Source organism: Mesoplodon bidens (assembly GCF_964165515.1).
Source record: "Mesoplodon bidens genome assembly, chromosome: 6".
NCBI classification, from domain to species: Eukaryota; Metazoa; Chordata; class Mammalia; order Artiodactyla; family Ziphiidae; genus Mesoplodon; species Mesoplodon bidens.
This window is the reverse complement of record NC_138162.1, coordinates 11,116,835-12,164,347: the sequence shown is the minus strand read 5'-3', so window position 1 is coordinate 12,164,347 and position 1,047,513 is coordinate 11,116,835. Positions and strand designations below refer to the sequence as shown.

The 1,047,513-nt window shown below is 44.0% G+C and overlaps 5 protein-coding genes, 1 long non-coding RNA gene and 1 pseudogene across 20 annotated transcripts in view; 4 read left to right on the top strand and 3 right to left on the bottom strand.

Annotated features, from left to right (window-relative positions):
- The window catches only part of RABGAP1 (RAB GTPase activating protein 1), a 152,968-nt gene extending 118,858 nt beyond the window's left edge, over positions 1 to 34,110 (top strand). For all 4 annotated transcript variants that reach the window (XM_081236283.1, XM_081236284.1, XM_081236286.1 and 1 more), the window contains 11 exons: positions 2,006 to 2,131; positions 2,729 to 2,872; positions 5,031 to 5,072; positions 5,333 to 5,461; positions 17,032 to 17,124; positions 17,548 to 17,658; positions 26,814 to 26,918; positions 27,985 to 28,068; positions 28,731 to 28,802; positions 30,773 to 30,970; positions 32,349 to 34,110. In XM_081236283.1, the coding sequence (XP_081092409.1) occupies positions 2,006 to 2,131; positions 2,729 to 2,872; positions 5,031 to 5,072; positions 5,333 to 5,461; positions 17,032 to 17,124; positions 17,548 to 17,658; positions 26,814 to 26,918; positions 27,985 to 28,068; positions 28,731 to 28,802; positions 30,773 to 30,970; positions 32,349 to 32,471 (1,227 nt within the window). In that variant the 3' untranslated portion in view covers positions 32,472 to 34,110. The remainder of the gene's footprint in view (positions 1 to 2,005; positions 2,132 to 2,728; positions 2,873 to 5,030; positions 5,073 to 5,332; positions 5,462 to 17,031; positions 17,125 to 17,547; positions 17,659 to 26,813; positions 26,919 to 27,984; positions 28,069 to 28,730; positions 28,803 to 30,772; positions 30,971 to 32,348) is intronic.
- Positions 34,111 to 36,923: 2,813 nt separating this feature from the next.
- STRBP (spermatid perinuclear RNA binding protein) lies at positions 36,924 to 106,064 on the bottom strand. Of its 5 annotated transcripts, none has more exons than XM_081236297.1 (17): positions 105,972 to 106,064; positions 102,194 to 102,414; positions 97,343 to 97,508; positions 92,627 to 92,771; positions 84,907 to 84,998; positions 84,276 to 84,371; positions 83,030 to 83,141; positions 82,257 to 82,354; positions 81,947 to 82,058; positions 71,358 to 71,450; positions 70,768 to 70,967; positions 66,526 to 66,684; positions 63,130 to 63,264; positions 62,786 to 62,926; positions 59,629 to 59,752; positions 55,344 to 55,388; positions 36,924 to 37,562 (listed from the first exon to the last, which is right to left on the bottom strand). In XM_081236297.1, exons 1-17 carry the CDS (start codon positions 105,972 to 105,974, stop codon positions 37,327 to 37,329), a joined length of 2,178 nt encoding a protein of 725 aa, XP_081092423.1. In that variant the 5' UTR covers positions 105,975 to 106,064; the 3' UTR covers positions 36,924 to 37,326. The 5 variants fall into 5 exon arrangements, with proteins under 5 accessions (XP_081092423.1, XP_081092420.1, XP_081092422.1 ...); XM_081236294.1 differs by lacking the exon at positions 36,924 to 37,562 and adding an exon at positions 49,387 to 49,476; XM_081236293.1 differs by lacking the exon at positions 36,924 to 37,562 and adding an exon at positions 52,195 to 52,828.
- On the top strand, positions 40,202 to 52,041 carry LOC308618448. Its single transcript, XR_014016013.1, has 4 exons — positions 40,202 to 40,279; positions 40,863 to 49,525; positions 49,650 to 49,730; positions 51,015 to 52,041. It is a non-coding gene; the product is annotated as an uncharacterized lncRNA (long non-coding RNA).
- A 159,726-nt stretch (positions 106,065 to 265,790) lies between the features above and the next one.
- Positions 265,791 to 286,954, top strand: CRB2 (crumbs cell polarity complex component 2; the record flags this gene model as incomplete). The annotated part of the gene is made up of 13 exons (XM_081238366.1): positions 265,791 to 265,884; positions 272,285 to 272,608; positions 274,983 to 275,178; positions 275,307 to 275,446; positions 275,943 to 276,128; positions 276,303 to 276,416; positions 279,356 to 280,228; positions 280,318 to 280,826; positions 281,401 to 281,566; positions 282,351 to 283,134; positions 283,951 to 284,067; positions 284,706 to 284,823; positions 286,650 to 286,954. 13 exons carry the CDS (start codon positions 265,791 to 265,793, stop codon positions 286,872 to 286,874), a joined length of 3,846 nt encoding a protein of 1,281 aa, XP_081094492.1. The 3' UTR covers positions 286,875 to 286,954.
- A 2,305-nt stretch (positions 286,955 to 289,259) lies between these two features.
- On the bottom strand, positions 289,260 to 832,033 carry DENND1A (DENN domain containing 1A). 6 transcript variants are annotated; one of them, XM_081236287.1, is made up of 24 exons: positions 831,820 to 832,033; positions 786,439 to 786,509; positions 688,607 to 688,650; positions 665,036 to 665,085; positions 654,242 to 654,361; positions 572,387 to 572,456; positions 552,170 to 552,250; positions 548,213 to 548,266; positions 533,102 to 533,212; positions 513,763 to 513,863; positions 496,760 to 496,805; positions 470,860 to 470,961; positions 439,500 to 439,625; positions 357,629 to 357,733; positions 357,169 to 357,256; positions 355,205 to 355,245; positions 352,778 to 352,849; positions 351,505 to 351,561; positions 343,147 to 343,278; positions 316,974 to 317,030; positions 310,577 to 310,665; positions 296,419 to 296,547; positions 293,397 to 293,652; positions 289,260 to 292,312 (listed from the first exon to the last, which is right to left on the bottom strand). In XM_081236287.1, exons 1-24 carry the CDS (start codon positions 831,834 to 831,836, stop codon positions 291,122 to 291,124), a joined length of 3,210 nt encoding a protein of 1,069 aa, XP_081092413.1. In that variant the 5' UTR covers positions 831,837 to 832,033; the 3' UTR covers positions 289,260 to 291,121. The 6 variants fall into 6 exon arrangements, with proteins under 6 accessions (XP_081092413.1, XP_081092414.1, XP_081092415.1 ...); XM_081236288.1 differs by lacking the exon at positions 316,974 to 317,030; XM_081236289.1 differs by lacking the exon at positions 665,036 to 665,085.
- Positions 458,677 to 459,620, bottom strand: LOC308618447 (mitochondrial fission regulator 1-like; annotated as a pseudogene). Its single transcript has one exon. The product of its transcript is annotated as a mitochondrial fission regulator 1-like (transcript).
- A 64,342-nt stretch (positions 832,034 to 896,375) lies between the features above and the next one.
- Positions 896,376 to 915,644, top strand: LHX2 (LIM homeobox 2). Of its 2 annotated transcripts, none has more exons than XM_081238364.1 (5): positions 896,376 to 896,546; positions 898,086 to 898,288; positions 899,248 to 899,651; positions 905,266 to 905,471; positions 914,752 to 915,644. In XM_081238364.1, exons 1-5 carry the CDS (start codon positions 896,427 to 896,429, stop codon positions 915,037 to 915,039), a joined length of 1,221 nt encoding a protein of 406 aa, XP_081094490.1. In that variant the 5' UTR covers positions 896,376 to 896,426; the 3' UTR covers positions 915,040 to 915,644. The 2 variants fall into 2 exon arrangements, with proteins under 2 accessions (XP_081094490.1, XP_081094491.1); XM_081238365.1 differs by lacking the exon at positions 914,752 to 915,644 and adding an exon at positions 908,250 to 908,304.
- Positions 915,645 to 1,047,513: the final 131,869 nt, after the last annotated feature.

Here is a 1,047,513-nt window from a genome sequence, read left to right as displayed (position 1 = left end):
GATTCTTGATTTGGCTGATCATTTTCCCATGATTCAAGTTAAAATACTTGGCAAAAATACCACACAGGTGATGTTAGCAGAGAGTTTTTGAGTACCTGTTACGGGAAGCTAACCTTTAAGGTGAACCCTGAAAAATGAGAAGGGATATCCATTCTCTTTTGTACTTCCCTGTATCATTTAACTTTTTTTAACATTGTTATGAAAATAATAAAACTGTTTTGAAAACAGGAGAGTGGAGAATAGAGCAGTCCTGGCAAAGAGAACAGTACAGTGTATAGAAGCCCTGAAATGGGAAGACTTGGCATCTGGAAGGAACTGAAAGAAGGGCAGATTGACAGGAGCGTCAGGAGCCATGGGGACTAGGGGGAGGGAGCCGGAGAGTCAACAAGACTAGCTTGAAGGAGGGCTCTGGAGACCAGGCCACGCAGTCTAGATTTTGTTTCTCTAAGAAAAGGAAGCTTTTGAAGAGGTTTAAGCCATTTCGTGTAGGTTGTAATACAAGTAAAACAAAACCACTCTGCATCTTCTTACTGTGAGCCTAGCTTGTTGGTATTGGTAGGCATGCAAAAATGTGACAAAGCTATGACATTGATAAAGAAGTCAAGTTTTTTTCCCCCAGCTTTGTTTACATCATAATTGACGAAAATTGTGTGTGTGTATATATATATAAGGTGTATAATGTGATGATTTGATATACTATACATTGTGAAATGATTCTCACAAGCTAATTAACACATCCTCAAGAAGTCAAGTTTTAAGTTTTCTGTTGTTTTAATCAGACTTTATATCTCAGAGTCTCACAAGTCTGTGTGGTTCGTCTTTGTTCTCAACTTCCGTGCAAGGACATTTATCCCCATTTAAGTGTCACAACCCTTTTAAAATGAGTTTCCCGATGAAGTCCCCAGTGTCTTGGTTTGAACTCTATGCTGCTTGCCATCGTGTTAAAATAAGTGCTTGTTTCAGAGTAAGGGCAGGTGTGCTGCCTAACATCAGAAATGCCGCTCTGGGCAGACCAAGTCTCTCCCTCAGTGAGTGGAAGAGTGAAGTTGCCTTCCATGGTAAAGACCTCAAAGGTCTGGTCCTTTGCTCCAAATGCCCTTACCTTTCCAACAATAATTTTCTATCCTTTTCTCATTTATTACTTAGTCTGATTTGCTCTTCAGCTCTGCTTTATTCCCAGTTATTTCTTTGCTCAGCCCACCTCCATCATCTTGTTCGACAGAAGCCCACCCACCTTCTTGACATTTGGAAGGCTTGCTACATCACGTCATGCCTTAAATAATATTTCCAGTTCTCTTTTTCTATTTTGAAAACTAGACATTTTTCCCGGTTCTCAGGGAGATATTTTTCCATAAAGCTGTGGAAGATGTATAAGTGAGTAACATCTGTAAATAGAAGTGAAGTAAAGGAGGGTTTTGTACTATTTTAAGTATTACTGCAGGCGTTACTGTAATACTTTAAACATTCCTTCAAACCTTAGAATACATAAAGTTCTTCTGTAACTAACCATGTTTTTAGCAACAGTGAGGAAGAAGAACATTTTTACTAAAATGAAATAACAGTTAAGGAGGTAAAATGATTTAACAAAGGTCTTATGATTTGGGAAAGATGAAACATACACTTGAGTATAGGCCTGTTCCTACTCAGTTTAAATCCTGCCCTCCCTACGAAGCCTGTTCCTGGCTCCCTCAGGAAGACCCAGGCTTTCTTGTTCTTGTGTTCCCACTGGTCTTTCTAGCTAAGGCATTTTACGGCTCTTGTATACTGGTTGTATGAGAGGCTCCTCAAGAACAGGCACAGTGTCTGACATAGAGTAGGCATTGTTCAATATTTCTTGGTTGAATGAATGAATGTTATAAAACACAGCTGAGATCTGAGTTACTGCAGATCACTAAATTTCCTAGTATTCAGATAGGAGAGTTGAAGGATGAATTTAATATACTGAGGAAACTTCTGTATATGCTTTTGATCCCCCACCCCTTCCCTCTTTGCCTGTCTGTTACAGATGCCTGAGGAACAGGCATTCAGTGTTCTGGTCAAGATCATGTTTGACTATGGTCTCAGGGAACTTTTCAAGCAAAACTTTGAAGATTTACATTGCAAATTTTACCAGTTGGAGCGCCTCATGCAGGTAAGTAGAGAATCCAGCTTTGCATTTGCCAGTAGGAATGCAGGACTGGGAAGAGCGGGATTGATGAAATGGTGCCAAGGAGCAGGGGGCGATTTCTAGCCCTCCAGGGTTAAGGACAGGTTTTAGGTTTTTCATTTCTCTCTATGTAACAATGATGCCAAGATTAATAAGGTGTTAACCCGATGGGTGTGAGCCGGGTTTTCAATCTCATAAACACCCAAAAGATCAGATGACTGTAGGAGCCTTTAACACAGCAAACTCAGTCAAGAAATATTCACCAAGCTAACTGGTTAGGAATCTTATAACAAAAGTGAAACAAACCTTCCCAAACATTTCATAACTTGGAAAGAAAAACTGTCCTTCCAAATATTTGTCACCATTTGGGCATTCCTCTTCAGAGCTACTTTGTGGACTGGAAACGAGAGCCGAGTGCCAGTTTAATACCAGATGATAAGTGTTCTTCTCAGCACTTTGGCAGTTTTTAGAAAAACACAAATATGTGACTTTTTGGGCCTATTTCTGGCAGATTTATGACCCTCCTGAGAGAGAGTTAAACAGCTGCATATGTGCCCAAGACTAATTAGTTTGCTATTTCAGGAATACATTCCTGACTTGTACAACCACTTCCTGGATATAAGCCTTGAAGCACACATGTATGCCTCCCAGTGGTTTCTTACGCTCTTCACTGCAAAATTCCCTCTCTACATGGTCTTCCATATCATCGACCTGCTTTTATGTGAGGTACGTATCAGAGACCACAGCACTTTGGCTTTTGTTTGTAGTGTCCTTCCTGTATCAGCTCTGTTAAAACAGAATTTGTTCTTCTCAGTTGTTTTATTTCATTGCTGGAAAATCCAGGTTTACGTTACTCTTCCTTGGGCTGATGCTAATAATCATGTTTTGTCAAAGGTGCTCTCTGCTAAAAAAAAAAAAAAAACACATTTGTATTAGTTAGGTTTGGCTGCATTGAAGAAATCCAAAATAACAGTGACTAAATCAAGTAGAGGTTTATTTTTCTTTCCCATGTAAAAGAGATCAGAAGGTTGGCAGTAACCTACCTTCCTCAGAGTGCAACTCTGTTCCGTATGGCTGATTAAGCTCCAGCCACTGTCTCTATATTTAAGCTAGGAGGTTTAGGGGTTTGGGAAGGTTGCATCCCCTCTTTTAAAAGACATTTCCTGGAATTTCCACCTGCATTTCTTCTTAACCTCTTATTGGCCAGAAGTTAGGTACATGACCATACCTAGCTTCTAAGGGGAGTTGTTTTTTTTTATTTAAGCTGACTAGGAATTTGCTAAAACTTGGGGGTCTATTACTGATAGAAAATAGATATTATAGTAAATAACAATCTTTGCCTCAGCTTAGTTTTGGGTTTTAGGGTGTGTGTGTGCCTAAGAAGAAAAAACTAATTTCAAAAATAATATATGTTATAGAAACTATAGAAAGTATAAGCAAAAAGATTTTAAAATACTTCTAATCCCAGTCTAGAGGGAAACTACTTTTAACATTTTGGTGTATATTCTTTCTGCCTTTTCATATATGTGTATGTGTAATTTCTACATGGAACAGTTTTTTTCATATGGAATATTATGTAATAATGTATATTATGGTTTTATATGTATATAAAAATACATAAAAATACGATTATGCTTATATGCTATCTGGTAACCTCTTTTTATCTCATATACTTGACTATCTGTAGACAGACCACCTCCACATGTATACCATCCTTATTTTTAATTACCCCATATTCAAAACATATAAAAATCCATTAAGAAATTTGTATCTTCTAACTAGCTTGAAACATTATAAGAAACAGCATTTCAGATATACCATTATTCTTTTTTTTTCCAAAGAAGATGTTGGGGGTAGGAGTTTATTAATTAATTTATTTTATTTTTGCTGTGTTGGGTCTTCGTTTCTGTGCCAGGGCTTTCTCTAGTTGTGGCAAGCGGGGGCCACTCTTCATCGCGGTGCGCGGGCCTCTCACTATCGCGGCCTCTCCTGTTGCGGAGCACAGGCTCCAGACGCGCAGGCTCAGTCGTTGTGGCTCACGGGCCTAGTTGCTCCGTGGCATGTGGGATCCTCCCAGACCAGGGCACGAACCCGTGGCCCTTGCATTAGCAGGCAGATTCTCAACCACTGCGCCACCAGGGAAGCCCCATTATTCTTAATTAATCCCAAGTATCCCATTCTTTGGATATATCATAATTTATGTAACCAATTCCTAATTTCAAACCTTTGTCTAGTTTTTCACTATTATAAACAACCATTAGTTAAGTAGTTACTGTGGGCCTGGTGGCATGCTAAGTAACCTACATAAACTTTTCAACTAATTAGTTCAGAAAACCATTGGGAGACTATTTGTTATGGAACTTGAGGCCCAGAAACTTTAAAAGTTTAACACTGTCAGCAGATTTTAGGGCCTCCCCTGAGCTGTCCTTTGCCCCACTACTCCTAGAATGATTAGATTAAGAAAGGCAGATTAGAGGGAACCCTGAGCAGATTCAGTTCTGGGACATAGGGCTCATGGACAGAGTGATTGTTGTACTTGGAGTGAGCAGTGTAGAGTACAGGAAGAGCCACCAGGAGTTATTTCCTGAGAGATCACAATTTTATGACTCTAATGTTTTAGTTCGGAAGCATAGAATACTTTGAAAAGCATTCTTGAATTGCGAGAATAGCTCTAGAAAAGCTCTTCTCTCAAAAAAGTGGGAGACTGGGTCTACCTTAAGTGGCTTTTCAGTGGTTGCCCTGTAATTTTTTTCCCCAAGATATTTTCGGGATTCATTTCTTAAGTTTTTACAATTTGTCTAAAAATTGTGGGATATTCTGAAGACAAACAGCTTTTAATAATCCATATATAAACACTGAAAATGTTTTCTGTGTTTTCTTTTAGGGAATAAGTGTTATTTTTAATGTCGCCCTTGGATTATTAAAGGTACAGTGCACATTTATTTGTAAGCTGGGTTATCTGGTATTCCTTGTTCAGCACTTGCAATATCTTGGTCTTAATCTCATTCTGAACAGCCTCTCTGCTCTAGCATTGTCCTTGACAGTGGATATGTGCAAGTAGCTCTGCAAAGGCTACAAAGTATCTTCTGGGGATTATAAAGGTGCTGGGATTATAAAATCCTTCTTGGGCATCTTCATAGCAGAAAATTTTTTCTGTACATGGTTGTATTTTCTTCTTTCTTCAAGACTTCCAAAGATGACTTGCTATTGACAGACTTTGAAGGTGCGCTGAAGTTCTTCAGGGTTCAGCTTCCTAAGAGATATCGCTCAGAAGAAAATGCAAAAAAATTGATGGAATTAGCTTGCAACATGAAGGTAAAATCATTTTTGCGTTAATTTAGATTCCTTTGTTAACGTCTTACTCTTCCTGATCAAATTGTCAACATTTATAGTACATTAATAATAATGTTTTCTTTTGTATTGTATAATTTTCTAAATACTTTCATATATATTACAGCCTATGAATTAAATCTCAGGTTTCATGATTTCTACTGTGCTGTCCTTTAACTTTCAGTATTTGTTGTTATGGTCAGAAATTCCCTAAAATGAAAGTAATAATACATGAAGGAAACTTATTCACTATTTATCACTTCCAGTGAAGCATTTATGATTTGTATCATTTTTTAAGGTTAAAAAAAAAGAAGAATCTCCTTGTGTTCATGTTATAAAAGTTTTGTTTTTAAAGAAGAAAAAGTAATTGAGGGAGTTTAGTTTGGAATTTGAGAGGTGGAGGCAAATGGGAGACAGAATAAATAGCTGTATTGAGATGCTTCTAGGGTGCATAAAAGACTGACTGTCATATTTACTCAGTGTGTCTCCAGAGGGTAGAATTGTGATCAGTGTGTCAGGGGCAGATGTGGTAGGAGAGAAGCTTCACTATCTACTGAATGGGAATCAGATCTGAATTCAAAGTTATTTCACCTATTTAATGCACAATTTCCTCATCTGTAAAGTAATATTGGATTTCTGGTTCTGATTATATGTCAGACTGAGCTAACTCAGGCTACTCTTCTTTAAACATTTGGAGATGCTAAATAAAGTATGATCCAAGAAATGTTTAAATACCTGGATGAACTTGAAAGAAAAAAGAGAAATACCCAGGTGCCTTAAACAACGTGGCTCAATGTATTGTGTGGGATAATAAAAGAGCATTCCAAGGGAATATAGAACCATAGGTAGGTATTAGGATTTTACTACTCACGAAGACAAGACATGATTTGGGGCCTTCTGGAGGCCCCAAAATGAAACTGAAATCTCTGCATAAAGTTAGGACTTTGGAATGGCTACCCTGTTTGTAAAAGCAGGAATACAAAAACTACATATTAGTCTGAGAAATAATAGGAATCATGATATAAAGTGAATGGGGGATTTGGTGGGGGGGAAGGAAATAGAACTTCTAGAAATTAAAATAATCATTAAAGTTATCATTCAATGTAAAATGTTACATCCTTCACAAGTATTATGGATAACATTTAATGATATTTTACCATGTGCTAGGTACTGTGATTAAGTGTTTTTATGTGTGAGGATTAACTATAGTATATGTACAGTGCTTACCTTAGTGCCTGATAATTAGTAAGGGTTTAAGAAATAATGGCTACTACTATGATTATTTCCTCCCTGGTTTTTCAAGCAGATACAAACTCTTTTCAGTAACATTTACACCAGTGATGGGTTTGCGCACAGCACACAGCCAAATGAGCTCTGAGCTTCTTGGAGTTGCTCTTTCTATCCCAACCTGGTTTAGCATACAGGAGGATGCTGACTCTTACTTATGATTTCTTCCTCTCCAAAACCCGCTTCTTCCCCAGTGTCCCCATCTCCAGTTTGTGGGACCTCATTGCTCAGGCCTGAAAACTTGATACCATCCTCTTCTGTTCTTTCTTTCACACTTAACATCTTCATATTCCACATCCAAGCCCTATCATCAAAATATATCCTGAATCTGATCACTTCTCAACCCTTTCGTCACCAATGCCCGAGTCTAACCATCTCATCACTTCTCTCCTGGAATATTGCAGCCTATTCCTTGGTCCTTCTGTTTCCACAGTGGTTTCCTCCCAGACTCTTTTTTTTTTTTTTTTTTAAATGAAAGCTTATTTATTTATTTATTTGTTTGTTTTTGGCTGTGTTGGGTTTTGTTTCTGTGCCAGGGCTTTCTCTAGTTGTGGCGAGCGGGGACCACTCTTCATCGCGGTGTGTGGGCCTCTCACTGTCGTGGCCTTTCCTGTTGCGGAGCACAGGCTCCAGATGCGCAGGCTCAGTCGTTGTGGCTCACGGGCCTAGTTACTCCGCGGCATGTGGGATCTTCCCAGACCAGGGCTTGAACCCGTGTCCCCTGCATTGGCAGGCAGATTCTCAACCACTGAGCAACCAGGGAAGCCCCTCCCAGACTCTTTTTGATCTCATCTCTCCCTTGCTTAAAACTCTAATGGCTTCTTATCTGAGAATAAAACTCAGGTTCTTGCCTTGGCCTGCAAGGCCTGGCACCATCTCACCTCTGACAGTGTGATTTCAGCTACTACTACTTTTCCCCCTTAGACTTTCCCCTTCAGACACCCTGGCCTCCTTGCTGTTCTCAAACATACTGAGCATGTTCCCTCCTCAGGCCTTTGTACTGGCTGGTCTCTCTGCCTGTAACGTTGTTCTCCTTGATGTCCACATGGCTTCACCCTCACCTCATTCAGTCTTAGGCTCAATGATCATGTCATCAGAGAGGACTTCTCTGATTACAGTGTCTAAAGTAGCAGCTCCCCCCCCAACTCTTACACCCTGTCTCCTTTATCCTGTCATATTTTCTTCATGTCATTTATTGATACTTAACATTATTTTATATGTTTGATTATTATCTGCATGCCCCCTGTCCCCATGCTGGAATTAAGCCTGAGACAGAGGGGACTTTATCTCTTGTTTATTGCTGAATTCCCAGCACAAGAACAGGATCTGACATGTAAATATTGGTTGAATGAGTGAATAAATGAATATTCTGTTGAGCTTCTTCCAAGTGTTTTACAAAGAAGAGTTAACATGGATTTGGGCAAGGCTTAAAAATAGCTTCTAGCTGAAGGTTTACCTTTTGGGTTTTCATTAGCTTGAAACACTTTAATAATAAATGGATTCTTTATTTCCAAAGTCCAGATGGGAGGTGTCTAATGTCTTTTTCCTTGCCTGTGCTTCCAAAGAATTAAGGTAGACAAGGCCGCACAGCACACGTTATTATTTGCTTAGATACGTAATTCCTTTTGGTGTTGGAGAGCCCTGCATGGCTAGTGTACACTTTGGATGATTTCCCCTACTTGCACATGGTTTCAGGTGAGAAAAATAGTAATTTTTCTTGAAATTGACTCATCATGGAAAGCCTACAGATTCACCAGGACATGAGAGAGTGAGCTTTTTCTGCTAAAAGGTGGAATATGGTGTGTACAGTTTAGTTAGTGATGATTAGTTTCACTCTGGCAGCTATACTTAATACCAAAAAATATTAAAGGAGATATAGGCAATAGTTGAGCCAATTATTGGCAAAAGACTTCAGTCACAGTGATAATTTGTCAGCTCAAAAATAAGATAAATCATTGGCAAGCTCAGTTATGAGCCCTGCATTATGTAGACTGCATGATGGAGGAGGGCCTCAGTTAGCACAGAGAGTGCATAGGATCTTCTGGTTGTTTGGAGACCCTCTAGCCATGGAAAAGGGGATTCCTGCTAGGTGAATGCTCTGGAAACTAGCTTTTGAATTTCTTAGTGTAGAATTTAGAAAGGAACACTGGCCTTGTAACTCATTCAGTCCCATTCCGTTATTTTTTAATTTAAAAAAAAAGTGTTTTTGTTTTTTTTTGTGACTCAGTTTTCTGAGTTGTACTTCCTACTTAAGGTGGGAATAGGGAATGCTTTACCTCTCATGCCAGTCCAGGAAACAGATACCTATTCTTGTTGTTGCCTCTTGTTGTGTTTTAGCAGTTACGGTGTTGTAATTTCCAGTATTTGTACAGATTTTATAAGAATCTCATGGGCTTCCCTGGTGTCTCAGTGGTTGGGAGTCTGCCTGCCGATGCAGGGGACACGGGTTTGAGCCCTGGTCAGGGAGGATCCCACGTGCCGCGGAGCGGCTGGGCCCGTGAGCCACAACTATTGAGCCTGCGCGTCTGGAGCCTGTGCTCCGCAACGGGAAAGGCCACGATAGTGAGAGGCCCGCGCACCGTGATGAAGAGTGGCCCCTGCTTGCCACAACTAGAGAAAGCCCTCACACAGAAACGAAGACTCAACACAGCCAAAATAAAGAAATAAATTAATAAACTCCTACCCCCAACATCTTCTTAAAAAAAAAAAAAAAAAAAGAATCTCATTTGTTCCTCACAGTACCCTGTGAGGTGCAAAGGGCAAATCAAGTATGGAAACTGAGGCTTATAGAAGCCAAGTGACTTGCCCGGCTGATACTGACTGGGCAGTGACAAAAGCCCTGTTGGAACTCAGGCCTTCTGACTGCGTGCTCCCAAGGCGTTCCACCCCGTTGCATGGCCTCTTATTTCAGAAGGCGGCGGGAACCAAGTTCGGTGCGGCAGTATCTGCAATGGCCACAAGGTGGGTCTGTTGCCCAGAAAGGTCCACTGTCCTCTGGGTGCCTGCGTCTTCCTTTTCTCCATCAATCTCTCCCAGTATCTGTCTTTACTTGCCTCTCCTTTTTTTTCCTCTCTCTCTTTTCTGCCCTTTTACTTCTCTCCTTCTTCTCCTTAATTTATTATGGGACTGAATTTTTTTATTTCTTACAGAGTTTTAGACCCCTGCTCTTAATCTAAAATTTAACAACATACATCAAAACTCATTTAGCCGTCTATTGAATTTCTCTCCTTCCGTGGGTCAGTGACCTGAGATGGAAAAGTTGTTTCCACTTGTGATATAAGATCTAAAAGGAATTTCACTTTAAATAGATTGTTCAGGAGATCGGGAATGGTCCTAGGAGCTCCACAGCCCTTTCATACCCATAACTGTGCCATGCGCCATCTTTAGTGGGGGAAATGGGCAAAAAAAAATTAGGTCTTTTAAGTTTTTGACTCAAGAAATATGTGAGAGCAACTGTTTCTTTGTGTGTCTATACAGGAATTTTGAGAACAAGTCTGATACGTGAGGCTGGTTTAGAAGAATCAGGAACTATGCTAAAAGAGATGGCTCAGTGGGTTTCTTAGATCAAATCTAAAGACTTGACCCTTTGGCTGTAGAATCCTGCCTGATGTGAAATGGAATTTCTGAACCATGGCTTCATTGGAATTTGTTATGTCAAACATAAAGCGAATGTGCTAGGCTTCAAACTACCTGTAAGAAAAGATATTATTACAAAAACCAAATAGTAATATCTGTCAATTAATGTAATCCTAACCATTTGCTATTTGGAGAAACAGAAAACTCTTTGGCATTTGGGGATATTTGCCCTCAGGGCATGTTTTTATTCACGAGCTTAAAAGCAGCACTAGTTTGAACTTCATTTTCCGCTCAAATCATTTGTGTAGTTAGTGTGTGTTTGGGTTTTAACTTCTGTGTTTGTAGTGACTTCATCAGTCTTTTTTCTTGATATGTTCACGGAAGCTTGTATAGTGTCTACACATAGTGAATTAATCCTTAGAGTGACTGTATGAGGTCATTTTATGGATGTGTGTACTGAAGGTTAGAGAATTGAAGAAAACTCCCAAAGGGCATAAAGTTAGTAAGGGATGGAGTTGAGATTAGATCCCAGGAATTTCAGACTCTAAAGTCAATGCTTATCATCATTGTGCTTTACTGTACCTGAGGGATTGAATGAATGGGACAAGAGCTACTTCCATTGGTCCACTTTTGGTGATATTTGTCATATAATGATGGGTAACTCAGTCTCTGTGTCAGTGTTGAAACTTACCTTTTGTACACTGTAGTTGAGTTCCATTTTCCTTATAACTAGACCCGGCTAGTTTTACAAGATGTCTTTCCTTGTTCCTACCGTTCAGAATTGGATTTCATGAGGAAGCTTCTGAGTGGGTACTCTCGTCCTCTGCATTGAACCCTAAAGTTTGCTGGTTGTTGCAAGGGTAGCAGTGGTCACTACCTTCTTGTTTTATTTTAATAAGTTCCTCTCCCTTGGTCCTTATCTGCATTTGAGTCCTCTGCTAATAATTTGCTTCTTGCATTTTAGAAAAATACTCTGATGGTAGAACAAGGATGCCTAATTCTATTTAGTAATCTTTGAGGGAGTGTGAGCCTGAACTGTTTGAATAAATTAAATAAAAAGGCTGAGAAATCAGATAGAATGTTGATTTGTTTCAAGTGGCTGTAAGTGCAGGCCTTGGGCTCCCACAGACCTTGGCTCTCATGCTGGCTCCGCCTCTGCTTTGTGACCTAAGGTAGGTTAGCACAGCAGCGTTGTAGAGAGAGAAAGAAGACGATGCCTTTAAAGTAGTGGCTGCTCTTCTGATGATATTATCATCATCCTTCACACACCAGTGCTCTTTTGGCCCACCCTGTTTTGATATCCTCTGCCCAGGTATCTGCTTTCCTTAAGTCAGTTCAAGTCAACAAGCATTTGTAGATTGCCTTCTATGCCAAGAATGTACTGTGCTCAGTACTGGGCATGCTACAGAGATGGGTAAAAAACAAGAATCACCCCAGACTTGCATTCTTGTGCTGGCATTGCCACTGAACAGTCTGGGTCCTTTACTTTAGACAAGTCACTTTACCTATCTAGGTCTCAGTTCCCCAGTACAATGAGGGTGATGATCCCTGCTGTATGCATCTCAGAAAGTCGTTTTGATGATTAAAGAAAATAGTAGATGTAGAGGTAGCTTGTTATCTTGAAACTTTTATGTAAATCTCAGGTTCTTGTAATCACTAACTGAAAAAGAACCATGGACTTGTGTCAGATTTCTTTATTTAGCAACGAGGACTTTGGGGTCAGGATCTCCTTAATGTACCAGGCCTCTTCCTACCCACACACTCACCCACACAGCATAACTCCAACCCTGCCACGCAGAGCTACTAACATTCAACCTCCCACCTGCACTGGACTTTCTGTGAGTCCAGCCCAGCAGGGATTCTGACTTTTGCAGGAACTTTATTTATTTTTTATTTATTTTTAAAATTAATTTATTTATTTATTTTTGGCTGCATTGGGTCTTTGTTGCTGCGCGCGGGCTTTCTCTAGTTGCGGCGAGTGGGGGCTATTCTTTGTTGCGGTGTGCGGGCTTCTCACTGCGGTGGCTTCTCTTGTTGCGGAGCACAGGATCTAGGCACGCAGGCTTCAGTAGTTGTGGCTCGCGGGCTCAGTAGTTGTGGCTCGTGGGCTCTAGAGCACAGGCTCAGTAGTTGTGGCACACGGGCTTAGTTGCTCTGCGGCATGTGGGATCTTCCCGGACCAGGGATTGAACCCGTGTCCCCTGCATTGACAGGCGGATTCTTAACCACTGCTCCACCAGGGAAGCCCCTTGCAGGGACTTTAAACCAAACTTCAGAATCAGCTCCTAATATTTCCTATCAGCAGCCTGTTTCCTACTCTTCTGTGTTAAATGGACTTTGTTTAAATGGCTCATTGTTTGCAGCACATGTTCAGAGAAGGAAAGCAGATAATAATGTTACAGCCACCCTTTATTAAAAAGACTTCACTGTGTGCCAGCCAGGTACTCTTCTTAGCTCTTTATGTGTTTTACATCATGTGATCCTCATAACAGTAGTTCTCATAAGGACTGTTGGGATTTTCACAGATGAGGACCCTGAGGCTGAGATAAGGCAGCTTGCCCTCAGTCACACAGTAAGTCATCCGCAGAGCCAGGACTCAAGCCTTGGTCTGTCCAGGCTCTTACTGGCCGACGGTACTACCTTACTCCCACCAAGGTCAACAGCCACTCTCATTCTTTCTCCATCAGTGTGGGCCACGACATCCCTGCCTGTTCCAGGGCCTGATCAGGGGCCAGCTTTCCCAGGGCAAGTAGCCCATGTTTTAAGAGAGAACCTTATCCAATTCCTGTGACAGATTAATGACAAGTGAGTGACCAAAGGAAAGGTGTTTTATACTAATTGTTACTTCTACCAAAATATCAAACTGGCATGTTCCAAGTCTCCACCTTCTCTCTAATTCAGGGTTTCTTAACCTGGGACTATGGATGGGCCTCAGGGAGCCCATGAGCCCTCTGAAATGGTGTGTAGAATGTTTTATTGCTGGGGGTGGGGTGGGGGTTAGCTTCTGTGCTTTTTTTGTGGGAACCATGGCTCTCAGGGGACATTCAAAGTGGTACTGTCTCTAACAGTGTTAAGAACCTTGTACTAATTGCAACGAGGTATAAAATTGTTTTTACCTAAACTACAAACTCAGCCTTAACCCAGGAAATTATTAGAATTTTTTCCTCCTTGAAAGTATATTTAAACAGAACAGATTTCAAATTTAATCGTCTTTGAAGGCAAAAATACCTCTGTGTGTGAAGCCGTGATTTCCACAGCCTTCTGATAGGAGTCAGCCAACAGCGGGTGTGATTCAGAGATCTGAGGCTGATTCCATAGCTTCTCTTCTTCTTGAATTCAGTTAAAATTTTAGTGGTAGAAGTAAGAGACAGACAAAATGAACTGTGGGGACTGTGTCTCTTCATTAAGTATTTTCATGCTTACTGTGTGCCAGGCATTAGGAATTTCACAGTGCATAAAGAGTTCCTGCCCTTGTGGAGTTTGCACATCCTGACCTGTGTACATCTTCGTATCATTAATGCTTAGCAAAGAACACTGCACATAGTGGGGCTCAATTATTGGATAAATAAAGTCCCTGCTTGCATCCTTATTGGGTTAAAAGGAAGGCCTTTGACTTTGATTTGTTCAACAGCTGACTGTTGCGATTATGTTCCAAGCATGGAGTTGGGCGCTAGAGGTATGGTGGTAAGCAAAACAGACGTGGCCTGTTTCCTAGTGGGAAGACAGATAATCAAGTAAGCACATAAATAAATAATTGTGAACTTGGACAGGTGCCATGGAGGATTTGGCTTGACGCTATGAGAATATATAATGAAAGACCAAGCCTGATAGGGGGAAGAGGGTGTCAGGGAAGGGTTCACTAAAGAAGTGATGTGGAGGGACTTCCCTGGTGACGCAGTGGTTAAGAATCCGCCTGCCAATGCAGGAGATACAGGTTTGATTCCTGGTCGGGGAAGATCCCACATGCCGCGGAGCAACTAAGCCCATGAGCCACAACTACTGAGCCTGCGCTTTAGAGCCCGCGAGCCACAAGTACTGAAGCCCACATGCCACGACTACTGAAGCCTGCGCACCTAGAGCCCGTGGTCCACAACAAGAGAAGCCACCGCAATGAGAAGCCTGCGCACCACAATGAAGAGCAGCCGCCACTCACCGCAACTAGAGAAAGCCCGCCAGGAGCAAGCAACGAAGACCCAATGCAGCGCCCCCCCCAAAAAAAAGTGATGTGGAGCTCTGATCTGAAAGGTGAAGAGGAGTGATCCAGGCACAGGTTTGCACAGGCAGAGGGACCAGGCTTGGAGTGTACGTTCACTTTGGTTGCCATTTCCATTTAGAAGACAGGTTGATGCAAAGGAGCCGGGTGGGTGGTGGTGGTGTGGGTTCCCTTCTCATTAATTTAGCAAGCATTTCTGGGCGCTCTCTGTGCATGCGCAGGGGACAACAGTGAGTGACACAGTTCTGACCTGGAGAAGGCACTGATAAATGGGACAGGCGGGCTGAGAGGTGCTGGTCTTTCCTGGGTGCAGCCTCATAAGGACACTTGAATTGATGCTTTTGCTGCTGATACCTCTCGTTCCTCATTCAGGCATCAGTCTTTTTCACAGCGTCTCCGCCTCAGAGGCAACCTGAGCTAGTTGACTCTGGTATGCAGCCACATGCTCCGGAAGTCAGGATCAGCTATGAACCCATTATAAGCAGTGTTATATTTGTTTATTTTTTGTTTGTAATGGGGTTGGAGGGGGTGGGGTAAAGCATTCAAGGGAAAGAGGGAAGAAGAGAGAGACCGAGAAGTGAGGCGGAGAATTGGGAAGGCAAGTCTCAGCTGGGAAAGAAGTCAGAACTCTGGACCAGCAAGCTCTGCATAGAGAAGTGAGCAGAGCTTTGTCTCAGAGAAGCCCAGAGTATGAGAATTATTTTTAAACAGCGTTCACTTTGTTAGCATAATTATAAATGTAATTCATGCTCAGTGTAGAAAATGTGGAAGCATAGGAAACACATAAAGAAATGCCCATATCCTATCACAGAACTGTAAGAACCAAATGAGATGACGTGTGAAGGGCCTGGCATGTCTGGAGCACTTATTACACACTAACTGCTGTTACAGTGTGAGGGAGAATCAACTCTTTTGCTCTGAAAATGAGACATTTATAATAAAGGATAATGAAAGGTAGAAAAAATTATTTTGTAATTAGCCTTTTAAAATGTATGTTTATGAGAAAAATGTTAATTCTTCCTTACCCCAGCATGAGAATGATAAGTTGAAGAATCCTGAAGATTTGTGAGAATGTTTTGAAGGATTTGGTGTCAGTTCTCTTTTTTATAAAGCACGAGGGGAGCCTTGTATCCCTGCTCTCCCTTGTCATTTACACAGACTGACAGCGGAGAGTACTGGGAGGAAATGTTTGCTGCCCACAAGCCTCATTTAGTTTCTGTTCCTCTGCTATTGACCTGTTAGGATTGTTTATAAATTTACTGATCACACAGTTGTTCTGTTTAGGTGCTTTCTTTGTGAATCACTTACACGCACGATAAATATTCACCCCAGCATTGGCCTTAAACCACAGAAGATCTAGGTTTAGGGATGTCAGTTTCCAGCTTGTGGCCTCACCCCAGGTGTTCAGTGGGCATCTTTCTATAGACTGCAGCCAGGGCATAGTGCTGCACGGCTCCTAGCTGCCTCCCCTCGGGCAGCGGCCAAACTCCAGGAGTAAACTCTGATTGAGGCAGGCCTGTAAACAGCCCGACGGGGCCGGGTGTCCACAGAATCAGTTGGAGAGGAACACCAGGCAGCTCGAGTAAGACAGAAAGGGAAGAATGGAGCAGGGATTGGAGATGCTGACATCACCTGCCGAAAACTTGGGCCTGTCCCGTCCCCTTTCTACAGCTCAGTATTTTATTCTGTAAACTAAGGAAGTTGGACTAGACTAACTCTGTGATTCCTAGGAACTGGGGGCTAAAAGTCAGATTTGTGAGTCAGCAGTGTAGTAGTTTGTAGTGATTGGTAAGAAAAAGCTTGAGAGAAAGAGGACAGTAGTTTAATGGGATGGAAGAGCAGCTAAATAGACCGCTGAGCAGAACTGTGTGTTTAAGGGCAGAGAGAATTGTGCCTGTTTACAGGCAGCACAGAAGGTGCTAGTTGAAAGGAAAGTGGTAGATGGTAGGACAGTGAGGTAGCTAGAGCTTGAACTTTGGATGACGCCTCATGGCCTGCGCTCAGATCCTGAACCTGCCGGTCGCTAACTGAGTGACTTTGGTCAAGTCACGTAACTTCCTTATATCTCAGTCCACTTGCCTCTAAAATGAGAATACTAATGCCGTACCTTGTAGAGGTGTCATGAGGTCACAGAATGAAAGCACCTGCAGCAGTGCTGGTATGTGCTAAAGAAATGGCCCATGAGGAGGAGGAGGAAGATGGACAGTCAGACCTAGAACTCAGGTAGGAGGGGTTATCTGTTGGGTGCTCATTCTGACTACTGGTAAAAACTTTAGCAGCCAGTTATCCCCAGCAGACCCATGGACATGATGGTAGTCATTGAGTAAGAATTTTAGGTCCTGGGCTCATGTGCAGGAAACACCACTTTCATAGTAACTTGGGATGCTCAGGTCAGCAGAGGTCTTGGTCTTCAGGGCAAGCCCTGAGGCACCCACCCGTTTCTGATACTTTTTAATTTGTGCTGTGCTTTATCCTACAGATTAGTCAGAAGAAGTTAAAAAAATATGAAAAAGAATATCACACCATGAGGGAACAGCAGGCCCAGCAAGAAGACCCCATCGAGCGATTTGAGGTTTGTTTACGGCCTAGGTGATGTGAAGTGCTTTCAGCCTTTCATTTTACGTAATTGTGCCTGTAACTAGCTTTAGTGAGTTCTTTTTAAAATTTAGTTTCACTATTTCTAGGTTCCAGTTTCAGTTTGAGTTTGCAAATGAGAAAGCAAGATTTGTTTTGCTTCAGACTAGCAGCCTAGTTTGTTACAGTTCGGTGGGCTTTTGTCACAGTTAATAAGAAGTAGCTGCTTGACAGTCACTTGAATTTAAGTATTTCTCTGTGGAGATAGAAAGTAAGCAGTTGTTGACTGGCAGCACGCTAGGACCGGCCACATCTCCCGTGATTCCCGTAGGACTCAGCAATTAGTTCTGAGGGTTAACCTGAGAAGTTGTCATTTCCGTCAGATTTTTATGTCTGTAACTGGTTTCTTTTTACCCATCAGCGGGAGAATAGGCGTCTACAAGAAGCTAACATGAGGTTGGAACAGGAAAATGATGACTTAGCCCATGAGCTGGTGACCAGTAAGATTGCACTGCGAAAGGACCTGGATAACGTAAGTCTGACTTGTCTGAAGGGATGGTTATATTGAAACACTTCTCCCTTAACCAAGTGAAATCCTGGAATTTTAGCGTTTGTTGTTCTAGTTAGTGTTTCTCTCTTATGATCCAACTTGCTCTTGTCAGTACTGTTCCCTTCTCTCCTTCAGGGATCATCGATGATGTCATTAAGCCCTCTTTACCACATTCTTCTCTCATGATACACGCAAACCCTGAACGCCTTTCCAGACATTGATTGAAAGGCGTTTCTGGCTATTCTTATGTTATTGCAATTGGCAGTAGCATGTAATCACTCTAATTTCCTTAACTTACCCCTAAGACAAGAACAGATTTTGTCACTCTGCACATCATGTGCCTGTTGGATAAGCATTGCCAGTTGTAATAAAGCTCAGGGCCTCCGCAGCTTGCAGTTACATCAGGAATTTCTGTTGGCAGATATTCTGTTTTTCTTTGCTTCTCCTAATCTTAAAAGGTTTGAGATGATGGCATTCCTGGCAGGGTGTTTGTCCATTTACTATACTACAGGCTTCCCATAGTGCACTCTCTCATTCATGGTTTAGGTCAGAGGTTGGCGAACGTTTTCTGTAAAGGGACAGATAGTAAATATTTTAGGCTTTGTGGGCCACATGGTCTCTGTTGCAACTATGTAACTCTGCCATTGGTGCCTACACAATAAATAAACGAATGCGCATGGCTGTGTTCCAGTAAAACTTTATTTACGAGAATAGGTGGCAGGCTGGCTTTGGCACTTGGACAAAGTTTGGCAGCACCTGACTTACGTTTCCCTTCAGGCTCCTAAGATTACTTTTCTGCTTGTTGATTTTCCTGAGGCTCTAGAGATAGGCTTAGGCTATTGAGGGTTTACAGGGGACCTAACATAATATATTGAACCCCTTAGGATCTGTGAACTTCACAAGGTCCTTGACAGCCACCAAACATGTATGAAAATATTGTGTACTACTGTATTTCTCTGGCAGTCTTTGCTTCATTAGATTCACCAAGTGAGTCACATGGCAGATGAAGAAAAAGAGAGATGGCAGTATCTACTGGTTCTTATTACTCCTCTTTAGAAGTAGAATAATGGAGTAAAATTTTGAACAGATCTGGATTCTACCATCAGCTAGTCTACTTTCAAGCAGAGTGAAGTGTGGGGAGGTGGAATAATAGCTGTGTCCAAGAGTATAGTGAGAATTACATGAATTGGTGTGTATGAAAAGTGCAGGAATTAGGCACAGGCAGTGTTGTTTTGCTCTGTTTGTCTGATTGTCAGCTATAAATAGCTGCAGGTAACTGGGAAGACTCCTTTTTCCAGTTTTTCCAGGGAGAGTGTTGCAAAGCCATTAGCCCTCAGTAACCAGAACCTGGAGATCCCGCTGCTTTTTGGTTTACCACAGTCTCCTTAGTTTGGAGTTTCCTCCCTGTGGTGCAGGTTCCCAGCATACCCTCTGATCTTCTTTGTAGAAACACTATGAGAATCATTCCCTCACTGTTCAGGCATTTCTGCCAAGTGAGCGGAGGGAGGTGGGTGTACACTGAGCAGGGTAATTGCTGAAGCAAAAATCACAGTGTGCACCTGTGATGGCTCTTCTAGCAGCTGTAGGTCATGCAGAAAGGAAGTGAAAAAGAAAAGAAAATGGGTCCTGTACTAGAGCTTTGTATTCTACAATGAAATTATATTAAGAGGCAACTTAAGATAAAATTCCAGGCAGATTTTTAGTTTGAGCTGCTGCATTTGCCAGTCTGATGGGACCAGAAGTAACATTGATGCTCTACTAGTTTAGGGTGGAAAATACACTTCTTAGGTTCTTGAAGCCTGCCTTTAAAGAAGGTAAGCCTTTTTTTAAGTTGTCTTTGCCTGGCACAGTAGTCAAAAGAGCTAGGTTACATTCCTGATATCAGAAGTGAGAAATAGTAAAAATAAGATGAATTCCCATTTACTCCACGATGCTTGCTGTATGTGACAGGCACAGTGAGAAGCACTTTGTTAAACTCTAATATCTCTTATCCTTACCTCAGCCTTGTAACATGAGCCCCATTTATGGATAAGGATTTTTTAACAATAAAGAAACTTGAGACTCAAGAGAGAGGAAGGCACCCAGGAAGAAGCGGAGCCAGGAATGTAACCCAGGTGCATCTAATTGAAACACCCAGGCCTTTTCTGTAATGCCACACTGTCTCCAAAATGAGTATGGAACAAGAAGCTATGGTTTGAGGTCATAACTACATCAAAAATATACTGACACCTAACAACATTTCTTAAGCACTTGCAGAGTTCTAGACACTGCTCCACATGCTGTGTACTTACTGTCAAATCCTCCAAACAACCCTTGTGTAAAGGATACAGTTACAATCCCCATTTCACTGATGAGGCCAAAAGAGGTTAAATGTCTTACACAGTCACACTGTTAGTGGCAGAGCCCTTAGACTGCAATCCAGCTGGCCTGCCGCTCTTAACCTGGCTCAGAGGAGCAGGAACCCTGTTGCCACTAGGGCTCAGGAATAGCAAACTGGGGTCCCATCGTCCAGCCATCGACAGTGCTGAGAAAACAGACCTTTTCACACTAAACGTTGAGTCCCTTTCCAAGTTAGTGTTCTCTCATATCTTTTGAATCATCAGGGAAAATCAGTTAGGTTCTGAAGTGAGGGCTGTGGGGTCCTCTCAGCGTGCTTTGGCTTCAGGGACTTAGATTTCTGAAAGAACTTCATCATGCCCTTTCACTCTTCCCTTTCTGCATCCCAGAGAAAAGCTCTCATATGTGGCTTATAGGATTTCCAGAACCCTCTTTGTATTTCCAACTGATTTTATTATCACTTTTGTTATTCCTCACCTGTCATTTCTGTTACTTATTTCCAACTGATTTTATTATCACTTTTGTTATTCCTCACCTGTCATTTCTGTTACTTGTCACAGAGCAGCTATGGAGAGATCCCTGGTCAGCTACTGAGTCCCTAGGTGACTCAATCCAAGCTTTCTCCTCTGTGAAATGGGAGTAATGCCTGGACCTGACATTAAGGCATTGGTGCTAAAGGCTGAGAGGGAACCTATGGAAGGTACCTGGCACAGGGCTGATAGGACCCCACCTGAGTCCCCTCTGGCATGGTTGCTCTCTACATTGAGACAGTGTAATGAGAGTGATGGACACAGACACAGGAGCCCAACTGCTGGGATTTGAATTCTGGCTCCACTGCATCTAGTTCTCTGGACTTGAGCAGGTTGCTAAACTTTCCCCACTGAATTACTTTGGTCTCTTTATCAAAAAATCAATTGACCTGGGCTTCCCTGGTGGCACAGTGGTTGAGAGTCCGCCTGCCGATGCAGGGGACACGGGTTCGTGCCCCGGTCCGGGAAGATCCCACATGGGCCCGTGAGCCATGGCCGCTGAGCCTGCGCTTCCGGAGCCTGTGCTCTGCAACGGGAGAGGCCACAACAGTGAGAGGCCCGCGTACCGCAAAAAAAAAAAAAAAAGAAAAAAAATCAATTGACCTGTATGTATGGGTCTCCTCGATTCTGTATCTGCTCCATTGATGTATACGTCTATCGTTAATGCCAGTACCACACTGTCATAATTACTCAGGTCATGAGAGTCCTCCAATTTCGTTGTTCTTTTTAAAAAATAATTTGGCTATTGTAAGTAATTTGCATTTCTATATAAATACTAGAATCAGTTTGTCAACTTCTAGAACTAAAAGCCTTCTGGGATTTTGAGTGGGGTTGTATTGATTCTATAAATTAGCTTGGGGAGTATTAACATCTGAGCAGTGATTGAACCTTCCAATCCATGAATATGTTACAATTTTCATTTATTTAGGTCTTTTTCAATTTCAGCATTGTTTTCTTAGTTTTCAGTTTACAAGATTTGCACATATTTTAATCTGTTATTAAGGGTAATTTTTTCTTTCTTTTTTTAAAATTAATTTATTTAATTTATTTAGTTTTGGCTGTGTCGTTGGGTCTTCGTTGCTGTGTGTGGGCTTTCTTCTAGTTGTGGCGAGCGGGGGGTACTCTTCACTGCAGTGTGCAGGCTTCTCATTGTTGCGGATCACGGGCTCTAGGTGCATGTGCTTCAGTAGTTGTGGCACGCGGGCCCAGTAGTTGTGGCTCGCAGGCTCTAGAGCGCAGGCTCAGTAGTTGCGGCACACGGGCTTAGTTGCTCCGTGGCATGTGGGGATCTTCCCAGAACAGGGATCGAACCCATGTCCCTTGAATTGGCAGGTGGATTCTTAACCACTGTGCCACCAGGGAAGTCCCAAGGGTAATTTTTTCTTAATTGCATTTTCCAATTATTTATTGCTAGTCTCTAGAAATACAGTTGATTACATGACCTTGTATCCTGTGACCTTGCTAAATCACTTACTATTCTTGTAGCTTTTTTGTTTATTTTTTAGGATTTTCCACATACACAATCATATCATCTCTGAATAAAGACAGTTTTACTTCTTTTCAAGTCATTCTGTCTTTTTTCCCTTGCCTTCCTGCACTGACTGGGACCTTTGGAACAATATTGGATGGTGAGAGTGGACCTCATCACCTTGTTGCAGATGTTAGCTGTAGGTTTTCCATAGATCAGGTTGAGGAAGTTCTCCTTTCTTCCCGTTTGCTGAGAGTTGTCATGAATGGGTGTTGAATTTGATCAGATGCTCTTCCTGCATCTGTTGAGGTGATTATTTGCTATTTTTCCTAATTCTGTTAGTACAGTGAAGTGTAGACAAACTGATTTTTCAGTGTACACAAACATTGCATTCCTAGGAAACGTGGGGTTTCTTTTTTTTTTTAAAGATTTTTATTTGTATTAAAGATTTTTGTGTTGCTAAGGGATATTTGTCTGGAGTTTCTTTAATGTTTTTGTCTGGTTTTGGTATCAGGGGAATGCTAGCCTTCTAAAATGAACTGGGAATTGTTCCCTCCTGTTTTTTAAGGACTTTTTGTGGGATTGTTCCTTGATTAAATCTTTAATTTAATTCCCTAGTGAAACCACGTGGGCCTGGAGTTTTCTTAGCAAGAAAAAAAAAATTTTTTTTTTTTTTCTTGCTGCGTGGGTCTTCGTTGCTGTGCACAGGCTTTCTCTAGTTGTGGCGAGTGGGGGTTACTCTTCATTGCGGTGCACAGGCTTCTTATTACAGTGGCTTCTCTTGTTGCGGAGCACGGGCTCTAGGCACGGGCTTCAGTAGTTGTGGCGCACGGGCTTAGTTGCTCCGCAGCATATGGGATCTTCCCAGACCAGGGATTGAAGCTGTGTCCCCTGCATTGGCAGGTGGATTCTTAACCACTGCGCCACCAGGGAAATCCAGCAGGAAATTATTTAATTATGATTTCAGATACGGAGCTATTCAAATTTTCTAGCTCTTCATGTGTACATTTTTTTTTTTTTTTTTTTTTTTTTTTTTTTTTGCGGTACGCGGGCCTCTCACTGTTGTGGCCTCTCCCATTGCGGAGCACAGGCTCCGGATGTGCAGGCTCAGTGGCCATGGCTCACGGGCCTAGCCGCTCCGCGGCATGTGGGATCTTCCCGGACCGGGGCACGAACCTGTGTCCCCTGCATCGGCAGGCGGACTCTCAACCACTGCGCCACCAGGGAAGCCCCATGTGTACATTTTTATACTTTGTGCCTTTCAAGTGATTTATCCATTTCATCTTAGTTGTCAAATATATAGGCACAAAGTCGTTGATATTCCCTTATTCTTTTAATGTTTATAGGATGGATCTGTTGAAGTCTTCTCTCTTTCATTACTGATATGGGTAATTTGTGTCTTTTCCCTTTTTTCCTTAATCAGTCTACTAACTAGAAGTTTATCAATTGTGTTGATCTCTTTAAAACCAAGCTTTTGGTTTTGTTGATTGTTTTTTCTTTTTCTTTTATTGATTTCTGCTTTTTATTATCTCCTTCTACTTTTCTTTTGGTTTAACTTGCTCTTTTTCTAGCTACTTAAAGAAGAAGCTTAGTCATTGATTTGGACCTTTCGTCTTTTCTAAAATAAACATTTAAAGTTATACATCTCCCTGAAGCACTATTTCAGCTACATCTCACACATTCTGATGTGTCCTGTTTTTATTTTCATTCACTTCTTGCGATTGCTTCTTTGATCTCTGAGTTAATTAGTAGTGTGTTGTTTAATTTTTAACTATTAGGGATTTGTCCCCGAAATTTTTCTGTTGTTGATTTCTGATTTAATTCAGTTGTCATCAGGGTACATATTTTTTCGGATTTTAGTGCTTTTAAAACATACTTATGGGGCTTCCCTGGTGGCGCAAGTGGTTGAGAGTCCGCCTGCCGATGCAGGGGACACGGGTTCGTGCCCCAGTTTGGGAGGATCCCACATGCCGCGGAGCGGCTGCGCCCGTGAGCCATGGCCGCTGAGCCTGCGCGTCCGGAGCCTGTGCGCCGCAACGGGAGAGGCCACAACAGTGAGAAGCCCGCGTACCGCAAAAGAAAAAAAAAAAAAAAAAAAAAAAAAAAAAAAACATACTTATGCTTATTCTAGGGCCTTCCATATTGTCTGATGGGTGAATGTGCCACATGCTCTTGGAGAGTATGTGTCCTGTTGTTGTCGGTGGGGTGTCCTGTCATGTCATTTCTGTCAAGTTGATTGACTTTCACGGATTTACTGCCTTTCTCTTTATTTGTTCTATCACTTACTGAGAGAACAGTGAGGAAATCTGTAACTCTGTGCACTTATCTATTTCTCCTTTCAGTTATGTCAGTTTTTGTTTCCTGTAATTTGAATTTATGAATGCATTTCAGATTTACTGCCTTCTTAATGGAGTGACTCTTTTATTGTTATGAAATGTCCCTCTTTGTCCCTGGTTAATACTCTTTGTTCTGAGATCTACTTCGTCTGATGTTAATATAGCCATTCTGACTTTCATGGTATTTCATGGTATATCCTTTTCCATACTTTTACTTTTAACATATCTGTGTCTTTATATTTAACATGGGGTTTTGTAGCCAGCATATAGTTGGATCTTGCTTTTTGAAATTTAGTCTGATAATCTCCTTTTAATTGGAATGTTTAGACCAGTTACATTTAGTGTAATTATTTATATGGTATATTTAACTCTACCACCTTGCTGTTTGTTCTCCATTTGTTGTATTTGCTTTTTCTTTCTTTTTTCCCCTTTTCTGCCTTCTTTGGTTTAGTTGGGTATTTTCATGATTTCATTTTCTCTCCTTTACTGCCTTATTTGCAGTTCTGGAGGACTCGGATCTCCAGAGCTCGACCCCACAGGTTCCAGCCACCTCAGCATCTCTGACCCCCTACCTCTGCCTCCTGAACCCTTTGAGGCATATGCTCTGTTTGGAACCCCTCACCCTGCTCCTTGGTCCAGAAGTGCCTCTAGGCAGAAAGCCAGAATGGTAGTAGGACCTTGCTTGTTTCCTTTCTCCCAGGAACCACAATTCTGCATTTGTTTTTAGTGTCAGCAAACAGTAGTTTTATGAATTTCGTCCAGTGTTTTGTTTACAGTGGGAGTGTAAATCTGGTCCTGGTTAGTCCTTCATGACCAGAAGCGGAAGTCTGGATTTGTGTTTATCACCAGATGTTCTCTCCTTATATGCTTATGTAAGTAGAATGACTGTGCAGCAAGTGTGGTGCCATAAGAGGACCCTGGTTGGTCAGTCCAGTGGCCTGTGTGCACCTTCCTATTGACACAGCCTTGAGAGTCAGCTCTTGGAGTGATGGCACAAATGCTGGGCTTAATGTTGAGAGACCTGGTTTCGGATTCCAGCTCTGCTACACGCATTGTGCAAGCTTGGGGAAGTCACTTCCCCATCTAAATTTTTTCTAAACTGGGGAGTCAGGATGGGCAAGGAAGACTCTTGAGTTCATGACCTGGCTGTCCCGTACTTCTTAGAATCAGTCTTATCTACCATGGAAGTGATGGTGAGTAACTGAGAGAATATAAGTATGTGCTGCAGGTTCCAAAGTACTGTTCAGAAGGTGTGAGCTGGGTCCAGGGGAGAGAAGGGAGAAGCGACAGGATGTTCTGTTGATTAAAGTAGAACAGAACCTTTGACAGGACTTTCTTCTTCTTCTTTGTTATTTCCTCTTTTGTCTGATTCTTATTTCCATTTTGATTGCTACTGGGGTTTGAACTAGAGGTGATTATAAGCCACTCACCAGAAAGGACACGGCTTAACTCCAGGACCCCATTTAATTGCACGCATATGCAGTTTGCCAGTAACTATTGGCCTTTTGAGTTGCATATCGTGCCATTCTCAGTTCTCCATTTAAGGCCCCAGCCCCCTGGAACCTATGCCTCGCAAAGAAAGTACGTCAGAAGATGTGGTGTAGTAGAAAGCAGAGGGGCTCAGCTATACTACTTTAGCTAGGTGACATCAGAAATGCTCTTTAATTTCAGGGAAACCACCATCCATTGTCAAAGGAGGTTGGATATAAGGAGCTGGCAAAGACCCTCTATATCTAGCGCTCTGTAACTAGGAGCTTCCACCTCCTTTCCTTGACTGCCTTCTAACATGCGACAGTCTCTATTCTTCAGTGTTATCCTTGGACTCTCCAGTGTCAGGGACTGTATTTGTCAGGTTCAGGTGTATCATTTTCACTTGGACCCAAAGATCTGCCCCCCAGACCTTTGCATGCTTTAGAAAAAAAACTGGGGTGGAAGATGGCCATTTCAGATAATAAAAGGAGAGTGCTAGGGAAGGGGTGCCTTCCTTTGTCAGGTGACAGTGAGAGCAAAATGCAGAACTTATTTGATGAAGCAGAGCAAATACTGAGAGTTTGGAAGAAGAAAACCAGAATTTATTATTACTGTTAATGATAATGACACCTACCTTTTATTGAGCATTTACTATATGCTAGGCACCGTGCTGAGTCCATTCCATGCCTTGTCTCTCAGATGAAGATCAGAGAGGTTCTCAAGGACTTGTCCAAGTGGCATACAGGGAGCGATGGGAGTCAAGACCAGGCTGTCTGACAAAGGCGAGCTCCCACCTACTGCCCCGCCCTGCCTCTGGGCAGGAGACCGGGCCGGACACTTGTGCATGAGTGTAGTCTCAGCGTGACCTTGGGCATATCACATCCCCTCTCTGGATCACAGTTTCCTCATCATCTTAAAATTGGATTGTTTTGGGTAATTCAGATGCCTTTCAGTTCTCACTTCTTGTTCTGTAACAGCACCTCTTAAATGTTCCAGGCTGAGGAAAAGGCAGATGCACTGAATAAGGAGCTGCTTATGACCAAACAGAAATTGATTGATGCAGAGGAAGAGAAAAGACGGCTGGAAGAAGAGTCTGCTCAGGTAAGGGGAGCTTTGCCCCTCCCACATTCCTCTGTGTCTTGTAAATGCTTGAGACCTGGGAGTTCACTGGTGGCTTCCTGTTGGCACCGGAGAACCCAGAGACAGCTGGCTTCAGTTTCTCTCCAAAGCCCTTTTGTATTTACTGTGAAAAGCATAATGGTTCTTAATAATTAAAATGTAGGAGGAGACAGGGGGGCAAAGCCCATCCTTCACTGGGGCAGGAGAAACTCTTGTGTGTCAGCATCTGAGTGTGACAGGAGGGTTATTAGCATTTCTACAAAAGGAAAGCAGACATCACATAACGTCTGGCTCTTCCCCTACCTGTCCACCGACATCTCCCCCACAGAGCAAACTCTGGAAGGCTTGTCCTGAGCACAGCCCCTGGGCGCAGACTCACAGCCATAGGAAGAGCTTTGGGTGCTGCGTGCCCCAGAGCAGGCGGGCTCTCCTTCACCATCCACCCTCTCGTCTCAGTCAGGCTGTCTGAGGTGAGAGATGGCGGGGCGCCTCCCACATAATCCATGAGGCACTGAAGGAGTGGCAGTCCTCCCGTTAGCTCTTCCTCTGCATTTGCTTTGTGTTATTACCTCCTCAGCTCAGGATCCCAGGTTGGGCTGCACTGACAGGGAGGAACTTCGGCAAAAGCCCCAAGCTGAAAGTACAGAAGTTTTGACTGTTCTCTCCTAGCATCAGGAGTAGGGTTAATGGGCTTCCCTGGCGGCGCAGTGGTTGAGAGTCCGCCTGCCGATGTAGGGGACACAGGTTCGTGCCCCGGTCCGGGAAGATCCCACATGCCGCGGAGCGGCTGGGCCTGTGAGCCATGGCCGCTGAGCCTGCGTGTCCGGAGCCTGTGCTCCGCAACGGGAGAGGCCACAACAGTGAGAGGCCCGCGTACCACACACACAAAAAAGAGTAGGGTTAGTAGTGCTGAGAGTGAGGAGGAAGGGAGGGGAGTTACCTCCAGTAGGTCAGGCACTTTGGGGAAAGCCCAGCGCTAAGCACGGAGTGCCAGAGCTTCGCTTGTATTTCCCTTAACGTTCACTTTTGCTTTTCTTAATGTACGCAGTTAAAAGAAATGTGCCGTCGGGAACTCGACAAGGCAGAATCTGAGATTAAAAAAAACAGTTCTATCATCGGTGACTACAAGCAGGTGGGTCCGTGCACCGTGGAATTGGGCCATGTTCTCTGGAAGCCCTGCTTGCCTGCACAAGATGTCTTCTCCACACCTACACGCTTCCCTGCTCGGCGACTTGCACTGACGAGTCCCTTCGCTTCACTGGACAAGTTACCGCACTGCTTTTCAACTGTAAAATAAGGGAAATCATCGCTCACCCAGAGAACTGTTGTGAGGAGTCCATGAGATTATCTTTGTGGAGCACCTGGCATAGTTACCTCACATAAGCAGGCACTTAATACATGGAAGCCCCCGAGTTCTTGGGAGCACTTCAGACTCATGATGTAGAACCACCTCTCTCCCCAGCGGGTTGCATTTTGAGAACATAACTGAATTGGTCTTGTTTCTTTCTGTACTGGGATCTCGTGCTGGCTCCTGAGTCTGGCAGTGTCTGTAAACATTGGCCATCGAGCGTGGCGCTGATAGGTCCCTGCAGGTCCTAGGCCAGTGGATGCGGGGGTGGGAGAGCCAGAGGCACCTCTGCCCGCCTGTCATCTCACACCCCCTCCTGCTCAATGCTGTCCCAGTTCCGCTCATCATAGTCCAGCTTCCACTGTAGAGCTCATCCCGAGCCCAAGTTGTGCGAATTATGATATTGCTGAAGAGATTGTCATTTTATATTATGTTTGTTTCTTCAGATTTGTTCTCAGTTGAGTGAAAGATTAGAGAAGCAGCAGACTGCTAATAAAGTGGAAATTGAAAAAATTCGGGTAAGTCCTTCTTTATCAAAGCGATTTTATACCACCTAGTTCATTTTATGGCTATATTCACAAAAAATTTGGGGAGGGGGTATTCTTTTTTTTTTTTTTAATAAACTACCACTATTAATAACAATACTATCTTTTAAAATATATATATATTTATTTATTTATTTTATTTTGGGCTGCGTTGGGTCTTCGTTGCTGTGCGTGGGCTTTCTCTAGTTGCGGCGGGCGGGGGCTACTCTTTGTCGTGGTGCGCAGGCTTCTCGTTGCAGTCCCTTGCTGCCGAGCACAGGCTCCGGGCGCGTGGGCTTCAGTAGTACTGAGGCTGGCGTGCAGCCTCAGTAGTTGTGGCGCACGGGCTTAGTTGCTCCGCGGCATGTGGGATCTTCCCGGACCAGGGCTCGAACCCATGTCCCCTGCGTTGGCAGGCGGATTTTAAACCACTGCGCCACCAGGGAAGTCCCCAGGTATTCTGCTTTGATTGCAAAAATGAGGGAAGCTGATGAGTACCTGACAAGGTGGCTGTCAGGACCTGGTTCAACTACTGACAACTGATATTCTGCCTCTTTCCTCTAAGCAGGGGATACAGATAAGACCAGAAGAGCTCTGGCATTAGATCTCAAAATACAGGTGTCCCTCTTCCTTACAAATTTGTATAACGTCCTCCTCCGCACAAACTTCACTTGTAAAAAGACAAAACAAAACACAGGAGCCCCAGGACTTCAGGTGTTGTCTGTGATTACTGCAGCGCCCTGCTGAGGTGGAAGAGTCCTGCAGGTGACAGGCTGTGCTTGAGGGTGGGGTGCAGAGGCCCGGTCACTCCCCACATTGTTCTGTAGCAGGGGGACACTCCCCTTCTGAGCTCAATTCCTCTTGCTGTAATGGGCCAAGATACAATGAGAACCTGAGTTTTTAACGTTTGCTTGCCAATTTGAGGGTTTTTGTAACTTGGTGCTTGCTTTCTTTATTATTAGAATACTTGTCAGATTTTACTGAGATGAGTAATTTACTGAAAGATACTTTACTAACATGTTTACAACTCAGTGGACAGAAACGTGGGGGAGTCCACGGCCATGTCTGCACAAACCAGCATTTTATCTGGAGCAAGATGATACCTGGCCTCCATCTAAGTAACCAGCAGTACCTATTTTTTAAACAAAATTTGTTTTCTGATGCTAAAACTAATAATAATGTTCATTGCAGAAAATTTGGAAAATAAGAGTAAAGGAGGAAAAAAAACCCTTATAATCTTATTACCCACAGACAACATCATCATTAACACGTTCGAGTGTATTCTTTCAGTCTTTATTCTAACATACAGAATTTCATTCACTCTAAGGCATTTTTTTCACATTTACATCTGAAATTGGGACATATTTTATAACTAATGGCTTTTTGTGGTTTAATTGGCAGAATATTTTCTTAGAGGAAAACGAAATGACGTTTCTTTCTTACAGTCATTGCCATCTTATTTTCATGAAATGTGGTATATCCTTGTAACTATACTTTAACGACATTTTTGTGTCCTAGTTTACCCAGCGCTTAAACATTTTTACCATGTTACGAAAAATTCCTCAAAAACTTCTGAGGCTGTGTACTTCCTTGTATAAATATAGCACATCCTATTTAATTTTTCCCAGTAGCTGGATAGTTTATCTCCCTGCCCCTTTTTTGGGTCTCTAATTCTGCAGTGAAATTCCTTGTATGTAAATCTGTATCTAGTCACTGCTTTTTCATTTTTTAGCCAAGGTTCCTAGAAGTGAGATGACTGGGTCAAGACATAAGAATATTTGTGTTGCTTTTGGTGTATCACACCAGGTGACTTTTCCAGTAGGTCACCTGCCAGTTTACAGAGAGAACAGAGTTTTTCAGAAGCTGTAGTGCTCAGCGGAGAAGCCATCTCTTGGCTCCCCAGAAAGGAGATGCTCACACCTTCATGTCTTCTTTGTCTCTTCACATCTGACATTCAATTTCAGCAAAACGTGGATGACTGTGAGCGCTGCCGGGAATTTTTCAACAAAGAAGGGCGCATAAAGGGCATCAGCTCAGCTAAGGAAGTTTTGGATGAGGACACAGATGAGGAGAAGGAAACACTCAAGAACCAGCTGAGAGAGATGGAACTGGAACTGGCACAAACCAAGCTGCAGCTGGTGGAAGCCGAGTGTAAGATCCAGGTAACAGCTGCCTCTTCGCCCCCGGCCAGCCCTCTGACCCTGGTGCGGCGGGACCCAGACCTGCACGGGGGCAGGATTTCGCTGGTGTGGGCTAGAAACCCCAGAAATGATCTTTATGGTTTGGGGTTTTTTCCCCTTTTAAACTTCTACCATAATCCTCATGGGAAGAAGCCCATTACTTGCTATTTACTAGTGGATGTTTAATTAGCATTTAGCCTGTCCTAACGATTGGACTTTCTCATATGAGAATTATCCGTCAAACCTGGAATCTTTCTGGTGGAGCAGAGAATGCATGATTTGGAATCACAGCTGCACCACCAGACTCTTTGACCTTGGGTTAGTTAGTAACCTCCTTTCACTTCAGGTTCCTCATCTGCCAGTGGAGGTGATGAGGGGTCACTCTGATAGTTTGCTTTGAGGACTGAAAAAGATAATGCACAGGAGGGCTCAGCACGATATCTGAGGGCTTCACAGATACCGGCTTTTATGCCCCCGCTCCCGTCACTTACCCAGCTTTGTGACTTTGGACGTATTACCTAATGTATCTGGGCCTCCTTTCCTTATGGAGAAACTGGGGCTTGTTTTGTTCATCTTTATACTGCATGGCTAGTTCCCTCAGCCCCGATGCTGAGCACAAGGTAGGCACCAGGCACAGTTTGCAGAAGGAATCAAGTTCAGGACTAAAGCATAAGCCCTGGTCTCCGTATCACACACGGTACCTGGGCGTCTGCTTCGCCCAGGCCCGGTTCTCGCTGTTGGGGCTGCACAGCTAGCACGTGGCCTCCGTGACCGTCCAGGGCGGCGAGGAGAGGCCTCACCAAGGACAGTATCTGGGCTGTAGTCCGAGAGTGAAAAGAGGTTGCCGCTGGAGAAAAGACAGAACAGTGAGCCTTCCTGGTGGAGGGCATGGCCTGTCCAGCAGCACAGAGGGAGGAGAGGGCCTGCCTGGAAGGGCCTTCAGGAAGTAGGGGTGGAAGTGGGTGCTGAGCTGGAAGAGTCTCAGCCCAGATTGTGAAGCATCTCGGATGTCTTGCTAGGGGGTCTAGGCTTGAAAGGCTCTTGCCGGAAATTAATGATGCACTCTTAGGTAGAACATTTGGTCTGTCTCCTGGTATGCAGTGGGTGGACGGAGAGGGAGACACTCAGGTAGGAGGCCGTTTTAATAAATAGACGAGGCAAGAAATGAGGAGGTCTTAACTAGGAAGTCTCCCAGAGCTTTAGGCACTCCAGATCTTTCTATGCCAGTTTGAGAACTGGGGGAATTTCCAGAGGCCTCTCAAGAGGAAATAGACTGAATTCTTGGCTTGGCTCGGCTCTGGGGAGGCAGTGTCATTAGCACTGGAGACCAGCATCCTCACGTACGTCGTTCCTCTTCCAGGACCTGGAGCACCATTTAGGCCTCGCCCTCAACGAGGTTCAGGCGGCCAAGAAGACGTGGTTTAACCGAACACTGAGCTCCATAAAGACGGCAACCGGGGTTCAAGGGAAAGAGACTTGCTGAGAGCAGCTGCTGCCTCCAGACACCTTCAGAAAACATGACACCTTTTGTTGCCTTCTTTGGCCAGATGTGTGATTCTGTGACATGTCCCAGGACCAGAATGTACCTAAGTCAGATCCATAGAAGCATGTGGGTAGGTTGTTGGACCAGAGCTCATGAAGCAGGCAGCCCATGCGGTAAGGCCCTCCTCACTCCTGATACTAACAGGCCTGCCGGCTGGCCTGCCACCCTGGACGTTCCAGAAAGTCACTCCTCCGTGTGACCTCCGGGCCTCTTCCCGGTTAGGTCAGCTCCTCACCCAGCCCAGCGGCTGAGTGACATTATCAGAGTCTGGGGATCCTTCAGGCCTTTGGTTTTTTTCTAAACCTTTAATCTTTTTTTTAAAAATACACATATTATTATATATTGGGGGAGGTGGGGCAGGGGATCGGTAGCTCAAATAATTATCTGCTCCAGTGCCAGCAGAGGGTCCTCCAGGTAGACATGGAGAAGCACTTTGTTTTAAATAGGAGGGTTTCATGGTTGTAGGTGAAGCCACCTAGTTTTGTTAAACTAACTCTACGATGCACAGGTTTTTGGTTTGGCATTATTCACATGTTTCTGATCAATTCTATGCAACTCTCATAGTTCCTGTTGTTTTTAGTGTTAGCTGCCAAATGACTCCGCAGTGCTGGGGTGGGTGACTTGACCGACTGTCGAGACTGGATTGATCATAACGTGGACGAATCTTATTTTGCTTAATGTGTCGTGTGTGTGTGTATATATAAATATCTTTTCCCAATGCACCCAATTGACAGTGTTTAAATCCCAGACTAGGACTGATCTGCACAACTTAATTATGTGGTTATTTTGGGCACTTAATTTCACTCAAGGTTTGTCGGGTTCTGCTCTCCACCCTGCTGTCACGAGAGCTGTGAAGAGCCCTCACTTCAAGGTTCTAGTGTTTTTGCACAACAGCTTGTACAAGTGAGAAAGACTCTGAGGTGTGTGCGTGTGTGTATGTGTGTGTGTAAATGTGAGGATGTGCAGGACACACATGCCAAGAGGCCCCCGTCATGCTGGCCTGTGTCCCTGCCTGCCTGGGCCCTCCCCGGAGTGAGGCTGGGTGCAAACCTCGCTGTTCAGATGGGCTGCAAGTTCTTGCTTCAGAACTATGGAATAGAGGTTTTAGCACCTTTTTTTAAACAAAATAACTTTAGACTTTTAATTTATATAGTGATATGCTGACAGGCTGTCTCGCAGATGACTTTGTCGTCTTCTCTGCGTGCAGTGTGGAGGTCGCTGGTTACAAGAGGCACTGGTTTGTACATAAAGACACCTGGGTTGTTTTGTATCTCTTTTCCTGTTGGCTGTATTAACGCTTGCTGAGGTCATCTGTGATCAGGGAGGTAACAAGCGGCAACCCCTGACCCCCAAACCATCCCCTCCACCGCTTTCTGTGTCTTTCTTGTTCAGTTACCAAAACAGCTGTAAGCCCATCTAAAACTAGGTGCGTGGACATTGTGCTAGGGTAGTTTCAGTGTGTCAACTTTATGAATTGAAATATAAACCAGTAAAATTGTATTACTATTTCTTTTGTTGGCTTTATTTTAACGGCATATTCATTAAATATTTTGGTACAAACAGCATTGCTTTGTAACAACCAGTTTTATCCTGATGTGCTCTTGCCTCCCTCCCACGGGCAGTCAGAGGAGACCACCCTCTGGGCTGACAAATAGGTGTACGTGAGCATTGGGCAGCGCCTCCCCGTACATCCATTCAGACACTTAACGAGCAGCTAATGTGCTCCAGGCCCGTGGGGTGAGAGAAGACACAGGCTTTGTCGCCTGGGAGGCCTGTGCCTTCATCGTGAGCATTGCCTGTCTTGGAGAAATAAAGTGAGACATGACCTGTGTATTTCGGGGTTAGGGAAGTCTTACAGGAGGTAAGGGTATGGTAAGACCTTGAAAGACAAAAGCATCTCACCAGGCAGAGATGGGAGGGGGAATTGCAGGCCCAAAATGTGAATGTGCAGGGGAAATAGCTGAAGAGCAGAAAGGCAGTCCGAGTACCCGAGGTCCAGTTATGCTCTGCTGGAACTTTCAGGGGAAGTGGTGGCATGGCCAGCAGGTACCTCTTTCCGAAAGCTCCTTTCTGTTCCCTGCTGGTCTTCCCGCACCGCAGCACCGTAGGGACGAGGCTCCCAGACCCTCGGCCGTCCTTTACCACCTCGCCCCCTTCTCTGCAGCAGGAAGAAGAGCAGTTGATTCCCCAACCCGACGGGCCCCTCCTTGCTTGACCTGCCCTCCAGGACCCCCTACACCCAGCCTTTGGATGGAAGCGGGCTGAGATGCAGGCCATGAAGAAGGGAAGGTGGTGAGTGAGCCCCGCCCCGTCTTCCCTCCGCTGAACTGAGGCAGGGCAGGTGCCTGGCAAGGGGCCCGGCCGTGACAGACGCTCTGCAGAGGCCAGGACAGGGACTCCGGAGCACAGTTGGGATCCCTTTGCCGCTCACAGACGAGAAGGCATATTTCTGGGATCCACATTCCTGGCCAAAAAGGGCCAGAGTCCAGACGGGCCAGCCTGCTCCAGGCTTTTCCAGTCCCCAGGGTCCCAGTGTTCCGGAGTGTAGGGACTCTGCAGAAATCCTCATCCCAGCAGCTGTGCCCTGCCAGGAGAAAGGCGCCCACAGCCAGTCAGCCTTGGCACACGGGCCTCAAGTGACTCCGGGACATCCGGAGAGAACGAGCAAGCTTCGCCTCGGGTGAGGGCGGGACTGGACGAAGGCTCATGGGCTTGGTGACTGGGAATCTGCTGGTGCTCAGGAAGGCAGGAGAGCAGAGGTGGGTGGGGTGCAGCGGAGGGCCCAGACCCAAGTGGGTTGAGGCGGGGGAGGGGGGGAAGCAGAAGCAGGTGAGTGGAGATTTCAAGAAGCCTGCTCAGCCTGTCACGTATTTCTACGTGACAGGCTGAGTAGACCATCTAGCAGGCCCTGTTGAACCTGAGCGGATCTGCAGGGGCTGGTTATGATCTCTCAGGGGGAAGGAGGCAGCTCAGAATGAAAGGCAAGAGGCATCTGCCGCCCTGTCTGTTCTGAACCCCAAGTCCCAGGGGCAGGAGTGAGCCACGAGAGGAGTGAAGGAAAGAAAACTCCATGGGAGCTAAAACTTAGTCCAGAACACCACTCTCAGCTCCGAACTGACCCAGCAGTGGTGAAAACCAAGACATCTCTGCAGGGGGAGTAGGTAGGTGACAGGAGAGTCATTTGGCCTCTCAGAGCCTGTTTCTTCATCTGGCTGATGGGTGTTTAAAAGGCTGGCTGTAGTGCTTCACTTGCTCAGAGGGATGCCTGACTCTGACCCTGGGATGCAGATCTCCTCCTAAGCTTCATTTGGGGGCTGATGAGACAAGGGAGCTCAGAACGGCTGAGGTGCTCTCGCTCCCAAAACAAGAGGACCGAGCACTCCGCTTCCCTGCCCTTCCCCCACTTTTATAGGCGAAGAAATCGGGCCCACAGAGCGGTTCCTGGCCCAGACCACACGGCTAGGACGTTAATCCCCATCTCTAACTAACTTCCAGTGGCCAGCAGGGCAGCTGCTTTAAGATGACCACGTGGGCAGTAGGTAGGTGTAAACTCACAGCACTTCACTACAAGCAGCGTACCTGGACCAAAAACCGAGTTCAAGGCCAGGCCGTGACCTTGGACGCTCACATCACGTGGATAGGTCACTTCACCCTCCCAAGTTCTGTGTGTGCCGTGGCTTCGGTGCCCATCTCGGTCTCACACGGGTTGCTGAGCTACTGTTTAGCTCCTGACCCTTCCCCTGTGTTCTCCCCCCAGTTGTCGCAACACCCCTGTGAGTTAAGTGACGTTATCCCCAGATTTGAAAGTGAAGGTGAAAGGCCCGTGATGACGAGATCTGGGATGTCAATGCTTTGTACCAGGTACCACCACCTCCACCTTCTCTTCCGGGGCCCCAAAGCAAGGAAAACAACGCTCGTCCCTCCACACCCCGTTTTCAACTCATCTGGCTGTTCCCTGTGCCAGTCATGGGCCAGAGGGTGGGAGTGGGGCCCCTGGGAGGAAGCAGCAGCGGGCCGGCCTGGCCAGCTCTTCCTTCCATCAGTGCGCTGTGGTTGTAAAGCCCAGGGGACGGCGTGCAGGGTGAAGGCGGCCCTGAGTTACAACACACCCAGTGCCTTCGTCCATACCTGGAGGGCAGCGACAGACCGGCCTGGCTCCCTCCAAGACCCCCTGCCTGGGCCGCCTTTGTCCTTCTTCCTGGGGTGGGCAGAGACCTTACTGTATAGTCTTGGAGTTACTGGGGCAGGTCGACTGCAGGAACCTCACAGCGGGAGCAGCAGGAAGAGCTTTTGGCTTTGTTTTCAAATTGCTGCTGCCATTTAGAAGTCCTGCTCCCTCGGGCAAATCCCTTTATCTTTGAGCCTTAGTGTCCCGATGTGTAATACCTGCCAACTCTGGGGACAGGGGTCAGGATCAAGAGGGAGGCAGGTGTGTGAGGGGCACCCGGTGAATGCTGAGCTGAGCTGAGCTGAGGCGGCGGCACTCACACCACTCGCTGCACCGGGGGCCCAGGTCAAAGGTTCAGGTTGAGTAAACATTTGGCACCGTTAGCAGAGAGGCGGCGTTTCAAGGACCGCAAACAGCAATAGGAACGAGGCCTGGCCCTCTGCACGAAGGGAAGATCCTTCCACATGTGCTGAGCTGGAGAGTCAGGGCCAGGAAAGTGGTTGTGCACTTGACCCTTTCATCAGTCAAAGCCAGAGTCGGTCCGTCCTGCACAGAACAGTGCAGCCCATTGCTGTTGAAGACAGAAGCTTTTATTTTTATTCATCCAAATGGGGAAAATGCAACATGTCAGGGCATTACAGACAAGCTGCAGCAGCTAGACAAGAGGGTCAGTCTACGGCAGAGTCCAACACAGTCAGTGCGCAGGAGCCGCAGTGTGGGCGCTGCCTGTGGGAGTCGGGGTGCAGAGTCCCTTTGGGTGAAGGCCAGGCGTCTCTGGGCGAGGCACTGGTGACAGTCCACACGTGCAGGCTGCTGCTTCAACCACGCCGCAGGTTGAAAGTTGGGAGTCCTACGTGTAATCACTGCCCCAGAGAGGGAGGACGATCCACGGTGGTCGCATTCTCCAATGTTTTTTTTTAACATAATACACAACATGAAGTTATTGCCAGGGACTCTGCACTGTAATTATACTATGTACACTTACTTGTGTATTCAGAAAAAACACAGTAAATAGATACAGATAGGTATTTTAAATAGATTTCTTAAAAACTACCTTGGCCATCACCAGACCAGAGAGAGAGCAAGCTGTATATATAGCCAGGAGTCCGATGTCACGTGTGTAACTGGGCAGTAAACCGGGCAAGGTGTTCTACCCACAACTACACGCAGCCTTCTCCTTGCCTCCTGAATCCCCCATCCTGGAGCCAAGGAAGGGCTACGACTGAGCAGGGCCCCTTCCTCCTTTGTGAGGGAGGCCCCTCCTTGAACAGCTCAGGCCCTCAGGTCTAGACCGGCTGCCTCCTGTCTCCTTCCCAGACAGTGAGTTGTGCTCGGAATGGGTGAGAGTCTCAGAGGCCGCTCTCCGGGAGTCCTACGCGGCAGGGAGACCCGGGTGCCTGCGCTGTGGGGCTTAACAGGCAGAGCCGGGCCCCAGGCCAGCCCCTTCCCTGGCCCTCCTGCCTCACTGTCCCTGGAAGTGCCCTGGCCCTGATTAGGGCTCCCTCAGGAGACCTGCCTCTTCCTGAAGGTGTGACTGGGCCCCAGCCAGCCACTTAGACCCGAGGTTCAGCACCACAGGCCAGACGGTCCCTAGTCAGAGGCCTGAGTTGACAGATAGTTTGGGGAAAAGAGGATCCACACTGCTAAGAGCTGAAGTAAATGAAGTCTGCCCAAGGCAGGTGGCTCATGACTCATGAGAAGACATCAAGAGGGACAGAAGCAGAGGAGGAGTCCCACCTTGACCAAGCATCCCCTTGGCCGCCTCAAGCGCCTGGGAAAGGAAGTCCGTATGGAGGTTGGCGACAGCTCACAAGACGCGCAGAGCCGCCCTTGATTCCCGGGAGATGCGGAAAGTAAGGCCCCTGGTCAGGAGCCTTGAGGATGCCTGTTATCTGAGAAGCCACCACAGTAAGTGAACGAGGGGACAAGTGGTACTCAGTGTCCCCTCTGCAAAGTAGGGGTGCAGTGTGAACCCCACCTGACCGCACAGGGCTGGCCTGAGCAGGAGACACCGCCATGGTCAGGGAAAGGGACGCATCAAACACCAGCACTGCCGGCCTGGCAGGTGAGAGAAGAGGTATTTCAGGAACCTGACTAAACCCCACACCATGCCTCGTGTGGGCCATCATCACGACCTGGGCGTCAGGGCCGCAGCCGAGGGAGCCAGTGGGGGGAGAGTCAAGGAGGCTCACAGAGCGGCACGGACACGTCAAGGAAAGGAAAGGAAAGGAAAGGAAAGGAGCGCCAGCTTAACCGCAGCTTAAGCCCGAGGGCGTCTGTGAGGGGAGGAGGAGCTCCCGTGGGTGGAAGGCAGCGGGGAAGAGGCTGGAGGTGCAGCTTTCTTGATTGGGAACTACAAGTGGAGAAGACAGTCTTCTTAGCTATCTAAACTCCTATCCTTATCCATGGTTCATCTTGAACAAAAATTTTAAAAAGTCTTCCCAGAACAGCAGAAATACTTAGGTTAGAAGCAAAAAAAGAACTTTCAGACCATCATGTTTCCCCGAGCAGGAAAATGAGACAGATGGCATCTAGCTTATGGCTGTGGGCCAGGATGGGGCAGGGGCCAGGCTCCAGCTCCACGAGGGCCTAGGGTGCCCTAGACACAAGCCTCCCTGTGAGGCCAGAGCCGCAGCGCAGGCTGAGCTGCCCGATGAAAGACCACGGCTGGAGGCACATCCGGCTGGGCCAGGCTTGCCTCTGTCTTTGCCGTTCCAGGACCCCAGAAACACCTCTGGAAGACCCAGGCCGTGCCCCTTAGAGATGGGCAGTTAACGTGCTCGCTGCCATGCTGAGAGCACTGCCTCCCGGAGCCTGAGGAGCCCCAAGGCAGCAGCCCGCGTGCCCTGGAGCTGTGGCTTCTCTGCGACTCTTCCTTCCACAACCCTCACCCGACCTCGGCGATGACAAGCCGTGCCCTCACTCAGAGCAGGCAGCAGCAGTGCCCTCAGGCAGCACACCACCCACCTGCCTGAGGCCCTGCCCACGTCTTTCCAACGGCTCAGGGCAGCACCAAAGCCCTCACCTGCTGGCTCAGTCCCCAGAGGATCCACAGCCACACGAAACCGGTCCACGGTGCGGTGCTGCCAGAGCCGTGCGGGGAGGACCCGCCCTGGGGTCAGCGCCGCCAGCCACACCCCCGCCGCGGGGCCTCGGGCAAGCGCCTTCCCTCCTCTGAGCCGCGCGTGATCCTCACCCACTCCTACGGGCCCGTGCGGGTTTCAAGGAAACAGCATCTGCGCAGGCCTCTTCGTGGGCTCGTGAAGCCAGCGCCCCTCCAGGCTTCTGTCCACGTCAAGGGAGAACGCTGGCAGCTCGCGCCCCTGGAACCTCACCTCACGGTGCTCAGTCAACAGCAGTTCCCTTCACCTGCCTAGAAACATCTCTGAGGGAAGATACTGTGGAGAGTAGGAAGCACTATATAGAGTCTTTTCCTTGCCCCAACTACACAGAGCACCTCGGGGCCGGCGCCGTGTCCGATCTGCAGTCTCCCCCAGCCCGACGTCAGTCCTGGCCTAGAGCGTCAGGATGCACCTGAGCAGCACCTGCTCCGGCCTGTGCATCTTGCCTCGGTTTACAGGTACTAGCTCCGTAAGGCTTTCGTGCCATGTTAACTCCATTCTGAAGTGAGGGGAAGCCCATCCCTAGCATTTTTCACCCTCAAACACCAAGGCCCCGATCCAGAATTAGACATGAGACAGGGCGTTGCATTTGTGTTGCCATTTAAGCTATCTCTGGATAGTGAGGGAGAAGAAGCCCGAAGACGGCAGACCTTGTCAAGCTCTGCCATGTCAAAAACTGTGCCACTCACTGGCCCCCTGGAGCCGGCGGCCAGAAAAGCTACCCAACTCAGGGGGTCTCCTTCCCACTCGGGTACCAGTAACCAGACTCTGGGCAAAAGAGTCCACACTAAACTGAAAGAAAGACACTACTAGTAACCAACCACAAACGTGGTCTTCCCCAACCAGAGGATCTTTCCAAAGTGCATCTGTGATCACTTCACCTTCCTGAGCACAACCTCCCACTGGCTCCCCAGCACCCTTTATTCACAGGCTGGGCCCCAGCCGTCCTCCTCTCCGGAGCTGCCTCCTTCCCTCCTCAGGCTCTCCGGGTTCACCCCCGGCCTTCTCTCCCTGAGCCCCGTTCTGTATTTCACTCTGCAGCACCCGCTCCCCCAAAAGGGCCCACCTCTCACTCAAAATCTGAGGTCCTTCTGGGCAAGAGCTGCACACCTAACAGATGAGCAGGAAGCCTTCGTGGGAAGATAGATGGGCCCAGGCAGCAGACGGGAGGAAGCTTCCAGTCACGATTAAGCCAGAGGGTGAGTAACCGCCACAGTCCAAGGCAGGGATGGGCAAAGTGTGGCCCGCAGCCACGCCTGTCTGTCTACACTCTGCCTCTGGCTGCGTGGGTGCTGCTGAAACGGCAGAGCTGAGGAGCTGTGACAGAGCAAATGGGCCACAAGCCTGAAAGAGTTACTCCCTGGACCTTTCCAGCAAGTTGGTCAACACCAGGCCCGAGGCAGCGTTCCCATCGATTTCCACACTGTGAACAGGCAAAAAGGTGATTTTTCTGTGGCCCACTGGGCTAAACAAACAAGGCCACTCGTAGTTAGAGACACCTGGTCACCCCTAAGGCCGATGCAATCAGGGTCTCAGTGAACCCTAACCTTTCAGAGCTCTGACCTAAAGGCTCAAAACCACCACCGCCTTTCTAGCCCCGTCCCCAACAGAGGTATAGAAACACAGAAGTGCAGAAACCACCCCGACCCCTCCTCGGGTCTCCCTGCCCACCTGTGCAGAATGAGCCAGAGGTGGCAGGAGAGACACAAAACTGAGGCCCAAAGCAAATGCTCTAGTCATCTTACAATTGCGTCTTTTTCCCTTCCCTGTAGTACTCCGTGGAGCAAGTGTGTACCCTCCCCCGGCTCAAGACCCTGCTCTACAAATGCTGAGCTCTACAAATGCTGAATCCAATGAACTCCAGCCCTTGCCCAGGTAAAGAAGCCAAAACGTTACTTTTTTTAAAAGCAGAAGCCTCTGTACCAGCGAACATCCACTATCTGCCACTCCCTTTGACTGGCAAACTCAGCAGAGCAGAAACGCAGGGAAAGGGTAAGATTCTGACTGACCAGCCCATAAACCTCTCTGTCCTTTGCCAAAGGAGACGCTTCCCAGAGAGCACAAGAAGGGGGCTCAGAGCCCCTGCACCCACGAGAAAGTCAGGCCCACCGAATCCCCGCTTCCTGGCCCATGGAGATGGCCCTTGCTACACTGCAACGCCTCTCCCCACCACCACCCCCCTTTCCTGTCTTGGTCCCAGGCACCTACTGAACAGCGGCCCCCAGTTCCCTGGCTGCACGTGGGGTTCCTGTGGTTCCCTGGCCCCATAACCTCCTGCTGGGCCCAGGCAAGGAGCCTGGACTATGAAGAGATGCCATTCCTGCCTCTGACGCCCTCAGCCGGCCTCCTTCATCCTTCATCCGGGCATCTGCGACAGCCTCTGACTCCTTCCTTTGGTCCTTCCCCATCCAGCTGTCCAAACCGATCCTCCAGAATTCTCTCACCGTTCTGGAAGATGGTGAGCACTGCAGGGCACGGCACCCAAGGCCTTTCACGAAGTGGCCCCAAACTACACGTGCCGTCTGCTACTTCACCCTCCTAACCATCCCACTTCCCAGGTTCCCATTAACAAGCACCTCCATGCCGTCCTGAGAAGCCGTGCCCTTCTGCGCACACCAGGCGCCCCTCCTTGAGACCTCCCAGCCAGCTGGATGCCGGGCTCTGCGGAAGCTGTGGCCACATCTGCTGGAGCCCCTCTCACTCTCTAAGTCGCGCAGCTCTTAAGTCTCTTCACAGGCCTGGCTCCGCTCCTGGACTGAGTTCGAGCCCTTCTCCCAAGCACAGAAGATGGCTCTTGTTCGGTTCAAGGCCCCGCGCAGTCCCCTCCCCCTTCCTGGGCTCCTTCTTGGTCAGAGGTCTCACCTTCTAAGCTGAAAATCCTGACGTTTTCCTCCAGTGCTCCTCCCCCAGCACAGCCTGGTTAGTAGTAGGAGGTGACAGTGAATGTTTCCAATAAATCCATGTGCCCAGGAGGGGAGGAGCGGTCTTGACAGTGTCACCAACCACATCAGCATTCTGTGCAAACTGGCACCCCATGGAAGACCTTCCTCTGCAGTATCCAAACAGCTGGCTTCCTGCCTAAGCACTCCTGGTAACATGGGGCCCACTTCTCACCACACCTCATGAGAGGCACACTTTAGCTCAAACTGCCCAGCTGGCTTTACCGTAACTATCTTTCCCCTTCTGGAACCACATACGACAAGTAAATACAACCCTTTAAAACAGCTGATGGAAAGGTCCATGATCTCTCCAGGTCTGTCCTTCAGCAGCCTCAACCTATCCCATCTTGCGGTGCTTTCAGCTTTCCTGAGTTCCTCAGGTGCCACCTTCCAGGTGATGTGGAAGGAGTGATCCCCTCCAGGATGATGGCCGCCGTACCTCCCATAATGCAGCCTCCAAGGGCCTGAAGGACGTCAGAGCTGAGCATCTTCTGAGACTGTCTACATCGTGGAAGGGCCCAGTGAGACCCTGGCACCAGCGCTCTGGGAAGGCGACTGTGAGGGCGACCCCTTTGGTTGCAGCACACAAGGAAGGCCTAGCCAGAAACATGACAGCTGACAACCAAAACGTGGATGGAGCTCAGTGGAAAAGCACACTCCCAACAGCACATCCCTTCCCTCCATACAACGCCTGGGGATCTCTCCGATGGCAATTACTGGTTTGCACTTTATTACAGGGTTCAGTTACAGCACAAAAAGATGGTCTGTGGAAACAGACCCAACTGTGCAGCTGGCAAAGAAAACAACAACAAACAGGCCACCTGGCCCAAGGCTGGCCAGTCAGTACCCTTGCCCAGGAGCCAGGTTAGCCGTAGAAGAATGAGCCCGAAGTCTGGTTTCTTTTTTTCACGGGGGGAGGGGGGTCAGGGAGAGAGAGGTGGCTTTCTGCGTGTTTTGTCTCAAACCACACAGGACACATCCCAGAAGTCTGGAAGAAAGGTAAGTAGAACGAATGCCTCGTAAAGAGGAGAGGAAACTTGCCAAACAGTTTTAGAAAACAGGATAGGCGGCAGCCTAGACTGTCAACACCAACCACCAGTGGTGAGCGCAGCACCAGCAGGATGGGTGGGCTCAGCCACTAACTAGCTGTGTAATTTTGGGCAAGTCATCTTGTCTAAGCCTCTATTTCCTCATCTGTAAAAGGAGGAAATTTCTAGATCCCACAGTTGTGGTGGAGCTCAAATCTCATCCCTAAGAAAGGGCTTCTGTTAACTCTAAAAACAGGAGAAATGCCATTTCTTCTGTGTGATTAAAAACTCACTTACCAGGAGCCACAGTGTTTCACCACAAATAAGCTGGTGGTTTGCAGAGGCCTCTTGGCTTCAATTTTCTTGTCTGTGCAGTGGGAACAACCACCCCTGCGCTGCAGCTTCTCTGAGTGGGACCATCAGGGCAGGGAACACAGTCACGGCCCGGAGAGAGCTCTGCTGGCACGCTACACACGCAGCTGCCATTCCCTCCGCAAGCCGCGGCTCAAGAACTACAACCTGGGTTTACAAGAGGTTCCTTCTTCCTGTTCCGCTCCAGGATTATGGCAGGTGGCTCAGAAAAACGGCAACTGCCAAGGCTGGTGGTGAATTGGGGTTAGGGAAGAATATCTTTCCCTGAAGAGGATTCTGCATCCACCTCCACGCCCACCTAACCCTAAGCAGAGACCCAGCCAGCACTAATCTGCCGAGGAGCTGGTGAGGGGACCACAGCCTTCCGTGAGGCCGAGTCCAGGGGACACTCCTGGCAAGCAGAACAGGCCACTGCAATCTGCCCCTCACCCCCATCTCTGCTCAACACTTGCCCAGGACCACCTCTCTGCACTCACACCCCAACCCTGGACCACCCCTCTTCCTTTGACCCAATGAGCCCAGCCTCACCAGCTCTCCTTCAGAGTCTGGCTCAAATCTTTTAAGACATCCCCATCACCAATCTCAGGCCAGATAGCGTGTACTCAGAAAGCATTAGCTAAATGAAAACGCACACCTCCATTTCTCATTGATATTCAAACAGAAAAACAAGCTTCAAATGCAAAAGCTTCCTCTGTTTATACAGCCACACCTCAGCCCTCCAGTCTATCTTTCCAGTTTGTTAATCTTTTCCAACTGCTCTAAAAGAAAACAGCCCTATTTTAGGCCAGGATATCTGGTCTAAAATGATCTCAAGTCAAAGCCTAGATTCTAGCACAGGAGCCTGGGATTGGTTTGAGTCGGTGAGCTCGAAAGATCCTGTGCCAGTGAGGCCCCTGGCTTGTGTTCAGGCCCTTTTTGGGCTCCATTCGGCCTTGCCTCACTGCCCACACACCACCTTCCTGTCCCCCGATGTGCTTCCTCACCTTCTTTCCAGACTTTTAATCCATAGCATGGTACAGCAGAAAAAGGCTCTGGCACTGAACAGAGCTGGATTTCATTCTTGACTCTAGCACTTAACTCTGAGCCTGTTTTTTTCATCTGTAAAATAAGAATAATACCACCTTCAAGAAGGCTGAGAAATAAGAAAAATGTCCAAGTGCCTGGCACACACAAGGTACCAATTTTAGCATCTTTCTTCCCGCTCTCCTTTCTTCCATCCACTGCTGCCCACAGCCCAAAATGACCTAAACTGAGGGCCACTGTTAACTACCTGGGACATTCAGCTGACATGTGAATGCAGAGACTGTTCTTCCAAACCACACAAAAGGATCACGGTAGGAGAAACTGAAACAAAGCAGAGAGAGACTAGGCTCCCAGGCAGCGCAAAGAGAATGCCCTCACTGCAGCAGGCTAATCCCGTTACCTCCTGGGGGCCATAAGCAGCAAAAAGATGACTCAGGACCACATCTCCAGCTAGGATATGCTAATCTGACTCTTAAACTGCCTGGGCAGATGGTGGCAATCTCCACACTACCCACCAGCAGAGACAGCATAGTTTGCAGAAATAGCAAAGTTCTGCCAAGAAAGACCCTAAGACCCTCCTTAGAAGGACCAAGTAATTAAGGTGTTAACAACTGACCGATCAAGGCAAAACAAAAGAACCCCCGAGGCCTTCCCTCAGTGTTCGTTACTGAGGCAAGAATTCCACCCAGATGGCTACAGCTGAGGAATGGGGTCACTTCTGCCAGGACATCACTGACACAAATATCTCCTGGATTGAAGAAAAGCCTCTTGACTATAATGCAAATGACCTTATTTGCCTTTAAAAGTAACACTCAGTCCTGTCTACACAGTTTTTACAACCTTAGAGCATCACAGAACTCATCTGTGTTCCCCACTCAGCTCACCTCTACCAGCAGAGACGGATGCGACCGTACACTTTTCTCCAGAGGACACGTGGAGCCAGAGAGGGACAGGAGATGCTCACCCTTCATTCAGACCAACCATCTCCTCATTTTTCTTTCTGCTGAAAAGCAACTTCCCAACTGTGTCCAGATAGATAAATGGGTAGACGGACACAGAGAGAAGAATGGATAGACAGGTATGTTTTTTTCTACGATTAACAGGCAAGAGGGAGGCTTCGAGTGGTGTTAAGTACAGATTTTTTTTTCCCAAGGTGTTGCAGCAAACTGGAAGAGAGAAGCATCTGAGTCAACAGCCTTCTAAGCATGCCACCCGGTCTCCTCTTTCTTTTCTGTGGTTTATAGTAACTTGCTTTCTACCTGCCAAGTAAATGGTGAGCTCTGAACGTCACATTCTGGGGCTAGCTGTAATCAAACACACACTCTTTTCTTACTAATTAATGCACTGGCAGGAAACTTAGAATCAGCAGGTTGATAAGCTCAGCCCCTTTGAAGTTCCAAGCACACCTAAATCCCAAAGCAAGTATTACGAACCCCTGGCAACAGACTGCCCGATGATTAACTACCACACAGAAACAGCATCTTCATCTAGCACGGATCTGCAGCAGCCTCCCACACCAGGTCTCACCCAGTGTTTGCTTTGTATCTCCTGACTGACCCGAAGATGCTAGGAGTCCTCTCCCAAAGCCTGGAGTATCCCAAACCTGTCAACACTAAAGAACCCATGCCGCTCCCCCACAAGCAGGCCACGCACCTGCTTCTCCACTACCTGCCAGCACAGCCCAGCCTCCCACACGTATTTTGTCACCTGAGCCAACCATGGTAAGAACGGTCGGCATTTACTGAGCACTTACTCTGTACCAGGTACTAGTCAAAGCACTCTGTGTATTAACTCAGAATCTAATTCCTAGGCCCCACAGGAATTTGCTGGAGGGAGAGAAATATACTCTGGCCCAGAGTCCCACATGGTTTCTAGTCCCTATTTCTAGCTGTGCTATAAAGCTTACATAACCTAATTTGCATTATGCTGCTATTTTTAAAAAATCTCCAAAGATCACTGCTTCAAGCATCAATGGAAGCTGTTAGCTCTTACCTAAAATGATATTGTGGGAAAGGATATCTATTCTTACAACTAAGTCAACTTCAATTCTTGACTTAAAACAGACTTTCTGGAAGATGCTATTAGGAAAGGAAGGAACTTACATAAGAAGTCCTAGCTCTGTGCTCTGTAAGTAACTGCGAGAGAGAAACACGTCAATATTGAACTCACCTCAGTGGTAGACAGCTTCCTGGCTCTGCAGGTTAGTCATTTACCACCCATCGCCCTTCCTGGCCTCCTAGTAACACTGAGAAATCTCTGGTCAGTGGATGGCATGGCCTCAGATGGTTTCAGAGTACGAGTCTGAATACAACAGAACCTTTCTTGTTCTGGGTGACTTCAGAGGGACCACCCCCATCCCAGCACCACCAGGGAGGCACTGGCATACGCTGAATGGAGTTGCAGGAAGACCACTCAGAGCAGGTTGTTTTCAGCTTTAACTGCTCTCAATGTCCCTGATTTTTAGGGCTCTAGAGTACTAGAAATCTAACTGTTGGGGTTAGGGGGAAGGGGGCAGATCTCCTTAGTTCACTCCTCTAACTCACTACTGAAGATTTACCTCCACTGCAGTTATTAATGAAACCCAAGAAACAGGGAAATGATAATGAATGATTATAAGAGTAAAATTTCCCTCATTTGTCATCAAACAATGTGGTCAGTGTTTAACCACTTTTGTCCTTTGCTTCACTATAAAAACTGGTTTTCAAGGACTGGGCTCTTTGTTATTCATTTCATTCACTGCACTTATGTGGGTAGAGGTCCATGAACATAAACCAGAGTTGGTTTCAGGCTCTCAAAACTGCCAGGGAAATTTAAAGTGAGTGAATTTCCAAATGATGCCCATTTTCAGTGATGTCAGAGGGCCCATATTATTAAATAATTTATAAATAAACTAAGTAAATTATCTTCTGACACTGCCAATGCATTATTTGGCTCCCAACCTAGGATATTTACAATAGGCCCAATTCCACCAACAAGGAGACTCTCCGACTTAAAAGGTTTCCACTGGGCGGAGCCTGTTTCGCTAGTACCCGGAGAAGAACCTGTCCCGGTAAGGGGCACTCGGCTGTTTGATCAGGATTGGAATGTACTTGGTACTAGTCAACTAGACCTCACTCAACCTTTTATACATGCCAAAGCCACATTCAATGTACATACAGATTCTGTATGGGAAAAAAATTGTTCCAGCAACCTTCAAAGTTAGCAATAAAAAGAAAACTACTACTTAGAGACAAATATAAAACATAAACTTCATTTTAATCTATCTATCTATATATATATATCAAGTACAACTGTAGCACAGAACATCTAACACATATGAAATGCATTTATGGAATGAATACACGTAACGAAGAAGCAAATCCTTTTAAAAATATTTGGCCTAACCCTCGTATCTTTTAAATGAACTCCATGACGGTTGAATCAGGTGGGAAATAAATCATCTACCTAACCTGGAAAAGACAGATGAATTGCCTTACATCTATTTGGTCTCTGCACACCAGGTATCTACCATTCTGAGTCTTGCCATAATTGATTCTGCAAATACTTAGCTTAACTCAGTCAATTATATATTTTTCCATAGTTACCTTAATATTTTGGTTTTTTTCATTTTCTATTGCTTTTTTTTTTTTTATGGCTTCTTGCTGCTGTTGTATTAGGGCATACAACACAGATCAGAGATATTCATTTCTCAGAGAAGTCTCTCTCCTTGAGAAATTGGCACTTTGATCCTCAGCTTACGTAACAGCTACATATAAATGGGTCCTACCGGCACTGTTACCAATCTTGCTGCTTATGAAATTCCAGCACTTTGGCCAAAAGAGTGCCCTGACGTAAAAATCTTCTTAGGTGAACACTTCCCACCACCGAATTCTTTTAGTTAAACAGGTAAGTGTGTGTAATTCGCATATACGTTATAAGTTTCTATACACATACACACACTTAACTCAAAAGTGAAATGTCTCTCAAAGAGAAAGTAATTATAAGGGTATTAAAAACAAAATGCTGAAAATAACTTTCACATTTAGATCATAAAAAATTTTAAAGTAATGTGATGATATAAGACCTAAGAGATCAAATACATAATATATGATTGTCATATATGCATGTTGTGTTCATCGATTTTTAATTTTCTCTTTAATCAGAAAATAAAAGAGCTTACCTTTGTATACTGAGACCACAGCTTACAGTCACTATATCTCAGCCTATTTTATACAAGTGATATGGCTACGAAGGTCCAAGGAGAACGAGAATAAAGTGAGATAAACGTGCTGAAAACTGCTTAAAAGTATTAACCTGAAATACACAGAGGATCCAACACCAGTTTTAAAAATACATTAACGAGGTATTCCCAGCTCTTCAATTAATAATGGTGAATGACTGATTCATGATTTTCAAACATTCACCCAGATTTTAAAAAAGAAGAAAAGGCTAATACCAGCAAAACCTATCAGTGGTTTGTTCCCCAGGTTAACAATTTGAGAGAGACTACAAACGACTCCAGGAGCCCTGGCTTCCCCGCACCATGCACTGCATCTAGTCAGCATGAGGTATGTCGGGAATCTATTGGACCAATTACCTTGCACAAGAGATGGGGTGCTCCCACAGCCTCAAGAAACACGGCTGCAGGCCACCTCCCTGGCTGGGTGCCAGCCCCCATGCAAAGAATATGGCTTCAAGGAGGACCCCTATCTCTGAGCAATTATAATAGCGCTAACTGACGCAGTCAGGAATGCAACTATTCAGTTTATGTGCTAAAAAAGTTTAAAAACTGTCAGAAGATAGCACAGCTCATATACTAATTCTAAGTTCTACATTGGTCTGTAGACTCCCCGACAAGAGACTAGGCTAGGAGGGGCTAAGTATATCCAGATATTGCTAGGTTTCCAAAGGAAAAGTTTTCAAACAGACACCGTGGCTCTGAATAAAGTATTGCTCTTCTTTAAAATGCTCATTCACTGCTTTCCAAAAGGAGGTGTCAGAGTGCTGTGTCTGAAAGCTGGAAAGCCTCAGGGGGTCACATTGCTCTTAAGACTAAGACATAGAAATTGCCATTTCAAGCCAGACAACCTGATGGTTCTAGAAGTCAGAGAAGAAATCTTGAGGGCCCAAGTGAATAATAAATGGTGCGACGCTCAGAGGCTGGCAATAGGGGCTGTCAATGAAAAAACCACCTACAGTGGAGAAAAGAGCAGAGAAGCAAAACTTTTGTTAATTTCACAGAATTTGGTGAAGCCAAAAGCTTCATTTATATTTCTCTGCTCTTTCAGCTGTAAGTGGAATTTTCATTACAAAATGAAGGGGTGGGAAGGGTAAAGGGGGTGGGGGTAGGGGGAGGACACTTAATTCATTACAAGATTTAAACAGTTGAACTTGCATGGTTACCACTTCTAACAAAGGACTGACAGCTCAATTATTTTAAGTAAAGCAGAGAAATGTAAAAGTTTGCAGCAACTGGGCAGGTTTACAACATGGTTAGTAACTTCCAACAAACAACAACAAAAAAAAAAAAAAAAAAAAGACTTGGTAGAAACCATTTGAAATGACTGCCATCATGTTGGAAAACAGCACAGCTCCATTTTCACCATTATAGAGGGGTTGAGTTATGAAGCTGAGTCAGCTACTTCACAAGAATTTTCTAAAGAGAAATCTCCAAAGAGATTCCAACTTGGAATGCAAATTTGACAATCAATTTCAAATAACAATACAGCTGCAGCTGCCAATTAATAGTATTCCAAAAACAAAGAGGACTGTTTGTAAATATTTAATTAATAAAAAATGGACACTACCAGCCATGCTTTTTCTTCTCAGTGATGGCTCTGTTTCATCCATAGGTCAGCAAAACGAATCAATGAAACATGAAAACTCCCAGCTGAGATGGGCCCTCTTGTGTACGTCTAGCCACTAATGCACAGGATGAGAATGGTAAGTTCACAGCTACTTCCAGCAAGTGATGAGGTTTTATTAAAGTATCACCCACCAGTAATAAAGACAAAAGGTCAAGGAGCAGAAGTAACAAGCATGGTGTAAAAAGTTTATTTCTGATAAGTAACACTAACGTTTGTTTTAAACTATCTGTTTCATTCTCATTTAGCGGTCCCAAAGAAATCTGGTACATAAATTTGCCGTATTTTGTGAAGCCCATTCTCAGCGATGGGCACTGTTCAGCTCCAAAAAACAGAAATGAAGAAAGACGAGGAAAGCTAATTCATACTAAAAACGGACATTTTTAAGACACAGCAACTTGTAAATATCAACATGGGACCACACGGTTGCCTTCATGGGGGTGAGTACCTTAATGAAACCATTACCTTCTAGTAACATCATAGGGCTTCCAAACAAGGTGAGAATGCAAGTGGAAGACTTGGGTCTGCACCCTTTACAGAACAACACAATGTTACCGACTGATCATTTTTCACCAGCTTAATCAGGTGTCTTAAAAAATAAATGCTGACCCATGGCTGAAACCTGTCACTTTTCACAGCAGCACTCAACAAGAACTGGGACAATCGAAGAGCAAGTTTTTATGGGGACCCTGTTGCTGCTTTAGATTCTGATGTAATTGAAGAGGATAAGAGACCCTTCAAAGAATCCCAGAAAAATCGCTAATCTTCTCTCTGCATGAAAAAAGCCAGGGAGTGAACACAGTATCTTACAGAGTGAAGAAGGCCACAAGAACAAGAGAGGGTGATTGATCAATTAATTTATTATTTTTTAAAACTTGGAAATTCGGAAACTAAAATAATCACATTCCTCCTTCCCCATCTCTGGGTAGTGCCGTCATTTTAATAAGCAATGCTCAGATAACAGTAAACCTTTATCATGGGGATGCCCTTGTACAGCAGGAGTACAAAGGGCTTACAAAGTAAATAGACTGGCTCAAACTAACAATCACCTTTGCTTTGTTTTATCAGTTTGGTTACAAATGAATGGGTTTCTAGGGCTAAGTTATTATTAGTTTTCAATTCTTTATGATTTGATACCAAAACATATCAAAAATAATAAGCTAAAACAATATTCAAACCCATATTTTATTGGCTTTAATTACACACTTCAATATTTACAAAGTTAAAGTTTAAATGAAAAGTCTCTATTGTATTAAAAAAAAATAACTACAGCCCGAATTAATGTGCCCTGGGGCAAATACATATCAATCAGCTAAGCATCAGTGACTGCATCAGGAACCAGGCAGTACTCTGTGTTACAACAAAGCAGTTTGTGATCAGTGTTTGAGACTATACACCCTTCACGAATTTAATTTTACATAATCTGATACTCCTCTTAAAACTTAAACTTTGAACTGCTAGACTTATTTCCCTAGAACAGAAGGGCTGGTATAAGTTATTTTCCGGAAATGAGGTACCGTTTCACAGAACTAGTTTCTTTTTGTTTGTTTGTTTTCAAGTTTTAGAGAACTAAATTTGCGTTTGTTAAAATCAAAAAGTAGGAAAGATGTTCTTTACAAATAATTTTGATCAAGTATGTGTTCAAAGAAAGCAGGATAAAAAGGCTTTTTCTCTAACATTCTGTATGTACTGTATTGTTCAATAGGAATTAGCTTCTGTCATTTGCTAAAAGAATGAGTAGTGGGGAACAGGATATGTTGGGAATTTCATAACGGGTAACAGAACCATTCTCTTGGGTAAACCTACAGAGAAAAGAAACGGAGAGGACTCCAAATAAGTTTAATAATCCAATAAAAATTTCAGGTTAAAAAAAAAAAAGAATCTTACAGTAATTATCATTAACCTTTTCCAGATTAGTCAGTCAACATGTACCATTATGGAAGAGGCCCACAAACTTTGAAGTTACTCAATATTTTCCATTCAAAATCAAGATGGCTACATCATAGGAAGAAGGATATTCAAAAAGGGATTTCATCTGAGTGAACTGTCATGAATTATAAAGCTCAAAAGCAATGCTATTGATTAATATTCTGAAGTGACTCTCAATTTGGCACATTACATATTACAGGAGAAACAGGGACGGTCAAGATTCACAGCACAGCTTTCTGTGCAGGCCTCAGATCCCCAGAAAGACAGTTCCAACTGGAGTCATGACCAGGTGTTTATCTTAACGGCTACTCACAATATTGGCATGGCAAATCTGGAAAGATTAATTACTTTCTTAATTTTATAATTAATGAGTTCTTGTGGCCTCACAAACTTCTGCATACTCAAGCATGATTTGAAATCTGATCCTTATTTCTATTCTAATATTTAAGCTATGGAGAAATCACAAAGCAGCAACAGCAGGTATTCGAGAGCACCAGATGATCAGAGGGAAATTACCCCACATGCAACAGCTTTACAAAGGCCAAAAGACATATTTACCTTACAGCCAAAATAAAGCATCGTTTTAGTAGGTTGGCATCACAGTAACATTTAAAAACCAAATCTTTTATGTGAAAAATGGGGGCATTACATTTCACCAGCTTTGGAAGTCAGTTATATGGCGCATGGGAGCCTTCTGAAGAGGGGCTCAGAGGCCGCGGGGTGAGAGCATGTTAGAGGAGAGGGAAGAACAAGAGAGAAAAACTAAAAAGACAGGAAAAACGTGAATGTGCCTTAGAGCCTAGATATACAAGTGTTTTAAAGAAAAAAATTAAGCTCTAGCAAACCTGTACTGAAGAACATGGGACTTACTATGTCTAAAAGAAAGACACAGACTTCAGGACCTGCCCTAGGAGGCAGACGCTTTGGCTCTCACACAAGACATATTACAATGAGTCTAGTGAGTCAAAATGTATTTGGATAAACTGACCAGACCTAATTCACAGGAAGGATGAGGTGGTCAGGGTATCCAGAAGTTGGCTGAATGGTAAAAGCAAACTGCCAAATCAAAAGGAGCTAGAGAGCTTGAATTCAGAAGAAATTCTAAGTGATAGCATATTCTTGTCTGGGGAGGCCCTGGCCAAACCTGAATGTGTCAGTGGAGACATTCAGTTAAGGAAGAAACTCCAGACTCTGCTCTCAGCCTTAGAGGAAACTCACCCCAAACGTCTGAGCCTTCCAGCCTCTCCACATCTTTCCAGGATGTAAATTATCTATCTTAATGGGGAAAGCGGTCAAACTGTTCACTTTCTACTTATTTCTACAGCTAGGAAATCAGAGGAAGCTTCAGTTTAGCACTGTCCTAAAGACCCATAATTTTCATCCAAACAAAAATGGGAAAGCTGATGCATGAAGAGAAAAAGCATAATGAAAGGTCTGAGGCTCGTGTGGAGGACTAATGCCACAAGTAGCAACACAGTCAAGGTCCTTCTCTTCTGTGCGCACACACGCCCAGCCTGGGGTCGCACTGGTGCACACACATGTGTGCACCCGCCCACTCTTACACTCACATGCATTCTCTCACATGTGTGCACACACACTCGTGCTTTTTTCTCTCAACGACAAACATCCTATAGATGGCCAACTCTATACCACATAGCAGCCGACTTAGGAGAAACGCCTACGAGAGCATATCACTGACTCCAAACCTCCTGCCTCCATTGCCACATAAACCTCATTCAAAAGTTATCCAAAGGGCCACTGAGGTTCATTTCCGCATCTGCCTTTGTTTTTTACTTTTGGAGGGAGAGGAGCTATTCCTCTGATTTTCTCACTGTACTACACAGACCTCCTGCAGTAAGCACTTCAGTAACTGCTGCAGATACCCTCTCATCACTCTCTAGGACCTGTTCACTCCACCTCTACAGCAAAATTCATGAAAAAGGGTGACAGCTACGAATTTGAAGTGAGCACTTCCTATCTCTAACTCAAATCACCTACAGTTCACACAGTTTCAAACCAGAAACTTAAATGTAGCTCTATAACTGGCAGGCAGCCAAGCTAGAAACTGGGTATGGCCCTTCAGTAGCCTTTGAATGGAGTATAAGTTGGCTGTAAGAAGAACTACTTAAAATATTTAATTTCAATATGGTCAGAAACAGGCAATTAGAACAAGCAGTCCTTCAATCAGGCAAAGCAGAGAGAAGAGCAACTCCAACCAAACCAAGAACCACAAGGTTGTGGCATTTTCAACGGGAATTTAAGTTGGGTCATAGAATAAGTAGGTCTGAGATCCTCCAATTCATTTAAAGAAACCCTAGATACAAACTGTGCTTTGGATTGCTGTGCAGAGTGGCTTAAGAGGAGAAATCAGTAAGATGGTGTACATACCATAGGCAGGGGCAGCTGTGCTGTAACCATATGGTGTTCCATAGCCTGGTGCAAAGAAGGAGAAAGCACATCAGTCCAGGAAAAAGGGCAGTCAGCACTGGCCCGATTCACAAGAACCACCTGGCCCGGCACCTTGGGCACCAAGGGCTTCTTCCAGGTGCTAGCTGAACCAGAACCCTTCCCAGAATGGCGCGAGTCTACCGATTTCTCCATGCCTATGTAGAGTGGAAGCTTTTTACTATGGCCTACCAAGCTCTCCTGACCTACCAGAATATCCTGTTTCTTTCTCACTATACTTCTTACCACATTGTATTATAATTATCAACTCTTTGTCTGTGTTCCCCCCTAGAATGGCAGAGACTCAAATCTTATACATCTTTGCATCACTTGAACCTAGCAGAATGTCTGGCACATAGTAACCACTCACAAATTTAATTTGTTCAACAAAAGAATACTTAGAACCACTCAAGTTACCAATTTCTCACAGTTGGAAAATAGGAATTTCCAAGTCTTTTTTTCAGAAAGCAGTGACAGAGCAGGCTAAAGCCTCAACTGCCACTGAAGAGGGCGCACAGATCAGGCTGTGGGCTCGAGGGCAAGGTCCATGTCTTGTTGAAATCTGAATTCTGGGCCCCAGCACAGGGTCTCTCAGTAAATGTTGTTAGAATTGACATTAGCATCTGGTGCCTATGAAAAAGGCTCATATTATCAATAAAGTACAAAAAACACAAAAGTTTTTGAACCATTTAGTTCTGGCACTAGTTTCTTATATGTCCTTAGATATGTAACCTCTGAGTTGCCACTTTCATCTATAAAATGGGAAACCCTCCAAGCTACTTTATAGTTTATAGGGATTAGAAATACTATGTTAATAGAAACAACAATCTTTAATCTTTCAGTAAAATGACTTTAAAATATATAAGTACTAAATCACTTGGGTAAATCTCTAGGAAAAACTGGTTTCTAAAATAGAACAAGGACACAAAATCTACATGGGCCCTTCACATTGTACCCAAAAATCAAGCTTTTTTACTTTACAGCCCCTTTTTCTATAATCATCTCTGCTGCTAGAATGATTTTTTTTCTTCTTCTCTAGCTGACCAACTGCAACTCATCCTTTAGGTATCTATCACCTCCTCTGTAAAGTCCCCCAGGCTTGCTGTTCACTTTGCCCACCCCACGTCACAGCTTGCATGGTATTACATGGTACTTTCTCAAGTGTCTGTTCCTACCCCCATGTGACCCCGAGCATTCACAGGGGCAGACGCTAAGTGTTGATCATCTTTGAATGCTCAGATCTAAATCTCTTGTTTGAGATAAAACATTCAGATATATGTTGAATAAGTAAATTGCTTTGGGGGACTAACTGAAACATTTTCTTAGAGATAAAGTTTTTCACTTTTTAGTCTCTACTTAAGTCATATAAAACTGGGGGTTGTACAACTTAGTCTTTAGTGCTCACTAAGTCATATATTTCAAGAGGACACAAGGCAACTGAAATAAGCAGTAGGAAATATAGAGTAGGAAAAGTATCAGAAGCCAAAAAAAAAAAAAAAAAGATTAACGCTTAAAAAAGAAGGCTGTATATCAAAGCTATTCCAGGAAAAGGTAGCTGGTTGTCTAAGGCTACAGTTTCAAAGGTTTTTACTAAAACCTCCTTAAAGAGATGAAACTATAACAACTAAGCTGGCCACTAATGAGGCCACTGGGGTTCTAATCCTGACTTCACGTCTCACTAAGGTGACTCTGAATTGCACCTGCTATTTAACCTCTCTGAGCCTCAGTCTTCTGCAGAAACTGATGGCAGAGGAATGTAATTAAATAACATATGTAAAAATACTTACTACACTCCCTGCTGCACAAAATACACTCTGCAAATGGCATATAACCTATTCATAATCCAAACTGACCTAATCTGAATCTTCTCTAGCCTACAAAAGAACTTCCTTTTTAAAAGCTTCAGAAGACAGGCCTTTCACAGAGGTCAGTGCAATGATGTAAAAGAGATGCTACTACAGAGCAGAGAGGCAGACAGCAGGATTCCTCTCACAATCACTGCCACTAGCTGATGGCTGCTGACCCCTCGCACGTGAGGGAAACGTCCCACGACCCAGCAGCTGGACAAAACTGGACGAGCACGTCACCAAAGGCAAGAGAGTTCACCTCAATAACCTGCCTACTACTGTTTAATGAAAGCTGCTTCCTTTAAATAAGACATTAAATGAGGCGCAAAAAAAAAAATTAGATTTCCATAGAAATAGTGAGATGCACAGAAAAATGTCATTTTGGACACACAAAAAATATCAAACTGTAACCACCCTCTCACGCTGTCTTTCAGCGCTCTCTGTCTCCTTCAATGGTGCCACCATCCAATCTACTTCCTCCAGCATAAGATCCCGGGAGGGACCTGAAACCTCACTCTGTTTTGTTCTCCACATTCAATCCATCAATTCTGCTTCTGAAGCTCTTCCATCTGCTCACTTCTTGACCCCCATCTACTTCCCTACACCCCCTGGAGATCCCTCCACGGCCTCTAGTCTAGTCTCCGAGCTTACAAAAACCTTCTGTCTTGGCATGCCAACTTCTATCCCTACGAGCCATTCTTCACGCTACAGAGAGTGATCTTTACAAATGAAGTCTGAAAGTCTTATCTCCTTACTCCTCTTAGAACCCTTCACGACTTCCCCCATACTTAGGTGCAAAGACCAAAATCCAAACCACGGCCTCCAGGATGGGACTGAGCACCCACTTTAGCTCAAATTCCCCCCACCCCCTCCCCCTTCACCCACACACAGTGCTCTCCACACTACAGACATGTTGGCCTCCTCCTAATTCTTCAAATGAGCCAAGTTCCCTCCTGCCAGCACCACAGGGTGCTGACGTGCTATTCCCTCTGTGTGCGGTGTTCTTCCGTCCTAGTCTTCTCTGAGTTAACCCCTAGTCATTCGTCAAAGCTCAGTTCAAGTGTCACATCTTCAGGGAAACCTTCGAGTCCCCGAGAGACTAGACCAGGTTTCTCTGTCACATTCCCTCACAGCATCATGCCCCTCTCCTTCATCACAGCAACTCAGTCAGTCGTGAGTATTCCATTAGTATGTCTCACCTTTAGACCAAACACTGCAGGAGAACAAAATCCATGTCTGCTGTGTGTCAAAGCAGGCACACAATATTTGAATAAGAGTACACATTGTTTATATGACACATCTTTGAGCTATGCCCCTACTGGGATCAACTTCTAGAAGCTTAATTCCAAAGCCACATCATCCACAGAACTTCCAAAAAAGCCTATTCTAATTCTTTCTTAGGAAAAAAAACACAGAACCTAAGTGAACTTCTTAAGACTGTTATGCAAAAAAATAATGACGGGGTAAGACCCAATCTTTATGACAATTTCATCTTGATCAACAACTACTAGTGGTTTAGTTGTCAAGTTCAAAGTTCCATACTTGCAATATTACAGAGAATTTGATTTTAATGAGACAGAGGTACAGCTACTGCTAAGATGATACAAGGATCAGAACAGAAGGCAAGCAGAGGGCATCTTTTCCCATCTTCCTCAAGCCATGTGGTGAAATAGAAAGAATATAAACTTTGGAACTAGAAACACCTACATTCAGATCTTTGCTCTGCTGTTTACAAGATGTCTCACACTGAGCTAGTTGCCTTACCTCCCTAAAACTTAGTTTCCTCACCCGGAAAAATGGAAATAATTTCTACTTGAGGAAACACTGTGAAGATTAAAAACAATTAAGTGAAATCATTTATATGAAAGTATCTAGTGTATACTCATCTCTAGATAAGCAAGTTCCCCCTTTCCTCTTTTTGTACTTCTTTCGCCCCTGATGGTTCCCCAACATAGAGTTAAAGAAATGCTAACATCGCCAGGCTTCACCCCAATTAAGTAGCTCTTACCAGCCATTTTTCTCACCTGTGATACCCAATCTGTCGTCTATGTCCCCACCAAATACACTCTGCTCAGGTATCCAAACTCCCCAATCTGTGGAATATCTTTGAGCTTCCTCATTGTCAAAATATGTCCCCTCAACCAAGCGCAATACTCCTCATCTGTCAACCTCCCTCCAGAAAGCCTCTCGTCACTCAGCAGATTCCAGGAGAAAACCTGTAACATTCTGTAGATTCTCTTCTTTTGAAATTCGGTGCACACCCATCCTATACCCATATTATGTTTCCAGAAACCCTGTATAACCCTGGAAAATAAAGGAGAGGCTGTTCTTGGAACTCTGGCCCAGAAAAGGAGGCAGATGTCTCACAGGGTGCACTATACCTGGAGCTATGTAGCCAGGAGCAGCTGTGGCCCCAACAAAAGCTCCCCTTGTTAGAGTTCCTCTTCCTCTGCCCCGAACAGCCTGGACTGCTGCGGACACAGCTGTATTCACAACACCCTTTGCCTGTTAAAAATAACACATCTCATTACTGAGAGAAATAAGATCATCTCATCAACTTTGTAATGTACAACCTCTATGAGACACTTGAGCCTGTACATGAGATTAGTCGTCTATGACCTTGAACCTTCAGTTTATAATCTGTAAAATGAAAATGGGGGCTTCCCTGGTGGCGCAGTGGTTCAGAGTCCGCCTGCCGATGCAGGGGACACGGGTTCGTGCCCCGGTCTGGGAAGATCCCACATGCCGCGGAGCGGCTAGGCCTCTGAGCCATGGCCGCTGAGCCTGTGCGTCCGGAGCCTGTGCTCCACAACGGGAGAGGCCACAACAGTGAGAGGCCTGCATACCGCAAAAAAAAAAAAAAAAAAAAAAAAAAAAAAAATGAAAATGACATCTATCTTACAGAGTTGTTCTGGAGAAGATGCTGGCACAAAGAAGTATGCAAATAAATTCTTCCTTTCACTTGAGGGTTACCCAGAAAGACTTCGTTTTCTGCACACAAACTTCAGCGATCAAATTACATCCAAAGTCATTTTAGGCCTGACTAAAGCAATTACAGACACTTGATACCTAGGTTCAAAATTTACTGAATTCTCCCCCAGCAAACAAAAAAAATACCACAACAAACCACCTGGAGTTAGCTGTGAACCTGAGTGGGTTTAAAAAAAAAAGCAGAAAGAAAGAAATAAGACAGGAAGACCAAAGGTGTGGATGCCAGTTCTTGATATAAGTAACTGAGACCTCCGGAAGGGGGGGGGGGGGGGGGGGGGGGGGGGGGGGGTGTGTGTGTGTGTGTGTGTGTGTGTGTGTGTGTGTGTGTGTGTGTGTGTGTGTGTGTGTGTGTGTGTGTGTGTGTGTGTGTGTGTGTGTGTGTGTGTGTGTGTGTGTGTGTGTGTGTGTGTGTGTGTGTGTGTGTGTGTGTGTGTGTGTGTGTGTGTGTGTGTGTGTGTGTGTCTCTCTCTCTCTCTCTCTCTCTCTCTCTCTCTCTCTCTTCTTGCTCTAAAATGCTCTGGGACTCTGGTACAGTCACATAATCTCTATGGGAGTCTCCCCACTAATTGCAAAATGACAATTATGATACCCACTTTGTTTTCCTTACTTCAGAGTAGAAAGAGCAACTGAGAAAATAGATACAACACTCTGAACAGATAAGGACAAAGAGTAACGGTACATAGGGCTGCTAGAACATTCCTTTCCAAAACAGAAAATTTAAGAAATAAGAAAATATCTAGTTTTAAATTACATATTCTGTTTACTTTTTAATATAAAGATGCAATAAAAACTCGAGCTCAAAAAACTACTAATACTCCCTGCTACAACCAAGCTGCAGGGAAGGAGGTGCAGAGCCTCAAAAGCACTGTACCATCAAGTCAACAGCACCTCAGACAGTTTAAATCGTCAGTGCATATACACAGTTATCTCTCACTGAAAAATCCTAGGATAGCCTCTATAACTGGGTAGAAGACAGTTTCAAGGTTGAATGTATCGTGCACAGAGAACAGCCATTTTTTCCTTTTGGCTGAAAAAAATCCAACCAAAATAGACTGCTTCTTGGCTGTCAAGCACATTGAACACGTGAGTTTTATAGCTTTTAGTATGGAAAATTTCTAAAAATGAGTGAACTTCATGTGGGCATTTTTTTTTTTAAACCAGCTTAGTCAAATGTAGTAGAAGGTAGTAATCTGGCAGCAGCAGAGTGACTCCACACAAATCAAGCTCATGTCTCCTAGAACCAAACCTAACTACCTAATAAGTATCTGCACATAGCATAGGCTTTTTTAAACACTAAAATTAACTGACCCATATACAAGATGTAACGCATGAGAAAAACACACCAAAACAAACAAGGTAACAATTATCCTTCTACTAATTTAGAACATATTCTAGAAGATTTTAGAAAAAGAAAATTCACTTATCCTCTCTCTACGTGTACCACTAAAATTTAAACGCTTTATTTGTATTTCATCTCAGTAAAAGTTCGTTTTCTTTGTTTATATTTTGAATTCTAGAATATAAGCAGTGTTTATTATAGTAAATACAAGAAGTTTAAATTAACACAAAACAAATTTATAAGGTGGATATAATATACAATAGGAGCATGCCAATGGTCTTTGGAAGGAGAAGAACCAGGTTTCAAAGGGAACCCTTACCATCAATTAGCTATGTTACTACAAGCGGTATCTTAATGTGTTCAAGCCTCATTTCCTCATCTATAATATGAGAGCTATTCTAACCTCTTATAATGGACCTTGCATATGCATATTTAACACAGAATCTTAAATAATCTAAGCTTCCTTCTATTAGTCTAAACATGTTTACTTGACTTGTTCCTATCACATAATATATTCAGACATTATTATACCAGTATTCTCCACGAGGGAGAGAATGTGTCTTATAGTTAACGTATCTCCCTTTCCCTCATAATCGTGCACATGGTATATGTCTAGAAACTATTTTTGAATACGTAAATGAATGGATAGAAGAATCCGTTATTCAAAAGCGTGCAATTAGGAGGCCATCTTTTCTTACTGCAACCCTTGTTACAATCCTGGGCCTTTAGCAGCTCTGACATTTCCAACGTCGGTAATGAACAGAAGCAACAAAGGGTCAAGTTCTACTGTGACGCCCTCAAAGGAAAACCCAAAATAAATAATGCAAAAGGACAAAACTGGAAAGGGAATGGAAGAGCACCTGCAGACTCTGATGAGAGTAAAAAGCCCCAAATACTCTTGGCAGCTTCCCTAAACTAAACAAATGCTAGTATCTCATTAAAGTCCCAACCCTCCAAAACTCTACCTCTTCAAGAATGACCTAAATCCCCCAAATAATGCTCATAGTCTCTTTTTAATATATAATTTGCCTAAAAGACCACAGAACAGAGAACCACTAATCATATTTCTATTATTCATGATCAAACCCAAAGAAAAGGTTGCCAAATCCAAGAAGAAGTAACTTTAGAAAAACCTGAAGTGCAACAAAGACAGGAAAGGAAATTTAATTCTGGTAATATCTTTCAAAGGTTTAATGCTTAACTCATACCTGAGGGATAATCTTCTTTTTCTTATTATTTGCTGCATTGGGTCCAGAAAACAGCTTCTCCAGGGCAGCTAAAGCTGCACTTGCCTTTGCCACTTTCTTATTTGGACCTGCACCTCTGAATTTCTGTCCATCTACTTCTACCTAAAATCAAGAACAACACTCTGCAATTATCCCATGCAATTCCTCTACGTAGTTTTAATTTAAATGTATCACAACACAGAAAACACCAAAAGTCAAACAGTACCATGAGATTTGACTCAGTCTAAAGCTTTTTTATATATAAGCTGAGGATATCCTATGTCTTTGAGGGGAAAAATAAGGTTGGCTTGTATCTAGGTACACACCTCCATTACAAAGCGTTTGTCATGGCTTCCACCAGTCTCCGAGATGAGTTCATACTTAAGACCTCTTCTTTTTTCATTGAGCTCCATTACAGGATTTTTGCCACTTGCTGTGAGGATAGGGCCCTGAGTTCTTACCTAAAAGGAGGTTCAATCAAGTAAGATTTTAGAGTATTAGATTTCTTATTAATACAATTATACTACGTCTCCATTGACAAAGAGGCTCAAGAATTGTACTTTAAAGCATTCAGGGGCTAGGATGCATGATCACTTCTGTATACAAATGGCAAAATATCTTTAAAGGTACAGAAATTCTACGAGCAGTAAACATCAAAGTAAGTCATCTGGCCAGCCTGCCGTGGAAGCAGGCTGTCTCAACAGATCAGTAGTCAAGAGCAGTGTAGCCTTGCCATCATCACATGGCACTCCAGGGTCTGATCTGGGGTGTTCAAGATCTAAGAACAATACTCTAAATGACTGACAATGTAGGTAGAACAGCTGAGATTCACATGACACCTGAGCATTCATTGTTTTTCATCTTTAGGATTAGGAAGAAATAACTCTCAATTTGGGAGACGGAAACAAAATGTGCCTACACACCTCTCAGTCTCTCTAAAGAGATTTAACGGCACCTAGAGTAAAAACAGTAGGCTACAGACTATGAATTCTGAAATTTAAAAATAATAAAAGCAGTCATTCCCTGCCCTCAAGGAGCTAGAGTATAGAAGGAGGGATTGATCTAATCACTGTAAAACAATGTACATTATAGAGCCCATGTATATTATGGAAACACAGTACAAGGAATCATTTTCTAGGGCAAACAGGATAGTTTTCCTGGAAGTGACATGCAAACCTGACCTTAAAAGGTAAGTACCAGACCATGAGAAGGAGGAAAGGAAGGAGAAGGGCATTCTGGGCAGAAGAAACGGCCATGCAAAGGCCCAAGAGAAAGAAAGACCATTTGTTTGGGAAATGGCAAGAAGTTCCATTTGGCTGTGTTAAGCGAGTGAGGAGAGGAAAGCAGAACCAGATTAGAAACACTCTTGATGGAGCCAAATCATAAAGGACTTCAAATGTCATGCAAATGAGCTTCGACTTTACCATGGACAACGGGGAGCCACTGAAAGACTTAAATCTGGGTAAATTCACGATTAGACTAGAAAACTGCTCTGGGAGTGGTGGAAAGAACTGACATCAGGATAAGACTAGAGGTGAGGAAGGGAAGTAGTTCACGTAAGAGCGTGAAGGCTCAAACGAAGAGAGAGGCTATAGCACCAAACATAAAACGAGCCACAAAACACCACAGAACTATAACTTTCGAAAGGAAAGACCCAACGACTGAGCACTGTTTGAGGTTAGAGAGCATGTCTGTAATTCTACCCCAGTAATTGCTCAAGGAATGCTGAACAAAAATGAATTATTACATATAATAGGATTTTCATGTATGTAAACCTAATGGACAGCAAGATTCTCTTAAAATACTTTACGCTGATTTAATAAGTGGTTGATGCTATAAAAGTGAAACATTGGACAATTTTTAAAGACAATTTTAATAAACATTCCTGGGTCTTCTGCAATAAACCACTTCTTGAAGAGTTTTTAATAATCTACATCTTTTTAATTTCAAGGCAAATTTCTGGAGTCCATCTTTAAAAGGTAATGAGTAATTTCTGAAACTACTCTATGGTAATCACTCCCCGCTTTCCAAATCTGAAATCACTTTTATAAAAATTAGTGAAGATAAAAATATTTGCAGTTCTAATCATTACTATTTTAATGAAGAATAAGAGCTTTCTCCCCTCCCCATTACTAGATTATACAGAAGCAAAGCAGAGATGGATTCACAACCAGAACCTCCACAAATTCTCATAACTGCTATTAGTTTAGCCCACGCTGCTCTCTTAATTCCCTTTGAACTTAACAGTCTGTACCTCATAATTAATGCACTCTTTTTCTCTTACTATTTACAACACTGCCAGTAAACCATCTTGGCCTGCCTGTGACAACCACTTATGAATGACTGGTCCTCTCTAAAGCCAGGTGCCATGTCTTCTATCCTACACAACATCACATGAGGAGTCAGGCATGGCTTTCACAAGCCTCAGCCCCATCAGTCCCCACCATACAGGCCCACCTGGTACTTCTCAAACATTGACTTTCACAACTCCAGGTATTATACCTCCTATTCCTTGGCCCAGAACGCCTTCTTTCCACCTCTTCCCCACATAGCAAAATCCTACTCATCATCTCAAACCAAGCTCACAGTTTACTCCCTTTGATTTTACATGTGTGTACATTTCGTAATCACATCCTCCTTTGAGATTTTACATTATTATATTCATTTTGCAATCACGGTGCTTATCACATTACATTGTAATTATGAGCGTATCTTTTGCCCTTCTATCCTGAGAACATCTTAAGGCTCTGGACACAATTTCTGCAGCATCCAGCAGTAAGCAGGTACTAAAAGGGGAAAAAATAATAGTCCACTAAGTCCTTGATAGACACTCATTCTTACAAATGACACTTTTTAAAATTTAATGTAAGCTCCTGCGGTTACTTTAAAGCCAATTTTTCTAATGTAGGATGCAATAAGCAAGGGCCCCATGAATTCCCAAATAAGCCGTGTATACTCAGTACTTGGATTTTTGTCTCATTCTATTATCTGTGACAATACGTCATAGGTCAGGACTTGCTCAAGAGTCTGAGGAACATACTAAATCAGACGCCCTCTTTAGGGCTGGACCAACTCAATGATGACCCCACTGACCCCCACAGCTTAGCACAAATTTCGAATAATCCTAAATTTCCCCATTAGACTTTTTTTTTAAGTTTGCAAACATACATACATACACACATTCATTCACTCATTCATTCATTCATTCATTCGTTTATAGCACAGCAGCTTGTGGGATCTTAGTTCCCCGACCAGGGATGGAACCGGGGCCCCCTGCAGTGGAAGCATGGCGTCCTAACCACTGGACCGCCAGGGAAGTCCCTAGATCTTTTTGTTTTTCACTCTTCAGTTATTGTTGACATTCCTGATACATTATGATTGCGAAATGCTGGAAGCAACTCCCATGGCCAGCAAAGGAGAAATGCTAGCTAAATTAGGATACATCCATGTGTTGTACAGTATACAGTTATGTTTACAGATTTTTAGAGTTAAGTGAAAAAGCAAGATGTAAAACTATATGAAAATATGATTGCCTTCATAAAAAATACACATAGAAAAAAGGCTGGATATAAATAAAGCAAAATATTAATAATGGCTGCCTCTGGAATACATACACTTGTATATGCTTTTGATTGTCTCATTTATACTTCTCCATACCTCTCAAATTTTTGACAATGAACATACATTACTTTTTTTCCAAGGAAAAAAAAATAAAAGTATACCTCTAAGGTACTGGAGGTTTCAGTTGTAGAATTTCCAGTATTATTGCTTGAGTTTGAAGACACTGTTTCATTTTTGCCTTCATTATCTGACTTTTCATCGGAACTCATACATTCAATATCTGCATCAAAGCCCGTTGGGTATCCCATTGCCTGCAGTACCTGTACAAATTACATTAAGATTCAGTTTTATTCAAACACCAGACACCACAGAGAATAGATGAAATACTGAGAACAACAGTTTCAAACCCACAACATTTGAAACCATGAAACACCTTGCAGAAAGAGAAAGATAGTGCTAAATCTATAAATCCTTGGTTAAAAAAGTTTTACCCACCAGAGTGTCACCATGGAAAATGGGGGAAACCTCCTCCGAGTAATTAGATTTAAATAATGGAAAACAGAAATGCAAACCTGAGGCTACCCTGGGTTCATTTAATTTGGAGATGAGAGGTAGAGAAACAGAATAGCCAATTCAACCAGTGAGGTGAGGGGGAAAGTAAAATTGCACACTATGAAAAGTACACTAGGCTAGAAAGGAAAACACCTGATGGTCTAACTCTTTATTTCTCCTCTGGTCCTCAGTTTTCCAATTTGCAAAACAGGAAGACTGATTAATTGCCCCCGAATTTCTATGACTCAATCCAATAGGGGAAATTAGGACAGAAGGGAAATCAAGGAGTTTTCTTTACCTTGGAGCCAATATGCCTGTTAATTACAAAATTACATCTGAAGCTTTCTACTATCCATCCCTTTGGCTTTCCACTTAAACCATAATCGAGACTTGAAAGAAAAGATTCAGTCTCTAGGTTTATTCTCTACCACTAAGTGAACCAGGAACAAGTTTAGGTTTGTATCTCCATCCCTGCCTCTCAAGGCCTGGTTACATTATGGCTTCCCCCAATGTTCACTCTTCTTACATTTCTACTCATGCCTGGCATTTCTCATCTTTTTTAAAATACAGTTTTCAGAACTCTGTGTGTGTGTGTGTGTGTGTGTGTGTGTGTACACACCTTTTAATATCTCCTTCCAGGTTAAACTGCTTTTTAGATGTTTGCAGAAGAATATGTGCACTAGCATTTTTATAAGCCTCTATCAAACTGGTTGACATTGCATTGTCAGTTACTGACTTAAAGGTCTGTACCAGAACTAGCTTCCTAAACATCCCTATATTTGTTTTAGCTTTTGACTAATGTTTAAAGCTGCTGGAGTGTAAAAGCAACAGCATATTTCTTTATAATCCCAACTATACCCAATAGGTGTCTCAAAAAACTGTTACGGCTGCCACACAAATGAGAAGCCAAACAGCCTAGCCTTTATAAACAATGGCATTCTGTACAAAGGCTTCTGCCAATATAAATGAAATATTACTCTAAACAAAAAATGGGCAGAAGTAGACTTCTGTACCTAGAGAACTTGACATTAATTTACCCAATTCATATGGAAAACTTGGCATTCTGTTGAACGTTTCAAATCGTAAATAAATTCCTTATATTCATTGGGAGTAAGGCCAAGAATACTTCTGTAACATCATAAGTTCTAAGAGTATTCAGGTAGGACTTTGCACTAAATACACTAACATCGTTTGCTTATACCCTTGTCAATATTTATAAAGAAAACACCTTCTCCACTGCCTGAGTCCTGCAAATATGCTCTCCCTAAGAAATCGCATCTCAGAAGGAATAGTTATCAGTCTGGAGTTAACACCAGGCTAACACAGGCTGCAAGTCAAAAGCCAAGAGTCCCAAAGAAATTTGATTTGTTTACTCCAAAAAAAACTAAAGACACACAGTTTCCCAATTTAATACAGACAGTTAAAAGTCTAATGTGAATTATTTAACACCACTTCTCTCTGCCCTTTTCTCACATATCAGATTCATTTATTGTTTTTGTAGCAACATATTTCAGTACATTTACAAATATTTTACATAACTGATGGATAATCTCAAAGGATATTAGAAGTGTACTTGCAATACAGCACAACAAAAAATTTTCATATTATTTTTCTATGAAAACACATTCTAAGATTATTAACTAACACATGCTACAGAAGTAAAAAGAAAAAAGTATGGAGTTTTTGGACCTCTAGAACCAGTTTGTTTGGAATTAATATTAAGGCCATGATTCTTCCTGCAGCATGAAGAGGGGCCTATAAAATATGTCCCACCTCCTTTCATGCAAGATGCATCCACCTATTAAGGACCATAACCCTCTATTTACTTTACCATGTTGCACCATGCAATGTTTCTGCCCACCTTCACCATTTGACTGTTGGTAAAAAAGTATATTTTACTCTCTTCCACAAAGTTTGAACCCTGTTTTATCTCTGATTATAATTAACACTTGTTTCTGCAAGATTAGCAAAATGATGACAATTGATGAAGTTCTGTAATGGGCACATGGATGTGTACTGCATTGTTTTACTTCGTGTTTGAAGATTCTCATAATAAAAAGTTAAAAAAACATATATTAAGGCCAAAAAAACTGGTATACCAAAGAAAAGTGAGTTTCAAATGTCTGGCAAACAAATCAAACCTAATAAACACATCAGTTGAGCTGAAAAATCACAAAATGATTCTTGGAAACAAGGTGACTGGAAAATCCAGGGTAACCATGCCTGTTTTCTCCTGGACAGGGGTTGAGGCTGAGAAAGTTGATACCCTCAAAGACAAGGGGCCAAGAGTGAAAACATGCAGCACACCCTACCCCATGGCTCTCCACTCAGGAGAAGTCATACTCGTGGTTTCCGCACAGTAGAGAGCCGATGGCTCCGGAACCTCTGCAGAGGGGCTTTACCCCTTGTCCCCTTCAGCCGATCTTTTCCCCACAATGATTAAGATTCTTTTCATGGAATATGGCTGATTATGTCCTTAAAGGTGTCCTTTGTGAGGGACAGTCAGGAAAAAGGACTAGAGGAGGAAAGGGAAGACTGGCCACTAATCTTCATCATTTTAGGGTACATGCTGCTGGGCAGCCACACTCCTTCTGTTCTTATGTCATAGACAGTGAATTGATATTGATATTTCAAAAGCTTTCTGGGTCAGATGCTAGAGAACTTATATCCAAATTTGTGACTCATTCTCAGCATACTTTACAGCTAAGTTATTAAACTGTATTTTTAGCCTTATTCCTAAATTCACTTTTTCCCTCATTCTTAGTTTTCTTTTTCTGCCTCATTTTAAACTCATACTATTTCAACATACTTAAAAAGTACCCCTTTTGTAAACAACATAACATATTGTTCTATAACTTTACAGCTTAGTTATTATTTTTCTGCATTGTGCTTATTATTACTACCTGACAAATAATTGACCCATTTGTATATCCCGCTGTCTTTCTCCCCATTCTATCCTCACTAGAATGCAAGCTCCAGGAGGGCAAGGACTTTATTTTGATCACTGCTGTATCCTTAGCATCTAGGATAATGTTTGCATCTACATTAATAATACTTGCAAACTGGAATGACTATGAAAACAGACCAATTACATCTTATGTCATACTGTAACATAACAGAACTTTTCTTTAGTGAAAAGTGATCTTCCATCTACTTGATCTTTGACATTTTCGCATTTGTCTGCAAGAGGTCAAATGTAGTCATGGAGAGATTCTAATATTTAAGAATTTTCTATAAACCTATATGCATAATTGTCTGGTTCAGTCGTGGATCTTATTCTCTATGGAAATACTCTGAAATACAGAAAGGGCACCACATGCAAAAAGAACACATTAAATTTATTTATGACAGAAAAAATCTGCAAACAGCAAAATATCCAATGATGGGGAATGTTTAAACAAACAATAGTACATCTATATCATGTTAATCATACAGCCATTAAAAATTATTTATGAAGATTTTAATAACACAGAAAAACACTGATAACATGTGAAATGAAAAAAAAAAAAAAATCAGAGCATAAAACTACATATACACTGTGAACTCAACCGAAAAGAAAGAAACAGAAGAAGACTGGAAGTATATACTATATACAAATATTAATGAACTGCCTCAGAGATAAGCAACCAATAGTGTTTATTTTTTTTTACTTTTTTGTGTTTTGCAAATTTTATATGATCAACACATTTTATAACCAAAAAAAGAAGAGTTTTGTGATCCAGAGGTGACAAAAGACTGTATGTCATTGTCATTAAAATCTTGAAAAATTCTATAAATTTACTATAGATAAACAAGCACCTTATTTACAACATAAAATAACAAAGCACTGTTGAGTAAAAGAAATACTGTACCTTCACTGCTACGTGAAGTTTTGCTGTTTTCTTGGATGGTCCTGAGGCTTCATATGTTGTACCATCCACATCTACAGACATTGTGAAGACTGGGGCATGGACAGGGCCAGACTGAGATAAGAGCTTATACTGAAGCCCAGGCCTGATCTGATTTAGCCTCATTAGTGCATTCATAAGGTCTATTGCTTTGCTATCCAGAACTGTAAGAAAAGAGGAATAAGATCAGAAGTTAAACCATTTTGTTTTAATCTATGTTTCTGTAGGTTCCTAATGACCACTATAAATTCAGATTTTAAAAAAGAATTTCAAAACGCACATATAAATTAACTTCACTTCGTAAGTAATTCTAAAATTACTGCTTAAATAATTATGCTAACATCATTGTAAAAGTAATATGCATTACCACAGCTATACATTAATTTTAGTTTGTCAGTATGTTTTAAGCAAATGATGCTTGGAAACAAAAGTTATTCAATCAGTTTCTTAAAACTCCAATTCAAATCAATCAAATTCTTCACTTTTTAATTTTTATTTTCCTGAGACATAAATCTTTTCTAGTTGACATCTATAAGAATAAAGATTTTACACACTTTTCCTTAAGTTTCGTTTCATCTTCTTATTGGGATCTTTATCATCCCCTAATCCATCTTCAAATGGCCTCTTCAGAGCTGAAGACCCAGCACCTAAACAATTACAAGAGATTCATTATCAGTCAAAACAATGATTCTACTTACTCTACCAAATGTACCTAATATGTTCAGGAAGGAAAAATCTTAGGAATCACAAGGACCATAAGACCCTTTCACTGATAAATTAGATATTTATAATCTTGTAATAGCAAAAAGTTTTAAGTGAATCTTTATGAAACAATATTATCCCTTTTTATAAATATTTATTTTCCCATTTATTCACATATACACATACAAATATCTATGCATAATATTCACATCTGTATATGCATAAACAGAAAAAAGTCTGGAAAGATATGTATCAAAATGTTAAAGGTGGTTATCTGTGGCAGTAAGATTTATTTTCACTTATGCCTCTTCAAATATTTCTATAAGTTCACATTTATTATACTATTAATTTTTAAAGTCCACATGTTAAATCTTATGCTTAGGGAAATCTGATTATTTCTCATACTATGACATATTCTTCTGCCTGCCTGTTCAACTTTCTATTCAAGATTTTATTTACAATTCATCTTCCCCATGAAGTTTTCTTCAGTTTCCCTCTCATCTCAACTTTTTAGAAGAGTTTCTATGGTAATCAGAAATATAAAGTGTCATACGTAGTCTTCTGCCATTGCCTATTTCATATACAGAGACCTTGTGTTTCCTTAGTGTTCTATGAAGGTCAAAGATATTTTCTCCTTGTCTGTATCTTATAAACTAACATAAGACTCAGAAACAACATGAGTATGGAACAAAAACTAACTGAACTAATATTAATCAATTTCTTAAATAAAGCAGCTAGTTAATAATGCCGTCAAGACATAAGGCAGGAGCTCTGCTGTCCAAGATAAAAACAATCAGAGAAAAGCTCATCAACCTGTCCAAGTACTACTTTAAAGAACTCTGTGTTTTCAACGTAAAAGTTGGTTGTTGGGTTTTTCCTAAAGGAAAGTTATGCTCAAAAGATTCATGCCATAAGATTTCCAGATACTTCTTAGTGAAACCTTATAATAACACAGAGATTAACTACATATTCTCTGATCATCAAGATTTATTGTCCCTTGGGGTAAACACTGACTTCAGCATTTGCTTGAGTCAATACTTACCACTCAGGTCAATCAATCTTGATGTGCTCTCTTCAACAGAAGGCAATATCTGCTTATATCTGCTTAGTATTGTATTTCATTTGCATTACATAAAACTGTGAGTTTGCCAGTCTCCCAGAATGCAGTCTTTAAGAGATAAAGTTAAAAAGGAACAACATCTATTCAATCACTCTCCCACTCATTAAGTTACATTAAAAGCTGCTCCCTGATTGCCTGGAATTCACCAGCTGGCTTAGACGTATGGATCTATTCTCTAAATCCTCCAGCTACGTGAACAAAGCTGCATGGATTAAGCTTCATTCTACCATCCCTGCCCTTGGACAAGGGCTATAAAATCTGGAGCTAATCATAACAGTAATGGGGGGGAGTGGGGGGGATGGGCTTGTGTTACAAAAAGCAAGTTGTTTCCAACATCTACAGTATCTAGAAACAGGAAGTGACATTTCAGAGGCAACAATTTTTAAAAACAATATCGAAGGCTTACCATATGCCTGGCACTGTTCTTAATACCTTATATGAATTAATTTACTTAAGCCTCATAAGCACCCTATGAAGCCTGTACTTTCATCATCCTCATTACAATTTCATTCATGTATTCATCCAGCAACAAATATTAATAGTTTTTCTATGTTCAGGACAATTTTAGGTGCTGGACATCTAACAGAGAACAAAACAACGTCCCTGTTCTTAAAGAGTTTGCACCTGGTGGTGGAGACTAAGCCCAACACGTCATATGGTCCCGAGCACAATGGAGAAAAATAAGAGGCTTAAGGAGGAGGATGTGTTGCTATTTTTTTTACATGTGATGCCCGTCAGAAAGGTATCACTTATAGATAAGGTAGCTTTCTGATGAAGATCTAAAGAAAGTAAAAGAGTAAGTTATTCAGCTATTTGGGGAAAGAGCCCCAGGAAGAGAGAACATCAAGTACAAAGGTCTTAAGGCAGGAACATGCTAAGAAATAGCATAAGGCCTGAGTGGTGGGAGTGGCATGACGAGGACGGGACAGGAGCAGAAGAGGAGCAGCAGCAGGAGCTCTCAACCTTAGCTGCCACTAAGTCACCAGAGGAGCTTCTGCAAAATACACAAGCTCCACTTCTTGTAGGAGAAAGTAAGTCAACTGAAATAGATGAGAGCAACCAGAAAAGGTAGACCAAATGTCTGTTCCTGGGCAACAAAGAATTATAGTGTCAAGATCCGAGAGACAAAGGAAACCCTGCTCTGGGGGCCACATTTCCCCTGGGGGTATCTTCCACATCCAGAAGAAGCCACTAAGAACTGAACAGAGCACCTCAGGCACCCAGGTCTCAGGGGTCAAAAACTGGACTTTAAGGACCTCCAAAAGGGGAAGGCCTGGTGAATTCCCCACGCTGTGGGTTGGGCCTCTGCAATGCTGCATGCTAGAAGTAAATGAAGTAGAAATAGTCTGGATCTCACAAGGACTGAAGCCCACCTTCAAATCACCTTAATCCCTGATTGCATTAATATAATCCAGATTGCCAATTCCACTAGTCATCTCCCAGAAACAAATATAAATCCTCCCTGGAGCACTATATCATTACTCTCGGCTTTAATTCTCTCCAAATTTTTAAATTTAAGTCTCCATCACTCAAAACAAAAACAAAACACAGGTACATGAGAAGATACTGTGATCAAAAATCATGAGAAGCAGCAGAAAACAGAAACAGATCCCAAAGAGACCCAGATGATGAAGCATTCTTTCAGAAACAAACTTTATTAAAAAGAATGATTAGATGCTCAAAAAGAAAAAAAAAATCAAGAAGAATTTGTGGCAGAAAATCTGAAACTATAAAAGAGCCAAAATTGTAGAAATTAAAAACTGGCAGACCTGCAAGGGGAAACAGACGATCCACAGTAGAGGGGAATTGGCATACCTCTCTCAGTAATTAAGAGAACAAGTTAAAAAATGTGTGTGTGTGTGTGTGTGTATACAGGTATATAAGATTTGAACAACACAATGAACAAATGCAACCTGACATGTAAAGAATATTCTGGCTCTACCAACTACAGAATATACATACTTTTCAAAGTATGAATCATTTATAAAAACCGACCAAGTGCTGAGCCATAAACGAAGTTTCAAGAACTACCAAAGGAAAAAAAATCACACAAAGCGTGTTCTCAGATCACAGTAGAATAAATGAGCTCAAAAATAAGGAGATAACGGACTTCCCTGGTGGCGCAGTGGTTAAGAATCCGCCTGCCAATGCAGGGGACACGGGTTCGAGCCCTGGTCTGGGAAGATCCCACATGCCACAGAGCAACTAAGCCTGTGAGCCACAACTACTGAGCCTGCGCTCTAGAGCCCACAAGCCACAACTACTGAGCCTGCGTGCCACACTACTGAAGTCTGTGTGCCTAGAGCCCTTGCTCCGCAACGAGAAGCCACCACCATAAGAAGTCTGTGCACCGGGACAAAGAGTAGCCCCTGCTCACCACAACTAGAAAGCCTGCGTGCAGCAACAAAGACCCAACGCAGCCAAAAAAAAGAAATAATTAAAAAAATAAAATAAAATAAAGATAACTAAAAAATCCTCATTTGTCTGGAAATTAAGCAATGACATCGAAATGGCTTATATGTCAAAGAACTGATAAGAGGAAAATTAAAAAATAGTTTTAACTAACTGATAATGAAAATGCTAATGTAAAAAGAGTATAAAGCACATAAATCTGGGCATAAAGGAGAACTTAGTCTAAGTAGTATATATGATAACATAAGAGGCTTAGAAAAAATGCCAATAATGTATTCATCTATTTCAAAACATTTTAAAAAGAACAGCAAATTAAACCCAAAGAAGGTAGTGAGGAAAAACAAAGGATAAGAGCAGAAATCAATGAAATAAAATACAAGCATATACCAGGAGATGATCAACAAAGTCAAAAGTTGATTTCTTTTTAAAGATTAAAAAAACTGATAAACCTCTAGTGAGAGCGATCAGAAAAAAAGGAGGTACAAAACGTGTAAGAGAGGACATCAATACTGCAGACAATAAAAAGATAAAAGGATCTTATAAACTACTTTATTTTTAAATTTAGATTAAATGGACAAATTCTTAGAAAAACACAATTTACCAAAACTCTCATAAGAAGATGATAGTTCGATGCCTATTAAGGAAATTAGATCCATAATTTAAAATCTTCCCTTAAAGAAAACCTCATGCCCAAATGGCTTCACTGATAAATTCTTCCAAACATTTAAGGAAGAAATAACATCAATCTTACACACACTCTTCCAAGGAACAGAAAAAGAAGGATGGACACTTCCCAACTCGTAAGACCCTCATAACCTTAGAACCAAAACTTGATGAAACATTACAACAAAGGAAAACTGCTGGCCAATCTAACACACAAAAATCTACGTTTTTGTGAATTGCTCACAAAAACCTACACAGGATTGTTCACAGCACCTTTACTTGTAATAGCCCAAAACTGGAGACAAACAGAATGTCCTACAATAGGTGCATGGTTAAACCAAACTCTGACTCATTCATGCCACGGAATCCTACTTAACAGCAAAAAGGAACAAAACTATTGACACATGCCAACAACTTGGATGGGCCACGGGGCATTATGCTGAGTTGGGGGACGAGGATCTCAAAAGATCACATAATGATAACTTCACTGACATAAAATCCTTGAAATAACAAACTTATAGAGATGGAGAAAAGCTAGTGGTTTCCAAGGCTTGGGGAGACTGTGGGAAGAGGAATGGTACTATAAAGGGGCAGCATAAACGAGATCTTTGTGGGGATGAAATAGTTCTGTGTTGATTGCTATGGTGGTTACACAAACCTACACACGTGATAAAACGGCATAAAACCTATACGTACATTGTATAAATGTCAATTTCTTGGTTTCCATGTTCTCCTAGAGTTGCATAAGATGTAACCATTCGGAGAAACCAGGTGAAGGGTCCACGGGACCTCTCTGTACTATCTTTGCAACTTCCTATGCATCTGTCATTATAGATAAAATGTTAAGGGGAACGAAGAGAGACCGCTGCTTTGTTGAGAGCAGACAAGAGGGGCAAAAGGGAGACCAGAGAGGGAAGATGCTGCAGTAACAAGGGTAAGAGACGACAGCAGTGCAGGCCAGGATGCAGCAGGGAAGAAAGTGAACCAACAGCTGAATGCTGGACACGCCCTGAACATAAAACAGCCAGGGCGCGCCGACGGCTCGGATATGGGTGAGAGAAAGAGAAGATGCAAGGCTGAAGGTTTTTGGCCTGAGCACAGAGATGCATAGAGTTTCCAAAGACTGGGATGGTGATAACTATGGAAAGAACAGATGAGAAGTAGAGTAAGGACAGGACATCTTAAGTTTGACATGTCTGTTACACACCCGTGTGGAGACAGTGAGGAGGCGCTTGCATAGCTGGGGCTGAGGTCAAGGGCTGGGAGTCTAGAGTGAAGACGTACATTGGGGAATCTTCACTGAATAGAAGGTACTTCAAGACAAGCGACTAGATAAGATCTCCTAAAGAGTCTAAATGGGTGTAAATAAAGAGAAATGGTCTGAGGCCTGTACCCTGGGATACTAATATTCAGAAATCAGGAAGATGAGGAAAAACAAAGATAGCTGAGGAAAGGGCAGTGGGATAGCAGACCCAAGATAAAGTAATGACCTAGAAGTCAAAAAAAAAGTAGTATTTCACGCCAGAAAAAGTGTCTGACAGACTTCCCTGATGGCGCAGTCGTTAAGAATCCGCCTGCCAATGCAGGGGACACGGGTTCGAGCCCTGGTCCAGGAAGATCCCACATGCCGCGGAGCAACTAAGCACATGCACCACAACTACTGAGCCTGCACTCTAGGGCCCACGAGCCACAACTACTGAGCCCGCAAGCCACAACTACTGAGCACGCATGCCACAACTACTGAAGCTGGTGCGCCTAGAGCTCGTGCTCCACAAGAGAAGCCACCGCAGTGAGAAGCCCACACACCGCGACAAAGGGTAGCCCCTGTTCTCCACAACTAGAGAAAGCCTGTACACAGCAACGAAGACCCAACACAGCCAAAAATGAATACATAAATTTATTTTTTAAAAAAAGAAAGAAAAGTGTCTGACAGTACCAAATGTTGCTGAGGATACAGAACAACAGGAACTTTCATACACTGCTGGTGGGAACATAAATTGCTATATATACCACTTCCTAGGTCATATACTGGCCCACAGTAACTCCTGGATCTATACTCCAGGAGGCATGAGTAAGAAGGCTCCCAGCAACAATGTGGGTGGCTGCCACAAAATAAAAAGAATCCTAGTGTCCTTCAAAAGCACAATGGATAAGTTGTAGTATATTTATAATGGATACTATATAGGTATAAAAATGCACTATAGCTATATGCAATAACATGAATATATCCCAAACAATGCTGGACAGACAGATGTCAGTCACAAAAGGTTAAACTCAGTATGATTCCATTTCTAAAAAGTTCTATGCAATATCCAATTAAATTGTTTAAAAAAGCACACAAAGGTGGAAAAGCTTTAAAGAAAATCAAGGAAACGATTATCAAAAAATCAGGAATCGTAGTTCATGGGGCAGGGAGGTGATGTACAGGATAAATAAATGGCTTCTGAGAAGGTGACAATGTTCTGTTTCTTAACTAGGATGGTGATTATATGGAATTGTTAAATAATTACTTGTTTTTAAATTTATTTATTTATTTTTGGCTGTGTTGGGTCTTTGCTGCTGTGCGTGGGCTTTCTCCAGCTGTGGCGAGCAGGGGCTACTCTTCGTTGAGGTGCGTGGGCTTCTCATTGCGGTGGCTTCTCTTGTGGAGCACAGGCTCTAGGCGTGCAGGCTTCAGTAGCTGTGGCTCGCAGGCTGTAAAGCACAGGCTCAGCAGTTGTGGTGCACAGGCTTAGCTGCTCCGTGGCATGTGGGATCTTCCCGGACCAGGGGTCAAACCAATGTCCACTGCATTGGCAGGTGGATTCTTAACCACTGTGCCACCAGGGAAGCCCAAAATAATTACTTTTTAAATGATACATATTTTATACTTTTATATATATGTGCTATATCTGGTAACTAAATATACCAGAAATAAGTGTTCATCTGTGTCCAATGTTGCTGAAAAGCTGCCTAAGATGAGTACTGAAAGCTAACCACCGAACGTAATAACGTGAAGGTCACAGGAGACTTAGGTAGAGTGACAAGGAAGAAAGGCTGATTAGAATAAGTTTTTTTTTTTAAATTAATTTCTTTATTTTTGGCTGTGTTGGGTCTTCGTTGCCATGCACAGGCTTTCTCTAGTTGTGGTGAGGGGGCCGCTCTCCGTTGCGGTGCGTGGGCTTCTCACTGTGGTGGCTTCTCTTGTTGCGGAGCACGGGATCTAGAAGCGAGGGCTTCAGTAGTTGCGGCATGTGGGCTTAATAGTTGTGGTTCGTGGGCTCTAGAGCGCAGGCTCAGTAGTTGTGGCGCACAGGCTTAGTTGCTCCGTAGCATGTGGGATCTTCCCAGACCAGGGCTCAAACCCATGTCCCCTGCACTGGCAGGCGGATTCTTAACCACTGTGCCGCCAGGGAAGCCCCTAGAATAAGTTTTAAAGAAAGTGTGGAAAAGGAGAAAGAAACAATAGGCCACTCTTTCTGAAAGTACTGCTATAAAGGGGAGCAGAGAAATGGGAGGAAGCTGCAGAATCAAGGGGGAGTTAAGCTTTGTCTTTCAAATGGGAGGCATTATAGCAGGATTTTATGCTGATGAGAATGATCCAGTAGAAAAGCAGAAAAGGAGGAAATGATGCTGGTGAGAAAAGAAAGAACTGCTAGAATAATGTCCATTTGTAGACAAAAGGGAATGTGATCTAGTGGACAAGTAGAAAGGTTGGTCTTTATTCGGTCAAGGGACTTGGAAAGCAAAGCACATGAGTACTTCCAGCAAATCAGGTCATCAGACGAGAGGGAGGGCTGGGGAGGGAAGTGTGAAATGACAGAAGATTTGCAACAGTTGTCTAGGAAAACTGGGGAACCCTAGACTTTACAGGATGATTTCCAGCCAACACAAACAGTCTACCTAAGGTTAACGTCTGAAACTTAAAGGGAAGACAGTTAAGATGACTATGTATTTTCTTCTCCAACGATGTCCAACAACCTGGTGTAGGCACACAGTTGGATTTCAACCAGAGTTGCCAGGAAGAGAGGATCACCAAAGTGAAGGTATATGCTAGGGCGTGATCATTAATGACGGGCCACGTGAATATAAGCAGAGAAGGGACAGAAGTGAGAACACGAGGAAGGAGAGGGACTAGGAAAGGCTATAACAGAATCAATGGTGAGGGTCGAGAACTGGAGCAGGAGTACTGCTCCTGACAGTATGATGATGAGAGGCGGTTTACAAAGTGGGATTCTTGATAATGAATTAGGGAGAGGGCACGGGTACAGTTATTGAAGACAAGGTCTAGGATATGTCCACAGAATGGGCGCCTGAGGTAAGGCAGAAGACAAGGTATTTGTGGGAGAGGAAGTCAAGGAATTAAGAAGTCAAAATTCTGAAAAAAAAAATCATCTAAATGCATATTGAAATCACCAAGAATTCTAAGAATAAAGTTTAAAAGCAACTGTCAGGAGGCTAGGTGGTAAAAACATGAAAGTATGAGGAAGACTGCAGCAAGTGTCTGGAGGCAATGACCTCGGCTCCCTCATCTTATAGCTAAGGCACAGAATGGGTAGGTGACCTGCCCAAGTCATGCAGCTAGTAACTGACAGGGCTCAAATGGAAACACCAACTGTCTGGTTCTATTTTAAGCTATAAATTGACAGACCAGCAGTTCCCAAACTCTTGAGAAAGACTGCTGATGTTAAAACAAAAACAAAAACAAAAACAAAAAAAAACTAAGTCACGTTAACAATAGATATACTTTTACTATCTAGAGAAAGAAAAAATACAAAACCAAAAGAACTGCTATGAATTCAGTGACTGAAATAAAAATTTTCATTATTAATTATAAGAATCTACACATATATTTGAGATATATTTATTCAATCGTTTATTATATATTTATTCAGTCATTCAATCCAGAGACATGGCTATGTGAATCTCTTTCAAAAATTCTTTGCTGCTGTGTGAGCACCCTCTGGAAGAAAATAGCTTTCATTCCACAACATTTCTTGAGCATCGGTTTTGTGATAGTTATGTGGTGAGGTCTGCAGGATTCCTTACCCTTGAGGAGTTTACAGTGTAAGGCAGTGATTCTCAAACTTTTCAGTCTCAGGACCACTTTACCCTCTTAAAAAATTACTGAGCACCCAAAAAACGTTGTTTTGTGGGTAATATCTATCAATATTTAGCACATTAGAAGTTAAAACAAAAAAATTTTAATGCAATATACAAAAAATTTTATTAGCCATCAGAGTGACGATGCCATCACAGGTCATATACAGCTTCTAGACAACTGTACACTCATGAAAGACAGAGTGGAAAGGGTAAAAAAACAAAGCCTTAGGATTATTATAAAATAATTTTGATCTGGTGGACTCCATGAAAAGTCTTTAGACCCACTGGAATTCCAGTGTTTAAATAAATAGATTGGGCCATTGCACTATTTTTGTCATATAAAAATTATTAGAATAATATCATTTGTGGTAGGTGGGTTATCCCAGGTGAAAATATGGTGTTAAACATCCCACCTTCTAGTATAAATAGAGATGAACGAAGGAAGGGAGGGAGGGAGGAATGTTTTTTGTGGCATAATGAGAAGAGTAAGTGGATTTGCATTTGAGTATCTACTGTTTCCAGGCACTGAAATTGAGCATTTTAATCTGACAACAGCCAATAAAGTTGGAATAATATCAGTACATAAAGTGATGAACTAATCGCTCAAGAGCTAAAGCTAGTAAGCAGGGGGGCTATGACTGGAACCAGGTCACACTGACCCTAACGCCTGTACTCTTCCTGCTGAAACTCTAATCTGAGTTCACACAGACTAGTACAAATGGAAGACAGTCCTGAATTTTCCAATACACTTTTCTCCTCCTCTGTGTTTTTGTTTTCTCTTTCTTGGTTACATAACACTTCCAAGTATGACAAGATCATCAAACCGATGAGTGATCGTGACAACGTCTCCTCCTCGTTTGTGACTTTTCTCTTTGCCTCAGACCAGCGGTTCTCAAAGTGTTGTCCCTAAGTCTATGCAGTAATGGAATATGATCAACATAGCCAAATGAGTTCGTCACTAATAAGAATAAATGACAGCAAGCTGATGTCATTAATGGGATGGAAGAAAACCAATAAACGTTCTTATATGACTTGGGTTAAGAATTAAGTTCTTATATGACTTGGGTGAAAAATTAAGTTCTCTCAGCTCTAACAAGAGACGCATCCCATGGCCATCTCCATCACTGCACACATCCAACCCCAATAAAAAACTTGCACACTCACCTTCTTTATCAGTAACTGACCAGGAATATTTCTGAAAAGGCTTACTAGATGGAAGAGGGTCCATTTCCAGCACTTTATAAATCTGGCCAAAGGCTGATAGTCTGAGTGCATGCTAAAGAACAAAAGATTGTATTTATTCAAATTTCAAATGTTTCATTCATAAATCCCTTAGAACATCTAACTAAAAACACATTCATCAAATACTATTATTATGATGACAAAAGTCCCTAACAGCAGGCAAGAATAAAGTGTTTAAATAAATTACATGATATCCCTCTAACAGACCACAGTGATATGGCCCATCTCATACCTGTGCACTGTGGGTAATATCTTCTTTTTGTTGGATGGTCATATAGCTCAGGGCATCTGTTGGGTCCCTCTCACAAGGATCATGAAGACCAGGACCCCCTTTGGCAAAGGCAAAAGAAAAACTCAAGTATCATTCAGAACTGAGTTTAGAATTCAATAAACCAACACAAAATAGAAAGTAAAGAATGGAGAGAAAAAGAAAAAGAAAAAAAAAAAACTAAGGAACGAGGTTAAAAAATCTGCTCAATTTAAATGGAGTAAAAAGGACACTCATTTTCAGTATGTTAGCATATAAATGTCCTTATTTTACTAGAAGTCACTTGTATATCTAAGGTCAAAATTGGGTTTTAACTCTGAGAATTTAGAAATGGCATGATGAATCATCCCAAATCTTTAAAGGGATTACATATGGAAAATAAGACCAAATTTAATTTTTCCAAATTAATCACCAGACTGCAAACAGAATGAACTTCATACATTTTAACTCAACATAAACATTTTCAAATTCAAAGCTCTAGGTGAAGCAAATTCATAGTAGACACAATATCTTATTAGTACCTTTTATGTTAGTACATATGAAACATAAATTACAATTACTGAGAGAGGGTTTTATGGCACTTCTCCAACATTCAAGCATTCTAGTTGCTAAAAATCCAAGCAAAACAACTCCTACACATCATTTCCCTGGGCAGAGGACAAACTTAGCACATAATAGAAAACTAAACTAAAATAAATTTTTCTGATTCTTCTGCCTCCAGAGTTTGAAACCCTTACCAGGAAGTAGAATTCCAGATGCCAAACACTCCATTACTCGTCTCAAGGCCTCCCCAGCGCCCAAAGGTCTATTACAAGTACCTATAGACTTTTCACATATAAGCTCTAGTGGCTAGAAGATATTAAATTACAAATTAGTACATGCACCAAGTGTTAAAAGGATTCCAGTTAAATGTGAGCTGACATTTCTATCTACAATGGAGGCCAAAAAGGTTAAAGTCCATTTAACATTTAGGGCCCAATTAACTTTTCCCACTTGATTATCAACTTTTACCCCGGCCAGAGTGTTTAAATCAACCATTTTTGAGATAATATATTCAGAAGACATTTTGTCACCAAAACTTTATTTTTAGTTACCCTGAAAGGATTACTTAAGAAACTGCAGTCATCTAATTGACTTAACAAAGTTTTAACAAGCCTTCATATAGGTTAGTAATAGCCAATAAATAATCAGTATTCAAACCCAGCCCACCTATCTCCCACTTAACCTAGGAAGCACTCAAACCACAGTAAGACTTCATTTCAGACATCCTGCCCCAACTATTACAATTGGAATTAAAGAAGGACCAAATCTCCATATTTAATAAGCTAAAAACTCACGATGCCAATATCAAAGTAATAATTGCTAAATTAATTTTAAATGACCCTTTTATAGCTTTATTTGTTTTATAATGTTCTTTATTGGGTCTTAATTGGTTCAAGCATAATAATTTCCAAATTAAGTAAGTTTGGCAATACACATTATAAACTACAGTTAAGTGTACTATTCACCTGACTTCAGTTACTAATATGAACTTATTTTTAAGTGTCTATACTCAAAGAGAAAGAAAAAGAGGGTAAGGGAGCCTTATACTGGTATACCAGGTAATTTTTACTTTAAATGGAAGTAGCACTGAAAGAGAAATGTGCCAGTCAAGCAGGCTTTCCTGGGCAGTAGGTGAATAATACTCAACCATCAGTGAAGAGTAAAGTGTAGGAAGACACTCACTTTTAACAGGTCTAGAAACTTTTTGTCAGAAAAAATAGCTCAGTCTGTATAGTATGAATATGATCAAGTAGAAGAGACAAGTTATATTCATAAAAAATAATTCATATAAAAAGATCCATAATTTTTTTCCAGAACAAAAATAGATAATGCACATCTTAGCTAACTCAGAATATAGCCATTTTACAGTAACATAATTTCTACAGGATTTCCTCTAACTATAGCTTCAGAATTTGCTTTTAATCATATTTAAGTACTTACCCATCCTTTTAATGGTGCCCATGTGGGGACTCTGTTGCACAAATCACGCAGAATTCGGAGGACAATTACGCATGATTTTAATCCATTTGCCCTTGCCTAAAACAAACGAAACGGTTCCAATATCCCTGTTGAAATCCACCCTTCATTTTAAGGACACTGATCACGGACAGGTTCTTTAAAATGAATACTAATTAGTTAGTCATTCATAAGTTGTCAAGTAACAAAAAAATCAAGTTCTTAAGAGTAGTAAAATTATGGTTTAGAAAGGCAGGTTTCAAAGTAAAGGAAGCATATTATTAAAGTCACTTTTATAGCCTCATGGCAACCCCATTTCCAGGCAACTCTGTCTGAACTTTTAGCTTTTCTCACCCCATGTTTGGATTTTATAAGCTATCATTTGAAATTCAGAGTACTAAGCCAAAAAGGATTATGTGATAATTAAATATCACTAACTACAGGAGAAGCTATACTGGGCACTTTACCTAAATTAAAGCATTTGCTCCTACAATAACCCTAAGAGGCAGAGAGCACCCCCGTTTTACATATTACACAGAAACCATTAAGAGGCAGGTGTTCCCAATGAAACCTGCACAAGGCTACGGTAACAAGAAGATAATAACAAAGAGCCAACCTGAAACCATTTGGCATGTCGAAGAGACGCCAAGGCGTTCAGGCATTTCTGCCTGTCCAATAAGTCCGGAGGATCTTTCATCGCAACCTTTTCTAATGGGAAAATGGGATAAAGAGAGACAGATACAGTTTGACCAAGGGGTTCCTGTCAAATTACCAAACAATAAAAATAAAAAGAAGAGCAGCATTTGAGTGAACTAATAAGACTCCCAGAAGATTTCAGGTTTTGGCTTTGTTGCTTTCTTTTTAAATTATGTGCACTATGATTACTTAAGTAAATAGTCAACTGAGCCATTCTGCACCCAAGTACAACAGGAGCACAAAGGCATTCGTTCAGTAAACAAATCAATGACCACCGCTACATACAATCTGGGATCTTATTAAGCATGTATGTAACATCACAGGGCACAAAATAGGTACATAGCACTTTTTCCTTTGGCAGGGGACAAAGAGTGGAAATCTGGGACCACTAGCAATAACAATTTTTCACTACAGAAGGGATTTTAATCACTAATCAATTCTTAAGGAAAATTAGGGCTCTCTTAGGTCATCCATTTGAGATATACTAAGAATACACTGAGCATGGCAATTTTATTTTTTCACAACTGAATAAACTCATCCAACAAGATAACCATTAATAGAAACTTTACCCCACTGATGAGAACTCTGCCAGTTACCTTGGAGTTTTCTAATTATTTCTTTTCTAAACCAAAATTATTAAAACTACAAATATGAAAAACACTGAAATACACTTCAAGTTTTACATAGCTTTTTTTCAAAAAGCAGCAAAGAATACTATCTAAGTACAACTATTTGACTTGCCTTAACATTTCAAAGTTGGATTAGATGGCCCAGAGCAGCAAAATTAAGAACTCAAATGTGTGATTAGTGACAAATATCCATATTCGAGAAGATGTCACAAGATACTAAATCCACGTTTAGACAGCCAAATTTATTTCCTCTAAGCCACTAGGAAGTGGGTTTTTTAACTTTTGAAGACTTGGTGCATTACTTAAATGCATACAACATACAAATGTTTCTTGGAGAACAATTCTTTGACTAATCCAATTAAGTCATATTCACCATCCTCTTTTAAGAACTCTCTTAGCAAGTCCACCAACACTCCTTCCTGGTATAATCATGATAGTCACAAACTCAGCAGTATGTCTATGTGGGCTTTCCTTATTGGCTGCAACATGTAAAGGCTGAAGTGCTACACACTTATTTTTTGACCAGGCGAGCTCTACAGCAGATACTTGCATTGTTTCACATTAATCTCTGCCAACAAATTCAAAACACAGGGTCTCATTTCATCACCCCTTTTTACTCATAAAATGGAAAGCCTCAAAAAGAACTGTTAATATGTTTTTATTTATAAACATAAGCAAACATACTATGGGTACTTATTTCATAGGTGATCTAGTTCCTGGCCTTGCTTAATTATGTCTTGTTAATGACACAAAGCATACAACTCACTCATTTTCATGTTTATATGTGAAAATGTTTAACTGTGGTCAATACAAGCTTCTGTGTAAAGCTCACGTACAAGGTAGCACAAACTACTGTAAATGAACCATTAGAATCTCTTAAAAGTTAGACATGACAAAGGTTGACTGACTGCTAAATAATGTAATCCCAAGAAAAGGTATGGACCGTGCTTATTTTTTAGGACTTCAATATTTAAGTTAAACTAAGTTTTATTCTATCATTGTATCAAGTAGGAGTATTTGGAAGCCGAGGGTCAATGGAAGAGGGGAGTGAGTCAGAGGAAGTTTGGATAGGAAAAGACAAGGCAAAACAACTCTTTTTGAACTTTCTGATACTTTTGTCCAGTGAACAGAGCTTGTAATTAACATCTGCTCATCACCTCAGAGACATTTTTATTTAATGGCAAAAATATTTAGACAAATTCTTTCATTCCCAAAGTCAGATTATATCCATTAATTCTTACTAAAAAATAAAAATAAAAATACTGACATCTGCTTGCTACAGACAGTCAACATTTGGAGGCAGCAGATTCTACTAAAACGAGGTGAAAGGGACAGGCAGTGAACAGAAGACTTCCACCGGACTCCTTTTTATATCACCATCACAAGGGGCATGTTTCTTTTCTTCATGCTCTGACAGTCAAACGGTCAAAAGATCCAAAATGTTTCAATATTCATGAGGTGGGAAACAGCAGAGGAGACGTAATCATTTACCTCATTTTATCTTCTTCAAAGTTTCTTATTTTAAAACTATATAAATTTATATGGCACTGCAGTGCTACTTATAAGCCCTGCTTGCCTATTTCCTTTATATAATTCATTACATACAGTTTTTTATATTTTCAGTCATTAAAAAAAAATAACTTACTTAACGTGGCAATCACAGAATTGTTGCTGGAAAAACACTGCTGCTTCTCAAAGAAGAACCTCAAGTTTAACATTTCTGTGTGAACTTTACCATAGGTGTTTCAATTTTGCGGGGAAGCAAAGCTTTTCTGATAAAAAGGCATCTTGGAGTCTTTAACTTAGAAACAATGGAACTGTGAGCCATTTCATTTTTTCCTACAGTGACCAGTAAAACAGATAGGGGATGGCAACAAAAATGACAAAAGCAAAGAAAACAGTTTTTTAAAAACTTCACTGCTCAGTAACCTGGTATCAGGGCATGAAGGTACATAAAACATTCTAAACAATGGAAGCACTGAAAAGAAGTCTATCATGCCTAACTTCATTTATTTGCTTAGAGGTTAGATCAGTGACCAGAAACACACCGTATGGCAGGAAACGCTGGTTAGTTTCCCTCCATCCCTTACATGCAAGCTAACTCTGTCCGTTCACAAAAACACTAGCCTGGAGATGGGGTGGGGAAAAGCCAGAACATGACTGTGTTAAATAGGATTTATGTGCCTGGAACCTGGGCTCTTCAAAGGTAAAATAACCAAGCTGGGTTATCACGAAGGCCTCCTTAACATTTCAAAGTTGGAATGAAGCTGAATGAAGCTGAGCTACTGAGTTCACGCTGACAGCATTTCCAGGGTAGCCTGAAGATACCCAGGCAGTCCCTTCTCCCAATTCCTTGAGGCTTTGCGGAGAGCAGACATTATGCTTCAAGTCACTGCCCATGTGAAATCTCAGGCCACAACAATGTGAACAGGTAAATGTAGCACTAAGGTAAAACAGAGCACTGTTCTCCTAATTTATGGTGGAAACATCACTCACTAGATACCACTTTTCTTCAGTGCCTCAGTAGGCAGTGGGCCACTGGAAAGATAGTGGCTACAGGTTTGCACTGGATAATGTAGGTCTAGCAGCTGGGGAAGGCAGGAAAATAAAGCCTGCAGCATTGTTATAAATCCTAGTTGTGATCTCTGGACTGGTCTTCCACCTAGGAGGACTCATGCTAGCGAACTTCTGCCAAAAAAGCATCAGAAGTTCACACTGGCACCAATATGGAAAAGGGACTCTTGGGCAACTTCTCTGTGGATCCCTGAGAATCTACCTTCATACTGAGGGCTGCGGTTTATCTTAGCCTTAGCCACAAGTGCCTCTGTAGCTTCCCTATCCACCTGGTTTCAAATTGCACTGTAAATACAATAAGCAGCTGGATTTATCAGCCTCATAGCAAATATACTTCTGGTTTAAAATCACAAGCACCAAAAGAAGCTTAGACTGTGTGATGCTCAGAATAACTAAATCAGCTAAGATGCTCCTATGATCATCCTAGACAGTAACTGGACTTAAGAGTCAGAGGAGATGGGTAAAACGTGAGACTTTCTTCATTTATACAACAGGACAATTATCTACCTCATAGAACTGTTGTGAGGGTTCAAATAAATCATATATGAGAAAGTGCTTATAACACAGTAAGTTATAAAATACCTTAACAAAGCTAAATCTTCAATATATATTACTTGAATTCTGAGATGTCCACTGTTAATGCTTCTTGCATACCAGACAGTTCTATTTGATCAGATAATATGCTAGCTACAAAAATGCATGTAACAGATTTTCTTTCGATTGCCTACTAAGTATCAGGTACCACTCCAGGTGCTAGGGATAAAGGACAGAGGTAGGGAAAAAGATACCTGTCTCAATGAATCATAAACTTTATAGTAAGACAGCTCATTATTAGCACTGCAGCAAATACAGTATACTGATTCCAATACTACACTTCAATGGCTATTTACGAGTTTAACTGTGTTTACATTCACTTCTTCAGACCTATCATGTATACATTATTCTCACTGTGAACTCAAGGCACTTTGAGTAGATGAGTTTGTGCTGTGACATTTTTTAGTAAGCTGAGTAACTACTACTATTTACTAAGCAATCACTTTGTGCTGAGTATCATACAGGTTACATTACATAAATTCTCTCATGAAACAACTTTCTAAAGTATGCACTATCCACATTTTAAAATAAAGAAACCTGTCCAAGGTCACAGAGTAATAGTTAATGGAGTTAAGAATCAAACACTTGGCTGCCAGGCACCAAGGCCTGTGCTTTTCCCCCTTGCCTTCTTTAGCAGGAAGCATGTAGTTATGGGGAATGGTTATTCTACAGGGCCTTCAAGTAAAGGGTTAGAATATGGAAAAAAGACTGACGGCACCAGAGAACTCTGACCTGTGAAACAGTAAACCATACCAAAGAGATTCACTATGTACTCTGGCCACTGAAAATCTAAACAGTGATGTGAAACGAGCAGTTAGATCCACTTCTGCAGAGACAACCCTGAGGAGGTAAGTGTGATGCTCTTCACCTGCCCCAGTCCTCCAGTTCTGCCTGCTCTCAGACTTTTTTCCCCTTTTTTCATTTTACCCAAATATGTGGCAAGTGAAGAGAGGGAAGAGAAAGACATAAGGTATGTATTGTGAACAGCCTGTCTGTTTTGTTGGAGGGGAGAAATTGAAATTCTATAGGAAAATGTCTCCCCCAAAGTTACAATGCCTATTTTTTTTAACTCTGAGAAAGAAAATGAGTGCAGATTTTTTTAAAGAGATCTCTCTTAAACTTAGAAATTCCTGGAACCCAAATGAATCTTGTGCTTTCACCCCATGCAGCTGAAAAGAACTGCATCAAGGCGAGAGGAGCCATCTGGTGTGATCAAACAAATCCTACAGAATTGTATAGCCCAGGTCTCAAATGCTTAGTTATACTGGATCCTCAAAGTTGCCCAGGAATACAAAAAACTGCTAGTGCAGATCAAAAACCTCTGACAGGGACTTCCCCGGTGGCGCAGTGGTTAAGAATCCGCCTGCCAATGCAGGGGACATGGGTTCGATCCCTGGTCCAGGAAAATCCCACATGCTGGGGAGCTACTAAGCCCATGCCACAACTACTGAGCCTGCGCTCTAGAGCCCGCGAGCCACCACTACCGAATCCCGCACACCCTAGAGCCTGCGTGCTGCAACTACTGAGCCCATGTGCTGCAACTACTGAGCCCGCGTGCTGCAACTGCTGAAGCCCGTGCGCCTAGAGACTGTGCTCTGCAACAAGAGAAGCCACTGCAATGAGAAGCCCGCGCACCGCAATGAAGAGTAGCCCCCATTTGCCACAACTAAAGAAAGCCCACGCGCAGCAACAAAAACCCAACGCAGCCAAAAATAAATTAAAAATTAAAAAAAAACCAAAACTTTGACAAAGTCCAAATTAGACAAAATGAGCAAATTATAAGAGATAACAAGTGAGTCAACAGGGCAGTGAGGTTAGGGAAAACGGCAAAGCAAATCTTTCTGCCATTTAAAAGGAGAGGAAGTAACGTGTAAAACATTAGATCCAAGCTGATTCTTTCATCTTACCTGATACTACACAATTATGCTAACATCACCTGATGAGATTCATATTATAAAGAGGTCTTGGGATCCTTTAGTAACCCAACCCCCCTGAATAGAGACTATAACTCTCCTACTCTCCTACAAATTCCATTCTGTAATAACTAGTCTTCTAGTAAGGGTGCAATATTCTAAGAATCTGTTTTCAGGTTCTCTGAACATAAAGTTATAAAGGCAACAGACTAAGCTTAAGGGCATCACTGAAAACTGATAAAATCCCATGTAAGTGCACAAAGCCATGGGGAAAAAGAAGCCTGATATTCTCGATACTTTTAAAGTAATGGAAGGGATGTCTACTGCTACAAGCAAACATTATCTAGTCTTCGGCAATTTCAAATCTAGACAAATCTAGCCTTTGGCAACTTCAATCTTCTTTCATCTCTCTATACTCAAAGAATTTTTAATAATATCTATAATTATAACTATACTTAGAAATGGTTAGTTTTACACTAGAGGGTCAAGAGAACACAGCTTACCAGAATTAACAGAATTATCTTGATACTTCAGAAATCATTTTATAGTTCTACAGTTAATGGTGAACTGTAAAGCTGTTAAAGAAATTAAGCCATTTAAGATTGGTTCTTCAGAGGTGTTAGAGATACTATATGCAGCCAAAAAAAAAAGTACAGGCATAAACCTAATTATAGATTGGATGCATTTTAATTTTAAACTATGACTCATAAATGTGTCTAGTTTATATCCGTCGGGTATGGTATAGCTGATTTTAGTTACCCCAGAAGACTTTTTACAAAAGGAGTCTATCACTTTTACTTTAAGAAATCCTGAGTCACGTCTGCCAAAACTCGAAATTCTAACATCTCTGGTAAATGTGTCTTTTTCTTCCTTTATCATCAACTTGAAATAAATTAAGACACTGACCAATACTTCTTGCTGCACTGGTATTTCAGGTAGGGGAGTAAGCAATGGAACTTGCTGAATGTCTAGTGATGAAAAAACAGCAACAGGGAGTCATCCCCCCGCCGTTGGTCCAGTTAGGCCACATTGCCTCTAAATTGTCATGATAGGGAGGGGCCAGTTGGTCAAAGGTCTGACACACGGGAAATATCACATGGCAAGTTTCTAGGGACAGGACTGAGAGGCAGTAACAAGCTAATGTGAAAGGATAAAAATATCAAAAAAGAAACCCAGCTCCATCATTACTTCTCAAAACTGAAGGGATTTATCACTCTTTTATATGATGGCATTGCTATGCAGAAATTCTTTTTAACTTCAGAAGAAAGTTAGTTTAAAGCATGATTCCCACATATATAAAATTTTAAATGTTAACAGGATCACAAACCTCCTAGAAAAGAAATTTACTAAAGATTATTTATTTAAAAAAAAATCAGTCCCCCAACTTATATCTCTTACATTATAAAACATTTATACTTAGGCAATTAGACAAAGCATAATTCTTAAAAGGTTATATAGTTATTAGAAGTCAAGAGCGATGTGCAAATGAGTAACTTGACACAATAAGTGAGTAAATTTGAAAATAATACTGTTTTGAACCACATTTAACCCTAAAATCAGACCTAATAACCAAGCCACACAGAATAGGTTGGCTGATACCAATAGCACTGCAATACTAGACAAAGTAAAACAGAACACCAAAACAGTATAAAAATTAAAGTGGATTTAAGACCAACATGATAAGCACAGGTTTTTGAATTAACGTATCTTATATTTCCAATATAAACATTTTTGCAAAATACAGTGATTGTGCAAATAAAGTTGCTTAAAATACTATAAATGGCGTAAAACAAATGAAGACAGGTATTTCTTAAATCCATAAAACAGAATTAACATAGCATTCAAGAGAGTGCTTATGTGAACAAAACAAATATATATTTATATATATACATCTATCTATCTATATATATATATATATACACATGTGTACCTCCGTCCTTCTTCTCCAATTCGTCCCTAATTAGAGGGGAAGTAAGTATCACCTTCAAAGTTAGCGTGGGTTCTTTTGTATTCCGAATTATAATAGATGCCTCATCTACACATTGTTCCACTTGATATTTCTCTTCTGTGAGTTTCTGAAAGTCACAGAGATTTCAAAAATACCCAATTAATTAAAATTTCAAAAAATGAATGATTGCCCCTTAGTTTTTAAATGTTATTAACGATTAGTATTACTGTGCTAAAAGAGCAAATAGTCTTTAACTAGTTCTTTAGTGTAGAGGTAACATTTTTCTCTCCTCGCAACTTACCAGCAAATCCTCTTTCTCCATCCCTCAAATAGCAACCACAATGTCAATCATCTATACAATTATTAAACAACATTTAAAACCATTCTTTCTAATATTTGAAAGGTACCAAAAGCATCATTATATGAGAAAAGGTAAATTATTGTTCTTGAAATTATTACAGAGGACAATTATAGGATAATAAACCCCCAGTTGAGAGAGCATTCCCAGCAGTTTATTATTCTATAATTGTTCCTCTGTACCAGTCCGTGGCCTGTTAAGAACCAGGCCGTACAGCAGGAGGTAAGCGGCAGGCAAGCAAGGGAAGCTTCATCTGCTCCCCCCATCGCTCACATTACTGCCTAAACCATTCCCCTCCATGCACCCCTATGGAAAAACTGTCTTCCACAAAACAGGTCCTTGGTGCCAAAAAAGTTGGGGACCGCTGCTCTAAACCAGTAACTTTTTGATAGGACAGCGTAAACAGGAACTCCTACTTGCTAAGAACTTATAAGATTAGATAGGTTTTTATATAAGATTATGTAGATTTTTAAAGAAAATCAAGTAAGATTGAATGAAAAAGGATCTCTGCACAGTCACTCATCAGCAAAAAAGCTAATATAAACAAGTAACTAACTTCCTAACAACAGGTCTCAGAGATCATTCAAGTGAGATCTTCTTCAGGGCAAGTCATCTGACATCCACAGGGAAATGTACATTGCTTCTTTTAACATACAATTATACACATACAAAAAATAATCACCAGTTAGAATCATATATTAAGTTATATTTAACGTATCATTAAGGTTAATAGTTTAATAAGTTGTGCAGGGCCGTTCTTGGTGGTGAAATTTAGTATCTATTATCTGACATAAATGGCTGAATGGAAACACTCCTGGGTCTCTGCTCATCACTGAGCACTGAAGGAACTCAAAGCCATTTATATAAAAACAGCATTTACCATTAAACATCCCAAAAAAGACAGAAAATAGAAAATTCATTACCTTAATTTTGAACAGAGGAAACCAAGGAAGGGAAAAGCCACACAGTGGCTAGAAAAACCAAAACTAGAATATAGAGAAAAAGCAGAAAACTGCTCACATTCATTTTACCACTATAAGAGCATTAAAGATGTCTCAGAGAAAAAGCAAACTAAATTTTTCTATTTAGTTTGAAATTGAAACTAAATTTCAATGGTCCAGTGATTAAGAATCCACCTTCCAATGCAGGGGATGCAGGTTCGATCCCTGGTCGGGGAACTAAGATCCCACATACCGCGGGGCAACTAAGCCTGCACGCTCTAGAGCCTGCACGCCACAACTAGAGAGTCCGCACACCACAACTACTGAGCCCACGTGCCACAGCTAGAGAGCCCACGTGCTGCAACTACTGAGCCCATGCGCCACAACTAGAGAAGCCCACGTGACACAATGAAGAGTCCGCACACCACAACTAAGACCCGACACAGCCAGATAGATAGATAGATAAAATATTTTAAATGATAAAATTTTAAAAAATAAAAATAAAATAAAAAATAAATATTATAAATAATAAAATAAATAAAAAATATAAAATATATCATGTATATGTCTTTAAAAAAATTACACATGCAGATCACCATAAGACACATCCAAAGTAATAAACATATGGTATGAGTTTTGGGCTAGACTAATTCTAAGTGATTCTGGTTTTGGTCATCCTTCTCCCTTGCTCAAGGAAGTACTAAAATCACCCTAGAAAAGAGTATGTAGAGAAAAGGTATGGTACAGCCCCAATTAATTAAGGTACTTTGATAACTGAAAGTTTTGCTATAATAAGTGCTCAAGAAAAAGATTTTTAATTCACAAGAAAATAAGATCATATCATATCAGAGACTGGTTTTCCAAATAAACACCAAGAAAACAAGGGGGAGGTAGTGATTTTTAAAGGTAAAAATCACATTTAAAATGATTTTCTGAAATATTATTAGTAATAAAACTATGTCTGTCCTTATGTGTACATATGTGGGTGTACATATGTGTGTACATGTATACAATTTAATATAAAATGGGTGTACAATTACATCCCCATTTTATTTGGGTACCTTTACCCAAACACTTATGGTCATGGATCTAACCTATCACACAAAGCAGCCGGTTTCACTGCCGGATAACTCTATTGGCTATGTTAAATTCAAATATGTTTCTTTTTTTTTTTTTCCCAGCAGTTTTAAAAAAAAAAAATTTTTTTTAATACATCTTAATTGGAGTATAATTGCTTCACAATGCTGTATTAGTTTCTGTTGTTTCTTATAATGTCCACCACTGGTCTTAAGAGTTCAGGCCACTTTTACCTTTTCCAAGAAGCTCTTCAAAGATCTAAAGATATTTGTGTCTTTTTTCGGCTTCTCTAGGCTAAAAAGCCCTCCTCTCTTCAACTTTGAAACAGTTTACACAGCCCACACTCTCTCCTGGGTCCCTCCCTTGAACACCTGCTAACTCGACAAGAACATTTTAAAACTGTGGTGCCCAGAAATAAAGACCCTCACTCAGGAGAGAAAATGCAGAGTTCCCACAGTTGTGATCTACACAGAGAAAGTTCTATTAATGCAACTGAAGCTCCAATCTCCTCTATCTTCAATACTCAAGAAATATGACAGATCGTCAGGATAAGAACTTCAGTTTCTTAGTGCAATGGTTCTCAACCCTTTTTCCATCCTGACATACCTGAAAACATGACCACTCTCATAAACAGGACTCACTAAGGGGAACAGAAAAGGGGGTGAGATGGTTGGAAAAGCCTCTATGTCCAACCCTTTGATCACTGCTTTAGCACAGATCTAAGAGTAACAATGTTCACTACAATAAAAGCAGAAATAAAGATTAAATTTTAAAACAATATAAAAAATAATGGAAAAAAGATGAATTTTGTTAACATTCTGATAACAAAAAGTATAGTTATTCAGAAACCCGTTACTGAGCTTTCCATTTCTTAAAGCTTTATTGTACTCCATGTTGCTTACCACTCTCCCTCCCCAAATGATCACATAAGGATTTAAAATAATTTTTTAAAAGAAATGAATTTAACCCTTGAAAGAACAGAAACCTTTCTTCAATCAGAATTGAAAATGGAAAAGCCAAATGTTTGTTCAGTCACTTAGAAAACCTTAAGATCTAAAAATGATAAAATAAAACAGTGCTCCAGGGCTTCCCTGGTGGCGCAGTGGTTGAGAGTCTACCTGCCGATGCAGGGGACGCGGGTTCGTGCCCCGGTCCAGGAAGATCCCACGTGCCGCGGAGCGGCTAAGCCCGTGAGCCATGGCCGCTAAGCCTGTGCATCCGGAGCCTGTGCTCTGTAACGGGAGAGGCCACAACAGTGAGAGGCCTGCGTACCGCAAAAAACAAACAAACAAACAAAAAAAACCAAAACAGTGCTCCAGAAGTTAACACAGGAGAATGTGTCAACAAGTAACACAAATTTGAGTGTCAGGAACGGTAGATTAAAAAATCAGGAAGATGGTTTTGGAGATCAGTTGGTGAATATGAAAGAAAATGATCCAGTAACAAAGCTAATAAAAACAAATTTAGAATTCATATTACTTGGGGGGGGAAAAGTCTCTTTAGAAGAAATACAAATACAGGAAACCAACAACAAAAAAAGAGAGCATTCAACAACTCAACAGTTTGACCTTGTATACTGGTATCTATTTATGTGACATGGATGTAAGGACTAACTGACATGAAATCATCAAAAAGCTATAATCTAATTATACCACAGATAACACATCTGAAATTGAAAGGTGATCATTGTTTCCCAGTTAGTGATGCAAGTAGCCCTTGGAGCAGGCTGGCAGAGCAGGTCCTAAGGTGACCACAGCCCCAGACGAACCAGTTGACTTCAGCCCTGAGGAGCCCTCAGCCTCCAGTAGCATCCTCCAGGAAGCATGCCAACATTAAAATTTTCTAAATGCATCCCAATGTGAAAAAGGTTTGGAAACAAGGAATTAATAGCGACTTTCCATTAACAGAATGAGTGAGTGAAGTTAAATTAACAGTCTTCAATTTAAAAAATTATCATCTATGGAAGTCTCCAGTTGTCTAGGCTCTTTTTGATCTTTCAATTCTTTTCTGCGTTATACCAACCTTTCTAAGAGTTTTACAATGCTGAGAGACCTAGTCTGGAAAACATGAAGACTGTCAGCAAGACATATCTGAAAAATTTAAGACTGTACTTTAAGAGCCATTTGGTAAATATATCCTGAATACTAATCACCAGAAGTTTGCCTTAGATGTGATGGATGAGTCACTGACCCAGAGTAGCAGTATTCCTTTTGTCTGTACCTACCCTTTACTATTACCAATTTCTTATTAAATTTATCAAGGTCACTACCTATTTTTACCTTTTTACAAATTCTCCTAGAGGTACAATTAAACTGTACTCACCTGAATCTGAATAGGAAGATTATCTTTGACTGTATTTAACAGGGTCTCTGTGGGTTTGTCTTTGCACATTAAAACCAGCTCCAAGTCCATATCATCTTTAATCAGCAAGCCTTTTGCAACCAGGCCAATCCTCATTACACCACATAATGTCCGACCACCTTGATCCCTAAAAATAAAAGTCTGAATGATTACTTTCACAACCTATTTCCCAAGCTATAACTTCATCATCACTTGGCTTTCTGGCTATCCATATGAATTGATAAGAGAGAACATAAATCCAAATATCCAAAATTCCACGAAAGTACGTCTCAGATTTAAGGCTCATAAACTATCTACCACAAAGAACCAATAGGGAGAATATTTCAGACTATAGATCTTTCAATACTTTATTAAATCTATATCGCTTAGGAAAATCCAAATATACTGTATCTCCCCCTTAAGTATCTTTTCAATTTTTCTAATTTCCTTCTTCTGTCTTTTAATTAAGTAATTAAAGAACTGTGAGAAACATGAACACCGTGGTAACTAAGAAAGAGCATCAGGGTGGAAATTAAAAGACCTGAAGTCTACTCCTAATGGTGGCTGCTGGCTCAGTATATGTAACTGTAAAATGGCTATCCGCTAGATAAGCCTCAGCTCATCCCTTCCAGCTGTAGCGTTCTAGGAATCCATAAACGTTTCTGGGGAAAGCAGAATAATGTGATAAACGTAAGGAGCTGAGGAACCCAGAGATGATCTGCCAACACAGGCATTCCATACCCACTGGTATAGCTCAAAGGACAAACATTCAAAGAACATCAAGTCATGAATGGTGCGCAAGAATACTGTTAACATCTATCCTTGATTTCAATACCAAAAGTTTCTTAGTGGTTCATTTCCCTCAATCACAAGTGAAAATGTAACTAAACTGAGCGGTCATTCAACAAGCAAGGAACTGTTTGAGTTTGGAAAACATACTAAAGGAGCTCCAAACTCTCCTGCTCCTGAGGCTCACACTGCAGATTAAGTACAAAAGCTGTTTAAAACCTGCTTAAAAGGGAAGAGAAAGGCGACATCTGAGAATAAACTGAGTGCCACAGAGCTCATTAAACCTTACAAAGAGAGCCCTGCATTTGAAAGACAAGGAATGCGAATCTCAGAAAAAGTGATTAATTGCTCAAGTTCACAGAGAGAGTAAAATGGCAAAGCCCGAGATTCAAACTCAAGTTGGTCTGACCGTAACACTCAAGTTCTTTATATAATTACAGCTGCTTCCCAATTTCAGAAAAGAGAGAGGTCAAAATTAGAGAGGTCAAGCAAGGCAACCTGCAAGTGTGACTTCAGCAGAGTCCTGATTTGGTTAAATAGAAAAAAAGGTCACTCTAGCTGGAGGCAAAGAATCAGCAGCGTTGGGCCCAAGTCAGCAGAGTGGGGAATGAACTAGAGAAAGGAGAAGGGAGAGAGGTAAACTGTGGCAGTGGAAACAAGACAGCAAGTTATAAATAACCCAGCCACAGTTCAGTGCCTGACACTCCTTAGAGACTCAGTAAACGTTAAACCAGTGAAAAACTATAAGGGTGGTACAAGTGTAGAAAGAAAGAAAAAGCATTTTGAAGGAAGTGAACCAAGTATGGAATTATTTGATATTAAGAATAGAGTCTCATCTTTATTCTTTTTTCTTCTATATCCCTGTTCTTTCATCTTCTCATTCTCCCAAATCTAGTAACAGTTTTTAAATTCCCCCTCTGTAATCACCCTCGAACCCCTGCCTTCAAACTAGCTTCTTTTCAGGCTCTTACTACCTCTCACCTAGACCACCTCAATAACTTCCTCTCCACTGGCCTTAATAAAACTAACCCCTACCATCTATCTCAGCTACTGTATGTATACAGTATGTTGCAACCAGAACAGTCTTCCAAAAGCACCACATGGATGGAACCTTGCCTGTTATTTTCCTGGTATCCCACTGAACACTTAGACATGAGCATATTGGGAGGCAATTGAGGAGACAGCATGACCTCCTGCTTCGAATCCCAGCTCTGCCACTTACTGTGTGACATTGGACAAATTACAAATTATTTGACTCTTTTGAGCCTGCCTTCTCATTTGTAAAAAAGAAATAATACCTTCCTCAGAGTGGTACTGAGAATGTCATTTAATTAGTGTAAGTAATGAACTTAGCCCAGAGCCTGGCATATATCAATAGCTCAATATTCCTTAAACAGTCCCTATACTTTCACACACCTAGATCTTTGCTGAGATTTATTTCTTCTTCCACTTCCACTGCCTGACAAAACCCTACTCACCCTCTGGACCTACTGCAAACGCTACCTCCTTCATAAAGTTTTTTCTAATCCCCCGAACCAGCATATAGTCTCTCCCTGCTCTGTATTTTCACATTTTTGTCACGGATACGTGAAGTAAAGACGCTAAGAAAACTGGATCGGGAGTCTGACAGGCTTGAATGTGAATCCTGACTCCACCACACACACTCATTCACTGACCTTAAGCAAGTTAAAGTTTGTTAATGATTCTGAGTTCCTGTTTTTTCATAAGCAGTGGAAATCTCTTAAGTAAAATGGGGGTGGAGAAGGGGGATAACAATAATAGAGACTAGCAGGTTTGTTGTAAAATAACGGGAAAGTAATCTGGTACAGTAACTGGCACTCAATAAATGGTAGGTATTCTTAACTAGCCATTATTAGCTTGCTTATTAAATTCTATATCATAATTATGATATACTTGGTCTTACCATGTACAAGACAGCATGACTGAGCAGAGAAACTAAGTCCTAATTCAGTTCTGAATTTTAATAATGAATTTGAATATGACGTATTATAACGTAAGTGACCCAGATACAGGGAACTAATTAAAATTAAGCTAATATTCCTAAAATACAAATAGTGTGAACTTATTCAATTTATTTGACTTGTGAGTCAGCTTGTAAAGAGGTAAAATAACAGCACACAGGTAAAAGCTGCCTAACAGTCTCTGGCAATAGAAGGTGCTTAGTAAATATAAGCTAGCCTTCCCCATCTCTATGCCCTCTGTAGTGCTTAGCATACTTCAGGAGCATAACACGTATCTATGACCAGAACACACCTCTGTTCTTGGACGCCGTTCCTGCTTACGTTTTATATAAAATAAGGACACAATCGTTCTGCACTCCTTGAGTTCTACCACGTGGAAAGAACCATACACAAGTGCTCAACCCCGGAATGTTTCACAAACTGGAAACACTTTACAGAGACAATCAATAGCGTGCACAGAGCACTCCATTCAAAGATCCCAACAAAGCACAGAGTATGTTATCTTTAAAAACCTTGAAAACTCAGTGACCTGATCCAGTTAAGCAAAAGTCTACTGGAGCACTTTCCAAAGGTCTGCTCAGCCTTGACAGCAAACAGAAGATGTATTTAGAAGGCCTGAACTTCACTGAAAAATAAAACTCCACTTAGAAATAGTAAAAATAGCAAATTTTATGTTATATGTATTTTACCACAATTAAAAAAAAGTTTTTAAAAGGGTATAAACACATTCCAACGTGCAATTTAAATATGTAATGTGGTAACTCCCTGGCAGTCCAGTGGTTAGGACTCAGCATGTTCACTGCCATGGCCAGAGTTCAATCCCTGGTCCACGAACTAAGACCACGAAAATCATACAGCGTGGCCAATCAGTCAATCAATAAATAAGGAATGCATGACTATTTAACTTGCACAGGGACTGGGATTTAACTTGCACTGGGACTGGACTAGATTACTGGATGATACTACTAATTACCATGAACCCCCAAATTTGACAGTATCTTTTTTAAAGCCATCATATGCAAGAAAAAGTGAATTACTGCCAAGAAACTTCTAGCTGACAAGTCCCTGACCAGATACAATGTATATATTACCTGTAAAAAGCTAACAAAGTCAAGAAAATACATTCTTCAGCTAAACACTGATACTGATTTTCTTTCATCTGAAGATGGAAAGGTTACACTATCATTCAGTTAAAGATATCAATTTATTACTACTTTCCCACTATTATCTACTTATCACAGATTTAAAATTGAAAGCCTGAGAAAAAATTCTGTAACTTCTATCCTCAATTTACCAGTTGCAGCCAAAGTAATGTTCTTAATCCTATTAATACAATAGAGTCAAACGAGCTACATTTTTCGAAGTAAACCATACAATTATTCCAATCATAGTGACATTGCTCAAAACAATAACTCTAAGCTTAGCAAGGTAAAAAGTTTCCTAGTTATCATTCAGCTTCATCTCATTAATCTCCTACTGTTGTTGCAGCACTGGGAATACTGTGCTATAACTGTTGAAGGATCTGGCTCCCATTAGGCCTTCATTCATTCCACAAATACCCAATGAGCATTTACTATACGCAAGATACTGTACTGGATCCTGGAAATCAACAAGGCAGATACAGTCATAAAAACCTTTAGAGTATATTCTCCTGCACTCTCTCTTTCTACACCAGGATTTTTAAATACCTGACAAAAATGACATTCTGTGATTTTCCCAGAGACCAAAAACACTACTATTTATTTCTGAATTTAGGAGGCTGAACCAACAGATGAAAAAGATGACATAGCATAACCTCCAAAAAAGAGAAGTTTTTTTAAAAGGGCTTGGTGCTTGCTCCCTCAAAAGGCATCCTGAACAGGTCTATCTTCTTTTTCTGGTCTAATCATTATTCCTTTCTTGCTTTCCCTGCAAATTTAACTCAGAAAAATTCCACATTTACTTCCCTGTTTACAGTCATATAAATGGGAGAACCCAAAGAACACCAAATAGCAAATGTAACCCAGTGGGACGGAACCCTGGGCATTACAGGACAGCACTACAAATGTCAGGTCACACTCACTTGGAATAGGAGTCTACAGCCTCATCCTTCTTCACTTCTGTCTCACCCTCTGCTTTTGTGCCTTTATTTGTTTCATCCAGCCAATCCGAGACATGTTTAAGAGCACACTCAACAGTAGACACCATATTCTGAACAGCTTCAAGTTCCTCCGGAGATGGATAAATTGTTGAATGTTTCACCATAACATGGCGATCATCATTGGCAAAAGATCTAATAGATCTCTGTCAGAAAATGAAAGGAAACTATTACTTCAATAAAAGAAATGTTACCTGAAAAGGATGACTTACAAATATATTTAAGTCAAGTCATAGCATTAATTGTCAAACTGTTGTGAAACAGTTAACACTGAGACAATGAAAAACTGCTGAAGAAAGGAAGTAAAACCCCATCCTGCCAAACTCCACACCAGAAAATTAGAGATCTTTCATTCATATTTTGGAAGAGTTCACCCAAGTTACATTCAGTATTATGTATATGCCACATTTTAGCTCAATCTATGTGTTTTCAATACCATGACAAAAAAGGTCATCCATATCACACATCATCTGCAAGAAACAAGATACTTCCTGCTTCGACAGAGTATTTAGAAATGCATATGGGTGACTCATGATACCCAGTCACTCCTTTCCAAACTCCTAGACACTTCTGCATCTAGAAAAATTGAGATTTTGTAATATAGTAATAACACAAAATACAAAGTTATATGTGAACAAGATAGTAAAACTATGGACCACATTAGAATATTATTTATTATTTGGCGTTCAAACTTTGGTGGGAAGCTTTAATTTTTTAAATAGATTAGTAGGAGATATTCCAAATTCCAGAATGGGGAAAATAAATATTGCAAAATAATTAATTTTCCAAACTAATTTACAAATGTATTCACATTCTCAATCAAAATCCCCTCAAGATAGATTTACTTTAATACTCAACAAAAATAATTTTAAAGCTCATTTTGGGTGGGGGGAGGGAAGTCATAAGTGTATCAAGAACTATTCTACAAAGGTGGATGGGTGGTACTATTATGCTAAAATAAAATATCAAAAATGTTAAAAGCAATAATTAAAATGACATGCTGGCCCAAAAATCAGTGGAACAGATTACAGCCTAGAAACAGAATGAATTTCATGAAAATTTAATAGAGTAGATCCTTCACACTCATGAGTCACACATCCAAAAACCTTTGAATATTTCCAAATTTACAAATACCATAAAGACACTTGTACCAGTACAGGGCAAAATGAACAAGGAAAACTTAGTGAGTTTCCATAAAGCCAAAAGTATTTGACTTGAAGGGTGGCTACAGTGCCCTAACTTACATGAAATTATGTATGCTAGCAGACAGTAAATATTTTGTTTTAAAGTCTTTACTGCAAAATAATATATTTGCAATGCTTTATCAGTCTTGTCTCTTTTGTTTTTGTTTCAATGTCAATGTTTTAAAATCAGATTAATTTGGACACTAGTAAATTAATACTACAGTATCATTGTCACCTACAAAATGAAGCAAGCTATAACTAAAAAGGTAAGTAATCCTTTGAAACCCTCAATTATTACATAATAAAAGTTACTAAAATCAATCATGAAGCTTTCTTTTTTTCTCGATAAAAGCCATCTCTGTCTAGATTTCTTTCTTGCTCTCAAAGTCCATGACCAGTTTTCCAACTGGAGAAGTCTTCTGCTACAAAGAAAAAAACTTTTTAACCACTTCATGAGATTTACTTATATATCCCAAAGTAAGTTAACAAGAAAACAAAAGAGCCATGTAACAAATTGGAGATGCTAGGTTGTTCTAGGGATTATAACTTATTGATAGTTAACTTGCTCTTTAAAAAAAAAAATTCCACTAATATTTTAGTTCTGGATGGTGGGGGAAAAATGTTAACTTGAGATTTTCTCTGTCATTTAGTTTTATGATGAGTTACTAAGTTACTAAATTAAGTTACTCAGTCCTGCACACTGGCCACACCTTAGGAAAATTACATACTGCTACCTAACACAAACCTTTGGCCTTTCTCTCACAAAAAACATAAAACTGCCAATGTTAAATCCAAGAATCTACTGGATGTGATAGGACAAGCATCATGAAACAGTGATGAAAGAACTGAATGAATGGTATTACCACCCCCAAAAAATAAAGCTACCTTATTTACCCAAATAAACTCCATATTGATTTTAAGTATTAAAAAATTAATTGGAAGAACTATGCAGAAACAGAAAGTTTTCTTTCAAACCTGAGATCTAAGGCAAAGGAACAGGAGAAACTGGAAAACACCTACTGACCAATTAAACTACGTAAACACAAAACTTCTACACCAGACATCTAAAGCTACATTTAAAATGAATAAACTAGGAAAGGAATTTTCATCAACTATGACAAGCAATACATATAAAGCATTTCTTTAAGTTCTAAGAATATCAAGACTATAGTAGATAAATAAGCTGAAAAGGCAAATAATTCATATGGGAAGAAACACAAGTTACAGTGTCATTTTTCACATCTCACCATAAACGTAAATGACAGAGAAAATCCCAAGTTAACATTTTTCCCCACCATCCAGAACTAAAATATTAGTAGAATTCCTTCTTTAAAGAGTAAGTCAACTGGGCTTCCCTGGTGGCGCAGTGGTTGAGAATCTGCTTGCCAACGCAGAGGACATGGGTTTGAGCCCTGGTCTGGGAAGAGCCCACATGCCGAGGAGCAACTAGGCCTGTGAGCCACAAATACTGAGCCTGCGTGTCTGGAGCCTTGCTCCGCAACAAGAGAGGCCGCGACAGTGAGAAGCTCGCGCACCGCGATGAAGAGTGGCCCCTGCTCGCCGCAACTAGAAAGCCCTCACACAGAAACGAAGACCCAACACACCCAAAAATAAATAAATAAATTTATTTAAAAAAAAAAAAAAAAAAAGAGTAAGTCAACTAAGTTATAACCTCTAAAACAAATTTTTTAAAAATCAAATCTCATTTAAAGAAATACCATCAGACTTGCTAAACAACATATTTCAAACATACTGATGATTAGTATTTTTGTGCTTTTTCCCTCACTTACAACATCTTTTTTAAGCCTTTTCTCACTTATGGAAAAATTCACACAGCATCCTCCAGAACCAAAATACGAGGAGAAAAATATTCAGCACATTTTACCAATTAAAAAGTTAGGCACCAGATGTTATGACCTCATCTAACGTCTCAAATTCAATTTAAGTATTAACTTTCCACAAAAAGCAAGGTTTCCATGATATTCAGTTCAGTGCCCCCAATACACTCAACACCTGACCCTATTATTTTAAAATTAAAAGCATGTGAAAAAAGGTGTCTTTTTGAGTTAAATACTCACACATTTTATAAACTCCAAACCCTTCATACCATTACTTAAAGGACTGGTTCAGGATTTTTAATTTCCATGGGAAAAAAACTGAGTTTCAGGTAGCAAGCTAGAGAAAAATTACATAATTTCAAGTTCAAGGTCACCTTAGCCATTTGTATCAGTTTGCTAATGCCAGTTTTATTAGAAAATATTATTTATGAGCATTTCTTCCTTTGTATTTAATAATTTACGGCCTGCAGGCTCATGGGGCTCCATCTTGTGGTTTAAAGGGCTCGTAATAAATCTGAACTCACTTGCTTTGCTTAAATAGTAGAATGCCATCTTTAGCTGATACACTGGAGCAAAAAATTACCACCACTGTTTTTCACTTGCCCTCACTGTTAACAGTTCCAACTTTAAGCAACTGAAATCTCTGGTAACTAAATTAAGGAAACATAAATAATAACCTACCATGGTTTTCTACAGTATTTTAGCTTCTTCTTCCGATCCTTTTCCCTCTTTCTTGTCGTCTTCACTAGACACTGTTTTCTGTGACAGTACCTCCTCATAAGCCTGAGTCCCCTGACAGCTCAGAGTCAATATGGCAAAGGTGTTTGAAGACTTGTTCTCTAGAATACACCTGCAAGAGAAAAAGAAAAACAACGTTTCAAAAATGCTTATTTACAATTAGTTTCATATCAGAGTGCAGAACCCATAAACATGTTATTGACTAAAATGAAACAATCTTTATAGAGGAAAATTACTTCATTTTAAACAAAAACTAATACATCCTTTGAAGGCCTGGGCCCAAGAGCCTAAGATACTGCCAGAAAAATAAGCCTCCTGGTAGCCACAATGTGGCAGCTGGCTGACTTGCACTCAATGAGATGAATACGTTAACAGACACAGATTCATTAAAGAAGTACAACCTGAAAAAGTAATACTACTACTGGTGGCAAAAATGTTGCAATTAACCATGAGATTTTCAACAGAAATTGGCATTAGTCAGATCTATCTGAAAAGTAGATAAGACACCTGAAAATATAACACTGTTGACCGTAACCATGAAGCTTTTCCATTTGATACTGCCATCAGATTTACAGCAAATGTTGGAACCATGTTTCATCTTTAATCACTTTAGCCCTAAAATTCAGAATGCTTTTTTGGCTCTGCTCCCCTAACCCCTAAGAGACCCTACTTCCCTCTCAACCTATATGCACTGTTATGCCAGGCTCCTGAATATTCACTAAATCCTGATTTCATTACCCATGGATGACTCTCACCAGAATCCCACAGTATATTTCCACCCAGAGGCCTAAACACCATTCTATTACCCCTTTGTTTCACCTTTATAAGATTTTATTCCAGATAAGGTAAAAAATAAGCTTTTCTGAGCACTGAAGTCCTTATATAAGCCCAGTGGTAAAAAACAAAAAAACTAGAGAGAGACCATTAAAATAGAACATATGCCTTACATGGTTATCAGGAGTAACACACACCACAGATATGTAAACACCCACAAAGAAAGAGCTCCCTCTTCATCTCAGTATCTTTCCCTCAAATTTTCCCTTAAATAATGAAACACCCTTTTACTTTTATCTACAATAATTTCCTATCAGTTGCTCTCTTAAAGAAAAAAATCCTTTTTGGATTCTTGGGACCAGGAAAGTTAAAGGTGACATTTAACTCTCCCCAATACTACAAATGAAAAAACAGACCCACATTTATAGTCAAATAATACTCAGTTCTGACCTACATGCAACACTATTCATATCTTATAACCAACTTCCCTGACTCTGACTTACAAAATCCACCTGAAATAAGCTAGTGAAGATTGATTTTTTTAAAATTATGTAACAACTAATAGATAGAACTTACTTTGATTACTACACATATCAAATCAAGGTAAGGAGGGAACACATAATGCTGCAATTCATAGGGTCCTTTTATACAACAAAGTTAAGAAACAAACTAAAACATGATCCTATGGTAAGAGATATCTCAAAGATCCTCCTATTACTAAAATTATACCTTTTGTATAAAGATTGCACTATACGGGCTTCCCTGGTGGCGCAGTGGTTGAGAGTCCGCCTGCCGATGCAGGGGACACAGGTTCGCGCCCCGGTCTGGGAGGAGCCCACATGCCACGGAGCGGCTAGGCCCGTGAGCCATTGCCGCTAAGCCTGCACGTCCGGAGCCTGTGCTATGCAACAGGAGAGGCCACAACAGTGGGAGGCCCGCATACCGCAAAAAAAAAAAAAAAAAAAAAGATTGCACTATACAATTTAGAGTCTTTGGCACTTCCCATTCCCAACCCTACTCCATTCTAGAAGATTCAACCATTCAGTACTTAGCTGTGAATCCTGCAGCCAAAGATTGCTGCACTGATGAGAACTGAACTGAACTGCTCACAGGTGAGAACTGAAAACAAAGTCCACAAGCTGCTCACTATAAAAAGGTAAAACCAGTAAGTCAAACATATTAAGAAAGTTGACTGAAAGCAGAAAAAGAGGGAAGAATGTTAAGTAAAAGCTGATGTAGTGGAGAAACTGTGGATCACCAAGAGCACTTTTCAGTCATCAGTATGGAGAGTAACCACCCTACCTATACGTCAAGAAGCTCTGGGCTCATTCTTGCCACTTTTATTTTATTTATTTAAATTTTAAAAATTTTTTTGCAGGACGCAGGCCTCTCACCACCGTGGCCTCTCCCGCTGCGGAGCACAGGCTCCAGACACGCGGGCCCAGCGGCCATGGCTCACAGGCCCAGCCGCTCCGCGGCACATGGGATCCTCCTGGACTGGGGCACGAACCCACATCCCCTGCATCAGCAGGCAGACTCCCAACCACTGCGCCACCAGGGAAGCCTGCCGCTTTTATTCAACATAGTTTTGGAAGTCCTAGCCACAGCAATCAGTGAAGAAAAGGAAATAAAAGGAATCCAAACTGGAAAGGAAGTAAAATCATCACTGTTTGCAGATGAGATGATACTATACATGGAAAACCCTAAAGTTATCACCAGAAAACTACTAGAGCTCATCAGTGAATTTGGTAAAGTTGCAGGATACAAAATTAATACGGAAATCTGTTGCATTTCTATACACTAACAATGAAGTAACAAAAAGAGAAATTAAGGAAACAACCCCATTTACCATCGCATCAAAAAGAATAAAATACCTAGGAATAAATCTACCTAAGAAGGCAAAAGATCTGTACTCTGAGAACTACAAGACACTGATGACAGAAACTGAAGATGACACAAACAGAAAGATATACCATGTTCTTGGATTGGAAGAATCAACACTATTAAAATGGCCATACTACCCAAGGCAATCTACAGACTCAATACAATTCCTATCAAATTACCAATGGCATTTTCCACATAACTAGAACAAAAAATTTTTTAATTTGTATGGAAACACAAAAGACCCCGAATAGCCAAAACCATCTTGAGAAAGAACAGAGCTGGAGGAATCAAGCTCCCTGGCTTCAGACTGTGCTACAAAGCTACAGTAATCAAAACAGTATGGTACTGCCACAAAAACAGACACATAGATCAATGGAACAGGGTAGACGGCCCAGAAATAAACCCACGCACTTATGGTCAGTTAATGTATGACAAAGGAGGCAAGAATATCCAATGGAGAAAAGACAGTCTCTTCAGTAGGTGGTGCTGGGAAAACTGGACAGCTGCATGTAAAAGAATAAAATAAGAACATTCTCTAACACCATACACAAAAATAAACTCAAAATGGATTAAAGACCTGTATATAAGACTGGATACTATAAAACTCCTAGAGGAAAACATAGGCAGAACACTCTTTGACATAAATTGCAGCAATGTTTTTTTGGATCCGTCTTCTAAAGTAAAGGAAATAAAAGCAAAAATAAACAAATGGGACCTAGTTAAACTTAAAAGCTTTTGCATAGCAAAGGAGACCATCGACAAAACGAAAAGACAACCTACTGAATGGGAGAGAATATTTGCAAACCATATGATGGATAAGGGGTTAATAACCAACATATGTAAATGGCTCACACAACTCATTATCAAATAAACAAACAACCCAATTTAAAAGTGGCAGAAGAAATGAATAGACATTTTTCTAAAGAGGAAATGCAGATGGCCAACAGGTACATGGAAAGATGCTCAACATAGCTAATCATCAGTGAAATGCAAATCAAAACCACAATGAGATATCATCTCACACCTGTCAGAATGGCTATCATCACAAAGAACACAAATAACAAATGTTGGCGAGGACATGGAGAAAAGGGACCCCTCGAACACTGTTGGACGGAATGTAAACTGGTGCAGCCACTGTGGAAAACAGTGTAGAGGTTTCTCAAAAAACTAAAAATAGAACTACGTTATGACCCAGCAATTCCAGTCCTGGGAATACATCTAAAAAAAACCAAAAACACTAATTCAAAAAGATACACACCCAAATGTTCATAGCAGAATTATTTACAATTGCCAAGATATGGAAGCAACGTAAGTGTCCACCAACAGATGAATGGATAAAGAAGATGTGGTATACATGTATTGGGTTGGCCAAAAGGTTCGTCTGGTTTTTTCCCGTAAGACAGCTCTAGTAGCACTTAGTTGTCTTTAACTTCATTCAAAACAATTCTGTTAGATTGTATGTGACGGCTGTCATATCAGCGTGTATTTAAAAAAAGACTTAAGGGGACACAGGTTTGAGCCCTGGTCCCAGAGGATCCCACATGCCGCAGAGCAACTAAGCCCGTGCACCACAACTATTGAGACTACACTCTGAGAAGCTCACACACTGCAACGAAGAGTAGCCCCCGCTCTCCACAACTAGAGAAAGCCCACACGCAGCAATGAAGACCCAACGCAGCCAATAAATAAATAATTTTAAAAATTAAAAAATTAAAAACACTTGGAGTTTTAAATAAAGACTTATCAAAATGGGTGAATTTTTGTGTAGCCATTTTAATGCTGAAGATGGAAGAAAAAAGCAACATTTTCGGCATATTATGCTTTATTATTTCAAGAAAGGTAAAAACGCACTGAAACGCAAAAAAAAAAAGATTTGTGCACTGTACGGAGAAGGTGCTGTGACTGATCAAACGTGTCAGAGTGGTTTGCAAAGTTTCGTGCTGGAGATTTCCTGCTGGACGATGCTCCACGGTCAGGTAGACCAGTTGAAGTTGATAGCGATCAAATCGAAACAATACTTGAGAACAGTGAATGTTATACCACGTGGGAGATAGCGGACATACTCAGAGTACCCAAATCAAGCACTGAAAATCATTTGCACCAGCTTGGTTATGCTCATCACTTTGATGTTTGGGTTCCACATAGGTTAAGCGAAAAAAACCTTCTTGACCGTATTTCTGCAGCAATTCTCTACTTAAACATAATGAAAACGTTCCTTTTTTTTTTTTTTTTTTTTTTTTTTTTTGCGGTACGCGGGCCTCTCACTGTTGTGGCCTCTCCCATTGTGGAGCACAGGCTCCAGACGCGCAGGCTCAGCGGCCATGGCTCACGGGCCCAGCTGCTCCGCGGCATGTGGGATCTTCCCAGACCGGGGCACAAACCTGTGTCCCCTGCATCGGCAGGCGGACTCTCAATCACTGCGCCACCAGGGAAGCCAAACGTTCCGTTTTTAAAACAAATTGTGATGGGTGATGAAAAGTGGATACTGTGCAATAATGTGGAATGGAAGAGATCATGGGGCAAGCGAGATGAACCACCAACAACCACACCAAAGAAGGTGATGTGTATATGGTGGGACTGGAAGGGAGTCCTCTATTATGAGCTCCTCCTGGAAAACCAAATGATTAATTCCAACAAGTACTGCTCCCAATTAGACCAACTGAAAGCGGCACTTGACGAAAAGTGTCCAGAATTAGTCAACAGAAAATGCATAATCTTCCATCAGGATAACACAAGACTGCATGTTTCTTTCATGACCAGGCAAAAACTGTTACTGTTTGGCTGGGAAGTTCTGATTCACCCGCCATATCCATCAGACATTGAATCTTCGGATTTCCATTTATTTTGGTCATCACAAAATTCTCTTAATGGAAAAAATTTCAATTCCCTGGAAGATGGTAAAAGGCGTCTTTGCTCACAGTTCTTTGCTCAAAAATACAAAAAGTTTTGGGAAGATGGAATTATGAATTTGCCTGAAAAATGGCAGAAGGTAGTGGAACAAAATGGTGAATATGTTGTTCAATAAAGTTCTTGGTGAAAGTGAAAAATGTGTCTTTTATTTTTACTTAAAAATCGAAGGAACTTTTTGGCCAACCCAATACAATGGAATACTACTCAGCCATAAAAAAAGAACAAAATTTTGCCCTTCGTTGAAACATGGATGGACTTAGAGGGCATTATGCTAAGTAAAATAAGTCAGAATGAGAAAGACAAATACTGTATGATATCACTTATATGTGGAATCTAAAAAATACAACAAACTAGTGAACATAACACAAAAAGAAGCAGACTCACAGATACAGAGAATAAACTAGTGGTTACTGGTGGGGGGGGACAAAACAGTGGTGGGGGAGTAGGAGATACAAACTATTGGGTATAAAATACAAACTACTGGGTATAAGATAGGCCACAAGGATGTACTGTACAACATGGGGAATATAGCCAATATTTTGTAATAACTGTAAATGGAGTGTAGCCTTTTTAAATTGTATAAAAAATTTAAAATTAAAAAAATTTTTTTTAAAAAGCAGCTCTGGGAACTTCAGGGTATTATAGCATAGTGCAATAATTCATGATATCATCTCAGAATCATATTCTGTCGATGCTGTAAAAGGAACTTAGAAATCATCTGGTCCAATTCCACCCACCCCTCAGTTTAAAGTGAACTACAATCAGAGATATTAAAGAAGTCACACAACTAATCAGGGACAAAGCGTGGTCCAAAACCTAAGTCATAGCCCAATGACTTTTCCCTACTATATCTGACTGAAAAAAAAAAAAGCTATATTTGGTAGACTGTGAGCTGATAGAAACTGCAACACATTTTTAAAGAGTTTCTCTCTAAAAAAATGATTAACTTAGTGGATAAAATTCTGGCCTTGAAATTTAAAAAAAAGACTCAACTTCACCATTTAATAGCTCTGTGACCTTAGAAAGTTATGTGACTCAAAATCACTTAATTTCCTTGGGTCTCAGTTTCCTTAACCTATACAGTGAGAAAATATTCCACTACTAATTAACAGCTAACAGTTATGGGACTCACATTCTGTACCAGGCACTGTTCTAAGAGCTTTTGATATATTAATTCATTTAATCCTCACAACAATCTTTTTTTTTTAATTTATTTGGCTGCACAGGGTCCCAGTTGTGGCACACGGGATCTTCACTGCGGCATGCAGGTTGCGGTGCGTGGGCTCCAGAGCGCACAGGCTCGGTAGCTGTGGCGCACAGGCTTAGATGTCCTGTGGCATGTGGGATCTTAGTTCCCCAACGAGGGACTGAACCCGAGTTCCCTGCACTGGAAGGTAGATTCTTAACCACTGGACCACCAGGGAAGTCCCACAACAATCTTAATATCTCCACTTAACATATAAGTAAGCTAGAGCATAAAGAGACAATATAATCTAATGAAAATCACAAAGCAAAAGCTAAGATTCAAACCAAGACAAACCCTTTCCATAATATTTTTGCTCTAAAGCACTTACACTTATGTTAGTGGATAAACTTTAGCTCTTTCAAAAAATATGTCTAGGGCTTCCCTGGTGGTGCAGTGGTTGGGAGTCTGCCTGCCGATGCAGGGCACACGGGTTCGTGCCCGGGTCCGGGAGGATCCCGCATGCCACGGAGCGGCTGGGCCCATGGGCCATGGCCGCTGGGCCTGCGTGTCCGGACTCCACAATGGGAGAGGCCACAACAGGGAGAGGCCCACGTACCGCAAAAAAAAAAAAAAAAAAAAAAAAAAGTCTGTGAATTACAAAGGCCATATAGGACACAGGCTTTGGAGTCAGGTCTAGATTCAACTACCAACTTCGTTGCCACTTCACTTCTCTTAGCCAGAGCTTTCTCACCTGTGCAATGAGGTGAACAGTATTTACTTCAAACTAAATGAGACAGGTTATTAAAAATATTGAAGAGTATCTGGCATATAGTATATGCTCAGTATATGGCTTCAGAAGGGAAAAAACCTCAAGTATCAAATAAAATGTTTTGATTATATACAGATATACGTTCTCTGATATATATATCAGATATATATTTCTCTGAAAAACAGAGCTCCGAAAAACATTAGCTGTGTTCTACTTATTAAGTAAGAGTAGTTGTATGCAGAGGGTGGGGTGTGTATATATGGGCATGTGTGTGCCTGTGTATCACTTTTTTTATTAACTACTATTTTTTCAATTAATAGACATTGTTTTTTTAGAGCAGCCTTAGGTTTACAGAAAAATTGAGTGGGAAATAGAAAGACTCCCATATACCACTTCTCCCTAACACACACACACACACACAGTTTCCCCTATTATTAACATCTTGCATTAGTGTGGTACATTTGTTACAACTAATGAATCAATGTTAATACAATATTATTAACTAAAGACCACAGTTTACATCAGGGTTCATTCTTTGTGTTATACCTTCTCTGAGTCTTGACAAAAGGGTTATGACATGCACCCACCATTACAGAATCATCCAGAACAGTTTCACTGCCCTAAAAATCCCAGGCTCCACCTATCTGACCCTCCCTCTTCCAAATGTCACATAGTTGAAATCATACAGTATGTAGTCTTTTCACTAGGTAATATGCGCTTAAGATTCCTCCATGCCGGGACTTCCTTGGTGGAGCAGTGGTTAAGAATCTGCCTGCCAAAGGCAGGGGACACAGGTTCGAGCCCTGGTCCGGGAAGATCCCACATGCCGCAGGGCAACTAAGCTCGTGTGCCATAACTACTGAGCCTGTGATCTGAAGCCCGCACTCTAGAGCCCACGTGCCACAACTACTGAAACCCACGTGCCTAGAGCCCGTGCTCAGCAACAAGAGAAGCCACGGCAATGAGAAACCTGCGCACCGCAATGAGGAGTAGCCCCTGGCTCACCACAACCAGAGAAAGCCCGCGTGTGGCAACGAAGACCCAACGCAGCCATAAATTAAATAAATAAATAAATGTTTTTTAAAAAAGATTCCTCCATGTCATTTCTTTTTATCACTGAAAAATATTCCACTGTCTGGATATACCACAGTTTGTTTATCCATTCACCTACCAAGTTTTGGCAAATATGAATAAAGCTGCTGTAAACATTCGTGTGCAGGTTTTCAACCCATTTGGGTAAATACCAAGGAGTATGACCACAGGATCATATGATGAAACTGTGTTTAGTTTTGCAAGAAACTTCCAGACTGTCTCTCATCCAAAGTAGCTGTACCATGTTGCATTCCCACCAGGAAAGAATGAGAGTTCCTGCTGCTCCACATCCTCATCAGCATTTGGTGCTGTCAAAGTTTGGGTCTTCAGCCATTCTAATAGGTGTGTAATGGTATCTCACTATCACCTGAAATTGAAATTCCTTGATGACGTATGATGTTGAGCATCTTTTCATATGCGTATTTGCCATGTGTATATCTTCTTTAGTGAGGTGTCTGTTCAGGTCTTCTACCCTTTTTTTAATTGGGTTGTCTGTTTAATTTTATGACTTCTTTGTATATTTTGGATACCAGTCCTTTATGTGATATGTGTTTTGCGAAGATTTTCTCCCAGTCTGGTTCTTGTCTTCTCATCCTCTTAAGAGTGTCTTTCATAAAACAGAAGTTTTTAGTTTTAATGAATCCCAGCTTATCAAATTTTTCCTTCATGGATCATATTTTTGGTGGCGTTGTATGTCCTTTTTAACTGACCTTTGAAGGTGAAAGCTTTAGATGTCAGGCTACCCAGCCCACAAAGCTAAGTTTTTGTATGTATGAATACTAGGCCCTTTTCTTAGGAGCAAATCTCAAAACTGGAGAATGACGATGCTTTCTATATTCAAACTATAAAATTTAGTCAAATATTTAGGAATTTTTCTGAAATGAAATTAGGAGAAAATATTAAAAATTAAGGCAAAAAATATTTAAATATACTTACTTTCTTGAAAAATTCCAAATAATGTCTTGTAAACAGTGTGACATAGAATCCAAGAAATTATTTACTCTCAAAATAATATCTGAATAGAAAACTTTAAATTTTGCTAATACTAACATCTGCAACCTCTCCAGAAGGAGCTATGTGAAAATCAAATATCCAGGCTCTACTTCTCCATTACAAAAGAACAATCACATGTCCACTATATTAAAGATGGGCAAATAAAATTAGAAAAAGATACCTCACTGATACGCCAAGAGGATTACTTTAAGATAAAGAGATTTACCAGTAAATACATACTTACTAATTGCCTGTTCTGTAACTTGGTACTGTGCTTGATAGCACAGGGCATATGAAAATGAACCAATTAAGAAAAGAGCAAATACATGTAAATTCAATACTTCCTCCAAATCCCTTCAAATAAACTAAACTTTCCCTACGTGGTGGCATTCAGTTTCTGTACAATACTAATGTGAAAAGAATACTGAATTTCCGTACTTTCCTCGGAAAATTTCCTTTTATTTTCTATATTAAAACGGCACTAGGGGAATGCTAAACTGAAAAACCTATAAATTACATATACCTACTCCAAAAATCCAGCTCTTCATCCCTACCCCAAAACACCTATAATGATGGAAAAGCTCAATCCCACCACATCACTTGAAGCCTTGCAACACTGGGCTCAGGCCAAAAGGTCCCTGCTCAATTAACAGTTTAAACAAGGATGGCACAACGGCTGCAGCCCTAACATAAAATGCACTGTACAAGCCGGCTAGGTCAATCAGAATGCTTTCTGAACACTTACTGTCAGTGAGCAGGATGAAAAAGATGTTATCAAGTAACCAATCCAAGGAAGTGGTGACAGGAAACCACATCTCCTCACTGAAAGCACACACACTAGCCCTTCCCCATGCCTGATGGAACAATGACAGAAGTGAAAGAACTCTATCCACCAGTTAGACAACTCATTTGGTTAAAGAACCAAAATTCAGTGCATCTCAACAAGTCTTTATTGAGCACCTATAATAGGCCAACGACTGTTCTAGGCACTTAGGATGCATCAGTGAACAAAACAGACAAAAATCCCTGCCCTTGTGTTTAAGTCCAGAGTTGGGGAAACAACCAAAACACAGTAAATGTAAAAACAAGTAATTTAAACAGTATGTGAGAAGGTGTGAGGTGCTATAGAAAAGAAAGAGCAGGGGACAGCACAAGTACATGCAGGTACTATACAGAGGAGGGTGCGATTTTAAATAGATGGTCAGGCCTCATGGAGAAGGTGATGTCTGAGCAAACCTTGACGGGGTGAGGGAGTGAGCCATGCAGAGATCTCACGAACGAGCATTCCTGGCAGGGAACGAAGACTGTGCCTGGTCAGATAGAGGCACAGGAGGCCACTGTGGCTGGATGGCTGGAGTAGGCTGGGTGGGGAGAGAAGGGCAATGAGGACTGAGGGTGGGAGTGAGGAACCAGATCATACAGGGCAGAGGTTGGCAAGCTTTTTCTTTAAAGGACCAGATAAAAAGTACTTTAGGCTTTCGAGCCATAAGGTCTCTACTACTCAACTCTGCCTTTGTAGTGCAAATGTAGCCATAACACAGTGTGCAAACAAATGGGTGTGGCTGTATTCCAATACAACTTTATTTATGGGCACTGAAATTTCAACTTCATATAATGTTCATGTCACAAAGTATCAGTTTTTTTTTTTTAACCATTTAAAAATGTAAAAATCATTCTTAGCCCACAGGTCACACAAAAACAGGCAATGGATCCAAATGTGGTCCAGGGGCCACCGTTTGTCAATTCCTAATATAGGAGGTCCTTCTAGTCATCTTAAGGACTATGGCTTTTACTCAGAGTGAGACACGGAGCCCTTAGAGGGTTCTGAGCAGAGCACTGACAATATCTGACTCATGCTTTTAAAAGATCACTATGCTTGCTATGTTGAAATACATTGTAGAGAGGGCAAGGGTGGAAGGAAGGAGACCACTAAGAAAGTTTAGCAATCAGAGAATAGATATATTCTGAGGGGAAAGATGGCATGTCTTCCTAGTAGAATGGATGTGGAGGGGGAGCGAGGTGGAGGCATCAGGATTGACTTCAAGGTTTTTGGCCTGAGCAACTGAGTTAGGGAAGGTGCAGGGAGAGGCGGTTTGGGGATTAAGAACAGGAATTCAGGTTTGGACATGTTGAGCTTGAGATAATTATTAGATATACAAGTAGGCAACTATAGCATATGAACCTATAGTTTAGAAGAGAGATCTGGATTAGGTTATAAATTTGGTACTTTTCAGCATATAGGTAGTACGCAAAGCCACAAGATCACCAAGGAGTAGGTGTACTAATGAACGGGAAAAAGAGGCACAACTAGCCAGAGAAGTGCCTGAGAGATACTAGGAAAACGAAGACTGTGCTGTTCTGAGAGCCATGTAAAGAAAACGTAAATGAGGCAAGCCCTCTGAATTCAAAACAGGAAAAGAGATACAGCATGAGAATGGAAATCCTGAGTTTCAGTCCTTGTTTTACTACTAAAGATGTTTATAACTCAAAGATATGGAAGTCTTGTATACTACTGTGAATAGTTTTGCCATGTTTTACTATTTACAGGAATCTATCCTCTCCTATTCTATCCCCACTTCAGCCCATCTTTGGGGAAAATTTTACTGTGAGAACATCAAGCTCCCCTTCAAAACCTTCAATGATGGGGACTTCCCAGGTGGCACAGGGGTTAAGACTCCGTGCTCCCAATGCAGGGGGCCTGGGTTTGATCCCTGGTCAGGGAACTAGATCCCACATGAATGCCGCAACTAAGCCCGTCTGCCACAATTAAGGAGCCAGCGAGCCGCAACTAAGGAGCCCACCTGCCGCAACTAAGACCAGTGCAAATTAATTAATTAAATGAAATAAAATAATAAATAAAATTTTTGAAAAACTTTCATTGACTACTGAATAGCTAAAACAACTGGCATTCCACTCAAATACTGGGTGTCACCAAGGCCCTCCATAATACAACACAAACGCAATTCTGTCCCTGTCATTTCTCTCATCACCGTAGTTCCAGCCAAAAAGAGAATAATGAATCTTCCCCAGAATACCATACCACGTGCTACCGCTAAGCTCCAAGTTAAAGCCTTCCCTTACCTGGACTGCAACCTCTACTCCACTATGATTTGCCCTTGTTCTGTTCATCAAATGTCCATCTCAAATCTACCCTTCCAGGAAGCCTTACCTAACACTTGAGGTTAATATAATTTCTTTTTTCTTTGAGCCAACCAGTCCTTTTTCGACTTCCTTTACGACATTTCTATTACTCAGTTTTAGTTACTTTTATCACAAGCTCCTTAATGAAATTACTTATCTTTATCTCCACAGCACCTACTATCATGCACTGCACTCAGGAGAGGCTCAATAAAAATCTGAATTCAACCCTAGATTTCTCTTTCCTTAGAGAGTGCCATTAACTGTAGAATCCAAGAAGGCTCCATCTGAAATGTCACCATCTCTTCCATATATTTCCACAGCTGTCATCATCATAGTGACTTACAGGCAATTTCTGACTCTTCTTCCATAAGCACAATTTTCACTGTTTATTTGCCTTATTTCACCCATCTTGGATTAATCCCCCAAACTCCTTCAGGACTTTAGTACTTAGTTCATCTCTAATTCCTGGCATAATTCTTAGTAATTTCCAGAACCACATAGATAATCCTTCTAAAATTCTAAAATCCTTGTATTCTTTTCCTCCAATGTTCTCATCTCCTTTCCTACCCTAGGTACCCACTCCCCACCAGGGCCCATAACCTACTAACCCAACCACCTTTCAGAGTCCCTCCCCCTTTGCATGCCCTCACTTCTGTCCTTATCCAACTGAAATGACACAATCCATCATCTATTACTGACTTTCACCAGCAATTGCCTTTGTTACCCTACCCTGGCAAAACCCCAACCCTGATCATACCCAACACTCTTAACTATACTACCCCACCAGTAACCCTGGAATGTGGCAGGGGGTGAGGGGGAAATCACACAATAGTGCTAATTGGCTCTTTTTTTTTAAGGGTTTTTTTTCTTTTTTAATGTGGACCATTTTTAAAGTCCTTATTGAATTTGTTACAGAATTGCTTCTGTTTTATGTTTTGGTTTTTTGGCCGCGAGGCATGTGGGAGCTTAGCTCCCTGACAAGGGATCAAACCCACACCCTCTGCATTGGAAGGCGAAGTCTTAACCACTGGACCTCCAGGGAAGTCCCAGTTCTTTTTCTAAATTCATGATTTAACCTCAAAAGGCCCAATAATCAACAGTTTCCAAACAGGGGTGGTACTGCAACCCTGGGGGATTTAAAAACATGAGGTAAAAGTTTTCTGGTTGTCACAATGACTAGGTGGGTAATCCTGGCATTTGGTACCCTGGGATGCTAAACACCTGCAACGTCCAAGGAGCCCCATTGAAAAAAAACAAATATTCATTCACTTCCCACTTTCCTAATGATTATTTCACATCTTCTCTTGTCTCATCACATCTGTATTTTCTTCCCATATCCTCGCATTCAACTGGTCATCCTCCTGCTTCCTATTTCATGCAAAATATCAACGCTGCTGCATCTTTTCCCATATATTCTTCCTTCTTTCCTGTTTTACAAATGAACTGTCCCTATTCCTATCTAATAGAAATCTTTCCACTCAAATCCTCTAGATCCTATCCCCTCAAGAATATCACTCCAGTAATCACCCCCCTCGTCCCTCTTGAATAACTTCCCTTGACCTCTTGCGGCTGGATTCTCTGCCCCTCTTAAGGCATAATTCTTTGAGTTCACACTTTTGGTTTCCATTTCCTCTCCTCCCATTCTCTCTTAAATTCACCCCGATCAGCCTCTCACCCCAATGCTCCACTGAAACAGCTCTTGTCAAGTCCCATAGGACTTCCATGGAGTTTAATACTGTGAACAATTCTCAGCCCTCATTTTAGTCAACCTCTCAGCAACAGGTGACACAGCTGACTGCTCCCTGCTTAACCATTTTACTTCCCTTGGCTCCGATCCAGTACACTACCCTCTTTGTTCTCCCCCTATTTTATAAATTACTCTGCCGTCTCCCTTCTTTCTTATATCCACAACCTAAATGCTGGAGTGCCTCTGGACACACACCTCACTCTTTTTTTTTTTTTTTTTTTTTTTTTTTTGCGGTACACGGGCCTCTCACTATTGTGGCCTCTCCCCGTTGCGGAACACAGGCTCCGGACACGCAGGCTCAATGGCCATGGCTCACGGGCCCAGCCGCTCCGCGACATGTGGGATCTTCCCAGACCGGGGCACGAACCCGTGTCCCCTGCATCGGCAGGCGGACTCTCAACCACTGCGCCACCAGGGAAGCCCACACCTCACTCTTAATCTCTTTACTATCTTACACACACTCCCTTGGCAATATTATCCAGGCTTGATGCTTTAAATACACCGAGGACTCCCAAATTTATATCACCCTGAGTTTCAGACTCACATTCAAGTATACAATCAACATACCCACCTAGATGTCTAATAAACATCTTAAACTTAATATGTCCCAAACCAACTCGTGACCTTCTCCCTCAAAAAAACAAAACTAAAACGAGCTTTGCTACTCACTCCCAGTCTTCCCTCTCTCAAAAGAAGGCAAATACCCCCATCCTACAACAGCTCATGCCAAAAAACTGGGGGAGTCATCCTTGACACGTCTCTTCCTCTCACATCCACATCTGATCCATCACCAAATCCTTCACTTTTACCTTGTTCTCTTGCTTCCCCACCTCAGCAAGAGTAACCAGTGTTCCCTTTAAAATTTAAATTATGTCATGTCACAGCCAAGACATGAAAGCAACCTAAATGTCCACCAACAGACAAATAGATAAAGAAGATGTGGTACATATATACAATGGAAAATTACTCAGCCATAAAAAAGAATGAAATAATGCCATTTGCAGCAACATGGATGGACCTAGAGATTATCATACTAAGTGAAGTAAGTCAGACACAGAAAGAGAAATATCATATATATCACTTATATTGTGGAATCTAAAAAATGATACAAATGAACATATTTACAAAATAGAAACAGACTCACAGACATAGAAAAACTTATGGTTACCAAAGGGGAATGGTTGGGGGGGAGGGATAAATTAGGAGTTGAGATTAACATATACACACTACTATATATAAAATAGAAAATCAGGGACTTCCCTGGTGGCACAGTGGTTGAGACTCCACACTCCCAATGCAAGGGGCCCGGGTGCAATCCCTGGTCAGGGAACTAGATTCCACATGCATGCTGCAACTGAGAGTTCCCATGCCACAAGTGGGGAGCCAGCAAGCCACAACTAATGAGCCCATTGGCCGCAACTAAGACCTGGCACAACCAAATAAATAAATTTTAAAAATATTTAAAAAAAAAATTAGTCAACAAGGACCTACTGTATAGCACAGGGAACTCTACTCAATACTTTATAATAACCTATATGGGAAAAGAATCTGAAAAAGAATAGATATATATGTATTCATAAAACTAAATCACTTTGCTGTACACCTGAAACTAACACATTGTAAATCAACTACATCCCAATATAAAATTAAAATTTAAAAAAAAATTAGGTCATGTCATTCCTCTGCTCAGAACCCTCCAATGCTTCTGGTCTCTGAGTAAACACCTCATAATGGCCTATAAATCTCCAATAATCTGATTCCCATTAACTTCTTGGCCTCATCCCCCATCACTCCCCTCCCTCACTCACTGTGTTCCACCCACACTGGTATCTTGCTATTTCTCAAACAAGGCACACAATTCCCCACCCTTGGAACCTAGCTAGTTTACCCCTGACAACCACACAACTCCTCTTACTTCTTCAGGTGTCTGCTCAAATGTCACCTTATCATATAAGCCCATCCCTGATTACCCTATATAAAATAGCAGGCCCTCCTCCAGCACACCTCTGACCCTGTTCTCTCCATAGGATTTACTATTGCCATATGATATCTTTACTTTGCTTACTTTTTGTTTTGCAAACATAGAACAATACCTGGCACAAAGGAGAAACTCAAATGAATTTCTCAAAATATTTTCTCATATAGCATTACATTCAGTGCTTACAACAGCCCTGAAAAGTAGTAAAAAACAGAATGGTATAAATTTCTTTTTTTTAACTTTTTAAATGTGAAAGCACAAATATACAAAGATGTTAAATGATTTGTCTATGATCACACATTGGCAGAGCTATCCCTAGAACTCGGGTTGGGTCTCCAGCATCTTTACGATTCATATCACCGTGTCCACAAGCAAATCAAAGAGCAGGTATATATTTAATTTTGCACAGTGATCTTTAAAAGATCTAGTCCTTTAAATCACAATTAAACATGAAGTAGCACCTGAACTATAAGTGCCTCAGTACCTATTAATTGCCTTCTCACTAAATGGCTGTGATAGAGGTCATCAGAGTATCTTTAGAATTTACAGATCTGGTGACAATTCTGATCAAAAGAAAAAAGTGGTAATGAATGTGCCAAGAAACAGTATTCTCTGCCCTACTGTGCCCGCTGCAGCACACTTAACACTGAAGGGAAAACCAGCACCTTGGTAAACAAGGTTCAAACACTGTCTTTGGTTCCCAAAAGACTTGTTGTTGTTATTCTACAGGACAGAGCATCACAAAGAAACCATATCTGAAGATAGAAAGGACAAGATTATTTCTCTTAATTAGTTAGGTTTGCAAAATGACATCAGAACCTGCAATCTAGTAATAAACAAGGAGTAATGTTAAAAACTACCAACTTTAAAACAAAAAGAAGTCTTTTTGTTTTCACCTTAGCAAAATAAACAATAGGTCTTGAATGCCAAAAAAGTACACAGATTCACCAAGTATTACAGCAATACAGAAAATATTTCACATACAACAGTGCTAAAAATGAAGAACTATATTAATTCCTCAGTAATATAATAATTTAATTTCCAGCCTCTTGCCAGCACTCATTCTCCCTTTCTGGCATCCTCTGCCACAGTTGGAAACTGTGTATCTAGGTCAGAAAAGACAAGCAGCTTTTCAGAACAGCTCAGTATCTTTGGCACAAGTGTTGATATTATAATTCAACCCTTTCACAAACTCCATTTAAAATACAACCTGTTGTAAATCACAAGATTAGTACTGTACAAACAGTACAGTAGTCTGACATTTATGAAAAGCCACTGGAAAAAGTACTTAAATGCCAGATTTAGAAAACTGATGAAAAACATGAGACAGGCAACACAATGTAATTAGTGTAAGAGCAATGGATTTAGGGTCAGAAGATCTACCTTCTAATTCCAACTCTGCTACAGTGAGCTGGCCAATTTTAAATAAATTTCAACCTCTCTGAGCCTCAATTCTTTCATTTATAAAGTAAAAGGGTTAGACTACACCTAGATTATTTTATAGGTACCATCTGTTTAAACATGATTCTATGAAAAACCAGAAATCTAACAGTACACTTTATATGACACTGCTTAAATATATTCCTTAAAAGTATGTATTTTCACAATGTAATCATATTTTAAATAGTGTAGATAAAACAAGAAAACAGGTATTTGGGAAAATTTGAATGCTGAATATTTGATAACATGGAATTATTTCTGGAGGGTGATAATGGTATTGTGTGGTGACAATGGTATTGTGGGTTTCTTTTGGGGGGTTAGGAGATATATACTATATAAAGATTAGTATATACACTAAAGTATTTACAGATGAAATTAAATGAAAATCTGTGATCTCTAAAATAATGTAGTTGAGGGGATGAGGGAGAATGAAATAAGGCCTGCCATATGTTAATAATTACTGAAAATTGATGATGGAGGTTTTCTCTATGGTTCACAGGGGTTCTCTCTACTTGTACAGGTTTGAACATTTCCATAAGAAGGTTTTTAAACAGGAATAAATTTATCAAGAATCTAAACAACCGGGCTTCCCTGGTGGCGCAGTGGTTGAGAGTCCGCCTGCCAATGCAGGGGACATGGGTTCGTGCCCCGGTCCGGGAAGATCCCACATACCACGGAGCAGCTAGGCCCGTGAGCCATGGCCGCTGAGCCTGCACGTCTGGAGCCTGTGCTCTGCAATGGGAGAGGCCACAATAGTGAGAGGCCCGCGTACTGCAAAAAAAAAAAAAAGAATCTAAACAACCAACTCTCAATTTATATGCAGTAAAATGAGATTGTCATATGTCATATTTTCTTCAGGTACAACGTATCTGCTTTAGAGTACCCATGATGTAATTGTGCAAACCAATGCAGGTGAAATTATAAAAGGATAACACCATTTTGGGAAGCAATTCAGTAATAACTGATGGTCAAAGATGTGGATATACTACAAGCAACAATACTACTTCTGGTTACATTATCTAGAGAAACTCCAATATATAAACACAGTAAGACAGATAACACCAATATTCACTTTAGCACTGTTTATAATCACAAAATACTGTAAACCTAAATGTCCATCAACAAAAGAATGAAGATACAAATCATGTAGTAAATGAATTACAATGATACATTTTACCATGTCTAAATTCAAAACAAGGTTGAGTGGAAAAGCTAGTAGTTGCAGAATAATATGTACAAAATGATGGCTTGTATTTAAACTTGAAAATGCATAAAATATTACATATTATTTATAGATACAAACACACACACTTTGTTGGTATAAAAACATCTAACGTAATGACAAGCAAAACATTCAAGAGTAGTTATCACTGGGAAAAGAAGGGACAGAACAGGATCAGGGAGGGATACACAACACACAGTATGTATCTGAGATACTATTTCTTAGAAAAATAAAGTGAAGCAAATTTGGCAAAACATTAACATGTAAAAAAAGCTATGTGTGGTGAGCATCCAGTTTTTTGTTACATTCTGTTTTGCCTATATGCATAAAACAATTTGTAAGTTCAAAATATTTTTTAAATTTAAAATATTCAGAAACAAAAGGAACCTTGCTTGTTCCTCTTAAATAGGAAGCTACTTTAGCTCTGGTTCTAGCCTTTGGGGATTAGCAACTTTTTCAATGTAAACTAAATACTGACATTGGATAGAAGATCCTAGAAAGTTCCATCATCAAGAAAGATTACAGGGTTTTTCTTTTAAAGTGGAATGAGACATATTCTTACATAGAATTTGTCCAGGGGAGTAACCAAAGACTTTCAAAGTATCAGAGTGTAGGCTTAAGCCACTGTCACTGTTAGAAAGGTCCCAAAGCACTACAGAAGGCAATACTGCTCAGAAACATTCTAATTTTAAGTAAAAAGTCAAGTAATACTTTTGTTAGGGTATCTATGTAAAGTTCAAGATGCTTCCCAAGTTTCTCTAACCTGGGAGAACTCAACCTTCAAGTTCTGTCTCCCCTGCAGATTTTGCCTTATAGGCTTTGTTACAGGAAGATCTAGATTTGGTCATAGGCTTTGTTATGGGAAGGTCTAGAATAGGCTTTAACTCTAGGGCAGTAGTCAGAAAACTTTTTCTTAAAGAGCGAAATAGTAAATATTGTGGCCTTGCCGGCCCTAATGTCTCTGTGGCAAATACTGAACTTTGGCATTGCAGAGTGAAAGCAACCAGACAATATGTAAATGATGGGCGTGGGTATGTTTTAACAAACTTTACTGACATGGTTTGCCAATCCCTGCTTTATCTCATGTTCTTTCCAGTGTTTCATCAGTTGCCTGGGGTGTCCATCATGTCTCTCAAATCCGTCTGGGCCAGAGCTCCAATATCCCCCAGCTGTATGACCTCTAGTATCTCTGTTCCATTCCCAACCCTAAGGCACCCTTCTGGTCTTTCTCATTCATAGACGCCCAACCCTCTGCCAAGAATTCACAAGGGACCCACACACAATCATCTGAGCGCCCCTCCTACACATCTTCCTCTTCTCCAAGGTCCTGCCCTGAAGATGCTAGACATTTTAGCTGTCCCAAATTCTGAGCTTATAACAGTAAGGCCACAATGCTCTGCCTGGACTCCAGCTCAGGAAATTGTTTTCAGGTAGAAATCAGGGTCAATCATGGGGCTCATTCCATGAATTGCAAGATCACAGGCCTGTTGCCCAAAGGCTAAAAGAGCTGCCTCATATATTTTGTCCAGTTTTAGTTTTTTTATGGCAAGAAGGCTAAGTCCAGAACATTACTCCAACATAGCCAGAAGCGGAAGTTGTAGTCAATAAACATTCTAGTTTCTACTATATACCAAGTCCTCTGCTGGGGTATAACTAAATCTGCAGCCATGATGTAATCCAAAGGGCATGAGGGTGAAAACAGCCATTCATTCATTCATCCATTCCTCCATCCAATAAATACTTACTAAGCATCTTAATGTACCAGGAAAGTGCTGACTTTATGACTTTGAGCCTTAGTATTAGCCCAGCCCAAAGTAGGACTAAAACTTGCCCTGCCAAACACATAGGCTTTAGGTAAGGGTTAAAGTTGAGAAAATGTACATAAAAGCATTTGGTAAAGCACTACACCAATACAGATTATTTCTGTGATGGCAACAACTATACCCTTATTAATAAAGCACAAGAAGTTCTCCCAGCAGCAGAAACTGCATGTAAAAGGATAGCTGTGAAAGAATATGGTGGTATCTATTATGAGTGTGTGTATCCGGGTGTATGCTTGCGCAGACATTCCCTGGAGGTGAAGGGATTCCAGAATTCAAACCTGCTAGAAAACAGAGTGCATTTATAGAAGTGACAGGAGATATGAGTATCTGTCATACAATGCTTCTGATAAGCTGAACGAGGAGCAGAATAGCATTTAAGTGAAGCACTTTTTTGAAATTTAAAATCAGGGTATAGAAAAAATAATTTTTGAAAATGTTTTACTATAGAATGCTTTACCACAAATTTCTTTAGGTTAAGCTTTATTCCAACCATTTTCAAATTCAAGAATAGAAATAATTTCTAATATAAATAACACATTCATGTAACATCCTTTTAATATTTGTCTAAATGAATCACAAAGGTCATAATCATTTTCTCACCAACAGTCATGACACGAAAAAAAAAAAAAACTGAAATATATAATAAAGTCCAGAGAAAGGGTAAATCATTCAAGAAACACAGGCTGGTGAGAGTTTAGGGAAAAGTCACGCTGACTAGTAGACCTGTGATCCCTACACAGGTACCTGAGTTTAAAGCACAAACGTGAATCCAGCTTTTTAAAAATGACTTATTTTCTACTGGGAGTTGGGAATGAGCAATGACTAGTTATACATACACATGGATATATGCCAAAATGCTTCCCATTCTGCTTTCATTTTCCTAAACTATCTTCTTCCTTCACTGTTATTCTACCACCACAATCTCAGGACTTTAAATGTCAGCTTTAATGTTAACAGATATTGGCATATAAAATGAAAAAAAGAAAAGCAAACGATTCCTTAAAGACACAAAGGTGTTGACTATAAAATAAAATATAGTTTAGTATATTAAAACCTAGAACTTCTGTTCATCAAAAAAAACCCTAAAGGAAGTTGAAAGAACAAGTTACAGAGGACTCTAGGAGGGCTCACGCCAAGGAGTACTTCCCAGAACTTCTGTTGCCAGTGTCCTTGTCCTCGCGGTACATGACAGCCACCCCCCAGCTCTGCAGGAGACCCTCCAACACTACCAGCTGTGTGGCTGACAGGGTCTTGGTGCTCCGGCCGGCTGTCAGGCCTGAGACTCTGAGGTGGAAGAGCTGAGTTCAGGACACTGCACCACCAGAGACATCCCGGCCCCACATAATATCAATTGGCAAGAGCTCTCCCAGAGATCTCTGTCTCAACGCTAAGACCCAGCTCCACTCAACGACCAGCAAGCTCCAGGGCTGGACACCCTATGCCAAACAACTAGCAAGACAGGAACACAACGTCACCCATTAGCAGACAGGCTGCCTAAAACCGTAAGTTCACAGACACCCCAAAATACACTACCGGACACAGTCTTGGCCACCAGAAAGACAAGATTCAGCCTCATCCACCAGAACACAGGCACCAGTCCCCTCCACAACCCACTGAACCAACTTTACCCACTGGGGACAGACACCAAAAACACAGGAACTCTGAACCTGCAGCCTGCGAAAAGGAGACACCAAACACAGTAAGTTAAGCAAAATGAGAAGACAGAGAAATACGCAGCAGATGAAGGAGCAAAGTAAAAACCCACCAGACCAAACAAATGAAGAGGAAATAGGCAGTCTACCTGAAAAAGAATTCAGAGTAATGATAGCAAAGATGATCCAAAATCTTGGAAATAGAATGGGGAAAATACAAGAAACGTTTAACAAAGACCTAGAAGAACTAAACAGCAAACAAACATGATGAACAACACAATAAATGAAATTAAAAATTCTCTAGAAGGAATCAATAGCAGAATAACTGAGGCAGAAGAACGGATAAGTGACCTGAAAGATAAAATAGTGGAAATAGGGCTTCCCTGGTGGCGCAGTGATTGAGAGTCTGCCTGCGATGCAGGGGACACAAGTTTGTGCCCTGGTCCAGGAAGATCTCACATGCCCCGGAGCGGCTAGGCCCATGAGCCATGGCCACTGAGTCTGCGCGTCCGGAGCCTGTGCTCCGCAACGGGAGAGGCCACAACAGTGAGAGGCCCGCGTACCGTCAAAAAAAAAAAAAAAAAAAAAAAAGTGGAAATAACTACTGCAGAGCAGAATAAAGAAAACAGAATGAAAAGAATTGAGGACAGTCTCAGAGACCTCTGGGACAACATTAAACACACCAACATTCGAATTATAAGGGTCCCAGAAGATGAAGAGAAAAAGAAAGGGACTGAGAAAATATTTGAAGAGATTATAGTTGAAAACTTCCCAACATGGGAAAGGAAACAGTCAATCAAGTCCAGGAAGCACAGAGTCCCATACAGGATAAATCCAAGGAGAAACACACCAAGACACATATTAATCAAACTATCAAAAATTAAATACAAAGAAAAAATATTAAAAGCAGCAAGGGAAAAGCAACAAATAACATACAAGTGAATCTCCATAAGGTTAACAGCTGACCGACCTTTCAGCAGAAACTCTGCAAGCCAAAAGGGAATGGCAGAACATATTTACAGTGATGAAAGGGAAAAACCTACAACCAAGATGACTCTACCCAGGAAGGATCTCATTCAGATTCGACAGAGAAATTAAAATCCTCACAGATTTTAATTTTAAGCAAAAGGTAAGAGAATTCAGCATCACCAAACCAGCTTTACAACAAATGCTAAAGGAACTTCTCTAGGCAGGAAACACAAGAGAAGGAAAAGACTTACAATAACAAACGCAAAACAATTAAGATAATGGTAATAGAAACATACATATCAATAATTACCTTAAGTGTAAATGGACTAAATGCTCCAACCAAAAAGACACAGACTGGCTAAATGGATATAAAAACAAGACCCGTACATATGCTGTCTACAAGAGACCCACTTCAGACTTAGGGACACATACAGACTGAAAGTTAGGGGATGGAAAAAGATATTCCATGCAAATGGAAATCAAAAGAAAGCTGGAGTAACAATTCTCATATCAGACAAAACAGACTTTAAAATAAAGACTATTACAAGAGACAAAGAGGACACTACATAATGATCAAGGGATCAATCCAAGAAGAAGATATAACAATTGTAAATATTTATGCACCCAACATAGGAGCACCTCAATATATAAGGCAAATGCTAACAGACATAAAAGGGGAAATTGACAGTAACACATTAATAGTAGGGGACGTTAACAATTCACTTTCACCAATGGACAGATCATCCAAAATGAAAATAAATAAGAAAAAAACAAGCTTTAAATGACACATTAGACAAGATGGACTTAATTGATATTTATAGGACATTCCATCAAAAAACAACAGAATACACTTTCTTCTCAAGTGCTCATGGAACAGTCTCCAAGACAGATCATATCTTGGGTCACAAATCAAGCCTTGGTAAATTTAAGAAAACTGAAATCATGTCAGTTATCTTTTCTGACCACCATGCTATGAGACTAGATATCAATTACAGGAAAAAAACTGTAAAAAATACAAACACACGGAGGCTAAACAATACACTACTAAATAACCAAGAAATCACTGAGGAAATAAAAAAAATACCTAGAAACAAATGACAATGAAGACACAATGACCCAAAACCTACAGGATGCAGCAAAAGCAGTTCTAAGAGGGAAGTTTATAGACATACAATCCCACCTCAAGGAACAAAAAATAATCTCAAATAAACAACCTAGCCGTACACCTAAAGCAATTAGAGAAAGAACAAAAAAAACCCCAAAGTTAGCAGAAGGAAAGAAATCATAAAGATCAGATCAGAAATAAATGAAAAGAAATGAAGCAAACGATAGCAAAGATCAATAATACTAAAAGCTGGTTCTTTGAGAAGATAAACAAAATTGATAAACCATTAGCCAGACTCATCAAGAAAAAAAGGGAGAAGACTCAAATCAACAGAATTAGAAATGAAAAAGGAGAGGTAACAACTGACACTGCAGAAATACAAAAGATCATGAGAGATTACTACAAGCAACTATATGCCAATAAAATGGACAACCTGGAAGAAATGGACAAATTCTTAGAAAAACACAGCCTTTCGACACTGAACCAGGAAGAAATAGAAAGTATGAACCGACCAATCACAAGCACTGAAATTGAAACTGTGATTAAAAAATCTTCCAACAAACAAAAGCCCAGGACAAGATGGTTTCACAGGCGAATTCTATCAGACATTTAGAGAAGAGCTAACACCTATCCCTCTCAAACTCTTCCAAAATACAGCAGAGGGAGGAACACTCTCAAACTCATTCTACAAGGCCACCATCACGCTGATACCAAAGCCAGACAAAGATATCATAAAAAAAAGAAAACTACAGGCCAATATCACTGATGAACACAGATGCAAAAATCCTCAACAAAATACTAGCAAACAGAATCCAACAGCACATTAAAAGGATCATACGGGGCTTCCCTGGTGGCGCAGTGGTTGGGAGTCCGCCTGCCAATGCAGGGGACACAAGTTTGTGCCCCGGTCTGGGAAGATCTCACATGCCGCGGAGAGGTTGGGCCCGTGAGCCATGGCCGCTGAGCCTGCACATCCAGAGCCTGTGCTCCACAACGGGAGAGGCCACAACAGTGAGAGGCCCGCGTAATGCAAAAAAAAAAAAAAAGTATCATACATTATAATCAAGTGGGATTTATCCCAGGGATGCAAGGATTCTTCAATATACACAAATCAATGTGATATACCATATTACCAAATTGAAGGATAAAAACCATATGATAATCTCAATTAATGCAGAAAAAGCTTTTGACAAAATTCAACACCCATTTATGATAAAAACCCTCCAGAAAGTAGGCATAGAGGGAACTTACCTCAACATAATAAAGGCTATATAGGACAAACCCACAGCCAACATCGTTCCCAATGGTGAAAAACTGAAACCATTTCCACTAAGATCAGGACAAGACAAGGTTGCCCATTCTCACCGCTATTATTCAACATAGTTTTGGAAGTATTAGCCACAGCAATCAGAGAAGAAAAAGAAATCAAAGGAATCCAAGTTGGAAAAGTAGAAGTAAAACTGTCACTGTTTGCAGCTGACATGATACTATACATAGAGAATCCTAAAGATGCTACCAGAAAACTACTAGAGCTAGTAGTTTTAGTAGTACTTTTGAAATAAAAAGAATAAAATACCTAGGAATAAACCTACCTAAGGAGAAAAAAGACCTGTATGCAGAAAACTATAAGACAGTGATGAAAGAAATTAAAGATGATACAAACAGATGGAGAGATATACCATGTTCTTGGATTGGAAGAATGAACATTGTGAAAATGACTCTACTACCCAAAGCAATCTACAGATTCAATGCAATCCCTATCAAACTACCACTGGCATTTTTCACAGAACTAGAACAAAAAATTTCACAATTTGTATGGAAACACAAAAGACCCCGAATAGCCAAAGCAATCTTGAGAAAGAAAAACGGAGCTGGAGGAATCAGGCTCCCAGACTTCAGACTATACTACAAAGCTACAGTAATCAAGACAGTATGGTACTGGCACAAAAACAGAAATATAGATCAATGGAACAGCATAGAAAGCCCAGAGATAAACCCACACACATATGGTTACCTTATCTTTGATAAAGGAGGCAAGAATATACAATGGAGAAAAGAGAGCCTCTTCAATAAGTGGTGCTGGGAAAACTGGACAGCTACATGTAAAAGAATGAAATTAGAACAGTCCCTAACACCATACACAAAAATAAACTCAAAATGGATGAAAGACCTAAATGTAAGGCCAGACACTATAAAAGTCTCAGAGGAAAGCATACGCAGAACACTCTATGACATAAATCACAGCAAGAGCCTTTCTGACCCACCTCCTACAGAAATGGAAATAAAAATAAACAAATGGGACCTAATGAAACTTAAAAGCTTTTGCACAGCAAAAGAAACCATAAAGAAGATGAAAAGACAACCCTCAGAATGGGAGAAAATATTTGCAAACAAAGCAACTGACAAAGGACTAATCTCCAAAATATACAAGCAGTTCATGCAGCTCAATATCAAAAAAACAAATAACCCAATCCAAAAATGGGCAGAAGACCTAAATAGACATTTATCCAAAGAAGATACACAGATTGCCAACAAACACATGAAAGGATGCTCAACATCACGGTACATACATACAATGGAATATTACTCAGCCATAAAAAGGAACGAAATTGGGTCATTTGTAGAGACGTGGATGAATCTAGAGACTGTCATACAGAGTGAAGTAAGTCAGAAAGAGAAAAACAAATATCGTATATTAACGCATATATGTGGAATCTAGAAAAATGGTACAGATGAACTGGTTTGCAGGGCAGAAATTGAGACACAGCTGCAGGGAACAATTGTATGGATACCATACGATTGGGTGTGGGAAATCGTATGGGAAAGTGGTGGTAGTGGTGATGGTGGTGGTGGTGGAGGTGGTGGGATGAATTGGAAGATTGGGATTGACATATATACACTAATATGTATAAAATGGATAACTAATAAGAACCTGCTGTACAAAAAAATAAATAAAATTCAAAAAAAAGAAAGGATGCTCAACATCACTAATCGTTAGAGAAATGCAAATTAAAACTACAATGAGGTATCACCTCACACCAGTCAGAATGGCCATCATCAAAAAACCTACAAACAATAAATGGTGGAGAGGGTGTGGAGAAAAGGGAACCCTCCTGCACTGTTGATGGGAATGCAAATTGGTACAGCCACTATGGAGAACAGTATGGAGGTTCCTTAAAAAACTAAAAACAGAACTACCACACGACCCAGCAATCCCACTAGTGGGCATATACCTTGAGAAAACCATAATTCAAAGAGTCATGTACCACAATGTTCACTGCAGCAATATTTATAATAGCCAGGACATGGAAGCAACCTAAGTGTCCATCAACAGATGAATGGATAAAGAAGATGTGGCACATATATACAATGGAATATTACTCAGCCAGAAAAAGAATTGAAACAGTTATCTGTAGGGAAGTGGATGGACCTAGAGTCTGTCATACAGAGTGAAGTAAGTCAGAAAGAAAAAAACAAATACCATATACTAACACATATATATGGAATCTAAAAAAAAAAAGGTTCTGGAGAACCTAGGGGCAGGACAGGAATAAAGACGTGGACATAGAGAATGGACTTGAGAACATGGGGAGGGGGAAGGGTAAGCTGGGACAAAGTGAGAGAGTGGCACTGACATATACACAGTACCAAATGGAAAACACATAGCTAGTGGGAAGCAGCCGCATAGCATAGGGAGATCAGCTCAGTGCTTTGTAACCACCTAGAGGGGCGGGATAGGGAGGGTGGGAGGGAGACACGAGAGGGAGGGGATATGGGGATATATGTATACGAATAACTGATTCACTTTGTTATACAGCAGAAATTAACACAACATTGTAAAGCAAGTATACTCCAATAAAGACATTAAAAAAAAGTTACAATTGAAAAGACTTCTGGAAAACATACATACAACAAAAGTAGCAAAAATATACCAAGATGACTTAAAATCCAAATGAAAAGCACAGACAACACAGAAGAAGTGGGAAGGGATTTCCCTGGCAGTCCAGTGGCTAAGACTCCCAATGCAACAGGGGGCCCGGGTTCAATCTCTGGTCAGGGAACTAGATCCCACATACCGCAACTAACAGCCCGTGTGCTGCAACTAAAAGATCCCTCATGCTGCAACGAAGATCCCGTGTGCTGTAACTAAGACCTGGCGCAGCTAAATAAATAAATAAATAAATAAATAAATAAATGCTTTTTCTAAAAGGGGGGTGGACAGAAAAAAGTCATAAGCATTTCACGGGGTGGGGGGGAACACCACAAGACCAATAAAAATGAAAACCACTTTATACCCATTAAAGCTGCAAAAATTAAGAAGTCTGGCAATACCAATGGAAAGCGTATAGATCCACAGGGACTTTTATGATGGATGTTGGGAAAAAAATGTTTGGCATAATTTCCACAAATCGAATAATCCCATACTCTGTTACTCGGGGATTTTACTCCTAAGCATACATGAAGAGAAACTTACACACGTACAAGAGACAAGACATGTACATTAGCATGTTCATAGAAAAACTGTTCAAAACAGCAAAATCCTGGAAAACATGCAAAATGCCCATTCACAGCAGAATAAATGAATACACCACTATGGTATATTAATGCAATGGATTATTATTCAGCAAAGTGATGGAACTACAGTGACATGCAGCAATATGGATAAATCTTCGCAGTACAATATTAAGTGAAAATACTATGTCCCAAATGATTACATATAGAATGATATCTTTTTTGTAAAATTAAAACCAGAATAAAAAGATATACTAAGAATCCATAAAGATACAATAAAGGTATATACAAAACCGGAAAGCAAGGGAATGATGAATACAGAATTCCAGCTGTGAATTCTGTTGCGGGTAGGAACTGGGATAAGGACGGTTGGGGGAATCTATAAAGTAAGATGTAGGTTATTAAGGGCTAGCTTCTGTTCTGATGGTGGGTTCACAGGAGCTTATTAAATTTTTTAAAATAATATAAAAACAGACTATCCATGGGCAAATGAGAGCATATCATAAACAATGTTTATGTCTAGTCCATTATCCAATTCTGTGCACATTATCCAATTTTTTAAAAAGCTTCTTAGCCTATGTTAAATTTTTTACTAAACTAAGTTTTGATCTTCCTGATTGGGGTATAATTTTTTTATTTAAATCAAAACCACTCAGCTATAAACAGTTATTAAGCTATTTTCCTAATGTGGATAACAAAAAATATGAATTTCTGATATAGTATCCTAAGTTATGATGCCTATTATTATGTAAAAGTCACATACTATGCCTCAACTCATGGTATATTCAGTACAACAGTATTCATGAAACTGCAATGTAGTAAAGCGCTCTAAGCTTGCTACATACTGGAAAGGGAACCAAAACTTCCATGATCCACAGAAAACATCCTTACTTTTCACAGGATGACTTGTTTCTCACCAGCTCTTAAAATATAGATGCCAACTCAAAAGAGTCTTCTTACTCATAAGTGACACTTTCAAGTTAACCTCAGCAATTTTCCCCAACCTTCTGTACAGAAAAAGAACAAGTAAAATGCAAAATTTCTTCCTTAATGCAGATATTCTCAGTTATTAGAAAACTTAAAATTGGGGTTTTCATAACAACTAACTCAACCACTTAATAGACAAATGCATATGTATACATTTAATATTTCAAGAAAAAATTAAGAATATAAAAACAATTTGTTCTACTTAATTTCTACATTTCGTAATTTCCAGTTAATATGGTATTACAGAACTATATATTCGCCTACCTCTGACAGAGGTTCACAAGGAAGACAGTACATAAATAACTGATAAACACTCATGAAGAATGATCTTCATATGTAAAAAGCATCCCCTTGTGTGAATTTCCAGTGGGAAACAAACTTCAAACTTCTAAAATGATGTACTTTATTATTAGCTGAAAAGCTTTAAAGTGTTCAACCATCTGAGTAATATTAAGCTGAGAGAGAGACAGAAAGGGAAACAGAGAGACAGAGACAAACAAAAGGGAAAGACCAAGCAATGCAAGTAATAATGTGAAAAATGAATTCAATTATTTTGTGAAGTGTTATTATAAACCCGTCAAAACACTCCTAGGTCTCCTAGGTTTTTCCAAGATGGAGTCCTCACATCACTATCAAAGATATTACCCTTAAAAAAGCAGGATAAGAACATTAAAGGCAATACTGAAATAGGAATATTTCTTACCGGCATTATCACTAGGCAAATAAGACACCAATTAGTGAATAAACTTGCATCTTAATACACATTCCCCTACAACATTACACAAAGCAATTCTTTTTTTTTTTTAATTGAAGTAGAGTTGATTTACAATGTTGTGTTAGTTTCTGGTATACAGAAAAGTGATTCAGTTATACATACATATTTTTTTCATATTCTTTTCCATTATAGGTTATTACAAGATATTGAACACAGTCCCCTGTGCTATACAGTAGGACCTCGTTATTTATCTATTTTATATATAGTAGTTTGCACAAAGCAATTCTTATAAAGCATTACACAAAGTAAATTTAGCATGACAGACAATCCTGCGTGGTTCAAAGTTTCATCACTTGACAGACGGTAAAACAGACTCAAATAACTCTGACAAGATCGTGTAACCAGTAAATGTCAGTGATTAAATGCAAACTCAGGTCTGCTGAATGACTTCTATTCACAGAAAACTAAAGAAAAAGAAGCAGAGTGTAAGTCAGGAGACCAGGGCTATAATGTTGGAATGGCAACTAACAGCCATAAAGGTCTTTCCCCTGGCCCTGTGGATTCTGCTTCCTGAAAAATAATACCTCTTGCCCTATATGCCTGCCTCACAAGGCTACTGTGAGGATCAACTGACTAACAGTTGCAGAAGTACTCTGAAAAGTACAGTGTTATATAAACATGGGAGTTTACCCTTCCAATCAAACCAATGACGTTGAGTCCTGAACTCAAGAGACAGCAATACAGTACCATGAGCCTGTTGCCACAGTAATAATAGCAAGTGCTTGCTGTATGCCAAGCTCTTGGTTAAGCATCTTACATGCATCACTTCATTTAATCCTCAAAAACCCTCTGCCGCAGCACAGGGAGATCAGCTTGGTGCTTTGTGACCACTTAGAGGGGCGGGATAGGGAGGGTGGGAGGGAGACGCAAGAGGGAGGAGATATGGGGATGTATGTATATGTATAGCTGATTCACTGTGTTATACAGCAGAAACTAACACACCACTGTAAAGCAGTTATACTCCAATAAAGATGTTAAAAAAAAAAAAAAAAGAAAAACCCTCTGCAGGAGATGTGACTATATCAATTTTACAGAGGAAACAATAGTCCAAAGGAGTGAAACAACTTATCTGAGATCAAGCAGCTAGTCAGTGGCAAAGCCAGGATTCAAACCAGACCACCTGTCTACAGAACTGCAGCTCTTTGTGACTCACTATGCTATAAAGCATCTGCCAAAAAGGCCCACTGATCTCAAAAGCTACCTCTCCAGGAAGGCTTCCTTCATCCCAACCAAAGTGTAAAACTAAGTCTCCCTCATACGCATATATATATATTTGTATATATACACATTTATACATACACATACACACACATATATATGTATAAAAGAATAAGCATGTAACTCATCTGAGTCTTGGGTTTCTCATCCCTGAGGAACCATCTGCTTCAACGAGAACTGTTTTCAAACTAAATAAGAATGTCTTTAAAGTGCTTAACAGACATTAAGTTAACTGCCCAATACCATAGGGTGAGTGACAGAGCCAAGATAGGAATTCATGTTTATTTATGTTTAATAACCAATGTTACTAAGTCAGCTGACTGATTCCAAAGCCCAATGTTCTAAGTACTATCTACTAGCTCACCCAATCTCTGAGCCTCTCAGATCTTAAGGCTGAAGTTGGGCTACAGACCAGGATCATGCCAATCCCATTTGCTACTCAGTCAACAAATATTTACTGTAACCAAATTTTAAAAACTCAATACATACATTGCTGGTAATGTTCTAAAACTCCGTGAGAGAGAAGGCCGTCAGCTTCCAAGGGTGATCCTGGACTCTTGTCTTTCCAGAGCACAAAGTTAGGTCTACTCCCCATGCCCAATAATATGGAAAGAAAGAAAGGATCTCTGAAATCTGATTTCCCACTTTTCTGCTGGAAATTAGGTTCAAGCATGCTTACTCAATAACCTATTCTCAGAAATAAGATGCTGAACTCGTGGAATGAAATTTTCAAAATACCATCCTTAACTTCTTAAACCCTCTACCCTCACTAGGCACTCAGCTTAAACAGCACCTCTGGTAGGAAGCCTTCCCCAGTCTTGACCTCCACTTCTACTCCTTCTCAACCCTTTGCCAAGCTTGGGCTGATTACAGTACACTACATGACACCAGTTTTGCCTTACGTTTCACCACTTATCAGTTTTGTAACTACATGTTCCTTGAAGGCAGATATCGTGTTTTGTCCTCTGCTGTATTCCTAGTGCATATCACAGTGCCTGGACAATAAGCTCTCAAACATTTGTCAAATGAATAAATGACTAACGACCCAATTATGACTCTGTCTTGGTACTTCTAGTGGGCCATATGAACAGCTCCTCATCATTCTCCATAGCTGCAGCACAGCTAGACGCATTAACTTATAACAGACAACTTGCCATAGGGCTATCTCTCTACCAGGCTATAGGCTATAGGCAAGTATGTGCTAAGATCACAGCTACTGTGTACCCTTTGGTTGCTGAGAATCAAATTCAAGCTCTTAAGAGTGTGTTTCAACTGAAATGCTGACCACAATTCATCCTAAAGGTGCTTTCTTCCCAGATAATTCATTTAAGGAAACTGCTCATATAAATTGTAAACACTGCTGCTATATCATACACAATTACATGACCAATCCGGTAAAATGATCACCTTGGCAGTTAAGCCTCTATTTTTGACCCCTATGTTCCACAGACTGTACAAGACACTTTACACTAATCATCTACTTTAATATTTACATCAGCCCTACAAGGTAAAAAAAAAAAAAAAAGCATATGATCAGTCTCCATTTTAAGGTTGAGGAACTGAGACTCAGATGGTTAAGTAAATTGTCCAACAGCACCACAAGGCAAATCTATAGTTTGAACCCAAATCTGTTAAGTGCACCTAAATCTGTGGATCCCTACACTAAAGTTCCCTCAAGTAAAAGACACCTGCTTTATCTGCTTCATAAGGTATTGTCAACCAACTAAAACTTAAGCTAAGCAGTCTGGAAGAGATGATCATTCAATAACTTAACATGTAAGGACAGGCTTTCCATCCAGTATTATATACAGATACGAACTCAACCAAAAAGATAAAATGAACTTCAAGAATCAAAATTGTCATGATGAATAAGAGTTATACAATCCTAAATGATGCTGTCATGAGAAAATTTAAGTCACTGTTAGAAGGTGGCCTTTTTCAAAACCAGTTATTCAAAATGACGGAGCAGAAGGATAAAATGAACATCTGTTAACAGGGTGGTTAAAGGTTAGGGAAGCAGACCAGAAAGAAGAGAAGAAAAAAAAGTCTCTTATTCCAAAAATAACAGACCATATGCAAAGTTAGTCCCTTGCCAATTTATAAGAAACACAAAGAATACAGAAAATAGGGAAAATGTAAGAGTTTTTACAGGAATTCTCTTTTTATTTAAAAAAATACCAATTAAAAGAAAAAGGTTCAAATCATTATTAATTAGCACTAGTAACAGCACTTGTAAGCACCTGTAGAGCAATTTCTCTAGTGAAATCAATCCAATCAATGCATAGCTACATAATTTTTAATAAAGTCACTAAACTTAAGCCTCACTTAAAATTACAATTAGCTACTTGTTAGGTTATCGTCACTAAAAATATCTGATTTAATGAGTAACTATTCTAACCTTAAAAGAAATATGTAAGTGATGTCCATTCTTAAATTATTTCCCATTGTTCTTTATGACAATAATTGAAGACACTGGCATTTTAATATTGCAAATCCACACTGCTTCTCTGACACATGTTTGCTTTTCTTCTTAAAGATTAATGAGCCTTCACTTGAATGCATTTCTAGTCTGTCAGTCCTGATGCTTCAATGGCTTTACAATTTCCCTCGGAATAAAATTTTAACAGAGAAGGCAGTTTTTTTATTCTTTATACCTGTAGCGGAAGCTTAGTTAGCATCCTCAGGTTGCACACAATTTCCTGAAGAAACTAAGTTAAACAGACAATGTTTCTAAATTCAGCAACAGCACAATTCCTGCATCTTTGCTATGGCATCTTTATAGCTTCCTTCTATGATACGCTGTTTCATCAGAGATTTAACTAACACTACCTCCTTCCCTCTCCTCTGACGACAGATTCTTAACACAGAATGTCTTCTTCACTCTTATTTTTAATGATAAAATGAAGTAACTCAGGAGTGGATTAGGAATGATATATAATATGTAATCAAAAATGATACAATGGGAAAGAAAAAAAAAAGAGAAAAAAATGATACAATGGGGAAAAGACCTAAGTGAATTATATAGCTCATCTACATACATTAATACAACTTCAAAGGTTTTATGTTCCCTATACCTAGGTGCAGAGGTATAAAAATACCACTTGGTTAATAACATTTATCCTATACACATTCTACTGGTGACTAGAATTGCAATTAAGCCTGTGCCAGGAACTGGTTACTAACATGCATAATTTTATTTAATAATAACAATAATAAAATCACACCTAACATTTAAATTGTGTTTACTCTGTTCCAGATACTGTCCTAAGTACATTGCACATATTACTTTATTTAATCATCACAACAACTCTATGAGGTAAGTACTATTATTATTTCGAATTCACGGGAAACAGACTTTAAAAAGTTAACTTATTCACAAGTACAAGTGAGGAAGTAATAGAGTCATAACTGAAATTTAGGTTAGAATATGAAGTCAAGCCGAGCTCTTACCCTCTAAGTAATACTTTCCACTTTCATTGTATCACCCCACCCCAAACAACTCTTCAAAGACTCCCTGTGACTATGACTATGACTCCCTCATAGTTCTCCCCAGTGAGGCACCATTTACATAAAACCTTACCTCCAACAACATTTATGAACTTCAGCTAGAGCCGAATCAACCCTGCTGCTATTTCCCCAACCCATCTTTCAGCCTTCCATGCCTCTTTTCATGTGATTTACCCCTGGCTAAAACAGCCTCTACAATCTCCACCCTCAACAAAGTTCACCCTCTGCCCAGAGTTCAGACAAATCCACCCCCTTCACAGGACACTCTCTGACACACTTCTAGCCAATTGTGAAATTCCCTTTGCATAAACTCTTTCAGTAATTACTGCAGGATATCACCATTTTAGCTATTAATCATACACTATCTTATATTGCAACCTGAATGTTTTTGGCATGCTTTTCTCCAAACTATAAATTAAGGGTCAGAAATGTGTCTCAAAATCTGGTATCCACCTCGGTCCATAGCACAGTATTATATGCAATACGTATAACAGAAACTCAATAAATACCACTGAATAGATGAATATGTACTTTTATTTAGTGAGAGGCAGTAAAACAAAGTGGGAAAAGTACAGGTGTTTATGTCCAACAGACCTGGGTTTTAATCCACCGTTTGCTAGCTGTTTGATACTAGCAAGTTGTCCTGAGTTTCTAGTCTCATCTGTACAAACAAAAATAAAACCTTCATCTCACAGGGTTGTTATAAAACTTAAATGAGAGGAAAAAAAAAAAAAGACAGATCACCTTCAAAGGACAGACAGACTAACAGCTCTCAATATTTATAATGGAAACCAGAAAACCAGGGAATGGTATCTTCAATATGCTTAAAGAAAATAACTTCCAATACAGAATTCTATACCCAAGGAATGTATCCTTCAGGAATGAATGCAAATACAGGCACTTTCAGAAAAACAAACACTGACAGAGTTTGCTACCAGCAGACCTATACTAAAAGATACTCTAAAGGCTGTTCTTTAAAGCAGAAAGAAAATTGTCAGAGACACAAGATCAGAGATCCAGAGAGGAAAAGAGCAAAGAAAGTGATAAATATATATGGGTAAATCCAAATGAGTATTAACAGTTACTGACTTGTGGGGCTTTAATATACAGAATAAAGTATACAGCTATAACAGCATAAAAGTTGAGATGAGGGTAAAGAAAGTTAAAGTGTTCTAAGATGCATACATTGCCAGTATAAAGGGTAATGGTATTGGGCTTCGCTGGTGGAGCAGTGGTTGAGAGTCCGCCTGCCGATGCAGGGGACACGGGTTCGTGCCCCGGTCCAGGAAGATCCCATATGCCGCGGAGTGGCTAGGCCCGTGAGCCATGGCCGCTGAGCCTGCACATCCGGAGCCTGTGCTCCACAACGGGAGAGGCCACAACAGTGAGAGGCCCGTGTACCACAAAAAAAAAAAGGGTAATGGTATCAACTAACGATAGACTCTAATAAGTCAAAGACATATGACTGAATTTTCTAAGAAAACCAACAAAAGAACTGGAAAAGACGGTATAACTTCCAAAGTAACTGAGGGGAAAAAATGATTTATAAAAATATTCCAGGGGGATTCCCTGGTGGTGCAGTGGTTGAGAGTCTGCCTGCCGATGCAGGGGACACGGGTTTGTGCCCCGGTCCAGGAAGATCCCACATGCCACCGAGCGGGTGGGCCCGTGAGCCATGGCCGCTGAGCCTGCACGTCCGGAGCTTGTGCTCCGCAACGGGAGAGACCACAACAGTGAGAGGCCCGCGTACCGCCAAAAAAAAAAATATATATATATATATATATATATATATATATATTCCAGTCTCATCTTTGTTTTTGTTTTTCATGTCAGTATTTTTTTAGGAGTCCAAGCCAAGTGTCTTATCAAATACCCCACATTACAACTTCTCTGATTATTTCCTCATTTCTGGCAATAATACAACCAGAGGTGATGTTATGTAGTTCTACTGTACCAAGTGAGGGAGTACCTGATAGTGATCCTAAGTTTAATCACTTGGTTAAGGTGATGAATGCCAGCCATATTGTAAGGTTATTTTTCCCTTCTGTAAAGAGTTTCCCTTCTTAGCGCATGTAGTTATTTTCCCTTCCTATCCGAAGAAGACTTTCCTCCCCCACTTCCCCTTCCCCTCCCTTCTGTGGTATAAGCCCTCAGAGGGAAGAAGCTTCAAGCCACTTTATAAATGTTTTATTTTTGATTTCTGACACACACAAAAAAACAAAGGTGCTAGTGTAGAAGAACAACAAGGCAGAAGAGAAGGTGGGCAAGCCACTCTGGAGATAATTACAGTCAGTCAAAATTCCAAATGGATTTACACTGGCAGAAGCTGAATTTCCTCTCTGTCATAAGTTATACTCTACAACATACATTTTAAAAGTTCTGAAAGGACCTACTGTAGAGCACAGGGAACTATACTCAATATATTATAATAACCTATACTGGAAAAGAATCTAAAAAAGAATAGACAGATAGTTACGTGTAACTGAATCACTTGGCTGTACACCTGAAACTAACACAACACTGTACATCAACTATATTTCAATAAAAAAAAATTTTTTAAGATAAGAAAAAAAAGAACTCAATCTGAAAGTAAAAGAATTGTTTTAATTAAAAAATAAATAAAAGTTCTGAATCTTGGACTGCCACATAATATGCAGAGAATAAGAAAAAAAATCTACTCGTATTTTTATATTAGTTATAATCTTTATAAGATGTGAGCTCCATTTATAAAGAAACTAAGATCTAAGAGATAAAGCTAAATAAATAAACACCAACCCATGCCTTGTCTAATCTGTGTCCAATCACAGGTCCAAATCTTTTTTTGTAACTGTTTCCTAAAAGCTGGCCACACCTTTAAAGAAAAACACAATTCTTCATTCACAGAACAAAACAGCTTTCATTAATTCTCTCCCAGTTCAGGAACCAAAAAGGGCTATTTATTACCTACAGAATCCAATCAGATTCCACCTGACTTAATTCCACCCTATCCCACCACTGTTTCCAATATACCATCCCTTTCTAATTCCAGTCAGATCACTGAAGTCTCTCTCCCATCAAAAATGCCAGGATTATTCCAGCCTACAGACATATTCTTTTTTCACTTTTTTCATGAAACTTTCACTGAGCATTTCCTATGTATATCTTATATTCTGTACTTAATACTAAGAAGACAGAGATAAATGAAACATGGAATCTCACATCAAAGAGTTAGTAACATAATAGAGAGAAGCATAAGATTAGGTAGAATCAAACAAATATTACACTGGGGTAAAAAGTCTTACTGAAAGGACACGTCAAAAAGACAGATGTGACCAACTGAAACTCACATGTACTGCTAACAGGAGTGCAGAGTGGGAAAACTACTTTAGAAGACTTTCTGGCATTCTCTCCTAAAGCTGAACATACACAGAACCCATGACCCAGTAACTCCACTCCATGTTACACACCCACAGAAATGTGCATATATGTAAACCAAAAGACATGTGCAAGAATGTTCATATTCATAGCAGCACTTACATGTATTAGTCAAAAACTGGAAGTAACCCATATGTCCATCAACAGACTGTTACATTCATACAATGGGACAATGTGAAATCAACTCCTGCCACGCACAAGAACATGGATGTGGCTCACAAATACTGAAAGAAATCACACACACAAAACAGAACATACAGCTTTGATTATAGAAAGTTTGAAAACAGGCAAACTAGTCAAAGTTAGGATAGTGGTTACCTGACAGGGCAGGGGGTTGGGAGGGAGTGGGCAGTTTCCAGGAGGGGCAACATGAGAGATTTCTGAGGTGCTGGTAATGTTCTATTTCTTCTTCTGGATGTTAAAAGGATGAATTCACTTCATGATAATGCATCAAGCTGTATATGCTTACAATTTATGTACTTTGTTTTATTAAAGCTCAACTAAAAATTTACCTAAAAAAGACAGATGGGAAAGCAGCAGACAGGGAAGCAGACTAACATTTACAACCTACTAAGTAGGAAGCATCTAGTACTAGACACTGTACAGACATTATTTTATCTAATCACAACCACCTCTGGAGTCAGGTATTTGGGGTATATGTTTGTCATTACTTTTAGCAGTCCCACATCTGAACCCCCTTTCCATGTTTAGGGAGTCTCCCACCTCATGAGACAGAGCCCACCTCCAGAAGGTGATGCAAAAATAATGACTCAAAGAAGCTGGGTCCTCAGAGAATCCATTCTGCCAAGTGCTAGCAGCAGAGCAGCTTCCTCTGGCTTCTAGAGACCACAGTTCTACTTACAGCGTCCAGCATTCCCCGACAGTGTTGGCAGTTGAAACTCCAGTATCTGTGCCTAGGATAACACTGTGGGATACAGAACTTCTGAGCCTGTCTCTCCAGCCCTCCAAGGGATTCTATGAGCCACCTAAAAATATTCTATTCAGAAGTTTCCTTGCCAGAGTCAATTTCTGTTGTTTCCAACTACGAGTCCTAACTAATAGGCTCATTTGATAAAAGTGAAAAAAGATTCACCACTTTGAAAAAGTTTGGCAGTTTTCATAAAGTCACTTACCATACAGCCCAGCAATCCCACTCCCAGGTACTTACCCATGAGAAATGAAGATGTATGTCTGCAACTCCCCCCCACTGCAAAAAATATATGTATACTATATATATACAGGTTTAGCAGAGACATAGATATAGAGATGATAGATAGACAGACAGATAGATAGATAGATAGATGAAAGTGTTTAGAGCAACTTTACTAATAATGACTAAAAACTAGAAACTGAAAAATCTATCAACTGGTGAATGAATAAACAGATTGCACTATAACCATACACTGGAATACTACTCAGCAGTAAAAAGATATCAGTGCCTATCACTTATATGTGGAATCTAAAATGTGACACAAATGAACTATTCTATGAAACAGAAACAAACTGACAGAGTACAGACTCGTGGTTGCCAAAGTGGTTGGCGGGGGGCGGATAAATCGGGAGTTTGGGATTAGCAGATGGGCAAACTAGTATATATAGGATGGATAAACAACAAGGTCCTAACTGTATAGCACAGGGAACTATATTCAATATCCTGTAATAAACCATAATGGAAAAGAATATGAAAAAGAATATATATGTATAACTGAATCACTTTGGTATATATGGCAGAAATTAACACAACACTGTAAATCACTGTAAATAAAACTTTTAAAAAATCAACTCCTGAAACATGCCATAACATGTATGAACCTCAAAAGCATTAGGCTAAATGAAAGAGGACTGAATCAAAAGAAGTCATACTTGGGACTTCCCTGGTGGTCCAGTGGTTAAGACTGCACGCTTCCACTGCAGGGGAAAGAGGTTCGATCCCTGGTCGGGGAACTAGGATCCCACATGCCACGTGGCACAGCCAAAAAAAAAAAAGGAGTCATACTTAAATGACTCTGTGTATATGACATTCTGGAAAAAAACATAACTATAGGGACAGAAATTACATCTGGTTGTCAGGGGCATGAGATAAAGGAAGGGAACCGACTACAAAGGAACCCAAGGAACTTCTTGCAGTGATGGAAGTATTTCATATCTTGATTGTGGTGGTGGTTACATGACTGAAAAAAATCTGTCAAATTCATAGAATTGTATACCCAAAAAGGGTGAATTTTACTCTCTGTAAAGTATACCTCAATAAAAATGACTTAAAAAAAGACTCAAAGAGTGGCCACAAATCCTACTCAAGGTCATATACAGTAAGAAGCAGATTCAAACTCAGGTGCTAATTCAAATGCCCATGCCTTGAAAGATAAGGAGATTTTGCTAAAGACACAAAGAGGGGAGTGGGAAAAATTATATTCCAAGCTGTTCTTTTCTCCCCAAAACTTTGCTTTATCGAAAGTTTTCAAGGCCTGCCTCTGATACCACCTCCCTCATAAAGCTATCCATTGTTTGCTCATTCCACAAATATTTCTTGAATGGCTAGTATGTGCCATCCCCTGTTCTAAACACTTAAGACACATCAGTGAACAAAACAAAAATCCCTGCTCACATAGAGCTTCATCCTAGCAGAGGGGTTGGGAGAGAGAGCAACATATCATAACCATCATAAGTAAGTCAATATTACCGTCAAGTGCTATGCAAAAAAAAAAAAAAGGCAGAGTAAGAGGAACCCAGAGTATAGGAAAAGCAAGTTACAGAATTAAAAATTAGAGTAAGCTTAATTGACAAGATAAGTTTTGAGCAGATCTGAGAGAAGTGAAGAATATTTCAAGTGGAAGGAACAGCAAATGCAAAGGCCCTAAATCTAAAACATGCCTGGCCTGCTTGAAAAGTAGCAAGAAGGTGAACAGAGTGAACCAGGGAGAACAATAGTAGATGGGGCTGGACAAATAATGGGGTCAGATGAAACAGGGCCTTGTTTGGCTATTACTGAGTGAAATGGGCAGCCAAAGTAGTGTTTGGACAGAAAATGATTATGTTCTGACATATTCCTGAAGGATTCTTCCAGCTACTGTGTTGAGCTAGCCCGTTGGAGGCAAAGATACATATAGCAGTGTGTCTGATGAGGTATCTTTTTACAAAGATCCAGGTGAGAGATGATGATGGGACCAAGAAGATGGCAACAGTGGAGGTGGGGAGAAGTGTTCCAACTCTGCGTATACTTTGAAGGTAAGGCCGAAAGGACTTCCTAGCATGTGACTGAATGTGGCATGTGAGAAAGGAGGAGCAAAGTTAATGCCATGGTGTTTGGCCTGAATAACTGAAGGATGAAATTGTCTTCATCAAAGACAGGGAGACCTGTAGGTGGAGCATATTAGACAGAGCAGGGAAGGGGTTTGGCTTTAGACATGTTCCATTTAAGATGTTTATTAGACATCCTGGTGAGGCTGAGTAGGCAGTTGGATATTTGGCTCTGAAATACAAAAAAAGAGATTTCAGAGTTATCAACTTGGGAGCCAGTGTAGGACAGTATTAAAAGATGTATAAGTAGGGCTTCCCGGGTAGCACGGTGGTTGAGAGTCCGCCTGCCGATGCAGGGGACACAGGTTCGTGCCCCCGTCCGGGAAGATCCCACATGTCGCGGAGCGGCTGGGCCCGTGAGCCATGGCCGCTGAGCCTGCGCGTCCAGAGCCTGTGCTCCGCAACGGGGGAGGCCACAACAGTGAGAGGCCCGCGTACCGCAAAAAAGCAGGGACAAAGGGGGAAACAACAAAAGAAACTGAGGACTGGCCAATAAAATGGGGGGTAAGAGGGAGGGAAAAGAATGTGTGTGATATTCTGGAAGCCAAAAGTAAAAAAAATGTACCAAGGAGGAATGAGTAATCAACTGTGTCAAACGCTGTTTATAGGTCAAACACAATGATGACTGAGAACATACTCTGAATTTTGGTACTTTGATGTTCCCGATGACCTTGCCAAAGGCAGTTTCAGTCAAGAAGTAGGAGAAAGGCCTGATTGAATCAGCTGGCTTAAGTGAGAATGAAATGGAGAAACTGGAACCCTCATACATTGCTGGTGGGAATGTAAAATGCAGTCCTTTTGGAAAACAGTGTGATAGTTCCTCAAAATGTTAAACATAAGGTTACCATATAATCTAGCAATTAGGTATGCACCCAAGAGAACTGAAAACACATTCACACAAAAACCTGAATATGAAGCCAAAAAGTGGAAACAACCCAAATGTCCAAAAACTCATGGATAAACAAGACACGGTATTCATCCATACAATGGAATGTTATTAGGCCATAAAAAGGAATATAGTACTGATAGATGTTACAACATGGTAAACCTTGAAAACATGCTAAGTAAAAGAAGCCAGACACAAAAGGTCACATATTATATGATTCCCTTTATGTGAAATTTCCAGAATAGGCAGATCCATAGAGACATAGGCAGAGCCACAGACTGGGGAACAGAAGGAATAGTGAGTGACTGCTAAGCGCTGTAGGGCTTCTTATAGGATGATGGAAATGTTCTGTAATTAGACAGTGGTGACAGAGGCACAACTTCGTGAATATACTAAAAACCACTGAACTGTACACGTAAAGTGGTGAATTTTATGGTATGTGAATTATATCTCAACAAAAAAAATAGGAGAGAATGGGAGGAAAGAAATCAGAAACAGCTGAATAGAGACAACTTTCTAGAAGTTCTGCTACAAAGGAGGGCAAATATATGGGACAGTACCTGGCAATGAAAGTGGGGTCAAGAAAAAGTATTTTTTAAACTGGGAAAAATAACATGTTTATATGCTGATGAATGACCTAATGGAAAGCAAAATAGTGATGCAGGAAATTGGAGGGGGGCGGTGATTCTTGGAGCAATATCCTTGAGTAGTTGAGAGTGGATGGTATTTGGTACACAAGTAAAGGAATTACCTTTGATAGATGCACAGATAGTTTATCTATGTTAACAGGAGTGAGGGCAGAATGCATATGCACAGAGTGCTTGAGTTTTCTTAATGAAGCAGGAAGTTTCTTAGGAAGTAAAGTCATCAGATGAATGGGAGAGAAGGTGTTATGGGTGTAAAGAGAAAGGTGATAGTGTAAAAGAGCTGTCTAGAAGAGTGACAGAGTGAATGGACTACGTACATATGACTGCCTGGCAGCATTAAGGACCCCTTGAGGTTCAAGGGCATGAATTTTAAGATCAGTCAACACAGTTACGGGAGTGTGTGTGTGCACGCATGCATGTGCACACATGCTTTTTCCATCTATGTTCAGATGCACAAGTACAGGTACAGAGTAGGAGAGTCAGACTTCACCAGGATTACAAATTTTGCCAAATTTATGATAATATGATAAAGCAAGAAGGGCATGGGAATTGAGGGTATATGCAGAACAGTTTGTATGATGACTGGCTATGGAATTTACACTGGGTGAGGAAGGGAGTGAGAACATCAAGAAGATAAAACACAATGAAAAAAGTGGTAAGCTCATGGACCTGAGGTCCATGGTCTGAAGGAGGTCCATAGAAAACAAAATCACTAGAGGAGGAGAGTTCAAGGGACTAGAGGCCAGTGAGTCGGAAGGATCGTCTATGTGTAAGCCATACCTAAATGCTCAAACCCAAGAAATCATTCCAGTTTCTGAGTAGCAAATGGATTCTTACAACTATCAAATAATTTTGCACTCTGCTGCTCTTTATATGCCATCCAAAACTCAAACACTGGCATGCCTGGTGCAAGTCCCATGCATTTTTATCTATTTATCTATTTATTTAGTAACTTACATAAATTTCCTAATATACCCGTGGCATATTCCATGTGCTAATAAATACTTATTGATGGATACAGGACCCTGATGAGTTACAAAGCTATGCAGTGAGGGAATGAAAAGACAAACCAGTGAACAACTGTCCTTTCCATATCACATATATCAGAGACAGTTTCTCAGCATTTACAGCTGTCTGACTTTCAGACTACATCACACACACAACTCATTTACCAATCAATGTCCTTCATATTTACTATTCAAAGACACTGCAGCTGATGAGGCGATTTTCTGTGTTTGGCTGCAAAGACTATACATTATTAATAATTAAAATTAGAGAAGACATAGCCACTTCATCAAAGGAAATCTGTTTTAAAACTGTTTTAACTAAAACAGCTTGCATCTTCCACATATTTTTCTTCAAGAACACATGTGCGTCATTATTTTAACTAAAAGCATACCTTTTTTAACTTCAGGTAATAATGGCGGGAAAGCACAAGGCTTAAGAATTATGTCCCCCAAAATATAAACCTATATTGAATTCTAAAGCAATTACAAAATCCTCTCTGCTCAACTCTACCTCCCCATCACAAAACATAGGAAATAAGTAATTTCCCTGCAACCCAGTGGTTCTCATCTCTGTGCATTAGAATAAACAGCACAGGGAGCTTAGTAAGCTAGCTGTTGTGCCCTCATACCGCCATAAATCACCAAGGACTGATTTAATTGGGCTGGGGTGGGATCTAGGTTGTCAGTTTGTTTGTTTTTTTTTTAACTCTCCAGGAGATCCTAACTCACAGCCAGGCAGGCGAACTACAAACCTAATCTAATCGTTTCACTGGCAGCCCATACTTCTCTCCCATACTTCAAATTTCACATCCAACGGCCTTCTACACATCTCCATCTGGAAGGTCGCATGGACACCCCAAATGCAACTGTCCACTCCTAAAGTCAGCATCTTTTTCCCAAAGCATATTTTCTGTTTCTTTTTATTCTGTAACATTTTAGATTATGAAATATAACTTATGTACGGAAAAATGCATAAAACATATATGCACAATTTAACAGTCCTAAAAAATTACGCCTGTAATTATCCAGAAATGCACAACCAACAGCACCTCAGTATCCTGTATTTCTTATCTTAGCTGGTATCCCAATTCGCCCAGTCACCATCAGAAGACCAGGGGGCATCATCTTAAGATTTCTCCTTCTCCCCCTACATTCAATAAATCCCAAGTACTGAAGATTTTACTGCCTAAATATCTCCCCTCTTCTTTTTCACTGCCATTTTCTTAGTGCAGGCTCTCATGAGGATGAACGTGCCTCCAATTTAAGCCAATGAAATGATCGCTTAAGAAAATAAATCTGATCGTCATCTACTCCTCCTGGTTTCCCATCTTAGCAAGGTAAGATTCTCCTTTGAACTGGCCCTGATCTATCTAAATACCTAAATATCTATCTATCTATCTATCTATCTATCTATCTCCCTACCTACCTCTCTCTCTCCCCTGCCGCTAACAAACCTGTCCCACTTCAAAAAGTATACTACACATGTACTAATGAGCTTACAATTACCTAAACACACTATGCCATTTCCTATCTTTCTACTGCTGTTCTTCTGTAGCACATATCCTTCTTTCCCACTGCTGTACGTGAATTTATCTGTCAAAACCCAACTCAGCCACCAATTTCTTCAGGAAGCTGTCTCTGACCACCACTCCATCCCTAAATAGTGATTCATTCCCCCTCTATGCTATTTGTGTACGCTGTGCTTGTCTGTAGAATTATTTATCACACTTGTAGTTAGAAACATTTTTCAATGTCAGCCTCCTTACAATAGCCCCACGTTCGCTCTGGGAACAGTCTCTTCTATCCCCATTACTTAGCTCCTTACAGAAAGGTAGGCTTCCAATAGGAGATATGTACTTCAAAACTCTGCCCTCAAGCATAGGTGGACCAGATTGGGCCAATCAGATTCCCCCTCCCAGGAATTTGGAATTGAAATTAAAATAGAAAATTGGTGTCTCTGTGTGGCTGAGAACTGTGTTTTAAAAGAAAGGCTATGGAAGAAGCCATATTCTACCATAGGTACTAAAAAGAGAAGAGAGCAGGTCTCCAAAGAGAAAGGAACAGATGGGCAGAGTAAAGCAGAGGTAAGACGTGACAGTCCTATCGGCCTTCCAGTTCTTGGTTCCAGTTTTTCCTAGAAGCCCCTCTGATTCCTGCCCTTGAGTTTTGAAAGCAAGACCTATACATTGAGATCCTAGATTTCTATTACTTGCAACTAAAAGGTCCAAGAAATACTGAATTTACTTTCTTACACATACCTCTCCTATTAGCACCATGAAGGCAGAGGCTGTTTCTTCTATCTATCTGCCAGCCTAGCACAGGCCCTGGAAATGTCAGGTGCTCAATTAATAAATGTCATCCATGGCAGAGTTGTGCATTTTTACATATGTAAATTTTAACTTTTAAAAAAGTGTAACAAGTTTGAACTCCAGCTAGTTACATGTATGTTGAAGTGCTTAGGAATAAGCTGTTAAGAATGTCTGCAACTTATTTTGAAATACATCAAAAATAAGATGGATTGATAGACGGATAAACATGATAAAGCAAATAAAAGAAAATGTTAATTGCTGAGGTTGAGCTAACTGTAGAATATATAGGTGTTCACTGTACAATTCCTTCAACTTTTTTGCATGTTTAAGCTTTAATAACAAAATGCTTAGAGAAAAACATTTTTCAGCAATACATCTGCAATGACTTATACAGACAAAGTCTATACATATACTCACATTAACTGATTGTATTGCTCTCTGCCTTAAAATGAAATTTCAAAGGACTTTAATAGATACAATAGGTACCTAGGTGTTTTCCTTTCACTGATTAAGAGGTTTTAAAAGTGTTTTGTCCTTCCAGTTCACACGCTTGTTTTATGACAGCAGTGAGGCACAATTAAAATGTAAAACTAAATACTTCTTATTTCATGTGTCCTTTAAAACTAGTTTTAGAAAACACAATAAAGCTAGATGGGAAAATTCAAATCATGTTTTCTACTATCAAGACCATTCATCAAGACAAAAGAAAAAGAGCTAGCAGCTTTATACTGTAAACCTTCTCTTGACAAGACAGAAAAACACACTAGGAGAATAAGGAGATAAGAATCATAAAATCACAAACTGCTGGGCTTCCCTGGTGGCGCAGTGGTTGAGAGTCTGCCTGCCGATGCAGGGGACACGGGTTCGTGCCCCGGTCCGGGAAGATCCCATGTGTCGCGGAGCGGCTGGGCCCGTGAGCCATGGCCGCTGAGCCTGCGCGTCCGGGGCCTGTGCTCTGCAACGGGAGAGGCCACAACAGTGAGAGGCCCGCGTACCGCAAAAAAAAAAAAAAAAAAAAAAAAATCACAAACTGCTGAAAATGGTCAAAAAGACCAATACAAGATCCTTATTTCTCAAAGAGAAAACTAAGACCCAAAGAGGTGAAGTATCTTGCCTGAAGTCACCGAACAACTTTTTAGCAAGGCTCAAACTCAAACCCTGGACTCATGACTAAGAGCCAGTGCTCTTTCCATCCTCCTTTGTAGTCTTAGATCTTTTTTTTCGAAGAGTAATATTACAGGAAGTGCCTCATCTCAGCTTAAATATTTTGTATTTGTCCAACTGGCTTAATTTTTTTGTACTACACATTCAAATTATAAATACAAGTGAATACAAGAATCATATTATGACCAGGATTCAAATGACATACCGTGTCATTCACTGTAACTGAACTTCATTAAAATGGCCTGAAAGTGCTGTCCCACCATTTTAGGCCAATAAAGCGGCACTGACAGAATTTCAGCAGTCCATTTGCCTGCATTCCTTGTCTGCGGTAGAAGGTCAAAGTTTAACATGTACTTTCCCCAAAAGTGAACAACTCAAAGCACAGAAGTTGGAGGACAAGCCTTAATTCATCCTATTTTTTAATCTATCTTTTTATTCAGAGTGTATACACTAAAATAATGGGTTACAGATCTGGATAGCTATTTATTCTTGCAAAAGCATTCAAGGAATGCTAGTCTGTATTGTATAAAGACTGCAGTTAGGCTTCAGTGAATTATGATGCAATTACTATATTTCTATTCATATTTTGTCAGACAACTGAAAATCTAAGCAAAGACTGGATCCCTAAGGTACAACAACTTCAGCAAAATACACTTTATCCCGTAGAGCTACAGATCACCAGTCAGATGCAACCAGAATGGTGTTTCTTTGTCTGATCTCTGTCCCTTTCATAACAAAACTAAAGCTATAAGGAATGCTGAAAGGGTAGTTTGCTATATGTAAAATATATTTAAATCATGTTACTTCTATTTATTAAAATTCAGCTGTACTAAAGTCACCTCCTCTGAAATAATTCCAAGGGTTCCAAGAAAAATAACCAAAAATAAGTCAACCAGAATGAGCTTGCTGTCTGTTATATTAAAATGGGGATGTGTAGAAGTCTCCAGCTTACTCTCTGATTAATAATCCATCTGTACAAATACTTAACATTCTATCGTAGTCCACAGCTTCCAACCCCTAAATCAGATTCCCACAAGCGCTGCTGCTGAAATCACCTCACCAAAAACATCTCAACACTGATGAAAAACTCAAAATACTACAGAATGGCATCTTCCCTGTAGTGTGTCAGCAAGGAAAAAGGCCCTCACTGCTACAAAGCAGAAAATGTTCCCAATTTCTTGAGTAGCATGTACTAAAATGTTTTTTTACCACATACTAAGTACAGCAAAATTATCTGTGAAATTACATAGATAAGCACTGTGTTTCAAAAGGAATATATTTCTCCTACTGAGAGAAAATGTAACTGCCGCAATTATTTTATTTGTTTTTTATTTTCTTTTTTAGTTCCTTTGCTCATTTTACACATCATTTTATCTACCAGAAGCAAGGCTATAAAATGTAACTTCTAAAGAGAGTAAAACCTATGCTGCCTGGTATTTCATTAACTGGCATATCTAAAGTATGATGTCATTTATGAATGTAATGATGACAGTGAAGCAATGCAAGTTCTTGATGTACTTTCTGAATCTTCAAAATAAGACCAAATTGTACCAGTAATTTGTAGTATATTATACTGGACATCAGTAATATTATATTGGACACACTGTTAAGGAAAGATGTAAGAACAGTGATAGCAGTAAGCATAAAAAATGTTGTATAGCATTTTCTGCCCCCAAAATGGTGTGTTATACAAACTGCACTGACTTTGAAGCCACGAGATCTGGATTTAAGTCCCAGTTCTACAACTTCCTAGCTGGTTTCCTTCAATGTTAATCACCCGAGTCTCAGTTCTCTCATTTGCAATGGGAATACCACTATTTGCTTTATCTACTTACCTCACAGAGCTGGTCCAAGAAGCAAGAGTTGTAAGTGTGCAAGCTTACTTTGTAAACGTTAGCACCGGGCTGCTCTGGCATTCCTATAGAAATCTACAGCATTACAACTGTGGAGGAGACTGCTAACTATCCACCAAAATCCACTGTTTCTTCCAAAGTAAGAGAATTGTAGCTGGGAAATGTTCCCCACCTTCACATTCTGTAGCTGAAAATGAACTCCTCCCAAGAACATTTCAACACTGACGAAATACTCAAAATACTACAGAATGGCATCCTACCTCCTAGTCAGCAAGGAGAAAGGATGTGACCTTTCCCAATCCATCTGCAGCTAGATAAGGCAATGAGACTAAGCCCTCAGCAATCAAAGTGGGCAGAAATTACATTTGCAATGTCCACCTCACTTACTTAGAGAATGCTTCCAACAAAAACAACCTTGGAAGCCAGGCACTAAAGATGGTAGAATCCCCATCAGCCCTAATGTCTGAGGTCCCTAAATGCCTATATAAAGGAGAGCCACATGCTGAGGTGGACACCTGCTCTGGGCTATTATGCACCGTATTTTGGCATTTTAGCCAATGTATTTCAGGGCTCTAATTCAGCAGCTGGGGTTACTTAACTAATACAATAGCCAACCCCTCACACAAGGTGATGGGTGCCTAAAAAATCCCTAACAAGAACTTAACAAGCTTCCAATGCCTTCCCACAAAGTAACACATAAAAGATAAAATTCCCAATATGACAGTTTCCCAGATGGACATTATCTGAGAAGACTGTAAAGCACAGTGGATAAGAGAATTGGCCCTTAAATCGGACTGCCTAGGTTCAAATCCCTGCTCTACCACTTGCTAAGTGTATAACGCTGGGACAGGAAATTAACCTCTCTGTCTCACATGTAGAGTGGGAATAAAAACGGTACTCACCTCATTACGTGTGGTGATGTTTAACTGAAAAAAAAATTCCATGTTTCAAAGCTGCTTAGCAGAGTGCATGGCACAAGAACACTCAGTAAATGTCAGCTTTTATTATTAAAACTAAAAAATCATCATGACTCTGTACAATTTCACTGAGCTGATCACATATCAGTAAGGAAGGTTACTGGAATGCTATCAAAGATTCTCTATAGTCTAGTTAGTGGTGCAAAGTATTCTAGTAGATATGCAATTAAACCTAGATTCTCTGAAAGGCAAATTAAGAGCTCCTTGCTGACTAGGAGGTAGGATGCCATTCATTTCACTTCCAGAAAGCAAGAAAGACAGCTGCATTCAAGAAGCATGACCTGGGGTCTGGCAACTTGCAAACCATTACAGTGACCGAGAGAGAACAGTGCATTGTATTAAGACAACCCAATTTCAGGACAGGCTGTACAGGGACTCTAATGGCACTCACTGTCTTCCAAAAGAGAGTCATCCTAGCAGCCCACATATGCACATGAATTTATAAACAGTTGAGAAACAAATAATCCAAAGATGTGAAGGGAAATTACCAAGGAAACTTCAGAAATCTGCCCTGCCTTTGTAACAATAAATCTTACAGCATAAAATAGTTTTGTTTTTTATACACATACAAGCAAAAACTGGTAACAGACATTAAACCTAGGTATATCATAAAAGTAATTCCATATTTTTAAAAAGGACACTCTAGGGCTTCCCTGGTGGCGCAGTGGTTGAGAGTCCGCCTGCCGATGCAGGGGACACAGGTTCGTGCCCCGGTCTGGGAAGATCCCACATGCCGCGGAGCGGCTGGGCCCGTGAGCCATGGCCGCTGAGCCTGCGCGTCCGGAGCCTGTGCTCCGCAATGGGAGAGGCCACAACAGTGAGAGGCCCGCGTACCTCAAAAAAAAAAAAAAAAAAAAAAAAAAAAAAAAAGGACACTCTAAATTCTACACTATAATGCCATCTGGAGAGCAGGCACAAATTCAATTAACTGTGTAAGGAAAAAGGTAAATTCAATTAAAACATTACACAACTTTTAGAATGAGAATCTTTTAAATGTTACTAATGATTTCCTCAGCCGTGACAGTAACATTTATGCTTTGCTACCCCTAAATATAAATACATGAAATAAATAAAATAAAATAAAATAAAAGCCCTCTTAGTATATAGAATGCCTACCCTGCCCTCTCTGCCTATCCAAATCTTAATTTTTTTCCTCGGCCACATTTAGTGTCACTGCCACAATGAGGCCTAGGGAAGATGCTTATCCTGACCTCTTTATCTGTACCTGTAACCACAAATTTAGACTCCAGGGCATTTAATGCCTTGCATTCATATGAGTATGACTTAACACCAAGAGCAAAACTCCTGAATGGCAGGGATTGTCATCTTGTTTTGCCAAGCTATTCTTACAGCCTGAGCTGAGTAACAATAATGATTATCACCTACAATTTACTGAATGCCTCACACTGAGCTAGGCACTCTAAATAATTTTTAAATTTATTTATTTTTATTTATTTATTTTTGGCTGCGTTGGGTCTTCATTGCTGTGCACAGGCTTTCCCTAGTCGCAGCGAGCAGAGGCTACTCTTCGTTGTGGTGTGCGGGCTTCGCATTGCGGTGGCTTCTCCTGTTGCAGAGCATGGGCTCTAAGCACCGGGCTTCAGTAGTTGTGGCGCGTAGGCTCAGTAGTTTTGGCTCTCAGGCTCTAGAGTGCAGGCTCAGTAGTTGTGGCTCATGGGCTTAGCTGCTCTGTGGCATGTGGGATCTTCCAGGACCAAGGCTCAAACCCGTGTCCCCTGCACTGGCAGGCGGATTCCTAACCACTGCACCACCAGGGAAGCCCCCTAAATAATTTTAATTGAAAGTTATAAAATATTTGATAAATACAAATTACTAAATGACACATTTGAATTTAGGAAGCATGTTTTAATAAAAATAGCATCTGTGAGCCAGCCATCCAACAACAGAACTAATGCATTACTATTACAGTGGAAGTAACCTATACAGTCTTCATCTTCACAGCAGCCCTGAGGAGGCAGTTATGCCCCCAAGGGGGACACAGGCTCAAAGGGACTAAACCAAAGTCTCAAAGCTATTAAGTGATAGAGCCAACATTCAAACCAAGTCTTCTGTCTAAAAAGCCAATTTTCCTTCCACCGTATCTATTCTATTACCTGGATTTGCTCTCCTCCTCTGCCTACTGAAGTCCTGCTTACTCTTTAAGCCCCAACTCCTCTAAGAAATCCTCTCCAACTACCATAGCTTACACTTAATTACCTTTTTTCACTTCTCTTTTCATCAAAGTTCAATGAAAGCAAGGTCTATATTTTACATTTCCTTTGTTGTCGCCCCTAATTTCAGCACAACACTAGATCCAGAGCAGTTACTTAATTGTTTTATATATGTATATATAAAATTGTCAATATATGTGAATATATATACACACTGCATACATACATGATGCTTTCTTGATGAAACTGTTATACTGTTACATATAAAAATTCTAAGCATTGTCTGCCAATCTAGGGATACTGCATTTTCTTTAACGTTATCAAGTCTATGAATTCAAGGGAGCAAACTGAAGAGCCAGGCACCGGTGACTAAACCTTCTCAGTCTTTCCTGGCTCTGCTTCCACCTCTTCCAGACCTCATAATGTTCCAGCGCTCCAAGGCTCTGTCCTGGCCCCCTTGTCTTTCATCATACTTTCTTCTCAGTGGCCTATTCCAGTTTCATGACTCTAAATAATGTCTATATACAGATCAGTACACTATACCTATAATCCTGGCCTCTACATGAACTCTAGACTTCTCTAACCAATTGATGCCTGACAGCACTGAAAAACACTGAAATTCTTCCTCCAAAAACCTACTCCTCTCCCAAGTCTTAACCATCTCACTAAACAGTAATAACCATCCACGCAAGCTCTAAAAGGGAAAAATTCAGTCCTGACGTAGATTATCAATGTATCTTATAACTCAACTTCTAAAATATATCCTGAATCCTTTTTCTAGCATCATCTTTCACCTATACTGAAATAGCCTCCTTATCATCTTCCTGCTTTTATTCTGGCCCCAGTGTACAATCCTTTCTCCAAACAACTGAGTTATTGTCTAAAACATCACACCTGTTCGTTCCCCTATTCAAAATCTTCCAATGGCTTCTCATCATCCTTAGAATAAAAATCATACTTACTCCTCACCCAGGTTTATAAAGTCTCAGCTGATCTGGGCCCTGCCTACCTCACCAAACTCTCATCTGTATCTCACTCTCTCGCCCTTCCTCTCTCTTCTTCTTGGTTACTACACTTCAATTACTCCATCCTCCTTTTTGGTTCCTCCCACATACCGGTTGTGTCCCTGCACTGCACTAGCAGTCCCCTCTGACTGGAAGAGTCTTCCTTTTCTTTTTAAGGCTGACTGCTTCTTAACCTTCAGATCTAACCATAAACGGGATCTCTTCAGAGGCCTTCCCTGATCATCCAATCAACTAGCCACCCCATCACTCTCCTATCTTAATATCACCTGTATTTTAATTCTCTGCATAGCACTTAACTGATGTACTTCTTGATTATTTGTTTTCTATTTCCACACAGGAACACAAGGTCAACAAAAGTAAGGACCTTGCCTATCTTACTTACCACTGTATTGCAGAGCCTAAAACAGTGCCTGGCCCACAACAGATATTCATAAAGGTGTTGAGTGAATATATTTATGAGTAAATTAAAATTACTTCCATTTCCATCACTCTATTAATGGTGTTTTTTAGCACCCAAAGGGGGGGGCGCTTAAAAAGTTAATATTTTGCTAGTCATAAACAAATCTCTCCGCCCAATTGAAGTAGTGTGAGTACTTTTTCTACAGAACTCCTTCTCTCTAATCTCATTCCAATCTATTTAAAATGAATGGTGGGACCTCCCCGGTGGTACAGCAGTTAAGAATCTGCCTGCCAATGCAGGGAACACGGGTCCAAGCCCTGGTCAGGGAAGATCCCACATGCCGCGGAGCACCTAAGCCCTCGCGCCACAACTACTGAGCCTGCGCTCTAGAACCCGCAAGCCACAACTACTGAGCCCTCGCGCCACAACTACTGAAGCCCGTGCACCTAGAGCCCATGCTCTGCAACAAGAGAAGCCACTGCAATGAGAAGCCCGCGCACCACAACAAAGAGTAGCCCCCACTCACCACAACTAGAGGAAGCCCGCGTGCAATAACGAAGACCCAATGCAGCCATAAATAAATAAATAAATAAATAAATTTTAAAAATAAAAAAAACGGGGGCTTCCCTGGTGGCGCAGTGGTTGAGAGTCTGCCTGCTAATGCAGGGGACATGGGTTCGAGCCCTGGTCTGGGAGGATCCCACATGCCGCGGAGCAACTAGGCCCGTGAGCCACAACTACTGAGCCTGCGCGTCTGGAGCCTGTGCTCCACAACAAGAGAGGCCGCGATAGTGAGAGGCCCGCGCACCGCGATGAAGAGTGGCCCCCACTTGCCACAACTAGAGAAAGCCCTCGCACAGAAACAAAGACGCAACACAGCAAAAATAAATTAATTAATTAATAAAAACTCCTACCCCCAACATCTTCTTAAAAAAAATAATAATAATAAAATAAAAAAATTAAAAAAACGAAAGGTAAAGATGCACCATAGTAAAGCTGTCAATTTTCCCCAAACAGATCTGTAGATTTAATGAAATTCCTATCAAGATTTTTCTTAGACACAAACTTATTCTAAAATTTTATGGAAAAGCACAAGATCTAGAATTGCTAAAACAATTTTGAAAAAGAATAAAAGGTGAGGAGTCACTCCACCCAATTTAAAGATTTATTATATAGTTACAGTAATCAAGACTGCATGGGGAGGACTTCCCTGATGGCCCAGTGGTTAAGGATCCACCTTCCAACGCAAGGGACACGGTTTGATCCCTGGTCGGGGAACTAGGATCCCACATTCCGCGGGCAACTAAGCCCGCATGCAGCAACTACTGAGCACGCGAGCCACAACTACAGAGCCCACGTGCCGCAACTACTGAGCTACGCTCAGGAGCCCTTGTGCCACAACTACAGAGCCCACACACCACAACTAGAGAGAAGCCCACGTGCCGCAACAAAGAGCCCGCGCCCTGCGATGAAGGATCCTGCATGCCACAACTGCGCCAAAAGACCGGATGCAGCCAAAGAAATAAATATTAAAAAAAAAAAAAGACTGTATGGTATTGGCAGAAGAATACACATAGATCAATGGAACAGAATAAAGACCCAGTATTAGAACCGCACAAACATGTCCAACTGAGTTTTGAAAAAGGTGCAAAAGTAATTCAGTGGAGGAAGGATAGCCTTTTCAACAAATGATGCTGGAGGAATTGGACATTCATAGGCAAAAAAAAAAAAAAAAAAAAAAAAAGAACTTTGATCTATATCTCACATCTTATACAAAAAAACTAATTCAAATGGATCACAGACTTAAATGTAAAACTACAGAAAATCTTCAGGACATAGAGCTAGGTCTATAGTTCTCAGATTTGACACCAAAAGCAAGACTTATAAAAGGAAACCTGAACTGGACCTCATCAAAATTAAAAACCTTTGTTCTATGAAAGACCCGGTTAAGAAGATTTAAAAAAAAAAAAAAAAAAGCTAAAAACTGGGAGAAAATATTTGCAAACCATATATCCAACAAAAGACTTCTATCTAAAATATACAAAGAATGCTCAAAACTCAACAGTAAAAAAAACAAAAACAAGCAATCCAATTAGAAAATGAGTAAAAGATATTTCACTAGAAAGGACATATAGATGGCAAATAAGCACATAAAAAGATGTTCAATATCATTAGCCATCAGAGAAATACAAATTAAAGCCACAATGAGATATCACTACATATTGATCTGAATGGCTAAAATAAAAAATAATTCATTGTGAAATAGTGGGAATGCAAAATAGTACAGCCACTTTGGAAAACCATTTGGTAGTTTCTTACAAAGCTAAGTACAGTCTCATACAATCCAGGAATCTCGCTGCTAGATATTTACCCAAATGAGTTGAAAATTTATGTCCACACAAATACCTGGACACAAATGTTCATAGCAGCTTTATTCATAATTTTCAAAAACTGGAAATAAGATGTCTCTCAATAGGTGAATAAATAAACAAACTGTGATATATATACCCGGTGGAATATTATTCAGCAATTAAAAAGATGAGCTATCAAACCACCAAAAGACATGGAAGAACCTTAAATGCATACTGCTAAGTGAAAGAAGCCAATCTGGAAAGACTATATAAACATATAATTCCAATTACAGGCATCCCTTGGCATCCACTATGCTCAAGCCCATTGGGTTCCACATCTGTGGATTCAACCAACTGAAGACTGAAATTCCAAGGCTAATAACCCACAGATATATGATATTCTGGAAAAGGGAAAACTATAGAGACAGGAAAAAGATCAGTGGTTGCCAGGGGCTGGGGGTGGGGGAGGGATGAATAGGTAGAACACAGGAGATTTTTTTAGGACAGTGAAACTATTCTGTATGATATGGTGGATGTATATGTACTTGTGAAAACCCATAGAATGAACAACACAAAGAGTGAACCCTAATGTAAACTACGGACTTTAGTTAATAATGTACCAATATTGGTCCATCAATTTAACTACTGCAATGTATTAATAAAAGGGGGAACCAGTGAGGAAGGAAGATACATATGGGAACTCCATATTATCTGTTCAATTTTCTGTAAACCTACAGCTGCCCTAAATAATAAAGTCTGTTAAGTTTCCTTAAAAAACAGTAATAACGTCAAATGCTGGTAAAGGTGTAGAGAAACTGAGCCACTCATACATTTCCTGGTGGAAATATAATGCTACAGCCCCTCTGAGAAAGTACGGCAGTGTCTTACAAAACTATTATATTTACCACACAACAAAGCAATTGCACTCTTGGGCGTCAATCCCAGATAAATGAAAATGTATACACAAAAACCTGTATACAAATGTTCACATCAGCTTTATTGGTAACAGCCAAAAACTGGAAACAATCTAAATGTCCCCCAATTAAACAAACAGGGATATACCTACCTACCATGGAATACTACTCAGCTATAAAAATGAACAAACTATTGATACTATTGAAACAACCTGGATGGATTTCAATGGAATTATGCTAAGTAAAAAAAAAGCCAATCTGAAAAGATTACACAGTATATGATTCCACTTTTATAACATTCTTGAAATGACCAAATTATACTGATGGATTATTAATGAATTTATTATGTCTTACGACAGCAAGTGAATCTACAATTATCTCAAAAAAGAAGTTTTTTATGCTCCAAAGATAAAGATATACTCTCCAAAATCAAGTATTTCCCCTTGGGTGGGCTGACAAATTTCCCAGAGCAGTGGGTCTCAGCCTCAGGTGCACATAAGAATCACCTCTAAAAGTTCTGATGCTTAGGCAGTGTCCTAGACCAACTCAATTAGACTCCCTCAAGGTGAAACCCAGGCATCTGCATTTTTTTAAGCTCTCAGATAATTCCAATGTGCAGTTAAGATTGAGCATCAGTATCTGCCAGAATAAGAGGGTCTTTTCAAAAGCAACCCTTATTAGCATGCCAAGAATATTAACAAGTGTTAAGGGTCTGGCCATTAACCATTTGCTAAAATCTTAGCTACAAAAATCATTCCACTGATAAATGGAAACTTTAACCCAAATCTCACCCACCTTCCAAAAACAGAAGACTCAAAGAATTAGCCCTAGAAAGACAACAGTTCATTATGGTATATTTTTAAATAACGTCCTTCCTTGGTAATGGAGTTTGAGTCAGAAGTTGAATTCTAGGTTCACTTTCATCTGTGAAACTTCTACAGATGTAAAAATGGAACTATTAATCTGGCTTTCCAAAATCTTTCAAGCAAAAAAGGTTACCATATTCCATTTACGATTTAACCTAAAATCAATAGGAGGGATTTGAAACAATCTCATGACTTTCACAAATTTAACTACCTACACACAAACCATGAGAACAAGGCACAGAACACGAAGCACTTCAAATGAAGTGCTCTTTTCCACCTGCATGTGAAAAAGCAGCAGTGGCAGCGTCACACACAAAAAAAAGATTTAACACTAAATGTCATGCAGGAACACTAAACACACCCAAACAAACCCACATACCACAGAATTTAACACATCCGAGTAGCAGTGTCTAGGAAATGGAATAGCATGGATACTGCAAGGATTTGGCAGACTGATGTACAGAGATTCACATTTCCTTTGCCTTTAACTGCCTGTTACATTACCCAAATAGCTTTTGGTTTTAGGTTTGTTTGGAGGTTTGGGGGGGGGGGCGGGGCAGGGAATTCCACTGTATAAATTATTAATTTAAAACAGATTCTCAGCCCAGGTAAATTAAGTAAAAACACAAGAACCCTATACCATAACAGCATTCGACAGCTGTATGCTGCTTAAAACATTAAAGTGATAAGGTCATTTTTAAATATGTGTAATCTTTTTACAAGTTCAGAAGAACCACAAATTATGGAGCTACAAACCACCAGCTATTCAAAAGAAAATTGTAGCTTATAAAATATTGGCTGACTGCCAGTACAAATGAATTTTTTTCCCTCAAACCAGCTTTGTAAGCCACAATACTCTTTCAAGTGTGACTATAACCATATTATTCAATCAAAGAGTAATTATTAGACAGTAAAGGTAAGTTAATTCTTGGCCTAAAACAAGCTGTAAAAATCCACAAACAAACTGTTCACCAACACAGCAAAACGTCACCTTGAAAAATTTCAATTCATTACCATTTTACCATAATTTCATCACGCAACTAAGTAAAAATAATTTTTTAAGTTTGGAATCCAAATACCAATCAATACCTTTAAAGGTGGAGAATAACCATCATCCAACTACCATCCTCCCCCTTAAAATAGTTGTCCATTGAAAAATAGCAAAATTCCCACTACAATCCCAAAATATTTCCTTAAAAGTTACTGCCCAAATAGAAATGTAAAATTCACTTTGGAGACAGACGAGGGTTCAAATCTCAGCTACACAACGTCTTAGCTAGTAAGTACCTTGCTCAATTAACCATTCCAGGCCTCACTTTTTTCATTTATAAAACGGAAACACCACTACTCACCTCACAGTGAAACTGTTATAAAGACCTAAAGAAGCAACACATGTAAAGTGCTTAGCACAGTGCCTGAAAAAGTGACGAGCACTCCATAAATGGAGGCCAACATAGCTGAATTACTATATTCAAACGAAGGGTCTAGTCAGAACACTCACACTATTGAGAAGTCTGATGTCTTATCTAAGGGGTACATTAGAGATAACTCTGAATTGAAAAAGCTATAATAACAACAACAATAATAATAATAGCTGCCATATGAATGCCTTCTCATGCTAGGTATTTTATAAATTTTTAAAAAATCTTTGTTAACACCTAATAAGGGAAGAACCAAGCACAAGGTGTACACAAGGTACTTTAGGCAACATTAAAATATTCCTGGAAAGTCTTGAGTGGAGATATTTACTGTGTATACCCATACATACATACTTTTGCCCCGAAGAAAGGGATCTGAATATTTTTCATTCTATTCTGAGAATATATAAAATATATATACATTCTAATATGTGTCAATAACATATTACTCATATCTAGTGTTCTTGGCACATTTTACTTCATCTTGTTTTCTTATTTATCAAATAGTTATAACTTTTCAATAGGTGTTTGATAGATAACTAGTCCTACCCACATCACAGTGAATTAGTTATTTTTTAAAAAGACAAATAAGAAGCTATAAAAATACTGGAAAACATACAATCCTAACAAAATAGGGCAACAATGTGAGAATAAAAATATAAACTGCAATCTAATTTTGCAAGCCTAGATTAACTATTCTATATGAATTCTCCAGTCTAGCCTGACATTTTGACTATCTGAATAAGCACTACACTTTTCCCCCATAAAGACAATGGCCTCCTCTTTCCCTCACCTATTTTTAGATTTCTTTTCTTTTTGATGTGGACCATTTTTTAAGTCTTTATTAAACTTGTAGCAATATTATAATATTGCTTCTGTTTTTTGTGTCTTGGTTTTTTGGCCGTGAGTCATGTGGGATCCCAGCTCCCCAACCAGGGATGGAACCTGCAACCTCCTGCATTGGAAGGCAAAGTCTTAACCACTGGACTGTCAGGGAAGTCCCTCCCTCACCTCTTTAAAACTCATTCTACCCAACACTGTATGTCACACTTGTTACAGAAAACTCTGCATTAGTTATCTTGTCATGAAATTGTATGTCTAACCTCTCTAGTTAGACTATAAACTACTGAAGAGAAGGAATCCATTTTCATAATGCACACTTTAGTAGTACCTTAACACAAAGTCTTATCTATAAAAAGCACTTAAATATTCAATGACCAATTCACTGCATTTCAAAATTAGGCCACTTCTTATTTCAAGGAAAAAGATAGTTTCTGAGACTTATACAACAATCCATTCCATCTTAATTTCCACATTACCCATTATTAAGCAGCAGTCTGCAAATCTAGTCACTATCTTTAATTTACCAATTTGTCTAACTTTACAGTTCTCTAACTGTGATCCAGGGACCGCTGGAGGTCTTAAAGACCCTTTCAGGGGTCTACAAGGCCAAAAGTATTTTCACAGTAGTACTAAGGCATTACATGCCTTTTTAACTCTCATTCTCTCACAAATGTAGAGTTTTCCAGAGGCTACATAATGTACAGAGATATAACAAAATGAAATGCATCACATTTGGAAGCTCAACATAATTCAGTGAACCACCAACATTTTCCAAATGACCAATGTAACAATGTTACAAAACTATGTATGGATAAAGATCCATTCAAAATGCAGCAGATCGGGTACTTCCCTGGTGATCCAGTGGTTAAGAATCCATCTTGCAATGCAGGGGATGCAGGTTCGACCCCTGGTCGGGGAACTAAGATCCCACATGCTGCAGGGCAAATAAGCCCATGCGACACAACTAGAGAGAAGCCGTGCACTGCAATTAAGAGCCCACATGCCGCAACTAAGACCAGACGCAGCAGAAATATAAATAAATAAATTTTTTTAACAGATCAATATATTTTAATGTGACAAAATATGAAAAGCTCACTGATCTGGTTTCAAATTCTGTTAAGAAACTACCATTTGTCAAGTTTTTTTTTTTTTTTAATAAATTTATGTATTTATTTTATTTATTTTTGGCTGAGTTGGGTCTTCGTTGCGGTGCATGGGCTTCTCTTGTTGCGGAGCACGGGCTCTAGGCGTGTGGGCTTCAGTAGTTGTGTCTCATGGCCTTAGTTGCTCCGAGGCATGTGGGATCTTCCGGACCAGGGCTTGAACCCATGTCCCCTGCATTGGCAGGTGGATTCTTAACCACTGCGCCACTACGGAAGTCCGAAGAGGAACTGGTATAGTATTAAAGAAGAATATCCACAATTATCAGAAAAGGCTATTAAAATACACCTCCCTTGTTTCAAATTCAAATCTGTGTGAAGCCAAATTCAACCAGAACAACATACCACAACAGACTAAATGCAGAAGCAGCTATTAGAACCCAGCTGTCTTCTATTAAGCTATACATTAATGAGATTTGCAAAAATGTAAAAACAATGCCACTCTTCTTGCTGAATTATTTTGTGTTTTGGGAAAGAGTTGTTTTTCATTAAAAATATATCATTTGCAGGAAGTGGGGGAAATGGGTAGATGTTGGTCAAAGGGTACAAAGTTGTAGTTATGTAGGATGAATAAACCTAGTAATCTAATGTCAAGCCTGATGGCTATAGCTGATAATACTGTACTGGATACTAGAAATCTGCTAAGACAGTAGATTTCAGGTGGTCGCACCACCAAAAGAAAAAAAAGGTAACTATACCAAAGATGGATATGGTAATTAGCTCGACTACAATAATCATTTCAATAGGTATATGTTTATCAAAACATCATGTTGTGCACCTTAAATATACACAATTTTTATTTTAAACAAAGTCACCAATCAACATTTGTAGTATGAGAGAGAGAATTTATAACTGCACAGTAATAGTTCTGGAAGAATACATGCTAAACTCTTGACCACAGGGGTTGCAGTCGGTATATGACAAGAATTAAATAATTTCATTTTTTATTTTGATTCTTTATTACTTTAATTTGCATGTATTACTTTTGTAATTTGAAACAAAAATTTAAAACCTAAAATCTTAAAAAATATATTTACCCATATATAATTTAACATTTGTTATTACTTTTAAATGAATTAATATATACATTTTTAGCTGATATAATTTCTAATAATATAAACTTCAACAGATGTAACTCACATAAACAAGAAATCTTTGGGGTCCTCAATAATTTTTAAGTGTGTAAAGGAATCTTAAGTTTAGTAAGTTTGAGAACTGCTAGCCTAACTACATGTAGGTTGATTTTGGTGTTGCCTATACTATGCCCATTTTCCCTGGGAAATGAAGACATTTCCCAGGAAGGAACCACATCAACACTGTACGACTCGGAGCAGCTCTTGAGCGCAAAATGAATTTTGCTCTCATTTTGCAGTAAGCAGTCCTCTTACAATGAACTACTACTTAGATTTTCAGTGAAAGGATTTGGCAAAAACATCAACCATTCTCACTGATTCCCATTTCATAAAGAATAATCACTTAGCCATATGACCTGTTTTAAGTAATCAAGAAAATCAGTACAACATAGCATACAGTACTTATTGAGTCCATAGCCTATGCCGGGCACTGTGCTTTACTTACATTACTTCATAATCCTCACAACCCTGCAAACAAAGTATAACAGGGCAGGAAAGAGACTCGGACGCACTTGACAAAGGTCATACTGTTAATAAATGGTGGAACCGGGACTCAAAATCAGGACTGTGAGACTCAAAGTCCAGTGTTCTCCCCACTCTACCAGGTTAGCTCATAACACTAGACTGGAAATCAGACCTGTCGCCTCTCTGCGTCCTTGAGCAAGTCACAACTTCTCTCAGCCAGTTTTCTCATCTACAAGATAAAAGAGTAAGTCGAGCTGATCTCCAAAGTCCCCTCCATAACTAATATTCTTAGATTATAATTCATCACAACCTCAAGCCTACAGTTTAGAGTAAAAGGCCTTTTGTACGCTTTTCTGAACAGAACAAGAGAAGCAAAACAAGTAATGGGGAAGTAATGAGCAACATTAATAGACTAGGATATAGATTTTCATGCTTTAATACTAACAATCATCATAAAATATACTATAAACACTAAGCAGGCACTGTGTACCTCTTTCATTCCAAACAACCAGAGCTTCCTTCTCTGACATAAGCTTGGGCATTCAGCCAGCAGACATCTCTGAAGGTGGTAAGAACCTGTTAGCATGCAACACACGAACACCTCAGCGAAGGACTGCTATGAGGAGCAAATGCCTCATCGTTAGCTTGTATAGGGAGCACCATCTCTTCTGTGAGGTAAATCACACAATAATCAATGGAGATATTGGCCAAGCATTTCTGAGAAAAGGAGGGCAAGCTGCAGGAAGCTGTGAAAACTGACACATAGCACTTCAACATAAAAAAAAAAAAAAAACAAGAAATGTATTGACTGCAGAACAGTATACATTACGAGGTTTTACTGTATTTGCATTGCATTGATATTTGTCTAGGCTAGCAAAACTTAGACTTCTTTCTACAAAAACTACAATTTGAACACAGTTTAATGTGTGTCAGACACTGTGCTGAGCCCTTTAGAGACATCACCCTCTAATCCTACTCTGCAGAGTTGTGAGGTATTATATTCATTTTAAAAGGTGAGAGAAGGTCTTACAGCTAGTAAGTGGCAGAGAAAGGATTTCACATCTGACCAATCCCAAAGTCTGTACTCTTTATGACATGTTTTTGCTGGTTCCAAAGAGAAAAAAACTCATCCCTCGGTCAAAGGAGAAAAATGATGTGTAATATTTGAGCCAAGTTAAAATGGCATTTTAAAAAGTTTAAATAAAAAGTTTTTAAAAGCTTGAAATCCATTTATGTAAGTACCTACTGTTTAGATATTAGCAAAAGTCACAAGGTCACTGTCAAAAATCTATACTTCTTTGGACATCTATCAATACACTTAAACTCAGTACATCTGAGATGGCTGCTGTTGCTACAGCTTATATTCTTTTTATGCTCACATAACCTAAAAAAAAAATTTCATTTGTCCAAAGTAGCCAGGAAGCTATCTTTTACATCCTTTTTACCCGAAATCCAGCATATCGAAGCAAATTACTCCAGGGCCTATTACTCAGGAGAAGTCACGTCATTCAAAACACAGTAAAAAGTGACAAGGTGGGCTTCCCTGGTGGCGCAGTGGTTGAGAGTCCGCCTGCCGATGCAGGGGACACGGGTTCATGCCCCGGTCCGGGAGGATCCCACATGCCGCGGAGTGGCTGGGCCCATGAGCCATGGCCGCTGAGCCTGCGCGTCCGGAGCCTGTGCTCCGCAACGGGAGAGGCCACAACAGTGAGAGGCCCGCGTACCGCAAAAAAAAAAAAAAAAAAAAAAAAAAGTGACAAGGTTTATGAGGTGACTTGCCACCTCCAGGGGAATAACTGAAAATTGGCCTACTAAAGTTCTTTCAAACTTTAAAAAAGATACAATTAGGGTTTTTTTCAACAGGGGCAAAAGTGTAATTACAAAATCCTTCAACACACACAATTTGAGTTATTCTTCTTTGGAAGTGAATGACCACTTTTTTAAAGTATCTTAAAATGGAAAGTCAATCAAGTTCCAATACTGTTATGACTGATCACTAATTACTCAAGCAAATCAACTTATGATTTTAAAATCAAATAACAATTCACTAAAAATAAAAGAAAAAAAGAAATATAGAATTTCTAAGAACACATCTCGCTAGCTACAATGCAATTTCTTCTAATTGTTTATAATAATGTCCATTGAAGAGTTCCAAAGGTTCTTTCCCTTTTTTTTTTTTTTTTTTTGCGGTACGCGGGCCTCTCACTGTTGTGGCCTCCCCCATTGCAGAGCACAGGCTCCGGACGCGCAGGCTCAGCGGCCATGGCTCACGGGCCCAGCCGCTCCGCAGCATGTGGGATCTTCCTGGACTGGGTCACAAACCCGTGTCCCCTGCATCGGCAGGCGGACTCTCAACCACTGTGCCACCAGGGAAGCCCGGTTATTTCCTATTTTGCTTTGCCCCTATGGAATGGAATATGGATATCAACTAGTCAGGAGAAAGTGGTTATTACTGCAGACACTAACAAGACCAGCAAACTCAACTCCCCTTCCCTTATATGCTGTCCTGATAAAACAGTCTTGGTCCCCTAGGACCAGGGAAGATGATCCCTTCCATTTGCTGCTTTTTGCAAACTTTTGGAACCAAATAGACATGGATTGAAATCCCAAGTCCACAACTTAACAGTTAAGTGATTTCAGAGTTACTGAACAAAGCCTTAGTTTTCTTATCTGAAATAGAGAAACCTTTCTGAAAGGGTAGTGTGAAGATTAGAGATAATATGCATAATGCTTGTCTGCTATTAGTACTGTTAATCATTATGTGCCTGACACTTTCTTTGTAATGCTGCTGCTGTTTGTAAATATAATAACATCTACTACTAAATAACATTAAAGATGATTCTCTTTACTTCTCACTTGGCAAATCAGAGATGGGTGACCTCTAATACAAACCTGCTATTGTTGACCCGGTCATAGTAAAGATTTTTATTTTAATTGTTTAAAGATTTTTATTTTAATCACTTAAAAAATTTTCAAACTGCTTAATGGGTCAGGAGTTTCACTTTGGAGCGATGGAAATGTTTTGAACTAGGTAGGGTGGTGGTTGCTCAACACTGTGAATGTACTAAATGCCATCAAATTGTTCACTTTAAAATGATTAATCTAAAAATGTTAATTTTCAGAAGTAACAAGGAAAAAAATACCCTAATTGTTCCTACTGAACGTCATTAGGTGCCAGCAATGTGACAAGTTAAACTAAGTTTATTCAAAGTTTTCTGGTCTACATTTCTAATGCAGCACCCTGACATGGTGGAAGGAGCCCAAGCCTGGAGGTCAAGAAATCTACTTCTCATCCCAACTCTGCCACCAGTGAGGTGTGTGATTTTGGACAAGTGCCTTAGCCACTCTGGATGTATCTTGAGTTCTACATCTGTCAAAGAACAAAGCAAGACTAAGAGAATCTCACAGGTTCCTCACAAGATTAAGATGTTACACGTTATAGTCCTGGCAAACAAATTATGTGAAATAAAATTGCCTAGATTAAAAAAAAAATTACAATATATGCTACATCTGCAAAATTAACTACAACATATATAATACAAACTAAAAGCCACCACACCTCCATTGGACTGAAAAATGTAAGTTATCCTAAATAGGAAAACTTTCTCATTTCAGGGTAATTGGGTCCTGTTGACTCCTATTTACTGGAAAACAAGAACAATATCCATAAGGATATTGCCAAAATCATATTCACTGACATGATGATCTAAGCACAAAGGAAGAGAATTCAGAGATGACTAACGTGGTAAGCTCAAGGTCATTCTAAAGCAAGCTGGTGAACTGCAAGTTTTCAACAAACTCAATGATGTCTTTTTATTCAACTATTTAAAAATGCATTAAGGGGACTTCCCTGGTGACGCAGTGGTTAAGAATCCTCCTGCCAATGCAGGGGACACAAGTTCGAGCCCTGGTCCGGGAAGATCCCACATGCTGTGGAGCAACTAAGCCCGTGCACCACAACTACTGAGCCTGCGTTCTAGAGCCCTCGAGCCACAACTACTGAAGCCCATGTGTCTAGAGCCCGTGCTCCGCAACAAAGAGAAGCCACCACAATGAGAAGCCCGAGCACCACAACGAAGAGTAGCCCCCACTCACCGCAACTAGAGAAAGCCTGCGTGCAGCAACGAAGACCCAACACAGCCAAAAATAGATAAATTTATTTAAAAAATAAAAATAAAAATGCATTAAGTATAGAAATATAAACATCATGCATCATTAGATAGCCTATAAATAAAAATTGTATACATTAATCAACAGTATTTTGCAAATAATTCTTTTTTCCTATAAATAACCTTGGGGTTAAAAACTCCTCCTGCTACAAGGCTCTTGAAAAGGATATAAATCTAAAAGGACTTTATTCTGTTCTTGAATTTGCCTGGAATAGAAGCTAAATCCTCTGATATCTTCTGGTATTTTGTTAAGTGTAGGCTGTTAAAGAAATGTTTTGGCAACTAACACCTTAACTGCCATTAATTAGCATAGAGGGCTTGTCTTCTTCCAATACACCTCTAAGTCCTAAGGGAAAAAAGAGGGCTATGGCATGATCATGCAAACCTTTTAATTCAAAGTGATCTCAACAAAGTGATCGAGGTAACTAGTTCGGAACTCTCATTCTGTTGTTTTCAAAGGGGTAAGACAGACACTCCTTAGATATCCACAGCCAATGAATCAGCAGTAAAGGGACACTCAAAGGATAACATTTAGGTTGTATCAAGCTGCTGAAGTGCTTTACCACGTAAAGCAGCTTATCTAACAAACTTAGTGAAACAAGTGGAGCCACTTACAAATCAAAAGAAAAGTTTGGATGACTTATCAGAAGTTTCCCAAATCAATTATCTAGATTCAGACCTCAATAATAGATTCAGAATTGAATCTTACTTCTCTTTCTGCCATTCGTTGTATCAAAATGAAGGCATAAAGCCACAGATGCACATCCTTTACAAAAAGATTCCTGATTTTCTTTCTATCAGAACAATAATCACCTGGTGTCACCACCGCACTTGCAAACTCAATACCAAAACTAAACTAAACCTGTCCGTGATCCCACCTCTCCTGGCTTCTCGACTTCTCTTCAGGACACCCCAGGCGGCCCATCAACTAAGCCTGAAACCTTGTAGACTTGGAGCTCAGTCCTCACAACCAGTTACCAAGTTTCATCAGTTCCAAGGCATCCTTTTTATACCCACTTGCACTACCTTTATCACTTTTTTCCTCAAATTGTTACAATAGCATCTTAATCAGTATGTGTTCTGGCCTCTTTTCACATAAAGTTGTCAAATTCATAAAAGTAGCTCTAATGTCATCCCTCCACTCTTGCTCAATCAAAACCTTTCACTGAAGCCTCACTGTCGACAGAAAAAAGTCTGAATTCCTCATTCTTACATTCAAGGCCTCTATCAGTGACTCCAATATACCACTCCAAACTTACACTCTACCAATTCCCTTCATATTCCCTTATCTTTAATTAAGTGAACCACTTGTTCTTTTCCATAGAAATGTTGAGCATTCTTATTTTGCCTACACAGTTCCCTCTGTATGGAATTCTCTTCTACATTATCTCATAATCTAATCCCACTTTTTCCTGTGACTCAGCACAGGTACCACATACCACATCCTCTCTGAAGTCTCTCCCTTATTCCCCTTAGCAGAAATAATTCCTTGCTATTCTAAATTTCTGGACCAGTTTAAGTACTTACTTTAAAAAAAATCTTATAGATATCTCAAAATCATACCATCACCTCCCCTCATAGACCGTAAGCTCTTCAAGTTCAGGGTCTATGTTTCATTTTTATATCCCCCAATGCAACTAGCATAGTACATAACAAGTACTCAAAATTATAACAAATAAATAATAAAACCTATTAGCAGTCTGAAGAAAGGATATTCAGAAGAAGAATCAGAAATACATCATAAAGACATCAAGGTGCACGGTATTCCATAGGAAAAACCAAAATTCCAACTAAACACTACAACTATAATATCCTTTACCAAAGTAACAGACTACAACTAATAAAAGAATAGTTCACTGAACAAATACTCAAGTGCCTACTTAGTGCCAGGCACTATTCTAGATGCTTTAGAATCTACAGAACACAAAACTAACATTAATCCTTGCCTTTATGGAGCTTATACACTAGTGAAGGGGAAAAGGCAATAAACAAAATAAGCAAGAAAAATATACAATAAGTTAAATGGTTTAAGTGGTATGCAGAAAAAAAGGCTGGGAAAAGGAGGCTAGGGAGGGCCAGAAACGGATGAACTGCCATTTTAACAGAGTGGGAAGGGAAGGCCTCACTGGAAAGGGGAGATATGCACAAAGACCTGAAAAGGATGGAGCCACGCATATATCTGAGAAACAGCATTCTAGGCAGGGCAAACAGCAAATGCAAAGGACCTGAGACAGGAATATGCCTGGCACGTTAAAGGAACAAGAAGAAGGCCATTGTGGCCAGAATGGAGTAAGCAAAAGAAAAGTAAGAGGTCAGAGAGGAAAGAAGGGGGACTTCTGTGGCGGCACAATGGTTAAGAATCTGCCTGCCAATGCTGGGAACACAGGTTCAAGCCCTGGTCCGGGAAGATCCCACGTGCCGCAAAGCAACTAAGCCCGTGCACCACAACTACTGAACCTGTGCTCTAGAGCCCACGAGCCACAACTACTGAAGCCCGCGTGCCTAGAGTCCATGCTCCACAACAAGAGAAGCCACCACAATGAGAAGCCGTGGCTCACCGCAACTAGAGAAAGCCCACGCACAGCAACTAAGACCCAATGCAGCCATAAATAAATAAATAAACAAATAAAGAGGAAAGAAGGGATCTGATCACTTACAGCCTTGATAGGACTTGACCTTTTACTCTGAAAAAGATGGGGAAGCACTGAGGGTTCTGACCAGAAGAAGACAAAAACCTGACTTACCTTTTTAAAAGGATCATTCTTGCTACGGTATTGTAAGCAGACTATAAGGGGGCAAAAGCAAAAAGAGCTACTGCAGTAATTCAGAGGAGCTGATGTAGACTCAGCTCAGTAGAGGTGATGAAAAGTGGTCAGAGTCTGGATATATCCTGAAGAAAGGACTGGCAAGATTTCCTGGTGGGTCAGATGTGTGTGAGAGGAAGAAAGTCAAGGATGACTCCAAGTTTTGGCCTAAGCAACTGGAAAGACGGAGGAAACTGCTATTTACTAAGATGTGGAAGATGACAAGAGGGGCAGAGGAAATAGGGAGTCTGATTTAGGACAAGTTCAGTTTGAGATGCCAATGAAATATGTAAGTGGAGGTATCAAAATAGGCAGTAACCTGGAGTTTCAGATAAAAATTTTGGGAGTCATCAGCACATATATGGCATTTAAAGTCATGAGGTTGAATGAGATCACCAAGAGAATGAGAATAAAGAGCAGAGATCCCATGGGGCAGTCCAATATTAAGAGGTAGGAGTAATGAGGAAGAACCAACAAAGGAGACTGAGAAGAAGCCAAGGAGGTAGAAAGAACACCAGCAGAGTGTGGTGTCCTAGAAAGCAGAGCATAAAGTATTTCAAGGAAGGAGGCATCTACTGCGCCAAATGCTGCTAAAAGATCAAGTAAGAATTAAACTTGGTAGTTCTGACAACAGCAGTTTCAGTACGGTGATGGAGTTAAAGTCTCACTGCAGTAGGTTCAGGAGAGGACAGGAAAACTGTAGATGAGTAGAAACAACTTTTTCAAGAAGTTGAGAAATTGGGCTGTAGCTAGAAGAGACAGTGTGGTCAAGAAAAGGTCATTTCGGGCTTCCCTGGTGGCGCAGTGGTTGAGAGTCCGCCTGTCGATGCAGGGGACACGGGTTCGTGCCCCGGTCCGGGAAGATCCCACATGCCACGGAGCGGCTGGGCCCGTGAGCCACGGCCGCTGAGCCTGCGCGTCCGGAGCCTGTGCTCCGCAACGGGAGAGGCCACAGCAGTGAGAGGCCCGCGTACCGCAAAAAAAAAAAAAAAAAAAAAAAAAAAGAAAAGGTCATTTAAAAAAATAATAGATTAAATAATAGCATATATATGCTGACTGGAATGAGCCTGTAGACAGGAGAATAATGATGTTGCAGGAAAGAAGGAAGAACGGACATGATTTCAACTGCTAACAGAATTTCACCATAAGAGTCAAATAGCTCAATGATGAGAAATTTCACTAGGTTAGTGGGCAATAATTTCAGAGTACTGTTATTCTTTGGGATATTCAAGAAGGGAGGAGGGCAACCATTAATTCTAATTCACATGCTATAAGAGGCTCAGAAGAGAGGCTGGGCCATTTACTGAGAAACTTCATGTTAGGCATTTTATATGTTATTTCAATTAAGCTCAAAATAACTTCATGAGGTATTATCTTTATGTTACAGATAAGGAACCAGAAGCTCAGAGAGAGCTAGTAATTTGATTAACACACAAAGCTGGTGAGTGGTAGAGCTATGTTTCAAATTCAGCTCCTTCTAAGTATCAGATAAGGAATTATTGTCAATTTAGAGGGTTAAAACAGTTTTGTGGGGGTTTTTTTGAGGTTCTTATCTGTTAGAAATACACATTGAAGTATTTAATGGATGAAAGCGTATGATGTCTAAGATCTGCTGTAGGGGCTTCCCTGGTGGCGTAGTGGTTGGGAGTCCGCCTGCCGATGCAGGGGACGTGGGTTCGTGCCCCGGTCCGGGAAGATCCCACATGCCACGGAGCGGCTGGGCCCGTGAGCCATGGCCGCTGAGCCTGCGCGTCTGGAACCTGTGCTCCGAGACGGGAGAGGCCACAACAGTGAGAGGCCCGCGTACCGCAGGAAAAAAAAAAAAAAAAAGATCTGCTGTAAATACTCCAGCAAAAACAACAGCAAAAATTGTGAATGAGAGACAGATGAAACGAGGAACAAGATGCTGGTAATTGTTGAAGCTAGATGACGGGTACATGGACGTTCACCGTACTGTTCCCTTTTATGTACATCTGAAAATGCCATGATAAAAAAAAAAAAAAAATCCAGGTCCTCTGAGTCAAATTGCTCATTACTTCAAAGCCTGTCCTTAATTTCTACTCAAACCTCCTTTCAAAGAAAGTTATGTGCTTCACAGCTTACAATTTTCTTATCTTCTTTAATCCTCACTATAAATCTGTAAATTAGGGGTTTTATTCCAATTTTATACACGAGGAAAGAGATCTATGACTAGTAAACAGCAGGATCAGACCTCTGAGCCGAGTCTTTTTTTTTTTTTTTTTTTTTTGATATGCAGGCCTCTCACTGCCATGGCCTCTCCCGTTGCGGAGCACAGGCTCCGGACGCGCAGGCTCAGCGGCCATGGCTCACGGGCCCAGCCGCTCCGCGGCATGTGGGATCTTCCTGGACCGGGGCACGAACCCATGTCCCCTGCATCGGCAGGCGGACTCTCAACCACTGCGCCACCAGGGAAGCCCCCGAGGCAAGTCTTTTTGTGTCAAAAACATTCTTCTACTACCCAATACAGTAATCGATGTTGCACCAGGGTCACCTCTGGTCATACCTGTAAGGAGAGTCCACCCAAGTGCTAGCCCTTTCCCTCAGATTCACTGCTACTGCATAATCCTAGGACCCTGAGTTTCCTAAGAAAGACAAGCATTATTCCAGGTAGCCCTTAAAAAGCCTTGTACTCAGGTGCCTGACTAAAAGAGGCAGGAGGCAGGTTTCAAATTTCCCCAGCCATCAACCTTCCTTGCCAAATTTGGGGACTATCAGGAATTTGATATACAACTTCTGAAAGGGTGTTCTGAAAGCCTGCTTATCTCTGCTCTAGGGTCAACTCTTTGTGCCTCCATTTCTTCAAATGTAATACTCTGCTGTTCACCTACACAACTATCATAGGGACCAAAGTCCAGGTATGTGAACCCTGAGCTCTAAAAATAAATGACACTACTAAACAATACTGACCAATTTCAAAAGCCAATTTTGTGTAACTCCACAACATTTACCACAAAGCTGGCTTATCAGAAAGCATCACAGTTGATACTTATTTTTAAAATACCATCTTTTAAAAAGCCTCATCACTACTATTTTTGATATCTGTCCTCCCATGCTAAACTTGATGTTATAAGCGTATTTATAGCTTACCTCAAAAATAACCGAAAGGGACTTCCCTGGTGGTCCAGTGGTTAAGAATCCGCCTCCCACTGCAGGGGACGCGGGTTCGAGCCCTGGTTGGCGAACTAAGATGCCACATGCCATGGGGCAACTAAGCCCACGTGTGGCAACTACTAAGCCCGAGTGCTACAAACTACAGAGCCCACACGCCACTAGAGAAGCCCGCGCCACAAAGAAGAGCCCGTGTGCCACAATGAAAGATCCCACATGCCCCAACGAAGATCCTGCATGCTGCAACAAAGATCCCACGTGCCACAACTAAGGCCCAATGCAGCCAAATAAGTAAATAAATACATTTTTAAAAACAAAAGCAACCGAAAATATGTATACCAACGGCACCACATGTTCACTCTCTCCAGCTGGTAACCTACACTACCAAAATTTCAACACCTTTCCCCTCTAGTTCACTAACTTTGCTAACTAAAACTGAGCTGTCCAGAGTTAAGTCAAGAGCCACCCAGTATCCAACCGTTCCATTAGGTTAAAATGTAGGCTGCCTAAGCTCTATAAAAGCCTCATCACTGCATGATTAGATGCAATGTTTGAGGAGTTTCAGACTTACTTGGAATCATAAACATCATAAGAATGAACTGCCTTGGGACTTCCCTGGTGGCAGAGTGGTTAAGAATCCACCTGCCAATGCAGGAGACACGGGTTCGAGCCCTGGTCCGGGAAGATCCCACATGCCCCAGAGCAACCAAGCCCTCGCGCCACAACTACTGAGCCTGCGCTCTACAGCCTGAGAGCCACAACTACTGAGCCCGCATGCCACAACTACTGAAGTCCGTGCGCCTAGAGCCCGTGCTCCGCAACAATGAGAAGCCACTGCAAAGAGAAGCCTGCACACCGCAATGAAGAGTAGCTACCGCTCGCCACAACTAGAGAAAGCCCGCGCACAGCAACGAAGACCCAACCCAGCCAAAACTAACTAACTAAATAAATATTTTTTTAAAAAAAGAATGAACTGGGCTTCCCTGGTGGTGCAGTGGTTGAGAGTCCGCCTGCCGATGCAGGGGACACGGGTTCCTGCCCCGGTCTGGGAGGATCCCACATGCCGCGGAGCGGCTAGGCCCATGAGCCATGGCCGCTGAGCCTGTGCATCTGGAGCCTGTGCTCCGCAACGGGAGAGGCTACAACAGTGAGAGGCCCGCGTACCGCTAAAAAAAAAAAAAAAAAGAATGAACTGCCTTCATCTTACCTTTTAGAAACAAAACACTACCCAGCTGTCTTAAAATGTACTGATTTTCAGTTAGGCTGACTGAACACAGGTAACCAAAGTTACGGACTCCATTTTCACATTAAGGGTCAATCTATCTAGGGAAGGACTTGTTCTTTACTCAAAACAATATTATTGAGCGCTACTAAGAAATCTCAGGTCTGGCACAAAACATGCCTTTGAGTCTAAAGCCAGCACGTGTTTGCTGACATAAACTGACAAAACAGGTAAGCATCATAAAAAATAAATAAAAATCTAAATAGAGTCTTTAGGACAATTACTTTCTGCTTTAGGTCAATGGTATTAATATCGTTAAATTCAATTCATAAACAAAATGCTGATCTAACCAACTGGATATCATGAAAAGCCCTGGCACCTGGAAAACTGCAAAGGAAATTCTGCAGGTGCAGTAAGAAACTACACCTTATCCATGACCCAGAAATGCCTTAGAATTTGTCACACAACCTGCTGCAGAATTCTCACTTTTCAAATGGAAATGAACCATGAAGTCACACAACGCAAAGCTGTGATTTTATTATTGATATAATCAACTGCACCCTTCTGAGTTGTGCTAAAGTTAACTAAAGAAAGCAGATGTTCTACACAGTGTTAGTTACGTCAGAAGTTAAGAGAATTTGAATATCAAATAACTAAAATTTAGGACTGCTTCATTCACTCCACAACACACATATTGTTGAGACAGACACCATACTTCTCAAAAATGATACACTTAAAGGACCCTCAGGACAAGAAATAAAAGACATGAAGATGAGAGATCAGGTCATTTGGTCACCTCACTATTTAATGCAAGACCTAAAAGTTAAAGATTTGAAGATCTTTCAGGCTCAAACCATTTAAATATTCAGCTCACCATTGATCTGGTCTCATTACTTTATTTCTATCTGTTTTAACTGACGTATAAATTTAACTTACATCCCTCAATAAACAGTTTTCTAAAATTAAACTGAATTATGAAGCCTCTCATAATTACCTTTCAGAAAGTTTTTCTACAGCTGAACAAAATTTTAAAAACAACCAATCTTCCAATAAAAGGGTCTATGCAAAACAAATGAAAGCAGAAGAGCAGTAGGATGGGTAACGGTGCCCAAACATGTTATAAAAGAGAGTAAACTATTAAGAATAGATCAGCTAGCATAGAAAGACTATCAGGGCTGGGTATTACCAAGCTCAAGCAAAGTAATGCCTAATAAAGCAACTTACTATTTACATTTTTGCAATGTCAATCAGGACCAGATCTGGAGGCTTTTTACAACTAATAAACCAAACACAACATTAAATAAACATTTAAAAATCATTCCTGGGACTTCTCTGGTGGTGCAGTGGTTAAGAATCTGCCTACCAATGCAGGGGACATGGGTTCGAGCCCTGGTCCAGGAAGATCCCACATGCCGCGGAGCAACTAAGCCCATGCGCCACAACTACTGAGCCTGAGCTCCAGAGCTCACGAGCCACAACTAGTGAGCCCACGCGTCACAACTACTGAAGCCACTGCAATGAGAAGCCCGCGCACCACAACGAAGAGGAGCCCCCACTCGCCGCAACTAGAGAAAGCCCGCGCGCAGCAACGAAGACCCAATGCAGCCATAAATAAATAAATAAATTTTAAAAATAAATAAATAAAAATAAAATGAAAATCACTGCCCCTCAAAGAGCATAACCTGTCAATGGGCTTGGAAATGTGAAATGGATAGGTAATTATTTGCTAACTAAAACTTAAAAAAGGAAAAAGTATGCAATAAATCTGAAAAAGGAGGCTCAATGCCACTAGAAGGAATAGCCCCATTTTTCTGTTCAAGTCACTCAGAGTTCATCAATTTTCTGCAAAGAACATAGGGAAATTATATTTATTATTCCTGATTTAAAAATTGAATTCACTGAGTGAGAAAAGTACTCTGTCTCTGGAAATTCATGCTTAGAACTCAGAATGTCTCTCACAAGTTTCTGCTTGACTCAAGAATTCAAATCAGCACCAACACTCAGCTGCAGAAATGAGCCAGGAAAGATATATAGACAGTAAAGAATGAACAAACTTCAATTTGCAGATATCTTTGATATTCACAGAAGTTTCATCTCTATCCAAGTTTCTCATTACAAATTAACCCACCTAACGCCAAACTCTGAAGTACTAATTATTATTTGACCAGGCTAAAAGGAAAAAAAGAACCAAAGAAATAACATCTATTACCCCTATTTACATAGTCCTAATCTTCCTGAAAGGTTTAAACTTGTTTTATATAAACCATCTCAATTCTCATGGGAGATAAAGAGTCAGGTTTCTGGAGGAGAAACAAGCACAAAGGGATTAAGTATCTTGTCCAGCAAGTCACCAGTGAAAATAAAACCAGACCCAATTATTTAGCCTACAAAGTCTAAACAACCTGCTTTCCTTGGTTCGTAAACTTAGGATAATATTTTAAAGTGCCTACAAATTATCCCAAACCATAGAACTTCACGGAACAATACATATAATCAGAACACTATGCCAGAATTGAGTATTCTGAACAAGAAAGTACCGCTTGCCCCAAATCAATGAAATGAACCAACACAATGGACTTTAAAAATACGAGGAAACAATAGTTACATGGGAGAGAATTTTCAAAGGTCACTCTATTCATCTTATATCTTACTGCTCAAATTCTCTGCCAGGAAGCCAAAGGGGTCAAACATGATCCTTATAATTATATTCAACACATATATCAAATCTCAAAATACTGCTAAGAGTTTCAATCAAAGCCATTTATATTTTAAAAACTTTGCCCTCCAAAAATAAAATCTTATAGCAATGTCTTTAGAGCGTCACTTTGCTGCCTTCATGATACGCTTCAGTATACACTTCAAATTTCAATTTTAAAAATGATTAGCTTCCAGTTTATTTTTAAAATATTTAAATTTACAGATACAGATTACTTAAAATGTGGTGTTCTGCTCAGCCCTCATTATGTTTAGGCAAGATTCCCACTTCCACTCAAACTTATTATTTGAACTTACAATGGCTGCATTATTCAAACTTACAATTTAGATACTTCCCAAATGGACAAAAGAAGAAAACTAATCAACCCAGAAAGCTTCCCAAGGTACCTTGGGAAGAGGACCTTTTATTTGAGATCATACTAGGTACCACATTATACAATACATGAAGCCCACAAAGCAATAATTGAAGTTATCTCTGCAACATGCAATTATTTTTTTTGCAAAATCTGACAAGACTGAATTTTCAACTGTCAAAAGGGAAATCGTTTTCCAAGATTGTAGAAAACCCTGCTTACCGAGGCAGTCTCAAAGCAGTTTCCTTAATCCTTCCAAATCCCAAAGAATCTAACACAAGCCACAGAACACTGAATGAGACCTGCTGAAATGTCTGTGCTCAAACCCCTAAAGGTTATTTCATATGTCCACACAACCCACGAAGTCTTTCCTAAATAAAGCTAACACTGCACTCCCCAACTTAAATTAAAATACCAGAAAATCCAAAAGCCTCTAACTAAATTTTACATGAACTATTTGGGGATAAAAGCTGACAACAAAGGATCTGTTATCTGCACCTTGAAGAGCCATAAAGCTCCATTCCTGCCACTTTCAGAAGCTGAATGTACATTACCTCTGTCTGCCTCTAGTATGGGACTCAGATATTACATCACTCAAATGCCTGAAAACTGCCCTATTACCCAGAAAGCACCAGGGTATCTGAGACACTGCACCAAGGTATCCCTTCCTCCCTCTGATACATAGCCCTCAAACACGCTGGGCCCTGCTCTCTTGCAGTATCTTCACAAAGACATCTGCCCTTCACCTGCTGCAATTCTGTTTCTGTTCACTCTTGGTGTACTCCTCTTGACTCTGTATGGCTCTTCTATTTGCCCACTCATCTGACCAATGCGCTAGGACGATACTCCACCACACAACTCCTCCAAATTTGGGAGTGTGTACTCAGCTCTCCCTTATCCCTTCCCCATTCACTGGGTTCTGGAACTACAATCAGGCTTCACCATCTCTCTGATCCTAGAAGCATGAACTTTCATATATGGTAAAGGGCTTAATGTTCTCCATTTTCCAGTACCATCATTCCAGGATCCACACACACAACCCCACACACTCTCCAGTTCCTCTGAAGGTCAGAATTTAATCCCCTCCTCTTTAGTTTCTTTTTTTTCCAACTTCTACACTCCGCCCTTCTGTATACTTACAGTGACCTAAAACTGTGGCCCTTTTAATCTCTCAAGACCCCAAGTTTTCCAATCTCTCTCCACACTTCAGGACCCCGCTCCTTCCACACTCTTTTGAAGCAATCTGATTTCCTAATTCTCTCCAGCCTGAATACTCATTTCCTACTCTAAACCTGGGCCTCCTACTTCCCCACCACTGCCCCAATCCGATACACAACCTACCCCTTTCTAGTAACAGACATGTCCACACACATCCCCACCTTACCCTTTCCTTACCCCACTACAGGCACTACGCATTCTTCTACATCCTCTACCCAAAGATATCCTGTCTTCCCCCTTTCCTTCCCTTTGTTCCCTACCTACCCCCTTCCCTCTACCAGACAAAATCTAGCCCCCCAAACCCATGCTTCCCTCCCTGCACATATTGTATACTTGTCTTCAAACCTATCCCCTACTGCATCCCCTCTACTGATTTCCCTCCCACACACTCCAACCCCCTCTTTCCTTGTCCCCAACTTCCCTCCACACGTGCTGCCCCAGAAACATTTCCTTCCATCTGCTCCCCCCCTACCCCGCCTCACCTGCCACTCCAAGAACATTTCCCTCCCCCCACACCTCTGGCCCTCCACCTCACACACACTCCACTCCACCTGTCCCCTCCAAGGTCTCCCCAACTCCAAAGTCCCCTCTCTCGCTGCTCCCCCACCTTCATCCATACTTCCTTCAAGAACACCCTCCAGGGACTTCCCTGGTGGTACATGGAGTAAGACTCCACACTTGCAATGCAGGGGACAAGGGTCTGATTCCTGGTGGGGGAACTAAGATCCTATATGCCATGTGGCATGCCCCCCCCAAAAAAAAAGCACACCTTCCATTTCACCCACTTGTCCTGTTCTTCGCTAAATGCCCTGGCATCTCCTGCCCAGACATCTCCTCTCCATCCCCATCACCCTCTCCCATGTCCCCACTTCTCTGTCAAACCCCTCAAACTCAGACCCTGCTCCAAACGCCCTCCCCCTTCTGCCCTCTACTCATCTCCCCTGAGCACGGCTACCAGAGAGATACCTGCCTTCTGCCCTCACATGCTTTCCCCTGGCAGGGCCCATCTATCCAGCCTCAACACCCTCCTGCCTCCCTCCTGGCCAGACACTGCCCTCACACCTCTCACAGGTCTCTTGAAGCCTCTGGGCCTATCCTCCCGCACCTCCTGCCTGAACACCTCACCATCACTCCAGAGACACCCCCCCCCCGACACCCTCCTTCCCCGCCAACCCTTTCCACGCTCGCCCTGCCACACTGCCCCCGAGCCGGACACCTCCGCATTTCCCTTCACATTTGTCCGCGGTCTTCCTGATTATCTTGCCCCCAGTCCCTGCCCCTCGCACGCAGCCCCGGCCGGGACATCGCCTCTTCCATGACTCCCTTGAGTCCCCAGTCTTCTCCTTCCATTCCCATCACACTCGCCCATGCCCTCCCCAAGCCTCCCTCACACCCTCCCGAACCCCCACGGGCTGCCCCCCACTCGCCCGACCGCCCTCCAGCCCTTCCGCGCTCGCCCCGGCCCCCATGGGTCCCCAGAACCTGCCCGAAGGCCCTCAGCCTCCACTGGGCCGGATCCCTCACCCTTCCCTCTCCCCCAAATCTGCCCACACCCTCCGCCCGCCCCCGCGCAGGCTCTCCCCCAGCCCCTGCCCCCAACGTCCTCCAACACCTGCCCAGAACCCTTCGCCCTCTATCCCACCCAGAGCCCCCGGTGCCGGGTCCCTCCACACTGCCCACGCCCTCCCTTCGCTCGGGGCCGGGACGCTGTGCCCCCCGAAGGTGAGGAAGGCTGCCCGCTGCCCTTGCCCGAAGCGGCCGGGGTACCGCAACTGCGGCGGCGGCGGCCGCCACAATGCCGGAGCCACGGGGGCCGGGATTGCTCCCTGCTCTCCGCCCCGGCCGCCGCTGCCGCCACCGCCGCCGCTGCTAAGGACGCACAACAAACAATGCGGGGCCCGGGCCGGCACCGCCAACCGCCTCAACCGCCGCCTTAACCGCCGCCCGCCCGGGACGGCCAGCCGCGCAGGCGCCTGCCCCTCCGCCGCAGCCTACCCGCGCCGCCGCGCTCTGCCCGCGCCCGGTCCCCGCTCCCGCTCCGCCGCCGCCGCCACCTCGTCCGCCTGCGTCTCCGACTCCTCAGCCCAGCGGCGGCGGCTGCGGCGGTTGCTGCCCTGGTGGCGCTCACGGCTCCGGTCTCCGCTTCGGCGGCGGCGGCGGCAGCGAACACGTGACGCCTCCGAGCGCGCCCATTGGCCGGGCCGGGGGGCGGGCCCCGCGGCTGCTGGGAAACGGAAAGCCCGCCCCCTCGCTCGCAGCGCGCCCCCTCCACGCGCGCTCTGCCGCACCTGAGAGCGCCTGCCAGCGCCCGCCGCCGCCGTGCCGCGCCACCGCCTGCGCCAACTGCGCACCTGGGAGCGCGCAGGGAGCACACGCTGGTGGCGGCCGCCTGCACCTGCGAGCGGACGCTTACGTAAACTGCGTCCCCGCCTTCCTCCCAGCGCCAGGCCCCCCCTCTTGCTGCAGCACCTGAGCCCCGCTGCGCTAGCGGCGTAACTGCTGCGGAGCGGGGACGAGCTACGCAGGGAGGCGAGCGAAATGCACGGAAACTTCGTAACTTCCGAATCTGGGAGCGGCTCCCGGCCGCCGCCGGGGCGAGCCGGCCTTTCCCGCCCAGCGCCCCAGTGCTCGGTATCCGCCAACTCAAGCAGTTACGCAAACGGAGTAGGTGCCATAATGCCTCTCCAGGTGGAGGAGGGGGAGGCCAGTGAGCTTTGACTAGTTAAAAGGTTGGAACCCAGCTTCCACCCCTCCTACACCACCCAGCTGTGTGACCTTGACCAAATTACAGGACCACTCTCATCCTCAGTTTCCCGGTCCGGGAAGCTGGGACAATAATTCTGATTTAGGAGCTGTTGGAAGGATAGAAAAAAGACAATAGGTGCGAATTCTCCTAGCACGTTGCAGTTTAGTCAGCAACCTCCTCTCCTTCTCCCACTCTTCATGGACCTCCCTGGAAGTGAGTTGGGGCCAGGACCTCTCTGACCTCCTTAGAGTTAGGTCAGACTTTGGCTGAACCCCTGCCCAGCCTGTGCTGGGGAAGAAATGAAGGTTTGCTTTTCATTTTACGTTCACTAGCCCGGCACCTTCTTGGTACCCAGCATTCTGCCAGCGAGGTGGGCCCCTACTACTGAGTACCTCATGCATGACAGGTGCTGTACTGGGGGCTGGGATGCACAGGTGTGTCTCATTCATGTGTCCTTGCCCTAAAGGAATTCCCAGCCTAGGGTGGAAATGACCTGACCACACAGAGCCAAGGCTTGGACAGCTGGGGGTACGGGAGGGATCTCCCACGGCGGCTCCATCCAGGGCCTTTCCATCTTTCTAACATACTAGGCTCAAATATTTTAACAGCTTTGCCTCATTCACAGGATAAAGTGTAAACACCCTAACTCAACTTAAAAGGCTTTGATGGGCTTCCCTGGTGGCTCAGTGGTTAAGAATCTGCCTGCCAATGCGAGGGACACGGGTTAGAGCCCTGGTCCGGGAAGATCCCACATGATGCAGAGCAACAAAGCCCGTACGCCACAACTACTGAGCCCGCGCTCTAGAGTCCACACGCCACAGCTACTGAAGCCCACACACCTATAGCCTGTGCTCCACAACAAAAGAAGCCACCACAACGAGAAGCCTGCACACCGCAACTAGAGAAAGCCCACGCTCAGCAAAGAAGACCCAATGCAGCCATAAATAAATATATTAATGAATTAAATACATTTTTTTTAAAAGGCTTTGATGATCTGGCCTTAAATTTCAAGTTACACCCCCTTGCCTTTGCCCCCTCCTTCAGGCCAACTTGACCCTCCAGTTACACTGAACTTGAGAACTGTGGTTGACGTAATATGGCACTTCTGAGCCTCCTGAGTCAAGTGCTAGGCCCCAAATCCTTTTCTATACCCTCTCCCCACCTCCAACCACCATACCTTTCTTTATCCTCCTGAAAAACTCCTTGGTATTCTTACCAGTCAGCTCAGAATGTATTCTCTGCAGAACTCCTTGGCTGCCTTCAACACATTGCCTAAACTCCCTCTGCTTTGCACATAGCCCCATGAAACCATGAATTCTTATAACACTAGATTGTAGTTTTTTTGCTGTCTGTCACCTCCCTGGACTGTAAGCACCTTGAGGACAGCATCATCTCTCTACCTTCATGGGGTAGGAAGGACATGAGATGAGATCATTAAAGCTGGGCTTTGCAGGAAGGACATGAGTCTGTTGGGGGAGGAGAGACAAGCTGCACTAAAAAAGTCTGGGGTCAAGTGAGATAATAATATCTTATACCTAACAATATGCAAAAGGTTGTCCTAAGGATCCAATGAGAAATATATCTCAGGCACTAAGTATGGTGCTTGGCATTTGGTAAAATTTTAATTTCTTTTTAAATAGGAGGATTGGACAGCATTAAGCATTTAATGGTATCTCTTATTCCAATATTTTTTTAAATGTTTATTTATTTATTTATTTGGCCGTGCCTGGTCTTAGCTGTGGCAGGCAGGATCTTCGTTGCTGCGTGTGGGATCTTCGTTGCGACGTGCGAAGTCTTAGTTGTGGCATGTGGGAGCTAGTTCCCTGACCAGGGATCAAACCCGGGCCCCTGCATTGGGAGCGTGGAGTTTTAGCCACTGGACCACCAGGGAAGTCCCCTCCAATATCTTTTTTAGTTGAAGTATAGCTGATTTACAATATTGTGTTAGTTTCAGGTGTACAGCAAAGTGATTAATTCTTTTTTTTTTTTTCTTTCTTTTTTTTTTTTTTAATTAGTTTCTGCTTTATAACAAAGTGAATCAGTCATACATATACATCTATTAATTCTTTTTTGTTGTAATTTATTACAAGATATTAAATATAGTTCCCTGTGCTATACAGTAAATCCTTGTTGTTTATCTATTTTATATATGGTAGTGTGTATCTGTTAATCCTATACTCCCAATTTATCCCTCCCTTCTCCCCTCCTCTTTAGTAACCAAAAGTTTGTTTTCTGTGTTTGTGAGTCTGTTTCTGTTTTCTCTTATTCCAATATCTTTATTGGATTTAGAATTCCAAACATTCCTGACAAAAACAGGCAAATGAAACCACAGTAAAGAAAGTAAAATTTTTCAAGTATGTCTCTTCCTTCCTGTCCCCCCTCCACTCCCTTTACCCCTAATCCCACCTTCCAAGGCAGCTACTTTTAAGTTTTCCATGTCCTATAATGTACGTCCAGAGAAAGAAGAAGATTGCAGAAAATTATGTACTTATAATATGTATGTATACTTGTATTCTGCATAGAAAAAGGTTGGAAAGGATTAAACACCAGTTACTACTGTTATGCCTGGAAAGTAGAATTGGGCGTGGAGTTGGGGGACTAAATACTTCCGCACTGTTTTAATTTTTTAAGAGTACATATACATTATACATAAAGCACATTTTTTAAATTTTACTGAGGTATCTTTACGTATAAAATTCATGCATCTCAGGTATACAAACCAGGGATTTTTAGTAACTTTACCAAGTGGTGCAACGTCAGTATAAATCAGTTTCAAATCATTTTAGATTCCCCATAAACCCTTCATTCCCATTTACTGTTAATCCCCATTCCCACCCTTTGCCACAGGCAATGACTAGTCTACTCTGTTACTCTATTTTTACTTTTCTAGCTATACTAGATACATTTTTTTAATCAAATAGACGTTTTAGGAAAAAAAAATAAAAGTATCACCTCCTAAGCCCACCCAGTGATAGTAATCACTGTTAATATTTGTATCTGTTGTTCCAAGCTTTTCCTATGCATAAAAATATATAACTTTTATGAAGTGAGATTATAGTATACCTTCTGGGTTTTTTTTTCACTTTACAATATAAAGTAATTACACCTCTCTTTGTGTCACTGAATACTCTTTGGCATAATGTTGTACCTTAAGAACGATTTAATTAAACCAAACCTCTATGTTGGGTATTTGGGTCTTCTCCAGTATTTTCACTGTTATAAACAGGGGAAGGTAATAGATGTTGTAAAGTTCTAGAGCTCAGTGAGCTTTGATATCACACCTAAGTTCAAATATTAGCACTTCTTGTTTCAACCATTGGCTGCACAAATATATACTGGGAACCTACTATGTGCTAGTCCCTAGGGACACAAAAGCAAGCAAACAGCTACCCAGCCCTACCCTCATGGGGCTCAAGGCCAGTGGGAGAGAGACGTACTTTAATCAAATAATAACACTGAACGGCCCGCAGAGAGGGGAGCCCCCGGGCAACGGGGAGGGGAGGGGAGAAGCAGGGTCCTCTGAGGAGGCGTCTTTGGAGCATATCCTTAGCATGGCCCGGTGCTATTCTTCCAGAAGGCACCTAAGAAAGGGAGGTGGATTGGCTGCCCTGCCCGAGCGATGTGCAGCCCTTCACAGTTCCTGGTGCTTTCACACTCTTAGCTCATTGGACCCTCTCATCTCCCCACGGAAGAGAAGAAAACAGAGGACATGGAGGCCCAGAGAAGGAAGTGAATTGCCCCAAGTCACCAGGCCAGGAAATAAGGGCACAGCTGAAATTAGACTCTGGTCTGACTCCTAGCCCAGTGCTCTTGGTCCCAAAGGACACGAGCCTCTAGAGAGGGTGCTCACATTTGAAGGACCACGTTGAGACAGAGGCAGAAAACACACGGAGCCGCACTATCCAATACAATAGGCAGTAATTTAATATTCAATCTCTCTTCTGCATTAGATATATTTTAAGTGCTCCATAGCTACATGTGGCTAGTGGCTCCCATATTGAATGGTTCTGATATAAAACTTTTCCATCATTGTAGAAAGTCCTATCGGTCAGGGCTGACCTAGAGGAACAATAATAATATATTCGTAGTAATAGTAATATCTAACTTGTATATTATTTTCCAAAGCACTTGCCCTGGGAGGCACAGGTCAGTCTAGTCTCCCTCTTCTTCATTTCCCCACCATAGGCCAGTTCTATAGAAAGAAGCTGAAGACAGAAAGGTGGCTAGTCGTGCCCTAGGTGGGGGGGGTGGGACCTAGGGGATATGACATCCCTCAACTTTGTGCCATCATGTTTCTAAATCTACATGTAACTCCAGCCATTCTATCCTCCTTCCCTCCTTTTACAAAAACTGGCTCTTCTCAACCAAGGCCAGGTCCTTCCCCTGCATCTGGACGCCCTCCTTACCTACCCTCTAAGGAACTTCATGCCTTAATGTGCCCCTCTCTGCTGGGGTCAGCCTCTCCTTCTCTCCTGGATTCCTTCCATTATTATCTAAACAGTCTCTTCTATTCTTAAAAAAAAAGAAGGGGCTTCCCTGGTGGCGCAGTGGTTGAGAGTCCGCCTGCCGATGCAGGGGACACGGGTTCGTGCCCCGGTCTGGGAGGATCCCACATGCCGCGGAGCGGCTGGGCCCGTGAGCCATGGCCGCTGAGCCTGCGCGTCCGGAGCCTGTGCTCTGCAGGGGGAGAGGCCCCAACAGTGAGAGGCCCGCCTACCGCAAAAAAAAAAAAAAAAAAAAAAAAAAAAAAAGAAGAAGAAGAAAAGAAACTAGATCCCCAGGTGATCACATGCACCTTGTAGTTTGAGAACAACTGACCCACAATCAACAGCTTCAGGTGTCAATTGGAGGAGACTCGACTCTCACAGCAAAATTGCCGTTGCTGACACGGTTTTCTGAAATGGTGAATAACTCTTGGTAGAGTCTGAACACAACAAGGTGTAATCTTCATTCACTTTGCTTAGTATTTGCCTCCCTGGAATATTAAAATCATGCTAGAATATACTCTGTTTGAAAATGGGAGTTAGTTGTTAGGCTCAGATAACTGTACACAGGACTTTCACCTATGTAAATGTCCAGTGTGACATTCAAAAAATCATGATGCAGGGAATTCCCTGGCAGTCCAGTGGTTAGGACTCCGCGCATCCACTGCAGAGGGCACGGGTTCGATCCCTGGTCAGGGAACTAAGATCCCACATGCCGCAGTGCAGCCAAAAAAATTAATTAATTAATTAATTAATTACAAAAATTCATGATGTGTAATTGTCCATACATTGCAGGGCATCTAGCATTCTGAGCTTCCCCCAATAAATGCCATTATGCCTACCCAAACTCCACCACAAATGTCTAAAAGCTTCAAGTGAGAACTATGGCTCTAGACTCTCATTCAACAGCTTATTCAGGATCTCTGTTTGGATGTCTCACATGCTACTCAGCTGTCCATAAGTGATGGATCTTTCCCCTAAACCCCAAACTTATTGCCCCTACTGTTCCCCATTTCTGCTCTGTTGTTGAGGCTATGATAGCTATTGATATTGAATGACCAGTAGACTGAAGGTTTCACAGGGATAGAATGTTTCTTTGATTTGTTCTCTTTGTATGCCTTAGAATAGTGCCAGGCATAGAGTAGTCACTTAAATATTTGCTGAATGTGTGCCCAGCAAATTTTCCCAGTCCCCTTCCTCAGGTAACAAACCTCAAAGAAGACATGAAGATACCAGGGATTCCCGGTCAGAAAGTCCCCACGTCTTACAGAATGTCTTCTAATATCCCTGATACTTGTATCAGTGAAAGATGTAAAACGGCCCAGATCTACTGCTGAAACTTTCCCACCAAAGGAGGGAAAGACAGCTTCCCTGGAGGTTTGAGGATGAAGCCCAAATTCATCAGCTTCAAGCATAAAATTTCTTTGAAGTCTCACATTTTATCTTTTAAACTCATGCACATTTCACTTTTTATTCCCATGTTTGTTTTAACATGAAAATAACATTTTAAATTACTTCCCTTTAGGAGAAAAATTCAAAGCCCATTTTTCCAACACTTCAAAAAGAAATTCACACTCTAGGAAGATGTTCCTTATCTATCAGGTGGCTCTGAATATTCCCTGGCACATCACCATCTAGCCCTGATGGTAAGTATACTAACAGCCAACATTTATTAAGCACTTATTATATGCCAGCCAGTACATTAAGCACTTAACATGCATTATGTCTTTAATCCTTGCAACTATCCTATAAAGTAGGCACAATTTTCATCTTAATTTAAGGCTCCCGGAAGGTAAGTAACCTGCACTATGCCACAGAGCTGATGAAGACCTGGGATTCAGCTTGGTGTCCTCGATCACTGTGCTGTCCACCCCAGTTGGAAAAGCAAGTTTCTAGACTTTTAGAACAAGAATACTTTCAGACAGCAGGAAGGCCCTAAGAAATCACCCAACCCCTGTACTTTGCAAACCAGGGAAAGCACTGAGCTGTCTGGATCTCTGAATGGACACATTTTTAGGGTCCACAAGTTCTAAGAGAAGTTTCTAAGTGTGTGTCTTGGCTTCAAATATAATCTACAAATAATAATAATAAAAGCATATTCTGGATCACTGGGACAGCCATCCTGTAAATGATTCCTGATGCCCCAAATTTAGTGCTCATGTTGGTGCAAAGGTATTGCCTAAAATGATGAGTTTAACATTAAATGCAGATATCTTAGACTAGAGGTCAAATTTTCAAGCCAGCAAGAAATCGTTTCCCTTAAAACAGAGATTCTCAGCTATTTGTAATTCCCCCCCATCCCCCCCAACCCCTCCTTTAGAACATTTAGCAATGTCTAGAGACATTTTTTGGTTGTTATAACAACTGGCATCTAGTGGGTAGGATCCAAGAATGATGCTAAATATCCCACAATACACAGGATAGGCCCCGCCCCCTATAACAAAGGATAATCCAGCCCAAAATGTCATGGTGCCAAGGGTGAGAAACCAAGCTTTAAAAGGAGTTCTGGGACTTCCCTGGTGGCGCAGTGGTTAAGAATCCGCCTGCCAATTCAGGGCACACGGGTTCGAGTTCTGATCCTGGAAGATCCCACATGCCGCGGAGCAACTAAGCCCATGCGCCACGACTACCGAGCCTGTGCTCTAGAGCCCGTGAGCCACAACTACTGAGCCCACATGCCACAACTACTGAAGCCTGCACACCTAGAGCCCATGCTCCGCAACAAGAGAAGCCACGACGATGAGAAGCCCGCGCACCACAACGAAGAGTAGCCCCCACTCGCCACAACTAGAGAAAGCCTGCGCACCACAAGGAAGAGTAGCCCCCGCTCGCCACAACTAGAGAAAGCCCGCGTGCAGCAACGAAGACCCAACGCAGCCATAAATAAATAAATTTTAAAAAATAAAAAATAAATGGAGTTTTACAGGGGCGAAAGAGAACAGAGTAGAGGGGAAAGGATTGGAAGTGAGGCTTCTCTGAATGAGCCTTGTTAAATAGCTTTGACTTTGAAATGTCATAAATGATTCATGTAAATATTTAAATCATTAAGTGATATAAATTTTTAAATAATCCCTAATATGAAAAACAAGCCAAAACATGAACATAACTTTATATGAGGTTGCTAACATGCCCAGATAATGAAAAGAATTACCCCAATTGACCTTAAAACAAAGTACTTTCAACCATACGTCTTCAATGAGATATATTCTAAGGATAAAGGGAAAAAAACAATAACAAATCTTAAATTCCTCTCAATAATCTTATTATTAGTAATGATATTAGTGTTGCTATTTTAAAATATGTCTATCATGGAATAAAACATATTGGTAATTATTATCTCTCATGGCCCCGTAGGTTGACTGGGCTTAACTGAGTGGTTCTCACTTGGGGTCTCTCACGCAGTTGCAGTCAGAGGTCAGCTGGGGCTGGATTCATCTGAAAGTTCAACGGGGCTCAAAGTCCAAGATGGTGCACTCATGCTGTTGGCTAGGGAGCTCAAATGCAATGTTAACTGGACTACCTATATGTAGCCTCTTCATATGTCTTAAGCTTCTCACAGCAGTAGCTTTTAAAGCTAGTCCCAGGACTGGCCCAGTGTCACTTTCCCTGTGTTCAGTGGATCACAGTAGTCACAGGCCTGACCAGATTCAAGGGGGGGGGGGGGTGTGGAGGTATAGACTCCATGGTGGGGGAGGGTTATATGCATGTTCAAAGAGAGAAGAAACTGACGGCCATGACAGGCTACCAATACAGAGCTGTGTACAGTGACACTTCCAAAGCATGGGGAAATGGCCCTGCCCCTTGTTCCTTGCTCTGTTTAAACTTCTCTCAAATCCACCCTCTTCTCTCCATCTCTCCCCACCACTACCTCTCAGAGGGTGGTGGCCTCATCTCCCCTCATTCTGTTATTCAATAATTGTTGCAAACTCCCTGAGAGTTTTCCAGAAGACCAGATAGCCAAGATAAAATGAGCACCTTAGTAAGGTGAAACTACTCACTGGCTCACTGAAACATTTAGAGGAAAGGATTGCCAGGAGGTCCTCTGATGCTGCCGCCGCTGGCCACTATGTTCCTTTCCAAAGCTCACTTCTTAAAAGCAGGTCACAGAAATCGTCCTTGCTGAGTCCCAGTGAGTTTGGATTTCTTTAAAAATAGCTTGTTCTTCAAGCGCAAAAAATAACATCTGAGACGTTTGTTTAAGTGTGAAACACACCTTTGTCATGACTCAGTACAGGCTGAACTGAAGTTTATTAAACTTTCCAAAAAGAAAAATTTCCTCCTGCACCGAGAAAGCCTGAGAGACAACAGCTTGGGAGTGGGGAGGGGGGGGGGGAGCCGCAAGAAGAAAAGAGACAGACAGGTGGAGCAGCGAGAAAAGCAGTAAAAGGATCTTTCTCATCATGTGAAAGCGGCTTTCACGTGCAGTTCCTTCCACCTTGAACGACCTTCCTCCTCCAGCCGGCCTGATAATATTCTCAACCTCCTTGAAGCCTCATTTAAATTTCACCTCTCTGAAGCCTTCTCTGACCCCTCCAGGCAGAGTTACTCCCTCCCTCTTTGTTCTCAAAACACTTTGAACGTGTCTTTATTATTAGCACATTGTACTGAAGTTGTCATTTTACAGGTCTGTCTCCCTTACACTGGGATCGTCTCATCATCGGCAGGGACACTGGGTGAGTCATCCATGACCCCCTCTGCCTGGCGCCAGGCCTGGCACGGACGGGGTGTGAGGAGAGGTTGTTGATAAGAGATGGTCTTGCTGGGAGCCGCCTTCAGTCCTAAAGCCACTGCTTTCAATTCCTCGTTCCGCTTTCCAAATGCCTCCTGACTCTCCACACCCTCCTAATGCCAGATCTTTCAATCTACCTGCCTCTGAGCCCTTTCTGAGCTCTGCCCTCATTCTGGATACAAAGGAGCAACTGTCCTCGTGGCTACCTAAGGCCAGCTGCTGCCCATGACCACTGGATCACGTGCCCTTTGTTTCTGCAATTGACCCCCTTTCTCCTGCATCATTGATAACTTTCCCTTTCTGGTAAATTATTCCACCAACACACAAATACTCCACTTTTTCTCAGCTAAACACACACACACACACACACACACACACACACAGACGCCTTTCTCTGCAATTATCCTATTCCCTCCTCATTCCACTGCATTCTGTTCCACTTAATCTTATCAAGGTCATATGTGGCTTGGGACTTCCCTGGTGGTCCAGTGGTTAAGACCCCATGCTTCCCCTGCAGGGGACATGGGTTCAGTCCCTGGTCAGGGAGCTAAGATCCCACATGCTGCGCGGTGCAGCCAAAAAAAAAAAAAAGTTTAAAAAAAAAGGTCATCTGTGGCTTCCATGTTGTCAAATCCCAATGGTCAGTTTTTTCTCTGCCTCAGTTTACCTCCTATCTAATGCACCTATCCTATCTTGGCACTGTGACTCTGCCAGGCCTCAGCAGCATTCAACACCATTGTTCCTGCTCTTTTCTAGAAACATTTTCTTCCTGGGCTTCCAGGAGTCTACACGCCTTCCTTATCTTCCCACCTCACTGGCCACTCCTTCGCAATCTCATTGGGCTGCATCCTTCCCCTCAACCCTACTTCTAAATGTTGGAGTGCCCTAGGGCTCAGTCTTTAGATCTCCTCACTAGCAAACCTACTCCCTAAGTCATCCATCCAGTCTCAAGGTCTGACGTAGCCCTGGAGAACGCTCAGATTGCCATCTGCAACCCCAACTTGGACTCCAGACTTGGGGGCTAACTGCCTACTCAGTAACTTCTCTTGGACATCTAAAAGGCATCTCAAGCTTCAGACATCTAAAACCAAACATGTGGGAATTCCCTGGTGGGCCAGTGGTTAGGATTCTGCCCTTGCACTGTAGGGGCCCCGGGTTCGATCCCTGGTCAGGGAACTAAGATCCCGCAAGCCGTGCGGTGTGGCCAAGCAACAACAACAAAAATAATAAAATACAAATAAAGAAATGTTTAAAAAATTAAAATTAAAAAAATAAAGCCAAACTTGTGATTACCCTCAACTCATCTATTCTTTCCCCAGGGATCCCCACATCACACAGTAAAGTAAATGGCACCACAATTCACCCAGCTGCTCAAGCCAAAATCTTTGGACTGCTCTTTAATTTCTCATTCTCCCACACCCCATAACCAATAGTTCAGAAAATTCTGTTGGCTCCGTCTTCAAAATATACCTGCAAACTGATGTTTATTCACCACTTTCTCCACTACAACTGTTGTCCAAGCAATAACCTCTTAATTGGTCACCGTGATTTCAGTCTTTTCAACCCAGTAGCTAGAATCAGCCTCTGGGAACAAAGGATTATGCTCAGTCTTACATACAATTCCAATGGCTTCTCCCTTTACCAAAAGTCTTTATCATGTCCTACAGAGACCCACACCCTCTGACCCCTACCTGCCTCTCCCACCTCAGTCTTTCAATCTCTCCCTCACTCACTGTGTCCCAGCCACATGGGACTCCTTGCCATTTCTCAAACAGATGAAGAATGCTCCTGCCTCAGGGTCTTTGCACTTGCTGGTCTCCTCCCAACCTGTAAACATCTGCGTGGTTCTCTCCCTCACTTCATTCAGGTTTCTGCTCAGATTTGACTTACTTAAAGAGGCTTTCCTGGACTACCCCATCTAAAATAGTTCTCTCATCCTTTATCCTATTTTATATTTCTTCACAGCACTTTTCAGTTTCACATTGTACCAGAGTATTATTGTATGTCTCCCCTACCCCTAGATTGTAAGCTTCATAAGAGTAGTACTCTACCATCATCAGCTACAACTTTTTCCCTTAAGTGCCTAGAAAAGAGCCTGATATACAGGAGGTGATCAATAAATACTTATTGAATGAACGGCTACCTGACTGACTGAATGAATGTATTCACTTCTTTTTACTGCCCTGCCGTAGGCCAGGCTTCAGCATCTTCCATCTGTATGGTAGACTGTGAAATGTGGCTACAAATTCCTCTTGTCACACACACACCCCTTTGCAGTGTGACTTTGCCCTGCCTCCCATCAAGGGGTGGAGCCTCTTTCCCTAACCCCTTGAATCTGGGCTGGGCTTGTGAATTGCTTTGGCCAACGGAATCAAGCAGAAGTATTGTTGTATGACTGCCAAGGCTAGGCCTTAAGAGACTTTGCAGTTTCTATCTCCACTCTCTTAAAACACTGCCCTGAGAGCACCATGCTGAGAAGAAGTCAAGGATGAAAGACCATTTGGAGAGAGGTTCAGCTGCTCCAGCCAGCCTGGCTCCCAACCAACCCACCAATTGAATGCAGCTGCATGAGGGAGCATAGGTGAGACCTGTAGAAGAACAGCCCAGCCAATCAACGGAATCATAAGAAATAAGTCATTGCTTTAAGCCATTAGATTTGGGTGCTGTTTTGTTACACAGCAATAGATAACTGATACAATCTAGATAGTTACAGTGGCCTCTACTCTAGGTTTTCTTCCTCCAAACTTATCAACTCCAGTTCAGCCCCACAGGTCACTAGAGTGGTCATTCTAACTTGAACTCACACTGGATGAACAATTTTGTTAAGTCTTCAGTAACCCCCCATCTTACAGGGTAACAGTGAGCCTCTGTATTTTTGTTTTTTAATTTTAATTTAATTTTATTTAATTTATTTATTTTGGCTGTGTTGGGTCTTTGTTGCTGCACGCGGGCTTTCTCTAGTTGTGGCGAGTGTGGGCTACTCTTCATTGTGTTGCGCAGGCTTCTCACTGCAGTGGCTTCTCTTGTTGCAGAGCATGGGCTCTAGCCGTGCGGGCTGCAGTAGTTGTGGCACTTGGGCTCAGTAGTTGTGGCTCGTGGGCTCTAGAGCGCAGGCTCAGTAGTTGTGGCGCATGGGCTTCGTTGCTCCGCGGCATGTGGGATCTTCCCGGACCAGGGCTTGAACCCATGTCCCTTGCATTGGCAGGCGGATTCCTAACCACTGTACCACCAGGGAAGCCCCAAGCCTCTGTGCTGCAGTGTGTGAAACACTCTGTGATCCAGCCTCCACAGACCTCTTCAGCCTCATCTCCAAACACAATGGCAACCTCTGCTGGGAAGAGCAGTTCTCAGACTCTCTATGCCTCAGAATTACTCAGGGAGCTTCGAAAAATTCCAGGGCTCAGGCTCCTCCCCCAGAGACTCAGATTTAATTGGCCTGAAATGGGACCCAGGCAACAGTATTTTTTAAAAGCTCCCAGGGGGATACTAATGTGCAGTCAGAGTTGAGAACCATTGAGCTGGAGGATCTAAAAGTGTATTTTAAAACTGCTGATCTTGCCTTCAAGGAAATTCAGAAGCTTCAAGGAAAGATTAAATTATGCTCAGTGTCCTTTTAGCATTAAGTAAGCAATACTGTGTGCTAAGTTTTGGGAAATTGGTAATAGACTCTAATTATTTGAAACATTGAATTATCACTACTTCATTTCCTGCATTCTAAGACACACCCTTTTCATAGTTTAATATTTCAGGCTCCATCTTATCATTAATGTGTACATTTAATGTTACTTTATTTCACCAAAAAACCGTAATTAGACTAAAGGTGTGTCTTTTTTTTAAATAAATTTATTTATTTACTTTTCGCTGTGTTGGGTCTTTGTTGCTGCACGCGGGCTTTCTCTAGTTGTGGCGAGTGGGGACTACTCTTCGTTGTGGTGCGTGGGCTTCTCATCGTGGTGGCTTCTCTTGTTGCAGAGCACGGGCTCTAGGCTCGCAGGTTTCAGTAGTTGTGGCGCATGGGCTCAGTAGTTGTGATACATGGGCTCAGTAGTTGTGGCTCGTGGGCTCTAGAGCACAGGTTCAGTAGCTGTGGCGCACGGGTTTAGTTGCTCCGCGGCATGTGGGATCTTCCCGGACCAGGACTCGAACCCGTGTCCCCTGAATTGGCAGGAGGATTCTTAACCACTGCGCCACCAGGGAAGCCCCTAAAGGTATGTCTTATTGCCAGTGGTGATCCCAATCAAGGAAACATCTTTCCAGGACACAGTGCTGTGCATGTGCAAAGTGTTATAACTTCTTTGATCCCAGTTGATTTTCCCACCAACCTGGTGCGGCAGAGTTTTAAATTATGTTTTATATATAAATAACTGCTATGATTTTTTTGAGCATCTCCCTTGGGCCAGACACTGTTCTAAGTATTCTGCAAATATTACTATCTCATTTAAGCTCCACGGTGACCCAAAATGTGACCACCTTTTATGCGCAGGGAAACAGAAGGCTGAAGATGTTAATTAAGTTGTTTAGGGGTCACACAGCTGAAAGGCTTGGGGAATGTGGACCACAGCCCACAGGGGCTCTGAGCATGCCGTGGGGTTTTCAGGAGATGGTCCTCCCTGATTGTTTCTTAGAATAAAGGGCAAATGCCTTGACACAGCATTCAAGGCCTTTTATAATCCATCCCAAACTTATATTTCAATGGTAATGAAAAATCCAGAGCCCTTGGGTAGAGAACAATCATCAGCTGAGAAGAATCCCAGTAATTAAGAGCCCCTATGGGGCTCCCATGGTGGCGCAGTGGTTGAGAATCTGCCTGCCAAGATGCAGGGGACACAGGTTCGAGCCCTGGTCTGGGAAGATCCCACATGCCACGGAGCAACTAGTCCCATGAGCCAAAACTACTGAGCCTGCACGTCTAGAGCTTGTGCTCCACAACCAGAGAGGCCGCAACAGTGAGAGGCCTGCGCACCGTGATGAAGAGTGGCCCCCACTCTCCGCAACTAGAGAAAGCCCACGCACAGAAACAAAGACCCAACACAGCCAAAAATAAATAAATAAATAAATAAATAAAATTAAAAAAAAAAAAAGAGCCCCTATGTGCCAGAAACTTTGCACATATGATCTCTGATCCTCCTAACAACCTATAGGAGAGTATTCGCAGGGGGCCTGGGTTGGTTTTGCTGCTAAGCCCCCCTCCTCTTTCTTCTGCCTTCTCCTTTGGGTATCACCTCTGTCCCATAGCTTGTAGTCTTAGTGGGACTGTCAATCAAGATGCCCCACCCTCCCCTGGCCAAGGAGTAGGTGAGTGACCCAAGGTAGACCCATCACACTCTCTAGGGACCTGAGGCTTGAACAGAGCCAGGCACGGTCAGAAAAACTGGGTCAAGTTGAATCATCCCAGTGACAAGGCCCTGTCAATAACAATAATATTTGAGTGTTTAGAGTGCAAGGCACTAAGATAAGTGTTGTACAGACATTAATTCATTGAACCCTCACAAGGATCTTATAAAGGAGGCCCTGATACACTCCCTATCTTCCTTGTCTAGCAGCTGAACAAACCGAGGCAACAAAGAGAGGCTGCACAGCCTTTCTGGGCAGAGCTAGATTTGAACCCAGACAGCCTGACTCTCGGACCCCAGGCTTCACCAGTAACTCCATCGCTTCTCAGCTGTACTCTTCTTTAGATTCTCTCCCTTGGGCCTTTTCTTTCTTTTTTTTTTTTTTTTCCTCGGTGCGCGGGCCTCTCACTGTTGTGGCCTCTCCCGTTGTGGAGCACAGGCTCCGGACGCTCAGGCTCAGCAGCCATGGCTCACGGGCCCAGCCGCTCTGCGGCATGTGGGATCTTCCCGGACCGGGGCACGAACCCATGTCCCCTGCATTGGCAGGCGGACTCTCAACCACTGCACCACCAGGGGAGCCCGGGCCTTTTCTTTCTGAGCCTGGCTCTTTGTCCTTGCCTCAAAGTCACCCATACTGCAGCCTTCCAATAAATTCCCTTTTTACTCATGAGCCAGAATTGGTGTATATGACTAAGAAACCCTAACCAATTAAAGGAGTATTGCTTCTGCTTGTAGGTGAGGAGTCTGAAACCCTTAGGAGGTTAGGCAACTAAAAGCAACGCCTATTATTTAGTAATAACAACAATGGTCACAGTAGCTAGCATTTAAAAAAAATATTTACCATTTAATCAGTGCTTGCTACAAAGCAGGCTCTGTGCTAAATGATCTACATAAATTATCTCATTTAAACTTCACAACCCCCCTATGAGATCAAGCTGTTTTTTTTTTTTTTTTTTTTTTTTGTGGTACGCGGGCCTCTCACTGTTGTGGCCTCTCCCATTGCGGAGCACAGGCTCCGGACGCGCAGGCTCAGCGGCCATGGCTCACAGGCCCAGCCGCTCCCTGGCATGTGGGATCTTCCTGGACCGGGGCACGAACCCGTGTCTCCTGCATCGGCAGGCAGACTCTCAACCACTGCGCCACCAGGGAAGCCCAAGCTGGGTTTTTTAATTGAGATATAATTCACATGACACAAAACTCCTTCTTTTAAAGTGTATAATTCAGTGGTTTTTAGTATATTCACAAAGTGGTATACCTATCACCATGATCTCATTCCAGAACATTTTCGTCACCCAGAAAGGAAATCCCGTACCCATTAGCAGTCATTCTCCATTCTTCTCTCTGGCAACCACTAATCTACTTTCTGTCTCTAAGGATTTGCCTATTCTGGACATTTCATATCAGTGGAATCATATGATATGCGATCTCTTATGACTGGCTTCCTTCACTTAGCATAATGTCTTCAAGGTTCATACACACTGCAGCACATATTAATACTTCACTCCCTTTTATTGCTGAATAATAGTCCATTGTATGGATATACTGCATTTTGTTTATCTAGTCATCAGCTGATGAAGATTTGAGCTGTTTGCACTTTTTGGCAATTATGAATAACACTGCTGGGAAGATTCATGTACAAGTTTTTGTGTGGACATCTATTTTCATTTGTCTTGGGTAAACGCCTAGGAATGGAATTACTGGGTTATATGCTAACTCTACAGTTAAACTTTTGAGGAACTGTCCAGGGCTATTATTATCCTCACATTATAGATAAGAAAATGGTGCCCAGATTGGTTAGGGCACTCAGAGCTACAAGGCTTAAAAGTGGTGGCTGGGCTTTGAGTCTGGTCTGGCTGTCACAGGAACAGAAAGGAAAGAAGCCTTTGTTCTAAAAAAGATCACTAATAGTGTGGGATTTTTCAGAAAATTTGACACCTGAGGAATTTAATGCCGCTTCAACTCTCAGCAAAACACACTTTCGGGCTTCCCTGGTGGCGCAGTGGTTGAGGGTCTGCCTGCCGATGCAGGGGACACGGGTTCGTGCCCCGGTCCAGGAAGATCCCACATGCCGCGGAGCAGCTGGGCCCGTGAGCCATGGCCGCTGGGCCTGCGCGTCCGGAGCCTGTGCTCCACAACGGGAGAGGCCACAACAGTGAGAGGCCCGCATACCACAAAAAAAAAAAAAAAAAAAAAAAACACACTTTCATCATCATCATCATTACCGTGATTACTTTTAGCTACTATTTGTTGAGTACCTGCTATGTCACTGGTATTTTATACCTGCGAACGTTAAAACAGGGAAGCCTAGTGGGGGTTTTGGGGTCAGACAGCCCCCAGGTTTGTGTCCTGCCCTGCCACTTGGGCAAGCAATGTAACCCCTCTGAGCCTCAATATTCTCATCCGTAAAATGGGAACAATAATAGTAACTATCTTATAAAATGATTGTGAGATTGCATGAGAGTTAGCCCAATAAGAGATCAACAAATACTAGTTTTAACAAGAGCTTGTAAAAAGCTAAAGCCCATCTCTCACACACATTTTCCAGCTGAGAAAATGGAGAAATTTGATGTAGCCTATCCAGGGTCCTGAAGATAGCGGTGGAAAAGGTGATGCTTTTTCATCTTTGCTCTTTCTGTTACTGGTCCATCCCTTGCTCTCCCCACTCCATCCATTGACCACTCAGACACCTGGGATTTCTCCACTCTGCCCTCCTTATGAAAACTGAGTAAGTGCCAGCCTTTGGGGCCCCTACTGATTCCTGGCTTATGCTCCCTTTCCCTCCGCATCAGACTGTGTCTCCCAGGACATCTCCTCCCTCAGGAGCTCTGGATGCAGCTTTGACTTCTCAGTACCTGGCCGTTAGGCATGCTCCAGGGAGACAACTTGGTGGAGTAGAAAGAGTGTAGGCTTTGCAGTCTCGAGTTCAAATTGTAGCTCCAGCACATAGAGAAATGGCTTCATTCCCCTGATTCTCAGCTTCCTCAAACGTCAAGTGGGGAAAATGGTTATACTTTGCGGGATTGCTGCAGAGATTTGAGAATGTATGTCAAGCATCTGGTACAGGTGCCTGGTGCACCATAGGCACTCAATGAATGCTCATTACCCTTCTCTAGCCCTGTTCCTCTAATGGGGTGGCAAGGAGAGGCTAAGGCTGCTAGAAGACAAAGCTCAAAGATGGAGCCCGCAGGGCTGGGGAAACAGCTTGGCAGCTGAGTGAGAGCAAAGGAGGATTGGGGGTGGCAGAGATCAAAGGCTAAATTATGCAGATTATTCCTTTGTTTCTTGTAGTTTGCACTTGCCTCCGTGCCTCCTGGGGCGTAAGGAGAGGCAAACTCACACCATATGCACACAGATACACAAAACCACATATGTGCAAACATACACACAAACCCAGACACACATGGGATACACCCTACGACACCACACACAATAAAGCACATGGTCGTGGGTACCTTTGTTTGCTCACAAGTACGTGTGTACGTACTCCAAACACATACTCATCCACGTGCTCATGCAGTCATTCAGAAGCTCATGTTCCCATGAACACGGGTAAACCCACAACCATGTGGCTACATGCAAGCACATGTGCATGCACAGGCACACGCGTGTTCACAACCATAAGCCCACACGAGAATGCACACAAATGCTTGTCCATGTGTGCGTTCACTCTCTTTTCAAATTCCCAACTCTAAATAGAAGCATAAGCTGCAACATATGTGCTTCCCTGTCGTTAGGAGAGAGGAGGCTTTAGAAAGTCAGCTTTGCAAAATAATGTAGGGAAACTGGCAGGGGTTCCAAGCACTGCAGAGAGGGTTGAAGGGATGGGGGGTTGTCCAGCAGCTGGGTGAAAGAGGACAGAGGATGAGACGGGTCTCTTAGGGAGAGGAGATGACCCCTGAAGTCACCCACCATCAACCTGAATCCAAATTGACCAAAGGTTTATAACCAGGATCTCCCAGACTTATCGATCACCAGGGCTATTCACAGCCAAACAGGGCTCAATATGAACACTTAACATCTCCAATAGGTCAGGCACTGTTCTCAGCCCTGTACGTGGATTAACTCACTTAATTTTCAACAAAAATAATGCTTAACGTTAATATGATAGTTACTAATATTATTCTTCTCCTCAATTTTCACACTGGGGCAGACTACCTGCCCACCTGACCCCACAATGATGGGAAACCCAGATTCTGGCTTGACCTCCAACCTCTGAGTACCTCTCTGGACTTGCCATTTCCAGATCTCCTACTACGCCCCCTCCTCCCTCCTGGAGTCTCCGCTGCTCCACTGCCCTCTAAACACAGGCTGGACCTCCTTTGCCCTCATTCATTCATTCATCACCATGCAAAACATGAGCCATTTACTCCTATTCACGGTACAGACTAAAGAAGGTTAATGTGGTTTGGGGGATTGCACATGGGGACCGAGGGAGTGCAAGACCTGCCTTACTGGGGAAGTGACCTTTTTCTCCAGCTTTGTTGAAGTATAATAAATATGCAATAAACTACACATATGTTGAAGGTGTACAATTCGGTGTGTTTTGACATATATCGATGCCCATAAACCATCACCACACTCAAGATAATAAACATAACCATCATCGCCAAAAGTAGGAGATAAATTTTGTTTTTATATAAATTTATTTATTTATTTTTGGCTGTGTTGGGTCTTTGTTGCTGCGCGCCGGCTTTCTCTAGTTGCGGCGAGCGGGGGCTACCCTTCTTTGTGGTGCGTGGGCTTCTCATAGTGGTGGCTTCTCTTGTTGCAGAGCACGGGCTCTAGGCGCGAGGGCTTCAGTAGTTGTGGCACACGGGCTCAGTAGTTGTGACTCTCGGGCTCTAGAGCACAGGCTCAGTAGTTGTGGCACATGGGCTTAGTTGCTCCGAGGCATGTGGGATCTTCCCAGGCCAGGGCTCCAAACTGTGTCCCCTGCATGGGCAGGCGGATTGCCACCAGGGAAGCCTGAGATAACTTTTTTTGTTGTAGTTGTTGTTGTACGCGGGCCTCTCACTGCTGTGGCCTCTCCCATTGCGGAGCACAGGCTCCGGACGTGCAGGCTCAGCGGCCACGGCTCACGGGCCCAGCGGCTCCGCGGCATGTGGGATCTTCCCGGACCGGGGCACGAACCCATGTCCCCTGCATCGGCAGGCGGACTCTCAACCACTGCACCACCAGGGAAGCCCTCCTTTGCCTTTTTTTAATATAAAAAAATAATTTCATTGCTTTTTCTAATTATTAAAGCACTACATTCTGACTACAGAAAATTTAGAAAATAATAACTATAAAGAAGAAAATAAAGTCAGATACCCACGATTAACCATATTGTGGATTTTTTCCAGATAGAGAGGGTTAGAAACAGATCACATATTTAGAAAACCAAAATAGGATCATGCTCTATATAGCTTTATATACTGCTTTTAAATGTATTATAGAGCAGTCATTTTCCTATGCTATTAGGTATTGTTTTAAAAACATGATTTTAATATGTGCAAAAATGTAGTTATACCATAATTTACTTCATAATTGCCCTAATTGAGACATTTAAGTCCTTCCTATCTTTTGCTGTCATAAATAACAGAGTAATAAACATCTTTATCCTCAAGGTTTTTTTCATTTTTTTATTATTATCTTTAGCATAAATTCTTGGAGGCAAAATTTCTAGATAAAAAGGCACAGATCATTTTTTGGTTCTTTTTTAAAATTTTTTATGTTTGGCCGCACGGCACAGCTTGTGGGATTTTAGTTCCCTGACTAAGGATCAAACCCTTTGGCAGTGAGAGTGCAGAGTCCTAACCACTGGACCACCAGGGAATTCCCACAAATAATTTTTTTTAAGATTTCCCATAACTTAAACTCTGTTTCAACGAACACTGCCATTACCATATAAAAAAGTGCCTGTTTCTTGATACTCTTGCCAAACTGGGTATTGAAATACTAAGTGAAATAAGGCATCTCATTGTTACTTTCAGTTTTGTTCCTTTGATTACAAATGAGCCTGCGTCATGAACTGATGGTGTGTCTTATTTTTCCAGTCCAGCTGGCGGTGATGGGGGCTGGAGGAAGTGCGTTCTCTAAGCTTGGGGTCTCCTCCACCTTTTATCATAGAACTAGGCACAGATTTTTAAACGGTCTTTGTTGTTTAATTTGCATTTTTATATAATTTTAGTAACATTAATAGCTTTAGTTAAAAACATATGGGTCGGGGCTTCCCTGGTGGCGCAGTGGTTGAGAATCCTCTTGCCAACGCTGGAGACACGGGTTTGATCCCTGGTCCGGGAAGATCCCACATGCCGCGGAGCAACTAAGCCTTTGTACTACAACTACTGAGCCTGCGCTCTGGAGCCCATGAGCCTCAACTACTGAGCCCGTGTGCCGCAACTACTGAAGCCCGCGTGCCTAGAGCCCGTGCTCCACAACAAGAGAAGCCACAGCAATGAGAAGCCCGTGCACCACAACGAAGAGTAGGCACCCACGCACAGCAACAAAGACCCAACACAGGCAAAAATAAATAAATAAAATAAGTAAATTTATTTTAAAAAAAATTATGGGTCTTTTCTTTTCTTTTTTTTTTTTTTAATATTTATTTTGATTTATTTGGTTGTGTCGGGTCTTAGTTACAACACATGGGCTCCTTAGTTGCGGCATGCATGTGGGATCTAGTTCCCTGACCAGGGATCGAACCTGGGGCCCTGCATTGGGAGCGCAGAGTCTTATCCACTGCACCATCAGGGAAGTCCCTATGGGTCTTTTCTTCCCTAGTTTTGCCCTCTTGTGAGTCACTCTCCGAATATCATCAGAGTGATCTTTCTAAAACATAGGTCTGATGGTGTCACCTCTTTCTAAAACCTTCAATGGCTCACTATCCCCTACTGGATAAAGTGTAAGCTCCTCGACCTGACATTTGTGGCGCCTTATGGTTTTACCTCAACCTCCCTTTCTAGCCTCATCTCCTACGGACTTCCCCCAGACCTTACCTCCCCGACCCTACAGCTAATCTCTCAGCCACATGAGACTCCAACTTGCTGCTTCCCATTCAAGGCTCCCCTCAAAGGAGGGCCTTCACCCACACTGTTCTCCTTGCCCGGAATCCCTTCTCCCTTCCTCACCTGGCAAAGGCCTCCTGAGCCTTTGCGATCCAGCTGAACATCCACTTTCCTGATTCCCCAAAGAGAACGAGCTCTGGTCCCGTCCCCGTGCCCCCGTAATACAATGATCACGCCTTGTCATCATTCTTTGCATGAGTCCCCAGCTCCTCCACTGCACTCTGCATCCTTAGGGGCAGAAACTTAGTGCCTACATTTCCCTCCCCTGGCAGAGAGTAAGGGCTTCATCCATGTTTTCTGCTGAAGAACAGTGACTCTCTGATAATTTAATATTTGATTATAGAGCGCGCACTCTGACACAAAAGCTGTCATCAAAGATGTATAAATTAAAACACAAAACTTCTCATCAAGATGTCTCCCAGGAATGGCTGGGTCAGAGCAGTTGGCTAGCTGCTAAGGTGTTTAATAAAAACCCCAGTTAATTAACAAGAAAAAGAATCCTTTGTGGTTTGCTTCAAGGCAGAGGACAGCCAGAAGCTGGTGCTGGAGACAGATCCCAGCTTCACTTCAGGTTTCTTTCAGAACTTTTAGAGTTAAAAGAGCAATTTGACAGTATGACAATGTCTAACCACTTTGACCTCGCATCCCACTGCTAGGAACCCAAACTAGAGAGATACCAGCTCGTTGCGCAAGGACATGCATGTGAGGATGAGCTCTTACTGCGTTGTTAGGGGGAAAGATAAGCAAATCATGCCTTATCCAGCCATAGAATCCAAACAAATGTTTAAAAGAGGAAGGTAGATCTGTCTGTCATGAGATGGGAGTGAAATCTTATGTAGGATTCCATTTTGCAAAACAACAACAGTAAATTATATACATGGGTGTACACACACACATACAGAGTTTGTAAAGGTATTAGAGAAGATGTAGCAGGCTACACATCTAATCTCTGGGGAGAGAATTGTGGGGGAGGGAAAGAGTAGCTTCACTTTTTTACCATCCCAGCTGTGGGTGGTTTCCCTTTTTACAAGCATATATTAATTTTGTAGTTAAAGGGAAGATAAAGCCCTTTACAAAGCTGGCTTCCAAGTATCTTCACAATCTTGACTCACAGGGCTTCCTCATTCCAGGGATAATCGAGTTAGAATAATCACTAACAACTGTCAGTTATGTTTTCTTTTCAAGCGTATCCTACCTGCTGCTATGTGTTTTGATTGTCACAACAAACCCATGATAGACATCTTTATTATCACCATCATCTTACATCTCAGGAAACTTGGATTCATGAGTGTATTGAATTTATCAAATTCACAAAGAAAAAAAATTATACAATGCTAGTGGAAATGATAGAATAGGCTCCCTGTATTCTGCTAGCAGGAGTGTAAGTCAGTACAAGCTTTCCGGGGAGCAATTTGACAATATGTATTAAAATTCTTTAAAACCTACATCCCTGGGCTTCCCTGGTGGCGCAGTGGTTGAGAGTCCGCCTGCCAATGCAGGGGACACAGGTTCGTGCCCCTGTCCGGGAAGATCCTACATGCCGCAGAGCCGCTGGGCCCGTGAGCCATGGCCGCTGAGCCTGCGCATCTGGAGCCTGTGCTCCGCAACGGGAGAGGCCACAATAGTGAGAGGCCCGCGTAACGCAACAACAACAAAAAACAACAAGAAAAACAACCTACATCTCTTTATCCTAGCAATTCCTTTTCTAGAAATTTATCCTAAGGATATAATTAAGGACATGCACAGAGTTTCAGCCACAAGGATGTTCATTTAGAAGATGCTTATGATACTGAAAAATTAGAAACTACTTAAATATCCAAGAATAGAAAATTACTTGAATAAATTATGTTCCATTCATATGAGAGAATATTATAAGTTCATTAAATAGTGGTGAAGAAGAATATTTAATGACAGGGAACACAGTTCATGACGCATTTTTAAAAGTGGGTCACAAACAGTATGTATTACATGAGTCTATTTTTGCTTTAAAAAAAAAAGAAAAAAGGAACATACGTAATATACACACATAGAGAAAAGGTGGAAAAAAGCACACCAAAATGTTAGTACTAGTTACCTCTGGGAAGTGAGACTACTGAAGATTTTTTACTTGACTCCTTTTCTTAACTGTATTTTTATAACTCCCCCGTGCTAAATGTCCTACAGTGAAAGTGTATCATTTTGAATTGTATCACATTTTTTAAAGGAGATTAATCTCCTTGCTCTTCTCCCTGCAGCAACTTTTGTGGTCCTGCCTTTGTGCCTTCCTCCCTCCCAGATCCCTGCCCTCTCTACTCCTGGCAAACACTGCTCATTCTGCAAGGCCAGCTCCTCCAGGAAGCCTGCCATGATCTCTGCTGGCTTCTGGGCTCCCTAGCTCACACTCAGCTTTCTGTTCTTCTTGCATGAGACACAAGTGTCATGTGACACCGCCAAAGTACGCTGGGAAGTGGCTCATCAGCCCAGGAAGCTTAAGGCATCTCCAAAGCAAGCACTCAGTCCCCGGTCCTTTAAATAGATCTGGCTGCTTACACAGCAGGCATTTGGGTACCTTAAAGCCCAGCAGCCCTCAAAGTCCCTCCAAGGCTTTCATCGGCGGCTCTCCCACTCAACCAGCCTCACTCTGTTCTTCATGCGCAGCTCACTAATCTCTTGGTTCTGTCCCCAAACTCCCAGCACCCTGTGGGCTTGCCTTGCTCTGACCACTGGTCTGCCCATGCTTTGGAGTTCACCTTCCAGTTGCAGTGATGTCTGGGTAATAAGCAAGGCCACCTTCCTTCTGGTCCTCAAGCCCTTCACCAATCACTTGCACAAAGTCAGGGGTGGATAATGACCACAGCTTTCATGTACCAAATACCTACTATGTGCCAGGCACTCTGCCAGGTGCTTCACTGGCTAATCTCCTTTAATCTGCATAATAATAATAACTATAGCTGTCCTTCACTGAGTCCTTGCTCAACTCTTTACAGGCACCCCCATTCTCCCAAGCATGAGAGAGAGTCTCAGAGAGGTAGGGTGAGTTGCCCAAGGTCACAGAGCTAGTACGGAAGAGGCTGTGCCCCATCTCAAACCAATCCTTGTCTGAGCACCAAATTCATCCCCTTAACTGGTACCCTTTACTGCTCCTACAACTACCCTCTGAGATAGGAGTGAGAGATGAGCAAACTGAGTTTTGACAAGGTTAAGTTATGGTTCAAGGTCATTTCAGCAAAGCATCAGAGGGGCCTGGGAGTTTAGCCCAGGTCTGGTCTTGGTGAGGCACTGGATGAATAGGAAGCTCACAAAAGGGGAGAGTCTGGTGGGGGTGAGGAATGGGGCTAAGGTCCCCACCAGGAAGGCTGAGATCCACTGCTGGACTCCAATCTTGGCAAGAGAAGTAAAAGCTGGGAAGGGGGGCTTCCCAGGGCTCCCCTCCACCCCAGAAACACCACCTGCCTGTCTGGTGCAGCACAGCTATTCTTAGCTCATACCTGCCACTGTTCTCCTTGGCCTTGGGCTCAGGGATCTGCTGAGAGGGAGGGAGGTGGGGTGCTCAGGGCCTTCTGGCATCTGGGGGAGCTCAGATAAGCTAGGGCTGTCCCTGTTGACCTGCTAGAAAGTGAGCTGCCACGAGCAGAGGCCATGCCTCATACCACTTCTCACCCACTGGGGGCATAATAAAAAAATCCAGGTGATGGATCCTGGGTGCCAAGGGTGACATGGTAAATCTGGGCCCCAAGGTTCTTGGTTCAGCTCCTGGCTCTGTCACTAACTTTCCCTGGGGCTTTGAGCTTATGACTTTCCCCGCTGGTGCTATAATAGCTCCCCTTTGGGCTGTGGCATGATGGTGTGTGGGAAAGTGTTTTGAGATGCGGAGTCAAGAATAGCTGGTGCAGCCACTCTGGAAAACAGCCTGGCAGTTCCCCAAAAAGTTAAACATAGAGTTGCCACGTGACCCAGCAATCACACCCCTAGGTACACACCCAAAAGAAACAAAAACAGATATCCACACAAAAACTGGTACACAAACGTTCATAGCAGCATTACTCAGCCCCAAAGTGGAAATAACCCAAATGACCATCAGCTGATGAACGAATAAACAAAATATCCTTAAAATAGTAGAATATTATTCAGCCATAAAAAAGAATCAAGTACTGCCTACATGCTACAAAAATGGATGAAACTTGAAAATATTATCAGTGAAAGAAGTCAGGCACAAAAGGCCACATACATATATGATTCCATTTATATAAAATATCCAGAATAGGGACTTCCCAGGTGGCTCAGTGGTTGGGACTCCATGCTCCCAATGCAGGGGGCCAGGTTCGATCCCTGGTCAGGGAACTAGAGCCCACGTGCGTGCTGCAACTAAGAGCTCGCATGCCACAACTAAGGAGCCCGTGTGCCGCAACTAAGGGGCCCGCCTGCCACAACTAAGACCCAGTGCAACCAAATAAATAAATAAATAAATATTTAAAAGTATATATGTATCCAGAATAGGCAAGTCCGTAGAGACAGAAAGTAAACTAGTGGTTGCCTGGGGCAGGGGAAACTGGGGGGAGTGATTGCTAGTGGGTACAGGGTTTCTTTGGGATAATGAGAATGTTCTGGAAATAGTGGTGACGGGTGCACAACCTTGAGGATATACTAAAAACCACTGTACACTTTAAAAGGGAGAATTTTATGGTATGAGAATTAAAAAGAAGAGGAAGAAGACGTGGCACTGACTTGGTGCTTACTCCTCCCAGCTCTGTGCTAAGCCCTTCCCTGTATCTTACCTTAATCCTCCCAACAGCCCTCTAAGGGAAGGACTCTCATTATTCCTTTTTTGTAGATGAGGAAACTGAGGCAGAGGAAAGTTCAGTAACTTGCCCGAGGTTGCACAGATCCTTGCGGTGCAGGTGCAAGGTCAGTGTGGACCCTGCGGTACTTTGTACCTTTTCCTGTCCATCTCCCCCACAAGGCCATAGGCACCTGGGGAGGAGATGTCTCATTCTCGGACACCCAGCTCAAGGCCTGGTTCTTAGACGTTTATTGAATGGACAGAGAATTGTGCTATCTTTGCCCTCTCGGCTTGTTCACAGAGAAATTGACTTCTCACAAAAGCACAGCATCCGCTGCGAAATCTTAAGGCTGCCAGTTGCCACTTCGCACTCGCCCTGAGGTTGCTGAGCCGATAGGCAAGAACCACCTCAAATCTCAAATCGAGACAAAATGCATTTGTGGTTTTGAACGAAAGTCGTTAGAAGACAAAGTCTGTCTTCCAAGGCCAAGGTTGCTCCAATTCCGTTTACTTAAAGTAGAAAGAAGACAATCCCGCCCCAGTGAGTCTGAGCCGGCTTGCAGGAAGGAGCGTTTTTTTGCTGAGTATCCACCACGAACCGCAGGAGAGAGCGGGCGGGAGACAGTGGGAGCCAAAGCAAACATTCTGAAGTCAGAGATAATGGGAGAAGGTAGGAGGAATGGGAATAGGTTTGGAGGCCAAGCAGGAAACAGGTCTGAAAGGAAGGGTGGGAAAGCAGGAAGCTTTCCGAGCTTTTATGAAAAGATGGCCCTTCTGAGTCTGGGGGGAGATCCGTTTGGAGCCGGGCTGGCTGAGACAGCACTGAGCCCACCCTGCTCCAGCAGCCGCCTCCCAAGCTGCCCCCTCCTTGCCATCCTGCACTGGGTCCCAAGGGTTCCTCCTAACAGAGAGATTGCCCCATCCCCCCGCTGCTCAAAATCCTTCCGGGGCTCCCTATTGCCTATCATTTAGAGAACCATCCAGATGAAGCGTTCCAGGATTCTGTGTCCACACACCGGCCCCAGCCCTGCGTGTCCTTTCAGCTTTTCGTTGCCCCCTCTCTCTGTGGCACCACGCTGGGATCTAATGCACCCAACTGCATGCTCTTCCCTAAATGATCTCTACCTTTCCCAGCCTTTGTATTTTTTCTTCTTCACAGCTATGTCTTACCTCCTCAAAGAGCATCTCGAGGGACTCTTTTCTCCACTGCTTAACTCTCCCTCAGCGTCTAGTCTGGTGCTGGCCATACACCAAATCCTCAGTAATCGCCAGAAGAACTAATCAAGTTGCCAGAACGGTGGAGAGGGTTCTGGACAATCCACCTGTCTGGTCAGATCTTTCGTAGCTGGATGTCTTAGGCTGGGGTTCCCGGGAAGCAGCCTCTGAGAAAAGGACTGGGGTCCAAACAGTGCATTTTGGAGGTGAGCGTCAGTACAGCGTGCTTTCATAAGCAGGTCGCCTTCCCAGCACTGGGGCTCCGCCCCTCTGGGGACTTCTGGGAAGTGGGATGAAACACCAGTTAGAGTTGCTGCCATCGCAAGGGGCAAGGACTCTAGGGTATTTCCCTGCCATTGCCCTTTCGTCTTGGCTGAGGGCAGTTCTGGGGGGTTTACTCCTGGGCACCTGTGGCCTGCTGCTGGCCACACAGCTGCTCACTGCAGGACCCCACGGGCAGGTTCCAGATGAGTAGGAGGGGTGAGGGTGTGCAGCTTCATCTACACAGGCTTCACCCCCAAATGTGGGCCCCGTTCTCCTAGCCTCTGCATCTTTGCCTGTGCTGTTCCCATGCCTGGACCGCCCTCTTCCGGGCCTTTCCCACCAGCAGGTGACTTCCTACGCCCCTATATGGGCCAGCCACATGGTCTCTCTCCAGAGGCTTCTCCTGACCCACCCCGGAGGAGTCCGTGCCTCTCCCAGCGGCCCCATACCACCCACTCGCCTTATCACTTGTGCAAGAGTCCCCATTGTACCGACCCTGTGCTATCACTGTGTCCACTAGTGACCCCGGGGTTTTGTCTGCCTGCCCCTCTGGCCTGGGAGCCCCGTGAAGGCGGGGTCTCCATCTGGTTTATCTGTGTGCCTAGCACCCAGCAGAGTGAAGGTGTCCAGTGAATGAATAATTGAGTGAATAAGCAACGGTAATCTCAAATATTTGTTGCCTGCTTACTACGTGCCTGACTCTGATCTAAATTCTTTATGCGTGATGACATTTAATCTACACGGCCACCCACAAGGGAGGCGCTATCATTATCTGCAACATACAGAGGAGACATCCAAAGCAGAGAGGACCTCAGGAACGTGCCCAGGGCCTCACTGCTCTAAGTGGCTGAGCGGGGAATGATTGGGAGGACCTTCACTGGTCCCTCAGGAGTGCCACGCCCCCATAAACCAGGCAAAAATGGAGGCTCAGCTGGCCCAGGGCTCCTCCAAGCCACCTTGGGCTAGGAAGCCATCTGCTGGGAGGGTGGTGAGAAAGGAAAACAAAGGAGGCTGCAGAGAGGGACCTGGAGGCTGCCCTCCTGCGAGCCGGGAAACCTGCCCAGGTCTTAGGTAAGTGGAGCTGAGTGTGGGGTCCTGTGAGGAGCACCCTGGGTGGGTGTGAAGGGTGTCAGGTCACATGATTTCTGGAAGGGCAGTGGTGACAACAGACTATCCCAGCCAGACAGCTCCTTACAGGCTTCTAAGAAGCTTCTTATCCGTGATCCCATGTGCCTCTCATGGTCCCTTCCCCAACCCCAGTGATATGGGAAGAGACGGGTCTGCCCAGGGTCACAACAGAGCTGGGACTTCAAATTAGGTGTGTGTGACCCTGAGGGCAGTGCTCTTTCCACTGTGTCTCAGTCCTCAGTCAGGATGCAGAGCAACCTTGCTTTCCCTCAGGGCTGGGGAGAGAGAAGCGGGGTGGGGAGAGGGAGAGGGAGGGAGGGAGGGAGGGAGAGAGAGAGAGAGAGAGAGAGAGAGAGAGAGAGAGAGCGCGAGCCACCATTAAGTCAGGCTCTCAGTACGTACCAGAAAAACCTCATTCCATTCTCTTCACAGCCTTATGAGAAAAAGATCATTACCCCCTTTGAAAGTTGAGGAAACTGAGGCCCAGAGAGGTTAAGCAGCTTAGCCAAAGTCACACAGCATGGGAGCAGAGAGCTAGGAGGGGGGCCAATATGAAATGGCCCCAAAGCATAAAATCTAGCAGGTAGATAGGAGAACAGGACATTGGAGGGATTGTAAATTAAGTTTTGCCAAATTGGATTCGGCAACTGCACTGTTTACCTACAACCTATTAATCTATACGCACTTCATTCCAGAGGTCCCTCACACCACAGAACGGGAGACAGGCTGCCTGAGAGACCTGCAACTCAGACAATTCACCTTACAGCAGGCATGAAGCATACAGCCAAGGTCATGAGTAAGAGGAGGATACCCACTGCTCCTGTGGCCAGAGGCAGCTGAACAGGCTGGCTGCCTACATAGTGGTCCCTAAGCCCTGAGCCTTAAGAGGTACTAGGCTCTGTGCAGCAACCCCTGGGGGTTAGGGAGGGGCAGACGCATGAAGGCGTCTCAGAGGACAAGAAAGGACTTTGCTAGCCCCTGAAATCGCAACTGTTTCATGAAATTTTATTTGGCCTCTGGTGAAAGAACTAGCTGTGATCCAACAAGGGCAAAAATGCAGCTGCAGGGGCTTCCCTGGTGGCGCAGTGGTTGAGAGTCCGCCTGCCGATGCAGGGGACGTGGGTTCGTGCCCCGGTCCGGGAAGATCCCACATGCCGCGGAGCGGCTGGGCCCGTGGGCCGTGGCCGCTGGGCCTGCGCGTCCGGAGCCTGTGCTCCGCAGCGGGAGAGGCCTCAGCGGTGAGAGGCCCGCGTAATGTTAAAAAAAAAAAAAAAAAAAAAAGCAGCTGCAGGAAAAAAACTAGTCTCTTAAAATGCAAAGGCTTGAAGGTGCTTTCCAGAGATTGCACTGGGATAAATTCAGTGGTAAAAGAGACATCCGTTCGGAAAAGATGACCGTTTTGTGGGAATCGCAGGTTTAGGAAAGATGTTTTTCTCAGTAATAGGACAGTGAGCTTGCAGCAACTGTTCAAATTGGCTGTTAAGCAGAGCTGGAATTCTCCTTATTACATTAGAAAGGTTTGGAATTAATAGGGAATCCACCATGCAGGGTGGAATGCACTTAACAAATACCAAAGGCATTTAAAAATTGAAGACCAAAGGTTACAGTTGTATTTTATCTTTGGAGAGTTTCCCAAACATTCTCACTTGCATTAAATCACATGATCTGCAGAACCCTAACAGCACAGGAAAGCGTGGCCAGCATTACACGCATTCTTTAAACAAAACAAAACAAAAACAGCTTTTTTGAGATAAAATCCACATGCCATACAGTTCACCCATTTAAAGGGTACAGTTCATTAGTTTTTAGTATATTCACAGAGTTGTGCAATCACCACCGCTATCTAATTTCAGAACACTTTCAAAAATAAACCCTGTATCCATTAGCAGTCATTCAAAATTCCTTCTTTCTCTCAGCCCCTGGCAACCACTAATCTACTTTCTGTCTCTATGGACTTACCTATTCCAGACATTTCATATTAATGGAATCATATAATATGTGGTATTAACGGGCTGAATTGTGTCTCCTCCCCACAAAATTCATATGATGAAGTCCTAACCCTCAGTACCTCAGAATGTGACCCTGTTTGGAAATAGGGTTGTGTTGCAGATGTAATTAGTTAAAATGAGGTCTTTAGGGTGGACCGTAATCCAATGACCTGTGTCCTTATAAAAAGGGGAAATTTGGACACGGAGAACGCAGCGTGAAGATGAAGGCAGAGATTGAGGTGATGTTTCTACAAGCCCAGGAATACCGAAGATTGCCAGCAAACCACCAAAAGCTACAAGAGGCATGAACAGATTTCCTCAGAAGAAAGCAATGCTGCCGACACCTTCATCTTGGGCTTCTAGCCTCCAGAACTAGGAGACAATACATTTCTGTTAGTGAAGCCACCTAGTCCATGGTACTTTGTTATGGAAGCCCTGGCACTCTAATACACAGGGTCTTTAGTGGCTAGCTTCTTTCATGTAGCATCATGTTTTCAAGGTTCATCCATGTTGTAGCATGTATCAGTACTTTATTCCTTTGAAGACCAAATCATATTCTATTGTATGGATTTTATTGTATGGATATACACCACATTTTATTTATCCATTCATCCGTTGATGTAATTTGGGTCTTATTTGCTATTATGAAAAATGCTGCTATGAACATTCATGTACAAGTTTTAATGTGGACATATGTTTTCATTTGTCTTGGGTATAGACCTATATTTCTCTTTTCCAGCTGCGGAAACTGAGCCCCCATGAGACGACTTGCCCAAGGTTACCAGCTAGAGCATGGAAGAACTGTCCCTCCAACTTAGAACTGTTTGATTTCAAACTCAAAGGTCTTTCAACTCTATTAGGCTATACACACTCACATTCATGCAAACTCCTTCACACTTACACACGTCACACCCACACGACAGACAGTTCTTTGAGCCTGCTGTTTTGCCCAGGGTGCAGAAGTTCAACAAAAGCAATTGAACAGAAGTGGTGCGATACTGAGGGAGATACTGAGACTTCCAAAGGATAAATAAGTCAGGACATTGATTTGAATAGCACTGAGGGAAAGACCAAAAACATTTAAAGGGGTATAAAGAGGTTAGTGACGAGCAAATGGCTCGAATGTGGTCTCCCGTAGGGCGCACACAACTTCTATCGATTGCGACCAAATGCAATTTACCAGAAGAATAGTATGCAAGTCAAAGATGTTTATGTGAAGAGAGCCGCATTTGAAATCTGTACGGGGCTCTGCCCTCACCATCCAGTTACTCAGTGAGGGCGGGAACAGCTTACATAAGCAAACTGGCCTCCGATGGGGCGAGCGCAGGAAGATTTGATTTCACCGTTTCTGTGAGCGAGCAGGATCAGAAGCTATTCTGAGCGGCCTCAAAGGAAAAGCGCCAGAAATCATAAATAAAGAAGAAGTCAAGCGTGTCCAGTGGCCATATCAAATGTGACATTCCTCCAGAATGTTTGAATGTGGTATCTTTCAAGCCGCTGATTCTTTAAAAAAAAAAATAGAAAATACCTTATTTCCCAGTGACAATAGCATTCACTACAGTTAAAACCTAACAGAAGGCAAAGTGATTTGGAGCATAAAGAAAAAAGTAGCCTTTGGAGGAGTGCAGGCTTCAGCCTTTCATTTAACAAATATTTATTTCTGACATTCTCTCTGCCTGTCACTCTGTCCCCACTGTTCTCGAGTTCCTCACCCTGCTTCATTTTTTTCTTACTTTCTTATTGCTCCCTGAGCATACATTATACGTTTACCTGTGATGGTTAATTTTATGTGTCAGCTTGACTGGGCCACAGAGTGCCCAGACATTTGGTCAAACATTGTTCTCGGGGTGTCTGTAAGAGTGTTTTTGGATGAGATGAACATTTGAATCAATGAACTGAGTAAAGCAGGTTGTTCTCCCTAATGTGGGTGGCCCTCAGCCAGTCAATATAGAGCCAAGGAGAAGAAAAAGACCAAGGAAGTGGGAACTTTGCCTTCTTGATTGTTTGAGCTGGGACATTGCTTTTTTTCTGCCTTCAGCCTGGAACTTACACGATGGACTCTCCTGAATTTCAGGACTTTGGACTCAGACTGGAATTACATCATGGGCTTTCCTGGGTCCCCAGCTTGACAAATGCAGATTTGGGGAGTTCTAAGCCTCCATAAATTGCATGAGCCAATTCCTTATACTAAATCTCTTGATATAGATAGAGATATAAATACAGATGATAGAGATAGAGATAGAGGTATAGATATAGGTATATATCCCATTGGTTCTGTTTCTCTGGGGAAACCTACTATATTGCCCATCTCCCCTACTGGAGTGTAAGCTATCCCACCTCACTTCAGGTGATGGCTCCAGCCTCCTAATTCATCTCTCTGGTTCTCCTTTTGCCTCCTCCCCAATCCATTTTCCACCAATTGGGTGTGTCATTCTCCTGCTTAAAGACATCAGGGTTTCCTCTGGGGTAGAGAGTGAGAGCTGGCCAGGCTCCCTGTTCTGGAGACCCGACTTTAGGCAGCCACAGATGGAGACATCTGACCCGCTCTCTGACTTAAGTGATTTGACTTTTCTCCAGGTGGCCTAATGTCTCAGGGATGCTCATCCCCATGATTTCAGCGTCACTCCCTTGGGTGAGTGATCCCTTATCCATCTGGGAGCACCTGTCAGCCAAACTGGGCCTCTCTCCCTCTTTCCTCCTCACCTCCCTCCAAGAAGGTAGCATTCACATGGGTCCAGCTCAGGCTCATCAATAAGTCAGCCCTGTCCCCAAAACCTGGTAATGAAATGAGCTCAAACGTGTACTCAGCTCACTTGCTGGCACGCTGTTAAGTGCTCAAAGATGGGTAGCACTTATTTAATAACAGTTTTATTGAGAGTATAATTCACACACCACAAAATTCACCCCTTTAAAGTGTGCAATTCAGTGATACATTGAGTTGTGCAACAATTACCATTACCTGTTTTTCAGAACATTTTTTTTTTTTTTTTTTTTTGTGGTACGCGGGCCTCTCACTGCCGTGGCCTCTCCCATTGCGGAGCACAGGCTCCGGACGCGCAGGCCCAGCGGCCATGGCCCACGGGCCCAGCCGCCCCGCGGCATGTGGGATCCCCCCGGACCGGGGCACGAACCCCCGTCCCCTGCATCGGCAGGCGGACCCTCAACCACTGCACCACCAGGGAAGCCCCAGAACATTTTTTTCACCCCAAAAGAAACCCTGTAGGCATTAGCAGTCTCCTCTCCTTTTTGCCGTCTCTCCAGTCCCTGGTAACCACTAATCTGCTTTCTGTCTCTATGGATTTGCCTATTCTGGACATTTCATATTAAAAAAAATCATACAGGGCTTCCCTGGTGGCACAGTGGTTGAGAATCTGCCTGCCAACGCAGGGGACACGGGTTCGTGTCTGGGATGATCGCACATGCCGCGGAGCAACTAGGCCCGTGAGCCACAATTACTGAGCCTGCGCGTCTGGAGCCTGTGCTCCGCAACAAGAGAGTGTGAGAGGCCCGCACACCGCGATGAAGAGTGGCCCCCACTTGCCGCAACTGGAGAAAACCCTTGCACAGAAACGAAGACCCAACACAGCCATAAATCAATCAATCAATCAATCAATCAATCATACAACATGGGGTCTTCTGTGTCTGTGTTCTTTAATTTAGCAACATGTTTTCAAGGTTCATCCATGTTGTAGCATGTCTCAGTAATTCATTCCTTTCTATTGCCAATAATACTCTATTGTATTGGATATATACATATATTGTATTGGATATGGATATATCACATTCTGTTTCCATCCATTCCTCATTTGATGGACATTGGGTTGTTTCTGCTTTTGGCTATCATGAAAAATGCTTCTGTGAACACTCATGTACAAGTTTTTGTGTGGACAAATGTGTGGATGTGGGCATAAAATAGTAGTGGAATTGCTGGGTCATATGGTAACTGTATATTTTACTAACTGAGGAAATGCCAAACTGTTTTCAAAAGTGGTTTTAGTTGGGAATTCCCTGGCAGCCCAGTGGTTAGGACTCTGAGCTTTCATTGCCGAGGGCTCAGGTTCAATCCCTAGTCGGGAACTAAGATCCCACGAGCCACGTGGTGTGGCCAAAAAAAAAAGTGGTTGTAGTATTTTACATTCCCACCAGCAAGGTAGGAGGGTTCTAATTTCTCCACATCCTCATCAACACTTGTTATTGTCTGTCTTTTTTGTTTTAGCCATCCTAGTAGAGGTAGCACATAATATTCATAGTGGTGTCTGGGGTAAATGTTGGGTACTCAGGAGTCCACCCAGCCTCCCTGTCGCCCATTCTTCACCATATTGCCCCATCTCAGCCAACTCTGCTTCCACCTAGCATCCCTCATCCTTCTCCTGGCTCCATCCCTCACCTTCTTATGCACTGAGACACCCTTGTTTCTGTGCCCTTGGTGGTGGTCCCACTCCAAACTAGACAAACATCTAGAACCAAGTACGGCCAACTGCCTGAGGAATATGGCTGTTGTCTGAAGCCTCAGAGCCTTAGGAGCCAATGTTCTTGGCTACAGAGTCCAGCCCACATTAAGCCCAAGTACCCCATCCCTTTAGACACTGCAAGGGGAGGAGGAGTTAGCCCTGATTAAGGTCAGTTCAAGAAACAGTTAATGATGTATGGTGATAGTGGGAATACGGGTTAACATTTATTAGTTCAGTGCTCCCTGTGGGCCTGGCACGGTGCTCAGCACTGACACATATGCTCTTTATCAATCTTTACAACAATCTTATGGAGGAATATAGTGATCATTTCCATCTCACCAATGAGGAAATTCTGTTGAGAGGACAAATCACTTGCTCAAGGACACACACATGCAAACACGGTGATATAAACGCTGATCATCTGAGGCAGAATCGAAATGCTTACTTGGTATATCGTGCCTCCCTATGCTTCAGAGATGAATTAGGTGCCGTCCTGCTCTCCATTTCCAGGTACCAAAATCTGTATTAGTTTCCTATTGGTGCTGTAACAAATTAATGCAAACTTAGTTACACACAAACTTAAAACAGCACAAACTAATTATCTTATGGTTCTGGAGGTCAGAGTCTCCAGAGGGTCTTACAAGGCTAAACTGAAGAATGTGAGCTGGGCAGGGCTGCATTCTTTCTGGAGGCTCAGTGAGAGAATCCATTTTCTCATCTCCAGTCCCTGCAGGCTGCCTGTGTTCCTTTGCTCGTGGCCCATTCCTCCATCTTCAAAGCCAGAAATGGCTTCTTTCTGTCTTTGGTTTTCCAATAATTTTTCTAGGAGTCTTAAGACTCTGCAACCATATGGATTTTTTTTTAAATTTAGCTCCCCTGAGGACCAGAAAGGGCCAAAGCTACCAAAAGGGGATTTAGGTTCTCAACCCTTATTAAAAATGTGGAAGTGTCTTGACACATGCTACAACATGGGCGGACCTTGAAAACATCATGCTGAGTGAAAGGCCACATGATGTATGATTCCATTTATATGAAATCTCCAGAGTAGGCAAGTCTATAGAGACAGAAAGTAGATTCCTGACTGCCAAGGTTTGGAGGAGTTGAGGGGAAATGGTGAATGACTGCTAATAGGTACAGGGTTTCTTCATGGAGTGAGGAGAGTATTCTGAAATTAGTGCACAACTTTGAATATACCACTGGACTAGACACTTTAAAAGGATGAGTTTTATGGTACTGTAATAGGGAAGAACAAATCTGACTCCATATTGGATGTTTCTTTTATTTTAATCTTTGTATTCTATTGCTTTTGCTACAAGTTAATCACCAAAGGGATGTTGCCTATAAGCTTAAATTTTACATAATGGCCCATCTCTGGGAACCCTGCCACCCATGTAATGAGCATTAAGATAAAATACCTTTGTTTAGCTCATAGCAAACCCCCTTACCAGGCCCACATGTGAATGGCTGCAGGAAGGAAGAAATCAACATATCCCCTTTGGAGTCTGACTGGAACCAGGACTTTACCTCTTCCCCTTTTAGAAGCCTGAATTCTAACTCAGAGAAGATGATTCTTTGGGACACTGGTCCAGCATCTTCTCCGTCTGCCGGCTTTCCAAATAAAGTCGCTATTCCCTGCCCCAACAACTAGTCCCTAGATTTATTGGCCTGTTGTGCAACCAGCAGTATGAACTTGGACTCGGTAACAGTATGTGAATTATATCTCAATAAGGCTGTTACGTTTTAAAATATGATAAGTGTAAAAGGTGTTTTGAGACACAGAAGAAGTCAAGTCTGGGCTTTGGGAAAGGCTGTCCGGATGATGCTATGGTCATGGCTGAAAGATGAGTTAAATGTCAAATGAAGGAAGATGGAAAGGGTATTCCAGGCAGAGGGAACAGCGTGAATAAAGATATGGAGGTATGAACAAGCATGGCATCCCCAGAGTTCCCCTCCTGGGCCCAGTCTGCCTGGATCCAGGGCTTGATAGAAGATTGTTAGACAGATGAATGGACAGATGGATGAACGGACGGGTGGATGGATGGGTGAATAGTTAGATGGTGGATGAATGGATGGTGGGTGTATGGATGCAGTGGCAACATAGGCACACATAACCTAACTATCTTATCTTATCCAACACTTATCTCAGTCTTTATGGAGCACACCCTTGATGTTTGGGTCAGGAACTTAGGGAACGTCAAAGATGAAAGACACAGCATGCCCCCTGGGGAGTTTGCAGTCCTAAGTGCAGAGCAAAGGGTCAGTTGTGGAGCCACATTACTCTTGCTGCTAGGGTACTTTCCAAGGGAGGAACCAGTGGTTACATTTAGGGGACGGACAGAGAAGGAGGAACTGGAGGAGAAGGTGGAATCAGAGAGATAGGCAGGAACCACTCTGAGGTAGCCTCACCCCTTAGCTCTGCAGGGAAAAAGAAGCCATGAAATAGGACACCTTCAAGGTGGCATGCTGTCTGGGGAGGGCCCTGGCCTGGGACTTAGGAGACCTGGGTGTTTGTCCCTTTTCTGCATTTGAATCCCTGTGTAACTATGCGCTAGACACTAACCCTCTCTGGACTCTACTTCCTTGTCTGTATGATGAGCTTGAAAGTTTCCAAGGCCCTTCAGTGAAACTGAGTTGGTGGAGTCTTGAGACTCAGCAAAGCAGGGGCAGAAACATCATTTCAAATTCGTGCCAGGCAGTGCGGTACAGAGGAAAGAGGAAAAGAGCATAATCCCAGGACTCACACCGTCCTGGACTCTCATGCAGACACACCCCTTCCTAGACCCAATGTCTTGGGCAAGTGCCTTAACTTCCCAAGTCTAATTTCCCTCACTGCACAATAAGGTTATTAACACTTATCTCATAGAGTTGTGAGGATTTAGGTAAACTAAAAACTGTATGTAGGGCACTCAACCTATGTCAGTTTTTTTTTTTTTTTTTTTTTTTTTTTTTTTTGCGCGGTATGCGGGCCTCTCACTGCTGTGGCCTCTCCCGTTTTGGAGCACAGGCTCCGGACGTGCAAGCTCAGCGGCCATGGCTCACGGGCCCAGCTGCTCCACGGCATGTGGGATCTTCCCGGACCGGGGCACGAACCCGTGTCCCCTGCATTGGCAGGCAGACTCTCAACCACTGCGCCACCAGGGAAGCCCCTATGTCAGTTTTTGAAAATGTTAATTCCCCTCCCCTGATTTTGTTTCTCTCTGTTTAGTGCACATATTTTAGGTCTTAATCTGCACCATGTTCCCTTTTCCTCTGAGAAGCCCTAGCACCAGGGTTGAACCCCAGCAGCCATATGAATATTACATAACCCTGTTCCCTTGGTCATAGCTGATTGGACCAAGGTGGTCACCTGACCCAAACTGGGCCAATCAGATTGAATTTGGAATTGGGGCAAGAGACACCAGTCAGACTCTGCTGGGTGCTTGAGCCAGCAAGTGACACATCTGAAAGTCAAGTTTGCTTGAGGAAACGAAGGAAGGGAGGGAGAAAGGGAGAGAATGAGGGAGAATGGGAGGAAGGAAGAAAGGAAGGAATGGAAGATTCATTAATGCCTTGATTTAATTTGATCAGCTACTAACCCAGGCTTTGGGAACCTCTCCTGAGACTTATCCCTGAACTGTCCAGGCTGAAGGCCTGACTGATGTCGCCACATCACAGAGGGTCTTTCCTATGGTCTGCCCCTGACAGGGACCCTTTTGAGGAAGAGAGGGTTCAGGGGCAGACAAGAGGAAGGACCCTGCCGAAATGTGCTGACATTGGCCAGGAATGGCCTCCTCCTGCTAGGCCAGAGATTAACCGGGGGTGTGTGTGGCTGCCTTAAGGACTAGTGATGACTCAGGTGGTACCTGTTGAGGGTTCCTCATGAGGATGCCCAGGACAACAAGGAAGACCGGAATCGAAGCCTCCTGACTCCATTTTGTGCAGACGGGGCCAGGAACACCCTTGAGGGTCCAGTGCGGTTCTGGTGCCAGACCATGGGTTGCCGCCTGCCAAAGCTGGTCTGTTCTAGGGCCCCTGCGCTGGCTCCTCCTCTCAGCCATCCTGTTCCCTGCCACGCCCCACTAAAGTCTCTCTCCTACCTTCATGCCACCTCCTGGCTGCCACCACCACTTCTTACTCATTCCCGGCTTCTGCTCTCTGCTTTCTTTCTGTGTCTCTTGGCTTCCTGCCTTGCAAACACAGGGCTCTGCCCCTCTCCAGAGGCTCCCTCTCAAACCTCGAGAGAGAGGCGTGTTGGCTCATTTGGTCACTGTTATCCGTGCTGGGTACTGGGCTCCCAGGCCACTGGCTGCCTTTGTGTCAGGTACACACCTTAATCCAGTATGCAAGGGTGGGTCACCCAGGTAGCTTTATTCTAGAAGGGGCTGTGGGCCTGGCAGCTCCCAGAGCATGATACATCTTTCTCCAATATACATGGGGGAGGAGCAAATGAGAGTGTGGAGGTGAATGTGCATTGAAAAGTGTAATGGGGGCTTCCCTGTGGCACAGTGGTTGAGAGTCCGCCTGCCAATGCAGGGGACACGGGTTCGTGCCCCAGTCCGGGAAGATCCCACATGCCGCGGAGCGGCTGGGCCCGTGAGCCATGGCCGCTGAGCCTGCGCGTCCGGAGCCTGTGCTCCTCAACGGGAGAGGCCACAACAGTGAGAGGCCCGCGTACCGCAAAAAAAAAAAAAGCAAGAAAAGAAAAGTATAATGGGCCTGCTGGCACAATATATGTATTATTTACAGCATTAACAAGGCCATCATGTCGCTACTCAAGGAAGTTTTCCTTCCCTAGAACTTGTTGGCCAAGGGCAGTGGTTATCAGTGGCCCTGGTCTTTGATTTCCAAACCCCTCTCGAGGGAAGTTGCTGGGACACCCAGCCTCCCTCCACCTCCTCCCCTTAGTGCTGCTTCACCAAGAATCCTCCTTACCTGCTTCCCTGCCGCTGCTCTGGTTGCTCAGGGCTCTCCCGACAAGGCACGCAGATCCCCACGCTGCCCAAGTGCTCCCAGGTGCTTTCACTTTAGAGCTCTTGCCGCTGGGAACTCGGAACATTCCCATCAGCTGGGGAACCAGCTTCCTCTTCTTTTGAGCCCTGCCCACAGGGAGTTGGTCAGGGAGGCTATGGCTGTTCACAACCTTCTAGCTCACTCTAGCCCTTTGGAGAGAAGGCCTTGCTTGTCCTCTGTCAAGATCCCAAATTCCAGAGGAAGGACGATGACTGGTTCAGCTGGGGTCAGAGGTCCATACCTGCACAATCAGCTACAGCCAAGGGCTGTGTCATAACCATCTCCAAAGACAGGGAATGGGGAAGAGTGGAGGGGGTCATCCAGGGCCAGGCCTTCACACCAAGCCAAAGACAGGGAATGGGGAAGAGTGGAGGGGGCCATCCAGGGCCAAGCCTTCACGCCAAGGAACCCGGCACACGTCTCCATGCTGCCCTGTGCCACCAGGTCTCTGATCTCTCCTCGGCACTTGAGCCAGTGACCCAAGCTGGCATCAGTCACCTGGATTCTCTGCTTCCTCCTGGAGCGTCCTGCCCACCTCGGGCCTTGGAGACAGACTTTCTTCTCTCCCCTTTTCCGTTTGAGGGCTATTCTTTACACTCCAGGGCTGGACTCTCAGGCCCCAAAGTCCCTTCACGTGTTTTGGAATCCAAGGGGTGAGGGGCAGGAAGGGTGGCCAGTTGGCCCTGACATCCCAGGGTTCCCAGGCTGCTATGCGGCTTAGGCCCCCTTCTCCTACCTCCAGTATATTCTTTTTTCTTCTTTTTTGGTAATAGCTATCCTGAGATATAATTCACATACAATACAATTCACCTGTTTAAAGTATACAATTCAATGTTTTGTTGCATAATTTGTATTCAAAATTATGAAACCATCACTACAGTCAATTTGCAGCATCTTCCTCCAAATCCCCATTAGCATTCCCTTTATTCACCCCAATTCCTGCCCCCGCAGCTATAGACAATCCCTAATCTACATTCTGTCTCTCTTTTTTTTTTTTTTTTTCAATTTTTTTTTTGGCTGCATTGGGTCTTCATTGCAGTGTTCGGGCTTCTCTCTAGTTGCAGTGCTCGGGCTTCTCTCTAGTTGTGGCGTGAGGGTTTTCTCTCTCTAGTTGTGGTGCACGGGCTCCAGGGCACATGGGCTCTGTAGTTTGTGGCACAGGGCTCTCTAGTTGAGGTGCACAAGCTCAGTAGCTGTGTCACGCGGGCTTAGTTGCCCCGCAGCATGTGGGATCTTAGTTCCCCCACAGCATGTGGGATCTTAGTTCCCCGACCAGGGATTGAACCCACGTCCCCCGCATTGGAAGGTGGATTCTTTACCACTGGACCACCAGGGAAGTCCCTACATTCTGTCTCTATGTATTTGTCTATGCCTAATATTTCAGATAAATGTAATCATACAATATACGGTCTTTTGTGACTGGCTTCTTTCAATTAAGATTTTCAAGATTCATCCACATTGTAGCAGATATCAGTACTTGATTTCTTCTTATGGTGGAATAATATCCCATTGTATGGACAAACCGCATTTTATTTACCCATTCATCAGCTGGTAGACATTTGGGTTGTTTCTACTTTTTGGCAGTTATGAATAATGCTGCTGTGAAGATTCATGGACAAGTTTTTGTGTGGACACGTTTTCATTTCTCTTGGGTATATAGCTAGGAGTGGAATGACTGGGTCATACAGTAGCTCTACGTTCCACTTTTTGACGACCTGCCAGACTGTTTTCCAAAGCAGCTGTGTCATTTTGCATCCCCACCAGCAGTGTACGAGGGCTCCAAGTTCTCCACATCCTCACCAACATTTGCAATTATTTGTCTTCTTGATTGCAGCCTTGAGAAGTTCTTACTGTCCATCCTCGAAGGCCTCGTTCTGAGGCCACCTCTTCCACGATCCCCTCCTTACTCCCTGGCTTCTTGCCTTGGAACTCCCCCACCTCCTTATGATTCCATGTAATGGGGCCTTTATAAAACTCAAATGATGCCATGGAAGGGCCTCATGCTGGGGCCCCAGTCAGCACCAGTTCCCCTCTGGCGTGTGGTATGATTTGAACAGAGACTAGAGAAAAGCCCAAGCAAACCAGCTCTCCGGAAGCTGCTGTCACAGGGGAAAGCTTCCATTAGAGCTGTCCTCTGGGACAGGGGGCTGGGCCTGAGCTTATTCAGGGCTGGATTGGTTTGTAAAACAGAAATTCAGCACCATGTTAGAGACTTTTGGGGGGTGGGGGGCTGGTATTTGGCACTCATTCCCCATTGTTCCAAAAACAGCACTTTGATTTTTTTTTTAAAGAAAATCCGTTCTTCACCCTCTCTTAGTCTATTTGGTTTAGGTGGGCCTGGACCCATCCAGAGGTAATGGCCCCTGTTTGGCCAATCACAATGAATGGTTCAGGGTGGTCACATGACCCAGTCTGGGCCAGTGATAATCAGCCCTGGGACCTTTTCTGGATGAGCAAATGAGTCAGCAGAAACACTGGTCTGCAGAGGAAAAAAAAAGAAGGGGATATGCAGAGAAAAAGCAGAAATGGGAGATTGTGTGGCCTCAGGGAAAGAGATCCATAGAGAGACATGGAGTCAGAGGCAGCCTTTTCATTCCTGTGGTTTCTGGTTATGCTTTCTGCAGTGGATTCTATGACATTCCCTCCCTTTTTTATATAAATTTATTTATTTTATTTTATTTATTTTATTTTTGGCTGCGTTGGGTCTTTGTTGCTGCATGCGGGCTTTTCTCTGGTTGTGGCGAGCAGGGGCTACTCTTCATTATAGTGCGTGGGCTTCTCATTGCGGTGGCTTCTCTTGTTGGGAGCATGGGCTCTAGGCGCACGGGCTTCAGGAGTTGTGGCACATGGGCTCAGTAGTTGTGGCTCGCGGGCTCTAAAGCGCAGGCTCAGTAGTTGTGGCACACAGGCTTAGTTGCTCCGTGGCATGTGGGATCTTCCCGGACCAAGGCTCGAACCCGTGTCTCCTGCAATGGCAGGTGGATTCTTAACCACTGCGCCACCAGGGAAGCTCTCCCCGCCATTTTATAATACACCCTATTTTTAGTTGAATTTTTAAAAAATAAATTTATTTATTTATTTATTTTTGACTGTGTTGGGTCTTAGTTGCTGTGCGTGGGCTTTCTCTAGTTGCGGTGAGTGGGGGCTACGCTCTGTTGTGGTGCACAGGCTTCTCATTGTGGTGGCTTCTCTTGTTGCAGAGCACAGGCTCTAGGCACATGGGCTTCAGTAGTTGTGTCACGCATGCTCAGTAGTCGTGGCTCTCGGGCTCTAGAGCACAGGCTCAGTAGTTGTGGTGCACGGGCTTAGTTGCTCCGCGGCATGTGGGATCTTCCTGGACCAGGCCTCAAACCCGTGTCCCCTACATTGGCAGGCGGATTCTTAACCACTGCACCACCAGGGAAGCCCCTAGTTGCAATTCTTGATTAGTCAAGATTCATTCAATTTTACACGACAGAAGCTCAAATCAAATTAGTTTAAACAAGAAAAAGGGGATTTCCGGGCTCACATAATTGGAAAACTCAAGGGATAAATCCAGGTATGTTGAAATTTAGGACCTCAAATTCTCAAATGACACACCAAGAAGCTGTCTCTTTCTTTATGTTGGCTTCCTTGTTAGGTAGGTTTTCCAGTGAGGTAGACAAATGGCCCCAGCCACTCCAGGCTGTGTAGAGACCCCTGAAAGACGGCAGCTCTTTCCCAGTAGTTCAGTAAGGTTAGAGACAGATTCCCATTAGGCCCTGGATCTGCCACTGCTGTCACTGCTGTTTACTTTCAGCCTAATGGGGCTGGGGGAGGGGAGGAGGGGAGAAAGAGGAAGAAAGGGCGTAGCATTTGTTTAGTATGTCCAACGTGGGGGGTCACTGTTCAGCTCATTTACCTGTGATGGAGTCCATTCACGACCTCAGCTGACTGCCTAGAGGAGGGCCTATCCTGTTCGAAGAACGCTCCTTCCTGTGCCTGAGACTTCCTGGGCTTGAATAGGCAAAGATGGGCTGGGTTTGGGACAGGGCCTGAGAAGGTTGAATTGTTCTGCCTAGGAGAGTAGAAGAATTTGGAGGGGTAAATAATAATAATAATAATAATAATAATAATAATAATAATAGCAGCTGACATTACTAACGCTCTTCTAAGTGCCTCCCGTGGATTGCCTTATGAAATCCTCACCACTAAGCCTATTCAGCTTTTATTATCCTCACTAACAGATGAAACTGAGGTTCAAAGAGGTTAGGTAACTCCCATCTTATCACACAGCTGATAAGATGCAAAGCCAGGCTCACAGAGCCAGGCCATCTGGGAACAGAACTCTTGTGTTTAACTACTGGACTATTTTGACTCTCAAGGAAGAGAGATGTGAAAAGGAAGATGAAGAAAAGAGCCAGGACTATTGTACAACACAGGGAATATAGCCAATCTTTTCTAGTAACTATAAATGAAGTATAACCTTTACAAATTGTGAATCACGGGACTTCCCTGGTGGCGCGGTGGTTAAGAATCTGCCTGCCAATACAGGGGACACGGGTTCGAGCCCTGGTCCAGGAAGATCCCACATGCCGCGGAGCAACTAAGCCCGTGCGCCTAGAGCCCATGCTCCGCAACAAGAGAAGTCCCCTGCTCGCCGCAACTAGAGAAAGTCCACGGGCAGCAACGAAGACCAAAAAACTAGAATTAAAAAAAATAATAATAATAATAAATAAATAATTTAAATAAAAAAATTGTGAATCACTGTATTGTACACCTGTAACTTATATAATATTGTACACCAACTATACTTCGATTAAAAAAAAAAAAAACGACAAGAGACAGGATGAGACTGGGGAACTGGGTGAGGTAAAGGGGCCCTGAAGCAGCAAGGTCATGCAAATGACCTTCCAGAGAGAAAGGAGCCTGCAGCAGTGAGCTTGGGCCACGCTTACGCAACCACCTCTGCAGCAGGGATGGGAAAGCTTCTCAGGGGTAGGTTGACCAAAGAACTTTTAAGGACAGGATTGTCCAATGTCCGTTTGAAGTTGTTTTTATCGTAGCACTTGAAACCATCCCTCTGACTTCCCTAAATCTCCCTCTGCCGGCCTCACACACAAATACCTTCTGTGGTGGGTTTCTGGTGGAAACAGCGGGAGGCGACGGCCACATTCCACGTCTCAGTCAGAGCTGTGTGGAAACAAAACAGCAGACCTGGGTCAGAGGCCCAATCCAGACACTAAACGAATTTAGCAGAAGTCGCCACTCTGATGCAGAGGGGAGTGTAACAGAATGTAAATCATTCCAGAACGTTCCATTGGGGATATCTTTGCATTTCCACAGGGTATGGAATATAGATTTGAACTGATTTTTTTTTTTTTTTTTTTTTTTTTTTGGCTGCACTGCATGTGGGATCCTTAGTTCCCTGACCAGGGATGAAACCCATGTCCCCTACATTGGAAGTGCAGAGTCTTAACCACTGGACCACCAGGGAAGTCCCAGATTTGAACTGATATTTTTGAAATCATAAGGGATGGGAGGCTCCAGCTGACAAATGGGTTACATACAGATGGCAAACTGAGGCTTAGAGAGGCCCAAACCCTGAGAATATCAGCTCCCCCTTTGCATCCCTGAGCCTCCAGCCTTGGAGACTCCAGTTTACGTTTGGCATGGGGTGGGCCAATGCTGTATGTGAGAAAGGGACCAGGGAGATGATTGGAGTCCTTGGGTCTGTGTGTCTGACCCAGAGCATAAGCCCTCTTGTCGGAACTGACACAGAGAGCAACTCCTAAGAGGCAGCGGGCTGGCTTTGCTGCCTTAGGTGGGAAGGGTCCCAGGAACTGGCATGTGGCTATACCTGTAGATGGGCCTCAAATGGCTCCTGCTATAAGGAGAGGAGAGAGAGGGCCAGGGAGCCAGGCTGAACTTGGCCGGGGACTCAGGAAAGAGATTCAGACCTGCCTGGTAAACTCTGATGAGAAGACACTCTGGAACGCTGGGCCCCCCGGGGGAGGGCACCGCTGGCCGGGGCAGGGGCTGTCTCAGAGGCAGCCCTCAGCAGCAGCCAGAGCCCGAGGAGGGCGATGCAGGAAGCAGGGAGGTAAACTTGTCCTGCTGCCCACCTGGGCAGACTCAAGGCCATTAGGTTTCCCAGAGCAGCTGAGAGATGCATCTTGTCAGCTGCCAGAGGGGCCCGGAGGACGGCCAGGATCTGGCTGCTGCAGGGCTCTTAGGCGAATTCCTGCAGCTTTTCCTCCCTCTTCTAAATGTTATGTTGGCTTCTCCGAGGCTCCCTTCTCCTTGCTGCCTCTTCCCGTCCTCTGCTTTCCCTCCAAGGCCGCAGCATCCCCTCTACCTGATGACGCCCAGGTGTCCACCTCCTGAGATTCCCCGACCTCGTGTCCAGCCCCCTCCCCCGGACTGCCACACACCCCTCGCACCAGAGGCCCCGATCCACACTCCTCTCTGCAGCTCTAGGCGTTGGGAGCTTCAGCCCCTTCCTTTCCTTACCCCCCACCCCGCCAGGAGGGAGCTAGACCTCGGGGTCAGGTCCCCCGACGGAGCCACGTTTTTCAGCGGGTGGGCGCTGGGGGAATCCAATCCCATACTTGGCCATGTCCCCCACTTGGCTGAAGCGTTCCTCTTCCTGTGCCTTCGAATCTGTGCTCTCCCTCTGCTGCCTTCCCATCCCTGCTGCAGAGGTGGTTGGCTAAGCGTGGCCCAAGCTCGCTGCTGCAGGCTCCTTCCTCTCTGGAAGGTCATTTGCATGACCTTGTTGCTTCAGGCCTGTCCCAGTTCGGGCTTGGCCTTGGAGGGAGAGGCCTCCTTGGGCCTTAAACTGACCTGGGTGAGGGTGCTTGGCACTGGGTTGAGGGCAGAAGCCCAACCAATAACACAGGGACCCCGCGTTTCCTGTGATACAGCTGCCCCAGGCCGTGTGTGGACAGGTGAGCGGACGAGAGACAGGTGTCCTTCCTGGGTCCTTCTGTCTGATACATTCAGGAACGCCTCATTCCATCCTGATTTCTAACGGTCTTTCCCCTTCAAATCCGATGCCTTTTTTGTGCTCCCCTTGTAAATGGTTTATTAAGGACTTTTAGGTCATTGGGTCACAATTATGGCACAGTTTTATTTTTCTAATAATGGCTACCAGCTGGACTCTGTGAACCCCTCCACCATTGGGGAGTTATGCACCTTTGACAGTATTTGATCCAGTTTCTAACATTCAGACACTTTTGGTTATAAAAGCAAGCTCATTCTGGTTAAGATCGGGTCGTTTTAAAACTTTGGGCTCAGATTTTATTCTAAACTTGCTTCTTCCTCCACAAGGTAAGGTAAGCTGGTAGCTCTGGGGGCTTGAGGTGTGAGTGTGTGTGCATGTGAATGTGTGGTCTGTCACACACACACACCCTTCCTCTGGGCTCACCCCCAGGCTGGGGTTAGGGGAGAAGAAGGAGGGAAATGGCTGTCCCTCCAGTGGCACCTGGCCAGGCTGCGGTTCCCCTTTTGTAAGTCGTGTCTGTGGTGGGATTAGTTCAATGCCTGCAGGTCTGCTGGTAGTAGGTGGAGGTCCCCAGGGTCCCACTGACCAGGGACTCCATTCCCAGCCCCTCCCCCAGGCACTGGTGGTCCCTCCCCAGACAAACTACACCTTCCAGGGACCCCTCAGCCATACCCCTCCAGTACCAAGACTCCAGCCCCAAGCTGAGAAGGTTCCAGGGAGCCTGCCGCCTCCAGCCCCTTCAACCTCCACTCCTGTGCTCTGCTCAACCTCTCTGCCTCCCAGGAGCCAGAACCCAAAGGACTTCACCCTGGCATTGTGCCACCACATTCCCCTCTGGTGGCCCTGGGGCAGGTGGCAGTCCATGGCTAAGCAGACATCCAACCGGGGAAGGACGTGTCAATGTCCCCTCTCGCAGTCACCCCCAGACTTTACAGGCAGTACCCTTGGGCTCCCATTTCTCCACTTGGGGGAGGAGAACCACCACGGCACTTCCTCTCCCCTGCAGGGCCCTGAGTGGGGCAGGAGGGCATTTTGTGATTGTTCATTCCCTCAGAAGGAGAGGAGTTTCTCCAGGCTCTGAGGTCTCCACGGGAAAACCCACCAGATCTGTTGGGCCTCTCTCCCCCTGGAGGCTCAGAGTCTCAGGGTGATCTCCTATCAGGAACTCCTGCTGTGCTGTTATACCTGCCTGGCTGACAGCGTCTGCCCACGCTGGGCTGGGACCCCAGAGGCCCGGGAGTCATCCTAACCACCTTCCTTTTCTTTTTGCTGCCCCATGACAAACTCTCCTCAGCCTTCAGACCCACTTCTCTGCTCCCCATTCAATCGGGGCCCCACCCATTCTCACCTGGACAGGCCCCTCAAGGCTTCCCCTGCCCCAGTTCCTTCCATCAATGGCAGTGACCTTCCTAAAACTCTTTAAATGTTAGTCTAGTTATATGCATCCCCCTAACATCCTCTGATGGTTCCCTAATACCTAGAGAATATTCTAGGCCTCTCTCAATTTGAACTCCAGCCTCAGCTCCAGCTAAATCCACACTCGTACCCACTGCTTAGCCCCTGGTGGCTTCATCTAGTGCACAGCTTGACAACCGGTAGTGACCGGCCCCTGGATCTGTGTTGAGGGCTGGGAGGAGAGTGCTGTGATCAATTAGTGATGCCTGCCATGGGCCCAGGGTTGGCAGAGCTGCAGGGTTTCTGCCACCCTGTTCTAGTTGTTCCAAACTGTGCACCTTTTCCCACCTGCAGTCCACCCTGGACTCTCCGCAGCACATATACTGCGTTATTGCCACCATAAACTCGCCAGTTGTCCCCACCCTTGCACACGCCATTACCCCTGGCGAGACTCCCCTCTACCTGTCCTCCATCTGTCAAGTCGCCCCTCACCTTTCCGTCTTTCTGTTTAACTGGGGTGACCTTGCATCTTGGTTTGCCCAGGTCTATGCTGTGGCCCCATCATAATTATTAGCAGAATCCCTTTACTCTCATGCATGGCCCAGTCTGCACTAGGAATCAGGTATGCTCACCCGGACTCTAGCACATATGATGCTAAAGGTACCTGTGTCACTTGCCAGTGCCCAGAGAGGGGTCTTGGACTGGAGTGGAACTGAACTGGCAGGAAGGAAGAGAGAAAGCATGTGGCAGGGTGAGAGATGGAGAGAGCTGGTGTCGACTGGCATTGGAGTGGGGGCCCTGGGACCCCAGGGAACCAGTCAGTACCTGCTTCAGAGGAAGCCAGGTCTTCCCATCAGCCCCACAACTCAGGTCCTTGTGGGGATAGGCAGAGATAGAGACACCATGGTGGGAGACTACAAAAAACTGGCCGAGGGAAAGTAAGAGATCTAAAAATACAGCCAGCAGACAAAGAGGAAGTGGGTGCAGCCCGGGGCGGCTGAGGCACAGCTATTGTTCTGCACTGCCGGTTGCCCTGAGGGTGTCCTGGCGGGGGCACTGGTGCCCCAGGGTCTTCACTCTGGTAGTGCTCCCAGCTCGGAAGGTCTCTCCTTCCCTGGACTCTTTCCCTATCCAACTTCCCTTCTGGAAGTTCTCAGCTCCAAGGACACTTCTAGAAAGCCTTCTCTGACCCATCGCCCCTTCCCCCTACTTGGATAGATTGGTTCTGATCTCTCCTCCATGGCTCTGTCCTTAGATCATTACTTATGTGGTCGTCTGACTAACCTTGACCAAAGCCCCTCATACAACGTTGGTCAGACGGCTTGAAGTCAGGCACCTGGGCTCAAATTCCAGCTGTGTGGCCTTGGGCTGCATCGCTCTGTGCCTCATCTGTAAAATCTTTCCTCGCCTGTAAAATGGAGACAGTTCCAGCAGCCACCTTGCTGGGTGGTTATGACCGTAGTGTGCTTTGAAGCACATCGCAAGTCTAGAACCTTCCCGGACACATTGTAAGTCCCCTTATTATTAGCATTCAGTACTACTATCACTTGAGGGCAGGGCTGAATTGATATTCTTGCCTCACCCTGTAGCCCCTAGTAAAGTGCCTGGCTTGTTTATCAAACGAACGCATTATTTTTTTTGCGGTACGCGGGCCTCTCACTGTTGGGGCCCCTCCCGTTGCGGAGCACAGGCTCCGGACACGCAGGCTCAGCGGCCATGGCTCACGGGCCCAGCCGCTCCGCGGCATGTGGGATCTTCCCGGACCGGGGCACGAACCCTTGCCCCCTGCACCGGCAGGCGGACTCTCAACCACTGCGCCACCAGGGAAGCCCCGCATTTTTATTTATGTACCACCTGGTTCCATAAAAGACTTAAGGCCACACGATGGCGTATGTTATTGAGAGTTTTGCAAATTTTAAAACGAGCTTAAGATGTTACTTATTTCTCTTTGACAGCCCTGCTCTCTCCTCATGGATAGCCACCCCTCCCAGTCATAGTCTGCTATGGACTAGCAGGCACCCACTGGCACTGGGGCCTCCTTCCCTCCCAGAGTATCTGTTGCTGGTTACAAGAAAAGTCTGTGTCCCATGGAAGTGAACTGAAATGTGCCTCAGGTCACTTCCTGCCACTGGTCCCAGTTCTGTCCTTTAGGCCTTGGCCTGAGAATACCTGCAAGAGATTTGAGGACAGAGAAGCTTGCAAATCCTGGACAGAGGTGCGTGCTGGGGAGTGGAGCAAGGGCCTGGGGAGGTGCCCTGGGCTGGCTGGCCATCCCTGCCCAGGCCTCTGAGGGCAAGTGGGGGGTGTGAGGACAACAGAGCTGTGTTTTAGTTAAACTGTCGCTCTTTCTAGAGTCCCAGGGAGCCTGAATAATTGACAGTGTGGTCAGCAGCTGACCGCTACTTCCAAGCATGGTAGAAATCAATCAGGTCGACATTTACTGCCCCAGCCCCGGGAGGCCTGGGGGTCAGAGGTGAGAAACTGACCCGTCCTGAGTCCTAACCAGGCAGTGTGGATGCAGTCAGGCAGACCCGTCTGTGTGCTCAGTCCTGCCTTTCTGCCAACCTGTTTCCTTCTCTTCTGCGGGACCTCACCGGCAGGTAGAGCAGGAAAGTGCCCGTAATCAGAATGCAGATACAAACAGCGGGTGGGAGGGGGAGGGTGAAGAGTCTGGTCTGGGAGGGGTTTGAGTCTGAGATGCCTGCCACACATCTGGGCACAGAAGGTCCAGTCACTGGGTAATTGGGTCTGGAGCTGATGGGAGGTGGAACTTCAAGAGTCCCCACCTCTAAGTGGTTCCCAAAGCCACAGGAGTGGATGAGAGTGTCCAGGGTGAGTGTAGAGCAAGGCGACTGGGAGGCCACTGACATTTAAGGAACAGCGATGGACCCAGGGAGAGGAGACCCCAGGGGGACAGAGAAGGAGCTGCCGGGGGAGAAGCAGTGTCGGGCAAGGTCAGAATGTGGAAAGCTGCTCAGAGGTCAGGGAGGATCAGGACTGAAAGGGGACTGTCTTCCGGATCTAGGGGGCTTATGAGGTCCCCCTGTGAGGGTAGCTGTAGGAGAGTTGTTGGGGGGGGACCCGATTTTCCTGATAGAAACAGGGCCACAGGGGGAGCTTAAGGGTGCCCAGGCACTCACTAACATGGGTGATACCCGGATGCAGCTCTGGCATCATTAGGACCACTTAGGATTTAGACCTAGATCTGCCCCTACTTGTAGAAGTCTTAATTTTTTGTCTGATACTTAATCCTTTTCCAACCTAGTCCCTGTTGTCTTCTCTAGCTTCTTCCCCCAACAATCGTCATCCAGAAAACTCCTATTCACCCTTCAAATCCCACTTCAAATATCACCTCCCACCCCAGGCAGTTCCTGACATCTGCCCACGTAGAGTTAATCCCTCTCCCCTCTGTACCTTGGACATCCTTTCTTCTTTTCCATGTGTTCATTTGTTCATTCATTCATTGATAGGTGTTGACTGTACACCTACTATGTGTCAGGCTCTGTGAGGACCCTGGGGATTCAGGGGGAACAAGACAGATAGTGACATACTCCATTTCCAACTAGCCAAGGCAAAAAGGGGGCAACTCAAGGAGGCAATGAATAACCAGACTGCCAGGGGGGCAGGGTCACAGCTGGACCAGGGGCTAGGATGCTGCCAGCCCCCTCCCCTCCCCTTCTCTTCTCTTTTCTCTCTTTTTCTCCTCTCCTCTGTCTCTCTGTCTCTCTCTTCAGCTTCCCTTCCTACTCAAATTGGCTTCCCCTACTTTGTGGAAAACAGAACTGCTCTTAGCTCCCGAATCCCCACCAGGGAAGGTGTAACTATTTCCCCCAGTTCCGGTTTTAAAAAGCCAACTGCAGAGAAGGAGCTGGTTGGCCAGGTTTGGGTGAGGAGCCCACCCCACCTTAACCAATCAGCCAAAGCTAGAGAGTGAGGTCATGTGACAGTGTGGCAACTCCTGCTGGGCCCGCCAAGCTCTTTAGGGTGGGGAGAGCAGCTGGCCCCCCGAAAAAGTAGGGATCTTTTTCCAGTAGGAACCATGCAGGGAGGATGGGTTGGTCCTCAAACCAGTAGGGGTCTCATAAGGCAAAGGAGCCCCATGTTGTGGAGGAAGGAATCCTGGTACCAGCAGTTTGGGGTCAACAGTCCAGAGAGATCCTCACCTTCTTGGGGCCCTGGACCCCACTGGCAACAAGTGAAGACTGTAGGCCTCTTCTCAGAATAATGGTTTTAGATGCATAAAATAAAATACATGGGATTCCAAAGAACACCAATTATGCTGGTTCTGTCCACAGCCCTCTTGAGGACCTTAACTGCGGAAGGAATGTAAAAAGACATTAGAAATTTGCTCTGAAATCTCCTGGAGGGAAGAGATGGGAACCTTGGCCTTTCCCTTGAGGGTGGAAACTGTTAGACCTGTCTGGGGCCTGGGATGGCCCTGGAGGAAGCTGGCAGCAAAGGAGATCCTTGCAGGGAGTGGGTCGGTGACCAGATGCAGCGCTGAGGCTACAGCAGGCAGGGTTCTAGGCGGCTGTCAGTGGAGACTGACTCTGGTTAAAGGAGGTGTTTGGGAAAGTGTCAGGTGGTGTGTGCAACTGACGGGGGCGGGGCGGGGGTGGGGGACGGGACTGGACAAACAGGCTTGACGGGAACCCAGAGAGCGAAGGCCCAGCCAAGGTGCCATGCTGAAGGCCACGCCTGCCAGCTGGTCACCATAGCTCCTGCTGGCACCTGGAGACACTGCCATTCTGCTACAGTGGCCTTTAAAGTTCTGCTGGACTCTGGGCCTCTGTGTCACTCTAACGATTCAAAGTCCCGGGAGGGTGTGTCAGTTCACCACACTTTAGGCCATATTCTAGTTGTTGGGGGTGCAGAATACGTGCCCCGGTCAGCGTCTGTGGTGGTGGGGCGGTTCTTTCACCATCTTGGGACAAGGGTTGCTGACACCATTTGGAATGAGTTAGCAAGGACCCCGGGAGTCTTAGACTTATCACGGGGTGGGGTACCTCTAGAGAGAAGTCATGGGCTTCCAGTGATCAATAGATGGGGCTCAAGAAGATGAGCCCTTACTCGGAACCTCAAACTGCGGGTCGCCTGTGTCTCCATGTCAGCCATCTCTGCCCAGGCAGCTTGCAGCCCAGGGCCCGGCACCCAGACCCGGCCAGCTGTTCACCGTCTGTCTCCTCTTCCTCCCGGGCACACAGCTAGGCTATAATTCCCAACCTTCCTTGCAGTTAGGTATCGAATGTGACCTTGGGTCGGCTGATGGAACATGGACAGAAGTGGCCTGAGACACTTCCAGGCCCAACATAAAATTCTCCATAAAAATCCATAAAACCCTGCAAGCCTCCGAATTCTTCCCCCACCCAGCCAAAAGTAGGTGCTTCTGAGGCTCTAGGGGAGGGTGTAGCCACAAGAAGGAGGGAGCCTGGGTCCCTGAATCACCACGTGGAAGGCCCACCCACCCATCATCCACCACAATACCTGCCGTGTGAGCCAGAAAGACAACTCCACTGTGCCACAGAGACTGGGGGCCTAGCTATACCAGCAGCTGGGGGTCACTGATACACTCTGAAGATGGCTGCTGAACCAAGCTGCTCCATGATCCTGGACAAAGCACTGCCCTGTCCTGGGCCTCAGATTCCTTGGCTACCAACAAGGACCTACTGTATAGCGCAGGGAACTCTACTCAATATTCTATAATAACCTATATGGGAAAAGAATCTGAAAAAGAATGAATACATGTATATGTATAACTGAAGCACTATGCTGTACACCTGAAACTAACACAACATTGTAAATCAGCTATACTCCAATTAAAAAAAAAAGTCACACACACACACAAAAAGATTCCTTGACTATATGAGAGCCTGGACCAGGTAGCCTCTAGGGACCCTCCCTTCTGGGGCAAGGGAGAATTTTAGCTACACACTTGCACACGCACACACACACACACATACACACACTCCTTGCACTGGGGGCTGTGTCTATAAGGATAGGCCCTGGAATGGCTTCTCGATACTATTTCTCTAAAGCACCCAAACGAGGACAGCATTCCGGAACCTCATTTCTAACAGATATCAGTATAACAAAAACACATGCTGTAGACCCATAAAATGCGATGACCAACTCCACTGATAAAATGTGTTTGTTTATATGGACTTTTGTACCTTGCTGGATCATAAAAGGAATTACATTCTCATCAGATGGTGTCCATGCACAGACAGCACTGCAGGGAGAGAGGAAGTGGCAGCTTTTGTTCTTATAACCTCGTGATCCTGTGGGGACTAAATGGCCATCCTTGTTGGCTGTTTTCTCTGACTCCTCCAGGGCTGGTGGGAGGAGGGGTGTGGCAGGAAGGGAGGAAGAGCAGATGCTGTCGAAAATGATTTCTTCCCAGGCTCCAGCTACGGCCCTTCTCCCTTTTCTCACGGAGAGAGCGGTACCAGTGAGGCTGAGGTCTTGGGCTGGCACTTAGTCACAAAGGCCCTTGGATGGTAACGATGGCTCACACTTATCGGCCAGGCACTGCTCTCTGTGATTTGCATATACGAGGAACTCGTTTAAACCTCATGATATATTACTTTTGCGGGGGGGACATTTTACAGATAGGGAAACGGAGGCACAGAGAGGTTGAGAACTTGTCCAAGGTCACACAGCCAGTGAGTAAACAAGTTGATATTCTCACCTAGCCAGCTCTGGCTCCAGAGCTGCCTCTCTAGGTTGGAAGAAAGATTCTGATCCTTATCATAAAAGCCATCAGAAGCAGAGGAAAGGAGTAGTAAAGTGAACACAGATTCTCTGCTGGGTGCAATTTTGCCCCCAGGGGACCTTTGGCCATGTCTGAAGACATTTTTGGTTGTCACAAGTGGGGAGGATGGGCTGCTGACATCTAGAGGGGAGAGGCCAGGGCTGCTAAACATCCCACAATGCCCTGGACAGCCCCAGCCCCCAACAAAGAATTATCCAGCTCCAAATGTCAACAGCACCTAAGTTGAGAAACCCTGCTCTGAGGTCAGGCAGGCCTGAGACCCGTGCCACTTCCTAGCTGTGTGGCCCTGGGCAACTGGCTCACTCTCTCTGAGCCTCAATGTCTTTAGGAGAATGTTGGGTAGTGTATTTAATGAGACAAAGCCTGACACATAGGAAGTGCTCAATAAATGCCAACTCTCGTTGTCTCCACCTTATTCTTCCCTGCACCTCCGCATCCTCCCCCGTCCCAGGTCCTGTCACATTTCTTGACCAAGAAACAGAACCAGACCCTTCCCAGTGAGCCTGGGAGAGTTAGGAGCTTATATTCCCCTGCTTTTGCTCCTGGATGTGCCGACGTCTTCAGCTCCTCTAATTACTTATTTAAAGGCTATCGATTCCTTGGCTGCTGCTGGGAGGCCTCGCGGAATTGCCTGTCTCGCAAAGAGCAGGTGCACCCTGGCCTAGCGACTGGGGCTGTAGCCTGACATAACCAGGCAGGGGGTTATTTGTGCTGGGGATGCTCATGAAATATTCATGTACTGATTTAAATACCAAGGATGTCAAAGCTGGAAGGAGCCAGAGAGATCATACCAGCAAAGCTCGCCCTCATCCAGAAGGGGATGCAGCTGGGTGTGGTGAGAAGGGAGGCCAGCACATGAGCATTCAAGACAGATACCAAGGCCTCGGGCTCACTGTGTGACCTCGGGCAGGTCACTTGCCCTTTCTGGGCCTTTGATTCCTCAACCGTAATGAGAAAAAGGGGGTTGTGAGGCTGAAATGAAACGGATATAGAAGAATAAATATAGCACATAGTAGGCCTGCAAAATTTAACTGCATTTAAAGTCAGCAAGCCTCTGGGCTTCCCTGGCACAGTGGTTAAGAATCCACTTGCCAATTCAAGGGACACGGGTTCGAGCCCTGGTTCGGGAAGATCCCACGTGCCGCAGAGCAACGAAGCCTGTGCACCACAACTACTGAGCCTGCGCTCTAGAGCCCGAGAGCCACAACTACTAAGCCCACGTGCCACAACTACTGAAGCCCGCACGCCTAGAGCCCATGCTCCGCCACAAGAGAAGCCATTGCAATGAGAAGCCTGCGCACTGCAATGAAGAGTAGCCCCCGCTCGCCGCAACTAGAGAAAGCCCGTGCACAGCAACAAAGACCCAACGCAGCCAGAAATAAATAAATAAAATAAATAAATTTATAAAAATAAAATAAAATACAATAAGTAAAGTCAGCAAGCCTCTCTGAAGCTGAATTTCCTCCTCTAGAAATTTCCTAGGGTTGTTAAAGGTAAATGAGATGACAGATGTGGTCACCTTATACCAGGCCAGAGACAAAGGGAAGGCTGGTAAGTGTTAAGTGTGTTTAACTATCATGTATTAGCGCCCAGGTGCTGTGCTAAGCCCCAGGTGCTGTGCTAAGGGCTTAACAGGCACTAGCTCTCAGAATCTACCAATAGCTGTAGTGAAAGGTATTATTATCTGAGTCCCAGTGGCATGCTGGAAAATTGACTGGTGGGAGTGGGGCAGGGGAGTCCTGATTTGTAATGTTTGCCAATTTTCCTAATGTAAATACTCCCACCATGGCCGACTGCCAGCATGATGTCACTGAACAGAGTTACAATGAGATGTAGGCACCACTGGATCTCTATTTACAGATGAGGAAACTGAGGCTCAGAGAGGCTGAATGACTTGGCCCAGGTCACACATCATGACGGGCCAGAACCAGGACAGTCCCACACCCCCTTTCTCCCAGCCCAGTGCTCCTCCCATCAGGTACTCAGGCCAGCGTTGGGGCCACCTTGTCCTCCCCTTCCACCCCAAAGCTTGTTCAGGAAGCCAAGAGAACCACACTTCACGGAGCACCAGCTCCAAGCTGCGCCCTGTGCCAGGTAAGTAGAGAGGACATTCTCTTACTGATTGATGCCAACAGCCTGTGAGGCAGGAATTCTGATTGCCAATTAATGGAGGAGGGAAACAAGCTTAGATGGGTGAAGTGACTTGTCCAAGGCAACAGTGCTGGAACGAAGTAGAACTGGGAATTGGAACCCAGGCCTCCAATGACTCTAAAGCTCACGTAACTTCCTCTCCACCATCGGGCCAAACCCTCCCCCTGGACCCCAGCCCCCAGACTGCCTGACCCATGGAGGGATCCATGTGGAAACCCCATGGGCATTCATAGACCCATTTGTTTCCAGAACTCACCCTCTTGCTCTCAGTGGTGTAGATTTGGATCAACTAGGATTTTAAAGAAATCAATCAGGACCCCTGTTGGATCATTTGAATCAGAATCTCCCGGAAGAGGAACGAGAACCAAGTGGCCCTGGGGTTTAAAAGCTTTCCAGGGGATTCTGACGTGCAGCTGGTCCTGGGAACCACGGCCCTGTTCCTCTGTCACCCCCGGTGCCCCTCGGAAGAGGCAGTGGCTAACGGGGAAGCGTCAGACCCTAGAGAAGGACCTCAAGTGCCAAAACTCCCATGGCCTTCAAAGACGCCAAGGATGTGTCGGTGGAGGATTGTTCTGGGTCTTAAATGGACACACACCAGCTTCAGCCTCTTCCTGAATTAGTCCCCTTGTCATAGAACCGACCTCTGAGAGCTGCAGGCCTTGGACAAGCATACAGGGCAGCTTCCATCCTCCCCCTGACTCGGTAGCCCACCGCACTCATTTATTCATTTACTCAGCACATGTTCATAGGGTCAAACACTGGGTTGAGTGCTGGGGTACAACGGTGACCAAGGGGCACAGTACTGGCCCTCGAGGAATGTACAGACCAGTGCACGCAACCAGAGGAAGAAACCTGTATTCACAACTGCTAGGAATTTTCTGGCTTTGTTCAGAAAAATGAATTATACTGCAGGAGGCAGGAGGGCAGTGTTGATGTCTTGCTTCTGAAAAGGAAGGAGAGGAAGAGAAGAAGGTAGGGCAGGAGGGAGAGAGCCTGAGTTGGGCTCAGGGGCAGGGCCATCAGAGCCAGGCCGCTGATAGAACAGGGTTCTGACAGCATCTGTTCAACTCACCCACGTAGCTGCGGTGCAGACCCTCTCTGGTCTAGGAAATCTAGGGCAAAGGGTGCGTTGCTCCTGCATGGTTTGTGTGAGGGTCTCAGAGAGCTGAGTTGCACTTTGGAGTCAATACCACCCAGCCGAGGGACAAGAAGGAGAGGGGCTGGGAAAAAGAAGTTTCTCTGAAGAAAGTCCAGGGATGGAAGCCTTTAGCTGGATCCAGAGGGCCCAGGGCCCCAGCTGCCATCAGGGTGACAGGGGAAGGTGGGCTTTTTATCAAATAATTGCAAATGTGAGGAGGCCCGTGAAGGAGCAGTGTGTGGCGTTATGGAGTACAGAATAATCTGGGGAAGGGAGATCACAGTCACCACTGACTGAGCAGGTCTTGTGCTCTGGATCTTGTACATTGCATGCCATACACATCACGTCTTTGAATCCTCACCAACTTTTTATGAGGTAGCAACTATCATTATGCCTATTTTAGAGACGAGGAAATGGAGGCTCAGAGAGGTGACGTGACAGGCCGAAAGGCACACAGCTGGTACGTGGCAGGGTCAGGATTTGAATCCAGGTCTTTTTTGTTTGCTTGTTTGTTTGTTTTGGCTGCACCCTGTGGCTTGTGGCATCTTACTTCCCCGACTGGGGATTGAACCTGGGCCCTCAGCAGTGAAAGCGCAGGGTCCTAACCACTGGACCACCAGGGAATTCCCTGAATCCAGGTCTTCGTGATTTGAAAACCCATGCTCATCACCCCTACCCTGTTGAAGCTGCCTCACCTTCTATTCCTCTTTCATTGGAAGGCCCGCAGGCCTATGGACAAAAGAAGGGATAGGACTCGCATGCACACCAGGCCACCCGGTGACATACACACAAAGAGGGGTATCGGTCTGCGTTATGGCTGAGGAACTCTGGTTCAGAGAAGTGAGAGGACTTGCCCACGGTCACCCATGAGAAAGTGGCAGAGCTGGGATGGGAACCCAGGAACGTCACAGGCCAGGCCCCCACAGCTGTCGGAAGGTGGCAGCCCTCACCTGTCCTCAGCCCGTGAACCCCTGCCAGCGACGGGGCAGCAGGTACTCGGCCTGGGTGTCCGGAGCAGGCCCAAGTCTGGGCCTCAGAGCAAGGTCGTTGGGCAGCCCGGGAGCCTGCCACCTTCCCAGTCACCCCAGGGAAATCTTTACAGGGCATCAGGTTCATTGCCTTTGTGGTCGAAAAAAGAAAAAAGAGAAGGCAGGAACGCAAGGAAGATGGGACTGATTCCTGCCGAACTCCTCCTGTTTGGCTGAGTCAGCAATGCCGAGAGGCCTCCCTGGCCTCAGAACAGAATCGCAGGGACCTGCAGACAGGCTGGAGTTTCTCTGCATGGCCAGCAAGGGCAGGGGCGGGGACGGGGACGAGAACAAGGGGAAGCGGCTGCTGTTCTTTTCCTCTAGGTCTGGGTGCTCTCTCTACCCACTCCCACCCTGCGACTTGCCCACGCCTTTGAAAGGCCACTTGTTTCAGACTTCACAGCACTCAACAGTCTAGAAAGCCCTTACAAAGAGCTCCATGGCCTCTAAAGTGGTTTATGATTCTGAAGTGCTTTTTGGATTATAAAAAGCTAATCCACAGTAGCCTCCTTAATGTGGCAACATTTACAAAACACTTTGCAAGTCACAACGTGTTCTATAGTTTGCATCGTCCTTTGCAACCCAAAAATGCTTGCCTCTCCGGAGAGACCTTTATAGTTTGCAAACCCTGGTCACACCCATCGCCTCATCTGAACTGCAGAATTAGCACCATGGTGAAGGCTAATAATATCTACCCCTTGTACAGCACTTAGAGTGTGCCCGGCAGCCGTATAAAAGCTTTATGTCCGTGAACACACTTCGTGGGCACAACAACCGGTGAAGCTGGCATCCTTCTCTCCCTGTTTACAAATAAGGACTCTGGGGTACAGTGAGGTAAAGCGGCTTGCCCAAGGTCACAGGGCTGTTAAGTAGCAGAGCCTGGATTTGAGGCATTGATGATTCATGGGATGAAGGCAGGTTTTGTGTCCATATTTCAGATGAGGAAAACAAAGGCTCAGCTCTGCCCTGCTCACTGTGTCTTGGCACATCTCTTGGCTTCCCTTTTCCTTCTCTGCAGAATCAAAGGGTTAAGCCTGACCCGGTCTCTTCCCCGCTCTGAACAGATGTGAGGCACGGCAGTGACAGGGGCAGCTGGAGCAGGGCCAGGCCTGAGCACCCACCTTGGCCTTGCCCCCTGTGTGGCTGCCGTGTGGCAGGAGCCCAACCTTGGTTTCCCCCTCTAGGGCTCGGCTCTGCTCTGCACAGAAGGTCACCCGGAGGCCTGTCATGAGACCTCCTGTCACCCACGGGAGGAAGGAGGGAAGGGTGAGGGGGGTTGAGGGAGCAGGGAACTTCTCTGGGGGCCTGACTCAGGGAAGGGAGCTGCAGAGAGGAGAGTGGGCTCCCTTGGAGAAACTCTACTGAGAGCCTGGGGGGAAAAAATCATACAGTCCAATCCCCCAACCCATTGTACAGATGGGGAAACTGAGGCCCAAGAGGCAAGGGACTCATTTACGGTCATGCAGAGCACTGGACGCAGAGGTGGGACTAGAACTTATTTCTAGGCTCTTCCATGGCCCATGAGGGGAATTGGCTTTTGATCTAACAAGGCCTCAGACATTTATTCATTCATTCATTCAGCCAGTCAGTCAGCCAGTCATTCAACAAACATTCCCTTAGTCTCTAGTGCATGCCAGACCCTGGAAATAATAGCGGCGGGTACAATCATGGTCCCGACTCTCATGGAGTTTACAGTCTAGAGCTGAGCTCTCCAACCACAGTAGCCACACGTGGCTCTTCGGCACTTGAAATGCAGCCCGTCCAAAATGTAAGTGTAAAAGACACTGGATTTTGAAAATTCAGTAGAAAAAAAAAAGTTTAGAAAACAATATCAGTAATTATCTTGATTACATGTAAAAATGATATTTGGGATCTTTTGGGTGAAATAAAGCATTAAAATTAACTTCAGCTGCTTCTTTTTTCTAAGTGGCTACTAGAAAATTAAAATTAAAAATTACGTAAGTGGTCATATTATGTTCCTATTGGGCAGTGCTGGCCTATAGGGAAAGTCTGAAAAGGAACAAATAACCCCATTGGCAGCCTTACCTTCATGCTCACACTGGCCAGAGGTGCAAACAGGCTCAGACCACTCGTGGAAAGCTGACCCGGGACATGATGAAGGTCCGAGAGATGGGGCCAGCTTATCTCCAGTTCTTCCTCTCCTGGGGGCCTCAGGAGACCCTTTCACCTTTCTTCCTCCTCCTTTTTTTCCCTTCTCCTCCCAGAGCCTGAGGCCAGCTCCCCTTCAGTCCCATTTCACGTCACCACATCCAGGCTCTCCAGCAGCTGCAAGGCCATCAGAGAGGAGTACCTACATGGTAGGCACCTACTTCACCTCTCACAGGCCCTCCTGAGCAGCTGAGCCCTTGGGGGCAAACGCTCTGTGGCCACAGCGCCTGCGCCGGGGCCTGGCCCTGTCCTCACAGCTGCGGCCCATCACCTGTAATGACCCACCTGATTACAGTTGAACTTCAGGCCTTGCAGGGAAAGCACAGGAGGATCTGACCAGTGGAGGAGGCCAGGAGGAGGCAGCACTTGAGCTGAGGCCCCGGTGTAGGTAGATGGAATTTCAGGGAGCAGTAGGTGCCGAGGCTGAGAGTGCTGGGCCCTGAAGGGGTCCTGCGAGCAGGTCAGTGTGGCCTGACTGTGGCTCAGAAATCCGGGGCAGTGGCGGGAGGTGGGCTCTGGGAGTGGGCAGAGGCCAGACCACAGGGCCTTAAAGGCCTTAAATTTGGTCTTTATCTGGAGGGCTCTGGGGAGCCATGGAAGGTATGTAAGCAGGGGAGTTCCTGGAAGCCTGAAGCTTTCTCTGGCCCTGGGCAAGGATCAAGGGAGGCGGAGCCTGAAGCTGGCTCTCTCCTCTTCAGAAAGTTGGCCCTTTTGCAGGGCTTGTTGGAATCCCAGCTCCACTGCTTCCCAAGGTCCACTGCTGTGTGACCTTGGCCAGATGACGTACCTCTCTGCGCTTCAGTTTCCTTATCTGTGAATCGGGATGACAGTGGTGATTCTGAGACGGTTTTTGTGAAGACCCAGAGATGTGCCGCTCGTGAAGCACTTGGCACAAAGTAGGTCCACACATGGTTGTCCCCTTTCCCGTTCCCTTCCCTGAGTTCCCACCCCACCTGTCAAACTCCATGCCCCCGCTCCTCAGGCAGCAGGAAGCAGGATTGCAGGAACGTTTCCGCACCCGTCGGAGTATTTATAGCTGTGTTCTGTCAGCTTGTTGTTTTTCGGTTGCACATATATTTTTACATTCTCCTCCGTCACACATGGTTTCTCAACGTGGCTGAGAAACAGTGGGGGTGGATGGATACACAGGGTGGAGGTGTAGGAGGTGGAGACAGATGGCCTGGACAGCATCTGGGCACCTGAGGACCTAGCCTGGGTCATTTCTGTCCAGCTTAGAAACCATCAATGGCTCCCCAGCACCCTCTGCACAGAGTCAGCCCCTTCCCTGGGGCATGAGGAGGCCCCCGGGCCCCACGGCATTTCTCTCCCCTTGCCCTCTTTGCCCCACTCCTCTGAGCCGCTTGCTTCCCTGGAAGTGCACAATGCAGGAGAAGGTGCGCTGGACTTAGCTCTGCCATTCACCAGCTGTGCCACCTGGAGCAAGTGCCTTACCCTCTCTGAGCCAAGTTTCCTGTCCTGTGAAATGGGAGCAGTACTCCCAGCCTCATAGAGCTGCTGGGAGGGTTAGAGGCAAACGTGAATGAACAGTAGCTGTCATTGAATGGGCTCCAGTCTCGTGCCTCCAGGCCTTTGCACGGGCTGTTCCCCGCCCCCTCCCTGCCAGGAATTCTCTCCTCCTTCTGACCCCCATTTCCACTTGGAAAAGTCTTTGAGGGCTCACCTCTTCAGGGAGCCCTCCAGGGTTCCCGCAGGGCAACCCATCCTCTCTTGGAGAGGAACTCTGAGAGTTCTTTGCCTCAGTATTCTTTGTCCTCTAGAGCTAGTTTACACACTCCTTGCTTATAAAAATAGCCCGTCCCCTCCCAGTGCAAAGCCTTCCCGTGCCAGTCCTATCCTCGCACCATCCCTCTGGGAAGCAGGCACCATATCCCCATTCTGCAGATGAGGAAGTGGATTCAGGAGGGAAAGTGAGTCATCCAAGATCTCCTCCAATCAGGACTTCCAACTCACGGCCCGTGGTCATTGCCATGAGCAGTCTTGGGCATCTCCACCTGCCCTGTGCCAGGCAGATGCCCTCAGAATAAAGGTTGGCCTAAACAGCCCTTCCCCACGGGACTCGGGGCTCTTCTCCCAGTCCTGAAGCCCACCCAGGCCCACCTCTCCGGACTCTGAGCTTCCTTCCCCCAGCCCGGGACCCCACCTGCCAGGGCCCCAGCCCCACAGCTCTAGCTGACTGAAGTGGGGTGGGGCCGGGGGGGGCGGTAATGAGGGCACCGTTGCTGGGCAACAGCGTGGAAAGGCTTCAAGCCTCCCTGAGAGGAGGGGAAAGGGGCCTTTTCTTGGGAGCTGGAAGTGGAACAGCGGTGATGGCCTCCACTTCTGCTCCACTCTGCAAGACCAACCTCTCACCCTGGCTGCTCCATCCCTCCTTCAAAACCTCACATGCTTACTCACCTTCTCTCTCCTTTATTCCCTCATCCTGGCTCACGCTCATTTATTCATCAGTTAGTTCGTTAGGGCTTCCCTGGTGGCGCAGTGGTTGAGAGTCCGCCTGCCGATGCAGGGGACACGGGTTCGTGCCCCAGTCCGGGAGGATCCCACATGGCGCGGAGCAGTTGGGCCCGTGAGCCATGGCCGCTGAGCCTGCGCATCCGGAGCCCGTGCTCCACAACGGGAGAGGCCACAGCAGTGAGAGGCCCGCGTACCGCAAAAAAAAAAAAAAAATTAGTTCATTAATTTATGCATTTACTTGCTGCCTGGTGAATCACGGCTTCACCACTTCCCAGCTGTGTCTCAGTTTCCCTATCTGTGAAATGGGGGTAATAATAGTACCTACCTCAAAGGCTTGTGGTCACAGGGCACATGGTGAGCACTTTATGAGTGTCTGCTCTTAGGATGATTATTCATTCACAGTATTTTCTAAGCACCAATTCTGTTCCTCGTGTCATGTGGTGACAGAGGTAAAGAAGTTCTCTGTTTAGGGTGAAAGATGGACAAGACCACAGGTGGAGCCAGCATGGGCCTTGCCCACCCTGTGTCTGGATTTCTACCCTTTGTTTCCGGGCATGACAGGTGAGGGTTAAGAGCACGGGCTAATCCTTTACTTGCTAACTCTGTGCTCTTAGGTGACAGATTGCACCCCTCCTGACCTCAGTTTTTCTTTTTTTAATTTAATTTAATTTATTTAGTTATCTTTATTTTTTGGCTGTGAGGTGCGGCATGTGGGATCTTAGTTCCCCGACCAGGGATCAAACCTGCGCCCCCTGCATTGAAAGTGCAGAGTCCTAATCACTGGACCACCAGGGAATTCACCATGACCTCAGTTTTTCCATCTGTAAAAAGGGACCTAGCAGTAACCATCTTACTGGATCTAGTGAGGAGGAAATGAGATCAAGCGTGACCCTCCTTGGGCACACAGTAGTCAGCTTTCAACAACAGCAGCAGTTACTGTTACTGGTGTCCGGTGGGACCCGAGGCTCCCCAGGGTGCTATGAAATCCCCGAGGGCCGAGACCCAGTTTCCCACCCCCTTTCCTCTCCTTGCTCCACTGTCCCAGGTCTGCCTCCTGTTTCCCACCTCCATGCGGATGTTCATGCCGTTCCTTCCTCCTGAAATAACCTTTCTCCTGTCTCCTAAAGCTCTGATACAGTTCTTGGAGGCTTCAGGTCCCAGCTGGCATGGTTTGCAAAGCAAATCTGGGGGGGAGATTTTCAAAAGGCCCCCACCCACCATTCACCTCCTGACTTACTTTCTGCTGCAGCCAAGCCCCCAGGACTCTACCTGCTGGAGGAGCCAGGTGGGCTGGCTACAGCCTCACCAAGCCAGTTGGCTCAGCTGGGGCATTATTCACGCTTTTCTGGGAGCTTCTGTCCCCTGAGGCCAAGCCTACAGGGCCATCTCAGCAGGTTTCCTGCCTACCAGCTCCCTGCGGCCCAGGGAACACTCCTGGGAGAGACGGTCCCTGTTACACCCACTCACAGCATCCTGGGCTGCTTCTTCCCAGCACTTAGCACAATGGTGATGCATTTGTTTTTTGTGAGTGTTTGTTTAATATGTGGCTCCTTTGCCAGCCTGTACATGCCACAAAGGGTAGGCCCTGCCCACCCTGTCCCCGCACCCAGCCCAGACCTGGTACATAGAGGATGCTCACTGCACAGCTGTGGATGGATAGGGGGATGCATGGATAGAGAGATGGATAGATGCATGGACGGAGGCATGGATGGATGCATGGATGGGTGGATAGATGGATGGAAGAATCAGCAGTGTGGAGCAGATGGGGAAAGTGGCTGCCTTAGCCACTTAGTCCATCCAGGCAGCTATAAAAAAAATACCACAGATTGAGTGGCTTTAAACAGCAGAACTTCTTCTCGTAGTTCTGGAAGCTGAGAAGTCCAAGATTAAGGTGGTACCAGATTCAGTGTGTGGTAAGAGCCCACTTCCTGGTTCAGCCATCTTTTTGCTATAACCTCACAGGTGGAAGGAGCCAGGGATCTCTCTGGGGCTTCCTTTATAAGAGCACTAATCCCATTCTTGAGGGCTCCACTCTTAAGACCTCATCACCTCCCAAAAGCCCCACCTCTAAATACCCTCACGTTGGGGGCTAGGTGTCAGCATATGAATTTTGGAGGATCCAAACATTCACTCTGTTAGCTATGGCCTGCGTTCTTCCATATAGATGAACAGAGGATGGAAGACTGAGTATCAGGAATTCTCAAGGTGAATCCCAGCTCTGCAAACCTGGGCAAGCGGTGTCCCCTCCCTGGGCCTGTTTCCTCATCCGTGCCCTGCCTCTAACCATCGTGCCTACCTCGAGGAGACGGGTGTGGGAATCAGAGCAGGTGACTCCGAGGGCCCTGAGAGGAGCAGCGGCCTGCCTGAGGCTGGGCTGATGGCCGTTACACAGATGCACGGACTGCCCACCGCCCTGCTCCGCACTCCCCTGCTGCCCCGGGCAGGCTCGGGGATACGGGGCCTTTCTTTGGGAGACCAGTTTCTGCCTGAGCCTAGATCCCACAGAAGCACAGAATGGTCCAGGGTTTGAATGCTGGTTCTGCCACAGCTGAGGCTCCCTCACCTGTCAAATGGGTGACAAGAGAACCCCACGTGGTTGTCCTGAGGAGGCAGCAGCGTCGTGATGTAGGATCCCGTGGTGCCCAGGACACCCCCTGCTTGAGAAAGGGCAGCGATTGGGATGATTCTTATCGTTCCTGGTGCATATTTTTTTTTTCACTTTTTTTTTTTTTTTTTGCGGTATGCAGGCCTCTCACTGTTGTGGTCTCTCCCGCTGCGGAGCACAGGCTCCAGACATGCAGGCTCAGCGGCCATGGCTCACAGGCCCAGCCGCTCCACGGCATGTGGGATCCTCCCGGACCGGGGCACGAACCCGTGTCCCCTGCATCGGCAGGCGGACTCTCAACCACTGCGCCACCAGGGAAGCCCCCCTGGTGCATATTTGTGTTCCACGAAGAAGGTCCTGGTTAGTTGTTTCTGAAAATACCTCTCTGGGAAGTGAGATTCTGTGACTCCGCCGTCATGGCTGACGGGGTTGTCAGTCGGTCTCCTCTGGTGAGGTTTACTCCGGTCCTACCCTCGGTCTCAGCCAGACTCCAGTCCCTTCCTACCTCCCACTTACTGTCCCGTAGTTCTGTCTTAAGTGTCCTCTGATTTCCATGGGCTACTTGGGCTCAGCCTCCGTTCAGGCTCAGGGTTGAATCTGGAACCAGGATCAGGGCTCAGCCTAGCATCAGGGCTCAGCCTGGGACCAGGCCTATGGTTAAAGTCAGGGCTCAGCCTGCGACTGACAACAGGGTTCAGTCTGGGACCAGGATCAGAGCGTGGACCGGGGCAGGACCTAGGCTCAGCCTGTAAGCAGTACTGAGTATTGGTGACCTGGATTGGGTCTCATTCACTGCTGAGGTTGGGCTCTGTCTGTGACAAGTACCTTAGGCTGGGTTCCTGGAAAGCAACTCCGAGCTGGAGGGCTGTGTGCAGGTTTACTGGGGTGTTCCCACCTGGAAGGAAACAGGAAGGCAGGGCCGGGCAGAGAGAGAGAGGCTGACCCGCGATGAGGTTACGACAGAGGCCCCTGCAGGGGTCCCTGGAGCTGTGACAACCCTTCACAGTTGTCCCAGTCTCAACTGGGAGCTGGGCCTTTGTACCCTCACATCAGTCAGGCACTGGCCTCCAGCTGCCCCGGGCAGGGGGCGTAACCCCGTGAGCCATCAGCAGCTGGGGTGGGTAATCGTCCCTGAAGGGGACTCTGGAGCCCCCAGGATCCCCTACAACCCACCTCAGGGCTCTGGGTCAGACCAGGGTCTCAGTCGGATACTGAGAGTAGAAGAATGACACATGGAGACTGGACGTCCCCACAGGACAGGATCTCTTCTGTCCCCAGCCTCCAGCACAGGCCTCAGCTCACAAATGCAGGGAAAGTGTGAAGTGGGGCCAGCTGGTCAGCCTTCCCCAGAGGCTCAGAGAGGGTAGGCCACCTGCCTGAGGTCACACAGCTGCTTAGGGCAGAGCCAGCCTTGGAATCCAGGACTGCCTGAGTCCAGAGCTTCTGTTCTCTTGACAACACCAGGCTATGAGCTTATTAGAAAGCAAAGGCTGGGGATGGGAGGAGGAAAGACGCTCTGCCCAGTTCTTGGTGCAGTGCCCCGGCGTTCGCCAACTCTGGCGACCTCTGGCTGGCCCACCAGGACCCGTGCCCAGGGGAGGGAGCGGCATCTTGTGGGCGGGCGGCCCTTCTTGGCTAATGAGGCCCAGCCAGCGGTTTGCAGGCCTTACAATGTGAATAATTCATTTGCAACCAAGTCTGGGAATTAGAAACTGTTACTGGATGATTTATTTACCAGGGGCTGCTGCTGGGGAGAGGGGAGGAGGACTTTGAACTATAAGAGGAAAGTGCATGCCTTGTAGATAGATTTAGAGAGGCCTACAGACCTGGCTTCCAATTCCAGTTCTGCCTCCTACCAGCTGTGTGACCTTGAATAAGTGACTTGACCTCTCTGTGCCTCAGTTTCCTCAGTTGTAAAACAGGGATAATAGAGTTGTTAGAAGGATTAAATGAGGCAGAATTTGGAGAGTGCTTCAAATCATGTCTGGCTCATAGTAGGTGCTAGTAGGTGACCAAATAAAGGAAAGCTGATACATAATAATAGGAATTAACTTAATGACCACCTGTTTTGTGCCAGGCCTCATGCCAAAAACTTTACAGGCACTATCCCACAGCACTCATATAAAGTGGGCATTCTTATTACACCTATGTTACAGGTGAGAAAGTAGGAGCTCAGAGAGGTTAAGTAACCTGCTCAAGCTCACAGAGCTAGTCCTGGAAAAGCAGGGATTTGAACCCAGCCAGGCCTCTCTGACTCCAGGGCCCGGGCACTTATCCACATTCCCATATCATGGGCCTGGCACACAGCTGGTGTCTAATAAACATCCAACTCTTATTGTACTGAAACTTCCCCTTTCTCCCCACGTCCACTATTGAATTTGATTCTAATAACAAATCCAACAGGTGGTCAGGGAGATCGTGGTCCCCATTTCTCAGATGAGGAATCTGAGGCTCAGAGAGGGACGTGAATCGCTCAGTGTCCCACAGCCCCAGATGGAACCCAGGTCTCTCCGAGGCCTCACAGCCATCGCCACAATTGTAATGTAACAGCTCAGCTCTGGGTGTGCCTGCTCACCCCTGGACAGCACTCCTGGGTGCAGAGGCTACGTCTTGTTTTTGCCTGATTCAGAGAAGGTCCTCATTAAATATCAAATGGAGGAAGGAAGGAAGGAAGGGAGGGAGGGAGGGAGAGAGGGAGAGAGGGAAGGAATCCTAAACCCAGGTGGTAGATGAGCTCTCTCCTTCCACTGTTACATCGCCCTGCCCCGCCCCCATAGGACACACTGGAACACACCCGCTCACGCACTCCTTTGGGGTGAGGAGGGGGTGGGGGCGGAGCCGGGGCTGGGGGACAGAGCTGCCTGCGCACTTGCAATGAACCACCCTGGCTCTTCCGAAGGGCTTGGTCCTTGGGCTCCCACAGGGGGCAGCAGTTTGCCCATCTCAGTTTCCCAGGCCCTTGCCGAGGCAAGGTGTGGTCTCTGGACACTCCACGTCGACCCTGATATGAGCATGGGAATATGGCTGTTTAGCCCAGAGTGTCGGCCTGTGGCCATAGGACTGTGTGTGTTTGTGAACGAATGGGAGTCTGTGTGTCTGTTATGTGTGAGTGGTGTGTTTGTAGATGTGCGTTGAAGGATAGTTCTGAATCTTGTGTCTATCTGTAGCTATCTGCAGGGGGCGGTGTGTGTTCCATGTGGGTGTCCATACATATTTGAACTTTAGATTTGGAACGATCAGATGTACATGTGTGAGCACCTGTGTAGGATGTGAGCACGTTCCTGTATGTATTGGGGTGCTCTTGGGGGGCACTATGGGGACGTCTGCATACTTCTATCCAGGCAGGTGTAGGTCTATCTATGTGAGTCAATCTGTGAGCTTGTGGAATCTTGCAGCAGTCCAGGTATTTGCATATCTGAGTTTGTAGAGCATTTCCTGTGGGGTGTGTGTGTGTGTGTGTGTGTGTGTTTGTGTGTTTGGTGTGTGATGTGTGCAGACACACAGGAGTGTACAGAGAGAGCCCCAAGCTTGGGAGTCGGGAGTCTTTGTTCCAGGTCCAGCTCTGTTGTGTGACGTCATATAGACCCCGCCCCATCTAAGCCTCAGTGTCCCCTTGTGAAGCTTTGCTGTTCAGGAGGCCTCGGATTCCGGATCCCGGGCTCCTGGCTCAGTGGACGAGGCGGCTGGAAGTGAGCTCTGATGGCGCTGTGGGCAGGTTTGTTACAGGTTATTAAGTCCTGTCGGCATTACTTTGGGCTTGGATTGGCTCTTTCCATCAGATTCAAAAGTAAATGGATTTCCTGTTTCAGTGTCTCCATTTGTTACTCATTCTTTGTTTTCATAAAAGTTTAAAAGATTGCACTCTTTAGACTCAACTGGAGAGGCCGATCACTTTTCCAAGAATTGTAATTCTGCCGCTCCCTTGCCTGCAGCCGGAGCGGTCCTTCCACCCATCGCAAATGCCCAGCTGTCCTGGCGTTGCCACCGAGGCTCCCCCCCCCCCCCCCCGCTCCCTGGCGGCACCAGCCTCCCTAACGGTGCCCCATCCTCCCGGTCGCCTCTGGGCCACCCCTGCTCCCTGCACTTCTGCCACATTGCCTTCTGCCCCGCTCCTGGAAACTGCCAGCCTCCCCCTGCCTCCATGCCTCTACCCATGGACCCCCTCTGCCTGGAATGCTATCTCCCCCGCCTCTGGGTGTCCCAGGTGATGTGGGAGGTGGCTCACGGGACCCTTCTGCAACCCCAGGATTTTGTAGGAAGGGTGGGGGGTAGACAAGTGGCCTGTACTCTTCTAGTTCCCGAGCTGCTCTGACCTGGGGAGCTCTGGTCCATTCCCATCCCCTCACTGCTGTGGCAGTGGTGTGACCTTGGGTGGGTCGCTCCCCTACTCCCACGGGGAGAAGGAGATGGGGCACAGAGTGCGACGGGACGGGCTGTCAGTCCTTGCCTGCAATCCCCAACCTCTGTCCCCACCTGCCTCCCCTCGCAAGATGGCCCCCCACCCCTGCAAGCCAGTGGCTGGAGGACGAGGCGGGCCCGAGACTGTGAGCCACTGGGCTTGGGCCAGGCCCTGGCAGGAACCCCAGAGCCTACATCTGAGCCGTGGGGCGGGTCCACTCCCCCTCTGAGAAGCGGATGGAGGCTGGCGGCTGGTGGGAGAGGGGACTGGCCTATCCTGGAGCTCCCTCTAGTGTCTGCAGAGGGGCCTGCAGCCTGTCCTTCAGAGTGGAGAGGTCGGGGTTTGTCTGGATCCCTCTCCCCGAGGCATCCTGCACACTCCCGCCGTCTCCCTCTTTCTCAGCCCCAGAAGACACCATATTCTGTTTTTTTCTGCCACTCAAATGCCCACCCTCATCCCTGTCCTCTACTTTCCTCCTAATCCAGACCCCGTGACCTTTCCCTGGAATATTTCTACTCTTGCCCTCCTGCAGTGCATCTGCCACACTCCTCCCAGAGGACACTCTGCCACATGCAAACCTGATCACGTCACCCCCCTTCTTTAACCCCTTCTATGGCTCCCCAGTACCCCCGGCACAAAGCCCAGCCTCCTTGGTACCTGACAAGCTCTTCATGAGCTGTCCTCTGCTGCCCCACCAGCCTCACCTCTGATCACAGCCCCTCTACATCTGACCTCGGGCAATATTCACCCGTCTGCCGTCCTGAAGGTACAATGGCACAATGCCTTCTCCCACACCTGACCTTTGCCCACGCTGGGTCTCCAGCCAGATATGTCTTCTGCCTCCCCTCTACCTGGAAAACTCCTACCTCCTCTGGGAAGTTGCCCTCCGACAGCTGGCCTCTCTGTCCTTAGGGCTCTCACCAGGCTCTGAGCAACCGCCTCCCAGCCCTGTCTGTGCGTCTGCCTTTCTACTAGATGTGAGCTCCCCAAGGGCAAGGGCTCAATGGACCTTGCTTGTGTATTAATCACCTACTACGTGCCCTTGCTCAGAAGGGTACAGACACCTATACTGGCAACTAGAACAGGGCACGGTCAATCAGTCCTAGGGGCTTCGATCAAAGCCGTGGGGTCTGTGGGAGCACAGAAGAGGCCCTAACCAAGCCTGGGGGTAACCAAGGCTGCTCTGAGGAAGTGATGCCAGAACCGGGTCTTAAAGGATCAGCCAGATGTCAGCACAGCATTCAACCAGGGTGGGCTTTCCAGGGAGCAGACCCCAAGAGCAAAGACTAGTCAGCCGAAAACCAGCCAGGGAGTGTGTGTGTGTGTGTGCGCGTGTGTGTGTGCGTGTGCGTGTGTGTGCGTGTGTTCAGTTGGGGTTGGGGACATGGCACAGCTGGGTGTAGGGTGGTATGGGTGGTATGCTGGTGCTATGGGTCCGCATCTGTGGAGGTAAGCCGGCAGCTGCATGACGAGGATTTGGGCACCAGGTTCAGGAATTTGGACTTGGCCTGAGGGTAACTGGGAGTCGACAGTCTGGGATTTGGAAAAGTCCCTCTGGCAGTTGGTGTAGAACCCAGGAGCCTCCTGGGCGCTACTTGGGGAATTTGTGAGGGTGCATTCAGTTTTCATGATGACTGGGGGCCCCACTGGCATTTAGTGGGTGGGCCCTGGATGCTGGCTGCCCTGCAACGTACAGGACATTCCACACCACGGAGGAAGTTCCACGTGCCTTTTGACTTTTGAATGTCCTGCCAGACATTCACGTGAAGGGAAAACACTTGTGTCTGAGCCCAAACCCAGGTCTGGCTTGCAGAGAAGTAAGAGTACTTTTGCATCAATGCTCTGAGCTTTAACATACACTGAATTTGCCAGAAATACAACTTCCACGTAAATTGAAGGAAGATTGCTCTTTATTTTGTTCGGAACCTTACCCAGAGTTGCCACCATTTGGGAAAATTACCTACTTAATTTCAACAGTGCTTGTGGTATTTGAGTTGCCAATACCTCACTCTGCATAGATCTGCATTTGGGGCTGTTGCATTCAGGGGGGTTCTATGAATAGGTGCAAGCTTCTCGTTATTTTATCATGTCTTCTAATGTAGTCAATAAGAGTATTTACAACTTGAAAGATCTATCATCTTAAATCTAACCAACACTCATTCAGCTTGTAACATACGCCAGGCACCGTTCTAAATGCTTCATGAATAATTACTCATTTAATCCTGATAACAAAAAACCTTTTTGACTGGGGAGCTAACTGAGCACAGAGAAGTTAAGTAACTTACCTAAGGTCACACAGCTGGGAAGTGGAGAAGCCAGGATTTGAACCAGTGTCTGTGCACTTCACCGCTAGCCTACAATGGCTCGCTCTGATATTGCAGTCCGGGCATTGAGATCCTTTTCTGTTGGGGAATTGTATGCATATGCACGTCAGTTCATTTCAGGGTAATAAGGAGCGATACAAGATATTTGTTACCAAGGGGGAGTTGAAACAGGGTTAAGAACCACAGGTAGAGGGCCCGTGAGAGAGCTGGGTTGGTCAGGAAGTTCACCCGGGGAGGGTCGTTTGAGAAGGGCAGGGGGCTGGGAGCAGACCCAGACACACCCCGACATTCTGGGGGGAAAGGGAGCAAGGAACAGCCAGGCAGGTAGGAGGGAAGCCGGGGGAGAGGGCTCCCAGAAGGAGGGAATGGATGACAGTGGGGAAGGAAGGCTTTGGAGAGACCCGGTCAGGTCAGGGCTGAAGGTGGCCCCGCAGCTGGCCACAGAGAGAACAGCAGTACCTGAGCAGTGAGAGCTGAAGCAGCAGAGGGGCCTCCGCTGCAGCTGTAGTCAGCGGTGCACCCAGTGCGGGAAGAAAGCGCAGCGGGAGCCCTCCCTGCTCCTGCTACCTCCCTCTCCCGGGGAAGGGAGCCGTGAGGAAGGCCAGGGGAGCAGCCGGGCAGAGAGGGAAGAGGGTGGATCTGGCTGGGGAGCGGGGGACAGACAGAATAATCACACAGCCCCTGAGAAGGGAGATGCAGGACGCTGGTGGGGGCATCCAGGGCAGAGGTCACCTGGGAAGAGTCTGGAGGCTGCTCCTGAGTGGGAAGCAGCCCCGCGTCACCATCCCCTCCCCCACCACCCCCTCCCCCACCTGGGCCCTGCGGGGCAGCGGCCCACTCGTCACAGAACTCTGAGGTTGATACTGGTATTCCCCCAATTTACAGATGGGGAAGCTAAGGTTCAGAAAAGTAAAGACAGACCAACAACAGCTTGCCTGAGGGCACAGGGTCAGCTCAAGGGGCCGGTTGCCAGCGAACCACTGAACTTTACTGTCACGTCTCCAGAAGGCCGGCGGGCACCTGCCCCAGGACTGGGTGCCCTTGACCAGGGAGCAGGCAGCAAGTAATTCCTGAGTTGAACGGAGCACTGTTAGTCAACCTACCGTCAGAGGTTGGGGAGGGAAAAGGGGTGGCACTGGGCAGCCCCCAGTTCGAATCCCGCCCCTGCACTGATTACTTGTGGGACCCTGAGCAGCCAGTCTCACCTCCCCCAACCTCAGTTTCCTCATCTGTCAAATGGGGTCAACGCTGACCTTGCAGGGTCGTTGAGGAGGTAAGATGAGATTATGTTGGCTTCCTTTCCCCTTCCTCAGCCCCACCCCCAGGTCGGGAGGATGGGGGAAGTGGACTCTCCCGAGGGGCCATCTTCTCAGAGGGACTGGCCCACTCTTACTGTCTCTTCTCCAGATCCAGGCCGGGAAGTGCGTCAGGATGATCGGCCCTGTCTAACCTCCGTCCTGCCTGCCGCCCACCTGACTCCCGGGCCCCTCCTTCCCGCTCACTCGTTTCCTTCTTCGGGTGCAGTTTAGTTCCCGCATCCCTCCCTCAGCGTCCTCGTCGCTCGCCTGGGTGCCCCACAGACCTCGCAGGACACTCCCAGTTCTGGCCACAAGGTGGCGCGTGGCGGCTGCAGGATCCGGGCAGGGGGCAGGGGGCGGGGCTTGGAAGGAGAGCTCAGGCGCCCTTCTGACCTCGGAGCTCAGGGTAAAAACGTGGGTGTTTGTGTCTGTGTATCCAGAGACCCAGGGGCCTGTGGGAGCCTCGTGGTCCTCCTGTTCTCCGCTTGGGGCTGCCTGGATCTCTGAGAAGCAGAATAAAGAGAACTTGCACTGCTGCTTAAATTCATTATCACCCCCATGTTACAGATGAGGAAAGTGAGGCCCAGAAAAGGGATTCACGTGCTGGGGTCACTCCCTAGTCAGTGGTGGAGCTGGGCTCAAACCTGGATCTATTCAGCTGATGAGACTGTGCTTTTCCCAACAGAGTGGCGAGGGGCCGCCACGTGGAGGGGGACGGGCTCCTCATATATGTGAGAGGCAGGGAATTAAAGGTGATTTAGGAGTGTGGGGAGCTCCAGAAACCAAGGAGCAACTCCTACTACCCCAGAAGGACCAAGACTGGAGGGTGGAGATGGAGCAGGGATGTGGACAAGGGGTCCACCCAGGCCTTTGGTGTCCTCTCTGAGCACTTCCCCAGCATTGGAGAACCAGCACCGCTGCCTATGCCCTGTGTGACGCCCACTCTTCCCTTCCTGGAACTTCCACAGGCCACTGCCCATCCCTCGAGCTCAGCCTGGAGCTCCATCAATTTAACTCAGTTCTGTCTCTCCAGACTGTGCCCTCGAGGTGTCAGGGACACATCCAGAGCCCAGCATAGGGCCTGGCTGGCCTGAGTCCATGGCCTGAGTCACTGAATTGGGCCAAACAGGGGTGAGTTGGCAGGGGCCAGTTGCTCATTTCAGGAAGTCCTTTCAGCAAGGGGATTCTCCTTTCACTGGAGCTGAGGGCGGTGGAAGAACAGGCTGGTTTTTGATGTTGTAGTGCCTTTGAGATGACCTAGATTCCTGGGTCCAGGTCCCCGCGAGAACTCCTCCTCTCCACCCAAACAACATTCCCCTCTCCAGCCTGGAGCAAGCAAACATCAAGAGCAGCAGGAGACTGTAAGGTTGGACAACAAGAAGGACTTCCCAGCCCATGGAGAGGGAAAGCTTGCTGCTTAGTTAGAGCTGCCAGTTCTGTAGAATGGGCTGCCTTGGATTGTTATGAGGTTTTTGGAGTTGTAAACAGCAAAGGCGAAGATCTAGGCCAAAGGGGAGAAATAGAAAAGACTCAGTTTGGTGGCTGAAGGGATGGTGAGGGTCGGGGGAGCCGGGGGCCTCATCCTGAGGGCGGAGGTGAGAGGGGCTGTGTGTGGCAGTGTGGGGCCCATGGGAGTGAAGAGGTGGGGAGCGGCCAGGAGCTCGTGGTGGATTGAACGTGGGGAGTGGGGAGGGAGGCGTCAGCTGCAGGGGGTGCTGGAGGGGTGTGGGGGGGAGGCGGGATGCCTTCTCAGGTGGGCAGCCCTGGGAGGGAGCAGGCTGGGAGGAACAAGCTGAGTGGGAGGGGCTGGGGCTTCCAGCAGAGAGGAGGTGGGAGGGGAGCTTGGGCTGGGCTGGGGAGGGAGGCCTGGGCTAAGAGAAGATGGGGGTGGGCAGGGTGGGATCACGCAGGACTTGGGAGTAGCTGGTATCATCTGGTGAGAAGAACAGCCCCCAGAACGGAAATGTCTCTGAGGAGGCTGAGGCAGCTGGACCTGAGAGGTGGGAGGAAAACGGGGGGGACGTCTGGAGGGAGAGAAGGGTGGGCCCTTAGACAAGGTCAGACCCATGGGGGCCCCCGAGGCCTCATCTGGAGTCTGGAGCCCTGGGCTCGGGGAGCGGGCCGGGTCAGACCCCTCCTCTAGGCCCTACTCAAGGTGGACCCGCCTGCGAGGGCAGGGGAGGGGGAGGGGGAGGGGGAGGGGGAGGGGCAGGCGGGAGGGGCCGGGCCTCTGTCCACGGCATTAGTGCTGGTTGGAGGGAGACGGGGGTGTGGAGCCAGCCAGGCCGCCCGTTCCCACAGCCGCCGAGCAAAGCGCTGCCATGGCGCTGGCCCGGCCTGGGACCCGGGACCCCAGGCCCCCGGCCCCTCTCCTGCTGCTGCTGCTCGGGGGCTCTGCCCTCGCCCTCCCGGCCGGTGAGTTGGGGGCCGAGCCTTGGGGGACCCAGGGCTGGGTCTGTCCACAAAGCAGCACCCCAGGCCGTGGGGCGTCCGTGTGGGTGCCGGGCCCGACTGCAGGGTGCAGGGGGGGTGTGCAGCTGGGGGCCACTGGAGCTCGCGTGGTCACGGGGGACTTCGTGGGGGGATCGCCACCGGCCGGGGTCCGGGTAAGGGGTGGGCCGTGTGTCTTGGAGGGGTGTTGGGCTGGGCTGTTCTGGCCTGTGAGGCCCAAGTCTGGGGGCTCTCATGTGAGTTGTGCGCAGGTTATGGGCTGTGGGCGCGTCTAAGCTGTGAGGCGGGGCAGCTGTCCCGCGCGAGCCAGGGGTTGTGTCTGAGGCTCTGTGCGTGTGGTGGGCTATATCCCAGCGCGAGTTGCGGGGTGCAAGTTACTGAGTGGGTTGAACTGTATCCTTGCTCTCGACACGGGGACGTGGGGTGGGGGCAGCAGACCCCAGCCCAGTGGATCGGGGTGGAGAAGAGGGAAGGAGACCCAGGGCTTCTGCCTGCATCCCCTCCGTTTGGTGATCGCCCTGCTTGCACTGCGGGGCTGGGGGGGGGGGGTGCTCTGGCGTCCCTGGGGAGTGGCTGGGCATCTGGGAAAACATGTGTCCACCGCTGCCCCCTCCCCGCTCCCCCGAGTTCCCAGATCAAGCTGAAAGGGCTTCGTGAAGCCAGACCCCATTCACCAAGAGGTTTTTGCTTTTGTCCAAGTGGATTCACGTGTGCGCCGGCCTGGAATTCCTCCTGGGGGGTCTGGGGATGCTTTGTCTTGGTCACTATAGCTACAGGGCCAGGCCTGGGAAGTCCTGTGCAGGAGGGCGGCCTGGGCTCCGCTGCAGCGGGGGAGCCCCCACCTCCTCACAGTCCCAGGATGTGGGTCCAACCCTCTCAGGCCCCTCCCTGGGGCCTTCCTCAGCCTCTCGCAGGGCCCGGCTCACAAAACCTTCGTCTCCTCTCCTCTCCTCTCCACAGGGCCCTTGCGGAGGATGAGGCCCCTGTTTTGCAAGGGAGGAAACTGAGGTTCAGAGAAGGATGGGGGCTTACAAGCTGGGCCCCTGAGGCAAATTGAAGAGGAGCTGGGGGCCTGCTCTCTGCACAAGGGGCATGAAATCCTGGCCTGTTCCCCTACCGTACAGTGCACACACACAGGCACGTGCACGCACAGATCGCACAAATGCACCTGCACACACACACGTGCACTGCCCCCACACCAGCACAGTGGTGTGGCATGTACAAGGGCACACAGAGGCACGTGTAGACCCGCCACACATGCACTCGAGCACACACACCTACCTGTACGTGACACATGCACACAGGTGTGCACTCACACTCAGATGTACCTTCACATGAACCTTGTGGCAAAGTGAACACTAAGTAGATGGATGCTACCGAAGGGAGTGGACGCTGATATACACACTCACCCGCACGCAGCCCTGCTGGGATTCCCAGGACCAGCCTTTCCCCCTGCAATTTTGGCACAGGAGGCCCCCTCCCTGGGGATCGCCGAAAGCTGGGGTGCGGTGCTATGGGCATGAACATTTCTGGATGCCAGGACCCAAGGCCTGACTGCCAGGAGGAGAGGGGCCGGGGATGATGTCACTTGAAAAGTAATTTCCATTCCAGAGGGGATGGGGGTTCTGGATGCCCTAGGCCCCTGGCTCTGCTGCCCACCCCTGCCAGGCCCTGAGCGGGGCCCTCCCTCCTGGGCCTACTCTGCCACAAAGGCGAGCTGGTTGCTAGGAGAGCGCCAAGCATCTTGGAGCACAATGGGGCACATCGGGGCTCTCACATCCTTCCCGGCTGCCTGCACACCAGGGAGCCCAGCTGACAAAGGGGCAGCAAGTCCAGCCCCCAAGTCCGGCCCCTCTTCCAGCCAGAGCTGGGTGGGGGCTTGCAGGACCGAGGCAGGGAGCAGGGAGCCACACACAAATGCTCTAACGTCAGGATTTGTTGGATAGTCAGTGTTTGCCCCAAGTAAAGATCTGTTGGCAAGTGAATAAATAATACCATCAGCCTGTACGTGCTGCTGCAGGACTAACATGATTGAATTTAATTCTCACAACAGCCCTATGAAGTCGACTCTGATACCCCCAGCTTACAGAGGAGGAAAGCGAGGCCCAGAGAGGGTCAGTAACTTACCCAGAGTCACAGCTTGTGTGTGGCAGGGCCAGGATTTCACAGGCGCCTATGGGCCTAGTCTATGTAAAGTCACATCCCCTCTCTGTGCTTCTGTCTAAGGGGGGCAAACCAGCTCACTCTGAGGGCTGCTACAAGAATCCGATAAGAAAATGCAGCAGTTCTCCAACTTAGGTTTGGCATGGAATCCCGTTTCAAAGGAAATTTTAGAAAGGAGCCGGAAGCCACTAATAGTTAAAAGTGGCCTGCTGGGGTGGCAGGCCTGGGAACCCATCTGCCCGGTCTCACCCCCATTCCAGCAAGTGCCTCCATGGCCCCAGCCCTCTGAGACCATGGTCTGGAAACATTGGAATTTGCCAACGGCAGGCAAAGGGTAGGCAGTGGATCCGCGACAGCTATTGTGGGGATTACCAAAATTATGTCTTTTAACCTCAGGTGATAAACATTTCTGTAAAAGACTATTCCAAACTCTGCTGCCTTATTAGAGGCATTTAGCCCTTTCCCGACGGCTCTGTCTCCGCTGCGCTGCAGTGTTATTCAGTCCTACCCTTGGGGCCTCGTGCTATTAGATGGGCAGTTTTTTCCCTATGCCAGAAGCACATCTTATGGGATCTTGGGTGGCTTCTCAGATATATTCTCTTTTTTGCCTTGTCAAGATGAGAAGCTTTACAAAACCCACCCTCAGCAAACACTTCTCATCAGTCGTTGGCAGTTCTCATTAGGCCTGCTACAAGTGCAAATAAAGTAGGAGTAACTAGGCACGGAGTGAAGCCGGAAGCACCGTGCAATTGCTAGCAGCTGGATTCTGGATAGGCAGGGAAGACTGCCTGCTCTGCCCAGGCTGATATTGGAACCTTCACTCTCAGGCAAGCCTTCCGAGACTCTTTCAGTGCCTGGGGGAGGCTGGCCTAGAATGCTCTAAAATGACAATACATGGGCGGCATTTTAGAGTTTGCAAAGTGGGAATTTCACATGCATTGGGAGATGTGGACTTCATAGAAGTCTGGAAATGATCTGCTTCTTAGTTTTTTGAGGAATGATCCTGGGCAAGTTTATCAACCTGAGTTAGAGAAACAGTTTTCTTACTGGCACCCACCTTTTCCAGTTTGAATCAAACACAATAATGTAATAATAGATGCAAGATGTGTAGCACAGCTACACGTGCACTCACGAAATGGTTCCTGTTATTATAATCCTGTCCTTTCCATGAAGAAAATCCTCTTCCGGGAGGTGGGTTCGGGGCCTTCCCAGGGCAGGGCAGCAGGTCCAAGGGGAGGGGCGGGTGTCCGTTAATCCTTCCCCCCGCCAGGTCGTCCCAGGCAGCCTGAGAGGTCAGGAGGGATTTGTAAAGATAAGCATAGGCCCCTCGTCACCCTGGCAACAGGCCACGCCCCTCCAGCCAGGCTGGGAAGGCCCCCTTCTCCATCCCGCCATCCTCACTTCTCCTCCCCTCAGCCCTGGGCTAGCCAGGCCTCCTGGGCTCGCTCCCTGGAGGCAGAGAGCCCAAGGTCAGTGCTTGTTCCCAGGCCTCAACGTGCAAAGGAGTCCCCTCCCCAGGGAGCATGTTGCAATGCAGATTCTTGGGCCCCAGGCCCAAGTGTTCTGCATCTCTGGGTCTGGAGTGGGGCCCAGGAATCCGTATTCTTTATATAGGCCCTGGGGTGATTCTGGAACCCCCAGAGCGGAGGCTCTGGAGCAGTGAGACCTGGGTTTGGATTCCAGCCCCTCCTAGGGAACTGTGAATTCGCTTATCTCTGAGCCTCACTTTCCTCAACTGTAAAAAATGAATGATAGCACTATCCACCCCCTAAGGTAACGGTAAAGACACAGATTACACAAGAGAGATGGCTGTGCCTCACATGCAGGCTTCTGGCACCACTGCAGGCCTCCTAGGGCAGACAGCTCCTTCCCTCTCTGCCTGCAGGAACTCCTTCCTCCAGTGGGGCTGGGCTCGGCCTCCTGGGGCCCCGTCATACAGGGTCATGGGCCACCTGCTCCCACAGTGATGAAGCACCTTCCCCTGTCCCCACAGGTGCTGCCTCCTCAGCCTGCTCTGAATCAGGGGCAAAGCTCCAGACTGGGGTGGGGTCCCTTGGGTCACACAGATGAGGGGTGGCGCTTGCCGGGATTAAATGAAGGGCCTGTTGGCATAGGACCCAACAGCCAGGGCCCTTCAAGTGGGAGCTGTGACCACTGTGCTGCTCCTCCTGAGTGTGCTGGGTCCAGGGACCCTGACTGTAATGGCCAGAGCCCTCCCTGAAGGCTCGCTGGTGCCAGGGCTTCACTCACGTTCCCTCAGTGGCCCCTCACAACACTCACAAGGCGGGCACTGTTCACACCCCAGATACAAGCCGGGTCTGATGCCCAAAGCTGTGTCCTTTCCCAAGGAAGCCTGATCCACTCACCCCCATCAGAGCATCTCCCCGTCCCAATCAGACCATCTTCCCACCCCCATCAGACTATTTAGCCCTGGTGGACCAGGCTCTATACTGATCCGCCACCATGGCTCAGGGTGGGAAGAAGAAAGACAAGCTGCCCATAAGCCCCTCGGAGAGGCCCAGATGGCCCCTGCCCTCACTGATGAGACCAGGCTTGGGGGAGCGGAGCTGTGGGCAGAGAGGGTCTGTGGAGCCCAGAGCCCTAGAAGGTCATCTTGGCCTGACAGTGTTTCAGACCCCCTGTCCCCTTGCCACACACCTGGCCCTGGGTGGGTGCTTGCCCCTACCCACTCTTGGTGAGGATCTTGGAGAGCAAGCCCATGTTGAGCTGTACCAGGTGCTTTGGGAGCTGGGCTGTGGGGCTGACAGCTGGGTTCTCTCCCTGGGTCCATTGGTCAGTCGGTACCTCTGTCTCCCTGTCCCCCATCCTGCTTGGCCCTGGCTGGCAAGGGTGGGGGCTGGCTGGTGGACAGCCCTGCCTGGTGGAATGTGGATGACGCCTGAGAGGCTGTCGAGCCTTATCTGGGGGTCTTCGCTGGGTGGGGGAGGGGAGGCACAGGGCCCGAAGCTGTTCCGGGCCGGGGCCTGGTTAGTGTCTGGATGACAACCTGGGTGGGGGATGGGCGCCTCCTGGAGCCCCAGGTCTGTCCGAGGTGCCTCCTTCTCGCGGGCGGTTCCCGTTCCTCCATCACTTACTGAGTTCCTACCCCGAGTGGGCACTTGACTGCCGTCCCTGAGGCTCTCAATCCTTCCATATCCTACGAGGCACGTACTATTATCAACCCTCTTCAGATTGGGGAACGAAGGCTCAGTAGTAGAAATGACTTGCCCAAGGTCTCATAGCTTGTTGGCGGAGTGGGGATTTGAACCCAGGGCTGTTTGACTTCAAAGCTTCAAAAGTTCTTACACCAGCATGACACTGACAGGCTCTTAGCAAGGAAGGGTGGGAGGGGGGGCGGGCTACAGATCAGGAGATGACCCTCTAAGTGAGGGAGCTCTGCCTTGAGGAGATGTCGCAGTGGCTGGAGCCAGGAGTTCAGTCAGCTCATCTCAATACCTGCCCTGAACCCTGTGACCTCGGCCAGTCTGGCCACTCGCACTTGCTGATGGCGGTGGATACAGTGAGGGCCAGGGATCCTCTGAGAAGTTCCCAGGCCAGCAGATCCAGGAGGGGAGGAGGGGTGGAGGGGGGAGAGGGGCCTTTGAAGTCCTCCATCTCCAGTTTCACGCAGGGATGGAGTTACCAGACCCCCAGCAGGAGCAGTGGAGTGGGTGGGCAGTGGGAGGAGACACCCTCCCGGGAGGGAGCAGGCCGGGGATCCCCTCCCCAGGTGGGGCTGGAGCACACGGACAGACCCTGAGGGCTAAGCCAGCACTAACTTGCTGTGTGACCTCAGGCAAGAGCCCTCACTTTCACCCTGGAGCCTGGATCCGCTCTCTTGTAAAATGGACCTGACAGGGCCTGCTTCCGAGGGGCACTGCGGGCACTGACACCGTGGAGCGAAAAGCTCACAGGGTGAGTGGGCATCTGCTCACTAATCCTGCCTGGGGAGCCAGGCATCCCGGGTCCTATTTCCCTGCTATGGAGGCACCCCTGAAACCATTCCCAGTTCTGGGTGCAGATGCGTGCAGCCTGCTGGGACCTGGTGTGTAGACCCCCTGACGCTCCCTCCATCCTCCTGAGTACTGACGGAGCCCTGCTGCTCTCTGACTCTGGGATCTGGGGATGGGCCTGGGTGTGGGGAGGGGAGTGTCCTGGTAGCCGATGTCCACCCTGCCCAGCCAGTTTCCTCTCTCTACAGGAATGGCGCCTTCAGACCCCCCAGGTGCCTGTGCCTCAGACCCATGTGCTCCAGGGACCGAGTGCCAGGCTACAGAGAATGGTGGCTATACCTGTGGACCCCTGGAGCCCCGGGGCTGTGCCAGTCAGCCATGCCACCACGGCGCTCTGTGTGTGCCCCAGGCTCCAGACCCCAGTGGCTTCCGCTGCTACTGCGTGCCCGGATTCCAGGGCCCACGCTGTGAGCTGGACATCGATGAGTGTGCGTCCCGGCCCTGCCACCACGGGGCCACCTGCCACAACCTGGCCGATCGCTACGAGTGCCATTGCCCCCTCGGCTACGCAGGTAATGGCCCCAGCTGTTCCCGGAGGTGTGTGTAATGTCCACCCCATCAGCGACTCAGAGTTGTCAAATCACGAATTCAGCTTTGACCTTAGCAGAGAGACACCCCTCAGGCATCCTGGCAGCTCTAGGGTGTACCCTCTCTTGGTCATACTGCGGAATTAATGCTTCTCGGGCTAACCTGGCAGCTCTGGATGAGAGTGCGATGACTGAGCGCTGGCACGGTGCCTGGCACACTACAGACACTGGACAAATGTTATTTCAGTCCCTTGTAGGGCTCAGGCAGTGCTGGTAGCGGAGACACCCCTCAGGCATCTCTGGGACTAGAGTGCAGATATGCCTGGCTTGGCTTTAACCAGGACACATCTAGACAGTACTTGTAGCATCGACTCACTCCAGACCCGCCAGGCTGTAGCACAGACATCCTCTGGTGGCTCGTCTGATGGTTCTGGAGCACGACACCCGGGTATGGTTCAGGTTGTCATGTGGACCGTCTCCCCTGGGGGCGGGAGCCCCCAGAGTTCCTGCATAGAGACACTGGTGGTCTTGCTCAAACTGTAACGTAGACGTACCCCTAGGGATCTCTGCTGTCTTGAGGGGGACAGTTCCCTCCTCCAGAGTATGGCCCTGTCCCAGTCCCATCCACCCTCCAAGGCGAGAGCATCCTGGAGCAACTGCCTGGAAGTCAGGAAGGAGGGCGCAGCTAGGGACAGGTCTGGGAGCGAGGCTAGGTCTAGGGCAGCTGGGAGCCTGCAGTGTGGACACTCCAGGTTCTATTCAACCCTGAATTCAGATGACTCTCTCTGAGGGCAGAGGGCAGTTTGAGGTCACCTCAGAGTAAGAGGTACACTTGGGGGCTGGGCTCTGGGAGAGGGGGCATACAGTGGAGAGATGGATCTCAGCACACAGATGAAAATGAACTTTGGAAACGGGTTCCATGTACCTTTCTCATCATTTGAGAGTTCAGGTGTCTGGATAGATTAGTTGTGGATGCGTGAGTAGGTCATGTAAAGGCCTCTGTGTCTGCCAGTATCCACGGGTGTCTGGGATCCCTGAATGCGTTTGTGGGAAAGTCTGTGTGTGGGTGCCAGCAGGTGTGTGCGTGCCCAGATGTGCGGTGCTCAGACACTTTGGGTAATGCTTTCTGGGTGAGTTGTGGATGTGAGTGGGGGCAGCGTCCGCTGTGATTCATTTCCTCCTCCTTCCCTTCCCAGCCAGGCGGGGGAGGTTGGGATTCCAGGCAGCCTGGGCCTGGCTCCCCCTGGCACAGAGGGTGGGAGTGGGGCTGGGTCACAGGAAGGAGGGCCCCTGTTTTGTGCTCACTGAGCCAGGAAGGGGGGAAGGTTCCAGCTGGAGCCAGCTGGGTCCCCAGCCCCCCACGACCAATCCCACTTAGGGGGCAGAGGCAGGGCCACTGGAGCGTACAATGACAAACGGGCTCCACGATGAGCTCAGGCAGTACATTTCCAAACCCTGAGATCCTCCATCTCCCTTCATCTCCACAGCCCCTCCCCTGAGAGCCTCCCAACTGCCTTGGTTTTATCCAGGACTGAGAGGGTCCCCAAGACACAGGACTTTCAGTTGTAAAAGCAAGACAGTGCAGGGAAAGCCTGAAGGAGTTGGCTACCTTGGTCCAGCATCTCCCACCGGGTATGCCCCTCCTTGCTGGGGTCCCTCCTTACACCCTCCACGAAAAGCCAGCAGAGCGAAATGTAGAGAGGACTATGTATCAGCTGCTTAAAACTTTTAGGATAAGCTCGGATTGTGTTACTTGGCCCCCAAGGCCTGACACTCCCCACTCCTGCCCCACCTCCTTCACTCTCCCCTTTGCTCCCCGACCCTCCACGTGCCCCTGCCCTAGGGCATCATGCCCCTGCCCCAAGCAGGTCTTCACCAATAGTCTCTCTGAGAGACCTACAGTCTCTCTGGAATCCAACTGCTCACACAGCCCCCTATCCTAGTCTAGCGAATGCCCCCTCAATCCTTCAAGTCTCTTCTTCCAAGAAGCCTTCCCTGACTCTCAATTCCCCAGGCTAAGACCCTGCCTCTTGCTGTCACAGGATCTAGCACGTACCCACTGTTGAGCTTATCAAAAGTAAAAATCAGCCCTCATTTACGTAATATTGACCTAATCCCCGTCTCCTGGGCTAGACTGGTATGAGCTCAAGGGGGCAGGGATGTCTGTGTTGTTTCAACCCCACTGTTATTGCTGGCGCAAGAAACACCTGCTCTGGATGAATGGAACAGCGGATTCTCTCTTTGGATCCTGACGCTCCGCTTCTGGTCAGTCTGGAGCACGCTTCGGGTCAGCCTGGCTCGGCCTCATTCGCTCTCCCTCTGGGCGGCCATCTCTTTGTCTCTCTCGGTCCCTGTCCAGGCGTGACCTGCGAGGCGGAGGTGGACGAGTGTGCTTCGGCGCCCTGCCTGCACGGGGGCTCATGCCTGGATGGCTTGGGCTCCTACCGCTGCGTGTGCGCGCCGGGCTTCGGGGGTGCCAGCTGCCAGCTGGACCTGGACGAGTGCCAGAGCCAGCCGTGCGTGCACGGGGGCGTATGCCACGACCTGGTCAACGGGTGAGCGGGCGGCCGGGTGCCCTCAAGCGGTGAGGCTGCGCGGTGGGCGGCGGGGCGGGGGCCGCGATGGAGACGGGGAGCTGGAGGTTCGGGCGCGTGCTCAGCTCCGGTCGCGCGCCCCGCTGCAGGTTCCGGTGCGACTGCGCGGACACGGGCTACGAGGGCGCGCGCTGCGAGCAGGAGGTGCTGGAGTGCGCGTCGGCGCCCTGCGCGCACAACGCGTCCTGCCTCGAGGGCCTCGGGAGCTTCCGCTGCCTCTGCTGGCCAGGTGTGTGTGCGCGTGCGCGAGAGCGTGTGCGCGTGCGCGCTCGCACGCCTAGGGGGGCGGGGGCGCAGGCTGAGGAGGAGTGCCCTGGGACAACCTGGCGGTGCGCACACCACCTGAGTGGACTAAGCCCAGTGTGTGCCTGTGCCTGCAACTCCTCTGAGCCTCAGTTTCCTGATCTGCTAAACAGGGCTAATCACAGCACCTGCTCCTGGGCTGTTCCGAGGAGAGTAAAAAGGTGTAGCGCCCATCAGGCCTTGGTACAGGGCCCCGCACGTGCAGACTGCTCAGTAATGCTAGTAATCATAGTCACATGATGCTGATGCTGGTGAAGGCTGCACTGGTCATTCCTACCCCCTCAGTGTGTCCCTCCCTCCGAATATCCGTGATCATATTCTGAGCTGTTGTCCCCGCCTGGCCCTGGGCTGGCCTGGCAGCAGTGGAGGGGTGCTGCTTGGTGACCTCCTGTGACCTGACACCCACCTGTGTGTGTCCCCAGGCTACAGCGGCGAGCGGTGCGAGGTGGATGAGGATGAATGTGCAGTGGGCCCCTGTCAGCACGGGGGTCAGTGCCTGCAGCGCTCCGACCCAGCCCTCTATGGGGGCATCCAGGCCGCCTTCCCAGGTGCCTTCAGCTTCCGCCATGCCGCTGGCTTCCTGTGCCGCTGCCCTCCGGGCTTTGAGGGTGAGCCCCCTTCCAGGGAAGCAGGTCTGTAGTGTCCAGATGCGCGGGAGGGATGCCGAAGCTGGGTTCAAGCACCTCTCTCTGGCCTCAGTCTCCCTAGCTATAAAACGGGCCCTTTCCAGTTCCAGTCTGGCTCCGAGGGAGCTGTGGGAACCACAGCTGGGCTTCTTGCAGGGGACGACTGCGGTGTGGACGTGGACGAGTGTGCCTCACGGCCATGCCTCAGTGGAGGCCTCTGCCAGGACCTGCCCAATGGCTTCCAGTGCCACTGTTCAGATGGCTACACAGGTGCCTGGGGTGCGGTGGGCACTGGGGCAGGGCAAGGTCAGAGTCGGTGGACCTGGGGCGAGAAGGTTCCTTCTGGCTGATGTTTGGAGGCTGGATTGATGGGGTCAAGGACATTAGGGAGGAGGTGGGTGTGGTGGCCAGGTGACAGGTAAGAGGGCTGAGCTGGGACCTGGGCTTTGGAGGTGGGAGTGAGGGGAAAACACTCTGGAGTGGAGGTTGAGAAATATGTATGAGGGGCACGCTACAGGCCCTGAGGGTTTTTCCAGGTGTGAGTGGGAGGTGGCAGGGATGCCGGCCGAGTTTCTGCCCTGGGTGACATTGGGTAGAGGATGGTGAGTTCAGCCTTGTCCATACTGAGTCTGAGTGTCTGTGGAGCACCTACAGGGAGGAGCCTGGGTGGGGGCTGGTGATCTGGGGTCTGTGGCCCAGGAGAAGGGCCTGAGACTGGGGTCCTGCAGCTGGAGTCTCAGGCAGCCAAGGTTATCCAGGAGAAAGTGTGGAGTGTTGGGCAGAGAGAGCCCTAGACACCTGACATCAAAGGGCTGAGCAGAGGCCGAGGGGCCTGCAGGGAGGACAGGGCAGTTCGGCCAGGACAGAGGAGGTAAAAATGGTGGGTGTGTGTGTGAGGTGGGGGTGTGTGTGGTGGAGGTGGAGGGAGTGTGGTGGGGGGGTGGGGTGTGTGTGGTGTGGGGGGGTGTGGTGGAGGGAGGGGTGTGGTGGAGGGAGGGGTGTGGTGTGTGTGTGTGTGTGTGTGGTGGATTATGGGGGGAGTGTGGTGGACGGCGGGGGCTGCTACGGAAAGCTGCAGGCAGTGTCTGGAGAAGGATGAGCTTGACCTTTGGAGAGCTGGGGCGTGCTGGGCAGGATCTGGGCCTGCAGAAAGCCTCTCCCTGACTTGGGTACAGAGGATGCGGAGACACACAGACACCCTTCCCTGTGGATACCGATGAACCCGATGAACCTGAGGACCTCCTCACACAGCACGGAGTGTCCCTGCCCCCTCTGGAATGCCTGTGATGCTTCCCCCACACCCGCCCGCATTCCTGCTCCGACAAGCTGCCTCCTCTCCCTGGCACCGCTCCTGGGCACAGGCTCCCCTGCCTGGGGGAAGGAGGTGGTGATCACCACCGTCCCTTCCACTCTCGCCCCCCAAAGGTGCTGGGCGCTCAGCATCCCACTTCTGGGTGGCCAAGACCTCTGGGCACCCGGAAAACCCATCTCCTGCCCCCATGGGCTGAGGTTCCTTGAGTCCTTGCCCACTCCCAGGCACAGTGCCCCAGAAACAGTGGCCTCGTGGGTGCCTGGCACACACTGGGCCCACTGCAGCATGCCCTGCGCCTGAAGAGTATTCTCTGCATTGTTTTCCTCCTCACCAAAGCCCCACGAGGTAGGGTTCTAAATCCCCATCTTACAGATGAAGCCATAGAGGCTTTAGAGAGGGCGCGTCATCCCCCCAGGTTAGCGGGAGCCCAGCTCCTCCCCAGGCTGAGCTCAGCTGATGGGTGGCAGGGAGGTCAGACCTCTGAGGTCAAGGACCCGGAGGGGGAGCCCCGGCTGTGGGGCTGGTCCGCCCCCATCCTCCCCTGGGGTTGTGCTGGGCGTGGGGGAGGCCAGTGCCTGGCATTCCTGGGCCAGCTCTGAAGGAGGCGCTGGCCAGGCGGGGAGCTCTGCTCTCCAGCCTCGGTGCCTGCCCACCACTCTCAGCCTGTCTGTGGGGAAAGGCAATGGGGCTGCGGGCTCTGCGGACCTTCCTGTGGGTGTTGTGGCTCCTGGCAGGTATGCAGGGCTGGGGCCTTGGGCAGGGGGAGGTGGGACTGGCCGTCCCCAGAAGGAGGCGGTGGTGTTTGTAGGCTGACTGGGGCCAGGATTCAAATCCTGGCGGCTTCTCTGGGCTTGGGTTCCCCTGGCTGGGTTACGCGGGCAGGGCTGGCCTCAGTGGTCTTGTGGAGGCTCTGGCTGAGCAGGGGTCGGGCTGTAGCCTCTTGACCCACGCTGGGGCCAGAGCACCTGGCATGGGAGCCCCTGGAGGGGAGGGTGACCTCACAGCCAGTGCCAGGGCCCTAGGGTAGAGGGACAGGGGTGGGGGGTGTTAGAACCAGGGGCTACTCGAGTGCCACAGATGCATCCATCCATCCCCACTCCCTCCATTTCATCTCTCTGTCCACAAAGGCCATACCAAGTCCTTTGCTGGGTACCAATGACATATCCAGGCCCCTGGAGGAGATCTCAGCTGAGTAAACAGATATTTTCAATACTGGGTTCTGGGGAGCTGTGCCTGGGAGTGGGCAAGGAGTTGGGAGTCAGAGAAAGCCTCCTAGGGTACTGGCCATTTGAAGTTGGGCTTTGCTGGATGAGTCGGAGTTTGAAAGGCAGGGTTAGGGAGAACGAGGCATTCCAGAGAGAGCAATATGAGCAAAGCCCCCGAGGCAGGACTTCCCAGGAAATGTTTGGAGGAACAGGCAGCTCAGGGTTTGCAGGGAGCAGGGTTGAGATATGAACTCCTGGTAGGACCCAGGCCACGAGCAATCTCGAATGCCAGGGTGAGTGATTGGACCTTAAGTAGCAGAGGAACCTGACCAGGTGATGCTTTTAGAAAGAGATCTCTGGCTACTTGTAGAGATGGATGATGGAGGCTGGTGAACTAGAGGACACTAGACTATGGCCTAGAGAGCTGGTGAGGCAGGGGAGGCGAGGTGGGAGGAAAGGGGGCATTGGAGAGTATTTAGGGGATTGAATCGACTCACAAGATATGGTAAAGGAAGGAGTACCTTGGATTCCAGCCTCTGGGGACTCCAGGGGACCTTGAGAAACCCTTTGGAAATTGGGAATGGGTTTGGTTGATAGATGCTGAGGTCCCCATCCCAAGAGGCAGCTACGCTCTGGGTCAAGACTGTGGTTCTGGCCTTGGGTGCTGAGCCTTGCCCTGGTCTCTCCTGAAGGCCTGACATGTCAGGAAGATGTGGACGAATGCCTGTCGGAGCCCTGCCTCCATGGCGGGACCTGCGAAGACACTGTGGCGGGCTACGTCTGTTGGTGCCCAGAGGCCTGGGGTGGACGTGACTGTTCTGTGCAGCTCACTGGCTGCCAAGGCCACACTTGTCCACTGGCTGCCACCTGCATCCCCACCTTCCAGTCAGGGGTCCACAGTTATGCTTGCCGCTGCCCACCTGGTACCCAAGGACCTTTCTGTGGCCAGAATACCACCTTCTCCGTTGTGGCTGGGAACCCTGTGCGGGCTTCGGTGCCAGCTGGTGGCTCCCTGAGTCTGGCACTGAGGTTTCGTACTACGATACCTGCTGGTGCCTTGGCCACTCGCTCTGATACTCAGGGCAGCTTGGAGCTGGCACTGGTGGAGGCCACGCTTCAGGCCACATTCTGGAGCCACGGCAACAATGTGTGCATCCTGAGGCTGCTGGACCTGCCCCTAAATGACGGCCACTGGCACCGAGTGGAGGTGATGCTCCGCCTTGGGGTCCTGGAGATGCGGCTCTGGCACGAGGGCTGCCCTGCCCACCTCTGTGTGGCCTCCAGTCCTGTGGCCCCGCCTCCTACGGCTTCCCCGGCCCCGACGCCTGCTGGGTTCTGCTCCACGCAGCTGGGTGGCGTGGCCTTTACGGGCTGCCTCCAGGACGTGCATGTGGACGGGCACCTCCTGCTGCCTGAGGATCTCAGCGAGAACGTCGTCCTGGGCTGCGGGCGCCAGGAGCAGTGTCACCCTCCGCCTTGTGCCCACGCAGGGGTCTGCGTGGACCTGTGGACTCACTTCCGTTGTGACTGCCCCCGGCCCTATAGCGGTCCCACATGTGCTGATGGTGAGGAACGAGCCAGGTGGGCCCCAGGGCAGGGGCTGTGCCTGCCCCCAGCCCACAGGCCTCACGCCTGGCACCCTCTCCCCCTGCAGAGGTTCCTGCTGCCACCTTTGGCTTGGGGGGCACCCTGAGCTCTGCCTCCTTCCTGCTCGACCAGCCGCCAGGCCCCAACCTCACCATGTCCTTCCTCCTCCGCACGCGGGAACGTGCTGGCCTTCTGCTCCAACTTGCCAACGATTCAGTAGCTGGCCTGACAGTGTTCCTGCGCGAGGGCCAGATCCGGGCTGAGGTGCTGGGCAGTCCTGCCCTGGTGCTTCCCGGGCGCTGGGATGATGGGCTCCGCCACCTGGTGACCCTCAGCTTTGGGCCTGATCAGCTGCAGGGCTTGGGGCAGCAGGTGCACGTGGGCGGGAGGCTCCTCCCTGCGGACGCCCAGCCCTGGGGTGGGCCCTTCCGAGGCTGCATTCAGGACCTGCGACTCAACAGCCTCCACCTCCCCTTCTTTCCACCGCTGCTGGAGAACTCCAGCCTGCCCAGTATGCCGGGCAGCAGGCAGTCCTGGAACCTCACCATGGGCTGTGTCTCCGAGGACACGTGCAGTGTGAGTGCCACGGGGAAAGGGTGGGTCCTTTTTCCGGGGTCCACCCTGCTTCGCTGGGGGTTAGCATGTCCTTCTACTGGTCAGGTCGGCACCAGGAGGTGGAGTGCCCGCCCAAGGTCCCAGTGCTGGAGAGACACAGAGCAGGGTTCACTTTCATCTCCTCTCTGGCCAGCTGCTCTGGCCCTCTGGTAGTCCCTATACCTCTCCTCGCAGTCCTAATCTGAGACAGACACCCTGACCCAGGCAGAGGGCTGCCCAAGCCTTTCTGTGGGAGTTGCTTGGGGCACAGGGACACCCAGGTTCATGAACAAAGCACCAGCTCTAGGATTGGAATAGCCTGGGTGTGAACTCTGGCTCCTCTATTTACTGGCTAGGTGACTCAGCAAGTGGTTTCTCCTCTCTGAGCCTCAGTTTCCTCATCTGTAAATTGGGAACGCTAGTTACTTTTCTATTTGTTTGTGAGGAGGTAATGTATCTGTACTAGGTGCTCAATGAAGAAGCACTGCAAGGATGGTTATGGTGGGGAGATGCTAGCCCCAGGCCTGAGCCAGTCCCTGCCCTGATTCTCCTGCAGCCTCAGCCCTGTCTCAATGGTGGGACTTGCCTTGTCTCCTGGAATGACTTCCACTGCACCTGCCCTGCTAACTTCACTGGGCCCACATGTGCCCAGCAGCTGTGGTGTCCTGGCCAGCCCTGTCTCCCGCCTGCCACCTGTGAGGAGGTCCCTGATGGCTTTGTCTGTGAGTGCCTGCCCTGGAAAGCCCACATGCTGGGTGCTGGACACCCAAGCTGGGTTAGATCCCACCCCTGCTTTCAGGACTCGGAGAGACAGTGGACCAGGATGCCAACAGCCCCAGCCCAGTGTGGTTGGGCCACTGCATCCAGAAGGACAGGCTTTTTGGAGGAAGAGAGCACTTGCTAGGTTTTCAAGGGCAAATAAGACTCTGACCGGGCACAGGGAAGGACATTTCAGGAAGGGGGCAAAGCATGTGCAAAGGCATGAGGTTTATAAGAACTAAAACACAAGTAGAGGTATCAGCGTTGCTAGGGTCCTTGAATGCTAGGCCAGGCAGCTTGGGACTTCTTGCCAAGGGCAATGGGGAGCCATGGGAGGACCAGCAGAAGGCCATGGTCAGCAGTTTTAAAAGATGACTGTGTTATAATATTAAAATGATTGCAATGAAGAGTGAGCCACAGTGATGACACAGGGCCACTTCACTAAGGAGAGAAGGAGGCAGATTTTCCAAGGTGTTATTGTTGCCTGGTCTGTGACCTGGAGGGCAGGGTGGGCACAGTAGGGTAGGTCTCCCCAGCCCGGAGCTGGTTCTTTGTAGGTAGAGAGTTATGAGGTGGGTGGGGGGGACAGTTCCTGGGATTAGATGATAGGTGGGTGGGCGTGGCCCCGCCCCCAGACCGCGGGGGTGTGGGGAGCGGGGTCGACAGACTGGTCCCCGCATCACCCAAGTGTGCCTGGGCTGGGCTGGGTACCGATAGACCTTCCTCCGACGCGCTCTCTCCCTGCAGGTGTGGCTGAGGCCACGTTCCGCGAGGGACCCCCGGCGGAATTCAGCGGGCACAACGCGTCATCCGGGCGCGCGCTCAGCGGCCTCTCTCTGACCTTCCGCACGCGGGACCCCGAGGCCGGGCTGTTGCGCGCCGCGGACACCCCCGACACCGTCTGGCTGGCCGTGCGCAACGGCTCGCTGGCGGCCGGCGTGCGCAGTGGCCCCGGCCTGCCCGGCGCGGTGCTGCCAGCGCCCGGGCCGCGCGTGGCTGACGGCGCCTGGCACCGCGTGCGCCTGGCCATGGAACGCCCCGCGGCCTCCGCGTCGCGGTGGCTGATGTGGCTGGACGGCGCGGCGACGCCCGTGGCGCTGCGGGGCCTGGCCGGCGACCTGGACTTTCTGCGCGGCCCGGGCAGCGCGCGCGTCCTGCTGGCCGAGAACTTCACGGGCTGCCTGGGCCGCGTGGCGCTCGGCGGCCTCCCGCTGCCCCTTGCAGGCCCGCGGCCCGACGCGGCCCCCGGCTCCCGGGAACCCTTCTCGGCCTGGCCCGGCGCGCCGGTTCCGCGCCTCGGCTGCCTCGGTGCGCCCGTGTGTGTCCCCTCGCCCTGCCTGAACGGCGGCGTCTGCCGCGACCTCTTCGACGCCTTCGCCTGCGCCTGCGGCCTGGGCTGGGAGGGTCCGCGCTGCGAGGCCCGCGCCGACCCGTGTCGCTCAGCGCCCTGTGCCCGCGGCCGCTGCCACGCGCGCCCAGACGGCCGCTTCGAGTGCCGCTGCCCGCCTGGCTTCGCGGGCCCGCGCTGCCGGTGCGCACGGCCAGCCGGGGGCGGCCTGGGTCCGAGGGGTCCGGCGGTTACGGGGCAGGGGTGGGGCAGATTAGTCCGGAAGCCCGGGTGCGGATGCGCTGGTTCCGTGGGCCAGCCACGTCCCTTCTCTGAGCCACCGCGCTGTTATCTGTAACTTGGGAACAACAGCTCCCTAGAGTTGCCAGAAAAAATACGGGACACCCGGGTAAATTTGAATTTGAGCTAAACAACCATGTCGCCTGGGAGTCGGGGTGGGGGAACCCCGAGCTAGTGTCGGAAGAAAACCTAGAGGCTCTCCTGCCGAGCTGCCCACCACGGATGCCCTCCTTCGTCAGTCCCGTGGGACAGGGGCAGGCAGAGATGGTCCGAGTCTTGGCCGCTTCCCTTATTCAGTCTGGCTATGACTCCCCACTCCTTTTGGAGCCAAGCTTACGTAGTAGTATCTGGCAGAGGCCTGAATTCCCCTCTCTACGCAAAGAATGTCAGGCCCAAGCTCTGTGTCTAGGAGGCAGCTCTTGCCCCGGGAGACTACTTACATTTCATCAGCTCCTCGGAGGACTCAGCCTCGAAGGGTTCAGCCCGATGTTGTACACCTTGGTGGGGGTAGGGCTGGAGTCGCAGAGTGGCAGCCCTATGTCCCACCCCTTCCACCCTAGAAACGGCTTCCATGACTGACGGCAGGGTCTCCAGGAGGTGGCTCTGAATTCCTTGAATGACAATGCAGAGGCTCTGGTCACCTCAGTGACCCACGGGCGTGGGGGTGGGCCAGGTCCTAGGTGTCCTGTCCCTAGGCCAGCCTCTGTGCTTTCTCCTCAGGTTGCCTGTCCTGCCAGAGGAGTGCAGCCTGAATGTCACCTGCCTCAGTGGTGGCCCGTGTGAGGGTGGGCCCCAGGGTGCCAACTGCAGCTGCCAGGAGAGCTTTGCTGGCCAGAGGTGGGTCTGGGGTCCAGGGGCCTGGGAGGTGGGCTGGTGAGTGTGGAGAGTTGGGCAGGGCGGGCCTCTGGATCCCCTCCAGCCAGGGCAGGTGGAGTGGGGTACGGATCCTTCCTCACCTTCTCAGCCCTCACTGTCGTCACAGTGCCAGACAGTACACCTCTCTTGCTTGAATTCTTTCCCTCTGGGGCTTCCAAGACCATCCTGTGTTATGCAGACACCTGCTGGGAAGTAGTTGCCTGGTGGTGTTTCCTAGAGCTCTGTGCTCAGCCCACCTCCCACTCCTCCACCTGGGGAGACTGTAAAAATGCAGGTTCTTGGCCCACTCCAGACAGTCAGCACCCCTGGGCAGGTGTCTGTACACAGGCTCCCCCTGTGCTTCTGGTGGAGTGACAGTCATTCTGTCGTGAATGCTGGGGTGAAGGGGCGTGGTAGCTGATGGAGATCACATTCAGCTTCAGTCACCTGGCAGGGCCCAGCCAGGGAGGGGCAGCGCTGGGGACAGTGGATGAATGAGCATTGATGCCAGTGTGTGCAGGGGGTGGGGGAGGGGTTGAGGAAGTAAGGGAGCTGGGGGAACAAGAGGCAGCCTGGGAGGGAGCAGCTTTCTCAGCCCCACCCATGTCCCTGCCTCCCAGGTGTCAGATCCCCTGTGAAGCCAACCCCTGCTTGAATGGTGGCACCTGCCGGACAGCTGGTGGGGTGTATGAATGTATCTGCAGTGCCGGCTTCTCAGGCCAGTTCTGCGAAGTGGTGGTGAGTGATGCCCGAGGGGGTGGGTGCCCTGTTTTGGACTTTGGTGAGATGATGTCACGGGGGAGCGTATACAGCACCAGCACCTGTGGAGCTGTTCCTGGGCCAGGCCTGTCACTGGGTGGTGGGGAGCAGGGAAAGGAGACTCAGGCCGCTTCCACACACCTGCACAGGAGGGCCCCCAGCATCCCTCTGGGGGCTGCAGGGAAACAGCTGGGCTTTGCCAAGTCTGATCTGGGCCAGGATTCAGGGCCCACAGGATCTTGGAATTCTGGGATTTACGTTGGTGAATACGAGAGCCTGTAATCTCTGGTGGTTTCTGAGCCAGGATTCTAGAGTAGGAAGATGTGGGGAGCCTGGGATTCTGAGCCAGAGAAGGCTTGGGAAGGCTTGGCTGTCGTGAAGGCAGCCCCTGACCCCAGGGAAGCTCAGCTGAGGAGGGGTCCAAATAGATGGGGGCCAGCAGGAAGCTTGAGCTTGAACCTCCCTCTGGCCCCCTCCCCACTAAGGGGCAGAACAGACTCTGCAGGCCCAGCGGGAAGTGAGCCCAGAGTGGGAGCAGCAGCGAGGGACGAAGCCTGGGGAGGAGCCTTGATCTCCACAGGCTTCTGGCGGCCTGGGTCATAAACCCCAAATCTCTCTGCTTCTGGGGAATGTTTCCTTTCAAGTTGAACTTTACAGCCTCTGGCATCCCCCCCCCCGCCCCCCTCCTCCTAGGGAGGAAATGGCTTTACAGCTCCTCCTGAAGTGCCCAGGGCCAGAGCCTGGGGAGGGCCCATTCAGGGCTGGGATGAATTTTTCTCTACAGCCTTGGGCACCTTCTTCAGGGCTGGGGGCTGAGACTTGGGACCCAGGTCACAGTGGGCTGAGAAGTCTCATGGGACAGAGGGAGGGCCGGTGAATCTGAGGCCCTGGGCCTCTGCCCCCTGCAAGTCAGTGATTCTGGAGCTTCAGAACTCCAGGTCTGTCTGTAGAATCTTTGATGGGGGCAGCGGGCCCGCCCTGGTGGATTCTGAACTCGCCAGCAGCCAGGTCAGCCTGCTGCAGCTCATGCCCTGCACGGGCCCCCTGGCTGGAGAGCCTCTCCTGCTACTGCCTGAGATGCCTCCCACTTGGGGGTTGAGCATGGTCTCCACAGACACTTGAAAACCCAGACTGCCCTTTGGGTTCGGGAGGGATCAAGTCCCATCACTTGAGATTGGGTGTTTATTGAGAGAGGCAGGGTGGCAGGGCTGGGCACCGAGGCCCACCTTGGCCAGTTGAAGGAAGGACCTTCGGCTGGAATTCGAGACTGAAGAATGGTGGTGTGAGCTGGGCATGGGCGTGGCGTCGGGGGCGGACAGAGGGCAGTGCCAGTCCCGGCTTGACCCCCACTAGTCATGTGTCTGGGGGGATCTGGGCAGAGCCTCTGTTTTCTCCTCTAATATTTATCGAGTGCCTACTGAGCAGGCTCTGCTGTGCGCTTTGGGATACACGGGTAAACAAGAGAAGCCAAAGATTCCTGTCCTCACGGAAGAAGGGGGTGTCCTCGCTCGCACTTCCTCAGATCACTGTAGGGTTTACATGAAATCCCACACACGGTGCTGAGCTCCTAGTAGGCATTCAATAAATGTTTTCTCTCCTCCTAGCCAGAACCCCTTTGTTGTACAGGAATCCCCTTGCGGTGCCTCTAATAGGTAGCTCCCAGGCACTTGCTTGCATACCTCTGGGGCCAGGTCTCTCACTACCTCCCAGGGACGCCTCCGCCCAGCGATGCTTTTTCCTCTCCTCTGAAGGAACTGGGTCTCCCCGCCTCCATGGTCTTAGGCGTGTTATTGCATCTCTTCCAGAAGGGCCTATCGCTGCCGCTGCCGTTCCCGCTGCTGGAGGTGGCAGTGCCTGCGGCCTGCGCCTGCCTCCTCCTCCTCCTCTTGGGGCTCCTCTCAGGGATCCTGGCGGCCAGAAAGCGCCGCCAGTCAGAGGGCACCTACAGCCCGAGCCAGCAGGAGGTGGCCGGAGCCCGGCTGGAGATGGACAGCGTCCTCAAGGTGCCACCTGAGGAGAGACTCATCTAGGCCCACCTGGCTGTGGCTCCAGCACCTGTGAGGTCCTCAGCTTCTACCTGGAGACCGAAGGAGGCCACTTTCGGGAGCCTTCCGGGCCTCGGGGAGCTGCTGCAGGGCCCAGGATACCTGCTGGGGAAGTGTCCCCTTTGCTGGGAGCCCTTGCCCCGTCCTGGACTGAGGGGAAGGGGTGCGCTCAGGGAAGCAGAGAGAGGCCTGGCGAGGTTGTGGACATTCTCCATCCAACCGCCCCGTCTTACCTTGGCAGGCACACGGCTGTGCCGGGAGGAGCACCTGTGGGTGCACACGACGTGTTCAGGAGTGTGTGTGAGTGTGTGCGCGCGCATGTGTGTTTGTACCTGGGCCTGTTGATCTGCAGATACCAGTGTGAGTGTTACGGATGGGGCTCACGGGCATGTCCACGTCTTTGCTGTTTGTGCACGTGACTGTGTAGTGAGTGCAGCTGGGCAGTGGAGACCACCTTCTCAGCCCCGGGGCAGGGGCAGCCCAGGGCCACGAGTTCTCCTGGAGGCCAGGCCAGGGCTTGCCCAAGGACCAAAGCCCCAGCTCCAGCAGCTTCTCCCACCTCCGGAGGCTGCCCGGGCCCTGGAGGCAGCTGGAAGTCAGTGGGGTGGGGGGCATGAGCCAGAGGTTAATGTGTGAGCTCCTGGCTCCCCAGACAAATGCTCCCTGAGGCAGGTGTCTCTGCCCTCTGCGGCAGCCAGGCACCCGCTGGGATGCAGACTGAGGGGCAGACCTGCAGGAGCGGGGGTGGGGGGGGAGGTGTCTGGGCCACTGCAGCCTTCCTCCTGCAGGCCTGTCACTTACAGAGTGGGGAAAGCAGCCCTTGCCTACCTCACAGGGCTGCTGTGAGGATCGGCGGGGCAACGGTGGGGAAGGAGCTCTGGAATTCGTTAAAGTCCAGTCTGCTGTGAGGGCTGCCTGGGTCATCCCAAGGTGTCGGGAAGGGAGAGGGAGAGGGCGGGGAAGGGGCCTCCCTGAGGGGTAGCAAGGAGGCCAGAGGGCGATGACAGAGGAGCAACCCTCCCTGCCCACCTCGTGGTTCTCCAGGCCCTCCGGCATCAGCGCTCTCCTCTCCAGGCTGCCTGGCGGGTCCGCTCTTTCACCTGCAGACCAGTCACCTCTCTAATGGCCGCTGGGAGGATTCGAGGAGGGCCTCGCAGGAAGCCCTCGGGGTTGTTTGCTGAGGCAGGTGCTCGGCAAATGTTGGCACTGTCTCTGTGTCGGGGCTGGTCCTGCGGACAGACAGATGAAGGGAAGAACTGGCCGCTTTGCTTCCAGTCCCTTCCCTGGTGATGCCATCACACTGGGATCTCTGATCTCTGAGGGGCACTTGCCTGAGGGCCTGGCCTCTGAGCTTCAGAGTCCCTTGGTCCCTGACCTGGAGATGTGCCCTTTGGTCTTTGCCATTTCCCAGGCCAGCGCCCCCTGTGCTAAGGCCAGGAGACCCCTTTCCACTTCTCGACTGGAGGTGGACTTTACCCATCTCCCCTAGGGGTCTCAGTCAGCTTCCAGAGGCACAGGAGTCAAATGTGAGGTGGAGACATGTGGTGATGGAGGCAAGGGAAGGGGTGAGCGGGCTGAGACTGGGATGGGAAGGGCCCTGAACACTAGGTTACGGGGCTTGCTTGGTCCTTATCCTGTAGGAGGTGGGACCACCTTTTCCCCCAACGTTCTCCCTGACTCCTGGAAAAGTGGGGGAGAAAACATCTGGTAGCAACAACTTAGCCCCAGCTGGTGCCTTGGTTAGTTTATTAAGTCAGAGATTTGGCAAACCTGTGTTCTTGCAGACTCCTAAGACATTCCGGGTGGAACCCGTCTATAAAAGCTGGGCTGTTCTTTTTTGTCCTCTTGCTTCTCAGGGTTCTGGGTACCTGTCATTTTCAAGAGCAGCCCAGGGAGGGGGACACAGCCCAGGGAGCCGAATGAAGGGCAGATGGGGGGACGGGGTGTGTCTTAACACCCCTTCTGGGTGCTTGGTCCAGGTGTCCCCAGTACAGCCAACAGAGGTGCAGATTCCAGGCTCTTCCCTTGCTACTGAGAGGTCTGTGGGGGGTAAAGGTCCAGGTGTCCCCTTGAACTTCTTTCCTGGAGCCTGGGTGCCTTCAACATCATTGGTGACCTGCAGCCCTGCTCCGTGGACCCGGCAGGCCTGTGCACACCTGTGACCAGCCCAGCCCCTGGGTCCTGCCTGTAAGAAGAAGGGGCTAAGCTGGGCTCAGAGGCCCGAATGGGCACAGGCTTAGGAGTGGGCTAGGCGTCAAAGCCTTCCCTGACTGCCCCAAGCCCGGTCTCTACCTCTACAAACGGGGATGCTGAAGATGCCTGAGGCCCCGCCTCCCCACAGAGCTTCCTCAGTACACAGGGATACCAGCCTTCTCCCCAAGAAGATTTTATTGAACGCACACACACAATTCATCCTTGGATTTTCACATTCAATCCAGCAAGTGAAGACAGCAGTGCTCATGTGAACACGGAGCGCTTGCCATCAGGCCCCAGCACAGCCAGGGAGACCGGGGGTGGGCTCTGCTTCCCTGGGGCCACCTGGTACCTCTTGCCTTAGACTCTGCCCACTGGGTGGGCTGCCCTACACCTGATGGGGCTCAGGGGTCTGCCCAGGGTGGGTGGATCTGGAATCTCTACTGAAACACCTGAGTGTCCTAGAGGTGCCCACATGGCCCAGACATGACACGGCTCCCCCAGTTCCAGCAGCCAGAGGACACTGCCGAGATTTAGACAGAAGACTTGCCCGAGGGGCTATGACTGACTGAGGAAGGGGCTGCGTGCTGGGCCAGCAGCTCTTCACACCCCACGTCAGAGCAAACCTGAGGGGGTGGTCTCCTAGCCCCTCAGATGCCGACCAGGCTCCCTGGGGTTACGAGGTCTGCAGGAACTCCCCTGCCCCGCCAGACACCCCTGAGACTGTATGTCTGACCATTCACAAATAGGAAATGAGAAATCAGGTCAAAATGCTCACAATTTCCTGCATGTCTCAGATGGTTGTTTTCTTAAATGGTTGGGCCACATTTTAACTTGGTTTATTGAAACTAGTCAATTTCAAGATTCATCAAATCAATAAAGTAAAAAGGAAAAGAAAGATAAAAGAAACAATAACAAAACGTTTCAATTTAGCTTTGGGGATATTGGCCTTGGGGAAATAGGGAGGGGTGGCTCCAAGCCCTTCTCCTGCCTCCAGGCTGCAAGAAGTGCGTGAGGCCAGGCCCGCCCACTCCCCAGGGGCCTGGAGAGGGGCTCGGTGCCCTCCTGCCCCAAGCTGCCAGGCAGCTGGGACTCCTGCACCTCTGTGATGCTAAGCCTGGTCTTCCAGTGGGAATCTGGGTGTCTGCTCCTCAGCTCTGCCCCCTTAGACCCAATCAGCAAGAGGCCGAGTTCCGCCTGACGGTAACTCAAGACCAGGAGAACCTGTGGGGACCAGAGGGAGAGTGCTGGGCGGCAGCCTGACTCCTCCTGGTGCTCTCAGATTTACCTGTTGCCATTTTGTCGTCTACAGATCAGAGTTGCTGGTGCTCCCGGGCCCCACGCAGGGCTGTCTGGGGCTTGGTCTGGCTACCGGGAGGGATTGCAAGGATGCCTCAGACCCCAAATCCCTACCAAGCCAGGAAAATGGAAGTTTGGGGGTTGGGGTGAAGACTCGGGAAAGAACGAGTGTGCATATTGCTAGAGAGGGTTTGGAAAGGCCTGGCCGGGTGGCTCCTCCAGCCCGGGAGGGGGTTCCTTACTGCAAACTCCAAACCATGTGCGCCTCGTGCAGACGAGCTCATGCCGAGGGTACTGCCCACGCCTGCGCCCATCAGGGTGGGGTGTGCAGGGCTGGGCTGCAGTTGGGGCAGGAGAATAGGGCTCAGGAGGACACATCCTGAGGAGGCGTGGGGCTCCTGGTGGGCGGTTTCCAGAGGGAAGCTGGGTAGGATGGGGTCTGGCAATCATCGGCCCAGATGACCTCTCTAGTGCAAAACCCAACCAGGGGTGCAGGGGATGGGTGGTGGCAGGGCGGGACAGGTGCCCAGGAGCTGGGTTGATTCCCAGGCTGGAACTGGTGCCATTCCCCAGAGACGGGCAGTGGGGAGAGGAGGAGGGGCAGCAGAGAGGGCTCCCAACCCTTCCCACCAGTAGAACCTGAACAGAAACAGAGCAGCAGGGGAAGCAGGGCCGGCCAGCCGCAGAGCTGCCGCGGCGGGCAGCCGGGCCTCAGCTCGCCCCCAGCACTCAGCGCCCGCTCACTCGAAGGTCTCCCACTGCTTCCTGAGCTGCTCCACTGAGCCGGGGGCTGGGGCCGGGCTCACATCTTGCTTGGTTTTCCGTAACAAATCCTCAAAGGGGTCTCTGGCCTCTCGTGGAGCAGATGGCTGCAGTGCTGGCGCCAGGCCCTGGGGGGCCCTGGAAGGAAGGAGCGGGGCGTCCCCAGGCCTTAGCGCCAGCCCTTGCTTGGCCTCGGCAGCCCGGGCACTTGAGCGGGCCAGGGGCAATGTTCGGATCCTTGAAGGGGCGACTGCTGGGGGACCCAGGGGCTGCAGGGAGTGGGCACCCATGGGCATCTGGCCAAAGAGGTTGGGCATGGAGAGGGCAGACAGGTTGGGCTGAGACCTCTGTGGGGCACAGAAGCCAGAACCGGACAGCAGGAGGCTGGGGGCAAAAGCGGGCCCCAGGGAAGCAGGAGGGGCCCCAAAAGGCCCAGCTGGTGTGGAGACCAGGGGCATGGTAGGTAGTGTTGCTGGCACAGATGGGACAAAGGGGTTGAGTGATGGCTGTGGAAATGGGGTGGGGGTCCCCATGGGGGGGAAGCTAAACTGGGGAGTAAATGGGGTGGCTACATTTGGGGCTGTAGGACCTGGTGGAAGGGTACTGCCTGACCAGGCTGTGCTAAGTGGGTCCAGGAGGGCCAGCAGGGCATCACTGTCTGTGCCCGCAGCCCCTGGGGCCAGGCTGAGTGGCTGGAGCAGTTCGGTGGGGTCTTGGGGGGCAGCACTGGGGTGGAGCCCAGGGATCGCGGCTGAGCCCAGGGCAGCCCGCCTTTCCTGCTCCGCCTGCAGCCGCTCTGAGGAGAAGTCGCCGAGGGCAGTGCCGGCAGCCTGGAGCTTGGCCGGGCGGGCAGTGGGGGGCGGGGGCACGATGCCCAGCTCCGGGGTCTTCCTGCCCTGGGGCCGGGGGATGGTGATGCTGCCCAGAGTCGGGGTGGGCACCTCCTCCTTGTCGGTGGGGTTCAGGATGCCGTCCCAGTTCTGGGGCCTGCTGGGCAGGGCCGGGGATTTCCCAAGCAGGGCCGAGGGCTTCTTGGGGGAGGTGGCAGGAGGCTTGCTGGGGACGGCCATGTCATCCTGGCCCAGGCTCCAGAGCTTGTTGTGCGGGTGGGCGAGCTTCAAGACTCCTGGCATCCCACGGCTCCTCTCACTCCTGCCCAGGTCCAGCCTCTGTTAGAGGGAACGAGGGAGGCAATGACCACAGGCTGACCTGGGACAGACTGGCAGGCAGCACGTGCCCCTCCCCCTCCGCCCTCCTGTGTGCCAGGTGGACACTGGGACTGTGGTCCAGGGAGTGTAGCTGACTAGCCCCTGGGACCCAGAGCAGTTGGGGGCTCGGCCCAGGTCAGCGGCAGAAAGCAAGCCCAGGTCTGTCTGCACTCGAGGCCGGGATTCTCTCACTGGGTGGCACAAAGGGCCTCCAGAGAAAGCTGTCTTTTCAAACCAGTGCTGCCAAGTAGTTTTAGGAAAAGAACTCCACCTACTGACCCTCTACTGGGGTGGCCCATTTTACTTTTCAAAGCGTGCGGGCACTTTCAACCACCCATTAGCCCAAGAGGACAAGTGAGGCTCGGGGCCTGGGTGAAGGCACACTGGCTGGGAAGGAAATAGGAGGGCTGGGCTCAAGTCCCAGCTCTGCCACCTATAGGGCCCACGACCTGGGTGTCACATCCCTTTTCCTTGCCTGAGCTCCCTCGTGGGCAGCCTGGGAATAGCAATTCCCTTCAGAGGGGCAAGCGTGAATCATCAGATACATGGGAGCTTTGTGAATTCCACACTGTCGTGACCCGAGGACTGCAGAGTCAGCAGCCCCCAGTCGCAAGTGAGGAAACCGAGGCACAGAGAGGAGGTGTGCCTGACTGAAAGTCACAAGGAAGATCAGGGTCACACGCTAATATCCAGAGCCCAGGAACTTTGATTCACAGGCTCTCCAAGGAGCCTTGGTGGGGTTGGGATAATTAATCCCAGTTCCACCAGGGGTCATAGCCCTGCCCACCTCTGATGCATAAACAGAAGTGGTGGGGGGCAGATTCCATCAGGCTCCAGCATCTTCTCCAGTGATCCCTGTGTGTTGGGGGGGTCTGGCCATTGGCCGGCCGGGCAGGATTTGCAGTCAGAGTGACTCTGAGTGTTGGCTGAGGACCTCAGGAAAGTCGCTGTTTCTCCCTTGGTGTCTTTTACTGTCACATGGGGAAATCTACCTCATGTGCAGAAAGTGCCCCCAGCCGGCACCGCCCCCGCCCCCCCAGCGTACCTGATAGTCAAAGGTCCCTGGCTGCTCCCTCAGGTCTCTGGGGGGCCGAAGGTCCTCCAAGCTTTTGGCCTGGCCCAGCGGCTGCAGTGGGACCTCCATGTCGAGGCTGCTGAAGACATCCTCCAGGAGGTCGATGCTGGCAGCCCGGTCTGGCGGAGCTGGGGTGGGGGCCACGGGCTCCCGCGCTCGCTGCTCAGGGCTGTCTGCCTCGTCTCCCGCGCTGTCTGACTCCTTGAGTGTCCGATACGGCTGCGGCCTGGGAGGAGGCAGAGCGGGCTGGGTTCTCCTGCTCAGAGCCTCCCCGGGAGGAGCAAGCAGCCCTCACCCCGAGAACTGCCAGGCCTCAGGGAGCACACCCGGGAGCCTTGGGAGAGGAGAGCTGTCCTGGGTCCCTGAGAGTGTATAGGCGTCTGGGCAGCGGCACCCTGACAGACCTGGGCTGAACGTGGCTTCTGTTCGCTCAGGGACCTTGGGCAAGTTGCTTTGGCTCTAGCTTGCACTGGGGGGCCCACTTAGTTTTCTCCAAACCACAGGACCCACCGTAGAACTGGCTAGTGGGCTCACACGCCATTCACACAAGGCGTGAGGAACAGGACACGTCTGGAGAGGGAACAGGCAGGAAGACTCAATCCTGAGCCCACTGTCTGCACTCCCACCCCTGCAGCAGATCCTGGGAACAGCTCGTGGGAACTGAGCTGGGAGAACTCTCCCCAGGGAGCTGCCCAGTGCACCCCAGGATCCTCAGTGGGGAACCATCTGGGCCTCAGCCTGTGCAGACCTCGGTTCCAGCCCTGGTGCCCTCTCTTCCTGTGGGACCTTGGGCAAGTCACTTAACCTCTCTGAGCCTCAGATGCTCCCCCATTCCAGAGTGCACTCCCTTGCAGCTGGTGGTGGAGACTACATGAGCAAATACAGTGCCTGGTGCCCAGCAGGCATGCTGAGGCTGTTAACAGCATTCATGCACCAAAACCTTGCAGCCAACCCAGGTGCAGGTGACACAGGGTGCCTCTTGCTATCCTTTCTCACAAGCCTGAGCCCCGGGGTACCTGGAGAATGGTGCCCAGACCTCTAGTGGAGCCCGGGCCAGAGCAGTATCTCACCTCCTCCAACCATGAGGCTCTGGCTCCTGGGTCAGGCAGAAACTGCCCATGGCTCTGGTAAAGTGGGGGAAGGGTGCCACCTGCTGGTCCTGGAGCCCCACTTGCATGAACCTGGGCAGGGGACAGTCGGCAGAGGGAAGGGGCTCATCTAACAGCCCTGACTCTTGGCAAGGACTGCATCAGACTGTACTAACTCCCTGACGCAACACAGGCAGCCTATGAAGTAGGACTCACACCCCCCACTTTATAGATGAGGAAACTGAAGCTCAGAGAGGCTAAGTAATGGAACGTATGTCACACAGCACCTGGCAAGAGGTGGAAATGGAAGCCAAGTATGAGAGACTTCTAAAGTCCCTCACTTGTTCTGGCTAAGCCATCTGACCAAGCTCCTTTAACCAAGTTTGCACACAGTGAAGGAGATTAAGAAAAGCCAGTGTGCTTTGTAGTTAAGGAAGTAGAGTTCTTTAGAAGGAACCCATTTTGCTTTGAGTTAAGATGGCCACTTCCCTTTTAAGCACACACAAAAGCCTATGCTTTTCATAGATCATGGCTCAGGAAGTGAGCATTATTTTAAATAATTAAGGCATCAGTTAATTTAAAAAGAACGTGACCTGCTGGACTCCGTGGTGGGAGAGTCCTTGGACATTACCTGTGTGGGTGCCTTTACCTGCAAGGTGATTTTAAGTTGATACATGGATGAACATTTCTTATTCCAGTGATGCTATCTTTGCTTTAATTAATAATAGAAATAACATATATTAAGCCTATGATATCATGAATATTATTGCTTAGGACAAGGCTTCTCTTCTAGTTTTAAAGAATAAGATTCACTGTACAGACCAGGTGGCATTCCAAGCTTGGGCAACACTGGCTTAGGCCACTGCTCTAGGTGAGGACATCAGGAGGAGACTGACTTGCCTGTGGTCACAGGTGAGCTGGTGGCAGAAAGGGCCAGAACCCTCCTCCCCGGGGCGGGGGCAGTGACAGGAGCAGAGCTGCTGGGTTTATCAGGTGCCCTAAGGAACTCACAGGCCCAGCCGCGGGGGAGGGACTGGGAGCAGGGAGACGGTGAAGGGGGCTGGGAGGGCGAAGGTAGGGGAAGAGTCCGTCCTCTATAATCTGGCTGTAACGGTTTACTCCCCGAAGGGTTGCTGTGTGTGTTCAGCAGTGGGCGGTTCCCTTCCCCTAGAGGCTTCCGTTAAAAACACCATGCAAACAAATACACACAAAACCAAAGCTGTCCCTTTGCTCAATCCCAGCTCTGAAAAGCCTGTGCATGGAGAGGCAAGAATTGGCAAAGAAAGGGCAGCCACCAAAGCCCAATTCCAAGGGTGGCTGGATCGTGGTGAACCTTCTTTTTCTCTTTCTTTCTTTATTGCAATTTGTAATTAGAAGAAGGCTTAGGCTATAAATAATAAGGATAAAGATTATCTTAAAGTCAGGCAGGTCAGTAAAACCTTTGGATATGCCAGCATTAATATATACATTCCTCATTGGTAACGTTGTTTGAAAACTTAAAATCTGACGCTCCATCTCCATGGCTTTCCAAGATGTGCTGAGATCAAGGAAGACTCGGGCGGCAACAACCAGGCCAACTGTAGCTGAAACCGCAGCCACCAATTCCATTAACAGTCAAGGGCATTTTCCCCAAAGGAATGAGACCCATGCTCCTGTCTCACACCTCTAGAGCCCAGCCACTCTTGTCACCTCACCCCATGGTCACAGCCCCCATGGGGCTGGCAGAATGACGCCCTGAGAGGAGGCGCACAGAGGGGGTGTCCGTCCTGCAAGCTGGCACCGGAAGGCAGCAGCCCCAGACCCCCTCCCCACACACAAGCGCAAGCTGGCCACCCCCAGCCCTCCAACTGGCCCTGGAGAGTCACCAAGCCGAGCTCAGGGAAATGGAAGAAGGAAGGAGAGACCATTCAAAGGGAGCGGAGAAGAAAAAGCTTTCGGTGAAGCCAGAGCTCGGGCCCTCTTCCCGCTGGCATTCATCATCAGAGGAGTCTTCGGAGAGGAAGACAGCATAGTGTCGCAAGGGCTTTACGAGGCTGGGGCGGAGGAAGACAAGAGAGAAAACAGTTAGGAGGCACCTCGGGACTCCACGTGGCGGGGTGGGAAGGAGGCCTGAGGCTCAGCACCTGACCCTGGCCTCCCTCTGCCGGCCGGGGAGGAGGCTGCCTGGAGAAGGCCTGACGGGCCCCACAGTGAGGAAGCTGGTCCCAAACAGAAAAGAAACTGTGGGTTTGCCACCTGTGTCAAGAGCCTTAAACGCATCTATGACCTTGTGATTCCACTTCCATTTAGATAACCCCAATGTAGCAACAAATTATGCACAAAGATGTTCATTACTGCTATGTTTATAGAACATAAGACAGCCTAAATTTCCGCAGTAGGAATCTGGTGAGGTGAATTATGGTATGGTTGGCTGAAGAGTATCCTCCCATTAACTATAATGTTTATAAAGAAAAATCTAAAAGTCAGGATGCAGACTTGCAGTTATACTGCATTCTCTCTCATCTGCTTATGGAAAAATGCACAGAAAAAAGTCTGGAAAGGTATGTGTCTAAGTGTCAACAAAAGCTAGGGGACCCATGTCCCCTGCATTGGAGAAGCCACTGCAGTGAGAAGCCCATGCACCACAACGAAGAGTAGCCCCCGCTCGCCCCAACTAGGGAAAGCCCACGCGCAGCAACGAAGACCCAAAGCAGCCCCCCCCAAAAATAAATAACTAAATTTAAAAAGCTAGTGGATTATGGATTTTTTCCCCTCTGCCAAATTTTACTTTTGTGTCTTCTCCATTTTCTCCAATGTGCATATCTACTTCAATAATCAGGAAAAAATAAAAAATAAAAAAGCTAAAGAAGAAAGTGAGCCATGTGGAAGAGGACTCGCGAGAAGGCCCTTTTCTGATTAGCGGCCGCTCTCTGGAGTCTCCCTCAGATGCCTCTTCAGAGAGTCTTTTTCATCTGTGATGTGGAAATTAAATATTCATTGTTATAAAAAATACATCTCCCTTGTCAGCCACCTGTGAGCTCTACCTCTATAAACACAAACACATACACAGCCCAGAGAAACTCCACGCCGGCTTTTATGAATTATACACTGACCAGGGCCCGCGAGAGGTGTGTGCTCGGGAGAGGGGAGCTGGACCCCGCAGCCCTTGGTTCAAATCCCGGCTCCACGGCTGCTGCTCCGGCACGCGGCTGGGGAGCAGGCAGCCCATGCCTCTGCCCTGTACAGCGGGCTGGACGCACACCGAGGATTCCAGGGGCAATGGTGAACTTTGGGGAGGTGGGTGGGGTAGGAGACACAGGGGTACCTGATGGGGGGCTATCTCCTCTCCCCTCCACCCCCAGCCAGAGCAGTCTCCTTTCTTTGCCTTATATGACGCAATTCCTTTCCGGTTTCATTTCAGGAAGAGGAAACATGTCCAAAAAAGTGCATGGGAACCAGGGCTGGAGGGTAAGTGAGGGACAGCAACTATCCCTGGGGGGATTGGGAGAGTGGATTGTGATCGGCTGCTGCTATGATCCACCATCACCAGTCATAAGCCGGTTGTTACCCAAATATATGCTGCCCTTTTAAAAGTGGAACCAAAGCTGGTGCCCAGGGCTGTGAGTTCCCCAGTACTGTCACACCTGAACCCTTCATTTCCTCGCATTGTCCCTGGAAGTTAGCCAGGCAAAGACTTTTGTCCTCTTACTGAAGGGGAGGTTGAGGCTCAGAGAGGGGAAGCCACTTGCCCGGGGCTGCACAGGGAGGTCACAGCGCTCCTCTCCTCTCCCAGGCTGCCTTGCTGGGTGTCAGGGACAAGACGCATCTCAGCCTGTCCTGGACTGGTGGAAGCGTGGCCTAGGAGGCTCATTCTCCTCTGAACTCAGGAGAGACGGTGGGAAGGTCTGACCTGCAGAAATGTGCCCTGAGCAGCACAGGGGCTAGGCTGCTCAGTTCCTGCCTCGTCCACTGGGACATAAAACAAGGCCCAGCAGGAGGGCCACTTTCCACGTGGCCACTGGAATCCTGTTCTGAATCACAGCCCTGACCTCATCACTCTCCCGCTTCACACCTGCAAACCCGCTGCTCTGAACTGCGATTTCATGCGGTGGGCAAAATGTCAGCAATACTAATGTTTAGGTGTGTCTGGAATGACTTACTCGTCTGTTTAAAAGTTTGGGGGACCCGCTCTCACTCGCCAGCACTGGACTGTCCTCCCGAGCAGGGGGGCAGGCACCCTGCCTCAGGCTGCATTCTGGGGAGCTCATGGAACACACTGGGTGGGCGGGGTGAGGGACGCCAAGTCCAAGCTCCAAGCAGGGAAGACACCGTGCTTTGCGCCTGGCCCTGCCCACCGCTGCGTTCCTTCCCTGCCACCTCCTGCCACCTGCCCTTGCCTTTGCCTGGTGCACTGATTGCCCTTGGCCTGCAAGACTCAGCTCAAACCGCACTCTACAAAGCTTTCCTGGAGCTCCCAGCAGAGTTTTCTCCCTAGATAGAGCTGGCTTCTCCTTGGGCTGCGTGGTTTAGCGCTTCGTTAATACAGTTGAACCTCTTGCAATTCTATTTCTGAGTGGAGGTCCTCAAGGGCAGGGGCCCTGGCACGTTCTTCTTTCTCTCCCCACCCATGGCACAGCGTTAGTGCAGAGGAAAGTTTGCTAAGGGAATGAGCGGAAGCCAGCGTACTGGAGAGACTAGGCCCCGTACACACCCGCTTCACCCCTCTTCTGGATCCCCGCCAGGCACATGCCCCTTTTCTCAGCTCGTGGCTGCAGTATAAGAGGGTCCCCTCTCTGGTGTGGAGAAAAGGGAACCCTCCTACACTGTTGGTGGGAATGTAAATTGGTGCAGCCATTATGGAGAATGTTATGGAGGTTCCTTAAAAAACTAGAGTTGTCATGTGATCCTGCAATCCCACTCCTGGGCATATATCCAGAGAAAACTCTAATGTGAAAGGACACATGCACCCCAATGTTCATAGCAGCACTATTCACAATAGCCCAAGACATGGAAGCAACCTAAATGTCCATCGATAAATGAATGGATAAAGAAGATGTGATACATATATACAATGGAATATTACTCAGCTATACGAAGGAATGAAATAATGCCATTTGCAGCAACATGGATGCACCTAGAGATTATGGTTCTAAGTGAAGTAAATCAGAGAGAGAAAGACAAATATCACATGATATCACTTATACGTGGAACCTAAAATATGATACAAATGAACTTACTTACAAAACAGAAACAGACTCACAGACATAGAAAAACTTATGGTTACCAAAGGGGAAGGGGGGGTATAAATCAGGAGTTTGGGATCAGCAGATACAAACTACTACATATAAAACAGATAAACAACAAGGTCCTACTGTATAGCACAGGGAACTATATTTAATATCTTGTAATAAACCATAATGGAAAAGAACATGAAAAAGAAGATAGACCTGTAGCACGGGACCACGTTTGGGGGTGAGCGTGTTAGGTATATTGGGGCAGGTGAGAGTCTCAGAAAAATGCTTAAAATAATATCCACAAGTAGGCACTGTGCCACGGGCTTTACATAGGTTATTTCTACCTCTCCCCCCAGCAAGAAGCAGAAAGGCGTCGCTGTACAGATTTTACAGAGGATGAGACTGCCATTAGTCCATCCATCCACCTGTCCGTCTGTTCATCCATGCACCCAACCGAGAGGCACCTCCCGCATGCTTGTAGTGAGCAGACCCAGTCCTAGCTGAACACTTCATGAAGAGGAGAGGTGTGAAGAGGAGAGGTGTGACCAAGCCACCCAGCCAGGAAGTGATGAGCAGGGATTCCAGTCCAGGGCCCTCTCGTTCCTGTCCTCTGGGCTGGAGGTAGATGTGTATGAGGGGGACCCACACCTCTGCTTGGGTCAAACTGAAAGAGGCTTTGGGTGGCCCTCAAATCCATCTTGAACGCCTTTCCAACACCCATTCAAGCACAGCCCCCTCCTCTGGCTTTGACAAGTAAGCAGAGAGCACAGCTTGGCACGTTAGCTGAATGCCAGGAATGTCTGGATTCACACAAGAGCAAAGAGCCTTTGTGCTGGACTGGCCCTTGGCTTCATCAGCTCAGGCTGCTGCACCTCCCGTCACTTTCAAAATCCAGTGCCTCCCACACGTGAGATCACGGAGGGCGCTTGGGGGTGTGGTGGGGGGAGACAGGGAGCCTCACTTTACAGTTCACCATTTTCCTCTCCAGCCAGCTCTTCTGGCCTGGCCAGGCCAGGCTGGTCGGGCAGTCTTGACTTCAAGAAGAGGTCCAGGGTGTCTCCTGGATACACCATCTGTCTCTGAAGAGTGACGGAACACCCAGATGAGAACTCTGCCATGTGGTTTGATCAGAGTTTCTTCAGGTCCAGGCTTTGGACCACATGGATAAGGATGATGACACTTGCAGTATTTACAAGTGTTGGGCTAAACGCTGTCCGTACAGTTTCTGATTAATTACTCATCACATCCTCATTTTTCAGATAAAGCAGCCAAGGCTCAGAGAGGGGGAGTCACTTGCCCAGTGTCACACAGAAGTTAAGGGTAGAGCACGGAATCCAGATATGCCTAACTCTGGACCACTCTGCGATCCTGCCTCTTCAGTTCTGTGGACCTGAAACGGTGAAATAAGGGGTAGGGTGTTTCCCCTTCCGCTTTTGATAAAAGGTGAGATTTCAAAATAAACTTATTTAAATTCAGCTGCTCATGTTCTCCCATGAAACATACAGTCAGATATTTGTCAGAGATAAAGGATGAACCGTCGAATATGTCCAGGTTTAAATTTTTTATTACTTAAGGCAGAATATGAAGAAAAAAAAGCGCGTACCTCTTCCCTCATTAACCCAATTCAGCTACTACCCTGCAGTCTGCCACCCACCACTTGCCTGGATTTTATTATACACAAAGAGCTGTCTGTGAAAAGGCAGGTCGTGGCGAACTTGGCTACCCAGCAAGGACTGCCGGAGACTCAGCGAGAAAGAAAGCCCCGCTGTCCATCACGTTCAGACCCCATCACCTCCCGCGGCGGCTTCCGCCTCTGCCCACCTCATCTCGGCACGGAGTTCCCATGCAGATGACTCCCCGAACCCTTTCTAATGTTTGGTTTAACGTGTCGCCGGCTAGCGCGCGCGTGTGACAGTGGTGACAGGCGCGGCTGTTCCTTTTTAAATACCATGTCAGAGACACGGCGTCAGGAAGCGGGGACGTGCTCTGTGGCTCTCTGCCGTGCCGGGATCGCACAGGCTTATTTTTTAATGAGGAAGATCTGCATCTCGAGAGTTTTTTTCATGTGTCACATCGCGTGGACAAATCAGCAGCACGTCACGCTGGCCCAAAATGAAATGCTGACAAATGTAGATATTTCAAATTTAATTGACATTTAAATGTACTTGAGATAAAGAAGGGGAAAAAGTCAGCAAGGACTTGGTCTCCAGAGGTAACGAGGGGAGCTGGTGATCATTTTTTAAAGGATCATTTCACTCCTGCACAAAGGATCTTTACTTTTAAATGTCTTGGCCGCTCTGGCATTCCTTGATTACGAGGCTCCTGTGGGGCTGACAGGCAGGGACAGGCCCCTGGACGAGGCCTGTCTGTCCAGCCTTCCACCAGTCCCCACGTGCCAGCCAGACAACCTCAGGAAAGTCATTGTACCTCCCTGAACCTCAGTTTCTTAGCTGCAAAATGGGGATTATATAGCCCTCCAGTGTGTCTTACCACAAAAGTTGAATGAAAATATTCGTAAAGGGCTTTGCACAGTGCCCAGCGCATGTTCAGTTACTACCCAGATGCCACACTCACCTGCCAACAAATAAATTCTGGGCCTCTTCACCCTGAGCAGAGTCTCCCCTAGGTGTTCAAGGACAAATAGGGTGGCCCCTGCTTTCAAAGACGTTCCCGGTCAAAGTCACCGGTCCCCAGCTGGGCATGTCACAGCACATCAGAATGATCTGAGAGTGCCCCCCGCCTAGAGACGCCGCCATGCCTCACCTCCAGCACCATTACACAGGGCCGACACTCTAGAGCACACCTTAGCATGTGCACGGGTTAAAAACAGAGAAAAAGCCTCTGAAGCAAGTCAGAGGGGTCTCTGGGGGAAACAAGCTTGGTGCAGGACCCACGGGGGACGCTCCGGAACTTGCACTGGAGCTATTCCCTGTGTGGCCTGGGGCCAGGCTGGGACTGTTCCCAGGGAGGAAGGGCTGATGACAGATATGGGAAGCTGTTGGACATGGGATCTTTGTACTCAGCAGTATGTGAGTATCTACTTCAGAACAGTAATGAGAGACTCACTGCTGTAATGAGTCGTGACCACCAATGAGAAGGCGTCTTCCTGTCACATGGACTGGTCCAGAGGGGACGGGCGAGTATGAGGCCAGGTCCTGCCCACCCTGTTAGGGACTTGCTCGGCCACAGTGCAGTGGTGGGCGTGCCTGGCTCAGGGGCTGCTGGACAAGCCTCCATTTGGGAGGTGACATGAGGCTTTTAATCTGAGTCCAGTAGAGGCCGCACAATGGCCTGGAGGTGTCTCTGTGGAGGAGGGGGCACAGGGGCTTGAGGCTGGGGTGGGGTTTCAAGAGAAGAGGCAGGCAGGGTTGGCAGGCACCAGCTGGAGGAGGGCCTCCCCGCAGCGTGAGGGCTGAAGGCCATGTGCGAGGTCAGGGGGTGATGGGGGGCTCAGCTGCCCTGATCTCCATCTCTTGGATTGGTGGTGCCCTTTGTCTTTGCAACCTTTGTTCATCCATCCATTTGTTTAGCAACCCGTCTCTGTCCGTCTGTCTGTCTATCTTCCTTCCTTCCTTCCTTCCACAGAGATCACTAGTGCTAACTTCCCCTGTCCACACCCATGCCCAGCAGGCTGAGAAGCCTTTCCCAGGTGCTGGGTGGACACTCACGTAGGCGCAGAGCTCCGGCTTCACTTTCCCACCCTTCATGCCCTTTGCTGGAGGGAAGACAGGGAAGGGGACACCTTGGGGGCGCTTTCCCTACCTGGAAGAGCAATTGTGTAGATTGTGAGGAACAACTGCCCCTCGCCCCGAGGACAGTCTCTGCCTGCTGAGAGCCCAAGTCTTTTCTAGGGACCGTGGCAGCAGTTGGTGGGGGGCGGCTGGTGAGAAAGCAGTGGACATGGACGTGGGACCCAGCAGACCCTGGCATCTGTGCTGGACCCAGGGCAGGTCACGGCACCTGTCAGAGCCTTGGTTTCCCCGTGGCTGAATGGGCTAACAGTGCCTTCACTATGAAGACTTTTGGGGAGCAGGGGAGGTTCACCAAGATGACATATATCGAAGTACCGGGCCTGAAACAGGCACTTGGGAAATGGTGACGTGAAATCTGGAATGGGGAGGGTGCTTGTTGGGGTGGCGAAGCCTTTCGGAGGAGAAGGAGCTCAGTGACACCTTGAGGATGGGGCACCTCTTCTGAGGGCTTCCTAAAGGCTTGGCTTTTCAGTTGGAACTAACTCGCCCTACTGTGACAGCTCCTGGGAGAGTCCCTCCTTCCAAGCAGCGGGCAGAAGTGGTGGAGACGAGGGTGTCCTGGGTTTTCCTGGGCTGTCGCACATCCCCGGAGGCTCTGCGGCAGCTCCCGCTTTTCCAGTCTGAGCTCAGGCTCCATGCCTGGCCTCTGGCTTGGCTTTGTCTCTGGGGCCCAAACCCCACAGTTGGAGAGGGGAGGGGGCCCGAGTCAGGTCAGGAGCCTCTCACCTTGCTAACTGGGTCTGCGCCCTTCTGCTTGGTGTCCTGGCGGCTTGCCAGGGGGTAGTGCCCAGACAGCTGCCCCTACCCCCTGGGGCTCAGGGTCCAGCTGGCATCTTGGAGATTTGCTCCCGGGGCTGATCACAGTCTCTGGCTCTTAGAGGTCCAGGCTGGGCAGGTGCTGGTAGCTTCAGATTCACGTCCTGATCACACCTGGCTCATAGTAGGTGCTCTTTACATCCTTGCGGTTGTTAACTGATACCCTCCCCCGTCTCCAGGACGCTGGGCTGCAAGCTGCCCTCAGTGATTCCTTTGTTCACTCATTCAGTAAATATCCCTGAGCAGAGCTGGGCCAGGCTCTGGTCGGGGACTTGAAGAGTCAAAGCTGAAGGTCACACAACCCTGCCCTGCTCATAGGCTACCGGGGTGTGCAAGTGTGTGTGGGTGCGTGCGGGTGACGTACAACATGGCAGGTCACGGCTATACCAGAAGTCCCAGGCATGGTGACCTTGGGAGGAGGGAGCGTGCAGCTCGTGGGGGAGGTGTTGGGGGGAGTGTCAGATTGGTGAGGCCGCAGCACTCACTGCTGCTGAGGATGCTAGTGTGGCTCCTGGGGGCAGTTTCCCAAATTGTGTTCTTTGAGATGTTAACGGGCATTGCGTTAAAAAAGAAAAGGAAGGCAAAGAGACTTGCCCATGGTCTCAGACTGGCAGCTGATGGGCCAGGATGCTGCCCAGATCTGCGGATGCCCAGCCGGGCCTGTGCACCAGGCCCCCACCCTCAGGCAGCTCTGGGTCTGTGCAGGAGGGAGAGGGGTCCGGCTGTGACCCTCAGCCAGGGGGCTGTGCTGAACCCAGGTCTCGAGGAGGCTGGGGCTGGGGAAGTGGGGGTGGAGCAGCATGTCATCTCCTGCCAGCACATGTGTGCAACCAGCATGAAGAGGTACAACTGCAAAGTGTTCTGAGACCTGGTCTCTGGGCAGAGCTCCCACTAAATGCTTCTGGCAGCTTCTTCTGATCTTATTTTAATCTTCTGGGGCTTTGGGTGCTGGGGTCACGCAGTGCAATTCAGATGAGCAGATTCTCCAATTCCTGAGAAGTGTCGGCTGGCCGTTTGGTGCACACACAGCCTGCCCAGGCAGCGCAACCTGCGGAAGTTCTCCTTGGCCAGAAGGATTTCTAATGCCAGCCACACGTTCCTCTGGGTCTCCCAGAGCCAGATTCCCAGAGAGTCCACAGTTCTGATGGGAGTGTGAAGTGGTACAATTCTTTCAGAAAGTTATTTAGTAACACGGAGCAGAAATCTGCCTATAAGACTGGTTAAGGGTTGGGCTTTGGCGTTAGAGACGTTTGAAGCTCAGCTCTGCCACTAACTAGTTGTGTGGCCAAGGGCGGTGACCACCTCTCAGAGTGGCAGCTACTTCTGTAAAATAGAGCTAATGATACCTACCCCCGCCCCCAGAGTTCTTGTGAGGATTTAATGAAACAACATACGTAAAGTGCTCAGTTAATGGTAGTTGTTCTTACAATGATATAAAACAAGAAAAAGCTTGGAGAACAAGGACATTCACTTTGGCATTTTTCACATTTGTGAAAACCTGGAACAATCTACAAATCCCATAAGAGGAGCGTGGTCAGGCAGACCACACACATACACACAGTGAGATCTTCCGTGGTCACCACCAATGGGGCTTACAAGGACATGAGGCAAGTCTGTACCGTGGGATATTGCAAGGAAGCTCTGCAAAATATATCTAGAAAAAAGACTGGACAGGAATCTGCAGAAAGTCTAGTACGTAGTTGAGCTGAAGTAGTGGGATTCAGAATGAACTTGTCTCTTCTCCCTAACTTCTAGCCTGCCTATAAAGGCTATTAGGTTATTTTTAAAAACAAACAAACTTACTGGAAAAGAGCATATGGTTTTGCATGGATCTGGCCAGGGAGGTGAGAGGGCAGTGGCTTATGGGCCCCTGACGGCTGAATCTGGACCATTCTCACTTAGTACAATGGAACTCCAAATCACCAGCCTGCAGCCAGTCAAGACACGGGTGACTGGAGGGTGCTCTGTGTGCCACCTTTGGAGGACAAGGTGTGCACTGAAAGAGCTTGGGCTCTGCAGCTGGCTGGGACTGGGCACGTCTCAGATCCACACTGAGCACAAGCCCCGTCACCATTAGGACTTGGAAGACAGCCCTACCCTTCTGGGTTATTGCGACGATTAAAGAAGGTGGAGGCTGCTTGTGACTGTCTCCCTCCCAACTCTCACGGCCGTGAGAGAGTGGAAGAGAGAGGCACCTGGGGACCAGGAGGTCGCCCCCCTCCCCCTGCCTTTGGCCTCTGCCTGCTCGCCGTGTGTGGTTCTGAGGGTGGGCAGAGTACTTAGCACAGCACTGCCTTTTAGGGTTTGCTGTCGGCTCTTACAAAGTCTCACGTTCGATGGGAAACGGCCCCGTATCTGACAAGCCGAAGGGAAGATATGCTGGGGCCTGGCAGCCATGCACGCTCCCGCTGAAATAACCGAAGCCCACGTTTAACAGGTGGGGAGCTGTGACCTCACCGTGCCCGCTGCAGCCGCCTTCGTCCTCACCACTCAGAGTAGCACATAGTCATAATTAGGTTCTTAACAAAAAGCCTGGATGCTGAAGAAGAAAGGGCCAGGCCCTCCCCACTTTCCAGTCCTGAGACCTTGGGCAACTTATGGAAAGCCTCTCTCTGAGCCTCAGTTTCCCCACCTGTTAAATGGTAAAGCTACCACCTACCCTTCATGATCTTAAGCGATGTTCAGTAAATGTTACTTCTCTTTCCTTCCCCTGATAGGAACACACAGGCACCAGGGAACACCACCTCCTTGGCAGGAAGAGGACTGAACAGCTCTGGTTCCCAGCCCCAGGGAACCGTCCCCAGAGAGGAAGGTGGTGTGCGGGGCAAGTCATCTCAGGACACAAAGCTGTCTCTCTGGGCAAAGCCAGGAGAACAATGGACCCCCGTGGACAGCAGAGTGCAATGGAGAGAATGAAATTGAGCAGCATTTGGAGTCCTGGCCATGCCGCCTTCTAACTGGATGACCCTGGAACACTGGTCAATACATTTTCTGAGCCAGCGTTCCTGTTCTGTGGAAGGGACGCCTAAGAGGACCTAGAACACATGAGGTGCTCCACTGTACTAACTGTCAACTGGCTTCTGACCCACAGCCCGAGCTGTCTGATTCCTCCTAACCCCAATTCTTACCCTAGGGGATCCTTGGGGCATACCATCAGCCCTGTTCTGAATAATAATGTAAGTAGCTAATACTTCTTGAGGAGAAGTAGTCACTGAATATTAATTAGCTAATGTTAACAGAAAAACAGAGGGAATGTTTTCCCCAGAAGTCTTTGTAAATTGTTCTTCCAATTGCTATCACACGGTTTTGAGGGGCTAGGACACCTACCTTCCACTGGGGAAGAAAATTTGACATGGGAAAAATTTCTTTCTGGGAAAATGCAAGTCAAAAGAAGTCGGCACTGGGATTCCCTTTGGGGCCTCCTTTAAAAGTCCTAAGAAGCTCACACCTAGCGGGTTTTTGAAGATATTTGCTGAATCAATAGATGCAAGAATGGACGTGAGCTAGAAAGCAAAAAACGGACCTCAGTGGATGGAGTGGCCTTAGAGCTGCTGGCGACGCTACTGGGCCTCGACGAACTCCAGATGCTGAGCTGCTGCAGGAGGCCGTGGAGACTGTCTAATTCTTAATCAGCTCCGTTTTGCTGTCCACAAAGTTAATTACTTAATGTGCTTCTTTGGAAGTGAGACTTGGGGCAAGAAGTCGGGAGGACTGAATCCTTCCCTCAACTTCAAAGATCCTGTGTCTCTTTCTGCCGCCCAAAGCCTCTAAGTTTCCGATGCACTTTGATATTCCCAGTGGAGACAAAGATCTGTGATTCAAGAAAATCCAGGCCAGATTAAAGGGCCAGGCACCGAGTCCGTGTGCCCAACACTGAACCACCAGCAACAAAGGCCCATTAGGATGTGGCTCCTGCCCGCCAGCTTGTCTTCTTGTGTCTCCCGACACAATGCTGACAGATTGGTGGGGCTGGTTTCTTCCTCCCCAAAACAATATTTTATGAGGAGTCTGTTTTATTAAAATATTTTCCGCTGGATGCTTCCTGTGTTTCAAGAAGTTGGTCTTGCCAGCTGGAGCTGATGACAGTTGAGAAAAACACATCCAAGTGCTGTTGTGACATGGCATTTGGAAGTGGAGGAGCACAACGGGGGGTCGGGGGGGGGGGAGAAGGCAGCATGGGAAGAGACGCAGGAAAACACCCGGGTTGCACCAGAAATGTCACTGGCATTATGGGAGGACAGCTCTGCCGGCGCCCCCCGCCCCCCCATCACATTAAAAAAATGTGAACAGAAACTCTCGGAATGATGTTCTAAAACATACCTCCCTGTCTCCTGGTGGACCCGGGTCACTGTTACGTATGATCACAGAGAACCTGTCATTTGTTTTCTATCACTGCCAGTTTGCCAACCCACCAAACTAGCCACCGCTGCTCCCACTGGTTCATTTCAATCCCAAATGTTTCCCAAAAAGAAATCTAAAACAAGGTATACTGCAAAAAGACCCCCCCCCAAACAAAACCCCACACAAAAAGTGGTACTGACATAGTTTTGGTAACCTCCAAAATGATGGGGTTACCAGACACTGGCTCTTTGCATATACGGACGAAGCAATCCCCTATCACTGGGCTGGAAAAGCAACAGTGTAAATAAACGTGGTGATGAAGTCCGAGCTCTAATCGGGAACCCGGCCACAAAATGTGTAATGTTTTTCTGTAGAATGGGAAGTGTTGTTGGTCCAGGGTGTTTTTGGTGCAAAGCAAGGATATTCTGGATTTGCATTTCAATATCTACAGTACCATGGCCCTGTATCCCAGTACAGTGTCTAAAATGTTTAGTCCAGTTTTAAAGAGATGGCTCTAAAGAAAAGTGACTAATTTCATTCCCCTAAGGAGAAGTCTTTGGGGTCTGAGGCACTCTGAAGACGTGCAGCATTTTCTCCACAAGGGGGCAATCATAATCCATGGCAGGGAAAGAGTCCTCAAGATTCCCACCGTCCTATTGTGCACAGCAAAAGTTAAACCTACACCCAACTTCTGGAGTCCTACTTCCAAATTCTGCATCACCAAGCATCTCCCAAGACACACAGACACGCAGACACACACAGTTTTGAGGGCTGCCTAGGTAGGCTGGTTCTGTAACAACATGATAGTCTCAAGTGATACCATCCTATAAACCAGAGAATCCTGGAAGAGCTGAAGTGGACGGCAACCCGAGCTAGGCCACAGCCTGACATTTGGGAATTATTTCTTCCTTTTGGCTCCTTTTCTGGCTAGGACGTGCCGTCTCCCGTCTCCCTTAACTTCCTTCCCTGAGAACTTTTCTGAAAATAAGGCAGACACGAGGAGCATTCCCCTCTTCACCCAAGGGACCTCAGGGTCCCAGGGGCGATTTTTTTTTGGTTCCCCCAACAACCCCAGACCAAGATGGTTTCATGCACTTTTTCAAGGCATCACTGGAAGCCAGTGTGTAGCTGCTGAGCTCTCTGGGCAGAAACCACCGGCTGTGTGCCTTGGGGACGGAGGGAAGCACTGCATTCCTCTGACAGAAGCAGTGCTACCTTCTCCAGATGGCTCTGAAGTCGGGGCCGTGAGCAGCTTTAAGCCTCCCACATTCAGACAGCTCAACCTCTGGCCACTGCTTGTCCACCTGCCTCGTCACTCCCCTCATCTACCCAGTGTCTACCCAGCAAGTGATTCTAAGCCGGGTCCTATGCTTGGTACTGGGCATAAAACCCAGCACCTGTCCCATGGAGCTCTGGGCCCAAGGTGTGGTAAGAAAGCAAAATCGTAATAAAATAAATGCTAAGGCACAGGTGAGCAAAGGTACTGGTGGGGGAGGGGCAGTGGACGAGGATAGTCCTGTGTATAAATCTGAGCTCTGGAGACCTGGAGCAGCCCAGGCCTAGGAAGGTGGTGGCCCTCGTTAAATAGGTTGCCTCCTCGACCAGGTTCCTAACTCTCTTTTTCTGACCAGCTATCTTCAGCATAAGAAGAGGTCTAGAATCTTTATCCGAGCTTGTCTGAGTACCCCTTGGGCGTCACCACTAAAAACCCAGCCCGGGTGCCCAGCTCCCTGGCCTCTGGGGCCTCCTGCTGCTGTGACAACTGCCAGCAGAACTGACACTGAAGATCAAGCCGTGTTCCCCGACTGACCTCTTTGTGAAATACCCGCTCGGGGCTCCAGGGAAGCCTTTCAAAGGCCGGGACTGCCACATGGTCTCCACAAAGCGCTGGCCCCGCTGGGCTCCTGCACACACAGGGGAGGGGAGAACAGGGTACTCACTGTTCGGGGCTCGGGACGGACGTCCTCCGGCCTTCCACCGCGATGTTGCTCTTCGGCCTCTTAATGACGTGTGGCCGGGGAGGGCGCACCTAGAATGGGCAGAGGGGGAAATCCCCAAGAAGGGCTCAGTTGGAAAAGCCATACAGGAACATTCTCAAGATGCAGATAAGTGGCCCTAAAACAAACACTGAGGAATTTTCACAGCATAGGTTCAAAGGCTCTGCTTATCATGGAGACACAGCCGTTGAATTTGCAGCCGACCCGTGAACTGGAATTCTGTGGCCTACTCATAGGGGAAAGGCTCTTCTCAAGGGCTGGGTGTCCTCATCTGCAGGTCGGGGGTGGTACCACCTGCCTCCTCTCAGGGCTGCCGCGAGGGTTCAGTGAGGCACGGTCTGTGCAGGACCCGGAACAAAGAGGCTCTCGTTAATGACGGGTCCGTCTTGCCTTCTCCCGGAACCCGGAAACCAGTTTGGTAGAACAAAAAGGTTTCACTTAGACTTTGTTTTTGGGGTACATAGGCCTATTTTGTTCTTTTTACAACTGCATTACAGGAGGCCTATTTTCCTTTCTAAGTGGGAGTGGGAGAAGCAAACACTAACAGTTTTTGAGCGCCAATAAAAGTCCTCTTTCTGCTCCCCTGGGCACCCCTGTGCAGTCCTCCTGAGGAGGGCTCGGCCTGGAAGCCACACAGCCTGTGTGGGCACTGCACGCACCATGCGGACCTAGCTCAAGGGCTGGAGGTGGGCGTATTGACAGTGAAGTACACAGCTTCCTTGTCCACAACCAGGCTGCAGAGGCAAGGTAGTTCTTTTCTGACCTGAGGCCCCTGAAAGCCAAGATGAGGGATCATATAAAAAGACACCCCCTTCTCCCACCAGAGCCCGTGATGAGAGTTACGCTAAGAATTTCTAGGCGTCCTTAGGAGGATACTCATTTGGTCCAGTCAGCATTACCTGGCTTTAAATCCGGCACCATCATCTGAACAACACCAGAGAAGGACTGGAGAAAGCGAAGAAAGCCTATCTGTGAATTTTGTTGCCAGTAAGAATGAATGAGCAGCCCAGTGCGGGGGCCGCTTTCTCTCTGCAGATGAGGGACCACGGCAGGAAACGCCACGGACGCTGAGCTTAGCAGGCAAGACAGGGAAGAAGAGCACATACTCGCTCCAATCCCTGCAGCCCTCTTCCCCGAACCCAGCCTCCCACCAGCCCCCAGCCCAGCACTGGTGGGCGACACAACACAATGGCTTCGGAACACAGATCACAGAAGTTGGCTGTGTAAGAGATAAGTCTTTAATAGTCTCATCAAGCCCTCCCTCACGTCTCCACACGTCTGACCTAACCAGAGTTTTTCCTGCGGAACGGCCAGTCTGATCTCAGCCTGGTTTGGCAAATCAGAGACGTGGTAAGAGCCAAGTGCGTTCCACCAAACTTGCCGTCTGCTCTGGGATTACTGTGAAGATCCAATGAGGTGATGCGGGGAAAGGGCCGGCGCGGGGCCTGGCACACAGTGGGGGCTCAATAAACGCTCACCGTGTTTCTCTGTGACCTTATCAGTAACAAAAAGAAGACGGGGCTTCGGTGTCTCCAAATTAGAAGATGGATCTATGATGGCCTACCCTTGCCAAGCACCGTGCTCACTGCCTGGTTTACAGAGACCCCTCAGCAAGATTTTTAGAAATGGATGTTGCCGCCTGGAACCTACAAAGTGCATAATAATGCTGCTGTTATGATCACTGTTATTAGAGCAGTGCCTGCCACAAAGCAGACGTCCAGTCACCGGCTGCTGAATAAACGAATGGATCCGTCCCCCACTCGTGCGAACCCTGAACTGGTTTCCGGGCCTAGAGCCGGACTCCTCTTGCAGCTGGTAAACAGGATCACCTGGTTTGCACCTGACTTTGCACCACAAAGGCGGGGTGCAGTCAGGGCAGCGCTGCCCTGCCCCGGAGGTCCCCGGGGTGGGGCTTTGGGAAGGTCAGACATTAAGGCCCATTCGCCTGTCCTTGCCCACAGCTGCTCCTTGTACAATAGAGGCAGGTTAGGAATGTGAACTTGTGGCTGAAATGGGGGGATTAAGTTTGTGGCAACTTCAACTGAACTTGCAACGTGGTGAAACATGGGGAAAAAGAACAACAGAGCTAATTAGACGAGCTGAGCTGTCAGAGTGCCGCTGAATGGCTCAGCGCCAACAAACAAAAGGAATGGGTTGGCAATCAGCAGGATCGATGGAGAAGACTGCTTCATTAGGGATGATAAACCAGACAGAGCAGGGAGAGGGGGGCGGGAGGGGGAGGGCGGCAGCAAAGCCGGGGAGGGAGAAAGGCACGGCGGACCCAGAGACAGTCACCCGCGTGGCTGCAGACACACCCAGAGTCACACACACATCTGATTGGTGTGGACAAAGCAGACACAAAATAGCAGACACAAAATTATACTCATGGACAGACAACCACCCAGAGACACGCACAGGCCTCGAGATACCAACATACCCAGTTTCACAAATACACACTCACAGAGGCACACACAGGAGGAGAAGGCACATGCACAAATCTCTCTCTCTCTCTCTCTCTCACACACACACACACACACACACACACACGGCTGCAGACGTACAGCTAGAGCCATAACCAGGCACAGACACACACAGACAAAATGGTTTAATTAAGCCCGAATCACAAGACGATACAGACAACTGGCCTGTCATATTTCAGCGATCACATCCGTCTTTCCGGGGTGCTTAGGAAGGGCGGGGGCTGGGGATGAGGGAAGAAACCACATGCACACACAACTACAACCGGCCCCACCAGTGCTAGGATCCCAGCAGCGCTGGGGGAGAAAATGCTAAACAGGGATTTGGAGCTCTGTTCAAGGGGGACTTGAGGGGAAAGTTGGGAAACCAGCCAATTCCCCACTGGATTTAAAACCTGAGAAATCTAAGTCGGCAGGGTTAAATGTGTATTGAATACAAAAGCACCGAGTACATTTGATTTTAATGGTGAGCAAGAAATAATAAATACAGAGCTTATAAAGCGCTTCACATGCAGCCGACCACAGCCTGCCTCTCCCCTGCACGCCCCGGCCCACTCCCCTGAGCCCACCAGACACTGGCAAGGCTTTCTTCTGCTTTTTCCTTTTTCTTTTTAAAAAGAAAATCTAAATCCTCTGGTCACATCTGAACTCCAGCCACAGGTGCCAGGCTACAAGGCTCCTTCCAGAAAGGCTGAATGGCTAGCCCCCATGCTCCCACTACCCTGGGCCGATGGCCACACTTCTGCCCAGAATGTCTGCAGCTAAGTGACCCGGCAAAGGCTGGCTATGGGCCAGTGGCTCCTGACATGGGAGCTTGTCAGGCCATCTTCTTCGAGGCCCTTGAGGGGTTCCATAGCCCATGTGCCCCAGGTTCACCCCTAGTGTGCAGTGGTGCCCACTGGAAATGCTTGCGTGAATGCACTCGGAGTGAACAGACACTGGGGCGCTGGGGAACGCGAGGCCGAGAAAGCACAAAACTTCTACGGCTCCCAAATTAGTCCCATAGTGACCCTGCTTGGCAGAAGGTGTTTGGGTTGGCAGAACTGGGGTACGTGTACCCACCTCTTGCCAGGGACTGTGCTAGGTGCTACACATATATGACCTCATACCCCACCAGGTAGGTGTAGCAAGCCATTCTACAGATCATGAAACTAAGGCTCAGAGAAGGTATGCGTCTGGCCTAACATCACACAGTCAAGAAGTGTCCAAGCTGTGATTCAAACCAGGACAGGCCTCTTTGACTTCCAGGCCCAGGAGAATCAGTTCTGCTAGGTACCTGCCTCTTCAAAGTTTCATAACCCAAGGCGGGTGCAGCCCCGTGTGCCAGGCTGGTCACCTCCTGCACCAGGGCAGTGGCAGAGGCAGCTGCTGCTCAGGCTTTGCTCAGGGCAATATTTGCCTTCCCAAGTCCCCCGTCGCCAACGGATGTGGCTGAATTCCAGCCCCCTCGCCCCCCCAATCTATACGAGTCCCCACACTGGTGACACCACGTGGAGCCCACAGGAGCTGTCTCCAGTACCTGAGTTCTTCCAAGGGGAGCAATCCGGCCCCAGATCACACTTTCTAAGAGATTCCCTGCCTGTCTTGGATCCTAGGTCTCTCCAAGGACTTCTGAGAACTACCGTCTGGATGACTCTGGCTTGGGAGAGGCTGCCTGGTGAGGAGTGGGGAGAGGCGGGGCAGAGAGGCGGGCCTGGGCTCAAAGGCCAGCGTGGCCTCTTATCATCTCTGTGGTCTCGGCTGCCATTTGGAGAAACAGCATCTGCCTCCTCCAGGTTGTTGTAAGGACAAAGGGGCACAGTCTAGGCACCTAAAAGGTGCTCAGTAAATGTCAATTCCCTTCACCTCTGCATGCCTGTCAGGATCTAACACTGCCGTAGAGATTCCACAGGAAGCCCAGCCGGCTGCTGATGAATTTTTTCTCACCTGAAGGCTCTGCCCCAGTCCTTTGTACTCTGTGGAGATGGAGATGAAGGGTCCGGGGAGCTTGGTATGCTGAAAAGACCATGTGTTCTAGAGTCTGGTGACCCCTTTGTGTAGTTGAGGGACTTGCGTTAAGTTACTGGGCTTCGGTTGTCTCATCTCTAAAACAGGTGGAAGCAATGCCTACTTCATAGAGTTACTGTGAGGCTCAGCTGGGTTGATGTGGCCAAGAATGATTTGCCGACTATGAAAATCCTAGGTGAATGATGATTATTAAGAAACTGGGTCATTCCTTAAAAGCTGTTAAGATTTAGAAACCTGTTAAGAAGAGGAAGAACTGCTACTGTGTGCCAGGCACTGTGCTAGGTGCTTTACAAATGTCATCTATATCATGCTCACAAAACCCTCCATGAATGAGGGTGTATTACAGAGAGAGGAGAGGGGCTCAGAGAGCTTCAGGACCTGCCCAGAGTCACACAACTTTGGTCTCAAGCCTGGTTCTGTCTACTCTCCAAAGCCATGTTGCTAATGACTGTACTGAAATTCTCACTAAATCACACAAGCTTTGACCCAGAAGTTGGCTTCCTGTCCCCCAAAGCGCTTTCTTTTTGCTGTTTGTGACTTTCTTCCAATGACAACGAGCAGAAACATTCCAGCCCCTTGACAGCAGTGCTGATCACGGTTTGACTGGGGTACAGGATGGATCCATCACACGTGGTTGGAACTGCAGTGTCATGGCTGCCTCCACCCCAGCCCTCTAACTCCCGCATGCGGTAGGGAAGGGAAGGGAAACAGCGCCACAGAACTTTCCAATATCCGCGCAGAGAGCGGCCACCCAACCGATGCTGGGTACGTGTGCCTAGGATTCAAAACAGACGCAGTTCGAGAGCGCTCCTAACCACTTCCGGTTTGGTGCTGCCTGATTCGAATCAATTTTTGCTCAAATAAACTCTTAAATTAAAAAAAAAGAGGAAACAGATACAGTTCAGCCTAGTCAGCTGCACCCCTGGGCCGCCACACCTTTCGAGATGGATGTGGACACGGCAGTGGGGAGGGCGGGAGGGACTGGGACTCGGGTTCATGGGGAACTCTGAGGGCCGCTTTTGCTTGACTGCAAGAGTGGTGGCCGCTTTGAACAGGAAACAGAGAAACTCTTCTCTTGGTAAACAGCCCTCACTCAATGGTCCCGGCAAGTTTCCTTCCCACTTTAAGGGAACCTGCTAAAGTTATCAGGCCTCTCAGCATGACCAAAGTCTGAGCCCACAAGAAAAAGGACTTCACTGATGCTAACATGGGACCCACACCCCATATGTTCCCAAGGTATTTCTCTTGAGAAAGCACGGGTGGGTCTCTTTCCCTGGCCCACCCAATCCCAGGTGTTGGTGGGTTTATCACATCTCATCCTGCTTTTCTGCCCTTACTTGGAGCTTCGCTTGGGAGGGTGGAGCCCCACGTGAGGCCCAGGAGATGAGGCGACCTGGGCTCCATCTGAGCTGGTTCAATATTCCCTGGGCGTAGCCTCTACCCCCCAGGAAGGGATATCAAATGCATCTGCAAACCGAGATCTGGCGGAACAGACCCCTGCTGCCAGATTTCTGCTTCCTTTGTGAGGAAGAGGCAGCTGCAGCCTTTAAAGCTCATTGGCTAGCAACGCGGCTCAACCCAGGAGATGCGCTCGAACGATGCGCACACGGCAAACACACCACACAGCGACCCTGCTGCCTACAGCTCTGACCTGCGAGTCACCAAACTGATTCAGAAAAAGGAGAGAGAAGCCCAGAAAATGCAAGTCCAGGGACATGCCACACAGAGGGAAGCTGACTAACCCACTACATGGTTTTCTTTGGCAAGGCAGCTGAGTTCAGACCCCCGAGGTTTAGTCAGGCGGGGAGACGGCTCAGGCAGTGTTAGGCGGGAGGGCAGTACCACCGGCTACTCACGGGCCTCGAGCGCTGTATCTTGGGAGGCGGCGGGCGAGTGGGATGGAGTCTCTGCGGCTGCATTAAAGTGGAAACTTAAGGAATCAGTACACACGGAGATGGTTTGATGCATTTCCACACACGGCTCCAAGCATTCAGCCCCCCAAGCGGGAGCCCAAGGGCCGTCCTCGACGCCTCCTGCTGCCTCGGCCGGTCACCAGCTCCTGCACATCCCGTGTCCGAGGCCCTCCTCTCCACTTCGAGCCTGGATCACTGTAATCACCTCCCAACAGGGCCCCCCCACACCCGGATCTCCTCAGCCATTCTCCACACAGGCCAAGGGGGATCTTCTAAAATGCAATGTGACCCTGCCACACCCCAGCTTCGAGACCTCTGCTGTCCCCTCCTGTCCTGGGGCCACACACAGTTCAACAAGGCCCTGGGCTGGCATTCCAAATCCTCCAAGACCTGGGTTCTGCCGTGCCCCACCCAGACCCCTCCCAGACCCCTGTGCTCACCAGCAGACCCTCGAATGGCCTGAGGCTCTCAGGCCTGCTTCCTGCCTGCCCAGCAGGTGGAATGACCAACCCCATCCTGATCTGCCTGGCAAACCTTTACTTGTCTTTCAAGAATTCGCCCAGGTCAGATGCTGCCTTCAGTGCTCTGACTTATCGCTCACTACCACCATGTATCTTCCCCTCCCCGCCCCCCATTCTCCTTCAGATGTTCATTTCCTTAAGGGATTCATCCCTGTGCCTCGGGAAAAAATATCTGCTCAGTAAATGTCTGAGGAACAAATAAAATTTGCACAAAATGCTTGACTTTTGAACTCAGGACTTGAATAAAAATCAATAGAGCACAGACCTCTTAGCTCGCTCCTCAAACCCTTTATCTCGAAAGTCAAGCTTTGTTCTGTCAATGGCCTGCCCATCTAGATGCCCTGGACAGTGGGGCGGATGGGCAGACAGGGTAAGGAGAGTAAAGGTCCACACTAGACCAAGGTCACAGACGCTCGGTGAGCCCTGGGAGGCTTCCAGTTGGTTCCGCCATGAACATCACGGTTCACAGAGGTCCATATGTACGCCACAAAGTCCAGACCTGCACTGCCCACTACAGAAGCCAAGGGCCACACCTGGCGAGTCCAAATTAAGACGCGCTGTAAGTGTAAAATGCACGCTGGATTTCAGAGACTTAGTTTGAAAAGAGAATGCAACATATCTCAATAATTTTTAATATTGATTATATGTTGAAATGAAAATGTTTGGGATATTTCAGTTAAATATATTATTAAAATTAATCTCATCTGTTTCTTTTTACTTTTTAAATGCAGTTACTAAAAACTTTAGAATTCCATATGTGACTTGCATGTGTGGCTCCTGTTACGTTTCTCGTGGACAGCACTTCAGAGCGTCACTTGGTTGGAGTGGTCCTCCAGGTAGTAAACTTGCCTCAGAACTCATTCTCTACAACTGACTCCCGGAGAGACGGGCCATGTTTCAGGCGTCCCTGGATCCCTGGTGTCAGCACAGGGCCTGTCAGAGTGGCCTATGGAGAAAATTGGCCGACAGACTTGGTGGAGAATTGGGGTCCCTCATGGCACACTGAGAGCATATGTGGGTGGAAATAAAGTCTGGCTTCCCAGATCCTGTGCCGTTAGGAGTGTAGGCCAACCCGTGCTCGGTGACCCTTCTTCAGTTGGAGGCTATCTGCGGTTAGGATGCCACCCAATGAGATGAGCATGGCCACCCACAAGTGCATAGGCTGCTGCCCTTGTCCCAACCCCCCGACTCTCACACACAACCCCCACTTCCCCCATCACCCTCAGCTTCCCTTGTCCTCAGCCACTCTGCTTCTGGGTGACCTCCTTCTCTAGCCCCAGAGCCCTCATCACTAGTCACCTCTGACCTGCATTTCTGTCCCTGCTGGCGGGGGTGGCAGCGTTCAGGAGGTGACCTCTGGGGTCAGACAATCTCAGACTGAACCCCATCCCTCCACTCATCCTGTGGCCCAAGATTTAACCATCAAGCCTTACTTTCCTCATTTGTAAATGCAGGTAATGGCACTACCTACCCAAGGGGGCTGTTAGGAAGTTTCAATGAGAAGATGTTCACCAAGATCTTTAGCCTGTAGACGCCAGCAACTATCATCATTATCAGGTTTGCCTGCCTCCAGCCTCTCCCCTTCCCAGTCTATCTTCCATGCTTATTCCAGAGTGGACTTAAAAAAAAATACACGCCCAATTATGTCATTTCCTAGCCTAAAGCATCTCAGTGGAAGGCTGGCATCTCCCAAGGTGTCTTCTGAGAAACCATCCTGGGAGATGCATTGTATGAAAGAAGAAAAGGGGGTTCTTCAGCCAGACAAGTCTGGGAAGTGCTGTGTCTTGCTCCATTTGGGGATTCACAATGCTGGTTAGCACAACGAAGGCTGCCAACCCTTGCAATAAAACACCCTACCGTCAACAGGCAAAACACTATTAACTCCTTTTTTTTTTTTTTTTTTTGTAAAACTCCCGTTTCCCACATTTATTTGAATGTAGACTTACTTCCCCTGTAACACCTGTTAATATCCCCTGGAAAATGTTAACTGAAGTGCTCAAAGCCCTCCGGATTCTGGGCCCCACCCATAAGCCTCTGCAATCTCATCTCTGGTGCATCTCCCCCACCAACCCCGCCCCGCTCAGCCCCTTGCTCTCCCTGAAAGCTCAGGTGTGTTTTTTTTTTTTTTGGCCGTGTCTAAGTGCAAGGGCTTCAGTAGTTGCAGCACGCGAGCCCTAGAGCGTGCGGGCTTCAGTAGTTGTGGTGCGTGGGCTCAGTAGTTGTGGCTCGCGGGCTCTAGAGCACAGGTTCAGTAGTTGTGGCACATGGGCTTAGATGCTCCGCAGCATGTGGGATCCTCCCGGACCAGGGCTCGAACCTGTATCCCCTGCATTGGCAGGCTGATTCTTTTTTTTTTTTTTTTTTTTTAGCGATACGCGGGCCTCTCACTGTTGTGGCCTCTCCCGTTGCAGAGCACAGGCTCCGGACGCACAGGCTCAGCGGCCATGGCTCACGGGCCTAGCCGCTCCGCGGCATGTGGGATCCTCCCGAACCGGGGCCCGAACCCGCGTCCCCTGCATCCGCAGGCGGACTCTCAACCACTGCGTCACCAGGGAAGCCCTGCAGGCTGATTCTTAAACCGTTGCGCCACCAGGGAAGTCCCTCAGGTGTTCTTGAGGCACCTTGCATCTCCTTTTGTCTCACTCTTGGTGCCTCTGATTTGCCCTTCACTGTCTGGCTCAAGCACTGCCTCCCCCAGGAGGCCCTCCCTGCCCTTCCCTGAGGAGCATGGGTCAGGTGCTCAGCCCCCCATCTATTCACAGCACAAAGGGTGTCATTATCAGCTCACTCATCGCATTTCTCTGTTTATCTAGTACGGTACTGGCTAAATAGGTGCTCAGCAAAGATTTTTGGCTGAAGCTTCCTGGCACATGTAGAAACTCAACACATGTTAGTTCTCTAGATTCTGTGATTAATTTATTTTGCTTTGATTGTCATCAGGAAGTGCTAGTTCTTTTGCAACTGAATTTATAAACGGTGGGAGGAAAGCAGCCTCTTGACCAACCTAACCTAGAAGCTAGTAAACCAGGGGAATTTATAGACACCAAGAAATGGTAATGTGGTACAAATGTCCTGAGTGTGGCTGTGAGGACCCACTGCAAGGATGCCGGGTATATCACGGCAGCTCCCTCAGGGCAAGGCACACAGTGGATGCACTGCTAAGAAGCTTCTGCTGCTTGGAGGGGAGGAAGTAGTAGGGCTGTTGGGTCATGGTGGTTGCAGTTTCCCAAATATGCTGGGGGGCATGAGAGTGGGGGACACAGGTCGGGGAGAGCTGAGTACTCTGGGGACAGTTAGAACAGCCCATAAGGGTTGGGTGGTGGTGACTTGGGCGGGAGGAGGGGGTGAAGAGAGAAGCTAGGGGAGAATCAACTCAACATACCGTTTTCTAGAACGTGGCTCCAGTGCTGGGGAAGCTGAATCAGGGAGTAACTGAATGTGGGGCTGTAACAGGGTGAGGTGAGTTCCGACACGACTGCGGAGCTGGCCAGACACAGTGAAAGTCATTTCCGCGAGCCGGGGTCCCCACCCCCGACCGCACTCCCTGAGGGCCAGGGCCAGCGCGCGCTTGTCTGTCTCTTCTCACGACTCTGGTGCCAGGAGCTTATTCTTCCACGGACAAGGAGACAGACTGGAGGGGGAGAAAGTGACCTGCTCCCAGGCTGCCTGACTGCCAACCTAGGGCTCCTCCCACTGCTGGAGGAAGAGGAGGCAAAACCAGAGGAGGCTTGGAGCTGAGAATCAAGAGGTCTTGGCACTTTTGCAGAGAAATCATGTCACATGTGATCCTCAGTACCCTAGATACACTGACTGCTGATTCTTAAGCGAGTTCAAAAAGGCTGAGCCTTTGGCAATCTTTGGCTAAGAAGAGTCCTGTTCAACAATTCATCTGGCACTTCGTGAGCTGAGCTGTGGCAGGAGGGATGCCCCCATCTGGCACCTGCCTTCTTGAAGGTCACGTGTAGTCAGGAAGCAGATTCACTCTCCCATGCATAGTGATGGGAAAACTACCTGGGGCCAGGGCCTGGGGATTTAGGAGACTAAGACACAGTCTGTCCTTAAGGAGTGTATGGTCTAATGGAATTTGACCCACATCACAGAAAAATACCTTTCTTAGAGTACAAAGAGCATTTGGGCTAAAACCCCAAGAAACATACTTTGGTGGAAAGACTCACGCGCGTGTCTTGACTCTGTCATTTTCTAGTTTAGTTGAGTTCAATACCGGCTCTGCCATTTGGCAAGTTATTTAATCTAAGCCTCAGTTAACCCTTCTGTAAAATGGAAATAACTCCTGAGTCACAAGCACTGGTGTGAGGGTGCTACAAGAGTGCACTACAGCTGTGGGAGGCTCTGGTCTGGCAACCTGCTGATGAAACGAGACCATCCAATCCTCTGTCCTTCCCTTAAACCCACCCGTCTTCCCAGAAGAGTCCTGTGAATGTGAGGACCTTGGTTTTTCAAGGGAGTGTGCTGTGAGCAAGGCGCTGTTGAAAGGGACTGGATTTTACTAATCTCTTCTATTTACATGATGCGTTTTCCTTTCAAAGCATTTCTACTTCCCTTCTTTCCTTTGAGCCTCACCTTCCCTGGTGAGGCAAGTTAGAGGAGGGTTATTTCCCTGTAACAGAGGCAAGAAACAGGAGGCCCAGAGAGGTTAAGTGACTAGTATGAGGTCACAGAGCTAGAAGCAGGAACTAAAACAAGCAGGTATCCTTAGTCCACTGTGCTATCCTTGTCAACCAAAATTTCCAAAGTCATCTGGAATCCTTTCTGATTCGGTTTTTCCAACCCTTACCCCTTCTGAAGTTGCACTGTGTTGTTCAGAGATCTGTGCCTTAGAGAAAAGGCTGGTCAAAGAGTGACTGACGTCCTCCCCTTCCTTCCTTATTTGAGCATCTCTTTCCAGTGCTTTCCAAAGGAGATTCACGTGTTGATTCATTCAACAAACAATGCAGTATGCTTTGTACAGGCAAGGGGCACACCAGTGAATAAGACCCAGTCCTGCCCTCAAAGGGCTCCCACTCTGATGGTGGGGTTATAATACAGGGGGAAGGAGGTCTGTGGAGGTACCAAGGAGGGGCTCTTCTCCCCGATGGGGGTGGTACAGAATTTAGGTGCATGAGATGGGAACCCCAGTGATCCAACGAAACCAAGTGAGGGTGAATGTGAGGATGGTGCAGGCCAGGAGGAACGGCTGGTGGGTGGGGTCACATAATACAAGGCCTTGACCCTCAGCCTAAGAAGTGTGGATTTCCTCCTGAGCGCAGTGGGAGGGATTTAGGCAGGGAGGGACGTATCAGAGGCCTTGGTGTCAAAGACGGATATGGGAGGCAGATGGGTGGGCTCCTGAGGACAGACGCTCCCTTCCGGCCAAGGGGGCCTCTGCCCAGACCTCCACGCTGTCAACTCGCCAGCTGGCACGTGACTGCTGGGAGGTGTGAACATGAGAGGGTAAGCCCCAAGGTGTGACTGACATGGAAGTCCCAGAGAAGAGAGGAACTCTTTTGGCCTCTGACGGTCTCTGCCTGACCCTCGGCGTTTCTATCTGTCAGCCGTGTGGACCAGGTGAGTGTGCTCATCGGATATGAAACCCACATTTATGAGGACAGCGTCTGATTTGCAGTTAATTTGTTGATGCAGCAAAACACATTGTTTCCAAAAGGTCAGGAGGGGAAGCCGTGTTGGAATATCAACTTAATTACCTGGGTGGCATGAATGAACGGGCGCCCTACACGGGGCTGCAGGGTGGAAAATGCTTCACTGCCAGGCATGGACGTGGGGCAGAGAGTGAAGCGGGGGTGGAGGTGGGGGCAGCCTGTGAGGTGAGCAGAACCGAAGCTCTGGTGGCCCGCTGTGTTCTAACGCCTAACCAGTGCATCTGCTGTCCCGGGAATGCGGGTCATTATTCCATTTCACAGATGAGGGGAGGCAAAGACTTGCCCAGGGTCACACCAAGCAGTGGGTGACAGGCCTTCGGAAGAGGGTCGAAGAGCTCGTCTCAAGTTAACTGCGCACTGGGGCAGGAGTCCTGTGATGGATGTGGGAGGGGCCAGCTGTTTGGGAACCAGTGCACGGATTTCCTCAGTCCCCATGGAGGACACACCTTGGACTATCCCTTTAACATCCCTTTAAGGTCAGAATCAGCCTCCCCTTTTCACGGCTGGTAAAGCAGACTCAGGGAGGGCAAACAGGCGCTACCTAAGACCACACAGAAAGTGAAATGTCAAAGTCAGTGGGCGGACAGGCCAGACCCCAAGCAGGGACTGGTGGTGAGGGGAAGGGAGCAGGAGATCGGAGATGCCCGAGGCCACAGGGATCAAGCCGCTTCATTGAAGGCCGAGGTCTATGCATGCAAAGCTTGGGGTGGGGAGGCAACCTGCTTGAGGTGGCAGCCAGAGCCCCCGCCGTTACCCTTTCTGAGGGCCAGAGAAGGTGGGGCGTGCCCGATGGCAGCTGGAGGCATGAGAACGGTGGCCTCCAAGGTCAGCCTCAAAGGGGGTCTCAGGTCCTTTGGGTCTGAATGGTATTCTGAACTGTCCCTTTTCTGTCAGACTCCCGTCTAGCTCACCTGGAAGAGGCCCTGGCATCCCCAAAGGGGAGGCTGGGTAGATGCTGTGGGCTTCTCTGTGCCAGGGATGTGCCCCAACCAGATACGCTTCCAGGAATGGAGAGGGTAAAAGAGAAAATTCACAATTAAACCCTGTTACTGTTTAACGAGGGAAGAGTTCACCTGGTTAATTTTCCTGGCTAGTAGCCACATCAATGCTCTGACCTGTGCATGAAACGGCCCTGGTTGGGAGAGGAAGACAAAGCTTTCCGTGGCTTTACAAAGGGCCTCTGGGCTGAGAGCAAGGCCCCTCCACTCCTCGGGAAGGGAGAGCTGCTATTATGCAAGGTATGAAAATAAAAGAGGGCTTCTTTTGATAGGCCTCCAAAAAGGAGTGTATTGAAGCTATATTTGTGTGGAGTATCTCCTTTGAAATGCCCAACCGGCTCTCTCGGGCACAGCTCTCGTCTGTCCCCCAACTCCTGTCATTATCTTGAATCCTCTCGTCCACACTTGATAAAGCTGATCCTGCTTGTTGGGGAGGATCAAATGCTTGCCTTTGCTTCAGAGTGTCAGCAAGGATGCTGGAGGAGACTGAGCGCTGGTGTCCTATAGCACTCGCTCCGTGCCAACAGCACTGGGCAGGCCCTGGGCCCCCACAGGGGACCCTGGGGTCCTCGGGCCCTGCAGCATCCGCAGAGGTAACTCTCAGCTCCAGGCTATCATCTGGGAGGGATGCTCATGGAAACACACTGCACAGGATGGACTTCTGCATCAGAGCTGAGGAAGAAGTTTCCATCCTGCCCGTACACGATGACAAGGTGTGCTTCTTCATGGGAAAGGGAGGCTGGGAGGGGCCTCATCCCGGAGCACCCTCAATGGGCCAGGTGTTACCCAGTATATCTCAGTCAGTCCTAAAACTCTGGATAGAAGCCCTGCCATAGTCCCTCCGGCCCAAGTTCGCACAATACGTCAGGAAGCTGGTTGTCGGACTCCGGGGGGAGGTTCCCACATGCCTGCAACCCGCCGCCCTGAGGCACCCTCTGCAGGGGTGCTGGGGGCTGAAGGTGGCCTCGAAGAAAAGCGGTAGCACTTGCTGTCAGCTCTGTACGCCGTCGTCTCTGGAGAGGGGCTGCCGGGGACTCGGCCCCCTCAACAAGTCACCTTGCGAGGCCACTCTCCCTGCTGGGCCCAGGCACTCTTTGCGGCGAGTGATTGCTGAGCCAGGAGACGGTTCCTCCCGGTCCTGGGAGCAGTGCTTTCTTCCCCGATGTTGACAGGAGTAGTATTTTGTAGCGGTGCTGGTTAATTTGTAGTGGCATTTGTGGTTTGAAGCCTTGTCAAGATCCCTGATTACTTCCCGTGCAAGGAGCTCGGCTGATGGGGAAGTTCACATGCTGAACAAAAGCAGCGAGGCAGCTGTGAGGGAAGGCTGCGAGGGGGCTGGGTGACCCCAGGCCGCTTGGGGGACAGAGGCGGGGGAGGAAGGGGGGACAGCAGTGGGGCGGGGGAGGGGAGCCCTTTGTTTTTAGTCAGGTGCAGCTGCTCGGTCTGAATAGGTGGCATCCCATTGGCGGACCGAGGTCAGGCAGCAGATGCGGGCCGTGGCTGGGCAGGGGCAGGGAGCCTTGCTGACGCGTGCCATTCTCTGCCCAGACAGAAACAGGAGGCGGCGGGGGCTTCGCTGCTACCTACATGGGGGCAGCCATCTGGGATGCCATCAAGGGTGCCTGGGTGACATTCCCAGGAGGTGGGGGATGCCAGGAGGGGCTTCCAGATGTTGGGAGAGAGAATCCCCCTCTGACAGAGGCAGGGGGGCTGTTTTGAGGCACTTGCTATGTTCCAGGTTCTGTACTAGAAGCTCTACCTGTAAGGTCTCTAATGATCCCAACAACCCTGCAGAGAAGGTAAAATCCCCATTTGGCAGATGAAGAAACTGAGTCCGCATGGCTCAGTGACTTGCCCAGGCCTCACTGCTAACAGGTGGCCGAACCAGGCTCCAGACCCAGGTTAAGTCTGACCCCAAAGAAGCCCACACTCCTTCCATCAGACCCGATACACAAACGGCAGAAGGAAGATGCTGAATCTTATCCACTTGAGAATGAGGGTGCTCCCTCTCCCTGGGGAGTTCTGCCCCCCAATATCCTCTGAGTTTTTTGTCTTGCTAAGTCCATTCTGACCACACAGAAAGGTTTGTCTTTGCAGCCGCCTACATTTCACCAGGCCTGTGTCCTGACTTGGGGAGGGTTTGCTCAGTGCATTTAAGGGCTGGGGCCAGCTCAGCAAAACCGAGGCTAATTTATCATGTCTGGAATGGTGTCCACCCCAAGCAGTACTACCACTAGGAAATTAAAATAAAGATCTTCTCCCGATTTTGCAGTTGTACAGATAGGATCGCACAGCATCTTCCGGAAAAGGAGTCTGGTGATTACGACAGCTTCCACGCTGCTCTCCCTGCCACCAGCTCCCCCCGCCCCGGTCCACCCGCAGCTCGGGGAGCTGGTCGTGTCCTGCAGACAGTTCTCGGCAGGCCATTCGAGACGCAGTCCCTGGCCCACCCACCTCATATTCCACCCTACCACAAGCAGCCCATTTTTCCAGCCCTGCAAAGACGTGCCCTGCCACTCATGTGCCACAGCCCTTCGCAACGCACGTGCTCATCCTGGGTGCCCTTCCTGCACCTGCCTACCTGGTGGATTCAGCTCATCCCTCAAGCCTCTGTCCGTTCCCTGGAAGCTATCCCTCTCTTCCTGGCTGGATAGAGCCCGGCTTCTTTCTTTTGTCCCTCCCCTAAAGACGAGGGGTTCCTCGAGAGTGCCGTGGCATCTTGGTCACATCTGGATCCTGGGCTCTAGGCACAAGGCCTGCACGTGGTCAGTGCAAAGTAAATGCTCGCCCAAGACTGTGGGACTAGACTCAAGTGATCAGTTAAGGCCGTTGCCCAGCATTTGACTAATGTGGACCAACTAGTTGTCATTCTATCACTGAGTCGCACTGTCCACAAGGCTGGCAATGTTTCTGATCAGGAACGGCATGCTTCTGATCAGGAAAAACTCCCAACCTAGAGATATCCTGGTCTAACAGGTTGAGCCCAAGGCCATCCTGAAGAGCAAGAGACTTTTCGAGGAGAACGCAAAGGTGGGAAGCTTAGATGTGAAATATCCCAAAATTTCCCCAGTGTCTGTTAAAGACAGACAGTCAGGTTCGCCAGACAGAGGTTTGTTTTTTTTTTTTTTTTTCCTTCCCTCAGAATAAATGGATGGAGAACCTGTTTTTAAAATTCCTGGACCCTGGCATACATTTCTATCTGTGTCAAAGTCTAGCCCTCCACCGCCTCAGCAGAGTTTAAAATCCTAGCTAATAGGTTAACAACTGTTTTTCTTCAGCTTCAAATGAAGAATATCAGAAGGCTGGGGGGGAATGCAGCTCTCCAATTTGTACGGACTGCACACAGCTCCCTGCAACGTGTGTTTGACAGGACTGACATTCTGTACCGCTGTGAGATGGGAAAACGTGTGACATTTTTATTCATGGTGGCGTACGCCCTTGTAATGATCAGCTCTGGTCGATGTGCTTACCGCAGCAGCCCCAGAGCCCTCGGAGAACAAACAGGAACCCAAGGTGCCAGCAGTTCGACTGCCTTATTAAACACCGCCAGGATCCTAACGAAGACCAACTGCTGGAAAATCTCACTGTCAAATCCTCAAGGACATTGTCAGTGCACAGCTAACTGCATATATTTTTCATTTAAAATACTGAAATCCAGCATTGTGCCATTACAACCGAGGGGAGGGGCACCCGCTCCAGCGGCCATCCTGTCGGCTGCCTCTTCGGAGCTCCAGATGTCCAGTGGGGCTCAGGGCTGAAAAAGGGGTGGTGGAGATGGGAAACTGACTTTCTGAAAACCCAGCCCAACCTTCAGGGTGAAAGGCTGAAAGTTACAGGGCTCTGGTGAGAGTCACTTAAACTTGGAAAGTCGATCCACTGGCCCCCTCCTAAGTCTGAGAGAATCCGCATAATGAGAAAATCCGTTTCCCCCAGCCGGCTGGCCGTCTTCCTGTAGGTGCAACCCATCGCATCCTGCACCTTGGTGCTAATCAGCCTGCTGCTTGGCGGCTGACCTTAAGACATCTGCAGGAACACATGGCCGTGGTAGGTTTCACACCTTGGCAGCAAAGCTGTGGGTCAGGGTGCCCACCTGCAATCTCACCACTCGCCTCGATTCCAAGGCCTCAAGGTCAGTGTGCAGGAGGACCCCTCCCTTCGGGGGTCATTTTGAATCCACATGCACACTGATGGATGGAAGCCAATCACGTGGTAGACCCCGGAGCTTATCGTGGTTGTTAGGTGGGGTGGTTTGGTTATGGCTGCACACGCTAACGTACTGATGTATTTACCTTGTAAACATGTATTATTTATGCAGTGCCTCTATTTCCATACTCCAGCCCTGATGCACCAAGACATACTCTGCTATTTATTTATGGGGTCCTTGGCCTAACGGGCCTAACAAGATGCCCATGTGTGGTTCTTGCAGGTTTGTAACAAACTGTAAGTGGTTGGCTAAACAACTGGATGTTCTCCATCCATCACAGACAGAGGTTTGCATTTTAAGGGGCTGTCCGTAAAGCTGGTTTAGCATAATCCTTGGCAGAAATGCCCTGGGATGCTGAAAAGCTGGCAACCCAGCGAGAAGGAGCCCTAACCTTTCCTACCCTGGGATGGGGCATGGGGTAGAGTAAGCCATGGGTACCCTGGTTACAGGCCCCAGAGCAAGGCGGGAAAGGAAGGAGGATGGTAGACAGCCCCAGGGCAAAAGCAGGACAGTGAGGGTGGAGGTGCCCTGTTCCCCTCAGCTGCCCACCTTGTCCTTCTGCAGAGCCTTTCCACACTGACCCCGTATATCCCAACAGACACTCCTTTCATCATGGGCTGCGCCTCAAATCTCACTAGAGCATGCTGGTTAGAGGAAGAGAAATTCAGCCTGCGTCCAGCCCCGTGGCATTCCAAGGTGAACCTCAACAGCTCCCACGGAGGGCATCCAGCAGACCACGGCGTTCGGCCCCTTTGGTCCCCTGGACCTCTCTCCCCTTGTCCTCTCCTCCTCACATCCCACGAGCTCTCGTCTGAATGCTGGCAGCATTGTGAGTGGTCTCCTGGCCTCACCAGCTCCCACCCCTTCTAGCAGTGGCCCAGAGTGAATGTTCCCAGATGCCATTCTCTTGAATATGATCCCTCACTGGCTCCTGACACCCACAAGATATGATTCAAGCTCCCCCGGGGCCTGGCCCCTGCCTACCTCCGCAGTTTAGCTCCTGGCCCTCACCAGCTACCTCTACTAGCATTCCTCTTTCTGTATGGCTTGTTCACTGTGTCTCCCGGACAAAGAGTGCCATGAAGGCAGGACACACGTCTCATTCCTTCGCGACCCTGGGGACTTGGACAGGGCTTGGAGTTCGACGTGCCTCATAATATGTTGGATAAGTGAAGGAAGAATTAATGAAGGCATAAACAAGTAACTCAGAGTTCTGCCTGGCAAAAAACTCCAAGGCATCAGGATTTTTAATCACAAAGATAGGAGGGCAGCAGGGGAAGAATTCTTGGCTGGTCATCATGGTCTGGGCAATGGAAAGTGTTTGGTAGGTAGCTCTGGGGTGGAAGTGGCCCTCTGTCCCGCCCTGTCTCTGCGGAGAGAACTATCCCCTGGTCAGCACACCTCGAGAGCCACCATCTCTGCTGATGGCTTCACGCCACCTGGCCTCCCGAGGCGCCATCTTGCCAAGGCTCAATCTACTGCCCCTCTGGAAACACTCTCTATCAACCTCTCCAGAAAGTGCAAACAGGGATCCATCTAGAAGGCGTTAGGGAGGAGGGCATCCCAAGGAGGGCTGAGAGGTAGCTGTAACCACGGAACCATACGGCTGATGGGCAGTAACATCCCAGAAATTCAGTTTAAACCGCTGCCAGGCAATGTTAATCCCCCATCACATTTTGCATGTTAAGTGGGATATAATCAGCGATCCCTTGGGAGAAGCCCCTTTTATACATTCTCTTTTAGTACTTTTATTACATTCTAAAATTCTTTGCAGTTATAAACTAAATGTGATTCAATATTCTAGAAGACATGGAACTAAGCAGACTGACAATAAAACTAAGCTGGCAAAAACAATGACCTAAATTAGGGACACGGTCAGTGCCATCTCAGATCCAGTGTGCAGGAGGCTGGCAAGCAGCCTTTGCTGCCAGGGAGCTGCCGTCACCACCAAGCTGTCCCAGGTCAGGTGAGCTGGGCGGTATGATGGAAGAAGACAGGGTTTTGAACCTGAATCCATCCTACCAGCCAGGGGATTAGGGCTGGACCCTAGTGAAAAGTGGGGCACTCGTGGTCCCTCCTGCATCAGTCTGGGGAAGATAACGTGAGAAAATGCAAACACCTGCTGAGCATACTGCAGAGCGCCCAGCAGGCACTCAGAAGGGTAGCACCACTGTTGTTCTTACCCCTGTGTTAAGGAATCCAGGGCTCTGTTAGGTTTACTCTGGGGAGGAAAGCAAAGTCTCAAATCCAGGAAGTAGCCGTCAACCTTAGCCAGGAGTGGGGGAGAAGCAAAACAGTGACCTTGACCTCCCTAGCCACCCTAAGCCGCACTGCTGGAGTCTAAGCGTGCCCCAAACCACTGGCAGCCACAACCAGATACCCCAGGAACCAGAAGGAACTGAGGCAGAAGGCTCGATGAGAGGGGTACAGTGAGGGGAGGGCCTGGGGTCCAGCATCAGGTGGACCTGGTTTGGAAATCTTGCTCTGCCACTTACTGTGTGACCTTGGGCAAGTTGCTTAACTTCTCTGAGCATCAGCTTTCTCGGGATACTAATAACTGTATCAGTCTCACAGGGCTGTTGAGAAGATGCAGTGAGATGATACTTGTGGAGGGGTTTGCATGAGACTGAAAACTGACCCGACCCATCCGACCCTCCTCAGCCTGCCACTTCTCAGGTAGCCCTTGACACCCCTTCCCCCAGGCACGGCCAGGTTAATCATTCACCTCGTCCACAGCAGGGCTCAGGGATGGATGGGGGACAATGTGACAGGCAGCTCCGGGCACAGCGCTCCCGTGGCCACAGCGCTCCCGTGGCCACAGGGCGGGGACTCCCCACACCGGCAGCGACACTGAGTTGATTCTCCCGGAGGATCGTGCTTGTGGGACAGAATTTATTTTCAATATTTTATGTTTTATTTCCCCTTCCCTACTGGGATAAACTCTCCACCTTTGGCACATAGAATTCTAATCTGAGAAAATGCCTCCTCTGGTCTCGCTGAATCAGATTTCCTGCTCTTGTCCCGCTGGGCTCAATCTCTCCCTGGCAGGGAGCTGCATTCCGCACAGACCTTAAAAGAAATGCTGTTTTTAGGCTCTGGTCAGTCCTCTGGCAAAGAGACCCTGCTGTCACACTGCGGAACGGAGACAGGCTTGGGGGACGCAGGAGGCCTGTCACGCACACACGGCACCGCACGCAGGGGTCCTCAAGTGAACTCAGGCCTGCAGACCAACAGCCACCTCCCTTTTTTGATTTCTCCTGCTCTGAACGGACTGGTGGCTCGAGGGCATGGGGAGTGCACAGAGCTGCCCCCACCCCCCACGACCCACCGCCTTCCGTGTATTCACCGCTCACCACGCGGTCACTCCCCAGACTCACTGGGCAACCCATCTGCACCAGGCCCTGCAAGGGTGCTAAGGTCACGGAGATGAGGCTGACACTCTCCCCGTCTGGGGACAGTGTGTCAGGCGCGGGACGGTGCTCGCCCAGAGCAGGGACGGATGGCTCTGCTTGGAGGAGTCAGGGAGGGCCCGTGGGGCAAGAGGCGCTTGAGCGGGCCCTGAAAGGTTGATGGCATTTTGTCAGCTGGAGCCGAAGAGGAAGGCCATTCCTGGCACTGGAGACAGTAGGAGCCCATCCATCTCTGGGTTCCCCCAGCGCCCAGCACGAGGCCTGGCCTGGAGCAGACGCCCATGAAGAGCTGGTGAAGGAGTGAACACGGAATTGTGCTGGGCACTAGAGGAGAGGAAGGGACTCTGCCTGGGGTGGGGACACTTAGCAGAGTCTCACAGGGTGAGAAGGAACTGGCCAGATGTCAAGGATTGCACGTACCTCCAGCCCAGCAGGCCCAGCCGTGGGCAGGGGGCTGGGAGGGGGCCCTGGGGGCTGGGTAAATTCTGATCATCTAGCAAGTCTGTGCCCCGGGGAGAGAATCCTGGAGAGGGACCCACATTGTGGAGGGCTGACGGGCCCTCCTATCTCACTACCTGCTGATGTTTTCTGATGCCCCTTGTGCCTCACAGACCAGTGGAGGAGAGCGACGGGTGACCCCAGGAATATGAGGGACGTACGGGTGCGGTGGGGCTGACATCCAAGGGCAACTGGGGTGGGGCAAGTCTGGGGAAGGCCAAGGACAGACTAAGACATTGCAGCATGAAAAGCGGACACTGGAGCTGCCAGAGCAAAGGTGGTGCTGGAAACCACAGGGGTAGCCAAGCTCCCCACTGAGTGGAGAGTCAGAGGGGACAGGCCAGAGCTGGGGAAGAGCTCTGTCCAAGGGAAGGAGGACCAAAGACAGCTCCCTTGGTGCAAAGTCCAGTTCAGACCTCCTGCCCTGCTGGACTCGACACTTCATCCATCCACCAGCCTCCTGCCGGCCAGCCCAATTTCCATGCCTCGGTGTATTTTACTTGGACCTTTCTGGAGACTCTACCTTGGGCCAAAGGAGTGATTTAGAAGGCAAGGATTCTCTACTGCAACCAGCCAGAGAAAGCCATGGGGCAAGGGGCAGGGAATTCCACCTGAAGTCAGGTGCCACCCCATCCTAGAACAGGCTAGAACAGCAGCTCTGTTTGGTCTCTCAGGTTCAGAACCATCATCAGGTGTCTGAGACACGGCCTGGAGAGGCTGCTCCCATCTAAACGAGGACAATGAGCTCTCTGCCTAGTCCTTGAAGCTGACGGAGAGCAAGGGCAGTAATTAAACATTGCATCTACTCTGCAGTGATCTCCAGCAAGTCAGCAGTGATGAGGTGATGGGCACCTCCTGAGCATGCTGGTGGGGAATCAACCCAAGGACCAAACTGGTTGGAGTTTAAAACAAACGAAAAGGGACTCTGAGATGCTCTGTGGCATGGTCATACAGCACAGGTCTGTGCCTTTCAAAACCACCAGATGGATTCTGTGCACCAGGACTAAGCTGAACCACTCACTGTGACACCGTGGTCTCCCTGAAGGCAGGGGCCTTGCAATCGTCACCCTATTTTCACAGATGTGGCACAGAACAGGTATCCGTGATTATCTGCTGAATAAGTGACCTAGGTTCTTGGCTCTTTCTCCACCTCTGGGCCCTGGGTTGCAGCTGACTTGGCACACTCCACTCCCCAGAAGCTGTCACAGGCAACTGTGCCCATCTCTGTAAACTGCAAGCCCTGATTCGTACCTCCCTGCCATGCACTCACCTGTCCCCTCTCTATCTGGTGCCCTGGGTGACCTCTGACCTTGGCCCTCCACCATGTATACGCTTGATTTCAAGATCCCCACCACTCTGGGTGTGAACATTTCTCTGCCATCAGACAAGAGGACAAGGGCCTGGGACAATGTCTCCTGTTTGGCTTCTGTGCACATTTATCAATTTAATCTGTTTTCCCTTCTTTTGATAATAGCCCCCTGATTTCCTTTCCAGGAACCACCCCTCCTGTACTGCTTAGGTATGTGTTTCAGGTAGAGCCTTATTCGTGGCCAACAGAAAACCCTTGGCCACAGTGATGGGTTCTAAGACAGGCATATGATCAAAGTTGGTTCAATGAGTGAACCCACGCCTCGTGTGGCAGTCACTAGGAAGTGACACCCTCCTGCTGGTCTCGCCCCCCGGAAGGATACAGTCTGGAGCTGCTGCAGCCAGGGAAAGCCTCCCTGAGAATGGTACCAGCAGAGGAGGCCAAGCTGGGAGAATGCAGCAAAAAACTGGGTCTGATGGACGTGATTTAATGCCTGGATCAAGTCATACTTGAAGCTGGTATGAATGAACAATTTTTCTTTTTTTGTCTCTTGCAATCCAAAGTAACCTAACTGATGGAGATTCCCAGCATAAGCCCTGCCCCTGGTCTCTGGGGGCTGGGCTGGCCCCTGACACCCCCAATACTAACTCCTACACATGCCCAGTTTCTATCCTGCATTCTAATCCCTCACACATACGAAGAGAGCACCCAGCCTGCCTCTGGTGTCTAGTGATGGGTTTGGTGTGCAGAGTCTACGCTGGGTGCAGAATACTAACTTTCTTGTCTTGGTGCCAACCGAGGCCCAGAAATATTAAGGGAGGCCTGGGATCTGGAAGGAAACCAGGAACAAGGCCTTACCTGTGGTCCAGCATCCTGGGATCCTGGGCCACCTGCCAAGGCTGCTGCACTGGCCCCATCACTACAAACTCAGCAGGAAACTGCCATGTTCTTAGCACAGAGCTGGAGCGTGAACCTGAGGTTTAGCAATAGACAACATGGCTTTGAATCCTGACTGTTGCTTCTGAGCTGTAAACCTTGGCTAAGCCCCCAGTCTCTCTGAGCCTGTCTCCTCTGCAAGAGGAGATGATACCTGAGACCCAGTAGGCTGGTTAAAAGGACTCAGTGGACTAACTCGTGGGAACTGGAGTTGGAACACAGACCCCCTTTTCCAGGTCTCAGCATGGTGCCTGGCATGTGGTGAGCAATTCAGCCTCAGGGCCCCCCTCCCCTCCCTCACTGCCCTTCGACCATAAGACGTGCTCAAACTGCTATGAAAGTGCCCAAGACCTAGCAGGAGGGGGTGGACTATGGTCCTTGGCCCTTTGCAGTCCTCCTTAACTTGTGCTGAATGGAGGTCAGGTGGTGGAGCTTAGAAAGCAAATTGCTATTTTGAACCTGGATTTTCATTTGGCCGCTGACGTTTCTCAGCCCTTCCACGGCACATCAGGAGCCCCTGAGCTACCTGTGGCGTCCTAGCTAAGAAGGCAACAACACACGCTTAATCAGAAATCGCCTGGATTTTCAACCCAATCCTTATGAACTTCCAGAATCTGATTTCTCTTTTTTGACCGGCAAGTTTTTCCTCTTGAAATAGAACATGTCTGCTCTGTGGAGCAAAGCCTGGCCTTGTTAACCTGGCATCAGAAAGCTGTCTCTGGGCTACCTGGGCGATGAGAAAGTGAGGCCACATGGAAAGACAGGCCCAGCCAGCCACCCTCGCCAGAAGACCTGACAAACCCACGACCAGTTAGGGACCACAACGCTTTGGCAATGGCAGGGCATGAGTCAGAACAACTCTGCACAGCCACCAGCCTGCTCTGAAGGCAGAGCTGCCTGCTGGTCACCCTGTAGATGGCACGCGGGAGCTGGAGGGAACGGAGTGGGAGGCCACCCCAGTCGTGCTCGCTTTCTCACGCAAAAATCAGGATGAAAGAGTGGAAAAAGGGGCAATGGAAAAGGGGGAGATACGATTTTAAAACAATAGGGTTTGAAGGAGCATCGTGCAGAGAGCTCTGCCTTGTGGCCTGTGAAGGCACAGCTGATAAGTTAGGCCAAGAAAATGACTTTGGATAGCAGACCACGACACTCACCTGCTCACTCACGCCTGGTGCCCCAACCTGCCCCCGGCCCCTTCCCCTCATGTGTGTGAGTCAGACTTGGGCACCACCTCCCTGCCATACCCCCAGTGCCTCTCCCCCTGCCCCACGATGCCAGACCTCCTCGGTTTAGGTGTTGACTTTCCCACAAGAGCTGTAGACACGAGGGTCAGTTACACGTGTGCACGTGTAGGGGGGCTGCCACTGAGGGGTGTGTGTTCTGAGAGCCGCGGTATGATGGGCGCTGGGAAGACAGGCTGACTGGGAGGCCATGTCAGTGGGTGACTGACATCTGGCTCTGCTTTTGCTCCACTGGAGAAAGAGACTGATCTTTACCAAGCGCCCATGTGTAGCGCTGATCCAGACAGACAGTACCTCACTCAATCCTTATAAAGATCTATGACGTGAGTATTATTATCCCCACCCTAAAGCTGAGAAAACTGATTTCACTAAGGTTAAGTTACGTAGTGAAGATTACCAGCTTGTTAGTGCCAGAACTGAAATTTAAGTCCACAGCTGCCTGATGCTAAAATCTGCTTTACCCTCAACCACACTGCTTTCATCAGCTGATCAGCCTCTGCCTTTCAGCAGCTACATACTTGGGGGGATGGGGGCTGTATTTGCTTTCTCTCTCTGTGAATGGCTGTTACATATGTGCGTGCCTGTGCATGTGTGTAATTTTTTGGCCATACCATTTGAAAGCAAGTTTCAGACATCACCTAAATACTGCAGTGTGTACCCCTGAGGCATAAAGATAAGTCCCTAAAAACCATGACATCAACAATAGCTCTAACATATCACCTAACATCCCAGCCCATCTTCAGATCTTCTAACTTGCCCAAGAATATCTTGGAAGCTTTTAAAAAAAAAAATCCAAGTTCATACTGCATTTGGTTATACAGCTCAGTCTCTTTTACAGATAAAATCTTTGCTTTTTTGATAGAATTCAAGGGACACCGGGCTTTTCCTTCCCTTGCCTGCTCTCTCCCCAGCTTTCTTCCTTTCCAGGTTGACCCATCCTGGAAGTCTGGGGGTGTCCCATTGCTCGCCTCTCTCTCCTCCCCTTCGTTCTTGCGGCATTTAGGACTAGACCTTAGGAGCTCATAAAAACACAAAGTAGAATGAGACAGGATCTAAATTCCTATAATACAAATCTGTTTCTACTTGGAAACAGAACCCTTATTTATGGAAGGTGATTTGGAAGTAGTTTTTGACCACTAATGGAATATTCATTTTCCTTTTTCAAATGAATGGAATTACAAGCATAGCAATGGAAATAAAACCAAATAACCTGGACACACAAGTACTTAAACAATAATCAATCAATCATTAATCAATTTGAAAATCCACATCAATCATAAAACCCCAAGACATCTACTGACTGCCAGGTCAGTGCCAAGCCCTATGGTGGATGTTCCAGGCTCACATTCTCATGGGCCTAAAGGTATAATCACAAGGCTGCGTGAGATGCACTGCATGTGCCAAGTTCTGGGGCAGCACAAAGACAGGAGCAACCAAATCAGTTGGGAGGATTTACCAAAGGGACATGCTCTGAGGGCAGACAGGCAGATCACCCCGGGCCTCGTGGGCTCTGCCAAGGGTGAAGGTGGAATCTTCAGGGGAGACGGGGAGCAGGGAGGTGGCACGGCCACTTGTGTGTGAGGCTGTGTGGGGAATGCAGTGCGGGGGAGTCTGGAGGCCCGGAGGCCAGTTAGGAAGCTCTGGAGCGGTCCAGGGGAGCGATAATGCAGCCTGAACCAAAGCTGTCACAGAGGCACTGGAGAGGAGAGGGACTGGGCAGTGGCAGAGGGCAGAAGGGAGAGGTTCTGGGGGCTGGGGAGTGGACCTGGGCTTGTGGATGGACCTCGCTGTGGTGGGAGATGGGGGAGGAGGGTGAATGTGGCGCGAGTGCACATTCAGACTGCAGGCCTGTGGCGTGAGGTGTCTGGAAACATGCGAACATCTGTCCGAGGTGTTTGGGAGGCAACGGCTGAGTTGAAGGGAATCGTGTGTGACTTCCAGACTCATTGAGACAGAAGGGGTTTCTCAGGGCGCTCAGAGCTGAGGGTGCTGAGAAGGCATTCGCTGGCTGGGCAGCTTCTCCAAAGCAGCATGAGACTGGCACTAAGTGACCCAGCTCACGCTTATAAAGCCAGAACTCTCCGTATGCACAGATAAGCAGGCAACCGCATTCCAAGAGCTGCTTCTGGGGGTGTATCCAAACCACTCCGTCCCAGGTCTCTGGAAGCCTGGTGGCGCTTAGTTTGAGCTTTGGTTTAACTGGCTTTTCAACCTTTATGTTAAAGAGGTTTAGAGAGCTTTGCTCAACCGGGAGAATGGACACTTTTCAATGCACACTTTTTGGAATCTAGCAGATTGGAAGGCAGGCAATTACTTTGTTTGTAGGATCAACTGCGGGGCGGGGCGGGGGGGAACACAAGGAAGGCGGCCTTGGAGTGGGTTTGCCCTGTCCTCCCACCTCCTGAGAAGGCCCAGTCCCTGGCCGAGGCCCACAGCATATGGCAGCACGTGTGTGGGACTAGAATCCAGTGTCACTGGGTGCCACTGCCAGTCCAGTTCCTCAAGCCAGGGAGGGAGAGCTGCACTCAGCCGAGAGAAGCAGGGGTGCTGCTGCTGGGGGAGTATGAATTAGCTCCTAATTCAAGTAAAAGTCCTCTGGGCCTGTTTCCCCCGCCGTACAATGGATATGAGGCCTTCTTCCTTACCAGCTAATGTCGATTCGATTAAATGAGGACAGAAGTGAAAGCGCCTGGCCTGTCCACTTAGTAAATGCAGGGGGCAGAGCAGTGTCCATGGGGGTGCTGCCTCCTCTGATTTCTCGGACGGGGAAGGGTCAAGCCAAGATGTCTGGCTGAGGGGCGCCCAGACCCTGCTGGGGAGGGCAGGGCTTCCTCACTCCTTCCCCAGCCACAGAAAAGAATGTCCACTTCTCTGCCCAGGAGAGAAAAGCGTGGGGGAGCCCTTAGCTTCTCTCTGCGCCCTCTTGCTCTCGGCTGCCCAGGGGAGGAGGAGTGCTTCCCTCTGAGTTTGGGAGAAGGAACTGAGCATGCTCTGTGCTCCCGGTGCCCCCGCCCCCGCCCAGCGGTCGGTCCACAGGCTCCCTGGGTGCTGCCTGCAATTGTCCATGTCTCCTGTGGGGAGTAGCTCAGTCTTTTCAATTTGGAGGTGAGGTTTCAGCAAGCCCATTTGGCCTCAGGTCTAAAGCAGTATTCTCCTTTTAGCTTATTGGTAAAAAAGCTGGCATTTTTATCTCATTTGACTGTCTCCTGGGCCTTATTTCTCATTTGATTCTGAACTTGGGAGAATAAAAATAGTTATTTATAGGGGGCTTCCCTGGTGGGGCGGTGGTTAAGAATCCACCTGCCAATGCAGGGGACACGGGTTCGATCCCTGGTCCGGGAAGATCCCACATGCCACGGAGAAACTAAGCCCGTGTGCCACAACTACTGAGCCTGCGCTCTAGAGCCCGCGAGCGCCGCAGCTACTGAAGCCCGTGCACCTAGAGCCCGTGCTCCACAACAAGAGAAGCCACCACAATGGGAAGCCCAAACACATTAGCAACCAAGAGTAGCCCCACTCACCGCAACTAGAGAAAGCCCGCGTGCAGCAACGAAGACCCAACGCACCCAAAAATAAATAAAATTTAAAAAAACCAGAAACACTGCTAAAAAAAAATAACAAAGAAAAGCTATTTATAGCCTCCCTAAACCTAAACATTTTCCAAGGTAGGAATAGGTATTCTCAAGTCAGAGACTTTTTTTAAAAAAAATATTTTATTTATTTATTTGGCTGCACCAGGTCTTAGTTGCAGCATGCAGGATCTTTTAGTTGTAGCATGTGGGATCTTTAGTTGTGACACGTGGGATTTAGTTCTCTGACCAGGGATCAAACCCGGGCCCCCTGCACCGGGAGTGCAGAGTCTTAACCACTGGACCACCAGGGAAGTCCCTCAAGTCAAAGACTTTTGAACTCTTTAAAGAAATCAGACATGATAAGGATGTAGAGGCCAACTAAAAACCCCTTTATTTGCCCTTGTCTGGAACTATTGACATGGCTCATGATGAGCTCTGAGGGGCGTTACGTATGTCTGCTTTAGAAAACAAATGAAATGCTAGTGAGTTCAGTTTGTTGACAAAATATCTTTTAGTTACAGGGTTCAGCTTAGGTCTACAGACAGTGGTCCTGCAGGTGAAGAGGCTGCCCCCATGGGGCCCTCAGAGTGCCCTGAGCTAACCTCTCTCACTGTCCTCATCACTCTGAGTTGGGCTGTCCACTTGCTGTTCTGTCACCCTTATAACACCCCACAAGTACTTTTTTTTTTTTTTTTTTAAGCACATGGTAGGTCTCAATACATGGATGAATAGATGCAGAATTAAAGGGAGGAATGGTCATAGCCTTGAAAGAGGAAGCTCTGGTGCAGCAGAGGCAAGAGAGCACCTTGTCTCCCCCAGGGGGTCTGTAAAGGCCTCCCCCGGGCTCCCTGCCACCCTGCCAAACGTCTTCATGGAGTCCCCTGGCTGGCTCCATGGGCACTAGCTTTGCAAGGTGGAGGGATTAATGTAATAAAGATCTCAACAGTCTCTGCCCCCAGTGGAAAGCTAACTGTTCTTAAAGAATGAAATCCATAGAAACACAGACTCAAGGCACAGGTCTTGCTGGGGTTAGTGTGCACTGTCTGGCTAGCTTAAGTTATTTTTCCAGGACACATTAGTCTTACTAGACATTTCAAACAGAAGCTGATGTCTCTGCTTGGTGACGGACCTGAAATGGGTTCTGAAGTTGAACTGTCCTGGGTTTCTGTGCTGGCAATGTGGCCCTGGGAAGGTCCCTGAGCTCTGGCTCTGGGTCCATAAAATACAGCTAATGATCCCTTCCTCAAAGGACTATGGCAGAGATGACACATGTTTTCCAAGAGGAGAATATGTACTGTTGGGGCTACATGAGTAGTTTAGGTGATACATGGATGGACACTTAAAAAATTTTTTTTGGATACACCTTTGAAAAAAACTGGACCAGTACATCAAACTGTGGTTTTACCAACAATCATTGCATAAGATGAGGGTAAAGTTGGTATAAATGTCAGGTTGGAGTCTGTTTAAAGAAAAATAACAAGTAAAAAAAAATGGTACAGATGGAATACAGAGGAGAGTGTGGCAAAAAATTCTGAAATGGGACTCGAAGGACTTCTTTGAGAATACCTAGCCCCTAAAACTCATGTCTGCCGGTAGTAGGTGCTCTAGAAACGCTGCGCGTTCCGGTCAATGGCCCATCAAAGCAGGCGCCCAGGGAAGGACTGAAGGACAAGCTAGTACCAGGGCAAAGCTGGAAAGAGTTAAAAGAAAGAGGTCTGCGGTTTCTGTGGCCCATCCCCCCTGCAGCTAATCTGTCACCTAATGAAGAAGCGGCCGGCACAAGTGAGCTGGCTGGCAGTTCACTTACAGCAAACTGATTAAGAATGTTCAACCAACAGCAGACTGTAGACCTTTCCAGAGAAAATAAATAGAGTGTAGACTGTATGCAAATGTGTTTGTCACTTTGACAGCACGTCTCAATTAAGGCATCTCGCGGCTGTGGGTAGGCTCTGCGGCTGCAGCTGTAAGGGAGAGCCCGCTGCATGGCTGATACTTGGGGCTTGACCTTAATCCGCATGCATGCATTAAAAAAACCCTGCCTTCCTGTACACTTGCATAATGCTGGCAGCCACGTGAGGGAAGTGACAAACTGGGGAAAAAAAGCCACTTTCATCCTCTCCAGTTTACAGACCTGTGAAGGCACAGACAGCTCTTATTTCAACAGAGTTTGGGGTGGCTTTTTAAATTGTTTATCCCCCACCCGTACGCACACACGCTCTTATTCTGCATTTAGCTGGGAATGACATTAAAGCATCTCTACTTCTCGCTGAAACGGAAAGAAGGTCTTTCTCCATTTCAAATAGGGCCTCCTTTTTTGTGTTTCGAAAACGGAATGTTTAACACCATGAAATCCCTCCCCCCCGCCCCCTCTTTCTCTGTAATGGGCTCCAAACTCCAGAGAGGGGCTCTTTTCATGGGAAGGTTAGTGTGTGCAGGAATGAGGACAAAGGAAAGCAGGAAGCTGGCTCTGGAATGCCATGCTGGCGACGACCGAGGCTGTGCTTTCAGCAAACACAGCCAGGGAACTGGGGCGCAGATTTCTCCAGCAGGGCCTGAGCCCCAGGAGGAGGCAGCTCCTCAGGGGTGCAAACACTGACGCAATTTGAAGATAATCATTAATCAGGTGAGCACTGCCCTGTGGACGTTTCTTTCTTGTGCTACATTTCAATTTTTATAACATCCCTTTTAAGTGTAAAATCAGAAAAGGGGGATGGATGTCCCCAAGTTTAAGACGTATGAATGTATTATCCAAAAATATCGATTACAGAGGAAGATTCTTATGTTTCAACAAACTCATCCCTCACGATAATAACCCACAGCAACAATTTCATTAGTTCCCTTCATTTCTAAAGAGCTCAAAGCCTGGTACATAGCAGGCACTTGATAAATGTCTGCTAAAAGCAGGAACGTTTTAAATGCGTGCTTCTAGATCATTAAGGTGATAAAATAGCATCATATTTAAGATAAAACCATGAAGATTATTTTAATCATGCTTCATCTAATAAATGGTTCAAGAATCAGGTGATTTAAGAATGAATAACCTTGCAAATTCTTGTTACAGTCATAGCTTGCTAACAGAGCCATTTCTCACAAATAAAAGAATTATGACTTTTGCTAATCAAGAGAGTTAATTCAAGAGTAGAGGAGGGTATACAACCTTTTTCAACCAAAAATATAACCACTGATAGGAAATGGATAAGAAAATGTTCAGTTTCTATATGTTTTACTTAAGAGAAAAAAATCAAACAACTGGACAATTTTTAAACGCTCAGGTCGAAAACAGTTGGTTACAGAATCGGATCACGAGAATCGTAGCGTGAGTGTTTACTCTGAGAAGCACGACACCCAGAATTGATTTTCAGGAAGTACATTAATAAAGAACTCCTAATTGATTTTTTTTAAGACTTTGCTTGTTACCTTTTATTTGAAGGTGCAAAGAAGGGCCTGGGATGCTAAAGTGTTCTAATGAGATGCTTAGCTAACAGAGGCACCTTAAACGGAGTGCCTTGGAGTGGGAAGGCAGCAGCTGCATTTAATGACTTCATTCAACAGTTCAGCTGGTTTATGACCAGAGCCATGCTGTCTCCTCAGAATTTCTGAAAATTCACCTTTTTGAAACATGTTTGCACCAAGCGAACCTTTGAGACGTGCAAAACTCCATGGAGCTGTTTTGTTTTGCCAGAGAGAGCCGAAATGAAAAACTGTTACATGTGCTATGTCGTCTGCTGAAACATAACAAAAAGCCCAGATGGAAGGGCCAGGGTACATACCTGTCCAAAGTGGACTGTGATTGGCCTCCGGTCTTCTCGGAACTTGGGGTCCTTGGCCTCCACCAGTGGGGACGGCGCAGTCTTTGGCAGCTGCTCTTCTGTGGTGGGGACACCGCCATTCTCGGTGATGTCCTGCAGAGAGAAGCCCGGTCGGGAGTTGGTGTCAGGGTCATGACCGCTGCCACGAGCACAGGGGCTCCATCCAACCCCATCGCTAAGAGGCCTGCCAGGGAACTCCCTCTGGGACATTCTGAGCCTATCCCCCTGCTAAAGATGGAGGAAACGGAAGGCTAACTTGGCCCTTTGACTTTTAAGGAGTAGAGAAACCAAAATCATGCATATTAAATTACAAAGATAACATAATAATTCACAATAGTGTGTGGGGGGGAATGTTTCATCCTACTACCTTACATGGTTATTTTAATTTTTAAATATTCACTCTGTCCACATGCAGACATTTAAAAATTACTTGCAATCATAGCTTGTGCACAATTTTACATTCTGTTTTTTTCTACTATAAGCAAATTCATGGTGCTCCATAGTCATTAGAATGATAATTAATGGATGCATAATATTTCACTGAGCAGATACTCAATAATTTAATAAACCATTCTTACTACTATTGGGCATTTAGATTGTTCCTAATTTTTTTTTAAACTTTCTAAACATCAGTGATAAACACTGCAGTCTTTCTTCCTTTTGTATTATTTCTTTTACAGAAATCCCTAGGAATGAAACTGCTTGATCAAAAGATATAAACATTTTTAAGGCTTTTTATTCATTCTACCAAACTGCTTTCCAATTTACACCAACTACCAGCAATGGATGTGTTATCAGTTTCACCGTGCGTGTTAGCCTCATCGTTTTAAAAATGTATTGCTAATTTAAGAGGTGAAAAATTAGACCTTATTGTTGTTTTAATTTGCATTACTTTGATTATTTGTGAGTGTGGACATTTTCTCCACATTTGTTTACTGATGATGTTACTGTTTGTGAAAACGATGTGTTTCTGCTCCCTCTTTCTTAGCCCTAGTCTTTCTGGCAGAGAATGAAGAAAGAGACTGAAGTCTAAGTTAGGATTCTATGACCTGGAGAGTATTTAGGGAGCCAATGTCATTTTTTTTTTTAATCAGAAATTTACATTTAATTTGTGCTTGTGATGAATGAAGTCAAATTTTAAGGTAAAGAAAAATCCCAGTGTGCAAAAGGCAGGTAATGGCTCCTTTGCCTAACGCTGGCAGCTGACTATACCCATGGGTTCTTTGGGACATGGATGGTGCCGAGTTGTGCAATATGGATCATATGGTTTATTCATGAAAGTTGCTTAAATCTTCATTTAAGCAAGGCAGAGATTAAATGTACAAGTAAAAAACATTTAAATCATTGTTTTTTTCTAAGTAAAAATAACAGCTAGAATAAAATAATAAATACAGTTTCCAATTATTTTCATTGCAAAAACAAATACATATTTTTGTCAACAAAACACACACCCTTAGTACTCATTAAATTCTGCACATAAAAGACAACTACTCAGTCAAATAGAGAGAACGGTGACACATGGAGGAAAGTGATCCCTTACTAAATAATAATGCATTAAGGAAGAAACACATGTAACATCTTTGAGCCTTAGTCTCCTCATCTGTAAAATGGAGCTATGGCAGCTATGAGGAGTAAAGGAGATTAAGCAATATACGTGTCTTGAACATTTTTACTCAGTAGTGTCCTATATACAGGACTCAGTAATAATAACTGAGTACCTACTAATAAGGTATTCAATAAACTACAGGGAGTAAATCAACTACACTTTAATAATAAAAATAAATAAACAATAGGGACCCTCCCCCACCCCTCTTCTCTATATGCTCAACTCCACACACCCAGCTGAGTCTCTGCACTGCTTGGTAACAACACAGGGAAATGGTGACCTCTTGGTTTTGCGGGGAGGGCTTGCATCAAGTGGCCCCCGCGTCTTAGCCTGGCTGAGGCTCAGTGATGAGAGAAGTTGCCGCCAGCCAATTAGAAACAGCTTTCTTGGAAAGGGGCTGCCCTAAGGTGCTCAGGTCAAGTGGAACAAAGACAGGGAGGGGCTCCTTCTGTGTCAGAAAGTAACAAAGGGCAAAAGAGGCATTTTGGATCCAGTGGGGTTACCGAGAGGACAGACATAAGAGGTTGAGTAAAGCCAAACAGCAAAAAAAAAAAAAAAAAAAAAAAAAAAAAAAATTCACTTTAAGTTCAGGAAAAATATTGCATGTGTGTGTGATTGGTTGGGGGAAAAAATAAAGACATGAAGCAGTAGGGTAATCTAGAAAGAAAATATTGATAGTAATGAAAACTATAAGATGATAACTATTTTTAAAAATGTCTGTGGTAGTTTTGGGGAAAATGTCTTAGTTTAAGTTTTTAAGTTAAAATTTTAAGTAAAAATTTCTTAGGTTTTGTTTTTACCATTAACTAGCTGTCTGATCTTTCCAATTCACTCAACCTCTCTGCACCTATTTCTTTATTTTTGCAACGGACACCATCTGCTTGGCGAACTTCAAAGCTACTATGAGAATGGGTTAAATGAGATGAGATGTGAGGCAGCGTTGAAAAATGTCAGTCCTGCACAAATTGAACGTTAGAGCTTTATTCCCTGCAAAATGGAAAAAGCACCATCTAAAAGGAAGAGCTTCCTTGTGCTGAGTGTCTACTACTTGAAGTCACTTCTCCAGACCCTTGACCTTCACGATCACACTTAGTTTCCAGAAGAACCACAAGGTAAACAGGATTATCGCTCTTTTATAGGTGACGAAACAGGGCTCAGAGAGGGCAAGTTACCCAAGGCTACGCGGCTAGAAAGTGGAGGAGCCCAGAGCAATGTGATTTCTGGCATTTATACCATATCGACCCATGACAATAGCACAAGAGAAGGTATTGAGTTGAGAAGGTGCTCAACAAATCATCAGGTGTGACCTCGTCCTCAGAAACCCCTTTGTCACACTGATCCTAAGCTGCCGTGCTGTGTGCTATCTGCGCACTTATCTTACCCCTATAGACTGAATGCCTTGGGGTTTGGGTTCTCTGCCCCAGAGCCTGGAATATAGTGCATGCTTTCTGACGAATCTTCGTTGAATTGAACATTTGGAAGGCAAATGTGTCCAATATACACACGTGCTTGTGCATCAGTAAGCAGTGCTGCACGCTAATTTTCTTTAGTTACAAGAGCCAAAGGTGCCCAAGGCTTCTTACAAAGTCCTGTGGCTCGCCCCACCAGTCTGTTAACTTCTTCACTATTTCCTCCACCTGGGGAAGGACAGCTGCCTCCTCCCAGGGTCCTAGAGAGCAGGGCGGGAGGAGCCCTAGTCAGGAAAGAAATAGGGCCCGTTTACATCCTCTACTGTAGGTATCAGTAGAGACCTTACACACTGTAGGGATCCAAAACCACAACTCCTGGTGCTCACAATTAAAGAAATTGTGTTCTAAGAATTAACTAAGATGCCATCAGCAAAGAGTATGGGAGAACGGGCACTCTCACACCCTTCTGGTGGGAACACAAACTGCAATTCCTATCAAAACCCTAAAAGAGGTAAAGGGCCTTTGGCCCACTAATTCCACTTCCAGAAATCTATCTGGATGAAAAATTAAGAATTCCCGCATGGATTTACCTATGAGGACGTTTGCCTAGAAAAAATGGGAACTAAAGTGTCCAATAATGGGATTAATGAATGTATGTGTGTCCATCAGATAAAATTATATGTAGCCATTTAAAACAACAACATGTGAAGGAAACATTTAGTGGTCTGAGAAATGGTCAGGATACAGTTAGTGAAAATGCAGGTTATAAAATGAGGTTATTTTCTTTTTGCTTGCCTGATTTGTTGAATTTTCTCCAATAAACATGTTTTTCATTTGTAAATGTTCAAAATGTCATTAAAAAAACCGCCAAAATCATGAATCTGGTGGGAAGGGTAAATCCGTTCCTTCCTGAAGAGTCACACAGGAGGAAGACGCTAGACAGAGCTGCAGATCAGAGGCCACTGCAGGGCGGCCGATTTCTTCCCAGGAGCCTCCACAGCTCGGCTGAGCTGGGACACTATTAGTTCCCATCCCTCGGTAAAGCAAAGGAGTCAGAAAACAATCCGATTCGTATCACCTTCTCCAAGCTGGAATAAAAAATCATGACTGGGATCTAATTTCCACCTGTCTGTGGAGAAGGCAGGGCCACAGTCCCCAGGAGAAAGAAGCCTGGAGGCAGGAATTCAGAGAAGGAAGGGGGCTCTGTGTGGCCTTGGGTGGGAGCTGGGGTGAAGGAGCTGAGGATGTGACTTCATGAGGCAGAGGTTCCAGGAGAACATTCCTGGCCCAGGGGAGGTAGGGAGCAGGGTGCCTGGAAGACTACTCTGTGTGTGGAGGACCAAAAGGGAGAGGATCCCACGCCAGCCATGTTCTCAGGGTTTGTGTCCACAGGTATGTGGGCCGATTGGTTGCTCCAGGTGTGGGATGTGAGAGGACAGATGGGATGGTAACTCCCATTTGCCGAGTGGCTGCTATGTGTTGCTGTTTAAATCCATTACCTCTTCTAATCCTTACAACAATCCAGTAAAAATCTGTATTTCCCCTACTTTACAAATGAGAAAAACTAAGTTCAGAGAGGTCTAGTAACTTACTCAAAGTCACACAGTTAACATCCTACACAACCAGCACTGAACTCGGTTCAGCCATCTGCCTCAGAAGCCTAAACACCACTCCACATTGCTGGGGGGGGAGCTTTAAAGCCTCCTGTGGGTGTGAGGCCGAGGCCTCCCATCTCTGACTCAGCTTGCTGGTCTCCATGTTCGGATTTGTGCAGTGCCCTTCTTTTCCAGTCTACTTCACACCACAGCAAATGCAAATTGCAATATGAATATTGGTATCGAAATAGTATCCAGAGTTGGAATGTCTGTGATTGAGGTCATCGCAGCGGAGACAGGGAGCTGACAGCTGTGTGACACGGTGTGAAAACGTCTGTTCTACGAGAGGCTACCGGGATCTCCCTGCCCTGCACGTGCTTCCTCACTCTCTTCAATACACTAGGAAATCTTTAGCCAGAAACTCAAGCCTTCGCTAACCCAACTGTGAGTTTGCTCCTTTCGATCACACAGACTCTAAATCAACAAGCTGGATTAATCTTTAAAAGATCAAAGATTTAAAAAGGGCTGTGAGGGAATTGCCTGGTGGTCCAATGGTTAAGACTCAGGCGGCCCTTTCACTGCTGTGGCCTGGGTTCAATCCCTGGTCCGGCAGCTGAGATACCGCAAGCTGTGTGGTGCGGCCAAAAAAAAAAAGGGGGCTGTGAAATGGACACAGTTGATTCAGTCATTTTGACTTTGATACTGAAGAAAAAAGATAATTTTTTAGGGGTTCCCCAACAGGCAAAAGAATGACCACCTTATGTAAATATCTTAACGTTTCCTGTAGGTAAGAACGAATGTGTGTGCAGCCACCGCTTTTAAAACAGGGCATTCTGGTGCCAGCTGCGTACGGCGCTGCAATAGAATGCGATTTGTTGAGAGCCGCAAGCCCAGCCACACAGCATCCTCCTGCAGGCCAGCTCTGGCAGGGAGGTGCTCTGGACAAAAGAACTGCATTCTCCCTTTAGAAAACGACGGCTGGGTAGCATTCTTTGCCATTTCTTCTTCTTCCTAATTTTGAGCAAGTTAAACTTCAAAGAAGGCCAAGCTATAGAAGAACTTGACCACCTTGTTCCATTTATCCAGAGAAATGTGTTATCCCTCCTTCTTTTTTTTTGTTGTTGGGCCAAAGCAGAGCAGGTATGGAATAAAGCCACACTACAGTCTCTATTAACAATTATTTGCCAATGGTCACACGGATACCCTGAAAGCGCCTCTTTCAGATGCTTTGAAAGTCTGCAGCACAAATGAACGAGGGATGGAGAAGGGGCCCTGCTCAGTCATATTAGAGATGGACCCTCCACACACCATGGTGACCTCTCCACAGGTCAGCCCCACATTTTCTATTTGCAATTCAAACCCAAGGCGAGAGTGAAGAGGGCAAGGTTGGGTTCTTGATTATACCTGAGGGGTCACCATTGCTATGCAGAGTTAGAGGAGGCCAGGTGGCAACCCAGTACATTTGAAAATTGGGTCTTTGTTGGGAATTGCCTCAATGTCATAGCAGAAACCAAACTTGAGATGTCTGTGTTGGACGCATCTAGGGAGCCACACAGATATGTTGCCACGTAAAGGGGAAGGGGCAGAGAGGAACAAAAAAGCCAAGGAAATATTTTCTGCCGCACTGAGAGGTCAGACAAAGCCAAATCCTAAATTAGCTCAGGAAAGGGAGCTGCAGCACCGTGGAAGACCTGGTCCCATCTGTCCCAAACAATGCTAGAGTTTCAATTACAAAATAGTTCTTCCAAGAACAACTGCAAAATATCAAGTCTGAAGAAATCTGTAAAACCGAAGGGGGGGAAAAGTGAAAATTGAAAAGGGTGCACTAATAGATCTGTCAACAGCCCGATGGTGACAAGCCACATTTCTATGAAATGCCTTCACCATTTGTGTCACCTGAAATGTACTGACACTCTCTATAGAACATTATCTCCTGAAGCTATTCTTGAAAAGACTGGCAGGGGGAAGAGGAGAAGGGGAGAAAAGGCTCTCTGCCTCAGATACCATCAAGGAAAGGAGAGGGAGATGGCGTGAAGGAGAGGATCTAGATTGTTTAAGTGAACCTTTGAACAACATCAAAAACTGGAGCTTAACTGGTTATCTGCAGAAATGGTACGCATCATAAAAAGGGGATTTTCTTAAGGCCCGATGCTTACTCATACGAGGAGGGAGGCAATGGCCTGCAGAGAGCGGATCTGACCAAGGAGGCACATGTGTCCTCTGCTTGAGGAGGGACCCTTTCTTTGCTTACCTCAGGTAATATTCTAATACTAGCCCGATGCAGTTATTAAGGAGGGAAAACCTGCTGAGAGCTCCGCCCTCCCTGCCCCTCCATTTTATATCAGCAGTCCAATTCAGTTACATGTGACTGGGATAGGAGATAAAAAGGTATATTTAGGGACTTAAATAACATCCGAGTAAAGAATTCCACCTGCCAGCCTCTGGCAGGGTGCAACAGACCACAGTTAAGGTCTATGTGAATTTACATTAGCAAGATTTTAATTTCAGGACTTGAATCTCAGCTGCTAAAAATTCACCCTCAGCTGAAACTAAGCATTTGAATCTTAGTCAGAACAAATTATTTTGCAATTTAAGTTAAGGAATCAATTCCTTTGACCATTTCAAGTTAATGAGAGGTCCTTTCTGACTTCCTAAAACTGAAACTGCTTTCAATTTTTAAAAAACTGCCGAGATAGACGAAGGCCCTTAATAGCCTGGTGAATTTCGGGGGTGTGGGAATAATGAAATAAGTGATCTCAAACACCTTTTGGAAAACAAAACACTTGTTTCAGGAAGGCAGTATGAAATGCTACAGTGGTAAGAGCAAACACTGAGGTAGATGGATCTGGAATCGAATCTCAGCTCTGCCAGGCTCGAACAGCATGACCTTGGGCAAATTACTCCACCTTTGAACCGTGGTCCCCTTACACATGTAATGAGAACAATACCCCCTAGGGTTGTTCTATGGATTAAATGTGAAAGCTCCTGGCCTGGACCATCCTTAGAAAGTGCTTAACGAAGGTTGGCAATGCTATTAATGATGATGATATTCATAACAATATAAAGATGCCCTCTCTGTTCTATGAACCTCTCTGTACAAGTCCAGAGAACCAGGTAGGGGGACTCTTAGTCAGGATGTAGTTTGTATGATTTTATACCATTTTACTGATGGTCCGAGAAGACAGTCAGAGCCTCTCCCTGCCCCTCTGAGTCTCACACGTGAACTGTGAGCAGAGGCCGAAGTGTCCTCCTCAAACCCACCCTCTGTGCCCTGTTCTGTGTGGTGGCCACGTGCATGCCAGAACCATGGCAGTCATTTCCCTGGAGATGCTTCTTGGTTTTGGTTACAATCAGCCCCAGGGCAGAGGTCAGCTGTAGGAGGTGGTGGTGCCGGGATGGGGAGGCCGAGCCAATTTGTATGGACCCTGGTGAAGCTCAGGCCCGGTGGGGCGGGCAGGGGACAGACTGACAGTGGTAACTCTGAACTTGCTTGCCTTTGTGGGTTTAAGCCAGTCTTAATGTTATTTGAAGACAGTTTTTTGTCTGTGAATATTTATAACAGTGTGAAAACTCCCGGACAGCTGGTAATGCATTTTGAAGTGTGCTAACAACACTGTATCAAACAGCCTCTATTGATCACATCGTACTTTTTTGTGGCCACGCATTTCATACATGGTGCTTATACATTTTGAATAAGAACTTCAAGTACCTTTTGCTTCAAGCGGTTTTTCACCTCTTTTATTCCCATTTTTGCATGATCTTTTGCCTGCATGAAAAATTAATTTAAGTTAAGATTCCCTCTCTGTTTCCAGCAGGGACTATGCTTGATTTCAGTCCATCGTGAATCACCTTCTCTGATTACTAGAAAAAGGAAGGAAAAATGGGATCATCAAGTTGAAAACATAATGGCTATGAAAACAAATACAATGTTGAAAGGTTAAAAAAAAAAATCCCTTAAAGAGGCTACAGAGATTTTATTTTCTGCATTTTGATGGGACTGATTTTTTTTCCCCTCCGAAGCCCTTCTTCTGCTCTCTGTAATTATTTATCTCCGCAGCCTGGTGACAGCTACCAGTAAGAGGAGAGCAAAAGCTTCTTCAGCTGCAAGATTCACAATATCTATTACACTTCACCAGGGCAGGGCCTCAGGACCAATTTTCTGCCCAGGCTGAACAGACACATCGCTGGGTTTCTCTGATGCCATTTCTTAAATCTCATTTCGGCAGACACCCTGGCTTTTATTTTCTGTCATTCTAAGACCTGTGTGGTTCTCTTGGCAGCCACCCGCCCCATTAAAATAGCTACAACTTAAGCACAGAAAGGACTAACAAAATTAAAAATGGAAAAAAAACAAAACCACCCCAGTTAAGTGGCTCAGAGTCAAATTAGCAAGCAAGAGAAATCATGAGAAAAAATACTTGAGGCCCGTAAAAGATGGAGCATCGGGAACTGGTGTGTTCTCTTTTCACTCTGCTGTGGGCACGAGTTTCACAAACAATGCATTTCCTACAGGGCAGTGATGAGAGAGATGATGAAGAATTTGGGACAAAAATTCGGGGTGTGTCCCACCAGGAGCACTCTTCAGTAACCTGTAAAGGCGCTGCTTTATTCTAACATTATAACAAGGATACGTGTAGGAAAGGTCTGCCAGAACACCTGACAGACCACCACCTCTGGTTCTCAGGGATGCAGGCGTGGAGCAGCCTGAATTTTAGCCACCCTGTCTACATTTTAAAAGCCAAAACCAGTAGCCTCCCATTTCTCTATTGCAGCAACTGTATGTAGAAACATTTTAAATTAAAAATGTCACTGACCTGGTCATAAAACATCAACGCCAAATAATTCTAAGAGCATTGAGAGCTTTAGGAAATAACACAGTAGCCCCCGAATCATTTCTGCAACATAGGATCAGGTCTATTTAAGAGTTTCATCATGCTAAGGAACAGATTTGTTTGGATCCTGAGACCAAGACCAGTACTTACGAACTTATAGACAGTCTTCATGGCTGGGTTTGCTTTCGTTTTTACAGTATTCAGAATTGCTCCACTTCCTTTCTGTAATAAAAACGCCAGTTAGCAATTTGGACTGAAGATATAGTAGGCCAACACCAACAAAGACCTCTTCTCTTTAATCAAGTTAAGCCACATTTCATAAGTGTGTAACTTAATTAGAGAAACAGCCCTAGATGGTGACTGGTCCCGGGCAATTAAGTTATGGCCACGGCGGAATCCCTCTGGGGGGGTACGGGAGCGGGTGGGGAATGAGGATGGCGATAAACTAGCTGAGCGGGGAGACCCCAGGCTCAGTATTTTGCTTGGCACCTGTCTGCTGGCTGGGAGGAAAGCTCACCACAGGCTCTCTGAGGCAAGGGTTTCCTCAGAGTAATGTACAGCTTCTCAAGAAATTCCAGTTACCATGGACAACATTAAGGTAAGTTTAATAACAATGGACTCTAACTAACTAACACCGAGCCAGGGCAGGAAACTGGGGGCCCACTTAGGCAAGGTTATCTGGCTACTGTGGCTACCTTAAGCCATGAGCCCTTCTTTCCTCACCCTGGTTTTCTGTGTTGTTTTTTAAAAATCACTCTGGTAGGCTGCCTCCCTAACATGTACATCTTGACAAAGGGAAAGAATGAATAGCCATAGATGTTCATTGTTTATACTTTAGTATAAATCCAACATACCGATTCTCTGGCTCTGTTTTTTCAGGAGAGCAGGGGAGTAAAAGGAGGAGGGAAGGCTTTCCCAGTACACAGAGGAGGCAACGAATGTGTATGCAGCACACAGGCTCTAGACGTTTTGTGAGGGCTCACTGTGGGGACGTCCTGGCTTAGGCTCTGAGGGTACCGAGCCACCGGAGGACCGGTCTCTGCCTTCAAAGGCCTCCAGTCTGGGGGGTAAACAAGTGCAACCCAAGATGGTGAGAGCCGCACTGGCCGTGTGCACAAGGAGGGTGGGGGCAGCTCACTGTGTGGAAGGGCGGAGGAGGCTTTAGAGGATGAAATATCTGGTCCATGAAGGATGAGTAGGAGCTCGTGGTGGGGAGAGGAAGGATAAGAACATTCTAGGGACAGGAAACAGCACATAAAGAAGTGCAGAAGCTGCAAAGCCATGGTGTGTTCCGTGAGTAACAAGGGCCGTGCATCACGGGAGGACTGGCAGGTGGGGCTGAGAGCCAGGTAGGGTCAGCCCACGGAGGGCCAGCGCAAGGAGCCCACACTCCAGAAGATTTTTAACCAAATGCATCACATAATCAGATGTGTGGTAATTCCAACTGATCTGAATGGAGAGAGAGACCTGATCCAGTGCATATACAACAGAGCAAGATACGCTATGTAATTATTAGGATTAACTTTTAGCACGATTTTTGGTAACTGCCTGTATTAGAAAATTTGAGCTTTAATGAAAAACTTCAAAATTTGACCTGGAAAGCATTCTCTGTTGTAGGATAATAGGAAATTTTCACCCACTCATATATTCCACACTGCTTTCCAAAATTACTCAGTATCCTATTTCAATGGTCCTTTAGAGTATTAAAACTCCCTTTATCAATCAATCAACAAGTCCTTACTGCTTGTCTGTGATTTGCCAAGTGCCGTGTTTGGCCATACGAGAAGAACAAAAGCAGCCTTTCATTGAGGAATTGCTTACTCTCGGCCCACTGCAGCCACTTCCAAGGGACCTGCCTTGGCAGCAGTGCACTTGGCCCACAAGCAGGAGAGAACACTTGTCACACTCTGTCGGAGCTGCCCGTCTACGTGCCTGCCTCCCCAGGAAGGCCGGGAGCTCCCCCAGGGCTGGGCCTGCGTCCTGCTCTGCACTGTCTCCCCAGCACCCAGCGTGGCGCCCGGCACACAGAAGCCCTTTGGTACACACTCACTAATGAACCCACGTAAAGGAAAGGCAAGCATCTGAATTCTTCAGTGGCTTCTGAAGAGCCCTAAGCACCTGGCTTCCAACACAATAAAAAACTGTTCACAGCAACAGCGAGGGGATGAAAACTCTCAGGGATGCGTTTTCCATCCTCTCAGGAGCCTCTGCGGTGAAACATATTCAGAGCAGCAAGAGGGACGAATTTTTGGTTTTCCCATGAAGAGTTCCCAATTGGGCTGGCCCTAGAAGGAGACCCCGCAAAATGCTCTAAGATGGCAACATCCTTTCAGCACGCCTTGGCCTGCTTCCTGAGACAGGGAAGCTTCTCCTGGCTCTCATCATCCTCACCGAGGGATGGCTTTGGACAGTCTCATCCTTGGCCCGAGAACAGCCTGGCTTTACAAACAAAAGCATCTTCAGCTGGGAGAACAGAGTGCTCTGAGCCGAATGACAGCCTGGTCGGTGGCAGGGGAAGAGGAGGGCGGCCAGGAGGCTAAGGAGGGGCCCAGGTGGCTCTGCGGGGGTGACACTTACCCGGACTGTGGAGAGCCACTGGTGGTACAGTTTATCGCTCCCTGGGGAAGGAAGAAGCGGAGAAGCTGGTATTTAAAGAAGCCATGTGTATGCCCTCAGGAGTTCCTCAAGTTGCTTTCAGCATGCAGGACTTGGAAAGTTCAAAATCTGGAGAATCACGTGGAGGCTCCCATGCACCACTCCCTGAAGGAGCTGCTGCCGCAGGTTTTCTTTCTCAAAGTGAGATCTGATCCTATCAGTGCCCCGAGTACAAACCCAAATCCTCCTCCTTGCCTACTGGATAGAGGTCAGGCCCCTGAGCACCCCTGCCCTGTCCTGTCTTGGCACTACCCACCCTCTGCCTCTCCATCCTGTGCCACCATCCTGCACAACCTCAGGCTCCCTGGCCACACCTCCTCCAAGCCGTCCATGCCCTCGCAAATGCTGTTCCCCTTGCCTGGCCACCGTTCCCTGCTCTCTCTGCTGCGCAGGCTCAGGGACCAGCTCAGTCATTTCCTCTGTAAGTTTCTCTTACTCCTTCCTCTCAACAGCCCTCTAGAATAGGTAACACCCATTCAGAGGTCCGTGTTCTCTAAAGTTCTGTGAGCCACGCCAGGGCACGAACCACAGGGCAGTGTGTCCAGTGTAAGCACACTGCTGGACACATACTGGGCCCTTCTCATGCTTAAGCAGTGACAGGGAAAGAAAAAGGAGGTGCTGTGGGGAACTGATTCATTTTATCTGCTGGGATAAGTAGGTCTTATCAGCAGACAGCTTTTCTAGGAGTCCGAATGACTAGACTTAGTTTAGCAACACATAAAGCCTGTCTTCTCCCCAGAAGCCATATTCAACTGTTAGAACGCTACTCAAAACCCGCCTCCTTTGTGAAGCCCTCATGTTACAGAGTGAGCATCAATAGAGCCCTATTCTCCCTGCCCCAAAACCCATGTCTGCTCCTTCTCCTGCAGTGCCTTAGTCTGTATTTGTCTTTAGTTATGAGCTTTCTCCCATCAGTCTAAAAGTTCCCTGAGGGCAGAACTGGGCCCCCCATTCTTACTGTACAGGGCTGTGGACACAGCAGATGTCCAGGAAATGCTCATCAACGACTCACACACCCGTTTTATTGATTACTGTGCTCTCCATGCAGCACAGGCTGGTAGGGCCTGACAAAGGGGTCTGTAGGTGAGATCACACCTGGCTCTATGAGTTTGTGGACTGCCAGTTGGGTTATCAGCACAGTCGAGACCAGACACGCGCCCAGCAATAAGAGGGGGCTAGCAGCATGATTATTATTGTTTTGCATTTAGTTTTACTTTGCTGACAGAGACTGAGGCTTTGGGTCTTGGAAAGGCAGCCAGATTGGGATTCAGGAGGCAGGCTCAGCCACTAACATTTCTCTGGGCCTCAGATGCCTCCTTTGAAAAATGAGAGGATGATTCCTCTGGCTCTAAAGGCCTGCAGAGACAGGGCACCCGCGATGATCTTCACATTTTAAAGAAACATCTACTAAGCTGCGATCCCCTGCCAGGGTCTGTCCTGGGCGACTGCACAAACCTTTCCTTGGGGTCTCTGATTTAATCTCAACAGGACTCCTGTGAGGTAGGCACTGTTACACTCCGTGCACAGATAAGAACACTTCAGCTGAAAGAGGTGAAATGACTCGACCAAGTTCTCACTGCTGGGCAGTGAATCCTGGTCTCCTAATTCGATTCCTCATGTGCTTTCCACCGCATCGTGCAGGCCCCTACGCTACCTAGACTTCACCCACCCAGGTGAAGTAACTGACCCCAGGACAGAGGACTTCAGATGGGCCAATGTGCCTCTCATCAGAACGTGAAGAGGAATTCCAACACTTCAAGGCCAAGGTTGAAATCAGTCTCTCTAATCCCCAGTGAAGGAAAAAAGAAGTCATTGCCACTCCTAGCGAACACACCCCAATCCCACAGACAGCCCACAGCTCAGAAAGGAAAACGCAATGCCCTCACCAGCATACTCGCCCATGTTGATCTCCTCTTCAAAGACATCACTGAAGCCCTCACCGGAATTGAGAAGGTCTAATCTACCATCGATAAACTATACAAAGAAAGAACAAAAGCATAACAGCTAGTACAAAGGAACGGGGAAAGGACGTTCAGCTGGGCTCCTTAGGAGACGACCAAAGAACCAAGACAGGAAAGGGTCTTTGGAACTATGAGCTTAAAAAGGCGAGTTTCTGGAAAACTCGCTGCGTGTTTATGGTAACTTATAAAACCGCACGGCATATTTGCAGAGGTTCCGTCTGGTGGCTGAGCTCCCTTCTCACCCCATCTCCCTCCCCAGACTCTGGGCCCCTCTGGGCTGAGGCCTGAGTTCCACCCACGCCTGCAGCCTCAGCGCTTAGAGTGGAGGCAGCTGCAGAGACCCCACCAGGGACCCAGGTGCAGAACAGGCGAGGGTGCCGGGCACCTGCTTGAAGAGCTGCAGCTGTGTGGCGTTCTGCAGGAACTGCCTCATGGCTCCGGAGCGATAGTGGGACACGAAGGCTTCCTCGCAAAAGGTGATTGGCTCCTCCTGGGAGACAGAGATGAGACGGGGAGAGGAGGGTTAGAGGGATGGAGTGAGAGAGATCAGTGCTTGAACTCTGTTAGGTGGCGCTTCTATATCTGCTGATTTATCTAATCCTCACTTAGGCTGTTATGCTGGATGGCATTCTACTCTATGGGTGAGGAAGTTATTTCAGAGAGGAAAAGACATCTCCCAAGGTCACAGGGTAAGAGGCAGGGTGGGAACCAAAGGCAGGATTCCAAACCCCGCCCCGGCCCCTTCCATATTAGCCACAGGCATACCCCAACAGCAAGTTAGTGGGATGTGCCCTTCGGGGGGATGATTTCCAAACTCTTCTTTTCACTTTTAGGAGAGGAACTCTTTCTCTGGACAGCACCTTAGGCAGAAGGAGCCCTGCCGCATTCAACAGCCCAGCTCCTCTGGGAGGGCTGGGGGCAGGGATGGAGGCTGGCCTCTCCTTGCTGGGCGCTTCCCCCGCCCCCCCCCCACTTGCACCTTTGCAGTCCCTAAGGAAGGCACCAGCCGTGGAACACAGTGCGGAAACTATTTACAGAGTGAGCTTAACCAGTAGCGAGTTTTAATTTTAAAATAATTAATTATATTAAAACCCAGGGATGATCAAAAATAAGATTTATCATCCAGTCAACTTTGTGCTTATGCTGCTTGCTGAGGACTACATTTTATGAGTCAAGAAAAGACACCCTAAGCTTAAAAAACCACCCATCTTTGTAGTCAGCACCTCACTCCTTCTTTGAAGGTATTTGGAGTACTCATCTACACAGACAAGTCTTTAATTTCAACAGTGTATTCTCAATTCTGAAAGATCAGACTTTTACATGTTGAACTAAATTAAAGGTACCTCTCCCTTCACAGACTTGGTGGCAAACACAGATGTTTGAAGCTCTACTTTTATCCTGCTTTAATGAGTTAGGTGAGTGTTAAAGTTACTGTGTAGCAGCTGTAAATTCCAAGGGTCCCTCCTGCTTAAATCCAGCCAATATTAGCTCAGCAACTGGGCCGACCTACTGCTCAAGGGTTATAAGGATGACCCTAAAATACTAGGGTGAGGGGAATATTTATTTTTATACAGTTACACCTCACCTAATTTTACAAAGGATCTGAGGCAGCTTACATGAGCACCTAAAACAAAGGAAAAAATCAGCACTGGAGAATCCATAAAAATGTAAAATGTATTTATTTGGGAAAACAGTATCTGGATATGCAGATCCTATATGGTTTCTAAAATTCAGTTACAAAATTAGCTCTGAGCTTCCTGGCTGCCACCGAAGCAAGAAGGGAACACTGCAAATGTTATATTGTCTATGAGGAAAAAACCCACACACCAGTTCCTCAGGAAAAAGAGTTTTCATGACATTTATTACACTTTGGCATGGACTGATACCTTCCTTGCTGAACAGCGGAAAGATCAGCTGGTGAGAACCAACGGAAGCCCACCTGGAATTCCATTCCTGTGGCCTGGAAGTTTCGCTCTCACCCTTGGAACCACAGCAGGGCAATTAATTCTCTCTCCAGGAGGTCTCATCCACGAGCACAGGGTCACCCATACGCTGATCACCCCTAATAAGCACTGTCAGCTCAGGCGTCTCTTGTTCCAAACCCATACGTCCCAGTCCCCACCTGGATGGCCCACTAGAACCTCAAACTCAGAATGGCCAAAACTCCCAATTACTATCCCAGCTGGACTGCACTCTAAATCCCTTTTTCTTTCTGAAGTTGTCACTCTCCATAGCTACCCACAGCAGACCTATCAATTCCCTAGTCTTTCCCATTTTCCCACTGCAACGTCTCATCCGTCTGTCCCCTGCTCTCTATCCCTTGGCACGGGCCTGACTGCCATGGTGGACATTCAGCTTTATGTCCCTCTCTTGTTTCGTTCCTCCCCGTCCACTTCAATCCTTCTGGCCAGAGTGATTTCTAAAATGCAAATTGGATCAAGTCACTATCCTACTCAAGAACTTTGATTGTGGAGATGTTACATTTGTGTGATTATTTAATTCTTGCACTAGACTATAAGCTTCATGGGGGCAGGAACAGTCCCCGTTTGTCCAACAGCATGTGTCACACACGCGAGCTCCTGTGTGGGGGAGGAAAGAACAAGTCCTTGCTCCTTAGTCAGGCAAACAAACCTTTCCTAAGCTGAGAGAGTCCTTGCTTTTCCAGAGTCCTTTTGTGTCACTTTCCTATGCTCCCCCGTACACCTTATGCTTCAGAGGTATCTCCTAATCACAGGCCATGTCCTTTCCCACTTTCTTCCGTGCTTTTGCCAGTTCTACTCCTTCCACCTGAACTATCATGCTTTAAACACAGGCCTGTGTGCGTCAGTCACTTACCCCTGCTCAGTGCTCCCACAGTGCCTTGTACACCCTTGGGTGCTGGGTAATCTTCACTGGTGTCCCTGTGACCAGAAGCTTGAGAGGGCAGAGGCCCTGCTGGATGCATCACTATACTCCCTGGGGACAGTGCAGCCCCCAGCCCCCAGGTAGAAGCTCGAGGATGTTGGTTAAAGAACTGCAGAATGTGCTTGGCCTGGTTCCTGTCACAGGAGCCCTGCGATCTCCGTGTGGCTGAGACACTGCTCAGTCTGATGGTGGAGAGGTCTCAGAGTACGAGGCCAGGCTGAGTGACGCTTATGTCCAGGGAGTTTAGAGCTGCTCAGAGGAAATGCTCATTGGAGCTGTTAGCATTCATTCCTGGAGCTTTGGCCCAGTGTTGCCAGGAAGGAGAGATCTGCCGAGGGACCAATAAATTCAAGAGAGTTTGCAACCAAATTTGCATGGAAGAGTAGCCTGAGGCAGGCTTTAGCTGTAGGAGAGCAGAAAGAATCTCATCTTTGGGGAGACAAGAACATTTGGGGGCTTGTTGTCTACTTATTGGAGACGACATCCCCTGGTCAGACGTCTGTGCCATAAAAACGAACAGAAGGACATGGGCACGGATGGGAAAGACTCAGGGGAAACGGTGGCAGCGGGGGCTTTTTCCGCAGAGAGCTTAAAGAACAACATCAGCAGTGTCAGCTGGACATGGAAACAAGTACTGCCTACAGTGTCGTGCTGCTGGGGTGGGTGGCAAAATATGCACTGGAGTCAGCGAGGAAAAGGCTGGTCCTTGCAGGGCAGCAGGTGCGAACGTATGAGGAGAAGTCGGCACGTTGAGTGGAGTCTGGAAGGGTGAGTTAGGTGAGCCGTTCCCACCCATTCAGGGCAACTGTTCTACCCTAAGCCTGCACTGTCACTCAGAGTCATGTATAAAGGTCTGACCGGCAGCAGGCACAGGGGGCGCATTCCCCTGCACTACTCATCTTCTAAGGAAATGACGACAATCACGGTTCACCTGATCCTTACAGAACAGCAGGTAGGGTACCTTGCCTGAGGTCACATGACCCGCACATGGCAGAGGCGGGGTTTAATACAAGGTGGCCTCCAAAGCTCAGCCATCTCATGCATGGCCTGCTATAGACCTGGGTTTTCTCTGAGGCCTCAGTTTTGTTTGCTCTTGGACACCTGCTGGGGAGCACAAGCGTCCTCTTTCAAGTGGGAGCCCCTCATGTTCTCCTAGTGGACACTCAGAGCACCAGCCCCTCAGAGACAAACAACTCCCGGGAGGGAGTAGGCAAGCCATTGTGAAGGAGGTGCTCCTTCCGTCATGGAACCAACTGGACACCTAACCATTTGCACCCACTTGTCCACCTCCTCCTGCAGCTGAAATGGCTGCCCCCAGTCTGCTCTCTCCAGCGGAGGGGAGAAGGCAAGTGTCTCGTTAATTCCCTCCTTTACGAGAAGTGCCGATTTAGTTCTCCTGTTAGGCTGATTAAACCTTTTGTCTTCTTGGGCGACACTCTAGGTGCCAGGGTTACTGACTGATAGCGACGTTAATTCAGGCAAGTCGGGCCGTGAGCGTTCAAGCTCAGATCGCATTAGTAGAGTTTTCCATCTATGACCCGGAGGACAGTTAAACACAGCTGCTTATCCCTATCAAGGACTTTGTTATGGAAAGACAAGTTTTACTCTTCGTTTATCTTCTTGACACATGGAATCAATTGGAAATTCCATTATTAATGAGTCCATCTATGTTAACAGGTGAAGTTTTTAATACTTCCAGAAATAAATGGCTTTTATCCACAGCATTGTGGGTACTGGCATAAAAATAAAATCTCCCATCAGATTCTTTGGCATCTTTCCTTGTTCTGCTGATCCATACTCAAAGTATCAAATTCTTATTTTCCTTCACAAATTTAATTTTTATCAAAATTTTATGTGCACATTTACCTGGAAATTCTAAGGAAAAAAGGAGGTGTCCACTCTTTATGGACCTTGCTTAAATTTAAAAAAAATGATAATTTTGGAAGATTGATCCATCCAAACATTTTTAAAACACCTATTGTGTGCCAGGCTCTGAGCTAGGGGAATACAAAGATGAATAAAATACAGTTCCTACAAGTAATACCAATAGTCAAATGAGGGGTGGGGAGTAGATGAAGGTATGTATAGATGATACAAGAATGCCAGAATGGGGACCTCCCTGGTGGCGCAGTGGTTAAGCATCCACCTGCCAGTGCAGGGGACACGGGTTCGAGCCCTGGTCTGGGAGGATCCCACATGCCGCAGAGCAATTAAGCCCGTGCACCACAACTACTGAGCCAGCGCTCTAGAGCCTGTGAGCCACCACTACTGAGCCCACAAGCCACAACTACTGAGCCCATGTGCCACAGCTACTGAAGCAGGCGCACCTGGGGCCTCTGCTCCGCAACATTAGAAGCCACCACAATGAGAAGCCCGCGTACCGCAAGGAAGAGTAGTCCCCACTCGCTGCAACTAGAGGGAGCCCGTGTGCAGCAACGAAGACCCAACGCAGCCAAAAAAAAAGAATGGCAGAATGTTATGTTTATAGCAGCATTATTCACAAAAGCCAAATGATGGATTCAATCCAAATGTCTACAGATGAATGGATAAACAAAATATACATATAATGAAATACTATTCAGCCTTCAAAAGGAAGGAATTTATGGCACATGCTACAATATGAATGAAACTTGAAGGCATTACGCTAAGTGAAATAAGTCAGCAACAAAAGGGCAAATACTGTCTGATTCCACTTATCTCTAGAGCTGTCAACTTCATAGGGACCGAAAGTAGAATGGTGGTTGCCAGGGGCTGGCGGGAGAGACGGGGAGCTGTTGCTTAAAGGGTACAGACTTTCAGTTTTGCAAGATGAAAAAAGTTCTAGAGATGGATGGTGGTGATGGCTGCACAACAGTGCGAATGTACTTCACGCCACTGAGCTGTCCGCCTAAAAATGGTTAAAGTAGTAAAATTTATGTTATGTATATTTTAACATAATTGAAAATTTTTTAAATGATAGAATGTTTATAGTTGTAGCAGCTGGGCAGTGGATACACAGTTTATTTATTTTGTATATATTTGAATTTTCCGTAACAAAAATAAAAAAGAAAAGCCCCCGTTACCAAGGAATCTTGCCTACTTCAGGGAACAAATAAGTACAGTACAGCGTGACAACTGGCACACCAGAGGGCTGATTTTGTTTTTTTTTGGGTAAAGCCATCTTTAAAAAAAATTTAAAAAGAACTCTGATCCATTTGAGGTAACACAACATGGTGGGGAGAGAACAGGTCTGGGTCAGAAAGATCTGGACTTGAACCTGGACTCTGATGATACTGGCCACGTGGTCTCAAGTGACTTATCTTCCCTCATCTGCGACAATTACTCAAGGCTGGCCCATCTCTTAGGGTTGCTTAGAAGATTAAGACAGATGACAGCAAATAAATTTTGCACAAATAACCATTTCTTGAGGGCAGAGATTGAGTTTTACTGAGGCTGGTAACATAATTTAGGGGACCCAGTGCAAAATGAATATGCAGGAAAAAAGCACTGTTGAGTACTAAAACATGAAGCTTTCTTCTTTTTTTATGGTCTCTTTCTAGACCCTTTATGGTGTTTTTAAAGTTTGCTATTTAATGTCATTCCATGTAGAGAAAAAATAAGAATTTAAATTATTAGCGTAGCTTTTATTTTTCAGCTTTGTATCGTGCAATGCCAGTTCTGAATGCTAACATATGTGGAATCGTATTTTGTAAATCATATATGCATTTGTATTTTGTTCTTACCAGACAGTGGAAATGCTGTGCAAAATTAACTCAACTGTTTTAATTTCAGTTCTTGATATATGCACAATTTATTAACACTCTCTGTCTTCGTCTTACTGCTGAGAAAGGAAAAGGGACCATGGTTGCTCCACCTTTTCCTCTCCTTCCATGTCATCATTTTCACAAGAAGCGGTTGGCTAACACAAGGATGAGTCAGGAATCTGATAGGTTTCCGTGGTCATTGGTGCTTCCTAGAACACCACTGCCTTCTCTCAGTGTGAAGAAGTTCTGATGCAGAGTGAGGCCTCTGAGGGCCGTCAGTGCCCCGTGCCTCGGTCACAGACACTGACGCGCTTACTGTGCAAGTGAGCTCCACTCACGCTGGGTGGGCTGGAGCAGCTCTGTGAGAGTAGGAAGGCAAGGCTCCTAGGAGGGTGTCTGTGCAGATCTCCTCTGCTCCTGCACATGCTCCACTGTCCCATCGGACTTCATTCACAAAGCACAAGTTTGAAGGTAAATTTACTCAGAATTTCGAGACGGTGACAGCAGAGCATAAACCAGGCACGGGCCTTTCTGAGAGTGGGGCCCCAGGCGCACACCATACACCAGTGAGCCCCACCTGGTCTCACATTTCTCTTCTCCCCTCTCCCTTCAGAGGCCAATACCCTGTAGGAACTCTGGTTATTGACTCTGTTTGCCATCTGACTGGGCAACATAGAACAGCTTCAGGCAAGTTTGTGGGTTGACGGAGGTGGGGTTTCTAAACTCCTGAGCATGACACTCAAGGCTCTTTGTGACCTTCCCCAGCTGATGTTCTTTTGCTTACGACGCTGTCCACCTTTCTCCACATAACTCATTCCCTTCAAGCAATTCTGGACTGTCAATCACCCCCCAACCACTTTACACACTCTCACTCCTCTGGCTTCCTTCTTCACGTTACTTCCTGTGAGAACCTTACCTGATGCCCTCAGGTGAAGAGGGCCCCCCGTTCCTCCTCCAAGCCTCCACACCAACACCACCTGTGCCTGCCGGCCACTCCCAGCCCACTGCAGACTCCTGGAGGCTCTGATCTACTCCCCGTGGCTGGCATGCAACGGACAACAGCTGAGTCACTCCAGGAAGAGGCAGATGGGGGAGTGGGACACAGAGCTGGGTTCCAGTCCCAGCTCTGCCCCTGTGTGCAAATGGCTGCACCTCTCAGATCCCCATTCTCACCACCTGTCACATGGGGATAGCTGGGGGGTTAAACAGGGATGAATGTGACAGCGTATTTAGCAATGCTCAACCTTGGCCATGCATTAGAATCACCCGGGGCACTTTTTCAGTAGTTTCTAAAACTCCCCAGGTGACTCTAATGTAGCCAAGGTTGAGAACGACGGGTATAGGTGAAAATGACCAGCACAGCACCCAGACCAATCAACACTCATTTTTAAAAATTTAAGAATAAAGAAATATTATAAAGAAAGCCAGAGAATCTGGCCCCATTCATCACCAGCAGTCCCGACCCAATTGCATTTTGTTTATTTTTTTATACAGCAGGTTCTTATTAGTTATCCATTTTATACACATCAGTGTATACATGTCAATCCCAATCGCCCGATTCATCACACGCCCACCCCCACCCCCCCAGCCACTGTCCCCCCTTGGTGTCCATATGTTTGTTCTCTACATCTGTGTCTCTATTTCTGCCCTGCAAACCGGTTCATCTGTACCATTTTTCTAGGTTCCACATATATGCGTTAATATACGGTATTTGTTTTTCTCTTTCTGACTTACTTCACTCTGAATGATAGTCTCTAGATCCATCCACGTCTCTACAAATGACCCAATTTCGTTCTTTTTTATGGCTGAGTAATATTCCATTGTATATATGTACTACATCTTCTTTATACATTCGTCTGTCGGTGGGCATTTATGTTGCTTCCATGACCTGGTTATTGTAAATAGTGCTGCAATGAACACTGGGGTGCGTGGGTCTTTTTGAATTACGGTTTTCTCTGGGTATAGAGCAAGCCCAGTAATGGGATTGCTGTCATATGGTAATTCTATTTTTAGTTTTTTAAGGAACCTCCATACTGTTCTCCATAGTGGCTGTATCAATTTACATTCCCACCAACAGTGCAAGAGGGTTCCCTTTTCTCCACACCCTCTCCAGTATTTGTTGTTTGTGGATTTTCTGATGATGCCCATTCTAACTGGTGTGAGGTGATACCTCACTGTCGTTTTTTTTTTTGTGTGTGTGTGTGTGGTACGCGGGCCTCTCACTGTTGTGGTCTCTCCCGTTGCGGGGCACAGGCTCCGGACGCGCAGGCTCAGCGGCCATGGCTCACGGGCCCAGCCGCTCCGCGGCATGCGGGATCTTCCTGGACCGGGGCACGAACCCGTGTTCCCTGCATCGGCAGGCGGACTCTCAACCACTGCGCCACCAGGGAAGCCCCCCTCACTGTAGTTTTGATTTGCATTTCTCTAATAATTAGTGATGTTGAGCAGCTTTTCATGTGCTTCTTGGCCATCTGTATGTCTTCTTTGGAGAAATGTCTATTTAGGTCTTCTGCCCATTTTTTCATTGGGTTGTTTGTTTTTTTAGTATTGAGCTGCATGAGCTATTTATATATTTTGGAGATTAATCCTTTGTCCATTGATTCGTTTGCAAATATTTTCTCCCATTCTGAGGGTTGTCTTTTCGTCTCGTTTGTAGTTTCTTTTGCTTTGCAAAAGCTTTTAAGTTTCGTTAGGTCCCATTTGTTTATTTTTGTTCTTATTTCCATTACTCTAGGAGATGGGTCAAAAAAGATCCTGCTGTGATTTATGTCAAAGACTGTTCTACCTATGTTTTCCTCTAAGAGTTTTATAGTGTCCGGTCTTACATTTAGGTCTCGAATCCATTTGGAGTTTATTTTTGTGTATGGTGTTAGGGAGTGTTCTAATTTCATTCTTTTACATGTAGCTGTCCGGTTTTCCCAGCACCGCTTATTGAAGAGACTGTCTTTTCTCCATTGCATATGCTTGCCTCCTTTGTCATAGATTAGTTGACCATAGGTGTGTGGGTTTATCTCTGGGCTTTCTATCCTGTCCCACTGATCTATATTTCTGTTTTTGTGCCAGTACCATATTGTCTTGATTACTGTAGCTTTGTAGTATAGTCTGAAGTCAGGGAGTCTGATTCCTCCAGCTCCATTTTTTTCCCTCAGGACTGCTTTGGCTGTTCAGGGTCTTTTGTGCCTCCATACAAATTTTAAGATTTTGTTTTTGTAGGTCCTTTCCTTCTCTTGTGTTTCGCACTCAGAGAACTTCCTTTAGCATTTGTTGTAGAGCTGGTTTGGTGGTGCTGAATTCTCTGAGCTTTTGCTTGTCTGTAAAGCTTTTGATTTCTCCATCGAATCTGAATGAGATCCTTGCCGGGTAGAGTAATCTTGGTTGTAGGTTCTTCCCTTTCATCACTTTAAATATATCATGCCACTCCCTGCTGGCTTGTAGAGTTTCTGCTGAGAAATCAGCTGTTAACCTTATGGGAGTTCCCTTGTAGGTTATTTGTCATTTTTCCCTTGCTGCTTTCAATAATTTTTCTTTGTCTTTATTTTTTGTCAATTTGATTACTATGTGTCTCGGCGTGTTTCTCCCTGGGTTTATCCTGCCTGGGACTCTCTGCGCTTCCTGGACTTGGGTGGCTATTTCCTTTCCCATGTTAGGGAAGTTTTCGACTATAATCTCTTCAAATATTTTCTAAGGTCCTTCCTCTCTCTCTTCTTCTGGGACCCCTATAATGTGAATGTTGTTGCGTTTAATGTTGTCCCAGAGGTCTCTTAGCCTGTCTTCATTTCTTTTCATTCTTTTTTCTTTATTCTGTTCTGTGGCAGTGAATTCCACCATTCTGTCTTCCAGTTCACTTACCCGTTCTTCTGCCTCAGTTATTCTGCTATTGATTCCTTCTAGTGTAGTTTTCATTTCAGTTATTGTATTGTTCATCTCTCTGTTTGTTCTTTAATTCCTCTAGGCGTTTGTTCTTCAATTCTTCTAGGTCTTTGTTAAACACTTCTTGCATCTTCTCGATCTTTGCCTCCATTCTTTTTCCGAGGTCCTGGATCATCTTCACTATCATTATTCTGAATTCTTTTACTGGAAGGTTGCCTATCTCCACTTCATTCAGTTGTTTTTCTGGGGTTTTATCTTGTTCCTTCATCTGGTACATAGTTCTCTGTCTTTTCATCTTATCTATATTTCTGTGAATGTGGTTTTTGTTCCACAGGCTGCAGGATTGTAGTTCTTCTTGCTTCTGCTGTCTGCCCTCTCTGCATTTTGTTTAAATACCTCCAAATTCCTAATAAAATACCCAAGTCATTGGCCAAAGTGCAGCATAGCCAAAACCTTGCTCTGAAGTCTGAAGGGTGCTTCTGTAGCCTCCCCTGGGCAGCCAGTACCTCCCTACTGGCCCCTGCTTTGGGCCTCAGCACCACTCCCAGAGCTGGGCCTGAAGGGCTGCTCCTCATGGGGTCAGCTGTGGTGGGGGCCAAGGAACCTGGGTGAGCTCCCAGGCAATATGGAAAAGGCTTAGCGCCATATGCAGCCTAGAGAATGACAAATTCTTACTTACTGGAAGGCAGGGAAGGAGGGTGGGAGAGCTGGGACAGCAGGATTAGCAGGATCCAATCACTTCATGTTAGCCAGAAGCAGGCACGAGTTTAGGGAGAGGGAGCCGATGCCAGCTGAGCACTTGCTCTGGACCAATGTGTACCTTCCCCTCCCTGAACCCTCACCAGAGCTGGGGGCGTCCATAAATGACTCGCATTTTATAGATGAGGAAAGGACGCTCATGCAAGTGAAATGTTTTGCCCACGGTTCCAGAGCTGGCGGGTCTGAATGACTCCCAAGTGCAAGCACGCTCTTCCCCAGCTTCAGAAGCACGCTGTGCTACGTGCTCGAGGGCCGCCAGGGGTACTGGACGGTGGTCCCTGTATAGCCACGGTCATGGCTCTGGCTAGGTTGCGCTGAGCCACGTTTGGGGATGACAGGGCCAAGATGGCCTTCTGAACCACGGGTGTGGTAGTCCAGGTACCCTGGGGACAGCCTCTCAGCCAGGGCCTCTGTGACTGTAAGGAGCCCTAAACAAAGAATCAATGTGTCACTGTGAAGGCGGTTCACTGCTGGGATGCTTTAAGTCGGGAGAAGCGTGGGTGCCCGACGAGGGCTGCTCGGATGATTTGCAGGGGCAGGGCCGGCCGACCTGACAGCATTCGCCCATTCAGGCGGGCCAGCCGCCCGGTACTGGCCGAAGCCCCCCTACACACTTGCTACATTACAGTAAAGGCATTCAAATCATGGGCACGGCGGCCCACGCCCGGCTCCTCTGTGCCAGCAGCCGCCCCTTCCTTCTGCATTCGCCGAGACAAGCGGGGGCAAGCCAGGAAGTCATGATTAGCGCGGGATGGCAGACAAGTGGGGAGGCCCGCAGAAGCCAGCCGAGGGGACACAGTGAAGCGGGTTCTCGTGCATATACCCGTTGAAGATTTCCCTCCCCTAAGAATGCAGATGGGGGCGGCTCGACGGGGAGAGCAGGTGCGGCGATGAAATCAGAGGCCGCTCACTGAGCGCCACCTGCCCTGGGCGCTGTCGTGTGCATTATCTCGCTGACTCAAGGCAGCCTGTGAGGTAGGTATCGCCGCAACCTCCATTTTGCAGATATGCTACTGAGGCTCAGAAAGGAGAAGTCACCAGCCTTAGGCTGCAGAGCTGGTCACTGACAGAGCCAGACTTTGAAGCCAAGTCTGACCGGCCCCTGGGGCTCATGCGACACAATGTTATTTAAAAGAAATAACCACGAGATAGTATTTGACCTATCGGCCGCCCCCGGGGCTGTCCTAGCAATTCGGAGATGGAGAAGAAGGTGGCGATGAAGAGAGCGGGCTCTGGAGAGATGAGTGAGCTTGGGCTCCACTCCTTGCTTGCAGGGGCCATCCACCCTGGAGCCTCCGTTTTCTTACCAATATGCCAGAAATAATCCCTATCGTCATCCTCTGAGCATTCACGTCATTACGTTGGCAGGTCCAAGGAGCAGCGGCTGGGTCAGCGAGAACTGGTGACCACCCCTCACTGCAGCGGAGCGCCGTGTTCTCCCCAGCAGGACACCAAACCGGGACAGGCCGAGACCTCTGTGTCAAAAAACCTTCTGCTTGGCCACCAGAGCGTGCCTTGCTGTCACTGACAGCCAGATTCTGGGTTTTAACACAATGACCCGTGCACTCCAAATCCCAGGAAAGGATGTGCCAAACTGACAGAAGCAGAGAAGAGGATTTCGTTTCCTGAGAGTGAGAAGACAGTTCAAGAGCGTGTACAGGACAGCAGGTGGGTTTGAGAAACATAAGTCAATCTGAAGAGTGACCAGCAGGAGAACCAACGTTAGCTGTGGCAATGGGAACACGGGACTCACGGATCGAAAGCTTTTTAAAGGACATGGACATAAAACTGGAGGAACACAAATTAGTGTGTAGAGAGGAAAAATCCCAACCCCCTAGCTGAGTTAAGTGAGGGGAAAACAGACGGACCTCACGTAAGATACACAGTCTGCCAGTACTCGGCGACATGGCTCCGAGGGAGCTCATCCACAGCACTGTCCACACGCCGGGTTATCGGGCTCACTTACTGGGTCACTGATTTATGACCAGCCCTCTCCCGAATGTCACTTATTCAGGGCCAACCTCCAGTGTCTGGATGGGGTGTGCTGCCCAGGAGGCTTTGGCAGCAAGTTTTTAGTCATGAATAAATGGCAGCATTGTGAGGGGGAAAGGGCACAAAGAGAAGAGTTGAAACACTCGACTTGGCCTTGATTCCTTTTCCTTGTCTGGGCCTCAATTTCTTCGTCTGTAAGATGGGAAGGTGCTGAGCTAACACGTGCTGTTTCTGGACACCCAACTAGGCCTTTCTAAAAAGGGCCTTTCTCTATGAGGTCACCGACAGCCCCCCACAGAGAATGTGTGCACAGCCCACGGTGCAGAGTTGGGAACAGGGAATGAACTCGAGTGGGAATGACCGCTCTGCCACTTGCTACATCGAGAGCACGGGGGAAGGCCCTGAGCCCTCTGAGACAGTTTTCTTATTCCCAAAATGTAAGATATACTTCTTACCTCCCGGGGCTATGTGGGGATCAATAGGTGATTCGCGTACAACAGTTAGCTCAGGGCTTGACTCCTAGAGGGGCAAGAAAAACCTGGTGTTCTACCCCAAATAATGGTAGTTCTCTGCCCAGAGCATGCTTTCCGTGATTCACGTCAAGGCACGTGACATGCACTACCTGCCCAGGACACGTGTTGGGTCAGTGGAGTCAGGACCACGACGTGGAGCGAGGAGAAAAGGGATCACCCCCCCGAGCTGCCTTCTGCAGACGGCGCCCCTGCCTGGCTGAAGGCTGGATCTGCATAACAACCCTATTAAGAGAAGCTCTTTATCCCCATCTTACAGAGGGACATGACTTGCCCAAGACCACAGGGCTGCAAAGTGCCAGAGCTGTACTTGAAGCCCCTTCTGCCTGTCCCCAAAGCCCAGGCAGGCTCTTCCTACAACACCACAGGGTACTCTGAGCATGCTCAGTTGCCTGAACTTTTTTTTTCCCCTCTGGGTTTCTGGGGGAATTTGAGATACAGAAGATGATTTCTCACACAACAAAAATCCTTTCCCACATACTGCAGCCCCAGCCCAAGGAGTCTGGAGTCTCTAGATGGGGACTATGTACTTCCCAGGGATTCAAAAGAGGCTCATTGCAGCCCAGAGCTCCATGAATGGGGAAGCAAGTGAGCCTCTTTGAGCCCCGTTTCCTCATCTGTGAATTGGGGATATTACCTACTCTATATCAAGAGGTTTGAAATGGTGTATTTGTCCAGGTGCCAATTCTGAGGGGCACACAGCAGGTGCACAATGGCAGTTCAGGTCCTAACAGCACTTTTCAGATGCCCTTTGAGAGCTGGGTGTTTCGTCTTGTGTGGGACCTTCTACCTCTTTCCCTCAACAAACACCTTTGACGGGGTGCTGGGAGAGCACAGACAGGGTGCCTATGCTGGGGCTGGGCGGGCTCCAAGAAAAGCTACACAGGGTGTGGAGTGGGGCGCGGCGCTGATAGAAAAACCAAGCTCCAAGGAGGAGCAGGCACTAGCTAGATGGAAAAGCGGAGGAGGCCGTGAGCAGGGGAGCGGGGCCGAGACGAGGCGGTGCACGCTGAGGAGGTGAAGTCCCTGGGGCTCAAGGGGCACGTCACACAGATGGGGCGAGTGAGAGAGATGCTGACTCTCTCCTTCCTTATTTGGGGGCATCTTCCCTGAGAGCCAGAGATCTGAGGAGTGGTGAATGCTGGACCCCTAGAGTACACAACTGCCAAGAAAGGTGCAAAAAATAATTACCCAGCACATGCTGGTGGCTCGCCCCTGAGCAACCCACCCAGCCCTGAGCTGAGCTTCCCGTGTCCGAGGAGCAGACTCCATTCACAGGGATGAAGGCCTTCATTTTCTCAGAGCCTCATCTTCGAATCCACCCCCTACACGCCAGGCTGCGGAAGTCCCCCCCTCGCCCTTCAAGGGTTAACTGGGGGACAGCTGCCCTGGGACACTCCCCCTCGCCTTCCTTCTTCCTGCCTTGGTTGGGTTGGGTGCCCCTGCTCGGGGCTCCGCAGCTCCTGTGCTCACCTCTACTATAGCGCTTCCTGCCATTTTTGCACTCCTGGCTTCCCGGGCGTTCCCTCGCTAGATGTGGACTCCGCGTGGGTACAGGCAGAGTCTTACTGGGCTCTGCATCTCCAGTTCCTAGCACAGTGCCTGGGTCAGCTCAGGCACTGTGATGCTTGTTGAATGAATTATTCACTGCAGATAAGGCAACAGGAACATTTCTGAGAAAGACGCCAACGGGGTGGAGAGCAAGACAAACAGACTGAGGATGCGAGGATGAGGGTTAGCAGGAGGAAGGGAGGAGAGAACGTGGTGTGTATGCTGCTGGGAGGGGTAGCGGAGGGAGGCGGGAGGCCGGGAACACCATCTAATTAGACCACATGTGCAGAGCAGCATCTGGCTCAAAGCGCAGCAGTTTACACCGCTCCTGGAGTTGTCGTGGAGACAACCACATGACCAGCCTGGAGCTGAGACTCAGGGGCAGCGATCCAGATGCACTCCTAACATATTCTGACAGAGAGCAGATGGGCAGCTATTTGCAGGGCCAAAAAATGCCAACTCCGCTCCCCTCCAGACCTGTGTGCCCTCACTGATCATTTTCATCTTGTAAAGTCATTCTTATCTGCCCTGGAACCACCAGCTCCTCCCGTGTAGGAATCAGTGTGAAAGCTGCTATTTCTGTAGTTCTCCGACCATCACAACTTCCAGCCCGCTCCTGTGGGAGAGGAAATGTCGCCACCTTTAATGAAGGGGTCCTCTATGTTGGGCTCCACTGCCGCAAGGCTCCTCCCCCTTCCAATCTCTTTCTTAATGAAAAGTGTCTAAATTCCTCACTCTTTAGGCCCCACTAAACAGATCCTGGCTCGGGAGCAACGCTGAGCAAGTGTGGGGAGAACGGGCTTTGTGGCTGAGCTCCTGCTGGGCCGGTACTCACCTGGGGCAAGCACCGGGCCTCTCCAAGCTCTGTTTACTCCTCTGTAAAGTGGGCTTTGTAACACCTACTTTCACAGAGTTATTTCAAGGATTAAATTAAATAATCATGGAAGATCCCTGAAAATAATAAAATCTTATATAAAATTTTTACTAGGATAAAAGTTCTTTTTAAACTTCAAACATTTTAGGCAGAAAGCTTATTATCATCTGAGGAGTACAAAAATGACAAAATCTTAGGTTCTATATGACGCTTCATTACCCGTGTATATGGCAAATTTCTCATTTATGTCTTTGGCGAGGTGGGAAAGCATCTAGTGTTGGAGCATCAGGTTGGGTTTGAATTCTGGTTCTGACGCTTACTAGCAGTGTGGTCTTTAGGAGGCAACTGAGAATTCTCTAGAGGCTCGGTTTCTTTATCCATTAAATGGGAATAATCATTTTTACCGCCTATGAGCTAATTCCAGTTGGGACAATATATGTAGGCACATAGTAGGCACTCAATAAATGTTTCCCTTCTTCCTGATCATTTAACAGCATCAAGTAAGACTGAGGGTGAGAAAGAGTGTAGTGAAAAGCGTGGGTTCAGTTAGAGCAGGCTGGAGTCCCACCCCCTGGCTGTGTGGCCTTCGGGAAGCAGTCATCTTTCCTGAGCCTCAGTTTCCTCTTCTGGAGAAGGAGGAGAACAGGACATACCTGCCACGCTGTTGTGTGGTTTAAAGGGAACAATGAACCTAAAGCAGTTAGTATGGTAGTCATGATCCTCCTCACTCTTACTGGAGAAATTCTCAACCCTTTTGGGAAAAATGACACCTTTCATGTGGGTCTAGCCTGGGGCCCATATTGCCACGCTATCTCAAGAGAAATGAGTTTCCTTTTTGGTGGACGGGGCATGAAGTGAAGTGAGGACCCGGACTGGAGGTGTGGGCTGCTTCGGGCTCCCATCAGGACGGCGTCCCGGCCCTGCCGGCTGCCTGAGTGGCGTGTGGGGAGGGCTTGTCCAGGTGCGTGGAGGCTTATTTATAAAGCACCGCAGGGCTTCCTGCTGCCACACTTGCCTGCCATCGCAGGTGTGGGGAAGGCCCGGCTAAAAATATTGCTAACGTGGGTTTAATGTCGCCCAGCAGAGACTAATGATTGTTTTAAGTAAATATTAATTATAAGAGTCACCCAGATAGAGTGCTGGAGTGGCATGAATATTTCTGCATCTACATGTGCAGGTGAAGAGCCCGTGTGGGGAGATAACTTCTCACACACCTCCTCCAAGGAGTTATTTAATGATGGGAGGACTCTAAATATTTGGGCGATTCCTGGTTAAAAGATTTGGGAAATGTCTTAATATGTGAGATATAGAGATTTTCCTATTTGAGAGATGATCTTCTCTAGACCAAATAGCTGATTCAGTTCTACCGGACCCTTTACCATGAAAAATTGTCACAGTGGCGTGGGGAACCCAGATTTGGTTCAAGGCCCAGCACACTGGCCAGCTGATCTGGGGCAAGTATCTGCCCAAGAGCCTGGAGGTGGGGGTCACCAGTCTGAGATGGTGTTCTGGTTCTAGTGCTTTACTACCTGTGTCCCCTTGGGCATGCTCCTTCCCTCTCTGAGTCTCAGTTTCATCACCTGTATGGGAAACTAACATTTGTTGATCACTTTGATCAATGGTTCCTACATCCGGTATTGCAAGAAGACTCACCTAAGGAGGGTCTTTTTAATGCATATTCCTGGGCTGTGGCTCAGACCTTTACAAAGCTGCTCAGATGATTATAACGCATTTGGGAACCTGGGTGGGGGGAGTAGCAGTAACAAGAGTAGTAGACACTTACACTTGCTTGCCAGGTGCCAGGTACCTTGGTAAGCGTTTTACATGTATGCACACATTCGATCCTCATAACAACCCCATGAGGTAGATATTGCTGCTGTCCCTGTTTTACAGTGGGGAAATGGAGGCACAGAAATGTGAGTTAACTTTTCTAGGTTCGCACAGGCAGGATTTGACCCAGTGGTCTGGCTCGGGTCTGTGCTTGATTGACCCAGACTGTAGGCGCTAAGGGGACAGTAGCTCTGCTTCTCTTCATCACCACTCTGTCCTCAGGGCCCAGTCTCAACCTCCATTGTTACAGTTGGGTTATTAAGTCTTCCAAAGTCTTCTGGAGGTTGTCAAAGGGATGAGCATCCAGGGGATGGGCTGAAGTCTGTGCCAGGGGCACCATGGTGGCTGTGACTTCCAGCCATTTCCCTGCCTGAGACCAGTCCACAAAATAAGGACAGTCTGGTTCCCAGGAAAGGGCAGGCCCCTCCCAACATGTGGCTAGCAGGTGTCTTACCTTCGGGAATATCAAATCACCACGACTGTCCTTCCTTCCTGAACAATAATAATTATAATAATAATAATAGTAATAGCAGGAACCACTTACTGAGTGTCTGCTCTTCACAAACAGTATTTATTCTAGTTAGCGATTAACATGCTGAATTGTTTAGGGGAAATTGTACTGATATCCGCAACTTACTCTGAAAATGCCTCAAAAAACAGATGCAGTGATAGACGGACAGATATGTGATAAAGCAAGCATAGTAGAATGTTAATGGTACAACCTAGTTGGTAGGCATGTAGGTATTCACTGTAAAATTCTTTTGATTTTTCTGTATGCTTGAAACATTTTGCAACAAGATGTTGGGGGAAAAAACCCCACAGGGGGACATGAAATATTAGACTTCAGAGGGGCAAGGGTGGTGGCAGGCAGGATGTATTATTCCACAATCAACTAGTCTTGAGGGGACACCAAACATGACATTGCGTTATCCAATTTATTGCTGATCTAGTGACAGGGAAGTATTAAAAGTGAGTTATAAATGAAAAACAAACTATTTATTGCACATCTACTATGAGCCAGGCACTGGAAGAGTAATGATTAGACTGGTCGGTCTCTCTCCCCCGGGAGATCACCCCCCTCCCCGCCGCACACAGACGTGTACGTGATGGACACGTGAAGGCACCCATCATCCTCTTTTTACAGATCTGGAAATAAAGCTCTGAAAGGTCAAGTGACTTGCCCAAGACCATGTAACAAGTAGGTGGTGGGTGAGGATTCACATCTAGGCACGTCTAAGTGTAAAGGCTCGGTTCCTTCTGCCACCTTTCAAAAGGTCGCTAACATCATCGAATCTCATCTGCTCTTGATGAGAGGAGCTACACAGAAAACTGACATTCCAAGATCACTTACAAGTTTCATTCCAATTATTCTTTTCAACCCTGCCCCTCATCAGACTGGGTCCCAGATTACCAGCAACCAACTTTTAATTCTCTTCACTTGGGAATTCTTTCGGCTTTAAGGTGGCTTCCCAATCGTTACCTTATTTAGTGCTTATGTGACCCCGAAAGATGACTCTGGAATTCCATTTGACCTGCGACAGGCTGTCTGCTCAGCCCTCCCTCCCCTCTGTCCCAGGGTTAGTGGGGGTTGGTGAGTTTGGCAGAAGGAAAAGAGAAGCTGCCCAAAGAGAGCACGTGGATGACAGAGTTTTGACTGGACAGTTCCAGGCCCTTCACTGCCCACTGGCCTGTCTGCCCCTTCAGGACCCTAAAGGCCTTTTGCCAATAACCTCTTCACAGGGACCAAACGATTCTCCCTCTTGCTCTGGTGGTACACCGGGAGCCTCTCACTTCTTGCTTCCTTTAGAAGATAACTGCAGGGTTATGTGTGGTTCCAGCCAGGGAGACTGTTAAAAAAGACTATCCCAAGAACCCCTGGAAAGAGCTTTTATTTGGTAATGATGAATGGGGAAAGCAAGTGTCAGCTGAGTTCGCTTTACTAGCAATACATTCCCCATGTCAGGACAGATAGGGGGAAAAAAACAAAAAAAAAACAAAAAGAGAGCTGGTAATCTGAGGTACTAATGAACAAAGTTGTGTTAAGAGAAACACAAGATAACAGACTTTTTGCTGCAGGGCTTTACTTCCTAAACATCCCATCCTGCTGACCACCACCCGGAGGTGCACCACTAATGCACGACTCCCACCATCTGATCACATCACACCCGCTGAAAGTGCTGCCCTGCTCCGGCTGCCTCTGTGAGGGCTCCAAGGCTCCTCTCAATTGGGCATGTGCCCAAAGGCACCTCCAGCCACACCTCCTGATATTTCCCCCTGCAGGCCAGAAGTCTCAATCACTGCAAGCTGCCCGCAGCTCCCCTGCACCGGCCGTACTGCTTCGGACCTCCCCGCTCTTCTCTTTCCTCCCTTCTTCATCAGGCTAACTGCTACTCATCCTACAAGGCCAAACTCAGGTGTCATGGCCTGCAGGAGCGGCCCCTGTCCCCAGGGCTCCCCTCTCTGGAACTTCCATGGGCTCCCATGGCACCCCGAGCCGACCTCTATCACCTCATACAGTTCCCTGCTCACCCACCGGCCTCCCCCTTGGGGACGTGAGCTCCTTAGGGGTAGGCAGTGAACCGTCTTATTGGCCCACAGTTCCCTGAGAGAGCACACAGCCTGGCACACAAGTGGCACTGAATACTTGTGTGTTAAATGAATGAATAAATGAATGAACCGTCTACAATCCTACACGGGAGTGAGTCCCATGAAATGAAGCCGCTTTCCGAAAAGTAAAAGAATACCAAGATAGTTTGAAACAGACCCACACCATCCCAGAATTCTTCCTGGAGCAGACGGCTGCACAGCAAGGCTGCAATTATGGACACGCACACACACACACACGAGCACACATTGTTTAAAAAAATTCATAGAATGCACTTAACACTGACTTTTTTTTTCTTATTGGAAACCTGTTTACAATCTTGTCCACTGTCAGTCTTAAATGTCACTTTTCAGAAAGATGGCTGCTGCCAGGAGAAATTTATTTTCAAATTGAATCACAGCATGTTCATGCAGAGAAGCACCTCTTTTGAATCTCTAAATTGGAGGGAATTCAGGGAAGAGAACGGGAGGTGATTAGAATCTGCACAGGCTGATTCAGGAGGAAAAATTATGAGACTAAAATATGCACGGGTGAGCTAAACAGCAGCTATTAGTTGGTGGAAATGGTGAAGGCAGGACAGCAACTACCTAGAAACCTACCAGAACAGCGAGGATGCACAGGAAGAAGTGGAAATAGGGCTGAGGGAGTGGGAGAATGAAATGGTGGGGGAAGTCTAAGCTTCCTTCAGGAAGGAAGTGCACGTTTACTGATGCCCACCTGTGCCAGGTACTGTGCAAGGTGGCCTTGCTTGTTCAGCCTTTGCCCACTAGCTACATTATTCCTGTTGTAAAGGTGAAGATACTGAGCTTCTGAGAGATGAAGGAACCCAAATAAGGAAGTGGGGGTGTGTGTGTCAGGGTCTACCAGCCACTCTGCCACCAGCTAATGACTAAGACAAGTTTGCAGTAGGCATCACTGTCCCTGCTATTTGCCAGAGGAGGGTGATCAGGGAGGGCTTCCTGGAGGGGGAACACTTTAGCTGAAGCTGATTATGTTTCTTTGTTGCTGCTCAGAAGAGAGTTGTCAGCTTAGAAAGGTGAGCCGGACCTCAGCAAAGCCTCTTGAGCAGACCCCCACCCTGGGGTGTGTGAGGTACCTGTCCTCCACGGCAGATTCTGTGCCCCTGCTGAGCCAGCCAGCAGGTACTCTGCATCCTGGCTCTTGTACCTTTCAGCCAAGTGAACCTGGGCCAGTCTGAGCCCCGCTACCTCCCCAAGAAGATGGAGCTGATGCCGCCAGCCTCATGGGGATGCTGTGAGGATGAAAGCGCTAGCACGTGGTTGGAATCCACTGTGAACACTATTTTTCCTTTTTTTTTTTTGTGGTACGCGGGCCTCTCACTGTTGTGGCCTCTCCCGTTGCGGAGCACAGGCTCCGGATGCACAGGCTCATCGGCCATGTCTCACAGGCCCAGCCGCTCTGCGGCATGTGGGATCTTCCCGGACCGGGGCACAAACCCACGTCCCCTGCATCGGCAGGCGGACTCTCAACCACTGCGCCACCAGGGAAGCCCTATTTTTCCTTTTTAACACAAACATTATACACGTTTTCGATTGTTCCCTTGACCTGGCAATTGTGCACTCATCCATCAGGACCCAGCTCAGGAAACTATGCCTTTAAGAAGCCTGTCCCACACCACTGTAAAGCAATTATACTCCAATAAAGATGTTATTAAAAAAAAAAAAAAGAAGCCTGTCCCAAATTTGCACGGTGCCCCCTCCATTCTGAGAGTCCCGCAGAGGCCTTGAGTCAGGACTACGTTTTGTTCACCACTGAATCCCCAACCCCAAGGGCAGGGCCTGGCACATGGAAGGTGCTCCAGAGCTGCTGGTGAATGCCTGGCTGAGGGGCTCCTCAGCCCCTCCACCTGGCTGCTGATGACCCCCCAAGGCGGCCTCCAGGAACTCAGCAAGCAAAGCCTGGGCCTTGCAATGCTTGCTTCTGCGTGCAGACTCTCTATCTGGAAAGCTGAGGATTCCCAGCCCAGACCCGGGGCTCTGTGGGTTCCCCAGCTTTTAGTCGACCCTATGCTTGAAAACTGGTGTTTGTCAGGGTCTGTCCTGAGCTCCATCTGTCGTGAAGGAAGTGCCCTGTGTTGACCGATGTTCCACTCCGATGGCCTCTGAGGGAGGGTGTGCTCTGGCGTGGTTCAGGCTCCGCAGGGGGCTGGGCGGGGCATCCCGGCTCTGTCACTCACTATCCATGTGGCTGCAGGAACGTTTTTAAGCTAACCAAGCCTCAGTTTGTCATGTGTAAAACGGAAACAATGCAACCTGCCTCACAGCGTTGTCATGGGGAACAGACAGATTTTATGTCAAAGTACTTGACTCAGGGCCAGACATGTAATGGAGACTCCTGGCTGGTAGTTGTTATTAATGTCCTGTTCACTCCCAGTCTCCTAGGACTGCACAGTAAACGGGTCATCTCCTAGTAACTGTGCTCATCCAATATAAGCTATTAAATATTACTTTATTCATTTAAAAATTTGTCTAAATCTGGTCAGAGTGACTTGGTTATGTTGAGTTGGCAGCTCTGGTCTTTGGGAAGCCCGCGTGTCTATCCTAAAAGTTCCCTATTCAGAATCCAAGGAGCCCACGCCAGGAAACTCTTCATGTCCCCATTCATTTAGTAAACGTCTATCTAGCGGGCCACATGGTGAAGGGAGGGGGCTTGGTTTCTGGAGACAGATGGATCTGGGTTGGAACCCCACCTCGACTCCTTAGCACCTGGGCAGCTTAGAGCAAACCTCTCACGTGGAGGCAAAGGGCAGTGATGAGGACTTGACCCTCGGATCCCAGGGTCATCTGACTCATCAGAGCATGTGCAGACAGCGCCACCCAGGGATTCTTCCAGCCAGCCCTCTGATACTGTCCCTCTCCTGTCTTTAACTTTCAGTGATTGTCCCGCCTTCATGGTGACTGTCCCTCCATTCACCAACAACCTACTATGTACTGGGTGCTATCTAGGTCCCAGGGAGGGTGCAGTGTCAGGACGTCCGAAGTCCTCACCCTGCATCTGAGGGCCTCCCGCTCCGGCCCCTGCCTGTCCTTCCTGCCTCGCTGCCCCTCGTTCCCTACTCCGTGGCCCTACTAAGTGCCTTCGGGTCTGCGAATGCACACAGGGTGTGCTCTCACCACTGAGTCTCTGCCCAAGTTCTTTCCGTTTGGACGGTCCTTGCACACATCATCCACCTGCCTGACTGTGCCCCCTGCCCCCTCCGGGGCCCTCAGTGAACGGTATGGCACGAAAGGGAGACCCTGGGCAAGCGCGGGGAGTCCACTGGCCGTAGCGGCCGGCAGACCCGGCCCTGCTCAGCTCCATACCTTCTCACCGGGGGCGCCTGGGGCACGTGACATCACCACTCTGCCCCCAATCTCCTCTTCTGTAACACAGAGGTGGTAATGTCTGCCTCAAAGTTTCATTTCAAGGATTACAGGAGACCCGTGCTAGGGGTGTGGTAAATGGCAGCCATTGTAAGTGTCTCCGTAGTTTCTTGCCTGTCACTCTAAACTCTGAGCTTCCTGAGGGCAGGAGCCGTGCCTCTGCCATCTCGAGACACTCCCTGTGAGGGGCAGAGTCTGGCGCACTTGAAATGAGCAAGTGACAAGCCTTGGGGAAATGTGTCTCTTGAAATCAAAAGCCTCTCTGGTGTTGAAGGAGTTAAAATCTGCTCATGCTTATAAACAAGCCCCACTTCAGCTCAGCACTATCACTGGGTGTGAGTCACAAGGCTTAGCAGGTGTGGGCAATAATTAAAGGCTTCAGCAATCTACCTGGGCAAGGTATTTTTGCCTCTTATTCCAAAGAGGAAACCCTCTCTATGGAGAGCAGAGGGGCTCATTAATGAGACTAATTAGGTGTAAAGGGGGTAGAGGCTGGCATCAGCTGCAGCTTGAAGGAGCTAATCATTAAGCTCTGTAATCTCCTCCACTGAGCACAAGCAGATCAGGCTCAGGGGCTGTGAGCAGGCTCCCACACCTGAGTACCTGACCACGGCCTTTGGAGAGGCTGAAAGGCCTTACCTCTCCCCCTGCCATGCTCCACCAGGAGATCACACACACACGCACACACGCACACACGCACACACACACACCCTGCCCCCGTGGGGTCAGCTTCCAGGGAAAGGGGCCAGCTCATCCAAGAAGAGGCTTTTCTTTCAGTGTTCCCTCACCCCTGAGGAGCATGTGCTGGGAAGTTGTGCCTTGGGTTTTACAAGTTTTCCTGGATATAAGGAATGAATCCAAGAATCTCCTTCTTGGCCTCCACATATGGAAGATGAAACTCTCATGCCTAGAATTCCAGATTTTCTAGCCACCATTAATGTCTAGCTGGCACTGGGAGGACTTCCCTCTCTGTATCCTCCTCCTTGCTGGCCTGTGAGCTCAGTGACCTGGGGGCTGGGGGCTGGTTCCCGGGGATCTTCAGTGGCTGGCATCCCAAGGTGTCATGGATACACTGGATGCGTGGTGGGATGGACGGCAGGGAGGGCGGTGGGGAGAGAACAGATGGATGGACTGTGGCACTGCCACTTTTCTCAGCTCTGTGGCTTTGGTCAAGTCACAGCCCTGAGCCCTAATTCCCTCATCTGTGAAAGGAGCGTAAGAAGATCATGGGCACAAGAGCATTTTCAAAAGTATAAACCGCGTGTAAAAGTAGTTCACGTATAATTATTGTGTTTAAAATTTCGGTAAAAGAAGAGAGAGGCTGATCATCAGGGGAGTGGGAAAATAATTCCAATAAAGTCCCCACTCTGGGCTTGAGCTCGCCAAAGGGCAGGGCATCCCTGGGTAAGGCCGCAGGGGCACAGAGGCTTGCACCTGGAGAACTGGGCTCTTGGATGCTGGCGCCGAGGAGTGTCTGCACTGTTTACAGAGCTCTCACCGGCTTCAGCCCGGCTGCCAGCCTCCCAGGAGGCTCTCCATCTCAGTGACATGCCCTCAGAGACTCCTGGGAAGCAGGGAAGGAAGCAGCTTGGCCCCTTGTCTCCCCCATGAGACCCACTCCACACAGCCCCCCTTCAACCTTCTACACCTGCAGCCATGTCCAAAAGGAGCCCTCAAAGCCGGCGCCAACCAAGCCGCAAGTGTCCAGCCAACACGCCCAGAGGGTCAGTTTGCTGGTGACATCCTCCTTGCCCTTAGAGCCTCAGCTCTGCCATGAGCACCTTGGTGAAGTCTCCCTTGATATCCAACTCCATCCCTCCCCCCACCAATCTTCTGTAGTCCTTCCATCTTCTGGGCACCCTCCACCCCACCACTGACCACTTGTTCCCATGTTTTTCTCTCCCATTCCATCGTGAATGGGAAGTAAGAAAAATCCTTCTGGGGACTTCTCTGGTGGCGCAGTGGTTGAGAGTCCGCATGCCGATGCAGGGGACACGGGTTCGTGCCCCGGTCTGGGAAGATCCCACATGCCACGGAGCGGCTGGGCCTGTGAGCCACGGCCACTGAGCCTGCGCATCCGGAGCCTGCGCTCCGCAACGGGAGAGGCCACAACAGTGAGAGGCCCGTGTACCGCAAAAGAAAAAAAAAGAAAAAAAAAAAAAAAAGAAAACTCCTTCTTCCTAATGGAGCTGATCTTGCCAACCCCCAACCAGCCAAGGGGCAGGCATGTGACCTGTGTCTGGCCAACTGGAGGCCCCCATCCTCTGGTCAGTGATTGGCTCAGGGCGGCCCAGATGTAGCCAAGCTGGGCTAAGCAGTCTCCTCTGAGAGATGATGCACAGACATAAGGGGTGGAGACTCATTTCAAGCTCTAAGGACCACACAGGCCCTTATGCTTCTATTGCAAAGCAAGAGAACGTCTGAAACAAAAACTAACAGGCAAAGCCAAGCCAGGCCAAGCCAAGCCAAAGAGTGATCGATGAGAGATGAGATAACATCATCTGAGCTCCTGAATCCAGCCATGGCTGTAGCAAGGGAAGCCTTGGGGTTCTCAGCTACGTGAGCCAAGGAATGCTCCCTCCTGACGTTTTTGCCCAAGTTAAAGTTCTACCATCTACAACCAAGAGAGGCCAAGCCAGGGTTTAACCAAGTCTAGGGCCGTTTTAGTCAGCCTGCAGGGTTTTTCCCTCCCCAATATTATTGCTGCTACTGTCGTAACTCGAACAGACTCCATATTCATTTCTCCCCCTCTTGCCTTTTAGTTATGAGGCAAGATCACAGTTCTAGACCAGAGACGAGCAAAGACATGGCAGGACCCGAGGCTGCTCTCAGACCAATGCCTGCGGCCTCCAAATAGCTCTCCTGGTTGTAGCTGTCCTGTGGACATTTTCTGGCACCACATGCTCCTTATAAAAACCACTGTTTGTTTCTCAGAGTTTTTTTCCTGAGATCCCTTAGACTGTTTTCCACCACTTCCTCGGTCTGAACAACAAAAGTCACGAAAATATCAATACACACAATGTCCTGTAAAATCAAGAGCTTTAAAATAACTGGAATTAAAAAGGGGAGCAGGGGAGCCCAAAACCTGTCCCCAGTCCCTGAAAGGGGTGCTGGTATGTCTGCAGCTCTGGTGCTTTATGTACATATTATAATCCCCATTTCACAGGTGAAGAAACTGAGGCTCAGAGAGGGTGAAGTAAGTTGCTTCCCATCACACAGCTTGGCAAATGCCTACTTTTCCCCGTTTAAGGCCCAGCTCAAGTGTCGTCTCCCCTGTGCCCTGAAGCATTCTTCCTGGCGTCTCTAGCAGAGCTCCCACAGCCCTCCATCCAGCAGTTACCACGGGGTGTCCTCCTCATGGTTATAGGTGGGCCTCCACAGTAGGTGAGATCTCGAGGCAGAGACCTTTTCATTCATCTCCACACTCTCTCCATCAGCACAGGCCCTGGCCCTGGGCACGGCTGAAATAAATCTTTGCTGGAGTAAACGAATGGCTGAAGGAGTCGTGATTTGAACCCCGCCTGTTCAACTGTAAGCCAGACAGAGCTTTCCCTCCCCCAGCTGCCTCCGTGACTGCCTCTTGTTCTCCCCGGAGGGAGTCAGGCTGGGTAGGAGAAGTGGTTACAAGACCAGAGGGAGCATGGACAATGGTAATAAATATGTAAAACCCAGAATTCATTACATCCAGCTAATTCCAAATGCAAAAGACACCACATCCTCTGAGACAGACCCAAATGAAGGAGTCTGGTTTCTGGCCGGAGGAGTGGACCAGAATTGTTTGGTCCGACTTAAGAAATCATTCTCTTCTTGATGGGCGAGGTACCCACAAGGCTCTCCATCCTCCACTAATTTTGTGCCCAAGGGATCATGCCCCACCCCATCTCAGTTTCAGTTCTGTAAAAGATCCTCCTTTTGGTCCCTGAGAGGTCTCACCACCTTATGGCTGTGAACTAGAGACTCTCTGGTCAGGAATCTCAAAATCTGCAAAGTGGAGGATGTTAATTCTCTTAAAGAGACAGTGTTACAGCAAGATGTTAACATTACACAAGGTAAACTCTGTCCTCTGGGGGGAAAATGCTCCATAAACCAGAAATAAAGTGAATATCCCTCATGCAGTGCACTTGAAAACAGGCACCTTCGTGTGGTGCCTGCCTTCATCTGTCAGCCCAAAGAAAGGGAGAAAGGGCCTGGCGAGCCACCCAGGAAAGACAGCTAATGCTTACAATTCAGGCAGGCAGGAGGTCTGCAAACGCTCCCCTCTAGCCTCCCACACTCAAAACATTTCCTATAGTGAGGGCTTCAAAGGTAGAAAGGGGAAAAAAGATTTCCCCTCTGCCCTACGCCAGCCAAGAGAATATCTTTCTGTTCCCTCTGACACACACACACACACACACACACACACACGTGCACACACACAGCTACAGGAGAAAGCCAAAACTACACACCTTGCTAGAAAGGAGGGGATTGGGTTTGAGACCATAGATGAAAGTCATGCCACAAGCACGTGAGTGATCTAGAGTGAAAGGTTCAATTCCTATTTCTGAAACTTACTAGGACTAAAGGAGATTAAGAGAGAGTGTGGGAAGAGGCACTCCAGTGCACTGCTAGTACAGCAGTGGGCGTACACACCTACAGACCCTGGCGCTCACTCGATTGCACTGACTGGGTCTTCGTTACCAACTGTAGGGAAGACCACTCTTCGGTAACAACTAATGAGGAAAGTCTTGAGGGGCACCGGACAAGGCCCCATGCCTCCCCACCTAAGGCCCCAAACTTCTCCCCTATTGACTCTGCCTCAGCGGTATGGCTCCAAATAAAGGCCTCTGTCTGCCTGTGGTACTGAAGGTCCCAGGTAAATGCCGTATGCTCTCTTTTAAAAGACAAAAGTCATGTTCAGCCCCTATTAGTCGCTAACGCTTTAGTGAAAATTAGTTAATCCATTTGGTGTCTACAAGCAGGAGAATAAGTCATATCAGATTTTGTGTTTCTTTTCCTCATAGGTGGCGAGGTAGCTTGGGGGTAAGGCTGGGGGCAGAAGGGGAGGCGGCTACTTTAGGTACAATACAGGCTGCAGTTAGTGAGACATTTGGAGAAAATCAGTCTCCATGTGGGCAAAATGGAGAAACATGGGCTGAACAACCACAGCTAAATGGTGGGTTTGTAGCTGTTGTCAAAACTGTTGGCCAATGAGCTTTGTGTGTGGTAGAACTCTCTACTTTGTTCCGATGCCAACCAACATCATCAATAGCGACTTAGACAGAAGCATAGAGAACGCTGATCAAATCTGTAAAGGACATGGTGACAGCAAGGATTGAAAAAAATCCTCAGGAGACAGGAACAATGGGCTGAAACTAACAAGTTGAGATGTATTTGGGACAAATGTCATTTCCTACACTTAAGTTCAAAAAATCAACTCTACAAGTACTAGTCAAGGCTGACCCGTTTTAAAAGAAATTTGTATGGCAGGTGTAAAAGTGGCAGAATTTTATGTTCAATGCATGTTCAGCAATGGCCGACAGCGTGATATGGTTCAAAAAAAGAATAATGCAACCTGCTACATTCACAGAAGTAGAACATCTAGAGCTGCACTCAGGGCAATAGAGTCCAATAGAGACATAATGTCAGTCACATATGCAATTTAAAAACCTCTAATTTGGTTCTGGGGTAAATTTCTACCTCATCCTGCACAGACAAGAGAAATAAACAATTGAAAAAAAAAATTCTCTAGTAGCACATTTAAAGAGTAAAAAAAGAAACAGGGGAAATTAATTCTAATAATGTGTTATATTTTCCCCAATAAATAAAGTAATTATAATTTCAACATGTAACCAATATGGAAAATCGAGTTTTACATTCTGTTTTCTTACTAAGTCTTAGAAATCTGTTGTATATTTTGCCCTTACAGCCCATCTCCGTTCGGGCTAGTCACATTTCAAGTGTCCGAGGGCCGCCTGTAGCCAGTGGCTACTGTATGGGACATCACGTGTCTTGAGTAAGAGTGGGGACAGGCCCACCAAGTTCTCTTCTCATCAGACCGCATGTGGAATATCTGGTATTTTAGGCATTTAGGAGGGACAGTGACAAACTAGAGCCCTCCAGAGACCAGCTGAAAAACTGGATTGAGAAGGCTGAGTGCAAAAGGACTTCTAGGACTGGTAGGAAAATCACAACCAAGTGATACTAGTGTTATGTGGCTACAGAGCATAAAACTAGGACTAGAGGATGAAAACTGTGATAAGAAGATCTGGCTCTTTAAGAGTGAGTTTTTCTGACACCAGGAGTGTGTAAGCACAAGCCAGCTGACCTGCAGAGGAGGATGTACGTAGAAGTGGATGTCCTCTAAGGTCCCTGTCAACTCCGAGATCTAAGTGTGACCAGCAAGTAGAATGGCTGGCTGTCTAGCTGACAACCCAGAACGTACACTGCCAAAGCTGTTTTCTCCGGCGAGCAGTCTTCTTGGGGGGACAGATTTATCCTGGCTGACCCTCATGGGCTGCCCGCGTGGCTCTGGTTGTCAGATGAAGGCACTGGGCGGCCTGAATTCGCATGGTCCCTGCCATCAAGGAGCTTACGAGTGAGGGTGTGCAGTGAACATTCCTCGTTAATGTTGTCAACTTGCTGGCTCCCAGCTGACTATGGTGAACAGAAGTACCGCCAGAAGGGTCTCTGTGTGAGCACTCCATCTGCCATGTCATGGGAAAAGGACACCTCCAGTTCCCCGTGGACGCCAAGGCTAGAGAGGCCTCCAGCCCATGGAAGATCCTGGGAAGCCCAGAGCTCTGCTTTGGACGTCTCACTACCCACTGGTCGCCTCTACCTGCATGCACCGCAGACACCCCAACATCAACATGTCCCCAACTCAACGCTTCATCTCCTACCCACCCCCGCACCCTGTGCCTCTGTGAGCGCGGATTTGGCTGAGTTCTCTGCTGAGCCAGTCGGCTGTCTCTGACCTGGGTACTGGCTCTCACAACCTGGTGGGAGAGGCACACGTAACTCTAATATAAAGCAAACTGGCTGGAAGAGAGGGCTTCCTTTCCTTCCCCTGACGTTCACAGGGGAACGTCTGTCAGCCGTGTACTGGACACTGGGGGCCACCAAGGACTCTGATGGGGCTTCTGCCCTTGAGGCGACTGCAGCCTCCTGGGAGAGACGGGCACACAAATAAGGGCGATAGAGGGTTTAGGTGAGGGGACAGAGGCTTGCCTGGGCATAAAGAAGGCCTGAAAGAGGAAGGGATGGATCCCACCGGGGCTGTCGTGGAAAAGCGACACAGAGGAACAGAGGGTGGGATGCTCATGCTGAGCCTTGAACCTGGTCGGATGGAGTCTGGAGGGTGTTCCAGGCAAAGAGTGCACGAGCCCGAGCATGGAGCCGAGCAGCCCGGGGCCCAGGGCCCCAAGGAGCAAGTCCCTCCACAAGAGGATGTGCGGGAGAGAGGAGAATGTGAAGGGAAGTGAAAAGAGGCAATCACCAGCCAGATCGTGGAGGTCTTAGATGCCAGGCCAAGGAGTTGAGATGCTATCCTCTACAGACTGGGGGGCACAGGAGGGTTTTAAGATCAGATCTGTCAGGAGTAAGTGTACATTTTTTTAATGCAAGAATTTTTTTGCTCTGCCTTCATTTTAGTAAAAATGAAGCATTATGGAGCTGGCAAATCATCTCTGCATCCCAAAGACAGTGCGACATGTGATAATGACTGTGAAGCGAGGCTGAGCCTGTTAGCAAGAATGACCAGGGAGTGAGAGGCAGGGGTGGCGCATTACCCTCCGCCATAGTCTCTTTGTTTGAGCATCATTAGGAAAGGAGCCATTAGAAAAACACCAGCCAGGTAATAGGAGGGAAACAGGTCTTGGCAGGGCTGTGTTACCCATGGAGAAATTAGCAAATAAGATTCAGAGAAGGCAGGGGCTTCTGTGCTTGCCCACTGAGTTTCTTGGGGAATAACAGCACTGCCACCCGACGAACTCTTGATGAGACCAAAGACTTGCCCGGCGTTCTGCAGCAGGCTTCAGGTGGGCAGGAGCAGACTTCCCAGGCAGGGCCGCGATCCCCAGGGCCCTCTCAAGGGTTGGCCTTTCACCCCCGAACCACTCTCCCGGCCACCAGGTGATGCACCAGGGATGGTGTGATGACCCAGGAAGCTAACACTCCCCGATGTGGTGGCATCTGAGCCTGGAGGGAGGCAGGGCGGGCCTGTCATCCCCATTCCACCACTGTGGGCAGTAGGGAGGGAGGGACTCGGGTTAGTCATGCATCCGTTCCCTGTCACTTCGCTGAGCCCCAAGTTCCTCTTGTCGAAGCGATCCCTCAGAATACCAAGAGCGTAAAAAAGGGGAGGTGACTCATTGGTCAGAATGAAAACTGAGGGTTGGAGCTGCCAACCCTGTTTTCACGGCAAAGAGGGGTGACCCAGAGGGTGGTGCCATCACAGTGATAACTCTCTTCCCTTCCTAATTATCTTAGGTTTCAGATACTCCTTCACCCAAGATTTCATGGAGTGCCTGTGTGACAAGCCAGGAGCCAGAGAAGAGTCACAGCCTCTGCCCTATGCCGTACAGTCCAGTCTGGCGCTTCTAACAGGGGTATGCAGCCCTGAAGGAATTCAGCGGGGGCCAGGGGTCTGAGTTCTGGGGGTCAAAGTTGGGCATTCTGCCTTAGGGATGCACTGCCTTCTGAGAAGCACTGCTGGGTGATGAGGAACTGCTTAAGGGTTACAGGTGGGAGGAGGACAGGGTGTGGAGAGCAGCTTGTGGGGCGAGAGCGGACGCCGGGGGGCTGGAGGGGGACTGCTTGTACCACCATCACTTCATGAACAGCTTCTGGTTCTCTCTCCTGATAGCGGTTTGAAAGAGAAGCAGACATCTTGGTGGGGGGTGGGGGGTGGGGGGGCAGGTAGTTGGGATAATCTGTCTCTGGGACTCTAAAAGCGTCCTGCAAAGGTTGCTGGGGAAATCCCCTCCACTAAGGGTGCTATATCCCAGGAAAACGGGGATCTGGACGTGCAGCCAGGCGCTCTTCCCCTTTCTTGGTGGGACGGTAGAGCACATTTCTGAGTGGGCCAGGCCTGAGGGTCTCTTAGCTGACAGCTGCTTCAGTGCCAGGAATTTTCGTGTCACCTTGGACTGCTGGAAGCGGTTCCAAATATGAGATTAGATACCCTAAGCTTCCTACTTAGCCAATAATACCAACTTTTTACCGCTGCTCCAAAGGAAGCCAGAGCTGCATGGTGGAGGTGGGCCCTGCAGCCGGCCTCACCTGAGTGCGGCTCTTGGCTCTGACACCCCCCAGCAGCTGGGGGAGCCTGGGCAGATAACTGCACCCTCCTTAATCAAACCTGATCCACCCATGAGGCTGGCAAGTTGGTGGTATCTGTTTCATTGATGAGAAAACAGGCCAAGTGACTTTTGGGGGATATACACAGCTCTTAGGGGTAGATTTAAGGCTAGAATCCAAGACTCTTGATACTGAGTTCAAGATTTTTCCATAGCCTCTGGGGAGCCTTGGCAAAGGTGACTCTAGGTTGAAGAACACACCCTCAAGAGAGCAGCTAAGAATACTATTTCAGTTTGGTCCTTGGACAGGTCATCAAGCCAGATCCTCTCTATTAAGGACACACAGTCTGACAATCCCATTTCCTAGCCTCCGCATAGCTGCCCTCTCTCTAGAAGCTCCACCTCACCTCCTAACTTATTACCAAGCTTCTACTTAACTTTTTTTTTTTTTTTTTTTTTTTTTTTTTTCTTTTTGCGGTATGCGGGCCTCTCACTGTTGTGGCCTCTCCCGTTGCGGAGCACAGGCTCCGGACACGCAGGCCCAGCGGCCATGGCTCACGGGCCCAGCCGCTCCGCGGCATATGGGATCCTCCCAGACCGGGGCACGAACCCGTATCCCCTGCATCCGCAGGCGGACTCTCAACCACTGCGCCACCAGGGAGGCCCCTACTTAACTTTTAAGGCCCGCCTCATATGTTGCCTTCTCTTCAGACTTCCTTTTTTTTTTTTTTTTTGTACTTCTTCTATACAACCATCTACTCCAACCCACCACTGGCTCATTCATGTATTTTTTTAAAATGTCTGTTTCCCTCACCGGACTTGAGCTCAGGGACAAGGGGCTGCACCCTATTCATCTTTCTACTGCCAACAGCCAGCAGTGCTGACACACAGTAGGAGTCAACTGAATGCTTCTCGAATGGACGGTCTTAGTTAGGCCGGGGTTCAGGGAGCTGTAAATAGCCCTAGGAGGACACACTTTCATTAATACCCTGCAGCTCTTCCCTCCACGGGTAGACATTTGAATGGCCCACGTGGCTGAGTCACAACCCCACAAGACAAGGCCTCTTTTTCTCCTCAAAGGAATAATTTAATAAACTATGGGTGTTCCAAATGGTCACTTTCTCCACTTTATGAAAGACACCTTGAGGAGGGGTGTTGGGGAGGTGGCAAAGGGGAGGGGCAATATATCAGGTCTGTGTGGTCAAAGATCATGATTTCTACTTACCCTGAAAGAACGCCTGACCAATATTAAGCAAGCAGTGTCCCAACAGAAGGACGACAGGTTAGACTTTTGGATTCTTTCAAAGACAAGCAAAAGTCATGCTATCAGAGACCCCTCCAGTTCCCATCCATTTCTTTCCTTCTAACTTCCTCCTCTGAGCCATCTTGCTGGCCCATGACAAGTATGGAAAGTAACTCTCTGAGAGTTTTTAAGCACTATGTTTCTATTGTTTTAATGGCCCCACTAAGGGCACCATTGTTCCTCAGCGGTATACACGCTTCATTCTATAATTAGCTGTCAGAGAGGACCCAACAGCAGCCTAGTGTTGTCCCCTCAAATCATATTAATGAAATGCAATCCACTCAAATGTCCGGAATGCATATCTGTAATTGCATTAAGCAGAGAGACTGGGGACATCAGGATCAAACTTCAGTCTCTGAACAGACCGCTACGATCAAGCACATTAATCCAATATTTCTTCAGAATCTGACAGCCAATTAATATACCAGGCCTTCATACACCAGGCAAAGGATTGATGTCCCTGTCATGATTTTGTTTTTTAAAAAAATCATTAACATGACTGTTTGTACTCTGGTATGTCAAAGTAAACGCTGGGTGTGAGGTTGCTAATCAGAATCAATTGTTCAAAGGTGGAAAGAAAGAAACTTTAGAGAAGCACTGTCATCTCTCCCAAAAAAGGAAATTTAAAGAGCTGGAAGCCTCACTGCTTTCCCTGGTGTTTTAAACAAAAAAGTAGCTGAAGTTAAGTACTAGTCAGAGTCCAAAAAGCTCAGCTTCATCAAGTGATTTTGAACAGGACAAGTTTGGCATGGATTCGTTTTTACTTTTAACGCAAACAGGTCTTTATTTTAAGGATTTCACTAGTATTCACAGCTTAAATGCATAAGTACACAGTGCGAGATGGCCCAGTCCTGAGTTTTCCTGCTTCAGTCCCCACAACACACTTTGTTAATTACAAAGCTGCCTTACACACATTAGAACTTCTGCCGGACTGGGAAGGCAAAAATGAGAATAAATACCGCTCCAAATCTGCAGAATTGCACAAAGGTCCTATGAATCAGACCTACTTGGAAGAGTGTGCAGGTCACTGGTGCATTCAGGACTGTGATAAAATTTAATTAGAAGCTGCTATTAGGACACTGTTATTGATGTACTAGAGCACTCAGCGATAAAACTGCAGCCTGTGTACTGCCTGTGCCCTTGACGAGAACCGTCTTGGTGGGGCTGACGGCACCACGCGGAAATCAAACTCATTTTTGGGTTGAGGACCAGAACGTGCACCCCCCCCCAGCACTCGCCCGCCTCCTCTGGTACGTTCCAGACACACAGCAACCAGTGCTGCTCACCTCCATGCTGGGTCCCTCTACCAATTTTCTTTGAGTGACAACCTTCAACACTGAGCCCGGCATCCCTTTCTCGAGCCGCGGTTGGTAAGCTTTCTGTGGGGCTCCACGACCCCCACGCTTCCCGCTAGCACAGCACCTACCAACACTGTGTGGGAAGTGCCTGCTCCCAGGCTGACTTCCTTTACCTGAGCGTGCACAGCCACAGCGTAGAGGTGACCACCTAGTGTAGGGCCCGGCACGCAGCAGTGACTCAAGAAAAGCTTGCCGAATCCAACAGAGCCTGAGCATCTTTAAAGCTCTTCATGTAAACTGCCACGCTGCTTCCATACTCCTCTCAGCCACATAGGAGAGTGCCTTGTGGGAATTATTTCAGTTAAAAACTGGGTGTGCTGACTCTCTCTTCTACGGCTCACCTCACAAATACTGGCTGTTTCTAGTTTTATTTCCATAGACCCATCTCCCTTCCACCTAAAACAAACAAACACACACAACCCCCACCCCGCCGCCGCAATCTCCACCTCTCAAGTTAAGTCCCACCCAAACCTTGGGGAATGGGACATTGGTTTTATAAGCAACACCAAAAAAGTAGCAGTTGCCTCATCAACCCAGACCCCGCGCTGGGAGACGGAAAGGTGGTAATTACTATGCAAGGAGCCTTAAGAGTGGACGTGGTATGAAACAGGGTATGAAACAAGATGTGTGCAATTTTAGGGTTCATGTCAGAAAGACACTTTTAATAGAAGAATTTAAATGCTGACAACTAAGAGATGGTTTAAATATGCAGAGCCTTGGGTGAAATAACTGCTGGGAAGTTCTGATTATAAAGAAGAGTTCTGTACAACACAGGAGGGCGGGGAAGGAGAACACACCATTGACAGAGCGGCCACTAGGTGACTTTGCACAGGCTCACTTTACTCGCATCTCTCAGTCAGTCTCCACGACCATCCCTGTGAGGCAGGAATGACTGTCCCTGTTTTACTGAGGAGGCTCAAGGAAGGAAAATATCTTGTTTAAGATCACCAGTGTGTTAGTCAGGGGCAGAGCTGGGATTTCAATTCAGGTCTCCCTCGTTCTAGCCCATCCTTTCTCTCCATGCCAGGTCTTAGCAAAGGTCAACGATTTTTCTGTTGTGAAAAGAGTTTGAACCACCATAAAAGCAAAATTACTACTCAAAATATCCAGGAGCTTGGAAGAAGCAGCTACACAGTAAAGATGTGAGCAGAAGGTGTAACGAAGGGGGCCAGGGCTTTGAGGCCCAACAGGCTGGCGTTCAATTCCCAGCTCAGTCACTTACTAGATGCATGGTCTTGGGCAAATCACTTAGCTGTTTCCAGCACTTCGTTTCCTCACCTGAATTATGGGCATAAAACCACGTATCGTAAGGGGATCCCTACAATTTTATCCAACCACTTTCTGCTGCTTACAGGTTGATGGACGGTGGTAATTCATCCTTCAAGGCTCAGCTCTGTCACCTCCTCAGGAAAGTGCCTCAGGGCACTGCTTGCCCACAGTAAACACCTCACCTCTGACTCCTCTACTCATCTCTGAGCACCAGGCAAGCATGAGCTGGGTGCTCCCTTCTCTGCACCCTCAGAGCCCAGCACAGAGCAAGCATCCTCCCTTCACACCTGGGCAAACAAAAGCCCCACGCGTACATCAGCCACTCCGCCTACATGGGAGGGGAAAGTTTAATTAAAAAGCAGAAAGCCTGCAAATTTACTTATTTTTCCCCTTAGGTTTCATCATTTGTATGATTTTAAATGAAGCAGGTCACCTGGATACACCATGGTCTCTGAATGAATAAACATTTGTAGGTGCCACTCAGAGAAGACAGAGGCAGAAGGCCTCTGCAGGTTCCTACATCTCAGGATTCCAATCATGTCAGGTTGGCAGGCAGGGTGGGATCAGATTTTCTTAAAAGCAAATCAAGGCACCAAGAGCACCAAGAGTACCAGTTTCAAGCTCTCCATGAATTCTGCTGTTGCTCCTAAGTGGATCATCAACATTCAATCCAAGAGAGAAAAATAAGCTCAGACATGTTCCCCCTTCACAGTTTTGCAAACTCCTATTTATCCTTTAAAACCCACTGTAGACACACCTCCTGTGAAGCCTGCCCTAACCCCTCTTCTGGGTTCCCTGAACAGGCTTCAATAACCACACTTAACGTGCCGCGCTGAGAGTTCTCCACATGTCTCGCCCACGTGACAGTGAGGGCAAAGGCAGGGTTCTGCTCGTGTCCGAGTCTCCAGTTCTGAGCTCAGTGGCAGGACTAGGGTAGGGGCTTGATAACATGTGCTGAATTTAATGTAAAAAGTCTTCACTCAAATCTGGGTTTCTCATCTCCAGCATCAAGGTCAGGATCTAACCATTGGATTCAACTCAGCTCAGAGCCAGAGTACTGTTGCACCAAAAATAAAGCCCACCAACTTTCTCATATGTCTACAGAGAAATATTTCTGAGCAATTTCTTGAACAACCTCCTCAGAATTATTAAGGAGGAGTAGCGAGCAGGCTGACTGAAGTTCAGTACCTGGCTTTGCAACATCTAGTTGTGACCTTGGCTACTAAGCAAAGCCTTAGTTTGCTCATCCATTAAGCAGGGATAACAGCACTTGCCTTGTAGCACTGCTGGGGAGAGTAAATTAAATAATGTATGCAAAGTGATTTGCACAGTGCCTGGCAGTTGGTCAGTGCTCTTAAATGGAGGCTTTCTGGGGCAGGCAGTACAGCTCAGTGTTAAGATCATGGACTTGGGAGTCAATTGGATGGGTTGGAGGCCCAACAGCCACGTGACTTCGGGACAGTCAACCACCCTCCCTCTGCTTCTTTCTCCTTATTCATCAAAGTGGAACAACAGCAATACCTGTCAGATGGTTTCAAGGAATAGTCGGGGGGTGTATGTAAAAGTACCTGGCACAGTCCCTGGCACATAGTAGGCCCCCAACAACTGGCTTCAGGGGACCAGGGAAACCTTTAGCATCAGTCTTCAGCAGAAGTCTTCATCTTCTGCCTCCAACCTCCTAACCCTGAGCCCATCCTGTGTCAGTCACCAATTCTACCTGCAGGCTCTGGCAAGGCTGCCAGGCAGATGACTTTGACTATCACCATCTGGCCAGCCTCCTGCCTGTAGGACTCCCGGAAGGCCCACCACATCCGTGGAGAAGGTGTGGATTGTATCCAGAGGGGGCTCTCCTTGAAATGCACCTTGAACGCCTCCAGGTGTAACCAGGTGTCTAATCAGATACTGGTGATGCTCCCCTGCCATTCTCCCCCAGCTCCAGTCCCTCCTCCAGGCCAGAGTGATCTTTCTAAAATGCTGACCAGATCTTGTATTTCTACCAACTGCAGCTCTCCAGTGGGACTTCCCATCTCAAGCTCTATGTCCTAAAGTTAGCTCCACAGCATCAATAGGACTTCTGCCTCAGAAGGGTTTGATGGTTAAAAGTTTGAGAAATACTGGGTTAAACCCAATTCAGTATGGGTCATTGCTGAGCACACATAGAGTCTTTATTGTACACGGTGTACTTCAAAGAGGTGAATCAAGTCAACTGTATTCCCAGAGTCTGTTGGCCACAGAACCCTTTTTATTGCAAGAACACCCATTACCACCAGTTTGAAAAACACTGGGCATACTCCTTGGAATGGAACTGCTAAGAGCCTGAGACTTTCCACAAACCTTCCTTTCTAGTTTTATCCTCCGTCTGGCCCTTCCTCAGCCCACCGCCATGTTTCAATACTGCAGAACTCATTGCTTTGCTCCAATATGTTGCACCCTCCCTTCCCTCCTAGAAAGAGCACCCCTTCTCCATTTGGTAAAACTGCACTTGCCTTTCAAGGTCCAGCCCAAATATCCCCTCCTCTGTGACCCGTGCCCCTCCCCACAGAGTATGCTATAGGGATCCCTTTTAACAAAGGGATGACCTCTTTACTTGCTTTTCATACAACCCCCAGCCCCCCACCACAGGAGATAAGCTCCTGCAGGGCAGGGCCATGAATGATACAGCTTTGAACACCTGGCGCCAGGCCTACACAGGATAGGTGCTCAATTATGCTGAGTAAACACTTGCTATTCAGTCAGAAGGAGCCATTGCACGCAAAGTAACAGAATTTTTTTAATGTGGTTTAAATGCCTTAGGTTTTATAGACTTAGACTTTTTATTTCTCAGAACATAAATCCTTAGCATCTGACTATAAATTCTTAGTGGATTTAAAAGCATCATGTACTTTCTGCTCTACTGAATACAGAATCTGAGAAAGGCAGAGCCAAGGGGCCTTCAGAGATCTGCTGACTCTGCTCTGTCATTTCAAAGATGAAGAAACCGAAGCCCAGGGAAGGGAGGGGCTCTCCCAGGGGCAGCTCTCCTGATGCCCAGGCCAGCCCTCTTTCCCTGCAGCTCCATGGACTATACAGGCAATTCCTTGGGGGTATGGAGGTGACCAATCAGGGTCTCGCAATCCAACTGCCTCCTCATGCCTAGCTGAGCTGAAGAGAACTTCTCTGTAATGACACCAAAATGTGCTGCCTGGTAATTACAGACTCAACAGTCATGATAAGCTGTGGCACACATAGAAATGGCTACAAAAAAGCAGTGACAGGGGCTTCCCTGGTGGCGCAGTGGTTGAGAGTCCGCCTGCTGATGCAGGGGACACGGGTTCGTGCCCCGGTCCGGGAGGATCCCACATGCCGCGGAGCGGCTGGGCCCGTGAGCCACGGCCGCTGAGCCTGCGCGTCCGGAGCCTGTGCTCCGCAACGGGAGAGGCCACAACGGTGAGAGGCCCGCGCACCGCAAAAAAAACAAGCAGTGACAGCATGACACAAGAAAAGCCAACACCCACCCCCGACTCCACATCTCCAAAAAAGTTGGCTGGTGTTCACTCTTAATGTTAAATGATGGCAGTCACATATTTCTTCAATGTAACTCTGAAGGAACTTTGTGATAATTTGGCATCAATATCCAACTTATGTTACCTAACATATTTTAAGAGCTACAACTCCTTGCATGAGATATTCTATATGGACAGATGTATGGTGATTGGTAAATTACAATATGTACAAGTACAAATGCCTCTAAGGAAACAGAACTTTATGTAAATACGTGATATTTTATACAGAATCCATGCTACCTACATACACAGGTTGCTGTAATAGATGTGTAAACAGACATACGTTGGAGAAGATAATGTTTGTCTTCACCACAACTTGGGCTTATTTCTTTAAACAATGGATTGTGAAGTGGGAATTACAAGTACCCTCTACATCGTGAGGCATGTAAGCAACACAGCTTTGAAAGAGTTAACATGTCTCTACCAGAAGTCTTAACAAATTGAATCTTATTTAATTAGATAATGTATTTGGGGGGAAAAATGAAATAAACTTCTTTCATTAACTAAACCAAACTCCCTTAAAGGCAACAATATGTTCCTCTTTGTCAGGACAGAATGGAATGAAATCTTTATTTTAATTGGGGTCAGATGAGGAGCCATTTGGCTTCAGATGCTTTGTTTATCAGCCCTGAGCTTTATGGCTGAACCGGAATGTGAAATATTCCATTACACAACCGTTCCACTTAAAAGCCCACTTTCCCTACGATTTTTCATATGTTAAATGCTGTAAATATAGCCTAAGCTTGCTTTGAAATTTAGAAATAGAATACTTAAAGATTCCCCAGCAACATGATGATCCCAGATGGCCTTGGGTCAGAGGTGCTAGTTCTTCTATCTAGCAATGTGGCTTCCCTTAGACAAGGGCCCTGGGGTGGAGAAGAGTAGGCCAGGAAGCCATCACTGTGCCACTGCCCCTCAGCATGCATGAGTGTGTGCCCTTCAGGCACCTGAGCTGACAGGTTCCAGATTTATCAACAAGCGTTTATCAAACACGTACTATATGCCAGGCTCTGAGAGACAGCACAGCATGGTGATTAAGAGCAAGGACTTTGGAGCTAGACACTAACACTGTGTGACCTTGGGCAAGTCATTTAGGCTTTCCATGCTTCAGTTCTCTCATCTGTACAAAAGGAAAAAGAACAGTATTCACCTCACAGGGTTGTTGTGAGGATAAATGATAACATGTGTCAAGTGCTTTAAGAGTGCCTGACACAGAGTAAGTGCTATTATTATGATTACTGTTAATAAATATTTCCACATTTGCCCTCATAACAACTTACTGAGGTAAGGGTAAGCAAGGCCCTTTCACAAACGAGGAAACAGGCTCAGAGAGGGTAAGTTATTTGTCCAGGGTCACATAGCCACTTCAACCCAGGCTTGTCCTAAGTTCAAGGCTCTTTCCACAAAGAGATGTTGCTTTCAGGACAAAGAGCATAAACACACATTCGAACTTTAGAACCCAGAGGTGGCTCGAAATTTCTATATACTCTCTGAAAAGAAACACATAACATTTCTGCACGGGTAACTGGGAAGAGGAGAACAAATTTGTAACCACTACCATTTTTTCTTATAACTTGTGTCCCAAAGGGAATTCTAAATAGATCTTATTATCTACAAAAAGATGACCTACGTCATCTAATACAGTAAATGATCCAAATTTTAAAATTGGCATCTTTATTATAACTGAGGATAACATTAGTTATGATTAAGTATATTAACTCATTCATTATGTGTTTATGTTTAAGGTTCTAGGCTGAGAGCCATTCAAGCTGATTATGTGAGATTATGATTTCCCTCCCCCCAAATGGATTAAGGCAGGGAAATATTAATATAGAAACACTACTTCTTGTCTTAAAATAACTTAAAATAGTAGTGTTCAGAGAGTCAAAAGACAGTTTCCATTTCCCCTGTGAAGTTTCATTTGGCTTTACTCAGTTCCCCATAAAATGTATTCACTCAGAAAACAACTTGCTTTTCATCTTCTAACTTCTAGCATAGAAATCCAGCTAGAGTTTCAGGATTCTTTTTCAAGCACATTGGCAATGGGTTAATGATGACATTATCTGACAGCTCCCAAATAACACAGGCAGAGAGATGGAACTAATCAAGAAAATACTGCCTCAGCTAGACTTGGCAAGTCCAGAGCCAATGTTACACTCGACAAGGCTCCTAAAATGAAAGTAGCAAAGTTTGGCAAAAGGCACATTTTTTACTTTTATTTTCAGTGTCTGCACCTGATAGGAGCGAGTCAAATTCCAGTATGTCTTTGAAATTTGCATTCACACATGCTTACAGAAAATACAGCTATTTCGAATTAAATGCATCATTCATGGTTCATAAATTCTAAGACGACACCTATGAAGTTCTCTCTCTACGTTTTCCCATCTTCCGTGAAATGCTCTGTTCTGGAAAATGTAATAAAATAAGCTGTTTCTGCAACTTCACAGCAGGTAATTTAATTTGATGGCAAATCACTTTCCTTTACTATTTTCATATAATTGTGCCACAATCTTTGGACAAATGAAAAAGGTAAGTGGACATCCACATGTATGTAATTCATTAATTGCACATCTTCAGTGAGGGAAAATGTTTTTTTAAAAGTTATTGATTCTCTTAACCAGAGTTCAAAGCCAAGGTGCCACGAACATCTAAATAAATGTCAAGGAAGGGTCAAAGGTAACGAAGGTGGAACCAAGTGAAGTGTGAAGTGTTAAACTGTACCTTAAAAAGTATAAAAGAATAGAGAAAAAAGACTGAATTTCCAATTATCATAATGTTGTCTTATTGCTAGCACATTCTCAAACTTGAAGAAAACACTGAAACCAGAAGAATTCAGAGGAGGGTGCCCCCGGCTGCAACCGACTACAGTAGCAGTAGCAGCAGTGCAGCAGAATGAGGCCCGGCTTCAGCGCAGACCTGGGTCTGGTCCCTGCTTGGCTGCTTACTAGCTCTGAACACTGGGAAAGTCATCTCTTACGTCCAATCCCCAGTTTCTTCAATTGAGGAATGTGACCAATACTGGTACTTGCGCCTCCTCCCTGACAGTTGGCTGCATGTGTTAGGAGGGCTTTGTGAACCACAGAGCCCAAGCCAACACCAGTAATGGATGCTGCAGGGTGAGGCTGGGATGGGGACAGGAGAGGCAGAAGAGCTGCAGTGCAGCTGGGCTGGGGGGCTGGGGGCTGGCTGTGGTTTGGGGTCCTTGGCTCTCACAACAAAACCCAGCAGTTACTGGGGCCTTGTGACTCAAGGGTCTCTGCTTTGCTCGTATGTGGAAGCTGTGTGCGGTCAATCACACGGGAAACCAAAATCAGAGAGGAAAATGACAAAGGGAGAGAGAGAGAAGAATACAGAAGATCGAGGAGGTCAAAGTGTTCCTGGAAAATAAAAGCTCCAAACAAGAGCCAGCAGAATAGCAAAAAGGCAAACAGACGATCAAAAGCAAGAGAACAAAATGCAGGCCGGGAAGTCAGTGCCAAAGAATTGATTAGTCAAACATATGAATCTCTCACGCTGAAGCAGAAATATCACAGCCCTGGCTCCTCACTGTGGAGCCCTCTCGGCATAATGGGAGCTATGAAGAAACGGGGGAATAAAGCAACTTTCATTTTTCCTCTGTGAACGCAGAGGGCCCGGCCCCATGAGGACCTCGCCTTGTGCTGGCTTCGAGGGGGAGCGTGGCCCCTGGCCACGGGAGTGGGGTGCGAGTGAATGGGCCAGCACTCGGCTCACTTCACTTGAAAGCTCGGAGGCCTCTATAGACGCAGATCTCGGGCAAGAACAGCATCCTGGGACGTGGACTTATAGATTCAAATGAGGAAAGGTGAGTGTCCTTCTTAGCACCATGGGGACTAGAGTTCCTTCGCTTCTCTTTTCAGCGCTCCTTCCTTGCTGCACGGGCCCACTGGTTACTCCGGCAGCCGGCAATGACAGAGCGCTGCAGATCTCTACAAAGCAGAAGCCAGAAACTTAGCAGAAATGATGCAACTGGAAGACTCCCAAATGTGTGGGGTGGCCCCAGAAAGGGTGTATATAAGTTTGGTTGGCAACAATAAAGAACTGTAGGCAGCTTGGAACAGTGGAAGGAGCAGCAGATTTGGAGCCAGCAGGTGTTGGTTCTAATACTAGCTTTGCCATTAGTGGTTACGTGATCTTGGCCAAATTACCTCATCTCTCTGAGACTTGGTTTCCTAAACTGGAAAATGGGGATAATAAATGATACATACCTTAAGGGATGCTGTAAGGATTAAATTAAACGAGATGTGAAGATGCCTGGAAGTGTGTTTGCCTCACTGTTGTGCAATTTACGTAATCTGAAGAAGACATGCTGCCATATTTTAAAACATTTCTGGTATTCTGGAAACTAGAGAATGAGCTACATATAACTTGTGGCCCTTCTCTGAATGGGCTACAGGAACTTGGATCGTTCAAGTTTACATCCATTGAGATGTCACTCTGAGGCCTGTTTACCTTTGGCCCTTCTTCTCTGGTGACCTGTGAGGTGGCCTGGCCTGAACTCTGGGATGGAAAAGCTCAGGGCTCGCTTCTCTGTTGACTCTGATTCTCATTGCAGCCCAGGCCTCCTTGTTTACTCCACACCCAGAATGAGCCTGGCACAGGGGAAAAAGCTCAGGCTTTGGGGTCAGAGACTCAGGTGGGAAGCCCAAGTCTACCACTGACTCAGTGGTAAAGGTGTTTCTAAGTTGTCTATACACCTTGTATGCATGTGTTACTGGAAATTTCAAGAAGGAAATACATTTTTATTTTTAGGGTCAGTCCCAATGGGACAAGTGAGATTCAACAGGACTGATGCTAATGGAAGATTCTTTATACACCTCAGTGCTACACTGTAATTTTCTGTCAAGATCTCCACGTTTTTCCCTGCTTGTCAGGAAGCCAACTAAGGCCTAGGGTCTGAGGACATCAGAGCTGGAGGAGTCTCTGGACTACATCCAGTCCATCTCTTCCTTTTACTGTTGGAGAAACGGAGGCCCCAAAGGACTAGGCAATTTGCACCCAGGTTACACAAGGAACTGGAAGTACTGCTTTGGGTTGGTGTCACCCTGAGCTGGCTCTGAAGTCAACACATAGAGCATTGCCCTTGACCACTGGTAGGAAGGGACTAGCTGGCTGCTTCATGGACAGGATGGGTTCGTCAGTACAGCTGAGCTTGCTGCTGCCTGGAAGGCAAATGACTACAGAATAGTGTAGTTGATAACTGCCTGCACTACCCACTAGGGTGTCTGCTTGAGATGTATCTTAGATGAAAACTCAAAACCTTCCTCATCTCATTGCAGCCTTGCCCAACACCTATTCCCAAAGCCTCTATTCTCTAGGATGAAAAAGATAGGAAGGAATCAGCTGGGGACAAAGAGTATACATCACACTCAAGAAACTAAATGTCAACAATCATCTAAAAGATTCCCCGTCTGAAAAAAATATTTGTAAACTATATCATAAACAAAAGGCTTATTCAACCCAATATATAAAATGTTCCTAAAAAAATCAAGAAGAAAAAGAATAATTACCCAATAGAAAATAGACAGAGTCATATAGTTTATAGAACCCCCCCCCACAAATTACTCTTAAATGTAAGAAAAGATATTCAACCTCATTTGTATAATAGGGATGTATATAAAATTTCACTGAGATATCACTTCTTACCCACCAGATTGGAAATAATCCATAAGTTAGCAATATAGTCTACTGGTGAAGCTGTGGGATAACAGGATAGGAAGGGAAAAAAATTACAACCCCTATGGAGGGGAATTTGGCAATATCTAGCAAAATTACATACGCAATTACCATTTGACCCAACAATCTCACTTCTAGGACCTAATCCAAAGATATACTTAGAAAAATACAAAATGGTATATGTACAAGGTAATTCACTGTGACATCTAACAGCAACATCCAAAGAACATCAACATGGCACTGGCTGAAAAAAACTGTGACACATCCATTCTATGGAGCATTAGGTAGCTGTGAAAAAAGAATGATGACAATCCTTATACACTGTGATGATGGACTGATTTCCAGAAAAGATTAAGTGCAAAAGAGGTAAGATGCAGAACAATGTATGCAGCAGTTATTTTTTTTTAAGTAACAAATAGAGGTTATGGGGGAGGGAAGTATAAGGGTAGAAGGAATGGGGATGAAAGCCTGATTTCTCTGAATGAATCTTGTTATATATTCTAAATTATGTAAAGAGTTCATAAGATAAAAAAAAGTAAATTTTTAAAGAATTCCTAAGAATTGAAAAGATACTGAAACAAATGAACCTAACTATATATTACATTGGTGACATAACCACTTGGAGAAAAGAATTACTGCAACAGACCCTACAGACAATATTCTAACTGTATATCCTCAAGGGGCATTCTTTAATGACAATAAGAACCAAAAAAAAAATCATAATTTGAAAATTACTGGCAGCAATAAATTTGATGTTTTAGTTTTAGAACTATTATATAAATATTGATAAAACAAATAATTACATTGTATGAACATTTTTTAGGAACCAAGAATTTCAAGATAGAATAAACATGTAAGTGTAAAATTTAAAAAGTAAAAATTATGAAATTTTAAACTTGAAAAGAAAATCAGTATGAACTCATTATTCTTCCTTCTTTTAAAAATATGTATCTAGGGACTTCCCTGGCAGTCCAGTGGTTAAGACTTCGCCTTCTGGTGCAGGGGATGTGGGTTCGATCTCTGGTTGGGGAGCTAAGATCCTACATGCCTCACGGCCAGAAAACCAAAAGGAAAACAAACATAAAATATATAAATATATATATATATATATATATATATATATATATATATATATACATCTAGACTCTGTCCACTGAGAAGCTCTAGAAGTAATGACAGACCAGTAGCAATGACTACCCCCAGGATTCAGAAAATGGTCTCTAAATGCCACTCCCCACTAATAAGAACCAGGGCTCACTGAAGAAAGGACTGATGCCAGATCTGGGACAGGAAATTTACAAGATGAACCTGAGGCATCTTGTCATGCTGGAATATAGTCATGAGTTAACAATCAGAAAACCCACATTATGGGACATTCTATAAGACAAGTGGCCTGGAATCTTCAAAAATGTCAATGTCACTGAAGACCAAAACAAAACAAACAAAAAGCGAGGGGACCCTGCTAGATTCAAGGTCACTAAAGAGACAATAACAACCAAATACAGTGTGTCACCCTTGTTTTGAGCTCAGGTATATAAAAATAGAAAGAAAGTTATAAAAGATTTTGGTGCCAATTGGGAAAACTGAATATAGACTGTAAATTTGATAATATTTTTATATCAATGTCACATTTCTTGAGAGTAATAATGGCTGTGTAGTTATGGTAGAGAATGTACTGCTTCTGAGGAGACAGAGGCTGAAATATTTCGGAGTGAAGTATCATGACATCTGCAACTTACTTTCAAATGATTCAGCAAAAAAATAAACAAGTGAGGTGTGTATACATATTTAGAAAGGCAATGTAAATGTGTAAAACATTAAGTGTTGGTGAACTTAGGTGAAGGGTTAAATGGGTATTCCTTGTACTGTTCTTTCAGCTTTCCCACAGGATTGAATTTCTTTTAAATAAAAAAGTTGAGAGAAAAAGAAAATGTCAAATTCTTATTTTTTTTTACAGTGCTTACTAATATAACTTAAGTGTAAAATGAAATACAATACCTGAATTTGCCTTAAAATAGTTCAGCAAAAAAAGCGGGCAGAATAAAAGAGGAAATAAATGAAAAAAATAAGATAAAATGTTGATGGCTGTTGAAGCTGTGTGATGGATAGATGAGGGATCTGTACTCTGTACTTTTGGGTAAATTTGGAAATCTTTACATAAAGAGCTCAGGTAAATAAAAAATAAAAAACAAAAAACAATGAGAGCCCAGCAGATAAATGGGCAAAAAGCAGGTTTCATAGCAGAAAAATAAGTATCTGGCTCATACACATGAGAAGAAGTTCAATGTCACTAGTAATCAAAAGAAATGAAAATTAAAACAGAATTCAATTATTTTCACACATTAAATTAACAAAGATAAAAAATAAAGACTCCTAGTTGTAGCCCAGGGTAGAGTGTAGATAAGAATGGACAACAGTAAAACATTTATGAAAAGTAATTTGACAAGTATATCAAGAACATTAAAAATATGCATATCCTTTAATCTGGCATTGAAATTGCTGGGAATTTAGTTTAAGGAAAAACTCAAATGCCAATGAATCTCTCGATATAAAGTTGTTCACATCAAACCACCACCACCAACAAAGATTTAAATTTCCCTCCAGAGGGGCGCAGTTAAGTAAGCTGTGGCAAATCTAAGCAAAGGAATTACATAGCCATTTATGAAGACATTATCTCATGGCCTGAGGAAAATCGGTATGATGAGGATCACATGAAAAAAGAAGAAAAAAAATGTACTGACTATATGAGCTCAATTATGTAAAAAGGTGTAAAGACATTTGGAAAGAAATGCACCAAAATTTAACGCTGGTTGCCTTAGGGTGGTGGGAATGTGAGTGACATTTTTCCCTCACGTTTTTCTGTTTTTTCCAAATTTTCTACAATGAAAATACATTACATTGACAATCAGAAAAAACAATATACATTATTATTTTTTGGATGTTGTTTCAACCTGGCCCTTTGCCCTGGTGTAAATTTTTATGGTTGCTACTGTTATTACAACAAGAAGAGAAATATCGTGACTAGGTAGCCCTGAGTGGCATCTGGGATTCACCTTCGTGGGTTGGATTTTATCTAGCACAAAGGACCCTATAAGTAGGAACGTTCGAAGGCAATTAGCTGGTAACAATATTATAAATAGAAAAGGAGGCAAATAAATGTTTGCTGGATATCATTAATTTAGTTGTAAAATAGATTCAGTTACTCTGATAACCCCATATAAAGAAGGCACTCATTATAAAGACAGCCACGGGTTAAACAAGAAAATGTTAGATGCAGAGATGGTTCTGCTGTACACAACTAAGATATTCCCACGGGGACAGCAGTTCTCAAAAGATCACCCTCAAAAACAAAAGCTTCGTCTAGGAAAACAATCCCAGTGCCATGCTAATTCAGTTGGTCCTGCCTACTTCTCTCAGAATCCAGCTCTCTTCCTCCCCGCTCTGGCTCGGTCTGAATGCTATGACCCAGTGCAGGCTACTTTTTGGAACTTTCTTATTTATAAAGTGGGTATAATAATCTACTTTACAAAAAAAATTTATTGTATAGGAGTAGAGAGAAGACTGAACAGGAGGCATGGGGACGCACCTAGCACACTGCCTGGTAAGTAACACTGATCCCATCTCAAAAGAACTCATTCCCCTCCATTCCTACTGCCACCAGGCAAGTCCAAGTCACCCCCATCTCCTGCCTGGGCAATCAGAGTGACCTTCTAATTGCTCTCTGTGCTTCCGTTAAGGTCCCCCTCCCAGCAGCCAGCATGATTTAAAAAAATAATAATAAAAAAAGATTGATTGTGTCACACCTATCTTAAAAACCCTTCACTGGATTTCCACTGACTTTAAATAAAATCCAAACTCCTTTCCATGGCCTCCAAGACCTGTGTGATCTGGCCCTGCCTAAATCTCCAGCTTCAACTCAGGCCACATGCCTCCTCCACTGCTACACCCTGGGCTCCCTAGTTCCTTCTGGTTCGGTGCAGTGTTAACCCCTTCACTGTGCCTGGAACAGTTTCTTGCCCCCACTCAACCTGGTTGGCTGATTCTCACCCTTCACCTCTCAGGTGAAAGGTCAGCTCCAAGAAGACTTCCTCAACTACTCCATGTGAAGTAGAAGCACTGAAGTACAACTCAGAGGAAACATTTTAAATGATATAGATGTCCATCTCCTTGTTTACTGTGTCTGTTTCACTAGACTGTAAGCTTCTTGAGGACATCTATCTCTAGTCACTACTACTGGTTGCCTCATTCCCTCCTCTTCTAACACAAACCCAATTTGTTCATGCCCCCATCCTCCTCCATGAGGACAAGTGTTTCAGGCCCCATCCCAGAGGCAGGGGGTGGGTCCTCACATTTAAGTGAATCCCAGTGGTCTCAATTTCCTTATCAGTGATTAGGTTAGGGCATGGGCATATGACTCAATTCTGTTCAATGATGCATGAGAAGTCACCAGGAGAGCTTCTAGCAAAGGTTTTCTGAATCTTAAGAGATACCAGGAAGAGAAGGTCCTTTTGCTGCCTTTTGAGATTGTTGTGAGGGTGTAACACCTGCAAGTGACACAGTCATCTTGAGACCATGAGGGAAGCCATCTGGTGGCATGGCCAGTAGGCTGGAATCAGCAGCCTCAAGAATGAAAGAATGGGGTTCTTGATATCATCAGTGAATTGCTCAATTAGCCAGCCACAGAACTGCCTACCTCTGACCTTTCTGTGATCGATAATAAAGTTCTTATTATTTCAGCCAGATTTCTGTCACCAGCAGCTGAAAACTTCCTGGTACATTAATCTGTTCTCTCCTGCCCGCAATCCAGTGTAGTGTTTAGCACATAGTAGGCCCTCAATAAAACTTATTTGAATGAACGAATGAGAGTGTTTGTCGTAAAGTATTAAGAAAAAAAACTCACTTCTAGAGTAGGATTCATACCATTTCTATGAGAAAAGTGTTGTTTTTGTTTCTTCCCTCTCCCACTTTTTTTAAAATTAAACAAACTACATTAAAAGAAAAAAGAGACAAAGAAAAAATTTAAAATACAATTCTACCATCCTAATGTAGTATAGGATTGAGCCGTTATAGTAAAGGGTTCCTACCGTAAACACGGACTCCTTGCACCGAGGCAGCTCACAGAGATGCTGTTCCCCAGTTCCTTTAGGCACTAGTGCAGTGTGAGTTTAAATTTTTTTTACATTTCTCAGGAATAGAAAGATAAAATTTCCATTGGCTATTAAGCTTCCTGGAATATTCACAGGAAGTTTTTAATGTATATGGAACATCCATTTCCAAATAAGCAGCCTAGTGGTTAAGAGGCTTTGGAGTCAGACCTGGATTTGAATCCTGGCTCTGCCACCCCTAGTTGTGTGACCTTGTGTAAGTCACTTACCATCTCTGAGCTTCAACTTCCCCATCTATAAAATGGGAATAATACTTAATTCATAATTTGTTTGATTTTTGGTAAGATTAAGTGTGATACTCATATGGACCTTAGCCTGGAGTTTAATATATTGTTAATGCTCAAAATTAGTTATAGTTATGATGAAATTGTTCCTATGATAGTCCTTAAGTTTCATGATTCCTTAAAGAAGCACCTTTCATGTTGAAGGACACAGGTGCTGCCTAAATGCCATGTGCCACAAGTCAATTGAGATCTGGCTTTCCGGGGTTGCCAAAGGCTGGCCACCTTCCTGGGAGACAGTGTGGCCCATTGAAAAGAGCACAGGCCTTGGAATCAGTGAGAACTGGGCTCCAGTCCTAGCCATGCACTCAATGGCTATGACCTTAGGTCTGACATGAAATCTCCACTCTTCAGTTTCCTCATCTGTAACTGAGGTCCTACTATTCCCATCCCTACCTCCTGCCCAACGTCTTGGTGGACTGAGTGACAGAGCACATAGAAACTGCCCTGTACCTGGCACACAGGAGGGCCACAATACACACTAACTCCCTTCATGTCTTTCAGTATCAGCTCTTCCTAATCAAATTCAGGTTGAAACCAGAAGTTCTCACTACACAATGAACTGGGGCCCCCTGGCAGGAGGGCGCAGGACTGGTAAGTTGGCTTTAAGATGACTAAATTGCCCAACAATGGCACATACGTATAATAAACCTATCCCACAAATGTTTTGTTTGGTTTTAAGGCCCTGCTGTGCCTGCATCCCACTACCCCCTTGAACACAGGGGTCTCTACGGCTCACTCACACAGGGAAAATTGGCAGACTGCTCTCCCCCACCCAGAGCTGCTTCTTGTGCCCTCTACCCGAGGATGGCAATGTCACAGGAGCAAGGGAGATGCACAATGCCCAGAGATTTATGAAAATACGCATCTGAAAAAGGGAATGCTGTGCAGAGAGTGGTCGTGTGGGCAGGCCTGGTGCATGGGAACAATTAGAGCAGGTCTGCAACAACTCAGGGCTGTTCTATTCGACTGCTTAAAGAATTGCCATAGCAACAGCAGGCACACATAGTAAAGGAGCAGCAAGATGGAGCAAACACTTGAAAAAGACTCTCTTGTTAACCCTCCTCCCCTCCCCAAAATGAAGAAAGGGCCATCTTGTTTCTCTAAAATAGTCTTCCAATCAATGTCCATATTTCATGCCAAAGTGGGTGACTAGGTGCCCATCTTTCTTCTTCTTTTTTTTTTTTTTTTTTGTGTGTGTTAATAACAGCAGCTACCTTTTAATGATCTCCTACTATGTCCTGGGCCCTGGGCTGATGAAAACTTCACCTAATAATTCTAGCAACTGGCATTTACTGAGTGCACACTATATCTGCACTGGGGACGTGAGACATCCTGGACATTGTCCCCACCTGCAAGTGAGATGGAAATCTGTTTATGAGTTGGGGTGGCATCTGAGCCAAGTCTTGAATGAACACTCAGTGGACACTCTATGTGCTAGGGATATAGAGATGAATAAGAAACTCTCTTTTTCTTCAAAAAGCTCACTATCTAGTGTGGGGGAGAAATATGGAGGTAAAGCATTAATGTGAGGCCACATCTAATTGCTTACCTATGGAGTTAGGAGATCACATTCAGTAATTGACAAAACAAAACAGATTTCAGGAGGGGTGTGTGGGGAAGGTTGAACATTTAGGGAGAGCTGCCTCCTGACAGCTGATGGGCTAGGTCCCTTAGCTACGTTACACATGGATAATATCATAACCCCCTTACGTGACAGGCGGATCCCCAACTGCACGCCATGTGCTCTTCCTCACCCTGCTGATGAGATGCTCCTTACCCAACAAGAACCATGGGAAGTGGTAATTCCAACTTCATGTGTACAATAAGATGTGGAACCAGAGCTCAACTAGTTGCGACTTGCTTTTAGGGTCATACAGCTAGTAAGTTAGAGATTTGAACCCAAGCCATCCTGATTAAAAAACCTGTCCTGTTTACTTGGTATGCTGAATAGGTTCAGATTGACAGGTCACTAGTTGGAAAGTTCACAGCTAGTTCTTAGAATAGTAGAGGTTGGTACTGGAACCTAGACAAATGGAACAGTCTCTTCAGAGAGATTCTATGTAGAAAGGGGTTCTGTCCCCTGCTCTCAGGGCCGCCGTTAGGCACAATCTTGCCTGCTGGGCTCAATTCACCCTCACTGGTGAGTGGGAAGGTGACTAAAGCAAGGAGCATAGCAAGAATCCCAGCCTCATTTTTTGAGGCCTTCCCTGAAATATGTGCTAACCATCTAAATTCCACGGGAGAAGACACTATTTGAGAGTTTGCCTCAGTCACCTGTATACGTAGGTGGGTGGCAGACAAATGCCACAAGCCAGGGGGCAGAGAGAAGACTGCTTTAACCGGATCCTTCTGTTTCTGATCGATAACTCACTGAACAATAATCAGCTGGCATTATGACCCTTCTCCACAGGAGTCACAGAGGAAAAAATTTAAGAACATCCTCCAAACACAGGACAAAACAGGCAGACCATGGAAAGGCCACTTCCTCCTCACTAACGGGCAAATCCTCCAGCATTAGGTCAAAGAAAACCATACACCTTCCAGGTTGACCCAGTGAGCGCTCTCCATCATTCTCTAGTCAAACCTTCTCTCCTCTCTCCAGCTGCTGATCTGTCCCTCTTGTCCCCAACCACTGCCCAACACACACACACACACACACGCCTGCCTGAACATTGCAGAGAGAACATCGCAAAGAACGTTAAAACCATCAGATGGACCCCCTTCCCCTCCCCCTCTTCCTTCACCAGAATCCCCACCCTTCAGGCTTCCTTCCCCACTGATACTCAGGCAGAGGGCCTGTTCTCTGCTCCAAGGCCAATCTAACCACCCTGCTTTGCCAAATTCCTTCCTTTTCAGGGCCTTGGTTCTATCAAATACCCTTACCTCCCCTTTCTTTCTCATCAGCATTTCAATGTGCTCATGTTTCTTCCAATGTTAAAACAAACAAACACTCTCCTCCTTGTCCCCAATTTTCCCTCCTTCCTATAAAGCCATCTGGCTACCGTGATCCCCTCTCTCCACTTCCTACCAGCCAAACTGTCCAGAGGAGTTGTCTAATCTCACCCAAGATTCCCAAGACCTTCTTGTGGCTAAAACCCACAGGAGAGTCTCTGTCTTTATCTAATTAACTTCTCTTCAGTGGCTAGACACGTTTACTAAGCACTCTCATCTCTGGGCTTTGCTGTGTTAGCCCGGTTTTATTCTCATCTCTCTGGATGTGCCTTCTCTGGCTCCTTCACTGGCTCCCCTTTTTTTGCTAGCCTCTTACATACAGACGTTCTTTGTCTCATGCTTTCTTTATCTCTTATGCCATATACTTCCCCTGGTTAAATATTTACCACCCATATATTGACATTTCTCAAATCTCTATCTCCATCCCACCCCTCACTTCTCATCTCATGGACGTTTCTTGGATGGATGTCCACTGACAAGTCAAACTCAACATGTATAGAATTAAACTCATTTTCCTGCCCAAACTGGTTCTTCCTTCATCCGAGGGAACAGGAATAGCCCTACCCAGTCACCTGGCTCAGCCTTGCTTTTCTTCTCTCTTCTCTCCATTCACTCAATTACCCAGACCTGGGGATTCTACCTCATGTTTCTCAAGCCCATCCACTTCTCTCCACCCCTTCAGTCCCTTCCCCAGTCCAGGTCGCCATCATCTTTCCCCTGGGCTATGGTAACAGCCTCCTGGGTGGTCTCTGCCTTCAAGCTTGCCTTCCTATTCATTGGTTCTCTTCTCACACTACCACCACAGTTGCCTTTAAAAAATGCCTGCATAGGGCTTCCCTGGTGGTGCAGTGGTTGAGAGTCTGCCTGCCGATGCAGGGGACACGGGTTCATGCCCCGGTCCGGGAAGATCCCACATGCCGTGGAGCGGCTGGGCCCGTGAGCCATGGCCGCTGAGCCTGTGCATCCGGAGCCTGTGCTCCACAACATGAGAGGCCACAACAGTGAGAGGCCCATGTACCTCAAAAAAAAAAAAAAAAAAGCCTGCATATTCATGCAGCTTCCTTGCTTTAACAACTCTTCCATAGCTGCCCCAATGATATCAGAATTCATTTTAAGCTTCCTGACATGGCTTTTAAGGTCCTCCCTGATCTGGCCCAAACTTGCCTTTAAATTTCACTTCTCACCACGCCGCTCCCTGTGCCAATGTCTGTTACCCTCAGAGGATGCCTCCCTCTCTCCTTTCCCTGGCTAACTTTCACGTCTCAAGTCTCAGCTTGGATATCACTTCTCCTGGGGCACCTTCACTGAGCCTTAGCTCCTAGCTGGGTGCCTCTCCTAGGGTCCAACCTCATCCTCTGCTTCCCCTTTGGAGCACCCGTTAAACTGTATTATAATTGCCTATTTGCTTGTCATTCTTGCCACTCGTCTGCCTCATTCCCTGTTGCTAACCCAGTGCCCAGTGTGATTACTGAGACATAGGAGGGGCTATTTGTGGTTAAAACAATGAACGGATGAGTGAATAGAGAGCTCAAAGAAAGGTGCATTTGTTTTTAAAAAAAAAGTTCATGCTGTAAGAGTGGACGGGGCTTCCCTGGTGGCGCAGTGGTTAAGAATCTGCTCGCCAATGCAGGAGACATGGGTTCGAGCCCTGGTCCGGGAAGATCCCACATGCCGTGGAGCAACTAAGCTCATGCACCACAGCTACTGAGCCTGCACTCTAGAGCCCACGAGCCACAACTACTGAGCCTGCATGCCACAACTACTGAAGCCCACGTGCCTAGAGCCCGTGCTCCGCAACGAGAAGCCACCACAATGAGAAGCCCACGCACCTCAATGAAGAGTAGCCCCTGCTCGCCGCAACTAGAGAGAAAGGCCGTGTGCAGCAACGAAGACCCCATGCAGCCAAAAATAAATAAATAAAAATTAAAAAAAAAAAAAAAGAGTGGATGGTCATAGGATGGTAGGGGAAAATAACACCAGATTTCTGGTATGAATCAGTTTCTAACCTTGATTCTGCAAGTAACTTGCTTTGTGACCTGGATTGATCGTTTAATGCCTTGGAATCTCAGTTCCTCATCTGTAAAACTGATGTTACCACCTATCTCTCAGGTTGCTGTATTAAATGAGATGACATGTAAAAGCACCTGCCACCATGCAGGGTGCATAATGGCATCAGAAATTTTTTTTAAATTAAGTGAATAAGTCTAATTATTCAAAAAGAACATTTCGAGGTACATGACAATAGAGCTGGCTGGTAAGACACATGACCAGCACTCTATCTGCAATGATGAAAGAGAGCTAAAGGCAGGAGTCACGAACTCAATATCAAAGCTATTCTGTGCAAAGGAGAGGATTCCTCCAAAGACGTTAAATTAGAACTAAGTTTCCACACGTTGTTCTCATTACTTTCCTAGCAAGCTGCTGAGAACGTGAAGCCATTTTTCTTGGGCAGCTTCTCTAGTACACTGTTCTTGCAGAAAACCAATGTTGTTGATTTCCTCCAGGATTGGGGGTTGCTTGACAGAAACCAAGATGAAAAGAAATATTTGCCATATTCATTGCTGGAGCCTGATGGTGTGAAAAAACTCTCTACACAGGCTCCCAAGCTGGGAGCCTAGAAGTTACCCTAGATCACTCCCTTTCCAGCTAGCCCTACATTTTTTTTTAAGTCTTTATTGAATTTGTTACAATATTGCCACTTTTTTGTGTGTGTTTTGGTTATTTGGCCACGAGGCATGTGGGATTTTAGCTTCCCGAGCAGGGATCGAACCTGCATCCCCTGCATTGGAAGGCGAAGTCTTAACCACTGGACTGCCAGGGAAGTCCCCAGCCCTACATTTTTTCGACTGACTGATTCTATCTCTTAACTCTCTCTCAGATTTGTTCTCTTTGCTCCATTTCCACTGCTTTAGAGTTTTGAGTTCAGTTTTTCTTCCCAGAACTATTAACAGCCTTCTCACTAGCCTCTGCTTTGGTCTCATTTCCTTCCAACCAACTTTCTTGATGCCTTCAGAAATGCAAATGTTCCCTGCTTCAAATCTTTAAGTGGCTCCACTGACTGACTGCAGGAGGACACCAAACCTCAAGTGAAGCAGTTAAAGGATTCCACAAACCGGCCCCTGCCTCCTAGTGTTATCATTCAGAGACACACCCTATAACCCAGCCTATGCGCCATGGAGAACCCATGCGTTCCCATGGGTCATGTGGAACAAATGAGTCTTTTCTAAAGGGTTACTACTCTCGCTGTTCCATCTATTTAAAGTAATCTTTTGCTTTCTGGAAAACTCTTTCAAGACCCATTTCAAGTGAGTAATCTACTCCCCTGGGAAGCCACCCTTAACGTAGCCTGGCAGAGTTAATCACATCTTTTGTGCCATTCCCTTATCTAGAAATTTCCTTCATGTTACTGCATTACAACTGTTTTTCATGTTTGTTTCCTCATGGGCCTTTGAGTTCCCCTGTCAAATAACATGATTAATATAATATTTTTTAAATGAATGAATGAATGACAAAATAATGTATGTGTCACCCTCATCTTTGGCTGTAATGCCCAAGCTGGGTGGTGTGAGCTCCTACAAAATGTTACTGAGCTACTCGAGATAAACAGCAGATACAATATTACAAAGAAATTACAAGTGATGTGATTTGCACGCAAAAGAATCTGTGTGAGTTTGGATCCTTCCTTCCCCCACTATAGTGATACTCAACATCCAGCATTCTGTGGGTGCCTAACAAATGTTGAATAATAATAATAGACTTTTCTTATTTATAGAATAACATTGTAAACATTTCAGCACTTCCCTGTGGCTGAAAAATCCTAAGTTTAACAACAACTGCCCAATAAAACAAAACCAAAATTCTGCTACTGAGAAGAGATAAGTGGTACACAAACAAACCTTGGTGAACAGTCTGTTTAGACAGCCAAAAGAATGGGAAAGATGGAAAATTTTGTGCACCACGAAAGATAAAAAGGAACTAAAGTTTCCTTTCTCAGAAACAACATAGGATGAAAATGGAAAAGAGGCCAAATATAACTCTTGACACTTCTCAGGTCTTCTAGCATGTGGCATCCTGCACAGGCTGAGGCTGAAGTCATATTCATCCTCTCAGTTACATCCACCCACATGACAGGAATAATGCAGTGATCTGAAGCTATTTCACTGTTTTGGGGTTTTAACTTCTGGGATTAACTCATTAATTCACAAATGATTGAACCCAGGTCAGAAGTTAGATAGATCTGGGTTCAAATCCAGGCTCTTATCTCTTATTAGCTATTTTACCTAGGGTAAATTCCAATCTCAGTTTTTTAAAAAAATATCCATAAAATTAGGAGAATATTACCTATTCTGGAGATAATACTGAAGAGTTCAGTAGAACAAATCAGAGAGAGATCAAGAGTAAAAGAAGATGAAAGAGTAGTTGTTTAATAGATTGAAAAGTACCAACATATTTATATAGGAGTTTCCAGAATAAAAACCAAAACCAAACAAACAAAAGAAACCCTAGGTTTGGCAGAGAGGTAATATTTTAAAAGATAAGGGCTGAGAATGTCCCAGAATTGAAGAAAGATGAGCCCTCAGACTGAAAACTGTGAGTACCAAGGAACATGAATAAACCAATCCCTAGATACATGATAGTAAAATTGCAGAATATAAGGTGAAAGAAGTTTCCAGAGAGAAAAGATGGATTTTTATAAAAGAATGACATGTGATTGATCACAGACTTTTCACCAATAAAAACAGATGAGAAAAGACAAATTTTTCAAAAGAAGAACGAAAATTGTCAATGTACAGTTTCATATCCAGATAAACTATCCTTTAAGAGTCATAGCAAAATAAAGATACTTCAGACATACAAATGAAAGAGGTTTGTAGATCCTCACTGAACAAAATATTAAAGATACAATTCAGCAAGAAGAAAAGTGAACCCACAGGGAAACAATGGTAAACACAGATGTTGATAAATTGTAAAACTAGTCTGTTTTGCTGTTAGTGTTTTTTTTTAAAAAGTTAATATTCTAATAATGTTAAGATTTGTAGATACAGGTGCACAATGAGTAGTTAAAGTATATTAAAATCCTTATATTGTTTAGGAAGAGAAAAAAGATGCTAAATAATTTAGAATTGTTAATTTATGTAACTTCCATATATGTAGGTTTTTCAGTATTCTAGGCTAGACTCCCAAAAACATCTTCCTGGAAAAGCAAAATGTCTCCCTTTTCCATTTTGTAGATGTAGTCTTCCTATCATATTTTATAAACAGCTTGCCTTAAACTAAGCTCATGTTTCAAGCTACTCTGTAGAAGTTTTGTTTAGGATCTCTCTCCCCCTCTGCTTTGGTCTTTTTCCCAGCTGAGTCATTTCCCTTCCCTTTTAACTTCCTTCATTTTTCACATTTGAACTTCAATTAAAAAAATGGCTTCCCCAACCCCCTACTCTTTTTTTCTTTTTCAACTTTTTATTTTGACATAATTTCAGATTTATAGAAAAGTTGCAAGAATAGTATAAAGAACTCCTATTTACCCATCATCTAGATTCCCCAAATGTCAACATTTTACCACAATGGCTTTACGTTCTCTCTCTTCCCACACACATATTATTATATTACATGTATGTTTTATCTGTATAAAATGTTTTTCTGACCATTTGAGAATAAATTTAAGACATGATGTCCCTTTACCCCTACATACTTAAGTATAGTCAGTTCTGCTATAATGTGACATATATCTTCCTAAAACTCACCATGCTTGGGGCACAATGCTCAAAAACTTCATCAGTGATATGTTAGAAATAAGACAGAAACCTGATAAAAACAGTACACCATTTTATACATGTTCAGTGGGTAAGAAATATATAAATACTACAATAAATGTCATCTTTACCTTTAAAAAACCTGAAATTTGCTGTGGAAGTGGGCATCAGAAGGACTGCAGCATGTGGGCAGATTCTGAAGTGGTGGAAGAAGGATGAAGAACTGAAAGACCATTGTGGACAGAAAGTGTGTGGCTCGTCACACACATGGTGAACTGAGGGAGCTGTTAGAGGTGTGTGCATGTGTGCATTCTGTGTATTGCTACATGTCTTGGTTAATTTGAAATTTTGGTTAATTTGGGCACAGTTTTCTGCATTCACCTAGTATTTCTCATGGTTATCATGCATAATCAAACATAATTGAACACGTTATGCTCAAATTGTTCCCTAATATATCAATTGCATTCGAACAATCTTGTGTTGTTAAAACAGGCATTACAGGGCTTCCCTGGTGGTGCAGTGGTTAAGAACCCGCCTGCCAATGCAGGGGACACGTGTTCGAGCCCTGGTGTGGGAAGATCCCACATGCCACGGAGCAACTAAGCCCGTGCGCCACAACTATTGAGCCTGCGAGCCACAACTAGTAAAGCCTGCGCACCTAGAGCCCATGCTCTGCAACAAAAGAAGCCACCGCGACGAGGAGCCCACACACCACAACGAAGAGTAACCCCCACTCACCGCAACTAGAGAAAGCCCGTGCGCAGCAACGAAGACCCAGTGCAGCCAAAAATAAAATAAAAATAAAAAAATAAATTTATAAAAAAAACCCAGGCATTACAGCAAACTGTATTTCCTAAAATCAAGAACAGTGTCATATAACCACAGTATAATGATCAAAATCAGGAAATTAACAATGGTACAGTAAAAATCTAATCTACAGACTTTACTCGGAATTCACCAATTGTCTCAATAATGTCTTTTTACAGCAAAAGAAAATCCTGGCTCATATATTGCATGCAGTTGTCCTGTCTCTTAGTCTCCTTTCATCTAGAATAGTTCTTGGGTCTTTCTTTGTTGCAAGACATTAACATTTTTGAAGAGTACAGGCCAGCTATTTTGTAGAATGTTCCTCAATTCAGGTCAAACCCTCTACTCTTACTTCAATCTATCACTGTTAGCTGAAGCACTATTAACGTCTGAAATCTTCCTGAATGTAATTCAAGTGTGGAGGTAGGGTCTGCGTCTTTTATCATAGCTCCCTTTGAAAAATCAAGTAAAATCTGCATTGGGAAACCTAGACAATGGCAGTTACCTAACTGTCCTTAAAATAAAAATCCCTTCTTTTAAGAGAATTAAAAACTAAAAGACACACAGAAAGCCCATCTACCACAGAAGGTAACTGGCTTACCATACTCTGAAGTACAAAAGTACATGTCACTCATCCAACAGTCATTTTTAGAAGTCTGACATTCACACTAATATTTTAGGAAGGCTATTGTGACTGGAGGAGGAAGGTTGGGAACTAACATTTTTTTGAGCATCTACAACGTGGTAATTATACGCATTATGGTAATATGCATTTAATCCTCAGAACAGCTCTGTGAAATTGGTATTAATGTTCCAGTTTTACAGATAAGGAAACTGAGCCTAGATATGAACTCCTGCCTAAAGGCAGGAGGTATTGAGGTAAAATCCTACATAAAGGCATTGAGGTAACATCCTCCACAAAGTTATAAGAAAAATAGGGGAAAGATATGTCCACAAAAATATATCCTGAAAGATATGCCCACAAATAGATTAAAACTGCAAAAAATAGATTAAAATATTTGCGAATGAATCAATGGACAAAGGATTAATCTCCAAAATATATAAACAGCTCATGCAGCTCAATATTAAATAAACAAACAACCCAATCCAAAAATGGGCAGAATACCTAAACAGACATTTCTCCAAAGAAGACATACAGATGGCTAAGAAGCAGATGAAAACCTGCTCAACATCACTAATTATTAGAGAAATCCAAATCAAAACTACAATGAGGTATCACCTCACACCAGTTAGAACGGGCATCATCAGAAAATCTACAAACAACAAATGCTGGAGAGGGTGTGGAGAAAAGGGAACCCTCTTGCACTGTTGGTGGGAATGTAAATTGATACAGCCACTATGGAGAACAGTATGGAGGTTCCTTAAAAAACTAAAAATAGAATTACCATATGATCCAGCAATCCCACTACTGGGCATATACCAGAGAAAACCATAATTCAAAAAGACACATGCACCCCAGTGTTCATTGCAGCACTATTTACAATAGCCAGGTCATGGAGGCAACCTAAATGCCCATCGACAGACAAATGGTTAAAGAAGATGTGGTACAGATATACAATGGAATATTACTCAGCCATAAAAAGGAACGAAATTGGGTCATTTGTAGAGATGTGGATGGATCTAGAGACTGTCATACAGAGTGAAGTTAGTCAGAAAGAGAAAAACAAATATCGTATATTAACACATATATGTGGAACCTAGAAAAATGGTACAGATGAACCAGTTTGCAGGGCAGAAATTGAGACACAGATGTAGAGAACAAACATATGGACACCAAGGGGGGAAAGTGGCGGGGGGTGGTGGTGGTGGTGTGATGAATTGGGAGATTGGGATTGACATGTATACACTGATGTGTGTAAAGCTGATGACTAATAAGAACCTGCTGTATAAGAAAAAAATTTAAATAAAATTCAAAAGTTAAAAATAAAATAAAATAAAAATTGAGCTATAAAAAACCCCCCTGCAATCTACTATTTCAAAATGAGCTAAAGACGTTAAGAAGATTAGACAAAGTATGAAAGAACAACATATATACAAATTATAAAAACTTAGAAATGAGGGGATAGAACTCAGGAAAGAATTAGAAACAAAAGAAAAACTTTTCTGAAATGAAGACTAAACTAGAGGGAATACAAGAGCATATCAACTCAAAAGATGATGCTTTAAGAAAAACAAAAGAAAAAGAGAAAAACTTCAAAAATAAAAAATAAAGATGAATTCCATCTCAATAATAATATAAAGTTTAAAAAGCAATTGAGATAAAAAGATTTTAAAGAAAGTGAAAAATATTGAAGATAGGCAAAGACGATCAAATACACAAATAATTGGAGCCCCTGAAGAAGAAAAATAAAGCAAAAGAACGGAACCAATGCTAGAACCTATCATTAAAGAAAATTTTCTTGGTATTAAAAAAAAGACTTGAAATTGTATGTTTCATATATGTTGAAAGACCACATTATATACCTGAGATGACAGACCCAAAATGACCATCCAAGACAGTCTAATAAAATTACTGGACTTCAGAAGAGAAAAAAATACTTGGGCTCTAATATAAAAAAAGAACATGTGATTTATTAAAGAAAGAAAATTAAGATTACCATCAGACTTTGACAGCAACACTTTTTGCCAAAAGAAAATGTAGTAATACATTTAAGATATTCAAGGAAAGAAAGTATAAGCCAAGGATTTTATATCCAGCAAACTGGCTCATCTAGAAAGGGCACAGAAAAATTGTTATCAACCTTTAACTACAGAGGGAATATTGTTCTCATGAGCCTTCCTGAGGAATCTACTAGGGAGCCAGCTTCAGACAACCAGAAATGGCCAAAGAGTTATCACCATTAGAACTGGTTACAGTTACCTGAAGCCTGAGACTAAATGAGGGCTGAGAGGGAGAGAGTCTAGTGTGTAATGGCTGTGTGTCCTAGCAAAGTAAATACAGTTCAACTAACCAAAATCTGCTGGGAGAATAGGGAGAGAATATGGAAAACAAAGTTAAAAGATAATCTGTAATCATGCTGGTGGTAACATTCGCATTGTTTACTGAAGCTGCTGTATATGAAAATAAATGAGTAATTATGGGATATTGTAATTCTATTATCCCCTGTGCCCTTTAGAACCAGAATTCTCAGCACAGAAGAAAGGAAGTACAAATGTAATAGGGAAGAGGTTAAGCAAAAGGTCTGTAGTTTTAAATTTGGACTGGAGGTAACTACATATATACACATATGCACATGTATACATGTATATGTGTGTGTATCTCCCTCCTCTGTCCACTGAAAAGGCCTGGAAACAATGACCAACCCAGTAGCAGTGAGTACCCTAAGCACCCAGGTTTTGGTCTCAAGACATTACTTCTCACTAAAAGAAACCAGTGCTTCCTGAAGAACTGTCTGATTCTAGGTTTGGGGGCAGGAAAGGTACAAGATGGGCCTGGAGCATCTTGTAATTTCAGATAACAAGGGAGCTAGGGTCACGTTAAAAAAAAAAAAAAATACTCAGGGCCAACCTGAAGAAATTCTCACTGGCCAAAATGGTACAGTGTGAGTTTCAATAACAATAATAATCGCAATGAACCCAAACCCATAAAATATGTTTAAATCCACCAGGTTATAATAATACACATACAAAAGAATTGTCATGTTTTGAGGGTGTTAGGGAACTAATTCTTATACTAAAAACTGGTAAATATAGGAAAGAATCAAGCATTTATCTTGTCTTTGCTATATGAACTGTGACACTGGGTAAGAACACATAATAGTAAATGAAGGAAAGTGTCTCTTTATAAAAATATTCCAACCAATACATGAAAAATAAACAATAAACTGAGAACATCATCATTTTACAACTCCCAATGAATAAAGAGATATAGGTATTAAGCATCACTGGTTACTAAAAATCACCAAAAAAAAAAAAAAAATGCAACCAGACTTACTATGTCTCACATAGACGTACCAAATATCACTTGCAATCTCACCCAAAAGACTGAACCTTAGTCTACCCAATCTCAAAACCCAGTCGCCAATTAGCAGGAAATACAGAGGACAGAGGAACATGGTGAAGAGCACCATGATCACCAATCAGCATGAGAGGGTGGAGGAGGAACCTGTAAGTTAAAAGAGAATTTTAAAAGCCATATACTTTGTTAAAATGGACAAGGCTAAACTATAGCATCTAGGGATACACACTTGGGTAACAAAACTATTTTAAAAAAATTCTAAAGTCAGGATGGTGGTTACTTTTGGCAGGAGGAAAAGGATTTTGATTGAAGGGGTTTCCGGAGTGGGTGGTAAAACTCCACTTCTTGTCCTGGGTAGTGTTGGTCTTTAGTCGTTTATTTGATTAAGGCAGTTTTCTTCATCTGTTTTACAATTTGTTTTACAATAGAAAGATTTTTTAAAATGTATAATGATACCTATCTAGTGGGAAATATTGTAATGATTGAACGTCAACATTTCTTTGTTAATAGTGTCATCATGATGAGAATTCTTACTATCTTTTTCATTAAAATACACTATCTTGACTTTGAAAAAGAAACCTTCATATCAACTACACTGTTTTCTCATAGGATAGAATGTAGAGAAAGCTCAGCTATAAATTAAAGAGTTATTTTTGTCTACTTAAAAACTAATATTGTTGATAATGGAGGAAGCTCTGCATCAGTGGGGACAGGAGGTTATAAGGGAAATCTCTGTACCTTCCACTTAATTTTTCTGTGAACCTAAAACTGCTCTAAAATAAGAAGTTTTTTTTTTTTTAAAACCCACCTAATATTAAGTTCTTTCCACGTGCGAGGCCCCATGCTGTATTATCTCATTTAATCTTCATAACAATCCTATGAGACAGATTACATTTGTTCTCTCCCTTTTACAGATGAGGAAACTAAAGCACAAAGGGGTTAATAAACTTTCTCAGAATTACATCAATAGAAAAGTAGAACCCAGGTCTATATGAGTCCTGTGGGCAGGTTCCATATTTGATCCATCTCTTGGTGCCCAGCCTCTACTTTTGGAATTAAACTGACTTACTGAATACTAAAGATCAGGAAACAGATATTAAGGTTACATAAGCTACTACCTATAGCATCACTTCTTGGAAGTGGAGAGAAAAGAGGCATGGGCTCCTTTGAGCCCGGTAGTCACAGAGACCCTCTTCTAGGACAGACTGATCTCCCCAGCACGAGGGCTTGAGTCCAAGCTGGCAAGACGCTTTCTGCATCAAGATTAAATGTGTTTGGGAAACCAGAGAGATGAAAGAAACAGCTCCATGCTGCTGACAGCAGGGAGTGCAGCAAAAATGTTTTCTGTACCCTAGGAATGCAAAGTCACCACCCTGAGACATTGAATTATCAACTCCAGACTAAGAGGCGAGATGTTAGAGTTCTAAGAGGCGAGATGTTAGAGTTCACGTTTCTTCACTAGATGCTGGAAACCATCACCAAAGAGGATCAGAAGCAGCATGGGACCAGTGGAAAAAACGTGAGTTCTAGAGGCAGACAGCCAGGGCCCCCAATCCTGGCTCCATCTCCTACCAGCATCTACCTCACCTGGGAGCTCTCTTTATCCCTTTCCTTGGCTTTCTTTTTCTGAACAACACTTATCACCACCTGATACAGTATATATTGACTTTCACTTTTGTTTCCTGTCTGTGTCTGCCTAGAATATAAGAGATGTGAGGGCTGGGACTTTATTTTGTTCACTGCTTCATCTCCGAGCACCTAGAACAGTGTCTGGCATAGTAGGGTCTTGTCAAACGTTTGTTCAAAGTTGTTGGTTTAAATTATTTCAACTCTCTATGCTTTAAGTTCCCTATCAAACCGGGGATACATACCATGCACATTTAACCAAGAAAATATAAGTAAAGAGCAAGAAGTAGGGGTTCAGTAGATAGTGGGTATTCCCTCCCATATTTCTTTTGCCTAACATTCCAAAACGGAGGATAAAACTAATCAACTCAGGATAAAAGTTCCCTTCAAAGGAACAGATAATGACCTTTTAAGCTGGCAACTGACTTGCTCAGGACACCCTCAAACCCACAGACCATTTTTAATGCTGTGAAGATGAGAGTAAAAGTGCATCACAGTAGGAATATGGGCAGAGAAAAGTCTCAAGCAAATGGCTCATGAATAATGCCAATGAGCTGTGACTGAGGAGAGCAGGGTGAGTGGAGATCTGCCAGGTCACATCACTAACAGGGACCAGCAAACCAAACATAAATAATCTCCGGTTAAAGGCTTTCCAAAATTCCTGCCACACCTCCATGGAATGTGACTGCTGGGGAATTGGGCATTCACTGGATAAAAGGGAAGCTGCCTCCGTAGTCTGCTGTGGACGGTGGGGGGGATTAATAGAGAACAAGCGCTTTACATCCACCATCTCATTTAATTCTGAAAGTAATTTTAGGGGGGTGGCATTTTTATCCCCATAGAACAAATTAAAAACCTGTGGTTCAGCAGGGAAGGGCTTCCAGAGGTTTCACATCTCTTAAGTGGTGGCTTTCCTGGAGTCGCAACTTTCTTTAGCCTGCACTGAACTGATAACTACAATATATGCGGGGTACCTCGCCAACACTGGAATATTCCACGGCACACTTCAGAAGCTGCCCCCCACTCCAAAGCCCCTAGGAAGTGAATACATTAAGAAATTAGACAGCTACTAGATAATAGTTGCTAGCTAATAAAACATCAGCCAATTCACTGAAGTCTGGAGTAGGCAATCAACATATGTGGATTTCTAATACTCCTGTTAGTTCCAGGCTAAACCCCCAAAGTTTTAAATACCTTGTTCTTGTTTCATTATAAAATAGGAACCAGCCAGACATATGTCAAAGATGCCCTGTGAAGGTATCATTTACGTAGAGATTCTCCTTCCTATTTTACAATTCAGGAACGAAGCTTCATGAAAGTATAGTAACTTGCCTAGAGTCACACGGCTGGAAAGAGGCAGAGTCCAGGTTGGCACCAGGTCTAACTATAAATCAGGTTTTTTTTTTTTTTAACTTCACCATGTTGTTTATTATTTGCCGGGGGTGGGGGGTGTCACTAAATAGCCTTAATATCCAGGATCTGGGAGTGCTGGCTCTGAGCCCATCTGACCTCACACCCACTCTCCACTCTTCTCTATTCTGTACAGAGAGCAGGCTGAGTTCCCTGGGCTCCCGAGTCAGCTGGCTTCCTGACTCGTTTGGCACATGTGAGGTGCTGGTGGGAGATGAAGAGGAGGAGGAGAGGGAGAGGCTGAGTGTTTCTCCTCTCTACCCTGCTGGGGTGGGCTGTCCAGCAGTGGTTCACCTCCTCTCTGACCCAAGCGCCCACGACACAGACCCACAGGTCCCAGCTTTCATCAGGTGACCCTGGCCCTGGACACAGGCCACCGCCTCTGCTGTTGCTAATCTCTGGATTACCTCTCTGCTCCCTGTCAGCTGGATAACCATTTCCTTGTTTTCCCTCCTGTAAACATATGAAGGGGTTCCGGTTGTCCTGGTTAGATCCTGACTGATGCACGGATCAAGTAGCTGGACTGAGGGGACAGGGACCGGTGGCCTGTGGCCCTGCGCTGAGAAAGCTGAGTGATGGCTAGGCTCTATGTCGCAAGACCACCTGTTGGCCACAATCCTCTGTCTGACTAGACAAGAAATGCTTTGGAAAAGGAACATGCATTTTTTCCCTGAGGCTCATAGCAATGAGACTGGGGTGAAATGAACGCATTTGGTATCCTAATTCCATGGCCTATTAGCAAGAAAAATTCATCAACAATCTTTAGCTACAGCAGTGTTTCCCAAACTGTGGTGAGAAGTAGTAGATGCATGGAATGTTAATAGGTAGTCTGTGGGGAAAAGGGTTTTGAAAAATGCTGGGTTAAGCAAAGTTAACCTGATTTCTTTACAGCAGGGCTATAGTAATGTACATTGTAAATACCTTTAAAAAAAGTTATAGTATGCAATATGTGACGATCACAAATTTTATGTGATCAGAAAACATATCAATATCTTGTGGATCTAATGTTTCAAGGACCACTCTTCTAGAAATGCTGGTTTATGGTATTAATGCTAAACCCTTTGTGGCCTTCAAGGTCTTTCATGGGCTGGAGCTGACCCCTTCTTCACTTTGACCTCAGCCATGCTCCTTCCTGTCTATGCTCCAGACACACGACTGCTCACAATACCCAACCATGCCATGTAGTTTCAATGCCCCTTGCCTTTGCAAGGGCTACTTTCTGCCCCTGCTCCTGGGGAACTGCTATTCCTCCTGCAAGGCACCATCCCAGGTGCATCCTTCCCTGGGAAGCTTGCCTTCAGCATCCACGCGGAAGAGACTGGTTGTGCCTTTGGATGTCTACCACCTTGTACAACGTTCCACTATAGCAGTTACCACACTTAGCGCAACTCTCTGCTTACCTTCTGTCTCTGCCCCTCACGGCCCTTAAGAACAGAACCGAGTCTTACTTGTCAGTGTGAGCTAGCCAGTGCCCTGGGCAGGTGGTCTCCAGGTCAGGTTTGTGGGGGGAACAAGTACACCAAGATTTTAAATACTTGTAACCACTTCCTGCTAAGGTTTGCTTATAATTGACTTAAAATTCATGTTAAATCAAATAAAAGTTCCATTGTTAGGATGACCCATAAAAAATTAACCTTATATTAATGTAGCCTTTATTATGATGAAAATAATTGATTTTCTTAAAAATCCTAATATCAGTTGAAAAACTACCACCATCAGGGATATTTAGCACCTGGATTAACACTGCTACCAGAAAGCTCGCCACTAGGTGTCAGCCAAGGAAAAGAGGAGGAAGGGCTGTACCTAAAAGTGTTACTTTTTCATCCAATTATCGCCGTAAATATCAAATATTTAAACAACAAAATATTAGGCAACTAAAATTATCTATTAAAGCGATGTTTTTAAGAATATATCTAAAATTTTGCAATTTCCCCTTTGCAAAATTGTTTATAAATGGTTTTAGTTTACCTGTATTTTCAAGAAACATTTGCACAGATTAGAGACATTGACTCCTAAGAGGAGACCAGCTCAGTATTCTTCTGAAATGACCTCAAATTGTACATAACACAGACCATATGGTAATCATCATTGGGGTGAACGGTCGGAGGAAAGAGCATGGTTGCTAGAATCAGACAGATGGGAGGTCCGAATCTTGGTTCTGCCACTTCTTAAAAAAGTGACATAACCTTTCCTAGCCTTGGTTTCTCATCAGTAAAATGGGACCACACCACTTCCTCCATATGAGGACTGTAAAAATCAAATAAGGGAACATATATATATATAAAGAATGTAGCATAAAACAGATGCTTCATATTATTTTCTTTTTCTTAGTATTTCAAGTCTCAATGATTTATTTAACAAAACTGTATTTCAGCTCCCAAACTACTAAGGACACTGTAACTAGGGACTATTCTAATTTCATTCACTCCACAGAGAATTATCAAGCACCTTCTATGTACCAGGCTCTGTGCCAGGGATACATGAGTAATCACGACACTCCACTGTGGCTTCCATTCCTTTGTGAAAGGGTAGCATAAGGCTGAGTGTGACTGTCTATTTCTGAGACTATGCCCACACCTCATAGAAGATCAGTGTGGATGCATGTCTGAGGGGTTGTGTGGTGGGGGAAGGAAATCTACCATTTTATCCCCTAATCACCATCAATACCATAATGTCCCCCACAGAAAAAACCCACTATCGCTCCTCCTTACGTTACTGAACCCCTACTGCGTGCTGGGCGCATAAGAAGGAATAAGACAAAATCTTGTTCTCAAGAAGCTCACAGTCTAGCTATGTACGCGAAGTCATATAACACTGCTTCAGGCTCTAAATTGTCAAATGTTGTAACTGCTTGAAAATGGATCAGAAAGGTTTCTTTTTCAGAGTCTCACTGAAAAAGACACCCTAAAGCGAGATCATTTGACTTAAAACACTGGTAACAATAACCATTTCTCTTTGCCACTGCTTCCACAAAGATACAGTATTTAAAACTGTATCTGGTGCAGTGGTTAAGACTCCGCGCTCCCGATGCAGGGGGCCTGGGTTCGATCCCTGGTCAGGGAACTAGATCCCACATGCACGCCACAACTAAGAGTTCGCATGCCGCAACTAAGGAGCCCGCCTGCCGCAACTAAGACCTGGCGCAACCAACCAACCAACCAAATAAATAAATAAATAAATATAAAAACTATGTTAAAAAAAAATAAAATAAAACTGCCAGCATGGATTCAGCTTACTCCATTAATATACTCGCCTCGTGTATTTTCCTAACTAGAACTGAATATTTACTGCACGTGGTGATTTCACAGAGGATGATCCTCTCCAGATCCTAACTGCCTGGGGTTAGCTACCATGCAGATGCTGGCTGTGCCCTTGTTTTACATTTACATGTTCACGGTGTGGCGTTTGTGTCAGATTCTTCTTCTCATGCTCTAAGATGAAGCTGTGGATGGATGATTTTTTAAAACTAAGCATCTATATTGTGCAACACTGAAATATGACCACCAGTCTTTCTGATGCATAGTATGGGGAAAAAGGGTATCATTCATTCATCTGTTCATCCATTTATTCAACAAACATTTAATGAGCACTTACTAAATATTAGACTATGTAAAGGACACCAAGGAGTACCAAACATGGTCCCATCCTATAGGAACAAAGTAAGAAAGGAGCCAAGATTATTAAATGAGATCAAGTTAAAGCCTGGAATTCCTCCTGGATAGTCTAAGATACACTAGCTGTGTTTTATTTTTCAAGTATTTTAGAACATATGGGGATTTCATTTTGATCATATTCAGTGATGCTCTTTGAAATCATACAGTTAAGCTTGATCATTGTGTTTAAGCAGACTTCCTGCCAGTTCTCATCTTCTCTCACTTAAGGAGCGACTTCTTACTTGGGCAGTCTACTTCTAGAACAACAGCTCTCAGTTCAGTGAGCATTCACTGTGGGGCTCAAGGTTCCAGGACTCCCAAACTGTGTTCCCAAGCCACATCAGTGTCCCTGGGAAGTAGACAGTGGAGATTTCGTGCCAATATTGAACAACGGTCATCTCCCAATAGGCAAAAAATGTTTTGATGAAATAGGAAAAAAGATTCTCAATTATATTTTCTCTTATGCATTTCAGAAATTAATGCATTTCTGAATTTTAAAACCTTGGTACCACCCCTCCCATTTGCCTGTAAGTGCTGGTGAGTAGTAACATAAATAAATAAATACCAAATAAATGCTGAAGGAAATAATTAAATGGGATTTCTTACAAATCCTTTATGCATTATTTGAGATAAAAGCTGAACTTTCATAGTTACTTCAAAAGACAGGAATAAACGGGCCAGAATCTCGTGTTTCCACTGGTTCCAGGTAGCCTGACACCTGCTGAACAACTATGGCCACCACCACTGTTCTAGAATGTGGCAGTCTCATCTCCTCCCCTTCCTCCTTTACCTTCTTGTCACCCAGGAAAGGTCATCCTCATTTAGTTAAAATCTGCTATCAGCAAAAAGCTACATCATTGCTATTTTTCTCAACAGTCCTACAAGGTAGGCATTATTTCTATTTTACAGATGAGAAAATTGAGACTCAGGTCATCTTTTGGCAGATGACTGAGCCAGGATTAAAACTCAGGTGACTCCAAAGACCACACTCTTTCCATCACACTCAGGAGCCTTCTTAGCCACTCGGAGCCACAAAGCTACAGTGCTGGTCCCCGGAGCCCTCGTGTTGGGAGCCCATCCCCTTAACCCTGCTTCACTCCCAGGACATGATCTTGACTGGGGATGAACACTGAAATGAGAAAAAATGGTAACCAGTAATTCACCAGCCCCTTCTCTAGTCCACCACAGACTCCTGTGTCAAAGCATCTATTTAGCTGAGGCCTGTAGGTTTTGGCTATAATACCCTACCTACTTGCCTAAAACAAACTGGGAAATAAGAAAATCTTTCACCAACTTTTCCTACAGAACATTCATGGGTACCTATCCGTGCTTCACAAACATACCACTGTCCACTTAAAAACAGCACGGGCTCTGTGTGGAAACAATTTGGTGGTTCCTCAAAAAGGTAAACATAAAATTACTATATTACCCAGCAATTCCACTCCTAAGTATATACCCCAAAGAATGGAAAACAGGGATTCAGATACTTGTACAGGAATATTCATAGTGGCATTATTCTGAATAGCCAAAAGGTGAAAACAATCCAGTGTCCATTAACAGATGAATGCATACACAAAGTGTGGTATATACATAACATACGGTGGAATATTATTCAGCTGTAAAAGGGGATGAAGTTCTGACAGATGCTACAATGTGGATGAACCTTGAAAACATTATGCTAGCTGAAATAAGCCAGACACAGAAGGACAAATATATATAATTTCCTTTATATGAAATATCTAGAATAGGCAAATTCAGAGAGACAAAGTAGATTAGAGGTTACCAAGGGCTGGTGGAATGGGGGAATTGAGAGTTACTGCTTAATGATTCAAGGTTTCTGTTTGCGGTGATGAAAAATTTTGAAAATACATAGTGATTGGTGGTTGTACAACACTGTGAATGTAATTAATGTCACTGAATTGTAACTTAACAATGGTTAAAATGGCAAATTTTATGTTATTTATGTTTTACCACAGTTTAAAAAAGAAGAAAAGCAGGGGCTCTGGAGACAGACATGGATTTGACTCCCAGATTGACCACTGCCAAGCTGTGTGGAGAATCTCAGAGCCAGCCCAGGGGCGTGCACATCAGCCCCTTCCAGGCTTCATCTAATTTCTCCTTTCCCTTGGTCACTTCCTTATCTCATCTTGTTTTACTGTACATATTGCTTTAAGGTTCCTCAAGCTTTTTCTTTTTTAGCACAAGATAGAGGTACAGACAAATTAGTAACATCCTTTATATATGTCCTGGGTATACTCTGCTTGCCTCTGTGGAGGGCAGGGGGCGCACACCACGAAGCATTCTTAATTCTTTCCATTTTTAGCTGCTCCTAGGCTGAGTCAACAGATATCTGCTTCCTTACCATGTTGTGACAAGTTAGCACCCAAAGTCAGGCTCTTGCATGCAGACTTGTATTTCTTCTACTCAGAAGACATCGAAATAAAGCATATCAAAGCTTTATTCACAAAGATGTTTGGTGGAATATTAATGATAATCTCAAAAAACTGGGAACAATCTAAAGGTCCGACGTGGGAGAGTGTTTACAGAAATTAAGGTAGCTGTACTTGATAGACTATCCTGCAGCCATGTAAAAAAGCCTAGGATGTAATAATGTTAAATGGAGGAGAAAAACACTTTTAACTTAGATTTGAAAGCAACTTTGTAAACACTTGACATAGTGAAAAATAATAAGAATATACAAACTGTAGTTGAGGTAGTTGCATTAGTTCAGGGGCACTACAGTGATATTTTAATTTTTCTAGTTTGTACATATTTTTCTACTTCTGTTACACTAAAAACATATAAATACAGTTTGGGTTTTTTTTTTTAACCATGAGATCAATGGTGTTACTCAACCAGGAGAGGGATATATATAGTATTTTTCTGACCTGCTCCAACATAACCCTGTCCATTCATGCTTGCAAGCCAGGCTATCAATCTGCTTTTATCTTAACTTCTCTCCCTTCAAGGGTTTTGGGTGGATAAATATGACTCAGCAGAATCATGTGACAAATCAGGGGCTGTATGGTGGATGAGGCCAGTGTACCCACAGCTGAATCTAGAAGCCGGGCCTCTTGGGAAGGACTAAGCAAGCAGCACTGGAGGAGCTGGCTGCTGCCTTCACAGCCTCCTTCGCGGTACTGGTGCTGACTGCCAGTTTACTGTCCCCACCTCAGCCATTGCTCCCTGTGGGCAGGGCTGGGCTCCATTCATCCTGGGGAAGCCCAGCCAGCACACTGGCCCAGAGAGAGCCACACGAGCTTGTTGAGTAAACAACTCTCACAGTGCTCCATCTATACTGGCCTTTCCACAGCTACTGGCACAGAACAGAATGCATCTTAAAGCACCAATCCCCATCAGTTTTGCTCTTTGATCTAACATTTACCAGGGACCTGCAATGGGCCAGACATGGGAAAAGCACCTTCACACGCACTGCCTTAAGATGATTCCACGTAGCCATGAGCTATGAAATAAGAAACTATGGACAGAAAAAAGGATGCAATTAAAGCACACAATTCTATTTTTGAAAGTTCTTTAACACTGAGGGCACGGTGTCTTCCAAAGAGAGGGTGGTGGTTTAGTCTTATTCAGATTTCAAGATGATATAATTTTAAACAAAGGAGTGAGGTAAAGTAAGATTCTTTTTAAAATTCATTCGTTCTCCCTAGGAGGGAGAAAGGGGACTCGAGGCAAATTCAAGACCCACACTGCTATACACATCCTCCCAAAGTTTCAATCTTCTGCCCAGCAGAGAAAGGATGCTTGGCCTAGCAATTAAAATCACTTGTCTTTTATCCCCTTCCTGCCAAAAAGGACCCCAGCCCTAACTAGTTAATCCCTAACACACACTGCTACTCCCAGAGTTGCCTGGCAACTGCTAGGAGGCGTGTCAGAGAGCAAGAAAGGCCTAAATAAATGAGCTGGAGCCTGGGCTGTCGCTTGCCACGGATAAAGGGGGTTTTTCCAAATGGAGCTGCCTGGCTGCTTGTGGTTCTGTCATTTAAGTAGAGAAGAACAAGTTGGCTTGACCGGTATTGTTAAATACCTTGGGCTTTGCACCTGATATTCTCTGAGTGATTGAAAAATGGGTCACATGCCCTTGTGATTTGCCTACACTCTCCCCTCTGCCAGGCAGCACCAATCTCCAAAGCCTAAAGACAGGGCAGGAGCAATGTGTATGTACTGAACAGGGGTCAAGGGCCAAACCCGGCCCCACACACTTCTCTGTTCTTCCATTTCTTTCACCCATCCTTCCAACCACTGTTCCAAAATACATGCATTGATGCCTCTGCTATGCTATGACCCATGCCCGGTGCTGGAAATGCAGAGAAAGAGCTGTTAACGTGGAACACCAGGAAACCAGAACAAAGGCAGGCAGGAGGGTGGGGTGGAAGAAACCTGGGTTTTTGAGTCAGGCCGACCTGAGTCCGATTCCTGGCCTCTGCTACTTGCCAGGAAGTCAAGGCAACCTCAGCCCCTCTCCCCAATCTGTAATGCGGACAGCAAGGGGCAGTCACGGGGAATTACTGCGACCACAGATGCAAAGCAACTCAGGGGTGAAGCCTGTTGGAGGCCACAGAGCAGGTAGGAGACTCGGCTGTGGTTGGACACCCTGGTGTCTCACTTTCTGATTCTCAGGAGGAATAAGTCACTTGGCCCTGAAGAGAGACCCTACCGGGGAGCCCACAAAGGTCCTCTGGCTCTGGGACAGGCACATGGCACAAGGCACGGACAGAGAAGAGCAGCCTGGCACCTGGCACATGGCCGGGCCACAGTAAGGGGGCCACCTTCCTCTTCTCTTCCAGGCAGGGGAAAGAAAATAAAGCTTGAGACTCCCCAGCCAGCTGCGTTTTAAATTTTTTCCAGTAGGAGAGGAAAAAAAGGCCAAGGAGTTGAAAATCTCAAGCAAGCTCTGGGCCGCAGAGGAGCTGTGGCCCAGCTCTGCTTCTTGGGCTGGGGTTGGCCCCTCCTGAGGGGTCCTGCGGGAGCTGAGCAGAAAGGAGCACCATTGAGTCTGTGATGTTTCACGTTTTAAAAAAACCCAAACCCTGTGACTTTTCAGTGACCCAAGTCCCATGATGGCAGCTGCTGGCCCAGGTGGGAAAAGCCCCCAGGCTGCACTGTGCGGTGCGCCCCGTGGGCACCCTCTGTGCCCCGCACACTCCTCCGAGCCCACCCCTGCAGGCAGTCTTCGTCCTCAGCCATGGACTGTTCTACACTTGACCTGTCCCAGAGTCTCCCCTCAAGGCTACCAACCACTTCTGGCCACCAGCTTTCTCCTTTACTTTATGAATCGAAGGCCTTAAGTGTACTCGGGTCCTTTGACCCAGTAAAACCAAGTTGGGGATGCCGCCAAGGGAAATAATTCAGACCATGGAATGAAGGTTTATATAAAGATGGTCACTACAGTGTGGTTTAAGATGGTGAAAGGTTACTGACAATCAAAAGGACCAGTGCTGGGATATGTGGTGGGCCTCAGCACTGGTTTCAGATGGCAAGAACCTGATAAAAATATCTGTGAGCAGGGCCCAGACATCTGCCTTTTTAAGAGCCCCACAGGTGATTCTGACCCACAGCCAGAGTTGAGACCCACTGGGGTCACCTGATGGAAGATGCGCAGCCAATGTTTAAGAAGAGTTTTTATATGATATGAAAAAATGCTTACGATACACTAAAAGACAAAACTAAATAACAGGGAACTGGATTGCTTTGCCAGGAATATCTCAACTAACTAAAAGTAAAAAATTAAAACCCCAAACTGAAATGAAACAAAAACAACCCCAATCTTCCAACTTATCCCCCCTCCCCCTTGTATATAGAAGAGATAACTAATAAGGACCTACTGTATAGACAGGGAACTCTACACAATACTCTGTAATGGCCTATATGGGAAAAGAACCTAAAAAGAGTGGATATATGTATATGTATAACTGAGTCACTTTGCTGTACACCTGAAACTAACACAACATTATAAATCAACTATACACCAATAAAAAATTTTTTTAAAAAGATGAGGAAAACAGGCTCAAAAACAAACAGACAGGGCTTCCCTGGTGGCACAGTGTTTGAGAGTCCGCCTGCTGATGCAGGGGACACGGGTTCGTGCCCCGGTCTGGGAAGATCCCACGTGCCGCAGAGCGGCTGGGCCCGTGAGCCATGGCCACTGAGCCTGCGCGTCCGGAGCCTGTGCTCCGCAACGGGAGAGGCCACAACAGTAAGAGGACCATGTACCGCAAAAAAACAAACAAACAAACAAAAACAGACAAAACAAAACAAAAAACCCCCAAACCCTAGAACCTTGGTAGAAACACGTAAACATGTTATCTCAATTCCAGATGGTAGGATTATGGGTATTTTCTCGTTTCTAGGCCTGTTACTTTATTTTATTTTTTGAAAGATTTAATTTAATTTTATTTTTGGCTGTGTTGGGTCTTTGTTGCTGCGTGCAGGCTTTCTCTAGTTGTGGCGAGAGGAGGCTACTCTTCGTTGCGGTGCACGGGCTTCTCATTGTGGTGGCTTCTCTTGTAGTGGAGTGCAGGCTCTAGGTGCATGGGCTTCAGCAGTTGTGGCATGCGGGCTCAGTAGTTGTGGTTTGTGGGCTCTAGAGTGCAGGCTCAGTAGTTGTTAGCTGCTCTGTGGCATGTGGGATCTTCCCGGACCAGGGCTCGAACCGGTGTCCCCTGTATTGCAGGCGGATTCTTATCCACTGCACCATGAGGGAAGTCCCTAGTCCTGTTACTTTAAACTTTTTTTTTTTTAAACCAAGAGCAGGGTTCTTTTTGTTTTTTGTTTTTTTAAATAATCACAGAAACAACTAAAGACAAGTGGCCCCATGAAAGACACCCTATCCCCTCAGCACTGTGCTGCCTGTCACCCAAGCAGGCTCACCCAGTCACCGTTCCCCATGCACCACCCCCACCACGTGGCCTGACTCTAAAACCCATGACCCCTTCTTGAGCTCACATGCACTCTGCAGTCATTATTAATCTCACAAACAATCTGGCATTGGAAGTGTTATTCCATTTTTTAGATGAGGAAAATTGGCTATAATTAAATCTATGGTTTAAAAACCATCTAGATAACATGGTGAGGCTTGTCAGAAACTTTCAGGCCCTCTGGCTTCCCTCTTCGCCTTACAGAAAAAAGCCATTCTAGTACAGATAAATCAGACCAAAGCACGACAAGTCTCCTTATTTCATTGATTCTAAGACACAAATTTCTTCACATTTTAACATCTCTGAAATCTGGATGTCTTACAATTGACGGCATCCTTCAATTATAATTGGCAGCACCCTTTCTTAGTGATACATGCAACAGTGGTACAGCTTATGATGGAATGACAGCTAAAATTCAATGAAATGTACCATGTTTACAACCAAACTCATCAGCCTATCCTCAAAATGCTACTTTTTTTTTTTTTTTTTTTTTTTTTTTGCGGTATGTGGGCCTCTCACTGTTGTGGCCTCTCCCGTTGCGGAGCACAGGCTCCGGACGCGCAGGCTCAGCGGCCATGGCTTATGGGCCCAGCCGCTCTGCGGCATGTGGGATCTTCCCGGACCGGGGCACGAACCCGTGTCCCCTGCATCAGCAGGCGGACTCTCAACCACTGCGCCACCAGGGAAGCCCCAAAATGCTACTTTTAATGGCTATATAATATTCTATCATATGGATATACTTTAATTTACTTAACCAGTTGTTTATCATTATGGACACTTAGTCCATTCCATGTTTCTACCATTACAAATCTGCTACTGGGGACACCTTTACTTCAAGCTTTCCCTTTTTCTACTATGGGCATCATCATTCTCTTCCTGATCCAAATCTTGGGAGACATTTTGACATTTCTTGCCCCTCATCTCCCATATTTTTTCTATTTCTAGACTCATCTAGTCATTTCTTCTTCATGGTACCTTTTCCTGGTGTAACCACTGGAGGGCTTTCTTCTGAGTTCCCCAACCATCCCCTGGTCTCTGCTTCCAGTTTCCTTTTCAGTCCAGCACTGGATTACTGGTCAAACATGACTCCAGTCACATCTCATCTCTGCTCACACTCCTCGCCTACCATCCAAGGCTCTGTCAAACCTGGCTCCAACCTTTCCTGCAGCCCCATCTCCCCACCCAAACCCATGACTCCAGACAAAGGGGCCATGAAGGGTCCTGCCTCCAAGCCTTTGCTCACTCAGATAACCCCATGCCCACCACAGGAAGGGAAGCTGCTGTCTTTCTTTTTCCAAGTTTCAGCTTTCCTATGAGAGGTTCTATGGCTCACTGGCTCCTTATAACCACCTGGAAATGCAGAATGATAGGTATGCTTATTCTCATTTCACAGTGAAGAAGCTGAAGTTTAGAGAGATTAAGTGCCCAAGTACAGAGCCAGGTTTTAAACTCCAGGACTTCCATCCTTAAATCCGATGCCTTTGAGAGCCAAGTGCAAGTACAACCATAAACTTCTCTGCGGGAGCAACTTTTGCCCGGATCATATACCCAGCAATACCAGACTCAACAGCCTCTGGATTCTAGACGTATACATGACAACAACGATGTCACTGTAAGAGTGGAAATACTTCATGTCTATCAGTTCCCAGCAGCCTAAGGAAAGGACTGGGCCAGTTGTCCCATTCTCACTTTAAAGATGGGAAGAAGACAGAATTTTCCTTGAATTATACCAGCTCTCAAAACAGCACTGAACCTGACTGGTTTGGATGGGCCCAAGGTCAGGACAAAGAATCAGAGCCATCTGTCTTGGAGACAAGCAGGATGTGAGAAACTTGCTTTAAGCTGAAGGGCTTTTTAGGACCTAAGGGAAGTATTTCTTAGGAAGCAAAGAGAGTGCATCCCTTCTATTATGTGACCATGACATTGCCTGAAGCTGAGGCAGCCTAGCGAGTCAGGCCCAAGTGTCGGATGGAAGACAAGGAACAAGGTGGCATCAGGCTGCTGCTCCCTGAGCACCCACTGCCCCAGCCACTTCACAGAACATGCGCCTGGGTGAAGGGGAAACAAGGTGTTTGCTATCACTCTGTGCTTCACTTACACATGCAGTGGAGTCATAATAGTGAAAAAGTACTTAGCAAGGTATAACTGTGGCTTATGAGGAAGCACGTTCAAGATTCACTGTCAGAGTTTGCACATGAAATGCACTGCCTGATATCTAATCATCTTCTATCATTTAATCTAATAAAATGCTATGGGTTAAAACAAAAACAAACATCCTGACCTATAGGCAGTGCGACCTGGGCTGGTCCCTCACAGACACTCTGACTAGGCTGGGTGTGGCTGCCATCTCCGCCTGTTCAGGATGAAGGGAGCTCCGTGCTCCCTAGAGAAAAGGGCTGTCAGCAAGGTCCCCTCCAATGTCCTCTCCTATGCAGCGACCCAGGTCCCTGGGCCAATTTCTCCATTCTCCTTGGCCAAGAGGCTACGAGGAGGCGGATATCCGATGAAAGCTTCTCACTGAAGCTGGGAGAGCTGGTAGCTTCTTTGGTTTTAGGGATGACCTGGTGTCTTCATATCCGCACTGTAACTAATCACCTCACGGATGAGGCAACAGAGGCTCAGAAAGGTTGAAGGGCCATGGAGGCAGAAGACATTATTCCCCAGTCCTCAGTATACTTTGTAGTCAATACATCAAGACCACTCTGGGAACCTCTAAGAAGTGAGCCCCCTGGATGCCTTGCTTTCTCAAGTGTGAAGTAGAGGTCCCCGTGCCGGAAAATGGCGTTGAGGCACAGCGGGAAAACATGGGCACTGGGCCGACCTACCTGGCTCCTCCACTGGTCAGCAAGTTACTGCTTCTGTGAGCCTCGGTTTCCCCATGTGTCAAGTGGAGATGATCACTGCTACCTCACAGGCTTACTGGGACTCCTCAGTGAGAGCACGTGTGTGCAGTGCTGAGCACTGTGACCCGCAGAGGGAGCTACTGACCAGGGAGGGCAGGGGCCCTAACATTCACCGGAGCAGAGTGCTTCACACAGGGCAGCTCGGCTTCCTCGTGCTAAGAGGTAGCGCGAGGGGAGGACACTCCCCCAGCCCTCCAACACACACACACCCCACCCCCCCTCTTCTGGTGAATTCAACAACCAGATGAATAGCAGGTTTCCTGTGGCCCTGACCAAACATGGATTCGTAACATGTCAAGAAGCTACTCACCGGCTCTATTTTCAGAGCGTTTCGGTAGCTGCCGAAGAAAGCGGCCTGGGCCTTGAGGAAGGCTCTGGCCACACCATCGCCAGTTGTTGTGGAGACCTTCTTCAGCCGGTTCTTCAGTGAAGAGATCTGGTGACACAAAGGAGACAGAGGCTGAGGGCAGGGTCGGAGGAGGATGGCTGGCTACGCCCAACACACACAGAGCTCTAGAAAACCCCCGGGATGGGGATGGATTTGACACATCAACTGCTGGGAGAACAAACACACATTCAGTATTGGGGCAGGTTTTTGAAATTTAAATAAATCTTGCTCCTATTAGGGAGTATCTAATAAAAACAAAAACAAAACCACTTTCTAAGCAGTTTCAATGTGCCAGTTTAATTGCTTTCACATAAATTTTCTTACTTAATTCTTTCAACAGTCCTGTAGGAAAGGGATCGTGCTCCCTTCTTACAAGGGTGAAACAGTCTCAGAGAGGTTATATTACATGGCTAGTAACAAACCCAAGAAGTGACCAAGTTGTAATATTAATTGAAGTCTTATAATCTGAGCCCAAACTACACAAATTTTTTTAGTTCCAATTCCATTTCCTCTTCAGATTACTTACAAATATTAGAAATAAATGGCTTATTTATAACAGATTATAATATATATTATCATATACCTCATACTCTGAATATATATTTTTAAAATGTACTATAAATTATATATTTATTAAATATATATAAAGTATATATAATATGTATAATATATTATTATAAACCTCATGTTCTAAAGGAATAGTCATTATATAGACTTACAGAAACATACTTATATAGCTTATAGATACGCACCCAACAGATTAAAACAAAGTAGACAAGAAAGTCATGGCAAAGCAAAAAGGGAAACATGAGTTGTGAGATTCTTTGGATCCAAAGCAGTTGCACACATGAACACAAAATTTCCTGAAAGTGAGAATGAAAAGAGATTTTTTCCTATGAGTCCTCAATGTAGGAAAGCCTGTGTAACATGACGGTTGTTGCCCTCAACATCAGAGACAACATTAAGCTTCCTGGTCTGTTTCCAATATGCCATCCATCTCAGGAAGCCATATTGCACAACTTCTGGGCACACCACTCACACTATGTTCCATGTGAAAAGTGTCCCTGGAATTGTGCAACTTGGTAGCCTTGAGTCAATGGTGATACAATGGTGAGCAAAACCAGACAAGGGTCCTCCCCTCATTAAACTTATATTCTCGTGAAGAAAATACCAATACATATGACATTGCTACCATGACAAGCCTGTGATAGAGCTCACCAAGGAGGTCAAGGAAGGCTTCATGGAGAGAAACAGGCTTAGACTGAGATCTGAAGGATGAGCTGAAGTAGTTAACTTGCAAAGAGGGGAAGGAACAGTGTACCAAACACGGGGATCAGCATTTGCAAAGACACTGTAGTGAGGAGGAGTTCAGAGACTAGGGAGAACTGTGGCTTCAGTGGAGAGAATGGAGAATACGGCTTAAAATGAGGATAGAGGGAAAGGCAGGGGTCAAGAGCTGTGAATACATTCTGAAATTTTTTCCTTCATTTTGAGATAAAGGTAAAGCTAATGACTGTCTTTAAGCATGTAGGTGACATATGAACAGCACATTTCAGGAATCTGTATGGGGCTTAGATATAGGACTACCTAACGGCCTGACATTATTTAAGGATAAAATTTAGGGTAAAATTTAAAGATGAAATAGGAAATTAGATGCAGGTGGTCCATGAATCATCTACAAATTTTTAATATGAATGAGTAATGATCATTTTTCTGGGTATAGGCTGTATAGCTATCCTCAGGTTCCTAAAGGTGCCTGTGAACCTAAAAATATTAAGAACCTGGGATGGATTACATATACTCTTGAAATGCTCCATGGACATTATTTCTTATTACCAAGCTTCTGATAAGGGGTTTGTAATAGCTTATTAAGATATATTTTACATATCATAAAATTCATTCATTTAAAATCTATAATTCAGTAGTTTTAGTATAGTGACAGTGTTGTAGAACTATCACTATAATCTAATTCCAGAACACTTTCATCACCCCAAAAAGAAAACCCATCTTATTGGCAGGTACTTCTCACTCCCCACTAATCCTGCTCCCCTCCTCCCTCACCCCAGTCCTAGGTAACCACTGATCCACTTTCTGTCTCTATGAATTTGCCTATTCTGGACATTCCTTACAAATGGAATCATACAATAGGTGGTCTTTTTTTTCTGACTGGCTTCTTTCACTTAGCATACTGCTCATTAAAAACATGTTTCATCCACATTGTAGCACTTATTAGTACTTCCTTTTTTTCCACAGTTGAATAATACTTCATCGTATGGAAAGACCACATTTTATCTCTTCATCAGCTGATGGGCATCTTGGTTGTTTTTTTGGCTATTATTATTAACGCTGCTAAAAACATTCATGTATAAGCTTTTATGTGGAGACAGCAGAGATTTTGAGGCAAGAAACCGAATGGCAAAAATCCTCTGTTGCCAGATCTTTTAAAATAAAAATAATCTGTGTTTACTGAGCGTAGGGGAAGAAATCCTGTGCTGCTGCTCAAGGGGCGTGCCACATGCTTGGACAATCTAGTGAGTGAAGGTGGGATGATCTACTTCTCGGCTAAGTCAGAAGGGACGGGAACATGCGTTGAGGGGCAGCCACCCCATCTCCACTCAGAGGTGGGCCAAGGAAAACAATTTTCCTCCGGAAGCAGCTTGGAGTCTGTCATGACACCTGGGTGGAAATATTCGGTTTATCGTGACCACCCTCCCCCCTGCCACCGATTCTGGCACACATGCGCCCCAGCACCACAGTGGTGAGAGCCCACGAGAAGCAGCGCAGGCCACTCAGCGCCCCGGCAGTCTGTCATGGACCTCTAGCTTGAAATAGCAATGTGAAAAAGAAATATGCTTTATTAAAATGTTAAAAATATTGCCCACTTCCCACCCTCCAAATAATAAAAGTGCTGCCTTTCCCGGGGACGAGGGTGACATTTCCATCCTTTGAAACAGTACAAGCCGGTGTCTCTCTTTTGTCTCCTCAAAGCCCTTGGGCCACCTGTGCCGCAGATTATTCCTCACTTAACCTTCCCTGGCCTTTTGCCTTCGTTCGGGAGGTGTTTAATTACCTTGGACTCACAAGGCTGCACTTCAGGTGAGCCTCTCCTAATGGCCTCATTACCATTTTACACAAAGAAGTCATTGCTGATTGTAACTAAGCAAATAGGAGTGTGTGCCTTCCCGCCTGCCCCAGCTGCTCTGACATCAGCCAAGTGGTCCTGGGCTCTTGGTGCCCCTGTGACCACTCAGGCCAAGACTTCTGAAGACCTCTCCTCACCCTACAACAAGGAGAAGCTTTTCTCAGCACTTCAAACTTTGAAACTTCAAGTATATGCACAACTGATAACTGGTGATAGCATACTGTCCTTTAAATAAAAGTGAGGAAGGAAACTCTAAGGCTTAAATAACCCACAGTCATACATCTAAAACCCAACTTGCTCTGAGTGCTCCTGGGGGTGCTGGTCAAATCACTGACATCAGGGATCATCAGGCATAATTTGGGGGGACAGAAAAGCCAGCGAGGGTGGCTTCCTCCTTTATTGAGGTATCAGGAGGGAGACAGAAAACAAAGGGAAGAGAGTACAAAATTGAACTTGTCAGCATCTGAACTTCCCTCCTCCTCCTCTTTTCCCATCTTGGATACCGCAGCATCACCCAGCCAGTCTCCTAGGCTAGAGTCAGATGTTAGATTCCATTCTTCTCCTTCCCTTCCCACAACCATTCTCCACATCTTACCACCCTCCTGCCAATATATCCTGAATCTCTCAGTGCCCATGACCTTGGCCCTGTGCTGCTCAGCTCTACCCATCTTGTCTGGCCCAAATCAGTGGAGTAGTTTCCCAGATCAGATGGACTCTCTGTCTTTAGTTTTCCTTCAATGCCAACTACCCACAGCTGTCCCAGTATTCTTGGAAATATATGAATCTGATCTCTATCAAAATCCTTCAGTGCCCCCACCCTTGGCCATCACCACCTGCAGGAAAGCATCCTAACTCCTCCGAGTAGTCTGCGACGTTTTCCTCAGCTGGCCTCGCTTCCCTTGGCCCCCCTTAACGGGTATTTGACTGATCCTGAATTGCTATCTAGAAGCATATACAACCCTCCAGCCCAAACACATGCTGACAACTCAGATGGAGCTGTCCCTTGTCCCTTTCTGTCCTACTTGTGAACATCTATTTACCCTTTGAAAGACCATCCAAGTGTCCATGAGTAGAGGCCTATTAAGTAAATTATACCACATCCTTGAAATATTGCATAGCTGCTAAAAAAAAAAAAAAAAAAGTGGCAGTACTCTGTGAACTAACATGAAAAGATGTCCACAAACTACACCCAAATGGGGAGAAAGCACAAGTTACAGAGCAATATATATAACATGAATCATTTAAAAAAATATATATGTATAAAAATCATTTATATATATATATGTAGTAAGAATCTAAAATGCCACATATCAAACTTTAACCATGTAGGGATGCTTTCACTTTCTATTTTATGCACTTCTGATTGTTTTGATTATGCTTTATAAAAAAGTATGTTACTTTTATAATAAAGAATTTAAATGAGGTATTTTTCTTTAATAGTCAAATTAAACATTGCCTTGGGTTAAGGGAAAGAGGAAATCCAAATGTCCCCTCCTTTGTGAAGCCTTCCCTGACCACTAAGACAGGCTTAATGACGCCCTGCCTGGGCCCCCTTGGACTGCGAGCTGTCAGTGAATTGTAGTGTCTACTACCTTTCCTGCTAGACTGTGAGTTCCTAGAAGGGCCAGCAGTGGTCCAGCAGTACTTGGCCCAGTGTCATCATTCAGCACTTTTTGCTAAATAAAAGAACAGATGAGCGAGTGTTCTGACATCTTAAAAGGCATTTCCAATGGCTGAGCCTCCGTGCTCGGAGGAAGGTCTAGGATTACATTCAGTGAATGATCATTGGAAGAAATGGTCTCAGTTGGGAAGGACTGGGGGAGAAATTGATACTCTTCCATGTCCCTTTTGCAGAGGGTCATCACTAAGATGCAACCAAAATTGCAAGGAAAATGAAGCTCTGCTGGCTGAATGAATTAAAGTGGACAACGGGGCCAGTCTTACACAACACTGCACGTGCCACATGTCCAGTAACATATGCAGCGTTCTCCACCCTGTCCCGCACCCTCTTCCTGTTTGCCCTGGTCACTACAGGCTCTACCTCTGGGGTCTCTTGGCTTCACCTGCTCCTCTATCCCCGTGCACTCCTCAGGCAGTAGAGTGTAGAGCTTGAGTCACAAAAGCCAAGTCTAAGATTAGAAATCAGTCTTCCTTACTTTCTTAACCTTTCTGAGCTTCAGTTTCCTTTGCTGTAAAATGAGATATTTGTAACATACATACATTGTGAGGATTAAAATATAATGGATGTAAATGGAGAACAGACATAACAAACTGCCTGGCTTTGTGTTTTGTTTAATTAGTACCTGGACTACTGCACCAGTCTTTCAACTGGTGGCCCTTCTCCTATTTTCTTCCTGGTCTGATCCATCCTTCGCACTTTGAATTATCTTTCTAAAAGAAGAGGTTGAATCATATCACTTCCTTCTTCTAAAATTTTCAGTGACTCCATGGTGCTAACATATAAAGTCCAAGTTCCTTAGCACAATATTCAAGGCCTTCTATGGGTTTGGTTCCAGCTCTGTTTCCAACTTTATCTTCTACTCAATCTCAGAGGCCTCAAAACTATTCCTAAGCCTGGGATACTCTTTATCTCATTCTCTAACAAAACTCTTCTATTAAAAAATTTTTTAAAAACCGCTGACTTTCTGTGATGCCCTGTCAGAACAAATAGTTCTTTCTCTGGGCACATTAGTTCTGTTACTTTGGTTGATGCCTAATCTTTGCAGGCTCCATGTTGGAGATGTGCTGGGAACAGAGCTGCATATGATCAGGGCCCAGCTCCCGAGGGCTTGCAGTCAAGCTCCCCAAGACCAGCCACAAGTTAGCTTATTACTACTTCAGAAGGGGCTCTCCCATTGTATTCATCATCATATTTAGCTTTTTTTTGTATAACCAGCAGCTTACATATCTTCCTTCCCGCTATGATGAAGATAACCCTTGCAATTTATACCCCTCAACAAGTATAAGATTATTTCTTCATCACTTGGTTGCAATTTGTAGGGGGAGAGGAGAATAAGGATGGCACGCTATTCACCTAGTCACCTCTGAGACACTCCTATCCACCTCTTTCCATCAGTGCTGGCACCTTAAGATCTTTCAGCAGCTTCCCTGTTGCTCTGAGGATAAAGACAGTCCTAGCCTGGCCTACAAGGCTACAGCGTTTTTCAGATCCGAGGCTCCTGCACCCGCTCCATGGCTTTGGCCACACCAACTGGGTTCCAGTTGCCCTGGCCTCTCATACTCCAGGACCTTTGGATAGGCTAACTCCTCTGTTTGGAGTGCTCTCTCCATCACCCCCTTGCCTAGCATTCAGCACCGTGCAACAGGCCTTTCCACAGATAATCGGTCACCTGTGTTGTCCAGTGTGGTAGCTGCTATTGAGCACTTGAAATGTAGCTGCTTCGACTGAGGAACTGAATTTTATTTCATTTTAATCAATTAAAATTTTTTTTTTAGATGTTGGGGGTAGGAGTTTATTAATTTATTTTATTTATTTTTGCTGTGTTGGGTCTTCGTTTCTGTGCGAGGGCTTTCTCTAGCTGTGGCAAGCAGGGGCCACTCTTCATCGCGGTGCGCAGGCCTCTCACTATTGCGGCCTCTCTTGTTGCGGAGCACAGGCTCCAGACGCGCAGGCTCAGTAGTTGTGGCTCATGGGCCTAGTTGCTCTGCGGCATGTGGGATCTTCCCAGACCAGGGCTCCAACCTGTGTCCCCTGCATTGGCAGGAGGATTCTCACCCACTGCGCCACCAGGGAAGCCCAATCAATTTAAATTTAAATAGCCACATGTGGATAGTAGCTACCATACTGGACAACCCAAGGCCCTAGATCAACTACTATTCATCCTTTAGATCTCAGCTCAAATACCACTGCCTCGGTCTGACCCCCTCAGATTAGGCCAAGGTTCCCTTGTCATATACTCTCCCTGTACCTTTCCTTCACAGACAAACAGCAAAGTGATGATGTATTATATGACAGTCCATTAACGTCTGTCTCTTCCATTAGACTGAAGGTTCTAGGGAGGCAGGGACCATGGCCACCCTCAGTGCTGGCACAACACTGCAAATAGAGATATAGTTCTTCTCAAAATCTGACTCAAGTCATCCTGGGCAGGGGGTCCACTTGCATTAACTGCTCAGTGTCAGAACTGAAGTTAAAAGGTTTTTTTGGACAAATCAGACACCTGCAGCAGCTGGAAGGGGGGCAATAGGATTACTTTCTCTCCCCCTTTATAAAATAGCCCTTGAGGACTAAGGCAGATTGATTCTTCCTTTCGTGAATAAACTAGACATCAAGGCTTTGTTATAAGATCTCCTGGGGAACGTCTGGGTCTGGAGAGGGGAGGAGGAACTATTGCCTTGTTTGCCCATCCTCAGGGGCATGTGTATATTGGCTCCTCTGCTACCTTCACGTGGGCAATGAAATGGCATGGTGCATCTCTCTGTGCCTTAGTTAGTTCTTGCCTAAATTTGAAGCAAAAAGTCTTGATATGTAAAGGCAATCTCACCCCACTCTCTTTCCCAGTAATAGTTTCTGAGAAAACCAGGAATTCATCAGGAAAAAGGAACAGGAACTAGTATTTATCAAGCACTCTACTAGGTACCAATAGCCATGGTAGGTGTTTTCATGCCCAGCACTGTATTAAAATTTCAGAACAAGTGGGCCAGGCAGAGACAGTTATCCCCACTATACAGATGAGAAGAGTGAGCCTCAGCCCCATCTCACACAGATAGTACAGCAAGGGGCAGAGGCTAAAGTCAAGCACAAGTTGGTGTTACTCCAAAGTCTGCGCTATTCCATTAATTCTTACTGCTGCCAGGATTTCTTAGGCCAGCAAATTAGATTTGTCCACGATACTGGTTTATTTTTTTCCACAACTTAATATATCTCCATTATTGCCTCCTTTCATTCCTTGCTTTTCTGTTTCTTACTTGAAAACATGGTTGTACCTTGACCTCGGTTGGCTTTAATTGCTTCTTCTGCATCCGATTTTCCCCTCAAAGAGCCTGGTTCTCCATGGGGGAGTGGGGACTGTGCTAGTTAACGCGGAGCTCCAAGCTGGGGCCGGCTATGACCCCAGTGGCCCAGGTCTTTGCTCCCTCTGTCTCTCCTGACATCTCATGGGCCGAGTATTAAGTCGGAAAGTTAAGAGGTGAGCATTACAATTCTAAGCAGCTTTTTGTCAGACAAAAGGATCAATTTTCATTATGTGAGTGGCTACTTCATTACATGCTATAATGGCTTTGTTGAGCATCCTGAGAACTAACTATCAAGTCCTCAGGATGACATTCTTGGAGTAAAAAAGTACAATTTAAAAACAAAAAGGTCCATTTCTACTATCTGCCAAATAAAGCTCAGGAGGAGTCTTGCACTCACAGTGCACTCTAGACCCCTCCCTGCCTGGTTAATCCCAGTACCTCAGCATTGTAAATGGAAACACACAGGAGCAAAGATTTTTGCATTTTCGTAACTATTTGTAATACTCATCTTCTTCCAAACACATTTATTTTTTTGCCCGAAGTGAAATTGTCTTTGTTTTCCCTAAAAAACAATTTAGTTTTAACACACCACACACACACACACACAAATTAATGCAGCTGAACACTAAAGGTTACAAGATTTGAGCTCAAAGTAAATGTGTATTTATAATATTAGGTGGTCATTCAATAAAAAGGTTATTTCTATCCATATATGTTCATGCACGTATGCCTGTGTAGGTATGTATCCATAGAGTATTTTCAAAGAAGGGTTTTCTCCCCCATACTTCTGGCAGTTTAGGTTTAAAGGTCAGATTTAAACTATCATCATGTTTCACAATGCAATCTGTGCAGTGCCGGGTAATGAAATGGTTCAGTAAAGGTGCTCGTGGAAATTCTTTTAATTAGGTCTAAGGCTTTTCAGTTGTCAACATGAATAAACCAAGAACCAGTCTCTTGCAAACACAAGGCACAAAATACAAATGTAAGTTACCTTTGAAAAGAGAGACACACACTTGTAAAAGGAAAGTTATGATGCATGTTTTTTACAAGATATATACTTCAATTTTTTTAAAAAAAATACCAACATCTTTCAACAACAAAATGGACTGCAGATCAACAATAAAGCAGTTACTCTATTGCTAATGAACCAGGACACTAATGCTTCTTGCTTCTAATGAAAAGTATTTGGAGGAAGACTAAAGTTATTCATAACTAAAAATGTTTACCAAGGGACTGACTTTCCTCATGAACAAAAGCCACCTCTCCATTTAACTATAATTAATCCTACAGATCAGCAGTCTTTCACTCAGACACGCGAATGTCCCATAATGACTCCTGCAAATTGAATGGTATCGATGAAAAATGCACTAGAATGCACTTTCGCCTTTAGCATTATCTGAGGCCCCAAAGATGAGCATATCACAGTAGGAACATCATCAAGACTCCTGCTTTTCAAAGCTGTGTTGACAAACTAAACTATTTAGATTTGGAATTTTCAGCTGTCAGCTCAAAGCTGAATCTAGGGATTGAAATTCAGAAGATGAAATCTGCAAGAAAATGGTAGGTTGCTTTGGGAAGTTGGATTGTATTTGCATTGAGCTTGATGGAAAAAGCAAAACTAAATAAATGATTTCAATCACCACCAATAGTTCAGATTTAGATGGATACAAAGGTGTTCATAAAAGCCAATCAGCTGGCCTGAGACTTGACGTGGAATGGGACAACCCAAATGGAGCAATGGCTGCATGTAATGAACATGTATAATAAATCCATGCATCGATCAACCAATGAATGTATGTCTAGCAAACCCTGAGTTCAGATTCTGACTCAGCTGCTTGCTATTAGCTGGATGTCTTTAGGCATCTTATTTTCTTCTCTTCATTTAACAATAAAGGGGTAAAGTACCTCCCCTTCCCCTCAGGATTATTATGTAGATTGAATGTCAAGATTTTCAAAGCCTCTCACACAGTACCTGGCACACAGCAGGAGCCTAATAGATGCTGACTATTCTTCCACATTAACCCAACTCCAAAGCCAAAACTACCCAAGCCATTATTTTAGCATAAAAAAGAATAATGGGCTCACAATTAACATTTTCTGGGGCATCAATGACTGAAGTGTCACTCATTATGCTAAGCCTGGTGGGTTTATCTAGTGACCCAAACTTATGTGTATTTGGGAGTTAATGAAGTGCTTGGTGTTTACACAGATAAAAGCAGGATTCGTCTCAGCAACAATCCTGGGCTGAATGGATATAGATTTCCATGCTTAGGGATGTAGCCAGGCCGGATCCATGGTGGATCACATGGATACATCCACACAGAGTGAGATATCTCCCAAGGGGATCTGGGCATCTCCACCTCCTCAGGGGAGGAAAAAAAACAAAACAAAACAGGAAGGGGGGTGGTGGGAAGTGTGTATAATAGATGTGTTTCACAGTGTCCCTGCTGTGATGAACAACTTGATCCACTTACAGTTCCAAACACATGATGCATAAAAGAGCTGACAGAAATTCAATTCTTGCAAAGAAAAGCATCTGCTCTCTAGTGGGAACGGCCAAATATTAAGCAGTTTTAAGGCAGGGCAAAGACCTAGAGGAGCACACTTCATTATCTAGATAGCCAGAGTCAAAAATGCAGATCACAAATGAACGAAGAAGTAGCAGAGATTCCAAGCATTAATTACCCAGAGTAAAACGATTCAAGTTAAATCTTTGTTACGACAAATATTAAACCCAGCTGTGTTTATGTAGCAGTTGTGAAAAAGAAGGAAAAAAAGAAATCCGTGTATAATATCTGTGAGCTCTGCCAGTTAATTGAATTCGCTGGCAGCACTTCCCCTATCACGAGCCAAACATCCTCAAGGATAAAATGTAGCTTTTAAACAGACCTGGGGAAAACGAAATCAAGAAATTTCAACCAATAAAACACAACTCTTTACTGGTATAAAAGTAAAGTAAAATTCAGTAATGAAAGGAAGGAAGTCTCTTAAACATTTACTGCATTCCAGAGCTTGGAGTTGCAGTTTATTGCTGAGGTCTCTTCTGATGTCCCACAGTGCTTTTGCTCCAGCATCTTTAATGAAGTCCCCAAAACTCCCATAAAATACTCGATTGTTGACAAATCATACACACACACACTCAGGGCAAGGCCCACTGGATCACGATGCTCCTTTCCTTCCTACATGAAATTTAGAAGTCACGGAGTGGACACTGTCATGGAGAGTGGTCCAACACAGAAGAGGGACCTACAGACAATCCCCTAAAGCATGAGGGACGAATGACTGGGTAATGGTGATAGGTGATACTGATAAGAATTCTCTTCAGCAAACTGTCCCCTGACCCAAGTCCAATATCAGGTTTGGGGTGGGGAGAGCTTGGCTAGATTCTAGGAACCAGAGAAGCAACAAGAGGCTGGGTCCAACATTCCACCCTTAGTCTAGTCATTACCTGACCTAACTACCTTAGTTGATTCCCCACTGCCCAAAATATGAAGTCCAGGCTTGTTTTTATGACAGAAGACCATTTCCCATCTGGTCCTTCCCATCTACTTCTTTGGTCTCATCTTTTGTCCCTCCCAAACACACACCCTGTGCTCCAGCTGGACTAAACTATTATTCCCTGCCCAAACGCATTATACTTTTGTTCACACCTCCAGCCTCAATGCATTCCATTCCCACCTCCCAGTATGCTCATCTCTCCTTTTCCAGGAACAGTGACTGTTTCTTGTACATCTTCATGTTCCTATGGTCCAACACACTGAGCACACACCCAGAAAACTTAGGCTGGATAAATAATCTCCAATCCTGAACTGGCTACTGATCTGCCCTTTTGGGACACTCTGAATGGTTCCTGTGGATGGAAACAAAGCTGCTGGTATAAGTGGGTAGGAGAGCGGCAAGAGATGTGCCAGGAGAGGCAGGCAGAGACTAGATTATAAAAGGCCATATTATGGAGCTTGAATTTTACCCAGAGGAAAATGAGGAACCATTAAACGGTTTTAAGCTGAAGAGTGACATTCATGTTCCAGATTATGCCTTCATTTACAGCAATAGAGAATGGTCTGGGATTGGAGAAGTGGGGGCAGTACTGGCAGCCCAGCCTTCTGTTACCTCTTCTACTAACCAGCCAGTGACCTCACTGGGAAGAAGGTGCATGTCTTAATCATCTCTGCATCCATTATACCCAATACAAAGCCTGACACATAGTAGGTGCTCAGGGAATGCCTGTTTTGGTTTCTTTTGTCTTTTCTGGCTTTACTGAGGTCTAATTGACAAATAAAATTACACATATTTGAAGTGCACAAGGTGATGATTTGATAAATGTATATATTCTGAAATAATCATCACAATTAAGTTAATTAACATATCACTTCACATAGTTACTTTTTCTTTGTATGTGATAAGGACACTTAAGATCTACTCTCTTAGCAAATTTCAAGTACGCAATAGAGTATTACTAACTACAGTCACCATAATGTACATTAGATCCTTGGAACTTATTCATGTTATAGTTTGTAACCTTTGACCAACATTTCCCCATAGGAAATACCTGTTGAATGAATAAACACTCTATTAGAGAATACTAACAATACATGTTTTAACGTGGCAGAAGAATCAATTCCACAAGGGTACTAAGTCTACAAGGCCTATACACATAAAGAGTTACATAAGATACTCAAGACAATCAGAGCCCGCCCATCTCCCCACTTGGCATTTTTCTTCCTATTGGGATTTTAAGAATGGGTTTTTTGCAAGGTTTACTATTAGTTCAGACATTTCTCGGGCCAGACTACTAAGCCAGACAGCCTGTGATGTCTGCTCCCTTGCTTCTGGGATTAAATGCATTGTTGACTCACAAGGTAGGATGGCACACCAGCACCTAGGAGGCCCTGTAGCAGCATCTCTAGGGTCTGAGGTTTCCAGGCCTTTGGAAAAAACATGGAATAGAGAAGCTCCAGCCAACAAAGCTGTTAGCAATGGTCTAACAAAGCAAGGCCATCTCTGAGCAGACTGCTCTCTCTCCAACCAGCATTCTAAGCAGGGGTACTCCAGAGGAGAGGCAGCAAGCAGACTCCGGGCTTATTTGAATCTGGGCCCTCCCGAACCAGTTTTGCCTTTGGACTCCCACAGACAGTCAGCTACATGGTATAGCCCAATTTTAATGTGATTTGAACCAGTCCTGAGGTCACAGTTAAACAAGATGCTGTCATTCACTCAGTGAAAATTTACTGAGTACATGCTATATATTTAACTCGGGGGCAGATAAAAACATAAAGGAAGCGTTTTTAGTCCCTACCCTAGAGGGGTTGGAAGAGAGGACTCAAGAAGACAAAAATAATTCCGATATAACATGACGAGTGCTGTAACAGAAGGATGTGCCATGTGCTTTGAGAATACAAAGGATAGAGCAATCAACTACTGAGGGAGGGTCAAGGAAGACTTTACTCTAGAAAGACCAGAAAACTGATTGGAGTTAGAAGAGACTGAAGACAGGAATGTAGTTAGGAAGCCATTGTCCGTTTTCCAGTTTCACAGCACAGAAGAGAAGTACAGGGTCCAAATGACTGCTGGGCCTCACACAGGTGACTGGGATAGCTACACATGCATACAGTTTCCAACAACAAAAAAATTATATGAATTTTAAACAATTTTTCAAAAGTAAGTGCTAACTTTCATGTTATTGATAAAAGTGAAAACTGGTATAATCTTTTGGGGGAGGTGGTGGTATTTAAAAATATGTATCAAAAGCCTTAAATTTTTATTTATTTATTTATTATTATTTTTTTTTCGCAGTATGTGGGCCTCGCGCTGTCGTGGCCTCTCCCGTTGCGGAGCACAGGCTCTGGACGCGCAGGCTCAACGGCCATGGCTCACGGGCCCAGCCACTCCGCGACATGTGGGATCTTCCCAGACCGGGGCACGAACCCGTGTCCCCTGCATCGGCAGGCGGGCTCTCAACGACTGCGCCACCAGGGAAGCCCAGGCCTTAAATTTTTATATAAATTTTTATATGATTCAGAAATTCTACTTCTAGCAATTCATGGAATTCAAGTAAATGATACAGAGATTTAGTTACAAATATGTCCATCATACTGCTGCTTAAAAGAATGCAAAACTTGAGGGACTTCCCTGGTGGCTCAGTGGTTAAGAATCTACCTGCTAATGCAGGGGGACATGGGTTCGAGCCATCGAGAGATGTGAAAGAGCATGAGGCTTTGGGGAATGGGATCACTCTCCTAGTGGCTGGGAAACAGGGTATGAGTAGTGAAGTGATGCAAGATGAGGCTGAGAGGTTGCCTGGGGTCAGCGTCCAGCTTGTGAAGAAGCTTGGATGCAGCATAGAAGGACTGGAAACTACTCTGGCCTGGGCACTGTAGGTGCTCTGTAAACAGTATCTTTCTTCCCTTGCCTTCTCCTTCTCACACCAATGAAGACTGCTCAAGATGGTTTCTCTCTCTTCACATGGTTAGAAGCCTCTTGGATATCCCTCAAAAATCCCACCAAGGAAGAACAAGAAGTTTAAGTGATTTAAAACGCATCATTAAGTCATTTGTGATCTTTTTATCCAAAGAATATGGAGAAGAAAAAGAAACTACAGTCCTGAAGACATACAAACCATAAAGCCAAAAGCCAAGATTCAAGTGTTTCAGGAGAGAGGAGGAAAGATGATTTTTCCCTCATAAAACTAGTAATAATCATATCACAGAAAATTTAGAAAATGAGAGAAAAAAATGTTAACTCATAACTTTACTATCCTAATATACCACTGTTGATAATTTGGAAGTTCTTTTAAAAATCTTACTTCTGAGTATCTGGCTGCTTTTCTTAATTATAGTCATGGTAGATATATCATTCAATATTCTGCTTTTTCCACTGAATTGTATCCTTAGCATTTCCTGTGTTGCCCACATTCTTCACAACAGTCATTTTTAGTGACTGTTCGGTACACTCCACTGAGTGGAATAGGTCACCTTAAACACTCCCCTTAATTTTGGATATTAAGGTTGTTCCCAACTTCAGTTAACATAAACAATGCTATTTGGTTAGGTGGCTTTCTCCATTTAGAAGTATTTGCCAGAAAAAAACCCTTAAAAGTAGAATTATTGAGTCAAAAGGGAATATGTATTTTAATGTCCTATTACATATATCACCACATAAGAAAGCCTGATTTAGAAGAGCATTGATCAGGTTACAGAAAGCATGAAGTAAAAGAAAAGAGAGTGTAAGCAGATGGTAAATGTCTCCGCATACACGTGCATACACAAAGACCTGTGAGTTTCAGGCCAAAGAATATTAGAAAGGGCCCTGACTGAGCTCTGGGAAATCACTGATGAGGTGTGGTATGTTCACCTCGCTGGAAGCCTGGAAGCGTCTGAGCTCTCTTTTGCCAAGCTTTTAAAAAACTCTACAAATTTTACCCGTTGGCTAAACAGTGTATACTTAACACTCTTGAAGGAACAAGAGATGTTCTTTAAATTTTAAGAGAGAAACAGATGAAGAGTGCTTGGTTAAATGGCTGCGGAGGGAGGGACATTATGTTTCTGTTCAAAGCATCCACATGGGCTTGAGATAAACATCAGCAACGAAGACCCAATGCAGCCAAAAAATAATAAATAATAAATAAATTTATTTTAAAAAAATGAAGTCTGGGCTTCCCTGGTGGTACAGTGGTTGAGAGTCCGCCTGCCAATGCAGGGGACACAGGTTCGTGCCCCGGTCCGGGAGGATCCCATATGCCGCGGAACAGATAGGCCGTGAGCCATGGCCGCTGGGCCTACGCGTCCGGAGCCTGTGCTCCGCCATGGGAGAGGCCACAACAGTGAGAGGCCTGTGTACCGCAAAAAAAAAAAAAAAAAAATGAAGTCTGTAAACAGGTCTTTACACCAATAAAAGATGGACTATTCTTGCCATATTCCTTCCCCCGAATCCATAGCTAGGGAACAATACAATATTGTCAGTGAAAGCAATACATCTGCAAGTTTCATGGAACCCAGCAAAGTACAACAGTATTAACCTTGCCAACTCCCTCTTTTTTTTTTTAATGGTACAAAAAGCTAACTAAGATTACAAAATTTAAGACTAAATTGTCTAGGTAACTAGTAGAAAGCCAGAGCCACCCTGCTTCCAAAGTTATCCCTTAACCCATGTTCATAAATCATGTGAAAATCAGCAGAGCTGTTCTGAAAGCTAATCAATATTAGAACTTCCTTTTTAAAATTAATTTCCAAGTCTTCTTCCTTTTTAAAATTTACTTTATCAAGTCATAACTAATATATAATAGAATGCATATATTTAAAAAGTACAGTTCAATGAGTTTTGACAAATACATACATCTGTGTAACCATCACCACAATCAAGAAATAGAACATTTCCTTCACCTCAAAATGTTCCTTCCTGCCCTTTTCAATCAGTTCCTGCCTTCTCCATCCCAGGCCGAGGCAACCACTGGCCTGCTTTCACCCGCTATAGAGTAGTTTTCTCTCTTTTAGATTTTAAATACATGAAATCATATAGTACATTCTCATGTGTCTGGCTTTTTTTTGCTCAGTGTAATATATTCAAGATTCATCCATGTTGTTTTGTGTATCACAAGTATGTTACAATGAATAATGACTCATGTAGTAAAAAGTAGGGATAAAACATAGTGTTTGTCCATCTATCAGCTGATGGACATTAGGATTATTACCAGGTATTGTTTACTGTGAATAAAGCTGCTATAAACACTCATGTACAAACCTGTTTGGATATATATTTTCATTTCTCTTGGATAAATACCTAGGAGTGGGGTTATTGGGTTATATTGCTGGCGTACATTTAACTTCAGAGAAAACTGCCGAACTGTTTTCCAAAGTGGTTGTTCTGTTTTATGCTCCCAATACCAGTGATGAAAGTTTCAGATCAGTTGTTTCACATCCTTCCGAACACTTGCTATTGCCAGTCTTTAAAAAAATTTTTTTAGGGCTTCCCTGGTGGCGCAGTGGTTGGGAGTCCACCTGCCGATGCAGGGGACGCGGGTTCGTGCCCCGGTCCGGGAAGATCCCACATCCCGCGGAGCGGCTGGGCCCGTGAGCCATGGCCGCTGAGCCTGCGCGTCCGGAGCCTGTGCTCCGCAATGGGAGAGGCCACAACAGTGAGAGGCCCACATAGCGCAAAAAATAAAAATAAAAAAATAAAATTTTTAAGTCAGGTATGACTAACATACAGTAAAATTTACCACTTTTGGTGGCTAGTTTTATGAATTTTGAAAGATGCACATAGCTATGGAACCATCCCCACGATCAAGATACAGAACAGCTCCATCACCCCAACTCCCCTCGCACCCCTTGATAGTCAGCTGCTCCTCCCAGCCCTGCTCCGGACAACCGCTCATCCGAGTTCTCTCTCAACAGTTTTGCCTATTCCAAAACGTCAAATAAATGGATTATTTCACTTAGCATAATGTGAGATTCATCCATTTTGTTGGATAGATCAGTACTTAGTTTTTTTTTTTTTTGCAGTATGCGGGCCTCTCACTGCTGTGGCCTCTCCCGATGCGGAGCACAGGCTCCAGACGCGCAGGCTCAACGGCCATGGCTCACGGGCCCAGCCGCTCCGCGGGATGTGGGATCTTCCTGGACTGGGGCACGTGGGATCTTCCCGGACCGGGGCACAAACCTGTGTCCCCTGCATCGGCAGGCGGACTCTCAACCACTGTGCCACCAGGGAAGCCTAGTACTTAGTTTCTTTTGATTGCCAAGTAGTATTCCATTTTACAGGCATACCACTGTCCCTCACCAGTTGAAGGACATCTGAAATGTTTCCAGTTTTTGGCAATTATGAACAAAGCTGCTAAAAACATTCACGTACATGTGTCTGTGTGTACATAAGTTTTCATCTTCTTGGGTTCATACCTAAGACTGAAATTACTTGGTCACATAGTAAACATTTGTTTAAGATACTCATTTATAAGAAATGCACAGTCTTTTTATTTTAGCCATACCAGTGGGTATATAGCAGTACCTTCCTTGTGGTATCAATTTACACCCTCATGGAACATCTTTCCCTGTGCTTACTGGCCATTATTTTTCTTTTTTCTTTCCAAATCCTTCCTTTAATGTCAGGTAGTGTTTCAACCTAAACACACACAGGATACATACCATAGAGAAAATGGACCTGAGGGCATCCGAGTCATGGACGGTGTGGTAGGTAAAAACCTTGGGCCAATGCAAAGGAGCAGTCAAGGGCCTGGAAGAAGGATGGTACTCTGTTTCCCCTCTCCATTTCTCTTTCCTACTGGGCTTAAACTAAAGTTTGTGGAAGAGAAAGAGCTTTCAATTAGTGGAACCAATGAGGCCACAGGGCCTTGGAGGGTAGATTTGGTTGTACAGTATTACAAAATATATTTAAGAAAAAAAGAGCCCAGGCCTCCCAGCAGCCCAAGTGTCAGCTGGTCCAGTGGCCCGACCTCTACATGTAGGTGTTGGACAGGGAAGGGGGAGAGAGTGATTGCTGGGCACTGGTGTCAGTTCATGATGGAGCAGCATAAGATTTTCCCTGCTCTGTGAACGTGTACATAAACATAGCCCCCTGCCCTCAGCCCTGCTCTGCTGCAAGGAAGCCACTCAGAGTGACAGCTGGGCACAAAGTGTTCAGTAAGACCAGATATGGGGTCTAGTGCAGTGAAGTCAGTCATTCATTTAGGACCTATTTTCACACAGGGGCAAGGAAAAACCAGAAACATCTATCTCACCCTTTAAACTGGGACATTCCAACCTACACAGTTACCTGTAACGTGTCTCAGCTCAAAACAGGCCTTAGCTTCTGCTAAGGTTTGAAGTATGGAAAACATACAGTGCAGTTCTTCTCTTGGTCCAAGCTCTAGCTTTCGGCAAGACTGTTGCAGAAGATTTCTAATTGAGAGGCAGAAGCATCTGCGGTGAGGAAGGCAGCTACTGAAGGAATTCCAGGAGCCTGAGACTGAGTTTGCAGAGCTGAGTGCTATCAGTTTCCTTTTCTACTGGTATCTTCTTCCTTCAGAGCAAACTTCCTCCTTAGGACCTCAGAGGTAAGCATGGCAGGGTCTTCCTCCTTCAATAAACTCCAGTTCAGGTCTTGGCTCTGCTTCCCTCAGTGGATACCCATCATATCTGCAAAGCTGCTGGCCTTGGACAGAGATGCAGTCATCTTCTTCAGACGAGCTGCAGGTAGCTTTGTGTTCTGGTTTGCAACATTCGGCGCTGGCAGAACAAAGCAGGGGGACTGATGGAAGCTCAGGGACCTGTACCTTGGTCTCCTTGGTGATGTCACTAATGACAAAGGAAGTTGTAGAGTGGAATGAGGATCCAAAAGAAGGTAAGGGAGAAGAGACATTTGAACTTCCTGCATCAGCTGACACTATTTTAGCAATCTGGCTGCGCAGGTGGCTCAGCTCATCCTGCAGCTCTTTGGTGCAGCCAAGGGCTGGCAGGGCTGGCTTCTTCAAGGCCAGAAGCCTCTCCTCCGACCCACACAGTTTGGGCACTGAGGCATTGCGCTGAATGACGATCAGAGGGCTGGGCTTCCAGGTGTGCCTCAGGGGGCGTGTATCACTCCTGACCAGGGCATAAGTCTCCTCTACATCTGCAGCAATCCAGGCGATGTCAGCCAGAGTAGGGACTGGGGGTACATGCCTCAGACACAGGTCAGAGATGTTGGGCAGGGTCTCAAAGGATGCCCGGGGACATGGCTTCAGGGGCAGGTTGGTCCCGATTCTTCTCACTACACTTCGAGCAGCCCCACGCGGCTTGTTTTGCCAGATTGGGATGGTCACATTGGCCTCCATTCCTGACATTTCAACTGGCTTCTGCACTTGAAGGACAAGGCAGCCACAGGGCAGCTCTGGAGGCTTGGGATGGCAGGAGGTGTGAAGCCTTCATATCAGGCCATCTTAAGAAACACCAGACTTATCTTCCTCACGGCCCCTCCTACCACAGCCTTATTGGCCATTTGAATATCTTTTATTGTTGAGTGTCTCTTCAAGTCTTTTGCCTATTTTTTAATTGGGCTGCTGTCTTATTATTCAGTTTAAGGGTTCTTTATATATTCTGGGGAAAAAGTCCTTTTGCAGATATAAGTAGCAAGAATATTTTCTCTCAGTTTGTGGCTTGCCCCTTCATTTTTAAAATGGTGACTTTTTTTTTTGGCTGCATTGGGTATTCGTTGCTGTTCGCGAGCTTTCTCTAGTTGCAGTGAGTGGGGGCTACTCTCTGCTGCGGTGCGTGGGCTTCATTGCGGTGGCTTCTCTTCTGGCGGATCACAGGCTCTAGGCGCGCGAGCTTCAGTAGTTGTGGCACATGGGCTCAGTAGTTGTGGCTTGAGGGCTCTAGAGCGCAGGCTCAGTAGTTGTGGTGCGTGTGCTTAGTTGCTCCGTGGCATGTGGGATCTTCCCGGACCAGGGCTCGAACCCATGCCCCCTGCATTGGCAGGCAGATTCTTAACCACTGCGCCACCAGGGAAGTCCCTGTGTTTTATGTCTTAACTAAGAAAACTATGCTTACCTTAAGTTCATGAAGATTTTCTCCTATCTTTTCTTCTATTCATTTTATAGTTTTTGCCTCTAAGTTTAGGTCTATAATCCATTTTGGGCTAATATTTGCAGGAGGTAAAAGTCAACACTCATTTTTTTCCATATAGATATCCAGTTCTTCCAGTAGCATTTGTTGAAGAAAACTATCCTTTCTCAGTTGAATTACTTTGGCATGTTTGTTGAAGATCAATTAACGATTTATGTGTGGGCCTAATTCTGAACTATTTATTCTGTTCTATTGAACTCTATGTTTACCTACAATGTTGATCTACGTTTACTATAACTTTACTGGAAGTCTTAAAAGTAGGTAATACAAGTCCTACTACTTTGTTCTTTTTCAACATTGTTTTGGCTATTCTAGATCTTTCGCATATTCATGTGCATGTTAGAATCAGCTCAAGTTGTTTTTTTTTTTTAAGCCATCTGGAATTTGGGCTGGGATTATATTGAATCTATAGATCAATTTAGGAAAAATTAACATCTTAAAAATATTGAGTCTTCCAATCCAAAAAGTGGAGTATCTCTCCATTTGTTTAGGTCTTTTAAATTATTTTCTGAGAAATGTTTTATAGCTTTCAGTATACAAATCCTGTGCATATTTTGTTAAATGTATTCCTAAGTATTCTGTGTTTTGTATGCTATTTAAAATGGTACTTTAAAATTTTTCAATTGCTCATTACTAGTATATAGAAGTACATTCGGTTTTTATATACTAACCTTATCCTGTACCTTTACTAAATTTGTTTATGAGACCCCCTTTGGATTTTCCATATACATGATCATGTTGTCTGAATAAAGACAATTTTTCTTCCTTCTTTCTAACCCTTAGGGCTTTTATTTCTTTTCCTTGTCTTAGTGAGTGGTTAGAACCTCCAGTACAATGCTGAATAGAAATGGGAAGAGCAAACATCCTTTTTTCGTTCTCATTCTCAAGGGTAAAGCATTCAGTCTTTCACCACGAAGTACGGTGTTAGCTGTAAGTTCTTCCCAGATGCTCTTTATCACTATGAGGATACCTAGGTTTGCTAAGAGCTTTTATCAAGGACAGATGTTGAATTTTTCCTAAAATACTTTTTTGGCTTATGTTTTGATATAGTTTTCCTTTTGTAGTCTGTTGATACGGTAAATCACACTGATTTATTTTCAAATATTTAACCAATCTGTACACACTTGATCATGATGTATTATCCTTTTTATATATTGCTGGATTCAATTTGCTAATATTTTGTTAAAGGTTTTTACATCTATATTTGTTAGGTATATTGATCAAATTTTTTTTTTCTCGTAAATTCTTTGTTTGATTTTCATGTCAGGGTAATGCTGACCTCATAAAATACGGTGGAAGGTGTTCCTTTCCTCTCTATTTTCTGAAAAAGTTAGTGTAAGATGTATCCTAAAATATATGATAGAATTAATCAGTGAAGCTACCTGGGCCTGGAGTTTTCTTTGTGGGAAAGTTTTAAATACAAATTCAAATTTCTTTAGTAGAAACAGTACTATTTTTCAATTTTCTATTCCTTCTTCAGTCACTTTATATAATTTGTGTATTTCAAGGTATCTGTTCATTTCATCCAATTTGTCAAAATTACAGGCATCAAATTGTTCCTAATACTCCCTTAATTCCTTTTTTCTGCTTCTCTTTTTCAAAAAATATACATTTTGGAATATTCTTAGATTCACAGAAAAGTTGCAAAGATATTAGAGAGAGTGCCCAGATACTCCTCAATGCAGTTTCAGTTTCCCATATCTTACATTACCATGGTGCATTTGTCAAAACTAAGAAACTGACTTTGGTACATTATTATTAACTAAACTCCAAACTTTATTGTGATTTCACCAGTTTTTCCATTAATGCGTCTTTTCTATCCTAGAATCCAATCCAGAATTCCACACTGCATTTAGTTGTCATGTCTCCTTAGTCCCCTCTGGTCTGTGACAGTTCCCCAGTCTTTCCTATGTTTTTTATGACCTTGATAGATTTCTTTAAAAATTAAAAAAAAAAAAACTTTTTTTTTTTTTTGGCTGCACTGCGTGGCATGTGGTATCTTAGTTCCCCAACCAGGGATTGAATCTGTGCCCCCTGCAGTGGAAGCACGGAGTCTTAACCACTGGACTGCCAGGGAAGTCCCTGACCTTGATAGTTTTGAGAAGTACTGGTCAGGTATTTGATAGAACGTCCCTCAATTTGAGTTTATCTGAAGGTTCTGTCATGATTTTACTGGGTTTCTGGAAAGAATAACACAAAGGTGACATATCCTCCTCATCACATCATATCAAGTTTACAGTGATATTCACATGACATCACTTGGTTAAGGTAGTTTCTGCCATTTCTCCAGTAAAGTTACTCTTTTTCCCTTTATATACACTAGTTTTGGAAGTAAGTCACTAAGTCCAGCCCACACTGAAGCGGGGGTGGGGTGTGTGTGTGTGTGTGTGTGTGTGTGTGTGTGTGTGTGTGTGTGTGTGTGTGTGTGTGTGTGTGTGTGTGTGTGTGTGTGTGTGTGTGTGTGTGTGTGTGTGTGTGTGTGTGTGTGTGTGTGTGTGTGTTACAGACACAGAGATTAAGCTCCTTCTCCTAAACAGGACAATATCGACAGATATTAATTTGAATTCTTTTATAAGGAAGATTTGTCTCTTCTCCCCTACCAATTCTCTTCAATAGTGTTTGTATGGTATATCTTCTCTACCCTTTTACTTTTCATCTGACTCTTTAAAGTGGAATTCTTGTAGACAGCATATAATTGGGTCTTACTTTTAAAATATAATTTAATAATCTCCAATAAGTGGAGTATTTAGACCATGTACATTTAATGTAATAATCACTATAGTTGGGTAAATCTATCACCTCGCTAACTTTTCTATTTGTTCCATCTGTGTTTGGTTCCTTTATCCTTCCCACCTCCAAAATCTTTTGGATCTTCAGTATTGGTTTATTAGCTATATATCACTGTCTTATTTTTTTTCCTTAGCAGCTCTTCTAAGGTTTACAACATACATTCTTAAATTATTTATTTATTTATTTTTGGCTGTGTTGGGTCTTCACTGCTGTGCATGGGCTTTCTCTAGTTGTGTCGAGCGGGGGCTGTTCTTCGTTGCAGTGTGCAGGCTTCTCATTGTGGTGGCTTCTCTTGTTGCGGAGCACAGGCTCTAGGCATGCAGGCTCAGTAGTTGTGGCTCGTGGGCTCTAGAGCACAGGCTCAGTAGTTGTGGCACATGGGCTTAGTTGCTCCGTGGCATGTGGGATCTTCCCGGACCAGGGCTCGAACCTGTGTCCCCTGCATTGGCAGGCGGATTCTTAACCACTGTGACACGAGGGAAATCCTACAATACACATTTTTTTGGTTTTTTTTTTTTTTTGCGGTACACAGGCCTCTCACTGTTGTGGCCTCTCCCGTTGCGGAGCACAGGCTCCGGACGCACAGGCTCAGTGGCCATGGCTCACGGGCCCAGCTGCTCCGCAGCATGTGGAATCTTCCCAGACCGGGGCACGAACCCGTGTCCCCTGCATTGGCAGATGGACTCTCAACCACTGCACCACCAGGGAAGCCCTACAATACACATTTTTAACTTAATAGTCTACTTTCAAATAATATTATAACAGTTTACATGTAATTTAAGAACCTTAAAACAGTATACTTCCATTCTGCCCCTGTCCTTTGTCCTACTGTTGTCATACATTTTACTTCTACATATAGCACATAATACACTGATATTATTTACTTTAAATACTCAATTATCTTTTATAGAAATTAAAAATGAGAAAAGAAGTCTCTTACATTTACCCACATATTTACTACTCCTGGCACTCTTCACTCCCTTATTGTCCAAGTTTCTCTATGGTATTTTTCTGCCACGTGAAGAACCTCCTTTAACATTTCTTGCAGTGCAGGTCTGTTGACAATGACTTCTTTCACTTTTTATTTGTCTGAAGAAATTTTAATTTTGCCTTTATTTTTGAAGGATATTTTCACTGGATATAGATATCGAGGTTGAAGAAAATTTTCCTTCATTACTTTAAAAATGGCATTCCAGGGCTTCCCTGGTGGCGCAGTGGTTGAGAGTCCGCCTGCCGATGCAGGGGACGCGGGTTCGTGCCCCGGTCTGGGAAGATCCCACATGCCGCGGAGCGGCTGGGCCCGTGAGCCATGGCCGCTGAGCCTGCGCGTCCAGAGCCTGTGCTCCGCAATGGGAGAGGCCACAGCAGTGAGAGGCCCACGTACTGCAAAAAACCACCCCCCCAAAAAAAAACGAAAAAAAAATGTCATTCCATTATCTTCTGGTTCATGTTGTTTCTTACAAGAAGTCTTCCGTAATCACTTTTTTCTTTTACATAATGTGTCTTTCTTCTTTAGCTAATTTTAAACTTTTCTTTGTATCACTTGTTTTGAGTAATTATCATGATGCACCTTTGTGTGGTTTTGTTTGCGTCTATTATGCTTGAGGTTCATTGAGCTTCCTGGAACTCTGAGTTTATTGTTTTCATCAAAACTGAAAAAAAATTGGCTATAATCTCATTAAATATTTTTTCTGTCTCTCTCCTCCCTCCTCTCCTTCTAGGATTCTAATTACATGTATGTTAGTCCTCTTGATATTGTGCTATGGGTCCTCGAGGTTTTGTCAACCTTTTTCAGTCTCTTTCCTTTCTATGCTTCATAATAGATAGTTTTTATTGCTATGCCTTGAGTTGATCATTTGTGCTGTAGTGTCTAATATCCTTTTAATCCTATCAGTGAAATTGTCATTCCAGGTATTATATCTTTCACCTCTAGATATTCCCTTTCATTCATTCTTTTTATATCTTCCATTTCTCTCCTCATTTAGTTCAAGTCTCCCTTTAAATTCATGAGCATACTTATAACTTTTATAATGTCTATCTTAAGGTTCTCATCTGCTAATTCCATCATATCATCATTTTTGAGTTTGTTTCTGTTAACTAATTTTTCTCTTGGTTATGGGTTACATTTTTCCCGATTCTCAACATGTCTAGTATTTTTTTTAACATCTTTATTAGAGTATAATTGCTTTACAATGGTGTGTTAGTTTCTGTTTTATAACAAAGTGAATCAGTTATACATGTCATATGTCCCCATATCTCTTCCCTCTTGCATCTCCCTCCCTCCCACCCTCCCTATCCCACCCCTCTAGGTGGTCACAAAGCACCGAACTGATCTCCTGCTGCTATGCAGCTGCTTCCCACTAGCTATCTATTTTAAGTTTGGTAGTGTATATATGTCCATGCCACTCTCTTACTTTGTCACAGTTTACCCTTCCCCCTCCCCATATCCTCAGGTCCATTCTCCAGTAGGTCTGCATCTTTATTCCTGTCTTGCCCCTAGGCTTTTCTGACCTTTTTTTTTTTTTTTTTAGATTCCATATATATGTGTTAGCATACGGTATTTGATTTTCTCTTTCTGACTTACTTCACTCTGTATGACAGTCTCTAGGTCCATCCACCTCACTACAAATAACTCAGTTTCGTTCTTTTTTATGGCTGAGTAATATTCCATTGTATATATGTGCCATGTCTTCTTTATCCATTCATCTGTTGATGGACACTTAGGTTGCTTCCATGTCCTGGCTATTGTAAATAGAGCTGCAATGAACATTTTGGTACATGACTCTTTTTGAATTATGGTTTTCTCAGGGTATATGCCCAGTAGTGGGATTGCTGGGTCGTATGGTAGTTCTCTTTTTAGTTCTTTAAGGAACCTCCATACTGTTCTCCATAGTGGCTGTATCAATTTACATTCCCACCTGTCTAGTATTTTTTTTGAGAGGATGCTAGATATTGTGAATGTTACATTGTTGGGTGTCAGATTTTGTTGTCTTTTTTAAAAGAGGGTTGAAGTTTACTTTGACAGGTTAATTTTCCTGTATATCAGGTTGATCCTGATAAGGCTTAAAAAGAAATGGTTTTGTTTAAAAGTTTTTACTGAGGTTTAACATACATACATAAAAGTACACATATACTTTGTGTACAGCTTGATAAATTGCCATGTACTTGGCACTCAGATCAAAAGCCAGAACATTACCAGTATCACAGAAGCTCTGTCTTGTGTTCCTCAAGGCTTGATTTTAAGCTGTGTTAGGGCAGGGCTAAAATCATCTTTACTCTAGAGCTAATTTAGACTACTGCACCAAGGCATGGCCTCTGTGGGTCTCTAACGATTGCCTGAGTGACCAACAAGATCTTACCCTGGCTGGCTGGAGCTTGAATGGCTCCTACTCTTAGGAGCTCCCCTCTACACACGGGCACATCAGCCTACACAAGATTAGTGAAGAGGACTCAATTCAGATTTTTGCTGAGTAGCTCCCTCCTATCTGGTACTCTGACCCACAAATTTAAACCACCTCTCCCTCAAACTCAGATCTCTACCCCCTTGATTCAGCAAGATTGTGTGCTTTGCTGGGGAGTCCCCTCTAGCAACAGGGTCCAGAAAATGCCTCAAGGCAGAAAGCCAGAGGGATCATAGGCCTCATCTCAATTGCTTCCTTTCTCTCAGGGATTATATTCCTGCACTGCTTGTTGTCCAATACGTGAAAACAGCTGTTTTCATATTTGCCCAGATTTTTATTTGTAAATGGAGGGAGGAGAAATTCAGTTCCAATTATTCCATCATGGCTAGAAGCAGAACAAAGGCCTCTTTTAATAAAATTTCCAGCATGGATGCCATGTTTTGCAAGATTTCATCTACCAAAATAACCCAATCCATATGTCCCTTCCATCCTTCCATCTATCTATTCAGTGGCTGCTACATCCCTCGGAAACAAAGATGAATAAAACTTGATTCCTGCCCTCAAAGAACTCACAATTAAAAGAGAAAGCCAGAAATGTGTAATAAATTATACCGCTGGATGGTAAGTATAATTTTATAAGCAATATAAGGGTTTGTGAGGACAAAGAGAAAGGTATGGTCAAATCTACTTGGAGAGGTCAGGGAAGGTTTTTACAGACTTAGGTTTAGCCGAAGTTTTGAAAAATGAGTTTCATTTTTCATTAGTGATCGACAGATGGGGTAGGACATTTGGGACAAAAGAAACTGTATGCAAAGTATAAAGTTATGAAACAGCATGTAAGCTTGGGAGAACTACTAATGCCAAACACCTATAACATAGGGTTTGAAGCAAGGACAGGAAAGAGCTAAAGTTATGGGGAAAAAATGGGAGGATCCTATCATAAAGGAGGGCCCTGCATGCCATGCTAACCATCATTTGCATCCGTAATTCATCATCATTGACTACCACCTATAGAGCTCATAGGATAACTGCTTTATACATATTTATATTCATTACATTTAATTCTCACAACCACATCTTATAAGGAAACTAAGGCTCAGAGAGCTTACATAATTTTGCCCAAGATCACATGATTAGTAAGTGAAGAAGCCAGAATTTAAACAAAGGTCTGATTCCAAAGCCAACAAAAGGAACTTGCCTCTAATCTATAGGCACTGGGAAGTTATAGAAGGATGTTTTTGTCTTCAGAACTTGTTTTTTGTTTTTAAAATTATATTCATCGATGAAATGGTTTTCAGTAGGAAGAAATAAAGTTAAATTTATGTTTTGGAAAGGGCTCTCTAGTACATGAGGAAGAAGGGCTGGAGTCTGAAGAACCAGTTCAGAGGCTGCTAGAAACAGTACAGGAGAGAAATAAGAGCTTGGATTAGGTGGTGTTTAGGAGGGATGGAGACAAGGATTTGGGAAAGTTTAAGAAGTGGAATCTGTCAGATGCAGTAAACAAGTAGCTTTGGCAAAAGGGGAGATTGTGAGGTCAACTGTGGACATGCTGATACACTGAAAGGACCTGGTTCTGTACCACGAGCAGAGGATGCAAAGGTGTACCGGACAAGATTTCCCCTCTCAAGGACTTGACAGCTCATGTAGCCTCAATGAAGGCAGGCGCCTTTCAACACTAGATGGTGTGGACATCATCAGCGCCCTGTGCTTCAGCCCCAACAGATACTGGCTCTGCTGCCACAGGCCCAGCATCCAGATCTGGGACTTGAAGGGCAAGGTCACTGTAGATGAACTGAGGCAACAAGTTATCAGTACCAGCAGCAAGGCACGGCTGCCCCAGTGTGACTCTCTGGCTTCGTCTGCTGTTGGCCAGACTCTGTTTGCTGGCTACACGGACAATCTGGAATGAGTGTGGCAGGTAACCACAGACACCCACTAGAGATATATGGCAGAGCTTTAAAAATAAAAAACTGGTTTTCTGAGTTAAAAAAAATCAAATCTATGAATTCCACTGAAACACAATAAGTACTATATGGACCATATTCCCTCCTCACTACTATCTTGGAATCTTTGATGAGTCTAAAGCCCCATTCTGGAAACAACTGCTGTGGAACATTCTCAACCCTCCACAAACCAGCTTGCAAATGGGAGGTCCTTTCCATGTGGGCTGAGAACTGTTAGGACATGGAGGGAACCAACTGTCCTCTAACTCTGGCTGTAATTATTGACAATGATTTTATTAAGAACAAAGGCAGCACCATTTTTCAAACACTGACAAGTGAGCACGGTGTCAAGCACTGACGAACACCCCCATCTCAGTTACCTGCCACAACGATCGATCTAATGACAGGCCTAGCAGTCCTCTTTTGAGGATGGGAAACTGAAGCTCAGAGAGGGAAAAGACCTTGCTCAAGTTTCCTTGGTTCCCTGAGGCTCCCTCACTGATCAGCTGAAAGGCATCTTGGAATGTGCCATCTTCAGGAAGCCTTCATTACCCTCTCCCTGGGCTCCTCTGCGTCTGATTCCTATTTTCTTTGTGGCCCCTGTTATGCTATGCCCTGAGATATATGTGATTCACATGTCTGTTTCCCCCACTGGAATATGCTCTTTGAAGGAAAGGACTAGATCTGCTTCATCTTTGCTGTTCGATGCCCAGCCCTGGCTCAGAGCACTGCATACGGGACAGTCAGTCCATTCCGTGGTCTCTGAGCCATCAAGTCACTCATCTTGGGCTGCCTGGGGCCCCTGGCCATTCCTTGTACTTCAAATACCCCAGGCTCACTTGCCACATTTATTCAGCACTTGCAAGGTCCATATACCTAAGACACCCATGACTTACAGGGAGAACTTTTCCACTGAAAGGGAACCGGAATAGAAAGCTCAAATTCCTTGGACCAAAAAGAACTCAAATTGCAGCCCAGAGGCCCTGAGACGCAACCACGTACCCTGTCCTGACGTGATCAACAGCAAACCTCATAGGGTCCTGGCACTTGTATTCCTCCTACGCTGTCATCTCTCTCTGCCTCAGAGTGGGACCGTGTACACGGACTGGAGACAGCACGGGCTGGGTGTCATCCCGACTAGGCTCCAATCACAGCTCTGCCCCCGCCAGCCGTATGATCTGTGGCAAGACACGTGCTCCCTGAGGTTCTTTTCTCCCTCACCTCCTCCATGGGGCTAGGATGCCAGCTGAAGGAGACCCCAAATGCAGAAGGCACCTCGGGGGCGGCGGGGCTCGGGGGGGTCTGTGGAGTGACAGAGCTGGGTTCACTTCTTGGCTCCCCCTCTTTTTAGCTCTGTGGGTAAAGTGAGGATGAGAAAAATACCTTCCTCAGAGCTGTGTGAAGAGTAAATGGGAAGTCAGTGATGAGTGTTTAACGCATAGAAGTCAATGAATCGTAGCCACTGTTCAATTATGGCACAAAGGACCCCCCAAATCTCACAGTGAGTTAAGAGCAGAGGAGTCTGAAACCCTGCTGCAAACCATCCACCAACAAGCAGCAATCTCCCCAGACAGCTAACCCCCAGGTGCCACTGGGACTCCTGGCAGGAATGCAGCGGCAGTGGCCACCTGCCACCACGCAAGCCCAGCCCCGCATCAGCACACACGGCCAGGAACACCCACTCCTTCCAGCCTGTAAGCCAGTGTGACTTTACAGACTTTCTTGCAAGCAGAGTTTTGGAGGCCAAACCACAAACATCAGAACTGTACTTCCCAGGGAACCCCGACCCTCCTCATTCGTATAAACAATGGGGGAGGCTGGGTCTACTTCCAACAGCCACCCACAAGGCAGCTCTGAGTGGCAACATGAGACAGGTGTGTGGTCAGATGTCAGCGTGGCAAATGTGGCATCCAGTTGCTTTTCGCTAAATAGGCCCACCTTCCGTCTAGACCTGAGGTAACTAAGAAAGATTTAGGGCACGTGGAGCCACATTCAGAGCACTGGCAGCAGATACCCTGCTGCGTGGGAAACAGCTGCGTTTGACGATGGCACAGGAAAAACAGTGTAGGCCTGAAGTGCCCCAAATTGCTCACACTGAAGCCCTTCCACCCGCCTTCAGTGGGGTTACCCCGGGAGGCCGTCCTGCTCTCTGGACACAGCAATGGCAATGAGGATGGCAAGACCCCCAGGCTCCACAGAAAGAGGGGCCGCCTAGACCCTGGGGTCACTTCCGATGAGGGTTACGAGAGCAAAACAAGACTAAAAAAATGAACCACCTCCCAACTTCCTTCACCGAGACAAAGGTTCCAGAGGTAACAGAAACCAACCGCAGTTCTTAGGCTACAGGAAAACCACAGCTGTATCCAGCCCTTCTCCTCCCCAAAGGCACGTTCACTGCATGAGCTCCGGAGAGTCAGAACTCAAGAGCTCATTACCCACCACGTCATTTGGGAGGCTCTGGAGGTCATCAAAGGGGGTTTCCAGGGTGTTGGTGTCCACGTTCAGAATCACGACATCATCCAGGGCCATGTTTCTGACTTTCTGCAAGTAAGAAAAAAATCCAGAAGAGAAAATCATTGAAGCCCCACGAAGACACAGATACTTCTCTGGCTTTCTCTGGGAAAGGGGAGTAAGGAAGAAAAGTGACATCTGACCAAGGTATACTCCGTGGCAGGCTCAGTGCCGGGCAGTTCACATGTTTGAGGCCATTTAACTGTGACAAAAACTCTGTGAGCTTGTATGGTCATCCCCAAGTCCCAGGAGTGGAAAGGGTTTCAGAGACTAAGTTAACATGCCCTAGGTCACACAGCTAGGGGGAGAGATCTTTATACCCCAACATTATTTCTTTTCCTATATGTTCAAATTAAAAAAAAGAAGAAGAAGAAGAAGAAGAAGCTGAAGTCTAAACCTCTGGCTCCAGGAACTCTGATATACAGCTAGGGTCTTATGACAGCCCCACTCAATCCATCCCCTCTCATTTACCAAAGACTACTTGCCCATCTCCTTCGGATCTTGGCATTTCTGGGTATGGAATACGTTGTATGGCCTAGTGTTAACACATTAACATTTCTCTTTAACATTAAGTAGAAAGGTCACACTTTCAAATTGGTTCCATTTTCCATAGAAATCCAGCTAGTGAATCATGGCTCCGAGGCTCTGGCCATAACGCGTTATTCTACTGGTACAGTAGTAGGAAGGGTAAGGGAGACTTGTGCCTACTAGGTGTTCGTGTTTGGTCTCACCAAACATGAGAAAAGAAGAGCCCACCATCTGGGAGCAACTGTCCATCGTCTGTAGAAGTATAAGACTGTATGTAAGCTAGTTTTCAATCACACTGTTTACCCACTGCTAGAATCCATCTCTACTTTCCTCCTGCCTACCTAACACTTCCAATCTCATTCAATCCTCTTACCCCATCATATATCAAAGCTCATTTCTTTAGAGTCTAGAACTTTCATTTTGTCCTGATTAAGCAGAAAGACCCTATAATTTGTGGTCCAAACTGGGACAGCTGTGGATGTGAACGAGCATATTACACCAGGGCAGCAGCATAAGACGGGCTAAGTGGTCACCCTATGTAGAAGGGGTCAGTTTCATTATTAGCCACCCTCTGAGCTACTGGGTACGACTGTGCAGGGGTGCACTGCCTAAGCACGCCCAGCCAGCCAAAGTGAGGCTGAGATCTGCCAACCCATGTGCTTGCTGAGTGGCAACAGTTGAAGGCGGGGGTGGGTGCTGGTGGAGGGAGGGAATTAGGACACCTTTTCCTAATTCATCCAAGAGCACCGTATAGGTTAGCAATGGAGCTGGACGTCCCAATGGCTGCTTAAGCTTAAGTTTGCTAATGCCCTGGAAATGGACAACAATTAAAGTGTAGTAGATGCCTACTAGTGCTTGCTCTATGTTTCACTTACTAATTCTCATTTAATTCTTATCAAATCCTGCAAAGTGCACACTATTACCTTCATTTTAGGTAACTTGAGGAAAATGAGGTTCAGAGAGGTGAGGTGAGTGGCAGAGGTGACACAGCACCGGCCACCCACCTCCACAGCTCATATTCTTGCACTGCACCTCAACCTCTTCGTCATCAGACACCCCCAGTGAAACTGACCTCTGCCACCCTTGTCGCTCTGAGCCCTAGCACCCCTTTGCCTGCCTGCCTCCCCCCCCCCGCTGCTGGCTCCAGAAGCCCCCTCCCTCAGGGGCTCATCAGTTTGGTTCAGCACTGCATAATAACCAGCACCCAACAAAATGACTGGCACTTGGTAAGGGCTCATTAATATTGGTTGATGTTTGTTGTCTCAAATCCCAGCCTCTAGGACAGAATTTCATACCTAAGTAAACATTTTGAGATTCTTCCCAGCAGGAGGGTTGGAACCATGCTGGTCAGAAGCCTCCTAAGGTTGAAATAACACTTCCCAGAGGGCAGGATCCTGGAACCCTTCCGCTCAACAAGACCAGGAGCCTCAAATTTCTTCTGCTGTTGACTTTTCCAGCGGCTAGTCAGTCCACAAACCTATCAATCAATTCATACATTTACTAAATGCTTCCTGTGGGCTGAGAGCCGCAGGGGAGGGACAGGTTTGCCTACTTAGAAGTTTATTCTTTCCTCCAAATCCCAAAACTGATATTAACTGACTGCTTTATTCACAGGGTAAAATGCTATCAGCAAACAGCACTGATAACTAGTGTTTTACAAAGCACAATCCCATTTTACAGTTGAGAACATTAAGACTCATGATGAATTGTCCAGGGCTCCTTAGCTGCCTCACTTTGCAGTCCAACAGATTAAATACTTCGCAGTGTACGAGCAGGAAGTTACAAAACAGCCTCAACAAGAACCTTTTTCACTTACATCACACTTCAGAGCTCTCAAGTACTTTCACACAGATTCTTTCATTTTCAACAGTAGCTGGAGGTGAGTGATCACCATTTCAGAGATGAAAAACTGAGGCTCAGAGAGGTGAAGTGGCTTGCCCAAGGTTATGTGGCTACTAACTGGCCTCTTTATCTGTAAAATCGAGAAGATAACTGTGACTGCTCACCTCACCCCAGCCCTCTTCCCCGGGGCTGCGGTGCGAATTAGGGGTGGTGTGTGCACAGCACTGGGCACACAGTAGGCCTTACAGTCGCTATTATTATTGCTTTTATAATATACACGTCACCCACGGCCAGTCTGGAAACTGTAGCGGCAGTGGCCTAAGGGCAAAAATCCTCTGGCCCCTGTTGGTAACTGCTGGGCTCTCACTTCAAAGGCTGAGACTGGCACTGGACACGGAATCGGAGAAGGGACCACGAGGGGCTCTGGAACTCAGCCGGTGACTCCAGGCCTTGAGGACTGAGCTGAGGGTCGCTGCACCTCACAATCGCCAAGTTTGCCTCATCTGACCTCCAAAGAGCTCCAGAGAGCCCCAAACAGATGGGGGCAAGGGGCCCGGCCATTGGAGAGAAGCCTCGGGCTGAAAGGCCCAGAGACAGGGCTGTTGATTCTGGACCAGAATTGGGTGTTGTTTCTGCGTTCCCAGTGGGGGCCCAGTGACACAGACCAGCCCTTGTGGGCTCTCCACGGCTGGGCTGGAATGGGCTTTTGATTTCTTCCCACTCCTGGTTGGAGGACTTGCCGCTTAAGCTGTGTGGAGTGTTTACTTTTTGAACAATGGCAGCAGGCTGAAGAAGAGGAAAAAACCTGGCTCTTTCTTCTGACTTAGCAGGCCAGGGTCCCCTTAGTAACCAAAATGCCCGTGCACCAGGCTCCAGGAGGAGCTGGGTCGGCACAGTTTCCTCTCATAGGACAATGCTGCCCTCCTGGTGGTAAGGCCTCTTCCAAAGGGGCTGGCATGGACTCAAGGGCCTTCCTGAAGCTCATGTTCCCAAGGAAAGAATCGGAGGCCAGCTTGGCTGGATGGTGCCCTATCCCTGAAAGGCTCAAGGAAACAAGAGGAATGAAGAAAGGCAAAAAACAAAACAAAACCCCTCAAACTGGGGGATGGAGTGGGCGGTGCTGATGGAGAAGGAAACTGGGCCATTACTGGGTGACCGCATTTAACCCTGACCATGCTGTGAGGGAGGTATCACCAGCTCTGTGGTAAGGAGGAGGCTCAGAGAGGTCAAAGAAACTGGTCCAAATCACACAGCTAGGGAGCGGCAGAGTTGACGTTTGAACCCAGTCTGACTCTTCTGAAGATGTCCTCAAACCAGTTGCTCAGACTTCAGAACAAGTATCTATGTAGGGCATGCAGCTACACCAACACTCTGAGGGCTTGCTTTCTCTTATGCAAAATGACACGTCTTTTGTATCATAAAAATTACATATGTAAAAAAAAAATGGGAAAGACAAAAAAGTTCAAAGAAGAAAACTGTGGTTATCCTAATCCCTACCTGGAGATAATGTTTTGGTGTATTTCCTTCCACAACCCTCTGCCCCAATCCCTACTTTTTAAAACACAGTTGAAACAATTCGTAATGTTTCTTTCTGATTTTCTCATTTATTACAATATAAGCAATATTTCACTTCATTAAAAGCTTTGTAAAGATCATTGCTAATTGCTACAAAATGTTCCACTTCATAGAAACAAACCCAACCAAGCCCCTTTTGTTGGCTATTTCCAGTTTTTGAGAAATTATTATAAATAATATTGTTGTGAAATCTGTAGGCATAAAGCCTTGTGCTTTAGGATGGATTCCTAGAAGTGGAATTTCCTTTCCACTTCTTAAAGAATGTCCCTCTCAAATTCGACTTTGAGAGAGATATCTTTACTTCCAATTATTTTAAAGTCATTTTATCCACAGCTTGTGTTTCCTACTCTAAGTGAAGAAAAATCAGCAAAGACACGAGCAGATGTCAAAATAGTCCTCCAAAAACCCTACCCAATTAAAACACTTACTAGTACCGCAGCACACCGAGACAGCTCTCCGGTAGCTCGTCCCACCAACACATTCCCTCTCTTTTTAGTTACAACATATGCCAAAGCTCCTGCCAGCTGCAAACCCTCCCCCCACCAGACTCTATAGGCTTTTTCTCAGAATGAAAAAAAAAAAAAAAATGATACTGACATGCACACCAGCTTTCCAAATGGCATTTCTTACACAGAGAAACACACAAAAATGGCATCTTCCCATAAATATTATTAATCAAAAATGTCTTTCCCTTTATACTTTGTCACGGACAGACTTAGTCTGACCTCTGCCTTTCGGGACAAGAAAGGAAAAATCAGAATGGGAGGTGGTCAGGGCGGCTGAGTGGATACAGGCTCAACCTCATAAATCTCCAGGTTTTCATCTGTAAAATGGGGATCACGATAGTACCCACCTCATAGAGTTGTCATGAGGATTCGATAAGTGAATGTACGTAGAAGAGTGAGCAAGACTGCCAGGACACCCAGAAGAGGCGTTCAACCAACAGCGGCTCTCTTGCAGTCTGTCCCGTCTCCCTCAACGTTTCTTGGAACCTCAGTGGAGCCTGGCTAACCTTACCCCAAAGGGGCCGAGGGAGCAGAAAGTTTGCCTTTCCCCATGGTAGCCTATGGTTTACTCCCACAACCAGAAAAATACGTCGATCTAGAGTCATTAATACAGGCATTCGATTCCTTCCCTGGTCTGTGGGCTTCTTGGGGCCACCAAGACAGATCTCTGTATTCTCAGCTCCTACCTCAATATTTGGCCCACAGCAGGCAATTTCTGAATGAATGCATGAATGAACAAGAGGCAGTAGAGCCTACAGAGGAAGCCCACAGGATCCGGAAGCCAGTCTGTCTGAGTTCTCACTTAGCTCCGCCACTCACCAGCTGTGTAAACTTGGGCATTTCACTTCATCTCTCTGTGCCTCAGTTTTCTCCTCTGTATACAGTGCTTACACCTCATGTGTGTGATGAGGATTACATGGGTTAACACTTTTAAAGCATGTAGACTAGTGATTGGCATATGAGAAGCTCAAGATAAAATAAAATTTAAACAAAAATGAATGGGGCTTCCCTGGTAGCACAGTGGTTAAGAATCTGCCTGCCAATGCAGGGGACACGGGTTCGAGCCCTGGTCCGGGAAAATCCCACATGCTGCGGAGCACCTAAGCCCGTGCGCCACAGCTACTGAGCCTGCGCTCTAGAGCCCGCGAGCCACAACTACTGAAGCCCACTTGCCTAGAGGCTGTGCTCCGCAACAAGAGAAGCCATCGCAATGAGAAGCCCACGCACCACAACGAAGAGTAGCCCCCACTCGCTGCAACTAGAGAAAGCCCGTGCGCAGCAACGAAGACCCAACGCAGCCATAAATAAACTAAATAAATTTATTAAAAAAAACAAAACACTGCAACAAAATATTTTTTTAAAAAAAGAATGGTCTTTTGAGGGTGATGGAAATATTCTATATCATTATTGGTAGTGGTTTCATGAATGTATAAAACTCAGAATTCATTGAATCATACACTTTATTTTTTTTATTTTTATTTATTTATTTATTTATTTATTTTATATAAATTATTTATTTATTTATTTATTTATTTATGGCTGTGTTGGGTCTTCGTTTCTTTTTTTTTTTTTTTTTTTTTTAGGGGAAAGTTTTTTTTTTTACTTTTTATTTTATATTGGAGTATAGCCGATTAACAATGTTGTGATAGTTTCAGATGCACAGCAAAGGGACTCGGCTATACATATGCATGTACCCATTCTCCCCCAAACTCCCCTCCCATCCAGGCTGCCACATAACATTGAGCAGAGTCCCCTGTGCTATACAGTAGGTCCACTGGTTATCCATTTTTTTTTTAAGTTTATTTATTCATTTTTTTAATTAGTTTCTGCTTTATAACAAAGTGAATCAGTCATACATATACATCTGTTCCCACATCCCTTCCCTCATGCATCTCCCTCCCTCCCACCCTCCCCATCCCACCCCTCCAGGCGGTCACAAAGCACCGAGCTGATCTCCCTGTGCTCTGCGGCTGCTTCCCACTATCTATCTACCTGACGTTTGGTAGTGTATATATGTCCATGCCTCTCTTTCGCCTTGTCACAGCCCACCCTTCCCCCTCCCCATATCCTCAAGTCCATTCTCAAGTAGGTCTGCGTCTTCATTCCCGTTTTGCCCCTAGGTTCTTCATGACATTTTTTTTTTAAATTCCGTATATATGTGTTAGCATACGGTATTTGTCTTTCTCTTTCTGACTAACTTCACTCTGTATGACAGACTCTAGGTCTATCCACCTCATTACAAATAGCTCAGTTTCGTTTCTTTTTATGGCTGAGTAATATTCCATTGTATATATGTGCCACATCTTCTTTATCCATTCATCCGATGATGGACACTTAGGTTGTTTCCAGCTCCGGGCTATTGTGAATAGAGCTGCAATGAACATTTTGGTACATGTCTCTTTTTGAATTATGGTTTTCTCAGGGTATATGCCCAGTAGTGGGATTGCTGGGTCATATGGTAGTTCTATTTGTAGTTTTTTAAGGAACCTCCATACCGTTCTCCATAGTGGCTGTACCAATTCACATTCCCACCAGCAGTGCAAGAGTGTTCCCTTTTCTCCACACCCTCTCCAGCATTTATTGTTTCTAGATTTCTTTTTTTTTTTTTTAATTAGTTTCTGCTTTATAACAAAGTGAATCAGTCATACATATACATCTGTTCCCACATCCCTTCCCTCATGCATCTCCCTCCCTCCCACCCTCCCCATCCCACCCCTCCAGGCGGTCACAAAGCACCGAGCTGATCTCCCTGTGCTCTGCGGCTGCTTCCCACTATCTATCTACCTTACGTTTGGTAGTGTATATATGTCCATGCCTCTCTTTCGCTTTGTCACAGCTTACCCTTCCCCCTCCCCATATCCTCAAGTCCATTCTCAAGTAGGTCTGTGTCTTTATTCTCGTTTTGCCCCTAGGTTCTTCATGACATTTTTTTTTAAATTCCGTATATATGTGTTAGCATACGGTATTTGTCTTTCTCTTTCTGACTAACTTCACTCTGTATGACAGACTCTAGGTCTATCCACGAGAGCTTTCTCTAGTTGCGGCGAGCGGCGGCCACTCTTCATCGCGGTGTGCGGGCCTCTCACTGTCGCGGCCTCTCCTGTTGCGGAGCGCAGGCTCCAGATGCGCAGGCTCAGTAGTTGTGACACACGGGCTTAGTTGCTCCGCGGCATGTGGGATCTTCCCAGACCAGGGCTCGAACCCGTGTCCCCTGCATTGGCAGGCAGATTCTTAACCACTGCGCCACCAGGGAAGCCCGAATCATACACTTTAAATGGATGGTTTGCTGTGTATAAATTACAGCACAATGAGTTGATAAACATATTAGTGTTATGTCCAGAACACAGAATAAAGTCATAACAGACAGTGAAAAATAACAACGCATGAATGATGGTGACCAAATGCCACACGACAAGGTAATTCTGCCCTGAACCATCACCAATGTACATTCTGATTTGCAGCTGTGTTTGGCTCCCTGTCTCCTTCCTTTTTTGTCTAGACTAAGGTTTTTAAAACTTTTTTTTTTCTACTCATACCCTCCTAGGATAAATATAGAATCCAATGCCCATGATATACATCCCTACGTAAAAGTGGGGTCCACTTGAGGATCACTGTACCTTCGGTGTATCTTCTCGAGTCAAGAAGATTCTACTGAACCTTACTTTCTAAAGTTGGTTGTATGAAAACAATGGGTCCCCTCAACTCCTGCGCTAAAATATAAAGTATCAGCTGCACTTTTTCAAACCACACCAGTCCTCTGCACAGACGGGGCTCACCCTGCCTATCTAGGGAGGGGATTGGGCAGCTAGTGACAAAAGACAGGACTTAGAACCAGGTCATAAAATGAAGAGCAAGGACTTGCACTGGTGATGTAATCCAGGGGATCCAAAGAATGGTCAGGAGCATGTGCTGTCTCCCTGGCTGAGGAAGCCGGGGGCTGGAGGTGGAGGAAATAAGCTGGTCCTGGACCTTGAGGAGCAGGGGCCCAGATCCACCTCTGCTACCTCAGCTGAGAACGGGGGTCCTTATCTTGTATGGGAGTTGTTGGGGGGGTGTCAGTGAGGTGGCATGCATGGAGTAAATGAGCCAGCACACGGTGAATCTCTTCTGTTGTCCTTTCACCAGGACCATCGTCAGGGCAGAGCTATGTCTTATTTGTCTCTGCATCCCCAGTGCCCAGTACAGTGCCTGACACAGGGCAAATGCTCATTAATTGGAGAATGAATTAAATATTGTGGCCTCTCACTCTACTGGGAGGCAGGCCTGGCACAGATGTCAATGTGAGCCCAAATGGACAATGTAAGCCCAATGTAAGAGTCTGCACAAGGAAGTGTGATGGGAATAACAATAATAATGGCAATGACAATAATCACATAAAATTATCATGATTAACGTGTGTAGAATTAATTCACAGTTGACACAGAAAGTAAGATAGGCATTACCATGGTAGCTTAAGATGTGGGTTCTGGAATGAGACAGCCAGATTCAAGCCTTGCCTCTGGCACAGAGTATCCTTCAGTTAGTTCTTCACTTTTGAGCCTCAGTTTTCTCATCTATAAAATGGGGATAATACTACCTATTGTCCAGCTGTGTTTGGAGGTTTAAGCGGGATAATACATGTAAAGCACCTGACGGCAGTAAGTACAATGAATGGGAGGCTCTGAAAAGCGAGTTTCTATCCTTGCAATTTGAAAGTAGGATTAGAGTTCCAAGACTATACGAATTTGAACAACTGATTTTCAGACCAAAGACAAAGGCTAATGACTCCACTATTATGATTCTGTGCCATTAAAAACTACCACCAACCTACTGTTTTCTCCTGGTTATGTCTCAGGGACATGAGCACATTCTCTGGAGCCAGACTGCCCGAGTCCGAATCCCAACTCCGCCAGTTATAACTGTGTTACCTTCGGCAAACCCTTTAACCTCTTTGTGCCTCAGTTTCCGCATCTGTCCGATGAGATTAAAATAGTACTGACACCCAGGACAATGGTTACTCTTGGGTCAGAGGGAGAATGACTACTAGGAGGCACAGAGGGGCTTCTGGGGGCTGGTAACGTTTTGCTTCTTGATCTTGGTGGTGGTTACGTGGTATGCCTGCCTTGTAAGAACTCATCCTGCTCTATACTTCGGATGTGCGTACCCTTCCCATAAATCTCATACTTCAGTGAAATGTTTAGGAAAAGCAAATAATGTGGATTTCACTGGATTGTTATGGTGGTTAAATGAGTTAATATACGCATAGTACTTAGAATAGTGTCTGGCATATAATAAGCACTGGGTATTGACTATTATTATTATGAAAACAACATAACAATAATTCTGTGGATAAAAAGGATTCAATCTAGGGCTTCCCTTGTGGCGCAGTGGTTGAGAGTCCGCCTGTGGATGCAGGGGACACGGGTTCGTGCCCCGGTCCGGGAAGATCCCACATGTCACGGAGCGGCTGGGCCCGTGAGCCATGGCCGCTGAGCCTGCGCGTCCGGAGCCTGTGCTCCACAACGGGAGAGGCCACAACAGTGAGAGGCCCGCATAAAGCAAAAAAAAAAAAAAAAAAAGGATTCAATCTAGAATATATCTCACTATCAGAAATTTGTTTGCAAAGGTAGACACTTCCTGGACACCTATTGCTTCTCCAATCAGTCCTGTCCCCTTCTCCAGTTGAGGAGCAAAGCAGCAATATTATTGCGTACCTTCCGAGGGACATTTGCAGTCCTGAGTCAGCCTGCTTTGGGAGAGCAGCAGAACTGAGTAGGAGTCAGACTGGGCTTTGAGTTTTATCTTCTTTAATGCCTACTTACAGGACCCAGGGCAGGTTATTTAAACACAGTTGAACCTCCGTTTCTTCCTCTATAAAATGGGTTTATGACCACGTGCTACACAGGGTTGTGACAGGATTAAGTAAAAAGAAAAAAAATGGAAAACTTTATTTTATACCTACGTGGCCATGTTCCCATCTGCCCAGGGTACTGGTCTTGGCTACAGGCAGGCCCGTGCTCAGCCAGGGAGACAGCACATGCTCCTGACCATTCTTTGGATCCCCTGGATTACATCACCAGTGCAAATCCTTGCTCTTCATTTTATACAGGCAGGCCTTCTCCTTGCTGGAGTGACCCCTGAGGCCTGTAAGGAGTCTCCGCTCCTATGGCCACGCCAGCACCTCTGACACTAGCATCTAGACCACCAAGCAAAGGGCACGGGTCTACACCGACTTCCTGCAAAGACACTGCTTCAAGAGGATGCATCATCCTCTTAAATCAGAGCATTACGAAGCCCACAGAGTGCTTTGCTTTGGCTCAGAGAAAGTCCAGTGTTTGTTTCTCTCTGAAGAAGGCACACTAATATGGTTCCTGGCATTATAGTTTATGTCTCACTTAAGTATGACTTCTTGGCAGTTTTTTTTTTTTTTCAAGTTTTGAAAGGTAGGGAATATGGTTAAAACAAAACCAAAAATTACATCTTCATAGTTGGTCCATCTAAACTTTACCCTAAACGACTACTGCTGGCCTTCACGCAGTCACCTCTTAGGCTGCCTATACTCCTGGTTACGTGTGGGCTGAGGCACAGCTAACTTCCCAGGGGCCTGCACGGCCTGGAACTGTGTTACACGCTCCGCATCCATCACATGCCTGACGCCCACAGTAACAAAATGAGAGCTGCTAGCTGAAGTGCTCCTCCCGCGGCCCAGCCCTTACACGCCGTACCATTTAACGCAATCCTCACGACACCCTTGTGAAGAGACAAGGAAAGCAGGGGCAGAGAGGTGAAATAACTTGTCCAAAGTCCTATGGCTTAGCAGCAGTGGAGCTTTGCAGTTGAACCCAGATGGACACCAAAAACTCTGTGTTACCCAACGCACCTTACTAATTGCTCTGGCACGTTGTTTCCATCACAAACATACTGAGCAACTGTAATTTAATAGATGTTTGTCAGGGACATACCAAGTGGCTTGATGGTTGGTCCAGACTCCATTAAAATTCTCAAAGGAGAGGGTTTCCTATGGAATATTGTACCCATTGGATGGATGAAGTCACTGAGGCTAAAGAGATTAAACAGTTTGCCCATGGTCTCACATGTTTGTGAGAGAAAGGATTTGAATCTGGGTTCTCCATGCCAACGTTCTTTCTTTCCACTATACAGCCCACATCAAATGTACTCAAATGCATGCGCATGTATATGAGAACATAACAAAGAACAGCACGGGGAGCTGCTGGCCTCCTAGGAGGAAGGGAAAGAGAAATCAGAAGGAAAGTGGAAAGGACAAGAAGAGGAAAGGCAAATATGCAGGTAGTCTAAACTCTCTATTCCCTCCTGAAATCTCAGATACACACAGAGGGAAGAGTGACATTTTCCTTCCCCTCCTCTGGCCCCAAAGGTCACTGAGCTGCCAAGCAGTTGATAAACGTAGTGGCTTTTCTTTGGAGCCAGGAGTCACTGATTTGCTCCTTCCTGCTCTGCAAAATTAAAAATCTAAGCCTGACAGTTCAGAGGACCCCCGAAAACACTGCTGGAATTTCCCAGTGTGCTTTAAACAGAAACAGAAGCTTGGCAGGGGAGGGAAGTGGTGTAAGCACCTCACAGGTCAGGCCAAATCCACTCCTCACAAGGCAGTAAGCACTGACTCTCATTAACAAGTCCAGAGATTTTCAACCCAGGTCAGCAAAGGGGCTACTTCTTCAGTAGTGCTTTCCCTCCTTTCCTGACCATCCATCTACTGGACATTCATTCATTCACCCATTTAGTTAGTCACGTCAAACTGATGGATGACTAAAACATGATCTCTAAACTCAAGGGGCTCCCGGCCCACTTGTGTGTGGGAGTGTGGGTAGGGCGGGGTGGGGTAAATTATAATCAATAAGAAATTATAAATCAATAAATTATAATCAATAAGAAAAGGCATAGTCCTATGGAGTGGAAAAGATCTCAATCTGGTGGAACATCTCCATTCACACGGACCTTGCCCAGCTGCCTCCTCAGGATGGTCATGGCCCAGAGCTGCAGAGTCCCAAGGCTGGTGTCCTGGCTCACTCACTTACTAGCCAGGTAGCTTTAGGCAAGGCCCTTTGCCTCCTCTAGCATCGGTTTCCTTCTCTGTGAGACTGGGTCTTGATCCCCACCTTCAGGATTGTTGAGAAGATTAAAAGGAGTTACGGTAGGACATGTGCTTCATAAAGGGCCAGCCACAGGGCAGAAGCTCAGTCAGTGCCAGCCAGCCTCCCTCTGAGATTTTGGTTCTGCCAGCTCTGCCAGGTCTGGGGTTCACTCTACAAGTCCACCCAACACAGCACCACCATCCACTCTGGCCTCCACTCTGGCCCCCGAAATGGAGGGGTGAGCCCATGTACACGCCTGACACTGCTGGGGTTTTGTCCCAAATTGAAACACCCTTCCTACTGCTAGAGATTCAGTTTCCTCATGTGTAAAAAGAGGACAAGGAAGGTGTCAACACCTTTCACCACTGCTGCAAAACGCAAACGAGAGATGAGGTGGCAGAGTGCTTGGTAAGATGTGAAGATGGCCCAGACATGGGTCACCATGACGATCTCCATCCTGCAAAACCCTGCTCTTCTACGAAACCTTCCTGACTATTCCTGCTCCCACAGCAAGTGGCCTTCTTTGGTCCTAAGCAAGTACAGTGGGCAACACATACTTGGATCCTCAGTTAAAACCTGATTAGTGATGTTTCTAATTGTTTCATGTGTACCTGTCACCTTTCCCTTAGAGTAACTGGTTTAACCATACTATATTTACATATACGGCAATAACAGTCACCACTGTCATCTATAAAATATCGAGTTTGAAAACACTGTATTTTTAAATACCTGATTTCATTGGATCCTCATGGAATAGGCATTATTATTCTCATTTCACAGAAGAGAAAAATGAAGCTCTTGCTCCAGGTCCAGAGTAATAACAGAGCCAGGATTTGAGCTTTGGACTGCCAGTCCCCAAAGCCTGGGCCCCTTCTCTCTATGGAGCCCCGTCTACTTTCCTGGTTTAGCAAATACTGAGAACAGTGACCAGATCACATATTTCTTTTGTAACCTCAATACACAGACTTATCATAGGCTAGATATATAATAACAAAAAGACCCTAAAGGCAGGGTCTTATTATTATTATTATTATTTTTTTTTGTACACACTAAAATACTTCACACAACAAAATAATTGGGTTTGAATCCTGGTCCTGCTAATTATTAGCTGTGTGACTTTGGACAAGTTACTTAACCTTTCTGTGCCCAAATTTCATCATCTGTAACGCAAAGCCACCACTTCTATAGCACAGACTTGTGAAAATTAAATAATGAGTGTAGTGCATCCAGCAGTATTTCAAAAATAGTATCCATCCAATTTGAAATGACGAAACTTGAATTTAAGAGTTTCACTTGGGGTTTAAGGGGATGTTGATTCCCTAGTCCCAAAATGGTTGGAGTCACCCTCTCATAAAATAGGGCCTTCCTTCCTCCCCCACAACTGCCACTTGCCATCATTCTTTCATCACTAAGCACAGCAAACCTGGACTCCCATCTCCACCTGCCTTTTATTTGAAATGTCAATTTTTAAAGACTGGAGAGGTTGGAAACCCAATTTAACAAGCATGCTGAAACATTGTTTATTGCCCCCATAAATATGGCTTAGTGAGAATTACGGACTTAATCAGAGTGAACTTATCTCCCAGTGAAAAGGAACACTTTAAATTTCAGAAATGGCACCTTCACTGTGAAAATCTCTTAACTTTTCAAACAAACTACAGGGGGTCTTAAACATATGGGCAGTAAAGGGGCAGCCATTACTGTGATTTGTCTTGCCCGAGAGCCAAGGAGCCCTAAAGGTCCATAACAACTTTAAGATCTAGGAAAAATATTTGGAAAATCATATTCAGGAGACTTGTCTCTCAAAACACCCGAAAGGTCTGCTGAGTGGGAAGTAATATCTGTATAGTTGTTTGGGGCTGCCTAAAAGAAAGGACCCTGTGGTCATTAGAACAGGGCCTGTTTAATAAGCAGCAGCACTGGGAAAGCTCACCTCTCATCCTGTTTGTACGATTAAGCATTTAGCAATAGGCAGTATTTTGGGACCAGCTTTTCAGAAGAGAGGTGATACATAAATCCCAAAGGCTGCTAAACAGTTTGTGTGATTTTTTTTTTCTTTTTAAAAAACATGAGGATCGGTCCTAGGAACCCCAACTTCCTAATTTGAGGGAGGCTTCATTAAGGCTGCTCTGATCATTCCAGGAAAGGTTTTCATAAAGATGCCCCATTTTGCAGAGAATGTATCAGCCTGGCTGCCAGAGGCAGGAAAGGCAACAGATATAAAATTTTATTATTTCAATGCCCCAGTAGCAGCCAGGAGGACTTAATGAAATCGCCAAGATTTACAATCTGAAATAGCTATTGCACAGACAGATATGGTTAAGGAAGCTGTGCCTTCTGACCTTTCAACCCTTTGATCCTCACACAGCAGGTGGCCTGGAGCCCCCTCCTGGGCATCTTCCCTCTCTTCCGACACTGCTGAACCTTGATGTGCAATAAGCCTGACCCTACACAGGTGACTCTCACAGTGCTTATCACCAGCAGCTGCTGCTAATGGAATGGCCCAAATCACTTGGCCTCGAGATTCTAACTCGGAGATTGGGGGGAGAGGGATCTGCTGTGCAGTGTCCCAACGGTGCTGAAAGGATGCCCAATAGTTCAGCCCCAAGTCCAGTTGTTTGGAAATGCTTAACGATTTCATTACCAAAAACTGTCCTAGAAATGGAACTCTGGTCTCCTCCGATTTATACTTTGAGTTAGAAAAAAAATCACCTTTTAAAAATAAATCGCAAAGCTCAAAAAAAAAAAAAAAAAATCAACCCCGAAGTCCCAAATGCATCTCTCAGAACTTCCCTAAAACCATGTGCAGCAAATTTATACCAATGAAAATCAAAACAATTTTTGGAAACCTAAAATTGACTGTTTTCAGTTCCATGAAATTTCATTTAAAAAACCCCATATGCCAAAATGTCCAAATTCTCTTATTTTTAAAAATTGGGATGACTTCCAAAATCATAGCTATCTTTTTCTTCCTTTTTTTTTTCTTTTAAAGCTAAGGATGGGTAATGTGCATATGTACTTATCAAGCTTCATAATTTAACCCGTTCGGTCAGTACAAAATACTTTCAATAAAATGCTGAAGAGGCAGGATATAAATTTATTACCACTGCATCTTTTAAAACAATTGACTCCCAGGCACCAGGGTTTAACAGATATTCTGTTCGGTTAAGGACGTGTCCAGGAGTCTAGGCAGCCCCAGTCTGAAGCTTTTAGTTTTTGTCAGATATTTGGGTTTATGGAGGAAAGGATTTTAGGCAGGGCACATAAACCATTCTGTGGGATGTTGATAACGTCCAACTTAACCGCCACTGTTGATCATACTTAGGAAAAGCCCTGAGCCCATGCCTTTGTTTCTAAACAAAAATAGTACAGTGGCCCCATTCCTTACCTGCAATGGCCTGAGCCTAGGTCAAAAATGTCTGAGCCCAACGGGCAAAGAAAAACCCCACTTCCTTTGTAGCCTAAATGGCATATATTTTAAATATTCAACTTTAAATTCATTTTGAAATCAGCTGAGAATCAGACAGTATGTAGAGAGAGGTTTATAGGCTCCAATTTTAGTCACTTTTCTCTATGGATGTTTAAGTTTAGTACGGAGAGCAGTTTATGGAGAAATCAGTTTAGTAAAGGGAAAAAAAAGGAATAGTTACTATATCACAGTTTGACCACTTTGTATAAAATTATTATTAAGCTCTCTTCTTCAGAGATGCCTATTGGAAATACTTTATTAATAATAATAGCTACCATTGGGTGAGGGCCTACTAATGTGCATGGAACTTTAGCCATATTATTTCTAATTGTCATCACTTTGAGTCAGGTGACCCCATTTTGCAGATGGAGATGTTAAGGCATACACGCACAGATGCTCAGTGACTTGCCCAAGTTACAGAGGGACAAATAGTGGAGTTGGGATTCAAACTCAGGATCACTGCCTGCCTTCTCAGCCCTTGGTCCAGCCACATTTTCCCCAACAAAAGCAAAACAAACGAAACAAAACAACAATATGCAATAATTTGTGCAGAAACTGCCAGATTTCAGCTTGCTTACACATTGCCATGGCCCATTTAAAGGCCTTCCGAATCAATTATTTTAGGTCATAAAGAGGAAGTTTAATTTGGTTGACAAACACCCCTACTGTGGTGACCTCACATATCAACAACAAATGTCTCATGGTCACAAACCTGTACCATGAGTCTGCTGAGCATGGTGTTAAACAAAACCACATGTGCCCTGATTCCAAGTAGGATTTGACTAGGCCAAGGGCGCCGCTTTTCAATCATTATGCTGCTGGTCTCTGAGCGCCCACAATGGCCCCGCCCCTAATCACTTGCAAGTTTATGAAAAGAAGTCACCAGTCCCATGTGGCTGTATTCAGTTGAGAGTGCCTTTAAGCTAATGTTGATTTCGAAAAAGTCACTCAATAAAAACTACAAAAGGAGGCTGAAGAAAAGGGCAGAGCCAATTTTAGGTAGATGTCTCAGCTTATTTTAAAGAAAATTTACCAGTTCCACATACACACAATACTGATAATCACTTCCATTTACTTGGCGCCTACAACGTGTCAGGTACCAATTTTCTCATTTACTCCTCATTAAAAAACTCCTATGAAGTGGAGAATCTACCCAAGGAGTCTGAAGCTCAAAGAGACACCTTTACATCCCCATTTGAAAAACAGGAGCACCCGTCACAAAGGCGTGACAATTAAAAATTACACAGCTCAAGTGCCATGTGTATTGGTAGAAGCTCATTCAATGGTTGATATTATTAAATATTTCCAATAGGCATCTCTTCAGAGAATAACATAGTAGTAGTTTTGTACGGAGTGGTCGAACCGTGAGATTTAGTAACCGTACCTTGCCCCCTGCTATACTGATTTCTCCTTTAAACAAAGGAGCTTGTTTAAGGTCTCCCAGTAGTGGTGGAACTAGAATTTGAATCCAGGTCCCCACAACTCTAGAACTCAAGAGCTCTTCCACTGTGCTCCACAGCCTCCTGCATGCTGCTCCTGTGTTAATCTGACAGGAATTTGGTTAGTTTAAGCTTCTCTTAGTAACAATTTAGAAACTTTGCGTCCTCTTTGACGTCAGTTTTAACGTTGCTAAGTTGACTGGCTAAGCGATGATAGGAAAATTGGAAAACAAAAGCATCAATGATGGTTTCACATTTTCTACTGGGACTCTCCCTCATAAATTACTCAATTTTTCTAATCTATAACAGAGGGCTCTCTCATCTCACAAGAGAACGTTTCAGTCACGACAAATTAGACTGAAAATGTACTGACTGCAAGAGATACTTAAATCAGCCAGAAGTACTTGCTCCCTTTGATAACATAAATTACTACTAGGGCTTTAAGTTGTTTCATATTAACTAATTCCAACATTAGGATAAGTGGCATTTAAGAACCACACTCATTTTATTTATTTATTTTTTTTGTGGTACGCGGGCCTCTCACTGTTGTGGCCTCTCCCGTTGCGGAGCACAGGCTCCGGACGCACAGGCTCAGCGGCCATGGCTCACGGGCCCAGCCGCTCCACGGCATGTGGGATCCTCCCAGACCGGGGCACGAACCCATGTCCCCTGCATCGGCAGGCGGACTCTCAACCACTGCGCCACCAGGGAAGCCCCACACTCATTTTAAAAGCAGACGCCACATGAGGAGGAGAGAGCTTCCAGGGGAAATCCACCAGGCGAAATCCAGAACATTCTTCAGGCCCTAAGTTGAACAGAGCTCCTGAATTTTCACTCTGAGTGCACTGGATGTGACAGGCTCACGTGTGATGATATCGCTTGATAACAGCTAAGGAGATTCCAGCAAGACCAAGCTACAGTCCAATGACTTTTCTCGTTATATAATTAAGCAAGCGTCAGGGTTTCATTGATCTAAACTTTGCCTCTTGTGTTTACTACTCACTATGAAGAATAATGTTTGGTAGAGTTTTTTAAAAAGCTCTTCACATCCATTATATCAGTTAGTTCTCACAACTCTCTGAGATGGATAATATTACCTTAATTCCACTGATTAGAGAATGGAGCCTCGGAGAGGCTAAGTAACCCAGCCCCAGTCTCAAGTGTACTCAGAGCTTTCCTCTGGAGAAATAGGAGGCTGCCAGACGTGAGCCCTCCGTCCCCTCACCACAGTGCTCAGGGCACGGCCTGGAGGCCGCGCCGAGAAGGAAGAGCTCAAGCAAAGGCCCTGGGAACCTCTGCCGGGACTGCGGCAGGGTTGGCGTAACCCACACAGTCTGATCCAGGGGCTCTGGGGTCTGACAAACCCAGCACAGCGGAGGGACCGGATGCAAATTACTTTCTCTCTCTGAGCCTCAGCTTCCCCATTTGCAAATATGGATATCTCCTCCTTGGCAGAGAGATTCTTAGGATGTGCAAAAGTGAGAACAGGTACAGCACAGGGCACTGTGTCTGGCATGGAACAAGGACACAGAAGACGGCAGTTTCTTCCCAACCCTCTCCCTTTCTTGCTAAATCTCTTCCCATGAACCTATGACTGAAACTACCAGGTGGAATTTTTTTTTTTTTTTTTTTTTTTTCCGGTACACGGGCCTTTCACTGTTGTGGCCTCTCCCATTGCGGAGCACAGGCTCCGGACGCACAGGCTCAGCGGCCATGGCTCACGGGCCCAGCCGCTCCGCGGCATGTGGGATCTTCCCAGACCAGGGCACGAACCCGTGTCCCCTGCATCGGCAGGCGGACTCTCAACCACTGCGCCACCAGGGAAGCCCTACCAGGTGGAATTTTTCATGCAAATATCACCTTCTTACAAAAGCAGGACTTTGATTACTTATCACTAACAAAGAGATCTCACATGGAGTTTCTCAATTCTCGTGAGAACACATGCACAAGTCACCACCTATACCTGCATATAATTATGGCTGAGAGTTTTGCATCAATCACAGTATTAACAAGGGCAAACTACATCTTATACTGTCTACCTGTGGAGTCCTGTGAAGAAGCAAAATGGTAAACAAAAAACACTCTTCTACACTGACCGTGAAACTTAAAAAAAAAACATAAAAAAATGAACAAGGGATTAGAGACTTCCTATGCCAGAGAAAAATGAAAAGAAAAAACTAGTTAAAATGGCACCAGTTCAGTTGACAGCAATTCAGGTTCTTTGACAGGAAAAGGGGAAAAAAAAGTTATTTTTCTTTGTCTGTAAATAAGTCAGTGCTGTTATTTTATGTAAAAGCTCCACAGTTAAACCACTGCAGACACAGACAAATACGGCCTCTGGATCCCAGAGACGGAGAGGTGCTGCAGTGTGGACAGGGATGTGTCCCTGGAGTGGTGGCTCAGCGCTGCCCCAAGCGCTTGGTGCATCTGTAAAACCAGGCTTCCATGCGCTCCAGCTGAGCCTTCCTCCATAAAGGATGGTGAGGGAGAGAGGAAAGCTGTGAGCTGGGCCTGTCTCCTCATGCCCCCATCACATGTCTCTTGAAATTGCATTGGTGGGAGAGGTAGGTAGAGGCCTGTGAACTTGGTACCTGGGTCTCACTCCCCTGTTCCTACTGCCTGGAACTTAGCACTTAGTATATAACCTAAATTTATCCTCTCAAACTGCACTGTAAAAAGATTATCTAATTCATAAAAAGTACTTGGAAACAGAGAGGAAGCAAAAATCTAGTAAAAATGGTGCTTGAAACCTCAAAGTAAGTCATCACTACAAACACCTCTGCCACAGTTTGGTAGTTAGGTAGCAAGGAAACCATTCGGAAGCTTGGGTTTGGGACGCTAACACGTCTGAATTTTAGGTACATGGTTGTGGTGTGTAATTTTACTTAAGAATTACCTTGATCCTTACAAACAACAGTTTACTTTATTAACATGGTTAAGCTGTTTCCAAGCATTTTATATGGAAGGGCCGTGTTTCTAATGGCCCAGGAGGAGGAGGCCTGACCCTCCCCTATTTACACCCTTCAATGGCTCTCCATCGCCCTGTAAAGTTGAAACTCTTTAACACGGCTTACAAGGCCCTGGATGGCCTGGCCCTTGCCTGCCTGCCTCAGTGCTCCTCTCCCGCTTCAGCTCCACGCTCCTGCCAGACACTGAGCTGCTCATACTTCCTGGGAAACACCATGGTCTACACTCCAAGTCTTTGTAGATGCTGTTCCCTGTCCTCCTGGTGGAACTCAAATTTATCTGCTAGGTTTCCATTTAGGCATTCCTCTCCTCTGAGAAGCAGAGCCCACAAGGCTCAGTTCACTGTCTTCCCTATCAGAGCCTATAGCCTCTCAAATTCCCTGCAATTACTTTCTCCTTGTCTGCATATGTTCTAGACAGAACTCTGAAGGCACAGATTATATGTCACATTCACCTTTTTATATAGAACCCCTGGTTGATACAATGCCTGGTACACAGAAGGCTACCAAAACATGACTATAGAAGGGGATGTGTATTGTGTACCGACCACAGGCCAGACACTGGGATATGCTGGACATATACAGGACTCATTTATTTAATCTTTACCACAATCTTAAGAGATGGGGACTAACCACTCCTATAGATGAAGAAAGTAAGATGCAGAGACAAAGTACCACACCTGAAATTACTACTGCAAGGGAGTGGTCAAGCAGGGAACTGGAAGTGCATTTATCAAGTTCCTTAAAAATGCCACTCCCATCCCTGACACAGTGCCCCCAGCATTGTCAACCAGAAGAAAACAGCGCAGGCACAAGCCAATTCTAGTGAAATCCTTTCCCTAGGGAATGAAGATGATGATCCCTGGAACCCAAGAGTCCCTAAAACACAATTTCAAAGGCATCAACTTAACAATGTAAATGGCTTTAAGGCCACTGAGGAAATAAAAATGGCAATGGTTGCTGACCTCTGTTGAACTCTTTATGTGCCAGGCACTGGGCTGGGTACCTGATAAGCATTATCTCACTAGATCCCTCAATGATATTACAGGGGGGAGCTATGGCCATTGCCCTTATTTTACAGGTGAGAAAACAGAGGTGCAGAGGTCCATCACCTTGCCCAGGATCAAATAAGCAGGAAGTAGGGGAGCCAGGACCCGGAGCCCACATTCTAACCACCACACTTTACTGCCTCTGTATATAGGTGGAGCTTCATCTGCAGTCTAACCTGAGCCTCTGTCTGCACTGTGTCACTGCTATCGCCTTTCCTTCCTCCTTCCTGACCATTCCATCACCAGGAATGATACAAAACACCTTCTGCATGCATCCCTCATGTGGCTCTGAGATCTGTACACAAAGCATTATTTGTGAGGCTTAGAAAGGAAGGTCTTCATTTATCAAAAAGGAAAAGGAACCCAGCTACCAGAACTGACCTGGCACCTGCTACCAGACATGGCACAGAGGAGGAGCTGCAGAGCATCTCCTGAACTCAACTGAGGTGGAGGGAATGAAAGGAAACAGTCACTGTGTAATCTGGTCGCGTTTTGGTGTTTCCTAGCTGCCAGCTAACATGATCATTCTCTCCAAGAAGAAACTAGGTCTATGCCAAAGCCCTTGGCTATCCTGCTAACTTACCACCAGCCTCAAATTAGTGTTTGCTTAAATGAGAGAAAGGATATAAAAAGGCAGTGGAGGTATCAGAATGACGATCAGCTAGAAACTTGTCACTTTAGAAGGAAGGTGTACTCTTTTAGGTGACTAGGTTACCACTTAACAGATAGGACAGCCTGTAAGAGCTTGAGGGCTAGAATTAGATCTTCCCCCCAAATAACCTTCTTTCAAATGAGAACAGTAGGTTATAATTTATATTTCTTTTTGTGCAACAAATTTGAGTGTCATAAAAATGGTTAAAAAGTCTTCCTATGGTAGCTTTTTCTAAACTTTTATGAACATCTGCCACATTCATTTGAAGTTTAAAAAATTCTGGCACATATGCAAAGGCATAATAAGGTGCCTATAGCTTTCAAGAAAAAATAACAAGACAGTCAAAAATAAGCCTTTTGCTGAATTGCCAGTAAGAAAACTAGTGTGCGAGAGGAGATGGGCCTTCCCAATCTCCTTCCCTAAAGAGCTTTCCTTTGGCCCCAGGTATGAGCTCCACCCCCAAGCATTATAGCCCATGGTTCCTGGAAGAAATCTCAGGGAACCATCTCTCTCACTTGAAGGTATAATAGAACCAGATAAGCCCAATCAAAAAGCATGAGCGGAGGACTCCGAGTCTGAGCTGAAATCCATGGGAGGAGATCAGGAGACTGTATTTCATGACTTGGTAGTTCACAGCTGCCTCACACATGCAGGAAACGCTATTTTGTTTGGAAAGTGTCTTAGCTGGCTTCAAGAGTGGGACAACGACTATTTTTGTTTTTCTTTTAGTGCTGACCACATAGTAGTTCAGCATGGCAAACCCTCTCTAATTTAAATCAGCAGGGCTAAGATTTATCTTGGCCAGTGCTTCCCGAACCTTCTCATTTAAAACCCTTCAAAGGCCAAGGAGAGTGGACTTGCACCCATTCACCTAAGTGCAAAACTCTGTCTCAAGTTTTAGCTTCAAAATGTATGCCTGTTGTGCACGGCATGTTTTATGACAAAAAACCCTTGTTTTAAATTACTTACAATCACATAAAAAGTAAAAACATTTATTCCCTCCACCTTTAAGTAAAGTTATGGTGCTGGGTCCCCTGACAACAGCAATGCCCACTGGAGGGCTCTAAATGTGTCCCAAATTCCAGCTTTCCAAGCACTCACTCAATCCTTCTTTTCAGAACGCACCTGCTGGGCACCCTGCTAGGTGCTGAGGACACCACAGTGAATGCAGCACAGTCCTTGTCCCCAAAGAGCTCCTGCTCCTGGGGCTGATGGAGAGGACAGGGACGCAGACAGCTGTCATCCTGAGCAAGAGGTACAGCAAGCAAAGACAACGGCCAACGGGAGGACTTCCTCAAACAGCTGGGGAAGAGAAGGTTTGGCCATGCAGGAGCATGGGGGTGGGGGTGTTTTAGAGACCAGCCAGAGCACCGGCTAACAAGGGACAGTGAGAAGACAGAAGGCTTGACAGCAGCAGGGAGGCTGAGCAGAACTCGGGGGTAGGGCAGAGGAGGCTGGAAGGCAGGCTATTAAAGGCAGAGTGACCAGGTAGAAGGCAACCCCTAAACGTTGGAACCAGGGACTGAATTTCATACTCATCTTCATACCTCCATGACCTAGCAAAATGTCTGGAAAACAAGAGGCCTTGATCCTGCTTCTCGAGTGAACGAATAAGGCTTTGCAAAAATCTAAGAAAGCAAGGTAAAATGTCAACGAAGGCAGCGAGGAAGGAACAGGGCGAGAGACATGTCAGAGACTTGGTGACTATTTAGAGAGAAAGAAATGAGAAAGAGGACACTCAGCCATGCTCAGTGTGACCCACTTTGGTGCCTTTTCAGGCAGTGGTGCTGCTCACAGGGACCGGGAACAGCGGAAGGGGAGTGGAATCACTCGACGGGTGTGTGTGTACAGATAATAAGGGGTTTGGGGAAGACTGAGTTTGAGACATCGACAGTACATCTTGGTGACCTTCAACTGGCATTTGCAACTCTGGGCCTTAAGTTCAGAGAGAGGCATGCCAGTGTTAGAAACACAGTTGGGAGTCACTGACATTACCCTGGTGGCAAAAGCAAAAAGCCTTAAAAAAGATGGCCAGAGGGCATATAGAAAAGAAAAGCAAGCCAAGACAAGAAACCTGGACAATGCTCAAGGTAAAGGGCTGTGAAAAGGAGCCTGAAAAAACCCGTGCTGGAACAGCCTGGAAGGCAGAAGAGGCAGGAACGAGCTGTGGATGCCGACAGACCAAATGGTCTTTAGATTAGAGTTTCCAACTGTACAACAATTGACACGAAAGTTCTATTAGCAAGTACTCACTTTCAATTTTTCACACAGGAGCTTTGAATACACCCCCAAACTTGACAAACAAAGGTAAAACACAGAAGAAATCTCTTCAAGCTGATCTCAATACACCATCCAAGATAGTCCATAAACTGTGTACTGTATGTGCTCAGGGCTGGGTGATGACAAGGAGGAACTGTTAACAGAATGCAGGAGCCACATGGCCGTCCTGTCAAATTAGAAATTTGAGCAGATTTCTGTGGTCTATTTTGATCAAGATTCTCAATGTCAAACAAACAGGTTTTTCGATAACCAACTTGTTTCATTTTCGTAAGCACAATAGCACAGTGTGCAACAGTGAAGAAGCAGGTGGTCCTCGTCGACGTGAAATGAAGGCAACAGAAGAAGAGAAGTAGCACTTCCTTTAAGACATGCAAAGCATCATCACAGACGGACATGGCTTTAGCTTTTCCCTCTGAGAGCTTATCTCCTGTGCAAAACAGCCAAGCCCCCTACCTCCTGCCCCATTTTGCTCTAGTGCAAATTTCAGCTCTCTCCTGAGGAGGGAAAAGCTTAGGGTTCATGTCTACAAACCAGTGGCACTTACAAAAGCACAGAAAAGTCCCTTAAAAGAATTGCTATCTAACCGGTACAGCCATGCAGAAAGCAATCTGGCCTTAGATTCATAGCTTTGACCAAGCATTTCTACTTTAGGGGTTCTACGCTAAGGAAGTAAGTCAAGATGCAGATTAAGCCTTATGCATAAAGATGTTCACTGAAATGCTATTTATAATAATGAAAAATTATAAACAGCTTTAAGTGTCCAACAGTAATAGGAAAATGGCTAAGTTGTGGCATATCCAAACAGTGGAAGGACCGGTAGCAAATTAAAAATTATTACTGAGAGTAGACAAAAACATGTAGAAATCCCCATGCCATAATATTAAATGAAATAAAGACATAAAATTTTATACCATATCAGCGAAGTACATTTATACAAAATATATATTCACAGAATAAAGACGAGGATGAAGAAAAATAAAGTGCTAACAGTGGCTGAATCTGGAGTAATGGTATTGTGGATAATTTTAATTTTCCTATTTACACTTCTGTATATTTTCTATACCACATTTTCTACAGAGAAAAAATGTAATATCATATTGTTGCAGTGTTTTAGAATAAACATCATTTTGAAAAGTGAATCATTTCCCTTCCCTCGTTCAAACCCTTAAAGAACCCTTTCCTCCTGCCTCTTTGAACCTCACTCCCTCACCCATGAAAATTGACAATCTCCAAACAAAGTGGAAAAACACTGGGAACAAGAGACCAGTGGAAAGGGTCTAAGCTGAACGCTCAGCTCTGTGCATGAGGCGTTGCTCTGACACGCTCCCGTGTGTAGAGCTGTGAATCCAGAGACTGCGTCTTTTCCACTGCCACATAGCAAAACACAACCGCAAACAGAGATATCTGGGGAGGAGAGGAGCCCACTTACCTCCATTAAACTTAAATGGATTCCTATGAGGTAGGGCATGGGAGCGCTGTGAAGAGAAACAGAGACACACAGCTGCTTTAATGTCTGTTGCTTCTGACAGAAAATTACACATGGTTCACTATTTGGAGAAAAACTGTTTTAATAAACGTATGCACAGGTTACATTTCCTTTCACAACAAAAACCCTAATGTGACATTTTGTTCCCAAGCCTAGAAACTTCAGAAGAATTTCAAAATGCGGGCAGCCTTAAAAGCATGGGTGGCGGGAAGAGCACTGACCTTGGCGTTAGTCCCTAAATAGCAGCCATGCGATTGCATAGCCTCAGTTGCCTTATCTTTAAAATGGCACTTTGGAATCTAACTGGCAGCTTGCTATCAGAATGAGAAAATATACGTCGAGTGATTAGAACAGTTCCTGGTACAAATGGGAACCACTGTTGCCATGATTACAACAGAAAAAGCAGTTAACGATGTCAGATGGAGGGCATGACGTGCTTCAAAGAGGAATGATTTTTTATTTGCTGTTTCCTCCTGCCATCAAGAGATGTGATCTAACTGTCCATTCTGATTGGACAAAGTGCATCAAAGCCAGCAAGCATCTCCACCCCAATTGCACACATGCCATCTGATGACACTGTAATTCAAAAAGCCCCTTCCAACTGCTTCATTCCCAGAGCAATGGGTTCCCTTAGTTAGTGACCGAGCAGGAGGTGAGAACCCAACTCCAGGGGCTTTAAAACCTGGGCATCATGGATTGACTTCCTTTGGTTTCAGGGGCACACATATAAATTATCATTATGATGCTACTTACCAATGATAAATGGGCTAGCCATTATACAAGGAACTTGAAATTCACCTTTCCTAAGCCATAGAACCTCACAAGGTAGGTATTATAACCATTTTACAGAGGAGGAAATAGGCCCAGAGAGCTTAAATCACTTCTCTAATGCCATAAAACAAGCGGCAACCCTAGGATTTGACTCCAAACCTGCTTCCTCCGTGCCACATTGACTTTGTAATATTGGACCTAAAATCCCCAGGCCTGCCTCCCACCCAGTGTTTTTCCTGCAGGTAGGGAGGTCAAGGAGTAGAGAGGAAGCAAGACATTGACAATGTTTCCATCTGTCTCTCCAGCATCCTGAGAAAGGTACAAAAAGGTATTTTATGAGCCCGGTGGAAAGATACCTGGCTCAGTCTTGAGGTGCCCAGGTACCTTTCCTCCGGGGCAGCTGGTGCCGTGGAAGTGGACCTAGGAGGGTGGCTTTCTTGGGGACAGCGTAGGGAAACGAGGAGTGGTAAGAAATGAAAAAGGAGAGGTTTGCTTTCCACTGAATGCTGAGGAGTTTAGGCTTTATCCTGAAAGCAATGGATGGGCAACGAAGGTTTTTTAAACATCATATGTGCATTTTAAAATTGCTCAAACATTTAAAAATAAGAAAGAGCACAATTCCCTCATTACCATTCAACAAATAAAATTCTTCAAGCAAAAATCCTTCCCCAGAATATAAAATGTTCTCCTTACTACAGACCTCTGCAGTAATATATCTTGGGAGCCTGTAAAACAGTCTTGAATATTAGCAGCACAGTTTGGCAACTATTCTTCTAGAAGAGTTTTGTATGTGATAATAGTCAAAGAAAAAATTAGACACAAAACTGCAGTGAAAGTGGAGTTGTCTTTCCTTTCTTCTTCTTCTTCTCTCCTTTTTAAAAAAGGTATCTGCTGTGCACATTTAGCTTCCCTTCGCTTCTAGGGGCAAGGAAATGCCCTATGATATTTTTTCCCCTTAAACTGTAAACCATTAGTTTAGCTGCCAGCTACACAAATGCTCAAACTTCCCAGTGTGCCTGGCTCTGCTGTCCAAGCTTTCTCCAGTGTACGCTGAAATGAATGTGTTTCTAATTAAGTAGCTTCAGGAACACGACAGCTTCAATGTCAAAAATACAAAGTCTGAACCCTGGCAGGAAGTCTTAAGACTGCAAATGCCTCATCTAGTGGAACCTTGCCTAATGTAATGAAAGGAAGCAGGAAGAGTGCAAAATTCCAGAAAAATGGCCACTTATTAATGTGTCCAGAAGTACAGCCAAACACATAGAAGGGAGAAAACTCAAATCCATAATATTTAACCAAATCTTAAAAACTTTCCCAGCTCCTACCAGCACTGTCATGCAAGTGACAAATGACCCTGAGTTTTAATTAGAATTTCTGAACTGAAATTCCAACAAATGAATTAAGGTATAGAAAAGGACATTCAAACAACTGTGAGATAAAGGTAAAAATAAATACCTACAGCAAAAGCCTCTGTATAATTTAGGCTCTTATCTGAGACTATAGGCTCTTATCTAAAAAAAAAATTTCTAGTATTTTAAATATGTAGGTTTTAATGCCATGCCCTTTTGTCCTGCAATAAAAATCAATGAAAGAGAGTAAAAAGGAGTCTTAGAAGTGATGGCAGATGTAGAAAGGGACAAAGTGAGACTCACTCTTCAGGTACCATTAGGTAGGCTTTTTTTTTTTTTTTTTAAGCCCAATAATTTACCAAAGAGTAATTATGGCCTGTCATAGAAATGTAGTTTCTTAGCCAACTTAGGGCTGCAACAGCTCTGTATTTAGAAAATATTTAAAACACATTTATTCTGAAATCACAGCACACCATGTTTTGTATGAATGCAAATTTGGACAAATACCTTTTACTGTGTCATCATTTGCTTACAAAACCTCAAATGTGTCCCTTGAATCTACTGCATTTTTGCTCTGCAAATACACTTTTTACAAATTTTAAGTGGGGAGAGGGAGAGAGGAAAAAAAGAAACCCCAGAGACTCCTTAACATCTCAATGTAGCAAATATGTAACTGGGTAATTCTACCTGCATTCTGAAAACAATTTGTATTCTCAATAGACCTCAATAGTTTTGGCAGCTACTGAATCATTCTCTTTTGTTTGTTTTTTCTTGTTGTTGTAAAGAGAAATTTGGGGGGCGGGGAAACACTCACCCATGATCAAGTCATCTTATCACAACTACTTTTTTTTTTTTTTTTTTTTTTTTGCGGTACGCGGGCCTCTCACTGTTGTGGCCTCTCCCGTTGCGGAGCACAGGCTCCGGACGCGCAGGCTCAGCGGCCATGGCTCACGGGCCCAGCCGCTCCGCGGCACGTGGGATCTTCCCGGACCGGGGCACGAACCCGTGTCCCCTGCATCGGCAGGTGGACTCTCAACCACTGCGCCACCAGGGAAGCCCCACAACTACTTTTATTTTTGTATTATTCTCCTCCAATATTAACATTAATATTTAAAAATATCTTTGAAATTATAGAGTGCATATATTTTATTGTTTTCTCATTGGCTACATTAACATTTCCCATATTATACTGTAAACTTTGTGATTATTTTAAAGACTATGTAATATTCAACCAAGTATGGATGTCCCTTAATTTGCTGAACCCTATTGCTAGAGTTAGACATTAAGCCACTTCCAACTTTTCACTGTAAGTAACATCGTAATGAAAATGAACAACTTCATGTGCATGAATTCCCAAATATGGAATTACCAAGTCAAAGGGCAGGACTGTTTTTAATATCTTTTGTTATATCTTGGCAAAGTGTCTTTTAAAAGGGCAGTACCAGCCCCAGTGGAAATCTTTCAAGATTGTTGCAAGGATTAGAGAGAACCCATGAAGTGCCTAGCACAGGAGCAGCACACGGTAGGCTCAGTAAGCTATTATGTCCAAGTGGGTTCTCTTCACAGCCCTGGCATGGCTGGTATGACTGGACCCATTCTCTTAGTGCCCAAAGAATGGTTTCTTGTTCCTTCCCTGGTTCTGAAGGATACCTGGCAAAGTGTTGGTGAGGACAGTTGAGACTCAGTGATGATCGTGAGGTGTTTGACATGCATCACCTCTATACATGAGTTTCTGACCCCAAGCACACGCCCTTGTCACTTGTCTACTTACTGAGCTCAGGAGGGTTGTTTATCGCTTTCTTCAGAGGGTAACATTTAAACTTGATTTTATGTACCACCCAAAATGCAAAAACCACCAAGTAAACTATGACTCATTACTTGCTTATCACACAGAATGACAAATTTGTAAAACCACTCATCACGCTTTCTTAAAAAGAAAATATAGCAAAAAATTGGTTAAGCTAGTCCTAAAAAACGTCACATTTAGAACCTGACTCTTCTGAATCATTTTCTGATTCAGAGTCATCAATGCCCTTGTTTTTTCCAAGGTTTCTCATTAACAAAACATAATACTTTATCTAGATGCTATCTTCATTTGTTAGGTCCCAGAAAGAACTTGTTTATTGCTTATCAAGAAAGTATCAACGCAAATATCTGTTTCACCAATAAAAAATGAACACCATGCTTCTCTGCTCTGGTGCCTTTCAAACATTCACACTGACTTTACATTTCAGTGTTGAATCTGACTGCAATTTGGAAGACATTTTAAATGGCAATTAGACACAACATGTGCAGAACCAACAGTGCACATAATTAAATTAAAGGGGTGATAATATTAACAGCTACGACCAAGTTCATGCATAGGTGGGCCATCACAACCATGTCACAACTGCCCTATGGCTGACGGCGATTGTGGGATGCCACTGTACATCTCTGAGTAGCGGGATAGGGTGTACCTGCCCTAGGCCTTTGTTCTCTGGGAATTACGGCACTATCTGACTTCATCACTGTCATCTTGGAAGAGTGAAAGCTATTCTTTCTTCCTTCTCCCCTGAAAAGGAGAGGGGTTATATTGGTAGTGTCAAGGCAGTGACAATATAATGACCTTTACCTGAAAGGTATGTTTACTTTGAATCCTCTTAAGGGGAAAAGGAACTCATTATCAACTGAGCTACTAAAACCCAGGTGCTTTTGTGCATCACTTATACATAATTTTCAAGGCAACTCTGCAAGGTATCACTGCTAACCACATTTTCAGATTGGGAAACAGGCTTGGAAAGGTGAAGTAACTTGCCCCAGGGTCACAAAGCTAGAGTGAAGCTGTAATTCAAAGTCAGGGCTGTTGGACTGAAAGCCTATACTGTCCCACAGCACATACTCAGAACTTAAGCCAAAAGAAAAGGCGTGCTGGAAAACCAAGGGGGCTAGTCACCCAATCCTCTCACCAACTCCAGACCTGCAACGCAGAGCACTGCTCTTATAGGTAAGTCCTGCAGCATGAGCTCATTCCTAGCAATGGACAGGCATGAATATGGATACTGCAGACTTATTAATGCTCCTATGGTCCCCGTTCATTATTACTGCACTTTCTCAATTTGTTAATTCCTTTCCCCCAGATAACTAGAGCCCTTTTAATTATGTTCCCCTGAGGTGAGCGGCTACTAATTGGAAAAGAGTCAGGTGAAATAAAGGAACACTGGCTGCTCAAATATATAAAAGGCAGCTTCCCAAGACAAAGAGGGAGAGGAGAGGAGGGGAGGGGAGGTGAGATGAGATGTGGAGAGAGGTAGGAGGGCCCCCACTCCCGCCTCCCCAGGAGCAACACCTCTCTGACCTCAGTAAGGATACAGCGTAGAGCTACCCAGGGGTTTGGAAGGTCTACTCTTTTTCTTTTCCCATATTAAAGCACAGTGAGCATTACAGTGGACACATCACAACACGCATTTCGCCTCTCAGAGGCACTCCACCTTTTTAGCCAAATACCCAGATCTGCAAAGGGAGCCCACAAGTCTTTCCTCAGTTCCCTGTCTTTAAAGGAAAGGAAAACTCTTGGTCTTACTCATTTGAGCTTTTCTTCCTTCCTTCCTTCCTCCCTCCTCTCTCCCTCCCTCCCTCCCCTCCTTCTTTTTTGAAAAGAAACAAACGTGTAAACGCCGTTTGTCTTACAGTTTAAAATTCTGCTCTGAAATAACAAGCCTGGCATTGCTAGAGAGGTTAAAGGACAACAGAACGGGGGAAAGAAAGCGAACAAAGAGCATACAACACACCTTGCTGGAGGACACAGATAATCCTAGTCTTCATCTTCCTGAAAGTGACCAGACAGATGGGCCGCAGGCTAATGCGATGGCCAGTGTCGCACAGGGAGCCAGGCAGAGCCAGTGCTGTTCATGGTGCACTTGCCATAGCCAGCGCTAGGCTGAGGGCTTGACAGGCACTTTCTCACTGGACCCTCAGGACAACGGTATGAGGTTAGGTACCACCACCGCCCCCCATACAGATGAGGAAACAAGGGCTGGGAAGCTAAACAACTCACTGAGGTCACACAGCAGCCCTGAGACTAGAACCCAAGTCTGTCACACTGAGAGAGAGCAAGCTCACTGCTTCCCAGGAGCCCAGCACGTGCCCGGCTGTGGAAGAAAAGTGGAAGGAGGTTCGGAGGTTTTCTCTAACCTGCTCCCTGGGGGCCCACCAGCAGCTGTGGCAAGTCCCGGGCCCCTCCATGTTCTGTCCGAGACTCCGGCCAGCCCCTCACCACAGGAACCCCAACTTGCCTCTGAGCTGAGCCACGAGTGTCCCTGTGGGCCCCAGTCCCCGCCTCCTCTAAGTCCTACTGAACCTGTGCTGTCCGCCAAGCCCCACTTCTCAGATCACGCCGGGCTTGCTAACACCTCCCTATTCAGAGGCTTTTGTCTGGGTTGCCCATTTGGCATAAAGCACGCGCTAATTTGTATGGTTATTCCAGACTGTCAGTCACAGGAGAACCAAACTTTGTTTCTGATTCCCTAGAGTCCATGGTGGGGCTGTGTGCAGAGCAGGAGGAATAAAGAGGCGGGTATGTGCTGAGTGCTCACCAAATACCAAGGGCTGTGCGGGAGCCCTTATCTCATTTAATCCTCAAATATTCCAATTTATACCAACCATTTTATAGATTAAAAAAGGGATTCTCAGAAACTTGCCCATGGTCACAGTTAATGGTGATTCCAGCCCACATCCTCCTACTTCAAGAGTCTCATACTACTGTTGCTTTACATTAACTTTTTTTTAACCATTATGTTACATTTAAGAAAAAAAAATGGGTATTTGATAATTACAGCTGAAAGATAAAATAGCAAGTGGACATTTTGTAGCCAGAATAAAACTACATTTTCCAACTAGCTTAAATGAATTGACACCCTTTCTTGTTCTAAATAGAATTTACGGCAGTTTATAGAAATATGTTCAATACAGCAGCAAAAATAGGAAAAAAAAATAGGGGCAAAGGGAAAAAGCATAAGTCGGAGCGAGGTGAGCACTTCTATGTGTACTGTGAGGTGCTGCACACCTGCTGGGACGGCCGCAGGTTTGGCTCTGAGTCCTCCAGCTGCCAACCCAAAGAGGGAAACAGGATTGTAATGTGACTCACGGTGTCCATAGAGAAAAATAAACTAGGCTCTCAGGAGCTTCCATTTTAAAAAGGCAACCGGGGAGGGGAAAGAGAGAAAACTAACAACTTATGGTGCATTTACTATGTGCTCAGTGTTTTCCGTGGGCCGGCCAGTCAGTCAGTAAATATCACTACGTGTTGGGCACCACCTTGGCCTGAGGACAGAGGAGAGAAAACACAGTCCTGATCCCTATACCTATGTGGAGATTACCATTAAGAGCGGACAGCCAATAAGCATATTCTTGTACGTGTGTAGGCTGCCGCCAGGAGACTTACAAAGTGCTGTGGGGCAGACCTAAGATGACCTCATCTCATTCCCACAGCAATCTTGAAAGGCTGATCTCCGTAATTCACAGAGGAACCCATGGCTCCAAGAGGTTAAGTGACTTGACAAAGGTCACAGCTGGTGAGAGGCAGAAAATATGACTTGAAAGGTAGAAGGGGTGCGAATGCCATTAGTTAATCGAGGTTTTCTTAGGGGAAAAAGTATTTAACTTCTTGCCTGGTTTCCAACCGGCCCTCCCTGATTTATGAGCAATAGCGGAGGATGAGGATCCCTACGTGAGGACAGGGGCAACCCCAGATTAGGAGAGGCGGCACAGACTGCCTCATTTCCATCTGTGGTTTCGGCAGCCAGAGCATGGGGCTCACAGCAGTGGAGGAGCTGGGAGCGCGGTGCTGGTCACTGGAAATGGCCTGCTAATGTGAGACGTGTGTATCTGAGCTGATGGTGAAAGTGGGGAGGGGGGACGATGCCCTCCTGAGTGTGGCCCTGTGGCTTCCTGGGGTAACCTTGGGGGTTGGGAAAGCGCTCCAAGCCACCAAACCCAACCGAAACAAACACAAGAGTTATAAAGATAACGCCTGGACGAAAACCCAGAGGGGTCAACATCAAAGCCTAGAGTAGTCCGCCCTTTTATGCCTCCTCAGTCTACCGGAAGGAGACAGACTTGGAAAACATCAGGAAGGGCTCCATGGCTAAGACCACTGCAGCAGGAGAAGTTAATCACAGAGGAAAGGTCAGGAGACAGGGCTCTCTATCGCCCCAGAGAGTTCAGTGCGAACCGTTAACAGCCAGAGCCAGGTCACAAAAGGAAGTCTCAGGTTTGAGCCACCAGCAACCCATGAGACCCTCGTAGAAATCCAGGAAAGAATGATGTACAGAAGAAATAAGAAGAGAAAAAGAGGTTTATGGATAAATAAACCAAGAGAAAGTAACCCCCAAAAAGAGTGTAAACGTTGAAAACCCAAGTGGTAACAAGGGGGAAAAAATCTCTTCTTGTTTTTCCAGGACTAAGATACGTCACATGCCAAGGTGCATAGCGTCCAATTACCTTCGTAGCCTAGTCTCTCAGTCTTTCAAATATTCACAGGGAAGACAAACCCACATCTGTTGAGAGATGACTCTGAGCCTAGCACTACACTGGTGCTTCATGGATTCTCGTTGTGGGAGAGGTAGCGACACAACCGCAAATCCCTGCCACAAGGTAACCTCCTCCAGAGCTGAAGCTTCTCTGAGGATGACATTACATGGTCTGTGGCTCCTGCTCTACTGGTGACCATGAACATATGTAGAATGTCTTTGCTGCAGAGACCACTATACTATGTCTTAGAAATTCCACAGTTTTCTAAGTGTTGGATTCAAGACAGGCTCCAGGTCAGGGAGGAGTGAGGAATTACATACAGGATGTGTCACAAGAAATGGAAAACCAGGCCAAGGCTTGGTCATATAAGAACAGATAAGAACCAGCTATGTCCCATGGAGGCCAGGCAGAAACTGGGGCAAGGGAGGCAGGCTGCTGCCCCTTACCACATCAGGCAGCAGAAAGGGGACTGGGAAGGTGGGACTGGCAGGGTGGGTCCAGACACTCAGATGTAGATGCTGCAGCAAAGGATGTGAAGGACCATGGGGCAGTGGGCTGCAGTCAGGAGAGCTCCCTGAAGGGTGGGTGGGCGAGCCAACAACCAGCATCCCCTACTGCAGAAGGGTCACTCCCATGGTAAAGGGACACTATGTCTTCTCTAACCCTGCAAGCCTCAGCACCCTCACAGGAATGTCAATGCTGAGTCTGGATGAGCATTGTCACACACTGTACTCCTAGCATTTGTGCCAGCAGGGGCACCTTGGAGGGATCAGATTAAGGGTCTGATGCCAACCATCTACACAGACTACTCATTTTTATAGAACATTTGCTTTTTGCTATATATACTTCTGAAAGGTTAAAAAGTATTATTTTAACTAATAAGGGTGGATTACCTTACTAACGACAATAAAAATTAGGTATTAAAAACCTAATGGGGGCTTCCCTGGTGGCGCAGTGGTTGAGAGTCCGCCTGCCGATGCAGGGGACACGGGTTTGTGCCCCGGTCCGGGAAGATCCCACATGCCGCGGAGCGGCTAGGCCCGTGAGCCATGGCCGCTGAGCCTGTGCGTCCGGAGCCTGTGCTCCGCAACGGGAGAGGTCACAACAGTGAGAGGCCCGTGTACCACACACACAAAAAAAGAAAACCTAATGGATCTGGAATTAGATGGTGATGGCTGCACAACCTTGTGAATATACTAAAAACCACTGAATTGTACACTTTAAAAAGGAATTTTATGGTATATGAATTACATTTCAATTTTTAAAAATCAAATGGAGAACCTGAAAAGGCAGTTTTCCTATAGAACCTATATAGTATAGATACAGATTCCTACAGAATCCACAGCATAGATAATGCAAAGAGCCATCTCTTCTCTCCCCCATTTTTCCACCAGGGAGACAGTTTACTCAGAAATTGTCCAAAGCTTCCTCCAAAGGCTCTTGGCATTTTCAGTTTTAGGTGCTGCTGAAGGAAATGAAGGTGCACCTCAATATAGGGCTCAGTGACTGTCATCACCTAACAACTTCCTTTTAGGTGCCTACTTGATGCCAGGCTCTTTACGGAGAACTATATTTTTAGCTCTATTCTGTGGATGAGGAAAGAGAGACTGTGTGATTCACCCAAAGACATAAATTCAGTAGGACCAGAGCCAGGATTTAGACCCAGAGCTTTGACTTCCAAGCCTGAATTATTTTCTACTCCTTACCCTCTCTGCTGAAACCTCAAGGTCAAGTTCAGCCAAATCTTACTAAGGGATTTACCCAGGAATCTATAATTTCACTTTGTTCAACCAACACACATTGTGAACTTTCTAACCATCAGGCCCAGCACAGACCCAACTTCCTTCCTCCTTCTGTCTGAAATTGAAATCCTGGTCCTTATCCCCTCCTACCTTCTCAGATGAGTTCCTGTTGCAGTGGTTGTACCCCCAGAGCAATGGACCTATCATGGCCCCTTGATGCCTCTTAGCTAAAAAAAAAAAAAAACCTCCCAACTCTTGCCTGGACACCCGAGTTCTTTTGTAAAGCAGTGTTTCCTCAGATCCAGAACCATCTATAAGCTCCTATCTCCCTATGCCCAATGCCAGGGACATAAAAGGTACTCATAAATACTTGCTGCAAAATGGAAACGACACAGTTTTTACTTATGTGTTAGAATTCAATCTTGAACAAAACTTGCACAGCCCAGAGTTTGATAAACAGAAAAGAATTTCGGTCATACCTGTCTACCTAATCCACTTCCAACCTACCTGGGTCTTGTGAACTTGAATTGGATTGTTGGATCATTTATATATATACACATATACAAACACATACACGTTAATATATATTGACTACAAATACATACACACAGTAATAACAAAAATAGTACCTACTATTTATGGAACACCTGCTTTTTATCAGTAGCTATTACTATTCACATTCAACAGAAGAGAAAACAGGCTCAGAGGTGTTCAGCGAACTCAAAACTAGTAAATGGGGAAGCCAGAGCCAAAGCCGGGTTTTTCTGTTTCTACCACGCCACGCTTTGTTGATCTCTATCACTGCCACCAAGAATATCAACAATCCCACTTACTTTAGCATCAATCTATTCCCTGCCCAAACTTTCATGGCATCAGTGAAGACAGAGGTTAGAACGGACCCAGCTCTGATCACCCAGCTGTCACTTCACAGCTGTGTCTGGACTGACGCCCCATCACCCACAGGGACTACGCACCCTGTGAAAAGGCATATTAAGACTGTTTGCTAAAAATCCTAGATGGAATACACGATGCAGCCTGTGGGGGTTGATTCAGAACCCCACACACAGCACAGCTAAAGAGCCTAGAACTAGTACGTCTCACAGAGAATCTGTCTCACAGAGAATCTTCCACTCCGGGTGGAAGAATGGACTCCAGAGGCACCTACAAATGTCAGAAAATATGAGGTATTTTACAAAGTCAGATACAAAATCCAAACCTTAATTGTACACACTTGATTTAACTTTTCGGTTCAACCATGCCCTCAGAGAACATCAGGAGTTAGCTACTAACTTGGCTCTTGGCCTGGCTGCCTTCTTTTGGGGTAAAATATGAACTTGTTCTGATCTGCTTTGGAAATTTTATCACTTATTTGAAAATATGTTAACAGGTATCCAGGATAACCCAAACATACAATTCAATTCGGGAACTGATTTGTGGTCCTCATTTAGGACTACTTCTGAAGGAGTAGGGAGAAAAAGGTATTTGCATGGGAAATACCATATGGCTTCTACTGGGACCTTTCGTTAGCAACATTTAATTAGCATAGCATAGCATAGTGCCTGGTACATAGTAAGTGCTCTATAAATATTTGTTGAACGAATGAATATAATGAATGATAACATAAGTCCGCAATTATTAGCAAGTCATCAAAAAGCCTATGTAAAGGATTTTTTTCACAAAATCTTGGTGATAGGTACAACTTATTCCATAATTCTTTAAAGGATATTACTAAGGAACGCTTTAATATGAGATGGCCTTGGATTTCAAGTGCAGGCTCTACCATTTCTTAGTTGTGTCATGGCGGGTAAGTCACTAAACCCCTCTGAGCTTCAATTTTCTAACCTAGACAATGGAGCTAGTATTTACCTTACAGTTTGATTTTAAAGATTTGCAATAATGTTTATAAAGAGCTTGACTTGCATGCTGTACTCGATACATGATGATTATTACTATGAAAGGGAACGCTGATTTTCATCAGCAAGTTAATCCTTTTGTCCCAGAAATGGGAAAGCTCTTCCAACACTGGCCAAGGTCAGGGCTGCCATCAGCCAAGGTAGGGAACATTCTCATTTTCACTTTCAAAATCAAGAGAATGGCACAGATCTAAGTAGAAAGGAACCAGCAGCACATGTTTTTAAATATTCATAAGGGCTGGAAATGTCTTACTCCTTTCGTTTTCTCTGCCATCTGCTTTTGTTTCTTTTCTTTTCATTCTTATGCCACAGCTGCAAATGAAAACAACCATACAATAACCCAAGTTAAATAAAAAAAAAATCAAAATAAAAACAATCTGATGGGTAAAAAGAGAAGATGAATTATAAAGTTTTCCCTTGAGTTCACAAGGCAGCAGAAGCAAGAAGAACGTTTGATGTGAGTTAGACCTTCTGGAAACCAAAATCCATGCCCCATGTTTGTAATAACCATAATAAGAGCAACATCATTTATTAAACGGCCCCTATGTGCCACTTGATGATCAGTATCTCTAATTCCTAAAGCCACTCTTCAAAGTGGGTAAATCGAACCCATTTCACAGAAAACGAAATGGCAGATCAGAGAGGTAAAACAGACTTTTAATGGTTACACAGCTAATAAGAGATGAAACAGATTTGAACTTGGGTGTGTCTGGATACAAAGCCCAGGCACCTTCTTGACCACCTCTCCAAAAATGGGAAGGAACATGAAAAAAAATTAATTTGCGAAATATTTAGGGCAGACTACTTGTATTTAATGGATTTATTCAGATAGTTAAAATCTGTGATTATAGATCTAATTAAAGTTAACTTAAATACTTGGTTGTTGTATTTGTGAATGTGCAATTAGTCTTCCACATAATTGCAGGGTTTCAGCATCATACTTTCCATTTATTCACTGCATCCCAGAGCTTTGCTACACTGACTTCTGTTCTACCAAAGGCCACATTACAGCTCTCGGGGTCTCGGGGTCTCTGGGTCCAAGGACCATGACCTATGATACCAATAGTAGGGTCTAGGCTCAGCCCCATTTAGCATGTCTTTGTCCAAAAGTCAATGAACACCTCATCTTCAATTGCAATGTAAAAAGCTCTTACAACCTACACTGTTGTCCTGAAAACTCCTAGCAGCATGTACCTGAAGAAAAACTGGCAGCAGTGGTCTTCATGTGTTAATTACACTTGTGAAGTCTATTATGCATAGAAAGGGCACCTGCTGGCAGTGAAAATGACTAGAATCTGCCCTTCCTGTGCAGTGAGTAAATTGAGAGCTCATTTCTACAGGAGATAATAGTTTTCAGATTCCATTTCGTGTATCCCCTGCATGGGGACGTACTTAACATTTAAATCATCTGCAGAGGAACAAACCTCCTTCAAATCTACATGTTTCAGGCTCCTAGCACATTATTTAAAATGCTAGTTATCCCTGCTGGCTCTTACCACCAAAGATTAAACTCAACGGTGGTGAAAGTCACGGAGCACAATAGAATAAAGTTATTAGCATTGACACAAATTTCATGACATTTGTAGTTTTTGACCAGAGCAGTGGTAGTAGGCTGAAGGTGATCTAATCAAGCCTTGAATAGAGGATCTGTTTTTTCTCTTGGGGTCTTTTATTTCATCATTCCTACATCTTGCAGTTAATAAACAGATACCAATCTCCACAGGCCTGTAATCATCCTTAGGTCAGATGTCAAAAAGTCCTTTCATGAAAACAAGAGAACAGGAGAGAGACAGCTATCACACAAACAGAAACTTCCAATATGGAGCCTAATCACAAAACCCACTCAGGCTCCAAAAATTACCAGCCTTAACTCTGAGTTTCTGGAGTGAAAGTTTGGGGTGACAAGGGCTTCGCAGCCGTCCTTGCCAAGTGTCCCCTTCTCGGTTAGAGCTGTCAGCACCGTTGCTCTCGGTCAGGCTGGTGACAGTTCTTAAAAGGGTTAGCGTTTGAGAGGAAGTTGAAAAGAGGATCTTGGGTCAGCTTCCACGGGAAAGAGTGAAACAGCTAATAAATCCTCTAAGCAAACAAGAAAGGAGGGCTGCGACCTGAGATGGCAGCGGGAAAGAACAACTGGCCAGAATAAGCATTGATTTTTTTCTTAAATGAAACTTTTCAATTATAAAAAAAACTATACTTTTTCATTGTGTCGATAGAAATATTTGAAAGCATGGAAAATAAAGATCATGCGGAATTCTTCCCCTCCTCCCCAACACAAATCACTGTTAACATTTTGGTGTATTTCCTTTCAGATTTCTGCCTCTCTATATGTATGTATGTATGTATGTATGTATGTATATGTGTGTGTGTGTGTGTATCTAATTTTTGTGTTATATATACACATAATTTTCATTTGTTTTTGTAAAAATGGAATTATACATATATAACACCTATTTTAGGGTAAGTTATTAAGCCTCTAGGGGCCTTGGTTTACTGACCTATGAAATGGAGCTAATAATACCTGCCTTACAGGGTTGCTGGAAGAATTAAATGAGATCACAGATGTAAGGAGATGGTCCAACGAGTGGGGGCCAAAGGAGAGATTCAGCAGTGGCAACTATTGTTATCACTGATGTTACTGACAGAGCATTTTCTTCTCCATAGTTTTGGGGCTCTAAGCTGCTGGTTTTCAACTAGCTAACAATTTGGCAACTGAAACTTTCCAAATAATGGAAAGTGAAAGCTGTACCATTAGGGAGGCAGAGGGACTCCAGTGACTTTCTCAGCTCCACCAATCCCTGCACACAAAAGCCCCTGGGTGTTCCTACCTGAAGCATCGAGACACACAGGTGAGTCTCTTCCAGGGAGAACCCTAAGGTTTCCCTGTAGAGCACATGTCTGGGGTGAGGTGTGTGGGGGACCCTGAGGCACATGTCTGTAGGGAAGGGACCTCTGTCTGTGTGTGTGAGTATGGGGCCATGTATTGCGGGGGGTGGTGGTGCCTGTGAAGGGTGCTGTATGTCAGGGCTGGGGCACTGTGTCAGCAGATCCTCTGTGCTTAAGGGTGTCACTGTGTGAGTCTGTCTTAGGGGACATATGTCCCCTTTCCCACCTTTTCTTTCTATCTCCCTTCCACCTTCCCTGGGTGTGCTTGTTCTTTCTCTCCCCTTGCCTCTTTCCTCCTCTCTGGCGGCTGTGTCTGCCTCTGCCCAGCCCCCCAGTCTTTCATTCAAACAGCGAACTGGACAGAGAACACGGTCCTTTCCTTTGAGATACGTGACAGCAGAAAAAACCAATAGAGTTGGTTCAGAAGCTCAAAAGAAGCAACAAATCTATACAGAGAAATTGCCCTTTAATCTCATGAGAGGTCGGAGAAAGGCATGGATAAAGAGACCCACCTTGATAAGAAAGATACACACTAAAGAGAGAAATGAGCCAATTCACTTAGTGCTATGCACTAGAGAGGGCCGCTGATCTTCACTTCACGGCCCTGAGCTAAATCTTTGCTGAACCCATGGCTTCTTGGCATGAGGATGAGCCCAACACATAACGTGAGAAGGACTCTTGAATACCTTTAAATTCCCAGGATAATTTGGCTACCTGGGTGAACCTTTTCACTGAGAGGACTGCAAAACGGGCTGGAGATCCTGGCAAAAATTATGACTGACCTGGACTCAATCTCTCTGAACCAATGGTAAATGTCCTGAATCATCTGTTCTTAAGTAACAGGGCTGTGACCCCTCAAATGGGGCCCTTTCTCCTGAAGCTCTCAATTTCTGGCAGACAGTGCAGAGCCTTTTCTATACATGTGTATCACTCCCTTATCAACTTCTGCTGACTTGAGCTGTATGGAGATAATGTCTTTAATCATAATACACTGGAGAAAGAAATTATTTATAAGGACATTAGATCACACAGTCTTTTTTGTTAATCTATTGGAGACAGATAGTGATGAAGATGATGCTTCTGCAGAAACATTTACTGAGCATCTACTATGAGCCAGCTTTTCTACATGGTATCCTTTCATGTTATTTCATTTCATTTCATCTTTACATAATTATGTATAGAACAAATTTATTTTGCAGATGAGAAAACAAAGCTTTTAGCCAAGTGACTTGCCCAAGTGGTTAGCTGACTCTAAAGCAAGTCAGCCTCCCTCCCTCCCTCCTCCCCTCTCTTCCTTCCCTCCCTCCTTCCACTAAAACACATTTCACTGAATAGTGAAATTCCCCTCAAAAGACTTCAGAGAGTTTTGAAGGCTGGTCTGTGCTCTCAAACCACAGCTGAGGGCAAGTCTTACAAAACGTGCCACGGCACGGCTGAAACTTGAAGACCTTGGGGATCTCAATTGTTCCTGACACCAGTTTCCAACGTGTCTTAGGAAAAAAAAAAAAAAATCACACAACTCCTTGGTGCTTTGGTTTCCCTACACTGAGGAAAGCAGAAGGTATTATCTACCCACTTGAACTCTTAAGAATGCCATGACATATATGAAAAGCTGTTTGGAAACAAACAGGCCATGCAATCAGGTGATCTAAAATTCAGATCACTATGAAGTTAGTATTTTAAATTTAGAGTCACCAACTGCATTACAAGTTATAGACCTAACTTGCCTGGTCATTCTCTGGAGAAGGAAAAGCAGAGGACAGGGTAAGCAGTGGCCTTACCAGCAGTAGTCCAGCAGATGTGGAGGCAGGACGGGGATGTACACGTGCTGCCAGAACATGGGGTAGAGCATCGCAGCAGACCCATGGATGCAGGCAGTCAACTGCAACGGAAGCAAATTAGAAATTCAGAGCTAAACAATTAAAGTCAGGAGACACTGTCATTTGAGTTCAGCAATAAATCTAAATATATACTTATCAACATATTTAAAATGATAAGTTAACTCAATAACCCTAATTCAAATTTAATAAGAGCTTCCTTTTCCAAAAAACGTATTTTTTTTCGTGATTATGAACGTAATTCACAATGACGGTAGAAAAATCTAGAAAATGGAGAAAGGGATAAGAGGAAAGTCTTCACCATCTGAAAATAATTGAACATTTTGTGGTATTACATGCATATGGATTTTTCTAATAAAAATCAGGATTACTGTAAATACAGTGTTGATTTGCCCTTAAGTTAACATTATTTGCCAGCATTTTCCCCATATCTTTAAACATTCTTAGAAAACATCTTTTCATGCCACTCAATGAATTTCCCATACTATATTTAACCACTCTTCCATCATTAATTCATATAATCGGATCAGGTCAATACTTTTTATATATGGTTTCTAGATGCAGAATTTAAAGACGAAGGTTATAAATATTTTAAGGCACTTAATAGATATAATAAATGTATTAATATAATAAATAGATGAAGGATTGAGGCTCCTCCTACCCCCCCACCCCTGCACTGGAATGCTGGCCTCCCTGTACGTCACTGTACCTATCTTCATTTTATTTTTATTTCTCTGATCATGACTGAAGCTGAACATCTTGTTATACGTTCTAAACTATATTTCTTAAGTAAATGGTCTGTTCATATTCTTAGTCCACTTTTTCTAATGAGAATTAGCATTTTTTAATTGATTTAAAAGCAAATACTGGATATGCAAAGGATAGTAATCCTTTGCAATGTTTTTGAAAATAATCTATCCTTATTTAATTCTCTTTGAATTTTTGGGTAAAGAGAAGCCTTAAATAATTACATGGGCAAATATTTTCCTTCATGATGGTTTCCACTCTTTTATACTAAGAAAGTCCTCCAAATTTCTCCTCAGCATTTAACTCTTTAATCCAGCTGGAACTAATTTAGGTTTAAGGACTGAGGTGAGAATTTATTTTTTCCACTTAGTTAATCCATTGCTCCAGCACTGTTTACTGACTAATCCTTCCACTCCCTCTTCTTTTGACTTGTCCCTATGTCATATTTCTTTTTTTTCTTAAGAGCTAGACACATCATACAATCAGTATTTGATATAACAGAAAAATTAGGAAACAAAGATACAATGGAATAAAATTGCTACAAAATTCAACATAGTGAAAGAAGGAAAAAAACCGACACCTTTGGAGATAGGACTATAAAGTGACAAAAGTCAACAACAAATGTTTCTTTCTGCCTTTTTTCTTTAATGTTTCTTTGGTTTCTGGGAAGCCTGTTCCCCTGAGGACTTTGCTTCTTTTGGAAGCTGTTAACTGGCCTTTGCTGACAGAAGGACATTTACGTGGCAAGAGTGACGCGCCAAGGCCCAGTTAAAAGAATCCCAGAGGTTAGTGTAACATGAACAGCTTTAAATTGGATATTCTGCTGATGGTTCACAGTTGTGAGAGCTGTGTATTAAATCCAGGGCCTAATTTTCCCCCTCCTTTTCCCTCCAGACCCTGTTCTTTAAATCAGGTACATGCCATGAACAGAAGCTTAACCAACAAGCTCGCAAGAGCAGATCCCAGTGACTCTGCCAAGGCTTGTAGGTTTAATACATTTTTTCTCAACCCATTTCGGTAGGTTACAACATAACAGGGCTGTCTGTCATAGTATACATGACTAATCTCTTTGGGCTTAGAAGAGATAAAAAATCTTTGCTGGTATTGAGTGAATGGAAAATGAACCAACTTTACTCCAACTCTACCCTCAAGTCAGGCTGGAGGGTTACACTGGCCTTTGGCCCCAGCTCTTCCTCCCCATCCATTAACCAACTGCCAAAGTACTCTTACTAAAGTGCAGGTCCAGTCATGTAACATCCTGCTCGGAAATGTACTTGGGGGCACACCTGGAACAGGCATGTCTTCATGTCTTCACCAGTTCCCTGTCTACCTGTAGAGAAGCATCTCCAGCCACAATCTCTACTACTTCCTCCAAGTTTATCCTTGGAATAAATCATTTGCAGATTTAGGAGTAGTTATGTACTCCTTTTCCTCCCTTCTGTATTCCCACTGGCCCAGATCTGTGCCCCTAGCGAACTCCTCCTGCCCCGGGTCTCTGTGCACTACCTTCCTCTGCAAAGCCTTGCATGGCTCCACTGGGCGTGTGCCCCCATTATTAATGGGACTATGACTGTATATCTGTACTCTCACTGTAAAGTACAGAAAGACCCTGCCTCTCTTTTGCTCAGTGGCACAATGTATATATACATATGCATGTATGTGTATGTGCTAGATAATGCAATGTTTCTTGAATAAATAAAAAACAATTCACACTTGGAATATATTCACAATATGAAGATAGTTAGTGGCTTGGCTTTTCATAGTACTGGACCAACATTTTCATGAGTCTCACAGAGTAGGGTATACATATATATGACTCAAATTCCAAAACGATAATAGCAAGCTTAGACATACAAATACGCCACTTCTGGAAAATCAAGTCAATGGATTCATCCATCCATTTATTCAATAATATGCCTACTCTGTAACTCTACAACACAATAAATAAATAAATAAAAGCACTTAAAAATCTATATGGTGCCATACAAATGTAAGGTATCATCATCACATGTATTCACTGGTAATTCTCTTTGAAAAAGTCATTCAATAGAATGTTCCTGGTTGAGATAGAACTTGAATACCTGCCTCTTTTTAGCTTAAATTGGTTTGAGTCAAAATCCTATTTCAAGCGACACAGTGGCAGAGATCTTATCTTCAGACAATGTTCTTTTCATGTCTCTTTAGCCTCAAAAAAAAACCCTAGCAAGCTAAATGACAAGGTTTTAAAATTACTTATCCCTCATAAAAATCAAACTTTTAAGATGTCTGATCATCATTTCCATTGTGGGGTTTTCTGAGGGCCAAAGCTCTGCAATTGGAGTAAAATGCTTTTACCCATTTGATTAAGAAAACAAACAAGGAGTTGTTTGGCTCTTTTCCAAAATACTAAATGGCACAAACAGTGTGCATCATTTCTTAGAAATAGTGGCTAAGTGGACCACAGAAAAGTGTTATGACATATCTATGCTTAATCAGAAATAACATACATCCCATAAATTATCATTAGCCACTTACTTAAAAAAAAACAAAACTCTAAAACCAACCCATTAAGAAAAAAGAAGGGTCCTAAAGGCCTATGCTCATTCCTTACAGAATACAAAATTTAAAAGTAATGAAAGTATACAATTTGGATTGTAGTCAACAAAGGGGTATTGTGAATATTTAATTGAAGTGCAAGTTGAGGAAAATGATCCTATCAAAATCTCACTCAGTGGGAGAATAGAAAGATAGTATGTGTAAAATTTGCCCAAAGTCATTAGTCACAATGAATATTCATCAGAAGCCAATTATCAATCCCATTTAATGACACCCCAAAAGATTTTGCCCTGAAGCAGCTGAATAGTCTAAGACTCCAGACAAAACTAGACAAATTACACAGCCAACAGCCAGTCTAGCCAGGACACAAATTGTAAAGTAAACCACTGGTGGGTTTTTGGACTCACTTTTAGCAAATTCTGTCCTCAATTAAAGGTACATAAGGTCAATCTGATTCTGGAGCTTTCTATATGGCTCCATAGTTTCCTTTGAGGCAAAGGGAGAGAAAGGAGAAGGCAGTGGAGGTAGGACATGAATGGAGAGCCATCAATGATAGGGTTTGAAAAATCACAAAGACACTTTTTTTTTTTCAGTTTGAGGTATTACTTAGGGATAATGCCCAGACTGTCACAATCTTAGATACCAATTCAGCTGATTCCTAAGAGTAACTCTGCAATTAACATGGGGGAAAAAAAAAAAAAAAGGAATTTCAACAGTGCATGTGCCACGCACCATGCTGGGGGTTTAGGATCTTGCAAAGTACTATTTTAGAGTTGGGGTGTGTGTGTGTGTGTGTGTGTGTGTACACACATATACACTCAACACCACATTTCACAGATAAGGAAACAGTTTCAGAGGTGAAATAACTTGCCCAAGGCCACACAGCTAGTAAGTGACAGAACTGGGACTCGTATCCAGGTCTGTCAGACTATAATGGCCATCTCCACAATGCACAAGTTAACTATTGTGTTGAGTGCCTATGCTGTGCCAATACATTATGCTCAGGATTCTGAGCTAGGTGAAATACTGACCCCATTGGCATGGCCAAATTATGTAGAAAGTTATGTAGAATTTGCCTTGCTGTTAGATAACCAAATATCTAAAGCAAAATGGCAATTAACAGAAAATAATCATTTTGAAAACAAACACAGAGCTGATCACTTCCTGAGGATTAGTTACATTTAAGTAAGGTGGTATAGTATCTTTAATCCATAGGAAATTCTAGACATTGAGGTAACGAGTGTTAAAAGGTTTAGATTCCAATGTGGGCACACCTACTGGAAAGTCTGGCTTTCTGTCATGTCCCTTTTCACATACTTTCATGGAGTTTCCATTAAATCTCTTTTTGATCTGAGCAGATCACTTTCTCTCCTGGGTCTCAATATGGAAAACAAGAGGCTGGACTACATGATCCAGGTCCCCCCTTCCAGCTCTGACAATTTTGATCTAGAGCAATTGCCATCCTTTGACATATAGAATTCTCCTCCCCTGCCCCAGCTCCCTTCCTCAGCCATACTTGACTAAGCATAAGTACATCAGACTCAGTCTCAAAGTTGGTCTTGCTTTCTCATCTCTGCAGTCACAGGGGCGCACCTGAAATTCATGTGCTATCCAGGAACCACCACTGTTCAGCCACCCCATCTCCATCACCTGACTGTGCAGAGTACAGCCTTCCTCCATGCTTGATCCCTGACACTCTAAAGATCTCAGAGGTAGATAATCTCAGGAGACCAACGGCATGAGACTAAAGATGTGAGCTCCACAAGGACAGAGACCACATTTGATTCTCTCCTTATCTCTAACTATGCTTGACACAGAGCAGGTGCTGAGTAAATGTTTGGGGAATGCTAGAATGCCTCCAGCTTAACATCATGAGGAATGGTAGACAAGATTATCAGACATTTAACAAATTGCAATTGCTTAATAGATCACAACTAGAAGCTGTAAATTACGAAGAGGTATGAGATTCCAAGTTCCAAAAGTTGAAAGAGGGAAAAAAAAAAAAAAAAAAAAACCAGAGGTCAGAGTCACTATTCACATCCAAGAACTCAGAATGTTAAAAGATTAAACTGACACCTGCTTCATCACAGGGTTAGAGCCATTTGGATTTCTCCTCTGAACACAAACATCAGGAAACTGATAAAACAAAGAATATAGAAAGAGTACCACATTATTAACCTTAAAGACGGGTCACTTTTCAGTCTACCCATTACAACCAAAAATAATCCTATGTAGAACAATTGTAGAAAACCGTACGTGTCTTAGAGAAGTTGTTAGCTTTCTCAATTTGAGAACTAGATTCTTCTATTTAATCATAAACCACCCTTGTAGTCATAAGGAAATCAGACAAGCGATTCAAACAGTGTTTTAATTTTTATTTATTCGTACATGTAAAACCCACTATAAGATCAGCAAAGAGTTTTAAGTAAAACCTCAGGGACTCTGAAAGTTAATGTACTCAACCCTTCGAAGAGTATGAGAAAAACCTTTAATTATAAATGGTTCAAATTGTGTTTACTATAGTTAGTGAGGGGAGAGTTGGCTTTTTAAGAAACTATCAAAGATGCTTTAGCAGAAAGAGAAATTAGAAAGCCTCAGAAATCAAAGGCCTTCAGCTCTTGTAAACAGATGCCGGACATGTGAGTAGAAAGAAGGAATGTCCTGCTTTTTTTAGAAGTTGAAATGTAATGCTTCTGTATTTATTTTTTGTAGGGTGGGAAGGGCAATCTATCTTCAAGTAGTTTTTCATTCAGTTGGGTGGAACTCATCATACCTCTTGCTTCTCCACTATTCTCTGAGGAAAGGGAAGGAAAAAATTCCCACAAAAACCAACACAGCAACATGGAGTCAAGTCGAGTGCCCTACACTAAGAGGAAGGTCATCCAGGCAAGAAGGAAGCTTTTCCAGGCAATCACCTGCCTACTCAATCACTTCTCCTTCCGCCTTCTCTTCTTTTTTCTTAAAGCTACCTACTAACTAGAGTAATCAGAGTAAGTTATTAACAAGGGTAACAAGTTTCGTGCCAAGATCTGACACTTCAAAACATCAAAGCAAATAAAACTGCCAGAGAAAAGCTTTAGCTACCAAAGCAGAGGCAGATACTATGGTATAGTAAACTACAGTGTAAATAAGCCTATAGCACCATATGTGAGGAAACTGCAGACTTTTTTTTTAAGATGAAAAAGAAAAAGGTAAAATTACATTGGGATTGATAACAGTTCATTTAAATACATGGACAGCTACTTCTCCATTCTGTGCCTAGGACAGATACTCTAACTGACTGTGGAGTGAGGACATGGCCTGCGGATCCCTCTGAAAGTGCAACCATTGGCAGTGGATCCAAGTTGGCACTCAAGAAGAAATCTATTTTCATCCCCAAGTCTAGTATAAGTGGATATTTACATTTCTTTGAAAATATTTCTAAGATCATAATTTATGTTTAGCTAATTTATATATTGCTTTAATAAAGAATCTCATTTTTTAAAAGAAAGAAAGCATAACTGAACATAGAATCATGAGAACCTATCTATCAGGCATCCACACGTGAAAAAGAAACTAGGAAACCTTCAGGTGGTAGGAGTTACTAGATTTGAAGGCATAGGGAAAAAAAAAAAATTTCCCCTGCACAGTTTTGTCAGACAAATCCAACCTCAGAAAGTGACAGTAAATTCAGAAAGATTGAAGCTATAAACAGACACCACCATGACCACTTACTCAGCATTTACTATCTGCCAAGCACTGTTCTAAGTGATTTACATGTACTACTTAACTCACTCAATCTTCACAGCAACCCTATAAGGTAGGTAGCATTGTTGTTCCCATTTACAGATGAGGAAACTAAGATTCCTAGATATTAAGGACTTTGTGCAAGGTCACAGTAGTGGCAGAAGTAGGCTATAAACCTAGGGAGTCTAGCTCTGGAGTTCATGCTCTTAGCTCATAGGAAACTGCCTCAGTGCTATGATCTGTATTAATCCGACAATTACTGAGTATCCACTATGTGTACATGCCACGCCCTCAAGCAATTTAAAATAGAAAAAGATCAAAATGCAAACAATCAACTTCAACACAAACGCATTAGGAAAGAGGTGCTGTAACAGAGGTTCAAGTGTGCTAGCATATGAAGAAGGAATCGTTAATTCTGCCTGGGGCAAGAATCAGGCCTGCTTCCCAGAGAGGGAGGCAGGAGAGCAGAGCCTGGAAAGATGAAGACAGGAAGCGGTCAGTCTTCCTCCCTGGGAGGCTGGTCAGGTGGTAATGCTAGGTCAAGTGAACAAAGCAGCTTCTTAGGCCACTCCAGCTCTACGTAGTGATGACTGGAGACTTGAAGAAGAAATGACAATTTAGTCAATGACTATGTAACTAGTGAGAAGTGGGTGGATATGGAAAATCTCATACGAGTTGCCATGACTATTCTCTGTTGCTTGGATTCATTCACCATCCACTCTCACCAGTTGTACTAATTAAATCTTCAGAGCTCTTCCAGGATCTCTATTGCCTTCTTTGCTTCTGAAAGTCAAATCAGACCTTATTGCCCTGAAAAGGTAGGATTCAGAGTCAACATTTACTAAATGAGTAGTATGTGCCAGCAATGGGCTACCTGCTTTCATACCTATGACCACTGAATCCTTTCAACAACCCTGAGGGGGGTATTACTACTACCCTCTTTTTACAGAAGAGGACACAGAGTCTCAGAAGGATTAAGTAAATTGCCCAAGGCGACATGGCTAGGGAGGGTTAAGTTACACAGGTAGAAACTGAACAAAACCATCCTGACTTGAAGTCGGGTGCTCTCTCCTTCAGCCCTGCTGTCCTTTTTCTTGGGAAAAGACAGCAGAAGCAGGGCTGTCTGAATCATCTAGCTGGGAGAACACATAGATACCGAGATAGCAGAAGAGAAAAAAATGTGAACTTTCACAAGGTCTATACTAGCCCCTAACTACCTAGTCTAACCTCACATCACACGACACTTGCTCACCAGTGACCACACTTTCAGCTTGCAGAAGCCATAGGAAATTCTGAGTTCTTGTTCTCACTGACTCAGCACATAGTAGGTGCTCCAATTTCTTTAACGAAATCCACACAGATGCCTGCCAATGTTGAGTGCCATTTAGGGCTTTTGCAAGTATATTAAGATGTCAGTGACTTGAATATTACCTGTTAGTGTTTTTTAGTAGAGATTTGGTTCGTTAAGAGTCATATAAAAAAGCTATCAGTCTTATAATCTAAAGAACATACCATTTGTTTCACAAATTGACCACGCTACTAAAACAATAAACACGATACCCTGCCAATGTTCTCAGTGCAATGGCTAAAAAGAAACATCACCTCTCTAGATCTATTTATACACATGTATCTAAAATTACACTGGTGGACTACATCAGCACCCAACATTACTTTGAGACCTTAAATAGATTATACTTAGCTCTGTTCTGTTCTAGACCTGCCAATGTCAAAATCAGAGCTCTCTCAAAGAGAAATATGGAAACAAAGAATTTTTTAGTGCTAATCTGTACTCACAAATATTTTCTAAACAAACTTAATCAGCCTCTATTACATAGTCTCAAAATGAAAAGAACTCTAATGATGCAAAATAATCAAAGAATAAATACTGTCTTAGAGAACTGTCTATTCACTGGTTCTGAATCCACCTGTGTATCATCATTTGGGGAACCTTAAAAAAATAGACATCCCACGGTCGCATGTTAGATCTTTTGAGTCAGAATGTCTGGAGGTGGTGCCCAAGAACTTGAATTTTTAACAAATTCTCTGAGTGATTTCTAACACAACTAGTCCATGGATCAGAATTTGGGAATCACTAACAATCTGAATCCTCTGTCTAGTCCAAAACATGTGCTCAATGTGTTGAAGCAAGAGGCAGGAGAGGAAGGTATAGTAGGGAGACCATGGCTGGTTGATGTCACAACAATTTTTAAAGTATTGCAAATTAAACTGTTGTTACTCTATATATTACATAGTTTATATAGTCTCCATAACATCAAGGTTCTTCATTCTAGTTATAGTTCAACATGAACAAGAGAAAACGAACTCACACATAATTACATGGAGAACATAGTTCAAAAAGCAGTTAATTGTATTTACATTTAAAAACCAGAGAAAAACCACGTAAATAAAACATACCAATCTTTCCTCCGATTTCCTGCCAGTGGAAGTTCCTTTCATCTATTTCTAACAGTTTTTAATATTCTCTGAGCCACAATAAAATTTTATGTGATGGAGATTAGACAGGTTATGCTATTTGAAAGTTTGGCTGCAGAGTCTCTATTTCATGCCACTTCATTACATTTTGTTAAGGATTTCCCTCTTCACCAAAAGGGATTAGTTTTCTTCTCACTTCTTTGAATACTCTTCTTAGGTTGTTAGTGTGAACTAGGTTAATCTCTCTCTTTTTTAACATATAAAAGATGAACAGACAAAATGTTCGATTTATTTTATTTTTTAAATGGAACACTAAATTTAGTCTTAGAGTTCTCTGTTTGGTAAGTTTCCAGTTACAAGGTCTTGGCTTCCCTTGAGCACAGTTTGAAACAAAATAATGCAGTTTGTTCCTACGGCTGGAACATGCAGAGTGGAGTGCGCAGGCAAAGAGGCCCTGGCTCTAGTCCAGTATTTCAAACCTTCTTAAACTGCCACTCTCATCTAGGCTTCAAGGGCTGCAGATAAGCAAACAGGATTAGTTACTTCTAGCCCAGAAGAGCTAGGAAAGCTTTACACACATCATTTAGATACCCAACCCACTACACAGGCCGGGGTAGTCACGGCCAGGTGGAGTTCATCAGGAAAGAAGTAAAGATGAAGCTAAATCTGAAAAACTCCCTAGTCCACAAATCGGCCCTTCTTAGGTCACAAGGCCAGGTGGTGATAAGATAGTGGGTGCTGTCAGTGGAAGTGGATGGGACAGGATTGGAGCAAGGCTGGGAAGTTACCCATACCTTCACGCCAACACTGAAGTGTCTACCAAGGGTCAGATCTGAGGGTGCGGGGGGTGGGGTGGGTGGGGGAGAGACAGAAGTATCACCCCACTCTTCAGGCCACCAATGTCCAAGACCTGCCCAAAGCCCACATTCTCTGGGACTAACAGGAAGACACTGACAGGGAGAAGATATTAGGTTGTTTTTTTTTTCCTTCTCTACATGACGTACTATCAGAAAAGTAGTAATTCTTTTCACAGTTATGGGTACCACACAAATAATTAGGTGTGGAGGCTCAATTAACTAGGTAACAGTCTTGCCACTAAACTGTGCTTCCTTCCTAAGAACTTGTTTTAAAAAGCATCTGCTGAATAAAACAAATACACATTCCTTTGTAAAGTAAATATGCCTTTGTCATCATTTAACTGGATATTCTTAGTTTTCACAACTTCTTGCAGCACCCTTATGTCACAGAGGGAGCAACTAGGGCCAAGACACACAGGGGCTGAAAGGAACTGCAGTACACAAAACCTGCAGCCACAGTGAGTTGGGGGAGACATGCCCCAGGGACGCACCAAGGCTGGGCTCACAGCAGAGGAGCGGCACAGGTGGGGCTGGGAGAGTCTAACAACATGCAGACAGAGTGGACTGAATCTGAATGGTGCTCATGGAAATGGGGCTTTGGCCAATAGGGTCAGTATGCCAGTTAGAAATTCACATATTGGCCTTCTGCTTCCCTGGTGCCAGGCACATAGAAAATGCTCACTAAATCTGAAGTGAAAAGCTTAGGTGTGCATTCCAAGGCAATATCCAGACTGAAATTCTTTCTGTGATTTCAGATCCATGGTCAACAGAATCATACCAAAAATATTTCTCTGGGTACAAGTGTCAAAGGGAACTCCTGATAAACGAGCTACCAAGAGGGCAGTATGAGATAGTAAGAAGGGGGTTGGCTTGGAGCCAAGAGAAGGGGGTTTTAATCCCATCTCCGCTGCTCATCTTAGACAAGGCACTTCAACTTTCCAACTGCCAATATTCTCTCTCATCTGAAAAAGGAAAATAAAACCAACTAGTTCTTAGGGTTCCTGCAAGAACAAATGAGAAAAAAAAAAAAAAAGATTAGCACAGTAACTGGCACATAGTAGGTGGCTCAAAAAGGTTAACTTAAGAGAATTTTTAAAGGGTGTGGGGGATAATTGGGGACCTGCCATATAAAATATAGAGCAAATCTAAAGAAGGGTGTCCTACATGCTTAATCTACAGATGCTGTCAGTATGCCTTTGGTAGTCTTGGAGCTATTTACAGGCTACATAAGAAGCTTCCCTAAATACTACACAATCAGGATATACCTTTTACCCAAACCAGCCTTACCAGCTCCACCAGCCACATTATCCACCAGCTTTGACTCAGAGTATCTTTTTGGCTGTTTATGAGAACTTTCAGATTACCTCAAGTGTGACAAATATTCTTAACAATGTGTCTCTGGTTCTTGTGACAGTTCCCACACAAGGATTCTGATGTTCGTTTGAGAGGTGGCACATGACAAACATAACCTGGTCCCCACAGCAAGCACTTTGAAGGGGCTAAGAGTCATTTGTACGTGTAATTATTGGTTGTTTCTCCATTTCCTGAAGCCGAAGGCTCCCTTCCCCTGACACTGCATCATAATGACCCACCTGCATATCTGTCTCTTCTATGACTAGGACGTGACCTTGGGCAAGTTAACCCATCTCTCTGAGTGGATGGGCCAGTCTGTAAAATGGGATAATATTGCTCTTCTAGGACTTCTGTTGCAATTAGATGATATTATCGTTATAAAGGTCTTATTTTAGACCTACTTGCTATCCAGAAGAGTTATCAAAAAAGCAATATGAGTTAAACTCAGATATGAAAATCTGTAAGAAAAATAGGGCCTTTGTGTTAGAAGAAATCTCACTGAAGTATTTACATTAGTGAACAAGATGTAGTTAAGCCTTCCCTATTTATCATTTATAAAGGAAAACGATCAATATACATTAACTGCACAAAAAGAACAAAAACTTAACATTTTTCTTATACAGAATATGACAACATTATTGACCGAGAAAGCCTGAAATGAATATTACCTGACTCTGGACTAAATATGGCTGGGTTTGTCTCTATTGACGCACAGTCATTTTTATGGAAGACGGCACTCTGGGGTGTTCAACAGCTTTTATCTTTCAGATTCTTGACGGCTCTGAGAAGCATTAAGCCTACATCTTATCAAACAAAATTGAGAAAAATCTGGTTTGTCAAGGTATGACAGGCCACATCTGGATCTGTCAAGAGAGGGTCATCAGAAACTTCAGGCTAAAGTAGCCTTTGCATTCTCCTTCATCAAGAAGATAATAAAAGGCCACTATTAAGGAAGTAAAAGACAACAATTAGAAAACTTTTAAATTCTGAAATTGAAGGGGTCCAGAGGCTTGGACAAAACTGACGTCTGCTCAGCTACTTACCCCCAGAGAAAGTACACATAACTGATCAGGATGAGGCTGATCCCATGTGAGGTATAAGGAGACCCCTCCCCTTCCCTAAAGAGATTTCTACCATCAATTAGTAAAACTCAGAACTCAGTTAAGAATCAACTGTTTGTTAAAAAAAAATTTTTTTTGAGTAAAAGTAATGTGTTTATAGTCTGAAAAACAAAACAAAAACTGCTGAAGGCTTATACCACTGGCAAATAGCAGTCCATCTCATGATACTCCTTACCCTTAATTCAAAGTAATCCCATTCAACACAATATTTATCTCCTTATTTCTAAATAACTATTTCTTGATTTAAAATTTTAAACATTAGGGCTTCCCTGGTGGTACAGTGGTTAAGAATCTGCCTGCCAATGCAGGGGACATGGGTTCAGGCCCTGATCCGGGAATATCCCACATGCCGCGGAGCAACTAAGCCTGTGCGCCACAACTACTGAAGCCCGCGCGCCTAGAGCCCGTGCTCCACAACAAGAGAAGCCACGGCAATGAGAAGTCTGTGCACCACAACAAAGACAAGCCCCCGCTTGCTGCCACTTGACAAAGCTGCGGGCAGCAATTAAGACCCAATGCAGCCAAAAATAAATAAATTTATTAAAAAAATGTTTTTTAAACATTAACATTTGACTTACCATTACAGATGTTAATAATTTATCAAAAACATACACATACACCTTATGCCAGACTCTGTTCTAAGAGTTTTGCAAGTATTAATATCAACTCGTTTTATTTGACATGAGGTCACTGGTGACTGAACAAAAGCCGTTTCAGTGGAGGTGGGGGCTAAATCCTAACACAAGACAGAGGAGAGAATGAGAGGAGAGGAATTATAGACAGGAAACAGAAATAACTCTCTTGAGGAATTTTATTCTAAAAGGAAGAAAACAAATAGGATAAAAGGAATGTGGTTAAGGATGTTTTGTTTTGAAGTTTGGGAGACGCTATACCGTGTTAGCAAGTGCCTAAGAATGTACCAGTAGAGAAGAAAAAATAATGATGCAGGAGAGAGGAGCTCAGTGCTGGAGGAATTTCCGTAAGGTAACAGGAAGGACGCTGAAGTGTTACTTTCTCTATGAGGCACCCCTTGGCCATCTATCTAAACTGCAATCCTGCCACCTCACCAGTCCCTATCCACTCTCCTCCTCTGCTTTACTGTACTCCTTGTACTAGAACTAGCTACTGTATCATATATTTAATTCACCTCATTTATTGAAGATCTACCCTACTAGAATGTAAGCTTCATATGAGGACAGGGATTTTTGCCTATTTTGTTCACTGTTGTATCACCAGTACCTATGAAAGTGCCACAAAAAATATTTGTTGAATGAAGTCAGGTGGACAAGCGGAGGGGCTGGCCTAGAAAGGATGGACAGTTCATCCACAATAGAGAAGGTGAGTGGAGGACTAGTGACGACAGGAGGTTGACAGGTGTGGTAGGGGCTGGTGCCACTCTCTCCTGAGCGCTTGCATTAGATAAGGATAGAATTTCAGGTTAGAAATAATTTTCCCTTAGAAGTTTAGACACTGCTTCACTATCTTCTGGTTTCTACAATTGCCATTGCAAAATCTTGTGCAAGTTTGATTCTTAACCTTTGTACAAGAACTACTTTGTCTCTATCCCTGTATTGTAAAATTTCATGATAAAAGGGTTTGGTTGGGCTTCCCTGGTGGCTCAGCGGTTGACAGTCTGCCTGCCGATGCAAGGGACACGGGTTCGTGACCCGGTCCGGGAGGATTCCACATGCCGTGAAGTGGCTGGGCCCGTGAGCCATGGCCGCTGGGCCTGCGCATCCAGAGCCTGTGCTCCGCGACGGGAGAGGCCACAACAGTGAGAGGCCCGCGTACAGCAAAAAAAAAAAAAAAAAAAAAAAAAAGTATGTAGATCACATAAGTGACATTTAAAGGAGAAAAACTTAACACGCCGAAACTCAGCACCTAGTTCAGGGTTGGCCAACTACAGCCCGAAGGCTAAGTCTGGTGTGCCTCCTCTTTTTGTAAATAAAGCTTCTTGGAACACAGTCACACTCACTAGTTTACTGATTGTAAACTACAAGGTCAGAGTCCAATGGTTGCAATAATGACTGTATTTACTATTGGACCCTTTACAGAAAGGTTTGCTGATCCCTAACCTAGCTCAAGACAGAAAATAATACTTCTGATGTCCCACGTATGCCTCTTCCCAACCATACTCCTTTCACTCCCTTTGAGGAAACTACTACCTAAATTTTGTGTTAATCATTTCCCCCCTCCATATTTTGTATGTATCCCTAAATAATATACCATTTAGTTTTTCTTACTTGAATTTTATATTAATGAAATCATACTGTATATTCTTCTGTAGCTTGTTTCTTTTACTCAGAATTCTGTATTAGAGACCCCACCATGCTGATAGTGTAGTTCATCTTCACTGACACAGTATTCTACTGTATGACTATGCAACAATTTATGAGTTCTCTGTTGATGGTCATGTGGGCTCTTTCCAGGTTTAAAAAACAAAACCCAAAACAATGCTGCTATGAACATGCTTGCACATGTATCCCACTATACATGACCAAAAAGAGCGTGTAGGTATCTGTATGTACACACACACACATACACACAATTCCACCCAGGAGTGGAACTGCTGAGTGTTGGGCATATGCAAATAGTTCTGTGCCACATACTCTTCAGAGAGTAGTACATGAAATTCTCCAATACATCGGCAATATAACACTTGGCTTTATCAGACATCTAATTTTTGCAAACCTAGTGTTTTAATTACTGTAGTTTTAATTTGCTTTTCTGTGATTACTAATGTGGTTGAGCATCTTTCCATATATTTATTAGCCATTTATGTTTCTTCTGTGAAATGCCTATTTGTGCTTTTTGCCAATGTTTCTATTAATAGATTTGTCTTCTGCTTTTTTTTTTTTTTACTGTAGTAGTTCTTTATATATTTCAGATATTAATTCTCTGTCAGTTTTATATATAGCAAATACCTCATCTCAGCTTGTGCTTTGTCTTTCCATTCTCTGAATGGTATTTTTTTTTTTTTTAGATGTTGGGGGTAGGAGTTTGTTAATTAATTAATTAATTTTTGCTGTGTTGGGTCTTCGTTTCTGTGCGAGGGCTTTCTCTAGTTGTGGCAAGCAGGGGCCACTCTTCATCGTGGTGTGCGGGCCTCTCACTATCGCAGCCTCTCTTGTTGCGGAGCACAGGCTCCAGACGCGCAGGCTCAGTAGTTGTGGCTCACGGGCCTAGTTGCTCCGCGGCATATGGGATCCTCCCAGACCAGGGCTCGAACCCGTGTCCCCTGCATTAGCAGGCAGATTCTCAACCACTGTGCCACCAGGGAAGCCCCTGAATGGTATTTTTTAATGAACAAAATTCACAATTTTAATCTTTTCCTTTATACGGTGCATATTTTGGATTATTTAACTGAATCCATTTCTACTCCAAGATCACAGAGATTATTCTCCTATTTTGTCTTCAAAAGTTTTAAAATTTTGCCTTTGACATTTAAGTCCGTGATCCATTTGAAATTCAGTTTTGCAAGTTGTGTAAGATATAAATTACCTCCCTTTTCTTCCCCAAGTGGATGATCAATTATTGAAAAGTCCATCCGTTCCCCCAGATTTTACAATGCCACCTCTGTTGTATATGAAGAACCCACACACGGTCCTCTTTTGCAATCTCTATTCCGTTCCATCAGTCCATTTGTGTATCCCTATGCCGTTACTAGCATCTTAGTTACTAGAGGTCTATAAAAATCTTGATGTCTGGTAAAGCAAACTTTATCACCCATTCTTTTTCTTCAAGTATATCTTGGCTCTCCCTTTGGCTTTCCATATTAATTCTAGAATCAGGTTGCCAAGTACTATGTAAAATCCTATTGGGATTTTGAATGAAATTGTATGCAGTCTATAATATACATCATTTATACCTTTAATATAATGAGTCTTCCTATTCATGAACATGGTCATGCTTTTTCTCTACTGAAAATTCATATTGAGCATTTGAATTTTCCCTTTCAATATGTTAATGTGGTGAGCTATAGTAACAGGTTTTCTAGTATTATCAGCCTTACATTTCTGGAATAAAGTCAACTCAGTTATTATGAATTATATTTTTTATGTATTTGCTATTGTTTTGTTTAAGATTTCTACAGCTATGTTACTGAGTGAGACTGGCTGATAACTTTTCTTTCTTGTAGTGTCTCTTCGTGTAGTTGAATGTCAAAATTATACAAGTGTCACAAGAAAAGCTCAGGGGGTGTTCCTTCTTTTTTCTAGACTCTTAAGGAGTTTGTCTAAGATTGAAATTACCTGTTCCTTGAGATATTTGATAAAACATACCTGTAAAACCATCCGGGCTGAGTGTTTTGGAAAAAAAAATTTATATATTGATCCAATTTTTATAAATTAAATGACCTATTCAATTTTTATATTTCTTCTTAATTCAATTTTGGTGAATTATATTATTCTCTTCATTTCACCTTAGTTTTTGAATGTTGGCATAACATTGATAACAGCATTTTCTTAATATCTAAGATTTCTGCTGCAGCTGTTCTTTGTGCTTGTTGATTTACTCCTTTATTTCATTTTAGTTTTGGGAAGGAGCAGAAATAACTTTGTGTGTTTAATCCCCTACATTTATCTAAACAAAATCACACAGAAGATACATTCTTCCTTATCTATAATATGGAGAAATAACAGAACCTACTACAAACTGCTGTAGTGACAATTAAATGAGTTAATAGATGAAGGGGGCTTTAGCACAGTGCCTGGCACATATTAAAGGCTCAAAAACACCATGGGAATTCAATTCCACTGTTATGATGTCCTACTTTTGTTCTACTTAAGTTTAATTCTTCAAAGCAACAGTAACTGGTTATGGACTAGACCCTTTCAAATGTACTCTTAATCTATCCAGCCTCATAAACAGGCAATGATAAATCTGGTTGGCAATATTCTCATTCTGAACCTCAGTCTGGGTGTTCAGGCCCTGAGATTACGAACTACACTTACCAGTTTAAAACCAAATGCAAAACAAAGCAAGAGGTCTATTATGGGCTGTTTTTCCCTTGAGGGCAAGGGCCATGCTTTTATCACCTACTATGCATTCGTTGTAAGCCTAGCACCTAGCAGGCAATTAAAAAATTGTGCGTTCTTGACAAGCAAACAATACCGAAAAAATAAAATAATAAAATTACAATGAAAACCATAAAGAAAACTCTAATGGTCTCACTAAGTTTGCATTATTAGGTGCCTTGAATTCATAGGTAAACACATAGGTAAATCATAGGCCGATGATTCTATCCATAGGAACTTCAATAGGGAAATTCCCACCATAAGAAGGTCTTTCTACCCTCTCAAACAGTCAACTTCTCCTAGTCAATACCTTTATGTAAGTTTTACCTCAAAAAGAAAAAAAAATACTGTAAACAGATATTGAACTTTAGTTAATAACAAACATATGCAATTATTGGGGGGAAGCATAGTGATGTCTGTGATTTACTTTGAAATGCATCAAAAAATAAGATGGCTTGATGGATGGTATGAGGGATGGATAGATGGATAAAGATGTGCCAAAGCAAGCATAGAAATATGTTAATGGCAGAATCTAGATGGAATTACTTGGATGTTCACTGCAAACTGATTTCAATTTTCTGTGTTTGAGAATTTTCATAATAGATACTGGGAAAAATATAAACTCCTATACTTAGCAAGTTAAAAAAGCTAACATAAAAAGAATATGAAAAGTATTTATATTATATAGTAAAAGTTTTTACAATATAAAAAGAGCTCATCCCACTTTATTTTTTTTAAATCAAGAGCCCTATAAGATAAATGAGAAAAGATATTAACAAAATGCAAATGGGGGATAAAAAAACACATGGAAAATGTTCAGTTACCTCTAACCAAAGAAGTTAAAAATAAAGCAAACCTGTAATACCATTTTATGCCTATTTTATTAGGTAAATTAAAGCACATATTCACGAGCACATACATAATTCTGGCAAGGCTGCAGTGCAAATGGTACACTAATGCACAGCTGGCAGCATCCACTATAAAAAAGCATAGCCTGTTTGGGAAGCAATTTGGCATCCACAAGTCATAGCACTTATTCAGTCCTTTGACCCAGTGGTCCCAATGCTTAGAATACAAACTGTATCAGTCAAATGTAGCCAAAAGATGTTCACTGTAGTGTTACCTACTAAAGGATTAAACTACAAACTACCTAAATGGCCATGAAGAGAAAAACGATTTAGCAAGTGATGACACATCAGTATAATGGAATATGATACAGACATATAAAAAATGACAATAATGGAAGAGTGTGGAAATATGTAAAGTGTTCATAACACACGATCAAATGGGAAACTATTTATAATTGATTGTGAAACTACAAGAATAAATGAAATGTACATTGACACTGTGACGGAACATGAATAATTAATGAAAATGACATGTTACTACCTGAGGGGATTGTGGCTGATTTCTTTTTCTAAACTTTTCTTTAATCTTTCTGATACATCTTTCAATTAAAATAAAATTCAAAAGCCCGCCTCGACTGTCTACTCACAGTGCTGAGCTTGCTGCAGATGATGAGGATCCGGCGCTCGCAGAGCATGCTTGCGTACAGATGCAGCATGTTGTTTACATCCACAGCCACAAAATACTCTGTCAGATTTCTCTAGGAGAAAGAAGAAGGGAGGTTTGGGGATTACTTTGTTTGTTCTTATTACAAACGGTATCGTTAAGCACGAGAAACAGAAAATAATCAGAAAGTATACTCCCCTCATCCCCAGTCCTATGCTTTCTCCCTGGGAGACCAAATCTCACTCACATGTAAATCATGAAATGTAAAGTTGGAAGAAACCTTAGAGATGACGGAGTCTGAGCAATCACACCTCTGGGTGGTGATTACAGTTTGCAATGTGAAGTCACATGCAGCACTGTGCTTGCTCTTCATGTCAGCTCCGAAAGGTGAGCAGGACAAGAAGTCTGCAATCTTAAAAATGAGGAAACCAAGGCAAGAGAGAGATGCCGAGATCAAAAAACCCAATGAGCAGTGAAGATGAGATCGCAGCTCATATCCTCTGACCCTGGGTCCTAGAACTTTCCCAATGCACTGTGCCATACGTCTAAGCAAAAGAAAGTACCCAGGGACCAAAATGCTTCTGGCACAGAGCCTGTTTCTGTCCAACAGGCCCCACCTGCAAAGGCCAGGCATGCTCCTCTCCTGTCATCACTGCTGGGGTCCCCTCCTCCACAGTTTACACTCTCTAAAATGCCTCGGCTGGAAGTAAAGCAATTTCCGATATCTACAATTTCCAGGTATTTCACTCAAAAGGGGTAAAAAAACCATCGAAGACAAGCAGTAGCAAGTTGTGACAAAGCAGTGTTTTAGACTAGCTTTTGTGTGTAGCCTGGGCTTCGTTCCTTTTATTAGTACTGTAGATTGGTACTCTTCAGATTTCAGAAAGAATGTAATGTGTTTCATTTCTGCAACCTTTTCTATACCCATCTGACTTTAATAATACACATGAATATGCTAATTTCTTCAATGTTACAGGTTTTCAATGCCATACAATATAATCCTCTGAAAATGAAGGGGGTTGGTGAGGGAAGGAACGCTATTGCCAGGGGTTGCAGTTTATAATGATGAAAGATCCATAACCCATAAATTCAAGTAAACCAGGTGGATTTTATATGCAAAATAGCATAAAGTGCTTTTCGACAATATTATGGGTTGGGAATAAGAATGGGCACTTATGATTTATTATTGTTTGATTTGAGTACCAGGTTAACTATCGACCTTTATAAATGAAGCATGAGTGAATTAATAGGTCTGCATACTGACTACCTACCAAGTCCCAGGCACTGGACCAGGTACTCTTAAACATGTAATTTTAAGCAATCTTCACAAAAATCCAATGAGGTATTATTCTTTCCAACATATAGGTAAACTAAGTCTGGGAGAGATTCAGTAACTGGTACAGTCAGATTTTGGACACAGACGCAACACCATAGCCCTATACTTTCCCTTACATTACATTCTCCCTCTTAAATACTTTTAAATATCTACAATATATGAGGCTTTACATATATTATTTCACTCATCTTGAAGCCACTCCTTGAACAAACATTATCATCTCTATATACAGATAAGACAACAGAGGCACAGAGAAGTAACTTGACCAAGGTCATATAGTAAGCGGATAAGGCATTGTTCAGTCTTGGGTAGGTTTGTCTTTAAACCTGTGTTTTTTGTTTTCTTTTTTTTAACCACCACTAAAAATAGTAGATAAAACTTGTATTTGGAAAGAACATGCAGGATCAAAGTATGGCAAAAGAAAAAGTGTTTCTGTTAAAAATTGTTATTCCATTTATTGAGTAATCCTTGTGGGCCAGAAAATAGGTACTTTACCTGCGTTCTCTCTAATCTTCTCAACAACCCTGAGGAAGGCATTATCATCTCCATTTTATAGATGGGAAAACTGAGGCTCGGGAAGGTTAAACAGTCTTCCAAAGGTCACCCAGCTGGAAGGGGCCAAGTTTCAAAACCAGGTTTCCTGAACCCCAAACTCTTGCTCTAACCACCACACAAACTTGAAAAACAAAACTGAGCAAGCAAACAAGAAAGGCAGTATAAATTAGTCAACAAGTATACCTCTGGCCCAGTGGACTGAGGAGTGCTGAGCTAATGAAGTTAGGGTGGGGTTTGTTCTGAAGACAGTGACATGGCAGAGTTATTCTCGCAAACAAAAATACAAGGCCCTCAGCTGAGCATTTCAGTAAAATGCTTAACTGCTGATGAATTACATGAATTTTTCTTTTAGGAGAGGATGGAAGTAAAAAGAAAATAGAAATGAGGAGCTTAAAGAAGGCCAGAAAGCCCATTAGCACTTTTGACAGATCCAAAGATAACTCTGAAGCCACCAAAACGTGGCCTCAAGAGTCTGCCAAGAAGCTTCACGCTGGGTAGAAATATGTTACACAGCTTGCCGTCCAAATAGGGAGACACAGCGTCAGAGACAAATCCTGCGCCTTATTTTGGTGGGAGAAAAAAAAATCACAAGGATACTTTAGTGGATGGGGAAGGGAACATTTCTGAAATAAAAACACCACTTGGTTGAGGCATAACCCCCAGGCCAACCAGGTTCTGAAGGATTCAGGTGCTTGGTCCAAAAACTCTACACAGGTATGTTAAAAATATGTAACATTTAACCAAATTCTCTCTAAACTGTCATGTACTTTTTTTGGTATTTCTCATCCCATCTGTGCTGATTACCAAGATATTTGTGTCTAAACAGAAGCTGTCTTTCTTATCTGCTTCCTCCCTGCCTCTTTCCTTCTGGGACGCCACCCGCCTAGGCAGTGGGAGTGGGTGGGAATGGACTGGGAACCTCGATCAGCCATAGGAGCACCTGTGGGGCAGAACGGACCTTGGGAACACCTCGAGGGAGCCCTTGCCGCTCCCATCAAGCCTTATCTCAGAAGAAAACCCCTCAGAGAAAGGGGCCTCCTTCCCCCTAGCTTAAGAATCCGGTGGCTTAAGCTACAACCACCCTCAATTTCTCAGACCTGCCATGCTTTTCACACCCCCAGGCCTTTACTTCCTCTGTTTCCTCTGCCTAGAAGGCTCTTCTCTTCCTGAGGACACCCATTTACTTTTCATGACTCAGCTCAAATGTCACCTTCTCCTGAAAGTCTTCCTCAACTCATTTGTCAAGCTGCCCTTTGTGCTTCCATGACAATCTGTCTCTATCTTATAATCACTCAGTTACAAGCATGTTTTTGCCACCAGACTGAGATCCCTTTGGGTAAAATGATGTATCCCATCATCTTAGCAGTTTGATGAAAGAGAATCAATGAGTGGAGAAAGCAACTGACTGAAGACTACTGCTCATTAGCTCAGGCGTGAGCAGGGTGGTATAAGAGAAACACAAGGGCCTCAAAGGGGGACAACGTGGTATGTTAGGAAGAATGGACCACTTGACTTCAGAAAACCTGGGTCTGAGTTGGATGAAGTGATCAATTACTTAGTAATGATGAAGGGCCCACAGGAAAAGAACTGACATTGGAGACTCACAAAGTCAGGTAAGGTAGCTGGAGGAGGGGGAGCTTTTAAAGGTATCAGTGGCTACATTCATTTTTGTTTGTTTGTTTGTTTGTTTATTTATTTGGTTGTGTTGGGTCTTAGTTGCAGCAAGTGGGCTCCTTAGTTGCACCATTCAAATTCTCAGTTGTGGCATGCATATGGGATCTAGTTCCTGGACCAGGGACTGAACTCGGGCCCCCTGCATTGGGAGTGCGGAGTCTTAACCACTGCGCCACCAGGGAAGTCCCTACATTCATTTAAAATGTAAAGAAATAGGTGGTTTGTTCTTCAGGTAACTGGGGCAGGGGGGCAGGGAGAACTGTGCACAGAGGCAGGTGTACATTTCACAGCCAGGTCAATCATATTTCTCAGATAGGCAAGAACACAGTATAGGGAACGAGGAGTAAGAAGAGAAGGCTTCCATGGCAAGTTGTCCTAAGTTAAGACTGTAGCCAGAACACATTGTGAGCTTGTATTTATAAAAAACACAGGTACGCCACTTTCTCCCAGCACTTGGCTTCAGTGGAACTAAGTCTTCAATCTTCCATTTCTGTCTCCTATAATCAGCCAGTCAACAAACACCTGTTTGACTCCTACTAAGTGCTTAGTACCACCCTGGGAGCTAGGCGTGCAGAGATTAACTAAACATGATCCCCATTTTCTAGGAGCAACGTTAGACCCAGAAACCTCACATGCCAAGAACTGTGATCCAGGCTAGACATGCGCCAGGGCTGGCTGAGAAGGGAAGATTCAACTCTGCCAGATGGATATGGGGGGAAGGCTGGGGAGGACTTGACAGAGGAGAAGATACTTCTCTGGGCCTCCCAACAGGGGGTTCACTTAGGGCACAGGGGGAGAAGCGTGTTCCAGCCAGAGGCAAGGGGGAGAGAGCAGCTCTATGCAGGTCAGTGGAGTGAAGGGCGGGGTGCAGGGCAGGGAGCGTGCTGGGGTTCAGATCCTGTGGGAGCCTAGACTTAATAATAACAGGGAGGTAACCGGGAGCTGCTGAAGAATCGGGATGGTCCTATCTGTGTTGCAGAAAGATCTTCCTAGAGGTCCTGTAGAGGATGCACAAGAGAGGGCAAGCAGGAGGCAGGGCAAGCAGCTAACAGGCTACTGCCATTCAGGGAAAGAATGATTACAAGCTATTCAGATAAAAGCTTTGAATATGACTGTCACAGATCTCTGTAAAGTGGAATCACAGGACTTGACAGTGGATCAGACTTTGAAAGGGGGCAGGAAGGATCTGGGACAAGGCCCAGACTTCCAGGTTCCTGTGCTCCACATCTGTCCACTTGCCCAACCAGTTTTTTTTTAAAAAGGAGAGTCCAGTCTTTTAATGAAGGATCAATCCTCCTTCTAAAGAACCATCAATCCTGTCAAACGTGGTATTGCCGTCCACCTAGTCTTAGGCCCAGTGTCCTGGGTTATAATGCCATCATGGTTAAGCCTAAATAACCACCCCCTTTATTCCCTGACAATTACTCCTCCATGTGACTCACCTGCTAAAAAGGAAAACCTTGCTTAGACGGACTACTTCCCAGTGTCCATGCTCAAAAGGGCTCAGTTTTCTCAGTGCTAGTAAGTTTTTAGGCTTAAGGAAGAACATTCCTTTTCTATTCATGGAGTTTAAGTATATTTTCAGTTACATACAGTTATGTGCCTCTGAGCATCCTCCTATATGCCTAGTAATTATTATTTGGGCCCACTCTGTAGGGCTAGGTAGCAGGGACACAAAGCTGACCACTTCCCAGGCCGAACAGGGCTCAAGTCCGAGGAAGGTCTCTGGTTAACAGAGAAAGAGCAGCCCGGAAGTTGAGCTTCAGAAGAGGCACGTACAAGGCTCTCCAGGCCTTTCATTTCTACAAAGCAACAGCGTGGAAGAACACTTCCAGCTCTAACTCTCTGTGGCTCTAAATCCAGACAAAGAAGAAAGGAAGACACTTGGCAAAACCCCATTTCCCCCAGGAGAAGCCCCATAATGGCTGCTCCCTTCTAGTTGTCCCTGCTGGCTCCTGCGCTGATCCAGGTGGCTGGGGACTTCAGGCTCACTGCGATCCACGCCCCGGGTGAGGAAGCGGGTGGGGGTGGTGATGGGAGGTGGAATGGGCCTCGGATGGGAGGGGATACAGTGGGGCTCAGAGAAAAAGGGTCTTAGGTTCAGTACCTTAGGGAAATGAGATAATCCCCAAACTAAAGAACTGACTCTAAGCTGGGTACTCCTTGGAGCCTTCGAAACAGATGCTAGTCCGCCCCACGGTCTGTCATTTTATTAGTCTTTGTCACTCTCAGCTTTATACACAGTATAGATGATAAAGACTTACTGTACTGTGTCTGGAGGAGGTTTCTAAGGCAAGAGGCTGGTTTTGTCCATGGGCCTTATTTCCTGAAATAACTCTTGCTCAGATTATTTTACCATAATGTAAACCTTTAAAATCCTCAATTAATTTTTTTAAATAAGAATTTAGGTCATTTTAGTTGTGTAGGATTCTTAAAAAGGAATTATAAATTTGGATTCTAAAATAATCTGTTTGAGAGAGAATCCCACAAACTCACATAAGCGATCAAATCAGAGAAGTATCTTATAGGAAAGAAAGCAGAGTTTACCCGGAGGTCAACTTTTATCCCTCTGTATGAATGGAAAAACGATTAGAATAAACAATGACCTGACAACTCTTAACAGCAACAATGGATTCTCTATAATCTCAGTGCTTGAAAATAGGTCTTCTACTACCACTTTAACTTTGTTTATTTTTGAAAGTCACGATGAGTTCATAAATCTTTTCTATATCATGGTGCATCTTTTGACAAAGTGGAGTCTGGGCAATGTTATAAGTAACTGTCCATTCTAAATGTTTTCCTTGCATCATTAACCACTTGGTATGACACAGGCCAGATAATTAAGACAGGTTTGTTTAATATTCTAAAAGAAGGTCTATACGGTTATCCATTAATCAAAAGTAAACTCCAAACCCTGGCCACTAAAAAAATTCCTTATAGAGCCAGTTTACAATGTCATTATGAATACGTATCTGTTCATGATCTGTGACTTTTTTTAAAATGCAGGTCAACTGTTTACACTTATAAAGATTTATGCTCATTTAATTATTGCCTGTGTAAAATTCACTCCTACATGTGTTATCTTGATAGACAGAAAAAACCCTGAAGAGCAGTTACATAGTGATAGTTTTTCAGTGAAAAAGAAGAAAATATTTTTACACAGAAATTGTAGAAATAATGAGAATTAAGTTCAACAGGGATCTGAAAGTGGAAAGACTTAATTTTCTCCATTTGCTTTTCATTAACATCTGCAGACTCACTGGCCCAAAAGCCAAGTGAGAGGAACTGTTATTTTTCCTTCTCCTGAGAGTGACTGCACTGCTAATGCATTCATTCAATCATTCAGTCATTCCATAAATACATACTGAACATCTACTCTGTTCTAGGTACAGTGCTAATTACGGAGATGCAGTGATGAAAAACTCTGATCCCTGTCCTTATGGAAGGAGAACTGATAAAAACAGTCACACAATTAATTATATAATTTACACTTAGGATGAGTGATTTCTTAGGAAGGTACTGGGAGCCAAGGAGCAGAGGCCCAGGGCCCAGCAGCGTCTCGGTGATGGAATCAGACTGACCTGAGTGTGACTGCTCGTTTAGCATTTACTGGCTGGGTGGCTAGGGGTAAGTGACTTCACGTCTCTGGGCTCTATCTCCTCTTCAGAGCAGGGATAACAACCATACTGTAAGGCTGCTGTGAAGATTTCATGATATAACAAACAGTACCTGATCTGATCCACGGTGGGTGTTCAGTCAATACAACCTCCTTTCTCTCTCTCACATTAACCCTTCTCTGAAGCTGTCCAGAAGAATATAATTATCTGCTGACAGAATCAAGTTCCATATCCCAAAGTCCTTTTACCCTTTTCTTTGCTTATTCTCTTAGTTCAGAAGTCCCTAAGAGGAGATAATCAATAAATGTGTACACAACACCTCCCACATGACAGGCACTAGAGTCCTGGACTCTATTTCTTGTACCATTTCCAGTCAATGGTGGCTGCTAAGAGACATTTGTGGCCAAGCATACCCTCCATGAAAAGTGTTGCTCTTCACAACCAAAAAGGTCAGCAAAAACCAAGAAAAGATAAGCTCCAAGAAGTAATGCTCCCTAGCCCTTAACCTCAAGAGAGGTTAAGCCTAGAATTTTAGGAAAGCTGAAGGACAAAGGGAAAGAAAGGACCATCAAAAGCAGTATCTCTGTTGCACCAGGCATTGAACTTGGAACTTCACATGTAATAGTTCACTTGTTCCTCCCACTTTCCTTTATTAGATAAGGAGGCTTGAGAATATAAGTAAGTATCCCAAGGTCCCAGAGTGGTGGAGCCCAGTGTCTGGCTGTCTCCAAAACTCATGTTCTTTCCACTACAGCAGACTATATCATATTAACAACCCCTTCGTTATTGCTTGTTTCAATTTGCAATGCAGCAATTTAGTCATTTTAAATTAATCCTTGAAAAACTGCCAAGAGATTAAAATGCAAATTTCAACATGGCTAGAGCTCAATAGTGATTCTATGTCAAAAATCACACAAATTGGTCCTACAAAAGTTCAGATTCTCCTTAGAGGAAAAGCTTTCCTGCTTCATTTCATACTTGAAATATGAAAAATCATTTCTTTTCCTTTTTCCATTCCTCATGAATATCAAAAGTCAACTGTAGGGAAGCAGGGGGGTATAATGGAAACAAAATGTTTTGGTTCCTTACAAACCTGGGTCACTACACCCCATTTGGAAGCAGACCTTGTGCTATAACCTCAGGCCTGTGAGCCCTGGGTCCCCACATGTAAAATGAGGCTCACGTCTACCTCTCACAGAATAGCTGTAAGGATTTAAATGGAACCATGTATGTTAGGAGTCTGGCAGATTGTTTTTATTATTCTCACTTAGAAACAAACAAGGCCAGCCTTTTACTGGTCTGCAAAGGAAGGTTCAGGGGACAATGGGTCATACACAGGGAATTGGTTCATTAGTGGCAAAACCAGCAGAGGGAATGCAAATTTTTTTAAATGGCGGGGGCAGGGGAGGTAGTATACAGTGCAAACAGGAATTGGAGGTGGGGTTATGCAGAAGATAAATTTTTTTTTTTCCTACACTATTTCTAATCTCAGTAATTGTGGTTCTGAAAATTGAGAAACTGTCAGGACTTTCAGGTACCTTAAAGTTCTTGAGTAATTCTCAGTCCTTAAAATTAAAAAATAGAAAGATGAACTTAACCTAGGCAATAATTGTTATTATAACACTATTATAATAGCAAAACATTAGAGACAATCTAAATGTCTGTTAGTAGGTGAAACATAGTTAAAATATGTGGGGATTTCCAGTAAAATATGGTGGATTAAACACATGTATTTGCTTTTTCTCTCTCCTGATACCATGCAATCCTCACCACCCCCTGCCAGGAAAAGTCACGATGAAATAATTTTAAAAGATGTAAACCTCAAAGAATAGGAGAAAAGATAGTAATGGAAGAGAGATGTCAAATTTTTTGGAAGCCAGATGTTATTAAAGAAATGGTTCTCAACCTGGGTCATTCGCCCCAGTGGACTTCTGGCAATGTCTGAAGACATTTTTGGTTGACACAGCTGGTGGGGGGGGGCAGGTACCATCTTTCAGTGGGTAGAGAGAGCCCAGGGATGCTGTTAGAACACCCCACAACATACAAAACAATCCTGCACAACAAAGAATGATCTGGTTCAAGGTGTCAAGAGTGTCAACCAAAACTTCAGTTGAGAAACTAAAGAAGACTGACTTGGCAGCCCAGAAAAGGCTGGGCCCGGGGCACAGGGCAGCAAGCATCCAACCCAACTCACACCACAGAACTCCAAAAAAGTTCAGGAACTGGAGACACCGAGCACCTCTAAAGGCTAGGGGAAGGGTGCCAATAAAAATAAGAGTAATTCGATCCCAAATTTCTCCTCTCCCAGCTCACACAGCTAGTCAACTGGCCTTTTGGCACCCTCCTGAGGAAAAACTGTTTACTTTCTAGTAACCAGAAAGGTTTGGGAACACTAGGTACATACAGCTGAGGACAGGGGATAAAGAATTAAACAAAAAATGGGAGGGGAGCTTAAAGTATACATGTTAAATGTTCATATCCTATAACTTACCACCCCACTCAGCTTCCAGAACACGTGTTATAAAGCTTACAGTCACTGGCAAGAGAAAACTGACTAGTCCAAAAGAAAAGATTCTGATACTGACGTTTAAAATCCTCCCCTCCTCCCCAGTAGCTAGGCCTCTAAGCCATGATCTACAGTAAAGCCCGCCAGGTAACAAGCCCCATTCATGAACACAGAGCTTCCAATTAGCTTTTTAAGGCCTCATGCAGATAGGATTGGGCAGCTATTTGAGGAAAGGCCTCTACAATCAAGATACAGAACAAAACAAACAGAAGAGAGGACTGCTAAGGAAGAAAACAATGCAAAGAGAAGAAAAATTTTTTTAATTTATGAAATAACAGTGTCAAAGAAATAAGAAGAAATGTTACACCCATGAAACAAGATGCCATTAAAAAATGAATAATCTATTGTACAACACCAAAAAGCTCTTGGATATTAACAGTGATGGCAGAAGTAAAGAATTCAAAAGGGTGGAAAGATTAGTTGAAGAAAGTAGAAAGAAGACCAAAAGAGAGATGGAAAATAGAAAAGTTATGAAAATTAAAGGATCAACACTAGGAAGCTTAACATGCCACCACAGAGACCCCAGAGAAAGAAAAGAGAAAAAAATAAAGAAGAATTTTTTCAGAGAAATAATGTGAGAACATTTCCCAACTCTAAAGGACATGAATTTGCAGCCTGTATGGGTCCACCAAATGTCCAGCACAGTAGATGAAAATGGACCCATAGCAAGGCAAATCACTGTACAATTTCAAGATACTAGAGACAAATAAAGGATCCAAAAAAAACCCCACCCAAAATAAAAAACAAAAAAAGACCCCAGCAATCAGAATGGATCGAGACTTCTAAGCTTCAACGTGAAATCTAGAAGTCAATGGAGCTATGTCTTCAAAGCTCTGAAGGTAATTCCCAACCCTATCAAGAGTAGAATAAAGTCATTCGCAGTCATGCAAGGTCTAAGTGTTGCCTCCAACACTGTCAGGAAACTACTGGAAAATGTTTCACCAAAATAAAGGAATAAGATAAGCAGTAAGATGTGAAATCCAGGAACTCTTATTTGACAAATGTATAAGAAAGAAAACATATCATAATCTATCATATGATTCAGCTTGCTCATTGAAATGTAAACATTAACTTTTGATTTAAATTTTTTCCTGAAGACAGAGAAAGGATGAGGGAGGGGAAACGTGAGTGAGAAAAAGATACTTTATGTATATGTGTGTTTCTGGGGGAGAGGGGATCAGAGGTAATAAAAGACCTAAATTCATCTTCCATGAGAAAATCAATAACTGTTATCTGAAACAGAAAAATTAAGAACAGCAATATGAGCATGTCAGTTAAAAATATGGAGAGAAATACTACAGCTGCTAAAAACTTGAAGGTAGCTGCCTCTGGTGAATGGAAATAAAGGAAAATTTGGAAATTTCATCAACAATCATGTGATATTACATGTTTTTTTAAGTCATTAATATGTATTACTTTCATAAGAATAAAATACCATTAAATAAAAATATCAGGGCTTCCCTGGTGGCGCAGTGGTTAAGAGTCCGCCTGCCGATGTAGGGGACACAGGTTCGTGCCCCGGTCTGGGAGGATCCCACATGCCGTGGAGCAGCTGGGCCCGTGAGCCATGGCCGCTGAGCCTGCGCATCCGGAGCCTGTGCTCCGCAACGGGAGAGGCCGCAACAGTGAGAGGCCCGTGTACCAGAAAAAAAAAAAATCACTTAACATAGATGAAAGATATGAACAGTTTTGAGAGTACATTAAAAAAATGAGTTGCCAAACAGTATGAATAGTACAGTTTCATGTCTAAAAAATGTCTACAACACACAGGGATTCATACATTTAACATGTAAATTCATAGAGAAAGGTCTGAAATGACAGTCATCAAACTCTGGATGGAGAATGGGATTGGGGTGGGGGAGGGATGGTGGGGCTGGGATGGTGGTAATGTGGGACCTTTCACTTTTTTTAGTATGTACTTCTGAATTGTTTAATTTTTTTTTTACAACAAAGATATTTGTAAAGAATTTTTCATAACACAGGTTAATGTTCATAATACATTGTCATATAAAAAGCAAGTATAAAGGTATATAATTGATATGATCCTCCCCCATTGTGTTTTTTAAAATGTAGCTTCCAAGCTTTTAAAAAAAAAAATAAAAAGAACCCTTTTATCTCAAACAAGATATTACTGAATTCCCAATTTAAGTAGATAGAAATGAACCTGCTCTGAATAAAGCAGAAGCATCCATGCCCTGGTGGGTCAGCCATTTAGCTCCCTCAGTCCTTCCCATGTCCCAAAGAACCTCAGGCAGGGCCCCAGGAAGAACAATTTCAAAACTACTACTATCACAGAAATGAAGAAAAGAAAAACTCAGAACGTGACTTTCTCTAGGATTACAATGATTTTTTCTTTTGCTTCTTATAATACACATATATACATACCATTCCTATGACTTGGAACAGTTTAAACGGTAATAATATCTGTTCCTTACCATGCCTATATAACCACCTAAACCTGACACATTCATAGCAGCGAGGGGTGGAGAAGGTCAACAGAACTTCATTAATCTTTCCAAGTTATGATTCTATACTCATACTTCCTATTTCTTAGGGTGACTTTGATCAGTTACATTTTTCTAGAAAATTTTATATTATCACAATTTTCAAATTTATTGGATACGTCTAAGATTATTTTGTTGTTTTTAGAAATTTAGTTTTTAAAAAGTCTATTTTTCAGTTTTACTTTAACAATATTTTCTAACTAATTAAATTGTAACTTATTCTTCTAGTTTGGGTTTTTTTATTGCTATCCTTCTGGCTTCTTGAATTGCAAGTCAAGTTCATGATTTTCTATATTTATTATTTATAATGAAAGCATCCAAAGCTATGAATTTTCACAAGAGTAATTTTGGCCACATCTGTCAGGTTTTTGTTGTTCAGTGTTCTCACTAATTATTAGATAATTATTATTATCTAAATAATATCCAATTTCAATGTTTTATCTTCTTTGACCCAACCACTCCTTCAAGTAGATGAGTATTTTTTAAATCTTTATTCATCATTAATTTCTAGGTTTATTTCATTGTAATAAAAGACAGTGGCCTGTAAGAGTTTGAGTTTTCCTGTTTTGAATTCTTCAGTGCAATCTAGCACATAATCAAATTTTTTTTTTTTTTTTTTTTTTTTTTTTTGCGGTACGCTGGCCTCTCACTGCTGTGGCTTCTCCCATTGCGGAGCACAGGCTCCGGACACGCAGGCTCAGTGGCCATGGCTCACGGGCCCAGCGACTCCGTGGCATGTGGTATCTTCCCGGACTGGGGCACGAACCCGTGTCCCCTGCATCGGCAGGTAGACTCTCAACCACTGTGCCACCAGGGAAGCCCCATAATCAATTTTTATAAATGTTCCATGCCACAGCCCTGGATTCTGCTCTTTCTGCAGGACTTTTCCAGTTCTTTTTGGGTTCCTTCATTGTCTACACCTTATTGACTGCTCAATAACCATCTCCTTTACGTTGCAGAAATTCCTCAAATTTTCTAGCTCATGGTGGCTCCTTCTGCCATTACGTGGACATTTTTCTCCTTAATTTTATAGTTCTCTTATCATTTCAATGGAATTTTTTGAGAGATGAAAGGTAAAATTATGGGCTCAAAGTGTAGCACAATATATGAGAACTCAGTTTCTAGTATCAGAAAGATCAATGTTTGAATTCCAGTTCTACCATTTCTGTGCTGTAAGACCTTGAATATGTTACTTAAGTTTTCAGGACCTCTGTTTCCTTATATAAAATAATAATTAGGGTACTGACTACCTAAGCTTATTAAGAGAGGTAAATGAGAAAATACAGGTAAAGCACTGAATACCTTATTTGACAAGCTCAATGAACATTAGCTATTGTTGTTAAAATGGTAACTGTGGTCTGGATTTTTTTATTACTTAATGTCAAACAAAAAAAAGCGCAATATTTTCCACCAGAGCCTAATCACACAGATAGTAAACTTTGTGAATATCTTCGACAATCCCAGTTCATTAAGACTGTTACCTAATCACAACACTATAGCCTAACTTCATAACTTAAATGTGATTACCTGACTTATTCCAGTACTTTAAAAAAGTAATCAAGTACATACCCAAAAGAATCAAAAGGATTAAACACAAAGTTCAATCTGTACACCAAAGTTCAAAGCAGCATTATTCACAATAGCCTAAAGGTGGAAGCAACCCAAGCGTCCATCGACGGATAAGTGAAATGTAGTATGTTACGTATATATAATGAAATATTATTCAGCCTTAAAAAAAGAAGGAAATTCTGACACATGCTACAACATGGATGAACCACAAAGGCATTATGCTAAGTGAAATACACCAAACACAAAAGGAAAAATATTGTATGATTCTACTTAAATGAGGTGCCTAGAGTAATCAAATTTATAGAGACAGAAAGAATAGTGGTTGCCAGGTAATGGGAAGAGGAGGGAAATGCGTTGTTGTTTAAAAGGTTATTTAATGGCCACAGAGTTTCAGTTGGGAAAGATGAAAAAATGCTGGAGCTGGATGTTGGTGACAGTTGCACAACAGTGTGAATGTGTTTACCAATGAAATATATACTTAAGGACGGTTAAAACAGTAAATGTTACATTATGTACATTTTGCCACAATTTAAAAAGCAACCAAGTGCCTTAGTGGTGGTGATTCTATATTTAATTCTACATAGTACTATTTACAATCTGAGTAAAACATTTTGAAAATACGTCTTAAGCCTAGGCTAGATACATCATTTGGCTTGTTCAGAGGGCAAATATCACCCTCTGCTCCCTCAGACTCAAGTTCACTGCTAAGTCTTTAAGAGGTGGGGATGGGGGTCCTCACACTTCTACCCACAATTACTTTTACTTTCTTAAAAGTCAATATAGAAATGTAGTAGGAGCAAATTTTTACTTGAGTATATCTACCCTAATAAAGAAATCTTTATATGGCAAGTTCTTTACATAGAAGCATTTTATTTACAACAGCAAAAACTAAAAACCCCTAAGTTCACAACAGCGAGGAATATGCTAAATAAGCTACATGGCAAATTGAATATTATGCAGCTAACAAAAATGACTGTGAATGAAATGGCAAAATGCTTATGTAATAGGTGATTCTAACTATGTAAATAATACATTCTAAAAAGACTACAATGAGACATCAACATGTTAATAGGTGATTACCTTTGAGAAGTATGAATAATGATCTTTCCTTGTCTTTATATACTTTCTATATTTTTAAAATATTCTCTATTTGGTTTTACTTTCATAATGCATTATTTTTATAATGCGAAAATATATCCTTTTATTTTCTTTCAAAATTAGTAAAAAAACAAAGAGGAATAAAAATTTAATCCACCCCTGCCCAAGTACTCACATTCTCAGGGATGCTGGGAAGTTCTCTGGTGTCAGGCACAGTAAAATAAGAATGCTGGAAAAGAAAAACAAAAGCTATTTATTTCTGCAAAAGTATGCAACAAGCACATTATTCAGAAATCAGGTAAATGATCTGAAGATAATTCCTCACTCAGATGAAGAAACAGAGTTTCACTCATAGAGAGTAGTCTATGGAATATTTCCTTAGGATAATGTTGGATTGAAGCCAGATGCGTTAAATCATTGGTTTGGTAGATAGAGTTCTTTTCTATGAGAGAGGAACTTCTTTGAGATACAAAAGAACAGCTCAAAGAAGTTAAAGGCTAAATTCTTTTACGATGTTCGCAGGTTTCTGAACACATGAAAGCTGCAGACTTCATAATTTATTGTTCAGTGAGGCAAGTGGACACTAGGGACCAAATATCACTAGGTTCACTCAGGAATGGTCTTTACCAACCAAACCTGCCATATCATTTCAGCATCTGAGATTATATCCATCTACAAACTGCAGGCCAAATCTGCCCTAAAGGCCCAAGGGATGTTAAGGACAGCTCCAGTGGAAGGACTGCTGCCCTGAGACACTGCAGATGGCTAACAGTGGAGAAAGACTCTCCACTATGCATGCTCTGCAAATAAGCCTGCTGACTTCCAGTGCAAATTCCAGTGAAAGGAGCTGGAGACTCAGTGGAGTTGAAAACCTGACCTGTTCAGAGAACTTTCAAGGAGGCATCTCCATGTTTGTAACAAGCATGTGTCTCTGAGTTAAATGAAACAGGCTGAACTGATGACACCTCCTTCGTGCTACTAAAGACTCAGAGAACAATGGCAAGCAGGAATGGAAAGAGCCTGGTGCTGGCCAATTAAAGAAGGGATTGTGCAAAGGCCAGGAAAGGTCACATACAGAGAAAGTCAGCTTAGCCATGGCCAAAGTTCAAACCTAGACCCCCAAGTGACATTTCAGGAAGTTCTCCCCACTCCCCATTCTTGGATAATTGCAAAATAAGTAGGTTTCTGGAAAAATGAGTTGTACAGGCTTCCTGAAATGAAAGGCCTGGGGGACAACTGCAATAACGAAAATAGTAACAATAACAGTATAAGCTATTTGTCTAATATTCAGCAGATATTTATGAACACCTGCTGCATGGAAGGCTTTATACCAGGTACTTTATAAATGGTATCTCTAATTTCCATAGCAAAATTTAAGATAGATATTATCTCCATATTACAAATGGGTAAATTAAGGCTCAGAGAGGTAAAGTGACTTAAGGTCATACAGCTAGTAGGTGAGAGAACTAGGATTGAAACCAGGTCTGCATAACTAGAGCTATGCTCTTTCCACGATAACAGACTGTTATACCTGTGCTTTTTAATGAGCAAATTATAGCTAAAGTCATTTGAATTAAACCAATAAACTGAAAAGTAAAAAGAAAAAAAAATTAAAAGATAACTTAAAAAACACCCCCTGCAGTGCACTATTCCAAAATCTGTGGGTTTGTGCCAAAACATTATCTATGAAGTGTTACGACAGAGATTATGTAGCATATTAGTTATGGGAAACGAATTGGAAACTAGTTAATTAATTCAAGTCAACAATGAGGATTAAAATAATAAAAGCAAAACACAAGGTTAAATTTGATGCCATGAGATACCAAATTCTATACCAAATGGCTAGAAGGGAGTCCCAGGGAATGTTCAGTAATGGAAGTCCACATGGTGATGGAGTCCCAGAAAAAGGACTGGCACAGTGAGGGAGAAAGGACAGGGACCGCAGAGTCAGCCACTTAATAGTTATTGTGATCTTAGGCGACTTCACTTAATAGCTCAGAATCTCAATTTTTTAACCTGTGAATGGGAATTGTAATATCTACTTCAGAAGTGTTGTGAAGAATAAATGTTATATATATGAAGTGCCTAGCATTCCATAAATGGTATTTTAATAGAAAATTATTATTACTCTCTCAACTGTTAGTTTATATTCCTATTTTTCTCAATCACCTATAGAAGACACACAGAAACATTCTCTTGTGACTCAAGACAGAAAGTCCAAGACTGCCATTTTATCAATTTTTCAGGCTCTATAATACAGTTGAGACTAACCCTTCAGAAATGCAACATGGAGAGAGGAATTCCTTGTGAAGAGGAAAGAAGAAAATATCTGCCTTTACAAATGCAACAGATTGTAAATAGTGAGCCTACGCAATTCCAAAACCAACTACTCCCCAGGCTGTCCTTTGAGATTCTGTCTTGCTCCATCGCCCATGAAATGCTGGGACCAGAGGAGGTCAGAAACATTCCTAGAAACCACTGGCATGAAACAGCTGCAACCCCCCCCCCCCAACAGTTCTTCCTGCCCCTGCAATGGCTTGTCCTTGAAGCCTGGCAGCCACTCAAAGGAAGGAGAGACCCTTCCTCCCCAGTAGCTGGTGACCCACCCAGGCTACTCCCCAGCTACCTGTCAGATGTCATTACAGACTGAAACGGTGAGATCAAGCTGCTTAGGAAAAGGGACAGAGACAAAGGCAAAGTTGCTTCGCTATGCGGCAATGACTGGGGCAGGTTTAAAGCTCATTTCTTCATCTTTTCCAGACACTCTTCCTTACACAAATTTCTGGAAAAAGGTTTCTTTCCTTCCTATGCTCCATTAAAATGAGCAAAAACCTCTACCAGTTCCTTCTTTCCTCCCTTTTTTCAACACTCGTGGCCTAGTGGAAAGAACATAGGCTCGGAAGTCAGCTCTGGGTTTAAAAGCCCCGATCTCACTTATTAACCACACGACCTTGGATGGGCAAGAATCTTTTTCTCTCTAAGCCTCGTCTATGAAATGAGAATGCTAATATCTATTTGTAGAGTTGTTTTGAACATTAGAAATGCATACTTGGCATAAATTAGGAACTTAGTATATAACAGATCTATTATTAGTTATTGGCAGTAATATTGCTTTCAATGTGATCATCATGAAAAAAAAACCCTATATGTTCATTTTCTTTAAGAGGGAAAATACCAAGTTAATTACCACTGAATACCAACATTGTACCTGGTTCTACTGAAGTTGACAGACAAAACTTCTTAAACATTCAGACCCCACAACATGGGGGAAATAGCCCCTGGATAATCAATAGCTGGTCAAAGGGGATCCATCTGAGAATTCTGATGAAGGTGGTGACAAGGGTTTGACCTAGAGAATTGCAGTAACTGAAATATGGAAAAGAACTCCTTATCTGATGCCTTATCTGACAGATGAGGAAATTGAGACCCACGAAGTTAAAGGTTTTGATTAAGATCACTCAGGTCATCGGCAAAACTGTGACTTGGGGATTGAAATCTCCCAGTTTGTAATTCAGAGGCTTTTCCACCCTGGCACACTACAGACCACATAGCATGTACATAAAAGAGTTCAAGGCAACGATCTGGCCAGGAACTGTGCTAGACAGTCTCTATCCCTGTCCTTGAGGGCGTACAGTCCAGTGGCGGAGATAGGAAAACAGGTTGTTCCAACGTGTTTTGTGACTAAGAACTGCAAAGTGTACAAGCTGCTTGGGGCAAAAAAAGAAAACCTTAGCTAAGGGGGGTTACCCTGGTAAACAGGGGAAAGGCGGTGTTGAAGGTTCGGGGGTGGCAGGATGGGCTTCAGTGAAGGGGGGCAAAGCATGAGGCAGGGAGCCCCACAGGGGCTGAGGCGGCAGGGGTCAGCCATCCCATTCCAAGCCCAGCATCTGCCATTCAGGAGATGCTAGTGACGGGATGACAGCCAGGAAGAGAGGAGCCTGGGGGCATTTGGGATCCATTCCTCATGGAATCCCAGAGAAAGAAAGAAATACATCTCCCTGGCCTGTCTTGAGGTCTCAGAGTACTTGGAGGTGGGGAAGGTGTGGATGACAAGACAATCCCATGTGGCTCTTTCTTACTGTTAATAATGGAAAGGTTTCTCAGTGATTGCTAATATTCTGCCGCCACTTACCACGCTGAGATGAACAGATACTCCTGGGTCAGGGATAGGAAGTTTGTGCAGAGTTTCAAGAAGCTCATTCCACTGACTCTCCTGAAAGAAATAAAAGGCCTAAGTAACAAAGGCAGGGCTGAGCCCTTAGTCAGAGACCTGCAGGGAGGTCTGGGCACACAACAGAAATAGGTTTGATATTCAAGTAGGGTTGGACAAAAGACACTGCTTACGGCTCAATAAAAGAGCCAAACAGATCCGCCCACACCAAGTTTGACATTTTCTACTTAGTGAGACACCTACCATGACCGCCTTTTATGGATCATATACCATAAGCTCTCAGCAAATCTATCCTCTCAACTCCATAGCAACAACTTTTAAATGCAAACAACCTCAGCTTACAGGGCGGGGGTGGTAGGGAGAAATAACGATGACACTATAGATCTTGTCTTCATCATCATTACCCTCAATTAATTTTATTGAGTGTTCACTGGATACACAGCAGCCTCCAATTATGGAAAGTTAAAAATGAACTACTACAACAGCATGGAATACAGGATGGTGGCTGTGCATTTTAATTAGTGAAACTGAGCCACAAAATGAAATGCAAAGCAGTACAAATTCTTCGACTGAAAACAGGTTCACCTTTAAAATGCTCAAAAGAACAGTTTACGGAATTATCCAAAAGCTATTTCTCCCACCCTGTGGAATTCTCTGTGCTGATAAAACAGTAATAAGCTTACATTTGTACCCACTTGGTAGGTGTTTGAGCCTCACAACTACCTCACTTTACAGGTTGAAAACTAAGGCTCCAAAGGGTAAAGGAACTTGACTCAAATCATCCAGCTGGTAAGTTGCACAGCCAGGACCTAATCACAGGTTTTCTGGGTTCAAACCCAGAGCCCTCTCCACTGTTCCACAGCTGTCTTTGTTAGTGAATTTAAAGGAGAGGGAAAAGAGGTTGGGCCCAACGTAAAATCCTGTTTCAATCTGAATTCATAAGTTACTCAAATTTCTCAGGGGGTAGAAATGAACGTGTGCAGGTACACAAGTTTAATTTTGCTCTGAAACAATCTCAAATTTACAGAATAATCACACGACAGCACAAAAAAACTTTATTTCCATTTGAGAGTGAGTTACCAACATTATGCCCCAACATCCATAAATAAAAAGGACATTCTCCTACATAACAACAATTAATCATCAAAATCAGGAAATTAACACTGAAACAACATTACCATCTAATCCTCAGTTCCCACCAAGTGTTGCCAACTGTGCCAATAATGTCCTTGGATAGCAAAATTATCCAGTTCAGAATCACATGTTGCCTTCAAATGCTGTGACTCTCTAGCTTTCATCAGTCAGGAACAGTTCCTAAGTCTTTCCTAGATTTGTATGAACCTGAGAGTGAGACCAACCATTTTGTAAAATAACACTCACTTGTTTGATGTTTTCTATTGATTCAGATTTCAATTCATCCCATTTCTGATGATGTTCACTTTAATCATTCGATTAATTCATCTGAGGTCTCTATTGTGAGATCACTCATTTTCCCTAAAGTGAATCAGCTTTACATATACATATATCCTCTCTTCTTTGGATTTCCTGTCCATTTAGGTCACCACAGAGCGTTGAGTAGAGTTCCCTGTGCGTAGGTTCTCATTAGTTATCTATTTTATACACAGTTGTGTATATATGTCAATCCCAACCTCCCAACTCATCCCACCCTCCCTTCCCACCCTGGTATCCATATGTTTGTTCTCTACATCAGTGTATCTATATTTGCTTTACAAATAAGTTTATCTGTACCATTTTTCTAGATTCCACATATAAGTGATATTATATTTGTTTTTCTATTCTGACTTACTTCACTCTGTATGAGTCTCTAGGTCCAACCACGTCTCTGCAAATGGCACGATTTTGTCCCTTTTCATGGCTAATATTCCATTGTATAAATGTGCCACATATTCTTTATCCATTCCTCTGTTGATGAACATTTAGGTTGCTTCCATGTCCTGGCTATTGTAAATAGTGCTGCAATGAACACGGGGGTGCATGTATCTATTTTTAGTTTTTTTAAGGAACCTCCATACTGTTCTCCATAGTGGCTGTACCAATTTACATTCCCAACAACACTGTAGGAGAGTCCCCTTTTCTCCAAACCCTCTCCAGCATTTACTGTTTGTAGATTTTTTGATGCTGGCCATTCTGAATGGTGTGAGGTGATACCTCATTGTAGTATGTATGTATGTATGTACGTATTTATTTATTTATGGCTGTGTTGGGTCTTCGTTGCTGTGCGCAGGCTTTCTCTAGTTGTGGTGAGTGGGGGCTACTCTTCGTTGCAGTGTGCGGGCTTCTCATTGCAGTGGCTTCTCTTGTTGTGGAGCACGGGCTCTAGGCACACGGGCTTCAGCAGCTGTGGCTCCAAGGCTCTAGAGGGCAGGCTCAGTAGTTGTGGTGCACGGGCTTAGTTGCTCCATGGCATGTGGGATCTTCTCAGACCAAGGCTCGAACCCATGTCTCCTGCATTGGCACGTGGATTCTTAACCATTGCGCCACCAGGGAAGCCCCCTCATTGTAGTTTTGACTTGCATTTCTCTAATAATTAGTGATGTCAAGCATCTTTTCGTGTGTTTGTTGGCCATCTCAATATCTTCTTTGGAGAAATGTCTATTTAGTTAGGTCTTCTGCCCATTTTTTGATTAGGTTGTTTGTTTTTTTGATATTGAGCTGCATGAGCTGTTTGTAAATTTTGGAGATTAATCCCTGTCAGTTGATTCGTTGGCAAATATCTTCTCCTATTCTGAGGGTTGTCTTTTCGTCTTGTTCATAGTTTTGTTTGCTGTGCAAAAGCTTTTAAGTTTAATTAGGTCCCATTTGTTTATTTTTCTTTTTATTTTCATTACTCTAGGAGGTGGGTCAAGAAAGATCTTGCTGCGATTTATGTCAGTGTTCTGCCTACGTTTTCCTCTAAAAGTTTTATAGTTTCTGGCCTTACATTTAGGTCTTTAATCCATTTTGGGTTTATTTTTGTGTATGGAGTTAGGGAGCGTTCTAATTACATTCTTTTACATGTAGCTGTCCAGTTTTCCCAGCACCACTTATTGAAGAGGCTGTCTTTTCTCCATTGTTTATTATGGCCTCCTTTGTCATAGATTAGGTGACCGTAAGTATGTGAGTTTATCTCTGGACTTTCTATCCTGTTCCATTGATCTATACTTCTGTTTTTGTGCCAGTTCCACACTATCTTGATTACTGTAGCTTTGTAGTATAAAGTCGGGGAGGCTGATTCCTCCAGCTCCATTTTTCTTTCTCAAGATTGCTTTAGCTATTCGGGGTCTTTTGTGTTTCCATACAAATTGTAAAATTTTTTGTTCTAATTCTGTACAAAATGCCCTTGGTAATTTGATAGGGATTGTACTGAATCTGTAGATTGCTTTGGATAGTAGAGTCATTTTCACAATATTGATCCTTCCAATCCAAGAACATGGTATATCTCTCCATCTGTTGGTATCATCTTTCATTTCTTTCATCAGTGTCTTACAGTTTTCTGCATACAGGCCTTTTGTCTCCCTAGGTAGGTTTATTCCTAGATACTTTATTCTTTTTGTTGCAGTGGTAAATGGGAATGTTTCCTTAATTTCTCTTTCAGATTTTTCATCATTAGTGTATAGGAACGCAAGGGATTTCTGTGCATTAATTTTGTACCCTGCAACTTCACCAGATTCATTGATTAGCTCTAGTAGTTTTCTGGTGGCATCTTTAGGATTCTCTATGTATAGTATCATGTCATCTGTAAACTGTGACAGTTTTACTTCTTCTTTTCCAATTTGTAATCCTTTTATTTCTTTTTCTTTCCTGATTGCCGTGGCTAGGACTTCCAAAGCTATATTGAATAAGGGTGGCAACAGTGGACATCCTTGTCTTGTTCCTGATCAAAGAGGAAATGCTTTCAGTTTTTCACCACTGAGAATGATGTTTGCTGTGGGTTTGTCATATATGGCCTTTATTATGCTGAGGTAGGTTCCCTTTATGCCCACTTTCTGGATAGTTTTTATCATAAATGGGTGTTGAATTTTGGCAAAAGATTTTTCTGTATCTATTGAGATGATCATATGGTTTTTATTCTTCAGTTTGTTAATATGATGTATCACACTGATTGATTTGTGTACATTGAAGAATCCTTGCATCCCTTGGATAAATCCCACTTGATCATGGTGCATGATCCTTTTAATGTGTTATTAGATTCTGTTTGCTAGTATTGTGTTGAGGATTTTTGCCTCTATGTTCATCAGAAAATTATGGTCTGTGATTTTCTTTTTGTGTGTGTGATATCTTTGTTTGGTTTTGGTATCAGGGTGATGGTGGCCTCATAGAATGAGCTTGGGAGTGTTCCTCTCTCTGCAATTGTTTGAAAGAGTCTGAGAAAGAAAGGTGTCAGCTCTTCTCTAAATGTTTGATAGAATTCACCAGTGAAGCCATATGGTCCTGGACTTTTGTTTGCTGGAAGATTTTTTAATCACAGTTTCAATTTCATTACTTGTGATTCGTCTGTTCATATTTTCTATTTTGTCCTGGTTCAGTCTTGGAAAGTTGTACCTTTCTAAAAATTTGTCCATTTCTTCCAGGTTGTCCATTTCATTGGCGTAGAGTGGCTTGTAGTACTCTCTTATGATACTCTGTATTTCTGTGGTGTCAGTTCTAACTTCTCCTTTTTCACTTCTAATTTTATTGATTTGAGTCCTCTCCCTTTTTTGCTTGATGAGTCTGGCTAATGGTTTATCAATTTTGTTTATCTTCTCAAAGAACAGCTTTTAGTTTCATTGATCTTTGCTATTGTTTTCTTTGTTTCTATTTCATTTATTTCTGTTCTGATCTTTATGATTTCTTTCCTTCTACTACCTTTGGGTTTTGTTTGTTCCTCTTTCTCTAGTTGCTTTAGGTGTAAGGTTAGGTTGTTTGAGATGTTTCTTGTTTCTTGAGGTGGTATTGTATTGCTATAAACTTCCCTCTTAGAACTGCTTTTCCTGCATCCCATAGGTTTTGGGTCATCATGTTTTCACTGTCATTTGTTTCTTTATTTCCTCTTTGATTTCTTCAGTGATCCACTGGTTATTTAGTAGCATGTTGTTTAGCATCCATGTGTTTGTGTTTTTTACAGTTTTTCTTTTTCCTGTAACTGATTTCTAATCTCACAGTGTTGTGGTCAGAAAAGATGCTTGATACAATTTCAATTTTCTTAAATTTACTGAGGCTTGATTTGAGACCCAAGATGTAATCGATCCTGGAGAATGTCCCATGTGCACTTGAGAAGAATGTGTATTCTGTTGCTTTTGGATGGAATGTTCTATAAATATCAAGTAAGTCTATCTTAATTGGCCTACTGTGTCATTTAAGGCTTGTGTTTCCTTATTAATTTTCTGTCTGGATGATCTGTCCATTGGTGTAAGTGGGGTGTTAAAGTCCCCCACTATTACTGAGGTACTGTCGATTTCACCTTTTATGACTGTTAGCATTTGCCTTGTGTATTGAGGTGCTCCTATGTTGGGTGCATTAATATTTACAATTGTTATATCTTCTTCGATTGATCCCTTGATCACTGCGGAGTGTCCTTCCTCGTCTCTTGTAACAGTCCTTATTTTAAAGTCTATTTTGTCAGATATGAGTATTGCTACTCCAGCTTTCTTTTGATTTCCATTTGCATGGAATATCTTTTTCCATCCCCTCACTTTCAGTCTGTATGTGTCCCTAGGTCTGAAGTGGGTCTCTTGTAGACAACATATATATGCATCTTGTTTTTTTAATCCATTCAGCCAGTCTGTGTCTTTCAGTTGGAGCATTTAATCCATTTACATAATTATCAATATGTACGTTCCTGTTGCCATTTTCTTAATTGTTTTGGGTTTGCTTTTGTAGGTCTTTTTCTTCTCTTGTGTTTCCCGCCTAGAGAAGTTCCTTTAGCATTCGTTGTAAAGTCGTAGCTTTTGCTTGCCTGTAAAGCTTTTGATTTCTCTGTCGAATCTGAATGAGAACCTTGCTGGGTAGAGTCATCTTGGTTGTAGGTTTTTCCCTTTCATCACTTTAAATATATCCTGCCACTACCTTCTGGCCTGCAGAGTTTCTGCTGAAAAATCAGCCGATAACCTTATGGGGATTCCCTTGTACGTTATTTTTTGCTTTTCCCTTGTTGCTTTTAGTTTTACTTTGTATTTAATTTTTGTTAGTTTGAATAATATGTGTCTTGGCATGTTTCTTCTTGGGTTTATCCTGTTTGGGACTCTCCGTGCTTCCTGGATTTGGGTGACTATTTCCCTTCCCATGTTAGGGAAGTTTTCAACTATAATCTCTTCAAATATTTTCTCAGACCCTCTCTCTCTTCTTCTTCTGGGACACCTATAATTTGAATGTTCGTTTGTTTAATGTTGTCCCAGAGGTCTCTGAGACTGAACTCATTTCTTTTCATTATTTTTTCCTTTATTCTGCTCCGTGGCAGTTATTTCCACTATTCTATCTTCCAATTCACTTACCCGTTCTTCTGCCTCAGTTATTCTGCTACTGATTCCTTCTAGTCTTTCATTTCAGTTATTGTGCTGTTCATCACTGTTTGTTTTTTCTTTAGTTTTTCTAGGCCGTTGTTAAGTATTTCTTGTATGATCTCGATCTCTGCCTCCATTCTATTTCTGAGATCTTGGATCATCTTTACTATCATCACTCTGAATTATTTTTCAGGTAGATTGCCTATTTCCTCTTCATTTATTTGGTCCTGTGGGTTTTTACCTTGCTCCTTTGTCTGAAACATATTTCTCTGTCAACTCATTTTGTCTAACTTACTGTGTTTGTGGTCTGCTTTCTACAGGCTGCAGGGTCTTAGCTCCTCTTGTTTCTGGTGTCTGCCCTCTGGTGGGTGAGGTTGGTCCAGGGGCTTGTGTAGGCTTCCTTGAGGGAGGGACTGGTGCCTGAGCTCTGGTGGGTGGAGCTTAGTCTTGTCCCTCTGATGGGCAGGGCTGTGTCAGGGGGTATTTTTTTGGGTGTCTGTGAGCTTAGTACGACTTTAAGCAGGCTGTCTGCTGATGGGTGGGGCTGTGTTCCTGTCTTGGTGGTTGTTTGGTCTGAGGCATCCAGCACTGGAGTCTGCAGGCAGTTGTGAGATCTTAGATCTTGGTGGAGACCTCGTGAGAGATCATGCCAATTAATATTCCCCAGGGCCGGGAATTTTCTGGCAGTCCTGGACTTAGCACTCCCACCCTAGGGGCTCAGGCCTGACCCCTGGCAGGGAAACTAAGACCCTGCAAGTTGCATGGCGTGGCTAAAAAAAGAAAAAAAAAAGGAAAGAAAAAAAGGAAAAGAGGAGAAACAGACAAACAAAACCCGAGACAAATGATAAAAACAAAGCCAAACAAAAACAAGCAAAAAAAAGGCCAAAAAACCCCCGAAAAGAAAAAACAACCAAACAACTGAACCCCAAAATGAAAACAATAAAAACAAAACTGATAAAAACAGAAAACAAAGAACAAAAAAACCCCAAAAAACACAAAACAACAAAAAAGTAAAATAAAGATAGAAAAATAAAAAATATATTTTAAAACGTTTTTCTTAAAGAACACATAAAAATAAAAACAGGGAGAGACCTCCAAGATGGCAGAGGTTTAAGAGTGGAGATCACCTTCCTCCCCACAAATACAATAGAAATACATCTACACATGGAACAACTCCTATGGAACACCTACTGAACGCTGGCAGAACACCTCAGACTTCCCCAAAGGCAAGAAACTCTCCATGTACCTTGGTAGGGCAAAAGAAAAAGGAAAAAACAGAGACAGAAGAATAGAGACAGGACCTGCACCTCGGGGAGGGAGCTGTGAAGGAGGAAAAGTTTCCATACACTGGGAAGCCCCTTCACTGGCAGAGACGGGTGGTGGGCAGGGGGGAAGCTTCAGAGCCACAGGGGAGAGTGCAGCAATAGGTGTGCACAGGGCAAAGCGGAGAGATTCCTGCACAGAGGATTGGTGCTGACCAGCACTCATCAGCCTGACAGTCTTGTCTGTTCACCGGCCAGGGCGGGTTGGGGCTGGGAGCTGAGGCTCTGGCTTCAAAGATCAGATCCCAGGGAGAGGACTGGGGTTGGCTGCATGAACACAGCCTGAAGGGGGTTAGTGTGCCACAGCTAGCTCGGAGGGAGTCCGGGAAAAAGTCTGGAACTGCCTAAGAGGCAAGAGACCATTGTTTTGGGGTGTGCAAGGAGAGGGGATACGGAGCACTGCCTAAACGAGCTCCAGAGATGGGTGCGAGCCATGGCTATCAGCGCAGACACCAGAAACAGGCATGAAACGCTAAGGCTGGTGCTGCAGCCACCAAGAAGCCTGTGTGCAAGCACAGGTCTCTATCCACACCTCCCCTCCCGGGAGCCTGTGCTCGCTGCCACTGCCAGGGTCCCATGATCTGGGGACAACTTCCCCAGGAGAACACATGGCACGCCTCAGGCTGTTGCAACATCACATCGGCCTTTACCGCTGCACACTCACCCTGCATTCCATACCCCTCCCTCCCTCCGGCCTGAATGAGTGAGAGCCCCCTAATCAGCTGCTACTTTAACCCTCACCTGTCTGAGCAAAGAACAGATATGCCCTCAGGTGACCTACATGCAGAGGCGGGGCCAAATCCAAAGTTGAACCCCAGGAGCTATGTGAACGAAAAAGAGAAAGGGAAATTTCTCCCAGCAGCCTCAGGAGCAGCGGATTAAATCTCCACAATCAACTTGATGTACCCTGCATCTCTGGAATACCTGAATAGACAAAGAATCATCCCAAACTTGAGGTGGTGGATGTTGGGAGCAACTGTAGACTTGGGGTTTGCTTTCTGCATCTAATTTATTTCTGGTTATGTTTATCTTAGTTTAGTATTTAGAGTTTATTTTCATTGGTAGATTTGTTTATTGATTTTGTTGCTCTCTTCCTTTTTTTTATATATAGATTTTTTTTTCTCTTTTTGTAAGTGAGTATGTGTATGCTTCTTTGTGTGATTTTGTCTGTATAGCTTTGCTTTTAACATTTGTCCTAGGGTTTGTTTTTTTTTTAGTATAGTTTTTAGCCCTTGTTATCATTGGCGGATTTATTTTTTGATTTGGTTGCTCTCTTCTTTCTGTTTTCTCTTTTTTTTATTACTTTTTAATTTATTAACTTTTAATATTTTTTTAAATTTTAATAACTTTATTTTCTTTCTTTCTTTCTCCCTTTTCTTCGGAGCCATGTGGCTGACACGGTCTTGGTGCTCCAGCCGGGTGTCAGGCCTGTGCCTCTGAGCAGGGAGAGCCGAGTTCAGGACATTGGTCCACCAGAGACCTCCCGGCTCCACGTAATATCAAATGGCGAAAGCTCTCCCAGAGATCTCCATCTCAACATTAAGACCCAGCTCCACTCAAAAATCAGCAAGCTACAGTGCTGGACACCCTATGCCAAACAACTAGCAAGACAGAAACACAATCCCACCTATTAGCAGAGAGGCTGCCTAAAATCATAATAAGGTCACAGACACCCCCAGAACACAGCACCAGACACGGTCCTGCTCACCAGAAAGACAAGATCCAGCCTCATCCACCAGAACACAGGCACCAGTCCCCTCCACCAGGAAGCCTACACAACCCACTGAACCAACCTTAGCCACTGGGGGCAGACACCAAAAACAACAGGAACTATGAGCCTGCAGCCTGCTAAAAGGAGACCCCAAACACAGTAAGTTAAGCAAAATGAGAAGAGACAGAAACACATAGCAGATGAAGGAGCAAGGTAAAAACCAACCAGACCAAACAAATGAAGAGAAAACAGGCAATCTACCTGAAAAAGAATTTAGAGTAATGATAGTAAAAATGATCCAAAATCTTGGAAATAGAATGGAGAAAATACAAGAAACGTTTAACAAGGATCTAGAAGAACTAAAGAGTAAACAAACAATGATGAATAACATAATAAATGAAATTAAAAATTCTCTAGAAGGAATCAATAGCAGAATAACTGAGGCAGAAGAACAGATAAGTGACCTGGAAGATAAAATAGTGGAAATAAGTTCTGCAGAGCAGAATAAAGAAAAAACAATGAAAAGAATTGAGGACAATCTCAGAGACCTCTGGGACAATATTAAATGCACCAATATTCGACTTATAAGGGCCCAGAAGAAGAAGAGAAAAAGAAAGGGACTGAGAAAATATTTCAACAGATTATAGTTCAAAACTTCCCTAATATGGGAAAGGAAATAGTCAAGTCAAGGAAGCACAGAGTCCCATACAGGATAAATCCAAGGAGAAACAGACCAAGACAGATATTAATCGAACTATCAAAAATTAAATTCAAAGAAAAAATATTAAAAGCAGCAAGGGAAGAACAACAAATAACATACAAGGGAATCCCCATAAGGTTAAAAGCTGATCTTTCAGCAGAAACTCTGCAAGACAGAAGGGAGTAGCAGGACATAGTTAAAGTGATGAAAGGGGAAAACCTACAACCAATATGACTCTACCCAGCAAGGATCTCATTCAGATTCAATGGATAAATCAAAACCTTTACAGACAAGCAAAGGCTAAGAGAATTCAGCACCACCAAACCAGCTTTACATCAAATGCTAAAGGAACTTCTCTAGGCAGGAAACACAACAGAAGGAAAAGACCTACAATAACAAACGCAAAACAATTAAGAAAATGGTAACAGGAACATACATATCGAGAACTACCTTAAATGTAATGGATTAAATGCTCCAACCGAAAGACACAGACTGGCCAAATGGATCAAAAACAAGACCGGTATATATGCTGTCTAAAAGAGACCCACTTCAGACCTAGGGACACACACAGACTGAAAGTGAGGGGATGGAAAAAGATATTTCATGCAAATGGAAATCAAAAGAAAGCTGGAGTAGCAATTCTCATATCAGACAAAATAGCCTTTAAAATAAAAATTATCACAAGAGACAAAGAAGGACACTACATACTGATCAAGGGATCAATCCAAGAAGAAGATATAACAATTGTAAATATTTATGCACCCAACACAGGAGCACCTCAATACATAAGGCAAATGCTAACAGCCATAAAAGGGGAAATCGACAGTAACACATTCATAGTAGGGGACTTTAACACCCACTTTCACCAATGGACAGATCATCCAAAATGAAAATAAATAAGGAAACACAAGCTTTAAATGATGCATTAAACAAGATGGATTTAATCGATATTTATAGGACATTCCATCCAAAAGCAACAGAATACACTTTCTTCTCAAGTGCTCATGGAACAATCTCCAGGATAGATCATATCTTGGGTCACAAATCAAGCTTTGGTAAATTTAAGAAAATTGAAACCGTATCAAGTATCTTTTCCGACAATGCTATGAGAGTAGATATCAACTACAGGAAAAAAGAAATACTTAAAAATACAAACACATAGAGGCTAAACAATACACTACTAAATAACCAAGAGATCACTGAAGAAATCAAAGAGGAAATCAAAAAATACCTAGAAACAAATGACAGTGAAAACATGATGACCCAAAATCTATGGGATGCAGCAAAAGCAGTTCTAAGACGGAAGTTTATAGCAATATAATCCTACCTCAAGAAACAAGAAACATCTCAAATAAACAACCTAACCTTAAACCTAAAGCAATTAGAGAAAGAAGGAAAAAAACCCAAAGTTATCAGAAGAAAAGAGATCATAAAGATCAGATCAGGAATAAATGAAAAAGAAATGAAGGAAACAATAGCAAAGATCAATAAAACTAAAAGCTGGTTCTTTGAGAAGATAAACAAAATTGATAAACCATTAGCCAGACTCATCAAGAAAAAAAGGGAGAAGACTCAAATCAATAGAATTAGAAATGAAGAAGGAGAAGTAACAACTGACATTGCGGAAATGCAAAGGATCATGAGAGATTACTACAAGCAACTATATGCCAATAAAATGGACAACTTGGAGGAAATGGACAAATTCTTAGAAAAGCACAACCTTCTGAGACTGAACCAGGAAGAGATAGAAAATATAAACAGACCCATCACAAGCACTGAAATTGAAACAGTGATTAAAAATCTTCCAACGAACAAAAGCCCAGGACTGGATGGCTTCACAGGCGAATTCTATCAAACCTTTAGAGAAGAGCTAACACCCATCCTTCTCAAACTCTTCCAAAATATAGTAGAGGGAGGAACACTCCCAAACTCATTCTACGAGGCCACCACACCCTGATACCAAAACCAGGCAAAGATGTCACAAGGAAAGAAAACTACAGGCCAATATCACTGATGAACATAGATGCAAAAATCCTCAACAAAATACTAGCAAACAGAATCCAAGAGCACATTAAAAGGATCATATACCGTGATCAAGTGGGGTTTATCCCAGGAATGAAAGGATTCTTCAATATATGCAAATCAATCAATGTGATAAACCATATTAAAAAACTGAAGGAGAAAAACCATATGATCATCTCAATAGATGGAGAAAAAGCTTTCGACAAAATTTACGATAAAAACCCTCCAGAAGGTAGGCACAGAGGGAACTCACCTCAACATAATAAAGGCCATATATGACAAACCAACAGCCAACATCATTCTCAATGGTGAAAAACTGAAACCATTTCCTCAGAAACAAGACAAGGTTGTCGACTCTCACCACTATTATTCAACATAGTTTTGGAAGTTTTAGTCACAGCAATCAGAGAAGAAAAAGAAACAAAAGGAATCCAAATCGGAAAAGAACAAGTAAAGCTGTCACTGTTTGCAGATGACATGATACTATACATAGAGAATCCTAAAGATGCCACCAGAAAACTACTAGAGCTAATCAATGAATTTGGTAAAGTAACAGGATACAAAATTAATGCACAGAAATTTCTGGCATTCCTATACACTAATGATGAAAAATCTGAAAGAGAAATTAAGGAAACACTCCCATTTACCACTGCAACAAAAAGAATAAAATACCAGGAATAAACCTACCTAAGGAGACAAAAGACATGTATGCAGAAAACTGTAAAACACTGATGAAAAAAATTAAAGATAATACAAACAGATGGAAAGATATACAATGTTCTTGGATTGGAAGAATCAACATTGCAAAAATGACTATACTACCCAAAGCAATCTACAGATTCAATGCAATCCCTATCAAACTACCAATAGCATTTTTCACAGAACTAGAACAAAAAATTTCACAATTTGTATGGAAACACAAAAGACCCCGAATAGCCAAAGCAATCTTGAGAAAGAAAATCGGAGCTGGAGGAATCAGGCTCCTTGACTTCAGACTATACTACAAAGCTACAGTAATCAAGACAGTATGATACCGGCACAAAAACAGAAATATAGATTAATGGAACAGGATAGAAAGCCCAGAAATAAACCCATGCACGAATGGTCACCTTATTTTTGATAAAGGAGGCAAAAATATACAATGGAGAAAAGACAGCCTCTTCAATAAGTGGTGCTGGGAAAACTGGACAGCTACATGTAAAAGAATTAAATTAGAACACTCCCTAACACCATACACAAAGATAAACTCAAAATGGATTAAAGACATAAATGTAAAGCCAGACACTATAAAACTCTTGGAGGAAAACATAGGCAGAACACACTATGACATAAATCACAGCAATATCTTTTTTGACCCACCTCCTAGAGAAATGGAATAATAACAAAAATAAACAAATGGGACCTAATTAAACTTAAAAGCTTTTTGCACAGCACAGGAAACCATAAACAAGATGAAAAGACAGCCCTCAGAATGGGAGAAAATATTTGCAAATGAAGCAATTGACAAAGGATTAATCTCCAAATTTACAAGCAGCTCATGCAGCTCAATATCAAAAAAAACCAAACAACCCAATCCAAAAATGGGCAGAAGACCTAAATAGACATTTCTCCAAAGAAGATATACAGATTGCCAACAAACACATGAAAGGATGCTCAACATCACTAATCATTAGAGAAATGAAAATCAAAACTACAATGAGGTATCACCTCACACCAGTCAGAATGGCCATCATCAAAAAGTCTACAAACAATAAATGCTGGAGAGGGTGTGGAGAAAAGGGAACCCTCCTGCACTGTTGGTGGGAATGTACATTGACCCTGCCACTAGGGAGAACAGTATGGAGGTTCCTTAAAAAACTAAAAATAGGGCTTCCCTGGTGGCGCAGTGGTTGAGAGTCCGCCTGCCGATGCAGGGGACATGGGTTCATGCCCCAGTCTGGGGGGATCCCACATGCCGCGGAGTGGCTGGGCCCGTGAGCCATGGCCTCTGAGCCTGTGCGTCCGGAGCCTGTGCTCCACAACGGGAGAGGCCATAACAGTGAGTGCGAGGCCCGCGTACAGCAAAAAAAAAAAAACTAAAAATAGAACTACCATATGACCCATCAATCACACTACTGGGCATATACCTTGAGAAAACCATAATTCAAAAACAGTCATGTACCACAGTGTTCATTGCAGCTCTATTTACAATAGCCAGGACATGGAAGCAATCTAAGTGTCCATCGACAGATGAATGGATTTGGCACACATATACAATGGAATATTACTCAGCCATAAAAAGAAACAAAATTGAGTTATTTGTAGTGAGGTGGATGGACCTAGAGTCTGTCATACAGAGTGAAGTCAAAAAGAGAAAAACAAATACTGTATGCTAACACATATAAATAGAATCTAAAAAAAAAAAAAAAGGTTCTGACTAACCTAGGGGCAGGACAGGAATAAAGACGCAGACGTAGAGAATGGACTTGAGGACACGGGGAGGGGGAAGGGTAAGCTGGGACAAAGAGAGAGTGGCATGGACATATATACACTACCAAATGTAAAACAGATAGCTAGTGGGAAGCAGCCGCATAGCACAGGGAGATCAGCTAGGTGCTTTGTGACCACCTACAGGGGTGGGATAGGAAGGGTGGGAGGGAGACGCAAGAGGGAGGAGATATGGGGATATATGTATAAGTATAGCTGATATACTTTGTTATAAAGCAGAAACTAACACACCACTGTAAAGCACTTATACTCCAATAAAGATGTTAAAAAAAATAAAATAAAAATAAATAAAACAACAACAGAACAAAATGAAACCAAAAACACATATTTTCCTGGGGCCTCCGCAGTCAGTGTCTTTGCCCCCACAGTGAGCCACAGCACCCCCCGCCTCTCCAGGAGGCCCTCCAATACCTTTAGGCAGGTCTCTGGGCCCGCTGTGGGCACAGTGGGGGCAGCTCAGGCTCTGGCCTGGTCCAACTCCCGCGTGCACTTGCCCCCAAAGTCCACAGCTGCTAAAGCTAGACCAGTCTTAGTGGTGGGAGAACTCATTGTCCCTTCAGATATTCCACAGACGCAGGTTTTACCAAGCCAATCGCGGGGATTTAATCTGCAGCTTGTGCAGTTGCAGGGAGAGATTTCTGTTTCTCTGCCTTCATTGCACAGCCCCTTGGAGTCAGCTTTGGTTTTGGTCCCACCTGTGCCTCTGCATGTGGGACACCCTCAGGCATCTGGTCCTCGCCCAGGTGAGAGGGGGCGGAAGCAGCAGCTGACTGGGGCACACTTGCTTGGCTCAGGCCGCGGAGGGATAAGGCGGCCACAAGTGGGGTGCATGCGCTTCCTCCAATGGGATCCCCTTCTAGTGCCTGCAGGGGCGAGACTGGCAGGAAGTTGCAACAGACTGGGGCGTGCTCGCTCCGGTGGGAGTCCCTCCCAGCTCCTGCGGAGGCAGGGGCTGGTGTGTGGGGAGAGAGTCCGAAGATGGCGGCGCTGCGCACTGTGTGCCACTCAACAATGGCGCCTCGCTTCCAAGGCAAACCACTCTTCCTCCAGAAGTGTTTCTGGCCGCGGAGCCCCTCACTCCCATCCCCTCAGGTTGTCTCCACACAGCTGAGCTCCTCACTCCAGTCCCTTCCGCCTGTCTCCATGCAGCCAATAGCAGTTCTCACCCTGGGTCCGCTCTCCTAACCCCACGCTTTAGCACTCAGCACCTGCCTGCCTTTGCCGATTCCTGTCTCAGGCTGGGGCGCCCAGGGCTGATTCCCAAGGAGGCTTTGGTGGGGGCAGCGCTCAGGATCCCGGAGCCTGCGCAGGCAGAGGAGGCCTTGGCTTGAGGGAAGGGCAATCCTGCTCAGATGGGTGACCCTCCCAGTGCCCGTGGAGGCAGGGGCCGATGGGTGGGGAAGGGGGTTGCCCTGGCCGCCCTGCCCCCTGTGCACCACTCAACAATGGCGCCTTGCTTCTATGGTGGCCTGGGCTTCCGCAAACTTGCCCGGTTGTGGAGTTCCTTACTCCCGTCCCTTCAGGCTGTCTCTTCACAGACAACAGCTGTCCCCTCCGTGGGTCCACTCTCCAAACCCACTTTCCAGCACCCAGCACCCCTCCATACCAGGAGACACACGACTCAGGCTGGGGTGCGCAGGGCTGCAGCAGAGACCACGCACGCACATCTTACTCTCTCTCCTGCCTTCCACAGACCGGTTGCTGCATTCCCCTCCGATGCCCTGAAGCTCCCTCTCTGTCCCAGCTGATTTACCTGCCCTGAGGGGGTTTCTCTGAGTGCAGGAACCTCTCCTCACCTTCAGCTCCCCACCAGGGGTGCTGGTCCCTTTCTGTTTCTTCTTTTTTTCTTTCTTTCGTCCTACCCGGTTGCGTGGGGATTTTTCTGGTCCTTTTAGGTGTCCGAAGTCTTCCACTAGTGTTCAGCAGGTGCTCTGTGAGAACTGTTCCATTTGTAGATGTATCTTGATGTCCTTATGAGGAGAGGTGAATTCTACGTCCTCCTCTTCCGCTATCCTGATTCCTCCCCTCTCTCCATCATGTTTTGAGCACTACATTACTTCTGGCAGAAAAAGGTATTACAGACTCATACTTTTCCCTGCCTCAGCTCTGGAACTAGACATTTCTTCAGGGAGTCCTGGCTCCTTTTAGTAGGAAATGAATTTAGAAACCAAGATTTGGGCACTTTGGTGTGCTCATTCCTACCTGTGTATAGTTGACCCCAGACCCTTTCCATGGATAGAGACAGGGAATCTCTCTCTCTCTCTCTCTCTCTCTCACACACACACACACACACACAGACCTACAATACACAGTTACATCTCTGTTTTCTATATCACATATGTTGAAAGCCATGGGTTCATACCCATGGCTCTAATTCTAATCCAACATGGGAATCATTCTAGTTTCCTCCCTTTACAAATTTGTAACAATAAGCTAACAAAAGTGAAAAATCCTGCCCCTATTTTCTTAATATATTTACTTGCTTGTATGTAAGCAATCTTTTTTCACTGCCCCTACCTCCCTCTCCATCTAGATGCCCTCCTTGCCCTGCTCGAACATTGACATCCAATGCTAGGCCACCAATGTCTGCCCTCCCTCCCTCAGACCTCCCACCAATAAAAAATGCCCTCCTCACCCCAGGCTCCAACACCCTAGTGTTGGGCCACTGCTGCTGTCGTCCTTCCCACGTGGCTCCTCTAGATCCCACTGAAGTTCTGATATCTGGTGCCCAGATGATGCCAAGCCACTGTCACCACTGTTCCACATAAATAAATGCCTCACTCCTCAGCCTCCAACACCCTCAGCCAGGTTGCTCTCTGGCTTAGATGCCCTCCTCACCCTCTGCCATCCCTTCCATAGGGATGCCATCATTGCCCTATTCAGGGCCTGATAACCCTGTTGTGTCAGTGAATTAAATAGACACTCTCATAATGTAGCTTAGGCTCAGGCACTCCATGCTGAGCCATCATGGTCACTCCCCACGCCTCCAGCTGAAGCCTACCTACCCTGCCCAACTTTCCCAATGACTTCTGGACTTGGGGAAGGGATTCTGTTTTTTTAATGAAAGCTCTTTCCTCATGTTCTAGTCTGATAACCCACACCTTGCAAACAATTAAGCCAGTTGTAGGCAGACTACCTATCATCTGTGTCATAATTCCTTTAACCAGAAGAAATTTAATAAAAAGAGTCCTCTGTATAAGGGAAACAGACTTCACTAAAACACATCACTGATCTCAGTCCTTAACACTCCAAGAGGCAGGGTCCTTATCTGGGGCAACAGCGCAGAGGATGGATACACCAATTTTACAGGGTAATAATCCTATCTCCCCTATGCATAGTTTGTACCTACCCAATCTTTCCTGTATCCCAAGACATGTTTTCCAAAGTCTAGTACATTTTTTTTTAACTGACTGGAGCTTATGTATGGGAGAAAAAAAATGTGAGTTAACTTCCAATTCTAAGACTGTTAAGAGCTTACATGCTATATAATTTTATTTACTAAAGACCCCTTTCAATTTTGAATGAAAAACTGAATGTTTGACAAAAGTGAACTGTGAATCAGCAATCAACAGACAGACCCAAGGTGGCCTCTTAACTCATTCATCAAAGAGTACATCACTTCTTTTAGGACAGAATTCCCTGATATCTAAGTGTCCTTTCAGAGTGAGTGTAGTGATCTAGGGAGCCATTTCTATTAGTTATTCCTTCCATTTACTGTGGTCTCTGGAATACATTTGCCGGTAAGTAAATCTAACCTAAAGATTTATCCATTACTCACACAATTTCCACCTTTTCTCCAAAAACAGCATTTCCCAAAGTATGTTCCAGGAAACACTGGCATCTCAGAATGTTAATACTTGTCATGGAATTAAAAGCATATGGGGCCAAATAAGTTGGGAATATTTGGGTGATACAGATTTCTCCACTGTAGGACTTTTCAGAGCCTATATTACATGAATCTTAAGGAGACAAAGATGGGACACAGCTTTCCCTTTCCGTGACCCAGTATCACTCAACTATGGTAACCCTTTTTTTTTTTCTTTCGGTACGCGGGCCTCTCACTGTTATGGCCTCTCCCGTTGCGGAGCACAGGCTCCGGACGCGCAAGCTCAGCGGCCATGGCTCACGGGCCCAGCCGCTCCGCGGCATGTGGGATCTTCCCGGACCGGGGCACAAACCCGTGTCCCCTGCATCGGCAGGCAGACTCTCAACCACTGCACCACGAGGGAAGCCCCTGGTAACCCTTTTTGAATGGAGCATTTCTTAGAATTAATGTTCTGTAGAAAATATGATGAAAAAAATTCTCTAACATTTAATAATAATATATCTCTTTAATTAAAAATCTTAGGCCATTTACAAAAAAGGAAAATATAAGAAGTTAGATATATGGACAAATATTCAACTTACTAATAATCAAAGAAATGCAATTAAAACAATGAGAACTGTTCACTTGTCAAGAACACAATGAATTCAACAAATGATACTGGTGAGAGTATGGTGACCCAGGCACTCTTGTACATTGCCAGTAAAGGGTATCTACCTTCTAAGAAAACAGTACAATTCTTTTGGAAAGCAGTTTGGCAAATGTTTTTGAAATGTTTATGTCCACTAAACTTAAAATGGCCCATCTGAGATTCTCTTCTTAAGGAAACACTCCAAAATGAAGAAAATGTTTTATGCTCAAAGATGCTAATAGCTATACTTATAATAGTGAAAAAAAATCCCAAATAATGAAAATTTCCAGTAATAGGGAAATGTCTCAGTAAACCAAGGTACATGGTACATGATATGCAGCCATGAAAAAGATTTACAACGTTTTCATTAGCATGGGCGAAATGCTTCTATTATTACGGTACCTAAAAACTGTGGGCGTCAAAAGTCTAAATACAGATCCAGTTGCCCCTTGACGCCCATGGAGGATACTTCAACATACCATTTCTTCCAAAAGCACAGTGAGGTAGAGCTGAACTTTTAAAGTGATTTTCAGACCCTTAAAAAAATTACTGTAAAAGCACAAGAAAGCCCTACTGAAATGGGAACTGGGACAGCTGGTTAGGTCACTTGCCAGGTAAGTGTTTTACTCACAATACCCAGCAATTCAAATTTGTGCCTCAGCAAAATTATTATTTAATACATACGATGAACTTGTGGAGCTGCTTGGGAATGTAAGAGGGTGACTATTAACTCTGAATGCTAAGGGTCTATTATTATTTATTTAATTCAAAAAGTAAGGGAAGAAAACATCCCAAAATGCTAGCAATATTTGTTTGGTGGGGGGAGGGGACGGGGGAGGGACACATATTAGGAGTGATTTTTCTCTTCCTTCCTACTGCTTTCTGAATTTTCCAAACTTTCTGTAACGGGAATGCATTACTTTTTTAGTAACCGTTTTAGTGAAATACAAGGCAGCAAAGTTAAAGTTTACTTGTTAAAAAGAATAAAATAAAAGGCAAATACCTGTCCTTTTGTCGTGTAATCTGCCAAGATGTTAAGCAGCTTATAAAATACTTCGAACCAGGGGAGATAGCTGGGGGAAGAAGAGGAAACACATGGAATATTAGTACGCAGGTCAAAAACTTTAACCAGGAGCTAATTCAAGATGGTACATTTCGGTTTCTCTCTACATCGTGAAGAGCCTTCCTGTCATAGGCTGTGCTGGAAATGCAGACTGGTAAAATGTTAATTATTTCTGAGATTTTAAAAATTGCCTGTGTAAGGCAGAAGATTGAATGTCCATTATAAATTATTCCCATGCCTCAGAGCTAGAACAGGTTCACAGAGAAGAAATTCAAAGCAGACTCTGCAATCAGGAACCATCTCTGAATAGCCCCCCAGGCCCCACACCCACCCCTTCCAGGAAAGCTTCTGTTCAAGTTTCTCATGATTGGACACACACAGCCACACACACATACAGCACTTCCACTGCTGCCATGTGCAAGGTGTCTCAAAGGCCCCATGAGCCTGAAACCACTCATCAAACCTTCTATTACAATGCACCCTTCCCCGTACTTACTGCAGAAAGAGCTCTAACTCTGCACTCCACCCTGCCCTCCACCGGGTTCTGAACATCATGTCCCTTAACTCTGATGAGAGCCCGGTCCTGACCTTACTCCACCCTCTGTGTGGCTCATAGAATGGTCTTTCTAAAGTGCGAATCTAAGTGGCACATTGGATTAAATTCCTGCAGTGGTGCCCCATCACTACGGGACTTCTTAGGACGGTGTTCAAGGCTCCTCTGTCAGGTCCTTGACTGTGTCTCCGGCTGTCCTCGCCCTGCAGCCCACATACATACTCCTCTCATTGTAGCCACGCTCCGAGGAATGTCCAGGCATCCTCAAGCCTGCCAGAGCTTACACTGCATACACTTGGCACTTTTCTCCCTCTGACCCTCATGATCTAGTCTAGCTGATTTCTACTCATCCTCCTAACAGTTCCCCCACCACCCGCCTCTCATGCCCTAATTCCCTTTTTTCTGTGCTGCCCTGTCACGTGCAAACTCAGTCCACACACCATGTGGCACTCAATGGCGTGTCTGTCTTCCCGGCAGACTGAGCATGACGAAGAGGAAGGATCACATCTTTCTTTACTTTGTCTTCCCAGGACCAAGCATGGAGCCTAGCAGACCCTCAGGGCTCAGTGTTGATAGAACAAACAAAACCAAACAAAGACTAACAACGAAGGTGCATTGTTGCTATAGAATTATTGTTGAAACATACCCCTACTCCCAAGAAGTTTTTTCACTTAAAATTTAAATGAATTTGTTCTCCATAAGAAACTTTTCCAAAGCAATATCAAATACTCATGTGGGAAGAGCGTCATGCCAAGCGCTTGCCGTCCTGCTCACATCTGCCCTGCTGCGCTAACAGTGTCCGTTACTGACTGATAGAGTGGAGCACTGACTCCATCCTGCCAAGCAGAGGGAAATCAGCGCCCTGGACAGATTACCAGCTGTACCGCTGAGGGTAATAAATGAAGTGAGAGGCAATAGAGAGGACAGATAAAGCGCACAGTTCTCTGTCATTAACGTCTGTCTGAAGCCAGCATATGCTACTGTAAAATTTAAGTAGCTTATCACAATATACTGATAAGCAACTTAACTTTTCACTTCTATGACAGTATTATCACTTATGTTAATATGTTTCAATCAGCTCTGGCAGCTGCATATTGATTATTACAGAGCAAATGGCTGCTGCCACTTTACACAGCATTTGCTTTGGCAGAGTAATGTAAACATTCAAGAGGGATTAGGGAGGAGATAAGTTTCTCCCTTCCTACTCTGATAAATAAACCTCGGCTGAGCTAAAAGCCATTATAGAAGGAACAATAAATCCCCTCAGAAGAAAACTCCTGCCCAGATTAGAGGACTGGTAGCAAACAAATTCAACCAAGGATTACAAATATCTTTTTTTTTTCCCCTGAAAGAAAAAAATACCACTAGTTAAATCCAGCAGGAAGGGGTCGAGGGGAAGCAAGAAGAGAAAATATTTTCTTGTAAAGAAACCATGGCTTCAAGTAAATGAGGGAAAAGCTGAAGTTATTTTAGGAAGTCCTGATCAAGTGACTTAAGACAGGCTGGCTTTTCTGATAACTTAGGACTGTGTTATGTAGGAAGCAGTTTTGGCCACTAGGTTCAACTGACCAACATAGTTTGGGCCCAGAACCTCACACCTCCGCGTCCTCTCGGGCTGTGAGGATGCAGGAGGTTGACATGGTACGGCCACCCAGCCCGCAGCAGACTGTGCCCAGGTTCTCACACTCAGCCTCGACCTCACCAAATCGATTCTTTTTGGCTACGCTAAGCAGAACCCTCAGCCATGGGAGGTTTTGTAGTTACCCTGGAAATCAGCCATCTCTTTCTTCCTTCAGCCTGACTGGACACAACTGTTCCCCACATGTTGTCCCCTGTGCACTGACAGATGAATATCTAGTGATGGCAGTGTTAAGGTCTTGAAACCAAAACCCAGCTGTCTTCTTCAAAGGATCCCTCTTTTCCCCTGTTGGGAGGCCAGGGTTCACAGCTGAACTTTATCCAGTGGCGTTTCCTGTACTGCTTCATTAGTGCGGACACGACAGCTTCACGCTGCCTGCAAGGGTGCAGGTGAGGATATGGAGACCCTCCACTCCATTCTGTGCCTGTCTGTCAGCATGGAGTAAACACTACTTCCCAACCCAGAGACAGGAAACAAACACTCCATTACGCTGCTCCTCCCGGGACAGCTAAAGGAGTTCCAAACATCTCGGCGCCTGCTCAACTTGCTACCTTAATGCAACCGCTCGAGTTTGCAATGCAGAGCATCAACATGTGGTAGGCTCAGTCCAGGGGCCAAAAATCCCAACCACAAAGGGTCCCTGCAAGAAGGCCACGGTCCTACGTGGGAAAAAGACATATACAACAAGGACTAGTAGTTTAGGTGGGGGAGCTGGAATTCTTTCCCAAGTGTTTTGTTTAGCGTAGGCTTTTGGATCAAATTATTAAATTAAAAGGAGCATTATCATGACCCAATCAGCAGAGCCTTGATGGGAAAAAGCCAAAATGGGAAAAGTCTGCTTCCCAGGTGCCGGCCTTGATCCAAGATTCTCTTGCCAAATCATAGGTCAGGTAACTTTGTCCCAGGGTCTGTCCTTACTCCCTGACCTGAAAGTCAAATGAAGAGGCTTTTGTTTCGTGTGAGGCAATATAAATTCTTAAACTTGAGAAGAGCTCAGGCAGCACTCAAGTATTCCTACACACATGACCTCACTAATGTGGGCTATCACAAGCCTTTGTGTGAAGTGCAGGGGCAGGTCCCAGAGATTGCACATAGAGTCAAATGGCTCACAGTCAAAATCACCTGTAAAAATGCCCTTAAGATGACTCCAATGTACAGCAGACTTGGTTTGTATAGAAACAAAGCAGATGGCCCAAGTTTGGGGGACCTATTGAATGAAAACTGCCTCTGTTCAAATCTGTCAGCTTGGTGAGCTGCTTACCCTCCAGGTGAACTTAGGAACTGAGTCCAACAGAGGATAGATAGATGACTCACTTTTCTAATCTCACTCCACTGAACGGACTTTCAGTATAATCATTCCCATACATGTACGAGTGACCTGGAATAGTGTGTATATGATGGGATTCCACTCCAGTGTCTTAAGTACTAAAATAGAAAACCATTACAAATTTTAAAAAGCTCTCCCACTTCACTTGCTAATAGTTTAGTTCAAAGCCATTAAATGAGCCCAAGCAAGGTAGAGGGTGTGTGTGTGTGTGTGTGTGTGTGTGTGTGTGTGTGTGTGTGTGTGTGTGTGTGTGTGTGTGTGTGTGTGTGTGTGTGTGTGTGTGTGTGTGTGTGTGTGTGTGTGTGTGTGTGTGTGTGTGTGTGTGTGTGTGTGTGTGTGTGTGTGTGTGTGTGTGTGTGTGTGTGTGTGTGTGTGACAGAGAGAGACAGAGACAGAGAGAGACAGAGAGAGAGAGATGGGGTGCAATGGTGGCAGAAGTGGACCAAGTCGAGAAAGGTGACCACCTGGGAGAAGAGCAGTCGTGAGCAGGATGTCACAGCACAAGCATGGAGAGGATGATATCCCCCAGATGGAACAAACTGGCACAGAGTTTTGGAGCCCAAGCGGGGTGAGGAGGGTTCCCTGGTAAGGAAAAGTCAGGGCTCCAGGAGGATAAGGAGGGTGTCTACACAGGAGGTGGCCTGGCTTGCAGTGTCAGAACTCAAAAGGGGTAAGAAGGGTGTATAAGTAGGGGAAAGGCCTGGCACTGGGTAACGAAAGCATCTATGTCAGTAGAAAGAAGTTGACTAGAGTAGTATTAGAACCCAAGAGGATTAAAAAAGAGCATCTGGAAGGCAGTCCAGTGTGGGATGCCAGAGCCTAAGTGGACAGGAGGGCTTCCATGAAGGATGGCCAGGCAGAGTCCAAGCAGTTGAGAAGGATGTCCATGGCAGGAGGAGACAGCAGTGATTGCCTTGCCTACAATGTCAGAGTTCAAATGGGGTGAGGATAGCAGCCACAGAGGAGGGGGGCTACAAAAGAGGGAGACTGGTTACACACAGGGGAATAGATCAAGACTGATCAAGTAAGTAAATATATAATGAAAACCAAGCTCATTACTATTAGAGAAGAGAGTTACAAATATGAATAGGGAGAAAATAAGAATGAACCCTACCACACTGAACTGGAATTACATGTAACTATGTGAAATCATGGAGAGAGAGAAAAGAAATACAAATACAAATGTATGTATGTACATTATTACAGATATTACAGACACATATACAGGTACATATATTCTCTAGCTCTAGCCACTGAAGGGCCTGGCACAGACATCCCAATTATAATAAGCACACTTAATGCCCAAATCCTGGCTTCTAAGTACCATTCTCCACTAGAAGGAACCAGGGCTCCTGGAAGAAATGTCTGATTCCAGGGCCAGGGCTGGGAAATACCTTGTGCTAGAAAAAAGGCAGTGCTCAACATATGCTTAGGACATACCAATGGGACACAAAAGCTAGTATGGATGGGTTCCTACTGACCGTATCTGTGACAATTTGAGCATCAAAACAAATAAGGATAGAAAGAGATCATTTAATAATAACTAAAACAGGAAATCATGAGTCTATGCCGGAATAAATAAGCAAATTAAAAGTTTGGTAAGGATAGGATGAGGATATTCCTAGTATACTTCTTAATTACAAAGGGAAAAAGAATGGAGAATCCTAGGAGATATGTCCTCAATCAAGGAGTGGGACAAACTGAAATAGTGTACCACCTGGAAGAATGCAATGAAAAGAACGCAGAATACTATTATATTCCTGCCACAGAGTAGAACTTAATTCCTGAGGAAACATCAGATAAACCCAAACTGAAGAACCTTTTACAAATGAATAGCCTAAATGTCAAGTTCATAAAAGTCTAGGAAACACTGAGGAGTTATTTCAGAATAAGAAGACTAAAGAGACGTGACAACAAAATGCAACATGTGATTCTGAACTGTATCCTTTATATACACTCACACTTACACACACACACACAAATGGGAGGTCCAAGTATTACACGGCAGTACTGCATCAAAATTAATACTAATTTTCTGATTTTGATGATTGTAATATAGCTAGGTAAAAAGAAGCAATCTTTTTTAACACATACTAAAGTATTCGAGGGTTACTGGGTATTATTTTGGCAACGTCTCCCAAATGGGGCATTTGTATTATACTCACACTTTTCTGTATGTTTGTTATTGTTTCAAAATTAAAAATAAAATGGGGAGGAGAGAATCTAAAGAGTCTCTTCTTCCATAAAAACTACCATAAGTAGGAACTTCCCTGGTTAAGACTCTGCACTCCCAATGCAGGGGGCCTGGGCTCGATCCCTGGTCAGGGAACTAGATCCCACATGCCACAACAAAGATCCCGCATGCCGCAAAGAAGATCCCATGTGCCACAACTAAGGCCCAGCGCAGCCAAATAAATAAATAAACAGTAGACCAACTAGAGTATACAGAATAATGACATGAGTTGGGAAAATAAAATAAAAAATTTAAAACCATGGCTATAGGGTGGGGCATGCAATGGAGAGAAGAGCTGGTTGCAACTGTGAGTGGGAGTCAATACGCATCACAGAGAGAAGGTTGGGCTTCAGCTAAGTCTTGAAAGAGGTTGTTCTCTGCCTAAGGGAAGAAGGTTGGAATCGGTGGGGATAAAGAGCATTAGAGGCAGGGAAAACTCATGAGCAAGGGCTTGTAGGCACAAACCACTGGTGCAGTTGGAATAGCCAAAGAGTAGGGTGCGCAGGCTGCAGGAGGACAAAGATGAGGCAGGGGACAGAAGGGCCAGGCTCTGGAGGGGCTCTCATATGCCAAATGCACGGGCCTCCCTTTTATTCTGGAATCGGTGGGGAACCAAAGGGCCAGTTAAAGAGAAGTAACATTCTGAAGATGAGTATCTAGAGCCAGACAGAAAGTGATTATCTCCCCCTCACCATAGCCCAGTGGGTCATCTCAGCCTTACCAGAACCACTGTCCACTTTGCTACCCTAAAAAGAAAAACTTCGATAATATGATCTAGTTATGGGCTTCCCTGGTGGCGCAGTGGTTGAGAATCCGCCTGCCAATGCAGGGGACACAGGTTTGGTCCCTGGTCTGGAAAGATCCCACATGCCAAGGAGCAACTAAGCCCATGCGCCCCAACTACTGGGCCTGCACTCTAGAGCCCATGAGCCACAACTACGGAAGCCCTCATGCCACAACTACTGAAGCCCACGTGCCTAGAGCCTGTGCTCCACAACAAGAGAAGCCACCACAATGAGAAGTCCGCAAGGAAGAGTAGCCCCCACTTGCCACAACTAGAGAAAGCCCGTGCACAGCAATGAAGACCCAACAAAGCCAAAATATATATATATATATATATATATGATCTAGTTATACACATAATTTGAAAAAGATCAACAAAACGCTCTGGCTGAAGTATGAAAGAGAAATGAAAAAGTACTTTATAACAAAAAATTTAACATTTAAACACTCAGGCACCATTATATTAGAAGATATAATGAAATAGTACCTCCCTGAGGGCTTGCCGCAGATGTGCATCTACTCATGTTTGGAATGATGAGTTTAAAGCTAAGAAGAGTGACATGCAATACAGTCTTTCAATTTTTCTTTGTGATTTCCACTGCCTAAGAAGCTCTTAAAACTCCATTGCAGGTACTCTAAGAGAGGTATCCCTTCTTTTCTTACTTCCTGCCAGCAGATTTTGCCAAGATTCATTGGATGACAAAGCATCCCTTGGCTAAGGCTACTTGGCATATTACCAACCCCCAACCCCCAACCCCCAAATTTAAACAAGCAGAGCAGCATGGGACATCGGGAGAACACAGACTTGAGTCGAATAACCTTGTATGAATCTTAGTTCTGATACTTAGTAGCTGTGACACCTCAGGGAAGCAATCTCTCAAAGACTCAGTTTCCTCTTCTACAAAAAGATACACACCATCTAACTAATGTAACTGATGTATACAGAAACACCCAACCCCAGGCATAGAATACTCTTCCTGTCCCTCTCTGCCTAACATTCCTGGTGTCTGCTTCAGAGGTTCCTCCAGGATTCTGTATAGGAATTCATCAGGCCCCGCAGTCACCAGAGCAGACAGGAAATTACAACCTGTTATAAGAGGAAGATACTCACAAATGATATGACCGCTTAAACCAGTAAGTCCCCACTTAGCCCTTCCAGTTTGACTAGCATCTATACCTACTCCTCTGTCAGTGTCTCGTTGGTCAAATGTCTACAATAAAATGCAAATAAAGGACTTCCCTGGTGGTGCAGTGGTTAAGAATCCTCCTGCCAATGCAGGGGACACGGATTCGAGCCCTGGCCCAGGAAGATCCCACATGCCGTGAAGCAACTAAGCCCGTGAGCCCCAACTACTGAGACTGCGCTCTAAAGCCCACGAGCCACAACTACTGAGCCCATGTGCCACAACTACTGAAGCCCGTGTGCCTAGAGCCTGTGCTGCACAAGAAAAGCCACGAGAGTGAGAAGCCTGTGCACCGGAACAAAGACCCAACACAGCCAAAAATATAAATAAATAATAAATAAATAAATTTATTTTTAAAAATGCAAATAAAAGTTCAACCTTTGCAACGGATGCAGGATTTCATGAAACCCTTGTTAGAGATGCTGGACAACGGCTCAGAGCTAAGGAAAAGTGACTGATAAATGAAGACCTGGCAGCATTAGACCAGGTAACAAGAGACGAAGAGAAAAATCAAGAAAAACAAGGATGGTGGCACATCAAAAGAAAATGAATTCAATATCAAAGGGTTAAGAGAGGCCTTGGGGAAATTGCTGACGTCCTCAAAAACTTTGGAAAAATGACTCCTTTTATGATTATGCTATGAAAGTCAAACATGAAGTGTTATTATGTCTGAAAAATCATACCACCCCTGACAAAAAACCCACTTGACTCATTATTCTAAGAATTAATATGTTGTTGGAATAAAAGTTAGATTTTGTCAAAATGAATTTATTTTCAAAGTTTGTTTCATTTTTTCTAGATAAAAATTCTAAATAACCCCATTTTTACTATAAAATTTTGGTCCCACTTAAATAAATGCATTTTAGTCCCAGAATATGAGGCCCTCCTGGGCTTACCCTATATGAAGACTCACCTCAGTTCTTGACTAGTATCAACTCCATGAGAGCAAGGATCATGACTGTATATTGACTGTTTAATCTCTAATGTGTGCCTGGCACATATCAGACATCCACTAAGTCAGAACTTCCCTTGACAGATGTAACTCATCCCTATAGTTTCTACTAAGGCCATTACCACTAGAGCCACAGAGAAACAGTCAACCAACTCTTACTGGGAGGTGGGGTTCCAAATTTAGGAGGCAGCATTTTGGTTAGAAAAATGATCCAGAACCAAAAACAATTCCTATCAGTGGACTGCTGGAGTGACAAATAATTTAAAATAGAGTGAGCAAATAAATATTCAAAGCAGATCAAGAAGTACCCACAAACTTAAGATTTCTTGCTCCTTGTCCATCCCTTCAATGCAAGTAAACCCTGCTATCTACTTTTTTTGTTTCTACTTCAAGTACTATGGGAAGATGTAATATGGGAAAATGTCAAAAACCAGGCTGATTATTGTAGTTTGGCAACTTAATTTTTCAAGCACAGGTGAACCTCTAAAACTGCTCAAGAATCCTCTAATCCGTTAGTGTATCAGGCCCCATGTTCCCACAGAGTCTGCTCTAAACTTATTCTTTTTCTCCCATCTCTAATCCATTTCTCCTGCTCTTCAGAAGATTTTCTTCTCTCCAAACTTACTGAAGAGAAAAGCTCTAACATGAGCTTTCCTTTCTCCCACTCCTACACCTCTCATGCCCTCCCCTTTCCTTCCCAGTTGGAGATGGAAAGTGGGAAGACCCTAGTCTCCAACCACACTGCCTTCTGTAAGACTTATCTTCTCTCTCATTACACTCAGCCAACAAGCATTCCCATCTTTAAGCCCAACAAAAACCACCCTTGTGTGCTAGTCTACAGTTCTCAAACTACAGCCTTAGCACCAAGGTGCACACATTCCTCCCTATGAGAAAAACATACCACATCCTCCTGAGCTAACCACACTAAACCTCAATGAACATACTCTGGAATTTAAAATTGAGGTGACGTTTACAGTCCAAACATCACATTTCCAGATCATTCACTTTTCAAATGTTGCAGTCAATCATCCATGAAATCACATATTCCTCCATATTTATTAAGCCGCATCCAATATATGGCTGGCACTCTGCAAGGTGCATGGGGAATGAGACCCAGGACCCAGCATTTGGAGAGCTCACTGTCTCATGAAGGAAGCAGACATACTGACAAATACTGTCAGCAGCACTGGGTCAGTGCTATGACAGAGGTTCATAGAGGGAACAGAGGAGAGGTTCTGGAAAGTCTTCCCACAGGAAATGACACTTCGCTGATCAACTTTCCACAGACTGCAAAGTCAGGAGACCCACTGTTCTGTCACTAGCTGTGGCCTGAACTGTGTTTCTTCTCCCCAACATGTGAAATGGGGATATACTATCTATACTCACATGGCTGTTGTTAGGGGGAAACATATGCACCCACCATTGAGCCTGGAACAGAATAAACAATGGTTTTCCCTGATGAAATTGTATTCTTTTGCCATTAAGATTAAAAGTTGGAGGAACCTAAATAAGAAAAAACGAACAATCCCCTTTGGGAGATCAGAGCAAGTCTCACTCAATCTGAGCATTCTGCTTTGCTCACAGTTGCTAATCTCAAATTGTAAATTTATTATGGCATCTGGTTAAGCTCAAGAATCTCTGACTTGTGTCCATAATTAACATCCCATTGTGATACCTATTACATCTATGCAGGAAAATATGTTATATTCACTGAATGAGCAGAAATATTAATTTGCATTAGGAAAAAACCCAACAAGCTCCTGTAAAACATCTGTGCTTACATAAATCTACCCAAACATACACTTGGATTTGATTTTGGAAACAAGGCTCTTTTCTCTCTTGATGGGTATTCAATAATTGTTGCTTTTAGACAGCGGAAGTGTCGTCTTCTTTTCTATGACAGTATTACCATGATTGAGGGAGACTGCTCAGGAGGAAAGCAAGGAGGCACTTTTCTGTTATCACCGGTGAAGTGTTGGTAACAGAAGATCTGTGGAGTAATGACACCTGCACTGACAATTCAGTGTAATTCTCAGATATTTTCCATTGAGCCCAGAGAGGATGAGCACATAGGCCTTTCATCATTTTCCTGAGAGTTTATGATGCAGCCCACTCCTGTATTCACACACCTGCAAGTTTTTTTCCCTATTCAGAGCATCTTATTTTATGGTTTAAATTACTACTGTAATATAATGTAATGGGTTAGTGAGGGTCTAACCATGGCCCACCTTACAGAAGCTTTCACAGACTAAAAGAGAAACACATTGTCTCTACTGAAAATGAAAAACACAACAAAAGGAAGAAATGGCTACACAAGAAGTCCTGTCCTACTTTCAGTAGTAAACAACAAAATTAATTATCCTACTGAGACACCATTTGATATTATTCTCATTTCAGAGCTAGGAAGTGGAAGCTAATGGGGAAAAGCAGGAGATTTATCAAGCAACAGGTGCTTTGAACTATTATTCTTTACAACAACTCTATGAGATGAATTATCATTCCATTTTACAGATGAGAAAACTGAGTCTCAGAGAAGTGAAGTAACTTACCTAGGACAGCACAGTTACTAAAAGCACAGCTCAGACACAAAACTAGTCCAATGTGATTTCTATCCTACTCACTCCATACAACACAGTGTCAGTTGTACAACCTGATCAAGTACAATAGTCAGTCCTGAGATTAGGATTTTAAATCCTTACCTTGCAGTTCTTACTGTAATGCCCTGATAAAATGAAAGCTTGCCTCCAAAGGTCCCTCAGCTCGAAGCGTTCTGAGCAATCCAACTTTGGCTGCCTCCCAACAGTTCAGCATGTTTTCTTACTTTGCCAGCTCCAGGGACACTAGTCATGTGTCAGCTCTTTATTGCTTTAGGAATTAGCGTACATGTTATATTCGGAAACACAAATATAAATAGCTCAATTTAAAATGTTTTAATCAAGCATGGCAAAAGAGATATTTTAAGTTTCCAGTGCTGCGTGTCAAAACCCAATGCCTCTGCTACCTTAGAGGTGTATTTTTAAGAACTTATCTAAAAAAACAATGGCCTGTGTCATAGATTCTTAAACAGACTGTTGCCTTTTTTAAAATTTAAAGCATAAAGCTTTAAATGTATGCTTATGGTGACAATTAAGGAAATGCTAGATTAGACAGGGCATCAGTTTTCCACGAATAGCACTCATTTAAGTTCATTTCCACCCCAGATCTCTGCAGATCTCTGTTACGTCATTCAATCACAAATCTCTCTATAAAAGTGTCTGGCTGTCTCTTAAAACCATTTACGCTCTATGCTTCAATGCCTTTCCTTGGCAACTTTTTCCATATGCTTAACTTCTTTCAGGAAAGCAGTTCTGTCTCAATTCACAGGACAGCACACCAATCAACACAAGCAAGCAGGCAGGTAAAGAAAAGAAAAAGGAGAGACGGGCACATAGAGAGAAAGTAGAATATAAATGTAGCTGGTCCAATAAAAGTAATGTTTTAGAAGGCAGAGAGTTTTAGGCTAAAAGAAAACTAACCAACCACCTACCCCCAAGCAACCAGAGAGCTCTGAACTTGAATTTATAACCCAAACACCCTGTACCATATGCAACTTGAGACACACAACTGGTAGCACTACTGGGGATTTATGACTTATGACTTGTTCATATTTAATTTGTAACCAAACACTTCCCCTTCCTCTTTGCTACCTTAGAACTCTTGATTAACTCTTGTTTTCACAGGTCAGAGGTTAAATAAAGGAAGGGAAGCATTCTGGGGTGAGATTGCCCAGAGCACCACATCCAAGAGTGACCTGTGCAAGGAACGTTAAAATAAGTGATAAGACTAGAGATTGTTCAAGACAGCTGATGTTCAAAGACTCCTTTGGGTACAAAGCAGATCTTGCGACTAGAGAGCTGGCAAGAAAGGTGGACAGGAAACTGCTCTCAAGTTACCTTTCGTGACAGAGCAACTCTCTCACCAAGAGGTTTCTCCCAAAATGTTTTTGGAAATGAGACTGAGGTTTTAAGGGAAGGTAAAACAGGAATTCGTATAAGCCAAACAACCCTTCTCCTTGCTTCATTCTGCCACAGGCATCTGTCTTGCCCACCAGATTCTCCTACTCCAAAGAAAACCTCCACGGCTAGCACAAGGGAAGCAAATTTCTTGTACACACACAGAGGCACAGCTACCCTGCTGAACAGGGTATAATCTGTCCAACTGCAAGATCCACCTCATACCAAGTACCTTTACCACTCATCATGTACCAAACTGATTAAAAAAAATAATAGTAGAGACCACCATTTATTCTGGAATACCAAATGCCAGGAGCTTTACATGCATTTGCTGATTTACTCCTCATAGTAATTTATTAAGTAGGTACCATTACATCCCCAGATAACATATGACGAAACTGAAGCACAGAAAAAGTAAGTAACTTGCTCAGACTCACACAGCCACAGAGTAGATCAGGGTTGGATCCAGGTCTATGTGACTTGCTATACCAGTAGGTACTTTTCTGAAAAAAATCATCCTCAGGGAACAGTATCAGTGAAGTACGCACTAGACAGCACATACCCTTTACATGTGATCAGGTGTTTTCAAATTGTCAAAATGCGACAATGCTCATTTGTTTTATAGCTAGCTCTCGTTCGTTCGTTTGTTCATTCCTTCTTTCCTTCATTCATTCATTGCCTGATATAAGCCAGGCACTGGACAGAGAGTTGACTAAGGCATAACTTCCACTAAAGTAGGTCCCTGATTTAAATTTGTATGTGAAACCATTATGGCATTAGGAATGACCTGATAGAGGCAACAAAAACAAAACTTGGAAAATGTGGGAAGCAATGGCTGGGCCTCCATGCAAGGAGCTAAGCCATGCGTTTTCTCTGCACCATAATCACAGAACACAGCCAGAGCCTGGAGCAGTTTCCTCAGCTGGGCGCTTCAACAGGATGGAGGAACCCAATCCTGAGCAACCTGAGGAGGTGGGCGTCCACTACCGGGTGATCAGGTTTGAACCATAAAGCGCTGTTAGTCACTCTCTGTTGTTTCCCTGACAAAAAATCCTGCCCCTCGGCCACTCCTTATTTTTAAAACAATCTTTGTGCTTATGGCTGATGTTTTATTATAATCCAGGAGGAGTCCGTAATGCTAAAAAAGCCTAAAATTGGTGTTATTAACTCCCTTAAAGTATGGTAGGTTAGAGGAAGGTCAAGTGTTTGGTTAAACAAGTCATAAGTCATCAATCCGCGGTAGCACCACCAGTTGTGTGTCTCCCTCAAAAGAAACCCAAAAAACTAATCTTTAGAGAAAGGAAGCTTGGCCAGCAAAGCTGGCAGAAACAGGTTTCTCTGACATAAATTCTTAAACTCATATAATATGAAAGAGAGCAGGAAAATTATCTTTCAGTGAGTAACTATTAAAAGCAGAATATGGGGACTTCCCTGGTGGCGCAGTGGTTAAGAATCCGCCTGCCAGTACAGGGGACACGGGTTCGAGCCCTGGTCTGGGAAGATCCCACATGCCGCAGAGCAACTAAGCCCGTGAGCCACAACTACTGAGCCTGTGCTCTAGAGCCCGTGCTCTGCAACAAGAGAAGCCACTTCAATGAGAAGTCTGTGTACCACAACAAAGAGTAGCCCCCGCTCGCCACAACTAGAGAAAGCCCACGCACAGCAACAAAGACCCAACACAGCCAAAGATTAATTAATTAATTATTATTATTTTTTAAAGCAGAATATGAAGGTTAAAAAAAAATGCAGGAATTATTTTTACTTTATTTCCACCAGCATTAAATGCTGTAACAATTTTTTGGTACTATATTGTAAATGGAAGTTCTTTACCATGTGTATAATAGCGAAACATATGTACTCACATCTAAGTATGTACTAAGAGAATGGCTAAATAAATTATGATAAATCCAGGCAACAGAGAATTAGGGTTTAGAATATTTTTAGTAATACTATAGGAAAATGCCCATGAAATAATATAAAGTTGACTCAACTGTGCAGGTCCATTTATACATGAATTTTTTCCAACAAATACAGTACCTGTATTTTCATTTTACGGAGCTTTAACTAACTGAAGGGAAAAGTTTGCATTCAATTACTGATCATAGTATGTGGAATCAAAAGAACTAGGGTTTGAACCCTGCTTCTATCTAAACTGTTTCAGCTTCCTGCCCTTGGGTGAGTCTTTTATCATTTCCTCTGTTTTTGAGGCAGTATGTGGATCTTCAACTTGCAATGGCGGTTGCACCCCTAACCCCATGTTGTTCAAGGGTCAACTGTAGCTTGAAAAGAAGCAACGTTCGCAATTATGTATCACATGCAATCATACACACTCATAGAAAGATTAGAAGATGAAAAATTAATAGTGGTTATCTCTAGGTTGTGGGATTACAGATAATCTTTGTTTCCTTCTACATTCTTCTCTACATTTTCTAAGGCTTATGTATTGAGCATGCAGTGCCTTAAAAATTAGAAAAAGGTTGTGTTGCATTTTAAGTACTTTATCTTATTCATGGTTGCAAATACTTGGAATCAAGCTAAATGTACAATAATAGTTCAAAAATTTGGACTATCAAAATAATGGAATATTTTTTTAAACTTTCAGGTGTAAAATTCATTTTTTTTAAAGTTTGATATTATTAGAAAAAAATCACAAGCTTATAATTATAAGCATAAAATTTTATTTTTTACTGAAGTATAGTTAATATACAATATAAGTTCCAGGTGTACAATATAGTGATTCACAATTTTTTAAGGTTATGTTCCATTTATAGTTATTATAAAGTACTGGCTATATTCCCTGTGCTGTACAATATATCCTTGTAGTTTTGTATATAATAGTTTGTACCTCTTAATCCCCTACCCCTATACTGCCCCTCCCCCCTTGGAATATTATATATTCATTAAAATCAGACTACAGAAAAGTATTTCAACATAGAAAAATATTTACTATATATTTAGATATAAAAGCAGGCTCTATAATATATACAGATGATTTTTCATTTTGTGTGTTTTCCTTTATTTTCCAAACTTTCTACAATAAATATGTATTAATTTTATGCACTTTTAAGTTAAAAAAAAGCAACATGTGTGATCCTCCCTGCCTACCAACTTCCAAGTCATCTTGTTTGGTGGTAAGGAGGTGGATTGGTTAGGGAGAGCAGAATCGAAAGCCTATCCTCTTGTTTCCTTAAGTGTGCTTAATAACTGTGATGACTCAGTTCCCAAAGAGGTTCTCTAGCTGAAATGGAAGTTTGCACTCTTTAACAAACTGGTCACACCAGTCTCATGCTCCTTCCATTGCACCATGCTTAACATGGATCTCAGCTTCAGGGAGGGGTGGTTGGTTAATAAGGGTTTCAGTGACCTTCCTCACTGTGGGAGCAGTCAGCCTCCATAAACCCTGGTAGATCTCAGAAAAGAGACACACTCACTTGTGCAAGGCCACCCTAAGTTGAGAGGGGGAAGAAAAAAGGGTCAGAGTCTTTTTTATCCCTGTTAGATTTTGAGGCCAAATCCTCAAGGCTAGATGGTTCATATAAACATTTAGCAAGCATCAATACATGCCAGCCTGTGCTAGACAGCCAGGGTAAATACATGAGCGAAACACAGCACTGCCTGTCCTCAAGGAACCTAGGTCTCTCAGGGTAAGACAAACATGTAAACGGTTAATCTCAATGCAATGTGAGGCTGCTGTGATACAACAGGGCATTGACAGCTGCGAGAATACTGAGGAAAAGCATCTCAACCAGACTGGGGTATTAGCTAAATGAGGAAGAGAAGTTAGATGAAAGAAAAATGCACTTCCATCTGGAGGGGACAAAATATTCCAGAGGCATAGAGACAATGGACTACAAATGGCTTGGGGTGGTTGGTCTCCACTTAAAAGTAAGGGCAAGATGTTTCTCTGTGGGATTTTTTGGGGGGAGGTTCTGTTGGGGGTGCAGATGGGATTCCTGGCAGAAGAAGCTGAGACTAGAGAAATCCAAAAAGACCGGCTTGTGAGGAGTTTTATGTGCAAGACTAGGGAGTTTAGCTCTTTTCCTAAAAGCAAAGAAGAGTTTTAAGCAGAGGAGGGATTTGATCAGCTTTGTCTTTTTAGAAGCACACTTTAATGGCAGAGTGGGAGGTGAACTGAAAGGGGAAGTCTGGAAGCAGATAAACTCAAAGGTTTGAAGACCCAGGTAGCTGGCAAAGTCCTCTAGGAAGAAGGTTCTAACAGTGAAGGCTTATGTTAATGCTCTTTTAATCACTTAAAGAGACTACTGAATGCAATTAAAAAGAGGATTTGGCTCCAAGAGAAGAACTAAAAAATGAGTTCCTATTAGGCAAAGGCTGGCCTGAAGAGCGAGACTCCTGCAGAAGCAGTATCCACTGTGTGATATGGTAGGAGAGGAGGACAGCCCGGAGCAACAGGTGTGCTTCCCCAACCTATCAGAGGGCTCCCCCTGAGCTCTGACTTCATCTCTCCAAGCCCACTTTCCTCTGCCAAAGGGCAATACTTCCTATTTACCTAACAAGGCCATTGGTATGGAATGAATTAGGCAACTTAGTACAAATTTAATAATAACTTTCTAATACAAATAATACAGAGTGCCCATCAGAGTTCACAGACCATACCAGGCACTCACAAACAGATAGCTTCTGTTATGATTGTTAGGTAGGAGATGTCTACCTGCTCTCTCAGGAGAAGGAGTGGTTCTAAGCCATATTTTGGATTATTTTAAATGCCTTTAAAATGCTGAGCACCACAAGCATATGTATGTTCCTTACAATTACTTTTCACACTGTATTTGTCATAAAAGAGGGTACTAGGGTCAATAGAAATTTTATTAATATTTATCCACTTGAAATACTACTCAGCCATGAAAAAGAATGAAATTTTGCCACTTGCAGCAACATGGACGGACATGGAAGTCATTATGCTAAGTGAAATAAGTCAGACAGAGAAAGACAAATACTGTATGATATCACTTATATGTGGAATCTAAAAAAATACAATAAACTAGTGAATATAACAAAAAAGAAGTAGACTCACAGATATAGAGAACAAACTAGTGGTCACCACTGGGGAGAGGGAAGGGAGGACAATAACGGGAGAGGGGATTAAGAGGTACAAATTACTAGGTATAAAGTAAGCTACAAGGACATACTGTACAACATGGGGAATATAACTATAAATGGAGTATAACCTTTAAAATTGTGAATCACTATATTGCATACCTATAAATTATATAGTATTATACAGCAACTATACTTCACTAAAAAGAAATACACTATCCCTCCCCCCTAAAAAAGGAAAAAAATATTTATCCACTTGATACAAGATGATTTCATTTCAAAGACAGAATGAAAACAAAGGAAAAAAAGATAGGGATCATAAATGTGTCACCAGTATTTTTCCAATCATTCCTCAATGAATGACTCTTCTCAAGATAACACTGTAAATAGTTCCTTAGGCTTTCCTGACTGAAGGAATATTATGTATTGTTCTTGACTAATTAAATAAGACTTAAGCCTAGAAGATTTAGTATGCTATAATGATATAAAAGATAGCAACAGTAAAAAGAAAAAAGACAGCAACAGTAATAAGACTCTAAGAGCTGTTGTTAAACATATGGATGTTAACATTTTTACCTTTCACAAACGTTTGAACTTAACTTCTATTCTAAAATAGAGCAGCTTCAGTTAATTTAAAGATCAGTTCTCCACATTGAGCCATTCACGGAATGAAAATATCTGGTCCCTCAGCTATGTCAGGCAGTGACCAAGCAGTTCAAGGGCATTATCTCTACTCCCCATCTCTACTCCTTACCTGAGCTACATGACATGGGGATCTTCAGCTATAACTAATAGATGAAGAAATGGAGGCTCAAAGATGTACAGTGACTTGCTCAAGATCACCAAGCTAGTAAAGCAGCAGTCAGGATTTGAAGTAAGGTCTTCTGGTTCCAAAGCTCATGGTCCTTTTTCTTTTTCATAAACCAACTTCAAATTATAATTTATGTAGAATAAAGCCCACCCATTCTATGTGTACATTTAGAGGAGTTTTTTTTTTTTTTTTTTCCATACGCGGGCCTCTCACTGTTGTGGCCTCTCCCATTGCGGAGCACAGGCTCTGGACGCGCAGGCTCAGTGGCCATGGCTCACAGGCCCAGCCACTCCGCAGCATGTGGGGTCCTCCCGGACCGGGCCACGAACCCACGTCCCCTGCGTCGGCAGGCGGACTCTCAACCACTGCGCCACCAGGGAAGCCCTAGAGGAGTTTTGATAACCATATACATCTGTTTAACCACCACCACAATCAGTATATACAACATTTCCAGGACCCCAAAATGCTCCCTTGTACCCCCATCAATCCCCCTCACCCCCTGCAGGGTGTCTACCACACTATATTGAGATCACCTCTTTACCACCTGTTCTTCCCACCATTACCATTTTAAAATTTACTTCCTTTTAACATCAATTAAAATTCACTCGTTTGGTTGTATAGTTCTATGAATTTTGACAAACGCACACAGTTGTGTAACAGCCACAGACAATCAAGACACAGAACACTTCTATCCCACACCACCCAATCTGCTTATGCTGCCCTTTTGTAGTCAACACTTCCCCCACTCCCAGCACCTGATCTGTTTCCTATTCCTATAATTGTGCCTTTTTCAGAATGCCATACAAATGAAGTAATATAGTATGTAGCCAGTATCATGATCTATCATGGCTTCTGTCATGACTTTTAAGCCACACTGTATATTTTAGCCTTTTCCCCACTGCTGACCAATGAAGGACAAATTTTTATAGTGACATATTCCCATGGACATTCCGATATATCACAACACCAAGGCACTAGCTATTGCTCTGCCCCAAGTGAGGAAATGTTATAGGAATACCTTCAGTCCACCTAATGCATTAAAACAGTATGTTATTTACAAACTTCATTAGCTATGTTATTTAATACTAATAAATTACTTAAGACACAGCTCACATATGAATGAAAGAAACTAATCTGTCTACACTGGGGTTGTAGTACATCCTACCTCTGTAGCACCATGCTTTCTCCTACCTGTGAAACCATGCCCAGCCCGGAGGTCTGACCATAATACTATGGGTAGTGCCAAGGGTTTGCTCCATGACCAGAAAAAGCAGAACCCAAGCTCTCTGCCACCTGCCCAACCAGATGAGGCAAAGGGGGTGTGAGAGCAGCCAGTTGCTCTAAACTGTTCAACCTTCTCATTTTGTAGCAGAAAGAAGGGAAGTCCAGAGAGTGGAAGGGATTTATCCAGAGCCACCCATTTGCAGAGTCAAAAGGGTATCTCAACAAACCCAGAATGTTGTCCTCACTGAATGGATTAGCAATCCCTCAGTATTACTCTCTCCTTTCTTTTTCTGCTATACTTCCTACCAACTAGGGTGCAAAAGAATATGGCTTCTCTTGTGTGAGAGAATCTAGTGTAGTTGCTGTCTTCAATATCTGGAATTGTCCTGAAACATCAATATTTCAATCGGATTCCACAGAGAAGTCCCACAGTCTCTTACTAACCAGGATTTGAAATAATGTCTGTTTAGCTCCAAACCTGATGATCTTTCTGTCTACTGTATATTTTGATATCTGTTCTGATGCACATGTGGTTTTAGTATTCTATGGCTCATATGGACATCAAAAATGTATTGACTGTGAGGCCCTTTGCTGGGTCCTGGGGCTAACAGGTGAACCAGATGTAGTTTCTAGTTTTAAGGAGCTCAGTGTCTAGAGGGGAAATAAGACACATAAATCAACAAGGGTAATTACTGAGATAAGTGCTATGAGAGAAGTGTGCATAGGCACCGATTATCTGTCACACGACCTTGCGTGCGCGCGTGTACACACACACACACACACACACAGAGCAGATGACTGGCCCCATCATATGTGACAGAATTTCTTTAAATCCTAACAGGGCTTAATAATTCTAAAATCAAATAGAAATGGTCACATTAGAAGAACCTTTATTTTACAGAGAACAGTTGAACAAAGGCTACTGGAGCTCAGGATCCAATAGTGATCGCCAAACAGGGCCACTTGATTTTTATGAACAATTTTCTTCTTCCTTTTCCTGTTAATACAGAAAAACTGGCACCTTTGTCTGGGTTCAGAATGTAAAATCAGGAAATAAAACGGCAAGTCTTACAACTGTGAACTTCAATCAGCTCATTACAAACCAAAGGGACATATTTGAATGCATGTTGCTACATTCATTTACCTATTCTGCCAAGCCATTCAATTACACGATTTCAGATTTTGTATAAAAAATACAGCCGTGTTTCTTTCAAAAGCTGGTATTTAGAGAAAAGTGATTAGAACAGCATGCTATGATACGTTAATACAGTGGTTTCATTTAATGGACAATGGCAGTTTCTGAAATGCTCCCTGTACTTTAAATTATTACACTTAGAATTCGTGACTACAACGTGTCTCAACTTTTTTCTTACTGCTGTACAATACACTCCATTGCTGCTGTGAATGTAAAAAAACTCACATTATCAGAAGAGTTTTATTAGCATTTATAATCTTAACGAAAGTCATTTTTAAGGGTGGGGGGTGGGTATAGTGGGTTGTGAACACTGAGGAGGATAAAGCATCATAATTGAGAAAGAGTGAAAAAAGGGAGAAGAAAAGCTAAAGCAGGAGAAAAATCTTAAACCAAAATTTAACTTCTCCTTGGAGAGAGAGGGCACAAAAGAGATGGAGTTTATTCTAACCAGAAGCAGCTGTTGCTGTTCAAATTAGGAAGCATTCCTAATGAATCAGCAGTTCTTATAATAAATATACTCCCCTTTGAAATGTGAGGATTCGCTATGAGAATTTCTTTTGATATATTTTTTACACGAACTCATTAGACAGAGAAGAGGCAAGGATCGAGCATGTTCCTTTCCAAATTATGACGGAGATCTTATCCATATCATATCCTCCCAAGGTTAGTTAGGTGGGGCACAGGAAAACAAAACATAAGAAACACAAATTTAAAACGGTTTCTACTGACCAGCACACCGTTGTGACTCCAAACAAACCTTGTAAGATGCTATGTTAACAGCACGTCTTACAAAATACCTGCTACTACACTAACTTAACAGGTGCCCGTTAAGTTTAAAATGAAATCAGAGCTATACAGACAATGAAAGAGGCATGTCTTTTGCATTCATTAAAAGGAACCCCCAAATTCCATCATAGTGAAGAGCTCCTTGCAGAGTATATCCTGTTCCCCAGATATCCCTCTTGCCATTTTAAGAAGAGAAAAGGAAAAAAAGTGTGCATATTTATAAATATGTACACATACATATTTATTTCATCTCCACCTAGGTTCCATATTATTTTTTTTTCTTGCATTTAAAAACAGCCATTTTAACAGAGGTTTCTCCAAGCAAAACTCACTGTGTTCCTATCAATACAGACAGAAAATTTAAAGGGACATCTTCCCATTAGCAGAGGTGAGAGAAACTGGATGGACATTATTCTACCCACCAGTTTTCTCCAACTTTTAATCTATCAGTCTTCCTCCTCTTCTTCCATGGTGGGTTTCCAGGATTCTTGGAGCCTCAGTACTCAGTATAAAAACCAAGAGCCACGGGAGTTGTAAAGTGACACAAGGAATAACAGAGAGACTATTAAAGCTGCTTCGTCTTTCTCCCCGAACACCAATAGTACTTAAGCCTTAAACTTGGAAATGAAAATGAAAGGACATTCTAAACATAAACACCATCTTTAGGCTGCTTAAAAACAACCCTTTCGGGCTTCCCTGGTGGCACAGTGGTTGAGAGTCCGCCTGCCGATGCAGGGGACACGGGTTCATGACCCGGTCCGAGAAGATCCCACATGCCGCGGAGCGTCCGGAGCCTGTGCTTCGCAGCAGGAGAGGCCACAACAGTGAGAGGCCCGCGTACCACACACACACACACACACACACAAAACCAACCCTTTCACAAACTTAGACATGACCTCCTATCTCAGGTCACTTGTGCTCTCAACAACAGGTTAAGAGAACGCAACGGGTAGGTAGACCTGCAGAAAACAGAAGTTAAGGACCAAGATGATTTAACTCTATCATTACCAAGTCATACAGAAGAGGTGGAACTCAGTAATGCCTTAGAGGAAAGAAGACTTGAATCACATGAGTGGGAGTGGTAGATTACCCTGCATCTTCCACAGAATCAAAGCCCTAATAAGGATGAATCCAGGGAACAAACCGAGGTGTTTTGAGAAAAGATCCCTTTGCTAAAAGATCACTGTGTGTGTGCCCTACATTCTAAGTAATTAGAACAGGGGGGCTCAAAAAGGCTCAGATCACTTGATAAATGTTAAATATTTGAACCCAAGTCCCTCCAAAGCCACAAGACCTTGTTGCCTCCTTAGTGACTTCTAAATCACAGAGAAGAGTCTGTCCACTGGGCTACACTACCTCTTTAGAACATTTCACTTGGCCATAAACTTAGTGGCCTTCTCTGGGGTGGAGAAAACAAGGTAGAGAGGGAGGGGTTAAGTGACTTGACCAACATTACGTAATTCCATTTTAAAGTGGGACTAAATGTCCTCGGGGGCAGACTACTAAAAATTATTCCCCCTTTGTTTTCCAAAACGAGTAACCACCAAATAGTTAGTTCCAAATATTTAGTTAGATCCGTTCCCCTGCAGGTTTGTATTCCTACAGAAAGGCCTGTCCTGGCCTGGTGCTTATTTGGCCTCGGCCTTCATCAACCAAAAGGACAGCTCTGCAGTTTGTACACTGTTTCGCCCGGCGTGCTATGTTGGAAACCACACTGGCTTTGAAAATATTTCATTAGATGAGAATGGATAAAATATATGAAGGATTGGCAGGGGAAAAGAAGTTCAGATGCCTGAAATGCAGACAATGATTTTTACACAGTGATATCTACCTCAGAGCTGCTTATGGCAGCAAAAAAATTTAAAGAGCTTAAAAATTAGCAGTGTGTTTTTCTTAGGGACTGGAATAAAAGACACTTGATTATAAAACCAAGCTTCACACATTAGAGATATGCAAGTTACTTAAAAACCCTTGGTTTCCTTTTCTTTAAAATGGAACTAACTGCCTGAAAGAGTTGTCTTAAGGATTCAACAGTATAATTCATGTGACACGCTCAGCACAGTTTCCACAAGGAAAGTAATCAATAAATGGCAGCTACTATTACTATAATTATTAATTCCAACAGTAAAGATCATGAGATTAAGTATGGGCCTCCTTTGCGATTTAGTTTTATGTGGCCATTAAAATGTCCTTCAGAGAGAAAATTTTAATGTTACAAAAATATGTAAAAAGAATATCAAATAAAAACTGTATATGATCTCAAATATGTAAATTTTAGAATACGTGGAGGAAGGGGCAAGTTAGGAATAGAGGATTAAGAGGTACAAACTACTATGTATAAAATAACTAATAAACAAGGATGTATTGTACAACACAGGAATATAGCCAATATCTTATAATAACTTTAAATGAAGTATAATCTATAAAAATATTGAATCACTATGTTGTACAATCTAATATACTATAAATCAACTATACGTCAATTAAAATTTACTAGTAGCCACATAAAAGAAAGTGGAAAAAATGTTTATTGTGTGCATATGTATTATATGCATATTACATATATTATTAGTAAAAGACTAAAAGGAAATGCACCACAATTTCTACTTTTGGATGGTGGAATTAAAGATATTTTCTTCTTCTGTACTGAAAAACACATTCATTCAAAAGTCAGCTGCGTTTTTTTCCTGTGGATATCCAACTGTTCCATCAACATTTTCTCCTAATAGACAATCCTACCCCAACCCTTTCAATCATCCTGGCACCTTTATTAAAAAAAAAAAATCAATTGATTCTCTATTCTGTTCCATCGATCTATACATCTATCCTTGTGCCAATACCACAATGTCTACTATTGATTACTATAGCTTTACAATAAGACTTGAAATCAGGCAATATGGTTCTTCCAAACTTATTCTTTTTTTTAAACTTATTTTGGCTAAGTCCTTTGCCATACGAATTTCCATACAAATTTTAAAATCCAGCTTGTCAAATTCTATTTAAAAAGCCTAGTGGTATTGCACTGACCTGGTAGATCAATTTGGGGGAACTGACATCTATACCATTAACGGTCTTCCACAGAAACAGAATCAATAGGACATATATAAATAAAGAGATTTATTTTAAGGAATTGGTTCAAGCAAGTCAAAAATATGCTGGGCAAGTCGGCAAGCTGGAAACTGAGGCAGGATTTCTTTTTTTTTAATTTATTTATTTATTTATTTATTTTTGGCTGCATTGGGTCTTCACTGCTGCACATGGGCTTTCTCTAGTTGCAGCGAGTGGGGGCTACTCTTCACTGCAGTGCGTGGGCTTCTCACTGTGGTGGCTTCTCTTGTTGCGGAGCGCGGGCTCAGCAGTTGTGGCTCGCAGGCTCTAGAGCACAGGCTCAGTAGTTGTGGCGCACCGGCTTAGCAGCTCCACGGCATGTGGGATCTTCCCGGACTGGGGATCGAACCCATGTCCCCTGCATTGGCAAGCAGATTCTTAACCAATGTGCCACCAGGGAAGTCCCTCAGGCAGGATTTCTCTTACAATTGTGAGGCAGAATTCCTTCTTCTTTGGGAAACCTGTTTTTGGCTCTTAGGCTTTCAACTGATTGGTTGAAGCCCACCCACATTATGGAGGGTTTTCTCCTTTATTTAAAGTCAACTGATTATAAACGTTAATCACAGTGTCATCTATACTAGTATTAGACCAAACAAATGGGCACCACAGCCTAGCCAAATTAGGCATCACAACATCCTGACAACAGTGAGTCTTTGAATCCAGGAGCATGGTTTATCTCTTTACTTATTTAGATCTTCTTTTAACATATCTCAGCAATGTTTTTTTTTTTTTGTTTTGCGGTATGCGGGCCTCTCACTGTTGTGGCCTCTCCCGTTGCGGAGCACAGGCTCCGGACGCACAGGCCCAGCAGCCATGGCCCACGGGCCCAGCCGCTCCGTGGCATGTGGGATCCTCCCAGACCGGGGCACGAACCTGTGTCCCCTGCATCGGCAGGCAGACTCTCAACCACTGCGCCACCAGGGAAGCCCAGCAATGTTTTATACTTTTTGGTGTCCAGGTCAGGTCATGAAAATATTTTGTTCAGTTTACCCCTAAGTATTTACTATTTTGATGTTATTATAAAAGCACTGTTTTATTAATTATAATTTATACTTTTAATACCAATTTCCTTAACTCACATCAGATACAAAATTAATAGAAATGGATCAAAGACCTAAATATGAGATAAATCTATAAAGTGTCTAGAAGAAAATATAGGAGAAAATCTTTGTGCTCTTGTATTATGCAAAGATTTCACAGGACACAAAAAGCATGAACTATAAAAGAAAAAAAAATCAATAAACTGGACTTTGAAATTAAAACCTTATGATACGTGAAAGATGCTGTTAAGAAAATGAAAGGGCAAGCCACAGACTGGAGAAATATTTGCAAAGCACATATCTAATAAAAGACTTATAGCCAGAACATATTTAAAAAAACCTATCCTAGTTCAGTAATCATAAGGCAAAGAACCCAATCTTAAAAATGATCAATAGATTTAAACAGATGCTTTACCAAAGATGATATGCAATATCTTCTAGTAAATAAGCACATGAAAAGACTTTCAACATAATAAGTCATCAGGGAAATGCAAATTAAAGCCACAATGAGATACTGCCATAATTCAGTAGGATGACTACAATGAAAAAGACTGACAGTATCAACAGTTGGTGAGGAAGAGGAGTAACTGAAACTCTTGTATATTGTTGGAAAACAATTCTGCAGTTTCCTGTAAAGTTATCATACCATAAGACCCAGAAACATCATATGTCCATACAAAAACTTAAACATGAATGTTTCCATCAGTCTTATTCACAGCAAGCAAAACCTGGAAACAACACAAATGTCTATCAAGAAGTAAATAAACTGGGATATATCCATACAACAGAATACTACTCAGCAATAAAAAAGAACAAACTACTCATAAACGTAACATGGATGAACCACAAAATGTTATGCTGAGCAAAAGAAGCTAGACCTGAAAGAGAACATAATGTATGATTCCATTTATGTGAAATCCTAGGAAAGACTAAGCAAATCTATAGTGAAGGAAAACAGATACGTGGTTGCATAGAGTTGATGGGGGTGACTAAAAGGGGAACAAGGAATTTCTGAGGGAACAGAAATGTTGTATATCTTGACTATAGTCGTGGTTACATATCTGTATACATTTGTCAAACTCGCTAAAGTATGCACTTAAAACTGGTGAGAGAGAAAGAGCGTGTGTGTGTGTATGTGTGTGTGTGTGTATGTATGTGTTTACATTTCTTTAGATCTTTCATTTTGGCATATGGAGATATTTTGAAAAACCCTCCCAATCAATAAAATTGAAATCACAGATTATATATTTACACACACACACACACACACACACACACACACACACACACAAACTTTAAACACACTGCTAATCTGGCAAAAAGTAAAGGCTCCAGAGAGCAAAAAAAATGAAATGGAAACTCCAACTCAGAGAGGAAAATTAGCAACAAAATTGGCTTTTACCCTGAAGCTCTTTGCCAAACTATGGGCACTTTGAGCTCCCAACTAATACACATAGAAGGCAGAATTGAAAGGAGGTAAAGCCTAGAAACCTCCTAAGGACACTACAACCTAAAGCTTGTGGACTACATCTTTAGTGGAAGGATAAAAAAATTTGAATGCATTCTGCCAGTAGAGAATTTTTCATTCTTGATGCTCTCACAGGGTGGAAGGCAAACATCTCCACTGACAATGGAGTCTAACTAAACTAACTAAACTAACTAAAAGTATGCTCTCACATAGATCTGCAATCCAAATTTACCTATAAAGTCGCACAAAATGGCAAACAGATAATATATAGAGCACAGTAATCATTAGGACTCCTAGGTGACAGCCAGAAGAGAGGGACTAAAATTTAACCAAGGCCTCAAAAAAAAAAAAAAAAAAAACCTCCAAATATGCTTTATGAATAACTAAACTAATCAGGAACAGCATATAAAAAAGTGTTTAATGTGTTAAAAAACTAAAGAAAGAATGGAAATGAGTAGAAAACAGAAGACTATGAACAGCCACGTAGATTTATAAAAGAATGAAATGGAACTTCACAAAATGAAAAGATTAGATACAAGTAAAGGTAGAATTAGTGAACTGAAAAATAAACTCAGATACACTACCCATAAAATAATTTAAATAGACAAATAGAAGAAAAAAATAAGAAAAAAGATAAACAACATGAAAGAGAGTGAAAAAGTTGAATACATTCTAATCAGATTTCCAGAAGGATATAATAAAAAGAACAGAGAAGAGGCAATAGTTAAAGAAATAATGGCTGAGAACACTCCAGAATTGCTATTCCATAACTGCTGATCCAGAAATCCCAAGCAAGACAAAAGAAATCCATACCAGAGGCAAAGCACTGTGAAACTGCAGAACTCCAAATAAAAACAGCATGAGAGGGCTTCCCTGGTGGCACAGTGGTTGAGAGTCCACCTGCCGATGCAGGGGACGCGGGTTCGTGCCCGGGTCCAGGAGGATCCCACATGCCGTGGAGCGGCTGGGCCTGTGAGCCATGGCCGCTAAGCCTGCGCGTCCGGAGCCTGTGCTCCGCAACGGGAGAGGTCACAGCAGTGAGAGGCCCACATACCACCAAAAAAAAAAAAAAAACCAGCATGAGAGAATAAGTGATTTCATTTAAGAACAACAATTAGATATAACTCATTTGTGGCAAGTAAGTTAAACAAACAAGTAAAAGCAAATTAGAAACACCAATGGACTTCCTTAATCTAATAAAGAATAATATTTAAGACCCATCTTACTGGAAAAGTGTTAAAATACTTCATTTAAAATCAGGAACAATAAAAGGATATTCACTATCTGTTTCTCCTCAACAATGCCCTGGAGATACAGGGCACCACAACTGAACATGAAAATAAAATAAAGGGTAAAAAGAATAGAAAGGAAAAAAAAGACAAAACAGTCATTTATAAGTTACAAGATTTTCTATCAGAAAACCAAAAGAAACTATAATAAATTTACTAGAATTAATTAGGCAGCTGGGCAAAAAGATCAATATTCAAAAATCAACTGAATTTCTAAACAACAGAAGAAAAGAAGACGTCACTTATAAAAGCTATTTAAAAAAAGTTTTTAGGGGAAAAATGATAAAAAGGTATGCAGGATCATTATGGAAGATTTTTTTTTTTTTGGCATGCCACACAGCTTGCAGGATCTTAGTTCCCCAACCAGGGATGGAACCCAGGCCACAGCAGTGAAAGTGCAAAGTCCTAACCACTGGATTGCCAGGGTAGTCCCAAGAAACTTTTAAATGTTACTAAACAATATTAAAATAAGACCTGAAGAATCTTACATCATGTTCAAAAATTGGGTAGGAAGACTCAATTACAAACGATGTCAATTCACCTCAGGCTTATCTCTGTATTCAATGAAAAGTCCAATCAAAATATTACCATGATTTTTTATGAAACTTGATAATATCAGTCTAAAATTTACATGGAAGAGTAGAAGAACAAGAAAAGCAGGATATTTTTTGAGAAAAGTGAGGAAACTTTCCTGACAGGTATTAATTAAGACTATCATAATCAACACAGCAAGTTATTGGCACAAGGATAGACAAATTAGCTAATAGAACAGAATAAAAAGCCAGAAATAAGACCATGCATGTAGGAAAACTTGACCTATGACAGGGCACTACAAATCACTAGGGGAAAGATGGAATATTCAAGACATGTTACAGGGAAAATTGGATATCCAAATTGCGCACATGGTGGGGGGAAGAAAATGGATCCCAACTGTATAGTATCCAAAAAAAGCAACTCCAGGTGGATTAAAGATTTAAATGTGAAAGGAAGAAATGTCAAATTTTGGAAAAAAAATAACTCTGATAACAATACAGAACAAAGACATTATAAAAATACATATAACCTAATATCTCTCATGAACACAGACACAAAAATTCTAAATCAAATATTAGCCAACCAAGACAAGTAATATATAAAAAGAACAAAATATAATTATCAAGTGGATTGGTAGAACATTAAAAAATCAATGGTAAGTTACCATTTTAAAAGAATAAAGGAAAAAAGAGATGTTTATAGCAATAGATGCAGAATAAACAACAAAACTCAACATCCATTCATGACAAAAACCATCAGTAAACTAGGAATAGAAGGAAACCTCCTCAATTTAAGGGCATCTCTAAAATAATCTACAGCTCTTACTTTATGTAAAACACTGTTCCCCCCTAAGACTGAGAACAAGACAAAGATATTCTCTCTTACCACTTCTGTTTAACATTCCACATGGCACTGGAGGTCCTAGCCAGTGTAATAAAGATATAAAAATGGAAGACATAAAAATCCAACAGGAAGAAGTAAAACTGTCGCTATATGTAGATGACATGATTGTTTACTTTACCTAGAGAATCTATAAAAGAACTATAAGAACTGATACCTAAAATTAGCAAGGTCAAAGGATATAAGAATACAGGATACAGGCTCAATATACAAAAAGTCAATTGTGCATTATATACAGCAAGCAATTGACAAATACAATAAAATAAACAATTCTATTTGTAGCATTGTAAAAAAAAACATAAAATACATAGGAATAAGTGTAACAAAAGAAAAGCAAGCCCTTTAAACTGAAAAATAAAAACACTGCTGACAGAAATTAAGGACATAAATAAATGGAAACATATGCCATGTTCAAGGATTAAAAGATTCAATACTGTTATGTTTTCTCTCTAAATTGGGCTACAGATTCAACACAATTCCAATCAAAATCCCACCAGATGTTTTTATAGAAACTGGCAAGCTGATTCTATAACATACATGGAAATGCAAAGGATCTAAAATATCTAAAGCAATCTAGAAAAAGACCACAAAAGTTGGAGCATATTTACTACCAATCTTTTTTTTTTTTTTTTTTTTTTTGCGGTACGCAGGCCTCTCACTGTTGTGGCCTCTCCCGTTGCGGAGCACAGGCTCTGGGCGCGCAGGCTCAGCGGCCATGGCTCACAGGCCCAGCCGCTCCGTGGCATGTGGGATCTTCCCGGACCGGGGCACGAACCCGTGTCCCCTGCATTGGCAGGCGGACTCTCAACCACTGCGCCACCAGGGAAGCCCTACTACCAATCTTTAATACTCACTTTAAAGCTATAATAATAATCAAGACTCACAGAAAGATAGACAAGATGAAAAGGCAGAGGGCTATGTACCAGATGAAGGAACAAGATAAAACACCAGAAAAACAACTAAATGAAGTGGAGATAGGCAACCTTGCAGAAAAACTATTCAGAATAATGATAGTGAAGATGATCCAGGACCTCAGATAAAGAATGGAGGCTAAGATCGAGAAGATGCAAGAAATGTTTAACAAAGACTTAGAAGAATTAAAGAGTAAACAAACAGAGATGAACAATACAATAACAGAAATGAAAACTACACTAGAAGGAATCAATAGCAGAATAACTCAGGCAGAAGAATGGATAAGTGACCTGGAAGACAGAATGGTGGAATTCACTGCTGCAAGACAGAATAAAGAAAAAGGAATGAAAAGAAATGAAGACAGCCTAAGAGACCTCTGGGACAACATTAAATGCAACAACGTTCACATTATAGTGGTCCCAGAAGGAGAAGAGAGAGAGAAAGGACCAGAGAAAATATTTGAAGAGATTATACTTGAAAACTTACCTAACATGGGAAAGGAAATAGCCACCCAAGTCCAGGAAGCGAGAGTCCCTGGCAGGATAAACCCAAGGAGAAACACGCCGAGACACATAATAATCAAATTGGTAAAAATTAAAGACAAAGAAAAATTATTGAAAGCAGCAAGGAGAAAACGACAAATAACATACAAGGGAACTCCCATAAGGTTAACAGCTGATTTCTCAGCAGAAACTCTACAAGCCAGAAGGGAGTGGCATGATATATTTAAAGTGATGAAAGGGAAGAACCTACAACCAAGATTACTCTACCCAGCAAGGATCTCATTCAGATTCCATGGAGAAATCAAAAGCTTTACAGACAAGAAAAAGCTAAGAGAATTCAGCACCACCAAACCAGCTCTACAACAAATGCTAAAGAAACTTCTCTAAGTAGGAAACACAAGAGAAGTAAAGGATCTACAATAATAAACCCAAAACAATAAAGTGGTCATAGGAACATACATATCAATAATTACCTTAAACGTGAATGGATTAAATGCTCCAACCGAAAGACACAGGCTTGCTGAATGGATACAAAAACAAGACCCATATATATGCTCTCTACAAGAAACCCACTTCAGACCAAGGGACACGTACAGACTGAAAGTGAGGGGATGGAAAAAGGTACTCCATGCAAATGGAAATCAGAAGAAAGCTGGAGTAGCAATACTCATATCAGATAAAATAGACTTTAAAATAAAGAATGTTACAAGAGACAAGGAAGGACACTACATAGTGATCAAGGGATCAATCCAAGAAGAAGATATAACAATTATAAATATATATGCACTCAACATAGGAGCACCTCAATACATAAAGCAACTGCTAACAGCTATAAAAGAGGAAATCGACAGCAACACAGAAATAGTGGGGGACTTTAACACCTCACTTACACCAATGGACAGATCATCCAAAATGAAAATTTATAAGGAAACACAAGTTTTAAATGACACAATAGACCAGATAGATTTAATTGATATTTGGAGGACATTCCATCCAAAAACAGCAGATTACACTTTCTTCTCAAGTGCGCATGGAACATCCTCCAGGATAGAGCACATCTTGGGTCACAAATCAAGCCTCAGTAAATTTAAGAAAACTGAAATCATATCAAGCATCTTTTCTGACCACAACACTATGAGATTAGAAGTGAATTACAAGGAAAAAAACGTAAAAAACACAAACATATGGAAGCTAAACAATACGTTACTAAATAACCAAGAGATCACTGAAGAAATCAAAGAGGAAATCAAAAAATACCTAAAGACAAAAGACAATGAAAACAAGATGATACAAAACCTATGGGATGCAGCAAAAGCAGTTCTAAGAGGGAAGTTTATAGCTACATAAGTCTACCACAAGAAACAAGAAAAATCTCAAGTAAAGAAATTAACTTTACATCTAAAGGAACTAGAGAAAGAAGAACAAACAAAACCCGAAGTTAGCAGAAGGAAAGAAATCATAAAGATCAGAGCGGAAATAAATCAAATAGAAACAAAGAAAATAGCAAAGCTCAAAACTAAAAGCTGGTTCTTTGAGAAGATAAACAAAAGTGATAAACCATAAGCCAGACTCATCAAGAAAAAGAGAGAACTCAAATCAATAAAATTAAAAATGAAAAAGGAGAAGTTACAACAGACACCGCAGAAATACAAGGCATCCTAAGAGACTACTACAAGCAACTCTATGCCAATAAAATGGACAACCTGGAAGAAATGGACAAATTCTTAGAAAGGTATAACCTTCCAAGACTGAACCAGGAAGAAACAGAAAATATGAACACACCAATCACAAGTAATGAAATTGAAACTGTGATTAAAAATCTTCCAACAAACAAAACTCCAGGACCAGGTGGCTTCACAGGTGAATTCTATGAAACATTTAGAGAAGAGCTAACACCCATCCTTCTCAAACTCTTGCAAAAAACTGCAGAGGAAGGAACACTCCCAAACTCATTCTATGAGGCCACCATCACCCTGACACCAAAACCAGACAAAGATATTACATAAAAAGAAAATTACAGGCCAATATCACTGATGAATATAGATGCAAAAATCCTCAACAAAATACTAGCAAACAGAATCCAACAACACATTCAAAGGATCATACACCATGACCACGTGGGATTTATCCCACGGATGCAAGGATTCTTCAATAACGCAAATCAATCAATGTGATACCATATTAAAAAATTAAAGAATAAAAACCATATGATCATCTCAATAGATGCAGAAAAAGCTTTTGACAAAATTCAACACCCATTAATGATAAAAACTCTCCAGAAAGTGGGCATAGAGGGAAACTACCTCAACATAATAAAGGCCATATACGACAAACCCACAGCAAACATCATTCTCAGTGGTGAAAAACTGAAAGCATTTCCTCTAAGATCAGGAACAAGACTAGGATGTCCACTCTCACCACTATTATTCAACATAGTTTTGGAAGTCCTAGCCACAGCAATCAGAGAAGAAAAAGTAATAAAAGGAATAGAAATTGGAAAAGAAGAAGTAAAACTGTCACCATTTGTAGATGACATGATACTATACATAGAGAATCCTAAAGATGCCACCAGAAAACTACTAGAGCTAATCAATGAATTTGGTAAAGTTGCAGGATACAAAATTAATGCACAGAAATCTCTTGCATTGCTATATGCTAATGATGAAAAACCTGAAAGAGAAATTAAGGAAACACTCCCATTTATCACTGCAACAAAAAGAATAAAATACCTAGGAATAAACCTACCTAGGGAGACAGAAGACCTGTATGCAGAAAACTATAAGACACTGATGAAAGAAATGAAAGATGATATCAACAGATGGAGAGATATACCATTTTCTTGGATTGGAAGAATCAATGTTGTGAAAATGACTATACTACCCAAAGCAATCTACAGATTCAATGCAATCCCTATCAAATTACCAATGGCATTTTTTACAGAACTAGAACAAAAATTTTTTAATTTGTATGGAGACACAAAAGACCCCAAATAGCCAAAACAGTCTTGAGGGAAAAAAGCGGAGCTGGAGGAATCAGACTCCCTGACTTCAGACTATACTACAAAGCTAGAGTAATCAAGACAATATAGTACTGGCACAAAAACAGAAGTATAGATCAATGGAACAGGATAGAAAGCCCAGAGATAAACCCACGCACCAAGTCAACTAATCTATGACAAAGGAGGCAAGGATATACAATGGAGAAAAGACAGTATCTTCAATAAGTGGTGCTGGAAAAACCGGACAGCTACATGTAAAAGAATGAAATTAGAACACTCCCTAACACCATACACAAAAATAAACTCAAAATGGATTAGAGGCCTAAATTTAAGACTGGACACTATAAAACTCTTAGAGGAAAACATAGGAAGAACAGTCTTTGACATAAAGCACAGCAAGATCTTTTTTGACCCACCTCCTAGAGTAATGGAAATAAAAACAAAAATAAACAAATGGGACGTAATGAAACTTCAAAGCTTTTGCACATCAAAGGAAACCATAAACAAGATGGAAAGAAAACCCTCAGAACGGGAGAAAATATGTGCAAACGAATCAACAGACAAAGGACTAACCTCCAAAATATATAAATAGCTCATGCAGCTCAGTATTAAAAAACCAAACAACCCAATCCAAAAATGGCCAGAAGACCTAATCAGACATTTCTCCAAAGAAGACATACAGATGGCCAAGAAGCACATGAAAAACTGCTCAACATCACTAATTATTAGAGAAATGCAAATCAAAACTACAATGAGGTATCACCTCACACCAGTTAGAATGGGCATCATCAGAAAAGCTACGAACAACAAATGCTAGAGAGAGTGTGGAGAAAAGGGAACCCTCTTGCACTGTTGGTGGGAATGTAAATTGATACAGCCACTATGGAGAACAGTATGGAGGTTCCTTAAAAAACTAAAAATAGAATTACCATATGACCCAGCAATCCCACTACTGGGCATATACCCAGAGAAAACCATAATTCAAAAAGACACATGCACCCCGTTGTTCACTGCAGCACTATTTACAATAGCCAGGTCACGGAAGCAACCTAAATGCCCATCGACAGACAAATGGATAAAGAAGATGTGGTACATATATACAATGGAATATCACTCAGCCATAAGAAGGAACGAAATTGGGTCATTTTTACAGAAGTGGATGGATCTAGAGACCATCATATAGCGAAGTAAGTCAGAAAGAGAAGAACAAATATCGTATATTAACGCATATATGTGGAACCTAGAAAATGGTACAGATGAACTGGTTTGCAGGGCAGAAATAGGGACACAGATGTAGAGAACAAGCGTATGGACACCAAGCGGGGGAAAGCGGTGGGGGTGGGGTGGGGGGTGTATGATGAATTGGGTGATTGGGATTGACATGTATACACTAATATGTATAAAATGGATAACTAATAAGAACCTGCTGTATAATAAAATAAATAAAATTCAAAAAAAAGCTATAATAATCAAGACAGCATGGCATAAGGATAAATAAATATATCAGTGGCATAGAATAGATTCATACTTAACACAATCACTACAAAGGCACCGAAGTAATCCAATAGGGGAAAGAAAGTCTTCACAACGAATGGTGCTAAAATGACTGGATAACCACATGGGAAAAAAATGAACATTGACCCCATACCTTGCACCATGTACAAAAGTGAATTGCATATAGACCACAGACTTAAATGCAAAAGGTAAAATTATAAAGTTTCTAGATGAAAACATAAAAGAATGTATGTTCTAAATGAGAACATAAGAAAAAACATAGGAGTATGACTTGGGGGTAAGCAAAAGTTTCTTAGGACAGTGAAAGCATTAACCATAAAAGGAAAATATTGATAAATAAACTTCATCAACATAAAAAACTTCATTCCCCAAAAGGCAGTATTAAGAAAACAGGCAAGGAACTTCCCTGGTGGTCCAGTGGTTAAGAATCTACCTTCCAATGCAGAGGATGTGGGTTCGATCCCTGGTCAGGGAACTAAGATCCCACATGCCACAGGTCGACTAAACCTGTGCGCCGCTACTACTGAGCCTGTGCGCCACAACTAGAGAGCCCGCATACCATAACTACAGAGCCTGCACGCCACAACTAAAGAAAAGCCCACGTGCCACAACTAAGACCCAACACAGCCAACAAATAAATATAGATAGATAGTTATTTTTTTAATTGCTTTAAAGAAATAAAGAAAATAGGCAAGCTCTAGAATGGGAGAAAATATTTGCAAAACATATATCTGACAAAGGATCAGTATAATTAAAATATATAAAGAATTGCTACAACTCAAAAAAACAAATCAAAGGTTTAAACATTTTCTTCACGTGCCAATAAACACATTAAAAAATGCTCTTTAGGACTTCCCTGGTGGCGCAATGGTTAAGAATCTGCCTGCCCTCTCCCATTCAAGTACTAACCAGGCCTGACCCTGCTTAGCTTCCGAGCAGAAACTAACACACTATTGTAAAGCAATTATACTCCAATAAAGATGTTAAAAAAAATAAAAAGAATCCGCCTGCCAATACAGGGGACACAGGTTCGAGTCCTGGCCCAGGAAGATCCCACATGCGTGGAGCAGCTAAGTCCGTGCGCCACAACTACTGAGCCAGCATGCCACAACTGCTGAAGCCTGCGTGCCTAAAGCCTGTGCTCCGCAACAAGAGAAGCCACCACAATGAGAAGCCCGCGCTCTACAATGAAGAGTAGCCCCTGCTCGCCGCAACTAGAGAAAGCCCACGCACAGCAACGAAGACCCAACGCAGCCAAAAATGAAAATAAATAAATAAATAAATAAATTTTAAAAACTGCTCATTAGTTACCAGGGAAATGCAAATTAAAACCACAATAAGCTACACCCACCAGAATGGCTAAAAATAAACAGACTGACAACATGAAATATTGGTGAAGATGTAGAACAACTGGACCTCTCATACGTAGTTGGTGACAGTGCAAAATGGCACAATCATTTAGGGAAAAGATCTGGCAACTCCTTATAAAACTAAATATACAACTATCTTATGAGCCAGCATTTTTACTCCTGCATTTACCTAAGAGAATGAAAATATGTGGTCACAGAAAGATTTGTACAAGAATGTTCATAGCAGCTTTGTTCATGACAGCCAAAAACTGGAACTGCCCAGCTGCCCATCAAATAGGAGAAAGGGTAAACAGACTGTGATATAATCATACAATGGATGGATATTCATCAACAAAAAGCAAAGAACTATTAATAAACCAACAACCTGCATAAATCTCAAAAACATAACACTGAGTAAAAGAAGTCTTACACCAAAGAGTACATACGATTTCAGTTATATGAAGTTCTAGAACAGGGAAAACACCTACTGAATAAAAATCATAGAAGTAGCTTCCTTTAGGGGATAAGCATAGGGACTGACTGTGAAAGACCATATAGGAACTTTCTGGCGTGATGGTAATGTTCTATGTCTTGATAAGGGTTTGGATCACACAAGTGTATGTAACCGTCAACTCACCAAATATATAACTTTTCTCTAGGGAGGGAAAGAAAAAAGAATGGGAAACAAATACTGAATTCTAGTTAACAATATTCAAGTAGAAGTGTTTAGAGGTGAAGTGTACTAATGTCTGCAACTTACTTTTAAATGCATTAAAAAAAGATATATTGATGGACAGACATGTGATAGAGCAAGTATAATAAAACGTCAATTGTAAAATCTAGGTGATGGACATGAGTGTTAAACGCTGGAAGGAGGAAGACAAGGCTAAGTGAAGAGGTAAGTGGTAACAGGGAAATCAAATTTCCTAGGATAATGAGAGCAAATGAAAGGAAAAGAAAAAGAGAAAATAAAGATAGCGTTAAACAAATAAATCGGGGCAAGGGGATAGGGGCATTTTTATCAAGGGGTAATTTTAAACAGGTGGGTCAGAGAAGGCCTCACTAAGAAGGTGGCATTCTCAGTACCCAAAACTCAAGAAGAGAGAGCGAGTAATGTATCCGGAAGAGTATCCAAGCGGATGGAACAACACAGAGGTCAGTATGGCTGGAGCGGAATGGGTGAGATGAAGAATAATAGAAATGAAGTAAGGAGAGGTAAACAGGCAGCCAGATCGCCTAGGGCCTTGTAATGGGAAGACTTTTCCTTCAGAAGGAAACCACTGGAGGACGTGGGGCCAAGGAGTGGTCTAATTTGACAGCCTTTTCAAAGGCCCCCTCTAGACGCTGTGCCAAATACAGACATTATCATTCTTTCTCAACCGGGATTTTAAGAAAAGAATTACGCCTCAATGCACTGTGATAATCATTTCACAATACATACATATGTCAAATCATTATGTATGTCGTACACCTTAAACCAATACAGTGTCACAAGTCAATTATATCTCAATAAAACTGGGGGGGGTGTTAAGCTTAACGCCTTAAGTATTCCTTTGTAGGTAATGAACTAACTACTCTTCTATACATCAAGAATAATACAAGTTATGACCAGCCTTGGGAGAACTGAGAAAATAGTCATTTAAATCCTTTTCTGTGTTCTGGGATCAAAAGAGGAATGCTGTTTGAGAACAGTCGCATCTGGGAGGTTAAGACTGGAATCAGGGAAAATAGCTGTAGCAATCCAGCAAGAAACGGTGGTGACTTGGACTAGGGTGGTAGCAGTGGAGGTGACGAGAGTGATCAGGTCCTAGATATACTTGAATATAAGCTAAAGCTGACTCTGCCAATGGATTTGATACACAGCATATTGAAGAGAAGTCAAGGACAGCTCAAGGTTTTTGGCATGACTGAATGCAAAGATGGCACTGCCATTAACTGAGATGGTGAAGACTGAGAAAATCAGAAGCTCAACTTTGTTATGTAAAACTGCCTTTCGGACAGCCAAGAGCTGCTGCAGACAACTGGAGATCAAGGGAAAGCCCAGGTTTGAGGCTGTTATTTAGTTTGGGGAGTTGTCAGATGGTATTTATAGCCATGACACCACACTGTATGTAATCAAGCAAGTAAATATATTTTAAGAAAAGACGACAAGGACTGAGCCCTGGAGCACACCACTGTTAAAAGATTTGGCGGGGGCGGGGGGGTGGTTCCCTGGTGGCGCAGTGGTTGAGAATCTGCCTGCTAATGCAGGGGATGCGGGTTCAAGCCCTGGTCTGGGAGGATCCCACATGCCGCGGAGCAACTAGGCCCGTGAGCCACAACTACTGAGCCTGCGCGTCTGGAGCCTGTGCTCCGCAACAAGAGGCCGCGATAGTGAGAGGCCCGCGCACCGCGATGAAGAGTGGCCCCCGCTTGCCACAACTAGAGAAAGCCCTCACACAGAAATGAAGATGCAACACAGCAAAAATAAATAAATTAATTAATTAATAAAAACTCCTACCCCCAACATCTTCAAAAAAAAAAAAAAAGAGATTTGGGGACCTAGGGAAGAACCTGAAAAGGGGACAGAAAGAAAGGGCTGGGAGATAGTAGGAAAACAGGAAAGTAGAGTTCCCTGGAGATATGATGAAATGTATCAAAAATTGGTTCAACAGAGTGGTTTCCTACCTCCCCCTCTAAGATGGGAGAAATAGCCACATGCTTGAACAATGATGGGAAAGATACAGGAGAGAGGGGGTAAAATGACAATCCAGAATAGAAAGAGAAGAGTTAATTGAATCATATCTTGAGTAGGTAAGAGGGGATGGGATCTAGTATACAGATGCAGGGTTTTGTTCTTGCTGAGAATCTGGAAAGTACATCTGTGATACCAGGAGAGAAAGCAGAAAATATGGACAAACCTGCAGATGGGTCAGAAGCAGCTGTGGTAGCAGCAGCTCGCAGAATTTATCTTCTGATTGTTCGTAACAGCAGTGTTTATTCTAGTAAACATACACACATACACATATACACATACACGTGGAAATGACACGTGTCCATCAACAGGAGTACTTTTAATGCCATTGGTCACGTTCTCAAGTAAGGCAGTAGATTCTCAGGTGTTCATTTGATCATTCCTTATATATATGTTTTATTCTTTCTTGTGCATCAAATAATACATACAATAATTATTTATGTAGTTCTGTTCTGGATAGGGCACTGGAATTGAAGGGTAGTCAAAGGAGACTTGCATTATGTTTATATTATTTAAATATTTATGCATGATTTAAGTGATTTACAAAGAAAACGCTGATATATTGCTTGTATAACATTTCTGAACACCTAAGTTTTCTGGGTAGATGACATTATGGGTCATTTTCTTCAATTTTCTGGTATGCTGTACATTTGCATCAGAGCCTAAATATATTCATGGCTGGAAAAATAAAATTTCAATAACCATATATAAAATATTGTACGTATGTATATGAAAAAACCCTAAAAGAATAATATGCCATAATTGTTACACACAGTAGAGGGTTATGTGGTGGTGGTGGGGTTTCCCTTCTATTTTCTTTTGTACCTTCACTTTGGCAGGGGCAGTAGGATGAGCAATCAGCATGTACTGATTACATAATTGGGAATAAAATTTAAGGGGCTTCCCTGGTGGCGCAGTGGTTGAGAGTCCGCCTGCCGATGCAGGGGATACGGGTTCGTGCCCCGGTCCAGGAAAATCCCACATGCCGCGGAGCGGCTGGGCCCGTGAGCCATGGCCGCTGAGCCTGCGCGTCCAGAGCCTGTGCTCCGCAACGGGAGAGGCCACAACAGTGAGAGGCCCGCCTACCGCAAAAAAATAAAATAAAAAATAGAATAAAAAAATAAAAGAAAAAAAGAAAAACTCCTGGAGACTGCTGTTTTCCATCTCCTTTAGCATTCTCAGTACCCAAAACTGAATTTTGTTTTTAACTGGATTCTAATCTCTTAACAGATGATCACTCGATTTCCTCATGATGTCACTGGCTAGCACTCCACTTCCAGGTATTACCTACTAAATGGGTGACCCTGGGTTAAACACATGACTTGAATTTCATTTACAGCATTGGGATAACCACTCCTGCCTCAGGCCCTTTTGGTAGGTTGCCTTCTGTTCCTCTGGAATCGACCTTAAGCCACCTGGTTAGCATGTCAAGAGCTATCACTCCACAAACCAGCAGGTTTTAAATGGTCAGGTCTGTTCTGTCTAAAAGTGAAGATGCCAAGCATTTATGCAACCAGACCAGGGAGAAGGCCTAAATGGTGAAGACAAGTCTCCTGTTGGCTCAGTGGGCCCTCTATATCGGCCTCCTCAATTCCTGGGACTTCTCTTCCGCAGCCCTATCCCCGCCTCTGGCCCCTCTCTGAGCACTAGTGCCCCAGTTTCCAGGTGAGAAGGTATGCTTTTTGTTCTGGTGCCTTTGGGATGGGCTTCTTGTATTCATCAAGCATCAATTCTCATATAGGGATCAGTTCTGCTCTGAAGGCTTTGCTGCCTCATTCTCCCCAGACTAGATTACCCTCAGGTCTCTATGATTGGCCTGGCACTGATTCTGTTTTGCTAAACTTCTGAACTTGACCTCAGAAAGCCAGAGGCCTCTTATACCCCACCCTCCTCCCCCTACCTCCAGGCACTTTCCCATATCCCATTAAGTTTTCTGCAAAGGCCCGCCTTCCACTAGCATCAAAGCTTACTATGTTCTTGGTATATGACCTACTGCTCAACAATGGCTACTGTCCACCCACCAACTCTGCAGGAGCCAGCTCTGCCAGATATAATGTACCTACATTGTGGACTGTATTTCTGATAGTACCTACTGAAGTTTCCCCTGAAACTTGGCCATACTCATGAGAGTTAGAAAATGTATGGCAAATTTTCCACCTAGAATCTAAGGAACCTGAAACCAAGGTTTCCTCAAGCCAAATGATCTAAAATTCAATGGAATATGGGGAGAGAGGTATTTTAAAGGGAAAAATTAACATTTGTTCAGCAACTACTATGTGCCAGACATTTACCTATACAAGCTATTTAATCCTTGCCACAATTCAATGAATTAAGAATTACCACTATGGATAAAGAAGCCAACACTCAGAAAGGTTTAATAACTTTCTCAAACTTGCCAGCAACTGGCAGACAACGTTTTGAACTCAGGTCTTTCTGATTTCAAAGTCCAAATTCCTTACCTATATAAATAATTCCTTAGCTATATAAATAATATTCAGATTCATACATTTGTTTTTGCTAAAAAGCATTCATCTAAAATTATAAAAACGAAGAAAAGGTAATTACAGAACAATATAATGAAAGAGTTTGTTCTGTTTTGTTTCTTATACTGCTAAGCAGATTTCATAACAAGGCACCATGTATTAAGAGTTTTGAGGGCCTTTTGTTTGGTTACAGGTAACAAGCAATTGGGAAATCACTATCAGAGGTTGAAGGGCAAATTCTGAAGGCTGAGTTCAACAAAACTATCACTCTAGGCAACCCTTTCTGATCATTCACCAGGCAAGGAAAGATAACCCAAGTGCAGTTTTACTGTCATGTAAAGGTGATTTATCTGAAGAAAATTCAGCATCATAGAAATTTGGTTTGTGCTTTTAAAAAATTCTGATGACTTAAAAATGTTGCGAGGTTCGGTCCTCACACCCCCTAAAAATTATAACATAACTAAAAAATCTTGAAAGAGATCATTTGAATTTCTCTCTCCCATCTACCTTGGACGAGTAACAGGTATTTGAGAATGTTTATGCAAAAAGGAATAAACAAATATCCATCAATATTTATACATGAATTTAATAAAATTATGTCTTTCAACTCCACGGCTACTATGAAATACCACCAAAACGCAGAAATACCATTTGTACATCTGACAAAAACAGACAGCCAACACCCTGGCCTTTCAGGTATTTCAGTGACCCGTCATCTTTCTGACCACCTTCTTTACTGCACCTCAGCCATCTCTTCCTTTGGTCTCCCCTTGACCTTCCCATTGCCAAATTAAGACTTCCCAGTTCTAAACCTACTTTCCTATCCTTGGTGTTTGTTCACCTTACAACTCCTGCTATACTCATTCTTAACCCTCATCACTGATAGTCTCTTCATTCTCTCCCTTTATCAGACCCTATCTTCTTCACTCCTACCTTATCCAAGAGGTCCATCACATTAAGACCCTAAAGGTCCACGTCGTATGCATGGTAATGCCTTATCCCTGAATGAATCCAACTATCTACCTTCTCTGTACCTATCTACATTTAGGCTGATATGCACAGCTGGGAAAAAATTCCCCACCAATGTTATACCTCTAAAAATTCTACATGTATAAATTCTGCAGCATCAACTCAGCCTTCAACACCACCCAGCAATTCTTTCTTCACTAGTCAGCCTACACGACTATTTTAAATCTTCTCCGTTATCCACTCAAACATCTACTCTCCATATACTCTCCTCCTTACTCTCAGTATCTGATCTCACCATCTGCTTCATCAAGAAAATAGAAACTAACAGACAGGAGTTGCCTCAACTTTCCAACAATAGTCATTCATTCACTCATTATTTATTAAACACCACTGGATATCTGGGCTCTGGAACCAGATCACCTACATTCTTATTCCAGTTTTGTCCTTTGGATAAGTCACTTAACCTCTCTGTGCTTCCGTTTATTCATTTCTAAATTGGAGATAAGAATAGTACCAACTTCACAGGGTAGTTGTGAAAGTTAAATAAGAAGCATATTTAGACCTTTTAGAATGGTCCTGGCACAGAGTAAGCATGCCATAAATTTTAGCCATTACTACCACCATGATGACAACTACATGGGCCAGGCACCAGATGTATACAAATCTATACCCAACCTTTCCTCTTCCTCTTCTGTTACAACATAAGAAACGTCTGTGCCTCCTCTATCTAAGGCAAATACCTCCACTCTCTTTCTTTCAACTGGGTTTAGAATAGGATAAAAACCAAAATAAATACAGCCTAATGTGAGAAGACTTGAAAGGCAAAAGTAACTAGCCCAAGGTCATAAGGCTATTAAAATGTAGAGCTGGGATTAGAAATCAAGTTCAACTCTGTAACTACATCATTCTGCCTTCCATATTTCCTTCAGGTTTGACAGAAAGTTCTCCCTAAATACTTCAGCTCCTGCTACAGAAGTGAAGCTCAGATCTGACAAATGAGTATTTCCTCCAAAGTAAATATGGGCCTTTAAAGGCCTGAAACTACAAGTATGCATAAAACACTCTAAATTATGGAAGAGGGAGTACCGAACCTGAAGGTGGTCAGAGAAGGCTTCACACTCTACAGGATGCCAAGGGGAATACTGTGTGTGAACAGAAGTATGCAGAAAATCCCTGGCTGAGTGTTAACAAGGGGCAGGGAATGCCTTGATGGTGAGAAAAAGTTAGAGCTGCTACCAGCAGGAAATCTCCTGGACATGACAAAATCTGTTTAATAAAAAAGGAGAACATATTAAAACTATTTGGCATGTGGGCCCGAATCAAACGGTAGAGCATGAAAGTCTGGAGATCACCTGAGGACTAAAAGCAGCGTCCCTTCAAGTAGGGAGTTAGAGTTCCAACAGCTGTCAAGGAATCCCGATCCTTCAAATACTATTAAAGAGGTAATATAAAAGAACTTTAAGGAGTAACTGTGGAGGTGGCAGATAAGAGATTTCACTATGTTCAGAACACCTGGAATCACTTAAGAGACATCTGTTATCATCTGGGAATCAGAGATTAGAGCGCAGGACCACTGGTTTAGGTCAATTCAGAATAGCATTTCTATTTCTCCACAGAAACTGTTCATACGAGTAGGGCTATGGGACTTCGGGCTTTTCATCACAGCTTTACACAAATTCCTTATTATGGCATTTAAAACTACATAGTTCTCCCACAGATCAGGGTAAATACAATGAATAAATTTTAAAATTAAGACAAAGAGTGAGAATATAAAAAAAAGTAGACTATGTTAAACATCCTAATATGCCAGTAATTCTCATATATAGTATATTTAACTCTCACAGTGAGAGGATAATAATTATTTAGTTGATTAATTAATAGTGTTATTATCTCTGAACTGACATTCGGAAGTGAAACATCCTGCCCAGGGACATATAGTTCATAAAAGATGAGCTGAGATTTGGACCCTTGATCTATCTGACTTGCCACTATACCTTTCCATATGGGGGGGGGGGGAAGTCACAAAATGATGTCCCTTTATAAAGCTAGACCAATGGCTTACAGACAAAAGTCATCTAAAAACTGGAATTTACTTTTAAAATTACTTAAAAAGTAATGTGTTTAATTAGAAGCATTCTTGCCTAGCAGGCATGTTGGAATTGATCAAATAAAGGAAGGACAAAGTAGTGGCATTTTATGCTGGAAAATGTACAGCTGGCTGGATCAGCCTGGGTGGTGATGACCAGCACTCACCCTCAGCACTGTTTCATAAGAACACTCCCCAAAGTGATTCTGGTGGGCTGGGACTGGTGTTCTCTTCTGTATGATGCTTCAGTCACGGATACTAGCACCAGTGGTGGGGGAGGCTGAGAAAGTGTGCAAGTGGCTCCCTCCAGGCCACCTTGTTCACTGCCTTCGCGGGACAAAGACCCTCAGAGCCAGCACTATCATAAGAGAGCGCCATAAGTGCGCTGGTATGAAAAAAGCAGCACAATTTCACACACTTTTACATGCCTGTATATTACCATAACTATAAAACAATGGGGGAAATTGTGGAGAACAGATAAATTGAAATGGATTCCACTCTAGGCTCTCCCTTCTTAATTAGAGTTCACAGGTTGGTTGCCAGGAACAAACATTTCTCAGTAACAGATTTCACTGACTTCTTAAAAATTATTTTTCACTGACTTCCAATATATGTTTTGTTCACAGCTTAACTTTTCTGGATTAGCAAGAGAAATGAGAATACAACATTGTTGCAAAAAGTAACTCTTTGAGGCTTAGAGACCCTGGGTTGGCAGTATATCACTGGCATGAGGTTCTAAAATTCACTCATATAACACCTGCCTTGGTCAGATGATCCTATCAGAGACTGAGCTGCCTGAAGACAGAAAGCACAGCTCCTCCATTCTTCATTCACTCTTATACTAACTTCCTTCCTTCCCCTATAGAGACACATGAACAAAAGAAGTGTTCAACACATGCTTGGTTAGTGGGTGAGTGAGGAGAATTCTTTAGCAAACTACCTAGGGTTGGTTTTCAGAGGTTAAGCAGCATTTCTCTGGATTTAAACTCAGCTGATTCTAACCCAAGGTATCCAGATTCTAGGACCATCAACTTCAGGACTGGAGCTCAGGGAAATTAATGCTCCAACAACTGGATTTTTTTAAATTAATTTATTTTATTATTATCATTATTATTTATTTATTTTTGGCTGCGCTGGGTCTTCGTTGCTGCGTGCGGGCTTTCTCTAGTTGTGGTGAGTGGGGGCTACTCTTTGTTGCGGTGCGCGGGCTTCTCATTGTGGTGGCTTCTCTTGTTGCGGAGCACGGGCTCCGGAGCGCAGGCTCAGTAGTTGTGGCGCACGGGCTTAGCTGCTCCGCGGCATGTGGGATCTTCCGGACCAGGGCTCGAACCCGTGTCCCCTGCACTGGCACGCGGATTCTTAACCACTGCGCCACCAGGGAAGCCCGACCAACACTGGATTTTAAAGCCACAACAACTGTCCCTTAAGAGCATGCCTTGTGCTGCCCTGGACCACCCTAGGGAGAAGCCTCTTTCAGGATATATGTGATCTTGGTCACTGCCAAAAGCACAGCAGAGAAAAGCATATTTTCATGTATTCCCTTAACAAAGACACCGAAAGAAATTCTCGCGAGTGATGGAAAGGCACAGCGTAAGAACAAGGGAAATTACCTTTCCTGCAATCATTGTTTCTCAGTTAGCATCTTCACAGATCTCTACTCCTGGGTCAAATTAGATCTGATCAAGTAGAGAGTGGACCCAAGGACAACACTTACCTTCAAAGAGGAAAGAACACTTATGATGCCCATTTGTGTTTTAAAGGTTCCCATACGGTAACAGTATTAAGCTCTCATTTTCAGCATTAGACGAAAGAGTGTTCAAAGCCTTAAAAGGGAGAAGGGCGGAAGGAAGGGAGCCTGCCGAGGCATCACAGCTGTTTTGAAAGCTGGAAGACCGCTGTAGTCACAGTCCATCAGTTTCATGCCTGTGGTTTCCTTTCATTCTCAGAGTCAATTTAAATTACTAATAATCAGAAAACGTACATGACAAGACATCTATTAAAGACAACTACTAATAAAATCAAAACTAAATATAAAATCGGATCATGGTATGGCTGGCTCCTGGGTTATAATTTAAGCTTGCATGAAGTGCAAACTAAGTCAGTGGAGGCACTGCTCTGAAGAACAAAATTAATTGCCTTTGTGAGTTCTCCCAACTCACAAAACTCCTTCAGGGAAGTTACTGCTTTGTTACAAACAGTAGCCACTTAAAATCCCAGATGCTGTTAGTATCACATATATTCTTGGTGGGACAGAGGAATAAGGAATAAATTTTTGTTCTTGGGCTTCCCTGGTGGCGCAGTGGTTGAGAGTCTGCCTGCTAATGCAGGGGACACAGGTTCGAACCCTGGTCTGGGAAGATCCCACATGCCACGAAGCAACTGGGCCCGTGAGCCACAACTACTGAGCCTGCACGTCTGGAGCCTGTGCTCCGCAACAAGAGAGGCCGCGATGGTGAGAGGCCCACGCACCGCGATGAGGGGTGGCCCCCGCTTGCCACAACTGGAGAAAGCCCTTGCACAGAGGCGAAGACCCAATACAGCAAAAATAAATAAATTAATAAAGTGGTTTTTAAAAAAATAATAATAATAAATTTTTGTTCTCAATAAACTATGCCAACATTTTAAAGTGGGGACCACCTTACCATAATCACATGAACCATAAATACAAATACATAATCTGGTTCTTTGCCTTTTTTTGTTTTTTGGTTGTGTTGGGTCTTCATTGCAGTGGCTTCTCTTGCTGCAGAGCACAGGCTCTAGGTGTACGGGCTTCAGTAGTTGTGGCTCGTGGGCTCTAGAGCACAGGCTCAGTAGTTGTGGCGCATGGGCTTAGTTGCTCCGCAGCACATGGGATCTTCCCAGACCAGAGATCGAGCCCATGTCCCCTGCATTGGCAGGCGGATTCTTAACCACTTACCACCAGGGAAGCCCCCATAATCTAGTTTTTAAGTCTGATACAAATAACTCTGTCTTGGTGAGTGAATATGGTTACTTCCTATTTTACTTTTCCTTTTGCCTGCTAAGGTTACTATGTAAAACATACCAATAAAGAGTAAATATGCAGTTACATTACAGCCCAAGAAACTTGGCAGTGTTTGGTGGCAGTCTACATAAGATTTAACTGAGAGACCACCAGATGAGTCAGGTGACCCAGATACCACTCTCAGCTCTGATCAAACAACCTTGGACAAGTAACACCTTCTCTGGCCTCTTTGGGAAACTGAGGGACAAAGAGGCTCTGATACTAAGTGCGGCTGTAAATTTCACGAGAGTGGAGATTTTCTTGATTACCACTGTAGCCCCAATATTCATTTGTTGAAAAAACGAACAAAGTCCATACCATGGGCCAAATCCTGACTACAAGATGTATATAGTGTAACTCATTTAATCCCTGTAACAACACCATGAAGGGAAATGATTATCCCCATTTCATAGATAAAGAAATGAGTTTAAAAAGAAAGCCAACTGTGCAAGATCACACAGCCACTGAGTGGAGTGGGGATTTGTCTAACACCAAAACCTAACTTCCCATTTTTTTTCCACTAAGAGAAAGATAAGTACTTCTGTGAAATTGAATTATTTCGCCTATACCACACATGTCCCATATCATTTTAGCCCACTCAAGAAAACAGGATATGCGTCATTTTTAACTCCTAAACCCCATTTTAATTTTGGACTTTTACACTTTGCTTACATTTATGGAGTTGTGAGTAACCTAACGGACAGAGCATTGCAAGAGCCTTTCACACTCTCCCACAGGTTGCCCTTTGGCCACTTCATTTCCTCCAGCTTTTGCCAGAGTGCACAGTTTCTTTCCTACCATTCTAATCCACTGCTGAAATGCCAAACACTGTGCTGTTGGAATGGCCCTATCGCTCTAGCATGCACGGTCCAAATTTTTGCAAAGCAGCTACAAAAGCAAATTTGGAAACATACAACTCTTAACAACTCTCCCATCTGGTTTTCACACCGGCTCCTTCCTCCATAAGCCCGCAGAAGTCACAGGCAGCTCCTGTTTTCTGGGAAACTAGCTGTCTTTTCATCTTGCTGGGTGTCTGCTATGTCTGTCTGTCAGCAAATTGGGAGATGGCCTCCATCCTGACAGATACATTTTGCAAAGCCTTAAAAGCACATACACTAATGTGAAGAAAAAAAAGAAAATTTTTCTGTTTTTGGAATCTGGCTATTTGCTCTTTACAGCTTATGTGTCAAGGGAATGGGATTTCCCAGGTAGATGTACTAATGTAAAATGCATTAGTTTTAAGGTGGGGGCTCCCAATCCACCCAGGGCCAAAGGGTTAATACAAAATGACAGAATTTAATGACTGCTATTACGGTTGCCAGGCAACCAAGAGAAGGTGTGCCATAAAGGCCTAATTAATGAATGAGGTAGCAAGAGTTTCTGTTAACTTGGTAAGCAGTTCACAGTTCACCATTGGTTGGCTTTGCCCAGATGGTAATACTCTTAAGCTTTCTTAGCTCCACTGAGTAGCAGCAAAATAATGTGATTATAGTTGCAGCTCTGGCTAAAGTTTTGACATCCATTCCATACTCAGGGCAATTTCTCAAGTCAGTTGAAACAAGAGTCTCCTACAAAGATTCATATTGGGGATTATATGCTTGCATTTGATTCCTCATACATTCCAGGTCCAGAGGAACACTGGGATGATTATTTTCTGAGCACTCTTCTGCTGCAGTAACATTAAAAGTAATCAAAATTTGGGTCAAAATTGAATGCCACTGAAATTAGAAGCTTTGTTGGGAAAATGTTCTTTTCAGATGACAGTAACAAAGGACTGCAATGGGAGTGTCCACGACTGGCCAAGGGTCTGTACTAGTGCTTTACATTCCTTATCTCTACTTTCCACAGCCCTGTAAGGTAGGAATCGCCACTCTCACTTGATAAGCTAAGGCTCTGAGACACTGAGTACCTTGCTCAGTATCACACACACTGCCAGAATGTGGCTGAGCCAGGATTCAAACCCTGTCCTGACTCCCAAGCCCATTCTCTCCACAGCATGCTATGCTGCCCGTGCTACTGATGACATCATGATGACAACTGCCCTCCTGAGAGTACTCACTTGGTGTCAAACACAGAACTCGTACTTAACATCTATTATTTTATTTGATCTTCATCCTTATAGCAACGGAGATCCTGCTGGAATTATTCATCTCCATTTTAAAGAGAAGGAAAATGAAACTCAGGTATCCGCCCAAAGTCACAAATCTGGTAAATGGGGAAGCCAACACTTGAACTCAAGTCTGCGGGTTCAAAGCCACTCTCCTTTCACTGTGCCACACTACCTCAGCTCTTAATTAAGGGCTGGCTCTAACTTCCATCCTGAGAATGGACAGTATACTCAATTACTCTGTTCCCTCCATGCCATGATTATCAATTAAATATGTGAACGTTTCTTTAAAGAGTGTACCTCCTACACCAGAATGTAGCTCAAAACCACCGCCTATCAGACAGGGGAAGGTCCCTGAAAGCAGGTGTAATGGATTGGCAAGAGAGGAAAAAGGTTTCTCTCCCCGCAACCCACAGCTAAGTCTTGAAGGAAACAGAGGAAACAAGAGGGGATGGGTGAACAGAAGAGGGAGCAGTCTCCGATGGCCTGAGCTCCTAGAGGAAGTGCTCTTACTCTTTAAGGGAGGAAGGTCTGTGCATGCTGAGGGGCCAAGGTGGTGGTGGGAGGGGGTGGGGGGCAGGTGAACAAGGGTGAAAAGAGGAGGAAGAAAGGTTGAGACCAGTTACTCTCATTAATGGGCCTGCAACTTCAAATGCCATCAAAGTAGAGGACCAGCTCAGTCTAGCAAAAGATCAGAAGAATTGCCCCTCCAATCCTTTCAGTCACCAAAATACAGTCTTTTCACTTGGCCCACAACTAGCACAAACGTTCTCTTTTCTAACTATCAGGGCTATTTAAAATACATTCAAACCTTTTCGGACTAATCACGGCAGAGTTAATTTCACTTTTTTTTTTTTTTTTAAATGGTTTGGTCCGCGGTTATTTACAACTAACTCGGGTTTATCTACAGCAAGTTTTAAAATCCAAGACTGGCTTCCTGTTGCCACTCAGTATCCATGTGGATTGCCTCAGTCCTGCTGTTTGTGAGTGTACACTTGGGGAAGACAAACAATACTAGCTTAAGCAAGATGGAATCAGAAAACTAAATTAATCGCCTTTGCCCAAAAGAAACGGCATTCATTCATTCAACAAAACATCCCATGAACATTTAAAGGCAAATGCTAGGGATTTAAGTATAAAAAATAGGCCTTTTAGATTATAAGCCTTCAAGATTTAGATAATAAATGATAGTCCTTCCAACTGTATAACTAAGTGAGAACTATCTTCTGCCTTAGACTGCAAAGCTCACTCACTTGCTCACTTACTCTGTACCTCAACTCTTCCCCTCCCTCTCTGCCCTAATGCAGGCCCCCAGAGCTTCCCTTCTGTCCTATTAACTAACTCCTCTAAAATGGAGCCAAAAGAATTTCCAACACACACGTCTGATTTTGCCACTGCCCCAAGATTCTCCGGGTCACGCTTCACTGACGTCAGGTTCAAGTCCAAAAGCCGCACATGGCATGTGAGGTCCTTGTTCTCTGTTCCTCCCCCCACCCAGGGCCACTCTGCCGCAGGCACGCTGAGTGACTTGCTGCTCTGCAGTGTGCTACTGGAACCCCTGGTTCCGGTCCTCTGCTTGCTCTTTCTCATCTTTGTTCCTACCCCAATCCCCACCTACCTGGGTAACACTCTCACTTGCCCTTTTCATGTCATCTCACTTCCTGACTTCATCAAGTTAAGTACCCTTCCCTAGGGCTTGGTTGTTTTATACGTTTATGACACTCAAATTGTTAGCTTTACCATCTTCTCCTACAAGAACACCCCATCTTTGCGTTGCCTCGTCCATGGTAGAATGCAATAAATGTTTATTGAACTGATATTTATTGAATGAATGAAAGGGCTATAACTAACTACAGCATATATAACTATAACATACTATCAATTTTATACAGCAATAACAGACTACTCCAGTTTGACCTTTGCTTGCTGCCCAGATTGTTAAAAAAGAAAATTCCAAATTTTCCTTCCTTCCTTCATTCTTCTTCCTTCCTTGAACTGGTCCAACCTTTGCAGTCTTAGCAGTTGGTGCTCACTCTCATCTTTAAAGTCATTTGAGATCTTCCACTGAACCTGCATTTCTCATCCTTACCCCTGGAGTTGGAAATTGAGAGCCACAATATAAAACAAGCACCACTTCTCAGAAGAGAGGAAGGATCCCAGAGATCACACATGTGGAACATCTAATCAACTTCTAAAATCACACATACCTAAACTTTCCTAACGAGACATTAGTATGAACTTCATCCTTTAGAAGTACTGAAAAATAAACACTGCATTCTCAATGCCGGCTCCAGGCCAAATCTGTCCTCACCTTTGGCACTGAGAGTTCACCACCTGAAGTGAGGAGGAGGAAAGGGGAGGAGAAGAGAACAGGAGGAGAAGCAGAGGACCATAAAATTGCAAAAATATCCATTGAGCACACTTGAGAAGAAAAGCCTGGTTGATTTAAAATGAAAGCTAGGATGCAGACAGGAGGTGGCAGCATGGACTTGAGGTCTGAGCAGCAAAATGCCTGGCCAGGCCTCCCTAGCCTTTTTCTTCAAGGCTGTGCCACTGAAGCCAGAGCATAACCTCTCTGAGCACAGGTCTGTCCTCTAAAAAAGGGAGGAGCAACTCACTTTTCTTAGTCTAAAGGATGTTCTAAGAATAAAACGACAGAAGACTGTTAGCAATTCCTGTAAGAATCAAGCTGTAAAAATACAAATCAACTCCCAGTACTCTCACAGCTGATACAAAATTGTCAGAATCTGAACTTGCATTCTAATTTTGACTAATATTCTAAATTGATTTCTAATGACTCAAAAACATGAAATTGGCTTTATTGTATACCATTTCAATCTGGCTCAGAAGCCATTAACAAATCTATCTACAAGAAAATTCTTAGCAAAGAGAAATCCAAAAGCAACTCTTAGTCATTTTTGAGATCTCAGTTTCAATGAGTTCTAAGTCTATAGTGAAACATCCCTGTAATTGTAATACCATTCAGAGAGCAATGACACCAATTAAGTATGCCCCAAGCCTCAGTAATCGTTAAAGATTTTGATATGGCTAAAAATTTAGAAGTTGGATATAAAACTCTCTCATGACCCTCATTATATTTTTCTTCAAAAAGTTTCAATATTAGTAGCATAATTGTGAGTTAAATGCTAAAATTCAGTGACATTCAGAGACAGAATTTACAAAGCCTTTTAAGACACTTAAAAGCTGAGTGGCTCAGGTCTTTGATGTGACTGAATGCTTTGCAAACCAACTGGAGAAAAGTTTCCTTCTCTCCAGTATGCAAAGGCAGCTGCCCAAGACTACAGGTTCTAGAGTGTGATTTGGAAGCATTTTAGCATCACACTCCTCATAATTCAGACCCTGGTTTGTGTCTGTCTTTATAGGTCATGGTTGGCCAGATAGAAAATATTAAGGACAAGATATTGCAACAAAACCAGAGGCTGTGGTACACAGTTGCAAGCCCCCAGTTAACCACAAGCAGACCTGCAGGTGGGCTCTGCTCAGCTACAAGCAGAGCTCTGGCGCATCCTCTCTGCCCAGCAGCAGGAGGGCCCCAGGCCAGCTGAGAGCGGCCACTGTGCCAAACAGACTGTGCGAGTCTCACTGCTCGGATGCTTCCAGAGAAAGAGGGAGAATCGATGGGCTCCTTTGTAAACAACTTCTTGTGCTTTCAGGCTGTGACTGACTTCAAAGGTGGCATAACTTAATCCTGTCACAAATTATGCCATGGAAATCCTGAGGCAGTTTTCTTCCTGAGGAAATAAATACCTATGTGGTCGCTTATAAACTGGATTCTAACAGGTAAACAGCAAACAACAAAAGAAAAACAAGCACAACTTTTAGCAAGGAAGAAAAACTGCACAGCCAAGTATAATTTCTACTCACTATTTAAACCAATTTTAAGTAAAATCTTGCTGGATATTTTTATTAGAACTCAAATTTAAAAAGTTTGGGTCGCACTATGACATTTCTTTCTATGTCTGTCTCCATTAACAGGTCCCGACTCACAGCATTCACTCACCCTCAAATATTTGTTGAATAAAAAGTTTTAATTGCTAATAATGACTAAACTTTATTAAAGGCTTAGATTTCAACAGGCGTTCTTCTGAAGTCTTTATGTGTATTAAATTTCTGGAAAAAGTCATTTTACCAAGAAAAGCTCTCATTTAGAAATGATGTAAGACAGGTGTTAATATCATTATTCCCTCTACACAAAGGCCTAGGATAATTCAATAATAACTAGCCTGAGATTTAATCTAAGTCTGACTACGAATCCAGATTGTTCCACTGCTCCGTGCTGCCTCTCCACATCATTTGAACGAACTTTAGCCATTCCAAGCATGGCTATTTCCGAAATGCACTGGACCGTGAAGCCCTTGAGGACAGGGATAGGGCTTTATTCATAGCTGAATCCCCAGTACCCAGCATGAAAGGATGAAAAGAATGAATGAAGAGTAGTAGAAGGAAGAGCCTCAGGCTTTTACCAGTTGCCCACATGCAAGCACCCAGGATAGGTAGTGTTGACGCCAAGTGTCAAAGGAGAGAATACAGTACTGGGTGGTTTTGATAACTGGGGGTGGAAGGGAAATTAGTGCATTAAAAAAGAGGTCTTGAGTATGGATTTTTAACCTGGGCTCCAGAGACCACAGAAAGGGTTTTGTGAAAAACCTTAATGTCTATAAAACTTTATAAGGGCATCCAAAAAACAATTTTTTTTAAGACAGTTGCTGGAGCTTTCAGCAGATTTTCAAAGGATACCCATCACTCAAAAAAGTTAGCCCTGGGCTTCCCTGGTGGCTCAGTGGTTGAGAGTCTGCCTGCCGATGCAGGGGACACAGGTTCGTGCCCCGGTCCGGGAGGATCCCACATGCCGCGGAGCGGCTGGGCCCGTGAGCCATGGCCGCTGAGCCTGCGCACCCGGAGCCTGTGTTCCGCAATGGGAGAGGCCAAAACAGTGAGAGGTCCACATACCGCAAAAAAAAAAAAAAAAAAGTTAGCCCTGTGAGGTATTAAAAATGGAGAGGGGGCTTCCCTGGTGGTGCAGTGGTTGGGAATCTGCTTGCCAGCGCAGGGGACATGGGTTCGAGCCCTGGTCCGGGAAGTTCCCACATGCCGCGGAGCAACTAAGCCCGTGCACCACAACTACTGAGCCCACGTGCCACAACTGCTGAGGTCCCCGCACCTGGAGCCTGTGCTCCACAACAGGAGAGGCCACCGCAATGAGAGGCCCACACGCCGTGGCGAGGAGTGGCTCCTACTCAAAGGGAGAAAGCCCGTGCGCAGCAACAAAGAGGCAACTCAGCCAAAAATAAATTTATTTATTTATTTATTTTTTTTTTAAAAAATGGAAAGGACCTTTTGGAGACCAGAGTGGGTAAGACCAGGGACTCTGGTGGTCAAGGGCCTGTGTTCAAGACATGCCCTTTGAGCAGCCATTGAACCTTGGTCAGATCACTGTCACTCTGAAGCTCAGTGTTGTCATCTATAATTTATTGATACATAGTCGTCATAAGAATTAAATGGGATAATGGATGTTAAAAGTGCTAGGCATGATACCTTCTCTCTACCTGGCTGCACTCTGAGTATGTACAGTACACAACAACAACACATGAGCAGGAGATGGTACAGAGCCACAGAAGGGACTAGAATGAAGGTAACAGCTGCTTCTTCTTCCCTGAAACTGTTTAGTTGTCAAAGAGTAAAAACCCAGAAAATGTCCTCTTTTTCCAGAGTGTCTACTATAGAGCCTCTTTTTTTTTTTTTTTTTTTTTTTTTTTTTTTTGCGGTATGCAGGCCTCTCACTGTTGTGGCCTCTCCCGCTGTGGAGCATAGGCTCCAGATGCACAGGCTCAGTGGCCATGGCTCACGGGCCCAGCCGCTCCGTGGCATGTGGGATCCTCCCGGACCGGGGCACGAAACCGTATCCCCTGCATCGGCAGGCGGACTCTCAACCACTGTGCCACCAGGGAAGCCCAGAGCCTCATTTTTATCACACTAAAAGTTAATATCCGGGCCTCCCTGGTGGCGCAGTGGTTGAGAGTCCGCCTGCCGATGCAGGGGATACGGGTTCGTGCCCCGGTCTGGGAGGATCCCATATGCCGCGGAGCGGCTGGGCCCGTGAGCCATGGCCGCTGGACCTGCGCGTCCGGAGCCTGTGCTCCGCGGCGGGAGAGGCCACAACAGTGAGAGGCCCGCATACCGCAAAAAGAAAAAAAAAAAAAAAAAAAGTTAATATCCATACTTTAAACTAGATTTTCTGAAGTAAAAGAAGTTGAACTGTATTCTCATATGCAAAGCAAAACAAAAGAAATTCTGCAATGCCTGTGACAGCTGTTGAAAGAAGGAAACATGGATTCTGTCTCAAAATTAATCCACCTGTACAGAGAAGATCCTCTTTTTCAGATGCATATCCTTTGAAGCTGTCTTCTTTGACATCATAGTTACAAAATGGTGCAAGGGCTATGAGATCACAAGCAGATGAAGACTCAAAGAAGAAACATCAGGAAACAATTTTTGGGCTTCCCTGGTGGCACAGTGGTTGAGAATCTGCCTGCTAATGCAGGGGACACGGGTTCGAGCCCTGGTCTGGGAGGATCCCACATGCCGTGGAGCAACTGGGCCCGTGAGCCACAACTACTGAGCCTGCGCGTCTGGAGCCTGTGCTCCACAACAAGAGAGGCCGCGATAGTGAGAGGCCCTCGCACCGCAATGAAGAGTGGCCCCCGCTTGCCACAACTAGAGAAAGCCCTGGCACAGAAACAAAGACCCAACACAGCAAAAATAAATAAAATAAATTAATAAACTCCTACCCCCAACATCTTCTTTTAAAAAAAAAAAAGAAACAATCTTTTACTTCCTAAAGACCCTAAATGATGGGAAAATACCTTCACAAAACAAAGACTATAAATTAGTGTGAAAGTCATGAAAAATTAGTATTTAATTTTTTCACTGTATCATTTACATTAACAACAACAACAACAAACAGGAAGGAAACATTTAGGTATAAAGCTAACAATATATTGTGGGAGTTATACACTGAAAACTATAAAACACAAAAGAAAGAAATTAAAGAAGTCCTAAAGAGAAAGATGTACTGTTTCATGGATTGAAAGACCTGAAAATTTTGTTAAAATGTCAACTTTCCCCAAACTGATTTACATATTCAACCCAGTATTAATCCAAATCCCAGTAGGACTTTCTGTAGATATCAAAAGCCAAGGAGCTAAAAGAGCAAAATTTAAGTAGTAAGGCAGAGGAACTAAAATGGCAAACACAATTTTGAAAAGAACACAGCTGGAAGACTCACGCTGATTTCAAGAGTTACTACAAAGCTAAAGTAATCAAGACAGTCTGGTGTTGATAGACACTCAGACAGGACTGAGTTCAGAAACAGATCCCACAAATACAGTCAATTTTTGACAAAGGTGCAAAGGTAATTCAATGGAGAAAAGATGGACTTTTCAACAAATGTTGCTGGAACAACTAGACATCTATATGAAAAGAAGAAAAAAAAAACCCTCAACCTCATACCTTGAAAAAAATAACTCAAAATGGATTATAGACCTAAATGTAAAATATAAAACTATAAAACTTCCAAAAAAGAAAAATAGGAGAAAATCTTGTAGCCTTAAGTTAGGCAATAGTTCCTACATATGACATGTAAAGCATGATCCATAAAAGACTGATGTGTGAAGACTTAATCAAAATTAAAATCTTTGAATAGACAAGCCACAGACTCAGAGAAAACATATGCAAATCGCATATCTGACAAAAGGTTTGTTATCAAGAATACTTTAAAAACTCTTAAAACTCAACAGCCACTTTACCAAAGATGATACACAGATGGCAAATAAGAACATGAATAGATGCTTAAAATAAACCACTCATTAGGGAAATGCAAATTAAAACCACAATGGATCCCACTAACACCTAAGAGAATAGCCAAAATTTTAAAATAGCGATAATACCAAATAATAGTGAAAATGAGGAGCAACTGGAACTCTCATACGTTGCTGGTAGACATGCAAAATGATACCGCCACTCTGAGAACCAGTTTGGCAGTTTCTGGTAAAACTGAATATATACTCAGCATGTGATCTAGCAATCCCAAAAGAAACAAAAACTTGTGTTCACAGAAAAACCTTTATGCAAATGTTTACAACAACTTTATTCATCATCATAAAAACTGGAACAACCCAAACATCCTTTGTGAATAGATAAACTGTGTTAACAGTCATACAATGGAATACCTACTCAACAATAAAAAGAATGAGTCACTGATACACACAACATGGGTGAAACTTAATCTCATTTAGCTATGTGAAAGAGCCAGTCCCCAAAAGATACAGATCATATGATTATATTTTGTGGCATTTTATAAAAGACAAAACTCTAGGGATGGAGAACAGATCAGTCATTGTCCAGGGCTGGGAATAGGAGGAGGGTTTAACTACAAAGGGAATTTGCAAGGACTTAACGGAACTCTAGTTTGATTCCAGTAGTAGATACGTGACCCTGCATTTGTCAAAACTCATAAAACCGTATGTTACAAAAAGTGAATTTTCTATAAACTAAAAATGACAAAATAGGATTAAAAGTCATGGTATCTCTCTCTTTTTTTTTTTTTTTTTTTTGCGGTACGCTGGCCTCTCACTGTTGTGGCCTCTCCTGTTGCGGAGCACAGGCTCCGGATGCGCAGGCCCAGCGGCCATGGCTCACGGGCCCAGCCGCTCCGCGGCATGTGGGATCTTCCCGGACCGGGGCACGAACCCGTGTCCCCTGCATCGGCAGGCGGACTCTCAACCACTGCGCCACCAGGGAAGTCCCTCATGGTATCTCTTAATTTGGAAAAGGAATAGATTTAAAGTTTTCTAATACATACACTTATCTGATTGAATTTGTTTAGGAATGTAGGCTCTGGAATCAGAAGAATTCTGCCACTTTTTAGTTGTATCACTTTAGGCAAGCAACTTAATTTCTGCAAGCCTCAGTTTCTTCATCTGTACCATGGGGACCATAGTGCCCTCTCTCAAGGTTATTATGAGGATTTAATGAGAGCATGCATGGAAAGTACTCAGCAAATTGTAAGCATTTAATAAATATGAACTGTTATTTACTTTTATGCATATTTTAGCAAGTTTTTTTAAAATTATGGAAATAAATGATGTTACATTCACCCCCAAGCCAGAACTACTTTAAGATTATAATGTGGTAAGATTATATTGTGATACCTGAAACCAAGAGAAGTCGACTATTCAGAAGAAACTGTTCAATATACACAGATGATGAACCATGTACATAGTCATCTACTGTTCTGTGCTTTCTTTAGCAGGGCTCAAAATTACAACTTATTGTTTAATTATGTGTCTGCCTTTAGACCCTGGGCCATGTGAAGATGGTTAATGTGAGTGTATTGTATAATACTGCATCACCGGTGCCTACAGTGCAATCAATACCCGGCACCTACAGACACCCAATAAATGTCTCCGTAACCTAAGTCAGATAAGGCAGAAAGTATGTGATGGAAGCAGCACATACAAGTGGGAGGAATATGGATTTTAGAATCAGATGAGCTAACTTCAAATACTGACAATATAATATTAATAACTAATATTAACTTATAAGCTAGTAACTATTTGCCAAGGCTCCCTTTCCTCTTCTATAAAATAAAGATAGGGCCTCCCTGGTGGCGCAGTGGTTGAGAGTCCGCCTGCTGATGCAGGGGATACGGGCTCGTGCCCCGGTCTGGGAGGATCCCATATGCCGCGGAGCGGCTGGGCCCGTGAGCCATGGCCGCTGGGCCTGCGCATCCGGAGCCTGTGCTCCGCAACGGGAGAGGCCACAACAGTGAGAGGCCCGCATACCGCAAAAAAAAAGAAAAAAAAAAAAAAAGATAATGCTTCCCTTGCAGAACTGTTAAAGGCTGAATAAGATAATGTATGTGAATATACACAGCACTCAGTTCCCTAAACGTGATGGGCTTCTACTATGGCAAATCTCTGTCTCATTCTCTTATGTTAACACATCCCAAGAAAGGGAAGGGCTTGGGAACAAAGCTTGAGAAAGTTAAAAAAAAGGAAAAAAAAGCCCTATTAGGTTTCAAGTTGGTCACCAGGCAAAACTTGTATAGGGATCAATTCAATTCTTACAAAGAAGTGTCATGTGTTATTATTTGATACCCGTAACAATACTTTGAAGGACTTATGATTGTCCTCATTATACAGATGGAGGAAAAGAAGTCCAGAAAAGTTAGGATACACTCATGGAGATGTAGCTGGAAAAATAAGAGCTGGGACTTGAACCTTCTGAGTTTATATTCTGGGCTTTTTTTCCCCAGGAGAATCAAGGGACGAATCAAAGGACACATTCATCTAAGGGCTCAGTGACCTTCCCAATATTAAGCAGTTGATGAAAAGTAAAATACTCCAATCCTACTGTAACTGTTTCTAGAGGCTCTAAACCTGTTCATCCCGGGAGGACTGAGTAATTACCACTCACAGAGACCCCCTGCTGCTCACCAGGACCCTGCTGATGTGCAAACACTCTCTCACACAACAACACTTCGAGGTGGGTCCTTATATCTGAATTTCAGAGGTGAAAAAAAAACTTAGTTTCAAGAAGCGAGGTAACTTAACAGAGACCATAAGCTGGCAAGTGGGCAGCTGGCAAGCAAACCCAAACCTGTCTGATTCCAAAGCTCCTCTGTTTCCACTCTATCACAACACTCACTGCCAGAAGCTTTAAGATGCTGCAGACTTTTGAGAAGCTGGCTTCCTGGTCTCCTCTCATCACCCTCACTGCATACATAGCACTCAGTATTTACCCAAACTTCTATAAATGGTCCTTTCAGAATGGTAAGTGTTGAGGTATATTTCCCTTTAATAAGTTTTATTATTAACCAAGAATTCTTAATTCCCAAAACAACCTTTTGACCTTTTAGAAAAATCACTGAAGACAGTTAGAACACACTTTTTCTACAATTATACTCATAGCTGGACATGCAGTTCTGATGAGAAATAAAATTCCTTATAATAATTATACATACTAATAGAAATTTTGTCTTTACTGACACTAAAAGCACAAAGACAAAAATGAAAAGGACGTCTCAGTAAGTATTGGAGAACAGAGGATCTGAAAGAGCTGTACCGTGAGCTTGGAAGGGCTAACATTATCATTTACCATTTTAAACAGGGGGAAAACCCCAGCACCTTACCCAAAGGCACACAGTGCATGAGTTTCAGAGTGGGGTCCAGATCCAAGGTCTTTCCTCTCCTGATCCAGTGGTTATTCTCTTACTACGCCAGGGTTCCAGGCTAGGTCATTCTACAACGTTGCAAGGAAAAAGTGCCCTGCCCTCTTAGTTTCCCCAGGGAGAGCTATTAGGTGAAAGACTGTAATAGCATAGATCCACTGTCCCTACCTACTTTAAGAATGAAAGAGGTTTCATATTTAATGTTCCATCTAAAAGTGACAAAAATGCTAAGAATCAAAAGCAATTTAAAAAAATTTTAAAAACTTCCATGCATTGGCAAGACCATACTAAAACTTCTAGAATCCCTCTGATCATGCATCTCAAACTCATTCAGGGGAATAAGGAAAGAATCATCCAAGAAACATGAATTATAGCAATAAAGCCCTAATGAACTCACTGGAATTTAATAAGATGACTTGAATAAAAAAAAAAAGCCCACATAAAATTTGAGTCTCAAGGGACGTTGACAACTATCTAGTCCAACTCCCTCATTTTATAGATGTGGTTGATACAGGTCAGACACCTTGCCCAATGTCACCTGGCCTATCAGAAGTACATACAAAACTTGAACCCAAGTCCTAAAACTAATCTTTCCTATATACTACACTGCTGCCAATGAAGACTGTCTTAATTAACTACCAATGCTGTGATGCTATTGATCTTAAAGTTATAGAATGTCAATGTAATTTATTGGCATTTTTAAGACAGACAAAAATTTCATTAAAGCCAGTGAGGTGAGCTAAGGGAGTATAGTAGTTAATTCTGCCTGAGTTAGAATTATTATTATGCTAGGTTAGAATTACTGTTGGCATCAATATGGAAAACATTTCAAAATTTAAAAATTTAACCTTGAATTGAAATCAGTCACTATGTAATTGTGTAGTTTGAATTAAATTTACTAAGAAAACCTAGCTGTGTTTGGAAAAAACATAACAGAAGCAAAGATTTTTCATGTGTATCCCTTGATCTTTAAAATAGTATTATGATAACAGGATGTCCCAGGAAGAGATTTCAAACTCCATTTTCTTCAGGGGATTTAGCAGCCATAATAGCACTTCAAAGGGGGCAAAAGTGGATTGAGCAACTCCCATCCTTTGGAAATATTTTGAAAACATATAAAAACATATACACCTGAAATCCGAGTGACTAAATGGACTGCTATTTGCTAACTGTTACTGAAGTTTTGCCATTTACATTCTAAGCTATTATGTAACCAAAAAATACAAATATCCTGGGAAATTAACATTCTGAGAAAATTTTTTCCAAGACCATTTAAAAGAGCCCGCTAATTTAATGGTCTTAGCTGAGAAAACTTCCTAGAAGAACGAGAAACTAAAATAAGAGGAACAATATCCAGCATGTAAAGCGCTAAACATATTAACATTTATCAGGGGACTCGTAACCAGCATTTGTTAAAGAGGATTTTAAGATTAATAGCTAAAATGAAATTACATTTAAAGCATATTTAAACTAATCTACGTTAGTTTGTACACACACACACAGAATCTCAAAAACAGTCACTGAATAAAACTTATGATGCTAAACAACTGTTTGCTGATGCTCCTTTTACAAAGTAAAAACCTTAAGATAAATAATCATCACAAAGCTGCACACTGCTGACATCTGGGCCAGATTACATCAAACACTGCCTTCCGGTTCACCACAGCACAAGAGAATTAAAAAAAAAAAAAATTCCCAATTTAAACCTGTCCCTAGAGTCATAAAGAATGAAAAACTGCCAAGTCAACAGCTTCTGGGTTTGTGCGTGCGTGTGTACGTGTGTTGGGGGGGCGGGGGGGGTGTGATGTTTTTGTTTGCTTGCTTTTCAGTTTTTACTTCATGCATGTTCAATCCATCTATATACTTTTCTGTCCACCCCCCGCCCCTCCATTCATTGGCTTTGTAATGCTCTGAAAACTTGCACTCCAAATTATTAATGGAACAAACCTCATATCCTAAAGTGCCAAAAGAATTGGCTACTGGTACAGAAACAATTTGAAGGACACCAGCAACTTTTGTTAAGGCTATTGTTTTATAGTTAAATGCCATTCAGAGCAACTTGAACTAGACCCTTCTACTATCAAAGAGAGTAATTCACTGGGTTGCCTAGGATTTGGCTGGCAGGCCATCCTAATATTTATCTGAGGACAACTTTCACCTTTGGCTAGAAAATACTAACACAGAGCTTGAAAATGACCAAAGTAAGGAAAGTAAATACTATGGAAAAAACATAATCTGGATTTGCTGTGGCTATTACTCAAATGATGAAACCTGCAATATTTTGTTATAACACGTTCACATGTATGCTTGTGCACATATAAATATAAAAGAAGCTAAGAACATTTAGTATGTCTTTTAGCTAGAGTATAACACTCCAGCCTTCACCCTAATCTAGAAGTGCTTTCAAAAATAAAATCTGAAGGACATAACAAGTTTTCTGCCATATTCTCAAGAAATCTGTTGAATAACTCTGATTTCAGTGTTGCTTTTCATTAGCAAAAGGTAGGAAAAGAGAGATTTGTAGAATTTTCAGAGCTGACTTAAGTTTCAAATAATTACTTTATAGACCCTAGAGCAATTAGTGCAGTGAGGGACTAAGAAGGCCTAGCACAAAACACATGTAGGAGAGGAGGGAGAGAAAATAACAAGCAAACTTCGGGCTTCCTTCCTAAGTGTGAGGATTCTTTATTTTCTTATTAAAAATAAATTTTAAAGCATTTATCTATCCTAAGCCCTAAAACTGAGTTCCTATTTTGAATAAGGATAATCTTCAGATATAATAAAACCAAGAGAGAAAACCAGACTTTCAAGCATCTGGGAGTGACAAACTGAGAAAAGAAATGTGGTAAACCACGGGAAAATCTCACTCCAGCTTAGATAGGACCTGTAGCTGAAAGTTATCTCAGGTTTTCAGGTCCCACTCTTCTGAGATGATGAACTCATAGTATCTTTTAATGAGAGGCTCATATCTGCCTTTGATGTGTGAGAGACACTCCCAGCTGGAGGAGAGCACAAGAAAGATCTAAAATATTTGCTTCAGCTGCAAAGAGCTATTAATGAAAGTTTGGAAAATGAGGTAGCATTAGGGGGGAAATCTTTAGAAGAAAAGATGATGACATACTCTCATTTTATGAACTCTTAGGGGAAAATATTCCCTTAAAATAAAATCTGACAAATAATCTTCCCTCTTCTACACATTAGAGTTGTTCACCCTCCTCCACCTTGTTCAGAGCACATTCTTAAACCCCTGGAATGTAGGAGACAGAAAAAAGGGCTTCATATAATTTGCTATTCACACAAAACACCAAGGTTAAGACTCACATAATAAATAGAGAGGTTATAAAAACCAACGGATTCATCAGCTCAAATGGGGGAGAGCTTCAGAATTAATACTTGTACAACAACCTTTAAGTGTGTTTAAGAATGAGAGCACTTACAGTGAAATCCTGTGTGAAAGGGAACTCAACACAAGTTCAAAGAATTCTATGTAATTCTCTGTACTGTGCAACGTTCTAAAATTACTAGCAACTTCCTAACTGACAAAAAGCAAGGAAAAATAGAATCGGGCTTTCTTAATCATCTATTTATCTAAATATATTTTCTAACAATCTAATCTACTCTTAGTATAGAGCATAGGCACAGAAAACAACCATCATTTCAATAGGCTAGTAAAGATTTTCTATTGTATTTAGAGTTTGGGACACTTTCAAGCACTCTTAGCTGGTCTTCAGAGTAACAACATTCCCTGTATGAGCAGGGAAAGTCTTAGACTCAGCAAAGTATTTGAGACCTTTTCTTACGACTCCCTCTGATAGAGGGTAGGAGAGAAACAAATGATGAAAATAATATGTTCCTTTCTGAAAAACAATTCTGTGTTTCTTTTTTTTTTTTTTTGCAGTGCGCGGGCCTCTCACTGTTGTGGCCTCTCCCGTTGTGGAGCACAGGCTCCAGACGCGCAGGCTCAGCGGCCATGGCTCACGGGCCCAGCCGCTCCGCGGCATATGGGATCTTCCCGGACTGGGGCACGAACCCGTGTCCCCTGCATCGGCAGGCGGACTCTCAACCACTGCGCCACCAGGGAAGCCCCAATTCTGTGTTTCTAATGCCTGAATCAGGTGTTTCATAGAACATTTTTACCTATATGTTAACAACTTTACAAAGTAGATCTCATTATCTTTATTTTATAGGTGTGGGAAATGAGGATCAGAAAAAGTTAAGTGATTTGATTTGTCATGTGGCTAATTTGAATTTGAATCTAGTTCTGACTAAATCTAAAAGCTTTGTGTTAGAACTTTAGGTAATTAAAATATGAGGGCATCATCTACCTTCTGTGGGAGTAACAAATGCTCTAAGGTAAGGGTTTTTTTTTTTTTTTTTTTTTTTTTTTTCTTTTTGCGGTATGCGGGCCTCTCACTGTTGTGGCCTCTCCCGTTGCGGAGCACAGGCTCCGGACGCGCAGGCCCAGAGGCCATGGCTCACGGGCCCAGCCGCTCCGCGGCATATGGGATCCTCCCAGACCGGGGCACGAACCCGTATCCCCTGCAGCGGCAGGCGGACTCCCAACCACTGCGCCACCAGGGAGGCCCTAAGGTAAGGGTTTTGAGGAAGAGATATTATTTGTGTGTGTGTGTGAACGGGCAAATACTGAGACTGGGAAATAAGTTTCCTTTACCAATTTTATTAATTCAACAAATACTTATGGAGCACCTACAATAGATCAGGTTCTCTTATGCGTTCTCTTTTAATCACATCTAAATTCTTATAAAGTCTCTAGGAAATTATATAATTTCTCTTTGTAGAGTTTCCATATTCCTAGCCTATGTGCCATTGATTCTTAGGCCAATGGGACATTCCCTTTTCTCCTCACACATGCCTGATTGAAATCACACCAAACCTCAGCAGCTTTTAGAAGTGATAAGTTTGCTGGAGTATTTATGTTAAAAATAACAACTTCAACAGCATAACTGGAAATAAATATTATATTCCAACAACCAAAATTTAACAAGTAGTCAAGTAGACAGAGATATAGACTGCTATGATTGTATATCTCAGGATGACAATTGATAACCAAGATAGCTTTCCTAGCCACCATCAACATGTTACAGTATTAAAATAAATCAACTTTGTAAGCAGAATAACTGCTTTCTCTTTCTAGTCTGATTAACTTATTCATTTTTTCTAAACATTCTATTTGCCTCCCTGTCTTTAAATTCAGATAATGTAGTCTTTGGATTAAAGACAAAAACTAGAGAAAATATTAGTCTCTAGTCTCAATTACTATGCTGCTTTGCAGGGGCAGCAAATCATTTAAGGCCTTTTCTTATGACTCCTTTTGATAGAGAGCAAGGGAGAAGAAACTGCTTAACATCCTCATGCCTCAGTTTCCTCAACCAGTAAAATGAAGAGATATCCTGACTATCCCTTCAGCTTGATAGAAACTGAAATTTGTTAAGTAAAACTCCAGAGTGGATGCTGAGTACCATCCAAAAATGTGTTGTTCTATAGTTGAGCAACACAACACCGATGAAAAGATTAAAACAAGGGTTTTGAGGAAAGAAGGGAAAGGCCAGAATCATCGCCATCAAAAAGAAAGTGCAGGGCTTCTGTGGTGGCGCAGTGGTTGAGAGCCCGCCTGCCGATGCAGGGGACATGGGTTCGTGCCCCAGTCCGGGAAGATCCCACATGCCGCGGAGCGGCTGGGCCCGTGAGCCATGGTCGCTGAGCCTGTGCGCCCGGAGCCTGTGCTCCACAACGGGAGAGGCCACAAGGGTGAGAGGCCCGCGTACCGCAAAAAAAAAAAAAAGAAGAAGAAAAAGAAAGTGCAGTCATTTTCTCTTTTTCTTTATGCTGAGAGCGAATTGTGAATTGTCTACCCCAGCCAGAACACTAGGAAGATGTGTCCAATTCAGGCCACAGTGTTGCTTTTGGAGTGAAGGGGTATCGCAGTGCTCTGGAGTTCAGTTTCCTCTGCACATACACAAACACAAGTGCACAGCGCCCCAACGCTGTTTGTCCCCTCGGCTTCACAGCCCTGCCAGTTGGCAAACCCAAGCCAGGAAGTTGTCAATTCCAATTGCGTTTAAGGCCATGTAGTCTTATTAAAGAAGCCTTGCTGGTTAAGGGGCGTCCTCTGTTTCCAAAGCATGGGAAAAAAAAAAAAAAAAGGGCTCTGCTTAGATTGGAGCTGGCAACTTTCACTGACTAGAGTTTTCAAAGAGCTATGAATGAGTTTAACAAAGGAGGTCTGTGGCTAGTTTCTGGCTGAAGTCCATGTCAACAGTTTTTAAGGTCACAGGCCACACTAACTAACATTTATTCCCAGCAGACCCTGTTCTAAACACAAGCTGTAAGTAGTACAAATTTGGAATTTTTCTGTAATCCCTTGAGATATTCCTGATCCTTCCACATGTTTCTGCTCAATTAGAAACAATTCTCACTTTGCACCACAAGAGAGGCCGTTCTCAGCAATCTCAGTCCATCCTTAGGGTAGATGAACAAAAACCTGGCAAATCAAAGGGCTCAAGTGGGGAAGGGAAGGAATTCAGCTGGATCACACTGAAAAGTGCAGACAGCTCCCCAGGGGCTCAGTTTGTGAAAGCATAAAACGGGTTATGACAGAGATCCTGAGGCCATAAAAAGCAGGTTTGAGGCACGAATTGGGAATAGGTTCCTAGTCCTTTCACACAAATATGACAGAAATTTCTGAGAAAATTAAAAGGTCAACTAGATGAGTGTAAAACAGTGATAATCTATAGGATAGGTGCTAAATATCCCACTGTGAAATTAATACAATCATTTCTCAATTAAGATGAACTCTTACTCATTTTTAATGTTTCTAAAATCAAGATGCTTCTTGAAATCAATCTGGAAATTCAATACAGCCCCCTATTTCCCCCTGAAAATCTGTTTTTACCTCTACGGTACACTTTATAGCTGATAGCATTTTTAAATCTTGCAAGGCAACATGGGAATAATTACTTGGAATTGAGCACCAAAAATCTCATTTAATCTTCACGGCTACTGTGGGAAGTATTTTCTGTTTTATGGATGAGGAAACTGAAGCTCAGAAAGGTGAAGTGACTTTCTTCCATTCCTATGGCTAGTAAGTAGTAGAACCAAAATTTGAACACAGGTCTGATTCCAGAGCTCAAGTCCATTCTGCAAACTTAGGAGGAGAAAAACACATACTAGAGCATCAGTGGTCATTTTGGTAGTTAAAGTACTACCATTTGTGGCATTCTATACTGGGAATCATGTTCTATATGAAGGTAGTTATCATTTTTCTAAATTAAAAAACACATAAACTGTGGTGCAATAAATATTTGGATTGAACTTGACAGGATAAAACTGCAAGAACTACTTCATTAAAAAATACAAAAAAGAAAATTTAAAACACCCGTGATCCCATTACCTAACTAGTCTCATTGTTAATGCTTTGATATTCAACCACCAGGTTTTTTTTCTATAAATTTCTTACAAAATAGAGATATCATATATGAAAATTCACCTCTTGCTTTTTTTGCATAACACTATGTCCTAGATATTTTCCATGTCATTAATCACTGAAAACATAATTTTAATGGTATTAACCTAGCTATCCCCCTCCATTCATTGTTTCTAATTTTTCATTCTATGTGCTATAATAGACATCCTCATACATGTATCTATACATATATTAGAGTTTTCCTTAGGAGATTCCAAAAATGGGAATAATTTTTAAAGTTTTGAATATACATTGCCAATTGTTTTCCAGGAATGTTGCCTCATTTTCCACCCTGACCACAGTGTGTAAGTGCCCACCTCATGGTCATCAAGGATCATCTTCAAGTTGATGTGACCAGGCTCACATAGATTTGGTTATGTACATGCCCACACAAATCACATCTATGACAATGACATGTATATGTTACAACTGGTCTATCCTTCTTTTGATAACTCCTGCACTATGTAATGTTGTAAGGTACCAGTGACTACCTTACCAAGATTTTTTGCCTATATTATCTCTAGTCCTCACCCCAAAAAAAAGCAGATATGAGGAAATTAAGGCTCAAAAAGAGTAAATGGAGCACCTAAAAGCACACTTCTACATCAGCTGGACTAGGATTCAAGTTCTGCTCTGACTCCAGACCATGCTCTTTATACCATGCCACCTTACAGCTCATTTTACGTCAGAGATGATCAACTTGCCTCTTCCAACCCCAGCACTGTCTCTTTCTCTAACAATGCCTCTTCAGACAATGAGGCCAGACTAATCTTTAGGGAAATAAAGAGGGACAACACCTAGATCTCACAGACTTTGTGAAAGAAGAATAGCAAGCTGCATGTCTTTTTTAAAAAGCAAGATGGGGAAGCAGTGTAGGACTAGAAGGATGCTTATACACAGCTGGCAGAACCATAAAACGGCACAGCCACTTTAGAAAACAATGTGGCATTATCCAATAAAGTTGAAGATGTATGTACCCAAGACGTTTGGCTATTTAACTCCTAGGTTCATACACCAAAGAACGTAGTGCATTTGTGTACCAGGATATCTGTTCAAAAATGTTCATTAAAGCCATGAACTGAAAACAGCCCAAATGGCCACCTACAGTTGAATGTATGAACAAACTGTAGTATGGTCATACAATATGGAACACCTATATAGCAAAGAAAAGAAACAGCATAGATAAATCTCAAAAATTAAGCAAAAGAAGACTTAAAATAACAATTCCAAATTGTATAATTCAATTCATACAGGTTCCAAGCCAGACAAAACCATACCATATTATTCAGGGGTACATACATAGGAGAAAAAATTATTCTGGGTGCTGGAAATTTCTTAACTTAGTGATGACTTGAGTATTTGCTACGTAAGTGTGTACTTATGTGAGTATATATAATATATATGTATACTTATGTATACATACTTATGTGTGTACATATAGTTAAAATCAATGCACTTTCTTTTTGCAGGTTACAGTTCACAGTTTACAAAAGAAAGGCACAGGGTTGTAGTTAAACACTTACACAGCAGATATAACACACAAAGAACTTTATCAAGTGCTGTTTTATTAGGCATCACAACAAAATTCTCAGTTAGTACTATCCTCAGTTCACCATTGAAATAACTGAGACAAAGATGAATGATGGGGGGACTCCCCTAGTGGTGCAGTGGTTAAGAATCTGCCTGCCAATGAAGGGGATGCGGGTTCCATCCCTGGTCCAGGAAGATCCCACATGCTGTGGAACAACAAAGCCCATGTGCCACAACTACTAAGCCTGTGCTCTAGAGCCCGCCAGCCACAACTACTGAGCCCACGTGCCACAACTACTGAAGCCCGCGCACCTAGAGCCCGTGCTCCGCAACGAGAAGCCCGCGCACCACAACAAAGACTAGCCCCCGCTCATCCAAGCTAGAGAAACCCCGCGTGCAGCAACGAAGACCCAACGCAGACAATAAATAAAAATAGATAGATATTCCTTTAAAAAAAGAAAAAAGATGAATGATGGGTAAGTGGAAATATTTTATATTATTAATCCAATTTTTAAGAAGATTAAAAAAATCAAATATAGTACCAATGTTCATTCCAATTTAAGTACTAAATCTGAGGAGAGGACAAATTCAGGGAGTCCCATTGTATGAAAGTTAAACTATCTCTTCAAATAAAAAGACCTCGAATTATAATCTCCAGGGAATTTTAATAAAGAGAAAAAAGATAAAAACAAGTATTGTTTCCAGTAGTTAGGGAACAATGGCCACCTTTACTTAATGAGGATAATCAACATTTAGTATATTTCCACATACTAATAAAAAAGAAAAAGTACAAATTAAAAATTTCTTTAAGATGATAACGAAAATTACTATATATGTGTTTTTTTTTAAAACAGATGATGGTAAAAATCCTAGCTCAGCAGAAAACTGGACACTAGCAAATATAGTTTCTTTAGAGTCTTTTTGACTTGGGGTATTTTTTTGTGGCTTTTAGTTTTTTATCCCCCCAAAGACTTGTCATTTTCTTACGGGACTAGAATTTAAAAAATAAAAAATAATTTTTTAAAGGAAACCAGTCATTAGGAGCTCAGGCAAAAAAACTACAGGACACTGAGTTTCACTCAACTTCTTTTTCCACCACACGTTTAAATAAGTTTTAAAATGTCAAGTTTTTTTAGAGCCCAGCATTTTTGCTGCATTTTGGGCTCATTAATACACATAAAGAGCTAGTTAAAATACCAGACTGAATAAATGAACAATGGGACAATTAACCCCACATACAAAGCTCCACCCACCTTACTTCAAAGACATCTGAAATACAATGGATTAGAAACCATAAATAATGCCTCTCAGCATTAATTTTGTAATAAATATTGTTTTATATTATACATAAGAGATTAAAAATCTCCATAGTGGCAGTCTAACACTTGTGAATTGAGTTAGAGGACAACTGCCCTTAGTTTTGCTGAAGGTTACTGGTAGTTATATGTCCCATGAATGAGAAATAAACACCTATTCAATTTCCATTGCATACTACGGCACAGAACTTAATTTTACCTACAACGTTTAAAAATTCCCTAAGTTATTTCTACATAAAGTTTTAAGATGCACATACTTTCTTCTCATTCAGAATGTAATATATTAAAAATCAAAATTTATATTGCTATGTAACTTTAAAAGTATTCCCTTTATGCTACATTATTTTTTTTTTTTGCAATTTACAACACAACTCACACTAATAAAAAGGATTACTTTGAAGATATGTCAAAGTGAAAATAGGAAAAGGAAAAGTAAACTAAATACATTATTTGTCATTTGATTTAAATAAGACTTTTGATACTATTTCCATACTTTTATGTTCACTGTTTTCAGAAGTTAATAATTATTTTTCATTGTCAAGAATTGGGTAACAGCTCACACGTTAAGATAAGAAGTAGTTGAGCTTTTTTTTAAACAAAAATACCAAAGTAGTTAGCTGAATGACAAATTCACTGGAACAAATGCATTTTTTAAAAGAACGTAAGTCTTAGCAAGAAAATTTTTTTTTAGATAACTAAGAGCTTCCTCCCTTATAAATCAATCTCACAAAAATAAGTTATACAGTCAAAAAGATTCTCAGGAAAGAATATTTAATGATATGGAAAGATGCTGCTTACAATATGATAAATGAAAAAGCTAGGGAGAAAACTATACCTACAGCATGATCCCAATCCAAGGAAAGAAACACATCTAGTCATTATTAGAGTCATAAGATGATAGACTGCTTTTCTTACTTTTCTGAAATTTTCTAAAGTCCTCTAATGAGGAAGTATATCTTCATAATCTCAAAAAAATTACAGCTTAAAAATAAGTGACTCATAATTGATTGTAAGAATTGTGGGCTCTTCAAACTTCAGATGGCATAATGAGTTTTCTGTCTGAAATGATGTAAAGAGGTACACTATTATCTCAGTCTTCCGGGGCCTTTCCATGAGGGATAAATGTTAGGCCTCCTACTGCTTCTAAAACTGATCATTGGAAGGGCCAGAAAACCTAAATTCAGACTCTTCTTTGTATTCACAAATCTATCTTGCTCTTAAAATAAGAGTGCAGCTTAGATCCAAAGGGCAATTTTAGGTGTGAAGCATATTGAGTTATTTTCCTTTCTACCCCCTGCCCAGTGAAAAGCAAAGATAAGGCTCAAATAAATACATTCTGCTTATTGTTGCTGTTGTAGGAAAGTGGTTTGCTTGCAGGGAGGTCCAATAAAAATTGCTGACACTCAGACTCAACCAAAAAGCACCAACTGGCCTCTCCTATAGCATGTTTTCCCTGTCTCCCCAAAAGCGTCCCTCATATGGAATTCTTAAGACTCTCTCTCTCAGAAGGCAGGATCAGTTTTACTCATTTTCCATTCAAACATACCCTGCATCAGATTTACACAAAACTGTATCATTTTCTTTACTCTATAATAGGATGGTTGGATTGTTCACACAGACTGCAATGACGCTGGCCAAAAGCGGATGTGACTTTTTGATGCTAACTGGAGGTTACTGAGTCCTGAAAAACCTTAGTCACAGGTGGTCTTGGGCTTATTCTCCTGAGTTGGAAAAATCATTGCCATATCCTGGACAAGACTCTGGATTGGGGGTCAGAAGATTGCTATTAGCCAGCTAAAGAACTTGGAACAAAAAGTCTTTCCTCTTCAGGTCTCAATTTCATCATATATAAAATGAGGATGGGCTGTAGTACATTATTCTTAAGAGCTCTTTTTTTTTTTTTTTTTTTTTTTTGCGGTACGCGGGCCTCTCACTGTTGTGGCCTCCCCTGTTGCGGAGCACAGGCTCCGGACGCGCAGGCTCAGCGGCCATGGCTCACGGGCCTAGCCGCTCCGCGGCATGTGGGATCTTCCAGGACCGGGGCACGAACCCGTGTCCCCTGCATCGGCAGGCGGACTCTCAACCACTGCGCCACCAGGGAAGCCCCTTAAGAGCTCTTGAAACTCACCTCTGAGATCATTCTGCAAAGGCAAACAACTGATCATGGATCTTTTATCTAAATATATATGAAGAGAAACAAACTTTTGAAACCCGTAAAGATTGCTTGGTGGCAAGAAAATAAAATTTGAAGTTTTGAATCAGACACAAAAGAAAGGTATGGCAATAAGCCCAGAGCAGTTGAGAGTATGAGCTCTGGGTTGGATTTTAGGTTCCAAACCAAATTCCTTCACTTACTCTTTGTGAGATCTTGGTCAAGTCACTGTATCTCTTTCAGTCTCCAGCCCTTTATCTCTACAAGGGAGATAATTTCATAAGGTTGAAATAAGAATAAATGAGAATTATGCAAACCACCTGGCATATTAAATAAATGCTGATTCCTCCCTTCCCTTCCAAATCCTCTATAGTGAGCTCTCCTGACTTAACTCTATCCATCTACAAAACGGTATAACATTAGCCATCAGCAGCAGTTGCTAGAGGCAGCAAGATGAATAATCTATGGAGGGGAAACAACAAAAAAGTGTACTCCTGGAGTTCCTAGGGCGGTTTCACTTGCTGCCCTGCACTGAGCTTCGTGAGCATTAGGAAAAGGAAGCGCCCTGCCTTCAAAACAGAGTGAGAAGATACCATGTCTACTGTAATGCCCAACTCATTCAATCTCAAAATGAAAATTTTCTTTTAGCCAAAGTCTTGGATTTGCAAATACTCACAACTCACAGGCTGGTTTCCTTTGTAAAGGACCAGGAGCAGAAAAGAAGCTTTCTCCTATGGTGGGCGGCCCTGAGGCTGGCTGCTGGTGCAGAAGACACACCTGTCCTTCCAACTGTCCAGCTTCCCAGCCCTCAAACAGCAGGCTGCTAGGAGAGCAAGGACAATTTTATTTATCTTCCTTTGTCCCCTTTAAAGGTGATTTTCTTAAAACTGTACAGCTTGTTACTATTGTTGAGTTGTGACTCCCTAGAGGATTATACATTTCTAAGCATGAAAGCATCTGTGTGGCAGTAAAACATGCAACATTCCCAAACCACTTCATTTTTTTTAATTAAGAAAAAAAAAGTTACAGTCTCCCACAAAGTGATGTTCCGATGAGCACATCCCCCCCTCCCCTCAAGCCTTTCAAAGTACTCTGAGAAAGGGCCCTGGGCCTAGTAAACCAGAGCCTCTGCAAGCCCCATCCCATGGGTTCAGTTTCTGACAGAGCCATGTGCCAGGACCCACAATGAGTGGAATTATAATCTGCGCAGCAATCAGGCCTCCTCCCAGCTGATCATCCAGAAAACAACATTGTACCCATCATACTTTTAAGGGAAGGAATTAAAAAGAAACCAAACAGCCCCAGAGAGATGGAAACACTCGAAAACCAGAGGAAAGTCTTCTGTTAAACAGTATGAAAGATCCAGGTTTCCCAAATGGCATTTAAGGCGTTGGGAAGAAAGGCTGATTTCTCCCAGAGGGGCCCCCGCTTTGATGCCCAAACTGCCCTCAAACATCAGGCTGTGCATTTTTTGTATAGCAGGATACCCTCAGGCGAGACAACCATAAATAGCTTAAAACAAGAACAGGAGATTCCATCTGTTTCTGGAGTATTTCAGCAGCACCTGCTTTCAAGGTAAAAATCTGGGAGCTGTCCCCACAGCCTTCCTTCCCAACTCCCTTCCCCATCCCCCGTAGACTTATTTTAAACCAAAGCAGCTAAAACACAATCCAAAAGGGCTTCTGCCACTGCACCTGCCTAAGGAAAGAGTCCTTTGATTTTTCTCCTAAACTGTATGTGTTGGAACAGTTAGAGAGAGAAGCCAAAGTTCTCAAAGCCAGACTCTATTACTTCTAGCTTCTTGTTCTCTGTGAAAACTGAGCTTTCCTGTTTATAGTAGAAATGAGTACAATACAGATGAAAAAAGGATACGACAGTTATTCCTGCCATTAAGACAGAAAGTGTTCCAGAAGGAGGATGGTTCTCACTTAACACAATTAACGTTTAAACATAAGCCCACGTGCCGACTTGCATGGAAAGAAGGACAATAACTCCCCAATGAGGGCCAAGGGACATATTTCATTAAGGTATAATTAAAAAAGAAAAAAAAAACTAAAGTTGAGGCTTGAAAATTCCCATCTAAATCAGGTGTTACTCCCAAAGTGATGTGCAGCATCCCTCTAACAATAACCAGAAAACCCCAAGCCTGTGTAGATAGCAATTTCATGTACAAAAGCCACTTTACCCTTGGTGTAAAAACAATATTTCTAACGCCTGCCCCAGACCATCGCATGGCACACCATTTTCTATGGGATAAATTCCAAGTCTTGAGCATGTCCCACAAGGGCTTTCACAGCCTGGCCCCAAGACTTGTATGGCATCATCTCTTGCTATCACCCTCTCATCAGAATTCTCATCATTCTTTCATCTTGCTATACCTTTCATTTCTCTGGGCCTTTGTGTACCAGTTCTCACTGCCCAGAGAGCTTTTCTCCCCTTCTCCTCCAGGCGAGCCCCCATTGATTCTCTAACACCCAGTTAAACTGGAACCCATCAGCAACACTTTCTCTAATTCTCCAAGTCAGACATGGGCACTGCCTAATCTGTGACCCCAAAGAACCCTCTACGTACGTATTTTTTTAAATAGCACTTATCACATTATATTTTAATTACTTGTTTACAGAGTCCCTTCCCAAAGATTAAGTGGCTCCTAAGACAGTAAGGGTAGTAGAAGTGAAATGGGAAGTGGGTATCAAAATCAGAGGTGGCCTGGGAACAGTGCACCCAGAAATATATTCAATTTTATATTTGGTAAAGGACAAAAAGTATACATTGTTTTCAGTTTGTAATACCAAGTTCAGAAAATTCAGCTCACCAAAATCTTGGATGAATGTGACATCTGAAAGGTTCTCATATGGAGAACTGGGGCTAGATCTCTGTGTCTATTTTAAGGGACCCCGAGGTAAATAAAGGCCAAAGACCACGTGTTATTCATTGCTCATTCCTGATATACACTAGATACAAAGATACTAATTGAATAAAAACTTTAAATGTTAAACTAAAAAAATTTTAGATACCATCTTGATGAAACAAGTTATTTCTTCCCAAAATGTATAATAGGTTCTGAACAATCCTATTTGGGTATAAAGATAGTTACTCAAGCTTTCTCAAGAGCTGAAATAAAATCCCTATATATACAGGGGAAAATTGGAGAACACAAATATTTTTAAAGTTCCTTTATAAAGAGTAAAGAAATTTAATATTGTATGGCTTATCTTCCATAATCTACTCCCCCCAACCCCAAGCAATACAGTTATGGCTTTGAACTCTGGCGTTCCTTCTGTTCATCCAAAACCAGAAGTTGGCTATAGATAGCATATTTCATTACAGTTTTAGCCTTGATGGGGCATGTGTTATTTGGGCAATAGAAGCCACGAAAAAAATGATCTAGGTCACTTTGTCTTATGATATTTGAAAGATTTCAGAGGTAAATACTTATTATATCTTAGACTCAGATGGTGCTATATAAAAATGCTAAAATACTTTCTCAGATTCCTGGGTTTATAATGAAGAACAACTAACTCACCCGTAACTCCTGTTCTCCTAGCTGGTGCTTTTAATCTAGTATTAACTAGATTATTTAACTAGCAGCTAGTTAAACAATATAATGGTGACTCTCAAGGTAAATTAAAATGCTTTAATAGAGAGAACCAGTCAATTGTGGGAAGAAATAGTGCATTTGACTTTATATACCATGGTACTTTCATTAACAAGACTTATACTTCAGTACAACTACATCTCTGTCAAGGTTAGCTGGTGACAAGAGTTCAAACCAACTTTGAAAAAATGTTTAAAAATAAACTCAGAGATTCAATCTTTCATAAAACAAGTATTACTAAGTGTCTACTATGCGCAGACATTCTTAAATACACTTTGGGTGTATTTGTGAACAAAACAAACAAAGGTAAGAATTCCAAGCCTTCACAGAGCTTACATTCTAGGGGGGAGGAACAGACAATGCTCCTAACAATGAACCTAATAAGTTATATTGAATAAAGGATGTCTAAGAACCTTTCATTGTGAAATTAAGTTCAAATTTTGTAAATACTGATGACCTAGTCCTTTATGGACATAATGTCTGTCCACTGTGTCATTGAATCTCCACTGTGACACAAAGGTGCACCTCTTATGACTAACATGAATTGTTTGGTAATATGAACCAATCACTGGATTTCACATTTTCTCTTTGAACTACTGTCCACTGTGGCCTGTCCTCTCACTCAGAGCCCTCAGTATCCGTTTTCTGTTCTTCCAACCGAATGGAATGGATCTCCCTGTCTCTGAAAGCCATGCACACAATATCTTGGTCGAGCACTACACTAAGTGCTGGGGATACAGAGTTGTTTAAGACACAGTCTTTACCCCTAAAGAGTTAACTGTTCAATAAGAGAAAGACAAAGGAAGATCAAGGCTTATGAGTGTGTAACTGAAGTGTGCAAAGCATGCTGGGTACATCTAGAGGATGGGATGATTACCTCTGCCTGGAGAAGGCTACTCTGAGAAGTGCCCAAGCTGAGTCTGGGAGGATGGGTAAATGTGTGAAGGCAGAAACGTCCAGTCATTCATATGGGCCAGGAAGCATATGAGCTTGGGACAGCAGCCAGAGAGAAAGTGACCCTAAGAAGCTAAATCCTAGAACAGCGGAGGCTATGTCTGCACGGATGCCATCACTAGGAACTACATCCTTCACGGGAAAAAATGGAAAACGAAAGTAAAGGTGGCTTCCGAGCAGACTTGAGCTAGAGTACTAGGCACACTGAGAAGGGTGACTGGACCTCAAGACACAGGTTAACTAAAGGAAGGAGACCAAACAGCAAAAGAGGATGATACTTATAATGTAACCCAGACCCAAATCCCACCCATGTTCTCTTGGCAGACTTCTCCACTCTCCACTGGACATGTCACCAACCAGTCATCCAGGGTTAACAGAAGCCGTTCCACTCATATGCTAGTCTTGACCCAGCAATGTTTCCAAACCAAGCACAGGGAAAGTGCCATTTTGTGTGCCCTGTATATAAGCAAAAGCTGGATAAGATAAAGAGAGCCTTCCGCCCTCATGTTAAATACCCATGAAATGCATGTCTCAGTATTCGCAGAAGACTATTTTTAACTACAGCCACTATCCTCTGGCACTAGATTATCAATAGTAAGAAGACATTATGCCATGGGATCGTTCTATGTGTTATATATAGCATATTATAGCATGATCATCTGTGTCCCCAGCTCGTCTTGGGAACTCTTCAAGGACAGGGACTAGCTAATAGTAGGCATTCAATTAAGGGCTGACAAACAAATGAATGAATTAACCCACCAAATTTTTTTCCATAGTTCCAAGCTAGTATAACAGACAGAAAACACACAAATTGCTGTTATTTTTCATTCTAAATGATGACAGCAAGAGGCTATTCAACTAGCTTCTTGCAAACGTGAAGTCCATGGCCCTACATGTAGACAGACACACAGAGACAAACGCCAGAATCAGATGCGAGCAATCTTTAAATTTAAATTTTTAAATAAACAGCTTTCCACTCTCTGAAATTTGCTGAGAGAATGCAATAATGGCAATTCAAGAGTCCCCTTTCCCCCAACACACACATCCAAGCTTTGAAAGAAACATCATAACCCAAAACACCATGGGACAAAACCCTTCCTGCAAAACTTCAAGAACTTGGTTTAAACCCTCATCTCCTCTGAATGACTACATAAATATGCAGTGTCCTAGCCAAGGCTGAAATATAACATTAGACAAAAATGGAAGAGAAAATTTTCTTGAAAAAAACACTGTTAAATAAAAAAGTAAGTAATAATTTACATCAGAGTCTAATACCCTGGGCAGGCAATCCTTGGGCCTAGACTACTGAGGTGTGCTTGAGAATAGCAGCCTCACAAAGCAGCCGGGTTTGTGCCTCCTTCTTAAGCTCTTTCCAGCAGTTGTTCTCTAATGCCCAAATTAGATGCTATGCTTGATGAAGAAGAAAGTTGACTTCACTGATTAAAAATAATAATGATAGGGGCTTCCCTGGTGGCGCAGTGGTTGAGAGTCCGCCTGCCGATGCAGGGGACACGGGTTCGTGCCCCCGGTCCAGGAAGACCCCACATGCCGCGGAGCGGCTGGGCCCGTGAGCCACGGCCGCTGAGCCTGCGCGTCCCGAGCCTGTGCTGCTCCACAACGGGAGAGGCCACAGCGGTGAGAGGCCCGCGTACCGCACACACAAAAAATAAATAAAATAATAATAGTAATGATAATAAGATTTGTGTAGAGAAACGCAGAAGTAGCAGTCCTGACTGACAGTTATCAAGCTCAGGCACTTCGAAAGTCAGCCCTCAGCCCCTCATGGTGTGAGGGTGTGTGTGTTTGGGGAGCAGGGGGGTCTCTTCCTAGTGAGGAGGAGAAGAAAGTGCAGAGACTAGTACACCAGAGAACTACCCTTTCTGGAATTCATAGAGGGTCTGGCCTCTTATCCCCAGGCCCAAGCCTGGGGACCCGGGTTTTGTCAGGGGCGCCTCCCTGCTGTCCTGCGCGGAGCTGTTGCACACGAGCAGAGAGAGACAGGAGGCAGGCCCCTCTGACACCTACTTAACCGAGGCAGATGGGGAGGAGGGTGTGTGGGATGCCTTTACTTCCCCCCTCAGGAGGCTCCCAGCAGGAGCCCAGAGCCAGCAGCTCCAAAATCAGATTTCCACACATCCTCCCACCCCAGAACATGCCTTACGTCTCTGGCAGGAGGAAACGGAGCAGTAAGCAAGCATGATTCTAGTGTACGAAGGGGGTTTTAGAAGAGACCTAAAGAAGGCTTCTTACAGGATTCTGCACTTTTTTCAAACCTCCACAGAGGGAGCCAAGTTGGGAAACAGTTACTCACTCATTGACCCAAAGGGGGCAGGGGTGTTACTCTGAGAAGGACACAATCAGTGTCTGCAAGACGTCCTGAGCTACAGACACATACTTTATTAATAATCTTACATACACAAAATGTCCAAGGGAAAGCCTAACAGGCTAATTTCTGACAGCTCCAGATAACAGCAGGAGGATCTGAAGCCATGCTGCTTCTCCAGCTTCTACACACTCCCCAGAAGCAATGATCCCTTTTCCCACCCAAGGGATGTGATACAAATAAATAAATACAATTATCTGTAGAACTTAAAGTGCAAGGACAACATTGTGAAGTCCTTCGCCCCAAGTGCAGTGACTTTTGGGAAACAGATAGGAAAATAAAAAGAACAGCTGGAAAATTTAATTACAGAAGAACAACGCAAATGCTGACATTGTTTCACAGAACTAGCCAATAGCGAAAGCCATTTTCCTTACCTTAAGATACAGAAGCAACTCTTGGCTCCTGAAGATAAGCGGCAGAACCCGAATCTCTGTTTGCTGTCAATGTCAGTGAGCACAAACGTGAAGTTCTGGCCAACTTGGCTAACTGTGAGGCTGCCGCAAAGACAGAACAAAGGGGAAAATGAATGTGCAGTAAGTTTCCTGATAAAGTATCTAATCACAACAAGTCGTTGAACCTGTAACATTTCCTTTCTCAGTGGAATTCTTTGTAAATGAACTTAAAATTTACACACTTCAAGGGAACAGACTGTGAGCTAGTATTTAAAAACAGAAAAAAAGACAGCAAGCAGTGACCACGTCATCACAGCTACCAAACCTCCTACTTGCTGAGCTCAGGCAGGTGTCCCTGTTGATCACTGCATCCAGTTCTGAAAGGTGCATTCTATTAACCTCATTTTATAGATGAAGAAATAACCTAGAGTGGCACTGCCTAAGGTGCCAGCTGGTAAACTGCAAAAAGCTGAATTTTAAACCCAGACCCATCTGACGCCAAAGCCCTCTCTGCCAGCTCGCTGGTAATGATGCTCACTTGATCATTCCTCTAGTTCAGAAAATAACAGGGATTGCAACAGCAGGACTGAAGTACCAGCCACAAAGTTAGACACTTGATATTATACCATCTCACTGACTCTCCCAGCAACCCTGGAATTTAGAAGATGTTCCCATTTTACAGAAAAGGAAACTATAGAACTGAATAGGTAAATAACTGAATCAAGTTCACAGAGCTACTAAGGGGAGGACCTGGAATTCAAAAGAGGGCAAGGTTAGCTGTTATTTTCCTAAATTCCTGTATCTTTCATAATTTCCAAATTTATGAGGAATATATTTTATATCTTACAGGACAGGGTATGTTCTAAGAAATGGAAACAAGGTTTTAAAGAAAAACATTTAAGATAAAAGCTAAAAATTCCTGCATCAACACAAAAATCAGCAAACCACATATAAAATAGAAAACATCTGCTTCAAAAAATTAAAAAGCATATTACTAATCACATTAATTTAGAAACTCTTTTTTAAAGTTACAAAATGTTTTTAAAAATCCACTTTTTAAAATCAGTTTACCAGTTAGCTTAGATTCCTTTTTAAAAAGAAGTTAAATATTACAAATTCTAATACACAAATTTATGCTAACATAATATTTTAGAATGTGACATTGAATTATTCAAAGGAACTCATTAACTAATATTGTATCTTATACAGAACATATTTTACAAAATATACTCAAATTGATAAAATATTCAAATTGATGCTCTCACCTATAATCTGTTATAAATTGTCAGTAGAAATGAAAAATCATGGTTCACCAGGCCTTTTCCAAAGGCAGACTGATTGAGTTTTCTGATAGGATGTGAATTAAGTTTTCAAATATGGATAGCCTTTTTTTCTAAAACTCCCTTATACAGGCCACATAAGAAAATTAAAGAGACTTTCAAGGTATTCCAGGACAAAAGGTCAATGGACCCTACTGGTCATATTAAAGGAAACAATTCCAGCCCTCAAGGAGTGGTTAGAGAGTACAAGAAAATAATTCAGAAAGAAAAGAATGTTCCAACTCTCCTTTTTAAACTAGGAAGGTGAACAAAAACAAGGTAGCAATTTAAAAGCAATGTGGTAATAAAACAGGTGTAAGTAAGTAACGCTATCCCTCCACCTTACACAAGCCAGGAGAAGGAACACATTTCTATAAAAGTTATAGAGCTGTCTAGGGGACACCAAACTACCTTCTTATGGCTGTTATGTTTTATCTATAAAGCTTGGATACTGTGTTACTATGGTGATTTAATACTATGTTTTAAAGGGGGATTATATGATTAATTTTAACAAGGTTGAGAACTAAAGATGTGTGAGAAACAGGATTCTAGCTCACATAATTAAAGTGATTGGGGAAAAAAGTGGGCCTCATTGGGGGAGGGGGAAAACCTGTATTATTGAAATATTTAAACCAACAGGTCAGGGTGATTGTAAGTTACAAATAAGGTCATGCTTTTATGAAATACTATTATGTGATCATATAAAATATGACTGTTCATTATTTTAACTCAGGGTTTGATTTCACTTCTAGACTGTTTAAAAAGAAGCATCCTAGAAGGAAAGGGTATTGATAGGACTAGATGAAAAGAAAACACCCAGGATTTCTAGGAAAAGGACACAGAAGGAACACAACTTGGTTTGTGATTTGAATGTCATTAATTTCTCTATTATCTTTTCACTACCTTTAAAAAGGCTGAAAATTCTTTCAGCTACATTGTAGGCTCAAAGAAAGATTCATTACTCATTTACTTCGTTCAAATCCCAATTCAATCACTTGCTAACTGGGCCTTAATTTAGCAAGTTACTTAACCTCTAAGTAGCTCAGTTTCTTCTCCTGGAAACTACCACCCAACCCAAAGCATATTTGAGGAATAAGTGAGATAAGCATTTGGTATAAAGGCTAGACCACAGTAGGAACAATTAATAAAAGAGATACAAGCTGCTACCATCTGAATGAAAACTAAAATTCATGTTAAAATCATCCACTTGTTTAGAATCTTCCTGACTGACTCAGCTTTGTAATACTTGAAGTGGAGAAAGGAAGGCTGCCTTTCAGCAAGGGGGAGTCCTCTGGGTGACCAAGGGAGTTACTCATTCTTGCATTAAAGTGAAAAAGATTCTTTTTGGGTTGCCACAACTTAGAAGGGGACACATTGTTCTCAGTTGATTCACCTTTTAAATTCCTAGTAGGGTGAAGTACAAGTCATTAAGAGCCCCAGACCATTAAACTCTAAAATATTTTTTCCTTGGACACTCAAATTAACAGTCAAATTGAGTTCAGATTAACTCAAAGGAGTCTTCAAGGAATTTGTCGTTCCCTCTCTACTATTTCTCCATAAAAATGACTTTGGGGAAAGGGTTGGTTTCCTTAAAGGCTGCAGTTTTTGTGATTACCTCCAGGATCAGAATCCATGCACTTTTTTATAGGAATCAGAGATTTCATGATGATTAAAGGTAGCGGGAATCTTAGAAACCATCTCGTCCAATTCTCTTGTTTCACGGATGGGGAAACTGAGGCTCAGGGTGTTTTGCTGTGGTGGTGGTTTGGGTTTGCTTTTTTCAAAGTAACCAGGACCAAATTAAAAACCCAAGCCCAATTCTGGTTCAAAGTCCTTTCCATTCTGCCATGCTGCACCAAACACGATGAAAACCCTCCCAAGAAGTTGTCAACTCGGTTTAAGGAAATCAGGCATGTGAGGAATTCAAATAGCTCTCTCATCAAACAGACTAACTATACTTCCCACTAAGCAAGAGAAACCAAATTTGAGTATTTCCAGAATTAAGCCAGGAGACCAGGACCAAAATCACCCTCAGCTGTGCTTCCCATGCCTAGGTGAATACGGAAAACAGAGGAGAAAAGTAATGACCATTCCAACCACAGACTTTAAAATTCATGCTGCCTCTTAAATGCCTGTCAGCCACTCAAGACCCCTCCTACAGCATTTTGCCTAATATTCAAGCTATTTATAGGTTCAGTGTATAAATGGCATGAAGCAAGTGGATGGATAGTTTGATTCCAATCTTCCAGTGAGAAATCAGATTTTCTATATCAGCCTCACTTTTAAGTTTAGTTACCCATCTTACAAACTGAGCAACTATATTGGGCACCGTAACAAGTGCTGGATATACAACATCCATCCTGCTGTGGAGCTTCCTGTCTAGTTGGAGAAGCATAATAAACTCAAAGCATACAGCTTGTGTTAGTGTTATATGAAACGAAAGAAAGAACAAAGACAGAAGAAAATGGAAGAGAAGGAAAAGCCCTACTGAGACAATGTGGTCAGAGACAGCTTCTCAAAAATGATGACAATACTGACCTAAAGGATGGGATGGAGCAGCCACTCCACAAGCAGGCACTGGGTATTTCAGGCAGAGAAAGAGCTGCACAGAGATTCTTCAGCTGGAAAGAGCTGGGCATGTTCAAGGTACTAAAAGTTCACCAGTACAGTTAAGGCCCCAGAGACAAGGAGGAAGTGGCTTAAGAAGGTGCTAGATAAAGCAAGCACCAGATCATGCAGAGAGCCCCATAGACCATGGTAAAGAATTAGGATTGGCTGATTGATTGATTAATAATGGCAATGGAAAGGTACTGAATGATTTTAATCAAGAGAATAACAGTCTGGCCTACAGTCCTAAAATTTTTATCTGACTCTTGCGTGGAGAACAGTTTGGAAGAAGGCAAAAGTAGGAACAGAGAAAACAGTCAGGAGGCTAGAGCAATAGTCCAGGTGAGACTGGATGGTGGCTTAACTCTTGTAGTGAGAGTGAAAATGGATCAGGTGGATAGATCCAAGTTAGAGCCAGCAGATGGACTGAGATGGAGTAAAAAGGCAGCATATTACCATTTAATGGTAGGAAATTCTGACGTGTTTGGGAAGAGTTCCAAGAGTTTTATTTGGGACATGTTAAGTCTAAGAAACCTGTAAATAGAAATGTCCGGTACATAGCTGAACATACTACGTAGGAAATCAGGGGAAAAGTTTGGGCTGGAGCTATAAATTTGGAAATCATCTATACAAAGATGGTATTTAACACCATGGTAAAGGATAAGATCACTTAGGAAGAGAATTGAGAGAAACAGAAGAGGATCCAGGACTAAGTTACAGAAATACCAATTTAGAGGATGGGTAGAGAAGAGATCATCAAAGAAGAAAAGAAGAACCACCAGGCAGAACAAGCAGGAGGGAGTGGTCGACCAAATCCACAGGCATCAAGAAAAGAGAAAAAAATGTCGATTGAATTGAGCAACATGGAGGTTTTAGACAGTCTTGATAAGAAAAGCTCTAGTAGAGTGACAAGCTGAAGAGGGCTGAGCAATAAATTAAAATGTGTAGGGCTTCCCTGGTGGCGCAGTGGTTGAGAGTCCGCCTGCCAATGCAGGGGACACGGGTTCGTGCCCCGGTCCGGGAAGATCCCACATGCCGTGGAGCGGCTGGGCCCGTGAACCATGGCCGCTGAGCCTGCGCATCCGGGGCCTGTGCTCTACAATGGGAGAGGCCACAGCAGTGAGAGGCCCGCGTACCGAAAAACAAAACAAAAAAATGTGTAGGTAACTCTTCCAAGAAGTGGAGAATTAGGCAGTAATTGAATGGGAATGAAGAGTGAAAGATGGGTATTATTATTAGGATGGAGGAACACCAGAGCTTGTTGTTAAGCTGTTGGGAATGATTCAATAGAGGCAGAGACTTATAATGAAGGAGAAAGAAGATGAAACAGTAAGGTTTGGACTTTGGATTAGAATCCCAGATATGCCACTCACTATGGATGCGAGCACAGGCAAGTTACTGCACCTCTCTGAGCCTCATCTCTAAAATGGGAATAATACTTACCTTGCAAAGTGGTTTTGAGGATTAGAAATAATGTATACAAAGTAACTGGCATCTAATAGGTACACAATGAAAATAATTACTATTGTTATGAAATTATAAGATTTGAGAGAGGGAATAGAAATATTTTGCTGTTCTGCTTATGACAGCTTCCTAGCAATGACCTGTTGGGCCACCTACTGCAAGGCGTCCATAAGAGCTGCTTCTCCTTTCCTTCACTGTATATGAGGCATCAGGCAGGAATCAAGTTTTATCAAACTACCACATCTCCCAACCTTTAGCTACATGAGCCTCAAAGTTTCTTTCCATAAACACAACTTCCATCTGCCTAAGACTCCAGTTTTTCACATTCCCTGCTCAAAGATCCAAGTGGCAAAAATGGCATTGACCCAAAATGCCTGGGGACCAAGAGTAGGTCACACACCCTGCTCGAGAAACTCACTGGATAATTCTAAGAAGAGAGATCCCTCCACTCCCTCATCTACATGAGCCCGACAATGTAAAAATGAATCATAACTGGAGAATGAAAAAGTATCAAAACAAAACAAAGAATCAAAACTAGAAGGAACAGCAGAGATCTAGTTCAATTCCCTCATTTCATCCATGAAGAAACTAAGGTACTCATGGGAGAGGCCACTTGCCTCCCGGCACAGAGCAAGTCAACGGCAGAACCAAAACTGTAACCTAGGTCTCCTGGTTGATACCCCAGTGCTTTGTCCACTAAAGCCCAATTGCTTCATGGTTCTCAAATGCTACAGAAAATGACCATGGGGCACAGCTTAACCAAGAGCTTAAGCTAAATCAAGGGACTAAACCAAGGGTGGAAAACAAGGGATGCAAGTGGCCAAATGGATTCAGTTTTGAAAAGCACAGCAGGATGAATGCATAGAAGTGGAAGCGAGAGGAGAGATCTGGGCAGACATATACTAATGCACTAATCATGCGCCTTAGTTTCATTGTCTTTCAATTATCTGAATAAAAATGGGTTTCATTGTCTTCAGTTATCTGAATTTTCTACTTTTTTACAATAACTACATATTGCCTTTGAAATAAATGTTAAGAGTTTGCTTGGTGACTTTCTTTGTGGTGTGATGGATCTAACAACGGCAGTATGATATAGAACAAATATGATGGAACTGGAAGTCAGACAAACGTGGGTTCCCACAGCAGCTCCGCCACTTACCAATGGTGGGACCTTGGGCACATTAGCGAACCTATCTGAGCCTCTATTTCCTCATATGCGGCATTATGATAATGGCAACCTTGCAAATGTGTGAGATGTTAATGCAGGAAAAGAACACAACACAATGCGTGGCACATAACAGATACATAATAAAATGGTAAATAGCATTTGAACCACATTTGCATCTGTGATTACATCCTAAACCATTAAACTATGCCTCTGCCCTTGAAAAGATGTCATTTCACTTCATGCTCATGTCACTTGTGTGTACTAGTATAATTAGTAGGACAACTGAATCGTAGCTGGTCTTCTGGGTTCTGAAAGAAGATAAGCACAAACATGGAGAATAGCTTTTCCACCGTCCAGTGAGTCTCTTGAGTGCTTTGACTAGCTGAAGCAGGTTGCCAGCTATCAAGAGCAAGTAAGTAGCACCACAATATGAAATGGTATTCAAATCTTTTTTATCTTTTTGAAGAGCCTGCTTTCATCAATAATAGAAACTTTTTGAGAGTGATACAGGGATCTCAGCACTGTCATTTCACTGCTCCTTTCCACCAAGTGCTTCAAGTACAGGATAGGGTAGAAAAAACTCTGGCTTGGGAATAAGATTATCTGTCCCCCCGCCCCCCGGCTCTGTAATTACATAGCTGTGACATAAGGAAGTCATTTCACCTCTATGGATCTTACTTTCCCTTCTGTAAAATGGGATGCTTAAGCCAGATGAATTTCAGCTTTAAAATCCTGTGGTCTTATTCCCACACATTTTCAAGGCCTCCTGTAGTCAGAGCCCAAGCTCTTACGGCACACATTACCCTCTCAGCAGGAGGCTCCATCTGCTCTGCCAAACGATCTCTAGATCTCTAGGCTCATTTGCGGTTTCTCCTCTACCTTGCTCTTCAGCGCATGTGGGGTGTTGGGTTCTCCCTTCCACTTACCCCCTTCTTGCTGTCCTTGCAGTCTCAACACAAGCCTCACCCACTATATGATGTTTTCTCTGACCATCTCAGTCTTTCCCAACCTCATTATCTTTTTGGATAGATACTGTTTACTGTGTCTTCACAATACATTCTGGACTAGACTGAGAAACGCATGGACAGCAGAGCTCCAAGTCTGATACCATTTCCATACCACCCAACATAATGCTACACATTCTGAAACTTCCTTTGCTCTTTTGTAAAAGAGATACCACCGCCACCTATCTCCTAGAGTTGCTGGGAAGAATAAATGAGGTATTACTGTAAAAATGTCCAGCATGTTGACTAGAATCAATTAAGAACTGAAATACTAATTCCTTCTTTACCTCCCTCTATTTGGTGACTAGTTTTCCCACAAGGTGGTCTACTGAGAAATGTACTCATTTGGGAGATGGATGTCTAGACTGTGCTAGCCGCCTAAGCGGACCTTGGGCAAGTCACAATTTCTCTACAGCTTAGATTTCTTCCAATGATGATAACAGCACTTGTTCTCATCTTTTATGACAGAAGGATAAAATGAGATAACACATGAGAAAGCACTTTCTTCTGAAGAGCTACCAGCATTATTATTTTTCATAAGTCCTAGTTTCAGAAAGAAAAACCTTAAAACAACAGAAGAGACAGCAAGATGCCAATGTTAATGGGTGATTTGATGACGACTGTGAAAATCCCACTCTTGATATAGACTAGAAATGTCAGAAAGTTGTATTTACTGTTCCTTGAGGTAGAAAAGCACAGATACTGAAAAGATTAGGTAGCTTTCTTTTTTGAACGTAATCACCCGGGGCATTACTCATCTCCCATGCCGACATATTTTCTAAGTCAAACAATATCATAAATACCTCTGCGGGGCTTTGTGGGCCTCGGAATCTGGGCATATCCATTTGACAGTGCTAACTGTGAGCTAATAAAAAACAGTGACATTAGAACCTTTGTATTTTTTGTAAACAAACTTAATTATTATTATCTCTTCTGCAGTAAAGTATGCCACAGTTAGAAGTGGGGCAACAGAAGAGAAAAAATATAGTCCCCCAACTAAAGTGATTTTTTTGTATCAATAAAAGTTATCAATGCCTACAGAGTGCATAATACAATACAATGTAAGAAAGAACCATTGTATACAGTAAAGATTAAAATATATCCATAAAGAGACATTTCTGTCCCAAATTGTTTTGTGGAAAAAAAAATGAGGACCACGATTAGGGGAGGGTAATTTGGAGAGAAGCATTTTAGAAGAAAGATGTTTTTCTAACAAAATAAAGACATCAGCCGTTACTGGTGACAAAACAGATTTTAGCACTATAACTTAAGGACTCGGTTTTTCTTCCATTTCAGAATGTAATCACCCAGACAGGTAGGTAAGTAAAGATGTATGTGTGGCATGAGATAGGGGGGGAGAGAGAGAGAGAGAGAGAGAGAGAGAGAGAGAGAGAGAGAGAGAGAGAGAGAGAGAGTGTGTGTGTGTGTGTGTGTGTGTGTGTGTGTGTGTTGGGAGGGATTTAATCTCATTGCTTATTTCTTCTAATATTAGTTTAAGTCATGTAAAAACATATTCTTATTTTTCTTTGTTAAATACCTAGCCACATTTTAAAAACATTTCAGCTTTATTAATTTGTATAAATATGCCCTTGCCATAATTTGTAATACATGTTATAAGCAACTGGAGGAGATTTCATGCATCACTAATTCATACATATAAATGTGAAGTTTGCATTAAACGTCTCTAAACAAAACCCTACTTCCTTGCTATTTTTAGAAGGAATAGGATAAAGAAGAGACAAGAAGACTCTCATTACAAAGGCTGACCCTCTTAAAATTAAGGCTATTCTGTTTTGAGCATCAACCTGCTACTAAAACAGCCCTGGTACCAGGATTTTAAAAGGCCCGAGTCTGGAAATACTACAATGGTTGATTGGCTTTAAAAAATAACATGTTAGAACCACAGAAAACAGTGATTATAAGTGGCTGGCAACATTCCAAAGCTGCTTTTTAGTACTCCTTTGCTTTTTAGTATTCTTTTAAACTCCTTTGGCTACCAGTTCTCATCTCACACCATTTTTAGGTTTATGCCAAATAAACCAGGACACTGCTACTACAAAGTGTAGAAAAGATCCAAGCAGTATACTACCCACACGCACTCTAAATCACTAAACTCTTTCAGGCCTGCCTCGTCTGGGTATACTAAAATATATGATAGAACCTTCCTGAAGATGGGCACATTGCATAGCTTTCTTGGAACAGATTATGGCACTTATTATTTATAATGATATCTTCTAAAACCTCTGTCACTAAAAGTGGAACTTAACATTTATACAGTCTAATAGTTCAATTTTCCATGAAGAAAACATTACGAATAGGCAGCAATCAAGTGAAAAAAATAAATGATTGCAAAAACAATGCTTAAACTGTAATGAAAACTACAACAGACCCTCCTTGAAAATAAGATTAAGATGACTGTTTTGTCATTTTATTAGCATTATTAGTAAATTATAGTTTTATAAGTTAAAAAAGCTCTTCTAAAATTGTTTTTAAAAATAAGCCATTTAAAAATAAGCTATTGGCTTATTTAAAAATAAAAAAACAAAAAAAGACCCTCAGACTATTTTAATTATCTTCAAGTTCTGATATTCATACCACTTGAAGAAACAGTTAATCATAATGCAAATACTAAGGAAATGTTTAGATGATTTTTATTTTTTAGTCTAGAAATCTATGGAAAATGCTTATTTCCCCAGAGATACCATTCTTAGACACCTAAACAAAATGCAAGACACTATTTGGCAATGTGCTTTTTAAATAGCTGAACACCTTTAAACAAGTTGGACCTATGCTGATTTAAATTTTAAGTTGAAGTCTAAGAAAAACAAAGTCTATAGAATACTCATAAGGCCATGGAGTTATGTAATACTACTTGGTTAAGTCAAATACATTCCTATTTCAATAAAAATTAAATAGCACTGGATTAAATACCAACCATTCTTAATCATGGTTTGAGTCTGATAACCAAAATAAAAAATTTAATGTCATGCAAAATATATCTCACAAACTAACCAATGCAAAGCTCTAGGCTTTAAACTTTTTGATAGTGTCAATAAAATCCCCAGGAAAGGAGAATACTGTAACTCTCCTTGGAACATAGGTGTTTTAAATCATGGTTAAACAGACAGAATGTTAAGAATGGTATGGTTTTTATTTTCCATAGCAGGTTTATTGACACTTTTTTTTCTAGTAAAGTTTGAAAATCTGACACTACCTGTCCACATAGAAGGGGAAACAAAACTTGGTCAAAGTCTGTAGAACTTCCTGTGGAGAGAAAGAGAGATAATTTATACATCTAATGGGACCAATAAATCTAACATTAACCATGGCACACAATCTAGTAACTTTACCCTAAAGAAAGAGGAGACAGATGAAGAAATATGGGCTTTATCAATTACATGGGAGGAGCACCAGGCAGTCAATCATGAGAAATAATAAACATGATCAAACTTCATTAAAAATGAAAAATTAATCAAGAATCACACATGGGCAAGCAGCAGGAGCCGTGCAGGAAAGCTCTGAAGGGAGGGAGGCGGTGGGTTGCTGAGTGTTAACACCCCTCCAGGGACCATCTCCAGCCTGACCATATGGATCAGAGTGAATAACACCGAGCCACATGGGTTTGGCCTGGCAGGGCCGTTGTTGCTGGCACCGTTTTTGCCTGTTACCTAGGAACAGAGGGGGCCAGGATTAGACAACGCTTCCCAACATCAATAGGCCAAATCACAAGCAAAATAGAAAACCAACTGGAAGATAATTGTCCCTGAACATTGTCAACTACATTTTTTTAGAGTTTAAAACTTTATTTACTTACTTTATAAAGAAGTTGCCATTTCTGGCATGAATTTATTTTGTAATCAAACTATAACAATTTTAAGTGTGCAGTATTTTTAGTCATTATCATTAAACGTCATTATCAAAATGGAACACACTTACCTGCTTGTAATTTATAAAAATCCAAAGCAAACTACCAGTTTAAATGTTTTTTTACAAATACGTAGGTACATAAAACCAAGCACATTACTCAGGGGAAGTATACAAAAAGGGTACAAAAAAAAAACCCAGAGTGACATTTCAAAGACTTATTCATAAAAGAGAAACTTCTAACATTAAGAATACTATATGAGACACAACATACAGTGGTGTGTGACTTTTCCCAATAGATGCATTTCACGTACGCAGAATATATACAAACAGCAACACACAGACCCAAGTAATTAATCATTACTTCCTTCATAGAATTTTCTCTAACTTGACTTAAGTTTAACTGCAGACTTGGACAGACCACAGTTGGTGCTTATCATAAGTTCATAGACCAATGTTATAAATTTTAAAAAAGTATTCCTTTCATGCATTTGATTTGCTTTTTAACTATTTAAAATCCAACTTCAAGACAAAATGAAGAACACATTTTTCAGTCATTGAGAAGCTGGTTCAAATTAAAACAAACCTGCCCATTGCAAATCCTAATCCAAGTGATAAATTAAAGATCAGTTTACAAATGTAACACTTTTCTAACCAATAATAATGAATTATCAATGCTAACTGAATTGATGCTTCTCGCTTCATTTATTTTTAAAACCAGTTCTATCACTCAAGAAATAAACCACATCAATCTAATAACCCACTCAATGAAGCAGAAAGCACATTGACTTTCTCTGCCAGAGCATGTTCTGCCTACATAATTCAATTGAGCATATCCTATTTTTTTAATATCATTTTGGGCTGGGTGTATATCATAGCACTGTTAAGGCACGTCATGATACAGTAAAGGAACAGAAAAGTGAAAAAGGGTGGGTAAGAATACTTCAGCATATCCTGAGGCATTACTGATACATTAATTAATTTCATAATGTGGCATATTCATAAGACCATACACATACTGTTTTAAAACTCATAGTACAATAAATTGCAATAGGTAATGGGGAATCAGAAGAACAGTAGCAATTTTTCAATGCATAATGTTATTATCAGGCAAATATTGGCAAAGAGATCATACAACACATTCATTTTAATGTCTGCAGTTTTAATTATAAAATATATTATAACCCCCATAAACAAAACTCTTAGGATTTACACACAAAAAGAAATTCCTTACAAATTCCTTTCACGTCAAGTTTCAAATACCACAAAGCATTGCTTGACTTTAGTTTATGTACCAAGCATTCTTGAAAACTCAGTCCCCAGTGCTCACTCATTGCGAACACCAGCTACAAAGACATTTACCCTTTACCCTTCAAAAGTTACAGGTGCAGACGTACGCCTCTACTCTATGCTGGAGTTGAGCTGACAAAAGCCCTCAAGATTTTTGAAAGAAAGGACCCCCATGGCTACAGCAGAGTCAGAGAAATCTAATATGCCCAACTTATTACTCACTACAATACAGAAACTACTTACCACTTTCTAATGTCAAGAGTAATAAGCAACCATGAACTTGTCTGTCAGATAATATTAGAACAAATATCAAAATACTCAATGTAGGCTGAGTATAACCCACCTCCCAAGAGCTTTCCTTTTTACCCAAGAAAGCAGTGATAAGTCTAATTAAGCAATGGGGCAGGGGGAGGGGAGGAGGGAAGGGAATATAGGCAAATGTAGGCACATGTTTGTGCATTACAATATGTTTCTTCATGTTTGTGATATTACAAGAGTTTGATATTCCAATTTAAGTCAAACAGCACAGTAGTGTGCTGTCAGAGGAGAAAACAAAAACGAGCATTGCTCTGTGTTAGGCAAATTCACACATTATCTCAATCAGAACTGAAAAATCAAACTTCTCAGTTTGGGAAGGGGAGGACAGGAACAGGGAGGGGAAAACAAGTAATGTTTCCTGTAAATAAAAACTGCTGAAATAAACCTATTTTTCTTAATACTGATGTTTTCCCCATATATAAACAGGTAACTACCTTATCCGCTCTTTCCAAAGAAAAACACAATTACTTCAATATGAAAAGTACCACTCTCTGAGGGGACTTTAAAACCCTGATTTAAACATATTTTGAGCATCATGCTTATAGCAGAGTGCCCCACAGTCTTTCAATATTAATTTTACTGGGAAAACAGTCACTAGCCAGTTACCAACCCATTTTTCTCTCTTGAACCTGTGTCTTTGGCTAGGGAACTTTCTTTGTAGAAAGTAATTCTCCTGTTTTCTTCTCTCTCTCTCTCTCTCTCTCTCTCTCTCTCTTTCTCCCTCCCTCCCTTCCTCGCCTACACAAGCTCTTGCAGACAACCAGCCTCAGTACAACCTCAACTGCCACGTAAATCATAAATCGGATCTTGGAGATGCAATACAGCTGATGAAATGTAAATGACCTCGTTGCTAAGGCAGGGGGTGGGGAAGATTGTGCCAGCTCTCCAGATCAATTCCCAAGTTTATATTTTCACAAATCTTTTTATGTACAGTTTGATTTTTTAACATTTTAATGAGCAAAAAAAGGGCATCTATAGTAGCCAGTCACCACAGTTAAAGTGCAGGGCATGAACTAGATCCCAGGAGGGAACCAGTCCACCATGTCACCACTGGCTTTAGGACATTTGCCACCTGGTTCCATGTCCCCAGGTTCCAACTCTTTTCATAATCAAAACACTGCTGACATTATAAACCCCAGACGGGTTTTCTAAAATCCCTCCCAATCAATATATCCAACACATAACTTATTGGAGACAACACTGAGCTCATTGATTAAGGTGAGTTCAGTAGCAAAGTTTTCAAAATAAATGAGACAAGAATACAGCATTCAACCCCTTTGTGTCACCAGACAATTTATGAAATAGGCAATTTCCAAAAGGGCTTTTCTTCCCAACACAATATACAATACTTCATGTGGGAATAAGTAAGAGCAGAAGGGGCGGGGGGGAGCGTGGAGGGCAGGCAGTTGCACTAACCTTTCAGTTATGGGTATGTTAAGCAGCAGATCGCACAATGCAGTGGAAAAGCAACAATATCTACAAAGCTCTGCCCACAAGGAGATAGCAAATCTCAGAGTGTGAACCAAAATATGAAATCAACAACCCTAACACTGGATTCATTTGCAAGTGAAAATCAGAAATGAATTCAAGATTCATCTTGGTCTTCTTTGGGTTCATTTCACCCAGTTTGAATTCTCATACAGTCAGAAGGCCCATCAAGGGAACTTATTCCAATCTGGACAAAGTCGATTATGTTCTGATGAAACTGAGCTATTCCCTTAAAAACCTGGTAAAATTTTACATTTATAATATTATCTATAATAGAATCCTATCTGGAGGCAAAAGTTCGAAGACTAAATTTGATGTCGTTAACAAGGATTATTAATAATGAGAGGCTAAACCAATTCCCCCTGAATTTGGAGGGCGGGGTGGGAAGGTGTATGAGATCCTGCAACAGCCATCAGTTCAGATGTCAAATACTTTGTTTTCATTACTTCATTGAAGCCCATAAAAAAAATTAGTTGTATTTGGCAGATAAAAACAAATGACAGTCAAACACAGACATATGCACCCCACAAATAAATGCCATCTGAAAGACAAAAGTGCAGGCTGATTATAATGTCCACTGGGGTTACAGAATGTTGGGAGATGAGGCACGTTCTCAGTAGTCCAAAAGGAAAAAGAAAATGTGTGCAGGAAAACATTTAAATAGAGCAAAGAGACTGCTTGAATAAATTAATGTATTTTGAAATATGTAAAGCTACAATCACCCTCTTTGGAAATTGCTGGTATAGTGGTCGATAATTCACCTTTGTCCAAAAAGGAGTGAAGGAGGAAGAAGCAGGAAGACAGTAGGAGAGCACTTCCTGAGTCTCTCATATCTAATTTATTTGTTCATTTCAGAATGTAGAAGATGTGTGAGGAAAAGATCATTGGAGCCCAAATTCCTAAAATACTCTATTTCTATGCTTTAAAAAAATTTTTAATAGCATGAGGTAAATGCTGACCCTCTAAGTCCTGCAAGTGAGATCAGTGCAACTGACTTGAAAGAAGAGGCTTTGATTGATGATCTCAAAACTCAAGTTGAAAGTTGAAAACAGAACACACACAAAATCCAAACATACAAAAAAGCTAACAAAATTTCTACCTTAAGCCATTTCAAGTTAAAACCAGGGACTCCAAGTGAAAGCTAACAGAGGTTTTAATGCTTATGATTCAGAAGAGTAAAACAGAATGGTAAGAAGTTCTTAGAAGCTTAATTAGCACCAAGTTCAACAATGTTGACCAGAAATTTCCTAAATATGAAAACAGGAGATACAATTTTTCTCCTTCCCTATAAATGTCAAATTAAACCCAAGATCCATACTATAGTTACAACCAAACTTTTATTTTTTTCCAGTGAGAAAAGGCTTTGAATAAGGGATTTTACAGAAAGGCCTTTCAACATCCGAACATAAAAGCCAGGTCAAATTTCTAACAACGCTGCTCAAATGCTACAGAGTCTGCTTCTTTTCTTTGCTATACTTCAATATTTACTCTCAGTTCACTTTTTATAAACTTTAATTTTGAGTCATGCATATGTTATCATTATGCTAACTTGTGTAATATCTAATATGCATAGTCAATGTTGTAATTCAAAAATTAAATTACAATAAGATATAGAAATTCACCATTTTCTATACAATGTATCATGTAAACTTTATATCTAAATTATCAAGGACACTAAGTATATAGGTGGAATGCTTACAACAGCAGAAGAGCCACCTCTAGAACTACTTTTAAGTGTAAATCTTCATGACTTTTGAAGTCTAAAGTAAAAATACTGAATCTTATAAAAAAAAATTTTTAATTTAACACAATCACTTTATCCTTTTGTATCCTTCCCTTTCCTCAAAAATTACTTAAAGTTGTCCCCAAATTACGATATTATATAACATCCTATATTCTCGGATTTCATTTTATTAACTTTAAACCTTACAGCAAAAGATTTGAAAATGAGAGAGCTATATTTATAAGCTCAATGTTAAACACCAATAAACTCTGTGACACTCTTTCAAATACTTCTAAAATGAATAAATGATTTGGTTTGAATCTCTTGCAGTTAGCATTCAGTGGTATCGGTAATATAATTCCTTGCACTTAATAGTATTACTCTACAATATTTTGCTTTGTTCATTTCCTTAGACATTTGAAATCCTATTATCTGAACATTTATGTTATGAATTTATCTAAAAGAAAGAAAGGTTGGGGAAAATGCGGGGGCGGGGGGGGGAGGAATGGTTGGTGGGGGACACACAAGTCAGCACATACCAAAGGAATAGAGTCCCAACAGTGAAACTACAAACATGATTTCACTGAAGAAGCAACTTGCCCTCCGGAAGATACCATTAAAAAAAAAAAAAAAAAAAGAGGACTAATAGAAATACTATTTTATAAGCATATTAAAACCTGTCAGCTTTTAAATATTTTAAATGAACACAAAAATGTGCACAGATGGGCAACTGTTTTACTTACATTTGTCTAGAAAAAAATCTTTCATTATCAAGCTCAAAGTCCTTGAATTTTTTAAACTTAATTGTGCCTCTATTTCTTAGAATTCATACCCCAAGGCCAAAGCTTTCCTGCCACCAGTCCTTCAAATCTGACTTGGACATTACACGGGAGGAGGCTCCAAGCCTCCCTGAGGTCTCACTGCTTTTACAACACGCGAAAAAGCAGTCGATAATGGGCCCATGCTGAATTCACTGCTCTCCACGTCTCCTCTTGGGACACAAGCCTAGCAGATGTGATAAAAACTGTGTCAGAGAAGTGGCTCTAGTTTGTGCCTTAATGACAACTTAAACCTCTAAACCAATACAACCAAAGGACTAACAGAACTGGCTGTTACCTCTCTCTCCTGCCAATCTTCGAATATCTCTGAACTAAATTAGCACCTCTACCCACAACATCCCTTGCCACCCCACAAAATCCATTCTAATTTTAAAAAATAAATGAATTCAGCAAACACATCGGCAGCATGAGTATCTGTGCTCTGTGTATATGTATGTATGTATGTGTGTGTGTGTGTGTGTGTCCTATAATTAAGCCTTAACACATATTCTATGTAGTTTATATTTTCTCAAGGTATGATTGTACATTCAGATATCTTAAAGGACTGCCTGGTGTATTTCCTCTGATTACCATCCCAATAACCATATTAACACGTACAACCGGTAGCCTTACAGTTTCCCAAAAGCCCCTAAAGGTCTAACAGTTATTTTTAAATATGTTCAACCATAGGAAAGAAAAGTGATATTCTGAGTTACTGAAACATTCTAACTATTAAAATTTATACAGTGGATTTTTAAAACCATGGGTAGTTATACTTTAACTTGTAAGAACCCTTTGTCTAACCTAATGATATGGTACCAAAAAAATAGATTTAAATGTGTACTTCTGATAACATTTTCTAAATTCTATAATTCAGCCTTCAGATGATAGGGCTTTTTACCCAGTATCTTGAAAGCCTATTCAATCACAATTGCATACCCACTTAATCAGCAATCATTGTTCTGGGATGCAGGACTTTGTTGTCAAGACAAGCACCAAAACCTTAAAAAAAATTTTTTTCAGAACTGGCATAAGAAAAAAGTGATCTTTGTCAGACAAGGACAAATTTATGCAAATCTTTTATAAACATTCACAAACATTTATTTAGCTTTTGAAATGTTGGCCTCATTTGAGAGCATGAAAATGAGGGGGAAGTAGGAAAACGCAAAGGACAGCTTAGAAGCTGGCACGCTACATAAATATTCAGAAGGAAGATTATAGGATTCATGTTAGGCTGTCTTAGGCTTCTCCAAAGTCCACACAGAATAGCAAAGAACAAAACTAACGAGAAGTACAGCAGATGTTAGACAATGCATCAGCCTCTTTTCCTCTCTCACTTGGCTATACTTGGACGCTTTTATATTTTCTTTCAATATGGTTAGGTCATTCAAGGATTCTCCTATAGACTATGTATTGTGGCTACAGATCTATAAGCTGGAGGTCTGTCAGCCTTCCAAAAGTTTCCAATGAAAAGGCATTATGCAAATTCTACCTCTCTTACCCTCTTTCAGGGGGGAAAAAAGCCTCCAGTATGCAGTCATCGGAGTATTGGAAGCCCCAGCCTTCATTTCTGTATAGCTGTGTTTGCCTCAGGGCCACGCTGCTTGTTTTGACAGTGGATCCCCCTAGATAGTTGGGATTAGTCGAGCTTGTTTAGATAAACTTGAAATCAAGGCCTTCTCTAGGTAGACAGCTAGATGCAGCTACCCGAGTTTCCAGCTGCCTCCTCCTTTCATCCCCAAACAACTGGAGATTCACAGTAGCTATCACAGCCACAGGCTATGTCACATACAAAGGTACAAAATTAAAGGCTCCTAAAAGAAGCCTTTGTAAGTCTTAGTGCTAAAATAAGGAATCTGTACTGCTTGGTTTATACAAATTATTCTAGCACTACCAGTATGGAACTGAAATCATCAGTTAACAAGGCATATTAATCAAGATTCCCAGCTTCTTCAAATAGACAGGATGATAGTTTGATAATATACTTAACCTTCTGCTTCTTAGCTCTTGTACGAGAGTAATCACTTAAAATGTTAAAAAGGAAATAATAGGCTTTATTTATCCAGTGGCAGGGGATGTCAGACACTGTCAACAAACACTGTGAGCAGAATATGAAAATCAAAATGTAAATATCAAATCCGCTTTTGAGAGGGAATTATTTAGCAATTGATTAGATGGGGCCTCGGTTCACAGTCATTTCCAATTACAGAACTGTTTCATAATCAACTTTTATTTCCCACCACTTGCAAATTCTGATGCAACAATATCAGGAGGATTCAAGAACTGAGGAAATTTATACTCAGAACAGAACAGATCGACGACATCTCATTACAAAGACAGAAGGCAAGTGATATGAAACACTATTGATATAAAAAAGTATACAATTCAAATAGTCTTCTAAAATCTACTACTCAAAGATTTTACTCTTTTTTTGCAACTAGAAAATGTCTCTTCAGAGGGCCAGCAAAATACAAAGAAAATAATTCAGTTCCACATATATGTTTTATTTCACTTTACATATCTTGGTCCAACACGTCAATGCTAGTGTTTACCTGAGGCTGCCTGGGATAAACTTAACACAACCGAAATAGGTTTAAACATTTTCCAGAACTATTCTATGATAAACCATACAGTACAGAAGGCCTCTGACCATACTGTCAAGTCACATAAGGCAGTCTTCAATCAGTCAAGTTCATATATCACCGAAGAAAATGTGCTCTCATAATTTAACAGCTAAGTCACTATTTAAAAGAAAAGCCTTAAGACATGTAAGACATTCTAGAACTGCAGTCATCATTTGAGGTTTTCTTATGAAATTTTTGGTTTATTTCATATACAACTTACAAACTAAAGAAAGACTCAGCAAACTTTTTCTATAAAGGGTCAGGTAGTAAATATTTTAGGCTTTGTGGGCCACTTATGGCCTCTGTCACAGATTCTTCTGTTTTTTTTTTTTTTTTTTTTTTTCCAACTCTTCAAAAAAGATAAAAATCATCTTAGCTCAAAGGCCACAAAAAACCAGCCCCAACCTCTGATCTAGAGTGTCAAGGAGCTGGTCACACAGCATTACCCAAACAAACTCACGAACACCCAAAAACTCAAATTTAGAAATTCCTGAAAGGTAAAATGACAATGTCAATCCTGCTGGTTCTCTGGTGATCCAACAATTCACACACGATTATTGCTAAACGGCCAAATGTCTACTGCATACAAACATACTCTCTTTTGGAAAAATCACTTAAAATACAAAAAAAATACAAAGAATTAAAAAGAAAACATATTTCCACTACTCAGAATTCACAGCTGTTTTGTGGCATGGACTCTTCAGCGAAACAATTCCTTCTTATATTAACAGTTCACTACCACAGTTTAGGTCCAGGAGTTTTCTTGACAGATAAATCATGCTCTCTGGATTCTCAAGAGCTCTTCAATTTGAGAGTTATTTTGTTCATAATATTTTTAAAATTAATTTACTGAAGTATAGTTGATTTACAATGTTGTGTTAATTCCTGCTGTACAGCAAAGTGATTCCATTGTTTACAATATTTTAAAAAGCAATATTAAAAGAGAAGAAAGCTTTTTCTGGTGCTTTCCTCGCCACATTCAAACACGTTATATGTACACCCAACGTTCTGTTAGATGTAGAAGGGCCTCTTCCTGCCCCTCTCACTTCTCAATTTCTGCCCCCCCAACTCCTTTCCCTTATATGTGTTCCCAGGAATTTATCTTCCTTCTTCTCTCTCTGTATCCTCCTCCATTAACATAGTCTACTTATACTTTAATTTCAATTACCATCACTGTGTAAATGACTCAGATTCAAATCTTCATTTATAAACTACCTCTCCAGCTCCGGGCACCCATTCCAACTGCCTTTTGACAGTTTTGCCCCATGTCCCATAGGTACTTCAGGCACAACATGTCGAAAATCTAGATGTACCATCTAGGTCCTGGTAAGCTGCTGCCTGCTAATCCCTTTCACCCCATCAGAACAAGAAAGAATCTCACTACTAACACTTGCTGGGGGACAGATGATCCATTCATGTGACTTTGATTCAAATATTTGCTGTGGTTGTTGAATTTCAAAATAACTCTGAAGAAACCTTCCCAAGTGTCAATTAACAAGGAAGGAGACAAGGGAGCCCCAGAAATCAAGAATATTTCCAAGTCATCTTAGAAAAGAAAACTGATATATTTCCCTAGGCAAGATAATACATTTAGTACCAGGCAATGTGCTAAAGACCCTGTCTGCATGGAGTTTTTGATCTAGTTGAAAGACGGATGCTATGCAAAGGAATACGCTAATACATTGTTGGAACTGTGACAGAAGCTGTGAAAGAACAGAAGAAAGTGCTCTAAGACAAAATGACAGGGGCCTGAATTTAGATGGAAGGGTCAAGAAAGGCATCTCAGGACGCGACATTTTGAGCTGAGACTTGAGGAATGAGCAGGTGTTTACCAGCCAAAGATTGCAAGAGGGATAGGGAGAAAAAGCCCAAGAACAAGTAAATAACAGCATGAGCAAGGGCCACTGAACAACAGCCCTTGGCACATTCAAAGAACTAAAATAAGCCTGGCATGTTGGATCAGAGGAGGCGAGGGAGAGAGTGGCAGAAGATGGGGTTAGGTTGGCAGAGGCCAAATCACGCGCGGCCTTAGAGGGCATGTTAAGGAGTCTGGACTTGATTCTTGCGTACTGGAAGTCACTAGGAGGGTTTGAATCTTTTGCATCCCACCTGCATGTCATTTCCTAACCCCTCTGTCTACTCCCAAGTCTTCTAGAGTCCAGGGGGATTCAGAAGCTATTCTCACTGAGCTCCTGTCTCCTGAATACCCGTGCTACTCCTATTGCCGTCATTCCTATCATCAGACTGTCCATAGATCTCAAGACCCTCCGTTTCCACAGGAAGGGACAGACACACAACTGGATGCCTGTCAGGCCACTGAGATGGAAGAGGAGCCTCACACGGGAGCCTTAATAATAACCCTGGCAGCAGGGAGAGGGGTTGTGGTTGAAGACAGCAACATAGGAACAGTAATAGATTTGAATAGGACCAGCTTAAATCTCCCTTCAGAACCTAACAGTCTACATGTCTTCTTGTTTAATCTTCATAGGAAAGTGGTGAGACCACATGGACCAAAGGAGAATTGAGTTTGTCAAAGAATCAATATTTATTCTTGATGTAGAAAATGAAAGGAATAGAGAAAACTATTAAAGTCTGTATAAATGTAATATGAGTCATTCCTGTCAAGGGTTTACCATTTATGACTTAAAAGCTAAGAATTATGTATACAATTTAAGGTATCTAATTGATTTACCTAAGTTTCTTCTGTTTCAGCCTGTATTTTGTTTCCCAAATACCAATGGTCATCTGCTCTCTGGAGAGGGTTAAGTGACAAGTGGAAGGAGACTGACAAAGCAGCTAATAAGTGTCACATCCTGTGCTAGAAGCTTTACATATACTCAGTGATCCTACCAGTAATCTGATGTTGATATTATCACCCTCTTACACATGAACTGAGGCCTTGAAAGCCAAGTGAAATTACTTTCAGGTAGAATGGTGAAGTAGCTTGCCTAATTGGAAATAGATAGTGATGGAAAAGCTAAGATTCAAACCCAACTTCATTCTCCTAGGAGCTCAAGCTCTTCCCACCTTGCTTTCCAATTGCAGCAATGGAGTAAAAGATTTTTGTCGTTGTATCAAAAGGTCTTAGGTTAGGGTAACGTTATGCACCAGCTTGCCCAGAACATCCTGGTTACACTCATTATCTCTGTGTCATCATGGTGCACCCTTTTGCTCTCACAAGTATCCTGGATTGGATGGTACGGTCATTAGTCTTAGAGAGAGGGAAAACCATGGCTTGTCTGAAGGGTACTGAAAGAACAAATAGATGTTCCATCTGCCTTGTAATGGGAAACTGGGGAGTGGTGTTAGAAGAGTTAGTTTTTATCTGTTGACTCCAGGCTCTTTATCCACATTAAGGAGTTATCTACATTCTAGGGCTTAGTGCAATACCAGACATCAACAATTACATGGAAACGGCAAAATCTTCTCTTTGCTTCATTTTCCTCATGCTACACTAGAAAACATGTATTAAACTAGACTAATGCAGGTACTGTGTACACATCATGCCTAACTCTCCTACAAAATCCTCATTACTTCCTTGTTTTATAGATGAAAAAAAATGATGCTGAAAAAGTAAAGCCTTTGCCCAAAGTAACATTTCCAAAGCCAAATCTCATATAACATGGGGATACTTGCCTTCTACTTTTCTTTGGGCCAAATATACCCAAAAAAAAGGCACTTAAAATTTTTAGGGGGGATGATATTTGTTAAGAAATAAGTGAATAATGAAAAGTATTTTAGCTGCCATTAAATCTGTTTATAATAACAGATACATTTTTAAAATGCAAAAATATTTCTCAATTTACCAGGGGTTTAGATCTCTAGGAATGATAAGTATCTGGCAGGTTGGAAGAGTTCTCTAATAAAAATAATGTTCTTACAATTACTGCTGACACTTCTAAAACTAGATGTTACTAACAAGGCATCATGTTTGAAATATGTTCAAATATAAGAATCTTAAATTCCTCTCTGTTAGGCAAGGTGAGATTTAATAAATGTATGTTTTGGTTTGTCCTACTTTGTTCAAATTCTGAGCCCAAAGATCACAGTGTGAACACTATTTGGTTGTTTATTATTATATATCAAATATTTGGCCTATTAGCATCCATGTACAGTACCAGGTCCTACAGATGTGGACATGTAGCAGGCAAGAATTTCTGACTTTCTGCCTGGGAGAGAGAAAGGATACATAAACAAGTATGTGTAATAAAGGGTTTTAAGTTTTCTGAAAGCATGGTCAAGGAAAAATGGCAGGCACTGTCAGGTCTACCCAGGGGATATCAAAGACTCCTCAGAGCTGGTGACATTTGAGATGACTTTTTTTTTTTTTTGGTTTTTTTTTTTGGTTTTTTTGCAGTACGCGGGCCTCTCACTGTTGTGGCCTCTCCCGTTGCGGAGCACAGGATCCGGACCCGCAGGCTCAGTGGCCATGGCTCACGGGCCCAGCCACTCCGCGGCATGTGGGATCCTCCCAGACCGGGGCACGAACCCGTGTCCCCTGCATCGGCAGGTGGATTCTCAACCACTGCGCCACCAGAGAAGCCCTGAGGTGACTTTTGAGAGTTGGGTCAGCATTTACTAGACAAGCAGACTAGATATTTAAAATATTATATAAATATCGAATATTTAATAATACTTAGAATATTATAGAAATAAAACTATAAAATATTACATAAAAACATTCCAGGGATAAAAGCAATGTGAAACAATATTATATATTTCACAAGGTTGATATAAAAGTAAATGATTTTTGGTAAGCTCAATTTTATTTAAAAACAATCTTAATTATCCTTTCCATTTCTACCCACACACACATACACACACATACACGGACATATACATACATAGTTCAAAGTCTGGGCTTCATGTTATCTCACATTTGAAATCTGAAACTGACAGTTTCAGTCAGTTAGACAGTTAGACAGTTTGAAATTATGGTAGCTAGAGGAATCTTAACTCTACTGCATATAAGTATTTTTAAAATGAAAGTTAACACAATAATAAAAAGTACTACATGCAACCAAAAAGGCTAATTTACAAGGACAGTGGGACCCATTACTAAATTCTGAGGTTTTGAAAATGGAAAGTCTCAATACAGCTTTCACAACAGAAATAAAAGTAATTAGTTACTTAAAATCCCTTCATCACCATTTAAAGAGTTTCCATATTTTCCATACATTTTAGAACATAAATATTCAGAAACTGTTTCTGGTTATCTCTTCATCTTTACTTGACAAATTTCTCTTACCTTTGTGACTTCTCTAAATTTTGCTGTAGAACAGTGTGGGCTTAGAAAGAAAAGATTTTTCAGAATTCTTCCTAGGATCACTCTGAAATTCTAGAGGCAAATTTATCACACATAATCCTAATACCTGATAAAACAAAACCAGATTACCCTGCTACCTTGAATCTACCCCCTAAAAATAGTAGGCACTCTATAATAATTGGTTATTATTAAATGCCAGGTATTATTCCGAGCACTCTACACATTTAAAATCACTTAAACCTCAAAAGAATCCTGATATCTTTACTATGATTATCTCTAGTTTACAGGTGAGAAAATGACACCCCAAAGAGGTAAATCCCAGTAAATGACAGAGCTGGAATTCAAACCCAGTCTGGCTCCAAAAGCCATGCTCTGTACTATCCTTTCTGGAATCTGAACTCCTTAGCAAGTATGTCTGTGTATTACATACTTTATATTCACCATTATTCACTGGCCCCTAATTTATCCTAGCTGCTGAGAAGAGCCAGTAACACTGACTATAGTCATTCCTGTACTTGAAGAGTTCATAGTAAATAAACAATACAGTGTAAGGAGTCAATGCTCCAAGTGCTCTCCAAGTGCTGAGGATAGAGTGACTAATTTAGTCAGGGCAAGTTTCACAGAGGAATTGATATAAGCAGGGCATTTAATGCTGAAAAGAAGTATATTGGATGGGAGGGGGAACTGAGGAAGGCATTTTAACCATAAAAACTTCTTGGACTTGCTGGGTCATATGGTAGTTCTACTTTTAGTTTTTTAAGGAACCTCCACACTGGTCTCCATAGTGGTTGTATCAATTTACGTTCCCACCAAGAGTGCAGGATGGGCCCCTTTTCTCCACACCCTCTCCAGCATTTATTGTTTCTCGATTTTTTGATGATGGCCATTCTGACCAGTGTGAGGTGGTACCTCATTGTGCTTTTGATTTGCATTTCTCTAATGATTAGTGATGACTAACACAACATTGTAAAGCATTTATACTCCAATAAAGATGTGAAAAATAAATAAATAAATAAATAGTAGCAACACCAAAAACAAAAACAAAAACAAAAAAAAATCTTGGGCGAAAATATAGAGGTGGGAGAGAGCTAATCATGCTGGGAAATAGACATTCTATGTCTGGTTATGAAGGGAAGTGGTAGGAAAACCAGGCTGGAGGTTGGGGCAAGGACAGACTGTGATGGGCCTCAAATCCAAGTAAAGAAATTTGCAGTAGATCTTGAAGGCACCAGGGAACCATCAGGAGTTCTGACTTAAGAGAAATGGTGTGATTTGATTTAGGTTTCAGAAAGACATCTCTGGCCATCTTATAGAATGTAGTGATTACAAAGTCATTAGGTTGCAGGTCATTAGGAAAACTCCACAGGAGAGAAGCTGAGAGTGTGAATGCAGAGGGAAATAGCAGACTAGGACAGACTAGAGAGCAATTTAGGAGGGATAATGAACAGGGCTTGATGACTGCAGACTTGCAGGTCCATCCAAACAAGCAACAGGGACTGATTAAATGAGGTTAAAGTTAAGACTCAGACTAGAGCTCTCAAAAGCAGCCACAGTCCACTTAGTTATCATCACTGAGTAACTCACCAGAAATAAGACCATCCAGTAGTATTCAGAGATGTCTAAAATTTACCAGGGCTTTTTTGGAGCCAGAATAAAACCAGGAGAACACTTCTAATAAGAATGTATAAATAGGGATTGCCTACTTCCATTTCCTAGAGTCAGATTCAAGTAAGTAGTAGTACAACATAGCTGTATAGCCTGGCATGCCTTCAGAAAGAATAGCTCAAAAAGAATTTGTCTTTTTAAGGGGTTCCTTCTATATAACTGTAACAGCTGGGAAGTGACCAAATTGGGAAGAAATCTTCAACTCAAAAGCAGAGCCTTAAATCAGAAAATGTATCACTTTTTCAACTGAGTTTGGCTAAATGTTTAAGGTTTTGAAATACAGTTTTGTTAAGAAGCCAGTCCAGGGCCTCCCTGGTGGTGCAGTGGTTGAGAGTCCGCCTGCAGATGCAGGGGACACGGGTTCGTGCCCCGGTCCGGGAAGATCCCACATGCCACGGAGTGGCTGGGCCCGTGAGCCATGGCCGCTGGGCCTGCGCGTCCGGAGCCTGTGCTCCTCAACGGGAGAGGCCACAACAGTGAGAGGCCCGCGTACCGCGAAAAAAAAAAAGAAGAAGCAGCAGCAGCCAGTCCAATCCCATCCCATTCTTAAATTCACCCTTTTCTGGAAATGGGGGCGGGGGGGGAATGAAAGATATAGATGTGACAGAATAGCATCTATTATATACAAAGTGGTTAAAAGCGTTCATCCAAGGTGATAAATTTGACTTGTAACAGCACAGGGATAACTAAGAGGCAAGCTGTGATAGATTATGTTTTAGGATTATTTTTCCCTATCCATGAGCCTGTAATTTGAAAAACATTTAAACAAGCCAATCATCAAGAATGGGAGACTTTTAAACATATAAAAAGAAGTAGACATTTAATCTGGGATGCATTTATACATCTGCAATCTATCAATGAATCTCTTTGAATCTGTAATGTGGTCCGTCAAAATGGCTACATTTGGTGGCAATTGTGGATACGGACCCACTACTTGAAGAAAGCGGCTTCAGCAGGGTGCTTTGTTGCCATTACACGAAACAGTCACCTCCCAGGTTTTAGGGTCTGAAGAAATTAAGAGTTTCTATCTGTGGATGAGAACATTACATTTCTACCTACAATCCCAGACTGACAAGTTACTAAGAAATATGGAAACTGACCTTTTTGAGCAAGAGGTTTCAAAAAAATCCATGAATCAACAGTGACTTTTAGAAAAGCACACATCTAAAACAGACTTAAAAGATGATCTTCTTTAAAGGCAGCCCCAAGACTTGCCACTTGGGTTTCTCTGTACCACTCTTGCTAACTTACTAACTTCTATGGCTTCACAACAAAAAAAACAAGAAATTGCAGAACTGTGATTACATTATGGCATCACTCCCCAAAGGTCCTAGTTTTCAAAGAGATATCCCCAATTTCTGGCCTTGCCGTTGTTCTACAAGCTATTGAAACAACCTGAACATGTATTACCTTTGTAGCCTAGTAGACAGTAAGGTCTTTCAAGGGGGAGATGAAATCTACATCTTCCTTCATCTTTACCTGGTATGGTATCCAGCTCATACTCTGCAGAAACTACACTTATTAATCTCTCACGCAATTAATGCACAAAATCGTATCTAGTCTCCAACACAGTTTCTGCCACCAAAAACAGACATGAGGGGGGAAAAAACCCAGAAAGTTTAGCCACTTATAAGTTAGTCTTTTTTTTTTTTTTTTTTTTTTTGCGGTACGCGGGCCTCTCACTGTTGCGGCCTCTCCTGTTGCGGAGCACAGGCTCCGGACGTGAAGGCTCAGCGGCCATGGCTCACGGGCGCAGCCACTCCGTGGCATGTGGGATCTTCCCAGACCGGGGCAAGAACCCGTGTCCCCTGCATCGGCAGGCGGACTCTCAACCACTGCGCCACCAGGGAAGCCCTAAGTTAGTCTTTTTAGGGCTGGGTTGTGGAGCCATTTTAAATGGTGACCCATTTGAACCTTATATAAGTAAATCCTTTGGATAATACTCAAAGGAAATGACAAATTCTGTTCCATGTCATACGGTGTCATGAAAAGTTTCCAGGACCAACCTTGACTTCACCATTTAAAGTGGATCAAATCTGAACGGACTGCATGAGTAGGCTGGAAGCATGACAGCACCTACTTTGGAGAAGAATGGGGGAAAAAAGAGAGCTCAAAAGTTTCCAAGAGGAACAGGATACACCCAGGTCCAATTCCATTCTTTGTGAGCTGGGTGAACGCATGGCCCAAAAACCCACAAACCCAAATTTTCAATTCCAACTTGAAGATTCTATGGCTTAGACCAGTCACTATAGAAAGACTGGTGGAACCTTTGTGGAATCAATGTCACACTTTATACAGACCAGGTACACCGCTGCTTATGTTTCTCTGCCTAACAATAATGGGAAAATCACATTTTATCATTTGTTTTCCATTTTGTGTAAATATTGTACATGTATGTCATATTACACAATGTTGGTGCAATGAAGCTTCCTTTCACAGTAACAAAAAAATGTAGGAGCTGTGGATTATATCTATAATTTTCCTATTAGATAGTATTCTTTCAATGCATCAGGACATGAACAAGTTTTGAATAGAAATGTTTAGTCTCTGGATTATCAAGATTTTGAAGAAAGTAACTTGCAAGTTTCCATACACAGCTGCTCACTAAAAGAAGGAGGCAATCACCAACACGCAAGTAGGAAGCCTTGATTAAATATTATCTCCGCTGTCTTTCAAATCAGAATCTTTCAATCCACTTACATAGGTTACACTGTGAATAACTGAGTTTAAATGTTTTTTTAGAGCATACCTGAAGCATGAACAAATGAAAACTCCATATTTAAGCAATTACATGCAACTCAGAAATGCCGATTTCCATCACAATGAGCCTAAGTTAGGCAACATATTTTTGTTCCTTTTTAGTATATAGGTGATGCATGTTTTTCCACTTTGCTTAACTGCCTATAGTGAAATTTTAAAAATCACACGGACCATATATAACCATAAAAGAAAGGGTACCTTTTTATTTTTCCCAATGTACCATGTTTCTACATTGCTTATAGAGCTTATACAAGAAACACTGTTGGTTTCTATATAAAGATTTCCATAAAATTTTTATAGTTTCTATAAATGCATAAACACTGTTGGTTTCATTATAACCTCTGTTTCAGTGCCAGTGGAAAGAAAAATTACCTGCAGCTCTAAACAGTGATCTACATGTACAGGGACGGGTGGGTATGTTCAGACCTCTAGTTAAAGAGCTCTAAGACACTTGCTATAGTTCATCAAAATATAGATGAGCACAGTGGAGAAGCAACTTCTAGCACACTAAACTCTAATCGCCACTCTTAGAACAAACAGGCTATAAAAAGTGCAATTGTGAGAACAAATTATTAATTCTTAATGTTTTAGTACAAGAAGTAAATCATATTATAACTAATGCATTTTTAAATGGTAGGTGTAATGCCTATTGTACTTGACACATTACAAGGCTATTTATGGAAATCTCTGTGATATGTTATTATACCTTTATTCTAAATTATCCCATACTACGTGTTATAATTACTAAAGGCTCTTTTTTAATCTGAAAAATCATATGTTTTGAAGCCAAAGACGGGGTTTTGATGAGAGTGGTGACCATAATTTGCTAACACGTTAATTTATCCTTTTCTCCTTTAATTCAATTAATATTCATTAAAACTGCACTAATCACAATGAATAAAGTTTTACCATTTATTTCCATAATTATGAATGAATACAGTAAACATAATAGAATAATTATAAATCCATTTAATTAATTACAAGGCTGTTTCCAGCAGGGAAAGATATTCATGTTTTGTTTTCTTATTTTTAATGCTAGATTGACATGTTGGTATCTTTGAGAAAACATTTCTAGAAATGAAAGAAACACATTATTGTGATCCTGTTCTTCTTTAACAAAAATTTTCTATTAAACAGGCTTTATTAAGAGCCACATTATCTAAACTTGTAGTAAGAGAATGAAAAGAATCTGGTTTAAGCTGCCAAACTCAAAGTAACTTGAAAATTGTGTCTGTAATTTAGTACTCTTCACCTTAAAATAATGATTTAGACTAATTTGGATTACGCTTATGAGAGATACAATTTTTTAAATTTCACAAGTAAGCTGTTAGAGGTTTTTTTTTTTTTAATGCAGGATCCTTTCCAAGTCAGGATCCTACCAATATTAATGTTTTAGTATTTAAACTAGGTAAACATTAAACAAAAGCAGATGAATAAATAATATGAACTATGAAAAGGCCTTGCTTTTGCCTTTGTTGTTGTTTGTTTTTTTCTTTTATAAAACAGAGGCATTTGCATATCTTTCAGGAATTAACAAAGCCTGTACTTTCAGGTTTTAAGATAGCAGGCCTACCAGATTTTAAATGAAATATTGAGTGCTACAGTGATTTAATGGTTTTAAACCATAGATGTCATCGCAGTCTGAGGGTGTCACAGACAACTTAAGAAAGAAAAAAACAAATGGGGCACAGAGAAATCACTTTGTCAGTAATTACAATCAAGAGTCCGAAAATGTGGCTCAGGCTGCTCATTACTTCTTCCTTCTGTATCAAGACCCTTATTTACATTTCAGATTACATTTTTTATGAAACAGTAAGATCTATCAGAGCTGAGAGGACTGAAATAATGAGGGAAAAACATTTTAATAAAATGTGTTGGGTCTGCATTACTTCCGTGTCAAAAAGAAAGGCTACTTCTGTAGTGATGGATCATTTATTCTGCTTCTAAACGAGAAGCAAAAAGATGAAACTGATGAACTTTTACTGCCCATTTGTCTTTAGCAGACAATTAAGACAGAGAAGATCAAAATGGATTATCATACCACACAGACAACTGGCCCAACAGTAATACATCTCTGGGACCACAGATTTGTAACTCTCTTTTATCCCTCCCCTTTCTTCTTACTTCTTTTTCCACTCTAAAGGCAGTGCTAGCTTTGTGGCTCAAGGAGAGCCAAAAGGCTGGTCATCATTATTCAGTCACAGATGTCAATCTAACCTCCCTTTTTTCTCAGTTTCTAAAGCAGTGAGCCACAATAATTTGTGACAGATTCTTTTACTGTAAGGTACAAAGAACACACAGAATAAAACATCTAGCAGCAGCAAGCGTCTCTGATCAAGTGTGCTGGTACATGGGAAATACACTATATGTAAAAACAAGCACTAGTAGTTTAAGCGAATGGGGAGAAAAACTGGGGAGGCGGGGGGGTTGTGTGTGTGTGTGTAGTAATAAGTGCTATATTTTGTGGTGAATTATCTCAAATATTCCTTATGGATTGCATCATAAATATTTTAATACTAGAAATGTTGTCTAGATTAAGTACACATTCAGCATTTAAAGCTTGTATGTAATAGAAATATTTCTAAGAATTCCTTTATAATAGCACACCAAAGGGAAAGATAATTTGGCATAATCCAACAAATGCTAAAAAGAAAACACATAAGATCAGAATCCAAATTATAAAAAGGTAAGTAAGAAATATGCAGGTCTCATTTCCTTTACTAATAGATCAACTCTCAAATTTCTTGGCATTTTGAGGTAACTTCTCCAAACAAAGTAGAGCTTTCATTCATCCTTCATTCTTGAGTTATATGTGGTAAAGAAGGGAAACCGTGTGTCAAGTTGGAAGAGATGCTAAATAAGGCAGTGATGCGCATACCCTCATAAGTCTACATCCAGCCTATGAGCATCATCCTCCAAATTTCAAAACTAAGTCACTGATCCAGACAAAGAAAACAAATGCTTATCCTAAGAGCACTTTAAAATAGCTAAAAGTTATTTTTTAGATTCCTGCTATAATTGAATTCCAACTTCAGTATATAAAATACTTGTAAGATCATCCATTAACTAAAGTAAAGAGAACTAAGTTCACAACACAACAATACTTAATCAGTAAACTGGGCTCTATATGCAGTGACAAAATTGATGATAATCTATATTTCTATTTCTATCTCATATTTCATGTGTTTGTATGTGGAGTACCTATAAATATACATACTCTACCCAAACATAAACACATATATATACTCAAAGAACTAAACATGAAAAAATAAACACCAAATTGTCACAGTAGTTATCTCTGAGTAGTAAAATTTCGATGACTTGTATTTTCTTTCTTCTCATTCTTTCTTTTATTTCTGCTTTATTTTTATTTCCTAAATTGCTTTTTGCTCATGAACATATTACCATACAATTTTTTTAAAGTTACACCAAAAAAAAAAAAAAAAGATCATGGTGCTCACAAATTTTCAGATATAGCAAGAAACTATGTTTAAAGGAATAAACCCAGATGTTGACTATGTTATTTTAAGTTTTCTCCTATATAATTTTTTCTCATTGAGTAATTCAATTCAGATCATGGGACCACAAAGGTTATCTACCTAGACAACAACATTTTAAAAGAATGATTTTCTTAAGAGCTATGGCCTCAAGTCTATTCTAAGTAATACTTTAAGATCTTCCACCCTTTAAACATTGTCTAAAGAAAAAAACCATTAATAAAAAGGTCCTATAATCTTTGGATTGTGTAAATTAAATCCAAAGGGCTCAATCCCATACCAACTTAGGGTAAGATAAAAATCTAACTCTCCTGTTGGAAGATGAGGCAAGGGGTAGAGTGAGAAATTTACTACTTTTGTTAAATCTCATTTTGAAGTCTTGAGATCACACGCAAAGCAATCCATACCAGTTTTCTTGGGCTCTTGTATAGTAAAATCTCATGACAGAGCATCTCATTATCCTGATTATCCACTTATATTCCTAAAGATGTATCAGATGCCTTGCCCTGTATACAGCAAGCCATATTGCAAAGGTGTGACTACTACTGTACTGGATATTTATATTCCGTTGTACTTATCCTCATTCAAGGACATTCTTTTAATACACAAAATTAAATGAATGTACTTCAGAAAAATGTTTTGATTATGTACAATATCCCACATGTGAAAGGCTTTATAAATTGTTTTATTGTATAATCAAGAATGCTTTTATTTCAAAACTGCTTTAAAAAGCATACCAAATTGCATGTTTGAACTAAAAATGTAAGGTTCCCCAAAAAGCTACAAAACATTACTAATATTTCTCAAGATAGAAACTGGAATCCAGAAGGTATAACCTGGATCTAATTATAAAGAGTAGAGCGGCTTTGGAACTTCCGCAGTATTTTGTGAGTAAAATAGTTCCTTCCACTCCATTCATTCCATGCTTGCAAAATGCAGGAAATTCAAGATGGCAAGACCAATTGGCCAAACAACTTTCACTACCATCATTAGAACCACCCTCACCCTAAAGACCATTCCTGCATGTGTATCTTCTCCTTCAAGGACTACCATAACACAGTTTCATAATCTATTTCCAATTCCAGGAGATGTTATAAACTTCCATCCTTATCTTTTTGTTACGCTGGTTCTTGCCTGCTTAAATAGCATAAAAAAAAAAAAAAGTTCACAGGCAATCCAAAAAGGATTTGCTAATGAACTGCAGACTGTAGCAAAATAAAAAGTAAAATTTGTGATAGGTTTTCTTCCTTACTTTCTGTGCATTTTTCCCCTGAAGGTAACACCCCAAATCTAGCACCAATATTTTCGATCCTACTTCAATATGTTTTACTTTTTGTCTTGGGTTCCTAATTACTGTTTCTCTTCCGTTCTAAACATTCATTTATCTCTTTCAGTAAAAAGAACAGTAATAATATGTTGAACGACTCTGAAATAAATTTTGTCATGTAAAAAATTAATTACGCATTCCGAACCTGGTCACTGTAGTCCTCCGGGAATTGCCTCTGCACCTCAGGATCTGTAAATAATTGACAGATAATATTAATTGGCTTTGGATTAGTGAGCAAGCAGAGGATCACACATTAATATTTGATCAGAAGATGATAGCAGCCCTGGCAGGGGATCCAAGGGGGGCAGCTGAGGCTGCTATGTTGATGAGCACAAGGAAGGACTCGGCAAGGCACTCCCATTACCCTCCTCCAGAAATATAAAAAAGAAAAATTTTAAAGACCTGATACTACTGTTAACTTTAGACTATTACCTAATGCAAAAAATTTTGCCAGCTGCAAATTGCCCTCGATATATTTTTCCAGAGAAAGTCGATCTGAAACCTGCTTGACTTTTCTTATCAGAGGCCTCCTTTTCTTAGTTACAGATGTGGGCTTGATAAACCACCTTAAAGGCCAGTTTCAGATCTTGTGTGTGTTTGGGCAGGGTGGGGGGTGGGGTGGGGTGGGGGAGAGGGCAGGGTGGAGGGAAGGATCAGATAAGAATTCTTTCAAGGAACAAATGCAAAACTCCCTGCTTTTAAAAATAAAATATATCCTTCTCAAAATACTTATGGTCTCTTGAAAATAGATGTTTTCTTCAAAAGAAAACAATACACTTTTAGCTTGTCAGAGTTAACAAAATATCATGATATGAGATATTATGTTCTAACATAATTAGACTTGCTCAGAAACTATAATAATACATAGGTGAAGATATCTTTCATGGCCATCTGTTTAAAATGGAATTAGGAAAGGGGTCACTTGATTCTTCAATCATAATTGCAAGATAATCCAATGCCATCGTCTGTAAGTCAATACAGAAGTGTACTAATTAAAAGCTATTAGCACTCCATTTGCTATTGATTAGGAAAACATTCAATCTTTTCTAATAAGAGAGAGATCTGGTTCCTCAGAGACACATTAAGAAGAGTGATCAGAATAATATCTATTTGGGAAATCATGTATCAATGCAAAAGGCTGTGGAAAAGCACAATATTTGAAGGTCCCCAACCACAGTGATCACAATATATACTACTCAGCTTTCATATCTTTTAAAATACCAGTTTACTTCTCCATGAAAGTGAATCCATGTAAAAGTTAAAGCCCTCCATGCCACAAGATAAAAATGCAGTTAATTGTTGTGCAATTAAAGAATCAAAAAGGGAGAAAATAATGGGCCTATTCACAAACTACATTTAAGTCTTAGAAATACCAGTTTTCAAGTCATTGAAGTCAATGGATATTATTTTTCAAAACTCAAGACTAATAACAAAAGTAGGAATATTCAAAAGGTCACACCAAATGAAGAGCTTCCCAAAATGGGTGGTGCAGAAAAGTTGAAACTATCTGTAGCTTACTTCAGCTCTTGAAGTGTCTTCTGGTTGACTTTCTTTACCCTCATCTTCAAATACTAGGAAGAGACCAATGACACGTCTAGACTGGGACTAGTAGAATTCTGGTGTAATCCCCCCTGCAGTACCTTGCAGGGTTGCCCTGGTAAGTCAGAGGAAGTAGCTGTTGCTTCTCTCTGGCCTAAAGGGCTGAAACCACACAAAGACTTGGCCCTCTTGTGACAGGAGGCCAGAGGGCGCTAATGGTGTGGCATGAAAAGCACTAGGTCTAGGCGGGTGAAGTGGGGGCGGGCCAGCAGGATGCAAAGAGACAGCTACGAGCCCAGCAAACCCCTAAAAGTGTACTGTGGGGTTGGGGTAGAGGATCCAAAAAGAGGGCAGTGGCTGTGGTTCCTAACACATACGTAAATGACTTTGTCCAGCAAAATAACTGGTATTTTAGGATTTAAAATTTGGTACTGAGACCTGCCCCCACCCCCCACAAAAATGCAGCTCTAGGTCCCTGAGGGACACAGTAAAACAGAGGCTGGAAAAGCCGCAAAATAATCTAAGGCTTTTTTTTTTTTTCTTCCAGTTGTCATGTGGTTAACAATTACTCTTTACCCAGAAAACTTCACACAGAAATGACTCACATATAAATCTTTAATATCAGGTCCTCTTTCCTGCAATAGTTTGCTTCTTGGGAACCACAAAATACCAATGGAAATAAAGAGGGAATAAAACCAAAGACTATTTTTTATCACCATTTTCTGAGGGGATGAATATCAGAAACCAAAATTCGTGGTATATTCTCCCATTTAAAAAAATGTTTCTTGCTTATAAGTGGGAAAGGGAGGGTCTTTAAATCTCTTTAATGAACTAAACCAACTGTTAACAAGAAACTAATAAATAATTAACTTGTCATTTAAAAAATGTATTTTATTCATATATACAACATAGAATTGAAAAAAGAGTAGGAAAATCGGTGAAAAGAAAAATCAACTTGTTTTAATACACTGAGGGTAAAGATGACCATGGAACCCCAAGGTGGGGGTCATTCAAACCATATCATCCTAAACACTGCCTCAGTGGTAGGCAACATCAACTAAACACCTTCATCAACTAAATCCCTTCAACTGCCCTAAGACTACCCCTAGAGTGAGATTCCCAGATTGTAACAAAATCATGTTCCAAGATAATACATGGATTATTATTTACTATGATTCAAGCATAAAGCTTTTGATTCCCTTTCTTTAAGGCCCTGAGATTTACAAAAGCAAACTTCATGGGTCTTTAACACTCTCAAAAGCAACATCAAAAAAAAAAAAAAAGGCAATGCTTTTTAAAACCAAAGCCCAACCTATATAAAGTTCCACTCAATTAGCTCAAAGATCCAGTCTGATAGTTAACAAAACTATGAAAGCCATTTTGTAAAAATTAACACAAAAACTAAAAATAATTTGTATGAATTTTCTTAAAATGTCTATTTTGCACAGGAGGTTGAAATCATGTTTCACACTGAGTCGATCATAATGCCATAATGTCACCAAAATATCGACATTGGAAACATCTGAGTTAAAAAGGTCCAAATACAATCTGCTTTTCTCAAGCAACACAACACCCGCCTTACTAACAGTTTCAGCATGGCACATGTACAAAACCTAGCACCCTGCAGTTCAGCAAACCGCCTTTAAATTTTCTGTCTGGCAGCAATCCACTTTCGTGTCTGTATGTTTTTACAAGTACTCTATGTATTTCATTGCATCAGCTGCATTTCTTTGAGTTTTAAATGGTCTGGTAACATTTTATGAAATGTTCTATATCTTTATATGGAAAATAACATACACTGGAAAACTGCATCGATCTAATATTTATATATCTATTTCTTTACCCACTATCCAATACTATAATTGCTAATGCTCCAAAACTTCTTCTCACATTCATACCCTCACTGCCAAATACAGTGTCACCAAACAGCTAACTTTCAACACAAAAATCTGCAGATGAGAGTACTACCATGGAAAAAAGTAACATAACAATTTGTTTAGGCAATTGGCAGTAAGAATAGAGTTATCAGCATATGTCAAGCTTTCTCTCTAAGAACTGTCCCTCTGACAGAAAATTAAGAACATATAGTAATGCATTACCCTTCTTTCTCAGCAACTTTCTCCAGGTTCAAGTAATAGATTCTTACAAAATTAAAAATCAACTTCATCATCTCCCAGGAAAATACAATCTTTGTTGAAAAGTATTTAAAATATCTTGCTAGCAAGATGTACGGTATAGAAAAGTCCACACATGACTTAACCACATAAGGCTAAGAGAGACAGCTGGCTCTAGAACAAGGTTTCGCATTATGTCAATCTGACCAGCCAGTACCTTCTCCCAGCACCACAACCATGCAAGAGGCTGACCCCACACAGACACATGTGCACCACTTCCACTGGAGGTCACAAAAGCATTTCCATACTTAAAACAGACATTTCACAGTCCAGGACTCACAACAGCACAGTCTCATTCAGGCGCAGAACATGACCATGCTTAAAAGCCTGTGTCTTCACAACAAAAAAAACAAAAACAAAAAACAAACCAAAAAAAAACTGATCTCAGAACACACACCTTACTTTTTTTTTAAAATTAAAGAAAAGCTCATTTTCTTCAATCTCAATAGTCCATGTTTTCTAGTCTTTTACTATAACATACTTTTAAATCTTTAAGATATACCAGATTGCCACAGGATGTTTAATTAATAGAATAAGAGTTTGGGCAAGACTTGCTGGAAAGGCACTATAAATTATTTTACGCAGGATCTAAAAAACCTTGAGTTCTGCCTTAGGCTTAAAGTTTCTAGAAAACGTGGTAGACAGATCTTTTACAACAGAAATGCAAAATAATTCATAAAAGTACCGTGCTTATGTATGAGGACTCATTTGTAGATTGGTAACTAATAAGCGTACACACACACAAACACACACACCTTACCAAATTATTTTCCTGTTTTTCTCTGTCACACCAATGACTGACTCCATTTGAAGGGTCAAGGCATGACACTTTAACTGATTATTGAAAACTACACTGACTTCATTTTCTGTGAAAGCTGTCAAATGTTACAGTCTCACATAACTGGAGCTCTTTTAAGAAATATAAGGGAAACTGCAAATATAGCCATTAACATGGGAATCTACACTGCTTTCACTTTTAGCATGCTAGGTATCAAGGCAGAAAACATTACATTTAATGCCTACTAAATTTATCCAGTCATTATCTCTAGGATATTTCAGTCAGTAAGAGACAAAATACTGAACACACTTAAAGCTTACAATGATAAAAATCTGCCCCTTAAAAGTGAGACTTTAGGGCTTCCCTGGTGGCACAGTGGTTAAGAATCCGCCTGCCAATGCAGGGCACACGGGTTTGAGCCCTGGTTCGGGAAAATACCACATGCCGTGGAGCAACTAAGCCCGTGGGCCACAACTACTGAGCCTGCGCTCTAGAGCCCACAAGCCACAACTACTGAGCCCGCGTGCTGCAACTACTGAAGACCGTGCACCTAGAGCCCGTGCGCCGCAACAAAGAGAAGCCACCGCAATGAGAAGCCCACTGACCGCAATGAAGAGTAGCCCCTGCTCACCACAACTAGAGAAAGCCCGCACGCAGCAACAAAGACCCAATGCAGCCAAAAGTAAATAAATAAATGTATTAAAAAATAAAATAAAATGGTTATGATGATAAATGTTACGATAGTAAATTTGTAAAAAATAAAAAAACTTTTAAAAATAAAATTAGCTATAAACAACATAATCTCATTGTTCAATTTCATGGAGTTTAAGATACTATCTTCCTCTCTCCAAAAACCATAAATGTTAATCCCAGCTGTAATCAGATTTAATTTTCCAGATGAGAAGATGGGAATATGCTGCAAACGGGTAATAGTCCATTACACTGCTCTTTCCCTAATGACATTTTCAACTTTTATACACTAAAATGTAGACCCTCAGAAAATAGTCCGAGAAGTTGTACATTTTGAGGACAAACTCAGTCTTCCTCTCAAAACACTTAAAAATAAGCTTTCTTTTAATCTTCAAGAAGAAAAGTTAATTTTTTGTATAATGTAGAATTAAAGTTTCTTGACAGTATGATTGCAAACTGGACTACACTAAACTAATAAAGAGCTTCAAGGATACTACCTATTAAATGTTATAGCTATAAAAAGTCAGCTTCACTTACTTTATATTATAAAATACTTGAACCATTAATACAATTATTCTAGTAAATTATTTCATTTATGATAGTTAAAATTCACTTATTAAAAAATATTTTTGGAAAGAATGTTTCACATAGTAAAAAAAACCAAAACAAAAAACACGTTTTCCTTTTCCATGACAATAAAACAAAATGGTTGATGTTGTCTTTTTTTTAATTTTTTTAAATTGAAAATTACTCATTTCAAAAAAAATTACTGATTCCAAAATGCAGGTTTTATTCTGAAATTACAAAGGAGTATACTTCACTAATTTTTAAAAAATCATTTCAAAGTACTTTAAATGAAGTACTGCATGCACAAATGGAATTTCTTTAAAAATCTATTCTAGGTATAACCTTTTTGCTATAAAACATGAAGACTGTAAGACATAAAAACTTTGAGTCATCACCAATTTTAAACCATGTTTCTATTCTAGCCTTTTCCCTCAACATTGGCATTTAAAATACATTCAAATACTACTTCACAGCAATCAGCCTGACAAACACAGGAACAGTTCACCATCTACACCTATAATGAAAATCCAAACAGCATTATTCAGTAAAGGAGAGCACAACCCACCTCAGTATGGCAAGCAATGGAACCATTCATGTGCCAGATTCCTCCTCAAACTAACATATTCTGCCTTTCAGATACATCCTGCTCTGATGTGACTATTTATGAATAAACAGCGGACACTGACCTATTCTTTTCAGTTGTTGGAGTTATGAATATAGTACAGTTACCAGTTAAGTGAATCAATAGTAGTAAATGCATCAGCTGTTCTACAAATAATGAGTCCACTGACTTTATGCAGTAAAATCTAGGGAGTTTCATCTTTCTTTCTAGAGAATGCTGATAGCTTTTGACCAGTAAATGCCACTACTTACTGATAATTTGAAATATTTCTCATAACCAATTTCACCTACAGGAATATACATCTGATCGTTAACCAAACCTTTGCTGCATAAACCCAAAAATCAAACGTAAGTCAAATTCCAAAGGGAGATTTTAAATGGAAAAGAGAGGGTGTGCTGGAAGGGAAAAAAAATCAAAAGAACATGCTCACTTACACTTACCTTTCTCCCTACTGAATATACTAGTTTTCAACTTTCATTATTATTTAAGTATTTAGGGTTTCTTACATTGGTTCAAAGTTTGGAACACTAATCCGTAAAAATCTATCAAACTGATAAATACTGATGAAGGTTTTTAATGGTTATAATCTCAGGCTTCCATTTAATTTCTCTATGAGTTAAGATTAGTTTTACTCCACCTTTTTGAATAAGTACCGTAAGTATAAAATTTTTATTCCAATGTGAATAACTACTTCAGACTTAACCTGAATGACAGCTGTGCCCTTTATGTACTACAAAAGTGATATCACTGCATATGGTCTTCATTAATAGATATATCACATTGGTCAAATCTGGCGAAAAGAGATAATTAACCTACTCAAATACAACTACTGACTGAGTACCCACTATGTGCCCGGCACTATAATAGGCATTTTACATAAAATATCTGATTTTATCTTCATGACAAACCTATGATATTGGAACTATCACAATCAATTTTATCATAGTTAAAGAAAGCAATAGGTTATCACTAGTCCGAAGTTAGAAAGTTAGTATTTATACACAGCACAAATACTCTGATGTGACTGGCCTAGTTGATGAATAAGTCATAGTCTTTGCTCTCCGGGAGTTTACAATCTAACTCTAATAGAGAATACAAAGAATTAAACAAGCAATCATCATAGGGCCTGATAGGGATTAGCAGAGGGGCACTGAGCCTAGTCCTGGCCAAGACAGAAAAAGCTTCAGGGAAGAAGTGGCAGAGTGAGGTGTAGAGTCCAGGACGACACCAGGGTTCATGTCACACCACCACACGCCCCTTCTGAACAGCCTAGGGGACAGCGAATAAGTATTTTGTGAGTCCAGGGCCCATGTTTTACTTAGCTTTGTCTCCTACAAAATGTCTTGCCGATTATATATACCCAACAGATACGCTGGCATAATAGAATAAATAGAATAGAATAAAATAAATTCATTAAATACCCTGTCTCTCCAAATGGATGAAAGGCCAATTTCGAAACATCCAATTGAAAAGAAGCCTTTGAATGCTATAGGCTTCCTAAAGATACACTGGCTTATAGTAGGCGCACACTAAATATTAGTTGTTATTATATTATTAACCCCAGTGGAGAAATAAGCAAGCACTATAAATTAGATGGCTACAGATGTATAGGTGTGCCTCAAATTAGAAATACATGTGTTCCTGAAATAAACTTTTAAAAGCCCAATCAAATTTTCCCATGGCCTGCTATTAGTTACTTAGAAATGTTATAACTTTATCAGAAACCCATTTTCTCTCCATCATCAGTGGTTCAAAAATCCTTTAGATACAGTTTATTTGCCTCCTGGCATCTGTTTGCTAATGATGTGTAAACATCAAACGCACTAGGGACTCTCCCAGACTTACCGAAACCCTGAGGTGAATCTTTGTATAAATTGAAGGACCTTTCTGCCAATTCCTTTGCTTTCTAAACTTGCATTCTGGATTTCAGAAACAGAGTTTCATTAAAGATTTTTGCAGTAATAATTATAATGCTATCAGCTACCACTTACTGAAAGCCTAGATATACTAGTCATTACAAAAGGTAGTTTATCATCTTATTTAATCCTAACAACATCTCCACCAGGTAAGTAGATGTATCCTTATTTTATAAATAAGAAAAGTGAGGCTCACTAAGAACAAATTCAGAGTTAAGTAACAGAGCTGGGATTCAGCCTAGAATTATCAGACTCCTACGAATCCAACACTGGTTTTCCTTTTTGGCTTTATTTATTTATGTCCTCCTGTTGATCTGTCTTCTAGTCATTATTGTGACTCAACAATAAGAATACATCTGGACAAATAACTAAAACATGTTGTCATGAAACAGGCCTAACAGATTATGAATGAGAGCTTTCCAATTTCTCTATTTAAATTTCTTTGCCAAGTTCAGGATATCAATAAAATGACTCCAAAGTAACTAGCATTCAATTCAACTAGTAAATACAGTATTTCAAAGATAAATTCATATTAAAAAACTTAGAGTAATTTTGAAAGCTAGAGGTTAGTTACCCTTGTATCATCTATGAAAAAAGTCATTGGCTAAAGAGAATGAATAAGAACACAGAAAAATGTTTTCCTGTGTAAGAAAATGCATTTCTAAGTACCTCTAAACCACACTGAGAACTAAGGCCAAACTAGTACATACAGCACAGATAAAGCTGACACCCTAGCAAGGGAAACATACTATGCCCGTCAACCAGAAGACTCTTTTACCAAAATTCCACCTCTCTTCCCCGGAGAAACAAGCCATTGTTGTCTAGTTGTTACCTGTATCATTAGAGAAGCAATACCTACATCCTTTATCACTTTTGTGTGTGTGCATGGTAAAATATACATAACATAAAATTTGCCACTTTAACCATTAAGAGTATATTTCAGGGACTTCCCTGGTGGTGCAGTGGTTAAGAATCCGCCTGCCAATGCAGGGGAAACGGGTTCAATCCCTGGTCCGGGAAGATCCCACATGCCGCGGAGCAACTAAGCCCATGCGCCACATTTACTGAAGCCTGCACTCTAGAGCCCATGCACCGCAACGAAGAGTAGCCCCCGCTCGCTGAAACTAGAGAAAGACTGTGCTCAGCAACAAAGACCCAACACAGCCAAAAATAAACAAACAAATAAATAAAGAGAGTACACTTCAGTGGCATTAAGCATATTCACATTATTGTACAACCATCACCACCATCCATTTCCAAAACTTTTTCATCTTCCCCAGCTGAAACTCTGAACCCATTAAAAAACTCCCCACTGTTCCCTCCCTCTCCCCAGCCCCTGGTAACCACCATGCTTCTTTCTGCCTCTATGAATTTAACTACTTGAAGTACATCATGTTAGTGGAGTCATACAATATTTGTCCTTTTGTGACTGGCTTATTTCACTTGGCAGAATGTCTTCAAGGCTCATCCATGTTGTAGAATGTGTCAGAATTTCCTTTCTTTTTAAGGCTGAATAATATTCCATTGTATGTACATGTCACATCTTGTTTATCCATTCATCTATCTATGGGCACGAGTTTCTTCTATCTTCTTGCTATCGTGAATAATGTTGCTATGAACATGGGTATACAGATATTCGTTCGAATTCCTGCGTTCACTTCTTTTGGATATTTATCCAGATGTGGAAGTGCTGGATCAGATGGCAATTCTACATTTAATTCTTCTGAGGACCTATATCACTTCTGATATGTTCTAAGACCTTTATGTTATTAAAAAGCTAGAATCCTTAGCCTGGCCGTTAAGACCAATGCACCCCATTTCATCTCTATTTCTTAAAAATAAATCCCCAAATCCAGACTGCCTGATCAATTCACTTTCCCACAAAACTTGACATGCTTTGCTCATCTTTCTCCTCTTTTCACGTCTAAATCAGATGCTTCCAAAACATGCTATTAGGCATCAGGATTTATAAATGTGGCCCAATATATATTCTTATATGAATTAACATTCAATCACCCTAATACTTTAAAAAAATTAAAAAACAAGGAACCATGTCCTCTGTCAAAAGTGCAATGAATTTTACATGTAGCTGGTAAAGGATCAGCAAAGCTGGCACATTCACTTACACTGCTCCCCGACTCAAGAAGCTCCTTTACTTGCTTTCTAGCACTCATGCTCAGCTGGCAGCAAAATTCTCAACCTCTTCTAAGTTCCCTTCACATTATCACATTCTAACTGTGGCCAAAAGCTGGCTTCCTCTGCAGCCCTCTCAAGTGGTGAAACGTTTCCTCTCCACCCCTCCTCAGACTGGCCTGGAGGTGGGGCAGGTGGCCTCTGCTCCTTGCTGACACTTCCAGAACTTTCTCCCTCATTTTCCAAAACCCCAGATTTCAGCCTCAAGTCACCAGACTACACCCCACTCCCCACTCTGCCGTCATCTACTGATCCCAGGGTCACTCCTCATTCCTTGAATCTTATGGATCCTGGTGCACTGCCCCTCACTCTACCACTACTCCCACCACGATCCTACCGATTTTACTACATATTCACATAGATGATCTTTCTAAATCCTGGAACTCTTGATTCCTTGGCCTCCTCCCCACCACGGAACTTGCCCTCTACCCAATCTCAGCTACTCACTACCATGGTCATACCCAAACTCTACAGTTACCAATACCTGAAACCCCCTCAAGAATCACAATGTCAAGTACCTCAGTCTCCAACCATGACCTACCTCCTTTCCTTCTAGTTCATCCCCTATAGCATCCCAACTTCACTCTTCAGTCCCACAGAGACATTCACTCTATCAATCTCTTCTCTGCACGTCATCCACCTCGGGTCTACACTATCCTCCTCACCTAGCTTAAATTCTATTTTGTAACTGTTCCTTTACATACATCCTTGACTCCTTCGTGCCTCTCTTACTTTGTCGTCCTCCCTTGGCAAAACCACGATCCTCGTTAAATCCAGCTATCTACCTGCTCCCCTGTGCCTGACTGTGGTTGAAGAAAACCACACAACTGTGCTGACTAATCTAACTTTAAATCTGGATTACTCACTGTAAGTGAGCTTTAATGCAACTTAGTAATTATACCACATTTTCCTTAAGTCATTACTCTCTCACTCTCCTTAGTGACTATTCTTAGTGACCTTCTCCTCTCCCATCAAACCTCCAACTTTCCCCAACCTCAACTGCCACCATTTATCTTATTTGTCCCTTCACTGAGAAAACCGAGCAATCAGAAGAGAGCTCTCACAAGCTTCCTCCACCACTCTACCACTCATTATCTCTGACCCCACAGACTCTGCCTTCATCCCATTACCATGAAGAACTGTTCATGCCCCTTGCAAAGGCCCCTCCTCCACTTGTGAACTAGGATTCCACCTCCTCTCAGGAACTCAATCACTGCTCTACCAATTCTCTTGTTCTATTAATTTTACCTCTCTGCTAGATCTTTCCCATCAGCATGCAAACAAACTGTTATTTCTACAAATATTTTTTAAAAGGTCAAGCCCACCTCCCCACCACGGCTACCACCCCATTTCTCTCATTCTCTTTAAAGCTATATTCCTCAAGACAGTATCTATACTCACTGTCACCAATTCCTGTCCTCCTACTCTCGGGAACCCATGCCAACCAAGCTTTCAACTCACCACTTCTCTGAAACGACTCATATACCAATGACCTTCTTACTGTTGACATCAACTATTAATCCTCAGTCCTCATCTTACTTGAACTTTAGCACCATTGACACCTTTGATTGCTTCCCCCTCCTTGAACCATTTTCTTTTATTTATTTATCTGTTTGTTTGTTTGTTTGTTTATGGCTGCGTTGGGTCTTCGTTGCTGCGCGCAGCCTTTCTCTAGTTGTGGCGAGCGAGGGCTACTCTTCTTTGTGGTGCGCAGGCTTCTCATTGTGGTGGCTTCTCTTGTTGCAGAGCACGGGCTCTAGGCGTGCAGGCTTCAGTAGGTGTGGCACGTGGGCTCAGTAGTTGTGGCTCGCCGGCTCTAGAGCGCAGGCTCAGTAGTTGTGGTGCATGGGCTTAGTTGCTCCGCGGCATGCAGGATCTTCCGGACCAGGGCTCAAATCCGTGTCCCCTGCGTTGGCAGGCGGATTGAACCACTTTCTTCATGTGGCTTCCAGAGCATCCCACTTCCCTATCTCACTGCTGCTCCTTGGGCTTCTTGTTGACCTCTTCCTATTGAAGAGCCCCAGAGTTTAGTCCTTGGACTTCTTCACTTTTTCTTCTTGATGTCCTCCTTTGCTGGTCTCTTTCAGTTTCATCACTTCAAATACAAATATGCACTGTCAACTTTATATTTCTCCAGCTCAGACCCCTCCCAACTCCAGACTCATTTAACTGTCTACTCAACACCTCCACTCGGATGTCTAACAGACATCTCAAATTTAACATGTCCATAACTGAACTCCTGATCTTTCCCTCACATTCAGATCCAATCTGTCAGCCAATCCTGTCAACTAAATCTTCAAAATATATTCAAATTCTGACCATTTCTCTCTACCTCCTCCACTACCACTCTGGTTTAAGTCACCATCATTTCCCTCTTGGATTACCACAACAGTCTCCTGAAAGGTTTCCCTGCTTCTGCTTCTGATTCCTTATAAACAAAACAGCAGCCAAAGTAATTCTGTTAAACTTAAGCCAGGTCCTCTTATGTCTTCCCTTCACCAGCAATTCTCTGACCTCACTTCCTAATATTCTCCCCTCCTAATTCTGTTCCAGCCAGGCTGATCTATTTGTTGTCCTCAAACATGCAAGCCATGCTTCCACTTCATGACCTTTGCCCTCGCCATTCACTCTGTCAGAAAAACATCAAGGAATGAGGCATGTCCTATAAGTCTTCATTCACCAGTTACTTTCCCAGTGTGGTCTTCCCCAATCACCTTATTTAAAATTATAATTTTTCCCTACCCCCGCCACGCCATAGTCTCTTTTCCTGAGTTATTTTTCTCCTTAGCACATTTTACCACCCAACATACTATATACTTTCTTATCATGTTTTGCCTTACTGCTATGTATGATTTAAAATGGAAGGGATTTTTGCCTTTTTTGTTCACTACTCTATCCCCAGAACCTGGAATAGAGCCTAGCAAATAAATACTGAATGAATGAAAGAGGGAATGAAGGAAGGGAACAAAAATTCAACTACTCCTTCTGGCAAATAATTTGGTAATATATTTCCAAAGCATGTGTGTGTATATATATACCCATAATGTATTATTTACATCATATATGTTCTATATATTATATATATGTTATTATTACATTCTGTTACTGTTACTATTATTACTACTACTTTTACATTACTATTTTGACACCTCTTATAATCTCCCTCTATGGGCCCTCCAGTATTAGAGAGGTGTTGGGCTAAAAACTATTTCTTACAGGATCCTGCAACTAGGATGCCAGGTGTGAACCAGGTTCTGCCCATCAGATCCACCTGGTGAGACTTGAAATCAGCACAGGCAAGTGGAGAGCCAGGAGGTAACATGAAGAATCTACTTTTCTGATGCAGAACTAGCAGGAATGGCATGATGGCTCTGGAGGCACAACCCTGATGGAGACTTCCTGAGCCCAGAGGGCAAAGGTGGGAATATTCTGGGGCTGACATTTGGGATGACAGCTTCCAGATTCCCCCAGCTTCCTGACGTGGCAGAGGGAGTAGTTCTCTTGGTGTGTTACTTCTGTAGTGTTCCTCTGCAAGTTATTCCTGGAGATTCAGCCTAAAGCCTGTTCTTCCACCCTTTCCAATTATTCTGTAAGACAGAATTCTCTGTATTCAATCCTTTTTCTGATACAGTAGTTTCTCTTATCTTCAACTGGACTTTGACTGATGCACATCTCGTGCATACTTCTGTCCTGTATTTATCACACTGGACTGTAATCTTCCATTTACTACTGACCTTCCCTACCTAGCCCTAGCTTTCTTGACGGAACCACTTTTAACTATCTTTGAATCCTCTATACCTAGACCAATATCTGACTCACAGCACACAGTCATTTTTTTAGTAAGCTTTTAGACAATTGCAATAGCCATTATAACATGAGAAAGATTTGGCATGAATATTAAAGTGCTGGACTGGGAATCAGCAGGCCTAGATTCTGCCACTATGTGATCATTAATAAGTCTCTGAACCTGAATTCTCTCAAATACAAACTGAAACTTTTTACTAAACGATGTTTCTTGACTCTTAAATTCTATGATTCTATGATCTAAAATCCTTAGACAACTCATTGCTTTGGTAAGACATCCATGCCTTTAAGTAACCTTTAAAGCAGAGTGGCCCTGAGGAAAGCACTTCTTTCTGGTTTTCCCTGTGGCCAACCACCCTACAGAGTCAATAAGACTCTCACAAGGGACAGAAAACAGTTCTAAAGTCCTTTCAATGAAGCAAATTCTAAATTTAAGCAGCATGGCTACTTAAATATCATTCTACTTATGATTTTTAAATTAAGGATTTAGGAAATCTGAACACCAAAATACATATTCCCTGTTAAGAAGCAATTAACTCAATAATTATCCTAAACCAGACCTACACACTTGACATAACAATGAGAATTTTGAAGACTCCACACATCCTCTCTGCCTGGCTCCACAACTTTGCTTCCATGGTTTCACTTCATAAAGTGGAGGGGTTTCCTCTTTCTTGCCATTACTATGAAACTTGCATTCTGTAAAGGCCCAGCCTCCATTTCAAGAACCAATAAAACCTTGTAGGAGATAACAGGATTCTTGGTTTGGAGTAATTCTATGAGACCTCTCCTCCGCAATTTGCATTTCCACAGTAGTCTTATAAACACCATCACCTGTGTGCTTTCATGTTACAAGGCAGTTCTTCCTGGGTTGCATTCATCAAGGTTCCCCTAGCTTCTGGTCTCTACAATCACGCTAAGGGCATGACTCAGTGGAGCCAGGTGAGGAACCAGGGCTTGATAAGCCGGGCATACAGGATGTGTGTGTTGTTGGTTGTTGGAGGTTGGGGGTAGAAGGGCAGTTAAGTGGGCAGCAGAGACTGGTACACAAGGGGAAGGGGAGGGAAGAAAAACAATCCAAACCCCACGGTACCTAAAGCTAACCATTGTCAAAGTTTCAGTAACGTTTTCCAGCTCTTCTCCAAGCCCAAATAAACTAGGATTCTCAGAGAACTGGCCTGTGCTCAGGGTGCACTGAGACAAAGGTATAGCAGCAAAAGCTGTCATCTTATTGCCTCTCAAAGACTTGCTCACACAGATACCTTTGAATAAACAAACAACTCATCCCTGAGAATAGGAATGAGGCTTTGTCTGCGTTGGTTCTTCCCAGCTGCAGTCTGTGGGTTACTGACTTCACAGGATGCAGCAAACACAGATTGGAGAATGCTTTCCCAAGACACTGACCACACATTCTCCCTACACACCCTAGTAGGGACAAACCAGCCCTGCACCCCACTGTACCACCACAGCCCTGTCCTACGTCCAGGCAGTGTCTCACCCTGTGGAAGACAACCCGGGTACTGCTACCACAGTAGCTCAACGTACAAAACCAAGTTCAGCGACACTCCTTCCTGGGCCCCCTGGCACTTAAGTCTGCCTCGTAGAATTTTCAGGATTAAGGAAAATAATGGATGTGAAGCGCTTTGAACCATGACCGGCATCTAGTAGATGCCTAACACTCTTTTTCCTCCCAAGGCCACTCAATGTAGAAAGCATATAAAAACTATAAACAACTTCTGAGGTAACCAACTATACAGTTCCTCTGACTGTGACTTTCTGTTTATGTAGCACTGGAGTTTTTACCAAAGTCTTATTTCCAAGCTGTACTGGAAATCCTGACCTTTCCCAGTCAACCCTGCTGTATTGTTGGCTCCCATTCCTTTCCAAGTGAGATGTCTGATCTTCTACATTTGTCCTGTTATCCTGGTTACGCCCAACAGGAGCCCTTACTAATTCATGCTGGGCTCCTAGCCTGTCCTTGCCCTCAATTGCCCATCATTGGCCCTATCCAAGAAGGTCCAATCTTGAGAACCAGCAATGTGAGGTTGTCAAACTATCCTGACAACATTTCCCTTCCCAAGTGAAAAAAAGGGGTCCAGTGCACTAGTGGGTCATTCACTGCAAGATTATTTTTATGCACTCACTACTAGTGGCGTGTTAGGCATTAAGAGGGCATCAGAGACATGACCTTGTAGCCTCTCCTTCATAAAACACAACAAATACTCTCCTATAATGGCCCAGGTACAACGGAAATTAAAGTTTGGAAAGGAAGGGTGAGTAGGTGAATTGTAAGAAAGTAGTAAGAACTGCATCCGCTCTCCTTTCACATCAACATAATCTGGAGTTACCTAGGGAACCAACATTTCAATTGGAACTTGAATTCTTTCACCCTTCTTGCCTTAAGCCTTGACCAGACCCTGTTAAACAATCAACTGGGCCTCTCCTTCCCCTCACATCTTCCAAAATTGAAAGCATTTCCCAAAGAGATGGGACACCAAACCCCATACCTTACCACCCTGAAAGATGCCAGAAAAGGGTGGCAAAGAGATGCTGAAGTTTTATAATCTCTTAACTGCTGTCTTTTCCCCCCACCCCCTCAGCAGATTAGCAAAGGTTCAAAGTATGGGAAACATCTGGAAATTGAAAATCTGGGGAAATAATCACTCTCATATACTTGGTAATTAAGAGTGTGGTTGGATGGAAAGTAATTTAGTATAATTTTCACCAGCACAAATAGAATCAATTTTAAATGTCTATGCCTTTTAAACCACCAATTTTACTTCTAGAAAAGCATCCATGGAATTCAGGGAGATCACTGGCATATAGCCAAGAGAAGTAAGTGTACATGTTTACCAAAAGACATATACAAGAATATTCATGGTAGCTTTATTGCTAATGGTAAAACAAAACTGTCAATCAACAGAAGGATGGATAAATTGTGGTATATTCCTACAGTGGAATACTACATAGCAATCAGAAAGAATGCACTACATGCAACAACATGGATGAATTTTGATCAAAAGATACGAGATGATCCCATTTATATGAAATTCAAAACCAAGACTAATATAGAGTGATAACAATCAAAACAGTAGTTGCCTCTGGGGGCAGGAGGAGAAGGGAGGATACTGACTAGGAGGACACACAAAGGAACCTTCTAGGGTGCCACAACTGGTGTTTTCCCCAGCTTTACTGAGGTATAATTGACAAATAAAAATTGTATATATTTAAGGTACAATTTGATGTTTTGATATATATAAACACTGTGAAATAATCAATCAAGCTAAATAATCCATTAACTAACATAGTTACCTTTTTTGTGTTTGGTAAGAATACTTAAGATCTACCCTCTCAGCAAATTTCAACTAGGTATACAATTCAGTACTGTTAACTACAGTCACACTGCTGTACCATAACTGAACTTGATCTTGGTAAGGGTTACACAAGTATATACATACATCAAGCTGTACACTTAACTTTGTGGATTCACCTCTTTGTAAACTGCAATACCTTTTTAAAAATAATGAAGTGGTCAGAACATGTATAAGTGACATGAAAAGGTGTCCTTTTTAATAATTTTTAATTGAACCTCTGAAATACTCTTATATTGACTGTCACAGAGATTTAACAAATATTAACTTTTTTATAACTTGACTTTGGTATATTTCATATATCACATAATTCACCCATTTTAAGTATAAAATTCAATGATTATTAGTAAATTTACCAAATTGTACAACCATCATCATTAAGTCAGTTTTAGAACATTTTCATCAACCTAATGAAGTCTCTCATGTCCCTTTATTGTTAATCTATTTTCCTACTCCTGTTCCAAGCAACCATTAATCTATCTGCCCCTCTAGATGTGCTTTTTCTGGACATTCATCTAAATGGGATCATACAATGTGTGGTCTCTGCATCTTGCTTCTTTCCCTTAGCATAATGTTTTTCAAGTTCGTCCACGTCATGGCATATATCAGTAGTTTGTTCCTTTTTATAGTTGAATAGTTGCCCATTATATGAATATACCACATTTTGTCTATTAACTCACCAGTTGATGGACACAAGTATTAACTTTTGCAACATTCCTATTTACAAATATAGCTAAAGCACCACCTCCCACCCTCATCCCATTCTCCTCCTCCTCCCCTTCCCAGAAGTCACCATTGTCTTGAGGTTGGTATGCAGCCTTCCCCTTCACTCTTTTATACTTTTAATACATACGAATGTACCCATGACAAAATATAGAGTTGTTTTGTGTTTTTAACATTTCCATATCTGGTTTACTATATGTAATATTTTTCAACTTGCTTTTTTTACTCACAATTATATTTTTGAGGTTTGTTCGTTTTGTCTCAAAGTCGATTGGATTCATTCATTTTAACTGCTATAATATTCTCCAACTATGAATAAGTCATAATTTATCCATTCCCCCTACTGATGGCGATTTAAGTTTTCAATATTTTTCTACTACAAAAAAATGCTATAAACATTTGATTATGTCTCCTTGTGCACATGTGAGAATATCTCTACATTATCTATATACAAGTGACACTGCTGGTTCCTAGTATATGAAAACCCTCCACTTACTTTTACTAGGTATTGCCAAAGCATTTAAGAGTTTTTGTTCCCCAACATACTCACTGATACTTGGTATTATTCAACTTTTAAAATTTTCTGCCAGTCTCACATATGAAATAGTATCTCATGGTTTTGATTTGTATTTTTCCTTGATTTTTCGTGATGTATTCAGTCTGATCATTTTCTTTGTTTCATTTATAGTTACTTTTGCCATACCAAAATTTTATATTTTAGTCTAGTCAAGTCTTTTACATCATGATTTGTGCTTTTCCGTATCTTATTTAAGAAATCCTTTCCTATCCATACCTTTAAACATATCCTCACATTTTCTTTCAAAAGTTATGAACTTTTGCTTTTAAAATAGTTCTTTAATCCGGCTGCAATTTATTTTTATGAATGGTATGAGCAGGCAGGAAACTTGTTTCAAATGGACAGCCAAGTGTCTCTCAAATAGAACTGCCTGGTGACAGCCATTTTGCTCCTTAACTCCTAAGGGCAGCTGGCAAAGCCCTCCTCATCCAAAAAATGCTTAGAGAGTTTGATATGTCTTAATTCCTTTAAATATGATAAGTCATAGCTAGTGATATTTGGTAGGACAGAATATACCAGAATACATTGGGTCAATTTTTCTTAGACCCAAAGAAAGACCTGTTTCACCTTTATCCAACAAAAGCACAATGAATCCAAACAGATAACTGGACCACCTAGCAAGTGAAAATACTAAGCAACAGCAAAGTGGTCAGATACTTCTACCAGCTTTCTTTCATGAATCATGAAATACCAAGTTGTAAGAGCATTTCATGGGGACACAAATCCATACTTTTACCTAGCCCTCAAACTTCACAATCTCAAAGCTTCCCTCTCCTTTCCAAAACTTAGGTTTAGAAAAAGGCCACAAGGTAAATGCTTATTTCAATAATTACAATATTAAGAGAAAAGAAATGGCTCATTTAACATTGCTTCAATCATCTCTAAACTTCATCCATAGAGATACTTACATAAACAAAAATTATTTCACCAATATAAATCCTCATGTAACTACTTTGGAGATTTTTACATAATGTTACATTTACCACAATAATTTACATAATATAGCTAGTTTCAAGCAGCTAAATTTGAATACTTTGTTCTCCTGAAAAAGGGAAAGAACACCATCTTAGTCAATGATATGTTTCTGAATATGACGCTATACAGCATTCTTCAGGAGGTATGTAATACGAACATTGATAATTTACTAAATAAATTCACTGTGATCAATTCTTTTATAAAAATTCACAGGAACTGTTAATGAAAGCAAATGTTAATTCAATATTTTTACCCCTTCTTTCTCCTGCCATCTATTAAAACCTAGCTTATTGAGAATATAATTTTTAATGGCATTTCTTTGCAAATGCTAAACTGCAACTGCTGTATAATTACCTTTTAGGCTGCAAATTTTCATTCTACATACTTTATAGTATATTTTATATCCACTTAAAAATGTAAACGCAATGGTCAAGAAAACAAAAAAGGTACTCTTTGGTTTAAAAAATTCACTAAGCATAATAAATTCAATTAGACACAGTATGAGGTTCTCCTCAAAGCCATACAATAATAATACAAGCATTGTATTGTTCAAATATTCTCATTGTTATGCAGGTTGTCACATTTCACTTTTTTTTTTTTTTTTTTTTTTTTTTTGCAGTGCGTGGGCCTCTCACTGTTGTGACCTCTCCCGTTGCGGAGCACAGGCTCCGGACGCGCAGGCCCAGCGGCCATGGCTCACGGGCCCAGCCACTCCGCGGCATGTGGGATCCTCCCGGACCAGGGCATGAACCCGTGTCCCCTGCATCGGCAGGCGGACTCTCAACCACTGCACCACCAGGGAAGCCCACATTTCACTTTTAATAGGAACTGACTCAAAGAGACCTTGAACCAAAAGTATCCTAACCAAGTAGCAGTTCCCAAAGTGTCATGCTTAAAAAACATTACTCTCCAATTCACAAAATTCAAACAATCAAATCAGAGAACAACCACTTCTTTATTAATAGAACAATGCACACTAGTTTCCTGTGTCTAAGTGATGCTACCTAAAAAATATTTAAAGAAAAACTAAAGAGGCAATAATTGGAATAATATTAATACTAACAAAATATTTTTTTAACTGATCAGTTAGATCTCATTCACTGAATGATATTTTTGTGAGTCTCGCAATGATTCCAACTTTAGCTGAAAACAAATGAATTCCAATTTCTTAAAGGAATTCCTAATGCTGACAATCTTTTTCATTAAAAATATAAAACTGAAAATGATTCAATCTATAAAGGCCAAACCCCACTAGAAAAGAAGTGTTGTGGTTGGGTAGGAAATTAAATGTTATTAAAACTAAGACGATGGAAATGAAACAGTACTTTCACAACAAAGATATCACAAACAGCTTTATTCTTTAAAATTATTCATTCAAGATATAATTTGCTCTCCTGCAGGGTCAGATGCCAACGCAACCAATTTTATACAATCTAAGCACTGTCAACATATGCACCTTCTGTTTTTAAATCAGCAGGAACCATTGACCAGCATAAGCAGTATTCCTAACTAGATATTCAGCAAATGTATAAAGTCTGACACCCCCCTCAAATATACATTTGACCATATAACTACTTTAATAAATTCACATGACTACAGACAGTTGCAACACACTGAACAAGTCTAATCAAAAAAAGGATCAGAAAGTCACTTACTGCAAATAGCCATTGTACTGTAGATCAGGGATAACCTCTAATAACTCCCACCACCACAAAAGAGGGAAATGGTTTTAATTTATTAAAAGCATGTTTTCTAAGAGAATTCCTAAAGATACACAATGTTATGGCCTATCTAACTTCCAAACTGACTTTATTCTCCTTTATTACCTAACATCTAACATATGGGGAGGTTAAAACATATCTATAATTTAGTCTTTCGGGACAATCTAGCACTCTGCACAAAAAATAAATAAATAAATAAAACTGGTGTAATAATTCAAAAGGAAAACTTACAGCAATATATCCAGAGGATAAAGAGAATGGAAACAATTATTGAGGACCTATTTGGCAACAGGCCCCAAACTGACTTAACATTTTCTTTTTTAATCTTCACAACAATCCCATGAGATAGGCACTATCATTCTTAATTTACAGATGAAGAAACCAAATCTTAGAGGTTAACTGATTTCCCCAAGGTTATGCAGCTATTAAGTGACAGAGTCAAGATTTAATCTCAAATTTGTATGACTTCAAAGTCCAAACTTTCATCTGCACCAAGCTCTCCCCATTAAAAAAAAAAAAAAAAAAAAGGGAAGAAGAAGGTGAAATAGGCCTTATGGGCTAGGCTGAGAAGTTAAATGCTGTGGATGAAGTTCTTTCTAAGGAGATTTATAATTTCAAATAAGTATTTTACAAACTTATTCAACATGACCCTTTGTTAACTGGGAACGTTAATTTGGGAATCAAAAATCTATGACAAATATCTGTAAAATCTATAACAAATATCAGAAGACAATTTGGAGGAATATAAATAAACTACCTGTCTCTCTAAAACTACCCTTGGGGGCCACGGAGTGATTCATTTCAATAGTTCCTTGACTAGAGAATAACATCACGTTACTTTGAATTCACAAAGGACTGGACAGTTTTCAAAGAGTTTTCACAAGCTTTAGAATTCATAAAATCCTCAAGACAATCCAGTGAAAAAGTTAAAGGTGTAGAGTGGATACGTAAAAGAGGAAAATAAAGAGAGGTATTCTAAATGCAGACAGTAGTACTCATCAGTCCCACTAACTCTATCCCCACACCTTTTCAGAGGCAAAAACACAGCCACTGGGATGGAAGGAGCTGTTGATGGCTAACTGGTCTCTTGCCTGTGATCCTCCCTCAAGGCTGAGGGAGCAGGTCACTTCTGGCAGAACTCCATGGGCTACAGCAAGAGAAGACTGCCCTGTTCTAAAAATATCCAAACTCTCTATATAAACAACTCCAGGTGTTACTATCATCCTTTCAGAAATGACACGGTTGAGGTTTAGAGCTTAGATTATTAATGAGGTCACAAACTAAGTGGCAGAACCAGTCTTTGGCCTTCAAGATCAGAGATTATTACCATCTCTAGAACTGCTTTGAAAGATAACTCATCTTTATACCAAATTATAACAGGAAATGTAAAATTACAGAGATTTCACTGTAGGAGATTATAAATAATAAATAGCATGTTGGTCCACATGTTGGGAGGCTTGAGGAAGAACAGATCCTTTTATCTGAAGACATACACTTAAAAATGCTAATCATCCATATGTAAGGTGTAATTGTAATATAAGTTGATCAACTTTTTAATATACTGGAATTTTTACATCCAAATGACTATTACCCTCACAAAATAATAACAAGGCTACACACTTATTTCAATGCTAAATTATTTTGGGAGTAACTTTCCTCAGAGACTTTAGAATGTTCATTTAAGTCACTCATATCTTCGTAGATGGAATATAATGGATACAGTCGGAATATGATTAGGCATTATATAATAAAGGCCTTAAGAATGTGCCAACTCTTTGACTAGGTAATTCAACTTCTAGAAACATATTAAAAGGAAATGTTAATAAATGTACACGATGATGGTCATTATCATAATGTTTATAACAGCAAAACTAGACAACCTGTCTTACAAGGGATTGACTAAATAATGATATATTTATGTGATGAACTAAAATACATCCATCAAAAATCATATGGTAGAATAGAAGTTCTCAAAGTGTGGTCCCTGGGCCAGCAGAATCATCATCACTTAGGAACTTATTGGGACTTCCCAGGTGGTCAAGTGGTAAAGAATCCGCCTTACAGTGCAGGGGACACGGGTTCAATCCCTGGTCAGGGAACTAAGATCCGACATGCCGTGGGCAACTAAGCCCATGCGCCACAACTACTGGGCTCACGCGCCTCAACTAGAGAGCCTGCATGCAGCAAACTACAGAGCCCATGCACCCTGGAGCCTGCACACCACAACTAGAGAGAAGCCCACGCACTGCAGCAAAGAGCCTGCGACAGCGAAAGAACCTGCATGCCTCAACGAAGATCCCGCATGTTGCAACTAAGAGACCCGACGCAGCCAAAAATAAATTAAAAAAAAAAAAAAGAAAAAGAAACTTATTAAAAATACAAGTTCTCAGGCCTACACCAGACCTACTTAATCAAACTCCGGGCATGGGTTCCAGCAAGCTGTGCTTTCACAGTCTCTCCAGGTGATTATCATGCACACTAAAGTTTGAGAATTGTGGCAGAATAGTATTTAACAACTATCTACTGAGACCATTTCTCCATTCTAAATTTTGAAGAGCAGCATTATTATACACTCGATCCTTTGCCTCCTTTGCTTAAAGTTACACACCATTTAACCACATGCACACATACGTACACATACAGAGGTAGCCTTCACTATCCAAACTCTAACCATCTTAACAGTCAAATAAATGTCTGGATGAGTCTCTCGAAAATCCAAGTTCTTACTATTTGTCATCCAAAATTCAGGAACCAAATATTATAGATTCAGATAATGCAGTAGCCTTGCCATCCAAACTCAAGAAAAAAGAGATTCAGAGAACAAGAAATATTTGATATAAATTGGGGGGGTGGTGTACATGTATGTTAACATATCCCAGAATCTTACCAATGATTATACCAAGGAATTGAGATTAGAAGCTATTTTAGTTTTTTCCTTTTGCTTTTCTGAGTTTCATAAATAATCTTCAATGTAGGTATTCTAAATTAAAACTTAAAAGATTATCTTAAGGGGCTTCCCTGGTGGCGCAGTGGTTGAGAGTCAGCCTGCCGATGCAGGGGACACGGGTTCATGCCCCGGTCCAGGAAGATCCCACATGCCGTGGAGCGGCTGGGCCCGTGAGCCATGGCCACTGAGCCTGTGCGTCCGGAGCCTGTGCTCCGCAACGGGAGAGGCCACAACAGTGAGAGGCCCGCGTACCGCAAAAAAAAAAAAAAAGATTATCTTAAGAAATAAATTCATATCAACATGCAAACTAAATAATACATTATTTATAGACACCTACATACATGGTAAAATAATCATGAAAAGCAAGAAAATGTGAAAAAAAATGGGGGGGTTATCTGAGGGTGGGAATGAGGGACAATAGGAGGGCAGATTCAGGGAAGGAGCAAACAGAGGGCTTCAAGGCCTTAGCAATGTTCTATTTAAGCTAATGTGGTAGCTTGTCTCCAAAGATGTCACCAACAATTACTACCATCCCTTTGGCACATGCCACTCTTCCACCAAGTCATGGAGTCAGTTTGCCCTCTCCTTCAATTGGGCTGACTTCATGACTTGCTTTGAACAACAGAATGCAGTGGAAATTATACAGCCATTTTGGGGCCTAGGCCTTTAGAAGCTTGGCAGGTTCTGCTTTCATCCTTTTGGGATCTGGCTTCCATGTTATCTCAGGCTGGACTTCTGAATGAAGAGAGGCCACATGGACAGAGAAAGGCTCAGCCAGGACCCAGCTGCTCCAGCCACCCAGGTGAAGCATGAGACACATGAGTGAAGCCATCTTGGACATTTGAGCTCCTGGCTGAATGAGCAACTCCAGCTGATACCTTTTGGAGCAGCAGAACTGCCTAGGGGAGCCCAGCCAATTCACAGAAACATGAGAAATAATAAATCAGTGTTGTGTTAAGTAGCTAAATTTTGGGGTGATTTTTCTAGGTAGCAATAGATAGCCAAAAATAAAAAAAAAATGTTTACTGCTGTTTTCTATATCTTACAAGTAATAAATAATCTTTTGTAGGATTAAAGTTTTAATTCATAAGTTGTTTATATTCAGAGTGAATAATGTAATAGCATTTTATATTCAAAATATACAAAATTGATTTTCTTGGGGGATTTCAAAAAATAGCCAGAAGAAAAGCATTATCCCTGATTATCCATGTCAGTTTCCTTGTCATAAATAAGATTAGTCTGTACTTTTCTTTTTTATTATCTTTTTGTCCTAATATTTTTGTGTTTGGGTTACAACAATGTAGTAAGATGAAGAAGCATGCCATTGAAAAACATTTATAACAGTTTAAATAGCACAGGCATCTGTGCAAAGATGTGAATAGTGACTAGCCAAACCATCTGGAACTGGCAACTTTTTAGGAGTAGTGTTTTGACAACTTTATCAAATTCCTCCATGAATGTTGTTCCAGGTAAGTTTTTTACCTCTTCTTCTTCTTCTACTTTGGTAATATGTTTTTTCCTCTAAAATATTCATTTCATCTCAAATTCATTTAAAAAAACACAGTATTCTCATGTATAAACAGAAAATAGACTGCATATATATATAATAAAATAACAGGAATTATCTCTCTGAGTGTTGGAAAATTTTTATATTGCAATTTAAATTTATCTCCCAAATTTGCCAAAATAAATGTCACCGTTTTAAAATGAAAAAGAATGTAAAGAATAAACAAGAAACCATTGTATAGCTCCTGTCCTAAGAGTAGGACAGCATCTAGCTCCCCAGTCTGCAATGGCTGACAGAAATTCGTAATAAGAAAATGTGAAAACTGAACTCTGTAACTTGACCACAGTCTTTCCTTATGGTGGATTACAGGAAAAAATTTGTATTATTTGAGCATTTGACCCTAATACCTACCAAACAGATTAACTGTAAGGAAGGGGGCAATCTGTGCTTGCATGAGATTTTACAAGATCCCCAGAATATTCTGTTCCATCAAGTCTGTAAAAGTTCCAAACAGACCTCTTAATAGGACTGCTTTCTCATGCCTTTTAAAATTCTTTGTTGTCTCTAGCTTTGCGGGGTATGGAATCCAGTTCCTCAGCCCAACAACCTGCAGAGGACAAGCACACAAAATACCATCCCAGTGGACACAATAATGAAGCAGCAACCACAAGCTTCAGCCCTCCCTTAGCTTCCATTATCATAATTTATGCATCCTTGGAGACTGGAATATAAAACAATGATTAATGCTGAGAAAGTCAATAGCATCAAAGGTTGGAACTGACCATTGGCCTTAAGGAAGAAAATCATAATTCAGTTATACAAATGTTTATCAAACCTATATTTTAAAAGTCCATTGAAAAATGAAATCACTTACCAAGCTACCACAATCATAACTATTATCATCTTAATCCTTAAATGCTGCGGTTTCCTTTTATCAGGGTCTGTCTTTCTATAACCCTACATATAATCTGGATTTTTGTACATTTGTATATCACTTGATTTTACCAAACTATTTAATAACAGCCTATAAAGTCACTAGGGCAATAAAGTTTAATAAGAGCAGTAATTTGAGCTATTAGAGAATGTCATTATGACAGACATAATATGTTAACATCACCATTATATAGTTTGTATAAGACAGATGTCACCATAATAAATATTAACAATATTGGAGATATGTTTTCAATACACTGGAAAAGGCCATGGTACACAATATAGAGAAGTTAAGAATTACTTCAGAAAATACACAGGTTACAAATAGATAGATACAGGTTCCATATAAAGGGGGGAAATTAGTAATCCCAGAACTTTTGGTGATGATGGCATTGATGCCTAAGGAGGATTCTAGGGCCTTGAACAGTGTAACAAGTCAGCAAGACATAGGGAATAACATTTCTTTAAGAACTGGATATATCCTCATTTAGCTGCCCTAACTTAAACACAGTGTTGCCTATAGGCTACACTACACTGTGCTACAGCTACAACAGTAGCGTTCCAACTTTTTCCTTTTACCCGTTATCCATATTAAGAAATATGTTTTATCTCCAACTGGTACATACATAACATCCACAGACCACAAGTTCCAGGAAACACTACTTTTCCTTATTCTATGTTATTTTCTCTGATAATTGCTATTCTACTCCAGTTCATGTTTTAAAATTCACTTCCTGACCCACCAAGTTGATTTCATTACCCACTAGTGGGCCATAACCTATAGTTTGAAACCACTGGTGGGCCTTTCTTAATGCTCAGGGGAAAAAAGAAAGAAACTAATACCAGAAACCCATTATGTACCACGTAATACGCAATAAGATATCATTTGTGTCCTAATTTAATTTTCACACCAACCCTATTAGGCAGGTAATGTTCACTGATTTCAACAAATATTCATCCTTCCAACAAATATTTACTGAGTACTTACTGTGTGTCAGGTACTGTGCTAAACTCTGGAAATAACTGAGCAGTGAACAAAACATACAGTCTATGCCCTCAAAACACTAGAGTCCATGGAAGGAAGATACTAAATGGGAGGTAAATGTTACAAAGAAAAACCACAGCATGCTATGAGACCACGTAACAGACAGACCCAATTTACCCTGAGAGATTACAAAAGGCTTCCCGAAAGAATTATCACTTGAGTACAGACTTCAAGGATGCAAAGGAATTAGACAAAAGTAGGGAAAAGGAAAGTGGTAGAGGCAGAGGAAATAGCACTGACTAGAGGAAGACCTGAGTCAGGAAGGAATTTGGGTCAAAAGAAGAAATAAAGAAGGCCAATGTAATGATCACTGAGCGCAAGGGAAATAAAGCCAGGGAAGGAGTCTGGTGCCAAGCCACATGGGATCTCACGGGATACATTAAGGACTTTGGACTTTATTCATGTGTAAAAGGAAGGCACAGACAAGTTCTGAACAAGAAGGAGTGAGAGGTAGGGAAGGGGATCAGATATGGAGAATGAACTAGAATTAGGCAAAGTTGAACCTAAGTTTAGTTAGGTGGCCATAACAGTAGTCTGATCATACTGTTTCTCACTTTGACACAGGTCACGGCAATGGAGGTGAAGAGAAGTTAGCAGACTTGAGATAAGAGGTAGAATTGGAGAGATAAAAGTAAGTAAGTGAGTGAGTGAGTGAGTGAGTGAAGCAGAGAGACCAAGACAGAGAGACAGGGAGAGAATGACTCCCAGGTTTCTAGTACAAACAACTCTAAGATGGGCAAGCTATAGAATGAACAAAATTTGGGGGAAAGATCCTAAGTTCAGTATGAGATGCCTATAAGGAAAAATTCAAGAGGAGCCATTCAACAGACAGTGTGATATCACACACCTAAAATGTCAGAGACAGACTGGAATCCTGCCAGGGCTATTTAACACCAAAATCAAAATTCTTTCACTACATCCAAATAAAGATGAGAATTATGATTATGACAATGATGAATACGATACAGCATCAGCTAACAGTTATTGAACTTCTACTATGTTCTAGGTACTCACAACTACTCTATTGAAGCTGATGAGGCCTAGAAAGGTGAAGTACTTCACAGAAGTTGACAAAGGAGCAACACCAAGATTTAAACTCAGATCTAGAAAGACTCTAAAACTTATGTTCTTGAACTCTAAACCACAGTGCCTCTCAAATCCAGAATGGGGATACCAATATCTTTAACTCCCAATCACTTGCCAACAAGAGAATGAAAGTTCTTTGAAGGCAGAGCAGTGCTGATTCATCTTTGTAAACTTAACCACAATGCCTCATTAGTGGTTTGCTGAATACAATGTGAAGAAGTATGTACTCAATTTGCTGTTAAATCTTTTTTTTTTTTAGATTTGGAAAATCACCAAGAGGTTACATATTATTAACTTTTTTTCTAATGTGTACAATTTAAATTAAAAACACTTAGGTAACTTCAAAACTGAGAGTGTCACAAAGTAAGTGAAAGATGTCAAAATGGCAAAAATGCGCTTCCAGACAAGTTAGATATTCTATGCAATTTTTTCCTGACACCAGCACACCTTACAATCTATATCTAACATACTACTATAAGCTGTTATTTTGTTTTAAAAGTGAAGGTTTTAGCCATCTACTCTAGTATAAGATTAAATACTTAGAAAATAAAACAAAACTCTCCTTACCAAAATTTTACCATTTGGAGAAAAAGGTTAACTTCACTGTGTAGTCCCAAACAATGGAGTGAAATTTCAGTTCAAGAACACTGGTATTACTTACACAACTTATATAAATCTTATTTACAACTAGAATGAATAAAATTAGTTCAAAGTTAATTTCAAGGTATGTACTATAAGAAGGCCTTCTAAGAAAGAAAGCTTGGCTCCATTTACCCAATAAATATTGAGCATTTTTTTAATGTGCAGGAAGCATTTTTACCACATTCCATAGACTTTAATAAGCCACTGAGAGTAAGATGCACCACCAGTCTATTACTATCCAAACAAAAAAAAGTAGTGTGAATTAAATTACAGTATAATGGTTTCTTACCACGTAAAATTAACTTATTTCTTCAGAACAGATTTTTTTCATCTAACACTATTATACATACATAATAAGTAAAATATAACCACAATAAATCAATAAATTAGTGACAGTATTTCTAAAAGTTCTTCACATTCAGAGAGCAACTCTTCTGAATCACTTTTCAACTCAAAGTCCCCAATCCAGACTTTTTCTAACAGTATCATCCCCTGTGCTACCAGGAGCACTCGGTGATGCAGCTTTTCAAAAAACAAAACAAAAAAAAATTTTTTTTTAATGTTCCACTACTGCCTCCAAGATTTTTTTCCAAGCTGCTGACACCCATACCACAATGGATGCTGATCTCACTAGAGGATGTCCATAGACATTTTTCAGATGAAAATCTAGATTCATATTCCTTTCTCAAACGGTTCTGAAATGTCAGTAGTTGCAGGTGTCCAACCATATCACCAGGACTAAGGGCTAAGTTCTTCCATGCTTCAGCAATGACATCATGACAGCTGCCTGCCTTGCAGTGATTATAAGACCCCATCTATTGTAAGATGCATCATGATTTCAGACATTAAACTATGGAGAAAATGTGTTCCAGAAGTGATGAAATAAGGTAAATTGGCTCTAATTCTACAAGATGGCACAGTTATCACACAAAAATCTCACCTGGAAAGGAAGATGTGGCTGATGGTAATTTTGTACCCAATTTTTCACTGCTCCTCCCTGGAGGGATTATACATCCCTGCCTGTTGGCACATGACTTGCAGTGCCCTTCTCTGTGGAAGTAGTGGACAAAGAAATGCGAATGCAAGTGACCTGTGCCAATTTGAAGCCAAAGCTGTACAGGCCATTACAACTGCATTGTTTCTCTTTTTCTTTCACCATGGGAAAGGCATGTCTCAGTTGAACGTTGCTCCTTCAGTCTGGGTCCCTGACTGAGATACAAAGCTGACCCTGGAGCAGAACTACAACCAAAACATACTGTGGGAAAGTAATAAACTTGCTTTTCTCAGCTACTGAGATTTCTGGGGTCCTTTCTGTTAATGTGTTAAGGCAGCAGAACCTAGGGAAAGTTTATTAGAACAGAAGATTCCTGATATGAACTATGGACTCTAAAAACTTATTTTCAAGTGTCTGGGCCAGAAAGCCTCCTCTAGGCCACCGTGTTCTCCCCTGTGATCCTCCAGTCACCGTTGCAGCACACACTTCCCCTTCATCACCTTGCTTCCAGACTACTTGAATCAAACCACTCCTCACATTACATTCCTTGATTCTCTTGGCTAAGCTTCTCATTACTAGCTCTCCTCTTTTCATTTTCATCTTGCTCCTCAGGCTTGATTCAAGATACCATCTTCACTTGGATCCCCATCTAATCTATTTCTGTTCTCTGCCATGGCCTGCCATCCCATCTGTCATGTCCCAGAACCCACCAACTCTGGCACATATTCTGTGGACAACCATCTCACTCATTCATCAGACATGAGGCTCAAACACCAACTAGATTCTCTTAGTTGGAGGTCTATCAAGAAGTACTTTAAAAATTCCTCTTTCAAACTGAATATGATCCAAAGCAAAATGAAAATTTTAAAAAAAAGTGTAAAGTATGACTCTAGAAATAATAATTTAAACCTAACTTAAAGCTGGAAAATAACTTCTAAAATTCTAACAAACCCATAATTAATCATACATTATGGATTGAAAATTATACATACATAGATATTTAACAAGAAATCAAGGCTTGTAATGTATGGCAAATACTTGGAAAGTATTTTTCCATTGAAAAATAGCGAAATACAACTCAACTAATTGTGTAGGTGGATTCACATCCAATTATTCATGCATACAAAATTAATTATAGGTTTCTATGGTCTACATTACGTATATACACCCACATAATACTGATTCTATTTGGACTTGTTTCTCTATCACTTACATTTCCTGTGTACCTGCCATTTAATACCAAGGTGCTTGTCATCCTTAAGTCCAAAGTCTGAAAGAGAAGGTGGACTAGAACAGGATTATTTACTGCCTCAAGGGAAAGATTTTGTTGTGATCTTGGACAACTTCATTAGCCTATTCAAACATCTATTTCCTCATAAGGAAAATGGGGATAGTACCATCTTCCTCAAGGAATGAATGTTATCATTATGAAACATTATAACAAACTTAAACCAGTGCCTGAATAAAGGGCTCCTTTTAAAAAAGCTAGCTGAATTTCCACTCCAGTTAAGGAGAACTAGGATTTAATCTATGTTTCTATTCAGAAAAAATAGAACAGATGAATAAAATATAAAAAAGAACAACCGTTCAAAGGCATCAAAGAATTACCAAAAAAGTATCAAATTACACTGAGCCAAGATCCCAGAGATCCTTTAAAAAAAAAAAAATTATTCTACCTTTGAGGCCACATTTCTCCTAAAGATGTGGGCTGATTCCAGGAAAGGCAAGTAAGAGGCTAAAAGGTGATCAGAGTTTTCAAATCACCAACAGGTTAACAGGATGAAACTGGAATTCAAGGCCCGTAAAAGGGAGGTCATCTCAGGAAGCACCTCAGGCTTCGGGCATGAACCCCAAATAATTATACCCCATGATAAAACTGAAAAGGAAATAAATGAATCCTCAGAGACCGAAGCCCATCTTCAAATGATCTAAATCCCTGACTGGGAGATAAGAAGGATGAGGTGAAGGAACTGGAGATTGCTAGTGCTCCTAACCTAAATGGGAAGGACAGAGGAAGAGAGGAAGGAAGGGAGAGAGGAAGAGAGGAAGGAAGGGAGGTAGGAAGGGAGGAAGGAGGGAAGGAGGGAGGGAGGGAGGGAGGAAGGAAGGATTATGCAGAAAATTAGAGATGATAAAGAACTGAAATTTCAGAACTGGAAATATAATTAAGTAATAACTCAATGGACAGGTTTAACAGAAAACTCAAATTAGTTGAAAAGAAAAATCAGTAAAATGGTAGATAGGCCGAAGAAAATATTCAGATTAAGTCCAAAAAGACAATATAGAAAATATAAATATGGAATATAGAAAAGAAAGAATATGAAATATATGACCTACTGTGAATAGGTCTAACTTATATGTAATTGGATTCCCAGGGCAGCGGGGTGGGGGCAATAGGGTTACAGGCAATAGATAAATAATGGTAAGAATTGTGTGAAAATTAATGTGAAAAATCAAATCCTAGATTCAAGAAACACTCTAAACCTCAAGCAGGACAGATACAAATACAACACAGTACAACTGTTGAAAATGAAATATGAAGAGGAAAACCTTAAAACCAGCCAGAAAAAAAATTACCATCAAAGGAATAACAATAAGACTTATAACTGACTTTCCAGTAGAAGAAATGGAAGCCAGAAGATAATGAGATAATATTGTTAAGATTCTGGAAAAAATTAGCTGCCAAATTAGACTTTTAAACCCAATGAAAATATCAAAGATGAAAGTGATATTCTGGAAATTCCCTGGTGGCGCATTGCCTGCCAATGCAAGGGACACAGGTTCGAGCCCTGGCCCGGGAAGATCCCACATGCCGTGGAGCAACTAAGCCCATGCGCCACAACTACTGAGCCTGAGCTCTAGAGCCTACAAGCCACAACTACTGAGCCCACGTGCCACAACTACTGAAGCCTGTGTGCCTAGAGCCTGTGCTCTGCAACAAGAGAAGCCACGACAATGAGAAGCCCATGCACCGCAATGCAGAGTAGTCCCCGCTCACCACAACTAAAGAAAGCCCACGCACAGCAACGAAGACTCAACACGGCGAAAAATAAATAAATTAATTAATTAATTAATTTTAAAAAAAAAGAAAGTGATATCGTGGGAAGAAGGTTGGGGGACAGCGGCACAGTTTTTGAAACTCTGAATACTCATCTAGGGCCTCTTCCAGGATAAGGCCCTACACTGAAGGGAAACTTGGGGGTGAAATTAAAATTGAACAGAAAAACTAGAGAGAAAGCAAAGAGAAGTGAGAGAGAAGAACAGAGCCAGGAAAGATTAGGTAGAAAACCATTACATGCTTTTAACTACCAAATGCAAACACCAGAAGACAGAGCTTAGTGAAGTTATAAAAGCTCCATAACCACTCATCCTTCTACAAGTTCAGTAAAATTAACTTCACATATAACTAGAAGAAAGCCCGCGTGCGGCAACGAAGACCCAACACAGCCAAAAATAAATAAATAAAGTTTAAAAACAACATTAAATAAAAAGAAAATTGTACAAGACACAAAAGAACGATGTCAGAACTATAAAAGTGTACAAATGAGGTAATGAACTCAGGAAAGAATTAGAATTAAAAGAAAAAAATCATTTCAGATATGAAAATTAATTAGAGGAAACATGAAAACAAACTCAAACAACAGGTAACGCATGAAGAGAAACATAAGGTGGGGGGAGTCCAAAAGAAATGAGGAAATAGAAAGAATTCAAAATAAAGTAGCAAATGTTGAAGAGAGAGACAAAGAAAATCAAACAGATGCATAATAAAGGACCAAAAGAAAACAAAAGCAAGAGAAAAAATACCAAAAATATTTAATTCAAGAAAACTTCTTAAAATGTAAAATAAATAAATTAATTAAATATTTGAAATTACATATTGAATAAGCACAAGTACCTGAGAATATTGACCTAGAACATCTAACACCAAGACACAGTCTAGTAAAATTACTTGGCTTTAGGTAAAGACGGAATAATTACAAAGACAGGATTTACTTCCAGCCTGAACCAAAAAAAAAAACCAAAAACAAGCCAAAAAGAATGAAACAACAGTTTTCAAGACACTAGACATCAGGAAGTGAAGGACAGTGGTCCCTGAGAATGAGAGACAAACAAAGTAAGCCTACAGTTGTACCAGCTTGCTGCCTAAAGAAAGTTTCCAGACCAAGGCACTGGAAGTTTAAAGCCAGGAGAATCCCAGAAGACTCCTTCAGTTGAAAAGACACAGCTGAGGAAATCAAGGAAAATCAAGGTGGCTACAGTTAGCAGGGCAGAGTACCAAAGAGGAAAGAAATGCACAGAAAACTCTGGAAATCTTCAGAGGGTCCCCCTTGAGTATTCAGGACAGTGCTGATCTGCACATGCATGTGAGGAAATTATCCAAGGATGGGGAAAAATCACCCAAGAGGTTTAAAGGGAAGAATGCCCACACTTATACAAGGACATAAACAGTGACTGTTCCTCCCAGCTAGACTGGAAAAACACTCATAATCCACTGGACACTAGGAGGAGTACAAAGAAGGGTCTTACCTCAGTAATAGGGAATAATTAGTCCCAGATTAAATGTTGCTTTTGGCACTAACAAATCTTAAAAGCAAGACCCCAAAGTATCAAATTGTTTCCAAGTAAATTAACTATGTCTCAGAAAAAAGCTCAAGAATATTTATAGGAATACAAAAATATCCAGCACCCAACAAGGTAAAATTCACTATCTCTGGCATCCAACCAAAGGTTACCAGGCATACAAAGAAGCAGGAAAATACAAACTAATTCATTACCCTGAAAATTGGTAAACAAAGGGGAAGAAACCACCATTTACCTTGCCTTTAATTATGAACAGTAACACACTGACCAAATAGCAGACAAATAGTAACTCTTTGTACAAGTATTCCTACTAATAAATTAATGGATCTAGGCAGTGAACAACAACAGCTGTTAACATAAAGGGAGACAACTGGACATCCTGCGCCTCCACACGAAAAAAAACACACCACCACCTATGTCTTGACAAAGAGATCAAACATTATTCTAATCAAGCCTTTGGACCCAGGAGCCAATTTGCAGAAAATACAAAGAAGAGAGGAACATTTTAAAGTGCACCATGAGTATGCAATCAGCAAAATACAGACTATGGGAAACTAATCAGTCACATACCTGGTGTTCTTCAGCAGATAAATTTCAATAAAAACAACAGGGTGTAAGGTAAGCTTCTAGTTTAAAAGAAATTTAAAGGGACACATTAAAAAACTTTAAATGTATGAGGCTAAACTACACTGCCTAGGAAGGCACACCTGAGTGATAAAATTATAAAGAAACACAAGAAAGTAATTACTATAAAGTTAGGATAGTGGTTATATTAAGGGAGGAGAGAGTCAAGATTGGGATGGGCCACATGGAATATTATCTCAACCATTAAAAAGGAATATGGTGGTGATACATTCTATAATATTGATGAAACTTGAAAACATTATGCTAAGTAAAAGAAGCCAGACACAAAAAGCCATATCCTGTATGATTCCATTTATATGAAATGTTCAGAATAGGCAAATCCATAGAGACAAAAGTAGATTAATGGCTGCCAGGGGATGGGGAGAAAGGTGAATGGGGAGTGACTGCTAATGGGCATGAGGTTCCTTTTTAAGGGTGATAAAAACGTTCTAGAATTAGATAGTGGTGATGATTGCACAACCTTGTGAATACACTCCCCCCCACAAAAATTCACTGAATAGTACACTTTAAAATGGTGAATTTCATGGTATGTGAACTAAATCTCAATTTTTAAAATATGAGATGATGTAAACTTTAAGACAAAAATCATTACTAGATATGAAAATGGTCCTTTCATAACGATGAAAAGTTCAATTTTCAAGGAAGAAATAATTCTCAATTAGTATGCACCCCTAATAACACCACCTAAAATGTATAAAGCAAAAGTTGACAGAACTAGGAGGATAAATGAAAAAACAAAATATCATTTCATGATTATAGTTAATATACATTTCTCCTTCAACTAAAAGAACAAGACAACAAAAAAATTAGTAAGGGCATAGATGAATTGAAAAGATCTTGACATAGCTGACATAGATAAAACACTGCAACCACAACTGCACAATACATGTATTTTAAAGGACACATGGAACATTTACAAAAAATGACCAAATTCTGGGCCATAAACCAGGTCACAACAAATTTCACATGATTAAAATCATAAAGAACAGGGGATCAGTAACATTTTTCTTAAAGGGCCACATAGTTAATTATTTGAGGTTCATGGACTAAATGGCCTATGTCATAACTATTCATTCTGCTGTTGTAGCAAGAAAGCAGTCATAGATAATACATAAACAAATGAGTATGGCTGTATTCCAATAAAATGTCACTTATAAAAACAGATGTCTGACCCCCTGGGCCATAGTTTGCCAACCCCCAACAGACTATGTACTCTGACCAAATTGAAATCAAGCTAAAAAATAAATAATAATTAGAAAAATCTCTAGATGGTTGGAAATTGAACAGTACACTTCTAAACAACATGTGGGTTAAAGTCAAAATAAAAATTAGAAGATATACTGAATTTTAAAATTAAAATATTATTAAATCTTGTGTAATACAACCAAAATCATGATTATAGGGGAAAATGTAGCCTTTATTTTTTAAAAGATTTACCAGAAAGCAAGAAAGGCTGGAAATCAATGATGCAAGGCAGGATAGGCAAATTATAGCTTCAGAATCAAATCCAGCCCACCATCTGTTGTTGTAAATAAAGTTTTATTGGAACACAGCCTGTCCTTTGTTTACATATTGTCTATGGTTGTTTCCCTTTTACAGCAGCAGAGGTGAACAGTTGTAAGAGAATTGTAATAGAACCCATAAAGTCAAAAATTCTAATTAAAAGACATCATTTAGAATAGCAGAGAATACCAAATACCCAGGAACAGGTCTAATGGAAGATGAACAAGACTCCTATGCAGATAGCTGTAATAATTGAGAGAAATTACAAAAGACTTAAATGGAGAAATATGTCATGTTTATTACATATTCTCCATGTGAAAACTAAATATGTAAATAATCAACCTGCTCCAAATTTACCAATTCAATAAAATCCTAATCAAAATTCTAGCAGGGTGTTTTAAGGAAATTAACAAGCCAATTCAAAACTTATATGAAACTACAAAGACCAACAATAACCAAGAAAAATGTTTAACAATAACGGAATGGAAGAACTTACTCTACTAGATAATACAACTTATTTTAAAACTTCAGTATTCATTCAGTTGATATTCATACGAGCAAAGATGACTACATCAGGAAGAGACTCATCTATATATGGACTTTTGATTAATGAAAAGTAGGGGAGACAGGGCGGAGGGAAAGGTGGCATAGGCAGTAGAACAGCTGCCCTACACCTCATACCATACTCCCCTCCCCCCCACCAAAAAATCAATTCCAGGTGCATTACAGACTATATATGAAAGGTAAAATTGAATGTTAAAACTTCTAGTATAAATATAGAAGAAAATCTTTTAAATCTTGGAATAGGGAAAGAGTTTTAAAATAGGACACAAAAAGCACAAATCATGAAGAAAATATTAATAAATTGGACTACATGAAAAGTAAAAATTTCTACTCAGCAAAAGACTCCATCAAGAGTAGAAAGACAGCCCACTCTTTCCATTCTTATTCAACATAACATTGGAAGTCCTAGCCAGAGCAGTTAGGCAAGAAGAAATAAAAGGCAAATTGTAAAGGAAGAAGTAAAACTGTCCTATCTGCAGATGACATAATTTTATATATAGAAAACCCTGAAGACTCCACCAAAAATATTAGAATAACTGAATACAGTAAAGTTGCAGGGTACAAAATCAACAAACAAAAATCTATATTTGCATTTCTATATGCCAACAATGAGCTAGCAGAGAGAGAATTAAGAAAACAATTCCATTTATACTCATATCAAGAGAATAAAATACCCAGGAAATAAATTTAACCAAAGAGATGAAAGACCAATATACTGAAAACTGTAAGATATTATTGAAAGAAATTGAAGATGACACACACAACCAGAAATGTATTCCATGCTCATGGATTGAAAGGATTAACATTGTTAAAATGTCCATATTACCTAAAGCAACCTACAGATTCAATGCAATTCCTATCAAAATCCCAAGGACATTTTTCACAGAAATAGAACAAAAAATTCTAAAATTTAGATGAAAACACAGAAGACCTCAAACAGCCAAAGCAATCCTGAGAAAAAAGAACAAAGCTGGAGGTATCACACTCCCTGATTTCAAACTGTATTACAAAACCACAGTAATCAAAACAGCATGGTATTGGCAGAAAAACGGATACATAGATCAATGAGCAAAACTGAGAGCCCAGAAATAAACCCATACACATATGGACAATTAATTTACAAAAAAGGAGCAAAAAACATACAGTGAAGAAAGGATAATCTCTTCAATAAATGGTGTTGGGAAAACTGGACAGCCACATGCAAAAAAAATGAAACTAGACCACTATCTCACACTATACACAAAAATCAACTCAAAATAGATTAGACCCTTGAATGTAAGACCTGAAACTATAAAACCCCTAGAAGAAAACATAGACAATAGGCTCACTGATATCAGTTTTATCAATATATTTCTAGATATGTCTCCTCAGGCAAGGGAAACAAAAGCAAAAATAAACAAATGGGACTACATCAAACTAAAAAGCTTCTGTACAGCAAGGGAAACCATCAACAAAGTGAAAAGACAACATACCAAATGGGAGAAGATATTTGCAAATGATATATCTGATAAAGGGGTAATATACAAAATATATAAAGAACTCATACAACTCAAAAACAAAACAAAAACCCCAATTTAAAAAATGGGCAGAGAAACTGAATAGACATTTTCTCAAAGAAGACATACAGATGGCCAACAGGCACATGAAAAGATGTTCAACAGCACTAATTATTAGAAAAATGCAAATCACAACCACAATTGCCTCACACCTGCTACAATGCCTATTATCAGAAAGGCAAGAAATAACAAGTGTAGGCAAGGATATGGAGAAAAGAGAACCCTCATGCACTGTTGACAGGAATGTAAATTGATGCAGCCACCCATAGAAACTAGTATGGAGATTCCTCAAAAAATTAAGAATAAAAGTACCATACAATCCAGCAATTCCACTTCTGGGTATTTATCCAAAGAATACAAATATGCTAATTCAAAAAGATATATGCACCCCTATTTTCATTGCAGCATTATTTATAATAGCCAACATGTGGAAACAACCTACGTGTCCATCAATGGATGGATAAAAAAGATGTGGTAGATGTATACGACAGAAAACTATTCGGTCATAAAAAAAAAAAAAAGATGAAATCTTGCTGTTTTTGACAATATGGATGGACCTTGAGGGTATTAAGCTAAGTGAAATAAGTCAGGTGGAGAAAGACAAAAACCATATGATCTCTCTCATATGTAGAATATTAAAAACAAAGAAACAAAGTTAATGAACAAACCAAACCAAACAAAAACACGTAGATACAAAGAACAGAGGAGTGGTTACCAGAGGGGAAAGGTGTGGGGAGTATGAAATGGGTAAAGGGGATCAACTGTAGTGATGAATGGAAACCAAATTTTTGATGGTGAGCACACTGTAGGGTATAAAGAAGTAGAAATATAATGTTATACACATGAAACTTAATGTTATAAACCAATATTACCTCATTTTTTAAAAAAAGAGTGGAAAGATAAGCCAGAGAATAGGAGATAACTGTAACAAATACAACCATCAAAGGACTTATAATCAGAATATACAAAAAACTTCTAAAAGAAAAACAAGATAGCCAGATAACCAATAAATATATTAAAAGATGGACAACTTCATTACTAATCAGGGAAATGCAATTTAAACTATAATGAAATACACTATACAACCACCCAGAATGGCTAAAATTGAAAAGACTTTTGATATTAAGTGTTGGTGAAGATGTGGAGCAACAGAAACTCTCACACAGTTAGATGAGAAGCAAATTGGTTTAACCACTTTGGGAAAACTGCTTGGCATTTTATGCTAAAGTTAAATATGCACACACTCTATGACCTAGCAATTTCACTCCTAAGTATATCAAAAGAACAGAAATGTGAGTACGTAAGCACCGAATATATTCAAAATGATGACATATGGGGCTTCCCTGGTGGCACAGTGGTTAAGAATCCGCCTGCCAAGGCAGGGGACACGGGTTCCTGCCCTGGTCGGGGAAGATCCCACATGCCGCAGACCAACTAAGCCCCTGCACCACAACTACTGAAGCCTGCGCACCTAGAGCCTGTGCTCCTCAACAAGAAGCCACCGCAGTGAGAAGCCCGTGCACTGCAACAAAGAGCAGCCCCCGCTCGCCGCAAATAGAGAATGCCGGCGTGCAACAAGGAAGACTCAACACAGCCAAAAATAAATAATAAATAATAAATAAATTTTTAAAGAAAAAAAAGATGACATATGCTTCATTATTTGAAATAGCCAAAAACAAGGGGGAAGTGTTAATGTCTATAGACAATAGAATGGATCAATTATGGCATATTCATATAATGGAATACTGTATAACAAGGAAAGAAATGAGCAAACTATAGTACCACACAACAAGGATAATCTCATAAATGTAATGGTGAGCAAAAGAAGTCAAGTGAAGAAATTAATACACTCATGACTCTATTTATATGATTTCACTTATATATGTTCAAAAACAGGCAAAAATGATCAACGTTATTAGAAGTTAAGATAATGGTTCTCTTTAGGGAAAATGGAGGGGGCAATGATTGGAAGGACACATACGGATGGCTTGCAAGATGCTGGTAAATGTTCTCTTTCTTTACCTGGGTGGGAGTAACACGGATGGTTTAACTTTGTTATAATTAGTCAAGTTTTTAACTTATAACTTCATACTTTCCTGTCTGTGTGCTTAAATAAACTTCTTCTAAACATAAAAACAAAAATGATCAGCTGGAAAAAAATTAGAATGCAACATGTTTTGTCAGCCTATTTTCTTCTCTAAAATCCTTGAGGGTCGGGGAGGGAATGTTAAATTTCCTATAATGATCAAATGAGGACCCTATTAATTCTGAATCAACAGGATATAGTCTGAGCTTAAAAGGCATAATATTTGGATTTCAGAAATGGGTTAGCAGGAAGTCATCATCAGCTTCACCAGCAGTAAAGGTTCCTGCGTTTGCCTCCATGTTTGATTTAACTGGGGGGAAAAAACAGCCCATATATTTTTCCACACATAAGCTTTCCGGTGGGAAAATGAGAGAAATTCATCTTTAAACTTTAAAAAGATAATTTGTATTGATAACACACAACAGTGGGTCTCAAAACCACAGTTTAAGCAGAATACAGTTGCTTATTTCTTATTATTACTACTGTTAAAAGAATGTGTTTGATTCTTATATCCTTGACACAAATTAAGACATTTGAAATTCCTTTGCCAAAAGAAAAATAGATGGTTATCTACCTACTCCAAAATTTAGCAAGCACCAAAATAATTTATTCAACACATAAGGATCACAGCATAATCATAATAAAAAATAAATCAGTATCATTTACTGAGTTTTATTATGTGCTGGGCACTTGCTAAGCATTTAAGATACTTATTTTATCATAACAACACCACTATGAGAAAGATAGGATTACTTTTCCCATTTTATAGATGAGGAAATTGAGGCTTAGAAAAGTCAAAGAATTTGTACACAGTAAGTAGCAGAGGGGGCATTTAATCAGTTCTTTAGTTTGGTGTGAAAGATCAGTTTTCTATTTATATTTTCTATTTTGTATCATTCTTTTTATCTTGAAATTTTGAGCCTAAGTATTATGTAGGGCAGGGAACGTGCAAATATATGTACATACATACACACTCAAAAGGGTTTTAAAGACAAAAAAACTACTCACATCTGCAAGCCCGCTGTGTAGCACTGCGCCAGAACAGAGCTTAGGTTTGCTCCAAGAAACAAAATGGACTTCTCAATTATAGACGAACAAGCCAAAGCACTGCATATAGTAAGTCTACAAAGCATTAACTGGATTAATTAGCAAGGGATTTGAGGAGAAGCTTGGAGCTAGGAAACCAAAACACTAAATTGTTTAAATACTTTGGCAAAAGATCAAGGTTTCTAAGCAGCACTGGGTCTCCTTCCATCCTTTTCGTTCCGTGTTTTAACACATTTAACCTGTCTGAGGTACTTGTTCATTAAATACGAATGACATTGTCAAAATACCAAAAAGAAAAGTGAATTTAAAAAAATGCTGCAAGCTGTTGCCAATTCTGCCAACATGCAAGAGCCCAGGCAATATTAATTACAAATCAATCGCTTAGGACATAAACAGCCCTTATCACTAGTAAACTCTCCCTCTAAAATAACTTGCTTTAGAGAAAAAAACAAAGCAAATGTCTCTTCTATTATACTTGGTGACCTAATCAGGACAAAGAAACAAAATAAAACGGGAGAAAATGCACCAAAGAGCAAATGTGAAAAAGGAATCCTAGCTAGATGAACGCCTGGAATGCTACAAGAACAGCACTAACATTTAGAAATAACGAAGAGGAAGTGGTCAGGGTAGGGACATTTACTGAATGGGTTTCTGGTTTCCAGGAAGTAAGAATTTTTACAACGCAACTGATTTTCACAAACACATATGGCAGCAAAATGATAAAAGAAAGCTTTCAACGACACAATCATGGAGGGAAAAAAAAATTCTACTTTTATGAGGGCCAAGCACATACATCACAATTCCAACTCCACCACACACAAATACCCAATCAAAATAATAAACTCAAAATTCAAAGGGTCCTTCCACAAGTCTAGTTAAACTAGACTCTGCCCACAAACTATTAATTGCCCTCACTCTATCTTGGATATCTCTGAATTTTCCTCTTAATTTCCCTAAAGGGTTAGAGAAATCTAAGTACCTTTCTACAGCAAAAACTCAAAATTCCCTACTCCACAATGCACTTCATTTATTCCAATGGGGGGAAAAAATAAGTAGAAGGTAATCACTAACTTTCCATCAAAATACATTCTGATTTCCATAATCTACAGTAGGGTTTCTATGAATATAGGGTATAAAAGTGGGGAAGAGCTCCAGCTATGAAGCTTGGCAAAAGCAGTATGGTTGGGGGCAGTTTTCTTAGCCTCCATCAGTTAAATGATGAATATGCTCTACCTTGAAGCAGTATAAGGATTAAAGATACTATTTGTAAAGTATCCAAAAGTGTGTCTGACACAAAGTAGGTGTTTAACAGTTACTATTATTATTTCTTCTTGGCTCTAGGCATATGGTATGTAAAGTTTCAAGGATAATACAGATTCTTTGCTGAATCTGACATTTTATTGACAATTACATAAACAAGGCACTGGCAGATTATGGTAGGTCATGCTGGTCATGAACAAAATTTATCCCAGTATGTCCAAGGCACTGTGTTTCCAAAGAGTTCACAGCACTCTCACACCAATCGTGCACTTTTACAAAATAACTGTGAGGAAAGGCTAATAGGCAATGATACCCCTTGCATATCAATTCAATTCACATATGAATTAACAAGACTTGAGGAAATCAGAGAGTTAACAGTGCATCCAAGCTCATGTAAATTTCCTGACTATAGGTGTTTTATTCACTAAACTTGGCTGCCTGTAAGAGGAAAAAAAAAAACACAAATTAATTTTTTCAAATAAAATTATAATGAAGGAAAATATGGTTAAAAAAAGAATACAGTTTTCAAAAAAATGAGAGGATATATCATAACATTTCCAAAAGAAAAGTGGCCCAAGAGGTAGGTAGGTAGGTAAAATGTATTATACTTTGGGTTTAAGTTTTTTAATATTTCATATTATAGAATTCTTTCGAAGTGACAATATCATACACTATTTATTTCAAGTTTGAGGAAACACTAAAATACTATTGCATTATAACAATTTTCCATACAGGTATACAAAGCTTTTTTAAAAATAATATTTAATGCTGTCTTTAAAATAGTTGTTTATTCATGTTACAAAATTCACTACTTTTTCAAAAGAAGTTCATTTAACAGTGGCTAGTTTAAAAAAACACTAATACTATAAAATGTTTTGGGATATCTATTGCACAAAACAGGCTACAACTATATTTCTATTATCTTCTATAGTTCTCTTACTAAACATTTATTGAATACCTACAGTAAGTGAGGTGCTCTGAATACCTTATATCATTAAAGGTCTTATGACATTAAATTCTCAAAACAACCTTAGGAGGCAGATGGCAATAATTCTGTATTACTGATGAGAAAACTGAGATCCAGAAAGATTAAGTGCCTCACCCACATTAGTATACTGACCATTGAAGGGCCAGGATTTAAACTCTAAACCGAGCATAAAAACCCGTGCATCTTAGACTATGCAGGCTGCGTTCCCATATTCCTACCTTCTCTGTTATTAAAATAATCAAAGAGATACACCATCCCACTGCCTTCACAGACACCAGTGTCTCATCACTCAACAAAGATACTGCACAATTAGCCCCCTTTGCCTGCTCCCAAAAGGACTGAGCATCTTTCAACAAACCAGGTCAAGTTAAAGGAGAAGAAAACACAACTTTAAAACAGTCTTGTTGCATCAGCACAACCCAGTAGCAACCAGATTCTTCTATCCAGGGTTAAAAATATGGATACAAACATACAGACATATATAGCTTTTCTGAAAATTGAAAAACTAAACTATTTTAAAATTATCTTTCAACACTATATAATTTCTATCAGGAAAGGCTGCAAGCACAACTCAAGAGTCCTTGACTCTATCATTGCCAATCTCACCCCAAACCTCCCGGTCAGAATCTCTCTTCCTAAGGAGCTCCAAGAAAAGGCAAAAATAAAGAAAGTTGAAAATGTGCTCAAATGTAACGACCAAGAGAAACTGTTAGTCTACTTTGAATTCAGCTAATGTAAGTTGGAGGCATAAAACATACAAACCAATGCAACTTCTACATTATTCCGACACTCACACATTCCTCTTTCCAATTGCCTACGAGTGAATTTGCATTACAGAAACACATGTTGTAACAAAAAACCGTACTAGCTCCTTTATTCCTCATACCAAGCCTCTAGGATGGGCCCCATTAATAATCCCATTTTACATATTAAAAAATAAAAAGCTAACTCACCCTGCCTATCATCACACAGCTTATAAATGGTAGTAACTGAACTAGAACTCATGTTTTTAACTGAACCATACTAAAGCAAAACCTTGTTCCAACAGAGAAGTTCAGGACACACCTGAACCATTATCTTTAAACAGAGATATCGTAGACATAGGCATATTCTTTTGGAAGCAGCGCAGTATAGTGGGAAGAAGCAAGCCTAGAATCAAATCACCAATCTACTACCTACTAACTGTATTATCTTAGGGTAAGTTAATTTCTCTGTGCCTTGGTTTGGAACAAATATAAAAATAAAGACAATAATTCACATCTTATGGGCTCCAGGAAGAATAAATACACACATGTGTGCATATACATGTGTGTACACATATGTGTGTATATGTGTGGATGTATGTGTGTGTGTATATGTGTGTGTATATATATATCAAATAGAAGCTCAACAAATGCTGTCATATCCACGCTCTTATCTACTTCTTAAGTTGGCTCCATTTCAGTACTCAGAAGAAAAATGATGATGACCGTTAAAGAGCAAATGCAGAACCTACCAGCACTTTTAACCAGGTCATCAGAAAACTGAAATGTTGACAAGGAAGTAGCCATATCAAGAGTTATTAGTCACAATGGACCAAACCCAAACACTGCAAAAACTTCCTTAAACTGCATTAGATATTTCTGTCAATCATTCAATGTGGCACCTGGAAAGAAAACCCAACTAAGAAAATTTATTTTTCTTTCTAAACTCAGTTTACTTGCATAGTGGCAAGCAGGATCCAATTACAGCTATGGACTCTTGGGGAGTCCTACCTTAGAAATCTAATTCCAAAAGAAAATCACATCACCTGTCCTCAATGGTAAACCCCAAAACCTCCAACCATTTCCTCAGTTTCCAAACACTGCAGATGACTGAGGAAGTTCAAACACTTATTTACAGGGAAGTCCTCAGCACATTAAGTAGAAATTACCTTTACGTGTATATCATCTCCACAAAAGGCACACATGGGCAAGAGTCATGCCTTATCAATCCAGCCTTGTTTCACTCTCTGCTCACCTATGGCCCCCAGAAAAGGCAGTGTAGCATAACACACCTGGGTGACCACAGGTATCAACCCAGGCCTGGGCTGAGCCACATGCTCTATGCTGGGAACAGACACAGAAAATGTCTGTTAGCCATGGGAAGCCAAGCTTGAAAGATCATATAGTCTGAGGATGCCAATTTGAACCATTAACAAGATAAGTAGTGAACCAAGGAAGCCAGTAGCGAAAGAAAGGAGAATGAGCAAAGCCATGATGAAAGAGATGGAATCACCCCAGTGCACGACTTTCCAGTTCTAGTTTGTCCTCATGAAGCCCAGCTACATTTTGCTTCCTGTTCTTCCCTGTACAATAGACTCCTCTACTTCCATCCTGCCTTCTTGAGCTAGTTTTAGTGAAATTCCACTCCTTGCATTCAAAAAAGCCTTAACAAGGACATTAGCCCATTGCCTGGCACACAAAAAGGATTCAATTGAACATTTAAAAGCAGGAGTACAAACCTTATAAAATACCTGATGTTAGATGGGCAGTCCCATAATTACAGTTCCCTCAACACACAGGCCAGTTTCCCTTAATCCACTTACCAAATAATTGTTGAGGAAATAAACAGTATTTGACACAACATGACAATTTATTCTAATTTATCATCCAATATTAATTAAGCAGTCGAAGCTTACAATGAAAGCACAGCTCTGCCGTTCATATTGTTCTTTTAAATTAAATAATTTGGAATCCTGTGAAGAGTTCCACCTTACAGCATATTCCCTCATTCTTGTGCAAATACAATCTGTCTATCAACATATTAGCATTTCAATCACCTTTGCTTTTTTCATAACTGGGAGAAGCTGTCTTCATTTATTCCTGTTGAGCATATACCACCTATGAATTATTTCTAAAGCTAAGCAGTAAAATTCAATTTAAATCCAAGTAAATGAGAAACTGGAACTATTTTTGAAAATAAATGTAGGACACTGGTTCCATATACATGCTCCTGAGTATTATAAATATGCTTTTCAATGATTAATTTACCTTAAGCTGCAAGTAATTTCCTCTGAATTAAGTTGTTAGGATAGTCGGAAATGGAAAACCAACCCCACATTTCAAGAATTTTTTGTCTATCTTCTTAAGAATTCTGCATCAATTTATATTCCTGGAGTAAATACATCCACCATTCAAAAAAAATTTTTTTTCTAAGTCCCCTTTAAGCATCCCTTTATGGCACTGACCATAAATGGTGTAATTTGCCTTGAACATCATTAAAATGTAAAGTTAATGAGGATTCTGAAAACAGAAGGAATGTAACCTATTTTCAGGCAAAAGTTCTAACACAGCAATCAGAGGAAAAAGCTCTTTGATGTTTCTTTGTCTCTTCTCATTAATCTTTTTTGTCTCAGAAAAAAAAAAAGACGACTATTTAAACTAAAAAAAAATTATATATATACATACATACCAAAGTTTAAATACGATAATTATAACAGAACTCCAGTGAGGTCATTAGAATTTTTTTATGAGATAAACAAGAGTCAGTCATGTACACACGGGGATAACACCACCTAAATGGCAGAATTGTTATAAGGTTTAGAGATATTGTAAGTAAAGTGTATAGCACAGTAACTGACACATGGAAGGTACTCACTGATATTAATTCTCTCGCTTTTGTCCCTCCCTGGTCTCCAAAGGCTCAGTACAGTGCTGGCACAAAAATAGTGCTCAAAGAGTAGCCATTATTATTATCACACACGATGTATTCCTTTTTCTTGCTGAAAAATTCACTAAATTAACCCTAACCTTCTTTTCAAGATTTATGCAAGACTCAGCACCTCCTGTCTGTAGGCAGGTGGGGCATTATCCAAATAACCGGCATGGAGTAAACAGTCCCATGTGACATTTTATCATGTGAAGTGCCTGCACAGGTATAAATATTATATCCTCTCCAGTTTTATTGCCTCATTCTACAATTATACTACTAAAGAGCAAAATAGCATGCAGAATGTTAAGTGGCATTCTGCTGCTTGGAATTTTATCCCAAGGCTCCATTCAGAATAACAAATGTGGGAGCTATTTCATCTCTGCTCTATTGTGAAGAAAGTCATCACCTTTACTTGAATATATACGAGGATTTGGCTTTCTGCAACCCATCTTGTGCTAAGTGAAATCTTAAACCAAATATGATAATTACCAAGAAGGTGTTATTTAAGAAATATTATAGTGCTTTCCAGAGAGACTTTACCATATACTTTGTAACAGCTATACCAATTCCATAATCCCAGTAAACAAAACCTAATCAGCAATAAGTGGATCTATCAAAGATGACCCACCCTTAAATAACACTAGAATTTAGAATTTCTCTACATCTGAACAAAGAAATTGTAAATTCAATAAACTAATCAGTTTTCTAAATGTTAAGAGATCAAAACAATGTTTCCTTAGCACATTTCATTTTAAAAGCATTTCCATATAAATTGTCTCGTCACTGATTCATTCATTCCATAAGCATTTATTAAATCTTCTTAGTACTGAGCGCTGGTCATACAGTGGTAAAGAAAACAGCAGGGAATCCTACCCTCACAGAGTTTTAGCTCCAGTGGAGAAGCTCAAACAAACTAATAACCACACAAGTAACTTAATTACAAGCTGTGATAAATGCTACAAGAGGATACAGTATATGCAACAAGTTTACTTTGGTGATCTCAAAAGGGTTCCCTTAGGAAGTAATGTCTGAGGTAAGAGCCAAAGGAATGGGAGTTGCCTAGTTTAAACAAATAAAAGGTGCAAAAGTTTTAGGACAGCGATGCTTGAGATGGAAAGAACTAGTTTTTAAAGACATTTAGGTAAATCAATCAAATATCTGTGATACATTGAACAGGCTGAGTGGGAAGATATGTGACCAGCATAAACGCAGTAGGTTTCTAGCATGCAGAACTGGATTACAATTTTTATAAGTGTTGCTCACTGGAAGTAGACCAGATCTTCAACAGGGTTAGTGGGGAGATCATGAGTTAGGATTTAGACATTTTGAATTTCAGATGCCTCTGAGGCATCCAAATGGAATGGGAGCTCAAAGGAAGAATTTCGTACCTCATTCATTTATTCGACATGCAATTCCTAAGAAACAATTATGTATCAGGCCCCATGCTCCTCATGAAGGAAAAGGAGATGAACAAGATGCTGAGCTGCTCTTTGAAAGAAACAAACACAATAACAAAGAAGCAGAAGTGCACTGAAATTCAAAGGAAGGAGAAACAAAGTCTGCCTGGACAATCAGGGAAGATTACATGAAGAAAATTATCTTGAAAGATAAACAACAATCCCTCAAATGGAGAAAGGCAAAAGGCATTTTAGACAGAGGAAAAGCATCTGAAAATGATAATTAGTTTGCAGTGGCTGCAAGTACAAACTGTGAGTGAGTAGTAAAAGGAAAAAACATAAGAACCAAATTTGCACAAATAAAAGGATTATAAGTGAATCCTATGAACAAATGTATGAAAACAAATTAGATAATTTAGATGAAATGGACAAATTCCTAGAAAATCACAAACTACCAAAACTCAGGAAGAAACAGATTATCAGAATAGACCTATAACAAGACAATGAATTACTAATTTTAAAACGTCCACCAAACAAACAAATCAAAAGAGTCCAGACTCACATTACTTCACTGATGAATCCTACCATACATTTAAAGAATAATTAATGCAAATTCTTCACAAAGTCTTTCAAAAAATAGAATAGGAAGAAAAACTTTCCAACTCTTCTATGAGGACAGAATTAATGTTGATATCAGAACCAAACAAACACATCACAAGAAACGTACAGAAATGCAAAAATCAAACAACAAGGTATCAGCAAACCAAATCTAGCAACACATAAAAAAAGAATTAAGCCAGGGCTGAGCAGCTCCACCTCCACCCAGCAGAGGGCTAACCGACTCAGTGATACAGCAGGACTACCGCACCTGGAGGTACAGCAGCCACAGCCAAACTGCTGATTTAAAAAAAAAAAAAAAAAAAAAAGAATTATACACAGGGTGGGCAGAATAGGTGAAAGGGATTAAGAAGTACAAGCCTCCAGTTATAAAATAAATAAGCTGTGGGGATGTAATATACAGCATAAGGAATATGGTAAATAATATTGTAATAACTTTGTATGGGGACAAATTGTTACTAGACTGATCATGGTAATCATAAGTCAAATCACTATGTAGTGAAACTGAAACTAACATAATATTGTATGTCAACTATATTCTAGTTAAAGAAACAATGGGAAAAAAAAAAGACCCATACACCATGACCAACTGACATTTACCTCAAAAATGCAAGGTTGGTTAAACATCCAAAAATAGATGAATGTAATAAATCATATCAAGAGAATAAAGAAAATAACATGACCACCTCAACAGACACAGAAAACACATTTAACAAAACCCAACATCATTTCATGATAAAAAAGCATTCAACAAATTAGGAATAGAAGAGAACTTCATCAAACTGATGAAAGGCATCTACAAAAACCTACATCTAATACCATACTTAAGAGTGAAACACTAAACACTTCCCTTCAAGATAAGGAACAAGACAAGGATATTCACTCCTACAACTTCTATTCAAAATTGTATTGGAGGTGCTAGCCAGGACAATTAGGCAAGAAAAAGAAGTCATCCAGATTGGAATGAAAGAAGTAAAACTGTATTTGCATGTGACATGATCTTTACATAAAGAAAATCGTAAGACATCCATTAAAAAACTATTAGATCTAGTAAACTAGTTCAGCAAAGTTGCAGCAGGATAAAAAAATCACTATACAATAATATATTCTTATTTCTATTCACTACAAATAAACAATATGAAAATGAAATTAAGAAAGTTCCACTTAAAGTAACATCAAAAAGGATACATAGGAATAAATATAACAAGAGAATTGCAAAACTTGTACTCTGAAAACTATAAAATATTATAGGAAGAAAATAAGACCTAAATAAATTGAAATCACTCTATGTTCATGGATTGTAAGCCTTAATATTGTTAAGGTGTCAATGCTCCCCAAATGGATCTACAAATTCAACTCACTACCTATCAAAATCTCAGCTGGCTTACTTGCAGAAATTAATAAGCTGATCCTAAAACTCATATGGAAATGCAAGGGACCCAGAAGGGCCAAAACGATTTCAAAAAAAGAACAAAATTGGGAGACTCACACTTCTCAATTTCAAAATTTGCTACAAAGCTACAGTAATCAAGATAGTGCAACAAAAAAAAAAAAAAAAGAAAGAAAGAAAACAGCACAGTACTAGCAGAGGATAAGAACAGAATTAAGAGTCCAGAAATAGAGGGGATTGGTTCAAGATGGCGCAGAGTAGAAGGACGTGCACTCACTCTCTCTTGTGAGAGCACCAGAATCACAAATAACTGTTGAACAATCATCAACAGGAAGACACTGGAACTCACCAAAAAAGATACCCCACATCCAAAGACAAAGAAAAAGCCACAATGAAACAGTATGAAGGGCGCAATCACAATAAAATCAAATCCCATAACTGCTGGGTGGGTGACTCACAAACTGGAGAACACTTATACCACAGAAGTCCACCCACTGGAGTGAAGGTTCTGAGCCTGATGTCAGGCTTCCCAACCTGGGGGTCCAGCAATGGGACGAGGAATTCCTAGAGAATCAGACTTTGAAAGCTAGCGGGATTTGACTGCAGGACTTCAACAGGACTGGGGGAAACAGAGACTCCACTCTTGGAAGACACACACAAAGTAGTGTGTGCATCGGGACCCAGGGGAAGGAGCAGTGACCCCATAGGAGACTGGACCAGACCTACATGTTAGTGTTGGAGGGTCTCCTGAAGAGGCGGGGGATAGCTGTGGCTCATGTGAGGACAAGGACACTAGCAGCAGAAGTTCTAGGAGGTATTCCTTGGGGTGAGCCCTCCCAGAGTCAGCCATTAACCTCACCAAAGAGCCTGGTAGGCTCCAGTGTGGTGTCGCCTAAGGTCAAACAAGCAACAGGGAGGGAACCCAGCCCCACCCATCAGCAAACAAGTGGATTAAAGTTTTACTGAGCTCTGCCCACCAAAGCAACACCCAGCTCTACCCACCACCATTCCCTCCCATCAGGAAACTTGCACAAGCCTCTTAGATAGCCTCATCCACCAGAGGGCAGACAGCAGAAGAAAGAGGAACTACAATTTTGCAGACTGTGGAACAAAAACCGACATTTACAGAAAGACAAGATGAAAAGGCAGAGGGCTATCTACCAGATGAAGAAACAAGATAAAAACCCAGAAAAACAACTAAATGAAGTGGAGATAGGCAACCTTCCAGAAAAAGAATTCAGAATACTGATAATGAAAATGATACAGGACCTCAGAAAAAGAATGGAGGCAAAACTATGTAACAAGCACTGTTGTGAATGGTTTACATGTATTAGCTTATTTAATTCACACAGCACCTTCTGAGGTAAATACTGTTTTTATCTGCATTTTACACATGAGAAAATAAATAACTTGATTCAGGGCACACAGCCAGTAATTGGTTGTGCCCGAATTTAAACCCTGGTGGTCTGGTTTCATGCCTGTAAAATGCTTTTTAAAACTTTTGTTTTGGGCTTCCCTGGTGGCGCAGTGGTTGAGAGTCCGCCTGCTGATGCAGGGGACACAGGTTCGTGCCCCAGTCTGGGAAGATCCCACATGCCGTGGCGCGTCTAGGCCCGTGAGCCATGGCTGCTGAGCCTGCACGCCTGGAGCCTGTGCTCTGCAACGGGTGAGGCCACAACAGTGAGAATCCCGCATACAGCAAAAAAAAAAAAAAAAATTTGTTTTGAAATAATAACAGACTCTCAGAAAGTTGCAAAAATACTACAAGGAGTTCCATGTACCCATCACCCAGCTGTCTCCATTAGTAACATCTTATATAATGATAGTCACAGCCTGCACTTTTAACTGCTACACATCCTGTCTCTTGTGCAGCAGTCACATATACATTTATTCATTTTTCAATTGAAGGGATTGAGGCCTAGATAAACTAATTTCCTCGTTGATTATTCTGAGCATTCCATTTCTTACTCCATAATCCTGATACTGCACAGGAAATCACCGATCTTACTGAAATTGCTTAGGTAGGGGAGGATTTCTGCCAAGAACAGTTCATTCCATTCCATTGCCAATTTTGGCCATGTTGATTTCTAAGGGTAACCACATCTGCCTGTTTACTGTTATCTGCCCAACATGGATTTCCATTCTTGTTCCTTTGATATCTTGTATCAACTCTTTTGTCAGTCTTTCCATGACATATCTTTACCTACCTTTATCTATTATCTTCAGTGCTATTCGAATGTGAGCACTCTAAAGTAGAAAACAATTACTTCTAAAAGCCAAAAGTAGTGGCTTGGAAAGTTGTTTTGAAATGCAGTACCATCATCATCTTCTATATTTTTTAAGTTTATTGATGCTATGCAGTGAAAAAAAAGTGGTGAATAGTTTGTAAATAAATTAAATCAGTAAATTCATTTCCCAAAAAAAAAAAAAAAGAGGCAGAGATCGAGAAGATGCAAGAAATGTTTAACAAAGGCCTAAAAGAATTAAAGAACAAACACCTAGAAGAATTAAAGAACAAACAGAGATGAACAACAATACAATAACTGAAATGAAAAATATGCTAGAAGGAATCAACAGCACAATAACTGAGGCAGAAGAACAGATAAGTAGCCTGGAAGATAGAATGGTAGAATTCACTGCCACGGAACAGAATAAAGAAAAAAGGATGAAAAGAAATGAAGACAACCTAAGAGACCTCTGGGACAACATAAAACGCAACAACATTTGCATCACAGGGGTCACAGAAGGAGAAAACACAGAGAAAGGACCCGAGAAAATATCTGAAGAGATTACAGTCAAAAACTTCCCTAACATGGGAAAGGAAATAGCCACCCAAGTCCAGGAAGGGCAGAGACACCCAGGCAGCATAAACCCAAGGAGAAACACACAGAGACACACAGTAATCAAACTGACAAAAATTAAGACAAAGAAAAATTATTGAAAGCAACAAGGGGAAAAACGACAAATAACATACAAGGGAACTCCCATAAGGTTAACAGCTGATTTCTCAGAAGAAACTCTACAAGCCAGAAGGGAGATGGCATGATATATTTAAAGTGATGAAAGGGAAGAACCTACAACAAAGATTACTCTACCCGGCAAGGATCTCATTCAGATTCGATGGACAACTCAAAAGCTTTACAGACAAGCAAAGGCTAAGAGAATTAAGCACCACCAAACCAGCTCTACAACAAATGCTAAAGGAACTTCTCTAAGTGGGAAATACAGGAGAAGAAAAGGACCTACAAAAACAAACCCATAACAATTAACAAAACAGTAACAGGAACATACATATTGATAATTACCATAAACGTGAATGGATTAAATGCTCCAACCAAAAGACACAGGCTCGCTGAATGGATACAAAAACAAGACCCATATATATGCTGTCTACAAGGACCCACTTCAGACCTAGGGACACATACAGACTGAGTGTGAGGGGATGGAAAAAGATATTACATGCAAATGGAAACCAAAAGAAAGCTGGAGGAGCAATACTCTATCAGATAAAACAAACTTTAAAATAAAGAATGTTACAAGAGACAAGGAAGGACACTACATAATGATCAAGGGATCAATCCAAGAAGAAGATATAACAATTATAAATATCTATGCACCCAACATAGGAGCACCTCAATACATAAAGCAACTGCTAACAGCTATAAAAGAGGAAATCAACAGTAACGCCATAATAGTGGGGGATTTTAAGACCTTACTTACACCAATGGACAGATCACACAGACAGAAAATTAATAAGGAAACACAAGTTTTAAATGACACAACAGACCAGATAGATTTAACTGATATTTATAGGACATTCCATCCAAAAACAGCAGATTACACTTTCTTCTCAAGTGCATAGGGAACATTCTTCAGGACAGATCACATCTTGGGTCACAAATCAAGCCTCAGTAAATTTACGAAAACTGAAATCATATCAAGCATCATTTCTAACAACAACACTATGAGATTAGAAATGAATTACAGGGAAAAAAACATAAAAAACACAAACACAGGAGGGCTAAACAATACGTTACTAAATAACCAAGAGATCACTGAAGAAATCAAAGAGAAAATCAGAAAATACCTAGAGACAAATGACAAGGAAAACACAACAATCCAAAACCTATGGGATGCAGCAAAAGCAGTTCTAAGAGGGAGGTTTATAGCTATACAAATCTACCTCAAGAAACAAGAAAAATCTCACGGAAACAATCTAACCTTACATCTAAAGGAACTAGAGAAAGAAGAACAAACAAAACCCAAAGTTAGCAGCAGGAAAGAAATCATAAAGATCAGAGCAGAAATAAATGAAATAGAAACAAAGAATACAATAGCAAAGATGAATAAAACTAAAAGCTGGCTCTTTGAGAAGATAAACAAAATTGATAAACCATTAGCCAGACTCATCAAGAAAAAGAGAGGACTCAAATCAATAAAATTAAAAATGAAAAAGGAGAAGTTACAACTGACACCGCAGATATATGGTCCTAAGAGACTACTACAAGCAACTCTATGCCAATAAAATGGACAATCTGGAAGAAATGGACAAATTCTTACAAAGGTATAAACTTCCAAGACTGAACGAGGGAGAAATAGAATATATGAACACACCAATCACAAGTAATGAAATTGAAACTGTGATGAAAAATCTTCCAACAAACAAAAGTCCAGGACCAGATGGCTTCACAGGTGAACTCTATCAAACATTCAGAGAAGAGCTAACACCCATCCTTCTCAAACTCTTGCAAAAAATTGCAGAGGAAGAAACACTCCCAAACTCATTCTATGAGGCCACCATCTCCCTGATACCAAAACCAGACAAAGATACTACAAAAAAAGAAAATTACAGACCAATATCACTGGTGAACACAGATGCAAAAATCCTCAACAAAATACTAGCAAACAGAATCCAACAACACATTCAAAGGATCATACACCATGACCACGTGGGATTTATCCCAGGGATGCAAGGATTCTTCAATATATGCAAATCAATCAATGTGATACACCATATTAACAAATTGAAGACTAAAAACCATATGACCATCTCAATAGATGCAGAAAAAGCTTTTGACAAAATTCAACACCCGTTTATGACAAAAACTCTCCAGAAAGTGGGCACAGAGGGAACCTATCTCAACATAATAAAGACCATATACGACAAACCCACAGCAAACATCATTCTCAATGGTGAAAAACTGAAAACATTTCCTCTAAGATCAGGAACAAGACAAGGATGTCCACTCTCACCAGTATTATTCAACATAGTTATGAAAGTCCTAACCATGGCAATCAGAGAAGAAAAACAAATAAAAGGAATACAAACTGGAAAAGAAGTAAAACTGTCACTGCAGATGACATGATACTATACGTAGAGAATCCTAAAGATGCCACCAGAAGACTACTAGAGCTAATCAATGAATTTGGTGAAGTTTCAGGATACAAAATTAATGCACAGAAATCTCTTGCATTCCTCTACACTAATGATGAAAAATATGAAAGAGAAATTAAGGAAACAATCTCATTCACCGATGCAACAAAAAGAATAAAATACCTAGGAATAAACCTACCTAAGGAGGTAAAAGACATGTACTCAGAAAACTATAAGACACTGATGAAAGAAATGAAAGATGACACAAACAGATGGAGAGATATACCATGTGCTTAGACTGGAAGAATCAATATTGTGAAACTGACTATACTACCCAAAGCAATCTACAGATTCAGTGCAATCCCTATCAAAATACCAATGGCATTTTTTACAGAACTAGAACAAAAAAAATCTTAAAATTTATAGGGAGACACAAAAGACCACGAATAGCCAAAGCAATCTTGAGAAAGAAAAACGGAGCTGGAGAAATCAGGCCTGGTAACTTCAGACTATACTACAAAGCTACAGTAATCAAGACAGTATGGTACTTGTACAAAAAACAGAAAAATAGATCAATGGAACAGCATACAAAGATAAACCAATGCACCTATGGTCAACTAATCTATGACAAAGGAGGAAAGGATATACAGTGGAGAAAAGACAGTCTCTTCAATAAGTGGTGCTGGGAAAACTGGACAGCAACATATAAAAGAATGAAATTAGGGCTTCCCTGGTGGTGCAGTGGTTGAGAGTCCGATGCAGGGGACACAGGTTCATGCCCCGGTCCGGGAAGATCCCACATACCGCGGAGCAGCTAGGACCATGAGCCATGGCCGCTGGGCCTGTGCATCCGGAGCCTGTGCTCCGCAACGGGAGAGTCCACAACAGTGAGAGGCACGTATACCGCAAAAAAAAAAAAAGAATGAAATTAGAACACTCCCTAACACCATGCACAAAAATAAACTCCAAATGGATTCGAGACCTAAATGTAAGACCGGACACTATAAAACTCTTAGAGTAAAACAGAGGAAGAACACCCTTTGACATAAATCACAGAGAGATTTTTTTTGATCCACTTCCTAGAGTAATGGAAATAAAAGTAAAACTAAACAAGTGGGACCTAACGAAACTTAAAAGCTTTTGCAAAGCTAAGGAAACTACAAACAAGACAAACCCTCAGGATGGAAGACGATATTTGCAAATGAATCAATGGACAAAGGATTAATCTCCAAAATATATAAACAGCTCATGCAGCTCAATATTAAAAAACCAAGCAACCCAATCAAAAAATGGACAGAAGACCTAATAAACACTTCTCCAAAGAAGACATACGGCCAAGAAGCACATGAAAAGCTGCTCAACATCACTAATTATTAGAGAAATGCAAATCAAAACTACAATGAGGTATCACCTCACACCAGTTAGAATGGGTATCATCAGAAAATCTACAAACAACAAATGCTGGAGAGCGTGTAGAGAAAAGGGAACCCTCTTGCACTGTTGGTGGGAATGTAAATTGATACAGCCACTATGGAGAACAGGATGGAGATTCCTTAAAAAACTAAAAATAAAATTACCATATGACCCAGCAATCCCACTACTGGGCATATACCCAGAGAAAACCATAATTCAAAAAGATACATGCACCCCAATGTTCACTACAGCACTGTTTACAATAGCCAGGTCATGGAAGCAACCTAAATGCCCATCGACAGACAAATGGATAAAGATGACGTGGTACATATACACAATGGAATATTACTCAGCCATAAAAAGGAACGAAATTGGGTCATTTCTAGAGATGTGGATGGATCTAGGGACTATCATAGAGAGATAAGTAAGTCAGAAAGAGAAAAACAAATATCATATATTAACACATATATGTGGAACCTAGAAAAATGGTACACATGAACCGGTTTGCAGGGCAGAAATAGAGACACAGATGTAGAGCACAAGTGTATGCACAACAATGGGCAAAAGTGGTGGGGTGAGGGGGTGGTGGTGTGATGAACTGGGAGATTGGGATTGACATATATAGGGTAATATGTATAAAATGGATAGCTAATAAGAACCTGCTGCATAAAAAAATAAATTAAAAATTTTTTAAAAAGTAATCCAATTGCTCATCAGTAGTCAATGCATTAAATAAATGATGGCACACTCATACATGATAATCTGATGGAATCAACATGATAAAATAAATCTCTAATTGACCAAAAAAAAAAGAGTCAGAAATAAACATTTACAATTGTAACTGTCAATTGATTTTAAACAAAGGAGGCAAGACAATTCAATGGGGAAAGAATAGTCTTTTCAACAAATGGTGCTAGGAGAACTGGATATCTACATGCAAAAAAATGAAGTTAGACTCCTTCCTTATACCATGTACAAAAATCAACTCAAAATGGATCACAGAACCAAATATGTAAAATAAAACTCTTAAAATCTTAGAAGAAAACATGAGTAAATCTTCTTGCCCTTTGGATGGACAATGACTATTTTAGATACAACACCTAAGCACAAACAACAAAAATGAATAGGACTTTGAAATCAAAAACTTTTGTGCTTCAGAGGACACTACAAGAAAGGTAAAAGGTAACCTACAAAATGAAAGGAGGTATTTGAAAATCATATACCTGATTGGGGACTTGTATCCAAAATATACAAAGAACCCTTAGAACAACAACAACAAAAAGTAACCCAATACATAGGCAAAGGGTCTAAAGAACAAAGAACATAAGAACATATACAAATGCCCAAAAAGCACATGAAAAGATGCTTTTCATCATTAGTCAATAGACAACGCAGATAAAAACCACAATGAAATACCACTTCACATCCATTAGGATGACTATAATAAGATACACAGACAATAGCAAGTACTGACGAGGATGTGAAGAAACTGGAACTCTTGTACATTGCTGGTGGGAATGTACTTAGGAAAAACCCATTGTTCCTATGTCTCTCTCCTTTATTCTCACACTACTACTACACTCACAACACTACTGTCACAAAATGTGTGTGTTCTTCTCCCCATGCCAAGCAATTCTCTATGATATCATCTACAATTTAACTCAATTCTGACACTATCTCCCGGGAGATAGCATGAGAGCCCACAGGTTAAGGACTCAGCCCAACAAGACTGCCACCCACCTCTTTTGCCAGTCACAAGTAGTAGGTCCCCAGATTATCCACAACCTCTGTCCAACTTGGCTGCAAATTAGAGGTTCCCACGACCTCTTCCACTTGGATTCAGTTATTTGCCAGAACAGCTCACAGAACTCAGGGAAACACTTATGTTTACCAATTTATTATTTAATAAAGGATGTAATAAATGATACAGCTGAACAGCCAGATGTAGGTCTGGGAGGGACCCAAGCGCAGGAGCTTCTGTCCCCATGGAGTTCGGGTATGTCATGCTCCCAGTACACAGGTGTGCTCACCAACCTGGAAGTTCTTTGATCCCGTAGTAAGGGGACTTCTATGGAGGCTTCATCATGTAGGCATGATCAGTTATTAACTCCATTTCTAGTCCCTCTCCCCCCTCTGGTGAATAGCCTGAAAACTCTAAGCTTCTAATCCTACCTTGGTCTTTCTGATGGCCAGGAGCCACCCAGGAGCACACTTACAGTTGCCTCATTAGAACAAAAGATACTCCTGTCTCCCAGGAAATTCCAAGGAGCCCTGTGTCAAAAACTGGAGGCAGAGACATATATTTCTTTTTATTTCATAGAATGTAAAATGCTGCATCTGCTTTGGAAACAACTTGGCAGTTCCTCAAAAAAGCTAAAAACAGAATTACCATATGATCCAGAAATTCCACTTCTAGGTATATACCCAAAGAAATTGAAAGCAGAGACTCAGATACTTGGATGCCACTATTGACTGCAGCATTATTCAAAATAGCCAAAGGTAGAAAAACCCAAATGTCCATCAATGGATAAACACAGAGTATATACATACAATGGAATATTATTCAGTCACAAAAAGGTACAAAGTTCTGATACATACTGCAACACAGACAAACAATGAAAATACCATAAGTGAAATAGGCCAAACACAAAAGAATAAATATTGTATTATTCCACTAATATGAGGAAACTAGATTAGGCAAATTCATACAAACAGAACATATATCAGGCTCTTAGATAACCTCATCCACCAGAGGGAAGACAGCAGAAGCAAGAAGAACTACAGTTCTGCAGCCTGTGGAAGGAAAACCACATTCACAGAAAGATAATATGGTTATCTTTTCATCTTTTTAAAATTTAATAATTTTGTCTGAGATAATTTTGTTCACAGACAAAATGAAAGGGCAGATGACTTTGTACCGGATGAAGGAACAAGATAATACCCCAGAAAAACAACTGAATGAAGAGGAGATAGACAACATGCCAGAAAAAGAATTCAGAATAATGATAGTGAAGCTGATACAGGACCTTGGAAAAAGAATGGAGGCAAAGATCGAGAAGATGCAAGAAATGTTTAACAAAGACCTAGAAGAATTAAAGAACAAACACCTAGAAGAATTAAAGAACAAACAGAGATGAACAATACAATAACTGAAATGAAAAATACGCTAGAAAGAATCAATAGCACAATAACTGAGGCAGAAGAACAGGTAAGTAGCCTGGAAGATAGAATGGTGGAATTCACTGCCACAGAACAGAATAAAGAAAAAGGATGAAAAGAAATGAAGACAACCTAAGAGACCTCTGGGACAACATTAAACACAACAACATTCGCATCACAGGGGTCGCAGAAGGAGAAGACACAGAGAAAGGACCCGAGAAAATATCTGAAGAGATTACAGTCAAAAACTTCCCTAACATGGGAAAGGAAATAGCCACCCAAGTCCAGGAAGGGCAGAGACTCCCAGGCAGCATAAACCCAAGAAGAAACACACAGAGACACATAGCAATCAAACTGACAAAAATTAAAGACAAAGAAAAATTATTGAAAGCAACAAGGGGAAAAATGACAAATAACATACAAGGGAACTCCCATAAGGTTAACAGCTGATTTCTCAGAAGAAACTCTACAAGCCAGAAGGGAGTGGCATGATACATTTAAAGTGATGAAAGGGAAGAACCTACAACAAAGATTACTCTACCCGGCAAGAATCTCATACAGATTCGATGGAGAAATCAAAGGCTTTACAGACAAGCAAAGGTTAAGAGAATTCAGCACCACCAAACCAGCTCTACAACAAATGCTAAAGGAACTTCTCTAAGTGGGAAATACAGAAGAAAAGGACCTACAAAAACAAACCCATAACAATTAACAAAATGGTAACAGGAACATACATATTGATAATTACCATAAACGTGAATGGATTAAATGCTCCAACCAAAAGACACAGGCTCGCTGAATGGATACAAAAACAAGACCCATATATATGCTGTCTACAAGGACCCACTTCAGACCTAGGGACACATACAGACTGAGTGTGAGGGGATGGAAAAAGATATTACATGCAAATGGAAACCAAAAGAAAGCTGGAGGAGCAATACTCTATCAGATAAAACAAACTTTAAAATAAAGAATGTTACAAGAGACAAGGAAGGACACTACATAATGATCAAGGGATCAATCCAAGAAGAAGATATAACAATTATAAATAACTATGCACCCAACAAAGGAGAACCTCAATACATAAGGCAACTGCTAACAGCTATAAAAGAGGAAATCAACAGTAACACCATAATAGTGGGGGATTTTAAGACCTTACTTACACCAATGGACAGATCACACAGACAGAAAATTAATAAGGAAACACAAGTTTTAAATGACAGAACAGACCAGATAGATTTAACTGATATTTATAGGACATTCCATCCAAAAACAGCAGATTACACTTTCTTCTCAAGTGCGCACAGAACATTCTCCAGGATAGATCACATCTTCGGTCACAAATCAAGCCTCGGTAAATTTGAGAAAAATTAAATCATATTAAGCATCTTTTCTGACAACAGCAGTATGAGATTAGCAATTAATTACAGGGGAAAAAACGTAAAAAACACAAACACATGAGGGCTAAACAACATGTCACTAAATACCCAAGAGATCACTGAAGAAATCAAAGAGGAAATCAAAAAATACCTAGAGACAAATGACAAGGAAAACACAACAATCCAAAACCTATGGAATGCAGTAAAAGCAGTTCTAAGAGGGAAGTTTATAGCTATACAAGTCTACCTCAAGAAACAAGAAAAATCTCACGGAAACAATCTAACTTTACATCTAAAGGAACTAGAGAAAGAAGAACAAACAAAACCCAAAGTTAGCAGAAGGAAAGAAATCATAAAGATAGAGCAGAAATAAATGAAAGAGAAACAAAGAAAACAATAGCAAAGATCAATAAAACTAAAAGCTGGTTCTTTGAGAAGATAAGCAAAATTGATAAACCATTAGCCAGACTCATCAAGAAAAAGAGAGGACTCAAATCAATAAAATTAAAAATGAAAAAGAAGTTACAACAGACACCGAAGAAATATGGTCCTAAGAGACTACTACAAGCAACTCTATGCCAATAAAATGGACAACCTGGTAGAAATGGACAAATTCTTAGAAAAGTGTAACCTTCCCAAGACTGAACCAGGAAGAAATAAAAAGTATGAACACACCCATCACAAGTAATGAAATTGATACTGTGATTTAAAAATCTCCCAACAGGGCTTCCCTGGTGGCGCAGTGCTTGGGAGTCCACCTGCCAATGCAGGGGACACAGGTTTGTGCCCTGGTCCAGGAAGATCCCACATGCCGCAGAGTGGCTAGGTCCGTGAGCCATGGCCGCTGGGCCTGCACGACTGGAGCCTGTGCTCCACAACAGGGGAGGCCACAATAGTGAGAGGCCCGCGTACCGCAAAAAAAAAAAAAAAAAAATCTTCCAACAAACTAAAGTCCAGGACCAGATGGCTTCACAGGTGAACTCTATCAAACATTTAGAGAAGAGCTAACCCCCGTCCTTCTCAAACTCTTGCAAAAAATTGCAGAGGAAGAAACACTCCCAAACTCCTTCTATGAGGCCACCATCTCCCTGATACCAAAACCAGACAAAGATACTACAAAAAAAGAAAATTACAGACCAATATCACTGGTGAACACAGATGCAAAAATCCTCAACAAAATACTAGCAAACAGAATCCAACAACACATTCAAAGGATCATACACCATGACCACGTGGGATTTATCCCAGGGATGCAAGGATTCTTCAATATATGCAAATCAATCAATGTGATACACCATATTAACAAATTGAAGACTAAAAACCATATGACCATCTCAATAGATGCAGAAAAAGCTTTTGACAAAATTCAACACCCGTTTATGACAAAAACTCTCCAGAAAGTGGGCACAGAGGGAACCTATCTCAACATAATAAAGACCATATACGACAAACCCACAGCAAACATCATTCTCAATGGTGAAAAACTGAAAACATTTCCTCCTCTAAGATCAGGAACAAGACAAGGATGTCCACTCTCACCATTGTTATTCAGCATAGTTATGGAAGTCCTAGCCATGGCAATCAGAGAAGAAAAACAAATAAAAGGAATACAAATTGGAATAGAAGAAGTAAAACTGTTTGCAGATGACATGATACTACACATAGAGAATCCTAAAGATGCCACCAGAAAACTACTAGAGCTAATCAATGAGTTTGGTAAAGTTGCAGGATACAAAGTTAATGCACAGAAATCTCTTGCATTCCTCTACACTAATGATGAAAAATCTGAAAGAGAAATTAAGGAAACACTCCCATTTACCATTGCAACAAAAAGAATAAAGTATCTAGGAATAAACCTACCTAGGGAGACAAAAGACCTGTATGCACAAAACGGTAAGACACTGATGAATGAAATTAAAGATGATACCAACAGATGGAGAGATATACCATGTTCTTGGATTGGAAGAATCAATATTGTGAAAATGACTATACTACCCAATCTACAGATTCAATGCAATCCCTATCAAATTACCAATGGCATTTTTTACAGAACTAGAACAAAAAATCTTAAAATTTGTATGGAGACACAAAAGATCCCGAATAGCCAAAGCAGTCTTGAGGGAAAAAAAGAGCTGGAGGAATCAGACTCCCTGACTTCAGACTATACTACAAAGCTACAGTAATCAAGACAATATGGTACTGGCACAAAAACAGAAACAAAGATCAATGGAGCAAGATAGAAAGCCCAGAGATAAACCGACACACCTGTGGTCAACCAATCTATGACAAAGGAGGCAAGGATATACAATGGAGAAAAGAAAGTCTTTTCAATAAGTGGTGCTGGGAAAACTGGACAGCTACATGTAAAAGAATGAAATTAGAACACTCCCTAACACCATACACAAAAATAAACTCAAAATGGATTAGAGACCTAAATGTAAGACCAGACACTATAAAACTCTTAAAGTAAAACAGAGGAAGAACATTCTTTGACATAAATCACAGAGAGATTTTTTTTGATCCACCACCTAGAGTAAGGGAAATAAAAACAAAAATAAACAAATGGGGCCTAATGAAACTTCAAAGCTTTTGCAAAGCAAAGGAAACTGCAAGAAGACAAAAAGACAACCCTCAGAATTGGAGAAAATATTTGCAAATGAATCAACGGACAAAGGATTAATCTCCAAAATATATAAACAGCTCATGCAGATCAATACTATAAAAACAAACAACCCAATCAAAAAATGGGCAGAAGACCTAATAAACATTTCTCCAAAGAAGACATACTGCCAAGAAGCACATGAAAAGCTGCTCAACATCACTAACTATTAGAGAAATGCAAATCAAAACTACAATGAGGTATCACCTCACACCAGTTAGAATGGGCATCATCAGAAAATCTACAAACAACAAATGCTGGAGAGGGTGTGGAGAAAAGGGAACCCTCTTGCGCTGTTGGTGGGAATGTAAATTGATACAGCCACTATGGAGAACAGTATGGAGATTCCTTAAAAAACTAAAAATATATTTATCATATGATCCAGCAATCCCACTACTGGGCATATACCCTGAGAAAACCATAATTCAAAAAGACACATGCACCCCAATATTCATTGCAGTGCTATTTACAATAGCCAGGTCATGGAAGCAACCTAACTGACAGACAGATGGATAAAGAAGATGTGGTACATATATACAATAGAACATTACTCAGCCATAAAAAGAACAAAATTGGGTCATTTGTAGAGACGTGGATGGATCTAGAGACTGTCATACAGAGTGAAGTAAGTTCAGAAAGAGAAAAACAAATATCGTATATTAACACATATATGTGGAACCTAGAAAAATGGTACAGATGAACCAGTTTGCAGGGCAGAAATAGAGACACAGATGCAGAGAACAAACGTATGGACACCAAGGGGGTGGTGGTGGGACGAACTGGGAGATTGGGATTAACATATACACAGTAATATGTATAAAATAGATGACTAATAAGAACCTGCTGTATAAAAAATAAAAAACTAAAATTCAAAAATTCAAAAAAAAAAAAAGCAATGTATATCAGGTTACCAGGGGCTGGAGAGAAGGGAAATGGGGAGTTAGTGCTTAATGGTTACAGAGTTTCTGTTTCAGTGATGAAAAAGTTTGGGTAATAAATAGTGGTGATGGTTACTTAATAGTGTGAATGTAGTCAGTGCCACTGAATTGTAAGCTTAAAATGGTTAATATGGCAAATTTTATGAGATATATATCTCACAACTTAAATAAACTAATGTAATATACCAAGCACCATAAAACTGTACTCTTTAAATGGGAGAACTGTATGGTGTGTGAATTATATCTCAATAAAGCTGTAAAAAATTTATTTAAATTAAACACTAAATTGGTGTTTTAACAGAAATTTGACACAGCTATGGAGAAAACTAGTAAACTGGTAGAAAGATTTGAAGAATTTATTGAAATGCAGCAGACAGACAGATGGAAAATACAAAAAAATATGGTTAAAAATTGTGATGGACAAAGTGGGAAGGTCCAATCCACGTCTAGTCAAAGTTCCAGAAGAAGGAAGGAAATAATGGTGGGGAGAAACAATAACCAGAGATATAAAAAAGAGATCCCAATCTCAAAGAGTTAAATCCTAATCAGGGTATATAAGAAAAATCCACCAGTAGACATTTGTCATTGCTACACTGAAGAACAAGAGAGCCTATCTACATAAAAATAATAATTAGAATGGAAAGTGATTTTTCAACAGCAACATAGAAGCCAGAAGATAATTAAATGACATCTCCAATGTGCTTTAAAAAAGTACCAATCCAGGAAAAAATAGAAAACTTTCAGATAAACAAAAACAGACATTTGCCAGCAGCAAAGGACTATTCAAGAAAGAATGAAATTATCCCAGATGGAAAAAGTCTGAGATGCAAGAAGACATGAAAGACAAAGAAAGTAGAATATATGTGGGTCAATCTAAATAACTGGCTATATTAAAAAATAATAATAATGTCTTACAGATTTAAAGTAAAATACACAACAATAAAAGCATTTAAACTGGGAGAGGAGTAATTAAAGTTAAACTATATAAAGTATTATTCAGGAGGAGGGTAAAGATGCCAATTAACTTTGCTGCGTTACATAAGCATGCTAAAATTTCTCAGAGAGACTGTATATTTCTATCAGTTAATATCACAGACTCTGAAAGCACACTACCTCAGTAGTGTAGTAGTAAAGTAGTGCCTCTACTACTTAATAGTCATGTGGCCTTGGCAGTTAAATAATGTCTCCATCCCACAGTTTTCCCATCCGTAAAAGAGACAGAAATAGTATCTCCAGGACTTCCCTGGTGGCTTAGTGGTTAAGAATCTGCCTGCCAATGCAGGAGACATGGGTTAGATCTCTAGTCTGGGAAGATCCCACATGCCACGGAGCAACTAAGCCCGTGCGCCACAGCTACTGAAGTTCGCATGCTTAGAGCCCGTGCTCTGCAACAAGAGAAGCCACCGCAATGAGAAGCCCGCGCACCACAATGAAGAGTAGCCTCCACTCGCTGCAACTAGAGAAAGCGCAGCAACTAAAATCCAAGGCAGCCAAAACTTAATTCATTAATTTTAAAAAAACAGTATCTCCTAGGGTTTTTGTGAGGATTAAATGAGTTACAGGTAAAGCATATAGAACAACATCTGGTTACATAGTGAGTTCTATGTAGGTCACAGCCACCATGATTTTTAGTTTAAGTATTAAAAGCATAGAAAAAGCATCTAAATTCTAATTATAAGAGGAAAAAAATAGAATAAAAATGCTTGACTAATCCAAAGAGGGGAAGAAAACTTAAAAAGCATTCCCAGTGAAAGACACAGATATCAGACTGCATTTTCAAAGATCCAGTTATGTGCTGCTTACAAGAGACATACTTAATAACAAGACTGAAAAAGTAAGAAAATAAAACAATGGAAATGTATAATTTTGACACATGTATTAACCCATGAAACCATGACTACAGTCAGTCGCCCCCAAAAGTTTCCTCCTGCTCCTTTGAAATCTATCCCTCCCTCTCTACTCTCCACCACCCATCCCTAGGAAATCACTGATGGGCTTTCTGTCATAAACTATAGTTTTCACTTTCTAGGATTTTATATAAATGGAATCAGAAGTGCTTTCTGTCACAAACTATAGATTAGTTTTCACTTTCTAGGATTTTACATAAATGGAATCAGAGAGTATGTACTCTTTTGTAGTCTGGCTTCTTTCACTCAGCATAATCATGTTGAGATCCATCCAAGTTGCTCAACAATTTGTTCCTTTTTATTACTTACTAGGATTCTACTGTATGTACATAATGCAATTTGTTTATCCATTCCCGGCTTTCCCAACAACAAATGATGTAAAAATTAAGAAAGAGCTTCTGGGTAAAGATCAAACCCAGGGCACTCTTAGGATACCACTGTCTCAAGATGAAGCTGAGGGCATAATTTTAAAATTCTTTGTAAGACCTCCAGAAGATCCAGTGTGGTACTGTAGAGAATCATTCAGTCAAAAACAGGGCTTTTAGGAAGTTTAAGAGTATTATAGCTCATCAGTGGTCTAATTAGAAACCCAAAGTAGAAATGGGCTCATCTCATTTGTAGATATGAATATTATACAAAGGAGTAATTCCAACAGATTCACAGGAGAACCAAGGATTTTTAAAGAGAATTGTATTGGCAGAAAAACTGCCAGCTTGGACTAAAAGGAACAGAGAAAATACAAAATGGGAAAAACAATGCATTTGAATCACCAAACTCTACAGGCCTGAAGCAGGCTGAGAAAATTACTCAGTTGCTAGCACAGGTTCCCTTTTCTTGAAAAAGAAAAGATGACTCAAAACCCAAATGCCTAGAAGGTGGAACTAAGAGCCATGGATCATTGTTTTCAGGCAGGGAGAGTACGGAGTGAGCCTCCATCAAGGAACTTCCACCATGCGCCCAGCTGTATTTCAGAACTGCTATGGAGCACAGCCTCCTGTGTGCTCCTATGTACTTCCCACTGCCTCCTTTTATGAGATGGGTGTCTCCAGTAGTTGTCTTATGCCTGTCCCACCATTATATGTTGGGGAAGGAATAAAGGAGGAAGTGGGGGTGATGGGGACAAATAACTTCTCTCTTTAGTTCACGAATTAAGAGGACCTGTGCTTGAGAAGCTGTAGTTAAAGAACTATGTCTAAGGCACCTCGTTCTCATCTAGGCCTGATGTATAGTTCAGGAGACTGAGGGGTATAAGCTGATGCCGTAATGGGATTAAATTTTGGGGGTGCCTTGGGGGAGAGTGAGTGTACATTTACTTCCATAGCAACTGGGTACAAAATTGCTCGCTACTCCTCTACTGAGCTCCCACAGCACCTTGTGCCTATCTTTAATATATTTATCCCAAATATTTATAGTTGCTGGTTTACAATTTGTTTCCCTCGCCAAATTTAAGCTCCTTAAGAAACAAAGTGTTTATTTTATTTATATCCATAACATTGAATAATCCCTCAAATTACTTGTTTGTATGAATCAGTATATGAAGGAAGCCCAGGATGTCAGAGATTCAGGTCATGCAGATCCACACTGACAGAGGCAAGGCCACGTTTCCAGGGCACTTGTGAGACAGCCCTCAATGAAACAGTCAGGAACACTAAGCAGTTAAAAACAAGAATGATCACTTTATAGACCATAGCAGTGTATGGAATACTGAAAATTAGAACTGATTCTCAAGAACATCCTGAAAACATCACCCCTTTTTTTTTTTTTTTTTTTTTTGCGGTACGCGGGCCTCTCACTGCTGTGGCCTCTCCCGTTGCAGAGCACAGGCTCCAGACGCACAGACTCAGCGGCCATGGCTCATGGGCCCAGCCGCTCCACGGCATGTGGAATTTGCCCAGACCAGGGCACGAACCCGTGTCCCCTGCATCGGCAGGCGGACTCTCAACCACTGCGCCACCAGGGGAGCCCAAACATCACCCTTTAAACCTGTATTTTAGTAGCCCGACACAGCTCAAAAGCATTATCTGATCAGAGTACAACTGGTTAAAGAAAAAAAACCTTCCGAAGGTGATTTTTTTTTCATTTTTAATTTTACTGTAAATAATAAGTGATAGGTTATCAACAGGGAAGAGTAGAGTTGACTCCCCAGCTGTTGTGTAAAAGAGGAGGAGGAAGGGAAAAAAGGAGGGAAGGAGAGATTTCACTTAAAGCAACACTTTCATAAAAGGCTCCTGAATGGAAGACACTGAAATTATGAGCTCCAGCTAGTTTACTCTGCTAACACTCGGGTTTGAGGGAACAAATACTTCCATGCGGGTTTTCAGGAGATTTCTTTTTTGACACAATAAGGGCTCAATGACAGAGTAAAGAAACCATTCAGCACCACTCCAGGGCAGCACTTAGAGACATCTTTCTGTCTTGAGATGCCAGCTTCTCAGTAAGACTACTGCTCCTTTCACTGGCCTGGAAGATTTCTCAGAAGCAGCAGAACCTCTTTTAGATAATTACTGCAGTACACCTAAAAGAGCAACTTCTAAGATATCTTTCTGGGAAAATTAAGTATATACCTCCACCTTCAAAAAGTCACTTCTATTGTCTGAGCATGTAATTTGCAAGAAAAGGGAAACCTTGGGTGAAACAAATATTGGGCAGCAATAACTGAGTCAGATGAAAGTACTTACAAATCAGTTTTGAATTTGTTGCAGTACCTCATTTTAAGCCTGATCATTCTTAGTACTTTTCTTCTGGCAAATCAACCCTCCTGGTCTCTCTTAAACAAATGGCAAGTAGTGAACATTCATTCCAGCCCTCAGTTAACTCTTCTGCCCAGGAACCTAAGACTGTTGCTTGACCCCAATCACAGCTTTCCTAAAGAACTACTGAGACCCTTGAGGTTTAATACTTTGCCTCATATCAAAAAAATAAAATTCAAACTGACCCGGAAAGCAAACCAAAAACCAAATAAATTGAGTGATTTAATCAATTTAGGCAAATGGTTAACAATCCAAATGAAGTCTGTCTCTCCTCTTCTGTCTCTTGGTCAAGCATATCTTTATCAGTTACCTAGATAATATCAGACACTGCACAGCCTACTGCATACAGAGTGGTAATAAATGCAGTGGATGAGAAATAGAAGATAATGAACCAATGCTTGATACATACTAAATCTCTTTTCCACCCTGCTAGGAAAAACAACGGTAAGTCCCTGGAGATATTGTAGAAGTAAATGTAACTACAGGTAAAATCCCACTCTAAAAAACACAATTATAATGTCTAGTTCAGAGTAAATGGGGCCATTTCAAAAGCCTCACAAACAACTGATACTAACATTGCCTTGCTTATTTGGACAAAATAACTTCTACAGAATGAGAAATTCTCTAAAACAAATATTTTTAAATGTCTCTTCATTTAGGTAGCTACCTACTGAATAGGGTTACCCTTTGGAAAGAATTTAAGCAACTTCGTTCCTGACCGAAAGAATAAAAGACAGTTAGGATAAAATATGCAGGGTATCAAAAGGAAAGTCATCTAACCGAGTTTGAATGGGGTCAGGAAGAGGAAGAGGTTAAGGGTAGACAGAGAAAAGGGATGATTAAAGAAGGTCTTCTGGAAGAGGGGGTACCTGATCTGAGTCTTCAATGCAAGTAAACCAGCGGGAAAGGAGAAAGAAGATGGTACAGAAAAAGGAGGAAGCAGAAGAGATTTAAGTGATTCAGCTAGAGCACAAGGTCAATGACAGGTGGTGAGAGAAGAGGGAAGAGTGGGCACCAAGTCATGAAGGGCCTTGTATGATGCTAAGGATTTGAGTATTACCATATAGGTAATGGAAAGGCATTACAGAGTTTAAGCAAAATATGACCATGATTACATCTGTTTAACATACACATCTCACTGACAGCAGGACAGAAGATGGGTTAGAAGGGGGAAGACTCCAGCCTAGGAAACCAATTAAGTGGCAATAATTCAAGGAAGAATAAGGAGAGCCAGAACTAAGACAAAGGCAAAGCTGGATGGTGAAGAAGAAAGACAGGAAAGAGATCAAGAAATTAGACTTCTCCTTTCTCTCCCCCTCTTCCTAATCAACAGTTTAATCCTAAAGCCAAGGTACACATCCACAGTTGGTAAGAAGTAACCACAGTGGTCCAGGGTAGTGTCCACATAGAAGGGCACCCAACACAGAGAGAGTGAGTCCAAGCATATGAGAAGTGTCTATACTCTAAGGGGCAATCCAGTATATGGTGTCAGAACCCAAGAAGAATAATGAGGATATACACACAGCGGAGTTGCCCAGCATTGGAAGTCAAAGCCCAACCAGGGAGAAGAAGGAATCCACAGGGAGCAGCTGGCTGGTATGGGTTATCAGAGCCAAAACAGTTTGAAAAGAGTTTCCATGTAAAAAGGTGAACTGATGAGGTGTCAGAGCACCTAAGCAGGGTAAAGGGACTTCCAAGCAGAGGCTGCCTAATATAGGGGATCAGATCCTGAGCAGGAGGAGGAGGGCAACAACATGGAAGAAGATGGCAGTCATGTAGGGGGTGTCCAAACCCAAGGTGAATAAGGCATCCACAATGAAGGACCAGCCTGTCATGCATTATGAAAGCCCAAGCTGGATGAGGTAGGCATTCATATGGCAGAGGCAGAGTGGCAATATGGTATCAGAACCCTAGTGGAGTAAGGAGGGCATCCATGCTGGGAAGGAGGTGGTGGCATCCATGATGAGAGATTGGTCATGTACAAGAGAATAATAAAATAAGTTAGTGTATTAAGAATAATGGGAACCAGGCTGCTTGCTGCCAAAAAAAGAAGTTAATAATATGGAAAGGGAGAATACCAGAATGAATCTTGTGGTGTTGGATTAAAACTGGAAGTACTGGAAGTACATTAATATTCACAGATGCACACAGAAATACACTTTGATGTAAGTGTATGTGTTCACATACACATCACATACTCTCTAGTTCTGTCCACCAGGAAGGCCTAGGGGCAGCAACACCTCAAGAGCAATGAGCACACCCAGCATCCAGATTTTGACTTTTTTTTTTTTTTTTTTTTTTTTTTGGCCGTGCCTCGTGGCATGTGGGATCTTAGTTCCCCGACCAGGGATCAAGCCCATGTCCCCTGCAGTGGAAGCACAGAGACTTAACCACTGGACCGCCAGGGAAGTCCGAGATTTTGGCTTTTAAATAGCATTCTCCGCTAAAAGGAACCAAAGCTCCTTGGAAATATGGCAGATTTCAGAGCTAAGAAAAAAAAAGTAAAAGATGGGCATGGAACATCTTGTGCCAGAAAGCAAAGGAGTACTCAAGGAATGGTGAGGATGTGTCAAAAGAGCGTAAGTGCCCCTTCAAGCTGGTTCTTACTGATCAAAGCTGGAACAAACTGAATAATGCAATTTATTAAAATAGTCTGGGTAATTCAATAATAACCTTGAATAAGAAAGGAAATGATGAGTCCAAAGTCAAATATACAAATAAACTGAAAATGTAATGAGGAATGGAATATTTATATCATTTCAAAATACTTTCCCCCAAAACACTTATTACAAAGAGGTAAAGAGTAACTTTTCAATAGAGAAGCCTGGCAAACACTACCCTAATCAAGTGATCAAATAATCATCCTCAGCAATGGTACAAGTCGAAACTGTGCACTACCTGACATAATGAGATTACAGCATTACTTCTATGATTTTCCTGCCAAAGATAGATACTTAACTTAAATCCAATCATAAGGAAACATCAGACAAACACAAATTGAGGCCTACAATCCTCAAATGTCAAGATAATGCAAATCAAGGAAAGACTGAGAACTGTTCTAGACTGAGGGAGACTAAAGAGACATAGAACTAAATGCAATTTGTGACTCTGAATTGAATCCTATTGCTTTAAAGACCATTACTGGGAAAACTGGCAAAACTGGGAATTAGATGGCAGAACTATATCAAGGTTAATTTCCTCATTTTGATGTGTGTATTGTGGTTATATACAGGAGAATCACCCTGTTTGCAGCAAATACTGAATTATTTGAGGGGGAGGTCTGCAACTTATTCTCAAATGGCTCAGGTTGGAGGGAGGGAGGGACTTGCTTGAAGTGTAATTACAACTTTTCTATAACTTTGAGATTGTTTAAAATATTTTCAAAGCTTTTTAAAAACATGGGAAAAAAATACTGTGGTTCAAATGGATGTAGGGAGAGTCTAGTATGACTTTCAGGCTTCTATAAGTGAGCAAATGAACGAGTACTAATGCTATTCAGCAAGACCTTAGAATAGATGGAACAGTTTTAGGATTGGCTTTTCAGTTTTTCTTTGCTGAGCGGCCAGGATTGAGTGTAGAAGACTGGGGGGAAGGGCTGCTATATTCAATTTGAGGAACCTGTGGGATATTGAGAAGCAGCAGCTGCTGGCAGAGGAGCCAAGTCTGGCACTCAGGAGTCTGGGTCAAAGACCCAGACAGAAACTATCCGTCTGTAGGTGATAGGAGAAACCAAGGTGTGACTGAGATCACACTGGGAGAGTTTAAAACTCCACCACATTCCAGAAACAATCTGAGATGACTTTTTAAAAAATACATGAAGTTAAAAGGATTAAAAAAAATACACATGCTGGGCTTCCCTGGTGGCGCAGTGGTTGGGAGTCCGCCTGCCGATGCAGGGGACACGGGTTCGTGCCCCAGTCCAGGAGGATCCCACATGCCGCGGAGCAGCTAGGCCCGTGAGCCATGGCCACTGAGCCTGCTCGTCCAGAGCCTGTGCTCCGCAACGGGAGAGGCCCGCCTAGCGCAAAAAAAAAAAAAAAAATACACATGTAAACTGAGGGAGGAAGGACAAAGGGAAGATTAAAAGAGGGAAAAGTAAAGCAAGAGAAAATAGCATACAAAAAAGCATAATAAAAAATGCATATAAAAATAATAGCTTACTGAGCTTCCCTGGTGGCACAGTGGTTGAGAGTCCGCCTGCCGATGCAGGGGACACAGGTTCGTGCCCCGGTCCGGGAAGATCCCACATGCCATGGAGCGGCTGGGCCCATAAGCCGTGGCCGCTGAGCCTGCGCAGAGCCTGTGCTCTGCAACGGGAGAGGCCACAACAGTGAGAGGCCCGCGTACCACAAAAAAATAATAATAATAAAATAATAATAATAATAGCTTACTAAGAAAGCTGCACATAGCTCACAGAGCTAGAAGGCAAATATAGCCCTAAGGTTCCTGAGAGGCCAAAGAGAACATACAGCAAAGAGACCATAAACGCTGCATGGACACCCATTTACAATACAGTATGCACTTCCTTTGTTAGCATTTACCAACAGTATAAATCTGACATTTTCCTTTTGAAAGAAAACTACAGTATACCATTTTCTGTTTGCTATGAAAATAGGCTTACATTTTAACATGATATGTATAAAACAGTTCTGATGTTTTTTCAGTCATTAAAACACAAATCTGGACTTCCCTGGTGGTACAGTTGTTAAGAATCCGCCTGCCAGGGCTTCCCTGGTGGTGCAGTGGTTGAGAGTCCGCCTGCCGATGCAGGGGACACAGGTTCGTGCCCCTGTCCGGGAAGATCCCACACTCCACGGAGCTGCTGGGCCCGTGAGCCATGGCCGCTGAGCCTGCGTGTCCGGAGCCTGTGCTCCGCAACGGGAGAGGCCACAACAGTGAGAGGCCTGCGTACTGGGAAAAAAAAAAAAGAATCCGCCTGCCAGTGCAGGGGACACAGGTTCGAGCCCTAGTCCTGGAAGATCCCACATGCCACGGGGCAACTAAGCCCGCGCACCACAGCTACTGAGCCTGCGCTCTAGAGCCCGCGAGCCCCAATTACTGAGCCCACGTGCCACAACTACTGAAGCCTGCGCACCTAGAGCCCATGCTCCGCAACAAAGAGAAGCCACTGCTCATCACAACTAGAGAAAGCCTGCGTGCAGCAATGAAGACTCAACGCAGCGATAAATAAATAAACAAATTCATTAGTTTAAAAAAAAACATGCACAAATCTATCTACAACCATGAATGCTTTCTCTTCATTTATAGGACCTGGAATAAATTAAGAAGATTAACAACAGTAACAAACACTTACATGGGGTTTACAGTTTGAAAAGCATTTGTATTTACTGTACATTATTTCATTCAGTCCACATACCATCTACTGTGACAGTCAAGACTGGTGCAGACTTAATTTCACAGATTAGCAAATAGGTTCAAAGAGGTTAAATTACGTATCCAAAATTACATGGCTAATAAGAGAATTTGGACTATAATTCCAGTTTTCTGACTCCATAGTTCACTCATTCATTTATTCATCCATCCAAATGTTTATGGAGCACCTCTCAGAGAACACTGCCTATTCTGTACTGTTGCTGTGAAGATCAAATAAAAGAACATGGTACTATTTACGAAGTATGAAGCCTAAAAAATGTTAGCTATTTTCAAAGCATCATCATTAGATCCCCCTTTTAAAGATATCAGCCCTTCATACATTTTTGGGAAACTAAATATGATGTGGAAATAGAAAACACACATGAAATTTGGTTGGGACATACAGGAAAAGGCATATCTAGAAGTAGAGGAGTGTGCCAAGATGAAGCTGGGATAGGTAGAGGATAGATCACGCAAGACCTCATTTGCCCTGCTAATGAGCTTGACTTTAGCTGGTGGGGAAAAGAGGACACAGAAAAATGTAAGAAGGGGAGTGCTGTGGTCTCAGCTGTGCTTTTGAAAGATCCCTCAGATGACAACATTAAATATGGATGTGAAGGAAAGCATAAAGGCCAGTTAGGAGGCTATAGTAATGAGCTAGGAAAAAGAGGGTGAGCTAATTGAAGGTAGCCACTTAATAACTTTCAGCTAATTTTAATCTGTAACATTACGTTGTCTCTGGCCTCTAAAGACCTAAGGGAAACTGAGACAGCCCAATAGGCCCTTACAACAAGTTTTAAACAAGCTGCAAGTCATACTATGGACAACTGAAAAACTAAAACAGAATCATCCCTGGGACTTTGTTTCTGCAATGGAGCTACACAGTATAATTACTATTCTTATTAATCTACAGGGAGCCTACTTTAAAGCCATTAGTTTATTGTTTCTTTTTAATCTGAATGATTCTCAGTCATTAAAGTTTTTATCAGTCATAGAATTCTCTATAGTGAAATACAACAGCTGACTTCGGATGCATTATGCTTTAAGCAAAAACTAACACTCATTAACAAGATTACCTGTTGTGATTAAATAAATACAAACTGCAAAGTTTGTAAATGAGTACAACAGCATAAAAGTAAAACTTACCACTTAGCACAAACCTTATTTTCTTAACTCTTCAAGTCCATGTAGGAAATAGGGCAAGCCTTCATTTTTCAGTTTCCCATTTCCCCACTGCATTGCCTAATAAACACCTATACTCCACTTTCTGCTGCTTTAACTTCCTCAATTGTATCTGCTAATAATGCCTAAGCATGTTGAACAAAACAGCAGCACATGAAAGAAAGCCTGCTTCCTCCGCTTTACAGTGCTCCACATGGCACAATAGAGTTTCTAATAGTGCATCAGGTCGTAAAAGTTGTACATATTATGAAATCTCAAGATGGCTATTTTGTGGAAAACATTAATTATATTTACAAAAAGTTCTTAACAAATCTTTAGTAAAGGCTGCAATTAATTTATGGAGCCATGAAAAGTCTACAAAGGGTATCAGTGATAATACTAGAAAAGAGAAAGAGTTTCATCTGGCCTTAAACTGCAAAGTTCATGTCTAATTTGACTGGTAAGAGTCAGACCACTGACTATTAAACTTGGAAGGGATATTAAAGGTAGTCCAGTCCATGCCTATGCCCCCACTTCAAGGATAAAGATCCTATGTAAGACCTGACCAATGCTTATGCAGCTTATTCTGACATCTCAATTTATTTAAGAAAAATTCTCCTTCATATATTCAAGTTTCAATTTGGCAGTTAATTTCAGTCTGCAGTTAAAAGGCACTAGCTGTCAGTCAGATCTCTCACCCAGTTCCCTCCTGAAAAGAAAAACTGACAGATCACAGGAGCTTTCTTTTGTAAACCAATTCTGGAACTTTCATGCTTCTTATTTGTTAGGTTAAAGGTTAAATTGCTGACCTGTGCCCTCCTGCTTAGCGGCCTTCCCCTTTTTCTGTAAAGCTTTATTTTGGGGCTGTATTTACATGGATTAGTCCCTTTTCACGCTAAGAAGGAATCTGTTCACAGCCAAAGCCTTAGTTCTGGTTGTACAAAAAGCAGCCACAATTATTCACCACCAGACAATGACCATATTGTGGATTTACAAAAAACCCACCCCAGCCATGGAAAGATCTGTTCTTGCTGCACAAAACAATAGAAGAAAAATCTTATCAAGCATTCAAGAGAAAGCAAACAAAGCAAGCCCACTGTGAACTTGATGAAGATGTCAAGCTCCTTTAAAATATATATATATAAATCAACAAAGAGGGGTTTTCTTGTAAAGTCTTGGGAGTGAGACTTTTTCTACTCTGAGTTTCCCTTTCTGGTTAAACACAGTCCGTAGCAGCAAGACATTGACAGCCAAGACCAGCAAATGCTGCCATTTTCTAAGCACGCTTACAGACACTTTTTAAAACGCACAATGCAAAGAGGCTTTCCTTTCCAAATATGCCCAGTGCAAATGCCAGGCAAATCATTTTCAGGCTAGTCCCTTACCACACAAGCTCTTTCAGCAAAGGCAAAATTCTTGTCCCAATCTCTAAGGAACAAGCATAGGCTACCTCCCCAACCCCTAACTTACTAATTCCTCTGAAAAAGAGAGAGAGAAAAAAAAAAAACCATTGGATTTAATTAAACCATAGCTCCAACAAGATTTCCTCATCTGACACCCATGAAGTATATACACCCTGTTTCTTTGGGGTGGGTTTGAATGACAGTCTCAAGTCACAGCAACAAACTTTCACTGGGAACATTTTATGTAAGGTGAGGACTCCACAGCTGCTACAAAAGCTAACTCCAGTCCAGGACACAGCTGTCTAACAATTTATGAGAGCAAATACAAAGAATTTCTCCCAACAACAAATCTTTTAGGTAGATGATTTCTGTTCTTTTTAGGCTAAAATGACCTAAATCCACCATCAGAAGAATGTCCTTCAAGTAAAATAAGAAAGTAAAATAATCACTGTTAGAAAAAAGCACTAAAAGCACACCTAAGAATCCCTAAAATGTAACTAATTTTTTAAAAGAAATGGTACTTTAATTCATCATAGAGCAAAATACTAAAATAATAATACTTTACTTTGATCTCAGAAGATGGCTCAATTTAAGGGTTCTTACAAATTTTGGACTTAGAAAAACATTTCCATCTGTAACAGTTTATCTTTGACGCAGCCTTTCTCTGCTCTCTCTCTATTCCTCTATCTGCCTCTCCATCTCCCTGATCTCTCCCTGTCCCCCCAGCCCAAAAACAAAAAAAATTTTTTTAAAGGTAATACCAAAATTTTGGTCACAAATGTTTATAAATTGAGAGTGATATAATTTGTCTTGTTTTAAAAGGGGCTGAATTTATATGTATAATAACAGACAACTGGTTAATCAAACTATAAGACTCTGATGGAACCTTCAAAAATTAATTGAAATGCTGAAGATAACCATCTTTTTTTGGCCACATCGCACAACATGCGGAATCTTAGTTCCCCCCAACCAGCGAAGGAACCTGTGCCCCCTGCAGTGGAGGCTCGAAGTCTTAACCACTGGACAGCCAGGGAAGTCCCTATGATAACCACCTTAAGGTCTTACTTTCTCTCATTTAAAAATGTACACCAAAAAATAAATAAAGTAAAAAAATTTTTTTAATTAAAATGTACACCAACTGCAAGGTTGTCAAATGGGAGTATTCGAAACTTGAAAGTGGGATTGCAATGGAGGTGATTTTATTCTCTCTCTTTCAAACTTCCTGTAATATTTTGTCTTTTTTATAGTATTTTTAGTGCGATCATCAATGCTGTGAAAATGAGACAATTCTGGCCAATGGCCCTACTTAGATGACTATGACAACTACAGAAAGTACTTCCATACAAAGCCAAAGCACAGTGTCTCAGAAGTTTGCTTACTTTGAATTAGGAAATTTATGATCCCTGAGAAAATTAGGATGGCACTACAAGGACCAGAACACAAAGTAGGAAGTACTTAAACTCCTCACCAACTTCTAGGACGAACGAGATTAGGGCACAAACTACACTCAGAGTCGATTCAAATGTAAATGCTCTGCTTCCTCTCAAACAATGATAAACTCCCTCAGAGTTAATAGTTTCTCCCTAAGAGATTCATCTCTCTTTTCAGCTTAGAGGTATGTTTTGGAGAAAAGGAAGAAACACATGGTGGGGCTTAGAGCAAAACCTTTTAAATTCTTTGTCATAAAAGCTGCAGAGTAAACTACATTTCCTTTACTAATCCTTCAAACACTTGTTAAACTTGAGCGCGCTGACAACTTTGCCACTGCAATCACATTTTGGTTTCTAACAAGTTAAAAAAAATACTGTGGTTGTACTAAATTGTATTACCATCTTCCTTGAGCACCAAGTGAGAATTTATGCTGCCTTCACAAACTGTTGAAAGAGACACTCCCTAGGGAGAAATAACTTTTGGCACATTGCATAGCAAAGCTAAAGTTACAAAAGCAGGCTAAAATATCTCTTTCACCACACATATATTTTCATTCTCTTTTCCTCTCTCTCTTCCTCCCCACTCCCTCTCTCACTCACACACTCACCAACATGTAAACATGAAACCATGCTATGCCCTCCATAGGCAAAGGAGGACCCTTGAAAGACCCTTAGTTTAAGTTCATATCTGGAAAACTTTGAAATTCTGTATATAAGTTTTTTAAATTAAGTATGTAAGTCTTTTTGTGAAGTAGTTTTTCCATGTCTTTGGAAATACATTAACAAAACTCCACATTGCTCATCAAAATAAAAAGAAAAAAAACACAGAAAATCATTATCAAGCATTTCAAAGACTCTATAGTCCTCCAAGCTATGAAAAATAATATAGGTGTTCTTTCATGTCAGGAGGCTGAAAGAGTAGAAAACAATGACTTGACAGAAGAAAGAAAACAAACTAGGCACTATTATTTTATAGTGTTTTATTTAATCTTCACAGCAACTCGAAAAGATAAGCATTAACAAACTCATATTTGCAAGTGCAAAAACAAAAAAGATGAGTAACTTCCCCAAGGTCAGATCGCTATTAGTTGCGGAGCCATAATTCAGACCCAACTCCAAAGCTCCTTCCCCTGCACCCACTGCTTCTGCTAGAGGAGAGGGTGGGCAGCTTTTAGTAAGACAAATTCTCATGATGCCGGACCACCAGGCAGTTTCCCAGGGGTGGCAGAAAAAGCCTAAAATGCAAAAAGTATGGGCTGTCACCGAGGCCTGGAGTAAATGCCTCATTGTACTCTGGGAAGTCTGATGGACACGTACTAAATGGAGAGGAAAAGGCATTCCTCGCCTAGTGGGACAAATGTAAGTGCGCCTTCCTTTAAACTTCTCATCCTGAGCACATCTGCTGGTAGAAAAGGCAGAATAACATCTTCCAGAAAAATCTCTAGAGAGAAAACTGCAAGATAACTCTTGCTTCTAAAATAAATGCCCTCCCCCTAGTTCTACCCAAGGATTTTCATTAAAAAACAAAATACAGCAAATTGAGCAGCCATTCAACCTACTGGAAATGAGATATTTACCAACAATAAAACTGCAGAGACTAATCAAAATATCAAGGTTCACTGTAAACAGCTGGAATTGTGTCAGTTCATTCATTTCTCCAACAAATATGTACTGAGTGCCTACCACGTCCTACTCACTGTTCTAGGTGCTGGGCGCACATCAATGAACTGAATAAACAAAGACCTCTGCCCTCACAGAACTGACAGACTGAGTGTGATCACACAGGGTCCCTCAAGCTGATCAGAATCTGACTAAAAGTCAGATTCCTTATTAATAAAAAGAAATAAACTATTCCTCCATGGCTTTGCAAATGCTCTCCCTTTCTGTCTGAAATGCCTCCTCCCCTCCCCAGTACCTATCGCACAGCAAGTTTTAATAAACATTGCTGAGGGACTTCCCTGGTGGCTCAGTGGTTAAGAATCCACCTACCAATGCAGGGGACACGGGTTCGAGCCCTGGTCTGGGAAGATCCCACATGCCGCGGAGCAACTAAGCCCGTGAGCCACAACTACTGAGCCTGCGCCCTAGAGCCTGCAAGCCACAACTACTGAGCCCACGTGCCTAGAGCCTGTGCTCCGCAACAAGAGAAGCCACTGCAATGAGAAGCCCGTGCACTGCAACAAAGACCCAACGCAGCCAAAAATAAAAAAAAACCAAATAAATAAATTTTAAAAATAAAATAAAATAATAGACATTGCTGAATGGGTGAAGTATGATACAAAAACACCTTTCTAAACAAAATGGGGGAACTGTAGTAGTGGACAGACCTAAATCTCAATTTAAATTGGGTATAGACCTGAACTTTTATCCTACAGCAGACCCAGAGAAGTCCAAATAAAACCTCAGTAAATTCAATCTCCCAGAGAAGTCCAAATAAAACCTCAGTAAATTCAATCTCCGTTCAGCAAACCCAAGAAAAATTAGATCGGCTTATTCCAGGGTCCAACCCCCAGGATTAAGAATTTTTTCAAAACCTAATCCGGACTTGCTAGGGCTACTAGAGGCAAGAAAGGACCTAGTGAAGGCTTCCAAATGCCCTGGGCCTAGAACTGCCTTAGATCTGGTCCCAGTGCCCTGCTATCACAGTGTAGAAGGAATGAGCCTTCAGTAGGAACAGATGACATTTCCCCAGTTCAGACCCCCAATGACCCTCAACTTCTAGTTTGAAGAATCAAAACAAATGAATCCAACTTTTTTAAAATAATAGTTCAAACTGAGGGGTGCTCTGTGCTGTGTCCTGTGCTTAATTCTTTAATTTTTTTTCTCATTTAATCTTTACAATAACAGTATGAGGTACTACCATCATCATCCCCATTTTACAACTTAGGAAACTAAATAAAACAAGGATAGGACTAAGTAATTTGTCCAAAATCACACAGGGAATTAAGTCATAGGTGGAGTTGGAATTTGAACCCAGATGATCTGATCCTAGAAACCATGCTCTTAACTAGACTTTTGCTAATTATATTTTTGAAGTTTTAGGGGGAAGAGGAGCAGGAACTCCTATTAAAAAAATATTTAGCAGAAAGAGGGAATAAATTAAATGTTCTGCTGAGCTGATTTGCTACTTCATTGAGAGCCATGATGAAAATATTTTTCATTTCAGTCTTTGTAGAAAATCTTTCCCATATACTTCTGTCAATTTTCCTTTCATACTAAGTACAACCTAACAAACTAATGGAACCCTTTTCCTGTGATGTTCTAGAAGTCAGCTGCAACATTCTGAGTATCAGTGATGATTACCATTGAGGACAGAAATCTGAGCTAAATATATACTAACTATAGACCATATTCCAGAAATGGGCTCTTTTAATAAATCTCTGATACCAGCTTACTTTCTTGGCATTTGGCTCTTTTCACAACTAGACAGTTAAAACAAAACAAAAAAAGAAAAAACTCTGGTAACTGAGGACTGATCCTTGGGTTCTTGTTAAAGTTGAACTGTGACATGAGTAGAGGAAAAAATATATAGGTTAATCATTTGAAATTATCCATGTGTCCAAAGTGTGCTTTTCTGGAAAGAACTCAGAATTAATCCTACATTTTCTGAAAGAGAAAACTGGTTATTCAGACAGTTTTCTTTTCATCAAGTGAGTTCAATATCTTCACCTCACTATTGTTCTAGTACCTGAACCATTTCAAAAGGAATTTAAATTAATTATATCAGAAGGAAAATTTAATCTTTTAACAAAATCACAATTGCAGGAAGTTTTATTGTTTGGAGTTTGTTTTGGTTTGACATTTAGGTTTTTGGTTTTATTTTTCATTTAAGGATGATGTTGAATTAAGTCATCACAAGAATGCCTAATTTGTACTTGTTTGTGTGTTAGACATTTTAATATATATTGTCTCTAATTCACAAGTAGATATAAGTCCCATTTAAACAAGAAGCAAACTAGAATCAGTTTAAATAACTTTCCCAAGGTCAAATAAGTAGTTGGTGGCAGAAGAAATCTAACTTCGAAGCCTACAGTCTTTCCATTACATTGTTTCTGTTACAAATTATCCATGAAGATACTTACTGACATTGTTATAATCTAGACAGCAATTCATCTGCATCTATTTTCTCTTCAAATAAGGCTTTGTGATAACATAAAATTCTAATACCTAAGAACACATTAAAGGTTAAAAAAAAAAAACTTTCTTAAATCAAGCGACTTATTAAAGTTTCCTGCTGGGCAAAGCAAGCTTATAGCAATAGCTTTTCTGAAGATTTCTTTTTCTAATGAAAGCCTTTGAGGAGACAGCATGTTTTCAATGCAACATAAAGAAGGAAATGCAAAAAGTGTTGTGAAATAATACCAAAATAAATTCAAAGGCTAGAATATAATTTCTTAAAGGTTAAAAAAAAAAAAGTGTCCTAAGCATTTAAAACATGAGGTTCAGTTCCTGTCTTACAGAGCTCACATTCCACTTTCTATGGTCTAGCACAGTGCTGAACCTAAAGTGAGTGCTCAAAGAATAAGTGATTAAAGAACTCTAAGCAGGGCTTCCCTGGTGGCGCAGTGGTTGAGAGTCCGCCTGCCGATGCAGGGGACGTGGGTTCGTGCCCCGGTCCGGGAAGATCCCACATGCCGCGGAGCAGCTAGGCCCGTGAGCCATGGCCACTGGGCCTGCGCGTCCGGAGCCTGTGCTCCGCAACGGGAGAGGCCACAGCAGTGAGAGGCCCGCGTACCACAAAAAAAAAAAAAAAAAACTCTAAGCAAAAATTAGACGTATGATAATAAGACCTCAGTCATGTATACTCCTGGGGAAATGAGGCTTATGTGGCAGTGTTTGAGAAAGCTGAAGACCTACATTTTTCAGCACTGAAACTTTAACTTTTTGGTTGTAATTCCAAACTACATTATATATCTCACTGCTTTTTTGAAAAGAATATTTTGAATAAAACATTTTCTTGATGACTGCAATATACATTTATTTTGGCTGCCTAGCATCCATTCTCCCTTCCTCTGGTAATAGCACCAGATTTTCCTCTGAGTAACTACCCTGCCCCATTCTCAGGCTAGAGAATCCAAGTGGCACTGAATAGGCCTCCCACATACATACTCCCTCATTCCCCAATCAGCGTCTGATCACCTACCCAAAACCATCATGATTGGCTCATAGATCAGTCTATGACCCAAACAAGGCCTATTACAATGGTCCTTGGGTTAATGGCTCAGAAAAACATAAAACACTCTTCTTCCACTTGGGTGACTAAATTGGTAGAATATGATCTTCAATTTGCTAGTAGCCATCTTTGCCATTATATAGGGAGCACTTGCCCAGAAATGAACCAAACACAGACGACAGAAAACCAAGAGATAAAGATATGACAAATCTATGAAAATATATGTAGAACACCTAGATCCAGCAAAACCCAAAGCCAGTTTTACCACTGCAACTTCTCAGTATTGAGAGCCAACAAATTCCCTTTTTTGCTCAAGCCAGATTTTGCTGGGTTTCTGCCACTTACAACAAAGAGCCCTAATACAATGATTTAATGTCATCAGCATAATCAATAACTGTGCTGATCAATATAATACAGAAGAACCCTCAGGGCAAAGCAAAGGACATAGGGCATAAGCTAAGTGCTTTCCCATGAATAAAAGATTTAAGTTTGAATGCATGGATTCTGAGAAATCTATTTTGGCTAGTTACTTTTACTTACTTCCCATTTTTCAGCTCTGTTAGACTGATAACAATTGTTGGACAGCAGAGTTCTACACAGATAGGAACTCTTGCCTTAAATAAAAATAACATCGTAATTTAAAATAACAGCTACTCTGGAATAAATCTAACAAAAATACATACAAGAACTATATGAGGGGAACTACAAAAAACTCTGATGAATGAAATCATAGAATTAAATAAATGGAGATAAATTCCATATGCACAGATCAGAAGACTCAATATTGTCAAGATGTCAGTTCTTCCCAACTTGATCTAAAGATTCAATACAAAAACGAACAAAATACCAGCAAGTTACTTTATGGATATCAACAAACTAATTCTAAAGTTTACAGAGAAAGGCAAAAGGCCCAGAATAGCCAACACAATATGAAGGAAAAGAACAAAGTTCAAAGACTGACACTAACTGACTTCAAGACTGACCATAAAGCTATAGAAACCAACACAGGATGGCACTGGTGAAAGAATAGACAAATGGATCAGTGGATCAACAGACAGCCCAGAAATAGACCCCACAGAAATTAGTCAACTGATCTTTGCCGAAGCAACAAAGGCAATACAATTGAGCAAAAATGGTCTCTTCAACAAACAGTGCTGGAACAGCTGGACATCCACACTCAAAATACTGAATCTAGCCACAGACCTTTCTTACATCTCTCACAAAAATTCTCTCAAAATGGATCATGACCTAAATGTAAAACACAAAACTATAGAACTCCTAGAAGATAACATAGGAGAAAACCTACATGATCTTGGTTATGGTGATGACCACAAACATGACCCATGAAAGAAATAATTGATAAGCCAGATTTCATTAAAATTAAAAACTTCTGCTCTGCCAAAGACAAAATATCAGGACAATGAGAAAACAAGCTATAGACTGGAAGAAAATATTTACAAAAGACACATTTGATAAAGGACTGTTATCCAAAATATACCATGAATTCTTAAAGCTCAAAAATAAGAAAACAAACAACCCAATTTTAAAAATGGGCCAAAGGTCTTAACAGAAACCCCCTCACGGGACTTCCCTGGTGGCGCAGTGGTTAAGAATCTGCCTGCCAATGCAGGGGACATGGGTTCGAGCCCTGGTCCGGGAAGATCCCACATGCCGTGGAGCAACTAAGCCTGTGTGCCACAACTACTGAGCCCACGTGCCACAACTACTGAAGCCCACGCGCCTAGGGCCCATGCTCTGCAACAAGAGAAGCCAGCGCAGTGAGAAGCCTGCGCATTGCAAAAAAGAGTAGCCCCCGCTCGCCGCAACTAGAGGAAGCCAGCGTGCAGCAACAAAGACCCAACACAGCCAAAAATAAATTAATTAATTAATTTAAAAAAAAAAAAAAAGAAACCCCCTCACCAAAGAAGATACACAGATGGTAAATAAACATATGAAAAGATGCTCCACATCATATGTAATCAGGGAGATGCAAGTCAAAACAATGTTATACTACCGTACACCTATTAGAATGGCCAAAATCCAGAACTCAGACAACACCAAGTGCTGGTGAGGATATGAAGCAGTAGGAACTCTCATTCATTGCTGGTGGGAGTGTAAAATGGTACAGTAAAAAAATCAGTGGTTGGTGGGAAGGGGACAGTGTGTGGAGGGCAAGGGGGGCTAAACAGGTAGAGCACAGAGAATTTTTAGAGCTGTGAAAATACTCTGTATACTATAATGATGGATACATGTCATTATACATTCGTCCAAACCCACAGAATATACAACACCAAGAGTGAACCATGACATAAACAACGGATTTTGGGTGATTATGACGTGTCAGTGTGGGTTCATCAATTGTAACAAACATACCACTCTCCTGGGGAATGTTGATAATAGGGGAGGCTGTGCATGTGTGGGGCAGGCGTATACAGGAAATCTCTGTATTATCCTCTAAATTTTGCTGTGAACTTAAATCTTCTCTTAAAAAATTAAATCTTTCAAAACAAATGATAAATAACAACAGCTCCCATTAATTAAGAACTTCCCATGTCCCACGCACTGTGCATTTTACTTTAATCCTTTAGACTGAATGAAGTAGGTACTATTAGGGCCCCAATTTTATAGTTGAGAAAAATGAGGCTCTGAGATTGGCATTTTGTGGCAATTAAAAAAAAAAAATCAAACTCGCTGCTCACACGGATTTTATTTTTTAGTGGATCAATAAATTCCTAGTCCACCTAGAGGGCCATAGCCCTAACAGGATGAACCACAGATATAGCAAGAAGAACCACACTGTTGCGAATAAACCAAAAATTGTGAGACTTCCCTATTTTGCAATTTAGACCCAGATGGCCCCTAAATCACACACGTTAGAAACAGGAAGAAATCTGGAATCAGCTTCACATAACTAAACATTAAGAAAATATATTGCTCACTTTTGGTTACTTTGTAAGAAGTGCAATTCAAAGTCATTCTACATACCAATTTAGAGCATCAACACAGTGTAATAAAAAAACACAAGCTTTAAGCAAGGATATACAACTAAGGTAAAACTCAAAATGTGGTTTCAGTAGAAAAAAGCAACTTGAGAGGCATACAGGAGGGCTTCAGAGATACAAAATGTTTTATTTCTTGAGTGGTAGGTGCATGCATTTATCTTTATTCTAAGTTGTGTCACAGTTTTCATAAACTTGTTTAAAGAATACAGTCATACTAGAGTTCAAATCCCAACTCTGAACAAGTCACTTCCTATCTGTAAGCTTTAATCATTCAATACTTATTGAGGGTCTACTACATGCCAAGTACTGTTCTATTCAATAGATGTTAGAATATACAGGTACAAGAAACAATTTCTGCTCTCATGGAACCCCACTTTTCTTACCCATGCAACTGAGATAATACTTCTTACTTCATTAGGTGGTGGGTAAAAGCTTTATTACAATGAGCTCTCACTAGGCTCACCTCTAGTTTAAAGAAATAATCACTGTAACAATCCTAAGATATAAGGCACACTGTAATTCTCAAAGCTACCCCTGACTTTTTAAAATCAGCTTAAAAAGTATAGTGAGATGAAGTTCCACGCCTCTATCCCAAACAAGATATTTTCTAACTGGCATATCAGGTACTTAGAGTCAAGAGAAATTACAAAGATTTTTAAGTAATCTGTGTCTTTTGAGTGAGTGGTAATTCGTCCCTACTACACTACTACAAATCAGGATCCATACCTTAATACTCCATAAAGCGGATTCAATTTCACTGGAAAGTTCAGGAGAAGCAAAACAAAAGCTAAAGTAATCGTGCTGAATCAAAAACAAACAAACAAAAAAAACCTAGAAGAAACCCTTGTACATAGAAAAAACAAAAGCTCTAAGTCAAAAAGATACATGCACCCCAATGTTCATAGCAGCACTATTTACAATAGCCAAGACATAGAAACAACCCAAGTGCCCATCAACAGACGAACGGTTTAAGAAGATGTGGTGTATATATATAGTAGAATACTACTCAGCCATAAAAAAGAATGAAATATTGCCGTTTGCAGCAACATGGATGGACCTAGAGAATATCACAGTAAGTCAAAGAAAGACAATTATATACGATATCACTTATATGTGGAATCTAAAAAATAGTACAAATGAATCTATATACAAAACAGAAACAGACTTGGATACAGAAAACAAACTTATGGTTACCAAAGGGAAAGAGGGAGGGGGAGGGATAAATTAGGAGTACGCAATTAACAGATACAAACTACTATATATAAAACAGATAAACAATAAGGATTTACTATATGGCACAGGGACCTATATTCAATATCTTGTAATAATCTATAATGGAAAATAGTCTCAAAAAATATATATATTCATATATATATTCAAATATATATATTCATATAACTGAATCACTGCTATACACCTGAAACTAACACAATACTGTAAATCAACTATACTTCAATTAAAAAAAAAAAAAAGAAACCCTTCTACCTTTCATGAATGAAAACTGCCTCTCCCCTAATTTTCTCTATAAGCCTAATTTTTCTTCCCCTACATTATCTGATTTTTCTTACTGCATGCGCAAGTCATATTAGCCAGTTATATTGGGGAAGATGCCACAGGAATGAAGTTAAAATCCTGTTTCTACCACTTGTGGTTGTCCAACTTGGACAATTGCATTAACCTCTTTGAGCCTCAGTTTCCTCAAAAATAAGACCCATCTTAGAAGGTTGTTCAAGGCTTAAAAAGGAATACTAAAAGAAAAGTGACTGGGACATAATAAGGACTCAATAAAAGTTACCTATTTTACCACCATTCTTCAAAAGTTTGCTGTGATTTATTATCCTATTATTGAAAAGAAATAAGATGATAAAATTTTGTTAATACCTCTAAGAATATTTTAATCTGAGGTAAAACAACTCAAAAGGGCTTTTTTCCTCCTCCACTTCATCTTTAAAGAGAAAACATAAATTGTTTATTTTTCAAGTCAATTTTTTAAAAATACCTAATGTCCGCCTGCTGATGCAGGGGACACGGGTTTGTGCCCTGGTCCAGAAAGATCCCACATGCCGTGGAGCGGCTGGGCCCATGAGCCATGGCCGCTGAGCCTGCGCGTCCAGAGCCTGTGCTCCGCAACGGGAGAGGCCACAACAGTGAGAGGCCCGCGTACCGCCAAAAAAAAAAAAAAAAAAAGTCATGTACCAAAATGTTCATTGCACCTCTATTTACAATAGCCAGGCCATGGAAGCAACCTAAGTGTCCATCATCGGATGAATGGATAAAGAAGATGTGGCACATATATACAATGGAATATTACTCCGCCATAAAAAGAAACGGAATTGAGTTACTTGTAGTGAGGTGGATGGACCTAGAGTCTGTCATACAGAGTGAAGTAAGTCAGAAAGAGAAAAACAAATACCGTATGCTAACACATATATATGGAATCTAAGGGGAAAAAAAGTCATGAAGAACCTAGGGGTAAGACGGGAATAAAAACACAGACCTACTAGAGAATGGACTTGAGGATATGGGGAGGGGGAAGGGTAAGCTGGGAAAAAGTGAGAGAGTGGCATGGACATATATACACTACCAAACGTAAAATAGATAGCTAGTGGGAAGCAGCCGCATAGCACAGGGAGATCAGTTCGGTGCTTTGAGACCACCTAGAGGGGTGGGATATGGTGGGTGGTAGGGAGGGAGACGCAAGAGGGAAGAGATATGGGAACATATGTATTTGTATAACTGATTCACTTTGTTATAAAGCAGAAACTAACACACCACTGTAAAGTAATTATACTCCAATAAAGATGTTAAAAAAAAATAAAATATTTTAAGAGCAACAACAAAAAAAAGAGTGCTGGCAGCAGGCTCAGAGATGCCAGCTGTAACGAGACACTTGTATTTGAAATGCATTCCAGAGTTTCAGCATGCCAGTACCATCTGATCATTGGACTGGGCAAGCTCATCCCTCTTGCAAGAGCACCCTCTTTCCAGACCTTCAGTCAGACAGGCTGAACTCAGCTCTGGGAGCTTTCACAACTGGAGGTGACTGTATTTATTTTCTGGTGGGTTCTTGAACAAATACATAAATTGGAGTACACAAAATGAGACTGGCAAAAAAAAAAAAAAAGAAAGCACTAAAAAAGTAAGAACAAGACAGATCAAAGATCTACTCAAAATGATCCTACTTCTTTTTAAAACATTAAACTCATGTACCTAAATAACAAGATTATACACAAAAGATGTTCAGTGGCATTATTTACAACAGAAGAACCCTGGAAACAATCTAAAGATGTAATTACAAGTAAATATAGCACATAAACATGATGTCATAATTTATAGCAACTAAAATGATTGTTACAAAGCTATATTAATAATCTTGGGAAAGTTTAATGATTTGAGGGAGAACACGGAAAACACACACATGTAGCAGAAGTTGGGGGGAAAAGTTTATATATTTACACACACACACATACACACACAAAAGAAGGCTACAGGGAAATAAATCAAAACATTAACAGTAGTTATTACTGAGTAATAATTTTTCTCTTCTTTGTAATTTTTTTAAATTTCTAAAAATTTATACATAGTCAAAAACTAGTAAGAAAACAAGCTACTAAAAATTTAAAGATGAATATGGGCTTCCCTGGTGGCTCAGTGGCTAAGAATCCTCCTGCCAATGCAGGGCATATGGGTTCGAGCCCTGGTCCAGGAAGATCCCACATGCCGCGGAGCAACTAAGCCCGTGTGCCACAACTACTGAGCCTGCGCTCTAGAGCCCGTGAGCCACAACTACTGAAGCCCACGCGCCTAGAGCCCGTGCTCTGCAACAAGAGAAGCCACCGCAATGAGAAGCCCGCGCACCGCAACGAAGAGTAGCCCCCGCTCACCTCAATTAGAGAAAGCCCACGGGAAGCAATGAAGACCCAACACAGCCAAAAAATAAATAAATAAAATAAACTAATTTTAAAAAGAAATTTAAAGATGAATAGAAAAAAATTCACACCAGGGATGATCTGCCAATATGTACTCAAATAATTGGAAAATTTTTAGTATTTTTTTTTATTTACAATGAGAACATAATATACCACAGTATAAGAAAAAATGGTAAGAATGAAACTCCCACAGAAATTTATAGAGCAAAATGTATACTAAATCCTCCAATTAAAGACCCATAAAGTAGTTTCAGTGCTTTCTAACCCACCTTCTCACAGCAGGGAATTAAGCCCTCTGGGGGATGCAAACAAACTTCAAAGAGAAGATTATGCCCAGACACTAGTACTGTATAGCGTAAGGTTTATATTTAAGTTTGTTCAGATATTCTGGCAGAGATCAGAGATGCAGATCCAATGAACAGAGACTAATTTTAAGACACATTCTTTGCAATCATCTAAATGGCAAAAATAAGGCTTAAATAGTATCAGAAAAAGGCAGATATAATAAGTTGCATAAATAAAAAAAGGTTGTAGAAGTAGACAAAAGTTACCTAAAATCAAATACTAAGTGACAGCTTATTCACTGGTATTAGCAACTAGGAAATCTTACGAATTCCCAAAGAAAGTAAGCAGCACCATGAGTTCAGTTTGTGTACCCAAATTTTATTTGCACACTCTTTGGAAGATGTCCCACTCAGTGTCACAGGTCTGGATGCAATATCTAAGTAGAACTGACAGAATACATGTCCCTTCCATGGCTGTCATGGAATGCTTTCAGAGCAAAGAACACATGAGAGTTGACAATACCTTCACTAGTTCAGACATTAAAAGTAATCGAGGGGAAAAAGAACTGTCTTTAACGGCTAGTAGTATTTCTTACCAGCCTTTCTCACATTTGTCACCCTTTCATTGTGAGGTAATTTTTTAGGTATTATTTAGAAGTACCTAACCATTTTATAAAAACACATTTTATGTAGAGGAATAGCATATCTTAGTAATTTGGCTTTATTTAGTTTCCCAATTTTTAAAAATCATGGATAAGGAATCAAATTTAAGTTTAGCTTTTCTGGATATTAATCATCTAAAAGAAAATTAAAATCCTTGATATATTAAAGAATGTGAAAGACAAAACTATAAATTTCTCCAAAGAAAATGTAGGATAATAGCTTCTTATCTGTAGGGTAGGAAAACATTGATATACTGTAGATATGAAAATCAAGAAGTTTTGATCAAAGATACCAGAAAGAGAGGGAAAGACATACCACAGAGTAGGAGACAATATCTACAACACACTTGCCCAGATAATTAATAGTAGCAGGACAAACAATTTCTTATAAATCAACAAGGAAAAGATAGAAAACAATTAAAAAATGAGTAAGCCTTGAACAGGCACTTTAAAAAGAAAGGTATTCACGAGGTCAGTAAGCGTATGAAAAGGTGCTCAATCTCATTAGTCACCAGGAAAACGCAAATAAAAACAACAAGGAGGGCTTCCCTGGTGGCGCAGTGGTTGAGAGTCCGCCTGCCGATGCAGGGGACACGGGTTCGTGCCCCTATCCCGGAAGATCCCACATGCCGCGCAGCGGCTGGGCCCGCGAGCCATGGCCGCGGAGCCTGTGTGTCCGGAGCCTGTGCTCCGCAACGGGAGAGGCCACAGCAGTGAGAGGCCCGCGTACAGCAAAAAAAATAAAATAAAATAAAGTTTATAAAAAAAAAAACAACAAGGAGATACTACCACACAACTATCAGGTTGGCCAAACCCAACAAATTTAATTGTATTAAGGACTAATGAATATGTTCAACAATAAAGACTATCAAACACTGCTGGAGGGAGTGTAGACAAGCACAATCAACTTTGAAAAACAGTTTAGCATTATCCAGTAATCAAATATGGTATATATCCTATGTAAAAGTATGTTTACATGCTCCAGGATTTATGTATAAAGATCACAGCAGCCTTGCTTGTAATAGCCAAAAACTGCAAACAACTTCAAGTGCTTTCAACAGTAGAATGAACAAAACTGTGATATAATCTTAAAGTGTATTACACTGCAATGAAAATAAATGACACACAACACAGAGGACCCTTACAGACTTGAGCAAACAAGCAGCAAAACTACATACAGAATAATTCTATAAAATTCAGAAACAGGCACTACTAAATTAAATTTTTCAAGGAACTATACTTATGTGGTAAAACTACAAAGAAAAACAAAGAAATGAGTATCATAAAAGTCAGGATAGTAGTTACCTCTGGAGAAGGGGAGTGGAGGGACTTCTGGGGCACTGGCCAGGCCCACCTCTAACATTTACAGGGCCTTGGCAAGAGTACAAACAGAGGCCCACAAACCATATATCTAAATATTTACAAGATATGAAATAAGCTAACTATTAAATAAAATATGTTCCATCCTCCTATCATAACTACTTGGAAGGCCAGATTCACACTGAAAATTCTTGGATTCCTTAGAGTTCCATGTAGAAACATGGTTCAGGGAAAACTGGCCACTGGCCCACTGTCCATCTCCCCCTTTTCCATCCCACACTGCCAGGAACCTCACACACAGGGATGCAGTCACCTCCACTCACAAGCCCAAGCTCCATCGCATACCCTACTCCCCACAAACAGATACCCTGAGGCCACCCCTTGGGGCTAGGGGTGTGTACACCAGTAGCCAGTCTACCCTCAGAAGAACAAACCCTAGGGAAGACTCACACACACTCTGGAAATAAGCCTGGGGCCACTGGGTCAAGAAATTCTTAGATCCTAGGTATTCAAAGTTTGTCTAGGATGGAAGGGTTTGGGCTCTAAATGGGCATGTCCCATAGGCCCCACAGACTCCTTGCCTGAAAGGGGCACTTCAGAAGAGGGCCAAAGCAGGGCCCTCTAAAGCATAGGGCTAGGGCAGGGGTCTTCTTGCCAGGACCAGAATTTCCTTAGAACCAGGCAATATTATTTGTCTTAACCTGAATAGCGGTAACATGGGTACTCACTTTATAATTATTAAACTGTACACAAAAGTTTTATGCACATTTTGCCACAAATAATGGGATGGACATCATGTCCCTGCTGATATGATACACTAAGAAGGATATAATATCACGTTTGAAATACTCCCACCCAAAATCCATAACCTAATCTAATCATGAGGATACAATCAGATTCAAACCCAGGGACTTTCTACAAAACAAGAGACCTAATTTCTTCAAAAACATTTCATAAAGGGTTTAAAAAAAAGAAAGAAGAGGATAAGGTAAAGACTCCATTTTGTTCCTTTTTCTTATTTGTACTCATCAAACTTTGTTCACATTCCCCAAGAAAATTCATTTTAACTTTGGGGGAAAAAATCCTATAGCACTGAAAGGGGGAACATTAGCAACTGTAGAAATAAGAAAAGTTTTTGTCCTTAAATCTGTCAAATCACAGCCGTCACCAACTGGTTACTCTGACGAGTCAGCTCACAGAGGTACTGCTGCACGAACACACCTAGTATCAGCTACTTCCCTTCCCAATCCAATGGTTTGCACAATTAGAGGCATAACTTAAGATGAATATTAACATTCTACTTCTAGAATGACCATAAGTTTATAACATGTTTCACAGTCTTCATGAAATAATCCAGAAAGTGGAGCACACGCAATTCTCACTTTTGATATTGAGAAATGCATTCAGTTTAACAAATATTGGTGATATTGTGCAAAACCCTGCAGATGACATGGAGGGATGTGTACAACATGGTCACTGCCCTCAAGAAGGCAACTTAGCAGAGTGAAGAGGACATGAACCGAAAACCCTGGCTATTCCACACAGTAGCTGTATAATCTTGGTAAGTTATTTGACCTCTCAGATTGTTTTCTCATAGGCATAATGGAGACACCATCCAACTACCTTTAAGGGTTGTATTGTAAGGACTAACTACGTATGTCAAGCATGTAGGGCAACAGAACAACAGATACTCAATAAAAAGTAATTATTTTATGAGGATAACAACCTAATTAAAATAACGAGGTAGAAAATATGTCCAAGGTTTGTACAGCCAATTACGGGCATAACTACCGTTGGAATCCTGATTACTCCAAGTTTCTAATCCAAATAAATTCATTCTCCATAAACACCAAATAATACATGCAACTGTTGGTGTGTGGACCGAGAGCCGCTCCCTAACAGACCTTTGGCAAATGCATCACTCTTTTAGGCACCAGGAAAAAGAACACTAGGTCAGAAGGTTATTTTTTCTCATTAACCAAGAAGGATTTTAGGTCAAGAAGTGATTTACTCAGCCTGCACAAGATACTCTAACCTTATCCAAGACCCTGTTGTTCAGGAATACATGTCCAAATTAGTCCAAAAGCTAAAGCCAGAGGAGGTGTTTCCTTCAACTAAGTTCCAACCTTTTTTTAACCAGCTGACAAAATTTACTGAACTAAATCCATTTCAAACATCTCCTTCGAGTTTACTGGCAGAGATCTCCCTTTATATTATTTTGTAACCTAATTCTAAACCTTCCTTATTAGCAAGGTGACAATATTTCATACTAAATAGTTGACTTCCAGGCATCTCCGAAAGATACAAACCAAAACCCAATGATTACAATGAATAAAGCCATATTTCAAGGCTGTTATAGTAAAACTCTTAATTTAAATTGTTCACTGCAATTATTCTCCATTCCCTAAGATGACGTGGGCACAGATAAAAGGGAAAGACACTTAAACATAAAGATAAGTAACAGTTTAGAATATTCACATATTATCCGATGTGCATGGCTAGCTCATACAATAAACAAACACGCCATATCATAATGGAACATGCAAATACCTGAAACAGTGCCACCTGTCCTAGGATAGGCCACTTCAACATACACTTCAAACATGGTCTCTGGGTTCTGCCTATAAAAGAAACAGATTGTGATTACTGACAAGTATTGAGGGAGCATGGTATAGAATATGCAGGCTGTGGTATAGGGCAGACCTTGATTAAAATCACTAGCTCCACAACTTAACAGCTGTGGGACTTTGGATAAGTTACTCAACTTCTCTGAGCCACGCCCTCCTAATCTATAAAATGAAAATACCTAACCAGAAGAATTATTGTGAAATGTAAAGAAAACACACAAAAATTGCCTAGATACAATGTTTGGCATATAATAGCTTAGCCATTATTATGATTTTACAGATGTCATATTTCCAGTTTACACAGCTGGATCTCCAAAACCATAAACAGAATTTTGAGGAAACTCAAACCAAGGCAACACTAGCACAAAGTAACCTTCTCCCTCATACGCCAGGATAAAATATTCAGATGAAGTTAACTTGCTTATTTACAGGTTTTAAAGACTCAAATAAGAGAAACAGTATCTTATCTCATTAGGCTACAATAAAGACAGGATGCTAATAGGGGGCTTTGCCTAAATTGTCAATGGCAAGTATATGAATGTTCATTATTATATCCTTTTACCTTTTTATGTCATAAATATTTTACATTAAGTTTTTAAAAGATCATAGCACTAAGAGAATGTTAACAGTTGTTCATTCTGAGTGATAAGAACATCGGAGTCATAGTATCTTCAGATTTTCTCTTTGATTCTAAAACTACAATAAAAAGATTATTTCCAGATTGCATGAAAATCATTTAGTAGAAGAAAATGTTACACATTCAAACATCTATGACTGAATTCTACTTTAAACCTGACAACAGAGCTCGGAGAAGAAACTTTCTGAGTTGCCTAATCAGATCTAAGGCTTAATTTCAATCAACTAAATACCCTGAATTTGCCCAGTAGATTCCACTTTTCAAAATAACTATCTCATTTATCTCATTTCATCCTCATTATAATCCTATGAGGTATGTGGATCAGTCATCACCCTCACCATACAGGTGAGAAACCTGAAGCAAAGAGATTCTAAGTGACTTGTCAGTAGTCTCACAACTAGTTAGAAACACAGTCAGAGCTGCAACTCAGACCTCCTGGCGCTCAAATTGTGTTTCATTGATTCTAAGATGAAAATTTTTCCCCACATTTTCCCAAGTCTTACAATCTACTGCATCTTACAATTCTAAATGGCAACATTTTTTTCTTTCTTAGTAGTACATATAATAACAGTGCATCTTATAAATAATGGCATCTTAGACTCAGTAAAATACCGTAATACTCCCTCTACTTCCTCAGGGGTAGATGTCTGTCAATCAGGGATCTACTTATTTCTCATGTGAAGGATCATTACTTCCTCACTGAGGAGAAATTTGGGCTTGTGCTTTAAATAAGTACCTAGAGTGAAAAGAGTTGGCTGCTCTAAAAGTCAAGGAATTTAAATATACCTTTGTCAAATATAATTTCTAAATTAGACATTAAATCAGAGTATCTTACTTAACTAAATAAAAGTAAACTCAAGTTTTAAGAAAGGTGTTTAAAAATGTTTTTCTGCTTTTTTTTTTTTCCTGCCAGAGAGTACAAAAGACCTACAAGGTCAGCATCGTTTGGTCACCAAAACATTTGTGGAAAATACCATATGGAACATCCCCTTCATTCAAATAATCTCAAAGTAGAGGGTTTGTTGAAAGAAAGGAATGTTCTAAGGTCATCTGAAGAGTACCAGGAAGATTCCCTCTAAAATCTAAAAATATCTTTAAGCCTATTTTGCAATTGGCTGAATTTCATCTCGGAATTTCATTCCTCCGGATTAAGATAATGGCTTTCAAAATGTATTCTGCAGGACCCTAGGACTCCATGGAGATTCCTTGGAGATTCCACGCATTTTTTACCCAAATGCCCACTTTTAAGCTTATTTTTCCCCATTTAAAAAATTGAAAGGAAAAAACATGAGCATACAAAGCTGTTACATACCAAATTTTTTAACACTGGAGCTCCGACATGTTAACCTGTGCCACCAAGTTAAGGTGGTTTGTACAGATCTGCTACCTCTCTAAGCGAAGAACATCCTAATGTTGTCTAAACTCACTATATCTCTGCTTCTTCTCCTCCCTTTCTCTTTAACACACTTCAACCAGGCTTCTGAACCCACCACACCACTGAAACAACTTGTCGTGATCACCAATGACCTCCACATTGCTAAATTGTGCCAAAATGGTAAATTCTCGATGCTTGTCTTAACCTCTCAGCAGCATTTGACACAGCTGATTGATTTGCCCTCCTTCTCCAAACACTTTCTTCACTTGCCTGCCGGGACATCACTCTCAACTGGTATTCTTCCTGCCTTACTGGCTGCTCCTTTGCTGATTCCTTCTCACATAAGCTCTCCTACCCTGGAATTTAGTGCTGGACCTCTCCCTGTCTACACTCATTACTTAAATGATCTCATTCAGTCTCACAGCATTAATTACCAGGCAAATGCTGATGAGCCCCAAAGTCCTGTCTCCAACCCGACTTCTTTCCTGACCCCAGATTCCCTTAGCAACTGCCTGCTCAACATCCCCATCTGGATTTCTAAGAAGCATTTCTAACTTAACAAATGGCACTTTTCTTCCTCAGACCTGCATTTCCTGATATCCACCAGTTAAGCGGAAAAAAAAAAAAAAAAACCCCACCAAACTCACTTCTGGAGATGGATGGTGGTGATGGTCGCACAAGAATATGAGTGTACTTAATATCACTGAACCATACACTGAAAAATGGTTAGGCTGGTAAATTTTATGTTATGTGCATTTTACTATAATTTAAAAAATGAGAAGGAAAAAAGTCTTTACAAGGTCCTACATTATCTGGCCTCTGCCTGTCTCTCCAATTTCATTTCATACTTCTCTCTCCTTGCCCACTGCACTCTAGCCATACTGGCCTTCTGTCTGCTCCTCAACACACCTAATTCATTCCTATCTTATAGCCTTTTGTATTGATCTTCATATAGGTGGTCCTTCCTGTCATTCAAAATAAGGCTTATACCTGACCTCCTCAGAAAGGCCTTCCCCAACACACTCTCTACCATCGAATTTTAATTCTCCACATCACACCAATCACAACCTGTTTCCCTCCTCTAAATGTAAACTGCAGGAGAGCAGGGATTTTTGTCTGTCATACCCACTAGTTTTTCCCAGGTACATAAACAGTGCCTGGCACATAGCCAGAATCAAATAAATATTGAGAAGGAATAAAGGAAGTACAGACTAGCTTTCCTGGGGTCTACAGGATTTCAATAAATAACTGGAGTGATTATATACTTTTATGACTCAAACTTTAGCATGTTAAAAGATAGATTTGAAGCCCCACCTCCAGGGTTTCTGGGGTAGGACCCAAGAATTAGCATTTCCAATAAGTACCCAGGTAATAGTGATGCTGCTGGACTAGTGATCACACTTTAAGAACCACTGATCTAGTTAAATGGAATTCTTCTTCCAAATAATTTGTACATATAACATAAAATAAACATAAGGTATACCTCAATAATCCATCATTTCAACAGTGCTTTTGCAATAAAAGATTTCAAAAAAAAATAAGCATTTGTGGAAGCAATGAAGCTAACTTCTCTTCTAGTGTTACCCATAGTTACTGCCTCATTGTAATGCATAATAAAACTACCTAAGTTTCTTACTCAGTTCAAATAGCTGCCAGAGCTCTATTACATGGAGCCAAAGATTATGACAGTCTCTTTAGGAAAAAAAAGAAAAGAAAAGAAAAAAGCTGACTACAACCCTAAAAACAAACTGGACTATACAAGTTATAGTCATGCTCATCCATGCTCATTTACATGTTACATTACAGAAGAAGTAGTGAGAGAACGGAGCCCGCGTTTCCGCAGAGCTGGAACTCCCGGCTCGGGGTCTCTTCCCTCCGCCATCACGGAACTGCCCCGGAGCCCGAGGGGAGGGCGGCCTCACTGAGGCTGCTGGCTCTGGAGGGGCCCCGGCAGCCGAAGCCGCGACAGGCGTGGGGACGGCGGGCCGGTTGTTTCAACAAGTAACTTAAAGATAAAATGGAAAAACAAGGAGGTCTGTGCCTGAGATCATGTTGATGTGAAACCAGGGATGGCCACCTTGTGCCAGCCATGTGGATGAAAGGCTCTTGGTGCTGCAGCCAGGAGTCAGTGCTGTGCCTCTGAGATGGGAGAGCCAACTTCAGGACACTGGTCCACAAGAGACCTCCCAGCTCCACGTAATATCAAACGGCGAAAATCTCCCAGAGATCTCCATCTCAACGCCAAGACCCAGCTTCACTCAACGACCAGCAAGCTACAGTGCTGGACACCCTATGCCAAACAACTAGCAAGACAGGAACACAGCCCCATCCATTAGCAGAGAGGCTGCCTAAAATCATAATAAGGCTACAGACACACCACCAGATGTGGACCTGCCCACCAGAAAGACAAGATCCAGCTTCATCCACCAGAACACAGGCACTAGTCCCCTCCACCAGGAAACCTACACAACCCACTGAACTAACTTTAGCCACTGGGGACAGACACAAAAAACAACGGGAACTACAAACCTGCAGCCTGCGAAAAGGAGACCCCAAACACAGTAAGATAAGCAAAATGAGAAGACAGAAAAACACACAGCAGATGAAGGAGCAAGATAAAAACCCACCAGACCTAACAAATGAAGAGGAAATAGGCAGTCTACCTGAAAAAGAATTCAGAATAATGATAGTAAAGATGATCCAAAATCTTGGAAATAGAATAGAGAAAATGCAAGAAACATTTAACAAGGACCTAGAAGAACTAAAGAGGAAACAAGCAATGATGAACACCACAATAAATGAATTTAAAAATACTCTAGAAGGGATCAATAGCAGAATAACTGAGGCAGAGGAATGGATAAGTGACCTGGAAGATAAAATAGTGGAAATAACTACTGCAGAGCAGAATAAAGAAAAAAGAATGAACAGAATTGATGACAGTCTCAGAGACCTCTGGGACAACATTAAACGCACCAACATTTGAATTATAGGGGTCCCAGAAGAAGAAGAGAAAAAGAAAGGGACTCAGAAAAAGTAGTGACTAATGATGTGACATTGTGACAAGTTATATACATACCAACAAATATACATAAGGGCCAGTGAAGCCAATGCAGATGGAAACATTTTCTATTTCTCTGCACATCAAAAAATAAGTTTTAAAGTGTCTCCTCTAAATGTAAATGGCCAAGCGACTCTTACTTAATATTTTTATTAAACCACTAATACTGTAAAAATTTCCAGAGAATCTCTGGAACTACTGAATACCTTGAGACTACTTATTTCCTCCATTACTCTTTAAGATGCTTAATATTTTTAACTACTTGGCTAAAGGAACTGAAAATCCTATTTCTGTCCTATTAACACTCCTGCTAATTCAGTACATGTAATGAAGTTAAAAATACTATATTCTGAGCCATTTTCCAATACAGACCCAAGCTTTCCCAGAGCACATCATATCTTAACATATTACCATGGAAATGTCCTGGTTCTGCCATGATATCCCATTATTAGTTGCCTTATACTCCTATACCTCCATGATCTGGAACTCTGCCCATCTGCCAAGCTCTTTTTTGCCACCCACCCTTACCTTGTGCAGTCTTGCACCCTAAGATCCAGCTATAGAAAGCTACTTGTCTCTCTGAACAAACCATGCTCTGATTCTCTAATGATAACATCATTACCGTACCACTGCCCGTACCTACTGTTTCCTAGGTGCCAGGCATGATCCTAAGCACTGCACATGCATTATCTCAGATAATCTTCAACAACCCTGTAAGTATTATTACCCCCAGTTTAGAGATGAGGACACTGAAACTCAGAGGATAAACTAGCCAAAGTCAAAGCAAGGAAGTGGCAGAATCAGCATGGATCATCCAAAGGCACTAACCACTTTGCTATTCTACCTTATTCAGCTGCTCTTCTGGAAGGAACTATCTGTCCAGTCTTTTTCATCAAGCCTTAGCTCAGGCATTTCCTCCTCTCTGGGAAGCCTTCTCAATCCCCCCACACTCACATCCTAAACTGGGTTAAGTGCCCCTCCTCCGTGCTCCCAAGGCACCCTGTACTTCCCCACTTTTGCAGCTCTTACCACATTCGACCCTGACACAATCACAACTACCTGGAGAGCTTTTAAAAGTCCTGACGCCCAGGCCACACCCCAGAACAATTAAATCAGAATCTCCAGGCTTTTTTTTAAACCTCCCCAACTTATTCCAATGTGCAGCCAAGGTGGAGAACCATCCGTGTGCCTCTAATTAAATATCTGTCTTCCCCACTAGACTGGCAGCTCCTTGAAGGCACCAACTGTCTTCTCATGTCCTAGTCTGACACCTGGCACAATAAATGTCTGATGAATGAGTTTTCCTCCAACATCTGACACATAGTTTCCAGTTCCCAGTAACTGTTTCTCTTTCTCTAACAAGAGGTAACTTACTAAATATACACTGCTTACACCTGACTGTTACTCTTTAAAGATGTTTTCCTTTGGAGTCAAAGGTATCAATAAGTCACACCTGCTGACAACAGCCTTGGCTCTTAAATATGAAAAAATGACACACAAGCAGTTAAAATGTGTTTGAAAGAAGGGAGATCTGGTCGGTTCTTGCCTCTGGGAGAATGAAGCCTGAGAGTAAGGCAAGAGAGCATTTCTATTCAATACCACACTCTTCTGAACACAATTCTCAGTGATTCACTGGAAGGGCCATGCTCTGTGCTCAGGGCCATATTCTCAAAATGATTAAGTACACTCAGCTTGAAGTCATGAAACAGACAAAGGCTTTGACAATATTCAGGCAGCGGGAAAGCTAATTTTTTTTAAAGAGCATCATGCTATTGATCACTCTGCTGGATCATCAGCTTTCAATTAGGACCTACTTTTCTTCAATTACAACATATTATGAGATTAGGAGAAAAATGTAACACTAACTCCTCACAAAATGAATCTGCTGCATATGATAACCATGCCATCATGCTAGGCCCTCAACGCTTTAAGTGTTATTTAGAAGTACAAACTGAGACACACACAGTACTGGGATCCCTTACTCATTTCACAGCTATCAAATCTTCACACCAGCTAGTATTCTACAGCAAAACAGCAACCTATTCTCTATGGACTAGGGTAAAACTTCAGCACACTGTATCCTTAGTTACAAACTTATATGCTGAGGGGGCTGAGGTATAGTATTTCAAAATTCATACCAACTGAACTGTCTTAAAGTTGACAACATGGTCAAAAGTAACTGTATACACTTCAGAATGTGCTAGCAAACATCACCTAATAAACACTGATTCCTTTAAGCTAGATATACAAGCAAAAAAGGTAGTGTTAATATTTCCAACAAGTCTCCATTTGTTTCAGTAGACTCTGAAATTAAAGCTGTTTTTCCAGACTGAAAATGCTGTATCAAAGGGTGCTTTCTAACCCATAACCAGTTAACACCTCCATAGAAGAACACTGTCACTGTTGAGACTTGTCAGAAAATGATTAACTTAGTTGTGTAATTATACAGACAAGTCATTTCAAGATTTTGCACTTAACTTTTCATTTCTAATACTGTTCTCAGGATCAGATTAATAAAGATACACAGATACTACTATGAGAGGAGATACAAAGTTTTACCTTACCATAGATTCCTATGGAAAGATTCTTATGCCACAATGTGCAAAGCAAGTTAACTGGAAGAAGGAGAGCTGGATCCCAAGCAGAAGGACAGAGCCTGCACATCCCTCCACAATGTGCAATACTCCATGCACTTTTAATAAATTCTCTCCTGTGCTGAGCAGCACTGTAAAATCTAGACTCTCCAATCGTATTAATGGCATTTGCAAAGATGGCATCCATTTCCTTGTCAATAAATATTTTTGTCCTTAAAAAAATTTTAAGAGCCTCCCCTTCCCTAAGTTTTCCTCTGCTCTTTCTGAACAATTTACTCCTAAAACTATCACGTGGCAGAGCAGGGCAGATGCCCACGTCGGCGATGGCTCAGCGTGAGATGTCAAAGCCTGAGCAGGGTGAGGAAAATGTCCCTCAGAGGGGGTGACCTGACAAGAGGCATCAGATCATGAGCGAGGTAGGAGAACGTCCACGGTAAGAGGTGGCCTGGCCAATATGATGTCAAATCAGAGTGAATGAGGAAGGCATCCACTGAGGGGAAGCACCTTGGCATGCGGAGCCAGAACATGAGCGGGCTGGAAAAAGCATTCATGCTCAAGGGCAGCCACAACCAGGATGTTGAAACACAAGGAGTGTGAAAGGTGCCCCATGGAGGAACAGCCCAACACGGGTATCAGAGCCCAAGAGGGTGAGGAGCATGTCCAAGCACGAGGGACCCTAGAGTGGGGTGGGGAGCCAGGGCAGGTATGAGGAGGTTATGTGGGGAGAGAGGAGACTTGCCTAGCATCATGGTGAATCAGAGGGCAAGCAGGGCATCCACAGGGCAGTGGGAGAGCAGGGGCATGTCAAACCACTGTAATCCCAGAAAAGCAAGGTAAATGAGTAGAGCATCCACATGGGGTGGAAGGCGATGGGGGAACATGCCTAACGCAAGCCCAAGACCAGTAAGGAAGGCCTGCTTTCTCACAGCTGAGGTTAGCAGAACACCATAATAGAATGAGTTCTACGGAGCTGAATTTGAATTGGAGATACTAATGTGATTTCAAGGTTTTCAGTAAATATATAATAGAGAACTGTAAATATGACCTGACTTTTAACACACACATACTTCCTGGCTCTCTCTGTCTACTGAAAGGGCCTTGGCAAGAGTAACACCCCAATAGCAATGAGCATATCTAGGACCCAGACCTTGGCTTCTAAATACAACCATCCTCTAAAAGGAACCGGGGGTCCTTGGAGAAATACCTGATTCCAGGGCTGGGGCAGAGAAAGTACAAGACGAGACTGAAACATCCTATTGTGCTAGAAAGCAAAGAAGTGCTCAAAGAATGATGGGGACATGTCAGAAGGATACAGGAGACAGCTTTAAAAGGCTCCCACTGCCAATCTGGGTAATGTGAGCATCAAAATCAATAATGATATTAACAGATTATTAACGAATCAAATAAACAGAAAACTGTGAGCCCACACTGATATAAATGAATAAATTGACAACTTAATGAGAAATGGAGTATTTACGTAGTTTTAAAGTATCTTCCCACAAAATCTTTACTAATTGCAATGACGAAGAGTAACTTTTCAGTGTAGAAGTTTGGCAAAAACTACCTTCATCAAGTCATTAAAGTGATCACCATCAGGAATGGACAAACAACTAGAATGCAATGAGAAGAGCACAGCATCACGCCCATGACAGTCCTGTCCAAGATGCTTAACCTGAATCTAATCTTGAGGAAACATCAGACAAACTCAAGTTGAGGGACCATCTAAAAACTATCTGACCTGTAATTATCAGAAGTGTCAATGTCATGAAAATCAAGGAAAGACTGAAGATCTTTCCAGACTGAAGGAAACTAAAGAGACATGACAAATAAATGCAATGTATAATTCTGAACTGGATTGTTTTGCTCTAAAGAATGTTATTGAGACAATGACTGAAATATGAACGAGGTCTAATGACTAGAGATAGTAATGAAGCAGTGTTAATTTCCTGATTTTGATGGTTGTATTGTGGTTATACAGGAGAGTGTCCTTGTTTGTACGAAAAGCACACTGAAGTATTCAGGGGTGCGGAGCTGGAAACAATCTAAGTGTCCATCATCGGATGAATGGATAAAGAAGATGTGGCACATATATACAATGGAATATTACTCAGCCATAAAAAGAAACGAAACTGAGCTATTTGTAATGAGGTGGATAGACCTAGAGTCTGTCATACAGAGTGAAATAAGTCAGAAAGAGAAAGACAAATACCGTATGCTAACACATATATATGGAATTTTTTTAAAAAATGTCATGAAGAACCTAGGGGTAAAACAGGAATAAAGACACAGACCTACTTGAGAATGGACTTGAGGATATGGGGAGGGGGAAGGGTAAGCTGTGACAAAGCGAAAGAGAGGCATGGACATATATACACTACCAAACGTAAGGTAGATAGATAGTGGGAAGCAGCCGCATAGCACAGGGAGATCAGCTCGGTGCTTTGTGACCGCCTGGAGGGGTGGGATGGGGAGGGTGGGAGGGAGGGAGATGCATGAGGGAAGGGATGTGGGAACAGATGTATATGTATGACTGATTCACTTTGTTATAAAGCAGAAACTAATAAAAAAATAAAATAAAATAAAAATTACCAAAAAAAAAAGTATTCAGGGGTGATGGGGTATCAGGTCAGCACCTCGCTTAAAACTGGTTTTTAGAAAAGTTCTCCATACTGCCAACTTTTCTGTAAGATTCTGGTTTTTTAAAAAATTTAATAAAACAAAAACAACCATTAATAGCAATTTCCCTGAGCTGTTTTTTACCAAGATATTCTCACAAAGATAATATGTGGTTCTATAGAAAGAGCCCAGGACTAAATATCAGAGAGTCTGGGTTCCAATCCCAGGTAAATCCCTTACTCACTATGGGATTAGAACAAGCCATTTACCCTTTCACACATCAGCTTCCTCCTCCATCAAGAGATAACATCTGGGGCTTCCCTGGTGGCGCAGTGGTTGAGAATCTGCCTGCCAATGCAGAGGACACGGGTTCGAGCCCTGGTCTGGGAAGATCCCACACGCCGCAGAGCAACTGGGCCCGTGAGCCACAACTACTGAGCCTGCGCGTCTGGAGCCTGTGCTCCGCAACAGGAGAGGCCGCGACAGTGAGAGGCCCACGCAGCGCGATGAAGAGTGGCCCCCGCTCGCCGCAACTAGAAAAAGCCCTCGCACAGAAACGAAGACCCAACGCAGCCAAATAAATAAATAAATTTAAAAAAAAAAAAAAAAGAGATAACATCTGCCCTGCTCATCTCAAAAGCTGTTTTAGGGATCAAATGAAAGAAAAACAAGCAAGTGCTTTGTGAACTAAAAGATACTAAACCAAGGTAAAGAGTATTATTTATTATAAAAAATAAAATTGCTTCACCTTACAAATCACAGGCTTTGTAAGTAGTCCAGAAATTGTGTATTTCAAAGATTCAAAACTCTTAAGCTTTCAAACACTGTTACTAAAAGCAATCCAGAAAATAAGGAACTATCCAAATAGAAACATTAGTCTAGGGAATAAATGAATTTTAAGAACAAGGGGTAAGAGTTCACACTTAACAAAAAGTGAATAAAACAAATATCTCCTCTACAGGGAAAAAATACTGAACAAATGCAATATATGAAAATCAAAAGAGTCTCTGATATACAACTTTACTTCTCAATCGGTAATACTGTGACTATTTGTATACTTTTATGGTTAACGTGGAACTCTCACCTACATTTCTGAACCTGCCTGTCAAAACCTTGTCAAGGTAGTGGGATAGTATTACCCTCCCTGTTTAACAGAAAAAGAAACTGAGGCTAGGACGTGGTAATACTCCAGCTGATTCCTGGTTTTCAGATTACAAAACCCACAACTTTTCCATGACTTTTCAAAAATTACTCTCAGGTTGTTTAAAGTAGCAACTCTTAATCCTAGATTAGGAGTGGGGGGGACAGACCATTCCAAAGAGCTCATGAAAAGCTTCACTAACTTCCCAGGGAAAATTACATATAATTTTTCAGGGAGCTCATGAGGCTACATATGGAAATAAATAGCTTATATCACTAATGACTTGCTTTTATGTTCTTTCTCATTTAATCCTCAAGCCAAGCCTATGAGAGGAAGGTTAACATCATTACCCCATTTAAAAAGAGCAGGTACTCTGCACAATAGCAAGCAGCTTCTAAACCTTAATACTTACTGAACACTTAACTATGTGTCATATACTTTTCTAAGCACTTTTTTACGTATTATCTCATTTAATCTTCCCAACAACCTGTGAAACAGCAACTATTATCATTCCTATTTTACAGGTGAGGAAACTGAAATAAAATAAAAATAAAAGCTTAACTTCCCAAGGTCAACAGCTTGTAAGAGACAAAGCTGGGATATGAACTCAGTGTGGCTAGAGTTCCTATTTTTTAAACCAACTCTACGTATATAATATACAATTGTATCTATATTAATATATACACAGTAAAATGCACCCATTTAAGTGTACAGTTCTAGGAGTTTTTGCAACTGTATACATTCATGTAACTTATACTCCACTGATTTTTTTTTAAATAAATAATTTATGTATTTATTTATTGGCTGTGTTGGGTCTTCGTTGCTGCCCACAGGCTTTCTCTAGTTGCGGCAAGTGGGGGCTACTCTTCCTTGTGGTGCGTGGGCTTCTCACTGCGGTGGCTTCTCTTGTTGTGGAGCACGGCTCTAGGCATGCAGGTTTCAGTAGTTGTGGCACACGGGCTCAGTAGTTGTGGCTCACAAGCTCAAGAGCACAGGCTCAGAAGTTGTGGTGCACAGGCTTAGGTGCTCCACGGCATGTGGGATCTTCCTGGACCAGGGCTCAAACCTGTGTCCCCTGCACTGGCAGGCAGATTCTTAACCACTGTGCCACCAGGGAAGTCCCTACTCCATTGATTTTTTTAAGACTTTTTTTTTTAAAGAGAAGTTTTAGGTTTGTAGCAAAGTTGAAAGGAAAATTTAAAAAATTCCTACATACTTACTGCCTTCACACACGCACAGTCATCTGCACTATCAACATCTCCCACCAGAGTGGTACATTCATAACAGTTGATGAACCTACATTGATACATCATTATCACCCAAAGTCCACTGTTTACATTACAGTTCACTCTAGGGGTTGTATATTCTATGGGTTTGGACAAATGTCTAATGACATGTATCCATCTTTATAGTATACAGAGTATTTTCACTGCCCTAAAAATCCTCTGTGCTGCACCTATTCATACCTCCATGTACCACCACCCGCCCAACCCCTGGCAAACACCGATCTTTTAACTGTCTCCATAATTTTGCCTTTTCCAGAATGTCATAGTTGGAATGATACAGTATGTAGCCTTTTCAGATGCGTTTCAAATTCTTGTGTCTTTTCATGGCTTGAGAGTTCATTTCCTATTAGTGCTGAATCATATTCCATTGCCTGGACATGTCATAGTTTATCCATTCACCCATAGAAGGACGTCTTGGTTGCTCCCAAGTATTAACTATTATGAATAAAGCTGCTATAAACATCCATGTGCAGGTGTTTGTGTGGACATAAATTTGCAACTCCTTTGGGTAAATACCAAGGAGCCTGATTACTGGATTGTATGGCAAGAGTATGTTTAGTTTTGAAAGAAACCACCAAATTGGCTGTACTGGGACTTCCCTGGTGGCACAGCGGTTAAGACTCCACGGTCCCAATGCAGGGGGCCTGGGTTTGTTCCCTGGTCAGGGAACTAGATCCCACATGCATGCTGCAACTAAGAGTTTGCATGCCACAACTAAGGAGCCCGCCTGCCGCAACTAAGACCCAGCGCACCCAAATAAAAATAAAGAAAGCAAAAACAAAGTGGCTGTGCCATTTTGCACTCCCGCTAGCAATGAATGAGAGTTCCTACTGCTCCATATCCTCATTAGCATTTGGTGTTGTCGGAATTCTGGATTTTGGCCATTCTAATAGGTATACAGTGGTATATCATTGTTTTAATTTGCATCTCCCTGATTATATATGATGTGGAGCATCTTTTCATATGTTTATTTGCCATCTGTGTATCTTCTTTGGTGAGATGTCTGTTAAGACCTTTGGCCATTTTTTAATTGGGTTGCTTTCTTATTTTTGAGTTTTAAGAGTTCTTGGTATATTTTGGATAGTGGTCCTTTATCAAATGTATCTTTTGTAAGTATTTTCTTCCAGTCTATAGCTTGTTCCCTTATTCTCTTGATATTGTCTTTGGCAGAGCAGAAGTTTTTAATTTTAATGAAGTCCAGCTTATCAATTCTTTCTTTCATGGATCATGTTTCATTTTGTATCTAAAAAGTCATCATCATACTCAAGATCATGTACATTTTCTCCTATGTTATTTTCCAGGAGTTCTATAGTTTTGTGTTTTACATTTAGGTCATGACCCATTTTGAGTTAATTTTTGTGAGGGATGTAAGAAAGGTCTGTGTCTAGACTCAGTATTTTGCATGTGGATATCCAGTTGTTCCAGCACTGTTTGTTGGAAAGATCATTTTTGCTCCATTGTATTGCCTTTGCTCCTTTGGCAAAGATCAGTTGCCTATATTCTGTGGATCTATTTCTGGGCGCTCTGTTGATCCATTGATCCATTTGCCTATTCTTTCACTTTGCTGTTTTCTATAGCTTTATAGTAAGTCTTGAAGTCAGCCAGTGTCAGTCATATGATCTTGTTCTTTTCCTTCTATATTATGTTGGCTATTCTGAGTCTTCTGCCTCTCCATATAAACTTTAGAATGAGTCTGTCAATATCCACATAATAACTTGCTGGTATTTTGATTGCAACTGCATTGAATCTATAGATCAAGTTGGGAAAAACTGACATTTTTGACAATATTGAATCTTCCTACCCACGAAATCTCTCTCCATTTATTTAGTTCTTTCATTTCATTCAGGGTTTTGAAATATTCCTCATACAGATCTGGTATATATATTGTTAGATTAACACCTATTTCATTTTGGGGGGGGTGCTAATGTAAATGGTATTGTGTTTTTAATTTCAAATTCCACTTGCTCATTTCTAGTATATAGGAAAGCAATTAACTTTTGTATATTAACCTTGTATCCTGCAGTTTTGCTATAAACACTTAACAGTTCTATGCAGTTTTTTTTTTTTTGGTAAATTCTTTCAGATTTTCTACATAGATGACTATGTCATCTGCAAAGACAGTTTTATTTCTTCCTTCCCATTCTGTATACATTTTATTTCCTTTTTTTGTCTTGTTGCATTAGCTAGTACTTCCAGTACAACGTTGAAAAGGAGTGATGAGAGGGGATATCCTTGTCTTGTTTTTGTTCTTAATGGGAAAGTTTCTATTGTCTCAACATTAAGTATGATGTTAGCTGTAGATTTTTCATAGATATTCTTTATCAAGTTGAGGAAGTTCCCCTCTATTCCTCATTTACTAAGAGTTTTTATGATAAATGGATGTTGAATTTTATCAAATGCTTTTCCTGCATCTATTGATATGATCATGTGTTATTTCTTCTTTAACCTGTTGATGTGACGGATTACATTAACTGATTTTCAAATGTTAAACGAGCTTTGCATAACTGGGATAAATCCCACTTGACTGTGGTGTATAATTCTTTTTATACATTGCTGAATTTTGTTGTTGTTGTTTTTTAATGAAACTTACTATAGCCAATTTATTTTCCTCCCCCACCCCCTTCAAAAAGCAATCCAGGTGCCTTGCTAACACCTAAGGACAACTGAAAAGGTCTTCAGAACACTGGGCTCAAGGTCCTGAGCACTCCATGGGCAGTCTTTTGGGCCTCCCTGAGAGCTGATTACCAAAGTTCCAGGGTATTTAGGAATGACAGAGTAGATCTGCTTTTTCTCAGCATAGAGTACTGGAGAGGAGAGAGCTGCATAAAAAGAGAACCCCAGAGATCTGCAAAAGGCCCCCTTTGAGTATATAGCTTAAGTATTGATTAGTACATGTATGTGAGGAAATTACTTGTGGCTGGAAGAAAAATCATCAGAAAAGATTAGAGGTAACAGTGCCTGGTACTCACAAAGGGCCAGAAATAATGCCTGTTCCCACCAACCAAGGTTAAAAAACAAAAACAAAAACAAAAAAACCCTCATGATTCATAATGCATGGGGCAGAGTACCTAGTAGGGTATTACCGTAGTAATGGGCAATAATTATCCCCAGACCAAGTACTGCTTCAGTTCCACCTAACAAACCTTAAAAGCAAGACTCAGAAGGATCAAACTCTTTAAAAGTAACTTAACTGACAAAATATATGAAACAATGGTTTTCAAAACATTAGGCAACATAGCACAGCAATCCCTTGAGATATGGAAAACAAATGAGATGAGCCTATGGTTGCCTCACATTACTATACTGAGTAAGCTCAAGAATATTTGTAAGAATACAAAAATACCCAGCACCTTACAAGTTACAATACACAATGTCTGGCAGTCAATAAAAAATTAACAGGCATGCAAAGAATCAGGAAAATACAACCCATAATGAAGAGAAAAAAGTTAATTGAAGTCAACCTAGAACTACATAGATGTTACAATTAGCAGTCGGGACATTCAAAGTTGTTATAACTGTATTCTATGTGTTCAAAAAGTTAGAGACATGGGAGATTTTAAAAAGACCCAAATGAATTTCTAGAGACAAAAAGTACAACATACTAGATGGAAAATGCACTAAACGGGACTAACTACAGAGTAAACACTGCAGAAGATTAGTAAACTTGAAGACATTGTTTTAAAAATTATCCAAGATGAAACTGAGGGAAAAAAACCTTCAAGAACAAAACAAAAAAGAGCATCATGACCTGTAGGGCAACTTAAAGCAGCCTCAAATATCAGTAACTGGAATCCCCGAAGGGGGAAAGGAGCAGAAAAGATATTTGAAAAAAAATAATGGTCAAAACTTTCTAAATTTGATAAACACTATAAATGCACAAATCCAGAAAGCTCAACAAACCCCAAGCACAAGAAACATGAAGAAATCTAAGACAGATGATAAGCAAATTGCTCAAAACCAGTAATAAAGAGAAAATCTTAAAAGCAGAACAAAAAACACGTGTTACATTCAGAGGAACAAAGAATAGAATGACAGCAGATTTCTTGTCAGAAACAAGGCAAATGAGAAGACAGCAGAGAAACATCTTTTAAGTACTGAAAGAAAAAACTGACAACGCTGAATTCTATTCCCAGAGAATATTTCAAAAGAGAAGGCAAAATAAAGATTTTTCAGACATTACAAATGCTGAAAGAATTCATCACCAACAAACCTGCACTACGAGAAATGTTAGAAGTCCTTCAAGCGGAAAGAAGAGATGCTAGATGGAAATACAAACTTGTACCAAGGAATAAAGAACATCAGAAATGTAACAACATGAACTAAAGTCAAATGATCATCTCAATAGATGCAGACAGTTTCACTGGGGAATTCTACTAAACATTTAAAGAATTAATACCAATTCTATACAATATCTTCCAGAAAACAAGAGGAAGAAACACTTCCCAACTCATTTTACAAGGCCTGTACTACTCTGATACCAAAACCAGACAAAGACAGTACCAAAAAATAAAATAAATTCTACACACACACACTATAGACCAATATCCTTCCCAAATATAGACATGCAAATCCTTAACAAAATTTTAGCAAATTCAATAATATACAACATGATCAAGTGAAGTTTACTCCTGGGATGCAAGGCTGGCTCAATACTGGAAAAATCAATGAAGTCTACACCATATTAATAAGCTAAAGAAGAAAAATCATAATTATATCAATTTATGCAAACAAAGCACTTAATATAATTCAACACATTCACGATTAAAAAAAAAGGTTCAGAAAACTAGCTTCCTCAACCTAATAAAGGACCTCCACAAAAAAAACTACAGTTAACATTATACTTAATGGTGAAAGATTAACTATATTCCCTCTAGGATTGGGAACAGGGCAAGGATGTCCACCCTCACCACTTCTCTATCACACTAGAGAGCCTAGCCAGGGCAATAAGAAAAGAAAAAGAAAAGTCATAAGAACTGGAAAGGAAAAAATTAAATTGCTCCTATTTGAAGACAACACAATCATCTACGTAGAAGAGAATCTGGAATTTAAATTGAGGTAATCTCATTCTCCCTTTTCTATCTACAATTTTTCCATTTCCAGCTGACCTCCTTCTAGGAATTTCTCTCTGTAATCGTTCCCTAATGGTGTCCAAAGTCAAAACCATAGACTTGGATAGGTAAGGATTTGAGACTTCAAAAGCACAAACCATAATGTGAAAATTTGATGGATTTGATTATATCAAATTAAGAATTTCTGTTCAAAAAAGGAAAATTTTGCTTAAAATTGAAGTATTCTCTCCATTTAGTCATTTTTTTCTGTGACTTGGGGGAAAACATCTAGCAACATTCAATTTTAACGACAACCTTGAAAACTGCTATTAATTCATCCATCACTAAGAAGTGGGTACATACATGCTGTATCCATGTGTGTGTGTGTGTGTGTGTGTGTATACATACACACACACACACCTCCCCTTTTAAAAAGGCGTGGGGGGGGCGGGGAACCAGGATTGATATCTGACATGCTGAGTCAGTCAGATTCTCTCCCCTGGAATCCAGCACTGAGTCACAGAGCTGGAGTCAGTTATATGACTTGTTCTAGAACTTAGGTCCATTAACTGACCAAAATCACCTGAGGAGTCTTTTTGAAAATACAGATTCCCAGGTTCCAGAGACTGTCATTCAGAGGGTCCATGAGGGGGTCCCTGAAAAAAGTGTTAAGTTCCCCAGGTGATTCTAGTACATAGCCAACTGGTTTGGGACCTACTTAAATAACAGTGCCAACACTGATCACAAGTGGGAAGAGCCCAGAGAGAGGAGGGAGATAGAGAAGACCCAATACAAGAGTCTATTTGGTCCTTGAGAGAGTAGAAGAGCCTGGAGGCTGCGGATTGCCTGAGAGACTGACTGTGGAACCTCAGCTCCCCCAAGTGTTCAGGTCAAGGCTCTATGTGACCTCCCAAGGACACCTATTCAAGTGTCTGCTATTCCCTTAATATAAAGATCACTAACAGACAGGAAAACTTTAATTTTCCATAAGATTTTCAGCTACAGTTGGTCTGCTTACTCACCCAGGTAAATAATAAAATGCCTATTTTTAATTTAAAACATCTTTACTTTTCATATAGTTTGCCTATGCTCTAGATTGATAGATGGCACTTAATTTTAATCACAGACATAAAAACTTATCGATATAAGGAAAGGCATCTTGGAATACCTAAGCAGCCCAAGTCCAAGGTCCTTCAGACAACTTCAAGACCAACTAGAAGAACAGAAAACAATCCATAGACCGCCAAATAACCCTTCAGAGCAAAGTCAACATTAAAGCCAAGAAAATCTCTTGCTGTTCTACAGTAGGTAAAGAAACATGAGTCCTAGAGTGATGAAAACTCTCTGCTTGCCCTGGTTCTGGCCATGAACTGACTGTGCAGCTTTGAGCAAGAAATGAGAGAAAACAGTGGGCTAAGAGGACTAACACATGAGCACACGTGGACTGGCTGTAACATAGCTTTAAAGACTTCTCTCTCTAGAAGTCAATTTCCCCATCTCTAAACAGATCTCTAAGAATCAACTCTTCCAGTTCTGACATCTTGTACCTCTATTATTCTAAATCAAAAAGATTTGCAATTTTTTCTGCAAAATACAGTCATATTTTAGTTGTTAAAATGAAGTTTCACGATTTCTGTATAAAAATATTGATTTAGATTAATACAAATGATAATTTCCCAAGTTCCCAACTTATAAAAGTTCTTTGCCCTGAATATCAATTCAACAAATACTTAAGTGGAAGACATTCGGTCACTTGCTCTGGGGCAGTGGTTTTCACTGCGTAGGGCAGATATGTCTTACCGGGAAAGGGAGAGAAGTGAAAGGGACCCACTACACAGAACTACTTTTACTGTTTTAGATGTCTAATTTTCAAATAAGATTCCTCTGACAAAGAGTTCCATAGCTTTAAAAACAAAAGTGGCTCAAAGAGAATACGAGCAAACAAAACAAACATATAAGATAGGTATGTTTATTATCCAGTTTACCAATGAAGAAGCTAAGGTACAAATAGGTTAAAGTACTTGCCTGAGGTCAGGCATGTAGGAAATGAAGACGCTGGGACTAGAACCCAGGCATTTTAGCTCAAGTCCATGCTCTTAACTACTGTGCTACAGCTCAGCATGCCACAACACAGTTTAGAAAATAAAGACAAAAATATAAACTCCAAAGCTCCCAAATGCATTCAGGAATAAAAAGATATTCATTAGCATGACATGCAAGGTTGTTTGCAATTCAGCCTTGGCTAGACCCGGCAGCCTAATCTGCCACCACCCCCTACCAACACACATACACACACACACAAGTTATTACAGTCACAACTGCGCTTCTCATCAGGCCTTAATCACCCCACATGCCATGTATGTGCATTTTACCATTTATTGAGCTATTTCAGAAGGGCTGGGCACTGAACAAAGCACTTTATACACCACACCTCATTTTAACCACATGACAATGCTGTGAGGTAGGGAGTACTTCTGAATTTTACAAAATTGTCTAAGAGAAATTAAATAGCTTGCCCAACGACAAATATCTTGAGTATATGAACTTAAACCCTGGCCTGTTCTTACTTCAAAAGACATGTTCTGGATCCCAATTTCCCTGCCTAAATTTGCTCTATTTCCAAACAATGTCCAATTCATTCAAGATGCATCTAGAACAGTGGTTGGCAAGTAGCTGGCATTTAAGAGATATGTGCTGAATGAATGAATGAATGAATGCGTCCTCTCTGGAGGCTCCTCTGACTCCCTTACAAAACTCAGTTGCTCTCTCTACACTGTCACAAGACTTGTTTCAAAGCTCTATTATAAGGCTTCCCAGGAGGTAGGCTACACTTTCTACTTTTATGTACATATTATCCACTAGACTGGGAACCTTGTTCACTTCGGTTCTATTCTCAGCCCCCTAACAAAAGGCTTGGCTTTTAACAAGCACGAAGTTTGTTAACTGAACGAATTTCCCTGAGGAGGCAAAGAGAGATGAGAAAGAGATTCACAATTCCTATTAAAACTTCTTTTTTCTTGGGAAATAAACAACATTCGGAGCTGTGATACATTCGAATGTGTGCTCTGTACATATTTCTAGGTTTCAGCTATCATCTGAGGCATCTAAATTTAACTCATTCAACATATTTATGAGTAATCTAAATACATACATATAATGGCTCTTAAGGAGTTTACAATCTAGTCAAGGAGACAAAACATAATAAAATATAAAGGCAAACAGTCAAACATGAGCTACCATGAGGAAATACATGACTAGATGTCACATAAAAGGTACAACAAAATGCTGTGGGTTTGCAAGTTGAAGACCACATTCTGGGCTAAGGCTGTGGGTCTGATTATCTGTGGACAGTTGGCACTGAAGCTATTTCCAGTCAGTTGCAAAATGAGGGGGGATATGGGACACTGCAGTGTGTTTTCCATAGAAAGGTATTTAATTGAATTTTTTTTTTTTTTTGGCAGTTCGTGGGCCTCTCACTGTTGCGGCCTCTCCCGTTGCGGAGCACAGGCTCCGGACGCGCAGGCTCAGCAGCCATGGCTCACGGGCCCAGCCGCTCCACGGCATGTGGGATCTTCCCGGACCAGGCACGAACCCGTGTCCCCTGCATCGGCAGGTGGACTCTCAACCACTGCGCCGCCAGGGAAGCCCTATTTAATTGAATTTTTAAAACGGTCTCTAATCTGACATCATGTTCCTCCTGCTTTCTTGATGTAAAAATGTAATTTCTTTTCAAAAATAATGGTGAGAAGAGATGACCATTTTTATGCAGTTCCACAAAACTTGTTTTAAAAATTTTTTTTGGTATAAACATTCCAGGCATTTAGGAACTGCTGAGCTAAAGCATTCAAGAGAAGCATCAGAAAGAGGTAGAACCTGAAGCAAATACTGCAGGATGAACAGGATTTAGCTAGCTGGGGAAGAGAGAGAGATTTTAAGCAGGGGGAACAACCTGCATAAAGTACAGAGGTATGAATGTTCATGTAAAGTTTGAAAAATAGCAACTAAATCTGCCTGATTAAAACTTGGAAAAATTGCAGCTGCAAATTCCATTTCTGGCAATACGACAAGCTAAGTACCTTTCTCAACTTCCATTGAAAACAAGTATAAATCATGGATTTTTTCATCTCCTCAAATAAACACACTGATGAGCTTACAAGAAAATAAGGAAGATTCAGATAAAGAATTAAGTGAAGACTGAAACCCAAGAAGGCAATCAAAACACACAAACTAGCTTTCTCCTTGAGGGCATTTACATAGACCAATGCAAGCTTCATTCTCCCGATCTAATGGGGTTCAAGGAATGCAATACAAAACTAAGGTTCAACCTAAGGTGGAAAGTGTAATAGATACCCCTCCCTCATAATTTAAACTGGAACTACAAAGGTGATCAAGATAGAAACCCATCCACACATGTACACATTCAAGAACTATAGTGAAAACCACTAGTCTCAAAACTTGGTATTGAAAAAACAGGAAAATCTTTCTGCAAGTTCAACCACAAGCTGGCTCTCACAAGGGATTCCTACTGAATGGTCAAAAAAAAACACCTCAACCCGGAAATTTAAGTTGAAATGGTCACAAACTAAAAGTGGCCATAGGACACTAACAAAAGAATTACATAATCTCTGGAAAAATTCACTTCAACCTTGGCCTCAAATAATTTTCACAAAAAGTTCCAGGCATAATGAGCTCATGAGCAAAAATTTGAAAACCCTCAGGGAAACAAAGCCCATAAAAAAGAACTTCAGAAATAAAAAATGGCAAAATCAGACTTTCAAAGACTTCAGATACTTGAATTATAAGTCTGGATATGCAATGCGATTAATAAGCTTAAAGAAATAAAAGGGATTGAAAATTAATAAAGAGTAAGACACTATGACACGATCAAGCAAAATTGAAAAAGAACAAAAAATTTCTCAAAATAAGAGAGAGTAACACAATGGATGGCTTAGGAGCAGAAAAGATACAACCAAAGAGAATTAGTGAATATACAGAAACTATATAGAATAGTACTCAGAAAGACAGAAAATATTTTTTTAATAAAAGCTAAAGACACCGAAGATAGGCACAGAAAATATAATATAAAACTAGTCAGGGCTTCCCTGGTGGCGCAGTGGTTGAGAGTCTGCTTGCTGATGCAGGGGACACGGGTTCGTGCCTGGTCTGGGAAGATCCCACATGCCGCGGAGTGGCTAGGCCTGTGAGCCACGGCTGCTGAGCCTGTGCGTCCAGAGCCTGTGCTCCACAACGGGAGAGGCCACAACAGTGAGAGGCCCGCGTACCACAAAAAAAAAAAAAAAAAAAAAAAAAAAAACTAATCAATATTCTAGAAGAGGAGAAAAGAATGAGTTATAACTAATAGCAGGTTTTAGAAAGCTGGTTTTAATACTGTTTACCCTTTTGGGTTCCCCTCTTCACTTAGTACTGGGTCTGAAAATAGCTGAAAATTTTCCAGAACTGACAACAGATACACATTCACACATTCAAGAAGCCCAATTAATGCAATTAATCCTCTCAGTCCTCCCACTGCTAGGTCCGGACTATAGATGCAGTCATGGGAAGAGCAAAGCAGGACAGGGTTAATAAAGCCCCTACTTTCTAACCAGCAGAACAAAAAGGGAGCCCTAAGGAATTGGGGAGATAGTAGAGAGAGGAAAGCTCAGAAAAATGACCTCATAAAGTTAGCTTTGAACTTCAAGGCTTACCTCTGAGTCCATCAGCAATGTATGAGGTTCCAGTTGGTCCAAATCCTCACCAACACTTGATACTGTCAGTCTTTTTAATTTTAGCCATTCTATTGGGTGTGTTAGGGCATTCTCAATATTGTTTTAATTTGCATTTTCCTAATGATTAATGATGCTAAGCATTTTTCACAAGTTTATTCGCCATCTGTATATCTTCTTTGATAAAGGGTCTGTTCAAATCTTTTGTCCATTTTTCTCTATTGGATTCTGTCTTACTGAGTTGTAAAAGTCTATATACTGAGTTTATATATAAATATATATGTTAGACAAATGTTTTATATGAAGGCAGCAGTGGAAATAGAACTGGTCAAGTGTGTGAGTTTTTAGAAGTCTGTGGCTTATCTCTTCATTTTCTTAAAGTGTCTTTTGACAAGTAAAAGATTTTAAATTTGATAAAGTCCAATTTATCAATTATTCTTTTTTTTGTATTTCAATAAAATACCTGAAACACTGGTGGATTGGGAAATAGACTAAGGTGCCAAATATGGCCTTTTCCCAATTTGCATGAAAAAACTAAGGTAATATAATTTTAAGTTTTCCTACTATAAATTTTTCTTAAACCTCTTTCACCTGCTATTCCCTGTCTATTTTAGAATATAATATAAAGTAGTATCTGACTTAGGGGAAAAAATGTAGTTTGAAATTTAATACATAAATATTTCATAGTATTCCTCAGAATACCATTACTTTTAGGTACTCCATCACCTGAACATGTTTGAGCACCACTGAACTAATAATGTGTAACTCATATTCCTGCTAAATTGTTCTTTCCTGTGCAATATGGAACTTTTCCTATGAGGAAGTCAGACCAAGGTGGGAAAGGTCAGACCAATTCGCCTGAGAAAAGATTAAGAAGTAGGCTGCAACCATACTCCAATAAAAATTAATTTAAAAAAAAAAGAAGAAGAAGAAGTAGGCCATCAGAACACTCTATAATTTCTTCCTTCTTAATTCCGGGCTGTGACTACCTATCCTCTGGCACCAGCTAATAGGCAGAGGAGAAACAACTTTCATTTATCAGTGTTAGAATGACTAACTTTATATACTAGTCACAGCAAGTGAGATACCCCAGGCTGCATCCTCCAGTTAAACCAGCACATTCTGAATTGTCTTTCTCTGCTGATAATCAGTATTTACTACCTCAGTAGTGCAAACACCTGCTAGTCACTAGGAATTCAACTGGGAGCAATGAACATGAAGGAGTTCTTCAACTACAGACCTGAGAAGGGGAGCGCACTGTCACCCGTGGGAATAAAGAACAGTGTCCATGGTACCCCATTCATCCCACCTGTGGCAAACAGCTAATCTAGATAGAGCCCCCCTTGTTCAAGAGCATAGGGAAAATAAAAGACCGTTAAAAATACTGCAAATGGGGGAAAGAACATCATCTCTTAGAGAAACATACTTCTGAAAAACATTAATATTATGTCAGGAAAGTGGCATACTTAAATAGAACAGAAACATGACTTCAACAAAACAGCAACAGAAAGCTACAAGGGAGAGAAAAGAAGAGGATAAAAAGACAACAAATGAGAGCCTTTTAAATAAGGATGAAAGAAAAAATGGTGACTTCCAAGCAGAATAAAAATGCATAGTATTAGACACATTACCTATGGTATGTGGTATTCCTGCCAAAATATTTAAACATGAACTTAAGCATGAGGAAACGATGAGACAAATCCTAAATGTAAAATATTACACAAAACAATGGTCAGGATTCTTTAAAAAGTCAATGTCAGAGACAAAAAAAAAAGGCAGAAGAACTGTTATAGCTGAAAGGAAACTAGAAACACGACAGTTAAAAGCAACATATGATCCCTAACTGGACTCAGACTCAAAAGCCAACAGCTACAAAGGACATTACTGGAACTAGGAAATTTTAAATATGAATTTTGTTAGATAACATTATTGTATGAATGTAAAATCTCTTTATGGTGATAAAAGAATTGTAGTTATATAGAAGAATATACTTGTTCTTAGGAGATACATGCTAAAATACTAAGAGATAAAACATCATGATGACCATAACTTGATATTGAACTGTGCAGCCAAAAAAAAGTAAAATAAATCTGTGTAAATAAAACTGAGAAGGGAGAGTGAGTATGAATGTGGAAGGGGGAAGGGAGGGATTACCTATCCCCTCATATTTTAGGAAAACACATATAAGCAGTTTCCTATTCTCATCACTTATGAGTAATACTTAATTTTCTTAAATTCAATATAGACACCTCCCTTGTCTATCCAAAACATCAGTAACCACTGACAACTTCTTTTTATACTAAAAATCATACCATTTCTTTAATAGTTTTTTACTACAGTCCTCTTTCTCATGAGGCCAGTATGACCTTGATATGAAAATCTAACAACAACATTACAAAAAAGAAAAATTATAGCCAAAATATCCTATGACTACAGATGCAAACAAAAAAATAAAATATTAGTTAACTGAATCCAGCAATATGTATAAAAAGGATATCGTGACCAAATGGGTTTATCACGGCAATGCGAAGTTAAACATTTGAAAATAAATGTAATTCACTATATTAACAAACGGAGAAATCATACGATCATCTCAATAGATGTAGAAAAAGCATTTGATAAAACTGAACATCCATTCATGACTACAGCAGCTGGCAACCTGAAACACCAATCGATGAAGACCAAAAAGAGCTCCAACAAAAGTCAGCTCTAACTAAATAACCTGAAAAGGGGCAGCCTAACAAGTCAGAAAACTTTCAGAAAATAAGCACTAAACAACACAGCCAAACACCACAGAGAAACCTGTGTGGTCTCACCCCACTCAAGTCAGCAAAGGACAAGCAGGGAGGGAACTTAGATTTCTACCCTTGCCAGGCTGTACTGTATCCCATCCACCCACCCCCTGCCAGGTTGGTGTTAGAGGAAGCCAAGTAAGGTAGGCAGCCCAGGCTTTCATTATCCCCACTGCACAGTAACGAAGACTCTCTCAATGTGGTTTCAGTGGAGGCTGTGGAGAGCCTGCCACTCTCATGTGGCAGTAAATGAGGCCATGGAGGGAACAGCAACAAGGCACCACTGCACCCAGCCAGGGAGATATCGGTGGAGGTCTCCTGGGAACCAGAACTCCCATCCCAACCCTGCAGTAAAGGGGAATTCTGCATCCTGGGCATGAAGGAAGGCTTAACAGGGAACCTAGTCATATACCCCAACCTGGCAATACGAAGGCAGAGTGCCCCTTTCCCTTCCAGAGCAGTGTCACAGGAAGCCAGCTAAAGGACAGTGGGAAAATACCTTCAAAGCTCTGCAGGAAATTTTTCCAACCTAGAACTCGATGACCATATAAACTATAGATCAAGTGTGAGAAAGGAGACATTTTTCAGACTTGAAAAGACTTGCAAGAACTCAAATGCACCCTTTAGGAAAGTCCACTGATGTGACTGTCTCCTACAAGAACTTAAATCTGTCCTCCAGCAAACAAACTAAAATAACACAGGGGCTAGGAAATAATGAAATGGGAGAGTGGTGAAGGGACATTCCAGAATTACAAGAATATAGCTGACTTTATACAGATCAGAACAGGAAGTTAGGAAGAAATCATCAGGAAAAAGGAAAAAAAGAAAAGCCCCAATAAAACTGCAAGTATGATTGCAAGTTTGGAAAAAATTAAGGATATGGTGAAACAAATAATGCAAGGGAGAAAAAAGGGATTTAAAAACTAGGGGACAGGGCCTCCCTGGTGGCGCAGTGGTTGAGAGTCCGCCTGCCGATGCAGGGGATACGGGTTCGTGCCCCGGTCTGGGAGGATCCCATATGCCGCGGAGCGGCTGGGCCCGTGAGCCATGGCCGCTGGGCCTGCGCATCCGGAGCCTGTGCTCCGCAACGGGAGAGGCCACAACAGTGAGAGGCCCGCATACCACAAAAAGAAAAAATAAATAAATAAATAAATAAAAATAAAAACTAGGGGACGGAGCAGGGAGAGAATACGATTTTTAAAAATCCAAATTTAGATATGACTCTTTTCCAGTCTCAAGCACTTTCTGTGCTACAAACAGCAGTGCACGTATGGCCAAGTCCAAGAACCACACCACATATAACTAGTTCCAAAATGGCATCAATAAACCCTAATCATAAAGACATCTTTTAAGGAGGAGGAAACTAAGTTCCTAAGGATCTTGAACTTTTTCAAGAAACACAAGAATGTTCTAAAGAAGATGCACACCAATAAAACTAAGACCATCAAGGCCTCTGTCAAGCTCAAGGTCCTGAAAGCTTGGGAGACATGCTTCTAATGACACTCCTCTGCTGATCTAAGGCTTCCACCAAGGCCAAAGTCGAAGGCAGAGCTCAGAGACCAAAAAGGAAGAAAATGTTATTCTAGCACCCTACATGACCTATATTAAACAATATTTAAATATTCATAATAACACAATATTCAGAGTTAACCTAAGGATAAATAAAGGAAAACTTGGTTCTGGTAATGGATCAGAATGAAAATGACCACATAAAAGTAAAAGAAGGGCTTCCCTGGTGGTGCAGTGGTTGAGAGTCTGCCTGCCGATGCAGGGGACACGGGTTCGTGCCCCGGTCCGGGAAGATCCCATATGCCACGGAGCGACTGGGCCCGTAAGCCATGGCCTCTGAGCCTGCGCGTCCGGAGCCTGTGCTCCGCAACGGGAAAGGCCACAACAGTGAGAGGCCCGCATACCGCACAAAAAAAAAAAAAAAAAGTAAAAGTATAAGCTAAGAGAAAGTAGAAGAGCTATCCTTCCCTTAGAAAGTGGGGCATCAAAGACACTATTGAAAGTTAATGAGGGGCTTCCCTGGTGGCGCAGTAGTCAAGAATTTGCCTGCCAAAGTGGAGGACAAGGGTCTGAGGCCTGGTCCAGGAAGATCCCACATGCTGCGGAGCAACTAAGCCCGTGGGCCACAACAACTGAGCCTGTGCTCTAGAGCCCGTGAGCCACAACTACTGAGCCCATGTGCCACAACTACTGAGCCTGCACTCTAGAGCCCATGTTCCACAAGAGAAGCCACCGCAATGAGAAGCCGGCGCACCGCAACGAAGAGTGGCCCTGGCTCTCCGCAACTAGAGAAAGCCCACACGCAGCAACGAAGACCCAATGCAGCCAAAAATAAATAAATAAAATAAAACTTTAAAACAAGAAAATTAATGAAATAGAGGATTAAGTATATTACATTAAAATTTAACCATTATAAAAATTAGAAATAATATAAATATATAAAACAGTGGAGAGGGCAGACAGCAGAAGCAAGAAGAACTACATTCCTGCAGCCTGTGTAACAAAAACCACATTCACAGAAAGATAGACAAGATGAAAAGGCAGAGAGCTATGTACCAGATGAAGGAAAAAGATAAAACACCAGAAAAACAACTAAATGAAGTGGAGATAGGCAACCTTCCAAAAAAAAGAATTCAGAATAATGATAGTGAAGATGATCCAGGGCCTCAGAAAAAGAATGGAGGCAAAGATCGAGAAGGTGCAAGAAATGCTGAACAAAGACCTAGAAGAATTAAAAAACAAACAAACAGAGATGAACAATAACTGCAATGAAAACACACTACAAGGAATCAATAGCAGAATAAATGAGGCAGAAGAACGGATAAGTGACCTGGAAGACAGAATGGTGGAATTCACTACTGCAGAACAGAATAAAGAAAAAAAATGAAAAGAAATGAAGACAGCCTAAGAGACCTCTGGGACATTAAATGCAACAACGTTCACATTATAGTGGTCCCAGAAGGAGAAGAGAGAGAGAAAGGACCAGAGAAAATACTTGAAGAGATTATAGTCAAAAACGTACCTAACATGGGAAAGGAAATAGCCACCCAAGTCCAGGAAGCACAGAGTGTCCCATACAGGATAAACCCAAGGAGAAACACGCCGAGACACATAATAATCAAATTGGCAAAAATTAAAGACAAAGAAAAATTATTGAAAGCAGCAAGGAAAAAACGACAAATAACATACAAGGGAACTCCCATAAGGTTAACAGCTGATTTCTCAGCAGAACCTCTACAAGCCAGAACGGAGTGGCATGATATACTTAAAGTGATGAAAGGGAAGAACATACAACCAAGATTACTCTACCCTGCAAGGATCTCATTCAGATTCGATGGAAAAATCAAAAGCTTTCCAGACAAGCAAAAGCTCAGAGAATTCAGCACCACCAAACCAGCTCAACAACAAATGCTAAAGGAACTTCTCTGAGTGGGAAACACAAGAGAAGAAAAGGACCTACAAAAACAAACCCAAAACAATTAAGAAAATGGTCATAGGAACATGCATATCGATAACTACCTTAAACATGAATGGATTAAATGCTCCAACCAAAAGACACAGGCTTGCTAAATGGATACAAAAACAAGACCCATCTATATGCTGTCTGCAGGAGACCCACTTCAGACCTAGGGACACATACAGACTGAAAGTGAAGGGATGGAAAAATATATTCCATGCAAATGGAAATCAAAAGAAAGCTGGAGTAGCAATACTCATATCAGATAAAACAAACTTTAAAATAAAGAATGTTACAAGAGACAAGGAAGGACACTACATAATGATCAAGGGATCAATCCAAGAAGAAGATATAACAATTATAAATATATATGCACCCAACATAGGAGCACCTCAGTACATAAGGCAACTGCTAACAGCTATAAAAGAGGAAATCGACAATAACACAGTAATAGTGGGGGACTTTAACACCTCACTTACACCAATGGACAGATCATCCAAAATGAAAATAAATAAGGAAACAGAAGCTTTAAATGACACAATAGACCAGATAGATTTAATTGATATTTATAGGACATTCCATCCAGAAACAGCAGATTACACTTTCTTCTCAAGTGTGCATGGAACATTCTCCAGGATAGATCACATCTTCGGTCACAAATCAAGCCACAGTAAATTTAAGAAAACTGGAACCGTATCAAGCATCTTTTCTGACCACAACACTATGATATTAGAAATGAATTACAGGGAGAAAAATGTAAAAAACACAAACACATGGAGGCTAAACAATACGTTACTAAATAACCAAGAGATCACTGAAGAAATCAAAGAGGAAATCAAAAAATACCTAAAGACAAATGACAATGAAAACACGACGATCTAAAACCTATGGGATGTGGCAAAAGCAGTTCTAAGAGGGAAGTTTATAGCTATACAAACCTACCTCAAGAAACAAGAAAAATCTCAAATAAACAATCTAAACTTACACCTAAATGAACTAGAGAAAGAAGAACAAACAAAACCCAAAGTTAGCAGAAGGAAGGAAATCATAAAGATCAGAGCAGAAATAAATGAAATAGAAACAAAGAAAACAATAGCAAAGATCAATAAAACTAAAAGCTGGCTCTTTGAGAAGATAAGCAAAATTGATAAACCATTAGCCAGACTCATCAAGAAAAAGAGGGAGAGGACTCAAATCAATTTCAAAATGAAAAAGGAGAAGTTACAACAGACACCACAGAAATACAAAGCATCCTAAGAGACTACTACAAGCAACTCTATGCCAATAAAATGGACAACCTGGAAGAAATGGACAAATTCTTAGAAAAGTGTAACCTTCCAAGACTGAACCAGGAAGAAATAAAAAATATGAACACACCAATCACAAACAATTAAATTGAAACTGTGATTAAAAATCTTCCAAAAAACAAAAGTCCAGGACCAGATGGCTTCACAGGTGAATTCTATCAAACATTTAGAGAAGAGCTAACACCCATCCTTCTCAAACTCTTGCAAAACATTGCAGAGGAAGGAACACTCCCAAACTCATTCTATGAGGCCACCATCACCCTAACACCAAAACCAGACAAAGATACTACAAAAAAAGAAAATTACAGACCAATATCACGATGAATCTAGACGCAAAAATCCTCAACAAAATATTAGCAAATAGAATCCAACAATACACTCAAAGGATCAAACACCATGATCAAGTGGGATTTATCCCAGAGATGCAAAGATTCTTCAATATACGTAAATCAATCAATATGATACACCATATTAACAAATTGAAGACTAAAAACCATATGACCACCTCAATAGATGCAGAAAAAGCTTTTGACAAAATTCAACACCCATTTATGATAAAAACTCTGCAGAAAGTGGGCATAGAGGGAACCTACCTCAACATTATAAAGGCCGAATATGACAAACCCACAGCAAACGTCATTCTCAATGGTGAAAAACTGAAAGCATTTCCTCTAAGATCAGGAACACAACAAGGATGTCCACTCTCACCACTATTATTCAACATAGTTTTGGAAGTCCTAGCCATGGCAATCAGAGAAGAAAAAGAAATAAAAGGAATACAAATTGGAAAAGAAGAAGTAAAACTGTCACTGTTTGCAGATGACATGATACTATACATAGAGAATCCTAAAGATGCTACCGGAAAACTACTAGAGCTAATCAATGAATTTAGTAAAGTTTCAGGATACAAAATTAATGCACAGAAATCTCTTGCATTCCTCTACACTAATGATGAAAAATCTGAAAGAGAAATTAAGGAAACACTCCCATTTACCATTGCAACAAAAAGAATAAAATATCTAGGAATAAACCTACCTAGGCAGACAAAAGACCTGTATGCAGAAAACTATAAGACACTGATGAAAGAAATTAAAGATGATATCAACAGATGCAGAGATATACCATTTTCTTGGATTGGAAGTATCAATGTTGTGAAAATGACTATACTACCCAAAGCAATCTACAGATTCAATGCAATCCCTATCAAATTACCAATGGCATTTTTTACGGAACTAGAACAAAAAAATCTTAAAATTTGTATGGAGACACAAAAGACCCCGAATAGCCAAAGCAGTCTTGAGGGAAAAAAACAGAACTGGAGGAATCAGACTCCCTGACTTCAGACTATACTACAAAGCTAGAGTAATCAAGACAGTATGGTACTGGCACAGAAACAGCAATATAGATCAATGGAACAAGATAGAAAGCCCAGAGATAAACCAACGCACCTATGGTCAACTAATCTATGACAAAGGAGGCAAGGATATACAATGGAGAAAAGACAGCCTCTTCAATAACTGGTGCTGGGAAAACTGGACAGCTACATGTAAAAGAATGAAATTAGAACACTCCCTAACACCATACACAAAAATAAACTCAAAATGGATTAGGGGGCTTCCCTGGTGGCGCAGTGGTTGAGAGTCCACCTGCCGATGCAGGGGACACGGGTTCATGCCCCAGTCCGGGAAGATCCCACATGCCGCAGAGCAGCTGGGCCCGTGAGCCATGGCCCTGAGCCTGCGTGTCCGGAGCCTGTGCTCTGCAACGGGAGAGGCCACAACAGTGGGAGGCCCGCGTACCGCAAAAAAAAAGAAAAGAAAAAAAAAATGGATGTAAGACCGGACACTATAAAACTCTTAGAGGAAAACATAGGAAGAACACTCTGACATAAATCACAGCAAGATCTTTTTTGATCCACCTCTTAGAGTAATGGAAATAAAGACAAAAATAAACAAATGGGACCTAATGAAACTTCAAAGCTTTTGCACAGCAGAGGAGACCATAAACAAGACGAAAAGACAACCCTCAGGGGCTTCCCTGGTGGCGCAGTGGTTGAGAGTCCGCCTGCCGATGCAGGGGAGGATCCCATGTGCCGCAGAGTGGCTGGGCCTGTGAGCCATGGCCGCTGAACCTGCACGTCCGGAGCCTGTGCTCCATAACGGGAGAGGCCACAGCAGTGAGAGGCCCGCGTACCGCAAAAAAAAAAAAAAAAAAAGACAACCCTCAGAATGGGAGAAAATATTTGCAAATGAATCAATGGACAAAGGATTAATCTCCAAAATATATAAACAGCTCATGCAGATCAATACTATAAAAAAAAAACCCAATCAAAAAATGGGCAGAAGGCCTAAACAGACATTTCTCCAAAGAAGACATACAGATGGCCAAGAAGCACATGAAAAGCTGCTCAACATTACTAATTATTACAGAAATGCAAATCAAAACTACAGTGAGGGGGCTTCCCTGGTGGCGCAGTGGTTGAGAGTCCGCCTGTCGATACAGGGGACACGGGTTCGTGCCCCGGTCTGGGAGGATCCCACATGCCGCAGAGCGGTTGGGCCCATGAGCCATGGCCGCTGAGCCCACGCGTCCGGAGCCTGTGCTCCACAACAGGAGAGGCCACAACAGTGAAAGGCCCGCGTACAGCAAAAAAAAAAAAAAACTACAGTGAGGTATCACTTCACACTAGTTAGGATGGGCATCATCAGAAAATCTACAAACAACAAATACTGGAGAGGGTGTGGAGAAAAGGGAACCCTCTTGCATTGTTGGTGGGAATGTAAATTGATACAGCCACTATGGAGAACAGTATGGAGGTTCCTTAAAAAAACTAAAATCAGAATTACCATATGACCCAGCAATTCCACTACTGGGCATATATCCAGAGAAAACCATAATTCAAAAAGACACATGCACCCCAATGTTCACTGAAGCACTATTTACAATAGCCAGGTCATGGAAGTAACCTAAATGCCCGTCGACAGACGAATGGGTAAAGAAGATGTGGTACATATATACAATGGAATATTACTCAGCCATAAAAAGGAACAAAATTGAGTCATTTGTAGAGAAGTGGATGGATCTAGAGACTGTCATATAGTGAAGTGAGTCAGAAAGAGAAAAACAAATATCGTATATTAGCGCATATATGTGGAACCTAGAAAAATGGTACAGATGAACCGGTTTGCAGGGCAGAAATAGAGACACAGATGTAGAGAACAAGCATATGGACACCAAGGGGGGAAAGTGGCGGGGTGGTGGTGGTGGTGGTGGTGGTGGTGTGATGAATTGGGAGATTGGGATTGACATGTATACACTAATATGTATAAAATGGATAACTAATAAGAACCTGCTGTATAAAAAAATAAATAAAATAAAATTCAAAAAGAAAACAGTGGAAGAGGAAAGAGAGGAGTATTATAAAGGTACTCATCATCTTTTGTTTCAGGGTATCAACAAATACTGTCTAAAGTTAATTAAATTAAGAGACAGAGATGTATCTAAGGGTTATGGGTTAACCACCAGAAGAAGTGAAAATAAAATCAGTTAGTAGAGGCTGTTCCTGAAGGAGTGTGGGGTAGGGTAGAGAATTACTGCTCTTCATCATGAGCTCTTACAACTATTTGATTTGTTAACACGTGCATTTATAGCTTTGACTAAAATAATTTTTAACGTTTGACAAACACATTCTGTTGGTGAAGCTGTAAGGCAACAGGGCACTATCATATATGGGAATATGAACTGGCTCAACCTGTGTGGAGGAGAATCTGACACGTTTCACTAAAGTAAAATTTTACTTTACTATTTTACAATTTTACTAAAGTGATATTACATATAAATTTACTCTATGACCCAGCAATCCCACTTCTAAAAATCTATCCCAATGGTATAATGGTATAAATACAAAAAAGGCACATACACAAGACTATTCATTATAGCATCATATAACACTGGAAGCAACCTAAATGACCACCAGCATGAGACTGGTTGAATAACCCATGGACCATCCATCCAATGGAGTACTATGCTATCGCTACAGAGAATAAGGATGACCTATATGTACTACTACAAGTGATCTCTTTAGAGGGTATAAAATGAGAAAAGTAAAGGACAGAAAAGTGCACACAGAATGCTATCATTTCTCTGAAAGGTTGGTGAGGGGAAGTGTGAATATACTTACGTGTTTACCTTTTTTCTAATGAAATTAAAAATGAAAAAAAATTTTTTAAACTAGCTACCTACAGAAGAGGGAAGGAACAGGGTGGTGTGGGAAGGATAGAAGTTAGACTTTTCTGAATATACCTTTTTTTGTAGATTTGGCTTTGAAACCATAGAAGTTTTTAATATAATTATAAAATAAAATTTTTAAAAAGCAATCCCAAAAGATTGAAAGAGGAAAAAAAAATACTATGAATTGAGTTGGTGACACAACCACAGAGAAACTATTTCTAGTGGTTTTAAAACAGTAACTACTATATATTCCTAATGTGATATACTCTAAGGACAAAAAGAATCGCCAAATTGAAAAAAAAAACCCAAAAACCTGTTTTCAGTACATATTATTGGTGGTAATGTTGGTATTGCTGTTGCGTTTTTGGATATTGTGGGATAAAGCAGAAAGAGTACTTCTCTTGGTGTCACTGGAAATCAGGACTTTCGACATGAGTGGTAAGAGATTCAGATGTAAGAATAATGAGGTTAAATTAAAATGCTATGGTCTTGAATTGTAAATACCAATGTGAACATGTGATGTAGTTACCTTAAACACACACACACACTATCTCTCTCTCTCTCTCTCTCTCTCTCTCTCTCTCTCTCTCTCTCTCGCTTCCTAGTTCTGACCCCTGGAGAAGCCTAGAAATAACCTAGTAGCAAAAAAAAAAAAAAAGTTCTAAAACCCAGACTCTAATCTCTAACACCATTTCCCACCAAAAGGAAGCAAGACTCCTTAGAGGAACAGCAGAAAACAGGTCTGGAGCAGGAAACATGCAAGATGAGTCTGCAACATCTCATCATACCAAAAGGCAAGGGAGCTACTAAAAACTACTGAGATTCTGTCAAAAGGACTCTAGAAATTAACTTAAAGAAGCTTCCGCTAGACAAAGATAGGGCAAAGTAACATCAATGAGGATAACTACAGTAGAGTGAAATATAGCAAACAAGTTTAAATCTATGCATTTCAAGTGATAGAAAAGAATCAGTCACCTTGGGAAGATGCTAGGAAACTAACTCAGTCTGAAAAATGAATAAACTGAATCAAATATTTATTCTGCCTTTCCTATATGAACTGCACCTTGGGGTAACCAAATAATTGATATGCAGAAGTTTTTCTTTATAGAAGTATTCTAGCTAATATCAAGAAGAAATGATGGAAATAAAATATCACCATTTTATAGCCCCTAATAAATTAATGGATCAAAAAGAGATAACCAGACATACTTTACTTCAAAATAATCTAGCACTAGGAGGCAGAGGAGCGATATGGTCAGTTATCTATAAACGGAACTAAGAAAGCCATAAATTAGTAAGTGCTGAAACTGAGTGGTGGGCATTTGGGGGCTCATTATACTATTCTCTCTACTATTATAATGTTTAAATGTTTCCAAAATAAAAAATTTAAATAATTTTAGCACTCAGAAAAAAAGGAATGAAGTTATATTAAAAAGACAAGATGTGAACACTGATACCAGCTAAACAGATAAATATAAATGGGGTAAATCTTTTCTAAAACTGAATAAAATTTTTAGTTATTGGTGAAAGAGGAGGCATAAAATATTCTTAAATGCTATTATCATTTTAATTATTTACATGCTCATCTTATCTCTCTTAGTAGACTTTAAGCTTCTTTTCTCCCAACCAGTAAGAGGAATAGTGCTTTGCACATACCAGGATCACAAACCTTCCAATAAATTCAGTAAAATATACAACACATGATCCTAACATACTCACAGAGGAAAAGCAAATACTTTGTCTTTTAAAAAAAAAAAAAAAAACAACTATAAAAAGGAACACTTGCTTTCTTTTGACATTTTTTTTTAACTCTAGGTTCTTCAGACAAGAGTGTCCCATCCACTCCAAACAATATTAATGACAGCTGCCATTTACTAAACGGTCATTTTTCTGCTGAGGGCTAGACATGAGGTTGCTTTTAATCCTCACAACAACACTAGAGGTGAATTTATTCGCTTCCTTTGATAAATTAAAAAACTGAGGCTCAGAAACTTAGAACTCAGATGGGGATCGTGCGAGTTTGTGGGGACTCAAACCCTAGCGTCCCCGAGGCCCACATCCCCCTCGCTCCTCCCACGCCCTGGAGTACAAGAAAGAACTGTTTGCTTGAAGTCAAACAGCATCTTTTCTCTAGATTGGTTTCCTTCCTCCTATTTATTCATACAGTCTAGGCGAGATCAATGCAACATCCCTGAAACCTTTCCTGTGACTAAAGTGAGTTCAGAAGTTTATTTTTTCTCTTCCTAAATCTAACATGGACAAATTTCCCCTCAGCAACTTGGCCCAGCCCACTTGAAATCTTACTCATCTAACCAAGCACACACACTCACTACCGCGCCCTTAAAGATTTCTTCCTTTCTCACCAGACTAAAATGCCTTCTCCCAATTGTAACTTTTCACTTTTCCTCAGAAAAGCAAACACATTATATAACCAGTCCTCACCTTCCAAACACTCATTTATAATATAACTTTGCTAACCTTGGCAAGTCATCTTTGATTCTTCTCTCACCTCTTACATATAATTTGTCACCAGGTCTTGTCAATTCTCCCTAAAATCTCTCTCAAAGTCGTCCTTTTTCTTTTGAAAACTAAAACCTCACTTTGGACCTTGATCTTCTGCAGTATAAACTATAACACTTCCATAAACCAGTGGTCTCCAATTTTTTTCCATGCATTCCTCCCTATCAGTAAAAAAATTTGAGCATACATTTGATATATGTATTTTTATTCATAAATTATAAGAATGTCTTACTACACTCATCTATAGTATATTATTAGAAAACACAAAAACAAATTTTGAAGATTGATATAGAAACAAATATAGGTTCTAATATATTTTTTCACACCCCCATGGATCATGCTGCACAACCCAGAGATATCACTATTCTAAACTACTGCTGCCAGAGTCATCTTCCAAAAACCCAAGTCTGATCATACTACATTCCCAACTCAATCCTTCAATGGCATGAGGTCCCAGTAACACAAACCTGCTTTTTCAACTTCATCACCTATACTCTTTTTCCACATATTCTGTATTTCAGCTATACCTGTAATCTCCCTCTTTTACACACACAGTTCCTTTCATCTGGAATGTCCTTATGCCTGAAATACATAACAGTATCTCTAAGAGAAAAATACATTTTTTTTGTTTGTTTTGTTTTGGTTTTGGCTGCACCATGCCGCATGTGGGGTCTTAGTTCCCCAACCAGGGATCGAAACTGTGCCCCCTGCGTTAGAAGCATGGAGTCTTAACCACTGGACCGCCAAGGAAATCCCCAAAATGCATTCTAACTGCCATAACCAAATTACAAATACACTTTTGGGATGTAACCTACCTTTTCTATAAGAACTCATATATTTTGAACATATATTTTGTTACTGCCTTTATTTGGCTCCTTTTCAAGTCCATACTTAGAAATACTTAGAAAGAATGGGTATGGATTTCAATTAAAGTAGAGGAGACCAACTTTGCTTTGTTTCCTTTGGTTTACTTCCTTGTTTATCTTTCCATTTTAGAACAAAATCCTTTTAAGCAAAAAGGATGTTTCAAATCCAGAGATTAGTTCCCCCTAGGGCCAGGTAAAAGGCTGAACCTTTTGCAACCCACAAGAATTCCAGCCAGGAACTTACACACAGATTTAACAGCCTGAATAAAAACATGTTTTCCTACAGCAATACTCCAGGTTTTTCTCTTCCCTGTTTCAACCTTCCTATCTGCTGTGCAAACCCCTCCAAGTTGGCTGCAATGACTCAGATTAGAACGATGGAGTTGCAGCAAAACATTTTCCAGAAAAGTCATGAAAATTCAAGGGACTGCCTCTGGGTACTAATAATGGGGAGCTCAGTCTCCAGCAAGACTTCTGTTCCACCACCCCAAGTCTTTGTACTCTCTTCTATGGAGACTGGGAGGGGAGCGCCGTGGTGGAAAGAGGAAAAAGAGGCAGGGGAGGGCCCTGGAGAGGAAGTCACATTTCAACTCCCTAGTCTTATCCCAGACAGAAGGAAGATATGTCAGTTGTGCTACACGACAGGCCTCAAGAAGAAGCCAGCCTGTGGTGCATTTTGGTAATGGAATCTTTTAACGGGCTATCCAAACAAAGCCTGGAGCACAGCAATCTCAAAAAGCCAAGGCTGCTTCTCTGTATCAGAAAACAATGATGGGCTTATCCCCATTTCCAAATCATAAAACCGCTGTTCTTCCTCCAGAAATCCCTCCTCCCTTCTCCCAATCTCACTTTTCTTTCAGTTCCAGTTTCACCCTCTTCTGAGAGCCTATCTCTGTCTACTCTGATCTTTCGGTTTCTACACGACTCATGTGGGCCAAATCATAACCACAATGAGATATCACTTTACACAGAGTGGTGCAATTGCTTTGGAAAACAGTTTAACAGTTCCTTAAAAAGGGTTACCATATGATCTAGCAATTCCACTCCTAGGTATATACCCAAGAGAAATGAAAACATATGTCCAAACAAAATGTTCACATCAACATTATTCCTAACAGTGAAAAAGTGGAAACAACCCAAATACCTAACAACTGATGGATGAATAAAATGTGGTTTAACCATACAATGAAATATTATTCAATGATAAAAAGTAATGAAATGCTCATATATGCTATATCATGAATAAACTTGGGAACCATTATGTTTAGGGAAAGACAAAGGATTATATTTTATATGATTCCATTTATATGAAATGCCCAGAATTGACAAATCTATAGCAACAATAAGTAGGTTAGTGCTTGCCTAGGGCTGAGAGGGTTTGGGGGGAATGGGGAGTGACCACTAATGGGTAGGGGGTTTCTTTCTGGAGTGATGAAAATGTTCTGGATTTGGATGGTGGTATTTGGAGTATACTGAAAACCATTTAATATATATATAACCATTATATACTGTAAGAGAATAAGTGTTATACTATAGTTTATTTAATAAAGTTGCTTGCAGATTACCACAGCCTACGAGGCCCTGCTCAGGGCCCCAGTCTCTCTCTGACCTCACCCCAGCCTCCCTGCCATCAGTCACCACCCAAACCCACTATCAGTTTCTGGAATCCGTCTAGGGTTTTCTTGCCTCGAGGCCTCGGTATGTGCTCCACTCTGCCTGGAGTGAAGTCTTGTGCGTTTCTTTACATGGCTAATGACTTCTCATCCTTTAAGTCTCAGCTCAAATGTCATCTCCACAGTAAGCCCTCCCTCACTACTCTCATCTAAAATAGGACAGCCGCTCCCACCATCCTCTCTCAGCAGCTTGTGTTTATAGCACATCCACGTAGCTTTACGTGAACTGATTTTTTTTTCACGTGAACTGATTTTTTTTAATCTGTCAGGTCCACCAGATTGTAAACTCCATGAAAATAGGAATAAATATTATTCCCATTAACTCCCAATGTCTAACAATTCCTGGCATTTTAGTGTGCATTAGGTGATAATTAACATTTTTAGTTCCCTAATGTGTCCTGTCTTCACAAATACTGCACCCTCTATTGAGACTACGACCACTACTGCCACCACCACCGTCACCACCATGATCACCACAGCCATCGCCATGGCTTCTACTCCCTCTGCCACCATTCTTACCCCTTTCACACCCTTACTCATCTCTCCTGTCTCAACTGAAACATCATCTTGATGAAGCATTCTTTCTTTGGAAGCCCTCCTTAGGAGACAGTCTCTCGTTCACTTATTCACCTATTCATCACGGGCTCCATCTCCACTATAGCAATGATCTTACTGTCCGACACTCAGGTTTCCTGGTGGGGAGGGGACTTGGAGGGAGTTGGTTTTGTTTTACACTCCTGTCTCACTACTACTTTGGAGAGCCTGAAAGCAAAATCTTTTCATTTTTGTGTCCCTAGTACTTAGCATACTACCGGGCACATAACATAGTACTGAAGACAGGTATACAGGCAGAATAAATGCAGAATAAACACCACCACAAAATCAAATCAGCTGCCCTGTCCTGTCTGTATGCCTTCAAATTTTGAGTATGCTTCTCTCCAAGTCCATAAATGTCAGGTTTCTTCAAACTCACTTAGAATACTTCCTTCAATTACTTACAATCCACTTCCTGCCCTTGGTGCCTGGAAACAATTTCTAGGATGTCACCACAAGCAATATTAAACTGCCACAGTTTCCTGCTGTGTGTCTACATTATCAGTTAAATTGCTTCATATTAACCACATTCCAGTCCACTGGGATCACTCAAACACTAAATAAGATTTAAACATACCTGTTGAAGACTGGCAGTTACCATTGCTCCTTTTATCTCTCTAGATAAATAAATGTCTGTTCAGGTTTAAGGTTTAGGAGCTTTCCAGAGTGCTACCTACATACTGGTGACCTTATCTTTCCTTTGTCAAGTAGATGTTTGGTCTGAGGCAAAACAAGTTCCCTTTATTAAAATGAACATGAACAAAATACTCTTCAGAAAAAATAAGGAACTGCTGCCTAGACCTGGGCAATTTGGCTTAAAAACTTAACACTTAAACACTCTTCCTCCTCAAGAGTTCAAATAGCAAACTGTTATCTTTTAGCTCTATGTACATTCAACCCAGAGCCTTTAGTTAGGAACTTAATTCATTTTTCTTTCATTCATTTTTTTCTTTCTTAAAAGCATTCCATAAACTCTTCCTAAACAACATTATGTGTCAGGTACTGGGTTTGACACAGGGAACTCAAAAGACAAATAAGACAGTCCCTGCTCTCAAGAAGTTTATGTCGGGCTTAGTATAGGAGACACACAAGGAACTGGATTTAGTGCTACAACAGTGATAAACACAGGGAGCCACAGAAACGGATGAAGGACACCTGGCCTAGGTGGGGGGAGAGGGTGCACATATGAAGGACACCTGGCCTACGCTGGGCGGGGGGGGTCCACAGATGAAGGACACCTGGCCTATGCTGGGGGGTCCACAGATGAAGGACACCTGGCCTGTGCTGGGGGGTGTCCACAGATGAAGGACACCTGGCCTATGCTGGGGGAGCAGGGGTCCACAGATGAAGGACACCTGGCCTAGGTGGGGGAAGAGGGGGCACAGATGAAGGACACTGCCCTAGGTTGGGGATAAGGGGGCATGGATGAAGGACACCTGGCTTAGGCTGAGGAGGGGTGGGGGCAGGGCACTGTCATCAGGGTAGGATTCCTCAGGATGGCATCTGATCTAAGGCCTATAAACCCCCATTCTCTCATTTGAAAAATGTAGCTAACAGTAGCTACATCATTGGACAGTTGTGAGAATTTGATAAAATGGTTCACATAAAGCACTACCACCATGCCTGACACAGAGATTGTGTTCAACCAGCCTTAGCTTAAAAGGAAAGTCTGAACAAGCACTGAACCTCAACACCTGTGCCTAGCAACTCACCTGCTTTACTACTGATCACATGACACCAGCTTCACAATTACACAGAGAATTGTTTTTAATCAGTTTTTATGTTTTAATGAGAGAATGTTGAGTCCTGCTCTGCATGTTCAGTCTAATTCCTGGATCATCGAAACCTTTTTCTCCATTACCTGAAACTCACAGTTCTCTGACATTTCTGGTATAAAATATAGAAGTTTTCTTAGACTTTTGATAGAGAAGGTGTAAAAGAAACTAACAATTACCGACTTTTTAATATGGGCCCAGCAGTCATGTTGATACTGTGTTTATTGCACATAATGACCCTGCAACATATAGTCTTCCCCATTTTACCCTCAGAGCAACTGAGGCAGAAAGAGGTATTTTGTACAAAGTTTCCGAGTCAGCAGACAAAAGAACCTGAATAGGAATCCAAATCTGATTCCACATTGTTAGCCTGACTGGACCACACAATATCAGAGATGAGGAGAGAAAGCACAGGCGGCCAGAGTGCTCTCCTGCTCAGAGGGGCACCCCATGCTCTCCTCCCCCACCCCCAAGACTGTCCTACACAATAGAGCCTGCACACTTAGACTACACCTCAGCCGGGTGAACACCTTGAGCTCAGTCTGTTCTTTCCTGTCAGGATGGAACAGACGGTCAGTAGTAATCAAAGCCCTGTTTCCCCCCAAAATTAAGGCAGCGCCGAAAAAGATGGCTTCCTCACCACCTGTCCATCCTCATTCCTACCTGCAGGCAGAAGCTACATAGTCAACAGTCACCATAAATCACAACTACTTCTCATAATTTCTCTCTTCATACTCTTTCAGCCTCACCACAAGCTAACATAATTCCCATGTCTAAGTTTTTATCACCGAGCAGTCTAGTTTCAAGATCAAGAAGGCTATTCTTTATACTAATTTGCTTAACAGAATTTCATGCATTAGTATAAGTTCTCTTGCCCAAGCGCTCAGATAAACAGATGGGCTCCACAAAACACTCTTAAGGTACGTATTTGTCAACCTGCAACGTGCAAGACAGAGACCTGATGCCTAGTCATCTGAACTTCCACTTGGATTTTCATGCTGATTCTGACACTGACTTGCCTCATATCTGGCAAGTTTCTGAACGTCTCTGTAACAAGAAAGGTAAGCATCCTCACAAGTATACTCTGCAACTCTATGGTGGCTTTTGTGAAGTGTTTCTAAGTGCTATTGAAATCCCAAGTTTCCAACTCTTACTTGGAAGCAGGAGCTAAACTTGGAGTGCCTCTTTAATCCCAATGCTTCACACACTACATCTTTTTACCTCCCAAGCTTCTTAAGCTCTTATTTGGAGCATGCTTCTTTTCCCCCTCATTTCCACAAAAATCAAGAATTAACAGTGTACTCATCCAACTCTTCCATTTTCATTATCATAAGCAAACTTTTCTAGTCTCCCGGCTGCTGCAGCCTGTTAAAATACATTTTGTGAATGGAGGGCCTAAGCCGGTCAGGGGTCTACAAGGCTGGGCAAAGGAAACACTGCATGGACATCGACGGGACAAGAGATGCAATGCTTGAATAATTATTAGATTTCACCCATAAGGCCCTTCCCCTTTCAAACTTCCCTAGCATAATTCTCAAAATGCTGAAGTAAACACATGTCTCAGACTTTCTTGTAAGCGGGTTTAAAGTATCCTATGAAAGCTGTTTTAAGGAAAAGCCTGTGCTGCTAACAGGGTTTTTAAGTGCCGTTAAACAATTCTATTACTCATAGAGAAAAAGTGAACATTTGTTAGTGATTAGAGATAAGGCATCTCATGTTCTGGAACTGAGGAAGGGAGAGGCCAAAAGAGGACCTGGCTGGGAGGGGAGATAGAGTTCAAACCAACACACCCAAATGGGACTGCATAAAAGTTGCACTTTCCAAAGTCAACTTCTAGGTCTAGAAAGAGGGCAACAATGTTTCAATGGGTTCCCAAGTCAGATGTATCAACATTTTCCCGGGAAAACTAACCCCTCACCAGGGACTCCAGATGAATGAATGAGTGAGGGAATTTGCCAGATTGAATTACAAAACCTTTCCAACGATTATCAAGATCAGGTGCTCGGTTACAGCACAGAGGTATCTTCCCTCACAGCCTTTGGCCCTCGCTGTGGGGAGACTTGCATAGATAGAAGGGGGAAACAGGAGCAGAGAGGAAAGGGCCTTCCTCCCCGGGCCATCCAGACCTTCAGTCCTTGAGTGGCCCCTCCCTCTGAAAATCTCACGCGACTTTTATGGGGGCCCGCAGGCCTCAAGCAGCCAGGACCTGCCCGACTCTCAGGGGCACCCCAAACACCCATTTGGGGAGTTGCTTCTAGAGATTTCTCGCCCTCCCCCCAACAGTTGTGTGACCGTTTTCAGAGGCTCTCTGTAACCCCGGGGAGGGGGCCACCTTGTAATCTCAGCTGTTCCCGCCCTCAGGTGAGGAGGGGACAACTGACCACCAGCGCCCTTCCACCCCGCGCGCACCCCGCCCCCGCGCCTCCCTGGATCGTCATGGCAACCGTCCCCCTCCCCGCGTGCCGGCGTCACGCGGGGAGCCCCTTGGGCCCCGGCAACAAGTCCCCCGAGCGGCCCGAGGCCTGCAGCCCTTGCCCTGCAGCCCTTGCCCGGCCTCGCCGCCCCTCGCCCGGCCCGGCTCCGCCCGGCCCGGCCGCACTCACTTGATCCTGGAGCCCATGGTCCCCGGGCCTCCTCATGGACCCGCGGGCCCCGCTCGGCGCTGCGCTGCCCGCCCGCCCGCGGCCGACCGGCCTCCCTCCGGCGTTCTCCCCGCCCCTTCCTCCCTTCCCTCAGGCTGGGGCCCGCCCGCTCGAGGCTCGCTCCCCGCCGCCGCCGCCGCCGCCTCCCGGGGTTAATGCACTCGCTTCAGCCCGGCGAACGCCATGGTCGCCGGCGCGCGTGCCCGGCGCGCGCCGCCCCCTCCGCCTCTCACACCGCCGCCCCCTCCCGCCCGCACCGCCGCCGCCCGTGGGGGCTGCCGGGAAGTGTAGTCCGCTCGCGGGAGGCAGTGCCGCGTGAGGGCGGTGGACTCCCGGAGCTCGGTGCGTGGTGCTTTCCGGGTGCAGGCCCCTAAAGACCTCCCCTCCCACTGTTCTCCTATAGAAACCAACACCTACAACCCCTCTGAAAAGATCTTCATCCCACAGAGATCCCCAAGCTCACCTGAAGAAACCTTTACCCATTCCTCTCCTGTGGAGTCCTCCCACCCAGTGGCTCTGGCGTAGAGATAATCTGTCTCCCATTCAGGCCTCCAGGAAGACACAACTTTTTCCTTTGAAAATCCCATACCTTTCAGTAAGTTCCTTAAGGGAGCCATAGCCCCTCTTCTCTGTCACACCAGCCACTTCCCCAACATGGTTCTTGATGGACCCCCTTAGGCCTTAAACCTCTTAGACCTTTAAGGAGACCTCACATCCCCACAGGAAAGCCACCTGAGGGCTTCATAGGACCCACTTAGTGGCTCTGCTCTGCCCTACCCTTGAGGATCTCTGCCTCCCTTTGTTAGCCATTTGGGGGGCTCCAGTAGAGAAATCTCATGTCACCATAACAGTCCCTGATAGAGACTAAGTCAAGGCAAATGAAGGTACTTGAGAGCCAAGATCACCAACCTGCTCCCCCTTGGGGCTCATTTTAATGAATGCCCCAATATCATCCCCTCTAGGCCTGGAGGAATCACAAAGCCAGCAGTAATGATCACTACCATTAGCTACTGTTCAGTGTATGGGTGAGCGAGTGCCCTCTCTGAAGCAGGCACTCTATTTCCCCTACATGGTTAGAACCAATGCTCACAATAATCTTGCGAGTTTACCCCCTCTTTTCACAAAGAGGAAACTGAGGCATGTGTTCAAGATTACATAGCTAGCAACTGGTGGAGTGGAGATTAGCATGCAGGCTGAATAATTCCAGACATGTGACATAGTTATGCTTTAGGATGGCACCTTTGGCCACAAGTCAGAAGACACTGTAGGTTCATGGTTCACTTTTGAAATTAGGCTTTTCTTCTCTTTTTTACACTTTTCTGTTCTGAAATTCCATTCATCTCTTCTAACATTTTAGCTCTTATAAAATCATGGAGTGGCTCCCCATCCCACAGTCACTACAGTAACTAGTCCCAGCCAGGCAGGGAGCAGAAGAAGCAAGAACTCCTTTTGGAGTTACATTCTGGATAAAGATAATGTCTCTCTTTTACCTATGCCCTGAGGTTGTTGAAGGCATAGAATGAAGTTTTTGAATTCAAACAAACAAACAAAAATTTAAAATGTCCAAACTTCCATTTTGAATTCAAAGTCTTTGGCATCCAGACACCAACACTGACTTACAAACAACCCCAAGAGCAAAGCTCTGCTAGACAGGCAGGGCCTCTGTGGTGTTTACTCACCTAGTTTCCTATGAACCCTGTCCAAGGAACAGTTGTTATCAAGATCTTGCCTGGAATGAGCAGCCAGTTCAAAAGCTCTGAGCAGGAGACTATAAATAAAACAGTTATTTGGTGGAGGGCAAAGCTGGCTGCTTTTCAAAGGAGGTTGTAGCCATCCTGGCCACAAAAATGTCTGAGTGCCTGCTGGGTGGTGGTCGTGATGGTGGTGGTGTGTGTGTGTATGACAGAGGGGGAGAGTGGATGGGGAGGGCTATATATCTGTCCAGGTGGCCTCTGAGACTGCAGGGTGGTCTGGGGAGAACACATTGAACTGGGAGTTAGGAGCCTGGCTTCTAATGCTAACTCCATCACTGACTAGCAGAGAGATTTTAAGCAAATGGTTAGACAATCGTCTGCTTCAGTGTCCTCCTCAGTAGAATGGGTAGAGAGCTCAAGGAGGAGCTCACATCATAAGAGAGAGTGTGATGGGGGAATTAAGAGGGCAGGCTCTGGAGCCAGACTGCCTGGGTTCAAATCTCAGCCCTGTCTCTTACTAAATATGTGCCCTCAGGTAAGTTATTCCCTTTCTCTGTGCCTCGGGTTCTTTGTCTGTAAAATGGAAATTATGGTAATGGCTCTATCTTACTGAGGTGGCATGGAAATTAAATGAGTTAATGACACAAAGTACGTAAACAGTGACTAATATATAGTAAGCACTCAAAAATTATCAGCAACTATTATATGCAAGACACTTAGCACAGTTTGGCTTCTATTATTAATAGTAATAATCTTCATCATAAATAGTCCTGTACTTGAATTCAGTAGACCTGAGTTCCCAGCCCAGGATGTAATTGTTTACATTCTAAAACAATTAGAAGTCAGTTCAACTGTGAATGATAGAAGACTGAAATAACAGTGGCTGAAAAAAATAGAAGTTTATTTCTCTTTCACATAAGGTCAGGAGATGAGCATTCCAGAGCTGGTATGACAATTCCATAAATCATACTCTAAGATTTGAAGGCATATCGGCAGGATGGGGCAGCTGATTTGGTCTTGGGTTGGTGTTTATTCTGCATTAGGTTGTAAACATGTCTTCTGTTCCTCAGACTGTGACCTCTTTGAGGTTGGTTAGCCAGAATTCTACCTTATCCCTCCCCTATTCTCCAGATGCAGCTTCCACCTCATGGTCCAAGATGGCTGCTTGAACTACCTTGCCTTCTAATCTGCGGCCAAGCCAAAGGAAAGGAAGATGGTCATACCCGACCCCAAGCCCTAATCTTTAAGTACATTTCCCTGGAGTTGCACCTACTGCTCCATTGACATTCCATGGGTCAGAACTTAGTTATACAACCACATCTCACTAGGAAATATAGCCTTTATTTTAGAAATCATGTGCACAGCTGAAGCCGGGGTGGGTGGTGTGTTTCCAGGGAAGAAGGGGAGTACAGACATTGCAATCTCAGCCAAGCCATGCTTGGCTATGTGGCCTTGGACAAGCCCCTGACTTTCTCTGGCCCTCAGTTTCCCTATATCCAAAGTAAGAGATTCAGGCCAGATGACCTCTCTCCAAAGTCCTTTTCAGTTCCAAAATTCTCTAAGCAGTAGCTTACTGTTTTATAATTCCTTTACACCTAGGTGAATCTGATGTCATTCAAACAAAAGGAGACCTCTCAGCCAAGTACATGGCAGAATCAACTGTTGAAATTAAAACCTGCTGGTGATGAGAAGGGGTTTAGGAACTTTACCTTCTAGACTATTGTCAAAATAGGCTAACTAAGCACATCTAGCAGAGAAAAAGTCCAACAGTGTGTGTGATACCACCCATGCAGACACTGATGTGCCTGGGTTTCCAAGCTGGCTCTCACTCCTCTGTACCTGTTTGGTTTTTCTACTTAGGATTTAAAGGATTGTGTCTATTGAGGGGAGAAGAGCAACCCCAAGGAGTTTTAATACCCAACTAATGATACAGTATGAAACAGCAGGACGCTGGGCCAGTGGTCTATTATTCCTAGTATACTTAGCTGTGATTATATATATATTTTAATTGAGATATAATTTACATGTCATAAAATTCACCATTTTAATGTGTACAATTCAGTGCTCGTTAGCATAGTCACAAAGTTGTGCAACTACCACCAATGTCTAATTCTAGAACAATTCATCCCAAAAAGATACCCTGCACCCATTAACAGTCACTCACCTTTCCTGCCGCCCCCCCCACCCCCAAGCCCCTGGCAACCATGAATCTACTTTCTGCCTGTGTGGATTTGCCTATTCATACAAGTGAAATCATTTAATAATATGGCCTTTCTGTCTGGCTTCTTGTACTTAATATAATATTTTCAAAGTTCATCCATGTACCATCTATCAGTACTTCATTCTTTTTTATTGTGTAATAATATTCTATTGTATAGATAGGCCACATTTTGTTTGTGCACAATTGTTATTGATGGATATTAGGGTGGTTTCCACTTTTTGGCGATTATGATTCCTATGACTATTTTTTTTTTAACGGTCCATCCCCCTAGGAGTAAACTTCTTTACCCCCCCTTTTTTTTTAACTTATTATTTTATTTGTTTATTTTTGGCTGCGTTGGGTCTTCGCCGCTGCACGTGGGCTCTCCCCAGCCGCCGCGAGCGGGGGCCACTCTTCATTATGGTGCGTGGGCTTCTCACTGCAGTGGCCTCTCCCGCTGCGGAGCACGGGCTCTAGGCACACGGGCTCTAGAGCGCAGGCTCGGCAGCCGCGGCACACGAGCCTAGTTGCTCCGCAGCACGTGGGATCTTCCCGGACCAGGGCTCGAACCCACGTCCCCTGCACTGGCAGGCGGATTCCCAACCACTGCACCACCAGGGAAGCCGCCCTATGACTATTTTTGTGTGGACATATGTTTTTAATTCTCTTGGGTGTTGTGGTTATATTCTGCAGGAAGAATCCACAGCTCAATTAAGTAGGGGTGCTGCTCCCCTCACCCAAAAAATGAGGGTTATGTAATGAGGTAAATTTGGGATATGCAGAATCATACCAAGTTAAATGGGTTTCTTTACTGAACTTCTCGTGAACTTTCAGGTTGGCAAAGTGCATTGTGGATCGCCTAAGAGGTGAATGTAGGCAATACATACCAGTCGTTAAGAGAACCAACTCTGGAATTAGGCAGACCCAACTTGCTAGTTGAGTGAACTTGGAGAAAGTTAAACTTTCTGAGCCTTAGTTTCCTCATCTTTAATAAGGGGATTATAATACCCACCTCATGAAGATGAAAGGAAATAAAGAATGTAAGATTCCTGCTTTATATTTGGTATTTAATAAATGAGATTATTGTTCTTGTTTTGTTTTTTTGTTTGTTTCTTTTTGGCCTTGCCGTGCGCCTTGCAAGATCTTAGTTCACTGACCAGGGATTGAATCAGGGCCCACAGCAGTGAAAGTGCTGAGTCCTAACTGCTAGACCGCCAGGGAATTCCTGAGATTATTCTTCTTCTAAACTGTCATATTGATAACGACAGGAAAAATATCAGCTTGTCCATATCTAGACCTCACCATCTAGTACAGAGCCTGGCATGCAGGCAGTGACTAATAAATATTGAATTATTTACTCATTCGAGACACATTTCCTAATAATAATAAACCTCAGAACAAGATTTGGTACTAATTTTTTTCTTAAATTTGAACTTAGTATACTGAATTAGTACATCTTTACCTTCTATTTTTCATATTTTCTTTTTTACATTGTGGTAAAATATGCATAACATAAAATTTACCACTTTAACCATTTTTAAGTTTACAGTTCAGTGGTAGTATGTATATTCACATTATTATGCAACTATCGCCATCGCCCATCTCCAGAACTTTTCCCAAAATCGTCCTAAACTGAAACTTACCTATTAAACAATATATCCCATTCCTCCCACCCCCAGCCCCTGGCAGTCACATCCTACTTTCTGTCTCTATGAACTTGACTACTGTAAGTACCTCATATAAGTGGAATCATACAGTATTTGTCCTTCTGTGATTGGCTTATCACACTTAGCATAATGTCTTCAAGGTTCATTCATGGTGAAACATATATCAGAATCTCCTTCCTTTCCATTGTTTATCCAATCATCTGTCACTTGGGTTGCTTCCACATTTTGGCTATTGTGAACAATGCTGCTATGAACATGGGTGTACAGATAACTCTTTGTGCCCATGCTTTCAGTTCTTTTGAGTATATACTCAGAAGTGAAATTGCTAGATCATGGGGTAATTCTATTTTTAATTTTTTTTGAGGAACCACCGTACTGTCTTACATTCCCACCAGCAGGGCATAAGGGTTCCAATTTCCCCACCTCCTCACCAACACTTGTTATTTTCTGTGTGTGTGTGTGTGTGTGTGTGTGTGTTTTGTTTTGTAATATATTTATTTTATTTATTTTTATTTTGGCTGCGTTGGGTCTTCATTACTGCACGCAGGCATTCTCTAGTTGCGGTGAGCCGGGGCTACTCTTCATTATGGTGCGCGGGCTTCTCTTGCTGCGGAGCACGGGCTCTAGGCATGCGGGCTTCAGTAGCTGTGGCATGCAGGCTTCAGTAGCTGTGACTCCAGGGTTCTAGAGCGCAGGCTCAGTAGTTGTGGTGCACGGGCTTAGTTGCTCCGCGGCATGTGGGATTTTCCCGGAACAGGGATTGAACCCATGTCCCCTACATTGGCAGGCAGATTCTTAACCACTGTGCCACCAGGGAAGTCCATTTCTTTGTTTTTTTTTTAATAGTAGCCATCCCAATGGCTGTGAGGTGGTTTTGATTTGCATTTCCCTAATTAGTGATGCTGAGCATCTTTTCATGTGCTTATTGGCCATTTGTATACCTTATTTGGAGAAATGTCTAAGTCCTTTGCTCATTTTTTAATCAGGTTGTTTTGCTGCTGTTGTTGTTGTTGTTGAGTTGTAGGAGTTATTTATGTATTCTGGATTTTAACCTCTTATCAGTTACATGATTTGAAAATACATTCCCCCATTCTGTGGGTTCCCTTTTCATTCTGAAGTGTCCTTTGACAGAAAAGTTTAAAATTTTAATGTAGTCTAATTTATCTATTTTTTTCTCTTGTAACCTGTGCATTTGGTGTCATATCCAAGAAATCACTGCCAAATCTAATGTCGTAAAGCTTTCCCCCTATGTTTTCTTCTAAGAGTTTTTATAATTTTAGCTCTTACGTCTAGGTTTTTATCTAACTTGAGTTAATTTTTCTATAGGGAAAAGTCTTTGTTTTCTTTGGGGGCTAAAGGTGTGCTTGAGCCCTTCCCCTTACTGGTTAGTAACCCCAGCCAGGGTGCTCACCTGCTCTCTGATTGTATGATTCATTATTCCATTATTGTTAACAATACTATTCAATACCTTGCAAATACTTAATGGTTTATATTTTTCCAACTGCTCAATAATCAGGGAGAGCTATCGTCCTTGCTTTAAAAATGAAGACGCTGATACACAGCAGGCGTAAGCAACTTACCTGAGGTGAAACAGCCAGGAAGTGATGGAGCCAGGACTCAGCCCAGATGCCCTAACTACTATTGTGGGTTTATTTGTTAGTACCCAAAGATATAATGTTTTATTTCACTATGGTTTTCTTTCACCAATTTATTCATTAATTCATCAGATATTTTCTTTAGTGATAATAATAACTTCATATTGTTAAAAAATAAAAAAACAAGAATAAATAGCACATGTAATTCCTTTGTAGTCCTCTCCTGGCCATACACGAATGGAGATTGATGTATTTAAGTCTTTTGTTATGGAAGCTAAGAGCATGGGCTCTGTGTGCATGACCATGGGCAAATTAGTAGCCTCTCTCAGACTCAGTGTCTTCATTTGTAAAATGAGGATAATAGTGCCTTCCTCACAGGGTCATTGTGAGAATTAAATGTGTGAACTCATGTGAAGCACACAGATTTACCTTGCTTTTAGTAATGGCTCAATGTGAACTATTGTCTTCTTAACAACAAGCTACCAATAAAAGCCAAATTCTAAGAAAGGCCAGTGAGAATTGATGATTTAAGGCCTCGGTTCCCATAATTAGCCATGTGTATCAGCATCACCTGTGATGCTTGTTAGCAATATGGAGTCCAGGGTTCTGATCCTGAATATTCTGATTTAGAAGCAAGATCAGAAACTCTGTGGGTTTAACAAGTTCCTCAGGTGATACAGCTGCATAATCACTGGATCTGTGGGAACCACTGATTTCAGCTTTACCCAGATGCCAACATGAATTGAATTCCCGTTAGAACCTACAGGTCCTCCACAGGCCACCGGCTCCTCTCCCAAGTGTCACCAGCCTCCAGCTCTGGATCCTGCATTCCTCCTGCTGTCTTCCTAAAACAATCAGTGCATCTGGCTTAACATTTTTAGTACTTAGAGTCCCAAGGTAGGTGTCATCAACAATCCATTCACTCACATACCGAATCTCTCCTATGTGCCAGGTCCCGTGCTTAGAACTCTTCTTTTGCTCCCAGCTGAGGCCCATTCCTCTCCCCAGCCCCTCAGTGTAGCATTGAGCAAACATTTTCAGTGGCCATACTGTGTGCTTGGTGCCTAATGCTTGTTGCGGGTATACCTCTATAAATAAGAGGGTCTGTGGATTAGACACAGTACAGAGTGGACACCCTGTAAAAGGATCTCTGTGTTCCTGAACTTGCTTCTGACACCCTTGCCTTGCCCCTGGTGCCCAGATCTCTGGGTTTTCCAGCTCACTACCTTGCAATTTGTTCTTCCACATTCCTTCTCTCTGCACCTCTATTTTTACCTCTATTTTAAATTTTACACGTGCATTGTCTACCCAGCGCTGACCTTGGCTCTTCTCAAACCACCTTGGGTATTAATTCTGCCTGTCAGGACTTCTAGGGTCCCCTGCTCTAGAGCTGCTTCCACCTCCACCTGATTTACCAGTATTTTAGGCAAGACTCAGGCCTAAACTCCAGAGGTCCTGTTCTCCTCTTCCATGTTGAAAATGGTCACCATGTATCCCCACCCTTTTGGGAGTGAGCTGGAGAGTTTGTAGGACTCTGCCCCATTGTACTCTTGGACTCTTTTGCCAGTTTTCCTTTATTTTATACCTTTCCCCATGTGTATTTATATATATCACTAATATATATAATGTAAATTATTTTGCCTACTTACTTCAACTGCCCCTTTTCCTAAGGCTCACATAAATATTTTAGTATTTTGGTTGTGAGCAGAAAATATAGTTGATGGAATTCTAAAGTTTCAATCCTAATATACCTCCCACTTCACAAATCAAGGCACACAAAGTGAGTGACAGTAACACACTTGCCTTAGCATCTGAGTGGAGATTAATACCACAGTTCTTTGACCTCTTGGCCTGGGCAGAGTTTTTGCTGGTCAGAGTGGCCATGACACTGGGGAGGAGATCCTCTGATCCAGTTCAATGACAGAGTTGTTTTTAATTTGTAGGTAACTTACTGAGGTCCTCCAAGGTGGCTCCACCTCTTGCAAATAATGACCCAACCTCTTGTGAGCTCTGCTTCCAGTGGTGAAAGTCAAATCTTTTTAGGAACAATAGACAGTATGTGTGACGGTTAGGGCACAGGCTGCCTGGGGTTGAATCCTGGCCCTACTAGAGCAAATTACTTAACCTTAACTTAGTTTTCTCATCTGGGAAATGGAGGTACTGTTAGTACTTGTTTCATGGGTAGGTAACAAGAATAAAATTATTATATCCATAAACACTGAAGACTCAGCAGTAAGTATTTGAAAAAAAGAAGAATTATCCTTGATTTTTTTTTTTTTTTTTGCGGTATGCGGGCCTCTTACTGTTGTGGCCTCTTCCACCGCAGAGCACAGGCTCCGGACGCGCAGGCCCAGCGACCATGGCTCATGGGCCCAGCTGCTCCGCGGCATGTGGGATCTTCCCGGACCGGGGCACGAACCCGTGTCCCCTGCATCGGCAGGCGGACTCTCAACCACTGCACCACCAGGGAAGCCCAAAGAAGAATTATCATAGGTACAATTGGTGACCACTGACCACATGCTTTACTCACATTATCTTCAATCTTTCAACACCCCTGAAAGGTTGGTACTCAGATATAACATTTTCAGAGAGGAGAGGTGATTTGCCCAAAGTCACCCAGCCAAAAGCAATTTAGGAGCTGAGAGTTGTGCTAAAGGGCTGTCTGATTCCCAAGCTGCCTCTTCTTCCAAAACAACTTTCTACCAATTCTCATTCTCTTCTCTCTGTCTCTCTCAGCTCAGCTAAAAATATCCTGAGCAGCATCCTCATTAGCTAATATGTATACATTATTTTTTGCTTTCTGAACATAATTGGCTCATTCAAAGGGAAGGCTTCCACCTACATGAAGGAAGGAGCTGAGCTGCTCTGTGAAAACCCATCTGAATTCAGAAAAGTTAGCTGCCTGGGGAATCCCCTCTGCTTCCAGGCTTGTGTCCCTAGCTGGAAGGCAGCATGACAGAGTGGAAAACAAACCTTCCATTCTCACACTCCCGCCACATTTGAGCTGAGTGACTTTGGGCAAGTCCCTTCCCATTTCCCAAGAGTCAGTCTCCTCAGCTGTTAAATGGAGCTCTTAGAAGCACTTGCCTTAGAGTTGTGGTGAAGATTAAATGAGATAATACGTGGGGCCTGACATTTTGTATACAGCCCCTCAAAATCTGGGAGCTTCTACGACATAGGCATCCTGTATAGAATAAACAACCAACACTTGCAGGAGAGGCAGGATGGCTTAGTGATGAAATACCCAGGGTCTGGAGTCAGGGGGATGATGGCTCAAACCCCAGCATGTACCAGGCTCTGGTTCTGTGACACAGTTTCTCTCTCTCCCCAAGCCTCAGTTTTCCTGGAGTAAAAAAGATATAATATATATAAAGAGCTCAATAATGAACAGTGGCTGCATTCACAGCAAGCCTCCCCAACCAGATCATCTCTCTAACAGCAGTGGGAGTAATTGATTTCTGCTTTTAGGGCAGCGCACACACGGACACTACAGAGTGCTCATCCTGGGGCAAAGCATGTGTGCTCCGGGCAGCTAAAGCCAAACTGTCTGCCCCGACTTCTCCTGCTGGTAATGTGGCTGATGACAGCTTAATGGACTCTTTACCCTTGAATGCTAAGGGGAAAATAACTCATGGCATTATAACATAGGAATGTAATGTGGGGTTTTTTTTCCTTCTTCTTGAGCAATGTAGAGAGAGAGAGTCAGAAACATATGCAGACTTGAGCCAGCAATCTGAACCTCCCTCCTCCTGGTCCTGTCTGTATGGGGGGACAGATTTAGCCATTGTAATTAACCAAATCATTCAGGTTTGTAAAATATAGCCATAGCCATGTGTGTGTGTGTGTGTGTGTGTGTGTGTGTTTCCCTGAATGATCTAGATGCAGGACGCAGTCAGTTTATGATGAGAGGATGTGAATGCCCCTAAATTATTGATTTTCCAGGGACAAGCCACATGGGTTGTCCTTGGAATGGATGGGTAACCGTACACACTCAGGCACACACATACACACATACACAGACACACACACACACTGTTATGGAGAAGCTGGTCAAAGATCCACCTGCACGACTTTCAGAAATCCATGTCATCCTGACCAGCCAGGTAGGGAATCTCTGCTGTGGGAAGTTAACATTTTCCTCAACCTCACAGTCTGAGGGAGGAAGTAGTTCATGGCAGCCACAGACACCTCCATCAGGTTGAGAGGGGCCAGGGAGGCAGGGCTGAGGGCAGAGAACTGTGTGGAAAGGTGGGGAGACCACAGACCTGAAGAGTCAGGTTGACCTGGGTCCAAATCCACCATCCTGACTTTGGGCAAGCCTCTTCCTCATCTCGAAGCCTCGGTTTCCCCAGCTGTAAAATGGATTTCATAACAACCCCTGACATGGTGCTATGAGAACTAATGATAAAACAGGTAAAGACTTAACAGGACGGGAGGGCCGGCGCCAGGCTCAGGGTAGTGCAGGGTACAAGGTGTCTCTGCTTTCTTGGGAGGAAATCCAGGCCAGGCAGGAGGTGCGCAGAGTCCCAGCTCCCGTGCAGCGCAGGGGGCGTCCTTTCCAGCCACCCAGAGCCTTTCCGAAAAGGAAGCGTGTGGAAGCGTGCAGCTCTCCATCTGGCTAATGTTCACTTGTGTTTTCTACTGGAGAGCATCACTTTTTTCACCTCACCTGGTTTGTTTACCCAAACAAGCTGCTCATTAACAACACGAATTGCATTTTCTGCAAGTCTGTTGACAGCACAAATGTCTGCAGTCAGCTTGGGAGTTTGGAGGGAACTGTTGCCGGATCCCAACCAGCCCAGCCAGCGCAGCTTCTGAGGAAAGATGTCAAGGCCGTGCGGGGGTCTGAGTGGCTGGGCCCTGCTGGCAAGTACAGCACCGGGTCTCTAGGCCCTGAGTGGAGACAAGGCCCTGGGCCCTCCTGGGAGAGATGAGGCACTTTCCCAAAAACAAAGGTAGACAGAAAAAGATTTTCAAGCGGGGGGAAGGCGGGTGGGGGAAGGAGCCAGACACGAAAGAGTAGATGAAACCCCAGACAGAGGTACAGACCTGGAAGTGGGGAGACCCAGCCTCAACAGGGAGACCTTTAGGGGCTTCCCTTGTGGACCCAGCAAAGCCTACATTCAGCTGCCTTTGGTGCATCCAGCAACAAGAAGCAGATGAGAAAAATAAAAAATAATTATCTCTCTCTTTTTGTTTTGGCCCCAAAAGGCTGAGCTCAACCTGGTTTGCCAAAGCTCTACTCTCTCATCTCCGTTGCTCAAGCGGGAAGAAAGATGAGGGTTTTTTTGTTTGTTTGTTTTTTGGGTTTTTTTGCGGTACGCAGGCCTCTCACTGCTGTGGCCTCTCCCGTTGCGGAGCACAGGCTCTGGACACGCAGGCTCAGCGGCCATGGCTCACGGGCCCAGCCGCTCCGCGGCATGTGGGATCTTCCCGGACCGGGGCACGAACCCGTGTCCCCTGCATCGGCAGGCGGACTCTCAAACACTGCGCCACCAGGGAAGCCCAAAGACGAGGTTTTTAATGTGTATGTTCATTTATTTTAAATGATTGCCCTCAGAATGCTTTCTTTTCTGTCCATTTCCTCATTCAACAAGTTTCTGTTGACGGTTTCCCGATTGCCGGGCAATTGTTGCTGAGGGGTATGGAAGTGAGAAAAGACACAGCCCCTGCCCTCTTGGAGTTGGTACTCTAGTGGAGGGAGTGATATTAAATTATTTGACACATAATGGCAATTCATGATGAGTTGGATGAGAGAGAAGTCCAAGATGGAAATACGTAACAGGGAGACTTGACCTCTGGCAGGGACCATCAGTGGCATCTTCTAGAAAAAGTGAGATTGAAGCTGACACCCCAATCAAGAGAAGAAGTAATCTAACCGAAGAGTGGCAAGGAGCGATGGGCCTATGTGTTTGGTTTCAGTTTTTATCAAGACACCAAAGAAAGTCTTTGGGTTCCTCCTCTGTATGAGGGAAATCTTGCATGGAACCTGAGAAGTAGATGGTACCTGCCTGACTATTGGAGATAAGCTCTAGGAGGCAAAGCCCCAGTCAATACCATGGTCTGGCATATAGTACACATACACACATATTTGTTCATTAAAAAGGAAAATAGGAGGGGGTGCGGGTAGGAATTTCATGCAGGGAACAGCATATGCAGAGCCTCAATATGTGCCCACCCCCCACCATGTTAATGTTAACAATAAATCAATAAACAATACTGTTAAACATGTACCTGCAGTGGCTCTCTGTATATAATCAGAGTTCAAATTCGCAGCATCTCGATGAGGTTAGGTCACCTTCCTCACAGGGAAATTCCCGATTCAGGGTTCTTCTGCTCCTTTATGATGAAAACTCACAATTTGCTCATGCCCCCTCCTCACCCTGGCAGACCAGGTTCTTAACACAGCTCTTATCTCAAGAATGGGTGATGCCGGGCTTCCCTGGTGGTGAAGTGGTTGAGAGTCCACCTGCCGATGCAGGGGACGCAGGTTCATGCCCCAGTCCGGGAAGATCCCACATGCCGCAGAGCGGCTGGGCCCGTGAGCCATGGCCGCTGAGCCTGCGCGTCCGGAGCCTGTGCTCCGCAATGGGAGGGGCCACAGCAGTGAGAGGCCCGCGTACCGCAAAAAAAAAAAAAAAAAAAGAATGGGTGATGCCAATTATCCAACCAGACCCCAATGCCCAGAGCCCAGAGGTAGGACAGAAAACACTGGGGCCTAAGAGCCAGAACATCCTTCCCCTCCTTGCTAGGGGATCAAACATTCCTCATTGTGGCTTTTACTTTCCCCACCCCGTCCTAACAAATGATTTATTCTGTAGGGCCTCCTGATCCAACCCAAAGTCAAGAGGGTTAGGAAAATAATAGCAGAGATGTGTTGAGCGATTATCCCACACCAGGCACAGTTTTAAGTGCAGTTACTTGTATTAATGCATTTAATCCTCCCACTCACCCTGTGAGGAAGACACTTGATCATTCCCATTTAACAGATGAGGAAACTGAGGCATCAAGCTGTTAAGTGACTTGTGGATAACAGCACCCATTGTACTTCCACCACCCCTTGTCCCTCCTCAACTCTTTCTGGTGGTGGATCAACAATTGTTGATCTCTTCTGTGTACCACACACTGTACATACATGGTTTCATTTAATCCTCACATGAACCACCAGGTAGAAGTAGTTCTTATCCCCACTGTACAGAGAAGAAAACTGAAGCTCAGAAAGAGAAGTGACTCATCCCATGTTCCTGGGTTGGAGAAAATCTTAAACCCTGGTCTGTTTGATTCCAAAGCCCACGTGCTCACCCCAACTTCCACGTCAGGCAGGATTCTAGTGCACGCTACTGTCTCCTGCAGTCCTCTCCCAGGAACTGTATCCACAGTGGTATCATCACATCTGACACAGCTGGGAAAAAGAGCATCCAGCCTAGACTTCAATCTCCTTACTTGATAGTGGAGATAAAAACCCTTCAATCCTAGAATTACTTAGCAGATTAAATGAGATCATGTCTGCTAAGTACTGGGCACATAGAGACACTTGAGAAATCCTTTTTTGCTCCCTTCCTCCAACTCTTCCCAGTCATTCAGACAGTCTTGGTTTGTGTGAGTCTGTCCAGTTCCAATGGGCACCTAGCCTCACCATCAGGCAAGGCAGGATGTACCTTGAGGGTGGAAACGTTGCCCTCTGTTCCGGTTTCCTCTGGGCATTGTAAGGTGCTGTGTACACCTACAGCCCCACATAAATAATCACTAATAGCAGTAATAAACCACTCAGCTTTCATTTACTGCCAAGCACAACGCATTCTGACACGACTAGAAAGGCAAGCCCATGGCTGCACAGACATGGGAAGTCATTTTCCAGATGGGCGTTTTCTTTGGAAGAACTAATTTAGCCTCATTTCCAGCAGGCTGCATTCCTGAGGCCTCTAAGTACAGAGATTCGAACTGGCCGGAGTATATCCTGGGCTCAAGTGGGGGCCAGTGTTCAAGAGGAAGAAGACCATCGACTCCAAGAAGCACATATTGGCTGGAGTGCATCATACAGGTGGGGAAACTGAGATCCAGAGATGAGAAAAACAAAGTAACACTAATAATCATCCCAGGGCTTCCCTGGTGGCGCAGTGGTTGAGAGTCCGCCTGCCGATGCAGGGGACGCGGGTTCGTGCCCCGGTCCGGGAGGATCCCACATGCCACGGAGCGGCTGGGCCCGTGATCCATGGCCGCTGAGCCTGTGTGTCTGAAGCCTTTGCTCCGCAACGGGAGAGGCCACAACAGTGAGAGGCCCGCATACCACAAAAAAAAAAAAATCATCCCAGCTACCATTTACCTAGCTAGAGATGATGGTAGAGACAGTTCCAGAAGAAAGTCTCCTCCAACAGGAAGCAATCAGCCACCAGTTAGAACAATCTAAATGAGCCCAAACACTCTCCAGACTGGTCATGAAAAAAATTTGAGCCTTTTCAGAAAGCAATTTGGTGGATGTGTCAAAAGACTTTTAAAAGTTTATGCTCTTTGATATAGTCATTTCCCTTCTCAAAAATCTGACATCAACAATCAAGGATGGAGACAAAATAAATGCACAGAAATGGTCTCTGCAGCATTACTTATATATGTCTCAGTTTTTTACTGAGCACTTACTATGTGCCAGTCAGTGCATGGCACTGTCCTGTGGTAGATAAGACCTCAGGTTACCCAGGGCCATTAAGTCCCCTTCATTCCCTAGGGAGGTAATGTGACAGAATAAAGGGAGCCTGGGAGTTGGAAAGACCTGGATTTTTTTTCATTCTTTCTTTCATTCACTCACTCACTGATTCATTCTACAAACATTTATTTAAAACCCTTATATGTAAACATAGAATTATCTTATGACCTAGCAGTTCTACTCCTAGGTATACAACCAAAATAACTGAAAACAGGTATTCAAGCAAATACTTGTTCATGAATGGTCTTATCAGCATTATTCATAATAGCCAAAAGGTGGCAACAACCCAAATGTCCATCAACCAACAAATGGATGAACAAAATGTGGCATATTCGTACAATGGACTATTATTCAGCCATGAAAAGGAATGAGGCAGTGATACACACTACAACATGGATGATCCTTGAAAACATTATGCAAAGTGAAAGAAGCCAGACACAAAGGTCACATATTGTATGATTCCACTGATATGAAATGTCCAGAATAAGCAAATCCATAGAGACAAAAAGCAGATTGTTGATTGCCAGGGGCTGAAGAGAAGAGGAAATGAGGAGAAACTACTTAATGGGTGCAGGGTATCCTTTTGGGGTGATGAAAATGTTTTGGAACTAGTTGGAGGTGATGACTGCACAACATTGTCAGTATACCAAATGCCACTGAATGGTACATTTTTAAATGGTTAATTAATTAATTTATTTATTTATTTTGCGGTACGCGGGCCTCTCACTGCTGTGGCCTCTCCCGTTGTGGAGCACAGGCACCGGATGCACAGGCTCAGCGGCCATGGCTCACGGGCCCAGCCACTCCGCGGCATGTGGGATCCTCCCGGACCGGGGCACGAACCCGTGTCCCCTGCATCGGCAGGCGGACTCTCAACCACTGCGCCACCAGGGAAGCCCTAAATAGTTAATTTTATGTTACGTGAATTTCACCTAAAAAAAATCCTTATGTGATTTTTAGGGAATTAGGCACTTGTTCTAAGAATGAGACAAAATCCCTGCCTCCATGGAGCCTGGGGCAGGCAGTCAACAAATGAGTAAACAAAACAAAACAAACAAAAACTAGACGACTGCAGCTTGTGATAAAGCTAAAGCAGGGTAGGGAGAAAAACTGAGTGGGAAGGGGAATTTTTTTGGTCATGTGCTCGGGGAAGGGCTCTCTGAAGAGATGACATTTAACAAAGTGCTAAGTGAGGTGAAGGAGTGAATGATGTGGATACCTGGGGGAGAAGAATGTTCCAGGCAGAGGGAAGGGCAGGTGCAAAGGTGCTGGAGGAAGGATGAGCTTGGCAAGTTGTAGCCCAGCAAGGAGGCTGGTGTGACAGAAGCAGAGGGAACGAGGGAGTGTCCGGAAGGGGGCAGCCCATGACCTCCTCTGAACCAAATCCTCATTTCTAAAAATGGGCCAGAATCTCTACCTTGAAGGTCAGCCATAAGGATGGGAAAAGGTCCCAGGCTTCGCCAGCCTGTGAGAACAAGTGCATTAGTACAAAGTCTTCTCTTTCTGGATTCTAGAAAACCAGGCTTTCACAGTTCCAAGCAGGTCTGGGATTCACAGGGGTGCTTACATTTGTCCACATCCCAGACTTGGACATCGCACACTGTCTCACCTGGACAGACTAGCACTGGGTGGGGCCCTGTACAGAGGGCACTTCTGGTACCTCTGGGCCTGCAGCTCGAGCCACCATCTAGGGATCCTCATCACCCTGTGAAGTGAGGAGAACGCTCCCCTCTGTGTGCTCAGTTGGCGAGGGCAGGTCCCCACAGCAAGGCTGTTTGAGGCCTGAGTGTCACAGAATTCAGTGAAGTATTTAGGTTCTTTCAATTCAAGGATGTAGCCCTTTGTTCTCTGGGGCACACGACAGAATGGGTTTCATTAGTGCCCGTGCTCACCTTCCCTTTAAAGTCTCTCTCATTAAACCAAACAACTTGATGGGAAGTTCTCTCAGAGCTCTCATCCTTCCCCTGCCATGTAGCACCCCAACTCTGGGTAAGTCCAAACCTCTGTGGGGGGCAGGGCTCAGTGCCTACTGGGTATTCTCCATGTGCTCCCCAGATCCACTCTCCCCTCTCCATCACTCTGCTCTGTGCCCCCGGTTCCGGTTCCGCTACTCTCTGGCTTCTGGTTGGGTTCAGTCAATGGGGAATACCAGCAGAAGATTGGAGGGCAGGAGGGGAGAGGGATGGAGCCTCACACCCCGTGCACTGTGGTTTGGCAGAGGCTGCCTCTTCTCTCCATGGCCACAACTCCACATCAGTGGCACCTGTCCGCAGCTACAACTCTCATCAAATTCAGGAAGCACCCCCCTCTCCTTGCCTCTCACACCGAGGATAGTAATGGCTCCTTTCTCTTGCTAATCCTGGGGTGCTTCAGCATCCCATAGCCCTGCCTACCCATGCAAATAGTCTCTTCATTGAACTCCTTTTCAGTATCCCCTCTTGAACATGTCCCCTCTCTCCATCTCAGACCCTGAGTGATACAAAGTCTTTTTCCCCCTAGAGCTCCTCAGCACCTACACAATCAGTGAATGAAGCAAAGAACATCATCAACTCAAGCGCCCTTCTCGGTCCAGACAATCAGCCTTGTTACTTGTAGAAATAAAGAGTGAGCTCTTCCAGATCTAGGTTAGAGATGAAGAAAGAATAAGAATAAGCACTTGGAAAGACATCTGAGGATGAACTCCTTTCAAAGCAAACAGAGCTTTGGAACAGTGGCAAGTTTTGTTATGACTGGTGAAAGCAGGGATAGACTACAGCTAACAGGCATCTCTGCCCAGCTTCTCAGTCCCATAGTTCCAACATATACAGACATTCTGGAATGAGACGGAGAAGGACTGCAGCTAAAATCCCAGATCTGATTGGGGGAAAAGATGACAGAATGTGAGCGTGTTGGAAAGGCCCAAGTTAATAGTTTGATTTCTCTCAGCTTTTCACAGAGAAAAAGAAGCAAAGGTGAGATGTTTATTTTCAAAGCAAGCAACGTATTTCTTATGTTCTTATATTTCTTATGACAATATCTCCGCTTAATAGCCTTATCATGTCTAATAACTTAGGAGATAAAATACGTTTCTTTGATCTGAGCTAGTCAAGAAGAGTGACAGCTGGCATTCTGCACACAAATTTAGTGCCTTGTCTAAATGTGTTGACTTCTCATTATTGGAAAGTCTCACAACCAGTATAGAATTTTTTTTTTTTACTTTATCAAACTGTTAACCATTTCCTGGCTCCTACCCCACTCCACCCCGGACACACACAGCCTCTTGGAACTGACACCCATTCAAGAGTGGAGTCAAAGCTGAGCATGACTCGGCTCTGGGCTACAACTTGCATGAGGGGCTCTCGGGAGATTTGCTCAAGAGGTGAGTTCAAGAGGTGAGTCCTCCCCATCCTCATGTGTATCTCCTTTTCCAGCCTGGTGCGGTTATGCCCATTTGAACCTGATGAAAGCATCCACCTGGGTTGATTTTTAATGGATGTGTATGATTTTTATCCAGCCATCGGAGGTCACAGAGCACTTGTAGATCAGGCTCACTTGTATATAAAGTCTGGAAAATAGGAATGTATCAGTATTGGCCTCTGCCAGGAAGGACTCAGTATCTAGTGGGAGGGATGGGCTCATGAACAATTGTCCTACCTTGTGGTGACTGCATTGGAATCCTGATTTGGTCATTTCCCCCCTGGGTGATCTTGGGGACGTCATTTCCTCTTTCTGAGCCTCAGTTTCCCCAAAGGCGACACAGTTCCCTCACTGGGCAGTGGCTTGCCAACTTTAGATTACATCGGAATCACCTGGAGGTCTTTGTAAAACACAGGTTGCTGAGCCCCAGAGTTTCTGATTCAATAGGTCTGGGGGAGGCCTGACAATTTGCATTTCTAACAAGCTCCCAGGGGGACCACACTTTGAGAGCCACTTTCATGCCTGGTGGGGCAGATCACACGAGCTAAGGTGTGTGAAAGACCCAGTGCAATGCCTGTCTGAGCTTTGCTCAGTGATTCTCTGTATAAACCATAGACCTACATATACAGCACTGGGCGAGCACATGGGGCATGGAGAACAGGAGTGAAATCTTCCTAGAGGTTGTTTGGCCACAGAGGCCAGGAGGAAGTGAACAGCGAAGCTCATCTGAGGGCTAGCCAGCCCTCTTCTCTGCTGAGGAAGACCATTTAGCATTTCCCTTCTGAGGTAATGGCTTTCAAACTTTCTACTGTGACCCACTGGAAGAAATTCATTTTACATCACCACCCTGAACACATACATGCATATGTGTTACAACGGAAACACAAAGCAGGGATTTTCCCTGCTCTGTGTGATGCACTCTAAGATTTTCCGTTTTATTGAGCATTAAAAACATCATTCATTGCACAATCACTAATATTAGCTGACTTAAAAAGATGCTGTAATAGATTACACACAGGGTGCATCTAAGTCAGATTTAGAGGGGCATTTACGTTAGAATTGGGCTAGGGGGAGAGAGACGGCAGGGAAGTTTTCTTATGATAGCTAACCCTGTGAATTGCTGACAATGTGTCAGGCTCAGTTATAAAATTGAGCAAAGTTCCAGATGAACAGATTAAAACACACACACACACACATTTGGGGATATGTGTGTGTGTGTGTGTGTGTGTGTGTGTTTTGACTCACTTAATCCTCATACCGACTCTCTGAAGTAGATAATATTATCACCATCTTCATCCCTCATTTTACAGACAGATAAGGGTAAGTGACCTGCCCAAGGTCAGACAGTTGGTAGGTGGCACAGCTGGGACTCAACCCTAAGAGCCCTAGCCCTAGATTCTGTATTCGCAGCCACTCTGGCCCACTGCATCTCTGTGCTAACGGATTGCAATCCACAGATGAGAAATCTATCCCTGGAGACAATAATCATGGCCCATCCATTGGGTCAACAAACATTTAAAGGATTTCAAGTGCCAATTCGAATCCTGCATGTTGGCACAGATCTAAATAAATTGATTCATTTCTTTTTTTTTCCACGAGTCCCTACTAGGTGCCATGTTTTGTACCAGGTACTGGCATACATGCGAGTTAGTTCACTTGCTCACATGCTCAACATGTAATCACCGGCACCTGCCGTTTGCCCAGCCCTGTGTTGGAGCAGCCATACCTGGGCCTGACACCCAGGGCTTGGGGGTCCAGGAAGGATCAGAGAGCCCTCCCTTAGATTTACATGCACTGACTGTTCCAACTGGATCCCTTCTTTCCCCCTAAAGAAACAAAAGACCAGGACTCTCCTCTTGTTTCTTCCTCCCTGCAGCTTAAAGACATAAAATGCCAGGCAAGCAGAGATGATTTATGGGAGGTATTAAGGCCGCATTTGCTTTGGCTGGTTTGGTTGCAGCACTCCTTTCTGTGCTCTGGGCAGTGAGAGCCGCCACAGAACACCTGTTAAATGAATTCTGTGGTCCTGTCTTTAGCCCCCATCCTGCTGACTTCCTGCCTCTATCAGGATGCTCTGCAGCAGGCTTTGCTGCCAGGAATTGGGCAGCCTGGCCCTTTGGGGAACCCCCTCTGCTAGTGGCTAAGCCAGAGCTTAGCTTGATTCCTTCGCATAGCTCCCGAGGTGCACACTCACCAGCCTGAGGCTCTTCCTCACTGAACATTTTGCCCAGAGTTTGGCCGTGGTTTGAGGAGATCATGCTGAGTTAGTATTCTAAAGCTGTGAAGCCAGTTCTCTACGCTTTAGTCTTTTTTCTCCCTCTGAGCTTCGTATTCTCTCTGTGCTGATCTGATTCAGAACATTGGATTTCTTTCTGATAATTTCTTTCTGAATGGTAAAGACTTGGGCTTTGAGTCAGACAGGCCTGGGGTTGAATTTTAATTCCACCACTTAGGGGCTCTGTGACCTTGACCAGTGACTTTATCACCTGAGCCTCAGTTTCCTCAACAGGAAATAAGGATGGAAGAACACATGTAAAGATGGGCAGAGACTCAGGAGACATGACTAAATGCAATGTTTTATCCTGGCCTGAATCATGAGACAGAAAAAGGACAACAGTGGGAAAACTGATGAAACGTGAATAAAGTCTGTAGTTTAATTAATAGTGTCATACTGATATTAATTTCTCAGTTTTGACAAATGTACTTTGGTTATGTAAGATATTAACATTAGGAGTAGGGTGAGTGAAGATGATACAGGAGCACTTTGTACTATCTTTGCAACTTTTCTGTAAATCTAAAATTATACCCAAATAAAAAGTTGAAAAGGAATGCCTGTAAAGCACAGAGCACAGTATCTAGACCCAGCAAATTCTTGAAAAATGTTAGTTATTACTATCATCATGATGACAATCTCATTTATTCCTTGCAACTCCATGAAGTAGGTACGATTATTAGTCCCATGTTACAGATTTGGAAACTGAGACCCAGAGAGGTGACAGACTTACCCAAGGTCACACAGCTAGGAGGTGGCAGAACCTAAGTTCAGTCTAGCTCTGCCATCCATGTTCTTACAAACTCTGCCTCCCACTCCAGAGTGCTATCATTACTCTAACGAACAATACGTAATGATCATTACTATGATTAATACAAAGGAGGGGGGTTTCTCTGGTGGCGCAGTGGTTGAGAGTCCGCCTGCCGATGCAGGGGACACGGGTTCGTGCCGCAGAGCGGCTGGGCCTGTGAGCCATGGCCACTGAGCCTGCGCGTCCAGAGCCTGTGCTCCACAAAGGGAGAGGCCACAACACTGAAAGACCCGTGTACCCTCCCCCCACAAAAAAAAATAATAATAAGGAGGAGTGGGGCAGAGGGGTGTAAAACAAGCACAGATTTTAGACCCAGAAAGACTTGGGTTCAAGAGCTACCTCTGCTGTGGACCCTGGGCAAGTTGTTTCACCGCTCTGAGCCTCAGATGCTTTGTCATTAACACGGAAATGAACTCTCAGGCATAACTAAGATGCCAGTAAAGAGACTAATACATAGGAGAAGCTCAGTTAATACTAGTTCTTCGGGGTTCCCTGGTGGCGCAGTGGTTGAGAGTCCGCCTGCCGATGCAGGGGACATGGGTTTGTGCCCCGGTCCGGGAAGATCCCACATGCCGCGGAGCAGCTAGGCCCGTGAGCCATGGTTGCTGAGCCTGCGTGTTCGGAGCCTGTGCTCCGCAACAGGAGAGGCCACAACAATCAGAGGCCCACATACCACAAAAAAAAAAAAAAAAAAAAATACTAGTTCTTGCTCCAGCAATATGTCTGACCACCTGGTTCGGATAACTGCCTCTCACTCAGGGGATCGAGCAGGGGCTCTTACCTAGCTGTCAACTCTGATGCTGCTAGTTACTCACTGTTGCAGCTTTGAACAAGCTACTTCACGTCTTTGAGTGCCAGGTTGCCCAAGTAGTAACTGAAGATAAAAGTCCCTGCTTTGGAGAATTGTTGAGAGAATTAAGAGGTGTATCTGAAAAACCCTCAGCACAAGATAAATGCAGGCTGGCACGAGATAAGTGCTCACTGAATGGTAGATACCATTTAAGAAGTATTTCTGATTCTCTCCCCTTATAGGCACACAGTAGAGCTGCACCTCTTGAACCCCTGATGATTGGGTAGGACCATGTGACATGTTCTGGCCAATGAATTGTGAGTAAAAAGTGGTATGTGTCATTTCCAGGCCAGGACACCTGATTATCCAGGGGAAAACCTCCAAATCCCTTTTTCTCCTTAGAGACAATAATCATAAACAAGAAGATGGCTGCTCCTCAACCTGAGTCCCTTTGTAACCAGATGAACAGCATCCTCATTTTGACCCATGACGGACATGGAGCATGACTGAGAAAAAATCATTTATTGCGTTAAGCCACTGAAGTGTTAGGCTTGCTTATTATTATTTATTTGTTTGTTTGTTTGTTTTGCAGTACGTGGGCCTCTCACGGCTGTGGCCTCTCCGGTTGCGGAGCACAGGCTCCGGAAGCGCAGGCTCAGCGGCCATGGCTCACGGGCCCAGCCACTCCGCGGCATGTGGGACCTTCCCGGACCGGGGCACGAACCCGTGTCCCCCGCATCGGCAGGCAGACTCTCAACCACTACGCCACCAGGGAAGCCCGCTTGCTTATTATTATTGTAACAAAATGTAGTTTAACCTATATAGCAGTTATATTAAACTATTAATAGTTTATTAATAATAAACTATAGTTTATTAATTAAATAAACTAATTGATTAGTTTATTAATAAGTTAATAATATTGATATATTAAACTATTTTACATATATATATATATATACACGTGACATGTTCATTTACAAAGCACACTCATCATCCCAGCAAGCCATAATTTATCTCCATTTTACAGACTCACACATAGAGGTCAAGGATGCTTGTCCAAGGTCACATAGCTGGAAAGTAACTGAGTTTGGACTTGAACATGGCTTCAAATCTTCAAATCTGCCTGTTTATAGCATGGTTGCCAGCCACACGCTGTACAATTCAAGATGAATTTGGGTCAGAAACTTGGATCCTTGAGAGGTTTCTAGGAGGTGGTGACGAGGTTGAACTTTACTTTGTTCTCTCTCCATCTCTGCCTCTCACATCTTGCTTTGCTCTTTCATAATTTTAATATCCGAAACCTCACACCAACCATGTTAGTGATGTGAATGTTTTCAGAAAACATGTGCTGGGCATATGATTTCAGCTTAAGCTCTAGTGCTTTGTAATTTCCATATTTTTCAACCAGATTGATACTTCTCTGCTCTGCAGCTCGATTGCGTGCTGTGTCTTCACTGTGAGTTTATTTGAGTCGAATCCAAGCTCCAGCCTCTTATCTATTCATGGCCCTGAAATGTATTATTTACCCTGCAAACTGCATCTATAAAGTGGGGTCATGAAACCGACCTTCCCTGTGAAAAGCAGTTTGCAAATTCTGTAGAGCATCATACAAGTGTTAGTGATCACCCAGCACTTCAGGTATATATTCAACAGCAAGCATTTATTGAGCACCTACTGTACACGGCACTATGGGCCTGGTGCTAAGAAATGAATGCGATGCTGGCCTGCCCTCAAGAAGGCAGTGTGTTGTCATGGTTAAGAGCACACACAGTGAAGTCAGAGAAACCTGGGGTCCATTCCTTACTGTGACACTCACTTGTGCCCTTGAGTATTTTTTCTTCAACTGCAGAATGGTGATGATAGTAACATTTACCTCAAAGCACTGTTGTAAGGTTTAAAGGAGATGATGCCTAAAAAGTGCAGTGCCTGACAGGTGGGAAACACTGAACAGGGTGACCAGGCAGTGTTTCGGGACGTAGTAGGAGCTCCATGAATGTCTATTGAAAGAAAGAAGGAAGACCCATGCATGGACACGAATGAAAGTGAGCTTGCATGAGGGATCTGGCCAAGCTGACTTCAATCTGAGCTAAAATGAGGCCCCCGGGCCTAGACTGAGGGGAAGGTTCGGCAGCCTTGAGACCCTCCACTGTAGGAGCAACCCTCCGTGTCCGAAGCCCTCAAAGCCACCAGGATGTTATAGCCACCGTGGTGTGTGAGAAAACATGCTTCTAGTCAGCACTTCTCACCTGGGCAAGCAAGTGTTAACAGGATAGTGAGAAATGAGGAGTGAACATATGGAATGCCATTATAATGCAGAAACCTGGGATTCAACAACTCAGTGGCATGGAGCCGCCACCCTCCAGGCTTCAGTGGCTCCACTGGGCTCCCTCTTTCTCTCTCTGCTGGGGTTGGCATATACTGCAGGCTCTGGTTTTAGGAAACAAACTTGCATCCAGGGAATGAGGCTACTGGTGGGTGACCAGGGCTTTGGGGTCAGGCAGAGCAGGTTTGAATCCTGGCACCCCACTTTCCCTCTGCAAGATCATGGCAAGGCACATCACCCCTCTGAGCTCGGATTCCATATCTGTCAAGTGGGGATGATACCACCTTTCTCACCATGTTTGGTTGTGTTATTATTAATGGCTCACATTTATTGCATGAACTTTACTTGCATTTCCTACATCCACTCAATTAATGCTGGCAATAACCCTGACATGAGTTATTACAAACCCCATTTGACATATTGGGAAACTGAAGTTCAAAAAGGTTACAAAACTTGCCCATAGCAAGCTGGGATCTGACACTAACACCTATGCTTTCTCCACCTCACCATTGGAAGACATATGGCTCACATTTCCTCCACTTCAAATATATTTAAATCTGGGAAGACGTGGGGAGAAGGAACCCAATTTTTTTTTTTTTTTTTTTTTTTTGCAGTACGCGGGCCTCCCACCGTTGTGGCCTCTCTCGTTGCGGAGCACAGGCTCCGGACGCGCAGGCTCAGTGGCCATGGCTCACGGACCCAGCCACTCTGTGCGGCATGTGGGATCTTCCCAGACCGGGGCACGAACCCGTGTCCCCTGCATTGGCAGGCGGACTCTCAACCACTGCGCCACCAGGGAAGCCCAGGAACCCAATTTTTTTAAACCAATTTGAATAATTAAATTTGGAAGCAAAAAGCTCAGTATTGGAAATACTTTTCACCACCCCATTGCTGAATCTGTTTAATGTATTTTGAACCAGCTTAGTTCGGCTACTTAGGAAATAGAGCAGGAGTTTAAATTTTAAAACTAGCAACGAGGGGTCACATCTATATGTTGTTTGCAGAAGTCTATACTCAAAGTCGACTTCCCACAGGAGTCGTGGGGAGGTTACCCTTACCTCTGAACTCATCCAGGGCTCTTTAGAGGCAAGGACAGCAAGAGAGAAGGCATGAAGGAAGACCTGAAGAAAGCTTTGCCTCTCAAGGCATTTATTTCCATAACAAGTGCGTTTCATCTTCAAAGCCCTCTACGAGCCATAATTAATCTTCAGAACACCTTAGTGAAGTGGGTGCATGGCATTACCTGGGCTTTATAGGCCAAGGTGGCCCAAGGGAGGCCCTTGGATGGTCTGGCAGGCCAGTCTAGGATTTCCCAGTCCCAAACCAGGCCCATTTGATTAATCTTCAGAAACTGTTTCCGGATGTGAAGAAAGGTGGGTAGGAAGAAAAGGCAGAAGACCTCGGGACACCTGCAGAATGTAAACCCTGGTAGTGGTGTTATTTAAATATGTTTTAATTAACTGGAATTATACATGGATTGTTAATTTTATTTACAGAACTGTTAATAAAACTAACTCATATTTGTATAGGTATATTTAGCATTTCCAAGGCGCTTTCATATATAGTGTGTCAGGTGATCTTCACAACACTCATTTTATTCAATGCATGTTTATTGAGCACTTACTTGATGCCAGGCTCTGAGAGGCCTGTGGCTGGAGCAGTAACGAAGGCAGGTAAGGGCCTGTTCTCACTGGGCATGTGCCCTGGTGTGAGAAGTCACTATTATTCTCCCTCTCCTTTTTTTAATGGATGATGGAACTGCGGCTTAAGGTCACACAGCGAAGGGGCAGTGGAAGCAGAATTCAATCCAGGTTTGGTTGATTGTGAAACTTGTGTTCTAGCCAAGAACAAAGATGCTCATGGCAACAGTGCTTAAAGTGACAAAGAACTGGAAGCAACCTGTACGTCCTTTGGTGAAATGGATAAATAAAATGTGGGAAATGCATGAGATGAAATATTACATCAGTTGAAAGGAATGACTTACGTTGACTTGCAGATAATGTCAAAAGGAAAACGTAAGAAACAGAATTAGATGTATAACATATCACTTCCATAAAAAGCAACGCGATATGTTTACATATATGTGAATAAAGATATAGAAGATGGGCTGAAAGGTCACATTAAATGCACAAGCATGGATGCCTTGAGGGGTAGGAGCAGGGTTATGAATTAAGGGTAGGGAACTGAAAAACTAGGGGTGGGTGGTCACACTAGATGAAGACAGTGGGGTGCCACAAACCAGGGGACCTGGCTGACAGACTCGATTTGTGTAAGGGCCCTCCTAGGGCCCCTCTAAAATGAATAACATCACAAGACACACACATCATCTGCTCTTTTACAGGCTATATTCTCTTCCCTCAATCTCAGTGTCGAAATTGCCTGTCGAACTTGAACCAGCCAAAAATCTAAATGAAAAACAGGAACAAAAAGAGCAAAATTTGAAACCAAATTGAGAAGTGAACAGTGTCTGTTTGGGCTGCAAATGGGTGCTGTCGAGCATGTGTGACAGCCGTCACAGAGCAGAGACCAGGAGCAACTGAGCTGTGAGCCCTTCCGGGGCTGGGCCTGTCCTGTGGTCCAGGTCAGCCACGATGCCACAGAAGCCATGGGGCGGCAGGGGAATCAGGGCTGGAGACTGCCCACAGAACCTTGCTTCCCCACTCCCCAGAGCCACACTTGCCTGCTTACTTGTTGGTTTCCTGCCATGGCATGATCGATTCTTACAGATACGTTTTCTAGAAGTTGAGTTGTGCCAGGCAAACCATGCCAAAGCAGCCTCATTTCCATGTGTGGTCTGGGTGGATTGGGGGAGGCTGGAGGCAGAGTGATTCTGAGTTCTAGCAAGACACTTGGAGGAGTATTTTGCCCACTGGATCTTCCTAAAAGGCAACTCTGACCTGGCCCTTCCACTGCTGAAACTGGATAGGACAGAAACCCCTCAGCTCCGCACACGAGGCCTTCAGTGCTCTGGTGGTCTCTGCCCAACTCCTATCCGGCTGCTCTCCCCTCGCCCTCTCCCCGCCAGCCCTTCTCTGCCTTGTTCCCATGGCTGATCTGCACCCAGCTTTGAGACTCAGCTGAACTGTCGCCTCCTGGCAAAACTTCCCAGACCTTTCCCCTTCCCCGGCAAAATACATAGCGACTACCTCAGTTACTATGTGTGGAATGCTGAGGCCAGGAAGCCTTAGGGCTAGATGTGCCTCAAAATTCAGAATGTTTCAGATTTTACAAAATAGCTGAATTTCATACAACATACCTTATAAAAAAAAAAAGCTTGAGCAGAATATGGAGCAGGCCACCATTAAAACTCATTACTGTCTCTGCAGGAAATGCATGAACATTCACACACTAAATGAAGATTATAAATAGTTTCATGTCAGGTCAGGCAAAGTTTCGTCACTCAACTTCTGGGAAAAAAAGGTTGGTGTTCTTTTTCAGAGCATTTAGGATTTTGAAATTGTGGACCTATATTATTATGATTCCATTTTTTGTTCTACCATTGTAACAACAATCCTGAGGACCAATACAGGCACTCACTCTTCACTAAGAAGTATGCAAAGCAATAGACATAAATAATCTCATCCGTATGCCACCATGAGGTACAAGAAGTTCAGTAACTTGCCCAAGTAAATGACAGAGCTGAGACTTGAACTCACAGCTTTTCGGACACCAAAGCCCGCACTCTTAGCCACTACCCCACACTGCAACTCCTCGCTGCACTTTACACATCATGGTACTGACCTCATTTCGCTGCAATCTATTCTCTATGAGTTTATCTCTCCAACTTGGTCATGAGCTCCTCAGCGGCGGGGACTTGGAGCTGCTCCATCCCTGCCTGTGAATGAATGAATGAAACTCATATGCATGGGATGGTTACTGCTGTGAGCTTGATGAGACTGTCCTGATTGGCTGTGTCACATGTTAATGAGTGGATTGATGCCACCCATGTGTTCACACACCAACATTAGTTGCCTACCTGCCTGCTAAGGGCCCCAGAGTCAGGCAAAAACATCAAGCCAGATTCCCTGCCCTCAGGAGGTTCACAGTCTAGGAGGAGAGTTAGGATGCATCTCCCTGCCACTGTAACATGAGGTCAAGGTAAGAGAGATATCTGTCTGCATAGCACTTGGGGACTAGAGGGAGGAGAGGCCATCCCGCTGAGGCTCATACAGGGCCTTGTGGATATATCCATTAGCTATTTTTGCATTAAAAACCATCCCAGGGCTTCCCTGGTGGCACAGTCGTTAAGAATCCGCCTGCCAATGCAGGGGACATGGGTTCGAGCCCTGGTCCGGGAAGATTCCACACGCTGTGGAGTAACTAAGCCCGTGCGCCATAACTACTGAGCCTGTGCTCTAGATCCCATGAGCCACAACTACTGAGCTGAGTGCCACAACTACTGAAGCCCGCGCACCTAGAGCCTGTGCTCCGCAACAAGATAAGCCACTGAAATGAGAAGCCCACGCACTGAAACGAAGAGTAGCCCCCGTTCACTGCAAGTAGAGAAAGCCCGCATGCAGCAACGAAGACCCAACGCAGCCAAAAATAAATAAATAAAATAAATAAATTTATTTTTTAAAAAATCCCAAAACTTAATGGCTTAAAACAATCATTTCTTTAGCTCTTCAGAGAGACACCCTTTCCCCACTCCAACCTGGCTGATCTGAAGGTGCAGTCAGGGCTCCTCCTAGAGTGTGCAGGGCACTGGGAAAATACATTTTGCAGGTCTCCTGTCTATACAAACAATTTGAGTCACTCAAAATCAGCAAGTCAGCACCATTCTGGTGGCCCAATCTCACAAGATTTTTGCAAAATTCCACATGGACCACCAGGAAAGAGTTATCTATTCACCGGACTGTCTTCCTAGAACTGGAGTATGTCTGGTCCATGTGGGCAGAAATCTGGAAACTCTTCAGTCATCTGATTAAGGGGAGAAATGAATCCTAGGGTCCATGAAGGCCCTAAGCTCAGAGTACCACACCCAGATGGCGCAGCCAGCTTAGCCAGTGTCAGCCACCAGAAGCGGGCTTAGAAAATTTCAAGGCACTTCAAGCAGGAGGATCCTCTGAGGAGCAGGTGTGGAGGAGGGTCTAAGGGTAATTCTGGATACAGTGACACCAGAGTGAGGTCAGGGGACCCTGGGAGACCTTCCCTGATCAAACCTTCACAGTCCAGTTTCCTGTCTTCTTCTCCTTCTTGTTTGGGTTCTGTGTTTCCCGAGAGTCCCATTGTCTGGCTGAATTCTTGGTCTACTGGCTTTCAAGCTCATAAGAAGTCACAGCTTCATTTCCATTTCACCTTTGGGTAAGTGGTATATAGTCACCTCCCCTTCCCTCATCTCCCCTCCTGCTCCTCTCGTCTCCATCTAACTTTCTCTGCCTTCTCTGTTTCTTTCATTCTCCATCATTCTCTCTTTCTCCTCCCTTCTTTCCCTCCTCATTTATCTCTCTGCTTCCCCTCTATTCTCCTCCTCCTCCTCCCTTATCAGACACACACACGCACACACACATACACACATGCAACACAACACACTGAGCTCTGCAGCACCCAGACTCCTCTGGGCTCAGCCCCTCTCCCGGGCAGGCGTACAGACCATATGTGATTCCAGGAACAAGCAGAACCCTGGTGGATGTGGCGTGGCAGCCTGGTAACCATTTGTTTTCACCTGGTCCTCACACTGCTAATATGTTGGAGCATGTCCATGCTTTAACCTTCCTGGGGCGGATTACACAGTCTTGAAAGAAGAGACAGAAAGGAGAAGAGTGTGGGAAAGCCTTTGGGGTTCCCTCATTGGTTTATTCATTCACCCAGCAACAACTGGTCCAGCCCTAACGTGCCCTCCACAGGGCCTGGCTGGGCTCAGGGGAAGTGGAGGTGAAGCAGGCAGGCTGGTCTGGCCTGAGAGGAGCTCATAATATAAGGAGGGAGACACACAGCAAAACAGTTCATATCCAGCCTGATAAACACAGTGATGGGGGGAGGAGGGGTGCTAGAGTACCAAGTGGGACACCTAACACAACTTTGGGGTCCCTGAGGCTTGCTGGAGGAAGTGTTGCCAGAGCTGAATTGTGAAGATCAACATCAAGGTCAGGTAGGTATTAGCTGGACAAGGAAGGAGGACAGAACATTCTACGCAAAAGGAACAACAGGTAGAAAGATATAGAAGCTTAGAGAGCCTGGTACCTCCAGGAAACTACGCTCAGAATGACAGTGTGTGTGTGTGTGTGTGTGTGTGTGTGTAGGGGGGGTGGAAGATATGTAGAAGATGAGGCTAGAGAGGAAGGCAAAGGCCAGGTCATACTCTGAGCACCTTGGAAGCCAAGCTAAATAGCCAGGACCTTATTCCAAAGGTCATTAACAGAGAGTGGTAGAGTCACATTTGTGTTTTCAAAAGATCCCTGTGGCTTCAGGGTAAAAGAGGAATAGGAAAAGGGGTAGTGGGATGCAGGGAGACTAAAGAGGAGTCCCTGCCTCTCTCTGGTGCCTCTGTCCCCTGCACTGGGGACCATGGGCCCCCCTTCCATCAGCCTCTGTCTCCACCTTGGGCTTGTGTGCCAGGGCAGCTTGTTCCTGGGTTGCTACATTCCCTTCTCCATGAAAGTCTTCAGTACTGGGCCAGGACAGGCAGCCCCAAGCTGGGTTATCCTGGCCCCAGCCGTAGCCTCAGCCTGCCAGGCTTCTGGACTGATCCTGACCTCAGTGGGGTGGGGAGGGGAGGGACACAGAAGCCCAAACCCTCGGGCAGGTGGGGCCCAGGATCAGTCTGACCATTACCCATCTGGTACCCATGTGTCTGCATGAAGCTCTGAGGACCCAGGTGCCCCCCTAGTTTCCGTTTTTACCCACCCACCTGCTGGCTGGGAGTCAGCTTTGTAGAAAAGCCTCAAAATCTAGATTCTGACTGCCAGAAGGACCTGGGCTCCTGTCTGTGTGTGCTTGGGCAAGCCTCTGCACCTCTGGGCCACTTTCCTCACTTGCAAAATGAGAGTCTGGTCTTCACCCTTGGAGACTTGGGAGATTTGCATGAGATGTTGGAAGCATTGTACCCAAAGTCAGACACGTGTGGATACTAAATGAATGGGACAGTGATTGTCATCCTTGTGTTCTCTGATGGCCCTGGCTGGGGTCCTTACTAGTCGTGTGACCTTGGGCAAATTACCCTCAGCAGGACTCTATTTCTTCACCTGTAAAATGGGAATAATACCAGTATGTATTATAGGGAATTGTGAGTTAATCCAGGTAAAGGGCTTACGACAATGCCTAGCATGTAGTAAAAATAAAATAGTATCTTAATTGAGCTTCTCATAAGAATTCTATTTTTTTCTCTGATTTGGAGATCACCACTGAAGCCAGAACCCCTTGAATAGCGCCCTGAGACACAGGTTAGGTCCAAGCAGCCCCCAGACTCCATATAATACAACAAAGTATTAGCTGTGGAAGTGTGCCTGATGTGATTATGCTTAAGACATTTCACAGACAATTTTACCAAGACTATCTGGGGAGTGAGGTGTGGATTTTGTTCAGTGAATTTGTTCAGCTGAGTTTCACACTGGGTGAGCCGTAAGTCACTTCTAGGTTGGAGTAGGTCGTTCATTTATTCGGTCAGCAAACTCTGATACTTTCTCTGTGCCAGAGAGGGATGCCGAGGGAAGCACACTGAAATCACTGCTTCTTATCAACGAGCAGGCATGTTACTGAAATTTCCTAGGTGGATGATGTAAGCGAACTCCACTTCCCTGCAAGAACAGCCAAGAGCAAAATTATTTCTTTTCTTCCAACAATTCCATATGATGCTTCCAGGTCTGGCAAAGGCATTCCCTCTATTTAGAATCACCGAGTTGTAGCTTTCCAAGAAAATTCTAATGTAGCATTCCATTTAATCTGCAAACAACCCAGTGAGGAAGAGATTATTCTAACCTTCCTGCAGGAGAGGAAACCGAGACCCAGTGATCTACCCAGATCAACCAGCTAGAGAATTGAAGAGCCAGGATTAGAACCCAGTTCTCCCCAACTTTGAAGTTCACATTCCATTCACTGCATGATGCTGACCTGTGAAGTCCCATCAATGCCCCATTTACTGTGATTCTTTCTTTAAATTTAATCCTAGGTGGAAGGAAATTTGTCTTCAACAAGGAAGATTTTACTCTCTGAATGCCCTTGATTCTGGTTGGTTGGATCATCTCAAGAATGATCAGCGTCAGTTTTTGCCTCAAATCTTTATCTTTTCTCTTTATGAAGGTACTTCATGACTATTTTTAACAATTCAAATATCACTGGAACATTTAAAAAGTGTGAGTCACAGGTATTCCTCTCCCCCAAAATAACAGCTGTTAACAATATGGAACATATTCTTCCAGTCTTTCCCCATGCAAATATTAATAACACACACAAATAATTGTTAGCATTTCAGAAATAAAGCATACCATACACCTTTAAAAAATGTTAACACCAAACTGAGAACATTGTTCACTGTCAGTTCATATGACCTGCCTCATTCTTTTTTTTAAAAAATAAATTTATTTATTTATTTATTTATTTATATTTTTGGCTGCACTGGGTCTTCGTTGCTGTGCACAGGCTTTCTCTAGTTGTGGCGAGCAGGGGTTACTCTTCATTGCGGTGAGTGGGCTTCTCATTACGATGGCTTCTCTCTTTATTTTTTTTTTAAAGAAGATGTTGGGGGTAGGAGTTTATCACTTAATTTATTTATTTTTGCTGTGTTGGGTCTTCGTTTCTGTGTGAGGGCTTTCTCTAGTTGTGGCAAGTGGGGGCCACTCTTCATCGCGGTGCACGGGCTTCTCACTATCGCGGCCTCTCTTGTTGCGGAGCACAGGCTCCAGACGCGCAGGCTCAGTAGTTGTGGCTCACGGGCCTAGTTGCTCCGTGGCATGTGGGATCCTCCCAGACCAGGGCTTGAACCCATGTCCCCTGCATTAGCAGGCAGAGTCTCAACCACTGTACCACCAGGGAAGCCCGCGGTGGCTTCTCTTGTTGAGGAACACAGGCTCTAGGTGCACAGGCTTCAGCAGTTGTGGCTTGTGGGCTCTAGAGTGCAGGCTCAGTAGATGTGGGATCTTCCTGGGCCAGGGCTCGAACCCGTGTCCCCTGCATTGGCAGGTGGATTCTTAATCACTGCACCACCAGGGAAGTCCCTCATTCTTTTTAATAGGTTGCTATAGACTGAACGTTTGTGTCTCCCCAAAATTCAAATGTTGAAACAGAATCTCCATTGTGAGGGTATTTGGAGGTGGGCCTTTGCGAAGTGATTACATCATGAGGGTGGAGCCCTAATGAATGGGATTAGTGCCCTTATAAAAGATACTCTAGAGAGCTCCCTCCCTGCCTCCTTCTGTCATGTGAAGTTATAGTGAGAAGATGGCCACCTGTGAACCAGAAGGTAGGCCCTCACCAGACACCAAATCTGCCAGCACCTTGACCTTGGACTTCTCAGCTTCCAGAACTATGAGAAACAAATTTCTAAAAAATTATTTTTATAAGTCACCCGTCACCCAGTCTATGGTATTTTTGTTATAGCAGACCAAACTGACCAAGACATAGGTGCCTGGTAATTCAAAGTATAGATCTACAATTTTTCTCACCACTCCCCTATGGATGCATATTTTGCCTGCTACCTTTTTTCACTTACAAAATACATTGCTGGAAGGATATTTTTTGAATTTTATTTTATTTTATTTTTTTATACAGCAGGTTCTTATTAGTCTGGAAGGATTCTTGAACCTTGTCCCAACGTGCCCTGCACCTCTCACTTGCAGTACTTAGTATAATCTCAACTAAGGATTTCTGTGAATAGCTTATTCAATGTTTCTCTCCCTTACTAAGCTCTGAGATTTTTCAAGGGAAACTAAAGGGATCATGTCTGTGTGTTCATAAGAATGTCTCGGTGCCTAGTTCAGTGCCTGGTACATAGTAGAACCTCAGTAGATCATTTTGTGTGAACAACTAAAAGAGCACATTACTGAGTGGATCTATGCATACTTGTGTTTGTGCCTGCAGGGCACATTACAGGTCATGGGGTGTGCGGCTTTGAAGTGTGTTTACAGGCTGCAAAGTTGTCCTCTGGGAAAAAAAAATGAACCAATGTGAGCTTAGGAAAGGGCTGGTTTCCCCACACTGCAAGGAAGACACACTTTGGGAGGACGTGAGAGTATAGTTGTACTCCATTTTGTCCCATATAGGGTGCAGAGAACCCAGTGATGAATCTTCCCCAGGCTGCCCTTCAGGAGCTCTCACCTGTCACCTGCTACTGAGAGAAGAAAGGAAATATGAAGTTGCTTTGCCTCAGCAGGGGAGACAGCCCCATCCCCAAACTCAGCACGTGTGGGCACTGCCTGCTCCCAGCTGCGCCCCACCCTGCCTCGAGCCCTTTGGTGTCCCAGCTGCCTGGCAACCAGCAGTTAAAGACGCAGCCTTTGAAGTCTCTGTCTGCCCTGCCAGCTTTGGTATGGCTGCCCCGTGCCCTCTCCTCAAAGGCAGAATAGGAGCAACACCCAAGCCTGATTTAAAACTGGGGATTATGCCACAGCTGCATGGGGCTGGGAGCTCAGGCAGTGGGCAGAAATGCGGCCTGGAGCCAGGAATTAGGTGAGCAAGGAGACGGCCTGCAGGACCTCTCTGCTCCAGACCAAGTACTTTCTTCTGACCTAAGTGACGGCTGCACGGGGTTCATGTGTATGTGTGCATCATGAGTGTGAGTGTCCTAACTACTATATATAAAATAGCTAACTAATAAGGACCTACTGTATAGTGCAGGGAACTCTACTCAATGACCTATCTGGGAAAAGAATCTAAAAAAGAGTGGCTATATGTATGTGTATAACTGATTCACTTTGCTGTACAGCAGACACTAACACAACATTGTAAATCAACTATACTCCAATAAAAATTAATTTAAAAAGAAAGAGTGTAAGTGTCCTAGAAGCACAGGTGCAGGCATCCGCCCCCAACATCTAAGGAAGCAATGGAAGGCCAAGGGATTCAAGACTTCTGGCTTGGTTGGCAGGCAGGAAATAGCTGAATCCCCCCATTTAGGCTGCACCCCTCTTAGATAATATGTCACATTTACCTTTCACTCATTCTTTCCACAAATATGAATTGAGCAGCTGCTCTGTGCCAGGCACTCCTCAGGGCTCTGGCGACAGCACTGTCAACAGACCAGATAAGATCCCTGAACTTCATATTTTAAGAGGGAGCCGACTATAGGAACACAAGCAAATAAATGAACTAAATAACTTCAGATGGAGAGTGTTTTGAACAGAATAAAACAGGTAATGTGCTTAAGAGAACAGTGGGGACTGCCTTTAGACTGGGTGGTCAGGGAAGGCCTCCCCAAGGAGGTAGCATTTGGACTGGGGCTAGAATGAGGCCACGGAGCCAGCCCGGTGATTAACTGGAAACAGAGCATTCCTGGAGGAAGGCATGACAGGTGCAAAGGCCCTGATCCAAGAATGAACTTGGCGTTTGATGGTCTGAAAGATGATCAGAAGTGGAACATGGTAGGCCGGGGTCAGATCAGGCAGGACCTGGCAGGCTGTGGGAAAAGGTTTGGATTTTGTTCTACATGCAGTGGGAAATCATTTCCTACTCTGTATGCAAGTTATTGTTGAACATCCATTCATTCATTCAATCAGCCGGTTGGTCAGTCAGTTAACAATACTTCTCTGAGCAAAAAGCACAGGGACTGGGGAGATAGATGAATGAGAGACAGGCCTTGCCCTGGCAAAGCTCATAGCCTAGCGAGCAGACAGTGTGGACACAGATACTTACAAGCCAAAGGGACACGCAGAGGGATGTTCAAGGTGCTAGGAACCCAGGGCATTTGTTTCTGAAGTGGGAGGATTGGGAAAGACCTCCAAGAACACATGATATGCTTGAGCTGGACCTTGGAAACACGAAGCACCATGCTGGTACATCGAGGTGCTCAGTATATATTTATTAAGTGAAAGAAGGAAGGGAGGGAGGAAGAGAAGGAAGAAGAAAGGGTAGGAATTTGCCAAGTGCTGAAGAGAGAAAGGGCATTTGAAGCAGAAGAAACTATGTGTGCAGAGTTTGGGTGACATGAAACAGCATGGAAAGGGGTCATAGGTGACATCCCAGAGGTAACAGGTGAGCAGAACATCCCCCCCCTCCAGTTCTGGAACTTCTGCCATGCATGCCACGCAGTAGTAGGTGCACAGTAAAAGGTGATGGGTGGAGTGGTATTTAATGTAATTTGCTAAATATTTCAGTCTCTCAGCTTCCAAGGCACATGCTAGGATTGCAGCTCTCTGCCTTATGTAGAATTAGGTGTGGTTATGTGACTCGCCTTGGCCAGTAAAATATGAGCAGAAATGATGTGAGTCACTTCTGAACATCAGCTTTAAGAGCCACTGAGTGATTTGCAGTGCTCACTTTTCCCTGCCTCAGCAATCACAGAAGCCCAGAAAAAGAGCCTCGCTCAGCGTGGGTCCCTGAGGGGAACAATGTAGAGCAGAGGTCTCCAGCTGACCTGCAGCGTACATATAGGATGAACCACGAAGACTCTTGGTGGGGGGGTTGTTACTGCAGCAGAACCCAACCTCTCCTGACTTACAGAATGGAGTGAGTGAGTGAGTGAGTGGAGCTGAGGGAAGATTTCTGAGTTAAGGTAGTGGCATGAGGCCCCTTTGGAAGTTATGGGTGTAGTGAGGCTGTCAAGGAATGAGTCATCCGAAGCCCATTAAAAATATTTCTTGGGGGGCTTCCCTGGTGGCGCAGTGGTTGAGAGTCCGTCTGCCGATGCAGGGGACACGGGTTCGTGCCCTGGTCCGGGAAGATCCCACATGCCGCCAAGCGGCTGGTCCCGTGAGCCATGGCCGCTGAGCCTGTGCTCCACAACGGGAGAGGCCACAACAGTGAGAGGCCTGCATACCGCAAAAAAAAAAAAAAAAAAAAAAAAAATTTTCTTGAGACAAAAATCTTGGAGTCTCTTAATTTAGCCAGTCAAAGGGAACTGGATTAGCCCTCCAGCCACCCTGACCTCTCCCATGGGCTTTCACTTCTTTTCTTTCCCGGGGACAGCATTTTGAGCTTCCTATGAGCATAGCTGTAGCCTTGGTCCATTCCACTGGCTCATTCGTTGTTTCCCAAACATTTCTTGTGACCTAGTCTCTGCTAGAGATAGAGAAACACAGAGAGACACAGAGAGAGTCTCTCTCTCTCTCTCTCTCTCTCTCTCTCTCTCTCTCTCACACACACACACACACACACGCACACACACAGATGTACCAAGTAGGAGAGATTGAGTTGGCTTCCCTGATGTGTGAGCTAGGCGTGGAAGAATGGGCCAGGGTTCATCAAATGGAAAAGGCAGGAAGAGTCAACACGTGCAAAGGCATAGGATTGTGAAAGAGAAGTGAGGCTCTCCTGTGGGCTGCGGGGCAGTGGTGGAGCCAGAGGGTTAGGCATGGAGAGCTCGTGAAGGGCCTTTAGTGCCAGACTGAGGGATTTGGACTTTGCCCTAACATCAGTGGAGAGCCAGAAAAGGTGTTTGGGCAAAAGATGGGTTAGAGAGAGCTGAGTTTGGTCTGTAAGAAGCATCAAGCAGGGGTCCCCCAGCCCCCTCTTCCCACCTTGGTGTCTGGCAGTACAGCCCCAGTGAGAACAGTCCCTGCTCTGTTTCTAGACTCTCCATCATGTTACTTAGCAACCTCCCACAGACCCCCTTACCTGCCTCCCAGATCCCAACCGAGCCCAGCCTTTGCCCAGCTGATAGCATCTTTTCCTCCATCTCCTTATCTAGACAGGGGCTTTTTTTTTTTTTTTTAAGAAGGATGATTTACTTATTTATTTATTTATTTATTTGCCATGCCACGCGGCATGTGGGATCTTTGTTCCCCAACCAGGGATTGAACCTGCACCCCTTGAAGTGGAAGCGCGGAGTCTTAACCACTGGACCACCAGGGAATTTCCTAGACAGGGGCTTTTTAAACAAACAGTTATGAGCAAAGGATCTAGAGCCCACAGACCTGGATTCAAGTCCCCGTCAACCAATTTCCAGCTGGCTGATTTGGCAAGTGAAGTAACCTCTGTGAGCCTCAGTTTCTTCGTCTGTGAAATGGGACTGACAACTGTATATAGTTCACAATGTTTAAAGAGGAACAGTCTAAGGAAAAACTTAGCAAGGTGCCTGGTATGTAGTAAGGCTCAGCGAATGGTCGATGTGATTATTATTAACAAAGCATGACCTCTTAGGGGACAAGAGCGTTGTTTAATGTGTTTACAGTGCTGGGAGGGAGGGAATGTTACGTATTCCCAGCTACATTGTAAACTCTTTGGACTCGTAGCTTGTGGCCAGTACGCCTTGAATCTCCCTGAAGGCCCTCATCTCCCTGCATCCTGGAGGGTGGACTAGCCAGGTGGATGGAAGGTTTGCACCGAGGACGTCTCCCTGAGCACGAGGGTCTGTGTCACTCTGTCTCTAAACCCTGAGACCAGGGATGGGAAGCTTTGATGTGCAGCTACAAAGGTCCACCTGCCTCCGCCTGAGATGGCTAGGTCTACACGGGTGATGACACCCCACCCGCTTTGCAGGATGTCTTTAATAAGGGGTATGCTCTGGAAAGTCCCAGAGGCTGCTTCTGGAATGAGCCTGGCTAATGGGCATAAAACAGACCTGGAGCTTTGGTCATACCGAGTCCTTGGGATAATTGGAGTAAATTTTTCCTTGGGCCCAAAGAGGAAGGAGCCAGCCTTTGTTGTGTGACTGCTTCGTGGGGCACTTGCACACCCAGAATCTCGCTAAATCCTCTCAGCCACATTTGCAAGTCACCTTTCTTGTCCCTGACTTACAGATGGGGACTCCAGGCTTAGGAAGGGCCAGCCACTTGCCACAAAGCCCTAAAGAGAGGAGCCAGAGGAAGCAAGGTCTACCTGACCCCCAATCCCATTGACTTTTATTTCTATGAACTTAGGGGGAGCATGTTCTAAGGAATCTCTTCTGCCAGGCTAAGCCCTGTGCACACTCTTTCCAGAGAGTAAATCTGATGATGTCACCCTGTAATATTCACCCCCAGTCTGCTTAGAACTTTGCCATGGCTCCCTTTGGCCTACTGGTCAAAGCTCTCTTAGGATGGAGGCTCCCTTACATCCCCTCACTGGCTGGCCTCAACCTTCCCCTGAGCCCCCTCCAGCCCGCAGCAGGCACTTCGTCCTTCTGATTGATTCACCGTTCTCAGTAATACCTTCAGGCCTTTGCCCATGTTCTTACCTCTGCAGACAGGACTTCCCTCCACCTAAATCTCTGCCTGGGAAACTTACTTTTCCTTCCCGGCAAAGCTCCAGCCTCAGGTCATCTGAGAAGCCATCCTTGGGGCTCCCATGAGAACCCCCTCTACTACAGCCCGCTAACACTCTGTCGTTGTCTATTTAAGGCCTTTCTCCTCCACTGAATCACAAAGTCCTTGAAATCCAAGGTGCTTGTATGCCTCAAACTTCCAGTTCGAGAGCTCACAGATTTCGGAAGCAGATACTGATCTCTGCATATATGATTTTTCTCCTCAACAGAGGGTACTTGAGGGCTATGGTGAGGGCACAAGCTTCAAGGCACAGCAGTACATAAGGTTCACTAAGTCCCTGCTATGACCTAGGTCATGGCCGAGCACTTTACATAGAATCACTCACTGACTCCATGCACCTTGTGAGGAAGGTTCTTTTTTATACCCATTTTACTCATGAGAAAACTGAGTCCTGGAGAGCTTAAACATTTTGCCCAAGGCCTCTTCATTTGCTTGGTGACAAATCCAGGATTGTTAAATGAGTCTGATGGCATTCTTTTCGTGTATGTATTCAATCTGTCAAAATTTACTGAGGGCCTGCTCTGTGCCAGGTGGCGTTTTAGGCACTGGGGACACAGCCATGAACACTAGATAAGGTGTGTGTGTGTGTGTGTGTGTGTGTGTCTGAGTGTGAGTGTGTATGTGTATGTGTGAGAGTGAGTATATATGTATGAGTGTGTAGGAGTGTGTGTGCGTGCATGTGTGGTAGAGGGTGCAGGTGCTGACAGGGTAAAGATCAGGGGAAGCTTCCCAGAAGACATTCAAGCTTAGACCTGAGAATGAGCCGTGGTTAGGTCAGCAAAGTAGGGCGTGGGGTAGCCTCTAGAAGGGGGAGCAGCAGAGGTGAAGGCCTGGAGTGAGAAAGAAGACAGTGGTTTGGAGGAATTGGGGGAGGAGGGTGGGCAGAGGCTGGTGGGAGATGGGGCTGGAGAAGGAGGCAGAAGGTCCCGCCAGGGAGGACCTTCCCAGGAAAAGTCACCATCATAGCTTTTTGATGACTTGGCGATTCAGTGGCCACAGCCTGTTGAGTGTTCCTCCATTAGAAGAACAGAGAAGGGAGACCCAGAGGCTGAGACCGAGGCAGCCGCAACTCTCAGACAGCTCCGGAGTGGAGTATAGTATATGATGGGTCCTGGGCCAGAAGCCAGGCACCCTGGGTTTGGACCTTGGGGGCTGATCTGCTGTGTGGGCCTGGGCAAGCTGCTTTACCTCTGTGAGCTGGTTATTCTGTGTGAAAGAGACCATTCCCTAGAATGGAGTTGCCCTAGAAATGCTTGCCCGTTCATTTCCACCTGGAGAAAGGAGCTTATTTTGCCCAAGAGGAGGGCCAGCTCAGGATGGAATAAAACATTTATTGGACATGCTCTGATTCCTTGCAACTCCCAGCAGGCAGTAAAACACAGGGTGGAAAAGCTGTCCCAGGGACTTTCTAAGATGAAAGATATCTGCTGTAAGGCTGGGCTCCCTACTGGCCTCTTACAGACCCTCTCTGCCAGCCTCCGGGCTGCTTTTCCACTCTGCCCACAGGTTAAACATGCCAAAGTCGTCTGCTTTTTTCCCATTTTTTTCCACTCTGCCCCTGCACCAAGGAAAGTGTGACAAGCCTGGAGCTGCCACTTTCTGGATGTGTGTTCCTGGGCAAGTCGATTTCCCCCTCTGAGCATAGTCGTTTAAGGGCATGGGTTCAAGGTTCTTCCTATCTGTAAGGCCTGGGGTGAGTCTCTGGGAGACTCAGTTTCCTCATGTGGAAACTGGGAGAAATAATTACTGTGATTGTTGCCAAGGGCTAAATAGATGATGAATGGAATGCATTCAGCATAATGCCTGGCACATAGCACTCAATAAGGATTATATTTTGGGGGGGGTGCCTTTGTCTTTTAGTTTAGGAAGTTTTTTATTAGAAGTAAGGGAAATGTCAGCTTTGTGGGGTTTTTAAACTATTTTAAAAATTATTTTATTTTATTTTATTTTCTGGCTGCGCTGTGTGGCTTGTGGGATCCTACTTCCCCAACCAGGGATCGAACCCCGGGCCCTTGGCAGTAAAAGCACGGATTCCTAACAACTGGACGACCAGGGAATTCCCAGCTTTGTTTTTTTTTAATTGTGGTAAAATATGCATAAAATAAAATTGATCATTTTAACCATTGTTAAGTATGCAGTTCAATGGCACTAAGTACATTCACGTTTTTGTGCAGTCATTCCTGTCATCCATCTCCACTTTCTCATCTTTCTCATCTGCCCTCATTAAACAGTAACTCCCAATTCCCCCTCTCCCCAGCCCCTGGCAACCACCATTATATTTTCTGTCTTTAGGAATTTGACTACTCTAGGTGCCTCATACAAGTGGAATCATACAGTATTTGTCCCTTTGTAACTGGCTTACATATATCATTTAGCATAATGTCCTCAAGTTTCATCCATGTTGTAGCATTTGTCAGCATTTCCTTCCGTTTAAAGACTGAATAACATTCCACTGTATATATATACCGTATTTTGCTTATCCATTCATCTATCTCAGACACTTGGGTTGTTTCTACCTTTTGGCCATTGTGAATAATGCTGCTATGAACATGAGTGTACAGATACCTGTTTGAATCTCTGTTTTCAATTCTTTTGGACGTATACCTAGGAGTGGAATGGCCAGATCATACGGTAATTCTGTGTTTAATTTTTTTTTTTTTCGGTATGCGGGCCTCTCACTGTTGTGGCCTCTCCTGTTGCGGAGCACAGGCTCCGGACGCGCAGGTTCAGCGTCCGTGGCTCATGGGCCCAGCCGCTCCGCGGCATATGGGATCCTCCTGGACCGGGGCACGAACCCGTGTCCCCTGTATCAGCAGGCGGACTCTCAACCACTGCACCACCAGGGAAGCCCAGTGTTTAATTTTTATATAGTGGGTTTTAAGGCCTCCATTTCTTCAGCTTAAACAGGTCCTCCCTCTGCCCACCACCAGGCTTTGGTGCCCAACTCAAGGCTCCTCTGAGTTATGCTGACTTCTACTGTGGTGGGTGTAGCTGGTGTGTTTCTGGACCTCCATTGACACGTGGCATCCAGCCATCCCTTGTAGGGCAGCTCTTGCCTCTGGCTCCCACTTCAAAGAGGAATTTAGGGGCCCCCTTCTGTTTGATAGAGCTCCCTAGATGAAGCTAAAGTACTGCCGCCTTGGCTCAACACCATTAAAGGGATTACCTCTTCCTGCTGCCAGCCTGGGAGACCCCAGCCCCACTGGCCCTGTAGAGTCTGCACCCCAGCAGGTTAGTGCCCTAGTTACAAGCGTGGGCTTTGGCACCAGACAGATCTGGGCTGGAGACCTGGCTCTAGCAGTTGCTGGCTGTGTGACTTTTTTTTTTTTTTTTTTTGCTGTACGCGGGCCTCTCACTGCTGTGGCCTCTCCCGTTGCGGAGCACAGGCTCCGGACACACAGGCTCCGCGGCCATGGCTCGCGGGCCCAGCCGCTCCGCGGCATGTGGGATCTTCCGGGATAGGGGCACGAACCCGTGTCCCCTGCATCGGCAGGCGGACTCTCAACCACTGCGCCACCAGGGAAGCCCGGCTGTGTGACTTTGAGAAAGCCACTTCTCCCTCTGAGCCTCAGTCTCCTCTTCTATAAAAAGGGGATGGTAATAGACCCTGTTAATAGGAAGACTGAGCTAATGCATGGAAGTCCCTGAGTCTTCTGCCTGGCACAGAGCAAATGGTCAGTAAATGGTGCTGTCAGGACCATGCTCTTCACCTGGTCAGGCAGGAGACTGAAGGAGACAGAACTTCCAGATGGAGGGGAGCTGAGTTGGCGAAGCACTTCTGAGCAGGGTCCTCAAGGTCCCAGCTGAGGACACTTGGAAGGAGATTCCCGGTTGGTGAAGCCCAGCTCCTCTCTTCCTCATGGGTCTATCTTAATTTAAATTCCCTTTCCTTATTATGAGTTGAAGGTGGGGAAGGGAGCGCACATTTATGGAATATCATTGTTGTGCCTCATTGTGTCTCAGGGAAAAGGTACCAGTCCTTACAATTTCATCTTTCTTTAACTGAACAGAAGAATTTTTATGAGAAAATTGGTCCTGTTTTTTTGCCCTCAAAATACTCCTAAAAGGGCATGAGCAGGAGGCAGCAATATGGAAGTTGCTTTCTCATTTCTCTTTAAATCCCTGTATTTGAACTGGATGTTAGTGTTCACACAATTCTGTCACCTAGTGTGTTGGTCATCTTGACCCACTTTACAGATGGTGACACTGAGGCTCTGAGAAGTGAAATGGGCTCCACAGAGAACTGGAGTTGGAAACACTTCTTTCTGTTTTAGGCAGTCCTCACTAAGGATGCTGTAATGGGTTGAATGGTGACCTCCAAAATGATACGTACATGTCCAGGAACCTATGAATGTGACCTTATTTGGAAAAAAGGGTCTTTGCAGATGTAATTAAGTTAAAGAACTTGAGATGAAGTCATCTTGGATTACACGGGTGGACCCTAAGTCCAATGGCAAGTGTCCTTAGAAGAGGCAGAAGAGGAAAAGACACAGACACAGAGGAGGAGAAAGCAATGTGAAGACGGAGGTAGAGGTGGGAATATGCAGCCACAAACCAAGGAATGCCTGGAGCCAGCAGCAGCTGGAAGAGGCAAAGGAGAATTCTCCCCTACAGTCTTCAGAGGGAGTTCAGCCCTGCTGACCCCTTAATTTGAGACTTCTAGCCTCCAGAACTGTAAGAGGATAATTCTCTGCTGTTTTAAGCCACCCAGCGTGCGGTGATTTGTTACGGCAGCAGTAAGAACCTAACACACTGGTGGTGACAGAAGTCCCTAGCTCGGCCTGCTCTCCATCATAAGCCCCCTTTGGGATGTGACCGCTCCAGCCTCCCCTCTGGCCTCCTTGCCTCCAAGCTCACTCCCTTCAGTCCCTCTGCTGCACTGTGACTGCCAGAGTGATGTTACTTAAACACACGACAGCATCGCGCTCCTGTTTGAAGCCTATCAGCTAGAACCGTCTGTTCCAAGTGACAGAAAACCCAACCCAAACTGGCTTACACAAAAAGGAATTTATTGGCTCATGAAACCAAAAAGGCCAAGAGCTAGGGCTAGATTCATCTTGGCTGGATTCAGGGCTCAAACGATGTCACTGGGACTCATTTTGCTCTGTCACACTGCCTTCTGTTCTGTTGGCTTTGGTTTCAAGCTCCACATGACGGTAAGATGGTGGCAGCAAACCCTGCATCCTGTTAGACTAGAGACCAGCAGAAAGGTTCAAAGACCTCTGTCGGGTCCTCAGGCCACAGTCCTAGATGGGCTCCCATTGGGCCCGCTTAGCCTTCCCTCAACCAATCACTGTGGCCACAGGAATGGAATATGCTGACTGACTTAGGTCTAGGTCACATGCTCCTTCCCCTGGAGTCATGGTGGTGTTGCCTCTACTAGAACCTCATGGACTGGGAGGGAAGAAGGGGTATAAAGGGGGAAGATGCAATCCCCAAAGAAAAGTCCCACTCCAAGTATAGCGAACGAATGCTGAGCAGCCAAAACAACAGCAAACAAACAAACAGCAACAATGAAAAAGAATAAATGTCCACTCAGATGCTCTTCACCAGTTCTGCAAAGACACATCAAGGTCTCAGTCCCTGGTCTCCAGCCTCACCTCAATTCCAATTTGCTTGACATCTCCAGGTACATCCTGTCGTTTCTTGCCCGCTTGCTTTTGTTCACATGGCCCATTTACCCAGAATATTCTTTTTTTTTTTTTTTTTTTGGCCGTACGCTGGCTTCTCACTGCTGTGGCCTCTCCCGTTGAGGAGCACAGGCTCCGGACGCGCAGGCTCAGCGGCCATGGCTCACGGGCCCAGCCGCTCCGCGGCATGTGGGATCTTCCTGGACCGGGGCACGAACCCGTGTCCCCTGCATCGGCAGGCGGACTCTCAACCACTGCGCCACCAGGGAAGCCCTACCCAGAATATTCTTTTCCCTATCCCCACACCGTTCATCTGACTGATTCCTATTCCTCCTTCAACATTGCTCTGCTGGGGGCTTCATCTCCACTCTGGACCCCCAAGAGCATCCTGAAGTGTATCTGTAATGGCTCTTACTCCACTGGACTGAACTTGAATGCTAGTGAGTCTGTCTCCTCCACTGAACTCCGCACTCCCTGAGGGCAGGGATTTATTATATTTTTATTGAACAAACACAAAGTCCTTTCCAAGGGTCAGCCACCATTCCAAGCTCTTCACATATATTGTCATTTAATCTTAAAACAAACACATAAAGAAGGCTCTATTATTAATCCTACTTTAAAGATGGGGAAATTGAGATAGGGAGGCTGTATCTGACTCAACTCTGTATTTGTCGGGCCCAGCTCCGGGCTAGGCACATGGCAGGTATTCAAAACATATGTGTCTTTCAGGTTGTCTCTCCTGGTTGTCCAATCTTACCATGATGGCCACGTCCTCGGATTTTCCCATTTCCCTAAGTTGCCCACAGTCTTGGTTTTCCCAGCCTGGAAAGGGTTGCTGCTAGAACAGCCTCAGCCAGAGCAGCCTGGGCTGGCATCTCTTTGGCTCTGCATCAGGAGCCAGGCTAGCGATCCAAGGGCTGGCACAGAAACCTGTGACATGAGGCAGGGACCTCAGTCTGGACTGTTTAGGTTCATAAAATCCCTGCAGTTGGAGGATGAGCCCAGGAGACCACCCCAGGTGTTCTTCTGCCTCCCCCACCTCAGTGCCACCCTCCTCTTCTGTGTTCTCAGAGCCCAGTACAGGGGTCCTGTCCTGACGGTCACTTACCTGGACAGACTCCTGAAGACCACTCTGTCCAGAATCCTAACCTGAAACCTCCTGAGCTTTTAACTGGATTGAAATTAACATGTGTTTATGTCTTGTCCTCACAGGAAAGATTATTTCCTTCAGGCCAGTGAGCCTCCACTTCTGCGGACCCGCCTGATTCTGTCTCTTCCGTCTCCCTTCTGCCACCGGGGCTCAGTCCCCATCCCTCCTCCATCACTCTGTTTAAGCTGCCTCTTCCTCACAGACTCTTTACTCTATCCATCCTGTCCGTCTGTCCATCCCCGGACTTGCTCTCCCTCTATCTCCTTGTCTCTCGTCCTGGTCTCTTTCTGTCTGCCTGTCTCTCTTTCTCCTTGTCTCTTTTTGCTGGACTCATCTCTTCTGTGTCCCCTGGCATGTGTCTGACTGTGTCTCTTGTATATCTGTCTGTTTCTCTCCTGGCCTCTCTCCCCATCCTTGGTTATTTGCAATGTCCAGAAATGGGCCTGGAACCTCTAGTTTTCTCATCAGTTTGAGAGAACCCTTCGGAAGCAGGGCAGCCTCGGGGCTTCCCAGCCAGGACTCTCTCCTGTTCTCTGAGCCTCCTCCCCGCTGCCCTCGCTCCTCAGGGCTCCTCTGCCCATCCGAGGGGGGCAGGAACTCTCAGGGCCACCTGGGCAGGATGGCTGTCTGCTGCCCTGAGGACCCAGGCCGCTGTGGCTTTCCTTAATGAGTGTGCCTTTGGTGACACATTCATTATTCCTATTTGGTCGCTTGGAGTCAAAACTGATTAGTTACACTTACCGCCGCAAAGATGTAATGATTTTATTGTTTATCTTCAATTTATTTTGATGAACATCTCCATTCTCTTCATTGCAAGTGCAATTAGGTGCAATCTAACAGCGACTACTTTAATTTTGTTGAAATTAAGATGAATAAGTGATGGCTTATGGTGCTTTGTTTAACAAATAAATCATAGTTAAGAGGAGTGTATTCGTAATAAATGAAAAAAGACAGCTTAATTAAAATGCATGGAGCCAGCCTCTTGATGTACATCCAAAATCCAAATCTGAATTCCAAAAATCAGAAGGAGCTGAGGGTTAGGGAGACCCTTGCCACCTCTCACAATGGTGATCAGATGACAGACGGTGTGTTGTGGCTTGGAGGCTGCCGGGCAGAGAAGAGCAAGGCACACATATGACCCTTGTGAGCCGGTCACACCTTGTCAGCAAACACCACCAGGAACCCAGTGAGAAACCAGGCTTGGAGGGACACAGGAAGAGAAGCCTCATCCCCCGCCCAGGAGGGATCAGCTGCCAAGCCCACACCCTGAATTCTCCCTGGGAACCCACTGAGGGCAGGGGACAGGTTCCCCCTTGCCCCACCCTCCAGGTTCCCTTGGGAGGTGGGGGAGCTTGATGCCAAGCCTGGAAACCCAGAGCCAGACTCTCAGTGAGATCTCCTCCCCGCTGGGCTGACAGGGACTTCCCCATCTCTTGATTTGGAAACAAAGTGCAAAAAGTCAACCCTGGAAAGTTTCCCGTGTGAAGTTTAAAAGCGCCTGTACTGAAGAGGCCGGCTTTGAAGCAGCTCGCTGGGGCCCCTCCGCAGGCTCCTGCAAGTCAGAGGGCCAGCTCGCCTCAGATCGACTGCACCAGCCTCTGCAGAGTTGGGAAATGGGAATTGTTTTTAAACTGAAAAATTCCTCGTAGAGTTCACTCCTTTGCCACCGCTCTTCTTTTGTTCTCAGTCATCTCCTTCCTCCTCCTTTTCCTCCTCTTTTGCTTCCTCTTTTTAGTGGAGAGGAGCAGGCAGACCTGGGTTCAAATCCAGATGCAGGTTCTTACTAGCTGTGTGACCTCAGACCAGTGACCTAACCTCTCTGGACCCCAATGCTTATTCAGAAAAGGGAGAGCAACGGGGCCTCCAAGGCAGGGGTTCTGTGAAGGTTAGTCAAGATAACTGCACAAAAGTGCCCAGATCCTGCCTGGCCCAGAGGAGGAGCTCAATAAGCATTGGCTCCCTCCATCTCTACAGATCCTCCTCTCTTCTCCTGTCTGTGTATTGCTCTTAGCTAGATCTTCACAGACAAGTTTCCCCATCCTTTCTCCTGGCTCACTTAACTCCGATTTATCCTTAGTCCTTCTGCATTTAAACTTCACTTTTCTTTTTCATCCTCTCAATGCATGTTACTGAGTGCCCATCTTGTCCCAGGCCCTGTGCCACACCCTGAAGACTGTACAAGGTGAACAGACCAGGACAGGCCTCCCCTCAAACAGCTTCCAATCCCACACCTCAAGTCCCCTTCATAATGGTCATTACCATCCTGCGTGTTCATAAGTGTCTTCCCCATGAAACAAGCACTTTGGGAAGGCAGGGACAATGCCCAGCACAGAACCTGGTACACAGCTGGCACTCAATGGCTCCCGACTGTTCGGTCCAACAACAAATGCCGGCTGAAGACACTCCTGTGCGGCTGACTGTAGGGGCACAGAGAGGAAGGAATCAAGCCTGGATGTGTGGTCTGGGGGAGGTCACACTGACGGGGCGACACAGATGCCAAGGCAAGCAATGACACTGCGGGTGGACAGTGCTGGGACGGAGCAGAGGAAAGGACAAGAGATGACAACCCCCAAGACAGACGATAGGCAGAGGACATGTATGGGGACTGAATCTGGCTTCCCCTTTCCAGTCAAGGAAAAGGAAATCAGGACTCATGTGGTTAGCATGTACGGAGGTGCAGGCTCCTCCTCAATCTATAAGCCCCTCCCCCTCTAGGCCTGGCCCTCCCACCTCTCCAGCCTCATCCCTCTCATTCCTTCTGCTCCCTGCTGCCTCTCAACGCCCCCCACCCCACACACACATGCTGGTCACCCTTCCAAGAACACTTTCCCTTTAGCAGCACGTTCCCACTTCCTGCCAAATGCAAGCCCCACACCTGACTTCAGGTCTCACCTTGAGAAAGCCCTTCCTGAGCCCCCAGCCCAGGTCAGTTTCCCTGGATGTTTGGTCTCAACTGCACTCTCTACTTGGCACTTGTCATGAAAGAATAATGGAATTGCTTTTCATAGTCTGTCTCCCCAGCTAGACTGCAAATTGCATGAAGGCAGACAGATGTGGGTTCAAGGCCACTTAGTGTATGGCCTTGGGCAAGTCACATCACTCTAAGTTTTGGTTTCGTCATCTGTGAAATGAGAACAATAACTACCTCCCTTTTAGGATTGTGGTTGGGATCATCCATGGTGTTCATCATGTGCCTGTAGAAGGTTATTCCTTCTGTCTAGCTTTTATTCAACAAATTCATAATGAGGATTACACTTAGGGTACAGCAATTCACAAGGCAGGCTGTCTGACTCTGAAGCTGCACTCTACCCAGGAAACGTCTTTGAAGCTGAAAAGTCATTCATTTTGTGTGTGTGTGTGTGTGTGTGTGTGTGTGTGTGTGAAGGCAGGGAGGAATAATCTTTCTCCTGCTTGGGTTTAAGGACAGGAAAGAGTATTGCCCTTCTGCTTGGTGTCAGTGAGGGAGGAACCAGCAGGTGACAGGGCCTGAGATGTCAGATCCAGCTCTAGGATCTGCCCTGGGGACCACAGATGCTCCTCAGGAGAGGCTTTCGAGACCCCAGAAGAAACCACCCTTGACTTTCCCTGCTAAACTGGCCTTTTGGTACTTGTCCTGGCCCAGGAAGCTAGCGACAGAGGTTTTGTGGGGCCCACTTGGCACCTGGTGAGCCCTGGTCGTAGGCGGCTGCCACAGTGGCTGCTGCACTTGGGTAAGTATGAACTCCAAGAGGGAGAACCAGAGTCCTTGAGCACTTCCCGCATGCCGAGCCTGCGGCGCCCCTGCCAACCACATCACCAAGAGCAGCGTATTAACTCCTTTCAACACGGAAACTGCAGCTGGCAGGGAGGAAGTGACTTGTCCGAGGTCTCAGAGCAGAGAAAATGCATTAAGTTGGATTCTGGGGCTGGGGCTGCTGTTCCAAGGAGGGAGAGATAAATAGTCCTCCTGAGCAAAGGGAGCAAGGGGTGGAGAGTGAGGGTAGGTAGCAAGAAAGAAAGAAGAGAGAGTGGGAGAAAATGGTGAGAGCGACCGAGGAAAGAGGGTAAGAGAGCACCACGGCTGCAAAGAGAGAATACAGAGGCGCAGTGAGCAAGAGAGCTGGGGACATCGGGAGGGACCGAGAGAGGAAGGGAGACAGAGAAACGCGACAGAGACCGGGAGATGGAGAGAGACAGAGGGAGGCGGGCAGAGACGGACAGACGGAACGGCCAGAGCTAGTGACAGTGACGGGGGAGCGGGGGTGGTGGGGAGCGCGCAGCGGGCCCGGGCCAGCGGCGGGCGGGGGAGGAGGCCGGGATGCGGCGCCGCTCGGCCCCCGCCCCCGCCCGGGCCGCACGCGCCCGCAGCCTAATGACCGCCGCCCCGCCCGCGACGCCGGCCCGAGCCGACCCGAGGCAGCCGGCAGCTGGCGGCGCGGGGCCGGCCGGGGAGCCGCGAGCACCGCAGCGCCGGTGGCAGTGCCCCGGCTCGGCGGGCCCTGATTGATTTGTCAGCCGAGGCGACAAAACCGTCCCCCCACCCCCGATCCGCGCGCCTGGTCCTCGGCTTCCCCGGGGTCGGGGTCTCCCTCCCGCGCCTCGCCCGGCCCCCCGGCCGGTCCCGCAGGCTGGAGCTTCCCGCCCGCCGGCCCGGGCCCTGGCGCCCCTCCTCGGGCCCCCGCCCCCCGCCCCTCCTCCGGCTCGGCCGGGCTCGCTCGCGGGCCCTGGGGCAGCCCGCTGCCCCCTCGCCCCCCTTGGGCACCGTGCCAGCCCCCCCAGCCCTCACCCTGCCGCTCCCCCCCAGCCCGGCGCCCCTGCCCCCCGCCCCCCGGCCCTGGCCCGGGGCCGCCCGCCGAGCCGGCCACACCCGCGGCGGAGGACTCGGAAAGGTAAGAAGGCGCCCAGGCCGCCCCGAGGGGCAGGGGGTTGCGCTGGGGGCGCGTGCGGACGGGGGCACGGCGGGCACCCGCGGGCCGGGGACCGGGAACCGCCGCTGCCACGGAGCGGGGACATGCGATTCCCGCCGAGCCGAGAGGGCGCTGGGCGAGTTAGAATCGCATCGGGAGGACCCGGTGGGAATTGCGTGAGATAGTTACCCATCTTTCTGTCCCGGGACTCGGGGGTCTCTCTCTCAGCTACGGACATCTCGGTCTGTATCTTTTCTCTTTTAAGGAATTCTCCTCCTCTCTCACCTTCATCTCGGAGTCTCAACATTTAAGGGACCATTTTCCTATGTCGCTTTTGAGGAATCACCTCTTTACCTCTCTCTTTCTCAGTCAGAAGGAGTCTCTTCTCATCCCTTTCCCCAAATAAGCAGAGTCTCTCCTTGCCCCATTGAGAAGGATTTTCTTTCTCTTTCTCACTGCCCAGTTGAGAAGCAAATTCTGTCTGCTCACAATTTACCACCGTCTTCTCTCTTACCCATTTTGAAGGCTAGACCCCCTTCTCTGTCACCCTTTTACGCCTTACGCCGTTTAATTCTGAGGGTGCTGACTCCATTTGAGTTTTCAACTAGGGGGTGGACCTTCTGTTTTTCTAGTGCAGGGGCCAATTATGGGGACTCCTCATCCAAAGCAGGGTACCAGCCATCCCTGTTAGCCTCCAGGCAGAGGGCAGCTGCCCAGGTGAATGGGGGCACTTGTTTCCAGGGGCGAGCAGGGAAGACTTCACCCAGAAACAAAGAATTGAGATAGACTGAGACTGTCCCAGCCTCTTCCAAGGCTGAAGAACCCCAGCTTCCGGGCTGAGGGCCCACCTGGAGCCACCCTCCCCCATCCCTTTAACTTTAAAATAGTTTAATGAACACAGAGAGAGAAATCTTTTTTTTTTTTTTTTTTTCTGCGTGGTGAGCAGTCTACAAAGAGAAAGGGGAAAGGAGGGAGAGGGCTTTAACTCTGATCCCCGCAATTAGTTCCCTGGGAGTGGGAAGGGGGGGGCAACCGGGAGCCTCAGTTCTTCAGATACAAAAGCATTTAGATCGCTTTAGACCGGTTAATCCTGAGTCTGGCTCGGGTCTCTTTTGTTTCCCAACTCCATTGTGGGTTTTGTGCAGTTTCTCTCTGTTCGAGTGATTGACTAGCCAATGGATGGTAATTATCCAAATGTCCCCTCTGTCCTTTGACTGACTTCTCCGTATTATGGGCAACCGTCATGCATTCTGTCATTCTATATCATATTACATGTATTATCATATGAAGTCTCCCCCACACACACACATAAAGGAGGGAGCCTCGGCCCAGATGCTGCTGCTTTTAGAAGGAAGGGCCCCGAGAAATTTGTCCTGGGCACGATTCGGAATACAGAGCAGGGGACTCCAGAAATGGGAGGTTCTGCAGGTAATTTGTTTTGCTGGCTGGGGGTGGGGTGGGAGGTCTCTGGGGTTGCGGTTAGAAAGGCTGTGCTGCAGGCCTGGAGTGGGCCTGCCAGCTGGTAGTCCTCCGGCCAGATGACTGGAGCGGTTTGGACAGATCTGGCATACTTTATGGAGAAACTTAGAACCAGCCTTTTGACCCCAGACTATCAGAAGAGTCTGCAGGGCTGAGTCCTTCTTCGGATACTGGAACTTAGTGGCATGTGCTCAGGACATCAACCCTTGAGATCCCAAAATACACCTCTTCTACTTGTGGCTCTTCGTAGGACAAGCCCTTTGGACTCTTGTCCCTGTTTGCTGCCAAGGAGACTAGGGACGGAGGAGCCAGCCATGTCTATTCCAAACCCCCACTAGCTGATGTTGAAGGTCTGAGAAGGGACAAGCTTTTCCAACTATGCTTTTTTTACAGATAAACTTAGTGCCCCTTGGTGCAATTGTGGATGCCATCACTTGAGAGGGAGGCAGGATTTATAAAAAGGAGGCTTTGCAGACGGAGATGTTGTGGTCCTCTGAATCTGTGGGCAGGACTAGCCTTTCTTCTGCTGAAATGGGAAAAAATGTTTTATTATTACAATGGATATGAAGTGCCGCCCAGATGTACAGCCTTGCAGTTAATTACCTTGTTCTTCATCAAATATATGAGCAATAAACTCTCCAGGAAGGGAGGTGTGTGTGTGTGTTTGTGTGTGTGTGTGTGTGTAAATAGATAGATAGATAGATGGATGAATGCAAGGGAGAGAGAAACCGGCACTCTTTTTAAGACCACAGAAAAAGATAGACTATTTTATGGGAAGCTTGATACACTGCAAGATGCTTTGAATTTTTCGATGATCAAATATACATGATCAAGCTGTGCATGTTAGGGTGTGAGGTGCACTGCCGGTCAATGGCTATTGATCAGGCTGCTAAGTGTTTCTGCTCAGTTTTATAAATATAGATGGATCCCAGATGATTTAAAGAATTGGGTAGTTAAGAAACTGGCATTCTACATTTCTTTGGAGAAGGGGAAATGGCTGATTGGTTACAAAAAACACAAACCATTGTTTACTCCCACATACACAAGCACACACACACGCCTTGGAAAAGGTGAACTTCATTTGCAGGGGTGTTCACGATTAGAGTAAAAATATTCCAAGTGTTTTGTTTGGAATAGTCACTTTACTTGAGCATTATTCACAGGCTGGGAGTTTACTTCCCTCTCTGTCTCTGTCTGTCTGTGCCTCTCTGTCTCTGTCTCTCTCTGTCTGTCTCTGTCTCTGTCTCTCTATCTCTCTGTCTCTCTCTCTCTCACACACACACACACATACACACACACAGAGCCAACCACAGTTTTCACCCAGACTGACATGCTGCTGAAGAGATGGGGAGAGTGTCATTTTGGTGAGTAGGGTCTAAGGTCCTTAAAACCCTTCTGGTTAAGAATAGGGTGAACTGGCCACATAGCCTTTCCTGATTAGCTAATTTCTCACTAATCTAAAGATTTTTAAGAAAGGTGTGGGGTGTATGGGGTGGTGGTGAAGATTTAAAGATAACCTCTAATTGGTCTGGAAAAATTCAGCCGACAGGTTAGAAAACCTATTTCTCTTTCATTCTCTCTTTCTCTCTTTCATCCTCTCCTCCTCTTTTTCCTGTCTCTTTCCTTCACTTTGCCTTCTAGAAATTAAAAGTGGACTTTGAAAGGAAAATGAGAAATAGTTGGGAAGGGGGAGAAGAGAAAGCAGACTTTTAATTTTTTTTATTGTGTTGCATGGCAATCTTTTTTGTAATCATCCAATTAGCTATTTTGTAGAAAGATCATGTTCAAGAAAATCAGCCTTCACCCAGATCAGTGAAACTTAAGCATACAGACAATTTATAGTTATGTTTTGGTTTCACATCTGAAAAAGACAGAGAGTGTGGATTTTAGATTTTTCTGTCTGGAAATACCTTTTCCAGCTAAGAGCCCCTCACTGGGGGAGCTCAGGCATTCCTATTGATAAATCCTCCCTGGAAATGGAACTGAAATTGGCATCCCTCAACAAAGTTGATTCACCTAGAAATGGATGAATCAGTCCTGATTGGGTGGACATGCCCCTTCACCTCATTGTGTCTGACCTATCACTTAATTAATCTCTCCCAGATGCAGAGCTGTTGACAATGCCAAAGATAAGCAGTATTTTGAACAAAGCAGAAAGCTTTATAAGAACAATGCACAGTGAGGCTTCAGGCTCCTAAAAATGTGTAAATCATCAACATTTTGATGGAGTTATAGCTGAGGCTCAGAGATGGTCCCATCTTTGCTACAAACTTTCTGTGCTTTTCTTTAGCCATTGGTATCTATCTACATTCATTTTCTGCCTCTCCTTTCTGTCTCTGGTTCCCTTCCTCCTGCCACTCCCTGTCTCTGGATTCAGATTATCCATGGCTAGTTTTCTGAAAATTGTCCTCTGTTTCCCAGCTTTGTCCCTGGCTCTTCAGATCCTTTTGATAGTATTAGGGCTATCGAGGTGGTCAGCTTCGAAGGCTTTGGGTGACAAAATATTGACTGCATTTTCTAGTACCTTATGAAGGAGGACGTTTGTGCTGGAGGCACCTTGGTGACATACAGGGAATAGTTCATTAATTAAAAGACTTGCTAATTGCTGCTTGAATTACTGTACAGAGAGAATGAAATGAGTTTGTAAAAAACGACAATTTGGGGAATTTTTTTTTTAGCTTAAAACATTCTTATAAGCAGGTCCTAGAAAATGTGTTACTTTTACTCATGCCTCTATCATCAACTATTCAATTGAGCTTCAATTAATGATAATATATGGTCTTGGATCCTTACTGGGCTGACTGATGGAAGAGCTTTGTTGAATTTGGTGCAGGTGGCACTGTTTAATAAGCACAGGAAAGAGTGAATAATGTAGTGCTTGCAAAGAGAAGTAAATGCAAAATAGATCGCTCTAATTATGGCAGCCCCCAGAAATGGAGATGCAAGCTGAAATGGCCAACTAGCTGGGAAATTCCAAATAGAGCTGATTGTCCCCTGCCTTTTTACTTTTGAGGACTGATGGTAGCTTAAAAGTAAATTTGGATGAGCTCATCTGATTCAACACAAGCACAAATTCAAAACCTAGGTCTGATGACCTATCAATGTTTTCCTTAACAGTCTAGAAGCCTTTACCAGATAGTATAATTCAGTTCTAAAATGGGGCCATCTGAACATTTCTTCCTGCAAGAGGTCGGCACAAACTCATTACTACTAGTCTTCGTGCTTTACTGCAAAGTATCAGGAGATTGTTTTTGTTTTGTTTTGTTTGAATTTCTTTATGCCTGGGAAAATGAGTCTATTGGAAATCAAAGTGTGAATACTTAAGCAAACAGAATTTCCCATATACCTGCAAGGGCTCCTAACGATTTTCATTCATGCAAAGATAATCGATGGAACATTAGTTGTTTTAATTAATGGAAGAATAAAAATGGGGGAGGGGGCAAGAGGTTGGGCTAAGGCTGAAGCTTATGTGGGAAATGACTCACTCCTCACCTAAGGAGACAATGCCAGCTCCCCAAATAGCAGTAGAGATTTGCTAATGAAGCCAGTGGAAAGTTGGGCTGGGGTCGAGAAAGGGCTCTGCTGAAAGTGCAGGATGAGAGAAGGTGGTGGTCACGCTGCGCATCTTCCCTTCCCTGCAACCTCACTGTTCCCCTTGGAAATGCACCACGTCCTACATCACCTCATAGGAGAGGAGCCTTCTTACTTCCCAAGAAGGTGCGATTTGTGCTAGGAGCGAGTATGTTTTTGTGATGGTAAAACAGTGCCAGTGGCTGGGAAACCCAAATCAACATCCTTTAGCCTGGATTAAGGAAAGGCTGGGGCTGAATACTTGTGAGCTTCGTGAAATGGGCTGACAGACATACGGAGTGTGCTAGGTATGGGATGATCCATATCCTGTGAGTGTGCAGAGATTCTCTGGTTGGGGACTCAGGGGAGAGCCAAGTCCAGCATCTTTAGCCAAAGGGGTACCCCCTCTTTTTGTTCTGTGGAAATGTTTACCAAATCCTCCTCCAGTCTAGTCAGCGCTGGCTGGGTACCCCTGTTGATTAGTGTAAGTGAAGCTCATAAAATGTTTATGAGGAAACCTTACTTGGACATAGAGTTTAGGGGTGCCCTGCTGTCAGAAAGGGGTGGCAGAGATGCCTTTGAATGGAGAAAGACGGTGGTAGGAATTTTTCCAGTCTCAAATGCATGTCAGTACAAGAGTTGTCAGTTAGTCAAGAATTCAGCTGCTTCCTCCCCCATCCCCACTTTTTTCCCACACAATCTTTCTGATTCTCCTCTTAGCAAAATGCGGTTCCCAGTGTGAGGAAATTTACTGCTGTTAGTTGTGCTTCTATCTAAAAAGCAACCAGATTAACAAAATGGGCAGAATTCTAGGACTGGGGCTCATCTAGGACTGGGTAGTATTCTGGATTAGATTAAGAATTACCCTCAAGGAATGGTGGTAGTTACACCCGTTGAAAAAAAAAAAAAAGACATCTTGTTGCAATATTTACTTTTTTTTTCTTCCAGAATAGTTTACATCTTTGCATGGAAATTAGTAGGTGGGAGATGCAATTAGCTATTGTGTATTTTGTTACAATTGTTCTTTAAGAATAATCTGATCTGACAGATTTACACTGTGACAATGTGATTTAAGCAGAACCAGATACAAACTTTCCCCACCCTAATCAATAATGGTAAATCCTTTTGCTGAGATGAACAATCTCCGACTTAGTATATTCATGTTTCTTTTGCCGATTCCCTGTAATAAAATTGAACGTTTTGTCACCACTTTGAGAAACACTGCCAAACACCTTAAAACACATGTCACACGCCAGCAGCCCCTCATTTCCCTCCTCCGGGAGTTTCTACATCTGGAATCATAATCACAGATAAAAACCTTGACAAAATTGCATCTGAGTACATTCCTCTCCGCAGCCCTTACTTTCTCATAACATTTAATACAATATTAATACCTGCTACCGAAAGGCAGGAGGGAGGAAAGGGCTGCCAACCTCCACGTTTCCTGATGCATCATGTTCAAACCTGAAATTCACACTTCGTGTTTCATTTTAAGTTCAGTGTATTTAACAGGACCCTAGAGAGAGGGCCCTGGTTAGTTCCCCCAACCTGCTCAGCTGACACTCTGGGAGGCAGTTTCGGAACTGTTCAGATCACTGCAGGGAGAAGAAGAGGAGGAATTGGTCTCCTCCATGCCTGAGTCGGGCCAAGCCACTTATCTATCCACAGACACGGGGTTCTTCTTCGAAACAGCTAAGGCCCCACTAATTTTTATTGTCAATAGTGGTAACCAGCAGATTTTCTGTAAGGTGTGACCAAGGCAATGAGTTGATTTCATGAAGAGGTGACCATGCCTGAGCTGATTTGCTGCTGACTGACAGCCTCTCACATAATATAAAACACTCCCCCCTTCACCTCCTCCCCCAGGCCTGGGAAGCGGGGTCCTTCTTGAAGATATGGGGCTTTTCTGCCATCCTTGTGACTCAGCTTCACCCCATCTCTTCTTGGAGAGGTCCGCAGCCCCACATTCCTGCGCGGTGGCAAGGAATCACCATTCCTCTGCTACACAAATGAGAGACAGAGGTTAGAGAGAAGGGGGAAATGCAGGGCGCTTACCCCCCTGGGGGGTTCCTGTGGGCATGTGTGATACACTGGAAGTGGACTTTCAGATATTGGTGGCTTTGTTCAGTCCTTGCCATTCTCTAACGAGAATTAGGGTTGAGACAGACCACAGCAGTTCTAGGGAGCCCAACCAGGAGTGCTCCCTCCCCTTTAAAGATTTAAACCACCAGGTTTCTGAAATGAATAACCAGCACCTCCAGTAGCAGCCTCACTGTAGAGGGACACACCTCCATACACACACACACACACACAGAGTCCCCTAAACAAGACCCACTTCGCAGCCGAGCAAGGAGTGTAATTTGCTGAAGGGTGCAACCCTGAGAGCAGGAGACATTACACTTTACTCAGGGAACCGAGGCAGGCAACTGGCCCTGTGACTGCAGCCAACAGCTTTAAGAACACAGTTCTTCCTGCTGCAAGGCAGAGAAGAAACAGTTGTCTTTGCCTCTTTCTTCTTTGCAGTTATTATCCAAGAGGCTTTCCCCACCCCAGTCCCCGGCACCATCCTCAGTGTTTCAGATAATCCATTGGCAGTGCCCAAAGGGGGTCCCCAGGCAGGCGGGTCTGGGGCCAAAGAGGGCGGCTCTCCCTGCGCGGAATCCTTCCCTGGTGGCTCCCAAATCAGGCGTTTTCTCTGCCTGCATTTCCCTCGGGGGAGACTCGAGAGGCTGCAAAAATCTGGGCGCCCGTTCGCTCGCTTGTCAAGAAGCAAACTGTCTTCACATTCTCCAAGAGCAACATCCCTGCCTAGGAAAAGGAAAGAAGAGGCAAAATAAATAAAACCAGTTAATGTTGTAGTTAACTTGCAAATCAAGTAAATCTGTTGGTGCCGTATTTGAGAAATAAACCATCAGAGCGTCACAGCAAACACACACTTCTGAACGTCTTCATTTTGATTTAATGGTATATCAGCGTCAACTATCGCTTCCTCTGCTGGTACACACGGCCTGATGCCGCGGGAGGAGGGTGCCCATGTTTATCACCGAGTGAGATGACTAATTACACCTTGTCAATCACCGGCTATGAAGACATAAAACCAGCGCGCACAATGAAGTAGTTGCCTGCAGCGTCAATTAGTTGGCGATTCGGCGGTTATTGCGTGGCCCTGCTTTGGCCGCCTCTAATAACGGGACGGAGCTCCGGGAACAGCGCACTGATCAATCACCCTCCTTCCGCGGCTGCCGGGCTCCCGCCCCCTCTTCCCCCGCCAGGCCCGGCCTCACTTTCTCTGGGCGGCATGTGCTTCCTCCCTCCGCGGCCCCGGCTCTGTGGCGCCGGCAGCCCCGGGAGCCCCGGGAAGTTTGCGCGCCCGCAGCTCCGCAGCCGGCAGCCGGGAGCCCCGCAGCCTTCGGGGAGCGCCGGGGCTGGTGGCCCCTTTGTTGGAAGAGGCGTGGAGGGAGCGCTTTTGTTCTGAGTTAGTCACGGTGGCCGGCTGGAGGCTGCTACCTCATTATGCGCCCGGTCTGTCTGTCTGCGAGGAAGCAGATGGTGGGGAGGTAGGCAGCGGCGAGAGTAGCCAGACCTGAATTCCGTTCACCTGTCACCTCCCACAAAAGGCAGGTTCCAGGGACCTAGGGAGTTTCCTCCCCTACCTGGGGGAGGGGCGTCGAGGGGCCGCTGTTTCCGGCGCCCCAGAAGGTTCCATTTACCCGCGGTTGCCTGCGCCCCCCACCCCTTGCCATCCCCTCGGCTGCGGCTTCTCGCACCGCGTAAATGTCACTCACGTGTCAGGGTGTGTGTTTACAGCCTGTTCCTCTCCTTGTTTAGTCTCCGCGGACAGGGCTCAGCGGTTGTACGACGTCCCCCCGCCGCTGGGGGAGATTAGCAAAGTTACCGGCCTCTGAACCCGGGGCCGAGGAGGGGGTCCCCAGATCCCGTGGCGGGAAATGGGTTTGAGCCTTTTGCAGACCGGAGCCCGTCCCAGCCTGCCACGGAGGGATAAATAGGCGGGCGCTCCCGGCGGGAATCCTGACTGCCAGGGAATTTGGGGTAGGTCAGCGATGGGTGTGGGCTGCTGGTCATTCAGGTGTCGAAGAAAGCGTGCGCTTACAGATACGAGGGAAGTGAAGAGATGCAGGGTGTGTTTCCACGTTTCTTGGGAAGCCCGCGGCAAGAGTTACCGAGTGCTCCTCCCCCCGCCCCGCAGCTCCTAAGGCAGCCCCTCGAGTTCTCGAAAACGTATTGCAACCACCAGCCTGGGCGCCGAGCTGCACCAAGGACAAACGCTCCAGCGTTGTTACAATTTTTTTCCTACCCGTTGGGCGACCTCCCAATGAACCCCACTGACTCCCAGATTAGATTTTCACTCCCTACTTTCTTTGAAAGAAAAGTACCCCAGATGCGTCAGTAAAACATGCTTGTGTTTTAGGCATCCGTGTGCCTGGGCGCTGGCCGTGTGCAGGCGCCAGAGCACACGTCTGTGTGAACACTGGCGCACGCACACCTTTGGGATTATGGTCCTTTCCTTGCCTCGCCTTGGGGCATCTGTGCATGTGCAGCATGAACACACATACTTGTAACTTCAAGAGTTTTGCAAATATGCAAAACATGGCCTCAGAGAATCGTGTGGCCTCGGCAAATCTTTCGCAGGGATCTAGGTAGAGTTGCCTGAGTGTGCAACTGTGTATATAACTGTGCAATTTTCCAGTTTACAGATGCACCCTCCTGCCTGGCACTGTACACTTATACTTGAAGTGCACGTGCTAGCTCTACATTCCTGCTGGCCGTGTTTTTGCCAACAAAGACGAACGTGTGCATTTGCACACATGAGCATGACTGTGCTTGGGCATTACAAGCACACATATATTTACGTCTGAAACTCATACAAGATTTGTGTAAAGTATGATTTTGTGCTGCCTCAACTCTATGCCCTGTAAGATAAACTACACAGATCCTGGCTAGCCCCTTACCTCCTGTTGGCAATCAAGTCACTTCACACTAACCCGCCTCCAGAGCAGAGCCAGGAGATGGGACTCTATAACTGACTAGCTCATTCAGTTTTTCTCTACAATCACCTTTTATTTCCTAAATCCCGCTCCACCACACACCCGGGTATCGCTCCCAAGAGATTCTTGGTTGAGCCTGAAGTCTGGGGGTTGGGGTGGCAGTTGGGATTTATGCGGCAGGCCAGGTTGGTGGAGAAGTGGTGCTGCCAGGCGGCAGGATGGATGCCCTTCAGTAACTGGGTCTGTGGCATGAGGCACCCAGGGGACAGAGAATGGGCCTGTGGTTTTTAAGAACCTCACTGATGCCTAATGTAGCTCGGAGTGGGAAAGTTTTTAAAGGGAGGAGGAGAGGGAAAAGGAAGTGATGAAAGAATCTGCTTAGTGCCTACTATGTTCCAGGCATTTTACATCCGTGATCTCTTTCACTCATCACATCCAAGTGGAGAGGGCTTTCCTGTCCCTCACTTAAAGATCAGAAACAGGCTTAGGGAAGTTAAGTCACTTGCCTAAGGTTACACTGCAAGTAAATGGCAGAACTAGGATCCGAACCGATGCCTTTCCTAGTTCCTACAGCCATGCTCGCACCCACTCTTCCAGGCTGGAGAGAGACCGGGAAGAGCGAGGAGCTGCACGCTGGACCATTAATTGGGCCCTAGCTCACTTGAAGGGAGGATAAGCTGACTGGCCCCACTCCCCGGGAGCCACAGCTCCCACCGGTTCTTGCCTCTCTGGCTCAGCCGGGTCCGCGGGAATCCTGCGCGGCAGTCCGCAGCCCGCGGCGCGGAGCCTGGGCCGAAGGCAGAACTCGGCGGGAAGCGGCCCAAGGCTTTCCCAGCTCTGCTCCAAGGCCTGCCTTCCCTGGCCTCCCCAGCCGGTGCCCGAGGGGCGGCTCCGGGCCGAGGGGAGACCAGAGTGAGCCCTCCTCAAGCATCCTCTGGCGGCTGCGCCTTCATAGGATGGAGACGGCGGGGAAAGAGGGTTTAAATTTCCTTCCCGAAGCAATCGCATGAAACTGTTTGTAGCTTAAAACTCTAAACCCCGCGCTCTCCCTCCTCCCTCCCGCCCCCGCCCTCCAGCCTCGCCCACCAGCTCCCACCATCTCGTCGCTCCTCTCCTCCTCTTGCTGCTCCCCTCCCTCTCGGGTCTCCCGCCTTCCCGGAGCACGCGCTGCCAGGGCCCGGGGTGCCGGGCGGCCAATGGCGCGGCGGCAGGACGTGATGTCAGGCGCGGCTGTAGAAAAGGCGCGGACGCTTGGCTGGCGCGGACTGCAGAGCCGGGGCTGGGCTCGGCGCGCTCTTGGAGAGCATTGCGCGCGGCTGGGCCCGCGGCCGGCGGCTCCTCCTCCCACTCTGCTCCTCCTCCTTTTTTCTCCTCCTCCTCCACCTCCTCCTCCTCCTCCTCCTCCTCCTCCTCCTCCTCCACCTCCTCCTCCTCCTCCACCACCTCCTCCTCCTCCTCCTCTTCCTCCTCCTCTTCTTCAATTCTCCCGGTGTCTCTGCTCCGCTCGCCGGCTTCCGAGAAACCCCTACTTCAGTAGCCGACCCAGCGCCTAGGCGGGTTGCCTTGGGCTGGGGGCACATCCCGGGGAGGGGAGAGGTCCAGGCAGCTGGGCGGCCGCGGGCACCTAGTCGCTCCCGGCTGAGCCCCGACCGCAGCCGTCGCAGCCTCGGGCAGAGTTTGCGCTCCTGCTTTGCGCCGGGGGCGCCGAAGACGGGCGGGCGATGCCCGCAGCGTGAAAGCGCCCGCGGCGGGCGCTGACCTCTGCCCTGGTCTCTCGCCCCATCCCGCACCCACCCCCCACCCGCCCCGTGCCCTTGTGACCCTGACTTTGGCGCCGCCGCCCAGGCGCCCCGCGATGTAGCTGCCCCCGCGCCTCGGCGGGAGGCGTCCTGGCCCGCGGGCGCCCGGGGCCTGGAGCCCGGCCTGGGGGCACAGCCGAGCTCGGGCGGGGCCGGGGCCGCGGTGGCTATGCACCGGGCCCGTTAGCGCGGGGAGCGCCAGGCAGCTGAGGCGGGGGGCAAGCCCTCCCGCGGAGGAGCCGCGCCCCCGGCCCCGCCGGTCCCGCCGCGATGCTGTTCCACAGTCTGTCGGGCCCCGAGGTGCACGGGGTCATCGACGAGATGGACCGCAGGGCCAAGAGCGAGGCTCCCGCCATCAGCTCCGCCATCGACCGCGGCGACACGGAGACGGTAGGCGCACAGCTGCGGGGTCGGGGCCAAAAGCTGGGACGGGACCGGCTCGGTCTGCTCCTCTGCTCTCCTAAGTTTGGGGGCAATTTGGGGAGCGTCCTTCGTGCCGCACGGGACTGGACGCTGGGGCTCCGCGGACAGGATGCAAGGCCCGTAGCTCCCGGCTCAGGGGAAACCCGGCTGCTGGCGGAGGAGGGAAACAAGGTTGAAATCGAAATTTCAGACGCTGAGGGTGGAAGAGAGCATTTCTCCCGAAGTGGGAGCGAAGTCCTACCCGCGGCCCGATGGCTCTTTTCTCACTTCAACGGGCTCTTTGGTCGCCAGCCCTGCGCTCTCCTCCAGCACTCGGCTCTGGCTGCTGGCGGCGCCGCCTGCGGCGCGGGGAAGGCGAACAAATCGGCAGCACTGGGGCTCCAGCCGACTTGGGCCTCTCCCCGCCTCCTGGCAATCGGGGTTCCCGTCCCAGCGCAATTTCAGGGGTCGAAGTCTTCTAGACTAGCGCTTTTCGTTGCTCGCATCTTGGGCCTCCTGGCTGGCCCGACTTGGCTCGGTTAGGGCCGGGAGTTCAGGCTCTGGCCTGGTTCTTGTGGAAGGAGAGTCCATTCGGATCTCCATACCTGGCGCCACCAGCCCAGCCCCAAATAGCCAGTGCCTTGCCTCAGACCTCCCTGGGGGCCTGATGAGCAGACGCTGCCCAAGCCGGGCCCAGAAGTGACCTTTAGAGGCCAACGAGGTGGGGAGCATGAGCGAAGCTTCTCTGCTTGGAAAGCAAGAGCAGCAGCCCCAGTGCCTCTGCTTCTGAGCTCTTCTTCCCCAGTTAAACCCTCTCAGCCTGTCAGTTTGGTTAGGAGAGGATTTGGATTGGGCCTATCCTGCACTCAGAGACTTTGAGGGTGCCCATGCACCCCACTCACCATCTCCCAGGACCCAAGAGGGCCCCAGACAATGTGGCAGAGGTGGTGGAGGGGCAGAGGTTGCCCCGCGATTTGCCCTGGCCTGAACCTTCGGCTTAAGGATCCAGAGATCATTGGGATTAGGGGCCAGGAACTCCACCGAGTCTCTGGAGAGGAGTCTGTGTGGAGGGTGACTTTTAATGGTCATCTTACCCCTTTTCCTGGGACCCAGCAGAGTGGCTCCTTTAAGAAACAGTTTGGGGGAAGCTTTTGGAGGGCTTGGCTGAAGTAGCCACTGCTGCCCCCAGTCCCCAAACACAGCATGAGCCTTTCTGGGAAAAGAGCAGAGGGGACAGGAAGGGGGAGAAGCAAGGAGGAAGATCTGTCCAGGCCGGCAGCCGGTCCTGGGCCTGTGGCCGGCTTGGGCTGCATGGGCGGGCCTGGGTCCTGAGCCCCCTGGATGTGGGTCTTTTGGGGTGCAGGAAGAGCACCGCACACCCTGGCAGGCACCCCCCACCCCCCACCCCCATGTTTAGGGCTAGCTGGAGCCTCGGAGGGAGCTGCGGGTGCCCGGTTCCCCATGGCGTGGCGGCGGGGTCGCAGGCTGACGCAGGCGCTGCGGACTCGCGCCTCCCTCCCTCCGCAGACCATGCCGTCCATCAGCAGTGACCGCGCTGCGCTCTGCGCCGGCTGCGGGGGCAAGATCTCCGACCGCTACTACCTGCTGGCGGTGGACAAACAGTGGCACATGCGCTGCCTCAAGTGCTGCGAGTGCAAGCTCAACCTGGAGTCGGAGCTCACGTGTTTCAGCAAAGATGGAAGCATCTACTGCAAGGAAGACTACTACAGGTAGCCCCCACCTTGGGACCCACTGCCCTGGGCACCCAGGACCCCTCATCTCAGATGCAATCTTCTCCGGTTGCCTTCCCTCCAGTCCCAAGGGAGGGTTCCCTACCTAGGTCCTCCCTTCTCCAAGCCAGTACAAATTGGATGACATCCTTTTTAAACAGCAATTTGAGGGAAATCTTGGAAAGATCTGCGAAGCGTAGGGACCCAGAGAAAAGCAGAAAGTGTCCTCTTCTTAGCTTAGACCAAAAATAAGCTCGGGTTGGGGGTCCTTGCACCCTCTCCCTTTGAAGTTTCTTGGGTCAACTAGAGGGAACAGAAACAGGCACCCCCCACCCAAACCCAGGCAGTCTAGGCTGGTGTGGAACAAAGTTGGAGGGAGAGCTGGGGGATTGGATTGGGTGCATTTCCGGGTCTTTCCTGGAGATGGGAGTGAAAGCTGGCCAGGACTGAAGAACGGGAATCACTAACAGACTCCAGGTTCCTTGGTTCTCCTCTCTGGGTTTAGGGTTAGGTCTGCTTATTCTCTCTCCCTCTTTCTTTCTTTCTTCCTTTCCCTTTCTCTCTGTCTGTCTCTCTCTCTCTCCCCATCTCTGTTTCTTACAAATTACAAACGTCTGTAGGATGCCCAGGCACTGCTGTGGAGGGCAGGATTAGAGGTTGAGGAAGGGGTAACTGGGAAGTTCCCCTTACTCCCGAGCAAAGGCTTTCCTAGGGCTTGCTCAGACTCTGGGTAAAGTCTTTGTAGGCGTGAAAATGGTTAAGGGAAACTATATTTCAGGGTAGGACCAGACCTGGGCCAAAATCTAGTTCCATCTTCCCCCCATCCTCCAAGTTAAGACCTGGTTGCCAGTCTTGAAGAGTGGAGTTCCGCCAGTGGCAGCAGTGGCACTTGGAGGAGGGATATGGGGGGGGTACCCAACCGTGTGTCCCCACAGTCCCTCCCTCGATGGTCCCTACAGGCGGTTCTCTGTGCAGCGCTGCGCCCGCTGCCACCTAGGCATCTCGGCCTCGGAGATGGTGATGCGAGCTCGGGACTTGGTTTATCACCTCAACTGCTTCACGTGCACTACGTGTAACAAGATGCTGACCACGGGAGACCACTTCGGCATGAAGGACAGCCTGGTCTACTGCCGCTTGCACTTCGAGGCGCTGCTGCAGGGCGAGTACACCGCGCACTTCAACCACGCGGATGTGGCAGCCGCAGCGGCGGCAGCTGCCGCGGCCAAGAGCGCGGGGTTGGGTGCAGCCGGGGCCAACCCTCTGGGTCTTCCCTACTACAATGGCGTGGGCACGGTGCAGAAGGGAAGGCCAAGGAAGCGCAAGAGCCCCGGGCCCGGGGCGGACCTGGCAGCCTACAACGCTGGTGAGTGCGAGGCGCCCCGAGCGCCCCAACTGGTTGAGGGAAAGTGCACTGCGTCAGTGGCCAAGAGCCGAGTGAATTTCAGTGTCTTATACATGTGTACTTATAGCACTCTGGGTACTCCAGCCTTTAGCTTCCCCAGGCCCACCGGACGACCTGGCAGAAGGGACATTAGCTGCCTGGGCACGAGCCCTTGCGCCCTCGGCTGGAGCGGGAGGAGAGGGTGTATTAATGGTCTTGATGCTCTGGGTGCAGGACCACGTCGCTGAGAAATTTTTTAGAAGCAGCTTTTTGGTTTGGGCCTTTTACCCACTTTGCTGTGCAGAAAGTGCAAGGATAGAGAAAACAAGGCAGAGCCGACACCAAACAGGCTCTAGGTTGGCGTGGCTGAGGGAGAGGATCTGGGGCGATGGATGAGCGAAGCAGAGCGGCGGGGGTCCCAAGAGAAAGGACTGGCTGTGGCCTCGGGCACCGAGCTTGGCCTGGCCTGGCCTGCGGCCGGGGTCATGCGAAGTGTCCTGAGTGCGGCAGGCTCGGGAAACTTGGGCCCAGAAGCCTTTGAGAAAAAGCGGGTCGTAGTGTCCCACCCGATCCTCCTGCTCCGCCAGGTCTTGGTTTCCCCCCGGGGTTCTTCCTCCGAGTTCCGGGTGACAGCGGGGCGCTGGGATGAGAGCCGCGACCCCCTAAAGCCGGCGCCCCGGCTTGGGACCCATTAGGCCTGGCCTTGCGCCGGGGTAGGGTGGAGGGCTTGTTTCGCATTTCCGGCATCTTTGAACCCCGGGTTGTTCCGGGAGAGGCTCTGCCCCCTCCCGCGTCCCTCCGCGCTCAGGACAGCTGCGGGGGTTCTGAGGCCCGGCAAATTGAACCATTAACATCTGCCCGAAGTCTGCACGGCCGGGAAAGGTTTATGACTCCCTGGGCTTCTGAACTTGATAGAGTTTATTTGCAATTACTTTCTTTATTTCGTCTGCGACAGAATTGGATTTGGAGACTTTGTTTTCTTCCTCCTTTTCCCCTTAGTCTAATGCACAAGTGGAAACAAAACAAAACAAAAACCCTGAACTGTGCGGAGAGGGCTGTGGTGGGGAAGAAGTCAGGATTATTTCGATCTTTAAAATCTGAGCTGGCTCGGGGCAGGGGGCGGGGGGTGGGATGGGAGGCGGGTGGGGATCCCCTGTTCGCTCCAACGAAGTTGCTTGTTGGGTGATCGTGGGGCATGTGTGTCTTGGTGTGCGGAGCTGGGAGGAAAATACAGCCCCCAGTCTGGTAGATGGTGAGGGGGCTGCGGCCAGGTCTGCGAGGCGGATTTAATATTTGTTGAAGGCTCTACCAGAGATGCGGCTCTCCAAAACTTCCATCCCTCGTCACCCACCACCCTGAATAGACCACACTGAGTCCCGATCAGGTCCCCCCAAACAAAGCCGGGCTGTTTATCAAGTGGGGTCGGCCTCCAGTAGGAAGCAGCAGGCAGGCTGGGCCACAGGGCGCGTGGTGGTTGGGAGCGGGTCCCGGGCAGACAGGTTCGCAACCGGGTTTGCAACTGAAAGGTAGGAGGTACCGAGGTGTATCTGTGCTTTTTGCTGCTCCGCCGCCTTCCCTGGCGAGGCCGCGCCGCACCGAGCAAGATGTGGCTGGAGGCTGAGTTTCAGAGGAGCTGGCACCTCTACGAGACTTCCCCACGCATGCCATCTCGTCATCTTCTCTTTGGTCCTTCTTCCTTTTTTTTCCTTTCGGCTCTCTAGGCGCCACTTTCTCTCTCTGCGTGCGTCTCCCGTTTCTCTGTTCCTGTCTCTTTCTCTCCCGACGCTCACGTCTCTGGCCTTGGCCCGGGCTTAGCCGCGCACTGCGTGCCGCCGGTGGCTTTGCGGCTCGCTTACTCGGGGCTCCCGGGACTAGGTTGGGAAAAGGGGGAGCCTTCCTGGCCGCTCCCGCCCGGCCAGGCCTCCCCCGGTCTGGCTGCTGGCCCCCGCCCTCCCCTCCCGGCGCTGGCAGGAGAGAAATGGCCGCAGTGTGGGCCGCGGGGCCGCTGGGACTGGAAAGAGGGCCCCGTGGAGGGTGAGATTTCGGAGGTGTGTCCGGGCAAGTGCGTGTGTGCGTGATTCTGACTCTGAGGACTCGAGCTTGTTTGTGTGAGTGTCCCGCACCCAGGGGCCCAGCCACACGGACCCCCTGCAAAGCCCATCGCTGTGGGGAACAGTCCGGTGGAGGAGCGGCGGCACCTCACTACAGCGCGGTGAGCTCGGGCAGAGTGGCGAGGGGGCGCCGTCGGTGCGCCCGGCCCTTCGCTTAGGGAAGGGCAGTCAGAGCGGCGGGGCCGCAGGGTCGGAAAGTCCTTCCGGGGCGATGGCCGCGGCGGTCCTCCTCTGGCTGCCCCTCTGGTCCGAGAGCGTAGCCCAGGTCCCAGAGGCGGAACTGAAACCTACCCCACCCCAGAGCGTGGCTGCTCGCCGGCCGGGGTCGCGGACAAGGCTGCCGGAGCCCGTGAGGGGCCCGGGCCGCACGCTTTGCGTCCGGGTTTGCGCGCCGCGGCCACGGGAGTCCCGCGCGGACCGGCCGGATGCCCGGGCCTCCCCCAGCCCCAGCTTTCTGTGTGTGTGTGTGCCTGGCGGCGTAATTACTGATTTGATTCCAATCCATTATTTAGACAATTGAACCTACAATCTAGTCTTTAGTAAAATGAGGCGAAGTCGGATTTGATTACAGGTTCAGTCCCAGCGACAAGAGCTCGAAACCCGATGGGTTAATAACAGATCACGAGTAAATTATTCATGATTTTACGAGCTCTTTAGCTCCATTGAATCGGCCTAATTGAGAGGAAAAAAAAAAAAAAGGAGAGAGAAAGCTTGGTCCTCCCCCTCCCCTCATCCCCTTACTCCTCCCCGGACCCGATCCTGGGGAACTGCGATCCGTCTGGGGAGCTGGGGGCAAGAGTGCAGGGCCTGGGGCACCGACCAAATCTGGGCTCAACAGCCTCTTTGCCCCCAGCGCAGCCCCCTCCCCCAGCCACTGGCCGGCCTCGGCCTCCCTGCCTTGGGCCGACTCCTTTTCTGCCCTCCTCTCCTTTTCCCCCTTTCCCCTTTTCACCACTCCCCAGCCTGTAACAGCTTCGAAAAAGCCACCCCGCAGAGACCCAGTCTCCCTGAGACCTGAGATTCAGTTCCTTGGCCTGGACCCTCCACCACACAACATCCCTACTCTTTCCGGGCCTTGCTGTTCCCTCAGGCTCTCTCTGTGTCTCTCCTGGTTTCTTTCTGTCTTTGTAGCTGTCTCTCTCTGGTTCTCTCCGTATCCACTGCTTTCCTTTCCTCTGCCTCTTTTCTTTTTTTTCCTGGCTCTGTCCATTTTCCCTCCCTACCATCTCTCCTTTTCTCTCTATTCTCTCTGTCTTTCTACATCTGTCCCTTTCTTTCCTTTCTCTGCCCTTTCTTTCTCCCTCCCCCAACCACCTCCCCCCATCTAGGCCTCACTCAGGGCACGTCCCTTGGGTTCGTGGGGCGCCAGGGTCCCCATGGAGCTCATTAACAGCAGCAAGGCCCAGGCAGGGGCTGGGCGGAGGAATGGGCCCAGAGATCCCCTATGGGGAGGCCTGCCCCCGCCTCCTGTGGAGCTGGGGACTAGGGGCAAGAAGAGGGTTGCTCCCCACAGCGGGGGCAGGGCAGTTTCCATGGATCCCATTTGGAGTCATTCTGTGATCCCCTTTAAATTGCTGGATCCCCGTTCTTCACTCTGAGCACTCTCAGTGGGAGTAGCCCAGCTGGAGGACTTGGGTGCCTGGGTGCCTATGGGAGGAACCCTTCGGAGGTGTAGCCACTTGCTGACAACTCCTAGGTTAGGGACAAGACCAGCATCTTGTGAATTTTTTCTGCAAGGGACCACGCCTCACTTGGACAGGGGAGGAGTAGGTCACCGGGAGAGCAGGAGTACTTCTGAGGTAGTATTGCCAGATAAAATGCAGGACTCCCAGTTAAATTTGAATTTTGGGCAAACGACAAGTGAATTTTTTTAGTGTAAGTGTATCCCATACAACATTCGAATTTTAAATAAACAATGAATAATTTTTTAGTATGAGTGTATACCATGCAATATTTGAATTTTAGGCAAACAACAACTCAGTTTTCAGTATAGGTATGTCCCATGCAATATTTGAGACATCATACTAAAAAATATTTTATTGTTTATCTGAAATTCAAATTTAACTGGACAATCTGTATTTTTATTTGCTAAATCTGCAGCTCTATTATGGGCATGTGATGAGACAGGAGATATATTCCCAGTTGCCCACTTTAGGAGGAATGAATTAATCTCCTATGAGGCATTCCCCAAAGTAAGACCTTATGTGTGAGGATGTATTGAGAGGATCTTGGAGAGGGGTCCTGCGTGTCCCCATCAGCCACCAGGTTGCTAAGCAACTTTCTGAGGCCCAAGTTTTCCATCCCTGTCCCCCACCCCAGTACCTTCCAGGCATTGGCAGGCCCAGCTGGGCCCCTTCTGGATGGGGACGGGCTCCCCAAAGAGTCATGCTTCATCTTTGCCTGCCTTTGTGGTGTAGGGGAAAGAAACAACAAGGAGGCAAGCACTGCAGTGTTGAATCTAGGTTCAGCCATAACCAATGGTGTGGCTTTATTTCCCTTAGCATTAGTTTCCTCATCTCTAAAATGGGGTGAATAGCAGTAGCCACCTCTTGGAGCAGTAGTGAAGCCCCCCTCCCCCCATGTATGTAGAGCCAAAGGCATGCCCAGGGTGTGGCATACATGTTAATTTCTTCCTCCAGCTTCCTTCCCTTTTGGTTAGAACTCTGCCACTCCATGAGATTTCCAAAGATCGCTTAACCTCCCTGCCTCATTCACCTCATTTGTCAAACTGGGAAACAACTGCCTCATAGGGCAGTGGTGAGGATTAAGCTACAAAATACAGTTTCCAACCTTCGACCCAGTGCCTGCGGCCCGGGGCTAAGGGATCGTGCAGTACCTTTGGTTGCAGGAACTGATGAGGGAGAAATGAAAGTGAGTGGAGAGTATGGAAAGTGAGTTGAAGTCTGTGACTTGCAGGTGCCTGCCCCAGACACTGTGTCGGGGGAAGGGGCAGGGGAGACTGGAGACTGCATTCCTCCTTAGGGAGTGCAGGGAGAAACGGGAAGATCATGGGCCTTCGTCTGCAGTCAAGTGACTTCCCTTTCGGAGCCTCAGTTTCAATATCTGTAAAAAGGGGGAAATAATGCTTGGCTCAAAGGGTTGTTTTGAGGATGAAAATGTTCATGTAAAGCCCTTTAGCACATCTTGTGGAGGTGAATGTCATTGACAAGTTGTAGCTGTTGTTGTTATTATTACTATTATTATTGTAACATGATGGCTCAGAATAGTTTTTGGATTCTCCTAGAGCTGGGTTTGAATCCAGCATTTCCTAGCTGAGTGACCCTGGGCAGATGGCTCTCTCAACCTCAAACTCCCCTATAAATCTATAAAATGGGATAATATCTCCATCTCAGCGGGGTGCGGCACCCGCCGTGTGGTCCTGAGGCTAGAAACATTTGGCGAAGCGTGGGGTGGGTGTGGACTTGGCAGTGTTGTGGGGGTCCGGGCCAGGAGGTTCACCTGCTGCCTCTGCGTTCCCTCCCCAGCCCTGAGCTGCAACGAGAACGATGCGGAGCACCTGGACCGTGACCAGCCGTACCCGAGCAGCCAGAAGACGAAGCGCATGCGCACCTCCTTCAAGCACCACCAGCTTCGGACCATGAAGTCTTACTTTGCCATTAACCACAACCCCGACGCCAAGGACTTGAAGCAGCTCGCGCAAAAGACGGGCCTCACCAAGCGGGTCCTCCAGGTCAGCCGGGCCGGGGCTAGGGGTGGGGGCATCTGTGGCGTCAGGACCTGGGGTGGAATCCCACAATGGCCGTGGGCCTTGGAAGGACCTTCCGCTCTACGTCCGCCTATCTCTTTATCTTTCTCTGTTCTCTTTCTCCATCTCTTCAGTCTATCTCTAGCTGTATTTCAATCTTTTTTTTTTCCATTCTAACTTTGTCTTCTCTCCTTCAAGTTTTGTCCCTCAGGGTTTCTGTTTTGTGTCTGTGTGTCCCTCTGTCCTCTTTGTCTACACACTCAGTCTCTTTTCTTTCTTGTAAGCAATTCTTAGTTGCTATTTATTACCCAAGTGACACTCAAATATGTTCATGTTGTAAAAGGTTCAAGCATTTCAGTTAGACCAGAGCTTCCCCTCACCCCCCACTGGCAACCTTGGCCCCTTAAACTGGGATGCCCATCCAAGGCCCCTGCTGTTAGCCGTTTGCTCCTTCTGCTTCTTGCTCCTCACTTGCTCTCTCTAGTTTCTCTCTCTCTCTCTCTCTCTCTCTCACTCTTTTTTCCTGTCTCTCTCTAGATTTACCTTCTGTTTCTTTGTTGCTTCTCAGACTCTCCCAGAAGCAAGGTTTGTAAGGGAGAGGGATTACGGCAGATCCCCTGGGTGGAAGTAGATGGGTGCCTCTGAAAACGAGCAGCATTGCACTTGTATGTGAGGGTGCTTTCTTGATAGAGAGGATCCAGAGCTTTCACCAGATCCCCTAAGGGTCTGTCCACCACCCCCAAAATGTTAAGAACCCCATTTGGGGATACAGGCATCGCAGCTGCCTGTATGACCCAAACTTGTGGCAGAGCCTTGGGTCACCACTTTTTAAATCTTCAGCTCCTCCTCTTACTCGTTTCATGGTCCTGGGCAAGTCACCTAACTCTTCTGAGCCTCAGTTTCCTTATATGTGAAATGGGCACAAGAAATTACACTGAAGGCTTATTGGAGGAGCAATTGAGATAATGTAAGTGCCCATCACAGTAGCTGACAACCGCTCAGTGGATGGTAGCTAGCATAACATTAACTAGATTAATCAGTTAACTGATATTAACTAGTATAAACAATTATTCTGGTGGCTGGACTTCAGATTCCCCATCTGTACAATGATAAGGTGGGAGAATATCTCCCTTTATAGCTAGTTTAACCGATTTATTCCTCAGAACGTGTGACTGTAGGGATAACAATGCACATTTTTGGGTAAGAAAATCGAGAGATGAAGTGAGTTGACTATGGTCCCACAGCAGGAGGAGTGGTGCTGGGATTTGAGTGAAGGCCAGTCCGACCGACCCCCTAGCCCCAAGTCTTTGAGGACTGAGGGCCCGGGGGTGGGTGGCGACACCGAGTGGGTGAGGGTGATGGTGACGACACCGAAGGCTGTGAAGCCACCCTAAGTTTTCTTGCGAGTCTGTTAGAACTTTTAAGAAAGCATTTTGGAGGTGACAGCGGTGGCGGGATGGGACTGTGATGCGGGCGAGGGTCCGCAGATCTCCGGGAAGCCTGGAGTCCGGGCCCCCAGGCCGGCTGGGCCAGGCTGCCAGGCAGGTGCACCGCGACGGGGCTGGCGCAGCTTGGTCTGGCGCAGCTTGGTCTGGCGCGGGTTCAGTGACGTAGCGGAGGGAGCTGAGGGCCCGCCAATGAGACACCGATGCGCCTTTCTGGGCCCGCCCCCCGTCCTGGAGCTCCGCGCGGGCCCCGCCCCTCCTTTTGGGATCCGTTTTGCCCAAGGTCCCTCTGACCAGGGCTCGAAAAGAGGCAGCCCGTTGGGGTCTCAGATCCTGCTGGTCCGTTTTCCTCCGACTTTTCTTTTTGGGGATTAGGTCGGGCGACTCTCCTTGGCGCCCCCTCTGTTCCTCAGCCCTGGGCGAATTTGGACGGAGGATCTGTGGTTGCCGCCTTTTCTCTGGTTACTAGTCCTTCCTCTCTCTAGATGCCCTTATGGTGAGTTGGTGGGGGGAGAGGGATCCGTGAAAAAAGCCCTAAGAGCAGGCAGGGGCAGGAACAGGGGCTTGAAGTCAGGCAGAGCTGGGTTCCGTTCTGCCCGTCTACTCACCGGCAGTGAGTCTTGCACAAATTAATTACCCTCTCTGAGCCATAGCTTTCTCATCTGTAAAATGGGCACCATTAGGGCACATACCTCGTCAATTATCCAGATTAAGTGAAATAAAGAGTAAATGTCCATGGTTGGGTCTGAATCTGGAGTGGGGAGCCGATCTCTGCTGGCCTTGGTAAGGCCGGAAGCTTGATTTAGGAACACATTGGATTTCCAGCATAGTTATCTCTCATTCTTTCATCTGACCAAATAGCTATTGGCACCAGGCCCTGGGGACACAGAGGTGAATGAACCACAGTCCTGGCCCTGAAGAAATTCGCCTGTTAGGTGTCGAGACAGACCCACAATCAGTTTCCCCATAGTGTGATCAGTCGGGAGGGAGTTTCTATGGGAGACCCGGTGAGAGACCAACTACCTACCCTGTGTGTGAGGAAGGGTTCATCTGTGTGACCTGGGTCTAGACTTGCCCTTCCTCCCCTAGAATCCTGAGCCAGGGCTGTTCACACCTGCATGCCCTCTCCACCATGGGGACTCAGAAAAGGCAGGGCATGGGACTAGTTGAGAGAGAGAATCACTGATAGAAGCACTAATCAATAAATGTTTGAGTGCTCCACTATGTGTCTACTATGTGTTGAAAGACTCATGAAGTACATTTGCTCATTGAGTCCTCAACTATCAGGCATCATGATCCCTTCTCCTCCACTGTACAGATGAGAACATTGAGGCCCAAATGATTTCCGCTTGCCCCAAGTCACACTTTGCTGGTAAGTAGCAGAACTGGATCCAAATCCAGGCATGTCTGATCAGTGGGCATTGCTCTTGCTCCTCTAAGCCAACCCAGCAGTGACAGCCTCTGAGTGTGAGTATCATTTATGGCCTGTACGTTGTTGGGGTGAGGGCAGTCATACCCACAGGACACATCAGACCCCTGTTCTCCCTCCTCCCAGACCTCCCAATCTCCTGCACAAATGCTTAGTATTCCCTAACAGCACAGCAGCTCATGATTATGCAGCAGTTTGCAAAGCATTGTCCTTCCAGCCACTCATCCTCCTTACCTTAATATTTTCCTGCCCATTTTACAGATGAGAAGCTTAACAACTAGTGAGATGAAGTGATTTACTTGAGGACACAGGAGCCAGGCATTGGCAGGGTGGGGCTCTCTCCCAGGTGTTCTGACTACTTATGGGCCAGCTGGGGGAGATGGGATGGGGGCAGTTTGGGGCGAGGCAGCTGGTGGTGTGGCTTTGGAAGCTAACATATAGATTAAAGTCCTTTCTGACATAACAACAATGTGATTTGGGCACTTTAACTTCTCCTCTCAGAGCCCAATTACTTGTCTTTGAAGTGGAGATAATAATAGTTTGTACCTTGAGGATTCCTGAGGATTGAGACAATGAATGGGAAGGCTCCAGCGTGGTGCCTGCTGGTACAAAGTAGACAAAGTAGGTGACCATGAAATGGCTTCTCATCACTGGCTACATAAACTTAATTGTGCTAGGCCTTGGGTGCCCCCTGCAGGTTGTGGTCCACCTTGACCCTGCGGAGAGAGTCTGCAGGGCGGGGCAGGTTGAGGTTGAGGCTGTGTTCCCAGAAGTGGATGATGTAGGGTGTGTGTGTGTGTGTCTGTGTGTGTATGTGTCTGTGTGTGTGTGTGTGTCTGTGTCTGTGTGTGTGTGTGTGTCTAGGGATTCTAGGCTGTTACTGAATCTGTAATGCATAAGCATCAACATGGCAGGCCCAGGATGCAGTATCCCTGCTGGAATTTGGAGCTGATACGAGGTCCAGACTCAGCCCTCCCACTTACTCTCTGAATGGTCATGAGCAAGTGACTTAACCTCTCTGAGCTTCAGCTCTAAACCACTAGGTGGTTGCAAGGAGTAAATAAGATGACATAAAGTGTAATTTATAAAGTATATATGAGGGACTCAATACATATTAATTTCATACACATTTACCTAGTAAGGTTCAGTCTACCATCCCCTTTTTCACACATTTAAAAATTTTAATTATCTTCATTTTGCAGATGAGGAAACTGAGGTTCAGAGAGGCTAAAACCCTTGCACTGAGTCTCACAGCTAATAAGTGATGGGAGGGGTCAAGCCCAGATTGGTCTGATGCCACAGCTCTTTCCAACATGGCACAGCGTAGGGATTATGATTCTCAGCACCCCCTCCCCTTGGATGTAGCTGCCGAACGCAGCAGGACAGATGGGGGACAGGGGGCGGAGTGAGTCATAGATGCCGTGTCTTGGTAGGAAAGCAGGAATTCTGTTGTAAAGCCCTAGGGGCGTAAAAAGTGCTCAAAATTGTCACCACCAGCAGCAGCATGACAATCACAGTACTCACTTGTCACCAGTGGGCAAGGTGACCGGGAGACAGAATGGCCCCTTGGACCAAAGTCCATTAAGACATTAAGCTTTACCAGTTCTTGGAGAGCATTGTTCAGCACATCCATGCGCCTCTGCATTGCCTCTCTTGCTTCCTGGGGAAGGATTAGGAAGGCAGAATATTAAGGTGCCCTAGGCTGGGGAAGGGGCTGGTAAGCTGATGGATTTGGATGGGTGAACGTCTCCTTAGGGGTTCCCAGTGTGACTTTGAAGGAAAATACATTTTAACAACCAGCAGTTTAAAAGCATTCTTCAGATGACCAATTAGTCATCATTAACCTATGTGAGAACTCAAGAACTGAGGACACTAGCTTTCCTCCGTTCACTCACTTCAACAAATACACTGACCTGCCATGTTCTGGGCGGGGCATGAGGTACTGAGGATTCAGTGGTGACCCTGGCAGTGAACAGGCCTGGCTGGAATGTACAGTCCACAGGGGAGACAATGTCCAGCAAGGTATTGTATAAATAATTAAAATGGTGATAAGATTGACCTCTATATTTTTCTGTATATTTGAAATATCTCATAGTAAAAATACCTTTAAATGATTCCAGGGCCAAATAAGTTTGGGAAATGCCAAAGATTGACTGCATCCTTCTCTTAGAGATCAGAGCACACTGGCATTAATACAGGCATTGAGAAATCTTGAAGAGATTCAACTTTGTTTAGTCCAACATTTCCCAAGTGTATTTGGCCACAGAACCCTTATTTAACTCTTGACAAAAATAAAATAGAAGAAGTGCTAGGATAGAAAAATATAGGGGTGCAACGAGAGCATAAACACGGGGACCTGACCTGGGGAGGGAGGTGGTCAGGAGTGGCTTCCCTGAGGAGGTGAGGTTTAAACTAGGACTTCAGTTCATTGAGCCTCAGCTTCCCCACCTGTAAAATGGGGAGAGTGAGCATTGTTCTGCATGTCATTTGCACAGGGCTGTACAGAGTGTTTGATCTAGTCACGGATGGTTGAAGTTGGATGGAATTTCATAGGTGATTTGGCCCAAATCTCTCCATTTAGAAGAGAGGAAACTGAAGCCCAGAGAGGTGGAGTGACTTGTTCAAGGCCCCAGAGCAAAGTAGCTGTAGCCCTGGAACTGGAACTAAGGGGTCCTGATATCCAGTCCACTGCTCATTATTTTTTATTCTTTAAAGAAAACTTTCTTTAAAGTTTATAAAATAATAGAACCACCATACAGGCAGGTTAGAAAAACTAGGGGGGAAAGTTACCCATATGAAGACACAGGAAACCTGTAATCCAGGTGTGCAGTTTGGAAGTTAAGTAGTGGGTAGGGGCGTGGGCCCAGCTTGCTGGGATGCACATCTCATCTCTGCATCTTTGGCTGGGCTCTGGGCCTCAGTCTCCTCACCTGATGATAATATCAGTGCTGACCTTGTAAGACACTAACAGGAGTTCATATGTGTAAAATCCTTAGAACTTTGCTTAGACGGTGCCTTCTGAGTGAATAATATCCGTCGTTATTATTTTCTTTATGAAGTTGCAATACCAGAGGATGTCATTTTGTTATTCTTTTTTTTCCTCACATAACATTTGTCACAAGACATTTCCTCTGCGACTGCGTGGAGTGGCTGTGTCGTGACTTCCACTTGTCCCATCTGGTCGGATGCTTTGGATGCAGCCATTGGTTTTGATGTCATAAAAAGAAACTGCCAGTGGACATTTTTGGTCTTGAAGCATTTGTATTTTGGCTGGTTTCCTTAGTGGCCCTGGAGGGGATCTGTGGGGCAGAGTGGGTTTCCCACTGGCCCTCCTGGTCTCCTTGATGAAAGAATCCTGGGAAGGGGATTTGCGAGGCAAAGCTCAGCCTTCAGGGCCAGGGGGTGTCTGAGGAGGAGCCATGTAACCATGTGGGCTTCCTCCTCCACCCAGGACCTACTGGGGATCCCCTGGGCACCTAACTGAGGCACTCCCTGGAGACGAAGAGAGAGGGCTGTCAGTTTAAGAAGATGGGTGGGTAGAGCAGGTCATCTTCCTCATTGCAGCTGCCAGAGAATCGCAGCCTGTCAGCACCCCAAGAGGCCATAGAGATCATATGGTGTGGTCCAACTCCCTTGTTGTACAGGTAGGGAAACTGAGGCAGACCCAGAGGTAAGGGACTAGCAGAGGTCACTTGATTGGTCAGTGGCAGAACCAGAGCTGGAAGCTACAGCCTGTGCTCTTTCCACTACATCGTAGTTGCTTCTGTGTTTATTCACTCATTCATTCATTCATTCACTGACTCACTCTGAATCATGTGGTAGGGAAAGCATGGACTTTTTATGGCAGATAAACCTGGATCCTAATCTCAGTTTGGCCTCTGTGTGACCTTGGGCAAGTGACTTTGCCTCTCCAAGCCTCTCTGGTTTTAAATCTATAAAGTGGGGATAATGATAGTACCTCCCTACTTGGCCTATCATGGAGATAACCTGTGACCGTACATGTTAGAGGGTGCCCGGCATGAAGAGGTCTGTAAATGTTATCTGTTAGTATTACTATTAACTTAGTGCATGTGACTGATACTTAATCTTTGCCAGTCCCTCTGCCGTATCCCCAGGGATATAAAGATGACTTAGACAAGCCAAGGTCCTTGTCCCAACAGCCTCTTGGGAGGGGATTTTTTTTGAAATACCCAGGAGAATTCTGGTGATGACTGGCTTAAGGTGAGAAACAAACTCCACACAAACCCCCGCAGCAGCTGGCTTTTAGTTGAGTTGTTGACTTTCATCCACCAGATTCCCAGCGCCTCAGATTCGGTAAGGCAGAGAAGGCAGTTGTGGAAGATGGTGTCATTGTTTACAAACCTCTGTTAGGGGCAACGCCAGAGAAATAGCAAACAGCCAGCAACTAACTGTTCCAGCCCTTCCCAAGGGCTTGGAGCCCCCGGCCGATGGGCGATGCACTGCCCCCGGGGCTTCCCGCTCCTGTTACCACTTGGAGAGTCAGGCCCACAGGACGCTCACAGGGCCACACATGCTCAGGACAGGACGGTGGCAAAAGCGTCACAGCTCCAGGCTTCCTCATCCCCAATCTGCAGTGTTACTTTGGGGAAGTCGCCTCTTCTCTCTGAGGGTCTCTGGGGGCTTTCTCCATCATTTTCTCCATCGGTCATTCTCTGGGCCAGACGGACACAGAGTCCCACCTCTGTAGATTTCTGCAGGCCGGGCAGGAAAGGAGCCCCCATCACAAGAAGTGCCTATCGAGGCTGGTCTTAGAAGCACTGTACTTATTTGCAAGCCCCCAGAAGAGGTGATGGGCTTGCTTTGGGCAAAGGCCAGGGAAAATGTGCTTTCTTCCTGGAAAGATCCAGCGGGAGAGAGCTTTGTTTCCCGACTTCACAGGGTCTGCATCTCCCTCCTTACTCCAGGATTCTAAAGGCTGTGCTTTTTAATTGAGCCCAAGTTGTATCAGGCCACCAAAAAGAGGGTTTGAGGCCACAGGCCCCTGTAGCTGGGGTGGTCCCCAGGGGAGGGTGGGGCCAAGGGCTGGCCCTTCCGATCCCTGTCTGAGACACTGGGAAGACAGGAGATGCAGGCGCACCTGGAAAGATGCAGCTAGACACCCTAGAATCTGTTCAGTTCCCCAAGGCCCTCTGTTTAACCGGGAGGCTTCCGGCGAGTGTTTTCTTCACGCAAAGGGAAGGGAAGGGGCCCTGCCCTTTGGGCTCTTTTCTCTGGGCGATACAACCTCCCGCCCCAGCCCCCAACCCTCCTCCCCCCAGATTTTCTTGGCTTCTCCCAAAGTACTTTGAGGACCTCGGGGTACAGCGGGATCTCTCTGTGCAGTTCGATGGGTGGGCATACTGGCTGGGGGGTGCTGTGTAGATAAGTATCGATGCTTCGTGTATACAGGCTTGTGTGCAGTGGTGTGGGTGCGGATGTGTGCGTGTGTCAATGCTCAAGGGAAATGAAAGCAAACCCTTATTCTCTCTCTTGGGCATTCTTTTCACACCGAGCTCAGTAACTGGGCCCCCACCCCGCCTCCCTCGTAAAGGATACTGGGACATGGCAGGTCGAGAGAGGGAATCTTTCATGGGGCAGCTCTTCCCATTCCGTCCACTCTGCCCTGAGACCTGAAACCCAGTGGTCCAGGATGCTGGCGGCTTCTCCAGCAGACAGCGGTGGGGATTAGGAGCTGCGTCTTTTTCTTCCTCTTAGTAACTCTTTATTGACTGATGCCTGTGTGTTCTTTACATCGTTCTGGTATTTCCCAGACTTGCCATGAAAAACTTGAAAAATGGGACCCGCAAGAATTTGTGGGATCTCTTGCCCACTTAAAGGCGACTGCCAAAAAAACGAACCTCTCACCCATGGTGAAAAATGATCGAGATTTGGTTTGTGTGAATCTCCCAGAACAGAATAGAAATGCTATGTGAGCCACATATGTAATTTTACATTGAAAACTTTCCAGTAGCCACATTAAAAAAGCAAAAAGAAACCTGTAAAATTAATTTTAAGGACATATCCTGTTTGGCTCAATATGTCCAATATATTGTCATTTCAACATGTAATCAAAATAAAAATTACCATCGAGATATTCTACTTCCTTCAAATCTGATGTGGTTCTCACCTATAGACCAGCCGTCTTGGGGCTAGCCACATTTCAAGTGCTGGGTGGCCACGTGTGGCTAGTGGCTACAATATTTGAGAACCTTCTAACAGAAGGGGAAACCCAGTAACAGGCAATTTGAGGAAAGGACATTTTTACTGTATTAACAATAAAAATACAAAACAAAATATTGCCAGCCCAACTTTTTAATACACGCCCCTCTGCCCTTCTTCTCCTCATCCTGCCCGCCTTCCTCTGACCCGCCCTTCCCTCTCCCCCACGTAGGTCTGGTTTCAGAACGCCCGGGCCAAGTTCAGGCGCAACCTTTTACGGCAGGAAAACACTGGCGTGGACAAATCGACGGAGGCGGCGCTGCAGACGGGGACGCCGTCAGGACCGGCCTCGGAGCTGTCCAATGCCTCGCTCAGCCCCTCCAGCACGCCCACCACCCTCACAGACTTGACTAGCCCCACCCTGCCGACTGTGACGTCCGTCTTAACTTCTGTGCCTGGCAACCTGGAGGGCCACGAGCCTCACAGCCCCTCGCAAACGACTCTTACCAACCTTTTCTAATGATTCTCGGCCCCCCGCCCCCGCCCCACAATTTCTTTAAAAAAGAAATTATCTTTAGTTGAATTCCAAGTGTATTTTAAAATAGAGGCTTTGAGCAACTAACTAACCACATTTTAGGATCTCGCCTGGAAAATGAGGAAGAAAATAACTACGCCCCTTGCTGACACAGCGGTGTGGACTGGAATTACTTGGAAGATCTATCTGCAACACAACATTTGTGTCACTGTACAGTTTTGTGGACTGAGCGAGGAAAAACAACAAATAATTTAAGTTGGCTAGAGCTTCTGTATTTTCAAAGACTGCCACGTGCCTTAGGAATACTGTTTTATCTCCATACTTTGGATGACTTGTTCATTTTTCTCTCCCTCTTTTTCTCTCTGTATATTTATGACCAGAGCAAAAATGTAAAAAAAAAAAAAAAAAAAAAAAAAAAAAAAGTTTGTTACTTTGAATAGTCCTAAAAAAGAAAAAAAAAAAGGAAAAAAATCAAACCCCCTCCAACAGTCGCTTTGTTGTTTTAGAATTTTAAGGTGGAAGTCTGTTCAAATATCAGAATTTGTAAAATCTAACCAGTAATAAAACCACTTACTGAAACTAGCTGGTGCCACTGCTGTTTAGGGGCGTGCCAAATTCACAGGACTTAAGAGTCTTACTGAAGCCCAGAGATCAATTCCAAGGTCTTCCCCTATTTATAATTTTTATTTATAATAATTTATAAATATTTATAATATTTGCGGGGACCCTCTTTTGTGCCAGACTTTGGGCTGCTTGTTGGGATCCAGAGATGAAGTAGACACAGTCCCTGCCCTTAAGGAATTTAGAGTGGAGGCAGAGACAGACAAGAGATCATCTTAGCACATGTGCTATGTGCTAAGTGGGGAGCATGTAAGCAAAATACCATTCATTCATGCATGTGTTCTTTCAAATATTAAATAAGCACGCCCTGCTGGATCCTTTGACAAAGCTCAAAGGTCATTACACCTGCCTCTTCTGCTCTTCTCTGGGCTGGAAGGGTATGTCAGGCAATGAGGGAGGCCTTTCCCCATGAGGAGTGAACGCTGTCACCAAAGGGCAGTGTAAGCTTGAGTTTTCCTAATATAAGACACAAAATTTCAAAATCTTCCAAGAGGGCAAAACCAAATGAATTTTGTCCCTTTACTAAAGCTTCAGGTAACCTCAGAAACCCAGAGAAAAGATGCATCCAGGGAGGGTGGAGGATGAGAGCCAGGCAGAATGAGGTTGGAATCTCTACTGTTGAGCAGTGTGAGCTGAAGGAAGTCATTTCACCTCTCCAGGCCCCAGTTTCCTCAGCTGGAAGGTGACAGTCGTGACCTTTATATGACAGTTGTAGTGAGAGTGAAGTGAGGTATGTTGAAGGGCCCAGCGGAGGGCCTGGCATGTAGGAGCTCAATACATTTTATGGAATGACAAGGGACACGTCAGGACCTTGCAGGTGGAGAGCAGGAATGTGTGTATCCAGGCACTGCCTGTCATTGCTGGATGCATCAAGCATGTGTGACGTCTGTCTACTGAGCATCTTACACCCCTCGTTTCTTGCCCTGAGGCCTACTAGAGGGTGCTCTGTTACCAGCTTGATCAAATGCCAGCCGTCGTCTAGCAAAATGCCCCACAGTGGCCCACCAATTTGAAAACCCAGAGGGAAGATCATAGCTGCTTTGAGGAGAAAACAGCCAGGCAAGATTGGGCAGGACAGCAATCCAGCCCAGGCCTGCGGTCCCTCTCCCTTCCTCCTCCTGCCATCATGATTGCGACCATGTGGGGAAAGGGAGTAGGGCAGGAATGGGTTGAAAGTATGTAAAGTCTGAAGCGACTCACTTTCTGAAATGTTAAACACACACACAAAAAACACTATTGTTTCTATTGCTATTTAATGCCTGGCAAATAGTAGATGCTCAATAAATTTTTTGTAAACTTTTATATTGATGTATAATGTGCATAAAGGGCACATTTCTGAAATGAACAGCTTGATTGCTGTTTTCCAAATGAACACACCCATGTAACCACCACCCAGATCAAGATACAGGACATTTACAGCACCCCGAAGTCTCCCTTGGGCCCCCTCCCTGTCAACCCCTCCCAAGGTAGCTCCTATTCTGACTTGTAGCACCATGGATTAGTTTTATCTGGTTTTGATTGATACATTTTTGCTGAATGAATTCAGGATTGCCCAAGATTAACCACCTTGCCTGGGGTCAGGCAGCTAGTGGTGGAGGAGCCAGGGTTTGAACCAGGTCTGTCTCCAGATGCCAAGCTCTCAACCTCAAGCAGAGACATTCGTAGTCACACATCCAAGCATGTGGGTTAAGAGCCTCAACTTTTTTATCTGTCAAATAGGGTAATAGAATCTACACCTCCTTGATGACTAGGTAAGAGAATGCAAGCAGAGGGCCTGGCCTGTGGACAGCCGCACAGATACAGCCCAACTCCAGGTACTCCCAGGGACCCACAGACACAGGTGCACTCTTGAGGCTCTGATGGATGGATAGACCCACAGGCTAATGTGCTCACACCCAGACAGCCCCACACAAAGACGCACGTGCACAAATCTAGCAGACAGACATAAACAGGCCCAGACGCTCACAGATAAATCCAGACAGACACCCAGAGCACCCCACACAGGGAGGCCCGCATACAAACCCAGATGTGCACACGTGCAAACATTTGCAGGCACCCAGACGCCCCTGGACAGACCTGAGTCCGATCCCTATCTTGTCTGTCAGCACTGTCACCCAGAGGGAGCAGGCCCTGGAATGATGCCCAGGGGTCCCCTGCCCTCTACATGGGACCAACTTTGGAAGCAGGGCCTGCTGTTGGGCCAGGGATGGGGGGTTGCTGTGGAGAAGGCACTGCTCTCCCCTGAGTCCAGACTGAGAGTACCACACACACAGTGAGACACTCAGAGAGAGTGACGGAGGCAGGGAGGTGGGGAGAGAGGGCAAGAGCGAGACACAGAGGCAGAAAGGGACAGTGACAAAGATATGCACAGACGCAGAAACAGAGAGAGATGACGATGGGGACAAAGATACAGGGCAGAGAGGCGGAGAGGCAGATCCGCAGGAGACTGGGAAAGAGAGATGGAAAGAGAGAGAACAGCCACAGAGCAGTGAAAAGGCAGCGAGACGAGACAGGGATCCAGGTTAAGAGACAGAGTCAAAGTCACAGGTGGAGAGATGACAAGATGGAGAGAAAAGCAGATGGAGATTGAGAAGACTCAGAGATAAAGGGAGATCCTGGGACAGACTGAGAGGCTGAGAGAGACCTTGACAGAGAGACAGAGCAAGAGGAATAGAGATGGTCGTTGTGAACTGGTGAAGAGTGACACTCAGAGAGGGAGAAGGTGGCACCAAAAGGACAGCAGAAATAAACAGAGACTCAAGACTGGAAAGCAGGCGCTCGGTGGGGCAGGGGCTGAGGCTGGGCTTAGGCTGCCAGCCCAGCTCTGTCCCCTGGTGATGGGAGGGAGGGAGAAGATGCTGTCGTCACTACCTGAGACTCTGGGGCAGTGTTGCCACCTCCCTGCATGCTGGCTCCAGAGGGGACCAAGGGGCCATCACCAAAACCTTTTGGTCTCCAACCTGCTGTGAACATGGAGAACCTCCTGGTTCTGGGGACCTATACCCAGGCCTGGCACTAGGCAGTTTGCAGGGGCTGAGGTTTGGACAGTGACTGTCCCCTGCCCTGTCTCATCCTATGAAGTCTCCTTTTCCCTAGAGAGGGGAGGCCTGGGGCAGATGGAGAAGACCTTCCACAGTCTTCCCTGCCTTGCAAGAATTTTGGCAAGGTACTTAGCCACTCTGAACCTCAGTATCTTAATCTGTAAAATGGGGCCAACGCTATCTGCCTTGTAGGAGGATTGCATGTTTGACTAAATCTGAGGGGAGCTACAGGGGAGGGGTGAGGAATTGTCTCAAGAGGTTGGGAGAGACTCCAAGGAGATGTTATGTGAGTTGGGATCTTGGATGAACCAAAGGTGACTGTGTGGAGGAGGGGAGCAGGATGAGAATTCCCGGCAAGGACACAGCCTGGGCACAGGCAAGAGGATGCAGAGAACAGTGGGGAGTGGAGAGTAATTTAATGGCTGGGGGTGCTCCTGTGGAGGTGGGTCAGGTTCAGCTCATGGACAGCCATGAATACCAGCTGGAGCTTGGTCCTGGGGGCCTTGGGGAGATGCCTCTGACTCCCCTGTTCTTTCCTGGGCTGCAGGCCCAGGATACAACCAAGCAGGCCCCCTTCCCACCCCTGTACTCAGGTCGGAGTCCCACATGGCAGAACCAGCTTCCTGGAGAGGAAGTGTTGGCCGCTATGGCTTGTGTGTTCTGCTGGCAAGAGTGAACACCTCCAGGCTTCATCCGCCAGCTGAGGGCCCAGGGAGGGGTCGCCCTGGCCCCTGGGGACTCTAGGAGGGCCAGTGGGCCCTTCATACCTTCCTTTCCATCTTCCCCCTCCTCTCCTCCTCCCTTTCTCCATGGCCCAGTGCTGGGCATCGAGGTCTGGGGACGTGGAGATAATTTGGCCAACAGCCCCTCCCTCTGGCTCCCAGGCTTTCTGGGAGACAGACACATCAACAGCCAGACACTGTCAGCATGAGGGAAGCCCGGGGGCTTACAGGAGCCCCAAGGAAGGAGAGTCTGGCTCTGCATGGGACGGAAGTCCTACGCAACTTGCCATGCCTTTATGCTCATTATCTCACTGAGTCCTTCCCACAGCATCATGAGGCAGGGAGTGTCATTCCATTTCACAGAGAAGGAAGCCAAGGAGGGGTCATTTGCCCAGGATCACACAGCTTGGGGGCCACAGAGAGATTTTCATTGCAGTTCTAGAAATTCAGCTAGCACCTATCAATCCATCCACCATGCCAGGCACTGTGGCTGGGGGCACTTAGACCATTGTGGCCCACCCTGGGGTCTTGTGCGGCTGGACTGGAGGTTCGAGAGGCAGAGGGAGATCAGAAGAGGGTCCTAACAGGGGTGGATGTTTTGGGAAACTTTTAGAGTTGGAAGATCAGGCGACTGACCTGGAAGTGTTTGAGGCCACAGCGGGATCCAGGAAGAGGGCAGAAGGGTGCTCAGGGTGTAGGATTTTTCCACCAGTGAGCAGCCCTCACGTGGGCAGGAGAGAATCACCGAAAATTCTTTGGCGATGGAAGCTGCCTTGGAGAGCCTCTAGCCAGACCTGTGCTTCAGAACTATCTTCCTCAGAACCAGCAGCTTTTCTAAAATACCCACACTGCAGGGGAGCCCAGGTTGGTGTATCTTACACAAAGCTTTTTATTATGGAAAATTTCAAACATCGATGAAGTAAACAGAAAAGTATAATGAACCCCTATGTACACATTGCCCAGCTTCTATAGGTATCAGTGTTCACTCATTCTTGTAATATCCATACCTCCACCCACTCTCCACTCCCAATTCGATGATGATAACGATGATGACCTGTGCATCTTTTAAAAATCAAGGATTCTGATAGGCAGCCTGAGTTGGGGACTACCCACCTGGCCCCTTCATTTTAGGGATGAGCAGTGTAAGCTCAGAGAGGGGAAGGGACTAACCTAAGGGTACACAGCCAGTAAGCAGCAGAAGTTCATCTTGCTAAAGGACATTTATTGAGAGCCATGTCCTGTGCTGGTCACCGGGGATACCAGTGAATAAGAGGGTACCTGCCCTTATAGAACTCGGAGTCTTGTGGGGGATACAAATGTCAAATAGCCTCAAAAGTAACTAATGGGGGCTTCCCTGGTGGCGCACTGGTTGAGAGTCCGCCTGCCGATGCAGGGGACACGGGTTCGTGCCCCGGTCCGGGAAGATCCCACATGCCGCGGAGTGGCTGGGCCCGTGAGCCATGGCCGCTGAGTCTGTGTGTCTGGAGCCTGTGCTCTGCAGCGGGAGAGGCCACAACAGTGAGAGGCCTGCGTACCACACACACACACACAAAAAGTAACTAATGATGTATGTGATAAGGTGTATGTGAGACCATACACACAGGTGAAGGAAAGGACAACTTCCTGGAGGAAGGTGTCACTGAGAGATCAGATAAGTGAGTGGGAATTAACTCAGCAAGTGGGAAGGGGAGGGGGAGAAGAAAGAGTAAGAGCATGTGCAACAGCCCTGAGCCCAGTAGGTCCAAGGCACTCAAAGGTAGCTAGTATGACTGGAGATTTCAGGGCAAGGGCCAGAATGGTGGGAGTTGGGGCTGGAGACATGGCCATGGGCTTTCCAGGCAGCTTGCCTGTATCTCTATTCCAAGAGCACCAGGAAACTGGAAAAGATGAATCAGGGCAGTTGGGGACAGAGACAAATGTGCGGTCACTCAAACGATGGGGTACCCAACTGCGTGGGAGCAGAGGAGGTGGGCTGGCTATGGGGAGGGAGAGCGAAGAGGGGGCAAAGCCACAGCTGGGCAGCTGGTGGGACCCTTCGATGCAGTGGGAAACGTCCTTTGCAAGAGGATGGGGGAAAATGACCAGGGATTTGGGGTTTGGACTTGTCAGGTTTTTGATGCCTCTGAGACATCAAAGTGCTGACACATCCTTCCCACCAGGGGCCTCTGAGTCACATGACGGAGGCATGAAAGGGATCTGGGACATTTACGCATTGCTTTGGGTTTCCCATCCCTCCTGAGCAAGTTGGTCCTTAAGCTGGTGTGTGAGATTCAGTCACAATCTGGTCTCTGTCCACCTCTCTGGTGCAGGACTCGCGACCATCTCTGGGCCTTAATGCTAGCCAAGCACTCCAAACTCATGCATGATTTATATGCTGGGTGGGCCCTCTGCATGGGGGTCCTACCCCCCTTCTCTCCTCAAAAACTCCTGCTCAGAAGCCCCTTCCTTTTTGGAGCCTTTCCTGCTTAGCCTTCTTCCCTCCTGACTGTGCTGTAACTGTGTCCTTCAGAGTGAACTCACCACACAGGGCAGTAATTGTCTGTTTGTCCCCACTCACCTCCACCCTGCAACAGGGGCACTCGAGGCTGGCCTCTTCCTGCCTAGGTCAGCACTGCCAGCACACTGCTGGGCACAGGGTCCCTGGTAACATATCTTTCGCAATTGAGCAAATTAATGATGAATCTGTAGGTGCATATTTAGGGACTATTTTACTCTCTTTCCTGCCACTGTAAGCTCTATGACTCAGTATCCCTGTGTTCTTCTTTATATTGCACCCAGCACAGTGCCTGGCAGATGGTGGGTCCTTAAAAAAATATTTCCTAGGTCCTGGAGAGAATAAATATCAGCATGAACCTTCACTGTGGCTGAGAATCTTGCCTTTAGAGCTTTGGCCCGAGACTCTGCTGCTACTTAACCTCTCTGAAGGTAATGGTAACCCCTACTTCATCGAGTTTTGTGAACTCTGAAGCATATAACTCAGAGTGCCTGGCCCGTAGGATGCTCTGCGCTGCTCGAGGGAGCTGTTGCTCCTTATTCAATCCAGTTCGGTCTTTCACTTCAGGCACCTTTATGAGTCTTTGCTCCAAGAGAAGAGGCGAGGGAGGAGGCTCCACTGTGGGACAGCCTCAGAAGTTCTCAGACAGCCTGGGGTGGGGCTGGGCTTGGGGGCGGCTCCGGGCAGAGGGGGCGGCTGCGAGCCCGGAGCTGTCCGAGGAGGCCCCTGGGGACTAGGGAGGGGCGGAAGCCGGAGCTGAGGTCAGATCCGGCGAGGTGAGGAGCCGAGACATCCTGCGGGGGCGCCCGCGGGGACCTAGCGAAGCTCCCGGGGGAGCCGCCCTGGCACAGCGGGAACTGGCAGAGGGACGCCGGGTGTGGGGAGTCGGAGCCCCCGCAGGGGCCGGGCGGAGGGCGCCGCCTGGCGGTGCACCGCGGCATTGTCCCGGTGGGGTCTGCACTGTTGAAATGCCCCGCAGGGAGGTCAGAGACCGATATCTATTCTATTCGGGGCTCTGGACGCTTTCCTCAGCTTCTGCTTTGGAGTCCCTAACGTGTGCCAGGCACTGCGGTAGGCAGAGGCAAGGGGCTGTGACAGCATGGAAGCACACAGCACAGGGATCGGCACACAGTAGGTCCCCCCAAATGCCCTCCTATCCTTTAGGCTCATTCCTGCGGGCCTCTGTCTGGGCAGAGGTGCTGGGCTCAAGCCTGAGGGACTCCCCAAGTATGGGAAGGGAAGAGAAGGTGCAATTCCAGGCACCTATCCTGGGCTCCCTGGGGGGCTCACTCTGCCCCCTGCCGCCCCCCGCCAGTGGCCTCCACGAATGAGGACTGAAGCCCGTCTGCCTGGTGTGTGATGGGTAGGCAGGGTGTGGGGTGTGCACTGAGGTGTGGTGGGTGTGGGTTGGAGGGAGGTGTGTTTGGATGTCAGTGTATCTGTGTGTGTAGTCATGTTAGTGTATATGTTAATTTGGGGCGTCTATGTCTTTGTTGAGATGTGTGTGTCTGTGATGAGGTGTGTGTGTCCGTGTGTGAGTCTGTGTTCAGGGGCGTTTGTCCATGTGTGTCTATGACTAGGAGTGTGTGTCTGTATATGTCTGTGATCAAGGGTGTGTGTGTGTGTGTGATCAGGCGTGTGTGTCTTTGTTCAGGGGTGTGTTTAAGTCTGTGTGTTCGCACAGGGATGAGAGCTCAGGTGAACACAGGTGTTCAAGGTGGTGTGTGTGTGTGCTGCAGATTGGGGGCGGGGGAGCTGAGGGTGATCTGGGCCTGTCTGAGGAGGGGGTGAAAAACTAACCATGTTTGCACCCAACAGAGGGGGTGGCCAGGCCCCTGCCCTGTTCCCTTACTGCAGCCCTTCAGGACCACTACTTTCCTTTCCTCCCCCTTCCCTAAGCCCTACCTGTACTGAGTCCAGCTCTCTATGCCTCCCCTTGGAGATGAGGAAACCAGGCCTAGAGCAGGGAGGGACTGGACCAAGGACCTCAGCCAGAAGGCAGTGGAGCCAGGGTATTGGCTGGACTCCCAACTCCAGCCTGAATTCTTTCCTCTTCCAGGAGGACACCGCACACCTTGTGCCCAGCCTGGGGCAAGGGTGGGGATGGGTTTCTGGGCTGGGCTGCATGGGGAGTAGGACACAAAAGGCCCAGTGTCTGCCCTGGCCTCTCCAGCCTGGCCCTGCCCTGTTCCAGGAGCCAGGTGGGTGTCCAGCACCAGGCCGGGAAAAGAGGGCCACCTGTGACATCCATGCTCACCGGGGGCCAGCCCCAGTGCTGGACCCACTTGCCCCACCGCCCCAGGCGCTGACTCTCACTGGGTGTGACAAGGAAGGAAAGCTTTGCCCACATTTTGGGCTCATGGCGCCAGCTCTCAGCTGGCACCCACTCAGGCCCAGAGCGCTTCAGCTTGCCCTGCTCTGAGGAGGGATTGATGAGTAATTAAGATCGTAATGATATCAACACATATATTAATAGAATCATAATAATGGCTACTGTTTGCCGAGGCCTGACTGTGTGGCATTTCTAAGCTCTTTAAACAGGTTTCCGGGAGGCAGTGAGGCAGGGTGGTTAGGACCTTGGGCTCCAGTGACAGCCAGACTGTCAGGATTATTTCCCAGCAACACTTGCCAGCTGTGTGACCTTGGGCAAGAGCTTAAAATCTCCCTGCCTCAATTTTCCCAGCTGTAAAATGACGGTATCTGAGTTAACATACAAAAATCACTTAAAAACCCTGTCTGGCATTGATTAAATGTGCAACAAATATTAACTCTTATCATTGTGATCTCCTCAGCTCCTCACGGCATCCTAGGAGATACACACTGCTATCTTTGCTTTACAGATGAGGAAACTGAGGCTGAGCCGTTAGCCATAGGTTGCAAAACGAGGGGGTGTCCAGGCTGGGTCCTGAAACCAGGCCTGATACCAAAGCCTTTGTCCGAGGCTGTATTCCCCATACCGGCCTTGACAGGATAGTTTGTAGCTGATAAGGTTAACCTCTGATAGAAAGTGCTTCCACATGCATCAACTTGTTTGAATTCCACCAGGGCCTTAAGGTGGGGATTTAATGTTAGCATCTCCCCTGATAAATGGAGAAATTGTGGTCCAGAGAAAGTGCCTTGCCCAAGGTTTACACAGCAAGCAAGTGGCAGAGCCAGCATTCGACTCCAGGTCTTTCCACTGTTAAACAGCATCATTTTATGTAATTATGGTTTCGGGGTGAACCTACTGTGTGTCAGGTAGCATATGCCAGCACTGTGCCCACATAAGCCTTTGTAATTCTTATAATATTCTCATAGTGATTCCTTGCTCTCTGTAAACATCTATCTCTACCCTCCAGGCTGAGTCCCCTTAGAGGACAGGGCTAGAATATGATTTACCTCTGGGTGCCCAGGGCCAGCACAGAGCCTGGCACAAAATGAGTGAACAGTCTGACGGGGAAGACACACATCTGCGTGGTGACATGGGTGAGGAGGGCTGCCAGAAGGAGTGGATGAAGGAGGACTTGGAAGGGAATGTAACTGGGGCGCCTGACCCACGGTGGGGGTCAGGAAAGCCCACCTTGAAAGGCAGATATCTGTGTTGAGATGGAAAGGGCAGGTGGGCATAATATATCTATAGTGACATGTTTCTGTGTGATACTTTGTGCCTGACATTACGATAGTTATGATTTTAAAGTTTTAGGGAGTTCCCTGGTGGCCTAGGGGTTAGGATTCTGGGCTTTCACTGCTGAGACCCAGATTTTTTTTTTTATTTTAACATCTTTGTTGGAGTATAATTGCTTTACAGTGGTGTGTTAGTTTCTGCTGTATAACAAAGTGAATCAGCTATACATACACATATATCCCCATATCCCCTCCCTCTTGCATCTCCCTCCCACCCTCCCTATCCCACCCCTCCAGGTGGTCACAAAGTGAGACCCAGATTTAATCCCTGGTAGGGGAACTGAGATCCTGCAAGCCGCGCGGCATGGCCAATAAAAAAAATTTTAAAAAAAAGGTTTTATAGTCATTACCACATTTAATCCTCAAAATGTCTCATTTAATTCTCAATACTTGAGGTTGGCACAAGAATTAGCCCTATTTCATAGATAAAGAGACTTGGGCATAAGGTGATGAGATCATGGAGCTGGGATTTGAAAGTTGGTCGTCTGCCTCCCTCCAGGCAAAGATGGGGATGGGATGGGGAGTGGGTAAAAGACCCCCTCAGCTGTCTCATTTCTTTTTTCCAACAGCTCTGTGAAGGTCTGCCTTAGCTCTCCTTACTTTTAAAAGCAAGGGACGGGGCACCATGTATAGATGAGATTTCCCCCCTAATTTCCTGCTAGCTATGCCCAGTCTCAGTTCTTTCCTAGTTCCCATACCTCCATCACCCACGCTGCCCCAGAACAGGGCCAGGCATGCAACAAGCACTCAACGAGTGGTGCTGATGGATGCCTGTATGGGCCCCACCTGGGCTCCAGGCTGGGGCGGGGACAGGGCTGGAGTTGGGTCCTCAGGAGGCCCAGGCTGATGCTAGGGCCCGCACGCAGGAGAGAGGTTAAGAATAAGCATTAATTAAATGCCTCCTGTATGTTGGGCTCATGTGCAGGGTAGCTTGGGCTTGGGGGCAGGAGCTATGGGTGGCCTCCTGAGAGCCGGGCTTCCAGCACTTTGGACCCCCAGAGTTTTGCCCGAGGCCCCGGGGGAGCTGTCAGGACGGAGCCGCTCTGGGGTGAGCCAGCGTCTGGGGCCCCCCCGCGGCTCTGAGCAGGCCAGGAAATGCCCGCTTGTGCGTTTGTTTTCCATCAACAACAGGCTTGTGTAAACTTCTCGCCGGCTCCGAGGGCTGCCAAGGCCGGGGAGGCGGCCTTATCTGATAGGGGCTCTGCCAGGGCCGCGGTTCCCTGCGTGTCCCGGCACAGGCCACGCGGAGAGAGCCCTGGCGGTGGGTGGGAATCGGGGCTTGGCACTGGGCTCCCCTCCTCTCCCCCAATCCCAGAGCAGGAAAGTGCAGGGCTCCCTTCCCCCAAGATAACCAGGGGGAGCTAGTCTCTGCCCCCAGACCCCGATTCCCAGTTCCCAGTCCTGCACGTGCCCACCTTACCTGTGCCCTGCGGAGGGAGGAAAGCAGCCTGCAGTGAGATGCTGGGGTGCCCCAGTCACCCCAGGTTTGTGCTGGTCCAGCGGTTCTCAGAATACAGCTGGCTTGGGAGAAAAAGTTGGCTCACCAGCTTTACCTCTAGAGATTCTGATTTAATAGAGTCTGGGGTGGGACACACTATCAGCAAAAAATAAAAACAAAAAACTTTTTATTCTGAAAAAATTTCAAAATCACGGGGAAAAGTAGTAATACAGTAATACAATGAATGCCCATATAACCTTCCTGGAGTCACCAGTTGCTAACCTTTTGCCACGTTTGCTTTCTCTCTCTCTCTCCACCCCTCCTCCCACCCCCCACATCCTTGAGGTGGATGATATTATGTATTATTCCCACTTTACAGATGGGGGAAACTAAGGTTTAAGAGCTGAAATAACTAGTCCAGGAAAGTGGCAGAGCTGACATTTAAACTCAGATCTCAAATGAAAACTTTCACTGTTTTTGCTTTTTTAATGATTTTCTTGTGTTTAATATGTTTGGAATGTTTGGAATGATTAACACTTGCACATTGTATTGGAAGGTATTAAGTATGCCGTTTCCTAACTTCAGCATCTTAGTTCCTCACTTACAGGCAGTCTTTGTTACTGGTTTCATGGTTATCTCTTCAGAGATATTCTATGCCTATGAAAACACATCTAGAAAACAGTTTTCCCACGGATGGTATTGTTTTGTCCACCTTGTTCTGCACTTTGTTTCCTCTCTGCCCTTAACTACAAATCACAGAGATTTTTCCACATTGTAAATATAAAACTGTTCCATTCTTTTTTTTTTTTTTTTTTTTTTTTTTTTTGGCGGTACGCGGGCCTCTCACTGTTGTGACCTCTCCCCTTGCGGAGCACAGGCTCCGGACGCGCAGGCTCAGCGGCCATGGCTCACGGGCCCAGCCGCTCCACGGCATGTGGGATCTTCCCGGACCGGGGCACGAACCCGTGTTCCCTGCATCGGCAGGCGGACTCTCAACCACTGCGCCACCAGGGAAGCCCTCCATTCTTTTAAAACAGTCCAGGGAATTCTCTGGCAGTCCAGTGGTTAGGACTCGGCGCTTTCACTGCCAGAGCCCGGGCTCCATCCCTGGTCAGGGAGCTAAGATCCCTGAAAGCCTCTGTGAAAAACAAGCAACAAACAACAAACACAGAAAACAGTCCATAGTATTTCACCAAATAGATGTTCCATAATTCATTTCACTAGTGCCCTACTGATGGGAAATTAGGCTGTTTCAAATCTATTGTTATTATAAGCAAACCTGCAATAAATAGCCACATCCATACATCAACTTGCACATATACAAGTATATCTGTATGGTAAATTCCTAGAAATGGAATGGCTGGGTTAAAGGTTATGTAGATTTTTAATTTACTTACATATTGCCAAATCACTCTTCAGGGAGGTTGTACCAATTTGCCCTCCCACTGGCAATGAATGAGAATGCCTGTTGCCCACACCCTTGCCAATACAGCATGTTATCAAACTTTTTGATCTTTGTCAGTCTGTTAGATATAAAATGATATCTAGTAGCTGTAATTTCATTTCTCCCGCTACAAGGGAAGTTGACTGTGGTTTTTGTTTTTGTTTTTTTGCGGTACGCGGGCCTCTCAGTGTTGTGGCCTCTCCCGTTGTGGAGCACAGGCTCCAGACGCACAGGCTCAGCGGCCATGGCTCACGGACCCAGCCACTCCACGGCACGTGGGATCTTCCCGGACCGGGGCATGAACCCGTGTCCCCTGCATCGGCAGGCGGACTCTCAACCACTGCGCCACTAGGGAAGCCCAGACTGTGTTTTTATAAGACTAAGAATCATTTACATTTCTTTTCCTGGGGACTGTTTGTTTATACACTTTTCCTATTTTTAATTAGGTTTTTTTTTTTCTCCCTGATAAGTAAGAACTCTTAAAATAGCAAGAATATCAGGCCCTTGTCAATAGCATATGATATGTCTATTATATATATATATTTTTTTTTTTTGACTTTGTTTATATTCTTTTTCATGAAGAATTAAAATTTTTTGTGTGGCCAAATTTATCAAGTTTGTCATTTATGGATTCATTTTTTCAAATTATACTTTTAAAGGCTTTCCTTACTCTAAGAATCCTTTTGAAATTACTCCCAGGTTTTATTCATTCTAGAATTTGCCTTGGAGTATGGTGTGAGGTAGGGTTTCAGCTGTTTCTCTGGCTGGCTATCTTGTTGTCCCAGTGCTATTTATTTAATAATTTATCTTTTTGTTATTGATTAGCAATGTTACATTTGTCATATACTAAATTCCTGTAGGCATTTAGCTACTGTATTAGTTTCCCAGGGCTGCTGTAACAAATTAGCACAAACTGGGTAACTTAAAGCAGCAGAAACTTTTTCTCTCAAAGTTCTGAAGGCTAGAAGTCTAAAATCAAGATGTTGGCAGGGGGTTTCCCTGGTGGCACAGTGGTTAAGAATCCGCCTGTCAATGCAGGGGACACAGGTTCGAGCCCTGGTCCGGGAAGATCCCACATGCCGCGGAGGAACTAAGTCTGTGTGCCACAACTACTGAGCCTGTGCTCTAGAGCCCGCGTGCCACAACTACTGAAGCCTGCATGCCTAGAGCCCACAAGAGAAGCCACCTCCATGAGAAGCCCACGCACTGCAACGAAGAGTAGCCCCTGCTCGCTGCAACTAAAGAAAGCCCGTGTGCAGCAATGAAGACCCAAAAATAAATAAATAAATTAACAAATAAATAAATAAATAAGATGTTAGCAGGGCAAGGCTCCCTCTGGTGACTCTGGTGGAACAAACCATCCAGTTGGTCTGTCCTAGCTTCTGGTAGTTGCCAGCAACCCTTGGCATTCCTAGGGTTGTGGCAGCATAACTCCAATCTCTACTTTGGTCTTTACATGACCTCTCCTCTCAGTGTTTATGTCCAAATTTCCCTCTTCTTATAATGATACCAGCCATTGGATTAAGGCCTAATCCAATATGACCCTAATTCAGTATGACCTCATTTTAACTTGATTGCATCTGCAAAGACCCTATTTCCAATAAGATCATACTCCCACTACTAGGGGTTAGGAGTTGAGCATATCTTTTGAGGGGACACAGTTTTACCCACTACAAATATGCTTTCAAATTTCCTATTCTGTTCTATTGATCCATCTGTCTAAAATGCACCAATAGCACACTGTTTAAAATATTGTAGGTTTATACTATGTTCTAATATCTGTTAAGACTAGTCCCCACTCATTACTCTTCTTTTTCAGAATTCTCAGAATTTCCTTACTTATGTTGCCATAAGGAGCTCAGAATCAGCTTGCTTCTTTTAAAATTCCTATTGGTATTTTACCAGAATATATATATATATATATATATATATATATATATATATATATATATATATGACAATAATGTTCAGGTCTTCTTCTGTCACCCTCAGCAATTTATTAAAGTATTTTTCTAATAAATCTTATACATTGTATTTTGTGAAATTCATTTCTAAATAGTCTATCTTTTTGCTGCTATTGTAAACAGGGACTTCTCTTTCATTATCTCTTCTAACTGGCTGTTTTGTATTTATAAAGCCTATTAATTTCAGGTATTAAATTTTGTACCCACTACCTCACTGAGTTCTCTTATTATCTATACTGGTTTTTAAGTTGATTCTGTAAGTAATGATCAAGTTTCCTCCTTTTTTCTCATTTTTATACTTCTCATTTCTTTTTCTTGTCTAATTGTGTGGGCTGGTACCTCCAGAACTATATTAAATAATAGTGTTGATAATAGACACACTTTTCCTATTTTTCATTATAATGGGAATGCCTTCAATGTTTTCCCTTAAAGCATGATGCTGGCTTTTGCATTGAAATAAGTATATTCTATTGTATTTAAATATTTTCCTATTTTATTAAGAAAAAAAAATTCTTTCTCAACTGCCTAATTCTCTGGCCTCATCTACATACAGCCTAGACTCTGCATTACTGAATTATTTGTTACTCCCTGACACGAATTCTGTACTTTTTGTGTTTTTTTTTTGAGCTTATATGTACTTTAAAATTTTTTATTTTTGAATGTGGCATAACATACATAAAGTGTGTATATAAGTGTATTTTTGATAACTTTTTTACATATGTATGTATACCCACATAACCACACCCAGATCAAGGTGTAGACATCTCCAGCCTCCCAGGAAGTTCCCTTCTGCCCCTTCCCAGTTTTCCCAGTTACCTCCAGAGGTAGTCACTATCTTATCTTCCATCATCTCAAACAGTTTTGTTTGTTCTTGAACTTCATATACATGAAGTAAGTACTCTTTGCGTCTGGCTTCCTTGGTACAACATAATAAACATGTGATTCATCCATGTTGCACGTGCCGGTCGTTCATTCCCTTCTCATTGCTGTGTAGTACCCTGTCACAGAAATACACCACAGCTCATTGATCCAGTCTCCTGTTGATGGCATTTAGTTGTTTCCAGTTTGGGCCTGTTATGAACAAGGATGCTGTGAACACATGTATCAGGTCTTTTGGTGGATATATGCACTCATGTCTCAGGCATACATCCAAGAGTGGAATTGCTGGGTCATAGGGTAGGTGTATATTTAGCAAAGCATATACTACCTTTGCTATAAATTTGGAAAGATTGACAAGTGATTTGTTATCACTTTAAAAGGAGTACATAAAGAGTGTTGTATGGGAGGTGAATCCAGAGTTCTCTGGGGCCCCAGTTCTAGCATCTGGGGTGTGTGGTTCGATTCTGGAGGGGAAGGTCAAGCACAGGCATTGAGGGTGGGGCATGGAGGGCATAAGCTGTGTCTGGACCCTCTCAGGCCCCCTCCCAGGGAGGAGAGGGCAAGGTCTGCTAATATATGTCTCCAAGGGCAGATCCTATAAGATTTCTGTAAAGAGGTTGATTTGGGACTTCACTCTCCCGACCTGTGCAATGGGTTAGAGTGGTAGACTCAATGGCTTCTGAGGCTTTGGGGTCTTTGAGCAACTGCCTGGCAGTTCACTCTTTCAGTCCCTTTCCTCTGATCGCCAAGGCTGCTGTCTGTGGCAATATCGACTCTGGCAGATTTTAAAGGGGTGGGGGAAGGTCCCTGAGCCCCAGAGCTTCTGCCAGGGTGAACTCTGTGATCAGTGCCCCAGAGGCCTCTTCCCACCTCAACCCAGGCCTCAGCTCTGTCTCAGGCTCCCTGGGAACCCAGGGAAAGAAGGGGTGAGGTGTGCCAGCCTCAGCTATTTCCATGAAGTCAGAGCAGCTGCTGTGCAGAGTTTGGAAAGTTGTTGTTCTGCCAGGGGGGCACCCCAAGGGAAATGCTAGAGCCGGGGCCCTGGCCATGGCTGGGCGATCAGATCACCCCCAGATGAGCTCAGGACTTGCCCCCATACCCAGCAGCTGAGCAGAAGTACTCATCAGCTCAATCAAATACTCTTCGGTCTGGTGAAAACAGTCAGCAGCGCAGAAAACTCCACAGCCCGGCGGCACTACTTACAGGGCCAGCTGAAGGCACTCGCTAAAATTGGAATAATACTTAGCAGTCCGTGATAGCAATCACTCATTTGGAGAAAAACAAAAACTAAACTAAGAATCTCAGAGTGGCTCTGGGATTCACATCCTAGCCCTGCCCCTTCCTGAGGTATGCTTTCTCTACAGGGATATTCACTTCCTTCGTGATTTGTTGGGAGGATTAAATGGATAATGTATACAAAGTGCTTCTCTTAGTGCCATCAGCAATGATACACCAGATCCTATGGCTGAAATTCCCACAGCCCTTGGGGGGCAGTCCTGGGAGCTGGGGCTTTGGTCAGGGTAGGATTCTATGAACAAAGCGCACGAACGTTATCCACAGCTTGAAACAGTATGGGACTTTCTGGAGTCCCTTTTGGGCGTACTCTCTGGTTCTCCTTTGACTGTGTTTACCAAGCCCTGCCTCACACCCAGATGCATTTCTCTTGCTTTGTCAACTATACTCAATGTCCAGCTCTCTTCTGGGCATTGGGCTTCATAGACGTTGGACTTGAACCCTGTGTAAATAGTCGATTAGAGTGTCTTAAGAAGAGCAGTGGTACTACTAATAATATCAGTAAAATTGGTATTATTGCATGTCTGCCCATTTGTCTGTTTCCACATTATGAAGAAGTAGCTACATGAATTGTTTTTTTTTTTTTTTACGGTACGCGGGCCTCTCACTGTTGTGGCCTCTCCCGTTGCGGAGCACAGGCTCTGGACGCGCAGGCTCAGCGGCCATGGCTCATGGGCCCAGCCGCTCTGCGGCATGTGGGATCTTCCTGGACCGGGGCACGAACCCATGTCCCCTGCATCGGCAGGTGGACTCCCAACCACTGCGCCACCAGGGAAGCCCCTACGTGAATTGTTTGAAGGGTATATTTGAGATGGTCTGAGTTGGTCTCTTAGCTCACTCGGGCTGTTATAACAAAAATGACATATACTAGGCTAACAAACAACAGAAATTTATTTCTCACAGTTCTGGAAATCCATAAGTCCAAGATCAAGGAGCTGGAAGATGCGGTGTCAGGTGAAGACCTCTTCCTGAGTCAAAGATAGCCATCTTCTCACTGTGTCATCACATGGCAGAAAGGGTGAGGGAGCTCTCTGGAAAGCTCTTTTATAAGGGCACTAATCCCATTCATGAAGACTTCACCCTTTTGGCCTAATCACCTCCCAAAGGCCCCACCTTCAAATACCATTGCATTGGGGTTAGGATTTCAGCATATGAATTCAGGGCGGGGGGCACATTCAGTCTATAGCACTTGATGTTCACCAAATTACTCAGAGTGATTCAGGATGTGGGGGCATGGGGCAGGGTCAGAAAGATGGGCAGGTGTCCTCCAGGCTTCTCATATAGACGGCCAATGACAGGCCATTTGCTGTCTGATTGGGAGGCCATGTATTAAAATGGCACAGACAGAGAAAACAAATGGGTTTCACATGTGAGCTCCAAATCAGCAGTAACTAGAGCCATCACTGATTATGGGGGATAATTTGGGATCAAGCTGCTTCAAACACTGGCAACTCTGTGTAGCTTCTCCATGATGAATAGAGTCAGGAATTGATTTATTTTACTATGGGTAATTATCTCCCTGGTTATGCAGGAGAAGCCAGTTAGTAATAATTACAAGAACCAGCATCAGTTCTTTCTCTGCGCTAGGCACTTTTATGCATTTTATCTACCTTATTCCTTGAAATAACCCAGGGAATGGGTGTGATCATTAGTCCAGAGAGATTAAGTAACTTACCCAATTAGTAAGTGGCAGATCTAGGATTCAAACCACATTCACCTGTCAGATGGCTGAGTCCATACTCTAAACACCTAGCCTAGGGACTTCCCTGGCGGCCCAGTGGTTAAGACTCTGCATGGGGTGTGGGTTCGATCCCTGATCAGGGAAGTAAGATTCCACATGCCACGCAGCACGGCCAAAGAAACAAAAAACAAAAGCAAAGCAAAACACCTAGCCTGCACTGCACCCTGCCTTGGGCCCTGCAAATTACCAAGTCCAAAGCTCCCCATCTTTCTGGTTGGAACTGGAAAGGAATTGATGTTGCTGCATGTGAGATCAACATAGAAAATCCATAGTGTGCTTATCCATCAGCAATAACCAATTAAAATGTAAATGTAACAGAAAAAAGATAGGTTTGAAACTATAAACACTAATAATCAACTAACAAAAGATGTTTCTCAATGGAGAAAATATAAAATATTATTGAAGAGCACACACCTGCACATAAGAAATAAATGAAATATGTATTATGTTTATGGAAAGGAAGACTCAATATCATAAATACTTTAATTTTCAAATTAATTAAAAAATCAATGTAATTTTAATTAAAATTTCAATAAGATTTCTCATTAAACTTGTTAAACTGATTCTAAAATTCACACAGAAATGTGAAAGTGCACAAATAGCTAAGACAAATCTGAGATAGAGTAAGGTAGGGGTCCTACCCTAACAAGTACCCTGATTTACAGAACAGCATGGTATTGGCAGAAAAACAGATATATAGGTCAATGGAACAGAATTGAGAGCCCAGAAACAAGCCCATGCACATATGGCCAATTAATTTACAATAAAGGAGACAAAAACATACAATGAAGAAAGGATTGTCTCTTCAATAAATGGTGTTGGCAAAACTGGACAGCCAAAAAAATGAAACTTGACCACTATCTCATACCATACACAAAAATCAGCTCAAAATGGATTAAAGACTTGAATGTAAGACCTGAACCCATAAGACTCCTAGAAGAAAACATAGACAGCATGCTCTTTGACATTGGTCTTAGCAATATCTCTCTAGATATGTCTCCTCAGGCAAGGGAAGCAAAAGCAAAAATAAACAAATGGGACTACATCAAACTAAAAAGCTTCTACACAGCAAAGCAAACTAACAACAAAATGAAAAGACAACCTACTGAATGAGAAAAGATATTTGCAAATGATATATTTGACCAGGAGTAAATATCCAAACTACAATATATGAAGAACTTATACAGCTCAACAATAACAACAACAAAACCCAAACAACCCAATAAAAAAATAGGCAAAGGAACTGGATAGACATTTTCCCAAAGACACACAGATGGCCAATAGACACATGAAAAGATGTCCAACATCACTAATTATTAGGGAAATGCAAGTCAAAACCACAGTAAGATATCACCTCATGCCTTTTAGAATGGCTGTTATCAAAAAGGCAAGAAACAAGTGCTGGCAAGGATGTAGAGAAATCAGACCCTGCAGGCACTGTTGGTGGGAATGTAAACTGGTGGTGCTGCTATGGAAAACAGTCTGGACATTCCTCATAAGATTAAGAGCAGAACTACCATATGATCCAGCTATCTCATTTCTGGGTATTTGTCCAAAGAATAGGAAAACACTAATTTGAAAAGACATATGCACCCCTATTTTCACTATTTACAATAGCCAAGATATGGAAGCAACCTAAGTTTCCATCAACGGGTGAATGGATAAAGAAGTGTGGTATATCTATACAGTGGAATACTACTCAATCATAAAAAAAAGATGAAATCTTGCCACTTGTGACAAAATGGATGGACGTTTAGGGTATTATGCTAAGTGAAATAAGTCAGATGGAGAAAGACAAATACCATATGACTTCACTCATGTGTGGAGTTAAAAAATAAATAAATAAATAAATGAACAAACCTAACCAAACAAAAACCAACACAGGGATACAGAGAACAGAGTAGTGGTTATTAGAGGAGAAGGGGTGGGGGGGAGGGTGAAATGGGTAAAGAGGATCAACTGTGAGAAAACTAAATTTTGGGGGGTGAGCACACTTTTGGGTATACAGAAACAAATATACAATATAACATTGTACACATGAAACATATAACATTATAAACCAATGTTACCTCAATAAAAATAAATCATTAAAAATCCCGATTTATTATAAAGCTTTGATAACGAACACACCTTAGTTTTAGCACAGAGGTAGACAAATAAATCTATGGAACTGAAAAGAGAGTCCAGAAACAGACCCAAGTTATATGGGACCTTGGTGTATGATCAAAAAGCATTACAGGGTTTCCCTGGTGGTGTAGTGGGTGAGAGTCTGCCTGCCGATGCAGGGGACACGGGTTCGTGCCCCGGTCCGGGAAGATCCCACATGCCGCAGAGTGGCTGGGCCCATGAGCCATGGCCGCTGAGCCTGCGCGTCCGGAGCCTGTGCTCCGCAACGGGAGAGGTCACAACAGTGAGAGGCCCTCATATCGCAAAAAAAAAAAAAAAAAAAGCATTACAAATTTGTGAGGGAAAAGGATGGACTATTTAAAATTAGGGTTTGGAGAAGATTTCCAAATGGAAAAAAAAAAATTAGACCCTATCTCACACCATACAGAAAAATAAACGAGATGAATTAATGAATTATTAATACATATGGCATCACGTATGTAAAAATTTAAAAGACAATCATATTATGTATTATTTGTGGATTTAAAAAAACGGACTGTGGGACTTCCCTGGTGGCAAAGTGGTTAAGACTCCACGCTCCCAACGCAGGGCCCGGGTTTGATCCCTGGTCAGGCAACTAGATCCCACATGCATGCTGCAACCAAGAGTTCACGTGCCACAACTAAGAAGCCCACCTGCTGCAACTAAGACCTGGTGCAACCAAATTAAAAAAAAAAAAGGACTGTGAGGGTGCATACCAAATTCTTGGTGGTCGTTGCTTCTGTGTAAGGAAGGGAATGGTACTGGAGAGGGGTATAAAAAAGGGCTTCAATTTAAAAATCTTCAACACCTGCTCTTTTATTAAAAATGTCTAAAGCAAAAACGTTGAATCATCTACATTTGTTAACTCAGAGTGGTAGGTGTGTGTGGGTATTTGTTACTTTATATTCTCTGGGTTCTCTGTTATTGAGTATCTGTGACTATATATGTATCTGTATATACAGATGAATTTCAAATCTTTGCTTAAGGGTGTGTGCATTTATGTGCATTTCCTGTGTTCCTGCTTGCTCTGGCTGCCTGGCCAGCATCTTCTGCTGTACACATTTGCATCGTGCTTGTACAACGGTGGGAGCAACCCTGTTGGGTCACCCAGTGACCCTGGGTGATGAGTACAGCTGGATGGTGTATCAGAGACCTGCTTTCTTCATAAGTCTCCCTGAGGGCAGCTCCTGAATTTTCTGGATAACAAATACCTCCAGAGTGGGAGCCCACAGGGGCACACGAGACGCCTCTGGACCTGGCAGGAGCAGCAGCAGAGGCAGGGGCTGCCACCCACTGGCTCCTCAGTCCACTCTGAATTCCTTGATTCCTAGAAGCCAGGACCACAGATGGTAGAAGCACCAAGTAAATATCTCCCCAAGAAAGCAGAAATGACGCAGTGCCAGGCAGGGGACAGATCCTGGGCTGGGCAGTGTCTGTCTTCACTGTGCACTGTCTTCTTTGAGACCATGGGCAAGTGTCTCCCATCTCTAAGCCATACACTAAGTAGGGGGGATGGATGAGAACAGGTTGACCAAGGGCGCACAACTCCACATAACATGCCTGCCTCCGTGGAAGACATCACTAATCAATCACAGAGCATTTTCTGTCTCAGGTCCCATCTAGCTTCCAAATCCTTCTCAAGCAGGCCTCTGAGACCAGTCAGCCCCAGCTGCCTGGGAGATGAAACCAACCCTGGGGTGGATGAGCCCTCAGGGTCTCTCTGACTTGAATGTTCTGGGATCCTAACTTTTGGGTGGCAGTAAAACACCCTGGAAACTTTCTCAGTTACCTCGTCTGGAAAATGGGAATGAGAATCCTTCTGAGGTCTGCTATTAGACTAAATGAGGGAGAAGACATGGAATGAGCTCACAGCAGACAGTACAGAGCATGGGAAGGATATTTATGCCCTAGAAAAAACAGTAGAGGCTGGTTCAGGGGCTGGGCTGTTTCCAGGTCTATCATCACTGTGTCTTCCCCACCTTCTCCCTAGGCTGGGAGGGGGAGCCAAGATGTCCTGGGCTCCTATGAGCATCATGTTGGATCCATTTAATTTCCTGCTCACCCACAAGGTTAAAAATTATTATAGTGATGGTAATAGCAGACAGATATAGTTCTATGTGTCTTGCATCCTTATTCTAAGTTTTTTACACGTATTAATTCATTTTATGTTCACAACTGCCCAATAGATTGGTACTGTTATCATCCCCACTTTATAAAGGAGAAAAACTAAAGCACAAGGCGGTTAAGTCACCTGCCCGAGCTTACACAGCTGGCAAGTGTCAGAACACGAGTTTGGACCTAGGTAGTCTGAGTGTGAGCCTTTCCTACCTGTCGTAAGGTGGGCGCTGCCACCCCCATTTAACAGATGAGAAGACAGCCTTGGGGAGGACAAATGCCCACGTTGCCCAGCCCTCCCTGAGTGGACAGTGGTGAGTTCAGCCCAGCCTGCCTGGCTTTCTTCCTGCACCATCCCAATTTGCCGTGGGACCTGCATGCTCTCAGGAAGAATAGCAGAGTATAGGGGCTCCAAATTGGGGTCCTTTGAGCCTGGAGGTATCCCATACAGAAGCTACACCCACTGCCTTCGGGAAAGGGTGAGGCTGCCACCTGGGAAGGTGTTGGTCCCTAGTGGGCCCATGTGGGCAGCCTCATCGTGGTTGAGGAGGGGGTGGGGTTCGAGATTGCCAACATGGCTGGGCCCCTCCTTAGGGTGTAGGAGGTCGTAGGGCTGACCACCTTCTGCCTTCATTGGACCAGGAGGACAGGCAAGCTGGGGGCCTCTCTGGGCTGTGTCCTGATTGCTTATGTGGAAGCCTGCTCCTCAGAGCCCAGATCCCTTAGGCTCTTCCCTTGGGTTTTCTAGACCTGCCTCTTCATGGAGGTCACACAGGCGGGACCAGGGCTGGTGTCTGAGCACAACAGTAAAAGGAAACTTCAGGTGGGCCAGGATGGCACTGAGCCCATGTCAGAAACATGTGCATGTGCATACACACACACACACACACATACACACACACACACTCATTCTCACACCCACACCCTCACACTCAGTTTCCAGTTCACACTCAATAGACTCGCCCACCAGAGGATCCTGGCTGGGAAGCCACTCAGCCTGGTTTCCAATACCAGCACCTCTTGGCTGTGTGACCTAGAACAAGACACTTTGTCTCTCTCAGCCTTACTCTCCTTACCTGTAAAATGGGCATAATAGTCCAGTAGAAAACTCTCAGGTAACCTGATTGGTCCAAGTATTGTTTAGATAATCAAAACGTTGGCTAAGAAAGGCAGTTATTAAAAATGGAGTCATAAATACCTTAAACATTTTGTTCTAACGTAGAACAATCAGTATAGGCCAAAGCTACTGCTTTGAGTTCAAGTCCTCTGGCTGGAGTTCTGTTTTGTCTGTTTTGCCTGTACCCACAGAGCAGCACTAAAAATATCCAGTTCTTTTTTTCTTTTTAAATGGAATGCAAGGACACTTATGAAGCAATTTGAATTTGTAATTCCACATTGTTATTATCCCCTCCCTCCCAGAAACTCTCCCACACGAAATCAACAGATTTATTTTTAGCAATTCATCTTTATTGCATATTTCCAAAGCATTGGACTTAGTTTTTCTCAAAACATTACTTTTTCTCTCTCTCTTTTTTGCAGTCAGATTTCATGATTTTTGTTTTATTTAGCTAAATTACATAATCACAACAATAAATACAAATTGGCCAAACCATCTGGGGATCAGACTCTCCTGATTCAGCCAGTGGGAGCAGGGCTTGGATAAGGTGAAGAATGCTACAGAAGCTCGAGCCACCAGCTCTGGTAGGCAGCGTCAGTGTCTTCTGACCTGGGACTGGAGGGCAGCCAATAGCCTGGTAAGTTGGTTACATGCAGGTCAGTTAAGATAACTTTTACTGAACACGTGTCACAAGGCTGTTGGGAGCATAAGAAACAATTTAGGTCCAGCCCATGGGGGCACTCAGTGACCTGTGGCTCTGGCTGCTGCCCTTGTATATCTTGTCATAGCACTTGTCACCCTGACTTGTCAGGGTCCGTGACTGACTCCCTGCACTGTGGGGACGTTTTGAGGGTGTGGTCTTCTTCTCTGTCTCTTCAGAGCCCAGTGTCAGGACTTGATATGGTGTCTGGTTCCAAAGCCCGTGCTCTTTACCTCTGAACACACATGCATAAGTACTGGAGGCACAACGGCACTGCCTAGGGCCAGACTTCCTTCTGGAAACCAGAGAAAGACCCTGCCTTTTACACCCAGTTTCCAGGTCCCTTGTGAGTGCCCCATGGAAGTTCCCACAGCCCAGGTGGGCCCAGGCAGTGGTGGGCTGAGCTGACCTCATGTCTAGAGCTATGTTCCCAGGTCCTGAGTGGAAGGAAGGAAGCAGTTGGGGCAAACAATTCCACCTGGGTACCCCCATGGTGGTCCCTGAGGTTTGTGACCTTCTAAGATGGCATGCCCTAAGCTCCCATTAGATGAATTCCCAGAATGAATTTAACCCCCTAATGAAGGATGTTTAAGTTGTCTCTAGTCTTGTCAAGTTACAAGCTATAGTACAATGAACATCCTTCTATACACATATTTTCGGTCACTGTTGTATTTCTGTAGGTTAAATTTAAAAGTGGCACTGCTTGGTCAAAGAGCATATGCATTTTTTTTTCTTTTAAATAACTATCTTTAGAATAGAACTGTAGTGGCAGCCTAGCCACCCCAGACTTCACCAGCCTGTAAATACAAATGCTGCCCCACCGACATTAGCCCCCAATCCCCAACTGGTCCTGGTCTCTGCCTAGTTGCCTGCAAGACTTCAGCCATGCCACCAGTCTCCCCAGCTGTTTGGTTTGTCCCCAGCAATGGGAGGACTGGTAAGTGCTCAGAACACATCCTCCCACTCCAGGCACCACATGGCCATTCACCAGCCAGCAAGGGAGAAACAGCCACCTGTGCTGCAGGTACCCCTCATGGTCCCTGTCAGGCACAGCAAGATGTCCTTTGCTGTCCCCTGCTGCCAGGAGCCCTCAAGATAGCCAAGTTGCATTCTGGTTTGTGGAGGAGAAATGGGGGCTGTGGGCAGGGGAGCAGGATTCTCCTTTCTCCATCTCTGGGTCTCTGGGTCACTTTTTGTCTGCTGGGCCCGGAAGCAGCATTACCTGGGCTGGGGGCCTCATTGGATCTATCCCAAACCCAGTTCCTTCAGTCTCTTCGGCTGATCCTTCTGGCATAGAGGCCTAGAGAAGACTGGATTATTGCTCCTAGCTCTTCATTGCTTCTGTGAAATACACAGTCACACCCTTTCCCATCCAACTTTGCAGTGCCTCCCGGTAGAGCAGGTGGTGTATTTTCCAGCTTGCTTTGGGGTTCGGCCTCCTGGTAACATGCTTCAGCCAATGAAGAGTTAACAGTCATGATGCCAGCAGAGATTTAAAGGTACTCCTGTTGTTTCCTTGGCCTCCTGGTCTTAACCATCCATCATGAGAGGAGTATGCCCTGGGTAGCTGCTGCTCCCAGAATACGAAACACACAGAGCAGACTTAAACTTGACCTGCAGCCTGGAGCCAAACCCAGCCAACAACAGGAGAGCCCAGCAGAGCTAGCACAGCCACAGGCTCATGAGTTAAAAGTAAATACTTGTTGTTACTTGCCATTGAGTTTGGGGGCTGTTTGTTATACAGATTTATTATAACAATAACTGACTAATAGAGGGCTGAAAACCATCCCTTTTGCTACAAGGTCTTTGAACATCTACTCTCTCTTTTCTAGGATCCTCTGCATCAAAATAATTTATTCTTATTCAACAATCACAATACTAAAACTTCCATGATGTCAACCCATGCTAAGGATGACTAGTTTAGTAGTTCCATAATCAACCAGACTCTAATTTCTGGTTTGGACTTAGCTGCTATATAATAACAGCAATAGCTATTCTTCTTTGGGAATTTCTAGCATAAGAAAGTGTTTCCCAGCCATGATCTTCCTTGATATTCACAAACAGACTCATGATGCAGGTATCCCCATCTCCATCTTGCAGGAAACAACTGGGATGACTTGGTCAAAGTTCCAAGACCTTATGAGGTCTCTAAGGAGTGATGGGTCCTATGTCCTCTATCAAGGCATGTTCCTGTGCCTGCATCCTTGTCAGTTCCATCCAAGCCCCCTTTCTGCCACCTGCCCAGGCCCTTGAGGAAGCTGCGTCTTATTAGCCATGCCTCTTTCTTCTTGGCTATGCTGAAGGTAAAATGAATGTTTCTCTGCCTTCAGGTTTCATCTTGCACCTCCAGGACTTTCTCAACATTATCTCTGCCTAGAATTTTCTTCTTCCCTATCTCCATATATCTAAATCCTACCCATTCTTTTTTTTTTAAATTATGGTTAAATATACATAACATAAAATTTACTGTCTTAATCATTTTAAGTGTACAGTCCAATAGTATTACATACATTCACATTGTTGTGCAATCAAGCTTCCAAACTCTCTTCATCTTGTACATCTAAAACTCTAGGGCTTCCCTGGTGGCGCAGTGGTTGAGAGTCCGCCTGCTGATGCAGGGGACATGGGTTCGTGCCCTGGTCCGGTAAGATACCACATGCCGCGGAGCGGCTGGGCCCATGAGCCATGGCTGCTGAACCTGCATGTCTGGAGCCTGTGCTCCGCAACGGGAGAGGCCACAGCAGTGAGAAGCCCACGTACCGCAAAAATAAAATAAAATAAAATAAAACTCTATACCCATAAACAACTTACTGTCCCCCCTCCCCCTACCCACTCCCTGACAACCACCATTCTACCTTCTGTCTCTATGAATCTGACTGCTCGAGGTACCTCATATAAGTGGACTCATACAGTATTTGTCCTTTTGTGGCTGGCTTATTTCACTTAGCACAATGTCCTCAAGATTCACTCATGCTGTAGCATGCATCAGAATTTTCTTCCTTTCTAAGGCTAAATACTATTTCATTGTATGTGCATACGGTATTGTATTTTTTTATTCATTCATTCATCAGTGGACACTTGGGTTGCTTCTGCCTTTTGGCTGTTGTCAATAATCCTGCTATAAACATGAGTGTAAAAATATCTTTTTGAGACCCTGCTCTCAATTAATTTGAGTGAAATTGCTGGATCATGTGGTAATTCTATTTTTAGTATTTTGAGGCTCCTCTGTACTGTTTCCCACAGTGACCGTGCCATTTTACATTCCTACAAACAGTGCACAAGAGTTCCAATTTCTCCACATCCTCTCTAACACCTGTTACTGTATGTTTTTTTTAGTAGTAGCTATCATAATAGGTGTGAGGTGGCATCTCACTGTGGTTTTGATTTACATTTCCCTAATAAATCCTACCCATTCTTCAAAGCTTAGACCAGATGTTACCTCCTCCATGTAGTTTTCCCATATCCTCCTGTCTCCACACAGTTCCTCTTAGACTGTGATCTCTCTCTCTCTCTCTCTCCCTCTCTCTCTCTCTCTCTCTCTCTCTCTCGCTCCCCCTCTCTTTCTCTCTCTCTCTTTGTCTTCCTCCTTCCCTTCCCATCCTCTCTCTTTATTTTCCTGCTTTGATTCGTAACGTCTATTGTTTGCATCTCTTTGAAGGCCCTGAGGACTTGCATTCTTGACTACCTCTGTCTCCCGCTTCAGACTTAAGGTGGGCAGGCACCTTGACTGAGTCACCTCTGGGCCCCCAGAATCCAACTGAGACATTTTCACAGAGTGGGTTCCAAGGGTTTTTGGAGTGACTGAACAATGAAAGGATGGGTGCACGGATGGTGGGAAGGAGACGGAAGCACAAGTGAGTTTGTGGATGGTGGGTAGACGAATAAGATGGATGGGAGATGGAAGTGTGGATGAGAGAAGGTTTCTCTCCATCAAATGCTCTCCTGTCACTTCTGGACACTGAGCATCTTCATGATTCTACTTGAGGGACCTCCAAAGGCAACCCCTCTTGGGAGCTCTCCTACTTCTCTTGAACCCATTCACACTGGACCTTTTTTCTCTTCTGATTCACCTCCCTCAATATCGCCAAGCAAGGGACAAAGAATGTCTGAAATCCAGCCCTCATTCTGCTTGCCAAGCTGCATGCCTTGGTAAGAGTTTCATCCATCAACAGAAAGAGGCATCATTTTCTTTACACACAATGTGTTCCTCCCAGCCAAGCTTGTAGGGCTGTGACGGCTCAGAGGGGTGCCTTTTCCTAATTTAGATGAAGACAACTGTTAGGTAACAGGTGGCTCTGTTCCCACGGGTTCTCCTTCTTCTGCCTTGTGCCTCTCCTTTTCTCCTTCCTCTTCCCCCCTCCTCCCCCTTCCCCAACTCTTACCCGTTTCTTCTCCTTTCTTTACTCTTTCCTTCACCACATGGCTGGGGAAGAGTCAGGACTTTGGATTTAGATCAACTTTGGTTTTAAGCTGCTATATCTTTGGTCAAGTTACTGCACCTCTCTGAGCCTCAGTTTCCTCATCTGTAAAATGGAGCTAACAGTTTCCAACCATCAGGGTTGTTGTGTGAATTAAATGACAAAATGTGTGCAAAGTGTCTCATAACAGGCACAGCAAAATTGTAGTTATTGCTTTTATCAATACAATTGTCATCATCAGCCTCTCTTACATTTATAAGAATATTACCCTAACTACCAAAAAAAAAAAAAAAAGAGCTGCCATTAGTATCATGACACACTCTAAATATCCATCTCTTGCATTCTTTCTACCCTTTCCCTGGAGCTCTTCTTCTTTTTCAATTGAACCTTTAATCTTTTACAAGTGTGTCTTTTAAACAAAATGCCCAGGCACAGGCTCACAGAAGCATCATTTAAATTACTTAATTAATTAATTAAAGTCTGCTTCTAAAGTGTTTGTTATCCATTAACTCAACCAACATTTGTTGCTATTGTGAAAGCAGCATGATCTACTCTTCTGTTTCAATGAAGTACAGTCATGAGAGCCTGCCCATGTGCAACTTCATGACGGCGGGGCTTGAGGTGGTCAATCACCTCTGTAGCTCCAGTGCCCAGGACAGGACCTGGCACAGAGGAGGCTCCTATATGGAGTTGTTGAATAAAGGAATGAACGGTGTGGCTATTAAGAACATGCTGCCAGCGCCCTACCCATGTCCCATCAGCCTATCCCAAGGTCACCTGCAGACAATTCCCTACAAGCTGGGGGCCTACTCTGTCTCTCCACCTGAGGGCGTCTCTGGTCATTCTCGGCCCACCTGTGGGTAGTCACAAGTGATGGAGAGTTACTGCCCTAGCAGAAATCCTCAACAACAAGGGAAGGGAACTAGTGGATAAATACCCCAACTTGGGATTTCCCTGGTGGTCCAGTGGTTAAGACTCAGTGCTTCCATTGCAGGGGGCATGGGTTAGATCCCTGGTCAGGGAACTAAAATCCCACATGCAGCACGGTGCGGACAAAAAAACACAAAAAAACAAAACTCCAGCTTCCTTGTCCCTCAGCTGGACACTTTTTTTTGTTTGTTTTTTTTTTGCGGTACATGGGCCTCTCACTGTTGTGGCCTCTCCCCTTGTGGAGCACAGGCTCCGGATGCACAGGCTCAGCGGCCATGGCTCACGGGCCCAGCCGCTCTGCGGCATGTGGGATCTTCCCGGACCGGGGCACGAACCCGTGTCCCCTGCATCGGCAGGCGGACTCTCAACCACTGCGCCACCAGGGAAGCCCAGCTGGACACTTTTAAGGCATGCATGTTCCATACAGCCTCTTGAGGATCCTCAGTGGGATTAAGACCCCGTTGCCCACAGTGGTCACCCCTACATAAACGGACCCTTCCTTTATCAGCTTTTTCCTTTCCCTCTGTCACTTCTCTACCCCCTCACCACGTTTCCTGGGATCATGTCCCAAATAAATTATTTGCACCCAAATCATTGTCTTGAGGAATCCAAACTAAGATAAATGATGTGAAAATTTTGTCTTTCAGCACATGAATCACTCAATGTAAGAAAGTTAATTTATTTGAGTAGTTATGAATCAACGCATTGCTCTAGGGAACAAAAATAGTTACGGTGTTTTATCCTGGCATTTATCATCTCCCCCCATCTTCCAAATGTACTAACTTTTCCGTATGTGAGAAACTTGAACCAGCCTAATTCCAAATTATAAAGTACTTTTAAAGTAAATATCACATGCAAACTATTATATACAGGGTGGATAAACAGCAAGGTCCTGTTGTACAGCGTATCACAATATCCTGTGATAAACGATAATGGAAAAGAATATTAAAAAGAATGTATATAGATATGTTTAACTGAATCACTCTGCTCTACAGCAGAAATTAACACAACGTTGTAAATCAACTATACTTCAATAAAAATAAAGTAAATATCACAGAATGACTTCAAATAGTCAAAGTGTTTCCAACAAGTGACTGTATGAGAACCTGTGTAGATGGACACATACACTGGCTCACCTGAGAGTAGTGAAAGGAAGGCAAATTCTATGATTGGAAAATCCTGGCTCAAATCCCAACTCTGCACCTTCCAGCTGGGGCCTTGGGCAAAGTCATGACAATTCTCTGAGCCTCAGTATCCCTATCTGTTCAGAGAAGATGCAAATAATCCCAGTCTTGCCAAGATGTTGTGATAATGAAAGCAGATAACGAAAGTAAAAGCTCTTTGAAAGCTGCAAAGCAGGATTCCTGTGCTTGTTGAGATGTTTTTTGAATGTCAAGGCAATAAAGTAGAGAACGATGAAGAATGTGGAGTTTGCAATCAGATGAGCTCAAATCTTGGTTCATCACCCAGTAGTTGGGTGACTGTTGAGAAGTCCCTTTACCTCTCTGGACCTCAGTTTCCTCTTCTATAAAGTGGAGATAATAACACTATGCAGTGGATCTCATTTTGGTCTCTGGATTCCTTTACACCCTTAAAAATTATTGTTTTTATAAACAAGAAGAGTTTTAATTTATGTTAGTTATATTTATTGATATTTACTATATTAACATTAAAAGTAAAAAGTTAAGAATATTCATTAATTTATTGAAAAAGAACAACACAAAATCCATTACCTAGTAACATAAATAGCAAATTTTTATGAAAAATAAGTATATTTTCAAAAAAAATTTGTTAAAAGAGTGGCATTCTTTTACATTTTGCAAGTCTCTTTAATGTTTGGCTTAATAGAAGAAAACTAGATTCATATTTGCTTTGGCATTCAGTCTGTTGTGATATGTTGTTTTGGTTGAATTATGTGAAAAAAAATCTGATCTCATGCAGGTATGTAGTTGAAAAAGGGAGGAGTATTTTAATAGACTTTTCAGATAATTATGGATATTCTTCTTTGATACTACACCAAAACTTGACAAGTAGTAGTTTTTAAAAGGTTAGTTGCAGGGACTTCCCTGGTGGCACAGTGGTTAAGAATCTGCCAGCCAATGCAGGGGACACGGGTTTCAGCCCTGGTCCAGAACGACGCCACATGCCGTGGAGCAACGAAGCCCGTGTGCCACAACTACTGAAGCACGCACGCATAGAGCCTGTGCTCCACAACAAGAGAAGCCACTGCAATGAGAAGCTCACGCAGTGCGACAAAGAGTAGCCCCCGCCCACAGCAGCGAAGACCCAACGCAGCTAAAAATAAATAAATAAATATTTTTTAAAAAGGTTGGTTGCAATGTAGACTCTGAATCATATCAGTAAACATTTTGTATTGTTTCATAAAAATATATTGGCCTGTCTTGCATTTTGAATGGATCTTTTACCTACACATGATTTTGTAATATCATGCATCATTTGGAAAATATTGGTTGACTATACTAGGCATATCTTCCAAATAGTGACACATCTCAATATATGATATCAAAAAATTATACTTGACAACACCTCATTAGTCTTTAAGTGTAAGGAAGCAAACTCAGTTTTCCCTTGAAAGCTCAAATTTTATCATTGGCAACAAACACCAAGAGTTGTTTTCCTGGAAGTGACAGGCTCACTTCTTTCATTTTTGAAGAAATGTCTGTCAAATGCCCAAGTCCGATTAATCAAAATTTATACACCATGTGATTAATCAAAATTCCGATTAATCAAATTTTAGTCCGATTAATCAAAGTCCGATTAATCAAAATTTATACACCATGTGAAAGAACTTTCAGTGAAAATGGTATTCTATGAAAAAAAAGTGGGTAGTTGAGCTCGCAATTCAAATGGTCACACAGTGCTTTTCCTTGAGACAAATGTTGTATTGAAATATGCAGCAGAAGGGCTTCCTGTGTACTTCCCATTTTTTTACACAGCATACTAAAAAGATATTTACTCCAGGGTTGAAACTTAATAATATAAGTAATTTTTACCAATTCATCAGGGACACTTTTTATACTGCAGTGTGTGGTGATAAAGAATATAATGATCATTAGTACAGCTTGATGACACTGTCTTGATTCACCTTTGCCTGTTCACCATCAGCACTAATGTCAAACTGCAGGAAAGAGAGGCAAATAACTTCCAATACTGCTATGAAAATGTTTGACTTGCAAAGACTCCAAAAGAGTCTTGGGGATGTCTAGGATCTGCAAATCACACCTTGAAAATTGCTGACCCTATTTAGTGAGATGTTGTAATAACTGTGATCATATATTTAAATGGCATCATGTAGGTTCTCAACTCAAGTTGTTTCCTTTTCTTCTCCAGCTATGACCCTTTGACCCCTTCTTTCAGAGGGCTGTTCATCAACCCCTTCCTTTACTCTATTAATTAGAAATGATAGGATCAGCCCTCCCGCTCATCCACTCTCCCGCATTTGGGAGACCTAGGGAGACCTAAGTCTGAGGCTGTCTGACTCACAGATCTACAGAGAATTCATTGATAGTTGGAGCTGACTGATGTCTGAGTCCTAACCTGATTCTGAGATACTTTGACAAATATTTTATAACCTCAATCTCATAATATATTCTTTAGTCTTCTCCTAATTCTGCCCTTTTGTGACCATGATAATTGACTTCAAAAGAGGCAGGAGGAGAGATTTCTCTTCCTACCTTGTCCAAAAGCATTGCCTACGTTGTACTCTCAATAAGTTAAAAGAAAAATAAGAAAGATAATAAGTATTCCATAAGTTAAAAGTAAGCACTTTTGAAGATTCCAAAGATTATCTGAACTTTACATATCAATGAGACTGGTGTCTATCAGAAGGATGCCAATATCAGCAATATTCTAAAGTAGTTAGACGGGGTGATAGAAAAAACAAAGGAACCATAGAGAATCTATTGTGTACACTTCTGCCATTCAAAGCTTTTGTAAACATTAGGAAAGTGCTTCTTGTCTGAGTTCACTTCCAATTCTGTTTTATTACTAATAGTTCTCAACTCCTTTCTTCTTCTTTGCAGTGATCTCTAAGAAAGGTGAATGAGGTCCTACTCCTTTACACATTTTTTTTTTTTTTTTTTTTTTTTTTTGCGGTAGGCGGGCCTCTCACTGTTGTGGCCTCTCCCCTTGCAGAGCACAGGCTCCGGACGCGCAGGCTCAGCAGCCATGGCTCACGGGCCTAGCCGCTCTGCGGCATGTGGGATCTTCCCAGACCGGGGCACGAACCCGTGTCCCCTGCATCGGCAGGCGGACTCTCAACCACTGCGCCACCAGGGAAGCCCCCTTTACACATTTTTATGAGTCAGATTGCTTTTCCAACATCCAAGACAGCCTGTCTCAATGAGAGTAATGGAATTTTTCTGGAGATTAAGGTTGAAATGAGTTATTTTAGAGCTTTAGGCCACAAAGAGAAAGAAAGCCTGGTGGATGCTTTAGGTATCAGTGAGGTAACAGGATTGGGTGTGAGAGTGGAGTTGTCAGACAGTGGGAGGGGTGGCCCAGAAAGGACTGAGCGAAGATCTTAAAGACACAGTTGGCTGAATTTTATGAATTGCTTGAGGGTGACTTCTTAATTTGGCCTGGAATTCAATGCCATGCTGGTACCATTCTTTCTTTCACTTCTCCAGGGACAGGTTGGCCTTCTGAACCAGGGTTTCTGCCATGGCCTATCAGCAATTCACTGTGCAGGGCATTCATTCAATGAACACTTCTTCAGAACATTTTTTATTTCAGGCTCTGAGTTGGATGTTGGGGATACAGACATCGCTCAGTCTCTATTCTTGCCCTTGATTGCTCTTGATCTTTTAGGGGAGTCAGATCATCAGCTTCAACTCATTGTGGTAAGATTTATGACCAAGGGATGTCCAAGAGGCTGTGAGCCCAAGATCAGCTACTCTGCCTGTTCTGTGATATTAGAGTAGGGTCTTGAAGGATGAGTAAGAGTTTGACAGGCAGAGAAAAGTCTTTCCAGAGAAAAGCATGTATGGAGGTGTGAAAGGACATGGCTTACTCAGGGACAATGAGAAATTACAGGATCACTGGTTAATGGGAAGAGATGGGGATGAGCATGGGAAGGTGGAAAGAGATCAGGTGGTGAAAAACCTTGAATGTCATTATTAGGAGTTTGGATAAGGAGGAGAAGTAAGGGAAGTGTCAGACTCAAACCTGGGTTTGCTGAATACTCAAGGCACCAACTTAAAAGAGTGAGAGGTCCCCAGCCTGACCAGGAGCATCTTATATACTTCCTGCTGCAGTAGAAACTAATTCCAGGATATTAGAGGTTCCAGAGTAGCTGGATAAGGCAGGCACATGATATTCCTGGTTGTGAAAGTCAGGGATGAGAAAAGAATAATCCAATGCATTTCTAAGCCATCCAAAGCAATGCAAATCTCATTTAACAAATATTTGTTTAGCTCCTACTATATGCAAGACAGAGACGATCAGTGTGTTCAAGTCAAAGGTCAAATACTCACGCCTGAGAGCTGGGTTCTAGCCACAGCTCTGCCATTGATTTGCTGTATGAACTTGGGCAAACTGCTTGTCCTTTCTGGGCCAAAGTTTCCCCGTTGGTACAATGTGGGAGTTAGACTGGGAATTTTGACCATGACTTATAGCTCTCATGTTCTGTGACTCTGACTTGCTCTCTGATCTTTGGCAATCCCCTTCCCCTTTCTAGGCCTCAGTTTCCTCATCTGTAAAATGGGAGGTAGGGTGAGACTTAGCCCAAGATACATAGAGCCTGTGTGATATGGGCACCCAAGTTTCCCCCTCCTCCCAGCCCAGGGTCCTGAGCCATCCCTCCAGCACACTTTAGCTTCCTCTACATTTCTCATCAAGATGCAACATACTTTAAATAGCATCTGCATGACTGGTTGGGTTTTTTCTTCCCGGAGAAGCTCTCTACAAAGTGTGCCAAGTGGCAGCTGTCAGGGCCGAGGTGGCATTTCCCTCAGTGATGCTGACAGCAGCTGTCCCAGTGCAGGCTGAATGGAATGGAAATGACATCATGTTTATTCAGGAAGGATGTTCCCAGACCCAGATCAGTGTCAGCAAGATGCTGGGATGCTCGAGGACGGAAAACACGCCCGAGACCAGTCACTGGATCTCCTCTCCTGGAGCACACGCTGCGCCACTCGTCTCCCACCTCTCTCCCTCACATGCACACAGCACAACATTTCTTGAAGACCCACACAACCCCATACAAACAGATCTCCACACATATCACACCACCCACACACCAACACATGCCACACACCACACACACTCCCCCCATACATCACACAGACACATACCAACACATGTCACACATCACACAGACACATACCAACACATGCCACACACCACACACATCACACAGACACATACCAACCACGCCACAGACACTCCCCCAACACACATCATACAGACACATATCAACACACGCCACAATGAGAGCACGCACATATGCACCACACGTTCACAGATACACAAACACCCAGGGGCATATACAGATGCACAGGGTCACTCCCAATCTCTGTATAGACAGCCACTCATCACATATGCGTTCAGGTAGTGGCAGAGCAGTTGGGATGGGGAAGAAGCTACAGGTGTTGAGGTGTATAATCTGAACTTTCTCCTTTTCTGTTACTTCTCAAAAATGGGTGTTATACCATCTAGTCCTTCGTACTGTTTCAAGGACTGAACAGCAGAGGCAATATCTTGCATTAGGAAGACTTTGGAGTTAGGCAGACTTTGAAATGAGTCAGGACCATGAGTTCTAGCTGTGACTCTGGACATGTTCTTTAACTACTCTGAGCCTCAGTTTCCACGTCATTAAAATGGGATGTTTAGAACAATTGGGATGTGTAGAAAGCCCTAAAGACTCCACCAAAAAAATTGTTAGAACTAATAAACAAATTCAGTAGAGTTGCAGGATACAAAAACAACATACAAACATCAGTTGCATTTCTACACACTAACAATGAGCTATCTGAAAAATAAAGAAAATAATCCCATTCACAAGAGCATCAAAAACAATGAAATGCTTAGGAATAAATTAAACCACAAAGGTGAAAGATCTATATAATAAAAACTGTAAGACATTGATGAAAGAAATTGAAGACACCCATGGAAAGATATCCTGTGTTCATGGATTGGAAGAATTAATATTGTTAAAAATGTCCATACTACCCAAAGCAACCTAAAGATACAATGCAATCCCTATCAAGATTCCAATGGTATTTTTTACAGAAATAGAAAAAAATCCCAAAATTTGTGTGGAACCATAAAAGATCCCAAATAGCCAAAAGCAATCCTGAGAAAGAAGAACAAAGCTGGAGGCATCACACTTTCTGATTTCAAACTATACTACAAAGCTGTAATCAAAACAGTATGGTAGGGGCTTCTCTGGTGGCGCAGTGGTTGAGAGTCCGCCTGCCAATGCAGGGGACATGGGTTCGTGCCCTGGCCTGGGAAGATCCCACATACCGCGGAGCGGCTGGGCCCGTGAGCCATGGCCGCTGAGCCTGCGCGTCCGGAGACTGTGCTCCGCAACGGGAGAGGCCACAACAGTGAGAGGCCTGCATACCACAAAAAAACAAAACAAAAACAAAAACAGTATGGTACTGGCATAAAAATAGACACATAGATCAATGGAAGAGAATCAAGCACCCAGAAACATACACACACATATGTGGTCAACTAATATTTGACAAGGGAGCCAAGAATCATACTTTTCTTCAATAAGAAAAGACAATCTCTTCAATAAATGGTGTTGGGAAAACTGGATATTCACATGCAAAAGAATGAAACTAGACCCCTTACCTTCCACCAGTCACGAAATGAACTTGAAATGGATTAAAGACCTGAAACCATAAAACTCCTAGAAGAAAACAAAGAGAAAAAGCTCCTGATTTCTACAGAGGCTCCACTCCAACCAAAAAGGGATACCCCAAATGGGTTTGGCCCTCCTTCTGCTTGCCTGACACCCCAGACCCCAAGCTTAGACTAGCCTGTAGATTGTACTGCCCACCCTCTCTTCCATATGACTTTCCTGCTGCTAAAAAAAATAATGAATGACTACTATTTGTAGAGCACCTACTATATGCTGGGCATTTTTATTATTTGTGTCAGTGAAAACTGACAACAATTCTATGAGGTAGGGAGTCTTATTCCCATTTGACACACGAGGGACCTGAGGTCAAGAGAGGGACAGTGACTTACCCAAGGTCACAGAGTCAGCTATAGCAGAGCTCCTGCTTCTGACTCTGCTATTTCTACTCTGGCACTGACAGCACTTAACCTCCCTGGGTCAACACTCATTCCAAGATGGGTCCAAGTTGGCAGGAAGTGTTGAGATTGGGGGTTGCTTGCAGAGAGATGGGGGCATCCTTCTCTACTCCTCTTTTGCACACAGCTGGGGTTAATATAAAACACAGGGTCTGGAATCATGTGGTCCTGGGTTCAAATCCTAGCATTGCCACTTCCTTGGGCAAGTGACTTCACCTCTCTGAGCCTCAGTTTCCTCATCTAAAAATTGGGGATGATCAGAGTATCGACGTCATGGGCTTGTCGTGAGAATTCAACAAGATGATCTATGTATAAGTAGAGAGTTTAGAACATGCTGGTGGAGGATGCATAAATGGAGCAAGATTAGCAAAACTTCGATAGCTGTTGAAGCTAGGGCATGAGGACGTGGGAGTTCATCCTATTTTTATGTATGTTTTAAATTTTCTATCATAAAAGATTGTAAAAGTTTTTTATACCAGTGCCTACCACTAATGTTAACTGTTATTATAAGTGGAGCCTGTTATTGGAAGGCAGGGGGAGGACAGGAGTAGGTGAGGGGAGGGGGAACTTTCCCAGCAGGAGGCTACACCCTATAACACAGGATTACTGTCACCTTAAAACAGGTGCAGCCACCCAAAGGGTCAGGAGTAGCTGTTAAAAATGTTCACTGACCTGCCCTGTTTGTCTCTTTTCCTTCTTGTGCCACCTACCCCCCTACTCCTAATAAGGTCTCACTTGTCCCCCACCCCTACCTCAGCTGGCCTGGGTCCTTCCTGCTTTGTCCTGGCACTGCACCACAAATTAAACGATGATATTCTGGTTTCATTCCATCATTTTTTTCCCATCTGTTTTTCCTCTTATTTTTAAACATCTTTATTGAGATATAATTCACACGTTGGCCATTGTATATATTCCCTGAAGAAATGTCTATTCAGATCCTTTGCCCAATTTGTAATTTTTTAAATTTGTCTTTTTATTATTGAGTTGTAAGCATTCTTTATATCTTCTGAATACAAATCCCTTATCAGACATATGATTTGCAAATATTTTTTCCCATTTGTGGGTTCATTCTCTCTTAAACTGGAGTTTCTCCTTCCAGATTCCACCTGATCTCAGCTTTGCTAAATCCTGGAAACTTCTCTGGGGGATGCTGCTTCCTGACTGTGTGGTCATGAGCAAGTAACTCAACTCCTCGGAGCTTCAGTTCCCTCATCTGCAAAGGGTGGGCCATGATGCCTGCTTCACAGGGTCATTGTGAGAAACAATGTGGTAAGGAAATGAAAGCTACCTGGTAAATGTAGTTCCTGACAGCCTTTACAGTTGGAATCTACCTGAAATCTACTTCAAATGTGTAAAGGCATCATCACTGTGGTGGGTGGTCATTTACTTAATGTAATCTTTACAATATTAAATTATCTTATTATACAAAATAACTTTAATGTAAAGTCATTAATATTTAGAACCTGTAAAATATGGTACTCATCAATCACTCCTGGTAAAATCCAGGCATTCAGCTCTTCCACTCCAAGATGCACAACTGGGTCCATGCCTTTGTCTCCCATCTCCTATCCTGACAAAATAAAAATAAAAGGAGAAAATTTAAGTGTTAAGTTAAACAAAGAATAAGTCCACAGGAGCAAATGTTGAGAGGGGGAGGGTTCACCATCTTTCTCTGGAAACAAGGAATTTCAACAAATGTGTGAAAGGTAGAAAACAGATGGGAGTGGGCTGATGGATGGAATGGGCACAGCCTAGAATACACTCCAAGAGGGTTACAGAGGAGGTGGCAGTGGACGCCAAGGGAGAGATTCTGCCCTAGAGTCAAGGCAGAAGAGGTGCTGAAGGCAGTGCATTACCTGTAGGTCTGGACCTGGGATTACAGCTGTGTGTCTCTCCAGCTCTGTCTTTAACCTTGTGTAGAAAGTAGCCTGCAGCATTTACCCCAGGCTGAAAAGCAGAAAGCTCTTTTATAAAAAGAGTAAGCATGTTGTCTGGGAAAGCTCCTGGTATGCATTTTGGTGATCTAGAGTGAAGGTCTCCTCATTCTGACATTTGGGGGGCCTTCCAGCTGGCTCTCAACATATTTGCCTTAAAACAAAGCCCACAAGTCACATGCCCCACCTTACCCCACCAGACCACACAGTCAAAATCTTCAGTTGGTGAGAGGCCTCAGAGAAAACTAATCTCCTTACAAGACAGCAGAGGAAACCCAGTTACCCATTCCTTTTATAAATATGAACAGACACCCAAAGAGCAGCAGGCATATGAAGAGAACCAGCATCATGAAAGAGAAAGATGAAGCTAAACAGAAAAGTTGACCTGGAGTTCATTGCAGCACTATTTACAATAGCCAAGACATGGAAGCAACCTAAATGTCCATCGACAGAGGGATGGATTAAGAAGATGTGGTACATATACAATGGAATATTACTCAGCCATTAAAAAGAATGAAATAATGCCATTTGCAGTAACATGGATGGACCTAGAGATTGTCATACAGAGTGAAGTAACTCAGACAGAAAGAGAAATATCGTATGATATCCTTTATATGTGGAATCTAAACAGAAATGATACAAATGAATTCATTTACAAAACAGAAACAGACCCATAGACTTAGAGAATGAACTTATGCTTACCAGCAGGGAAAGGTAGGAGGAAGGGATAGTTAGGGAGTTTGGGATCGACATGTACACACTGCTATATTTAAGATGGATAACCAACAAGGACCTACTGTATAGTACAGGGAACCCTGCTCAGTGTTATGTGGCAGCCTGGATGGGAAGGGAGTTTGGGGGAGAATGGGTACATGTATATGTATGACTGAGTCCCTTTGCTGTGCACCTGAAACTGTCACAACATTGTTAATCGGCTATACTCCAATATAAAATAAAAAGTTAAAAAAAATAAAGTCCTCAACTATTTAAAAGAATTGATCTGGAGGGAATAGAACTAATTCAGAGAATGGAAGAGAATGTTTAAAGATCCTTAATTAATATACTCAGGTTAGAAAATATTACAGCCATGAAACCAAGTCAAGTTGTCATGAAAAAATGAATAATTAGAGGACAAGAAATAACTCTGAAGGACTAAAATTATGACTGTAGAGAAAAACTTCACCAGAAAGCCTGGAACATAAGGTTGAAGATACATTCCAGAATACAGAGCAAAAAGTCAAAGAGTTTAATTTATATAATATATAATATATATTATATTATAAAGATGAGTTCTATATGGACCATCTTGAGCCCTAGAAAGAGTGAACAGAAAACAGGAGGGAGGAAATAGCCAAAGAAATAGAGAATTTCCCAAAGAGAATCTTTACAGTGAGAGGACCCACAAGGTACCTAGCACAATGAATGAGAAAATACCCATACCTAGGCACATATTCATGAAATATCAAGGTAAAGGAGAAATCTTAAAAAATTTCAGAGAGAAAAAGCAGTCCAACAACTTAAGAATGGAATCAGACTAACATTAGCCATTCCATCAGCAACACTGGATTCTAAGACAAAGGAGAAATACTTTTAACATTTTGAAAGAAAATTATTCTCAACTTAGATTCTAAATCCATACTTATTGTCAGTCAAACACAAGGGAGAGGATTTTTTAGACACGCAACAATTCATAATTCCACGTACCCCTTTTTAGGATGTATTCTAACAATAAAAAATAAATACACCCAGAAAGAGGAAGACATGAGACTCAGGAAGAGTGGGCCCTACCCAAGGCAGCAGGATGACCATGAGTTTGCAGGGTTAGAAAGCAACCTGTCCAGAAGGAAGGAGAATGGATGGGTCAGAAAGAGGAAATGGGAGATTTGATAGACTAGTAGTAATTTGAAAAAAAAAAAAAAGGAAGATATAATAAAGTGTATGAAAGAAAAAAAGGCAATTAAACATTCCAGGGAAAGCAAAAATTTGTAAGAAAGTCATGGTCCAAATACAAAGCAAACTAAAATGTGGCAATGTTTTGAGTGTTTTCTAAGGAAAAGAGAATCAGTTTGACTGTGATGCTAGGAAAAGTCTCCTACCAGTGACCCAGAGGTCCTGACACGGGATTTTAAGAGAAGAAATGGAATCCTAAGATATTACTTGACTCATTAATGGATAATATTTACACAGTCACAATAATATAAATGCTCTTTCTTGAATTTCAGTTTTTAGAGTCAAACTGTGGCCAAAGCACAGAGGTATTGGCTGTGACTGAAGATCAGAATATAAATACTAGCAACCTTGACAATGTGAAAATAAGAGTGTAGCTGGAAGAAAGGAGGAACAAAGGGTAGGGGTGCAAAGTCCTCGCTTTCAAAGTAGGGAGTCAAGAAATATTCTTTAAAAAAGTGATGGTTTAACAGTAGTGAACAAGAAATGGTTTAAAGTAAAGTATTTACATACCATTTAAAGTTTCAAAGGTTAACAGTTGGAAGATTTAAAAATAATTATTTAAGTTCCAAACACTGGAAGAAAAAGAGGAAAAGAGGTAGACTAAGGAAGCTAAATTCCCATCTTTCAGATCATGGGGTTGCTATTGTGTAAAGATGATAAACCAAGAAATAGAAAGAAAAGCAAATTAGCTAGACATATCGAGTTACCCCCCAGAGAGTCAGAAAGACAAACTATTTTTTTTTAAAGTTGCCTTTCCCAGGTGGGATGGGTGGCTGGGGTCCGGTGGAAAAGGTAGAAGACTTGCTTTTTATCGCAGCCTCTTCTGTACCATTTGTTACTGTGTAGGCATAGTGTTGTTTAATAGGAAAAAGAAGGGTTCCAGGTATTCTAAAAGAAATGATTCAAGTGGGCTCAAGCCTCCCTGTCTGCCATCTGGCTGCCATTTAAACAATTTCCCGGGCTTCCCTGGTGGGGCAGTGGTTGAGAGTCCGCCTGCCGATGCAGGGGATACGGGTTCATGCACTGGTCCGGGAAGATTCCACATGCCGCGGAGTGGCTGGGCCTGTGAGCCATGGCCGCTGAGCCTGCGCGTCCAGAGCCTGTGCTCCGCAACGAGAGAGGCCACAACAGTGAGAGGCCTGCGTACCGCAAAAAAAAAAATCCAAAAACAACAAAAAAACAATTTCCCCTTGTGTTGAAATCCCAGCTTTGCTTCCTGACTGTTCTATGATTTGGGCATGTCACTTCTCTCAGCCTTAGTTTTATCTCCTGTAAAAGGGGAACAATACCCTTGCCTAGTCAGGTAGTGTAGACTACATCGTGATGTATAACTATCCCTGTGCCTTCCTTCTTCCCTCCCTGCCTCCCCTCCTCCCTCCTGACATCCTAGGGGCCTGTTTGGAACCTGAGGTGTAAGACTGCTTTAAAAATTCAATAGAAAAAAAAAAAAAAAAAGGCCTCAGTCCCTGAGAAACATTCTTTACTGCACAGCGGTGAACGGATGTTTTGCCTCGGTGCTGCTCTTGCCTTCCAAGCAATGGTCTGGACCAGCTGGTGTGCGCGCTCATGCCTGTGTGTGTGTGTATGTGTATCACAGCCTAGTGGTCCCTATTTAATACTTGGGAAGGGGGTGTCAGCGGGAGGCTGATGCATTGCAAGCTTCTCACTGAAAACGAAGGGCAAGGGGGTGACTGCTTAATGACTAGATGTTAAATGTTCCAAACAATTTATACATTTAGAATCCTAAGTTTTCAAAACTCAGCCCGCCGCGCGGTTCTGCAGATCTTGTTTATAACACATTTGGCTAAAATTATCTCAGTGCATACTGCACCTCCTATAGCACAGATGCTCCGGAACCTGCAGCTCTGTTTTGATCCCAGATATTCGTGCTGAAGCTATTTGTGTTCGCCGTAAATGAAACACGAAACCGAGGAACAGTGGCTCTGGTGGTTTTTATAAATATATGCCTCATCTTCACGGCGGGCACTGAGGTTCAAGTTTTATTTATGTGTGTTTTTGCCTCCTGGTGCCCCCAGGGGCTTGTTTTCCCATGTGCCTACAGGGGCTGCTGCCTGTGCGGGGAGAACAGGCAGGATGGAGCTGAGTCTCCTTCCTGAGGACTGTCCTTGTCCTTGTCCTGGAAGGCAGCTCAGAGGAGGGCAAAGATCACAGGCTTTGGACTCTACCACTACTTTTGGCAATTCCTCCCCCCTGCCTGAGCGTTACCTTCCTCATCTATGAAATGGGGACAGTATTATTTCCTACCCACAGGGTTTTTGTGAGGAGTCTATGAAATGCTCATTAGATGTTAGTTCATTCATTCAGGGGTATTTACTGAGCAGATCAGGGATTCTTAAGCCCTGCTCTATATTAGATCACGTGAAGAGCTTTAAACAGGCCAGACGTGCAAGGCCCCCCTCAGATCAAGTATGTCAGAATCTCAGGGCAAGGGGACCCTGGCATCAGCTTTTTAAATTCCCCAGTGTTTGAGAATCACTGACCTAGATAAGTGCCTCCCAAACTTTCATGTGCACACAAGTTCCCTGGTATTTGTTAAAATACAGATTGTGATAGAGTAGGTTGGGGGACTGGGGCAGGGCCAGTAAGAGCCGCATTTCCAACAAGTGCATGGGTGATGCTAATGCTGCCACACTTGAATAGCAAGGTTTAGGCACTGTCAGGTCCTGTGGGTACCAAGTTAGGCTGGGCAGAGGTAGTTACCGCCTACATAGATCTTACAAGGATTACAGACAATTAAATAGGCGATGACCATGATAAAGGTTACAACAAGAGAAGTACAGGGCCCTGTGGGAGTGCCTAGGGGACCGTCAGATCAGCCTCTGGGAGTGGGGGTGGGAGGGCATCAGGAATGACTTCTTGGAGCAAGCTACATGTTAGCCAGAAGAAAGAAGAGGGTTGCTGGGGAGACTGATGCAGGCAGACAGAATAGCATGTGCAAAGGGTCAGAGGCAAGAGAGGGGAGCAACGGCTAGTGGTTCAGCGTGACTGGAATTTCCAGGTGAAGCTGGATCTGTAAACAGGGCCCAGATCAGGAAGCAGCTTACTGACCCTTAAGGTTAAAAGGCTTGACCTTTATCCAAAAGGAATGGATGGGGAAAACAGTGAAAAGCTTAAGGTGGGGAGAGAGCAATCAGCTTTGCTTTGTAGAATTATCAGTCATCCCACTGGCTCCAGCTTCTCACCAAACCCCATCAGCAAAGCATCTCTGCAGAATACAACTGGATTACCAGCAATCAATGAGGAGGGCAATCAAAGCCCCTGCTATGTGCACAGCTCAGGGCTGCTGTTCTGTGAGGTGAAGATAACCCTGACCTCATCCCCATCCGCTGAAAGCTCTCGACCTGTGTGTGTTTAGGGTGAGGGGTGGGAGAGACAGACACCCAGAGGACATGAATATAAAGTGAATTCCAGTAGATTCAGGGAGAGGAGTATGAAGAGTGATGGGAATAAAAGGGGCAGAGGGAGGTTCTGAGAGGAGGAGGAGTTTTGGAGGCTGGTACGAGGTCAGGGAAGAAAGGAAAGGGACTGCTGTGGGGCATGCTGACAGAATGGTGACCATTGGTGACCATCAGTAGAGGGCAGGGACCAACTACTGATTCCTAGCACCTGGCACTCAATAAATGTTTGTTGAGTGAATGTTGAAGGTAGGGTGGTGTTATGGACTGAATATTTGTGTCTCCCCAATATTCATATATTGAAATTCCTATCCCCAATGTATTTGGAGGTGGGACCTCTGGGTGGTAACTGGGGTTAGATGAGGTCATGAGGGTGGGGCTCTCATAAAGGGATTAGTGTCTTTATAAGAAGAGACACCAGAGGGCTCTCTCCGTCTCCCTCCCCTCCCCTCCTCCCCACCTCCCCTTCCCTGGCTATATGAGGCCACAGTGAGAAGGCCATCTGTAAGCCAGGAGGAGAGCTCTCGCGAGGAATCAAATCAACTGGCACCTTGATCTTGGGCTTCCCAGCCTCCGGAACAGTGAAAAAATAATTTCTGTTGTTTGAGGCACCCAGTTTACAGTCTTTTGTTATGGCCACTCAGACTGACTAAGATAGAGGGAGTCTGAGTGTGAAGGGTCTGGCTGTACTGGTTTGGTTTGTTCTGCTGGCATTTTCTTCAGATACTGTAACACTTCTGTTTGGTTGGTAAATAGTTGCTGGCCCAAATCTCTGGACAGCAACCACTGCCACTACTGACACCAGGCCACCCTGGCTCTCCCTGGAACAGCTGGATCTTTCCATCCTCAAGCAACTAAAGGGTTAATGTCCTGAATACCAGGTGATCTTTGAGACCCTACTCCAGGGCCAATGTCACTGATTGTTAGGGCCACACGGTCCAACTGTTACGTATTTGGAATCTCACTTTTGGCTGCTAGCAACAGAAGGCACCTCTGGGAGACTCAAGTCCAAGTGAAGGTGTGTTGGAGGACCTGGCTGGCTCCCTGAGGGCAAGGCTTGGGTGCACACAGAACCAGGCCCTGAAGCCCCCAGTAGCCAGCCCAGGAATGAGCTCTGTCTCAGGCCCCACTTCTCTCTGTGCTTCTCTGTCTGCTCTCTCTGACACCTGACTTTTCCTTCTCCTGGGTCCACATGGCAGGGCATGGCCAGCAAGGCCTCTTAGGTTTATGCATCCTAAGGTTCAGCCGTCCAAAGAGCCTGACCTCTCATCCATTTCAGGGCCCAAATTCCAGGGACAGCCTCTGATTGATCCAGCTTGAGTCACGTGCCCACCACTGGGCCAATCAACTGTGGCTCAGGGTGGGGTCATGCTACCTAATATAGTTGCTTATGCTGTAATCCTCTGGATGAAATGTGCATTTGTGTTGGGAACGCGAGATTAAGGGGAGGTTTCCAAAAGAGGACAGGGGTCCCCGAAATGGGAAGAGGCTGGGAAGCCAAATAATAAGTGTCCACTAGACTAAACTAAGGAATGTGGGCTTTGTAAACAGGCCATGGGAAGCCATGGAAGGTTTCGGAGGCATAGCACCGTCTGAATGAGGGAAGATTATTTTCATAGGTATGTAGAAGAAGAAGTAGATAGGGACCAGTGGAGGCCACTACAGCTTTCCAGGACAGAAGTGATGAGGACCTGCATTAAAGGGTAACAAAGCAGGAAGAAGAGGTGTGGGATGCAGGAAATCAATGGGGAATGAGTGACAGGAAGGAATCAGGATGAATCCTGTCTGTGGTCTCGGTGACTTAGGGCCCATTCATTGTTTGGGAGTCATTCCTGTGGTGGGTGATGGGTCTGAACCCTGGTGAAGGCCAATATTTCACACTTGGAATCTACCTGAATCCCTTCCCAGGGTAGTTAAAGAGAAGAGGAGATCTGAGATTAATCCTCAATACAAGGAGAAAGCAGTTGGTATGATCTTGTTAATCTTGCGAAGGGAATATGGGCCTGACGTTTTCACAGCCAAGAGGCTCAAGGAAGTTCTCAAAGGCTGCATATCTTCTGTATCAAGAGCTGGAAAACTGGGCTTCCCTGGTGGCGCGGTGGTTGAGCATCCGCCTGCTGATGCAGGGAACACGGGTTCGTGCCCCGGTCCGGGAAAATCCCACATGCGGCGGAGCGGCTGGGCCCATGGGCCACGGCCGCTGAGCCTGTGCGTCTGGAGACTGTGCTCCGCAACGGGAGAGGCCACAACAGTGAGAGGCCCGCGTACCGCAAAAAAAAAAAAAAAGAGCTGGAAAACCTGAAGCTACCCAGGAAGGTACTCTCTTGGAAATACAGTTGGGTTTTTTTGTTTGTTTGTTTTTTTGTTACTGCTAGATTTTTTTTTCTTTTTAAAAATTTATTTATTTACTTGTATTTATTTTTGGCTGCATTGGGTCTTCGCTGAGGTGTGCGGGCTTCGCATTGTGTTGGCTTCTCTTGTTGCGGAGCACGGGCCCTAGGTGCACAGGCTTCAGTAGTCGTGGCGCACGGGCTTAGTTGCTCCGTGGCACGTGGGATCTTCCCGGACCAGGGATCGAACCCGTGTCCTCTGCATTGGCAGGCGGATTCTTAACCACTGCATCACCAGGGAAGTCCAATACAGTTTTATTTGAACACAACCCCACTCATTCATTTACAGATTGTTTTGCCTGCAAAGCCCCAGATATTTACTCTCTGCTCATTACAGAGAAGGTTTTCTGACTCCTGTTCCGTATCAGTTGATCCTAGCTCCCTCTCGTTGCCACTGTCACCCAGCCCCAGAGACCAAGGACCACAAATCTCTTGTTCCACAGAGTGAGACCCAGACAGCCTCCGAGATGCACAGATTAAAATCTGTTTTTAATTCAAAAGTGTGAGTCCTGGTTTACCAGGGCCCACCTGTCAGTTCTGAAGTCACTACTGGGTTGTATCCCTGGAGGCCTGGTGAGTCCTCACACAAATAGGATGCCCGGTGTCCCCAGGTGTGCCAGCTTTCCAGCAGCGCCTGGGTCAGACTGCTCCCTGGGCTTTCTCTTCCCTTGGAGAGTGGATGTCAAAGAATTCACAGGGAAGCTGAGGCTGATTATGAAGTTGCAGAATGAGATGGCAGAGAGGAAATGCTGACAATCCGACTGTGAGGGCCGGGCGAGGAGGGGAGGGGCAGCCAGAGACATCAGCGCGAACACCACGGGCGCTGCTACCCAGCCCAGCCAGGACGGAAGGAGGAGAGTAATTAAGGAGGATCCCGGGGAGCATGACAGGGTAGGAACGAGGGTTTGAAGGTCTGAAGGCTGGGGGGAAAGGTCAAAGCTTGTGAAAAATGTTTAGAACAGAACCAAAGGGTTTAGGTTCAGGGTTGGGTCTGGAGAGAGAGACATGAGGTAGAGACTCACTACTGGGTGCGAGTATAATGCTAACAGCAAACAGAACATTCTGGTTTTTCCCCTCCCCCTCATGAAGGAGAATGTTCTCCGAGAGAAGGAAGAGCTCATCCTAACGGGAGTGGCTCTTATGAACCAGGCGCGCTTCAGGCATCCAGCATCAGTCTTTTGTTATTTTAGAGTTTTTGTTGCTGTAACACATCCATACAGAAAACTGCACAAATAATAAGTGTACAGCTCAGCGGCTTCTCACAAATTGAACACACCCATGTGATCCGCCCTCGTTTTGTCCCCTTTCCAGTCACTGTCTCCCCCAAGGGTAGTCACTACCCTCACTTCTAATGCCCTAGATTGGTTCTGCTCCTTTTTGAACTTCCTATAAATGGAGTCACAAAGTATGTTCACTTTTGTGTCAGGCTTCTTTCATTTGATATTGCGAGACACATACACACTGGCGCCTGCCATTCTAGATGGTTCTTTTCCATTGCTGTATTGTGTGAATACACCACAATGTGTGTATCCAATCTAGTCTTTTTTCCCCTTCTATTCTACAGTCCATGTTCAACCAGGATTAAATTTTTTTGAGTAAGAAAAAGGTATGAAAGAGAATGTACTTGTGTTAGTTCAGAAAAAAAGTATGTATGTGTGTGTGTATATCGAGAAAGAGAAAGAGAAGGAGAAAAAGGGGAGAGAGAGGGCTTCCCTGGTGGCACAGTGGTTGAGAGTCCGCCTGCCGATGCAGGGGACACGGGTTCGTGCCCCGGTCCGGGAAGATCCCACATGCCGCGGAGCGGCTGGGCCCGTGACCCATGGCCGCTGAGCCTGTGCATTCGGAGCCTGTGCTCTGCAACGGGAGAGGCCACAACAGTGAGAGGCCCACGTACAGGAAGAAAAAAAAAAGTTTGGGGGGAGAGAGAGGGAATCCATTCTATTCTGATGGACGTTTGTGTAGTTTCCAGTTTGGGCTGTTATGAATAGCTGTGCTATGGACATTCTATAACTGTGCTTTGATGGAAACATGTATGCATTTCTGTGGGAGATACTTAGAAGTGAAGTTGCTGGACATGGGGTAGGTGCAGGTTTAGCTTTAATTGATACTGATTAGGAAAAATTCTTATTCACATTTTATAAACAAGGGGACTGAGGCTCAGAGAGAAGTGATTCACCCGAGGATGCCCAGGTTCCTGTGGCTGCAAAATCTCTGTCATCTCCTCCCACACTATCAGCCTTTGGAGAGGTCTCTAGTGATGTACTATAGGGCTCTACATTGTTAACCAACGTTTTCAGACAATTGAATAGACTTGTCAAAGACACCAAAAAAATGATCTGTGCTGACATGAAGCTGGAAGGGATGGTGCAAGTGCTGGGACTTTAAAAAGTGTCATGGATTTTACTCGAAAAGGAACTGCCAGTCACACTGGGTGGGGTCTAGGCCGTGACAAGTCCAAGGCTGGGGGGAGGGGTGGTGGGTGTCCATCTGGGGGTGGAGTCAAGGGATCAGGCCTGTGCAGTTGCTGGGAATATGAACAGAGGGTGGAGAAGAGGTGGGACCAGGAACCAGGAAACCAGAACAGGCCACAAGAGGCAGTGACATGGGGAGCAGGTGCTGGGCAGTGGGTTTGCTTCTTGTTTCTGAGGGTATCTGGCCACCAGGGTGGCTTTAGTGTCAAGTGCTCATCTGTCTGACCAGCCTATGTGGGACCTTCCAAGGTGGCCTGGATGTGGCTGTGTGCGTGTACAGGGTTGGTAAAGGGGTTGGTGGATGGTCTTATGTGGTGTGTAATCTCTGAGTGTGTGCATCCAGGGTGGGTAAGTGTACGTGAGCAAGTGAAGTGGGACTTCTGACTTTCTCCTAACCAATAGAACATGGCAAAGGTAATGGGATGTCGCTCCTTTGATTAGGTACATACACATAATACACACCACACACACACACTGTTCCATCTTGCTAACACAAACCTGTGCTGGCTGGATGAGGTAAGTGGACACGTTGAGGGAGCCCATGGGACAAGGAGCTGCAGGCAGCTTTCAGCCAACAGACAGCAAACAGCTGGGGCCCTCCATCATAGGTCGCAAAGAAATGCATTCTGCCGACAACCTGAATGAGTTTGGAGAGGGATTTCCACCCACTTGAGCCTCCAGATGAGAATGCAGCCCAGCAGCCACCTTGTCTGCTGCCTTCTGAGACCTGGAGTTAAGCCATCCCAGACTCCCAACTCACAGAAACTTTGAGATAATAAGTATGCATTGTTTTAGGCAACTGTTTGTGGGCATTTGTTATATAGCGAGAGAACACCAATACAGGTGAGTGTGTTTGAGGTGTGGGTCACTCAGGGGCTTTGTGAGCTTGGGTGTGGATTTGGATGGCATGTGTGGGAAAGTGTGTTTGTGTGTTTGAGTGTGCATCTCGGTGTGTGGATGTTTGGGTCCATGTGTGTGGGAGTGGCAAAGGGGTGTGCCTGTGTGTGCTAGTACATGTATATGTCTATGAGTGAGCGAGCATGTGCATGCACACACGTGTCTGCAGTGCCCCCCCCCAGCCTCTTTTATTACTTCCTCCGTGGGTTTGATGTTGGGGGTGAATAAAATTGAAAGAGCTCTAAAATTTTTTAGAAGAGCCCTAAAGGGAGTGGAGCTTTCTGTGCATGAGTCATTACCAGGAACACCTGTGAACTGTTGATTTTAATTGAGCCACAGCTGTCAGTTTGCAAGGGAAGGAATTGGTCCCTTGGCTGGTCTGTCTCAGCCACTACCTCCTGTCAGATCTTTGGGTAGGTACAGAGGCAGGAGGGCAGGGTGGCCCCTTGAACCCTTGTCTGGCCAGGCCCTCGGTCCTCCCAGGAGGCGGCAGGAAAAGGCTCAGGGCCTTTGGGACGCTAGCCGAGCCCGGGTCTGGCCTCTCGGGCTTTAGCTAGTGCCTCACCCAGGCCTCGGGTCTCCCATCCATCTGTCTTCCATTTTCCCGTGCCAGGAATCACGCACCTGAGACCTGGGCACCTCCACCCCTTCACATCCACACACCCACTCACACATGCAGATGTTAATCCGCATATGCAAACCACACTTGCAATAATAGTAGCAAGTGCTGGTAGAGTCCCACTGTGTGCCAGACACTCTGCTAAGTCTCTGTACACACGATCTCATCAGATCCTTGAAACAAACCGGGAGGTGGGTGCTCACCACCCCCATTTCACCCACCAGGAGACTAAGGCACAGAGGGCTCGCGGTGAGTAATGCATGGTCACCGGTGCACTGACACACACACACACACACACACACACACAGATGTGAACACGCCTGCCCCTCCAATTACACCACACACGCTCCCACTTACAGATATTCACAAACATTTGACGAAAACACCCAAATACTCGCCTGCCTTCCCAACCAATGCTCATACACACACACACACACGTGATCACACATGCAAATGTGGACCCTCAAGCACACAGGTGTATCCACCACCTACATATATTCCCCCTCAAACACGAATACACCACATCCCCCCTTACACAGCCACTTGCACTAACCTCAAGCATGGTAAAGCATGATCCCAACCTCAAAACCCCTCACAGGCTCACCTCTTACAATTCTTAACACAGACCAGGCATAGTCTCTACAGATCTGCACCTCCAACACACTCACTCAGGGCAGGGCTGTGTTGGCCTCTTTGTGGGCCTGCGGTGGGGCCAGCGAGCTCATGGCGTTTTCACCACTGCCCGGCTGCAGGGGCTGGAGGAGGCAGTGTCCCGCCCAGCCCCCGAGATGGCCAAACCTGCCCACCGTCCACCACCAATCTGGTCCTTTGTCTACGTCCACGTCAGTGAGACACGACATTTTCTCCACTGTCACAAATATGACATGTGACACTCACATGAGCCACCTGCTCACACCCTGGCACTTGCAGGCACAGGCTGATAGGCCCACCCTTTCTCTCACACTCAAGAAGTCGTGACAGAAAGCCAGTGAGCGGAAGCGATGTCATCATAGCAGTGACCCTAAACCGTTGGGCACGTGACTCATTATTAGTGCTGCCTGTGGGCCTCTGAGGCCTTCAGGACCCTGGAGTCACCTTTAACCTTAGTATCTAGACTAAACGACCACCCTGACTCCTTGAAGAGCAGGACCTAGTCCCCCCTCCCACCTCTGCCCCCTCACAGTCACCTTGTCACTTTCCTTCACTCTATTTGGGGGCGGGGCTTGTCTCAAGCCCACACTGTAGCCTGTTTCTCCAATGGCTCCATGTTTTCGTGCCCAGCTCCCTCACGGGCCATGGCTCCCCGGGCTGCTGGGCACAGCAAGGCGCCCTGGCACTGCCAGCTGTCTTCTTTCATTCCCCAAAGAGTGACCCATGCAAAGCTGTTGCATGTAGAGGAAGCAATTTTGCATGGAAGTCAGGTGGTCCCTGCTGGCAGGCACCAAACCCTCCCACCTCCCACCTATGCCATCTCCCCCCATCACAGTGGGGGCCCCCTCTAGACTCTTCTCTTCCCCAGCCCCTCCTTCTCAGTGCCCCTGAGCAATTCTGAACTCCTTTCCAGGCAGAGCCGTTTGACCCTTCACTGTCTGACCTCCTCCCCCTGGGCCCTGTCCAGAGGCCTTGCCTGACCAAATGGGCTCACGGGGGTGCCTCCTTAATAAAGGAGCGGAGTTCCCCAAGAAGGGTTTCTGCACCCTCCCAGGCCAGCCAGCTCGCAGCACTGCCACCTTTCATAAAAGCAATTTCTGCCATCTCATTGCATCAGGACACAGGACTTGCCACCTGTCACACAGCAATGCTGATCTAACTCAACTGGCTGAGGCCACGTCCGAGTTGGAGAAGAAACTGAGACATGAACCCACACCCCTACCTGCAGTGGGGGGCAAGTGGCTCTGTGTTCAGTGACAGACTCAGCCGTTTCCAGAAGGAAATTTCATGCTGCCGTAGAGAGAAGGGCTCACCTCTTCCTCTCCAGCAATGATCCACTCATTCAACAGACCTCCGGAGACTCCTCTGGACTGGGAGAAGCAGGCAGAAAAGAATCAGAAGCAGGGAGCCAGTGGGTTAGCAACACACAGCCGACCTCAGTGCGGCGACGGAGAGAGGAGACGGAGGCTTTATGCAAAGTTCCTGCCACTTTTCCTAAAGCTGCTGCTTCTTCTTCCTTTTTTTTTTTTTTTTTTTTCAGTGAAAGTGCCGAGTCCTAACCACGGGACCACCAGGGAATTCCCACTTCTTCCTCTTTTGCTCAAGAAATCATTTAGAAGCAAGTGAGAGGGAAGCTTCAACCCTGGGACTCCTGCACCCTACGGCAAAGCAAACTTCTCCACCCACCAGTCGCATAGCACCTGGGTCCCCCGCAGCCAACACTGAATCCATTGTCCTCCCCAAAGCCCGCTCGTCTCTCTGGCTGCCCCATTTGTGTGCAAGGTGTTTGGGGGTAATGCCAGGCGCCGCCTTCCTTGTGTCTTAGTGAGTGTAACTCGTGGCTCCCTGTCTCCCTTCACCCTCCTGCCCCAGAGGAGGCAGAGTACCTTCTCTGATTGATGAGTTTGGGAAGAATCAGCTGGGCTCAGGGCTTGCCTTTTACCCCTGGGAGCAAGCTGCCCACAGGGGACAGGACTTCTCTTCTGCTCCTCTATGCCCCCAGAACTTCCTGGGCAGGCTCCCCAGTTCAGCACTTCCCAGGGGTACATGGACCTTATTCTGAGGCTCGGCTTGCAGGTCTGTTTGGCTCTCACCCACAAATACGCTTTCGTCAGGAACTAAGGTGACAGCTGGCCTTCATCAGCCTTGGCCTTATTTCTTAATTTGATCAGAACTCAGATGGGGTAGAATGTGGTTCTTTATTGGACTTCATCCAGACCTCCAGCAAAAGACACCACTGTCCACCCTTCCCTTAAATAAAAAGTCCACTTTACCTCTTCCCTTACCTCCATGCCTCGAGTTTAACCAATGCTTGTCAACACAATGCTTGCCAGACTCAACCACTTCACTCCACCACCACGCTTCTCCCTTGTCGAGGGCGCCACCATGTCCCAAGCAATCACAGCTTCCTCACTGTTCTCCCGGCTGGCACCCTCTCTGCCCACTGTCCTCTTCTCTCCTGGCCACGTGACAGGTGCCCAGAGGCTGCCTCCGTCCCATGTATTCACTCACTACTTGAAACATCCACATTCTTTTTAGAGGGGACCATTCCTCATGTCTCCCCCTTTGTTTCTCACTTTCCCTCTGGACAGGGAGTCTATTTTTATTTCATTTCATGGAATTTGCCTTTTGAAATAATTAACCACCTTCTTGCAGCAATTTTTCTTCACCCAGGAATGCAAAAATCACATAACACATTGGAATATTTTTTAACACCCACTTTAAATTATGCAGTTGCAGTATTGTGATAAATATGTAGATCAGGGGAAGTTGGGGTAATATGTTCTGAGCCTGAAGCTGGACTCCATCCATCCCAATCCATGGAGGAGGTTGGCTGGGGGAGGGGCATCAGGAACCCTCCTTGAATAGCCAAAAGCAAGAGATGTCCTCAGCCTTTCTTTCTTTTGCAAACCCAAGATCCAGAACACAGCCCATTCAGCCTGTACATTGCCCCCTTCTCTGGCAAGATGCTGTATGTGCCTGACCTCACTTCATGCTTCCGATAACCTTGGAATCAGAACTCCACTTTTACAGATGTGTAAAGTGAGGCTCAAAGTGGCCAAGCAAATTGCCCAGGGGCATGAGGCTAGGGAGTGGGCTCCCAGCACTGCTGTACAAGCCTGAGAGTTTCCTGGTCGACATGACCTTTCCATGACTCCAAGATGACTGTCATTCATCTCTCTCTTTCTCCTCAAATTTCTAACGCCCTTCCCCCATCCTCATGCTCAGCTCACTGTCTTGCTTTCCCGGCTCACTGATAGCATGAGGCCATCGGAAGGGAACCATCTCTTTGGATTGGATGTGTTGGAAAACGTTAAACAATGGCTCTCTGGATAAGAAGGCATTGATTTGTAGCCCTTGCCCATTTCCATGGTGTAAATGTTCCCACTGTAGCCTACTTCAAGCTGCCAATGGTTTACTAACCAGCTCACAAAATGTTCCTGAAAATGTAACCGTCAGCTCTTCCAAGCCAGCTCCGGGGCACCACCAGGCTGAATCTACCTGCCCCAGGCCCTCCAACCTTCTTGCACCAGTGAATTCGCACTTTCTCCACCTTCCCTGATCTCACAGAGTGTTCCCCACTGCCCCTGCTCCTTTGTGAGGCAGGTGCCTGCATGGGAATGCCCCAGAACCACCCCGCCTCAGCCAGCAATTTCCCGCTCCACTCAATCCATCCCATCATCACACAAACATGTTGTGATATCTCCTGGAAGAAAACCTTCTCATGACCCTGCACCCTCCTCCAGGCACCACCCCATTTGGCTGATCTCTTTTTGAGCAAAACGTCTTGCAAGAGTGGTCTGGAGCTGCTGTTTCCGCCCCTTACTCTTCCATTCACTCCTCAGCCTACCTGATTAGACCTTCATCCCTACCACTCCTGAGGACGCTCTGGTCAAGGCACCCCAGTCCAGGAACTGTGGCCTTTGGCTCTTTGGCTTCTGCATATTTCTAGAAGTGTTGGAAAGCAGCTACGAGTCTGTCTGCCACACCTGTCGAGACTTTGCCCCTCGGTCCCACCGCCTGGGATACTCTTAGATACCCCAGATCTTCATACGATGCAATCCCTCACTTCCTCCAGGTTTCTGCTCCAATGACCACCTGGTTGAAAAAAGTGTCCCTCTTCCCCTCTGTGTCCTTTCCCTGCTTTGTTCTCCCCACAGCTGTTATCACGGCCTGACATATTACATTTACTGATAAATTTGCTTATTGCGTATGGCAGAATGTAAGCTCTCTGAAGGCAAGGGCTTCATATTTTAGTCATGGATATGTTCCCAGTGCCTAGAACACATAGTAGGTGCTCAGTAAATATTTGTGAGCCAAGTGAATCAATGAGTGCATGAACAAAATAGTGGAACTGAAATTCAAATCCAGATCTGTTTGATTTCATAGCCTGTGGCCTTCCCTCTCTGCTGCAAGGCCTTCTTTGTAGTTATCTCCATAAGCCAGAAGCCTCAGGGGGCCACTCCTAAGATTTCTTTGTTCTGTTATGGTCTTGTTGGGTTTTTTCCCCCTTTTGGGTACTTATAGTTAGAGACCTATTTCTCTCTAGCTTAAAAATTCTCATGGTACCACATGGCCTTTAGGAAAACTCTAAAATCTTGAGCCTGGCATACACAGTGCCCCCATCTTCTGATCCTGGAGTCCTTCTCTAGTCTTACCCTTACCCCCACCGAGGGTGCTCCACAGCCAGCTGAGCACTTGCAACTCCCCTCACATGCCAGATTCTGTTCTCGTGTATTAGTTTGCTCAGGCTGCCATAACATAGTATCACAGACTGGATGGCTTAATCAACGGAGATGTATTTTCTCATGGTTCTGGCAGTTAGAAGTCCAAGATCAAGTGTTAGCAGGGTTAAGGGAAGGAACTGTTCCAGGCCTCTCTCCTTGGCTTGTGAACAGTTGTCTTCTCCCTGTGTCTTCATGTTGTCTTCCCTCTGTACATGTCTGTGTCCTAATTTCCTCTTCTTTTTTTTTTTTTTTTTTTTTTACGGTACGCGGGCCTCTCACTATTGCGGCCTCTCCCGTTGCGGAGCACAGGCTCCGGACGCGCAGGCTCAGCGGCCATGGCTCACGGGCCCAGCCGCTCCGCGGCATGTGGGATCCTCCCGGACCAGGCACGAACCCATGTCCCCTGCAACGGCAGGCGGACTCTCAACCACTGCGCCACCAGGGAAGCCCTAATTTCCTCTTCTTATAAGGACACCAGTCATACTGGATTAGGGTCCATCCTTAGGACCTCATTTTACCTTCATTACCTCTTCAAAGGCCCTGTCTCCAAATACAGTCACATTGTGAGGTACTGGGGCTTAGGATTTCAATATGAATTCCTGGGGAACACAGTTAAGCCCCTGACACCTGGCCTGGCTAACTCAACTCCCTATCCCTCCCCTTCCCCGACTCCACACCCCTGAGATCCCTTGAACTGCCTGCCCTGCCCCCACCAGGGCATGCTAGGTTGGGATAACTGTTTTTTATGTCTCCACCTCCCCTCATTAGACTGCGAGGTCCTTGAGTCCAGCTGACAGACCCACTTGGGAGCCTGCCTTTGACCTTAACACAAGGCCAGCACACAGTAGGTATTTAGGAGATGGCTAAACACAGGCAGAAAAAATGGAAGGAGGCACAGAGAAACAGGTTTTTGAGGAATTCCTTCCTGTTGCTAAAATTTCTGCTTCTTACTGTTTCCTGAAACAATGCCCTGGGGCAGATGAAATGACAAACTGCTGAGAACTACATCTTTCCTGCTCCCACAGTCAAGGGTGAGAGTTCCTTCTGAATTTTTGGGGGGTCAACTCACTGTGTTTTGAGAAACTGAGTCCACTGAGACTCCTTGGATTTAATTCTGACTGCCTTCACTAACTGACTTTGTGAGCCTGGCTTGCAGCTCACTTCACCATCGTGAGCATCGTTCCCTCCGACAAACAGGCATCGTCACCCCGACCTGTTATGAGAATCAGAGAAAACAATAGGTGGCTAAGTGCCTTGAAAGAATTCAGCTCTATTCAGATGAAGACCTTATGTTATTGTTATTGAATTCTAAATGGTGACATAGAAATTATTTCCCTTGAGTATTCTATATATTGCTGTTAAATAATAGAACTTTCCTGATTTGGAATAATTGGGGGGAAGGTGTTCGCGAATTAGTGAAAAGTCTGAATTATGGGACTCTGCAAAATTTTTATTACTTTCAAATTAATGCGAATTAATAACTAACCCTGTATTGTCAAGACACGCTCCCTTAGGAGCATTGCTTTAATGAACAGATAAGAATCTTGGGTAATTAAGCGTTCACTATAAACAAGAGGGTACAAACTGAGTGATTTTTAAAGCACCGGAAAAATTTCTTAAAAAAGCTAACCATCCTCCCAGTATACCATTGGTGTGTTTGGCAAATATTTTCATGATACCCCACTTAGGTCGGATGATGAAAAATTCCGAGTAAGCAGGATTGTGAGTCATTGAAGCGTGCTATTCCAAAATGACAGGCTTGGGATTGTGCTTAGCGTGGCAGGTGCTGGCAACCGGCAACCTTGTGAATTGCCCAGGACCCCTCAAGCCTGCAGATGGCTGAAGAGCTGGCATCACCTCCAACAGCTGCACCCCTGTTACACACATACACGTAACCTTACACACACAACCATTTCTCATTTGCACATGTTCTTCCATACCCAATTACATGTACACTTCAATAAAAGTTACACACAATCACATGACACACCTATTCCTACACTCACAGATATACATACACACAATCTGACGTGTGCACGCATACACACACAACATAACAAAGACAACCGCAAAGGCTGAGTATTCCACTTAGGATCCCAACCCCAAGTAAGTCCCAGAGGACTCAGGCTGTTCTCCATGCATGTCTTTCCTGAAGAGATGAGAGTACACAAGATGGGCTCCAAATACAGGTGTTCACTCTGCTTCCAAAGAGCTTGAGGTAAGACTCTCTACTCTCTAACTTGTCAGGGAGAAAGCAGAGCATCCCTTGAAAAGAATGACAGAAACAAAAATCAGGAAACCAAGAAGAACAGCCATAATGGCTAACAGGTATTCGGCACCTGCCATGTGCATCTGTGCTAAGAACTTTAATGCATTTTCTCCTTTCCTCCTTGTAAGAATCTCATGAGGAAAGAGATATTATCATCACCATTTTACAGATGAGGAATCTGAGGCTAGAGAGGCTAAATGACTTGTCTAAAGTACCACATCTAGCATGTGCTGAGCCAGGATTCAAACCCAAGTTTGCCTGCCTGTCTCCAATAGATATTAACCAAACTCTGTATGAGATTCAGAAGAGGTGGACTTGTACTAAATAAAAATTGACAAGAGGGCTTCCCTGGTGGCGCAGTGGTTGAGAGTCTGCCTGCTGATGCAGGGGACACGGGTTCGTGCCCCGGTCCGGGAAGATCCCACATGCCACGGAGCGACTGGGCCCGTGAGCCATGGCTGCTGAGCCTGTGCGTCCGGAGCCTGTGCTCCGCAACGGGAGAGGCCACAACAGTGAGAGGCCCGCGTACCGCAAAAAAACAAAAACAAAAACAAAAAAAATTGACAAGACAATTAGTATGTGTGTGGGGGGAGGTGGGGGTGTTATTCTGAACAGGGAAAGAAAGAGGAGTAAACTCGTGCTCTGGGATGTACAACAGCCCATGGGAGTGGGAGGAAAGCCAAGCCCCCAGGACAGCCTCCAACATTAAGGAGTCTAAAGCTGACTTCACTGGAAGGGACACATGGTGATCGGTGTCTCCTCTTTGAGTCTCACAGTCAGATACCTGAAGTAATTATAGTCACCAATTAATGGAGCATTTATTGAGATACTACTAAACACTTTAGGAGCAGCATCTTCTTTGATCCTCCCAATAACCCTATGGAGGAGGTGCAGTTACTAACTTCACTTTATAGATAAGAAAACTGAGGCTCAAAAAAAAAAAAAAGAAAGAAAAAGAAAAGAAAAGAAAACTGAGGCTCAGAGAAGTTACCAAGTCATGGAGTTAGTGAGTAACAGAGCTAGGACTCAAACCCAGATCTGGCTTACTCCAAATCCCGTGCTCTTTTCTTGCTTTGTCTGTATCTGACTCGCCCTGCTGGAAGATGCGCTGAGAATCATCATGGCTTTGACCACACCCCTGAATGGAGAAATGGGTAGTAACAGAGATTTGGGAACCTTGGTGCTTTCTTTCTACAGATTATCAGGACTGGGAAGGAAGAGAGGAGGCAAGAATTATTAGGTGCTGTTGAAAATGTTTGGATTTCTGGTCAGTGGTTTACGAGATTGGAGTAATGAGAAGTCTTGGTTAACAATCCATGGTCAACAACCAGTCTCGTGCTTTGTTCTTGTTTTTATTATAATTCTACTTATTAAGCTGGAGCTCTTGGACCCAACACAATGGACATTCAATGGGAGGTACAGGAGGAAAAAGACACACATCTTCCCACTGTGGGAATGAGAGCTTTCATTCTACAACTGTGTTTTAAGCCTGGTGATAATGGTTTGAGAGAAAATTGTGAAAACACTACCCTTGATCTCTAAGACCTGTGAGAACGTCACAGAGGTCAGTGGACAAGGAGCGAGGGGGAGAGAATGGAAGAGACTGGAATCTTTTATCAGCACCGTGGACAGCAGCCAAGAGGGCAAGGATGGGGAGCTGTCCTGGGTACTAGTGCTAACAGCTGGGAGAAGAGGACATTTATCAAGTTGGCTATGTGCCAGGCACTATTCCAATGCTGTACATATGTCATCTCATTTAATAGGCCCAATGGGGGCTTCCCTTGTGGTGCAGTCGTTGGGAATCCACCTGCCAGTGCAGGGGGCACGGGTTCAATCCCAGGTCCAGGAAGATCCCACATGCTGCAGAGCAACTAGGCCCATGTGCCCCAACTACTGAGCCTGCTCTCTAGAGCCTGTGCGCCACAACTACTGAGCCTGTGCTCTAGACCCCATGTGCCACAACTACTGAAGCCCGCGAGCCTAGAGCCTGAGCTCCGCAACAAGAGAAGCCACCGCAATGAGAAGCCAGTGCACCTCAACGAAGAATAGCCCCTGCTCGCCACAACTAGAGAAAGCTGCGCACAGCAACGAAGACACAGTGCAGCCAAAAAGTAAAAAATAATAAATAAATAAATAAATAAATAATATGCCCAATGGGTCTGCAATGCAGATGTCATTTCTCCCATTTTACAAATGCAAATATTGAAGATCAGTGACAGAGAGCATCTGGTCCACATGCACACAGCAAATAATAGAGCTGGGATCTGAACTTGCAAGTATCTGGCTATTGCTCTAGCCCCTCTTCCCTGCTGCCTCCACAGATACTAAAGACCTCCCACTCTCCATTCTCACCAGAGTGGGGAGTCCACCTTGGATCTCTCTAGGGCAATCATCAAACAGGTGATCTTGGGCTCAGGCTGGTGAGGGCCTGATTTGTGAGTCTTTTAGTACTGAGAACAGGGCCCCTGGGAAATGGAGTGTCTTATTCACTCCCAGCCACACACCTGTCTTCCAACCATGGCCAAAACTTTGATCAGCGGGACATAGTGGCAGCCCTAGCTGATAAAGGGGAAGAGGTGTCATGCAGGCCACCTGAAATGGAGGCACAGACATCTCCACACACAGGCTCAGATCCCCCATCTCAGAGCCCTTTCAGACTAGCAGAGGTTATAAGGCTGCATTAGCAGTCTCAGCCCCTCTCCCCCAAGGGGGTGCTGCCCAGTGGACAGCTAGAACCTCCTGCCCCCTGAGCCTCACTGCTGAGCCCCACTGCTTTCTGTGGGAAAGATAAGTCTGAAGGGCTGGGCTGAGGTCTGATTTAGAAGAGATTTGAATTCTGAGCTACAGAATTTAGATTCTTTTACGCAGAAAATATGGAGCCCCCTAAAAATCACCATCCAATTTTAAAGTCTTTACTAAGAGCCAGGCATGGTGCTTGGCCATTTCTATACATTTTGTCATTAAATCATCACTACAGTATTGCAATAAACTACCACGAAATAGTTACAATCATCCCGATTCTTACAGTTGATGAAATTGGGGTCCAGAGAGGGGAAGGGACTTGTTGAAGTCACAGAGCTGATCGTGGGGCAGAATCGGGGTGAAAACTCTGGCCTGTGTAACTCCTAATTCTGCACTTACTCTCTCATGGCCAGGGGACATTGATCGCCTGAGGACCAAGGACCTAGGGCTCAGTAGAAAGCTTGAGCTGGAGGCTGGACAGAGAGGGATTTAGGGTCTCTCTCATTAGGGGTGGAGTCACCACAGTTGCAGCCATAAACCTACTTCACAGGGAAATTACTTGGGAACCATACAAATTAATGGCATTTTCTAGGATTCTTAAAAAGATTTATTTGGGGCTGTCTATATGGCAATGGGGAGGTGGTCTCCAGACCCTCGGGGAGGGGGCTAAAGCTGGGAGTGGCATGAAGTAAAGCAAAGGAGTGCCTTAGAGGTCACTCCAAAGACCAGAGACCCATTCCCATCCAAGGGAATCCAGCCTCAGTCTTTGTCTCTGTTCTCAGGCCTCCCAGCCCCACTAATTCTCTCTCGCCCCTCCCAGATGAAAGAACAGTCCTTCCAGGCCACGCCCAGAGGGATCTTTCTCCTCATGGCCAGCTCTAGACAGATCAATCTCTTGCTTTAAAAAGATGCCTCTGCAAGACTCAGTTTCCTCACTTGTAAAGTGGGAAGAATAATATCCATCCAGAACTGTCACTGGCCTGGCTCATGAGGGTGAGACATGGCCACCGGCTTGGCTGGGCAAGCCCTGGGCTGCCAAGTGGCCCCAGGACAGTGAGTCAGTGCTCTGGGTCTGAGAGCATCAGTGGCCATGCTCTGTGGTCTGGTGGCCTAAATTAGTGGCCACTCTGGCAGCTGCCCAAGGCCTTTGTGGTTCTGAGCTCACCCCTACCCACCCTGGGAAGGTTCACTCTCATAAGACTCAAAGCACCCCATAACCAAGGCTTTTGATCACTCTGCAATCCTTTTTGTCCCCCTTCGGGCATGACAAATCAATTGCAAGTCCCCAGAGGTGTCATTTTCTCTCACTCCTGGGACTTGGCACATACTGCCCTCTGGCTAAAGCTCTCCTCCACTCCGACTCACCGGCTAATTCCTGTTACACCTTCAGGTTAAGACCTCAGCTTAGACCCCTCTTTCTTGACTCCTAGCTGGTAGGTATCACTGCTCTGTGCCCCATGTGCACTGGGGCGTGGGGTGACTTGGAGGCTGAATGGAAAATGAGGCAGGAGAGGTGGGGGTCATTGCCTCCATAATCCACACCTGTGGCCGGAGAGGGAGCTGCAAAAGCAGCAGGAGGCGTGGGCGGGGGCCGGGGTGCGCCACTGTGGCAGCCGCTGGAAGGTTTCCTGAGCTCAGCCTCTCCTGGGAGGCTCTCAGGGGTGGTGCTTTGTGAAGCTGGCCCCAAGGGTGGCTCTGCTTACCTGGCGGATTGGAGTGGGAGGCGTCCTCAGAGGATCGAGGCCACCAGCTGGCAGGGCTCAACGCAGCACTGCCCAACCCCTGAGCTCCTACCTGCTAAGAGGGGGCAGGCAGGGAGGAAATCTATGCGAGGACCCAGATCTGAGTCTGGACTTAGCTCTGCACAAACTCAAGTCAGTAAACTCAGCGTGTGCAGCTGCATGTGGCCTACATTAAAATGTGTGGCTGTGAGCCTACCGGGAACCAACTATGTGTTTATGTGCCTGTGTGTGTCTTTGCACACAAGTATGCCGTAGGTGGGGGTCCACGGGCATGTGTGTGCCTATAGGTGTGTGTCAATGTGTCAGTACCTGTGATCTGTGTGTGAACTCATGGGTTTGTGACATATGCAGCTGTGTGTTAGCAAACAGTCTAATGATTGTGCACGCTGGCCTTGGACTTTTACCCACTGGGATTCAAATCCCAGTTCAACCACTTCCAAGCTCTGTGACCTTAAGCAATTCACTTCACCTCTCTGAGCCTTGTTTTCCTCACCTGTAAAATGGGGGTGAAAATTATAATGCTCATCCTGACTGATTTTTGCAAAGGGATTAGGTAGCAGTATATGTAAAGTACTTAACACAGTGCTTGGTTCACTGGAAATAATAAATATTGGCAATTGGCCTTTGTATTATGTGTGGTTGTCTGTGAGTTTACGTGTATATCTAAGCATGCATTTATGGGCCAGTCTGGGGTTAGTCATATAGTATTGTGTGTTTATGTGTAAGCACGTACATCAGTGTGGACATGTGTCTATATTTCACCTTTAAAAAAAAACTCTCTATGGTCCCCTGGAAGCTCAGGTGCCAGGGCAACCACTAGGAATGAGATTTATATTCTTAACATGCCTTAAAACCACCTTCCCTGACCCCTAGTCTTTGAAAGGAGATGATTGTTCTTTCAAAAAATCAAAATTTGAGTTATCTGCAACTCACACCCCCATACCTAGGAAACATGTATGTAGTGCACACATGTATACACATATTAACGTCCATGATCGTCCATGGCTCACCTGTGTAGCCCAGCCCGCAGCTCAGGAGCCAACACAGGGTGGGCAACAACTAGTACTCCTTGACTGAGTGATTCCATCTTGAGCTTGGAAGGGAGCAGAAGTCCCTGCAAGCGGGACGAGTCCTGAGCATGACAGCTAGAGAGGGGCAGGCCTCGAACGCTGCCTCCAATTCAGGGCCAGTGTCACCGCATGTACCTTACAACAAACAGCATGGATCTGAAGTCAGATAGATACGAGTTCAAGCCTTGCTCCTGCATTGGCCCCCAGACACAGGAGTGTTGCACTTGGCTGCAGTTTCTCTGAGCCCTTTGCCTGGGCCTGACCCCAACCTCAAGGCTGCAGCTAGAGGAGACTCAGACCTAGTCTTACTTCAGGAGGCTCTGGATCCCAAACAGACCATCCCAGCAGGTGTGACACACCCAGAGGATTGTGGGGGATGACTGGGGGCTCAGGAAAGGTAGAGTCCAGCCAGCCCAGGGACCAGGCTGGCTTTGCTACTCAAAAGGCAGACTAGGGAGATGGATAATGAAACTGAGAGAAAATGGACAGAGTAATTTTATGTCTGGTGAATCTGATACATTTTTAAATGGGGCTTGTATTTGTACATCAATGTTTGTAACAGTCTGACTATCCACAATAGCCAAAAGGCAGAAACAACAAAAATATCTGTTGACAGATGAATGGGTAAACAAAATGTGGTCTATACATACAATGAAATATTATTTAGCCTTAAAAAGGAAGGAGATCCTGACACATGATACAGTATTGTTATGCCAAGTGAAACAAGCCAGACACAAAAGGACAATACTGTCTGATTCCACTGATGTGAGGTACCTAGAATAGTCAAATTCATAGGGTAAGAAGTAGAATGGTGATTGCCAAGAGCTGGAGGGAGGAGGAATGGGGAGCTGTTGTCTAATGGGGACAGAGTTTCAGTTTTGTAAGATGAAAAACGTTCTGAAGATAGAGGGCGATGATGGTTATGCAACATGGTTGTACATGCAAAAGTACTTTATGCTACTCAACTGTACACTAGAAAAGGGTTCAAAGGATAAATTTTACATTATGTAGATTTTACCACAATAAGAAAATGGAGTTTGTATTTACATTTTTTAAAAAGTCAGATTTATTGGAAGTGTAACTTACATACACTAAAATACACCCTTTTGAATGTATCCTTCTATGAATTTTGACAAACACTGTCATGTAACTACCACCTCAATCAAGATATGGAACATTTCCGTCACCCAAAAGTTCCTTCATGATCCTTTATCATCAGTGCCCTCCCCTCCCTAAAACCCAGCCCCTGGCAACCACTGATCTGTCACCATAGTTTTGTTTTTCTTTAATGTCATATAAATGGAATCATACAGAATGTAGGCTTTTGAGTCTGGATTCTTTCACTTAGCATAATGCATCTGAAATTCACCCATACTGTGGGTATCGATAGTTCTTTCCTTTTTATTGCTGAATAGTATTCCAGTGCATAGATGTACCATAGTTTATCTGTTCACCATTGAGGGACATTTGAGTTGTTTCCAGTTTACAATGATTGTAAATAAAACCACTGTGAATATTATCATATAGGTTTTGTGTGGACATAGGTTTTCATTTCTCTTGGGTACATATTTAGGAGTGGGATTGCTGGGTCATATGGTAAGTGACTATTTAACTTTATGTAAAACTACCATTTTCCAAGGTGGTTATACCTCACTTTGTTTTTAAGTTTTTTGTTTTGTTTTGTTTTGTTTTGTTTTTGCGGTACGTGGGCCTCTCACTGCTGTGGCCTCTCCCGTTGCGGAACACAGGCGCTGGACGCGCAGGCTCAGCGGCCATGGCTCACGGGCCCAGCCGCTCCATGGCATGCGGGATCCTCCCGGACCGGGGCAAGAACCCGTGTCCCCTGCATCGGCAGGGGGACTCCCAACCACTGCACCACCCAGGAAGCCCTGTTTTTAAGTTTTTTTAAGTAACTTATTTTATTGTATTCTACAAAAACGTCTCTCCATCATGGGATGGAAAGTGAAAAAAAAAAACCCAGCTTGGTTCCACCCCACAGTTAGTTTGAGAAGCTCTAGTTTGGGAGGAGTCAGTAGATGAAGTATTGGGGTAAAGGCTTTTAAGCAGAGAGAACAGCACGTGCAGAGGCCCAGGGGAAGGAGAGGGCTTGGCACACCTAGAGAACTGGGAGCATGGGATGGGGCAGGGGGGCAGCTGGTGAGCCTTGAGGCTGGGAATGGGGTCAGGGACCAGATGGTGCAAGAAGAGGTTGAGTTGGGACTTTATCTGGTGTGGGGTGTGGGAGAGCCTTTGAAGGATCTTAAGCAAGAGAGGAAAATGATTTGATTTACATTTCAGAAAAGTTCCTCTGGCTGGGAGTGGCATGGATGCCCATGTGGGTATACACATATGCATTTTTTATTGTGTTTCTGCATGGCCATGTGTATGTCATCTGTGTTTGGTGTTTTGGAGTGGGAATGACTGTGAGTGGCTATGAATGTGGGCTGGCAGAGCCACAACGGGAAGGAGGCCTGACAGTGGCAGGCACGGGCTCCTCCTGCAGTTTCCCAGGTAGCTGAGGATCAACAAGTGGCTCCTCCCAGGGTCCCCCTTGGGGCCTCTTAAGAAGCCATGCCCTTCCAAAGGGACCAGCTCCCAAGAGTTCAGCTTGTTTTGTTCAACAAACATCACTGGGGACCCTCAGTGCCTCCATCACTACCCTCTGGGATGCCCCCTCCCCCATGCCAGGCTGGGGGGAGGTGACTTCCTTTGGCTGCAGTCTCAGGACCTCAAATCAGGTGCAGCATCAGACAACATTCAGAGAGCAAGACCCCTTCTTACTGAAAGGGTTAATATCTTTACTCCATAAAAGACTTGTGCAAGAAAGACATGAAACCCAGGAGTTATAAAGAAAATGATAAGCAGATCCAACTCCACAAAAATAAAATATTTTATGCAGTGAAAGGCACCAAAGAAATTTAAAAGACAAATAAATTGACTGGGAATAAGTATCTGTAATTTATATTGTAGACAAAGAGTAATATCTACAATATATAAAGAGTTCCCACAAACAAATAAGAAAACAACAGCAATCCAATAGTAAAATGGGCTAGATATATGGTCAAGTATTTCAGAAAGAAATATTACAAATGGTCAGTAAATAGATGAAGAAAACTTGAGCTCATTAGTAACAATGAAAATTAAAACATGTGAGGAAACCATTTTTGCCCAACAGATTTACTAAACTAAAAAACTGGTGTTATTCAGTGATGGAGTGGGGTGGGGAAACGAGCACATTCATATGCTGTTAGAGGGAATGTCAATTAATTTTACATTAATTGTAATTAATTAAGGGGGCAATTTAGTAACATCTATCAAAATGAAAAGTATGTATATTCTACCTGCCAGCAATTCCACTGTAAAAATTTATCCTACAAAATTACTAGCACATGCATGCAAGGATCAGGTTACTCCCTACAGCATTGCCAGTAATACAAAAATATTTGAAACAACTTAAATGTCCTTCAGAAGAATTATGGTTGAATAAATTGTGGTATATCTACAACTCTGGAATACTATAGCACTATCAAAAAAGAATAAAGTAGATGTACATTACTGATATAGAATCTCTAATATGTTTTCTAATATGAAAAGCAAAATTTACAACAATATGTGTTAGATAATTCTACTTGTGCCTCTGAACAATTCTGTGTGTAAATGGGCTTAATAGTTTGAAAATTATTAATGTACTTTTAAAATAAAATTCTGATCTTTGCAATAGTTGCTCAGGGAACATCCATTGGCCTGGGGGGAATTGGGAACATTAGAGAAGAAGTAAAAAGAGAAAGGCACATTCAACTTCAGACATTCAAAAATAGGATTTTGTAGCTAGATGATAGTCAACTACCTGTAGTTCCTATTTATCAATTAAAAATTTAGCCATGTGGTTAGAGTTGGGAAGGAGGAGGTGACATTGGGGAAATCCTACCCCAAAGATAGAGCAGAGAGAGAAAGGCAGGAAGGCAATGAGGCAGGGAGACAAGAGGGCCCCAGTTTCCACCTTTTGGGGCCTGGTTTAGAGGAGGGATGGCAGTGGGTTAAGGGGGTAAGTGAAAGGATGCTATAATTAATAACAAAGAGGCTATGGCCTCCACTCCCCATTTTCGCCTCAGGAAGAGATCATCTGAGGATGCCACCTCAAAACATGGGCTGTGGTACACAGCCTCTGAGATGACCCTCATGGTCACCTTCTTGGCTAGTCCCTGGTGGGACCAACTCTCCTGGAGCTTGCTATGGACTGAATTGTGTCCCTCCAAAATTCATATGTTAGATCCCTAACCCACAATGTGACTGTATGTGGAGATAGGGAGATAAGGATTAAGGTTAGCCAAAGTCATAAGGGTGGAACCCTAATCCCATAGGACTGGTGGCCTTATAGAGATCTCTTATAAGAGATCTCATTCTGTTTCTCTCTGTGTCTCTATCTGTCTGTCTCTCTGCCTTGTGAGGACACAGTGAGAAGGTGGCCATCTACAAGCCAAGAATAGAACTCTCAAAAGGAACCAAACTGGCCAGCACCTTGACCATGGACTTTCTAGTCTCTGGAACTGTGAGAAATAAACTTCTGTTGTTTATGTCTCTCAGTCTGTGGTACTGTGCTATGGCAGCCCAAACTAAGACAGAGTTCTCACATTTTATATGACTTGTGAGCAAGGCACTGACTGTCGTTTGTTCTGGGGTCTCTTGTCAAGGATATTTGTGTGGCAAACTTCCTTGGAAGACAGAGGAAGAAATATCTCCCTCTATGGCAAAGGGCAGGCATGCTACTGCCCATTACAGAAGACCTGGGTTTCCTCAGCTCAGAGTTCACACCTACAATACAACCCACTGTGTGTGCAGGTGATTTCTAGCCCTCTTCATGTAGATCTGTGGGAACTGGGCATTGGGTGAAAAAAAATGCTGATTCTCTGGCTACTGCTATTGTTGTAATAAATTGTCCTCTGAGTCTGACCCAGGAGCCTCATGTCTTCTGCCAGCAATCAAGAAGCAGGAGCAGGGCTTCCCTGGTGGCGCAGTGGTTGAGAGTCCGTCTGCCGATGCAGGGGACACGGGTTCGTGCCCCGGTCCGGGAAGATCTCACATGCCGCGGAGCGGCTGGGCCCGTGAGCCATGGCCACTGAGCCTGCGCGTCCGGAGCCTGTGCTCCGCAACGGGAGAGGCCACAGCAGTGAGAGGCCCACGTACCGCGAAAAAAAAAAAAAGAAGCAGGAGCAGGCTAGATTCTTAGCTTGTAAGTAGGGTAAAATCTCAGACCCTGCACAGTTCCTGACAGTCCTTCCTGACACTGAATCAGACCTGACCCCCGTGGCCAATAGAATACTGTGGAAGTGATGTTATGTGACTTCAAAACCAAGTCATAAGAGATGATACAGCTTCTGCCTGGTTCTCCTGGGATGCTCACGCTTGGATCCCAGTCACCATGCTGTGAGGAAGCTCAGGTTGCCCCATGGAGGGGCCCACATAGACAGCAACACAGCCCTCGCCAGCTTGTTAGAAATGTGAGTGAGCCAACTTGGAAGGGGATCCTCAGCCCCAGTCAAAATTCTGCAGCCCTCCAACATCTTACTGAAATCTCAGGAGTCATTCAGCCAGAACTGCCCAGTCAAGCCAACTCTAAATTCCTGACTCAGAGAAACCATGAGAGATATTAAATGATTACTGTTATTTTAAGCCACTACATTTGGGGATGGTATTTTATGCAGCACAGGTAACTAATACATGGGACACAGGCCTCATCCTCTTAGTGGCAGGGTTATCCAGCAGAGGGAGATTCTGAACTTTCCTGAAATCCCATGCGGTGTGGAAGTTGAGGTGAGAGCTGGCAGACCTGCCAGAGGGCCTCTGAGCCTCAGTTTCCCCATCTATAAAATGGGGGATGCTAAGAGTACCTCCCTCCAGGACTGTAGTAAATATTCAATGAGATAATCTATGTAAAGCATGTAGCACAGTGCCTGACATGAAGTCAGTGTTAACTTTTGTGTATAACAAACTCCAGCATGAGCATGTATTGCTTTTAATGATTTTGAGAGGTTAAAAATTCAGAAAAACCCAAAGAACAGTACAATAATCACTCAGAATTACACCACCTAGATTAATAACAAATAACTTTTTGGTCACATCTGCTTCCAATCTTTTTAAAATTAGACAGTAATACATGCATATGTTCTTCCTTCGAGAAATGAACCCAAACGTTGCAGATGAAGCTGGGACCCTCCTAACCACTTCCCAAGTCCCACTCTTCCCCCTTTTCCCCTGGACAAGCTTCAGCAGAAGTGTGGTGTGTTTACCTCTGGCCCAGTTGTTTTTCCCCAATGCCACTTGCGATGTCACCTGCACAGTTAGCCCCACCTCCAGGGTCAGCAATACAGAGTCACACACAGTGTCACCTGTAGAGTCAGCCCCATCACCCCGTGTCAAACCAACACACACCAACGATGCGTCACCTGTGTGTAGTGAGGCTCACTCACTCATGGTGTCATCTGCACACAGCCACGCAGTGTCCCCAGCTCAGTGACACACAACCCCACAGTCACCTGCCCACAAACAGCCACACACAGCCACACACAAGGATTTGCAGTCCCATACTCCATCCGTTGCGCCGCGTGGTGTGACATCACACACGATGTCAGGGGACACAGGCAGACCCCTCCCTCCGCGGAGCCCCGCCCACAGGCCTCACACCTTGGGCATTGCCGCAGGCCAGGCTGGGGCCTGGGTCTTCCGGCTCGGAGGCCTGGACCCAGGCCCTGCCTCCGCCAACAGGACCACTATTCAGGCTCCATCTCAGTGGGCTGAGGAGGCCCGGGCGCTGCTGCGGAAGCAGAGCGGATGCAGAGAAAAGGCTTTGTTCTTCGTGGGCAGGTTATTAAGGGGAGCTGGAGCCCCTCTGCCTGCCCCTCCCTTCCAACAAAGGAACAAAACAGCGGCTATTTGTAGATTCGTGTCAAACTCCCTCCGACCCTGGGGTGGGGAGTCCCGTGAGAGAGGCATTTGTGAGGACTCTAATGAGCGGCAGCGGGCAGCCGGTGCGGCCCGGCTCTCCAGGCAGCTGGCCCCCATCTCCGCCAGGGGAGGAGCCAGCCCGGGAGGTTCCTGAGACAAAGAGAGGGCCGAGACAATGAGAACAATGCCCGGGCTCTGGGGGGCAACCCACTTGTGCGAGGAGGTCCCACTGGGCACCGGGCGTGGGCATCAGGACACTCCCTCCCCACCCTGTGGAACCCCCAGGCACCTCACGGGCCCCATTTCCCGAAGGAGGCTACCTGGGATGAGTCGCTTGCCTGGCAGCGCGTGGGCTCTTCCTACTACATAAACGTCATGCGATAGGAGGCTTGGGGATCATCCAGACCTCAGAATGAATCCCAGCTCTGCCCCTTAGAGCTGTGTGGCCTTGGACCTAGGTTTCCTCACCTGTAAAATGGGAACGATCATTCTCACCTCCCAGGAGTGTTGTGAGGAGTCCAGGAGATAAGAACTGGGCACATAGTAGGTCCTCAGCCTGCTGAGCTGTGAGCTCCTCGAAGAGCAATGCCTCACTTTCAACACTGGGCTGGAGAGCCCAACGTGCTGCCTGGCACACAGTAGGTGCTGTTGAAGAGGTTACTTAAGGGTCCTTACTAGCCTTCCGCCCTATAGGCTTGCCCCAACTTGGGTCACCCTCTTTCCAAGCCCTGCTACCAGTATTCTCTTGGAAAGAAATTTGCCAAAACCAAGGCACTGGTCAGCGAGTGTCACCTCCCCGGACTGGGAGCCCTGTACTGCAACGACAGAGTCTGGCCACCAGGGGGCGCAGTCTCTTAAGGTTTGCACACCAGCCGGAGTCGTTCCCACTCCTCAGGGGCCTGGAGGGCTGGAGAGGGTACCGCTCACCGGGTGAGGTACCTGTCCATCCCGTCAGCCAGAGATCTTGGGGCCGTTCTCCTAGAACGCTGTGGAGGAGCAGCATTATAACCAAGACTGTAATCTCACAATGGTTAGAAAGAAGCACTTTTCAGGTCTGACCTGCTTCTCCCACTTTGCAGTGTCCTGTCCTCACAGACTATGGTGACCCACTGCTACCCATGCTTACCCCACCAGACTTCAGGCTTCCCTGTTCTGTCACCCTCCCCTCCCCAGAGAAGCCTAGACCATCAGAGCCAGAAGGTCCTCAAGTTGATCTGAGTGTCTCCCACCCCATTTAACAGATGAGAAAACTGAGGTCCACAGAAAAGACCCCAGGAGTACACAGTGGGGAGGTAGCTGGACCAAGACCAAAACCTGGGTTCTCTTTTTCAACTTGTGCCGTCTCATGCGTGAGCTATTTTACTCTTGTTCTAGGGGAAGGAAAAAAGGAGAAGGAAGGTTTTCGAGGCCTTCTTATGCTGTGCAGATCTTTGGCCTTACTCTGTACCTGCATTATTTCATTGAATCCTCTACCAACCCCTTAAATAAGAAGTTGTTATCTCCAATTATGGATGAGGAAAGTGAGGTCACATGAGGTTGCCCAAAGTTTCACAGCTAAGAAATAGCAGCGCTGATATTTGTCCCTGGGGCTGTCTGATTCCCACATTCTTTCAGCTCCGTTAGGTAGAACCATATAAAATTGCCATTCCCATAGGTCAAAGTTTTTAAAATATCTGCTATTATACGCTTAAGCTTAATACTGTGCCAAAGAGACTCTCTTATCCTGAAGGAAGGGGTCATTAGTTGGAATATTCTGGTGGCAGCAGGGGATGGGAGAAAGATTTCTTTGGGAGCAAAACACCCTGAGGAGATGACTGTTGCTGGCTGGAGAGATTGTCCCCTGCAACCCCAAAGCCCAGATCAGGATTCTGGAATGGCCAGTTGGCTCTATAGGCCCCAGTTCAAGGACCTCTGACCACACAGGGGTCATGCATCTTGGGCAGGAGGAAAATTGAGGAGGGTCTTGAGGGGAGATACGGTCTCTCCGGCTATGTCAGGGAAACCCCTTGGAAGAGAGAAAAACCCACATGATATAAATTTAGGGTGTCACATAATGTCACAGAATATCGTGGCTAGAATGCCATAGAGTGCTGCTGAATGTCAAGGAATGTCGTAAAATGCTCTGGAATGTCAAAGAATGTCACAGGATATCATGAATTCTTGTAAATGTCATAAATTGTTGTAAGTGTCAAAAGGTGTCATGGAATGCTGTAGATGGTTGTAAATGTCATCGGATGTCAAGGACTGCCTTCCAATGTCATCTTAGAATGCTGTAGATGGCTGTAAATGTCATGGAATGACTTAGAACGTCATCCTAGATCTCCTAGACTGTGGTAGGCTGTTACAGAATGTCAGCATCACAGAATGTCAGCATCACAGAATGTCATGGAAAGTTCCAGTCAGTTGGAAAAGACTTTGGGTTCCAGGTTCACTTGCTCATTTTGCAGATGGTAAAACTGAAGCCCAGAGAAGAAAAGGGGCTTGTCTAATGAAGCTCACCCAGATAGTCACTAGCAGATGCAGACTTAGCATCTGGTCTCTGGACTCCCAGCCCAAGCAGCCTCCCTTGGCTGAGGCTCCTGGGGACTAATTAACCCTGTGATGGAAACAGTGGTGTCCAGTGGGTATTCAGCAAATTTCCCAATTCTGGCTGGCATTAGCCCTTTGTCAGGATGGGAAATTAACTCCACGTGTGGGGCTTTCTGGTCTGGAAAACGAAATAATGAGGTCTCTACACCGAAATCAACAACATTCCCTCTCTGCAGCAGAGAGAGGGTGGGTGTATTGGGGGAGCTCTCAGAGACCTCTCCCAGGCCCTGGGACCGAAAAGGTGCCCGCAGGCTGTCCTGGGAGCCGCTCCTTGACAGCCAAGGACTCAGAGGTGCCCAACTTTGTAGACAACTCTTAGCAGAGGCTCTGGGACCCAGGAGGCTGCGTGTGTGTCTCAGAGGTGGGAGAGCAAGGAAGGGACCCTGGGAGGGTCTTTCCAGCCAGATGTCAGGCTGCTAGGAAGGATGTCACTTTGGCTAAACTGATTGCCCTGAGTGGAATAGAAGTTATCAATATGAATCCAAAAAGTCATTCTACTGTCTCGGCAGGCTGATGGGTGAGGGGTCATGGAGGTGGGTGCGAGGTGGCAAGATGAAAGTGTCTTCAGGAGGTGGTCTTCCCTGGGCTCTGCATCCAACAGGAGACTCCACCCATGATAAGACACACTCTGCTTCCCTCCTTTTGTCCCCAAGCCCCAAGTCTCTCCCTCTCCTTCTCCCCCACTCTCTCCTTCCCTCTTGTAAAGGTTCCCACCCAGAAATAGCTTGCCCCCCTCCAGGCTCCTGGGTGGGCCCCTTGGTCCTACAAACCACCCTGCAGTTTCTCTGATCCACACAAATGGACAGAGCCCTGAAGCTCTCTGCCCTCAAAGGGGAAGTGAATCAGGGAGACTCCAGGGATCTGCCTCCACCCTCACCGATGCAGAATCCCCTTCCCCTGGCTGCTGGTCTAGGGACCTTTCCAGGCCCAGAGCCAACCCAGGGTGTCCCCAGCCCTGAGGGGAGAGTTGGCAGGAGCACTGAGCCAGCTTGCCGGGGAAGGTCCCTGTGGCAGACGCTGGAGCTGGTCCAGGTTGACCATAGCCTCATCTCAGCTGAGCTGGGGAAACTTTGCCCCGCGGGGCTAGGCTGGCAGAGACTCAGAGCCTTAGGCACCCGACCTCTTAGCAAAGCCTTCCCTTCTCTCTAAGGGTTTGCTCCCTGCAGCTGTAAAAATAACAAGGTCCCAGCAGAGTCTGGTGACAGAGCTGAGTTCAGGAAGGGGCACAAAGAACGTACAGGAGGAAGACGGTGTGGAGGGGCTCAGGCAGGGCGGGCCATGGCACTGGGGGATCTGGGGGTGATCAAAGGCGATACAGGACCACAGGGGGAGCTGGGGGGTTGGCCCCGCTCTCGTCCATACTAATGAAACTTTCTAGTGGTGCATACACGTGTGTTGCCTGAGACTGTACATTTGCATGTGGACATGTGTACCCAAGTGTGTGTCCTCACCCCTGTGGGGTTCTGTGTATGTATGCACCAGTGGGTGTCTGCAAGTCATTTTTCACGTTGGAGTGTATGTGTGTGTAAACCTGGGTGCATTTCCATGTGAGTGGGTGTGATTGTGCATGTGTGTGTATCTTAATATAAAGAGGGTGGTCTCAGCATCAGCTGTTGAGAGGATTTCATTTAAAAGACAGTGGAAAGCAGTGTTGAAGAGCTCTACCCTGGACTCAGGAAGGCCTGGGTTCAAATTCTGCCAGTGGCAACTTGGGCAGGTGATTTAGTGTCTGTGAACTTTAGTTTTCCATCTGTAAAATGGGGACAATACTAGTAGCACCCTCATTGGGTTACCATGGAGTTCTAGGGAAACAGTGAATGTAAAAGGGCTTTGTGAACTATAAAAGACTGACAGAGTGTGGGAAAAGACAGGTGATACAGGCTTGCGGTGAGTCCTGAGGATAAATACGGTAATACTATTCAAACCACATGTGAGACTTGTATCAGGAATAAGAAAATAATAGAAGGAAGCGCCAGGCCCTAATATGCCTGGTCTCTGGTGTACATGTTGGGGACAGTATTTATTAATGTGCCAGTGTCAAGTGCATTACATCCCCTGCCCCTGCCCTCCATCCACCATTTGCCAACCTGGTTCCCAGATCTTGAGTCATGAAGAGTCAGAAGAATGGATATAGGAGACAGGAACAGAGAGAAGGAAGGAGAGGCAAGAGGCTGAGTTGATGTACATGATAAAGAACTGGGAGGAAGGGAGAAGAAGGAGAGGGAAACTGGAGGGGGCGTCATGGGGACTGGGTGTGGAAAAGGCAGTGTGAGAGACTGGGGCAAACAGAGGGTTTGGCGAGAAGTTGCAGTGTGAGCTCTAACCTGGATCCCCTTTAATGTTCTTGAAATTCAGGTACAGGCTGGAATTCCTAATATCCTATTGGATGGCTGCTTCTTGTGTCTTTGAATGTGATTCTGGGCTGAGATCGGACCATTTGGGGCCACCACCTGTAGTCTAATCAGCGATGTCCAAGTCTGCCTCTGGTGGGAGAAAAGTTTGGGGAGAAGGGGATCATTGTGAGCTAGGCACATCCCTCCAAACCTGTCTTCCAATGAGGGGCACTCCTAACCCTTGGTGCCAGAGCATCCTCCCTGGGCAGGTGCTTCTCTGTCTCCCCAGGGAAACAGATGGAAAGCCTGGTCGGAACCCTGGGGTTAGGGCCACTTGGGACTCCCAACCTCAAGCCAGGCATGCTTCATCTGCATACGGTCTCTGCCTCAAAGAGCTTATATTCTAGTAGCAGAGACAGAAACCACAAGTCCATAAGACATGGCAAGAGTAACAATAAAGGCGTTACAAGGCTGGGTGGGGGGGAAAGTGTTGGCCAATTCACCCAGGAAAAGTAAGGGAGCCACAGAGGTGGTGAACTTCAACTTGAGTCTTGAGGTCTGAGCCAGAGAGTGCCAAGAGAATATGGAGGGGAAATGTGTTCTGGGGAGGCTGGAACAGGCTGTGCAGAGGGAGGGGCGTGAGGAGTCTGGCACGTAAGGGAAAAGGCGGGGGGGATGAAGCGTGGGACGTGAGAGGGAGAGTCCAGATCAGGAGGGGCTGGGGGAGGAGAGGATTTGGGGAAAGAACATCAGAGGCCAGAGCAGGGAGCACTTGAATTCCAGGGTAAAGGGAGAGGATTGTATCTTGAAGCAATGAGGAGCCTTGGAGAGATGTGGAAGGTTTTAATCAAGGAATAATGGGATCAAGATGGCATTTTAGAAAGATTACTCAGCCTGCTGGGCGGGACCCAGGAGAGGAGATGGGAGGCAGGAACGCTGTCAGTGATGAAATAATAGCGAACTTCCATTGATTTATATGTGTTATTTCACCTTACCTTTTCCCCAACTCAAGGTAAGATCAGTATCCTGGTTTTATAGATGAAGAAACCGGGACTCGAGAGATGAAGTGAATTTCCTAAGGTCACACAGCTTGCAACCCAGATGCATCTGATGCCACAGCCTTCATTCTCAGTCTCTGAGCATGGGGTGAAGTGCATGGGCTCTGGGTCCAGGCTGCCTGGGTTCTAGCCTTCACTAGAACATGTGACTCTGACATCATGTTGGCAACTGACAGAGCTCTGGGCCTCAGTCTCCTCATCTGTAAAGTGAGGTTAGTAATAGCGTCCACCTCATGGGGGCTTGAGAATCCAGCGAGCTGATCCAAGTAAAGGGCTCGGCACAGAGCCTGGAAGGCAGTGATCACCCACTGTGTCACGTGCTGTCCATCACAGAGCCACAGCCATGAGCTATTCGGGCTGGGCAGGCAAAGCAGCTCTGGGCAGGAGAGAAGGGGGAGGACTTGAGAGATGTAGGGGGTGGAGTGGGTGGGACATGGTGGGAGAGCAAGGAGGGAGGAGTGGAGGATGTGTCCTGAGTATCTTGCGGGGTTCTGGGCAGGGCTCTTCACTCATCTGGGGGACTGGAGGATGGGCAGATTCAAGGAAGGAGGATGAGCTCGACGTGGGGTTACTGCATCTCCAGCTCCTGTGAGAATCCTGCACCCACCCACCAGTCCCCACCTGCCTCTGCAGCCTAGGAGAAGACCCATGAGCTTCCTCCTGGCCCTGACCCTCACTCAAACAATGACCTATTTTGAGCTGAGTCTCCCAGGAGAGCCCCATGTCCTTGGCAGAGTCTAGGGACAGACCTGGTCTCACCAAGGCCAGCCAGAGGCTGTCTCCTCGCCAGATCTGGGGTCCCCCATCCAGTCTCAGAGACACTCCCAGCCCCCTGCTGGACTCCCAGCAGCAATCCATGCTGAGTGGGCCTGGCGCCCCTGCAGGGCAGGTGCACTTAGAGGACTGGGATCTTTTCCTTGTGTGATTCCAGTGTTCTCCCTGAGTCAACATGAATACCACTACCAGAAAAGTAAGAGCTTCTTTAAAAATGTAAGATTTCCTCCTAATATGTCATTTGGGGAGTGTTTAGGATGCCAAGACCTTTTCAGTGTTTTAGAAAGAATAGATGTATTTGTGAAAAAGCCTGGCCACACATGTTTCTTTCCTCTGAGTCTTCTACTATAAATGCCATTACAAAAAATTTAAAAGAAAAAAATCAGGCAAAATGTACCAAATAAGAGTCCCTGTGGGTGGGGTTGTGTAAATTAGGGATGAAGGACCCACTTTTGAATTCGGACGGCCCCGGTTGTGAATTCCTGCTAGGTCTTTCCACGTCTTGAACAGCAGGCAAGTTATTTTCATCTGTTGGAGCCTCAGTTTGTTTATCCTCTAAATGGGCATGGGAATTCTGTAGTATTTTCTGAACCCAACAACCAATTCTCCAGTTCTCCAGACACCCACTGGTGTCCAATAATTCAACTCAATTCTTTTTTAAAAATATTTATTTATTTATTTGGTTGCGTGGGGTCTTAAGTGCAGTAGGTGGGCTCCTTAGTTGTGGATCACAGGCTCCTTAGTTGCGGCAGGCAGGCTCCTTAGTTGTGGCATGAGAACTCTTAGTTGTGGCATGCATGTGGGATCTACTTCCCGGACCAGGGATCAAACCCGGGCTGCCTGCATTGGGAGCACAGAGTCTTAACCACTTTGCCACCAGGGAAATCCCAATTAAACTCAGTTCTGACACTACCTACCTGGAATTAGCATCAGGTCCCACAAGTTGAAGGTCTGACAAGACTGCCCCCACCTCCGATGCCAGATGCATCTGTATTTCTGACCGGCTGGCTATAAATTGGTGGTCTCACGACCCCTATTTCAGTTCAATAATTTGCTAGAACAGCTCACAGAACTCAGGAGAATATTTTACTTGCATTTTCTGGTTTATCATAAAGGCTATAACCTCAGAACAGCCAAATGAAAGAGATGCATAAGGGTATGGGGATGGGGGTAACCCAGAGCTTCCATGCTCTCTCCAGGACCCTCCCAGCAACCTGATGCTCCTGACAAGTGTAGGCAAGAGGAATAAAGAAGCCAACGCCAGAGGGTGAGGCCCAGAGTGAGGGCTCGAGAAACGTGGGCCTCTGTGAAATGCTGTGCCTGCTGGAACCACAGAGTCAGCAGGGGGAAGGGCAGGAGGGCAGGGCCGGTCGGGGACAGGTGGCCTGGGGTTGGCCTGGTGTCTTGTATGTGCCTTATTCTCTTCTTTCCCCCCCAAATTAAATCACCTTTAAATACAAGTAGTATTTATTTAAAAGATTCCTTGGAAGCAAAAAGATTCACTGGACAAGGTTCAGATCGTACAGAAACATGAAAGAAAACAAAAGTCAGAAAAAGCCCATGTCTAGATATTAACTAATAACAATATTTTGGTATATTTTCATCCATAATCATTTCTTTCACCGTATTTATCTATCTATCCATCTGTCATCTGTCTATTCATCTGTCTTATCTACCAACCTACCTACCTATCCATCTATCATTTATCCATCCATCCATCCATCCATCCATCCATCTATCTACAAAAAGGCATCACTTGATAAGTTCAATCTGCCTTTTCACGTTATGTGTGAGCATTTCGCATGTTATCTAACATTCTCCTATAACAACTTTCCCTATTTTTAGGGAAACACAGCTTCTTTTGTAAAAACCTTTTTATTATAAGGTAAAATAGAGAGATAGAAGCTTCACAGCACATTGTATAGCTTAATGAAATAATAAACAGACACCCTTGTGACCACCACTTGGTTCAAGAAAGAGAACTTAGCCAGCTTCCCAAATGCCTCCCGGTGCCCTGCCCAGTCACAACTGCTTCCTTCCCTGCAAAAGAGCCACTACCCTGATTTTTATGTCAGTTACTCCTTTGCATTTCTTTGTAGTTTTATCACTCTAGTGGATACACTTAGACACAATAGTTTATTTGGACATTTTAAAAAATTCAATATGCCTAAATTCTTTTAATCTACAGCTTCCCCCTTCATCTTGTTCTTTTCCTTAAAATCTATGTGTTGAGGAAAGCTGCCCATTTGGCCTGTAGGGTTCTCACAGTCTGGATTTCGTTCTGTACAATTCACGGCGTCCTCTGTCTGCTGTACTTCTTGCAAATTGTCTTCATTTTTAATGGTTGTGCCATGATTTCTAATCAATGCCTTTGGATTGCCCAGCTTATTTTTTTATTTTTTATTTTTTTTGCGGTACACGGGCCTTTCACTGCTGTGGCCTCTCCTGTTGCGGAGCACAGGCTCCGGACGCGCAGGCTCAGCGGCCATGGCTCACGGGCCCAGCCGCTCCACGGCATGTGGGATCTTCCCAGACCGGGGCACGAACCCGTGTCCCCTGCATCGGCAGGCGGACTCTCAACCACTGCGCCACCAGGGAAGCCCCCAGCTTATTTTTTTTGAATTCTATAACGAACACCACTAAGATGAACATCCTTGTCTATGCCCCTTTGCGTGCTTGTGGCTACCTTGTTCTGATGGGGCCTGTCACCCTCCCCTACCCCAACCGTCCTCAGTCAGGAACAAGGTGGTGTCACCTTCCGGTCAGCCTGTCTAGCCTTGAGAGCTGTACCAGCAGCCTCGACTCACCTGAAGGCAGGGCTGCTGCCAAGAGCTCCATGACACTCTGTGTCCCACCACCCCATCTGAGTTTGGTTCACTCTGCCACAGGGAGACCGTCCGTGTGGTCCAGTTTCTAGTCCTTCCCCCACAGCCCATATTTCTGAGGTCCCAGCAGCTTTGGGAATGATCCCCCCCCAAAATACAACATGTACCTTTTTCTTAGTATGTGGTTGAGTCATTTACATATTGAAAAAATGCAAACTAGCTTATGCTATTTGTGGCCCACACCATATCCTCTGGAGCCACCTCTAATGTCACTTGCAGCAGTGGTGGCCACTTAGGGTTTTTCCAAGGCAGCTGGGAAGTCCTGTAGGGGACTTAACAGTCTTGTGGTCAACTTTCAACCAATGTGTGGGGGGAACCAGTGGACAAATGCCTCTGTTTACCGTCCTTTAGAGAGACAGTTTTCAGGTGTATTCTACCCTTTTCGTTAGATTCCCCAGCAGGCTGACCATTGCTTGCCTGGTCCGGTGTGCACCTTTCCCTGGCCTTCCCTCCTCCCCTGTCTCATTCCTCCTTCTCTCTTGCTTCAGTCTCCTGGTATGACCTCACAGTTAAACTTCTGGTCCCCAAGTCTTGTCTCAGGCTCTGTTTTGGGGGAAACTCTAACTAAGACATTAGAGTAGTGTTTTGTGAATCACAGCCTGATGACTGGGCTAACCAAAATTCTCCAGAAGCGGGCAGTTTGAGAACCTGCACCAAGGGGGCCGACACTCAGTGACCTCTATCGTGATGATAAACTCCTGTGCTTGGGAAACAGGCTGCAAGTTAGGTGCCCACGTTGTGCCCATCTGAACATGAGATTCGAACCTTGTGGCAAAGAAGACTTGTAATTTCTCTGAGAACATAGCAGTGTGCTTAATTTGCCTACTCCCAGGTGATGGCACATAAAATTAAAATTGCCATGTGGAGACGCGAACTAGAGGAGAGAGATGAAGGCAAAGTGCCTGTGAGTCAACAGGAGTAAGTGGCCCGACATGGCCAACATGAGGTTCAGTGAAGTTTGTCTTTTTTGTTATTTTTTAGAAAATATTTATTTATTTGGCTGCGCTGGGTCTTAGTTGCGGCACGCGGGATGTTTTACTTGCGGCATGCGGACTTTTTTTTTTTTTTTTTTTGCGGTACGCAGGCCTCTCACTGTTGTGGCCTCTCGCATTGCGGAGCACAGGCTCTGGACGTGCAGGCTCAGCAGCCATGGCTCACGGGCCCAGCTGCTCCGCGGCATGTGGGATCTTCCCGGACCGGGGCACGAACCCGTGTCCCCTGCATCGGCAGGCGGACTCGCAACCACTGCGCCACCAGGGAAGCCCGAGTTATTATTTTTAAACCTAAAAGAGCTCATTTGATCAGTAAAACTCTTTAAAAAGTCAGTGGAAAAGTAGACCAAAGACCTAAAAGATAAATCACATTAAAATAAAGGCAAATGGCCAGTAAAAAGTGAAAATGTGGCCTTCCTTTTTAGTGAGCAAAAAAAAAAAAGCAAATTAAAATGACAAAATACCTTTCTAACTTCAATAAAATAAATTTTAAAAAAAGACAAAATATCGTCTTTTGTCTATCAAATTGGAAAGGATTTTAAGATGTTAAAAATACCTAGACAGGGACTTCCCTGGTGGCACAGTGGTTAAGAATCCGCCTGCCAATGCAGGGAACACGGGTTCGAGCCCTGGTCTGGGAAGATCCCACATTCCACGGAGCAACTAAGCCTGTGTGCCACAACTACTGAGCTTGCGCTCTAGAGAGCCCACAAGCCACAACTGCTGAGCCCACATGCCACAAGTACTGAAGCCTGTGAGCCTAGAGCCCGTGCTCCGCAACAAGAGAAGCCACTGCAATAAGAAGCCCGTGCACCACAACGAAGACCTGACACGGCCAAAAACTAAAAATAAATAAATTTATTTTTTTTAAATGCCTAGACAGTGTGACAGGCTACCATTTATTCCCTCAAACACATCCTTTCTTTCTTCCATCACAGCAGAGCTGTAGGTGGGCACATGCACACCCACCTAGAGACTATATTTCCATGCTCCTTTGCAACTAGGTATGGCCATGTGACTAAATTCTTGTCAAAAGAAGTGCTAGAAGCGATGTGTTTAATTTTAGTTTCACTTGTACTAGTCAGGGTCCCAGCAGGAAAGAGACAGCATCCTCAAACTGGGTGAACTGGGGAGAGCTAAACATAGGGACAATTTATGAAGGTATGGGCAGTGCGTAATAAAGAATTTGCTGGCCTTTATCTCTGGTTCCCGGGGAGGTAACCACCAAATCCTTCGCATTTCCTGAGTGATAGGAGTATCTTTGTTATTCATGATGGGCTCCTCAGACCACACATGATAGTTTATGCTAGTAAGGTGACTTGTGGTGGGCCCTTAGAAAGCTTATGCTCATGGGATGACTCAGGATGGAGGCTGACCATGCCAGAAAGTCCAACCATGGGATTAGAGGGTTGAGGCTTTGAGCCACATGATAAAAAAGTATCCATGAAAAAATAAGTATCAATTAGCCAGCAAGAGTCTGTCCACTTGAATGTAATCAATGTCCATATAATTATTTCTAACCCCCCTTTCCCACTGCTTGAACTTGGGTCTGATTTCCTGTCTCTAAGACCTGCCCCATCTTCACTCTGTCCCAGGTGTGATACCTAGGTTGATATTATTGGATTCCCATCCCCTACTCACACTTTCACTCATAATTTACAGGATGCTCTAATGTTCATCACAGCTTCTCTGATTCTGACTCCCACAATTGCCTGGGTTCTGGTCTTGTTAGATCCTACCTCATAACAAATTCTAACACTTCCCTTTCAGAATTATTTACTTTCAAACTATTCTTTTCTCATCCCTTAGCATAGTCTGGGTCCTGTTTATTTACAAGGTGCATCTCTGGTAGCGCTGGGAAATTTGGTCCTAATGAACAATGGTGGCAGCGTGAGAAGTGGCAGGATCCATCGCAGGGAAATTCAGACCAAGTTTCAGCACCAAGGAGAGCTCTGAGGGAGCAGGATGATCTCGTACTGACAAAAGTTTTTTATCTTGGGAAGCTCATGAATACCTCTATAGGTCACATCTACAGGAAAGAATTGTATATCTCTGGGGTGTCAAAGGGTTTCACCTTTTATGCTAAGTATAATGGACTGGTAGTGTCTGCCCAAAGAGTTCTATTGGAGAGAACTGTAAAACCTTGTATAGTTTCAACAGGAAATTGTTCTAAGATTGATTAATGATGTCTGCCACAGGTGGAAAATGAGTAGGTCACGGAACGTTTGTTATTCGTTTGTTATTCTTTTGTCTAGTCTAGCTCTTAAGGTACATATAGAAATTTTATATATGTTTTGCTATATCTGTCTATATTTTCCTTTTAGGTACTGTTTGCTTTTTACTTTATTTTATTTTTTGTAATGAAGGTTTTCCTGCCATGAGATTATGAAAATGTTCTTTTACTATTTTTTCCTAAAACTTTTAGAGTTTTTTATTTTCATTTTTGGCTGTGTTGGGTCTTTGTTGCTGCACGCGGGCTTCCTCTAGTTGCGTTGAGCAGGGGTTACTCTTCATTGCAGTGTGCAGGCTTCTCATTGTAGTGGCTTCTCTTGTTGTGGAACACTGGCTCTAGATGTGTTGGCTTCATTAGTAGTGGCACGTGGGCTCAGTAGTTGTGGCTCGTGGGCTCTAGAGCACAGGTTCAGTAGTTGTGGTGCATGGGCTTAGTTGCCCTGCAGCATGTGGGATCTTCCTGGACCAGGGATTGAACCCATGTCCCCTGCGTTGGCAGGTGGATTCTTAACCATTGCACCACCAGGGAAGTGTCTATAGTTATTTTTTTTAATCCCATATGTTTTGGTGGTCCACTGATATCTTCCATCATCAATACCGCAAAGCTTTCATAGCTATAACTTTGCATTTGGATAGACTATAGTGAAGTCTCTCTTTTTTTTTTTTTTTTTTTTTTTGGCGGTACACGGGCCTCTCACTGTTGTGGCCTCTCCCGTTGTGGAGCACAGGCTCTGGACACGCAGGCTCAGCGGCCATGGCTCACGGGCCTAGCTGCTCCGTGGCATGTAGGATCTTCCCGGACCGGGGCACGAACCCATGTCCCCTGCATCGGCAGGTGGACTCTCAACCACTGTGCCACCAGGGAAGACCCGTGAAGTCTCTTTAAAAAGTCCCTTTTTAAGGTTTCTTGTATATATTGCCTCCTGCAATAAACTTTAGAATCAGCTTGAAATTTTCCATTAGAATTTTAATTGGGATTGCATTGAATTTATAAATTAATCTGGGGAGAACAGAATTTTTGTGGTTTAAAAATCTTCTCCTTCAGGAACACTGTACCATTCTTTAAGTATTCTTTTACTTACATCAATAAAGTTGGGCACTTTTCTTTATAGAGGCTAGACACCTTTCTTATTAAGTCTATTCCTGAGTACTCTATACTTTTTGATACTATTGTGAGTGAGATTTTCTGTGTAAAATGTTATAATTTGTTAGTACTAATGGTTTGGAAAGTTATTAATTTTTGTATATTGTTCTAATATCCAGACTCTTTACTAAATTCTCCTACTAGTTTATAACAACTTTTCATCATTTTCCCTCTTGGATTTTCTACACTTATTGCCTTCAAACAGTGATAGTTGGTCTTTGCTTTTCAATATTAATACCAAATCATCAATCTATCTTATATTTTATGTCTTTAAAGGTAAGTTTCAGGCATCAGTACACCTCATCCTTAAGCACTTTAGCATGCATATTTTTAATTAGTATTCAATATTTGTTTATGATTCTTTTTTCTTTTGAATATTATACTGTTTCATGCATAGTGTAAGGATCATACAACAGTACATTTCTAATTTCTCTCTCCCATCCATTGTGCTATTTAGTCATACCTTTTATTTTTTATATGCTATAAACACACAATACATTGAATTTTGTATTTAACTTATGCTATTTTCTTTGTTCTTCATTTATTAGTGTAGATCCAAGCTCTTGTCTGGTATTTTATTCCTTCTACCTAAAAAAATCTTCCAACCTGTCTTTAGTGTGGATCTGCTGATTGTGAATTTTCTCAGTTTTTGTTCATCTAAAAATTTTTAATTTCTCCTAAATTTTTGAAAGATATTCTCATTAAGTAGATAATTCTTGGTTGACATGTTTTTTTTTCTTTTAAAACCTTATTGATGTCATTCTAAGGGCTTTTGCTTATGTAGTTTCTGTGAGAAGTCTGCTATAATTCCCATCTTTGTTCCTCTGTATGCAATGTGCCTTTTATCTCTGGCACCTATAAGATTTAAGATTTTTTTATCTTTAATTTTTAACAGTTTGAATATGTTGTAACTCTCTCTTTAAAAAAAAAAAGTAACCTCCTTGGCATGCTCTTGGATCTGTGATTTGGTGTCTTTCATTAATTTTGGGAAATTCTCAGTTATTATCTCTTCAAATATTTCTTCTGACCTGATTTTCTCTCTTTTCTACTTCTGGAATTCCAGTTACATGTATATTAGACCATTTGATATTGTCCCACAGCTGCAGGTCCTTTTACCATTTTCTGAAGGATGCAAGCATCTTACAGCAATTTAACCCCATTTATCACTTCCAGACCTTTGTAGTATTGTTGTCATATATTTTACTTTAATATATTTTATAAGCTCCACAACACATTTGTATCATTGCTGTTATAAACAGCTTTTACCCTTATATTTATCCATTTTCTTCGTTCTCCATTTGTCCCTGCAGTTCTATATGCCCATCTGGGCTCATTTTCCTAATCTGAAAAAGCTTTCTGTAGTCTGAAATTTTTTCTTTAGTATTTCTTATAGCACCAATGTGCTGACAATGAATTTTGCAACATATATTTATATGAAATATCATTATCTCACTTTCAGTTTTGAAGGCTATTTTTGTCCTGTATAACATTCTATGTTGCCAGATTTTTTCTTTCTACATTTTAAGGATTTCATTCCACTGTCTCTGGTTTCTGTGTTTTCCATTGGAAAGTCAGCTGTAAGTCTTACTGTAATTCTTTGAAGGTAATGTGGTAACATGTCTCTTCCTCTTCAGTGTCTCTTTTCCCTTTTAAGATGATCTTTCTTTTTTGTTTTCAATATTTTGCCCATAATGCCCTCAGATGTGGTTTTTCTTGGTTTTATATGTTTGCAGTTTGCTGAACTTCCTGTATTTTGGGGTTACTGCCTTTCTAGCTTTGAAAAATTCTCAGGTATTACCTCTCCAAAATACCTTTTCTGCCACATTACCACTCTTCTCTGCTTCGTGAACAACAATTACACAATTATAACAGAGAAAAGAGAGGAAGACTCCCTGTTCTTGCTGTATCCCATAGCTCTTTGTCACTTTTCTATATATTGCCATCTTTGCCTCTTTCCATGCTGCTGACTTATCTGAATATTTTCTTCTGACATATTTCCCACTTCACTAATTACCTGTTCAGCTGTGTCTAAACTGCTGTTAAGCCCATTTAATGAGTTCTAATTTTCGTTTTCATAATTTTGTTTTAGAATGCTTATTTGATTGTTTTTTATAAATTTCAAATATCTTGAAATTCTCCATCTTAACATTCATTTTGTCCATCTTTTCCATGATTCAATTTAACATATTACTCATAGTTATTAAGTCCTTGTCTGATAATTCCAATATTTCATTTATCTGAGTGTTTGCTTCTATTTTAAAAAATTGATTATTGGTCACATTTCCCTGCCCTTATACATGTTTAGCAATTTTTTAAAAATATGCCACACATTGTATATAAAAGAATCATAGAGGTTCCAGATGAAGGTTTCCCCAATCCTCTGTTAGGCAGATAGAATGGGGGAACTGATCACTCAATACAATGACGGATTGAGCTGGGTCAGGGCTGAGTTGCACTTTTAGTAAGCCTCAGCCTATCTCTGATTTTTCCAAACCCCTGGGGACTTTTGATTAAGAGACTGGAATGTTTTTGACTCCTCAGCTCTAAATGACTATGAGAGATTCAGTTTTTCTCTTTGGAGTTTTGAGCCTCTTGATGATGAGAGCACCAGTGTTTGTGGCAGTCTCCTCCCTCTAGCGCAATAAAGCACTGTTAAAGCACAGATTTCACTCCACTTTTTAGAAGTTTTGGGCTCAGCCACTCATCCTCCCACATAACCCAGAACTCAAAAAATGTTCTGTGGGCACATTGCATTGTGTACTCCTATAGATTCCACCCATCCCACTGGCGCTACAAGATCATCAAAAGTTTTGTTCTCTTCTCTTTCCTTACGTAGATCCTCAGCCTGAGCTAAATAAGATCCTCAGGTCCAGCTTAGAATTGGAAAATTCTCTCAAGGCTGATGACCAACTCGTCTGGGAAGGGCTCTTACTCCTCTGGATTTTAGTTCATCTAGTCCTCATTACCATAGTTCTGTGATATTTTTAATAATATGATTTTGCAATTTATCTCTTTTATTCCTAGTTAATGTAGTGAGAAGCTTGGCCTGCCATAGCGTACTACATCCTACTCAGAAAGAGAAATCTCCTTCTCTTAAATGTTTAACTCATATTTAAACTTACATTTTTCTATATGTGTCTAGGGTTCCTCAGTATCTACACTCTCTCCTTGAACAAGTTAAGAACACTTTCACTTCCCATCCCCACCCCTGAATACACCCCACATTGAGATCATCTGGGGTTTTAGTTCCTGGGTGGTTGTTGCCATTGCCACCGCTGCTGTTTTATTATCTATTAAAAATTAGACTTAGCCACAAAGTTTTACTATTCTTTTTTATTTTGTTTTACTTTAAAAACTTTTAATTTTATTGACATATATTTGTGTTAGTTTCAGGTATATATATACCTATATATACATTACTTTTTTCATGTTCTTTTCCATTATGGTATATCACAAGATATTGAATATAGTTCCCTGTGCTAAACAGTAAGACCTTGTTGTTTGTCCATTCTTTTTTTTTTTGGAATTTTTGAATTTTATTTATTTTTTTATACAGCAGGTTCTTATTGGTCATCAATTTTATACATATCAGTGTATACATGTCAATCCCAATCTCCCAATTCATCACCCCACCACCCCACCCCCCTACCGCTTTCCCCACTTGGTGTCCATACGTTTGTTCTCTACATCTGTGTCTCAATTTCTGCCTTGCAAACCAGTTCATCTGTACCATTTTTCTAGGTTTCACCTATATGTGTTAATAGAGGATATTTGATTTTCTCTTTCTGACTTACTTCACTCTGTATGACATTCAATAGATCCATCCACGCCTCAACAAATGATCCAATTTTGTTCATTTACATGGCTGAGTAATATTCCATTGCATTTATGTACCACATCTTCTTTATCCATTCATCTGTCAATGGGCATTTAGGTTGCTTCCATGACCTGGCTATTGTAAATAGTGCTGCAATGAACGTTGGGGTGCATGTGTCTTTTTGAATTATGGTTTTCTCTGAGTATATGCTCAGTAGTGGGATTTCTAGGTCATATGGTAATTTTATTTGTAGGTTTTGTTTTTTTTTTTTTTTTTTTTGCAGTACGTGAGCCTCTCACTGTTGTGGCCTCTCCCATTGTGGAGCACAGGCTCCGGACACGCAGGCTCAGTGGCCATGGCTCACGGGCCTAGCCGCCCCACAGCATGTGGGATCTTCCCAGACTGGGGCACGAACTTGTGTCCCCTGCATTGGCAGGCAGACTCTCAACCACTGTGCCACCAGGGAAGCCCCCTATTTGTAGTTTTTTAAGGAACCTCCATACTGTTCTCCATAGTGACTGTATCAATTTACATTCCCACCAACAGTGCAAGAGGGTTCCTTTTTCTCCACACCCTCTCCAGCATTTGTTGTTTGTTTGTAGATTTTCTGATGATGCCCATTCTAACTGGTATGAGGTGATACCTCATAGTAGTTTTGATTTGCATTTCTCTAATAATTAGTGATGTTGAGCAGCTTTTAATGTGCTTCTTGGCCATCTGTATATCTTCTTTGGAGAAATGTCTATTTAGTTCTTCTGCACATTTTTGGATTGGGTTGTTGTTTTGTTTTTAGTATTGAGCTGCATGAGCTGTTTATATATTTTGGAGATTAATCCTTTGTCTGTTGATTCGTTTGCAAATATTTTCTCCCTTTCTGAGGGTTTGCTTTTCATCTTGTTTATGGTTTCCTTTGCTGTGCAAATGTTTTGAAGTTTCATTACGTCCCATTTGTTTATTTTTGTTTTTATTTCCTTTACTCTAGGAGGTGGATCAAAAATGATCTTGCTGTGATTTATGTCAAACAGTGTGCTTCCTATGTTTTCCTCTAGGATTTTTATAGTGTCCAGTCTTACATTTAGATCTCTAATCCATTTTGAGTTTAGTTTTGTGTATGGTGTTAGGGAGTGTTCTAATTTCATTCTTTTACATGTGGCTGTCCAGTTTTCGCAGCACCACTTACTGAAGAGACTGTCTTTTCTCCATTGTATATCCTTGCCTCCTTTGTCATAGATTAGTTGACCATAGGTGCGTGGGTTTATTTCTGGGCTTTCTATCTTGTTGCATTTATCTATATTTCTGTTTTTGTGCCAGTACCATATTGTCTTGATTACTGTAGCTTTGTAGTATAGTCTGAAGTCAGGGAGTCTGATTCCTCCAGCTCCACTTTTTTTCCCTCAAGACTGCTTTGGCTATTCGGGGTCTTTTTTGTCTCCATACAAATTTTAAGATTTTTTTGTTCTAGTTCCGTAAAAAATGCCATTGGTAATTTGATAGGGATTGCATTGACTCTGTAGATTGCTTTGGGTAGTATAGTCATTTTCACAATATTGATTCTTCCAATCCAAGAACATGGTATATCTCTCCATCTCTTGGTATCATCTTTAATTTCTTTCATCAGTGTCTTATAGTTTTCTGCATACAGGTCTTTTGTCTCCCTAGGTAGGTTTATTCCTAGGTATTTTATTCTTTCTGTTGCAATGGTAAATGGAAGTGTTTCCTTAATTTCTCTTTCAGATTTTTCATCATTAGTATATAGGAATGCAAGAGATTTCTGTGCATTAATTTTGTATCCTGCAACTTTACCAAATTCATTGATTAGCTCTAGTAGTTTTCTGGTGGCATCTTTAGGATTCTCTATGTATAGTATCATGTCATCTGCAAACAGTGACAGTTTTACTTCTTCTTTTCCAATTTGTATTCCTTTTATTTCTTTTTCTTCTCTGATTGCCATGGCTAGGACTTCCAAAACTATGTTGAATAATAGTGGTGAGAGTGGACATCCTTGTTGTGTTCCTGATCTTAGAGGAAATGCTTTCAGTTTTTCACCATTGAGAATGACGTTTGCTGTGGGTTTGTCATATTCGGCCTTTATAATGTTGAGGTAGGTTCCCTCTATGCCCACTTTCTGCAGAGTTTTTATCATAAATGGGTGTTGAATTTTGTCAAAAGCTTTTTCTGCATCTATTGAGGTGGTCATATGGTTTTTAGTCTTCAATTTGTTAATATGGTGTATCATATTGATTGATTTACGTATATTGAAGAATCTTTGCATCTCTGGGATAAATCCCACTTGATCATGGTGTTTGATCCTTTGAGTGTATTGTTGGATTCTATTTGCTAATATTTTGTTGAGGATTTTTGCGTCTAGATTCATCGTGATATTGGTCTGTAATTTTCTTTTTTTGTAGTATCTTTGTCTGGTTTTGGTGTTAGGGTGATGGTGGCCTCATAGAATGAGTTTGGGAGTGTTCCTTCCTCTGCAATGTTTTGCAAGAGTTTGAGAAGGATGGGTGTTAGCTCTTCTCTAAATGTTTGATAGAATTCACCTGTGAAGCCATCTGGTCCTGGACTTTTGTTTTTTGGAAGATTTTTAATCACAGTTTCAATTTAATTCTTTGTGATTGGTGTGTTCATATTTTTTATTTCTTCCTGGTTCAGTCTTGGAAGGTTACACTTTTCTAAGAATTTGTCCATTTCTTCCAGGTTGTCCATTTTATTGGCATAGAGTTGCTTGTAGTAGTCTCTTAGGATGCTTTGTATTTCTGTGGTGTCTGTTGTAACTTCTTCTTTTTCATTTTGAAATTGATTTGAGTCCTCTCCCTCTTTTTCTTGATGAGTCTGGCTAATGGTTTATCAATTTTGCTTATCTTCTCAAAGAGCCAGCTTTTAGTTTTATTGATCTTTGCTATTGTTTTCTTTGTTTCTATTTCATTTATTTCTGCTCTGATCTTTATGATTTCTTTCCTCCTGCTAACTTTGGGTTTTGTTTGTTCTTCTTTCTCTAGTTCCTTTAGGTGTAAGGTTAGATTGTTTATTTGTGAAATTGTTTATTTGCGATTTTTCTTGTTTCTTGAGGTAGCCTTGTATAGCTATAAACTTCCCTCTTAGAACTGCTTTTGCTGCATCCCATAGTTTTTGGATCGTCGTGTTTTCATTGTCCTCTGTCTCTAGGTATTTTTTGATTTCCTCATTGATTTCTTCAGTGATCTCTTGGTTATTTAGTAACGTACTGTTTAGCCTCCATGTGTTTGTGTTTTTTACGTTTTTTCCCCTGTAAACCATTTCTAATCTCATAACATTGTGGTCAGAAAAAATGCTTGATATGATTTCAGTTTTCTTAAATTTACTGAGGCTTGATTTGTGATCCAAGATGTTACCTATCCTGGAGAATGTTCTGTGTGCACTTGAGAAGAAAGTGTAATCTGCTGTTTTTGGATGGAATGTCCTATAAATATCAATTAAATCTATCTGGTCTATTGTGTCATTTAAAGCTTGTGTTTCCTTATAAATTTTCTGTTTGGATGATCTGTCCATTGGTGTAAGTGAGGTGTTGAAATCCCTCACTATTACTGTGTTACTGTCGATTTCCTCTTTTATAGCTGTTAGCAGTTGCCTTATGTATTGAGGTGCTCCTATGTTGGGTGCATATATATTTATAATTGTTATATCTTCTTCTTGGATTGATCCCTTGATCATTATGTAGTGCTCTTCCTTGTCTCTTGTAACATTCTTTATTTTAAAGTCCATTTTATCTTATATGAGTGTTGCTCCTCCAGCTTTCTTCTGATTTCCATTTGCATGGAATACCTTTTTCCATCCCCTCACTTTCAGTCTGTATGTGTCCCTAGGTCTGAAGTGGGTCTCTTGTAGACAGCATATATATGGGTCTTGTTTTTGTATCCATTCAGCAACTCTGTGTCTTTTGGTTGTAGCATTTAATCCATTCATGTTTAAGGTAGTTATCGATATGCATGTTCCTATTACCATTTTCTTAATTGTTTTGGGTTTGTTTTGGTAGGTCCTTTTCTTTTCTTGTATTTCTCACTTAGAGAAGTTCCTTCAGCATTTGTTGTAGAGCTGGTTTGGTGGTGCTGAATTCTCTTAGCTTTTGCTTGTCTGTAAAGTTTTTGATTTCTCCATTGAACCTGAATGAGATCCTTGCCGTGTAGAGTAGTCTTGGTTGTAGGTTCTTCCCTTTCATCACTTTAAGTATATCATGCCACTCCCTTCTGGCTTCTAGAGTTTCTCCTGAGAAATCAGCTGTTAACTTCATGGGAGTTCCCTTGTACATTATTTGTCATTTTTCCCTTGCTGCTTTCAATAATTTTCTTTGTCTTTAATTTTTGCCAATTTGATTACTATTTGTCTCAGTATGTTTCTCTTTGGGTTTATCCTGTATGGGACTCTCTGCACTTCCTGGACTTGGGTAGCTATTTCCTTTCCCATGTTAGGGAAGTTTTCGACTATAATCTCTTCAAATATTTTTTCGGGTCCTTTCTCTCTCTCTTCTCCTTCTGGGACCCCTATAATGAGAATGTTGTTGCATTTAATGTTGTCCCAGAGGTCTCTTAGGCTGTCTTCATTTCTTTTCATTCTTTTTCCTTTATTCTGTTCCACAGCAGTGAATTCCACCATTCTGTCTTCCAGGTCACTTATCCGTTCTTCTGCCTCAGTTATTCTGCTATTGATTCCTTCTAGTGTAGTTTTCATTTCAGTTATTGTATTGTTCATCTCTGTTTGTTCTTTAATTCTTCTAGGTCTTTGTTAAACATTTCTTGCATCTTCTCGATCTTTGCCTCCATTCTTTTTCCAAGGTCCTGGATTATCTTCACTATCATTATTTTGAATTCTTTTTCTGACAGGTTGCCTATCTCCACTTCATTTAGTTGTTTTTCTGGGGGTTTATCTTGTTCCTTCATCTGGTACATAGCCTCTGGCTTTTCATCTTGTCTACCTTTCTGTGAATGTGGTTTTCATTCCACAGGCTTCAGGATTGTAGTTCTTCTTGCTTCTGCTCTACTATTCTTTTTTAAAATCAGTGTTTCCTGTATCCCATATCTTTTTTGGCCTTGTGTTCATTTTTATTTTCTTTTATGACAGTGCAATCTTGAGTAGTTCCTTCACAGATTCTGTGAATAATAAATTTTTTCAGAGCATCTGTCCCAAACATTTTCATTTTCCTCTCACTCTCAAAGGCTACTTGGTTTGGGTATAGGATCTTAGGATCAAAACAATTTTCTCCAGAAATTTGAATCTCTTTTTCCATTGTCTTCCAAAGAGAAATTATTTGCCAATTGGATGCACAGTTCTCTCTCTCTCTCTTTATCTCTCTAACTTTAGCTTTTAAAACTTTTCTCCATGAAGTTTTACCGTGGTGGGTCCAAGGGGTGAACCCGCCTCCTCCATTTATCTGTTTAGCACTTGATTGATCCTCTCACCCTGAAGACTCTTGCCGTTCTTCAATGGAAACGTTCTCTTATTGATTAATTAATTGCTTTCTTTTCTCCATCTCCTGCTTACGGAACACCTACAAAATGTTGGATGAATGTTGAAACTTCCGTGTCTAGTCTCTGTCATTTAACTATGTTTTTCATTGTCTTTATCTCAGTCATTTTGCACAACAGTCTGAGAGAATCCCTCAGCTTTTTTTTTTTTTTTTTTTGCGGTACGCGGGCCTCTCACTGTTGTGGCCTCTCCCGTTGTGGAGCACAGGCTCTGGACACGCAGGCTCAGCAGCCATGGCTCACGGGCCCAGCCACTCCGCGGCATGTGGGATCTTCCCGGACTGGGGCACGAACCCATGTCCCCTGCATCGCCAGGTGGACTCTCAACCACTGCACCACCAGGGAAGCCCCCCTCAGCTTATTTTTAACTCAATGGTTTTTTCTTTTCTTTCTTTCCATCTTTCTTTCCTTCTTTCTTTTTCTTTCTTTCTTTCTTTCTCTTTCTTTCTTTCTTTCTTTCTTTCTTTCTTTCTTTCTTTCTTTCTTTCTTTCTTTCTTTCCTCCCTTCCTTCTTTCTTTCTTTCCTTTCTCTCTCTCTCTCTCTTTTTCTTTCTTTCTTTCTTTCTGTCTGTCTTTCTTTCTTTTCACGCTGTATGGCTTGCAGGATCTCATTTTTCCAACCAGGGATTGAACCTGAGCCATGTCAGTGAAAGTGCTGAATCCTAACCACTGGACCACCATGGAATTCCCACTAATTTGTTCTTTTGAAAACAACTTTGAAGTATTTCAGTAATACAGAAAAGTATAAAGAATTAATAATACAACAAACATACTGGTACACACCACCCAACTTTGTCAGTTATTACAATTTTGCCTTATTTTTTTCATATTTATATTTTTAAGAAATAAAACATTGCCAATACGGTTGAAGCTCTTTTTGTTCTCTTACCAATTCCATTCCCTTCCTTCATTGTCTAAGGGTAACAGTTATGTTGAATTTGGTCTTTATAACTTTTAAATACCTTTTATGAAGGTATTATTTCTATAGTATATAATTCAATTATTTTAAGTGTGCCATTTGATAAATTCTGGAATTTGTGTGAAATTGTGTAACCACCATCACAATAAAGATGTAAAACAATTCCATAACCCCAAAAAGTATCCTTGTGCCCCCCTTTTTTCTTAATTAATTAATTAATTAATTAATTAATTAATTAATTTTGGCTGTGTTGGGTCTTTGTTGCTGTGCACGGGGCTTTCTCTAGGTGAGGCATGTGGGGGTTATTCTTCCTTGAGGTACACAGACTTCTCATTGAGGTGGCTTGTCTTTGCTGAAGATGCCCTTTTTGGCCAACCAGACATGCAGGAAGTGCAAATCAACACTACAAAGAGGTATCACTTTGAACCAGTCAGAATGACCATCCTCAGAAAGTGTAAAAACAAGAAATGCAGGAGAGGGCGTGGAGAAAAGGGAACACTCTTACACTGATGCTGGGAATGTAAACTGCTAACAGCCACTCTGGGCTCTAGGTGAGCGGGCTTCAGTAGTTGTGGCATGCAGGCTCAATAGATGTGGCTCGTGGGCCCTAGAGCACAGGCTCAGTAGTTGTGGTGCATGGGCTTAGTTGCTCCGCAGCATGTGGGATCTTCCAGGACCAGGGCTCAAACCTGTGTCCCCTGCACTGGCAGGCAGATTCTTAACCACTGCGCCACCAGGGAAGTCCCTCCTTGTGCCCCGTCGCAGTTGATCCTCTTTGCCAACCCTGGTCCTAGACAACAATTGCTTTCTGTCCTCATAGCTTTGCCTTTTCTATAATTTCATATAAATTGAATTATACAGTGCATGGTCTTTTAAGTTTGGTCTCTTTCACTTAGCATAATATTTTTGAGATTCAGCCATGTTTTTATATTCATTATTTAATGTTTAATTACTTTTTATTGCTGGGTAGTATTCTCAAGTATGGCTATACAATAATTCATTTATCCATTACCCAGCTGATAAACATTTAGATTACTTCCTGTTTGGGTCTGTTCTGAGTAATATTCAACTATGAACATTTATGTACAAATCTTTGTGTGGATATATGTTTTAATTAGTCTTGGGTAAATAACTGGAAGTCGAATTGCTATGTTATATGTTAAATGTGTATTTAACTTTATAAGATGCTAACATACTGTTCTCCAAAGTGGCTGTGCCATTTTGCATTCCTGCCAGCAGTATATGAGAATTCCAGTTGCTCTATATCCTTGCCAACACTTGGTATTGCCAGTCTTTTTAACTTTAGTATGTAACGGTACCTCATTATTATTTTAATTTGTATTTGTCTAATGACTAGTGAAGCTGAGCATGTTTTCATGTAACTATTTCCATTCTCATATATTTTTTGTGGAATTTCTGTTAAAATCTTTTGTTAAAATCTATATAAAGAACTCTCACATCATAAGAGTTCTTTACGTACTTTGGATACGCACTTTTCATGTATGTTTTTTAATGTAAATTTTATTGGAGTATAATCATCCATGTTATAGTGAATGCATCAAAAATATACACTATTATATTCATGTTTTAACTTTATATAATAGGTATTATACCAATTTATCATTCGGCATTGATTTTTTATTTCACTCAGCATTATATTTCTGAAATTTATCCCTTTGGATACATATAGCTCTAGATGATTCATTTTGTCTGCTGTATAGGATTCTATAATGTGACCAGACCACAAGATGTTTATCCAGTCTGTTGGATTATTGGCTGTTTCCAATTTTTGCTATTACAAACAGTTCTGCAGTGAACACTCATACATGTTTCCTTACACACAAACATAAGAGTTTCTCTGAGCATACACCTAGAAGTGGCATAGGGGCTGCATATATTTAAATTTATTCCAATTTCTCTTTGGCTATATTCATTCTACTATTCAGCCAACCTACTGAGTTTTAAATTTGAACAATTATTTTAAAATTTCAAGATCTCTTAGTGAGTCATTTTAGTAACAGCCTGTTCTCAATTTATGGGTATGATATCTTCTCCAATCTCCCTAGGGATGGTAATTATACTACTTTAAAGTCTTTTTGTTTGTGTTGGCTCTCTTAAGTCTATTCCCTTTGGTCTTAGGTCTTCTTTTTGTTAAGTTTGATGCCTCTCTTGCAGAGTGTTGATTTTCCTCAAATGCTTGGGTATTCTTGGCTTTCTGCTCACCTTTGCTTTGAGAATCCCTTTTTGCCTGTCTCTGAAGGATGGTTTCAGTCACAAAAGCTTGTCTCTGATCATCACTGTGAAGGAGTTCCGCCAATGGTATGTGATAGATGTTGGTCTTCTTCCTACTTCCTAGTGTGTCATTGGATTCCCCAGGGCATGTCCTTCACCCTCAGACCCAAATATGTCCACTCACTGCTCTGGCTTGTGGGTAAACTCCCTTGCTGTCAGCTGCTCACATGAGCAATGGTGGTGGTGGTGGGGAGTAGTGGGGTGCAGTTGGGCAGAGGTGGGCCAGCCTGGCTGCTCTAAATGCAGCTTCTCAATTGCTCAGTCTCCTGATTGTCCAGGTCCCCCTGCTGCTCTGGGTACCCCGAGGTCCTGTTGACTCTGAGCTGGGAGCATTCCTGGAGCCAACCCCCACCCCCTGCCTCCTTGCACAGTGATGCCCCCCTCATGTGTTTTAGGCTATGGGCTCCTCTGTCAGTCCAAGCCTGTCTACTTTCCATCTTTCTGGAATTCCACAAAGTTTCTGGTTCACTGAGGATTTTCTTTCTTGATTTATACGACTATTACAATAGAACACATTTACATCAATACATATATATTTTTTCTGTTATAACTAGAGATTTGAGGAGATAGGGCTGGACCCAACCTGGCATTTTAATCCAACCTCTCATGCTTCTTATCTTCTTTCAATTCTGTCTTCTCTGTCTTCCTTGGAACTCTCTGTCTTTCGGTCTCTCTGTCTCTCTCTGTGTCTCTGTCTCTGACTGTGGTTCTGTTTCTATATCTTTCTCTGGCTCCATCTCAGTTCTGACTCTCTCTATTTACATCTTTCTCCTTGGTTTCTCTAAGCCTTTCTGCCTCACCGTCCCCTGATCTCAGTGGCTGCTCCGCATCAGTGGGAGGCTCCGGCCCCCACGGCTGGCTGGCTCTGGAGCAGTTTGTGGGTGGGGGAGCCCCAGATTGCTGCAACGTGGAACAAGGATTTCCAACACATGCTCCCTCTGGCAGCCTGCCACCACAGCTCACTGCCTGCCAACATCACACTTCAACTTAAAGAGGGAAAACTGCCAGACCAATGTTTTAGCTACAGCCCCGTGTCAGGGTTGCACAGGGAATCTCACAGCAGCCTCTGCCAGAAGCTAGAGCTGTGAGGGGATTGGGAAGGGGCTCAGAGCTGCTTGGTATTGGTGGGGGGTCCTGGCTGCCACCGTCTCTGGTCTCTTTCTGAGTATCAGAAAGTTTGCTTGGAATCCACTCTGGGCATCTCCCAGGATGGGGGCTCTTCCCTTCCTAGTTTGTGCCTGGGCAAGTAGACAGTTTGTGGTCCTGCTTCCTCTCCTGCCCCATGCCATCCACAGCATGTCTGTCTCCTCCATCTCTGGGCAGAGGACCTCTGTGCTGTGAGCTGAGACACCGTAAGCTCAGGGAATGGTCTGGGACTGATGAAGTCAGAGGGATCACTCTGGTTTTACTGGTCAAGAGTTAGGAAATATCAGAGACCAGTGTAGAAGTGCTCATTCTCACCAGTGAAGAGAATCCCCTCCCTCTCAGTGCAAAAACTTTATTCTTTTCTAGGACCATACCCCTGCCAGCATAGAAGTGCCCATCCTTGCTAGCACAGACATGTCCATCATTCTAGCAAATTTAGGATTCCTACTCAGGTAGAAATGCCCATCTCTACTTGTGTGATGCACGCTTCCCGGCCAGTACAGATTCACCCGTTCTTTCTGATGATCATTCCCAGCTCAACCACTGCAGATGCTTTTGTTCTGATCGGTGTAGAAGCATCCACAGCTGTGCCCTCTATTCTCATCAATACAGCAGTGCCCTCTTGCTAACTCCCACCAGGACTCAATTTAGATGTCTCTTCTTCCAGGCAGCCTTCCCATTCTTCCCTGCATGTGCAGAGGCTCTCATTCAGGGCAAAGGAGAAACATGCTCATCTCTACAGTATAGAAGTTCCTAGCACGGTCATTTCTCTATTTATTATTCCTCCCAGTGTGGATTTGCCAAGGGTTCCAGCAGGGGTGAGCCCATCCCAGACCTGGGGCAATGCCTCTTCTTAAGAGTACAGTGGTTCTTAGAGCTTCAAATATAAAAACATATATGCATATAAGCCTAGAAGTACCCATTCTAACTAGTGTAGAAACAGTGATCCTTGAGAATACAGAGGTTCCCAGTCCTACCAGTGCAGAAGTGCCCATCAATGTGGAAGCATTTCCTGGTGGGAGTGTAGAGACTCCCAGCCTTGCCAGTGTGGACGCACCGCTCTGCCACCAGAGGCAGGCAGGTCCCTTGAGACACCTGGAAGACCCAGAAGGAGCATGTACCAATGAGGGAAGGCAGTGTGGAGAGGCGGGGTGGGGAGAGGGAGCCACTTGATCACATCGACAGCCTGGTGGAAGTGCCAGCTGCCAATACAAACAGATAAGCACTAATAATCACTCTTTCTTAAAAGCCCCACTTGCATGTCCCATTTTCCGGAAGATGCCACCTGCACAGCTGCTCCTAATCAAGGACCATTTAATTCGTTCCCAGATCACTGTCTGCACTAATTGTCTTAAACAAACCGAAGTTCATTTCACCTTATTCCCCAAGAGCCTGGAGGGCTTCTAATTACCTGTAGGTGGTTCTCCACACAGCCCAGCTTCATTAAAGATCACAATATGTTCCTCTAATAGGTTTCCCATTAAAATCCAATGGGTTCCCATCAAAATGAGTTATGCTGCAGGAAAAAAAATCCACTAAAATATATTTTAATTAAAGTGAATTAGACATTGCATATGTCTGTTTCTGCCAACAGGTTGCACTTGGGACCGATGCTGGCAGAAAGCTGAGGGGAGAGATGGGAAAGAGAGGGAAGGGAAAGGGGAAGAGGGAAGAAAGCTCAGTTGTGGGGTGAAGAGCTTTGGAATCAGACAGTGGCTCTGCCAGTCCTAGCAGTGTGGCTTTAGGCAGTCACCTCACCTCTTTGAGCTTCAGTTTCCTCATATCTAAAATGGAGATAATAATCCCTAAGCTTGCAGTTTATTTTTGCTAGGAATAGAGATCATTTTTATATATATAGTGCTTCATACATAAAAGCATTCAATAGAGGCCACTATTATTATATAATATTATAAATAAATATTGTATTAGTCAGCTGTGCTGTGTAACAAACAACACCCCCAATCTCAAAGGCTTACAGCAACAAACTGTTATTTCTCACAAGAAGGACTGCAGGTTAGCCCTGCCCCATGTGTCTTCTTGTTCTGTAACCCAGGCAGAAGGATCACTTCCTCCTTGGGATATGTCATTCCCATGGCAGAGGGCAAAGGGCAAGAGAGCAAGGTGAACCATGCAACTGTGTTCAAGTCTTGTGCTAGACATTTGGGTGTCACATCACTCACTTTCTGAAGGTCAGAGAAACTCACACAGCTGAGCCTGGCAGTGGTGCTGAGAACTCTACCCACCTACTATGAGGCATGGCAAGGGTGGGGCTTATAATCCTCTTACAGGGAAGGGAATGAATAATTGTTAACAATAAAATAATATGCTGCAACCCTAACACTAATTATTATAGCAGTGTTTCTCAAGTTTGCCTGGTAATAAAAATCTCCTGGGGATCAAAATATAGAGACCTGAGTTACTAAATCAGAGCTAATAAATCAAATTCTCAGGGGGAAGGTCCTAGGAATCTGTATTTTAACGTGTCTCAGATCATCTTTATCATGAGGAACATTTGAGAAACACAGTTTTATAGAATAATGGATAAAAATTTTGATTCAGAAGATCTGAGATTGCAAACTGTCTGCACCACATATGAGCTGTGTCATCATGGGAAAGATTCTTAACCTCTCTGAACCTCTTCATTTGTGACATACGATAACATGTGCAAACCACATAGCATGGTATCTGGTACAGGGCAATCCTTCAATAAACATCAGCACTTCCTATTTTTAAAATAACAGTAATAATGATAATCGATGGTGATAATCAATGCACTGCAATAAATAGTAATGCTAAGAACAATAGTATTAAATAATGATAATAATAAATATACATAATATAAACATAATAATAATAGACATGTGAGAATTCAACAGGAAGAGCTATCTACAACCACCGGCTTTTGCTCTGGACTCCTTAATAAGAGTCCTTGACCCCAGCTACACAGTAGAATCACCAGTGGGAATTTAAAACATCCCAGTGCCTTGGTCCCATCCCTGGAGATTCTGATTTAATTAGTCCCAGGTGTGCTCCATGCTGGTCAAGCTCCCCAGGTGTTGCTACCATGCAGCCAAATGTGAAAACCACCACCCTAGAGTCTTGCTACTCAAAGTGTGGTCCAAGGACCAGCAGCATCAGCATCCCCTAGGAGCTTGTTAGAAATGTGGAATCTCTGGTCCCACTCTGGACCTGAGGAATCGGAATTCAAAGGTCGACAAGACCCCTAGGTGATTTTGTGCACATTATAATTTGAGAAGTGCTGCCCCCGAGGACCTCACCCCTCACCTCCAGCCCCACTCCTGGCCCAGTGGTTGCATCGCTCACCCTCTTGGCAGCACTGAAGGCTGAGGAATGGTTCCGCCTTGAAAACCCCTCTCCCCCGTCACCTTCCATCATACCACACACTTCTGGTTTTCTACATTTTTGCCTCCTCATTTTTTTCCTCCCAAACACATCTCTGTCTGCCTTTCTCTTCCTCTCACTGTCTTTCTGTCTCACTTTCTTTTCTCTCTCTCTCCTTGTCTCATGACCTCTCCTGTATGGCTATCTCTCTCCCATCTTTCTCTCTCTCTCTCATCTCTCTGTCTTATAAGCACATTTCAGCCTCTCTATGATTGAGTCTTTTCTCTGCTATTTTATGAACAGGTGGCCAAATATGGCCCCCCGACTCAGCTTTATGACTCATTTCAAATAACCAGCCAAAAAGGCAGCCCAGAATTTCTGAATCTCAATGCCAAAGTCACAAGAGAGAGAAGCTGATTGGCTCAGCTTGAGTCAGCATCCAGCCCTAGTCCAGCCAGCTGTTGTCAGGGGAGCAGAGAGTTGGGGTACTAACAGGATCTGTGGGACTCTGCCCTGCGGGGGGGCGGGGCAGGTCTCAGAGAAGGGAGGTGGGAGGCTGGAGGAGCACAAAGGATGCTCACCACACCTGCCTGCCCAGGTGGACCCTCTTGGCAATCAGTTTTGACTTGAATCAAGCTTGAATCCCCTGGCCCTTTGGCCATTGTCATCTGAGCTGCTGCTGGGTCCCCATTCTCTTCATTCCAGCACAAGCTACTTCCTGACTTGGAGCCTCAGCTTCCTCATCTGTGAAATAGTGACAATGACCCCTCCCAGCAAGGCAGTTGCAAGATCTTATGTTACATCATGTGAGCAGAGTACCCAAGGCCCTGTTGGTCACATTGACCATGACACATCTGAGTTCCCTAAAGCCCCAGAAGTTCCCCTGGTCTTCAGCCACCTACCCTCTCCTCCTTTTTCCTCTCCTGCCATCACCGTCCTCCCCCACTGCCAGTGTGGTCCCCAGATGCCTTGTGGTCATGCTCAGTGAGACACACCGGCCCCCCTCACCACACAGGTATAACTAATTTGGGACACACACCAGAGTGCCCGTGCTTAGCTACTGAAACCACAAACTCTGACCATCGTTTTGGTCCCTGAGCCTCATGGCTAGCCTGGATGGGCTCTTTGTGGACCAGCCTTTGCCACCCAGCCTCCCTGCCTGAAATCAGGTAGGGGGTACCAGACATCGAAGGGAGGGAGGCAGGAAACCCCCGTGTCTATAGGACATCAAACGACCCAGGTGTCTCCAAAGGCCTCCTGGGACACCCTCCACAGCCCCTGGACAGAAGCAGCTATTGCTTTATGTTTCTTGTTGTTGTTGCTATTCTTTCTTCATCCACAGAGCAAATGTTCCCCGTTGTCTTCTGGCTGGGGGCTGGGCACTGGAGATTTGGAGGTGCAGCCGAGTGGGTGCTGAACTTGGGAACCTCAGCCAATGACCTAAGGCTGTCCTGGTCTCACCAGCCTATGGGTGCAAAACTATCCCATGAAGATGCACACCCAGTCCCTGGCCCACCTCCTCCCCCCAGAATGCCAGTCCACCTCAAACCCCCTATCTGCCACCCCCATGAGATAGTTCTGGTTGCTCCCCAGCGGAGTCTTGCATGGGCCCATGAACCTGACTGGGCTGTGTTGGCCTCTGTTGCCTCTGCCTCTCTCACTGGGCCGTGGACCTCTCCGGCCCTGCGGGCACCTCGGCTGGCCTCTGAGACACTGCACTCAGTGTCTGCTCCACCCAGAGCCTGCCTCGGCCTCGGCCCAGCCTCAGACCCTATTGCAGCCTCCCAGCCCAAAGCCCAGGCAGCTCCTAGGTCTGTGACAAATCGCTTGATGCTCAGTCAGGAGGTGCTTACAGTGGAGTTGCTTAAGCCCCAACATGATACAGATGTTGATGAAGCTGCTCTTTCAGTTCAAACCACACGACAGCTTTCTCCCTGTCCTTGTGTGACACACACCTCACAGGGATAGTAGAATTAGGGGGGCTTCAAATCTGGAATGCTCCTTTTTGCTCAGGCCCTGTTGCTTACTCCAGAATCCATGTCTTCTAAAGATTAATTCTCCTTATGAGGCCCTGCAGCCCCTCCCTCTACCCCAGCTTCTGCTGGCCGTTCCCATCTGCAAGCAGCAGAAACCCCAACTCTGCTGGCAGGATGTCCTGTCTCATAGATGAGAAAGCTGAAGGCGGGCAGAGCTGCTCCCAGGTCCACGGCTCTGTGCTAGGCTGGAGTGTGTCAGTCAGCAGATATTTGCTGGCCCCCTCTCCCCTGGCAGGCAGGGTGTATATCCCAACCCGCTGTGCTGGGTGTGGTCCTCTTTGGCCGTTGGAATGTGAGCCAAGTCTCTAATAAAAGTGCTTGTGTAAGTTGCTTTGTCTTCAAGTCCCTGTGATCTGCCAGGAGAGGAGCTGTCTTCTGCTCACTGTGGCCCCTTCAGCCCGGACCCCAGAATAAACACGTGCTGAACAGACCGGAACCCAATGCAGCCTGCAGCGGAGTGCCCAGCCCAGCCTGAATTAGCTGAACCACAGTAAACCTGCTGACCCGTGACCTTGAGGTGTCACTCACTGAGTTTGGGGGACGGTTGTTTTGTGGCATTATCATAGCAACAGTTGACGAGTCCGGGCACTCTGGGCAGTGGGGTCAGTTTCCTCAGGCCTGTCCCCTCAGGTCTCAGATGGCTGCTGGAGGGGCAGGAGTCATGTCTTCACGCAGCCACGAGGAGGGGCGGGAGAAGGAAGCAGCTTTTCTTCATGTGTCTTTTGGTTTTCATCAAAGGGGACACATTCCCCAGAAGCCTCCTCCCCCATACATATCTCCTCCTGTCTAATGAGCAAAGTCATGTCACGGGCCTGTCACCTGTGCTCTAACTGATCACTGGCACGAGGGATGAAATCACGGAGACTGGTTCATTCGAGAACATCTCCCTCCTCGCGGTGAGGAAGGGGCTCTGTGAGTCATAGCACTGTCCAGTGGTCAACCAAACTGAGAGGGTTCCATTAGCCAGGAAGGAAGTGGCCCACAGCAACTGAGTGGGAACCCACAGATGCGGCCACAGTCTCCTGTGGCCCCAGGAAACCGACAACCAAATGTAATATTTCTTAATGTGTATGTCAAATGCATAATTAACAAATGCATATGTTAAAACAGCACTGTGATTCTTATTCCTCTGTGATCCCAGTAGGTCCTCTCTATGTTTGCAACCTGAAGGCAGAGGTGGACTGCTAGAGTTTTAGCAGAACCATTAAAAAAAATTAAGCAGGGCTTCCCTGGTGGCGCAGTGGTTGAGAGTCCACCTGCCGATGCAGGGGATGTGGGTTCGTGCCCCGGTCCGGGAAGGTCCCACATGCCGCGGAGCGGCTGGGCCTGTGAGCCATGGCCGCTGAGCCTGCGTGTCCGGAGCCTGTGCTCCGCAATGGGAGAGGCCATAACAGTGAGAGGCCCGCGTACCGCAAAAAAAAAAAAAAAAAAAAAATTAAGCAGAACTCCAAACATAAGACAGATAAAGACAGAAATACTCTGGTTTGTAGGGGATATGTGTGAGTGGCAGTGGGGGGAAGGGAGAAGAAAGGCGGGGAGCCCCAAGCCCCAATTTCTCGGCCTCCTTCTCCACCCCGTCCCACCCAGAATCACTGAGATATGGTTAGAGAGCCCAGGATTCTGCCAAAGTCAGTTAGGAAATCATTGTACAGCAAGAACAAAAGCCACATTTATTGAGTATCTACTATGTTCTAGGCAATTGTGGACACATTTGCACATTTAATCTGACAATATCCTTTATGCAGTGCCCTAATCCCTCCCCTCCCCACCCAGGGGAACTGGCTGCAGGACAGTGCCCCCGGCCGGCAGTGAGGTACTTGGGAAGAGCACTTGTTCTGGAGGCAAGTGGTGGCTTTCGGGAAAGCCCGGGGTTTGAGTTCCAGCTGTGACTTCGACTTGCTGTGTGGCCTCAGGCAAGTCTCCTGACCTCACTTGGTCTCAGGATCCTCATCTGCAAAATGACATTTTGGGTTCTCAAGCTTTGACGTCCTAGGACCTACATTTAGGCCACGCCAGCGGGCCTGGATTGACACGTGCTGGGCACGTCCCGCCCACCGATGAGGCAGAAGTAGCCTCGAGGGGCCTGGGCCTCTGAGAGGAAGTGGATCTGGAGTCTCTGCACCTCCACCCGCCCTCAGGCCCTGCCACCATCTGACCTGATTGAAACCCAGCTGGTGGGGCCCGCCCGTGACTCAGTCCCCTGCCCTATCTGATTGTCAAAGCCGATTCCTAGAAGTTGAAAGTCACTTCTCTTCTGCAGCCATCGCCACCCCCTCCCCCATGAGGCAAGTTCTAGTCCTGTCCTTTCACCACAGAGCCAGGACAAAGGCAGTGACGGCATAAGGGGCTTTCAGGGGAAAATCTGGGTTGGGAATCTAGAGGCCAGGCGAGGCTGGACAGGGTGAGAGAGGCCCGGGACCGCGTCCTAGCCAGGGAGGAAATGGGCTGTGTGGGTCAGGGGGGGCACAAGGCCTCAGCTCTGCCGCTTACCAGCTGTGTGATCCTGGGCACGTGACATAATTTCTCTTTGCCTCGGTTGTATGTAAATAAACAGGAAAACTCTCCTTCCCAATTTTACTTCTCAGAGATAACCACTGCTAATGGTTCAGAGTGTGTTCTTCTGGACTCTTCTCTTTGCACATACAAACCCAGAAGAGAGAGATAGAAACAAAGATGGAAATAGAGAGAGAGGGGAAGATGAATGGCCTTGACGGTTGTAACCACAACAGTGGGATCACACTGTACAGGAAAGTGGTTGAGGATACAGGCTTGCTGTGAAGAACCGGTTTGGGAAGCATTTTCTGGGCCCCTCACTGACCTCCAAGAGAGTTATAAGCATGACAAAAAGCAGGAACTTGGCCCGTCTTGCCACATCCCGGCACCTGGGGTAGTGCCTGGCGCACAGAAGAGGCAGGAGGCGGAGAAGCCATGGACCCAGCTGCTGCCCTCGACAGGCGGCCCGGGAGCCAGCAGTTCAGCGACGCCGCTCGTGGGCTGCCCCAGCGCCCCAGCCCGTGCACCCACCTTCCAGGCGTGAAATGAACATGGCTGCTGTTCACTTCCATCTTCCAAATCTTCCTCTGCAAGTCCTGTGACCCACTATCCCAGAGTTACCCAGTGAAAGAAATTCTGGGAAATGCAGTTTCGCTTAATTAAGTTGACACAGTGCAAAACCACCCCAGTTCAGGTGCTCAAGATCCCTTCAGATGACACTGGGACAGGGGGCACGAGAGTTAACATCATCTGGGGTAAATCAGTGAAAATGTACTGCCCTCTGCCCAGGTGAATATGAACTGCTTCTGACCCTCCTCTCCAGTGGGGATGGAAAATAACATTCTACAGATCAATAGCCACGCTAGGTGCCAGCGGCTATGACGTTCTGATGCAACACCTGTGATGGGGCTACTGCGCTCTTGAGTTTATGGTGATTCACTGTCATCTCTGATCCATTGTGTTTTTACAGGGGCTCCACTGCTGAACCAAATGGGAATATAAGAGGAGCCACCACTCCTGTATCCTTCCCATCTTTGAGGGTGGCGCTAATCTCTGCCATTCTTACCTCTGATTTACTATCTTGGCTGGGGTGGGGGCAGTTTAGGGTCCTCCCCTCCACCTCTCCTATTATGAAGTCTTTTACACCACAGGGCAGGGAGCCAAGTGAGGGTTCTACCAACTGTTAGGTACATCCGTCCCAATTACACACCCAGGGACTGGAGAGATGACCATGGGAGGGTCCGTGGACCCATTAGACCCACTGTGAGATGGACTTAAGCTGGCACTCATCTGTGGCTTCTGTCCACCCCAGGATGGCATGTTGGTGATTCTCTGGTCTTACATGATGCATCCATTCCCACATGTCCACCCTCTGACCTCCTGACCCCTTCCCCAGGGCTCTGCCAAGGTGGTTTTGTCATTTCCATCTCCCTGTAGACCAACTAAGCCTCGTGTCTACATGTCTCAGCCTCATGAGCCATCCCAGCAGTGTCAGGAGTGGCTCAGGGCTCCTGAGTCATTAGACTGTGCCCCCTGTCAATCCTCTCCCCAGCCAGCCTTCTATCCTTCCTGCCCTGATATAGAACCTTCGAGACCCCCTCCCAGGGGTGTTCTACACGTGAGCCAGGTCCTGCAATTCTTTTGGTAGATAAGTTGTTTCCTCCTACTAAAGAGGAAATGCTTACCCCCCTCAGACCATGTTGAGAACTGATTTTAGTTACCAGTCTGCATAGCAATTAGGAGAAGTAGGGGATGCCGTGGAGGAATCCACATCATTCTGAGAGGCAGCCACCCCAGGTGAGGCCTTTGCATTACCTCCCACTGCCGGGAGGCTGTAGCAAAGAGGAGGAAACATTTCTACCATCCAGAGGTTCAGGGGACGTTGGGGCTCAGGTTCCCATCCCAGGTCTCGGGGTCCCAGCCTTTCTATACCAGCTCTTCTATCAGCCTAGAAGACTCATTGGGGCTGTGAATTTAGCCCCTTGTTCCTCCACTACTATTTCAGTTAGGTCTTGGGTTTGATTTTCAGCACAGTCTTCCCTCCAGCTTCAGGAATTAAAAGGCTATTATTTAAGTGCTGCCCTGGCAGCCTTCTGGCTTTCGCACTGGGCCCCATGTTGATAGTGGGCTGACTTGAGCCTGTCATTTTCTTCCTTCAGGGCTGTCATGGCAGTTGCAAAACAACTGCAGTCCTTCGAGTTACCATTGCCCCCTCATCTCTCAAGTGCTAGAGCTACTGGATAAATCAGTGCCTTCTCTTTCACCTGCACCTCTAACCCAGTAAGATGAGAGTCTCAGCAAAGGTGAGGCCCCAGCACTCCAGGGGTTAGCACCACTGCACTCACCACCAACTATCCGGTCATTGTTGCCGTCTGGCTGGTCAGTGATTCCATTCCCGAAGCCCATCCTGAGAGTCTGTTCCTAGGACCATTTGAATTACCAACTGTCTTTGGTTGGGTGTCCCCAGAAGCAAATCCTGAGACAAGGATGGAGTATAAGCAGCTAGTTTATTTTAAAGTTTATCCCAGGAAACAGCAGTAGGGAAATGGAGAAGGAACACGAAGAAGAAAAGGCAATAAAGTGTGTATTAATAAGATATCCACTATGGACAACTGAGGCTCAGTCTCCCTGGGAGACTGACAGAGTACAACATGCCCTAGAGCTGTCCTGCCCAAAGGGCAAGGAAGCTGGGGTATTTATCTTCCCACTGCTATGCACCCTTGGCTGACTGCCGCCCCCCTCAAGGTGTGAACAGCTCAGTGCTTCTGGCCTCTGGTAATCAACTCTGCAGCAGGGTAAAGAGGAAGCACCGGGGCAGAAAACCACAGGTGTCTGCGTCATATACCATCAGCAAGTGCTTAGGGGATATAGGTGGGGCACCCACAATGGCTGCTGCAACCAGTCCATTGAGAATCAAGGTACACATGCATTGATATTATTAAAGCATACTAACAGTTGACAGGAATTTATTGAATAAATGAGTGAATAACTTAGGAAGAGACCAAGAGCTAGGAGTTTCTTCCTCAGCTACCAATAATTGTGTGACTTTGGAAAAGTCTCCTTCCTGGCGTGGCCTCAATTTCCCACCCTATGAACACCCCACACAAACCCGCATCTCCTAGCCATCCAGCCCCTTGCTCAAGTGCCACCACTACAGTAGTTTCCAGATTTTCATGGAGCCTTCCGATCCATTAGCCCAGCTCCCTTCCCATTACCCACTGCTCCCCTCCAATGACCCCCGCCTGGCTTCATTTCTCATCTTGCTCAGCCCCATCACCACATCACCATATCCCCCTGGTGACTCCGGACACCCATGCCATCTCACACCGGTAAATATTGCTGGAGAAAATCACACAGCCAAGTTGCCTGGTTTCACTCTAAATCGGGTTTCACTCTAAATTCACCACCCCAGACGTCAGATGGGCGCTTCGAACTGCCCCACGGAGCCCTCTGTGTATCTCTTCTCCGGGGTGACCACCTCCTACCTTCTCTCTTTCACACTTACCCCCCCACCCCGGCCACACCTCTGGCTCTCAGTAGATGACCTTGCCCCAGACATAGGTTCAAAGAGCAGGTGCCAGGAGCCATGACCGGCTCCTAGTCTCTCCCCACCGCGTGGACCTGCTGTATCTGCCTTCGTCTTCACTTCCTCACTCCTGAAACCCGAAGGCCACGTCCCCTCTCCTCTCAGAGGCCGATCTTGCCTCTTGTGCTCTGGGTCCTGTTCCTTCTCAACTTTTCAAGGACTTGAATCCTCATGTTGTCTCCTCTCTCCTCCATCATCAGCCCCTCCCTCTTCACTGGTCCTTTCCCATCAGCACACAGACCTGCTCCCTCCCTCGGGCCCCATCCCATCCCTCCCGCCTCCCAATTCCTCAGGAGAGTCTCCTCCTCCCCCACCTCCCATGACCCTCCCCATTGCCCAACCCAAACGGCCTCTGCTCCTCCCAGCCCTGGGCCTCCAGGGAGGTGCTCCAGGGGGTGAGGCAAAGGCGAGAGGCCTGTGTCCCCCACTCTCCCTCCAGCTTCAGCAGCAATGTGCTCATCTGTCTCCACTGGTCTGATCCAGCTTGAGCCATCCAGACTCCCTGTTTGATCTCCCAAATGGAATCTCAGCTTCTCTTCGCTTTGGGGCTCCATCTGGGGACACACCCCTTGACTCTAGATCTGGGCCTAATTTCAACCAGTTCAGGGTGGTTTGAGCTAGTTTAGGACAAATGCAACCAACTAGGGCCAGCTCCAAAAGGTTTGAATCAGCTGCATCAGTTTATGTAGCTCAGAAAAATTCCGCTGAGCCAGCAGGGGTAAAGCAGGCCAACCCGGGGAGCTGTGGACAGGTAGGGTCAGGGAGTGCCCCCCCAACCGATAGCATGTAGCTTGAGCCAGTACAAACCTGTTTGCTGGTCCCATCCGGTTTGCTCTGGTCATAGTAAACTTTTTAAGTATATTGGGAACCCCATACATTTTTGCTTGGAAAAAAAAAAAGTGTTTGGAAACCACCAGGGGAACAATTGCTTAAAATGCCTTCCAGTCCTGCTCTTTAATTTTTTTAATAATTTTTATTGGCGTATAGTTGATTGACAATGTTGTGTTAGTTTCAGGTGTGCAGCAAAGTGAATCAGTTATACATGTACATATATCCACTCTTTTTTAGCCCTGATCTTTATGGCATCTAAGGAAAAGGCCAGTGCTGACCTCTGCCCAGTGTTTTTTTTTTTTTTTTTGCTTTTTGCGGTATGCGGGCCTCTCACTGTTGTGGCCTCTCCCGTTGCGGAGCACAGGCTCCGGATGCGCAGGCCCAGCGGCCATGGCTCACGGGCCCAGCCGCTCCGCGGCATATGGGATCCTCCCAGACCGGGGCACGAACCCGTATCCCCTGCATCGGCAGGCGGACTCTCAACCACTGCGCCACCAGGGAGGCCCTGCCCAGTGTTTTTTATTATTAATTTTTAGACCTTTTGTTTTTTTTTTTAAAGGGAACTTTATTTTTATTTATTTATTTATTTATTTTTGTCTGCGTTGGGTCTTCGTTGCTGCATGGGCTTTCTTTAGCTGCAGCGAGCGGGGGCTACTCTACGTTGAGGGCGCTGGCTTCTCACTGCGGTAGTTTCTCTTGTTGCAGAGCACGGGCTCTAGGCGCGCGGGCTTCAGTAGTTGTGGCACGCGGGCTTCAGAAGTTGTGGCTCAAGGGCTCTAGAGCACAGGCTCAGTAGTTGTGGCGCACGGGCTTAGTTGCTCCGCAGCATGTCGGATCTTCCCGGACCAGGGCTTGAACCTGTGTCCCCTGAATTGGCAGGCAGATTCTTAACCACTGCACCACCAGGGAAGCCCTAGACGTTTCGTTTTAATGTTTTACTTTTAGAGACTTTGATTTTCTGAGCAGTTTTAGGTTTACAAAGAAACAGAAAATACACAGAATTCGTATATAACCCCCCATTTTCCCTATCTTGTGTTACTGTGGTTTATTTGTTACAACTGATGAACCAATATCAATACATTATTATTATCAACTAAAGTTCTGTTGTGCATTCTGTGGGTTCTGGAAAACATGATATGACATGTATCCACCATTATGGTATCATGTGGAATAGTTTCACTGCCCTAAAAATCCTCTGTATTTCGTCTACTTATCCCTCCCTCCCCTCCCCCACTCCCCACCCCTGGCAACCACTGATCTTTTTTACTGTCTCCACAGTTTTGCATTTTCCAGAATGTCATATGGTTGGAATCATAGAGTATGTAGCCTTTTCAGTCTGGCTTCTTTCATTTAGCAATATGCATTTTTTTCCTCCAAGTCTTCTCATGGCTTAATAGCTCCTCTTTTTTTTGGTAGTAAAATATACATAAAATAAAAGTTTTCCATTTTAACCACTTTTAAGTGTACAGTTCCCTGGCCTTAAGTTGTGCAGCCATCCCCACTACCCCTCTCCAGAACTTTTTTTCTTCTCCAGAACTGAAACTCCATCCCCACTAAACAATAACTTCCCGTTCCTACAGCGCACTTCAGTTTGTTTATCCATTCACTTATTGAAAGACATCTTGGTTGCTTCCAAGTTTTGACAATCACGAATAAAGCAGCTATAAACATTTGCTTGCAGGTTTTTGTGTGGACCTAAATTTTCAACTCATTTGGATAAATACCAAGGAGCATGATTGCTGGACCCCTGTTCGACTTTATTTCATCAACGTGATTGAGCACCTGGAGTGCGACAAGAGCCAGTCCCAACTCTCTACAGATGTTATCTTCTTTAACTGCCACGGTAACCCTGGAAATGGGCGCTGTTATCCCCAATTTATAGACGAGCAAACTGAGGCTCAAGGAAGTGAAAAAAAACTTGCCCCCGGTCATGTATCTATGAACTGGCAGGGCCAGGACACCAATCCAAGCTTCCAGGTTTAGAGAAACATGCAAGACACAGGAGGAAGGGCAAAGAGATGATTTCCAGTTTTCTTTTGCATCCAGCTCTGTTTTGCTCCTTTTCTCTTTCTGACAAAACAAATATATATGTTTTCCAATCTGGTCATTCTTGGAAGAGCATCCTTCCCTTCCTAGTGGCTCTCTCTCTGGAATAGCTCTCTGACTCAAAGCCAGCAACCCACGCCCCCATCCATATACACGCCTCCTTGTGAATCCCCCTTTCTCACCCAGCCACAGCTCTGGACTCGATTGGAACCAACAACTCCTGGTTGTGGAAAAACAAACATCTTCTAGTTGATGAATCCCTTTCTCTTAAAGACCCCTTCTCCCTGGGCGTCCCATGACTGTGGACTCCCTGGGGAGGCCAGGAGGGGGCAGGCCCGTAGGGAGACGTTGCAGACAGCAACTGCTGTGGGTGGTTTTCCCGCTATGCTTGGAGGTGGACTCGGGCAACAGAGCCGAGGTTCCTGAGGTCATGTCGCTCTGGATTCAAAGGATTCTCGACCAGAAAATGGACTGGGCCTGTCCACACCCACAGTTCAGCTTCCGGGCCCAGTCGGTACCCCCCAAATGGCCTCCCTTCTTTTCCCCACCCCCTGCCCGTTCCCTCCATCCCCAAGCCCCCTTAAGTACCAATAATGGAAGTGCTTACCAGGCCCCACAACAATTCACCCTTATATTTTATTTATAGCTGACAAAGCTCCAAGCAGGAAAAATATAATCACACTTTAAATAATGGAAGTTGTAGGTATTAGAGCTACACGGGCAGTTACCGGAGTTGCTGCGATGTCTCCCTGCAGACCTGACGGGGCACATGCCGACTGCATTTTTAATTTTGAAAACATATTTCTTCCCAAATTATTCCACGTTACAGAGGAGCCACATTTATGGGGGTGATAAATTACTGCAATAAAGTGCCTCTCCCTCAAACGCACAGGACGAAGCCACGCTGAGCCCAGCCTAGCACAGGTGGCCCCAGGAGAGTGGCGGGAAGTCCCACTGCCACGCTCCTCACTTTAATTATTTGGCTGATGTGTCCTACATTTTTAATACAGTCACAACTTTTCTTTAAGCAAAGAATTCAAACCGGCCACTAATTTGTATTTGTGTGTGTCATTGTGCACAGGGGTCCACGGATGTGGGTACCTGTGTGTGTGCCCATGGGTGGTGAGACATTCATGGGTGCAAATAAAGGTGTACGGTGCACGTGTGTGCATCTGTCTGTGCACATGCACGTGTGCTGATGCCTGTTTGCACATGCAGACGTGTGTTTGTGTGGCAGCCTCTGGACGCCCCGATGCATGCACCTATGTATAAACACATCCCCGAGTGTGTAAAGCATGTGTGTATTTGCACACTTATGTGATACATCTGCATTGGCAAAACACACATGCTTGTATAGACTTGTCTTTGTGTACACATGGCACGCTGGTGTGGAAGTGTGGGTTCAGGCATGTTATTCTAAGCTGACCTGCCTTCTCCTCCCAGACCCTCATGTGCATTCGAATCATTTCTTCTGCATCAAATCAATTCCCCTCCTGCCTTCCCTCCTTCTTCAAACAGTAAAGCACAGATGCTAAACCCCAGGCTCTGAGGTCAGACTGCCTGGATTGAAATGCCTCATTACCTAGCCACTTTGGGCAAGACCCCATCTGTAAAATGGTGTTCGGATTAAGAGTATCTACTGCCTAGGGCTTCTGGGAAGATGAATGCGTTTTAATATGTGTCGAGCAGCTCATGTGCAGGGGGTACAAGTGTTAACTATTGTTCTTCCTTCCTTCCTTCCTTTCGGCCATGGCACAGGCTGCTGGAAACATCCTTGGAAAGTTACATGCAGGAGAAAGCCAAGGGTGGGGAACCACGAGTCGATGAGGAAGTGGCTTAGTGCTCTCCTCTTGCCCCAGCTCATCTTGTGGGGGTTGTGGTGCTCCGAAGTACCCCTCGGGAGGTCACGTCGGCCTGCACAAGCCTGTGGGCCCTGAGGGCAAGGCTGTGCCCATTTCATCTCTCAAAGCGTCCAGCAGAGCAGACACCGTGAGCACGTGCTGCCTGGGCAAACACGTGAACAGATGAACGGGATGGGGATGGGGTGGGCAAGGGGTGCAGGTGGATTGTTTGGGAGACAGTGATCTCGGGAAGTAGAAGTATAGAAGTGAACAGGTTACTGGGTGGGTCCTTGGGGCTCAGTCCCGTGGGGATACCATAGGATGATTGATGAAATGTGCCTAGACTTGGTGGTGGGCAAGCTGGAGCGCTTTGTCAGTGTCCTGTTCCTCACTGGGCGAGGGCTCCCTCTGGGGACATTTCCAACCCTGGTATTTCTGAGTGCCCTGCAAGAAGGTGGTCAGGTTCCTGTGGTACCAGAGAAAGTTCCAGGCAGGGAAGTGGAGATGTGGGAGCTGGGGATGGGAAGTTGCCTCTGTGGTGGGGACACCGTCACTGCGGAGCAGGGACCTCAAAGGTGGACCAAGGGGATACGGGCAGTGCATGAAGAGCATCTGCTCTGGGTAAGCACTGCAAGTACGGACTCACAGATGGACATGAGGGTGGACAGACACATGGATGGACATGTGGAGGTCCGTGAGCTTTCTCTGACTGGGGAGGAGAGAAGCTGGTCATTGGGGTGACCCTGGGGCCCACATCTTCCCCTGCAGGACTGGCAAAGGCCCCTGAATTGTCAAAGCTAGAAAAGCAGGAGGGGAGGCAGCAAAGGGCCATTCTATTGGATTGGCCCAAAAGTTCTTTCAGGTTTTTCCATAAGATGTTATGGAAAAACCCAAATGAACTTTTGGGCCAATCCAATAGACTGGTGTCAGGGACTGACTCCTCTGGCTGAGGGGCCATGTCCTACCCTTGACCATCACACAGCAGGCCTGCCCCTCACGGACATTTCTTCCACCATATTGAACCTGCTGCTTGGGGGTGGAACCCAAGAAGGAAAGCAGAAGTCAAAAAGCTAATTCTTTAGCCTCATCTGTGCTACTCCTGGCTGCACCCCCCAGATCCGTAACCTCCTGGTTCCTTCCCTTCCCCACAAGCACTCTTCTGCCTCCTTGTCTTTGCATGTGCCTTCCCTCTGCCTGGAACGTCTTTCCGCTGTGATCAACCTGGAAAATTCCCCTAGGCATCCATCAGGGCTCTCCTTGAATGCCATCTTCTGCACCAAGCCATCTGGTCAAAAGGAATCCCTCCCTCCCCTCTGCTCCCTGAGGATTTTCCTGGGACCCCAAACCAGCATCCGTCTGGGGTTCTAATAATACACATGCTGACACCTCTGTCCCCACCAGCTTTGGGCACCTCAAGAACAAAGACCACGTCTGTGTCACATCTGTAGTCCTGGTGCCCAACTCAGAGCCCAGCATGGATCTGAGGCCTCAGTTTCCTCATCTGGAACATGGGGTTGATTATCTTACCTACTTCATCATATTGTTGTGAGGGTTAGATGACTGAGGGTTTAAGACACTGTACTTAGAACAGTGCCTGGCACGAGGTAAGCGCTAGGTAAGTGTCAGCCTTTACTATCATCAGCGTGGTTTGGAATGAACTTAGAAGCCCTGAATGGAAGGAGAAACAGAACTGCCATGTGCCAGCTGCTGCCAGTGGCCACCACTGCCCTACATCACGCCATTTTACGATGAGGACACTGAGGCTCAGGAAGGGTCACACAGCTAGAAAGGGGGCAGAGCGTGTGTCCTCTCTGTGCTGCGCTGCCTTGGCTCCCTGTCTGTCCATCACTCTTCCCTCCTCCCTAATGCCCTCCTCACGAGGGTAATGAGGCTACAAGGGTAGTGGGTAAAACATAGGCATTGATTTTTAACAAATCTGGGTTCAAATCCCAGTCTGCCGCTCACCAACTGTGTGACTCCGTTGGGCTGGGGACGCCCTCTCCCTTTGCCTCAGTTTCCCCATTGTCTCCCGAGGACTTTGGGGGTCCTGTCCAGAGGCAGTTTTTTTTTTTCTTTTTTTTTTTTTTTTTTTGCGGTACGCGGACCTCTCGCTGTTGTGGCCTCTCCCGTTGCGGAGCACAGGCTCCGAACGCGCAGGCTCAGTGGTCATGGCTCACGGGCCCAGCTGCTCCGCGGCAATGTGGGATCTTCCTGGACTGGGGCACGAACCCGTGTCCCCTGCATTGGCAGGCAGACTCTCAACCACTGCACCACCAGGGAAGCCCCCAGAGGCAGTTTTGCCACTATGCTGGAAAAGCTGAAGCTTCATGGTTCCTTGGTTGCACTGGTTCTTTCTAAATAAAAATTCACTTACATAAGTAAATTTGTATCTGTGATTCTTTTCTTTTTATTAAAGATGAACTTCCAAAGTACTTTTCAAAGCTTAAGGTACCCTGAATCTGATCTTCCCCAAGACACTCTCTCAAGCCTTTCCGGCCAAACGCCAGGCCGGCTCGCGGTACATCCACCCCTACCCCACCCCATTCTCTGCCCAGAGGTCAGTTCCTGCCTAGTGTCAAGTCCTGTAGCACAGATGGGGACATGGGGGCTTGGAAGATGAACTTGGAGAGTGTACTGTAAGTTAGTGTCAGGGCTGGGCTTGAGTCGTGTCTCCCAGCTCCAAGATCAGGCTGGTTCAGCTGAGGGGAAGCCGGTAGACTATTCCTCACCCCTGAGTGCTCTGAGCTGAGGCTCAGAGAATAACTTGGTGCCTCTAAAGGGGCCCAGGCTCAGGGGCAGCTGTGGGTGGGAGGGTCCAGGGATCACTGCTAAAATAAGTAGCAGTTTCCTCTGAAGGGCTTCTGCGGTCTGTGCAGAGGAAGGAAGTGGGGGCCTGGAAATGGGAGGGGGCAGAAAGGTGAGAGGCCTGAAACTGCTGCCGGCACCTCAGACACCAAGCCGGGGCAGCCCCCGCCCACCCAGACACAACAGGGGCCCTCAGCCAGCCTGCAGCCTTGGGGCCTGGGGAGCTCAGGCCCAGCCCTAACTCAGCCCAGAAGCTGGAGAACACCTCAGGCCACTCTTGGGATTCCCCCAAAGCCTCCTCACTCCCCAACCACGTCTGCCCTTTTCTCTTTGCTTGGAATGCTTTTCCCCACTTTTTCCTTTAACACCCAACACCAATGTCACCTCCTCTGGGAAGCCTTCCCTGATCACCCCCTAGACACACACGCACACACTCGCAAGCATGCAGGATCAGGTACTCACAGACCCTCATCATAAATAGTAGCGTTCATTGTCACAGCGGGCGTTTATTGAGTGCTTCAGGTTTAGAGTGCCAGGTGCTCTGCCTGGATGATTTACTGACTTCTTAAGAAACACAATGCAGTGGTTCTATCAATAGCTTCATTTTACAGATGACTAAACCAAGACTCAGAGAAGATGACCAACGTCCTTGAGATCACACGGTCAGACAATGGCCGAGCCAAGAGCGTAACTTCACAACTGGGTCATTTCACCGGGTGCCATCCACTTAGACTAGAATGTGAATGTTGCCCCCAGAGTAGGACAGCACACCTGCACCCAGGAGGCTGGGCTGAGATGCTAAGGAAGCTGAACTTTCAGCCTTGCCCTTGTCTGCTCGCTGGAGTAGCTGGGAGCTATCGTGTGCTCTAAGGGGAGAAAGGAAGCCAGGTTGTAATCAGGAAGCATTTCAGTGTAAACATTTCTGGTAAACTGTGTGAAGAGATCTCAGAAATAGCTCCAAGTCTTTCCTACTGAGTTGGGGTTTCTGTTTATGGATCTGCCCCCCGGCCAACCCCACCCACCCACCACCCTGCCAACTGTGAGCTCCTCACGGGCAGAGTCCAAGCCTTGGGTTCTTTGTCTGCTGGAGCCTGCTTGGTACACAGGAGGCTAGGATGGATTTGTTAAAGGAGGGAATGAACGAATGAATGAAGATGGGTCCCTCCAATTCATCAATAAATATGAGTGGCATCATTCCAGCTTCAAAATGCTAGGATGGGAACTTCGCTGGTGGTTAAGACTCCGCACTTCCACAGCAGGGGGCGTGGGTTTGACCCCTGGTCAGGGGAGTAAGATCCCACATGCCGCGTGGCACAGCCAAAATAAATAAATAAATAAATAATTTTAAAAAAATGCTAAGTTGACCTCCCTGTGTGCCAGCCTGCATAGGTGCTGGGGGTGACTGACCATTTGGACAGAGTCCAGCTCAGGTCAGTGTCTGGCCAGGAGGCCCCGGAAGTCTCCCACCACCCTGCCCTCAGCAGAGGCAGAAGTCCAGCCCCTCCGGCCTGGGCCCACGGACACCCCTCCTGGCCTTTCAAGCCCCCAGTGAGGAGGCCTCCTTGCTGCAGCTGCGGCAGGTCAAAAGCCTCTTGCAGAGAAGGAGGAAGTGAAAGTGCTGTGCGGGTGAGTCATCGAGGGTCCTGGGAGTGTCCAGGGGCAGCGTGGAGGGAAAGGCCGGATGGGAAGAGACACCAGAGCGGGAAACCTTCCCAGGACCCTGGAGGAAGACCTGGGAGCGTGCCTGGAGGGGAAGGGCCTGAAATCACCTCCCGGCCCTCCCCAGACCCTGGGGTCTTCAGCTTGAAGAAGAGAACATGTGGGAGACACCATCCTGTTGTATCTCTGAGGACTGTTGCAGGGCGTTTGGGGCTAGACAGGGAAGTCACAGAGGCCACTGTCCACCATCGGGGCAGGGCTCTGAGGCTGAGCGGTCCCCTGGCAGTCACGATGGCTGATGGCAAGTGAGGCAGTGCTGTGCAGTGGTCAAGGCGTGGGCTCTGGGTTTGAACCTCCTGACTTGGAGCCCCAGCTCTGCCCCTCATGAGCTGCATGACCTCAGGCAGATGCTTCCCCTCTCCGTACCCCCTACTTCCTCTTCTGTAGAGTGGGGTAACGGTACCTAACCTAGGCTTAGTGCAACATGATTAAATACATGAACACATGGAAAGTGTGCAGAGAGGGCCTGGTCCAAGGAGACCCGCAATGGGGGTGACAACTGTATCAGACAGAGTCTCCTCAGGAAAACTGAAACACTCTAAGTTCTCAACAGAAGGAAGTTAATACAGGGACTAGTTACTCGAGTGTAGAAGAGCCGAGACACCATACTAGGAATGCTGCCACCACCCAGAGATCAGCGACAGCAGGAAGCGTGGAGGCCGGCAGGAGGAGGTGGCTTATGAGGGTGGAGTATGAGAGGAGTGGAGAGAATCCACGTGACAGTGGTGAGGGGACAGAGACTTGCTGGAAGTCTGCAGAATCATTGGCAGGTTGTGGGGAGCCATAGGGTTGAAGCATGTGAGAAGCTGGACCAAGGCCCAAGGGACACGTGTCCTGCACCAGCACTTGGAAGAGCATCTATACTTCACGTCACTCACGGGTACCAAAGAGGCCACACAAGGCCACAAACCATCATACTCCCACAGAGGCCACAGGCTCAGCAATCTGGGGACTCACACATGCATAAGTGCATGCACACATGTGCACCCCAATGGGCAGACACACCCACCCCCAATGCACACACATACATGGATTTGCACACACATACATGGATTTTCACCCACATGCGCACTCATCAGCACACACAGCCACACACCTACACAAACCCCCAGGGAATCATATCCACATGCACAATCTCATATGTATGCAATCTGCTACACGTCCCATAACATGTGTGCATGCAAAGAGCTCACACACACACACACACACACACACACATCAGCTTGCCAAGGTGCCCTCAAACACCAGGATAGGCTTCACACAGTGCAGGCTGTTGCGTTCATCCCTGTCCCCCACGCAAGCAGACAGACAACCCTCCAGGATTGCTCCCATGCAGGTGACCGTGGGGATGACCACAGCCGCAGGCATGGTGCAGCTGCCCACGTGCACACACACACACAGTCACAAGGAGCCTCCTCCACTTTCCCTGTGGCAGGTGTTCTGACACCTCTTGGTGAGACCCTCCTCAAGGGACCAGTAGCCACCTGGCTGCCCTTGGGACTAAGAAAGCACCTTGTCCCCTCCCCAGCCCTGTTCCCTAAGCTGGGTGGCCCGGGTCCTGGGGGAAGGAGAAGGGCTGCCCAGCTCAAAGTCTGGGGCCAAAGTCTTGTTTGCAGGCGCAGGGCGGAAGTTGCATAAACCTGCCCCAGCGCCCAGTGACCCAGCTCATTGTCTCCAGCTTCCCCTTGGCTGCAGGCCCAGGCCCAGCTGGCTGACCTGTTTCTCTGGGGAGGATGGGGAAGGTGGATCCTGTCTCCCTTGCCCTGGGAACTGACGGCCAACTAGGACTCTACTGGTCCCCAGCTATATGTGTCACCCACCTGAAGCAGAGATGCACAGAACTTAGAACCTAATCTCTTCTTTGCCAGTCGGAGAGCTGAAGCCCAGGGAAGGCAGGAGGCTGGCCCAGGGTCACAGCAAGCTGGAGGCATAGCAGGGCTTGCACCCAAGCTCAATTTTCTCTCTAAACCTAAGAAAGATCACTCAGGAGCTCAATAGTTCTAATGCAAATGAGCAGAGCTACTCTGGGTTTAGATGCAGGGGACCCCAGAGTCTGTGAGTAGACACTACCCTTCACCCCTCAACCTCCACCATGACTGAGTTAGTTCATCAAAGGATCAGTTTGCCATATCACCAACTCATTGAACTAACCAAATTTACCCCAACTTAAAAAATTTGTTTTTAATTTGTAACGTTTCTAGCAATGTGTATGAGATGAATTGGCAAGGCCTTTGAGGGCCATGGGAAGCCAGACCCCTCTCCACCTCTGGGAGCTGCAGCTCAGGCTGGGGGTGCCACCTCTTCTCCCTCCTGTCTTTATTCCAAGTCCCTCCAACGGCAGTATCAGGGAGGTGGGATAGAGACAAACTGAATATTCCTGAAAATCCCTGAAATCTACAGCTATTCAAAACCATCCCATCTCTGGCAGCCTATCTTCTCTCCTTCCCTCCCTCCTCCTTCCCCTCCCCCTTTCCTTTATTTTTTTCCCTTCTGCCTGGGTGCCTTCCTCATCTCATCCAGTTGAAATTCACAAGGCAGTTCCTAATGGGGCGGTATGGTGGCCGTTATGGTCAGAGTTAAAGTTGGGTGGGACAGCAGCCTGGTAGCTCAGAGCACGGGTCTATACAGGGGATGGAGAAGATGAATAACCCACGGAGGATTAAAGGAGCCAGGTTTCTCATGGACAAGGGAGGTACAAGTATGGAAGGGAGGACCCTGAAGAACCTCATCGCATTGGACTACCAGTGGACCTATGAGTGACAGACATGGTTTGAAGTGTGTGTGTGGGGCTTCCCTGGTGGCGCAGTGGTTTAGAGTCCGCCTGCCGATGCAGGGGACACGGGTTCGTGCCCCGGAGCGGCTGGGCCCGTGAGCCATGGCCGCTGAGCCTGCGCGTCCGGAGCCTGTGCTCCACAACGGGAGAGGCCACAACAGCGAGAGGCCCGCGTACAGCGAGAAAAAAAAAAAAAAGTGTGTGTGTGCGCTTGTGTTTTCTCGGCTCTGTTCACTGAGAAGGACCGGGAGCAACAATGCTTCAGCAGCAATGAGCACACCTAGCACTGAGGTCATATTTTCAAAATACCATTCTCCCCTAAAAATGAATCCAGTACTAATCATAGTACTCTACATGGCTGGGCTGTCAACAATATTTACATTGTCACAAACTAAACCCAGAATATTTATCTAACCAAAATGTATAATATGATCATGTAAGGAAGATGGACCAGGAGAAGCAGGGAAAGGGATTGTATGGGAAGAAAATTCTTATCTTCCAAAGTAGGAAGACAATAGATTATGTCTAAAACTGAAATCAAGAAATAACACTAGGACTTCCCTGGTGGCGCAGTGGTTATGAATCCACCTGCCAATGCAGGAGACACAGGTTCAATCCCCTATCCAGGAATATCCCAGGTGCCACGTAGCAACTAAGCCCGTGTGCCACAACTACTGAGCCTGCACTCTAGGACCCGCAAGCCACAACTACGGAGCCCACGTGCTGCACCTACTGAAGCCCGCCCGCCTAGAGCCCGTGCTCCGCAATAAGAGAAGCCACTGCAGTGAGAAGCCCGAGTACCGCAATGAAGAGTGACCACCCCTTGCCGCAACTAGAGAAAGCCCGCGCACAGCAAGGAAGACCTAAAGCAGCCAAAAATAAATAAATAAATTTTATTTAAAAAAAAAGAAATAACCCTATATTTGGGATAGAAAAGAACTTTTTATCATAACTTGCATCCTGACTTTTTAAAGATAATTGTATATATTATGTGTTAAATCCTTCTATATATACATTGCTATTTTATACATTTAACTCAATAAAGAAAATAAGTCAGAGTAGACAATAAATTTATATAAAATTTTTAAAAAGAAAGAACCATGTGAGCCTGTTATTTAGAAGTATAAAAGTAAAGGAAAAAGTAACTGCTGTATCTTGCTAAAAGCAGTTGCCTCTGGTGGTTGGGAATTGGGGGCAAAGACAGATTAGACAGGAGATTGCATCCAGAACAAAGTGCATGTATAATTTTAATAAAAGTTGAAATCAAAATAGAAAAATATAATTAAAAGAAATATATTTTGAGCAAAGCAGTAAATGTGGACAATTGGTGGAGTTAACTATTTAGCAAAGTCTACAAAAGAATCTGCCAAATGCTAAAGTGCTGATGAAACAGAAAACTACTTTTTAAGGGATTTAAAAAAAAATCAGTCTCTAATGAAAAATTTCCATGTGATACTATGAAAAGCTATTCATAGGGTATTATTTAAGAAGAATAAATGCACTGAAAGAGTAAATATGACCCTTAGCTTTGGCCTTATTGAAAAGTCCTTGAAACACTGCTAGGTGTTCCATTAGAAAAATGTACATTGAACATAAAAAGAATATTTCTTAAACAGATTTTTGGAAAATCAGTCAATTTAGTAATATGGGGCAGTGGTCCTTCAATGAGCCTTTGGAGAACTAACTTTGGCCAAATTGGCCTTTGGAGGTTTGATGGTTTCCCCTGCATCCAAAGACCCTCCTCAAGACCCAGGCCATTCTCAGCCAGGTCCAGCTCCAATCCAACTGGCAGCCTCCCTGAAGGAGAGGACTCACACTCTTCACAACAGCCCTGTGTGGTGTAAATTTATAACCCTATCTTACAGATGAGAAAATGAAAGCTTGGAGAAATGAACTGACTTGCCCAAAGACTCACAGTCAAAAAGTAGCCTAACTGGACTTGGCACATATGTTGATGAACTCTAAGGCCAGGGTTCTCTTGCTCCCTCGCCTTTTGGCTCTCCCACCTGCTGACACCAGACCTAATTAGAGCCTTGCTGGCCCCCGAGATGAGCTGGGAAGCAGATGTGTCATTAGAGCATGAGATGCTGGGAGCTTGCACCATGTGTCATTATGTTTAATTACACGAGTTGAGGCTTCTGTGTGGGTTGGTGGAGCCAGAGCGTCTCTGTGCCCAGGTGGCCAGGGAATTTCTGCAGCTGAGTGTTGGGGCAGGGGCTGCCAAAGGTCCTTACAACAGCCCTGGGAGCTAAGCCCATGTTCCTCGCATCTGCTGGAGAAAGCCAACCTCCAGGCTTCTTTCTGAGGCTGTGGGGAGGGTCTTGGTGGAAAGGTACTGTCCTTCATGCTTCGCTGGATGTTCTTAGCCAGACTCCCACCTGGGCAGACAATGGAGTAGAAGGAGATGGATACACAAAGAGAACAGCCCCCAGTTCCCCTCATTCCATCCCCAGACAGACAGACAGGCACACACACACATACACACACACACACACACACTTTACACCAAAACATGGTTTTGGAACTTGTATCTGAACCTTTCAGTAAAGACATGCTTACACTTTTATCAACTGCACTGTGTGTTTGCTTTGGTGGAAGGGCAGGTGAGAAGGAACGTGGAACAGGAAGAAGAGGGAGTTTTGTCCTCTCTGAGCAGAGATGGCCAGTGGAAGCAACCTTTTGCATGTGTTCATTTAATAAACAGGTATTGAATTGCTTCTGTGGGTCGGGCATTGTTCTAAGCACTGATGTTATGAAATAAAGTCCCTGATCTTAAGGAGTTTACTTCTAAGGGATGAAGGACGATAAACATACAAATAAATATGTAAAGTACCAGATGGTGACAAGTGGTATAAAGAAGTAGGGTGAGGAGCACCTGTTCATAGATGATGATCCGGCTGGAGAAACAGTCAAGCCTCTCTCCCCTGATTTACCCAACCAAATCCAAGGGATAGATGGAGGAAAATGTGGGTTGTAGAACAAAGGAACTCATCTCCCCAGTTGCTTCTTCCTCTTCAACTTCCTCTCTTCCTCTAATATTTCTTTTCTTTAGAAAATTAAATATTTGAAATGTACAGAAATTATAGAAAATTTTGTAACAAATACTCATGTACCAACTACCCATGTTAAAAAAAATGAATTTTCAGATTTGTAAAAAACCCAAACCAAAACGTAACAAATACAACCAAAGCTCCCTATATTAGTCAGGAAAGACTAGGTTATGTAGTAATAACAAACAATCCCCAAATCACAGAAGCTTTAAATAAGAAAGGTCTGTTTCTCTCTCATTCTCTGTATCCAATGAGGGTTGACTAGAGAGAGCTGTATTCACTGTAGTCATTCAGGAACCCAGGCTGATGAATGCCCCACCATTTTATGATGCTGTGATCTCAGTAGGAGACTTCAGGATTCACCATGTAGGAAAAGGAGCATGAAGACTCACACATTTGCTCTTAAATGTTTACAAATGGCAGTGGCATAAGTCAGTTCTGTGCATGTTTCACTAGCTAAAGCAAGTCATGTGTCTATGTCCAACTTCAAAGGAGCAGTGAAGTGTAATCCTCTCATGTGCTAGAAGAAGATAAGAACTGACGTGTTGGTGAGCACTGTTAATATCTACCACTTTCCCTATCCCATTTCCATCTATCCCTCACTCCCAGCGATAAGCCACATCTGGAAGTTGTTGTGTATAATTTTCATCTATGGATTTTGTTTTAACTTTTAATATACCTGTATGCATCAGTAAATAATACGTGGAAAGAAATCACAAAGAAAATTAGAAAGTATTTTGAACTCAATGACAATGAAAACACAACATATCCAAGTCTGTGTGATGAAGCTAAAGCATTATAATAGAGGAAAACTTATAGTATTAAATGATATATTTAAAAAAGAAGACTGTTCCAAAACTAATTATCTAAGCTCCTAGCTTAAGAAACTAAACAATGCCGAGCAAATTAAACCCAAAGCAAGCAGAAATTTTAAAATAATACAGATAAGAGTAGAAATCGGTGAATAGAAAACAGAAAAACAAAAGAGAAAATAAATGAAACCATAAGCTCGCTCTTTGAAAATGTCAACAAAATTGATAAATCTCTAGCCAGACTGAACAGGAAAAAAATGAAGACACAAATTACCAATATCAAAAATGAAAAGGAACATCCCTGCAGATCCTAGGAACATTAAAAAGCTGTAAGGGAATGTTTACGCCCAACTTTATGGCCATAAATTTGACAACTTAAATGAAACAGGGAAGGGAATTCCCTGGCTGTCCAGTGGTTAAGACTCGCCGCTTTCATTGCCAGCTCCCCAAGTTCGATCCCTGGCTGGGAAACTAAGATCCCACAAGCCACACGGTGTGGCCAAAAAAAAAAAAAAAGAAAGAAAGAAAAAAATGAAACAGGTAAATTCCTTGAAAGACACAAACTATCAAAGCACACTCAGGAAAAAATAGATAACCCAAATAGTTCTATATCTATTAAGGAATAGGAATTAATGGCTAATAAAATATTTCCCATGAAAAAAATTCCAGGGGGCTTCCCTGGTGGCGCAGTGGTTGAGAGTCCGCCTGCCGATGCAGGGGACGCGGATTCATGCCCCGGTCCGGGAAGATTCCACATGCCACGGAGCGGCTAGGCCCATGAGCCATGGCTGCTGAGCCTGCGCGTCTGGAGCCTGTGCTCCGCATCGGGAGAGGCCACAACAGCGAGAGGCCCGCGTACCGCAAAAAAAAAAAAAAATTCCAGGGCTTCACTGGAATTTCACTTCACTGGAAATTCACAGTGAATTTCACTTCACTGGTAAATTCTCCAAGTTAAATTAACTTAAGAAAAAAATATTATACATAAACTCTTTCAGAAAATAGAAGGGGAGGGTACCTCTCAACTAATTCTCTGAGTTCAGAATTACTCTGATAACCAAAACATGACAAAGACATAAGAAAGATAACTATAAACCTATATCTCTCATGGAAATAGGTACAGAAATCTTTAAATATTAGAAAATAAAATCCAGCAATATCTAAAAAGAATAATGCATCAAGACCAAGTGGGGTTTATCTCAGGAACATAAGGTTGGTTTAACACTAAATAATCAATCAAGATAATTCATCATACCAACAGATTTAGAAAGAAAAAAACATATTATCATCTTAATAGATGCAGAAAAAACATTTGACAAAATTTGAAACCTACTCACGATAGAAAAAAGAAATTCTCAGCAAACTAGGAATAGAAGGGAACTTCTACAGCCTAACAAAGAGCATCCACAAAGAGACCTGCAGCTAACACCATACTTAATGGTGAAAGACTGAATGCTTTCCTCCTGAGACTGGGAACAATGCAAAGATATCCACTGTCACCACTTTCCAGCATTGTACTGAATGTCCCAACCTGTCCAATAAAACAACAAACAAATAAACAAATAAATGGCAAAGAGATCGGAAAAGAATAACTAAAACTCTACTTATTCATAGACAACATGGTCATCTGTGTAGAAAAATCCGCCAAATCTACTAAAAATCTAACAGAAATAATAAGTAAATTTATCAAGGTTGCAGGCTACAGGACTGATATGCAAAAATCAAATTCATTCCTATGTACTAGGAATACATTTTTTGAAATTAAAATTAAAAATCAATACCACTTACAATAGCATTAAAAAAAACATGAAAAAACTAAGGGTAAATCTAATGAAGTGAGATTTGTACATTGAAAACTGAAAATCATGGCCAAGAGAAAACAAAGGTGACTAAATCAATGGAGAAATATATCATGTTCATGGATCAGAAGACTCAATACCTTAAGATGTCAATTCTTCCTCAATTATTTATAGACTCTACACAATCCAAATCAAAATCCCAGAGGGCTTTTTGTAGATACTAACAAACTGATTCTAAACTATATACAAAAAAGCAAAGGACTTAGAATAGCCAAAACAACTTTGAAAAAGAAGAATGAAGTTGAGGGACTCACTCTACATTATTTCAAGACAGTATAAAGCAACAGTAAGAAAGACAGTGTAATAGTGGCCAAAGTTTGGGCCTATGAATCAATGGGACAGAATAGAAAGTCCTGAAATAGATCCATACACATGCAGTCATTGGTTTTTGACAAAGGGACCAAGGTAATGCAATGGAGAAAGAATAGTCTTTTCACTTTTCAAGAAATGATGCTGAAACAATCAGACATCTATTAAAAAAAAAACCTCAACCTTTACCTTTCACAAGATATAAAAATTAATTCAAAAATGGAGCTTAGACTTAATGTAAAATATAATACTATGAAAACTATAGAAGAAAATATAGGAAAATATATTTGTGACCTTGACAGATAAAGATTTGTTAGGATGCAAATAACACAAACCATAAAAAACAAAAAATTGATAAAGTGGACTTCCTCAAAATGAAAAACTTCTGCTTTATGAAAGTCACTGTTAAGAAAATGAAGAGACAAACCAAAGACTGGGAGCAAATGTCTGATAAAGAACTAGGATCCAGGGACTTCCCTGGTGGTCCAGCGGTTAAGACTCCACACTCCCAATGCAGGGGGCCCGGGTTCAATCCCTGTTCAGGGAACTAGATCCCACATGCTGTAACTAAGATTCCTCATGCCGCAACTAAGACCTGATGCAGCCAAATAAGTAAATAAATATTAAAAAAAAAAAAAAGAACTAGGATCCAGAATTAAAAATTTTTAATGTTCTTTTATTTGTTTCTTTGTGTGTTTCTTTAGGCTACGCTGCACAGCTTGTGGGATCTTAGTTCCCCAACCAGGGGATTGAACCCAGGCCCTTGGCAGTGAAAAGCGCCAAGTCCTAACCACTTGGCAGCCAGGAAATTCCCTTAAAGTTCTTTTAAGTTAGACAAACAACCCAATAATAAAATGAGCAACAGCTTTGAAGAGACACTTCTCCAAAGAAGACATATGGATGGGTGGCAAATAAGTGCATGAAATACTCAACACCATTATTCATTAGTCAGTGCAAATTAGAGCCACAGTGAGTCAGCACTACACACCTACAGAATGGCTAAAATTTTAAATCCTGACAACATCAACTTCTGGTAAGGGTGTGGAGCAACTAAAACATACATTGCTGGCAGATTCCTGCAGTTGTACAACCACATTGGAAAATAGTTTGGCGGTTTCATTTAGTTAACTATATGACCCAATGATCCTACTCCTGGGTATTTACTCAAGAGAAACAAAAACACGTGTCCATACAAAGACTTGTACATGAATATTCAGAGCAGCTTTATTCATAATAGTCAAAAACTGGAAACAACCCAAATGCTCAACAACTGGTGGATGGATAAGCAAAATTTGGTCGTTCCCACAGTGGAATACCACTCAGCAATTAAACACAATGAACTACTGAAACATGGGACAATCTCTACATGGATAAATCTCAAAAGCATGATAATAATTAAAGTCAGATATTAAAGACTCACACTCTATGGTTCCACTTATATAATGGGCTGGAAAACACAAAACTAAAGGATCTGAAACCAGATCAGTGGTTTCCAGGAACTTGGAGATGGGGTGAAGATTGACTACAAGGGGGCACACAGAACTTTTGGGGTAATGGAAGTGTTCTGTATCTCAATTGCGGTCGTGGTTACAAGACTGTATTCAATTTCCAAGACTCATCAAAGCCTATACTTAGAAAGGATGAATCTACCATATGTAACTCATTTCTCAATAAACCTGACTTCCAAATGGCTCAAAGAAAAATGATGTCTTATGTATATGTGGGTATGTATACACACACAAACATGCCTCTCACATGCATACGTATGTATTTGTATATATGTATGTGTGTCTATATCTATATCTATATCTATACACCCACCAAGTGAGATTGGAGGAGAAAGAATGATAAATCAGATATACATACAAATATATATGTATAGATACACGTGTATATGTATATATATATTTTTTTTAAATGGGGGAGAGGATGATAAAGTAAACGTGGTAAAATGCTAACATTTGGGGAAACTGAAAGTATACAAAAATTCTTTGTTCCATTTTTCAACTCTAATCTGAAATTGTTTCAAAATAAAAAGTTAAAATTATATATGATTGTTTTTGTATGATAAAAAGTTGCATATATGGCATCAGACAACATCCATTCTTTTACAACTTGATTTTTTTCATACCACATCATGGTTTCAAAACATGTCCATGTTGAAACATGCACGTGTAGTCATTCATTTTCACAGTCATGGGATAGCCTACTGTGTGCATGTTTCAAAATATAGTTATTCTTTTCCTTGTTGAGGGACACTTAGGTTGTATCCTTTTTTCCGCCCTATCACAAACTGCTGCAGCCAATGCCCTTACTTAGTTTTCTTGTGCACAAATGCAAAAGTCTCTCAAGGGTTTCAATCAGGAGTGGAATTGCTGAGTCATTAGGCATGTGAATTTTTGCCTTTTCTAGGGACCGTGAGGTTGCTCTCTTCAGCG

Excerpts from the sequence above, each read along its gene's own strand:
- DENND1A (XM_081236287.1), bottom strand. Across the intron at positions 496,806-513,762 it reads CATCTGCTGGACTACTGCTG|CGCTCCCATGCCCTACCTCA; the intron begins GTAAGGCCACTG and ends TTCTCTTCACAG. Across the intron at positions 296,548-310,576 it reads TCCGTCCCGAGCCCCGAACA|CCTCGTAAAGCCCTTGCGAC; the intron begins GTGAGTACCCTG and ends CCTCCGCCCCAG.
- STRBP (XM_081236297.1), bottom strand. Across the intron at positions 63,265-66,525 it reads AAACCTCCAGTACCTTAGAG|GTAAGAACTCAGGGCCCTAT; the intron begins GTATACTTTTAT and ends ACCTCCTTTTAG. Across the intron at positions 37,563-55,343 it reads CACAGCTGCCCCTGCCTATG|TGATTACACGTAGGACTCCC; the intron begins GTATGTACACCA and ends TCTCTGGGGCAG.
- LHX2 (XM_081238364.1), top strand. The coding sequence starts at position 896,427 with ATGCTGTTCCACAGTCTGTCGGGCCCCGAGGTGCACGGGGTCATCGAC. Across the intron at positions 899,652-905,265 it reads CCTGGCAGCCTACAACGCTG|CCCTGAGCTGCAACGAGAAC; the intron begins GTGAGTGCGAGG and ends TTCCCTCCCCAG. Across the intron at positions 905,472-914,751 it reads TCACCAAGCGGGTCCTCCAG|GTCTGGTTTCAGAACGCCCG; the intron begins GTCAGCCGGGCC and ends TCCCCCACGTAG.